General features: G+C 48.2%; 337 protein-coding genes and 1 non-coding gene across 338 annotated transcripts in view; 180 read left to right on the plus strand and 158 right to left on the minus strand.

Annotated features, from left to right (window-relative positions):
* Positions 1–9,936: 9,936 nt before the first annotated feature.
* C8Q69DRAFT_527530 (hypothetical protein) lies at positions 9,937–12,217 on the plus strand (the record flags this gene model as incomplete). The annotated part of the gene is made up of 3 exons (XM_028633649.1): positions 9,937–9,971; positions 11,630–11,718; positions 11,787–12,217. The coding sequence occupies 3 exons, from the start codon at positions 9,937–9,939 to the stop codon at positions 12,215–12,217; spliced, it is 555 nt and encodes a 184-aa protein (XP_028484985.1).
* A 202-nt stretch (positions 12,218–12,419) lies between these two features.
* C8Q69DRAFT_465617 (enolase) lies at positions 12,420–14,196 on the plus strand. Its single transcript, XM_028630498.1, has 5 exons — positions 12,420–12,695; positions 12,754–13,049; positions 13,103–13,337; positions 13,393–13,843; positions 13,900–14,196. The coding sequence occupies exons 1-5, from the start codon at positions 12,521–12,523 to the stop codon at positions 14,129–14,131; spliced, it is 1,389 nt and encodes a 462-aa protein (XP_028484986.1). The 5' UTR covers positions 12,420–12,520; the 3' UTR covers positions 14,132–14,196.
* A 136-nt stretch (positions 14,197–14,332) lies between these two features.
* Positions 14,333–15,848, plus strand: C8Q69DRAFT_465631 (inorganic pyrophosphatase). Its single transcript, XM_028630499.1, has 5 exons — positions 14,333–14,600; positions 14,672–14,791; positions 14,859–15,202; positions 15,274–15,360; positions 15,424–15,848. Exons 1-5 carry the CDS (start codon positions 14,412–14,414, stop codon positions 15,611–15,613), a joined length of 930 nt encoding a protein of 309 aa, XP_028484987.1. The 5' UTR covers positions 14,333–14,411; the 3' UTR covers positions 15,614–15,848.
* C8Q69DRAFT_465637 (phosphoglycerate mutase family protein) lies at positions 15,849–17,507 on the minus strand. Its single transcript, XM_028630500.1, has 4 exons — positions 16,894–17,507; positions 16,539–16,820; positions 16,179–16,412; positions 15,849–16,083 (listed from the first exon to the last, which is right to left on the minus strand). The coding sequence occupies exons 1-4, from the start codon at positions 17,067–17,069 to the stop codon at positions 16,023–16,025; spliced, it is 753 nt and encodes a 250-aa protein (XP_028484988.1). The 5' UTR covers positions 17,070–17,507; the 3' UTR covers positions 15,849–16,022.
* Positions 17,508–17,697: 190 nt separating this feature from the next.
* On the minus strand, positions 17,698–19,490 carry C8Q69DRAFT_250046 (putative cell wall glucanase). The gene is made up of 4 exons (XM_028626575.1): positions 19,285–19,490; positions 18,674–19,228; positions 18,218–18,618; positions 17,698–18,147 (listed from the first exon to the last, which is right to left on the minus strand). The coding sequence occupies exons 1-4, from the start codon at positions 19,379–19,381 to the stop codon at positions 17,872–17,874; spliced, it is 1,329 nt and encodes a 442-aa protein (XP_028484989.1). The 5' UTR covers positions 19,382–19,490; the 3' UTR covers positions 17,698–17,871.
* Positions 19,491–22,780: 3,290 nt separating this feature from the next.
* Positions 22,781–25,128, plus strand: C8Q69DRAFT_486443 (major facilitator superfamily domain-containing protein; the record flags this gene model as incomplete). Its single annotated transcript, XM_028631904.1, has 12 exons — positions 22,781–22,833; positions 22,888–23,134; positions 23,168–23,252; positions 23,310–23,360; positions 23,424–23,641; positions 23,696–23,869; positions 23,932–24,038; positions 24,097–24,257; positions 24,315–24,400; positions 24,453–24,642; positions 24,708–24,836; positions 24,914–25,128. The coding sequence occupies 12 exons, from the start codon at positions 22,781–22,783 to the stop codon at positions 25,126–25,128; spliced, it is 1,716 nt and encodes a 571-aa protein (XP_028484990.1).
* Positions 25,129–25,704: 576 nt separating this feature from the next.
* C8Q69DRAFT_417148 (enolase C-terminal domain-like protein) lies at positions 25,705–27,796 on the plus strand. The gene is made up of 4 exons (XM_028628358.1): positions 25,705–26,086; positions 26,174–26,278; positions 26,348–26,953; positions 27,012–27,796. The coding sequence occupies exons 1-4, from the start codon at positions 26,042–26,044 to the stop codon at positions 27,609–27,611; spliced, it is 1,356 nt and encodes a 451-aa protein (XP_028484991.1). The 5' UTR covers positions 25,705–26,041; the 3' UTR covers positions 27,612–27,796.
* Positions 27,797–28,246: 450 nt separating this feature from the next.
* C8Q69DRAFT_250134 (hypothetical protein) lies at positions 28,247–29,905 on the plus strand. The gene is made up of 2 exons (XM_028626576.1): positions 28,247–29,177; positions 29,230–29,905. Exons 1-2 carry the CDS (start codon positions 28,498–28,500, stop codon positions 29,612–29,614), a joined length of 1,065 nt encoding a protein of 354 aa, XP_028484992.1. The 5' UTR covers positions 28,247–28,497; the 3' UTR covers positions 29,615–29,905.
* Positions 29,906–30,340: 435 nt separating this feature from the next.
* On the plus strand, positions 30,341–32,686 carry C8Q69DRAFT_417152 (histidinol-phosphate aminotransferase). Its single transcript, XM_028628359.1, has 5 exons — positions 30,341–31,023; positions 31,092–31,294; positions 31,350–31,467; positions 31,520–31,667; positions 31,749–32,686. Exons 1-5 carry the CDS (start codon positions 30,732–30,734, stop codon positions 32,206–32,208), a joined length of 1,221 nt encoding a protein of 406 aa, XP_028484993.1. The 5' UTR covers positions 30,341–30,731; the 3' UTR covers positions 32,209–32,686.
* Positions 32,687–33,977, plus strand: C8Q69DRAFT_465659 (Emopamil binding protein-domain-containing protein). The gene is made up of 4 exons (XM_028630501.1): positions 32,687–33,142; positions 33,212–33,375; positions 33,443–33,662; positions 33,720–33,977. The coding sequence occupies exons 1-4, from the start codon at positions 32,911–32,913 to the stop codon at positions 33,803–33,805; spliced, it is 702 nt and encodes a 233-aa protein (XP_028484994.1). The 5' UTR covers positions 32,687–32,910; the 3' UTR covers positions 33,806–33,977.
* Positions 33,707–35,641, minus strand: C8Q69DRAFT_250171 (hypothetical protein). Its single transcript, XM_028626577.1, has 4 exons — positions 35,330–35,641; positions 34,789–35,278; positions 34,419–34,724; positions 33,707–34,357 (listed from the first exon to the last, which is right to left on the minus strand). The coding sequence occupies exons 1-4, from the start codon at positions 35,586–35,588 to the stop codon at positions 34,153–34,155; spliced, it is 1,260 nt and encodes a 419-aa protein (XP_028484995.1). The 5' UTR covers positions 35,589–35,641; the 3' UTR covers positions 33,707–34,152.
* Positions 35,642–36,524: 883 nt separating this feature from the next.
* C8Q69DRAFT_465665 (hypothetical protein) lies at positions 36,525–37,952 on the plus strand. The gene is made up of 3 exons (XM_028630502.1): positions 36,525–37,043; positions 37,166–37,410; positions 37,504–37,952. Exons 1-3 carry the CDS (start codon positions 36,591–36,593, stop codon positions 37,895–37,897), a joined length of 1,092 nt encoding a protein of 363 aa, XP_028484996.1. The 5' UTR covers positions 36,525–36,590; the 3' UTR covers positions 37,898–37,952.
* On the minus strand, positions 37,953–39,327 carry C8Q69DRAFT_465666 (TIM21-domain-containing protein). Its single transcript, XM_028630503.1, has 5 exons — positions 38,941–39,327; positions 38,684–38,868; positions 38,572–38,626; positions 38,422–38,521; positions 37,953–38,366 (listed from the first exon to the last, which is right to left on the minus strand). Exons 1-5 carry the CDS (start codon positions 39,235–39,237, stop codon positions 38,278–38,280), a joined length of 726 nt encoding a protein of 241 aa, XP_028484997.1. The 5' UTR covers positions 39,238–39,327; the 3' UTR covers positions 37,953–38,277.
* Positions 39,328–39,699: 372 nt separating this feature from the next.
* On the plus strand, positions 39,700–41,899 carry C8Q69DRAFT_250255 (hypothetical protein). The gene is made up of 6 exons (XM_028626578.1): positions 39,700–40,113; positions 40,175–40,310; positions 40,368–40,551; positions 40,604–41,307; positions 41,361–41,675; positions 41,759–41,899. Exons 1-6 carry the CDS (start codon positions 40,048–40,050, stop codon positions 41,785–41,787), a joined length of 1,434 nt encoding a protein of 477 aa, XP_028484998.1. The 5' UTR covers positions 39,700–40,047; the 3' UTR covers positions 41,788–41,899.
* Positions 41,900–42,169: 270 nt separating this feature from the next.
* C8Q69DRAFT_498201 (oxidoreductase) lies at positions 42,170–44,044 on the minus strand. The gene is made up of 4 exons (XM_028632294.1): positions 43,861–44,044; positions 43,498–43,759; positions 42,924–43,425; positions 42,170–42,852 (listed from the first exon to the last, which is right to left on the minus strand). Exons 1-4 carry the CDS (start codon positions 43,871–43,873, stop codon positions 42,562–42,564), a joined length of 1,068 nt encoding a protein of 355 aa, XP_028484999.1. The 5' UTR covers positions 43,874–44,044; the 3' UTR covers positions 42,170–42,561.
* Positions 44,045–44,299: 255 nt separating this feature from the next.
* C8Q69DRAFT_465680 (folic acid synthesis protein) lies at positions 44,300–46,920 on the plus strand. The gene is made up of 5 exons (XM_028630504.1): positions 44,300–44,697; positions 44,756–44,781; positions 44,882–45,225; positions 45,279–45,487; positions 45,543–46,920. Exons 1-5 carry the CDS (start codon positions 44,522–44,524, stop codon positions 46,522–46,524), a joined length of 1,737 nt encoding a protein of 578 aa, XP_028485000.1. The 5' UTR covers positions 44,300–44,521; the 3' UTR covers positions 46,525–46,920.
* On the minus strand, positions 46,807–48,099 carry C8Q69DRAFT_444274 (hypothetical protein; the record flags this gene model as incomplete). The annotated part of the gene is made up of 3 exons (XM_028628987.1): positions 46,807–47,089; positions 47,295–47,774; positions 47,834–48,099. The coding sequence occupies 3 exons, from the start codon at positions 48,097–48,099 to the stop codon at positions 46,807–46,809; spliced, it is 1,029 nt and encodes a 342-aa protein (XP_028485001.1).
* Positions 48,100–48,925: 826 nt separating this feature from the next.
* Positions 48,926–50,095, minus strand: C8Q69DRAFT_465684 (hypothetical protein). Its single transcript, XM_028630505.1, has one exon. The coding sequence runs from the start codon at positions 49,946–49,948 to the stop codon at positions 49,223–49,225; it is 726 nt and encodes a 241-aa protein (XP_028485002.1). The 5' UTR covers positions 49,949–50,095; the 3' UTR covers positions 48,926–49,222.
* Positions 50,096–53,078: 2,983 nt separating this feature from the next.
* On the plus strand, positions 53,079–53,563 carry C8Q69DRAFT_250373 (hypothetical protein). The gene has a single exon (XM_028626580.1). It carries the CDS (start codon positions 53,223–53,225, stop codon positions 53,493–53,495), a length of 273 nt encoding a protein of 90 aa, XP_028485003.1. The 5' UTR covers positions 53,079–53,222; the 3' UTR covers positions 53,496–53,563.
* C8Q69DRAFT_250355 (permease for cytosine/purines, uracil, thiamine, allantoin-domain-containing protein) lies at positions 53,259–55,176 on the plus strand. The gene is made up of 2 exons (XM_028626579.1): positions 53,259–53,784; positions 53,842–55,176. Exons 1-2 carry the CDS (start codon positions 53,583–53,585, stop codon positions 54,945–54,947), a joined length of 1,308 nt encoding a protein of 435 aa, XP_028485004.1. The 5' UTR covers positions 53,259–53,582; the 3' UTR covers positions 54,948–55,176.
* An 861-nt stretch (positions 55,177–56,037) lies between these two features.
* C8Q69DRAFT_520126 (hypothetical protein) lies at positions 56,038–57,513 on the minus strand (the record flags this gene model as incomplete). Its single annotated transcript, XM_028633485.1, has 3 exons — positions 56,038–56,890; positions 56,986–57,031; positions 57,085–57,513. The coding sequence occupies 3 exons, from the start codon at positions 57,511–57,513 to the stop codon at positions 56,232–56,234; spliced, it is 1,134 nt and encodes a 377-aa protein (XP_028485005.1). The 3' UTR covers positions 56,038–56,231.
* A 344-nt stretch (positions 57,514–57,857) lies between these two features.
* Positions 57,858–60,217, plus strand: C8Q69DRAFT_431988 (hypothetical protein). The gene is made up of 5 exons (XM_028628497.1): positions 57,858–58,101; positions 58,159–59,390; positions 59,441–59,501; positions 59,560–59,707; positions 59,767–60,217. The coding sequence occupies exons 1-5, from the start codon at positions 58,015–58,017 to the stop codon at positions 59,964–59,966; spliced, it is 1,728 nt and encodes a 575-aa protein (XP_028485006.1). The 5' UTR covers positions 57,858–58,014; the 3' UTR covers positions 59,967–60,217.
* A 505-nt stretch (positions 60,218–60,722) lies between these two features.
* Positions 60,723–61,782, plus strand: C8Q69DRAFT_506732 (eIF-3 RNA-binding subunit; the record flags this gene model as incomplete). The annotated part of the gene is made up of 4 exons (XM_028632830.1): positions 60,723–60,739; positions 60,801–61,431; positions 61,499–61,670; positions 61,730–61,782. 4 exons carry the CDS (start codon positions 60,723–60,725, stop codon positions 61,780–61,782), a joined length of 873 nt encoding a protein of 290 aa, XP_028485007.1.
* Positions 61,783–67,890: 6,108 nt separating this feature from the next.
* Positions 67,891–71,015, plus strand: C8Q69DRAFT_250446 (hypothetical protein). Its single transcript, XM_028626581.1, has 4 exons — positions 67,891–68,053; positions 68,408–68,624; positions 69,004–69,240; positions 69,316–71,015. Exons 1-4 carry the CDS (start codon positions 68,044–68,046, stop codon positions 70,901–70,903), a joined length of 2,052 nt encoding a protein of 683 aa, XP_028485008.1. The 5' UTR covers positions 67,891–68,043; the 3' UTR covers positions 70,904–71,015.
* A 2,138-nt stretch (positions 71,016–73,153) lies between these two features.
* On the minus strand, positions 73,154–73,924 carry C8Q69DRAFT_465712 (hypothetical protein). Its single transcript, XM_028630506.1, has one exon. The coding sequence runs from the start codon at positions 73,884–73,886 to the stop codon at positions 73,572–73,574; it is 315 nt and encodes a 104-aa protein (XP_028485009.1). The 5' UTR covers positions 73,887–73,924; the 3' UTR covers positions 73,154–73,571.
* A 773-nt stretch (positions 73,925–74,697) lies between these two features.
* On the minus strand, positions 74,698–75,008 carry C8Q69DRAFT_506734 (hypothetical protein; the record flags this gene model as incomplete). Its single annotated transcript, XM_028632831.1, has 2 exons — positions 74,698–74,890; positions 74,995–75,008. 2 exons carry the CDS (start codon positions 75,006–75,008, stop codon positions 74,698–74,700), a joined length of 207 nt encoding a protein of 68 aa, XP_028485010.1.
* A 625-nt stretch (positions 75,009–75,633) lies between these two features.
* C8Q69DRAFT_465714 (putative AMP-binding enzyme) lies at positions 75,634–78,665 on the minus strand. Its single transcript, XM_028630507.1, has 4 exons — positions 77,721–78,665; positions 77,230–77,651; positions 76,025–77,169; positions 75,634–75,969 (listed from the first exon to the last, which is right to left on the minus strand). Exons 1-4 carry the CDS (start codon positions 78,173–78,175, stop codon positions 75,880–75,882), a joined length of 2,112 nt encoding a protein of 703 aa, XP_028485011.1. The 5' UTR covers positions 78,176–78,665; the 3' UTR covers positions 75,634–75,879.
* Positions 78,666–79,265: 600 nt separating this feature from the next.
* On the plus strand, positions 79,266–81,191 carry C8Q69DRAFT_465719 (hypothetical protein). The gene is made up of 3 exons (XM_028630508.1): positions 79,266–79,751; positions 79,995–80,156; positions 80,290–81,191. The coding sequence occupies exons 1-3, from the start codon at positions 79,694–79,696 to the stop codon at positions 81,087–81,089; spliced, it is 1,020 nt and encodes a 339-aa protein (XP_028485012.1). The 5' UTR covers positions 79,266–79,693; the 3' UTR covers positions 81,090–81,191.
* Positions 81,192–82,151: 960 nt separating this feature from the next.
* On the minus strand, positions 82,152–83,411 carry C8Q69DRAFT_382150 (hypothetical protein; the record flags this gene model as incomplete). Its single annotated transcript, XM_028627612.1, has 2 exons — positions 82,152–82,937; positions 82,995–83,411. Coding segments are annotated over 2 exons (1,203 nt in total), but the record flags the coding sequence as incomplete, so codon positions are not given.
* A 2,272-nt stretch (positions 83,412–85,683) lies between these two features.
* On the minus strand, positions 85,684–88,476 carry C8Q69DRAFT_465728 (putative mitochondrial Hsp70 chaperone). The gene is made up of 4 exons (XM_028630509.1): positions 88,302–88,476; positions 88,120–88,240; positions 87,993–88,058; positions 85,684–87,897 (listed from the first exon to the last, which is right to left on the minus strand). Exons 1-4 carry the CDS (start codon positions 88,326–88,328, stop codon positions 86,105–86,107), a joined length of 2,007 nt encoding a protein of 668 aa, XP_028485014.1. The 5' UTR covers positions 88,329–88,476; the 3' UTR covers positions 85,684–86,104.
* A 328-nt stretch (positions 88,477–88,804) lies between these two features.
* On the plus strand, positions 88,805–91,680 carry C8Q69DRAFT_250674 (WD40-repeat-containing domain protein). Its single transcript, XM_028626583.1, has 5 exons — positions 88,805–88,938; positions 89,016–89,084; positions 89,151–89,642; positions 89,698–91,341; positions 91,394–91,680. The coding sequence occupies exons 1-5, from the start codon at positions 88,916–88,918 to the stop codon at positions 91,476–91,478; spliced, it is 2,313 nt and encodes a 770-aa protein (XP_028485015.1). The 5' UTR covers positions 88,805–88,915; the 3' UTR covers positions 91,479–91,680.
* Positions 91,681–92,202: 522 nt separating this feature from the next.
* C8Q69DRAFT_250751 (NUC185 domain-containing protein) lies at positions 92,203–96,885 on the plus strand. Its single transcript, XM_028626585.1, has 6 exons — positions 92,203–92,781; positions 92,961–95,472; positions 95,520–95,802; positions 95,855–96,042; positions 96,094–96,273; positions 96,329–96,885. Exons 1-6 carry the CDS (start codon positions 92,552–92,554, stop codon positions 96,827–96,829), a joined length of 3,894 nt encoding a protein of 1,297 aa, XP_028485016.1. The 5' UTR covers positions 92,203–92,551; the 3' UTR covers positions 96,830–96,885.
* Positions 96,886–97,595: 710 nt separating this feature from the next.
* Positions 97,596–101,265, plus strand: C8Q69DRAFT_444288 (putative nonsense-mediated mRNA decay protein; the record flags this gene model as incomplete). Its single annotated transcript, XM_028628988.1, has 9 exons — positions 97,596–97,685; positions 97,753–97,831; positions 97,939–98,399; positions 98,461–98,645; positions 98,709–99,898; positions 99,955–100,632; positions 100,690–100,865; positions 100,922–101,042; positions 101,099–101,265. 9 exons carry the CDS (start codon positions 97,596–97,598, stop codon positions 101,263–101,265), a joined length of 3,147 nt encoding a protein of 1,048 aa, XP_028485017.1.
* A 2,029-nt stretch (positions 101,266–103,294) lies between these two features.
* C8Q69DRAFT_465742 (hypothetical protein) lies at positions 103,295–104,691 on the minus strand. Its single transcript, XM_028630510.1, has 3 exons — positions 104,460–104,691; positions 104,313–104,399; positions 103,295–104,228 (listed from the first exon to the last, which is right to left on the minus strand). The coding sequence occupies exons 1-3, from the start codon at positions 104,540–104,542 to the stop codon at positions 103,622–103,624; spliced, it is 777 nt and encodes a 258-aa protein (XP_028485018.1). The 5' UTR covers positions 104,543–104,691; the 3' UTR covers positions 103,295–103,621.
* Positions 104,692–104,784: 93 nt separating this feature from the next.
* On the minus strand, positions 104,785–106,437 carry C8Q69DRAFT_250736 (hypothetical protein). Its single transcript, XM_028626584.1, has 3 exons — positions 106,076–106,437; positions 105,930–106,003; positions 104,785–105,860 (listed from the first exon to the last, which is right to left on the minus strand). The coding sequence occupies exons 1-3, from the start codon at positions 106,284–106,286 to the stop codon at positions 105,150–105,152; spliced, it is 996 nt and encodes a 331-aa protein (XP_028485019.1). The 5' UTR covers positions 106,287–106,437; the 3' UTR covers positions 104,785–105,149.
* Positions 106,438–107,209: 772 nt separating this feature from the next.
* C8Q69DRAFT_444291 (hypothetical protein) lies at positions 107,210–107,682 on the minus strand (the record flags this gene model as incomplete). Its single annotated transcript, XM_028628989.1, has 2 exons — positions 107,210–107,513; positions 107,588–107,682. 2 exons carry the CDS (start codon positions 107,680–107,682, stop codon positions 107,210–107,212), a joined length of 399 nt encoding a protein of 132 aa, XP_028485020.1.
* A 1,368-nt stretch (positions 107,683–109,050) lies between these two features.
* On the plus strand, positions 109,051–111,091 carry C8Q69DRAFT_520165 (extracelular serine carboxypeptidase; the record flags this gene model as incomplete). The annotated part of the gene is made up of 7 exons (XM_028633486.1): positions 109,051–109,140; positions 109,195–109,414; positions 109,470–110,358; positions 110,404–110,702; positions 110,760–110,867; positions 110,929–110,935; positions 111,064–111,091. 7 exons carry the CDS (start codon positions 109,051–109,053, stop codon positions 111,089–111,091), a joined length of 1,641 nt encoding a protein of 546 aa, XP_028485021.1.
* A 933-nt stretch (positions 111,092–112,024) lies between these two features.
* On the minus strand, positions 112,025–114,137 carry C8Q69DRAFT_520166 (hypothetical protein; the record flags this gene model as incomplete). Its single annotated transcript, XM_028633487.1, has 4 exons — positions 112,025–112,816; positions 112,888–113,008; positions 113,200–113,915; positions 113,976–114,137. The coding sequence occupies 4 exons, from the start codon at positions 114,135–114,137 to the stop codon at positions 112,025–112,027; spliced, it is 1,791 nt and encodes a 596-aa protein (XP_028485022.1).
* A 3,918-nt stretch (positions 114,138–118,055) lies between these two features.
* C8Q69DRAFT_506746 (hypothetical protein) lies at positions 118,056–118,367 on the plus strand (the record flags this gene model as incomplete). The annotated part of the gene is made up of 2 exons (XM_028632832.1): positions 118,056–118,174; positions 118,268–118,367. The coding sequence occupies 2 exons, from the start codon at positions 118,056–118,058 to the stop codon at positions 118,365–118,367; spliced, it is 219 nt and encodes a 72-aa protein (XP_028485023.1).
* Positions 118,368–118,401: 34 nt separating this feature from the next.
* C8Q69DRAFT_251123 (C2H2 zinc finger protein) lies at positions 118,402–121,266 on the minus strand. The gene is made up of 2 exons (XM_028626586.1): positions 120,697–121,266; positions 118,402–120,635 (listed from the first exon to the last, which is right to left on the minus strand). The coding sequence occupies exons 1-2, from the start codon at positions 121,078–121,080 to the stop codon at positions 118,551–118,553; spliced, it is 2,469 nt and encodes an 822-aa protein (XP_028485024.1). The 5' UTR covers positions 121,081–121,266; the 3' UTR covers positions 118,402–118,550.
* A 614-nt stretch (positions 121,267–121,880) lies between these two features.
* On the plus strand, positions 121,881–123,925 carry C8Q69DRAFT_465775 (suppressor protein). The gene has a single exon (XM_028630511.1). The coding sequence runs from the start codon at positions 122,122–122,124 to the stop codon at positions 123,760–123,762; it is 1,641 nt and encodes a 546-aa protein (XP_028485025.1). The 5' UTR covers positions 121,881–122,121; the 3' UTR covers positions 123,763–123,925.
* Positions 123,926–124,398: 473 nt separating this feature from the next.
* On the minus strand, positions 124,399–127,478 carry C8Q69DRAFT_432037 (hypothetical protein). Its single transcript, XM_028628498.1, has 2 exons — positions 124,560–127,478; positions 124,399–124,453 (listed from the first exon to the last, which is right to left on the minus strand). The coding sequence occupies exon 1, from the start codon at positions 127,014–127,016 to the stop codon at positions 124,815–124,817; it is 2,202 nt and encodes a 733-aa protein (XP_028485026.1). The 5' UTR covers positions 127,017–127,478; the 3' UTR covers positions 124,399–124,453; positions 124,560–124,814.
* Positions 127,479–127,585: 107 nt separating this feature from the next.
* Positions 127,586–129,526, plus strand: C8Q69DRAFT_251146 (hypothetical protein). The gene has a single exon (XM_028626587.1). The coding sequence runs from the start codon at positions 127,759–127,761 to the stop codon at positions 129,109–129,111; it is 1,353 nt and encodes a 450-aa protein (XP_028485027.1). The 5' UTR covers positions 127,586–127,758; the 3' UTR covers positions 129,112–129,526.
* Positions 129,527–130,089: 563 nt separating this feature from the next.
* C8Q69DRAFT_401928 (hypothetical protein) lies at positions 130,090–130,762 on the plus strand (the record flags this gene model as incomplete). The annotated part of the gene is made up of 3 exons (XM_028627944.1): positions 130,090–130,402; positions 130,492–130,598; positions 130,709–130,762. Coding segments are annotated over 3 exons (474 nt in total), but the record flags the coding sequence as incomplete, so codon positions are not given.
* A 994-nt stretch (positions 130,763–131,756) lies between these two features.
* Positions 131,757–134,055, minus strand: C8Q69DRAFT_432041 (ZIP zinc transporter). The gene is made up of 4 exons (XM_028628499.1): positions 133,381–134,055; positions 133,190–133,324; positions 132,891–133,131; positions 131,757–132,836 (listed from the first exon to the last, which is right to left on the minus strand). Exons 1-4 carry the CDS (start codon positions 133,740–133,742, stop codon positions 132,048–132,050), a joined length of 1,527 nt encoding a protein of 508 aa, XP_028485029.1. The 5' UTR covers positions 133,743–134,055; the 3' UTR covers positions 131,757–132,047.
* A 751-nt stretch (positions 134,056–134,806) lies between these two features.
* On the plus strand, positions 134,807–136,063 carry C8Q69DRAFT_465786 (putative peptidase domain-containing protein). Its single transcript, XM_028630512.1, has 3 exons — positions 134,807–135,251; positions 135,352–135,794; positions 135,847–136,063. The coding sequence occupies exons 1-3, from the start codon at positions 134,858–134,860 to the stop codon at positions 135,886–135,888; spliced, it is 879 nt and encodes a 292-aa protein (XP_028485030.1). The 5' UTR covers positions 134,807–134,857; the 3' UTR covers positions 135,889–136,063.
* An 891-nt stretch (positions 136,064–136,954) lies between these two features.
* On the plus strand, positions 136,955–137,706 carry C8Q69DRAFT_251212 (hypothetical protein). The gene is made up of 2 exons (XM_028626588.1): positions 136,955–137,147; positions 137,246–137,706. Exons 1-2 carry the CDS (start codon positions 137,057–137,059, stop codon positions 137,527–137,529), a joined length of 375 nt encoding a protein of 124 aa, XP_028485031.1. The 5' UTR covers positions 136,955–137,056; the 3' UTR covers positions 137,530–137,706.
* C8Q69DRAFT_251218 (hypothetical protein) lies at positions 137,614–138,805 on the minus strand. The gene has a single exon (XM_028626589.1). It carries the CDS (start codon positions 138,653–138,655, stop codon positions 137,957–137,959), a length of 699 nt encoding a protein of 232 aa, XP_028485032.1. The 5' UTR covers positions 138,656–138,805; the 3' UTR covers positions 137,614–137,956.
* A 2,108-nt stretch (positions 138,806–140,913) lies between these two features.
* C8Q69DRAFT_402146 (kinase-like domain-containing protein) lies at positions 140,914–142,286 on the minus strand (the record flags this gene model as incomplete). Its single annotated transcript, XM_028627958.1, has 2 exons — positions 140,914–141,707; positions 141,773–142,286. 2 exons carry the CDS (start codon positions 142,284–142,286, stop codon positions 140,914–140,916), a joined length of 1,308 nt encoding a protein of 435 aa, XP_028485033.1.
* Positions 142,287–143,738: 1,452 nt separating this feature from the next.
* C8Q69DRAFT_491611 (hypothetical protein) lies at positions 143,739–144,162 on the plus strand (the record flags this gene model as incomplete). Its single annotated transcript, XM_028632150.1, has 2 exons — positions 143,739–144,020; positions 144,073–144,162. The coding sequence occupies 2 exons, from the start codon at positions 143,739–143,741 to the stop codon at positions 144,160–144,162; spliced, it is 372 nt and encodes a 123-aa protein (XP_028485034.1).
* An 811-nt stretch (positions 144,163–144,973) lies between these two features.
* C8Q69DRAFT_498231 (uracil phosphoribosyltransferase) lies at positions 144,974–146,287 on the plus strand (the record flags this gene model as incomplete). Its single annotated transcript, XM_028632295.1, has 1 exon — positions 144,974–146,287. The coding sequence occupies one exon, from the start codon at positions 144,974–144,976 to the stop codon at positions 146,285–146,287; it is 1,314 nt and encodes a 437-aa protein (XP_028485035.1).
* Positions 146,288–148,314: 2,027 nt separating this feature from the next.
* C8Q69DRAFT_520181 (S-glutathione dehydrogenase) lies at positions 148,315–150,383 on the minus strand (the record flags this gene model as incomplete). The annotated part of the gene is made up of 6 exons (XM_028633488.1): positions 148,315–149,007; positions 149,066–149,703; positions 149,758–149,893; positions 149,998–150,112; positions 150,186–150,200; positions 150,363–150,383. 6 exons carry the CDS (start codon positions 150,381–150,383, stop codon positions 148,790–148,792), a joined length of 1,143 nt encoding a protein of 380 aa, XP_028485036.1. The 3' UTR covers positions 148,315–148,789.
* Positions 150,384–151,263: 880 nt separating this feature from the next.
* On the plus strand, positions 151,264–152,734 carry C8Q69DRAFT_251386 (putative disulfide oxidoreductase). Its single transcript, XM_028626590.1, has one exon. It carries the CDS (start codon positions 151,357–151,359, stop codon positions 152,608–152,610), a length of 1,254 nt encoding a protein of 417 aa, XP_028485037.1. The 5' UTR covers positions 151,264–151,356; the 3' UTR covers positions 152,611–152,734.
* A 549-nt stretch (positions 152,735–153,283) lies between these two features.
* On the minus strand, positions 153,284–154,813 carry C8Q69DRAFT_486477 (chaperonin 10-like protein; the record flags this gene model as incomplete). The annotated part of the gene is made up of 5 exons (XM_028631905.1): positions 153,284–153,562; positions 153,610–154,190; positions 154,247–154,474; positions 154,524–154,619; positions 154,693–154,813. 5 exons carry the CDS (start codon positions 154,811–154,813, stop codon positions 153,284–153,286), a joined length of 1,305 nt encoding a protein of 434 aa, XP_028485038.1.
* Positions 154,814–155,109: 296 nt separating this feature from the next.
* C8Q69DRAFT_251481 (hypothetical protein) lies at positions 155,110–156,179 on the plus strand. The gene has a single exon (XM_028626591.1). The coding sequence runs from the start codon at positions 155,383–155,385 to the stop codon at positions 155,983–155,985; it is 603 nt and encodes a 200-aa protein (XP_028485039.1). The 5' UTR covers positions 155,110–155,382; the 3' UTR covers positions 155,986–156,179.
* A 1,110-nt stretch (positions 156,180–157,289) lies between these two features.
* Positions 157,290–158,957, plus strand: C8Q69DRAFT_465805 (putative esterase). Its single transcript, XM_028630513.1, has 4 exons — positions 157,290–157,654; positions 157,771–157,991; positions 158,094–158,285; positions 158,347–158,957. Exons 1-4 carry the CDS (start codon positions 157,390–157,392, stop codon positions 158,527–158,529), a joined length of 861 nt encoding a protein of 286 aa, XP_028485040.1. The 5' UTR covers positions 157,290–157,389; the 3' UTR covers positions 158,530–158,957.
* A 429-nt stretch (positions 158,958–159,386) lies between these two features.
* On the minus strand, positions 159,387–161,095 carry C8Q69DRAFT_465815 (alcohol dehydrogenase I). Its single transcript, XM_028630514.1, has 3 exons — positions 160,196–161,095; positions 159,766–160,120; positions 159,387–159,653 (listed from the first exon to the last, which is right to left on the minus strand). The coding sequence occupies exons 1-3, from the start codon at positions 160,850–160,852 to the stop codon at positions 159,607–159,609; spliced, it is 1,059 nt and encodes a 352-aa protein (XP_028485041.1). The 5' UTR covers positions 160,853–161,095; the 3' UTR covers positions 159,387–159,606.
* Positions 161,096–162,207, minus strand: C8Q69DRAFT_465816 (glutathione-dependent formaldehyde-activating enzyme). The gene has a single exon (XM_028630515.1). The coding sequence runs from the start codon at positions 162,116–162,118 to the stop codon at positions 161,549–161,551; it is 570 nt and encodes a 189-aa protein (XP_028485042.1). The 5' UTR covers positions 162,119–162,207; the 3' UTR covers positions 161,096–161,548.
* A 2,559-nt stretch (positions 162,208–164,766) lies between these two features.
* Positions 164,767–167,643, minus strand: C8Q69DRAFT_383279 (hypothetical protein; the record flags this gene model as incomplete). Its single annotated transcript, XM_028627616.1, has 4 exons — positions 164,767–165,567; positions 165,654–165,910; positions 165,971–166,358; positions 166,546–167,643. Coding segments are annotated over 4 exons (2,544 nt in total), but the record flags the coding sequence as incomplete, so codon positions are not given.
* Position 167,644: 1 nt separating this feature from the next.
* C8Q69DRAFT_520215 (hypothetical protein) lies at positions 167,645–169,434 on the plus strand (the record flags this gene model as incomplete). The annotated part of the gene is made up of 2 exons (XM_028633489.1): positions 167,645–167,824; positions 167,876–169,434. Coding segments are annotated over 2 exons (1,719 nt in total), but the record flags the coding sequence as incomplete, so codon positions are not given.
* A 3,150-nt stretch (positions 169,435–172,584) lies between these two features.
* Positions 172,585–173,853, plus strand: C8Q69DRAFT_252060 (hypothetical protein). Its single transcript, XM_028626592.1, has one exon. The coding sequence runs from the start codon at positions 172,996–172,998 to the stop codon at positions 173,806–173,808; it is 813 nt and encodes a 270-aa protein (XP_028485045.1). The 5' UTR covers positions 172,585–172,995; the 3' UTR covers positions 173,809–173,853.
* A 954-nt stretch (positions 173,854–174,807) lies between these two features.
* Positions 174,808–176,967, minus strand: C8Q69DRAFT_465858 (thiamine diphosphate-binding protein). The gene is made up of 2 exons (XM_028630516.1): positions 175,334–176,967; positions 174,808–175,257 (listed from the first exon to the last, which is right to left on the minus strand). The coding sequence occupies exons 1-2, from the start codon at positions 176,803–176,805 to the stop codon at positions 174,981–174,983; spliced, it is 1,749 nt and encodes a 582-aa protein (XP_028485046.1). The 5' UTR covers positions 176,806–176,967; the 3' UTR covers positions 174,808–174,980.
* A 960-nt stretch (positions 176,968–177,927) lies between these two features.
* On the plus strand, positions 177,928–178,602 carry C8Q69DRAFT_401996 (hypothetical protein; the record flags this gene model as incomplete). Its single annotated transcript, XM_028627946.1, has 1 exon — positions 177,928–178,602. One exon carries the CDS (start codon positions 177,928–177,930, stop codon positions 178,600–178,602), a length of 675 nt encoding a protein of 224 aa, XP_028485047.1.
* A 1,065-nt stretch (positions 178,603–179,667) lies between these two features.
* C8Q69DRAFT_432080 (ankyrin repeat protein) lies at positions 179,668–180,150 on the plus strand (the record flags this gene model as incomplete). Its single annotated transcript, XM_028628500.1, has 1 exon — positions 179,668–180,150. One exon carries the CDS (start codon positions 179,668–179,670, stop codon positions 180,148–180,150), a length of 483 nt encoding a protein of 160 aa, XP_028485048.1.
* A 4,291-nt stretch (positions 180,151–184,441) lies between these two features.
* C8Q69DRAFT_465861 (ankyrin repeat-containing domain protein) lies at positions 184,442–185,459 on the plus strand. Its single transcript, XM_028630517.1, has one exon. It carries the CDS (start codon positions 184,728–184,730, stop codon positions 185,253–185,255), a length of 528 nt encoding a protein of 175 aa, XP_028485049.1. The 5' UTR covers positions 184,442–184,727; the 3' UTR covers positions 185,256–185,459.
* Positions 185,460–185,561: 102 nt separating this feature from the next.
* On the minus strand, positions 185,562–186,915 carry C8Q69DRAFT_432082 (hypothetical protein; the record flags this gene model as incomplete). The annotated part of the gene is made up of 3 exons (XM_028628501.1): positions 185,562–185,945; positions 186,007–186,461; positions 186,525–186,915. 3 exons carry the CDS (start codon positions 186,913–186,915, stop codon positions 185,562–185,564), a joined length of 1,230 nt encoding a protein of 409 aa, XP_028485050.1.
* Positions 186,916–187,928: 1,013 nt separating this feature from the next.
* C8Q69DRAFT_402099 (hypothetical protein) lies at positions 187,929–188,763 on the plus strand (the record flags this gene model as incomplete). Its single annotated transcript, XM_028627953.1, has 3 exons — positions 187,929–187,966; positions 188,042–188,410; positions 188,733–188,763. 3 exons carry the CDS (start codon positions 187,929–187,931, stop codon positions 188,761–188,763), a joined length of 438 nt encoding a protein of 145 aa, XP_028485051.1.
* Positions 188,764–189,873: 1,110 nt separating this feature from the next.
* Positions 189,874–193,227, plus strand: C8Q69DRAFT_491623 (hypothetical protein; the record flags this gene model as incomplete). Its single annotated transcript, XM_028632151.1, has 3 exons — positions 189,874–190,083; positions 191,227–191,322; positions 191,387–193,227. The coding sequence occupies 3 exons, from the start codon at positions 189,874–189,876 to the stop codon at positions 192,794–192,796; spliced, it is 1,716 nt and encodes a 571-aa protein (XP_028485052.1). The 3' UTR covers positions 192,797–193,227.
* Positions 193,228–194,905: 1,678 nt separating this feature from the next.
* C8Q69DRAFT_486488 (hypothetical protein) lies at positions 194,906–195,737 on the plus strand (the record flags this gene model as incomplete). Its single annotated transcript, XM_028631906.1, has 3 exons — positions 194,906–194,978; positions 195,138–195,361; positions 195,417–195,737. 3 exons carry the CDS (start codon positions 194,906–194,908, stop codon positions 195,735–195,737), a joined length of 618 nt encoding a protein of 205 aa, XP_028485053.1.
* Positions 195,738–197,385: 1,648 nt separating this feature from the next.
* On the minus strand, positions 197,386–198,292 carry C8Q69DRAFT_486489 (hypothetical protein; the record flags this gene model as incomplete). Its single annotated transcript, XM_028631907.1, has 2 exons — positions 197,386–197,746; positions 197,796–198,292. 2 exons carry the CDS (start codon positions 198,290–198,292, stop codon positions 197,386–197,388), a joined length of 858 nt encoding a protein of 285 aa, XP_028485054.1.
* A 1,061-nt stretch (positions 198,293–199,353) lies between these two features.
* C8Q69DRAFT_465865 (ankyrin repeat-containing domain protein) lies at positions 199,354–201,156 on the minus strand. The gene has a single exon (XM_028630518.1). It carries the CDS (start codon positions 201,033–201,035, stop codon positions 199,797–199,799), a length of 1,239 nt encoding a protein of 412 aa, XP_028485055.1. The 5' UTR covers positions 201,036–201,156; the 3' UTR covers positions 199,354–199,796.
* A 1,465-nt stretch (positions 201,157–202,621) lies between these two features.
* On the minus strand, positions 202,622–202,903 carry C8Q69DRAFT_381615 (hypothetical protein; the record flags this gene model as incomplete). The annotated part of the gene is made up of 2 exons (XM_028627609.1): positions 202,622–202,672; positions 202,724–202,903. Coding segments are annotated over 2 exons (231 nt in total), but the record flags the coding sequence as incomplete, so codon positions are not given.
* Positions 202,904–203,264: 361 nt separating this feature from the next.
* On the minus strand, positions 203,265–203,666 carry C8Q69DRAFT_383735 (hypothetical protein; the record flags this gene model as incomplete). Its single annotated transcript, XM_028627617.1, has 1 exon — positions 203,265–203,666. A coding segment is annotated over one exon (402 nt), but the record flags the coding sequence as incomplete, so codon positions are not given.
* Positions 203,667–207,379: 3,713 nt separating this feature from the next.
* C8Q69DRAFT_520247 (hypothetical protein) lies at positions 207,380–208,919 on the plus strand (the record flags this gene model as incomplete). The annotated part of the gene is made up of 8 exons (XM_028633490.1): positions 207,380–207,569; positions 207,769–207,788; positions 207,842–207,875; positions 207,935–208,008; positions 208,069–208,445; positions 208,516–208,611; positions 208,670–208,788; positions 208,870–208,919. 8 exons carry the CDS (start codon positions 207,380–207,382, stop codon positions 208,917–208,919), a joined length of 960 nt encoding a protein of 319 aa, XP_028485058.1.
* A 461-nt stretch (positions 208,920–209,380) lies between these two features.
* Positions 209,381–210,328, minus strand: C8Q69DRAFT_444325 (hypothetical protein; the record flags this gene model as incomplete). The annotated part of the gene is made up of 1 exon (XM_028628990.1): positions 209,381–210,328. One exon carries the CDS (start codon positions 210,326–210,328, stop codon positions 209,381–209,383), a length of 948 nt encoding a protein of 315 aa, XP_028485059.1.
* A 1,350-nt stretch (positions 210,329–211,678) lies between these two features.
* On the plus strand, positions 211,679–212,126 carry C8Q69DRAFT_506773 (hypothetical protein; the record flags this gene model as incomplete). The annotated part of the gene is made up of 2 exons (XM_028632833.1): positions 211,679–211,918; positions 211,980–212,126. 2 exons carry the CDS (start codon positions 211,679–211,681, stop codon positions 212,124–212,126), a joined length of 387 nt encoding a protein of 128 aa, XP_028485060.1.
* Positions 212,127–215,118: 2,992 nt separating this feature from the next.
* Positions 215,119–218,021, minus strand: C8Q69DRAFT_401924 (hypothetical protein; the record flags this gene model as incomplete). The annotated part of the gene is made up of 4 exons (XM_028627943.1): positions 215,119–215,198; positions 215,953–216,288; positions 216,343–217,802; positions 217,852–218,021. 4 exons carry the CDS (start codon positions 218,019–218,021, stop codon positions 215,119–215,121), a joined length of 2,046 nt encoding a protein of 681 aa, XP_028485061.1.
* Positions 218,022–220,052: 2,031 nt separating this feature from the next.
* C8Q69DRAFT_486493 (hypothetical protein) lies at positions 220,053–220,865 on the minus strand (the record flags this gene model as incomplete). The annotated part of the gene is made up of 3 exons (XM_028631908.1): positions 220,053–220,477; positions 220,542–220,697; positions 220,748–220,865. 3 exons carry the CDS (start codon positions 220,863–220,865, stop codon positions 220,053–220,055), a joined length of 699 nt encoding a protein of 232 aa, XP_028485062.1.
* A 618-nt stretch (positions 220,866–221,483) lies between these two features.
* Positions 221,484–222,702, plus strand: C8Q69DRAFT_254147 (hypothetical protein). The gene is made up of 4 exons (XM_028626598.1): positions 221,484–221,761; positions 221,822–221,935; positions 222,014–222,042; positions 222,105–222,702. Exons 1-4 carry the CDS (start codon positions 221,557–221,559, stop codon positions 222,537–222,539), a joined length of 783 nt encoding a protein of 260 aa, XP_028485063.1. The 5' UTR covers positions 221,484–221,556; the 3' UTR covers positions 222,540–222,702.
* A 163-nt stretch (positions 222,703–222,865) lies between these two features.
* On the plus strand, positions 222,866–225,427 carry C8Q69DRAFT_486494 (hypothetical protein; the record flags this gene model as incomplete). Its single annotated transcript, XM_028631909.1, has 4 exons — positions 222,866–222,985; positions 224,453–224,754; positions 224,803–225,170; positions 225,213–225,427. 4 exons carry the CDS (start codon positions 222,866–222,868, stop codon positions 225,425–225,427), a joined length of 1,005 nt encoding a protein of 334 aa, XP_028485064.1.
* Positions 225,428–226,208: 781 nt separating this feature from the next.
* Positions 226,209–227,327, minus strand: C8Q69DRAFT_253219 (hypothetical protein). Its single transcript, XM_028626594.1, has 3 exons — positions 227,173–227,327; positions 226,647–227,101; positions 226,209–226,599 (listed from the first exon to the last, which is right to left on the minus strand). Exons 2-3 carry the CDS (start codon positions 226,925–226,927, stop codon positions 226,356–226,358), a joined length of 525 nt encoding a protein of 174 aa, XP_028485065.1. The 5' UTR covers positions 226,928–227,101; positions 227,173–227,327; the 3' UTR covers positions 226,209–226,355.
* A 1,750-nt stretch (positions 227,328–229,077) lies between these two features.
* Positions 229,078–230,265, plus strand: C8Q69DRAFT_444331 (kinase-like domain-containing protein; the record flags this gene model as incomplete). The annotated part of the gene is made up of 3 exons (XM_028628991.1): positions 229,078–229,085; positions 229,117–229,187; positions 229,379–230,265. 3 exons carry the CDS (start codon positions 229,078–229,080, stop codon positions 230,263–230,265), a joined length of 966 nt encoding a protein of 321 aa, XP_028485066.1.
* A 625-nt stretch (positions 230,266–230,890) lies between these two features.
* On the plus strand, positions 230,891–232,173 carry C8Q69DRAFT_252799 (hypothetical protein). Its single transcript, XM_028626593.1, has one exon. The coding sequence runs from the start codon at positions 231,078–231,080 to the stop codon at positions 232,080–232,082; it is 1,005 nt and encodes a 334-aa protein (XP_028485067.1). The 5' UTR covers positions 230,891–231,077; the 3' UTR covers positions 232,083–232,173.
* Positions 231,921–233,007, plus strand: C8Q69DRAFT_253405 (hypothetical protein). Its single transcript, XM_028626595.1, has 3 exons — positions 231,921–232,035; positions 232,089–232,155; positions 232,203–233,007. Exons 2-3 carry the CDS (start codon positions 232,110–232,112, stop codon positions 232,853–232,855), a joined length of 699 nt encoding a protein of 232 aa, XP_028485068.1. The 5' UTR covers positions 231,921–232,035; positions 232,089–232,109; the 3' UTR covers positions 232,856–233,007.
* C8Q69DRAFT_253520 (hypothetical protein) lies at positions 232,887–233,773 on the minus strand. The gene is made up of 3 exons (XM_028626597.1): positions 233,450–233,773; positions 233,168–233,377; positions 232,887–233,112 (listed from the first exon to the last, which is right to left on the minus strand). The coding sequence occupies exons 2-3, from the start codon at positions 233,336–233,338 to the stop codon at positions 232,906–232,908; spliced, it is 378 nt and encodes a 125-aa protein (XP_028485069.1). The 5' UTR covers positions 233,339–233,377; positions 233,450–233,773; the 3' UTR covers positions 232,887–232,905.
* Positions 233,774–233,880: 107 nt separating this feature from the next.
* Positions 233,881–235,191, minus strand: C8Q69DRAFT_465911 (hypothetical protein). The gene is made up of 3 exons (XM_028630519.1): positions 235,033–235,191; positions 234,625–234,979; positions 233,881–234,495 (listed from the first exon to the last, which is right to left on the minus strand). Exons 2-3 carry the CDS (start codon positions 234,960–234,962, stop codon positions 234,138–234,140), a joined length of 696 nt encoding a protein of 231 aa, XP_028485070.1. The 5' UTR covers positions 234,963–234,979; positions 235,033–235,191; the 3' UTR covers positions 233,881–234,137.
* Positions 235,192–235,329: 138 nt separating this feature from the next.
* C8Q69DRAFT_382816 (hypothetical protein) lies at positions 235,330–235,670 on the minus strand (the record flags this gene model as incomplete). Its single annotated transcript, XM_028627614.1, has 2 exons — positions 235,330–235,455; positions 235,509–235,670. Coding segments are annotated over 2 exons (288 nt in total), but the record flags the coding sequence as incomplete, so codon positions are not given.
* A 1,946-nt stretch (positions 235,671–237,616) lies between these two features.
* On the minus strand, positions 237,617–238,410 carry C8Q69DRAFT_465913 (hypothetical protein). Its single transcript, XM_028630520.1, has one exon. It carries the CDS (start codon positions 238,116–238,118, stop codon positions 237,699–237,701), a length of 420 nt encoding a protein of 139 aa, XP_028485072.1. The 5' UTR covers positions 238,119–238,410; the 3' UTR covers positions 237,617–237,698.
* Positions 238,351–239,652, plus strand: C8Q69DRAFT_486498 (hypothetical protein; the record flags this gene model as incomplete). The annotated part of the gene is made up of 2 exons (XM_028631910.1): positions 238,351–238,354; positions 239,090–239,652. 2 exons carry the CDS (start codon positions 238,351–238,353, stop codon positions 239,650–239,652), a joined length of 567 nt encoding a protein of 188 aa, XP_028485073.1.
* Positions 239,653–241,858: 2,206 nt separating this feature from the next.
* C8Q69DRAFT_254306 (Lactonase, 7-bladed beta-propeller-domain-containing protein) lies at positions 241,859–243,382 on the minus strand. The gene is made up of 2 exons (XM_028626601.1): positions 242,759–243,382; positions 241,859–242,692 (listed from the first exon to the last, which is right to left on the minus strand). Exons 1-2 carry the CDS (start codon positions 243,127–243,129, stop codon positions 241,888–241,890), a joined length of 1,176 nt encoding a protein of 391 aa, XP_028485074.1. The 5' UTR covers positions 243,130–243,382; the 3' UTR covers positions 241,859–241,887.
* A 1,789-nt stretch (positions 243,383–245,171) lies between these two features.
* C8Q69DRAFT_402127 (hypothetical protein) lies at positions 245,172–248,462 on the minus strand (the record flags this gene model as incomplete). The annotated part of the gene is made up of 2 exons (XM_028627957.1): positions 245,172–246,196; positions 246,401–248,462. 2 exons carry the CDS (start codon positions 248,460–248,462, stop codon positions 245,172–245,174), a joined length of 3,087 nt encoding a protein of 1,028 aa, XP_028485075.1.
* Positions 248,463–248,531: 69 nt separating this feature from the next.
* C8Q69DRAFT_402586 (hypothetical protein) lies at positions 248,532–249,338 on the minus strand (the record flags this gene model as incomplete). The annotated part of the gene is made up of 2 exons (XM_028627966.1): positions 248,532–248,871; positions 248,956–249,338. The coding sequence occupies 2 exons, from the start codon at positions 249,336–249,338 to the stop codon at positions 248,532–248,534; spliced, it is 723 nt and encodes a 240-aa protein (XP_028485076.1).
* Positions 249,339–249,487: 149 nt separating this feature from the next.
* C8Q69DRAFT_254355 (hypothetical protein) lies at positions 249,488–250,834 on the plus strand. The gene is made up of 4 exons (XM_028626602.1): positions 249,488–250,182; positions 250,229–250,328; positions 250,381–250,586; positions 250,639–250,834. Exons 1-4 carry the CDS (start codon positions 249,637–249,639, stop codon positions 250,747–250,749), a joined length of 963 nt encoding a protein of 320 aa, XP_028485077.1. The 5' UTR covers positions 249,488–249,636; the 3' UTR covers positions 250,750–250,834.
* Positions 250,835–250,918: 84 nt separating this feature from the next.
* On the minus strand, positions 250,919–252,986 carry C8Q69DRAFT_402106 (hypothetical protein; the record flags this gene model as incomplete). Its single annotated transcript, XM_028627956.1, has 3 exons — positions 250,919–252,130; positions 252,407–252,469; positions 252,939–252,986. Coding segments are annotated over 3 exons (1,323 nt in total), but the record flags the coding sequence as incomplete, so codon positions are not given.
* A 1,389-nt stretch (positions 252,987–254,375) lies between these two features.
* On the minus strand, positions 254,376–256,071 carry C8Q69DRAFT_520269 (hypothetical protein; the record flags this gene model as incomplete). The annotated part of the gene is made up of 4 exons (XM_028633491.1): positions 254,376–254,399; positions 254,432–254,614; positions 254,675–255,475; positions 255,523–256,071. The coding sequence occupies 4 exons, from the start codon at positions 256,069–256,071 to the stop codon at positions 254,376–254,378; spliced, it is 1,557 nt and encodes a 518-aa protein (XP_028485079.1).
* C8Q69DRAFT_465964 (hypothetical protein) lies at positions 256,026–256,629 on the plus strand. Its single transcript, XM_028630521.1, has one exon. The coding sequence runs from the start codon at positions 256,304–256,306 to the stop codon at positions 256,505–256,507; it is 204 nt and encodes a 67-aa protein (XP_028485080.1). The 5' UTR covers positions 256,026–256,303; the 3' UTR covers positions 256,508–256,629.
* Positions 256,630–259,834: 3,205 nt separating this feature from the next.
* Positions 259,835–260,140, plus strand: C8Q69DRAFT_520280 (hypothetical protein; the record flags this gene model as incomplete). Its single annotated transcript, XM_028633492.1, has 2 exons — positions 259,835–259,972; positions 260,021–260,140. The coding sequence occupies 2 exons, from the start codon at positions 259,835–259,837 to the stop codon at positions 260,138–260,140; spliced, it is 258 nt and encodes an 85-aa protein (XP_028485081.1).
* A 9,137-nt stretch (positions 260,141–269,277) lies between these two features.
* Positions 269,278–270,823, plus strand: C8Q69DRAFT_465970 (hypothetical protein). The gene has a single exon (XM_028630522.1). It carries the CDS (start codon positions 269,318–269,320, stop codon positions 270,653–270,655), a length of 1,338 nt encoding a protein of 445 aa, XP_028485082.1. The 5' UTR covers positions 269,278–269,317; the 3' UTR covers positions 270,656–270,823.
* Positions 270,824–272,890: 2,067 nt separating this feature from the next.
* On the plus strand, positions 272,891–273,974 carry C8Q69DRAFT_254514 (hypothetical protein). Its single transcript, XM_028626603.1, has 2 exons — positions 272,891–273,539; positions 273,595–273,974. The coding sequence occupies exons 1-2, from the start codon at positions 273,040–273,042 to the stop codon at positions 273,938–273,940; spliced, it is 846 nt and encodes a 281-aa protein (XP_028485083.1). The 5' UTR covers positions 272,891–273,039; the 3' UTR covers positions 273,941–273,974.
* A 429-nt stretch (positions 273,975–274,403) lies between these two features.
* C8Q69DRAFT_254516 (hypothetical protein) lies at positions 274,404–275,478 on the plus strand. The gene is made up of 2 exons (XM_028626604.1): positions 274,404–274,835; positions 274,882–275,478. Exons 1-2 carry the CDS (start codon positions 274,556–274,558, stop codon positions 275,340–275,342), a joined length of 741 nt encoding a protein of 246 aa, XP_028485084.1. The 5' UTR covers positions 274,404–274,555; the 3' UTR covers positions 275,343–275,478.
* Positions 275,479–276,246: 768 nt separating this feature from the next.
* C8Q69DRAFT_465981 (hypothetical protein) lies at positions 276,247–280,271 on the minus strand. The gene is made up of 8 exons (XM_028630523.1): positions 280,061–280,271; positions 279,728–279,935; positions 279,429–279,672; positions 279,134–279,382; positions 278,977–279,080; positions 278,585–278,925; positions 277,883–278,528; positions 276,247–277,832 (listed from the first exon to the last, which is right to left on the minus strand). Exons 2-8 carry the CDS (start codon positions 279,913–279,915, stop codon positions 276,326–276,328), a joined length of 3,279 nt encoding a protein of 1,092 aa, XP_028485085.1. The 5' UTR covers positions 279,916–279,935; positions 280,061–280,271; the 3' UTR covers positions 276,247–276,325.
* A 128-nt stretch (positions 280,272–280,399) lies between these two features.
* C8Q69DRAFT_465984 (uracil phosphoribosyltransferase) lies at positions 280,400–281,612 on the plus strand. The gene has a single exon (XM_028630524.1). It carries the CDS (start codon positions 280,668–280,670, stop codon positions 281,244–281,246), a length of 579 nt encoding a protein of 192 aa, XP_028485086.1. The 5' UTR covers positions 280,400–280,667; the 3' UTR covers positions 281,247–281,612.
* Positions 281,613–283,395: 1,783 nt separating this feature from the next.
* C8Q69DRAFT_465987 (hypothetical protein) lies at positions 283,396–287,938 on the minus strand. Its single transcript, XM_028630525.1, has 3 exons — positions 287,359–287,938; positions 285,729–287,298; positions 283,396–285,666 (listed from the first exon to the last, which is right to left on the minus strand). Exons 1-3 carry the CDS (start codon positions 287,805–287,807, stop codon positions 283,636–283,638), a joined length of 4,050 nt encoding a protein of 1,349 aa, XP_028485087.1. The 5' UTR covers positions 287,808–287,938; the 3' UTR covers positions 283,396–283,635.
* Positions 287,939–291,898: 3,960 nt separating this feature from the next.
* C8Q69DRAFT_506789 (hypothetical protein) lies at positions 291,899–293,142 on the plus strand (the record flags this gene model as incomplete). The annotated part of the gene is made up of 4 exons (XM_028632834.1): positions 291,899–292,231; positions 292,283–292,665; positions 292,723–292,818; positions 292,872–293,142. The coding sequence occupies 4 exons, from the start codon at positions 291,899–291,901 to the stop codon at positions 293,140–293,142; spliced, it is 1,083 nt and encodes a 360-aa protein (XP_028485088.1).
* Positions 293,143–295,644: 2,502 nt separating this feature from the next.
* On the plus strand, positions 295,645–297,885 carry C8Q69DRAFT_254628 (major facilitator superfamily domain-containing protein). Its single transcript, XM_028626605.1, has 4 exons — positions 295,645–296,013; positions 296,090–296,455; positions 296,519–296,575; positions 296,637–297,885. The coding sequence occupies exons 1-4, from the start codon at positions 295,941–295,943 to the stop codon at positions 297,803–297,805; spliced, it is 1,665 nt and encodes a 554-aa protein (XP_028485089.1). The 5' UTR covers positions 295,645–295,940; the 3' UTR covers positions 297,806–297,885.
* An 808-nt stretch (positions 297,886–298,693) lies between these two features.
* C8Q69DRAFT_465999 (pyridoxal phosphate-dependent transferase) lies at positions 298,694–300,957 on the plus strand. The gene has a single exon (XM_028630526.1). It carries the CDS (start codon positions 298,917–298,919, stop codon positions 300,819–300,821), a length of 1,905 nt encoding a protein of 634 aa, XP_028485090.1. The 5' UTR covers positions 298,694–298,916; the 3' UTR covers positions 300,822–300,957.
* A 112-nt stretch (positions 300,958–301,069) lies between these two features.
* Positions 301,070–304,129, plus strand: C8Q69DRAFT_466000 (hypothetical protein). The gene has a single exon (XM_028630527.1). It carries the CDS (start codon positions 301,317–301,319, stop codon positions 303,702–303,704), a length of 2,388 nt encoding a protein of 795 aa, XP_028485091.1. The 5' UTR covers positions 301,070–301,316; the 3' UTR covers positions 303,705–304,129.
* Positions 304,130–305,083: 954 nt separating this feature from the next.
* C8Q69DRAFT_466002 (hypothetical protein) lies at positions 305,084–307,272 on the minus strand. The gene is made up of 4 exons (XM_028630528.1): positions 307,096–307,272; positions 306,301–307,016; positions 305,506–306,197; positions 305,084–305,414 (listed from the first exon to the last, which is right to left on the minus strand). Exons 2-4 carry the CDS (start codon positions 306,915–306,917, stop codon positions 305,323–305,325), a joined length of 1,401 nt encoding a protein of 466 aa, XP_028485092.1. The 5' UTR covers positions 306,918–307,016; positions 307,096–307,272; the 3' UTR covers positions 305,084–305,322.
* A 5,474-nt stretch (positions 307,273–312,746) lies between these two features.
* On the plus strand, positions 312,747–316,348 carry C8Q69DRAFT_466012 (fungal-specific transcription factor domain-containing protein). Its single transcript, XM_028630529.1, has 4 exons — positions 312,747–313,361; positions 313,471–313,667; positions 313,726–314,225; positions 314,287–316,348. Exons 1-4 carry the CDS (start codon positions 313,144–313,146, stop codon positions 316,015–316,017), a joined length of 2,646 nt encoding a protein of 881 aa, XP_028485093.1. The 5' UTR covers positions 312,747–313,143; the 3' UTR covers positions 316,018–316,348.
* A 2,796-nt stretch (positions 316,349–319,144) lies between these two features.
* On the minus strand, positions 319,145–320,985 carry C8Q69DRAFT_520298 (S-adenosyl-L-methionine-dependent methyltransferase; the record flags this gene model as incomplete). The annotated part of the gene is made up of 10 exons (XM_028633493.1): positions 319,145–319,470; positions 319,525–319,691; positions 319,768–320,017; positions 320,079–320,219; positions 320,295–320,332; positions 320,387–320,409; positions 320,472–320,636; positions 320,684–320,769; positions 320,821–320,855; positions 320,920–320,985. 10 exons carry the CDS (start codon positions 320,983–320,985, stop codon positions 319,437–319,439), a joined length of 1,005 nt encoding a protein of 334 aa, XP_028485094.1. The 3' UTR covers positions 319,145–319,436.
* A 2,716-nt stretch (positions 320,986–323,701) lies between these two features.
* C8Q69DRAFT_466021 (major facilitator superfamily domain-containing protein) lies at positions 323,702–325,963 on the plus strand. The gene is made up of 6 exons (XM_028630530.1): positions 323,702–323,885; positions 323,942–324,446; positions 324,505–324,519; positions 324,580–324,981; positions 325,032–325,388; positions 325,483–325,963. The coding sequence occupies exons 2-6, from the start codon at positions 324,174–324,176 to the stop codon at positions 325,849–325,851; spliced, it is 1,416 nt and encodes a 471-aa protein (XP_028485095.1). The 5' UTR covers positions 323,702–323,885; positions 323,942–324,173; the 3' UTR covers positions 325,852–325,963.
* A 713-nt stretch (positions 325,964–326,676) lies between these two features.
* C8Q69DRAFT_444354 (hypothetical protein) lies at positions 326,677–328,366 on the minus strand (the record flags this gene model as incomplete). The annotated part of the gene is made up of 5 exons (XM_028628992.1): positions 326,677–326,700; positions 326,777–326,861; positions 327,017–327,135; positions 327,392–327,421; positions 327,560–328,366. 5 exons carry the CDS (start codon positions 328,364–328,366, stop codon positions 326,677–326,679), a joined length of 1,065 nt encoding a protein of 354 aa, XP_028485096.1.
* A 1,343-nt stretch (positions 328,367–329,709) lies between these two features.
* On the plus strand, positions 329,710–332,236 carry C8Q69DRAFT_255073 (peptidase S10, serine carboxypeptidase). The gene is made up of 6 exons (XM_028626609.1): positions 329,710–330,175; positions 330,261–330,365; positions 330,443–330,559; positions 330,621–330,928; positions 331,005–331,217; positions 331,294–332,236. The coding sequence occupies exons 1-6, from the start codon at positions 329,839–329,841 to the stop codon at positions 331,894–331,896; spliced, it is 1,683 nt and encodes a 560-aa protein (XP_028485097.1). The 5' UTR covers positions 329,710–329,838; the 3' UTR covers positions 331,897–332,236.
* On the minus strand, positions 332,237–334,749 carry C8Q69DRAFT_255024 (DUF895 domain protein). Its single transcript, XM_028626607.1, has 4 exons — positions 333,692–334,749; positions 333,016–333,635; positions 332,868–332,963; positions 332,237–332,811 (listed from the first exon to the last, which is right to left on the minus strand). The coding sequence occupies exons 1-4, from the start codon at positions 334,280–334,282 to the stop codon at positions 332,577–332,579; spliced, it is 1,542 nt and encodes a 513-aa protein (XP_028485098.1). The 5' UTR covers positions 334,283–334,749; the 3' UTR covers positions 332,237–332,576.
* Positions 334,750–335,806: 1,057 nt separating this feature from the next.
* On the plus strand, positions 335,807–337,201 carry C8Q69DRAFT_506800 (N-acetyl-glucosamine-6-phosphate deacetylase; the record flags this gene model as incomplete). The annotated part of the gene is made up of 2 exons (XM_028632835.1): positions 335,807–336,214; positions 336,269–337,201. The coding sequence occupies 2 exons, from the start codon at positions 335,807–335,809 to the stop codon at positions 337,199–337,201; spliced, it is 1,341 nt and encodes a 446-aa protein (XP_028485099.1).
* Positions 337,202–337,879: 678 nt separating this feature from the next.
* Positions 337,880–339,985, minus strand: C8Q69DRAFT_466041 (hypothetical protein). Its single transcript, XM_028630531.1, has 2 exons — positions 338,862–339,985; positions 337,880–338,787 (listed from the first exon to the last, which is right to left on the minus strand). The coding sequence occupies exons 1-2, from the start codon at positions 339,686–339,688 to the stop codon at positions 338,178–338,180; spliced, it is 1,437 nt and encodes a 478-aa protein (XP_028485100.1). The 5' UTR covers positions 339,689–339,985; the 3' UTR covers positions 337,880–338,177.
* A 413-nt stretch (positions 339,986–340,398) lies between these two features.
* On the minus strand, positions 340,399–342,198 carry C8Q69DRAFT_401723 (putative choline oxidase; the record flags this gene model as incomplete). The annotated part of the gene is made up of 2 exons (XM_028627938.1): positions 340,399–341,780; positions 341,952–342,198. 2 exons carry the CDS (start codon positions 342,196–342,198, stop codon positions 340,399–340,401), a joined length of 1,629 nt encoding a protein of 542 aa, XP_028485101.1.
* Positions 342,199–343,674: 1,476 nt separating this feature from the next.
* C8Q69DRAFT_466048 (aldehyde dehydrogenase domain-containing protein) lies at positions 343,675–345,574 on the plus strand. The gene is made up of 2 exons (XM_028630532.1): positions 343,675–344,253; positions 344,329–345,574. The coding sequence occupies exons 1-2, from the start codon at positions 343,772–343,774 to the stop codon at positions 345,341–345,343; spliced, it is 1,497 nt and encodes a 498-aa protein (XP_028485102.1). The 5' UTR covers positions 343,675–343,771; the 3' UTR covers positions 345,344–345,574.
* Positions 345,575–345,916: 342 nt separating this feature from the next.
* C8Q69DRAFT_255013 (putative glucosamine-6-phosphate deaminase) lies at positions 345,917–347,734 on the minus strand. Its single transcript, XM_028626606.1, has 4 exons — positions 347,538–347,734; positions 347,372–347,433; positions 347,102–347,250; positions 345,917–346,991 (listed from the first exon to the last, which is right to left on the minus strand). Coding segments are annotated over exons 1-4 (1,077 nt in total). The 5' UTR covers positions 347,540–347,734; the 3' UTR covers positions 345,917–346,127.
* A 1,023-nt stretch (positions 347,735–348,757) lies between these two features.
* C8Q69DRAFT_255278 (putative beta-N-acetylglucosaminidase) lies at positions 348,758–352,422 on the plus strand. Its single transcript, XM_028626611.1, has 4 exons — positions 348,758–349,173; positions 349,340–349,458; positions 349,546–352,058; positions 352,166–352,422. The coding sequence occupies exons 1-4, from the start codon at positions 349,124–349,126 to the stop codon at positions 352,277–352,279; spliced, it is 2,796 nt and encodes a 931-aa protein (XP_028485104.1). The 5' UTR covers positions 348,758–349,123; the 3' UTR covers positions 352,280–352,422.
* A 1,729-nt stretch (positions 352,423–354,151) lies between these two features.
* C8Q69DRAFT_444364 (hypothetical protein) lies at positions 354,152–355,665 on the plus strand (the record flags this gene model as incomplete). Its single annotated transcript, XM_028628993.1, has 4 exons — positions 354,152–354,349; positions 354,404–354,742; positions 354,822–355,406; positions 355,498–355,665. The coding sequence occupies 4 exons, from the start codon at positions 354,152–354,154 to the stop codon at positions 355,663–355,665; spliced, it is 1,290 nt and encodes a 429-aa protein (XP_028485105.1).
* Positions 355,666–360,283: 4,618 nt separating this feature from the next.
* On the plus strand, positions 360,284–362,548 carry C8Q69DRAFT_255334 (PhoG like DNA-binding family protein). The gene is made up of 2 exons (XM_028626612.1): positions 360,284–360,610; positions 360,767–362,548. The coding sequence occupies exons 1-2, from the start codon at positions 360,462–360,464 to the stop codon at positions 362,448–362,450; spliced, it is 1,833 nt and encodes a 610-aa protein (XP_028485106.1). The 5' UTR covers positions 360,284–360,461; the 3' UTR covers positions 362,451–362,548.
* Positions 362,549–363,874: 1,326 nt separating this feature from the next.
* C8Q69DRAFT_t76 lies at positions 363,875–364,000 on the minus strand. The gene has a single exon. It is a non-coding gene; the product is annotated as a tRNA-Pro (tRNA).
* Positions 364,001–364,477: 477 nt separating this feature from the next.
* Positions 364,478–366,208, minus strand: C8Q69DRAFT_466067 (putative lipase). The gene is made up of 2 exons (XM_028630533.1): positions 366,077–366,208; positions 364,478–366,020 (listed from the first exon to the last, which is right to left on the minus strand). Exon 2 carries the CDS (start codon positions 365,962–365,964, stop codon positions 364,570–364,572), a length of 1,395 nt encoding a protein of 464 aa, XP_028485107.1. The 5' UTR covers positions 365,965–366,020; positions 366,077–366,208; the 3' UTR covers positions 364,478–364,569.
* An 844-nt stretch (positions 366,209–367,052) lies between these two features.
* C8Q69DRAFT_466077 (Carboxylesterase family-domain-containing protein) lies at positions 367,053–369,812 on the minus strand. Its single transcript, XM_028630534.1, has 4 exons — positions 369,353–369,812; positions 368,832–369,284; positions 368,296–368,773; positions 367,053–368,246 (listed from the first exon to the last, which is right to left on the minus strand). Exons 1-4 carry the CDS (start codon positions 369,524–369,526, stop codon positions 367,477–367,479), a joined length of 1,875 nt encoding a protein of 624 aa, XP_028485108.1. The 5' UTR covers positions 369,527–369,812; the 3' UTR covers positions 367,053–367,476.
* Positions 369,813–369,941: 129 nt separating this feature from the next.
* On the minus strand, positions 369,942–370,987 carry C8Q69DRAFT_255416 (hypothetical protein). The gene is made up of 3 exons (XM_028626613.1): positions 370,437–370,987; positions 370,279–370,341; positions 369,942–370,192 (listed from the first exon to the last, which is right to left on the minus strand). Exons 1-3 carry the CDS (start codon positions 370,530–370,532, stop codon positions 370,127–370,129), a joined length of 225 nt encoding a protein of 74 aa, XP_028485109.1. The 5' UTR covers positions 370,533–370,987; the 3' UTR covers positions 369,942–370,126.
* Positions 370,988–374,421: 3,434 nt separating this feature from the next.
* On the plus strand, positions 374,422–376,609 carry C8Q69DRAFT_255493 (putative hexokinase). The gene has a single exon (XM_028626614.1). It carries the CDS (start codon positions 374,618–374,620, stop codon positions 376,271–376,273), a length of 1,656 nt encoding a protein of 551 aa, XP_028485110.1. The 5' UTR covers positions 374,422–374,617; the 3' UTR covers positions 376,274–376,609.
* Positions 376,610–377,027: 418 nt separating this feature from the next.
* Positions 377,028–378,036, minus strand: C8Q69DRAFT_506812 (hypothetical protein; the record flags this gene model as incomplete). Its single annotated transcript, XM_028632836.1, has 3 exons — positions 377,028–377,312; positions 377,441–377,483; positions 377,555–378,036. The coding sequence occupies 3 exons, from the start codon at positions 378,034–378,036 to the stop codon at positions 377,028–377,030; spliced, it is 810 nt and encodes a 269-aa protein (XP_028485111.1).
* A 241-nt stretch (positions 378,037–378,277) lies between these two features.
* On the plus strand, positions 378,278–379,542 carry C8Q69DRAFT_255513 (cytochrome oxidase c assembly-domain-containing protein). The gene is made up of 2 exons (XM_028626616.1): positions 378,278–378,828; positions 378,965–379,542. Exons 1-2 carry the CDS (start codon positions 378,513–378,515, stop codon positions 379,459–379,461), a joined length of 813 nt encoding a protein of 270 aa, XP_028485112.1. The 5' UTR covers positions 378,278–378,512; the 3' UTR covers positions 379,462–379,542.
* Positions 379,543–380,002: 460 nt separating this feature from the next.
* Positions 380,003–381,712, minus strand: C8Q69DRAFT_255508 (phospho-2-dehydro-3-deoxyheptonate aldolase). Its single transcript, XM_028626615.1, has 3 exons — positions 381,357–381,712; positions 381,240–381,295; positions 380,003–381,141 (listed from the first exon to the last, which is right to left on the minus strand). Exons 1-3 carry the CDS (start codon positions 381,400–381,402, stop codon positions 380,134–380,136), a joined length of 1,110 nt encoding a protein of 369 aa, XP_028485113.1. The 5' UTR covers positions 381,403–381,712; the 3' UTR covers positions 380,003–380,133.
* Positions 381,713–383,025: 1,313 nt separating this feature from the next.
* On the plus strand, positions 383,026–384,973 carry C8Q69DRAFT_466093 (hypothetical protein). The gene is made up of 2 exons (XM_028630535.1): positions 383,026–383,534; positions 383,652–384,973. The coding sequence occupies exons 1-2, from the start codon at positions 383,466–383,468 to the stop codon at positions 384,585–384,587; spliced, it is 1,005 nt and encodes a 334-aa protein (XP_028485114.1). The 5' UTR covers positions 383,026–383,465; the 3' UTR covers positions 384,588–384,973.
* A 522-nt stretch (positions 384,974–385,495) lies between these two features.
* On the plus strand, positions 385,496–387,268 carry C8Q69DRAFT_255592 (Thiolase, N-terminal domain-containing protein). The gene has a single exon (XM_028626618.1). The coding sequence runs from the start codon at positions 385,630–385,632 to the stop codon at positions 386,869–386,871; it is 1,242 nt and encodes a 413-aa protein (XP_028485115.1). The 5' UTR covers positions 385,496–385,629; the 3' UTR covers positions 386,872–387,268.
* On the plus strand, positions 387,109–388,921 carry C8Q69DRAFT_255567 (ribosomal subunit 39S-domain-containing protein). Its single transcript, XM_028626617.1, has 3 exons — positions 387,109–387,809; positions 387,893–388,418; positions 388,481–388,921. Exons 1-3 carry the CDS (start codon positions 387,346–387,348, stop codon positions 388,754–388,756), a joined length of 1,266 nt encoding a protein of 421 aa, XP_028485116.1. The 5' UTR covers positions 387,109–387,345; the 3' UTR covers positions 388,757–388,921.
* Positions 388,866–390,177, minus strand: C8Q69DRAFT_466099 (Rtf2 RING-finger-domain-containing protein). The gene is made up of 3 exons (XM_028630536.1): positions 390,088–390,177; positions 389,552–390,026; positions 388,866–389,484 (listed from the first exon to the last, which is right to left on the minus strand). Exons 1-3 carry the CDS (start codon positions 390,105–390,107, stop codon positions 389,044–389,046), a joined length of 936 nt encoding a protein of 311 aa, XP_028485117.1. The 5' UTR covers positions 390,108–390,177; the 3' UTR covers positions 388,866–389,043.
* Positions 390,178–390,346: 169 nt separating this feature from the next.
* C8Q69DRAFT_486525 (glucosidase II beta subunit-like protein-domain-containing protein) lies at positions 390,347–392,253 on the plus strand (the record flags this gene model as incomplete). Its single annotated transcript, XM_028631911.1, has 3 exons — positions 390,347–390,452; positions 390,599–391,555; positions 391,607–392,253. The coding sequence occupies 3 exons, from the start codon at positions 390,347–390,349 to the stop codon at positions 392,251–392,253; spliced, it is 1,710 nt and encodes a 569-aa protein (XP_028485118.1).
* A 4,568-nt stretch (positions 392,254–396,821) lies between these two features.
* On the plus strand, positions 396,822–398,333 carry C8Q69DRAFT_255742 (Mss4-like protein). Its single transcript, XM_028626620.1, has one exon. The coding sequence runs from the start codon at positions 397,256–397,258 to the stop codon at positions 398,321–398,323; it is 1,068 nt and encodes a 355-aa protein (XP_028485119.1). The 5' UTR covers positions 396,822–397,255; the 3' UTR covers positions 398,324–398,333.
* Positions 398,334–398,758: 425 nt separating this feature from the next.
* C8Q69DRAFT_506820 (putative topoisomerase family protein TRF4) lies at positions 398,759–400,919 on the plus strand (the record flags this gene model as incomplete). Its single annotated transcript, XM_028632837.1, has 3 exons — positions 398,759–399,504; positions 399,560–400,250; positions 400,314–400,919. 3 exons carry the CDS (start codon positions 398,759–398,761, stop codon positions 400,917–400,919), a joined length of 2,043 nt encoding a protein of 680 aa, XP_028485120.1.
* An 806-nt stretch (positions 400,920–401,725) lies between these two features.
* C8Q69DRAFT_255817 (putative L-galactose dehydrogenase (L-GalDH)) lies at positions 401,726–403,592 on the minus strand. The gene is made up of 2 exons (XM_028626621.1): positions 402,114–403,592; positions 401,726–401,883 (listed from the first exon to the last, which is right to left on the minus strand). Exon 1 carries the CDS (start codon positions 403,499–403,501, stop codon positions 402,116–402,118), a length of 1,386 nt encoding a protein of 461 aa, XP_028485121.1. The 5' UTR covers positions 403,502–403,592; the 3' UTR covers positions 401,726–401,883; positions 402,114–402,115.
* A 1,457-nt stretch (positions 403,593–405,049) lies between these two features.
* C8Q69DRAFT_255880 (cochaperone Pam16) lies at positions 405,050–406,049 on the minus strand. Its single transcript, XM_028626622.1, has 2 exons — positions 405,756–406,049; positions 405,050–405,658 (listed from the first exon to the last, which is right to left on the minus strand). The coding sequence occupies exons 1-2, from the start codon at positions 405,756–405,758 to the stop codon at positions 405,242–405,244; spliced, it is 420 nt and encodes a 139-aa protein (XP_028485122.1). The 5' UTR covers positions 405,759–406,049; the 3' UTR covers positions 405,050–405,241.
* A 316-nt stretch (positions 406,050–406,365) lies between these two features.
* C8Q69DRAFT_466120 (integral peroxisomal membrane protein) lies at positions 406,366–408,764 on the plus strand. The gene is made up of 2 exons (XM_028630537.1): positions 406,366–407,663; positions 407,722–408,764. The coding sequence occupies exons 1-2, from the start codon at positions 406,476–406,478 to the stop codon at positions 408,355–408,357; spliced, it is 1,824 nt and encodes a 607-aa protein (XP_028485123.1). The 5' UTR covers positions 406,366–406,475; the 3' UTR covers positions 408,358–408,764.
* Positions 408,765–410,843: 2,079 nt separating this feature from the next.
* On the minus strand, positions 410,844–411,778 carry C8Q69DRAFT_486531 (hypothetical protein; the record flags this gene model as incomplete). Its single annotated transcript, XM_028631912.1, has 2 exons — positions 410,844–411,397; positions 411,505–411,778. 2 exons carry the CDS (start codon positions 411,776–411,778, stop codon positions 410,844–410,846), a joined length of 828 nt encoding a protein of 275 aa, XP_028485124.1.
* A 266-nt stretch (positions 411,779–412,044) lies between these two features.
* On the minus strand, positions 412,045–413,747 carry C8Q69DRAFT_255913 (polygalacturonase). Its single transcript, XM_028626623.1, has 3 exons — positions 413,381–413,747; positions 412,843–413,262; positions 412,045–412,769 (listed from the first exon to the last, which is right to left on the minus strand). The coding sequence occupies exons 1-3, from the start codon at positions 413,609–413,611 to the stop codon at positions 412,311–412,313; spliced, it is 1,110 nt and encodes a 369-aa protein (XP_028485125.1). The 5' UTR covers positions 413,612–413,747; the 3' UTR covers positions 412,045–412,310.
* A 4,359-nt stretch (positions 413,748–418,106) lies between these two features.
* Positions 418,107–422,130, plus strand: C8Q69DRAFT_255967 (hypothetical protein). Its single transcript, XM_028626624.1, has one exon. The coding sequence runs from the start codon at positions 418,341–418,343 to the stop codon at positions 421,857–421,859; it is 3,519 nt and encodes a 1,172-aa protein (XP_028485126.1). The 5' UTR covers positions 418,107–418,340; the 3' UTR covers positions 421,860–422,130.
* Positions 422,131–423,195: 1,065 nt separating this feature from the next.
* Positions 423,196–424,250, plus strand: C8Q69DRAFT_466134 (hypothetical protein). Its single transcript, XM_028630538.1, has 2 exons — positions 423,196–423,553; positions 423,618–424,250. The coding sequence occupies exons 1-2, from the start codon at positions 423,233–423,235 to the stop codon at positions 423,765–423,767; spliced, it is 471 nt and encodes a 156-aa protein (XP_028485127.1). The 5' UTR covers positions 423,196–423,232; the 3' UTR covers positions 423,768–424,250.
* A 1,288-nt stretch (positions 424,251–425,538) lies between these two features.
* On the minus strand, positions 425,539–428,173 carry C8Q69DRAFT_255996 (siderophore iron transporter). Its single transcript, XM_028626625.1, has 9 exons — positions 427,662–428,173; positions 427,575–427,608; positions 427,462–427,514; positions 426,905–427,406; positions 426,752–426,844; positions 426,501–426,682; positions 426,274–426,438; positions 426,075–426,216; positions 425,539–426,012 (listed from the first exon to the last, which is right to left on the minus strand). The coding sequence occupies exons 1-9, from the start codon at positions 427,863–427,865 to the stop codon at positions 425,627–425,629; spliced, it is 1,761 nt and encodes a 586-aa protein (XP_028485128.1). The 5' UTR covers positions 427,866–428,173; the 3' UTR covers positions 425,539–425,626.
* A 2,216-nt stretch (positions 428,174–430,389) lies between these two features.
* Positions 430,390–431,790, minus strand: C8Q69DRAFT_506829 (integral membrane protein; the record flags this gene model as incomplete). The annotated part of the gene is made up of 7 exons (XM_028632838.1): positions 430,390–430,766; positions 430,825–430,886; positions 430,943–431,316; positions 431,377–431,444; positions 431,498–431,534; positions 431,591–431,610; positions 431,664–431,790. 7 exons carry the CDS (start codon positions 431,788–431,790, stop codon positions 430,390–430,392), a joined length of 1,065 nt encoding a protein of 354 aa, XP_028485129.1.
* Positions 431,791–433,072: 1,282 nt separating this feature from the next.
* Positions 433,073–434,755, minus strand: C8Q69DRAFT_466146 (putative glycerol dehydrogenase). Its single transcript, XM_028630539.1, has 4 exons — positions 434,335–434,755; positions 433,992–434,288; positions 433,530–433,910; positions 433,073–433,474 (listed from the first exon to the last, which is right to left on the minus strand). Exons 1-4 carry the CDS (start codon positions 434,396–434,398, stop codon positions 433,278–433,280), a joined length of 939 nt encoding a protein of 312 aa, XP_028485130.1. The 5' UTR covers positions 434,399–434,755; the 3' UTR covers positions 433,073–433,277.
* Positions 434,756–434,791: 36 nt separating this feature from the next.
* C8Q69DRAFT_256273 (hypothetical protein) lies at positions 434,792–435,730 on the plus strand. Its single transcript, XM_028626627.1, has 3 exons — positions 434,792–434,839; positions 434,902–435,360; positions 435,437–435,730. The coding sequence occupies exons 2-3, from the start codon at positions 434,914–434,916 to the stop codon at positions 435,635–435,637; spliced, it is 648 nt and encodes a 215-aa protein (XP_028485131.1). The 5' UTR covers positions 434,792–434,839; positions 434,902–434,913; the 3' UTR covers positions 435,638–435,730.
* Positions 435,731–435,823: 93 nt separating this feature from the next.
* Positions 435,824–436,849, plus strand: C8Q69DRAFT_486534 (aldehyde reductase; the record flags this gene model as incomplete). The annotated part of the gene is made up of 2 exons (XM_028631913.1): positions 435,824–436,741; positions 436,793–436,849. 2 exons carry the CDS (start codon positions 435,824–435,826, stop codon positions 436,847–436,849), a joined length of 975 nt encoding a protein of 324 aa, XP_028485132.1.
* A 947-nt stretch (positions 436,850–437,796) lies between these two features.
* C8Q69DRAFT_466158 (oxidoreductase) lies at positions 437,797–440,582 on the plus strand. The gene is made up of 6 exons (XM_028630540.1): positions 437,797–437,999; positions 438,098–438,383; positions 438,434–439,008; positions 439,067–439,445; positions 439,502–440,079; positions 440,137–440,582. The coding sequence occupies exons 1-6, from the start codon at positions 437,910–437,912 to the stop codon at positions 440,395–440,397; spliced, it is 2,169 nt and encodes a 722-aa protein (XP_028485133.1). The 5' UTR covers positions 437,797–437,909; the 3' UTR covers positions 440,398–440,582.
* Positions 440,583–440,595: 13 nt separating this feature from the next.
* Positions 440,596–442,565, plus strand: C8Q69DRAFT_466161 (hypothetical protein). Its single transcript, XM_028630541.1, has 2 exons — positions 440,596–441,372; positions 441,428–442,565. The coding sequence occupies exons 1-2, from the start codon at positions 441,046–441,048 to the stop codon at positions 442,166–442,168; spliced, it is 1,068 nt and encodes a 355-aa protein (XP_028485134.1). The 5' UTR covers positions 440,596–441,045; the 3' UTR covers positions 442,169–442,565.
* Positions 442,566–443,147: 582 nt separating this feature from the next.
* C8Q69DRAFT_466163 (hypothetical protein) lies at positions 443,148–445,340 on the minus strand. The gene is made up of 4 exons (XM_028630542.1): positions 444,873–445,340; positions 444,369–444,798; positions 444,179–444,315; positions 443,148–444,125 (listed from the first exon to the last, which is right to left on the minus strand). Exons 1-4 carry the CDS (start codon positions 445,178–445,180, stop codon positions 443,387–443,389), a joined length of 1,614 nt encoding a protein of 537 aa, XP_028485135.1. The 5' UTR covers positions 445,181–445,340; the 3' UTR covers positions 443,148–443,386.
* Positions 445,341–445,403: 63 nt separating this feature from the next.
* Positions 445,404–453,109, minus strand: C8Q69DRAFT_256340 (TorA protein). The gene is made up of 4 exons (XM_028626628.1): positions 452,897–453,109; positions 451,876–452,827; positions 446,144–451,820; positions 445,404–446,088 (listed from the first exon to the last, which is right to left on the minus strand). Exons 1-4 carry the CDS (start codon positions 453,021–453,023, stop codon positions 445,699–445,701), a joined length of 7,146 nt encoding a protein of 2,381 aa, XP_028485136.1. The 5' UTR covers positions 453,024–453,109; the 3' UTR covers positions 445,404–445,698.
* Positions 453,110–454,409: 1,300 nt separating this feature from the next.
* C8Q69DRAFT_466168 (hypothetical protein) lies at positions 454,410–456,147 on the plus strand. Its single transcript, XM_028630543.1, has 5 exons — positions 454,410–454,622; positions 454,691–454,742; positions 454,793–454,925; positions 455,078–455,368; positions 455,431–456,147. The coding sequence occupies exons 1-5, from the start codon at positions 454,601–454,603 to the stop codon at positions 455,935–455,937; spliced, it is 1,005 nt and encodes a 334-aa protein (XP_028485137.1). The 5' UTR covers positions 454,410–454,600; the 3' UTR covers positions 455,938–456,147.
* Positions 456,148–456,186: 39 nt separating this feature from the next.
* On the plus strand, positions 456,187–457,815 carry C8Q69DRAFT_466171 (mitochondrial ribosomal protein MRP51). The gene has a single exon (XM_028630544.1). It carries the CDS (start codon positions 456,238–456,240, stop codon positions 457,663–457,665), a length of 1,428 nt encoding a protein of 475 aa, XP_028485138.1. The 5' UTR covers positions 456,187–456,237; the 3' UTR covers positions 457,666–457,815.
* Positions 457,816–458,044: 229 nt separating this feature from the next.
* On the plus strand, positions 458,045–458,660 carry C8Q69DRAFT_486539 (40S ribosomal protein S17; the record flags this gene model as incomplete). Its single annotated transcript, XM_028631914.1, has 3 exons — positions 458,045–458,065; positions 458,159–458,482; positions 458,577–458,660. The coding sequence occupies 3 exons, from the start codon at positions 458,045–458,047 to the stop codon at positions 458,658–458,660; spliced, it is 429 nt and encodes a 142-aa protein (XP_028485139.1).
* Positions 458,661–458,861: 201 nt separating this feature from the next.
* Positions 458,862–460,587, minus strand: C8Q69DRAFT_256372 (Rtr1/RPAP2 family-domain-containing protein). Its single transcript, XM_028626630.1, has one exon. The coding sequence runs from the start codon at positions 460,221–460,223 to the stop codon at positions 459,165–459,167; it is 1,059 nt and encodes a 352-aa protein (XP_028485140.1). The 5' UTR covers positions 460,224–460,587; the 3' UTR covers positions 458,862–459,164.
* A 1-nt stretch (position 460,588) lies between these two features.
* C8Q69DRAFT_256350 (SH3 domain protein) lies at positions 460,589–464,805 on the plus strand. Its single transcript, XM_028626629.1, has 4 exons — positions 460,589–460,763; positions 460,853–462,648; positions 462,709–462,771; positions 462,827–464,805. Exons 2-4 carry the CDS (start codon positions 461,007–461,009, stop codon positions 464,611–464,613), a joined length of 3,492 nt encoding a protein of 1,163 aa, XP_028485141.1. The 5' UTR covers positions 460,589–460,763; positions 460,853–461,006; the 3' UTR covers positions 464,614–464,805.
* Positions 464,806–465,380: 575 nt separating this feature from the next.
* On the plus strand, positions 465,381–468,052 carry C8Q69DRAFT_466175 (C-type lectin protein). The gene is made up of 6 exons (XM_028630545.1): positions 465,381–466,066; positions 466,199–466,470; positions 466,560–467,178; positions 467,302–467,519; positions 467,616–467,697; positions 467,755–468,052. The coding sequence occupies exons 1-6, from the start codon at positions 465,849–465,851 to the stop codon at positions 467,840–467,842; spliced, it is 1,497 nt and encodes a 498-aa protein (XP_028485142.1). The 5' UTR covers positions 465,381–465,848; the 3' UTR covers positions 467,843–468,052.
* C8Q69DRAFT_466178 (putative AP-2 adaptor complex subunit beta) lies at positions 468,053–471,597 on the minus strand. Its single transcript, XM_028630546.1, has 6 exons — positions 471,122–471,597; positions 470,582–470,766; positions 470,450–470,525; positions 470,027–470,391; positions 469,531–469,959; positions 468,053–469,478 (listed from the first exon to the last, which is right to left on the minus strand). The coding sequence occupies exons 1-6, from the start codon at positions 471,158–471,160 to the stop codon at positions 468,449–468,451; spliced, it is 2,124 nt and encodes a 707-aa protein (XP_028485143.1). The 5' UTR covers positions 471,161–471,597; the 3' UTR covers positions 468,053–468,448.
* Positions 471,598–472,741, plus strand: C8Q69DRAFT_466182 (putative ER membrane DUF1077 domain protein). Its single transcript, XM_028630547.1, has 3 exons — positions 471,598–471,945; positions 472,024–472,367; positions 472,495–472,741. The coding sequence occupies exons 1-3, from the start codon at positions 471,805–471,807 to the stop codon at positions 472,568–472,570; spliced, it is 561 nt and encodes a 186-aa protein (XP_028485144.1). The 5' UTR covers positions 471,598–471,804; the 3' UTR covers positions 472,571–472,741.
* Positions 472,742–472,751: 10 nt separating this feature from the next.
* On the minus strand, positions 472,752–474,928 carry C8Q69DRAFT_256455 (putative MFS transporter). The gene is made up of 2 exons (XM_028626632.1): positions 474,198–474,928; positions 472,752–474,134 (listed from the first exon to the last, which is right to left on the minus strand). The coding sequence occupies exons 1-2, from the start codon at positions 474,498–474,500 to the stop codon at positions 472,854–472,856; spliced, it is 1,584 nt and encodes a 527-aa protein (XP_028485145.1). The 5' UTR covers positions 474,501–474,928; the 3' UTR covers positions 472,752–472,853.
* A 137-nt stretch (positions 474,929–475,065) lies between these two features.
* On the minus strand, positions 475,066–476,730 carry C8Q69DRAFT_444405 (pyridoxal phosphate-dependent transferase; the record flags this gene model as incomplete). Its single annotated transcript, XM_028628994.1, has 4 exons — positions 475,066–475,511; positions 475,566–476,049; positions 476,102–476,445; positions 476,541–476,730. The coding sequence occupies 4 exons, from the start codon at positions 476,728–476,730 to the stop codon at positions 475,066–475,068; spliced, it is 1,464 nt and encodes a 487-aa protein (XP_028485146.1).
* On the plus strand, positions 476,469–478,421 carry C8Q69DRAFT_527654 (hypothetical protein). The gene is made up of 2 exons (XM_028633651.1): positions 476,469–477,301; positions 477,803–478,421. Exons 1-2 carry the CDS (start codon positions 476,804–476,806, stop codon positions 478,166–478,168), a joined length of 864 nt encoding a protein of 287 aa, XP_028485147.1. The 5' UTR covers positions 476,469–476,803; the 3' UTR covers positions 478,169–478,421.
* A 590-nt stretch (positions 478,422–479,011) lies between these two features.
* Positions 479,012–480,840, minus strand: C8Q69DRAFT_256424 (putative eukaryotic translation initiation factor 3 subunit EifCl). The gene is made up of 2 exons (XM_028626631.1): positions 480,395–480,840; positions 479,012–480,271 (listed from the first exon to the last, which is right to left on the minus strand). Exons 1-2 carry the CDS (start codon positions 480,701–480,703, stop codon positions 479,150–479,152), a joined length of 1,431 nt encoding a protein of 476 aa, XP_028485148.1. The 5' UTR covers positions 480,704–480,840; the 3' UTR covers positions 479,012–479,149.
* Positions 480,841–481,333: 493 nt separating this feature from the next.
* On the minus strand, positions 481,334–483,608 carry C8Q69DRAFT_256662 (aquaporin). The gene is made up of 3 exons (XM_028626633.1): positions 482,590–483,608; positions 481,986–482,515; positions 481,334–481,922 (listed from the first exon to the last, which is right to left on the minus strand). Exons 1-3 carry the CDS (start codon positions 483,211–483,213, stop codon positions 481,607–481,609), a joined length of 1,470 nt encoding a protein of 489 aa, XP_028485149.1. The 5' UTR covers positions 483,214–483,608; the 3' UTR covers positions 481,334–481,606.
* Positions 483,609–485,152: 1,544 nt separating this feature from the next.
* Positions 485,153–487,446, minus strand: C8Q69DRAFT_506849 (C6 transcription factor; the record flags this gene model as incomplete). Its single annotated transcript, XM_028632839.1, has 6 exons — positions 485,153–485,603; positions 485,656–486,009; positions 486,070–486,252; positions 486,329–486,480; positions 486,539–487,150; positions 487,312–487,446. The coding sequence occupies 6 exons, from the start codon at positions 487,444–487,446 to the stop codon at positions 485,153–485,155; spliced, it is 1,887 nt and encodes a 628-aa protein (XP_028485150.1).
* A 3,510-nt stretch (positions 487,447–490,956) lies between these two features.
* C8Q69DRAFT_402009 (cytosolic branched-chain amino acid aminotransferase) lies at positions 490,957–492,264 on the plus strand (the record flags this gene model as incomplete). Its single annotated transcript, XM_028627948.1, has 3 exons — positions 490,957–491,371; positions 491,437–492,014; positions 492,088–492,264. 3 exons carry the CDS (start codon positions 490,957–490,959, stop codon positions 492,262–492,264), a joined length of 1,170 nt encoding a protein of 389 aa, XP_028485151.1.
* Positions 492,265–493,912: 1,648 nt separating this feature from the next.
* On the minus strand, positions 493,913–495,591 carry C8Q69DRAFT_527659 (hypothetical protein; the record flags this gene model as incomplete). Its single annotated transcript, XM_028633652.1, has 6 exons — positions 493,913–494,644; positions 494,699–495,154; positions 495,208–495,260; positions 495,340–495,361; positions 495,430–495,495; positions 495,583–495,591. 6 exons carry the CDS (start codon positions 495,589–495,591, stop codon positions 494,138–494,140), a joined length of 1,113 nt encoding a protein of 370 aa, XP_028485152.1. The 3' UTR covers positions 493,913–494,137.
* A 701-nt stretch (positions 495,592–496,292) lies between these two features.
* Positions 496,293–498,666, minus strand: C8Q69DRAFT_520344 (prephenate dehydrogenase; the record flags this gene model as incomplete). The annotated part of the gene is made up of 7 exons (XM_028633494.1): positions 496,293–496,800; positions 496,914–497,045; positions 497,105–497,704; positions 497,766–497,914; positions 497,974–498,085; positions 498,133–498,196; positions 498,572–498,666. The coding sequence occupies 7 exons, from the start codon at positions 498,664–498,666 to the stop codon at positions 496,651–496,653; spliced, it is 1,302 nt and encodes a 433-aa protein (XP_028485153.1). The 3' UTR covers positions 496,293–496,650.
* Positions 498,667–499,077: 411 nt separating this feature from the next.
* On the plus strand, positions 499,078–500,190 carry C8Q69DRAFT_256914 (40S ribosomal protein S11). Its single transcript, XM_028626635.1, has 4 exons — positions 499,078–499,276; positions 499,333–499,405; positions 499,519–499,679; positions 499,737–500,190. The coding sequence occupies exons 1-4, from the start codon at positions 499,213–499,215 to the stop codon at positions 499,886–499,888; spliced, it is 450 nt and encodes a 149-aa protein (XP_028485154.1). The 5' UTR covers positions 499,078–499,212; the 3' UTR covers positions 499,889–500,190.
* Positions 500,191–500,352: 162 nt separating this feature from the next.
* C8Q69DRAFT_466220 (A1 cistron-splicing factor) lies at positions 500,353–502,390 on the plus strand. Its single transcript, XM_028630549.1, has one exon. The coding sequence runs from the start codon at positions 500,657–500,659 to the stop codon at positions 502,043–502,045; it is 1,389 nt and encodes a 462-aa protein (XP_028485155.1). The 5' UTR covers positions 500,353–500,656; the 3' UTR covers positions 502,046–502,390.
* Positions 502,391–502,450: 60 nt separating this feature from the next.
* Positions 502,451–503,363, minus strand: C8Q69DRAFT_257029 (ribosomal protein S9). Its single transcript, XM_028626637.1, has 4 exons — positions 503,170–503,363; positions 503,067–503,089; positions 502,850–502,921; positions 502,451–502,747 (listed from the first exon to the last, which is right to left on the minus strand). Exons 1-4 carry the CDS (start codon positions 503,213–503,215, stop codon positions 502,457–502,459), a joined length of 432 nt encoding a protein of 143 aa, XP_028485156.1. The 5' UTR covers positions 503,216–503,363; the 3' UTR covers positions 502,451–502,456.
* Positions 503,364–503,401: 38 nt separating this feature from the next.
* Positions 503,402–504,663, plus strand: C8Q69DRAFT_466225 (mitochondrial 54S ribosomal protein YmL23). Its single transcript, XM_028630550.1, has 3 exons — positions 503,402–503,677; positions 503,762–504,122; positions 504,308–504,663. The coding sequence occupies exons 1-3, from the start codon at positions 503,657–503,659 to the stop codon at positions 504,430–504,432; spliced, it is 507 nt and encodes a 168-aa protein (XP_028485157.1). The 5' UTR covers positions 503,402–503,656; the 3' UTR covers positions 504,433–504,663.
* On the minus strand, positions 504,664–506,243 carry C8Q69DRAFT_466227 (urate oxidase UaZ). The gene is made up of 3 exons (XM_028630551.1): positions 505,726–506,243; positions 505,013–505,659; positions 504,664–504,950 (listed from the first exon to the last, which is right to left on the minus strand). The coding sequence occupies exons 1-3, from the start codon at positions 505,863–505,865 to the stop codon at positions 504,817–504,819; spliced, it is 921 nt and encodes a 306-aa protein (XP_028485158.1). The 5' UTR covers positions 505,866–506,243; the 3' UTR covers positions 504,664–504,816.
* A 1,846-nt stretch (positions 506,244–508,089) lies between these two features.
* On the plus strand, positions 508,090–512,376 carry C8Q69DRAFT_257185 (putative cytosolic regulator pianissimo). The gene is made up of 3 exons (XM_028626638.1): positions 508,090–509,900; positions 509,953–512,018; positions 512,083–512,376. The coding sequence occupies exons 1-3, from the start codon at positions 508,179–508,181 to the stop codon at positions 512,273–512,275; spliced, it is 3,981 nt and encodes a 1,326-aa protein (XP_028485159.1). The 5' UTR covers positions 508,090–508,178; the 3' UTR covers positions 512,276–512,376.
* Positions 512,377–513,222: 846 nt separating this feature from the next.
* On the plus strand, positions 513,223–515,478 carry C8Q69DRAFT_257245 (putative ATP-dependent protease). Its single transcript, XM_028626639.1, has 2 exons — positions 513,223–515,019; positions 515,082–515,478. Exons 1-2 carry the CDS (start codon positions 513,377–513,379, stop codon positions 515,113–515,115), a joined length of 1,677 nt encoding a protein of 558 aa, XP_028485160.1. The 5' UTR covers positions 513,223–513,376; the 3' UTR covers positions 515,116–515,478.
* C8Q69DRAFT_257246 (hypothetical protein) lies at positions 515,479–518,061 on the plus strand. Its single transcript, XM_028626640.1, has 2 exons — positions 515,479–515,728; positions 515,830–518,061. The coding sequence occupies exon 2, from the start codon at positions 515,942–515,944 to the stop codon at positions 517,943–517,945; it is 2,004 nt and encodes a 667-aa protein (XP_028485161.1). The 5' UTR covers positions 515,479–515,728; positions 515,830–515,941; the 3' UTR covers positions 517,946–518,061.
* Positions 518,062–519,014: 953 nt separating this feature from the next.
* C8Q69DRAFT_506861 (retrieval of early ER protein Rer1) lies at positions 519,015–519,865 on the minus strand (the record flags this gene model as incomplete). Its single annotated transcript, XM_028632840.1, has 4 exons — positions 519,015–519,094; positions 519,212–519,511; positions 519,588–519,705; positions 519,797–519,865. 4 exons carry the CDS (start codon positions 519,863–519,865, stop codon positions 519,015–519,017), a joined length of 567 nt encoding a protein of 188 aa, XP_028485162.1.
* A 348-nt stretch (positions 519,866–520,213) lies between these two features.
* Positions 520,214–521,582, plus strand: C8Q69DRAFT_257306 (enoyl-CoA hydratase/isomerase family protein). The gene is made up of 4 exons (XM_028626642.1): positions 520,214–520,511; positions 520,586–520,723; positions 520,788–521,333; positions 521,383–521,582. The coding sequence occupies exons 1-4, from the start codon at positions 520,361–520,363 to the stop codon at positions 521,430–521,432; spliced, it is 885 nt and encodes a 294-aa protein (XP_028485163.1). The 5' UTR covers positions 520,214–520,360; the 3' UTR covers positions 521,433–521,582.
* A 556-nt stretch (positions 521,583–522,138) lies between these two features.
* C8Q69DRAFT_257273 (hypothetical protein) lies at positions 522,139–522,930 on the minus strand. The gene is made up of 3 exons (XM_028626641.1): position 522,930; positions 522,741–522,859; positions 522,139–522,635 (listed from the first exon to the last, which is right to left on the minus strand). The coding sequence occupies exons 2-3, from the start codon at positions 522,775–522,777 to the stop codon at positions 522,367–522,369; spliced, it is 306 nt and encodes a 101-aa protein (XP_028485164.1). The 5' UTR covers positions 522,778–522,859; position 522,930; the 3' UTR covers positions 522,139–522,366.
* Positions 522,931–527,726: 4,796 nt separating this feature from the next.
* On the plus strand, positions 527,727–529,648 carry C8Q69DRAFT_257374 (catalase isozyme P). The gene is made up of 3 exons (XM_028626644.1): positions 527,727–528,058; positions 528,124–528,303; positions 528,359–529,648. The coding sequence occupies exons 1-3, from the start codon at positions 527,987–527,989 to the stop codon at positions 529,613–529,615; spliced, it is 1,509 nt and encodes a 502-aa protein (XP_028485165.1). The 5' UTR covers positions 527,727–527,986; the 3' UTR covers positions 529,616–529,648.
* Positions 529,649–530,550, minus strand: C8Q69DRAFT_257318 (hypothetical protein). Its single transcript, XM_028626643.1, has one exon. The coding sequence runs from the start codon at positions 530,339–530,341 to the stop codon at positions 529,682–529,684; it is 660 nt and encodes a 219-aa protein (XP_028485166.1). The 5' UTR covers positions 530,342–530,550; the 3' UTR covers positions 529,649–529,681.
* Positions 530,551–531,204: 654 nt separating this feature from the next.
* C8Q69DRAFT_486557 (actin-like protein ARP8) lies at positions 531,205–535,649 on the minus strand (the record flags this gene model as incomplete). Its single annotated transcript, XM_028631915.1, has 7 exons — positions 531,205–532,460; positions 532,516–532,832; positions 533,454–533,527; positions 533,567–533,691; positions 533,731–535,039; positions 535,095–535,497; positions 535,594–535,649. 7 exons carry the CDS (start codon positions 535,647–535,649, stop codon positions 531,205–531,207), a joined length of 3,540 nt encoding a protein of 1,179 aa, XP_028485167.1.
* Positions 535,650–536,087: 438 nt separating this feature from the next.
* Positions 536,088–537,636, plus strand: C8Q69DRAFT_466259 (ADP-ribosylation factor 1). The gene is made up of 5 exons (XM_028630552.1): positions 536,088–536,523; positions 536,611–536,649; positions 536,716–536,799; positions 536,877–537,200; positions 537,302–537,636. The coding sequence occupies exons 1-5, from the start codon at positions 536,449–536,451 to the stop codon at positions 537,326–537,328; spliced, it is 549 nt and encodes a 182-aa protein (XP_028485168.1). The 5' UTR covers positions 536,088–536,448; the 3' UTR covers positions 537,329–537,636.
* Positions 537,637–538,250: 614 nt separating this feature from the next.
* C8Q69DRAFT_257468 (alcohol dehydrogenase) lies at positions 538,251–540,336 on the plus strand. Its single transcript, XM_028626645.1, has 9 exons — positions 538,251–538,610; positions 538,687–538,738; positions 538,816–538,897; positions 538,960–538,981; positions 539,032–539,112; positions 539,171–539,264; positions 539,311–539,361; positions 539,438–539,694; positions 539,803–540,336. Exons 1-9 carry the CDS (start codon positions 538,379–538,381, stop codon positions 539,985–539,987), a joined length of 1,056 nt encoding a protein of 351 aa, XP_028485169.1. The 5' UTR covers positions 538,251–538,378; the 3' UTR covers positions 539,988–540,336.
* A 1,035-nt stretch (positions 540,337–541,371) lies between these two features.
* C8Q69DRAFT_520384 (hypothetical protein) lies at positions 541,372–544,332 on the plus strand (the record flags this gene model as incomplete). The annotated part of the gene is made up of 9 exons (XM_028633495.1): positions 541,372–541,629; positions 541,679–541,810; positions 541,862–541,878; positions 541,931–542,160; positions 542,213–542,287; positions 542,341–543,613; positions 543,666–543,804; positions 543,854–544,056; positions 544,116–544,332. 9 exons carry the CDS (start codon positions 541,372–541,374, stop codon positions 544,222–544,224), a joined length of 2,436 nt encoding a protein of 811 aa, XP_028485170.1. The 3' UTR covers positions 544,225–544,332.
* A 178-nt stretch (positions 544,333–544,510) lies between these two features.
* C8Q69DRAFT_466268 (hypothetical protein) lies at positions 544,511–545,944 on the plus strand. The gene is made up of 4 exons (XM_028630553.1): positions 544,511–544,984; positions 545,034–545,342; positions 545,416–545,493; positions 545,571–545,944. Exons 1-4 carry the CDS (start codon positions 544,761–544,763, stop codon positions 545,770–545,772), a joined length of 813 nt encoding a protein of 270 aa, XP_028485171.1. The 5' UTR covers positions 544,511–544,760; the 3' UTR covers positions 545,773–545,944.
* A 703-nt stretch (positions 545,945–546,647) lies between these two features.
* On the plus strand, positions 546,648–547,435 carry C8Q69DRAFT_444433 (hypothetical protein; the record flags this gene model as incomplete). Its single annotated transcript, XM_028628995.1, has 4 exons — positions 546,648–546,678; positions 546,784–546,885; positions 546,961–547,155; positions 547,218–547,435. The coding sequence occupies 4 exons, from the start codon at positions 546,648–546,650 to the stop codon at positions 547,433–547,435; spliced, it is 546 nt and encodes a 181-aa protein (XP_028485172.1).
* A 446-nt stretch (positions 547,436–547,881) lies between these two features.
* Positions 547,882–549,515, plus strand: C8Q69DRAFT_257664 (putative nuclear protein export protein Yrb2). Its single transcript, XM_028626646.1, has 4 exons — positions 547,882–548,276; positions 548,339–548,741; positions 548,809–548,961; positions 549,018–549,515. Exons 1-4 carry the CDS (start codon positions 548,180–548,182, stop codon positions 549,265–549,267), a joined length of 903 nt encoding a protein of 300 aa, XP_028485173.1. The 5' UTR covers positions 547,882–548,179; the 3' UTR covers positions 549,268–549,515.
* A 706-nt stretch (positions 549,516–550,221) lies between these two features.
* On the plus strand, positions 550,222–552,161 carry C8Q69DRAFT_444435 (putative nuclear protein export protein Yrb2; the record flags this gene model as incomplete). The annotated part of the gene is made up of 4 exons (XM_028628996.1): positions 550,222–551,073; positions 551,128–551,677; positions 551,738–552,042; positions 552,096–552,161. 4 exons carry the CDS (start codon positions 550,222–550,224, stop codon positions 552,159–552,161), a joined length of 1,773 nt encoding a protein of 590 aa, XP_028485174.1.
* A 688-nt stretch (positions 552,162–552,849) lies between these two features.
* On the minus strand, positions 552,850–554,823 carry C8Q69DRAFT_466285 (MFS transporter). Its single transcript, XM_028630554.1, has 5 exons — positions 554,406–554,823; positions 554,328–554,342; positions 553,827–554,228; positions 553,402–553,752; positions 552,850–553,339 (listed from the first exon to the last, which is right to left on the minus strand). The coding sequence occupies exons 1-5, from the start codon at positions 554,595–554,597 to the stop codon at positions 552,974–552,976; spliced, it is 1,326 nt and encodes a 441-aa protein (XP_028485175.1). The 5' UTR covers positions 554,598–554,823; the 3' UTR covers positions 552,850–552,973.
* A 429-nt stretch (positions 554,824–555,252) lies between these two features.
* C8Q69DRAFT_257760 (putative ATP-dependent RNA helicase) lies at positions 555,253–559,255 on the plus strand. The gene has a single exon (XM_028626648.1). The coding sequence runs from the start codon at positions 555,379–555,381 to the stop codon at positions 558,979–558,981; it is 3,603 nt and encodes a 1,200-aa protein (XP_028485176.1). The 5' UTR covers positions 555,253–555,378; the 3' UTR covers positions 558,982–559,255.
* A 749-nt stretch (positions 559,256–560,004) lies between these two features.
* C8Q69DRAFT_257755 (putative C6 finger domain protein) lies at positions 560,005–562,636 on the minus strand. Its single transcript, XM_028626647.1, has 5 exons — positions 562,250–562,636; positions 562,162–562,189; positions 561,360–562,099; positions 560,508–561,304; positions 560,005–560,409 (listed from the first exon to the last, which is right to left on the minus strand). The coding sequence occupies exons 1-5, from the start codon at positions 562,538–562,540 to the stop codon at positions 560,184–560,186; spliced, it is 2,082 nt and encodes a 693-aa protein (XP_028485177.1). The 5' UTR covers positions 562,541–562,636; the 3' UTR covers positions 560,005–560,183.
* A 3,993-nt stretch (positions 562,637–566,629) lies between these two features.
* Positions 566,630–568,240, minus strand: C8Q69DRAFT_466298 (putative phosphoribosylglycinamide formyltransferase). The gene is made up of 2 exons (XM_028630555.1): positions 567,414–568,240; positions 566,630–567,321 (listed from the first exon to the last, which is right to left on the minus strand). Exons 1-2 carry the CDS (start codon positions 567,825–567,827, stop codon positions 567,073–567,075), a joined length of 663 nt encoding a protein of 220 aa, XP_028485178.1. The 5' UTR covers positions 567,828–568,240; the 3' UTR covers positions 566,630–567,072.
* An 18-nt stretch (positions 568,241–568,258) lies between these two features.
* C8Q69DRAFT_466300 (hypothetical protein) lies at positions 568,259–569,803 on the minus strand. The gene is made up of 2 exons (XM_028630556.1): positions 569,458–569,803; positions 568,259–569,328 (listed from the first exon to the last, which is right to left on the minus strand). Exons 1-2 carry the CDS (start codon positions 569,629–569,631, stop codon positions 568,540–568,542), a joined length of 963 nt encoding a protein of 320 aa, XP_028485179.1. The 5' UTR covers positions 569,632–569,803; the 3' UTR covers positions 568,259–568,539.
* Positions 569,804–570,920: 1,117 nt separating this feature from the next.
* C8Q69DRAFT_257886 (hypothetical protein) lies at positions 570,921–573,978 on the minus strand. Its single transcript, XM_028626650.1, has 3 exons — positions 571,474–573,978; positions 571,121–571,402; positions 570,921–571,062 (listed from the first exon to the last, which is right to left on the minus strand). The coding sequence occupies exons 1-3, from the start codon at positions 573,610–573,612 to the stop codon at positions 570,958–570,960; spliced, it is 2,526 nt and encodes an 841-aa protein (XP_028485180.1). The 5' UTR covers positions 573,613–573,978; the 3' UTR covers positions 570,921–570,957.
* Positions 573,979–574,910: 932 nt separating this feature from the next.
* On the plus strand, positions 574,911–576,679 carry C8Q69DRAFT_257933 (hypothetical protein). Its single transcript, XM_028626652.1, has 2 exons — positions 574,911–574,952; positions 575,011–576,679. Exon 2 carries the CDS (start codon positions 575,147–575,149, stop codon positions 576,464–576,466), a length of 1,320 nt encoding a protein of 439 aa, XP_028485181.1. The 5' UTR covers positions 574,911–574,952; positions 575,011–575,146; the 3' UTR covers positions 576,467–576,679.
* Position 576,680: 1 nt separating this feature from the next.
* On the plus strand, positions 576,681–578,732 carry C8Q69DRAFT_257894 (extracellular mutant protein 11-domain-containing protein). The gene has a single exon (XM_028626651.1). It carries the CDS (start codon positions 576,956–576,958, stop codon positions 578,528–578,530), a length of 1,575 nt encoding a protein of 524 aa, XP_028485182.1. The 5' UTR covers positions 576,681–576,955; the 3' UTR covers positions 578,531–578,732.
* Positions 578,733–579,042: 310 nt separating this feature from the next.
* On the minus strand, positions 579,043–581,806 carry C8Q69DRAFT_257881 (VPS9 domain protein). Its single transcript, XM_028626649.1, has 2 exons — positions 581,159–581,806; positions 579,043–581,104 (listed from the first exon to the last, which is right to left on the minus strand). The coding sequence occupies exons 1-2, from the start codon at positions 581,497–581,499 to the stop codon at positions 579,211–579,213; spliced, it is 2,235 nt and encodes a 744-aa protein (XP_028485183.1). The 5' UTR covers positions 581,500–581,806; the 3' UTR covers positions 579,043–579,210.
* Positions 581,807–582,027: 221 nt separating this feature from the next.
* Positions 582,028–584,039, plus strand: C8Q69DRAFT_402323 (putative autophagy related lipase Atg15; the record flags this gene model as incomplete). The annotated part of the gene is made up of 2 exons (XM_028627961.1): positions 582,028–582,234; positions 582,291–584,039. The coding sequence occupies 2 exons, from the start codon at positions 582,028–582,030 to the stop codon at positions 584,037–584,039; spliced, it is 1,956 nt and encodes a 651-aa protein (XP_028485184.1).
* A 744-nt stretch (positions 584,040–584,783) lies between these two features.
* On the plus strand, positions 584,784–585,973 carry C8Q69DRAFT_466310 (hypothetical protein). The gene is made up of 4 exons (XM_028630557.1): positions 584,784–585,047; positions 585,138–585,428; positions 585,551–585,631; positions 585,726–585,973. The coding sequence occupies exons 1-4, from the start codon at positions 584,845–584,847 to the stop codon at positions 585,844–585,846; spliced, it is 696 nt and encodes a 231-aa protein (XP_028485185.1). The 5' UTR covers positions 584,784–584,844; the 3' UTR covers positions 585,847–585,973.
* A 3,943-nt stretch (positions 585,974–589,916) lies between these two features.
* Positions 589,917–591,767, plus strand: C8Q69DRAFT_258012 (hypothetical protein). The gene is made up of 3 exons (XM_028626653.1): positions 589,917–590,076; positions 590,148–590,444; positions 590,508–591,767. The coding sequence occupies exons 1-3, from the start codon at positions 590,049–590,051 to the stop codon at positions 591,635–591,637; spliced, it is 1,455 nt and encodes a 484-aa protein (XP_028485186.1). The 5' UTR covers positions 589,917–590,048; the 3' UTR covers positions 591,638–591,767.
* A 5,603-nt stretch (positions 591,768–597,370) lies between these two features.
* Positions 597,371–599,261, minus strand: C8Q69DRAFT_506886 (hypothetical protein; the record flags this gene model as incomplete). Its single annotated transcript, XM_028632841.1, has 4 exons — positions 597,371–597,402; positions 597,531–597,878; positions 598,186–598,366; positions 598,602–599,261. The coding sequence occupies 4 exons, from the start codon at positions 599,259–599,261 to the stop codon at positions 597,371–597,373; spliced, it is 1,221 nt and encodes a 406-aa protein (XP_028485187.1).
* Positions 599,262–610,702: 11,441 nt separating this feature from the next.
* Positions 610,703–613,209, minus strand: C8Q69DRAFT_444451 (putative RNA helicase; the record flags this gene model as incomplete). Its single annotated transcript, XM_028628997.1, has 7 exons — positions 610,703–610,920; positions 610,981–611,109; positions 611,278–611,436; positions 611,571–611,678; positions 611,741–612,709; positions 612,775–612,929; positions 613,154–613,209. The coding sequence occupies 7 exons, from the start codon at positions 613,207–613,209 to the stop codon at positions 610,703–610,705; spliced, it is 1,794 nt and encodes a 597-aa protein (XP_028485188.1).
* A 523-nt stretch (positions 613,210–613,732) lies between these two features.
* Positions 613,733–620,822, minus strand: C8Q69DRAFT_402231 (DNA polymerase family B-domain-containing protein; the record flags this gene model as incomplete). The annotated part of the gene is given in 14 exon segments (XM_028627959.1): positions 613,733–614,127; positions 614,206–614,314; positions 614,381–614,446; positions 614,503–614,653; positions 614,713–615,257; positions 615,319–615,401; positions 615,508–615,689; positions 615,797–615,906; positions 615,923–615,982; positions 616,274–617,182; positions 617,234–617,974; positions 618,033–618,590; positions 618,641–620,377; positions 620,442–620,822. The coding sequence occupies 14 exon segments, from the start codon at positions 620,820–620,822 to the stop codon at positions 613,733–613,735; spliced, it is 6,027 nt and encodes a 2,008-aa protein (XP_028485189.1).
* A 257-nt stretch (positions 620,823–621,079) lies between these two features.
* C8Q69DRAFT_466374 (hypothetical protein) lies at positions 621,080–623,502 on the minus strand. Its single transcript, XM_028630558.1, has 7 exons — positions 623,141–623,502; positions 622,822–623,079; positions 622,634–622,767; positions 622,519–622,563; positions 622,313–622,460; positions 621,330–622,261; positions 621,080–621,277 (listed from the first exon to the last, which is right to left on the minus strand). Exons 1-7 carry the CDS (start codon positions 623,275–623,277, stop codon positions 621,243–621,245), a joined length of 1,689 nt encoding a protein of 562 aa, XP_028485190.1. The 5' UTR covers positions 623,278–623,502; the 3' UTR covers positions 621,080–621,242.
* Positions 623,503–623,621: 119 nt separating this feature from the next.
* On the plus strand, positions 623,622–625,342 carry C8Q69DRAFT_520412 (putative DNA repair protein rad9; the record flags this gene model as incomplete). Its single annotated transcript, XM_028633496.1, has 7 exons — positions 623,622–623,735; positions 623,793–623,951; positions 624,017–624,155; positions 624,228–624,443; positions 624,497–625,056; positions 625,108–625,233; positions 625,290–625,342. 7 exons carry the CDS (start codon positions 623,622–623,624, stop codon positions 625,308–625,310), a joined length of 1,335 nt encoding a protein of 444 aa, XP_028485191.1. The 3' UTR covers positions 625,311–625,342.
* Positions 625,270–626,667, minus strand: C8Q69DRAFT_258300 (putative alpha-tubulin suppressor protein Aats1). The gene has a single exon (XM_028626655.1). The coding sequence runs from the start codon at positions 626,583–626,585 to the stop codon at positions 625,443–625,445; it is 1,143 nt and encodes a 380-aa protein (XP_028485192.1). The 5' UTR covers positions 626,586–626,667; the 3' UTR covers positions 625,270–625,442.
* A 743-nt stretch (positions 626,668–627,410) lies between these two features.
* C8Q69DRAFT_444456 (putative MFS phosphate transporter) lies at positions 627,411–629,595 on the minus strand (the record flags this gene model as incomplete). Its single annotated transcript, XM_028628998.1, has 4 exons — positions 627,411–628,774; positions 628,839–628,981; positions 629,041–629,229; positions 629,279–629,595. 4 exons carry the CDS (start codon positions 629,593–629,595, stop codon positions 627,411–627,413), a joined length of 2,013 nt encoding a protein of 670 aa, XP_028485193.1.
* A 448-nt stretch (positions 629,596–630,043) lies between these two features.
* On the plus strand, positions 630,044–631,760 carry C8Q69DRAFT_258347 (hypothetical protein). The gene is made up of 2 exons (XM_028626657.1): positions 630,044–630,445; positions 631,039–631,760. The coding sequence occupies exons 1-2, from the start codon at positions 630,160–630,162 to the stop codon at positions 631,425–631,427; spliced, it is 675 nt and encodes a 224-aa protein (XP_028485194.1). The 5' UTR covers positions 630,044–630,159; the 3' UTR covers positions 631,428–631,760.
* A 1,615-nt stretch (positions 631,761–633,375) lies between these two features.
* Positions 633,376–635,095, plus strand: C8Q69DRAFT_258328 (putative NADP(+)-dependent dehydrogenase). The gene is made up of 7 exons (XM_028626656.1): positions 633,376–633,610; positions 633,679–633,850; positions 633,934–634,051; positions 634,125–634,207; positions 634,287–634,438; positions 634,523–634,605; positions 634,686–635,095. Exons 1-7 carry the CDS (start codon positions 633,565–633,567, stop codon positions 634,860–634,862), a joined length of 831 nt encoding a protein of 276 aa, XP_028485195.1. The 5' UTR covers positions 633,376–633,564; the 3' UTR covers positions 634,863–635,095.
* Positions 635,096–636,424: 1,329 nt separating this feature from the next.
* On the plus strand, positions 636,425–637,392 carry C8Q69DRAFT_444458 (actin cortical patch SUR7/pH-response regulator pali; the record flags this gene model as incomplete). The annotated part of the gene is made up of 3 exons (XM_028628999.1): positions 636,425–636,547; positions 636,626–637,048; positions 637,135–637,392. The coding sequence occupies 3 exons, from the start codon at positions 636,425–636,427 to the stop codon at positions 637,390–637,392; spliced, it is 804 nt and encodes a 267-aa protein (XP_028485196.1).
* A 606-nt stretch (positions 637,393–637,998) lies between these two features.
* Positions 637,999–639,077, minus strand: C8Q69DRAFT_444459 (hypothetical protein; the record flags this gene model as incomplete). Its single annotated transcript, XM_028629000.1, has 3 exons — positions 637,999–638,701; positions 638,845–638,934; positions 638,971–639,077. The coding sequence occupies 3 exons, from the start codon at positions 639,075–639,077 to the stop codon at positions 637,999–638,001; spliced, it is 900 nt and encodes a 299-aa protein (XP_028485197.1).
* Positions 639,078–639,681: 604 nt separating this feature from the next.
* Positions 639,682–641,256, plus strand: C8Q69DRAFT_258489 (mannitol-1-phosphate/altronate dehydrogenase). Its single transcript, XM_028626658.1, has 2 exons — positions 639,682–639,813; positions 639,897–641,256. The coding sequence occupies exon 2, from the start codon at positions 639,922–639,924 to the stop codon at positions 641,086–641,088; it is 1,167 nt and encodes a 388-aa protein (XP_028485198.1). The 5' UTR covers positions 639,682–639,813; positions 639,897–639,921; the 3' UTR covers positions 641,089–641,256.
* A 448-nt stretch (positions 641,257–641,704) lies between these two features.
* Positions 641,705–643,349, minus strand: C8Q69DRAFT_258585 (ClpP/crotonase-like domain-containing protein). The gene is made up of 2 exons (XM_028626659.1): positions 642,756–643,349; positions 641,705–642,631 (listed from the first exon to the last, which is right to left on the minus strand). The coding sequence occupies exons 1-2, from the start codon at positions 642,976–642,978 to the stop codon at positions 642,006–642,008; spliced, it is 849 nt and encodes a 282-aa protein (XP_028485199.1). The 5' UTR covers positions 642,979–643,349; the 3' UTR covers positions 641,705–642,005.
* Positions 643,350–644,015: 666 nt separating this feature from the next.
* Positions 644,016–645,610, minus strand: C8Q69DRAFT_401784 (putative SAGA complex subunit; the record flags this gene model as incomplete). The annotated part of the gene is made up of 2 exons (XM_028627939.1): positions 644,016–645,449; positions 645,518–645,610. The coding sequence occupies 2 exons, from the start codon at positions 645,608–645,610 to the stop codon at positions 644,016–644,018; spliced, it is 1,527 nt and encodes a 508-aa protein (XP_028485200.1).
* An 854-nt stretch (positions 645,611–646,464) lies between these two features.
* On the plus strand, positions 646,465–649,217 carry C8Q69DRAFT_258715 (serine/threonine-protein kinase gad8). The gene is made up of 6 exons (XM_028626660.1): positions 646,465–646,616; positions 646,717–646,860; positions 646,925–647,693; positions 647,758–648,173; positions 648,226–648,590; positions 648,648–649,217. The coding sequence occupies exons 1-6, from the start codon at positions 646,595–646,597 to the stop codon at positions 648,843–648,845; spliced, it is 1,914 nt and encodes a 637-aa protein (XP_028485201.1). The 5' UTR covers positions 646,465–646,594; the 3' UTR covers positions 648,846–649,217.
* C8Q69DRAFT_258722 (hypothetical protein) lies at positions 648,614–649,682 on the plus strand. The gene has a single exon (XM_028626661.1). The coding sequence runs from the start codon at positions 648,986–648,988 to the stop codon at positions 649,628–649,630; it is 645 nt and encodes a 214-aa protein (XP_028485202.1). The 5' UTR covers positions 648,614–648,985; the 3' UTR covers positions 649,631–649,682.
* A 508-nt stretch (positions 649,683–650,190) lies between these two features.
* On the minus strand, positions 650,191–653,650 carry C8Q69DRAFT_258739 (putative COPI vesicle coat beta). The gene is made up of 6 exons (XM_028626662.1): positions 653,371–653,650; positions 653,194–653,256; positions 653,120–653,141; positions 653,030–653,061; positions 651,699–652,967; positions 650,191–651,642 (listed from the first exon to the last, which is right to left on the minus strand). Exons 1-6 carry the CDS (start codon positions 653,386–653,388, stop codon positions 650,446–650,448), a joined length of 2,601 nt encoding a protein of 866 aa, XP_028485203.1. The 5' UTR covers positions 653,389–653,650; the 3' UTR covers positions 650,191–650,445.
* A 164-nt stretch (positions 653,651–653,814) lies between these two features.
* On the minus strand, positions 653,815–655,248 carry C8Q69DRAFT_466435 (ETC complex I subunit conserved region-domain-containing protein). Its single transcript, XM_028630559.1, has 3 exons — positions 654,583–655,248; positions 654,419–654,523; positions 653,815–654,360 (listed from the first exon to the last, which is right to left on the minus strand). Exons 1-3 carry the CDS (start codon positions 655,134–655,136, stop codon positions 654,279–654,281), a joined length of 741 nt encoding a protein of 246 aa, XP_028485204.1. The 5' UTR covers positions 655,137–655,248; the 3' UTR covers positions 653,815–654,278.
* On the plus strand, positions 655,249–658,547 carry C8Q69DRAFT_466437 (putative disulfide isomerase). The gene is made up of 4 exons (XM_028630560.1): positions 655,249–655,920; positions 655,985–656,066; positions 656,120–657,652; positions 657,704–658,547. Exons 1-4 carry the CDS (start codon positions 655,661–655,663, stop codon positions 658,061–658,063), a joined length of 2,235 nt encoding a protein of 744 aa, XP_028485205.1. The 5' UTR covers positions 655,249–655,660; the 3' UTR covers positions 658,064–658,547.
* Positions 658,548–658,742: 195 nt separating this feature from the next.
* On the plus strand, positions 658,743–660,012 carry C8Q69DRAFT_466440 (ubiquinol-cytochrome-c reductase complex subunit-domain-containing protein). The gene is made up of 5 exons (XM_028630561.1): positions 658,743–658,854; positions 659,059–659,120; positions 659,381–659,434; positions 659,506–659,653; positions 659,844–660,012. Exons 1-5 carry the CDS (start codon positions 658,852–658,854, stop codon positions 659,850–659,852), a joined length of 276 nt encoding a protein of 91 aa, XP_028485206.1. The 5' UTR covers positions 658,743–658,851; the 3' UTR covers positions 659,853–660,012.
* Positions 660,013–660,981: 969 nt separating this feature from the next.
* Positions 660,982–662,802, plus strand: C8Q69DRAFT_402023 (amino acid permease; the record flags this gene model as incomplete). The annotated part of the gene is made up of 3 exons (XM_028627950.1): positions 660,982–661,228; positions 661,288–661,399; positions 661,458–662,802. 3 exons carry the CDS (start codon positions 660,982–660,984, stop codon positions 662,800–662,802), a joined length of 1,704 nt encoding a protein of 567 aa, XP_028485207.1.
* A 7,207-nt stretch (positions 662,803–670,009) lies between these two features.
* On the minus strand, positions 670,010–671,287 carry C8Q69DRAFT_444469 (hypothetical protein; the record flags this gene model as incomplete). The annotated part of the gene is made up of 4 exons (XM_028629001.1): positions 670,010–670,304; positions 670,339–670,566; positions 670,997–671,130; positions 671,285–671,287. 4 exons carry the CDS (start codon positions 671,285–671,287, stop codon positions 670,010–670,012), a joined length of 660 nt encoding a protein of 219 aa, XP_028485208.1.
* Positions 671,288–672,810: 1,523 nt separating this feature from the next.
* Positions 672,811–675,009, plus strand: C8Q69DRAFT_258939 (C2H2 transcription factor). The gene is made up of 3 exons (XM_028626663.1): positions 672,811–672,899; positions 672,973–673,906; positions 673,997–675,009. Exons 2-3 carry the CDS (start codon positions 673,153–673,155, stop codon positions 674,827–674,829), a joined length of 1,587 nt encoding a protein of 528 aa, XP_028485209.1. The 5' UTR covers positions 672,811–672,899; positions 672,973–673,152; the 3' UTR covers positions 674,830–675,009.
* An 859-nt stretch (positions 675,010–675,868) lies between these two features.
* C8Q69DRAFT_466482 (hypothetical protein) lies at positions 675,869–676,321 on the minus strand. Its single transcript, XM_028630562.1, has one exon. It carries the CDS (start codon positions 676,127–676,129, stop codon positions 675,899–675,901), a length of 231 nt encoding a protein of 76 aa, XP_028485210.1. The 5' UTR covers positions 676,130–676,321; the 3' UTR covers positions 675,869–675,898.
* Positions 676,322–679,307: 2,986 nt separating this feature from the next.
* On the minus strand, positions 679,308–679,922 carry C8Q69DRAFT_444471 (hypothetical protein; the record flags this gene model as incomplete). Its single annotated transcript, XM_028629002.1, has 1 exon — positions 679,308–679,922. The coding sequence occupies one exon, from the start codon at positions 679,920–679,922 to the stop codon at positions 679,308–679,310; it is 615 nt and encodes a 204-aa protein (XP_028485211.1).
* Positions 679,923–682,872: 2,950 nt separating this feature from the next.
* C8Q69DRAFT_520444 (NAD(P)-binding protein) lies at positions 682,873–684,417 on the minus strand (the record flags this gene model as incomplete). The annotated part of the gene is made up of 6 exons (XM_028633497.1): positions 682,873–683,339; positions 683,439–683,591; positions 683,661–683,825; positions 683,892–684,040; positions 684,099–684,321; positions 684,375–684,417. 6 exons carry the CDS (start codon positions 684,415–684,417, stop codon positions 683,122–683,124), a joined length of 951 nt encoding a protein of 316 aa, XP_028485212.1. The 3' UTR covers positions 682,873–683,121.
* A 1,361-nt stretch (positions 684,418–685,778) lies between these two features.
* C8Q69DRAFT_486580 (putative dihydroorotate reductase pyre) lies at positions 685,779–687,430 on the plus strand (the record flags this gene model as incomplete). Its single annotated transcript, XM_028631916.1, has 2 exons — positions 685,779–686,234; positions 686,297–687,430. 2 exons carry the CDS (start codon positions 685,779–685,781, stop codon positions 687,428–687,430), a joined length of 1,590 nt encoding a protein of 529 aa, XP_028485213.1.
* A 386-nt stretch (positions 687,431–687,816) lies between these two features.
* On the plus strand, positions 687,817–689,775 carry C8Q69DRAFT_444474 (putative tyrosyl-DNA phosphodiesterase; the record flags this gene model as incomplete). The annotated part of the gene is made up of 4 exons (XM_028629003.1): positions 687,817–688,320; positions 688,412–688,524; positions 688,574–688,982; positions 689,041–689,775. 4 exons carry the CDS (start codon positions 687,817–687,819, stop codon positions 689,773–689,775), a joined length of 1,761 nt encoding a protein of 586 aa, XP_028485214.1.
* Positions 689,776–689,930: 155 nt separating this feature from the next.
* Positions 689,931–690,932, minus strand: C8Q69DRAFT_259001 (acyl CoA binding protein-domain-containing protein). The gene is made up of 3 exons (XM_028626664.1): positions 690,637–690,932; positions 690,275–690,352; positions 689,931–690,206 (listed from the first exon to the last, which is right to left on the minus strand). The coding sequence occupies exons 1-3, from the start codon at positions 690,790–690,792 to the stop codon at positions 690,087–690,089; spliced, it is 354 nt and encodes a 117-aa protein (XP_028485215.1). The 5' UTR covers positions 690,793–690,932; the 3' UTR covers positions 689,931–690,086.
* A 6,093-nt stretch (positions 690,933–697,025) lies between these two features.
* C8Q69DRAFT_520449 (P-loop containing nucleoside triphosphate hydrolase protein) lies at positions 697,026–699,549 on the plus strand (the record flags this gene model as incomplete). The annotated part of the gene is made up of 3 exons (XM_028633498.1): positions 697,026–697,068; positions 697,158–699,094; positions 699,156–699,549. The coding sequence occupies 3 exons, from the start codon at positions 697,026–697,028 to the stop codon at positions 699,396–699,398; spliced, it is 2,223 nt and encodes a 740-aa protein (XP_028485216.1). The 3' UTR covers positions 699,399–699,549.
* Positions 699,550–700,302: 753 nt separating this feature from the next.
* Positions 700,303–701,608, minus strand: C8Q69DRAFT_259190 (Triosephosphate isomerase). The gene is made up of 2 exons (XM_028626665.1): positions 700,594–701,608; positions 700,303–700,509 (listed from the first exon to the last, which is right to left on the minus strand). Exon 1 carries the CDS (start codon positions 701,453–701,455, stop codon positions 700,601–700,603), a length of 855 nt encoding a protein of 284 aa, XP_028485217.1. The 5' UTR covers positions 701,456–701,608; the 3' UTR covers positions 700,303–700,509; positions 700,594–700,600.
* Positions 701,609–702,836: 1,228 nt separating this feature from the next.
* Positions 702,837–703,696, plus strand: C8Q69DRAFT_259327 (ribose/galactose isomerase). Its single transcript, XM_028626667.1, has one exon. The coding sequence runs from the start codon at positions 703,038–703,040 to the stop codon at positions 703,530–703,532; it is 495 nt and encodes a 164-aa protein (XP_028485218.1). The 5' UTR covers positions 702,837–703,037; the 3' UTR covers positions 703,533–703,696.
* A 1,290-nt stretch (positions 703,697–704,986) lies between these two features.
* On the plus strand, positions 704,987–705,979 carry C8Q69DRAFT_444480 (putative U-box domain protein; the record flags this gene model as incomplete). Its single annotated transcript, XM_028629004.1, has 3 exons — positions 704,987–705,069; positions 705,146–705,683; positions 705,746–705,979. The coding sequence occupies 3 exons, from the start codon at positions 704,987–704,989 to the stop codon at positions 705,977–705,979; spliced, it is 855 nt and encodes a 284-aa protein (XP_028485219.1).
* Positions 705,980–706,847: 868 nt separating this feature from the next.
* C8Q69DRAFT_466508 (ankyrin repeat-containing domain protein) lies at positions 706,848–711,905 on the plus strand. Its single transcript, XM_028630563.1, has 8 exons — positions 706,848–707,597; positions 707,655–707,777; positions 707,834–707,918; positions 707,979–708,161; positions 708,222–708,398; positions 708,453–708,477; positions 708,534–709,094; positions 709,144–711,905. The coding sequence occupies exons 1-8, from the start codon at positions 707,133–707,135 to the stop codon at positions 711,626–711,628; spliced, it is 4,104 nt and encodes a 1,367-aa protein (XP_028485220.1). The 5' UTR covers positions 706,848–707,132; the 3' UTR covers positions 711,629–711,905.
* A 16-nt stretch (positions 711,906–711,921) lies between these two features.
* C8Q69DRAFT_259243 (hypothetical protein) lies at positions 711,922–714,381 on the minus strand. The gene is made up of 8 exons (XM_028626666.1): positions 714,180–714,381; positions 713,396–714,131; positions 713,173–713,347; positions 713,054–713,122; positions 712,875–713,008; positions 712,718–712,822; positions 712,473–712,669; positions 711,922–712,412 (listed from the first exon to the last, which is right to left on the minus strand). Exons 1-8 carry the CDS (start codon positions 714,224–714,226, stop codon positions 712,082–712,084), a joined length of 1,794 nt encoding a protein of 597 aa, XP_028485221.1. The 5' UTR covers positions 714,227–714,381; the 3' UTR covers positions 711,922–712,081.
* Positions 714,382–714,937: 556 nt separating this feature from the next.
* Positions 714,938–715,918, plus strand: C8Q69DRAFT_259512 (HotDog domain-containing protein). Its single transcript, XM_028626670.1, has 2 exons — positions 714,938–715,195; positions 715,302–715,918. The coding sequence occupies exons 1-2, from the start codon at positions 715,109–715,111 to the stop codon at positions 715,710–715,712; spliced, it is 498 nt and encodes a 165-aa protein (XP_028485222.1). The 5' UTR covers positions 714,938–715,108; the 3' UTR covers positions 715,713–715,918.
* A 50-nt stretch (positions 715,919–715,968) lies between these two features.
* Positions 715,969–717,834, minus strand: C8Q69DRAFT_506918 (secretory pathway gdp dissociation inhibitor; the record flags this gene model as incomplete). Its single annotated transcript, XM_028632842.1, has 8 exons — positions 715,969–716,051; positions 716,109–716,366; positions 716,424–717,029; positions 717,078–717,411; positions 717,505–717,532; positions 717,596–717,655; positions 717,710–717,734; positions 717,789–717,834. 8 exons carry the CDS (start codon positions 717,832–717,834, stop codon positions 715,969–715,971), a joined length of 1,440 nt encoding a protein of 479 aa, XP_028485223.1.
* A 262-nt stretch (positions 717,835–718,096) lies between these two features.
* Positions 718,097–719,466, minus strand: C8Q69DRAFT_259487 (54S ribosomal protein L4, mitochondrial). The gene is made up of 3 exons (XM_028626669.1): positions 718,947–719,466; positions 718,731–718,897; positions 718,097–718,502 (listed from the first exon to the last, which is right to left on the minus strand). The coding sequence occupies exons 1-3, from the start codon at positions 719,302–719,304 to the stop codon at positions 718,359–718,361; spliced, it is 669 nt and encodes a 222-aa protein (XP_028485224.1). The 5' UTR covers positions 719,305–719,466; the 3' UTR covers positions 718,097–718,358.
* Positions 719,467–720,544: 1,078 nt separating this feature from the next.
* C8Q69DRAFT_506920 (putative transcriptional regulator) lies at positions 720,545–722,651 on the plus strand (the record flags this gene model as incomplete). Its single annotated transcript, XM_028632843.1, has 7 exons — positions 720,545–720,791; positions 720,863–721,004; positions 721,070–721,593; positions 721,657–721,721; positions 721,774–722,072; positions 722,133–722,487; positions 722,556–722,651. The coding sequence occupies 7 exons, from the start codon at positions 720,545–720,547 to the stop codon at positions 722,649–722,651; spliced, it is 1,728 nt and encodes a 575-aa protein (XP_028485225.1).
* Positions 722,652–723,020: 369 nt separating this feature from the next.
* C8Q69DRAFT_506921 (putative UbiE/COQ5 family methyltransferase) lies at positions 723,021–724,088 on the minus strand (the record flags this gene model as incomplete). The annotated part of the gene is made up of 4 exons (XM_028632844.1): positions 723,021–723,415; positions 723,485–723,541; positions 723,610–723,648; positions 723,707–724,088. The coding sequence occupies 4 exons, from the start codon at positions 724,086–724,088 to the stop codon at positions 723,021–723,023; spliced, it is 873 nt and encodes a 290-aa protein (XP_028485226.1).
* Positions 724,089–724,802: 714 nt separating this feature from the next.
* C8Q69DRAFT_466555 (condensin subunit) lies at positions 724,803–729,184 on the plus strand. The gene is made up of 6 exons (XM_028630564.1): positions 724,803–724,990; positions 725,059–725,099; positions 725,213–727,370; positions 727,419–727,793; positions 727,850–728,523; positions 728,587–729,184. Exons 1-6 carry the CDS (start codon positions 724,964–724,966, stop codon positions 728,849–728,851), a joined length of 3,540 nt encoding a protein of 1,179 aa, XP_028485227.1. The 5' UTR covers positions 724,803–724,963; the 3' UTR covers positions 728,852–729,184.
* A 287-nt stretch (positions 729,185–729,471) lies between these two features.
* C8Q69DRAFT_259690 (hypothetical protein) lies at positions 729,472–730,508 on the plus strand. Its single transcript, XM_028626671.1, has 3 exons — positions 729,472–729,878; positions 730,013–730,310; positions 730,378–730,508. Exons 1-3 carry the CDS (start codon positions 729,591–729,593, stop codon positions 730,386–730,388), a joined length of 597 nt encoding a protein of 198 aa, XP_028485228.1. The 5' UTR covers positions 729,472–729,590; the 3' UTR covers positions 730,389–730,508.
* C8Q69DRAFT_259699 (putative DNA replication complex GINS protein psf2) lies at positions 730,477–731,852 on the minus strand. The gene is made up of 3 exons (XM_028626672.1): positions 731,527–731,852; positions 730,804–731,375; positions 730,477–730,731 (listed from the first exon to the last, which is right to left on the minus strand). The coding sequence occupies exons 1-3, from the start codon at positions 731,638–731,640 to the stop codon at positions 730,629–730,631; spliced, it is 789 nt and encodes a 262-aa protein (XP_028485229.1). The 5' UTR covers positions 731,641–731,852; the 3' UTR covers positions 730,477–730,628.
* Positions 731,853–731,963: 111 nt separating this feature from the next.
* On the plus strand, positions 731,964–734,177 carry C8Q69DRAFT_498390 (putative glucosyltransferase). The gene is made up of 3 exons (XM_028632296.1): positions 731,964–732,773; positions 732,827–732,964; positions 733,029–734,177. Exons 1-3 carry the CDS (start codon positions 732,023–732,025, stop codon positions 734,000–734,002), a joined length of 1,863 nt encoding a protein of 620 aa, XP_028485230.1. The 5' UTR covers positions 731,964–732,022; the 3' UTR covers positions 734,003–734,177.
* Positions 734,178–734,449: 272 nt separating this feature from the next.
* Positions 734,450–737,532, plus strand: C8Q69DRAFT_466563 (putative origin recognition complex subunit Orc4). Its single transcript, XM_028630565.1, has 3 exons — positions 734,450–734,509; positions 734,573–736,512; positions 736,563–737,532. Exons 2-3 carry the CDS (start codon positions 734,905–734,907, stop codon positions 737,199–737,201), a joined length of 2,247 nt encoding a protein of 748 aa, XP_028485231.1. The 5' UTR covers positions 734,450–734,509; positions 734,573–734,904; the 3' UTR covers positions 737,202–737,532.
* Positions 737,533–740,690: 3,158 nt separating this feature from the next.
* On the minus strand, positions 740,691–742,335 carry C8Q69DRAFT_498392 (hypothetical protein; the record flags this gene model as incomplete). Its single annotated transcript, XM_028632297.1, has 5 exons — positions 740,691–741,411; positions 741,484–741,584; positions 741,827–741,850; positions 742,082–742,175; positions 742,294–742,335. 5 exons carry the CDS (start codon positions 742,333–742,335, stop codon positions 740,983–740,985), a joined length of 690 nt encoding a protein of 229 aa, XP_028485232.1. The 3' UTR covers positions 740,691–740,982.
* A 2,141-nt stretch (positions 742,336–744,476) lies between these two features.
* C8Q69DRAFT_520472 (putative alpha-1,3-glucan synthase) lies at positions 744,477–752,607 on the plus strand. Its single transcript, XM_028633499.1, has 7 exons — positions 744,477–745,220; positions 745,286–745,461; positions 745,527–751,508; positions 751,575–751,780; positions 751,836–751,922; positions 751,978–752,401; positions 752,458–752,607. Exons 1-7 carry the CDS (start codon positions 744,870–744,872, stop codon positions 752,504–752,506), a joined length of 7,275 nt encoding a protein of 2,424 aa, XP_028485233.1. The 5' UTR covers positions 744,477–744,869; the 3' UTR covers positions 752,507–752,607.
* A 1,160-nt stretch (positions 752,608–753,767) lies between these two features.
* Positions 753,768–756,456, minus strand: C8Q69DRAFT_466576 (3-isopropylmalate dehydratase). Its single transcript, XM_028630566.1, has one exon. It carries the CDS (start codon positions 756,065–756,067, stop codon positions 754,088–754,090), a length of 1,980 nt encoding a protein of 659 aa, XP_028485234.1. The 5' UTR covers positions 756,068–756,456; the 3' UTR covers positions 753,768–754,087.
* Positions 756,457–757,681: 1,225 nt separating this feature from the next.
* Positions 757,682–760,077, plus strand: C8Q69DRAFT_259847 (putative flavin-binding monooxygenase). The gene is made up of 4 exons (XM_028626673.1): positions 757,682–758,317; positions 758,374–758,384; positions 758,449–758,698; positions 758,754–760,077. The coding sequence occupies exons 1-4, from the start codon at positions 757,994–757,996 to the stop codon at positions 760,056–760,058; spliced, it is 1,890 nt and encodes a 629-aa protein (XP_028485235.1). The 5' UTR covers positions 757,682–757,993; the 3' UTR covers positions 760,059–760,077.
* A 401-nt stretch (positions 760,078–760,478) lies between these two features.
* On the minus strand, positions 760,479–762,870 carry C8Q69DRAFT_520478 (HCO3 transporter family-domain-containing protein; the record flags this gene model as incomplete). The annotated part of the gene is made up of 8 exons (XM_028633500.1): positions 762,525–762,870; positions 762,092–762,447; positions 761,853–762,028; positions 761,582–761,785; positions 761,370–761,537; positions 761,065–761,304; positions 760,795–760,978; positions 760,479–760,723 (listed from the first exon to the last, which is right to left on the minus strand). The coding sequence occupies exons 1-8, from the start codon at positions 762,743–762,745 to the stop codon at positions 760,479–760,481; spliced, it is 1,794 nt and encodes a 597-aa protein (XP_028485236.1). The 5' UTR covers positions 762,746–762,870.
* A 422-nt stretch (positions 762,871–763,292) lies between these two features.
* C8Q69DRAFT_259904 (SET domain protein) lies at positions 763,293–765,798 on the plus strand. The gene is made up of 8 exons (XM_028626674.1): positions 763,293–763,714; positions 763,777–763,851; positions 763,905–764,282; positions 764,333–764,377; positions 764,436–764,662; positions 764,716–765,271; positions 765,328–765,451; positions 765,514–765,798. The coding sequence occupies exons 1-8, from the start codon at positions 763,472–763,474 to the stop codon at positions 765,756–765,758; spliced, it is 1,893 nt and encodes a 630-aa protein (XP_028485237.1). The 5' UTR covers positions 763,293–763,471; the 3' UTR covers positions 765,759–765,798.
* On the minus strand, positions 765,722–767,520 carry C8Q69DRAFT_466586 (xenobiotic compound monooxygenase, DszA family). The gene has a single exon (XM_028630568.1). It carries the CDS (start codon positions 767,305–767,307, stop codon positions 765,838–765,840), a length of 1,470 nt encoding a protein of 489 aa, XP_028485238.1. The 5' UTR covers positions 767,308–767,520; the 3' UTR covers positions 765,722–765,837.
* Positions 767,521–768,351: 831 nt separating this feature from the next.
* C8Q69DRAFT_466588 (oxidoreductase) lies at positions 768,352–770,001 on the minus strand. Its single transcript, XM_028630569.1, has 3 exons — positions 769,606–770,001; positions 769,100–769,548; positions 768,352–769,044 (listed from the first exon to the last, which is right to left on the minus strand). The coding sequence occupies exons 1-3, from the start codon at positions 769,896–769,898 to the stop codon at positions 768,503–768,505; spliced, it is 1,284 nt and encodes a 427-aa protein (XP_028485239.1). The 5' UTR covers positions 769,899–770,001; the 3' UTR covers positions 768,352–768,502.
* Positions 770,002–770,855: 854 nt separating this feature from the next.
* On the plus strand, positions 770,856–773,096 carry C8Q69DRAFT_466592 (xenobiotic compound monooxygenase, DszA family). The gene is made up of 5 exons (XM_028630570.1): positions 770,856–771,223; positions 771,286–771,474; positions 771,532–771,779; positions 771,838–772,020; positions 772,079–773,096. Exons 1-5 carry the CDS (start codon positions 771,110–771,112, stop codon positions 772,824–772,826), a joined length of 1,482 nt encoding a protein of 493 aa, XP_028485240.1. The 5' UTR covers positions 770,856–771,109; the 3' UTR covers positions 772,827–773,096.
* A 50-nt stretch (positions 773,097–773,146) lies between these two features.
* On the plus strand, positions 773,147–775,309 carry C8Q69DRAFT_466593 (putative methionine permease). Its single transcript, XM_028630571.1, has 3 exons — positions 773,147–774,666; positions 774,715–775,115; positions 775,167–775,309. The coding sequence occupies exons 1-3, from the start codon at positions 773,578–773,580 to the stop codon at positions 775,303–775,305; spliced, it is 1,629 nt and encodes a 542-aa protein (XP_028485241.1). The 5' UTR covers positions 773,147–773,577; the 3' UTR covers positions 775,306–775,309.
* A 296-nt stretch (positions 775,310–775,605) lies between these two features.
* C8Q69DRAFT_466595 (hypothetical protein) lies at positions 775,606–776,817 on the plus strand. Its single transcript, XM_028630572.1, has 2 exons — positions 775,606–776,081; positions 776,157–776,817. Exons 1-2 carry the CDS (start codon positions 775,717–775,719, stop codon positions 776,692–776,694), a joined length of 903 nt encoding a protein of 300 aa, XP_028485242.1. The 5' UTR covers positions 775,606–775,716; the 3' UTR covers positions 776,695–776,817.
* A 676-nt stretch (positions 776,818–777,493) lies between these two features.
* C8Q69DRAFT_491721 (major facilitator superfamily domain-containing protein) lies at positions 777,494–779,179 on the plus strand (the record flags this gene model as incomplete). Its single annotated transcript, XM_028632152.1, has 4 exons — positions 777,494–777,566; positions 777,624–778,665; positions 778,735–778,831; positions 778,893–779,179. 4 exons carry the CDS (start codon positions 777,494–777,496, stop codon positions 779,067–779,069), a joined length of 1,389 nt encoding a protein of 462 aa, XP_028485243.1. The 3' UTR covers positions 779,070–779,179.
* Positions 779,180–779,309: 130 nt separating this feature from the next.
* Positions 779,310–781,213, minus strand: C8Q69DRAFT_498404 (putative vitamin H transporter; the record flags this gene model as incomplete). The annotated part of the gene is made up of 5 exons (XM_028632298.1): positions 779,310–779,843; positions 779,916–780,338; positions 780,394–780,740; positions 780,808–780,924; positions 780,989–781,213. 5 exons carry the CDS (start codon positions 781,211–781,213, stop codon positions 779,351–779,353), a joined length of 1,605 nt encoding a protein of 534 aa, XP_028485244.1. The 3' UTR covers positions 779,310–779,350.
* A 556-nt stretch (positions 781,214–781,769) lies between these two features.
* C8Q69DRAFT_432386 (putative UDP-N-acetylglucosamine-dolichyl-phosphate N-acetylglucosaminephosphate transferase) lies at positions 781,770–783,506 on the minus strand. The gene is made up of 3 exons (XM_028628502.1): positions 783,218–783,506; positions 782,986–783,166; positions 781,770–782,929 (listed from the first exon to the last, which is right to left on the minus strand). Exons 1-3 carry the CDS (start codon positions 783,457–783,459, stop codon positions 781,958–781,960), a joined length of 1,395 nt encoding a protein of 464 aa, XP_028485245.1. The 5' UTR covers positions 783,460–783,506; the 3' UTR covers positions 781,770–781,957.
* Positions 783,507–783,678: 172 nt separating this feature from the next.
* C8Q69DRAFT_259986 (putative nuclear pore protein) lies at positions 783,679–785,214 on the plus strand. The gene is made up of 4 exons (XM_028626675.1): positions 783,679–784,050; positions 784,100–784,937; positions 784,990–785,092; positions 785,154–785,214. The coding sequence occupies exons 1-4, from the start codon at positions 783,865–783,867 to the stop codon at positions 785,173–785,175; spliced, it is 1,149 nt and encodes a 382-aa protein (XP_028485246.1). The 5' UTR covers positions 783,679–783,864; the 3' UTR covers positions 785,176–785,214.
* Positions 785,215–785,636: 422 nt separating this feature from the next.
* C8Q69DRAFT_259988 (proline permease PrnB) lies at positions 785,637–787,731 on the plus strand. The gene has a single exon (XM_028626676.1). It carries the CDS (start codon positions 785,757–785,759, stop codon positions 787,422–787,424), a length of 1,668 nt encoding a protein of 555 aa, XP_028485247.1. The 5' UTR covers positions 785,637–785,756; the 3' UTR covers positions 787,425–787,731.
* A 2,379-nt stretch (positions 787,732–790,110) lies between these two features.
* C8Q69DRAFT_506941 (hypothetical protein) lies at positions 790,111–791,017 on the plus strand (the record flags this gene model as incomplete). Its single annotated transcript, XM_028632845.1, has 2 exons — positions 790,111–790,285; positions 790,356–791,017. The coding sequence occupies 2 exons, from the start codon at positions 790,111–790,113 to the stop codon at positions 791,015–791,017; spliced, it is 837 nt and encodes a 278-aa protein (XP_028485248.1).
* Positions 790,932–794,207, plus strand: C8Q69DRAFT_260021 (PHD Zn-finger protein). The gene has a single exon (XM_028626677.1). It carries the CDS (start codon positions 791,124–791,126, stop codon positions 793,968–793,970), a length of 2,847 nt encoding a protein of 948 aa, XP_028485249.1. The 5' UTR covers positions 790,932–791,123; the 3' UTR covers positions 793,971–794,207.
* A 2,892-nt stretch (positions 794,208–797,099) lies between these two features.
* C8Q69DRAFT_260096 (RNA polymerase II accessory factor Cdc73p) lies at positions 797,100–798,975 on the plus strand. The gene is made up of 2 exons (XM_028626678.1): positions 797,100–797,906; positions 797,976–798,975. The coding sequence occupies exons 1-2, from the start codon at positions 797,241–797,243 to the stop codon at positions 798,720–798,722; spliced, it is 1,413 nt and encodes a 470-aa protein (XP_028485250.1). The 5' UTR covers positions 797,100–797,240; the 3' UTR covers positions 798,723–798,975.
* A 1,251-nt stretch (positions 798,976–800,226) lies between these two features.
* C8Q69DRAFT_260156 (developmental regulator FlbA) lies at positions 800,227–803,325 on the minus strand. Its single transcript, XM_028626679.1, has 4 exons — positions 802,213–803,325; positions 801,014–802,136; positions 800,767–800,954; positions 800,227–800,708 (listed from the first exon to the last, which is right to left on the minus strand). Exons 1-4 carry the CDS (start codon positions 802,939–802,941, stop codon positions 800,559–800,561), a joined length of 2,190 nt encoding a protein of 729 aa, XP_028485251.1. The 5' UTR covers positions 802,942–803,325; the 3' UTR covers positions 800,227–800,558.
* Positions 803,326–811,852: 8,527 nt separating this feature from the next.
* C8Q69DRAFT_260380 (putative methylenetetrahydrofolate reductase) lies at positions 811,853–814,396 on the minus strand. Its single transcript, XM_028626683.1, has 4 exons — positions 814,236–814,396; positions 813,291–814,133; positions 812,367–813,238; positions 811,853–812,306 (listed from the first exon to the last, which is right to left on the minus strand). Exons 2-4 carry the CDS (start codon positions 814,112–814,114, stop codon positions 812,152–812,154), a joined length of 1,851 nt encoding a protein of 616 aa, XP_028485252.1. The 5' UTR covers positions 814,115–814,133; positions 814,236–814,396; the 3' UTR covers positions 811,853–812,151.
* An 876-nt stretch (positions 814,397–815,272) lies between these two features.
* On the minus strand, positions 815,273–818,632 carry C8Q69DRAFT_260377 (hypothetical protein). The gene has a single exon (XM_028626682.1). It carries the CDS (start codon positions 818,293–818,295, stop codon positions 815,395–815,397), a length of 2,901 nt encoding a protein of 966 aa, XP_028485253.1. The 5' UTR covers positions 818,296–818,632; the 3' UTR covers positions 815,273–815,394.
* Positions 818,633–820,518, minus strand: C8Q69DRAFT_260359 (hypothetical protein). The gene is made up of 2 exons (XM_028626681.1): positions 820,138–820,518; positions 818,633–820,077 (listed from the first exon to the last, which is right to left on the minus strand). Exons 1-2 carry the CDS (start codon positions 820,390–820,392, stop codon positions 818,971–818,973), a joined length of 1,362 nt encoding a protein of 453 aa, XP_028485254.1. The 5' UTR covers positions 820,393–820,518; the 3' UTR covers positions 818,633–818,970.
* Positions 820,519–820,530: 12 nt separating this feature from the next.
* On the plus strand, positions 820,531–821,930 carry C8Q69DRAFT_466666 (vacuolar ATP synthase subunit F). The gene is made up of 5 exons (XM_028630573.1): positions 820,531–820,788; positions 820,848–820,882; positions 820,953–820,986; positions 821,087–821,224; positions 821,290–821,930. Exons 1-5 carry the CDS (start codon positions 820,762–820,764, stop codon positions 821,428–821,430), a joined length of 375 nt encoding a protein of 124 aa, XP_028485255.1. The 5' UTR covers positions 820,531–820,761; the 3' UTR covers positions 821,431–821,930.
* A 35-nt stretch (positions 821,931–821,965) lies between these two features.
* On the plus strand, positions 821,966–823,890 carry C8Q69DRAFT_466669 (fructosyl amine:oxygen oxidoreductase). The gene is made up of 2 exons (XM_028630574.1): positions 821,966–822,414; positions 822,508–823,890. Exons 1-2 carry the CDS (start codon positions 822,222–822,224, stop codon positions 823,668–823,670), a joined length of 1,356 nt encoding a protein of 451 aa, XP_028485256.1. The 5' UTR covers positions 821,966–822,221; the 3' UTR covers positions 823,671–823,890.
* Positions 823,891–824,901: 1,011 nt separating this feature from the next.
* Positions 824,902–825,909, minus strand: C8Q69DRAFT_260440 (Phosphatidylglycerol/phosphatidylinositol transfer protein). The gene is made up of 3 exons (XM_028626684.1): positions 825,531–825,909; positions 825,222–825,438; positions 824,902–825,148 (listed from the first exon to the last, which is right to left on the minus strand). Exons 1-3 carry the CDS (start codon positions 825,740–825,742, stop codon positions 825,059–825,061), a joined length of 519 nt encoding a protein of 172 aa, XP_028485257.1. The 5' UTR covers positions 825,743–825,909; the 3' UTR covers positions 824,902–825,058.
* Positions 825,910–829,112: 3,203 nt separating this feature from the next.
* Positions 829,113–830,427, minus strand: C8Q69DRAFT_260719 (hypothetical protein). Its single transcript, XM_028626686.1, has one exon. The coding sequence runs from the start codon at positions 829,953–829,955 to the stop codon at positions 829,272–829,274; it is 684 nt and encodes a 227-aa protein (XP_028485258.1). The 5' UTR covers positions 829,956–830,427; the 3' UTR covers positions 829,113–829,271.
* Positions 830,428–831,558: 1,131 nt separating this feature from the next.
* On the plus strand, positions 831,559–833,064 carry C8Q69DRAFT_527753 (S-adenosyl-L-methionine-dependent methyltransferase; the record flags this gene model as incomplete). Its single annotated transcript, XM_028633653.1, has 8 exons — positions 831,559–831,563; positions 831,635–831,755; positions 831,811–831,972; positions 832,024–832,098; positions 832,300–832,421; positions 832,516–832,754; positions 832,809–832,986; positions 833,037–833,064. The coding sequence occupies 8 exons, from the start codon at positions 831,559–831,561 to the stop codon at positions 833,062–833,064; spliced, it is 930 nt and encodes a 309-aa protein (XP_028485259.1).
* A 706-nt stretch (positions 833,065–833,770) lies between these two features.
* On the plus strand, positions 833,771–834,610 carry C8Q69DRAFT_260522 (hypothetical protein). Its single transcript, XM_028626685.1, has 3 exons — positions 833,771–834,096; positions 834,205–834,282; positions 834,331–834,610. The coding sequence occupies exons 1-3, from the start codon at positions 834,060–834,062 to the stop codon at positions 834,576–834,578; spliced, it is 363 nt and encodes a 120-aa protein (XP_028485260.1). The 5' UTR covers positions 833,771–834,059; the 3' UTR covers positions 834,579–834,610.
* Positions 834,611–835,326: 716 nt separating this feature from the next.
* On the plus strand, positions 835,327–837,067 carry C8Q69DRAFT_466746 (ribosomal RNA assembly protein mis3). Its single transcript, XM_028630575.1, has 3 exons — positions 835,327–835,581; positions 835,636–835,908; positions 835,980–837,067. Exons 1-3 carry the CDS (start codon positions 835,522–835,524, stop codon positions 836,733–836,735), a joined length of 1,089 nt encoding a protein of 362 aa, XP_028485261.1. The 5' UTR covers positions 835,327–835,521; the 3' UTR covers positions 836,736–837,067.
* Positions 837,068–837,354: 287 nt separating this feature from the next.
* Positions 837,355–839,718, plus strand: C8Q69DRAFT_466747 (putative autophagy protein). Its single transcript, XM_028630576.1, has 6 exons — positions 837,355–837,898; positions 837,950–837,984; positions 838,037–838,789; positions 838,843–838,967; positions 839,021–839,182; positions 839,246–839,718. Exons 1-6 carry the CDS (start codon positions 837,720–837,722, stop codon positions 839,606–839,608), a joined length of 1,617 nt encoding a protein of 538 aa, XP_028485262.1. The 5' UTR covers positions 837,355–837,719; the 3' UTR covers positions 839,609–839,718.
* Positions 839,719–840,567: 849 nt separating this feature from the next.
* Positions 840,568–842,098, minus strand: C8Q69DRAFT_466752 (nitrilotriacetate monooxygenase component B-like protein). Its single transcript, XM_028630577.1, has 2 exons — positions 841,596–842,098; positions 840,568–841,537 (listed from the first exon to the last, which is right to left on the minus strand). The coding sequence occupies exons 1-2, from the start codon at positions 841,647–841,649 to the stop codon at positions 840,884–840,886; spliced, it is 708 nt and encodes a 235-aa protein (XP_028485263.1). The 5' UTR covers positions 841,650–842,098; the 3' UTR covers positions 840,568–840,883.
* A 506-nt stretch (positions 842,099–842,604) lies between these two features.
* Positions 842,605–843,988, plus strand: C8Q69DRAFT_466753 (hypothetical protein). The gene has a single exon (XM_028630578.1). The coding sequence runs from the start codon at positions 842,753–842,755 to the stop codon at positions 843,539–843,541; it is 789 nt and encodes a 262-aa protein (XP_028485264.1). The 5' UTR covers positions 842,605–842,752; the 3' UTR covers positions 843,542–843,988.
* A 54-nt stretch (positions 843,989–844,042) lies between these two features.
* Positions 844,043–845,633, plus strand: C8Q69DRAFT_261162 (hypothetical protein). Its single transcript, XM_028626689.1, has 4 exons — positions 844,043–844,104; positions 844,166–844,206; positions 844,292–844,740; positions 844,843–845,633. Exons 3-4 carry the CDS (start codon positions 844,321–844,323, stop codon positions 845,272–845,274), a joined length of 852 nt encoding a protein of 283 aa, XP_028485265.1. The 5' UTR covers positions 844,043–844,104; positions 844,166–844,206; positions 844,292–844,320; the 3' UTR covers positions 845,275–845,633.
* A 13-nt stretch (positions 845,634–845,646) lies between these two features.
* On the minus strand, positions 845,647–847,245 carry C8Q69DRAFT_401869 (3-ketoacyl-CoA thiolase; the record flags this gene model as incomplete). Its single annotated transcript, XM_028627941.1, has 6 exons — positions 845,647–845,685; positions 845,750–845,861; positions 845,916–845,980; positions 846,046–846,894; positions 846,962–847,057; positions 847,141–847,245. The coding sequence occupies 6 exons, from the start codon at positions 847,243–847,245 to the stop codon at positions 845,647–845,649; spliced, it is 1,266 nt and encodes a 421-aa protein (XP_028485266.1).
* A 704-nt stretch (positions 847,246–847,949) lies between these two features.
* On the plus strand, positions 847,950–850,764 carry C8Q69DRAFT_261024 (putative bifunctional fatty acid transporter/acyl-CoA synthetase). The gene is made up of 5 exons (XM_028626687.1): positions 847,950–848,655; positions 848,742–848,897; positions 848,956–850,102; positions 850,154–850,303; positions 850,360–850,764. The coding sequence occupies exons 1-5, from the start codon at positions 848,367–848,369 to the stop codon at positions 850,529–850,531; spliced, it is 1,914 nt and encodes a 637-aa protein (XP_028485267.1). The 5' UTR covers positions 847,950–848,366; the 3' UTR covers positions 850,532–850,764.
* A 673-nt stretch (positions 850,765–851,437) lies between these two features.
* C8Q69DRAFT_261036 (putative alpha-1,2-mannosidase family protein) lies at positions 851,438–854,512 on the plus strand. The gene is made up of 7 exons (XM_028626688.1): positions 851,438–851,785; positions 851,841–852,490; positions 852,544–852,866; positions 852,934–853,073; positions 853,130–853,578; positions 853,647–853,747; positions 853,812–854,512. The coding sequence occupies exons 1-7, from the start codon at positions 851,659–851,661 to the stop codon at positions 854,386–854,388; spliced, it is 2,367 nt and encodes a 788-aa protein (XP_028485268.1). The 5' UTR covers positions 851,438–851,658; the 3' UTR covers positions 854,389–854,512.
* Positions 854,513–855,186: 674 nt separating this feature from the next.
* C8Q69DRAFT_486608 (putative spindle pole body component) lies at positions 855,187–858,010 on the minus strand (the record flags this gene model as incomplete). Its single annotated transcript, XM_028631917.1, has 4 exons — positions 855,187–855,271; positions 855,324–855,541; positions 855,593–857,580; positions 857,641–858,010. 4 exons carry the CDS (start codon positions 858,008–858,010, stop codon positions 855,187–855,189), a joined length of 2,661 nt encoding a protein of 886 aa, XP_028485269.1.
* Positions 858,011–858,258: 248 nt separating this feature from the next.
* C8Q69DRAFT_466796 (putative proteasome component Pup2) lies at positions 858,259–859,534 on the plus strand. Its single transcript, XM_028630579.1, has 5 exons — positions 858,259–858,416; positions 858,473–858,485; positions 858,547–858,625; positions 858,727–859,070; positions 859,142–859,534. Exons 1-5 carry the CDS (start codon positions 858,392–858,394, stop codon positions 859,416–859,418), a joined length of 738 nt encoding a protein of 245 aa, XP_028485270.1. The 5' UTR covers positions 858,259–858,391; the 3' UTR covers positions 859,419–859,534.
* Positions 859,402–861,339, minus strand: C8Q69DRAFT_261244 (putative rRNA processing protein Rrp8). Its single transcript, XM_028626693.1, has one exon. The coding sequence runs from the start codon at positions 861,173–861,175 to the stop codon at positions 859,601–859,603; it is 1,575 nt and encodes a 524-aa protein (XP_028485271.1). The 5' UTR covers positions 861,176–861,339; the 3' UTR covers positions 859,402–859,600.
* A 996-nt stretch (positions 861,340–862,335) lies between these two features.
* C8Q69DRAFT_261178 (putative C6 finger domain protein) lies at positions 862,336–866,083 on the plus strand. The gene is made up of 4 exons (XM_028626690.1): positions 862,336–862,778; positions 862,837–864,604; positions 864,655–865,717; positions 865,791–866,083. Exons 1-4 carry the CDS (start codon positions 862,598–862,600, stop codon positions 865,962–865,964), a joined length of 3,186 nt encoding a protein of 1,061 aa, XP_028485272.1. The 5' UTR covers positions 862,336–862,597; the 3' UTR covers positions 865,965–866,083.
* Positions 866,084–866,536: 453 nt separating this feature from the next.
* On the minus strand, positions 866,537–868,739 carry C8Q69DRAFT_261214 (fatty-acid amide hydrolase). Its single transcript, XM_028626691.1, has 7 exons — positions 868,322–868,739; positions 868,155–868,253; positions 868,014–868,087; positions 867,851–867,950; positions 867,355–867,776; positions 867,154–867,277; positions 866,537–867,070 (listed from the first exon to the last, which is right to left on the minus strand). The coding sequence occupies exons 1-7, from the start codon at positions 868,598–868,600 to the stop codon at positions 866,552–866,554; spliced, it is 1,617 nt and encodes a 538-aa protein (XP_028485273.1). The 5' UTR covers positions 868,601–868,739; the 3' UTR covers positions 866,537–866,551.
* A 3,745-nt stretch (positions 868,740–872,484) lies between these two features.
* C8Q69DRAFT_261221 (alpha-ketoglutarate-dependent taurine dioxygenase) lies at positions 872,485–874,127 on the plus strand. The gene is made up of 3 exons (XM_028626692.1): positions 872,485–873,416; positions 873,479–873,813; positions 873,876–874,127. Exons 1-3 carry the CDS (start codon positions 872,767–872,769, stop codon positions 873,986–873,988), a joined length of 1,098 nt encoding a protein of 365 aa, XP_028485274.1. The 5' UTR covers positions 872,485–872,766; the 3' UTR covers positions 873,989–874,127.
* A 3,543-nt stretch (positions 874,128–877,670) lies between these two features.
* Positions 877,671–878,990, plus strand: C8Q69DRAFT_261359 (hypothetical protein). The gene is made up of 2 exons (XM_028626695.1): positions 877,671–878,094; positions 878,183–878,990. The coding sequence occupies exons 1-2, from the start codon at positions 877,796–877,798 to the stop codon at positions 878,748–878,750; spliced, it is 867 nt and encodes a 288-aa protein (XP_028485275.1). The 5' UTR covers positions 877,671–877,795; the 3' UTR covers positions 878,751–878,990.
* Positions 878,991–883,135: 4,145 nt separating this feature from the next.
* Positions 883,136–884,137, minus strand: C8Q69DRAFT_486613 (S-adenosyl-L-methionine-dependent methyltransferase; the record flags this gene model as incomplete). The annotated part of the gene is made up of 1 exon (XM_028631918.1): positions 883,136–884,137. One exon carries the CDS (start codon positions 884,135–884,137, stop codon positions 883,136–883,138), a length of 1,002 nt encoding a protein of 333 aa, XP_028485276.1.
* A 1,304-nt stretch (positions 884,138–885,441) lies between these two features.
* On the plus strand, positions 885,442–887,122 carry C8Q69DRAFT_261400 (hypothetical protein). The gene is made up of 3 exons (XM_028626696.1): positions 885,442–886,252; positions 886,310–886,400; positions 886,451–887,122. Exons 1-3 carry the CDS (start codon positions 885,542–885,544, stop codon positions 886,957–886,959), a joined length of 1,311 nt encoding a protein of 436 aa, XP_028485277.1. The 5' UTR covers positions 885,442–885,541; the 3' UTR covers positions 886,960–887,122.
* Positions 887,123–887,525: 403 nt separating this feature from the next.
* Positions 887,526–889,440, plus strand: C8Q69DRAFT_466835 (BAR domain protein). The gene is made up of 5 exons (XM_028630580.1): positions 887,526–887,776; positions 887,900–888,055; positions 888,115–888,676; positions 888,729–888,860; positions 888,926–889,440. The coding sequence occupies exons 1-5, from the start codon at positions 887,742–887,744 to the stop codon at positions 888,956–888,958; spliced, it is 918 nt and encodes a 305-aa protein (XP_028485278.1). The 5' UTR covers positions 887,526–887,741; the 3' UTR covers positions 888,959–889,440.
* A 42-nt stretch (positions 889,441–889,482) lies between these two features.
* On the minus strand, positions 889,483–890,802 carry C8Q69DRAFT_520536 (FAS1 domain-containing protein; the record flags this gene model as incomplete). Its single annotated transcript, XM_028633501.1, has 3 exons — positions 890,567–890,802; positions 889,912–890,506; positions 889,483–889,787 (listed from the first exon to the last, which is right to left on the minus strand). Exons 1-3 carry the CDS (start codon positions 890,789–890,791, stop codon positions 889,483–889,485), a joined length of 1,125 nt encoding a protein of 374 aa, XP_028485279.1. The 5' UTR covers positions 890,792–890,802.
* Positions 890,803–893,461: 2,659 nt separating this feature from the next.
* Positions 893,462–895,122, minus strand: C8Q69DRAFT_261546 (protein arv1). Its single transcript, XM_028626697.1, has 3 exons — positions 894,826–895,122; positions 894,699–894,752; positions 893,462–894,628 (listed from the first exon to the last, which is right to left on the minus strand). Exons 1-3 carry the CDS (start codon positions 895,012–895,014, stop codon positions 893,615–893,617), a joined length of 1,257 nt encoding a protein of 418 aa, XP_028485280.1. The 5' UTR covers positions 895,015–895,122; the 3' UTR covers positions 893,462–893,614.
* Positions 895,123–895,288: 166 nt separating this feature from the next.
* C8Q69DRAFT_491740 (mitochondrial amino-acid acetyltransferase) lies at positions 895,289–897,822 on the minus strand. Its single transcript, XM_028632153.1, has 3 exons — positions 897,573–897,822; positions 897,333–897,518; positions 895,289–897,270 (listed from the first exon to the last, which is right to left on the minus strand). Exons 1-3 carry the CDS (start codon positions 897,624–897,626, stop codon positions 895,342–895,344), a joined length of 2,169 nt encoding a protein of 722 aa, XP_028485281.1. The 5' UTR covers positions 897,627–897,822; the 3' UTR covers positions 895,289–895,341.
* Positions 897,823–898,754: 932 nt separating this feature from the next.
* On the minus strand, positions 898,755–901,447 carry C8Q69DRAFT_261566 (putative C6 transcription factor). Its single transcript, XM_028626698.1, has 2 exons — positions 900,783–901,447; positions 898,755–900,721 (listed from the first exon to the last, which is right to left on the minus strand). Exons 1-2 carry the CDS (start codon positions 901,299–901,301, stop codon positions 899,012–899,014), a joined length of 2,229 nt encoding a protein of 742 aa, XP_028485282.1. The 5' UTR covers positions 901,302–901,447; the 3' UTR covers positions 898,755–899,011.
* A 457-nt stretch (positions 901,448–901,904) lies between these two features.
* Positions 901,905–903,423, plus strand: C8Q69DRAFT_527774 (FAD binding domain protein; the record flags this gene model as incomplete). Its single annotated transcript, XM_028633654.1, has 1 exon — positions 901,905–903,423. The coding sequence occupies exon 1, from the start codon at positions 902,143–902,145 to the stop codon at positions 903,421–903,423; it is 1,281 nt and encodes a 426-aa protein (XP_028485283.1). The 5' UTR covers positions 901,905–902,142.
* Positions 903,424–903,479: 56 nt separating this feature from the next.
* C8Q69DRAFT_466846 (hypothetical protein) lies at positions 903,480–905,218 on the minus strand. Its single transcript, XM_028630581.1, has one exon. The coding sequence runs from the start codon at positions 904,853–904,855 to the stop codon at positions 903,620–903,622; it is 1,236 nt and encodes a 411-aa protein (XP_028485284.1). The 5' UTR covers positions 904,856–905,218; the 3' UTR covers positions 903,480–903,619.
* Positions 905,219–905,916: 698 nt separating this feature from the next.
* C8Q69DRAFT_261591 (hypothetical protein) lies at positions 905,917–908,511 on the minus strand. The gene is made up of 3 exons (XM_028626699.1): positions 908,132–908,511; positions 907,622–907,940; positions 905,917–907,547 (listed from the first exon to the last, which is right to left on the minus strand). Exons 1-3 carry the CDS (start codon positions 908,257–908,259, stop codon positions 906,033–906,035), a joined length of 1,962 nt encoding a protein of 653 aa, XP_028485285.1. The 5' UTR covers positions 908,260–908,511; the 3' UTR covers positions 905,917–906,032.
* Positions 908,512–908,689: 178 nt separating this feature from the next.
* C8Q69DRAFT_466852 (hypothetical protein) lies at positions 908,690–909,782 on the minus strand (the record flags this gene model as incomplete). The annotated part of the gene is made up of 1 exon (XM_028630582.1): positions 908,690–909,782. A coding segment is annotated over exon 1 (479 nt), but the record flags the coding sequence as incomplete, so codon positions are not given.
* Positions 909,783–912,437: 2,655 nt separating this feature from the next.
* Positions 912,438–914,215, plus strand: C8Q69DRAFT_486617 (RING finger domain protein; the record flags this gene model as incomplete). Its single annotated transcript, XM_028631919.1, has 4 exons — positions 912,438–912,704; positions 912,776–913,178; positions 913,230–913,794; positions 913,849–914,215. The coding sequence occupies 4 exons, from the start codon at positions 912,438–912,440 to the stop codon at positions 914,213–914,215; spliced, it is 1,602 nt and encodes a 533-aa protein (XP_028485287.1).
* A 1,105-nt stretch (positions 914,216–915,320) lies between these two features.
* C8Q69DRAFT_466861 (hypothetical protein) lies at positions 915,321–916,746 on the minus strand. Its single transcript, XM_028630584.1, has 5 exons — positions 916,502–916,746; positions 915,833–916,426; positions 915,696–915,764; positions 915,521–915,614; positions 915,321–915,453 (listed from the first exon to the last, which is right to left on the minus strand). The coding sequence occupies exons 1-5, from the start codon at positions 916,577–916,579 to the stop codon at positions 915,347–915,349; spliced, it is 942 nt and encodes a 313-aa protein (XP_028485288.1). The 5' UTR covers positions 916,580–916,746; the 3' UTR covers positions 915,321–915,346.
* A 1,652-nt stretch (positions 916,747–918,398) lies between these two features.
* On the plus strand, positions 918,399–920,372 carry C8Q69DRAFT_466865 (hypothetical protein). The gene is made up of 4 exons (XM_028630585.1): positions 918,399–918,922; positions 918,983–919,011; positions 919,075–919,801; positions 919,893–920,372. The coding sequence occupies exons 1-4, from the start codon at positions 918,560–918,562 to the stop codon at positions 920,142–920,144; spliced, it is 1,371 nt and encodes a 456-aa protein (XP_028485289.1). The 5' UTR covers positions 918,399–918,559; the 3' UTR covers positions 920,145–920,372.
* Positions 920,373–921,134: 762 nt separating this feature from the next.
* On the minus strand, positions 921,135–922,670 carry C8Q69DRAFT_498444 (hypothetical protein; the record flags this gene model as incomplete). Its single annotated transcript, XM_028632299.1, has 6 exons — positions 922,388–922,670; positions 922,159–922,333; positions 921,627–921,781; positions 921,508–921,577; positions 921,342–921,389; positions 921,135–921,205 (listed from the first exon to the last, which is right to left on the minus strand). The coding sequence occupies exons 1-6, from the start codon at positions 922,619–922,621 to the stop codon at positions 921,135–921,137; spliced, it is 753 nt and encodes a 250-aa protein (XP_028485290.1). The 5' UTR covers positions 922,622–922,670.
* Positions 922,671–923,083: 413 nt separating this feature from the next.
* On the plus strand, positions 923,084–925,988 carry C8Q69DRAFT_486619 (putative mechanosensitive ion channel; the record flags this gene model as incomplete). Its single annotated transcript, XM_028631920.1, has 3 exons — positions 923,084–923,752; positions 923,807–924,617; positions 924,673–925,988. The coding sequence occupies 3 exons, from the start codon at positions 923,084–923,086 to the stop codon at positions 925,986–925,988; spliced, it is 2,796 nt and encodes a 931-aa protein (XP_028485291.1).
* Positions 925,989–926,651: 663 nt separating this feature from the next.
* On the minus strand, positions 926,652–927,660 carry C8Q69DRAFT_444548 (mitochondrial genome maintenance MGM101-domain-containing protein; the record flags this gene model as incomplete). The annotated part of the gene is made up of 2 exons (XM_028629005.1): positions 926,652–926,919; positions 926,999–927,660. 2 exons carry the CDS (start codon positions 927,658–927,660, stop codon positions 926,652–926,654), a joined length of 930 nt encoding a protein of 309 aa, XP_028485292.1.
* A 245-nt stretch (positions 927,661–927,905) lies between these two features.
* Positions 927,906–928,448, minus strand: C8Q69DRAFT_506981 (hypothetical protein; the record flags this gene model as incomplete). The annotated part of the gene is made up of 4 exons (XM_028632846.1): positions 927,906–927,974; positions 928,166–928,230; positions 928,283–928,314; positions 928,384–928,448. The coding sequence occupies 4 exons, from the start codon at positions 928,446–928,448 to the stop codon at positions 927,906–927,908; spliced, it is 231 nt and encodes a 76-aa protein (XP_028485293.1).
* Positions 928,384–931,181, plus strand: C8Q69DRAFT_261883 (biotin holocarboxylase synthetase/biotin-protein ligase). The gene is made up of 5 exons (XM_028626701.1): positions 928,384–928,622; positions 928,673–929,309; positions 929,359–929,952; positions 930,006–930,277; positions 930,347–931,181. The coding sequence occupies exons 1-5, from the start codon at positions 928,565–928,567 to the stop codon at positions 930,847–930,849; spliced, it is 2,064 nt and encodes a 687-aa protein (XP_028485294.1). The 5' UTR covers positions 928,384–928,564; the 3' UTR covers positions 930,850–931,181.
* Positions 931,026–932,076, plus strand: C8Q69DRAFT_466890 (hypothetical protein). The gene has a single exon (XM_028630586.1). The coding sequence runs from the start codon at positions 931,287–931,289 to the stop codon at positions 931,821–931,823; it is 537 nt and encodes a 178-aa protein (XP_028485295.1). The 5' UTR covers positions 931,026–931,286; the 3' UTR covers positions 931,824–932,076.
* A 2,903-nt stretch (positions 932,077–934,979) lies between these two features.
* Positions 934,980–936,009, plus strand: C8Q69DRAFT_444551 (NRDE protein-domain-containing protein; the record flags this gene model as incomplete). Its single annotated transcript, XM_028629006.1, has 2 exons — positions 934,980–935,045; positions 935,107–936,009. 2 exons carry the CDS (start codon positions 934,980–934,982, stop codon positions 936,007–936,009), a joined length of 969 nt encoding a protein of 322 aa, XP_028485296.1.
* Positions 936,010–936,533: 524 nt separating this feature from the next.
* Positions 936,534–938,463, plus strand: C8Q69DRAFT_466894 (HVA22 domain membrane protein). Its single transcript, XM_028630587.1, has 3 exons — positions 936,534–937,036; positions 937,173–937,322; positions 937,406–938,463. Exons 1-3 carry the CDS (start codon positions 937,008–937,010, stop codon positions 938,247–938,249), a joined length of 1,023 nt encoding a protein of 340 aa, XP_028485297.1. The 5' UTR covers positions 936,534–937,007; the 3' UTR covers positions 938,250–938,463.
* A 2,328-nt stretch (positions 938,464–940,791) lies between these two features.
* C8Q69DRAFT_261952 (translation initiation factor 4F, ribosome/mRNA-bridging subunit) lies at positions 940,792–946,250 on the plus strand. Its single transcript, XM_028626702.1, has 6 exons — positions 940,792–941,873; positions 941,993–942,442; positions 942,626–945,343; positions 945,413–945,496; positions 945,558–945,937; positions 946,025–946,250. Exons 1-6 carry the CDS (start codon positions 941,217–941,219, stop codon positions 946,152–946,154), a joined length of 4,419 nt encoding a protein of 1,472 aa, XP_028485298.1. The 5' UTR covers positions 940,792–941,216; the 3' UTR covers positions 946,155–946,250.
* Positions 946,251–948,436: 2,186 nt separating this feature from the next.
* C8Q69DRAFT_378784 (hypothetical protein) lies at positions 948,437–949,091 on the minus strand (the record flags this gene model as incomplete). Its single annotated transcript, XM_028627596.1, has 2 exons — positions 948,437–948,655; positions 948,705–949,091. Coding segments are annotated over 2 exons (606 nt in total), but the record flags the coding sequence as incomplete, so codon positions are not given.
* A 4,364-nt stretch (positions 949,092–953,455) lies between these two features.
* Positions 953,456–954,815, minus strand: C8Q69DRAFT_262098 (hypothetical protein). Its single transcript, XM_028626703.1, has one exon. It carries the CDS (start codon positions 954,439–954,441, stop codon positions 953,575–953,577), a length of 867 nt encoding a protein of 288 aa, XP_028485300.1. The 5' UTR covers positions 954,442–954,815; the 3' UTR covers positions 953,456–953,574.
* Positions 954,816–961,394: 6,579 nt separating this feature from the next.
* On the minus strand, positions 961,395–962,952 carry C8Q69DRAFT_527788 (hypothetical protein; the record flags this gene model as incomplete). The annotated part of the gene is made up of 3 exons (XM_028633655.1): positions 961,395–962,001; positions 962,058–962,877; positions 962,943–962,952. The coding sequence occupies 3 exons, from the start codon at positions 962,950–962,952 to the stop codon at positions 961,395–961,397; spliced, it is 1,437 nt and encodes a 478-aa protein (XP_028485301.1).
* A 515-nt stretch (positions 962,953–963,467) lies between these two features.
* Positions 963,468–964,988, plus strand: C8Q69DRAFT_262368 (alternative oxidase-domain-containing protein). The gene is made up of 3 exons (XM_028626705.1): positions 963,468–963,923; positions 964,006–964,215; positions 964,289–964,988. The coding sequence occupies exons 1-3, from the start codon at positions 963,685–963,687 to the stop codon at positions 964,893–964,895; spliced, it is 1,056 nt and encodes a 351-aa protein (XP_028485302.1). The 5' UTR covers positions 963,468–963,684; the 3' UTR covers positions 964,896–964,988.
* A 538-nt stretch (positions 964,989–965,526) lies between these two features.
* On the plus strand, positions 965,527–967,225 carry C8Q69DRAFT_466914 (hypothetical protein). Its single transcript, XM_028630588.1, has 3 exons — positions 965,527–965,915; positions 965,994–966,278; positions 966,374–967,225. Exons 1-3 carry the CDS (start codon positions 965,874–965,876, stop codon positions 967,097–967,099), a joined length of 1,053 nt encoding a protein of 350 aa, XP_028485303.1. The 5' UTR covers positions 965,527–965,873; the 3' UTR covers positions 967,100–967,225.
* A 246-nt stretch (positions 967,226–967,471) lies between these two features.
* Positions 967,472–970,910, minus strand: C8Q69DRAFT_527791 (DNA replication regulator SLD3-domain-containing protein). Its single transcript, XM_028633656.1, has 3 exons — positions 970,595–970,910; positions 969,736–970,521; positions 967,472–969,683 (listed from the first exon to the last, which is right to left on the minus strand). Exons 1-3 carry the CDS (start codon positions 970,739–970,741, stop codon positions 967,755–967,757), a joined length of 2,862 nt encoding a protein of 953 aa, XP_028485304.1. The 5' UTR covers positions 970,742–970,910; the 3' UTR covers positions 967,472–967,754.
* A 142-nt stretch (positions 970,911–971,052) lies between these two features.
* C8Q69DRAFT_466918 (methionine adenosyltransferase) lies at positions 971,053–973,066 on the minus strand. Its single transcript, XM_028630589.1, has 4 exons — positions 972,847–973,066; positions 972,706–972,763; positions 972,601–972,628; positions 971,053–972,529 (listed from the first exon to the last, which is right to left on the minus strand). Exons 1-4 carry the CDS (start codon positions 972,924–972,926, stop codon positions 971,529–971,531), a joined length of 1,167 nt encoding a protein of 388 aa, XP_028485305.1. The 5' UTR covers positions 972,927–973,066; the 3' UTR covers positions 971,053–971,528.
* A 131-nt stretch (positions 973,067–973,197) lies between these two features.
* C8Q69DRAFT_466919 (putative ATP binding protein) lies at positions 973,198–974,719 on the plus strand. The gene has a single exon (XM_028630590.1). The coding sequence runs from the start codon at positions 973,421–973,423 to the stop codon at positions 974,297–974,299; it is 879 nt and encodes a 292-aa protein (XP_028485306.1). The 5' UTR covers positions 973,198–973,420; the 3' UTR covers positions 974,300–974,719.
* Positions 974,598–975,648, minus strand: C8Q69DRAFT_262435 (nuclear pore assembly and biogenesis-domain-containing protein). The gene is made up of 2 exons (XM_028626707.1): positions 975,483–975,648; positions 974,598–975,404 (listed from the first exon to the last, which is right to left on the minus strand). Exons 1-2 carry the CDS (start codon positions 975,496–975,498, stop codon positions 974,896–974,898), a joined length of 525 nt encoding a protein of 174 aa, XP_028485307.1. The 5' UTR covers positions 975,499–975,648; the 3' UTR covers positions 974,598–974,895.
* Positions 975,649–976,166: 518 nt separating this feature from the next.
* C8Q69DRAFT_262454 (FRE family ferric-chelate reductase) lies at positions 976,167–979,406 on the minus strand. Its single transcript, XM_028626708.1, has 7 exons — positions 978,790–979,406; positions 978,700–978,740; positions 978,299–978,643; positions 978,022–978,251; positions 977,906–977,958; positions 977,707–977,828; positions 976,167–977,643 (listed from the first exon to the last, which is right to left on the minus strand). The coding sequence occupies exons 1-7, from the start codon at positions 979,234–979,236 to the stop codon at positions 976,404–976,406; spliced, it is 2,478 nt and encodes an 825-aa protein (XP_028485308.1). The 5' UTR covers positions 979,237–979,406; the 3' UTR covers positions 976,167–976,403.
* Positions 979,407–980,290: 884 nt separating this feature from the next.
* On the minus strand, positions 980,291–983,300 carry C8Q69DRAFT_444564 (hypothetical protein; the record flags this gene model as incomplete). Its single annotated transcript, XM_028629007.1, has 4 exons — positions 980,291–980,372; positions 980,440–981,959; positions 982,013–982,874; positions 982,963–983,300. 4 exons carry the CDS (start codon positions 983,298–983,300, stop codon positions 980,291–980,293), a joined length of 2,802 nt encoding a protein of 933 aa, XP_028485309.1.
* Positions 983,301–985,804: 2,504 nt separating this feature from the next.
* C8Q69DRAFT_262539 (cytochrome P450) lies at positions 985,805–987,747 on the plus strand. The gene is made up of 6 exons (XM_028626711.1): positions 985,805–986,212; positions 986,274–986,304; positions 986,361–986,504; positions 986,560–986,689; positions 986,743–987,376; positions 987,439–987,747. The coding sequence occupies exons 1-6, from the start codon at positions 985,899–985,901 to the stop codon at positions 987,626–987,628; spliced, it is 1,443 nt and encodes a 480-aa protein (XP_028485310.1). The 5' UTR covers positions 985,805–985,898; the 3' UTR covers positions 987,629–987,747.
* A 742-nt stretch (positions 987,748–988,489) lies between these two features.
* Positions 988,490–989,657, plus strand: C8Q69DRAFT_262533 (hypothetical protein). Its single transcript, XM_028626710.1, has 2 exons — positions 988,490–988,651; positions 988,846–989,657. Exon 2 carries the CDS (start codon positions 988,953–988,955, stop codon positions 989,484–989,486), a length of 534 nt encoding a protein of 177 aa, XP_028485311.1. The 5' UTR covers positions 988,490–988,651; positions 988,846–988,952; the 3' UTR covers positions 989,487–989,657.
* On the minus strand, positions 989,636–991,905 carry C8Q69DRAFT_262527 (fungal-specific transcription factor domain-containing protein). The gene is made up of 3 exons (XM_028626709.1): positions 991,244–991,905; positions 989,891–991,162; positions 989,636–989,817 (listed from the first exon to the last, which is right to left on the minus strand). The coding sequence occupies exons 1-3, from the start codon at positions 991,437–991,439 to the stop codon at positions 989,786–989,788; spliced, it is 1,500 nt and encodes a 499-aa protein (XP_028485312.1). The 5' UTR covers positions 991,440–991,905; the 3' UTR covers positions 989,636–989,785.
* C8Q69DRAFT_262548 (vacuolar ATP synthase subunit H) lies at positions 991,906–994,299 on the minus strand. The gene is made up of 4 exons (XM_028626712.1): positions 994,134–994,299; positions 993,628–994,074; positions 993,034–993,559; positions 991,906–992,984 (listed from the first exon to the last, which is right to left on the minus strand). The coding sequence occupies exons 1-4, from the start codon at positions 994,186–994,188 to the stop codon at positions 992,372–992,374; spliced, it is 1,641 nt and encodes a 546-aa protein (XP_028485313.1). The 5' UTR covers positions 994,189–994,299; the 3' UTR covers positions 991,906–992,371.
* A 112-nt stretch (positions 994,300–994,411) lies between these two features.
* On the plus strand, positions 994,412–997,117 carry C8Q69DRAFT_444569 (TATA element modulatory factor 1 TATA binding-domain-containing protein; the record flags this gene model as incomplete). Its single annotated transcript, XM_028629008.1, has 3 exons — positions 994,412–994,610; positions 994,664–996,117; positions 996,179–997,117. 3 exons carry the CDS (start codon positions 994,412–994,414, stop codon positions 997,115–997,117), a joined length of 2,592 nt encoding a protein of 863 aa, XP_028485314.1.
* Positions 997,118–997,425: 308 nt separating this feature from the next.
* On the minus strand, positions 997,426–998,520 carry C8Q69DRAFT_486630 (putative proteasome regulatory particle subunit; the record flags this gene model as incomplete). The annotated part of the gene is made up of 6 exons (XM_028631921.1): positions 997,426–997,479; positions 997,548–997,877; positions 997,944–998,066; positions 998,141–998,269; positions 998,388–998,413; positions 998,463–998,520. The coding sequence occupies 6 exons, from the start codon at positions 998,518–998,520 to the stop codon at positions 997,426–997,428; spliced, it is 720 nt and encodes a 239-aa protein (XP_028485315.1).
* Positions 998,521–998,635: 115 nt separating this feature from the next.
* On the plus strand, positions 998,636–1,000,497 carry C8Q69DRAFT_466949 (pleiotropic regulator 1). Its single transcript, XM_028630591.1, has one exon. It carries the CDS (start codon positions 998,893–998,895, stop codon positions 1,000,252–1,000,254), a length of 1,362 nt encoding a protein of 453 aa, XP_028485316.1. The 5' UTR covers positions 998,636–998,892; the 3' UTR covers positions 1,000,255–1,000,497.
* On the minus strand, positions 1,000,498–1,003,348 carry C8Q69DRAFT_466950 (putative origin recognition complex subunit Orc1). The gene is made up of 3 exons (XM_028630592.1): positions 1,002,432–1,003,348; positions 1,002,252–1,002,376; positions 1,000,498–1,002,191 (listed from the first exon to the last, which is right to left on the minus strand). The coding sequence occupies exons 1-3, from the start codon at positions 1,003,233–1,003,235 to the stop codon at positions 1,000,703–1,000,705; spliced, it is 2,418 nt and encodes an 805-aa protein (XP_028485317.1). The 5' UTR covers positions 1,003,236–1,003,348; the 3' UTR covers positions 1,000,498–1,000,702.
* A 550-nt stretch (positions 1,003,349–1,003,898) lies between these two features.
* On the plus strand, positions 1,003,899–1,007,259 carry C8Q69DRAFT_262721 (hypothetical protein). Its single transcript, XM_028626713.1, has 8 exons — positions 1,003,899–1,004,132; positions 1,004,179–1,004,201; positions 1,004,254–1,004,622; positions 1,004,675–1,004,717; positions 1,004,767–1,004,893; positions 1,004,944–1,005,818; positions 1,005,874–1,006,164; positions 1,006,223–1,007,259. Exons 1-8 carry the CDS (start codon positions 1,004,125–1,004,127, stop codon positions 1,006,941–1,006,943), a joined length of 2,457 nt encoding a protein of 818 aa, XP_028485318.1. The 5' UTR covers positions 1,003,899–1,004,124; the 3' UTR covers positions 1,006,944–1,007,259.
* Positions 1,007,260–1,007,495: 236 nt separating this feature from the next.
* C8Q69DRAFT_527805 (putative prefoldin subunit 5) lies at positions 1,007,496–1,008,635 on the minus strand (the record flags this gene model as incomplete). The annotated part of the gene is made up of 4 exons (XM_028633657.1): positions 1,008,352–1,008,635; positions 1,007,886–1,008,172; positions 1,007,665–1,007,782; positions 1,007,496–1,007,563 (listed from the first exon to the last, which is right to left on the minus strand). The coding sequence occupies exons 1-4, from the start codon at positions 1,008,398–1,008,400 to the stop codon at positions 1,007,496–1,007,498; spliced, it is 522 nt and encodes a 173-aa protein (XP_028485319.1). The 5' UTR covers positions 1,008,401–1,008,635.
* A 74-nt stretch (positions 1,008,636–1,008,709) lies between these two features.
* C8Q69DRAFT_466959 (prolyl-tRNA synthetase) lies at positions 1,008,710–1,011,231 on the minus strand. Its single transcript, XM_028630593.1, has 7 exons — positions 1,010,997–1,011,231; positions 1,010,866–1,010,944; positions 1,010,767–1,010,810; positions 1,010,625–1,010,715; positions 1,010,499–1,010,578; positions 1,010,317–1,010,446; positions 1,008,710–1,010,265 (listed from the first exon to the last, which is right to left on the minus strand). Exons 1-7 carry the CDS (start codon positions 1,011,096–1,011,098, stop codon positions 1,008,878–1,008,880), a joined length of 1,914 nt encoding a protein of 637 aa, XP_028485320.1. The 5' UTR covers positions 1,011,099–1,011,231; the 3' UTR covers positions 1,008,710–1,008,877.
* Positions 1,011,232–1,011,324: 93 nt separating this feature from the next.
* The window catches only part of C8Q69DRAFT_262734 (CCAAT-box-binding transcription factor), a 3,798-nt gene continuing 2,495 nt past the window's right edge, over positions 1,011,325–1,012,627 (plus strand). The window contains exons 1-2 of the mRNA XM_028626714.1: positions 1,011,325–1,012,189; positions 1,012,245–1,012,627. The exon at positions 1,012,245–1,012,627 is cut by the window's right edge and continues 750 nt beyond it. Coding sequence (XP_028485321.1) covers positions 1,011,392–1,012,189; positions 1,012,245–1,012,627 — 1,181 coding nt within the window. The 5' untranslated portion in view covers positions 1,011,325–1,011,391. The remainder of the gene's footprint in view (positions 1,012,190–1,012,244) is intronic.

The raw sequence follows: 1,012,627 nt of genomic DNA on the forward strand, positions 1-1,012,627 counted from the left end.
TAATAGAAAAAGACTAATTTTTTAAAAGCCTATTAATAAAGAACTATAAGAGATTAAAATAAGAATAAAAAAGAATAATCTTCTAGAGAAGATTATAGGAAAAAAAGAAAGATATTAAATTAAAAATTTAGATAAAAGCTTATTAATAAATCTAATATTAGATAAAGAAAAGGAAAATATAGAGAAGGAAAAAAAAGGGAAAAAAAAAACTAAGAGTCCTAAAAAACTAAAAAGAGAAAAAAAGCTTAAGATTTAAGATAAAAAAAAATAGCTAAAAAAAGGATATAAATATAAGATTAGTATATCTATATTAATAAAAAAGGCTATTATTAACCTAAAAAATAAAAAAGTATTAAAATTTTTAAAGAAAGAAAAGATTAAACCTATTGCTATACTAAATTTATATTAAAAAAATATAAAATATAATAAGACTAAGAAGTATAAAAGATAATATCTTTAAAAAAAGATTAAAAATACTTATAGATAGTAATAATAACCTTAAATACTAGAATATTAGCATAAACTACTAGAAATAGTTTTAAGGGAGATAGAGACTTAATATTAACTTTAAGAATTATTACTGCCTAGATAAGGAAGAAACTAAAATATAGTTCTAACTAAGTAGACTAAATATAAATATTAAGAAGATTAAAGAAGTCTTATAATAGGTTAATTTAGGGAAAATTAAATTAATCTATAAGCTATATATATAACTATTAGCTAATATAATTAATATAAAGGAGGATATATTTATAAAAGAAGCTAAAGGAGTATTAAAAATAATTAAAAATATAAAGCTAGCAGCAGTAAAATAATAGAAGAAGAGATTATTTAAAATAATAATTTATCCTTATAAAAGTTTATTTAAAGAAATTAAATAATTTATAAATAAAATTTCTAAAAGTAAATAGATAATAGAACCTTCTAATAGAGCCTTAAAAATTAATATAAAGCCCTTCTTTTCTATAATAAACTTAAAAAACCCCTTTATTAAAAAAGAAACTAGATACTTAAAAAATATATAAAATACTAAAACTATATAATTTAAAAATAATTTAAAGGCTAAGCAGATATTAAGTATATCTAGCAACAGCTAGGTTAAAAAAAGAATAAAAAATCTTATTTTAGAAAATCTTAAAAATATAAAAGATAGAGATAATATAAAAATTAAAAAAACCTTATTTAAAGACCTTCTCCCTAAGAAATTCCTAATATTAAGGATAATTTAACTGTTTAGAGATCTTAAATTAATTAATATAAATATTTTTAATAATATACCTAGCAGCTTATATTATAAGGCTTAAGATAATATATATAGGGCTAAAGAATATCTTAAATCTAAGTATAGGGATAAAAAATATTTTAATTTAAATAAAAAAGACTTTACCCTAAATAAAATATAAAACTAATATATTTAATTAAGTATTATAATAAAAGAGGATTTTAATTATTAGGAAATAAATAAAGTTTTTTAAATTATACTCTTTAAAAAGAAATTAGCAGAAAAAATATTATAATATACTATTATAAAAATAAAAGCAGCCCTTTATTATAAAAAGAAGAATAAAAAATTAATAGGGCTTAAAAATTTATTTAAGAATATTCTTTAGAAGGTTATTATATAAGATATTTAGATTTATTTAATTTAGTTAATACTATATAGTTATAGTAAATATAGGCTACAGGTTTAATATCTTAGGGGATATAAGCTAAGAGTATTAAATATAGAGACTATAATCCCTAAGAAAAAAATAGGCTAGAGCTTTATAACTCTAGGGACTAAACTAATTATTAAAGATAAGTCTAAGAAAATTATAAGCTTAAGAGATATTATATTTAGGCAGGGAGAAGTAACTTTTATTAGTAATCTATATTAGCTAATATTAGAGAATTAAAGAATAGATCTTAATAATATTTATTATTTTAATTATAGAGAATAAGATAAGATAAGATTTAATTAAAGAGAATCTAGGCTTTTTAATATTTAAATAAATAGAGTTATAGCTATAAATAAAGTAATATTTAATTAATTAAATTAGGATTATTTAAAAGTTAAAATAGAGTTATACTTTATATTAAAGCAAGATATATTATTAGTTTAAGATTATTTATAGAAGAAAGGAACTCAGCTTTATAAATTAGGGGTTTTAAAATATATATAATATTAAAAACTAGAATATTCCTATTTTAAAAATAATTTATAATATTAAAAAGAGGAGATAATATAGACTATAATAATTAAAAAAGATAAATAAGGGTATCTATTCTTAGAGAAGGGGAAGCTATATAATAAAAAGAATTAGTATAAAGAATATAATTAGTTAAGAGATTATATATTTTTATTTAAAATCTTTAAAAAGTCTATAAGTAAAGCAGGAGAAAGTAAGAGTAATAAAGAGATAATACCTTTTAGTTATTTAAAATAAAATAATTAGCTATTTTTATAATATACTAATAATTATAATATAAGAAGTTTAGAAAGTAATAAGAGTAATAGCAATAATTTATTAATATTAATAATAAATAGGGATTTATAATTCTAAAAAGCTCTTATATTTATTTTATTAAAATATTTCTCAAGATAGTATTTTATAATAGTTTTTATAGATTCTTAAGGGTAGTATTAGTATTATAATATAATAGCCTAACTATTAATAGAATTTATAATTAAATAGAATTTTATAATAGTTATATTTCTGCCTAATTCTTTTACCTTTAGTATTATTAAAAAAAAATATAATAAAATAAGGATTAGTAATTAGTTTTAGCCTATGCTATAAATTATAGATACTAGTATTATAAGATAATAATAATTTAATAGATTTAATTAATATTACTAGTAATAGCTTAGTTATAATTATTAAATCTATTAGTCTTAAATCTCTAGAATAATTATTATTCTCTATAACTAGATTTTCTAGCTTCTATATATTTGCTATTTTTTTATTATTATTATCTTATCTACTTATTATTAGTATTCTAATAATAATCTCTAGTAATATATTTACTGCAAATATTAGTAGTATAAATATTAGAAGTTCTTTATTTAGCTTATTAATAGATCTATCTAGAATATTTTAATCTTTTATTAGTATTTAACTTTTAGTAATTATTATATTATATATAATATTACTATTTATTTTATTAATTAGTTATAATTATAATATAAGATAATTCTTTTATAGCTATTCTTATATTTAGTATAAGGTAATTTCTTAATATAATTTCTGCTATTCTGCTAGTATTATTATATTAAGTTTATTATAAGTTAGTAGCAGTAATTCTTCTATATTAATAATAGCATTTACTTCTAGTAAGGTTATAATAATGCTATATAATTTATATAATTCTATTTATTATTTTAGGGTTAACTAAGATTATAAGACTATATTATTAAGTATATATACTAGGATTAATTAGTTTTTATTAATAAGGTATTATAAAATATTGCTATTATAGTTAGCTAAATAATATATTTTAAAGGGATAAGCTATAAGGATTTTATATAGTCTAAATTAATATTTTTTAAATTTTTAATATGTTTTATTATAAATAAATACCTATTTATTAAGTTTAAAAGAAGACTTAATAATATTATTATAGTAAACTTATAATACTTATATTACCTTTTTTAATAACTTCTTATTAACTATAAGCTAAGTATATTATAATATAGTAATTTATTTTTTATACACCTTAATTATATTTATAATCTCTAATAAGTATAGTAGGTTATTATTAAAGAGTAGTATTAAATAGTATTTATATAAGAGATAAAAGAAATTATATCTTATAGTCTAGTATAATTTAATATATATTATAAAGATTACTTATAGAAGATATTTATCCTATAAATAAATAGGCTTATTAATAAGCATTTTAGTTAGTATATTATCTAATAGACTATTATAATTCTTAACCTTATTATTAGTTCTTAGGTAATATAGTATAATATACTAATAATATATACTAATAATCTTTAAGTAATAAATAATTATTTAGAAAAGGAAGTTAGAGCTATTATTAGATAATAATTCCTATAAAGCTCTATAATTAATAAAAATATAATTATAGATAAACTTTATAATTATTTTATCCTTTATATTTAGTAATATTTCTATAACTAGCTATTCTATTATATATTTAATTATAGTAATAATTTATTTATTACTGTTTAGTATAGTTAGTAGAATATTAATAAGGTTAATTGCCTAATAGTTAAATAGTTAAATATTGTAACTAATAAATATTTATAGTATCTCGCGTTTAAGGCCTGGTTATACTTATTATACTACTTAATATTTAAGGCAGTATTATATAAAATATTATATATCCTTTTATATTATTAGCTATTATATATAGAGTTATATTACCTTAAATAGGGCTAGATATCTGAGATATCTATAGTCTATATATATTTCTTCTAGGAAATTATTATAAAAAAATAGATAAAGATAGAGAATATTATTATTACTATTATAATATTATAAGAATCCTTTTATATTAAATATAAACTTATCCTTTTTTTTATTAATTATAGATTATAAGTATTATAGTAATATTATCTTATTACTAAATATAGTAACTATTATATTATATTATTTTATCTTATCTTATTTAATTATAAGGGAGTTAATAGTATATTATATTGCTTCTTTCTCTTCTAATATAAAGTTAAGATATTGTAATATTATATTAGAGATAATAGCTTAGCTATTTAGGCAATATTTAATATTAAGATTATAATCTTAGAAATCTGCTAACTATTATATTAATTGTTTTAATAGGGTTTTTATTATTTATATATATTTAAGGCTTTTATAGTTAGTAAAGACTATAATTTTATATCTATTATTAAGATATATATATTAAATTATAAGAGTATATTTAATTACTAGTAGTTCTTTCTTATATATTAAGTAATTCTTTTTATAAATTATTAATTTGCGATCTTTAAAAATAATTAGATATAGGCCTTTTATAATTATATCTTTTTATAATAAGCTATAACTAATTGCTTAATTGCTAGTATTTATTTTAAGAGTAAATAATTTAGAGATATTTAGCAATTAAAGAATAGATTTATTAATAATACTCTTTTTTAATTATTTAAATATATATTAATATTTAGCTGTCTATTTAATTTTATAATACTTTTATTTATATAATTATATATTACCTTCTTTTAAAAGGTCTAATAAGGGTATAGTAATATTAGTAAAGTTCTTAATATAATATTAATAATACTATACTAATCTTAAAAACTAATAAATCTTATAGATATTAATAAATATTAGCTATTTCTTAATAATCTTTATCTTTAACTATATTAGCTAAATTATCCCTCCGCCTATATTATATCTATAAAATTCTAATTATAGCTTTATAAAAATATATTTAAATAGCTTTATAAATAATTAATTATTAGATAAAACTTATAAAACTATAGATAAGTAATAAATATACTCCTCTAATATTAGAGAGAAAACTATAATATTATTAAGATAAATAATTATAAATTTATTAAGATATAGATATAAAATCTTATTTATTAAGGCTTAAAAAATAGCTAAAGCATTAGCTAATCTAAATAGTATTATAATAAATTTAAATTTTTCTTAATATATATTAAATACTATCTTCAGAATATCTTCTTCTTTAATCTAGATTTAATAGTAGCTTTATATAAGGTCTAGTTTATTAAGAATTTCTGTATTATAGAGTTAATTAAAATATTTTTAGATTTTTAGCAGTAAATATTTATTATATTTAATAACTGTATTAAAGGCTTAATAATTAATATATATTCTCTATCTTCTACCTGGTTTCTTTATAAATAGGGCTAGGAAATTCTAAGGGCTTACTAATTTATAGACAATTCCTTTAATATAAAGGTTATTAATTTATTACACTTTCTTATCCTTATATAAAGGTAATAATAAGTATATATTAATATTAATTAGTCGGGCATCTTATATATTAATTTTATAATTATTACTTAGCTATAATAGTAAAATTATATTAAGTAGCTTTTCTTAGAAATAATATTTAAATTATTATAATATAATTATAATTTCTAATAATATATTCTTCTATTTTATTATAGATAAAGTATTTATTATATTATTAAGTTATTATATAGTATAAAGTTGCAATTTAATATCTTTTTTAAAAAAGTATTTAGCTTTATTATAAGAGATAAGGGTATTATTAATATCTTTAACTAAATCGCAAATTATTATATATTATAAGATAGAGCTTAAGTAATATATTAAACTATTATAATTATTAATTATAATTTATATTATTTTTTAATTAATCTTTAAGTTTATAGACTAAAGCTATATTATACCTAAAATAATATTAAAATTATTAAGGTTAACTACTTATATAAATAGTTCTATATAATATATATCTAACTATAAGAGTATTATTGCAGTACTATAAATAGTTATAGCTAAATTATTTATAAATTATATTTTTAATTACTTAATTATATTAATAGAAATATTAGCTATCTTATAAAATTTAACTGAGGTATATATTATATTAGCGCCTAAGTTAATTAAATAATATATAGGATATTAGGTTTTAAATAAAAACTTACCCCTTATAATCTTTATAATCTTTCTTAAGAATAAGTAGAGATATTTATCTAAACAGCTTTATTATTTATTAATTTTATAGGCTTTAATTGCTATAATATATTATCTAAGATCTTCTATATAGAATTAATCTTATTTAAATAGTTATAAGATAGCTATAATATATTAGCAGTTTTTATCTAATATATTAAAGGAAATGCAATAATAAGGCAGTATTAAATTAAAAAATCTAGTCCTGCTATTAGAGTAACTATAGGATTAATATTAACTATTCCTTAAGCTATTATAATTATAATAATATAAGTTTAAAAAATAAGATATTAACTTTACTATATAAGATAATTATTATCTTAATTAATAATTTTAACTAGAGGAATATTCTCTTTTATTATAATTATAAGTTTAGTATTCTATATAATTATATTAGAAATAAAGGTAATTCTTCTAATAATAGTTAGTTTATTCTAGGGTATTTTTTTATAAAGTATTCCCTAGTAATATTATTTTAAAGGAGTAAGATAAGTGCTATAACTATATTTATTATTATAAGTAATCTAGTATTAGCTTAACTATTAATAACTCTTATTTATTGCTTATTATATATAATTATTAAGATTATTATTCTAAGTATTAGTAGGTATTATATATATATATAGCTATATATTGCTAATTAAATTAGTTAGCTATTATAATATAGTTTATATAATTAAGATTATTATAATTTAGATTTTCTTCTATATAATTATAAATATAGATTTTTAATCCTTAAATAAAGTATTTCTTAAGTTTATAATCTAATAAAAAAGAGTTAAATTATTATTATAATATAAGCAATTTAATAATATATTCTATAATAAAATATATTTATATTAATTAATAATATTTATTACAGTTATATACTTTTTAATTAATATTTTTATATAATACTAAGATTTACTATAACTAATTATTTAAGATATTAAACTTTATAGCCCTTCCTATCTTAATATTATTAGATTAAGTTTTTTATATTAATCTTATATTACCTTTAAGAAATCTAGTATAATATTATATAATCTCTTATTAATTCTTAAACTAGTCTTTAGTATTATATTATTAAATATAATTATAAATTTTAAACTTCTAGACTTCTAGAAGTTCTATATTATATTTACCCTTATATAAGAAAGAGGTTTTAGGTTTAAGTCTAGGTCTGTTATTAAGGCCTATTGCTTATATTACCTATGCTTAAGCAATATTAATAATATTATTAGCAACTTAGGCTAAGAGACTTAATAAGCTAAAGTCTAGTTATAATAAGTTTAGTATTATAATATTTGCAGCTTATTCTAGAGCTAGAGGAGATTATCTTAAATTAGGTGTTTTAATACCTAATATTAATTAGTTATTTTTATTTAAATCTATATAGCTAATATAATTAGCTAAGTCTTCTGCTATAGTTATTATAATTATTTTAAGGTCTTAATTATTAAAATAATTACTAAATATCTATATTAATTCTTCTTATAATAAGAGTATATTTATATCTTATTATTTACCCTTTATAGCTAATATATTATTATAAATTAGACTTTAATATAATTCTTTATCTTTACCCCTTTTTTTAAATATAGCAGTAAGGTTAAGTTTAAAAATATTCTATATTTATTTAATTTAGTATAAATAAGAAGTTATAAGATAAAGTTTAAGTTTATTATTATTTAGATTTAGGTTTCCTTAATATTATATATATTATTATATTATTATTATTATAGCTAACTGCTATATTATTAAATAGGTAATATCTTTTATACTTAATATTATATTTTAGGCTTCTTTATATATAGTAATATAATAATTATTATAATTATTAATATTATAATATAATAGCATTAGCCTATATAGGCTATAGCCCTCTAGGCCTATGTAATCCCCTTATTATTGCCTAATCTAAATATTTAGATATGCTACTAGATATTGTTTAGAAGAAGAAAGTTAATTACTAAGAGATATCTATACCTAAGGCTATAACATAATTCTCTACTAACTAGATTACCCGCCTAAGCGGATTAATACTATATAATATATAGAATAACCTCTTTTTAAACTGAGATTTCTCAACAACTATATATCTAGCATATATAATACTTAATATATAGCTTTCTATAATAGTAAACTTTTATATACTAAAATTTTAAGCTCTAAAAATTACTTATTATTTAGGTAATATAAATTATTATTATAATTTTTATAATTATATTTTACCTAAGATATCTAAAGAATAGCAAGACTTAAGCAGATAAAATTAGACATATATAATCTTAACAATATATATTTTACATATATCCGTTCTAATAACCTTTAGATACTTAGTTATTAAGATATTTTAGTTTAAAAAAGGGCTATTTTGTATATAATACGGCACTAATCCGCTTAGGCGGGTAATCCGGTCGGCAGGGAATTACGTTATAGTAGAGAATGACTAAGCTAGATGACATAAGAAAAGACCACACATACGCCGTTGAGGCTTATTTAGTTTACTAAGCACAATGACAGTCAGCAGAGAAAGCAGGCAGTACTGCTCGTTAACCAGCAAACCATTGTTTATTACAAATTTCCGATGAAAATTTCCTCGTAAAGGTTACTTAGGTTTAGGCGTTATATATGAAGAGAATTATGTGTAGCACCGTCCAACAACGGGTGTGGATAATTACACGATCGAGATATATCTCCTCGCACCTAATTCTTTGAGACTTCCATCCTTTGTTTTCTATGCCTTCAATATTATCACTATACAAGTCATATATGTAACAGGTGAAGAAATAACAATTATTGGAGGCGTCTTGCCCTCTCCCAGTTCATAGGATTGGACATGTCGGGCCTCAATTTGAAGAGCCTAAGAAGCTTGTCCCGTTCGTTTATAAGCCACAAAAGTCACATAAAATGCCAAATCCAAAAGAGGAGTCATATGAGAATCTATCTATATTCTACCCGCAATTATACCAGCAAGCAATATAACACACAATTTAACTAAATCGAAACGAATACATCCAGAGTACACATACCACCTCGGCGAGAGCAGAGAGGTATGAAAGTCAGATTCATGATCATATAGTAGCCAGTGCAGCATCTTCGGATATGGGGAGCGCGAGATTGGCTCAAGGAGGAATACCAGTACAGTACAGTAGCTAGGTGTAGTTGGCAGCTTGTGAGCATAGCGAAGTCCGTGTTGTTGCGAGCGGGGTCTTTCTAGCTTAATTCAAAAAGCTCATTTGGCACTCAGCTACCACTATGATCCCCTTATAATGAGAATATAGCACGGAAATGTTCAGCATCAATGTTAAAAGTCACAATGTGCGCTTTCTACTGGCTCTTAGTTGAGGTTCTGTAAGTTTTGTATCAGGAGGCGATGGAAAGATTGACTAGCTTGTGGCCAAGGGATTGGTCGTTAGTGCGATATCGAGACCTGCAACAGTCTGTACTGTCTCTAGTTTCTCTGAATGCACGGAAACAGAATTAGTGATGATCATAGTTACGACCCATCTCAACCAAGTACGCGACAAGTATCGAGGTTTGTGAATTATATCGACATATGATAACAAAATATCCGTACAGGACAGAGTTAGCTTAAACATGCCTTTCAAATGTTATATGACCGGTCTATATACAACATGAAGTTTACATTTGGAAGGAAATTCTATTATCCTCTTTTTTGCGACTTGATGCATTCTGTTGAAGCTGCAGTAAGGCATGGTAATCGCATATCCAAAATAACATCGCGGTTTCCCAAAAAGGAAATCACAACATTACACTTCCACAAGGAAACAAAAAGCTCACACCTCCACAAGGACACAAAAAGCTCACATCCCCGGCCTCCCGAGTGCACTCGGGAGGAGGAGGATGCTACGAAAATCCCACCTTGCTTGCGGCGGGCAGGATTTTTTCACCCCTGGAGGCGCCCTCCAGGGTTCGAACCGGGAGAGCAGGCAGTGCTGGTGCCTAGAGCAGGACCTCAACGAGGTCCTGACTCTAACCACTGCACTACCTGACCCCCCGCGTTATTATCCCAACCTTTGCGGAGTATATATGGTCCATGTTATAGAGGCCGCCGCCTACAGCTGAGTCACATGTCTACGTCAATGCGGGTTCAAAGAATTGATTTCGTCGTATCACATGTGTACTCATGATAGGCCCGGTTGGTTGTGCTATGCTATACACTCAGGCTCTCTACCTTGTACAGCGTAGGTTCAGTCTGGGTCTTGTTGAGCCGGTTTAATCTCGAAAATAATATAATAAACTCTTCTTTTTGTGCCCTATACACATTACAGTTCAAGATATGGTAGTGTTCTAGCTTCGATCGTGACTACGAACGACGTTCTATTCGAAAACATATAATAGATGTTGACTTTGGCATTGGAGCCTAGAGGGGGTATGCACCCACCAAATAAATAGGTCATATCAATAGGTTTCTTCACTTCACTGGAGGGAAGTCAGAAACGAGAGCAAGTCCTACCGTATTCCTCGGCATTCTCAGGCTCGGTGGCTCTCCATATATAGTAATTCCATGTTCTGTCTCTCACAATCCTATGCTATCCAAACTTACTATGCTGGTGGCTCTTGCAGCTTTTCCTTCGAGGGCTCCTCCTGAACTCAAATGGCAGGTACAATAACATCATAAAAGAAGCAAACCTCACCATCACCCTACTCACAGACTCTGGTATAGAGACATATCGCCGGATAATCTATGAGCTACTCGATATGCAATGATAGTATAGCTATACTCCAGGAAATTCATTCCGTGATTTGCGCTAAGGCCGAAATCTGGGTTGAGGATCTAACTCACACCTTGGCTATAACGAGCTGCGTTCACTTTTCGGACGCGTCGGCAAGAATAATACTTTCTAACGTCATAATAAGCTTGGAAAGACAGCATTTCCGTGGTATTTATTCCTCTCGAACTTACAAGTGCAGCACAGACCGCATGGCCTCGAAGGTCCTTTTCAAATAATAGCTTGCGACGATGCACCCTGATTTCTTCACAACAGGAGAGCTGCATACACGACCGACATGAGTCAATTGGAGCTTGATTTGCTACGCGCAGAGCGTCTCGCTCACCGCTCACACTGGACTTTCGGTTCGTATACAATATGACTGTCTAAGATGCTGATATTGCAATGAGTGAAGCTAATACGTTCTTCACAGGACGCACACCAGATACATGCGTCTTCTGTTTCGAGAGGCTGGAGGCAGATTCTCCATATCGTCAACTTCCCTGCGAGCACTGCTTCCATCTGCCATGCATCGATAACTGGATAGGTCGACATCATGCGAATTGTCCACTGTGCCGGGAATCGTTCTACTACTTTAGACGACCACGAATTGTCACCATCACACGACCACAGCCGGCTCCTTCGCAGTCTACGGACTGGCCTGGTGAAAAGCAGAACAAGCTCACAGGAGGTCTTGAAGATAGCCGACCCATCCAGGCTGTTTTCAGTGGTCTCAAGACTTGGTGCAAAAAGAAGATACAAGATCGTGCGAGCGGTGGTATACTCAGCCCTGCGCGTAGAACGCCACAAAAGTTGTTGATGAGGGTGAATCCGACAGAGGGTATTCCGGAAATAACGCACTAAGTGGTGCATGCTTATATCTAGGATATCAATTATATCAGAAATTGGTGGACCTCTCTATTTCTTTATCTACACCTTATCAAATGTTCTACGGTGTGAGACTTGGTAGCAGCATAAGCGAGAAGAGATGACTCTAGAATTCAGGTAAAGGTAAATTCCGCGGAAGTGTCTTCATAAACTTCGTGCAGTGACGTATATGGTAGTTCTGTGCATACCTCGCGGCTTTTTATTCCGTCTGATAAAGTCTCCCAGCCATGCAAGTCAAATTTCTTCATGGATGCAGAAACTTAACCATAGATATTCCAAATGAGGCGTCTTATCGGTAGTTCACTCTCAAAAAACAGAGAAAATGGGAAGCCCAATAACAGTCGACCTGACATGTCAAGCAAATTCCCTAGCACGATCACCAATGTTCGCGCAGCACAGAGACTTGACTCTAGAGGGAAACCAACGGTACAAGTATGGGTAACAACAAACAAGGGTAGTATTCCAATGCAGGAAGAATATACATGTGTTACTGTGCTGATGGTACTACATAGGTACTTTCACCGCGTCAGCACCTTCAGGTGCGTCGAGAGGACCATATGAAGCGCATGAGATTCTCGATGCAGATCCAAACATGTACGGAGGCAATGGTGTTGAGAAAGCGGTGTACCACGCTCAGCATGTCATCGGACCTGGGCTTGTGGATAAATGCTTCGATGTGAGCAGGGACCTAGCCAAGATAGACGACTTCATGATCAAGCTTGATGGGACAAAAGACAAGGGAAATCTAGGCACCAATGCCATCTTGCCTCTTAGCATGGCATGTGCACGAGCCGCAGCTGCAGCGAGAGTAAGTCTGTCACAAACTGAATAATCTATCAGTGCTGACGTTCGCGGTTACAGGATGTGCCACTTTACGAATTCTTAAGGCAGGAAGCACATGCACCAGAGGGCTATGTCCTGCCTGTCCCGTTCTTCAATCTTTTGAATGGAGGCGTACACTCGGGAAACCAAATGGCATTCCAGGAATTCATGATAGCACCGGTGGGCGCGGAGTCAATGGCACAAGCCATTCAGATCGGGAGTGAGGTGTACCAGGAGTTAAAGAGTATGATCAAAAAGAAGTATGGAGCAGCCGGTGAGTACCTAGTTGATTCACGTTTTCACCAACAAGAGCTAACATTTTCACGTAGCAACTGCTGTTGGCGAAGAGGGAGGCTTTTCGCCCCCAATATCCGATCCAGAAGAGGCACTAGATCTCTTAACAGAAGCAGTGAAATCCAGTGGTCATCAAGGGAAAATCAAATTCGGCATCGACCCTGCATCATCCCAGTTCTTTGAATGCGGCTGCTACGATATCGGTTACAAACGAGGAAACGAGGAGAAACTATCTTCAACGCAGCTTACCGATCTATATAATAAACTCTTACAGAAATACCCGATAATCCTCCTAGAAGACCCCTTTGCAGAAGACGACTGGGCTTCTTGGAGGAACTTCAACAGAGATTGCAAAATCGAACTTGTCGGCGACGATCTTCTCGCCACTAACATCTCTAGGCTTGCAATGGCACGAGAACATGCCGCTTGCAATTCCATTTTGCTAAAGGTTAACCAAATTGGCACTGTCAGCGAGGCTCTTTCTGTGTAAGGGTTACAATTCCAAATACCCAGTCTCCGCCTCCATTAACAATGTGTTGCAGTGCACAAAGCGCTTATAGCTTCGGGTGGAAAGTATTCGTCTCCCATAGATCAGGCGAGACCAACGATGACTTCATTTCCGATCTGGCTGTAGCTATTGGCTGCGGACATTTGAAGGCAGGGAGTCCTTGCAGAGGTGAAAGAGTGGCCAAGTACAATCGGTTGATGGACATTGAAGACCAATTAAAATGTACACATGCGAACTTTAAGTATGCTGGGAATATGTGGGAATAGTCCTTGACACTATTTGCTAGAATGTTATGGGGGTAGAAATACAATTTCTAAGAGTAAAGTAAAAGATGATAATCGACTTCTCAGGAAAGAAATCCTAACTGGCCACCGGGATTCAAGATCCGAAGTACTTACTCGCTACGTCATCTTGAGCATACAATATTTTCCCCAAGCATTCAATATGTAGATGCATTGTATGTGCAGCGCTGTATACCCACCATTGAAACGCCGTGAAATCGATCTCTAAACACCCCCTTACTGAAGATTATCCATCCCAAGCAAAATGTCCACCACAGACCGTTACATTATCCGCAAGACCGGGCAGCCCTTCACATCCGGATATCGAGTCTACATCGAAAAAGACAATGAAATAATTTCCCCATGGCACGACATCCCACTGTACAATGATGAACAGAAGGGAATATTGAACATGATCGTTGAGATCCCACGCTGGAGTAATGCCAAGATGGAGGTGAGAATAAGCCATCAAAATCATATATATAAGCTCTTCAGCTACAGAGAATTTATTTTAGTTCTGCGCAGATATCCAAAGACGAATTCCTTTCGCCCATTAAGCAGGATATCAAGAAAGGCCGACCACGCTATGTGCCAAATATCTTCCCGCATAAGGGATATCCCTGGAACTATGGGGCTTTTCCGCAGGTAGTTTCATACACAGATCACTACAGCTCCAATAATATTATGATATCTGATAACTCTATACTCACAGACATGGGAAGATCCCTCCATCGAAGATCCCCACACCCACGCTAACGGCGATAACGACCCACTCGACGTATGCGAACTGGGCGGCTATGTTGGCGAAACCGGTGAAGTGAAACCAGTCAAGGTCCTCGGTGCATTTGCTATCCTCGACGAAGGAGAGACAGACTGGAAGGTCCTCGTGGTAGATGTGCGTGATGCATTAGCTGCGAAAGTGAATGATATCGGAGACGTCGAGGCGTACATGCCTGGTTTTCTGGAGATGATGAAGTGGTGGTTTAGGATGTATAAGGTGCCGGATGGGAAGAAGGAAAATGAACTTGCATCGGAGGGCAACATATTTGGCAGAGAGTATGTTTCACACTGATCGTCTCTGGTTTCATACTTTATCACTCGAAAGAACTTAATGTCAACAATACCAGTTTCGCCATGGAGCTCATCAAAGACTGCCACAAAAGCTGGAAGGCCATGATGAATGAAGAGAGGCCGGAACATACATCATCGTCTCTGTACGTGAAGCGTGCCTCGCGTTGACTTTTGCTAGGGCAAGCACAAAACTAACTTCTTTCTAGAAGCGACCTTGGTATACGCGGTAGCGAGATTCTCGGCGAGACATATAACGAAAAGGGAGCGGACCCTGATAAGACGGCGATTGATAAGTCTTATTTCTTTCCAGCCAGCCTTACGCGTGTACCCGACGGAAGAGGTACTACGAGTATTGTTGAAATTCCCGCGCCGGCACCGATGCCGGTACAAACATAGAGTAGATGGCGTATAATGTTCTCCCTATAGGATAAGCTCAAGCTACATGCATGCTATGGAGATACAATTTCCAAATATAATGGTTTCTTTGTGTAGCACCTATCGAGGGCATCGTGTTATATCTTCAATGCGGACGGAAAACTAGGTAGGCTGGCAGACTGAAAAGTACCATGTTCTTAAAGTAGTGGTATCCCTATTCCATGACGTCTACAGCTGAAACTATTATGCAAAGGAGTACCACGCAAAACATGTTTAATTCTTGATAATAACTATAACTCCACTCACACCATCTAAACTATTTCTGAGAGATAATAGAGCTCTTTCAATTGCATCGAACCTGCCTCGATCCCTGCAGTCTGTAGATTTAAACTTGTACTGCGTTCCAGGAATCTCAGCTCGGCCAATTGATTTATCTCCTCGGACCTCTTCCCAGCGTAATAGCCGGCTCATTCAAATTGTCATGCTCATATCTACCAAGCAAGAAATCAGGATCAGCACCAACCACATAAGCACGCAACAACTATTCCAGTATTCCCGAAACAGCGAATGTAGAGTATCAACTTACCCTAGAACAGCCACACCCGCAGTCTCGATCAACATACGCATACCATTCTTGAGCGGCTGTTCAGCCCAACGCAGCGCTAACGCCGCAAGGATATGACCATGAGCCACGCAGACGATATTTTTGGGCTTCTGGCTCGGTGGCGTATTTGCTGCCGTGGGTCTGGTGTTGCGCTCAATCTCGATTCTCATCTCGTGAACGAGGTGGTCGAGTCGGTCAGAGACTTGTTCGGGGGATCTGTTGGGTTCTTTAGTTGGTTTATCTTATCCGTACACAATAGAGGGATTATCTCTTGTTATATCTCTCTCCCTTGCCACAAAAAAAAAAAAAAAAAAAAAAAAAAAAAAAAAAAAGGTTACTCACTCTCCACCTTCACATCCATCACGCCAGATATTCCATCTCTTACCATTATCCAGGTGCCTCTCCTTGCGTAATTCATGCACTTCGTCAATGGTCAGACCTTCGTAATCACCGTAATCCCACTCCTGCAACCAGGGAGTGATTTCAACGATGGTGGAATTGCTCGATGGAGCAGAGGACGTCGACACGCTGAAACCATCCCGTTCCTTAAAGTGGTGGTGACTATGGAGACCAAGATGGAGGAGCTCAGCGGTTCGCCGCGCGCGGCCCTTGGGAGAGCAGTAGCTGGATTGCGGATACACTTGTCAGTGAAAGGATCGAATGAGAGACAAATGTGCCATTGGATATGGAATAATACATTCTGCCAATATCTTGTGGATTGATCAACTTCCCTTCGCCTACAAAGGCTGCGCGCGCTTCTTCGACCTGCTTCTCGCCCTCGTGGGACAAGGGGATATCAGAGCTGCCTGTATGTTTGCCCCCCTTCGACCACTCCGTCTCACCATGGCGGATGAGGAAAACACGGGCCGTCATGATCGCTCTGTCGCCGCTTTCTATTGAAGAGACGAATATAAGAAGTGGTATGTTTTCTGACACAGGAGGGGGAATATCTAGAGAAAAACGGTCCTATACACTACAACCTCACGCGGCGATTGGGTTATTACAGCTTACACCAAAACGCGTCGATTGGTGTCGGACATTACTCATTGCCCGCTTTTCCGGTTGGTACCTCCAAGCAGCCTTCGTATGAACCAACTATGAGACTGGCTACCGGCAACTGTAGGAGTGATAGAGGGAAATATGACACTAATCTGATGTATTGCAGGCATATCGCAGAAACGCATCCTGAACTTCACGTCGAATCCACGTCAATCCCGAACGGCCCGTATTTTCCGAAGTCGACGGCGGGACATGCTTCAATTGACGACAGATTAGGCGCATACCCTAGAGTAGCCATACAGTGCATTTTCATTTTCCGTGATCAATAGTTTTCTTATTGCCGTTGATCTCGCGACGACGGATATTACTGCTCCAATAATCTATACATAGTATGAACACAACGCCCGCTGGGGCTCAAGAAGATATGCAGAGAAATGCCAAAAGGACCAGTTGTCCAATTGCGCTCTCAAAAGACCGTCCAGCTGTTTCCGCTGAGACATTTTCAATTCGTACCCGTCAGAACGCCGAGGATCATGCACCGTATCATGTGAGAATCATAAACAAAGAATAGAAAAAAAGAAAATCCAGCATCCGAGACATCCTGTATCGTACGTGTAGGAACCAGTCATTCTGCGTAACCCATTCAAACGTTCAGTCATCAAGTTGGTAAGATCGCTCAAAAGAGAGCCAAAGCGCCTCCAAGGAATGCGCAGAAGGCACCAAGACCAGCCGTCATCCGAAGGTTGCTGTTAGCTCCACCCGTGGAAGGGGCAACAGGGGCAGACGAGGTCGACGATGCAGAAAGATGAGCCGCAAGACTGGTAGATGTCACTAAAGTGCTGTGGCGCCTGGTGCTGGTTGTCGCCAACGTGGCTGGTCTAGTAGTGCGGCCAGAAGGGGAAGGCGAGGCCGATGAAGAAGGAGACGGCAACGAAGAAGGCGGGGATGTGGACTAATACAGAAAGAAAAATCAGCATTGATGAATAAATCAGAAATAGGAAATACGGGGTGTGCTCACTCACAGGGGCCGCACTCGGCGGTATGGCGTGCCCAGAGCTGTTGATTGTCCAGCCGCTGGGGAGTCCGGGATAAGAGGACGCAGTTTCCGTAGACATTGTAGTCGGTCCAGGCACCCAGGGATAAATACTTGGAGTGCTAAAACTGGACGTCTCCTTGTGTGTGCCACTCCATGGGAGGGGACCAGATTCAGCCGTCGAGGTCACCGGCGGAGCAGAAGATGCCTCTTTGGGAGCAGCGCCAATGTTACCATTGATCTTGCCGCCATCGGATATGATTGACTCCCATGAGCCACTCTTATCTCCATATGTATATGATGTACCCGTCGAGTAATCGGTCACGGAGAGCGATTTCATATACATGGTGTAGGGGCCAGCGCCGTAATCGGTCGTGCCTCCAGCCCATGCTGGGAGTTGTCAGGTCCAAAGTATCTCTCAACAGGGGACTGTAAATTTACTTACCAATCGTGCCCGCAGCGTTGGAGGGATCACCACCAGCCCACACTCCCACCTTGACCATCATTGGACTTTCGGGATATTGGTTGGCAGCCGCAGTTGAAGGTGTAAGCACACGGACGGTGTTACCATCAATTTGCCAAACGATCTGCTCACTCGTCCAGTCGACAGTATAGGTGTGGAAGCCGTCGTGGTTTCCTGGGTCCGAATGGAAGGCACCACGATTGTAGGTGCTAGTATCTCCCTTCCCGAAATAGTTCGTCTGCACCTGAGTGTCATCGCCGCCAAGCCATTCCCAGTCAATCTCGTCCAAGTCGTCAGACTGGAGGACGGCGCTGCTGACGATACCCGTTCCGGGAGCAGCCTTGATTTGGAATTCGACACGACCAAACATGATGTACCACTTGGACTGGATCAGAGGAGCATCACCTTGCTTGGCAACAGTGAATCCTACTCCATTGCTGTCGTACGTGGGAGTTCCAGTAGCGGTAAAATCTGACGAAGGGCCTTGAGTGAAGTCAAATGTCTTCGACGTCCCAAGTGCGGGGTCCGCTGGACATGCTGCTTGAAGTCAGCAGTGGTGCTTGAAAGTAAGAAGTCAATGAGACAATACATACTCTTCTGTAGAGGGTCGCAATCCGTGTATGTCTGAGCAGCCACGAACGACGTGGAGGACAGCACGAAAGCTGCGATACTCGCTGTGGAGAACCTCATGACGACTATACAGCACACTGTAGACCAATCACTGCAAGGATAGAAGATACAGAGGAAAAGGAGTCAGCTCCTTCGAGTGACAATCTCTTAGACCGGTGCACTCGATGGGTCAGCAATGCAGATTAACGGCTATGGTATTGTAAGAGAGGATGGAAAAGAGTGAAGATGAGAGATGGCGGGGGGGATAAAAATATAAAGGCCAGAGCTGGCGCTGGCAGATGGAAAGCACCACCATAGCAGCAGCACCTGAGACCTTTAAGGGGAAACAGCGAATTCGAGAAGCTCCTGAGAGCGGACAGTCGAAACGCAGCCCAGCCTCCTCTCTTTCCCAATTTTGCCTGTTCAGATCTGTTGTATCGACATCATCTAGGTAGAAGCTGTTGGCGGGGACACCAGTGGAGCGGCTATTCATCTTAGCTTCTCCGCTAACTACGGCACCAGATGAGCTAAAGGTTGCTAAACAAAGCCTGCGCCCGGACGCTCATCCACCTGGAGTCTATCGCAGAGATCGAGGATTCGAGAGCCATCCTCGATCGGGTCAGACTGTTACCGCAGCATGCAGACGTGTGCACCGTGAGGTTACAGTGTGTGGCATGGCGTCTGGCCAAGCCATCACTACTTCCAAACAGTCATCATATGAACAATCAAGGTGAGAGTATGGCTTCCAGGACGAGACACATCATCAGCAAGTCAACGAGAAAGTCGAAAAAGAAGATGGCTGGGTGATCGACCGTCTATCTATCGTCTCTTCAGCTGCCAGTTTCATTTGCTGCGTTGCGGCAGAAAAAGGCGGGAAAAGAAGAGGCGGGACCAAAGGCGGTCAGTAAGGGCTGTGCCACACCAGCCTCTTGTTTTTGTCCTGCCAATAAAAGGTTGATGCTTCATCTTATTCTCTGTATAGGAAATCGACACTAGTCTAGCACACTTGCAAGGTTTGATACACGTCGCCTGGTCTGCAACCAGCGGCAACATATGGTTGAGGCCTATCTGCCTCCTCTTTTCTGTCAGCTCTTATTGATTTGGCTTTAACGGCCAGTGACCCGGTCCAAGTTAAGATCCTGTTCCTGGCGTCATCCCCGTATATATGCTCCGTACCATGGGCAATGATCTGTGCACGATCGCCTCCACTTATTTAATAGATTCTCGGATCTTGCCCTACTCTGAGAAATGCGCAGCCAGAGTGCAGATCATCATTCCGGCTGGGTATGTCTGGAATACCTACAGACACTGAATCCAAAATAGCTTATTTCGTTCCTGCTGTAGGCCATCCAGAGCTTTACTGCCAATATCGTATTTCTCTTTACTATAGAAATCTTGTTCTCGCTTGTAACCAGGCTCAATGGCTCGGTAGTTGCAAAGGGAGGACATTATAGTAATGCTGACGTTGATGCTGCTGGCACTCTAGTGCGATTGCTTGCCGTCAGAGAACCCAAAGAATAAATTATTATCTCGAATGGCCTCATAGGTAAAGAAATAGGTAAAATCGCAGTCAAAGTTGGTGTAATTCTGGCAGTGTCGATCATACAACCGATCCGCACTAAGTAGATCTGCACTTGACAATGCACGCAACCACTGCGGATCTAGAAACTTTATCTACTTCCAAATAGCGACTAATACCCTGGGACTTCTCTGTTTAAGGGCCGCAGAGGAAGTACGACCACAGGGGGAGCTTCCAGAAAGATTCCGCATATAGTAAGTAGCGACTGGCCCCATCCGATGCGCTTTGGAGACCAATGCCGGTCCCAATGCTCTACCAATCAAAGAAACGGGTACATAACCCTGGAAAGGCTAATGGTAATCTAGGAAATAGATTGATATATAAATCACATGCGTCTGTATGCAAGAGTAGTGGATTAGACCAGGCACGTTTTCTTCAAATGGAACTACACTGGCCGCTGCACGCAAAATACTTAGAGAGCACCAAAATAGTATACTTAAAATAGCCAATTCTTATTAAATTCCTGATTTATAATGTTGTATCTTGCCTCGCTATCGAATTGTGAAAAATGATGGGGTTTGTACCATAGTTTCCCTTTAAGATATGGGCCCCGAATTCGCAAACCATTATCTACTACTTATGAGCGCTGGATTTCCAGGGCTCAGCGATAATAGTAGCAACTAAGAAGAAGTGATTACCGCTGACAACGTATTCGAAAGATAATAGCTCATCGATAATGTATGTCGTACATTATTGTATTCTCTAAGTTCAACGCCGCAATCGTTCAGGTTGACGTATGTTTCTTTAAATCAGCTACGGCGAATGTAGGAGCAGAAACGAAAGTATCCCGAGTCACTCGGAGTTTGATACATTACTGATCTCCAACTTTTTATTCCTTAGTTACCAGTTAACTCGTTAGAAATTTCCCAGCGCTAATAGCGTCGGCGAATATGTTAAGGTAAAAGGGAAGAGGGACTCATCTGTTCTGGAGAACGTTATCGCGGAATGAGAAAACCAAAAAGTGAAGAATGTTGAGACCTAATCACTCAAAATCAGACAATGGGGTCTTGTGGTTGGAATAGAAGGGTATAATAAAAATACTCTATCCTTCCTAGAGAGTCAAGCGTTGGAGATAGCCGTGTAGTTAGCGCCATGGTGCATCCAGTAACCCATTTGTAACCAATGAATGGACATCTGTGAAAAGAAACTCAAAATATTGTTGTATAATTACTTTTGTTGTCTTTACATCTCAGCCCCTATGGGTGCGGACAATATAAGCGAACAGCCCATATTTCGGCGTCGCCAGAATGGCATAGGTCTAACCTCGTCTCTTGAAATGATCACTGCGAGATTATACCATTGAACAACATTCCATAAATGCCACTCTACTGGCGTGTTAGTTGCGGGGTTGACAGTTGCACTTTGCGAGCTTCCACCAGCGAATTGCGTGATACATATGCCCTCTCGATTCAACCGCATACTACTGAGCTGTATAGTAACTATCCATATTATATTCTGGCGGAAAGTACCGCCATCAACGGACCTTGTTGTATTCCAACTGCACGGTGCTAATTTGCAATCCTTGGCGTGTTCACACCATCGAAATCGATGCTGCGCATCGCCATAGATGGTCTGCGCTCCGGATAGCGAGAGCCAGGTCAATTCTAGCCATTCGATCACCAATGAAAGGACGTGTTCTTATCGATTTCGATTTATGCCTGGCTTTTCCTCGTTTAATGTTGACAGGTTCTTCTGGTCTCGCGTCATTTCCCCGACGGTGACATTATGTAGATAGCTTGGCGGTGAGGCAACATCCAAATACAATATTCCCCTTTAAGAAGAGATACCCGAAGGATCTATTTAAATGAGATGGTGTCGTTTATAAATATCTCATTGTATCCCTGCGCTTGACAGGACATGCTTCTTCGACAATTGTCTATGCTGAAGTACTAAGTAGAACAATGGCTACCGTCATTGCTCGCACCTCAGCCAAGGGGGGTGGCAGCATCTCACAGTTTGTCTCTCATTCTGGGGTGGATGACGATGGAAAAGGGCCCGTTGTTTCCAGCTCCGCAATCCAATCCGGTTCTGATATCGCTGAGTTGGGCAATCCTGTAGAGGAGCGCCGGTTCTGGTTCCAGAAGGGTGCTAAATACGATCCCAATGCGATTGCGACACAGCCATCTGTTTTCGATGACCCCGAATTGGCCAAGCAGTATAAGCCGCGAGCCGACTGGGAAAACCTACATCGTTTCGATCCCTCAGCGAGATGGACATGGGGTGAAGAGAATGCATGTTTGGCCTGTGAGGAACTAGTTAGTAAATTGAACAATGCTGACAGATTGCAGAAAATTGTACGCAAAATTGATGTACGGATCATGATATGGGCTTGCATAATGTTTATGGCCCTGGAGCTTGATCGCTCGAATATACGTGGGTGTTTTTCGTCCCAATTATCGAACGGAATATACTAATGATCCATCTTATCAGAGCAAGCCAATACGGACAATTTCCTCGAAGACCTCGGTTTAACAACGAATGGTAAGTGATACTAGACCATTTTCCACCACATAACATCGCTGCATATCTAACGTTAAATTCAAGATTATAACCTAGGAAATACAGTTTTCAAATTAGCCTTTCTGTGCGCTGAGCTACCTTCTCAACTCGTCAGTAAATGGGTCGGTCCAGATAGATGGATTCCATCGCAGATGATCTTATGGTCTGTTGTCGCTTCAAGTCAATACAAACTCTCCGGAAAGACTTCCTTTCTCGTGTGTAGGGCATTGCTGGGTATACTTCAAGGTGGTTTCATCCCGGATGTAGGTGATACCCTTGAGCCTATCTTCCTACACCGTCCCACTGACATGATTTAGATGATCCTATACCTTTCCTATTTCTATAAGCACCATGAACTTTCTATACGGCTTGGCTTTTGGTGGACAGCCATGTCTGTCGCGGACATCATAGCTGGTTTCTTGGCATTTGGGATACTACACTTACGCGGCCACGATGGTGTTGCCGGATGGCGCTGGCTTTTCTTGCTTGAGGTATGCTTCGCTCATCTACACTAGTCTTTTTGAGGTGGAGACTCACTGAAGACTATCTAAAGGGTCTTTTCACAATTGTGATTGGATTCGCAGCGTTTATCTTCATGCCGCCCTCGCCTACGCAAACTGCGGGCTGGTTGCGAGGGAAGAAAGGTTGGTTTACTGAGAGGTATGTACTCCATTTCAATATGAGAAGACAGGAACAGTGTATTGAAATATGTCTCCAGGGAAGAGATTATCATGGTGAACCGCGTCATTCGAGAAGACCCCAGCAAAGGTGGCATGCATAACCGCCAGCCAATCACCCCGAAACTTCTGTGGCAAAGTATTACGGACTTTGATCTATGGCCGCTGTATATCATTGGGCTAACTTTCCAGACGCCAATGAGTATGAATATCATCTGGTTTCCTCCTTTAGTACTATGCTAATGCGGTATGTCTGCAGCAACTGTAAACCAATACTTCACTCTCATTTTAAAAAGTTTCGGATTTGGCACCTTCAAAACCAACCTGCTTACCATTCCATATAACGTAAGTTTAGCGGACTTCAGCTGAGCGACTTGACTCATTAACTCCTACCCAGGTAATCTCAATCATCACTATGTTAAGCTTAACATACTTCGCTGAAGTTGTCAAGTCGCTTACCTGGGTTTCGCTTTTCCCGCAAATCTGGGTTTTGCCACTCTTCATCTATATCAATGTAGTTGATCTCACGCAGATCAACAAGTGGACAGCATGGGCGGTGCTGACCATAATCCTTGGATACCCTAGCTGTGAGCTCTACCAAACCAAGACCATGATCCATCCGAGAGACATCGAACTGACAACCTATCTGCAGCGCACCCTATCCAAGTTGGCTGGAACTCACGAAATTCGAATACCGTCCGTTCGAGAACGACGTCCGCTGCTCTTTACAACATGGCTGTGCAGACTTCAGGAATCATTGCTTCCAATATCTATCAAAAATGTGAGTATACCAACATAATGGCACTTCTGCTATCTCGACAACCTGTTCGACCCGAGTTCTGACAATACATACTTCAGGGGACGCCCCACGGTATAGGGTTGGCAACCGAACGCTGCTAGCTTTGGTCTGTATGAACATCGTCATCTATATCTTGACCAAAGTATATTATGTCGTGCGGAACTATTACCGAGCAAAACGATGGAATGCGCTCACGGAGGGTGAGAAGATCGAATATGTCTCAAATACAAAGGACAAGGGAAATAAACGGCTGGACTTTATGTTCGCTCACTAAAGTCACTCGTATCCTTGACTGGGAAGGGGGTAGAATGGTATCCGGACCGTTGGGACCATGAGGCGTGCCTTCCACGAAACTGGTCCAGATGGATGGAAAGGACTGCTTCACATGGTACAAATGATGACAGGAAGGTCATGTTTCAGCATTGCTCCAGTACTTTGCTGAATTTGTTCTTGGTGATTCTCTAAATGAGTCTGGTAGGTCTAGCGACACCGGATATTCACTCCATGTATGGAATTGCGATTTACTTCTGATGGTCATTCTCACAGCGCCCTGTATTGTTGTATAGGCCGGAATAATCCCGACGGCGGATATGTTTACCAATCATGTCACTGAAATAAATAGTAAATATGGTGGTCGAACAATCAAATATAGTCTGGTGTAGTACACGAACTAAAAGATTGAGTACCGGTTAATTTCCATATCAAATAGTCCAAATCGGACCAACTCCGGCTTTAAACGGAGCCAGCTGGTTGGTGGAACGGCAAGTAGTCCGACCGAAGGTAATTTATCCACCAGTCGGCGTTGAGCGCGGGGTTGTTGAAATGCCCCGCGACGAAGAACACCATATCACTATGCCGTCGGGTGATGGAAGAAGGGGGTTATATAACGGGTCTAACGAGGAGGAGAACTTTTCCAAAGCTCATATATAGGCTGCTGTTTACCCGGGGAGAATGCTGTTTCTACTTTCCCATTATTATTGCATGATTTGGTGTTCCGGTGACGTATTTAGTCGCGAGCTTGTCTCCGTTATTTATTAATCGCGTCCGATCTGCTGCTCCATTGTCAGACGGCTTCTGTGACGAGAAACAGGATCAATTGGGCGATTTGAGTCTGAGTGCAGCTGTCCTCACGGGAGAGGTTGAATTAGAGAGGTCACAATTGCAAAATTCGGCCAAAACAAGACACGATGGTGAAAATCACAAGTTTTACCACGCGGGATGTGAGGTTTCCGGTATGTCCACAATCTTCAGAACATGTCCCCATACGGTTTCTGTCTGCTCCCTGAGCTCTTTGGTTGCGATGGCTGACCACCCCGGAGACCTCCCTCGACAAGACAGGATCGGATGCGATGAACGCGGCTGGTGATTATTCTGCGGCATACTGTATCCTGCATACCGACTCGGAACACGCTGGACACGGAATGGTACGCGCTTTTGCAGACACAATAACTAGGATCGTATAAGGAGTCTGCTGACACTGTTGCTCCTGACAGACATTCACCATTGGCCGCGGCAACGAGATCGTCTGCGCTGCGATTGCTCAGCTTGCTCCCTTAGTGATCGACAAGGAATTGGACGACTTAGCAGCTGATTGGGGCAAGACATGGAGATATCTCGTTTCTGACAGTCAGCTAAGATGGATTGGTCCGGAAAAGGGTGTTATCCATCTTGCTCTCGGAGCTGTTGTCAACGCTCTCTGGGACTTGTGGGCGAAGACGTTGGGCAAGCCCGTCTGGCGGATAGTTGCAGAAATGACTCCAGAAGAGTTTGTTCGCTGCATTGACTTCCGCTACATCACCGACGCTTTGACGCCGGAAGAAGCTATCGCGCTGCTGAAAGAGGTCGAACCCGGTAAGCAGGAGCGCATCAAGGAGGCTGAACAGAGCAAGGCCGTCCCCGCCTACACCACAAGTGCCGGATGGTTGGGCTACTCAGAAGAAAAGTTGAAGGCGCTTCTGGAAGAGAGTGTCAAGCTCGGATACAAGCATTTCAAGCTGAAGGTCGGTGGAGGCGTCGAATCAGACAGGAGGAGGTTGAAGATTGCCAGAGAAGCCATTGGATACGATAAGGGGAACATCCTCATGGTGGACGCAAACCAGGTAGGCCTACGTTGAGCATTTCTCATTTGCGGTTTTCGAAATACTCACATCTATCCAGGTTTGGTCCGTCCCAGAGGCCATCGAGTACATGCAACAACTTGCGGAATTCAAGCCCTGGTTCATCGAAGAGCCGACCTCCCCCGATGATATCCTCGGTCACGCCGCGATCAAGAAAGCCCTTGCTAACACACCTTACGGCCCCATTGGCGTTGCGACGGGAGAGATGTGCCAGAACCGCGTTATATTCAAACAGCTCCTACAAGCTGGTGCTCTAACAGTTCTCCAAGCAGACGCTTGCCGTGTCGGTGGTGTGAACGAAGTTCTTGCGATCCTCCTTCTCGCGCGTAAATTTGGCGTTCCGATTGTCCCTCACTCCGGCGGTGTTGGCTTACCCGAGTACACTCAGCATTTGAGCACGATCGATTACGTTGTCGTAAGTGGCAAGAAGAGCGTGCTCGAATATGTCGATCATCTGCATGAGCATTTCAAGCACCCTGCCAGCGTGAAGGATGGATACTATGTGACACCCATGGAGCCCGGATACAGCGTGGAGATGAAAGCGCAGAGCATGGATGAGTTCTCCTTCCCCGGAGAAGAGGGGAAGAGTTGGTGGAAGACAGAAGCTGCGAAGCCGATTTTGGAAGGTCCTCGTATTTGATGGGACAGGACTTGATTGTAATTATTTTTTATACCCGTGCGAATAGACATGACTATTAGAGAAGATCCTTGCACTGCGATATCGTCATAATAACGAACATATATGTTCATCATCAAGGTTTGATTTGTTCCCAGGAATTTCTTATATCTACTTTGAGCACATCTTTCCAACGCGCAGCATTAAGCATAATATAATAATAACTTAAAAGTCCCATAATCAACTAAGGTTGATGACTGGGGGCAGACGGACAAAGATAGAATCGGCAAGCAAGAACCGTAATCGTTGGTAGGATGATCACAGGCCACGGGGCACATTATCCCGTATGCAAATAAGAAGAAGATTGAAAACTCGACGTAGGACCGTTTTAGGCAAAAGGGGGGTTGGATCTATTTCGATGTTCTCTATAGCTCGATATGGAATTATGTAGAGGGCATTCTGGGAGGCAGTCAGTGAATCAAGGATTGCATCCGCTCCCCTTTTTAGCACAAACATTCCTGGGTCTGGACTCTTGATGTTCTACGGCAGTCAGTGTTTTGATAACCTTTTTAAGGTATTCGGTCCCGCCGGGATCGCAGCCGGTCAAGTGATCGGTTCCTGGGCTTAATGCACGTTAAAATTGGCCACTGGGATTTCTATGAGTATCCAAACATCATCGGCATCGGATTCAAACGGTTGTTTGCCGGTGTAATCGATATGATATGGCGTGGTGAACTACATGTCAAGCTGGTCGCGATGGCTATTTAGAAGAGCAGATGCCTGGAAGTTCGAGGGTTGTCAACAGAACCTCCAAAACACACTTCAATCGTCAGGATTAGGGCTTAACAGACTCTATCTTCTTTTCTTCTCTTACTAGGAGGACGTACCTTCGGCCACTGGTCTATTCATAATGTCTTTCTTGAGGAACTTCTTTGGTACCTCCGCAACAGCGGAGAAGGATCTTGCGAAGAATGACAGGAAAAAGCCTGTCCGTGCTTTGCCCGCTTCCTGGTATACCTCCCAGGAGATGTTTGAGCTTGAACGACGATCTATCTTTTCCCGGAAATGGCTCCTCACCACGCATAAGCATAGAGTCGCCAATCCCGGTGACTTTGTTGAATATGATATCGCCGGCTACGATTTCATCATCTCCAAGGACCACCAAGGAAGCATCGATGCTTTTCATAAGAGTGACACATTCCCTATCCATGTCCACGTTGACAGGAACGGTTTTATCTGGGTCAACTTGGATGCTAGCGAGACCCCCGAGGTTGCCTGGAAGGACGACTTTGATGGTGTCGATGAGCAGCCCCGATTCGACTATTATAACTTCGAAGATTACGTCTTTGACCACACGTGGGATCAAGATGGAGAGTTCAACTGGAAGATTCTGGCCGACAACTACAACGAGTGCTACCACTGCCTCGTCGCCCACCCCGATATTCCCACAATTGCTGATCTTAACTCCTACTATGTGAAAACCAAGGCCGGTCACATCCAACACTACGGCGCCGCGCGACCCGAGCAGATCGAGAAGGGCTTTCGGATCGCCGTTACTTACTTCTGGCCCAATGCCTCTTTTAATATTTCGTAAGTATATCACTCCCACTGCAGTTGGTTGGAACATTGCTGACCTCTTCAGCCCTCACTTTTTCTTCATACAGCGATTTACTCCCGTCAGCCCCACTAAATCAGTAATGCGATATGAAGTCTACCGCAATAAGAGTTCCAGCGATGAGGACTTCAACCTTATCAGCGACATGTATAAACGTATCATGTCTGAGGACAAATACCTATGCGTTAACACCCAGAAGAACCTCAACGCCGGTGTCTTTGTCAACGGCGAGCTTCACCCGGAGAAGGAAATGGGACCTCTTTACTTCCAGAGTACTGTGCGCGAGGTCGTCATGGAACACCACAAGAAGGAGCAAGCTGCTGGCCACGAAATCTCGCCCGCTCATCAAACTTCTCCAAGTAACGATACTGTCAGACAGGACAATGGACAGCTACAGCGCAGAGAGGAATGATACAATTGACACTCTTGCTACACCAATTGCTGTCTAGAAAATCCCTCGTGGAGGTAAAATGGAGAAGAGCTATTCGTGCTATAATTGCTCTCGGGGACTCCCTACCAAGGACACTAAGAAGGCTTTCCCACGCACTGGGTTCCATGATGATGATTCAGGACACTTAGTTTTCTTTAGAAGAATTTAGCCATGATGAAGTTGGTCCTTTTAATATGTAATCCGCTGCTTCTATTGCTATTTCTTACGAATTGGGGTACATATGAATGTATTAAAAATGACAATCATGTGCCGAAATGAAATCAGGTCCGTCCTAGACCCTGAACACGTAGAAATATGCCAACAGCGATCGGCCAATGAACAGTATTCAAAGTCAAAATTTGACAGATCTTCCTTCGTGTTGTGTTTTAAGGATAAGTGGTCGCTGGTGATCTATCTGGGCTATAGAAGCTTAACTTTGACCACTAGCTTTCCTACATAACAAATCGGAACCCGATTGTGATAGTAACGGAAATACAGATGGAATATTCAAATTACCTAGATGATACGACTCACAGCTCACTTGGCTCATATCTACTAGATCTATCCAGTCATTGTTTTCAATGCCTATGTGAGATCAGTATGGGATATCTTGAATCTTGGTAAATTGCCATCTTGGAGTTTTCTATTTTACTTATCCTCGATTATCAGAGATCCTATTGCTCTCATTATCAATAAACCCTTTATGGAGGCAGTTTAATTATTAGATATTGCTGTTCCTTTCGGTGAATTCTCGACTAAAGTAATACAACAGAATAAACAAAGAGCTATACGAACAGAAAGGAAGGAGACAGCCACACCAGAGTCACGGGATCTAGACAGATATCGATCGCAGCTCCATTCACTTTGTCTGTTCCAGTGTCATTTCATCTGTTTTGCTACCTGTTTCCGCTTTGTCTCCTCTATCTGCTTTGTCTAATTTGCGGCTGCAGGTACAGTGGCTTCGTCTGCTTTGCAAGACTTCCCTATTTTATCTCTTTGCTAGCTCCTGCTACCTCATGAATTTTTTACCTACAGAAGTTTCAGTGAACGAACAATTCTAAACCATACTTCTCCTGTCTTCAGGACATTTCGTGACAGAATGAAACCCGCACACTTTTCTTTGGAAAAGGCCATTCGTCCTAACATCCTCGTTTCGCCCAAGTTCATCACGAGCACCTCGGATGAGCTCCAGGCCCGCAGCAAGATTCTTCTCGATGCCAATGAGAATTCGTCCGGGACTTGTCTCGAATCGCTGACAAAGGTGAATAACGATGGAGACACCGATCACTTGCTGGGCTCTATCTTTGCGGGAGCAACTCCTCTCAATCGGTACCCGTCGGCGTCACAGGCTAAGTTGAAGAGCCTTATTGCAGACTCCAAGAAGCAATGGGGTATGTACTAGCTTTTAAGAATAATTTCTTCATTGAACCTCTTTGCTAATGGGGAATTTAAATTGCAGGAATTACAAAGGAGATGATCTGTCTGGGAACAGGGGCCGCTGATATCATTGATCTGGTCATACGAGTCACCTGTCGACCAGGGTTGGATGCTATTCTAGTTACACCCCCAACGTTCGGACTGTACATGTTTCGGGCTGCGCTGAACCAGGCAGATACAGTGCCATGTCCCTTGGATGCTTCTTTCAACTTGAAACTGAAGGAGGTATGAATTCATACTTGGTTGTGTCTGCTGCATTAAGATCTGATTGGTTTAACAGGTCTATAAGGAACTAGATAACAATCCTAACGTAAAGCTGGTTTTCCTGGCGTCTCCGGGTAACCCAACGGGAACACTGATTCCACTGGAAGATATCCAAGCAGTGCTGGACTATCCAGGTAAGTCGATGTAATTTGACAGAGGATATGATATCCATTGACAGCTTGAAAGGTTTCAACGGATACGTGGTGGTTGACGAAGCCTATATCGACTACGCCAACCACCCAGACACGGCAACATCGTTGAATCTCTTCTCAGAGTATGCAAATCTCATCGTAATCCAAACCTTCAGCAAGGGCCCAGGACTGGCTGGTCTTCGGTAAGATCCTTTCTATCGTTATTTTATTTTATTTTTCTATTTTACCTTTCTTATTACGTCCTTCCAAACTGACTAGCATAGTCTCGGGATAGCATTCGCCCATCCAGAAACCATTAAGATGTTGGATAAAGTTCAAGTGCCGTACTGCATTCCAACCACCACCTCCATTCTAGCCCAAGCAGGCATGTCTCCAAATGGCCGGCGGTCACAGAAACTGCTTGTGCAGAAAGTAGTTGCGAACCAAGAGTCTCTTACTCGAGCGCTGACAGAACCCAGCATGGCTGAGCTCGGCATCGGAAAGCCACTTGGGGCAGGAGAAGCCAACTTTATCCTTCTACCTATTCTGAGTCGGACTTCCAATGCTCCTGACTCAATGCGCGCTGAGTTGACCGCTCAGAAGCTGCAGGAAGACTATGGCATTTCGGTTCGGTACGTTGGAATGATGCCGCATTGTGAAGGTTGTCTGCGGATCACCGTTGGTACCGACCAGGAAAATGGCGAGCTTGTCAAAGGATTGATGAAGATATTGCCAGAAATTTGAGCGAGAAGTTTCCGACGCAATGGGACGAGAATAGCTTTGCAATTCTATCTGGCTTTTTTCCAAATAGTCGCAGACGATACGTAGTCATGTGAAGAACAACAGTCATGAGATTCCTCCTTTGAAGTAAAATCACGACTTAGCCTTGTCAATTCCCAGAAAGCCCACATGTACTTAGGACCTTGCGAAAAGTCTCATAATACTCAGATCTGCCTCCAGGAACGCGTCGCTGAGATTCGTGTCGGTGACAAGAAAATGTCGCTTTTCTAGCCACGCAATGGTGAATCGAACGTACTCCAGCGTCTTTTCCTAGTGTTCAGGCAGTATAGTAGCTTCATGTTGATACTGCGGGTCGTTCTTATGGGTCATGGGATGGTCTGATCCGGCTGTTGTATCTATCCGCGCAGGCCTCGGCCTCCGTGGCATCCAAGACTTTCGCTTTCTGGTATCATACCGCGGAGATCTCCCATGTTGACCCACGGGGTATTTAGGATAGATCTGAATATCTTCAATATTTTGCACCATAGTGGGCTTCCCCACGATACTAGGGAAATACTCCTGGAACGAGTAAGCTACACGTTCAAACTTCGGAAATAAGGATTAGTGCCCCTATTTAAGACAGTTAAAGCCACATTCCCGTGAAGAAAGCCATACTCTCAATCCATCTTTCGAAGATAGTTTCCTGTCAAGACCCAACCGTGCGAGATGGCAGACGCAATACATGTTCTCAATGCGACAGCGACGATTACTCACAACTACTATCCACCAACTATACAACTACCCCATTATGTAGCAAACGACGGTACAGTGCCCTCATTAATCGCTCGATTCGGGGCTCTCTGGGCAACTCTTGTTGGAGGGGCCTTTGCTACGATCTATTATGTGCGACCTAGAGCTAGCCGGTCAGATCAGATCGCGTTTATCTGGATGTGCTTCAGTGGGTGCCTCCTCTCCTTGTTGAGTAGAATATTACGGAATACCCATGGATTGACGTATAACACCACAGCGGGATTTATCCATTTCTTCTTCGAGGCATACTTTGTCGTTAACCACAAAACACTTGCTGGTTCTCGAGAACTATTCGGGCAGCTATGGAAAGAGTATTCTCTCTCTGACTCCCGATACTTGACATCCGATGCTTTCGTAGTCTGCATGGAAGCCATAACCGCAGTATGTCAATGTTTTTTGAAACTATCTACAACCTTATCGAACTGAAACATACTCACTTCATTTATAGTTCTGCTGGGGCCCTCTTTCCTTTATCATCGCTTATTGCATCGCCACGCAGCATCCCGCACGTCATCCTCTCCAGCTTATTGTCTCTCTAGGCCAGATCTATGGGGATATTCTTTACTATGGAACGAGTCTGTTCGATATCTCGTACTGCCGGCCAGAGAAATACTATTTCTGGTTTTACTATGTTTTCTTCAATTTCATCTGGGTGGTTGTTCCTTTCTGTGAGTATATCTCTTTTCTGTATGGCATGACGTGAGGTCGTTGCTGATATTCTATAGATTATATGAGACAGAGCTTTGTCGAAATCGTGAGGGCTTTTAGGAAGATCGGGGAACAGTCATTTGTCCCAACGAAGAAGTCATGATTGAGGCTCATTCCGTCGGTAGAGTTCAACGTTGACCCCATCCGTCGATGCTGGTGAAGGTGACGCCAAGATCTTCTGCAACTGTATCATCGGACCAGTTAGGAGTAATCAGCGGGTAGAAATAATTAGCTAAAGATTGAGACTACATCTTAATGCAATCAATTTCGGTTCATTTTGCACTAGCACCCAGTAGGCAATCTCCCTTGCCTTCCGCTTTGAGTCCGTGTAGCACACAGTAGATAGCTTAGATAGCCTTGAGCTCTCGAGCTCGATTCCTCCATAATCAAGCATCTTCCGTAGCCCCCGAGAGTTTAACATTCACGTCCAGACCGAACAGAGATAATGATTTACTCTAAATGCCTCCCGTTCGAACTTACGGCAGCTTTATCCCTGAACGCACCTCTCGCTGGGCCCCGCACATATGGTTCTAGGGGAAAGACCTGCGACTCAGGAGTTATTCCATCATAGAGTGATTTCCATGTTCTGGACAACTGCTCCGGTGTGACCCAAGCATTCTCGGGATCCCGTTGCCAAAGGCGAATCAAGTGCCGTCTGCAAAAGCTTTCATTAATATGATGAAAAATGGGCAAAGTGAAGAAGGCTAGGGACTCACTGCTGCTCAGGGGTATCTTGGAATTCATCCCGGGCGTGGAAGATACTTAGATTGTTGATATATTGAATGTCACCTTTGCGAAAGTCGAGACCGACTGCATGTTTCTCAGCCAGGAAATGCAGTGCGTCCAATGCCTCTGCTTGTGCTTCCGTGATTGGGGGAATGTCTTTTGATCGAGGCAGCGCTTGGAATCCGGTGAAGCTTCGACGCGCATACTGGATTAGAACTCTCTCCGGCTGTTTCTCCGTGGCAGGCTGGTAGAAGAGTAATGGGCGTAGGTGGTAAGGTGACGAGGGGTTCCCGAATCTATCACTCTAGTTAGTACATGTTCATCGAGAACAGGAAACAGCAAGCTGAAGCTCAATCGTACCCATCGAAAGGCCAACCCTCCGCAAGTGTCCTGATGAGGTCCGGACGCGTCTCCGCCAGTTCATTATAGACCCTCCAGCTACTGGCCAACTTGCTCTGTCCACCAGACGCAGCTGTGCTGAGCGCAAAGAGGGATATGATATCCCCTTGATCGGTGTGAAAAACTTGCTTATCAGTTGTGTATGCCGGGGCCCCGATCCTATCTTTATTCTTTTCCACAGTACTGAGGTCTTTGATGTGGTTGAGCATTACGTCCGCCGGCTTTCCATCGAAGGACGAGTCCTGCCGACCTCGGATCGAAGCAATGTGTGCGGAGATACCAGCGTAGATAATCACATTTTCCTCGCGAGAGTACTTGTCGACTGGTAATCCTCGGATCACTTTGAACCCGTGACCATTGTGCAGTTCATTCGACACTTCTCTTAGTATAGGATGGAGGTTCGGGAGTGGGAAGGTCTCCTGGTCAACGAACCCGATTGGTTTATCAAGAGCTTTGCAAGTTAGGATATAGATAGCTGAAACCCAGAAAGCGTCTCACTTACATCTAAAGTGCATCAACGCGGTCTGGATCTCCTCCAAATCAGCCTCAGTGAGAACATATGTCCAATCATAACGGTCTTGAATATCTGAACCCTCCCAAACGAGATCCGAGACGAGCTTCTTGGGGAAACCTGCCGGGAGCTCCTTAGACAGGGTTTCGGTTCGTAGTCGATGCTCCGTTCTCGCGCGCCATTTATCAAAGTCTGGCGCATACTGAATATCTGGCTGCTTTGCAGCAGTGACAGTTACAGTCGTCGACATGATGGATGGATAGGCGAGTATGAATGACCAGAGAAAAGAGATGTGGAGATGGAGACTGCCCACAGTTGGAGACCAGGCTAACTTATAGATTCACCCTCGGTCCTCGATTCGTAATCCTACAGCCAGCATACAGGGATCATGTTTGGCTGTGCTATACGATGCCTATCTGAATAAATGTATGGTGCAACGAGCGTATCATTTCGGTCGGTAATGATACCATCGACACTAACCCGCTTGGCGCGTTGGATCTATAAGTATTCCAACTCTTGTTCTGAACTACAGCTCTTGCGTCATTTTACTACTACCGGTAGAAAAATTCATTGATTGGATGGGTGTTAAATGAACTATATATACATGTAACGTTGTGTCTCCTTAGGACTATGCACTTCAGGACTCACGGACAGGAAACGAGATAATGATTAGTCTCAGGCCAGGCAATCTATTTCGATCAAGTACTGGATCACGCAGCTGGAAACTCGGTCTTCTTTTCATGCACTACATCATCATCTTCATTGCCGCTTTGACTACTAGGAGTTGTAGTCCGATCACATCGAAAACATGGTGGCCTTTGCTCTCGCACTTGGTGATTTACCTTTTTTGGAATGACATGCAAGAAAGCAGGATAATTAGAGAGGAAGCAGCTTACGAACGGAGTAGACTTCTTTCTGTGGCATAGATAAGCCTTGGGAAAACCTGTGACTTTCTATGCTAATCTGCCCATGTTGCGTGTCTAGCTCATGGTACATTTATTCATTTTTTACTGGGTTGGGAAAATAAAGATTTTTAACCCCGCTCCTGTAATCAGCATAAACTGTCACATTAGAGCAAAATAAAGTAAGTGCAGTCTGCTCGTAAATATCTAAACTGCATTCCAGCTTCAAATTGCGCTGTGTGGACCGTAAACTAAAAGATAAACATAATCCATCTCACGTAAGAATCCACAACTTTGCAATTAACTAAGTAACTAGAGTACGCGCTCTGACTACCCCAACACATCTCAACATGCGCATTTCCAAAGCTCCAACCAATGAGGCATTGAGCATGCCATTTCTCTCCAAGAACCCCATTTCTCATTTCCTCCAAACGCGCAATATCAGCAAACAATCATTCAAGACATCCTCGACCATTTCCCCCTTTCTGGCTCGATTTGTTGTTCGCAGCCCGCTCCCGCCGCCGGTTATTCGTACCGGTCTCGGACATCTCACCGCGGACGCGAAGAACGGAGATAATAATAGTAAAGTAGGATCAATACTAATACAAAGAAACGCGCGAACTCACGGTTCCTCTTATTTCCTAAATCAAAACGTTCCGAGAGTATTTTCGACAAGACGACAATTCAGTTCTGAGTCTAAAGTCGCAACTATGTCTGCGAACAAGGATATCGCTACGCTCGCCGAGGAAGTTAGGAAAGTCTTACCGGAGAGGTTTCGGGATGATGCGTGGTATTTGATTGTTGTATGTTTTATATCCTGATTTTTTTTTCTTTAATTTTAATTCAATTGCTCATGATGCACGGGACTAACCCTTTCTTTCTTCTGCGCATTGTAACGGAATTCATAACTAACAAATCCTCCCAGGCCTCAACGCTCGTAGCATGCAACAAGCCCGAAGAACTCGGACCTCTGTATACATACATTACAGAAACGAGTTCCGGCACGGCGCTCAACTACGAAGCTCAAAAGCGAGTCAAAGCTCGATTGAGCGATTTGCTCATGAAGGAATGGACGCTTGTCGGAATCCCAGTCGTCGTGATAGCGATTACTGCGCTAGCTAAAGTCGAGAAGGGAGTGAAGGAGGAGGATGTCAAAGTTCCTGAGAAGAGGTGTGTTTCGTTTTCCTTTCCCTATGAAAATTGGCTGGTCAATGAGTTGAATAGAAAAAAAAAAAAAAAAAAAAAAAACTAATACCAGTGCAGAAAGTCCATCGATATTAACAGTGCGATTCCCGAGCGAGGAACTAAATTCCTCCAAGCGGTGTATAAGGAGAATTTGGCTCCGATCTTCGCCTCGTGGGGTTCCTACGGACCGGATTTCGAGTGGATGGAAAAAGCGGTTATCTACGGTTTATTCCTCTCTGATCATGAGGTACTCTCGCCTGTCGAGACGGAATTGGTCTGCGTCTCGGCGATCATGTGCGGGGGCTGGAGGGCGCCTACGATTTGGCATCTGCGCGGTCTGAGGAGGATGGGAGTAAGTGAGGCGGATGTGGAGATGGTGCAGCAGGCGATTGAGATCGTGGCGAAGTGGTCTGGGAAGGATGTTACGGGGTGGCCGAGGGTCAAGGATGTGCCAGATGTTATCGATGATTAAGACGGGGAAATTCTGCGTTTACTGTTCATGAATTGTTTATCCTGAAGAAAAGCAATTGCTGTCGTCATAGACATAGAATGCATCTATAAATACATGAGGTGTGATCACTACTCGATCAATAGTCAAGAGAGATTAACTAGTGTAGCGGAAATGCAATGCCAGTGGATGTGGCATAGATAAACCTCGACATTTCAGATATATGCACCGTATCCATGCACCGGGCACTCTGAAATAATTCAGGCCAGTGGAAATCTCCTAAGAAGGCCTCACAGGGGCTGCTGGTGAAGATAGCCTCTCCATCTGAGAAAGAAACCCTTCGTATCTGTGTATCCCGTACGATGTATCAAGGTTGGAATCGACGACGGACAAGATACCATCACCTAACGCCACTGGATACCGAATATCTTCAATGGACCCTTCCCACCTTTGATCTTATCCGCAGCATTCTCGAGATAAATCCGCTGGTGGCCTGCAGAAATGTCAGATATAATAGACCGCGCCAGAAATGTTGAAAAGTGACTTACCTTTGATATCCACTGCAAGAAGCAGGTATTCGTACTCCCACTGATCCGGTTGCCTGACCATATGCAGGTTGACGTGACCCTCATTGCGAGGTCCCTCAACCTAAACCACATTAGTTTTGTACATATATTCAACGCAGTATTGCTACCCACCCAAAATTGCATTTTCAAGTGCTCTCGACCCGACTGGTCTGTCTCAACATTGGTCCTGCATGGAGTCAGCATAAGCTGAAAGTTACTATTACTATAGCCCGCAATAACATACGCAATGGGTCTGTTCCTAGCCCATCTGCTCCCTGTACTGCTGCCATGAGCGACGATCTCTTTGGGGTCTCCCAGCAGCTCCGTACACCGCGGGTCATCCTTAATGCGATCCACGGCTTTGTCGAACTGTCTAGTTGGGCTGTTCGGGGAGAGGACGTCGGTGAAGAGGAAATAGAAAACACCGCCCTATCACCATGATCGAAGAGTCAGATATACGGTTCCCTTTGGCTCAAATCCAATTGCAAGGAACCAACTAACCGTCATAACAGCACCGATCAGCACAACCACAAAGTTGAAGGACTGCTGCGTCGCGCGAGCAGCCTTCTCCGTTCCACTGAGTTCCGACCAGGGCAGTCGGCCATCATCTGACATAACAGTAATCTGCCTCCTTCTTGTACCGCCGGGAGCTGAGCCATCGCGGCCTAGGTTACTGTGCGTCGCATACGAGCGGGAGATGTCGAGCGTGCGGGGACTGGCGGAGCGGAGCAGGGCGGAGACTGAATTCAGTCTCGACGCCCGCGGAAGGGAGGAGCTAAGCTTGAGATAGCGATTCATGGAGACCGGCAGTCATTTCCCGTCATTGGGGCTGTGCCTATGATCGGGGAGAATTGGCGCAACGGCTTTCCAGAATAAAAAAATCGTTGAGCTGTTCCGCATCATTCAAGCTCCGCGTGGGGATGGCCGAGAATGGACATGATCACGTGATACTATATTCCCGCCTGGATATACTCGCCTAGATAGTCATTGCTTTGCTGAAGTAGAGCGGTCAGAGTCAGATGCATAGATGGAGAAGATCTAATCGCGTCTTCTATGTGCTGAAGGGATCTTTCCCATGTCCTCTCATACTGCTATCCCCGTCGCCAGAAGATGAACCGCGGATTATCGCGTGACAGTCGCTACAGGAGATTCAGGGGCATAAATCTTGTTGTACAGTAGCCAATTTTTACTTTAATTTCTGCCCAAACTATTACTCCGTAATAGAGTAATTACTCTCATTAGAGGAACTAAACGATGTATTATTATTACTTCAATCTCCCTTTTCTCAAAGCGCTCCACAACTCCGGCCGGCGGCGATAATTGCGATATTTATTATTTGCCTCGGAAGTTGAGGCGCTAACCCCATATTGGCAATCACCAAACCGCAAAAAGCCACAAATTGCCGATCCGGGAATCTGCAAATCCCACTTGGGACAGGCGGGAGCATCCTCCATCTCCGACCACGTTCCCTCCCGACTTCCTGGAAGCGTGTCCCCGAGAGAGCCATACACTCCAAGTTTCCCCCTCGGAGACTCCCTCGACAGCTTCTTTCTCTCCTCGATTCTTAGATTCTCTTGGCGCACACGTCTCATCATCCACTCACCCATCATGAGTGCCACCAAGGCGCAGTCGCAGAAGATCTTCGAGAAACTGAAGACAAAGCCCGCCAACAAAGTCCGCTGCCCCTTGCCCGGTCTGTTATTACACATTAGCGGCACTTGCTAACAGCTGGCAGATATGCTTTGACTGTGGCGCGAAGAACCCGACGTGGTCGTCTGTCCCCTTTGGAATATATCTCTGCCTGGACTGTTCGGCAAACCATCGTAACTTGGGTGTCCACATCTCGTTTGTCCGATCCACCAACCTTGACCGTATGGATACAACTGTCCGTTCATGAATAGCAACGAATGCTGATACGTGTGCTTTAGAATGGCAATGGGAACAGCTACGCCTCATGAAAGTTGGTGGAAATGAATCCGCCACCAAATACTTCCAGTCGCATGGTGGTTCCGCTGCGCTCGCAAGCAAGGACTCCAAAGTGAAGTACACCTCCAGCGCGGCGACCAAGTACAAGGAAGAGTTGAAGAGAAGGGCCGTTCTGGATGCGCAAGAGTGGGTGTTATGATATGGATGTACGGAAAGCAGTCTGCTAACGGGAACAAAGGTACCCAAATGAAGTTGTGATCACGGACGTCGCGGCCGCTAGCGAGGTGTCATCGAAAGACGGTGCTGATGACGACGATTTCTTCTCCTCGTGGGATAAGCCTGCCATCAAGAGACCCAGCAATCCTCCCTCCCGAACAGGCACTCCGCCAGTCGTCAGTCGGACCTCGTCTCCTTTCCTCACCACCGGTGCCAACGGTAATGGTTCGCGGCCGAAATCTCCCCTGACAGGCTCAGACAGTGCTTTGCCTCCCCCGACCGCAGTTAAGACGGGATCTGCCATTCGGAAAGCACCTTCCTCTGCTGGCGCGAAGAAAGGAAGTGTTCTCGGTGCCAAGAAGACCCAGAAACTGGGAGCAAAGAAGATTGTGGGCGCTGATGCGATTGATTTCGAGGAGGCTGAAAGAAAGGCAAAGGAGGAAGCTGAGCGGATCGAGAAGCTTGGCTACGATCCAGAAGCTGAACAGGCGGAAGCTGAGGCAAAGACAAAGGCAGCAGCCCCAGCTGCGAAGCTGGCTTCTCCTGCCCCGGTCAGCCCTAGTAGAAGCGTCAGTTCGGCTAGCAGGAGTCATGAGCGCAGCGCAAGCGAGGTGGAGCGCCTCGGTATGGGCATGTCACGTTTGGGTTTTGGACAAGTGAGCGCGAAAGCCGCTCCAAAGAAGCCAGGCTTTGGTGCCGTTGCCCCGGCTAAGTCTCCGGTTGATGGTATGTCAGATGCTATATCTTGCAATCGACTGTACTAATAACATTCCTTGCAGAGGAGGAACTGGAAGCTACCCGTGCCAAGTTCGGCAACCAGAAGGGTATCTCCTCTGACGAGTTCTTTGGACGGGAGAAGTTCGACCCGGCTGCCCAGGCTGAAGCCAAGTCCCGTCTCCAGAACTTCGAGGGCGCCACGGCTATCTCCAGCAATGCGTACTTCGGCCGACCCGAAGACGATCTCCCCGCTGTGGATGACTATGGCGATCTGGAGACTGCGGCGAAAGACTTCGTTCGACGATTCGGTATGACCGCCGGCGACGATCTTGAGAATCTGACGCAGGTTCTCGGTGAAGGTGCAAGTAGGTTACAAGGCGAGTTGCCTCTTTCTCAAACATATAATTGGATCGAGGCTCCCATTTCCAGGATAAGTCGCTGACGGTTATCAATCTTCTAGGGGCCATCCGCAACTACCTCAACAGCTAAACGACTTCGCTACCGGTTTCGACGACAACGACAAGATCTCTTTTCTACGTACGAGCATATGCGCTCCATGGCGCCAGCCAATTCTACATATCATTCTTCTCGTCTTATGCATACTCCCCTTCAGTCAGCTGTCTTCTTTCACCCCACATTCGATATTTATCCTAGACTTTAGCATTCAAGCACACGTTTGGCAGAGCCGGCGATCCTCATAGGTCTGGACTGAAATGGCCGAAATGCGTTTGTGCTGCGTTTGTACCAAGGAAGATGGATCTCTATTTGTGCTTCACGAATGCTGGATACTTCGATTCTGTTTCTCGATACTACTACTACTACTTATTTACCATTATCTTCGAGGAGTTTGTGTTAGAAAAATGAATAATATCTTGATAAAAGCGTATTGCGTTCAGTCCTCACTCTAGTGTCCTTACGGCAAAGCAGGTGCGTACGCAAAAGCCAACTGCCCTGTATAGTTATACAAATACAGCCGCGCGCCAAGGTAGGCAATTTGGAAGATCAAGAATACGTTCTGCCAGCGAATTCCCCACTAGAAAGAAATCATACGACGCCTAAAGGCGGTTGGTTGGTTGCTGGTATCACCCTTATTCCAGTTCTTCAAAAATAGAACCTGAAGCTAAAACTACTACTATGCATGCCATGACAAGAACCTCCTAATTGAAGAATAACTGGAATTTAAAAAAAAAAAACCAAACCAAAAGCAAATGCAGAGGAGCGAAGGGGAGCGGCCGTATCAAAACATATAAAAGAACATAACATCTAAAGCTTAGCAATCATCTTGTTGCCTTTCTGTAGCCAAGCAACGGCGTCGTTGACCAGTTCGTCAACGATGGCCTTAGCGGGCTTCTTCTCGTTGACGACGGCGGCAGCCTTGCCCATTAGGTAGGGACGGGCGTTGTCGAGAGTATCGTCGTCAACGTCATCGGGGAGGTTCTCCATGTCGTACTCGACGGGGATGATGCCCTTGGCGGTGAGCTCCTTGATTTCGTTTTGGCGGTTCTCTTCCCAGTTCTGGATGTATGCGTTGTTGCGGACACGGAGGGGACGACCCTGAGGCGGGGAATTAGTACTGTTCATAGTAGTAAAGTGGTGAGGATTTAAGGGAGAGATGTAGAGCGTACCGTGAAGATGATAGTGCGAACATTGTCATCAAATCCAGCGGTGCGGACAGCCTCCTGGTGAGCCTCGGGCGCACCAGCCTCATCAGAGAGGATGAAACGAGTACCGATCCAGACGGCAGAAGCGCCTAACATCAGAGCAGCAGCAACGGACTGGCCGCTGAACAGACCACCGGCAGCAATGACCTGCACGGGCTGACCGGTCAGAGGGCTCTTCTTGCCCTGGACCAGCTTGGCGACAGCAGGGATGAGGACAGTGGTGGGAACATCACCAGTGTGACCACCACCTTCTCCACCCTGGGCGCAGATAATGTCGGCTCCGGCATCGAGGGCCTTCTGAACGTGCTTGGGGTGGCCGATCATGTTCATGTAGAGAATGCCAGCCTTGTGTAGCTTCTCAACGACGGGCTTGGGAGCGACTCCGACGGCGGAAACAAAGAGCTTAGCACCACTCTCGATGATGATATCAACAAGCTCATTCAGCTTTCCCTTGGTGTAATCATAACTATCGGGAAGAAAGTCACATTAGCACTGTATACTACCCACGCTTCATCGTATGGATAGAGCTATCTCTTACTTGGTCTTTCGGGCACTTCCTCCGACCTGGGGGAGAAGGAGATCGACTCCGAACGGAGCATTCTTGTCGTTAAGGAAGCTCTTGAGTTCAGCGATCTGTTCCTTTAGCATCTCGGGGGTGTAGCCAACACCACCAATGACACCAAGACCACCCGCATTGGTGACCGCTGCGGCGAGCTTAGGACCAGCAGCAACGTTCATACCCGCCAGCAAGACGGGGTGGTTGATCTTCAGGAGATCAGTCACTGGAGTGCGGATTTTCTCTGTCAGATAAAGCTGTCAGCACAGTTGTCATCGTCTCAGGTTCGTTGCGAACTAGCGAAAACCGCAAAGGTGATCCAGTTGCGTCACAGGGAATACTCACGAGGAGAAGCCATGGTTGTTTTCTTTTAATTTCTAACCAACTGTTTCTCAGAAAGAGATACGAGACGAGATGAACCGTTTGTACCAAATAAAATAAAGCAGCGCAGCAAGAGCACGGGAGGGAGAGGGATTGATTATTGAACAGTAAGACACCGTAGCAATTGACCGTGAGCCTCGGTATATTTGCGGAGTAGCTCTGGCACGCGGGAACTGCTTTAGCCGGCCTGTGAGTGTGGGGTTAGACTACGGGTAGATAGTCTGGTACCTGGTGGGTACTTGATCGCGCTGCGTGTTTCCGCTGTGTTTTGCAGTACTGCTGGCGTACTTACTCTGCGCATCATACCACTGCGAGCTATCCAAGTCCCGAAGCGATCAGACGGGCTGTTCTGCGGTATAGTATTGATACGTTACTAAGTACTACATAATAGAACAAACGCTTGCTCCAGCTACACCATGTGAACCCTACCCACATATATGCCGCCTTGTTAGATCCGAATGTTCATCTCATCAATTCGAGAATTCGTATGGTAGTCAACAAGGTCAGGTCATGTGACTTCGCGACAGACGCAAAAAGAAAAGTGGCGGCTCGTGCGACTCGTGACGCATTCGCCGCCACAGTCGATCTGCTCGAGTAAGATCGAGATGTCTTTTCGGCGCCAGCCATGAAAGGTAGAATAACGAGCCGCTGGACTTCCGGCGCAGAGTGGTCGTCCTACCTGAATTCAACGTCCAACGTCTCGATCTTCGCAGGCCCAGTGCGACGAGACACGCCCATCAGACCTTTTTCGATTCTCTTGAGCAGGGGCTTTTCTAGTACTCCCAGTAAGAAGCAGACCTTGTGAGAAGCTACTTGAAGATCTGTTATCTTTTTGGTCCTCTTCTGACGTTGCTAGTAGTAATCTCTCGGCGCCAATCAGTTTGGGTAAGTCTTTGATATAATTGTTAGCGTAATAGCTTCTGTAGCTGCCCGTCTTGACCGGAGGCGACAAACATCAGTGAGATCCGTGCTGATTGCCCTGCAGGTCGGATCTCCCAGGCTGATGGGTTCTGTCAACCATTGAATAGAGTGTCTGTCAGGAATGGCAAATATCACGCTCAGTGTCCCTCAGTCAGGTATTTCTCTTGTTCAAAGGTTCCTATGAGAGAGAATCGGTCCAAGTCAACAATGCCTCTCACGAACGGGAGTCAATCCCACCGGGCTTTCATTGCTCTAGGGAGCAACGTTGGTGATCGTATTGAAACGATTGAAAAGGCACTTCTCGAACTGGACCGGGCCGGTATCAGAGTAAAAAGAACCAGTTCTCTGTTCGAGACCGCACCTATGTATGTCCTTGACCAGGAGCCATTTATTAATGGTGTTTGCGAGGTGCGTCGAGGAACTCTACTTTCTCGCATTCATTGCTCATTTAGCATTCTCAGGTTGAAACAACCATGGAGCCAATCGAACTTTTGGATACGCTCCAAGCCATTGAGACGGGCCTGGGGCGCTACAAGACGATTGACAAGGGGCCACGGTCTATCGATCTCGATATTCTGCTGTATGGCAATGACATCGTATCCCATCCGCGTCTCAAGATCCCCCACGCCTTGATGCTGGAGCGGGAGTTCGTCCTTAGACCACTCTGCCAGTACGGCTGCACTCTTCTGGAACCCTTTGGGCACGAAGATTGACATATATCCCAGGTTGATTCCTCATGAGCGACCTCCTCTCCCAGGGGAGAATTTAACTTATCTCTCCTACCTGAACTCTCTACCTCCGTCAGAGACGCCTCCCGCTCTCACGTCGCCAATCTCCTCCTCGTTCCCATCTTTACATCCTTCGGATCCGAAGCGCCGCACTCATGTTATGGCTATTCTGAACATGACTCCCGATTCCTTCTCCGACGGTGGATTGCATTCGCCCGATGACTTCTCTGCTTTAACTGCAACAGTGCGCAGATTCATCGCAGCTGGAGCTACCATGATTGACATTGGGGGTGAGAGCACTCGCCCTGGCTCTGCTCCTGTGGGTGAGGAAGAAGAACTAGCCCGCGTCATTCCCGCTATTCGTCACATCCGTACCTCTATCCCTGAAGCCCGCAACGTTGCTATTAGTATCGACACATACCGTGCTCGTGTGGCTGCCGAGGCTTGCGCCGCCGGTGCAGATATCATCAACGATATCTCCGCGGGAACTCTAGATCCTGAGATGCTACCTACAATGGCCAAGACTGGCAAGTCAGTTATCCTGATGCACATGCGTGGCGATCCCTCGACCATGACCAAACTGATAGACTATCCTGGGGGCATCATCCAAGGCGTAGGATCGGAACTTCTGGAGCGTGTCCGTGCCGCTGAAAACGCAGGCGTGCGTCGTTGGCGCATTATTCTCGACCCAGGGGTCGGATTTGCGAAGAACCAATCCCAGAACCTCACGTTGCTCCGAGACATGCAACAACTGAGAACCAACGTCGAAGGACTGGAATGCTTTCCTTGGCTCGTAGGTACGAGTCGGAAGGGATTCATTGGGCGGATCACCGGTGTGGAAAAGGCCAGCGACCGAGGATGGGGCACAGCTGCCGCAGTCACTGCCAGCGTCGCAAGCGGCGCAGATATTGCGCGAGTACATGATGTCCCAGAGATGTGCCAGGTGGTGAAAATGGCTGATGCCATTTACAGAGTTTAGATGAATAGTCTTTATATTCTGCACTGTGCTACATATATAGAGGTTGGCTTTTGTATGAATATGTATGATGTGCATGAGATACATGTAAATAAAAAAAAAAGTTGGAGAAGTAGCTCGTCCTCTGGGCCATTTGTTACGTAGATCAAACTGATATTGACCTTTCCCGAATATATATATATGTAATAGAGAACTTGGTAACTATCTGAGGAAAAGAACCAATGTTTTGTGATCAGACCAATCAGATCCCCTCAGATGCAGACGCCGCGTCTCTGGCCTTCTTATTCACTTATATTCAGGTAGTGCCGCAGTATAATTGCACAGAATTACCACCTGGTGCAGGAAGCAGCAGTAGGCAGGGTGAGCAGGTTGACGGTGACTGAAAGGTCGAAATGAAATTGGACCTGTAGTGGTGCTGAGGATGCTGCCGCCGCCCTGGCGCCACGAACGGTCGATCCAGGCACCGGTCAGGGAATCACGTGCAGCATCCGGGGTGAGTCGAGTGCGTGGAGAGAAGGAAGAAGTTACTGTGAACCACGTGGGAAAAGCGGCGTACTTGATTTCCATACTTTGGGGAATGTAGTGATATTTAGAATGATGCAAATATACAACGGCTCTGAACCTAGTACCCTTACATCCAGGGTGATTAATGAGTGCGAAGGTGAGAATTAGAATTCATTTGGATTAGCTACAAGGTAGATAAGGACAAATTGAGCTGCTCAGAGAGGCGGTCGCGTGTCTGTCGAACCTCAGAAGCGCGCTATAACTCCCACCTTCTGGCCGGGGCGCTCAGAAGAAGTCGAGCAAAAAGCTCAATGTTTGCGTTATCCTTCCGTTCGAAGCTATAGAGCTTTGACTGTCCGATAATGACTTCATCGTCCTTTATGCGAGCGTAAAATACTCGCGCGTGTTGAGGGCCGAGAAACGACAACATTAATATAGGGAATGTCTTCTCACGTTCAAAGACTAATTTGCCGTCGTATGTTTCATCCCATAGCTCGAATGCGGACTCCCATTCCTGAGGAGGAATTTTTGGCTGGTCTGCTCTGTTTCGCATAGCGCAAACCAGAGGTATCAGTTCCTCGTAGAAGATAGAATTATCTTGACCAACGCGGTCTACAGTTGTTGTCATAGTAATATGCGGCCGAGTAGGGTATCCATTCTCTTTCGGAGCCTCCAGGATTGTGTGGGTTCTCCAAAACCAAACATTTCCACTGTCTAGGCCTCCCCCCCACAGAAACGGGTCCGGATCTCTGTAAGTTCAGTCAGTGGTCATATAGCTTTTTCATTTTTGTAGACTGTACCAGCTTACTTTATGTCACTCAGATTCATGCTGAAATAGCTGTACTTGCTCCTGACCGGATTGAGAGCAAAAGAGGTTATGTATTGTAAGACTTCTGCACCACGAGCTTCCGAAGACCAGGCAAAGTTGTGATGTCCTTTAGGTCTCTCAGCTTCAGGCCTTTCAGAAGGCTCCAGGTACTTCGGAAATGGTTCTATTTTTTCTCGTAGGGGGTCTGTCCTGAACATGTTATGTCGGGGCATTGAGAATAAGAAAGGTGGATCGTCGACAGTCATGGAAACACCAGTGTGAGGGTCTATCTCGAGAGGATGGACCCTGATATTGAGCCGCGTGAGAATGTCATCGCCAACAATTCCTCTTCCTTCGAGATACCGAGTTTCTCTGGATGAGCCAGAGTTTTATATAGGACATTTAGAACGTCGCGCGCCTCTTTCCTCGGCGCTGTGTTCGGCATTCTGAAGATGAGAAGCGGGGGTGAATTTGAATAGGCAAACTTGGAAGTGCAGAGCTGAAGATAATGAAAAGCCTCAAGCTCTGTTTATCTGGCTACGTGCACCGACCAAGGCCTATCATGAAAGACGACGGCGATAGCCAACAGACCCTAGAGGACAGCTATAGCCTACAGGGGACCGAGGAAGCAATAAGAATGATAGCATAAAGAGAAGTTCTTAGATGGTGGTGCGAAAGATCGAGTGAGTCGAAAAAGAGAAGTGAGTTGAAAAAAGAGAAGTGAGATGTAACACTGAGTCATTGTGGTATTCACCCAAGGCAGCAGGGCGGTAAGTTGTCCCAGGTCACTATGATACGAGAAGACGAGATAGTTCCGGATTGTCGCTATGTACAGTACCATAGGGTCGCGGCGGGTGCCTGTTGATTGTCGAATCACGTGCAGGGTCCAGGCAACTAGCGAGCTCACGTAAGCAAGACGTACCGACGAGATCTACATATCAATTTTCGAATACAACAGAACTTAGAAAAGACATCTCAATGGAAATATGGTAATGAACGCTAGCTATGCAAAAACAAACAGATTTGGCCTTTACCGACTTTGCAATCGCTCCGAGATAACTGAGGTTGCGAAGATTATTATTGCCATAATGCTTTATGTCTAGAGGTCTCAAGTGCACTCAAGCACTTGTGACTTTCTAGTCTGTAAAGTATTATGGCAATAATAATCTTCGCAACCTCGGTCATCTCAGCGCGATTGCCAAGTTGGTATGGGCCGAATCTGTTCATCTTTGCGTGGCTGGCATTCGTTACTATACCTCTATCAAGATATCTTTTCCAAGTCCTATTGTACTCGAAAATTGAGACGTAGATCTCGTCTCCGTCTTGCGAGACGAGAGCTCGCCTTATTCCATTAGATAGATTTCCTCACAAGGTAGCATGGAGTGGTACTTACCAGCGCCTGGGCACCGCGTCAGGATACTCCTTAATGGAGGCGATGACCTGAGCGGTTTCCTGCTTCTCCACTTGGGGAGTATGCCTGTCCCTCGGGCCTACCTTGCATTCCATAAATGCGACGATCTGGTTGCCTATGACCAGTTGATACTGGCCATCAGTGACGGCCGTAAAGGCTCGTCTCTGTCCCCCGTGGACCCCAAAGTTGGCCTCCAGAGAGATTCCCTGGGCGTTCCATTGGCCGCTGAGCGGCGCAGCCAACATTGCCAAGGCTTGCAGGAACGAAACCAAGGAGGTGTTTACGGCCGCCTCCGACCTTCTGGTCAACTTTGACCTCCCTCTATAAACTGCAGCAATTGCTTGCTGCTGTTGTGCCAATAGCACCTTAAACAAAGTATTCAAGGTCCATTGGGCAAAATGCCCGGGGCCCAAGATACCTGCTCCAACTCTCTGGGCATATTCTTGAAAATTTTGGTTGGTAACCAAGAGACCAGCTTGCTGGTAAGAAGGGGCAAGCCCAAAAATGGCCGGAGTGAATATTTTTCTTGTCCTCGGAAAAATTGTACGAAATAGGAGAAATTGCTCCTCTGTAATATCGGAGCCTGACCGCATATTCGTACATTGGATTAGAGACATGCCGGCCACATTGTACTGGCGGGCTTCAGCTTCCCAGGCCGCCACAGTCGCCGGCAGACGAAGAGAGGAGTTGGTGCTTGAGGCCATGGTGGATAGTGAGGAGGGCGAGAATGAGCTTGTGGAAAGAGGGTGGGAGCTGGACTGATACGTGTTTAGGGAAACAGTAGTTGTTTATATTTAGGAGTCCTTTGTGTTATAGACTAAGACCTGCTAGACACGACTGATACACAACAGGAATAGGCGCCTCTTCGTCATTCCTGCTGGAGGGGATTGTCCCAATTATGTTCTCAATGCTTGTCCTTATTATTATCCGAGATATAATTAGGTTATGCTCTTTCTATCTTTTTGCTTCCTCTAAAACAAATGAATATCGCAATGTAATTTGCAAGGATATCAGTACCGAGGTATCTCTTCTTTCCAAACATATCCAGCCAGCGCCTCTAGGGCCTGATAACTATCCAAACAAAAGAAACCAAATAGAACGGGAGCAGTTAACCGGCATGGGATCAGAAATAGTACAATGGCAATCAAAAGTTTAAAAGAAAAAAGGCCTCGGGGATTAAGATTCCACCACAACGGCCAATGCGTAATATCCTCCACCGTGTACTTATACAAACGCTAGATCACCGCGCAGACTCCCCATAATAGTCCAATAAATACTGTTGGTGTCCTTAACACTAATGAGCCGTTATTCCTCATTCTCAGCCAATCTCTATTATTGGTCACTATAGTTGTTAGGATTATTATTATGTCTATATCCGCCCGTCCGCATTAAACTTATATGTTATACTTAACTCTTTATTGAATCCGATTCCCCTATATACTTAATTTCTATTATATCTACCCTCTTTGGTGCATCCATAGAGGCCGTCCAAGTATATATAATAGGGTATACCTTATACCACCAGCACTGGCCATTTAGCTATTTGCACTTATTAATTAAATTGTAATAGTCCTCTGAACCCGTTAGAGAGTCTCCGGACTCCTGACAATGGTTACTTACCAGGCTACCTTAGCCCAGACTGCCCTGGCTCCAGAAGCGAGGAAGAGGTGTAATAATTTCACTGTACTTTTTGGCGAAGTTGGGTTGGCTACCTTATTTCTGCGCGTTTAATATCTGGGATAGTGGCCATACCTAGGCGGAATACCAAATATTATTGGTATAGATTAAACCCAATATTACCATTAAGATAGGCCGTGGAGGTAACTATCGGATCTCATCCATATATATAGAGATTAATCCAGCTATCTCCACATTACTTAATATCCTCCGTACTTTCTTAAGCGCTTATAAACCCAACAATATCTTACTATTTAAATAAGCTAAAAATATTGGGCTATTAGAGTTTCTACTCTTTACATAACTATAAATAAATACTTTAAGTAATTTACTTTTGGAAAGAATAGAGCTGCTTGGATTAATAGGCCTCAGACTAAAATATTTTGGGTAATTATATACTCTTAAAAAGTAACTATACCTGCTTTGGGGCGGTTTAGGAAAGAATGGTATTATATTCTTAATACTAATATTATTACTCTAAAATTGTAAGGAACTCCTAGGCGCCAGCCAGTTCCTAGAAACCCTTCAGCCAAAAAGACTACACAAAGTAATAGCCGCTGGGCTATTACGGGCTGGCACCCCTTATAAGCTTTAACTGAACCCCTCGAGACCGCGCTTCTTACAAAAGAATCAGAAAACCAGATGTAAGGACGGGACGCGCGTAGCGCGGCCTAAGTGCTTGTTGAAATACAGACTTGGAGTTCTACGCGTGATGAAAATCTCGATTCCTCCTATTTTTAGGAGATAAATATGGAGTGAAATTTCCCCCGTACTCAAACAAACAAGGAATAGATAGATATCTAGGCCACGTGCAGCGGAGGTGTCCGGCTTCAGGGCCTGCCATCCGCCATGCTCCGTACACCCCAATATCAGCCCCCCGTCCACATTGACGATCAATATTCTTTGTCTCTCAGAGTGTATCCTGGACTACGAGGTTTCTAGCACGAGAGGAACCTCTAGATGAACAATCCTCCACGTCGAAACGCGGACGATCTCGAGATCTGGTGCTGCAGGCGATCATCCCCACGAGTCATCCCCCACGAGGTTATCCTTGCAGCTCCTTTGGGATGTTCACATCTCCAATATCCAAGCTGAAACTGAATAAACTCGGTCCTTATCTTCTCGAAGTCGATTTAGACTATGCAGACGTGAGTTTCCGCGGCCATCCCCCTGCTGCGGATTTCTCAACCCTTGCGGGACCCGGGGAGCCCCGGATTGTATCCACAAAATGCTAATCTTGACTTTAGAGTACTTACAGATCCTAGCTTTATCCTCGTTCTTTGTCAATTATACCATAATTGCAGGCTCACCAGTGGACAACCCGGATGATGCACTCACTACCTGCTTGTTTCAGTAATGATGGGACGGCCCGGGCGCAAAAGATTTGTGCAACGCGGTCAATAATGCGTTGCACAGTACTTACAAGGCTGTTAAGGAAGCATGGAATCTGGTTTCATGTTATGATATGGTAAAATGAATATGGGAACTCTAGGAGCAATCAATTCAGCAGCAATATGACGCAGCGTCGCATACAGAGTTGAGAGCATTGAGAGCATTGGCCCCCAAAGCGATCGATTCCTAAGCTGTTCAAGAGTGATGTTACTTCGGAGCTCGCCGTGCCTGTTAGGCCTGTTAGCGATGTGCACCACGGCAAGAATGCGACATGGCGGGCGTTATCAAGGATGATATGGTTGATCAACGTTTCTGGGGATTGATAATTATCTATTGAAGAACAGTCATATCGCGGGTCATAGTTATTATTATCTCTGGCTGGTTCAACCGTGCTTATCGTCCTCCGCCACCCGACCTTTTATTGCGGTTATGATTCGCTTACAAGGACCGTTTCGGCCAGCGTCGGCACAGTCTGCTAGTCAAAGCTTGGGGTGTCTAGCCTATCAGAATAACATGCGACAAGATATCCAGTGGTCACAGATAAGCCGGACAATCTTGGCGGCGTCTGGATCTTGCTCGGGCCCTGGATCAAACCTTTCTGGGAGGAAATCCGGAGCTTGACATGCCACGCGACAGTAGGACTAAGTACACGATCCCCTGTTTGAACATAGGGCTACCACCGATTCTATCTAGGTGGGCCCCCGCGATGCACGGTGGGAGAGGAATTTTTTATCGCGACACGAGGCACGTATTAAAAAGGCTCTCGTCCCTGCCCACGCGATCATGACGAGCTCTTCGTCCTGGTTTGCCCCGCGCCGCTGGTCAGCATCGCTGCGTTGACAGCCTGCCCTCTGTCTTTTTAAGCTCTGTCACAATCCCTCCCCATAGCGGTCGTCCAACGGGCCAACGATGTTTTGGAAATCCCCAGAGGTCGCCGCGACGAGCTCCGGCTTCGAGCAGGACCTCGAAAAAAGTCCTGGGGTGGGAAATTCCCCCGTCGACGACAATCACAGCAATGGAGCTGTGCCGGGGGAGACTTTTGTATACGGCAATTCGCTCTATGCAAAGGTCCAGCGCTGGGCGGGAAAGCTCAATATCGAGCAGAGAGGCATTGAGCGCGTTCCAGAGAACGAGAGGACGGATACCTCCTATGTGAATATTGGCAGCATGGTGTGTCTCTAAATTTCATTTGCGTTCTATCTATGCAACTAGCATTCCTCATGAAGCGCGCGGCGCTGACGACCACCTGAATAGTGGCTGGCAGCAAATATGGTGGTCAGTTCATTCGCCATTGGAGTGCTAGGCAAATCGCTTTTCTACCTCGGTTTCGTCGATGCGTGTCTGGTGATTCTGTTCTTCAACTTGCTGGGCATCATGACGGTCTGCTTCTTTTCGTCCTTCGGGCCCGCCTTCGGATTGCGACAGATGGTGCTGTCACGCTTCTGGTACGGCTGGTGGGGAGTTAAATTGAGTGAGTGTTACAATGAAACATTTAAGTGCAAGACAAATTGCTTATATTGGTTTTCAGTCGCCATCTTTAATATCCTCGCCTGTATCGGCTGGTCTTCAGTCAACACTATTGTTGGCGCCCAACTCATCCACACGGTCAACAATGATGTTCCCGGCTTCGCTGGTATCATCATCATCGCTGTCTGCACATTCGTCATTACCCTGTTCGGATATAAAGTCGTGCACGCCTATGAGTACTGGAGCTGGATTCCCACCTTTATCATTTTCTTGATCGTCCTCGGTGTGTTTGCGCACTCCGGCGCCTTTGTGAATATTCCATGGGAGGTTGGTACGTCCGAGTTGGGTGGAGTCCTTTCCTTTGGCTCCACCGTTTATGGTTTCGCGACGGGCTGGACCAGCTATGCAGCGGACTACACTGTCTACCAGCCATCCAACCGCAGCCGTACCAAGGTCTTCTTTGCGACATGGATTGGACTTATTATCCCGCTGCTATTTACTGAGATGCTCGGTGCAGCACTCATGACGGCAACTAGCCTCAACGATGGGAATAACATCTACCAGGAAGGCTATACAGCTTCAGGAACAGGTGGTCTGCTAGGCGCAGTGTTGTTCCCGCCTCTCGGCAGATTTGGAAAGTTCTGTGTGATCATTCTAGCCTTGTCGATCATTGCAAACAACTGTCCGAATATCTACTCTGTTGCCTTGACTCTTCAGGTGATGGGTCGCTGGACTCAACGCGTTCCACGGTTCATTTGGACGCTCCTGGGAACATGTGTTTACATCGCCATCGCCATCCCCGGCTACTCCCAATTCGAGGCCGTCCTGGAGAACTTCATGAACTTCATCGGATACTGGCTTGCCATCTACGAAGGCATTGCCTTGACGGATCATTTCGTCTTCAAGCGTGGCTTCTCCGGCTACCGCCCTGAGATCTACGACCAACCCGACAAGCTCCCTCCTGGAATCGCCGCCGTCCTTGCCTTCGGCTGCGGCGTCGTGGGTATGGTCATGGGTATGAGCCAGCAGTGGTTCGTAGGCCCTATTGCCCAACACGCAGGCGCCCCACCGTATGGTGGTGACGTCGGTTTCGAATTGGGCTTCGCTTTTGCTGCAGTTGGTTACTTCTTTTTGAGGCATATTGAGCTGAGGATATTTAAGCGATAGGGAGGTTCTGGTTCATTGGGGAGTTGACTCTTGCATAATTCCATATTTTTGGATCGCGCGGTTTTAAGTGGATATTGCATTATTTTCGGTGCATAGTATTGTAGTATATATATATATTTCTGAGTGTCTTCCTATATTTAATAATCTCTCTATATGTAAATGGCTTAACGAAAAAGGAAAAGCATATGTCCATGAATAATAATTGTGACACCCGAAAAGATTAATAATTCAATTGGCATCATGCTATTATTCATCAAGGACACTTTTCTGAGAAAGAAAATCCATTCGTAGCGCCATGACGGATAATAGGGATCTAAGACCACAAAAGCAAGAAAAGAATGGAAGAAAAGCACTCAATACGATAAGTAACAGGATCTCGATTGCTTGAAGAGCTAACTAGAGGATACCGAAATCGATCAACTATTTATGTATATCCTTGGACTTCGTCCTAATTAAACACTGTCTGGAGCACTACTACCTCAGCCACTGTTTCTGTGTATTTCTTACTTCCGGCGTGTCTGCTTTGATTCTATATAGGTGGAAATAAGTGGCGTCATATTGTTTATTCTATACCCTTTATATAGATAGGGTAATAGTGGCGTTTTGCAGCTCGTCTCTAATAAAGCAGTTGGGTGCTGATAGAATGGAAGCAATAGATATATCATCAATCGAGAGATATTCACTTATTCAGGGGCATTATTATTGACGTCGAGGATGATACAACGTAAGAGTGGTTCACAGTTCAGGATTGCAGAGCCAGAATGATACACTATATGATTGGCTTTATTCCAGAAGAGAAGCACAAATAAGAGAAATAATGAGATACTTATTGTATTTTGCATTTCGTACTAAGTACATGACCACCTCGTGCGTGTAGTGTTTTCGAGAAAGAAAATGAGCAATTTAACACTTCAAGGGCTGCTTCGTCGGGGAGAAATTGGAAACAAATTTGTGAGACAAGCATTGATGTGATTTTTTATCGTTATTTTTTTTTTTTTTTTTTGGTACGGGAATTGAACGAAGGCGAGGGGATGAAATGTGGAAGAATGGTATGAAGATGAACTTTTATGTAGGCAATTCAGTGTTCAGACTTCAGAGGGGCATTTATGGCTCGAGTGCTGGTGGTAGAAATGAAGAGGAAACAATTCGGAAAGATAATCCGGAGTCACAAAAAGAAATCAATATTCGATTCCACCGTTGAAAACATGAAGAATGTGTCAAGCGGACCAGAATAGCAACGTCATATCCGGTCAGTTATGGAGCTGCCGCGTTCCATGATCACTATCACTGCGCTTGAGAATACGGCTGGAGATCATCGTACTCCGTTTTCACCAGAAGACTTTCTTTCTTGGAAGGAGACTCTAAGCCGTCCATGTGGTCATCCTCGGATTCTTTCTTAACCCGTTGGAGCTGGCTCTGACGATTTAGATGGGCAGAGACAGTTTCACTGAGCTTCACAAGGATGGTTGCCTTCTCAATCTGTATCCATGTCCCATTGCCATTTCCTTGTCGAAAGAGGGCTGGAAAGATTACCAGGAGGCATTGACCTATTCTTTGGTTAGACGGCAAAACAGCCAGTTTTTCTTTTTTGACTTCGTTGTGCGTCTGGCTATCAACGATGACAAATTTCGTAACACTAGATTTTGAGAGTCTCTTGAGTTCTCGCAGCTCCTCATCACTATTGTCGTACCATTTCCAATGATATGATTCGGGTGTGTAGCTCATTTCTTCTGCGAGTTTTGCAGCGGGCAGTAATACTCGACGTCGGAGATCATCCATTACCCCTAGGGGATCGGATAGGTCTATGTCAATAAAGGAAAGCGTGCTCAGTATTTCACTGTTTAGCGTTCCTATCTGCGCATGCAGCTCCCTATTATAGGCCTCTCTGATAACATGAGCGCGCATGGTATTGGACCTCCAGGCATTTATTGCTTCTTTATCTCCTACATGCTCTAAATTAGCAACCATAATGAAGAACATGACAACAGTATATAAACATCTTCTGACGGTTTAAAGTATGGGCCTCATTGTAACGTACCGTTTAGTTCCCCCATGCTCGTCTCAAGGGAGATCATGAAGTTCTTCTGACTCTTCTCAGCAACAAGAGCCCATGGTTCGAAGAACATTCTCCAAACACGTTGACAAATAACCGCACAGAAAACCTCAGAGCATGTTCTGCCGGAAGTTGTGCCATGTTGCTTTGGTATTCTTGGGTGAGTGTAGCAGCAGGCAAAAGCCACACCCAGTCTTCAACAGACCCACGAAGCGTGCTATACTCTCCACGGAGCCTTGAGTCATCGAGTGATGAAGTGGGCAAAGTCTTAAGAAGCCTCTTCGTGGAGTCGCTGACTGCATTTTCGAGCTTGCAGATCTGCACTTCTGCAGCCTTCAACTCTAGATCCTTTTGCCGAATCTCCGCGGCCATGGCTGTGACAAGCGAACACAGATCTTCACTTGCGTTCCCCATGAGATTAGCCAATACATGGGCTCTACTGACAAGGCATTCCTCTGGTCTCTCAGTGTTCCTATGTCCGTCACTATCACCCTCAGCGCTGGTGTACGGCATGTTTTCGAAAAGCAAATGCTGCTATATCTGATTCTGGTCAGTCTGTGTCAGTTGTAGTGATCATATAAAGCACAGAGTTTCTGTCAATTGAATTACCATCCGAATAAGCTGTGTGGGATGTCAGGTAAAGAGATCATCTAAGGAAAGTACTGAAGAGGAATATTAAGCCACTGCTTGGCAGGTACGGATCGTAAATGGCTCCAATGAAACAGCTCTAGACTTCGTTTTCAATGAGGTGAAGTGATAACAAGCCGCAAGGCGAGGAAATTGTCGGAGGGTGACGGATCTTTCTTTGTTTACAAGTTCTGGACGTGACATTCACTTTTCACTTCACTTCACTGTTAGTCCACCCCGAGAGATCAACACATGTTGATCCATGCCACAACTCCATAACTCGAAGAGTTCTTTAATCTTGCTGTCACCTCACCTGTGTCTCTGATTCTTCTGTTCCGATAGCTGAAAAATCCGTGACACCATCCTTGATATCCAACAGGATCAAAAATGTGTGCCTCTCGAAACAGGCACGTTGTCATTGCCTTGGATTTTGGCACGACGTTCTCAGGTGCTGCCTGGGCTCTTACAGACAGTGTATGCATTTGAACATGAAACATGACGAAAGTCCTATCAATAGCTAATGATATATAGCCTCATGAACATTACCTCATCAACCAGTGGCCAAGCACGGCTTCAGGGTCTCTCAGCGGTCCCACGAGCGAAAAGGTGCCCACTGAAATCGCATTCGAATACAGTGAATCTGGACCAACCTGTCTTTGGGGCTTTCAAATCCCGGAAAGTATGCCACGCCACCAGTGGATAAAGCTGGCGCTTGATCCTGGTCAGAAAGGGTCAGTGTCCCTTTTGTCTTCCATCTGTGGTGATCGCAGAGAAGTCCCACCTCCCTATCACGCATCGCCTGAAGAGCTTGTCACCAGCTACCTCAGCTGCATGCACAAGCACATTATGCGAGTTCTCGAGTCAAAGGTTGGAGCAGCTTTCAGCACCATGACGTGGGAATACGTCGTTACTGTCCCTGCCGTGTGGAGTGATGCCGCAAAGGCTAGAACAAATGCATGTGCAGAAAAGGCCGGACTCGGAAAGATATCGAGTACTCGTATGATTTCTGAGCCTGAGGCCGCGGCGATACACGCTCTACGATCCTCTAATCCTCGGACCCTGAACGTTGGCGACACAATCGTACTCTGTGACGCCGGAGGTGGAACAGTCGATTTGATAACGTTCTCGATTGTGGAATTGAAACCCAGACTCCGCCTCAAGGAGGAGGCTCCAGGCTCCGGTGAACTCTGCGGTGGTGCTTTTCTCAATCGTCGCTTCGAGGAGTTCCTAGAGAAGAAGTTGTCATCTGATCCTGGTTGGGGCAGAGACACTCTTGAGGAGGCGCTCCAACGCTTTGAAACGGTTGCCAAAAGGGTGTTCGATGGTAACATACACAATGAGTTCATGATACCGGTCCCCGGTATAGACAACAATGACGATCTCGGCGTGCGCCGAGGTAAAATCAGATTGTCAGGAGAGGATATGAGAAGCATCTTCGAGCCCATTCTGAAGCAAGTATTGGAACTAGTTAAAGGTCAAATCGAGGCATCGAGGGGAAGTGTCAGTGCTGTCTTTCTGGTTGGAGGTCTAGGCCAGAACCCTTCCTTACAAAACTTCATCCAAGAAAGAATCGACCCTAGAATCGAAGTCATACAAGTGACAAATGGTTGGACTGCGGTTGTTAGGGGCGCATTGGCCAAAGTCGCTTCTGAGGTTGCCCCTTCTCTGGAAGCAATCTCAGTGGACTCGAGAATTGCGAGGAAGCATTATGGGTTCATATGTATAAAGCCCTTTGACCCTGCCCGTCATGATCCCCACAAAAAGTAAGTACTGAATATTTATCCCGCATGCAGGGCGATGCTGATTCACCAAGGTATTTCTGTGATTATGAGGGGAAGTACGTAATCCAAGTGATGAAATGGCTCATTCGTAAGGTACTGTTGACTTATTCAATTTATACCTCTTGCAAATTTGCTTAAATTAACGGGACAGGGCGATCGGATCGAAGAGGGCAAACCACTCGAATCAGAGTGGTATCAATATCAGCTGACGAAATATGGCATATTCAACTCCATCTCCGTTACTCTCTATGAGCTGGATACTCCCAATGGTGAGGACGCTCCAATGTATTTCAACCGCAGTAAGTGAGAATCCTTTCTACATGATATGAAGAAATAATCTCACATATCTATCCACCAGAGATGAAAAAGCATGTACATTTGTGCCCCAGCCTTGGTGAAATTCCTCGATCACGAATCCCCATTCGCACTGGGAAAGACCGGAGATCCTACTACATCCTGAATTTCAAGATCCATGCTGCTTACTTTTCGGCACACTGCGAGTACACTCTTTGGCACGAAGGGCAGAACTACGGGACTGTGAAAGCGACCTACGACTGAATCTCGTGCTTGATCCAGCAAGATCTGAGAGTCTCCCGAATCCTTTTCCCTAGGACGCTGCGATGTGACGTATGCGTCTTGCAGAAACAACCACAACAGTCACAAAATCTGGCCTTTTGATTTTTGCGACCTCGAATCTTCCTGGTCCTGCTCTGCGGATACATAATCCGGCTTATGGTTCGTTTGGCATTGGGAATAGGAAGGATAGGGGGACAAACCATCAAGGGCGAAAAGAAGAAGCAAGAAGAAGCAAAAAAAAAAAAAAAAAAAAAAAAAAAAAATATTACAGACTTGAATGACGTTCAGTGAAACTGGAAGACCCCCAGATGATACATGTGTCGGGACATCGATGACATATGAATGCATGGCATACCTACCTAACTACCTTAGCAGCTAAGGAGTAGTGATACCAGCATATTGACCTTGATGTTTCATCTAGAACCAGAAGGCATGTTGTATCTAATATTGCAACGACTACTCATTATGAAAAGTAACCTTGCTGAAAAGAAGACCACACGTCTTGTCGTACCTAAGTTAGTTAACTAGGTACCTAGTTAAGTTAGTTATTCTTCATCCATTAATCAGTGATGTAGACAGTAGTGTCGCTTCAGTCACGTGGTGTGGCTAAGTATCTCCCGCCACAGATCGCTCCACGCGCCACCGAACTTGGCCGCATCGAATAAATCCACAACGGATTTGCCTCCGTTCGGAAATCGAGAAATTCAGCAACTTCAACACAGCTCCATATCATTCACAATGTCCAAACTCGCAAAGTAAGTGAGATAATAACCGTTTGTATCGCGAATCTCTGCTGACGGAATTTCTTCATTTTAGCCGCGCAGCCGACTGGGCCGACGACGAGGAGTTCGATGACCCCTCGGCCCTCCCCGCACAGCAAGTCATTACGAACAAGGATGGAACGAAGACTGTTATCTCCTACCGCTTCAACGACGAGGGAAAGAAGGTGAAGGTCACCCGCAAGATCAAGACGACCATTGTGAAGGAACATGTGAACCCCAAGGTTGCGGAGCGCAGACAGTGGGCCAAGTTCGGCTTGGAAAAGGGCCATGCGCCAGGACCCTCTTTCGACACGACCTCCGTTGGAGAGAACATCATTTTCCGACCTAGCGTGAACTGGAAGGCACAGGCAAAGGAGGCTGAGAAGGAGGGCGAGAAGGGTGGCATCAAGGACCAGCTCAAGGACAAGAAGGTCAAGTGTCGTATCTGTAGCGGAGAGCATTTCACTGCTCGCTGTCCCTACAAGGACACCATGGCACCTGTCGACGAACCGACTGCTGGATCTGGACTGGATCTGGACGACGACGAGAGACCAGCTGCTGGCGGCCTGGGCGCTGGTAACAGCAGCTACGTTCCACCTCATCTGCGGAAGGGCGGTTCTGGTGCTGGCGAGAGAATGGCTGGCAAGTTCGACAGGGACGATCTGGCGACTCTGAGAGTCACAAACGTGAGTTTTCATCCCATTTCGAGCAAGCTGTATCCGATAGCAATATTTGCTGACAACCGGTCAACAGGTGAGCGAACTTGCAGAGGAGCAAGAGCTGCGGGATTTGTTCGAGCGCTTCGGTCGCGTCACCAGAGTCTTCCTTGCAAGAGACAGAGAAACCCAGAGAGCCAAGGGCTTTGCCTTCATCAGTTTTGCAGACCGGACCGATGCTGCGCGCGCTTGCGAAAAGATGGATGGCTGTGAGTATCTCCCACGAATTCCTCGTACGATAAATATACTAACTTCGATTTTTCTGCAGTCGGTTACCGTCATCTTATCCTGCGCGTCGAGTTTGCCAAGCGAGCTACTTAGATTTCCTACCTTTTATGACGTCTTCTTCACAAAAAGCCTATCGGTTGGACTTGTCTTCATGGCTAGAGGCTTTTCTTTTTCTTTGTACTGTATGATCTGATCGATAATGATTTCTACCCTCGGATGCTACTCGGGGAGTCGCATTCTGCTTCCGTTTCAGTCACGATCAACTCGGGTCGCAGTATGAAAATGAACCTTTCCTTTTTCGCTCCGGTCTTAAAAGTGATTGCTGTGGAGGTTTTCCCTGGGGAGTATATGAGTGGCATCTGGATATGTAGACACTTTAAATGGTATGAAAAGTTGTCATGAAATCATCTCAGAGCTTATACCTACTACAGTATCTATGTAGTCGAACTATATAGTGTGACACGCTTCTTCACCGAATATAGCAAACCGGTTATGTGGTATTCCACTGAACTCTTGCGTCTACAGATACTCTGTCTAGATAGGAAATATCTATGATCCGAGTCTTGAATTTAGTCGATATCGACACTACTATTTTGAGAGTTGCCGGTCTTCCCCGGGGATCTTTCATTCATGGTCCTGGGCTTTGGTCCTAAGTGGTAATTGCAGGTCCATACTACAAAGACAACGGAGCACATGTCCTCGTTTTACGACATAGATACCTGGATAGTTTGGAAGGTCCTATGGATAGCGACATGCTCACAGCAATGAGATAATCATCTGCTACAAACCGGAAATACCACTTTGTGTTGCTACTAATGGACCATCATAGTCGACAGTAAGATATGACTAGTTCATTCTAATAATCTACCGACGTTTTCCATCCTCAAGATCGAAAAAGACATGTCATATTTCTCATGAACTATGGATGCTCGCAGGCCTAGGCCTCTATGTATGGGCAAGTCAGTAGGTGCATACATACACGTAGTAATCCGTACGACGACCTAGATATGGAAATAAGGCCGGGCCTAACGGGTCCCTTCGGATATGCAAGACTGGTAATAACTCTCTTCACATGCTAGGATTTGTCGTGTACTTGCTAGGTTTCTTTGAGGTCATGGTAGAGCCGCGTAGTAGTCGCAGAGTGTGAGGAAAGTAGTGACTGGTCTGATCGACGTCATATACTATGAGCTTTGAATTGGGAGAAGGACTGGTAAGATGCTATACCTGATGATCGACGTTGAGCTGCTGGCGGCAAAATGGAACAGCTTGCTATGCCTCAGGTCCTTAGATAGCTATTCTCGTGGGTGTGACAGTATGGTCTGTGCAAAACGCCTCGAGAACCCGCCTGTCCATTTAGATGAGAAGACTGAATAGATTCAGAGGCAAAATAGGCACCAGATGACACGGACTTCCTTCCGTAGTTCATAGATAAGAGTTCCACCCTCGGATAAGGCTGCAGTGGCTGGTGGATCTCAACGTCCACGTAACCGAAGAACGAAGGAGCTTTGATACGGGACTCTTTTTTGTCCTAATTATGGGAAAGGAAACCAATTCCAAAGGCATCAGGTGGTCATCGTATGTCACACGAGTCAGTAATTTGAAGACAGCCTTTCCGATTTGCCATAACTCAACGAATCATATCCAGTGTGTATCAACTCTTCAAGCCCTTGTTGACTTTGGTCCAGAGAAAGCTATAGACCTCGGTAGTTGGCACGTTCTGCCTCTTGATCGACAGCCTCCCACAGAAACAGTTGCACGAAGCTTCAGACTCGCATGATGGTTAGCAGGGGTCTTCATAGAAACACGTGGAGTGACAAACAAACCGTCAATGCGTGGTCAATGAATTTGGCAGCATGAAGTCATCCAAACAATCGGGAAACCGTTCAGGGGCGTTTTGAAGCGATTGGTCGTGGGGATTCTCGAGATAGCCTGCAACGTCGACTGCAGAATACGTCTGTCTGCATACCGGGGAAGAAGACAAGTCCCGAATGGAATGATAAGCTGTCAAGGGACCTGCTTACGGGATTAGTCTATGGATCACTTTTCGAGAAAGACTGAACTAGCACCTTGTCATCTTCCCAAAATGAGAGGCAAGAAGGCCAAGTTACCCGTGAGATACCTTGGAAGAATCATGCTTTCAATCCCTACAGCCAGAGTAAGTTCTAGACTTGACATCTCAGATATAGCAGTAAATTGTATGTGGAATTGAAAGTGGTGAACCTCTTGGATAGTTTCAAATCAAAATAGGACGTTGAGCATGTTTCCCAACGCTTTAATTACCATATTGCAGTGAGTGACTCGAGTAATCATGAGTTAGAAGATAAACAGCAGTGCCCAGAACCCCCGGAGCTTGCTCTCGTATCGAAAGACTGAGAGATTGTTAGTCGTAGTTTGTACTAACAGGAAGCCAATCAATTGACTAGGCACTTAGGCAGTAGCACCCAAGTGAGAACTATAGTTTTAGAACGGCGCACTTTATTTGATAGAGAGCTCGAAGATGAACGGTTCGAACCATGAGCAAGGACTCGAGGACCGAAAATCCGGCCCGATTCTACCAATTCCGGTCGAATATTACGTTACATTATCCGTCAGAGTGATTATCCTGCTTCCGCTGTGTCACGTATAGGGGTCATTCGATGCAGTAAGAACGTTGGCACGCATAAGTCTGGTGCTTGTCGGCGGGAACGATGATGCCCCCATAGTATTATGGGAACAGATCAGAGTTTCGATCCGTCAGTACCGATAGCGTGAACCCACTAAGGGTTTTCCAATAGTGATAATAAACGTGCCGCCACCGGTGTACGGAACTCCCTCCGGATGTAGAGACCGGCATTCAAAAGCCCTAATTGGAAAATGCACAAGTGCGAAAGTTATATGGGGGTCTTCTTTTGGTAGCTCGACCGGAACCAAGGAACAATAACTCGCGTCCTTAGCTGTTCTTCTTTAATTGAAGGATTGGAAAATCTTGCTACAGCGAAAAGACGCTGTGGGTTCGTGGCCCTTGGTTAGCCATAGTCTGCAAGTGTTGCTTTTTGATATTCTGGATACACTCACGTTATGGGGTTTGTCTATAAATGGAAGACTGAAATAAGACGGCACTATTTCTGCCATCGCGATAGGCCTTGGAAGTCTCTAATAGATCCACAATCGATGATACCGTTGATCGTCCTGATCAGTGACCTGTCGCTCTGCTGTACGACGGTCATCGGACATGGAATACGGCACCCTGCCCCTAGAGGTCATGTCAGTGCATTCGTTCGGCCATAAAGTAATCAATATGAAAGCTACGGTGGTATATCCCCGTGACTTCGGATGGCTGAAAAGTCTAGATGCGGTTATGATGCTAAGCATGGCTCAAGAAGGAAATACCGCCGTTCCCGAGGCTTCAAAAGGTCGATGGAGCATAAACGAGCTCTATGCAAGGATAACCTTCTGTCCTAAGCAGTAAATATGTAGAAGCATTTCATTGTTTTCCCAAGGGGACTTTTGAAGAAGTTCTGGAAGTTCCACTCCCAGATGGGCTAAGAATAGAGAATAGGTAAACAGTCTGTGCTAGGGCTGCTGAATGAACGAATAGCTAATAGATAATTCGAAATGCTCATCCGGGCCATGTTTGATCCGTGCAGTAACTGATATAGACTGGCTCGTTGAGAGTAACATAGCCAGCCTGTTGCGTGTAGTTCAGAACAAAGCCCGTTCTCTAAGAAGTTAAGCCGTCTCGGGTCAGCGCACGTGTCTTTCCATGCCCTGAGCTTGTCTGACCTCCCCGCTCTGAGTTGGTGTATGATCCGCAACACCCGACAACTTTTCCCTGTCTCTACATCAGCCTATCCTTTCCTTGGATTGCTAAGTTATCTGCTTTAACGTTGAAGGGCCAAGAAGTCGACCATGGACGTCCTTCTGTCCCCATGGGCCAGTCGCTACGCCCTGCATCCCCCTGGCATCATGCACGACATCCCTCCACGGCGGTACCGTGGCTGCCCCATAATTAGGGGACTCTATTAGCTCCCTGTATGACCATACTTTAGGGTGCTTCTAAATACGCCAGAGGAATGCTAACCTTCTCAAGTAGCTGGCTCCGGATGCAGTCAGACCTGCTCATTTAATCCCGGGTGACTTGGGAAGTCCTTCAAAAGATCTGGCGAGATCTGGCGTGACCGACCAGCGCGCACTTTGCAGTATAGTTATTTTCTTCTATCCTGGTCATGCATTATCCGTCTATACCCTGTTACCCGCACGTGCAATTCGAGTGCTGGGGAGATTGTTCCTGCAATTGTGCCAGCTCCTTGTGCGACGCCAGGACACGCGATGATTCAGGTCACAAACTGAATTGTTAGTCAGGATGGTTCCCGGTGTGGATATGACTTCGATCTTCTAATTCTAGCCGCTAAGCCACTGACCACCGGAGTCGTCGATCGTGCCATCTACCCCTGCACATGGGACGCATGCAAGACCAGGCTTGACCGGCTTATGGTTGGCACACCTGGAAGATCCGCCCATAGCACCCCTGCCTGGTTGCAGTAACTTGCATCAGGGTCTTGTTATGAATTCATAGGTTCGGTATCGTACGAGGCAACATGGTAAAGCGTCAGAGCGCGAGCAGTGAGAAGGAGTCCGTACCAATGAATTGCGGCGTCTCTTTACTTATGGCACCTGAGACCGCGCGGACTCCCTGGAATCGATCTTCACGGCTACATTAGCTCCCGTCTATGTCACCTCAGGCACTGTATAGCCGCTGGCGAATGCGAGGCCCGTCAGAAGCCTGTTTGCCTGCCATTTTTGGGAGTCACTCATAGGAATACTCAAAATTTGGACTGCGATATGAAGATATTCTGGGATTCCCAGTCTGTTCCGACGTATTCTAAACAGCTAGTTGATGCGATAGTCTTAGCTGGTCGAGGCAGCTCTGGCAACTTTCGACTTGCATTCGACAAATTCTAGCCGCCTCTTGGGCGCTTTAATTAGACCGTTACTGCAGCTAATTTCCCGATTCCGATAAAGAAGCTGCAACTTTTGCCTGTCTGGGTCAGGGTGGGAGATTCCACGCAGGGATGAATTCCCACTCTTCTAAAAGGCTAAAATTGGGACCAGTTGGTCCTGCGCGGTCGCTGGTTGGATATTGATACTTGGATGTCGATGCTGCCAACCATCGTAATTACTTCATATGGCAAGGCTGCCTACCTGAGATGGATCGCTTTCGATGGATTGCTGGGGTCAATCCCGATACCGAGCGAGCTCGTGCACTGTAGAATCTATCCGGCCTGCAGAGCGATCACAGCACGCGCGCCCCGGGATTATTGGGCAAGAGGCCCGTCTAGACATGGAAGGCAAAGTTGCGTCCGTACGTTGGCAGGCAACGTGGAGAACATGGACCATACCAATACCACGAGGCGGAAGAATATCAATCGAGCTTATTCCTCTATCTTTCCCCAAGGCTTCCGTTCGAACCATCCCTCACTCCCGTTCAATCACCGCAAGACATATTCTTGAAGGAATCGATCTGCCAGTCAGAAATACACTGACAGCTTCAAAAAAAGAAATACTCGGACCATCAGGCTACAAGTTGAACGAGGCAAAGTTGTGCTGTTGATCCGAGTGATCAGGTTCATCAGACCGCAGCTTGAACTGCAGAGGCCCGTCTAATCCTCAAAGGCTTACTCGTATATACTATTTCTTGACGACGTCAGAACGCCCATAAGTAAGTCTTGAATTCTATGGTTTCTAATTGTTTGTGGTCGCTTAAAGCTCTTTTGAGTAATGACTACCTCCCTCGGCATTTCTTCTCCTACGTGCTTCTAAACCTTGCCTAATGGCCATCAAGTCAACTGCAGCTCCGATGAACAGGAGGATATCAATGTTGTTTTGACAACATAGCCGTTCAGCTGTCCTTGATGTATTCGCTTCCTGCTCCAGGCGAATATGGCCCTGGATGTTCCGATGACAACCTTACTCTCTATAATCTATCCTCCCCCATACCTTTCCATGTTTCCTCTGAAACCCGTCTTGTATCGTCTATAATTTTGGTCATCTGCCCTGATAACTCCATATTCCACGTCGACCAAGTATTCTGAGATGTGGCCACCAGCTGACACCTGCCTGATGCTAGGATATTTGCTTGGTTCGTGATAGCCGTGAACTTGACGACAACTGGAAGTATCACACTGGTGAAAGGTACAGGACACGCCAACAAGAACCTTGAGCCTCCCGGCCACTTCCAGTTCCCGGTTCTAGAGCCTGTGCTGGAGAATACTTTCCAGATTGCTACTCACCGACTACGTGTGGGTCGTGGGTGTGGTGAAGCTCTAAAAATTGCTACAACTTCTACCTGCTCCTACTCTTGAGCAACCTTTTCCAATGAATCACAGTAAGCTTATTTCTCTAATTCGGCAACTTTAGTGGTGTTTTGAGGCTTGAGCAAATACTCAGACTATACAACAGTCTGGACTATATTTCCTCAACTTCTTTCTATTCGTTGCTACTTTTTCCTGTCAGTGATTTAACCCCTGCTTTGTGGGGTCGGGGGTTTGGCAAGAGGTGTGTGCACTTGTGACAAGGGTACATATTGAGCTTACCACTCTGAGGCGATTGATTGTTCCATTGTCCCCTGACTTGCAATTGGACATTCATCTGCTACCTTCGGCTTCTGTTCTCATGGACGAAATGACAAGTATCCCTCCGTTTGCCGTCCTAATTTTCTAATGAGAGCCATTTTCAGCAGCCCTCCTACAAAATTCCTTTCGCCTTGATCCGCCTCCAGACAACGATTTTATCGCTTCTCAGCGTGTTTTCTCAGGTCCAGCAACATATCCGACCGAGGAAGAAGAGCAGCATCGGAGGGTCGGCTCTCTCAGCCACTCATTAGCGCAACCAGTGTCACTACCTGTAAGCAACGGCTTTAAGTACAGTACGCAACATACTACTGTGCAGGACGTGCCGTAAGTGGTCCTTTCAATCCTGACTGCCTTAAGCCTCCCCGGTCTGCCTTTTAGCCACTCATTCAACACCCTCTGCCTGGCCCTCACCGGATGGTCTGGATGCTAGTGAAATTCTAGCATCACCGATTATACCGATATGTCGCTCTATTTCTTGTGGTTGATTTCAGGAAGTATCGTACATATGCTGCCTGGTATGGACCATTACGGTGATCACAAGACTGCGCTGAAGGCTGCCTCTCAAGCCTACCTGCTGCGCTAGCTCTTTGTTCCATTCTCAATCTATGTTGATCTTGCCGCGCTCCACAGATCTCTGATATTTTGGCCCACGGCTGATCTTTCAGACGGGGTTTGTTGCATTGATTAGCTGACGCCCGTCTAGTTTTCCAACATCGCCTGGGCTCCTAGGAAGCCCTCTCGATTCATGTAATAGTGGCTCGTCCTCGACCAGCCCCATCTCAGCCTCCTCCCTCGCGTTTGCTTCTCTCAGCAACGTGTTCTCGCACAATGTGACTTCCACAGAGAGCTTTCCTCCAGTGCCAGCTTCGGCCTACTCGCACTCGACAGGATTTTCGTGGAATGAAAGAACGCCAGATTTCAGGCATCGTGTACCTGCACTGTAAGTAGGCTCACCATTACCGTTTAGCACGCCCATGCGAAACAATTAGCTCATCAGTACGACTGCTGCAAACAGACACCCACCTGCTGGCATGTCTACATCTTTAGAGTCACAGGCCGCGGCAGCCCCTGTGAATCCGACCCTGATCGGAAGAGGAGAGGCTGGTTTTCCGGCATACACGGTGGGGAGGGGTTCTTTTGCGTCGCCTCATTCGAGCTTCAACGACATGTCTCGATACCCGCATTACACGACGACACCGCGGGCTCTGGATAACTCAATCGACCGTGCAGCGAATACAATTTATAGTCAGTCGGGAAATTCCTTGCTGGAACGTTCGCAACGCTCTGCTCATGCGGTAACAGATGCACCTCCGTTTCACTCCACAAATGTCATTCATTCAATCGTGACTCCCAGTCATTCGATCAAACCAGAAATCCAAGCGAGAATCCACAAGGGGTTCTTTCAAGTCGATCAGAAATGGACTTGCTATCGCCGAAATTACTTCTCATTGTCTTGCTCCTTTTCTCTCCCCGGATGGGCACCGAATACGCCGCTATATATACAGTTGCCTAATCACACAACTGAGCCCATTCATTCCTTCTCCATGTCAATCTCAGCGATTGTGAATGCTCAGGATGGCGAAGTCAGGGAGCTCGTGCAGCATACGCCTAAGCGTGATAAACAGTCGGAGACAAGACCGGGCAAAGTCACATTACAGCCGCAACCCGTTCCGTCTCTCCTCGGCCACGGTTCGGCCACTGGCCTTTGTCTCGGGACTTCTTCACGTTCAGTCAACATGTCCATGGATTTCGGGTCTCCATACGCGACCGTGGGACAGTCTTCTCAACCGCCCACCCAGCACACTTTCGAGCGTATCCAGTTTCAGAGGGCCACCGCAAACAACGGCAAGCGGCGAGCGCAGCAACAGTATTACAATCTGGTGGTGGAGCTTTATGCAGAAGTACCTAGTCCGTTAGGCAGTACTGCTGACACGCAGTGGGTGAAGATCGCCAGGAGAATCTCTGAGCCGATGGTAGTACGTGGGCGTTCCCCTGGGCACTACAAGGATGGCAGGCGTGATAGTTCCACAAGCATGGGCCCTGATGGCAGGACTGGCGGCTCGGAAGATGGCAAGGGGGGCGCTGTACTGCCATCTGGTATAGGGCATGGAGCACGTTCGAATCTGCCTTTGATGTCGTACGACCATTCCCGGCGCGGTGGCTCCCACTACGGAAGGAGTGACTACCGTCAGATGGCGCCCATTGATCATCCATCCTTGAACGACAGCCCACTGATTTCTTCATCGTCCTCTTCGGCAGTTGAATTTCCCTTCTTGAATGACCCCATGGAACCCATGGAGGGTGTGCCAAGCGGCTCATATCCGGAGCAAGCCTTCTCGTCATCATCCGAAGATCGCAGGTCGGAGTGTCAGTTTGCCTTTGCTGGCCCAAGCGCGATGTTCAATTATGACGCTTTATCTCACAATCGTGACCATACTGAGGCAAGTTTTCGGGATTCGTTCGACAGCGTCGCTGCTGCTTTGCAAGACGATCGTGTAGATCCACGACGCTTGAAGCGCTCTCATCGAGACATCCATACGATATTCGATGGCCCTTACAATCGACTTGATGCTAGAGCGAGCTCCCGGCGGTTATGCGCTTGAACGACTACTTTATTTGACCACGTTACTTACAGGCTCGGCGAATAATTCTTTTTTTTTTTTGTTTCTGTTCCATATCTGATGAATTCCAATTTTCAGTTCTCCCCTGATTCACTATTACGGCCGACAAACAACATCTTGGTGGGATACAGGTTGTTCCAACCAGGCTTCAAGCCATCCGTACGACTGGTCAGGGCTTCGTCATTTCTCTTCCCGGATGTTATTATTCATGTTTCTGCTATCTTATCATCCTTGTTATTATGTACGGGACAATATGGAGTCCAAGGGGGAAGAATGCTACGTGGTGCGGTTAATGCCGAGTGCCCAATGGTGTCTGTCTTTCCTTTTTCTTTTTTCTTAATCAGGGGTTGAATTGCGTCTACAGTTACGCCTCTACCTCCGCAAAAAGTCATACATGGTTCTATCTAGTTGGTTATCTATGGGCCTTGAGAACATCTGTTACTATTGGGCAGACAAAGAGTCGGGGGGCAACAGAGTCGATTGACGGGGTAGACGAAAGTTGCCCGGGACTGGCAGGCGTTCGCACTATGAGAAATCCATATTCATGCGCTACTCATTCCCTGCCTGAATTTTGAAGCCTCCTACCAATTCCGGCATGACTTAACGACTGGTCACCGCTGTTTCGGGATTTACAGACATAAATACGAGCGAATAATTGACTGGTTGGCGAACTCAATCCGTTTAGGAAGTTGATAAGGCCTTTGATATAAGAACACGTGACCAGCTCCTTTTATACGTATATCAGTATAAATCGACCGACGATCTGCGACAATGGATGTTTGCCTGATGTGGTCCTTGCGCCGGTCTCTGTTTGACTTTGCCGTCATTTCTGGCTGATCAGCAGCGCCTAAACCCGGCCGCCCTATAGATAAAGTACGAATGACAAGCTAGGTAGATACTCTCTACCACTCCGGCAACCAATTCTCCTGCCCGATGTGAAATAGAATCAAATCATAAGGACGCTTCTCTACAAACTACATAAAATGCCTCAATTGCCTGCCTGCCCGACCTTCTTCCATTTTTGCCCTTCTCTCTTCGACCTATCGGGGAGAGCGGAGGGCCGGAGAGACGGAGACAACAAACCCTCCCCCTGGTCTGATCCGCGCGGAATCTAAGCCAATGTCTGCTCTTGGAGGGGCAAGGCTGAGGAAGAACGAGAATAATTGTCTGCAGTTTCCATGACTGCCGTGGGCTTTGTTGGGCTTCGGGTATCTGCAGAAAATGTCAGATGTCTTTTACAGTAGTTACTGGCTGCCTGATTGCGATGGGCAAAAGTACTTGAAGGACCAGAAGTAGAAAAGGATAAACTTACACTCCCTTCTACTTACACCGCTAGGTGAGAGCGTAGGTGTAGGTTCTAGTAGTTATCGGTGGATGCCTTGCTTTCTTCTTTTCTATCAGAACACTCCCTGTACTGAAATACGATATCATCACTACGTAGATACTAAGTATAGATACTTAGTATACTTCAGCCTGCCACAAAGCAAGACAGCGCATTGGTTCTCGAACCATGACCACAAACAACTGTGGAGTTAAGCTACCTAACTTAATACTTACTCTACTCGAGTTCCAGAACGCACGAATGAGACTAACTAATCAAGTAAGTACTTACCATAGTAACCATACTTATTTATTTCTCGGTAAGTTCCGACGGTTTAACTTAATTAACTAGTGAACCATATAACCAGCTAATTAAGTACCTAGGTATCTAGTGAATAACTTAGAGTACGGAGTAGTCTACTCCTCGTATCTATCTATAATCTCATCTCCTGAAAACCGACCCCGACCCCGACCCCGCAATGAGTCAGCGGTCTCGGTTTCTTTTCTTGCTTGCGAGATAAACTAACTAACTTACTTACTCCATCTAGTAAACATTCCTGACCAGATTCCCTCTTACGGACACGGACAAACTAGTTAGCGCCCAGAATAAATAGATAATAAGCTCGAATAGCCCAAGCCCAAAATCACTCTAGAGTCTAGTTAGGGGCGGGCTGAGATTAGAACTTTCTTTCCAAAAACTCCATCCATGAATTAATTAATCAATCGGATATCCCGTCCTATCCATGCGTAATTAAGAAGAGAAGGGAAGGGGAGGAGGTCCGTGCTGTAAACGAATGCGAGCAGGTGGTCTTTTTTTTATTTTTCTTTTCTTTTCTTTTCTAATGTTCGTTTCGGCGCTAGGAAAAGTTCTCCTTTTCTGGAACGGGGCAGGGGGGGGGGGGGGGGGGGGGGGGGGGAGGAATAGCTAGGTAGGTAGGTACTATTCTAAGATTTGAGGACTGGATCTCTATGATGCAAGAGCATACTATGGTACAGTACTTATTTACGGAGTACTCCGTAAAACAAACAATAGATACTTAGTGTACGGGAAGCGAGCCGAGGTTATGAAGAAAAATAATAATGAGGAAATTTCAACACCCCCTGTGATCGCGTCGTACAGACGGAAGCTATGGAACTTCTTCTTGTAGACAAAAACATGTGGTGATGAATGAACAAAGCCATGCACTCAGACGGTGATCTCCGATGATCGCGACAGCGGGATGGCACAATCAACATCTCCACGCGCGCGCCCCCCGGGCGATGCTGACGGATGAGGAGGGGGGAAGTCAGATTCGATCGACCGGACCGGGGAATGGGGATACCGGTCAGATCAGCAGGCGGTGCCATGTCGTCCCGTTAACGTAGCATCCGATCTGGTTTCATGATTCGTGTGTTCCACGGCGGCAGATCCAAGTAACAAAGAAGGAAGCGGAGGTGGCAACGATGCCAAAGCCGGCCCATGAACCATGACAGCAAGACCCGAGATCGCAATGGTTTTCGTTTTCCAACTGGGATGACAGATGCGGTGAGACAATAAGCCCACTGCAGACGAGAATCTGGATAGCTCTGCACTGGGGTCTATCCAGGACGTACTGGTCATACATAGCAGAGCAGAGCATAGCATAGCATATGTACATACATACATACGTATGTATATGTATATGTATATGTATATGTATGTGTATGGATTGCAGAACCAACAACCAAAAGATGCTCGCCACAATTATCCTCCATTATGATTCGAACCACCGCAGCAGAAGCAGCAGCAACTGCGGCAAACCAATGCTGGATCTCGTGCTTGATGTCCCTTTTGAAACCGTTCATTCATTCATTCATTCATTCATTCTATCCGCACGGATTGGATTGCAGATCGAACCAGAAGCTATGCTGTAGACCTTCCCCATCGAATATCTCCAACCCTGCCAAGCGCAAGCACAGCGCTTGCTTCACTGCTGTGCAATATGCATTCGAACGGCGATTCCGTTCCACAAAGCCCGCCCCGTCATGAGCCTCGTAGCCGCCTGTGTCTGTATCTGTAGCCGGAGATATATTCGACCGCGGTGACGATTCCTATACCCATTGGATCCCTGTATTCAGCATTATAGCAAGCAAGCTTGCGTAAAAAGAGCCTCCTTCGGCCATCCCGAGGTTTCTTTTTCACGCCCAACTTCTTTGTTTGTCTGTTTGTTTGTGCCATCTTCATCTCTCTCTCTCTCTCATGACGACTCCCTTTGTGCATACCGCTCTTTTCCTGCTGTCCTTCACCGACAATCTGCTTTCTATCCTCTGCGGCAGTAAACTCCATCCAAATCTTCACTCTCCCGCTGCAAAGCCCCATCTATTACTTCTGCCAAAGCAGATCCACAGGTCCTTAGAGCCCTCAACGCTCAAAGAAAACCAACCAAAACCAACCATCATCAACAAAAAACAGCCAGAAAAAAAACACCCCATCTCATCTACCTACTCCCCTTCTCCACACTCGCCACCCGAACAGTCAATTTCCTCTCTAGTTCTTCTTGATCTTTCTCCGTCGGTGCTAGACCCAGTGCATTCTCGACTTCTGGCGACGCCCACATCCCAATCGAAGCCCAGGCCATTAGTCCTAGGCCGAAAACGAGACGCGTTTTGGGAGTCAGGGCGCGGTAGGAGCTGTAGTGTAGTATCAAGAGAGAGAAATGTTAGTCAAAAAGGACTTGGGTTTGGTTTGGTTTGGTTTGGAAGTTTGAGGTCTGAAAGGAGGAAGGGACTCTCACCTCCAGAAAGACATGTTGTTGGACCTCGCTGACTTAACGCAATACCAAAATGAAACCGCAATGTAATTGAGAGCAGATACAAAAAGCTCGTGGATGCTGAAGCTGAAGTCGCGGGGAAACAAGAATCGCAGAGACGGCGACAAAAGTCTTGGCCTAATTCTAAACTCCGATCCGTTCTCCGAGCGGAAAGCTTAGGTACTCTACTAACTAAACCAGACAACATTTTGTATCGTAGGTATAGTAGAACCCTTTTAATTGAATGCGATATGGATTATAATATAGACAACATAGAAATCGGTCATTATACTATATAACGATACTGGTAATCCTCATATTTATCAATATATAGCTACTTGGACGTAATTGGTTCTACCTTGGTGGTTTTGCTTGGATTATATAACTAGGGAAGATTAACTAGTTAGTTAGATATCTAAGCTTTTTCCAGACTCGAATGAAGAGAACAAGGGCAATGCTCTATTTACTCGAATCTAAGTGATTGCTCCAGTATCATAATATTCTTCTTTGGCTTTGTATAGAAGCGATAGCGGGTGTTATCAGTCGATTAGTCTCTCGATATCGTCCTGGTTGTCGCTATGAACATGCCACCAGAATATACGTACTACCTCTACTAACGTCGCTGCCAACATTTTGGAATATTATCAATAGACTATGGATAACTCGCTAACTATCTGAATTAGGGAATCTCAAACTGTACGTGTACAAAACAGGACTTCAACACATAACCCGTCGCCACTCTCATTTTCTAACGCATCAGATTCAAATACAAGGGATGTCTGTTGCGGCGAGGAACACATGCTGCGTAATTGGTATTATAACGGCAGAAAGCAACTTATCCGCCGGGTAGGATATATCAGGTCGTTCAATCTAGTTCTTTCCGTATGCGCGGTCAATGTCCTTCTGGAAGTGAGAAATGATCTTCTTGCGCTGGAGCTTCTGCGCGGCGGTCGTGAATCCCTATTCGACGCATATTAGTATCCATGCCAAAATCAACAATGTCAGCTGTACTCACGTTCTGCGGGTTCCACTCCTCATCAGACATGACGACACCGTCGATAATCTCAATGCCCTTGAGACCACCTGCCCGGCCTGCCTGCTGAAGAGTCTTCAGAACAATAGACTTCAGCTGCTCGTTGTGAACAAGGGCCTCGAGGGTACCCTCCTGGATGCCGTTCTCCTTGGCGAGCTTCTGCAGAGTAGCCTCCACGGGGACGATAATAGCGATCGGCTTGGTCTGGTCCTCTGCAGCGAACACGCAAATGTTTGCTACGACAGGAGCGGATCGGTAGACCGATTCCAGTTTCTCCAGAGCAATGTATTCACCGTTCAGCGTCTTCACCAGGTTCTTCTTGCGGTCGATGATTCTCAGATGGCCATACTTGTCGAACTCGCCGATGTCACCGGTCATGAACCAGCCATCCTCCGTAAACGAGGACTTCGTTTCTTCCTCGTTCTTCCAGTAACCACCGGTAACACTGCCGCCCCGGATGAAGATCTCACCCTGTGGAGGATCATTCTTCGTGAAATAGCCAGCTTCCGGGAAGTCGACGAGCTTGACTTCGACCGACGCGGGGATATCACCCAGCGCATCAGGGTTCCAGGCCAACGGGTCGTTAAGCGCACCCATGGCGGCGGTCTCAGTCAACCCGTAACCACTGATCATGGGTGCGATGGCCAGCGACAGGAATTTCTGGGTCTCTTTGGAAATGGGACCACCTCCGTTCATCGTGATACGGAGACGACCTCCGGTAGCCTCCTTGAGCTTCTTGAACACGATCGCATCGAGAAGGTTGGCGCCAATTCCAGATCCAGGGATACCGGTGGATAGCAAGAAATTCTTCGCGGCCAGTGCGCCCCAGAACATGTTCTTCACAATGAAGTTGTTCTTGTTCAGGTTGCTCAACACACCCTTCTTAACCGACTCCCAAACGGCGGGCACTCCGACCAGAATGGTGGGCTTGAACTCGCGAATATCACCCTTGCAGTTGCGCACCGAGGAATCAGAAAGGGTCTTGGGGTTTCCGTAACCCATAGTACCACCCCAGAAGAGACACAGGTTCTCGAACATGAATTCCAAGATGTGAGCTTGCGGCAGATAGGTGAGCAGTCCGTCCTTCGGACCGATGTAGTCACCCACGATGGCGTTGACACCGGCAACTGAGAAAAGACGTCAGTTCTATAGACAAAAAGGTAGATGGGTACTGATATTTGGCTTACCAGCTGCAATAACGTTCTTGTGACTCAGGGAGACTCCCTTGGGGGGTCCGGTCGATCCAGACGTGTACATGATACAGCAGAGTTCCTCCGGGTCCGGGGGCACGGCATCAACGGGGTTCTCCTCGCCCATTTTCCTGAGTTCCTCGATGCTGATGATGGTCAAGTAGTCAAACTCAGCCTTGAGCTGGTCCAGGTGCTCCTTCTTGGCCTCCGTATCGGTGTTGTAGATGACGTGCTTGATGGACTTGACATCCGGCAGAACGTTCTTGAGCGACGGGATCAGCTGAGGGTCGAGGAAAATGGCTTCACTCTCGGTCTGCAGCAGGGAGTGCTTGAGACCCTCTTCACCGAGAGAGTCATAGGCGGTCACAAAGGTCAGCGATTGAGAGGCCGATGCGTGAGACATGGCCAGCCAATGGGCGCTACAAGGGATCTATCAGCATATGGCAACTTCTCGATCGTTTCAATGACGGGAAAGGCTATCCTCATACCTGGTTGCACCATAGAGGTGGATCTTGGATCCCTTCCCAAGGCCTAGCTTCCTCAATCCCGCACCGAGCTGGAGGGCCAGCTTCTCGTACTCGATGAAGCTCTTGTACTCGTAGCCGCTGAGCTCAAAGTACGTCCACTGCTTGTCGACCTCCTTCTCGACGCCGTCGACGATCTTCTTGACCTTCTTGTTCTCGACATGGGTCTTGATGATGCGGCGCGTGCCCACGGCCTTTGCGTTTCCAAACTTCTCGGCCGCTCTCTTGATCACATCATATGTGGTTGCGACGTCTTCGGCCGGGCGCAGGATCAGCTTGTCCTTGGCCAGCGGGTTGCGACGGGGGATCGTCTCTCCTTCCTTCTTTTCATAACCGGAGGCCTCGACGGTGAAGGGCGGTTTCTTCACCATGCGAGGTTGGATATACAGATCCTTCAGGTATGCCTTGTCGTTCGACATCTTGAACACTCACGAGGTCTTCGAGGGCGACGGGAGAGGTAGTAGGTAGGTGTTCGCTCCCTCGAACTGTTTTCTCTTGAATGGATCAGTCCGGTGCGCTCGGACGGTTTTACACCAATTACACAAGGGTTGACAACATACCGGAGCTACCAGCGGAAACGCGTCACGGAGAGGAGGGAAAGGGAGATGATCAAAGGGAATGGAGATGTTTATCTTGGGGTATCCAAACTCCTCGTTGATGATAGCTGGGGAGGAAGTTGATGACGGAGGGGGGAAAGGGCGAGGTCCACAGCCGGCTTGGAGATTTAGTTCGCCTTGGGAGCTGGCGGGTATGAAGTCAGCGAGAGTTTGTTGTCGCCAGGGACGCTGCGGTCAGGCATCAGCACGGGACAACACGTTATTATTATTTTTATTTTTATTACTTGCCTACAATAAGTTAATAATAATATTATTAGGAGTCTGGAGAGAGTGACTACATAAATAATAGTAGTATTAATTATTATTATTACTGCTGCTAGCCAGCGCAGAAACCGACAGAAGTGTCTCTCTCTCTCTCTCTACATCTCCAAGCTCTCGCAGTCCCAGAACAACGATTGGACGACTCGTCCCGGGTGGCTACCGATGCCGTCACCGCCTGCGGAACTTTTATCGCCTGAAGAACCAAATTTAAATGATGATGACGATGAAGTACTACTACTTAATTAAAGAGAACGCCTTCTTTGTTCCAACTTCTCTGGCTGGCACACTTGACGATTGGATCGCCCCGATCTCTGCAGTGCTCCAAGATCGGACCATCTGGCCCTTCCAGATCTCCGATCGCGGGATACACACACCACTTAGGGCGTGCCTGATTGTAACAAGGCCTGCAGCATCGCAACGCACTAGATCTAGAGTCCCTGGAAGAAGAGGATTCGATCCACTCTAGCTCCGTTTTTTTGTTGGGCTTTGGCCCCAACGCGAACTCTTTGGTCGAATTATTTACTTGGCAGTACGAATTTAATCAGATAACTACGTACTAGATATAAATATATAACCAGACAATAATAAGAAATGTTTCTATAAGAACTCTAGAACAAGCACTCATGGTATGATGATATCTAACTAATGGCGAATCATATTATTAATGTTAACTTGAATCCAGTCCACTGATCTGAGTCAGCAACCCAGTCAATCCACAATTCAATCTCGAGAAATCAATAATGAATAATGCTGCTCACGTGCTCATAGACGGTTTTTATCCACATTCACATCTCTCTAGAATATTAATATGAATCTATTTTCATCACTTAGATAATAATACACCTTAATTTTGTTTGTTATCTTCTATTTTTATCCTTCTTTCTTTCGCAGAATCTCACTTTGCCAACATTATCCATCCTTCCAAGAAAACTTTTCTTAGAAGAAAAAAGACCACAACTAGCTACAACTCCCACCAAACTACGTAGCAGCCATCAAACCTCCCCCACAGCCTATCTACTGAACGAACCGGCAGATTAATTATCTTTTATCCCGCACAAAATGACACTCCAACCTTTCCTCGACGCCATTGGTCAGGAAGTTGAAGATGTAGAGGAGGGTACGTCGAAACTCGATCACTTGCTTGCCTTTCTTTCTCATCTTCAACCTACCTCTCTCTCTCTCTCTCTCTCTCGTATACGTATCATGTATTATATACCTAGAAAGATGTAGCTATTACCCATCCCATCCCATCCCTACCCCATTGAAAATCAAAACCTGTAAACCAACAACCAAAAAGACAAAGACAAACCGATCCGCAAAACTGAAACTGAACTCTCTCTTCTCCGTGAAAAATATATAGAATGTTTCGAACTCTTCTCCCGTGACATCCCCTCTGCGAACTTAGGCTTCGTCGACTCACGCGCTACCACCATCGACGTGACTATTCACGGAAACGACTTTACCATCCACCAGTCTCCTACTTTACTCTCCTCGACTCGTGCGGGGGGCACAACTGGCGCAGGTATGTCATGGCTCGTTGGTTTTTGTTCTTTCTTTGTTCCAATACCTCAAGTATTATACATACATACATACATACTGATGCTCTAGTTACTCATGTATAACTATAACTAATACTAACGTTGTTTCCAAACCAGTCCTCTGGAAAATCACCCCCCTCTTCGCAGAATGGATCTCCAACCCCACCAATTCCAATCCCTTCTGGTCGTCTTCCATCCTCCACCCTTCCTCCACGGCCGTTGAGCTAGGGTGCGGCATCTCGGGCCTCGTCGCACTGGCCCTCGCCCCATCGATCGGTCACTACATCGCCACGGACCAGGAGTACGTGCGGAGATTATTCCGTGCGAATTTGGATGAGAATATTCAGACCGCTAGCAGTAGCAGATTAGGCTCTTCTTCTTCTTCTTCTTCTTCCCGAGGGGGACCACGGACGCATACCCAGAATAATAAACAAAAGCGCGGAAACAAACCTACTGCTACTGCTGCTGGTACGAAAGGAACCAATAACATAACCTTCACCCCTCTAGATTGGGAACTCGACGCACCATCCACTCTCAAAGAGACAATTCAAACCGAACAACTCCCCTCATCATCATCTTCATCATCATCATCAGAAACACCCGATCTCGGCTTCGACCTCCTCATCTCCTGCGACTGTATCTATAACGAATCCCTCGTGGCGCCATTCGTTCGTACATGCGCTGATATCTGCCGGTTACGGCCTGCGTATGTGTCTGATTCTGAGGATGCGGGTTCACGACCGACTGTGTGTGTGATCGCGCAGCAGCAGCGGTCGCCGGATGTGTTTGAGACGTGGTTGCGGGAGACGATGAGGTATTTTCGCGTGTGGAGAGTGAGTGATGAGGTGTTGGGGAGGAAGTTGCAGGCTGGGACGGGGTATTTGGTTCATGTGCTGCTTGTTAGAGGGGAGGAGTAGTATAGACTCAATGTGATTCATGACATGATAGTTAGTTATGTCATAGATACAGATACACATACGGTATGATGCTCTTAATGCGAGAAAAAGAAAGATGATAGAGTTTTAACCTCGTATTCAGTTGAATTCAATTTATATCTCCGAGAGAGATACGCCAAGTAGAGTAATAACGGAACCGTCCGGACTACTTCTTCTCATCAAGACCACACATCAGGTGAGATCAAAATAGAACACAACCACCCTCCATCCAGCTGTATGTCATGGACGCTATAGATAATAATCATCAGGAAGGGAAAAAAAAAAGAAAAACATCAGGAGTATCAAGTTTGAATTGAATTCAATAAAAAAAAGAAACGAAGAAAAGCATAATACCGGTGAGATGGATATTGTTGATATCGGAAATACGAAAAAGGAAAATCATTCACAGAAAAATAAAAAGTCTGATCGTAATGATAATGGTAGGAAATATCCACAGAGCCGACCCAAATAACTGACTGATCAGATGCTAAGATGATAACGCAAGAACGAAAATGGAAATGCATATAGGGAGGAACCGCCAAGACGACTCAAACACGCTATGCAATGGACGATGCTTCTGAGTAGAAGACAGAATGCAGAACCAGTGAAGAAACGAGAAGATATGATGCCGATTTGGAAAAGAAATGTTGTGTTGCTGAGACATGCTAAATGACAATGATGCGGTTGTCGTCCGCAGATTATAAGGCAGGATCTCTTATATCTGCGAAGTCTGACGCAAACACGAATACTGATCAGAGCTAGAGGACGTGACCTTGAGGGGTTAATGGTAGAATAATAATATTAATCCATATTAGCGTGGGATAATCTGATTATCCTCGTGGTGACTCTGTCTTTTTTCTTTTTCTTTCTTTTTTTTCCGATTGCCATGGAGTAAGATTAATTATTAGGAACAGGCTCTTTGGCCTCATCGCCGGTACTGTTGGCCGGTGCTTGTGGTTGAGCAGATGGCTCTGTAGTATGATCCTTAGGGGGAGTATGAGACGGGGCCTTTTCTGCTGTTTCGGAAATAGCAGGCGTAGCCGTCTCTCGAGGCTTCTCGGTATCATTATCAAGAATCGAGGAAATGGTCTGCTTCACAGAACCATTCGTCATCGGGTTGGGCTCTGCGTTTGTGCTGCAAGTAGACGGCACCTGTGGGGTGCTGCGGAGCTTGCTGGACGAGTCCTCCCTTTTGATGCCGTATGGATGCTTGAGGTCGTCATCGTCATCGTCAGAATCAGAATATACCGCTGGCGACTCCGAATGGCTTTCTTCTGTAGAGGCCCGGTTGATCACTGTAGCCTGGAGAGGCGCACTGGGATCAAAAACCGTACCGCACAGTTCCAGCGCACGGGACTGGCTCCCCAGACTCCTGTCCTTATGCTTTTTCGTGAGATGGCACATGAAACCATGTAGTGTGACAAAGTCAGACTTTCCACAACCCGGCGCGGGGCAGTTCAAGTAGACCAGGCGGCCGTCGGAGGGACGCTTCCACAGAGCGCGGCCGGCAGGATCATGACTGATAGGTCGTCCATGTCGCTCGCCCCAAGCCTCTACATTCTTAATCGTGTACTTTTGCTTCTTCCTGACATGACCACCGTTAGGGTCCGTACTAGGAGGCGGTTGAGTAGGGATATGGGCAACGGGAGGCGGAAGAGTAGCAGGAACGGGTTCCTGGGGACTTTGCTGTTTGAAAAATGCCAGCGTCGTGGCAGCATTGGTCTCAGAGAGTCGACGTGGTGGGGTGGCACGGGGGGGAGAATCGACTCCGGAGTTATACGAGAGTCCCATGGATTCCCGCTTCAGACGCTTTCTCCGTCGACGCAGTTCCTACGATCATGACATAAGCGACGAGCTTTGCAGTGGTATATTTAAGATGATTCTTACCTCTTCCTCTGCTTCTGCACTTTCTGTAATCATACGGAATTCCTCATCTTCACGCTTTCGGATGGCAAGCAGATGACTGCGGGCGGCCATGCGGGCGGCATCTTCGTGCTCCAGTTGGCGCAGACGGGCCTCGATCTGGTCAAGCTGGTTGGGAATCGACTGCGGTCCCAATAGCGGTCCGGACGGTGCAGGCGTTCCTTGGGGTCCCGGGTGTGCTAGAGGTTGTTGCTCTACAGGAGGGGGAGGATAGGGAGTGTGACGATAGTGACCCTGAGAGGGATCGTGAGCGCCCGAGTGATGCGGGTTGATAGCAATTGGGTGAAAACGAGGCATGTTCATTGTGATGTGGCCATGAACGAGACTGTTGAGGCCATTTTCAGCAACACCTGGGCCCACAGACGTGGTAGCTGCGGTCATGACGAGGTGACTATATTTGGAGATGATTTAGTATAAAATAACACAACTTCTAGTACATTTTTGGTGACACCAAAACAAAGAAAAATGCCCGTCCAAATAGATGGATTACGATGAACAACCAACAAGTGAGACAGGAGCATAGTAAGACTTGGGATATCTTGGGGTAAAAAGCAAAAAAGAACTAGACATGATAACAAATCGGAGATCTCTTGATAGGGGCAACGACACTCAGGTGATTGACTTACTTTTGGACGAAGTTGGCAAGTTGCAGATAATCGGAAAAGTATCAACTTAGACCCGGCCCTGCTCTGGAGGTGCCTAGGGCCTTTTTGGGTAAATGGTCCTCCGTACTGCAATAATAATGTGTAGTACTCCACCTTCGATGATCCTAGCAGATGGGAAGGGTATAATAATAATGATAGTATCCGTGACCAGGATGCAAAGTGACGAAAAGATGCGACGAGGACAACGTTATGCGTAGTGAGGAAGAAAAGGAAATGAATAATATGTAAGAGAAATGAAACTGAGCACTCAAGGGAGACGCGTGTGGGCGACCTCTGTTGGACGGCGTAATCTGACCCAACAGTTCACGGAAGAAAATCCGCACTGTTACGGCACTAGTTTATAGGGCCAAGTGTGGTTTTTTTATTTTTTCTTGGTAAAGAAAAAAACAAAAAAACCAGGAACAGTGGAAAATGAAGGGTCTGAGGCGCTGTCTGGAATGAAACGAACTTTTTTTTTTTACTCTCTTATTTTAGCCTGGGACCGATCTGCTCTGTCACACCCCCACCGATAGGAACTAGTAGTAATAGAACCAGATCAGCTCAGTAATATGATTGCTCCGTCTGGCTGACGATGATTGGCGAGAACTAGCAACAAGAGAGAAAGAGGGAAAGAAGAAGAAGAAGAGAAAAAAAGGGAACAACCGAGAAAGGAGGGCTGTGGCACAGATTGGAGTCTTATAGGGCCCTAAATAATAGACCGGGCATCAACAATGTAGTAGTGCAGAAGCGGGTTGCATCAATAATCAGTACAAATGAAAGCAAGATAATGAGAAAAAAGAGTAAATTGAAGTGGAGAAGCTCTTCAAATGGAATTTCTGGGAGAACACGAGCAGACGATCGACGAATGGAAGGGGGTTCGGCAAAGTCATGCAACCCCTCGACTCTGTTTAGCTGACTCGAGTCTAATTTTATTGATTTCTGGATGTGAGGGAGCACCGGCGTCTTTGCTGGGTCGTTCGCTGGTTCATGGTTCGACCAAGGGGATTACTCGTCCTGCGAGCGAGACGCCAACTTGGGCAAGCGGACCCTCCCCCTAGGAGGCACTAATTAATGCCCGGCTCAGCAGAAAGATCCAAATCTCCCTTCTCCGTGTTCCTTTTTTTGTTGTCTATTATTATTATTACTATTATTATTTATTGTGATTCTATTTTTTCCCACTACTACTTCTGCGCTGCCAGCCCAGCTCAGCCCAGAAACAGAACGTTCTATGGTAAACGCCCCAGTGGAGCTGACACGGGATCAACAACCCCCAGATAAAGAAACAAGAAATTAGATAGATACATGTTAGTTATTATTGAAGAGCGCCTCTCATAGTTAAGTATTATTATTATTACTACTACTTTTCAATAACACCCTAACTAAACAGGTTCTGAAAGGGGGCTTCGGTTCAGAGTTCCCCGTCTAGACTCTATCATCAAGTGCAAAGCATATTATTGCGCCCGGCCAGGACGGGATCCCAGACGCAGACATGGGGAATCCGGTTTCACCTCGTACTATAGAGTATATTTTACTTATCACACCCCCGTGGGCGCGGAGCATCGGAGTGGATGCGCATCTGGTAGTGTCAAAAGACCATGGCACAAACAACAGAGCTCTCTGAAGCGATGGCACCTGCTGCCAACGAGCGGTCGAGCTGGCCAATTCGCCTATGCAGAAAGGCATATCGACAGCCTCTGTGTGGATGGCGGGCTTTTAGCTCTGGATGGCGTATCAGCGTCCGCTTGCTGATTCGCTCGCGCTCGTTGTCAATCACATTTTTACAACCAAAGTTAATCACCTCGTACGGCCAAGTTGGCCAACTAGTACTTGACCAGCGCCAACAAAACCAATAGCTGCCTGGTCCTTTTGAATCATACTGCAAGCATCATATCAAACTAGTTGATCATACGAACGACAATCCCCCGATTACTACTTGATTACTCCCCAGATGCAAGGCGTTACTACTGCCACCCTGGCTCGCAAGGAGAGACACATGCGATCCAATCAGACCAGTCGAGAGGAGAATTTCAGTATTTCTATTATCACATACACCGTAGCCAACCCACTTGACGTGGTTCCTGGCTGTTGTCATTAGTTACAATTGTAGACAGTTCCCTGCACCGTTTCTGGTGTCCCGGACTGCCCTCATAAAATGAAGAAGCGCTCACCCTGCGACCCCGCGGGCTACCCTACCACCCAGATAGAGAAGACAAAGTTCAGAAGGCTGAAACACCGACACACCAAAGACAAGAGCGTCCAGAGGAGGAATCAGTATGTGTACAGATCGTGCATGCCATAAGACAAGGGGAAAAAAAAAAGAAAAGGAAAATCTTTAAGAAGACATAAAACGAAAAATACAAAAAAAGAAATCCGAATGCACGGCTTTTTTCTTTTTAAATATGATCCAGATCAACTCGAGAAGTGACCCGCTTAGGCCTTCTTCTCACCCTCAGCGGACTCGCCGGGCTGAGACTGCTGCTGGCCTTCCTCAGCACGAGCCTTGTGCATCTTGTCAAAGAGGCTCAGACTGGCGTTCTGGAGCTCATCAGTCTTCTGCTTGAGCTCCTCAGCGGTAGCGGTGCCCTCGCCAGACTGGCTCTTGGCAACGAATTCACGGAGAGAGGCAATGCGCTCGCGGATCTGGTCGGCCTCGGCCTTGTCCAGACGGTCCTCGAACTCCTTGAGGGCCTTCTCGGTGTCGTTCAGGACGCTGTCTGCGCGGTTGGCAGCCTCAATGGCAGCCTTGCGCTCCTTGTCCTCAGCACCGTACTTCTCAGCATCCTCAACCATAGACTGGATCTCGGCATCTGAGAGACCGGAGCCGGAGGCGATGGTGATGGACTGGTCCTTGTTGGTGGACTTGTCCTTAGCGTGGACGTGGACGATAGAGTCGGCGTCAATGTCGAAGGTGACCTCAATCTGGGGAACACCACGGTGGGCCGGAGGGATACCAACAAGCTGGAAGTTTCCAAGCAGCTTGTTGTCGCGGACAAGCTCACGCTCACCCTGGTAGACCTTGATCTCGACAGCAGTCTGGAAGTCGGCCGCAGTAGAGAAGGTCTGGGACTTCTTAGTGGGGATGGTGGTGTTGCGGTTGATCAGGCGAGTGAAGACACCACCCAGGGTCTCGATACCGAGAGACAGGGGGGTGACATCCAGCAGCAGAACATCAGTGACCTCACCAGCAAGGACAGCACCCTGGATGGCGGCACCAATAGCAACAGCCTCGTCGGGGTTAACAGACTTGGCAGGGTCACGGCCAAAGATGCTCTTAACAGACTCGCTGACCTTGGGCATACGGGTCATACCACCAACCAAGATAACATCCTGGATGTCCTTGGCCTGAAGGTTAGCGTCCTTCAGAGCCTTGCGGACGGGCTCGACGGTACGGCTGATCAGAGGCTCAACCAGAGCCTCGAGCTGAGCACGGGTCATCTTAGAGTTGATGTGCTTAGCGCCGGAAGCATCGGCAGTGATGAAAGGAAGGTTGATCTCAGTCTGGAGAGAGGAAGAAAGCTCAATCTTGGCCTTCTCAGCGGCCTCACGGATACGCTGGATGGCCATGCGGTCGCCAGACAGATCGATGCCAGACTCCTTCTTGAACTGCTGAACGAGGTGACGGACAAGAGTGATATCGAAGTCCTCACCACCCAGGTGAGTGTCACCGTTGGTGGACTTGACCTCGAAGACACCCTTCTGGATCTCAAGGACGGAGATATCGAAGGTACCACCACCAAGATCGTAGACAGCAATCACACGGTCATTCTCCTTCTCCAGACCATAGGCCAGAGCAGCAGCAGTGGGCTCGTTAACGACACGCAGGACGTTCAGACCGGCAATCTGACCGGCATCCTTGGTGGCCTGACGCTGGGAGTCGTTGAAGTAAGCAGGAACAGTGACAACACCGTTCTTGACAGGCTTGCTCAGGTAGTTCTCAGCAGTCTCCTTCATCTTCTGCAGAATGAAACCTCCAATCTGGGAGGGAGAGTACTTCTGGCCGCGAGCCTCAACCCAGGCGTCACCGTTGGTGTGCTGAACAATCTTGTAAGGGACCTCCTTCAGATCACGCTGAACCTCAGGGTCGGTGAACTTGCGTCCGATCAGACGCTTCGTAGCGAAGAGAGTGTTTTCAGGGTTGACGACGGCCTGGCGCTTGGCGGCAATACCAACCAGTCTCTCACCATCCTGAGCGAAGGCGACAACAGAGGGAGTTGTTCGTGCACCTGTTTTTAGAGTCTTAGCAAGATGAACGTCTGCCAGGGCCTGACGCAGAATGCCCATGTGCTCGGGCTCTGGCGGTGAAGAGATTTACACGTACCTTCAGCGTTCTCAATGATCTTCGGGCTCTTTCCCTCCATAACAGCGACGGCAGAGTTGGTGGTTCCTGAATAATAGACCGTTAGAACACGGACCGATCATCAACAACGCGACTAGATTTTACATACCCAGATCAATACCAATGACGTGGCCCTTCACCTTCTCTCCCTCCGTCGAGTTCCATCTCCGGAAAGCAGCACCGGGAACTCTGAGGGTAGAAGGACGAGCGAAAGAAGCAGTGCGCGGGAGCTATAAACATCATTGTCAGCTCAAAGCTTCATACTGAAAAGCTTTTTCTGGGGGAGCTTACCGCGCGGGAGATGTGGGAAGAGAGCATTGTGTTGGAATTAAAAGACTATTAAAGAAACAAACGAAGCTCCAACCGTACGCAGTAGAAAGGAGAGGGAGGTGAATAGGGAGGAAAGGAGATGGATGATGGGAGTGGATGGGTGGTTGATGGTTGTAAAAGAAGTAGGAAAGGGAGAAAGGAAGACGATGACTTCAAATCAAAATTTCGTCCCTTAGCGCTTCTTCGGGCCGACGGTCGAAATCGGTGGAAGGTGAGCTTGGAGTCTCTATGGAACACCGTAGAATGCTTCGCGCGCGCCTTTTTGGTACAAAACGGTATTCCCCGGTATTCGCCTCCGGCAAGTCGGCTCGCTAGCCCGGCGTATCGGCGTATCGATCCTGTTAATACATGATACGTCGCCCCCAGCGCTTCCGTCATGGGCTGCTCACTCGGACTCCAAGGTCGCCTTTGAGTCTGCCGTAGCTGGTTAGCTAAGTGTAGCAGCCAGCATATCTCTTGCATTCAACTCCCCTATATTATTACCTACTAATTGTACATTATCACCTGCCGCGACCTGTAAATGAAGTATAGCATTTCTAAGAATGTTGCATTTGCGTTAAATCGCGCTCTCAACGATGACATTTGATTCTGCCCTGCTGTATGTCGTTCTCCCGGAGATCTGTCAAGCTCTGGATATTTGCAAGACAGCTGACACTTTTCCGCCACTACCTTTAGCTATCGCTCAACTGAATCCCTGATCCTCCCATCTAAGCGACGCTTCTTCCCGTTCAAAATCCCGAACTTGTCAGTGTGCCAAATCTCTCTCCCATGACCGCCCATAGTGTTGACGCAGTATGGTTGAATGTGTAGTCACCAGCAACTTCGCCACTATATCAGTACCAGCGATCCAGACAGGATCTACGTTGTCGTCGACCGGGTCGTATATGCCATTCATATATCCTCCCAGAAACGTGAAGGCTTAGCGGTCATCCCTTTCGAACCCAAGTGTCTTGCGGCGGGATGCGGTTGGATTGCAGTCGGCGGTTCTGATAATGGAGAATGCGCATTCATCAAGCTTGACAGCAACCATGGACGTGCGGCCGGTGCTAGATCCAGCTCTCAAAGATCTGACGTGGATAGTGCGTTGCCAATCGACCTAGAACAACGGGCCTCAAGGCTGGGTTCACGAGTCCCGTCTCCTTGGTCTGGCAACGACGAAGGCGAGACCGGAAGGACATCATCCCGTCTTCAATTGCCGGAGGTGCAGCTTCACAAATTTGGCGGCAGTATAGTCAACTCTGTAACTATTCATCGGTTGCCTGGTGGTGAGGGTCTAGCAGATGAGGATGTCGTCGTTGTTAGGTATGGTATCTGGGTCTCCGGTGCTTAGCAACTGCGCCACTAACTTGGTATAAAGCAACAATGACAGGACCGTCACCATATATTCGTTGACCCGTTCGAAGACCCTCGAGGTCATCCACCATCCGGCCTGCATGAATTTTGCAACTATCTCCCCAGATTGCAAAGTCCTCGCGGCAGTAGGCGACGAGAACCATGCGTACTTCTACGAAATCAGCCGCGATATGGAGAACCCTGTCATTTTCTCTGATAATGTACTCACGGAATGGAGTTGGACATTGCTCCGTTGCCTAGAACTTCAAATAAGCACACGCTTCGACGATGGATGTTGTTTTACTATCGCATTCTCCCCGTCGAGCCATCTTTGTGCGGTCGGCTCTCAGTCTGGGATCATTAGCATATTTGATGTCAGGGCAATCCGTGAGTCCAAAGATGAGAAACAGGATGTGGACCCAACACTCTGTCTCTTTCGGTCGTCTAGATCGTATTTTGATGGTGGTGCGGTCCGATGTATGACTTTCTCGCCAGCGCCATGGGATCTCCTTGTCTGGGTGGAGGACCAAGGCAGGGCGGGTGTCGCGGACGTTCGGCAGGCATTTTCCCGCAGGCAGATACTAACATTGGACGCGAACGAGCCTGGATTGCAGCAGGTTCAAACTGAAAATATCTCGCCTGCTACAGCTTCGGGGGAGCTAAGTTCCGACCCTGACAGTAGTGATACCCCAAGGCCAGGCGATGAAATGGATAACATGCAACGTGCGATGTTGGACCTTATAGAAGGATCAAGCGGCGAACGTCACACGGCAGGTTCAGATCGCCAGGCGTTGCGTGAAAATCTCATTGAAGACCTAACAGAGAGGGAACGACAGATCATAGAGTTCCTCAATACAGCACGCTGGTCATCCAGACTAGAAGAAAATCTGGGTGAGCGACCACTGAGGATGACCCTCCATCCTCGGTCAAGATCGAGACCGGGAGGCCACGGTTCCACAGATGTCGCTAACCGTTCCACATCACCGTTGCGGTATAGCGATACGCTTCAAGAATTTTTCCGCGAAAGTTATCTAGGACGCTCAGACAATAGTCTGCAACCCAGGCGTCAGGGTTCTGTTGTTCTGTCCCAAGGCAATGCGGCACAGGTTGCCCATAGCTCTGATGCTACTACTTCAAGCGCAGAGGTACAGCCCACAATCACTTTGAGCTGGACAGCTTCACCTTCTGAGATCCAAGCCTCCCCGGCGGATGCGGCTCGCGGTCCCCAGCCAACGTCGCTTACAGCAGACAGTGCTGCTGGAACCACCAATAATACCAGGGGAGACAGCCAGGCGCACACTACTTCCAGGTCTGGGTTATTAACTGATCCGCGCGAGAGATCACAGAGATCCAGCTCAATACCGCGGCGATCGGAACGATTGGATACATCTGTGGAGAACAGGTTCGAGCCGTCCAGATTGCTAACAGCAGAGTTACGGGCAAATGTAGCTGCTGAACGTCTTCGAAGGCAGCGTCAGGTTCCTGGGGAGTCAAGTTCGAGAGCTGGCCATTGGGATCAGAGATATCGCCAGCAGTTTATGGGGTTAGATAACTCCAGGTCTCCAAGGTGGATAAGGCATATTCTTAATGATCTTCCCGATCGTAACCCGAGCAACCAAGAGCCGGGTGGTACAGCTGGTGTCGGATGGGGAGCCGATGGGAGAACACTGTAGGTGATCCTATGGCATGAAATAGAATGCATTGGCTGACCATTTCTACAGATATGTTGCAACCGTGGAAGGGATTTTTGAGTATCAACTCAACGTCCATGACCGGAAAACTTTCCCGGTCTTTTCCTATCGTTGAGTCCGGCTCCATTTTCTCTACGGTGTTCGTATTCTTAATCATCTTTGTGGCACGGTGTTAAGCGTCTGATGATCATGGGATGGTTCTGCATATTAGCTTTCACATTGTCGGGTCATGCATACTGCACTTGGGACATTTCGGGCCTTTCTATTTCCCCGGCGTACGGGCCTTCCAATTACCTAGTTGATTTGATCTCTTCTTGTTCAATGCGTTCCATCTTTAGAATGCCCCTATACCTCGTCTTGACTTTACATTGTCCCCCTGACGAACATCATATGTACTTTGCATGGCGTCACGGCTATTTCAATCGCTATACTGGTGACATTCCACTTGTTCTTACTTTGCGCTACGCAATTGCAGCCGCATTTACTTGACCAAAACATGTATACCGTCGTGAAGTAATTTTAATGCGCGTTGTCTACCATCGCGGTAGTTACGAAGCTCGGTTGGAAGTCTGAATGGCACCGAGCTAGTAGTTCGATGATTGGTGTAACTAGATGGTGATGATTAGGGGCTGCGGCATGAGAAGGAATCATAAAATCCCATCCATCGAAAATATATGTGGAGGACATGGCTTGTCTCCGACTTCATTTAGATAAGCCAAGATCTCCGTAACCAACTACATATGTTGTACGCTAGTCGAATAATATGCCTCATGCCTTGGCAGCTCTGGTTCCACACAACGTCAGTGGGGTTTGCGCGGTGTCCGTAGAACATACTGCCACCTCACGCCGCCTATATCTTTCAATTCACGTGCGACTTAGTCACTAGGTAATTGCCATTCATCATATTTGTCCATTTTCTCCATCTGGATAACTACATAGTTAGTCTTCTTCCTAGAGCGAACTGACTGGGCCTTGCTCATTCTACGCAGGCTGCTCCAGTAGGTAGTGCCTGGCTCTTCGTTTCCCTACCGTGGCGCTCTGCAGGATCATCACGACGCAACTACCACCTTGAGCACAGAGCGTCGCAGGAAGATCATACCTTCCTTGGATGAGCCTGGATACAGTTGTGTATTTACGTGCCAAGGATAACAGTTTCTGAATGGCTTCGGGAGTTGAACAATTGCAAACATGACACTGGGCGCGCTAACTTCCAGTTTGGAACGGCTTCGGCTCCAGGCTGAGAACCTCGATTCTACGGTCATTGATGATCTGATTGAACAGGAAAACGAAGCAGTAGATGGCGTGCGCTCTCGTAAGCGGGCTCGTCAGAGTGCAGATGACTTGAAGGCTGAGTTGGAGAACGAATTCTTGACACCCTCGCCAAGATTCAGTCCAGAATGGCTGAATCGACTACAAAAGTAAGTCAATATTTCCTTTCCCATCCAATCGCTATTCTATGCAGTTTTCTGTCCAACGTATCTATACGGGACTATGATGTTCCTGGAAGATTTGATAGAACTATCCAGGTCACTTTATGCAGCTATGCAGCGCCTTTTGACTGTTGTAGAGGTCAACATTCGCTAACTGTCCTTTGCAGGAGATGGGATGTCTCGACAGACTATACAGACCTTTTCGAGATTGCTCCCACGCAGACTCGTACGATCATTCGCTTCACTCGTGAGGGGCTGGAAGGACGTGTGACGGGCTACCGCGAAGTAACAGTGCCTGCTGCCAGTGCAACGGCCAAGAACTCGACGTCACTGCTTCGCCGGCCTGCTAACCGCTCTGACTTTGTCAGGGGTGCTGCAGGATTCTTTCCATTTGCGCCTGGCGGTCTGGATGGCGTGGAGGCTATTGCGGAAATGGAAGCTGACTCTCAACTGTCAGGAGATCGTCAGCGATCATCTGGCAAGAAGTCTGGCCTGGATCGCATTATCAACTTTGGTACCGAAGGCGGACTTCTTGAAATTCCGCCTGGGTTCTCGCGCGGGCTCAAATTCGAAAAGGCTAAGTCAAAGGAGGCTGAAGAGGATGACCGAGATGTCGAAGTTACCCTTGAACAAGAAGAGAGCGATCTCGCTCGTGACAAGGAGGAAAGTCCAGCGGAGGTCGACAGAAAGCCAGAAGCGGAAGAGGAAGAAGCGGAATACAGCGAGGAAGAAGAAGATATTGATTCCCTTCTACCTGTGGAATTTCCCGCCCTGGAACCTCGTGGGCAGCTTCTCCCTGGGACAATTAAGAAAGGAGGTAGGGAATGGGCTCACGTTGTTGATGTCAACAAGGATATTCCGAATTTCCATGAGCTTGTGCCAGATATGGCGAGAGAATGGCCGTTCGAACTGGATACGTTCCAGAAGGAAGCTGTCTACCACCTTGAAAGCGGCGACTCTGTGTTCGTTGCAGCACATACTTCGGCAGGAAAGACGGTCGTGGCAGAGTATGCTATAGCATTAGCAGCTAAGCATATGACGAAAGCCATCTACACTTCTCCCATCAAGGCGTTGAGCAACCAGAAGTTCAGAGACTTCAGGAATACGTTCGACGACGTGGGTATCCTTACGGGAGATGTTCAGATATCTCCTGAAGCAAGCTGTCTCATTATGACAACGGAGATTCTCAGAAGTATGTTGTACAGGGGAGCTGATCTCATCAGAGACGTCGAATTCGTCATCTTTGACGAAGTTCACTACGTCAATGACCTGGAGAGAGGTGTCGTCTGGGAAGAGGTGATTATCATGCTTCCAGAGCACGTCACCTTGATTCTGCTTTCCGCTACAGTTCCAAACACTTATGAGTTTGCATCTTGGGTCGGTCGGACGAAGAAGAAAGACATATACGTTATCTCAACGCCGAAACGTCCAGTGCCCCTCGAGCACTATCTGTGGGCCGGCAAGGGCATGCATAAAATTGTCGACTCCAACAAGCGGTTCCTTGAACAAGGTTGGAAAGAAGCAGATAATATTTTGTCTGGAAGAGATAAAATCAAGGCACAGAAAGCAGCTGAAGCACAGGCCCAATCCCAGGCGAGCCAAAGAGGTGGTCAGCAGGGGAGAGGACGAGGACAAGCCCCTCGAGGCAACGGACAGCGCGGCGCAGCTCAGCGTGGTGGTCCCCAGCAAAGAGGTAGAGGACAGCCTTCGAGTCGAGGAAGCGGAAATATTGCACGGACAGGACGTGGAAGTGGGAGAACTACTGCTGCCCAGGACCGAAACCTGTGGGTTCACTTAGTGCAACACTTGCGAAAGGAGAACCTACTGCCAGCATGTATATTCGTTTTCTCCAAGAAGAGGTGTGAGGAGAACGCGGACTCATTGTCCAATCAGGACTTCTGTACCGCCTCGGAAAAGAGCGCTATACACATGGTCATCGAAAAGTCACTTACCCGTCTGAAGGCGGAAGACAGGCAGCTTCCTCAAATTCTCCGCCTTCGGGAACTCCTTAGCAGGGGCGTTGCTGTCCATCACGGAGGTCTTCTGCCAATTATGAAGGAGATTGTTGAGATACTTTTCGCAAGGACACTGGTCAAGGTCTTGTTTGCAACAGAAACCTTCGCAATGGGTCTGAATCTTCCAACCAGGACCGTTGTCTTCTCTGGCTTCCGCAAGCATGATGGTAAAGCTTTCAGAGACCTGCTTCCTGGAGAGTATACACAGATGGCCGGTAGGGCTGGAAGAAGAGGTCTCGATACCGTTGGCTATGTTATCATCGTCGCTGCAGGTAGAGATGAGGCTCCCCCGGCTGGTACCCTTAGGAAAATGATTCTAGGAGACCCGACCAAGCTGCGATCACAGTTCAGATTGACTTACAACATGATTCTGAACCTTCTTCGCGTGGAAGCTCTCAAGATCGAGGAGATGATCAAGCGGAGTTTCAGTGAGAATGCCACACAGGCCCTTTTACCAGAACACGAGAAGCAAGTTCAGCTGTCCGAAGCAAGTCTGGCTAAGATAAAGCGAGAGCCTTGCAGCATATGTGATGTGGACCTGGCAGAATGTCACCAAGCAGCTATGGAGTACGAGAAACTGACTTCTGAGCTCCATGTTGGATTGATCGCATCGCCAGTGGGAAGGCGCCTATTCATGCCAAAACGGCTTGTGGTGTATCGAAAGGTATGACCCATTGCACTATAGCCCTTTTCATTGCTAATCATCTGCAGGATGGGATCCGCACCGCGGGAATCATTGTCCGGGAAGGAGTGTCGACAGCAGGACCGGTTCCCAATATACAAGTTCTGGAGATTGGCACGCTAAGCGCGAAACGAGATCCCAGCGATATCCTTCCCTTCCTACCTACTTTCCGGCATCTATTCAGATCTTTGCCCACGCGTTCTGCAGATATGACACTGAAGGTAGTCAGGATACCTCTTACTGATTTGGAGTGTGTCACCAACACCATGGTTAAGATCGGTGGTCCAATGTGGTATCTGAACATTAAGAAAGGTAATTGGAAGCATCATTGCAGTTACCCTATTTATATTAACTGGTTCCATAGAAGCCGTCAAGTTTGGTGATAAGGTCTTGTCTGGGTTATGTTCCACGTGGACTAGCGAGACCTGGGATGAACTAGATTGGGGCCGTGTCAAGGAATTACAAGTCAGGGATATACTCGAGAAACGTCAAGCTCAGGCAGCCATCGCCCAGTCGTGTCAGTGCCTGGGCTGTCCCAATTTCTTGAAACATGTAAGTGCTACATTTCATTGGCCAGGTATATGGCTTGCTAATGCTCTATAGTTCGAAATGCAACACGACGAATGGCAGGTCAAGGAAAATATCTCGCAGCTTAAGCAACTAATGTCGGACCAGAACCTTCAGCTCCTGCCTGATTACCAGCAGCGCATCCAGGTTTTGAAAGACCTGGGATTCATAGATGAGGAGTGTAGGGTCCAGTTGAAGGGCAAAGTTGCCTGTGAGGTAAGCTTTTTATCATCACGGATCCTCCTTTTTACGGCTTCTAACTTCTCACCAGATTCATTCGGCCGATGAGCTCGTGCTGACGGAGCTTATTCTCGAAAACGTGCTTGCGGAATATGAGCCTGAAGAGATCGTGGCCTTACTGTCAGCTTTCGTGTTCCAGGAGAAGACGGAGCACGTGCCCACATTAACTCCCCGGCTCGAACGCGGCAAAGAGGCTATCATCAGGATATCCGACAAGGTCAACGACTATCAAATCCAGCATCAGGTCATCCTCTCGAGCGAGGATAGCAACGATTTCGCCAGCAAGCCGCGCTTTAGCCTTGTGGAGGTAGTGTATGAATGGGCCAAGGGTATGTCATTCAACCGCATTACGGACTTGACGGATGTGATGGAAGGCACCATTGTTCGGGTGATCACTCGTCTGGATGAAACCTGTCGAGAAGTGAAGAGTGCTGCCAAGCTAGTGGGCGATCCATCCCTCTACGCCAAGATGCAGCAGGCGCAGGAAATGATCAAGAGAGATGTGATTTTCGCCGCGTCTCTGTATATGTAGCGACCGCATCAGACGCATTAACTTCGGATGATGATACTTCGACTTTCTCTAGAAAGCAGGCCCATCAAGTAGTCTAGTTAGTGGTAGTTATCCTCGAACTGTTATGATTGATTATAAATAGCACGGGCCATTCTGGGTTACTGATAACGAGGGGTATCTCGTCGCTCGTAATGAAGACATTACCCAAGCAAATAGTCTATTATTTCGTCTGACTATAGCAGCCTGCTCTGAAGACCCGGGATCCAGGATCGTGGGCAGGCACCAGAACCCATTGACGGCTGGGTTGGGTTGATAACCCCTGATGACGAAGACCGAATGAACGGGGCAACCCTTTTGGTTCCTGCCCTTTTGCAACAGCCTGGCTGATGCAGGAAACAGCAGAATGTCCAACTCACATCCTCTTGGCGATAGAAACACAGAAGCAACACGAATTATCTTGTTGTTATGGCTCATTTTTCCTGCAGCAAAAACCCAGATATGGCCCGTGAGCCGTGGGATGGCCGTTGGCGGCTCTCGGAGTTAGTTAGCGTATAGGGGATGCCTTACGGAGAAGGCGTGGGGCGAAAAGCATAAAAATCCACGAGAAAACAAAATCGTCTGTGCACAGTCACAATAATCACGAACTGCCCGCCGCACATCCATCACCAAACAGCCTTCTGTGTGAACAGGTTGCCTCCACCTTACGGCTTGGGTTCGTCGGGTATAAAACTGGGACGTTTGATCTGAAGTTCGAATTCCGGCGCTGGGGGCCGTAAGCAGGTGCGAGATGGATGTTGCAGCTCTCCGAGACCGCATACAGGCTACGCTCGATAGCAATGCGGATACTCGACGACAAGCAGAGATAGACTTGAAATATGTGCGTTTCGCAACCAGCCCACCGTCCGATATGATGTATACTCATCTCTATGCTTGGAACTTTTTAGGCAGAGAACCAACCCGGTTTCGCAAATGCGCTCCTGGATATTCTGCAGGCCGAACAGGTTAATGCTGTTCAACTATCAGGTATGACCCCACCATGGCCATAATACCTTTTTTTTTCGCCCTTCTTCTTGCGTCTGTGCAGCCTCAGAAATCGAACAACTGCGCCTAACGATTGTGACAACGTATAGCCGGTGTTTATCTAAAGAACCGCGTTACTCGGGGTTGGGCGCCCGTGGAGGAAAATCCCCTCCGAAAACCCATCCCTGAAGATGAGCGACCAGCTTTTCGCGAACGTCTCATCGCGGTCCTCGCATCGTCGCCCCCCAACGTTCGCGCTCAGCTCGTTCCTATCCTCCAGAAGGTTCTCCAATATGATTTCCCGGAGAAGTGGCCCGGGTTTTTGGAGATTACACTCCAACTGCTAGGCACGAATGATGCCAACTCGGTATTCGCGGGGTTGCAGTGTCTCCTTGCCATCTGCCGTGTATACAGGTTCAAGGCGGGAGATAACAGGGCGGACTTTGATAAGATCGTTGAGCACTCGTTCCCGCAGCTCCTCAACATCGGTACGAGGCTGGTTGACGAGGAAAACTTGGAGGCCGCGGAAATGCTCCGGATAGTGGTGAAGGCGTACAAGCATGCTATCTATGTGAGTTTGGACCAAGTGGAAGATCGTGAGAGCGCTGGTGTGCTGACGATATCTACTTTAGTTTGAGCTCCCACCGCATCTGAAATCTCATCAGGGCACGGTCGATTGGTGCACCCTGTTCCTGAGAATTATTGCCAAGACACCCCCGGCGAATGCAATGGGCGAGGACGTGGAGGCAAGAGAGCTCAACCACTGGTGGAAGTGCAAGAAGTGGTCCTACGCAAACCTCAACCGTCTCTTCATCAGGTCCGTAGACCCTATTCAGGTGCACACAAGATATTGCAGGCAGGATGACTGACGTGTTTTTAGATATGGAAACCCCACTACTATTACCAAGACAAGTGCCCCTGATTATACCCAATTCGCCAAGTCGTTCATCACTACGTTCGCCCCAGAGATCCTCAAGGGATACCTGCAAGAAATTGACAAGTGGGTGTCGAAGGGCCAGTGGCTGAGCAAGCCTGCTCTTTCCTACACCCTCATCTTCCTCGAGGAATGTGTCAAGCCGAAGGCGATGTGGGATCACCTGAAGCCGCACATGGAGAACTTGATTGCTCACCTTATCTTCCCCATTATGTGCCAGTCCGATGAAGATATCGAGCTCTTCCAGACCGACCCCCCAGAGTACCTCCACCGAAAGCTGAACTACTACGAAGAGGTTTCCTCTCCAGACGTTGCAGCGACGAACTTCTTGGTGGCGCTCACCAAGAGCCGAAAGAAGCAGACCTTCGCGATTCTTACATTCATCAATGGCATCGTTAGCAGATATGAATCCGCCCCGGATGACCAGAAGCAACCGCGAGAGAAGGAGGGCGCTCTGAGGATGATCGGTTCGCTCGCCTCCGTCATCCTTGGTAAGAAGAGTCCTATCGCGGAGCAAGTCGAATATTTCTTTGTGCGACATGTTTTCCCCGAGTTCCGCAGTCCCCATGGGTTCCTCCGTGCCCGTGCGTGCGACACCCTTGAGAAATTTGAGCAGCTGGATTTCAAGGACCCGAACAACCTCATGGTCATTTACAGAAATATCTTGGAGTGTATGACCGACCCCGAGCTCCCTGTCAGAGTCGAGGCCGCCCTTGCTCTCCAGCCTCTGATCCGACACGACGTCATTCGAACTTCTATGCAGCAGAACATCCCCCAAATCATGCAGCAATTGCTCAAGCTTGCCAACGAAGTCGATGTTGATGCTTTGGCCAACGTCATGGAGGACTTTGTAGAGGTCTTCTCGACTGAGCTCACACCGTTTGCCGTCGCACTCAGCGAGCAGTTGCGCGACACTTATATGCGCATTGTTGGAGAGCTGTTGGAGCGTAACGCCACCAAGGGCGATGAGGAAGGCTACGGTGAATTCCTGGATGACAAGAGCATTACCGCTCTCGGTGTCCTCCAGACCATCGGTACTCTCATCCTGACTCTGGAGAGCACACCTGACGTGCTCTTGCATCTGGAGACCATCCTCATGCCAGTCATCACTATCACTCTTGAGAATAAGCTTTACGGTAAGTTTAATGTACTGCGAAGACTCCCATTGACCAGTATCTGACGATGTTTCTAGATTTGTACAATGAGATCTTTGAGATCATCGACAGTTGTACATTTGCCGCCAAGTCCATTTCTCCGACAATGTGGCAGGCGTTTGAGCTCATTCACAAGACATTCAAGGCGGGTGCTGAGTTATATTTGGAAGATATGCTACCGGCCCTTGACAACTTCGTCACCTATGGCGCAGAGAACCTGGTCCAGAACCCAGCTTATCTCGCTGCCATCGTCAGCATGGTGGAAGATATTTTCCACGACGACAAAGTGGGCGGTGTCGACAGAATATGCGGCTGCAAGCTTGCGGAGACCGTCATGCTCAACCTTCGCGGCTATGTTGACCAGTATATTCCTGTCTTCATCGAGCTTGCAATGAACGTTATCAACAACGGCGAGGCGAGGACTAAATCTTATAGGATCCACCTGATGGAGATGGTCATCAACGCTATTTATTACAACCCACTGCTTGCCATCCAAGTACTTGAGGCCAAGGGCTGGACGAACAAGTTCTTCAGCGCCTGGTTCTCCAACATCGACAACTTCAGAAGGGTTCACGATAAGAAGCTGTCAATTGCGGCTATCAGCGCGCTTTTGACCATCAAAGCAAGCGATGTCCCTCCCAGTGTCCAGCAGGGATGGCCCAGATTGTTGCAGGGTTTAACAAGGCTCTTCCAGACTCTCCCCGCCGCTATCAAGCGTAAGTCTGCTTTTGTCAGATCACATGATACGTCGTGCTAATCTTTTGATTTTCCAGACCGCGAGGAGGCCACCCAGGAGTCCGATTTCACCCTTGATGATGAAGGAGAAGAGTTTGACGAGGAGAATGACTGGGGTGAGGTTGAGTGGACGGAAGGAGACGAAGCTGAGGGAGGCCTGGATGGAGATGTCGCTGACGAGAGCGCTGCATACCTCGAGTTCCTCAACCAGGAGGTTTGTTTTTTCTTCTTTCTGTCCTGATCTACGTTCTTAGCTAATTTCTCGACCAGGCTCAGAAGTTTGGCTCTTTCGCCGATGATGACGACGACGACGAGCTCGATGAGGAGAGCCTTTTGGAGACACCACTGGACAAGGTGGAGCCGTATGGCATGTTCAAACATGTCCTGATGAGTAAGTTTTCCCATTCGTCCCAGGAAGTGCGACACTGATACTGACTACGCCGGCAGACCTTCAACAGGAGCAACCCGAACTATATGAGACGCTTACGAAGATCCTGAACCCGGAGGAGCAACAGATCATCCAAGGAGTCATCCACGAAGCGGACGCAAAGGCTCTGGCCGCTGCAAACGCGGAAGCTGCTGCTGGTATGCAGGCCAACGGCGTCAGCCAATAAGGCAAAAGCTTTTCTTTCTTGTCAGAAATATAAATCACAGGAGGGAGGTTGTCGCATGAAACTTATATGGCAGCAAGACACGCTGCCTAACGGCTAAAATGACGGGATGTCGGGTTTATCATATTTTTTGGTAGTATTTTCTTTTCTCTCTCTATCTCTCTCTCTCTCTGTATCCTGTTTCTGTCCGGGATCAATACCCACCGCTATGCAGTTGCAGAGGCTCGCACGCTCGGTCATTTTTCATCTAGATTGGACGGCGAGCCCCGAGAATACTGTTCATGCTTGCACTTTCCTAAAAAGCCATTTGCACCCAAGCCCTTTGGACTGCACCGATTCCCCTTCCGTATTCCTTGTCCTACTTCGGTATTCGTCGTGGAGATATGAGATTCGCATATTCCAGGAAAGCATCTTTGAAGCCATGCTCTTTCGTAAAGTGAGTCGTTCTTCCGTCGAGACAACAGGACAGTAGGAGATATGTTGGGAATCGAAACGAGTTATGCCTTGGAGGAGACGATTGATATAATTATGTGTTCTGGAGGTTTGATATATATCTAGAATTTCACAGTGTTCAAACTACAGCATTCAATCATCCCTTCCAACAGGTTCTCGCAGCCTTCCCCGTCAATTCCAAAAGTAATAACCGACATCTGCAATGATTATTACCATTATTTTTACATGCCTTTTCCTGCATGTCGGTTAACTAATCACTTAGTCAAACTTCAACAAAGTAGGATGCGGTGCAAACAACACAAACACTCCCTCCTATGGCGTCATTGATCCCGCTCATCAACGCCCGAGGAGCTATGTCGCTGCCACTGGTCAACATTAGAAGAGAGTAAATGAGTACCATATGAATTACTCAAAATAAACTGCACAACTGAAATAACAATCAAACTACAGTAAATCAGAGCACTCTAAGATCCCGGAGCACAGTCCACCGAACACTCTCTGTACTAGTTAGGTAGGTATGCCCAGTTACTCTATCTAGATAGTCTATGGTAGGTATGTTCTCATAACATAGGTACTCCAGACCAGACTAAAACGTCATAATGATGAATGACGTTATGCTCAACTCAACTCAAGGAACTGCCAATTAATACTCTGACTAGCTATGCTACTTTTCTTTTTCACCGGTGAAAACTAAAAAGAGCAGAGCAGTGAATTGACAAAGTCAAGTGGAGAAAATAATTGGAGTCTTGGTGTCGTCGGTGGGAATTGCGTCTTAGTTGAAGTATTAAAGAACTTGGATTTCGTCTGGTTGAAATATCGAGATACTACCTGTCTACTATCTACCATCACCATCACCATCACCACTACTACTACTCCTACTGCTGCTGAAGAACTCGAGGATTCTCTTCGAGGAGAAGTCAAAGGTATGTAATTGATTACACTCCCTCTCTTCCCTTCTTTCTTTTCTTTCTTTCATCCATCCACATCCCATCCATACAACCCATCACTACTATCTATCTACGTCACACCCATCCTCAACCCTCATCTCATCCCCAAAACTAACACCCTCCAAACCCAGACCAAAACCACCCTTTTCAAAACCACCCAAAAAACCAAACCACCCACAACGCTCAACTTCCTCTTCCACATCATGTCTGCCCCCCGCGGTGGTCGTCAGTCTCCCGACCCGGAGCGCCAGTCCGGCGCACAGCTGCAAGAAGTGCCTGGATCAGGCCACACTCGTCCCGAACAAGCTCCCTCGCCCGAACACGCCCAGAAGTCATCTAATGAGACTAAGGAGCATGGATTGGAGAGTAACCCTGTGCATCCGCTCGAGAAGATTGAGGCGGACAAGTTTTCAAAGAAGCATTGATTAGTTGATTTGATTGATTGATTGATTGCGATTGAGAATGGGGAATGGAGAGGGGGTCTTTTTGAACTACGTGGAGGTGTCTCTCTATATATATTTATGGGAGTGTTTTAAGAAAATGATTCCGGGTTTGATGGTTTGATTATGAATGGGTAGTACTACTACAACCTACGAATATACGTGTATTAAGGATAATCAATCTTTATTATTTGAGTCTTCTTATCGTATCTCTTTTGCTATGGAGACCTTGATTCTCTAGCTGTAATTGAAATCTTGCCCATGGAGAAGATTGCAACACGATGTTTGGTGAATTGCGACAGCTATTCAGAGATGTTACGAATCTAAGCTACAGAAAAGAGGATGTGATCGAAATGTCGACCGTTCATTAATTCACCAGAGAAAAGAATATCGGGTAATCACGCTTGCAAGAAGGTCATCACAGCAATTTCATGCATAGCAAACAGCTTCGTGCCCAAAACAGCGCAATGAAAGAAGGGAAAAGAAATGCATGCTTCTCATTCATTTGACAAAGCTCACTTAAGCCTTGGGAGCTTCGGCAGGAGCGGTGTCCGTAGCACCAGCAGGGGCACTAGAAGAAGTCTCGACGGGCTTCTCGTCCGTGTCGGAGATCTTTCCACTCTTCAGATCGGCCAGACGTCGGGCCTCGGCGTGGATGTCGCGCACCTGCTTGTCGGTCTTGACGTAGAAGTCGCGAACCTTACGGCCAGTCGGGGTGCCGAGCGCCTTCTCAAAGTAGGAGTTGAGACCCTTCCAGCCGCTGGTGGCCTTGTCGGTGATCTTGTAGCTCTCATCGAGTCCCTTGGCACGCTCTGTAGCCTGGTACTTCTTGTCGAAGTTGGACAGGGCAGTGGTGAAGCGGTTGGAGATGCCGTGCTTCTGGTCCAGGGCGATGGCCTTCTGGATCGCCTGGTCGCTGACTACATAGCCATGTGCAAGGTATTCGGCAATGATTCGAGAGCGTGGCTTGTCCTCTTGGTCGAGCTCGTGGTGGTTCTCGTCCTTGGCGTCACTGGCGCTGGCGGTCTGGGGACCAGCAATGTCGTCGAGGCTGTGGGCTGCAGTGACGTGTACAGTAGACGGACCAAGCTGAGTGTTGTCGAGGAGAAGAGCAGTCTTGGCAGCACTGTTTCACGAAAAATAAGTATCCGTGTAATTGAGTTGAGGACCGCAGCGGCCTCGTCTCTGGCGTGATTGCGGGGTAACTTACGTCTCCTTCTCGAAGTGAACGGTCGCGGACTTGGGGGCATTTGGCTCGCCAGACTCAGGCGTGACAGATAGCATAGTGATCTTTCCACTATATAGGATATACTTGTCAGGATAATGCAATTGTGTGTGCGTTGGCTCAAGTACTCACCAGAAGCTGAAGAAGTCGCGAACTTCCTTGTCGCTGGTAGTGGGAGCGATGCCCGAGACGTGAACGGTGGTGGCCTCCGACATTGTGACAGAGATTATAGAACAGATAATAATGCTCGTAAGAGGTAGGTATAGGATGAATTGATAGATGTAGGATGCTTTCTTGTTGATCGATGCACAGCAAAGATCGTCAATTTATACTTGTAGAGTCCAACCCCGGCGAGGGGCTGTGATCTGCTGGCCGGTTTTAGGAGGGACGCTGCGCCACGCGTGACGTATAGACAGCTGCACTAGCCACAGTCCGTCCGCATAGTAATAGCGCCCATTCAGGCAACCGCATTCGGGCTTTGCATGTGAACGCCGGACAATTCTCGGATTGCATTTGTGGCACAGCAACAATAATACTCGATACAAGAGATAAGTCGCTATTGATTCTATCGTTGCTACCTGCGTGATAAGACTGCTCCCAACAATTCAACGTGCAAGGCCATGACAATATCGAAGCGCGCCTGAAATCACTAGCACCAAAGAAAGTGGCAGAAGGCCGGGGAAAAGTGCTGGATCGTAGAACCATTTCGCCCGCGAAACATATTCTTGGTATCCCGCGCCGATCAATAATAATTCGTTTCCAATCCGCAATAGGCATAGAACTGCAAAAAGCAAAACCATCATAAACTCCGTAGGAACCCCTTTAGCGGCCGTCATCGAGAGCTGCATCGCGCATCCGGTCAACCAAACCAGAAGCGGCAACAGCGCTCTCGTTTTGTCCGCTCACTGGGTGAGACTCTCGTTCGCGATATGACTTCAGGTTGCTCTCGAGTTCGCGCACCCGACGGCGTAACATTTCGTTTTCTCTTTTGATCGATTCCAGTTCCGCACGATGGTATGCGGCTTCCTCATACCGAGACGTGCCTGTCGTGGACGAAACGGACGTCGTGCGCGGATGCTCTCCAGCTCCAGGCAAAGACTGCGAGAGCGATGAACGATGTGAGTGTCCGGGGAAATGTGGGAAGTGCTCTCCGTGCTGCTGTTGCAACGAGGACGATAACGACGGAGAAGACCTGCCGGACTGTCGCTGGGAAGTAATCGATGGCTCCCGGCTGCGAGCTACTCGAGTGAAATCTCCCGACGGGCGTGTCGAGGGCAATGCGGCGTCTCGAGAAGGTGCAATACCCGTCACACTCCCAGTCCGGGCACTCTGAGCTAGAGGTAGGTGTGCACTGAGGTTGGAAGAGGACCGATGTCGACGGGAAGCCGTGGGATGAATAGCACCGGAGATGTAATGCGAGCCATGCACAGCGTCCATAGAGTCATTGAGGTTCGTCGATGTTGACGACGCCGTGGAAGCGACAGAAGCGGTCTGCTGGCGCAGTTGAGAAAGCTCCCTTGTTAAACGGTTGACCTGTGGGAATTCAGCACCATCAGTGCACGTTCACATCTACTGTACGGTAATCTTGAACGCGAAACTCACCATCCCCTCCTGTTCCTTCTCGAGCTCCAAGTGTAACTCTGCCGCCGTCAGAGGACGGGGGTGACGAAGGGGGCCTGTTATTATCGGTATTAGCTCGGATGTCCCAAGAAGCAATCGAGAAGAGCTGTCACTGAGGTAGTATGTACCGGATGCAATGGCAATCCCGTTCGTTGCATCACCATGCCCGTGCAGAGAGGCAACTGCACTAGGTGGACTAAACGGCACTGGAGGAGGACCCATGACTTGGGATACTCGTCGAGAGAATGTTGGAGGAGAGGAGTTCGTTGCTGCGGATGATGCAGAAGTAGCTGCTGGTGGACGTGGAGATGGAGGTACAGAGTTCAAATCGGGCGCCATGGTTGCACAAACGGCGGGTCTGGTTGGTAGCTCACAGAGGGACTGATCGACCCGTGGGAAAGCGGGATAGAAAGCTGATCTTATAACCGTCGTGCACAATGAAAGCACGACAGGAGGTCGAGTGGAAGTTGACCCTGTGGTCAGATTCCACCGGTTTCAGATGTACGCAAGTATGGTGGTGGAGAGCTATGAGCTGTTCAGGTATCCGCCGGTCATGCAATTTCCTGGACGACGACCATGCGACGCGTTGGACTTTAGGAAGCTACCCAGAGAAGGCTCTGAGGAAGCAGATGCATCTTGAATCAACAGAGCAGCTTTGTTGACGGGTGATTATTACTCTTTACGAAGGAGGGGGAATGTAATAAAGTCACTGGGCCGAGATGCGGGTTTGCAAGGGCGTCGTTGACGTTGACGCTAAAACAGCCCAAGTGTTGTTGATTGGCGCCATTGCAATTCACTGGATCCCTGGCCATCCTTTTCCACCGCATACGCACTCCATTGCGAAATGAATCTATAGTATTACCCATGGTACGGTTAATCGTATTCTGGTCAGTAACATCACAGATTGGTTTATCGATCTATTGTTCTTGATGAATCATGTGATGGAACCCGTCCTGGATAGAACGGATGCAAGGATGCAAGCTCAGTTAACCTCTACTTATCTTATAAACTGCTGTAACGCACCCTAGTATCATCTATGGTACAGTTGCCCCAATAAGAGTCATATTTCCAGCATCTTCCGCGTAGATATTGTATGTCTCCTTGCCCCTGGTTCGATGATTATCATTGAAGTTTATCTCACAAAGTTAACTTCTCTTATCGGCAGCCAAGAAGCTAGCTGAGCCAGCAGATCGTCAATCTCATTTAACTATCTCTCTATCGATGGATTATCAATGACGACATGAGCTAGGATATGTCAATAATCAATATCTTCCAATGCTATTTGTGCTCGAAGTGAACAATTTTGTAACGTCGGAGCTTAAATGATGTGAGACGCATTGGTACAGATCACGAAAGGTATCATCAGTAATGGCAGGGAATTTATCTCGATACTCCGCATCATATAGACCGGTAATAGCGCAGCAGAAGTTGTCTCTCTTGAGACAAAATGCTTTTAGCCGTTTCTGTTCTCTGCGAGTAGCAGATTCAGGAATCTCCTGTGCAACGTCGTCTGTATCCCCAAAGGGACTTGGTGTTACTGCAGGCGTCTTGCCACCGCAAGCTCTCCTAAAAATTTTCCATATCAGCAATATTTCAAGATTGCACGTCAGCAACAGTTGTAAGACAGAAAATGGACTTACTCGGAGCTAAAATTGCGGCATACAAGAGGTGACTTAGTTGGGAGAGTCCCGCTTGGTCCTGCTTCCCAAAAGACCAGTATTGCAATAAAGGTCATGTTTCCCTGCACTTGGGAGAATGAATTAAATAGAATAATTTGCAGTAACCGATTTGAAAATTGTGGCAAGACAGGGCAATACATCAGCCTCTATTCCAATTCGGACAATTGTAAGGCATTGTAGGTTGAGGAAGGTTGATTTCTCTAAGTCCTACTGCTAGCTGAGATATAGCTGGATATCTGCCGACAGAACTAAGGCTGTCGGCAAGCGGTACAGCCCACCATGCTGTATCTGCACCTTTCCGTCTGTGACAGATATGCGAGATCTCGTGGAGTCATGTCAGAGTTGTATATCGTTTAGTTGGCGAGTGCGAAATATAAGAGCCCCGATGGCTACTTACAGAATGGCAGGCGTGGTTCACGGCCCAGGATGCGAGGTATTTGCAATATATAAGTAGAAGTAGTAAATCATTTACACAATCAAGAAGAGTAGTCATGATTCCCTAATCTTGGGGTGGTGAAGTAACTAATTGAATGTGGATATAACTGCGAAGAAGGATCGATAAGCAAGGAGTAAAATTCCTGTTAGGTAGAAGATAGGATATAGTTCGAAGATATAGCATATTCTCGATGCCGGTAATGTCCAATATTATACCGGTAATCGTGTGTGCCTTGAGCACACTCGTCCTCGCTCACACGGTACTCGCCAAAGCCGGATATAGCAAGAATATCACCACCCGCTGTCTATGGAATAGCCATGGGTATTAGATGGAGATAGCATATGGATAGATTTCCAAGAAGACCAGGGGGAGTAAGAAACCTGCATACTGTTGAGGCGAATTATATAGTTTATGTACTAGTGCTGCTGTAACGTTATGGGAAAACCATATACGGTAGACATGATATATATTCTCTCATTCAGTCTGGAGTCTGCCATTATGAGAGGATAGAGATGGAAATGCGAATGCTTTGAGCTTTATGAGGTCGAATCGACTGGCAGTGAACAATTGTGGTGAACAAAGAGGGTGAAGACAGGAAGAAGTCATGGAGGTGCTAAACCTGTTTGGAACCGACGATGAATAATAAGACTGGCTAACTAACTAACTAACTATCTAAGTTAATTATCGACCATCAAGTTCCTCTTTCAACAAGAGCTTTCCGGAGTCCCGGTCGATCGCAACTCCGGCAGATGATCGACCTTCCTTATTCGGATTGGGAAGATGTTACCTGATAATCATAACTAGCACCATCGCGCCTTTTATTTATGCCGCGCGATGGCCACGCTCCGATCCGAGATGGCCAAGCAGTAATCACGCAGGACGCTAACGGGGCCGCATTTCACATTTAAAGAGAAACATTTCCTGCCAGGTACGTAGTGGCGTTTGTCACCTCCTTCGGTTCAGGCGCGTATTACTCCGACGGGACAGGATGGAGCTCAAGCTGGTCGCGTTTCTGCTTCTCCTGCTCCAGCTCGCGGCAGCTCGAACCTTGCGGTCGACCAAGGCGATCCGTAACAAGGTCAATTCCCGCAAACTCAACTGCGACGAGATTATTAGTTGACCATCTCACCAGGCACAGCTACAACCGGCTGTATTCCAGCAAGCAGACGTAGATCCCTCGCTATTGTACCCTGCTCACAACCTATCGGTGCCCATCGATCACTTCCACAACGAATCGAGATACGAACCGCATAGCGATGGAACGTTCAATCTCCGCTACTGGTTTGATGCTAGCCATTACAAGGCAGGTGGCCCAGTTATCATAATTGCGGCGGGGGAAACCGATGGGAGCGGTAAATACTCGCGTGTCGTATTTCTCCCGAGGACATCGCTGATGTGGTGCTACAGACCGCCTGCCGTATCTCCAGAAAGGAATCCTTGCTCAACTCGCGCAAGCGACAAATGGTATTGGTGTTGTGCTTGAGCACCGGTACTATGGACAGAGCTTTCCCACTCCTGATCTCTCGACTGAAAGTCTCCGCTTCTTGACCACGGAGCAGGCATTGGCGGATACTGCCTTCTTTGCCCGGAATGTCGTCTTTGAGGGACTCGAGGATCATAACCTCACCGCGCCAAATGTCCCGCATATTATCTACGGTGGCTCCTACGCAGGTGCATTCGCCGCACTCTCGAGAGTCATTTATCCCGACGTCTTCTTTGGAGCAATCTCATCGTCTGGGGTGACAAAGGCCGTCTATGATTATTGGGAATACTTCGAACCAATTCGACAGTTTGGCCCTCAGGATTGTATTGCGACTACGCAAAAATTCGTCCATATCCTAGACAACTTCCTCGGCAAGAATGACTCTACTCACGTAGAAGAATATAAGGATTTGTTCGGACTGGGAAACCTCACTTATGCTAACGACTTTGCGAATCTCCTGTCCTCTCCGCTTGGAGCGTGGCAGAACCGAAACTGGGACCCAGCACTGAATGACCCGACTTTCTCGTACTACTGTGGAAACATCACCTCCAGCTCGTTGCTCTACGCTGCGACGGAGAAGAAGGAATCTGCGGCCCTTCGATTGATCTCGGCTGGAGGATACAAGAACGAATCTTCGACTCTGACCCACCGTCTGCTCAATTTTGTCGGATATCTCAATTTGACCCAGGTGGGACCGTGTTTAAGCGGAGGTTCCAGCGCCGACGCCTGTTTCTCTGAGCACATAGTGGATAGCTATACCAAGGATGATCTCAATCAAACATGGAGAAGCTGGGATTATCAATGGTGTACACAGTAGGTTCCCTGATCGAACCCCACGCCCGTTGCTAACTGTTGTAGATGGGGCTTTGTTATCACCGGCAGCGGTGTCCCCCGTAACCAACTCCCCTTGATTTCCCGCTCGATTGACATCCCGTATTACACAATACCATGCCGGTACGCTTTCAATATCACTAGTCCTCCTGATACCGAATCCATCAACAAATATGGGGGCTGGAACATCAGTTATCCCCGCCTGGCTATTATCGACGGACAAGCAGACCCGTGGAGACCTGCCACGCCCCATGCGGATCAGGCCCCGAAGAGACCCAATACGGTGGACAAGCCATTCATTCTTATCGAAGGTGCCGTACATCACTGTAAGTATCAGATGGAAGCAGCAGGCATATATGATATGTGATCTAACGTTGTCGAAGGGGATGAGAACGGACTTTTCCCGAACGAGACGACCTCCACACTCCCACCGAAGCCTATAGCCAACACTCAAAAGGAAGAACTTAAGTTTGTGAAGGAGTGGCTTCAAGGTATGTCTCCGCACAATCGCATGTGTTATCGACAGTTGTAACTAAGCAAATATCATTGCAGAATGGGAGTAAGTACTTTCTTCCTCTCACGAAGGTCACCTGTACATTCGAAGACCGGATATGAGATGTATATAGATCGTACATCTGCTGCATACGTTATCACGTATTGGACATGACATATGCTTTCTATATCAAGGCCCATGCTTACATGTGCTCTGCAGTGAATCATCTCGGAACGCGAAGGTGGCATCTCAAATCATTGTTTCATCTTGGAGCTGACGAAGATGCTTGATTGTGCAACTATCTAGGGGCTGAGCTGAACTGATCTATCTGGCCACTACTCTGCTGACTAAGCTGGCTGCTGGCGCGGGCGACTACTACTGGAGCCCCTAGGGGCACCGAAATTTCATAAGCAGATTCTCGAAGCAATTGCACTAAGTATCTTAGTCTACTCAGAGATCCGCTTGGAGTACATTCTCCTGCACAGAAAACAAGCATGGGATGTGAATAATGCGTCTTGGGTACCTAAGATAATCATCAATACAATGATATAGAATAACTGCTAGCTGTACTTCGAGCTTTCTAACACGCTGCTCAAGAGGCTATATCCACTGCATCGGCTATCGCATAATATTAATACTTAAATCTAAACAGTAATGACAGTCCTTGCTCTCTGGCTGTGAAATGCCGCCCAGAGCGCCTTCCACATCGGGAAGGACCCGCCCCTCAAGGTGGCTAGCGGACGCAGCTATTACTGAGATGATGGCTCAAGAACAGTGTTTTTTCTATATCTCCCCTCAGATTTAAGTAATCAATATCATAGTTCACCATGTGCGCGTTCCATGTGCGCTGACTCAGAAAAGAACATGAGAGATAGCTTATCTTTGTGTGTACCATGACATTCGTCGTGCAGCCGACTTGAAGAGATCAAGCAGACCGCATTATATGATAGCGACTGCTTATATCATTGCTACAATGTTCCCTGATATCTGATATGTGAACTGTACTTGCTTAACATAAAGAAGAATCGGACGTAAGAGATCATATCCACCTGCTTGGGTATATGGCAGTGCCGGCCGCAAACCTTGAGATTAACCAATGAAGCCGACAGGCGCCAACTAACTGTACAATACACAGACCATCCACATACCGCCAACCTATAAACTTGGCCTCCCAAGTGCAAGTGATCGCGCCATATCTCTCTCTGAGAATGGCGGGCGCCCATGTTGATTTACCGCCAGCGGTACCATTTCGCGCATCCAGACGAAGAGATCCTCCAACCATTCTCTCTCAGGTCTATCGACAGGAAACCAAAGGTATGCTTGCCGCAGAGCAAACATCAATGCAGTGGCCCCTCGCCCACCGGGGGCAAAGAAGATGTGATATTCGACGCTTCGACAAATTCGACGGCAGATATCTTCCGTCTCTTCGTCTGATATGAGAGAGGATTCATGACCTATCCTCGAGAGTAATACCATAGACCCATAGTACAGGGTCATGCTATGCGCTAGGATGAAGTCGGGGTAATATATACTTGTTTCTGAGCGTCCGTGGTTGTGCTCTTTAGGATGAGGGCATGGCGGCAGCTGGAAACCCTGTGTATCCCAGGACTGCCGTTGATCTTGCGGCAGAGTGGGCACTTCATAAGGCTGACCTTGGGCGTAATTATCAGCCCATTCTGCCTTCCACTCTCGGAGACGATCGACTACATCCGTTGCCTGAGAAACTAGCTGCTGCTGTAATCCATCAATTTCAGATAATGATATGTATTCCCAGAAGGCCTGCACCTCGATTCGAGAATACAGAGCAAAGATGCCTGCAATATCTGCAACGTGATCCAGCAGGCGGTGGAATATATTCTTGGACGGTACGTCTCGTGACCATGGCAGCGTCTTCCATTTATGATCAGAAAGAAAAGTGGGCTGCATTTTTATCATGGAAGCGATTATCTGCAGCCAAGATTCACGTGTCAGCTCAGAGATTTTGCTTTTGAAGGCTTGCAGAGCCTGGTTCTGCTTACTCCATGTTCGCGAAAACAGAGAAAAAGCTCATGCTCGACTCCCAATGCGAAATCGTCTGGACCTTTGAGCTGGAACAGTTCCTCAGCACCATAAAGGTGATACAGCCAGCCACAAGGTGTACTGTAATTGATCATCTAGTTCAGCAGATACCGCGTCCGCACAGAGTACGTTTTCAGGGACATAAAGCCTGGGATTCCCGACGGGAGTTAAGTACCTCGAACAGCCATAAAATTAATGTTGTGCACAGGCTATCCGTTGACACTGTCCGGGTAGAAATTGATCGACGGAAGGTTTCCAGAGTAGCTGCGTACATGGAGTGTCCCGTGGCTGTTATTCTTGCATCACCATGCAGTTTTCCAAAGGATGCCGTGGCAATGGAGTGTAGCGCTCGCCTCGAGTGTGGCAGAGACGACATACTGCGTGCAACACTATATAACCAACGCATCTCATGGTGACTCAGGTCAGAATTGCAGCGCCAGTTGTCGTCCGGTGCAAAATGGGAAAGAAACGTGTCCAGGAAGACGTCCTGGAAGACTTCCAACGTGCCAGCTGATTCTGATAAGGCTGTATCATCAGAGCTATTCATTTGGCTCCCTAGCGATCCCGTTTCCGAACCCAGCGACTTGATATGATCGCAGGGACCTTGGTCATCATCATAGGATTCATCGTCGCTGCGTCTTCTCTTGCGGCCCGCATCTTGTCCCACATCATTTGGGTTGTCGGTGGGGGATATTGACAAATCGGTCTTCCCACGAAGCTGGGAGACGATCTTTGCAACTTCATCGGCAGATCCAAAGGCGATTTTATCAAGTGTCCTCAAAGCAGGATTTTGTTCGTCGGCCGTTGGCGTCTCACAGGATGTTTGATCTTCCGGATCTCCCTTCTCTAGAGCCTCAATCTTGTGTTTCAATGTCGCAATGATTTCGGCTTGTCTCATATACTTGCGACTCTCGACACTGGCGACATAAGTACATTCAAAGCCGTCCCCACGGCGGCAGCAAGCAGAGCATGGCTGGACTCTATCGCACTGAGAGAATACAAATCGTAAGTTTGGCCAGACACAATCGCGGAGTGTATATTCACTCACCTTCACCTTTCGTTTCCTGCAGTTGGTGCAAGAATGCTGGGTTCGATTCTTAACTACTCGCAGCCGGCCACGAGATTTGGTAATGTAATGCTTTGTACCATTTTCCATGGAATATCTCTGGCTGAGAGCTAAAGGGTTGCTATATGCTGGGATTTGACCCATTGTTGACTTTTTGACTTAGCAGAGGTGCATCTATTTCACAACCTATATCCGTGAGCGTTGCGCCTCATTTTTGTCGAATTCTTTGGTCTCCGCCTGTCTGCTTGCTTAGTTCGATATGAAATAGAGTACACTTATTCCTCAGGACAACCCTGTGGCCGGGCCTGTTCTGGTCTGGTGGCGATGATCCGCATCCATGGTATAGATACCATGTAACCGGGAACTACGATCTCCAAAGTGGCAGCTAATGGAAACCCCGAACGAGCAAATGAGAGGAAGTAAAATATGCTAGATAACCACTGAGTAAACCTGCTGGTTTGCGTGTCATCTCTGCCCCTGATAACCGTTATAGTGATTGTGCATCAGCTATTGCTTCTGATCCACAAACAAGTCGGAAAATGCTGTTGGACCGTCCCAAGATGACGCCTAGGAACCGACGGCGCGCAGAAGCTTTCGACATCATTTGCATGGAGACACCGATTGTCCCGACGCGACGGCTGAGCCTTGTATGGCACGGGGTACTCCGTACCTGGGGATAACTAGCAGGGGCTACTGCATTCCCAAAATTGGGCCCATTCTACGGGATGAGTCTAGACCCCTCGCACCAACAAATGGCCTGCACTTCGGGGTTTGAATCACTCCCCAGGTGTGACTGCCTATCAAAGCAGCATTTGATTTGGTTATGATGAGGTTTGTGTCTTATTGTCTCGCCATTCGTTTCAGTCGCGGTGAGTTTGCTACGGAGTAATAGGACTATGACGCCAAGCGGCAGGTTCTACATCGCCAATAGACCGTTCAGTGAGCTGGATAGTCGAATAAATCTCTATACAGGTGTTGGGATTGGGTAACGCTTGAAGAGCTGCCAAATTCGTGCAGCTATAATCAAAAGAAAGGTGGCCATCATGGACGCAATCGACTGATTGACTGCTGGTCTAGTCTCCCACCGCAATAGGAATATCTAGCTAGCAATTACTCAGCTTATTGGAACGCCGACCAGCCTAGTAAGATAAAACTACATCCAGTAGTCGACTATGCCCATTTACCCCGGACGATGTACAAGAACATACCTAACAATAATTATTACTTCAGGTTCGCAGACTACTACTGTACAGTAGCTTAGCGGGCCCGGTCACCGGGATCTGTCTCTGACTAGCTAGCACGGACCAAAATACTACTTGTAATTGTACTCCGTAATCTGTGTTAGGAAGATAATAACTAGCTGGGGCCCCTCCATATCCCAGGATATTGCGGACCCGCGCGTAGCGCTTTAGCGGATAATCTTGAATTCGTTTTGAACCAACCATAAACTTAGCCACACAGAGAGGGCTATGATCTGTACAGGGAGCGAATGTGCAAGTATGGTATGTTCGTGAGACTACCCGTGTGTAAGTATAGCTCGATTTCACGATCTACAGTCTCTACAGTCTATATATTTCGAAGCTGACACGCTATAGTTGAAGCTTCAAGAGCTCAGTCAGCGGCCGCTGCTTCGCATACCATATTTCAACCCCACGGATGCATGGCACTCAATAATGTTGATTAAGTCACATTTACGTCTAGTCTAGTTAAGTGTCGGGATTTAATGAGGACCGATTTTAGAGCCGAGAAGTGGAGAGAGAGAGCACGGGCTACCTAGGTAGTTAGCATTGTCAAGATGAAGCTTAGCGTCTGTGACCCTTCTCTTCTGGTTCTTGAGTAATTGACCAGGGGGTCTTCTGTTGGTTTCTGACAAAAAAGGAAAGTTTTGGATTCTGCTCGCTGTTTCCCAGTCACTTGACGTTACAACCTTGAAAATTGGCAGAGAGACCGACAGAACGAGCCCAGCAAAAACCGCGTAAGCATCTTCTTCCTGGCCTTTGCAATAAAATGAGCAGCGTTGCAAAGATAGTAACTAGTTAGTAGTTGCCGCTAAGTAAGGATAGATATACATAGTTCCCAACGGCGCGCAATGCGCGGAAATTGGTCCGGTCCCCGGCGTCGGGCCCCCATCACGAGGGGATAGGATAACTAGGTATCTAGTTGAACCATCCCAGCGCTAACTAAATCGACTCCTTCCCTTCCCACCTAGATTATCTCCCAGGAATAAGTTACCATACCCAGACACACACTACTTTTTTGGGGGGAGGGGGACTCGGGCATTTCGATATGCTCCATCGCGCTTTGGGCGGGAGAGCCCAGATGGGGGGTTTGTTTGTTTGTTTGCCGGGTATTCTACTTAACCGGGTTTTGTTTGACTGGATACTTATTGTATGTGCAGCATTGGCTTTATTGACTGAGATGCAGAAAGCGTTTGAACTGCAGGAAGCGACGTGATGTCTCTAGCTCTAAGTAGGTAGATGTCACATCCAACCCAACGCTGAAAGGGCACATGACAAGATACTATGGTCCTATCACCGGCCCCATCCGAGTATGTAGCGTAGCGTAGATAAGAAAATTGACAACCTCGCAAGTAATCGTAGACCACCATCGTCAGGCATCATAGGAATGAATGAATGAATGATTGCTCGGACACGTGCAGATTATACCCCCTACTTACCTTCCAACCATGAGAAGGGCTTGTCAAATCCCGAAGGTAGGTAACTAGCAGCGACAGATCTCGTTATTCCTCGAATAGCCTATTTCGTATATGTATAATAGTCGATGTTATAGTCTGCAAACAACCGTTGATTAATCATACCACGGGATTCGATATGATGCTGCGAGTCATAACGGCGATGCTTCCATATTTTGTTTGTTTCGATGAGCTAGCTGGCTATCGAGATAAGATCAGTTAGTGAGTGAGTGAGTGAGTGAGTACTCTTTTCGAAACCTGGGTTATCACATGCAAAGGTATGGCTGAAGATAAATTCTTGTCATACATACATATATAACGACATGCAGCATATCATATCTAGAGGAGGGGGGGGGCAGGAATTCGATGAAGCTCGTCTTCTACATACGACTAACTAGGCACTGCTTTATCTTCATACGAAATGAATCATAAACAAAATTGGTTAATTATCATGATTATATGTAGTTAACTACATGTAAGAAAAGCGTGTAAAAAAAAAAAACGCCTTCCACTTATAATCCTGCCACTGACGATGCTGCAGATAAAATGCGACACACATTAGAAGGATAAGTTTATAGCATATTTCTGCGGCGAGGAAACCGCCAAAACTTCCTCCAATGATAATTGCACGACTTGTTATCCCCAAGACTAGGATGTGGGAATGTTTCCTCAACCCTTCGATATCTTCGATTATTTCGATTAAATCTACACAGCTCTATTCAAGAACAGAACTTTGTCCGTGTCTTCTGCAAACAAGAGGAAATTTCCTCGATATTCAACTAGAAGAGAGTAGTGAACAAGCTTTGAAATCAGATTCGTGATCACTATCTCTGATAATGAGATATTACTATATTGTAAGGGAGAAGCTGTGAATAGGAGTTATATAACTATATACTGTGCTCACCAACGCTACAAATACTCTACGATAATAATAATAACAAGAGCCGCCCTGCATTTACATTAGCCTTCAGCTTAAGTGATGTTGAACAGATCCTAGTTGGTTTATAATTCCTTCGTAACAACTCCAGTTTCCCAGCAATCAAGTGTCGAAATTACCTCGCACGCATGGGTTGTGTTACGGAGTTATGCTTTGTTATATTTTTACAACTGTGGATAGGTGTTGGGAATGGAGGTAGTCGAGCGATTGGCAGGAAGGAAATCTCTTCATAATCATGAATAATGTATCTAGAAACTGAGGTATGAAATTCTAATTTGATATTGATAATTATACAATCAATCTTGCTGTCCGGATGATACATGTTGGTTTTTTTGAGATTGGACATCTTTGGACTGAACAGTTACTTGCAAAGTCCGTGTCAAGTTCGAGGCTGATGTACATACATACTTTTCTTGTTGCTGATGTGCTCGTGATGCCGCCTATCACGATAAATATCGCTACCGCTTCCGCTACCGCTACCGCTACCGCTATCGAAGATGAAAGAGACAAGGGCAAGATTAGACAGATTCCAAAGCATTGCTCCTATGTAATGTAAGAATGGTATGCCACAAAAGAACGTGCGAATGCCTCGTGAAGAATTCCGATGGGGGGAGAAAGAGAAAACTGACATCTATCCCTGACCAGGGACGGTCTATACAAAACCGTGGACGCCCACCATCCTCTGGACGACCTGTGTCCGAACACACCCCATGAATGTAAGAATGCTATTGAGAAACGAGTGTAAACAAAGCCTTGGAAACAAAGGAACATGATTGTACTCGATGCTGCATGCGCCTGGTCGCCCAACTTCATCCCACAGCCTACCCCGTAGGTACAATGAAAAATGATTCCTCGCAACAAAAGAAGGACACATATACTGTAGATGTAGTAGCAACAACAACTAGCTTAAAAAGGATGTGCTACCTATTCAGCTTGCCGTTTGAGTATTCCCATTAGCGCCCGTAATCTCCACCGAATTCGCTTCCAGTTCCTTAGACGCGAGATTGTCGCCATTTGCATGCGGCAAGGATGTGGTAGACCCGACGCTGTCGTGTACAGGCTGGATCTTGTCGGAGTCTGACATTGTCTTCTCGTGCGATCCCGACTCTTCAGGGACATGCGAGGTGGAGCTCTCTGCCTGCAGCCCCGAAACAGTATTCTCGACGTGTTCTGCACTTCCGTCATGCTTATCCTCGTCGCCAATAACAGCAGCCAGGCTGCGGAAATTGAACATAGGCTCAAGAGACGTATTGCTGCCGGCAGGACCATTGGATCCGATATGTTCTCCTGAGGTGGACTCGACAAGGGACGAACATGAAGACGACGCACTCGACACATGCCGCAGGTGAGAACGCTTCGACGGCTCCGTAGGCGAAGGTTGGGCGGCGGACGAGGAGGACAGGTCAGGATCCGGTTTGGAAATCGAGAGCTGAGGGGCAGATGTAACTGAGCCTGAATGCATGGAGTCAGAATCTGCAGATGCGGCCTCCGCAACGGCGGGCGACACGCGGTCGACGCCTTTCCCTTTGCCTGCAGATAACGTCTCGTCTCCGGTTATGACGGAAGAAGAGCTGCTGTCAGCTCTCCCCATAGAACTACCAGGCCGTGCATTCAGCGCGACGTTGCTACCGCTGTTGCTGTCACCACCACTCTTCCGCAGAGATTTCTCGGTTTTCTTAGCTTCCTTTTCTCTCCTCTTCGCCTCCTTCTTGGCCTCCTTTTCTGCCTTCTTGCGTCTCTCCTCCTCGCTGGCCAAGCTCATCCGGATCGCTTCCATCATCATCATTTCCTCGAGGTCATCAATGCGGCTCCGCCTGGAACTCTCGCGCGGTGGTGCCAACATACTGGGCGCTTCTTCGACAGAATCGCTGTCTTGTCTAGTTGAGCGCTGTCGCTCCGTCAGGAACGCGAGAGCATTCAAGGCGGGCGAACCCGTGCGAGTACTCGTGGCTCCATCTTCAGTTCTCCTCAAGCCTCTTCTACCAAGCAAATTCCTCGACTCGGCACCATTCGACGGGGGGTTCATCAAATATGCGGCGGTATGCAACGCTGTTGCAGCCGCAGACCGTCTTGCAGCATGCGCTCTCGCATTGGCCAGCTTCTGAGCCCAATCAGGGCGAATCTTATCCGTCGTTACAACGGCGGGGTCGTTTGCAGACAAAGACGTCGCACGACGGCGTCCCGTCTGCTGGTTGGCACTCTCGGGTGCAAGAGACGATGACGACGAGACTGGAGACACTGGATAGGCGGATTGCCGGGCATTTGGATTCCCCGCATACACAAGTCCTCTGCGGAAAGGAGGTGGCGTATATGTAACACCAAACTCTGGCTGGACACAAAATGGACACGCTGAAGGCTCCGAAACCAGCCGGATGTCCGCTGGCGTGTCATCTGAGCTTGGAGGTGCATCAGGATCGGCCTCGCCATGCTCTGGAGGGTGGGGGTCGGGACGTTTGATCTGCACGAAACATTCTGAGCAGATGGGCTGGTGGCAGCATCTGGTGGTGTTCAGATATGGTGGATAGTAGAGAAAACAGATAGGGCATTCGGTAGCATCTTTATAAAGATAGGCTTCGATGGGTTGCCCATTCACGAATGGATCGTGCGGAAGCATGATCTCTCGCGGAGTCATGTCATTTTGCGCGTTATTCTTCGTCAGTGCGGCCAGCGTCTTCGCTCTGCTTCTAAACAAGGGCGAACTTGTCGAGCCCGTAGCAGAGGCGATCGGGGACGTTGGAGAGGGCAAGGACTGTGCTGGAATGCCTCCCTGTGAGCCGTCGGAATTGTAAGATGGTGTCCGCGACGCGATAGGAACTGTCAAGCTGTTGATATTCCTGTCTGATGAATCCGTCCCATCGGGAGCTTTCTGGGGAAGCTTGTACTGTAATTCTGGAGGAATCTCGTCAGGTGGCGGAATAGGCATGCCTCGCGCGGCAGCCATAAGCTGATGCTCGGTCCACGAGTCTGAGAAATCATTCAGACCCCGCCAGAAGGGTGCCAATCGACGCTCAATCTACACAAGCATTTAGCATTCATATCATCCTCGAGATCACGCGAAACGGCGCACGACATACCATCAGCTGTCGAACCACAGCCTTGTTGAAATCTTCCGTGCCCACGTATACTCCCTGGGTCACTAGATATCCCCCATCAACATGCTCCTCCCGCATACTGCGCTCTCGTTCCCTGAGCCGGGCTACACGTTCTCGCTCCAGACGACGAGCCTCCCTCTCCTGCTTGGTTTCTCGACGATGCTCGAGCATGGCGACATCTCTATCCGAGCTTCCGCCAATTCCGAGGAAGGACAGATCCGGTCTGCTTGACCGCGCAGCCCGTGAACTGTCTCCCGAATACGGTGATCGGCCGTGCCCCGAGGAAGAATCATGACTGCGGTGACGGGTGCGATGGTGGTTCTGGGAATGAGGCGATCGTGCCTCCTTGGTTTGGGCGTTACCCATCGTTATCCGGGTCGGACGTGATGGAGCGCGCAAGCTTCTCCCGGACGGATCGACGGGATGAAGGACGGTATATACAGAAACACCAAATCAACCGAACGACGAGACGACGATGAGGTCCTCCTCCCGCTATCGACTGGCGGTCTGGAGGGTGGTGGCGAGTGACTCAGTTGGCGCGACGAGGGGTAATAGGAAGATCCTCTGCAGAAGTCGATAAGGAGCCCAATGTGGCCATGTGAGCGACCGGGGTCGGCTCCTCGCGAGCGGCGATGAGATCAGATGCCAAGGCAGACGAATGGAAGGTCCGGAACCCAACCGGTCGGGGATAGAGGATGGCTGGATGGAATCGATGGAGAGATGGACGATAGATAGTCAATGACAGAACGGTTGCAAGCAGGTCGAGCAGGTCGAGTGTGGTTAGTCTGGGAGAGGAGAGATGTCGACAGTGAAAGAAAGGAAGTAGTGAGAAAGATGGAGACGGGGGATCGCCGGGGCGGAGGATGGGATGCGAATCATGCGATAATAATGGTTCGTTCGTTCGTTAGTTAAGTTAGCATTGATTAAACCGGCTAGGGAGATGATGGGCCCAGGCGTGTATCACTTCCGCTTGGCTTGCCAGTTCCGGGGAGAAGAAGAAGTAGTAATATGGGAAGTGGAGGCTGAGCACAAGAATGAGTTACGAGCTAGTGATTATTATATTCCTATATGAGATAGGTTTATAGGATACAGTTACTCCCGATTTACTAATAAAATAATAAGAGACAGAACAAACTACCATAATTAATTCTTATTAACTAACTTCACGATCATAATAATAATAGCATCATCTTAACTTAAGGTCTTTTCGCCATGTGGCTGAGGAAGCCACTAGCCTCACGCGCCACAGTAGTTCTCCAGTAGAACCAGCGGAAAATCTGAGCACCGACTCATTTAGTACAGTGATTTTGTCGACGAATACACCCTTTTTTAATTTTTCTGTTGTTGTTGTCTCGAACAATTGAGCATTTCAAACTGCCACATCTATATTGTAGGGACCATGCTGCGATGACAGAGACTACCAAGCGCCTGCACATCACTCCTCTCACCCCGGAGCTGCTCGACTCTGTTCTCGCGCCCTCGGTGCGTCCCTCCGCAACAGACGTCTCGTTCCACTCGATCCAGACCTTTCCTGAGAACAGCTACGGCTACGTGACCCTTCCCACAATGGAGGCAGACAAACTGAAGAAGAAGCTGCACGGCTCCATCCTCAAGGGCAAAAAATTCAAGGTCGAGGAGGCTCGTCCGAAGAAACGATCCCGCGAGGAGGAAAAGGACGAAGAGGCGGCGGGAAAACAACCAACGCCCGAAAAGAAAAAATCGAAGAAGCGGAAGTCAGAAAACGGGGTTCTGGAGGGCTATGAACTACCATCAGATCGCCACGTGAAGAGAGGCTGGACGGAGCCTGCCAGTGCCAAGAAAGAGAAGCGCCAGAAGGGCGACAAGAAGAGACAGAAGGATGACAAGAAGCCCAAGACGCAGGCCAAATCCAAGTATACGGAAAATGCAGAGTGTCTCTTCCGGACCAAGACTCCCGCCAATCGAACCTCCGTGGAGCCACCTGAGCAGAAGAAAGAGAAAAAGTCCAAGAAGACGAAGGCTCCCAACGAAGTCACCGTTCACGAGTTCTCGAAGACTGTGACGCACCCGTCATTCCTACGAGCTGAGGCTGGATCAAACAGCGTGTCAACGGAGTTTGTAGAAGGCAAGGGCTGGGTCGATAGCGAAGGAAATGTGAAAGAGCCGGCCAGTGAGAAGATCACAAAGAGCAGCAAAAAGCCAGGGCAGAAGGAGGGTGTCAAGGCCACCGTTAAGTCGAAGAAGGAGTCATCAGAAGTGTCCACAGAAACATCTAAGAAGATCAAGAAAGCAACAAAGGCGGAAGAGTCAAGTGAGGAGTCGGACACGGATTGGACGTCATCCAGTGGCTCCTCGGATGAAGAATCATCAGATTCAGAGAGCGAAGATGTCTCTGCTGACACCTCCGCTGAAGAGGCTTCCGATGGCGAAAATGAAAAATCCGATGCATCGTCAGAAGCTGAAGACAAACCCGCTTCTGGCAATAAGGACAACTCTTCTGTTGCAGATTCCGATGAGAATAAAGGTGACGATTCGAAAGAGAAACCCCCCGCGGAGGAAAAGACTGAAGTCCACCCGTTGGAGGCCCTCTTCAAACGACCTGCCCCGAAGGAGGCAGAGAAGGACAAGGCCCCGGAAGAAAATACACAATTTACCTTCTTTGGCGGAGAGGATATGGAGGACGAAGATGGTGATATTGAGATGGCGACTGTCGAACCGCAGACTCCATTTACGAAGAGGGATCTCCAGGAACGTGGTCTACGAAGCGCCGCACCTACTCCCGATACTGCTCTGCCTAACCGAACCACATTCATAACGCATGACGACGACGAGGAGGAGGAGGAGGAGGAGGATGAAGAGGGAGATGATGAAGAATACTACGAAAAGTCATCCACGAAAGATGCCGATAGGACAAATGATTCAGGTCCGAAGGACGAGAGTGACTTTGCCAAGTGGTTCTGGGAGCATCGGGGTGAGAACAATCGCGCGTGGAAAAAAAGGAGACGGGACGCTGCCAAGGAGAAGAGGCAGAGAGAGAATCGGAAGAAGGGACTCAAGGGGCGGTCGTGATGCTATAGCAGAATGTCTTCTTATAGACGGCGATAACTATATATACCATAGAAATTAATGAATGCCCCTTTTTATAAGATTTGAACCAAAATTCCCAGCGGATTTTTACCCGGAAGGGGATCAAAGAACCCAATGGAGGGAGGATATTGAAGACGAAATATACGGCCACACAGGCGTCCGTGATAATATGAAGCGGGATCAGCTCGTGAAGGCAACCAGTGGCACGCCTCGCGCTTTTCTGGATCTCGTGTATGGATAGGAAGCAATGAATTGTGCGGTCAAGCTCTATTGGCGGCAGAGAGAGAAAAACCTGGTTTTGAATATTCATACGCTTTTTGCCTGTCACATCAGTGTATACCTGGTTAAAATGCAGCTAACTGGTTTAACTAGCCATCGAATCGTAATCTCATTATATTCCCCAAATTAGTTGACCCATCTGCTTCTACAGTTATTTGCTCCATGCCTCGCAAAATCTGCTATATATAATCACCTGCGCCGCTGAGTTTCAAGATATGTGCGATAGCACGATGGCCAGCGAAAAGTCGGGGAGAAGGGGGATCAATGATACTGTTTGGACTGAGCATTAGTGTGCGAGTAACAGGAAAGAATGGATGAGGTAGTGTTTGTTTTAATCACCTAATGCTACGAAAAAAGGTAATAAAGAAGCAACGTGACATCAATAAGCGATTGACTAATAAGAAATACTTAGTTAACTAACTAGTCAGCTAATGATTTAACAGGAAGTTGACCACTGGTTGGCCACGTGAGGTCACGCAAATACAGCAAGGTGGATATACCACGTGGAGTTTCGGAGGGAGAGAGATTGTATTGTAGCCATATAGAAGCTGTTTGGTTTACGGGAAAACACCCGCAAGACCAGTATCATTCGCCAGCGCGAGAACTGTTTCACACTGGTTGACGGAGTGACTGATGCCAAAGGGGCCTGCAACGAATGCAGGGAATGAAGCGGATCCGCTGATCGAGGCAAAGAGGACTGGGCACTCCAAGAACTTTATCACCCGGATCTGCTATCTAAGAGCTTCGACGAGCTTTTAGATGTCTCTTATATGTTCGGCGGCAGGTCCCCGCAAGGTCGGTGTGGGCTGGGGGTCACTTTCGTGATTCGTAAAAATCCTTTTCCTTGGACGCGACAAATTCAACGAATCTTGTTTTCGCTTGTTGGATGGTGATAGCTTAGCTTTGTGAAAATCAATGAGCTGTACGCGACCCAGCTCTGTATTCCAGAGTATATTGGATTCGTGTAGATCTCCATGTATCACGCCCAAGCGTCGAATATCTTTTTTTGTTCGCTGATACTCGTTCCGCCGTTCCTCTTCACAGAAGCGTGGATTAAACGGATATCCACCCCATGAAAGGATTAAGAAATGAGTAATCCTAACACCTCCGTAAAAATAGATCCAGTCGATATCGATTGTGCCGAGGAAAACGGGGACAGCCGAGCCTTGCACTGAATGGAGGATTTGATACACGTTTTCTTCTTGTCGTACGACAGGCCACCGGCGGTCGGTGGTCCCCTTTCCAACTATTGTATATCCGAACGGCATCAAGCTGATCTTGAAAGGGAACCCGCTGATCCCTGATTCCCCAAAAGGGGCACAGTAGTGGTCCAAATCATTATCTAGCTGGCACTTGAGTAGGCGCAAGAAGTCAGAGACATGAATCTGGTGGCGTTTGCTATTAGCCTTTCGGTGACGATCGACATTTGGACAATTTTCATCCAGCCAGTCACCAGTTTTCAATGACAGCAGGCAGCGTTGAGTACAGAAATCCAAAGATTCTTGCATCGAATCATCCGTCCTCTTAAACTGCCAGCCCGATCGATGTTGACGTTGCGGGGGTGAAGAAGAGAAGGTCAAGGCACGTTTTCTTGCTGTGGAGTCGGGATTCCGCGAAATATCTTCCGAATCAGAGTCGTCAGGAGGGCAGTCTCCCTTCTCCACCGGTCGGCAACTGGTACGCTTGCGACGCTTTCTACTCGAGGTAGCTAACGGAGACGAGGGCAGATATTCAGATCCCGCGGGACTGGAATGTACTTCCTCATCTGAGAGTTGACTAAGGATGTACTCAAAATCGACCTCCCACACGTGGAGTTGTGGAATGACTTGGTTCCGCCAGTGTTGGTTTCGCATTGGCGACTGAATGCTCATGAGACACATGGTAAAAAGTCGCCCTACTGCGGTGACCGGTGTATACATCCATTCGTCGTCGCCTTGGTCTCGCATCGCTTGCACGTCCAGGTTCGGTTCAGCCAAGTAATACTCCACCGTGTCAGGTTGATCTTCCGGTACATGCAAGAAGACCTGGCAGTTGCCGGTGATCAGACAGCCGAACGATGTGCCTCGATTGATCATATCATCGTAGGCATGGACGATTGCAGAGCCTGTCAGCAGCTCGGCATGATACAATAGTTTTTCTTCACCCTCCGACGGTATGGTCACTCGCTGCACGACTTCTTTCCAAAATTCCATCTGTCGTAAGCCTGCGCGCAGATATCTGTCCGTCAATTTGTGACCAGCTTTGTATTCCATGCTGAAGAGTAGAGTACGGTTTGCGCCCTTTCGAAATACACAGAATTGATCAGGGATAGAGCGCTTTCGCGCTTGATCATCCACCGAGTTGGTTTCTTTATCAAAGGCGTTGACGTAGTTATCAAATTCAATCCCCTCCCCAGGTGAAAAGATATCCGAAACGGACTGCAAGGCATCAATTATTTCCCGAACTTGGTCCTCCACTCCGTACCGCTGGTAGCCCTGCAGATCCTCCTCGCTCGCTAATGGACGGCGGCACAGGCGACGGCCTAGATCGTGAATCGAGTATTTGGAAGAGAAAAGGCAAGGGTTTGAAGAGGACTGCAGCAGCTGAATAGCGGTTTCATATATCTTGGTCTGTTCCCAATGAAAGTTTTTCCATGGTCGTAGATAACTAGGGCATAAGCGGCCTTTCGGACTGGTCAATGAGCCTCCTGTAGAGCGTGCTTTGTTTGTTTCGACTCGTAGCGGCTGAGATATGTGTACATGGCAGGTTTCGATAAATTCAAGAAAGGTTGTAGGCTGTCTTTCGCTTTGCAATAGGTTTCGTTCGGCTTCAATCTGGTTCTTTACCTGTTCTATCACACTTTGTTTCTTTTCAGCCTCTGCACGCTCTCTCTCGGCCTCTGCGCGCGCTCTCTCAGCCTCCACGCGCGCTCTCTCGGCCTGTTGATAAAGAGCTTTGTAATCTGGAGATTTATCCATCACAACTGAACTGGGCAGTGATGCTGGCCAGTGAGATCTATAACATTCACTCTTCAATGAGCCTCCTGTAGAGCATGCTTTGTTTGTTTCGACTTGTAGCAGTTGAAATATGTGTATATGGCAGGTTTCGATGAATTCAAGAAAGGTTGTAGGGTATCTTTCGCTTTTTAATAAGTTTTGTTCAGCTTCAATCTGATCCTTCGCCTATTTTGTTATACTTTATTTCTTTTCAGCCTCCGGGCGCTTTCTCTTGGCTATTGATAAAGAGCTTTGTAATCTATTCATCACTGAACTGGGCAGTGACGCTGGCCAGTGAGAATTACACTCTTCAGCCAAGTAAGTGCTGAGGAAGGAGTGCAATGTAATGGGGGATAAGTTAGATGTAACGTTGAGATCTATTTATTGCTCTTAGCAAAAGAATAGAGATAATTCTTGTATTCTGAATTGAAGTGGGGGATAAAGATAGTGGGATGAATCCATGGATCTGTCTAGCAGCTGCCTAATAAGTAGTAGAGCTATAGGCGGTAAGCCCTGGCAGAACTACAGTAGGTAACGTTAAGTACCTAGTACTGGCATATCTATGAGGTCCTCGGATTGAGCTATCATAACAACGTAATTCACAACTAACTGCCTCCCTAACGTCGCTCTTAGATAGTTTGTACATATCAATAGTTCCCAGCGGATCGTAAGAAGTTGTCTTTAAGGAAATTGACACTGCCACAGAACCACATCCCGCACTGCCATGTTCCTAACGCCTCCTGTCTCCAGAGAAAACTTCCACTACTCCAACGGCGATTTCTATGTTACCTCCTCCAACCAGAACCAGCACCGCCGCGCGACGATCCCAGAGTTCCAGGCCCTCTTCCACCCTCTCCCTGGCCAGCCCCCGACGGCCAAGGACCCTCCTGCCCACTGGTACAAAGCGCAGTTGCTGCACTACGGTTTGCAGCCATCGGACAACAAGGGCACAGCCGCGAAGAGGTTGCTGGATGCGCTGAACCAGGGCAGGTTGGAGATTCCTGTGAATCTACAGCAGCTGGAGCGGGATTTGAAGAAGGAATGGGATTCAAATGAAAGGAAGGCGAGGAAGGAGCTTGCTGCTGCGGAGAAGGCGAAGAAGGCCAAGGAAGGAACAGTAATGTCGAAGCAGACGGGGAAGGGGATAAAGAGGAAGGCTGCTGATGATGGTCAGGATATTGCCGCTGCCATTGTTTCTGCTGGGCTGAAAGGGATCAATGCAAATACTGTGAATATCAATTTTAATCTTGGAGGCAGCAGCAGCAGCAAGGGGGCATCAACATCTTCTGCGAAAAGGGCCAAGAAAGAAATGGAGAATGATAGTAACAATGGAAAAGAACCCAAGAAGACCACTAAACGAAAAAGCACTGCTGCTGCTGCTGACAATGAACCAAAGACTCCAGCCAGAAAGCTCCAGACCGCGAGGTGCACCGGTCGAGCAGGATATTCAGGCGTGCAGTCGGCTAGGTCTACATCCAAAGCGGAAACGGAGCCAAAAACCACCAGTGACCATGCTCCAGTCAGGAAACGCCAGACTGCGCGGCGTGGTCGAGGTGCATATCCGGGTATCCAGTCAAGACCTACCACTACTGCTGCTGCTACCTCTGCTACCACTGATGATGCGCCAAAGCCCACAGCTAAGAAGCAGACTGCGAAATGTTCCTCTCGAGGGGGACACTCAGGTGCACAGCCACGATCTACATCAGAGTCACAAGATTTCTACTGGGGTATGCGGGAGGAGTCTGAGGGCATCGAATATCCAGCGGATGACAGCCACTATTGGCACCGTGAGGAGTCTGAGGGCATCGAATATCCAGCGGATGACAGCCACTATTGGCACCGTGAGGAGTCTGAGGGCATCGAATATCCAGCGGATGACAGCCACTATTGGCACCGTGAGGAGTCTGAGGGCATCGAATATCCAGCGGATGACAGCCACTATTGGCACCGTGAGGAGTCTGAGGGCATCAAGCATCCAGCAGATGGCAGCTACTATTGGGACCGTGAGGATTCGTATTCCAATGATCCTTACTACTATTATTCCGACAAGGATGTGGAGATAGGGGATGCTTGGTAGGCCGGGGACAACTGTTCAACAGAGGGCTGTGAAAATACCAGGCTGCAGCCAGTGGCATGACTATGAATCCTATTAGGATCTCGCCCACCTTCTGGGAGACCTCGATTGGGTGCGCTTACTCAAAGGTAGCGGTGCATCAGCATGGCTGGACGACCTGAGATCGTCTTCTTCCTTGCACCAATGTAAACAGACTCCAGCTCCTCCTCCCTCTGTATCAGTCTTACTGTGCAAGGCTCCCTGGAAAGAGTTCTGTTTTTCTCGGCGCTCAGGGCTGCTCGAGTTGAACCCCAGGTTCACTCGTATGATTGGCGTACATTAGGTACATCCGGACTATTTCCTCTTTCAATTTTTGCCTACAAGACCGAATCCAAAGACTGCATGAAGCCTTAGGCCAAGAACTCACTATTAGCTTATAATTCTTTTATTCATAATAGCTATTATATAACCAACTAATTTTGAAAATATTAAAACTATACTAAATACTAAGCGAAATCTCAGCATACCTTAAGTAGTTTGAGAGTTTCTTTTAGGAAGGCGGAACAATCCGGCAGGACTGATAACCACGCCGAGATAACTTACTTAACCAGTGGAAAGCTGCCGGCTGCTTTTGTTGATGATGACGATGATGAGATTGCGCCCTCACGATACATTGATCATTTTCCCACATATTCGACTCGAGCTTACTGGTTATCCTGTCTGTACTGATCCGGCGGAGATCATAATTGCGCCAGCGGAATAAGGAGATCCCAACTACGAACTTCAGGGAAAGCTAGGTAGCTATTGCTATTCAAGATGATCCTCCGACATCGAAGACCAAGCGCACTCATCCTCCTCCTTGCGCTGGTCGCATCATATCTCCCTGTCCCGGTACTGGGGTCAAGTATGTCCCATTCATCTTCTTCTATCCAATTCGTCATTTGCCATTATTATCCTCAAGAGAATCTGAACCAAAGCTAACAGTTCACTTCGCAACGACTAGCCCCCGCCTCATTCTGCAAATGCACCTGTTTCTCCAACAGCACAATCATCCAACTCGGCCCCGCGGACCCGCGCACCTCATCCGTGCTCCCTGACCTGGAACGACGAAACGGGAACGTTTCGATCCCAATCCCCTCCGATTCGACGGCTGGTACGGATCTATCGTCATCGTCATCGTTCTTGGAAACCCGTGAAAAGGACAAGAAGTACCGGGCGCCGAACTGTAATGATTGTAATCGGAAATTCTGCCTCGATTATAATTTGCCGATCTGTAAGGGCGCGAAGGAGGAGGATGTTTTTACGACTTGTTTTCGTGAGTGGTGCCTAAAAATCCTTGGATGATTTGATTGATACTGGATAAGACTTCTGGATTGGCGACTAATATGCTGTGTTGTTTTACAGAGCGAGATTCCAGAAAAGATGAGGCGGTAGTCTTTATTTTCATTTTCGCGACGGGAGGTCTACTTGCCTGGGCGGCTGTGAAGCCGTGGGCACAGAAATGGCTTGAGGTATTTTTCTTATATCCCCCAGTCCTGTCCCCGATGTGTTCTGTCCGATTTCCGGCCTTGCTTGCAGAAGCTATAAAATATCCGAAGCTAACTGTACATGGGTCTATTAGGCAGCAAGAGAAAGGAGATCCTACGCTCCCGTTTCGGAGAGCGGGGATAACTGATTTTTTTGCCTTAATGATAACGAATTCATTTGATATATGTCAGAAGAATGACCCGTAAGAAACAATATCGCCCTCTCTTCGATGGAACACCGTAGGTGGGCCTTAGCGATTTGGTATTCGTACATTTGTCCAACGGGGAACAATGAGACGGCGTGAGGAGAAATGGAATCCAAAAACAAAAACGTACAACAGCCAGCAAGGATTCACACTTGGTCACCCACCCAATTACTAATTGGCCGGCGTGTGGCTTCTCTACAATCAATACCGCGCTGGGTTTCGCCCGGGTAGGTAACATGTGAGAGCTGCTTTACAATCGCGCAAACGAGGTGAGTTAGGGCGAGAGTGCGAGCAATGGGTTGCGTGCCTTGCACATGACAATGTTAAGAGAACCCTCTGCTAACCTTCAAAGATTCTGTTTACAAAGTATAAATGATCAAAAAGTATAATGCTAGTGCTATATTATATCTTGGAGCGAAGCTCGCTGAGCTTGAATTCTCTAGCAACTAGCTCAGCCTATTTATCTCTGTGAGTAGAGCTAGAAGACGTGGGAGAAACCCGACAGGAGGTCTGCTTGTAGGCAGGCTCCGACATTACATGTATTAAATTAGTATTTGATATATAAGTCTTCTATTTATAAAAAAAATACTATTAGATTGTTTATGTTCTCGGCGGAGGACACCTAACCTCTTGCTTTCGCCCTTTCAGGAACTATCTCTGCCGATGATTAGGTATACTTCGTGGAACTCTCTAGGTTACCATACAAACAGATAAATATATATCTCCTTACGAATTATTCTCGTCCCGAGGATGAGAGGTTAGGAGGTAAAAATTGAAGACGCTGTCCCTACGAGGGCCAAACTCGCGACAATGGGCGGTACTGGCACCACGCTCTAACCGACTGAGTTACCGGACATCGCATGCCCGAAGAAGCAGCTCGATAATTATTTTATTATACATAAATTTAGTGGTGTGTATAGTAGAGGATACTTCTATCCTTCTATCCTTTTCAGTTTATTGTATCCACCGCTAATTAAGCTCCTGTTATTGTGTAATCGTGAGTTTATCTATAAAACCGCTGCTCGGGTTATGTGAAGGCCCCAACACTCCATATCAAGAGATTCGTCGGATTTCTACCATCAGGAAGCAAATAAGACCTAGGCTTATTGAGGAAGGCAGTCATGTTGATAAAATAAGTCAAAAGGATATATCAACAGTCCCTCCAATATCAAAAATTCCAGAAAATGCTGACGAAGTAGCTAGTCCCCTTTGTAAATACCTACAGTGTTCATGCCCACTTTCCGAGCACACTCATCAGAATCAGCCCAGCTACTAGAGATAAACCACCAACGAGTGTCGTTGGTATATCTGCACTAAGAAGCTGTCCCCCCTCAATGATCCAATCTCTTGCCCACATATCGACAACACCATTCCATATCAGTATCCCGGAAGACAGTGCGTCCAGTGTTCCAAGCGCGATAAGTGTGCTCGCATCGTTACCATTGAAGGAATTTAAAACTCCTAGTCCTATTGCCATGCCAATGGGAGTTATCAATGCAAATGCGGTGCCCATAATAACTTTCGATGGGAATATAGCGCCTGGCAAGAGCGCAATCCGGGCACCGAGCGCCATGCCCTCAAAGAATTGGTGAAAGACAATCACAACCAGGAGTGTTTTGTAAAATGAATCCCCGGCAACGACGAGAGTGAGGCCTATCAGTATACTATGGAACAGGATGCCAGCTTCCATGATAAGAACTGACAGCTTGCTGTTGGGAAGTGTCGGGTCCATGGAGGTTCCATGATGATGTCCTAATTGGAGGAGTGTCTGGCCAGACTGTGAACCTACGGCGGGTGGAGCTTTGAGCGTTTCATTTCCCAAAGTAGTCTCAGCAGTATGTCCGGAAGGTCCTGTGCTTTCGGCCTTGGTCGACTGTGCGGATACGACTCGATGGCCGATGTACTCAGTGAGAAACGCGATAAAGATACCCGCAATCACAATGGCTGAAGTGGTTGCTTCGTATTGCAGCTCACCCAGGCATTCATTGGAAAACATCAAGGACGCGTGAGTATAGAGCTTAAGTGAAAATGGTTAGTTCCATGCTTCTTTTAGTTGCGGGGGACACCATACATGAACGAATGCGGTGGCAATAATGACACCAGTACCAAACTGCTTAATGGAAACGGATACCATTGTGTTAAACGTCTTGAGAGACAGTTTTGTAAACAGGACAGGAGCGAAGATTCCAATAGCGCTGGTAACGAGGACCACAAAAATGGAGCCAATTCTCAGTGGAACATCGTAGTCTCGTTGGCTGACTTCACAAGAAGATTCGGATTCGGATTCGGACTCACCGGCGCCAACACAGTGTCTACACATATCTCTAATCAGTATATGAATCTGAAGGTCAAAAAAGAGGTAAGACTAACTCGACACCGGCATGAAAATGGCAATTCTGTCCACTTGATGATGATTCTTCACCGTCCTTGCTGGAGCTAGAACCAGAAGATGCAGCTCCTTCGTCAACGACCAGCACGTCCTCCCCAGCGGGGCTAACGCAGTACCTGTAAAGTTTATGGCTCATTAATGAAAGTATATACAAAAGGTCTCATTCACATACATATCGGTGTCATGAGAATGACAATCAGTATACTGCGCCGGAAGTTCTCCCGTCGGTGTGGCTGTCAATGAGATGAGCACTTCTTTCCCAGCCCCATTGATGCAGTATATATCTGCCCCATGATTGTGGCATCCTGTCACAGAAGCTGTCTGGGCGGTAGTAGTTGTGCTAGCAGGAACTGATACAGGGAGATTCACTGTCGAAGAAGAAGAAGGTAATGTGTATGTTGCTAACGGCGTCTCTTCCCCATCCGGACCGTAGCACCACTCGACGTTGGAATGATTATGGCATCCCGTATATGTTGTTTGGGTTGCTACAAGACTCAACCCTACCAACACAACAAGAAAAGAAAGCAAAGCCATGGTAATGATAGCTAAAATAAGAGATCACGACGATGTTTCTTTCCCTTAAAACCGGCCAGAAGATGGGATATATATAGTCGAGTCGTAGCCGAAACTATTTCAAAAATAATTTCTCGAGAACAAGGTAATATATCCTACCACAAAGAATTTGTTAGTTGCCATTTAAATACGCTTCCAGGTCGTGTCTGAGCCGTAAATTGACTTTCAAAGCCCGGCTGCAACATGAAAAAAGTAATGAGCAAACTGGTGCCATTAGAGGCCTTTGAGTACCACTTTACTCCCAAGGTCCTTATTGCGGACATCCTTGGCATCTTCGGCCTGTATCTAGCCTGTATCTTCTACTCGAAGTGGAGGAAGTATTTCATGCTTAGAGGGACTCTTGGCGTTGGGCGGAGGGCTTGGCGTGTTGTCGCCAAGAAGCAGCGCGCGGGATTCCCGAAATGCACAATTAGAAGACTTGCACCTGTTGGTTCAGTATACTCACTATGATCTCGTATGTGTTACATGAACAAGAAGGACAAAAGCTACGCAATAAAGTTGGTTTCGATCAGTGATTGCAGCAGCTTCCAGTAGATATTGATATCAGTACTGCTTCATATTACAAACGATTTAACAGTTATATTGCAGGAAGTATTAGATATCTGACCAACAAGGTTCTCATTTCTTTCTCTCTCTCTTTTCATCTTTTTCCCTCCTCGTAAGATTAACTTCTTTTCGGCTGAAGGTTGCTAAACTCGTAGCGAATGAATACCCACGATAGAGGTTTTTTGACTCATAAGCTACCAAATGGGGCGCACGTTAGGATATCTAGCCCCATTAGAGGTGTCTTTATATCCCGCAGAAACTACAAAAAGTATACCTTGGCATGATTTGCCAAGTCTAAATGAGATAATGAAAACGGGGATATTTCACTGGAACCCCTCTCCCCGAAAGTCATGTTTTGTCATAGTATTTATCAATGGCTAGCTATTCCTTAGGGAACAGAAACTATATAAGGAAGACCTATACTCATGTTGTAACCTGGATATTTGTTCATTTCCTGCCTGAAAAGATTAACCCCCCCCCCCCCCCCCCCCTTCCCAAGTCAATCATCTTCCATTCATATCCCAGATACAATGATCAGTCTCTCCAATATTCTCCTGCTCATTGCTAGTGCTGCTACAGTAGCTGGGGCACCAGCTCCTGTTACAGCACAGGAAACTAAGCAAGCTCTCCCATTCAGTCAATCGTCGTGGAATGAAGGTGCTGTCACTAAATATCCAATCCACTTGAGTTGCAACGCAACTCAACGTCGCCAGCTAGAGATTGCGCTGGAAGAGACAATTGATCTTGCGTCCCATGCCAGAGATCACATATTGCGTTGGGGCAACCAAAGTGAGATCTACAGGAAATACTTCGGTAACAGACCCTCCTTAGAAGCAATTGGAGCGTATGAAGTCATTATCAGTGGCGACAAAGGGGGAGTCCTATTCCGTTGTGATAATCCAGACGGCAATTGTGATTTGGAAGGTTAGTTATATCTTCCATCAACTTTTTATAAACTCGAGGGAAAAGAATAGAGGTTGGAATAGAGAAAGCAAGACTTTATGCTAATATGTTTGGACTATAGGGTACGGGGGTCATTGGAGAGGGGAAAATGCCACTGATGAAACCGTGATCTGTGATCTCAGCTATGAAACTCGTCGCTCATTGTCCACTATGTGTGCACTCGGATACAATGTCGCCGATTCTAAGACGAACACCTTCTGGGCGGGCGACCTTTTACATCGACTGTACCATATGCCAGCAGTTGGTCAAGCTTTGGTTGAACATTTTTCGAGTGATTACGACGAAGCACTTGAACTAGCGGCCAACAATGGATCTCTCTCGACGCATAACTCGGACACATTGCAGTACTTTGCCCTGGAGTCTTACGCTTACGACATCGCTGTACCTGGGGTTGGATGTCCAGGTCCTGAGCACACCCATAGTCATGAGACTCAGCCCACAGTTACCACGAGTGCCACAAGTACTACCACAGAAGCTCCATCAACAACGTCTGAACTACCTCCTGTAAGTTCTCAAAAAGCCCTAGTGAGAATTATGTGCATGCTGACTTTAAAAGAACTGCCACACTCATGAGGGAGGAGACGTTCATTGTACTTGAAAGAGTCTAGATGCACAATAAATCAAGTGCTTTTTTAGCGATAGTACCTATCGCAAAGTGCAGATAAGTTGGAACTATTAATACTAGTAGCCATGCAATTAGCAGCAAGATTATAAAGCTACTTGTCCCTAATTTCACACAGATCAGAATAAATCTATTTGGACTTTCTCAAGTGTAAAAACAAATTCTATATTCCTACGTTCAAACCTAATAATCTAGTCAATCCAAAGTAGATCATCTAACATCTTCGAACATAGACACTTTCATCTCAATTGTGATTCGGCAACATCCACTGCTGACAGCGATATTATTGAAAATTAGTGGCTACAGATCCTAACCGCTGTATATCCAGCAACTCACATATACACACCAATCCCCATGGAAGCATTGATTCTCAGTGCTAATAATGAACTAGCTTAATGTAACAATTGCTGGGGAAGAGAACAACGAAGATTCAGTTCCAGGATAGGTAAATCCCGCATGGTCGATTTTCTCGGAATAATCCTATTCAATCAACCTTATAACTAACAAATGGTCCAGGAATATTCTGGCTGACTCGTCCCGCTAAGGGTCCCCTAGCTAGTAGGGAGTCTCCGAAATACGGCGATAGATTAGTTGCTTCTAATGACGGCAGTTCCATTACAAAGTCACTTAGTGCTAAGGCTATCAAATATATCGGCTTCTGCAATCAATATCTCGCTGCTGGCTTCTCGGGTGAGGGAATGCATATTTACCTATGCGGCCAGTGCTGGGATCTTAACAGCCAGCTATGTTCATCAGACCGCGGGTTAAGTAATTGCACTTCGGTTGAGCAGGTCGTGGAACTGGCCCCTTCCGCTAGTGGACCGCTCGGTGATCGCTCAGTACTCCGTAATCATTCAGCAATGACTTAATCCTCGACGCTTCGTGTCTAATCAAATACATGTAGCTCTTAGCCCTGCATGTTTCGTGCGTTAGTGGGAACCAGTTGGACCGAATAATGTTAATTGCTGCTTTGCGGCATTTTTGGATTTGTTTAAGTAGGGCGGTCAGGCACGTGTCCCCGGGTTACTTATGGTCACGGTACCCTATATATATAATCCGACCGTGGCCCCCAGCAGCAGCCTTAGAAGTTTATTGTTGCATCCACACCGAGGCCGTCTATGTTCTTTGACACTGGGAGTATCATATGATATCTCCTGCGAGGTCCTATTCTTCTTTGAACGATATCCTTCACACTGTCTACAAGTCCCCAACTCGGAATATAAGTGAAATAGGAGGTACTTCTTGGACTTGGGTATAGGTAGGAAACACATATTCATTTTGTTCAAATGAACGACTCGAAAACATTTAATTAACACCCCAGTGCTTGATTTAGTACATAAATCGTGTTGCAATATCATGTCTAGCAATATGAAGACCGAAGACAGTGGCAGCTCTGTCCCTCCAACTCATGCTCAGCCTCCCAGGCCGCAGGGTTTTTCATGGAGAGGTTTTGCAGTGACACTTGTGATTAACTATTTGACTCTCATGGTCACCATCTATGTTCGAGACTCCTTCTTCAAGTCCGACAATTTTTACCTTCAGTGTGGGATTTATGCATCGTTTTTTACGTTATTTAATTTTCTGTACCGGAAGCTCCAATATCGTCTTCGCGAATAAGTGAAAGTGGAATTAAGGATGAGACTTGACGCCTAGCATGAGCTATTATGATCGCAGTAGGCATACGTATTGAGCTATGAGTGCTGCATTATCAAATCTTCCCTGTTGGTCAGCATGTAGTCTTGAACAATAGCCCCAAGGCTAGCGATTGTTGCTTTATAAATACATCATGGACTGCAACGATGAAGAATAGCCGTGGTCTCGTGGCTAGAGAGTGTGTCTGCGTTCATTGCAAAAATTTTAAACAAGTTTCTATTAGTGTCTAGGATGCCATCTCTGAGAGGCCTCCCTGTTTGTTATATACAAAAGAGTGTATGTACGTATCCAAGATACCAAGTCCCTAGGAACTTTGTTCGCACAACTGACAGTTTGATGGGCTTCGCAAGTAGTATATATGCTATAGGGCCATGCATATAGCAGCAAGCTTTCACGCGGACGTCTCGATACATTTCTCATTCGGATGGGGCCCCTGGCAGTTGTAGTTCTTCTGAGAGTTGAATCCAGTCAACTCCAAGGCACTGTCGCTGCTTGCAGTGGCCTCTGCATCAGCGCCATGGCACGCCACAAAGAAACTGAGGAACTGAGGGCAATAGGTATTGACCGTGATACTAGTGAATGTTACACCAGAAGTATTGATGATCGCGAAAATACTCTTGCATGAAGGTAGTGGATGGCCAGTACCAGCCTCAACGCAAACCTTGCTATCAACGACACCAATAAGTCCGGTTACACCACCAACTGCAGCTGAAGTCATAGCAGCACACACGGCCGTAATCTGATTGCTGCTCAGATTATCTTCAATGTTGCCATGGCCCTGGCATTCACCGTTGATAGCACTTCTGGCTTGAAGGGAGCTGTTTCCAATCTTGAAGGAATGCGGGGGGAAAACGTCGGCGATAGTCTTGTTGAAGATACCGAGCTCCGCAGCCAGAAAATCGGCTCCATCATGGAAATTCTGACTGTCTGTCGTGAACAAAGAGGTGAGGTTCATATTCATATCATTTCCCGACAATGCCCGGGCGTGATATTCGACCATATTCTTCACGTCCTCGGTGGGCGTCAAGCCATAATGCTTCACTGCAGAGGCAGCGGAGATACAGAAACAGACAAGAGTTGCGAGATGCATCGTCAAGGAATTATATGGATGAAGTAGGTTGAAAGCAAAGTTCACAGGGTTAAAATGTTCATGGAATCAAGAAGCATGCTTTCATGGCAGTCTCGCTAGTAAAATACCTGAGCAGGATGTTGCATGAGTAATGTCTAGATCCGACTCTCACCTCACACTTTTCAGTGAGATATTTACTGATTTACTGATTTCTTAATGTCTGGTCTCCACGTACGTCCACTCTGACCCATGAAGAGCTAGTTATATTGGACAGCGTCGTCCTGATCCTTCGACTGCCTAGCCCCCAAGTTGCACCAGGATCGGCCTCTAATCAACTCAGAACATATAGTAGAAAGATAAACCAGCTGAGCAAGAGCAGGATGCTTAAGCAAAAGCACGTAAAGCGAAATCTCGACCCACAATGATCAGGATCCTACGTGGGGGCGTCTTCATTCTCGGAGAGAACTTGTTAATATCCCTGTTTGATTTAAGGCGGATTAATAAGAGCTATTTCAGACATGTAGACGGACTGGAGCTTCGTATATAATTGCCAGCGACCTTTAAGTGTTGGTTCAAGGTGGGGATCCATAAATGCGATCCCTTGATACTACCTCAGCAGTGGATTATGGTGTTTAGGGTTCAGAAGCCCTTTCAGGGGCGGGTCAGCGCAGAACTCAATCCTTAAATTTTCAACCCTACACGGGTTAGTTCCAAGTGCACATGAGGAGTGTATATATACTAATATCAGGGCTATCATGATGATCACTTGGGGCCATCGCTAGGGGCCGTCACCAGCTCAGAGGCATACTTTTTTGGAAGGCAGAGCGACGAGGACCCTCAGAATAGGCAAAAGGATAATTTTCGAACAAAAGATGAGAAGCAGATCTTTCAGGAAGATTAACTCTGCCTTATGAATTCCTGGTTTCCGGCTATACAGTCTGCTTTGAATACTCCTTGAATATTCGGAATCAGATTTGAACTGCTTAACATCGACATAAAAGATCTAATGTCGTTTTCCCCGCCTCTTTCCCTTTGCTTCCCTCTTCCTATCCTATTATCCTGCACTTATCGCCGCCCCTTTCATTAACTTCCGGTCCCTACCGAACATTGCACGTGGGCCTCCAGTCCGATATTACTGTCCCTTTTATTTCGCCGGAATTGCTCTTCTGGCAGAGAATATTCTGGCTTGTATCAGCTACAATGCGAACCATTAATATCAAAGTAGTTTGTGGAAAGTAGCGGGATGCCGTTCATAATATGAGTTTTCAAATAGAGAGCACAAAATGTGGTAAGGGGCGCGAAAAAGCAGCCAGAATTTGCTGATAGAGAGTGATTGCTCAATACAATTGGCTAGATAAAACTGTTTCCCCCACTACTTAAGGCGCGAGGTCAACTTACATATGCGAATACCCAACACTTCCCAGGTTTGTCGCTAGACTTTTTACAGCATTTCGCCTGATGAGAAAGGTTAGAGAGAGCAAGATCGGACCATATCGGATTGAATAGGATCGACCCGGTTCCATTGACGAGCCGTCGTATGTATTTCTCCTTGGAAACTCAGGAGGTAAATCCACCTAATAAGTGGTGTTCGTTGGTGGAAGATGAGCGATGTCTAACGTGACTGGTCAGGTTCTCCATAACCTAGGAGGCGGATATATACCATTTAGAGCTGACCAAGAAGTTAAAGCTTCAGGCACGAATAAAGAGCAAGTAACTTGGAGCCAAATTTATGGCAGCGGTGATAGTTCAATATTAGACACACAACCACAGCCCTAGGCCACTGGGTTAATATTTTGTCCCATCAGTTGTATAGAGTATCGCTCGTCAGCCATAATAATCTTCTCCAGTGCTACTGCTTCTTTCCCTTTAGTAGTATTAGTCACAGTCCCTCCTGTCTGGAAGATATTTGTCCCTCAATGTAATTATAGTATGGGGCCGCTTGGGTCAAAATCACCACGATGGCCAGTGGAATTACTGTGATATGAAACTCCCGCACAAGATGTCCACCGCTTTCGCACTGGAATTCTCGAAGCCATCCTGATTCCTTCATTCGATAATGATATCCAGGGTGCTTCAGCTCGAGGCATCAACGGAACTAGTTGTCAGTGGCATTGATATAACTCTACGGATTAAAACCGGTCAAGTACAAGTGGTGCACGTTCGAACGTCACGGCCCTTGTACTAGGATGGGCTGTGGAGACAGGGCGCTCAATACGAAGTCGCGTCATTAGCTCTATACATGGCTTGCCGGTTTGAGAGTGGTGGATAGTTACGGGCATTCATGTCTCCTTGGAGCTTTCCAAAGAGGTGGATTTTAAACTCCGCTCGAAATCAGGCAACACCCACTTGAGCATCCACTCGGACTGAAGGACCTCTTCAGCTGTTGGTCGCTCTTCCGGCCGAAATGCCAGCATTCGGCGCATTAAGTCAAGAATAGCGGCCGATTCTTCCTCATCAAACTCACCTACTTTACGCTTCCGTCGATACATCTGCACACCTTCCTCAAATGCTTTGTCAATCAGAGGCCACACATACCGACCCTCCTTTGGATGCCCATTCTCATCGAAAAATTGGCTCCGTTCTTCCCAGCGCTTCCACCAGCTTGAGGGCATGGGTCCAAGCACATCGATTTGCTGAGACACTACCTCATCCGCAGTCGCAAACTCGCTGTTGAAAATGGCCTTCATGCCAAGAATCTCCCAGATTGTTGTGGCCAGACTCCAAATATCTGCTGAATAAGAGAGCGCGGTCTGCGGTTCGAATCGGGCTTCAGGGGGCCGCATAGCCAGCGGGGTATGGCAATCTTCCCCACGACGAAACTCTGACGCCGGGGCAAATGCTTCGCCAAAATCACTAAGAAGCACGCGCGCGTCTGCTAATGAGAATTTTTCCGCGTCTTTACCAAGGTAGAGCGGTATTACTGCCGTCGTCGGGATGTTGGGCGGAAGCGGTTCTCCGTCGTATCGTGTTATGGGGATTGTCTCAGGCTCACCGTATTTTTCATACAGTTGCTCAACCGAAAGCTGATCGAAGCTTGATGGGAGTTTGACTAGGACATTTCGGAGATGAACATCTAGGTAAAAATGCCACGGATGTTAGCTGAATAGAACCAGAGTTGCAACCATCGCCATGACAAACCTCCATGAACATAGCCTCTTGAATGAGTATACGCAAGAGCCAGCGTAAGCCCACCTGATAGCGCCCGAGTAACCTCAATAGGAAATAGGCGACTGAAAGAGACCTCTCTGAGATTGCATCGTGCGGGAATCATAGTGTAGCATGGATGTGTTCCATTTGGACCATGCAACTTGAATTCATCAAGAGGAAAAGAGATCGAATTGCGCCCTGGGTGTAAGGATGACGGTGACGGCAGTGGTGCAGATAGAACTCGAAGAATCTTGACTTCATGCGCAAGTGCATCTGCGATGCCGACTTTGATAGCAACGTAGCGCCCTAAGTGAGTGTCCCGGGCGAGCCAAACAGTCGAATAGCCGCCAAAACCTAGCTTGTCTACAATGCGGTATCGCTCGTGTAACATATCTCCTATCACGATAGGATGATAGCCGCCGGGTTTATATTTCTCAAGTGACTCTGCACCATCAATCCAGTTGTACTTGCAAGAACGGTCTGTTGCACTTTCATCGCGCGACATTTCTGTCGACGAATAGGCGGTGGAGCTCAGCTGTGAGAGCGAGCCAAAGCCAAGCTTCCGAAGGCGGCAAATGGATGGCGGGAGCGATAATGCATTTGAGACTTGGAGGATCTTGAGTGGGAAGAGAAAATGGATGGTAGGAAAACGTATTCCGGAGCAGCGCGCCATGATAACTCTTGCGTGAGAGTACCTAGGTAACTAGTGGATGACCAGTACCAGCCTCAACGCAACGTTTTAACCCTAGATATTTACACGGCTTAAGTAGTTCCAGTGCCTAATGGTGGATCATACAAGCTTGTTTGGACCCACAACCATCGTGATGATCACCATCGCTAGGAGCCGTTACCAGCTCAGAGCATGAACGGCTCAGAATAGACGAAATGATAATCTTAGAAGAAAACATGAGAAGTAAATCTTTCAGGAAGATTAAATCTGCCTTTCAAATCCCTAATTTGCGGTCATTTAGTCTGCTTGGAATGCTCCTTGAATATTGGAATCGAGTTTCAACGGCCTGAAGTTGATATACACCAAATCGGATTGAATCTGTTCCCATCGATGGGCTGTCGTATGTACTATTGGAAACTCAGGACACGGACTGGAGATGATAAGTGGTGTCTGTTAGTGGAATATGAGCAATGCCTAACTCAGCCAGTCAGGTTCTTATATTATACCCGTTTGCTGGCCATAACTGCGGACGCCATATCTGTCATTTAGAGCTGCACCAGAAATCTCAAGCCCCCAGCACTGAGCAAAGAGCAGATGACCTGGAGCCAACTGTATAGTGGCGGTGATAATTCAATAGTATTGGAAACACAACCACAGCCCTAGGCCACGGGCGTCCAAAACACCCCTGTCATCCGCGGAAGAAGATTTCCGTCAAGGACGGTCCAAAGTGAAGGTCTTTGAGGACAGAATCAGAGAAACAAGCTTCGAGCTTTTGAGTGAAACCAACAAGACGTTCCATGAGGACAAAATACAATTATTTTCCGCTCGGGCTATACACATCCAGGCGTTCTTAGCTCCTTTCCGCACTTGATCATCCAAGTTGTACCCAACAAGGTCATCTTCTCAATCAAAAGCGGAACACGCAGCGCAACGACGGGTACTCGTCGAGACGACTCCATATCAGGAGGTTATGATCGGAGATCCCCGTACTCAGTTGCAAACGAGCACTATCTTTTCCATGTAAGTAATCGCTGTTCGGAAGCGACAGAGTAGAAATTGGTCCAGTCAGAATACGCATCTGGATCGTTGGGAGAAGGTACAACGGGGTTGACTGTGTCATCAGTGTTGGGAAACAACAATGGATTCGCGCAGATATTGACGAGATTGATGGACTTCTATGTCAAGTAACACAGCATTTGGACGCCTGCAGACCTGCAGAGCCCTCTTCTCTCATTTCCATATTCGATCCCTTCAGCATCAGAGTCTAAGAAGATATAATTAGCCAAGATGGGAAGCTCCTTAAGGAAATGGCACCGCATTTTAGGACTAACCAAACAACAACCCATCTCCTGGCACCGCGACAGGCTTCGAGAAGAGTTATCCGGGCGAAGAACAGCAACTACGAGATGGCAACAGCCTAACGAGACCTCCGATGTGCTGTTTTCTCTCAGCCAAGCGCGCCACGATGGTTTCCCCTTACGCTTGCTACCGTCTATGCTGGCCCCACAGTATATGCCTGTATATGCGTACATGCTGGTGAAGTACACGTCACGCTGGAGCTTTTATAGGGTGACTGCATATCTATCTCTCTGCTCCACTTCATTACGATCTTGTTCGGGAGGTGGTAAATCCAAGGAAGATTTTCTTCAAGGTTGATGAGGTTGCGCTGCGTCATGGAATTGATCAGGCGAGGTTTAGGAGGGTTAGTTGATAGTTACTATGGGTGTGGCCACTTTCTCTGTGACTACATGAGACTACAGGTAAAGTCTCATCCATGGCTTATAGAAAACAAACTAATAATTTCCCAGCTGGAAAATGGAAGCGGATGCAAAGGTTCCGGAATGAGCTGGTGTTCGTTTGTATTCACGTGGTGGAGCGTCGCTGGGGGACGAACAGGGATGATATCCCTGGCCTTGCCATAATGTGAAAATAATGAAGCTGCTCAAGCAGCAGCTTATTATCCAGAGTGGCGGGTTTTTGATATCTGTGGAGAGTTGATCAAGCAGAGCTGATGAGGGAGCCTGGTTAGCACTATATATGTACATAACTATCTACGCTTATTGTCATCTTGCAGCTGCATCTTGGCTTGATAACGGTCCCTAGTCTTGATACTCCAAGATGCCCATATGCTCATAGCGTAACAAGACAGTTTTCATTGGAATGGGGTAAATTCCCCGGTCACGTACGTGAGGGTCCGCTCCGCTGTCCCACAAGCAACCAGCAACTTCTCTTCCACATTAGGAATATGCGGGAAAGTTAACCAATACAGGATACCACCAACAGCACTTCTTTGTCTGGCAGTTCGCTTTTTGCAGCATTTTCAGCAGCAAACAATGTTCTATTCCTTGTCTACTATATTTATTGCTGGGTGTAGAGCTGCCTAGAAGCGAACACCATCCACGGCTCTCCTCATTTTTCAATTCCAAGTTCGATCTTCCTCAACCCTTCTGATCACCTTGCATTATTCTAGGATTGACTCAACCAACTTGCTAGAGCACTGTGACGCCTCGCAACTACCGAACATGCCTACGCTATCCGGCCCCCGAGTGATAGGCCTGTACGGAATCCCCGGCTGCGGAAAGTCCTTCCTCCTGAACAAACTGAAGAAAGATCTCAAAGAATCGGAGTTCGAATACTTTGAAGGCTCGGAAGAGATTGAATCTGTTACCCCCGGCGGGCTCGATGCATTCAAGAAGCTAGGAACCGTGCAGCAGACGCACTTCCGCCAGCTCGCCATTGACAGCATCAAATCGAAATGCACAAAGAGCGGGAAAGTTGGAGTTGTTACCGGGCATTTCATATTTTGGTCCAACGAAAATCAAGCGGCGTTGAGAGTGTGTACTGACAACGACTTGAGTACATACACGCACATAATTTATGTCAATACTCCTGTGGAAGAAACGGCGAAGCAGCGACTGCAGGATCGCGAGAGAAGTCGTTCAAATTTGTCAATTGAGCATCTACGTCGCTGGCAGGATACGGAGGTTGAAGAGCTCCGTGAGCTTTGTCGTCAACGTGGTATTCTGTTCACGACCGTTTACCCAAATATCGATGATAAGCTATCCAAGTTACTACTTGATTTCCAGGCTCATGGGGAAGAGTACAACAACTCAATCGCCAAGCAGCATTTGGAATATGCACTCTCAACTCACTACGATGAGCTCCAGACTGTTCTTTTCTTGGACGGTGACAAGACGTTGACGGCACAGGACACGGGCGAGGTATTCTGGGAGAAACTCTCACCCTCAAAAGTTAGTCCGTTGAGCACGCTATTCAGCAGCCAGCTAGGGTACTCCTATATCGCGTTCAGGCAAGCGATGTTGCTGTACGAAGAGTCGACCAACGATGCCGAGTTTGATGCTATCTGCACAGAGGTATCCCTACAAACGCCCCTTTATTCTCAAATGTTTTCACTTCTGCACCGGTTGGGAAGTCACAACCATATCCGCCTGGTCATCGTGACATGTGGACTGCGACGAGTTTGGGAAAAGATAATTGAAAGAGAAGGTCTGCCCGAGACGGTGAAGATCATGGGTGGTGGACGGCTTGCCGACGGGTTTGTCGTGACCCCTTCTGTGAAAGCGTACTTGGTTTCTTGTACCAAGAAAATTCATGCGGCCTATACATGGGCATTTGGGGATAGTCCATTGGACCTGCCAATGCTCGCTGCTGCTGACCAAGCGATTGTTGTGGTTGGCGAGCAGCGAAGCCGAAGCAAAAGTATGGATATCCGGCTATTGTTTAGAGTTTGCCATGATCAACAGGATGACAATTCTGTTCAGATAGATGGCCAGACACAATCAGATCCAAAGAAGGCACGAGTAGCCGTCTCTTAGGTCTGCCTCGCCTCAACACAAATTCCCACCTCAACGCGAAATTTGAAGCCATTCAGAGATTTTACGTACCACCACCATGCCAGATTCTTATTCTGATATCGAGAAACGACTCTTAGAGGCCTGTACAGCCGCTCAAAGCTAAAAAAAAACACCAAAATCTCTGCGTTGACGCGTCAATTTGACGTTCCTTATTATCGACTCAGGGCACGTATTCACGGCCGAGCTACTCGAAATACACGTCCTATCCCAGCCAAGACACTTGATGACTCACAGGAAAAGGCATTGATTCATTGGATTCGTCAGCTTGATAATCTATATTGTCCATCTACGACCGGAATGATTGAGCAGAGTGCCAATCAAATACTGCAGCGGAATACAACGGACGGGCTACCTCGTACAGTTGACAAGAACTGGGCTTATCGCTTTATTAAACGTCTCCCAGACGAGTTTAAGCTTATTCAACAGAAGTCTAAAGATAGGGATCGTCTTGATGCAGAGTATATAGGTGTTTTTCAGCACTGGTTCGACTGTTTAGAGCCCTTTATCAAGCAGATTCCTAAAAAATATATACAGTTTCGATGAAACAGGCCTCCAACTGGGACAGGGAAAGTCTCAAAAAGTTGTGACTACTATGCCTGTACGAGCTGCAAGAGAGAATCCATGTAAAGAAATGGGGGAACTGATCTCTGCAATAGAGTGTATTGCAGCAGATGGTTTTGTTCTTCCTCCATACTTTATATTCAAAGGCGTACATCATCCGGAGAGATGGTACGATGCAGATATTCCCGATGAATATCGAATAGTTCTATCTCCTAAAGGCTATACTTCAGATGAGATTAGTCTTGACTGGATTCAACACTTCCACCGTCATACAAAGTGCTGTATCTCTAAAAAAGAGGTCCGATTACTATTTTTTGATAGCCACGAGTCCCATCTTACCTACGAATTCCTTTAGTTTTGTGGACAGCATTATATTATACCTTACTGTTTTCCTCTTCATACAACGCACCTTGTACAGCCTCTCGATGGACAACCTTTTCAGGCCTACAAAATCTTCTATCGCAAGCGAAATAATGAGCTTGCTTCGAGAGGCACTGAGATGGACGATAAGCGTGATTTCTTAAAACAGATTCATTCTATTTGTACAACGACTTTCAAACAACGTACAATCCGGGATTCCTTTGAGAAGCGAGGTATATATCCTTTAGATTCAGAGAAGATCATAAAGCCGCTACGTGAGGCTTTAGAGACTGCTCCAGGACTTGAGATAATTACAACACCACCACCACCATCAAGCTCATCGCCGCCATCTACAATACGGGGTCTTCACCGAAGTATTAGTAAAGCCCGGAGCTTTATTAATAATAGCCCGGAGCTTGATCAGAGTTTTGTACGACGCTTTGACCGAGTATTCCAGAACTCGCTAGAAGCCACTAAACTAGCCACTCAGCTTAAAGATGATTTACAACAACACCTTCGATATCGGAAGCCTCAAGATAGACGAAAATCAACAATAAGGGTCCGGTATAATGGACCACTTACTGTATATGATGCAAAACGCCATATTGCTGATCGTACAGAGGTGGAAAGACTGCAGGGTCTTAGGCAGATTGGGAAAGCGGGAACTTTAGGACACAATAAAACACCACAACTGGAAGATATAGGGGATCTGCCTAGTACAGAGGCTAGTCAAATGGCTAAGGAAGGTCCTAAACTACCTTATTGGATAGATACTCAAGGCGATGTTGTATAGGAGCTTGAATAGCTTCAAATTTTGCGTTGAGGTGAGGCAGACCAACACGCCGAATGGCGGGTGGGTCTGCTGACCTAAGACACGGCTAGGACTGGGAACAGATGTGTATTAGTGCGTTCAAGGGCCAAGAAGATAACCCTGCACCACGTCGCGGGCCTCGTTCATTATTTGCAATGCGCTCTGGCAGCTTAGTGGAGATAACCTCTAGAACAAAGTTGAGTGGGTGCTGAACCGGGTTGTCGCTGGGCAGCACGCAATGATTTCACGAATACAGCCACACAAAAGCCCAATGTCCAACTTAAGACTGTTCGGAGACTGAAACCTATTGTTACACCCAGGTAGAACTCTACGACCAGTTAGCTATCTCGGCTCCATACGACACCTCGATGACTACAATCCACTAGAGGTTGACAACGAAAGGTTGACGGGGAAGGTCCGAATGCAATGACAAGAAGTACGGATGCGAGGATCAACCCAGAGTTGGTAGGCATCTATATAATGGCGTGCTTCAGCCACCTAATAAGAAAAGGATGTACACTCTAAGAGATAATATCGTTCTGGAATGCATTATGTAGTATAACTATAGTGCCAAGCTGATTTCCCACTTCTTGCTACCTTTTCAATAGATGGCTCAGAGATTTGATGCTAAAGCATTGTCAGGGTAATCAAATATGTATTATGCACTTACTCGCGAAGGCAATTTTGCTAGAGACCAACACAAATACATATACCCTGTTTCCTCACGAACTTTAGACTTTCATATCCAAGACACACCGGATACAGTCACCACTTTTCATGTGCTGGAATGCTGTATTGATAGTCCCCAGTGTTTCACGATGAGTTATGTATTCATCAACCCTCAGGTAGCCAGCGACGTAGTCATCGACAAGACTGGGTAGCTGAGACCGACCCTTGATACCACCGAATGCGCAACCCCTCCACACTCGCCCGGTCACAAGTTGAAATGCTATATAATAGGTTAACAATGCGACTATCCATACAGCTCACATAGGGAGCAAACTTACGCCTAGTCGAGATTTCCTGACCAGCTGCAGCAACTCCAATAATAATACTTTCGCCCCATCCCTTATGACAGGACTCTAGAGCAGCACGCATCACACCGACATTTCCGGTACAGTCAAAAGTATAATCACATCCCCCATCAGTCATCTCGATCAGTTGTTCCTGAATGGTCTTTCCCTCGAGCTTGGTAGGATTCACAAAATCTGTAGCACCAAACTTGCGCGCCCACTGTTCCTTATCATCATTGACATCAACCACGATAATCTTACCAGCTTTATTTTTCACTGCACCTTCAATCACAGACAAACCGATACACCCAGCACCAAAAACGGCAATATTAGATCCTTGCTCTACTTTGGCAGTAATCGTTGCAGCACCATATCCGGTCGTAATCCCACAGCCCAACAAACACGCACGATCAGTGGGTGCTTTGGTAGTAACAGCCACAACTGAGATATCAGCAACAACCGTATATTGAGAGAATGTCGAGGTTCCCATGTAGTGCAGGATATCTTTGCCTCGTGCTTTAAAGCGAGTTGTTCCGTCGGGCATCACACCTTTGCCCTGAGTGGCACGGATCTTCTGGCACAAGTTGGTCTTCCCCGACTTGCAGAACTTGCACTCACCACATTCCGGGGTACTGTTGATGATAAGTTGGCGTTTCTAGACAGGTGGGATGTGAAAAATAACTGACTAAAGCGCGATTACTTGATCACCAGGCTTGACATTAGTCACGCCCTCACCAACTGACTCAACGATACCTGAACCCTCGTGGCCCAGGATGACAGGGAAAGCTCCCTCTGGGTCCTTTCCAGAGAGAGTATAGGCATCTGTATTATGTAACCAGCAGTGTTAACCAATATAATTCAAACCTCACGTTGAAACAAACAAGAATAAAAACTGGCTCAAATATAAACCACATGGAACAACGCACCGGTGTGACAGACACCCGTGTGGAGAATCTGAATGCGAACCTCATGGGCTTTGGGAGGGGCAACCTGGACATCCTCAATGGAAAATGGTTCGCCGGCAGCCCATGCGATAGCAGCCTGATATTATCGGCCATCGTGTTAGAAAATAGGAAGCCACAATATCCAGAAGACATGCTACAGACGCCATTACCTTGCAAGTTATGGTCTATCATTTGACGTTAGCAAAATATCAAAGGAGCACATGGCACAGGAAAAGTCCATTTGTGGTGGTTGAGAATAGGCAAAGTGAAGTGCTCATCGTCCAGCACTATATGTGCCAAGCTTCAAGTATGTATTGGGAATAGAAAAATGGGAACAGGTAACTCACTTTACCAGCAGTACTAGCCATAATGATTTTTGCTTTTGGGGTGACTATTGATGCGAGGTAGGTGATGAAACTTTGATTTGGATACAGATTTGACGGAGAGAGTAAACTTCCATTTGGGTTCGAAGTGATCGAACTTATATAGAATAGCTCCCTTGTGTCCGCTGTCATGATAAAGTGTTGTGACGACAGAAATGACGTCTACAATTGGAGAAGTGGAACATTGAACTGAGTCATCCATGATAGATGGTTTAGAGGAGTTAGTTTTCGCGGAAGGAGGGGCCCGTGGGTCCTGTGGTCAATACCGACTCAGCTTTTCACCAAGACGAAACTTAGAGGTCAAGCCTAGAATCTATGCCTACTACATGACGATGTTGGTAAATCTATATTAGGTTCAGAATGGTGCTAGCTATTTTTGGCACTAGTATCGAGCCAATGATATGCCCCCATCAGTGCACAAGCCATGTGTGTGCCAAGCAATTTACCATGTAACCTTATTTCATAAATGGTAACTTTCGTATCAACGAACAACTCCGTTATCAGAAGAGGAGAAAAAGAAAAAAAAGAAAAAAGCTCTAACTTAAAGCGGTCCCCGACTTTACTGGACCTGCTATGAGTAGGGAGGAGGATGGGGTAAACAAGCCCTACCCCGCTTATTATGCTTCTGTCGTGATGAAAGTGGAGATAAGAGGCTAACACAAATTTGTAAGCCAGATTACACTGTCCCTTCCCCCAAGCCAACTCGAGAAAGAGCTTTAGACCAGTGGCAAGCTTGCTTGGCAAACTCAGTCAGATCAACACGTACTCTTCATATTTTCTCAACAATCACTGTAGACCGCTAGTTGGTAATGAGGAGTCGTGACGTCAGGAATGTTATTCATAAACCGGCAAGGTATTTGTAGTCCATGCCCGCCAGTAATTGAACTCTTTCGGGTGAGTGTAACTTCCATTTTGAAAGCTTTTCCTGCACGGCTCGTCAATATAAGGACCAAAAACGATGTCAACTAAGGAAAAGGTCGTCATCATTGGCGGTGGGTGGGGTGGTTATCGACTGGGATATGGCATCGACCACAGAAAATACGATATTACCCTTATTGCGCCAGAGAACACGTCCGCGGTGACTCCCCTCCTCGCCAGCGCGGCTTGCGGATTGTTTGACCCCCGTCTAGCACATGAGCCCATCCGGCGGAAGGATTTTCATGCCCAATACATCAAGGCCTTCGTCGTCGACATTGACTTCAACAGGCAGGCACTCATATGTCAGCCCGCGTTCGAAGAGCTGAAGGATGAGCGATTCGAAGTATCTTATGACCGAGTGATCCTCTCGCCTGGCTGTCGAAGCAATACCTTTGGCATCCCTGGGGTTGCGGAAAATGCCATTTTTGTCAAGAATGTGGCCAATGCAAACACTGTACGGAGTCGTCTGAATGAAGTCCTTGAGATGGCTTCATTGCCGGGAACATCTGAAGCGCGCCAGAGGCAACTACTCCATATCGTTATTGTTGGGGGTGGCCCCACTGGGATCGAGGTGGCAGCGGAATTGACAGACCTTTTTGAAGGAGATTTGGGCGTTTTATTCCCGCACCTGAGGGACATGACATCAGTTACGGTGATAGATGTCGCACCCCAGATTCTGGCACCATTTGACCAGAAGTTATCAGAATATGCTTGCAGTGCACTGAAAACCAACAAGGTCAAGGTCAAGCTTAACTGCCACATTCTGAACGTTACAAAGGATACCATAGAGACCAGGGAATCCGGGGTCACGGGCTACGGGATGCTCATCTGGGCCACCGGAAACAGATCAATACCCTTGGTCGACCAACTGCAGCTCAGGAAGACTGAGAAAGGCCTTGTGCGGATCTTGACCGACGATCATCTCAATGTTTTCTCCCCAGATGGCAACGTGATACCTAACGTGTTTGCAATGGGCGATGCGGCCGACATTGAAGGCGGAACATTACCGACGACCGCCGAAGTTGCAATTCAAAAAGCTGATTATCTTATCAACCTTTTCAATTCTGGTGGAAAATATACTCGGCCATTTCAATATAAGCAGCGGTCGCTGGTAACATACACGGGTGCGTGGGACGGTGTGGTTCAAGGGAAGCGCGAGTACACGGGTTACGGTGCATGGCTGAGTTGGAGATCTGGCAACTTCTTCTGGACGCGGTCGTGGAGGAGAAGGATCCTGATGTGCTATGCGTGGTTTATGGACTGGTTGGATGGGAGAGAGATAATTCGTAACTAGCTTTCATGGTCAAAAATCGGAGAGTTATAATGCCTAATTTGTATATCTATCACTGGTGTTTCTGGCTGTTATTTCCATTTATGGTGATTCGCTGAACCTTTCATGCATATTTCGGACCGCAATAAAATTATCTCTTTGATTTTCATGATAGAATATCAAAAACGTTCCGATGGAGCCGTCACAGAACCAAGTATCATGTACCTGACGCCTCGTGTACAGTTTTGTCATAATAGCTGTCACCATTCTGTTCTATTTGTGGCCCGTTAGATCAAGATTAATAAACACATGGCCTGGTTGAATCAAGCAACGTTGTCGAAAACAGGAGCTGAAGTAGTCTAAAGGCAAGGAACATAGCATAAAACAACAATATCCCATTAGCTCGACCTTAAGAAAATGTATATTACTTCCTAGTGGCATTGGAAGCCCATGATATTAAGCTTGCAGGAGGGTCTGTGCTGTTTTAGTATCTGTGATGGTATAACTCGATATACATTCCTGCTTAGTAGCACAAAAATATTTATCTCAAGATACAGAAGTAGACGGCATTAAACATCATTTTATTTCGTAGGTGTCCTCTTCCCTTTATTGATGAACACCGTCACCATTAAATGTCTCAAAACGTAGAGCCTTGCCCTCTAAAGGTTGTATAGCTTTTAGAGGGGTTGGGGGCCACTCAAAACACCGTCAAAGCGGGTGAAGCCGGATCTCTGGGGGCTGAAAACCTCGTCTGGATGAAAACCTTCTGCATACCGTCTGCACGACGGTTGAATAAGTCATAGACCTTCTCCATATCGCTGAGATCAAAGCGATGAGTGACCATATCCAATGGACAGATTTTCCCTTGTTGTATTAAGACAAGTAGTTCATTCCAGTACTTTTGCACGGGCGCTTGGCCATTTCCGTTCAGGTGAATCCCTGTCTCCATCAAGGAACCAATATTGAAGTGATTGCACTGGGCCAAGTGTTAGTGATTGACAATGTCAGAGGTTGATCACATACATAGCCAGTATATATGCCAGTGACCCCACAACACCCGAAGCCTCTAACTGATTCAATCATCTCGTTCAAGAGTTCCGACGTGTCGTTCTCCATGCCTAATGTCCTCTGGATGGCGTGGCCTAACCCTTTTGCATACTCGCCAGCGGCACACTCAATTGCAATGTCCGGGCCGCGCCCGTCACACATTTTTTTCAGCAAGGATACAACTGTTTCTCCGCGCGGAAGTCTGGTGAAGTCAATAGTCTCCAAATGCGGAACCTTCGTCTTCATAAAATCCAGCCGCCATCTTCCCTCTCCACCGTCAATCATGATGATTCGGCTCGCCCCGTTCACAACCGCAAACTCAGCCGCCATCTGCCCAATAGGGCCTGCCCCCCAAATGGCAACCGTGTCTCCTTCTTTAACACCTGTATCAACCACAGCATTCCACGACGTGGCCAAGACGTCGGATAGATAGAGCCCTTGTTCATCAGGGACATCATCCGGTAACGGTAGCAAATTCACGTCCCCAAAGGGAACCCGCACAAACTCAGCCTGTCCTCCTGCAAAGCCTCCAGTGAAGTGTGAATATCCAAACATGCCTAATTTAATGGTTAGCGGTAGGCCGACAGTTTAGTAATTCCTCCGGGTGACGTGCCTGCAGTTCGGCGTCCATAAAGTGAATTTTCACTATCACTGCCGTTGGTTCTTTCACACAACGAGGACAGTTTCTTTTCGCAGTAGTAGCACGTTCCACAAGCAATCTGGAAGGAAGCTACAGCTCGCTCGCCAATTTTGCGCTTCTTGACTTTGGGACCGATTTTCTCCACAATCCCGCAAAACTCATGCCCCAGAATGTCTCCTTTGTGCATTTCAGGTATGGCCGCTGTGGAAGAGGTCAGCACTACAACTAAATTGAGTAGCAGATCACGTACAATGAAGGAGATGAAGGTCGCTTCCACAGATGGTACTTCCTGTTACCCTCAGAATAACATCTTCATCATCAACGATGGTTGGCCTAGCCGTTTCCACTTTAATCAGATGAGAATTGTCAGTCTACTTTCAAGTACAGACTATACATGAGTTGTTCAATAATACACCTACCGAGCTTCACTTGATTCTTCCCTTGCCAAGTCAAGGCTTTCATTGTCTGACTGAGGTCTCCGTAGCCAGTATCACCATAGTTGCTGATGTCCGTCGTGAGAGCGGGCTTTGCGCTAGACATTTTTGCGGTGAATTTAGTTACCAAATGTGAAAGTAATGACAATATTATTGGTTTAAGTATCATTCCATCATAACTGACAGATGGTAGATTATATAGATAAGTGCCACTCACATGGAGCTAGTACTATGTAGCGGCATAAGACGTCACTGTGATGATTTGATCTTCGAAGATTTTCTTGTTATGCGCTATTTTACTTTGCTGTCCGATGTAGCTCGATATGACAGAATATCTACATCATGATTGCCAGACAAAGTATCAGACTTGCTTTTTTCTTCTTTTGGTAAGACTGTATCAGCCAATTGGAAACTATTTATACATGTTTGTCCATGATAGTACTTCAACCTATTTGGGTACTGTATGATTCATCACTTTCTCTGTGTATTACTTTAAAGAAAAGCTATATAATCAATAATTATATCTCTGTCGTAATTGTCTGCTATTTTATGATGCCCCAGTATCCAAGCCTGAGTTCAGAGCTTGTGAAGTTATACTTATAAGAAAAGCCACAACTCTCTAATATATGAACCCCTTATATCCTATCCACTTGGTCTGATGACTAGAATATCAATATGGCACACCGGCCTGTTGCCTTCAATCGCATAATCACTACCCACGATCACCGAACCGGAAAGGCTGTCTTTCAGAAGGGTATCGATGAGAGTGTTCCTTTTGCAGGGTTTCCGGTTCCACCGGGAAGGCCGACTACATCTGACTATGCACTTGCCTATGCAACCACAAGATTTCCAGTGAAGGGGCTTTCCCCACCCGCGCTAGTCACACCTGAGGCAGATGCAAACCTGGACATCAAACAATATATGTCTAAACTCCGCGATCCCTCCCCTTTAAACCCAGATAAGGGAACGGCCTGCACAGTAATTGAGGTGCCGCCTAAAGTTGACATCCCGATGCACCGGACTGAGAGTCTTGATTACGGTGTTGTCATTGATGGAACTACGGAACTAGTCCTTGACTCGGGTGAGACGAGAGTTTTAAGAAAAGGCGATGTTTTCATCCAGCGAGGCACTGCGCATTCATGGCGGAATATTACTCACTCAGAGGACAACAACGGTGTTCTCCGTGTGTTCTTTGTTTTTCAACCAATTGAGCCTGTGCGGATCGGGGAGGAAGAGTTGCACCAAGATTTGGAGCTATCCTTGAAACCCAAGCATTAGTCAGCTAGAATAGCATTTTGACCAGCCAGCTTCGGCCGGAAATATGAATTTTTAACAAGTGAGTGATGGCATGAGAAACAATACCTATTGCCCGGCGGAAGAAAACTACAGACTATGGTACAGTCGTAAAAGCTAGCTGTTGTGGAGCTAGCTGGAAGAGGCAACGTTACATGTCCAATCACAGTTTTATTACAGTGTTGGACCGTGAGGTCTCATTTAAGTTCTAGGTTTGACTTACCATAACCCAGGCTGGGCTGAGTAGAGCAATTATTTTCTATTTAGTAGGGGCAAATGATGTTTCCCCGCAGCGGTTCTGCTAAAGATCTATTGGTTGATCATAACTATCGAAAACGCCACTTCAGCAGAAAGAATCAGACTCATCCTTACTTATACCGCCTTAACAAGAAACTTCCGCCCCCCATTGGGACCAACCAAGGAGTGTCGCAGCCCACAAAATAGAATGTCATGATGTGTATATCGTAAAGAAACCGCTGGCAGAACTAATGTGACGTTTATAGTTATTGTTGGGTGCTTAGATAATCCAAGGCATGATCTTGAGTTGGTAAAGGTAGGCGATGTCCGAAAATAATTCATTGGTCGAGCATATGATAGATACTACACTTGTGGTTGAAGAAGGTGGATAAGGGAATGTGGGAGTGCCAAGTTGTTGAGGGGAGGTATTTTTGCACATTGACGTACCGTTTTAAGACAGCCATCCCTCGGTGGAGATAGACCAGAGATCCACATTGATGCCTTGGTTCAAATCCCGGTAATGTAAAGCTCGCTCGGATCTTGATCTAAATGGAGCCCTGCGGCTATCACATCATACGCTTTTGCCAGTCCAGCTAAAGACTATCCAATAACAGAATATGGATCATTGACGATCAGGCCGCTAATCAATCGTCTCTGACGTGGATCAAGGGTCTCGACTGTGTTGGAAATATCTCGCGCTGATTTAGGAAAGAGTAATTCGCCAATGGCCGCTTACAATGACTGTTGATGAATGATGAAACCACAAAAGTATACTAAATGATAGCCAAGCGGTCGGCTTCCTTGATGGAGCAACTTTCTGAGATATCTCTATCTTTCAGAAAAGAACGTTAGTTTGTCTATAGGACCATGTTAGATATGTATCGACCCAGAGTCAGAGGCAACCATAGGTAATGTTAGCATGGCAGCTTCATTCATATCGTTGGGGGATTGTGGGTCACATTTTGACCGTAGTAGTGGGACAGTCATACCCGGCAGATAGCGTAGATCCCGTTTCCCAGCGCAATTAATTTATCTGGTCTTAAAAGTATACACCCTCCCCCTTCCCCAGCCAAACAATTACTTCGTTCAACACACTGATACGCACTCTTATGTCCCTACACTGCAAGGTATTAGGAATACGCGCAGTAGAAAATGGTCGTTACTACAAAGGCAGTAATCGCATCCTTTGGCGGCAAGCTTCTGAAGCTAAGTCACTTGTCCACTTCAACCAGATGTGAGATGGCTTTCAACCTCTATCTTCCACCTCAGGCTTTCGAGGATTCGCACAGGAGAATACCCCTCCTGATCTATCTATCTGGCCTGACGTGTACCGCCGATAACTGCTCTGAGAAAGGGTTTTTCCAGCACGGGGCCAGCAAGAATGGAATAGCTGTACTATATCCCGATACCAGTCCGCGTACGATTCCTCTATCCTTCAAGCGCTCCCATCTTTCGACGCACTTCTTAATACTCGAGCCGTCATTTGAAATTGAACCTCATGTTTATAGTAATCAAACAACTGACACTTTATAGGGGGTCTCAACATTCCAGGAGAGAATGATAGCTGGGACTTCGGGACAGGTGCAGGGTTCTATGTAGACGCTACCCAAAAGCCTTACAATAAAGCGTACAATATGTACACTTACGTGAAAGAGGAGCTACCTAATGTAGTTTTCCAACAATTTCCCCAGCTTGATCCCGAGAGGGTCAGCATTACGGGTCACAGTATGGGCGGCCACGGAGCCTTAGTGTTGGTATGTCTCGAATTTGTTTACTTCAAGATATTGATATAGCAGGCGCACTTCTTCATTCCTTGTCATATATGATTCTGGGAAATTTGCTCTAATAGTAGAAAGTTCCTTCGCAATCCCGGAAAATACCGATCAGTTTCCGCCTTCGCGCCGATTTGTAACCCAATCAACTGCCCTTGGGGTCAAAAGGCATTTTCAGGTTATCTCGGAGAGAATTACCAGGACTCATGGAAAGAATATGATTCTACTGAATTGGTGAAAGGATGGAAAGGTCCCTTGAACATGCTTATCGACGTGGTTGGTTTCCCTCTCTTCCTTATCTCTTGTGTTCTTCATGCATAGGCTTATGTCTGTTAAGGGTACTGGAGACAATTTCTACAAGCAAGGCCAACTTCTTCCTGAAAACTTCGAGCAAGCAGTCCTTGAAGCAGGAGCTAAGGGTCTACGTATACGCTATCAACCAGACTACGACCATAGCTACTACACAATGGCGTCATTCTCGGATGACCATATTGCGCATGCGGCGCAATATCTTTTCTAGTATGCAACCGAGTGTGATCCTTGGTTTTAATCTGCTTTACCTAGTGACCTCCCTTGTCCTGTCATCTATTTTCTTGCTTTCTCTTGTTTCATTTTCTCTAAATTTACATTGGACGTTAAGCCATTTGGCTTTTCAACAATGGTTGTATTCTTTAACTAACAGTAAGTCCGTCCTAGTACATTTCCAACCTTAGAAATATTCAAGTGAATTATTTCCTAAAATACTCAGTTGACCGACTAAGTGACTCATCGAGATAAGTGATGAAAGGCTACGTAGCATACACTAAATGATTTTTGTACTACCTCCAAGACGTACATCTCAATGCCAAGACGCCTAAATACTGGTTAGTAGTCCTATCTAAACAAAATACAAAGTGTGTACTTCGAGTGCTATACAAAACAGATCAGAGAATCATTATTAGCGTGGAGGTAATATACGCAGCATCCTAGTAGCCAAGGCCAGGGATAAAGCGAATATATATCCAACTACGGTTCTAAAGATCAATCAACAGCAGAACATGGTTTAAAAGTAAGCAAAATGGCGATTAGTTTACAGATACAACAATTCTCATGCTACAATTCGTTGACTCTCATACTAAATTGGGCAATATATGATTTTATCATTTAGCATATATAAGTTTTCTAATGTAGGTTTATTCAAAGGCACAACACTATGCTATATGCCTACGATATGCTAAGATTGAGAGATATTAATTCTTAGGCACATCTGCCGGGATATACTTATAACAGGCCCAACATTCAGGGCAGGGGGAGATCCCCGCATGGATACCGAGCACACTTTAGCCACCCATAAATACGGAAACAATATTGTTTACGGGATAACTACGTTGATAGCTTGGGGAGTCTTTCTGAAATTCCATTTGAGTGTTAAATTGGAGACTAGGAACCATACAAACAAACCTCGTGTTGAAGGTGATACAGGTTACAGCAGTCACGTCAAGGCAAAAACTGAAGGTTCTGTATTCTGGCTCTGCATCCGAATAAACACGGCACAGGGTTAGAACATGAATTTGTGTGTATTCCCACGTTTTCAGTTATGTGAGCACCCTAGCTGGCTCTACTGAGGCACATCCAACACATAGCGACCAGCGATTTTGCCTTGTTCTACTATGTGTTAGCACAATCAACTTTCCATTTTTCCCCGAAGCCGAACCCATAACAAAAAGTAATATGACGCATAAGAAGAGAAAGAAGATGGAGGGGCAGAGAAACATACCCATCAATTCAAAGATCTTCGGCAAATCTTTCAGCGAAGCTGTCTTGAATGGAGCATGGATCAGACCGCGGGCGAAGAAATCAATTGCCTCGACCCCATCCTGACGATTTCCAACATAGCTGCCACGAATATTGACCATGCGAACAACTGTGTCGAAGACGGGCGCCTTGAGAAACGCTCCGGCGGGCAGTCCTATAGCCACGATGGTGCCATACGAGCGCACATATCCCACCGCTTGCTGGAAGGGACCTTCAGCAACGGCGAGCAGGATGACAGCATGGGCGCCGAGGCCTTCTGGAGAGGCAGCCTTGACATCAGCGACCACGTCGCTGGATTTGATGAAATCAACGTAGGCCTGTGATTGTTTTGATCATTTCATTAGCCTTTTTGACCTCGTTTGTAAACCACAGTAAAAAGCAAGACCAAATACCTCCGACCCTAACTTCTCACACATCGCCTTCTTCTCATCCCCACCGTCGATCGCAATTACCCGAATTCCCATAGCCTTCGCATATTGCTGAGCCAATGACCCCAACCCACCGCCGGCACCGACAATAGCGACTGTTTGTCCTGGCCTAGCACCGGACTCCTTCAACCCCTTATACACCGTCAAGCCAGCACACAGAATGGGAGCCACAGCATCCAAGGCAACATTTGGAGGGATTTTGGACGCCAAAGCCGCCTTCCCAATTGCATACTGTTGAAACGTGCCGTCAACCGTGTATCCACTCAGCTGAGCATTCGGACACAACGGAAACTCTGCCTGCCGACAGAATTCGCACGTCATACACGAGCCGTTCAACCATTTGATGCCGGCGTGGTCACCAATCGCGAACTCCTCATCTGTCACCAAATTACCCTTCGCCACCACCGTCCCCGCCCCCTCGTGTCCGCCTACCAACGGCAACTTCAGTGGTAGTGGCCAGTCACCCTTCATCGCATGCAGATCCGTATGACATACACCTGTGTACCGGATCTTGACAAGGATCTCATCTGGTCCTGGCGTGGGGACAGGAATTTCTTTATAAATGGGGGTTCCGCCTTTCTTTTCGACTACTTGGGCCCATTGCTTGGTTGGGAGTGTCATTTTTGAGGGTGGTATGGAGACGATAGGTCAAAAAAGGGGGTGAACAGGAGTTTAACGTGCAAATATTGGACGTAGACAATTAAGGGACTGGAGATGACAAAGGCTCAATCGGTAGGTAGTGTAAATTATGTAGGTCAGAAGTAAAGATCCTGTAGATCCTTATAAGGCTCATTCATACACCGGTTGCCAGGGTTTTCGGATGTTGTCGGATCATATCAGTTTATCTGAGGGAATGTGAGAACGGTTTGAGTGTGTAACGTCATCTGGCTGAAAAGGATTCATCATGACGCTGACTAGGCTAGTATGATGCGTACACTTGATTAGTACTCTATGACGCCGACTGGATACACTCCCTTGGCATGCTTCGTGGATCTTCGTGGACTGTGGATGATCAGAAGCATGATTTGAGCAACCAGCACGCAGGACAGTTACTTACTGCTGCTCTATCAGTAAGGTATTAGGTGACAAAACCAACGTAGCCTTAGTACTATAACTATAAGTGATACCGTTGTGCATTCATGGTGTTACTCTACGGTGAGTTCTACTCTAGTCATATGTAGCTTAATTCAGACGTTGAAAGAGCCAATAGCGCAGTGAGGTCGTTCCAGTCCAACCTGCACAGCCTAAACCCCATTACATTCATGGAAAAAGTGTAACTTTTTTGTCTCATTATCTATGGACTGCTAGATACATTTTTCAAGATGCCGCAAAACTGAAGCCTGCCTTCTGTGCGTTAAAGGTTGCGATAAGGTCCATAAGCGGCGGTGACAAAACATCGTACGTATCCAAACCAACTGCTTTGAACCTTGCCCGTACATCATCCATACCCTTGGGGTTGAACCCCTGCTCAATAATAGATGACACAAAGCCGGCAAACTGCGGCTCTTGCCATCCTTCCTCGTTTGAGAGCTCAACATGCACAAAATCCAGCCCCTTGAACGGATGCTCCTTTTCAATCCGGCCGTAAAGGTGCACACCACAATCCTTACAGGCATGGCGTTGTATCGCAGCTGATTCGTCGACGATAATGAGCTTGGATTCGTTGGAGGTGACCGAGAGATTTTCGCGTGGCACAACGCCAACGATGGAGAAGAGTGCACCGGATGGTTTCCAGCACTTGGAGCAGCCGCAGGCGTGGTTGTGGGCGACATTGCTCTTCAGGGAGATTTCCACTTTGTTCGAAGAGCAGCGACAGTAAAGCTTTCCGCCGCTAAAGTTCGGACGTCCTTTGATGATTCCATTGTCAATGAGTGGATGGAGCGACATGGTAATGGTGGTAACGGTAGTGGTTGTGACTGTGCAGTAGTTGAGATGAGTATCGCACTGTCCTGACTTGGTGGATGGTGATGATACGATTCCAAGCAAAAGAGGTCGTTACTCTTATATACCGGCCAGGTAGCAGAGTGTGGGGTGTCTATTCTCCGCATGAGGAGTTGTGGACTGCCACAGGACAGCCATAATTCCGTCATAGACTGCCAGTCACTCTTCACAGAATGTTTTTTTTTGTTTCTTTGGCTTTTGTTTGGCGATAGACCCATGGCTTCGTCACCCCTTCGTCACCCCTCACCAACCCCTCATCGTCCTGCCTGGATCTAAAGCCTAGAGGCCTTCGAAGAGCTGATTGGTAATATTATTTCTGACAAATTCAGATATTAGCAACGAACCTAGCGCCGTGACTCACTTGTTGGCAATGTAACTTGTAGGATGGTTGAAAAGAGAGCACTGACACGAAAGTTCTTCCCCGACTCCCAAACTAGGCAATTCGTATTCCAACGGTGGATTTGAGCTAACCCATATTCGACCTTCGCTGGATTCCATCCTCTATCAGGTGCACGGAACTTTTGTTGTGACCAGTGTCTGGGTTGTAACAAGTGAAAAATTTACGGTACTTCTGTAATGCCGGTCCGCCAAAATTGCTGAAGTATTGATTGGTCAGATAGTAGTACCATTTTTGTCGAAGACTATTAGCCTCACCAAACTCTCAATGTTCCCCACTCATTTCACAATCCACGGACATTGGAATTATTGGTGGGTACATAAACAACGTACTGAGTTGACCGCGTGCTTGAACGCTCCAAAAACCACCGTTTTCATCTTTGCACCCCATATTTTCTATGTCTTCTAGTAATAGGTAGATAGCTTGTTAGGAATGACCAAAATGATTTTTTGAATTTCATATCAGTATTATTCGCTGCAATTCATCAAACAAGCCAAAAGCAGGTACCCTGCCGCTCTAGCAATCTGTCAACATTCCTTTTGACCATACTGGGCCACAGTTGAACCTTTTGGGGTATTACCAGGTTAACGAAGACTGATAGGGCTCTACAATACTTTTAGTGATCATTGTCCATAAACACGATCATCTTACTGGTCTCGTTAGCTGCACCACCTCCTCGCTAAATATTGGCTAGCAAGCTAAATCCTCGGCTCTCCTTCCAACGCAGCTACTTATCATACAGAACGTTTCATAATGATTACATTGGCCGGCCAACCAACATCAACAAATTTCAAGGTCCTGGGGCATCTTGATTGTTATTACCAAGTATATCAGTTAGGTGAAATGCCCGGGAAGCATCGATCACATTTACTTACGAAAAGCCGCCATTATATGAAAGATACGATGTAGTTACTTACCCCATTGTCTCGTCAATCTTACTATAGGCGGCAATGCCCATTGCAAGACACCGACTAACTTGACACGGATAAGCCGTGTGACGCTCTACAATTAGAGGCAGCAATCAACGGGAGAAAACTGAATCCAACCCGGTGCTTCTTACCAATGACTAGTATCTAACCGAAAATATAAGACGATAACTACAGCGCATCTCAGAACTATACCGAAGAACTGTAAATGGATAATAAGCTATGGCCTATTATGTAGTAATTATCTAAAGAGGTCTTGATGTTGCATTCCGTTCACCACACCTTATCGAAGGCGGATACCTAACGCAAGAGATTATATGATAACGATAAATCGGGGAAAGACGCCCAACACCCAAACGGTCCTTCTGTATTGTTATTTATCAATGAGGGGGAAAGCGGCCAATACCAGCTAACCTTTACACAACATTTACACAAGTACGTACCCCGGCAGTATACCAGGAGCATACGAGAGGCAGCCCAGTAATTAGAATATGATATTTGGTTACGCGAGACATAAATATTCAATTTAGTTATATACTCTCAATGAGGTACCGACTTTACGTATGGATCTCACGCCAAGAGTACATCCAAGCAATATCTGCCTAAGTGTGCTTGGGTTACCTCTTAAATATTGGCCAAAAAGTCGCATATACGTGGTCCCATAATGCTTCCAAAACTACGTCCTGGAGGGATCCATCGATATTCGTCGAGTCATGGAATCTTTATGGTGCCAAACGATATTCATGGCTAACATATTGATGCTGAAGACTAACAACACATATGAAGTAGTTATTTCCCAAACAGTCCGAACAGTGAGCATCCAAAGTATTATTGAAAAGATGCATGGTACAGGGGATTGGAATAGGAATGATGTAGACGCTCAGGTGACATGAGCCTCTAATTTTGCGATGCCCGTTACAACATGTACAGGTTTAGCCTTTTAGTTTCCTTGACTTACACCCATCTTCCTCCTCGTCATCAAGTTGTCACTTTTGGTGCGCGGCTTACATAGGGACAAAACTCGAAGCATAAAGATTGTCTTGGCAGTCTTGTATGTGTTGGTAGATCCTCTATCTGTATTATTACATGCAGTCCAGGCGTCATCAGCAATGCAATTACTACTCTATCTAAGGTACCGAGGGCCAACTGTCATGGTCAGCCAAATGGCTGGATAAGGTCGAAGCGGAAGACGGAACGAATAAAATCACAAGAAAAGAGCAGATCGCTGCAATTCACGAGCGGATATCCATATTGATTTCACCTGCTCCTGCCTACATCCTCTGTCGCTTGGCTCTGTCCTGCGCGCCATCCGAATTGTCAGTCACAACCAATCGGGGGAGGTTCGTCGTCAGCGCGCACTTGGTTGAAAATTCTCCGATAATCCGGGAGACCGTGGCGGCAATATGTTGTGCGCCATCCGTGAGAACGCTGTCACCACGCCGAGGAGTGGAATCCGATGGAGGACCAGCATCGCCTCCACCCGCCGACCCGGCTGCCGCTACACCATCCGCGGCCGGGACGCTAGAGACGCCGCTCTCGTTCTCCGCACGTTCCAGCAGCTCGTCCGAGGCCGACACCATTCGCAGGTCGGAAAGCGTGTCATCGATCCACTGTGGGTCGGTGCGGCCCGGAGCGGCGAGGAGGAGAACCGATCGCTCCCCATGCTGCCCCGGATCCGGCAGAGAGACCGGCCGCAGCGCCACCGCATACCCTTGCTCGAGGAGAAGACCCATGGTGCGAGCCAGTGAGCCCCACGACTGGTCTGTCAAGATCGACCGGGACATCATCAGCACGATGAAGTCCGGACTCAGCCCTGGAGACTGCGCCGCGAGCTCACACTGTTGAAGCGGACTCAGCGTCTCCCCGGAGAGACCGTCGAAGCCATCGAAGCCCGAGGAGCTAGGGTCGAGCCACCCGGCGGCGGATTTAGCGAAAGACCCCTCGCCACTAATGGTCACAATGCGGGGCACATCACGCCCTCTGTCATCCGGTTGCGTGGAGAGGTCGTAGTCCATCGTCGCGAGGGCGGACGCAACACAGCCCGGGTAGACGGTGGCATCGGGATGTTGCGTCTGTTGACAACACAGGGTCAGCGCCGCCTTTACAGTGGCCTCGGGGGCCCGTCGGTCTGGACACCGACGGAAAAGGGCGCACTCACCTTCCATGCCTGGTGGCGGTCTTCGGCAAAACCAACCGCGGCCTGCACGCAATATCCCGCCTTCTGGAAGCCAACCGACAGGCGCAGGTCGTCGGGGGAGAGATCGAAGACGGAGGCCACAGGCAGCGGAGAAAAGCGTGGATACGCGGCACTGCCTCTCGGGCCCGTGAGTGAAGACACCAGCGGCGCCAGAAACAACCACTCCCGCTGGGACCCCTCGCGAATGCCATACCGCACGAAAAGGCCGTTCGCCGGGTCTGGTGAGCGGGGACAAGTCAGCCAAAGACAAAAGAATGAGGACGGGACGGAGATCCTACCAGGCACCTGTGCGACATACGACACGGTCGGGCCAACCGGCTCGGTGTCCATCGAATCCACCGCGACCACGGTGTCGGCATTAATAATCTCCGCGTCGTCCGGATAGCCAATCCGGTCAGCGTCCCGGAAGTGCAGGAGCAGCTCCTGGGCCTGAGTGTCTGGATGCCCGGCTTCCCACGCTAACCGGTCGGCCAGGAAGGAGTATTTCGTGACGACGAGACGGGCGCCCGGACCATGCGACAGGGTCGGCGGCAGAACATCGTGGACGTAGAGGACGTACCGGCCGGTCGTGGTGCCATCCCCGCCCGGCTCGCGGAGCTGGACCCGAGCGTATTGCCCTTTCGAAAGGCCCTGGGGTGGCTCGCATGACCGATGCGATTCCTGGACCTGCAGGATTGTTAATCCACGGCGTCCCCTCGTGCAACGGGAGAGCAAGGGGTTCGTAGGGAAACGGCGGAGCAGATCCGGCGAGAGGGAGGAGACCCAGCTAGACTGTATCGAAAGGACAGAGAAGGATGATATTGGAAGAAGGGCACCGGTGGTGAACGACATGATATGACAAGGGAGAACTTACCTGAAAGCGTCCAATGTTGAGATCCGCAGCGCTTGGTGACGTTTGGACATCCCGGGGCGGTTCTGGCCAGGTCTGCCACCACGCACCATCCGCAGAGGTCATATTCCGGGAGATGGTCGAGGGCAGCGCACCAGACGCGGACTCGGGATGGTCATCCGGGTGGGGGGCGAGGCATTCCACCACTGATACGAGAGGGACCGGTGCTGCGGTGTCCGATGCCGTGTCTGATGCCGTCGTCTGCGCGCCCGTTCCCAGTTCAAGCGGCCCAGCGGCCAGCTGCGACGCGGCGGTCGTGTCTTGGTCCTCTTGAGTGGCAGCCGTCGGGGTGGTGGGCACAGGATCCAAGGCAGCACTGACCGTGGACGGACGATCCACCGGGACGGTTCCGCGGGGAGCTGCCGTCTCCGACGACGGAGAGGAGGAAGGAGGCGCAATCGCCACCAACGCTCCGTCCTGCGCTTTCGGAAGAAGCGGCCAATCATGGCCCCCTGAGGAGGACATGGCGCCGACAAGGCCGTCGCGAACCGACATCTTCACCACCATGGGAACCCAGGGCCCGTGGCCCGGATCCTCGAACACAGCTCGTCGCATGCTCAGGGGCACCACCTGCCGCGGGCACAGACAGCAGTCCCGGCTGGGGTCGTACAGCAGGTGATCCACCGACTGGGCGACGCAGTTGGGCCCATGTAGCACGACCAGATACGACACTCGCGTCCCGCACAGCTTAGTGAACAGGAGGCTGTGGCCCGTGTAGAACGAGACCTGTGTCGCCCTCGGGCCGTCGTCAGCGGCGGCGGCGGCGTACACCTCAATCCGGCGTGGCATCTCGTGCAACTTCCAGTGTGCCGCTTGAAGGAGCGGCTGGATTGTCTGGCTCGTGCGCAGCCCATCGGTCTTGTGGACGATGAGCGTCACGGCACGCCGGTACAGCTCTTCCGCCAGATACTGGCAGAGAAACACGTCGCGCTCCGAGCGGATGGCGCCTTCCGTTGCCGGGCCATCGGCGCCCCGCACATGAAGCCACTTCTCATGGATGTAGAGTGCGTTGGCTTCCATGCGATAGGCCATATCGACCGAGTCACTCGCGGACCGCACAAAAAACAAACCTAGACGACGCAGAGCTAGAAAGTCCCAACAGGTGATCGAGAGCAATGGCCAAGAAGCCCAGGCCGGTGACGCACATGGTGAAGAGTCCCGTGCAGATGCCCCCGGCGAGCCAGATTCGGAGTCGGACAACGGTTTTGAGAAGATCATGCAGCGGAAGGAGATTCGTGAAGTCGTGAGTATGTTCCGAATGCTGGGGAATCGATGGCATCCTCACCCTCCATAGGCTACACAATTGGTTCACGGGAAGATGGAGGGGTACTGGACGGTCGTGGCCAACCTGTGCGCATTGCTCCAGATGGCCTGGAGGAAGGCTCCATTCCTTTTTCCACTGATGAAGGAAGCGTTGGGACCCAATCGCGCACTGATTACCCTCATCCGGAAAGGACCCCATGCCGACATCATCCCGCAAAGTGTGCTTCCGTGGCCGTGCTGTGACGATGAACAACCTGGCTCGCCTGCTGGTCCGGCGCGCCTCTCATCGCCCTCGCTCGCGGTTCCGAGCCCTGACGCGCCGATTGTTCAACCGCAGACGGCGGACGGTCCATCGTCGGTGACCCCGGCGGCACCGTCGACGCTGACTGCGCAGCACCAGCCTCCAGCCGTGCAAAGCACGCAGACGGCGTCCGAATGGACTGCTGCCGCAGCGGTAGGGGGCGACCATCCGCTTCAGCAAACCGCCCAACCTCCGCAGAGCCAGGCCTCCAATCCGTCACCACCGGCTCCCCGCAGTGGCATCCCTGACCATCCGCCGGCTGGTCAACTGGGAGTGCCGCCGAACACTGTGGCTCAGCCCCAGACATACTCGGGGTCCGTGACATACCATCCGCTGCCCACAACCGGTTTGACGACGGCTCCTGCGCCAGGCCCAGCAGGCCCAGCAGGGCCGCCCGCCCGCCCGCCCGTGCCCATGCCCATGCCCACTGCATCCCAACCGCCACAAGCGCCGCTATGGACCACGGATGCTGTCCCGCACATTACCTCTGTTCAACCGCCATCGGCGCCGGGAGTGGCGCCGGGGCCTTATCCCGGACAGTCCGTGAGTCACGGCGTGGCTGCGGGCATGCCGCAGGTTAACCAGCCGATGCACCCTACCGCTCTCGCATACGGCTCGTTGCATCCGCAGGTGACTGGTCACCTTTCCTCCGGCCAGCTCTACGTCGGCCCAGCCGGTCAGGTTGTACAAGCTGGCCATGCTTTTCAAACCGGTCAGGCTGGTCAGGCTCTTCAAACTGGCCAAACTGGTCAAGTTGTCCAGACCGGTCAGGCTATTCAAGCTGGTCAGGCCATTCAAGCTGGTCAGGCTATTCAAGCTGGTCAGGCTGTGCAAGCTGGTCAGACCGTTCAAACTGCTCATACTGTTCAAGCTGTGCAAGCTGGTCTAGGGGCACCACCGCAACCTTCGTTTCCGATGGCCCACGGCCAACCTGCCGCTGCGGTCCCAAACGGTGGCGGCTCGCTGACCGCACCCCAGCCCGTTCAGCACTGGACGCCCGGCGTGGCGGGACTGCCGCAGGCAGCGACGCAAACCGCCCCTCCAACGCAACCGGTAAACGCCGCGCTGTCCGCCCAACCAACAGACCCGTGTCAGGGAACGCTGGTGCACCCTGGGCAGCCGCAGGCATCAACCCAACCGCCCACCGGGCACCCTCCCGTCGAACCATCTCAGCAAACACCCTGGCCAGCCCAGCAGCAGAATGACTCTGCGATGGACAGTGACCCGTATGGGCTGAACCTTTTGGATTCTTGGTCTCTATTTAAGTGATCTCTGGCGGGTGTTTTATTCATCTATTATAACTAGCTTTTCCTAATGTCAGAGCCCATCTTTCTTCCATCCTTCGTGATTCTCGCCCGCTGTCCTATTTCCTAGATCCTGGTCCTGCCGGATTCTCACTGGTAGAACAACATCAAACGCTGCTCGTATTGTGAACCTCTTGGGGCTTTTTTGCTCGCGGGGGCCACTGGCTATCGTCGCAGACTCGTTCTGTGCGTCTAGAATAACGCCCTAATGTCCGGTGGGGTGCCCAATCCGTGGCTATCCTACATCTTGGATGTGCTGGAACCAGACGCCGGCAGCCCCTGCTCAGATGCAACCAGCCCCTCGTCTGAATCTGTCCCCGAAGAGTATCCCCAGCCCTGTAGTCTCTGGTGCATTTCGCCGTTTCGCTAACTGCGCCTGCGACCAAGGATGGCCAGCGATGTCTCAGAGGATGCTCTGAACGCGTAAGCTCCCCCATTGTCTTAACCAATGACTGCGACCGCATGCTCATCTCCTGTCTACCAGGGCCACGGAGGAAATCCGGTAAGAACGCGAAGGCTCCACTTGGTCTCCATATGTTGCTAGGACTCACGATGAACCTAGCCGACTGCAGGCGGACATGGCTCGGTAAGGCTCGCGGCGGAAACCCCCTTGGTGGACACCGGTCCTAACATTGACATGAAGCTATCGGGGTGAGGTCGAGGAGCACATCCGGTACCATTCCTTTCCTGGGCCACTTTCGTCTTCGCTAGCTGACCATCCTGGAGATCCCTGAAGCGGGCCCTGGACGAGACCAATGAGCGGTACGTGGACAGAAACCTCGGCCGCCACCCATTCCGCTTCACTCGCCGAGTGGTGATCATGGCATTTTAGGCTAGGCTAACACCTCCCGTGGAAAGGCACACAACCGAGATTCGGTACTATCCCCCGCCTCGGCCGAATGGTGCGGTCCGGGAGTCTCTGGGGCGACTATTGAATGCTGACCATGGTAACAGTGATATCCGCCAGTGTATGGCGAAGATGTGGGCGTATGAACAGGATATGAAAGCATGGACAACCAAGGCCGGAGAAACAATCAACAAGCTCTGCAAACGCCAGGGGAACTGATCCGGGTTGGGGGGACGAGAAGATTGCCGCGAGCAAAGTCCAACTCTTCACCTAGTCCCATCTTGGACCCATGTGGCGTTGACCATGTCGGGATCACAGCGCACATCATTCTCCGACCGGACAGCGAGGAAGTACTGCGGCTCTAGAGCGAAACCTAGATGGGTGGGCGGGCTACCCCTCTTTTCTTTTTCTTTTCTTTTTCTTTTCTTTTTCTTTTCTTTTTCTTTTCTTTTTCTTTTCTTTTTCTTTTCTTTTTCTTTTCTTTTCTTTCTTTTAGTGTGCGCGCGTTTCCTACGGTAAAGAAAGTTTCGGCGAAATGGAAGGCATCTGGAGGCAGCAAGGAAGGTTCCATCAAAATCTCGGAGGAAAAGCAAATTTCAGCTTAGACTAATTTGGATGACTCGGCGCTAATGCACTCCATACCTTAAGTACATCAGTCACGCACATTAGAGGGCGGGAGGGCCGGTGCATGCAGTGATCCGCCATGATCTTCATGCAGCCTTGAAGAAAAATCTACCTTAGAATGACAGCCCGGGCTGCTCACGATAGTAGGCTTATAGAGAAGGGTAATCTTCACCGCCGACCTCTGGTCACTAATATTAATCAATTTGCTCGGTGTTTGCCGTCAGCACTCGTAACTCGATCCCTACTGTAGGAAAGATAGCTTTGTCGGCCCCCCCACACGACCCCCACCTCTCTTGCTTTCCAAAAGCACCAGGTCGAAGAAGAGTGTTGGAGAAAGAAAGGGGGGCTGCCGACCTCCAATGAAAAACCGGTCGGATCCATACTATCTCCCCAAGTGCCTTCGCCGAACCATGTGTCCCCCAAGGGCGCGCTTGGGAGCAGAAGTCAATGTCATTAGGCCCAGGCCAAGCAATGGCCCCAGCGTAACCGACGCCCAGCCGGTTCAAACCCTCTTCCTCCTGGTCTGCCACTTATACATGGCCGGGGAGAATACTCTTACACCAGGGATGGAGGGAGTGACACCGATGTGCAGATAACGTCAACACGGAATTGACAACGACGACGAAAAGGAATGGGGAAAAAAGGCGTAGAAGCAATTGAGAGGGAACTCAATCTGGGATTGCCGACCGGAAGTTTGTCTTGATACAATGCCAAAGAGTACCCATGATCCTCGCGTTCTTCCATAGGCGTCCTAGATACGTCTCCGTTCCACTGTTACTTCGGCCTTTGTCGCTGCTTCGGAAATTGATTGTTTGGTGGGGATCTGTCACATGATTCTGTCGATTTGCAGTCATTCCAACGACAGTCAATTCCAAATACCAGCGGAGGGAGCAATTGGACAGGAGCTGACATGTGTCTCACGACGTCGGGTAGGGACATGGCATGTCCAACGGAATTCTGCCAGGACTGCTGCCTCGCTCGGTTCTGAAGAGAGACTATTGGGGGTCCTACTTGATTCGGTATAGTGTTTACTGGCGTTAAAAGTACGGGTGGGTCTCGCTGAGCGGAACCACGGAAATGCCAGGTCTCCTGCGATCGGCGTATCCGACCAACCCGGGTGCTGTTTGCCTCCCTCGCTTTTCCTCTCTGTTCGAAGAGCAAGATGTCGTTGGGACTTTTACCTTTTTCTCCATATTCCCACCTTAGCCAGAATGATTTATCGTTGCACTGTCAATTTGACCCCCTTCGGCTACCTCCCTTCAACTCCGAGCCTGATCGCCTGATCTACTACGATCACCTTCCCCAAGCAGTGTTTGAAATTGCCCAGCGAATTGCGTGGTTACTACTTGTGTCAGGCACACTTACCTATGTCACTGCCGGCATATTCGGGGTGCTTCGGCGATATCTGGCTTGAAATGAGAACGGAGTATCGTTAGCTCAGTCAACATTTCCCCCTCAAAACTTATCATGGCTAAATGCTGCTGCTGTATTTAGTTTGGAAACGGACGGTGAACTGCTATTTTTTTTATTCTCCTAAACTAAGCTGCAGAGTTCTACAACTGGACGTCGCCTGACAGGCCGGTTCACAGCATCATTGCCAAATCTCTAAAAGCGATAAAGAATTTTGTAACTAGGGAAACCTCAAACACACCCCAAGAAAAAAAAAAAAAAAAAAAAAAAAAAAAAAAAAAAGGGAAAGAAAGAAAAACAGTAGACAGGCAAGTGGAATTCAACGCACACTCTATTGTTGCTGACCTTCACGTCTCTTGAAACTGCGCCTGCGAATGAGTGGATATTGAGGCGCCAAATCTTGCAGGGCTTGACCTTCATAGGGACGCCAAAATCTTGTGTCTACGCCTAGATAATTTTGTAAAGTATTGAAAACCAGCAGTGTTAAAAGTCTGGTATGATTATACCTTGTAGATTTTATTACTTCTTTATTGCCACATCCTTCCCAGTCCTCAGGGTTCGCGAAAAGAGTATAACCTCTAACATACGTAGCCCTTCCCAAAAATTACGCTTCTCGTTCTGTAACTTTTCTTATTACCCAGTTCAAAGTCTGGCGGTTTTCTAGTATGGTTGTGCTGAATCGTGTGCACATGCTCTTTCCATATGTGTTATGCTTATCCTCGTTAATTCTGAAGGCCTTAATCATAATGGGGTGCACGTCCCAGTCAGCGATATCTGCCGCAATGTACTTTGTGAAGGTAACTCGCTTGAGCAGTTCTACAAAATCTACAATCCCAAGTAGAAGGCAGGCAAATTATACAGCCACATCTGTCCTGGGCATAGGGGAATTAGAGACATATACAAAGCACTTATCAAACGCTGATAGCTCAACAACCAAATTCGTCGGAATTGTGGTGGATGTTGCGAGTAACAGAAGTGCAGTAAAGGCACGAAATACCAAAACTATAGGGGCTGTGGAGCGATTTACGGGTTTCTTGGGGTACATGCATCCGGAAGGGGGAGTGAGATTTAGGGTGACTCAAGTAGGGGGAGATAATGTCATAAACAAAATTGAAGCACCTCTTACTGAGATGCATTTGATTGGAATACTGAGCTACTGTTGTGGAAGCTCGAACCTCACGTTCTCGAACCTTACTGACTGTGCTCCGCCGAGCTTCTCTTTCACGTTCAACTTTGAAGATGTTTTTAGGGTACAGCAAGGGACTTCTAATGTATTAACTCCTCAAGCGGTACATGATACGATTGGATATTATAGGAACTGCACACAATGGGCTATTTTTGCTTATCTAACAGCGTCCTGTTCAATAGGGCTCATAGTCCTGATCAGTTTTACAGCTGTCTGTTCTCGGTTGGGAAGTGTAATTACGAGTCTGTTCGCCCTGGTGAGGGGAACCATCCCTTTATTATGCTTTTGCTGAAACTAGTAGACAGCAGCATTTTCTAGTTTCGGAGCATCTCTTACCGTTCTTTTCGCGAGCAAAGCCCTCGCTAGCAGCTTGAACTCTGTGTCAACAACAATTGGCGTTGAGATAACCCTTGGACGGCGAGCTATCATTATATCGTGCATTGGAACAGCGTTGGTCATTATAGCAGCTCTGATGTTGCTTGCGCATACATGCTACGGACCTGCTAAACCTAGGATAAAAACTGAACAGAGGGTCTAAAATAGCTAGGGCAGTACTATAGAACCCCTGAGCTCTCCTAGTGTTTACCTCATATACTGGGTACATACTGTATAGTATACTACCGAGTTGAAGAAACCAGTACTGGCATACTCTTAGAGACACTGATAAAGGAGACAGGTCTTGGGGCTGGTGGGATGGTGAGACTATTCAAAGGGTCAAGCAATATAGTTCTTATGGTTAGGGATTTTCGTTTAGCCCTCGATACTGGCTCAAGGTAATTCGGACAGGAAAAATTATATATAGTAGAAGCTCATCATCCTGCATTGAAAAATATCTTGTTTTCAACTGTGGACCTATCACTGGTGGTAATATAAACGATTCTTCAAGATATTTTGCTATGTCTATCATCATGGCATGCCAGAAGTAAATTGAAGATTCTGTTACCTTTAGTACAGATTCCAGGTGCCGAAGAATTTTGAACGATGTTCTACTAGTTAATGAACGGGAATTTTGCTTGTCGCATTTAGGGCCTATATGACGCTCGAATAAAGGCTTTCTGATTAAAAGTTGTACATGCCCCCAATTGAATGATGTTGTTTCAGAGAGTTCTGGATGTCACCAGATTGTAACGTTTTGATCCCCAGAAATACGATACATATGCTCTAAGAGAAAGGCTAAAACTACGATGACACATTGGGAGTTGGATCTTCCTGTCTATTTAGCAACTTAGATCATTTATTTTCTACGCAGCTAGATATACAATAGCGCCGGCTCAAGCTGCGATCAAATGGCGAAGCAAACAATTGCTATCACATATATAACCTTTTTCAACTGTATGACATTGATCGACGTAATATATACAGCATATAACGGAGCTGAGATCAACGATATGTATAAACATTGTAGAGTTTGAAACAGTAGACGAGGGTTGACCATGCTGTCGTCCACCCGGACACTAGGTTTTTTTAACTGTTTCCATTCTGATCTTTGGCGATTTTCATCTGTCTCTTTAGTAGTGGATGTGCATCATCTTTTTCTAAGATGACTTCAATCATGGACAAGCCCCTGCCACGTATAATGTGCTCGCTTTGTAAAACCCTTTCAAGATCAGCCCATGTTCTCACCTGCTTGGTAAATACTGGGTATTCTGAGTCATCTTTCCTTGCACCGAAATACCACGGAGACTCCAGATAGCGCCAAGGCTGTATATCATTGTAGTATGCTTCCATGCCATGAATATACCTACAGAGTTTGCAATTTAGTAATCTGTAGAGCAGAAGACTATTGATCCATGCGCTGGGTGGGCACATCGACATACCTTTCAATTGTATACCCATCATTGTTAATAAGAAAAATGATTAAGTCAAGGCGATTGCGTATGATGTCACTAAGTACTTGAGCTGTCATCTGGAAGCTACCATCCCCTTCGAACAGGATTGTTCTCCCTTTGTTTCGAAGACCTTGCTCAACCATCTCCCGTTGTGCAAGGGCTGCGCCGCAGGATGCCCCTAATGTGTACCCGATGGATAGCCAGAGTGCAGAGTTGATGATTTTGGCATTGGGCGGAAGGACAAAGTCACAGCCACCGGCATATGGCGTACCGGTTTCCGTTAGAATAATATCGTCGGAGTGGAAAAACTGCGAAACATAGCGCCAGAATATGTCTTGCGTGATAGATGCTTCAGGGCGCGGGGAATCCAAAGCTCCTGTCATATTCAAACGTCTTGGTTCAATGCATGATTCATCGTACGCAAATCGAGACGGATCTAGCTCAGAAATGGTCTTGCGGAGAATGGATTTGGTATTCATATTCAAGTAATTTTCTCCTCGAATATTGATCGTGAATTTGTGTAGCTCAATAGTGATGGCTTCGCTTGTAAGCGCAGTGAATCCGAAGGTGTTGGTATCAGCATTCATCGGAGCAAACCGTATTACTAGGTCACGACTCTTAACCCATCGCATGAAGTCCGAGTTTCCAGCGGCGCCTGTATATACGCCGCAAAAATTTGGATAAGTTTCATTCGCTGTCCCTTTCCCGAATGGAGTAGTAACGACTGGGAACCCTGCCAGGCGCACAATATCGTCTGCTTCTTGTTCCAAACCGTATCGTGACACCCAGCCATCGAGTATGATGAGAGGCTGCGACGCTGAGTACAGTGATTTGAGCAATTCTTTCACCACAGTTTGCTCCACTTCTGAGCCTTCATTCAGAGACAACGAGGTATCGATACCTTCCTCAAGTCGCGATGCAGATATAATTACTTTCGCCATATTAGCAGGTATTTCGATGTAGACAGGCCTGCTGTGTAGCAAACATTGACGCAACGTCTCGTCAATCAAGACTGGTGCATGGGAAGCAAGCGTTAAATTCGCTTGAGCACACGTAAAGCTTCTGTAGATGGATGCATAAAGTCGAGAGTTGCCGTCACCCAAGGAGTGATGCAGAATTGCATTTTGATCTTGTAGATATGTTGGTGGTGTGCCGACAATATGAACGAGAGGAACTTTCTCTGCATATGCTCCTGCGATGGCATTGAGTGCTGATAACTCCCCAACTCCGCTCGTTGTCATCAGCGCTGCTAACCCTTTGACTCTCGCGTAACCGTCCGCAGCATACCCAGCACTGAGTTCATTGGAACACCCCACCCAGTGAAGCCCAGAAGGTCTAACATAATCCAACGCGACCAAGTTGAAATCACCAGGCACACCATATATACTGCACACACCCAATTGCCGCAGTCTGTGGAAGACATATTCCGCAACGTTAATTCGGGCAGTGATATGAGCCATCTGGGTTATCGCGGGGAAGTGAGCTATTGATCTCTGCAGCAAGCGCTTAATTCGCAGAATATCTCTCGTTCTTGGGCCTCTTATAAAAGAAATGAAGAACAAGGATATAATATTCACATTTTTATATCATAAATATTGACAAATAAATGGGTACAGTATATTTCATCTATCTATCGAAATTCATTAAATCTGTTCAGTTTACATGGTTGAGGGTCTTCGATGTATAGTTCATATCGCCGACAAGCCATGGTCATACGTTTATTTTGAGCATATCAACCCTGGGGAACGTAATAGGTATAATGATGCGTCAACGCTAGCTGTCGACCACGTTCCCCGGTGCGTGCTTTCATAGCAGGTACTGCGTGTTGAACAAAGCGGGTCGTCCAGGTATCCGGAAAATAGGTACCGTCACAGACAGGGGTACAGCACGACGAGCGGAATTAATCGACTATGATTTGGCACGAAGTTTCGGCCAAGCGCGAATAGTAAATATGGTACTACGTAAAGTATATAGTTTAACGATGTTTGATAGAGAACACTCTTATAGATTCTTTACAGAAATTAACGAGGCTTTCATATTCCGGTGTCCTTTTGACTTCAAACAGGAAGCCGTGAATGCTTGGGTTTAATGAAGGGAAGAATGGTGAAAAGTCTGATTTCCACTGGTCAACCAGAACAATCAAAGTTAGGGGTTATTATCATAGGGCGCATGGAAGACAAGTATACCACTGACTAGTTAACGATCCTACTATTGCTATGATTATGGATCAAGTTTAACACCTGTAGGAATCTGTTGGCTACACAACTACATGTTCCCAGTAGACAGGACCATATAGAGAATGTACCCTGCAAGAAACGCCAAAAGAAGAACTATGAGGGTCTAACATCTCTGTGATTCCTAACATTGCTGACTCTTATTTCTCGGAGCTATTTAAAGTTCTTCGAATAAATACATATTGTCAATACACATCTAAGGCAACTAAGTATTAAGCTCTTTAGCGTCTATCTACATACACTGTTGTGACCGAGAGAGATACAAACTATCAGTCTTTTCTCACACTACGTATTCAAACACCAACGAAATCAAAATCTCGCGTTATGGATGCCTATCTATTGGAGAACATGTGTGACAATGTATCCGTCATCCTCGTCCATGGATTTAGTTGTGCGTATTTCGCTTCAAAATTCATTAACCAAGCCATAATTAATGCCCCGAACAAAATCTTGGACGAGATGGTGGTGTTGGCCTTCCTTCTCGCAGCGATTTGTTTCTGCTGGTTCTGCATAAGAGCCCGCACTACACAGACACAGCAACTGCCGCAATGGGAACAAGCAGGAACAATTATCCTAATTGCTGCATCAACAATTGGATTCGTCTATTTCCAGTTTTATTTCGAAAAATGGCCACGCACAGTGTATATGGCAATATTTACCCTGACCGCCAGAGAGTTTGCATCTCTTTGTTTCCGCTCTCCGACAATATTTCCTGTGCTTTGCCTCACATACGGCATGCTTGCCATGATCCCTGTTGTCCATGCGAGTCTCTGGCCATCTGCTTGCCGACTGCCGATGAGAGCTCATTTTATGTCCTATTTGGGACTGACTGCAACTGGTGGATTATTTCATAAGTTACGAATCCTCGAAAGGCTTACTAGACTTGGAAGCGCTTGTACCGGGAAATTTCTCCTGCATGCTCATTTTATCATCGCTGTCATACTATTGTGGCAGGGGATATCGGCTGCATATGTATCTGATGCTATTCCAAGTGTCGATCAGTGCAGAGAGTGGAAGTGGTGAGAAAGTTAGCTCCCCAAATTATCCATAATACCTGGCCAAACACTTCAAGCTTGTTGCAGTCGTTTTCTGAGGGTGCCTGGCTTGGTCGAAAATGGGAATCATATGATGAGAACCCATGGTTTTGTATGTATGGCTAGTTAACTGGTGTTTCACCGAAAGGTTGTCATGCGGAGCTCCTATCAATGCTTTATCCTTCAACACAGCCATCTGTCCTAGTTATTTCATTGGAAAGTTCTTTACAGACTATACTGTACTGCATGATCACATTAATTGTTCTAGGGTTGCAGAACGTAACCGTAGAATATCAACTAGCTAACAAGTCAAGTTCAAGGGAAATTTTTTGAAAGGAGCGTGATATACTATAACTTAAGGGAAGTGTCCTAACCTCAGAGATATTCTTCATAATAAGTAGGCATTAGGGTCAACATCAATTTTTCCCCTCATCGCTTAAGCTCTTGTAACGTCATGATTCATTGCTAAAGATTCATCGTTAAGAATCGTGGATTTGCCACCAACTCCATTACTTTTGCAATCTGTTTTCCGGCTCATATAGCCTTTGACTAGTAAACAGGCTCTAAAATGTCATATAATGTATAGCCTAACCCGGTCTATTAATATAATTTTGGGAGGGCAGCGGTATACAGTATAACCTTTGTGCCTGGGGCTTAACTCGAAAATGTAATGTACTCATATAGTACTGTTGGAGCACGAGGAGAAGCATTCTAAGTTTCCCCTATCTTCACTTATGGTCATAATTACGGTGTTGGAGATAAGATATGTCTACCTGAACATCTTGAGAGAGACTAAGGGCCGTCCGGGGCTGAGAAATATGTCACCCAGCCAGTTATAGTTCTCATTGTACTCTCCTATAACCTAGGGCATCATTAAACTACTGACATATATTTTCCTTCTTACAAGATACACCTTTGAGTATATAGAAGCCAAGGTAGATCGTCATTTAAAGCATCCATAGCTGCTGGCTGTATACAATCACCATCTTGCCCGCTTGTTATATTCGATTTCTAAAATTACTGACATTCTGTCTCGATCAGAATGAAATTATCCATGGCGTTGAGACCCGAAGTCGATCTTGAGTTCCAACGTGTTAAGAAAATTAGAGAAATAAGCCTAAACCACGATATTCTCAATTTTATCGAGCTAGCACACGCGTCATTCCAACAAGGGAGGACGTCAAATCCCCGGGGCCCCTTTAAGAGATCTCTTCTTCACTATGCGGCCATGGGGAATTGTACCGAACTTCTCCGCTTGCTACTTCAAACTGGAGCACCTGTAGATGTTTGTGACCAGAATAAGCGAACACCCCTCTCTTGGGCTGCAGAATACGGAGCACTAGATGCAGTAATGCTTCTAGTGGAAAATGGAGCCAAAGTAAATTCCATTGATGATACGCTCACTTCCCCCTTGGCATGGTCGCTATCAGCAGGTATGGGCCAGATAGTGGAGACAAGATCCTTCCTTAGGCAAAAAGGTGCGAGACAACGATGGATACTGAGGAGAATAATTCGTGTTTTGGTATCGCGGAAATAGTGACTAGCCACATTCCATTTATAGCTAGGATTGCGAGTGGTGGGGTTACATATGATTACCTTCTCACCACATCTTTCGTTTATGTTAGTTTTACAAGTGAAATTCGATACATAGCTGCAACTTCCTTGCAAGCTAATCTAACAGTACACGTTGCCAATCATTCTTCTTGCTGATACTATACCCTTGGTGATTAACTGCATCCATGAAGCTAGTCTTCCGACAGCCCGCATCCTTATTTGAATAAGACACAATATGTGCATGGATAAGACCAAGTTCACTAGTTTTGATGACCCTGGCTCCGCGGCTATTTGTGGAGAGGCACGTCAGTGGGTTGAAAACATAGGGCGTCCCAAAAAATGCTATGGCGATTTGTCGCCTGCTAAGCAAGCCGCACTGGTCAGCCAGTACGAGGACACTGTAATAATCAGCAGTATAATCATTTTAAGAAAGACGCGCAGTACATTCCAGGCTGTCACCATTATCAGGGGCAAGGGGGGGTGAGTTCCGGCATAGTGTCGCCTGAAAAGCCTACATCTAGTTTTCCCTATCTCGTCTGAAGTAAATATATTTGCTGTACGCTTGAGTTTATCTAAATCATAATGGTGCTGCTTATGAATTGTCTTTAAAGAATACCTCCGTTATTCTTCTTAATGAAATACATAGAACCCTCTCTGAATGGCTCAATATCGTAGGTTAATGTCCATGCCAATTTTCTAGACATGGCTGCTGATGACAATACGAATCCTGGGCCACATGGTTACACTGAGTTGCAAAAACGGTGCCCGGGTGCTGTACTCTCTTCGTCTAAATTTGTGGGTCCTCTAGCCCACATATGGTTAGCAGTTTAAATTTACACCAATAAGCTCTATTAAGAGTTGATTACTACTGAGAAACCCTGTTAGTTGCAACGATAGTAGCCAGCAATTTGCCTTGTAATTAACGGGGTTTCTCAGTAATAATAATTCTATCCACTTATAGCCTAGAGGACCCACAATTTGAAAGAAGAGAGTACAGCACCCGGGCACCGTTTTTGCAACTCAGTGTAGTTCCCTTTACATCTTATATTGTCAAAATCTACTTGATAAAAAAGTGGTACAGTACGAAATTGGAAACAGTAGTGAAGAGAAGATCTTCCAGTCACTGTCCTTGAGACTTGCTAGAACAACAGCTTGAGCTAGATAGATCGATCGGCGTCGTTTTCCACCTCAAGAATACTCTTGACGCTGACATTGCACGTTAGCAGCAATGGTGAGATGTTCCAGGGTCTCTGTAGATAGCGTAAGTGCCGTGCATAGAGCATGAGTCAATATCTTTCTCTTCTTCACGACACAATGAAAAATGCTTTTGGTTTTATTTCTTCTTCTTATTAGTCGAGCTGCTAATCCCAGCGCTTGACAATATTTGCTTCGTTGAATAGCGCTGTGCAACGCTGTTGTTCTAATACGACCATTCCTGCGATGCCTTTTGGTGAGCACCGTCCGCATGTGGTTTATGATGTTATTCATCAACATCGCCTTATGAGACTTAGTCAGGAGTTCTTGCTCTTGCGGCAGCCGCTGTTTCTCTGGAACCATGTATTGATGTTGTTCCAAATGAAATTCAGTGGCCAACCGTGAACTTCTGGCTAAACCCGGGGCCTTGAGCAAGATTTGGTCAAAGAGTGGTAATAGTAAGCTATAGTATATGATAGAGGCGCAAGTATGGATGCTCATGGAGAATTCTTTAGTTCTATTTGACTTTACTTCGTGCCGTGATCCATGAATTCCTTGGAAAAGGAGCAAAACATCGTCATTATCTTGCCTTGACTCGGCTGCCGCCGGATGGTCGATATGATCTTCTTTGGAGGTGACGCTAACTACGCGGTCATCTTGAGGCTTTGGTGCGTGTAGCAGTATCAAAGCCAAAGAGATACACAGGCGAGGTAGTGCCAAGTCTGAACGAGGGAAGTTTTGTCTGATCGATGCCACTGCTTTGTTTGCCATGTTTTGCTGCCTGATATTGTTCAGCAAAGATAATTGTAATGCGAAAAGTTCATACGCTGCTGGATCGATGTACCATCTAGGCGTTTACTCACATATAACTTGATCATTAATCGGGGTACACATTGTTTTGGTCCTTGATCAAAAACTTAAGCGATTGAAGCTTGCGGCCTCAAGTTATGCTGTTTCGGTGGGAATACCTAGCCTTTTTTTTTTTTAAAAAAAAAAAAAAAAAGAAAAAAAGATTCTTCGGCGGTTCATGATTATGTTACTACTCAGGAAAGATTAGCAGTGTAGCAGGTACATAAATAGACTATATGACAAGAATTACCGGAAATATGATCGAAGTGTAAGTTTTTACACGTGTACTGGTCAGACCTATACATTCAAAATATGTCACATAGAAGCATCCTATACTAAATTAAATGCCGGTTTCTGCCTCATGCAAGCTTGCGAGTGAATGCCATGAAAGAATCGATTAACCACTTAACAAGGGCTGTCTCTTATTGAGATGGGTAGGACAGACCTCAAGTGAAGGCGCTTGAGAGCCGCTCAATATAAATCTCTCGTCTAGGAATGGTCCCTAGTCATGAACCATATGAAGGCAGCTTAGGCCCCCTTAAATAGCTCTCGACCCCTAGAGAAATGATACGAATAAGTTGTGTAGATGGAGACTATAGGGGTACATTAGACAGCCAAAAAATTAAAATCTGAAAAGGGCAACAAATTTAAACTCCATTTCTTCACCATTTCAAACGCTTTCAGTTTATATGTCGATTATGCTGCATAGGTTCCCCATTTCATTACTTAGGCATCTTTATACCGGCTATGTGCCCGATATACAACCTGAATTTACGGTTATAGCTAGAGTTAAACCATAAACTTCCCTGCGGTATAAACTACCAAGCTACCAGCATTTCGCCAGGCCTGTAAATCAGCAAGTTGATCCTTACAAAATATTACTTATATACTCACTTAGAAAAACTTACTGCTAAGATTGAGAGCCCAGATTTCAGAATCGTGTCTCTACATATGTTGCTCTATAACTAAACTTAGGCCTCGGGCAACCAGTAGGTAGATATAGCGCTTAATAAAATAGTCAAGCTTTCTGGGAAGAGACTGCGAGATATGGTTGGCCAGAAAGGGATTGTTTTTGGAAGGCTGAATTGGTTGTACATAACGGTCGTCCAGCAATGGCACATACATTAAGGACGCTACCGGTGCTGAAACAGTACAGAATCACACTGCTCACAAGCAACAAAGCAGCCGCCCACGTACTGAGGAGCCCGCGATAACAGTTGGGCCAGGAATACGTGTGCCAAATATACAAGTCGATTAGAAGACTACAAAGAAACGGAAATAGGATCAATATCCGTTGGGTTTCTACCAGCGAGGATAACAAACTGTTGGGCCTGGCGAAAGAGCAGGCTAGGACAGCGACCCAAGACGACGCCACTCCATACACAGAGCTCCCCAGAATGAAATTAACTACCCTCAATATCGCACGAGCCCATGTAGGCACCAGTAAAGGCCTGCCAGAGAAAGTTGGGAAACACGCCGAAAGAGTGGATGCCGCACTCCCAGGTAAACATACCCGACAGCTGTATGATCGACTATCCTGGAAAGAGGCGAGCGTGCTGGCTCAACTCCGGACGGGTATGGCAAGACTAAATGGGTACCTCCACCAAATCAATGCTGCGCCGACAGATCAATGTACATGTGGACAAGCAAGAGAGACCGTAGAGCACTTCCTCTTTCGATGTCAGAAATGGACGGCACACCGGACCGACATGCTGTAGGGTCCGCTATGTAGTCGAATCCGATCCTTCAAGGTAGGCTATCGTCAGGCAGTGAGGAGCTGAATTCTGGCTCGTATGGCAGCCGAAGTCCGGTCGGTGCCGCCGAAAGACTTTGGGAAGACATTCCCCCAATTTTTATCCATGAGCTTAAAAATGATAATGCCTTCGGCAGATTTTCGCTGAAATTTCAAATCACAATAGGTAGATTCATCATAACAGGTAGATTCGACTTGAGAAAATATTTCAAGGCATTCGGAGGGGTGCATATCAGGAAACCCACTGATATGAAAACATCTTTGCTCAGGAAAGAATAATAAAGAACTTGCTGGATTGTGATCACGCAATATTTCCGCTAGTCAATCAACCACCAACTAACCCATTTCACCGTATAGTTGCCTTACTGTCGGAGCGGGTTCCCTCATATTAAATTTATTGTGCTGTGCGCTATCTCAAGTCGGAGGTAATATAAAAAGAGCGGAATAGTGATTGTGAGCGCCGGAGATAGAGAGAAAATATGGTCTGTTTATAATCCAAAAGGCGGAAAGAGTTGGCAGATTCGCTGGGCATCGAACTGGAAGGCTTATCTCTGACGTCCAGATCGTATCATGATGACAAACTTTGAAATCTGCATAAGCTCTGCAATCTATTAGTGTAGTGGTTCAGGTACGAGGGTAACTTGAATTCAACTGTATTTATCTTGGGAGCGAAACGGCTCCTGAGAACTTAGGTCGATCTTCCGCCCGAGCTTGTGCTCCATACGGCCTTTACTCTTGACAGCACACGGGATATACATGCCCTGATGAGCGTAAACAGAGGCCTTTACCAACTGTGGAAAAAATATCTATATCAGCACAGTGTGGACCATGAAAACGGCGCCGGACTTATCCTAGCAGCCGGGAAAGGGACTTTATCCGCGATGTGTTGTTTTCTCGGTGTACCATCGGTGAACGTGCATGTCCGAAACGTAGCCGGACAGACGATACTCCACCTCGCAGCCCAGCAACATGACGGATTCTACATTATGATGATGCTTTTGCGGGATAGTCGTATGGACATTTATGCGACTGACACTGTGGGACGGACGCTGTTGTCTTATGCGGCATCGAACGATGACTGTCGTCCGCTTAGCGTCCTACTACGGCACAACGATATTGATGTTAATATGGCCGGCGTCCAAGGCAAAACACCGTTTTCCTATGCCGTCAATAGGGGGCACAAAAAGGCAGTAAAGAAGCTTCTCGACGACACGCGGCTAGATCCCAATCTAACTTCCGATCATCTCTCGCCCATAGCGATTGCAGCAGGCAGCGGTTCATGGAGTTTCTAGAGATGCTTTTGAGTGACCAGCGCGTGACTGTCAATAACCAAGATCAGGGCTATATAGATCCAGTGGTCTGGGCATTGTTTCGAGAATAAGAGTGAAGCATCTGTTTCCTGCTTTCAATCTGTTGAAAAGGTTAAGAAAAATATAGAACATTAGAGGCAACAGTGGGAGTATGACTGTTGACATATAGTAGTCCAGTATGTAACGTTGAATGGGACTGCTTATTATATCTAAGGACTAATCTAAGCATCCATAGAAGGAAGCTTGAAAGAGTAGTCATACATTTCTTGAGGAAGTTCTGTAGAAGTATCACAAAAAGTCCATTGGAGCAGCTGCACTGTACCTGTTCCTTTCATGATCCAGTATTGCCTTGTATAATCTGTTTGTATCTCGTTCAGAACCCAAGTCGACAGGTTGCAGGCCTTTCCCCAGGTGCTGCATCTGCATAAGCGCTGCAACAGAAGTAAGATGGAAGTCATCCGTGTCAATCTTGATCGGAGGGGCTTTTTCGACACTTCCAGACAAAATATGCGAACATAAATGAGGTTCTTGGCATAGGGGCCGTGCTAGGCCTATGCCATCTACCTCCTGCACGGCGCGTATCATACCTTTGACAGAGCGATATCCTCCAGTTACGTAAACCTTTGTGCGCTCCATCTTCTCCGAATAGATTCTCCCGTACTCTAAGAAGAACTGCAAGCCAGTGTCACTATGTTGCCCATCGAAGTTGTCATGTTTCATCCTGTTGACTTACCCCCTCATCCTGTGGTATAGAAGCGACCTGCTTGCGGCCGATTGTCCAATCCTCATAAGTGCCGCCGGACAATTCAACAAAATCGAAACGCATTTTCTCAAATTCAATGCACAGTTGAACAGTCTCTTCCAAGTTGAACGTGCTCTCCTGGAATTCAACAGCGTTAATCTTAATACCAACGGTAAAGGTTTCTGCCACTCGTTCGGATATTGCCTTTCGAATCTCGGATATCAACTTCATTCTGTTCTTTATGTTGCCCCCGTAATTATCTTGACGTTTGTTTGTTCGGGCCGACAGGAATTGGCTTAGCAGGTGCCCATGAGCTGCTTGCAACTGGATACCGTCGAACCCAGCCCTTTCAGCATATGCGGCGGCATGAGCAAAACCCTCCACAATATAGCTGATGTCCTCCCTTTTTGCTTCCCGGGGCTTACCAAAATCAGCCCCAAAGCTCCCTCCGCTCACCCCTATGTCGCTCGCACTAATTGGAAATGGTTGCAGGTATACCGGGGTCTGACGACCGGGGTGGCATAGTTGAGCAATAATGAGGGAGCCATGACATTTTGCTTCCAATGCGATTTTACTGAATCTCTCAAATTGCAAACCCTCAAACGGTGCATCTATAGGTATGATAGGATCTCCGGCTGACACGAGATGCTGAGGATCGATCATAATATTACCAGTAATGATAACTCCAATGTCACCCTCGCCCCAGCGCCGGTATAAGTTGACGAGCTCAGCAGAAGGGATTCCACGAGAGCCAGAATCAGAAGCAGAGAAAGACGCCATGCATTCGGCTGTAGAGCTCTTCAGTAAGCGGTTTATGGCCCACTTACCCGAGAATGAGAATAACAGACGGCGTCCCAATAGGTCTGGGCTGATGCTCTCCGGACCAGTAGAAGATGGCATTTTTTTGGTGATTTTCTTTGTTGTCAGGTTGTATAATAATACTTATAGATGTGTTAAGCAGAAGGGCCGTCCTGTTTAGGTAATCCTTAACTGGGTCTTGGTAATAATGCACAGTCTCTTCTATAGCTTATGCGGTTAATGTATGGCACGAATATTTTAGTGCAAAGCAGCCTACGGTAATATTATGTTCTACAGGCTCTAGAGTGTTCAATCCGAGAACTAATAATTAATCATCTTACATATGTTCGGTTAGTACGTTGATCACAAGCCCACAGATAGCTTCGACACCCAATTTCCGCAGTAGGATTCTTCAAATCGCGGGATCAGTAAATGTAGTAATAGACTATTGGACCCAGGTAGTTAAGCACCTTCTAGCACAGGGTTGTCGTCCTCGCACTAACCTTTACAGTGCTGGGGCTAATATCCGTTTTCTATTTTGCTGAGTTTAATTTGTTTTGTGTAGCACCGCCCGTTGGGGTTCGAGCGAAGTGGGGACGAGAGCCACTTTAAAAAAAAAGGTTCGAAAAATCTAAGAACGTTCAACTTGTTCAACCAAATGCAGAATGATAACCATTTCGACCTTAATGTGCTTAGTCGGTTGTGTTCATTCTTCCAAAAAAGAGACATAGGTTTTTACTTCTAAGGCATTCGCCTTCCTGGGCAGTATACGATTCCTTTCAACAAAATGAATACTCGTAAGACCTGATTAAGGGACTATATTTTACCGCATGATTGCAGACCTGGTACCGAAAGTCAATGAACATGTTCAACAAATCAATATTTTCTTCTCTAGTACCTTCACTTGCCCCTGGTTTCTTAAGTGTTTCACCAAGCTTTCTGCATATGATGTCTTAGAAGACTCGGTCTTAGTATAAATACTTGAAACGCAGACTTAAGCCTACCCAGCACTTTTCTTAGTGCCGGCCTTGACTGATACCAGCCACGATTCACCTTCTAGAAATATTCCTTTACTAGATAGTACGAGTGTATCCAATTGGAAATCACCTTTCACAATGACTGGAATCACTGCAATGATCAAAGCGGCCATTAGGTGAGTACTGATTAATATGTGAACGAAAGAGCCGGTAACTGAGTGAAATAGAGTGCCACATATGGAGGTTAATAGGATGAATTCTGCCCGTGTACTCCAATGCTTAAGCGGAGAGAAGAGGTCCCTCGGTCTCTATACGCTTGGCTTCTCCTATTATGCGGAGATGTACCTCGCCTTCGAGGAAGCATGGAGAGACCTTAGGGACTGGATTGTCAAGTATCCCTGCAGCTCAACTAGTCCCAGTTACGAAAAGAGAATCTCAGATCTCTTAAAGCTTCTTAGCATGGTCGACCTTTATCGGACAGAGCGGCTTATAGAAGATCTTAAGAGACTACACTCCTCTTACCCCGCCATGACCAATCTGACTACCAATGAGTCGCACGACATGCATATAAAAGACGTCATCAAACGCCGCATAAATGAGAACCCGCACAAACTGCTCGCGTACGTCTGGGTACTCTACTCGGCTTTGTTTAACGGCGGCCGATTTATTCGCCAAGTGATACTCAAAGCTGGACCCGGATTTTGGGGTCTAACCACGGATGACGAAATTCAATCCTTTCCACCTCCTTTGTCCTTTTGGGCAGTTAATAATGACCCGGAGTTCCACGAAGCTTTTAAATCTCGAGTGAACGAGGCCGGTGAGCTTTTGACTTTGCATGAACGACAGGATGTGATTCAAGAATCGGTCTGGATCCTTCACAGGTGCAAGGAACTGACCGAGGAGCTTGATGAACGAGCAAAAGTATATAGAGATTCTTGACAGCCTGATGGATGACCTGAACGCGGTCCTCTAGAAGGCTTCAACCACATGTGCAGCAATAGCCAACGAGGCGGCACGAATTTTAATCAATATATGGATTGCGAAAACTATGTATGATATATGGAAGAGCCTCTCGATAAATCGAAGGGTCTTGTTCCCATTCCATTATATGTATGAACAAAATTAGAATACTTCACAGGAGCAAGTGCCTTGTGATGCATCTGAAGCACTCTGTACAGCAGTTAGAACGAGATATACATGTATTATAAAGATAACAAAACACTACTCTCGAGGAAGAATTCCATGGAATAAGAGCCTTATATCTTGCGACTGAGATAGTTGAGATTTTTTTCGGGGAGCTTCAAAATTGGTTGATAATGAGGGTCAACTGCCCGCGGGCTATGCGGAAGGGAGGCGCCATATGTTCTTCGAAAATTAAAAAAAAAACCTCCCGATGAATTAGACCTATAAAGCAACGTACTGTACAGTAGTGGTTACACATTCTGCTGCCTAGTAAGGGGCAAGATCCTGAGGCATAGAAGACAATGATTGAAGACCCCTTCAAGAAGTCGATCTCTTCTTGAGCTCGATTCAGTGACCTGAGAAGTCAGCCTGCCCTTCTCAAAACGTTGCTTAAATGGAAACCCTGGTTTCACTATTTCATACAGGGAAATGAAAGTCATGAAGGAAGTATCTAGCCACTCAAGAAGGGCTGCTCTACATCCTCAGCAGGATAAATCTTATTGATAGTAATTTGAAACCCCAAAGTCCGTCAGACGCATATTCTTGGTTTAGGGAAAGTAAATTGGCCCCTACTCACAGATCATGCGAAGATGCCCAAAATTCCCAAGCAATTCTTGACCCCTTCGAAATAGTAGGATTAACTCAGAAACACCATATACCTTTGGCATTCGTTGATATACACCAAACTTTCCTGCCCTTCACAACCACGAATCTCAGCAGTTTATACCTGAGCCTCAATTCTAGTATCGCCAACAAAATTTGGGGAAAGGAGCGTTGGCCTTATATATATGTATAAGCAAGACCTGCCCTGTCTTGATCAAATATTGTATTACAATCGACCAAAATAATTGCAAAAGCGGAAGAGTTTATCATGGATCATCAATCTTCTTGGAATACCGATATGCATCTGAATAGCATAGGAGAGACAATCAACCATGAGATACTCGAACAAACGGAATGGGAATTCGAGTCCGACTACTCGGAGCCCGGTTTCAATGATGAGAACTTCCTCGGCAACCAGGGGCCAAATAGTCCCGCTTGGGTAAATAAATACGCCAACTATGAACTTTTAGACTCAGATGACTCATCTGAGGGAGACACTGCAAATTCGGTGAGCGCTCTTTGGGCTACTATAATGAAAAGCATATTTATGGTGTTTACTCTAGGTTCTTAGCGAAGAGACTGACGGTATAACCATTCTTGGCGAACGAAAAGTTGACATAGCCAGTGGTAGAAAGACTCAGTTTCTTGTGCAGTGTTGGGTTGACGAAAAGCATATGGAACTGTTTATTGAGTTGATGAGAATGTCATAACTTTGACCTTATGGACGCCCGTACATATTTCCTTCATCGGTCCAGATCTGAGTTCGCGGGTGTACACCACATCAAACCATTTAAACCTCACTGTTGCACGCCCGCAGGAAACTGTACCAAGCCTGACATGTTATTGTCACAAAGAGGAGAAATGGAGAAGTAAAGATGGAGAATGTAGAGTGAATTTCCCTTATTCAGGGACAAGGATAAAAAGGGAAAAAGAAAATAAAATAGTCAACTAAACTCTCCAAAAGCCATAATTTCACTCCCTCTCCGTAGCGTCGTGGCTTCTACAAGAATATCTATTCGCCGGGAGGGCTACTGTACCATACTGTGCTAGTGAAGAAGTTGAAGAGACATCTATACGGCGTCGTGCATCTGAAAGCTCTCTGTAATCTACAGAAATGCGATAACAATAGCGAACACTGGATGAGATGACCAGAAAACCACCAGCGAAAGCTTTTTGTCAACCTGAAACTGTTTACCATCCTGCTGGTGCAAGGGCTCTCCACGATATACTGTATTTATTAATTTGTGATTTTCCAAGTATTACGAGGGCCTCAACAGATGGTTGCACGCTGCTCAACAACACACAGTGCTGGGCTTCGGCTCAATGCTCCCTAGACACCCTTTTATGATAGCTCTCACCACTAGCTAAGCCTCAAAGCGCGTGACAAACAAGAATGGTGGGAGAAATCACATGATGAACCAGCATTGATTAGAAAGGCAATATGCAAACTACCGCCTGGGGACGTATGCTTCTGATTCAAAGTGATACAGGACCACATGTAAGAAGCAAAATTGTCTCTTTATTCTTCTCTCTTATCTTTTGTTTATATAATAGGCCATGCACTTGGCCATAGAAATAGTCCTAAGTAAGTCAAGTTACACTACACATTCCTAATGCCTTCTTACCCAAGATGTGGCTTAACAGCTTCCAGCTTCACCTAGGTTGGAAACACAGACTAGTGGTGATTGTGACTGCTAGCATTGTATTATGGCTTTTGGGAAAATACCTTTCTTTCCTAATCGGTGATGTGAGTAACTAGATTACCTGTTACCTCTACGCACTCTTATCTAACAGAAGAATAACTTTCTCAGTTCCAATATGTCGAGCATATCGATATTTCGGGATTTTACAATGATGGCAACATTCAAGAGCTCGGGTGCGAGAATATGAGGCAAACTGGCCATATTAGCGCGCAAAGAAGCATCCCCTTGCATGACAACATCACCCAGATAGCTAGTGCTTTAGCATCCCATCCCATGGTACACCTTAACGAAAAAAAGGTATCAGTGCCTGGCAAGGTAAATCCCAATCGCTGGACCCAATTCGCAGGTGCAGGGGTGTGGCTCCCCGAATACAATGTCTATCTTGTTGTTTCCCGTGTGGTATACACAAGGCCAGGTGTTTCATGGCCCACAATTAGCTTCTTAAGGGGACAATTATTTGACGAAGACTGGAACCACCTGGAAAAACATACAATAGAGTGGTATGGCACCAAGATGTATTTTCCCATGGTATTTGAGATACCAGCAGTGTGGTGGGAAGAGGGGGGCTTCTTCGGTCCAGAGGACCCTCGAATAATCTTAGACGAGGGCGTCCAAGGTGCCGAGCCGCTTATTGTCTTTAACATGATCTCGAATGGTGCAGGAAGTCCACGAGCCATGTGGATCCATAAACCATTCTCGAACTTTACGACGATACTGACAATACGGAACGAGGAAAGAAGGCCCGAGGAGAAGAATTGGGCCCCCTTCTTTCATAACAAGCCCAGTGCAGGTAAAAGAACCGGGACCAATGAGTATCTGCACTTTGTGTATAGTCTCAGGCCCCTACAGGTGCTCAGCTGTATGATTAGGACTGGTGAGTGTGACTGGGTATTCAGACAAGAAGTCCCAGATGCTTTAGCAGAATGGCATGGAGATACACGAGGAGAAATGCGGGGCGGAACGAACTTTGTGCCAATCCCTATAGATGGACATTTGGACATCCAGACGTATATCGGTCTTCCTCGAACGCATCTTAATTTCTGCAAAGCTGGTGCAACCTATCGCCCAGAAATAACGGTACTTTCCGGCTTCGAATCCAAGTTCCACATCGCATATGCCAGTGTTGCAACCGAATTCGGACACACGTTGCTTGATAAAGATCTCCTCAGTAATCCTTGTACCAAGGGTAATATCTTGATACCTAGCAGCATTGCACGATGGGTCTACAACTCCAGGGAAGACATGATGGCAGTGTCATTCAGCATAGCTGACGAAAACATTCACATCCTCCGCCTCTACGGTGTGTTGAGTTTCATCCGCAGCCTGCCATACTATAGCCGGTTCTTGAAACTTGACAACCCACATCATGACGACGCCTCTCGCAATTTTCGCTGGTCAGTGGTAGGGAACGAGGTAATAGCATGCTCTGTAGAAGCAGCGGCTAATTCAAGTCGAGCGGACTCAATTCTTGCAGAAATGGGTGAATTGTCCAAGGCACTAGAGCAGATTCGCATTTAGAGATACTTTGTGTGGCTGGAGCAGACCGAAGAAATCAATGATCAAATGGCACCGATTCCATGGGAGATCAAAGTCAAGATTGCTTCCTTTTGTTCTTATAGCGCCGTGCTGTCGCTGGGGAGATCTTCATTGGCTTTCCATAATTTACTACACGAACCTACTTTGATACGAGAGATTGCAGAAACCGTCTACTATAGCCGCCAATTCAACAACACAGGGTTATGGTCATCCACCCATCTCGATATACAGCATGCCAAATCTATCTGCATAGCGGTGGAAATGACCACCAGCTCTGCTAAAAAGTCCATATCTCTTGCTGAGTTCATCGCGCCAAAGATCATACTAGCTTCCTATTCGCATCCTCTTACTTGCGTCTTTGATTTGAAAACCTTACAACAGTGTCTGTGTATTGCTGAATATTACAAGCTAGCCAATTCGATACCAGATATTGCATTTTGCTTGGTTGCAACAACTTTGGAACAAGGAAAACTAGAACAAGATTTTTATATGCTGAGAAGCATTACTAGAAGCGCTATCTCCAACTCCGAAGGTTTACCTATAATAATCTTTCTTGCCATCAATCTATCCAGAGAAGATTTCCTAGTAAATTTACCGCGACCACGATTATCACTCATTCCATTCGGAATTTTACTAGGCGAATTTCTATCCCTTTTAACAGGACGATATAGTATTGCAACGCTTCAACAAACATCTCAACTCTCTGCTGTCACCCGATTTTCTTGATTGCGAGTGGATCGGTGTTTATTATCGGGAAGAAACTGACAGTATTTACGTGTTCGATTCTGTTCAGTTAATGATAACGCGTGACTCGGGCTGTTTGAAAGCCTCTGTATCGATTGACCAAGAATCTCTAGATATCGAAAGCAAGAATTTCATGATAACGGCGTTCGGGCTCGTCACCTTCTAGGAAGGGGTATCATGGTTCTGGAAGAAATATTAGTATAACGGCGGATTTCAAACGGTAGACGCTGGACATGATTACCAGCACGAAACTGGTTCGATTGTAAGACAACCTTGATCTTCGCGGGTAATCACTGAGCTGATAATCATAGGCCTATACGGTACAAATAAAGATATCTCAAGAATTTCGGATTTCTGTGGATGGCGTTAGTGGCGGGCTGAAATTTCAGAAAGATTACTTCTCGCTCGACGATGCACATGCCATGATGGAACTATCCCGATTCTGAAGAACTGGAAATGAGACTTGAAAGAAGAGAAATATATACATAGCAACTCGCTCTGGTAACTTAACAATACGGCTGAAGAGCTAGGCGCACACCCAGGCTAGATCTTCTATACTATTACTAAGGGCTTTGGTTCGCACAGCCACTGAAGACCTCTAAGTCCACCCCTCAGGGAGATGATAATATACGTATTGGTATTTCCCATTGGCAGGCTCGAGTATGGGCAATACAACGCAGATCTGACGAGCGCTCTGCTCGTGTGAGTTACATTATCATAGTATTTTACTTTACTGTATAGTATTATTTTAACACTACCCCCGTGATTCTCCTTTTACAGCTGCTAATTGTTCATAATGAGCTCAATACTATTGACCAATATATTCTCCCATAAGATACCAAATAAAAACATCGATAATCCGCACATGATTCGATATTTTCTGTGAGGTTTGAAGGCTAACACCTCGTGATTGTACACGTAGATTTGATAACAAAATTGTTGAACATCTTCTGGAGATCACTCTATAACTTTGTTAAACATCCGGAGTTCTAATATGCACTCTACTTTTGATACTACGGTGTATTCCAGCATCAAATGAAAGTTTTGTAGCTGTATATGGAGTATCAATAAAGCATAATTTATGTCAAACCCTCTGGTTTATTTCATGAAATAGGGGCGGGGTATGAGATACTCCTCAATTCTGGGGTGACCGCAAAAAGCTCCATGATTATCAAGTTAACCACAATTGAAGCACCTCCAGAACATATGTTCCCACTTGACTAGTCATAAGAGCCCGTGTATATCTGCAAATTATATATATATATATATATGGACACTAATGTGTAATCGAAGTATTCACTATATCTAAAGAATCACGAACTACCATATGTGATACTGGCTGCTACAATGACCACCTCTAGTAATCAAAAGCGTACTTTCTGGAGGAATAAATGTCGAAGGGCGCTTGCAGAGCATATAAGTAAGGTACCCATCGTTACTCATACCGACATCCCAAGTCCGGATTTCGAGACGGTGGGATAAAATAGTTCGAAGCACTAGCCCCATGATTATTAACGACAGAAATGAAAAGAGACCACATATTAAATAGTCTTCATCAGGATGCTGACATAAAATATAGACAGTCGACTTGGCTTTGAGATTCCACCTGATAAGATCCGCTTGCAGCCACGTCACGAAGATCCATACAGATGGCATGTTGCTGATCACCTGAAGCCCCTCTTCAAATCAAATTTAAGCAGTGGCAGTGTTGGAAATTTTCAAAAGATCTGCCATGCCTTGAAAGCCCCAGACCTAATAGAAGCAATACATCCAGAGGCTTTGCAAATTGACCAAGACCTTGAGGTATATATGACTATATCCTATTCTATTCTTATATCTAGTTCGCTGATTATTTCAGACGGAGAAACAAAACTCAGTCTCCAGCAGTAGCTTCGCAGCTACGATACAGAGGCTTGAGAAGGAAAAGCAGGACGTGCTGGCTGATAGCCAACGACTGTGCGAAAAGCAAGAACATGATCTCTTAAGCGCTCAAGTCGAATGGGAAGCAGAGCGTCGGAAGCTACAAGAGGAAATATCACGGTGGAAGGATGCCGTATCGTCCTATGACCTCAGGATTCAAGAGTTGAAAAGGGTAGTCTGCCCTGTCCTGGATACACTAAACCTTCATTTACCTGGGCTGTTCGGTACGATTCATGCCGAGCAACACTTGGTAGATTAGCAGCATCCGAGAAGTTATCTGCGTTGAGATTAATAGGAGGTTGCTTTGCTTAGCTTAGTTTCATTCAATTCTTTCACGTCATTTTATTATGTGTTTCAAGTTTTTACGTTTACATTGAACGTGTTCCCATCGTCCTTGGAGTTTAGAAAAGTTCTGGGAAGAGAGCCCAGCAGAGATCGAAGTCTCCTGCCGCTGTATGCTTCTTTCTCACGAAAACATTCTGTAATATGAGTTAGCGGTAACTCGTTGACATACTTAAAGCACTAAGGCCATTGCATTATAGACTATTATTGTGTCACTTCTAACTTAGTAGATATTAAACCCATTTTTTGCATTTTTATTTATCGTCCACTTGGTTGAGCCTACGTTCTCGAATATACCTAACAAACATCGTGGCATCTTGCAATCTCATTATAGACTCAGGGAGATTACTGTATGATCTCAAGAACCGCTTACTGGGCCTCTTACTGTAGTCTTAGCTTTTTCCGTATTTTATCATTAGCCTCGGTAAGTATGTTCAAATCTAAACTTTCCTATGCGAATGTTTTGAATCACATTCTCAGGCGGGAGGCAGTCAAGGTTCACTTTGACACATGCTACAGTATAAGTAGTTCTAGATTTTTTGCAGTTGTATCAGATAACACTAGAGAGCTGACCAATTTCCCTCTTTAACCTTTTCTGATCGATCTTCCATCTAGAGTGGAAGATCTACCTCAAGAACATAATGATAGACAGCAGAGCAAGAGTTGCACCTTTTCCTGAAGAATATGGGTGAAGTAGTGATGACTAGTGTAACATGATATTGTGAGGACAAATAGGAATGTGACTAATAACCTACCTTTGCTATTTATTAATCAGCGAAGGAGATCTGATGAGCTGTGCGCCGCATGCGCGCGGCAACAGTGGTCCGCGTTGGGATAAACGGTTCACAATCAAGTATACCTTGGTAAAAGCTTCAAAGGAAGAGGGGAAAGCATTTAGCAGCACTTCAATGCTGTTGGGAGGCAGCAAAGGTAAGAAAATCAAGTACGTGCCACATCTTTTGCTATTACATACTAAGAAACCCAATACTCGCCTTTCTAGAGGCATCGCAACGGTTCCAAAATGGCACGCCATGGAGCTGAGCAATGAGAATGGCAAATTAGGCCATGATGGAAGAGTATGAGACCCTGTGATGATCTTTATTAGATGATAGAAGCTATATATATCCCCTAAGACATGGTGGTGGTACCCCGCGTATTACTTCATTGCAGAGGTAGGATTGAATAGAAGCAACCGGTAAACCAACTCGCGTTATAAAAAAGAGAAATCGCTTATGCGAGCTGGGTGTGGCCTGCAATATCCGATAGTACATTTAGATTCGAGTTAGCATTACATATAAGCTACGTCGAATTTTAGCCTAGGTGTGAGAGGTATTGCTCCGAACTTCTTAAACCAGTTCACCTTTAACCTATCTTTCGGTTTTAGTACCATTACAGTAGATATATTTCGTCTATATTATTGGTTGCTGATCTTGCTTAAAGATATCTCTAAATACACAGTTTATACAGAACATTATACTAACTTGGCTATAAATGTCAAGCTCTTCGGACATTTACCATTCCCATCGCACAATAAATATATTCTGTAATCATAATATCGCTTCATCTTAAGCTCGAAGGGGCGAAACCATAGCTTCTTCACCATTATTTGCCTTTCTGTCAAGAGTTCTGAAGGCCAAATGCCAATGTATATACCATGGTCCAAAAATTCGTGACCTGCCGTGTTTAAAGACCCATCCTTCAGAAATACCTTCAGCAGCCCTAGTAAGATTCTTGATTTCTTCGTGCGTTCGTGTGCGAAGCATTGACACAAAACCATCAATGCCCAGGGCCACCCAGATCACAAACATAAAGCACATTTGCAAGAGCGATCCCTGGAGTAGTGCGTGCACGAAGGGTAGTGGAGAAATAGTAGTCACACACCAGAACAAGAACGTGGTAAGATCTCTTTGGAGGAACTCGAAAATTCTATAGCCACGTTAGTCCGGGTTTCTAGATGTCTTGTTGCAAGACATACATATATGCATCTGTAAACTGCATCGCACTGTGCAAAACCTTTTTGGCGGAAGCATCATTGAAATGATGAAACGAAATGTTAAATATCCGGCACTCCTTGCCAGATGTAACTTTTCCCAGCTCTGCCGCATCGACAGAGTCCTGGATAAAGGAAATATTTTTCTGCTCTTTCTTAATAGCCTTCCATTCCTCCACACGGGGCTTGATATCAGCCAAGATGAATTGCACCGAATGACGGTATTCGGTTCCAAGAGCTTTCTCAATGGCCGGGATAGGACCCCCCGCTCCGGCACAGGGGTCGACAAAAGTATATAAAGAAGCGTCCGGGAGGTTCTCAAGGATGATATTTGCAGCAGCCTCGGCGGCAGTGTGTCTCACGGCAGGAATGCGGAAATTCCAGAGTGCAGTCAAATAGGTTTGAATGAATTTTACCACAAATTCAGGACACCAGGACTGATCTTCTATCTCAAACAGATGGAAGCGAGGAAAAAGAGTCATGTTGAGTAAATGGTACTTGTAAGGTCGAGTCTGCTTAGATGTCCTTGGACTTCTCACTTGCTTTATAAATATGGATTCTAGTATGAGATACTGCACAAACTCAAGCATATATTACAGTTTACAATGTACAGTTGCAAGTCAGTTGTCTGAACTGCCTTGCCATCATGCTACAAAGCTACTTTTTACTGTGTGCGAGAACTGTTCGACAGATACAGTGCCTTCCCTACCCAAATTCTTTTGGTTTTAAAATTCCGGAAGTGGGGACACTTTGCCATATGGTTAGAGAGAATGTTGATAGGTAGGGAAGATTTTGCAAAGCACTGTAGATTATTCGCAAATTGTTTATATGATGAACGTTTGCGGAAAGAGTGTGCGTGCAGATTCGCATTTGTTCGCTTAACGCTACTCTTGGTGGACCTAACTAGGCATTGCCTTCAGGCGGCATTGTGCGGCGGACCCATCCGACTAACAGTCGATGTGATTGGCTGTGTGACGATCATACTGTGCTTTGTCAATATCACGCAGTAAGGTAATCGGTAAGCGAGCGGGCCATCTCTGTATTCCATATAAAAAGGCACTTTTTATAATCTAAATAACTTAACCACTAGAACTAGTAGCGCTATAATACTTAGTATAGAGATATATCTAAATTATATAAAGATGGAATATATTTTTTTAAAATTTTTAATTATTTTATTTCGAGCTCTATACTATTATGTATAGAATACAAAAAATACAGTGTAATTTATTTTACTCAGTGAACTACTTGATAGATAGCTTTCTACGTTAGATATATGATATCTAAAGTAAATATAAGTATGTCTATTAAATCTTAAATATCTAGCAGCTCTGGTTGTTGAGATATAAAATGTGGATTTATATAGTAAATCACAGTGGCCCGCTCGCTTACCAATTACGTTACCTCTAGAAGAATCACCCAACGAGAGTATCATGAGCACGTAGATCTTGCGCATTTGAACAAACAAGTTAATATCTGAGAGAGCAAATAAATTTTAGAAGAGACAGACTCAGAGGATCACTAAGGGAAAAAATGTAGATATGGAAAGATTAAACATCAATCTTACAGGAAGACTACGTTATTACCAGTTGCACAAAGTACTCAAAAGCAATGTCTTCACAGACAGTGTCTATCGACGTTTTTGACACTGTAAAATACGTTCAACAGCATCCTCTGGTCCTGTGAGCCTTGTCCAATGTCTTGTTCAACGATAATGGTGGTGATGTCTGATCATAAAGGGCAGTCCTGATACTTTCATTTCTCGGGATTGATTTAAGATCGTGAACCCTTGAATATATTTGAGCAGTGGACCATTGAGCGGCGGCATTGCAAGGTCTCATGCACTCGAAGTTGCTTGAACTTCACACCGCACTGAAAAATAAAAATTCGAAATTGCCAAGCATAACGAGAATGAAAAGACCAACCACAGTCAATAGCACGAAAGGTTTAGAAACCGGAAAAGACCGACCGCTTGTGATGAGGCGTTCAACAGGGCATTAGTTTTCTCCTCCTTGATTGTCTCCTCCTGTGTTTTTTCTTCCCTTCCCCACCTTTTTCAGCTACCTGATCAATTCCCCTGTTATATTCAGCACTTTCCAAGTATGTCTTCCCTGCGGTATTTTGAGGGGACATTGGTTTTCTCCTCCTTGATTGTCTCCTCCTGTGTTTTTTCTTCCCTTCCCCACCTTTTTCAGCTACCTGATCAATTCCCCTGTTATATTCAGCACTTTCCAAGTATGTCTTCCCTGCGGTATCTTGAGGGGGCATTGGTTTTCTCCTCGATTGTCTCCTCCTGTGTTTTTTCTTCCCTTCCCCACTTTTTTCAGCTACCCAATCAATTCCCCTGTAATATTCAGCACTTTCCAAATACGTCTTCCCTGCGATATCCCGAAGGGAAGTATTTGCTCCTCTTTGGACGAGGGTTTGGAATGCACCTTTTTGACAACCCCAGATGGCGTGCCATAAAGCTGTATTCCCAAAATTATCGGTTTTATCAATATTTGCGCCTCTATCAAGGAGGATATTAACGATATTCTCATGGCCATGATAAGCAGCGAACATAAGAGCTGTAGCGGACTCGTGATGGCAAAGGCTATCAATAGCTGCTCCGCTGTCCAGCAATATGTTAACTGTATGCTGATGACCCCCAATGGCGGCCAACATTAGAGGCGATTTGTCTCCTTTATCCTCAGAACTTGGATCCGCTCCTGCCTTGACCAACATCTCGACAATATCGTTATGTCCTTTTCCAGCTGCTAGTGACAGCCCACTCATACCTTCGTAATTTTTATACGTGGCGAGAACCCCTTGTTCGAGCAGCATCTTGACTAGGTCAATATAGCCCCCGTCACAAGCCAACAAAAATGCTCTTTCGCACAGTTCCCTCTTCCGGTTGGCATCTGCCTCTTCGAAATTGTACCATCTTAACGCAAACTGGGCGGTCTCCGCTATTCCCTTCTCACCGGCCCACAGAAGTGCTAATTCACCGTGTTTCTTGTACAAGATAGTGTTGCTGTTGTTGCGAATATATTTCGACACTCTCGTAAAGGAGTCCAGGTCTTCTTTGGAGCCCAAGTATTCGACAATAAGAAGCAAAATCTTGAGAGGTAGCTGTTCCAAATGCATGGTAGGGTATACCGAAACGGGTTCTAACACCGCAGCACGTTGAGTAGAGTCGAGAGACTTGAGACGAGGTAAACGAGATTGAATAGTATCTTTCCGCATTAAAGCAAGGAAGAAAGTGCCAAGATGGTTCGCTTGAGGGCCACTAGTAGCAAGTGATTTTTGATGGGCCAGATCATCATCTCCGGAGGGCGCGCAAAACCCGCGAAGGTATTTGAATACGGGTAATATATACCAAACTATAATGGTTTTATGTGGTATGGTCTGTATCAAATTGGTATTTCTGTAATATACAGCATCATAGGTTCTTGGCGGGTTCGTGGGTACCTGAGTGAGTCGTTATCACGTGACTTGGCGACTGTAGCAAGACTAGAAACATAATGTACAAGAGTACAAGCACGTACCCCAATGGTATGCCTCTTGAATGGGGATACAAGCCTGTGGCTCTTACATGAACCGTAATAATCACATATTCGTCCAATGGTAGCCCAAAAGTTCGTGCATGTAGATCTTTCATCCCTGACCATCTGGCCCCACGATACTTTTTTCCGTTCCGTCCCGCCCTTTCTTTTTTATACCAGAGTCTTCTGATCATCAGCTGGGGGCGTAGCACAGTACCAGAATAAGTTCTACGAGCTACTAGAGATATCAGATTGGCCATTGATATCTTTCTTATCCTTTAATTCCGTGTCAGCATATCGAAGTGGGACACATCGAACAAGCCAGCATTGGTAACATATCGAGTAGCCTTCTTTCCAAACTTAGGTTAGACTGGCCAATAAGCACAAAATTAAGACGCCTCTCCCCGCACCTGTGTTGTGGCGCTTTATAGCGGCCTTTACTGTTGATATCCATAAGCTAATCAAACTATCGCAAGAGAATATCGCATTGCCTACGCAAGAGGAGTCGCTACCCAAGAAAAATGTAGAACGAGACTACACCAATCAAGCGATTGCTGCCTGCAGTAGACAAGGCTGATACGACTAGCGGCTGAACCTGTACAACTCTGTGGATAAAGTGGCGGGGCCCGCCTTTCGTACAGTAGTCTCCTATCTTTCCCTGACTCGAAGATAATACGTTAATCCCATCTGTTTTGGCCGATCCCTGTTCAGCTGCAGCCAAAGAAAATACCTATACATTACTTTGTGGTGACTGCAAGAAAACTTTTAGCTTACTTTACTACTTATCGTACCAAATGACCCGGGCAGCTGGACATGGACTTCCAGCCATTATCGCAGAGCCTTACGGAGCGGGTCCTTAGTAGGGAAGGTACAGCAGCCTGTATCAGGACTTCTGCATCAACAAAAAGACAACTGAAGACCCAATCAAGTTTTTTAGGCAACAGCTCGAAAAGCCATGGACGCGTCAAAGAGCTCTACGAGGGTTAAAGTCCATTTAACGACAATACAGTAAACTTACGTCAAAGTCGCACTCAGGAGACTATACACACATATTCTGAATTGATCTTCTACCTGAACCTTCCAAGATACGAAGTGCTGTGTATCCACCACATCGGCTTTTTCAAGATGAAAACTATTTGCTGATTCTCCTCTTTTATCTTTATCATTGACACAAAATGATTGACGGTTTTCTCGTCATTTCGTACTATCGTCGTGTGCCAAACAAGCTGGGGTATTCGTAAAAGGAAGATCCGGAGGGCTCTGAAGACATAGCGAAAGGTCATTTTTTGAGTCATAGTCCGCTGACGTCTTGTGGACAACTGGAACTTTCTGTGCTCGCTATTCCAAGATCAGTGACTTCATAAGAGTTTACCTACATGTGGAACTCACAACTTCATCCTCACTTGGAATAGGTACATCAGGGTCCGTCGCAAATATATATATTCTACCACTTGGCATACGCATTGTAAGCCATATTTCTATCTCATATCTGTCATTAAATTCTTTAAGTCGTCTGAATAGATTATGTCGACGCTTGCGTATCTGTTCTTGTTGGGTACGGTCTCCCTTAGCAGGATAACTCTTCTGAACTTTCGAGGATACGTCCATTCTCTGTCCCACTACTCTTGAGGGATTGATGATTCACTTGGCTCTAAGAAGTTAGCGCACTAGGTACATAAATAGTATTTGTTCTGCATGAGGACTATCTCATTAAGAAATTCTAGAAGGGTACAATTTGTACTCAGATACGCCCTCATCTCTATACATCAGTATCATCATTCTAGTGAATAGCTATAGAAAGTGCAACAATTGCTGCCATAAACGACGGGCCATTGATGCTAGCACTGTTTGACCAACAACTGTTCAACTGCGAGAAATGGATCACCACACAGCAGCTGTTAACTAAGTATCTCTGGAACAGTAAACAACATCAGATCCACGTCGTGCGCGCCCCAGGGCTATCATGAATATTCCAATACCTCATCCACTCGGCCTCAGCCCTTGACTCGCTCTCCTGTGACTTTCTGAGGGCCCGGTTCAACATCCAAATTGAATCAAGTAAGAAAGATTCGGGTACAATGTTATACTGTAGGAGCTCTCTCGATATAGTTGTTACTTCCTCGTGCAATGCACGGTAGATATCATAGCATATGCCGTAAAAATTATTCTCTTCTTGATGCCTCTGAAGCTCTTGCTCCAATTCTACCTTTCGCTCGTTCTGTGACTGCACCTTGTGTAACTTGGCTGCCTTAAGCCATGATGGCATAGTTTCCAATGCTATCGTGGCTCCTTGAGCCATTTGAATCGCGTGATCTACGCGGTTAATTTCCGGAGATTCCCAAGGCGTATTGTTATTGGTAGTTTGGTTGTGATTTAAAGTGTTCTGTTGTCGTTCACTTTCGACTAGAGACTCCAAGTCTGTTGTTCGGCTGTATATGCTTGATACGGTTCCCAAGACTGAATGTGTTGAGCAATTGAAAGGATGTTCGTTCATCGTAGCTTCTGGCCCTCAGATAACTGATGTATCCTTCCGTATATACAGTATTTAGCTGTACAGTACAGGCTGATTATTGAGCAAGAGTGCTGTTGCTTGATGACTCTATATTTTAATATCGAGAAAGTGCTGTCCTGAAGGGTATATTCCTCAGATACACTTTGATTTCTCTGTCAACGGCTATCCAGAATCTCAAAATCGCCCCTATAGCTTTATACGCATCGAAGCCCGGTTCAGCAAATCTGCCATAATCCAGTGAGCTATTGGTATATATATAACAGGCTTCGTGTCCGGCAAAATCCTACTCCATTCTTCAAAGCTTTTAGAAGCAGATTAGGCCGACATAATTTATTGGCCGCGCGACATTGATTCTTGATTACTTGAGCACGTAAAGATACAAAAGAAGTTGCACCAAGTAGTGATGTCGACCCTCCACGAAAGCACAGCCCAGGTATTTGCTGTGCCCTTAACTCTTTTGATCTGATATCCATTTTTCCCCGAAGCCCCCGCATGCTCCTCCTCACCCTTACCCCTCCCTCACCTTATCGGCATTCTCTCCCTTTGTGGTCGTCCCAACACGCAAACCTTTAAATCAGATAGTGTTGTGTTTGTGTTCTGTATAAGATCACACTAATAGAAGCAGGGTCACCCTGTATATGAGTCCCTTCCAGGCGGGGAGACTACCCACAACTGGTCGCCTCACATCGCCAGCTTCTCTAGCTTGGAGAGAGTGAATGCAGACTTGCAAAGTGCCAATGCAAATTTGCTCAAAGAGAACGCGGATTTGCGCAGAAGACTAGCGATTTCGACCAACTTCAGCCGAGATCAAAGTGGCCTGATCACGAAGTTGGCGATGGCTTTCGACCAACTGATGAGCAGTCCATCAACAACGCAGGGGTCCGATTTTGCCATGTCTGCCTTGATGGACGATCTGCGGACAAGCAAGCAAAATTTGATGAATTTGTCCGAGACAGTCATCGATCAGCGGCAGTTCATGGAAACTCAGGCATATAGCATCTCGCACCTCCTACGACTTAACGCGGAACTAGAGCGGCAAGTTAGTCATTCCGGCCAACAAAATGGGTCAGGCGAAGGCAGAGTTGGCGGTTGGTGATATACAAGCTGTTTGCTCCGCCGCTAAACTTACACGTGCAAAGGCCTCCATGGAGGTTATTACTTCTAACAAAGATGGTGTAATTGACATTGCGAATGAATTTGGAGTGGAAATATATAGTGGACTATGGGATTGAGTTTACTACAAACGCCTTTGAAATTGTTTAGCACCTCGGTCACGGAACAAGTATAGCATTTTACTTTTTACAGCAACACTTTTGCCACACGTTTCGTAATCACATACTAAAGTATCTTACATGTAGCTCATGTAATAAAAAAAAGAAGGACAGAATAAGGTGGGGGAAAGAGAGAGAGAGAGAGATGCAGAGCAAAATAAGTAAACATGGCTTTACTGTTCAACGTGAAGTATAGACAACTACAACATATCCAGGATTACTAAAGGGGGATATTATCAGTTCCTCACCTTCGTCAGCAAGAGTGTAAGATATGAGGGACTATGCACAAGAGCAAAAACAAGATAATATGCAAAAATATAGAAGATTATCTTTTCTGTTAGATTTATTACCAATGGTTTAGCTAGAAATCCAATAGATTATATACATAGAATATCAGTACAGTAGCGTAACAGAGAAGCACAGCTGAATCATTTTATGGCCTTCTGCCTGCCAATCATGAAAGAGGCTTCGTAGGCAGGCTCGTCTCGCGGGTCACTGGAAAGGTAGTTTGAGCATGCTGGAACCGTCACATGTAAGAATCATGTCAAGGCACTAATTGGGGATCATCTTCAGGCCTTCATTGATTGCTTGCCTCTAGCTATCTAAAACTATCTAAGCCTAGAAAGCCATCCTTTGTGGGACCGCTTAGCGGCCGGAAGAACCCACTTTCCGGGCCAATCGGCTACCAGGCGGAATCCCCTAGCCAACAAATCATATAGCCATTCAACGCGACGCAAAAAAAAGAAAACAGAAAAAAGAAAAAAGAAAATAATATCAGAGAGCATCTCACAGAGGAAAAGCGAGGGAGGCAAACAGCACCCGGGTTGGTCGGATACGCCGATCGCAGGAGACCTGGTAGGGGACACATAGTTCGGCGAAGGCACTTGGGGAGATAGTATGGATCCGAGTCATCCGACCGGTTTTTCATTGGAGGTCGGCAGCCCCCCTTTCTTTCTCCAACACTCTTCTTCGACCTGGTGCTTTTGGAAAGCAAGAGAGGTGGGGGTCGTGTGGGGCGCTAGTATTCCCACAGTGGCTGGCAATGGTGGACCAGCATCAGTAAGTAGTCCAACACGCCCTTGAGCAGGAGGTCGAACATAAGGACCCTCACATACTAACTGGGATGGCGGCCCACCTGAACTCAAGTGGATGCGGACCTTTCTGTATGGCGGCCTATTGCGACCAGGTATTAGTCTCCCCTTGCTAGTGGCACATGAATCCTGAATGGCTTATACACATAGTAACACTTGGTCACCAATAGCTGCCTGAACAGCATGCTGGCAGATTTGCAAATTGAAATATACCAACCTTGGATAAAAACCTTGAATGAGGCCAGTACTAGTGCAAATGCATGTCATGAATAGTTGCCTGGTTATCAACCCACGTTCGGTCCATACGATCCCACTTCTCTGAATCGATGTTAACCTTTGTCCGATATTGTCTGGGCAGGGCAGTACCCCTCCAAAATCCAATTAATGTGGATGTTTGCTTGTCTCTTGCAACCAATCGCAGGAGCCATACTGTGTTGTTGTATTTGTTTATACCTTGATTCTTTCTCAGTTCTCAGACTACTGCCTCTCTGCACAAATGATTATTGTAAAACAGGTGTCGATAAATTCTGACACGAAGATTGAAAGCCATAAATTCTAATATTACAATTCTTCTAGAAGTGAGGGTGGAGTATCTTGGTATGTAGCACCTCAATCTTCCTTTGATGAAGTTGTCATAAACCCTGAAATCATTATGTTTTATATTATTTACAAGCTTGCGAAGCCTGAAGCATTAAGATCGACAGCAAGAGCGTGTCAAGCTGCAAAATCTAGTGATGCATGAATCTATATGTGTAATAGTAGAGTGAGATCAATATTCAACGGTAGCTCAACGCCGGCTGTTGGTACCAGTTGAAGTGTCTCCACCTGTCATAGCACAACCACATGTTCGCGTTTCTAGTTTGAAGATCCAGACAGGACGTAGAGCTCCCGATCAGATCTGAATACTACCATGTAAAACTAAAATTAAGTACAAGCCAAAGAAGCCAGGTGAAGGTGTGAAAATGGAACTCGAAAAGATATACTTCTTTTGTAAATCCAACTTATGCAATAGGATAGGTTCATTGTTCCACCTACACTCGACAATCTACGAACCTTAGTTTAATGTCTGCCTTTAAAAGGGAGAAACGCTAACGGATGAATAAATTGTCCGGGCTACCTCTGATATTGTCAATTTTGTGCGAAGCACTACTTATATATACTACAGCTGAGCATGACAGATCCTGTCAGGAGCAACCTTGCCCTGTTTGTAATAGGCACAGGGCCAACGAGCGATACCAGACAACAATCATCATCTGGTATTCACTATACAGTCATCACTGGATTGGTTTTAAGTACAACTTGCCTAGCCATAAGGTTATTGACTAGGCACCAGATTCTCCGGAAGATCACCGCTGAAGATTGTGAGTTTTTTTTTTTTTTTTTTTTTTTTTTTTTGGCATTCTTAAACCCACAGTCGCACACATCCTCTTTGTTTTGTTCATATTGATATAGTTGTTCCTCTATAATCTAGCACCACAAAATATCATTTTTCCAGCCCTACAAGGCGTGCAAGGGAGGGTGGTTAGCCTATTATTACTAATCTTGCTATTGATATAATAGTGTGCCTTACTATTGCTTGGGTGAGTAGACTCGAAAGGCTTTGACCAAATTGGATGTATTAACAAAGCACGAGGGATTTTGCGTTGGTACACAAATTGTGATTCTTTGTACGCGGACGCTTCTACATGGTGAGTGAATTCTTGCTAACACAAGGTTCACATATTAGATGCTCTAGACCACGCAGGTTTAGGGCATCATATTGAATACCTCTCTGTACAAACGATCAGCACTTATGAAAAGGTAATCTTCTTGTATCATAATAATTTTGCTTTGCATGAGCTAGCTAATATAATCGAATAGCTCTTTCTTACAGCAGCGTGTCTTTTCATTACTGGAATATGTCTTGCGAGACTCGCACATCTAGTATTGTTTCACCGTTTAATGATTGCAAAAAGCTGGTTGCGCCACGCATTATACGGAGTTACTGCCTTCGTAATCATTGGATCGATAACTCTGGTTTTTTGTTTTATATTTGCCTGCCGCCCGATCTCGAAGGCCTGGGATGTTACATTGCAAGGTCAATGTATCAATCGACCTGCTATCCTAGTAGCTGTTGCTGTGCTGAACATTATCTCCGACTTCCTTCTAATCTTGTTACCTATCCCGGTCATCTCTGATCTACAGGTCCCAAGGTCCCAAAAGATTAAGACTTTTATCATACTGGTAATGGTATGCATGTGAGTGATATGAAAGAAATCCACACCTCTCCTGTTAGTTATAAATATATTATTGCTCACAGCCAGCTAGCACGTTTGTTGCAAGCGCTATCAGGCTTAGGTTTACAGTCCCTCTTCTGAGTTCTTCTGACCTAACGTACAAGATTGCACCTGTTGCTTTATTAGTGTACGTACCCGGCGTCCATTCATTCCTCATAGAAATTTTCTGACAATTACGAGAGTAGTGGTGTTGAGTCCAACTTGATTATAATCACAGCTACCTTACCCGCGCTCAAGCAATTTCTGTTTATCCTTGTATCTAAACTGGGTCTGGTTTCGGTAGGGTCGGATCTCTTGAAGGCTTGTAAGAGGGTGCCTCCAAGTGCAGAGAGAAGCTCATGGCAAGCTCCGAATATGATGATCGGCATAACTCAACCATTTCCAGGTTCAAGGACGCAGGAAGACACGAATTCTCATGACTTTGGGGCGCCTTAGCTTTCTCGTTTCTCTTGTTCTCTCTTTTCCTCCTTCTCCTTCCCCTCCCCGCTCTCTTGCTGATTTACTTTTTCCCATTGACGTGTGTGCTCATTATAAAGAGTACTTTAATTATTATAATGAATAATAGAGAGGGACACAATAATATATCAACCATCAGGATGTATCCAAACTTCGCTTGTTTTCTCTAAGTTAAGTTCGCCAGGAAATTGGCCTACTGGCTCCCAAACATAATCTTTAGGCGGCTGTGTAAGGCCATGGCTTAATATGTTTCCCGCGACTGCTTTATATACATACCAGGCTAGCGACAAGTGAATGTAGGGGAAGTGTATGCAAGGCAATGTAATGCAGACGCTCTTGACAATTGAAGAATAGCGCCGGTAGCTGACTATTTTAACTTGGGTTGGTTCATTATACATCCATTGAGTGTGATCATTAGGCTATGGAATAATCCAAGTTAGTCAATCTATGGAGAAATATGATTTGCTTGGGTCCTGCGCATCGCAGTTTGGTTCCGGTGAAAATCCAATCCAGATGACACCTCTGCGTTTGTTCCTACGCCGACTCCATTCAAATATAAGGACAAACAAACAAACAGCTACTGATACAACGCCAACAGAAATTAGGATGCTCCTTTTCTTTACGCCATGGGAGGTAGTTGTATTGGACAAGGAGTCTGATATAGCAGACGACGGTCCCACGATAGAGTTACCTGTGGTGGCGGTGGTATCTTGAAAGTTCTCGCTGGGTCTAATCGATGCTGAAGGCATAAACGGCCTATTATCATCAGGATGAGATAATTCATCCGTAGATGCTAAGTCAGAAACACATCCGTGCTGAGTTGAATGTGCGTAAACTGGATTCGTCAAGATCGAATCGGACATAACTGAGTGAGTCGATTCAGTGTCAGGAGAGACTTCGAGTAAGAAATCATTATCATGGTTGATTTCTGTTTCTTGATGCTGAACGGAACAATGGTTGATATTCTCGGGGCGTGAAGCCGAGCTCATCCCAGTGAATGTAATGATCTCGAAGTGCGTATCTCCTGCGATAGTAATTTGTTCACCAGAGCCTGAGTCTATTGTCTGAGAATTTCGTAATTCCTCTTCTATCCAAGAAGAATATCTGTTTTGAGTACCGACAGAAGTAGACAGTTGGCTACCTGAAGCATCACGTGAAGGAAGCAGCCTTGTGTATGTTTTCCAGGAATTTTCGATATCTGGGATAAAGGTCACATCTGGAAATGAAGTACTCCGTACTCGCTGACTAGATAGAAATGGGGTTGGCCCAGCAGTAGTACTTAAATGGAAGTTCCCTTTCAATGTAGTTGAATTAATTGGAATGACCGGGGTCGTGCCTTGAGAGCTGGCAGTTTTGATTGGGGTACGGGCGAATGCCAACAGGGCCATAATTTCTCCAGAAGTTGGAAAAACACTGATTGGTTCTCTTGTAGTGCTGAAGATGTTTTCAAGAGTTTCTGTAGTCAAATTCCATGAAATATCGCACTAATAGCAGTTGCCAGGTCGCCGTCAGCCTTCTCTCGGCCAATGGTGTTTGATGATCCTGTGCCGCTTGAAGTTGTATTAAAACCGCCAATTGCATCAATATCAACTGTGGTTGGTGGTACTTTTAAGATGCTCCACTGGTGGTAATTCTAGCTGCTTGGGAGGTTCTCCGAACGAGCAATCTGGGTGAGAAGCTTGAAGCTTTACTCAGGAGCTTTCTGTAGGTAGTGTGGCATTTGACAACGGACGTACAGATTTCCCTGCTAAGAGAGGCCCTCATATCAGTTTGAAGGTACAGCAACCTTTGGCATGGATGGATAGTGATGTATATGATTAGTCTTTATATCTTACTAAACAGGGAGAGACAGCCCCAATTTTCCCGTTTCTGGCTCAATAATACAACTGCCACTTACATGTATCTATTAGAGACATTTATTTTATTAGTTGGGGTAGCCCCAGCATCGGTTTCTCTAGCTACTGCGTCCATTATTGCTAATTTTTAGCAAGACGGAAACTGAAGATCTTTACTTTCTGGATGGGGTGACAGATAGGAAAGTAAAAGTGAAATTTGTATATCATACACCTGTTGACCAAACACACAAGACTAGATGATCCTAGTATTTGAGTTTACATAATGATTAGCGTTCTTGTGTCTCATCAGCTTCCTTTTCATGTTTTATAAAATATAGAGAGGGTTTAAACTATAGTTGGCATTAATGGAAGATGCACTATAATAGCACACCACCAAGAAGACAAGGACATTCTCATTTAGAGCAGCATATATTTTAGATAGATATTTTAGCAGTAATGTATCTTCCCAGCAGATGCCTGATACAAAATAAGAGTAGCAGTTTTGAAAAGGGCCCAACTCTTGCTGAACTCCACACCCCTCACCTTGCCCTAACATATAGTGTTTCCGTTGGTAGAGTGTTTAATAGTGAGTTAAACCTTGTTAACCCATCTGGCTTTACTCTATACCCGTCATATAAGATCACTTTAATAAATGCCGAAGACGGTTGATGACCTCAAGATTTGCTGGAGGAAGCCAAACTGGGATGTTTCCAGGCCCTAACCCCTCCAAATATGATAGGTTCTTGAAATTGAGGAGAAAGGTATAGAAAAACTCAGGATGAATGGAAAATATCACGGCTAGTATGACTTGGTGCGTAATTATATAAAGATATTAATCCACTGCCCCCGATGTCATGTCCTATCCTATTATCGCCAGCACTGCTCAAACCAGTTAAACTCGATATGGCACAAAGTTTTATATGGGACCCGAACACACCTTTGAAAAGCATTGAGGATGATATGGAGGATAGTTTAGATATCCAGTTCACGGACACAGAGTCTGAGTCAGAGCACACCGAAACAAATTCAGATAGGCTCTTTATAGATACGGAAGACGATTTCCCTACTGAGCATTTTGAAAAGAGCTATTCTCCTAGCGATACTATGGAAACATCGTCTGATGACAGCACAAGTAGCCAAGTGGTACGAATGCGCCTCCATACTGTATCTGGTCAACTTCTGCTCAATGCTCACTTATCCCAAGGATGGAGTAGGTATTTATGGAGACATATCGGTACTTGATGAGAGAGAAATAAGTGGTAAAGATGGCCCAGTGACGCAAATTTGGATCAATGGTTGGGTAGATGAGAGCATCTTCCGCCGAGTAATGGATATTATAAGAGGCGGATAATATGTACATGTTTTTATGTACGCGCATTTATACTGTACAGTACTGCACATAGCCATTTAATAGTGCAGGGATTTCCACAAAGAAGTGCAATCAACACTAAGCTTTTGAATTGTCTTCCTACGTACTAATCATATTTTCCTCCATGTTGCGTCTAGATTCGTAAGTTTATTAAACATGCGTCTACCTCTCTATAACGACCCTGTATCGAGCAGACTGCATGTTATAGGTACTATAAAATCATTGGAGACTAGTATTATATGCCGGTGGGCTAATATAAAGCTCTTGATCATGAGTGCTTGTGTTGACGGCAATTTCAACTATACAGACCCGTCCGAAATCGCCTTCCATATCCCCCACATACACGTTTGCTTTCAAGCCCTAATCCCGGAAGCTTAAATCTATTTATAGTTGTATATACGGCGTATAATTGGATATCTCTAGAAATAGGGTTTTACACTAACCGAATACAGGAGGGGATTAGGGTTTGAAAATCGACCTGAATGTACAACTGATGGAAGGACATTTCGGACGCGTCTGTACAAGATGTCTTAGCAGCTGGATCATCCTGCCAGCATAGTTTCTGGCGATGTATCCTTCACCAGCAAGTATATGAAAGTTGTATTGTGGCCCCATTGTCAGGACTCTGACCAAAATCATTTATTCAGTAACCCTTTCAAAAACTGAGAATGGGCGAGTCACTCGAGATAGGGACTCAAATGAAACTGCTAATCCCGCCTTAACCTATCCTGTATTGGGTAGCAGTGTAGTGATTCAAAACTGTACGTTCATGCTTTTCAATACATTGGAGCGCTTCAGTAGTCTGAAGCTAAATTAATCAACTTAAGACACACTGTCAAAGAGGTTGAAATTGTCGATTATTCTATTTGTACATAATATCTTAAGCTACGTAACTAACAAAGGTGCGCGGAGGCGTTAGGCCAGAACGGGAACTCGCGGTCAGCAACTTACACCAAGCATAATTCGGTACAACCCAAAAATACTGCCCAATAGTCAATTAAGTAAAGTAGAACAAATGCCGGCTTGAGCCCTTGTAAGGTATACTTGAAACCCTGTTTAAACCGCATCCTTTTGGCCTAGAACTAATAATAAGGCCTCTTCAAAGTAAAAAGTATACATATGATACAGCTATCAATGAGTAAGTATCAGTGTTATTTGCTATGCCATACCATTTGAGGTCAAAGCCGAGTGTCAATATGGAGGTAACCACATAAGAACTAGTATATTCTCTCATTTCGGGTTTGGAAACAGCTCTATGTGTATATGAGGTGGAGGACGATTTTGGGCGGCACTGTATCTTTTTCCAAAGCTTCTAGCAATTGCGATGGATGTGTCAACCGACGGAGACCTCTTAGGACGGATGAATGTTTTGAGTAAGTCATCCAAAGTACATTGGATGTCTTGGGAAACCCGGTACTAAAGCTTTGATATCCATGCTAGGAACCCCATAAATTTTGAGATTAAGCTTTATGTCGTTGTTAATCTTCCCTTCTTCAGAGGACAGTGCCCCAGTGTTTGGACAAGGTCCTAAGTGAATAGTAATATTTTTAAAATCTGCTGATAAAGATATTATCAATGAAGCATCCATTGCTTGTTTAGTAGCACTAGTAGGGGGGTCCTTGGATTAAAATTTTTGGAATGTATCTGTTGTATTTGGGAAGATGTTCTTGCCGGAAATACCCATATTTATAGGTGTGGATTACCTAGAGAAAAGTTGGAAAGAGATAATTAGACGAATAATAAGCTATTTCCAAACATAGCCCAAAGATTAATAGAGGACCAAAAAAAAAGGGAAGAAGGAAAAAAAGGCAAAAGAAAGAAATAAAAGAGGAGAAGAGGAGAGTGGGATACAGGAAAAGAATCTCCCTATTTCTTCTCACATATACAATCGGCCCATGGGCTATACAGTTATCCCAGCCCCTAAACACCTCGAGTTCATACTCATTGCTGCTCACCTCACGATCTTGATCTGGCCCGGTGAAAGGTTATCTGGCAGATGGGTTCTTTTTGTGATGCAGGAACCCCATCAAATATGTGAGTACTCTAAGCCATTCAAAAATGGCATCAAAAAAAGCGAAAACAGATAAAATAGTCTATTAGTACTCCTTATAGAACTCAGTCAATAATAGACGGTTTTCTTCTCTCCCATCTTAACTAGTTGACAGACTGTCTAGCCTGTATAGTGGTCCTTTTTACACTTCACCAGCAAGTTGGATATGCTTTGGTCCCGTTATCAGGAGCTTAGATGAACCACCTCATTGGGAACCTGTTGAGGAGGAAGCGTAACTTTGGTAAGATATCAAAACTACGGACAGATAACACATTGCTAAGGGTATTTTAAATAGATATGTGTATTGCATACCCTGTAAAGTTTGTATTGAACGGTTGACTATACTTGCTAAAGGCGATCAATTTAAAGCACCGGCCCAAGTTAGTAGCTTAATAGCGTGTCTAAATCCGAGCAGTTTGTCATAAATAGAGTGACGGGCAAAAACCAGTTGATATGACCGGGAGTTTGATGGTCTGTGTTGGTATTTAGTCGAAGGCTTTATTTTTTATTTTATTTTTTTTTGGCTGTCTGCCAAACTTTTGTTTTGTTGAACGCTTTATAGTGATAGTAGATTATAGCCTGGTGTTTTTATTAACGCGATTAGGAAGGGTTGACACTTGGTAAGGTTCTCGCCGCCAAAATTGGACCGACCGGAATTATGTGAGAAGGACCCAAAATCCACCTAGATTTAAACAGTGATATAGAGAATAGTTATCACATACTTAATAGTGATTGAGCTATAGAATGCTTACATGAGAGTCCTCTTAGTAATGGTCGTAGGCTCACACGACGAAGACAATGTAATGTATTGCCCAAGGCAGAGAGATTTTAATCCATATCTTCAAAAGCCCTCAGCTCATTCTTTTTTATCTATATATAACTGTAGAAACATAACATTCAAAAGCGATTATATTTTCAGTCTGACTATTTAGCATTAGTTCCTTCCAAATAAGCCAAGAAAGTGTATACAGCCAGGACAGAATATGACCTGATTGTCCTACCCTCTATTTACAGAAACTACGCATAGACTGACACTAACTATACAGGTTTTACAGATGTAGACATTATATAGTGCTCCAAAACTGCCAGATCCTGCTGCAGAACCCAACACAGCCTTAAAAGCGTCCCTCTCAACGGAGTCACTAAGCCCCATTCTTTACCCAGTCTGCCCCTTCCTCAATGTGTGGCTGTTATATCATCAATAGAAATGCCTAGTTCTATATAAGCCGCTCCTGCAGACTTCTTACCAAATAGCAGGCCTTTGGTACCTCCACCACTGTCTCTTAGAAACCGTGGTTGCAGAAGAAAGAAAGGAAACGTAGGTGGTACACTGAGTTGCAAAAACGGTGCCCAGGTGCTGTACTCTCTTCTTCTAATTTTGTGGGCCCTCTAGCCCACATATGGTTAGCAGTTTAAATTTAAACCAATAAATTCTATTAAGAGTTGATTACTAATAATAATTTTATCCATTTATAGCCTAGAGGATCCACAATTTGAAAGAAGAGAGTACAGCACCCGGACACCGTTTTTGCAACTCAGTGTAACACTGGGATACTATACCATATTACCATCTCAGAAATGGTTTGATAGTCAGACATTTTGAAATAAACAGCATTCCTTGAAGGCAAGCTCTATCCTAAGCGATTCAGCCTGCCATCATACGTACACTTATAAAGAACTAAATAGCAGCCGTGATAGGCGACCGGATACCAAAGAGGATTCAGTAATATAATGGTCTTGAAAACACAGATTACTAACTACCGAATTCATTTTTGCTGGCAGAAACAAACTTGATAAGGGGATGCAGCTTTGTCCGAACATAATTCTGTACTAGTGCAGACGCGGCAAGTAGGATAATAGCAACAATCATGGGTCCTAAAACATTTCGTAAAATAAAAAGGCCAATGAGGAAAAGGTCCATCGTATATACACCGACAAATAGTTGATTCAGTGCTTCCCAGTATAACAAGCCTGCGGTGTCCTCATTTGCTTCTAGTATGTAAATTGATTGATAAGCATGTGTTATCAGAAAAATTCCGAACGCCATGGTTCCAATCAGTGCTATAAGGGGGGAGATTATAGAATAGATAATACCTAGATATTCTTGTGTCAGTGGGAGCATAAACCTGGGACAGATTTAACACGTACCTATACAGATAAGGTTTGTGAAAACGGGATAGAGTAGGCTCCATCGCACCTCTTTTAAGGTATGCTTTTTTCCACCTCGTCTTAAACACATCCAAAGGCTGTCAGGTAGTCGGAGTAATATCAAAGCAGTTTGTGTGACAGTTTGCAATAAGAAGTAGGAATAGAAGTAATTTCCCGACTTGGGCAAATTCTTGGCCAACAATGCCGGTACCGATTGAACGTTGTTGGCAATCTCAGGGATCATAGTTGTTACGCCAGAAGATATTGAAACTACAATAAAAAGCTGAGTGTAAAGAAATAAAAAGTAATGTCTTTGTAGCAAGACCTCGACAGCTGGACGCTCGAATGCAATATAGTATTTCATCAGAAACTGAAGAACGACCGGAAAACAGTACATAAGGATGGATGCTGCCAATTGAGGAGCCAACCCTTGAATAGCACCTAGTTCTTTGTCTGACAGGTTATGCAAACGCGAGCCAATTGAATCCAAGTAAACAAGCTGTGACAAAAGTCCCGTCAAGGATATTGGGATTGCCCAAAATATGGCCAAAACATTTAGGGTCACGAGGATACTGATACTCCGCAGAGTTCTGGAAAGTTTGCCGTAGTAAGGGACAGGATCCAAGGTTTTTAAGTCAGTATCATGTGCTTCTAGTTCCAATGGTATTGAAGATGCTCTTGCTTGCAGCAGCAGATGAGCTGTGAACAAGTCTGAGAAGTGAAGTAGTGCAATACTCTTAATTCTTTCAATGTCTCTTCGCAGATTGTGAATTTTGCATTCAAGAACGGCTTTCTCTCGAAAATAAGCTATTAGTTTAGTGCTTGAGGGAACGACCCTTTTCCTAGATATATGTGGGCGTACTCGCATCATTGTATCAAGGTCTCGGAGAAGGGTTCTAAGCTCGAGTTCCTTGCCATCGCAGACTTCCTGCTGTGGCAGGATTACATCCACTGGCCCTCCATTAAAGGCCGAATAGATCTGTCTCAAAGTTTCGCCATTCCACGTTCCCGGTGGGATATTGGTAACCACTATTGTAGCTGCTCTTTGAGCTGAGAAATATTCATGAAAGTAGTTCTGCCTTGCCTTCACAACTAATCTAAATTCCACAAGTAGAAGACGCCAGATATGGATATTGGCCAAGGTTGCAGCGAAAATTGTGATCCACCATCTTATGTGCTGCTCTTTTTGGATGTTTGATATGCTGAATTTATCAAGGCCTCCAACATTTATGTTATTAGCAGTGTAATTCACTGGAAGCAGTATGGGAAGAATAATAGCAGTTATTGGCACGAAGAGCCTCACGGCCACCTGTAGTAGGCGCAGAAAGAAGCGACAGTCCAATGAAAGTCTACCGGTGAGTTTCGTATCATCTTTCATAAATTCCCATAATTGCTTAACCCAAAGAGTTCTGCCCTTGGGCAATGGCGAGAGATCAGGATCCGCTAAACATACTGGTTGGCTGCTGCTTTGTTAATATCTCATATCATCAATCTAACGAGTCTACTTACAAAAGCTTGTGGTCAATATCTTTCAGAAACGTGAAGATATACACGACTGGTATGAATATGCTTCCAGAAACAGCCAAAGAGATCAAGAATGACTGAGTAGAAAGACCTTCATTCTTCTGGGCTTTTCCGGCAGCGTCGTTGACGGTCTCATTCAAAGCCGCAAGATCCATATTATAATACCAGTATTACGTAGGACCTGGAGGTTGATTATCAGCTACTGGCGCTCTATTTGAACAATATGCCAAGCATTCATATATCTCATTGTTCTTAGTGGCCCTTCTTTGTTGAGGGCCCAAGAAAAGAAAGGTAACAACCGTTACCGGGGCTCTATTTGCAGAGCATTCCTCACCGTTTATTAGGCCGAGTATACACTTTTGCATGTCAGCGTAAAACTGACTTCTGAATGGTGTCCAAAGAGGAGGAGAGGACAAGGACGGTCGGAGATAAATGGGGGGTAATGAGGAATGCATATAAAAGCTCTGTATCAACATCGCAAGAGTTGTATGCAGATAAGTTTAGAGTAAAAAGCATACCCATTGCATACAGCAGCCTTTGAACGAAGTTGCAATCGATGCATAATAGTTTATATCTTCAATAATACTTACACATTCAGTGATCATACAACAACTCTACAATGCTGATAAGGGTAGTAATTTACTCCATTTTCGTTTGTCTGGGTGGGTGTCTCATTGTCAATCACGGCGACGTTGATTTTCATTATATCATCCCATATACATCCCAGAGAAGTATTCAGTCTAGGAGCATAGTGAGAACACATCTCCTGCCAGGTCAAACTTTACCAATCACAGTGATCACGCCAACACCGGCTCTCCCGAGAAACAATAGCTCAAGGATTCCTTCCGGGATTTTCAGAGGAAAGCCTGCATTTAGTGGAGCTCCTTATCCCGTTAATAATACTGCAATTACCAAAACTTCCCACAGGTCTGGCTACATGCCCATGCATTCAAGTAAAATAAAAGATAACTTGTCTTGCTGCAGTACCAGTACATATCACAAAGCTCCACTCGCTACCTCGAGTTCGCACAATCAGGGTACCAGCGTATATGGCCTGCCCCTAATACCAACTAGTTCTTCCAACCCAATGGGAAGCACAGCAAGAGTGTCAACCACAGCAAGCTTCAACACTTCAATGCTAGCTTCTGATGCCGAGTTCCTAGACTCTCATCCAGCACTGACAACAGCCCTAGCTTGTATTGTTATATACCTAAATATATTGTTTCACTGATATAGTTGGTCCAGGGGTCTGTGTACCATTTGCGCTCTTCCGTATTCCTGATTCCGAAATACTAACTGATATTATCTTGCTGTATGGTAGGTTCATATGCAATTTGATCACAAATGATAAACCAGGGCTACGCGAGAATGATCTTTTGTAAAGCAGCAGGTAATCAACCAAGAGAATTTTGTGGAGAAAGAGTATGAGGAGTTGGGACCACCATTTAAGCTACAGGTCAAAAACCAATTTGGCTATGCTGTTACAAAAACTGTCGTTTCAGAGGGGCCAGACAGGAACTGGTATTGCAATGCCCAGTGCCCTTCAGATTGATATTGTATTGCACAGGGTATCAATTCTGTGGTAGTCGGGAGGAGGCTGACCTGTTTATGTATTTGCACTTGGATCATTAATCCATTTCTTAAGAGGTTTGGCCGGCTCGTTGAAGATTCGTTGATTATAATACTGCTCTGCTCGAGTATGTTGTACACTACGAGAATGTCGAGATAGTGTAGACCTGTTTCTACCATACTTATAGACAATTCTTGTACTGCATAATTTATCATTTTCCCTGGTAGATAATTATTCATTATAACAATTTATACATGAGGCCCATAGGAATGCTCTACAAGTGAGGCAGCGTTTATTGCATTAGGGTTGGGGGGAGAAGTCAGAGTCTTAACATTTGCACCGTTTTTAAAATCATCTGTACAGACTGGCATTTCGTAGAAATCTTGCAGGTAGCTTGCCCTTGGCGAAATTAAAATATGTGAATATACGTCCGGTAAGTTGAGGATATGATGCCATGGTGCCCCACGGGGGCAAGGATGGATAATAGAAGGTAGACGTTATTTTTTCGTCCACCAAGCTCCGAGGAAATCCATCCGAAGGTGTCCTATTGATGGCACTTTTGTAAGCTCGGAAGATGGTTCGCGCATCCGAAACCCTGCGTGACGGAAGATTGTGACTAAAGTAGGTTCAACGAGATTGTTCTTCCTAGTGATCGGTCATCGAAAATTAGTGAATGGTCATATAATTGGGTATGGTACGTAACACACTTGGAACTCTCGTGTATCTCCTCAACCCACAGGCTTATTTTCCCCAGGAAATGAATCAAAAGTAAATATACTGGCACCGGCCAGGACCCATGACAATGACCTATGGAAATGAGGGCGGCACCAAAGACTGACTCCGCATATACAAATTGGGAGTTCACGTTCGTAGTAAATGACCGGGTTGGTCCCATGGTCCCGAGAAGAAAGATTAATGCACGTGTATACACAAATCCATGCAGTGGCATCATGCTATCATGGTAGTGAACAGGATTCTGGCTGAAGTAGGCGCGCACCACCAGGACACTTCGCATGATGGATCCTGCCTGATACGCCGGTCCTATTTTCACCAATTAGACACCATAACTTATATGCTTTCGTGGTTATTCTAATTGAGTACTTACTAGTGTGGGGGGGATAACCATTTGGAAGGTCCCTTACCAAAACAAGGGAAGTATAGGAGTGTATCCAGCAGGATATCACTGCGACTATGGAGCACTGGAAATTTCCATAATACAAGATAACTTCAAGCACACCTGATAACACATGCCAGATTAATCCTAAGTCAGGTTAGCCTGGTTGTATCACAACTTCAAGTTCATATGGCAACCTTCATGGCGAGGTCGATATATTCTTCCTCTGTTAAGCCCATGATATATGGCAAACACCCCATACAACCCTAGAATAATCGCATCGGAATCAGTACTCTGTACTCGTTTCACTTCCATTATGTTCTGGCGATGTATGTGGCTGGAACGGATTTAGGAAAAGGCATCAGAATCTTATATTTACAATCAATGAAAGAAAGGACATGAGACTGTAGAGAGGAAGTCTCGCATTCGTGTTCAGATATGTTAATAAAGATGTGCTCTGGTCCTAGTAGAAGCATGTCACTTATTAATTAGCTTGTCGTGTTCATCTAACCGCCCATGCGGAACGGTTGTTAGTCATTCGTAAAGAGCCAGCAACTGTTCAACCAACGATTGCGTCGCATTTTGCTTAGCTGCTGAACAGTTACTCAACCTAGGAGTAAACCAATTTACAATATGATACTCTAAACAACCCCTTAACAAATCACGAAACTGAAATTCAGATCATGGCAGATTGTAACGATAAATTGAGACCGACTAGTATAGGCAGAGGTATTGCTAGCATATGTTTGATGAACGTGTCCATCTAATTATACCTGATAACAATATTCAACTCTAAGACTCATACTCGCCTCAGATGGTTTTGGCAGTGCTTATGTGGATACGTCAAAATAGCCCGTGAAACTCTAGTCATCCCTGAAACAGTGAACGGTCCAAAGTAAACTCTGGAATCTAAATAAATTGCTTCTTAATGGGTGCAATACGACAGACCACACCATATTCTCTGGCATTTACAGTATTGAAAGTGTCTATCGACAGTCACCTGATAATGGAATCGCCAACTGCTGCTGGTTGTGCAAAATGGGACAAAGTCAAAGGTGATATCTTTATGTGTATTGCTAGGTCCTCGAAAACAGCGGAGCCGGCTGCAGCATCCTATCATGATCTAGAAAAAGATCACTCGTTTTCCAAACATATATATGCTGGGGGGTTACAAGCTTGTGTCATTGTCCGCTATCAGAAAAGCCCTGTCGGTAAGCAACTTGATGTATTCAGTAAATCTTGACCATCGGCTAACGGCAGCATCCTTCTAGGCCCATACGACGAGCTTCTATGGATACCTGGGGCTTTTAGACTTCCAGAAACTGGGAAAACGGCATACCGAGCTACACGAATCTATGTTTCGGATGAGAACGCTGTGTATCAAGGTTTGTGGCAAAGCAAATTCCGATCGCAGTGGCCTATGAGAAAGAAAACAACAAGCAAGCTAATATACCCTTCATCAGGCCGTAGCAACTGGAATGTACCCAAAACGGTAAGTTTAGTAAATGATTTCTTCAAGTGAGCTCTATCTTAATTGACATGCTCGTTGGACAGCTCGCGAGGTTCGAATTTACCGAATCCGAAAGCAATCATCTTCCTTACAGCAAGATAAAAATATCAACCCACAAAGAAGGCGAGCTTTTTCTGGAACTAAAATTGATACCAGTATTTTTCAACTCGCGAACAATACTTCCTATTAACTCCAAATTTTTCCCATTTAACCTAAGATTTGTATTCCCCCCGCTTCCGGAAAGCAGAGATAAGCAAGAAGACAAGCGGGTGGGAACAACAGAATGGAAGCAAGTTTTTTTGAGTGTTACGGGAAGGGTCGGAGTCGTCAAAACATCCATTTCACAGACATCTGGAAATCTTTTCCCTGATTTGGGCGGAAAATGCCACTGGCTATGGCTGAAGGGTGCGGAAATTCGAATTGAGGGGTTCCCCTATCACACGGCCACTCCTAGTGCTCCACATAAGCAAAAGCATTAGAATATTGAGGTTGACGATTAATGCAAATCATTTAATGCCAAACTAAGCAGCTTTAATTCAAGCCTTGCAATACATCTAGAGCATTTCTAAGAATGTATACAACACACGTACAGAGTGTTCAGAAAACCGGACTACCTACTCTATATTTTCTCGAGCTTACAATGCCAAGAAAGCCCGCCTCACAATCTATTGGATCTACCTGATCCACCAAATATAACTGAATATTACAAACAAGGATGAGTGTGATTAAGCAATCAAGATTTAATACAGAGAGTTCAGAAATTGGCAACAGAGTGAGTGGGTGGCGACAATAGTGAGTTATAAAGATGGGCAAGATAATAGTTGTGACGGTTAACGGGGCGCCGAGAACGGCTCCCATTGAACCGCCGTTCTGCCAGCCACCACCGCCTGTCACATGCGGCAATGTTACTGCCCGTTACGGTCTAGTGCTGTCTGTTTCGGGCGTCGTGCCCGCTTCTCGCCGCTTTTGCGCCCTTCGCCTGCCGCCTCATGCCTCCCACGCCATCTATATAAGCCCGGCACCTCTCCCTCGAACCACCACGCACTTTCTCTTTCCATTTTCCCCCTGGCTGTCTGCCTCAGCCGGAGCACTGCCCCCTTCTCAAAGAAGCTGTGCTACCCGAGCATTTCTCTCTTATGGTATGGCGCCGTGCGTTTCCCCTCTTTCCCCCACTTCTTCGGCGACTCCGAGTCGCCCAGGGATTCTCGAGGGTTGTTGGCCAGCGGTCATTTCGTTAGTTTCTAGCTATTTTCGTTCGCTCATTCGGGCATCCTCTTGTTTGTGGCTGTCTGTCGCATCCTGAGTTCGTGAATTCGCGGCCGTTTGCGGCGCAGTCATGCATGAGTTGACTGGCAAGTCTGGACGTCATGTCTTGTCCGATCTCTTGCTGAATCTTGAGTTTAGTATTGTTCTCGTGGCTTCTTCATCTACGAAGGTTCGAGTCTCCAGGTAGGGGAAATGTCCTGTAGTCTGCCAGAATAGCTCCCTCCCGTCAAGCCTACAAGACAGGAGGCCTGCTACTTCACCTGGCCTGGGTTGCACGTCATCCCATCAACGTATGCCTTCGACCCACCGGAATCAATGCCCATTCTAACGTGCGGTCTGGCCTTCACCATCTGCCAATGGCAAAATTGCCGCACCTCATCCGTATTCTGTGTGTAGAGCTGAGAGGCTTGACATGCGAGTCTTGGAGGCAACATGCTAGTCGCGATTGGCTGGGAGCGCTCAATTCCAGCGCTCGGTCGAAAATCCTGACCGAGTGTGGATACGTCAGTTGCAGAGGACGGGTTTTTAGGATGAGAGAGTTTCAGCTCGGCGTTCCTTCCAGCGCGCAAGGCCGTCTCATTGAGATGACATACATATAAGGGTCCGCGAAGGTCGCAGTGTTACCATTCGATTTTCTCATCAGCTGCACAACTCCCCTATCACTTGACCTTCTTCCCACACCACATCCTGTGTCCCAATCCCTGCCTGCACATCCCTCTTTCACCCTGGTCCCACTACCCCCTCTTCACTCCCAGTTCCGAATACTCACAGAGTCAACCCTGCCAAAAGATCCTGAACCTCCCATTTCCTGGAATATGTTGCCTGCATTTCACATTGATAACTTCAAGCCATTGGTGTCCTCTCTTCCCAAAGCATATCCAGCCCCCAAATCCCACCGTACACACTGCTCACGCAATAAGTCTTCTGCCCTTAAGCTTTGTGATGAACCCCGACCCCGAACTTTGCCAATGCCCAAACATCAGCTCCCGGCGCGGCCGCCAGTCGATGCTTGCGTAAATGAGTGCAAAAATCCCCTCATACATATCCTCGGGCCCCCCAAATTCAACCGCCGCAGTCATCTATGTCGTCACCCCACACGCCACCCAATGTACGATCCCCGGAGAAGGCCGAGCAATCTCTGGGAGACCACACAGGTCACGTGCCAGATCCAGCCACATTGCGGGATGGTCAAGATGCCAGCAATAGTCCAAGTGACGCGCCCGCCCTTCAAGTGGCCGCCTCATCCCCCAGCACAACCAGTTCGGAGCAGAGCGCGGGGTTGTCTGATGTACACAATGACATTCCAGTCGATCCGGTGATCCTCACCGACGACGGACCTTGGATGATTAAAGAATTGCAGATGCACCCAGACGATAGTTTCGTTACTTCGGAGACAAGTTGTCCGTATCCTGATCCCCCCTCCGTTCTGTGTGACACATCTGTTTATAACCCAGACTCCAACGCACAGCCTCAAAGGCAGGAGAGCAGTCCTCAGCCGGTTAGTCCACACGGCCAGGACCATACGCAAAATTCCGCCTCCTATGACAACACCGAAGCCGACTACCCTTCGTGTGATACCCCTCTGGGTACCTCCATCTGCGGTCAACAGTCGAAACCGCGCAAGCGAAAGCTGCAAAAATTGGACGAACAGCCGTCTAAGCGAGTTCGAGGTCCCATGTCCGGCCAGGAATATACGTCGTTTCCAGCATTTTGTACTCAGTTTCTGTTCCTATCAATCGATGAACGTCTGCAATTTCTCTCTTGGCTGTTCGAAGGTGCCCTACAACGTTGCATATCAGAATATCCACCCACGGCATCTAAACAGGGAGAAGCGCCGGGGGCCAGTCGCTCGACTGTCTCTGATGTGGTTGAACAAGGACGGTGAGGTGGTATGGATGTCCACGGAAGCTCAAGAAAGGGCATGAAATGGTCTGTGGAAGAGTCGGATCTTCTGCTGAAGCTGAGAAGAGACGAGGAGCGGCCTTGGGCAGAGGTCACGAGGCTATTTCCGGAGGAATATCCGGGGAGAAGTCCAGGCGCGATTCAAGTATACTGGAGCACGGCGCTTAGAAAGAAATGGCATCTCAAGACTGCGCTTTAGGGCCAAGTTTAGGAAAATCCGCGCACCCTAAACAAATACTTAGGACGACGAGTAGTTATGGGTACACGGAGGAGGGTCAGGAAAGAGGCTACGATCCAATTGAATCGAATCAACTAAGACTGTAATCCCAGGATTAATCCTGTAGTAGGAACAATGGTCCTAGGATCGATCCCATCCATAGGATTTTAGACTCTTATGAATACTTGACCTGGGACAGGCACGTACCCAGGATAGAGATAGAGAAGTTCACCAGATTGCAAAGCCCAGGATCTGTCTTATTCCAGAGTGGGGTCTCCTGGGTTCATTAAATCTCACGTTGATATTAATGTAAGGAATATACATACTCAATGGCATGAATGCCTCCAGAAGTGATCCCAGGTGTGACTTTCACCACCGTCACCGACCACAGCCCCGCGGAATGCGGTTCCGAGGTTTAGAACCGAAACCACGCCCGACTAACAACCGATTGGAGCTCTTTTCTCGACTTTCCGATCCGCTGCGCCCCCATGAAACATGGTTATGGAAAGAGACACGCTACGGGCACGATCATTCGCTGATGCGAGGTTATTATCGAATGTCGCAGTGTTCTCTTGCTCCCATGACCAGTGCGTCAACGTCGCTCGTGTTGTTTTGAACAATTACCCTTTGCGGTTAATGTTTTGCCAATCCTTGAAATTGATCCTACAACCTCTCTGTAGCGGCTGATACATTAGCCTCAGGTGCAAACCACGATACAAAATGTGGACATGAAAAACATAGCTGCAGGGACTACCCGGGAAATATCGTTCATATGATTCTCTGATCTTCAGTTTGCATCACTCGAGTGGTAATGTCCAATAGGCAACCAGACGCTAGTCGTGCGGAGAGAGCATACAAATTGATTAATCAAATATCTAGATACATCATTTCCAGCACCAATGCTGTTTTCCTACTCCTCAGCTTCCTGATGTTGACGATGCATAACCTTGACGGACCTGACCTCCTGGCCATTATCTTCCTCATTACGCGAACCCTCCTGCGCGGTATCAGCTTCGACCTCTAAGCAGCCAGAAGTGGTCAGAGCGTCGGTCTGTCTCTGGAGCAGCTTATCCCATAATTCGTCAAGTGGAACTCCATCCGTAGAGAGCTTCTCGATACAGCCAAGCTCAGTATACCTCCAGATTACCCCCCATCTGTCGGTGATCAGTACAGGAACAATGATTGTGAGATCATCACTTACACCCACTCCGTGCAGCGGCAGAATTCCTGTCGCTGCATAATACGACCCGGAAGCCACATATCTCCTTTCAGTTGATCAATTGGTGGGCAACCGTATCTGATGTGAAACTCGATGGTGTCCAAGACTCCTGAAACGTGATGCCGTGTATAATGGAGCGTATTTCCTGTAAGATTTGCATTGATACATTCGCTCAACTCGCTGAAGGTAATGATCCAATGCGCTTGGCAATCAGCAGCTGGGACTAGCTGCGCCTTGATCGTGCGTTTGGCCATAGTATCCATAGCGAAATTTGTCTACTGTCGGTCTCGAAAGATTGTTCAGTAGCCGTGAAATTGTGAGGTATACCGGCCTCAACCGGTAGCAGCTCACTGCAACAAGGACGAAAATAAATCCAGCAACGTATAGATGCGACGCAAGGCACATGAGAATGTCTAACATCACAGATGCACTGAATTCTACACTCGGAACAGATTCGCTGAATTAGCTGTCAGGGAGCACATATCAAGGAATAGATTTTAATACTTACTTGTATACGGCCTTATTTAGCAAACTTCCACAGGTAGAGGTGTCGGATTAAACGAGAATGGTTGCTCTATATTCAGGCTGGATGTCGGCCTAGAATTGAAAGGCGTCGAACGCAAGCCTACACTCTGATAGACTATCGCACTGGCCTCTCTGTTGGGGCTTCTGTTGTTCGCGAGCGCAGGCGATGGATATTCCAGATTGATATCCTCGCCCCAATGAAAAACAAGGGAATAGGGGCGAGCTTTCTGGCCTAGTAGCTTTCGAGGAGTATTCTGAAGCCAGTCAGTGAAACTGTCAAAGCGAGATCTCCAGCAACAACACATGGAGTCGAACAGCAAGTTGCGGGCCACAAGGCGGTAGTTTATTCCATCACGGCCATAAACGGGCGTATGGCCCATTGTTTATCGCTGCCATAATATACGCATTTTGAAGCCATCCTGGGAGACATACTTCTCCTGCACAAAGAGGAAGAGAAGCGAAAAACTAGGAAAGCATCCGCGAATGGTGTGGGACTATACGCCGCTCTTGCGTCGCAGCCAGTCCAGTGCTAAGATCCTCTCGCCACACCTGGGGAATTGGAGAGTTGCGCCAGACTTAGAATCGTCGAACAATACCAGCGTGTGGTACATTTCCTTGCTGGTGAGTGGCCATCTCTCAAAGACCTCCGAGGCAGTCTTTGATGAGTGGACGTGTTGTGGGGACGTAAAGCTGGTACTCGTCTTCGGCTGAATGCAACTCTGTCAGATCCGTAAGGAAACATTGTAACAATACGACGACATACGCTGCTGTACCTCCATACTTCGGAAGATATGATAATATTTTTCTTGTGAACTGCTAGTAATTCCATACAGCAAGGAATGGAAAAAGACAAGGGACTTTGGACAATCATACCCACAAGAATTTGAAGAAATCTAGCTTAAGCTACCAAGCTAGCTGTGGTCGAATCATGGAGGAGAAAGTGACGGTCAGCTTTCTCAGTGCGATTGGTTCCACACAACTGCTATAGAGTTGTCAGTGTAAAAGATGCAGCCCTGAACTTTCTTAACTACAAGTTATGTCTGGCTTTATTGCTCGTTCTCGAATATTGGTGGATGCAAGTGCACAGAGCCCGTACTTTAGTTCCTACGTGAGTGGGCACTCAGGACGCGGGTGACCTAGATTGCAGGGATCATCGCTCAGGTCGAAGGGAGTTGTCACAGACATGGGAGTAATCCCTGCAATCTTGCTCGCCCACGAGCAAGATTGCAGGGATTACTCCACTTCTATGGTCTTGTCACTATAGCAGGAAACTTTTTTCCACGCTTCTGTACGAAACATCAACCTGTTGCTGACTTGCGTGGGTTACCAATATTGTGTAGAACGCGGCGTGATGGCGTTCCCATCAAGAAGAAACCCTACGATCCATCTGACGACAGACTCTGTACATTCAGTACTTTGATTATAAGTACATCACTCTCCCCCTGGACTCATCATAACTTGTAACCCATCGACACGAAGTCACTGTGTGATCTACAAGCCTGCCTCAATCTGTATATTCACAATCCACTCCTGCCTCCTTGCACAAACAAGTATTAGCAAGATTAACTGTCCACATTGCGGGTACAACTGCATCTCGTGTCCCTATCCATTCACGTGTCCGAACTGTAAGAAGGAAGTTGCGGGGAGCCAATAAGGTTACACTCCTTACCATACGCTACAATAAGAGATATACTAATATTTTAATGATACAAGCTCGCAAATATGTCGCCTCTGCTTCGCCTTTTCTGTTAAGGAGACAACACCTGCGAACCTGCGTTGGTCTGGTAACGCTGGACCGCGCGGAGAAGGCTTTATTTACCGTGCTCCGGTTGACATTTCTGCTCTTTCTCTGGGAATCCACACCTCGCTCATTCCTCTGTTCCTCCTCATGACTATGTATGTAGAACAGATATACTGGAAGCCCTAGCCACTCGTTTAGCGGAAGAACACTTCCGAATACAATACAGTATGCTTTATATACAATCAAAGTCAAACATGGTAAGCTGTACTTTCAAGGCTAAAGCTGTCATGAACACGGCGTGGAGGCCTCGTTGGCTACAAAAGCCTAAATCAACACCCTGTAATTGATTATCTCATGTAGACAAGGCAGTAGCCAAATTGTCTGTGTAACAACATGAATTCCTCTTTCGGGCTTTAGTGCCACCGAATAATAATTAAAAAGTCCGTAGAATTTTCTGCTGATGCTGGGGTACTAGTGTCACTCAAGTATGAAAACCAGGGTGGCAAGCAATCGCGATGTTGTTATTCCAGCCACGTTAAAATTATCTACGGCGCACATGATCGGGGCGTATGGTCGCTCGGCACTGATATGATTCTCAAAGAGCGCCCTGATGATGGTCCAAAGAATGAAGCGAAAACTCTGAAGCTCCTTGCTTCTTACACGAATATTCCAGCACCAGAGCTTGTCCGTGACTGGGTCGATCGAGACCGCCGTTACTTCGTGTTACAAAAACGAATGGACGGTGAGACACTTGGGGACGCCTGGCCTCTATTGTCGCACAACCAGAGAGTCGCTATCGCAGACCAGGTAGCTGGCATCTGCAAGCATCTACATTCCATTACGTCCTCGAGCATACAAAGTGTTGATCAGACCGCCTGCTCTCCGGCGTTGCTTTTTTTCGATTTCGAACCTCGTGGGCCTTTCCACTCTGACCTTGAACTTTGGGATGCCATAAGCCTCACCCTTCACAATCCACCCGAAAGATCATTCCCGCAGCAAGCGTTGGACAACTTAAAGAAGCGTCTCCCTAAATGCACACCTTACGTCCTCACCCATTGTGACCTAAACATAGGAAATATCATGGTTAAAGATGGGCAGCTTGTTGGCATCCTTGATTGGGAACATGCAGCATATTATCCTATATGGTATGAATATGTCTCAGCAACTTGGGGTTTCACCGAGGCAGATGCAGAATGGAGGAGGTTGTTACGTCAGCGACTTGATACACATGAAGATGCAAAAAGGTTCTGGATGGACCTGTATCATTTGCGAAATTATCCAGATTTGGACGAGAAAGGCCGGGAAGTCTTGGAAAAGTTGTCTGCGGAGTCATGACGGGCGTTCTTTTTCTTACAAGATTTCGATATATTATAAAGCCTGTCAAAAACGCAGATAGGATGAAAGCAAAACCAGGAAGATTTCTCTGTAGTTGCTTGCAACCATACAAAATTCTCTTACATTACTTGTCGACCAGCAGCCTTGAAACAAAAAAGTCATGAGTCGTACGTAGGTCGGCAGTATGGTAGGTTAGCTGTGCTTTCTACCAACTTCGCAAGGATAGATAGTAGATAGTACTGTTGATCGAGCGATGTGCCGTTTGCCATCAAGTCTTCCCTGAAATGGAGGGAACAAAGCGCTCCCATGTCGCAGTGCTGGTTACTCAGCATGTGCCTGCTTTATCCTTCCTCTGCGACAAGCATTCTTACCAATGATATTGCTCAAAATATGCGAAAGAAACGAAAACCAAACCCCTGGCGTTTCCGTTGGTCGCATTCATGTCCGTTCCCCACGGGCCCCTTTGAGTTGTTTTCCTCCATGGTCAAGAAATCAAAGCCGGGAAGGGAGAAGGACAACTATCTATTGGTAGAGACAAAGATGGACAAAGAACGGACCGCGCGCCAAGATTACAAAGCGCCATTTTCGAAGTGGTCTCCTCGGTTTAGGTTCAAGCGCACCACCCACAGAACGGGGGAAGGTGAGAAAAAGCAAACGCTTACAGTCGAGGCTGGTAGCCTCTTCGCCCGAAGCAAAAGCGGGGTTTTGTCAGCAGTGAACCCCCTACCAACAGACTGATCCAGCTTAGGTGATTATTTTCTGTGCAACTGGGACTCAACGATCCGTCCTCATGCTCTTTTCCGATTCGCATCATGTCGGGTTTTCAACTAGCGTTGGACTACATTGACGCGGGAAGTGAAGAGGAAATTTTACAGCATCGTGAAAGGGCTCTAGACGCCATCAAAAAGCTAGAGAAGGCCCTGGGTCTCACCCAGAGAGTTGAGCCTGGGTTACCATCTGACTCTATATCTATCGAACCCGATGTCGAGCAGCGACCTCAGCAGTTGTCCGAGAAAATACTTGCTAGAATAGACAAAAACCTCGTCAGCACCGTCTCTTATGCTCGGAAATCCCCAGAGACTGCAGTCGCGCCAGCACCGCAAAAGCGCGAAGATCCTAGGATTATTGACGCACAGATCTACTATGGCGCGAGGAAAAAGACGACAAGCATGATGTTCCGGACAGCACTGGCTATCAGATCTATTAGTATGGAATTCGCAAGATTCCAATATTACCGACGTGGTTATTCCAGGGTAGCTAGGCAAGTCAACCGCCTTTCAGCAAAAGCAGACCAGACGCAAGAAGCTACCATCGGCGATTTCATTAAGGAGAACCATATAGCCGACCATCGAACATTCGAACGAATGATAACATCTGGCACGAAGATGCTCGTTCTCGAGGGCCTCTCTGGGAGTTGTGGTATATCCTCTCTACTATGGAAAGTACCAAGCTGGAGTAAACTGAGCTATCCTGAACTACCAGTTCTCTTGGAGCTATTGCTACAGATGCCAGAATATGATAAGGTTCGCACTACGGCAGAAGATTTGACCGGATGGTATGAGCAATGCCAAGATGTATACGACCAAAACATTTACGCTCAACGAGCTACGTTTTTATACAACAAGCTGCCACTGTGCAGACCCAAGGACGTGATCCAACCAGTCAGCTATCCAATTATAGGAGCAGACTCCTTTGGTGAGCACATGACGGATAGTGATATGGTGGTTTCGACGGCTTCAGCACGTCCAGAGAGCTCCTTAAAGCATACGGGTATGTGTTCTTTTGCTCTTCACGTGCATATCGCCAGATGCCACTGACTGTAGACTACCTCAACAGAGGCAAGTATGGCTAGTGATCAACTTCCGAACATCGAGAACCCTATGGATGGATGTGAGTGCAGACGCTTCGGCATTTCGCGTTCCTTACTTATTGGGCAGGTATATCTACACCAGCTCCGCTCGGGGGTGGCAACGTGGTGGATGGCCAAGGTATTTGCATTATGACGGCGCAGACCGGCGAGCAAGAGCACCGGTCACAATTATTATCTTTTCACGCCCAAAGTACCGTTGACCAATCCGAGATATCGCAAACAAACTATTACGGACTTAATGATCCCTGTTGGAGCCAAAGTGCTAACGCGGGTAGTATGTCCGAGCTGCCAGTTCATTCTCCTTCGAACACTGAGCTCCTTCATCCTGGGGAGCTCGTTGACTTGGTGAACGCTTCGATCCACCCCCTGAATTTTGTCGACATCATAGATACTCCTATCCATCCTGCAGGTGTCGCCGACGTGATGGGTTGTCCAGCATATCCCGCAGGGGAAGTGGATTTCTTTTGTCGACCTGCCCAGCAGTCAGTACAATCCAACGACAACTCTACGAACCCACCAACCTTCGGGACGTCCTTCGATTCTGAATTTGCGAGGGATACGCCAAGGGCAGCGCATCCACATTCAGAGATGCGAAGTTACGCAGATCCAACAGCCGGCTTGGACATGCGCCTTGCTGAGGGAAATGTCACCAACTATGCAGCTAACAGCAGCACACTGTTATTTGCTAATGTGTTCCAAGTTCCACAAGCTTGCCCTTGATGGAGGGTGCTGAGATTGGTGATAAGAGGACTTTGTTTAACACATCTCGTTCATGATGTTGTCTGAGGAACAGTAACAATGAGGCAGTCCACGCTGGCGTTAAAATATTTCGTTTCCTTAAACCGCATATAGTTCCCAAGTTGTAGCCCCTCCCCCGCGACTTTCACAAGCCCAAATGGGAAGAACAGAGTATCAACACCAGGATCCTTTTCGATTGTAACGTCTCCATATAGTCGTAGAAGTGCATAGCCGTTTCCCTGTTGAAAAACTCAGCCGTGTGACCAAGTGACTTCTTATAGAGTATCAGTGTACCTCTTCGTGAAGTCCCAGCTCTTTCAACAGAGGGCCACATATTTGAAACCGATCTTTATCTGTACATATTGACGAGGAGCGGGTTCGAGGCTCAACCTTAGCCGTATTGAACCATTCCACAACCTTAGCCAACTCATTGCGAGCATTTTCGCTCACAGTGTAGATAGACATAGGGCAGCGAATTTGCAAAAACGAAAGATCGTAGACGGACTTTCTGACCCGATTTTCCGACAAATTAAATTCCCGCAATCCATCTAGTGGTAAATTAAATGTGTGACTCACCGACGTGCTGAGGGTAAAGGAGCGCTGTAAGATAATATAAGGTCAGTCGTCGCTTGGAAGAATGCATTGAGGGGCAGATGGGACCTCATAAGATAGACCCCACTATTATTCTATATCACGTGGTCAATTCAAGTATTTCGACACTTACTCCGTAATCGTTAGGTAACTAACTAGTTATATTAGATGACATAACAGGAAAAGGCATAGCGTGGACGTTTTGATGCCCAAAGAGGGGCGTGTTATGGTCCGGAAGTGCAATTATATTGATGCGGATAACGAGACGGAATAATCAAGCAGTGAGGATGGTGTGGTGGAAAAGGACACGTCAGTAGATATTGGGTTGCGCTTAAATATTTCGCCGAAGGTCTTGGCGTTTCTATGGTTTAGAAAAGAGCGAGGGCTCACGATACGCGGGAAAGCATGCGAAATGTCAAATTGGGAGGTCTCACAGTACGGGATTAATTGTCAAGGATTTCAAGTTCTCCCAGGCGGTCTTTTTGAGACGGAGAGCTCCGCATCTCACTTAGGCCTAGAGGTATATACGGGGTATGAAGATATGCTGGATTATTTATACCAGGAAGATTGTGCATGAAATCATAGACTGACGGATATATATCCAAATGAGGTCAAATAGATGAAGATCTTGGAAGCTAATCAGAACAACAGTTCGTGGACAAAATGTTGAGCTCTATATGCGGCGAATCTTCTTACTTCCCCGTGCCTTTGAACATCCATCTACTCCATCTAAATTTGGCACGCCAATCACGGAGGCAAGAACTTCACTTAGCAGGCAGCTGGTAGGCTCTTCGGGAAAATAGTCCTCTCTTCGGGGCTCATCCGGTAGTTCTCCACACTTTTCACAATTCTGAGAGCTGCCTCCATGAGCCTGGAGCTCATGGTTAAACTCCGCCGTGCTGGACCTCCTGTCCCACTTGGCCCATTTCCTTTTGAAACGACCGTATATCTTAACGTTAAAGGCGCGGCCTTTATAGCGGAACCAGTCTTCAACAGCGTCGTGAAAGCGTGATATTTGCCAGCTGGCTGGGGTAAGTTGGGTGATACCCCCTTCCATTCGCAAAACCCCACGGTGTATCAAGGCACTCATATCGGGAAATAATCGCTCCATACATGACACATGGTAGAATTTGTTCGGTTCTAAGGCTCATGAGACTCAGAGTAAGCTTTCTGTAAGATACTGGAGCTCACCATAATATCGACCGGAAATGTCCTTGACGTTGAAGCGAAATGCAGACCTGATATTAGGTTCTCCGGTGATTTTGGTAGGTATGCAGTCCCCGAAGCGACAGTGGCTTCTGCTGCTAGGGTTCTCTTGCAATAGAACTACCCTTTTCTCCTTCGTGAGCTCATCTTCAATACACGCTCTCTCAAACGCGACTTGCTTGTCAGGGGCTCGTGGTATCCTCTCCCCCTCGCTATCCACTTCATCCGATGGATAATCGACGTGAATTTTCTCCGGTGACGAAACACCGTAAGAATTCTTAAAGCACTGCATATATTTGGAATTACTATGTATGTGTCACTTGTTCATATGTATCATTTGACATTATCTAATGTCAGATTAGGAGAGCCCAAGAAGATCGCAGAGCTTGACGACCGTTATTGTTGACGTAACTTGCCATTACTGTAATTTACCATTTGCTTAAGGCCATGCAGATATGGCAAATAAGTTTAATATCTTGTAAAACAACTCACTAGCTACACAATATCTAGTCTAACTCAAGGGATAATTGTATTCATGGAACATCCCACCGCGCTTCGCATGTCAAGACTTATGAGGCGAGTACGTATCTCTCTTACGGAAGCTCAGCACCTAGCCGTAAGTAGTAGGCAACTTCCGTTGTAACTATATCTTCGTCCACACTTCCATTTCGTACCATACCGCTAAGATAGCCATATGTATATCGAGATGCGAGCCGGCAGTCCTCATATATGGCCAGCGCAGGCTCAATGAGATTCCCACATTTGGTATATATGCGATTTGTGTTCTATTGGCCTATTAATACTCACCTTCAACTTCAGAAAGAGCGTTTTATCATACATAGTTACAAAAGAATATCGAAGAGCTGTTCAGGTAAGATACACGGGCACAATTGCCGGCTTCAGCAGCACAATAAGTATCTTTAGCGTCTCGCAGATGGTTGATATTCACGTCAGTGGGCTCAATGTAGGCGAGGCCGCGTGTGAAATCGCAGATGGGTTTTCCTATCTATTTTTAAAGAGATGTAAGCCATCGGGTACCTTCAACGAGTTCTCTTGTAGGAGCTCACACCACGCTTTCCCGGTAGACCTCTCTCCTCAAGGGCAGGAGCAGGAAAGTTCGGCGAATTCAAAATCTGTGCACGGATAGTAAGCCAAAACTCAATTCTCCACCTGATTTTGCCCATACTGTGCTAGTTCTCCTGACTCCTGGGTAAGCTGCAGCACCATAGATCTACTGCAGTCAGTAAGGAACAAACCAGAAGGACTTGACAACAAACCACTGTCGCTAAAAACAGGAATAACGTCAGAATGCACCTGCTTTTGAACATTGTATCTGTGTGCTTTAGATAAATCTAATTAGTGACTATGTACGGCCCAGGACAGCAGGAACCAACTGGTTTATATCTTTGTGGCAAGATCAGTACAATCTACAACAGCTATGGATCCCATCATTGCCTGATCGATATTATATACCACAGCCATAACCATTGCTCAAGCTTTGCTTAGTTGAGTCCAAATATAACATGGGCCCGTAGAACCTTAGGCTTTATTCATGGTTCACTTCCTGCAAAAGGTTTCGACAGACAATATAAAATGATCCATATACATTCTTGATATGTCCAAAATTATTTCCCATGGGCAGTACCTTTTTGTTGCGCTTTGTTCGTGATTAGAAATTACCATTGTGTGGTCAGAAACATAATAAGTCATATGTTAATGTAGGTTAAACACCCTGCATAAACTTTGCTCAAACAATTGTAAGGTATACTGTACCTAGAACCCTGCTTCAGTTCTTTCAGCTCGACCGGATAATCAATGTCCTCTAGATATTGACAATGCTTTTTACCGGGGTTAAACAGGCTTGTAAGAGCCTTTTAGAAATGGATTCTAGGAAGAAAATTTGGTTCGCTAAGTACTCGGCAATGAACTAAAACTTGTAGATGATTTAGTAAAGTACTAATGAAATGAAAGTATAAGTATGTAACCAAAGTAACGTTAGAGTGGTAAGAGACACATTATTCCAGTAAAAACTATATCTAAAAACTATTATCCCAATGATTTATTACTATATTATCGCGCTTGCAGCTGCCATATCAGCAAGAGCACAACAGCAATCTGGGGGAGGCGTTGGAGGAGCTTGCACCTTTCTCACAAGTTTCTCTAATACTAATGTAATTTTGCGGTCAGTACATGGTGGGCAAGAACGTTCCATCTCGGTGAGAGAAGGATGTGAAGTTCAGCTTGCCACTGTTTTTCGTGATTGTGCGTTTCCTCAGTGGTTTTCTTCACGTCTACTGATTTATAATAGGTCAGCAAGACTCAAGCTTCGTGTGTGAAGAAATCTCGCTGTTGATTTCAGGTGTATCTTCACAACCTAGCAACGCTGTGACAGCCACAGAGAAATCAGGGCGAAGTACATCTAGCTCACCGGCCAACCAGATTGTGACCACACTTACTCAACCACCTCGAACGACCCAAACCTACTCAGTGATACCTATCGAAAGGGAAACTGACTCCCGCCAAGGACGCCCAAATAGCTCAAGTGAAGGTCCCCAATCTAACACGCAGCCTCCGGAGTCCATAGTAACGGCATCAGCCAAGCACCCTACGTCTGCAGATTGTCTGTCGCACAGTGGAACAATGAGTACTACGTTGGGAGCAGAATTATCCTCTCCATCCGTATCTGCGTGTGCAGTGAAGTTAGTGGCATCCTTGCAGTAAGAATTATCCGAATTATCTAACCACAGTTCACAATAGGATCGGCGAATTATTTGTCGGTAACTGCTATTGCATGAATGGAAGTACCGTAAACTACCTGCCCAGCGACTGTATCATACTCCCTTGATGTAATTATGACATGATCAGTGGAGATATTGTTTTCTCTCTTTGTACTGTCTTAAGATTAGGATACGGTTGCTAGCAAATATAATGCAAGAGATGCCTGTTCTTTGACTTCTCCAAAGCCCTAGCTACGTGGCAAGTTAGATTCCTTCCGTAGAAATACGATGAGACCCTGGCAAACATTACATTATGAATAACGACTAGTTATTCTATTGCTTGGCGTATTTTGTGAGAATTTAATAGGCATACAAGAGCAACTGCCAAGGTCATGACGACGTTCCTTACAACATCCGAGAAACCCTATAAGCAGAGAAAGAAAGAGACCGCAAAGGGAAACAGAAAGCCTCCAGTTTGAACTCCACAACCGTATCAATGGACCAACCCATGAGAATTCATGCCCTCCTAGCGCATCCGTCTCAGCCGCTAACATCATCTTCAAACGATGCTGAGGTGCGAGTCCCGCAGGTTGACATTTTGAATTCTTTGCGGCTCTTGAAGACTTGGTGGACGAGCATACAGACTGGCAGCTACCACGAGTGAGCACCAATCTGTCCAGAGACAGCATCCAGATGGCGCGTGTCAAACCTTTGGAGGGTTGTCTGAACATCAACCAGGTCCATTGTGAGATAGAGCCCGAATTCTCCAATGAGCAGGATGTAAAGCTAGACAGGTTCGTCAATGGGATCCCCTTGTGAGTTAGGAAAAGAAACAATGTTGGCGAGTACGGAGTGGCTTAATATCTCTATGCGATAATTTTCAAGCATACACACTAAAATGAAAGACGTTATAACAAATTAGTAGGTCTATACATTACTCCTTTACCTTATCCAAGGGCCTAGATGGGTCGGTTGTACTTCTATATAGCTGGTTGCAGAATTGGCGCAAATCGTTATATTCTGTCATAGTTTCTGAGACTAAGATGGTCCGTGTAATTTACCAATATATATGTGATAATATACACCGCCCTGTACAAGTGGAACCTTGGACATCCCAAAGCTTCCATGCAAACTGCTCAAACCTCTACTTACTACCGCTCACCACCACCACCACCACCACCACTACCTTCCTGTTCTCGTCCTTCCACCACTCACAAAGGTCTTTATGTGGGAGTTCCAGCAGAACAACACAAATGGCATTACTTATCGTTATCTCTAGCTTGGCGGCATCAGTCCTCTGGCCTTAGATAGATACTTTGAGTGAGAACTAACGTGATATGTGCATCGTATTAGGCTGCACCTTGGTTGTACACCCCACCACCTGCCCCAAATACCTCCTCCAAACAACTATCCTAACGCTTACGCTGTACGCAAGGATATAGGTTGGTATCAATCTTTCATTACTAGCTATAGTTGGAGAAGCATAAGAGACGATAAGAGCTCTAATTTTCACGCAGTGAAGTCCCTTTTAAAAATGTTCGATAAGCATACGTAAAAGTGACATCATGACTTGCCAATGCCACATTTAAATGTAGTATGATAAGTTTTATCGGAATTTTCATTTCAGCTTTGAAACCTCCGGTATATCTGTCAGTATGACCATGACTATAATAAGCCTCTTCTATGTGCTCGCCAGAGATAGTTGAGAAGTTCAATGAATTGCTTACACCTGAGGAAGCATCTCAAATTTGCAATCAGTTTCACAGTGCCAGGTGGAAACATGGACGCCAGGTTATGTGGAGCGGTGTACCCCGCAGTTTGGTACAAACCTGGGCAGATAAGCATAGAATGCAAACATTGACAACGGCCATGGGGCCATTGATGGTTCACAGTGATCCACACTGTTTATGGTCCCGAAAATCAAGTAAAAGGTGGAGTAAGTATATGAAGGGTGCATCTGCTATGTACGCCTATCATATTGCTCAAAACAAGGAACCGGTCACTGTCCTCTCTCCGCCGCCTCCTGAGCAATATAATCCATACGGCGGATCAAACTATCAAACCCTCGAGGAGCCAATCCTGAAAGGAAAACTAGGGCCCAAGGTCGCACAGATTGAAATGGTACATCCAACCGTACCCGGCGCTGAAGAATTCCACTATCGGATATGGCCAAATGACGAAACATTCTCATGGTATGAGAACTTTGGGCACCCTCATCCAGCTACACACTGGCGACGTGTAGTAGCTAGGCAAGCATTACGATAAACCCGCTATGTTGACGTCGAACTCTTTACAAAATGGTGGTGATTTCTCTTCTTAGTATGCGATTAACTTTGTATCAAATATGACGATCCATTTCCTCACCACCATGGTATAACGAGTTCAGGTTTCAAAATTGATCCATTTGATGACTACTCAGGTCTGGTGTGAAGATAGTCCAAAAGCTATTTGACCAAACAGAATCAGATTGTCGTTATCTTTCATCCTTCAACTGAATCCCTGTTATCTACATCTCAAGGTTTCAGTGCGTGTGTTTTTTCTAGTACGTAGGGAATGGACTCACTAGTTTTATTGGATAGATTGCGATTGTAGGATAGATAATTTCTGGTACCTGAGGTACTCGACCCTGATAGTTTGGAACTGATTGCCATCCTTGACTCGCAGTAGCAACAAATGGATCATTCTTGAAACCTGAAAATCGATTCTTCGTGTACTTCGTAGATCTAAATATACGCATGCCAAGAAGTCTCTAGAGAAGATATGACTTCATAGTGATGCAGGACGTTGTTCTATGGATCTTAATCATCTGCCGCACACGTAGAAACCCTAGATGCAGGAGCAGCATCTTATGATGACCGTATATTTAAAATCATTATTGGATTTATGTCTTGTACAGCAGGGAAATCACGATAGCCGCATACTGGAGGTGGGAACCCCGAATAGACTCTTCATCAAATCCCTAGCAGTGCGTCTGGATAACATTTTATGAGTTTGCAGAGTAGACATGAGATCACTGGGGATGAGAGTCATACATTAATATTCCTACCAAGACAGGCAATATTGACTACCGCGGCTGAACAGGCTGCGCCAAGAGCTATGATGCAAGAAAATGGAAGCGTATTCAACAATATGTATTTGAGATAAGCTGGGAGGTGCTGATCAAGCTAAAGAAGGCAGAGCATGAGATGCCCCGCCAAACAGTAGCGCGGCACTAGACTACGAGGAAGCCTTGTAGGAATTTTAACGCCGCACGCCACGAGGGCCGTAGAATAGAACTCCAGGCATCGGCCAACACAGGCCTTGACGAGGCTTGGTAGAGAATTTCCGAGTAGTCGACTTATTCTTACTATTTGTCATCTAGGATCTTACAGTACATTAAAAAGCATCCCCTTTTACTTACAGTCATTTGATCCTGTATGGTTCTTACTTGGCAAGGGCTATTGTATTGCCATCCCCGTCCAGCATTCAACGAGCCCTTGCCCAGGAAGGTGGGACGAAAAAGTGAACTTGGGATTCAACGTTGGGAACCAGCTAAGAGCCAGGGCATCCCTCGATCTAATCCGAATCAATGCAATACGTACTCTACACCTGCTTGCCAATACATATCCAGTCTCCTACTGCATTGCTAGATAAAAATGCATAGAGCTTTTGCGCCCGAGTTTCTCAAAGTCAAGTGAACCGACCTCAATTTGAATCTACTCAACGTTTACCTAAAAGATCATATCCTTCTCATGTAACGTACTAGCTATTTTTTTACCAGTTGTCTTCCAGATTCTTCCCGGTAATGGTGTTATAATTTTCCCGAAGTGCCTCACACTCACTACTATCATAATCATCAAAGCAATCCCACCTTTCCGCTTCCGCTCTCTTCGTGGTTAGCCGGTCCTCCTTGTCTACTCAATATTAGCCGAATCTCCAATACTCGTGGAATCCTATTCAGTATACCATAATGGACTTGCTCTGAATCAATTCTTTCAATAACAGCGGCTGGCGGGATTTTATGAAGACATAGATATGTGCCACTGATATGCTGGTTCGCTTTATCGGGTAGTTCCAAACTAAGACCTAAGATAAAATAGCGGTATTCTTGTGGGATGAGTTCGATACTTCAGTGGCAACCGCCAGTAATGGGAGGGCACTTATGTCAGTAGGATAGTCTTAAAAAAGCAGCTCGTCGGATTGCCCAAGGGTGTAATACAGATTTGCGAGACTACTATCTCCATAACCCGTCCGATTTTCGTTTGTACCATCTTGTTTATATCGATGAGTCGGGATGTGACAAACGGATTGGATTTAGGCGCACATCTTGGTTCCCTGTTGGAGTGACACCAGTAAAGGTCTCTCAGTTTCATCGAGAACAACGATATTAAATACTGCCTGCATATACACAAGACGGCGGATGTGGGGTAATAAATGGCTCATGTTTCATGCTGAAACAACTATCACAAAATAACAGTACTGGGAAGTGTATAGCTACATACAACGTGCCTGTGGGCGACATCACTCATGCCACAGGATGCTGCTCAACCCCATCCATTGACCAGGCTCTGGCATCCGTCCGACCTGCAGAGAGGCTACTTCCTTCAGTAATTCTCCAGTGTTCAAATTTCTCTTTAGAATCACGACGTTCGACGTCTCTTGATTAGCTACTGCTATATAATCTCCTTTCTTATTAATCGCAAGCGCCCGAGGCATGACGCCTCCTGATGAGATGAGTGATCCCTCCCGAGAGATCGTTCCATCTGATGCAAGCTTAAGCGTCACTAGAGAGTCATTCCCGTCAAATAGACCATCCTTCCTCACAGAAATATGTAGACTTTGCTTATCAGCCTGTATTTCAGATAGGGTAGCTAGGTTTGTGGGGAGCTTATGACCTGGATAAGGAATAAAACAGCTCAATTCCTTAAATGTCGGGCAAAGACCATCTCTGTATGACACATCAAACGAGCACAGACGGTTGCCTAGCTCTTCCACTATGTAAAGTGTAGTCTTTCCTTCCTGCATGGTTTCTGCAGAGCGTATGAACAGTCCAAATCTGGGTCCGCTTCCTTCTTGGTAAGCAATTGGGTCACATGCGTTTAGTTTGCCTGTCTCCTTGTCTATTAAAAAAACACGAACCAAATCCGCACCTAAATCAGGTGACACAAGGAATGAAGTCGTGGGATCAAGAAGGACTTGATGGGGACGTGACTGGTCCTGAGGGGCATCGCCAGGATTGTGGAGGGTAAAATTCAACACCTCATAGGGTCTCACTTCTTGTTTGTCTCCGAATGGGATCTCCCATGTGGAAATTGACGTGCCCCCACTATATATGTAGTTAGTATCAAAAAGACATTGCTAGTTTTGTAGGAGGAAGAGGAAAGCGACGTACTAGTGTGCAATAGCCAAATAATTTTTGTTATTCTGTCCAGGATAGATGATGCTATTAACACCACCGCTGGGAGCAGCAACTCGTACCAGCTCCTTCATGGCTCCCTCATTTCCAATCTCTAATGAGGTCAAAGTCCCCGGCGACGACTCGTCAGAGCACCATAAGAGTCCACGTTCGGGGTCGACCGTGAGCCAACTCGGGGCTTTACCGCATGTCTGCAACACTTGAATCTGTTTGAGAGAAACATCATCGCCCTCACCCTCAAGCGAGAGTTTGTAGACGTTACCGTCATAGTGGGTTGCGTAGAGCGTCACAGCCATTGAGAAAGTGGACAGTGCCAGGGGGAGCATCAACAAACTTCGCAGAGCCATTTGCCGATTCTGTGGCTAATATCACACTTTTTGACCGATTTGGGCAGGATAGTGGTCTTACACGATACAAAAGGAGATAAAATGTGCTTGGTGCACGCAAATCTTATAGGACGAGTAGAGGAAGTCTGTGCTGATGACCAGGATTGAGAGTAAAAGGTGTGTGAGGGGAGATAAATATTCATCTGCATAGCTTACAGGATCACAGTGACGGACTTCCGAAACCGCTGGTCACACCTTTTTTACTGTTCGTCTATTTGGCAAGTCTTGTGGGCAACAACTTTGGGCGATGGCGGATCTGCTCTGACAACAGAGCAAATAGATGTGATATCAACTCATGCTGCTGTGAATAAGATAGGCCCTTATTTATCGATTACCACCGTTCTCTTCTCTGCTTTGTAATTCACCTATCCCACCAACGCGTACAGTGCGTACTATGAAGAGAGCCTCATTAAGAATCGAGTTGGTCTTGATATTAGGCCAATCATCAGTCGTCACTGTAGGAACTCGATGGTGTTAGTGGGAAGAGGCGGGAAAGGCACCATTTTTGGGACATGGGATAAACAGGCTGTCGTAAGATGCCACCACTGTCGGCTCCTCTCTGGAATCAATCAAGAGGGAATGTTTCGTGGCGGGTCACAGTTGAACGGGGTCCAAAAAAATCTCGGCGGTGCTCAAAGTTCTGCCACCGCCCCTGTCACCGCCTCTGAACCCCGTTCAAGTTTTTCCGTGTATAGACTCAACGGGGGCCAAGCTTACATAAGTATATTTTTGAACCCCGTTCAGCAAATGTAAAATCTTGGCAAATAAAAAAAATTTAAATTTAAATTTTATTAAAAATATTTTAAAAGAATATATTATCTATTTCTATTTACTAAAATCTATAGAATTTCAAATTAGATAAAATTTAGTTTAACCGGGGCTTAAAAATATATTATATATATGTTGAACGGGGCTCAAAAATCTACTATGCATATGTTGAACGGGGTTCAAAATTTCTGGGATTCCGCCACTGCCTCTTGAACCCCGTTCAGGTTTTTCCGGATTCCGTGTTGAGCACCGCCAAGCTTTTTTTGAACCCTGTTCAACTGTGTGTCCCTTTCGTGAATGAACCATTGACGGGCGCAACGCTGAGTCATTGGACGCCCACGCCCTGAACACTAGCGCCTTCAGCCCGGACTGCAAATGACGTATCTCTATTGGATAACATCTGACGCCCCGCTTCAGCGCTCGAGCCTCCCATGGCCATCGAATTACTCTGAAAATGGTCTGTTTCCAAGAGATTATATTGTGAAAATGCACATTACATTGCATCAGCTCACCGTATCACCACCTAGCTTCCAGTTCCTACTGTTTAAAAGAGAGCTGAACGGACTCTTATCTCATCTAGTAGGAGGAGGCATGCTTGTGTGAATGAATACGATATATTTTAGTCCTTGAACCTAAGAATATGTTGGCCTCCAATCGCTCCTAGCCTCTGGAAGCAATCTTCAAGTGAACATAATCTTGAAGTATAGGTGTATATATAGTTATCCCAAGTCGGCGAGACTCCCAGCTCTTGTATCTCAGTAACGGCAAACCTGGGACCCAGAAGGACGTACGCTGCTAGCCATACAGCCGATCTGGCCTGAAGCCCCAGTGAAAGATCGGACCAGGGCTTTAAGCCGATATCAGCCATAGACTCGTGGTCTGATCACCTAGAAGGTCGGAGGGGATGGAGCAGAGGCCCAATGTGGTAGGCTCAGACACCGATGACCTTTGTAGTAAGGTCGAGTGCCAAAGTCTAGTGATAGAAGATCGAGTGCGAAGGTCTAGTGATAGAAGATCGAGTGCGAAGGTCTAGTGATATAGTACCAGAAGCGCCAGACCTTGTGCTTCGGACCTACTTCATCATAGGGCGCCGGTCGTACGACCACCATGGACGAAGGACCGCCAACTGGCGTCCACAGCGGTTGCCAGGCCCAGACAGTCGTCTGCCTACATGTTTGCGGCCCTTCTCGTCTCCCGACTGCCCCAATGTAATGGAGGAAGGAAGATGCTTGGCCTTATAGTTCCATGTCGCGTGCGATCGACCTCATCGTGTCTTCGTCCATCGCAAGCTCCCCCCCGAAGTGCATAAAAATGGTATTGGCGTCATCCTCAATGGCTGCCTTGAAGCACTGTGCGGGCGTAAGCAGCCGCAGATTCTTATCGTAGAACGTTGCCTGCCGGTTCCTCGCTTCTTTTCTCGCCACCCGTTCTACTTGCGATGGATCCGACCGATCAACGACCACCTCGTGCGCCGTCGTCCAACGCCCATCGTTTTCTCGGACCCGGAACACGATCGTCACGGGCTGAGGAGTTGCCTCTGCCGGATGGGGCCGCACAACCTGCGCCCGCCGAGCGACGATCCGAGGCGTGAGTTTTTTGCGGTTGCGTCGCTCGCTCACACTCGAGGTGGGTGCACTGGTCGCCGTCGGAGCTGGATCCTCCGGCGTTCGAACGGGATCGGCCAATGCAGTGCCGGCGTTGGTTTTCACCCGCTTTCCAGGTTGGTCCTGCCCACGTGCTGGCTCATCACCGCCAACAGCCCGAAGCGGTGCTATAGACGCGACAAGCTGCCGGGTCACCACGAGGTCCCTTCCAAAACTCATCAGGACGGTGAAACTACCATCGTCAATCGCAGCGCGAATGCACTCATCAACCGCAACTTTGCGGAGTTGGCCATCGTAGAAACGTGCATTCCGGTTGGGGTCCCGTGCATATCCGTCGGCAAGAATCTGCGCCTCAGCAAGGTGATCAGGGCTCACAGACACCACATCCGTAGTGCTCCATTGACTTCGCTCGTAGACCTGGAAGGTTATCGTGACCCACCGCTGGGTCTCTGCCATCCCTTGGGAGTCCGCTTCTTCCAACGGATGCGGAGTATCAAACAGGGAATCCTCCTCTTCCTGTCTGTCAATCGCTTCGCGATGAGCCTGTTCCGGATCGGGTGTATTGGCTGGGTATCGTTCGGTGTCCAGTGGAGAGGGGCCCGCGTCAGCAGCACCGGTCAAGTTTTCATCCCCATCATCACTATTCCATAATTCATCTGCGATGGCGGCATCCCGAGTTCCTGCCCGATTAAGATCCTGATGCGTCGGTCGGTTCTTCGCCCGCAGTTTCCGCACGCCATCTGGTTTGCGTGGTTGCGGACCGGTTCTCAGGCGCGGACGGGGAGACCGTGGGACATTCTCATCGTCCCGCGGACTACCACGCGAGCTCTCCATCGCACAGGGCACGGGGGGTTCAGGACGTGGCGGAGCAACTCCAGTGCCCGGTTCCGGATGTCCCTGCGTTGAATGATTGGCAAGGGGTACACTGTCATCCTCCAGCTGGCTTCCCTCGTCCCGCAATCGTGTAATCAAGTCCGGCAAGTCCAGGGGAAGCTCAGTCACAGGCCGGGGGATAGCCCCAGGCGTTTGTAGCTGATTAAGAGCATCTGCGCGTTCCCGGGCGACTAGATCTTCTTGGGATTCGTCACCCGCTCCGGTGATGAGCTCCGTTCCGGGCGGAATTTGCTCTCCGACTGTTCCTTGCACAGCTTCAGCTGGGAATGGTCCTCCAGAAATATGCTCCGGGCCTTCCGGCTGGTCGACCGACCGAGTTACTTCCAGCTCCGTGTGCTCTGCGATGGGTTGCAACGGACCAAATCCAGGCCGTTGCTCCGCGCTTGGTTCCGAGTTACGCACTGAGAGGATTGTTGGTGACTGAACACTTGACTGGCGTGGTAATGTAGCTGGCATACCAGCACAATCTTCCACCGACTCGGATTGGGTCAGTGTGGATGAACCCATTTCCATAACCCCGTTCACTGCATCTGCTCCTTCGTCTGGTACGCTGGACATATCCGTATCGTGTGGCGCCCCTGAAGTCGAAGGAACCACAACGGCTGTGCCCCCCACCCCAGGACTCCCAGCCTCTGATCGGTTACGTAGGTCATCTTCATCGATCTCCGTATCTTCCGGTTCCTCACTGTCAGAATCCATTCCTCTGCTACCTGCCGGCGGTTGTTCGGCAATCTGCCGTCGAATCGGATGTTCTGCGTCAGACCTTTCGCAATCCGTATCCATGATCTCAGAGATAGTAGACGCCGCTCTGATGGAACTTGGTATGGAAGGCTCTTGGGGATGAGGTGGGACGTGCTCCACCACCGGCTGTCTGTCTTGATGTCGATGCCATCGATCTCCTTGCCTCTGATGTTGCTCTTCGGGGGTGTCCGAACGATCCTGACGGCCATGGAATGCCGCCTCATCAAAGCCGTCTCTCGACATATTGTCGTAGGCTGGTTCCGACTCTGATCTCGGAACATCGCTGGGGATAAATAATGGTGAAAGAGGCTCGTGGGACGATGGCGGCCCCAGAGAAGCACGTGGGGTGGTTGCTGGGGTCGGCTTGCCGAAAAACGCGTAGTAAACGCTTCGTCTCACCTCCAGCGATGAGAGGTTTCTTTGCGACACCGTTGCCGAGTGTAGAGTGTCAAAGAAGATATGCGGGCGGTCTAGTTGCTGGGTTTGCTCCTGAGGCACTCCACAGCGCTCCTTTAGCTGGATTGCCCATCCAGTGGTATGCGCCACCGGTGCGGCCTCGTTGGGGATAGCGAGCGCAAAACAACCAGCAATCTGCTCGACAAGAGACTCAAAGGTCTCACGGTCATAGTGGTAGTGGTCCGGCTTCCGCGCTTTGAGCAGGGCAGCCCGGGCAATCTGGTGGTCAGGTGATTGTCGTAAGATCGCCTTAATTGGTGGAGTACGAAATCCCAGCTTCTTGGCAAGAGTGGCCATTCCATGAATCACGCCCTCGTCCGCCCTCGCTCGTGCCTTTGCCCGCGTGGGATTAGCCTTTGGGCCGCACTGGAGATCCTTGGCCATGTCCGGGTAGTGTCGCATCGCGTACATCCAGATTTGACGATAACCAGAGGATATACGTTCACCCCTGGATCCAGGCAGTCGGCGAAAAGAAGTCTCCGATGTCTGGATTAGACAAGACCCGTTAGAGCGACGGGATCGAAAGCTATGGACTAGCGCGCTTCGCACGGTCAGCTGTTGCTTGTTTAAAACAACCAGCCGTTTCACGGAGTTGGCACAGAGTTCCAGGTAGGAAATATCGCGGAAAAACGTATGAAGGGATGGGATGATGCCGTCGCACATTTCATGGCTCCGGATCTTCTTCCATATTGCCCTACGTTCGGACCGGCTAAAGTTGGAGAAGACCTCCCCGCCGAGGATTTTCCCCTTTACCGTCGTCCGATCAACTTTAGACGCACGAGGAGCGTAAAGCTGCAGGGTGTCAACGGTGTGGAGGTCAATAAGGGCCATCCGAGTGCGGTCATGGTTGACAAGGGTTGCCCAAAAATTCTTCACATGTGTCAAGTAGTGAATGAGTTCCTAAGACAATAAGTCAGGAAAAGCCTGCAGATAGCGACGAGTGCGACCAACTTCATCACACTTTAAAGCCAGGACTGTGTTTAATAACCCAAGGCTCATCCCATTCCAGAGCCCGGGGATCACAAGTAACGCGTCAAATGCTGCACAGAGATGTGTTTTATCTGGGGAAGTGAGCTGCCTCAGCCGCTTGGCTTTGTTCGGCGATAGTCGGGTCCACCAACGATTCTGAAAGAGCGCGTTCGCCTCCTGCTGATACTGGCGGATTTTCCGGTACACTTCTCCATCAGTGGGAGCCTTTTCATTTGCATATTCATCGATGAGTGCCGTCCTTAGGTCACGGCTTATGTCTGCAAGAGAGGATTAGTATGCATTGGGAAATTACGCTTGTGAAATCAGACCATCCAGATATATGTCCACCGTCCACCACCGGTCTGAGGGAGGTAAGGTTTCCTCAGCAGCTTTCAATCTATGTTGCCCATGGAGGCATTGTATTTGATGCCCACGAAAAAGAAGGCGGGGGTATTGCGGTGGACAAGTTTTAAGTTCTTCGGGGGTCAGGCCTGCAGCACGGCATGCTCTGTCGAGGTGCTTCTTGGAGACAACAGCAGTCACGTGGTTTCGAATGTCAAGACGTTGGCACCCATCCTTGGCAAAGATATCACGTAATCGTTCCACGTTCTTCTGGTCAATCTCACGGCTCACGAGTGGCTGGAGGGAGATTTGGTTCAGGTCGATCTTGGCGGTGCCTTGGTACTTTAGGAGTCGTTCTACGGTTAATCGCCGTTCGGTATCTGTCAACAAATCCATAGCTTTTAAGTTCACAAGTGACTTCGGCCTTTGTTTGTCGATGCTCGGAGGTTAGACAGAGCTATTTATGTTCAACTAAGTTGACATTATGTGGTACTTGCTTGTACACTTACTGGGGTCGTTGCGGGTTCAGCGCTGAAGCGCTGAAGCGCCAATTTCCCCACACATCAGCGAATCCCTCTTTGAAAGACCTTTTTTTTTTCCATAAAGGAGGCCGCTATCCGAAACGGAACCAGGAATATTCATCATCTTGATTTCCCATAACAGCTCATCTCTCTGATTGAAGGCATCACATACCATGGACGACCGGCCACTCACACAACTTTACGCCGAGTCTTTTCAGGCTAAACGGCCAATACCCAAGTCAGTGTCCGCGCAGGAGTCTCAAGGTCAGGTTAAGCACAAACCAACCAAGGGAATAAAGCAATGGGAGAAGCAACAAAATTCTAAGAATATGCTTCTTGGCTATGCACAAGACGTGCCCCAAAGCAGCTCCCAAAGAGTGGGCCAGGCAGCTCAATCGCCCGTTATCCGGAGAGGGTCACCCTGGGACACATTGAAAGATCTTTTTACCTGTGATCTTGCAGGTCCCGTATCAATTGCCGTCCATGAAAAGGACCCGTCTAGGGTGATTGCTGTCCGTGCATTTTCCAGGAAAAAAGCAGATATATGGCTGCAGGTACTCCAGCAGACCCATCACCCCAACGTTATCTCTGCAAACGAAATCTTCAAGGACCATGGCATGACATATTTTACTATTGATGACCTACCTCTGACTTTGGAACACCTGGTCGCCTGTGATATATTCCCGTCTGAGCTACAGCTGGCTTCTATACTTGCACAGGTACGGAATGCAGGATCATCAAGAAAAAGGGCGCTAACCCAAAGAGGTGCTTAATGGATTATCTCACTTACTCGAAAACGGCTTTGAGCATCAATCCTTGACGTGTTCTAATATCCTCCTGGGCCAAGATGGAACTATTCAAATTGGTACAGATCGTTCCCACACCTACTCTTCCTGGTTGCTTATAGTCTCGGACAGGGGCTCTAGAGCACTGCATCGAACGTGAGCCACAACAATCTCAGGCGCAGATTCTCCGATCTTTAGCAACTATCACAATGTTTCTTATGCAGAAGTATCTGAAGCCTGATGGTGTGATTGGGATTGACGGTACCCGTTGGCAGTCTGACTCCTTGGAGTTCCTGTCAGCAACGGCATCGGTCGCAACCATCCAAGACTTAAGAAAGGTCAGCTGGACGTCTTATCTACATTAATAATCGGTATCTTACGAGCAAACAGCATTCCTTACTCACTAAGCACCGCTGGTCTGCAGGCACGCTAGTCGGGCTTGCCCGTCTCTGCCTTATCACTACACGCACGTTCATAACGAAACCATGGATCCAAAATTAAACGAGATAGAAGACAAGGACATGTCCTGAATGTTTTTAATTACTTTGTCAAGTCGAAAGCAAGTAGTATTTCGTCAAATTTCAAACTGGTTAAATTTAAACATATTATGCAGGAAAGGAGGAACACTACGCTAAGTAGACACAGGAACAGCGAAATCAGGATGGTACGGTCAGAAATTGGGAAGAAACTCAGACATTTTCTCCTTTGCGATATACTCGGCATTTATTGCCAGCCATGTCTCGTCCGTTGTCTGGTCTGTCAAGGCTTCCTGGTCCGCTGCATAGGCATACGTTAGTTCCTCTTGTCTAATAAGGTCATTATCATCAGCCAGAACAACCGGGCGGAGATCAACTGCAGGCACTCCCAGTATGATTGCCTTTACCACAGGCTCCAGTGAATGAAAAAGACGAACGCTACCCGGCCGGGTGCGCAAGACAAAGGATATAAAAACATTAAGTTGGCTGACACTGAAAGTATCCTTGATACTACGGGTCTGGGTTAGTTGACGAAAGGGATGTCGCCGGAGTACATACATAATGCGTATGGCATCACCACCATGCAACAAGATACCGGCGCCCAAGCACGCTGCAAGCGTCCAACAAATTCTTCCTCGCCGCACATGATAGGTAGTGATATTGTCACGACGAGACTTTGATGGTTCCTCAGAGCAGGTGTTAAGAATTAACGTAGCAACAGAGACCCTACCCTGATTCATGTGTTTCTCCAACCACTTGTAGTTGAGATAAAATAAAGTTTGCGCTATGTGCTTCGCGAAGGGGTGAAGAACAATTTTATTGTCCTTCACGGCTTCAAGTAGTCTATAGTAACTAGCAGCCCCCTTTAGGCCCATCCACACAACAGGAAGTCCGAGTGCACTTAATGAGGAACATGTATCTGCTTCGCCGAGTCCTAGAAAGGGCTGCAGCGGTCTGAGAGGGTCTTGTGCGAGAAGTCCAGCTTCCGCTTCGAGGATTTGCGTGTTTCTACTCTGTTTGAGGAGCTCTGTGCCGTCTTCCCCAAATCTGCACAACTCTAAGCATCGGGATTTTCTCCGTCTCGGAATTTCAGGGCTCAGAGGCATGAGTGACTCTACCGTAGGGGGAGATTGAGAATAAGATGTAGATGGGGTCGGATAACATGAAGTCTTAGTATCAGACCCAGGAGGCGTAGCAGGCCCCGTTGGTGGCATTACTAGGGACGAACAAGGGCTACCAATCGACAAAGGGGTAGCAATGGACCAATACGGCGTTATCCTGTCAGCAGGGCTTGTCGGGGCTACCGACCGACCCACTTGGGGCGAATGGACAGAGGGAGAGGGCGTCGGATAAGTTAAAGCATCGAATATGCGAGACGTCCCCGCTCCCATGGGTGTCGCTACATCCTCTGGGGTAGCGAATTCGGTGGTATTCCGGTCTTCCGGTAGCGCTATGATTTGATCCCATATCTGATCCAGCTCGTCGACGGCGTTAGGACGAATGTTCTCGGGGCTCGACAATGCGTGATCGCTGGTCAGCAGGGAAGGGTCAATGGAAGTAGGTGGTGTGCCGAGCGAAAGGTCTGTGTTATAGCTTCCTATGGGATCAACACATGGTTAGACTGAATAAGAGCGGAAAGTTAGAGATGGGCACAAGCCTAATAATAATCCTAGAGTGTTCACTTCAGCCTTTGTTTGGTTCTCCTGCACCCTAAAGCCTTCGATCATCTTGGCCTCCTGAAGCCACTGAAGAACCCCGACTAACTGGAACCAGCTCAGTTTCCGGATATCGTCAAAATCATCCCCGAGGACCCGGCCAAGCTATCACAAGGTAAGAATATACCCATGATTAGTTCTAGAGGACTCACCTTGCTAAGCTCCGAGTAGTCTAGAACATGAGGAACTTCCCCTAGCACTGATTGCTGTGACAGATAGTGAGCAGTCAGACAAGCCCCAGAGAAATACCGAACTCACGTCTATCGTAACCGACACATCATATGTCTTCAGACATCCATCCCGAGCATTCGATGATTGCCCAGCCTGGGTTGTTAAGATATGCCATCGAATATGGCCCCCTTTTCTCGCTCCCTCTAACACGCTCGAACTCTGTACCACGTAAAGCGATAGTAACTGTCTCAAATTCCTACCAAACCGGTTGACCAACTTGACTAGCGTGAGTATCCACTTCAATGAAGGTTAAGGGTAATCTACTGACATCAGAGCAAGTGTCCTCATCCAAACTAAGCACCTCCGTCGGATGAATCTGCGAGATGTGAGCGGTTTGGAACCACGGAAGAGGGTGCACTTACAGGAAGGCAGAAAGAAAGAGATGGCATTTCAGCGGGCCAGCCGCAGAGAGTGGGATAATTAAAAGAGAAGAGCGGTGGGTCGCGACTAATTTAGCAGAGGCTATTACGGAAGTGATGCTCGGTCGGGAAAAAAGGGAGAGCATCGTGGAAAGAGGGGGGAAGTAACTTGTATTTATATGGAGGAGCAGCCACAATCGGCCTCAGAAAGTTGAGTACTGTAAAGATGGGCAGAATGGCTAAAGATGTTAAAGAAAGAGAGCGTTGGGAGCAGAATCAATGGTCTTTTGTCGAGAAATCGTGGCCCTTGGCCCTGGGTTTGAGGGCTTGCTTGCGTTAGCCCCACCGTTATAGTGCCATCATTGATCGGTTCCTGCAGATCCAGGCTCAGGCACATTTCCGTATTAAAACAAAAATAACAGATCCTTCCCCCATATTCCGTTTGGGCACACAGTTGAACGGGGTTCAAAAAAAGCTTGGCGGTGCTCAACACGGAATCCGGAAAAACCTGAGCGGGGTTCAAGAGGCGGTGGCAGAATCCCAGACATTTTGAACCCCATTCAAAATATGCATAGTAGATTTTTGAGCCCCATTTAGACTATTTTCTACCCAATTTAAAAATTTGTAAAATTTAATAAATAAAAACAGATAATATATCCTTTACTATTTAATATATACAGTATATAAACGTTAATATAATATAGTTTTATTTGCCAAGACTTTATATCTATTGAACGGGGTTCAAAAATACAAGTTTGACCCCCGTTGAGCCTATACATGGAAAAACTTGAATGGGGTTCAGAGGCGGTGACAGGGGCGGTGGCAGAACTTTGAGCACCGCCGAGATTTTTTTGGACCCCGTTCAACTGTGACCCGATTCTGTTTCCTTCTCTCCACATAACTGCTGCCTGAGTCATACAGTATCTAGAGGCAACCAATCGTTACTCTTCCCTCTTTTTTTTCTTTCTTTTTTTTTCCTTCTCTAACCTTCATTTTATTTTGCTCTTACTCTGGGCTTTTTTCTTTCTCTCTTTGCCTTTCTTTCCTTTGTTTTCCCTTTGTTCTAAAATGAAAGAATTAAAAAAAAAAAGGGAAAGAAAAAAAAAAGAAAGAAAGAAAAAAAAGTTGAGAGAAGAAAGGAATGGATAAAAAAGGCTTTGAAGGCATCCACTGTGGCAAGAAGTTCCATTTCTGTTGATCCGGAAATGCCCCCAACAGCCTCAACTCGGCTTGTTGACGTTAATCAGTGCTGGGCTGATACTCTAATTCTGAGAGCTTTACGCCCTCGTGCAGGCACTCTCGTACAACGTTCTGTATGTGATCCCGAAGGTCGTCTGTTGTAGAGACTAGCCAGGACGGTCAATACGTATCTCACATGGGAATTAGGAACCTTACCCATCACTAGTGTCCGACCTTGCTCATCCCAAATGTTGGGCAGTCTCTCAACCTGGTCGCCGGATGCCTCGACAGAAATGATGCTTTGGTAATCAGGCACTTCCTGATAAATATAAACTCGCTTATGTCTGCCAAATGGTAATCCATTCTGCTCAATACCGTCGCTGACGTAAATCGAAATATGCAGTATCTAAAATGATGGTTAGTGTCAACCATAGATGAAATCTCCGAACATCGATCGAATACTAACATAGCCATCATCCATGATATCATCCTTCAGGAGGTTATTGATAAGAGACAATGCGGGGGTCATCTGGTCAACAGATTCTACCTGCCATACCAAATGTAGCCGGCGAACCTGGGAGGTGCAGGTGTTGTAACTGTGGATCATTTTCTTTAGGCATGGAATGGCCGCGGCGATCCCAGGTCCGCTGGCCAACACTAGAATGTTCTCATAGTCGCTAGCTTCCTCACTCACTCCATGAGGACCAGTAAACAAAGCTAGGAAAGAGACCGAGCTCCCCGCAGCAGCAGGGGCATAGCGAAGAAGATCCGCAGTGAAACCACTGCGTGGCTTTACCAGAAGCTCCACAGTATCTTGCTTGCCTTTGGACCACGATGTAACCATGAGAGGGTGAGTCTGCATCCACGAACATAGACTGACTGAGGGCATCCAGAGGTTGATATACTGTCCCGCTTCTACTTTCACTGGTCGAGGCAACAAAACGCGAATGTGGACAGCGTTGGCCACAGGGCCTTCTTTAGATTCGCTTGCGCTGAATGACACGATAGCCCTGGGAGTACCACGGCCTGCGAAGAGACCGTTATAATATAGGAGGGTTATAAGCTCTAAGACTAAAGTCAACACAAAAGTTCCCAGCGCAATTAAGAGGTATATTTTTGAAGAAGTGCTCTGTGATGGGAGATGCTGCCAAGCCCCGTAGGCGAAGAGACCGGCGAGAATCTGATGTCCTCGAAGAAAGATCTCGTAGGACCAGTGACGACACCAAGGAATCGAATGCAGGGCAAGGGCGCCCAGGGAGGCCGCAGCCTATCAGAGGTTAGTTATAGCGAAGTGGCGGGTGCAAATAGGTATACAATCATAGCACAAAGATTTTGCTGTTCGCGGAGTGGAAATGTAAAGCCCTGGCCATGAACTACTGTAACAATGTGAAATGATAGCAGGGCAACAGCCATCCAGCTAGTAGCACGATGGATCTTTCGACAGGAGTTCCATTTGATACCAAGGAGGTCCGCCAGGTAGGCTAGGTGGATAGTTGATAAAGGGAAAACCAAGTTCACCAGAGCCAGCTCTCCAGCCCGGCGGCCAGCGCCAGTCAACGACGTGATTCTGAATGAGACAAGGAAAACGTTAATTGCAGCATATGATAAATGGAGCAACATATCAGCTCCGGTCCATGGACCCAAGAACCGATGCCTACGAATGACGAAGAATAGCGTCAGATGTTGAGACACAACGAGAGAGAACAAATGTCTACAACTGGCCAGGAGAGAGACGGCGCGCACTAAGAAAAGTACAGCAAAAATACCGCCAGCGGTAATAGCATAAATGGCTAATGGATCCATTCTTTGAATATGAAAGACAGTTAAAGAAACAAGGAAGTATCGATAAGGGAAGGAAAGCATGCAAGCAGACAGCCTTTATAGTACATGAAACTACATGTATAGATAAGGACAACCCGCGCTGAAGTACTCTGAAGGAAGACGCCATCAGTAGACAAACGAGAGCTTCTTATATAAGTTCCAGTCAATTAGTATGGACATATTCCAAGGCAAAAATACTTAAGAACCCTCGATCGCACGACTTCTGAGGCCCGAGAAAAGCATACTATACGGTACTACGTTTGCGAAGCCCGAAATGTCTAAGAATATTAAAAAATCTTCCTGTATTAAAAAGCGTTACTCAGAGGCTAGTCGAGCAAAATCACAACAACGTCAGCGACGTAAGAGTAGCCTCTTTAAGAAAGCCGCAGAATTTAGCCTGGGGTGCGAATCCGACGTCGTTATCGCAATTAGGATCCAGAAAACCGGTCAGGTGTATATTTTTTATTCATCATCGTAGGAGTGGCTAAAGTCACTCCCGAGCTTGGTACGCACCGTAATAGTGCGTTTATATACTATCTAACTCGCACCTTAGGCATATTCCTATACCCTTCCAATTCATCAGACAATTGAGGATCTCTTACCCCAGCTCAGGGAGCGTTCGCCATCATCTCCGGTTTCCTGACCCAAGGCGACTTTAGGATACAATTGCTATTAAAATAGATATTTAAATATAAATATAATATTAATAATTTTGTATTAATTTTTAAAATAAAAATTTATATGTAAGGAAATTTTTAGCTATTTAATTAATTTAAAATTATTTTAATTTTAATTATAGTTTTTAATTTCAAAGCTATTTAAAGGGCAAGACCATCGCAAAGGAGCTAGTCCCTATTTGGTTAGACCACTTTGTTTTTGCCTGCAGCGCTTCAGCGGTTTCGCGGAATGATTCGTCAGATGACCATGAATTCGGTGCTAGTAGCTCATATAAACCAATCAGAATCACTTTAGGCTTCAGCGTAAACCTAGGAGATACTCAATGGAACAACTATATTCCCAGACGTTTACAGTACGGTATGTACTTGTAAGATACCTTTACTATCTATAATACATGTACATAATTCGTGTGGGAGGTCTAAATAACTAACATAACGTAACTGGTAAGCGAGCGACGCAGCACTGTATTCCAGAATCAACCCTTTTTGCTACTTGGATATCTCAGCAACCACAAGTTATAGTAATATAATATTTAAAGATAGTATATAATAGTACTTTATCTTTAATAGATAAATTAGAGAAGTTTATATAAGCGTTGCTTCTTTCAGTACTAAATATCACACCCGTATTCTTGATATTTCTACTGGACAGTGTAAGGCAAACAATAAAAAATGTAGAGAAAAATATTGTTAGTCTTATTTACCCTATAATATATTATGTATGAAAGATTTTATCTTTACAATCTCTGGTTGCTGAGATATCCAAGTAGCAAAAAGGGCTGATTTGTATGGAATACAGTGCTGTGTCCCCAACTTACATGCGTCGCTCGCTTACCAGTTACGTTAACTAACTAGTTATGGTAGTCATCTCCTAGGTCAGCAGACCCCGCCCGCCTTCAGCGATTTTCTATGGAAATGAAATATCTCTGCTTAACACCAACTAGAATTCGAATTTCGGAATGGCTGGCCTTTTCACTTTATGCGCGGACAGTCTGCCTACATTCGGTCCCATAGCTTAGTCACCTACTAACGTGTCCCAGTAGGGAGAATCCTTTACTTGTCGCAAGGCAACCAGAGAGGATTTTCAGACGATTATACAGAGTACATCTCCACTAACAGCACTATATACTGCCGAATTATTTACAGTTAGAAATCCTCCCTTGCGTGGTATTATCGTACCTATCCATATCCCCATTCAGGGATTGCACTTTCATGAATAACCGACTAAGACTGAGCTGTCCGATATATGCGATTGAGTCGATCGCATCACAGCGATTCAACAGCATATCCTTAGGTTAAGAAACAATAAGATTTGTTGCCTTTACCCCTCTCCTTAGTCGGGTATAGCCAGCAATAGGTACGTATATGATGTAGCTCAGTGGCAAATCAAACAAAATACAACTCCTATTCGGGATACCATTTGAGTAAAAAGGTGAGTCTAGAATTTGATTCTCAGCAGAATAAGAGGAATCAGTTCTTCTTCCAAGAAATTAACGACTGCAGGTCTGCAAGAGCAGAATCAAGGGATGAGGCTTTCTGAATCTCCTTTACTAGATTGTTCACATCATCTTCCTTCCCAGAACGCAGGATACTGATTAAGTACATGGATATGTGTCGATAGCTTTCCATGGCTTTCTCTAAAGAAGCTGCAGCCCTAAGATACTCCTTCCGAGTCGTATTGCCACAAAGGTAGACATCCATGCCCCTCAAACAGTGATTTCTATATTATTTCGCGTAGCTCCAGTGTTTCAAATATCGTTCAGCAGCGTGTCAAAGACCGGGCAGTGGGAGGAATGGTCACATGGGAGAAGGTGATGGAAATATATAAAGCCTATCGTTCCCGCCGGTCTATCTGGAAACCATTGTCTTTTCTCTTCTCATAAATTTTACCCTAGCTCGACGCTTGGTGGTCTATCTGAACCTCAGAAGGCTTTCCAATTTCCATATTATTTTCGCATTATTGTGTTGCGTTGCGTTCCTCTACAAAGGTGACATTATCATTGTGTGATCGTTAATTCCTTCCTTTGTTCCGCTGTTGGTTCCTATGATAGTTTTGCTCTCTTTGTACGACTGCCAACATGTAGATTCTTTATGTACCGTATTGTATATTGACTGTGTTTTTATCTGACCATATCATGCTTTATTCCATGTGCTGCCTTCCTGTTCCTAGCCTAGGCCTGCTGTCAAGTTGAAACACCCTCTTCCTTGATCGACCTACTGGCAGGTCGAGGGTGCCGGCCCACCTTGCAAAATATCAAGTCGGTTGCCACCAGCCCTGCAGCCAGTTACCATACTACTGTACCGCGTCCTGCTATGTGGTCCTCGGATTTCTTTCACTGGGTGTCATTTCGTGCTAGTCTGACCCTTAGGTGGCACATATGAGAACACGGCATGATTGCTAGCAGTTCACTAGGGGTTCTGTAGGCTTCATGGCGTTGTCCTGGAATGTCGCCGCATTATCAGCTGGCCTTCTGCAAATGCGACGGCTCCTAGTGGTGATTTATGGTTTACGAAATACGGTGCCCAAGATTATGTACGATAAGGTCTTCATGTCTTCGATGGATATCAACCACAACCCTCCGCAAAAGAAAAGAGCCCAGACTGCCAAACTAGTAAGCGGACCTGGCAGGTTCACCTTTCCATTGGACCCGTTCTTTATTTCTTTATAAATACAGGCCGACCCAGTCTGACTTCAATACGAGGCTGGTGGATGGTGGATGGTACATGGCTCGACGGCCTATCGAAGTGGAATTCATTCATTTTGGCCAGGTCTGATGTTTCCTTTGTCGTTCGCTGAGTTATCATTCTGACATGGATCGGACATAACCTAGAATCCTAGTTTGACCTCCACATTTGCTAGTTAACACGTAATCAATATGGTAAATGATCCTAGTTTCTCAGTGGTCTTTCTTATTTATCCTCGAAACGGATCAGGCATACGTCTCTGAAAAGCTGAAGTATCCTGATGAGCATCGAGGGACAAATTAAAATTGGTAATAAATCAACGATAGTTAATTTCTTTCGTGTGGAGAGATCACTGACGCTTCTTAGAACGCATAGACTGCTGCCGTTGACGACTTCCGGATGAATCATCAAGAGCCGACCTGATCTCTGTCGCTAACGTGACTATGGAATTGATGCAGGGCTATGCAAAAGATGAGGGCGTATTAGGCGTGGACAGCCTCAATCGCTCGTCTTCCGGTTCCACTGCACTAGACTTCTTATCAACTACTACTTCTGCCAATTCAGTGGATGAGCTCAGAAAGGTATGTGCAGCGAAGCTTTCATTTAGGGCGCAGGCTGATGTTAAATAGCACCCTCTTGTCACGAAGACGAGTCCGTCTATAAAAGAGCTAATGTGGCTAGCTTGGTTTGCGCTCTATTCCGCACGCACTTTCTGGTACTATAGTCCTTCGTTAGATGAGGTTGAATAATTGTACTCGGGATTTGCGGGGCTGTTGAGGTTAGTTCAGTGCTGGAGACCAGGCACTGAAGCACAGAATTGGCACCAGGGTCGAGCCGCTTATGGTTTGTCTGTTCTCTTTCTTCCCCCTTCATAATACCCTTGATAATGAATTCTGCTGTTCTATTCAGAGTGAAATAGAAAGAGATTTTAGTCGATTTGAATATCCTGGGCTTCACCAAATCTCATAAAACATGCTATTCTCTACTCACTTAGAGATCCCAGCTTTTCAATTATCGAGCTATATCTGTATGACAATAACCTCAATTCTTTAATTATATATGTTCGTATAGCAAGGACATATGTTGAGTACTCCCGTTCAGTTGCACTACAGAAGGCGATGTCTAAGTGGAGGATCTTGGACGTCCCCAACACTTCAGTTGACACCCATATCTTGATAGAGCCAGAATTAATGAATGCAGTCAACTGTGTTCACAAAAGTAGAGCGTGCCTAAAAACTTATCACGTTTTACTGGTCTTGGAGAGATGACACAATAACGCTACCAAGACCTTCTCTTTTTGATGAATGATGGTTTGTAGGTTCTATTCAACTGTGGGACCCATGTGATGAAAGGAGTGGTCGACAAGGCTAAACCGCTTTACACATTGTCTGTGACAGATTTGAGTATTTAGTGAGGCTTTTCATGGAAGGTTATTGCGACTATATTCGCGTTAATTTGTCTTGATAAAGACCGAAGTATTAACATAAGGCGTTGTCGATGCGAGCTGTAGAGGCATACTATGCCTATGGGCTCCGTAGGACTTTTTGTTAAACTCTGCTTTGACCGTCTAGCTTTGGCTATTCTTTGCCTAGTATAACCCTCTATACTCCGCAGGTTTCTTTGTGTCTGCCATAGCCAATGGCTCTATATGGACGTTAACCCTAAATAATAATACCACACTGCGCTCTGCGTAGCGTATCTTCTGCTTGTATTGAATATTCTCCTGGTCAGACTTCAAGAATCATGTCTTTTTAGGTATCATTTGGACTAAATCTACAGATTCCATTTTATCCTGTGAGGCATCGCATTGTACCATAAATATACCTAACTTATTTGGTATCTCATCAGAGCATCTACTATAGTAATGTAAGCATCGACAGTCTATTACATATGAAGACTCAAGCCCCCTGTTTACTGACTTCGTACTACTTCGGGCACCAGCATGCCTGTTAACACATCCTTGGTATCTTGTGATTGTATAGTTCTCCCAAAACCTTTGGAAACAATGTAGTAATTTCTTATTGTCCATGAATAATTTCTACGTACAAATCAATCATAATGACAGTGTGGCTGAAGTCTTGAGATCAGTATTTTTTTTTCTTTGCGTAAAGTGGCCCGCTAAAAGGTGTAGACTGAGCATAAACTCTTGCTTATTGGCTAGCAATTTTGCTCATATCTGTACTAGTCAGTGATCTAGCGAAACGACGGTGTATATAATAGCTATTCGCGCCCTTCTTTTCCTTCGGTCGAAGAAGTTCTGTTAAAGTTCATGATCTCTGGCCATACGAAATAATGAGTAAGCCTTCTATGATTTTCTAAGTATATGTTTTACTGACAGTTAAGCAGTTAATGAAGCCCTTGACCAGAAGTCTAGTCCTTCTGAGGACACCAAGATGTCTCCAAGAAGCGAGCGCGGATCATTCCAGCCCGCAACAGTAGACACCATCGGTTATTCCCCTGAGCACAGCGAACTGGAAAATTTGTATAGCAGATTGCATATAGGGAATGAGAGGTCTCATACCGTTAGGGAACCGGAACGAAACGAGGCCATTCTCAATGAGAGCTTTTGTGTAGACATGTACGATGCCCTACCGGAAACCGAAGCTCCCCTCGCCCACTACAAAAGAACTCTAGGTATGTATAAGAAGGACATGCATTTGAGCAGATTTCTAATACCCACATCAGAGTTCACTGGAAGGAGAAATTCCGTGGACTCCACAAACTCAGAAGCGACAACTATAAAGTGGAGTTCCGATTCGGAGATGATTATAGTGGACAAGACAGATACAACTCAGCTATCATCTACTTTACATTCAGGGGGAGCAACAAGAACTATCTCATCCTTGGGTACAGCTTTGGCCATAAGAGAAGCTCCACGGATCTCTAAGCCGAAGACATACTCTTCAAAGCGTGAAAAATTGCGGAACTTGTTGTCTAAGGTGAGAAACCAAATAGGTTGAAGCTATAGGATTAGATTATGTAGAATCTTCATTCACACGTTAATCTAGGAACCGTCCGTACAGCTGCCATCTAAAGGCCTCGAAGCCGAGAAGAGCGATTGGAACTATATAACCGATGCTTAACTTAGACCATAATCTGATTATATTAATCCATTATTTTATTGAAGACTCAGGGTTACTGTGCGCCCGTAGGAGAGCGATGGCATATAATACAGAAGAATACAATAGAATCAGTCCTGGACAAGTGCTACACAGTAGATGTGCACATAACGCATCTGGGCAATGTACCTAATTCAGAAGCTATTCGCAACGTAGGTGTCTATTCAACCCCCTGCATGGGTTACATACGCGCAAAAGTTTGTGTTGTGCAGCAGCCAACCATGCCCGTCACTGCCACTTGACTCTCCTTTTTCTTTTGCATCCGGTCGCCCTCGCTGAATGTGAATTAGATACCTGCATGTGATCCGATGAGTCTGAAAGACCTTTCTTTTCCTACGGGCACCAGTGGTGAGAATTTGGCATCGAGATCATGGTAGCATACAACTGCTCTGCGATATTCAGATTTATATCCGAACATAAACCTGATATTTTATCTGTCTGCAGGCTCCGAGGCCAAGACATTCCGTATAAATCCTACTTTACCTGTGGTGGGGGTATGTGGACGTCCTTATCGTGAACATATGTCATTATCGATGTCCTTGCAGCCTTTATACAGAGTGTCCGGAAACTGGTGTCACCACTTATACTCTTTGATTGTTTCCGCAACCCTAAAGTGAAACAGCGCTAATCCCACTTGGGATATTTTATGTAATATTATATGTCAGTACAGGACGCGGCACTGGTCGGGAGAATCATTATTCCATTCCATTCCAAATACAACCTAGCTTGGTTTCACACTAGGGTTACTGAAACAATTAAAGAGTGTAAGTGGTGACACCGGTATCCGGACACTCTGTAGCTGCGCCAACCCCCTGTGCTGTAGGACCTTGGATGGCTGAAGGCTCGTACTAGTGGGAGGTCTGGTAAATGGGATATCACCTGATGTGGCACGAAGTGCATCAGACTTTCCATGTAACTCTTGAAGCAAGTTATGTACTAAAGCTCTCGACGGCTACCCAATGCACCATTAGCTGTTGTACCCTCGAATATTGCACGGTGATATCCAAATTACTTTATACAGAAAGTCATCCCACTTCGATGCTTCTGCAATGGATTGCTCGGTTACTTATATTTCTTTCCTTTATCCCCAGCTATTAACCATAGCCCGAGAAATCAATGAAAAATACCGCTCTTGAGCGCCTGGTACACATATTCCGATACCTTAATCGTATGTACTTGGGTGCTGCAGTGATAGATGCCATTACCATTGTTCTGAGGTCGGCTTGGATCCAGATGGCGTATGAGACTGATCTAACCAAGATCATGGTGTACGTTACACTTTTGGTTCGAGAAGGGACTGTTGACTCTGAGGAATGTGCTGAATTTTTCGCCCACGAAGCTGCTGAATAACTTCATTACTAGGTACTATGCGAAGCTCTCCCCTCTACTCAGAACAGTGGGTACGTTTTACAGAGTACGAGACGTGATAGCAAAGACACAAACCGTTTCAGACGGACGCCCTCTTGAAGACTAAAAAGGTCCATCTCGAGAAAGTCCCAAAATACGGTATAGTATCAGAGAGAAGAGGTTCTGTTCCAACGTGGGAGAGAAGAAAGAGATATGCGCATACAGAACGAAGGGTAGGATAACTTGCATCCCTTCAGGGTAGACATACTCTACAATTAAGTACTAGGCCTTGCGTAACTCCGTATGTTCAAAAATACAAGACAGCTGGCGCCTATTGATAGCGCCTACAGATAATTCACTACAGACATGAAAAAGCAAATAACAGATTCATAGAATAGAAGTAAAGTCTTTGATAAAACTGGAAGAAAAGCGAAAACCTCATAATTCTCATTGGGAGCGCGAACTTTGTGATCGACGTAGCGGCGGTTTCGCGTCAGTCGAAGGGGAAGATTTCAACACGCGTGAGTCGGTAATCAAACGCCCGCCACGGAAGGCCGCATGCCTTGATCAGAGCAGGGTTAAGTTGAGATTTTATAAGAGCTTTCCGATAATCTTGCGCGTATGCTGGGAGAATTTGATACCGCTGATTATGATAAAATTTAGCTACTTGAGTGGGTGCAATACCAAGAGAAGACCAGCCTGTTCTTCTGAATCCTACCCTCTTGTCACACCTAGACTTGTCTATATAAACAAGGCGATATAAGCAAAAGTCTGACATAAAATAAGAGTACGCGTTATACACTGTTGCAAAAACGGTGTTCGGGTGTTGCACTCTGTTTCTACATATGTGGGTCCGCTAAACCATATTTGATTAAAGTACATTAATTTATACCAATCAGACCACTTGCTTTCAATGACTAAGGATAATTCCATCCATTTATAGACTAGAAGATCCATAACATTGAAACAAGAGTGTAGAACACCCAGACACCGTTTTTGCAACTTACTGTATAGATCTGCATTTTACTCTTTTAGTTTACCTGGCGGCCTTTTTTTAATTATCCTTCACGCTTCAGAGCGCGACTAATGCTGCATATAGTTACTTGCACCTGAAACTCGTCCCATAAGAAAATCGCCATCTCGTCAATATATAAATGGGGCTTCTCGATAAGATGATCACAGAGGGCTTTAACCATAATTGGAGTAAGTCTCCGGGGACGTCCACCCTTATTTGGGGGTGCCTTCATATTCCCAAACATATTAATGTTGGTGACAGACCTAGTGATAGTACTTGGATGACAGCCCGCCGCATTGGCAATCTGCGAGTAGGTAAGTTCATTGCTCATAATCATATTACGGATGAACTCCAGGGTCGATGGAGCTAGATTGGGGGCCATCTTAATTGCCCTACGATGAAGGATGCGCTTGTACGGGGGGGGATACGGGTATTGTAAGGTACCCTGAGTCATGAGGACGGCCCTTACCGTGCGATACAGAAACATGTAACAATGGCTGACGGACAATTACCAAAAAGGATTAGCGTGTTTCATATAAGGGCTCCTGAACGTGTCAGTATATAAACATTTGCACCACTTCTGCAACCAGCTGTACTGGTAACGGTGGGGCCACGAACAAGGGATGCGTGGTGAGAGGGGAGGTCACGTGCTAGCAAATGACGGCGTCGTTCGACACCGAAAATGGCAGCCCATTTGGTAAATCCGAATTGTTATGCAGACATAGTAGACACTCAAACAAAAATTGCGAGTGTTCAACAAGTTGCACCATGCTGACTCCAAAAATGTTTTATGTTATAGCCTCAATATCAAGGAAAGGCCAAACTAGTCCAATCGACAAACTGTATTAGTGAAAAATTCTAGAAATTTCAGGTTGCCTCTGACTATACTGATCAAGGGTAATATGATGTAATTTGATCATAATGGGTAGACTCGTCCAGCATGGTTTTTCTTGAGTTGACAGAATGAAAACAGCTGCTATTGTTTTTGGTTCATCAGTTATGTGTTGAACACTCCCCTGGTCAACAAATGAGGGCAAATGCATTGTTGGTGAGTTAACCCATTGCCCAACATTCCACAATCGAATACAGTGGAGTGGGTCCGGAAGGCAAATGCCCTCCCTCTTTGGCTGACCGGGTTGAACAATGATATTGGTGAACAGCCCAGTGTTTACAGACAAAATATCACCGAAATTTAATAGCAAAATAGCATTGACCAGAGATATGAACATCATATTTTAGGCGTATCACCGAGTTCTCAGTACAAGAATTTCATTGAAGTGGCATCGTGGCACCTCTAGGTTGAGCGCCAGTAAAGTACAACATGTAGACTGATGTTTTAAAAGTTGTTACAGAATACATTTTCGCTTAAAGTGTAAGCTCTGTCATTGGTGAAGCTTGGCGTTCCGCCTTTATGTAATTCCATTATAACGTAACTAACGTATTCCCCTGCGCAGCTCTGTATTCCATACAAATCCGCCCTTTTTACTACTTCAATATCTCAGTAACCAGAGATGGTAAAGATACAATAATAAATATATAATATAGTATAGGCTAAATGAGGCTATTGATAACTTTTTGATTTTTTTCTTCTTAACTTTACTCTATAAAGTGAAAATATCAAAAATACAGCTGTAATATCAATACCGAAAGAAGTATTGTTAATATAAGCTTCTTTGCTTTATATATTAATGATTAAGTACTATTATATAATATTCTTAAATTTTGGATTATTATAGCTTGTGGTTGCTGAGATATTCAAGTAGTAAAAAGGGCGGATTTGAATGAAATACAGAGCTGCGCAGGGTACTTGCATCCATGCGCAGGGTGCTTACCGAACACGTTATTAGTTAACTATCTTTGATTGGTTATTAAGACCAATAGATGACTAAGGTCCTTAAGATTTAGGACCGCCGAAAGACCACGCAGGACCGCCGGGGACCGCCAAAAGACCATGTGGGACCGTGCAAGGACCGCGAGTGACCGCCAAGAAACTATCAAAACCTCATCGAACCTATCAGTTACCCATCAAGAACCCCCTCTAACCTCCTGCTAAGACCAGAAGCATTAATGGGGGTATACATGCGGGGAAGGGGTACCCAGGCCCTCACAGGAAAAGGGAAATGTACAAGAACAAGCAAAAGAAAAGAGAAATAAATAGTTACTTACCTACTGGTGCAGAGCGGACCTTTCCAACACAGCTGTCACCCAATTAATCCGCCCTCGGATTAGCGCTATCATACGAGGGCTACCTGTACCAGCCTCCTCCACAGCATTCAGCACCTGGAGGGGACTGATTAACAGGCCCTCGAGACCCTCTTCGTCAAGCAGGGCTATATCTTCCCGGGTCGACCGGATGGTGAGTCCGGCCGCGTGCAACGCCTGAAGGTAACCCGCAGGATATGTCATTTTTGCGATATCTACAGAAAGGCTATACGCCCGCGAGAGTGGGATAAAGCAACTATTTATATATGTATTGAATACCACTACTGACAAGCGAGGCGACCCCTGATCATCTAACACTGCCAGATAGGGAAGGAAGTATCAGTGAATACAATGTCATTTGCCGCTTCTTCTCTTACAAATTATCCTACATCAAGTTTAACCACATAGCTTCTCGTCCTTATACTATCTTTGTCCTAGCATATCCTCATTTTCTGTCATTTTGTGGCTTTATTCATATATGGCGAAGAAAAGTGGAGAAAATAAACATGAAAGGGTGTTTTAGGTAGTTATACCATCGGCTGGTTTCTTATATCGTCCTGCTAGCCGGTAGCTCATAAAACTGCTGTAGACCATTGTGCAGCCGCGCTTCAGCTTTCGCAGCTGCACAGCCCGTCCACCATCGGGAGCAGATACCTATGGAAGGATATGTCACTGGATCTCGATAATGGTTGTAGTTGTACGCTGAGGAACGACGACCATTACAGCGCTCGCACCGAAGAGGCCCGGCTGTTATCCTCGTTTCAGTCGCTGGATAGAAAGGCTGGTCCCGCTCAGTTGGCAGCCTCGTGATGCTCTGTTTGTGTTCCTGTGTCTCCCAGGTAGTCGCGCAAGTTTTGTCTGTGGTACTGACAGCTGCATTTGAGGGAAGTAGAGATTTGCGCCTGAATTTTCCAAGTTAATGCTTCATCGAAACCGTACAGGAAGTGACGGATTATACCTGCACCGAACCCAGAGCCATATACCATAAAAGAAGTGCATTGGTTAGGACAATCTAGATGATGAACCAGCACGTAAGATTGGCCTTTGACACAAGTGAATCTTGTTTTGAATTCAAAGTATGGGTTTTGTTTCAAATATAATCTTTAAGACACCTAGCACGGCAAGGCATAGCTGAAACAATTATCTATGGCCAAAAATATATTCCAAGATATGCAATAGGAGACAAGGGCGCTTCATGGTAGAGTGTTATAAATTATCTTAGGTATCTGACCGGGCTGATATGATAGATCATCGGCGAGGTTAATATTTTTTGTTACATATGGCTGGAAAGTGCACGTAGATTTGCTCAGCTAACCATGAAGCCTAAAAAGTCATCATTCTTGCTGTTTAACCAACAGTGATTTAGTTAAATACAGATCTGAGATACTTGAATATTGGATCGTCAGGCTGAAATTGAACAGGTCAACTTGGCCTGCCGTACCTGAAGCATTCAGTATCACGATTGGATGTATAGGTGACATTATAACGTGCAAACCTCAATAGTGTAGCATATTTCCAGGATTTGCTGAACCCTTCTCAGGATTGTGATATACTGAACATTCATAAAAGTTCCAAGTTTAATATAAATTTTCTGGTAAACTCAACCCCACCCTCATAGTTCTAGCGTGAAACCTAGCCAGGCATTCAGTAGGCACCAACCAGTTCCTCGTCCAGGCTTTGTCCCAGTATGCCATCCTTCTGCTTTTATCAAGGCCTGGATCATTGTTGTGGCCCTAAGGAAGAACCAAGTGTTGATCAATCAGTATCGGACTCAACTATTGGCTGACCGCAAGCCAACTGCGTTGGAATTCCCCACCACACTGTGCCATTAGCATGAGATTTAGACGAACGTCCCACTCAACAAAGGGTTTCATTGCAACAAGTTAACTGATTGGAGTGTCCATTGGGAGCTTTTCGGTGGAGCGTCCATGCGCAGCACTGGTACAGGGAATAATAAAGTACCAAAAAAGGTAGGAATCTGATATGAATGATGATCCACAAATGAATGACATGGGGCCAAGACATCCAATAAGTGAATAGATTGCGGTCGAGCAAAGAGCTCACTGCAAAAAAGGACCAAAAATGTCCACTGTCCTGTCGTATGTACCATACAGGCTTATTGGTCATGGCAAGTAAGTGGAGCTATCAAATCACCGATGAATTGTTGGCCTCAACCACTATAACCAACTATAACCAACGCCGGTGAACGCAGTCGCCCAAGACTGAACTTTACGAAAGCCACCATGAGTGCCAAATACCCATATCATCCTCCATTTAAAAAATTTATAATCTCAACACCATATTTATCAAGAAATACTACTTCAGCATATCAGCAAACACAGTGCCACATTCTCCCCCGCATTCCTGTCCCGATGAGGGCCAAAAAGCAGAGACAGCCTTTACAAAGAGCGACTGTGATCAAAACGGCCCAAGTTAAGCCAAAAGATTCACTTGGGTCCTTGGATAGAGGCGTCCTTATCAAAATACAGAAATGCCTAAGTCGAGCTCGCCATAAGAGTACCACCGAGTCAGAAGCCAAAGCCGCCCTTTTCGTTGCCCAGAAGCTGATGGCCCCATATAATGTCTCCCAAGCGGATCTAGTGACCAACAGTGATTATGGAAGCAAAGCTCAATATGGAGGAGTGAGCAAGGTGGAAATAATCAACGTTAAGAACCGTACCAGACGTGTGATTAAGAAGGCATTTGTGCACAAGTCGGCAAAGGCTATGTGTACGTTCTTTGATTGCCAATGTTTTTCGACGGACTACGAAACATCCATTGCTTGGTCATTTTTTGGTATAGCGGAAAACACGGTCACAGCGGCAATAGCGTTCGAAATGGCGCACAATAAGATCCTGGACTGGGCATGCTCCTATAAGGGCGGTTCGGCCACGTTCAGCTACCGCGTCGGAGTCGCTGATGGGCTCGTCTCCATGGCCAACTGTGAGAAGAAAATCGAACTCGAGGCGGCAAGAAAGAAAGAGTTAGATATAATAGCCGCCAAGGAACGGAAAGCGGGTATGGAACGCGAGCGCAAACTTCAGAGGCTCCATAAAGGACCTTCACTGGCGTTAGACATTGGTGAATCAGATGGCCAGTCAGAGGACGAAATGCCTGGCTTCTTGGACATAGACAGCATGTCCGACGAGTCTTACGGCTCTCCAGAGTCGATAGACAATCTCAATCTTAATACTAGAGGAGCACTGGCCGACTTTAATGAGAATGATGAGAATGTGGTCGATCTCACGCGCAGCGTGGAAGTCAACGTTGACAAAATTATCAAGCGGGAGTCGCGCGAAACCCATGATTTTAACAGCATCCCTTCCCTTTCGGTGAAGCAGAACCCTTCAGATAACGATTCCTCGTCTGTTAAAAGCGAGGATATGTCGAACTCGCCGTGGATGTCCGAAACGCAGCTAGTACGTTTTCGCGCCACATCGGTGCAGGTTGCAGACGAATACCTCAATATCAAGCTGCGTATGGGAAAGACACGCACAGTGGTCACCCGCAATTACTCTGCTTATCGAGAAGGGTGGAAAGATAGTGAAAAGATTGATTTCCGTCCGCGCAGGTTGGAATAATCGTACATATTGAGCCCTCTGATCTGTGCCTTACCCAGCCAGAGTTCCAGCTCGTTAAATTCTCCTGTCCAGACTCTGGTGAGTTCCCTTTGCCATCATACTCGGATGTGTCAGTATGCGGCCGTTCCATACAGAATAAACAACAATAGAATATGCAATGGTTGGTACACAGTCTCTGTTCTCCATAGACATCTTCGCTAGGAAGCTATGGTATTTTACCTTCAGTGACTGGCGACACCCGCAGGATTGAGTAGTGCAGTAACCGGTTAATAGCTTTTCGCTTCTCCACTGAATTATTACAGGCGTGAGTTACGCTATATGCCCAATATATCACTACTGGATGGGAGCAATTAATGCTGCTTGTGGACTGATGTGGGGGATTGTAGGCAAATTAGATTCTAGTGAGAAAAGCTGTGGCTCAAAAGACTGGGATCAAAAAGCAGGCAAACAATCGCTTTCAAACAAGCTAACATTTTCCCTCCGTTGGTGCATCAACGTTGTACTTTAGCCCCATAATCCATATTACGTGAGAGTAAGACATAGTTCCCAGCTAGAATGAAAGGGATAGGAACGAAAGCTGTGTGAATGAAGTGCATCTGCGATGGGTTCTCGAGGGATCCGCTCACCTCCCGGTGGCATAAATTGTGATCGATTATTAATTCCCTTTCGTATACTCCAATAACATTCAGAAGTGCACATGATGTGGAGCCAAGTCAACAGTGCGGTAGTGATGGATCTATTGCAGCGTATAAAAAGGGATGGTACAGGTGCAGACACAACGAGTTGTTCCCATTAAACTAATATGGCTGGCACAACTAAATGAGGCTAGTAACATAAAATTCAAGATATAAAAGCACTCAACTAACACTGTCGAACATCAAACTCTTCCAATCTTTGATACTCACACAAGAATTTTCTAAATCAATTCACGGCTACCGGTGGCGCACTCCTTTGTTTCTCAAATATGCACAATAGATCGCCGTGCGCTCACACTCCAACCCAGGGTAAGTAGTATGGCTCCTCACCTTCCCCTTCAATGCTAAATCGGTCATGACTATTATAGCGCCTTGCCTCACACAACGCATTCCAGAGCTGCTTGAGCAAGCGTATCGCGAAGCTTATCAATCTCACCAGCTCAATCGGGAAACTCTCGCGTGCAATGAACAACTAAACCGCGAATTGTCGAAGGTTCACAATGAAAACAGAGACTTACAGGCAAGGAATCAACGGCTTGAGTCCCAAAATAGGGTGTTGATGTGGCAAATACAAAACCTCGAATGCCAGCCGATGCGCCTGCAACTTTCTTCCCATAGCGCCACTCCGGAAAAGGGGAAGTCGGCATAATATCATCTTTCAAGGTGCTTTTCTCAGACGGTCTTAGTGGAAGTAGCACAAGTCTAGTGATATTATAATATTCACATCAAGGCTCCCATTTCAACTATGAATTCCAAAGCTATCAATCTATTCTAGGGCCACCTTCCAATGGTTGCTGTAGAGTAAACCCTCTGAGCATCCAACTTCAGAAGTGGTGACTGGGCTGTACTGGTTCAGATATTTCAAGACTACATGGTCATCTGTGTTGCTGTACTTAGCTCCCAGGGAAGAAGCGCCAATAAGGAGATATTATTATCTACACAGTAGAATAGCTTGCTTCTTATTATATGCATACCGCGGCGTACGAGATCTCTCAAGGAAAATGATTCGTAAATACCTTGAACAGAGAGTAAGGTTGCACGGCACAGAGTTTCAACCTTTCGTGAGAACAAAGGACCAGTTTCCGAATCTCAGGTGGAGAGGCGGGCGGGTAGACCCAACGAATGATTGAATCTCCCATTGATTACCTGCCCTCCAGAACCAATGCCTCTTTCCAACGTAACCCACTTGCTCCGCCGTCATTATGTACACGCTTTGCAGATCATCAATGTACTCCATGATCCTTTGAATAGCGTGCATTTCATGGGTCTATGGTCAGCTACAATTTATTCCAGTCCCGGGGCCACCTCACGATTTCTATGTGAACTCCATTTGCCAGATCTAGCTCTTTGTCTATGTCTGCTTATTACTAAGCCGTCCTGTTGCCAATGACATTCGGCGTTCTCGGTCCACCCACCCCATGTTGCCTTGCAACGAACTACCACATTCAAAAATCATCGATAAACAAGGGTCTCATTCCACTCTTGACAATAGTGTCAACAAACTCGCCATCGAGCGGGCGCGAACTGGTCGTACTTTCTCACCTTGGACCCAGAGTCTGCATGTCCCGTACGGTAAACTCAGATATTTAAAAGTCCAGTTGTCTGAAGGGACTCTTCCACACTCAACCAATCCCGATAGATCGGAAATGTGCACGACCTTCCACGACCAATTCATACGCCCTGCCCGTGATGGACATATTATCTCTATTGAATAAAGACGATGATCGCAATCCTTTCAACCCTCCCTCTACCAGCCAGCAACGGCCGACCAGTAAGAGGAGGGATGCATTTCAGGGATGCAATCATGGCGTTTTCCCATCGTACCATACAAGTCTAGTGTCCCAAAGCGTGGCATCCATGCCTTCATCAGTACTATCTGATGTCAATTGGTCAGAGGCGTCTCGTGTTGCTGTTTTGTCTGAAATGCCCCGCCGATCTACCACAACGAGCAATGTGTGCGCAGTACATTCAAGGTGGTGGATCTCAGGAGTAACCTGCCGTCCCGCGGATGATGCTGCCATTATCTATCTATCTGAATCTATCCGGGGATCTCCTAGAATAGCTATCCAGCTGGCTTTAGGACGAGGTTATAGGTTCACAGTCAGGAGAAGAGACATGCTGCATGGATATCAACCAGAAAGGTCCTGCTTGAACTGCCACTATGTGGAATACAACTTGAGGAGGGCAAGGTAGCAGTTAGTCAGCCATGCAACCCAGAGACCCTAAATGCTAACTATCGAGCAGATATCAAGGGTCCTCATTGAACACTACTCGGAAGGGGCTTGGCCCGAAGGCCTCCATTATCATTCCTCCGCCACGACAAGTTCGGCTTGGGGACACATTCTACTTTCCTCTGGTTCTCCAGGCTCGTGAAGATACTATTGAGTTGTCTGCGAGGCTGAAGATTGATGATATCGATTCCTCCTTGGACTTTAGCAAGACCCTGATATTCCAAAAAACTTTCTTCCTTTTGACTCCTCTGGTGTTAAACCGAGCGGGGATTTGGAGCATCGTAATCTGCATTCAGAGTCAGGCTGAATCATTTTTCATGAGTTTCGACGTTCATGTTGTGAATTTCAGCCCTGTGTAGTACAGTACAACACAGCCTCTAGGACATGGCGTGATTTGGGGTGTTATGCGAGGGAGGTCCTAACGGTTCAAAATACTCGTCGTTTTACGCTAGGCTTTACATTATGTGAGCCCAACATGCGACTCTGGGAGTTCGACCGTGTCGGGGCAATGGCGTCGTCCTCTTTCGACATCAACAAGGATGGGCTCCAATTTGTTTCGGCCATGCTGGGTTTTCTTACGATGAACGATGAACAGTTAGGGTATGACCCAAGCATCATTTCTACATCTGACGAAAAAAAAGCTACATTGAGATTCAACGCGATGGACATTGCGAGCGTCTTATCCTTGAAGGGCTGATGAAGAGATCTGCATGCGTTGCTGGCAGAGCTACAACTTGCTGGAAAGCCCGTCGCGAAGGAGACAAGACAAATTCACCACTTGTTATCAAAGATTAATGGCAATATCCAAAGAGAGAAGGAGAGTGGAAACTTTTACAGGAAGCGACGGAGAAAGAGGTGGTTAATGTAACCAGATATTACTATCATGAACCGTTCGGGTGAATAGAGAAATCGACAATATTCGCAACAATGTTCGGAAGAAGTTAGATGTAACGGAGTCCACGAACTTTTGACCAATGCGATATGAGCTGCTCTCAGCTGCAAGTGGCACAGCGGGAATAGAAAGAGCCGGTCGCTCCACAAGCACGACCAGCCAGAAAAGGTCATCTAGCCAAGCCGACGCAATACTACCGCCAAAGAAACGCCCTTGCCCAAGCTCGCCTTCCAAAGGTGTGCGTGATGCCAATATACAGGATAGGGTACATCGTCGATTTATTGTCGAAGATTATGACATACCCATATATAGAGCAAGCTCACGCGTCTCGCTACTACATGCACTTGAGAATTGCATAGAAGGTATGAGTTTTGTTCATGTGCTATAGTTCATCACTAATTATTGAAGGATATCAATCTTTGCATATGAAAGCAGGGCTTTTACAGGGTGACATCTCGACTGGCAACCTGATCTTGAATGAAGACGTAGGGAATCCGTCATGGTCAGCGTTCCTCATCGACCTGGATCTATCTATCGAGGAGCAACGAGAACGAGCATCTGGAGCTAGAGGGAAGACAGGAACGAGGGCATTCATGGCAATAGGTCTACTTCTGGGAGAGCAACATTTATTCAGGCATGACCTCGAATCTTTCTTTTGGGTACTCTTCTGGATATGTATTCACTACAACGGTCCAGACCAAGGGGTTGGGCCAACTGACTTAGATTGTTGGAACTATGAGGATGATGGAAAGCTGGCTCGATCTAAGCAAGGTATAGTTGCTGGCGAAGAGGATTTTCTTAAAATTGCAAGTGAACTGTTCTCACCATACTATCAAGCATTGGTTCCTTGGGTCAATAGGTTACGCTGAGTGGTACAGTATTCCCGGGGGGTATGCGGAGAAAGAATGACGATACGCATCTTTATGGTCAGATGAAAAATACCCTTCAGGAAGCGGTTAGTGATCCGAAAGTGTTAGCACCATAGGTAATATTTAATCAGCGAGGCATTATCATTTAGTAAAATAATACAGTTTTAACATTTTCATATTCAGATAGAATCAATGTGCTAGCTTATCAGCTTCTTTTCCATAAGCAATGTCCGTACTACTGCTGAACATTTTCTTAGTCATTCGAAAAACCCAGTGCTCAACCAAGCCACTAACTAACCTTTAAAGAGGACGCTAGATGTGTCAAAAGTTAGGCTTGACAATACCCATACACAGTATCTAGAAAACGTAATACAACCCGTAACAGAAATTTACAACCTGTATTTTTGGCACGTGAATTTCTTGTAACGTAATGCATGTTTTGTGGCGGTGCAATATTTTGTATTGGGAGGAAATATTATATACTGTAATATATTCATGTAAAGCATTCAGTCAAATGTGTTTCACTCCATTATGAAGTTGGTATCCAATGGAATCTTACTTTACTCATAGGCCAGGTCAGATCCCATAGATTAAACAGTGTCATTTTTTATATGTACAGTATATTGGCCCGTCTTACTGGACTGTGTTATGCTTCCTATTATTCCTTAGGCACTAGCTGTTTAAGTGCCTCGATTCTAACGCACCTGTTCGTGCTTCAGAGTACTTATCACGCATAGAGCATTAGCGCTTTCCCTTAGCATTATTTCAACTCTTTTCAAGCCCAGGGGAGAGTTCGGTGTCAATGTTATTGTATCTGCTTTCAGTTACTCAATACGTCTCCATTAGCAAAGCAAAACTTTATATACTAGGCGACAACTCTAGCGGCCACCAACACTACAAATCTTGTAAATGAAACTTGGTTTAAACAGCAAGCTTGTTCACCTATAAAGGTAATTATATACAATCTATCCATTTATATACTCTCACATAGGCTTCAATCGGGTCGAACGCCGCGATGGCGGTCGTATGACGGACCAACGTTTCCGAAGGGAAATCGCAGACCGAGCTGGGAATCGCTTTTGAAAGGCTGACGTTACCGCTTCGAGAGTCGCCAACTTCCGCATGAGTGTCTTCAGTAACTTGTCCTCTTCTTGACTGTAAGGCCTAGTTTTCCGACCTGAGGTTTGGAAGTCCGTAGATCTCTGGCAAGCCTTGGCCGCTTGCTCCTTAGCTTTAGCTCTTGTTATAGGCCCTGTTAGTCCCACGGCCTCCTTTATCCTGTCTTCGATAACATGCATATCTGAAGAGCTTTGCGTTGTGAAATCCGCTTCCTCTATTAGCTTCGATTCGTAGTTTGTCAAACTTAGTGCTGGCTTATCGTTCAGAGAAGTCGGAGACGGTGGAGCGTGTTCAATGGTTATGTTGTCCGTCTCTGGTACAGCCACACCTTGAGAATCCACACCTCCTAGGGCTAGGTCTGCGAAGGGCTGTTGAAGCGGAGTATTACCCTCGATCTTCTCAGTAGCATAGTTGCTTTCCACATGCACCCCTGGACTGCGTGCATAGGGCTGTTCAGTTTCCTCACCCGGCTGGCACAAGAGAGCAGACGGCGTCTCTAGAATTCGTGGGTCGATGGGAACCACACCGAAAGTGGAGCTTGTTATTGAAGGGCTTGAGCAGCCGCTCAAGCCATCGGTACGATCAGGTGTGTCAAATGTGGCCGATCGAGCCTTCTGGCTGTTTTGGCTTACAACAGGCAAATCCAAGTTCCGGCAGTCAATAACGGCTTGCCAAGCCATTCCTTTAAGGCTCTCTTGATCCTTATCTTTCTCCTGAGCAGGGACAGACGTGATAGCCCTCGGACGCATTGCGGGGGGTTCCCAGAAAGTAATCTTCAGTTCTTTCGTATTAGTAGATGATGGTACGGAAGGTTTTTTGCCTTGCTTGCGCGGGCGTTTCTGCTGCATACAATGATCTCTGTCTGAAGTAGACTCCTCGTCCTGCATCGAGGACAATCGTTTCTTGTAGGCCTTCTTGGATCGCACACAAATGGTTTTGTGGTAATGGTGCACATCGCGAAGGTGTCGGCGGTAGTCCTGTTCCTCGGTAGCAATGTGGTTACAGGAAGGGTCAGCGCATTCCGATGGCCATGATTTCCGATCAACATGCTCCTCAAGATGCTCTCTCAGCTCTGGGCTTCGGTCAAAAGCTCTCATCCTGCAGGCCGCAGGAAGCCGGTCATCCCACATGCATTCAATACAGTATCCGGCACGGATGGTGGTATGGCGATACACCATCACCTCGTAGTGTTGGCTGGTCATCGAGGGGAGGTGTCCCGCACAATGCTCCTCAAACTCAGCACTCTTTCCATCATGGAAGGTGTAGCATTCCCAGCAATACTTGATCTGTTGAAGAGGAATGTGCAAGTTTCGAGCAGATTCTCGTTGAATACAAGAATGGATGTGCCTGCTCCGCAAGGGCTTTTCCATGCTGTGGCATGTTAGTGGAGGATCAATATAGGGAAACAGTGGGCGGCTCACGGTTCCAATAATTTACGACAGCTAGCAACGGGGCATCGCTTTTCCACAGGCTCCTCGCCCGGACGATAGACCACGTCAAAATCACGAAGACATTGGGTAAAGAGATCCTTCACCACACTGGCTTTTTCGTCAAAAGAAAGTGGCTCGTTGGATGACATGACCGCCGCTAAACGGCCTAATTCAGGCATGAGCTTGCACAGCGCCTGCTTTTCTGCACTCTGCTCAATATGATCCGGGCGTTCGCGGCCCCTGGTCAGGATTTTCCAGTCCCGACGACTCTGGACCCATTGACTCTGGTATTTCTGCAACCTGCTCGAAGAGATCCTTCTCTTAAGGACGCTATATTCGCGCTTTGCTCTTCTGATGTCATCATCTGACTGTGCTTGCTGAATTTTCGCGGCTTTGGCGACCAAACACGGGTCTTCATCGACCTTCTCTTCCTCTTCTGTAGGTAACCGGCGAGGGAGGCCATTCTCGTGAAATCGGTCGTAGCCTTGAAAGTAGTCAATGTGAGTATGATCTGCGGCTCGGCCTCGTAGAGCATTGAACACATCCACGCCGGAACAGTTGGCAAGATAGTCATTTCCGTACGTAGCTTTAGACCTATGCGTAAGAATTTGAGCCACGAGAGCCGAGGAGTATTTATCTGCGCGATAATTTAGCTAAGCTCTCATATCAGGTGAAAGAAAAGCATGAACCAACCTTGGACAGCTTTTCCTAGCTCGCGGCGCATCGCATGTACCGTTGCAGTAACAAAGTAGCCAGCATTGACAAGGATATTACGTAGACCCTCTTGATATCTCTCCTTAGTCAACGGCTCCTCACTAACCTTTTCGGCTGTGACGCGCCTTACAATACATCGGTCTTTGGCTTCATCATTCCATCTAAGGACCAGTTCGTCTTCTCCTTCGGGGATTCTTTGCTCAAAAATCTCCTCTGGCTTGGAGAACCCAAAGAGAGCATTATCTGCAAGAGCTAGTGCTAGGAGGAACAAGGCTCCTGAGTAGATAGGTTCATTGCAGTCCCAAATAGCAGTACCAAAGCTGTTCTCGTTAATGACCATTCCAAAGCTGGTGATGGTGATAGCTACATACACTGTATTCTCGGGGTCTTTGTTGTTCTTGACATACTGTTGGTCAAGCCGCCATCCGACCCTCCAAGGAGCATCATCGGTACGAAACAATACAAGCTCAATATTCTGGCTACTGTCAGCATTTGGAAGCTGAAGTGCAGGCATATTGGAATCCGTACTTTGTAACGAAGCCCCCGTCCGGCTCTGTCTGCTGATGCAGGTGTGAAAGAGGACACTCTGGCACCCGTGCATAGGAACTGAAGAGTAATGAAGTGAAATTGGACACGATACCTTCCAGGCATGAAGAATGGATCATCTGTTGCCCAGAAAGCGATCATGGCTCGCTCAAAGCTCGAAAGCTTGAAAGTGTGCTTCGGCCTTTTGATCACTGATAGGAACCCCTCTTGAACTAGATCATGCTCTATCCACTGCAATGATCAGATACATGGCCCTCGAAAGGTGAATCTAACTCACGCTGTAGAGATCGGCCCGGTCATGGGGGGAAATCTCGTTCCCTGTCAGAAAATAGAAGCCTGGGACGAACTCTTGAGCCCAAATCAAAGTCGTGTCCTTGGTCGGTCGTCCATTTGGAGCAAGTCTGCCGTTAGTAGACTCAACATGCCACCGGATAAACTCTTTGAGTTCCTCTAGTGTTGGCGCCGGATGCCCATCTCCAACCTTATGGTCTTCAGGCATATCTTTCTCCTCCTGAAGAAATCTAACGAAGTCATGGTGAGAAGAACGACTCCCTCTTAGAGTATATAGAAACTTACTCCTCATACCTCCGCACTTTCCCTGCATATCTCTTTTTCGTTTTTGGCGAAGCTCTACCCCTTGTCCTTTGGGCATCTTTCTGTTGATGAGCTTTCGCCTCATAGCCTCGCTGTTTACGGAGTTCACGGCGAGCTTTTCTTTTCTTTTCATCCTGCTCGGCCTTCAATGAAGAAGAGCGTATAGCCATTATCAACCGCTGAAATGTAGCTAAATAAATGAGTTTAGAAAGAGTACGAGAGAAACGATTGTAGAAGGCTGATGGGAAATGAGATGAAAGTGAAATTGTCCTGGGCGAGTAGGGCATATTTATATTCGCAATTGAAGTGCGATACCTTTAGTTCCTTTTTAGCAATGACCCCTCATCACTTGCGCCAAATGCTGATCGAAGCTTCTTAGTGTCAGACATAGTGTGCGGTGACTGAAAAAGATTCCAGCTCTTGTCTTCGTGATGCCCTCAGATACATGCGGGTTGGATAGACTGGATCAATTAGTTTGTACACGGTTTAGAGAGCTTCTGTTGGTCACGTGAGTGATGACACAGAGAGGACTGGCATTGCCCCGGGATCACTCACTGAGTTGAGCCAAAGCAATCCGGGAGCGACCGGAGCTGCGGTGCGTGCTCACTGAGCAATCAGTGAGTGGCCCGGAGCGAACACGGAGCACTCACGTGCTGCCCTCACAAAAGCGGCGGCATCCGAATCGGGTAACAGGACCCAACTCGCAGCAAAACAGTTCACTTATACACTAGTAAATGATGGATTACAAGCTCGCCAGGCGCTTCTTCCAAACAGCTCCGTATCGCCGCGGTTGGATACCATCAGGCTTCCAAATGTCGATCTTATCAGTCCCGAATTCGTTGATTCAATCATCAAACACCATATCCCGCCTGGGGGTTTACAACTTCGAGATGCTACAGACAGCTCTGCTGCGAAGCTTTTGATGACCCCGATGCGGGATGCGGACATCAGAGGGCCGGCACTACGAGATGCTCATTCCAAAGCTGGCTCTTACCTAGCCTGGAGATTTCTGGCCGACCTCATTGGTCTTGAGGAAGTCACTATCCGCCATGTTCAAGGCAACAACACCATAGGTCACCGACTCCGTGGAGAAGAGAAGACGCTGATTGTGGCGTTGATGCGCGGCGGCGAGTCCATGGCTTTCGGCATCAACGAAGTCTTCCCGAAAGCTCAATTCTTGCATGCCAAAGAGCCGAATGATATCAAGCGACACCATCTGGAGGACAACGTAACCGTTATTCTGGTCGACTCTGTCATTAACAATGGCAATACAGTTGTGAAGTTCGTGGAGTCCATCCGAGCCATCCATGCAATGATTCGCATCTTTGTTGTTGCTGGTGTAGTCCAGGACAAGGCAGTCTCGGGGTGTGGTCCCCTCAAGGCACTTGCGCGGACTGCTGAAATTACAGTGGTAGCTCTTCGACTTTCTAAGAACAAGTACACGGGTAGCGGTGGAACTGATACAGGCAATCGCTTGTTCAACACGGCTTACTTACCCTGAAGCTAGTATGGACGACTTATGTTTGTTGCTTCAGTGCTTGGGGATGAACTTTTCTGTCGTGTTTTGAGAAAGGATGATTGTTCAAGTACGGCTGAGCGGATGGGAGGTCCTATTTTCCACATCCTATGGTTGTATGTGGTGGATATCTCCTTGAAAAGAAATATACTCCACAAGATAGCTAAAGATCTAGTCTAATTTCTCAGCCGTCTCCGTAGGATGAGCTGTCTTTGTAGCTAGTTATCTCATGGAACACGCGAGGAGGCATCGGCATCTACAGTATTTGAATAAATGTCTAACCGAAAAACAAAGGCCATGTGTGCCATCTCTCTTTAGTCTTCTCATGAATAGCTATCCTTAGGAATCGAGTCAGTTTCTTCGATCAGAGCACCTCACATGTATAGTTCAGCTTTGTAACTGAAAAATACAGAAAGAATAAGTGAAGTTAACATAGACATATTAGCAACTAAAGCAATATAACAGCCCAAATAGTTACCTCACTGAATCTCAATTGGCTAAGACAGTAGGGCTTATGAGACGGTTATTCCTATAGTTTAAGAGCCTCGATTGAGAATAGTCATTATCAATACCGCTATAATATGAGTTGTTTCACACCATCAATGATATATAACAAGACCCTCATGCAATCCTTCCAAGTTAAACCGTCTTCACATTACTTCGGTTCAAAAAAGCATACTCCGTCGTATAATCTTTGAGGCGACCTCTAGTTTGTTCCCTTCTTTGCTTCTTCCCTCTCAATTCCAAGCCAGACGAGCTCTGTAATATCCTGGAGCAACATATCTTTAATAAAGCCAAAATCGCCCTCTCCTTCTCCTGGTTTAGTCAAAAGCAAAGATTCGAATGGGATAATTAAATCCCCGGTGTCATCTTGACTTCATGGCCGTTGACATAGTAACTGAGACGGTCTGCGTTGCTCCAGTTACAATATGCCTCCACCGTCATAGTTGGTTCTTGGCCGTGTTCCCCTTTTCTGCTCAAACCCCTCTGCGCAATGGGGTGGTAAGTTTTGGTTGCAACATCTGTCTATAACCTAGCGTTGATGTGCAGTGATATACACATGCAGTGGGCATGGTCTCGCATGAACCCAAGATTTGATTTCGATATTTCCAGAACCTCGTTTGATATCAATTGTGATACCCATTCTCATCCGTCCTGATTCTTGTAATTACCAAGTAATGTCTCTTTCCAGTTGTGCAGCTAGCTGTGGAATGATCAACTTCTAGAGCTACCGTTGGAAATTGTCCTTCTTGCCGTACTGGCATCCATGCCCGATCCGCTTGTTTTTTTCCGGTCACAACCATCGATGCGGGTGGCTCCTATGAAGCAGGTTCGACCTTTGACATTCATTTGAGCGGCAAGAACTGCAAGCATGGCATCGAATTCGCCAGCAGCTTGTTCGTGAGGCATTTCTAGGACTGCAGGTGGAAAGGTAAAAAAGCCAAATCCGGAATAGTTTTTCTAGAGGGAGATATAAAGCTCACATTACTCTTTATCAACAGGACGAAACGAAGCCCCTTTCGAGGGCACGCAAGAATGTCTGGTAGAATGAAAAGAGAAGAAAAATCCTCCAGGTCCTGGAGGAGTTCTTATTCCTCCGTATTCTCGCCGTATTCACACAAATTTGAGGAGTCTCCGGAGGGGAATTAGCATCCATCCGCCTACAGCTATTCATTCCCTGGGCAAAATAGTGAATGTGTATGCGGAAAAGCGGACTGTTATAGGTGCCTACCCGGCATGCTGCAAGGCGATCTGTATCTCCAAGTCAGGTACCCGAAACAACAGGTATGCAGTCCTACTGGCAGGAAACCAGCAAACGATCCGTAAAGTGGTTTCGTCAAAGGAGATGCGCGGCAGGTTGAGATGTGTTTTAGAAGTATCTGACTTTTCAACTCTTCAGCCGGGCATTGGTTAACGTAATCCAGTTCATAGCATTGTAAAGTTCGGAAGCTTTCCTCGTGCCCGCAGTACTTGCAAGTTGTTGTATTGCTGACTCGAGAGTCAATGCGGGATATCACGTTGGAACTCTTGTTCACTAACATGTTTCCTAAATGTTGGTCTTCCTCGCAGTTCTGGTAATGTGGCAATATCCCCTTTCCTCTTACTATCTAGCATCTTAGTATCCAGGATAGGTCCCTACTTCGAGTTGGACAGGCAGCATGTTAGCGGCGTGGTATCGATAAATCCGCTTATCATTGCCTCGACTTCTCAGCGTCACCACAACATAGGCTAGACTCTTTGTCTGCATGAAAGCTATTGTAGAGTACTCTGTCATTCCCAGGTATTTTTTTTTTCTTTTTTACAGAGACAATAGGAAATACAGCACTAGACTGATTCCCCGAGAAGACCCCTAAACGTGAGCAACTGTATCCATTCAAAGACAGTCTAAATCGAACCCCATGAACGAAACACGGCCAGATAGATGGCCAAGAACCAGTGTACCTGTACTACCTGCGATGCAGGAAGATGAAGGGCGGTATTCAGGAGGAAGCCACAAACTTGGTGTTCCCTTCAAGCTTACCCATCGACCCTCTAGAGAAATCTCAGAGCGATATTCATGTTGCGGGCCATGACCAATATCGACAGATCCAATGTTAAATATGCCACGATCTGTCTCTAAGTATCCATTCTGTGGGGAAAACCTTATGTTCCTTATTATGGTGTCAAAGCCAAGGGTCAGCCGGACAAGGCCCGAAGTGATATCCCACAATTTGACAGTTGCATCATAAGAAGCTGAAGCAAGCAGCTTGCCATCGAGTGAGAAAGCTACTGCATTCACCGTTCCAGTATGGCCTCTAAGGGTTTGTTTAATAAGACCCGAAGTGATATCCACCAGTTTGACTGTTTTATCAGAAGACGCTAAAGCAATCAATTTGGTATGAGGTGAGAAAGCTACTCCTCTCACTTCATTTTCTGAACCATAAGAGATTGCAAAAGTTTGGTAGATGAGTCCTGAAGTAGTATCCCACAATGTAACAGTTTTATCAGAGGTTAAGGCAAATAATTTGTCATTAGGTGAAAATGCCATAGAAATCACTGAACCATCGTGGCCCTCAAAGGTTTGTTGGACAAGACCTGAAGTGATATCCCATAATTTGATAGTGGTACTCCCAGGAGAGACTGAGGCAATTAACTTGCTATCGGGTGAGAAGGCTATTAGTAGCCCTCCTAATCGATTGCGCCTGCCTGTAAAAGTCTGTTGGACAAGGCCAGAGGTAACATCCCACAGCTTAATAGTATCATCAAAAGAGGCTGCAACCAATTTGTCATTAGGCGAGAAAGCTACCGCATCCACCGCAGTGCTGTGACGCTCAAAGGTCTGTTGAATAAGGACTGAAGTAGTATTCCATAGCTTAATAGTGTTATCCCAAGAAGCTGAGGCAATTAATTTGCTATTGGGAGAGAAAGCTATTGCAAACACAGATTGAATATGGCCTTCAAGGGTTCGCAATATAAGGCCTGAAGTGGCATCCCATAGCTTGATAGTTCCATCAGAAGAGGCTGAAGCAATGAATTTACCGTCAGGCGAGAAAGCTACCGTAGTAACCACATGATTGTGGCCCTTAAGGGTCTGCCAGATAAGGCCTGAAGTGGCATCCCATAGCGTGATGATTCCAGTAGCAGAGGCTGAAGCAACCAGTTCGCTATCCGACGAGAAGGCAAGCCCTCCCATTGACACATCGTGGTCCTTAATAGTGTGCTGGATAAGACCTGAAGAGGAATCCCACAGTTTGATAACTGTTTGAGTTCTTGAGGCGATCAGTTTCCCATCAGGTGAAAAAGCCACTTCTCTTACACAATGGTCATGGCCTTTAAGGGTTTGCTGGATAAGGCCCGAAGTGACATCCCATATGTTGATGATTTTATCGGAGGCTGAAATGACCAGTTTACCATTGGGTGAGAAAGCTATTTTTCTCACCCAATCATTATGTCCTTCAAAGGTTTGTTGAATAAGGCCCGAAGTGGCATCCCACAAGGTAACAGTTTTATGAGAGCCTGAGGCGAGCAATTTGCCGTCAGGTGAGAAAACTACCCTTTTTAATTCATCTTCTGGGTGATGACAGATTTCAAAAGTCTGCTGAATGAGGCCCGAAGTGGCATCCCACAGCTTGATAGTGTTCCCAGAGGCTGAGGCGACCACTTTGCCATTAGGTGAGAAAGCCACCGCAAGCACATCATAGTGCTCAAGAGTCTGCTGGGCCGCACTCCATGATGTGTCCACCTTGGGGAGCCTTCGAATCCAATTAGGGATGTTGTCATCGAACATGCATCGGATACGTGATTTTTCCGGAGCGAAAACAAGAGCCGAACAGTATAACTGGAGAGGCGCGCTATCAATTACTGATATGCAGTATGAAATAAATCGCTTAGCATCGTGAAGAAATGCAGATAGTTCAGAGTCATCCTATAACAATTCCAAGACAATCAGCTCTATAACTATTACTAGTTTTTAAACTTAGGACTTACCTCTGTTATCGATTGGAGAAAGCCAAGACCAGAAATACTCTCGGACACATGTCCAAGAATACTCAGAACCTCCAACCAGTGAAGGAGATGTTCTGTAAGAAAACTTTGAACAACTTCTTCATCTCGAATGCCACTCTCCTGGAGATGATAGATCCAATACCGGCAAGCATATTGTAGTTCCATTGGTAGACAATCATGTCTTGTCTGGTCGTCGACTTCGTCTCGTAAAGCACCGGCATGAGGTAGATCGCATATATTCTTTCTTAGCAAGCGACGCATGAGTGTTAAACACTGAACAGCAACTTTTCCGTGTTTCTCCTTCCCATTAACCCAAAAAACATTATCATTTCTTCTGGGGTCGAGAAGAAAGTCTCGAAATGACAAGTGAAAAAGCCTTACGGGCTGATTTGCGTTGCCCGGTACATTCAAGACTGAATGGAAGAACTCCAGTCGACGTTCAATTTTTTGAGTGGGGATCTCCAGGAGCTGTCCGAGAGAAAGAATCGAAAGTGGACTGGCCAGGATTATAATCACTCCGACGATTTTTTGAAATTCATCGACCAGCTGTTCCGAGTCGCAGGGAGTTGCTCCGGAAAGCAGATTATTTAAAATTGGAGCATAGGTTAACTCCAATGGAGTCATATCGTTCTTCAACTCGGTCTGGAGAATGATCTCCAGACGTTCTTGGGGTCCCCATTTCAGATCTCCAATGAATCGGCATATAGTAGCAGCAAAAATGAATAATGGAATCGCCATTCTGACAAGAGTCCGGGTAATATCCTCCCCGGGCCATCCATCCGGCAATGTACGCTCCTCTCGGATGGCAGAAAGTCTTGATTTGAAATAGACCATCAAATCATGTGCAATAACATCTTCTGGGATCTCATGTAGAACTGTATCCTGGTAATCATCGGCATGGACCTGCTTGAAGCCCAAGCGGATTGGTAATTCTGGCCGGCTGGTAATGAAGACGCGCAAGTGAACTGGGCCAGAGCTCTTGATGCTCGGTAGGAGATGCAGAATCGTGCGAATGTCCTGTTCTTCCTCACACTCATCCAGCGCATCGATTATGATGACAAGCAATGGGAGGCCACGATCCCCACGTTGTAGTCGTGATAGTGGGTCTAAGAGAAGGGCATGAAACTGCTCGCGGAGAGACTTTTTGCCTATGGCCGGATCATCCTCAACTGCCTTCGCGACGGGAGGACCTAGGGGAGGGAATTGGCCAACTAACTGTTTCACAATCGTGGTGAAGAATCGGCTGGCATTCCCACGGTCAGCTTCGCCTCGTTTGAAGAAGAAGCTGGCGCCTAGGCGATTTTTTTCTTTCAATAATCGAGCTACGGTCCTGGCAATCGTTGACTTCCCGGTTCCCGCCATTCCATTCAGCCAAAAGATATATTTACTATTGATATCTGCTGACCAAGCCAGTATATCATGCAAGAGCTCCGTTCGAGTTTGTTCAAGACACTCGTCTTCGTGTTGGTCCATATACGAGCCGAACATCGCTTCGTCAACGGTAAGTAGCTTTGCCAGATCGACTTTTTGGTCTATACGGACTGTAACATCGCTATGTAGCAATCGATGTTAGCGATATTATACTATATGAAGGATAGTAGAGAAAACCAACACAAGGTCCAGCTGCAAAGCCGCGAGGAATACACGTTTGTATCGCTCGATACGACTAACGATCTTTTCCACCTCTTTTCTCTCCAAAGGCCACTTGATCGATCGCCAGCCGAGATATCTTATGACTTTGTCTCGTTTCCGATTCTCGTCGTTCTTTTCCTTTGGTCTTCCTGCATCCAGCTTTTCACCCAGCTTTTCTAGTTCCCATTGGCATTCCGCAATGGTGCGACTGAGCACCTGAGTCACATGGAGTTTTTGACCATTCTGTCCATCGAGCAAAGAACGCAATTTCTCCAATACCGTCTGAAAGTCTTCGACGACTTTAACCAGATATTGGATATCCTCCTTCGCATCTTTCGCTTCTCCAATATATCCCCAGCATATCTTGATGAGACTACCAGTAATCTGGATAACGGCAATGACGCTGGATGCGCTCCCTAGCGCCTCCATGTCGAATCTCCACTTATCTCTCTGAACAGGAACAGAACTCTAAGTGGAGTGTTGTTGTCTTTTTTTTTCTCTGTCGTCCCCCGATGTCAACGTGTAAACCGTGGGAATAATGCGGCTGAAAAGCGGGGTTGTGATACTACTACTAAGACGTTGTGGCCATCAGCCTATCATTTGAAGGGAGCCGCTCAAATCACATTTCTCCCACCCTAAGTACATCAATAACTGGTTGTCTTTGAAAGTTGAGCTCGCTAAGCGCTAGGTACTCATGTTATCAGACATAGCTGGTGTCAGCCTTGTAGTAGCTAGGTCCCATAACCGAGCTTTCTTCTGATAGACTCGAATGGAAACTATATACACAAGACCTAGAGAACTGGTCAGTACCTAATGGTAGACTATCGTGTAGCGTATCTAGCAGTGCAATAGAGTAAAGTCCGCTCGAGATATGTTTCATCACTGTAGATCATATATAAAGAAGCAAGGTAAACAAGCACATACGACCATAGGGTGTGGAAAACAGGGCTTCCCGTCCGCTCAGCCGTACTTAAGCCACACGCCGGCCGGTTAGTAGTTGGGTGGGTGACCACCAGCGAATCCCGGCTGTTGTATGTTTTTCTTTTTTTTGCAGTTTTATTTTTTACTTCTTTTCTTTACGTCCTTTGACTATTTCCCCTTACATAAATAACGAGCATCTACAGTATTGTTAATAGAGGACAATATATTCCGTAGAAATCAGCAGAATCCAGTGCGGATAATCCTTCTGTGCGGGGTGGGACTGCATCTGATCGACGTATAGTACTTTTACTAGTTACTACTAAATTTCCTGGGAATTGACTGTTCCCAGAGACAAGCAGAGAGAGCTTGTGCATATGTAGCAGAAACTTAGTTCAAGATCTCTAACTTGTCATATCATATCGATGGGCAGCGCACAGATATTTCTCTGTGCTGTTGTTATCAGAAGAAACGTACATAGTACTTTATACTTTAAGTCAAGTCTGATAAGGAATGCTTTGACGGTCGACATTACGCGGGGTGTGACTCGACTCCAGAGACTCAGATAGAAAATTTGGGTTAGATACTATGTAAAATACAAGTCGATCAGGAGACATGATCTCCTTTGGTTCGAAGCCGGGGCTAACGTGCGATGGGTTATTGCTGTGGCTCCGAATCAGGAACTGGGAGGGGATGTTTTTGCAGAACTGAAATCTAGATAAGGCTGCACTCTTTCTCTGCAGTCTCTGCCTTTCATGGCTAGAGTGTCCGCACCCATGACGAGATCGGCGTTGGTGCATTCGTCACGGATATCCTGCCGCGGTAATAATATCAGTTCTACCGGAGCCATAATGAGCTCGGCTCGGCTCGGTTCGGTTCGGCTCAACTCACGAGCTCAGGTCAAATACAGCCCTGGGGTTTACCCTGACACTAAACCGAATGTAGCTATAAATCGGCTAGAAGAAGGATTTCCTAGTCCTAACTAGGAAAAACCACGTGTTGGGCTCATTGAGCTGGGCTCGCGAGTCGAGCTGAGTTCACTCTCGGCTCGACACGGCTGATTGCTGTGCTTTTTCTTCTTTCATCCATCTCTGTCTTACAATAAAGCCTCGCTTTCCAGTGGCACTAGTACTGTATTCATCGTAAACATACTACTAGAAAGTATACTCAAGAGCACGCGGTGGAAAACAGTAATCTGAAATCTAGCGGGTTACAGAAAACGACTGATGAAAGTGTAGTTACATTCGACGAGGACGAGCAAAGGACCACAAAAGCGAAAGGTATCTAGGAACATCGTCAGACCCCTTTTGCTGGCTGATAACGTCTTTTACTATAACCGAGTCGATTACAGGATCCAGACTTTTCTTCTCATTAGGCTCAAAGCTCACAGTCCGAGGCGCCATTGTTTAATCATCCAAGTGCGCTCATAACGAACTATTTGACCCTCGATCTTTCAGCCCTCGCAAGTCGCCAGTCAGGACCCCATTCTCCGTTTAAATCAGAAAAAGAGGGCTTGAAAACAACAGTCACTCTAGCCAATAACAGAAAGGTATATCTAGCGGTCAAACAGTCAATCACAGGCACGGAGCAATTGCTTTGCCTCCCCAATCGGTTTTGACTCGAGAAGATTATCGCCAGATCGGCCATGCCAAGTATGTAGTGTATTTGGATCGTTTGGCCCTATCACCATTTTGGATGTCTTATCACTTGTGTTTACTGTTTGCAGTTGCTCTACCTCCTTTCATTGATGCATATTGCACTTGACTCAAGAGCACGCATGCCATAGGGGCCATGCTATTTACTTGTCTCTGGATGCTCCGGTCCCAGGACTCTATATTGAAATTGCATCACTTCTGAAAATGCTTTTTCTGCCTCCCGGCATTTTTCATTGTTGTAGACATAGCTCCCGATTCTCAAGAGCAGGTTTGTATGTTTTCTTGAAAATAAGAACGTATAGTGCATGTGGGTAGGTATATCGCCTACACGCCCCTGTGGGTGTGATCATCATTGGGGAATGTCTCCTTTACTTGATCTAGAGCTTTAAAGTTCTTCGTGTCAATGCAAGCTGGAAGGAGACCTGCAATTCCTCAGATTGCGGGTCCACTAGCGAGCATTGCCATCCGGCTACTGGGACTCCGTAGTCTGTATGGTTACTATGGTAGTATTTTTCTCTACGGTGGGGATGGGGGAAGTTTGCTCGTGTGCCTGTTCGCCTTTGAATTCCGGAAGCTTCCCATAACGTGATAGTCTAGGGCCGGGAAACATGTCTCTAACGGCTGCCGCAGGTGGTACGACGGAACCACGGGGAAGCCGCAGTCTCGGTTATAGTTATTTGACAAGTAGTTTAATAATTTATCTGACAGACTGACAGAACCATAATCATTGCCTTTTTGTGGAGTACTCCGGAGACTCCGTGATAATGCTCCCAACTATACTCTAAGCTGGAAAGGACGAAGAGCCCCCATGGACTAGGACAAGTGAATCGTCTAATGGAGAGTAGTTACCTAGGGAAATATTTTCAATACCTCCTCAGCCATTTCATCCTCCGAGAAGAACAAGAAAGCAGGAACGGCTTAGCCATATCTCCTCTATTCTACTATGTTTTCTCCTCGACTAGGGACAAGGGGTATTATTGTATGTATCTCGCCTGCTTCCCCCACGGAAGTGCTTGTTTTCGCTGCTCGCCACTGTTTGGCCCGTATCTATCTATGCCGTGTTATGCCGCGTTATGCCGTGCTGGTAAAAATATGCTGGATTCGGGAAATACTCGGCCGATATCCACGCAGCGGCTAAGGTGTAGCTTAACTTAATACCTAGGTAATAATGTGCGTCTCCTCTAGAAGTTAACTAGCATAACCAACTTTTTTCCTCTCTGAAGCTCGGCATATTTCTGCAAGCTGGCTTGCAACAAACTACTACCGCCCTGCCAGGCTAGGCTGATCTGCTCTAGTCTTCATGCCAATAATAATCCCAATTATTATTAACTTTTCATGGTTCGAATCATAGACCACTCCGTAGTCTAATATAGACTAGTTGATATCTTGCTGGCTGATTTCTTCAGGGGCCTGGACTCCTCTGCAACCCTCAACGACCGCGCTAATTGATGGCGGAGACGCGGACGGAGCGCCGGCTCCTCTAACAAGCCACGTTTTGTTTGACACGGCCGTCACTACTAACGATGTATAACTATGCACGCCCCACGTTTAACCCGGCAGGGAATTGCAAAGTGCATCACAGGACCACAACCTGCCCCTTAAAACTCGCCTAATAGGAAAGGTTTAGACGGTTGTACTCTATGCCGCAAAAACTTTTTCGGATGCTTAGATTTGGCTATACAGTATCCATAACGGCATTTTTAAACTTTAGGACCGTTGCTGCTTACCGTGCGAGGCGTCTCATCTTCAGACAGACAAAGGGGCGTCTAAAAATGAGTGGAGAATAGATACTTCTACATAATAATGTCTATTGACCCAGTTGCTGCTTCCAGCCCTGTCATGGCCTTTCTCTCTCTCTTCTTTCTTTCTTTCTTCTGCTTTTTTTTTTCGGCTAGTTGGATATGACTTCTGTCTGATATAGCCGCTACTTAACCAATTGCCACCAAGATGGCCGAAACTTCAGCTAATGTCAACTTGAACCTCATCCCGGCGATGGAAGCGCCGCCGGGAGAGGTCAGCAATCTCAAGGATCCGGCGAATATGAACCGGTTCATGTACCTCACCGCCGGGGTCTGCCTGAGCTGCTCGACATTGGCAGTCATATTTCGCTTATTTGTCAAGGCTCGAATCATAAGAGCCATTCAGCTTGAAGAGTTCATTCTATCCTTCTCGCTGGCGGGACTTATTTCGTTAACGGGAGTCATGATTCAATCAACGCTTATGGGGCAAGGAGTACACCAATGGAACGTGTCAGCGGCACATGCGCAGAAAATCGTCGAGGTGGGTACTGCCCAAAAACTGGACACATACAGTTATATATTGATGATTTAGTATGCAAATATCATCGAAATCGTCTATTGCCCTGCTATCCTGGGCGCTAAAGTCGCCATGCTCCTCCAAATAAAGCGCATCTTCGTTGTCGGCAAGAAAGGGGCACTATTTTGGCTGCACGAAATAATCCTATGGCTCAACGTTCCTACGTATACTGGCCTTATGTTTAGTTTCATCTTCAGCTGCGTTCCGCGTGAGAAGATTTGGGACTCATCTGTGCCGGGCCATTGTGTCTCTGTGTCTACTTCCCTTATTGCGACTTCCGTGTTGAATGTCCTATCCGATGTGACTATGCTATTCCTCCCGGTAGCTGTGATTATGCAATTACATCTACCCACACGGAGTAAAATAATCCTGAGCGCTATATTCGGGACAGGTGTTTTGTATGGATCGGCCCATTTCGATATTCATGATTGGATCAACTTTTCTGACGGTTATAGGACCATTATCGCGAGTGTTATCCGCTTGATATATACCGTCCGACTTATTCGAACCGAAGACTTCACCCGGGCAATCATGCCGGTGGGACTATGGGCGTAAGTGATCTCTCATATCTCTAGAAAGCACATGTCACTGATATAGCCCACAGCATCGCCGAAGTTACGTCTGTCACCCTTGCCGGTGCCATTCCCCTACTACCTGGCTTCGTCAAATTCGTCCGAAACGGTAACGACTCTTCTGGCACGCGATCAGGTTCCCGCTGGGCCTCCAACTACGGGACCGGCTCCAGGGGACAACCCCACTATCCCATGGATAGCGAGACGGAGACGATAATTAATGCTGACTCGCTGAAAGACAATGCGGTTCCATTAGGCATTATGAAGACAGTGCAGGTCCAAGCTGTTTATGATCGGTCATAGGGTCATTTATTCCTTTTTGACTCTTTTTTTTTTTAGGTTGTCTCGGTTTTTGAGCAGGCACTCTTTGTTTTTTTTATTTCTAGATAATAGCAGATACCCCATGGGAGGGTTGTGTCCCGGTTCTTCGTTACTCTAATAGCAATACGCGTCTCAAATTTATGGATTCTAAACGCATGTCACTCCTTACTGCTGGGACGATTGTATGTACATAGTTCTATTGATATCCATCTCAACATGTCCAGCCATCTAAGTGATTTCCCCTTTTCTCCCCAGCTTGGGCCTGGGACCAAAAAAATGTATATATAGCTCTATCATTAATAAAAATAACAACATACAACAGCCGGGATTCGCTGGTGGTCACCCACCCAACTACTAACCGGCCGGCGTGTGGCTTAAGTACGGCTGAGCGGACGGGAAGCCCTGTTTTCCACACCCTATGGTCGTATGTGCTTGTTCTCTATGAGCATTGCATTATAAGATCTGTGAGGATGAAATATAATTCGAGCGGACTGTATGTTGTAACTACAATTTAACTTACCAGTTCTCTTGGTCTTGAGTATGCTTATGATTTCCATTCGATTCCACCATGTATAGAAAGCGATTTGAAGCAGAGTCTAGATAGTGGGAATGCATTCTTGTGTGTGCGGGGTAGGACTGCATCTGATCGACGTACGTACTTTTACTAGTTACTAAATTTCATGGGAATTGAATTGTTCCCAGAGACTCAGATAGCGAATTTCGGTCAGTATGTATCTGACGGGGGAAAATCCAAGTCGATCAGGAAACATCATCTCCTTTATTTCGAAGCCGGGGGCTAACGTGCGATGGGTTATTATTGATTGCTGTGGCTCCGAATGAGGAACTGGGAGCCAGGGGAAAGTTTTTCGCAGAATTGAAATCCGGGCTGCATCTGCATTGGCCTGTTTCCTGCTGAACGTTTTTACTAGTTAATATTATTGGGCGTCAGGCGGCCGGGTTTGTTTACCGTTATAGCATGTAATATGGAACCGTGAGAATTTAGGCCGTCCACTATTCCTGAGTAGAAGCTGCTGCTGTACTTTGTAGATGAGTTTCTCGAGCATGAGGGGCGGTAACAGTTTCGAGTCATGTTCCGCTCCGCTTGCAAGGTATTTAAATGCGGGGCAATTGTCCCATGTCACCGGGGGTTGTTGACTGGTTCAATAATACCGAGTGCGCTTGAGACCACATCCTGCCGGCTGCTTGTTGTTCTAGATGTTACTGTGGATAGAGAGATAAGAAAGCCAGCTCACTAACGACGACCTGCTGATATGTCGAATTTTTTCGATGTCTCTTCCAGATGGGCATGGACGAGCGAGAAAAGTAGGAAAATGTTACGTACGCAGCGACTAGAGGATTGCTCAACCCCGCCGCGAGCAAGAGAGTAGGAGAGCAAGAGAGCAAAGCAGGAGCAAAACAACCAAGTCCCGCGGCTCGGGTGGAGTTGATTTATCGTGCACCGCGCCAGGTCGAGAGCCGCACGGCCAGTCTAGCGAACACTAGCTCTAGAAATACTAGTCTCGTTCCCAGCGACCGTGTCTGGTGACGTACGATTTCTGATCTTTTTCTTTTCTTTTCTGGCGGTGAGATCTGATCTGGAGACAAACTGGGCTGCATTTTGGAGCAGCAGTACCAGCTCAATTGACCGTGAAGGATTGCAGGAATAGTCCTCCGTACGATACATACAATATCCTCGTACTGTGGTAGAGTCTTACTACTCGGATCCATGCAGCCATTGCTAGTTTCTCCGGAGTCGGCAGTCCACAGTCGACAATATCCACCCCTTTGGGACCATATCTCGTATTAAATATTACTAGGTACCTAGTTAATGGTATGTAGATGAACTGTGCGCTTGGAGAAACGCCAGCCACCACAAGGACTGAATTGCGGTGTCGTACTCCGTACGCAGTAATAATAATATTAATATTCCTATCTGACATCAGTATTATTGTATTATTATTATTGTGCTGCCCGGCTTTGTGTTCCCAGTTTGCCACAAACGGAAAGTCGGACCTTCGTCGCACGTTGGCGCCGCCACTTCCGCCGCGGGCTAAAGCAGAATGCTTGGCGGCCATATGCAGTTTATCTTTTGTTGTTGAAACTACCAAGTCTTTCTTTCTTTCTTCCCTGTCCGCCTTCGATGAAGACGAATGGTGATGACATCGAGGGTTGTGGCGATGTTGCGTAGAGTGATTAATTCTAATTGATTGATTAATTAATTGCAGTTTCCTCTGTAAGTACCTGTAATATATCACCGACCGTATTGAAACAGTGAAACAGAAGATCAAAATCCCTCACACCATCATATCGCCCTCGCAATCTTTCCAGCCTATCGAACTGCTCCACCTGCGCTGCTTCCTGGTTCCTGTTGTCCCCACCGTGCAATCACAGCCAATGGTGCCCCGCCGCTATCGATCGGCTTGCCATCTGCCCTGGGACCGCGAGGAGAGTACTATATCCCCCCTCGGGTCCCTCCTCGTCGGCTCTACACAACGGCTCTCCCCGTCAAGCCTGCCCCCGGTGCTGAACACGTCCTCTTGTTCCCTTTTTTTATCACTCAATCACTTTGCGGCATCAGGGAAAAGGCCCTGAGAGGGTCAGAGAAAAGCAAAGAACCAAGAAAACCAAGTGTACGCGGGAAAGAAAGTAACAGAAGAGAAGAGAAGAGAAGAAAAAGATTTTCCACAGAACACCAATCTCATATCTTCAAAGAGGGAGACTGGCCTGTTCCTGTGACGCTGGGAGGATTGCCGTAAGAAACATAATTGGTTCAAAAGAAGATGGTATTAACACGTCAGGCAAGACCAACCCCGTCCGACGACAGCTTCCCAACCATCCAGCTATTCCTCCTAGGTAGGTTGACTCGATGCCCCAGTAGAATAATTGAAGACAGCGGTAGACCGCAGGTGCTGACGGATGCGACCACCAGCAATATGTCGTGTCGCGGAGCCGATAGCCTTGACCTCCATCTTCCCGTACTCATGGGTGATGGTCAAGGACTTCCACATGGGTGATCCCAGTGATGCCTCCTTTTACGCCGGAATCCTCGTCGCCGCCTTCTCTGCAGCAGAAGCCCTCACGGGCATGTTCTGGGGTGGCCTCTCCGATCGAGTCGGTCGAAAGCCCGTCTTACTGTTCGGCTGCGTCGGCACGATGATCTCTCTCCTGGTCGTTGGATTCTCGAAGAACTTCGCGATGGCCCTGACCGGAAGGATTGTCGGAGGCCTCCTCAATGGCAATATTGGTGTCATCCAGACCATGGTGGGCGAACTGGTCAAGCGACCGGAGCACGAGCGTAAGTGGTGCAGACATATTCATTTATTTCATAGGCGTCATTGAAATGCTAACCTCTTGCTAGCTCGAGCCTACGCCGTGATGCCGTTTGTCTGGTCAATAGGAACAATCATTGGGCCTGGTAGGTTCAGGATGTCTACGATATCCACGCGAGAAATACTTTGCTGACTCGAGATTGACAGCGATTGGAGGTCTGCTGGCCAAACCCGCTGAAGGTTTCCCCTCTGTCTTCTCCCCGGATGGCTTGTTCGGAGAGTTCCCTTTCCTACTCCCCAACCTGGTCTGTTCTGTTCTCCTTCTGCTCAGTATCATAGGAGGCCTTTTGTTCCTGCAAGAAACTCACCCGGACATGCAGCCTTGGAGCATTCCTGAAGAGTTAGACAAATCCACCGCCGAAACGCCCTTGCTACCTCCCTATGGGGCGACTGCAAATGCGAGCGCCGACCTGCGAGCGGAGTCGTACGGAACATTCAACCAGGTCGATATGCACGAGGATGAGCAGTGGCAGGTTCGGGCTGATGGCCCGATGACCCCCACCTCTCCTTCGCCCAAGGTCAAGGTCTTTTCCGGACGAGTCGCCATGCTCGTGGTCGCCCTGGGTATCTTCACGTACCACTCCATGACCTATGACCACCTCCTCCCGATTTTCCTCCAGGACGAAAATCCTCTCAACGTGTCCGCTATCAGCCGCTCTTTTCTCAGCATTCCCGGTGGCGTTGGCCTTTCTACACGGACTGTCGGGCTCATCATGTCCGTCGACGGTGTAATTGCGCTCGTGATCCAGAGTCTGGTCTTCCCTCCGCTGGCGGAGCGACTAGGTGTGTGGAAAACGTTTGTTTTCGTTACCGTCATGCACCCGATCGCCTACTTTATCGTCCCGTTCCTCGTTTTCCTTCCGCAGGACCTTCTCTTCCCTGGCATCTATACCTGCCTAATCATTCGCAACTTCCTGTCCATTATCGCTTATCCGCTGTTGTTGATCCTTATCAAACAAGCGAGCCCTTCTCCCTCTGTTCTCGGTCGGATCAATGGGCTGGCGGCATCGGCCGGGGCGGCTTGTCGCATGATCGCACCTCCGATTGCTGGTTTCCTCTACAGTGCTGGTACTGAGATAGGTCTCACTGCCATTGCTTGGTGGGCAAGCTCGCTGGTCGCTCTGATCGGTGCGTTCCAGCTCTGGTTCATCGAGCGGAAGAAGCATGTCACAGTTACGGTGACCGCCGCAACCCCCTGCCTGGCTGCAGCCACTCGCTCTTCCGTTGAGGCCCAGTCTCAGAAGGATATTGTTCACATTATGGTCTCAGAGCGCGTCAGGAGTGATTCGGAGGCTTCTTCGACCAACGAAGTCTAAGTCCTTAACTTAAGACAGTGCCAAGAATCTTGCTCACGAGCTCTACCGCTGGGACTGCGTGTGAAAAACCTTGTGACATAACTTTTTCCCTGCGCGTCTCTTCATTTCTTGTTCTGCTGATGTGATGACTTTCGGCCTTTTATGTGAATGATGACGGGATATGACAAAAAAAGGTCTTCGGCGTTGGCACTTGTTAATATGTTTCGGCCTTGAACGATCTGGCGCGTCACCCGCTTGGCACTCAGGTTCATTCATAAGGCATTTACAGGTGTTGAGTCTAGCGAGTTTTGCAAATGTGTTTACTTTTCTATTATTATTAGCGGATGGCGTTGTCGGAGCGGAAAATAGGCTACGTTCTGTCTCTTGTTATTATTCTAGGTACATTTAGAGGTTAATACAAAAATTTGAATGGGTCATGGCCAGGTACTTATACAACAGAAATCAAGTAAGGAGACAATGTCCAGCATAGAAAACTAGAATAGCCACTTGAGCCAATCATATGCATAGATTATATGAATCGATACCGGGCTAATCGGAAGTGACGCAACGATCCTATCGAAAACCGTAGAAGCAGTATTATTGTGTTCTACCGGGGACAATCTCGGATTGCTTGAGGAGTGAACATCATCACTCGCTATCCGGGCGTTTGAAACGCTCAAACCACAAGCAGGAATACCAACTGTGCACGGCCTTCTTGTTTGGATTCTAATGACGCAAAAGGCAGAGAAATTCAGGGGACAAATCATTTGGCCCTTGAATAAGAATATCATTAAATACATATGGACGAGATTGGGCGCTGCTTGGAGTCGCAGAGTCGCAGGCGGAAATTTCCTGAAGTGTCAGATCCGGAACGGGCGGAGATTACGTGAGACGGCTTACCCTGTTATCTGCAACCCACCTAGATAGAACTACTGCTTTTTAGGCAGACGTATTGCCGGCTCTCTTCCACTTACGCGAAACACATCATTGAATCATGCACAAACGCCGTATGCTATTAGACTCGAGGTGATAGCCACGGAAGACCGTGCCATCTGACCGTTTGCTATCTACTTTCTGATCATTACTCACTCACTCGATTGGACAACAGCATTTTCAACCTCGAGCAAGAATCATGGTTTCATGGAAGCGGAAGAACAAGAATCGCCGTCGCGGAGATCAAGCAGTGGACAACACTGAGATTGTTTCAGAAACTGTCGTCCCTGAGAGTCAACCGATTGTCAATCCGCCTCTGTCCATCGCATGCGACTTGCGGGATGCGGCGCAGACATCATTTCCAGTCAGTGAGGTCGAACCAACAGGAGACTCGAAGGAAATCGTTCCACACAACCGGGATGCGAGACAGGAAGATCCCCGGATCAAGGCGAAACGGGATGCAGAATTTGGACCCCTCTGCGACCCGTCGCATCTCTACGTGAGCCAACACCCCGGAGGGGAAATCCCAGATCAGATCATCGACGAACCGCCCTATTTCTTTCTTCTGACGACCTATATCACTTTTCTCGTTCTCATTGGGCTGGGTCACTTTAGAGATTTCGTTGGACGATGCTTCCCTTCGCAGTCCAACAGACACTTGAGACATCACGATGGATATGCCCCGCTATACAGCGATTTTGACAGCTTCTACACTCGACGGCTCAAACTGAGGATCAACGATTGCTTCCAGCGGCCCACAACTGGAGTCCCCGGCAGGAATATTACGCTGCTGGACCGCACCACGAAGGATAACCTTCACTTCCAATTGACGGGCACGACGACTGATACCCTGAATCTGAGCTCATACAACTATCTAGGTTTTGCGCAATCCGAAGGACCGTGTTCGGACAGCGCGGCAGAATCGATCAGACAATGTGGCATCAGTATGTCAGGGTCCGTCGGGGATGCGGCGACGTCGCAGCTGCTGGTCGACGTCGAGAAACAAATCGCTCGATTCGTCGGTAAAGAAGACGCCATTGTCTTCTCCATGGGTTTTGTTACCAACGCTACTATGTTTCCCGCGATCATGGAAAGAGGGTGTCTGATCCTGTCAGATGAGTTCAACCATGCGTCGATTCGATTTGGCGCTCGTCTATCTGGCGCCAGCATTCAGGCCTTTGCGCACAATAACATGGCCGATCTGGAAAGGCGGTTGAGGGAAGCCATCTCGCAGGGGCAGCCTCGAACTCACAGGCCGTGGAAAAAGATCTTGGTTACGGTGGAAGGCCTGTATTCTATGGAAGGGACCATGGTCAACCTTCCTAGAATTATAGAACTCAAAAAGCGGTACAAGTTTCAGCTGTACATCGACGAGGCTCATTCTATTGGGGCTGTTGGTGCCTCCGGGCGCGGCGTTTGTGATTACTTCAAGGTTGATCCTGCGGACGTCGACATCCTCATGGGGACATTTACGAAGTCATTTGGCGCCAACGGCGGCTACGTCGCTGCTGACCGGGCCGTTATCAGGAAGCTGCGACAGACAAATGCAGGCCAACTCTTCGGAGAGGCCCCTTCGCCTCCTGTACTAGCGCAGATTCTGAGCTCTCTCAGACTTATCGCGGACGAAGATCCCGACCATCCGGGAGAAGGAAAAGAGAGGCTGCAACGATTGGCTTTCAATTCCCGATATCTACGGCTAGGGCTCAAGCGACTCGGGTTTATCGTGTACGGGCATGACGATTCACCCATCATTCCCTTGATGCTGTACAACCCTGCAAAGATGCCAGCTTTCTCGCGTGAGATGCTTCGGCGCAAGATCTCTGTCGTAGTTGTCACCTACCCAGCGACGCCTCTTGAGTTGTCCCGCGTGAGGTTCTGCGTTTCTGCTGCTCACAACAAAGATGATCTCGATCGGCTACTGCAGGCTTGCGATGAGATTGGAGATATTTTGCAGCTCAAGTTCTCTACCGGCATCGCAGGTGGTCTAAGACAACCGCTTCCTGCAGGTATCAGTTCAGCCAAAAAGGCCATCAAGCCTCCTCGCTGGCCGCTGGAGGAGGTCATTCAGAAAGGCGCTCACGACGCAAAGTTGCCTTTGTATTGAGATCTGGGCGGTAGGCTGTCCCTTTGTGGTGGCCACACCGCAGATGATGTTTGGACACGACATTGATAGATGCTTGTACCACCTACTTGTACATGCTAATAGTAGTAATCATAATCAAAATAATAATGTCTACAGAATCAATTATTCGTCCGGTAGGCGGTGAGCTCTCGAGTTAATTTCTGCCACTACACGCCGCCTTTTTCATCTTGTCCTATTCCATATCTGGCTTAGCTTTGTTTACTCCACTTCGGGCATCCCAGCAACGATCTCAAAATAAACCAACAGCGCAATATCATCATCTCACAAGCAGCGCCGGTGTCACTGTGCGCAGAGATTGCATCCCTGTATACGCCTTTGCAGTCCCATTGATGCATCCGCAGATACAGTCTGTGGACACTTCGAATACACTAGTTACCGCACAACCTGGAAAAACTACGGTGCTAGCCCCCCCTCCGTTCAGAACGGCTGCTCAATCATAAAAAGAGAGAAAAGACAATGTCACCGCTCTCACCTCTTTCTCCTCTCGGATCCTCGAATAATAATTCGAGGATACATTCGCCGATTGCGCCTATACCTCCCCCTCATATCGTGATGGACGCCTTCCGTTCCGAATCTGGGGACGATTACAAAGAAAACATGCCACCGGCAATGTCGAGTCCTACGAAGAAGACGATGATGATGTCTGAGACGAATTATGATTATGAGCGAGAGGAAGAGAAAGCTGCTCCTGAGATCAACTACTCGGAAGCAGATGCGGAGTCAGCGGCTTCTCCACAACAGCCTCCTAGTTCGCCTTTTAGGTTCGATGCTCGCGATGATACGGTGGATATGGGGATGTTGAGACAGCGCGAGGTGTCGCCTGCTGGTTCTGAGGGACTTGTGGGCCCAAGTCCGAGGAAGAGGTCGCATTCTGATCTCCACGTTGAGGAGGATGCGGAAGAAGAGCGGCGTCGTAGTCAGGGTCCTGCGGTCGTCGTGGAAGACAAAGAAGAGGACAAAGAACAGGAGGTGGTTGAAGAAGAGGCGAATGCTGAGATTGATTTTGATGATGAGGGAAGCGTCATTCATCACAGGAGCTTCAGAGAAAGCGGCAGACGAGACGTTGCCGATAGCATGATGGAGGATAAACGCAATGAAGGCATGAGCACCGTCTACCAGGAGCGTGTTCCTGAGCACGAACACACTACTTCTCGGAACAGCTCTGAGGATGAAAATCACGAGTTTCATGATACGATGGATGACAGTTGCTTCAGTACCTTTTCAGCTGTGCCTAATGTCGATATGACGATGTTCGCGAAGCTTAGAGGAGAGTCGCCAACGAAGACGATGCGCGATACACCGAGTGCTGCGGCTCAGCTTCGCAGCTCGCCGTACAAAGCTGTTCCTTCAACACCACGTACTGACAAGCGGGATGGTGGAAGAGGCCCTCTGCTGTTCGAGTCGACTACGCCAGCGGGCTCCCCTACACCGCGCAAGAGAGGTTTGGGCAATGCGGCTGAGACGCCTAATCTTCTTGACTTTACGGACAGGATGGAGCTTCTGACGAAGAGCTCCAAGCGGTATGACCCAGAGAGTAACCGTTACTCGCCTCGACGGTCGCCTATGAGACGGACCCGGGAGTCCATCCGATCCCCTGGGAAATATGCGCTCCTTGACTTTGAAATCCCACCAGCTCCTACGCCACGGTCGATACCCACTGTCACGCCTCGTGAACTTGAGACCTTGAAGTCTGGGTATCTGTCCGAGATCTCTTCGCTTAAGGCTACGTTGAGCGGAAGGGAGGCAGAGGTGGCAAGCCTGAAACAAGCTATTGCTGATGCTGAGAGACGTGTTGGTGAGGCTCTGGAAGAGGTTATGAATGAAGCTGCCCGCAAAGAAGCGCTGGAGGTTGAACAGGCCGAATGGGAGCGGAGAGGCAAGGAAATGGAGAGTGTGCTACGAAGTGTCAGGGATGAGATCGTCCAAGGTGAACTAGAGCGAGAACGGTTGACCAAGAAGGTCGAGGAGGCCGAAAGATGCAAAGAGCAGCTAGAAGGAAGAATTGTCGAACTGGAAAGTCAGCTCACTGCTGCCAGGAAGTCCACCGCTACCGAGGCTGGCCCAGCCAGCAGTGACTCGGGCGACAAGAAGACTCCTGATGAAGTGGCAAAGGAAGTACAGGATGCCGTGGAGAGAGTTGCTCGCGAACTCCACACATTGTACAAGGGAAAGCACGAAACAAAGGTAGCGGCGCTGAAGAAGAGCTACGAGGCCCGCTGGGAGAAGCGCGTCCGGGAGGCGGAGAATAAATGGAGGCAAGCAATGGAAGAAAACGAGCGTCTCAAGACAGAGCGGGATACGACAATGTCCGGGTCTGTCAACCCCAATGCCAGCATGATGATGCGCGAAAATGAAGAGCACGAGGCTGAGAAGCATGTTCTGGAGGCGCAGATCAAGGGTCTGCAGCAGGAAATGCGTGCCTTGAAGAGTGATAACGAAAAACTGCATTCAGACCTCAAGATGGAGAGAGCAGAGAAGGGAGAGCTTGTTGCGGTAGTTGATGAGTGGCTTGCTATGCAGCAGCAGCAGCAACAGCAGGAGCAGAGACTATCTGAGGCTCCCAGTTCGCGACAAAGTTCCCTAGAAGCTCCCAGTAAACCGGCGAATCCTGAGCCCGAGAACTTCAAACGAAGCATCAGCCGCAGCGGTGCGAGTGGCATCAGACCGCCCTCCACCAGCTCTGCTGGCTCTGCTCCTGGGGAGAGAAAGTTGGGACGTTTCGGTGCACCGGCCAGCGGCCATTCCAGGGGCAACAGCGGTAGCGGGAAATCCGGCATCGCTGCTCCCACCCCTGGCCGCAGCGGCATCATGAACTCAATCGAGCGTATGGGCCGTGGCATCTAGACCACTCTCCTCCACAAGCCATGACTGAACGATCCGATTTTTCTATTTGTTTACTTCGTGCACATAATCCTTTTTTCGGGCATGGTGTTTTTAGTGTCGCTTCAGGCACGGTTGTCGTTGTTTGTCAGGGTATATCTATCTATCTATCTTTCCTTTTTGTTCTGGATAGGAGTGTTGGTCTGGTATGTGATACTGTACGTAATAATGAAGTCCTCACAGAAAAATGACCCACGTCCTCGTCTTGTGCTTGACAACCTTGAATCGGGGAAGACTTATCATTATCAAATTCCAGGCGTTAATGGCACTACCACCTCCGATATTTTGAGCTTCGCAACGGCACAAAAGGCCGGGGCTGCATCTGACGGAGATAGGCCAGTATGTTAACTTCTGGAACCTGATAGCGTACGACTATTCTGGAAGTTGGGACCATGTCGCTGGCCATGACGCCAACGTCCTCCCGTCAAATATAAACTTCACCGGTACACCACTTAATACCTACAGCCCAGGCCATTGAATACCACACCAGCAAAGGCGTAGATTTAACAAGGGTTTTTTCTTACGTATGCCCCTCTATCACTGGTCATCCTTGGGCACCAACGGACCTGGCTCAAGCTATATTGCTAACAGAGAGAAACACGAGAACGAAGAGGTTCCAAAAATGCGAGTACCTAGCTGTCGAGTTGATAACTATCTGAAACTATGGAGAAGGATAGAGAACTTGGAACGTGGGCCGCGGATTCTTATAGTTGTCAGAAGTGGTCCTCTAGACCGCGCGAGCCTCGGCTATGTCTGACCTCATCGACCATTTTGTCCAAAACTGTCAACTCTTTGTCTATTTAGGCTGCTCGAGGGCTTTAATCTGTTCCATATAGTATTCCTTTTTCGTCGCCAGCTAATACATAGCTGCTTTTGCCAAATTGCCATTTCGCATTAACGATCTAACTCATCCTACTTAATCGCTGCATGTGTGCCTGTACTGTGTATCAGGGACGAATAACTACCATGAATTGAGCGTCTGAATATCCCGCGACTTCACCGAGTGGCCTGTGTAATTTATATGTTTCCCTGTTTTGGTCGGAAAAGCATAGACAACCCAACCTGTGTGTTCTCCAACATCTTGAACGAAGGAATAACTACAAAGTTATCAGATTTGGTCAACACCAAAAGACCAGGCTGAAATAAGTGGGCCAGTGTGTCTGATTTCTCCCCTCAGTTGCGCTTTTTGCGTGTTGTTCGGCTTCTTGTTGCACTCTCTATGCCGCATTTCTCGTCGCAACTAAGAAATAAGGAAGTTACCTAGTTATGTTGTGAGCTGTAAGTAAATTTAACTACTCACCACTGATACCATCTATGGCTAGTGCTATTAATTAACTCTCGGTGTGCTGGAAGGACGATGTGGTATGGTAAGATCAAAATAAAGCTCAATTTTGACTGGTAGTTGATAGGTCACTGGCAATGTTGAGTCAACTATCCCACTATAACTAATACTAATCAAGCAGTCAAGATACCAAATCCTATCCACATCACTACTCTCAACAGTAGTGAGTATTACGATTTAAGTACTAACTAACTAGCACAATACGATTTAACCAGTCGAGTCCACTAAGTAACTAGTTAACTAACCTTCGGATTCGAGAACCCACTCAACTTCCTCTGCGACGTTATAATCGAATCGTTCCCGTGATGCTCGTTTGCTATTTGCGAATAGACCTATAGTAAAAAATTACGTTCTGTTAACAGCTCACGAATGTTCTTGACGAAAGGAAAGCAAATCAAAACTGAAGTTTTGATGGGGGCTCACCAGTAACCCAGATAGCAAAATACATAATAAACTCCTCTAGGAGACTCATCTGGCGTCTTCGACTTTGCGTTCTCTTCGCTTCTTGCAGAATATTTTTGATACGAGGAAGTCGTAGATCCATATGCTTCTTGGCTGCGAGTTTGATGGCTTCTTTCTCCGTTGTGATTTGCGTGGGTAGAGGATCACGATATGCTTTTCGGAGATAATGGGATAGGAATAGAGAGAAGGATTCCACGTCCTCGAGAGCCTGGGAGGCTCCCTGGCCTGAATTCGGGGGTAGGGCGTGCGCGGCGTCGCCGAGGAGGATGACGCCGTCGCGTTCCCAGGTGGGGAGTTCGGGGGTCGTCCAGACGGGATACATGCTTTCGACGGTGACTGATTCGATGATTTTTTGGATGACGGGGTCGTGCCAGTTGTGGTGGCGTTGGCGGAGTTGGTGGGAGATATCGTCCTTGTTGATGGTTTTGGGATCCGGAGAGGTTGGGATGGAGTAGGTTGACCACCACATTACGGTGTTGCCTGGTTCGGGGACGTGGGATGGAGAGTCGCGGTTTGGGTCGTCTGGTGAGCTGGAGGAGAATGCGTAGCCGAAGAAGCCGTTTCCGCCGAGAGTGAATGTCATGGTGCCTGGTTCGACGTGGGTTTTGATATCTGGTGAGACGGGGACGAAGCCGCCGACGCCGACGAAGCCTCTGCGAGAGGGGATTAGTTTTGGACGAGCAGATTGCATGCATGCATGTATGTATGTATGTATGTATGTATGTACATGTTGGAGTAGAGAGGGGGGAAACATACTCGTATTGAGGAGGATAAGGGTCGCCAGTGTTTTCTTGAAATAAGGCATTTTTCGCTGTGCTTTTCAAGCCATCCGCTCCTATGACCAGGTCTGCCTCGATAGGGGGAGAACCATCTGCGAATCTGACAATGTTCCTGCCGTCTGCATTCGCGACGACTTCAGATACTCTCTTGTTGAAGATGATATCATCCGGGATGCGATCTCGAAGACATCTCCAGAGCGCATGACGACTCATCGACACCGTGTTCATCACGGGCTCTCTGCTTCCCGCAGCAGAGCCCCGGAACAGCTCCCAGCCATACGAGCTCTGCATCTTGAAATGCGAGACTGGATATCCCGCTCGGACGACATCTCTGACGAGACTCTCGTCCAGACGAGCGAGAACACCGAGTCCATTTGGACAGACGCCCAGGCCTCCGCCCACGATCAGGGTCGACGAATGCGTCTCGCCATGGGCAGGACGCTCCCTGAACGTGGTGTCTTTGGCAGTATCGTACGCTTCATAGATGGTGTAGGTGTGATCTTCAGCCGGTGGAGCCGGTCTGGGTAAATGCTTCCTCAATGCTATATAGGCACCGCAGCCACTGATCCCTGCGCCGATGATTACGATTTTCATGCTGCGTGCTTTAGATAGCTTATGCGCAGAAAGGCCGACTTTAGACCTGAAGATGGATGGATGTGAATGTGAATGTTGAGTTTAGAAGTGATCCAGTGTCTATGAATATAATTAGTTACATGATCAGTAATAATACATAGCTGGATCTATTCTGTTGCGACGTCCAGTACATACATACCCTACGGTCAAGACATGTCAGACGTGACGTTGAACCCCTGTCGCATGGACCCCGCTGCTAATCAGACCGGTAGTATAGCAACACAGCTCCAACTGAAGAAGCGTCGAGAATTAGACTAGTAGATTAGAAGCATCAATTCGACAAGCAAGGTCTGACAAGGGGATTTTGTTCTTCTGAATCTTTGTTTGAGATGTAAGAGGAAGGCAGCAGTTTATATCATGTGGTCCGTGCGGCAGTAGCCTGCAGTGCCAGCGGCCAATGAGAGACGTCGAAGTATTGGTTGAGATGAGGATATTGATATTGATGATTACACAGATATATACCTAGTGGAATGCACGGTCGATTTAGAAACTCATTTACTCGATAATCATAACTATCCCAGCATGGAAATAACACCAGATTTGGGACAGTGCAGCTCATGCAACATGCGACAAGATGGATAAGCATAGTCTTCGCAAATAAGAGAATATCCGACAAAATATACAGCTATAAAGCGGTCCTTATATTGTTTAAGAACCGGTAATCATTGAAATGATGTTCCATAGGCCCTCGTAGCTAGTTGCGATCTTCCCGCATTTGTTCCTGCTCACAAATATCTACAACGCATAGTGAATTCGATCCTGCAGGATGTCTTGCAATACGATGTTTTTTTGTTCATCTCACTCTAGGCTACATCGCACTGATGTATGAGATACTACTACACGGCTTTTACTCGACAAGATCGATGGAACAACCCCTGCGATTGCAACAGATATTTAACCTTATTCAACCATTATTTACAATCAAATCATCCACGGAAAGTGAAGTTTTCGTCATGATACATTATTCTATGAACATCTCCCTCTAGTATACATCTAATTATATCATTGCGATCAGGCGAAGAACGTGTCCAAACTTTCAGCAACCGATCCCAGATAGGAACAAGTAATAAAACCCTTAACTACATCATCCAAAAGATCCGCTCAGATGAAATAAAATATTATCCTCTTCTATATGTTACACAATGAAACATGATCGGAAAGCGCTACCTGAGCTATACCGCTTCACAATCTCAATCGCAGCGTTCCGCGTCGGCTACTGTTCTGGCTTGATTCTAGACGAGTTCAGCTACGCAGAGGACGATTACATAGACCAACTAACGATATCAAGCGTTTGACAGTCTACTGGTGCGGAAAATTAAACTAACTAACTGAAGGAGCTACCGCAGTCTATAGCTAATATCGATGTCCATGGGCCCGGGACGCTGAAGATACATTTCCTGCATCCAAGTTTGAGAAGGCGATTTAGTTGCTTTTTGCATATATGTGAATTCACTTTGGGGTTTGAAATGCATTTATTCGAGTTCAACCTTCTGGAGTATCCCGCAAAAAGGATCGCCTCCTATTATTCTAAATTACTTCTGAGAGCCGTCAGTTATATTTAATTATGTGATACCATCTCACAAACAAGGTCAGTAAGCTTCATCTAAGCGACGAAAATCTCCCTGAACTTCATCATAAGAGAAGAAAGGCACATGAAGCTTCCCGCATATTATAGTATAGTATAGTTTACAATGTTTCTTCCAGGGTATTACAAAATGAGGTTTCCATATCAAAAATAAAATGTGCCATAAACTACTGCTGCAGTTATGTTATAAGGGAGTAGTATAGGGCAAGTCTAGCGCTTAATCACCTATTCCGTAGAAATTATAACTTGCTAGCGAATGCAATAATATTAACTTCTAAGCAAAAACAGCATTCAGTTTATTGTATTATTAACTGTATATCCAAAGCTAACGACATCGACTATAATATAGCACACTGCTACTATCCCCAACACGTACGTTGGCGCAACAGCACTTTGGCTTCGTCACTAGCAGAGATTCGACCCTCTCTTACGAGTCATAAAAAAGTTTTTAAATAAATAAACCAAGTTTATTTCCATAAAGTTATCTCTGGGGTATTACACATACATATAGATACAAATTCTGTCAGAGCCTGCCGACAGGGCCCAGGCAAACCTCCTGTCGGGTTTCTCCCACGCGTTCTACTTAGCTCCACCCACAGAGGATAAATAGGCTAGAGAATTCAAGCTCAGCAAGCTCCGCTCCAGAAATTTCACATTTGCTAGTTAATTATTATTAATTGCATAAACCCCGTAAGTTCGAATCTAAGCTTTTACTAACGTTGAAAGGAAAAAAGAAGAAAAAAAAAAGAAAAAAAAGAAAAGAAAAGAGATTTAAGCATTTAACGGAATAACGGATTAACGGCTCTCTCTATAAGTAAGAACTGATTTCTACCCATAGTCTAAGGTCGTATCTTTCTTGCTTAGCGTACACTTTACACGGTACACTCAATTAATCTGTGGGAAGGCCTTCCTTCAGATCCATATACTGTCCCTAGAAAGAAAGAACATATTGCTTAGTCTAAGTGGTAGTTAATTCGCCAGCACAGCAGCAAAAAAAACCCTCGCATAACTCAAAAAACCACTCCTCGAGAAAATAATAATGCCCTATGAAACCGAAATAGCGCATAATAATGAAAAGATCGGCAAAAGTACCCGAGTAGTCTAGTCTACGTAGTCAGAAATTAATACTCCGGAAATCGGAGGAACCAAGCCATCGGAGTTAAAAAAGGAAAAAGATCGACTCAACTCACAGAGTAAAACGCTTTTCCGGGGAGGGGGAGCATGTGACATGCAGAAATTAAGCTTGGCTGGGGGTTTTGGCTTAAGTGCGGAGCCGTTTTTGTTGGACTCCGCGTTCCGCATTGCGGAGCAGAGGATGGATGGCATTATTGCGGATATAAGTGGATGATTGCGGGGTGTTCAAGCCTTCAAGGTCTTGTAGTTAGAAACTTGGCTACTGAGGTATTATTATGTACCAGTATGGTAGGAATTTGCAGAAGGGTTCTTGGACTATCTGGTTAGTTGGAAACATCGGGTGGCTGATGACGGAATTCCCCCCAACGGGTCGAATAGGATATAGATAGCCAAATAAAGGAAAAGAGCAAAGGTCTGCGAAGATTCAGGAGAATAATAATTGTCATTTGACTGCAACTTAATGCAGAAAGTACCCCGGAAAATCACTGTCATGGTGTCTTCATCTGATTCGCGGGAACGTGGGAAAAGACCATCCCCTGATCCGTCACGATCCCCTCGCCCGAAAAGGCCGGCCGGCGTTGCGGGGCGAATGTCGTTCTACCTTCTAAGAATCTAATTCTACAGAGTACATAATTAAGTTCGAGACGGGCTCATTTCGAGTCAGAACTAATAATGCAAGTCGCTATCTAACTCATCCCGCATTTCATTTCTGTCTTTCTGGGCTGGGCTGGGTCATCTGCGAGACTGCGACAGGAGCAGGTCTACGCACGATGACGCTGAGCACGGAGCAATAACGGAGTCGGTCCGGGGGGACCTGGGGAAGAAGCCGTCGAACTTGTTCGGGTGGGATTGCTGGCTGGACATTTCATCTCATTTCATTTCGTTTCCTTGCTGGGCTTCTGGGATCGACGTCGAATCAGTTCCAGAGGTGTATCTAGAATAGACGATATCCGATGCCATGGTTCATGAAAGCGACGACCTGACACGAGACCGTTGTCTCTCTTCGTGTCCGACTGTTGAGCATCCCGATCGGAGAAATCCCCATCACGAGCAAGCAGCTCCCAAGTGGAGATGGCGGCCAGGTGGCCGAGCAGGGTTGTCTGATCTGGAAGGAGATCTTAAACCAAACCGCCAAATAATAATAATAATATCGATCCCTATCTACGCCGAAATCCTGCTATGTAGTACGTACCATACCATACGAAACTGTTCCGGGGGATGATGAGGTCATTCTCGCATGCTAGCAGGATGACTAGAGAGAGAAAGGAGAGAGAAAAGCCCATCCTACTACCCCAGGTTTGCCATGAATCCAGCCCCTCCCCCGCTTCATCCCGCAATGAAGGCCGATGGATCATGGGAGGCGGAGGATGACGCCAAGTTGGGCAAGGTCGGGCGACATGACCTCCAGCCAGGGTTGAGCCCACTACTGCTCGATCAGGAAGAGAAGAAAAAAAAGCTTCACCAGATGGTACGGGCCTCGAACTCGGCCGTCGTCAAGGAACGATCGGCGGCGTAAGACTAGTACCAATAATACATACGACATACATAACAGGTGGCCTGCCCGTGGGGTTCGACTTCTCCGTATGGGGTAGCCCCGTGCCCCCTTCTAAATTCTCCTTCCAACTGGAGCATCGGGTGCTCCAGGCGGTCCATTTTCTTCTTCTTCTTCCTGGAATATTGTTGCTTTTCACATCCACGGGATCCAGGCTGCGAGGACAAATAAGAAGAGGAAAACCCGGGACGAGATGATAGTTAACCAGTACCACTGACTCGTATCCAGCCTGTCGGGCACCTGGGGTTGGGTTCCTTGCCACGATCCCCAAGATTCTCCTCCACGGATGCATCACAACGCGATCCTTTCTGCTGCCTGCTGGTGTCGAATAAGGGCCGCTTCCAGACTGCAAATGTAGAGTAGTAATAACTAGGCGCAGTGTCTGGAATGCGGTCCCGCAGCAGCTCCTTTTGGCGCAGGTCACGGGGGAGGGAAACACGAGGAAATCTGAGACCGATTTCCACGGTGGACTGGGCTAGAAGAATATGTGATACTCTACTACTCCGTACTCTAGAATCTACAGTACGGAGTAACTTCGAGTAGAGTAATTAATTAATCCAGACTAGATAATAATCCTACCTACGCTACGGACAGATCCCCCAGGAGGCCCGCTAGACTCGATGAGAGACTAGCAGTAGTGTATACCAGTCGTCATAAGCAGTAATTCATCCCATTACCCCCTGTGGAGCCCAAGCGTGTGTTCGGGATACGGCATGGCAAGGGCGATCTTCAGTTGGAATTGTTGCAGGGCCGATGACAGCATGCGCATCCCTACCATACTCCTTCGTCCTCCCCGATCTTCACACACCCACGCACATGCTTGCAGACCGACGATGGGTCCCCAAATTAATGGACATGGGACGCCACACCACCAAGGAACGCTTCGTGGCGGCGATGGATGACGATGGATGGATGACGCTGATGACAGATTTCATTCAGTATTCTCCTGAGGAATAATAATAATACCATCATAATAACAATCATAATCACCAAATCCCAGTTGGCTACTTTTGTGCTATTTTTTTGCCTCTTGAGAAATGCCCCATTAGTAATTAATGCGGCCAGCAGGACACCATCCACAGTTGCATCCCATCCCATCACCTCCACATCCACATCCACATCCACCGCCAGGAGAAAGACCGCAAGGTCCGCTGGCGTCCCACGGAAACATCCTGAAGCGGTAATGTGCGGTAGTTGATCCCATGGATCGGACTGAATAAAAAAGGCCAATCAGAGCGAGCCGAGATGCCGCCGGGGGTGGTCGGCCGCCCAACCTGCTGTGTACTGTCTACGTTGATTGGCTGGATGGCAGCGTCATCGGGCCGAGGTGCCATCTCAAACCACGCTCATTGGGCCGCTGTGAGGAAAATCGCTCTGGGGTGGGGACGCAGGCACTCCGCCCGGAAAGCCCACCGCCGAGCAGCCGGACTCTGCGCCTTAGTCGCTTTGCCTAACTCTGTCCAGCTGCTTTTCCCTCCCCACAGCCGCGTCGGTCTGGGGGAGGCAATTAATTAAGGAATTATTAGTTAGTTATTCTTCTGGTAGACTAGTTAGCTTAACTAACAACTATTCTTCTAAGTTCTGGCCATGTTCGTGCCTGCGAACCCCGGGGATGCCACAACCCAACGGTCCGTTTGAAATTAATACTTAAACATCCGTCCGGTTCCCCCGCTCCCTCCGGTCTTTTTCGTCCCTTGGACGAAAGATTCGCGATCTGACCCTCTCCGCTCTTCCAAACCCCAACTAACCTAAATAAAACTAAATACGTGTATTATTCAAGGTCCGGGGCAATCAAGAATCCTGTCAACCATCCGCGCTTCCCGTCCCAAATCGCCTGCTGTGCGAATTGACTGAATTATTTCTATGCCACCGGCGGCGCGTGATCCCAGTCTTCTCTTTCAGAGTCAGAGTCCAGCATGGCTACAGTAACAGAAACAGAATCGCAAACGAAGCGCAAGGCCTCCACGGCCGGCCTATCGGGAGCTCCCCGTCCCGTGAAGAGACGAGCGTCCAAGGCGTGCTGCTGCTGTCGTGCCAGAAAGGTCCGCTGTGACGTGGTCGAGAATGGCTCGCCCTGCACGAATTGTCGGTTGGACCAGGTTGAGTGCGTCGTGACGGAAAGCAAAAGGAGAAAGTTAGTGTTCACCGCAAGAAAAAAAAAAAATACAGAAAAGAAACATGGATTCGAGCAACGCCTCGTGGGAGCACGAAGCTGACTGTTGGCCTTTTCGCCATTGTATCAGGAAGTCGCGTGGTGACACGGAAACAAACATCAACAGCCATCAAGCTTCAGATTCACCCGCGGATACGTCGGAAGATAACAGTGTATTCCGCAAGAGAATGCTTAGCCATGACCCGTTGTCGGAGATTTCTGCAGTGTCTCCCTCGCAGGCGTCGATCGACCTGGAGCAAGGACAGCAGCATATGCCGCACCTTCTCTGTTCGTATTCACTGTTTATCACTTGCTGGTCATCTCATCTGCTGACGGACGTCTGCAGATCAAACGCAAGCCCACAGGATCAATCCAGATGAGCAACGACGGAGGAGAATGGCGCAGAACCAGAACCCCGCGGGTCCTTCCCCGGTTCCGCTGTCGAATGTAGCGTCCTCGATTCAGCACCTCTTCGACCCGTCCTTTGGCAGCGCGAAACCGGCACGCGGTTTCCTGCCAGACTACATTCGCGGTCTGCCACAGCGTCTGATGTCGGAGGATATCGACTATCTGGCGGCCAAGGGGGCACTGACAATCCCGGAGTTGGAGCTGCGAAACGAGCTGCTCAAGAGCTATATTCACTACGTGCATGCGTACATGCCTCTTTTGGATCTGGAAGAGTTCTTGCACATCATTGCAAGGAATGATGGCATCCACCGCATGAGTCTGCTCCTGTTCCAGGCAGTCATGTTCGCGGGCACAGCCTTTATCGATCTGAAGCATCTACAGGCAGCGGGCTTCCAAACTCGCAAGGCGGCGCGTAAAGTATTCTTCCAGCGCGCCAGGGTACGTAGGACCTCGTGTAGACCATGTACATGAAACGAGATAGCTGACCCGTGCCTTTCAGCTGCTGTATGACTTTGACTACGAAGTGGATCGTATCTCGCTCGTACAGTCCCTGCTTCTGATGACTTACTGGTATGAGACCCCCGATGACCAGAAGGATACCTGGCACTGGATGGGTGTCAGCCTGTCGCTCGCCCACACCATTGGTCTGCACCGTGATCCTGGGAACTCCGGTATGGACGTGAGGCGCCAGCGACTGTGGAAGCGCATCTGGTGGAGCACCTACACCCGCGACAGACTGATAGCTCTCGGCATGCGACGACCCATGCGGATCAAGGACGACGACTGCGATGTGCCCATGTTGACCCTGGACGACTTTGAATTCAAGACGTTCCCGCCGGAGATTGTGAGCATGGTCGGCAACTGCGAGCTTCTCCGCAGCGTTCACCACCAGAGAGAGCTTGGCTTGATGTTCATTGAAAAAGCGAAGCTCTGCCTTTGCGTGAGTCACGTTCTTTCTGCGCAGTATTCCGTGCTAAGTCATAAGTTTGGTGGTACGACGGAGACAACCATGATGCTAGTGCCCAAAAAGTCGGCTGCAGAAACATTCGAGGTCCGGCGCTGTGATCAGGAGCTGGAGGACTGGCAAAGCCATCTGCCCCCCGGGATCCAGTATACGCCAGCAGCCACATCGAAGCTGACGGAGACGGAGGCGGTCCTCCATTTGCATCGCGCCCTGCTGAAGATGGTGTACCTCACCACCTCCAGTGCGCTGCATCGCCCTCAGGTCCTTCCCGCATCGCCGTTCCCCACCGTCGAAGCCGAACTGCAGGGTCTGTCCCGCAACAAAGTGCGACGTGCCGCCATCGAGATCACCCACATCGCACAGGATCTGCACCGACTGGACCTGACTCGGTTTCTTCCGACGACCGGAGTGACGGTGCTCCTTCCTGCAGTCATCATCCACCTGCTCGACATCAAGTCCAATGACCCCGGCGTGCGGATGACCAGCCTGCAGCGATTCTACCAGTGCATGCGGATCCTGCAGCGATTGAGGGAGATCTACGCATCTGCGGATTTCGCCACCTCGTTCTTGGAAGCCGCCATCCGCAAGGCCGGTATCCAGCTGACGGTACCGCCGCCGCCGCCTCAGGAGATGAGACCCCGGCAGCAGCCGTCTGCTTTCAGCGCATCCAGCCGGCTGAACACATTGACCCCGCCGCCTGACTCCCTTGCGCAGAAGATCCCTGACCTGACGTACCCTACGTTCCCTGAGTCCGCTCCGCAGGCGTTCCAGAATCCGGACGATGGCATGTTGTTCGCCTCTACGCCGCCTCACTCCGTTGGCAGCGAGAACGGCAGCAACAAGAACCTCAACCCCAATGTCGCGCACGAAGCGTCCAACGGCCACTTCCACTCGAACATGACAATGAGCGAGTTCATGGACCTGGCCAACGACGCGGAGGTGACGCAGAACGACTTTGATGCGCTGATCAACTTTGACGATGCTGGCGCAGACTTGTTTGCTGCCGAGGACGGCCTAGGGCTGGATGGCACGATGAACGGCAGCGCGGGTCAGAACGAGCAGCTGAATTTCGGCCTGGATTTCAGTATCCCCCCCAACGTGATGAATTTTGACGACAACCAAAACAAAGGCATGAATTTTGGATTGGGCGCTTCTCAGCTTAATGGTGACCGCAGTGCCGCCGACAAGACCGCGGATGGCCCGACCAAGGACCACGGCATCCCCACAGATCTGGACGTTGCCATTGGGCTGGACCTGGAGTCCTAAGTGCCATGTTATATATGAAGCGTTTTAATTGGGCGATTTTATTTTTCCTTTGTTTAAGATATCCATTCTGGATGTGTATTATGATTCCTTGAATATGTGTTTATATTATTACGGGACCCTGGGCGTCCTCCTCATGACCGCGATTGGATGTTTTCTGACCTTACTATTTGGGCGGGGAAGGCTGGCAAGGCGTTCTTACGGTCTGGCGAAATCTGACGTGGATTTGGATGAGTTGACTGGCAATGCTCCTGATCGATAGAGCAGGGAGATCAAAAAAATATGTACCTAGGAACGACAATCTAGCACAAAATGGTGATCAACCTTGTCGAGTAAACGCTCCACCCGTAGACGGCGCGGGAATACATCTCCAGGAAGATGGACTTTGGGAGACCAAGAGCGTCTGACAACGCACTCAGCACTTTCAGCTCGATTTGACAGAACTGCAGATAGATCGATCAGGCCCGGAAACTAGAAAAATGTCGTCGACGAGCGCATCAGTTTAATCTTCGAGAGGTAACTAACTCGAAGAATCGACGGGGATGATTAGATAGCAACTAAGCTCTTCCTACAACCGGTTCAGATATATCTGCTTACCATGCTACTGTAAACACTTCATCAATGGGATCCTCTGAGATGCCATGGTTCGTTATGTTGAGTTGGCCACTCTATTTGTCTTGAGGGTTTCCAAAAGCAGCCTGCACAACTCAATGCTCTCTCCTTATGGCTGCCTGAAAGAAGAGAAAGGTTCAGGACTTTCCAGTCGTCATGGTGGAAAATTGCCTTTGGAGGGGTTCAAATAAATAAGAACCGATGAGTGAAGAATTGTAATGCCGTTAATAAGTACGCTGCTGAAAAGCAGTTAACTGTATGCGACTTGCAATTTCCATTTGGCTCTCCATCTCGCCTCTCTCGTCTCTCTCGTCTCTCCATCTCTCTCTTGTCTAGTCTCTGTTCTCTTTCTTGTTCGATGCCATCTGCTAACAGCCCTTGTGCTGTGACTACTCCATAACTGCTGGCGGTGTGTATGTACTTAGTTGTGAGCAACCTTCTACGAATGTAGAGGGACTGAAATCAAAGAGGCATTGAAACCTGTTACCTAGTTAATAGACTCGTTAAATAATATGTAATTAAACCTTTTCCTCAATTCCCAATAATATATTTCTATTTCCCCGTGAGCTTTTTTATCTTGGGTATCAAAGCTTTACCATCGAAGTATGTACTTATATCATCAATATTGTCCATATTGGTGAAGGTTCCGGCACGAAGTTTATAATTCTCCTTTCCTTGGAAGGTTATGGGGTTGTATATGATGAAATGTATGTTATGTTATGTCTTAACTACATCTTTTTGCATCTGTACACCTGGCTACGTATATTCGACGAGAGCACATAGTTACCTTATGTTTTTTCATGACTAAGTACAGGTACGATGCTAAGAATAATAATAAATACCTAACCAACAAACTACAACCCCAATAACGACTCCAACAGATATAATACCAATAGAGTACCTATCCAATTTAGAATCCTCAAGAAAAAAAAAATAACCCAGAAGGCCAAAAAGAAACAAATTCGCCTGAACCCGCTCCGCGCTCTCCGCCCGGGCCGGGACGGAGGAGCTCCCGATGGTCGTGTGTCTTCCCCGCTTACTCAGAATAGTACTCCACAAGTTACACAAGAATCAGTTCCGAGATCCGATATTCAGTGATTGGATACTCCGTATTACGCGTATTCCAATCTTCCGAACTCCGGAGTTTAAGTTTAGTTATGATTAATTGGTTAGATATGGATAATTTTTTCTAGATACATATTATTATTATTACTGCTAGATTATACATACCTTGTCCCTTGTTCCTTGTCCCTAGGTAAGCTGTCCCTTATTTATCCCTGAGGGTAACTATAACGTTACTACTTACTATTATTAATGATCTCCCGTATAAGTTTCTAGTTTCAGTAATGCTGGCAGTGAGTGATTAATTACTAACTGCTACCTAGGTAAGTACTATAGTAACTAACTAACTAGCGGTGCTACTCACCCACGAGGTCTTTATCTCAGCCATCGAAGCAAATTTCAGATAGAGTAAAAGGATTGTCACCAAGAAAAGAAAAAGAAAACATAGATTAAAGTATTCTAGTAGTAGTAGTAGTAATGAATAATATAATAGTCTTAATATTAAGGGAGCAAAGGCGGTATTAAAACCGAAGTAGAAGCAAGTATAAATTCTATTATATTATTCTAAATGGGCAGGCAGATGCAGTAAGTTAAACTACTTATCTAGGTACTACTCTGGAGTAACTAAAAGTCCACTTTAATCCCACTTGTACTAATTATACAAGCTATGATTTGTATGTGCTTCAAGATAAAAAGTACATATGTCAACGTGGAACCAACTAGGTACCTAGAGTACATATGTACTTATGTATACTACAGAAGTTGGAACAAAACCCGGTAGATTAACACTCGAGCCCTAAAACCAGCCGATCCTACATGTTAAAACCTATCAAAAACAACACTACTCCAGACGTGAATCCACGCAAACCCCGAAGCGGCGATTTGCATTAGCAGTAGTTAATACTCCGTAGTCTAGATAGTTAGTGTAGTAGTGCAGTGGAGATTCTGTCTCGTTGACAGTTGGCCTCAGGCACAGCCGTCGCAGCCGTAAAGGCCAGCATGCTGATTGGACGGGCGTCGGGTGCGCGGCCCGATGAACTTTGCGGACAGACGAGATTCGCCTGCTGTGATTGGATAGATGCATCGCGGAGAGTACTGCTGAATGTGGATAGAGAGGGATCCACGACGGGAATTCCCCAGCAGATAGATAGATAGATAGATGAGAAAGAAAGAAACTAGACCGACTGAATAATGGCGGGGTCGACGGCAAGTGTCATTGTGCTAAGAAGCACTGTGTGACAGCTTCATAGTAAACAGGTCGTATCATTCAGGAGTCCAGATGATGAGTTAGTTACCTACTTAGCTTAGATAGCGTATACAAAATCTTAGGCTTTCTTGCTACTTCTCCTCTCTTCTACCTAACTTATTAGTCCAAGATACAGTATACTAAATAATAAATAATTAAACCAGAAAAAAATCCCAATATACTAAAGTCGCCTACGGACATTGGTAAGGTGTACTTATACCTTTGCTCAACATAAACTAACTATAATATAAGGCCCCTTAAGATGTGCATTAGATAATAGATATGGTGAAGAGAAAGAAGTAAAGTAGAGTTTGCACTAGGTACCTACTAAGCGGGTGCTAACTATGTAAAAATTACAAAGCTGCAAGCAAATGGAAATTGGAAGGGGACAAGGAAATAGAAAGATTGAGATTGTAAGAGCGAGATTGCAAGAGTGAGATCAACAGGTTCGTTTTTGCTGTCGCCCTCAGACAGTGACAGAGATATCGAAGCGGATACTAGACTATCCGCTCGGCTTCCGACCATAGACGACGTAGCTACAGCTCTTGTCAGTCAAATCAATTCCAGTTCGAATTATTGAACGTACATACAAATCGAGGAGTCCATGAATATTACGGTTTTTCGTATCATTTTTTGCTTTGGCCACCAGAGCGCTCACTTCTTCCTTGGACCATTTTTCCTCTCTCGTTAATACCGCCATAGCAGTGGCTTCATACCCAGTTTCAGATTGTAATAAGTTCCAGATGCCTAGATATTTCTTTTTTCGTAGGCGAGCGAGCATTAGCAGGAAAAAAAAAACATAGATGAAGCTAATATCAAGGGACTATACTTACCAGACGTTTGTCCTTCGGCCATGCACCTACAGGAATGACGAACTTTTGGACCTCAATATCGCGAAACCCAGCTGCTTGAAGCCATCGTTCGTATTTTGGTCCCGGACTGGGATCCTTTCCTGTTTTCTCCATCGCCGGGATAATTGCATCGAAGTACTGTTTCATGGATGTTCCTTCAATCGAACCGTCTTGTGAGTATAAATTACCATCCCAGTCTTGAAATTCAACCCATCCTCCTGGAGCAAGGTTGCTGTGGAATTCCAATTAGTTGCCATAATACCAACAGCAGAGGGAGTAATGATTCGTCTTACTCATAGCATTGATTGATCAATCCCTGAAAATTGTTGACAGAGAATGCAAGATAACGACCGTGGATAAAGTCAAATCTGCAGTCTCCATACGCCCATTCGGCTTCGTAATCATCAATAATGAACTTGACGTTCGGGGGGGCACTATCTGTATTATTAGCTGACTAGAATAGATAGATGACTTGACGCTTCTTTCAAAAGGACACTTTTCTCACTAACTAGCTTGGTTGAATCCGGCTTAAATCATTCCCCGTGACCTAGAACCCGTTCAGTAAGTATACTGTTACTTTATGCTCTAGGCAACAAATTACTTCTGCTGAAGGGAACTGATCGGCTGCAAGTGAACGATGTTAGTCAGTGACATATAGACACGACTCTATTTTCGCGAATGCTCACCAAAGTCCAAAGCCCATATTCCGCTGCCAGCTCCCAGGTCTAGAACCCGACGTGGCGAATCACTTAGCGGCGCCAGGAATAATTCCCGATCCATCATCGTCAAAAACATCTCGTGCATGATGTCGAGCCTTTCCTTTTCGTCTTCGTCGTTCGGCATCATGTATCCTCTTCTGTGTCAATAGAATGCCCCTCCGCAGCACGAAAACACTTACGTCCGGTTCGATATGCGTGATAACGTCTGCCATTCTCGTTGGGATAATCAAGGGCTGAGGATATGACTGATGTAGTTAAAGAATCCCTATAACAGAGGTTAGCGCTCTGGATACTCAGCAGAACCTATGAGACTAACAACTCGTCTCCGTAGGTAGAGTCATCCTCTGTCGCCTGGCATGAAGGTGTCAGATTTTGTATCCAGCAAGTACTAGGGAACCCCCCGAGTCACACGAACCAACGTATCGACTTCCACGGCTGTGGCTATCAAGTCTGGAGGGCCAGCGCTGGGAGAGGAGGTCATATTCACTGCTCCACGTGGAGGACGTGGCACTCGACGGAGTCACTATGAAGTATGAATAGATTAGATGTTGAATAAAATGTGGTAGAGTGGGGTCTAGGAGCCTCGGGGACCAGGTCTGAAGGTAGAGTAAGGAAGGGAGACGACTTTTGGAAGTTGACCTGTAACCCCGAATTAAACACTCACATGACACATTGTAGACAAAGAAAGAGCATCTGCATACCTACACAATGGAATGCAGAGGCAATGACAGGGTATGCGGAAGTTGGCTTGGAATTCTGTGTGTACGCTTCCCCACAAAAGAACAGACAACATGTGCGGCACAGTTAATCCTATGCATTAGTGCATGAAGGATGGTCACATCGGACACATACTAAAATTGTAAAGAGAAGAGAAAGTACTGTTGCCAGCACCATATCTAGAGCCCATTCTTCCCACAGATAGTTCGGTGGACCATCTACGTACTGCGACCCCGAGAAGAAGCTGTGCGCCCCCTATTCGACCGAGCCGGGGGTTCGCGACCGGCTTGTACGACAGATCCGAGACCGTCGAGATAACCCCGGGACAGCGTAAGGATGGTGGAGGAAGCTCACAATATTTTAGACCAATGTTGGCATCGAGGTGCTGCTCAAAAATGTTGTAAGCAGTCATTATGGTCCTCCTAGAGCGACATGTAGAGAAGGGGTTGGATATTTCGGGTATAATGTATATGCGTGCATTAAACATATGCCTTAGCCCAGTTTAATTCCTGGCACCTTAGTCAGGTTGAGAATCACAACGGCCTCTATCACAGCCGTAGTGAGCACTTATACAACTTCACCAGTGGATGTGAGGACAGCCCCGAGACGAGTAGTTATCCCCAGGTATTACCTAACCCAGCACAAAGAATCCACGTCTGCTGGAAATCTCGCAAGTGATCCATTTATGTCTGGAAGAGGGGTCATCTTCTTAATAACCTTTCCTGGAGAGTCCACGGCCATAGAAAAAGCTGGAATATCCTTCGTGACAACAGAACCGGCTCCGATGGTACAGTTACCGACGGTAACACCGACCAGAATTACAGCATCTCCACCAATCTAGCAGTTGGCGCCTATTGTGACTTCGCGAGCATATTCGATGTAGTCTCGATGTGACTGTACTTCTTTCTTATGTGTGGCAGCGTAGATGCTCACGGACGGTCTGAACATCAGTGACCAATTGTCACAGGACCACAGTCGAGGATAATAGACTGCGTTTCAAAGACTTAGGAAATAGAGCCATTAAACATATTCTATTCAAGATTTTTATTGCAGGTGAGCATGCGCGTGAGACTGCTCAGGTGCTGCTCTAGCGAGGAGCTTAAATCTATAATAGTTAGTAGATCGAGCAGTAGGTGACAAATCAAATACTTAAAGAGTTTGCATACAACTATCCTCGGCAGATGAATTACATCCGTGGTCTACGAATAGGGGCGTTTCGATAATAACGGTTATTTCCGACCTTTCCAAGCTCGTGGAAAGATCCTGGCCCGATCCTGAACGAGGGACTCCGGCGTGGCATCATCGGGGAAAAGGTGGTTGTACTTGCGTGTACTTGCATCTATTCCCAGAAGTCAGAATGTGATGATCAGTGGACATGATGAAGCATGTCAAAGTATGCGATGCTGTGTATATTCTCCGCTGATTCGCTGAAACAAACAACTCACAGGAGCAATTAAATGTCTCATATCATGGCGGTCAACAGCTTCGTAGCCAAAGAGCCAGTTACAGCATATCAGAGATCATTTTCTCGTAATCCTCGCACCATGGGACATTCTCGAATTATTTTGCTGCCTCAATCAGAGCAGGGCTCTTCTCCGTGGCTGCTGTGGCGTCTCTGAATGATGTGCTATTTCTGGAACAGTAGTGTACAAACGGATCAGTCAGCAATGCATCAACGACTCCCTAACAAGTTAACTAACTACTCGAGAAGAGTAGTAGTAAGTCAAGAATAAACGATGCAAGAAATAACTACTTGGCAACCCCATATGTAATCCCGTGAGAGCGGATGCGTGCCGTTCATTGATTCATTTGGTAATTGTCTACGCGTCCGTTGAGGGAGAATTCGTTACTCACCCCAGACCCCTGAGTGATCTTGAAACATTCCGTACTAAAGTCTGCGCACTCCCTGTAGTTAACAATCCGGTATATAATAAGCTGATGCCAAGCTTTGCTAGCTGGCGATCGATAGCTCCTTTTCCACATATTGTGCAGATGATTTCCTTGATTGCGTGAGCGGTAATTGCTGCGGGGTTCTCTAAATCACAGTACTCCGTAGTAAGTACGGAGCAGAGATGTCGCACGAGCGAGAAATAGCAAGGAGCGTTCGCCCTGTTTTATATCCAACGGCAGACTGACGCGTCCAAAGCACCCACTTTTTGTGCTGGGTTATTCTCTGACTCGACCATGGCGGATGAGGAAATTCTCACGATGGATTAAGGCATTTCGACCAAGTTATTTTTAGAGTACAACTAGATAAGATTAAGCCCATGCTGGAAAAAAGGACAGCACTTGTAGTTGTTATTGGTGTAGAATGGAGAGATTCGAAAAGACTACTGTAGATAGGAGATGCCAGATGGTCGCTGACCCGTGCACAGACCAACCCTAAGCCCTGATTATTTCCCGACTCGGATTAGCGCAGTCCTAGTCGCGCACTAAAAAGCCGCTGGCCCATTGACTGCGTACTCTTGACAACGCCACGCCGCTCCGGGTCCACTTGACTGTTATAGTTCTTTTCTGGAACAATAAGTGTCACGATCTATGGGGCAAAGAGCTTCCTGCCAAGGGGACGGACGGGAGGATCTTAGGTAGCTCCTGTCATCGAGAAATGAAATAGATCAGAGTGAGCCTGGCTGCTTCCCCTGATCTCATCGATGGCTACCCAAAGTGCGTGTTGACTGAATTGATGGCCAAGAAATCTACTAACAACTCGATCCCTACAGCACCAGGTGAAAGACATAGTCCTCTCTCGTCGGCTGAAGATGCTCACAGCCGAATGGAGGCTTTCACTGGGATATTGGATAGGGACAACAACAACATTGGACTCTCATTTCGAAATCTCACTCTCCAAACGAACCTTTAATCGACGACTACAATCGCCATAATCGTCACGGCCGCTTTCCTGAGCCATCTCCGCTGATTCCCAGGAAGGGGCCATGATTGCTCCTTCCCAACATGTCCACACAAAGCAATCAAGGCGACTATCGATACATAGACGAATGCGCTGAGCGCAGAAGTTCTCTGTCCGAGCAGAGCCATACATCGGAGAACACCGTCGAGTACTCAATTGAAGATGATTCAGAAGCGGGTTTATATCTCCTCCATTCGGACTCGTCAGGGTCTGATACAGATGGGAAGGCTTGGAACCAGTCTAGTACAAGTATCGTGCGGACGTTAGCAACCTTCTGGAGTTTCGCACTTATGGGGGCCAACGATTCTGCTCAAGGTGTAAGTTCGACTGTTCAAATCTTCAATGTGGATTCTTAGCTCACCAGAACGTCTCTAGGCATTGATGCCATATGTACCGAACCATGCCTATCCCCAATACTTAGACTTCGTGTAGATCTGACAAGATGTGCAGCTCGAGACATGGTATGGCCTCTCATACACGACGGTTTCGTTGATATTCCTAGCCCCCCTGGCCGGTTCTGTTATCGCTGCCTTCCTCAGCAGTCGGATCCACTTCCGCCTGGGCCAGCGGGGACTTGCATTCATCGCCGGTAGCTGCCACATTACTGCTTACACCATCACCGCTTTCCATCCTCCGTACCCGGTTGTTGTTTTCGCGTTTATGATCGTGGGGCTTGGTAACAGTCTCTCCGACTCCGCGTGGAATGCATGGATCGGAAATATGCGCAGTGCGAACCAGATGCTAGGCCTTTTGCATGGTTTCTACGGAGCGGGTGCTATGGCGAGTCCGCTTATTGCTACGACCTTGGTCACAACACCCGGGGGAAAGTGGTATCACTTCTATTATATGATGGTAGAGCTTCTGATGGATAGTATTTGATCTGCTTCTGACAATACTGGCAGGCCGCGATTGCAATCATCGAGACAGCCACATCTGTCGCTTCATTTTGGAAAATGGACGGGCAGGCATACCGTGAGGCTAATGTTGGGCCACCTGAACCCAAGGATGGGAACATGGGAGAGACTCTATTCGACAAGAAAAATAGGAGGGTGACTTGGCTCTGTGCACTGTTTATTCTGGGGTATGATGGAATAGAAGTCACTCTTGGTGGCTGGATCGTGACCTTCATGATGCGAGTTCGTCATGCGGATCCTTTTGCTTCTGGTATCGTCGAGATGGGGTTCTGGCTAGGTAGCACTGTAGGAAGCGTTGCTTTGGGCTTCGTAACTCCGCGCATCGGAGAGCGATTGGCAGTTGCCGTAAGTGCGATAGGGTCCATCCGCGGGCCACATATCTTGATCTATATTACGGCCGTTCCGTCGAACTGAAGCTGACTGCATCTCTTTTCACCAGATTTACTTGCCTACCCTCATAGCTCTACAAGCGATCTTCTGGCTTGTGCCCGAGTTTTATGTTTCTGCTGTTACAGTTGCTCTTCAGGGGTTCTTTCTCGGTCCGCTTTATCCAGCAGTCGTAGTAGCGGTCACGCATCTGCTTCCTCGTCATCTGCATGTTGATTCGATTGGCTTCGCATCCGCTGTTGGCGGCTGTGGTGCAGCTGGGCTTCCTTTCGTGGTAGGAACTCTTGCTCAGGCGAACGGAGTGAAAGTCTTCCAGCCATTCGTAATAGCCATGCTAGGTGCTGTCCTAGTCATCTGGCTGTGTCTACCGCTGGAACCGAAGAAAGAGAACAAAAAGCCGATAGAAATGCAAATGGCGTGACTGGGAAGCTCCAGATTTAAGGCGCCGGGCGCTAGATTATTTTCGACACATTTAGACAGTTAATAATACACTAATAGATTTACTACAATGCATCAGCCAGCCGCATTCGATACCCGAAGCGGGAGCATACACAAACGGGAGAATCGTGCAACTTCAACGTATAACACCCTATTTGGCTACAATCGCGTAAGGCTACATTTCTATTAGCTGGCATAATCCAGTGTCGGTCCTTTTGTGCAAATACGATAATCAAAAAGACCCATGACGAATTCTTCATGACTCGTAGTATGACAGTTCTTGTCTTTTGGAATATATGTAAGAGCTTAGTAGATGAAGAATTTATTCAATACCGCTACCTAACTATGAAATACCATTAATTGGGTCAGAGTATTTCCGCAGATAGAACTGAGAATGGAGCAGTACCGCACCGTTGTCGAACAATGAATAGTTACCATCCAAGACCATAAACACTCGGCTTCTGTCGGTTTCCAGCAATCACTTCCAGTAACTTCCCGAAGTCTTTCTATTTCTTATCGAGACTGCAGAACAGAATAGATGACATCGATTCGACCATCATACACCGGAGTCAACTCTTACACCTCCGGACGGACCGATACTGTCGTAGACCACGACTGGCCATGGTACATACTTAACTATGTGGATTTATTTCTTGGCGAGCTCGACTGAGGATAGATATGTTGCGTCATGGTTATAATAGTTATATCTTGGGATTAGATTCCAATATGATGAAATAGAGAGGTATATTAAGCTTTACATCCAAGGGATTGATTAGGAATTAGACATGGAATTGAGAATTCGGGATATTCATATCAACTCATTGAACGAGGGCTGTTAGCAACGTTGCATGCGATTCACTACGACGTTGACGGAACGGCTCCTGTCCTGCGCCATTAGCACAGCTCACTTTCGACCTCTGAGAGTCAATTCGGGATTCTAACTGAAAAGTAATGTGATTTACGTTGTGAACCTTGGATTCGGCCGTAATGCCGCTGGGACGAAGTATATATAGACTCACGTGCAAGTTAGTTAGTTAAAAATGTCACTATTACGCGCCATCTAAGAGCAATGTTGCGAGAGTATCCATAAGTATTATAGAACGAAGAAAAATATTATTGTTCTGGCCTTTTTTAATTCGCTCACCAACCTCTCTGCGACTCTAGTTGCATCGATAGGTTTCTGCAGGGGGTGGTCTAGACCAGACACTCTATCTCCTGAAGAACCGCTTAGCGGCATTGAGAAGTTCCTGGGTCTTGTCTGTTCTTCCTATGTCATTGTTTAGCTATTCGTGATCTTCAAAGTACCATAAATGCTGGTTGCTCGTGTTCTCTATATTTCCGCCATCAGAGTCCATAGATCAACCTTCTCGAGTGAATGCGATACTGATATTGTTGTTACCCTCACTGGCTGATTTTTGTTGCTATCATATATAAGCTTATCAGATGCAGACTGTGGATGATTGCGAGGGTGCTCATCATTCTTCGGAGCTAACTGCATGGTCCATTGAACAGGGGAAATATACCTTGTCTGGGGTATTTGCGTATTGAGTGATCTAATCTGATTGTTCCTAAGGATATTCACTCGGAAATCTATCAAAACAAAAGTCGTCACTTTGCATTTCCACCATATAATAAAGAAGGATGCTCCCAACCTAGTTTAACCCCATACCTTATTTCACTTCTGCATATACCTGTAACGCATCATACAATTGCCCAAAAAGACCTCCATGCCAACTTCTCAACTCCTCCCATTCACTCTCCGGTAGAGTCACGCTCATCATCCGCAGCCACCCACCGACAATCAAGTCCGCATAACTAGCCCTTGTTCCGAGTAGAAAGGGCCCACTAGTATCCCTTGAGAATAGCTCAGCCAGACCACCCAACGTATTCCGGAACGACTCTTTCGTCTTCTCTCGCGCCTCGCCAACCAGCGCAAAATCATCCCAGGACGTGAAACCCGCGCGCCTGACGAATTCCGCCCTACTGATCTCAGCAGTAGCTGGATCGAACGGAAGACCCTGAACCCCAAGCTGTACATGTGCAGTAAAAGCCGCGTCGACATTCACATTGAACTTGGCGTATTCTGGAAACCCACTTTCGCGACACTCTGTAAGCGGTACAAGTAATGCAGGACCCTCCGGCAGGACGAACTCGAGCTTTTGAGGCGGGAAAAGATCGCCCGCTCCCGAGTCCGGATACGTGTTCTGTAAGTAGACTGCGATATCGAAGGAGTCGCCGACCAACGAACCAGTGGTGCGATCCTCGATGATAGGTAAGGTGAAGAAGTCTGTGCCATCGGCGAATTTGCGACAGGCTGGTACGTTGAGATTGCTGCGGACTTTCCCGATATCGGGCAAAGGGACCCATGAGGTCGAGTATGGGAGATTTTTGAAATTGAGCGCCAGTCGGGTTTTCCACGGGTTTGGAGAGCAGCAGTTTTTCTCCAGGGGGGCCTTCATGGCGATGTCGTAGAAGATGATAGGGCTGGTCGTCGACATGGTGAATGATGGAAATACTGTATGGTATGGTAAGAAAGAAGAGTTTTTTTTTTTTTTTTCCTATGGGCTGGATATTGTATTTTTTGATAAGGAAAATGGCTTGATAGTTGAATAGAGATTATTATGTATAATTTGTTCAGCTCGCGGTTACTGAATTTCTTCATCCAAGTGCACACTTATTTCACGCCGGCCCCGGATGCGGAGACAACCCAGCTAGTTTTTTTATAGAGCTTATGGTACAGCCAATTCTTTGAAACCCATTGGTGAGGGAGAAGAATAATATGATAATGGGATTATCTACATCAGAGTGAGCAGCCAGCCAGTAGATGATGATAAAGGATGCAAAAAAAGACCATACTGTCTAAGTACTCAACCTACCACACAAATCAGCATCACTTATGTTTTAACGCGTTCGGCAAGGCGCCAACACAACATGCACTTGAAGTCATCGTAGTCGGAACCGATCCGATTCAAGCGCCAACTCCAGGAAATAAGAATAGCAAGATCAAATCCAGAATAATAGCTAGGAGAACCAGGGAACAACACCAAACTCGTCCGACTATCTCGTGGTATCGCTGATTTTGAACTGGTCTGAAGCAGCGCATCCTTCGTGTTATCACGGCCTCTTTGCACGACTGAAATATCAATGCAGCGCACGTACATATGCACAGATCAGAATCAGATAAACTAAATAGATAGATAACCACAGCTGAGAAGTGGCGTGTCTACGGAGTACTCCGTACTACCCTAGGATAGATACAGTATTGAGGGGCCGGTTAGTCTAGATATGGTCTTTTTTTTTTTCTTTCTTCGAAATTTCTTTCTCCGGAGTCCGATGCAATGCTACGTTGGATCTCCCCAGCCCCAAGCCACGCGCCGGCTGGCTTCGTTTCGCAGCGGCGGCGCTGATCCCCCCTGAGGAAAAAGAACCCCGCGCAGCCAAGGTTTTGTTTCACCTTCCGGTCTTGTCGTTCTGCTTTTTCTGCTTATCTATCGGGACCGGTATCACATTGATGCAGAGAGGCGGTCTGATTGTGTACCGTGCGGTGATCTCCTCAAGATGCGATTGGTTTCCATCGGTGGGTAAATAATAATCTCTTCAATTGCAATCAATCCAAAGTAGAGAGACAGCTGTGGTAATCTAACTAGCACAGATGCATACCACAATGCAATAATGCTCACTCCCTGCACCAGTGGGTCTTTACTTAAGTAGTGATCCGCAAAAGAAACGGCTCGCAATCGGCGTGATAGCCAAGAGTAATGACGATCGAGTGCATGTAATTAATCTGCTATAACAAGAGCCGCTATCTGCTCCTATCTTTCTTCCAAGGGACACTTCGCGAAGTTGTCTTCGTGGAGCAGGCGGATTTATCGCGTTGTTTACTTACAACCTCTCATCCCTTGCTTCCAGGCCCTTCCCTTCGCGGCTCTTCTTCGTTGCCTCAACTGTTAATTAATTAATTAACAACAACATGTTGGGCTACGGAGTATTGCTACTGCCATTGGCGGCGGCAATTGGCAATGCGGCGAACATCGATGCGATCAAGCGTCAGCTGCCGAATGAGCCGACCGGCGTGAAGACCATCACGTCTCCGAATAATGTCACGATCCGGTATAAGGAACCTGGCAAGGAGGGAGTCTGCGAGACCACGCCCGGTGTCAACTCCTACTCCGGATACATTGATCTCGCGCCGGATTCGCACACGTTCTTCTGGTTCTTCGAATCGCGCCATGATCCTGCCAATGCTCCAATTACGCTATGGCTGAATGGTGGTCCGGGCAGTGACTCGTTGATTGGGCTTTTTGAAGGTAATAATAATAATAATAATAAAATAAAAGCGCTGGTTCGGAAGATAGTTAAGCTATGTCTGGACACGAGCTGACAGAAGAACAGAACTTGGACCGTGTCACGTCAATGCTAGCTACGATAGCTACCTCAACCCGTACTCATGGAACGAAGTGTCCAATCTGTTGTTCCTGTCTCAGCCTCTTGGTGTCGGTATGTACAGTAGTACATACATAGAAACCCATTAGATCCCCCCAGTTGACAAAGTGCGCGGCTAACGCGTCCGATAGGATTCTCCTACGCTGAGAAAGAACCCGGGTCGCTGAATCCTCTCACTGGCGAATATGAGGATCCATCCTTCGCTGGCGTTCAGGGTAGATACCCAGTGATCAACGCGACTCTGATCGGTATGTTGCTCTGGCATATTCACCTTCCATAGATATATGATTGCTAATGCCCTAATAATAGACACGACCAACCTCGCCGCCGTAGCTGCATGGGAGGCTCTCCAGGGATTCTACTCCGCTCTGCCGCAGCTAGATTCAGAAGTGAAATCCAAGAGCTTCAACCTATGGACGGAAAGCTACGGCGGTCACTACGGACCTGCCTTCTTCAATCATTTCCACGAGCAGAATGAGAAGATCGCAAAGGGAGAATCCCAAGGCGTCCAACTGGAATTCAACACGCTAGGTATCATGAATGGTATCATCGACGAGGCCATCCAGGCGAACTACTATCCTGAATTTGCCCGAAACAACACATATGGCATCGAAGCTGTAAGTTTTGAGTGAAAAATTTCCAGCTCTACTACAAAAAGGGGTTAAAATCTAACATGGAATTTTTTTTATAAAGGTCAACGAGACTGTGTACAATTATATGAAATTCGCCAATACCATGCCCAATGGATGTCAGGATCAGGTTAGTCTGTGCAAGCAGACGAACCGGACTTCCCTGAGTGACTATGCCCTTTGCACGGAAGCTACCAACATGTGCCGAGACAATGTTGAAGGGCCATACTATGTATTTAGTGGTCGGGGCACCTACGATATCCGCCACCCTAGCGCTGTAAGTTGATGATGACATCCAAAAAAGAAAAACAAGATAAGCACAAGGAAAAAGAAAACTAACAGAAACCTCTCAGGACCCAACTCCCCCCAGCTTTTACGAACAATACGTAACCCAAGACTACGTCATGAACGCCATCGGCGTAGACATCAACTACACCTCTTCCAACGACGAAGTCTACTTCGCATTCCAACAAACCGGCGACTTCGTCTGGCCCAACTTCCTAGACGACCTCGAGGAAATCCTCGCTCTGCCCGTCCGCGTCTCCCTCATCTACGGCGACGCCGATTACATCTGCAACTGGTTCGGCGGAGAGGCCGTCTCCCTAGCAGCTAACCACTCCACTGCAGCGAATTTCCGCGCTGCCGGCTACGTCCCCATGACCGTTAACGGTGTCGAGTATGGCGAGACTCGCGAGTATGGCAACTTCTCCTTCACTCGTGTCTATGAGTCCGGGCATGAGGTGCCGTATTATCAGCCTATTGCTGCTCTGCAGCTGTTTAACCGTACCGTCTACGGTTGGGATATCGCTAAGGGCGATACCAAGATCTGGCCAGAGTATAAGACCAATGGCACTGCGAAGGCTACACATACGGAGTCCTACGTCCCTCTACCGACGATCGCGCCCAATGCTACGGTTGGAGTCGGTGCGGGTCAGATGCCTAATTATCCCGCTTAAGGAACATGGATGACGGATCTCGCCGTCCCGGGCATCTTGGTTCCATTCGTTTCTGTATATATTCTCTTTGGTTAGCATTCGGCTAACTGTATCCCGTCGTATTCTTTTCGACACGTACCACCAACCTCATAAGAGGCTGTTGATTCGTACATATAATCATGAGATGTTAGTTACCTTTGCTTCTCAGAAAGACTCCGTGAATATAAACGAGTGTAGTTGCACTACGTGGTTCTAGTATTTTTCTTAGGTTTAGTTAGACGGCATTAGTCTGAAAAAGCCTGACCAAGGGACGTCGAGATATCCCAACAGGTGGAAGACATCAATTTATGTCAGTACACAAAATATGTCGACTTGGTGATATACCCGATAAACGGTGATAAACCAAGTCAAAAGCTGATATCCGTAGTCATGGATGTTTTCGCGCAATGATAATTTCAACGCTCAGAAACCACCGAAATGCTAAGGAATGAAGGGGACAAAGAAGTGAGTGCTCCGAGTGGGCGAATTATGAACACATAATATTAAAATAACATCAACATGGGTATAGGGGCCTCCTGTTCCGGTCCATTAGGAATCGACTACGCATACCGCAGTCATAGCGTCATTCGAACAATCAACGGAAATTGTCTTCCACTCGTTCACAACGACATTGTTCCAATCAAGGCAGAAAGGACACAAAATTAAGCGACGGCCTCATTTTTGTTCTCTTTCGTTGTGCCTGACAGCTCAGTCCCTGTCAAAGCATCAGGGGCGACCTCTGTGACGTTCTCATCCGAAAACTTCACATCATCCACGATATCGATGGATTCTTTGATCTTGAAGAAGACAACTGGGGACGCAATGAGGATGCTGCCCGCTAGAAGACCCCAGGAAGCAGCGAACTCTCGAATGAAAGAGGTGCCCATGGCGTCCATACTGTGATGATAATTAGCTACGAGAGCTGCGGATTTCGATGTCTTGATAGCTCTTACCGCCAAGTAATCGCGGCACCTGCCGACTGGATGCCCTTGTAGAAACCGGCAAAGTTTGCCAGCTTTCGGCTGTTGTTTGTGAGGGCGCCCATGTACCTAGGCCATCGTCAGTAGAAGATACTGGAACTATACTTTCAATGAGACTCACCAATAAGTGCAGGTCTGGAAGGCAGCGTCATAGAAGCCATAGAACATGTAGAGAAACATGGGGCCAACATAGCCACGGTCGGCGAAGTCCTTCGGAAGATCAGCTTGGGTGGGGAGCGAAGAGCGCGTGTACGTCTTCTGAAAGGCGTAGCCTCCACCCCAGATGCCCATGGTCAGGCAGAAAAGGATGACTAGGTTCAGTTTGGCACGGAGAGTCCGTGACAAGAAAGGCAAGTCGAGTAGCTGGCCCATAACAAAGGCACCAATCATCTGGCTGACCCAATAGAGACACGAATTGAGCGCGCGAGTTCGAATGTCGAAGTAAGCGCCATTAACGCTGTTGAACTGGTATGCGGTGAACCAGTTACTGGAAAGAAACATGGGAAAGAGAAGGACGATATAGTAGTCCGTCTTTAGAGTCTCCAGTAGACCCTTAATCTCGGACATCCATGTAGGGTGCTTCATCACAATGACTCGGGTATGATCCTTGCGCATGATGTACTTGGAATCCGACAGACCCCAGGCGAGCACGAATCCAACTGCCATGAGAACCAAGAATGCGATATATGTGCCATCATTCACCGTCCCAGCGGTCGAATGCAAGTTCTGTGCCAAGGGTACCTAATTTATGTCAGTGCCCGAATCTTGCGTTGACGCCTCTGCCGTGTCAGACTCACCAAACTGCCAATGACACCACCTAGGTTGAAAATGACCCAGAAGACGGCAATGAACTTGCCCTTGTCCTTCTCTAGAGGATAGCTCATCATCACGGCCCCTTGTGCACACCACAACAAACCGGCACAAACACCCAGCAACGCACCAGCGAAGACGAGGAAACCGACATTCTGGTTGTGGTTATAGGAGAGCAGCGAAGCCACATAGAGGAAGTATCCAAAACCACCAAATGAAAGCGTCAACTTCAAGCCAATGCGGTTTGCGATCGAACCAGCGAAGAAACCAACCACGGCGAAAGTACTGTATAAGGCGGTGTTGGAGTCACTAACGTCGTTCGTGCGGAGTTGACCTGCTCCGCCCAACCCATTGACCGCATTGAACATGCCCGGACATAGGAAACACACGAAGGACACAAGAAGGAGCTGAGTCTCCGGCGAGGCGAACCATGGCAGCGTCCACCGTCCGATCTTCAATGGCTTGTACATCCATGACGGACCGACGACGGCTGCATCATGGTTGGGATCCTCCACATCGACGCCGTTGGAAGTCGCGGCCACCTTCTCAGTCGTGTCCGCCGAAGCTGGGAGACTCATCGAGCTGGATATTTGCGCTTGCCTGTGTTACGGTGATCTGTCTGATACAGGCCGTGAGCTTCAACTTCAGACGAAAAGGATAACCGATCACAGTAAGATCCGACAACACTCTGAATCTCGAAGACAGATCGGTGTATCCCAAGGCAAAAGATGGCAAAGAAAGGGACACTGCGATGGAGAGGCACTTGTACTCACCAGCTCCTTTTGAAGCTTTGCGATTATTATTATTGATATTATCAAGTATTTATTAATAGGTGAGATAGGGATAGATTAGGGACTCCAATGCGCGATCGGATGGGCTCCACCGGTTCAGATCTCTTATCTCTCCGTCGTCGTACTTATGTCAGACTGGAGCAGACTGGAGTAACGAACAGAAGAGATTTGATGTTGCGTGAAATCGAGAAGAGGAGAAAAGGTGGAGGTTAGCTTTGAGAACACAGCCAGGGTGACAGGAGCCACAGTGACAGCAGGTCGCACGAGGCGTCGGCGATGTCACGAAGCGCAAACTGAATTTCCAGCCAGCGGCGCTGTCGTTATCGACGGGATGATGGACCAGCTGGCCTCGCGACGGCGTGCAGACGAGAGACACAGCCAGTCAGTCGGCGCTTGTTGAGATAAAAGGGTTGCGCCCCGGATCGCACGGTGACATCGGGGGCAGATAAGGCACCCCGCAACCAGTCAGTTGTTAATTATTTGTTGGTCCCGGAAAGAGGGTAAGTGGAATAATGAATAACTAATCCAGAGAATGCAGCTTGTTGGACTTTGGTTCCCTCTAGGGCGCCTTGTTTGGTCTGGGGCATCTGGAGAAACTGTCAGAGAGACGGCGTCTGTAAGTTACAGCCCGCGGTACCAGCTGATACTTACCATACCGGTATCATGATTACCATCCAGCTCTTTACCATAGTTACTAGTTATCTAGTAGTAACTAAGTAACTTATTCCCATTCACACCATTCACTACTACTATCGAGATCCTGTTCTTTCTGTGATGTGATCCTTCCTCTTTGTATGGTAAGCCAACGTGCCATGTGTCTGCACTCTGCAATCCCAACGGCCCTTCCCGGCTCTGAGGTATGCTCGATGCTGGATCCGGTCGCATTCTTCGACTCTCGGTCGGGTCCAGATGCCGACGTCACATCTCGGTCTCCTCTCGGTCTCTTTGGAGATCTCCTGCGTGACGATCCAGGGTAGCTTGGTTGGATCTGATCTGATCCAACGATGGTTCTGCTCCCATTGAATGCCGTGGATATTCGTCTCGGTTCCATGCACCGGGTCCTTTGAGCACCTGGAACTTCAAGACGTCGCAACCATGGTCCACTCGTTGCGAATTTATAGATAGAGCAGTAGTTTTTTCATATCCCCTCGTAGTCTTCTTGTCTTAATATCTGACCCATCGTCCTTCTGCTCTTTGTTTCTCTCATCCTGCACTGCTGGATGAGTAATCTGGAATTTGGGATTCTTTGTTGCTGATCTGATCGTCACTAAGTCGTTAGTCGCACGTTACTTAACTATCCGTATCTCAGCAATGCCCCATATCGGTGACCCCACGTCCATCAGGCCATCCATCGCTGACGATGGCCCAGCTCCATTTATCACCAAGTTCACCAACTGCCGCATACCAAAGGGCAAAGAACTTGTCGAGCAGGACCTGTGGATCGACTCCACGTCCGGAAAGATCCTCAAGGACCAGGAAGCCTTCTATGAGTTGAAGCTGTCGCCCGACCAGGTCATTGACCTAGGTGGCCGCATCCTTGCGCCAGGCCTGATTGAAAGCCAGCTCAACGGTGCTTATGGATTTGATTTCTCTGTTCCACAGAGCTCTCGCGCTGAATATGAGGAGGGTTTGAGGGCGGCGACTAGAGCTTTGGCCCGTACCGGTGTCACGTCGTACCTGCCCACGCTCGTCAGCTCGCTTCCGGAGGTTTACCGCAAGGTCTGCGCAGCCAAAATCATGTCTTAACGGATCGTCACTAACAATGATCACTAGGTCCTCCCGTCTCTAGGGCCATCTGGAGCTAGCAGACGTGCAGAAGATGGCGCCGAGTCGCTAGGTGCACATGTTGAGGGTCCGTTCATGACTCCGGGCCGACATGGTTGCCACAAGGAGGGAATTCTGCAGGCTTCAACAAGGGGAATTATCGATGTGATCGAATGTTATGGCGAAGAGAACATTCCCGAGACGGAGACATCGATCGGCCATGCCGTTGCTCCCAGTCCGATCAAGATGATCACAGCTGCTCCCGAGGTCGCCAAGATGACGTCCAACATCCGTGAGATCGTCTCTCGCGGGATCATCTATTCAATCGGACATTCGGATGCCACATATGAGCAGGCTCTTGCGGCGATCAAAGAGGGAGCGACTACCGTCACCCATATGTTCAACGCGATGAGGCCCTTCTACCACCGCGATCCTGGCATCTTTGGTCTGTTGGGTCAGAGCGAGTATCGTCGTCCATACTATGGGATTATCGCGGACGGTATTCACCTGCATCCCACAACGATCAAGATCGCTTGGAACGCGCATCCTGACGGTCTGATCCTTGTCACAGACGCCATGAAACTCTGCGGCCTCCCGGACGGAGTCTATGAGTGGACGAATGGCGAGCGCATCGTCAAGAATGGTGCCCGCCTTACTCTAGAAGGCAGCGACAAGATTGCCGGTAGCTCTGCTACCCTGATCGAGTGTGTGAACAACTTCCGTCGCTGGGCTGGAGCGACGACTGCGGAGGCAATCAATGCCGTTACTGCGACGCCCGCACGCATGCTGGGCCTCGAAGGTATCAAGGGCTCTCTAGAGAGCGGAGCAGATGCGGATCTAGTTGTTCTGAGCGATACAACGGATCCGTTCAGCGGACCAACGTTGACAGTCGACCAGGTCTGGAAATTCGGCTCCAAGATATATGATGCCGGCAAACAGTGAATTCAAGATCTCTTGATGCCCGTGTAACAGTGACGCAGTCGTGTACACCAAATACCAACAGCAGAGACACAGGCCCAAACCAAAATGAGCCGAAAGGTAACCGAAACCAATTGCTATTAACTCACGGTACGACCCTTAAAGCGTGGGAGACTCTGCTACCATAAACAAATCACCATCTCACCATCCTCCTTCCCCTAACTGTACCTGTTACCTGCCAATCGCCCCGTCAAGTTCTTGTTAAAAGGCGTTCTCATCATCCTCGCTCATTATCCTCCACACACTACCATCTGATGCACATGTACCACTTTACGATGATTCACAGATACCAATTTTTGTCAATAGAAAGCCTATCTCGATGCATACATATTACATAGAATGGAAAATATAGACGTTAACATAATCAAAAGGAAACAAATCTACCTCCTATACTTCCCAAAATAGAACCCTGATCAATACCCCGCAATGTACGACATAACTACATGACTCCATGATTCCAAGGTGGTACTCCCATAGATCTGATGATGCACAGAACCCTTTTCCCCGCATCAACGATAACTTCCCTTATTGGTCAGTTATCGCCCCAGACGCCCAATACATAGTAGAACTAGCCAAGTAATACTCAACTGCGCACGCGACTACCTACCTTAGGTAGGTGACATATACATATGTAGCAGATACGTACGACATGCAGATTTCATCCTCTCTCTCTCTCTCTCTCTCTCTCTCTCTCTCTTCATATCATAGTTGGTTCATGTATGTATGTACAGAATCCGTCGAGATCCTCATCCTTTGCTATCTGGGTCCAAAATATCGGCTCGAGATTTAGCAAGACTAGAAGGAGAGGGGAAACACAAGGTTAAGAGAGAAGAGATGTGTGTGGATATCCTAGCATTATCTACGTCTGTTCGTCAAAGGGCGAGGAGGGGGGTATAATAAGATAATATAATACACAGATGAGGTAGCAAGCGACGGAGATTCAACAATCATCTCCCCATCCCGTAACTCGAGTCCATTCACGACTGACTTCACCCACGCCACGAATGATGCGCTCGCGACGGTCTATGTCCAGTTCTAACTCGACTGCGAGCTTTCTACTGCCCATGATCTCGTCATCGCTCATGCCTGCGTAGTTGCGCGCGTCCTGCTCAGTGACGATCTCGCCGTTTCGACGGCGATTCCACGCTGCGTGCTTAATCGCAGGGGCCCAGTAATCCATTAGTGCGACCTCGTCGCGATTCCGAGCGTATATCTTTCGGCGCTCCGCGACACCCGGGTTGCTGGGGTCTTGTTCTGTGGTGACGAGCGAGGCGTACCAGTTTGAGAAGACGACCTCGTATCGGCGTTCCATGAGGAGGATAGCCGGCCAGGTGACGATCCAGAGTTGGAAGATGATGCAGGTCCAGAAGATGTAGGGGTTGTTGCGCAAGCGGTTGACCCAGTGCGGGGAGTAGATGGTTACAGATTCCTCGCGCAGAGTGGTCTTCACGCTGATGTGGCCGCGGTAGCTGGTGGCGCGGATATGGGAAACGATGGAGTCTCGAAGAGACTCGCGAGAGAAGCCACCGAGGGTGCGGGTGAGCGTGAAGCTGGATAGACGTTTAGCGGTTTACTCAGGCGGATCTTTTACAATGTTAGGATTTCGGATAAAAAGGGATCATACCTCTTGACAGGTGCAGGATCAGCGCAGAATCGCTCACACCAGCCCAGACCGCTATCAGCGCCATGCTGCACCTCTTGGGGTGGTGCATGGATCGTCTCCGCGCGTTTCTCCGGAAGCAATGGTGCCGCTTGATCATTTCCATCTCCGTCATCCGCATATCCTCCTTGGCCTCTTTCCACGTCCGCTTCAGTATCAGAAGCACCCTGGGGTAGGACCCAGGGATACTTTCCTGGACCCTGAGATCTGAACCTCCCACCACGATATGTGTTTACCATATCATGATCATTGACAACAGTCACAGTATGCCATGATAGACTAGAAGGTGGCATCCCGTCACCTTTCCAGCCTCTGAGTATCATCGCCGCAACGTCCAGATTGAACTCAAAATCCACAACTTCCTTTTTCCGCTTTAAATCCACAACTTCCTCTTTTTTCTTTTGTCCCTCGTCATCATTGACCGTTTCGGAATGCGTGCCTCTGATGAGGATATATGGTCTCGGGGGCAGCTCCGCTTTCGACTTGATAAGTTCCCACAGCATCTTAGGATCAGAGCTCAGGTCTGGATGGAAAGACACAGAGGTAGATTCTTGACTTCCATGTACGTCATCCGCATATGTTGTCCCACCGGGAATACAGTATGCCTCCATATCGGGCAGAAGAGCAGTGCGGCTGACGGGCTGCTGAGACGGAGCGTCAATCCCCGGCGCCTCTGGTTCAGCGTACATTGGAGGTATGTCGGCTTCGACATGATCAGTGTATGGTTGTAGAGAGTATGCGGATGCCGCTGACGAGCGCGGAGGCTCGTCTTTGTAAGTAGCTTTGCTCATCGTGTAATTAAACCTCAATAGACACTTTAAACGTAAATAAACGAAAAGGATGATCCAAAAGGTAATGATTCTGACTCGGGTATCACATAAAGGAAATTTTGTTGACAGATGTTCAACTGGAATTGATCGCGCTCTCAGCTCAGCCACCTATTAGCGCATTTTCTGGCTCAGAGTCACAATCGGGAATGGATTGGCGCTCAGCTGCTGCAAACACAACAGTTCAGTACAGCAAAAACCAAAGACACCACCGCCTTTCTTCCAGAATGAGAAATGTAAGCAATTGTTAACTTCTGCGAGATATGTCATCGACAAGCTACGTCAAGTATAAAGGCGGAAGGAACCGGCAGAATGCGGGACCCCGCCGAGCTGTACTTATGCCCCATCGATCATACTTAACTGCCGCAGCCACTAGTATCTACCATCATCAGTGTCTATTTTAGGCGGTATAATCGGAATTTATGTTATCTCTTGTATAGCAATAACAGATCATATTTTATTTTGTATCATATTCAGTCACAAATGGCATGTTATATTTTTAACATATTTTCACAAAATACAGCAAGTACTCCGGTTCCAGGAGAGGTGTTGTAGGTATAGTGTATATATATCGGAATGAATACAAGGGTATTGCACCGACGTCCGGACAATGCTACCCTGAGTGTCGATGCGTCATCATATCTTCGTCCAGCAATTCATCCAGGTAAAGTCATTTACAGTCTCGGCTGCTGGGGCCTCCAGCCAGCCTCCTCCGCAATCAGCTCGGCGGCCCGCTCGCCGATACCCAGCACCGTGAGCATGGGGTTGATGGTGGGCATCGAAGGGAAGACACCAGCATCAGCGATGCGGACGTTCTTGAGACCGCGGACCTTGAGCTGGGAGTCGACCACTGCGTACGGGTCCCGGCTAATGTCTCCCATCTTGGTGGTACCAGCAGGGTGGTACACGGTATGAGCTACACGACGGCCGTACTCGGACAATTCCTCGTCAGTGTTGACGTTAGGACCTGGAGCCACCTCGCGCTTGATCCAATCCTTAAAGGGAGCCTGCTTGGCAACCTCTCTGGCCTTCTTCAAACCGTACACGATGGTTGCGGCATCGTATCCCTCAGGGTCTGTGAAGTAGCGGAAGTCAAGAGCCGGCTTGACTCTGGGGTCCGCAGAAGTCAGGTAGAGGCGACCACGCGAGCGCGGTCGAGGAATGTTGGGGGTCATGCAGAAGGCGTCCACGGGGGTATCGTAGCCCAGGCGGGCGGTGTTGAGACAGAAAGGGATCTGGTAGCAGTGCATCATGAGGTCTGCGGCGCGGCCGTCCGAGCCAGCAGCGTTGGGCGCCTCACGACGGAGGAAGATACCCGCATCCGAGTCCATAGTCGTCTGGTTCGGAGGCACAGGCCTGTTGAGTTCCCAGATAATGATCGACTCCGGATGGTCCATCAGGTTCTCACCCACACCAGGGATGTCTTTAACCACAGGAATGGACAGCGACTGGAGCTGCTCACGCGGGCCCAGCCCGGACAAAAGCAACAGTCGTGCGGTATCAATGGCACCAGCGCAGAGAATAGTTTCCTTCTTGGCACGCAGCGTACGCTTGTCGCCGGACTGCAGGGCCAGATCAACACCAGTGACAGTGTCACCATCTACGTTAACGCGCGAGACCCACGCGTTCGTGAGAATTGTCAGGTTGGGGCGCTTCTCCTCTCCCCGCAGGATCGGGTGAATGTAGGCCACACTGGCGCTGCTCCGGCGACCGTCATCGGGGTTGTAAGACACGGAGAAGAAGCCAACGCCCTCGGTGAGCTCTCCCTTGGAGCGGATCTCCTTGTTGAAGTCGTGAATGACGGGGATGTTCATGGCAGTGGAGCATGCCTCGACCCAGTCCTTGCACAGCTGGTTACGGTGGCGGCTGTGGACTGGTTGCACGGTGTTGCGCAGGTTGTCGAGCACGCGAGTGAAGGTCTCAAAGGACCAACCCTTACAGCCTTGCTGCTCCCAGAGCTCACAGTCATATTTGAATGGACGGAAGGAGATGAGCGTGTTGTGACTGGAGCAACCACCCAAGACCTTTGCGCGTGAGTGTCGGATGTGGCTGTTGCCTATAGGAATTCTTCGTAAGTACATGCATTTCCTCGACAAAAGTTGCTTAGATGGACTCGCATAGGGCGGAGTGTTTGAAAGGAGTCCGCTCCCATAGATTGCTGGGACAATTTGACTTGGCTGGTGCATCTGGGCAAGGCCATGATCATGACCGGGTAGTCACAACATACCCATGGGCTGCTCGACGGTTCCATAATCGTAGTCGAGCTCTCCTCCCAGCAGGTTGAGCCAATCCTTCAGCAGCAGGACGCGGTCGTCCATATAATCGCTAGGGCCGGCCTCGATGAGGATTATGCGCTTGTTGGGCAAGTATTGTGCCAGCCGGCTGGCGATAACACATCCCGCGGTGCCACCTCCGACAATGACATAGTCGTAGCTATTCACGTCGCTAAGTGGGAGATCAGTGACGGTGGCCATGGTGACTTGTGTTGAACGAAAGAGAAGAAGCTACTTGACTGTGAGCAGGAGAGCTCTTCGATCCCCAAGCATGCATGCAGCGGGATTCTTTGGCTGAGAGATTAGCAGATCTTTAAAGTAATAACAGTTGAGTTAATCAGCAACGAAAAAATTTGACTGCGCAAGAGCTTCCGATAACTACCTAGGTAGCAGGACCACCGAACGGGAAACCGAAGACGACGAACGACGAACGACGACGACCCTCAACGGCAGCAGTGGGGTTGGCGGTGTCAGGAAGAACGGGGGTAATAATTATTAGATGAGATTAGATGGCTCTCTTCATACCATACACGTTCGTACTCTATGCGGCTCGACTCTAGTGACGGGAGAGTCGGTGAGACGTTAGCACTGAAGGGGAAAAGTTGCCCAGAGAGAAAGGCCCGCCAACGTCACCGGCAAGGGCAAAAGATACGGGTGGCTTCAGGGCTGAACCACGCCTAACGCAGTCAAAGCGGACAACCGTTTCTTGGAGAATGGATTCGAGTACCATAATTAATTAATTCGATGGCGCGGTTGCTCGTCGTCGGGATAAACATACCCCTCCAAGGCATTGCATGCTGCATCGATCAGACAACGGACATCGAACATGCAGCCCACCGATAAGCCACGCGACGAGTTCTCCGTTCTCCTCGGATAGGATAGGATAAGTTGGGATAGGATACGGAATAGATACGGAGTCAACCGTGATAGGATGTTTCAAGTACCGTGGCTGCTCTTCGGTCTTCATTCGCAAGACCCCGCCACTACTGCGCGCGGAACATCACCGCTTGGATGGGGAATCAGTGAGCTAGTCAACTAGTTCATTAGTCGACGTATCCATATTACATTCTAACCAGAAAAAGATAATACCAGGAGGAAGTAGTACCATATTATTCAGATTCCTCGGAAAACTCCAATACGGGAACATCATTGCGGCAAATGTGTATCTTCGCTTTCATACCCCTGCCCCCAAAAACTTCAGTATCATTGGGAGCAACATTATTTATTATGTTGTCAAGAGGGTATCAGTGCGGTGCTTTCTTCCCCAGACAGGCAAAAATTATTGCATTGGAGGTCCTCTGGGCTTGGTATCTGAAAGAGGTTCAATATTCATATCATAAGTATCCCATTCCAGGTCGCTAATAAAAGTATCCTACCACAGATAGATAGTATACTCTAGCACTGTGCATTTTCTCTATAACGGTAATCAGGAGGCGTTGATGTAACTACCCGAAGAAAAGAATAACTTACTTTCTGTGACTTATTATTACCTCCAAGACTGACAAATGTCTTCTTGTTATGAAGCCAGAATATATACTCTAGTTAGTTATAGGATTGTATCGCCTCAGTCTCCCCAATTAAGCAAGCCTTTCCCCATTTGTTGGAAACTGTACCATAGACGGGAGTTTGGGATGAGCTAAACTGGCCGGTTTGACCAGAAGAAAGCTGGTCTTGGCGTTATCTTCCTCGCCATAATAGTGGCACCGCTCTTCCATCACTGCTAACGATACCAGACAACACCAAAGAGACACCTGGAAATCGCAGCATCATAATAATGTCTCTTCCATATCCTACTCGACAGCTCTACTACGATGGAAAGCCACAGCCCGCTTCCTCTGGCAAGACTTTCCAAACGACTGACCCTTCCAATGCCGCACCGCTAGCCGATGTCCAGCTAGCGTCTACCGCGGACGTCGACAAAGCTATCGCATCCGCAGAACGGGCCTTTCCCTCGTGGTCGCAAACTCCTCCAATTGTGCGAGCGCGCATTCTGCAGAAGGCCGCATCGCTGCTACGTGAAAAGAACGACGAGATTGCCAAGGCAGAGACCAGGGACACTGGAAAGGCCTACACGGAAACCAGCACCGTTGATGTCATAACGGGCGCTGATGTGCTCGAATACTATGCGAACTATGTTGGTAGCGGCGGTCTCAACGGTGAGACTACGCACCTGAGAGAAGATGCCTGGGTATACACAAAGAAGGCACCACTGGGTGTCTGCGCGGGTATCGGTGCTTGGAACTATCCTGTCCAGATGTAAGTCTGTCTGACAAGTGTCATTGACTCCCCTCGTCCAGTCTCAGTGGCTAATATGGATATGGCTTGTTCTAGCGCCCTGTGGAAGTCCGCTCCTTGCCTCGCGGCAGGCAACACCATGGTCTACAAACCAAGCGAATTCACTCCTCTGCACGGACAGACGCTTGCCGAGATCTACACGGAAGCTGGTCTTCCTCCCGGAGTCTTCAACGTGGTGAACGGGGCTGGCGAGGTGGGTGCATATCTCACCTCCCATCTTTCCATCGCCAAGGTTTCCTTCACAGGCCAGGTGTCCACCGGAAAGAAAGTCGCAGGAACCGCCGCCGGACACATGAAGTACGTTACCATGGAGCTCGGTGGAAAGAGTCCGCTCGTTATCCTCCCGGACGCCGATGTGGATAGCGCCGTCGACGGTGCCATGATGGCCAATTTCTTCAGCACGGGTCAAGTCTGCACCAACGGCACCCGCGTCTTCATCCCCAAGAGCATGCAGGCCGCATTCGAGAAGCGCCTTGTCGAAAAAATCTCCTACGTCCGGGCAGGCCCCGTCTTCGACGAAAAGACTAACTTCGGCCCTCTTGTCTCTAAAGTCCACTACGACAAGGTCACCAGCTACATAAAACACGGAATTGAGGTAGACCGAGCCCGACTCCTCTGCGGTGGGCTCGAGAAGCCCAAACTCCCACAAGACCTCCAGCAGGGCTTCTGGGTGCAGCCAACCGTATTCACCGACTGTACGGACAACATGCGCATCGTCCGAGAGGAGATCTTCGGCCCCGTCATGTCCATCCTCACCTACGACACCATCGAAGAAGCCGTGAAGCGCGCCAACGCCACCGAGCTGGGTCTCGCGGCGGGCGTCTTCACCAAGGACATCAACCTGGCACATAAGATTATCGACCAACTCGAGGCTGGAATCACCTGGATCAACTCCTGGGGTGAGTCTCCAGCCGAGATGGCCGTTGGCGGTTGGAAGCAGAGCGGTGTAGGCGTCGAGAACGGCCACAAGGGCATTGAGGCGTGGGTGCGAAACAAGAGCACTCTGGTCGATATGAGTGGTGCTGTTGCGACGGTCTTCGCAAAGTTGTAAAAAATCATTTTATCATATTACATACTATCATTATTTCTCTGGGACGCCTTTCTAGAGAAAATGAAAGGACAGGAAACGGTTTCGATGAGCGTTGGATCATATAGAAGCGCCTTTTCATTATTTATGCCATTTTAGCCTGTTCGTTCCGAACTACATATTCATTTAAAAAAAGTCATTTATTTACGAGAGTCCAAATTGAACATATTGTGCAATTTTATCATATGATTCAATTCCTCTAGCTAGGTCGTAGGTATCTAACATCAATAGCAAGGAAAGGAATATAAGAATGCAACGCAACGCCACAGAAAAATTAAAAGAAAATGAAATAAGATTAGAGAAACGGGTCCATGCACGTGGAATCATGATATGACGTGCCCGTCCAGATCTAGTCTGATTTGACTACGATCTAATTTCATTGGGATCCCAATCTCAATCTAGATGAAGGGGAATTAGATCGTCCATCCTAACTGGAATAATATGTGGTTGAAGAAAATAAGTGAAGCGACGACCACTTGCAATCCATCGTAAATCATGTAATGTAATAAGCCATGCAACAAACTGTAGGGCAGAGAGTAATAAAAAAAGAAGAAAAATAGAATCTAAATGCTCAAAGCAAGATCTGCCATGTCAATTTTGTCCCTCTTGAAGTCGAGAGTTGGGAATAGAATGTGCTGCGCCCGAAAGAGAGAGGGAGAGAGAAAAGAAAAAAAGCCGTTGCGATCATGTCAATCTAGATTTGCCGGATATCTTGGAACGCCTCGAGTGTGCTTCTGTAGCTTATTGCTCAAACCGTAGGAGTGGCGACCCTGGCGTGCATACGATCGAACATGAGATCACCCTTTAGCGTCGCAGAGAGGCCAGCGACGGCCGAGTCATGTATGCGCGAAGACATGCTGTCCGGCGTAAGCTCGCCATCTTCCTCCATGGAACGGCGCAATTCTGTGTCGACTCTCAGGTCCTTGGGGACTTTCTGGGGCGTCGTCTGCGGAGTGGGCTGCTGGGCGACGGGGACCGGAGCGGGAACGTACGTGCGCGGACGGTAAGTAAGCGGTGGCCCCTGCGTCCGCGCGTCCGTGCCCGCCTGTTCGATAGACTCGAAATACCTGACCGTCTTCACCTTCAACTCCATAGTGGCATCACGATCAGCCACGATGAGAGGGTGAGGGTGTAGCTGCAGCGCGGAAAGCGTCCACATGTGGTTGACTCCACCCTCGAGACCATGCTGAAGTGCCAAAGCCTTGTGCGCGCCAGTCACCACGATCACTACTTCACGGGCATCCATGATGGTCTGGATACCGACGGTCAGAGCCATTCTTGGGACCTTGTTCACATCGTTGTCAAAGAATCGGGAGTTTGCAAGAATCGTGTCGTATGCCAAAGTCTTGACTCGAGTTCGGCTGGCCAAGGAAGAGCCAGGCTCGTTGAACGCAATGTGACCGTCAGGGCCGACACCACCTAGGAAAAGCTCGATGCCCCCGTAGCGGGCGATCTTAGCCTCGTAGGCTGCGCACTCGGCTGCCAGATCTGGAGCATTGCCGTTCAGGATGTTGATGTTGGCAGGTGGGATGTCGACATGTGAGAAGAAGTTCTTGTACATAAAGCTGTGGTAAGACTCGGGGTGGTCGCGCGGAAGACCAACGTATTCGTCCTACCGACTGTAGTCAGAAGCCATTCTCATATTCAATATAGGTTTGCAGTCTTCTACACGCATCTGTCCTTTGGACGTGCCAGGCAAGTCTTTCGTTTCAGGAGACTTACCATATTGAATGTAACAACATTGCGAAATGAGATCTCCCCTTCCTTGTATCGCTGCACAAGGATCTTGTAGATGATCTCAGGGCTGCTTCCAGTCGGGAGACCCAATACAAAGGGTTTATCCGGGGTTGGCTTGTAGTCCTTTATGCGGCCTATGTTGGACAAGAGTATTAGAGCTAGTGCTTGCAGAGGACATAACATATAGCAAAGGCATGGATATATGCAAGCGCTATCATCAAACTGAATTTACTAAAGGTAAGCAGGGGGACATACTGATAATATACTCCGCAATGTATTCTGAGGCACCCTGAGGGTTCTCTCTGATTATTACTCTCCTAGATATCAGAAAATCATATATTAGCAACAAAATTACTCTTTTCACTTCTCTTACTCAAAGACAGGATGGCTCGATGTCCAGTATGCGGATTATCTCACTCACATGATGGAAAGGCGGATGTGACGACGTCACCAGTGGCGTATAATAGAACTAACTGGTAATAACAGAAAGATAAGAAGTTCGACTGCAGGAAGCAGATAGACGCAGTTTAACGCACAAAGGCAGTGGAATAATTCAAGATGCAGGAATCTTTGTGAAGATAACTGCGTCTACACAACGAGAAATCGAAAAGAGAAGTGAGGGAGGAATGAGCGCAGTGATAGGAACTGTGAGATAAAAAAGCTGTAGGCGGTAGCCGGTAACCTTTTCTGGCCTCAGGGACCATGTGCCAGTGACGGCAAGACTTAGTTCCCTTTAGGCAGGCAGGCCAGGTCCCAGGGTCCAGCTATGGGGCAAAAAAAGGCAATGGGACCTGAAGATTCTCCTCTGCCATCATGAGTGCATCATGCCCGGTTTGCAGGTTACCATCTCCGTCACTCTCAGGACCCATAGTCACAGCACGCTCTGCTCGTCCTGTTTTGATTCGTCTGTCTAGAAGAGTCATGTTGTCGTTATACTGTCTCTTTTTCTCTTCTATCCTATGGTATTGCTCCTCCTCCTCGTGTAATGGAAGCTCGATGCTTGGCTTTTCCGGTTTCTGTAATGGGAACCCGGCATCCATCAAGACCTGTCTGTCTCGACCAAAGGGAACAATTCTCGTGATCTCCATTCGTAAGCCTTTGCGCAAGATCGGGAAGAAACCGCAACTGCCAATCTATCTATCGGGCCGGTAGAGGGTTTCATTGAAGAGTGCTACAGAGTACTACGGTGGCAGACCTCTCTCCATCCTAGGAGATATAGTGTACGCCGTGAAAATACCGCTTGTATGGAGACCGAATGCGCCGTACGGGCTGTATCATGGGTGTTATCACTCTTTTAAAACTACGGACCGTTAGTTACGTCGCATTTGGCAGGCTGCTGAGTCAGGATGCCCAACGTTACATAGAGAGAGACGATATCGAGTCCGACGTCACACCCGGTCCGGATGAACTTATCCGCAAGGATGCCATAGGCTCGATGGCCTTCTCCCGATACGGTTAAGCGTCCGAGATCTGTATCGTCCAGGGTAACTTACGTGACCGAGGATCGGTATTGATGACGGTATCAAACCTCTTATCTTTCCCCGGAGATAAGTTAATTACCAGACGCGTATCACCCCCAGACTGGGCACGTGAGCAGCCTCGCTCGAGAACTCCCCGTCCGGCTGGGAATCTTAGCTCCAGCTCCAGGGAGGCGCCCGTTGCAACTCTCCTCTGCGGCTCTAGCTGTCTGTCTCATTCCCGGCCATTGATTGTCTAACTTGACCGCTGGGGATTTTCTTTCTCCCGTCCGTATCCGTTGTACTGCTGCGCAGGGACCAGTAGCTTAGACTGCTAGGTTGGGGAAGTTCGCCTCCCGTGCGTATCCAGCTGAGTTGAGCCTCGGAAGCAGAGCTACCGCGGAAACAACGGCGGCCCAAGCTTCTTTGACCGTTTGCAGACTCGTGGCGGGCCTCTTCTCAGCGGTCCATGAACTTAACATCTTTTTGCAGTAGCTGAGACAGCGTGTCGTTCTGTCGTGTCTGTATTGGCAATCCCAATCGGGCCACCATGGCCCCGAAGGAGGATGCATTGCCTCCGGGCTGGGAGGACCTAGATAGGTGAGCCTCACCGTCTTGGCAATGTTGTGATCATTGTTGAATATTGTCCCTTTGGTGGAGGATCACACGATCCCAACCTTTTGTATTCCCAGTTCTTTATATCTGCATGTTTCAGTCTTGGAGGCCGTCGCTGACCATGGCTGCCATGTCTGATTCGCTGTTACAGACAGATGGGCCAGCTCTTCATGATGGGGTTTGATGGTACCACCGTCGATCCCCAGATTCGTTCCTTGATTGAGGACTGCCATCTGGGCGCCGTTCTGCTGACAGCTAAAAATCTCAAATGTAAATCTCTCTGATTTCCCATACCTTGCACTCCCACCCTCCGGTCCTATTCCTGTCATGGATGTTCCCTGGCTGACGGAGAAACAGCGGCCGAGGATGCAGCGCAGCTGGTCCATGAGTTGCAAACGATCGCCCGAGATGCTGGCCATCCTGTGCCCCTGATGATTGCTTTAGACCAGGAGAATGGCGGTGTTAACAGTCTCTTTGACGAGATTTACATCCGGCAGTTTCCCAGTGCAATGGGCATCGCCGCCACTGGCTCGAAGAAACTCGCTCGTGAAGTAGCTACAGCCACGGCTCAGGAGCTCAAAGCCGTCGGTGTCAACTGGATTCTCGGTCCGGTCCTGGATGTCCTCACTAATGTGCGTAATCAGCCCCTTGGTGTGCGAACAACGGGAGATGATCCACAGGAAGTCTCGCAGTACGGCGTTGAGTTCATGAAAGGCTATCAGGAGGCGGGTCTTGTCACTTGCGGGAAGCACTTTCCTTCGTACGGCAATCTAGAATTCCTAGGCTCTCAGACGGATGTCCCTATCATCACAGATTCACTAGAGCAACTGAGTCTGAGTGCGCTGGTCCCATTTCGGAGTGCCATTGCCCAAGGGATAGATGCGATGATGGTTGGCGGTGTCGCAATGTCGTCTGCTGGCGTAAATGTCATGCATGCTTGCCTGTCGGAACAAGTCGTGGATGATCTTCTGCGGAAGGATCTCAAGTTCAACGGCGTCGTCGTCTCCGAATGCCTGGAAATGGAAGCACTGACTCACAATATTGGTGTTGGAGGAGGGACGGTAATGGCCATGAAGGCAGGCTGCGATGTTATTCTTCTCTGCAAGTCATTTCCTATCCAACAGGAGGCCATAAACGGCTTGAAGCTTGGAGTGGAAAATGGAATTATCAGCCGCACCCGCATAGAACAGTCGCTGCGAAGAGTTCTTGACATGAAGTCGCGATGTACTTCGTGGGACCAAGCTCTAAACCCTCCTGGACTGAGTGCTCTATCAAATTTGCAGCCATCCCACACTGACCTCTCGACGAGAGCTTATAATAACTCTATCACCGTTGTCCGAGACAAGGACAATCTACTCCCGCTGCCCAATGTCCTGGAGCCCGACGAAGAATTATTACTTCTCACTCCCTTGGTCAAGCCGCTTCCGACCTCAGCTGCATCTCGATCGATGGCAGAGAATATCAACTCGTCCCCTGACCCGATGGCCTGGGAGAAAAGTGCGTCCGTGATCAGTGGGGAGACAGTCTTTAGAGAACTAGGGAGATCTCTCGCACGGCAAAGGAGCGGACGCGTTTTGCATACTTCGTACACTGCCAACGGTGTCCGGCCGGTCCATGAGAATCTCATCGACAGAGCAAACGCGGTTATTGTCGTCACTGCGGATGCCAATCGAAATCTCTATCAGTATGGCTTCACCAAGCACGTGTCGATGATATGCAAGTCGCAGTTCTCGCAAACGGGCGAGCGACGGGAGAAACCCCTTATAGTTGTGTCCGTCAGTTCACCGTATGATTTTGCCATGGATCAGTCAATCGGAACCTACGTTTGTACATACGACTTCACAGAAACTGCTCTACGGGCCTTGGTAAAGGTGCTGTATGGAGAGTTGACACCAACAGGATCGTTGCCGGGCTCAATCAGTCATAGCCAAAAGCTTCATCAATCGAGACAACACTGGTTGGTTGAGGCATGGAACGAAGAAAGGGATTCACGCGCGTTGGATGCTCTGCTGGCTGCCGTTAGACAGGATTGTTCTCAGGGCCAACGGTCGGAGTTGACCGGCGTCACGTCGAACAGCTTCTTGCTACGGATGGATGACGTTGTCGAGGCGCACTTCGTAGTGCGAAACAGCAGCACACAAGCACTATACGGATTCTGTTCGACGTACTTTTTCAGATCTACTGGTACTGGCGTTATTGGTTCTTTGATTGTCGACCCCAATAGACGGAAGCTGTCAATTGGCCATTCGCTCCACAACCGAGCCATCCGGACACTGCTCCAGCGCAAGGGAATGAAGAGGTTCCAGTTGGGCTCCCGTCTTCCGGGTATCTACCTGGGCATTCCAACGGTGAACCCGGTGGAGCGCAAAAGACTGCGACAATGGTTTGCCAACCTCGGCTGGAACACGGCGCTCTCGCGGCCAGTGTGCAGCGTCGTGTTGCGCAATCTTTCTACCTGGTCACCACCGACTGAGTTGGCAAAGAGCCTACGGAACGCGGAGGTACACTACGATTTGGTCTACGGGTGGGACTATGCCGAGTCTATCCTCGATCACATCAAAACCACTTCGAGGCAAGGAGTGATGGAGATCTATAAGCTCGCTTTGAACGGCGCGCCAGACTGCGGCATTATCAGGGCAAAGCGGCCGGATGATGGCGCGGTAATTGGCAGTGTGGTGGTCTATAACGACCGTTCAATCCTGGCGGAGTATATGCCTGTCCTTAAGGAGACACACGCAGTAGCTGGAGGCATCTCTTCCGTGGTAATCTCGCCATCCGTGGGTGAATATGCCAGTCTCATGCAGGGGCTCATCTTGCTTGGGATTAAGCAGATCCGTCAGCAGGGAGCTGATGCTGCGGTTCTAGATTGTGTAAGTCTTTTCTTTCTTTTTTTTCTGTTTCCTCTTTTTTGCCACTTGTCTTGGGTCGTCTGAGCACTACTTTTCTGGGAGATCGCTAACGTGGGGGTTGCCTGCAGGTCGACGGCGATGGAAACTTCGATAGCTTGTCCGGAATGGGCTTCAGTGTTCTTCACAGTTTCGAGGAAGTAACGTGTGACGCGACAACCTGGACAATGATGCCGCCTTCATGAACGATCTACAAATGCGAGACGCTCCACATCCGAAACTGCGGGCTGCGACTCTTCGAGCAGTTCGATTTTGCTGCTTTTTGAATCCTCCTTGTCTCTACGTTGATCACGACACGAATCTCTTTGTGCGGTTTTTGGTTATGGCATTTTGTATACATTATTGATATCCATCTTGCGTGAGAATTCACTTTTTGCCTATTTAGGTCTGTTTTGCCTGGCGTTATCAGGGGCCCCCAATATGATCGGCAGTTGTTGGTACTAGGTGACTACGCACTTTGGCGGGTGGCGGCTATGGGAGGCTTAGTGAGGGGGGGCGGAAGTTCGGGGCTGCACACAAGCTTGAGCGGAAGAAGCGGCTCAGCGGCTGTCCCTGCATGTTCGCAATTGTGTTCAACGCAGAGCAGGACGGAGAGGAGCTCTGGGGCAGACATTTGATGGCGACTGGATGGAGCAGGGGTCCGGCATATTCGAGACAGCGGGATGGGTTAGGTAGACATTGCAAGGTGCAGCTTCTCCCGAATGGAACAGCCTGGGCTTTGCCTTGAGTGGCTCCGAGACTTGACGTTTCTCTCATCCAGTGCTTAGGTAGCATTGTACTATCTTCCGTGTGCCAACGGCGTATGGGGCGGGGGATCCAGCGGGTCGGTCAGTCGCTGACATCCTTGCATGGGGCACGATCGTCTAAAGTCAATACAGAAGAATTAAGCCAGAATAACGGGAAAGAAGCAGGGAAAAGATAAACAATCAATAACCAACGGAAATTGAAGGAAGACGGAGCTTTCGGAAGTCCCGCCTGTACTCCTTTTCACTCACCTTGGCCACGGACCGGGAGTCTCAGCAGCTCCAGCACAAGGATCCTTTGGGAGGGAAATCTCGTAAACGCCTAGTTTGTCCTACTCAAACCAGTCTACCAGGTGTCACGAATGTCAATGTTGGAAATCCCTCGGTCCATCCCAATTGGGTGTAGAGATGACGCAATTCGTGAAACTCGTGGATATCAACCACGCCCCGCCAGATATGTATCCAATTCACCATTAGTACTAGACTTATTGTGAACGCCTTCCAGTGACAAAGTGGATCAATTTCCGTATAGATATAGATATATGTGTGGATGCACACGTATACGTATGTACCTAGACCATGTATCTATACTTCCACCCCAGATATCCTCAAATATATATACTCCCGGATGATAACCCTCACCGTATAAAAAACAGAGTACACATCCTGCCGTCATCTCCAAGTTAGCATAGAAAGTATCATATCGCATAAATCCATTCCACATAATAATCATAATCCACAGGATAGGGATAGAGAGAGAGAGAGAGAGAGGCACGCACCTCTATCTCGATACAGAAAAAGAAGAAGACTTAAACACACCTATCTCTCCTTCTTGCGTTCCTTATATATATTAGGGAAGCTAGTCCTATTTTAACGTGTATAACGCCCTACAGATCGCTACTAAAGTTAAAAAAAAAGAGTTTTATAAAAAAAATACCCCGCTAAGCTAAGCTAAAACCTTTGCGCTATTTAATGCATTAAGTAGATGAACTATGAAAAATAAGATAAAGAACCTCTAGATCAAATTAACAATAACAATAACTATCTACTAGATTTAGACACAAAATCTACAAACTAAATAGGGGGGTAATGTAATAATTGTAATGCGGAAATTAGCGGCAGAACTGGGATAGAAGTAGCTGTAGCCTAGAACCTTTTTTCTTTCCTTGTCCAGTTTGGAATCCTTTGATCTCTACTTAGATACCTAGAAATGCATCTAGTCTGAGCAGAAGTCCTACGTACACCTTTACAACCATTATCAAACCACTCACTTTACTCTCGCGTCTTCCAATCTTATATTTCCAAGACTCCATCATGAGCTTCCGTGACGATTGGCCTAAGATGCCAGATAATAACGACTTCGACGGCAAGCAGCTGCTCGCTCTAGTCCGCAGCGGCAAGAGCCCCTTCCACGGAGTTTGGGATGTAAACCTACTCATTCGAGAGGTTGAGGAGAATCTCGGCGCCAAAGTGATTGATATCCCGGTCGTATACAAGGGCTCGAATAACTACGTAAGTTTTTTTTTTTTGGGCAATCTTTATAACCCAATTCTATTCTATGCTAAGAATGAGGTTGGGGGTTGCGCACAGGGTTTCCATATCAAACTATCGAATCGACCGGACATCGTGGCGCGTTTAGCTCGTGGCGATATCAATATGCCCAACTATGACGGCCCCCCAATTCAAGTGCAAGTTCCCGAGGTCAAGTTCGAGATAGCAGTATACAAGCTCCTGCGCTCAGAGCCTAATATCTTGGCCTCCCGGCTGCTTTACTACCGTATCCCAGTGCAGCACGTTAGTCCCAGACTTGATATCCCTCAGGATATTGCGGGCCGTCGCTTGTTCTTGTTTGAAAAGGCAGAGGGGGAGAATCATGTCTGGCAGGATCTCAGCTCAGAACAGAAGGTGCGTGCCAATGTCAGCAATAATATGTTGTTCTGCTCTACTCAAAGTCAATTTTAACTGTGCAATCTTCTGTCTCTAGGCCTGTCTTCTTACTCAGACAGCCCATATCCGCGCATCATTATTCAACTTCAACCTTCCGCTCGACTTCGCTACTACTTGGCTCCGCGAACGCCTCTTTGAACAGAAACCCAAATCGCTCCCTATTCCCATTGCCCCCACGCGCGAGTTCTGCATTTCTCTCTTCACGTCTAAGATTGAAGCAACAATCGGGAATATAGGCGACATGATCGGATGGGAGGATGACAATAACACCGTCGGTCCCATTGCTGCGTCAGCTAAGCAATCTCTCTTGCGCCTTATCCCACACATTATGCCTGCAGATAGCGACCGGACCTCTCTCTATCGTCTCGTTCTCGAGCACGGCGATTATGGCATTCACAACATGTCGATTACAATAGACGCAGACGGTCAACCCGTTGTGACGTCCCTATATGACTGGGAGACTGGCTGCATCGTGCCGGCTATCTTGTCCGATCCGTTGATGGCCGTATGGGTCGATCTAGTAACTGATGAGAATGCCAACCCTTCATTTATTCGAGCACCTGATGACGCAACTCCGGATGATCGCGTGGAGTACATGATATGGGCGAGGCAATATTTCACGGTACGTCCGTCCTTGGTTCAATTATCGTCTTTTTTGTTTTTTTCTCAGTATATGAGCAGAATAGTAAATAACTGCCTTTCTCTCCGTGCAGGCTCTCTTCAATCAAGCGCCTAATTACGAACGTGCAATTCAAGCTGGGAAAGACGCGCGCCACCTTTGGTTTGCGTTGCGAGACTGGCGAGGTGATGATCCGGAGGGATATTTTGGTGATCTAGGAGCTTGGGCTGAGAGGAGGATGAAGGAGCTTGGTGTTGATTGAGTATTAAGTATGTACGATGACTAACTAACTGATTGCCTTTTCTTGTTCTCCTTTCGATATTCTGCCTGATTCCAATAACCTCCCATGGACGAATTCGACGAAGGGGTGGGAATACTTAGAAAGGAGGACTGTGAACAATAGCCAGATGACATGTACTACTAGGTCAAGTTCATGAGAATATACTACCCCAGCCTTATTCTTTCCAATTCTAGCCAAGGAGCCCAAACTGGCCGTCCTTGTCCACTGTGAGCTCACCTCCTTGGCTTACTTGCTTGATCTGGCTCAGGTCTGGCTCACAGGCTATAGCAGCAATGGCTCCGGTCCAAAGACGGATGTGGAAAATGCTCATGTCGAGATCTACGATATCGAACTAGCTGTTTCTTGTTTCTGTTTTGTGTTTCAAGATAGGAGGCAGATAGAGGCGGGGAAGGGGGGCGGGGGAGTGGAAAACTTATGCGCATAGATATGACTGTGACTTTCGGGAAGAGACTAAACTATGCTTCGAGGACCGGTTCAGGAACGGTGCGTGAAGATCGGGGAATATTATGGTTATTTTTTCTATCATCAGGAGAGTACTCCGTAGTGAAGCAGGACCATAGGCGAGGTAGTAGTTGAACTTAGTTAGATATGCGTCGAATCGAACATGGGGCGGAGGATAGACACGGTGGATTACCGAAATAGGCATCATGTACCTGTACATACAATGTACAGGTACCATCGATGGAACGAGGGTCGGAAGGTACAGTGACAATGGGAAGGGGACTCGTCCCTGCAGGGAAGAACGTCGAAGGGGCCATATTAGGTCGAGGTAGTAAGGTTAAGTGTCGGGATGAAGCGAAAGTTGTTCTGGAAGGGTGTCATTTCGGCTTCTAGTCGGTCTTTGTTCATCGATTTCCCCCCAGAGGGTCTTTTTTGCAAACGCTGCTCCCCCCCTCCCCTCTTTATCACATGTACTTGGCATTCTTGCGTGTCAGGGGATTGTCTATCTGCGTCTAGGTAGGTACTCCGTAAGCAGTGAAGAGGAGGCTAGTGGACTGTTGTGCATCTTGCGCGTGTTCGCATCGAAGAAAAACGGATATCCCTGTTGAATCTGTTATTTAGTTCCATTGCTTCAGAACAATGGTTGAATTTCTGCCCCGTCTCCGACGGAGTTTCCAGCAGCGTCCACTTTGAGGTCTAGGCCTGTTACAGGATAGACATGGGTCTTCAGGAAAAGAAAAGTGCTGGATTCTCAATCACGGACTCCGTTTCAAGATTTCCGTGCCTTGATGCTTGCTGTACGGCGCAGACTTGGGCAATAATGATAATGATGACGACTACCCCGGAGATTACCATATTTCTCACTTGCGAAACATGCGTGATGAATCCTGTCTATGCTGAGAAAGTATGAGAGTACCCCCCCTTCCCTGCTCGATTATCATCATTATTATTCCGCCCGTACAGCTGTGGACATGATAGCTCTTGGGTCCCGCAAAAGATTGTAGATCATCTGTAGTGAGAAGTTGACGATAACTCAATCAATTGGTCAAGTGCCTGAAAATCGTTGATCACCTCATCCTCCGATAAGCTGAGCGGCAGCTTGTCCTGACGAAAGGATTCTCCAGGAATCGTCGATCCCGGCGGGGGCACGATGGGCTCATTATTGGCAACCGGAAGACCCCGGTGACGAGCAATTCTGGACGGAGCCAAAGGGTCCTGGTTCGCTAGTGCGAGGAAATGAATCTGTGAAGCGATTCTAGTGCTGAAGCCAATCATCGTATCGGATCTATGGGAGACCTGACGACGGAGCGGAGGAGAACATGGTTCAGGAGGAAGCCGGACGAAGATAGGAAGAAAGTAGTTAACTAAGTGAGTCGATTAATCAGACAGTTGAGAACTTGAGATAGTTAGATCGGCTGCAGAGAGAGAGAGAGAGAGAGAGACAGTCGCGGAGAATCGCCTGAAAAGCATTCATTGATTGACCGTTATGGTCCCCTTCGGGTTTTTTTTTATTTTTAGTTATCTAGATGGGATAGAATAGTTATCTGTTGACGGTCTCATCATATCAAGTTGCTAGCCTGCTTTTTTCTTTCTGCATGTCAGACCGACCGAGGAAGATCTTTTTTTTCGCACCAGCCAGTCCGTAATAATCAATCAATATTAATTAACTACGGAGTAGTGATTTACCTCCAGGATAATAAGCGGACGCTCGGAGCCTAGTTGACTCCGTGCCTGAGCAGACGGCGCCTCCGGCAGCTCGTGCGGACTATTTTTCTTTTTTGTGTTCGCAGTTATCTAACTAACTTGTGTCGGCCTCAACCGCCAGTGGGTTCATGCGTATTTCCCCTCTCGGACATTGCCGAGTCTCCATGGAACGACAGAAGTTAGAACAGCACCGAACGGATCGTCCCCTGTCAGTCGTCTTGTTTCCCATTTCATTTTCTCAGGGAACGTTATTGAGGAAACAAGCCTGTCTCATGTCTAGGATGTCTGGAGATTATTCTCCCGGACGGAGGAATTGTGGATGCGATCTATAGCCAACGATATCGAGCTGCGCAGTGTGGTGGTCGAGTCTCTGTGGCAAACGGCGTGAATAACTAATAATGATGGAAAAGCCAGACCTGTTCGTTCTGACTTTCTCTGCCCTATCTTCTTGCCCCAGTTTTTGACACGAATTGCCCTAGACAGCAGGAGATCGTCCCAACGGTCAGCCAAGCTCCGTGCCTGGCTTTGTGGTGTTTCGACTTTCGCCATCGTCACTCGTTGCTCGCGATCAATCCCAATCCCATTGATCCCTCGCTCTGTGCCGTCAGTGGCCAATATGGTAAGTTAGACTACTACTATCGACTACTGGACGTCTTGCGCTAAATCGAGTTTCTTGGCTCTCTTGCTTCTTGTCTCTCTCTACTACTGGCGGGGTCCATGCGTTCATTATTCCGCTGGATTCCACCGCCGTTAACCGCGAAGAAGTAGAGAGAGAGTCTCTAGAATGATGAATCAGAGCCAACAATGATCCGCTCCGTCATCTGCCCTGGTGAATCATATCTACTCGATTGTACAGAGTACAGCACTACTGTACTACTGTGTAGACTGCAAACTCCGCTGAACAATCGTCTTTACTTTACGCGAAAGAAGCCAGCCATGCCGAACTCGGTAACTCTTGAATCCGGCCCAGCCCGCTGGTTGCGCCCCCAGAGTCGGTTCCACTCGGCCTGGCTTTAGTTTCACTCTTCTAAACTCAGACCAGCAATAGTGGACGGTTTAGTGTTTGGCCCCCGATCAACTTGAGCAGTGGATCCAGCGCTGGCCTCGGTCAGATCCATGGGCGGGGGAGAGAACACAGGGCTTGTTGTGGGTGATTGTTCTGATTGTTCCGTGCGAAACAGTGGAGATGGGATACAGAGAGAGAGAGAGAGCAGCTCCAGAGCCACGAGGACGATACAGAGGACAGAAACAGCAAAAGCAGGCTCAGCAGCTGACCCGGAGGCCCCGAATCACAAGTGGTCTGCCCGACTGATTGGTTTGTGTCGATGGGTTTGTCTTCGTCTCTTTGTCTTTGTGTGCGTTGGAAGATCTATCGCATCTGAAAGTCGCGCATCGAACGGGCCCTTGGAGCAGACTGGTAATAGCACCGGCACGATAGCTTCTCCCGGACATTCTAGAAAGAAGAGAGTTAGCACGTCGACGCCAGAGCCAGCCATCCCGGGGGAATTACCATAGACTGCTCCTGAATAATGTGGTAGTAATATTAATACATGAGACTGCAGACCATAGGATCTAGTCTCCGGGGGAGGCGTTCAGTCCAAGCCGTGTTTGGCCGGGAGGGGATCGTTAGATTGCATGACTGTGGGATATTGTTCTGACTGAAGCAGTGGGATGCAATAATAATAATAACAATTACTAGGTATCTTCTTCCTCATCCTCCACCGGGGCTCCGATGCAGCGTCTAGGCCATGGCGGGTATAGTGTGCATCCACCGAGATAAAGCAGGCGATAAAGCCGGGACGAGCACGACACGAGGAGGAAATGCAGCAGAACATTCTGTAGAGTAGAGTAGAGATCGACCGTCCCCTGATAGCAACGCAACAGCAGCCAGGTTTGGTTTCTAGAAATCCATCCATCAGTCAATCACCATGATCGCCCGCAACAGTCGCTAGGACGAGCCCGGTGCCTGATCTGCCTCCGTCCTTCGACTGTCCGGGTGCGGCCATCACTTGCTTGTCTCTCTCTCTCTCAGTCTCAGTTAAGAACTAAACTCGGGCGATCCACCGCATCCTCGTCCATCATCGACTTAGTCTCCTCCTTCGCATCCACTTACTTCTTCTTCTTCTTCTTCCTGGACGTCCTGCCTGCTCGCTCCCCTTCAACCACCGCGCCAGCCCGGACCAGCGTTTGTCGCGGCCTCTCCTGTCAGTCGACTCGAGATCCCTGGGTCTGCGCAGTGTGAGAGAGAGGCTCATATCTATCCCCGTCCTCTCCTCTCCTGCTGGTGGCGCGCAATCCAATCTTCTTTCCTCCGTCCCGCCGCTGTCCAGCCTCCCCTCACTGGACTTGGCTTGGCTTCACTTCACTTCATTTCACTTCGTTATTTTGTCTTCACCTGCTCACGCATCTTCTGCCATTGAGGCGGCCCCTCGTTCAGTGTCTGTACTAGACTCGACAGCCTCTGCGCGCGACAGCAACAACAGAGACAACAACAACACCGTCATCCTCACCTCGCCCTCACCTCCGTCTTCCTTCCGACGCGATCCTCCCTCCAGCAGGACTGCTTCACCGTTCCCTCTGCGTCTGACAGACCCAACTCATGTGCGCTCACCATGGACGGATACGACGCCATCACGATGCCCTATTTGGGCAATCCTATGACCGTGCTCCCTCCTAATATGCACAACACCGAATATCTGTCCATGTCGCAGCTGGATGGGCCTGACCAGCCTCCCAACTTTGACCCGGATAACTTTATCGGGTAGGTGAATCTTATACTTCAGTGTTCAGACGGGTGTGCTTTCGTCTGATCTCATCAGATGACGGGCCGTTCCCTTTCGTCCCATCTCTGATCCCCAGCTTTCATCGCATCTCTTCACGTGAATGCGCAAACACACGCTGACAAGTAACACAACAGCAACGACGACATGATCTACTCCGCGCATGGCATCATCAGAAACATCCCCCAGCATTTCCCCGAACAGTATGCCGAGATTATGCCTTCATTCGAGCCTCCCGCGCCCGAGCAACAGCAACCACAGCAGCAGGACGCCAATATCGACCATAATCACAAGCTGCTGAGCTTCTCTGCCCCCACGTACAGCTTCACCTTGCTGGACTATTCTCTGCACAGGACCAACATTTCCGTCGCGGCGCAGCTGCACGGCATGTTCTTTCTCGCGGAGTCGCCCTGGACCAATTCTCCCACGGAGGCAGTCCCTCCCCAGGTCGCCGAATTGACCTGTTATCGCCGTAATCTCTTCCAGATAACTGGCTCAGTCACGTTGCCGCGCACCCTGCGCTATCTGATGACGGACCAGGGGGATAGGATCCCCATTCTGGCACTGGAACTCACCGTTTCCGCCACGGAGTCGGTTGAGGGAAATGCGGTCAAGATCATCTCGGTGCCTTGGAAGACTCCCGCCGCCAACGGCAACCAGCAACCGGAGGACAAGACGGAGAAAGAACCACCAGCCATCCCGCTCGATACCATGGCTGGCCAGGACATGGACTCGGACTATGCGAGCTTCCCCATCGCCTGGAAGCGTCTCCAGTTCCGCATTGCAACCGCCAACAACGGACGCCGCAAGGAACTGCAGCAGCACTTTGTCGTCCGACTTAAGGTCATGGCCACTCTATCTACTGGCGCAAAGGCCCCCGTCTGCGAGGTCCGTTCCGGTCCTGTCATCGTCCGCGGACGCAGCCCGCGCAACTTCCAGTCACGGAAGGACCTTCCTCTGAGCGGCAGCGCAGCTTCATCTCGCAAGAACACCCAAGCGTCCGCAGCCAAGGGCAACAACCGTTCTCCCCGTCAGCCCAGCCAGACTCCCGTGCAGGCTGCGGCTCAACTGCGCGCGTCCACCAAGAGCAGCACCCCTGAGATGGGATCGATCTTCCAGTTTGAGGAAGCCCCTCTCCCGCAGGTGACTATGCCGCCGCACTCGTCTCCTCCCTATGCAGACTGGACGCAGATGCCTCCTACGACCACCGCGACTGCAGCTCCTCCTCCGGTGCCTTTTCCCCCGGCGAATTTGCCTCCCCTAAACGGATCTCTGCCTGGGTATCAGCGTACGAGCCCAACCATGTCGCGCGACACGGATTCGCAGCGTCGTCTTAGCGTTGCTCCCATTACGCTTTCTCTGGTAGACGACGAGTTCTCCCCGCCCAGGTCCGCGGATATTACGAAGCACTCTCGCCCCAGCAAGTCCAATAATGCATTGCCTCAGAAGAACCCGAGTCCGGAGATCGAGTCTGCACGTCCCACCAAGATGAGGAAGACCTCCCAGGCTTCTTCCACCCGCCCGCGTCCCAGCCGCTCTGCCTCCAACAGTGTTGTTCCTGTCTTGGGCACCGCCACTGTCAACGCTGCGCCGGCTTTTCCCGCGCCCGCGTCAACTCTTGCTACGGGATTTTCCTTCACCTCTGACAGCGCAGATCTGCTGTACGAATACTTCCCGCTGGGCCTGGATGAGTGGCACGCCCCCGTCGACGCGGTCTATCGCCCGCACGTGGTCCACCACACGAACATCCCAGCCGATCCCAAGGTGACTGCGGCGAGGAACAGGAGCAAGCGTTATTTCGCTGCTGAAGACGTGTATTGATCTTACGATACGACGTGTACAGACGGCTCTCTTCTCTTCGATTCATCCCAGAGAGTCCACTACAAACAAAAAAAAAACCCCTTTAATTAAAAATCCTGATAACAGCAAAATTCGCCATCAAAAACTTGACGCGCCATCTGGGATGTCGCCTTCAATTCTGTTCAATACTCCTTTGTCACCTGCTTCTACCGACCGATGAACGAGTACAGTAGCATAGGGTCTGTTGGGAGTTGTCTAGGCGTTAGGATCTCGTTGTTTTTTTCTTTCATCTTCTCTGTACGTGTACGAGTTGTCATGGACGACGTTGCAATCATGGTTTCGAAGGGCTTCTGGGTTTGGGTTAACCGCACCGGTGTGGGAACTGGAACTGCACACGACAGACAGACTTGGCGTGAAGGAGTCACTAATTGCTTGCATTTTTACTGTTGTTGATGTTGTCGCTTTTTCCTCGACAATCCTGCGTCATATTTTTATCCAATCATCAATATCCCCCCACATGTTTATGATGTCACGTTTGCTTTTACAAAATCTCGTCTCCATCTTCGTTTCTCTGTCTCGGTGGACGGTGCACCTCGTGGAGGTAGGGAGGGCCGATATAGGAGTCTTCCCCTCAAGTCACTGTCATAGTTAGCAGGGATCTGAACGATGCCGATCAAGTGGTGACCATTAGGTAATTCTAGCTTCCTTCTGAAGCGACCCGGTAATAAAACACAGACCGCTTGTTCGAACTTTCTTCTCATCAGCATAGCCAGTAGACTGTATTACATAGCATAATCTCTTCTCATGGATAGTCTATCTCTATCCAGCTGGCTGAATTAAACGCCGTAATCCCACATCATACTTAATGCACCCTCACTCACATAGTTATAACCAATTAAATATAGTCAATTGCCTCAGCAAACATGACGCAGGACGTAGCAAAAACAAGATAAATTCCATAACTAACTAGTTATCGCTTCCACTCTTACGTGAGACGGGACCAGATAATAATCATCGTTGCCAAGTTCGCGATATAGTACTCCGTACATAGTTCGTTCTAACGAACGGCTTACTTGCTTTAGTTCCCGGATCTCCGGAACCGAAGCTCTCCACAAGGGACACTACATTCTGATTGGAGGGGGGGGTTCGTCAAGATTAAGGTTGTGTTTGGAGATACATACAGTATCCAGTAATAATAGTTCGGGGTAGAAAAGATGGGAAATTAGCATAGCCTCTCTGTGTCTACAGGAACCGAACTGAAATCCCTGAACCTATCTATCTAAAGGAAAATGAAAAGCTAACACAAGACTCAGAATAAAATTCACATATGAAGAGAGAGAGAGAGAGAGAAAGAAAAAAAACCAAGCCCGACTAGTGTGAATTCGAATTTGAATTTAAACGCGGGAAGGTTATAAAATTATAAACAAAAAAAAAAACAAAAAAATGGGCTCAACCGGGACTCGAACCCGGGACCACTTCCAAACTTGGATACTGTTTCAAGGCAGATATCCGGAGGGGATTAACTAGATCCACCGCCCGAAGGAAGTATCAGACCACTAGACCATTGAGCCGGCTTATTAATGTGGCGAGGTTTAGTGATTTATCTATCCGCCTTTCTGTTTTGGGTGGTCTTGAGGAAGATGTGGGTTTTATGGTTGAGTGTTAAGGAGCGAAATGGTTAGTTTTATTTTTTTTTTTAAGTACTGCTAGTTACTACTTGAGTAATTATAGGGTTGATGTCTAGCTTACTTGCAGATTTTTTGATATGGGTTCTGGTATATGTGGAAAAGGGATTGCGTTGCATTGGAAGATGTTGATCGTACTTGAGTATATGTAGTAGTGGCTTTTTCCCTGTGCATGCAGGGATTTGACAACGTCCTTTGATACCTTGCGGGCTCGAGCTGGGGAGGCATCTGAGCCAGCCGGTAAAGCTGAAAATAGCTAGCTACCTGTTTTTCTACTATAGAAAGGGAAAGGGGTATATAGTATGGACCTGAGAAATCACGCCTGCTTGTTTCGATTATATATATATATGATAGCATCGGGAAGTTGAACTTGAATATCTACCTCGCCAACGCAACATTATTTACACCACATCGCTTATATATTACTCCTTGAACGTCTCAACAAAACCTGCCAGTCACTGAGCATAGCTCACAGTCGGTGGCTCACTAGTCGCGCGATTACCATAGCCCAAGATCTCCACCAGGGCAACCAGCAAGAGTCCCTCTGTGCCCAACACGTCGTCCAGCTGCAACTGAGGTGGGATACTCCGGCTGCAAATTTCGCTCAAGTTCAATCGCGATGGATCTCCCGGTCCATCATTGTTGATTGCATCCACCGCCAACGCCCATGCTAGAGGATTATACAGCACACCTTCGTGCGTGTAGTAGCCGCCTGCTGGCTGATTTGCACATATTGTTTGGAGATGATTATTCGTCACACCGACGTCCCTGGCGTCTGAGAGAAATGCGGATGCGGAAGGACCGCTCATCGGTTGTACAATCTCGTCGTAGGTGGAGTAGAGGGTTGTCGTGGGGACATAGGCCGAGTCACCATCGTCATCCCTGAGAGTCTTGATGAAGTTTGCATCCCATCCTTGTTGCCAGATCGACGGCGTACAAGGATATGATGGGAATCCAGGACAGACGAGAGCCTGAATGATTGTGCCGTGGAAGTCTGGACTGATGGCAATGAAATCCTCTACCGCATCCCGAGTTGAGGGCCAGTACTTCAATGCCCATTGAGTGTCGAGCCCACCTTGAGACCAGGATAGCACCGTGACGTTGGACGATGAAACATCAGAGATATAATTGATCGCATACGCAACATACTCCGAGTTCACCTGAGCGTCCCCAAGCGAAGCTGATGGGATGTTCACCCAGACAGGGTCCACGTTCGCTGCTTCGTTGATCTTGCTGAAACTGAAATAATAAGTTGTTCCAGCAGGTACAGCAGTGCCAGGAACGAGAATAATTGGCTTCTTCCCATTAGCTCCGTAGGAGAATGAAGGAGGAATATAGATTGCTCCACGGAGAGTATTCTCGTCAAGGGAGTATGGCGCGTCATCCGATGACTTCGATGGGTAGATAGTAGAGCTCGGGGATCTGGTGTTCACGTTGCTGATTGAGTTCAGAGAGAAATCAGCATAGCCATTGAGAAGGTCAAAGATGTCGCTGGGGATTAGTCCCTTGGCGATAAGCTCGTCCGAAGCCTGCGCGATATCCTCAATGCCACTCGAGAAGATTTCTGCGATGGCGTCCAAGGCAACTTTGATTGATTGCGTGTTATTCCCATTGGAGTTCCCTTGCAGTCCCGACAAGATATTGGCGGCTGTTTCTGACGTATTGTTCCCTGAAACAGACGGGTTGTCTGCAACGTTCTTCAAGACCGTCAAGATATCGCTTCCCGTACTCGTGGAGCTTGTCTGGCGCCGAAGTGAAGACCCAAAATTCGAGACAGGCCATGCCAGCGAACTGTCGAGAAGGCTAGCACCGATGCAAATAGACCATAACCACATGTTCTCGTAATACATGTTGTTGACCGATCGAACAACAATATACCCTCAGAAGCACATCTCGCGTGCCAAAGGCAAGGGAGAGGCGCGCCATGTCTTCCAATAATGAAGTTAATATCATATTCCCCAGGAGAATAGAGTTGTTCAGACTCCTCAAGACGTCCCTCGGCACGGTCGAGAAGAACAGAATTTAACACCAACCGGCAAACGCGAATTTAGAATATTGGTTAACGGCCGTCCTTGTTGGACAGAATCACGAACCTGCTCAAGAAGTAAGAACGAACGTGGATGTGATCAGCGTCTAGGAACCTACCAAGCACGCCATACATGGCAGAAATCCTCTAGTGGGCAGAGTCGTTCTCGAAGACAACAAGTATATGCAACAACATAGGAGACGATCTAGCACTATGTCTCCCACAAAAGGACGCCGAGTCCAATGATACATCGAGAATGTGGTGCCAAATTGCGGGGAAGGCCGACGCTCAGACGAACCCTCCTCAACTGCGGGGACGAAAAGTTGGAGATAACTGAAAGCAGACTATGTTCCAGTCACTTTCTATAGCCTTCGGGCCCATTTGGAAGATCACGGCGGTGACCTATGAAATGGTAGGCTTGAAATTGCGGGGTGAGTTCTCCCGCAATAATGGTACTCGATGGAAGTAGCCTCTGTCGGTCCAGTCGCGTCTTTTAGGGGTATTCATAAAAACATACTCGAAGTATGTTGGGAGAAATGAAGCAACACTGTGTTTTGGGAAGTTTTCTGTAATTCTTCATCAGCAGAAAAACATGCCATTGACTTTGCATGGCGATGGGAACGATGTCCTGAGATCATCGCGCAATAGCTCGTCAAGTCCTCCGGTCCACTGCAAGATATGATAATGAGATCCATCATACAAGCCTGGGGACTATGATTTCTTCCTGGCCCTAAGTTTTGCGACTACAGGAGCTCTCCTTCCCCGTAAAGGGTAAAGTGCCAGGTGATTGTTGACTGTAAGGCGTAAGTCAGTTAAATGGCCCATGTTTTGGTAAGCGGAAGAAATAAACTGACCTGACAGCCGACAGAGCCTTTATTATACCCACAGCAGGGTTTCATTCGACACATTAGTGCTGTCTCTAGTCCAATGCATATCAGTGGGTATGTAAAATATATACACACAAAACATATAGGCAGTGTCTCGGATATATTGTTAGTGGATGTTAGTGGATGAAGGAGCAGGTCGTCGGATCAGATAGTGGATAGTCCGTCCGCTGAGAGAAAATTCACCCAGAAAATCCACTGCCTAACCTTGTGTATATTGAATCTTGGTGGGAAAGAATGACGAAATAAGGAAACTGAATGAGCTGATGCAAGCGAGAATCGCCATCATACATTGCACATCGAACAAGCGCACTCATCTCATATTATGACTTTAATGTTGACATGTGACTATACACTATGTAAAATGACTGAGTGATACCTCCGTGATTAGTTAACAGATAGCAATATGCACATGAACCTTTCTAGATCCCACAGCGGCCCAGCAGAACCGTTTAAGAGTGGGTGGTGTAGTTTGCAGATGCCTGGGCCGCAGTAACAATTCGTCCGATGGTACTCTGCATAAATGTTCCGGGAGCAGCATATCCATTTAGATTGGTAAGTGCGCGGTTGAACTGGGTTATGAAATCGCAGTGGCTGTTACTGTTGGCTGAAATTTGGGTATCAACTATCAAGCTGAAACCAAGGTCGCCCACGTTCAACACATTCGCATACGCATCGCCACTCTGACTTGGATGTGGCCAAGTGATGGTAGGCGGTATGCTGAGCGCAAGTCGGGCGGTATTTGGATCTCCATAAATAGCGTGACTGGCCATATAACTCTGATATCCTTCGGCCAAGGTTGCAAATCCAGGGATGAGAGTGAAATCAACGGACGCATTATAGTTACCCAGCGGAACAGATGAATCGAAGAACATTGCTAGTACATCGTCTGAATGTAGTCCTGGAGTAACAGAATACTGCATATTGTATGTTTTTCCCGCATACGCTTGCGTCAACGTTCTAACATTGCATGTGAATGTGCTATCCCGTACGAAGGCTTTGTCACGTTCTCTTGCTGTCATATAAGGGCTTCCTGGAGTACCCGCTGCTGGGTACTCTTCCAGCACTGCCTTTTCAACCGCTGGACTCGCATATGCAGGTAATAAGGAGTGGATCCATTCCTCAACCTGCTTATTGTCAATTATGGTGTCTGAGACGAATATGTCGGCTTCGTCGCATACATGCGACACGATCAAGGAGTCGAGATTCTTCCAGTAATTCCCTAGCTGATTTAGTGTGTATTGTTTCAAATATAGCGAAGGAACAATTACCAGAGAGGAACTCAAGCCCAGCAAGCTGTCGAATCAAGCTCCCATCAGCAGCAGGGCCTAGATCAGATGACCCAGTAACGGCAGAAGAAATAACTGCTGAGTTTGCTTTTTGAATTGTCGCGAAATTCACTCGTCGAAGACAGCCCATATCACCACCCGGGCATCCGGCAGCAGTCGCAAAGCTCTGAAAGGTGTCCTCTAATTGCCCTTGCCGGTCAAATAGTATCTCGAATGCAGGGCTCATGACAACTGCTTTTGAGAATAAGGGATCCTGACTGCCACCAAAGGCAACTAGGTGATGAAAAATAGCACTTGCTCCTGCTGACTCGCCCCATGCGCTAACCTGCGTCTTGTCGCCTCCAAGCAAATAGATATAGTCCTGTACCCATTGGAGTGCTGCGCGCTGATCCCAAAGACCAAGATTTGAAGTTCCGCTCCTTTCCATCGTGTTTCCAGCTAGCCAACCCAACGCACCCAACTAGAGGTAGAGATGAGTCAGTAGAAGCATCAAATACCAGAAAAAAAAGACGACATACTCGATAGTTGATTGATACAAAGATTATGTCACCATGAGACTGCCTCAGCACTCCGGTGCCTTCGTATAATGGTAGAAAGGGCATACCCCCCTTCAATCCCCCAAACACGTTCTTCGAACCGAAGGTGAATGCTCCTCCAAAAATCCACACCACGACTGGAAGTGCCTGCTCGTCCGGATTCCGGATTGCCTTTCCAGGGACCTGAATGTCTAAGAAGAGACAATCCTCGGAGATCTCACCTGCTAACCCTTCTTCAAGCGCGTTGAGCATAGTGCCAATAGGTGATTTCGAGAGACCGCCTGCGTTGAACAATGAGAATGGTATATCTTGAGCACAAGATGGTCCATAACTTCCATTCTGAATACCGGGAGTTTCTTGGGGAGGTGCAGGCTTTGCAAACCGAAGGTCTCCAGTTGGCGCAGCCGCAAAACGAATGTTACTGAAGTAGTAGATCTAGACGAGGTTAGAAGCTTTAATGACCTGGGCTTCAGACTTGAGGGTATCTGCACGGATAGACGAACATCATCAGCCACCTCATACGAAGTTGCTTTGTAGGTGGCATATGGTAGACTCAGAATTGGAAGCTCACCTTCGGAGTCCTCGAATCTGATCCCCAGTTTTTGAGTTGCAGTAGCTGCAGGAGCAGCTGCAGCAAGGACCGCCATACTCAGAGCAAAAACAACGACTGAAAGCATTTTTTCTTGGAACGAAAGGAGTGTGTATTCCTGAATTAAGTGAAAACTACTGCGAGCTGCAATAGATAATCGCCAACGCGACTCGTTTTATCTAGGCGCCATCACGCGTCGACCTAATCAGGCGGACAAAGAAACAGCGGCTTGGGAATAGCACGTCCCCACTTGTACGACATGGGATGAAGGAATTCTTGCTGTGTATAGCACAAAATGTCGGTGTGTGGATTGTCTATATGTTCGCATAGGAAGAATCATAGTGTTAGATTTGACTGTTAAGAATGAACATGTGGTTTGAGTGCCTACATAGCGTTCGGACACATGATACCTCTCAGGTGTCCGATGACTTGGCATGAGGTGGTACGAAGAGACTTTTTGAGTAACAAAGTGCGTATTATCTTAAAGGTGACTTTCATCATTCCTTTAAGCTCCCCGAGATTTATGAAAAGATGCGTATCCAGTTTTCTTCTATACTCCAATTAACCATCCACCTAATATACTGGTGCAAAAATAGTTCAAGATCAACGACATTTCAAGAAAGCTCAATTGGCCTAACAATTTATGGAATATCTATTAATACACAATAGACAAATCAATCACAATTTCTCACTTCTTCTCCAACGTACTCGGGTTATGAGCGACCCGATGTCCATGCTGGTCCTGGAACACGACCTGAAGAGCGTCAGCATCTCGCCTTCCACAAGAAGACCCGCTAACAAATTGATAACTAGAGCTCCAGTGTTATCGAAGTGACTCACCTTCGGTGGATTTGCAACTCCTTCCTCACGAGCTCCTTTCTCATCCATAACTATCTTATCGACCTGCAAGCAGACATGTCAGCGAGAAAAAGAATGGTTCGAATTTAACTTCTTCAGTGATCTATAAAGGAACAGAAGAGAGATTTAACTATACATACCTCACCCTGATGCGTTCCACCGCGATACTTTGTCGCGACATAATCACCCTCATTGATGTTCTCGCCTTTCTTGTCTTTGACTCTTTCGACGGACATAGTTAAGACTTATTTATGTTCCAAAAGAATCAGAAGATCCTTTTTCTTGTAGTTGATTTCACTGAGAATGATAAATTCTTATCGAAAGATATAAAGACGATCGCTGCGTGTGATGTCATCATGATGTTCTGGCAATAAGCAACGAAATCATCATGTTGAAAGATAGGGCCAGAGCGCAAGGATATTAGGATTATCCATAAGGACTATGGGGTATGGTGCATTATTATTGAATGCTATGTCTGAACATTGGATGACTACTGCGGAATTGCAGATTGCCTGCGGGAGTGCGAATCTTGCGGTTCTGGGGAGGTGCCTAAGTCCACATGAGATACTTGATACTTTTTTTCGGTTCAATTTCTCGACTGCTGTCCTAATTCTTGATGCATAGAAATAGTCGTCAACAAATTATGCCAAAGAAAGGCTCTTGCAACTTAGGATGTAGGAAGAGCTTAGTTGACATAGGTAATCCACCAATCGCCTCACGTGTTCCACGAGCTTTTTGAAAACCTACACTATTCAACCAAACGTTATGCCTCAAGAACTGTATAAATCTTTGAAGGATCTTGTTAGATATGAGAGGATATTATAATCAAAGATTGAAAGCAGTCTCTAATTCAGTATACATAATAAGTGGCGTAACTTTAATCCACAGATCCTTGCTTTACATAGCAGATATGCAACCACACAATCCTCCTGGCTGCACATAGATCCCTACAAGGCATCCAATGGATTGGGCCAGGCACTTGTGCCCGAAAAGACGGTGACCACGAAAAGAATGCACGTCCACACATAAAGAGGGAGAGGGATATATCGTGTCCTAGGAGCGGTCAAGTGTAACAGGCCAGGGAGGTCGTGTCGTTACAATTCTTGACACTGCTCTTCAAGTATCCCCAGCGAATAGTAGCTAGATGATGCCATATGGACAGGGAAAGACGCCTGTTCCATCATGCATCTGAGGACATATCCTGTCCAATGTACAAGCCGCGATGGTGCCCATACCTGCCAATAGAGATGACTGGCAGGAACGGGCCACATCTTGGTTCCTTGCCTCGAGGAGGCCGTGGACCGGAAAATTCAGTGGAAGCATCCGGTAGTAGCTAATTTTGTTGGGCAAACAAGAAGCCATCGACAGTCTGATTCTGCGACATCCAGCACGCTTTCTGTACACGACTGAGACGAACCAAAAGCCGGGAGGAGCCGGAAGCTGTGCATAACTCTCCATGGTGTCGCGATGTAGCATCATCATCGTCTCAAGGCAGAAGCATCTCCAAGCGGTGTGAGGAAGCAAAGTGTCAATCTCTTGGCACGTTGCAGAATCCACCCTCCGTGGATAATACGAACCAACAATTTACCTAGTTAGAGGATTTAGTTCGGTCAGTAGGTATGGGGCTGGGATGAACTGTATAGCAGTCTATACTGTAAACATATCAACCAAGATAGGTTGTAGGGTGATTGTCATGGTGGCCACGTGCAAACACACACTGGTAAGTAGTGAGCTGAACAATTGCGAAAAGTGGATTCTGCACCATGCAAGGGAAGATGGTGATACAGTGTGGTATGCGTGATGCTTGTCTGGAGGATCGCAAATCTGCAGCGAAATAAAAACGCAAAATAGGAATGATTTAGATAATCATCCCACTTACGGATACCACATCCTAGAACTGACAGTTCTAACTCGACCACTCGAAGAAGGGGTTTGAGCTGTCTCTGAGACATGATGCAAGCCAGGGTTCCCCGTTGTCAGGCTGCGCTGGAATGGATGTGACTCTCGTAAGCACGTAGAGCAATTGTTGATCTACCACCAGATATAATTAATACTCTGCTGTGCGGCATATATGGCATTCTTCAACTGAAACATCCTCCCAATGTGTTCCTATTGTCGTTCGTAGTTTGCTCGATGCCACGAGTTGGGTGATCCGTGCGAGCTCTTCAACTGAGCCAATTCGTGGCTTGTGGCTTGTAGACCCAGCCTCTGGCCCTTTCCTGGGAGGTGACATGGGTTAATTCTGAAACTAGTAATCCATTTGCGCGAAGCTTTTCCAGACGAAGCAGGTGGTTAAAAAGGGGTTCCGCGAACAAAGAACTCTGACAGATCGAGAGCAGCACTACAGACCGTTTTCGGAGGTTGAAAGTGGCGGGACTTGACATCGGGCTCCGATAGGCGACTCTTCATTGTAACCCTGAGCTGTTACATGCCACCCTGTGGTCGCGTGCCAGCGCAAGTTACAAGAACAACGAGTCTGTAATAATCTAGTCAGCTGCGCATGGTATGTTTCTTCTGGCAAGAATAGTGCGTAATACAGCAAGATTATGTTAGATATGCTTCTGAAGTTCTGATAAGTAGAGTATGGTGGCTCGGACCGGTCCCGAAGCCTCGTCTGAAGAAGTTCCAACTGGCGGCGTTGTGACAGAACGGTAACAAGCCAGACGGTATTTGTGACCCCAGCTGTGTGCTGTTGAGGATAAGTCAAGCAATTGGGCCTGTATTCAATCAAGAAAAGGCTCAATCCCGAGGCGTTATTTCTAGAAGCTGATCCAACTCTTGTTATTAAAACCATGTGTTGATAGGAGATTCTTCAGAGTCATCTGTGGCGAAATTCCGGTTATTCTTTAGCTAAGTTAAGAACATCTTCACAACTATGGATCGTCGCGAAGGATTGAGAACATTTTCCACGCGTGTGTCCGACTCTCAGCAGGAAGACACTCTGAGTATCTGAACATTCTACAGACATCCGCTGGACCGCAGCATAGCGCTGTATCGCTAGCATCGAATGATTTGGGATACACAATCCACAATAATATTATTGCCATTGAGCTGTCATCCCTGAAAAGTGATAGTACTGTAACTATCATATAGTAGTATGGATGCAGATGAGGTTACCGACATCGACCAACGCAGAATGTCACCTTCGACTTCGAGAAAGTGGTTCGACCGGAGCTGTGTTTCCTCCATCAACTCCAATGAGACCTTGTAGAATAATTAAGCTTAGACACGATTAGAGCTCAACTGATTATCAGCTACTACCTAGTTAATAGTTGTACTGTACGTACGTATGTATGTATGTACAGTAGATACGTCGATACATACGCATACCAGACCGCGGCGCGCAAACGGTACCTGACGATACCGACGGGATACGGCACCCCGACAATGATCAATACCACCCTGGCCTGGGCTCTCTGCAACTCTGGGCTCGATCTCATCGACCTTTTTCTCCATACCAGCGCCAATCTTTCTCCCCATCAACCCCATACCGGCCGAGTAGACTGGCAGGTCTGGGAACCTCGCCTTGTCCACGAGGAAACGGCAGATCGCACTGTAACGCTTCCGTCTCCTCGTGAGATCTCCTCTTGCAACTGCTGTTTGCTTTCTGCCGTCTCCTTCCTGGAAGCTTGCCATTCGCTTCCTGTTTCTTTCCTGGTGATCGCGCCCGTCTTTCCTGTTAGGGCTGCTCCGTCGTGTCCGGCCATCTGCCCACCAAGTTTTGAGATCGATCTCCCATACCGGCTGCAGTCACGGCGATCAATCTCCCCTGCGCCTTCGAGGGAGACACGTACTTATGCGCCAGGGCGCTCGTCAGGATACCGCTCACTGAGTGCTTGCTTGTCTGTGCAGTGTTTACCTGATCCAACCATCCTTTGTATTCTACATATGTGCTTTGTACAACCCTGGCGTATCTTGGTTCCCTTCTAAAGGAGCTTATTATCGACCGGCGCTGCGACTCTTGGTTCCACCTGGCTTTACTTAGAGTCTTAGACTCTAGACTCTAGAGAGTCATAGGCGAAACCCCTGCCTGTCCATCTTCCGATCTCCACCACTGGGGGAGTTAAAGATCTCCCGCCAGTACTACCTCAGTTTCATACATACATACTACTTTACTCCGCCGTCTATTTCGCTTCTGTTTACCTTCTTTACCTTCTCTCCTTCATCCACTTTCTTCAAATCGACCTTCCTTCCTCCCATGCTCTCCCAATTGCTAGAGCTACTTTCGTGCCCGGACTGGGCGTGAGACATACGGAGTACATTGCATCCCCCGCGCTCCTACTCGGTCGACTGCGCGATATCATACCTTCTGCCCGTCAACATGACGGCATCTCTCGTTAAGGTCCTACATAGGATGCAGGAGCTATTCCAGAACATCGTGTCGGCACTCGAGACCATGATCTTATTTCCTGCCCTCTTTCGCGATCTTTCACGCAAGCGCCGCAAACACTTCCGAGGCGCGTGCTGGCCCCCGAGGACGCTCGAGGACTTCGCGCAAGAGATCGAACGTCTCTTTACGACTCCCTTGGCTCTGAGGAACATGCTCTCCATGTCGGAGAAGACACATCAGCAATTCAGAGCTTCCCTGCAGTCTAGCCCGGTGAACATGTTGCCATCCTACACATACGCACTTCCGACGGGAGAGGAGAAGGGAACATACTTGGCATTGGACGTTGGTGGATCGACATTCCGCGTTGCGCTAGTCGAACTTCGTGGGAGGAGCGAGGATATGAAGATTTTACACGTCAAGTCGTTGGTCATCGATAATACCGTGAAGCAGCTGGAGGGAACAGCGTTCTTTGACTGGATGGCGGAGAAGATCGACTTAACGCTGGCAGAAGTTGGCGAGAAGTACGGCCGGGATGCGAAGCCATTGTCTATGGGTTTGTCGTGGTCATTCCCTATCGATCAGACGTCCACTCGTAGTGGACTCGTGATCCACATGGGTAAAGGGTTTCTTTGTTCCAACGGCACGCTTGGTCAGGAACTGGGCGATCTCATAACCAAGTCGTGTCAGAAGCGGAACCTCAACGTGCGAGTTGATGCAATTGTGAATGATAGCTCAGCCACACTGCTTTCCAGAGCTTACAATGACCCTAAGACGCGAATGTCTCTCATTCTCGGGACAGGTACTAATGCTGCCATTCACTTTCCTGTTCACGAAATTGGTGCTGCGAAATTCGGTACCAGACCCCAGGAGTGGTTCGATCGAGCAAAGAACGTGATAGTGAACAGTGAAATGAGCATGTTCGGTGGCGGGATTCTACCAATGACGCGGTGGGACGACGTGCTAAACCGTACGCATATGCGGCCGGATTACCAGCCACTTGAGTATCTGACTACGGGACGATACCTGGGGGAGATTGTGCGTCTCATCATTGTCGAGGCCGTCGAGACTGCTGGTCTGTTTGGAGGAGAGTTTCCGCATTCGATGCGGGAGCCTTACTCATTGGACACAGCTATACTCGCGTTTCTTGAAGCGGATACGTCTGCTTCATTGGCAGCATCGAGCGCCCTTCTGCAGAAAGAACATACTTTCCCGGTATCCCCGTCTGTAGAAGATCTCCAGTTTCTTCGGAAAGTCGCTGGATTTGTGTCTCGCAGAGCAGCAGGTTATCTGGCCACTGCAATCCACAGTATGTGGTGTTTGCGAAACGAAGCAGAATTTCCTGTTGTAGCAAGAACTTCAGTGGAAACCACGAAACATGAAGGAAAAGTGACCGAAGAAGTCACAGTCGTCGAGAGCGAGGAGCAATCCAGAAGCTTGACCATCGCATGCGATGGTAGCGTCATCAACAAATACCCGGGTTTCAGGGACCGATGTCAGGCATATCTTGACCTCCTTACTGAACACACGGATTCCAGCAGCCTCGATTTGACACCGAAGCCTTCCATTGCTCTCGAACTAGCTCCCGAGAGTGCTATTCTCGGAGCTGCCGTTGCTGTTGCTGTTGCTGTTGATGAAGAGACCCCTTAGTTCTCGATTTTCTTGCATTTTGAGTTTTGAAGTGAGCTGCAATACCCTTCGGAACATACATGAGCTCGGCTCACTGCATTTGCTGCACCGGTCTCTTTCTCTTTAATATCCATTATCTCCTGGCCAGTCCAGCATGATATGCATACGAAGGCGTTCATGGTTCAGAGTTCTGTTTGCTCATTGTTTTCTTCCTATGCGAGCGTCGCGAAGGCACAACAGCGTTGTGTTCATGCTATGAAAATCCCCGCATGCTTCTTTTCTTTGTCTACTCTCTCATGCATACAGGTCTGGTAATTCGCGGGGACTCGGTTACTGGGAAGCGGGATAGACTAACTACTGCTGGCGCGAAAGAATAGAGGCCCTGGTGTACATACTCTATGATATCGTATCAGACTTATCAACTCATAGACTTGCAGAATATGCTTCGCGTAATAGGCAATGTAATGATTAGCGTACGAAGGCGTAGATATAAGTCTCGATTCCCATGGTGTCGAGACGGTATCAATCATCATATCATCGAGAGCTTAGAGGCTCCCTGTTGCAGAAATATGCCATGCTGGACGACCGTTTGCTCAAAACATGGTACGCTGCATGTAGCAGACTCCCCAGTCTGGGTCGGGATGAAGCTTTGTAAGGGAGAGTAGCATTCGCTCCGCGTCTCCAACTCTCTCTGCAGGCTCTTGTACTTGCGAAGGTCATCTTTTTGGCAGCAGATCTCCTGGACAGAACATAACCTGTACTGCAACCCCTCCCATCACTCCTTACACAGATCTTGGAGTAACTCCAGCATTCTCCGCTGGAGCGCTGACAACTCTTCTCTCGAGAGTGTGCCATCTCCACTTCCTTCTGGTTTTGTACGTGTAGCAGATGGTTGTGATATAGCTTTCTCCGCTTCTGCTTTTACAAGAGAATGTTTCACCGCGAAAAAGGGGATACCTAAGGCGCGAAGTTCCGAGTCTAGTGCTTTGGCCATATCAGCAGAGGCTTTGTAGACTTTGGCGTCGTAATTGTTAAGCTCTGCGCGGTCTTCTTCTACTGTCTATTTCCACATAATGGACAAGACTGTTAGTTACCCAAACACCTCGTAGTTATTTCAATGGCAGACAGTTGGTTGACCATGTGTAAGAAAAAGAAAAAAGATGGAGGAGAATTGCGAGTAATACGTACAGAGACCTCCTTACTTTCAGTGACAGGAGCACCGACAGATCGTCTAGATAAAGCTGTGTCAGTTCCATAAAAACAGAACCACATACATCTCCACGAAGAAGGCCCTGCACTTACAGAACCTCGTCCAGTTTCTTCTTCTTCTCTACCCGTGCCTTTTGTTTCTCAATCAGGGCTTCTCGACCCTTCCACCATTGTTTCTCATGGTCATGCTGGCTGCGTATTAGTCTGCGGATTTTCGACTGTAGAGCTTCGTTCTGGGACACTGTTCGCATAACGTGTTTCAACGCCGCGGACCAGGTGACAATGGTGGAGGGGTCGGGAGTGTTCGTGTTCGTTCCTGATCCCAAAACAGGGTCTCTGGCTCCCATCGCAACAGTGGACGGTGGATACCTTGGTGCTTGCTGGGACTGAGATGGAAGTGAGAGCAGAGCGTCTGAGGGCTCGTATTCCTCATCATCTCGGGAACCGTTTGTGTGTTGAAGACTCGGGTTAGCGCCATGATTATTGAGAAACGTCTGACTTGCATTCGCAGGAGGTGCAAAGGCAGATAATGTCTTGAGAACAGCTTCCAAGTCTGGGTTGCTGTTGGAAGCCATAATCTGTAAAATGAAAAGCTATGTGAACGTTCCGTTCACCGACTCTTAGGACTTTGGTCTTTCGTCAGTAAATGCAAAACAAAATCAATGTGTAAACTTCACAATTCATGTCGGGAAAAACGAAATCTCCCCCTTGGATTCCTCTTCTCGCGCAGATTGCTTTAACCTGGAGAGTTCAGTTATAAAGACAGGTCGCCGAAGTTCCAGCTCCGAGGCGGAAGCGCTGACATATGTAATTACTTCTCGCGCGCATCTCACTGGTCTTGGCTTCCGGTCCGCGAGGCCCCTCTAAAAATTTAACCCAACAACAATCGAACTCCCTTGTCCGGATATCCTGAGTCTCCCCCGCCAATTCCCGAACCAGAAGGGCTCGATTAGCAATTGCTACGTGTACTGGAGCGGCCACCAGTCACTGAACCCTACGGGAAAGTTCGAAGCAGCGATTTGAATTGGATAGCTGAGAATTTCGAGCAATCATGTCCCGCTCCGCCGCAGACGCAACGAGGTTCACGGCCACAGGGCCGTACGTCAGTTCCAAGGCCGCTACGACGTCAGCTACGCCGTACAAGCTGCCGGGATTCATGGCAAAGAAGCAGGGTTCGGGCCCATCCTCATCGGGGCCCGGAGGGAAGGAAGAGACTCCCAAGCAAAAGGTCGAACGTCTACGAGCGGAAGCACGCGCTGCTCGAATGGCGGCTTCGACGTCTCGGGTGGACACCTTTATTGAGAAAGGACGCGGTATTGCGAATAGGGCTCACAAGGCCATGATTTATACTCTAATCGCGGCATCCGGTACGTCTAAAGCTCTCAGTTGATGCGTTGCCCAATCTTCAATGATCAGAGTTGGCTATATTCCATCCTGCATTGGACTATTCTCCATACCCGCATCCGTTGGTAGAAACAACTAATCCCATTCTCGACGATGCAGGCGTATGCGGAGCCCTTACCATTTACTCAGTCGTTTCTCTAACGATGTACAACCGACGGCAACGCGAATTGTGGCTGGAAAAGCAGCTTCAAACCCTGCAGGATGCCAGGCTCGCATACGCCAACGGCACTGCCACGGATGAGCAGCTTGAGGTTCTGAGGCAAGAGAGGATCGGGGAGTTGGAAAAGGAGGCCAAGGAGAAGGAGAAGGAGCAGAAGCCGTGGAATAAGTTCAAGCAGTACATCTTCGGAGGATTAAAGATCGACGAGGTCCCCGAAGAGACCCCGACCGTCAATGATGGCAAGCTGGGCGTCATCGAAGCCCTCAATGCGAAGAAAGCGGAAGATTCCAAACTCGCGGAGAACGCCTCTGCGGCAGCAGCGCCAGCTACTCATCCCATCCAACCTGGCCAGCTTGACGTCCTGGCCGAGAATGCTGAATCAGTAGCCAAGCAATCAGCACGAAGCTGGAAAAGCTGGTTTACCGGACGGTCATAACAGCCCGAAAAACGAACGAAGGATACCGCTATAAGCGACCATACTTTTTTTTTCTACCCTGTACGACCAGTTCCGAATGCTTCGAACCTCTCTTAATGGTCCCGGAATCCATTATTATCCGTCTCCATTCAGTCCTCTACACACATTGGGTTGCGGCGTCTCATGCGGGGATACATGTGTTCTTATTTTTGCTCGCCCTTTTTTGTCCTTCTATCCTTTGTATTTTCAGGAATATTCGGTTGCGTGTGCGTGTATATTCTGTACGTATATATTGCATTGTGCTCGTTACATTCTCTGAAAACACTCTCCCTCCTGCATATCTCATGGAAATATCCCTTATTATTAGTTTGGCCCTACGTGGTTGGCTTGCTACTAATAATGGAAAACTTTCTCCTCTACAATCTACAATAGAAAAGAAAAGGAACCCAAGGATATGAAGATCGGCTCAGTCAGCTTTTCTTGGCTCTAGCATCCAAACAGGCAGGTGATGGAAAGTAGTAACTCCGGAATATCACAAATAGCGGACAGATCAAAAGTCACCGCAGGAACAAAACGAACTGGGTTGAAGAGATCATGTACATGAAAGAAAATGTGCTGCGAGCTTTTTTGTTTTTGCAAAGAAAGATAGTCCAATAAATCCCCAATCATGCAGGAATATATCTAGGTCCATTTTTAATGAGTGCCGTTGGTTTTGGAGGCCTTGGCTTCCCGTCTAGCACGGACAGCATCCGCGAGGTTTTCCAAGACATCCACGGTCGTCTCCCAGTCGATGCAAGCATCCGTGATACTGACACCCTTGCGCAGACCTGAGGGACCCTCTGCTGGCACTTTCTGGTTACCCTCGTTGATGTTGGACTCGATCATGACACCGATGATGGCATCCTCACCCTCGCGCATCTGGTCCGCGATGTCCTTCGCAACAAGCGGCTGGTTGCGGTGGTTCTTGTTGGAGTTACCGTGGGAGCAGTCAACCATGAGAATCTCACGCTGCTTCTTCGCGCGCAGAGCTTCACGGGCGGCCTTGATGCTCTCACGGTCATAGTTAGTGCCCCTGTTACCACCGCGCAGGATGACGAATCCGTGCTCGTTACCGGCGGTCTTGGTGATAGCAGCCAGACCCTGCTTGGTGACACCCAGGAAGTGGTGAGGGTGGGCGGCAGCACCGATAGCATCAATTGCCACAGTGAGGTTTCCATCGGTACCGTTCTTGTATCCAATGGGGAAACTCAATCCAGAGGCCAGTTCACGGTGCAGTTGGGACTCCGTGGTACGGGCGCCAATGGCTCCCAGGGAGATCAGGTCCGCTAGGTACTGTGGAGAGATGGTGTCGAGCATCTCGCTGGCAATAGGCATACCCATTCCAGTAAGGTCGGCGTAGAGCTTGCGGGAGATGCGCAGACCCTTGTTGATATTGTAGGACTCATCAATGTCAGGGTCGTTGATCAGACCCTTCCAGCCAACGGTCGTGCGGGGCTTCTCGAGGTAGGCGCGCATGATGATGCAGAGGTCCTTCGAGAGCTTCTCAGAGAGGGCCTTTAGCCGACCAGCATACTCGAGGGCGGTCTCTGGGTCGTGAATGGAGCATGGTCCAACGATGACCAGGAGGCGGTCGTCGCGCTGTTCAATGATGTCGACTGCTTGCTTGCGTCCCAACTGCACAGTTTCAACTGCTACCTTGGGCTGATTTATTGACTATCAGCATTATATTCACTAACCATTCCTCTCTCACAGGACACCTGGGTGCAATGTGTGAGAGGGGTATACAGTGGATGACTCACAGCAGGGATTTCCGATTGAACATACTGAGGAGAGAGCAGAGGGTCGTATCCAAGGACTAAAGACATGATCAGTAACAGAGACCTCTTCTGTAGTAGTAGTAAAGGAATTCCACATACCGCGAGTGTCCTCGTTGACATCCTCAACAGCCTTTACAAGCGGCATGATGCGACCGTTAAGATGAGTTCAAGTTGTAGCTAGGTTCCGGTGAATGGTGCAGTACAAAGAGTGAAAGAATCCTCTTGCAAAAAAAGACAGCTTAGCTGCAAAGCCACTGTATCACGGTGTTGAAAGAACGATCTGAGGACTTTCAATCCAGAATTGAGTCAAGAGGGGTGGAGGCAAAGTTGATGGAGAGTTGCTGCGATACCGGTCGAGCCTAAGAAGTAAAAAAGCTACGGGTGGACGGAGATGGCGGGGACAGCAACCACACTGTTGGCCACTCACTCTACTTGAAAATTTAATACAGATGATATTTGCCTCCTAGACTATCATTACTGCTAGACTATCACAGGACTGCAAGTCACTGTTGTTGTGCTCGAGGTAAGCAACAATGTGACAATTTTCTATTTTTCTTTCTTTTTTTGCCCGGAAGCCCCCGCACAACGTCAAGCCCTGTCTCTCTGTGATGGACCAATCATAGGGGCCATAATGACCACATTCGCGCAGGCGGTGAGCATGTCTGATCGATCATCGGAGTAGTGGCGGGAGGAAAAAGACGATAACCAAAGGGAGAATATAGAGAATAAGTAGCGTCTAGGAAGTATTATTTTTAGCGTGTAAGGAAATCGTCCTGTACGGATGCTGCAAAAGTACACTTATGAATTCAGTCGCCTGCAATAACCAAGGAGCAAGTTCTCATCGTCTGATCGCCCTTGACTGGTCACATCTAGAAGAGCTCCATCCTCTTGTTTCTTCTTTGCATCCCTGTCACTTACGGGACGGCAGTAGCATGAGGGTTACACAGGTCAAAGGGCCAAAGATCGACTGTAGTGGTCTATTGGGAAGCTGTGGTGGCCATTCAAGCGTTCCTAATAAAACTATCTGTCTCAAAAGGCATGGGGATCCTGGCCAAGGGACCTCAGTTCGCGGCGGTACCAAGAATACCAGAAAGGAGAGAAAGACTTAGCTTCAAATGGCAGGGTTCCTTGTCATGAAGGAATGGAGTCTGTGGCGTATTGGGCTCATAAATAAAACTGCCACAAGGCGTAGACAAGGCACAGGAGGGATACAGTTTGATATTTTTCCTGATCAACGCCAACGGATGCTGCAAGTAATACTATAAGTTCCTCCAGTAACTCTCGAATCTGGCTCCCAATGCTTGAGCTGGAGATTTATTGGCACTCAATTTTTGACATAACCTCGAAGTCGAACTAAGCTCAACCTTTTGCAATGAAATTTCACTTCAGGTTATAGAGTGTGGTTGAGTATTCGGTTATATACTCTACAGAAGAAGTTAATGCTTGTTTGTAATCTAGAATTGAGACATGGTTACCTTCAACTGCAGGCTTACTGTTGATCGTCGGTTTGCGCTGGAATGTTCCTTGCTTGCAACGATGTTTCTGGACGATATTTCTCATGCTGCAAATGAAATCCAACCTTCCACGGACTTTTTGTCTTGTAATTTCAATAAAGAGCAGGTTGAAGGTGGCTTAATGGATAGTATCCAATCTGACGTACTGGATGCGAGATCGAATGCGGAGAGAGGAGAGGAACGCATGTCCGGGACCAATAGCTTAAGTACTGGACAACCCCACAAATCCTGCGATCTTGACGTACCTACGCTAGTTAAAGCTCTAGCAGAAGTTCCAGAGCAACAAATTCACACTAACAGCCCTAAAGACTGGGCAAGCTAGCCGCTCCCAGTGAGGCCAAACAGGACGTCTCTTAGCGGCCGCGCGAAGGCAGCTAGGCTTGTCCCCTAAGCCGGCCCCAGCTTCAGCATCATCACCACTACTGTCTCACCTCGACTGTTTCTCTGACGTTGATATGCGTTCTGAAACCGCTGGCTGATCTCCTACAAAAACTTGTTTGACTGTCGCGACATTTTTTGTTCAGGACTCCTCTTTCTCCTTCTCCTGACACTTTTCCCTCCATGAGTTCCGATCAAGGCTAGCATCGAACAGTTTACTAGACTGTTTCCTTTCGCAAAGATTCAAAGCTCACACACCGGCCTCTGACTCCTATTGCTATCTGACGCCAAAACAATTGCAACCATAGAGGGTACTATGTTTAGCTTATCTGCCAAACGCCCCCGAGGCGATGACATCGAAGACTACCTACAACACGACAGCAAGGTACGTGAAGCGCGACAGATGGCCCCCACTGACAAACAATCCGGTTTGGAATTCGTCCGATCCTCGACAGAAGGATCAGGCCATTGTTGAGTCTCGTAACTGACAGTATGACTGCAGAAACCACGTCCGACACCTCTACCACTGCGCGTTTCCCCTAATTCTCTTCACAATGCATCCACTGCCCAACAGAATCAATTCGCTTCTCGGTCTATTCCACCTGCACTTACTCCTGCCGACTCGTCCGACGACGATGATGACAATAACGGTCTGCGAGATGCAAATGCTCAGGCTGCGCAGAGCGGTTGGCTTTCTCAGTTGGTCCCTAGACCGCCAGCGCCCGAACCAGAATCAGCCATGGACCTTGACATGGCCGAGTCACATCCATTAGCTGGTGGTGATAACCTTTCGCCATGGCCTGTCAGTGCCAGAAGCGGTGGGAGCGTACAGCCGTCGCCAATCCCACAGCATCTGATCAACCAGTCGCTCAACATCAGCGGAGGCCGCACAGCAACTCCAATCTATGGACACTTTACCGTTAATATGAACGTCGAGGCTATGATGGAGGACGATCCCTCAATGCCAACACAGGAATCGGCTCCAAGCAGTAACAGCGATGAGAGGAATGGAGAGCCGGAATGGTGGCGACGCCGACGTCTGCCCAGCCCCATCAGCGAGGATGAAGACCGCATGGGCAATAACAACCAGAATTACGGTACGGGAGTCCCGAACGATCAGGGATTATCAGTAACAGACACACCTCCGTTGGGTATCGCTTCTGGACCAACTTCTTCCTGGTCCGTTGCTCCAGAACGAGGTGAATGCGGTCGAGAGCAGGACCTTTCGGCTACTCCCATGGAAGCCAGCACGGCTGCTGTTCTACGGAACCGTTCTTCATTCGCAGATTTGGCCGGCAACGGCAGGGAATCGATAGTTAATAACGCGGCATCCACGGCCGAAAAGGGCAAAATTAGCTTCTCTATGGGCTACCGCGCAGACTGCGACAAGTGTCGGCGTAGAGTGCCTGGACACTACAGCCATATCATTCGTTCATGATACCCAGTCTTATAAGGCTCCATAGAGCGACCTTCACTGTCTCTCTGTGGAGCTCTTCTGATCTGTCTTCCGTCCATTTGTGACGTGGACTTTTGGTTATGTTTTATTTTTCTTTTCGGAACTTTATAGATAATTAGGCGCTTTAGGCGTTCACTGGCTGGGATGAGCTTTTCTTCCACTTCTCGGAGGGTTAGAGATTACAGGGCAAAGGAAAGGGTATTCACTATCCTGGGAAATACAACAAATGGAATAGAGTCCCTTCAGCAGGGGCACGGGAATCGTCTTATACAAGGTTGCGACTATGCACATTCTTTTGTATTCATAAACCAACAATTACCTTTATCCGCAACCCTTTGGGGATCTAAAATTCTTTGGTCTAGAAGAGCATCAATTTATCGTCCAGAATAAGGAAGATGGATAAACTATGGTATGTCATGTTCCGAAGGCAAGATCCGAAATATATGACTAAGCATTGCGGTATCCGAAATGTTTTGTTAGTTAACCAGAGGTGCTAGATACAGTGACATTCTTATCAGCATCAATGTGAAAACAAGATGGATGATGTCTAGATGTCATCCTATGATGAACGGACGCAATGAAATTACTGCATATCGATAATTTAAGCTCTTCTATCGAGAGGCGTTGTCTCCAAATAACAAGAGTTACTCCCCGCACGGGGAAGTATTTGTTTCCCCCATCATTCTCGGCAGAGTCCTTTTCCGATCGTCTTTGCCGGTGGAGAAACTCCTTCGTTGCCATCCGATCTCGCGGCATTAATTGAACGCCGATTTCTAAATAGTCTCTGGGTTTCTTTTTGATTTTCTTTTCTGGTGTCTCTTTTTACAGTTTCATTGTGATACCCAAGGACTTAGGTGTTCTCTTCTGCCTTCTATACTTCATCCCGGTCTGCGACATTCCGCGTTGGCCGCCCGCTGCTCGAAAGTAGAGAGCAGCATCTTAGAATCTCTCGTTGGCCGATTGAGAGTGTTGACGACTGTTCTTTTGTGCTTTTCCGCAGTTCGACGTCCGTCGTACAACAGCTATGGCCTCCCCAATTCCTAAGGGCCTCCGCCAGGTCCTCCAAAAGTCTCCCTCGGACATTGTTATCCTGTCCTCTCTCCGCACTCCCATCACTCGTGCTAAGAAAGGCGGTTTCAAAGACGCCTACCCCGAAGAGCTGCTTGCTCACGTTCTCCGTGCTACCCTTGCCGCAAACCCCAACCTCGACCCGGCTCTTATTGAAGATGTGGCAATTGGTTCCGTGCTTCAGGAGCTTGGTGGTGCCAAAGCCGGCCGTATGGCTCAGATCCACGCCGGATTTCCTCACACAGTTCCCTTCCACACTATAAACAGACAGTGCTCATCTGGTCTGGCGGCCATTACTGGAATTGCCCATGGTATTCGTGCTGGCGCTATCAATGTTGGTGTCGGTGGTGGTATGGAGTCCATGACGAGAAACTACGGATCCCGTGCCATTCCCACGGTTCTGTGGCCTGAGCTGAAGGGCTCACCATCTAAGGATGCCAGAGACTGCATCATGCCCATGGGAATCACGTCTGAAAACGTTGCTAGCCGTTACGGCATCTCGAGAGCTGATCAGGATGTCTTCGCTGCTGCCTCCCACCAGAAGGCCGCTGCTGCACAGGCTGCCGGTCTGTTTGATGCTGAGATTGTGCCTGTAAAGACGCTGTCCTTCTCTGCTGAGCACCCTGATGCTGCCCCGCAGGAGATCACGGTCACTAAGGACGACGGTATCCGTCCCACTGTCTCTGTTGAGAAGATGGCTTCCCTGAAGCCTGCCTTCTCCGAGACTGGCTCTAGTACCGCAGGAAACAGCTCTCAGGTCAGTGACGGTGCTGCTGCTACGCTGTTGATGCGCCGTTCCACTGCCACCGAGCTTGGTCTTTCTTCCTCCATCAAGGGCCGCTGGGTCGCCAGCACTGTCGCCGGATGCGCTCCCGACGAGATGGGTGTTGGACCTGCCGTTGCTATCCCCAAGCTGCTTGATCTCGTCGGCATGGACGTGTCTGACGTTGGAATCTGGGAGATCAACGAGGCATTTGCCTCGCAGGCCCTCTACTGCGTCCGCAAGCTGGGCATTGATGAGGCCAAGGTCAACCCCAAGGGTGGTGCTATCGCCCTGGGACATCCCCTCGGTGCCACTGGCGCCAGACAGGTTGCTACCCTGCTCCCTGAGCTGGAGAGGACTGGCCAGGAGGTCGGTGTTGTGAGCATGTGCATTGGAACTGGTATGGGTATGGCCGGCATGTTCGTCAGAGAGTAAAAAGCAAAAAGAATATGCCATGTGCATGTACATCATTGTTACTTCTTTTTGCGGGTCATGATTCTTTGTTTTGAGCATATCGTTACCATTTTTGATGAGAGCCTGTATATCCCTGAGAATTTTGCATAACTACTACTTGGTAAGAGCCGGGTCTAGTAACTTAGACGTGAATGGGCGCATATTTGCTCGTCTTCATAAAGTTCAATCTCCTCAAAATAATCCACGAGAACCAGACCTCTAGAATTTTGGATGATGAAGAATGTCGTTCTATGCGTATAATACCCAGCACTGCTAATTTTCTCGATGACATCTAACGTTACTATGGCTGGATAAAGCAGTTGGGGCGACACTGAATGTCACGTGACGCTAATTCCCCGTCCCCGTTAGAGTCGGAGCAAAAGGAAGCTGGACGGGATACAAATCTTTCGAGAGTCCGCCAGAGCCCTCGACTCGCGAGTTGTCAACGCCGCAACTATGCGTCCTTCCGTGCGGCTGTTGAACCCATTGGAGGTTCCATCCCTCCAAGTGTCGAAGTCTCTGTACGTTTGTTCGACGTGCCGACAAGAATTTCGACCGCAGGTGTTGTCGGCGTCTGTCGCTCATCGATTCCGTCGCCATGCTTCCTCCAACGACACCCCCTTCACAGAGAAGGTGCGCCGCAAGATCTGGGGTACGGATAACCCGCCAGGTCTGAAGGATCCGTATGGAGGTGAAGGTGTGATTGAGCGGGCTATGCGGAAGAGAAGGCAGGGAGCGGAGGAAGAAGTTGTGGTGGCAGAGCAACAACAGCAGGATGTTCGGGAGCTGGAACAACTTGAGCAGGAAATTGCTCCGCCCGATGACTACAGACCTGCTTCGACTTGGGATGGTCTGGAGAGAGTCGGTCATCTTGGAAGATGGTCGGATTATCCTCCTACGGAGGCCGACGAGTATCACTCGTAAGTTGAATCTGTCATTGCTACTGAGGGACTTGTATAGCGGAAGAAAATTTCGGAAAGGTTTGCTGATTAGTTGGAGTTAGGTTCTTGTCGAAGCGCAAGTTGACTGAGAAGGGACACCTGTCTCTGGCCGCTCACCAGACCGCTGTTGAGCTGTGCCTCATGCACGCATTGAAGAAGCCCCTGACAGATGTCTGTGAGGTCCTCGAGCACGACAAGACCGTGTTCAAGATGATCTGGAAGTGTAAGATCCAGCCTGGTAACGGCAACGGACCGCTAGATGGTGCTCTGGTCTTTCCCAATAAGGAGACTGAGAACAACCTCTTCTACGTCTTCCAGCAGATTGGCAGCGAAGTTGAGATGGAAACCGCTGCTGAACAGACTGCTGAACAGACCGCTGAACAGACCGCTGAACAGACCGCTGAACAGACCGCTGAACAGACCGCTGAGGAGGAGGTCGAGGAATTCGGAGAGGAGGACTTCAAAGAACTCGAAAAACTCTTCAATGACGCTGAGAAGACCCCTGATCTCCCGTTCTTCGGATACCGCGACAGCCGGGATTCTGGCTTTCTGTCTCTCTCTCTACAAGACCCAGCTACCAAGTTTGCTGTACGTTGCACAGTATGAGACCATCTTCGAGAGGGGTATCTTGCTAACTCCAAAATTTATAGTTCTTGAAACGATTCTCTCAGCTGACCGGTTATTTCTTCCCCGATCCCGCCGTTCACTCGATCAAGACCGTGCAGCAGGCCATCGACTACCTCCAGGAGACTATCAACCCGAAGCCTAAGAAGCTGGCACCGCTATTGGCAGAGACTCCGGCCATCAAGAGTCTGCCGAACGTCAAGGTCTTCCCGACCAAGCGGAAGCCGTCCCACACTGATGAGGAACTGGGCCGGAAGAAGGTCATTGAGGCTGAGCTGCGCGCGAGAGGTCTAATTAACTAAAGGGCCCATATTACAGGGTGTTCCCCGGGGCAATACTTGTAGGATGTATTAGAGACGATGTGTTTGATGTACTATATGAATAAGAAATCCGGTTCTATATGTACCCAATTGCCAACTAGAAACTGTACACATATAATCGACGATGTCCCCCACTAGCAAATTTTATCCAAAAATCGAAAATCCATCCCAGCATTTTGATCCCCGGACCCTTTGATGCGCCTGCAATTGACGACTCCCGTGCGACGCCAGTTCGAACCATATTGACAACAAAATCATTAGTGGAGAGCTTAGATTCTCTTAGCTCCCGCAGGAATCGAAAATCCTCTCGTCATGAAGTCGGTATCCTTTCGCTTATCCGAGCTCTTCGTGAAGAGACTCTCTATATTCTCATTCGTTCCCATCATCTTCCGTCGTTTCTTCTTCTCTTTTTCCTCCTCCAGCACTCGGGCTGTCAACGTAGCAGTTGCAGCATTCTTGATCCCAGACGAGCTGTTGGCCGACGTGTTCGTCTTGTTAGCTGACGAGGAAGCCGCAGGTTCATTCTCAGCGGAGGCAGACGGCTCGCCGTTCGCGTTCTTCTTCCGCTTCTTTGAGCCAGGTGCTTTCTTCAGTGAGTGTGTAAGGCCTTGTTCTGCGAGCTTCTGGCCGCGCTCGATGAGCCGTTGCTTATCGGCTTCTTTGGTCGGAAGGATGACGATGACATTGTCTTCGGTGTAGGGCTCGTTGCACTGACCGAGGCGAAAATCAGCACTGAATACTCGACCTCAAAAAAACTATCAATACCCTATGACTTACCTGCAAGCATCTATCCTCCTTCAACTGACGGATCGCCTCATCCGAAAAAACGTGTCCACAAGGGACGAGATAGACCGACTTCACATTCGGTCCCAGCTGTTTCGCCGTGACAGGGCAAATCCAACCTTCATGTCGTCCCTTTGAGTCACCAGTAGGTCCACCACGCTCAGAATCAACTTCGAAATGCAGTTCGACCACATCGCGCAATGACTTCACTCGTCCGCATAGGATTTCCTCACAGTCCGCCTTCGAGCTAATGCCCTCGGCCTCGTCGCCCGGGAGCAGGACTTTGATGATCGCATCCTTGTTATAGAGGTTCCCGACAGAATCAGAAACTATTGGCCTCGTGAGAGGCTTGTGCGAAAGAGGACAGTTCGTCCAGGCATGTTCTTGTTGTTCGCGCTGAGCTTCTTTAACTTGAGTAGTGGTGGGGTTGCGGGCGGCTTCTTTGACGAGTTCCCTGCGGGTCGGGATACTATTATCGCATTGTTAGGTATTTGATCAATACTCACATGTCAAGGGATGAGATTTCTTACCTTCCACCATCATTACCCATCCTGTATGGTATCCAGGTGATGATTGTATGTAGATAGATTGGTAGTTGTTTTCGTTCTTGTTGCCACGAGCAGCAGGCGGAAGACGTAAATTACCGCCGTCCGGAGAACATCATGACTAAGCAGCCCCGTTCCCCAGAAGATCGCGGTTAGCCCCAGTTTAAGCTATCAACAGCTGTCCAGAAGCATATCATCTCCGCACTACGCGCCAGATAGCATTGATCACCTCAATGCGATTATCATGAGGCACTCAGGGAGTCTGCTCGCCTTTCTGGGCATTGCAACGTGCTCAACCACTTGGGCTGCTGCCAATGATGCATCGAGACCTAGGGGCGTTTCTCCTGAATGTAAGCATTAGCTCCATACTCTAGATACCTTGACTATGGCTAGGTCGATCATGCATTTCTGGCCAGGCCATGTCAATCTACATTCTCATCTGATTAACGGTCATTACTGGGAGAGCAACATGCTAATTGTTCTACTCCTATTACAGTTGCAAAGTTCTATAAGGACACCGCCGCCTTCACTTGCATCTCACACCCAGCTATCAAGATCCCCTTCTCAGCTGTGAACGATGACTACTGCGATTGCCCCGATGGAAGTGATGAGCCAGGCACTTCTGCTTGTGCGCACTTGTCTAAACACTCGCCGTCGACGCCATCAGACCACCCCTGGGATACTGATCTCGACTTAACCCCCGCCCTGCCTGGGTTCTACTGCAAGAATAAGGGCCACAAGCCCTCTTATGTTCCTTTCCAACGAGTTAACGACGGTGTTTGCGATTACGAGGCATGCTGTGATGGTAGTGATGAATGGGCTCACGTTGGAGGTACAAAGTGTGAGGACAAGTGCAAGGAGATTGGCAAGGAATGGCGCAAACAGGAAGAGAAGAGGCAGAAGTCTCTTACTTCTGCGATGAGGAAGAAGAAGGAGCTCATTGCTGAAGCTGCCAGGATGAGGAAGGAGATTGAGGATCACATCACCGACCTTGAGACTGAAGTCAAGGCCCAAGAGCTCAAAATCCAGAGTCTGGATGCCGAACTGCAGCGGGTGGAGAAAGCGGAGCGTGGCAAGGTCGTCAAGGGCAAAAAGAAAGGAAAGGTCAATGTGCTGGCTGGGCTGGCCAAGAGTCGTGTGGAGGAACTGAGGAACGCCCTGGTGGAGGTTAAGGGTCAGAGAGATGAGTACCACTCGCGGGTGAAGGAGCTCGAGGAGATCCTCTCGAAGTTCAAGGTCGAATACAATCCGAACTTCAATGATGAAGGTGTCAAGCGAGCCGTGCGCAGTTGGGAGGAGTATGCTGCAAAAGGAACCGCAGCGGATGGCATATCTGGTCAGGCTGCCAAAGATCGAGATCTGGATGAGATTTCGAAGCCTGATAGCGACTCTTCTGGTATCAACTGGGAGCAATGGGAGAACGAGGAGGAGGGCGAGACTGAGATTGACCTTAGTAAGTTTCGAGGTTGAGGGAGCATAAACCTGTCGACTAACCATCTTCTAGTCTACAAGCTGGCGGCATATCTCCCCCCATCGCTGGTTAACTATCTAGAGGATAAACTGTCCTCCTTCAAAAGCTTCCTTGTCAGCAACGGCGTTCTCACGGAGGCTGATGTTACTCCTGCTTCTGAATCGAAAGCCGTAACCGAAGCTCGTGATGCCTTGAACTCCGCCAAGTCATCTCTCACCACCGACCAGAACAGGTTAAGGGATCACAAGCTTGATCTTGAGAAAGATTATGGGCCTGAAGATGTCTTCCGCCCTCTGAAGGGCCGTTGTATCACTAGGGATGCTGGTGAATACACGTACGAACACTGCTTCCTCGAGAGCACCAAACAGATCCCGAAGAAGGGTGGCGCACGGTCTGGCATGGGTAACTTTGTCCGCTTCGGAACCGTCACCCTTGACGAGTTCAACAGCTACGGTGAGCTTGTCCCCGTCGAGAGGACGACATTGGAATATGCGAACGGCCAGTCCTGCTGGAATGGCCCCAACCGATCTACCACTGTTGTCCTTGAATGCGGTGAGGAGGAGGAAATCCTCAAGGTAGCGGAAGACGAAAAGTGCGTCTACTCCATGATTGTCACGACCCCAGTTGCCTGCAATGGACCTGGCGACAGCAATTCCAAGAAAGAAAAGGATGAGTTGTGATTGGTCTCTCGTCCCTACAATGTCGAAGCCGTAGCGAATGTGCTTTTTTTTATTGGATTATAGAAGCGTCTGTTTTTTTCTTGAGATACTGCTACTCCGAATAACGATCCCTTGGGCATTCAGCGTTTGTTCGTTTGCTTGCTCTACACTGAATCCCAGCCTAAGATCCCACATTCACGTAACCGGGTTATCACAATCTAAGGAGAACAACGGACATTATCAAGCAATATGAGATCTTCCCAAATAACTTGAAAGATAGATACCAATTCGTGGTCCCGAGCGCATGTTGTTCATCGTGGTTGGACGGACAGTCACTTGGTTGCAGTAGAGGGAACTCCTCCAGGAGGTCTGTTCGCCAGATCCAGGTAGTTAACTAGCTACTGCATGGCTAACACAACAACACATACTTCCCTTTTAGCTTTTACGACGTTATCTACACATTTCTTGATGAAGAAGTGGTGTGAGAGTTAGTTTGTCCTTTCACTGTCCCTTTCTTTTATCTTTTCATAGAAGTAAGCCAGTTAGGGTACATATACTATCGGAGCCTACCTACAGGCAGACCTCCTGTCGGGTTTCTCCCACGCCTCCTAGCTCCAGCCACAGAGATGAATAGGCTGAGTTTGTTGCTAGAGACTTCAAGCTCAGCTAGCTTCGCTCCAGATATACTTCTTCTATTGTCAGGACAGCCCTTATCTGAGTTGCGCTTTGCGCCAGTTACGCCTACTGCTTATGGTATACGTGAGGAGAGTCAGGATCGGAAGTAAGTACTTAGTCCCTAGAAAAAATTCACGGGACGACTAATGATATCTTCATTTCCGTCTAGGCTGTGTCCAGTCGGAATAATACAGAACTAGGTATCGAAATATAGACATGAATTTCTCAAATCTCCTATCCCTGGATGATTGTCCCGTAGAGAGATATGCCCTGGTCCGCCAAGCAATAACTTGTCTCGTGGTCTCATGATAGTTCCGTAGCTATCATGACATTATGGAATCCACGCATGGTTGACGGAGAGGAGAAGGGAGACTGGGCCCCATAGGTATGTTTGGGCTCAGCTGCTTAGTGCTGTTGATATTGTTAGCTTATGGGTATAACGAATTGTATAGCTGATATACACATACAGAGCAGCTGGAGCAGGAGCAGGAGGCGCAGTTGCCGGAGCAGCAGTTGCAAGAGCAGGGAGACATTTTGATTGTGGTTTGGGGAGAGATGGAGATCTCTTGAAACGTTTGATAAGATAGTTTGAAAAGTTGGAAGGAGATCCTTGATTTCTTTCGATCAGAGTCTGTAGGAGAGAAAGAGAAGAGAGAATTGCTACGGGAGGGGGATACCATGCCCTCTTTATACATCCCGTCAGATCATAATAATAATACTCTCCGATCTTTACCGGGTTGTATCCACGAGCGAACGGACCTCTTCCAAGGTCATGTTATCGGCCCTTCTGCCTGCATGGTGTGGAGAACTGCCAACAGGTCTCCGGTCCTTTCTCGAATCCTGGCTATTGTACAGTAACTACTAAGAGGCAGGAAAAATATAAGTATGCCGCTCCGTGTGGAGAAACAGTGGAACGTGTGTGGCACCATGAGCAAGAGACATGGTAGAGCCACGTTCTCTCGACAATAGCTGCGATCCACGGCTCTCGGGCTCGGGAATTGGTCAAACAAAGTCAGAGCTCCTGCATGAATTGGTGCGTCTTAGCGGACCTTCTGTAGCCTATCCAAGGGCTTCTTTAATGTTTCGGGTGTTTTTCTTTTCTCCCATCCATCTCTGTTTACGGTATAGACAAAGTCTCTAGAACGTGCAACGTCGGCACTATGGCTGGAACAGTCAAGGCCGAAGATCTAGAGTCGATGGGATAAGTTGGTCCTGCGAAAAGAGCTATACCTAGTTCCAAGACAAGGCTGCACGAGAACGCCAGTGCGTATTTCCATCAGCGGATCAGATGCGAGATAATGATACCTGATCAGCACGGTCCAGGGCAGGATTCCTATCAATCAATCACGAATCAGGATCATGAGCAGGCGCCAACTTTCGAATAGATAGATCCACTGTTCGTTTGGGAGTTATTGGTGAGTGAGCGCATCTTGCTGAGATCGCCGTTCTTGAACGTGATCAGGTTCCCCCCCTCCACCATCCAGCGTCCATGTGAGGCAGCAGATAATTACTCGTTTTATACTTAGCCTGCTGACTTGGGGTCTAAACCAGGAGAAACACCCCTGTACTCCAGAGTCACTTTTCCCCCAAAGCAACAAGTCTACTGGACAAGATTGAGTTGCCCACGGCATTTGAGTGCGAGTGGTGGTAAGAGAGTCTGCCATGAGATGTGCGAACTCCCAATAAGATCTGGGTCTGTGCTCTGTTGACCCCGCGGAGGGGCATCATTAGCTGGAAGAAGCTACTCCTCCAATCTCTACATACGCACGGGAGTTCTATCTTTCGAACACGAGGCAGTAGTATTAGACTTTTCCAGCCCTGTTATGAATTAATATTTCGTTGTCTCCTGTTTACCCGCGTCTGTCGCTGCATGCTCACTGGGCTACCATCGAACGCCCTAAGGAAATCTATTGACGATAACATGCGCCATGCGCCTTCCAGCTACTACTCGATCATTATTATTATGCTTTGGAAGAAAGGAGTGCTCGTGCCCCTTTCATTATTAGTCACTGTCTATACCCTTTATCCACTAACTAGGTATTATTGATAGATCAAGCTCGAGGTTCGTTCGTATAGATAACTCCATCCTTGGGCCCCAGAAGCGGTCCGAACCGCAATTGCCGGGCAAAAGGATGCCCACTCTTTCCCACGGTCAGGACTGCTCGGTTAGTTAGCTGAAAAGTCTCCGTCAGGAAAAGAAAGAAGACGAGTCGAGTTCAAGAAGGAAAGAAAAAGGAAAGGAAAAATTTTTCATACTCCACATCGGCAAACTTTGCTTCCTAGATCGATCTTAGCATTTATTCTAGATCAAGGGCCCGAGTGAGAGAGAGAGGAGGTAACTAAGTACCCCTACTAAAGAAATGAAACGTTTCGTATCTGCGATACCGGATCGGTAATTGCACCAGAAATAGATGAACTCCGATAATAATGTTCTCAACGAGGGTAATGCCCAGGAACATTACCCCACGCAACGATGATTATGACTTGCATCTCCCAGCCTCGTAGGCTGTGTCGGAAACATTCACACGGTTGTGACGGCTTTGCGCAGAGAAGCCGCCATAACCGCCAGGGTGGTGAAGGCCTGGTTTAACTGACAAGGGTAGCAGGTTACGGGGTCTATATTGCTTCTTCTAATATACGTCGTAGCAGCAAGTTGCTTATCTCCCAAGTCCGCTATAGTGTACTATTCCTAAGCGCGAGAAGCAATGTCTCTTTGAACAGCTTGGCAGTAGTACATACTGCAGGATACTTGGATTAGAGTAGTTCGAATATTTCTGTTTTATGTATGTACTGTACCTATAACCAAAGGCGACGATAAAAGAACATGTCACCTCCAATACCTACCTGCGTTTCGAAGTACTTTGGTGCAGGCCTAGAATGAAGGGCCCGAGTAACAAGCAACAAGTAGCAATATTCACGCAGGCTGCGCAGCATGACGTGGCGGGGCTGCGTGGTTCCCGTCCACAAGCTCAATATGTAATTGACTGTGGAAAAGATACCTAGACCTACATCAATCATGTAATAATATGTCTTGTCTTTTCTGGCCAAGACATTGAAAATGACGTCCCATGGTGGATTAGTATTATAAGAGCATGTGGAGTCCTATCAAATCCAAAGGGGGACATCCAGTCATAAGAGAAGATTTTGTATAGGGATATACGTGATAGGTCAAATCCTACGACACGAATACCATATGGTTTCTCCAAAAGAAAATCTATAAAGTGGAACTATGGTACTGTTTCCGCTCCTACATGATATGCACTCTTGGATACCGATTAGATTATCCGTGTTTGTGGAAAAACTATCGGTATGATCCCAAAATGGAGAAACAGAGACTGGGTGTAGATGACTGTTGAATGTGGCCATGAAGTCTTTGGGGCTTGTAAAATGACATAGTTCATCAATAAGAAAAGAAAAACCACATCCCCCTTCCAAGTGGCTCGGCTACTCCATCGTTCCAGCTGCCCGTTGGGGAGCATCGACGAGGTGCGAATAGGCTGCAGTCACATTATGCTTGTGAAGTAGCATTAAGCTGTGCCTGGGGAATTTATTTGGGCTAAGTAGATACTGCAGTTAGTTAAAGCAGCAAGCACAAGGCAAAGAGAGTGCACATACGCCGCACTTGCAACCACCGGCGGGGCACTGGCAGGAGGCGCCGCAGCTGCATCCGTGGTCGTCTGTAGATAAGATATTTGGTTAGCTATCTGAGACCGAGCACAGGCATGTATTATGCGGAACGGAAAGGAAAATATCTCGGGAAGTTAGCACTACTTACTCATGATGGATATTGATATGGTTGATCCGAAGATTTAACACGGAGTGTAAGGCTGTAGTATAGTATCACAGATGGACTTGATGGATGCTAGATTTAGAATTTTGAAAATGTGAGACAGATCGTGGTGGGCGGATCGCTTTTTATAACCAGGTGACGGTCCCGAGATGGCGAGTGAAGCAACTGCGGGCCTAGTGCCGAGAAGCGGGAAGCAGGTGAAGTACAACGATAGTCGGGCAACCCCGCCTTCTAGCCTTCATCGATCAGACACCGCATTCCCTTGGGCATGATAGTTCAGCCTGTTAATGGCTTTGCTTTCTTTTCGAGAAGGTTCAGATCACCTTAGCATCCACAGCTGATCAGCACTCACCGCCGCTGCGGAGACAGAAGTCTCGATATAAGTTTCTTCGAAAAACTATAAGGACCTCTGATAAGATAGCCAGAGGGGCAGTGACGCTAACGACACCGGTGGCAAAAGTATTACAATGGCCGTTTGATGGTACGTGATCCAGAAAATCACAGTGAGCAATTATTGATTTACTTGGGATATGGTCGAAAATTCACAGGCATGCAGCCATGATCAATTACATCTCATGCTTATGTGGCCGTGTTGAACAGGAAGTCTTGTTGCAGCAGGAGGCGGATCCCTCAGTCCTCCGTCTATGCCATTGCGACGACTGTCGATCAGTCACCGGCTTATTGTTCTCATCTTACCTCATTCTGCAGTCTTCTCCAGAGACCTTCGACGGGCTCATTAAGTACGAACAATCCGATGATATCAACCGCTGGTTCTGTGGAATCTGTGGCGCCCACGTCTTTGTTCAGCTGAAAGACAAAGGTCTCTATCTGATTGCCTCGGGGTTATTGAAAAAGACATTATGCACTGAGTTAGTGCAACATTGGGGCATTGATGACACTCGCGATGGGGGTCTAAGCCCGTCTCTCCCGGGCGTAGAAGCTACCGACCAAGTCTGTTGGGCCAAAAGCGGCCAAACACACCCCCAAGCGGTTCCTCAAAGAGAGCCTCGGCCATTAAACCACGAAAAACGTGAACATCACTCAGAGACGGATAACAAACTGCTCGCGTGCTGTCACTGCCGCGGTGTCCAATTTTATGTAACTGCTCCAGATGCCTCCTCGTTCGATGCTTCGTCTCCGTGGCCAGACCTACTCGTACCTTATCATTCTGCATCATCAGAAAACCCAGGAGACGTGAAGTGGTGGCTCAGGTGCCAAGCAACGAAATACCTAGCTGGAACTTGCGCGTGCAATTCATGCCGGCTGGCTAGCGGATTCCCTGTACAGACTTGGGCATTTATTCCAAAGTCAAATATATTCACTTCAGATGGTTCGCCCTTAACATTCGATATGAAGACTATGCAGCGCTACGAGAGTTCTCCACGAATATACCGGGAGTTCTGCAACAGATGTGGTGCCACGCTATTCTGGCACTGTGAACAAAGACCCAGGGTGATCGACGTAAGCGCGGGACTATTCAGGGCGAAAAGTGGTGCCAGAGCGAATGAGTGGTTAGAATGGGCCACCGGAAGAGTGAGCTTCGCAGAAGAAGCTCCAGACAGGACGCTTATCCAGACATTAGAGACTGGACTGAGGGCTTGGGCAGGGCAGGTTACTTCAAATTAGACATCCTTTCGAAATCTCTTTTAAAGTCGTAATTCTCTTGTCTGTTGTATATTTTTATAGAACAGTGGACATACTCCAGTATGGATTGAATTGATGATGTCCGAGATTCGATAGTAGTGACAATAGGAGCAGATATTCATAAGGAGCATATCAGTATTGAATAGACCGAACATTCCAGCTGGGGATAATTCACATATATCTGCTCTGCTCATGCTTGTATTGGTTGATTATCCTGTGGGCCAATCGCTCTTGTAATGAAAGCGCGTACTTAGATCACTCACCGCCTTCCATAAATGTGAATGAGCTTTTGAGATTTTAGTTTAGCGGGACACAAATCCATAATCTCTATCTCATCAACCGCACAACCTCAAACCCATCGCGTTCAGCTGTGGCTAGCAGATCCCTGCTGTCGCGAGACAGAAAGTGCTGATCAAGATGCCTGCGCCTTTCGAGTTCCGTGGAAACGGCAACGGCCACGATCGACGATCGCGCCCGAGGCACGAATTCACCTTCCGCTATCCGCGTCCAGGCACAGCGGAGCGCCCGCTGTTGAGAAATAAGAAAGAAAAGACCCCCGAGCCTATCCTTGGAGCTCAAGAAGGCGTTCAAAAGCCAGCCCCCAAATTCGCGTCTATCGATAATATCACAGATAGCGAAGAGGAAGAAATGGAAGAATCATCCGATGAAGATGAGTCTCATCCGCGCAAAAAACGCGCGTTGGGCACGGAAGTCCCAGAACCTGCGCCTGCCCCGAAATGGTCCAACCCGGATCCTTACACGGTGTTACCTCCCGTGGACGAGACGCGGGCAAAGAGGAAAGATGTAGTCAAGTTGATCCGCAAGGCAAAGATCGCGGCTCCCGCAGCTCAGAAGGAAACGGACGCTGTTACCACGAATGAAGACTTCATATCTTTTGGTCTTGATGACGAAGAGGAAAACAACGCCCCAGAAAATGCTCCTACAGGCCCGAAGAATGCGCGTCTTCCAGAAAGGGACCCTGCTCTGGGTAACCGGAAGAGGACTCATGACGATGAGATCAAAGGTTATTCTAAGAAGACTGGGAAGCCAGTGGGTAGGTTCTACGATGATGGTGATATCTTGGATGAATGGAGACCGCATCCCTCTGAGAGTGGGACACCTTGGCTTGGTCTCAGAGAGCCAGCATTGCACATGGGTACAAGGTGAGTTTCAGAGACATAGTTTCTGCTTCCAGTATGGGCTCTAATCACCAGAAAGGCTTCACAATGAAATCCTTAGCTTCTATCATTGGGTCAGGCCACAACAATACGAGCATATCATCCGGAGCGACCTTGTTAGCAGACTGGATACCGCTTTCGCGAACCGATATTATGGTGCGCAGGTGCGGCCATTTGGCTCTTTTGCCTCTGGGTTGTATCTCCCAACTGCCGACATGGACCTTGTTCTACTGTCGTCAACTTTTAGGCGGACTGGGAGGAAGAATTACGGAGAGAACAAGCGTCAGATCTACGCATTTGCAGGGTTCCTAAAGACCTCGAACATACCTGTACCCGGCTCGATAGAGACGATCGCGCATGCTAGGGTCCCAATTTTGAAGTTTGTGGACAAGCTTACTGGTCTGCGTGTCGATCTGTCATTTGACAATGACAGCGGTCTTCTAGCTAATCGTACGTTCCAACTCTGGAAAACCGAGTTTCCTGCTATGCCTGTCATTGTCTCCATAATCAAGCAGTTTTTGCTGCTCCGCGGCCTCAACGAAGTCCCTACTGGTGGTTTGGGTGGCTTCTCCATCATTTGTCTGGTGACAAGCCTTCTGCAGCATCTGCCACACGGGCACACTGAGTCCAATTTAGGAAGTATCCTGATGGACTTCTTCGACTTCTATGGAAACAAGTTCGACTACGGTTCTGTGGGCATAAGAATGGACCCTCCGGGCTACTTCAACAAGGTAAATTGAACGATTTAAGACCGTCTAATCGATGGAGTTCAGATCGACTGACGGTGAACCTAGCGAGTCTATGGGGTGTATCAGGAAAATAAAAACCAACGACTTTCTATCGAAGATCCAAACAACGATCAGAACGATATATCAGGAGGAACTAGAGAGATCCCATTGATATTCCGTTGTTTCTCGGATGCTTACGCATGTCTCAAGGAGCGCCTGATCTCCACAGCTACGGAGGGATCCACTAATGACAGTATCTTGGATACAATCATTGCCGCCAACTACGAAGAGTATGAAGAGCAGAGGAGCCACTTGAGGAGGATCTTTGAAACAGATCCCAGGTTTGCACCCTTCAATGCTCCTCCACCTCCTCCACCTCCGCCGCCCGTGCCCCCGCCTGCTGAGCCTGAGCAGCCTCCCCCACCACCACCACCACCGGTGGAATCCAGGCCACTCACCAAGCAGCAGAGAAAGCAGCTCGCATCGAGAGATCGTGCAGCTCGCCTCAAGCGATTGCGCCCAGATATACCCCTTGTTGGTGACTCCATCAGCAACGAGGAAGCTCTGTTGCTAGGTGGTTACGAATCTCAATCACATATGGATCGTGACCTGCAGGCTCGAGAAAAAGCCATGGGAGCACAGAATTCAGGTGCGACTGCATCTGCCGCCTGAACTCGTCACGCATCCTTAGGAGATGCTCAACAATTCCCACGCCTGTAGGCGAGGTTTTATCTCTAGATACTTTTCGAGTCATGTCTTACTCTATTCATCTTGCCCCTTTTATTTAAAAGGATTTTCCTACCTTACTATGTGAGAGATACCCGATTGTTCACGGAATGAAAGCACTGGCGTATTGCGGCGTGGTTTTTGTGACCCGGTCTTCTCAAATATCTTTGTTCACTGGTACTGGCATCGGTCCTGGACGGCACTATGTACAATCCCATGAGGAGGGTATTCTTTTTTTGAGCTCTATTTTCTCTTCCTGTGAATCATCGAGGTCACAAGACCTATTTCTCTTCTACATGTTTAGATGATCTATCCAGTCCTAACAGACAGCAGCGGCTTTGATGCTAACCTCAAGTCCCAGGGCGACAATGGTTGGAATCACATCATGGCTTCTGCATGTCACTCACCATGAACTTATTACATCGATTATGATACCATTCTTTTCCCTTCTATATTTCCATCTGATTGACCTAGCCCTAGCAGAGCACGACGCAGAAAAAGAACTAACCTGGTCTAGGACTGCGATGACGGTCTCAACGGACACTGCTTCTAACCATACTATCTTGCACCAGATCTATCCAGATGACCAATAGCGACATTGCTGCTCTTGAATGAAAAGCAATTCAGTTCGACGACACTCTTTCCGTCACCTTACTACTACTACGCGATGCATTTCTCCGACGACCGTCCTTCGACAGGCTTTTATGCGGCACACTCTTTTTTTCCCCCCATCCTCCTTCTCACCGAAGAGGCGCTATATGCGCCTGTTCGGAGAGGAGTAGATCTGGATGAATGTGCCTTATTCCAATGGAGTGCGAACCGAAGGGAGAGATCTACTAGCTGTTGCTTGAACTTGATTCTGCACATACTGAGAGTGTTTTTGAATGAAATGTCGTTGAGGATCGTTATTCTAGAGGGCTTGTTAGTCTATAGCTTTTACATATCTATGGCCCAGAATGCGGAATATTGCATTTTCTATGCATGGGCGTAGCATAGCCAATGAAAACAACATGGTAAGAGTAAGGGTAAATATCAAGGTGGATAGGAATCATCATCAATTCCTGTCATCACCACAGGACGAAGAAAGAGGTCCAGCCTCTGCTATGCTTGTAGACATTGGATGAACGGAACGGAACGGACAATCATAAGACATTGGGAACGACAGGCTGCTGAAGTTTCTGATCCGCCGCATCAAGCGGAGGAGTGAGCATGGCTTCATCTGTGTCGGTGATTTCGTTCACATTGACCGTTGCAACGGCCAACTTCTCCTTCGTCACATTCGGAGATGTTTCTTCCTCACTTTGCATTGCGGCAATATGGTCAGCTGGTAGAGTGTTGACAAAGTCCGGTCCAGGGCTCGCCCAGGTATAATCTACCCACTGAGGGCCGAGGATGGAACGGATCTGGGCAGCGAGGGTGCTGATGACTTGACGGCGGTTCCGAGACCATTCGCGATCGGTGATGAGGCCGTCTGAAGGGGTGAGCGCGGGAGCTTGTTCATTATTATCGTCGGATTTGTTTTCTAATCCATCAATGATGCTGCGCCACACGCGCAAGGTCTCGTTTAACTCGTCGAAATTGCTCACTCCCATGACACTCACGCCTAGGCGCTCTCCCACGCCGATATTGGCAGCGGATAAGAAGCCAGGGTCTGCATTGGGGGAGGGGGCTAGTGGAGGGCCAAGAGCGCCAGCTGCAGCACCTTCACGGAGCCAGGACTCGAGAGCGTAACGGATGGCAATCACCTCGATTTTCTCTCCTTGTTCTTCAGCCCAGACGCTGGCGTCGTGGATCGCGCTCCGGAGACCGTCTGGGGCAGGGTGGAAATCACCCATGCTCCCAATGGGCACACCGTTCCTCCTCAATAGACCCATACCAAGCGGGGAGGCGTTAGGGACGACGTCAACGCCAGCAGCAAGTAGACGCGGTAGACCCTCGGATAGGAGCTTCGTGTTCTGCAGGGTAAAATTGGCATACGACTGGACCACATCGAGGGGTTCTCCTGTCTCGCGTAAGATCATTTCTGCCAGAGAACAGAGAACGTCCACGGGATATCCTGATATTCCAACATATCGTATCGTTCCCTCGGTGTCACGAATGCGACGAAGTTCGCGCACTGCTTCCAGAACTTCCTCTGGTGTCACAAACTCCACATCATGGCAATATACCACGTCGAGGTAGTCGGTATGAAGCCTCCGCAGACTGCGACGGACGCTGCGTCTAATCCAAGCAGGTGAATAATCAAACGAGGATCCCGCAATCCGGCCAACCTTGGTCAATATACGGTATGTGTATCGTGGAAAGCTGGCGCGAACATAGTCCGTCGCAAGAGCGCGGCCGAGTAACTCCTCAGCGGGACCATAGTATGGGGAGGTATCGAAGGCGCGCACTCCGGAGGTTAGGGCTTGGTGGACGAGCGCTGTGGTAGGGAGGGCGTATGGATCTTGATTATACTGCCCGTTGAACGTCGCAGTTCCCATAATGAGGGGTGGAAGATCCGCCGACAGCGGAACAGAAGGACGGCCCATCTTGAGGCAGTGGATGATGGCTGGCCACCAAAAAAAAGAAGTTATCACAAGATGATGGCGAGCACTGATCCAGAAAAGGGACTGTCTGGGGTAATATAAGAACGGGTATCAAAAAAAAAGAGAGCGGAAATTGATTTCTAACCATACGGAGTCCAGCTTAAGCCCGATCCGAGGGGGCGATAATGGTGGGGGAAACGGTTTTTCTTCTCATCGTCGCGGTTTGCGGAGGATCGAGGCTGTTCCGCTCGGGATTGCGCCATGGCAGCCCTGACTACTTAGTGCGACCCACCTCTAAAAGGGTAGAGAGAGACGAGTATTCATGTGCTATAGAGGAGAAGAATACATTTTCCGCCAATGGTGGTTACATCGGGACTTCACAAGAGAAAGGACCAAGAGTGGTGGCGGGGAGAGAGGACGAGGAAGAGCAGAAGGCGGTGATGGGAGTCCAGCAGATCGCCGTCTAACTACTTAGTTTGCACCAGCTGAGGAACTCTTCAGGGATATTCCAATGCGGATTGATTTCTTTTCATGCTCTAGTTCTTTTTGCACCGTCCAGTCTCTGCTTGGAATTCACCCATGCTTCCGGTGATACTCCGTGTAAAGATAGAGAGGATACACGGCGGTTTTGTGTACCCTGAACTAAGTACTGTCCCCATAGTCCATCCATATCACGGCTGGGGATGACACTAGATAAGATTGCGGGAAACGCAACCAGCGACCTATCCAACAACAGCATTACTCCGGTGTCTGGAGGCTGTCCATCTATTCTCTATCTCGGTGGTCAGAACTGCGGCTTCATCCAGGGATTGGGCCTCATTGAATGGAATCATGGACATCGTTCTCATGGTCGGCAATCATGTCAGACTGTCTCGTCAGACGAAGAGTAACTCAGGATTACGGCAGACTTGGCTCTATCCATATGTGGTCATTGTCCCCATCCCTGTGGATGTGGGACAGTGGATGATTCTTTTATCTGATATCAGGCTCCCTCACGTACCACAGGATTTGTGTATGCTTCCGAGATAGGGTATGAATTAGATACAGCGGTGAAATCCATCTCTTGATTGGCCAGGTTGATTCTTACCTATCGATCCACGTATAGAAGCAATATAGTCTCGATTATGTATTTCTCTTTCGAGGAATGTCAGATTACATGCCACTGCTATGGTCCGTCTAACGCGTAGAGCTAAGACTGCGGAATCCAAAGACCCGACGGTAGTAGAAATGATACATAAGTCATATGCTATGATACATGACCCTCCCTTCCACCTGCTAACGAAATCGAGTAAGAGTGGAGAGATAATGGCAGGGGAGACGTGCGGAGAAGAAGCATCTTTCCTCCGTCTATCCATGCTTCGCCCGTCTGAGTTCCCGCTGCCCGTGGAAAGGACAACATATATATGTATATATACTGTACAGATATAGGAGAGAGAGAGAGAACCATCTCACTAGTATTAGATCGAGAATGAAAAGAGAAGCTTGCCGGTCTGACCCATGTGTCGAAAACTCCGTCCGGGCTGATGCGACGCGACGCGATGCGAAAGACAGGAAACCAGATCTAGTTCTCTCCGATCAAAGTCTCGAGGGAAAGAAACCAACCAACCAAAACGCCATGCTATGCTTCGAATCCAAGAATAAACGTGCGAAGATTCCGTGTGAATCGTGCAGTTGATGTTCGAGCCGCCAGATCGTTCAGTCAACTCCGCGGAAGTATTTCGAATCCGACCAGCCAAAGGAAAATCACCGGTCCTTGTACACTTGCGGCTTCCACCCTTCCCGGATCTCCTTGTCCATCTTCGCCTTCCGTTCAGCCTCCCGGATCTCCATCTCGATGCGTTCCCGCGCGCGCAGGATCTTGCTTTGCAGATAGAAACTTCCGCCCTTCTGAGGATCGTTGAGGTCAAAGAGCTTCTTGAACCGCTCTGTGACGGCCTCCAGGTTGGCTTCTCCCGCCTGTGGCGGCTTCACGTTGAGGATCTTGCAAGCCTCATCCAGCGTCAGGCCGGAAGACTTGAACGTGTTCCCTCCGGAGGTGTTGCCCTTGCCCGCCTGAGCTGCATATTTCGAGGAGGCAGAGGCCTGCTTGTAAGCCTCCACAAAGGCTCTTCCAAGCACCCGGGTACCCGTGACGACAACCTGCGTGAGAATGCGATGCGCCTGTACCGTGTTAGTGAACTCAGTCGCTGTCGCACGAAATATAGGACCATAGCAAGGCCAGAGTAGGTCTGATGATGGGACAATAAGCAGGACTTACCATATTTGTGTGTCTGAGGGGGTAAATTGAATATGTTTAATCCACGGTAGACACGTCTGGGACTGGAGAACGATGGACAACAGCCAGATTCACGTTCGGAGAGGGTAAAATTTTGGAGCGGGTTTAGCGCGGAAGAGCGATCTCGGCAAGGCGGCAAGGCAGAAGTAGTGCCTCAGGCGTTGAGGGACCACAGATGGGTCTGGTTATGGATCATAGTAGTACTTAGATCTCGTTCTAGAAGCATCCTGAAGCTGTTCATACCATCCTCACTCCAGTACTGCTAAATAATATAATATAATATTATATTAATATTAAATACGAAGCTGCTACCAAACAGTGCCTGACTGGCTACCCTTCTAGGATGTCATGTGCTGTCGGCTCAGCAACACTGCGAAAGTCACATGTCCCGAGCAAGCTCGCCTCGCTTCCCCGCCGATGATGGTCATGGGCTGGCACGCCAGCTAACTATGAGCTTCTTTAAGAGCAACCGGCAGTTCTCCACCGACGTTGTTCTTTCAGAAATTGGCTCTTGTCTAGCCTGCCTGTCTCCTTGTTAAAGTGCATGTTCAGTCCGAAATGATCCTGCCTGAGGCAGATGATGAACCGTGCAGTGCTATTGGATGGCAGCTCTGGGTATTGTCCCTGCGAACTCCCTTGGCCACAAGATCCTAAAGATGGCGAGCATACTGACTCTCCTCAGACTCCCCGTGGCTAGATTCCATGTCCTCTTTTTCCTACGCGCAGGATGAAGGAGCGCAGTCTGCGCATGATCCGAACCCGCCAACCGTCGCAGCGTTCTCTCCGACGACCATCTCCGGCTCTTCGATCACGTCCAGGCAGCGCTCCAGCATAATCGTCCATCGCAAGTCTCCTTTACTCGTCGCAACTCCTCCTCCAGTCACGCGAGCGCTAGCATATTCCCATCCTTTCATCCTACCCTTGAATAAGTTGGTTGGCCTGCTGTCATGGAGCACCGGAGATCCGTGGGAGAGCTTCCTACTGGTGGCCGGGTTCTGGGCCCTTGTTCTCTATGGGGATGCGATCATCTTATGGGCAGGTCCGATCATAGTGGTGATAGGATTGATGCTGGGCCTGTACTCGAGACGATACTCGCCTCTGTCATCGACAGGGCTCACGGGCGAGAAGCATAGTCATAAAAGGGCGACGTCGGAAGTGTCGACTCGCCATCACAAGAGCTTGGATGAGATTGTGGAGACGATGAGAACATTCACTACCAGGTGCAATATCTTGCTCGAACCCCTACTGGAGTGGACGGACTTTTTATCAACGCAACGGACTCCTACCTCGGCGACGACCCGGCCGGCCCTGACGGCCTTATTCCTGAGGATTCTCTGCGTCACCCCGATATGGATCTTGCTGACGCTCCCTCCTTTCTATATTATTACAACTCGACGGGTCATTATGATCTTCGGAACTATTATTCTTACCTATCACTCGCGACCAGCAAGGGTGTCTCGGGTTATCTTGTGGAGGTCTTTGATGGTCCGTCGCATTTGCTCCATTATCACGGGACTGCCCTTTTCAATCGATGGAAAGGCCCGGCCCAAGGGTTCTGGGTCCACACATAGCCACGGCCGTGCTACCGACATTGCAACAAGGCGCAGCAGTGCTTCTGGCATCCGCTTTACCTTTATTCTGTACGAGAACCAGCGGCGCTGGCTTGGTATCGGATGGACCTCCTCTCTCTTTTCGTATGAGCGTGCACCTTGGACGGATGAACACTTGAATCCGACACCTCCCAAGGATGAATTTGAGCTACCGCAAGTCCAAGGAGGAACTGCACAATGGAGGTGGGTGGAAGGAAGTGAGTGGAAGATTGAAGGAGCCGACAAGGGTGAGGATTCCAAGTCGTCTGACGGCGGTGGCTGGATCTATTACGACAATAAGGTGAGCTCTACGAGTTTGTCACACCGTTGCTATTAATCGTTTTCTAACATCTCGTTAGTGGAACGACGGGCGCCGCCAAGATGGCTGGGGTCGATATACGCGTCGCCGCAAATGGTACCGTGATGCAGAACTGGTAGAGATAGCACCGGAAGAAAATGGACCATCGTCAAGCGCAGCAGAGGCAGGCAGTTCTTCTGCAACTTTAACCAGCGGAGATGGTGCGGGGGACGACGCTGAGACGAAGAGCAATGCTCCATCGAGCGCTTCTAAAGCACGAAAAAGACGTTGGTTTAGCGGTTCCAAAGGAAGCAATAGCAATACGAGTTCATCTAATTTACCGCAGAATGACGCCCCTTCTTCCACCGCTACGGCAGATTCCACACCCAACGCCAGTGGAAAAGCTTCTTCCCGACCGATATCCTTCAAGGGCTCCTTCCGCAACCCCTCTTTCAACAATGTAGCGACCAGTTTCGGGAGCAATAGCAGTGCATCCGGGCGCAGTGGAGGCAGTCTACGCAGGAGTGGCAGTGGGGCAGGGACCGCAGAGTCAAATGATAGCGCAAGCATCAGAAAGAGGGAAATTGAAGAATCCCAGAACCGTCTAGATAGATGGGGTGCTCGAGCCACGGCAGCGACAGAAAGAGCAGAGCGGGAATTGGGACTCGGCGACGACGCCAACATGGGCTTGAGCTGATTCAAATCGGTTGGGAAATTCATTGTAACGGCGTACTGTGGGTGGGTTTTGCGATAGCAATGGAAACAAGGACACGGTCAGGTCACCGGGTATTGGTCTAGCCTAATCATTGGCAGGTTTATCTCACTGTTCGGGATACTGCATCCAATATTATTATTATTACGTGCATTCCAGAGGTTCTCTAATGCTTCTGATATTTCTATTTCGCGTTTTTCTACACTTTTGACGCAAAGGACAAAAAGGACTTCCATTTCTGCGTAACCTGGGAGCCATCCAGATATCTCTCTCGCTATGCATGTAATACTGAAGGAAGAGAGACCACTGCCTAGAGTAGAGGTACACCTATCTATACAACCGAGTAGAATGGAGTCTGAAATGACCCAGTGAAGATGACCGAGAGATCAAACGACCCACTCTCTTCGGTATCTGTTCCATTTTGGAACTCACCTATAACTGACGCGCGGTTGAGTGATTCTTGTCTGGGTTACCCACCATAGAAGCTATCAAATATCCCTCCTTATGTCCAAGAAGATTCTAAGACACATAATAATATAAAAAATAAGCGATAGCAGTTAACTTTCTGTTATACTGAACAGTAAACTATACTCCTTTGATTAATATCCAAGTCAATTCCTACAGACTCAACTCCGCTCATCCAATCCCATATCCTATCTATATCTAATCCAGCAAGTACTGGAAATTTGTTTACACACCATCAATCGAAAACACATCCACGTTCACGTTCACATCACGTCCCATACCACGCATAAGAACATCCAGTTCGACGAGAGGAAACCTTATCCCCGAGTCCGCTGGGAGTCTTAGGCATATATCTACCTAGGTACCTATCTGATGGTAGTGCTAAGTAGCACGTTTTCAACCGCGCGGTATAGAACCAATGGACAGGGTTCAGGAACGGTCGAAGACTATGTAGGAGGTAGTCGTTCCTATGTTTGGGGATTCGGTGCTCGCTAGTTACTAGTTAGGTACCTAGTTACCTACTGGATAGCGGAGTGAGGTAAGGACTGGATAACAGTGGATGTAAGTTATCAAGTAGATAGTAGCAGCATTGAAGGCGCAGTCTATCAGATATCCAGAAACTAGGGTAGGTAATTGAACCTTGTCAATTATGTTTCGTATGGTATATAGAGTAGTCAGCCTGGATATGTGTTCGATCTCTGGATCACAAAAATCACCGTAAGTTTCTCAGACCTAACTAAGTAGATTTGGAAGAAATGCGCCATACCTATCACTAGCCATCTAATCTAATCTTAAAAATCCCCACCACTCGGTCCCTTGAATTTAAAGCAGAAGCTATTCTCCTTTCATAATGGTATGTACATAACTAACTATATTATTACCCCGCTAATGGTGAGATCAGATGGTAGTAGTACTCTCAGCTAACTAGATGGGGATCGATAGGGTTCTTGATATTTTGTTTTGTTTTTTTCATCCATTCTCGGATCATGAAACACGCCACTCGCTCAATTTATTCTGCGGAGAAGACGGAGTAGAGGGGAAAAGTAAATGAATGGCTATGCGAGTCAACTCTTTCGATGATCCCAAAAATAACCTCAAGATAACACGTATGTAGTTACCACAATGTACATTTTTCAGACGCATGGCTCGCTCGATTGATTGGTAATGATAGAAATAACTAGTTAACTACAGGTCACATAGACTAAGTAGTAAGCCGAGTGTTTGTTCCAGGCACCAATGATTGACGGATCAAGTTACACGGATACGTAGCCCTGAAGCCGGGCGCATACCTGGCTGGTGGTTGTACATGCATATAAATAGCCGTACATAGTACCTTAGTACCAGACTCTACTAACAATAGATTATCTCCCAATTGGCTAATCTAATCTGATGGCTAATGCTCGTCATCGGATAATATTACTATCTCCGTCTATGCATGATTTAGTTAGCATTATGGTATGGTATAGTCTCCCTATCACGCCATGTGATACGTTGACCAATCCGTATTTTTTTTCTTTTTTTGCCCGTGTTTTCTAGAAGTGCATTGGAAGGTTGTGATGTATCTAATCTGGTTATCTAGTGAATCTGGCGCGGAGATATTAGAGTAGATCTCCGTTAATATCCTTTAGAGTTTCGGTGTTGGTTCTCGATTGATATGTTTCCCCTTTATGGTACATACATGTAATCGTTTAGATTCGGGTGGGATCAATCTCCGATGTGAGAGATCGAAAAGCCTCATTTAGTCTACCACTGATACTTAGTAGGCAAAGGCATTGCGTTCCCTGGGCTGTAGTACAGATTTGGTCTATATTTTTAAGTATTACTGTCTGCGCTCTGCAGGGTGTTATTAGTAGTTAGATAAATAGAGTAGTATAATTATAATGCGGGAATAAGGGAATCAGGGAGTATACTGGGATAGAAGATGATGTCAGTACTTTTATCCAAATTACCTATTCCGTTAGAAAATACAAAAGCGAACTGAGTATACATAAGTAAAAGGTTCACGATCAAGAGAATCTCTTAATCATCGCCTCCACATCCTCTCCTTCCACCGCATCAATCTTCTCCCTCACCACCCTCTCAATCGCCTCATCAACAGGTTCATCCCCCTCCATCAAGTCAATCCACCCCTCCGTATCCGCCCTCGCCAACAACCTATCCGCTACAATAGCGACATCCTCCCTCGACACCGTCCCCACGGCCTTCGTATGGCCCAATTGCACTTTCCCCGTCGCCTTGTTATCGTCCAATAGGCCCGGGCGCAGGTTAATCGCCTGGAAGTGTCCCCCTTCCTGCTTCCGCTTCGCTGCTAGGGCAGTGAAGTATTCGTCGGCTTCGAGCTTGGCTCGCGCGTAGGTCGGAAGGGCCTGCGTGTCGAGGTGGACGATGTGCGCCCAGTCTTCGTCGGACATCCAGCGGGCTTTGTTCCGGCGGCTGCCGAGGTGAGAGATGAGGAGGAATTTGGTCACGCTTGGGTAGGAGAATGAGGCGTTGATGAAGTGTTTTGCGGCGTCTTGGTCGATGGCGTATGTTCGTTCCGGACCGCCTTTTCCGCCGGCTCCTGTGGAAAAGAATGCATTAGTAACATTATTATTGAAATTATGACAAAGTGTCAAACAAAAGAAAAGAGAAGAGAAAATGCATGCAGATAAAGTATAGTAGACATACCAGCTGACCAAACGACATAATCCGGCTTAACCGTATCCAAGATCTTCTTCGCATCCGCGGGCTGCTTGACTTCTTCTAGACTGGACAACAACACCTCCACTTTCCCCTTCTGTCCTTTTCCCAGATTGAGAATCTCAGGCTCATGTTCTGGATTGCGAACCACACTCGTCACGTTCCAGTTGCGCGCCAGGAGGAGCGGGGTTAAGAGCATAGCGACCTTGCCATGACCTCCTAGGAGCAGGACATGGGGTGAGATACGCGGGACGGCTGCCATTATCGGTGAGGGATGAGACTGTAAGTATAGCCAGTGAGTATAGTGTAGAGTATCTTCTTGAGCAGTTATGAGTTCTTTTCTTTTTGTTGATTTATGCTCTGAATTAATATTACACAGCCGGAGTTACACTTCGGAGACTTATCGTGATAGTTAATCGTTGATTACTGAGCCAGAGCTACGAAGGCGGGGAAGTATGTAACCGGGATGGCGTCATGATGTGCTTACGATAGCCGGAGCTTTAGTTAATTAACTACCGGAAAAAGAATCCATCCCACAAAAGAAGACCTGGGGGATACTGTTTGATATTCGACTTGGAGGATCTTCAAGGATGTATGCGTTGATTGCTAGACAATGCTTTTCTTTTTCTTTTGTCATACACTTTGGCATGTAATTGACAACAAAGTTTAGACAAGAATGGCAAGAACAAAAAAGGTATATACATAAAAAAGAACAATAACCCACGAGTTAATATCCACAACCATATAAACAGCCAAGTAACATACACTAGAGTATGTACTTTCCCATCTCATCCTCAACAAGAAGCTCCATCCGGAACATTCTCACACGCATCACTTTCTTTTCCGCCCGTGATATCGACACCCTCCCAAGTCCAATCCTCGCAGCTTCCATCGCCGCAGAGGATATAGATCGGAGTAGCGTCGTCCGCCACGGAGCCCGTCACGCCATCGATGGTGAGATCGGTGATCGAGATCCCGTTCGTCGGTTCGCCTGTAGGGCTCCCGTTCTCGTAGTCCTGTTCGATGACGATTCCATAATCGGTGATGTTGGACAGCTTGATGTTGGAGTACGTGACCTGCGAGACGGAGCCGGTGGCACCGTAGACGGTTTTAATGCGAACGCCATTTTGGGAGTTGGAGATGCTGGAGTCTTGGATAGTTACGTTCTTGACGGTGTTATCGTCGCGGCCGCCTACAGAGCCGATGGAGAGACCGTGGCCGCCGGAACAAGTGCCGTTGGAGAAGAGGATGTTCTGAATAAGATAATATCAGCGTCTGCACCAATACCTATTTAAGTACTTGTTTGGTAAACAAGATATAACATACCTCCCCCGAATTAACAGCCAGACAATCATCCTGATTCCTCACAACCGCATTTACAATCTCGACCCCCGTACTCTCCCCAACATCGAACGCATCGGTATTATGTCCACCCTGCGTATCGCCATCCGAATTATCGATCGTGACATCTCTCAAGACCAACCCATCCGACTGGATACTAAACACATGAACAGGGGAGTTCTTGATCGTGATGCCGCTGATACTCGACGAGTCGAGGTGATGCGCGTAGAAGAACTTGGGCTTCGTCACGCCGCCGTTACTGCCCTTGCCGTCCCACCAGCGGGATCCGTTGCCGTTTAGGATAGAAGAGGGTTCACCAGAGACGGCGATATTTGTGCCGGAGATGGAGATTAGAGGGCCGGACCATTCGGCGTATCCGAAGGTGGTTTCGCCGGAGAAAATGACCTGGCGTAAAGTTTTGTATTAGTTTGTTACTTTTATTCCCTTGTGTACTGGATGTAGATGCTGTATTTCGTATTTTGTTACGGAAATTAAGTTAGTTAGTGACTAGATAGATAGATACCTTAGTCCCATCATTCAGATCCGTCAAGTCGAGAGTCTTCCCCGCAGGGACTTCGATATCCTTCAGTGTAATCGTCGAACAAGACGCCTTGTTCTCCGTGGCAGCAGCAGCATCAGTGAATGTGCAGCTACTAGCTCTCCTATCGACTCGAGTCGGAGCCGGGCTAGCAGAAACGACAGCGGCCCCAGCAGTAGCCAGGCAGAGCCAAGAAGCGAGGGAATAATAATGCATGGCTCTCAAACGAATCACACTCAAGGAAGGAATCAATCAATAGACGCAGACAAGACCAAAGGGTAGAAAGAGAGACGTATTATGTCGCAGAAAGATTGTGTTTCTTGAAGATCGTCGTGGTACGGTACCTTGCATACTATACTCCCGAGTACCATAGATGGATCGCGTTTACGTTTTATAGATTTTATAGATCGTCATATAGGCCAAGAATACTGCTAGTTTAACTCACAAGCCAGCTGAACGGGCCAGTTACCGGTGTGTTCTATCCTTTCATGATGAGGGGGTTCGGTGGGACTCCGATATTAAAAGACCGCATCCCCCTGTATACTTTGAATCCACCATTTGAATCTCAAACATCGTCTGGACGGACCATGTACTTGATTAGGTTCAGGTCTACGATCTTTGCAGGGCTGCTGAAAGATGTGAAAACGTGGCCACGGTCCGAGCTTTCTCCTGGTTAGCAAGTAAGTATTGTTTCAGGTCTTGAACGGCCTTGCTTTAAGTAAGTACTGCCGCCAAGGATCGGTGACAGCCGTTTGAATATGCCGTGAGTGGTGGAATGAAAACTCTAGATTGCTCCGTTGAGATGTTAGGTCGGAATAAACGCGGATAATAATAAACCGCCGTCGACTAGTTTCTGCTGGAAAGCAGGGGAGAAAGCTTCCTGCGGGGTTGTTTCTGACTTGCTGTTTCGCGATTGTCACTAATGTGTGATTCGATCCACCAGGTGAACAGAACAGGTAGTTTCTACTGCGTACTTGAGGTGTTGGCTCGTTGTCGTAAGGTCAGAATATGGTAGAGGTAAGGGAAACAAACAAAAAGTTTCAACGCCATCAAGGTTGGGTTTGTGAACAGCGGTTGGACCTACGAGTGGTCTGAGACTCAGACAATATCTACAAAGAGTTCAGCCCGTCCGTCTCCACCAACGGGTCATTATTGTGGACGAACCACGGAGACGATCGAATCGACCCCAGGCTGAGAACGAAAGTTCTCAAGAGAAAAGTCGAGCCTCTCCATCTGGGCCCTCTGGGAAGTCCATGTTGGCGGTTTGGTTGATTATTTAGATCGTTTACGTCCGTAATGAGTTCTCGCGCACCCTTCCCGTTCCGGAGTCTATAGTTAACTCCCGATGCTATTGATGGATAATAATTACTTACATTATGATAACTAAGAGTAAGGAGTAACTGGTTAAGGCGATCGTCGATTGCTCGTCAGGCCGAATGGTGACACCAAAAGGGCAGCGGGCAAAAAGACTTTCTTAAGCTCTGGCGGATATCACAGCTGTCTAGGGACGGAAAGACAGAATATGGTATAACTAACTAGATATCGCTTGCAAGGCCATGTTTCGAACGGCTGGCCTGCGCCTTGCATTGCGTCGGCGATCGCTTTGAAAGTGTCCGATCTATCAAGATCTGCCTTAGCAGCAGGGATTCACCATGTGCAGAACGCAACCAACGGTGGTGAACGGACCTGTTGGACATACTTTGGCCAAGCCAATAACGCAACTTGTTGATCTTGTTTTCTCAGGAATTAAACACAGACATCGTCACGAGTACGAATCCGCAGAGAAGCCAGTAGTCTTGCTGAGAGGACGAAATTCCTGTTTTCCATGTGTCACCTCTAGGCTCTCAGGAATTACAGTCCGTAGACGCTCGGGAGAACCGGCAATGAAGGAGAGGATCGACGATCAACATCCAAGGCCGGGCCAGATTTCCGTTGGCTCTTGCGCGAACTATTGAAGGCGCATAAGGTTGTGAGGTCATCTGGATCCAGGCAGGCCTTGTAGCGAATTGCAATGCGAACCTGCAATGACCGTTAAGAATGGCTTCGATCATGTCGTGATGTCCGGTATGTCCAAAGAAGCGCGTCTACATTCTCATTCTCCTTTGCGCTCAGACGTCCAGAGAGAGAGAGAGTGTGTGTGTGAGGGGAATCTCCCGGCCGCCGTCACACTGCTGCATTCCTTTGTCACACTCTACGAGGATAGACTGTTTGACGGCTCTCACCTACGTTCTTGCACTGCCGGCACTCTTTGGGGGAGAAGAATCTAGACCGTAGTCGGCGAGAAGAGTTTTTTCTCTCTTGACGATCAATTTGCAAACTGTGGGTTCGCACACGGAGCCTGAAGAAATTAGTTAGAAAAGAATAATAATAAACTTCAGAGAGATTAGATCTTAAACTCCGGTCAAGGCACAGGCCGAAGGGATTTCATTATTTGCTGTGGGCGAGATGAAACAGTTGGGCCTTGCCAGGGACGAGAATCCTTCTCCACACGGGAAGCGGAAGAGGCCTAGTCGAGCCTGTTGTTCTGGTTGTTGGTTTATGGTATTGGCACATCCAGCTGAAGTTGGAATAATGACTGCAAGTGGACATTATTTCCTGTATTCTAATCGAACCTCTCTTTCTCCTGATAATAATAATGATAATGATGATAATCACTAATCCAATGAAGATAATCGTAACGCATCCCTATAAGATCGAACCTGCCTCATTGGGCGACATTAAATATTATTATTGCACTAGACAGTTAACTAGTTATTCCTCTTCGGGCTTAGTCAGGGGCACGGATAGAACCCCCACTCTTTCCTTATTATTATTATTATTTTCTTTCTTTTCGTTCATTTTCACGCCCAAACGGCTCTCTCTCCGGCGTCAAGTCAAGCCTTCAGGTCAAGCCTTCAGCGGCCACCACAGTTTCAGAGACAAGAGGCGCCAGTCGGACTTGGCGATTGGGCGTCTATATGGTACGGATCCAGATAACCATACATACATGCCGCCCTTCTCAGATAAAATGACGGCGCCATTGGTTACGCCATGACTCCGACAGCCAAGGGGCATTCTTCTCGCGCTAAGATTGGGCATTATTATGCAGCGGACAAGACAACTGCCAAACGCCGGGCGAGATCTGTCAGTCAGAATAAGAGCAAGAGCAAGCATGCTGCCCGGTACATACAGTAGTAGTGCATAATTCCGGACGCCTGTCTATAGACCTCGCATTGTCACAATACAACCTGGTCCCCTGTGTGACCGGAAGCTATTCAAGCGATCTGAAGACGCCCCGCAGCATTGTTGTTTGATAAGCGAGGAGGGAAGGGGATTTCATTCTGATAGTCATAGTTGGTATGCAAGGGAGGTTGGCCAATGATCAATGATGTGGCAGCATAACGCCTGTCAATATCAATCTCCTGCCAATGACAGATCTCCATCCGCAAATTGATTGGTAGCATCAAATCACGATTCGATGTTACGCATCCTATTCGCGCGGTCGTGTTATTCTGCAATCGAGACTTGACTCTCCGTACTACCACTATACTCCGTCAACCCTCCGACACAGCTCACTGGCTGAGGCTGGGCTAGGCTATAGGGGGAATGCTGAGACGTAGCAAACGCATTTCTCGTCCAATATCCGGGGGCATTATTGAGAAGATGACGGTCAACGGAACTATGCGCACATCAGACCCAGGAGAGAGTGTTCATGATCGCAAAGGAGACACAGCAGAGGAGCAAACCTAAGTGATATTATTATTATTATTGCTTTGCGGCGACACTATGATACACTAGAGGAATACCATAATAGGATGCAGCAACCAAATAATCATCATGATGATGATTATTATTTATTATTTCTTTGCCAAACTCAGCCCCAGATTCGATCTCGGACCCACAACCCGACGGACAGTCGGAAACGAGAGCAAATTGAAGTCTTTCAATCCTCATGGCCACGCTAGATCCCCCGCCAGTGTTGACGCCGGCGCGGCGCTGAACCACCAGCTGGGATAGTCCCAGTAAGGGGCGTAGCCGGTCCCTGACCACTGGAGCCCCTAAACAATGTCCAAAATGGCGGCGGCCAGGTCCCGTCGTATAGACAAACGGCCTGTCAAGACTTGATTTGTCTCGACCCGTCTCCTTGTCCCTTTGCGTTTCATTGATCGCCTGAACTCCCGCTGGGACAGCCGGTGCAATCCCAGTGCGCCCTAAGTCTCTGGCTGAAGACCGGGCCCCGAAGAATGGGAATTCGAACCAGTTTGCTGATCAAGCCCAGATCGCCATGCTCCTCCTAACTCTTTTTTATCCTGTTCGTCCCAGTTCAGTTCAGTTCTGGATGTGAGCTACGCTGCCTCCTTCTACCTCGTCGCCGTCCACGACCTTGGACACTGCCAACTGTGGTAGACCACCGCGTCTTCCTCTTGTCGCTCGTTTCGAAACATCGCCGTTGCATACAACGTATCTACAATCCTTCAGACTCTCCTTTTCTTTCATTCTGTCTTGATTCTACCGACCAGACCCATTCACCAACCAACCAAACCAACCGAATTCCCTCCTTTTCCCAAAGAACGTCGCTACGCAGTGCGGAACCAACAAACGACATCCATCTAATTAAACAACCAAACAGGACAATCCTTTGATAATCACGAGCTAGAACTGTGGCGGAGCAGTATCGAGGTCGCCAGTATCTGTCGCAACAGAAGGCGGAAGATTCAAGTGTGGAAGGTTATCGCAACTGTGGTAGTGCGCACGGAATGCATACTGTCCAATCCTGCCCGGACAATTAAGCAATTGGAGGTGTCGAAGATCGGGCGAAGCCTATTCATACTGTTCATTGTCCTTGCGGTTAATCTACCTACCGCTGTGGTTCGTTTGCCACCTATTTTACTGGGCCTCTGTGAGGATACTCATTAGTTCCCAGACATCAATCATACCCGGCATTGAAAACACCCAAGTTGCCAAAATGAACCGATTTAGGAAGAGCAAGAAGGTGAAGGAGGTGCGACAGGAGCCCGAGAGTGTCCCCCCGGTCCCAGTTATTCCTATCCAGGCTATCCCGAAGCTGCCTAAGAAATCCAAGAAGGAGGAGCCACAGCCGGAGCCAGAGCCGGAATTTAACTTGGATAATGCGCTTCCATCGACGGATGATTTCCGCACCAGTCTCATCATGCCAAAGTTGTCTGCGCGATTCAGTATGTTGAGGGAGCAGGACGATCCAACGTCCAAGATCGGCAAAGCAAATGACGACAGCGTCCTCTTCCCGAAGAGAGCTTCGAGGCTCAATCTCTTTGGCCATAACCCCATCGGCCCGGGTCTCCTGGCAGACATTGCGGAAGTGTCATCAATAAGGCCTTCACTCGACTCCGGTCGAGCAGGTTCATTTGCGGAAAGCCGTGATGATGAAACAGATTTCACAAAGCCTCCCACTGGTAGTGTAATGTCGAGAGCCAGACCAGGAGAAGGAAACAACCTCTTTGGTGGCCGACAGAAGGTGTACAAGATCCCAGTCAAATCAACCGAGTCGGGAGGCTCAGGGGGTCTGAAGGGAAGGACACTCTATGATGACGACGTGACCCTCTCTACTTTCCAGCGACTGCGGCTTGAAGAAAAGGAGAATCGACTTGCGGAAACAATGGACTGCCTACAAGGTCCAACAGCAGCTGATCATTCGGAACTTTCTTCCATAAAGAGAACCACGACCTCTTCGACCGCTTCCGGGCCGTCAAATGCTCGAACCTCTACGGCTGCAACTTCTATTGACGAAGAGCCGTCTACCGTTTCTACTGAGCCTAGCCAGACGGCTTCCAATCCTGGACCGACAGTCCCAGAACGCCCCAAACCACGTCGTCTCTACGGACAGGGTCTTGAGCAACCCCAGAACAAGAAATCACCCGCCTTCGCTGCTATCAGCAAGTTTGAGTCTCTCAGCCGACAGCGAACAGGGAACCTCGAAACGCCCCCTTTGAACCGGCACTTCTCACGAAGTGCTCACAATCTGCGTGACAGATTGCAGACATCATCCCCCGTTAATGCAGCTAGTGGGCATGAGAATACCCCGCCGCCTTCTGCTACTTCTCCACATCCTCAGAACAACAAAGAACTTGGATTTGAACCTAATTCAGCTCCTTCCCCTACTGGGTATGGTGTCATTCCTCCATTGAGCCCACCTGTGAGCGAAAATGAAATTCTGGCTGCTGCAATGCAGCCGGAAGACAAAGGCAAAGCAACCGCAATGGGCTTGTTCAACAAGCCCAATTCACAGTACGACGAACAGCAGTTTACTCGCCGTCAGCTGCAAATGCATGAAGGACGCAACACGCCGGAATTGAGGCAGCAGTCTCCACGCCGTGGAGCCCCAGTCCCTGATAATGGGCGTGGAAGACGACTATCGAATGGGAGCAAGCGTTCGAAGACGGAATCAGTGTCCTCTCATTACAGTGTCCGTCGCACTAGCAGTAACTCCCCAGGGCCAAATGCGAGAGAAGCAGGCCCCAACGGATCGTCCGGTGCGACTTTCTTTGCAAACTCCAGCGGAAGCGAATCGGAAGGTGAGGGGGAGGAAGATAGAGGGCCCTCAAGAAAGCCATCTTCTCAAGCATTGGACGACATACACCCCGCCTTGCGGCCTCGCAACACTGAATTAGCCGAAGACGATGCAGAGGCTGCTGTTCAAGAACCTAGCGTTATCTTGCCAGAGGTGAGATTCTCCGATCTTCGTGATCTGAATTCCCTTACGGAAATCAGCGAGCCAGACGCGGGAGCTCCAGCTATTGTCGAAGAGGAGTCGTCTGAGAAAGCACTCGATTCCCCGACCCTTGGACCATCAGGCCTCGGATTGAGTGGATTGATTAGAACCCACTTGCGACATGACAGTGATAAATCATCGATATATCCTTTTCCACAGTCGCCTGGGCTCCCTTCAACTGACGCTGCAAGATATCGCGAATCCATTATCGATCCTGCAGTTGACAACTTCCGTCTGTCCTATGCGACATACACCGATTGCATCCAGGAAGATGACTGGATGGATACGAGTTACAATGCGGTGCAGAGTACTTTTGATAAGATCTCAGAGCCCACTCCGAATGACAGCATGTCAAGCATGTCGTTGAGGGCAAAGCAGATGCTCGAACAGGCCACTGCACTGGGAGCCCGGGACGGTGATGATTTCCAGACGCGGGAGAGTAGTGAGCAGGATGAACTCAAGTCGAACCAGAGGCGGCGCGGCAGTGTTGAGACAGAAAGGGAACGCGAGGAATTTGCTAACGAACTCGCTGAAAGACGAAGAAAAGTGCAGGAGAAGCTGCGAGATTTTGCCGAAAACGAAAGCAGATCAAGCAGTCCTGCGCCTGGTCGTTCGACTCCTGATTTGAAAGGAAACGCTTTCGCCGCGTTGAAGAATAAGTCCAGCAAGAAAGCCGACTCTGCTCACTCGAAGATCTTCGGGAATCGTTCCAGGGCCACATCGGTTTCTTCTGTCGTCTCAGATATGGAAAATGATGACCAGTCGCCCTATGCGCTCGGTAGGCATTCCAATAGCAGTACCGGGAAGAATATTTGGCAAAAGGCTCGTGCGCTGGGTCGTTCCAGTCGCGAGGAATCTCGAGACTCGAGCCCCCGTCGAGGCCCTTCGCCATCTTCTCGTCCCGAGTCCGATATGTCAGGCCGATCCAAGATTAGCTTGAGGGCCAGAGATGACTTAGACAAGGTGGACGAATACTTTGTTAGCCAGCACACGAGCCGTTCATCTGGCGAGACTTCTGGTAACCGTACATCGGATTCCGTGACAGCATCCACCCGTCCGTCTGTGGAGGCGGGCGAACAAAACCCCTATGAACGATCCGCATCCGTTGCATCGGGAAACTACAGTGGTGGTCGACCAGGTCAATTAGAGGTCAACTCCGCAGGAGAGCCTCCTGAGTTGGGTCTCTCTCCTCGGCCCTCCCCAGCCGCCCCCTATTCAGCCAATACCACACCTCCGCTATATGAGATGTCATCCGACAGCTCTGCTGCCTCCACGCCTGCATCTTTCCAATCTGGTTCGAATGTCATTTCACAACGGGCGGCTGGAAGCTCCGGTCTCCAAAAACGGATGGTCAACAAGATGCAGATCTCTGAGCCCACTCTCGTTTCTTCTACATACAGGGTCCCCACCGTCAATTTACCGCCAGGAGCGAGTCTGACTAACGGAATGGAGACACCTCCTGTTCCCCCGATGAACCCTCGCCGGCGCCGCCAGACTGCTACGCAGACCATCCTGGGAGCTCTCAAGGGTGACAAGAACGAGCAGCCTCCCGTTCCGCCCAACAGCCACGCAGAGGAGCGGAGTACATTCTCTGACGAGGGCGAGCGATTTCCCAAAGCGCTGAATCGACTTAGGAATATCTCCAGCGAAGGTTCGAGTCTTCACGGCAAGGCTCGCAAGGACTCCGTCATACCCCAGCAATCCCCTAGCACCTCGCGACCCAGCAGAATGTTTTAACTTATTCTCGGATCAGCTGATTTTGCAACTGACTGGCGTTTACCGGACCATTATACCTCTTTGCACTCATTGGAGTCGAGATTTTCTTTTTCTATTCTGCAGTGTATCTTCACCGTATGGGCTTTTGGTTGTGTCCTTCAAAGGGGTGGGAGCAGGGTTATGAGGCTATATACCACATCAGAGCCGTGTTTATGGGAGCTATACGTGATATTTTTGGAAAGTCTATGTCGTCTTGAAGTCCCATTGTCTCCGAGTTACAATGTAAATACCTGTGTACCTATCTCATTTGAAATAAAGATTTATATTAGCGCAAAACTTGCTATCTGCTGATGAGTTTCGCTTTAGGAGTCTGTCAGGTATTAGTCTCTTGGAGTTCCTTTCTTCTACCCCGTGCTCAGCCACTACTTAGTATCTCTGTCCGCGACACTAAGCAGGTGCAATTCAGAATGTATAACATCCTACATGTTTAATGTCTCCAAAGAAGTTTATCTACACGTCCTTTGTCCCTTTCTAAGAACGTGCTCATAGATTGATCCTGAATTCAATATATGAATTCTGCCAAGACAATGCTTTCCTCTTTTATCCCCTGAAGCAGGTGTTCTATACGCGGTCTAATAACTAATAGTACTGTATACTCATATGTAAAGTCTCAATCTATGGCTACATCTCTCTTCCAGCGTATCACCAAAGATGTACATATTGTACTCATCACCCTAGACCTCCGGGATCTCTTAATCTCATCCTTCATCCACTATATCCTAGCCCAAGTTGTAGTTCCGCCTATAAACTCCCATGGCAAAGGTTGTTATCACAGAAAACAACGGTCATAAAGCATTAGATGCCGCCCCGGCCTGATTTTCACACACACGCAGTAGATGACGACTAAGCAGCACGCACATCTCTCTCTCTTCGCCGACTAAGCGTTCAAAATCGCATCGTAGAGACCATAACACGACTGCTCCTTTGTTTATCCTGTCTTCCTTTCACTTCCATCTCCTGTTTCTCCCTCTGGACGTGTCTCTCCCATCTCCTGAGCTCATCCTGTTTATCAGTTTAGGTATCAGGATCTGCTGTTTTCTTCGCTCTATCAGTCTGGATAGTTGGAATAGGAAGATCTTCACCTTGACGGACTTCTATCTCCATCTTTTGGACCTGGGCTTCTTGATTTTGCTGAGCTTTGGAAGTTCGGAGTGTTTTGAATACAGTCTTGATCTTGAATGAACTGTTTTCTCTTGTCTCTTCTTCTCACAGACTGGCTTTTATCTCTCTTGGGAATATTTTCATTTCTGAAGCAGCTTTGGCAATAGGCAACGTCCTTTTTCATATTCTTCTGCTTTTTCTTCTTCTGCTGCTGAGCCAAGCATTTCGTCCTCATGGACACCTCACCCAGTCCACGCAGACGACGGAGCCTGCCATGGTCACTGTTTGCAAGTTTCCGAGAATCTCTCTCACAGAGCCGGAATGACACAAGGTCTGGCAATGAACTTCCAATACAGACACAGGCAAATACCCAGACACCCTCAGAGCCGTCTCAGACTCTCGCTCTAGCTAGAGCCCAGCTCCCGACTCCACCTCGTACGCCTCCTGAGAGAGCCATTCCTCGTCCTCCTTTCCCAAGGAACACCGCACCAAATGGCCGTCGGATACGTCCTACTCGACTTGATCCCATTCCTGAGGAGACCGCCCCTGACGAGCATGTAGAGACGTTAGCAAAGGAGAACACGAGAAAACGGAAACAAAGACAGGAGCAAGATGGTACTGGAAGACGCCCGGTTCCTACTTATGCAGTTCCTGATGCTTCACGCGTTGGAGCGAGATCTAATAATGATCTTCGAAGGCACGCTTTCGACCGTGCTGCTCCTCCCCCTTTTGATAGAAATCGTGAGTATATCCCCTGTATTCTTTTAGTGAATAATCATAGCAATTTGATTTGGAGACGTCTGCTAATGCTGGATTTATACAGAAGTTCAACCCCTTCTAGGAAGGGAGCACCCCGGCGCTGCATTTAGGAGAAACACACCCTTCATGCTCGAGCGTCCTGATCGTTTCGTCATCAACCCGCTGACCTCCCGGCGGCCCCCTGCACGCCATCACGCCTCGTACTTCACTGAGATAGTTGATCGGCCTGGAGGTCCCCCCGTTCCACCATTCAGACCCAGCGGGGTTCCGATCCCTGATGGACGTCCGAACCCGTTTCTCCCCCCGGAGATGCAGAACCGCCGTGGCGAGCCCGCTCCCCCCTCTCCGCGGCCTAGACTCCGGCACTCGGGGCGGAGTATCGGGTCCTTGCGTTCGGTTGCTCAGGCGCAGAGCGAGCCCAGCCCGACCAGACAGGATCCTTTCGCCGGGTTTAATGATTCAAGTCGTCTCATTGAGAGACGTTCAGGGAAGGAGATGCCCGCCCGTTACAGAGGGGGTACGCCCAAGGGTGGGTAGTGAATCATGTACGATAGTTCAGGTTAATATTCCCAAATTGACTCTTTTCTTTTCCTTTTTTTTTTTTTAATTGGGGGGGTTTTATATTTGTTGTAGGAATATGGTCATGGGGAGTCCACCATGAGTAGGTATGTAGGTCACTTTTTGGAGGGTGAGTATATGCCACCGGGGAGTCCGCTATGGGTATACAGCACGTAAATTACCCCTGACTCTTCTACCCTTGGGGGGTTCACCGGGGTGATATCACCTCTCTCTTTTATAATATTCTATGAAGGATACATATATGATAATAAGGAGTCCGCTCTGAGGATATGAACTACTTTCTGGAGAGTATGTATATATATCAATATACACCTGGTGTGTCGGCTATAGCCATAAAGCACATAAATTACCCCAGATGCTTATTCTTTGCAGGAGTTCGCCCAAGTCATATATTACTTTTATTACCCTAGTCATACGATAGAATCTGCTTGATTACCTAGGGATGCAGATTCTTTGTATGCTTAGAAGATTGATATGAGATCAACTTCCCCCTGGATGTTGAATCGAGCAAGCCGCGTAGCGAATAGTTATCGTTACGAGGCTCAACGTATACCGTTAATAATTCAGTGCTGTTTTGGGCGTTAACAGAGTCCACTATGCGCACAAAGCTATAAATAGTCAATCCCTTTTTCGAAGATGAATATTCGAAATATCTTTCTACATATACACATAGAGTGTACTTTGCTCCAGGCTAATATACCTGTCAAGACTAAGAAAGAGCCATACAACAATAATGGATTGGTTAGTGTTCGACTCCAATTTCTCGAGCATTGCACTCTATCGTTATACAGTTTCGGCGACATTTATATGCTCATACCCAATTAGGATTGGAAAGGAGTCTGACTTGAGGCGTTCTCTGATGTAGATATGCACTGAATGCTGCGGCTTTAGCGGAGATTACGCAACAAAGGGCATGTAAATGAAGCTCAACGAACAGCAAGGATGTTTCGCATGATATAGAGCTTGCCAGCCTAAACCGTGCAGACCCATCTGGGCAGGGGTGTCTTCGGAGAGATATTTACGTTATATGGTATTCTTACATATTGGACTTTTACTGTTTCATATTGCATCGAGCCGATATACAGTAATCATGAAGGGCAAAATAAAGAAGTAGAAAGAAAAGAAAAAAAGGCAATCTCCCTCTTCAAGTCCTTGCTTTGTTACCTTGCTTTTCAAATAGATGATAACAATACAATCTCACATGAATCCATGATGGTACTCTCGATCATAGACAAAGATACCCTTTTTATCCATACAAACCCGTCACTACACCCTTGCTTTTGTTGAACCTAGACAACCTTTGCCGACGTGCTCACACCCTCCTCGTTCGCGTCCGTGCCTCTCAACTTCTGCGCTACTTCAGAAGTCATTTTATCATCGATACTACGCGTGAAGAAACCAGCGATGATAGCAAGGCCTCCGAAAGCGATGCTGGTCAAGTAGACAGTCTGGAAGGAAAACGAGTACGCCGTCTTGGTGGCCTCTCCAACGACAGCAGCGATCTTGCTCGTCATTCCGGGCACAGAGTCTAGTGCGTCAGACGTACCGGCCGCGATAGCCTTCAGGAGAGTTGGGATGCTGGATTTGGGAAGGCCGGCCTTCACAGCAGCGGGAGTAACAGTCGGAGCGAGAGTTTCATCAAGGCGGTTGGTGAGAATTGAGACATAGATCGCGGCTGCGGTGGTGTGTTAGTTATTTGTTATCTGGGATAGAGAATGAGATGGTGGAAATACTTACTTGCAATAGTACCGACGACTTGCTTGATGGCAGCTAGGAAACTGCTTGCAAGACCGATATCTTCGGGCTTGCAGATAAGAGCAGACATGATGATCGAGATCATTTCCTGGAAACCTACGCCAAGGCCGCCGATGATAGTAAACTATATTCCTTTATATTAGTATGTAATGAACGATGCCGCTGATAGTAGTTCGCTTACAGCAATACCGTAATCCTTTCGATATTGATTCGTCGATGCCATGGCTCCCAAGAACGTAGTCATGACCACGGTGCAGAGGACGAGCTGCCATCTGGCATGGCCCAAGGGTTTCATAAGAAGACCCGCGAGTATCTGTCCGAGGGCAACAGAGGATCCAGTCGTACACTGAAAGTGGTATCAGCATGCCATTTTCCAGCATGTTTCCCGCTAGGGTGAACACGACTTACCGCCAGCCAGCCAGCCTTAATAGGATCAGTAGTATACAAAGCCGCAATCTGCTGCGGCCATAACACGTTTAAAGAAAAATAGATCATTGTCCCCACCGACGCAGCGACGCAGACGGCGACATAGTTGACATTTCTGAGCAACTTCGTTGGAAGAAAGGGCTGCTCAAGAGGGGCAAAGGTTTCTGCAACGCAAATATTAGCACAATTTCTTTCGCACACCTTAAGCGTCAATGATACAATTCTAAACATACCCCATAGAGCAAAGAGGACCAAAGTCACGATTCCCACCACCAGCGTAGCGATGACATGGCCAGATTTCCAGGGGTAGGAAGAGCCGCCCCATGCTGCTATTCGTCAGTATACGCCCACATAAGTTCTTTCACAACTAGAGAACCACAACATACAAAGCCCAAGAAGCACCAGAACCAGTCCAGCACTGTACAAGACCAATCCGAGATAGTCGAGTTTCTTGACTTGTTCCCATCGGGACTTGCCCTTGTGCAGCTGATCGTATCCAGGCGGGAAGTAAAAGAGTGCAAATAGAATCGCTGAAAGTCCGCAAGTGATGCAATTTAGATAGTAGTTCCATCGCCAGCCTTTCTCAGTGTTCTTTACAAGAAGCTGTGCGATAAGTGGACCAAATGCAGCAAATGGCAGAGTGGATAGAAATAATCCACTGTTTACGGCAGGACGGTGCTTGTTTGGCACCAGTTCAGAAATGACGAACGTGAAAGTGAGCTGTACTGACGCGGCGCAGCCGGTCAGAACCGCTCCAGCGATCAGTGTAGGAATGTTCTGTGCTGTGGCACCGACTATGGCACCGATAAAGCCGATCGTTTGCCCGCCGATGTAGAAGTATCGTCGTCCGAAGATGTCACCCAGACGCCCGACGAGTAAGAGTCCGACCTAGATCGTGTCAGGATGTACTGTGATATTCAATTGGTGATCTTGTTGCACTTACACCGCTGATCAATGTGTAGGACGTAGAAATCAGAATGTAATTGGGGTCAGGACCTGCCCCTGTCAGTGTTTCTACGATGGTAGGAAATAGAAAAAACTACAGAGGCGATATACCTAGATCCTCGTTGATGGTTGTCAAAGTATTCGCCTGGAAGAAGTCAGATATGATATAAAGACTTGCTACGTATTGAATATCCCTACCGGTAAGACGTATCCCAAATACAGACTGATCGCCATAAGACATACTCCCGCCACAGAACCAATGAAGTTCTTGCTGTAGAAATATCCGAGAGGTAAGTCATTTGCAGTCAGACCTTGCGTAGAAGTCGAGTTCGCTGCTGAGTCGGGCGTCACTGAGCGGATTTCCTCTCTGTGGAGGCGCTTCAGCTCCGTTGAGTCCGACATTGTGTAACTCGACGTGCCGTCGCCCAGGAAGATACACGAGTATAGGAAGAGAAAAAACAGTTAAGGTATATTTAGAAGCATTAAGAATTATGCAATATCCTTTAAGAAAAGAAAGAAAGTGGAATGGTACGAAAGATATAACCTTTGGAGAGGGGAAACGGGAGATCTATAGCAAGCTGTATCACAGGATATAGGATGACGCCAATGCCGCGTTTTTGACAGGTCTGGCCTCGGAACGCCCTCTGATCCGAAGACGATATTTTGAGATATCTCCCAGGGGAAGGGAGCCGTTGAAACTTAGTAGAGAAAAGAATATCTCCAGAGAGCACCCAACGTGGTCCGGAAAATGCGCCGCTAACTTGAACACGCCAATGGATCCAGGTATTTGACCAACTGGGTTGGAGATAAACGTCCTATGGGTTTAGCATAGGCTCAAATGCCTGATCACCGTAACATTGAACCCTCGTGGTGTCATGTGGCGACGTATGGGTTTTCGGAAGTTCTTGAAGCAGTAACTGGGAACGCGACGAGCATGGAAAATGCGGAATCGGGTTGACAGAAGGGGGCTTGGCCATGATGGAACAGGTCAATGGAGTGCTCTAGTGCAGTGAACTCTGATGCTGCATAACCGACAGCGATGTTGTTCCGCGCGTTGTAACATTTCAGCTGCCATAAAACTTTCACTATCAGTCCTATCGCCCGACATCAGTATCCCTGCTGGCTGGAGGAATGTACCCCAGCGGGGACCGGTGGCACTCTATGACTCGCGTGTCGCGGCAAGCATCAGACCTCCTCTGGAGAGCATCAGGTCTCCTCCGGTAAGCATCGAGCCTCCTGCGGTGTTGTGCGACGCAGCAGTGTTTCTAGAATTAGTACACATTTTATGTACATATGTATGGTACGTTGGTATGCGTTGTTGGCCAGCCATAATTGGATCTTGGAGAATCGCCGTACAGCACAACTCGAAATACTCGGTACACACGATTCTGAGGCTCGATTTCGATGTCGATTGTCAAAAATGCGGAAACCCAAACTGTGGCTGTGATCCAGGCACAGAAGTCACGCCTTAAGTGAGAACCGATCCGCAGGAACGTACCATCACAACAGGGGATAGAGACCGGTCGTTGGGACAGAACGTGCAGAATAGCGTACCGGATGGCAGGTTAGCGTGCTTATCCCATGTTGAAACGGTGATCCTTACCTGCGGGGGGCTAGATGAGACAAGCAACATACCAGCCGCTAGTCCAAGGCCATCAACATCAACCGCGTAGAATTCTCGAACGTGAAGATGTACAAGTACGGGGTACATACCTAGTTAGTCTCTCGCCAAACTGTAAGTTATTAAACGATATCCCGAACAAGAACATCCCTTACGGAATCCTCCGCGGCACTAGTTTTCTCGGTTGCGCCATCCCGTACCCTAGTGATGTTCAGACGGCGATCACAGACCCGTGCTGTTGTCTGTTTAGACGTTCATCATGGACCCGCAGGCTCTATCCCCTGGACCCTCGAAGACTTTAGCACAAGTTGCACAACAGGGTAATCGGAGAATTAGTCCAGCATGGGATTGTGATGGTCACTCTGGTTTGGAAGCATTTCGTTCGACTGCAATTGATGTTCTAGATCGCAGGGCGGAGTCACCGGTCTCGGGAATGTGTGAAATGTGTGATATGCACGTCAGGAGAGATTATACACGCGCTCCGATTGCTCTGCCTGCCATTGAGGACCATCTCTATCTGTCCAAGGGCTATGCTTGTAATAGAACCGTGCGCTCTGCTGTTCAGGGTCAATAATCGACGATCTTTAATAAACAGGTTACAGTACGATCTTGCGGGAGGGGCTCAGAATGTTTCGAATGTTTCCAGCATTTTACAGAGGCGCCACAACCCGCAGATAATTCGATTTTCCACGTGCCTCATGCCATCTCTATCTCGCTTCGGATCATGAGTATGCTGCCCTTGAATCCGGAGTTAGCGCACTCCGTTGCTGAATTCCTAAGTCGTTTCAGGGGTAGGATGGGTGATAATGTCAACTTCTCCAGGAGATATCACAAGACAAACTCCGCGTGAGAAAGGCATTGCGACGCTTAACACGACAATTAATTCAAGCCGCACGCCCAGATTACAAGATCCCATCTTTTGTTCCCTGTTCCTTGTGCCATTGAGGCGGGGGACGTTGCATCTCGGAGTCGACTCGTCGGGTTCGAAATTTCTATGATGAATTAGCGGAATGTCACTTACCAGGGTATTAGACCAATCTCTTCATGATGTTAAATGAGCTCTGCACAACGATGCATTCACTGAGACCTCGCTTAAAATCTCTCGAATTCTCAAACGCCAGAGAATGCAGGTATGTTCCGGCCGTTAAGTTTTAGGTGGTGTACTCTAGTTGGTATGCGTGTAAAAAGTAAATTAAGCTTTAAGATCTGTGATGAAAAGACTATGCTATGAAAAACACTACTGGTTAACAGTAGACCCCTAGAAGAAACCTTACCAGACTAAACCACCCATCCATGGCAGAAAGATCATTCAATATCATCAACTCGGTTAACTGTTAGGTCGGTCGTAACTTTTATTTCACCCGGGACCGCAATTTGCTCCTTACTGTCGTCCCAGTCGGAAGCATGGATATCGGTCTCCATCCGAGACATGGTGGAATGCGGCAGTTTGTGCATGCGGACATGGCCTTGGTGTGATCCAGTGATATTGTATTTGTCCATACGACCGTAGCGGCTCGAATAACCTCGTGAATTGCTTGCTGGGTCCGAGGATGTGAGCCCAAGGACCCGGCGTATTGTGGGGAACTTGTATGTGATGAGCGCTTTGAAACTGGGGATGCAGGCGCAAATCACTGCGACGGTGACCTCGATCGACGACCAGTCTAACTCATCTACTATAATATCTAGTATCCACAAGTCAGATAATCTGAATGCACGGTCCAGTTTGCCTGGGTAACTCACATGTCATGTCTGTACTTGTGTTCTGCAACTGAGTTGCGCGAATGATACTCGTCAAACAGACCCTATAATGTCCGTCAGTCAAGGAAGACCAGGAAAAGAAGCCGATCCTGTAACGTACAAGAATCCTAGAGCGAACATGGCAATTACTCCCGTTTTCTTGCCCCGGCTCAGTTTCGTCTTATACAAGAGCGGGATAGGCAAGAAGAATATGACAAGATCGCTTGCCAATTTGATTCCGAAAGAGACGTAGAAGAATGTCAATAGGTTCAGACATTTTCCAGGGACCGTGCTATCCCAGGCCTTCTGGACTGGAGAGCACTGGAATATGACGACTGCTGTTTCCTCGATACACTGACAGATCAGAAATACTATGCAGCCATAGCACACGGCTAGTACCCTCTTTCCAGGGAATATGCGGAGGTAAAATAGTAAAAAAGAGACCTTGATGGTGATGAAAGCGAAGATATATGCGATCGAGATGACGAAATCGAGCTATGAGAGACAAGTCAGTCTCCCGGTAAGAATTCCGATCAATGGATCAAAAACATGTACCTGCAGGAATCTCTCGATATCTTCAGGATCTAGGGTCTTTAAATGTTGTCCAGCTCCATATCGAACCACTATGAATGGTGAGCCGCGAACCATCTAGGAAGAGAAGGATGGAATTACTTACTCAATGCGGATACAACGCAAAGAACACAAGTGAAAACCTGGATGAACATGGCAAATCAGAGACGCACTGCTTCATAATTCATGATCATCATACATAGCTGAACGTAAAGCAGACTATCAAGATAGTCAGTGAGAATCAAATTGGTGATACAATGGGACATATTCACCATCATCAGATCCAAGTCCCTTCATGTAGACACTGCGGACCCATAACCGCACTGCTGAAGATATTGTAGCCAAGAGCAGCATCACAGCGTTCACCGTCACCAGTCTTGCTGCTTTTGATTCTGCCATGATGGGCACTTTGTGGAATGCGAATTGATTTCGAGCTAGAGGAAAACAAATGCATGCGGGGAAGAGGCATTATATCCACCAAGAAGAACGTTGTCTGCAGAGCAAAAGACTAACACACAAGAAATCCTTCGTGGAGGTGCAGAATTGAAAACTGCCAATAGATGAGAACTAACGACGTTGCATACGATGAAGCTCAGATGGCATGACGGCTGGGGCTAGACGCAGGTGCTGTAACTAGCCCTTGATACCTTCAGGGGCTGCTGAAGTCCTCGGTACGTAGGTCCAGCCTCGTGTGGCACCCATAACCCTGGAAACGGCATTTGAATACTCTGCGTGTGTGGGACCGTGGACGTTTGACTGGCCTTCGGCATTGGCCTTCCTTTTATTCACGAATGGCCCTGAACAAAGTAGCATCACAGTCAATCAGTCAATCACCTGAAATCCTTCAAATCTTGTTCTTGTGTGACTAGTAGAGAAGGATTGATTTGTCCGCATTGTGTTCAGCACAGACTATTCTTACGCAACTTGCCATCTGTAGAAACAGACCTGGTATGATTGCTGAATGTTGACAGATTCCTTCAAGCGATGTGAAAGCACTCCCAGGGTAGCATCCTTATCACACAGGATTATCAAGTGACTTCCCGAATAGGGTATCAGCGACTTGTTCTCACTATCGCACTATCAGCTTCTAAACTTGAAGGTCACAATGCTATCTCTCACAATGGTGTGTTGAAAAGCATTACTGGCTAATGGGTCAAAAGACCGAATGCGTGGCCGCTATATTCAGGGTACATTCTTACGCAATAGTAGTAGCGTAGAGCACTGACTGTCTGAATAACAGCATAGCTGCCGGGAGGACTTGAAAGGACAGTGTTACTTCACCAAGTCCTCGTTGTTTGCATCAGGAGTCATCCCGACAACACCGCATAAGTCTCGGTGCCATCTTATTGTCGTGATGCAAGTCATCTTCAAACTCAAGACGCGCGCTCACCCAAATCCCGATTCCGGGATTCACAAACAGACCAGCCAATAGAGCTTCCAAGATGGATAGAAGGGAGAGCTGATCGAAAATTGTAAAACAACCCAGAAGTTGTTTTTCATGCTGCAGATATCGCTTGGAAGTCACGCTCCTATGAGCATGTGACCCATGGAACTGGCCAGGTGAGCCTGACAGACAAGGCCAACGTGCTTACAGCAGCGTTATGGCTCTAGTTGCTTAGAACCCCATGCAGATAAAATAGTTATGTTACTAGTACGGCGACTACTATATAAGCACTGTCAATCTCGTCCAGTACAGTTGGGTGAACCACTCTGAACACGTATAATTTCTATTTATTTACGGTCTATGAGATTGCATAGTCGAAGATAGTGTGGGGCTGTCATAATAATCTATCGAACAAGTGTAAGGTACCTCTGTTAATATATACAAGGGACTTAGTGTCGAATATTAGCGAAGAGCAGTCTATGGAGATAATTCTTTCTGGGGTTCAAGACTTGTCGGGAAAGCCGAAATCGACACCGAAGGGCGGGTACACGAAGCGCTGGAAGCCCTTCGTGGCTGCCAGCTGATTTGTGTACTTGGCAATAATAGCCATATCAGATTCATCAAGCTTGATAAGGTGGCGGTTCTCCTCAATGCGAGGGGGAGTGACAGACTTTGCCAGGACACTAGAACCACGGGCAACTGCAACTTACGTGTCAGTAATAGGCAGTATATTGCAAAGAGTAGGAATGCATACTATGCCAGCTCAGCAGAACTGTTGCCGGTGTGACTCCCTTCTTCTTCGCGATTTCAACGATGGGCTCTGCCGTAAAGAGAGGGCTTCCAGTGCTTCCCAGAGGGCTGTAAGCAGTGATGTGGATGCCCTTCTCCTTGCAGAAGTCGACGATCTCCTGTTGTGGCAAAGCCGGATGGTTCTCAATCTGGTTGACTGCAGGCACTACGGAAACTTGGGGTAGCAGCTCCTCAAGATAGCGCTTGCTGTAGTTAGAAACTCCAATGGCCTTGACCTTGCCCGTTTCAAGAAGCTTCTCCATGCTCTTGTATGTAGTAACATGGGAGTGGTCCTTCAGGATGTCACGAGAGCCATCTGGAAGCTTAGGGAACAGAGGGTGGTTACCTGGAAAGAGTTAGCAACATTGTCAAAAGACAGGACAAAACTACCTCTGATGTGAAAGTCTAGACGGCAGGTCACGCATACCATTGGGGTTCATCGCCAACGGCCAATGCATGAGATAGAGGTCGATGTAGTCCAATCCCAAGTTCTTGAGACTCAGATCAAGTGCTTCCTCCACACGCGTGTGGTAGCTGCACCACAGTTTCGTGGTGACAAAAACATCTTCTCTCTTGACTTTGCCAGATGCAAATGCCTCCTTCAACCCATTTCCAACTTCCTGCTCATTCTGATAGCAAAAGGCAGTATCAATGTGCCGGTAGCCGACAGAGATGGCATGGCTAACAGCAGTCTCGACCTCGCCAGGACCAGATTGCCACGTCCCTGTTCGAATCAGCAATACTCCGTAGCCTCGATGCGTGATGCCTACCAAGTCCAAGGGCTGGAATTTCCGCGCCTGTGTTCAGCTTGAAACGCGTCTCTTCGACAGCCATTGTGGTCGGATTCTGTTTGTAAATTACTGAATAAAGACTCCAGAAGATAATTCTAGTTGCAGTATTCTGTGCCTTCGTTTGCGAGTGTTAGATAATTAGGACAGAAAGAGAACGACGGTGTTTATTGATAAGGAGAGCAGAAAGGGCTCAACGGTGATGACCGGCTATTGAAGGCTTGAAGCTACCCCGCGGTGGGGGTTCTCGAACGGCATCGATTTGGATGTTGACGCTCTCCCGTAGGTGGATAAACCAGCCCATAGTCAGCTATTATTCCATCAATCACAGTTTCTTCAAGTTCAGTGGCGGTGCTTTCGATACTAATTATATAGGCCCTACTTAGTTATGGTCAATGAGCGCTGTTCAATGTTGGGAATGTTTCCTTTTCGTTTGAAATTCTCTCTTCTCTTCTTTTGTGATGCTTTTACATCTCTACACTGAAGAGTGAGGATATTCCTGTGTATACCAATCACTGCGCATTGGCTCATTATCTATGCACGCAATAGCCCAGCTCTTACATGCGATCCACCAGCTCCAGACCCATTTCTGTCAGTTACTCTGATTCCAATGGAAGCATGTGCTCTCTCTCTCTCTCTCTCTCTCTCTCTCTCTCTCTCTCAGGAAAGAATACCTATCCTCATTGCCTCTATAAGCCTATGGTCACATACCCTCATGAATCTTTCTTTCCATATCCGGCAGTGGAACGTCAGTGCGATACAGTTGCCGTTGTCGCACAGATAGCCGCTGTCAGTGCCACGGGGAACATTTCTCATTATGACTGTGTGGAAACAGTTGCGAGTGGTCTTGAGATGATTAGGAATACGGCTTCCTTTGACCGTTCCCTATTTGCATCCCCACTGTCTCCCCGCACACATTCTCCGACGGTCTGGAGGTGGACAACCGAAGATGGATGGTCTGAGGCTCGGAAACCAGAATCCATCTCTGGGCCACGGCTGAATTCCGGGGTTGCTCAGCCCCGACATCCCACCAGCCCTATCGTTTCTCGATCCGACATTGGCTGACATCACGCTGTTTCCATAGCCTGGAGCAGATCCATTCGAGGAGCTTTTCGAGATTGTAGTACACGGGACCGAGAGGGAATCTCTCGCCGTTCTCTTGCCTGTTCGGTCCAGCTTGTGGCGGAAAGTGGTGGGTGGACGTGTTTGGGGAAGACATATCGGGCTTTGTTGCCTTAGACGAAATCCTCAAGGGTGTCGGAAATCGCTATCCTATAGATTGTAATGTAATGTGTTCACTCTTCGTAGGATCCCTTCGACCTTCATCTATATAGCTGGGCTCCTCTGTCTTTCCTCAGACGCTATCACATCGATTGACTTCGTCTCAACTACACTTATCCAGCAACAAAGAAACTAAAGTCTCTAGTTTTTTCCTTTGAGAAAATTCACACCAGAAGACAGATCAGTCGCAATGGCCCCCGCTGCTGTTGTGGAAGCTCCTGTGGCTCAGACTCCTGTTCCTTCCTTCAAGAAGGACCGTGATGGACTGGCCTTGGAGAGCCTGTCCGACGACATTGACAAGGTCAACATTCTGAAGAGTAACCTGAAGAAGGAAAATAAAGACAAGGATATTTACGAGGAGTCTGACTTCGACAAGAACAAGGACAAGACCCAGTTCCGCCAGTACGAGGACGCCTGTGACCGTGTCAAGAACTTCTACAAGGAGCAGCACACGAAGCAGACTGTCGCCTACAACCTCAAGGCTCGCAATGACTTTCACTCTAAGACTCGTGCGGAGATGAGCATCTGGGAAGCCATGGAGAAGCTGAACACATTGATCGACGAGTCTGACCCCGACACCTCACTTTCTCAGATTGAGCACTTGCTCCAGTCTGCAGAGGCTATCCGCCGGGACGGCAAGCCCAGATGGATGCAGCTGACCGGTTTGATCCACGACTTGGGCAAGCTGCTCTACTTCTTCGACGCTCAGGGCCAGTGGGATGTTGTTGGCGACACTTTCCCCGTTGGCCTTGCCTTCGACAACCGAATTATCTACGGTACCGAATCCTTCAAGGACAACCCCGACTACGGCCACGATGTCTACGGTACCAAATTTGGAATCTACAGCCCTGGCTGCGGCCTTGACAACGTGATGCTCTCATGGGGTCACGACGAGTACCTGTACCATGTCGTCAAGGACCAGTCGACGCTGCCTGAGGAGGCCCTCGCCATGATCCGCTACCACTCCTTCTACCCGTGGCACAATGCTGGAGCTTACCAAGAGCTCATGAACGACAAGGACCATCAGATGCTGAAGGCAGTCAAGGCTTTCAACCCCTATGACCTCTACAGCAAGAGTGACGATGTCCCTTCCGTGGAGGAACTCAAGGTAGGTACCCCTTTCTTCTATAAACAGCTGGAACGCTAACAAACCTCACAGCCATACTATCTTGAGCTTATCGATGAATTTTTCCCCAGCAAAGTCATCAAGTGGTAGATCGTTGTATGGAAAAAGCTTCCAATTATTGCCACCTATTGGTGCTACATACACCAGATACAGTATGACGCGATGCATTTGTGCTATTTTAATGCCCTATTATCTATGAATCTCCCTTCACATTTGTTAGGCTCTCTGATGATTTATGCCACACTATCATTCATACAATGTCTGCATGTTGTTTCCTATGTATGTAATGCCGAAACACCCAGCAGAACGGGCTAAGTAGGGTTGAGTTTGCCAGTACCAAAACTAGATTTTGAAAAAAAAAAAAAAAAAAAAAAAAAAAAAAAAAAAAAAAGATTGTGCATGTAAGAAGAAAGAAATGTTCGCGACTATAAAAAATCGAGCGAAGAGGGTATTTAGTATGTATTAGCCATGTGCCTCTAGCAACTCTGCATGTGTAGTAACCAACTATGGGCTACTCTGCATTATCCTAGTCCTAAGTCTTATATATAGCCTAGACCCTATTTGATTCTTAGCAATTTAACAGCTTCGTTGCCAATTCTATGATGAAGATTCTTTCCTCTTTATGTTCTAGGACATACAAAGAGCTCAATCACTGCCTCCTTCTCTATGCGATTCAGTATTATGCATGCGGAATATTCCCTTCGACCTATATTTTGTTCGAAGATGTCACTGTTGGTAATTCCTTGATTTAGGGTAGTAGAGGCCTGTTGCAGCTCAGCTTGCGGTATAGTAGCCAGGCGCTGACAGATTAGCTCCTTGGTCGAGTACATGGCAAACTGTGGTGATTACCATACATCAGCTAATTCGATGAAGTTATCTGTACATACAGAATTAAAGCTTTAGACGACAAGTCGCATCATGAAAGGATGATAATGACGTCTTGTCAATGTGAACATGGATCTCTTTGTTCAGTACCTCTCTACGATCCACGAAACATGATCCACTCCAGGCAGCAGACGTGTCTACCTAGCCCATGTGACTTTGGGAAGAGTTTCCATAAACTACATATGCCGCTCCAAGTCTACTACTGGAAGACGACACACATTCTTCTTCTTCCTTCATATTCAGTTCAGTGACTACGTAAACCGATATGGAAGAGGAAAACATTCCCACCCCTCCAGAGGGTCCCAGATACACACAGGAAGAATTCCTAGCGATTGTCAATGAGCAGCTAATAAAAGCAAGTGTCCCAAACCCTCAAAAAGTGTCTCAGAACGGGCCACCTAGTTTATTGCGCTCGATTCGGTCTTCAAGACAAGCACTGACTAGAAAGAACAGGACTGCAAGTTAGATGCTTGTATAGACAAGTATTTAATGTCCGCTAAGAATGAAATGGATAAGAAAAATAAACAGGACTATTATCGGCGACCGACACCAGGGTTCGATGAAGACTCGACCTGCCAGGATTTGAAGAAGCAACTACTGGATGATATCAAGCATCATGTCCCAGAATATTTTGCGAATGAGCAGGATATGGCGCTGGATAATACAGGGAGCAAGTTGCGTCAACGGATAGACTCTAGATGGAGGAAGTGGACATCTTCTCCTCAAAAGCTTGAAACGGGTGAAACGGGACTGTCTCTCAATATATATTCTGCTGCTGACCGTCTGTAGAAAACGGAGATTTCAACAAAAAGCTGGTTCAAATCCTGTCTGAGAATCGACTGCGCCAGATCTCTGTACAACGTGATACTGGAGCGTCTGAGGGGCCCTCCTCATTGCAGGATGGTGCATTTACTGAAGTTTGTCGTCAGTTGAGGAAGTTGGTTGAAGGAGAAAATTCTTCGGCTTCATTCGCCTGCGGTGGAACAATTCCGATCGGGAAGGATGACAATGAACACAATAGCAGTTGTGCGCCAGTTAACTTGTTCTGGAAGACTGGAGAAGATACACAGGCCCAGAAGTTAGTGCTGCCCCTTACTGACACTCAGGAATCAAATGCTAGTCTGCTTCAACGACTGGTAGATGATTGTTCTCCTGCCACATTCGGAAGAGGAGACCAAGATGTTCTGGACCCCAGCTATCGCATGGCAGGCAAACTCGACACAGACAAGTTCGCTTCCAATTTTCATCCGGCGGACTTCGGTATCTTGGAAAATGTAGAACAAATTCTACTTCCAAGCATTAGGACGGATCTCGAGAACTATCTACAGTTCCGAAAGATAACCGCACATCTGTATAAGCTGAATGTAATACGCATGATCCTTCTCTAGGTGAGAATAACAAGGTTGAATTTGTCTCTTACAGGTTTACTCTGGGCCTTCAGGCCTCTTTCGTAAACACGTCGACACTCCACGTTCGCAGAACCAGATTGGATCGTTGGTCGTCTGCCTGCCATGCGAGTTCAAGGGTGGAAGGTTGCTCGTCCGTCACGATGGGCAGGAAGTCGACTTTGATTGGGCCAGCGCAAGCACATCAACTGTTCAATGGGCAGCATTCTACAGCGACTGCGAACATGAGATAGAAACAGTCACAGAGGGCCATCGTATCACCCTGACATATAACCTCCATGTGACAGAAGCAGTGGGTCTTTCTCTGTTGCCAAACCCGGTTATCGACCCGAAATCGCTTCCGTTGTATGAATATGTGAAGGGTATCCTTGAAAATCCTGCAGTTTTGAAAGAAGGTATCGGATCTATCCCCATTCAATGATAGTAGGCCATTTCTGATTCGTATGAGCAGGTGGCGTCCTTGGGTTCTTCTGTTCCTATGCATATCCGCACACTGCGAAGTATGCCAACGAGGCCCTCCCAAGATCCCTCAAGGGTTCAGATTTGGTCCTGTATTCAGTCTTCAAGTCTCTTGGGATTTTTGTGAAAGTCGTCCCTGTATTGGAACTCGGTGGCTTATACGTTCCAAATGATCCGCAACTTGGGATATCAGGAAAGACAGAGAAAGGTCAAGGGTACATACGTACGTTTGAAACAAACTACGAAGCCCGAAAGAATCTCGAAAAATTCCGGAAACTTGGCTACATGGAATCATACTTGGGATACTCAGGGCCACCGCAACGGACGGGATTGGAGCTGGAATACCAAGACATTGGTGCGACTCTCTCGGACTGGGACGACATCGATAGACATTGGAAAACGATTCTGCTGGGTCGACAAGTGAATGGACTCTCTGAGCTAGAAGAAGTACCGGGTGATTATGATGATTATCATGACTACAATGAAAAACCAACAGGAACTCGGGTGGGGACACGTCTGCACCCTTATTTCACAAGTGACATAGGCGGGGAAGACATGAGCGAGATAGAAGTAGGTCAGCCGTTTCCATCTTCCTGGGTACTATACTGATGCGGAAACTACAAACAGGTAGAGGGAGTGTGGCCATTCTACCATCTTCCCGGCATAATTTGGCTCACAGAACCCAAGAGAGAGGAAATGGCTTTCACCCACCTCACATACGGAAACGAAGCATCGCTTGATACACGATATTCTTGTGCTGCCATTGTCGCCGTCATTCCGCCTTGGAACGAGAGGATGAACGAGAGGGGGAATGTCCCTGAACAGGCGTCATCTGGAGAAGCGGAGGGAAGTGGCTCTAAAAGAAGGAAGAGGGCTGCTGGGAAATAAAATGAGATAGAATCTCAGATGATGCTTTCAACACAGAGGTGAATGGAGCGGGTGGTCCATAGATCCTTGCTATCGACCGGTTCTAGTATATGCTACAATATCAGACAGTTTAGCTCGTCGTACTCAGAGTATTGAATATTACTCGGTATCCAATATGCAATGGAACTAGCTTCCCGGGTGTGTGATCTCGGAATAATAATACTCGATCAAGGGGGTCCGGATGGGAAACACCTCCCGGAGCCAGTTTGTTGACCGCCTTTGTACCGTGGGGGCTGCTTTAAAAGGCATTCGTAGGCAGCATCTTTCTTTGTCAATTGAAGTCATCTAGATTGACTCTCTTGTTTCTGTGAAGGTTGCAGGTCTGGCTGGATCCAATTTATCTGTACGTATCTCGCAAAACGTCTCGATTGAGGAGCTCTCTTTCTTCGTGGTGGAGCTGTTTCTGCCTCCCCGCAATAAGTATCGGCGTGATGTACTTATGCAATACAGAGATATCGTTCTAACAGCGGAGTTTAGGTCTTTTCGATCTTCTTGAAGTCACGTTTACTTCATATCCAGCTCAATTGCACCTTTTTTTTTTATATATAATTTCGACGTGCTCTTTCTGCTTTGCCTCACTTTCGTTATTTTGTTATACGCAAGTACACCATGGCCCCAACCAAGCTGAGAGTGGGATGCGCCGGTCTCGGTCGCATGGGCAAGCGCCATGCCCTGCATTTCCTAGAACGCACACCCCGGGCGGAATTGGTGGCTGCTAGTTCTCCCGATGATGAGGAGCTCAAGTGGGCAAAGGTTCATCTGGAGCCTTTCGGGGTGAAGCTATACAAGAATTACGATGACATGCTGAAGCATGAGGGCCTCGAAGCCGTGGTTGTTGCTTCTGCGACAGCTGTCCATGCTGAGCAGGCAATCAAGGCCATTGAGGCAGAGAAGCACGTTCTGTGCGAAAAGCCCCTATCAACCAATGTTGAGATTGTAAGGTTTCTTTATGCGATCAACGGAAAGAAGCGTTGGCTGACTGATGACCAAGTCCCAAACTGTCGTGGATGCAGCTGTAAAGAAGCCACACCTGAAGGTAATGTGTGGTTTCTCTCGTCGATTCGATGCTTCCTACCGCGACGCATACCAGAAGATGCAGAGTGGTCTCATCGGACGCCCATCCGTGGTCCGCAGCCAGACCTGTGACAAGCTTGACCCTAGTGGTTTCTTCGTTGCCTACGCGCAGTTTTCCGGTGGCATCTTCGTCGACTGCTCCATTCATGATATCGACCTGGCCCTCTGGTTCTTCGGTGACGATGCGAAGGTCAAATCGGTGTCCGCGGTGGGTATCACGGCAGTTGAGCCCGACCTGCGCAAGTACAACGACCGTGACAACGCGGTCGGTCTGGTTGAGTTTTACGACGGACAGATTGCCTACTTCTACGCATCGCGCATGATGGCTGCGGGTCAGGAGGATTCGACCGAAATCATTGGCACCAAGGGTAAGCTGAGCGTCAACACCCAGCCTGCCTCGAACCTGGTCAACATCTACGAGCCCACCGGTATCCGTCGGGAGATCCCGCAGCACTACTATGACCGCTTTGAATGGGCATTCGTCACGGAAGCCAACGAGTTTACCGCTGCTTGCTTGGACAACAAGGAGGCTCCGTTGAAGATTGACGGTGCCGTCAAGGCCGTCCGCATCGGATGTGCTCTGCAGGAGTCGCTGATTACCGGAAAGAAGATTTTCTTCGACGAAGCCGGCAACAGAGTGGAAAAGAGCAACCTGTGAACGACGAGAAAGATAAAGATGCCCCTGAAAAAGAATAATTCGGAAGCCATGGTTGACTTTTGCATTTCGCTATTCTTGCTTTCTGTCTTTCTATGGGTGGGTACATACTGCTTTCCCGCAAGTCATGGCTATAGTTATCATTTTGTCGTTATTCAGAATCGCGGGTTTCGTACATTTGGGAATAGGATATAACTATCAGAGTTTAATATCATACTTTTTATCGTTTTCATCTTTTTTTTTTTTCCTATGAAAGTGATAATGACAAAAGAAGATGATGATTGCGAACGATTGTCTCGGTTTGAGAGACATCTTCTAAGCTCACAATCATCAGTTTTATACAGTACATCATATACCATTATCTTGCATATGTACTTCGCGTTCCCGTCTCCCCCACGCCACCCCCGCATCTGTATGTTCCCCAGTTATATAATCCCTGGTTATCTGCGGAATAGACCAAAAAAGACAAATAATGGTCCTTGGTAATACTCAGCGGGAACCGATTTCCGACACACACACCCCCTTCCTCCGCTCCAGCACTCTCTCGTGCGTTATTATTATGCATAGTTAATACACAGCATATTTGTAGTGGTAATATGCACGTGCACTCCATAGTTACTTATAGGTATTAATCATATTTTCAACATGCTGAACTAGATACTGCTTAGAATTTATTGATATCTTCCAAATTCCTATTGCGGAATTGCTTTCGAAAGATTCTTCATTTTCCTAATCTTACAGAGTTTATATGGTTCTAAACGCATTCTGTTCTCATGCATAAGCCTAGTTTCCCCAGTAAGTCAAGAGATATTCCTGTTTTATAAACCACCATCCTTTCCATCTTCCTTGTGTTCATGGTTTACCTCTGTTCCAGCTGCTACAAGTGGTGGAAGAGGGGACGAAGACGGCAGGAAGTCCGTCGGGTCAATACTAAATGAGCCTTGAGGACATGCTAAGAAGCGCTTCGATTCTGGTTTAGAGTAGGCTTCTTTTTGAGTTCTGTTATTTTTATCTTTATCCATAGCATGTGGCAAAATTAGAGATCATATACTCTCTAGTAGCTAGGTACTTGTTTAATACGTAATACATAAGTTAATCGGTAAATCCCATGGCCCACGCCTCAATCTGCATCAAGCACGGACAAGAAATATTTAACGCTAGAAGCAAGTTAGACAGAGGCCCACAGCTGTCTCAAAACAAATGAGGGTATTATACTATCGCTCAAGAACGAGTGTCAGGTCTTTTCTGTAGGGAAGCTCTTCTGGCCTTGCGCTTGGCGGCCACCTCAACAGGGTCAGCAAAACCATCACCCTTCAGCCATGCTAGGCCCTTCCTGATGCCACGGCTGTCGACCGCCGCCGGCTTTCTTTCCAGCACCGAACCCAACAGTGCCCAAGCCAGGACGATCAGCCAGAGCTCGCCGCCCTTCCACCCACGCCATAATCCGCGCTTCACACCGGACTTCCATGCGGAATACAAGGCTGCACGGAAGATGTAAAGGAAGTTGCTGCGGCCATTGGCCACAAACGCGAACGGCAGACCACCGATCGCACCGCTCAGGAAGAAGCGCTTCGTCGGGAGGAAAGAGCGCGGCAAGAAAAAGTTCAACAAACAGATACTTCCCCATGCAGAACTAAGAGCTGCGGAGAGCACTGCTGTCATTGTGACGATCTGCTTGGAGAGTGTATTCGCCGATGAAAATGGTTGTGCCAGCAGACTCTTGTATTTGGCTGCTGACAACGCAACGACCACAGCAGTCAAGAGACGACCAAGACGAGGAACAGACAGCAATACCTGGTGAAGGAATGCCGTGCTGCAGCTGGGGGTGCTCGGGTGCATAAGGGCGCATGATAGTGACGATATCAACGGATGCGCAGGGGACGTGATAGGAGAGATTGACTCGACAGCCGACGGCAAGGTATTTAGGTCTCCCGGGTGGAGAATTGGAGAGATGAAAGGTCTGCTCAGAGTTAGCCACTCCGCACATTCTGGATCGAGGGGATGTCAACATACGGCCATCTTAATTTCGCGATTTTGCTCAATGAGTCGACCAGCTCATAATCACTCGGCCATTGATGATCTGCGAGAAGGCTGGATGGCGGCTGGTGCATATAGCCTGGGGAGAACCTTAGGATAGCATCACCGAACCACTTTTGCCGTTAGCTATCTCGAATGTATCATGAAGACAGTCATCAACACGAACCTTTGGTATGGTCTCCCGGTCGTATATAAAGGCATGGAAAAGCTGCGCCCCAGACAATGGCATCAAGAGCCAGCTGCCAAACCACGACGGACGGTGGGCAAAATATCCCTTATCTTCCAGAAGATTATAAAGAAACTCCAAGCTTTTCGTAGCCGTATACAACGCGACGCTTATTCGCAACTGGCTCTCCGGATAAACGCCCAGAGCAAACCCCGCAAGACTAGCCCCGATAGCAGGCGCATATCGCGAAGTCAGAGCTTTGGAGACCCGTGGATTTCGTTCTCTGAATGGCCTAGCATCTTCGGTACGCAGGTTCGCACGTAATCGAGTAAAGAATCGATGCAGGATACGGTGGAGAAAGAGCACAAGCGAAAGTGCCAGAGACAGTCGAAACTTCGGGGAGTGAATGAAGGCAACACGAGACTTGCTCCTATATCACGTAGGAAATTGTTAACCATCAGCGCACAATATTTCAGAGAAATAGTTATAGCAAGCGAATCTCACTTTGTGGTTTCTCCCCGGATCTTCTGCAGGATCAGATCCACCAGCTTCAATCCGGTGCCTGTTGCGAGGAATACCCGCACCGAAGCTCGGATGGCAGCCTCGTTGTATTTCTCCTTCGAGGAAACTATCTCCTCGAACCTCGATGGTGTCGGTAGATGGTTTCGCACCAAAGACGGAGATCGCTTGATCAGCTGTTCGTGCAGGAGCTTGTACTCCTTTGCGCTCAACGTCACACGCAGCGCATTGCGGACGATGGGGTTGACGGTAGGCCTGGAGGCGGAGGAAGCGGATTCCTCTGCAGGCGACATGATCCGGGATAAGGCCTTGGATGATTCAAGACATGGGGAGAGCAATGGAATGATTGTTCATTGCAGTATCCTGAAGATGTCGCCAACTGTCCGTCCTTTGTTGGCCATGACGGATGAAGAGTTGGCTGTCCTGCGCGGCACACTTAGACCTCGGCACGAGGTCCTTGGCGCCCAAGTATGTTCTTCTTAGATCTACTCAAGCAATTTTGATGAGAACATCCAAGCCTGGTCGTATAGTGTTGATTGGATATCTACCGCTCAAGGACTTCTACTATCGCCATAAAGGGGAATTTTCTATCAGTCGACCTCGACTCCGTTGCCGTCTCGATCATTATCGCGAAACTTCAAAGCATGTGATGAAACGACGACTACAACGGCAGAGTACAATAACAAAAAAGAAAAACTGAACACTCCCCAAACCGATCATGCTCCCGGAGATGAAACCGAGAGAAAGACACTAACAATACAAAACCATCCCTGTGGTCTGCTGCGCCATAGACTCCGGATATAGCTTAAGATTACCAGAAACTGCACCATCCGATCCAGTGTTGACAGATATTCTCCACACTGGTCGCTTGGGCCAGAAGTTTGTCAACCTGATCGCTCACATTAAGCTCTTCGGTTGGCTTGAAGTCTCTGCCAGTCAACTTCTCTTTGACTCTGGCAAGTACCTGCAGCGCACGCGCATTCTGGGCCTCGCGCGCTTCGTTGGGGACGCCTTGCTGAGCGTCGAGGATACCTCCTTCGAGGATAGAAGGCCGGCGATGACGGGAGAAGTTGCTTGGTTGCATGCCTTGTTCGAGGTTGATGTCTTCGATGACAGATTGCCGGCGGTCCGCTGCGAAAGACGTACGATCGGGTGACTCGTTGGTTCCCAAGCGCCAGTTGATCAACGGATCGTGGATGAACTATTAACGATATCAGCTCCGCTCTCTCTTTTCCTAATGACAGGTCATAACTTACAGCTTCAAGAACAGCCATCAACGAATCCTTGTTTTCTCTAATCACGCGCATGACAGCCTCACAAGTGATCCGGTAGCTACCTTCGATGTTGCTAACCTCCATCGCGAAGGTCAACATACGCGTGAGACGGAAAGGAACCCTTTCTGGGTATTTCTCGCGGTGCATGGCAATCTCAAAGCAGTCACCGAAATCGATATGGACGATCTTTCCAGTGATACGGTCGAGTAGAAGATTCGAAGGATGGCGATCTCCCAGTCCAAGAATGTAACCAACCATGGACATGACACCCAGAGATCGCGTGTAATTCGTCCGCCTCTCAAGCCAGGACTCAGAGCTCTTACTCTTGAGCCAGAGCACACGGTACAGATCTTTGCCTGTAGTGTTATCCATAGCGTAACCAAAGACTTCGACCTTTTGCATGAGAGTGAGATTGTCATAGTCAGGGGCCATCTGAAGCATGATCCGATGCTCAATATTGAGCAGAATACGGCGGCTCTCACGGTATTCCTTGATGAGAGCATGCAATGTGTCACTGTTCGACACCCATCCCAAAAGACCGGAGTTCTGAGACAATGGGATGGCAGGGAATCGTTGCACAGAGAGGTGACGCTTGAAGCACTCGCTATCATTGTCGAGCAGCGTGTTGACAAGACCAAAGAGCTGCATAACTCGTTCATCCTGCCTGATATCTTCATGGCCCTTCAGAGCGTACATGTAAGAGTTACCATCACTGCCCTTCAGAGTCATCCTGCGTGGCCTCTTCTTCGTCTGGAGGACATGGAGAACGGGATCAAACTTCATAATCCTAATCACTGGTTTGCCGGGTTGGTACGTTCCAGGAACAGCCAGATCCAGGTCCGCAGCATCCTTCAACCTTGGGGAAACATATTTCAGGTCGAGAGTGGACAACTGCGGAAGCTGTCGAGCGATTTTCCGGAAAACCGTATAGTAGAGATCCCATGCCTGGTTCAGGTCGCCAATCTCCTCAGTCTCCCGGTAAAGCATGCAATAATGCCGAGCTTCAGCCAAATCACGGCCGAACGCCTGTGCGAAAGACACCTCTCTGAGAGTCTCGGCACCCTTATCCAGTAGATCATGTAGTGGCTGCAGAGTTGCAAACATTCCCTCCACGTTGTGGTCCCCGAAGTACAGACGAGACGCTTCTTCCAGACCTTCGTGCCAGAGTTCGTGCCACAGAACTGCAACACGAATTAGTTCGTGGCTGACAAGGTCTGCCTGTTCAACCAATTTCGCACTATGCTGCCGCATGCTGTCCATAATATGGCTCGCGGACTGTGATCGCCGAGCAACATTCGACTTCATTGCGACAGTCAACGGGTAGACGAGAGCTTGCGGGTGGGCTTTGCCGACTTCAGCTAGGAGGCGATGGACAGCATTGCGTACTCTGATATTTGGCTGATTAATACGAGCAATAAGTTGAGGTGTCACTGCAAGCCAGGTATCAATGTTGACAGCCGAGAATCCTTCCGTGACCACGCTGTTCACCTCCTGGTCGCCGCCGTGTGTGAACCAGAGCGTGAGCAACCTTAGAGTATCTTGCAGGGAAGAGGTTGAAGATAAGGAAATAGACCGGAAGAAACCACGTATCGCGGGAATAACATGCTCGTTGATGATGTGACCAGGAACCATCGAGCCATCCCGACTTGGCTGGGCAGCCAAGGTGGTGACGACTTCGAAGTTCGCAAGTGCCCAAGCATGCCAGGCCTTGTAAGATTCACGATTGTACTGAGTGGCAGCCTGATAGGCGTTGAGCACCTCACGGACATGCTCGGCCCTCCAGTCACCCCGTTGGAGTGCAGTTTGCCACTCTCCCTGCTTGAGATAACTCTTTGCCAACAACTTCCTCATCTTCGAGATGTCTCCCATACGCTGACGCAGGCTAAGTGCATCAGGGTGATTTGACTCCCCGAGTCCATTGATGCCGTTGGTGCCGTCATGGGGGGGATGCGACGCAAGAGCGGAGTTGTACTTTGCAAGTTCTTCGCTGAGATTTGCGGTGAACTCTTTCAGCATCTGAAGAGCCTCCTTCTGGCGGCCAGTAGCCCAGTTGAACTTCAGGCGAGCATATGTAACCTCTGGCGGTGCCACAATCTCGGTGTGGTTTCCATCTTGAATCACGCTCTCGAGCGATGCCAACGAGCGCTCCGCAAGACCCATACGGTTCGACTTGCGACAAAGATTGGCGAATTTGATCCACATATCCAGGTTCTCGCGAGCAGATGTCACCAGCGCTCTGACCTTGAGCATTCGTTGCCATACTTCAACGTTCTGTTGACAACCGAGCAGTCGCTTGTTCCACGTCTCACGCATAGCCGCTTGCTTTTCTGGGTCTCCGACATTCTGTTTGAAAGTGATGATCTCCTCGAGCTCCGCAAGCATCTGGACGCGAACGACGACGTTGTAAGCTCGGTTATATGACTCTCCTAACAAAGCCGAAAGTTCTGTGTCAAGACCGTTGCGAGCTTTTTCAATATACATAGCCGCCTCATCGAACTGGTTGCGGTGCAGTGCCAGGATAGCACCAAAGAATGAGCGATCAGGGGACTGTTCTTTCATAACGCCAAGATAGGAGTCCATGAGTTCCCATTGTCCACGACCCCAAGCCGCTGCTGCCGCAAGAGGGGCGATCGCCCTCCTATGTTCAAGGGATGCCTGATTCCATTTCTCCTGGGCTAGATCGGACAGTACTTTCCACTCTCCAAGGGCATGCAAACAACGCATCTTACCCATGGTGACACCGAAAGAATCGGGATCGATCTTCTCCCTTCTCTTATACGCAGCGAGTGCCTCTTCCCAGCGTTGCAGCTTCTCGAACCAGGTCTCCTTCAGTTCGACATCACGATATGCCTGAGCCTTGCGCAGAATGCCAATAGCAGCGTCAGATTGCTGAAGTTGATTATTGATGGTAATCAGTGCCTCGACAGCACCGGAGTTCTGATCCTGCTCGAATTCTAATTCTTTGTAGTGAAGGGCCTTGGCAAAGGCATGACATTTGCCAGCATATTTTCCGAGAGTCCTGATGTCAATCGGCAGTGCCTTGTCATCGTGCTCCATGAATTCGGCAAGGTTAAGCAGAATCTGAAGGATTTCCGGCGGGATGTTGGGAGAGGTGAGAGCTCTTTCGATGGAACGGACAAGTTCCTCCTGGTACTGGTCATAAAGCTCGGTCCAGCAAGAGACAAACGCAGCATTGAAAAGGTCCTTAGCGAGTGGTTGGTAGATTCCTGCCAGACTAGCACAAGCCCGAAGCGCCGGAGAAGGCGATTCCTTGAGTAGCTCAACACTGAACCGACGAATCCATTCCTGCCAGTCTTCACGGGTCGATTTCTGAGATGCATCCCAGGCATTCTTCAGGTGCTGCTGATTCACAAGCATCTTCTTCTGGCCAATCTCGCCATAATTTGTGTCGTCCGTCAGGGCCCCATAGTTGTCGTCAGGGTTGAGATCCTGGGGAAGAGACTCGCCCTTCTGTAGTTTCGTCACCAGAATCTGATAGTTAATATGGTTGACTTGGTTCTGCTTGATAACTTTGTTGATGAGCTGGATATAGTGGCTAAAATCCTGGCCAAGTTGGAAGATAAGAGCACAAATGCAATCCGTTGCAGACTGCCTTAGGGTCCGATCACCGCTAGCAATCACACGAGCCAGAGAATGTATCATAAGTGATGCGAAGTCAGAGATATTCACCTGGCGAGAAAGCTTTCCAAGTGTATCGATTGCTGACTTGCGAATGCTTGGAGGATTCTGTGGCTTGTCGAACAGGCGCACGATCGATGGAACGATGAGGTGCATGTACTCCTCGCCACTTGAGCCAAAGATGAGGAATGTATGGAGTATCCTTTCGGAAGGTTGCCGTCGTGAGGTATTATCTTTGTCGAGAGTGTCGAGCATTAAGGGAATAAGGCCAGCCAAGTACTTCTTGAATTCGCCTTCCAACGATTTGGCTATGGCTTCCACGAGGGAAAGTATCGTTGCCTGAACCTGATAAGAAGAATCCCAAAATTCACGAATTACTTCAATGATTTCCGGAAGGAAGGCACGAATATGCTGTCTGACAATATTAACGAGAATCGCCAGTTGGTTGAAATAGGACTCCAGACGACTGGTAGGAGAGCTCCGGATTACGGACAAGAAGCCTGGAATGATCTGCCCTAGAAAGCCGACACATTTCAAACCTAGCGTCTTGAAGATAGTGACAATAGCGTCGATGACAGCGGAATGGTACTGAGCCAGAGAGCTCTCCCGCAGAATATTTTGCATCAGAGTGTTGATCACAACAGTCGGGTAATACTCCTCATTCGATGGCGTCAAGCCTGTCATTATGAGGGAGACGTCGGAGACTGTTTGGATCTCGTTGATATGATGAATGTCCGGTGTTGTTTCACTGATCTGTTGGTATTTGTACGGATCCAGAGCACCAAGAATACCTAGTAATTTTATCGTCTCCTTTCTAAGAGATCCAGTCTGCTCTGTCTTGATGATATTTATAAGAATAGCAAGGAGATGGGGATATTCCATATAAGGCTCGATGACATAACCGGAATTGGTTGCCAACTGCCCAAGTGTTCGGAGAGCAGCTTCACGCTTCGTGTGGGATGACAAATCTTGTAGTGACTCTAGGATGATCGGCATGAGCTCGGGTAGGTACTGCTTCATCTCGAAGCCGCCCACATTGGAAAGCTCTCCAATAGCTTTGAGTGTAGTAGACGCGACACCAGCATTAGGATCAGTCGTCTTTGGCAACAGAGACGTGACCATTGGGTCGACATAGGACCGGATGAGTTTCGTGGCATTTGAGACAAAAAGGCTGATCAACTGAGCGCTCTCTTCCTTTTGGCGAGCGGTGCTTGCAAATCCCAAGCCAGTAAGCAGGTTGACTAGCAATTTCCGCAAAGGTGGGAAGACATAAGCGGGATTGACGCTAGATAGCCGTCCGATGATGCTGATAGCTGCCTCTCGGACAGAGAATACTTCATCGTTCACTGCCAAGAACAAGCATCGAATATTCTCAGGCTTAGCGAGATGACGATCAAATTTGCGGTCTAGTGACCACAGCACAGTCCGCCGGATTTCAGAGTCAGGATCACCGACACCCACCGTCAGTAATTTGTCGATAACTTCGCTGACCACCTGTATCGAGTGACTGCTTGTCTGGTTGATAATGGGATCGTGAACGAACAACTGACAACACGTGAGGGCGGACGCCTTTCGGATCTCGGGATTGTCATTCTCGACATATCGAATAGCGACGTCGCGCACAAACTCGTTTAATATATGCCCCGAAAAGTCGAAACTTCCAAGGGTATGCAGAGCGAGCGCAATTTCTGCGTCGGAGTGCGGTTCTTGAGGTAGAAAATCCTTCGCAAAGTTAGGAATGGGTGGAAGTCTGTTCTCTGGGCACCCGAGTGGCCGAAATGGTGTCCCGCAGAGTATGATACTCAGCATATCAAGCAGCTTTTCTTGGATGGTGGGTTTTATCGGAGGGATGTAGTGAGCCATATCGACAAGTGCCTGTGTAAGGGACTCGCTCAGACCACAGGCGAAGACTGGGTCCAGCAATGCCTCCATATACTTGCTGAGGGTCTGTCCAACCGCCAACGACAGCATACTGATACATTCAAACATGGGACCCTCATTGACTGCAGCTCTGTTACGCCTACATGGGTTGTCAGATAAGTTCAGCGTCAAGAAGGGAATGGGCAGTCACTTACGCTTTCATAGCAAGACCCTCTCTAATGTAGACAATAATCCCGTCCAAGAACGGGGTGATAGCCACACCGACCGCGTTGGCGATCTTTCCGATAGCGATGAAAGCCGGGTTTCGCTCCTTATCCCGCTTTAGCTGGGCTTGTAGATAGATCATAAACTTGTGAAGATAGTTGTTCGTGAAATCCATAGGGGCGTAAGATGCGAGGATCGGTATCGTAAGGACAACCTGCGTGCGAATCTTGGGATCACGATGGTCCTTCAGTCGAAGGACAATCTCACAGGCGTTTCTGTAATGTTCATTCATGAACATTGCACCCTTCAAAAGGAGCTCCTTTAGAATGAGAAGAGATCCATGGATCCAGTCAACGTTGCTGGATTTGAGTCCCTGTAACGACTCCTCGTAGATCCGGGCGAACCAAAGCTGGCGCACTTGCATGTCTCGTGCAGCTATGATCTCGAAACATTCACTAACTGCTTCGGCGGCTGTCTCTCGAATGAGCACCTTGGGATCCCGCAAGGCAACCCAGACGAGTTCGAAAATCTGAGGTACAAATCCATAAAGCAGCGTTGGAGAACCCTTCGCAAGCTCCCGGATTATAAGCACAGCAGCGAAGCGCCTACCCTCCTGTCTTTCTGACTGGAGCCATTCCAACGCAGACTGTATTTCACTTTCTACCAGCTCTGCTGTCAGAGCCCCACCTGGTTTGGCCAGGCGGCCAAGCGACCTCGCGGCGTACACCAGGACTGCATTATCGTTGCTACGAAGTGCGCTTCGTAGATAACTGGCAAACCGTGTAGTCTTCTGCGCAGCATCGACACCATCGAAATCTATTAGCCGGTCAAGAGCCAGGATACCACCGATCTTCTCATTTGCATCACCGCCTGTAACCACCAGTTGTGCGATACGTTGGCTCACGGCGTTGTAGTACTCGAGGAACTTTTCGGGAGGCCACTCTGTTAAAAAAAAGAAAAACAGTTAGCAGCTCCTCTCCCTGGCACTGTATCATTTTAAGACTAATATACCTCTTGAGACGGCGATGACATTGTCGTAGAGCTCATACGAAGCTCGGACCCGTACCTCCTCATTCTTCGATTTCAACTCTGAGAAGAGCCGTTGTGTAACGTCCGTGGCCGGACCTGCTTGCGCCATTATTGTGAATCACACCCCAGGGCGCACATTGGAGACCAAAGCCCAGGGGAAATGTACACAGTTGACTGTGGACATGAAAAGATGCTGATGAACGCAGAGATGTGAGGTCAAAGTCGAGATCATGCGCGGTGGTGCACGGACCACTTCTGCATCCATGCCTGGAGCTTGTTGCTTACCAGCCGCACGGATGGCACCGATGGTCTTAGTTAATGTTCAAAGAAATAATCTGATAGCCTGTATCTTTTGTCTGTGTTTATAGACAAGCTGAAATCCCTTCTGTTATCACTACGCATTTTATTATCTTCAGGTGCTACCTAGATTGCAAGGCACATTAATTACACCCACATATTTGGCGGGGAAATCACCTCGGGGGAACACAGAGAGCTACTAGCAACATCAAGAGCACTACCAACACGTGCCTCATAAGATATGAGGCATTCTTAACATGGATTAATTGTGTGTGTCTCTCAAGTCTGCATATATCTTTCAGCATATGATAAGTGCAGCAGACTAAGTTACCACCAAATCTTTACCGAGGCTCGTCTCCTAAGTCATCTATCTAGCAGCCTATGTGTGTCGCACTTTGCAAGTATTTATCTATCTTCGCTCTATCGCATGGCCGATTCTAGTAGTGTATTAGAAGGAAAGAGATGCTCATTTAAGGCATCGAGCTATGTTTATATTTCGCGGGAGAGCTCATAAAAAGCCACGAGTCAAACGGATGGAAATATATAATCCAGATATTCGAAAATGCCAGCAACGATTTGTCTTCCAGCAACCAATAAGAACAACTATATTTTCAGAAATTAAAAACGAAATCATGCTTACATGGAGTCGCGACTCGCTTGTCGGGAAGATGGCCGACGGCTAAGTACCGAGGAACTGCCGACTTGAAGTCCGTGGGATTAATCTTGGATCGAAAGCTTAGCACAGAGAAGCCCAATTAATATGCATGTTCTTCTTGGTGTGAATCACGCAGCATTTTGAGGATATGAGCTTGCGCTTCGCCCTGATTAACTGGATCCTGTTCATTCTTCTGATAGGGTGCACCATGCACGTAATCAATGGGCGTAAGCTCGCAAGTGACAATTCTGGTTAGACTATTAACTATGGCGTATACTATACACCGCATTCGAGCTTGAGAGAACCTCTAAACCAAGTGATCTCGATCAAAGTTGATTGGCTTTCTTTCAAGTTTGCAAATTTGAACCAGGGTGTGGCAGGTCAAATATAAACAGCTGAAGGCACAGCTATCGAAAGTGTCTAGTGGCGGCATTCATTCATTATTCAAGATACATGGAATTGGGGTGATCCCCGGATAAACTGTGAGGGAACCGTGCAGAAATAATAATGGTGCATATGGCGCAATATCAATGGTCGGTAGTAATTGTGGATCCCGAGGGGAACAGATAAAACTAACGGAGGGGTTCCCTTACAAATCCGAAACTACTACTTAACTATAAAGCAGCCACGGACCCCTCGTTGTCAAGATATATTGTCGTCTTGATTCAGCTCGAGACCACGGTTCTGCAGATACTAGACCAAGGATATCTTTTGAGACTCAACATACTTGCAAAATGGTGAAGGTCCTCTTAACCGGTAAGACTTCCTACGCTATGGACGTATATAGAACCAGGACTAGCTAACAACATATTACCGTATATTAGGCGGCAGTGGCTACATAGCTGCGCACGTAATTCAGGTCCTACTTGACCATGGGTATTTGATCCGTTTCCAGTACTTCTGCCGCCAGGCTAATCTCAATCTAGATTCGATACGGTGGTGACTGTTCGGTCCGAAGAGAAGGGCAGGCGGATCCTCGACAACCATCCCAACGTTCCGAAGGAGAAGCTGTCATATGTGATTGTTGAGGATGTTGCGAAGGAAGGCGCATTTGACGAGGTCAGTCTATCACATTCCGGTGCCTTTCTGGTTATACACAGCAAGTTCAAGACCGTTTTCAGGTCTATTCTTCGCAGGACCAATTAGCGGGCATTGGCGCTCTCAGCGGCATTGGGAGTTCAACAGAAACGACAAGACTAACTGGTCAATAGGCCGTCAAATCAGACCCTCCCTTCGATTACGTCCTCCATACCGCGTCACCTTTCCACTTCAATGTCCAGGATCCCGAGAAGGACTTCCTCAACCCTGCCATTAAGGGAACTACCGGTATCCTGAAGGCCATCAAGGCTTATGCACCGACTGTCAAGAGAGTTGTCGTCACCTCATCGTTCGCCGCGATTGTGAACCCTCAACAACATCCCAAAGTATACAATGAGACGTTCTGGAACCCGATTACGTGGGAAGAGGGATTGCAGCCAAGCAACGTCTACCGCGCTAGTAAAGTGAGTTCTACGCAGTCTTTCAGCTCAAGATAGTAGGACAGCGGTTGATTATTCTATTCTAGACTTTTGCGGAGAAGGCTGCTTGGGAGTTCGTTGAGAAGGAAAAGCCCAACTTCGATTTGGCGACGATCAACCCGCCCTTGGTATTTGGACCTATCGTTCATTACCTCAACTCGCTCGATGCGGTGAACACTTCCAACGCTCGTGTGAGAGATCTGATCCAGGGCAAGTCCAAGGAAAAGCTGCCGCCCACCGGTACATTCCTCTGGGTAGACGTCCGCGATGTTGCCCTTGCTCATGTCCGAGCCATTGAGGTCGCAGAGGCTGGTGGCCAGAGGTTCTTCGTCGTCGCTGGCCAGTTTTCGAACAAGCGAATTGCCGATATTATCCACGAGACTCATCCCGAGCTAGATGATAAGTTGCCTCCAAAGGACACAGCGGATGACTTCAACCCCGACAACTACCAGGCCGACAACTCCAAGTCCGTTAAGGTCCTGGGTTTGAAATACCGTGATCTGAAGGAGTCCATCTCGGACACTGTGAAGTCCCTGCTGGCAGTTGGCGCTTAGATCTGTAGAGCACGCGGGAATCTGTGCATGGCAGCGGCTGTTTTTCTACGAGTATAATATATATAGACATCATGAATATGTGTTAATTTTTAAATATGAAGCGCGTCCCTCCATATTTCTAGCCACCACAGTCGAACTCAAGAGCTTCCGATAGATGGGTCTGACTAGCGTGTGGTGTTTCTATGGAGTCCCGTAGTGCGCACCTCGTCCGCCTTGGCATCCGAAGTCGACTTTTTCCAAGAGGCTTCACTGCTTCAGGGAGCTGTGCTCGGAGGATATCGTGTACACCCTCCAGGCACAATGGCAGCTGCAAGGCTATCGCCTACGGCGAACCTGCTACGAAAATCTCGGCTTTTTGCTCTACCGCCTGCATTGTCGCCTCCTCAGGATCCGGCAACGTCGAAGACCGTCTTCGAGTCCGATACCGCGACACTTCCGTATCCTATCCGAGCTTCTATCGAAACTCCAGCCTCATCGCGCGCCAGAGGAGATTGGGGTCTGAAGCGTCCTCTTCCGGCGAAGGCTACGACTGACAAATCGTCGAGACCGATTGTGCGAGTCAAGGCGATTGATACATTTGAACATGTTACCGACTTCGAATCCGCTGCGGATCATACAGTGACCCTGGAGAAATTCCAGGAGTTGCATATGCCCATGTCTCTGCCCGCAAAGATCAATTACGCGAATGCTCTTATCCCAAGACACCAAAGTCCTTTCGAGAACCTGGTCGACAACACTGAGAACAGCGAAAGTCTGAATGAACCTGGAGCCAAGCAGTTCCGACACTCGGGACCATGGCTTGCCGGGCAGACCGAGACTGAATTCCAGGCATATCTGCACAGAATTCAGCGAAGGAGACCTGAGCTGCTGCAGAAGCTCCGGGAGCGTCTAGTCGCGAAGCGAACCAGCGAGCGAAGAAAACAAGCCCAGGACAACGGCGAGGACCTCGAGGGTCTCGATCAGCCTGTCCAGGTGACAGAGGAGGAGTTCCAGAACTACGTCAAATCTCTTCGATCGGACCCTCTGGCTCTGGGTCCGGTGGTCTTTGAGCTTCTTGACCTTCCCTCACCACCAGCCGTCCCCAGTGACCGGATCGGCTCCCGATACTATCAGTCCCCGGGGACCAAGTTGTCTTCTCCCGAGTACGCCATCTCCGGTCCTCCCAAGACCCATCCTTCTGCTGGTCTTTCCTACACGCGATCGCACGCCCTTCTATACAACCACCCGAAGTATGGTCCGCAAACATACCAGCGTCCGGTTGAGGCCCGTATCCTCCGTCCTAAGGGACGTTTCAAGGGCAGAATGTCGAAGGCCATTGCCGGTATCGGTGGTATTGCAGTTGAGGATCTCAATGCCATGACTTTCGCCGAACAGAGCGGTCCTCCCGGCTTGAGCTACTTCGATGCCTCAATTCCTGGTGGTGCTAAGTACTGGGTCACTCCAGTGCGAGCCTCCGTGGACTCTGAGGGCCGGATTGGCCTGGCTTCCTATCGGGCCACCGCTTCCTCCAAGGCGCCGTACGGAATTAGCGACTACAAGAAGCCTTCCCTCACGAGCGTTTCTGATACGATCCGCGGTGTTGAATCTCGCATGGTCCCTCGCCTGGACCGACTTTCTCCCCGACAGCCCCGTTTCAACGAGAGCGACGAGCCTGTTGCGACGAAGCAACCAGTTCGAGAGACGGAAGATATTGCTCGGAGCCTTATGAGGACCCTCAGCTCCTCTTAGTTATCTGATGTGACGATTGCAAGCGGGCGTAGAATCACGGGGGGCATATATGGTTGGCTGTACGATAGACGGCAAATGTAAAGCTACTCCTATAAACTATAGTTTCATTCTCCTCTATTTGAATAAATTAAAGCATTTTACAGTTACAGACAAATTCCCCTTTGGATCATTGAGATTCTATTTCTGTTATTATTGTCACTCGGATATGGAAGTTCTTGCTTCTGGATGACATCACGTGATTTAGGGTCAGTACTCAACCACGTGATTAGGGCAACTCACACAAACCGCCAAAAAGCGGCACAACATCTGGACTTTTGAGATCGAGATACAACCACACTCGGACGGCCATCTCCAGTTCCATCCAGCAACAACCGCCAAAATGGGTCGCGTCAGAACCAAGGTCAGTAAATATATCCCTCATGAATAATTTCTCTGAACGAGAAATTCCAAAACGAGTATACGGACTGACATCGCTTTTTTTTCTCCATCATAGACCGTCAAGAAGTCCGCCAAGGTCATCATTGAGCGTTACTACCCCAAGCTCACCCTGGACTTCGAGACCAACAAGCGTCTTTGCGATGAGATCGCCATCATTGCCTCCAAGCGTCTCCGCAACAAGATTGCCGGTTACACCACGCACTTGATGAAGCGTATCCAGCGTGGTCCCGTCCGCGGTATCTCCTTCAAGCTCCAGGAGGAGGAGCGTGAGCGCAAGGACCAGTACGTCCCTGAGGTCTCTGCTCTGGATGTTAGCCAGACCGAGTCCGGCCAGCTCGACGTCGATGCCGACACCAAGGACCTCCTGAAGAGCCTGGGCGTAAGTTTTCACTATCTGGATTCAATGCAGTGCGCCGGGATGGGCGCGCAGGTCTGGTGGAATAGCATGAACTAACCGGTTCTTCTCTTTACAGTTCGACTCCCTCAAGGTCAACGTTGTCAACGTTTCCCAGCAGCAGGTCCAGGAGCGCCCTCGCCGCTACGGTGGTGGTCGCTAAATCCAGATTCCCCGAACCGGATGAAACGAAAATAAAAAAGTTATGGGACTTTTCGACGGTCTTCTATTCAGGTCGACATGATGGCGTTTTTCTCGTCTTGTTGGCGGGCTTGTCCAACTTTACTGTAGCTAGGATGGAGATGGTCCATGGACCTGGAATGCAAGACACGATTCCCCAAACTCAAGGTGTCGCGGATTCTCCACATGGAGATGAAGCTTGATCGCCAATTTTTCCCCTTCTACTCCCAGTGTTGCTACTGGTGATTGTGTCCAAGTCGATGTTCGGTTGCTTATTCTCAGAAATGGGAGACTACGAACAGAGACTGGCGCACGTAGGGGTCATTGATGTGCCATTGTGCGCTTTTTCTCTCCTTTAACGGAGCTGCAATGCTGCATCAATGACCGGTAGTTATATATTTCACAATTTCGTAGACCCTGACCCGGGGTATCATCCATGAACGCCTCTATGTATCAAAAACTTTTCCGGTCCAAGACAACGTGCCGTTCAAATCATGTCGAGCATATCATTGTCATCATCCTCATCCTGAGCGTTTCCAGCATCAGGTCTCGCGTCCCTCGGGGTATAACCTTCGATTGATCCTCCTGCATAGTCCTCAGGTCGAGGCACGGGAGCGGCAGCGGCAGTGGCTTGGTCTTTCTCTACGATATGAACATCGACTCTGCCCGCGCGGAATGCGGGATTGGAGTCGCCTCGCTCGACAGCAAGCTCCCTCGAGCCGTCCCTGTCGTCGCTGACGGCCAACCGGCTCATATCCTCCAGCATCTCTGCATCCCGACTACTCCCTCCCCCCATATCCAGATGGCGCAAACCGTCCACAACATCTCGGACTGTCGGGACATTTTTGCCCTTGTGATTTCCACCCTTCATAGCCCTGGCCTCTTCCAGTAGCAAGATCTCTTTTCCTCGCCCATCATCCGCTCTCCTCTCCCAGACCGGCTCTTCCGTCAGCTGCACACGAACGTACATGGCACGCTCCGCACATTCATCCGAACACCACATCTCCAGCTTTTCCTTGGGGACCACCTTCATCTCGCGCCCACGGCCACCTGCTCCGCTGCCCTTGGCGCCCCATACGATTCGAAATTTCGTTTTGGGGTCCTCCTTGCGGTGTTCTCGCGGACAGAGTGCATACCCACACAGACCCTCGATGTTGCGCTCCAGAATCAAGTTATCGTAGTCAGCTGGTTGGAATGGCCGAAGGGCCGATTTGAGGGCCTTCGCGTCGCTGGCAGAGGGCGCTGCGGGGTCTGCATTTGGAGCGGTTGGGAAGGAGACGAGCTCGAGGATGCGATCCAGAATTAGGGATTCTGCGTCTTTTTGAGCTTGGATTCGGTGCGCATGGTGCATAGCAATCGCCAGATGGCGCGGGTCTGGAGCTGGCTTGCTCTGCTGCGACGGAGGTTGCTGTCGTCGTGGGGGCTGCTGCTGCTGCTGCTGCTGTCTCATAGGCCCTGCTGGCCTGGGCTGTGAGGGACGAGCCTGCGCAGTCGAGGCCGCGTGAGCAGAAGGGATGGAAGTCTTGAGGATAGGCTTGTCGGCCATGGCGAGGTTGAAACAAGGTGCACGGAGCAGCCTGCCAGAGAAGAGATGAAGGGATCAAGCGCTGCCTAGCAGTCTGGGGGAAAATGAAAGGACCCCGCTAAATATGGCGCGCACCCAGGGACAGAAGGTGGTCAGTGTTGTTGGGGGCGCGCACGATGGTCGGTTTCAAGAGTGACAGAGCAGTGTTTAGTCCGTCGTGCCATGCAAGATACTCAGTAGAAACGTCGATAAATAATCAATAGATAATCCGTATACACGACGACCGGAGGGTGGCGGAGGGGTTCCCGTTGAAGTCTGAAGCACAGCCGGGTGGATCAGCGGCAGCGGCTTCTGACTTGACGTTCGGCCGCCAAACGTGACGACGCCCGTCGACTTCCTCTCGACTGCAACTAAACCTCCCAACTTCCCCCCCCGAGTAGTAGTTGGATACTCTGCTTCTTGTCCCGATACCCATCCCACCCCCGTTTAATGTTCCTCCCGGGAGGCTTATCCTGCGCACTGTGTAACTGCTGAGTGTGGCCGTCTCCATTATTTCTACCGGTATGTACTTACCCCTCTGGAGTACAGCTGTCAGCTGGGGAATGCTCTCTGCCTTACAGTGGATGCCCACCACTGACGTATCCGGCCAGGCTGCATTGCAGAGATCTTCTCAACTATCCATCCCGCATTGGCGAGCGCCCCATTAGATCAAGCTCGATTTCTTGTGTCCCCATCCCACCTGCGATCCATCGCAACCCCCTCGAGATCTCCTTTCCCCGCGATTGTCACGGCCCGGCTTGCCAGATGTCCAGTCCGCCGTTCACGGTCAAAGCGGTCTTCGAATACGCTTCAGACCATGCGGATGACCTGACGTTCTCCATCGGCCAGATCATAACAGTGAAAGAGCAGGAGGACGACGATTGGTATTTCGGAGAGTATACGGACAGTTCAGGCTCCAGAAAGGAAGGTCTCTTTCCAAAGAACTTCGTGGAGAAATATGACCCTCCAGCTCCTCCCAGGCCAACGCGCCCTGTCAGGGCCAAAAAGGAATCAGAGGTTGTTGCTGCCCTTGAGCCGGTAGACTTCCCGGCCGCGGAGAGCATGGCAGCACCTGAGCCAGAACCCGAGCCAGAAGCTGAACCGGAACCTGTCCCAGAGAAAGAGCTTGCTCCTCAGAGAGTAGTTTCTCCTCCTCCAGCAGCTGCAGCTCCCGCTCCTCAAATTCCCGCCTCGCCTCCGAAACAGGCCCCTGTTCCCGCTCCGGCGCAGCCCTCAGCAGAACCACCGCAGAACTCCGCCTCCAAGCCTCCGCCCCCAGCCAAGCCCACTGGCTCGTCCTTCAGGGATCGCATTGCAGCATTCAACAAGCCAGCAGCGCCCCCCATTGCGCCGTTCAAACCTGGTGGGCTGAGCTCGCAGACTTTCATCAAGAAGCCGTTCGTTGCCCCGCCTCCAAGCAAAGATGCATACGTTCCCCAACCTAGAGAACCTCCTCCCAAGATCTACCGGCGGGAAGAGGATACCGAAGTTGTCAATCGTGAGCCTCCGGTGTCAGAGAGTCGACCTGTCTCACACGATACTTCTGAAGGTGCCACCGAGGAGCAACCCAAGCCCACTAGCTTGAAGGAGCGGATTGCTTTGTTGCAGCAGCAGCAATTGGAGCAGGCGGCTCGCCGTGCCGATGCAGCATCCAAGAAAGAGAAACCCAAGAAGCCACCCCCAAAGAAGCGGGCACCGTCGCAAGAACGGGCCTCGGCGGAGAGTGTGGAAATGGAACGGACCGACACGGATGAAACTGCAAGGGATCCTGCTACTGAAGTTGCTAAAGCCCAACAGCCATCGCGGGAACTTATGAGCGATACTAATGACGCCGATTACTCCGCCGCGGCTGACACCGAAGATGCAGATGAAACATCTACGAGTAAGGAGGATGCGGAAGATCGCCCTTCGCGGGAACCCAAAGAAAGCAAAGAAGAGGGCCACGAAGAGGAGGAAGAAGGAGAGGGAGAGGAGGAAGAGGAGGAGGACGAAGAGGACGACATTGACCCTGAGGTCAAGCGCAGAATGGAGCTTAGGGAGCGCATGGCTAAGATGAGCGGCGGTATGGGCATGATGGGCATGTTCGGCCCTCCCGGTGGTCTGCCTGGGATGCCTCCTGCTGGAGCTCGAAAACCAAAGCCGCCAGCTCCTGAAAGAAAGCAGTCTGCTGATTCTCAGAGAGCGGATCCGGCGGCCTATGCACCTCCTGTTCCTATCATGGCTCTGCCTGGAATGAATGCCCGGAAGGCACCTGAACCCGTGCCTCAAGTAGAGAAGGAAGAAGATACTCAAGTGGTTTCTATTACTGAGCAACATCCTGCAGACGAAGTATCTGATATCGAGGATGTCGCTCCTGCGGAGACTTCTCGTGCCTCGATCGACAGACCAGCTCCGCCTCCGCCTCAAGGTAAGAGACGCCCGCTTATTTTCTTCAATACACCACATGTAATTCTAACTATGAGTGAAGAACGTCCAGTGCCTCCTCCAATCCCTTCAGAGCAGCCTACATCGGCGCCACCTGTGCCAGAAGGTTAGTACAATGCCCCCAGTTATAAAGTTATACTCCTGAGTAACAAAATATGCAGCCCGACCCATTCCACCGCCGCCGCCAAGGTCTCCTGTCTCAAGTAAAGGCGAAGAGTCAGACGACGAATTGTCTGTCCATGCCAGGAATTTGTCTCTGAACGCTGTAGCTGTTGGCCAGACTCCTGCAAGGTCTGCACCTCCTGTTCCAGACCAGGAAACATCTCCCCGATCACCAAATCGTTCATCCGTATACATCGCTACCTCACCGAAATCCCCAACCGCCGTTTCCGAAAAGAGGCTCAGTCGACCTCCCCCACCGATTCCTACCAATCCGCCTCAGTCTCCTACTCAAACTAGAGCACCTCCCCCCGTGCCTTCGATGAGCCGTAGATCCACAACTGACAGCAAGGCGACCAGTGTGCCCTCTGCCGCCCATCAAGCTGGAGAAGGCAGCGAAGGAGAGGTGACGGAATATGACGGAGATTACGATACTGATATCGCCTCCGGTGCAAAATTCAAGGACGCGCTCACTGCTCATGGACGTGATTCGAGCATAGATGATGGTACTATTACTGACGAGCCCTCCCTTCAATCACCTGTAGCTCCAGAGTCCCGACCTCCACCTCCTCCACCAAGTGTTCCAAGGGCAGTACCGCCGCCTCCTCCAAGTCAACCTCCGAAGAGCAGGGGATCTGTGGATATGCCGAGGGCGCCGCCGCCACCGCCCCCTGCTCCCAGGGAGCAATCGTTTGAAGACGACGAGTATGACCCCTACCGTTACAATGCTCCTTCTTCTCGTCACGGCGCTCCTCCTACGCCTCTCTCTCAGCCACGAACAGCGGAGACATACGATGAGCTCTATGATACCTCCCCAGTGCAGACTCAGAGTCAGCCACCGCCGCCTCCACCACATGACAGGCGGTCGTCTGTTGCTCCTCCGCCTCCTACCCAAGGTTCATCTGGACCCCCTCCTTCATCGCGGGGATCTCGCCAGTCTGTTGATCTTCTAAGAAACCAGGGAGGAAACAGCCGGAGGTCCATGGATATTTCGCGCCCATCTCTGGACCAAGGATATATAGCGATGGATGTGGATCTTGGCCAGGCAAGTCTCTGGTGGACAGCACCAAACACTCTTCCTCCTGTGTTTCAGAACAGGAAAGATCTTCTCTACGAGATTGAGGAATCGAGCTTCACCAAGCGAGGCGGTAAAACTATTATCTCAAAGGATGTCTACGTTCTTTTCATGGACTATTCTCAGACAGTTATTACTGTCCAGTACGACGCCAGAAGTCCTTCTGATGCTTCGTTTGAACAGCGCCATGAGCCCCCTCCCAACAGACCGCGCCAAGATCAGTTAGAGCAAGCTCACCTGCAGTTTGGCACCCGTATCTCGGATGCTGTCAACGCAGTTCAGAATACTACTGTCGCCGACGGGACACCTCACGCATTGGTTCAGCACCTTATCTCCCCACTTAAGGACGCGCTGCTTCCTGTGGGAATACGGGCCTATGGTGCTCTTGTGTACTCCAACCTGGCCAATGCATCTGTACAGCAGAATGACGAGATTCGTGCCGGTGATATTGTCAGTTTCCGCAATGCACGTTTCCAGGGCCACCGCGGGACTATGCATCAGAAGTATAATACCGAGGTCGGGAAACCAGACCACGTCGGTGTCGTTGTGGACTGGGACGGGACAAAGAAGAAGATTCGTGCATGGGAGCAGGGTCGGGAGAGCAAGAAGATCAAGATGGAGAGCTTCAAACTCGGTGATCTGAAAAGTGGAGAGTGCAAGGTGTGGAGAGTCATGCCGCGCAGTTGGGTCGGCTGGGACAGTGGGAAGGAGTAATTTATTCTGGAGATACGGAAGATACTCCGGAACCTCCTATTAATCCAGGTAATTTTGGGTCTCTCATACGGTTCGAAGACAATGTCGACGGCGGAATCCTCCTTTCTCCCCCAGTTGTCACCGTATAGCCCACGCAAATAAGTCACCGAAATCATCACGATGTAGATGTCCCTTTTGTTTGCCCCTTTTCACTTTGTTTATTCTCGTCCTTCGGTCTCCGATGGGGTCGAAATCAGATTGGGAATCGAATCCAATCCAATCAGACAATGTATCTACGTACCTAACCTTGAGTTATCTGTTTGTCCCCGCTCGAGAATCCATGCCTTGTATGTTATGACTTATTTCCTTGACCCCTTTCGATTCTCTATCATCTAATAGAAACCATGGACAATCCTACATCACTCCCGCCTCAGCCATTTCTCGTCATAATTCAGTTGGGATTGCGCAAGGTTTGCGAACTCTATGCTCCCTTTGTCTTCACGTATTCACCAACTATGCAAATGCATCCAGCTTTGGAATCGTTGCTATCTTTCCATATCCATTTCTTCTTTTCGAATCTTCTACTTATTTCAACCCAAGCATATCTAATAGCAAATCACTATACACAAAGTGGCAGCTTCAGTAGCCTACGATAGCGTTAATAGAGTGCACGTGTTCCCAATAGTAAAAGCTGCATCTAGTTCTTAATGGCACATTATTAGTTATACCCTTCTGCTACCCGTCAACGGCACCTCGGCTCTCCTTACCATTCTCCGAAAATCTCCAACCAATTATTCAAATACTTTATAAACTGCAGATCTCACTTGCTAGATTTCTGCAAGATCAACTTGTTAGCAGCTAGATCTGCATATCTTTCTCCACCTGTTCATAAACATGTTTTTAGCCCAATCAGAACACTATTACTCTAAATACGGCCCACCGTTCAGCTTGATCTATTTCAGCCTTTTTTTTTTCTCCCAAAAATGAGGTCACCAATTGTCCTATCTGTTACTGAATGCGGCGGGACCTAATGGAACTGCAGGTCATCTCCTCGCCTTGTTTACCCCTCCGAATTCGGTCTTTAAAAAATTCCCACACAGACAGATAAACAAATATAAGCACAGTCGTCGATTTCTAGTCTCATCGTCATGTCATCCCTTGTCTCAATCACGACAGCATTGAGCATCTGATTTCGAGCCTCTTACCACGCCTTTCTAACTCAAAAAGGCGCCTTGCCCTCGTTAAAAACAGACAATATGAAACCAAACTCTTCCACCTCCCCAAATCCATACGCATTCCCACTAAAACCGAAAGATTACGCCCCAAACCCGGTCCCAAGTCTAGAAGAATGGCACAAGCTATGGACAGCATGGGAGCTTGTAACGTTAAAAATGATCCCGAAAGAAGCGTTACATGAAAAACCAATCCCGTTGCGGAATCCTCTTATTTTCTACTTAGGTCATATACCAACTTTGTAAGTTTTGATTCTCTTTCGTCATTGTTTGGGTTTTTCTTTTATTCTCGGACCTAGATTTTTTTTTTTTTTTTTTTTCGTCTCCAAAACAGTATTTGCTCATACGTATGCTATAAATATTTACAATATTAGTGAAGATATTCATCTGGCACGAGCAACGAACGAGTCCGCAACTGAACCTGAGTATTATCAGCGCATTTTTGAAAGGGGGATAGATCCGGATGTGGATGATCCTACTCAATGTCATGATCATAGTGAGACCCCGGATACTTGGCCGGAGTTGCATGAGATTGTGGAGTATCGAGGGAAAGTCTGCAAGCGGATCAAGGCGCTTTATGATTCTGGAAAGGCCTGGTCGGCCAGAAGTGTAGGTCGGGCTCTTTGGATTGGATTTGAGCATGAAGGTATGTGGTATATATCATCAAAGGGGAATGGAACCTCAAGAGGAAGAAATGCAAAAAAGGAAATAGACCAAACTAACCATACACAACAGGACTCCATCTCGAAACCTTCCTGTGGATGACGATTCTAAGTCCAAAAATTCTCCCACCCCCATTACCCAGACCGGATTTCGTCTCTATGGCTGAGAAAGCCGCGCGCGAACGAGTTGAGAATCAATGGTTTCGTATCGTCCCGCGGACCTTTTCAATCGGTATCGAAGACCCAGAAGACGATAGCGAGGGCAATGGCTACTTTGCATGGGACAATGAGCGTGATCCGTACGAGGTCTCTGTTCATGGTTTCGAAGCACAGGGCCGACCTGTCTCTATTGGAGAATATGCAACGTATCTGGTTGAAACTTCTCAGATGGATCGTATACCGATCTCATGGACGCGTGAATCTTCTCTCTCTGGCAAGACTATTGCCAGTGACTACTCGTATGGAGAAGATATCGACGTTCAGAAGAACTTCATTGATGGTCTCACTATCAAGACTGTCTTCGGTCCTGTTCCTCTTAATCTTGCGCTTGACTGGCCTGTTTATATCTCATATAATGATGCAGAAGCATACGCAGACTGGGCAGGGGCTCGGATTCCCACCCTCCACGAAGCACGCAGTATTCATCGACAAGTCGAAGAGGAAAGAAAGATTGCCGCGAACAACAGTGATGCGTTAGTATAAGCACCCCTCCTTCTTAACCTATCCTCATCCGCTCCTGTCTGAATCATGAGAATCCCCACGCTACTACTACTACTACTACTACTACTACTACTAACTCACAACCACCACACAAGAAAACAAAACCTAACACCCGGCATATCCCGAGAAGACATCTACATCGACCTAACAGGCTGCAACGTCGGCTTTCGCAACTTCCACCCTACTCCCGTAACGCAGAACGGCAATCGACTCTGCGGCCAAAGTGATATGGGCGGCGCTTATGAGTGGACGAGTTCTCTATTTGCGCCTCAGCCGGGTTTCAAACCGATGGATATATATCCTGGGTATAGTGGTGGGTGTTTTTTTTTTTTTTTTCTTTAATTGATTTATTTATTCGAGTGGGTTGTTGGATAATAATGAATGACTGATTTTGTATGTATATACTTAGCCGATTTCATGGATGGAAAACATATTCTCGTCGTGGGGGGAACGTGGGCCTTGCATCCGCGGATTTCTGGGAAGAGGACTTTGTAAGCTCTCTCGGTTCTGTCTTGAAACTCCGTGTATGTGAATTAATGCAGTCACAGCCTCAATTGGTGGCAGAAAAGCTACCCATATCCCTGGGTAGGTCTTCGACTGGTCCGGGATATTCCTCCCAAACGTGAATGCAACTAGGATTATGTGTCTTGAGAGGGTGTTCTCGGGATTTGGGTAATGTTAGATGGATGAGATCTGTACCTGCATCTGTATAGAACTTACGATACGAGTTTGTCCGCATACTTGATACTTGCTTGTGGCGATCTATAAATTCGTATAGCTCTCTTATTGAAGCAGTGGAACTCGTTGAAATTTACACTCTACAAGAGGAATGGAATGGTCTTGATGCCAAAAAAGCAAAATGAATGCCCTTTCTAGATAACAATAAGTATAGATAGATAGAAATAAACAAGACGGGAATAGAATACATAAATGCAAAGCCAACCTATCTAAGTAAAACGGCCGACAGCCCAATGGGTATAGCCATAACCGTGAAGAAGGGAATATATTTGAGACTGGACATGAAGAAAAGGACCAGGTCTCAGGCAGAAAATCGGATATAGCAGAAGCAGGTCAATCTCTAATTTCTTTGCGTGAGGCAGCCAACTTTTATCAACGCCCCTTCTCCCCCATTGAAGAGTCTCCAGACTCTCGACTTTTTGGATCGAATGTTCACTCGCTAGTTACTACATGCGGATCCATAGAAGGGAAGGAAAGGAAATGGTCTCGACAGGGAGTACAAAATTACAGCAACAGCAACTCCCCAGTTGCTGCTCCGCCAGCCGCCTGCGGTTGATAGATCTGCTGCTGGTTCTGGTTGACGACGTACGATGTCTGCGGGGCTCCTCCTCCGCCAGCTCCAAAGTCGTCGCGTTCACCTAGATGCATTGCTGCCATCTGCTGGCTGCCAACGTTGTTGAAGTATACGTCTGCAGCGTTGACTGCGGCGGCCAGATCGCCTTTGTTGGACGGCGTGCCAGAGGTAGGAGAAATAGCCATTGCATCTGGGACGGGGCTCATGAGATTCATAATCCCATTGCTGGTGGTGTCCAGCTTTGGTTTCTGGAGGGCTGGGCTGGGTTGCAGCTTTTTTGCTCTGGCCGAGCGGAAGACCTGCTGGACAGGTTTCAAGTAGACAGTGGCGAGAGTACCAACGCTGAGACACAGCTCCTCGAGTGTGCGAGGGTCGAGCTTCTCGCTCTCAGCGGTGATGGGTGGCTTTTCACCCATGACAATTTGCTTCGCAGAAGCAGGATCGGTAGACAGAAGGCGCCAGTACATGTACCCTCTATCCCTCAAATCTGGGTCATCCGTGTCCTCTGTGCACCATTTCAACACCTGGGGCACCAGTTTCTGCCCCTTCGTCGGGCGCTGAATAAACATCTTCACAGTAGCTGTGAGTAATGCCAGCTGTACGTCGATGGTCTCATCATGGAAAGTTGCCAGGTAGTCCTGCAGCAAGCTATCCGAGTTTTCAATTCGATCAGCATACTGACCGATAATCCAGATGACGGCGGCCTTGGCTTCCGGTTCGTCCAATTCATCAATATTCGAGATGACAGTGCCGATGATGCCTTCGTACTGGTTAGGGTACTTTCGGAAGATATTCCGGATGACGACGGTTGCTTCCTGCACGATATAAGGGATCTTGGCATTGACCAGCTCTAGGAGCGTATCAATACACTCGCGAGCCGCAGACTCGATCTTGATGGCCAACTTTCCGATTGCGCGCACAGCCTTGCGCACGAAGTGAACATCAATTTCCGTAGCGTATCTGTGTTAATGTTAGATGATGCATCGAACGCTGGAGATAAACGGCCACTTACTCGCGAAGCTCTGCCAAGACAATGGAGATATTATCCTTGGTGGTAAGCATGAAGATCAACTCCAGCTTAGTCACCTTGACATAGATGGGGTCATTATATTTACAGAAGAAGACGCGGATATCGTTCCGCAAGACCTCAGGTCTTTTCTGCAGAATTAGAATCGCGTTTCGGAGCGCTAAGTACTGTACTTCTGGGGGTTTCGATAACAACGTGACCAGAGGCGGAGAGAGCTTTCGTGCGAGAGCGGTGATTTGTCGTTCATCCGCAATGTAGTTCATCAGATAAAGGATGACACGAATCGATGTCAAAACCACTGCTGAATTGGAATGAGAAAGTCGAGGCGCTATACGCTCTGCCAATAATAGCGCCTCTGAGGATTCTTTCGGTACATAAGCCATTAAAGCTTCCAGGATGTACGTCTGGCCCCATCTGGAAAACATTAGCAAAGATCATAATGGACATGCAGTCCGACAGTCTTGAAATAAGGGAACCATACTCGGAGCAGTCAGGCAGGATCGACACTACTTTCGATGCACTGACGTAGTCAATGGTGAGCGAGATCGACTCACTACGCTCCCAGATATCCGTCAACGCGGCAAGAACACTGGAAACAACGGTAGGGTTATCATCTTTCAACATCCGATTGAGTCGATCAATGAGATCCGAGTTCTCGACAAGCTTCTTGTCATGATCATAGAGCTTGGCGACACAGAAAGCCGCGGTTTTCCTCACGTAGGGATCTGAGTCGGTCATGAGACGTTTCAATGGCTGAACCGTTGCCTCCACAAACTCCTTCACATGAACGTAGGAAATAGTTCGCAGAGCCAATGCGCGCACCAGCGGGTTGGTATCGTCCATATCCTAAAAGATCTCTCATCAGCATACCCAATCAGGAAAATATTTCAGATCCCGCACGTACATCCACCAGCGTTGGCAGCGCTTTCAAAGCATCTGCTGGTTTTATTCTCGCGTAATTGACCAGAAACAGAAAGCACCTGTCACAGCACGATCAGCATATGCCCCCGACTCCTCAAGTATCATCATCCCATACATCTTCTTGATCTCCAAACTGGGAATCGTCATGCAGGCAATGACATCTGGGAACAGCCCGATCATGTCATTGTTGCTCATGGTCATGTTGGCGACAATCTTCTTGAGGGCGATCTTCTTCGCGGAGTGGTTCCGATCCTTCTTGCCGCCGCTGTTGAGCTCCTGTCGCAACTCTGCGACTTTGCCCTGTCGAGTACGAGCACATGGTGAGAAATTGTAAGGAGTATATGGAACGATTCCAACAAACATGAGGCCCAAATAAAAGAGCAATGGGGTAGAAAAGGATAACCAGTGGAGGATATCAGGGACCAGTAGTAAAAAAGGCAACTAGAGCACCAGCACAGCTATATGCTGAGGGCCGCTGCAGCAACTTGATAGCAAATGCATTCACGTATGACGCAGAGTAGCTGTCTAGTGAAGTATCCAATTCTAGACCGGCCGTATAGCGTCCAAACCGCAAAAGGGGTGGTGGCGGGGATAACAATCGGGCAAGCATCAAGATAACAGGAAGCGGGGGGTAACGAAGTCTAAAAAGACCTACCCTTGCGAAGAGCTTCGCATCTCCCCCGCCCGAACTCATCTTTGGCTTTCCAGGTGACAGCGCACCGCTACCGTCCTCAGAGAACTAAGCGTCCGAACTTCCCAATGTTTCGAGCAACCGTCGATGACGGAGAGAGGGGGTTGTGCCGCGCGAATGACCACCAACGAATCTGATTATTTCTTTCCCACGCGAAAAAGGCCGGATCGGTCTTGGGATCTTCTTTTTGCGGAGGAATTCGTTCACATGAGACGGGTGTTGTCGCACACCAGCGGACGAAATGGCTTCTGAAGCTACTTAGCTGGTTGGCTGTACGGGAGACAGCGCGGCATCCATGCCTCGACTTTCGGTTGCGCGTCGATCAACTAGGGGGTCGTGCTTGGAGGAGTCGAAGTGACGGAAGATGCCGAACAGGACCGTCTCTCCCTCAAGAAGAGTAACTAGTGGAACAGTAGAAGTTGTAGATAGAGACCAGAAGTCCTCACAGAGTCCAATCTGACAACGTTCGGAGCGGCCTGGAAGGGCCGGAGAAGGGAAGACGCCGAAGCGCAAGCAACTTTCCGTGGTGGATCTCCCGCCCAACTCCACACTGCGTAGAGCAACAGGACGACCATCTTGATATCCTGATATCAACGCTCTCAAACAACAGATAGTCTACTCCAGATAGGCCATCTTGCCTCATTACGATGGCTTCCGCAGGCTCTTTACCCCCTGCTCCCCTGCCCCGATGGGCAGTGGCCATGAACTCCCCAGCTCCAGCACCATCAGTCAAAACAGCCAACATCCCCAATCCCCCAGGCTTCTCCAGCAAGCCCACCGACAAACAGGTACGTAAAACACCTCCAGAATATATCCAAATCAACTAGTTCTCTCACTAACTAACATCTCCTCTTCGCCCAATCCAGCGGCGTACCGCGCAGCAACAAACGCCCGCCCGCCCCGTCGAGACCGACACCCTCAAGCTCAAAAAAGCATGGGAAATCGCACTGGCCCCCTCGAAACAAATCCCCATGAACGCCATCATGATGTACATGTCCGGCAACAGTTTGCAGATCTTCAGCATCATGATGGTCTTCATGTTGTTCAAGGGTCCTATCCAGGGTCTGCTGTCGACGAATAGCGCATTCGTCAAGTTCGAGAACGAAAATACCAAGGCGCGATTAGTGGGTGTCAAGGTGGTTTATGTGCTTATGCAGTTGGTTTTATTGGCGCTGGGTATTTGGAAGGTCAATGCGATGGGGTTGTTGCCGTATGTTTTCCCTATATATTTCCAGCTTTCTCTTTCTTTCTTTCTTTAGCCCCTCTGATCGTTGGGAGGGAACATGGTCTTTTTATTTTTCGTGTGCAGATATGCTAACTCTACGTGTTGGTGACAGGACTACGAGATCAGATTGGTTGGCATGGGAAGGCGAGCGCGAGCCGCTCGAACGGGCATACTTTGCCTTTAGTTGATGAGGCCGGATACCTCAATGAGATGATGAACTCTATCTACAGGGTGTGTAATCTATATCAATCTGAAACTTCAAAAGCTTGATGATCGTTCGTCATACATTGTAATCATGACCATTGTAGTTTTATATTTGCTTGTCTACGCAACATCTAAGACACTGGAGTGAGTGAGGGTAAGATTAGATGAAAAAGGTTTGTATTCTAGACATTACTCATCTATTCGTTTCTTATATGCATTGCAAATATCAATGATGGAGAGAACCTCCTACGCTTGCCGTCGGTGAATCTATTTCCGGGCGGCGGCCATCTCCGCTTGTGCGGCCTCTTGCTTCAATCTCCGCTCTTCTCGCCAGCCAGGCCCGAATCGGATGACCACCAGCAGAAGTGGGATGGTGCCTAGCATGACAAACGCCACGAGGGTGAAACACCAGCCTCTTCCCATGCCGTCTATCATAGGAACAACCAGTGCCGTGGCACCAGCTCCAAGCAGGCAGCGGACAAAGTTATTTGACGCAGTTGCCGTAGCTGCACTGTTGGGGTACATATCAACGAGAAGAGTGCTGACAGTATTGAAAGAGCCCGTCAAAGCAAGACCCAGGAAAAAAAGGATAATAGTAGGCGCAGCAATGTGCACGTTGTACTGCAGACACCAGCCGAAAGCAATAACGGCCAGACTGCCGATTGTCAGGAGAGGGAATGCAATCTGCAACCGGGCCTTTTCAATAGGGAAGTTCGCCAAATCGGTGTGGCGGTTTTTAACGATAGGGAAGCCGTGCTGTCGGGCTAAACGTCGGTAGTTGTAGTCCAGGAACTTCCCGTTGATGATAGATGCGATGGTGGACCCGATTCCGAATGGCAGATAGCAGAGACCGATCTGCAGATCGTTGAGATGATAGCTCTCGTGGAATATCGACGGGATAGCAGCGCCAACATCGTAAAATCCCGCAAAGAGAATAGCGTTGGACAGAAGCAAGACGCTGGTATCTTTTTGAAAGACAATCGCCAGGGTCTTCAGTGGATTGGGAAAGCCAATTTTCCTTGGAGATCTGTCTGAAGGTTCCTCTATCTCCTTCCCTTCCTTAGCGGCCTTGCGGGCATGCAGGTAATTTATGAGGGACATGTTCCACTTCTGAGGAGGAATTGACCCATTTCCAACCACCTTGCGAGCCGTCTCTGGGAAGAAAATCAGGAAAAGTACCAGGAACGAGGCAGATAGGATGACAAGGAACCAGAAGATGGCTCGCCAACCCAGGTACTGCGCCAGCAGACCTCCAATAACTGGTCCCAGAGACGGACCCATTAGAGAACCAGCCGTAACGAAGCCCATATAGGAACCTCGCTGGGATGCTGTCGCAACATCCGCGACTACGCCAGACGACAAGGCGATTGTTGTACTGCTTCCGGCGCTCTGCATGCATCGAAGCACAAATAGTGCTGCATAATTATTCTGCAGGGCCAATCCGATATTGGCCCCAATATATATTACGAAACACACAATGTAGGCCGGTCGACGACCCGCCTTATCTGCAAAATCACCGATAAACATGGGAGAAAGTCCTTGGAAGATCTGGATACCACATGGTCAACCATGAAATTCTTGTGATACCAACGCGTAGATACCAGGCCATACCATATAACTCGTTAGGGTCAAATTGATCAGCGAATTCGAGACATGGAGATCATTGGCCAATGTATTCAAGGCTGGAAAATAAATCTGTGAGGATAATGGCGAAAAGAATCCTGCCCATGATGCTATGAAGACGATATAACGTATCTGGCTCTTTGAGAAGATCGAGTACTCCACGGCTGAACGCCTGGAGACCGTAGGCTGAAGCTCTGCATTGTTCTGCGTGCCATCATGCTCTTGCTTCGGTTCCTGTTGAGTTATCGCGAGCCCGATGGCATCCTTTTCGATATCCTGGGGAGTGGCCATGAACTCGGAAACGTTGAGGGCGCAGTGCCACTGCCCAACGGACCAATTTCGAAAACACTACTAGAAGCCACGGCGAAGAGAGGCGCCTCTACACTTATATCGGGCCTCGCCATCATGGCAGCGTTGATCATGCACCGATAGAAAGCGGCATTAGACCGGTAGTTCTTGGTCCAGAGAAAAAAAAAAAGTGAACGATAATTGGATGCACGGACTGGAGAAGTCGGTGCCGAGTGCCGTTAGCCGTGAAGCTTGGCCATTCGGATTATTGAAAAAAATGCTTCAAACCGCCGCCAAGAGCGACTCCGAAGACGGAGTACATAATAAGTTAACTATGATCAGAATGGTCTAGCCAAAGAGTCTGGGGTGTCCAGTCACCGCTATACAATGATTGCATACAGATAAGGATTCAGTCCTAATCAATGTCATGATAACATCCAGATACATCAATCATGGATTATTTGCTTTAAAACGGGACTAAATAAGTAAGTAGTTCCCGGGAGATTCTCCAGGTCCAATACCTAGACCTTGGGGCATAACCGCTAAGTATATATCATACTTCGAAATGCTATGACTTCTTCGCTTTCACCGCTTCGCGACAAGCCTGCAGGAAGATCTCACAGAACTCCCAAACCTCAGAGTAAGTATTGTACAATGGTGCTGGTGCCACGCGGATCACGTCCGGCTTTCTTTCATCGACAACCACTCCGTGTTCTTCAAGGATCTCGAGGACCCGGTCCAGCAATCCCTCTTGCAGACGCAGACTGAGCTGTGCGCCGCGTTCTTCTGGGTTCGAAGGGGTGATTATTGTGAACGGCTTATCCTCAGGCGAGGCATCCAGAGGATATTTCAACAATAGATGTTCGAGGTAGCCCGTCAGATGGAGGGACTTCTTGCGGAGCTCAGCCATGGAGGTTCGGTTGAAGATTTCCAGTCCAGCCACCACTGCGTTCAGATCCAGAACGGATGGATTAGAAACCTGGTATCCTGCCGCTCCCGGTTGAGGGACAAACTCTGCGGTATAATTAGCAATTGTGGATGCCGTAAGAGAAGAAGATATCGACATACTGTTCTCCATCAGAAACCTGGTCTGCTTGTCTCCTCCCCACCAGCCAGCCAAACGGGGCCGGAAAGATCCTTCGTCATCGTTCGCCTTTTCGAGCTCAACCCGCCCATGCTTCTCGTGGACGAACAATCCTGCGATAACTCCAGGTCCGCCATTCACGTATTTGTAGTTGCACCACGCCGCGAAGTCCACGTCCCAGTCGTGAAGTTTCATATCGACGTTACCAACAGAATGCGCGCAGTCCCAGCCGATCAGGAGACCCCGCGAATGAGCGTGCGCCGTAATTTTCTTCATTTCAAAGTATTGTCCCGTGTAGAACTGGATGGATGGGAGGAGGACAAGCGCTGCGCTGGATGCGTGTTCATCGATGATTTGCATTATTTGTTCAGTCGTGATAATGGGAGTATCCGGGTCCTTGGGTTCAATGAGGACCATTGCCTCCTTCGGCTCCAAATTGTGATGTCTGATCTGAGACTCGACCGCATACTACTAGACGAATTAGCATCGTATCTGGCCCAATTGTGTATATGGATCATACATGATCACTTGGGAATGCTTTGCCCTCCATGATAATCTTGTACTTCTCCTTCGTCGGGCGATAGAAGCTTGCCAACAGGAAATGGATGTTTGCAGTCAAAGTTCCCATGACTGCAACTTCACTGGGCGACGCACCCACAACTGGCGCCATAAATTGAGATCCTGCACTATCAACATCGACGAACGGAGGAAGCAGCTGGTCTTCATGAGGGACGAAGTGGCCGGTCACGCCCTTGATGGCCCATGTTCGAAGGTACCGGTCGATATACTTTCGAGTATTTTTGGGCTGCAGACCAAGGGAGTTGCCGCACAGGTATATACACCGTGGATCAGATAAGCTTTCCTCTGAAAGAGTAGTTAGTACTCCTGTCTTAGTGAACCGAACGAGACGATCTGCATCTAGTGTATGTTTTTCGCTAGTGCAGAGCCATGTACAGTACCTTCAGTCACTGCCAATGTCTTCCTCTTGAGATCCTTCTTGGATGGAATGATGAATTCGTCTCGGAAGTCCCGAAGAGGGTCCTGCTTATCCAAAGACTGGGCGTATTCTTTGCTATAAGCCCGCACGTCGTCTTTGTAATGAAGCGGCGGGCCGCTCTTGATATCGCGCACATGCAGTTTGGAACCCATCTTGGCGCGATCCTGCACTCTTGACAGCTTGTTCTGGCAGATATACTACCAGATCAGAATATAAACCACCAAGATGTCCCTTCAGCAGATCAAAAACCCCACTACTTTTCTCTACTGCCCCGCGGTCATCGATGGCGGGGACCACGACGGATTCTGCCGCTTCTCGCCGACCCCCGGATTACCCAATAACGTCATTGCCGAAGCTCTTACTAAAGCTCTGTCCTGTCATCCGCCGCATAACCATCCAGCGCCGCTTGGAAATCCGACTTTACAACATCTTCGGACTGATTTGAGAGAGCGGCAATCTTTGATCGCTCATCATGTCACCAACAAATATGCTATCCTCTACCGCCTGCCGGTTAGCACGCCGGCAGAATTCGCCTGCTATGATCTTCGTACGCCATTGCCGTCGCGTATCCTCTGTCCCCGGAGCAGCTGCGAATTATTCTACGTCCCGGAACAGCGTACAAAGTCCCACCTATTCTATTCCAGAATTCCTTCTTCCTTCCCGAACGCATCGAAGACTGCGCAGACCAGCCCTTCCTTCGACGTTATCTCTGCGACGACAGCGGTTCGCATACTCGACGACAACCCCCAGTGACGCCGCGAAAGTGATCCTGAATCCGAGGAAAGACGATGACGGCAATGATCTATGGATGAAAATATCTCCCCGTGCTGCAGAAGTATGTGAATTGTCTTTTCTCTATAGCCCAAACATTGTTCTGTCTGCGGTTTGATGCGTTGTGGCTTGGTTATCCAGCTTCCCGGGACCTTGGAGGCGGCTTCCTGCGGCGGGACTGAACATTGTTCGGTACCTGGTTTGAACAGTGCAATGCGGAATAAAATCCCATGTCAATATTTCCCAAGCACATACGACCATAGGGTGTGGAAAACAGGGCTTCCCGTCCGCTCAGCCGTACTTAAGCCACACGCCGGCCGGTTAGTAGTTGGGTGGGTGACCACCAGCGAATCCCGGCTGTTGTATGTTTTTTGTCTTTTTTATTTTTTTATACTTCTTTTTCATCTTCCATCTCGTTTTGCACGGAGGACTCAATTAACATAATCTCAACAGCGTCTCCGAGAAATCACGGATCCGTCATCATCCTCTATCTCCACTACCCTCCAAGAGAACCCTTACCACCACCTCCGTATCACCGTCACCAGCGGCGGCTGCCATGGCTTCCAGTACATGATGTCTCTCGAGCCTGCCTCAAAAATCGACAAGGAGGAAGATACCGTCTTCGAAGCAGAGACCCCCAGCGAAGGGGAGGAAAACAAGGGTCAAGCCCAAGTAGTCATGGACACTGCCTCGCTGGAACTCCTGTCTGGCAGCACGGTCGATTACACGATGGAGCTGATCGGAAGTCAGTTCAAGATCGTGGATAACCCGCGAGCGACGAGTAACTGCGGCTGCGGGACAAGTTTCGACGTGGAGTGAACTTCTTCTTCTTAGCAGCATCATTGCAACTCCCGCCCTTTATAACAAGGAGGGTGTGATATCAAGGTACTTAATCGAGGTTCTTTACAAGGGCAACTGTCATTTCAGGCCAGGAACTCAACTTATATAGACATACATACTTAACCCCTGATGATGAGCGTGAAATCCCCAATTTGTATTAATTCATTCATGTATTGTATGTATACCATATCAGCAGGATAGAATGAGCATCTCAGACTCCAGTTTATACGATTACCTTTTTCAATTTAGTTGAGTATGCGACAATCTGGCGTCCAATAGTACTATAATCTCCCTCATCAAATTACCGCTCATACTTTATATCTTAGACATGAGCAAAAACGAATCCTTCTAAGCAAGGTAAGGAATCGATACGATACATATATTTATACTTGAAAAAAAGGAAAAAGGGAAAAGGGGAAAAGGGTTCAATATGTTATGATGCAAATGCATAGATGAGAAATAACCACAGCTGGTAATAAGAACACAAGACGCCCTGACGTTTGACACATTCCGTTTTGGTCTTTTGCGGAACCCAGTGTCTTTTTTTCCTCGGCCGCTACACCCGCCCCAAAAGACAAGGCCCTCTTTAAATCTAAGCATAGAAAGTTGGAAAAGATGAATGAAACTTCCTGTTTTCCATTCGTTTCTGCGTGGTTCCTCGTAAACCTCTCCACAGCCCCCCATGCGTCATATCATAACTTCCACAGCGTTATACGGCATTCCCTATGGCGACGATTCCCGTGGTTCTATTGCTGGTACCGACCTCCTATGCTTCCGTGATGGGATGCATCGAAGAACTTTTTAATTTTTCCCGGAAACACATAACCAGGACTGATGTTTCGTAGATAGTAAGAAGTCGTCAACGTGTTTCCACCTCTCGTTGCGGTATTACCGCCCATGAAGACAATTGGAGCTTCCCAGACGGTCTTCGCACTGATGTGGTACTCTAGGATAGACCGTCTAGTAGGTCCGTGCAAGGTTTCTCAGGTACCAGTCGACGAGTCTTCGTCCGGCCTTAGCCTCGCTGATGTGGATGAGGTCACCCTCAATGGCGTAGTCGAGGTCGCTGGCGGTGGTGGGCTCACCCTCAAGCAAGCCACCCTCGACCCAGCGCACCTGTCGGCTGCGCTGCTTGTTCACGAGCAACCACGAACGGAGCTTGTCGGGCTCGACCTCGAGGAATCCAGCCAGCTTCTTCAAGTCCATGGTGGTGTAGAGCTTGAGATAGGACTTGACGGTCGGGTTGAAGAGAGTGTTCTTCACCTCGTCCATGAAGATAGCGGTTTGGTGGTCGACAGGGTCGATGTTAACGGAGGGGTTGTCGAAGTCGGGAGGAGTCGGGGAGATGAACTTGGGGCAAGCAGATCGGAAGAGCTCCTCGAAGAGAGGCAGAGCCTCGGGGCCACCACGCTGGAGACGGTGGAACTGCTCGCCGTACTTCTCGCGCAGGGCAGAGTGGATGGTGTCATCCAGGCGAGTGGGGTGGAAGGCAACACAGATGGCAATCAGAGCGTACATCTGGTCGTTCTTCTTGGCGATCGCATCGTAGTTGTTGCCGCCCTTCTGGAAGTTCTTCGTGCGCGAGACGTAGACCAGGATGTGGCTGAACATGCGGATAGCGTCGGCGTAGCGGCGCATCATCATGTAGGAGAAACCGACATAGTAGTAGGTGGTGAAGTGGGCAGCCATGACGCGAGCAAACATGGCCTTCTTGTTCATCTCAATGTCGTCGAGAGTCTTCAGAGCGAGACTGAAGTCTCCCAGCAGACAGTGGACTCGCAGAAGTCCGATGATCGAGAAGTAACCCAGCATCTTGTACAGCGGGCGAGAGCCGTACTCTCCGGCAACTGCCAGGGGGTCCTCATTTCGCTTGATAGCAGCCAACTGCTCGTTTATCTGAGATCGCTGGATGAGGGAGTACAGGACGTTAAGGACCGAGTAGCAGCCCCACGTGTTCGGGTTCTCGCGCAGCAGCTGTGCCTCCTCCTCGTTGGAACCGCTTCGGGCGACGCGGTTGCGGTATCTGCAGAACGACTCAAATTGGTAGATGAACTCATCAATGACATCCCACGCCCAGTAGTACTATAGAGAATCCAATTAGCCAAGTCCGCACAAAACCCCGCAATATAGCAAAACCACAACGGAGAAGTGATATCATGACTCTAGCATGATATCCCAAGCAAATCAAAGTATATCATCACATACAGAAGGAACCTCCAAATCAACGGGGCCGTCAGAGTTGAGAATGTAGTGGAAGAGACTGCAGTAGTTGTCGTAGCTAGCGAACTTGGTCTCTAGAGTGGCTTGGTATTCCAGCGGAGTGGCCGCGGCCGCCAGTTGTGCCTGCAGATCCTGAGTTTGAGATGCACCATCCAGAGATGTTGTCCGATCCAACTCGCTCAAGCCATCGTCAAAGTGCACCTGCTCCCGGTAGTCGTTAACGAGCGCCTCCTCCTCGACATCAGACTCGTCGCCCAGGTTGGCGCGCGCGTTGGCGCGTTCTTCGTAGGACATGGTGGGAAGAGATATCTCGCTGCGTGAAAGGATTCAATGGACAGGAGCGGATTTGCTTCAGGTGGTGCACGGATAAGCTGAAGCTCGTCGTTATTTGCCGTCGACGTCGCCAAGTTGGATTTTGGGTTGTTCGGCGGGTTCGAATTTTGAGGGTTTTCGCTTGTCGACCCTTTGTGCTTATCTTATCTGCGCACAAATGGTCTGCTGAGTCATCTATGCACACATGCTGCACTTAACTTAAACAACCAGTTAGTTAGTTAGTCCATGCAGTGAGGCCAGTCGATTTCATCCATGAGTAGGGACTATACGCTGAATACTGTTTTCTTTAGGCATCTCAGATTCAAGAATAGGCTATGTTATGAAGTACAGCTCGGACTTAATGCGGCTCAGCTAATGCCTTACTGAACCCCCCTCCCTTGTATATATGTCGATTCGCTCTGCTTTCGGATGCATCCTCATACATCCAGTGATGCTTTGCATCTACATGCTTGGTTCGGGTGTGGACTATGATATATAAGTCAGAGAGACGTTCTGCATATCACATATGGAGTAATATGAGATCTACTAGCGGAGGGAGTGCTTGGGCTTTTTATACATTCTCGAACATAGGTAAGCTCACCAAAGTTGGAGTTTTGATGGCCTTACAATTGGGGCGTCAACAACACTAAAGGACTGATCAGTTATACAACATGGCCCTAACTGAAGTTATGCTCATAAATCGTCATTTCGTTTCTGTCGACGCTTGTAATCCTATGACAAATAACTAAACTCCTGACCTCATGTATGCCTTTTTCCCTTTCGTTTCTCAAAGCACAAAAACGCCTGTCAATGCAGCCAGATATGACACGAAATAAACAAAAAGTTATGCAACAGGTGACAGTATGCATCACCGCATACATATGCCTATGTGCTCTCCATCTTTTTTATACCTTCCTCTATATCCCTAACCTTATGCGTTCCCAACCTTAACCTCTTCCTCCACTTGGCCTGTTTCTTCAACTTGGCACGCACACGCCTCTTCTTTGGATAATTGATCGGTGATTCGCCTCCAATGAAGATGCAAATATCGTAAACGGCTCCCCCAGCTATACCACCGCTAATGGTCGCAACCCATGGACCCCAGATCCACCACCAGCTACGGTCAGTGAAAACATGTCCACCAAATCCGGCCATCAAGGTGACGAGTCTGGGGCCGAAGTCTCGAACCGGGTTAAAACTTCTGCCAATGCAGTTAGTAAGCCCACTTTTGCGGCTTAGAAGTTATGGACAGGAAGATACTCACCCTCCAGTATTGTAGCTCAAGCAAATGGAGAGGACCGTTATAATCAGTCCGATAATGAAGGAATGCATTCCTGCACCGGGAGGGGCATTGCTGTCGTCACCCAGAGCCAAGATTGTGCAGAGTAGCAGAGCAGTACCCACAAACTCGTTAAAGAATCCTGTAGCACTACTGACGTAGCTTAACGGCTCAGTATAGAAACCGAAACCAGCTGTGTTAGGTGGAATTGTTGGTGTTTGAGTGATAATGGAATCTCGGTAGAGGCAGTAAGCAATTCCGGCAGCTGTGATGGCCCCTAGTGTCTGTGCAATGATATAGTAGTAGCACCGTCGTAGAGGAAACCCACGAAAGATCCAGAGTGTAATCGAGATGACAGGGTTCAGATGAGCACCGGAGACACCACCTGCAAGGTAAATCCCCACCATGAACCCGAGTCCCCAGGCCCAATTCTGAGAGAGCTTAGAGCCTGCTTTATTGTTGGATGTAGTTATAGCTAAATTCCCGCAGAGGCCAATTAGAATGGATGCTGTTGTCTACCAATATATCGTACTGGTCAGTATAAGATCATTGCACGTGTTCTGCATCTATGAAAGAGATTTAAACTTACCCCAAGCCATTCAGCGAGCGGCTCTCTGATGTAATGTCTGATCTTCGCCCATTTATTGAAGAACTCTTGCTTCTCTGGTTCCGCTTGCCTCCCATCTTCTTCCGGAGCTGGCGGCCGCTCTTGTGCCTCGTTCTCGACAGGCCGTGAGACCCTATCTCCTTCATGTTTGCGGACCGCTTGTGCGTGCGATGCACCCTCCTCGTCCGTAGGCTGACTTGTGCTATCGGCATCTTCTGTCCCATGAGGGATATTGTCCACCTGCGGTACTGCCTCTGCTTCTCCCCTTTCTGGTGCCTCGTAGGCTTCCTGGGTCGTCCCGCTGTCCTGGCGCATACCAGATCGAACGACCCTGGGGAAAGGCTTTGCCAACCCCCATACTGGCTCCTCTTCCTCTTTGCCGTAGGAAGGGTTTAATTTTCGGTACAAAGGATCAACGTAGACCCCTGATGACGGAGCATTCTTTTGCGGCCCCGCGAGAGAATAATCCGGCTGGGATCGTTTATCTCCTGACTTTGGAGTTTGCCCTTGCCCCTCGGGTTGGTGCCTTGGTTGTCTGCGAGTCTCCTCAGACGAGGTCTCGGATTGATGGCCGTGCCCGTCTGCCACATCTCTCTCTTCTACCATATTGAGAAGAACCTTGGGTGTGATGCACAGAAGGAGAAGAGTTCAGATGCGTAGACTCTTGACTGATTCCTAGGCTCCTGTCTTCATATACTCTACAGTGACCATAATCCGGGCGCCCCACTTCCTCTGTCTGGTCTGGACGCCGAAGTGACAGGAGCACGATGTGTAACGTGGGACTCATGGTGCTGCTTTCGGTTCTGGTAATCATGGAAAAACGGCTGCTTTCCAAGGTAGCGAGGAATCGCGGGTGACATTGCTCCCAATACCATGTTGAGTTGTGCACCAGATGGGGAATATCGATGATGTCAGCATGATGCCCCGGAGCACAAGCGAAAAAGAGAACGAGAAGGAGAACCAATAGTTATATAAATATAAATATAAATTTGTATATATCTGTTTCTTCTTACGTAGAACTACGAGAAAGACTGCAAGTTGTATCCAGGTAGGCTGTTGTTAAATCTCAGAGAATCCGGGTTAAGGTACCAGCCAATGATCGGAGAGTGCGGATGAGGTTACAAAGGACTCTACGAGAACTTCCTAGGTAGTCTTCTAACCTACGTAGTCACTTGTCAGTTGCGGTACAGACCAGTTATTCCAAGCTCAGCCAGCTGCCAACTGAATCTGGTTTGTCCTGGAAGCTCTGCTTGGATTTGGTGCTCGCTTTGAGCAATGCGTTTTCCAGCGGAATCTCGTGAGGGCTAGCCCCCAAGATGCCACAGGATGCTGCAAATACGAGGGCGAACCACACGGTACAAAGTACTACTTAGTGCTCCCAGGCTCAACAAAGCCCCTACGCAGATCCGCGTATGGGATGCAGAGCCTCTTTACCTTGATACCAAGAATGCCAAGTGTGTCGACCAACTGGGGACCGCTCGAATGACTGCAAATTTCGTGCTACCAACACATTGCGCAAAGGCAACGATGCGACAGGGATTAAAAAGGGTCTTGCGAATGCATCAAGAGAACAACAGTACAAACAGATCTGCTCCCTTGGGGAGGAGTCGTCGACAATATACGCCAAAGCGATACGCCCAGAAAACGCAGAATACACCAGACTCAGGACGTAAAGGCTGTCATGCCGCCGTACTCTAGAACACATCTTCTTGTACCAGGCCTGACGCGAAACTTGGGCTGTGATCCAGACCGGATCGCTGAGGAAGAGTACTCGAGGCATCTGTGCCATTGAGGTTCATCAATGGCCCCAAGTGCTTGCTCCAGTGTATCGCCAAACGGTGGTCCGCAAGACGCTCACACTCCTTGCGGACCGCGACTTCGATGACGGGAGAGTACCTGATGTACTCTCGACTGCTGTGACCGTTGCAGCCCGATGGCATTTTGCACAAAGAAAAAAAGGAGTGGTGGGTGGCGACATTTGACTATCAGAATAATGTCCGAGCGCCTCGCGGATTCTTTTTCCGCCGCCTAGCCCGATTTCTTCCCATGTGGTAGTCACAGTCCAAGAACTGCCCTCTCTCACATCAACAGCTATCTTTTCTTCTCTGATGATCGCTTCTCCTGGTGATCTGATCGAAATATATCGCTGCACCGCCAACGTCGGTCAACTGCCAATCGGTGTCGGGTGCAGAAAACCCATGGGGATTGACGATCTGTGGTAGGAGTAGATGGAAGGAGACAGAACACTGCCTTGTGAGTGGAATAAACTCTCACTCTGGGACTATCACATCCCGTCATAACATTCTAACAGGGCCCTCCCCTGATTGTGTCCCCAGAATCGTCGTCCCTAGCAGACGCAGTTGCTGAACACGAAAGCCAGCTCCATACGTGACGGATGGTCCCACGTCGCTATCGACGGTGTTGGCTATTTGACCGGTCGTCCTCATTTCTCTCGACTAACTTGAACGTTACCCACCCTATAGCACATCCCTAAATCGACCGCATCAGGGATGCTCTTATCGAGAGTGCTAGGACGTTTTGAAGTTCACGTACTGCTTGACCCTTGAAGGTCCTGGCCCCGCCATGCTTCCATATTGGGACTCTTGAGTATGGTGGCTGCTTCGGCAGGAATCTTGACTCTAGCCGCTTTGGCACTGTCCTCAAGCATACGAATCATGATCTGAGCCAGTTGTGCTCGTCTGCTGAAGGCCGCTAAGAACCGACTGAGTTCGACAAAGGCATCCCGTGATTCTGCATTTCCTAAATCCCTTAGCAGGGTGACGAGTCCTGCACAGACAGGTCGAAGCATAGAACCAGGGGCTTGGTCAAGACCGTACGATTGCCGCTCTATGCGTGAACATCTGCCAATTTCTCTGGCTGACTTGATTCGAACTTCCTTCGCATATTGAATCTGAGACGGTTGCAACATTTCCTCGAGTTCTTTGCGTCCGACGAGATCGCCAAATAACGCCATCACTATTTCGTGATACTGCATTCTATCCGATGTTAGCCATGGTGTAGGAGGGAAATGACGGCTCTTATCCTTACTGCAGAACCAATACTTGCGGAACGGGACAATAACCAACATCGAGAATGGTCGGCAGCCTGCTGTGCCATTTCTGCAGTCGAGAATAGAACGCCATAGCGGTATTCCAGCAGACGTCCGTGATAATGGAAGCGTCCCTGTTAAAGAGCCAATCTTGCATGTCAACAAGGATCTCTGACAGATCGGATAATTCAATAAGGATATAACGCAGGAGGGCAGGTTTCTTCGCATAATCAATCTGCGTTGAGCGCGGGTATGGCGTCCACGTGAGGTTGTCGTCCAATTGCTCCCTTGTGTAGGGTCTGGAAGTGGGGGCTTTCATGGCCGCCTGTCTTGATGATGCCAAGGTCATCTGTCTATGGGAATGAGAAGATCCGTTAGTTCCTTTCTTACTGCTCGCGCGTCGGCGTACATACGCATTAAGGATGAAGAGACCACAAGCCGTGAGTGCGCTTGATTGTTCCATGCTCTTCGATCGGGGCCCTTGCCAGATATCTGAGGATAGTTCAGATGCCTGCAATAGCTCAAGATCCTGGGCCATCTGCACGGCTTGTCTCAGCATTAGCCAGCAGAGCTTATCTTTACCCCAAAGATTCAGGCTATGCATCCAGGAGTCAGCTTGGGACTATTTCTCGTGGATGCTAGTAATGATGTTCAGCAACAAAGGAGACTTACGTGGACACCATGAGGATGACGCCCTGGAGATTGGTAAGACTGACTTTTCCGTCTTCTTCCTTCCACAATCTCTCGGCCTCGGCGTGGAAATGTTGGCCCCGAGAGCTGGCATCACCGGGGACGGCAAGTGCCTGCTCAAAATCAGAATACATCTGCGCACAGATCAGAGAATGCTGCAAAAAATGATAGCAAGGCGGTGTCACTCCGTACACATGCTACTGCCAGAAGGCTATTGACGAGGAAAGGAGAACAGAACCGGGAATTCAGATCTCCTGCCATCATATGTGCCAGGAAAAGCTCCTGATCGATAAATTGACAGGAAGGATGACTCCATGTGAAGTAGAGAGAGGCTAAATGGGAGACAAAATGGCTGTCATCGGTCACATCCGTCCATGGCTTGGCCGGTACTTCGAAGAGGGGAACATCACAGAGATCCTGTAGGGTCACGAACTTGCGGCGGGAATATGACTCGGATGATAGACGCTGCATTTGATTAACATGGGCCACGGCCTCTTCGAGGCCTGCTGGAACTTGTGGGTCTGAATGTCCTTTGTCGCGCAGTTGGCGGATGTTCTCTGAAATGGCGGCTGCGATTTCATTTAGCGGTGCGTTACTACGGATCAAATCCAACAGTTGCGCAACCTGGCTCGGCTCTGAGGAACGCAAAGACTCGATGAGGGAATATAAGAGCTCCTTATAATATTCCAGTTCATCTTTGGTGCGTTTGACAGCGATCTTGCGTCTTAGATCGAGCGTCTCGTCGAATATGCACTCCGAATGTGCTCCTTCGCATGCTTTGCATGGCGATGGGCGTCCACTGCACTACACACCAACTCTCAAGTAAGTATACAGTTTGACCATCTTATCTGTGAGGGAACGACTGTCTTTGAACCCGGCGGCAGAGAAGGAATAAACAACGGTGTTTGCCAAAAGCCACGGATATGTCTGTCAATAACAGAATCAGTGCCAAATAGAATGTTTACCTTTCGTTTAGCCTGTTTGCAGGCAAGACATGCGGTCGAATTCTTCTTTGGCCGTGAGGCACTGGCGGCGGACGATGAAACTTCTGTGCGCGGTCCTGGGGCCAGCGTTGGCAGAGATCTTTTTGGATCACCCATCTCCCTAGCACCTTTTCCTTAATCAGTGATCAGTGATCTAATCTGCGGCGGAATGTCCGTTCATGTTCAGGGAAAAAAAAAACACTTTTCGGACTGTAGAGACCTCCTAAGTCTAGCGCTTGCAACGTGTTGACATTGCAGAAGGCTCTTACTTCTCCCTCCGCACAATAGAGAAGCGCTAACGGTGGCGGTAGGGATGCCGGCTTGGAGAAACTGCTGTGACTGCTGGCGGCTTTGTGCTGGACTCACCATTGAGCGAGCCGTATGAAAGCTCGAGGACAATTCAGTACACGCCGCGTGAAGGCGCAGCTGCAGTCGGGATAACAGGATTTCTTCCCCGGGGCATTTTCCAATCACGAGCGGCGAGACAGAGATGGAGATGTGTGTTCGGCAGGCATCTGGTAGGCATCCGGTGGCCGGCGTTGGTACGTCGCGATCGCTGGATTTCACGGTGATGTTTTCCTGAGTTCATGGGCTCCGAACTGGGCTCACAAATTTACGCGTGTATTGGGATCGAGAACGTCCGTCCCCTATCGTCCTGAAGGGGCGACTTGGGTTCCATCAACGCCGTCTATCGGATGGGCCTTTTTGACTAACTAACTACCCCTGCTATGTGGCTCTTATGTCAGCCGTCTGGGAAGGCTGTTTAGACCATTACTCGCCTAGGAGGTGCTTGTGCTTGCTGGCTTGTGTACAAGTAGTGTACCATTATTCCTACCATACTGGTTCTTTGACTGGCACGGGGGATTATTATTATGGTCTATCTGGCTCGGCGGCCTAGGCGCAAAACCGCTTTGCTGAATCCACTATGCTTGCTTTTCTTTTCTTTTATTTTCTTGCCGGGACACGATGGCATTGCATGGGATTAAACTATTGTGTTTTATCCGACAATTCCCTGCTTCGGCGCAGATGACTTTCCAGAGGTCTGATCAGTTCCACAGTATGATATCACACGGGGAATTTGACATCAGTCGTTCCTCCGGAGCGGCAGTTTCAAAACCGGCGTTGAGGATCGCCTTTCCTGGTCTGCGACTGGTAATCCTACACCGCGTCTTACATCCGAATCGCACGGCCCAATGACCACGACCCGTTAGAGGCGCCACTTACACGATCCTTACCGGCAATTACTGGTATTGAAACTCTCCAAGGAGAAGGAGACATGCCATGCGAACATAGCTTGTTGAACATACCAACTCTACCTGCACCTTATTAATATCAACTCTCGTCGGATATTCATACCGGAGCCAGGGTTAAGGATAACTCTGCTCACACGCGAGCGACCCTATGCGGTGGATTTCCTAGTGACCATGAATCTCGCGTTCTCGAATGGGTAACTTAATCCATAAAAGGGCAACCTTGGAATTTCCCCTCCCGCAGATCTTGATAGTCGACTGTGCTCAGTTCCCTCATCGCCGGATTAGGAAAACCGTCAACCGAACCACATTGACTCTTTAGCCGCTATTAGACTCTTATCATCGAACCAAGACAGATACCATAATTTTTGAAGTACGCTAGGAAGGATCCCCATTTCTGTGGATCCATGCCTGCAGTTATGCACTTGCTAGAGACGAAGACCCTACATTGGCATTTGCCTGCCGAAGAGCCTATACAGCCAGTCACAGGGCAGGCAATTAGACAAAATAGGTGCGGTTGCGCTTGCCTTGTACCTGACTCAGCATCCCTATCTGCGTGCAGTCGTGAAAACCCCGCCTAGATGTGCGGCCCTTGCGATGGCTTTAAGAGTCCAGAGCGTTGATCCCGGCTCCATGCATCATCATCGACACGGGTGTGGCAGATCAAAAAGATCGCTCGTATCAGGAATGATTAGGCAAGATTGTGTCTAACCAAAGATAGCCTGACGTTTGTACTAGTGGGCGAGCAGATCATACTACCTGCGTCTTCTGAACATTGTACTCGTAATGTTAGAGGTTCGGTTGGAAAGAGTTGCCGATACAGTTGGAAGCCCGGGATTAACCTTCTTAAGCTCCAAGTTCTTGCTCAAAGACTCTTGGCTTCTGTACTGGTTCGACAAGTTTTGGTTGAGATTGGTCTCTCATCAGTCGCGCCCATCAAAAACGGGAAAGGAAAACCGTGTCAAACACGTCGCCATGATGTCCTTGTCTGTCGGAATACATGTCGTTTCCTGAAATTGCTCAGTTGTCTGCCATCAGGACAATTGACATTTCTTTCTTGCTGCCGGCGAAGATCCTGCAGCGCCCATACGCAAGGAGCAGAGCAAGCTCAAATATATCGACGTAGCTATGAATAAATCCCACCCCACCTGCGTTAACATCGTTTCAGCAAGCTGTTTTGGTGGATGTTCATAGGTAACTAAAGCCCAGATGATCTCTGTGTGCACTGTCAGCAGAATTTAGCGCCGCACGTTCCTGTTTTCTCTCCCTTGACCTATTTAGTCGCGCAGAGCTATAAACATCGTCACGGAGTATGGAGTATGCTCAAACTCAGCGCGAGATTTGCGCAATGGATGGAACTCTCCATGCGGAGGAGACACAGCTGCGGTACATCTGATGTATCGTCTAAATAAGCTACAGATGATATGCAAGCCCGACCGAGGATGACCTTTTAAGGCCTGAGCGGATGATACATCCGCTACTATCACCACGTGGGCTTTGGAAAAAGAATCCGCCTGGCTATCAACACTCGAGTGGCTTCTGCGCCTTGCCTATTTGATATCAGCGTCTTAAATCAATTGCTATCAGGACTTTATGCACCCGGAGGGGCACGTATATCACTTGTTTGAGCGAGATGTAGCATCTTGCCAAGTCGCAAACTGCTGTGGCGGCATGGAATTGGCACCTCGAAAGATGCGGTCGCAATATATGGATCCGATTCGTCGCAATAGAGGAACTTGTGCAATTTTCCTCTATTGATGACAGGAATAAGAGAGAAGTTCACTACGATGGGAACCTCTATAGAAACTAACCAACCTGATAAGCGGTATTTGGCGGTTAGAATCGGCATGCCGCGCTCTACCGGTGGGGACAACTCGAGGGCAAAAATCTTTTCAGATTGCACGTTCCTGAGCCTAGGAACGCTCAATGGCCACGAATTTCGCTCTCGCAGACATCAGAATGAACTGTAATGGCGCTAGAGAATCTCTAAGTGATAAATAGTGGCACAGCTCATGAGATATCACGGCGGACTTAACCTGTCTAAGTAGGTAGCAGACAGATATCGCGGCCGCGGGGGTCGGACCGCGGAAAACGTTATCGATAAACAGAATTTCCGTGGCGAACGGCGCTGTTAAATGTCGAGCCATGGGCCCTCCACGGAAGTGCCGTCTCTGCTGGATGCCAGAAATCTTTTTTAATATCTCTCTGAACGTCTCGTGGGCGCACTGCTCGTTTTGTGACTCGAGTGTATCCTCTGACTCACGACTGGCTGCTCCACTTCTGTCAACGTAGTATTTCGATCCGCCCGCGACGCAGAATCCTTTGTTACTCATTCCACCTGATATCTCGAGGCTGTTGGATATAACTCGAAAAAAAAATGGGTTCGATTGCTCCTACGCTGCCTGATCTGGACGCATCGTCCACCAAGGTCACTCGCTCCACGACCCTCCGCGATGTGCCAAAGCCTGGATCCCCAGAGGAACGCTCTCACTCTTACTGTACGGACCACATGGTCACAGTGAGATGGACCGCTGCAGGAGGATGGGAAACGCCGGAGGTGAAGCCCTTCGCAAACCTGAGCATCCCGCCTACGGCGTCGTGCCTTCACTACGCCACGGAATGCTTCGAGGGCATGAAGGTGTATCGGGGTTATGATGGAAAGCTGCGCCTGTTTCGCCCGGACTGCAATGGCGAGAGACTGGTGTCCAGTTGCAAGAGAGCCTCTCTGCCGGGATTTAACCCGCAACAGCTGAAGCATGTCATTGCAAAAATGCTGCAGGTCGACGGAGGACGTACGTGATGAACTGTCAACGATGGGATATTCAAGATGTGAGAAAATGACTGACAAACTGGTTAGGCTGGCTCCCCAAGACAGAGCCCGGACGTTTCCTCTATCTCAGACCGACGGTTATCGGTAGCGGACCGCAGCTTGGTGTCCAGGTTCCCCAAGAAGCTCTTCTGTTCGTCATTGCGGTCCCATGGCCGAGTCCTGCCACAAAGGGTCTCAAGCTTCTGGCGTCCGAACCAGACAGCATTCGTGCCTGGCCGGGTGGTTTCGGATATGCAAAGCTGGGAGCGAACTATGGTCCTTCTCTCCTTGCCCATGGCAAGGCCCAGTCAATCGGCTTCGACCAGGTGCTGTGGCTTTTCGGACCTGACCGCAACGTTACTGAAGCAGGCGCCAGCAACTTCTTCATTGTCTGGAAGAATAAGGAAACAGGAAAGATTGAGCTTGTGACGCCCACGCTGGACAGCAAGCTCATCCTCCCTGGAGTAACCCGTCGGAGTGTGCTGGAGCTGGCCAGAGCTAAATTGACCAATGCCATCGACGGCCTGGAACCTTTGGAAGTCGTTGAGCGGGAGATTACTATCCAGGATATCGAGGAAGCTTCGAAGGAGGGACGGATTATTGAATCTTTCGTCTCTGGTACTGCCGTAAGTCTTCCCCAGTTGCAAGTATCATTCTCTGTTGATTCGCTCCGTTTACTGACGTTGTGATTGGCTGCAGTACTTCATCACACCTGTCGCCTTGATCAGGAACGGCGATGTCGATATGGAGATGAAAGGAGCCAGTTCCTCCAAGGCTGGATATGCAGACCTCATCCGGACTTGGTTGGAGTCGATCATGTTCGGTAGAGAGGAACACGAGTGGGCCTTCGTTATCGACGAAGAGAGCACGAAATAAGTGGTGGAGAAGACGAAGCGCTTGGCCTCTCAGGTCTCTATCCGAGAGAACCTCGTATCGAGCCATCGAGACCCCGAACACATCCTTTCTTCTTCCCGGCCCGTGTGATCCTCGCCTCCCTTTGCATGGTTGCAGTCACTGCTCTCTCCTTCTTTTGGATCGAGAAAAGTCTGCTCAATAGAGATCGCCGGCGATCAACCGTTTCTCACTTCGCTTTCAGCCACAACAAAATACTCCTTTTTTTTTACTCTTATGCAACATAGACTTAGATCATGGTCATTGAAATGATGAATCTTTCCCTTTTGTTTCGATTCTATAGACGCTCAGGCCCCTATAGACGATCCTTTGTTCAACTGCATGCCATCTAATATAACCGCTAAACACGGGTGAATACAGGACGAGGCTCGGATTTCCAAACAAAAGCAACGTCTGGTTCCGAAGTTCCCCAGAAATTTAACATTTCACAGCCCCATGTGTTCGAGAACAAGTGGATCTCTCTCAGTTAGAACCATAACAAGAGGTCTTGTCCTGGTAAATGACAACAGCCCCTCTTAATAATTAGGTACATAATAACAATGTCAAATGGAGAGGAGAGCAGCTGAACTCTTTTCTTTTCTTTTTCTTTCTTTTTTTTCCCGCTCATCTCTTCGATTGCAATCGATTTCTCGACCAGCGCATCACCCAGAACTAGTTTAGTTAGCGCTGCAACATGGCCGCACCCAGCAATACGAAGTAGAATAAATTCGTTCGTTGACCCGGTTCATTGGTGGATATCCCACATTTCTCGCTACACTGCCCCCTCGGGGGTTTGCCTAGCTGATCTAAGTACTTAGTGGCGTTCAGATTGTTTGCTGAAACAAAATACTTATTAATTGCTTCTTCAACTAACTAGATCATATGAGAGTAGACGTACACAAGTTAGGGGAAGAGGAGGAAGGTCATTGTTTCTATGGAAGTTTGTGAGCTTTGATGCGTCCTAAGCCTGTCTGACCTGGAAGTATGTACTGTATACATAGTTGTTTACTACTACAGTGCTACCATTGACAATGTACCTTACTATTGACCCTTCCTCCCGACATCAACTCTGTACTATCTTATACTTATCGCTGAGAAGTAAAAAGAGCAGAATAGTTACATAGTAATTATTAGTTGGTAATAATCAAATGATGGCCTTAAGCATTACTATTAAAACGAAGGCTTATTCTAATAGATAGAGTATCTATGCTAAGAACTATAGCCCTTGGAATATAGGCCCCCCAAAAAAAAAGAAATAACATTACTATTTAATATTGCGGACTGGCTATGTGCAGGGAAAAAACGAATATGCAATACAATACAATATGTGGGGATAACGCCTTGATAGGTAGATTATTGCAATGGAGGAGATGAAACGCTTCCAATATCATCTGTAATTTTGATCTTATTCTTCTCTTCTTCTCTTTTCGAGCTCTACGTTCTCGTCGTATACCGGTTATGTTCTTGTCGACTGCGACTTCATCTACATTTCCACCCACAACCAGTGCATTCGAATCCACTGCTGTCAAGTTGAGCCCTGTTTGGTCTGACGTGGTTGCAACTTATCTTTTTAAATTGCTTATTTGACGGGGTGTAGGTGTGCATTCTCGGTAGGAGTTTATTGAGTTCGAAAAGGCGTTCTGAGTCTTGATTATGGAAGAGAAATTCAAAAGTCATTCTATTTCTTTATTCTCAGTAATAATACAATTTGTGACTAATTTGGCCGGAAAGGAGTGGGATAATAGCATCAAGCCTGTGTAAGCTCGCCTTCACTTTGAAAACCTTCTGTCCACGATTATGCGCAATCTTTTAGAAATCGAGCAGGTTCCTCGAAAGTGCTACACAAGTGTGACCATTCTCAGGTGGACATTATCAGTGGTTCCAACATCGAAACGATCTTTTCATCGAATGGAATCAGGTCCGAGACCTCATCGTCAGAATAGTTCTCAAGCTCATCAGAACCATCAACAGCCAGAACCTGATATCGGTTGGCAGAACGGTCTGAATTTTCAGATCGTCGGGTGGGTTGCTCCGTCGTACGTTGAAGATCCCCATGTATCGGTCTCGCACACTCATCATGGTAATAGCAGATCTTCATACCCTTGTATATCGTGCGAGACATCAAGCAGGACCGTGCGTACATAGCATTGTGGATCGAATTGGTGGATATGTAGGCGTTTCTTTGATAGAACCTGACGCTCAGTACCACGAGATTATGGATATGGTCCAGTTGCTCGCGGATAAGTGCTTCAGTTATGTTTGGATTGATCCCACATATCAGTATGTTCCGTGATGCACCCTTTCCAATTGCGGCTGCGAGGTAAGAATGAACCTGAAACTGACGGTCGTTCCAAGAAACTTCAATCTAGAAGAGCTGTAGTGAAAATATATTGGAAATGGATGCAAGCAGCTGACTTACGCGTTTTCCCAAAATGTAGATTTTGTACCTCTGTGCGTAGTCCAGAAAACTTTTAGCATCAGCCGCTGTCACAAAGGAGACGCTGGCCGATTTTTCTCGCGGTCTCAAATAAATTTCAAGAAGTGACCCTCCTCGGATGACCTCGACGATCTCACGATGGGAGCAGCGATCTGGCAATTCGCGAAGAACGAGAGTACGGTAATCAGGTTGTGGAGAAGACTGCTGCATATTGGCGAAGCTATCGCTACTGGAGCCATTGCCGTCGGCTCTAAAAGGATTGGTGGCCTTATTTTGACCGTGCCTTGGTGCTCCTTCCAAGAGGTTCTCTATCTGGGAAGAACGGGTTGCTCTGTTCTCGCTCTCCTGAGAGCCCTCGCTCTTCTCACTGGGTCGTGGGCAATTATGGCTAGGAAGGGTAGCCATTTGAGGGGCGTCACCGGGCTCTTCGATCAATACCTATAATAGGATCAATATTGATACGTTAGTGTGATGGGATACCGGTTTCTCACATCAAGAGTCTCTTGGGACAGGCCACCGTTAAGCAGTGATGCTCTCAAATTACCTGGACATCATGTCAATAGACTGACTCCTCACCCGCAGCGCTTCTCTTCTCGTGATGCAGCTGAGCATGCCAAACATACTGTATTCATGAGCCAAGCGTAACTAAGGAACATAAGCTGGTTTAGTTCTGTGTCATTCAACTGGATGTGGTATGATAAAAGTCCGCTCACCAGATCTTCATACTCAGACTTCGTGATGGTAACATTGTCAGGGGTGGGAGCCCTAGAGTCGTCAGGCTATGAGAAATGTGAGTATGGCTAATATAAGTACAGAGCACTCCATGCAGAAAGGGAATAGAGCCGGTAGTAGTAAGGCAGACTCACGGATAACATTCTGAGAGCAAGTATACACAGGTTAGCGCATTGATACGGCAGAGGTAGATCTTGGGACAGTAGAGCTGTAAACCCGTGTATCCTAGAGGAACCAGGGACCAGAGAATACAGCGCTTCTCAGGGACTTCTGTGATGGAAAGATGTGCACATGTATGAAAGACTCACATCAAATCCGACCCCTCTGTCGAGTCATCCCAGATGCGTCGTCGCGAAGACATGTCTGCTCCTATTTTCAGCTTTCGAGTAGCAGGGAGACAAACGGTAGAGCATAAGAACGTCTGGTTTGTCGAATAAATCGTCGTAGGGAGATGTCACAAAGGAAGGGCAGCAAGCCATCAACAACAACACTTCGCGTCTGGAAGCGGGGGGTGCATAAAGTGATCACAACAACCACGGGCGGCCTCCTGCCAGACGAATATTTTGGCTAAGATTCGGAATAGCAGTCCAAAGGAACTATAATCAAGAAGAGAAGAAAGATCTTGTACCTATCTGTCGTGTATGAGAAGTGCCATATTAGGAAGGTGCAGAATGCAATAGTAGCGTCCGATAAAATGGGCATAATACGCATTCATACGACCTCTCAATCCACTACCAAGCTGCATAAATAAATGACAGCTTCCTTACCTGAGCTGATCGATTGATGAACCAGCAATGTCCCTCATATCTTAAATGGCATTCATATGCAATGTCGCTGTGGAGCGATGGACTACTAAGTGGCAAGGAAAAAGATTCAAGGCACGGGTTGTAATAGATATAATTGATTCCTCACTCGTTTACTTTTGTGAAAATCTCTCTGCTAATACTCCGCAGTACTGCTAGCAATAGCGCTGCGCTATGAACGGGGAGATAGAGAGAAGGGTAGCACATGATGCTAGCCCAGAGTGCCTCTATCCCCTCCAGTCACATATAGACTGCCTTTTCCATGACTTCCATCCGTATGAAGGTTGAGGGAAGTAGTGGTCTAATTAATAATGTGGCACTCTTCGTTACTGCTGCAGGCCAGGACTCGTTTGGCATGATAGCCCTCAATATAACCTGGCTAGACAAGAATCGCAGAAATCAGTGCGTAGTCTTCTCGAGGATTGTCTTCAACATCTCGTTTCCAACACGGACAGCTTCTGGGAATCGTGGAGCAAAGTAGCTCTGGATGCGCTCGAACCGGTCTTTGTAAGAGCCGAAATCTCCGAAGGAAACGCAGTCGGACCACGCCTGAGAGAAGATGGTATAGTTAGTAAGATGGTCAATGGGATAATAGTGGAACAACTGTGCAGTAAGATTTCCATCCCGAGACTGGGAAAGAACTAATAAACTCGCTGACTTACCCGAGCTGCGAACGTAAATTCCAAGTCATCAGACCGGAATGTGTTGTCATCAATTGCAATGTCCAAGACCTCGTCGAGGAGATCAGGGTTACGGAAGAGATACTCCGTCACTCCAAGCCAGAGTCGGAAAAGCTTGATACTGTCAGTGCTTCCTTGGTAGAAGAGGTTAACAAAGAGGGGAGGACACATACCGGTGTTGAACAGATCATATGGTCATAGGGAACGATGCCCAGCTTCGACCAGCAGTCCACGATGGCTAGCAGACTAAGATGGTTATTCGGAGGAGCCTTCTCACGGGATACCTTGGAAAGAGAGAATCGATCAAGAACTTCATCCTTTAACAGCAGATCTTGTCCTTCAGTGCCGGCTTTAAAAACTGCTGCGCCTGCTGCTTTCACACGCCGTTTCAGTTCTTCTCTGTGACCGCCAATCATCAACTTGTAGAGATCGGTCACTGATTCGGCATATTGTCTGATCTGTTTTTTGGCCGACGGATTAAGGATAGCCAAACCGGCGTAAACATGCCACTTATTCGCATAGATACGTAACGTGATATTGATCTTGACGTTTTCAATACCTCCAACCCAACGGTTGATTTCCCAGGGGAACTGGTTGTTTGCCGCCCAAGCAGTACCCATACTGAGGAAAGCAGCATGTGTAACAGCCTGCGTGTCTGCCGTTATCCGGTCGTGCATCTCACCAGTGAGATAGACATACTTCGACTCAAATGACGAGAACACTTGTTCAACAAATCTGAGGCTTTTGTCCGTAGCTCGATGCTGGATGAGTACCTAGCAGACGAAACGTTATCAGACGATCTTGCCCGGGGATATCTGTGAGGTAAGCTCCTACCAGAGGCTGGCCTTTGGGATTAACATTAGGGCCATGCAGAGAATGGCATGAGAGGATCTCTACGTCGGGGGGCAAATGTTTATCGAATGCCGCTAACTCTGGCGCTTTGCAGGATGTCTGGCCGCCAACGATGGCACCGACCTTCGTTGCTTTCCGGGGGTCAGATACAGAAAGTTGAAGGAGATAGCTATCATCCGGGGCAACATACATGGCCCATACTCGGCGACTACTTTGTCAATAGCACCGGCCTCTACGCTGTAAATAATATAATCGCTAATTCTTGACACCAGGTGCCCATTTGGATATATGGTGATATCTTGCTACATACAATGAGTTTCCGACGGAGAAACAATGGCGGTCAACGTACTTGGGATCCAGAGAATTCGTCTTTCAGGGCCTGATAATTATCCGGCCTATCACAGGCGTTGATTCTTCAAGAATACTATTAGCAGGGATCGCTATTTACCGTGAACCGTATCAAAAAAGTTCCTGCCTGCTGCATCTCGGGTTAGCACCAGAGTAATAAGAAGGTAGAGTGTTCCAAATGATCAAAGGTGAAATGAAGATGTCAGAAAAAGATAGTAAGGTAGCGTGGTTTTTACATCATTGACGACCTGTCAGCTGACTTCCAGCGCCAGAATGGCAAGGAAGCCAACTGCCAGGCCATGCTCGAGCCAAATGCACTCTAGTCATCATGCAAGGGAGTCTGGAGGGGAAAGCGGTTCGGAGAGAATGGAGGATGCCTTACCATGAAAACAGAAACTCGGTCCCATGACTCATAAGAGACGACAAGGGGGGTAAGTTACCTCCAACCCGCCTTGCTCAAAAGACGAGCATACATCTTCCCCATGTCACCCATCCCGATGATGCCAATGGAGGCATTGCTCTTGTTGAGATCCATGCTGGACCAGGATTGCTCTGTTATCAGATCTGTGAGTGTGTGAGTCCGCCAAAAATGTCGAGAAGGTGACACCGTTAGAAGGAAAGCAAGCGGTCGACATATGACCTGACAAATGCGATCCTCCAAACAGTGCTCCTTAGGATCAAGGTCGCCAGCAAGAAAGAATTCTTGCTGGACCTGGATAATTGACAAAGATGGAAGACGGAGATGCCAGAGATCGCGGACGCTGAAGAAATAGGTCGCAATTCCTGCCAGCGCTAGTCCATTTCCACGCATCGTTCCCCGGGCCGACTCGGAACCGAGCCACCAAATTGATTGATACCTGACAAGTCAGGCAGCATCAGGCAGCAGCTCGCTTCCTTCTGGTCCGTGCGGCCTCACCGGCCACGATGAGCCAATCATCGTTTTTGAAGGAAATTCTAGGGCACACACGGCGGGTTTTCGGCGTGCGAGTCTACAGTCGTCGTCGCATCGTGAGAGCTTCATTTTGTTCCTTTCTCTCTCCATATTCCATCCACACAGACCCCGGTCCACCACAGTCACAAGATGCCTCCCAAGAAGACCACCCCCGCGAAGGAGAACGTCTCTCTCGGCCCTCTGGCCGGAGATGGTATGTTTCCTGGTCCATTTGCGATGAGATGAGGGCGAAAAATTAACGTGAACCAGGCAAGCTCGTTTTCGGCGTTGCCCGTATCTTCGCCTCCTTCAACGACACCTTCGTCCACGTTACCGATCTGAGGTTCGTCTTCTTTTTCATAGTATTATGCCATTTCGAGTTGGGATTAGTTGGGGGTTGCAATAGATGGATGCGGTCTTGATAGAAGGATATGTGAAGACTAACATGGATTGCAGTGGTCGCGAAACCATCACCCGTGTCACCGGTGGTATGAAGGTCAAGGCTGACCGTGACGAGTCCTCTCCCTACGCTGCCATGTTGGCTGCTCAGGATGTTGCTGCTCGTTGCAAGGAGCTTGGCATCAACGCCCTCCACATCAAGATCCGTGCCACTGGTGGTAAGTTCGCATCTCAACATTTTATCAATCAAGACAGTCTCTAATAACATCATCCAGGTAACGGCACCAAGACCCCCGGACCCGGTGCCCAGTCTGCTCTCCGTGCTCTTGCCCGTTCCGGTATGCGCATTGGAAGAATCGAGGACGTGACCCCCACGCCCTCCGACTCTACCCGCCGCAAGGGTGGTCGCCGTGGTCGTCGTCTGTAAACATGTGCGCTACACTTCATCAAGCACCTTCTGTATCTCTATTACAGTTGGTCCTTGGTCGGATTGGAGGGTACATGCGGGCTGCGCCTGCGAATGTGGATGGAATAAACGCGAAGAACGGCATTTTCGCCTGGTCTTCTCTTTTCCTTTTCCAAAAGGTCTATTCTCAGTTTTGGGCATTCTGTAGCTTGCCTGTATGACACCAGCTATATGAACGATTAATGAAGAACTGAACTGAGAGCAAAACATTTCTCCTCTCGTAGATTCATTAACTAAATGACAAATTTCTAGCGAATCAACACAGTATCAAATATACTCTCAGCAAATTATAATAGCAATTGTAGCTGAACGCCGTTGTTGCGTTGCGAACCTGCATATCAATTCGACCCCGCGGAGCTGGCTAGAAATTTCTTGACCAAATTCGGAAATGCAACATGATGTAACTGCATCGCGGGAAGCTCTGCAGAAATCACCATCGTCGCAAACAAGAGCACAACCATAATCTTGTGAAATTTACGACCTCTTTTGGTAGACTACTTACTATACGCCATAATATCCCAAGTCCCAATCCACCCCCCCGGAAGCCGACTGTCTCTACTTAAGCTACTTACTTTCAGACCCCGCAAATTTCGCAACATTTTCCACCGCCTCAGTTCAATCATCAATGAGGGACAATACATCACCCACGAGAACAACCCCCGGCTCATAAAGAGCTAAACAAGAATACACACAGAATCTACACACCTCCTAAACATACGACATAACACAATGCCTCCCCAATCCTCACCACTTCCAACACCAACGATCCTTCTTCCTGGCCTTCCGCCAAAAACCCTCGTCGGCATCGACCTACTCTCATTCACCTCCACTGCCAATTTCCACGGTATTCGCGACTTACCTGAAGGATGGCACTTTCTCTACACCGGGACGACGGAGAGCTTTTCCCTTCGGTGTGGAGGATGGTTTTATATCGGAGATATTCAATCCGCTACTACTACTGGTGCAGCCTCGACAGCTCTGACTCGGCGGAGGTTAGGTGGCGCGGACGCGACGGAGATTCGTGTCTGGAAGTGGAATCAAGATGTTGAAGCTCTAGTGCCTATAATCGGAGAGAGTAGTGAAGAGAAACAAGAGGCGATGCGATATAAAGCGAATCTCAGCGCGATCTGGCAGAGCGGGGGTCTATTTCGGTATCGGAGTCGGATATCCTCTACGGCGGCGGGGGGACGGGAGGAGGATCGGGATTTGGATGATGAGGATAATCAGAAGGAAGGGAGGAGCGATTGGGTTGGATTGACGGGGAATATTTCGCCGCAGTTACTGTCGCGTATTCTGGGAGATCCGGAGGTTGATGTTGATGGGAAGCCGAGATGGACGGTGACGTCTGGGAGTACGGCGCAGAGGGATGCGGATCAGATTCCGGGGCTGACGTCTCGAGAAGCTGCTGGAATTACTGCGGAGCAAGAGAAAGATTTGCGGTTTTTGCCTGTGGATTTGAAGCGGACGTGGCGTGAGGGTGCTATTGGGAGGGAAAGGACAGAAGCTGCTCAGGATCGATCATGGGCGTTGGGCGATCTTGTACGGAGGGTCGCGCAGGACGGAGATGAGCAGATGGGAGAGAGGCAGGTTCTGGGTGAACTGCAGTTTACGTTTCTTATGGTTCTGACACTGATGAATTATTCGTGTCTCGAACAATGGAAGAGACTGCTGAGCTTGATATTCACATGTCGAGCTGCCGTGACTGCACGGGAGGGATTCTTTACGGATGTGCTACGACTCCTACGGTTACAATTGAAGCGTTGCGACGATGTGGAAGGGGGTTTATTCGAGATGGATGGGGAAAATGGCGCCGAATTCCTCATCAAGCTACTCACGGGCTTCAAACGGACGGTGGATGAACTAAGCGATGGCGTCGGTTTTGCAGTCAAGTTTGAACTGAAGGTATTCGAGAAATGGGTCAAGGAGGAATTCAACTGGGAGCTTAAAAAGGAGGCCATTGTCAAGAGAGGCATGCTTGAGTTGGAAGATGGAGAGCGGGTGGAGATGGAGATGAACGATGCCGACGAAGAGGACGAGACGGGCGAATATGCACCTGTGATCGTCGATCTGGGCGAGAGGGAAGGCAGTTCATCTCTGGAGCTAGATATGAAGGATTAATGAGTAATGAATCAAATCAGAAAGCACATATGCTGCGGCGCTCTGGGAAGCTGCATGAATAGTTTCATCGTCATTGAGAGGCTGTGTTGGTCACACATGATATCAAATTTCGGAGAATCATAGTAGCTGTGTCCTAACCCATTTCAAAAAGACCCACCCAACCATGCGAACGCTGGAATATCGGGGCTTTTTTTCGGAACAAAAAGATGAAATGAGTAAAGAAAAGTTGTTTATTTCAGAGACCTGGCCTAGTCTACCACCAGTTGAGAAACAAGCCGGTATCCCACACATGATGGCCACAACCACATGCGATTTTTCTCCCATTTCATTTTTTCCCTTTCCCCCGCATGAACGAAGAAAGAAACAACCAGAACCGCCAAACAGCACCCTTTTTGCCTGACTGGTAGCCGTTTAACGGTAGGATTTCTGGTAGCGGGCACGGGCACCGGGACCGCCGAACTTCTTGGGCTCTGCCCGACGGTTGTCGGCAACGAGCAGTGTGCGGTCGTACTGTACAAGAGCCTGCTTGAGCTGGTTCTTGGAGTGCTCGTCAACGTACTTCTGGTAGTAGGCGACGATGGACTTGGCGATGGCCTGGCGGATGGCGTAGATCTGAGAGACGTGACCACCACCGGTAACGCGGACGCGGATGTCGACACCGGCGAACTTGTCGAGGCCGACAATCAGAAGAGGCTCGTAGACCTATATATTTGATGATCTGTCAGAGACAACCGTATCCTTCACTGATCGCAACGAAGACGATCGTCGCTTTCCGGGTATAGCTGATAAAAGGATTCGTCGTACCTTGAAGCGGAGGATCTCGGGCTGAACGAGCGAGAGGGGCTGGCCGTTAACCTTGATGAGGCCCTTGCCTGCCTGTTGTTCTCAAGTCTCAGCATTTTGTTCATTCATTTTCCATATTGTCCATGCCAATCTCTCTTCTCTCAATTCCAAATCCTCTCTCATTCTCCCATATTCCATCTCCAAATATTCGATTCCAAGGGAAACAGTCCATCCGTACCTTGCAGTGGGCGACGGCAGTAGCTATAATTTAAAATCCTCCAGTCAGTAAATTTATTCCAGACCCAACAACTTCCAAAACAATCTCGCGCATCAAAACTCACCCGTCTTCTTCTTGCCGAAGCATTGCACACTCTGGGTAGAAGCCATGGTGGGTATGGATGGCTTTTGCCGGGTGTCGAGAAGGGGAGTGTGCGAAGGGGTGGTGTCGTTGTCGTCGTCGCAAGTCTTCCAACTCGATTCGAGGTGTAAAATCCCAAGGTGAGTTGCGGGTGTGCGGGCTTTCGCTTAGTGTGCGCGCTAGTGCTACCTAGGGCTTTCGTTCCGCTCGTTGAGAACCTGAGGCTGCCATATCTTAGGTAGTCCGAGCATGTCACGTGAAGTAGGCGCCCGGTCGGACGAGCCAGAATCTCCGAATAGGAAAGTTCGGAGAAAACACAGGTGATGAGCTTTGGTTGTTGGTCGACTGTTCCCCCGTTGATACCCAAGCTTTCGGCCGTCGACGCGGTTCGATTGTCTATTTGATTCTTTCTTCGTTTCGTTCTACCTCACTTTGCTTTCCAGGGTTCAATCCCCTCCTGAGTCTTCAAGATGTCGCAGACCGTCGGAAAGGTAAAGGAATTCAATATCATATCTCTCCCCAATCCGCCAATTCCATACATGCCAACTGACCATGTCCTTTTTTTCCCTCCTTAGACTCGTCTCGCATACTCTCGCGCCTGGCACTATGTCGACGTCGGATCTGACCCTCGATCTCTCGGCCGTCTAGCCTCCTCCATCGCCATCCACCTGATGGGCAAACACAAGCCGATCTACGACCCCTCCACAGACTGCGGTGACTATGTTGTTGCTGTCGGATGCCACGACCTGCGGGTGACGGGCAAGAAGAAACTGCAGAAGAAGTACTACACGCACACGACCCGGCCCGGTAGCTTGAAGAGCATGACGATGGACAAGATGTTTGAGAAGTGGGGAGGCGGAGAGGTCCTGAAGCGCGCTGTTAGGGGCATGTTGCCGAAGAACAGGCTTCGGGATCAGAGATTGGCTAGATTGAAGAGTGAGTGCAATGGTTATTCTTCTTTTCTTTGGCGGGGGGATGTATAAGTCCATATGGGTATTATCAGGCTTTCTAGTCGACGTCTGAAACCTTCCGGAAGTTGGCTTTGATATATACTTTTGATGAGACATGCTTGGAATCTTGATTTATATACCCTGAATGGTTGATGGCTAACGCATCTATAGCCTTCGAAGGTCTCGCGCACCCCTACAAGGAGAATATCGTGAAGATCGGTAATCAGCCCGTGATTGGACAGCTGCCCGAGGTGCAGCAAGCGTTCGAGAAGGCCAAGGAAGAGTCGTCACCATGAAAAATCTTTCTACGGTCGGATCTATGTAATTTATTCATGTTCATCTTTTTCCTTTCCTTTCTTTTTTTCACCTTCAAGCTCGCAGCGCATGGGTGTGGAGTCCGTCGGGATTTTGAAATGCAAATGCTATTTTGGCATGGTGTCAACTGAGCTTGCTCCTCCTTCCAGTGGTTTAGGAGGGAAGCCTCATTTTCTACGGGGTAGAACACGTTCTTCTGATGAATCCAGTCTTTTTCATTATGTATCATAAAAAGGAACAGATAAAGATCTCAAATGCTAGAATCAAAATGCCCTACGCCGCTTTATGTTCCATGCAGACGCTGCAACTACCGTCATACGCCTTTCTGGCCACTACCGGACCGTCTAGATGTCTCTAGTATGCGATTACAGTTTTGCGTTTTCTCGCTTCTCGCCAGATCGCGCGACGCTGCACTTGATCAGACCATTAGGGTTGGTTTGCGGGGCATATACTTCGGCATCCTTGCCGGTGTTCTTCAGACCCTTGTGCCAGCTGAGATCTATAGACACAAGTTCGATTAGTATCCGGTCATCTGCAGAGGCAGAGTAATCGACCACTTACCAACTTCAAAGTAGTGCTTGTTGGGCAGAGAATACTCGACCGTCTCGACCAGCGGGACAGCCGCGAGGATCTTCTCTGCCATGTTATACATAGTCGCCTGTACACTGGCGCTGTTTTCCTCCGCGAAGGTCTTGAGGGTGATATCCCGCGCAGCAGTCCATGCCTCGTCGAATTTGGGAATCTCAGCTCGGACGGCAGCGAGGTTCTCAAAGAGCTTCCAGTCCCAGCTGGCGTCAACTTCCGTGCTGAGGATCCGATCCCATGTCTCCGGAAGAGTGGTGTACTCGTCGCGGATAAAGCCCCAGAACTGGGAATTGGTGCTCTTGAGAACCAGAAGGCCCGCGATGGCGGATTTGATCTGAATGCCCTTGCCTTCGGTGACGTCGACCTGGACGTTGCGTGTTTCGTTGCCGTCGCGGAGGAAGGAGTGCGGATGTGGTTGGCCGTCAATGGTCATGCGGGTCCAGCGGTGCGTAACGACGTTGACGTGAGCAGTGTGGACGTGGGCATATCTCTCGATAAAGTGAGTGCCCAGAATGGACCCAAATAGCTCTGGGGGAGTGACGGGATTCTGCTTTGCGAGGATGTAGATAGTGTTCTTGATCGTGTCTGTGGCTACGATCACGCTGTTGTCGGCCGCTGTGTATCTATAGAGGGGAGGGGCATGTTAGATGTCTCTCGTTGCGCGCTGGATATTGTCAATTTCAACTTACGAGGCGTCAATCTCCCCCTCCAGCAGCACACACACAGTCATCTCGACCACCGTGTGCACCCCTGTCTCCTGGTCACGGTGCACCTTGTACACACGGACGTTATCTTTCCCATAGCGGGCCGATGCAAGTCTGGCAGTCATGACGAACAGCAGGGTAACGGAGTCAAGTGGGAGAGAAGGAAGCCAAGTCTATCTATCGTGACCTCGAGAGGGAGCAGAGAAGAAAGTAATGTCAAGACGCTGCTTGAATGAATTGTCTACCACAGTCTCCAGAGTATGTGTTCGTTGGGGGGAGCTGGTTCTCTTATAAGGGTGGCTTATCAAGCTGCGGAAGCTCCCAAGACCGGATAACGCGCAGGTCACCGGAGACGAGCGGACAGCAGAAACAGCAGGGGGAAAGACTGTCCTCGAATATGCCTGGGGTAACTAACTATGACTACTACTGGATACTGAGTAACACGGGAAACTGCCAGTAGTGAAGCTCTCCAGGCCAGAAGCCAAAGAGCCCGATCCCCGAAGCTGACAGGAGCAGGACAAGACAAGACAGGCATCGGGCAGCTCCGAAGCCCGCAAGAAGGGCCTGGTGACGGCCGGCGGGCAGGGCTGGCAGGGAGCACGTTGGTTGGTGCCCGTGCTGGCGGTGGATCGGCGGCACGCTAACCAAAGGCTTTCAGAGCGAGATCGCTTGGGCGGGTCCAGGCACGGGCATCTTATCAGTCCGTCCCCTCTCGAATGAGTTATTCACGCCTGTCATCTCGATATGTATGTACGGTAATTAATCAATCAATCAACTAACAATGGCTTCATTCTATTATTCTATTATTCTTCCACCGGGATTTGGATTGGGATCTCTCTCTGGATCGACAGCAAAAGTTCTTCAAAACACTGCTCTTGACTCCTCTCAGCAGACACGGGTGGCTCCGTCTCGGCCGTCTCTCACCCCGCAACCGTGGGACGTCCCGCCATAACGTCTGATTCCCTTAAGTAATCTATATATCACGTTTGTTCATCCCTCCAGGAAAGTTTCTATCTATATCCTCGACCGGTGTTTGAGACTCTTGAGACCCTCGCGCATTCGGATTCTGGTTGACACGTATTCTATAGCAGTTCTCATTGCATCCATTCGCGACTCGAGTACCTATCATCAGCAGAAAAATGGCTGGAAAACACTGCAAGACCACATCTGCAGTAAGACCGCAGTGCATGTCGTAATTACATTTGTTGATGGAGCACCCCTTGACTCTGGACGCTTCTCATCCCGCGGCGTGCGTCGTCTGTTGGTCTGTTGGTTGTTCGTTCTCCCACGAGTCAGGCTGCAGAGACCCCCCTGGGAGTTCAATCTCGCTCCGAGAAGACGACATTGGGAAATAACCCACCATCCTGCCATCCACGACATTCCTGCAGAGGATAATAATGGTACCTTTGGAGGACATTGGTGGACAGTAGTAGTTCCCACCGGCCAGGACCCTTCTTTCATGCTGGTCATGGCTTGAACGGGGATCCTCGGACCGTCTGGAGCGAATCCGCACCCAGCTCCTGTCATGGCCGGCGACGATGGATGCCAGACCTTCCGTCGTCGTACCACTTCGCTATCCCCGTCCAGGCGGAGTAGGGCGAATTTCCGTTCGGGATCCTTTGGGACTCGCTTTCTCCCATGTGACGATGTGGTAGCCTCCGTGAAGGGTCAAAGATGCTGTGACCGGTTACCTCCGACGCACGTTACCTATTACTGCTCACATTAGTCCCCGTAGCTTCTTATTATTATCCTGAAGAAGATCTTAGACAGCCAATTTCGCGCCAGTAAATTGGTAAATAATCAGTCAGACCGTCCTTCCATTGGGAAAGGGGCCATGCAGAAGTTGATATCCGTTTGCTGCTTAATAGATCCACCATCGAGAGAACAAAAATGCCTCGAATTCTGGTCATCTGGAGTAAAGGACGACCTGGGACTTGTTCATGCCTGCGTCTGACAAGATGTCGCAGAGAAGTCCGTTATGAGAAAGCCTGAGGCATTCTTAGACATGTCTTAGTCAGCCTCACCAACGCGCCAAGGACAACTCCAGGGCGGAGAAGAGCGAAGAGCGATACGCCAACCAGAGAGGACAAACCAGCTGCTAGACTGCCTGCGTGTTGCTTGCGAGGTTGAAACATCTCTTTGAGATATCCTCGATCCTATCCCTTTGCTCATCACCGTGGTATTCCAGAGGAGGGACGTGTCGAGGGCCGTACCACTCGTTGTCAGCCAGCACTTCCCCTCCTTCGTAGAGGCGCCGCATCCCGACTCACCGATCGTGTCCCTGACATCGAATCCGCTCCCTTCGGCGCTCGTGAAGCCCTGCAGCTGAAACTGCCCGCGGTAGACACCCCGTTCGTTATATACGAGCTCAATGCGACATCCCGACTTCCGATCCATGTGCGGGAAGTGATACACGGGTCGATCCTAGATGGAGATCCATGGCGTCCGGTTATAACCTAGGGTCCTCGGGGGCACCATCCCAACACCGTGGGGTGGATGGACGGTCATTATCAAGTCATGAAGGCTCTGCTGATGGGAGCTGGACGGAGACGGCCTCGCGGGGAAACCGAAATGGACGTTCTGGCTCTGGAGGCAGCAGCAGCATCGGTCCGCGAGGTACCTCGCTTACTCCATCCCTCCCTCCACCTGGCAGTTTCAGCTCGGATTTGAAGAGTATGAGCACGTCGCGGAGTACGACGCCACGACAAGAAGTGTTGTTCCCCAGGCAGGGTAATAATACCATCGAGGAGGATGAGGTTACCGGCACAGAAGAACGGCAGGCAGTTCTTAGGGACAAGATTGCAAAAGAAATGAAGATCAAAACAGGCACAGAGAATATGTTGGAGGCATTGCTGGCCAAGAATCCAAAGCAGACAAAGGACCAGCGAATGAAGGTCGAGTCGGAGTTGAGTTCGGCAAACCGCAAGCTCGCGGAGCTCCATCATGAGCTGGAAGAGGAATTGTTGCGTGCACAGGTGCCATCGACACCACCCCGAAATCGTATCTCTACATTATTTCGGGGCAGTCCCCTACGGTCCCCTTCTCGACAGGTGGACGTCGCCGATGAGGACCAGATAGAGGCTGACGGGGAGACGGAGTCGCCTACGTACGTCCTCTCGGAGACTCTCCAGGCTCTGGAGATCGAGGGGATGTCGCCAGATTATTACGTGGAGAGGGCGAATAGCTTGGTGGAACTATTCAGACGATATCCAACGCTTAAATACGATTTGGCATGGTCAGTATTTGGATTGCGGGTGCAGGTGATGCTCCTGAGCGATAGCAGAGAGGTCATTGCGGCGGGGTACCGATTGACTCGCTATGCCATTGCGGATCGCAAGTCGATCCAGATCATAAGGTCATTACACACAGACGAGTTGGTCATGCTTTCTCTTGTCAAAGAATCAAAGGCTAGCATGGAACGCGAGCAGGCCTTGAAATTCGTGAGAGCTTTTCTAGATGTCAAAGATGGAGTTCGCGAGATATCCCTCGCGGTCCTTAGGACCATCGTCTCTGTCGCGGAGCATCATGAGGACCGCTTGAAGAATATCACCCTGATGACTCTTGCGGAAATCTTGGTTAAAGACCCAGAGTTGCTCTTCAGCGCCGGTGGCTATGGTCCTCTGAACGACGCCCTTGCTGAAGGGACCTTTGGTGCATCGGAGAGTCTAATGGCCAGCTTTTTGCACATACTCGATCGACCGCAGAGCAGAAAGTACCTTCGAGGTGGTTGCGAGCTAGAATCGGTCCTCACTCCTTTCACTGATTCGATAGCGGATAATATCCGTAATGGACGACTCAAATCTTCTGCAAGAGCCATCTCGGCCATGCTGAAGACCTGGCCAGGATTGCTGACACTGGCCAAGGATCGAGGCAGACCTCTCCGTTCCCTCCTGGAATCCTTACATTATCCCGATCCCCAGGCTAGGGATCTCATTATGGAGCTTCTGTTCGATGCTTTACGTATCAAACCTCCTTCATGGTCGTCGTCTTTCCTAGCTGGCAGAAGGCTTACCACTTATGGTCGAGTATCCAACCTCAGGTCGGAAACCGACACCAAGCAACTGCGTGCCTTCTATGATAAAGAGAGCAACCGGTTTGACCTCACAGCTCATTTCTCGGCTCTCATACTGGCAACCCTGCTGGATGCCGGGCTAGTCACGGTAATGGACATCGCAGCTCATCTTGCTATTACATTTACTAATCATTCTGCAGGCTCTCTCCGACCTTATTGAAGATGAGACGGACCTATCACTGAAGCGAAAGGCTACCTTGCTCCTCACCGAAGTCCTTAAACTTGCGCATCACTCGCTCCCTCGGTCGATCAGCGCTGGCCTCCAAGTACTTCCCCATCTACTTCCGGCTGCTGTCAACTTCAACTCCGACAAGCATGACATTTCCACATCAACTATCTACCAGATAGAAAGTATCAACCGCACTCTCACCAAGTCCGGCGGTTTCTCGACAGAGTCGGGCAGATATGCTGTGGATGCAGATATATCAGCTTCGCTGCTGTCGGGGGAACAGGCTAAAAATAAGCTGAGTGCCACAATGGACGAAACGCAGTTCCGCAATTTGATTCTAGAGACCCACGTCCTGAATACGGTCAACTACGTTAAATGGAAGTGGGATTTGATCCACCGTATCGTCGAAGGCCCCCTCACGAATCCGAAAAGACTAGACGAGGCTATCAAAGGATCCAAGTTCATGAAGCGGCTAATTGGATTCTATCGACCCTTCAAATATAGGTTCTCCATGATTCCAAACACAAAGCCCAATTTGCGTTACATACGGACGGGCTGTGCTCTAATGCGGACGCTAGTGCAGAGCGCGGAAGGATCGAAATATCTGGCCGAAAATAAGTTGTTGAGGCAAATCGCGGAATGCCTAGCTCAAGTGGATCGAATGAGCGGATTGACTTCGTCTTCGCCGTTATTTTCAAGGGATCAGATGTCAAATACACTGAGCGGTGGCTATTTCGCTTTACTGGGAACTCTAAGTTCCGATAGCAACGGACTGGCCATGATGGAGAGATGGCACATGCATAACATGTTCTATCATATAATAGAACTGAAGGATCGAAACGACTTGATCCAAGCGCTCCTTGGAAATATGGACTTCAGCCTTGAGAGCCACCTCAGAGTCATATTATCCAAGGCCCTTACCACATGCTCGAAGGATATCCGTATCTTTGCAACCAGGTTCCTCCGGAAATATGCCGTAGGCAATTCCTCACTTTCACCAAGCGGTACGGGAATAGGAAATGCCGACTGGGTCGTGAAACTGCTCGTTACGCAGCTCTATGATCCAGATGTTGCGGTTTGCCAGGTTGCCGTCAAGATTCTTGAGGAGGCTTGCAATCAGCGCGACTATCTTGAGTACGTAGTCAGATGTCGACCTTCTCTCGACCATCTTGGCGAAATCGGTGCACCTCTCCTTCTGCGCTTCCTTTCAACCTCTGTAGGATATCACTACCTTGACGGTCTTGATTACATTACCCAGGAAATGGACGACTGGTTTCTGGGTCGAAACGATGCTTACGTGGGGCTTGTTGAGGCCTCCTTATCCCGAGCTTACGTCGACCAGCCTCGCAGGAACAGCTTTGTAGGTGACGATCTCGTTGAAATGCAAGACATCGGTCTTCTTCCCCCTCATTTCTATAGGGAACTTGCTCGCACCACTGAGGGCTGCAGGCTCTTGGAGCAGTCTGGGCATTTCAACGAATTTGCATCCACGATACGAGATTTCGAGTTGACAGAAGAGGACCCCGAGCTGCTGCTGAAAGTAAAAGGCTGTCTCTGGGCGGTGGGTAACGTCGGATCGATGGAGCTGGGAGCATCCTTCCTCGAAGAAACGGATATCGTAAAGGATATTGTCAAGATTGCTGAAGAAGCAGAGGTCTTGACCATGCGAGGAACAGCATTCTTTGTCCTTGGACTGATATCCAGGAGCCGACATGGACTGGAGATGCTTATAGAGAACGGATGGGATTCTGCGGTGGACCAGAAAGGAGATTCCTTGGGACAATGCCTGCCTATGGACTTGAGCAAGCTGTATACTGTGAGTCACGTTCAACGGGCGTTTGAAGAATCGTTGTTGATCCGGTTATACCAGATATCTTTCCCTAAACTTCCTCGGAATTCGCAATTTAGACGTGTTTCTCGAGAGTTGTTCAAGGCAGCGACAACGGACTCGAATCCACTGAACGAAAAGATTTTGAAATCTATAGTGGATATGGGTAACACCGTGCTGTCTAAACGAGCTGCCACCGAGCTTCAGAGGTGAGTTGAAACCATCCCAGCGCTCTCTATATGAAATGTCGGATCTAACAGTACATCTTTGTAGCCTGAAAACAAAGCATCCTGAATGTTTCCGCCAGGTCGCCCTTTTCCGAAAGACCCTTATGATCCTGGAAAGTCATCACTACCGGCTCCCGGCCAGACGCTTTGCTCTAGACCTCTTTGACAAGAGCGTGATGAGGCGGGTCGTCCTTGAAGAAGATACAGATAGCGACTCTGACAGCTCTATGTCGCAGTAAGGGTTGTTGCCTCCGTCCTTTTTTTGGCATTTCTATTGATAGTTCACCTCGGTTGCATGACTCAAACCGTTGTTTGATGAGTTCTGACACATATACCCTGATTTCGTGTTCTCTTTTCGGTCTGCCATATTTAGCGGTATCTCTTACCCCCAGTTCCGTATAACGTCGAGATTACCCCTGCGCTACATCCTATTTTGGCGCCATGGCGATGTCGTATTTTGAGGTGATGGATACCCCCGTGCTTTCCACCTCTATTTCCCCCCTTCGCACCTCATGTTCCTTTTTACCATGGTGCGATATGAAATGGTATATGTTGCAAGCGTTGTTGCCGTGTTTTATGTGCTCGCCTCTTCTGTGTTTTGATTGGTGTCTTGGTGCTTGCTTATCAAAGAAAACTGAACGGGTGGGACAGGAGGTGGAGTTTATTTTTTTATCGCGAAAGGAGAGAAAAAGTATTCTGCGCGCCTGGGGTTGTTGTCATTGATGGCTGGTTTGAACAGATGTAACGGTTGCATATTGCGTGAAACACGAGAATTCAAAGGGATCAGTTACCTATATTCAGCGAGAAATTAGCAATTTTGGCATATCATCAGAATCAGTCGATTTCAGTAAGAGCGCTCATGAGAAGTAAATGATAGGTCTTGACCTTGTTGTATATATTCAAGAACACATATATATTCAAGAACGTGATAGCTTCTCTAGTGCAATGCATGCAGCTAACCAGATCCACCTTCCTTGCCGATCAATAGTTCTTTTCAAATGACAAACAGAATTTCTTATTCAATTGTTGAATAAACTATTCTACTTATTGTTATTGTAATCTGATCTGTTTGTATTCAGACCATTTAGTAGTTAGCTCCGCACTGTCATCCGCGGGTAGTCTAACTAAGTATTTACATAACAGCCGCGGATCTTCTTACCGTATGCCGATGCCGCTCTCTCTATTTCGCGAACAAGCAAGCTACATATGACCATTACTATTACAATCGCATCGCATCGCAGCAATATTTATCCCTGGTGGAAAAGTGGCATTTTTGTATATTATTAACCAACTCTCTATCCTTTCTAATTCGCGAGCGAGTTGCGCTTTTTTCTTTTCTTATGTCGGCGCAAGATTCCAACGCCTCGGACTTTCCGCCTACCTCCGCAGCGCGAGATGATGTTAGAGACGACGACAACGTCACAGCTCAGAGTAGCTCGCCCACGCCAGACTCGACGATACGGACGGATGTATTAGATCCTTATATCAATCCTGCTGCTATTGTACGGTTAATTCAGTGTCCGCGATGCAATCTGCCCTTACGGAACCCGCTCCGATTGCCGTGCGGAAAGACACATTGTCGATCATGTCTGCCGCCGGTGTGGAAGCGGCCGAGAATCACATATCCGGTTGATGAGGGTCGAGAGGATGGGTTCACGTGTTGGTGGTGCGAGAGCGAACATGCGCTGGGCGATTGTGGCGTGGATGTCTTAGCTGCGAAGGTTGTCGAGCTGTTTCGATCGGTGCTGGAGGGGGAACATGCTGCTGGTCAGTATGGCGGAGGGGAAAACAGAGTCGTTGTTCGGTGGAGACAACCTGGTGTAACTGGCAAAGAGGAAGATGATATTCCGGAGGAAGCTGTTGTTGACGGAAGTCGTTTGCGCGGTACCTATATGCTGGTAAAGGAAGGGCGACTCAAGCACGAAGCTCTCGGTGTGACTTACGAGCCGGATGGGGAGTTCGATGAATCCGAGAAGGCGGTATTGGAAAAGATCAAGGACGTTACGAGGAACGAGCTTGATTGCCAAGTATGCTATTGTCTCATTCTGGATCCGTTGACGACTCCTTGCGGACATACGTTCTGTCGAAAGTGCCTGGCTCGGATCCTAGATCATTCCAATCTCTGTCCGATTTGTCGAAGAAAGATCAGCATGCCACCAGCAGTGAGTTCTGAGCCTGTCAATGGGTTGTTATCGCGTCTCTTGGATACGTTTTTTGAAAATCAAGTTTCTGCACGAAGAGAAGCTGCCGCGAGAGACGAGGTTGGTCTCAATGATGGCAGAGCTTTGCCCTTATTTGTCTGTACCCTTTCCTTTCCGACGATGCCGACTTTCTTGCATATTTTCGAGCCTAGATATCGTCTCATGATTCGACGAGCGCTGGAAAATGGTGGGCGGAAGTTTGGTATGGTTGCCTTTAACCATTCCGGATCGCCTCAAGGGGAACTGGGGAGAAGCCAATTCATGCAGTACGGCACTGTCCTTGTGATTGATAGGTTTGAGCTGCTTCCCGATGGCAGAAGCCTTGTTTCCGCAGTCGGTGTATCTAGATTCAAGGTGCTAGAATACGCTCTCGTGGATGGGTATTACGTTGGAATAACTGAGCGTGTCGATGATGTCTCGTTAGCTGAGGAAGAAAGGATCGAATCAACAGAAACTGCCGCAGCAGCAGTCACTATGCCCATCCCAGAAGAAGGCGGTACTGCTGAAGTGCCCCTCGAGTCTCTCTCCACCCAGCAACTGTTGCAGATTGGTCTGGACTTTGTGGACAAACGGCGTGCCGATTCTGCACCATGGCTGCATCGCCGTATTCTAACTGCCTATGGTGATGTGCCGACAGATGCAGCGCGGTTCGCCTGGTGGCTTGCCAGCATCCTCCCTATTCCAGAGGAAGAGAGATACTCTCTACTTCCTACAACGAGCGTGAGAGAACGCCTGAAGATCACAGCTCGCTGGGTAAAGAAGCTGGAAACCATCACGGACTGGTAGGTTCCTAAAATCTCCATTATATCCCGCACTGTTCTGACAGCACAACTCCTGCACGAAGGTCAACGAGCACTTCAGCATGTGCGGTCTTATGACTAGCCGTCCCTCTGCTCCTCTTAGTGATCCTCCCTCTCATTATCGGCCCCTTTACGGCCTCATTCTCCTCTGCTTCTGCGAGGGTCTCAACTTCTCTTCTCCCCTTCGGTTTCTCCGTCTCTTTCTCATTTGGGCCAAATATCGTGCCGCCTGAGGGCAGTCGTCGCCGCGTTATTCAGCCTGCCTCTCGGCAGACGGCGACCTATATTCCCCAGACAATAGTCTTGGGAGCCCTCACCCTTCTGTTTGTGGCACGTCTAGCGACCAATGTGGCTCTGGTGAGGCGGTCGAGGCAACAAAGGCACGATGAGAGAAGACACAGAGTGGTCATTGTAACGGACCGCAGTGGGAATAGAACAGTGAGACGGACGGGTTAAAGTGGTCGGGCAGAGGGACGTCGGGTGCAGCCATCTGATCTGAATCCTGAGTAGATTTTCCTGTTCAAAAGTGGAAATGCCCAGCCTGGTATGCCTTTGTTGATAGCCGGCAAATTGCGCTCTGTGAAGCAAAAAGTCGCGGGTTGTTGGCTAGTTCCCAATATATGCAAGAACTCCAGCTATTCAGTCAGTGAATTTCTGGCTGCTGTGAAGGAAATGGTGGGTGGGCTTCCCGGTGTGTCCTGCTATAACACCGTCCTCCCCTGAAGGATCCCCCTTATTCATCTCTCCTCACATCTTATCCTTCGCTGCTGCTGATGTTTAAGCATCACAAAGTTGCTTCATCACCAGGCAAATTCAGGTACCACAGACTGGCCATCCCAGTATCTCGCAGGCTTTCCTTCTCCTTCTCTCTTTTCGCACGCTTCTGCATATAAGTAAGCGCAACATGCAGTCACAACTGTCAGAACTATCGAACGCGGTTGGGCACCATCCATATGGGCGCCTCACTCAGGATTTCCTAGGCAGATTTCCTAAGTCACCACTCCTTAAGGAGGCGGATGTGCCATATGTTGTGGCGCTGGGTAAGAAAGGATGTGGGAAAAGCTCACTTCTGAGAGCACTGTCAGGCATTCCGTTTCCTACTGGGCTAGATGGTACCGTTATTGCGACAGAAATCGTTCTGCGACAATCCGACTCACGGTCCAGACATATGACTATGATCTTTCTTACGTCGGAAGTTAGATCAAAGGCACCTCCTGCCATCAGGTTGGAACTCGAGGAGGATTTCGATATCCCGATGCTTATTCAGAACGCTGAGACGCAAGCGCGAGATCTCAGAGCATGGGTCACAGGCGAACATATCCTGAGAATCGAAATGTGTGGCTTTGGCCTACCACACATCGCATTCGTTGATCTCCCAGGAAAGACCGGTGATTCGATAAAGGACGCCATTGTTGATAAGCTGATGCAGCGATACGTGTCGAATGAGGGCACAGTCGTACTCAATGCCATCCCTGGGAGTGACGTCCCCATTGACGTCGATGCCTCTGGACTTCCTCCCAATCGTACGATCAACGTTATCGTCAAACCAGAGACAGTGGATCCCCAAATATCCCTTGACTATCTGAGATCTCTCTTCGCAAAGCGGCGTACGTCTCATGGCTCACTGAGTTGGCATATTGTGCCTTCCCCAATTGCATCGTCCACCGACATATCTTCCATCGTTTGGACTCCGCCGTGGAACTGTCTGCAAAGAATTGACATGGGATTTGAGTCATTGAGGGTCAAACTTCTAGACCTGTGTGAAGCTCAGTTCCTAACCAGTTTCCCCAGACTTGCGAAAGAAATTGAAGCAAAAGGGAAACATTACGATAAACAAGCTTATGAATGTGACGAAAGCAAAGCGCGACAACATCTTACGGGTCTCTGTCGCCGCTTCGAAACGTTGGTGAAAACTTCAATAAATGGCGAATACGAGGATTCTTTCTTTGAGATAGGGGACTTCAATCTTCGACGGTTGAAACTCACTATCGATGAAACTAAGCACTATCTCCGATCTCGCCTGCAGAGGAGAGCTCAGGAAACAAGGCTGCTGGATGAAAATGCTCCCTCGTCCTCCATTAGTGACTTCCTCGCAGCGTCGCAAGAAGGAGCAGAGCTTACACAACAATTTGACCTTCTACTCCAGCAAGACTCCAGTCAGCGCTCGTCAGATCTCGAAGGCAAGGGGCTAGTCGAGAAATTCATTTCTATTCTAACCGCAGACTGGTCATTCATCATCGAAGAGTGCATGTATAGAGCGACACAAGGTTGCTTATTTCTCATGCAGGAGATTCTTCAGCACACTACGGTCCCACAGGTTTCAAAAATTCTTGATAGACGTGTTTTAACGCCGGCTTTCAGATCGAGGGAGACAGCTGCTCTGGCTAAAGTGCGTGAGCTAGCTGCGTCGCGCTGTCAACCAGAGACTGTCGCAGTAACTCCAGAGTTACAGCGCGAGCTGGAGAAACTACAAAAATGCCTGGACGGGGCCCATGGACCCGAACACCGAGAAGCCGTCTACTCGAACATTTTATGTTGCTCGCGGCTTTACTTTGGACTCTGTCTCGAGGCCATCATTGAGAAAGTTGAAAAAGAAGTGATCGAGAAGTGCTTACTAGAGGGACTACCCGAGCTTCTCCTGCAAACAGTGAACGACATTAACATTCCTCGAAGCTCTCTACGCCAAATGCTCAGAAAGCACCGAGAAAAATTGACCAGACTGTTCCGCCAGACAGAGTGCAAAGTTGCATATCTCCAGAGCAAAAGCGATGGATTCCGGACCTGTCCGTCTGAGGAATCACGCGAGGCTGCTGGGCAGCGAGTACTTCTGGGATACCGTCTTAAGGATCCCCCTGTTTACATCTCCGATCAGTATATGGACTCACAGCTGAAGAGAGGACCGAAATAAAGGCATACTGAAAGTGCTTTGTGGTTATCAATTCCGAGTCTGGCTCGAGTGCAGATGGTCTCTTGCATGGAAATCTTGTCCTTTTTCCCTTTTCATTTCATTTTTTCCAGAGTCTCGATTTCATCATAGATCCATTACCTAGTCGCGTTGTGCCTTTTTTCACAATAACATGTATTCTAGAATAAGCATTAATTCCTCTCACTGGAGCACATCCATCACACTTCTTCGTGTCTAAGTCCAATTAGAAATTATCAAAAGAAAGATGATATGATAGACTCTAAATGTGCAATATCGCAAGCGGGCTAGATCTTGCATCGTGATAACAGCGTTGAGCCTGTCCTTTGTGAGCCTGTCTATTTAGTCCTCGAACACTAATAAATTTAGTATACTTCTTAGGACAATGGAATAGTTGTAGCCTGTTTACAGGGTAGATAATCCAGTAAGTCCTCGGGGAAGCAAGCAAGACAATTTATCGTATTCGACATATATTAGTTCAAACCATTTCATATATGTAATCCGACACGATCGTTACCGATTGCGGACATATACCATGGTCGTCACGAAAGATAAAACATCCACGAAGTCGTCTTATTAAAATTTTTATGGCCAGTCTTCTTGAGTCCGTATCCATCCAACGTTGAAGGATGCTACCCGTCGCGAGGTAATAATAAAGGAATAGAACAGACCGGATAGCTCATGAGAGAAGGAAAAAAAGATGAACAAGCCTGGAAGAAGATTCAATGCCTGTATTAATTGTACAATGAAAAAGAAGCCTTCCATCTGTGCAGACCCAAGGGTAAGAAAAAGCAAAGAAAGAAGAAACAAAGACAATGAAGAATCGGTTCTTCGTTCCTTCTTAAAAAGTAAAAACCTCCCTCCGTACGTCCCGACCCGTATTACACCTCCTCCCCAACTTCCGCATTATAAAGAAAAAGTTAGGGTTTCCTCGTCGCTTCATGATGCAGGTAAATGCTATAGTGATGGTGGTCGAATATCAACCCGGCCAAAAGAGGTCCTGGAAAGAATAGGACTTTCCGAGAGGTGGAGGAAAATATATTTTGATCATCATTTACTTGCGGCCGTATCTCGCCTTACCGAAGGAGAAAGGGACGTAGCGGTACTTGATCATGTGCTGGATCTGTCGTCGCACTGTAATGGAGATGTGTTAGTAAATATTCTTGGTTGGATATGGCGCTCTCGTCATTGGACAGATCGGAACAAAAAGCGCGCAGACCATGTATAGAGTAGAAAGGCAGAAGGACTTACTCGTCAGGAAAAAGAGAACGAGCCAGTAGACCACCAGGACTGGCCAGAACACGGGAATGTCAAAAATCTCGAACCACGAGCAAAGGAATCCAATGGCGATGGCAACTGTGGCTTTGTGCCAGAACTTGAATTCTGGGAGGCGACGAATGAACGGACGGAATTCGTCATCGTTCTTGGTGGGAAGGCTGCTACCAGCATCGCCGTCCTCCAGGCCCTCATCCTGGGTGAGGGACGGGTCGAATCGCGGAGAGAGGAAGGCGAGGAAAAGGTTCAAGAGGTAAATACCGAGGGTGTATGCGACTGCATAACGTAGATTCAAATTAATATACCGGTCATCCAGAATCTCGGAGAGTATCAACTGCAAATCAAGACCTACCGATATACCACCCCTGCGCGAAGACAATGCGCAAGAAGAAAATGAACAGGAGTACTCCGGTGCCCACCCACCGATAAGTCGTGTAGGGTGTTGACGCGTCCAGATAAGCTTGGTATTGCTATTTTCAACTGAGTTAGCCCAATGAGCCATATGATTATCGATACTATCCATGAATCCATGCGAATCTATGGCCTTGAAGGATTGCTCACCCTATGAAGTTTGGAGGTTTGTGCAGACACGGCCGTAAACGGCGACTGTTCCGGCTCTGGGACGTCCATTGTGCAGCACGGGCGGAGTCTTGGGGCTATCGATCGGTCTCCGAATGAAATATAAATCTCCGGACCTTTCGGTTGCCAGCGCAGGACAAAGAAAAAGGGAAACGGAAGAAGGACACGGCGGGTTCGTCGGGATTGCGTTGTCGTGCTTCGAGATGGGAAAAGTGTCAAGTTGCTGGTTGGTGGCGCAGCAGCCTCATTTGTGGCTGGTTCATCTAGTATACCTTTTCAGTACTAGCGCATCCAGGAACCGAGCACGGGATGTGGCTGATGGGAGTATTCCACGTGACATGGCTGGCCGCGGTTTTCCTCGGGCCGGTCGGGGTTTGTTGCGGGGAGAAGTATGGGGGTTCCTCGGGCAGTTTATTTCTAATGATGTTTAATAGACAGCTTGTCGTCGTCCGTCCACCCGTCTGGCAATAGATAATATCTAGACCTCATTATTCCCTATTTTCTGTCTTCCTTACTATCAATTGTCTTGTTCAACAATTGAACGTCATGTTTGCTAGGCGCTGTTCCCGGCTGGTCGCCACGAAGACGGCCGTCCCTTTGACATCCTACCTTTCTAGAGTCGGCAGGCCGTACTCTTCTGCTGCACCAGCTTACGAGAACATCCTGACGGAAACACCAAGGCCAGGTGTTGGTCTCAGTAAGCATATAGAACCCATAGAAGCTTCTCTAGAAATGAATGTGACAGCAATTGAGTTGCTGACTCGAATTAAGTTACTCTCAACCGTCCCAAGGCTCTCAATGCCCTCTCCAGCTCCGTTTTCAAGGAGATCAACGATGCACTTTCCAAGTACGAGGAGGACAAGGATATTGGCGCCATCATCATAACTGGCAGCGAGAAGGCCTTTGCTGGTATGCTCTCAAGAATATGCCCTTCGTATGCGGCGCATCTGCTAACCCTGGCGTGCTTCCAAAGCCGGTGCCGATATCAAGGAAATGGCTCCTCTGACCTTCTCCTCTGCCTTCTCCAACAACTTCATCGCCCCCTGGTCTCATCTGGCAAACAACATTCGCAAGCCGGTTATCGCGGCTGTTTCTGGCTATGCTTTGGGTGGTGGCTGTGAGCTGGCCCTCATGTGTGACATTATCTACTGCACCTCGAAGGCCACATTTGGCCAGCCAGAGATCAAGCTGGGTATCATTCCCGGCGGTGGTGGCTCTCAGCGCCTGACACAAGCCGTGGGGAAGAGCAAGGCTATGGAGCTCATCCTGACGGGCAAGAACTTCAGCGGAAAGGAGGCCGGCGAATGGGGTGTCGCTGCTAAGGTGGTCGACGGTGGAAAGGACGAACTCCTGGAGGAAGCCCTTAAGACTGCCGAGACAATTGCCAGCTACAGCAAGGTCGCCGTTCTGGCTGCCAAGGAAGTAGTCAACAAGAGCCAGGAGCTCTCTCTCAAGGAAGGTGTTGAGTATGAGAGACGCATCTTCCACGCTCTATTTGGCACCAGGGATCAGAAGATCGGTAAGTACATATGCCTTGACTTGGACAATCCGCGGCTAACGAGGCTTAGGAATGACGGCTTTCGCGGAGAAGAAGAAACCGGAATGGTCAAACGAATAGACAAACTATGTCTTGACTGGGATCTGTATTGTAGCGCTACATAACAATGTGACGATTCTGATTTGCATACCTTCTCTTCAGGTCAGATCTTTAACGACTTGCCACTTCACACGATCGCCCAGGAGACACCGAAGGTCATAACCCATTGTTGTGCCTAATAATCGACCCACGTGACAACAAAGAAGGGTCCCCGGTGTCCCCCATTCACCAGTCCCCATATAATTCCAAGCAAAGATCTCTCATCGAACAGAGGAGCCCTGGTAGTGCAGTGGAGATAACTCTAGACTACCTGCATTGCACTACCAGAGCTCCTCTGTTCGATCCCCGGAGGGAACCCTCCAGTGACTCCCTCTGGGGATCAGGGGATCAGTAAAACCCTGCCCGGGCGGGGTTTTCGTAGCACCTTCAGACTGACTACCACCAGAAAACCAGTCTGAGAGTGTGAGCTTTTTGCCTTTTTTTTTTCTGGGAGCTGACATTGTTTGGTGTAGCTCTCGATGTTTTTTTGAGTTTCCTATTTAGGAAGTTGTGATGCGGACAGTGATAACTGCTACTAGCGGACACCCTTTCCCCACAGTTATTATACTAATGCTACAATCTGACTCCAGTCCACATAGAAGACTGTACCAGCATATAATGATTTAACTGTAATAAGAGAGGCACAGTTACGCTACTTCTTAAGTGCCTGTCGAGCATATTATGGTGCAAGAAAGGCATATACCTGGATCGAGACGCAATCCAGCCGTTATTAAAAGCTCATGTCACATTGATATTGATATTGGGGCTAATCCTTAGAAGAACAAAAAGAAATCAATCACAAAAGCGATCGTAATCCTCTCCTGCACACAATACTAATAATACAGTCAGGGACATCTTATCAGACCCCAAGGAAATTCCGATCCAAGCAAATTCACATCCACATTCCCTTTTTAACTCAACGGCTCAGTCCCAGAGGGTTCTCAGTAGACTGTTCGACCTTCCTATCTTGTCCTTCACCAAGACCGCTGATCGTGTCGTTGGCAGTTTGACCAACGCCCTTGGTCGTGTTTCCTAATCCTTGACTGGCGCCGCTGACTGTGTTTCCAAGGCCTTGAGTCGCATCTCCAGCCGTCTTGCCTAGGCCACTTACGATACCACCGACAGTGTTCGTGACGCCGCCGACGGTCTTGCCTAGAGTGTCGGTGATACCGCCTAGGACGGTGGCTGGATCGGTTAGTTTGGTAGTTCGAGGTATACAGGATTGGGAAAAGGGGGTGGCTCAAGGTATTGTTGTGATAGGAAAGGAGACGCGAATAATAATACACGTACGGTTCTGTTCGCTGTTGTCTCCGCTACCAGATGACATATTGATAGATTTGTTCGTGACTTGGATGTATGGAAGCACAAGATAGAGAAGTATCGTGCCACTCAAACGTGGAAAGTAATAGCTTAGGTATATAGTAATCAATTATTCAGTTATAGACACTTGCACAAGAGTCAAAAAAACAAACAACTCACAAGTCCGTCGAAGATTTAAATATTCATCAATTACCACCTTGTTGACGTTCTGAGCCTGATCTGATGTAGGTGGTGATCCTGAAAGCTAGAGTACCATACACGCCAAGTATGATATCATCCGCGTTCCATATTTTTCTCCATACAATGACATTTTCAAGCCCACGCCCTCCCGCCGGCTCCACGAATCATCGCGCGTGCTACCCCATAAGGAACCGATTGGTTTAACAATGATGATGATGCGGCGGCGTTGACACATCCTGCTATGCTTCGTATGTTGACATGGGTCTTGGGAGGGGTTGTGGGGGTATCAGTGATGTATAGCTTGCGAGTCCGCTATTATCGAGAGGAGAAGGCGATCTGATAGGAGAACCGTGAAATATAGTATAGTAGACATTGGGTATGAAGTATGGTATGGCTTTGGTTACGACTTGCCTTATCTGACAGGCATGTGATAGCATCTTTTATGATAGTAGGTTGGATCCGTAATGTATGGTAGGGTCAATGATTGTTGTGACTATTTAGTACAGGCAATTTATCTTAGTAGTTTTGGCACGGAATAATATATTAACTCTATGTGCGCAGAGAGATGTCCAGTGTTATCCTTTATGCTTCCATATAGAGTGTAGTTTATTGAAAATGTCAAGAAATAATAATAAGAAAACAATGGGTCGTTCTGATTTATCATGTAAATGTCACTGGATAACTGATCGCAGTAGTCCGACTGTCCGAGAGTCTGCTTGTTTGAATTTCATCATTGATCTACAGCTCTGGACTGTCGCTCTGTTTCTTTAGAGAAGACCGGCTTACCCGCAAAACACGACAACATAATACTTAGTGGAGAATAGAAATCTTTCTACAACTGAAAGAATGAACCAAGAATTGAAATTAAAATTCCTAATGGGAATGCAACTGCAGAACTCAGTTCAATAACGCAACGCCCCAGGACATCCATATACACGCCAAACTCCAATACAATATGACACCAGCAGCCCTCGCCCATCGCGCGTATAAGACTGGGATTGTCTGGCCTGACACCAAAGGATGACCCGAGTAATTATCTCTTTGCGCAACTTCTGTCGCCATGGACCAGGTTCAACCTTCTCTTTGCTCGTTATATGAGTGGATCTCTCTGGAGTGCCATTCGTCCTGAAGAAATCTTGTCAACCAAGGACTCGACCTAACGGATATGTGTGAACAGGTTGGGAGTGTCGTGATTTTGGTTTTATTGCCATATTTGCGAGAAGCATTCCGTGAAGCCATAACGTAGTTGCTACCATTTGTACTGCGTTTGTCAATGATGGCCAAAAGACGAGTCAACCTTGATCGTAGGAAGCCAATAACTCTGCAACTCCGCATGTTAACTTTGGAGTATTTGATCTGACAGTAGCTGACCAAAACGACAGTGGAAAGTGACTCAGCTATATTTGGAAGTGATAATGCAATGTCCCTGAAACCAGCTGACGAGTATGTAAGCAAAGCAGCATATAAGCAGAAACAATCTAGTCAGTCAAGTATGCCAATCTTGAGTTTGTTATTGTCCCACAAAGTGGCGCCTGGATCGAGTTTGTAGGTAATACCGGTGGCTATTTCCGTAGGTTACAGAAACCGTGGCCGATAATGGATCACAGAAGCACCACACCTAAGTAAAAAGTTAGCACTGCTCCTTCTCCATTAGTGCATATAGATCGATGACTCGGAATCGGAAATATGCCTGTGCCCAGGGTGGTTTGGCGGTACTTCGGACGGAAATGACAAGTATATTCGGTAGGAATAATCCCAATCAGGCAGGCATGTTGATCGTATAGACTTCCGAGATCTGCCCCGATAGTGACTGCTTGAGATGTCTCTGTATCCTTTCTATGGCCTGTGAATCGTAGTATCCTCGAGTGTGTCGCTCACTATAAGTTAGGAAGGCATGAACGCGGAATCTGGATCATAAGCATCGTTCTTTTGTCAGTGTTTATCTTCCTTTTGTTCATCCTCCTTCTATTGTATCCTCACGTAACAGAGCCGATCTGTATAGCCATCATCTTGTCTTTCTCTTTTATAATTTTGAAGACAGAATCTTGACCAGCTTCTGGATAGCCCAAGGTATTAATAAACTCATGCACTCTCCATGAACTTCAAAAGAGCGGTCTCTCATCTTTATATCCACATACGATCAGCAGAATCGACAGGCCAGACCATAGCAATGCTTTCGAGGTGAGAACGCTATGGATGCTGATACTTATGACTTTCTCCTAGGCTTTCTTGAAATCGGGTCAGTTTCTCGACGTTACGGCCACAAGTAACTTCAATATACCAACCATAATCACGGACACCGAGCAAAAGATACACTTGGATGCTCCTCCGGATCTTTTCGCAGGAAAGTCATCCTTTATACCCGTACTTCTTAATGACCACAACCTCACACGTTCCTCTATTAGCCAAAGATGCCGAGTCTTGAGACCTGCCAGTAAGGAACGACCCCCGGGTACTGCTCCGGACCTTGTCAAAACCACAGAGAGATATGAGTTTAGCGTTCACCTCTCCTTTCAGAAACGAGACATTCATCATTAAAGCAAGGATTTACACTTTTGTTCCCGAAGAATCGTGCGAAGACATCCTCCTATGTGGATAAAAACAGGGTCTTGTGAGCTCAGCGTTTGCTGACTCCTTGTCCTCTTCAGAAATTATGACCGATTCTATCATCAAGGCAAGGGATTCCCAGTTGTTACGATCTGAGGCCTTGGCCTGCGATGAGAGACTCTGGTTGTGATGCTCAGTCCATGTGGCTAACCCCCTGCCTTTCAGAAAATCTAGATATTCTCATCATCGAGGCAAGTGATTCCCTTGTTGCGACCTGAGGCTGCGGCCAGTGATGACAGACACCGGGTATGATGCTCAGTCCATGTGTCTGACCTTTTGCAGGTGGTCCACACCTCTCGGAGATGAAACAAGTTAGTTGATCAATGTCTGAATTACCTGCCTTAGAGGGTTCAATAGCCTGCAGTGTATATAGGTTATATTTATCGCTTACCTTGTTCGCGAAACAACCGAGAAAAACCGTAGGAGATCTCTTCTCCAATCGGGGAAGAGTGAAGTGATAGATTCAGTCACAGACGCGTCCGGCTGGTTGATAAGCCTGACCACATAGGCGCGGTGTGAATACTTGGGTTATGTAGTTAGCAGTCAAGTGATGCCTGGGAAAACCGACACCCACTTTTAGAAGTGTTAATCCAATTTTGGTGAGTCGCCAAACCCTGTTTAATTATTGAATGTGAAATCTTCATAACATTTTACATCATTTACCGTATGACTCTTAGAATAATCTTTATCTGCGGCATCATCTCCAGGCTGCCTTCTCACTGTTAACTATTCCTCGGTTCCACAACTACTAGCCAGAGATATAGCTTTGGTGGTAGAAGTTAGTCCAGACCAGGATACCGATTACCTTGATCTCAACGTAGTGCAACTATTGAGGGCGCCTAATTGCCTGCTAATAGTGCCGCGTCTCATTGATTAACTCCTACGCGGTAAGTCTCACGGAGAAAAAGTGCTTTGTGAGACAGAAGACAGGACGGATCTGACGGTCCCGAATAGCAAATCCATCGGAATTACAGTCCCTTTAGGGGCACTGTGCGCGATTCAAACTTTCTAGAATCACTCGCACGCCCAGATAGTAGCAGATAACAGCAGCTAGCAGTTCGATCTAGACAATTCCCCAGTCAGGAAATAGGATGCGAACTCGGCCGTAGCTCATCCGGTCTGGCATGATTTATCGGGCTGCAAAGGAACACGGCCAGAAAAGTCGGAGGAATCTGTGCTAATACTGGAAACCAACATTGGAAATCAACATTGGGATTAACAATGCATTCGAACCCCCTTAACTATCTGTTTTTCGGGGGAGCATTGACCGGTCTGCGGGCCCAGACGTGTTTATCGAGCCAGGTATGGCAATATGTTTGTAATATGTAGTTCTAAGAATGGCGTAGGAGAAGAGGGGATGATCGAATAAGATCCTGCGATTCGGTGAATAATCCAAAGGAAACGGTGGGAAGCTTGCTTGATTACCAACTGGCAACGAGCAGGCCTATCGGCTATCGCTGACCTATATCACGTGACACAATAGCGCGTCCAACATAATCCATCTAACATCGACTGCGGTCCAGACCATGAGTTTCTGGCCGTGATGTTCGAGCCTGCTAGAGCTGACAAACGGAGATCTCGCAAGACCCGGTTGGAGAGATGATAGATAGAATGCTCGTGACATGTGTTGCGTCAAGGACATTGGAGAAACTTCCCCGCAGACTTGATGGGACCAACCCCGGCATTGTATGTACAGTACATATGCATTGTGTTGTATTGGAAAGCTGGAGAAATCGTGTACGTGGATAGATACATATCTTACAGTCGAACAGTACATATCTTATTGGGAGTTTGTATCCACTGTTGTGCGGGGTAGAGATTCGGGCCTCGAGGCGGAGACCAAGTCGGAACCGCAGAGAATAATGCTGATGAATGAATGAATGAATTAGCAGTGCATTCTAGATCCATACGGGTAAAGAAGCTGGGGAAAACGTCATACTTAGGGATGAACCTCTCCTAGCTGGATCGATTTGATGACAACCGAGGTCTGATGAGCGCTGGCCTAGACAAAAACACACGGCCCCACGGGAGCTATTGGTATGTTGACATGGATGATGAATCCCCATAACAGGATGATTCTGATTTCGTTCCCCAGACCGTTAGTCTCGTGGTGTCTGATAGATGGATCGAGAATGGCTTTCTCCCAAGCTGATAAATCTCTCCAACGGCGCACTTCCGTGTCCAGAGGGCGGTATATAATCTCCTTTCGTCTTCTATCTGCTGCTCATCGTAGACTCAACCCTGCATCTCCCTGCTGACAATTGAGCAACTGTATCCATTATACGAACTGTTTTCTGTATCATACTGCGATATTGAACCGCCATCATGGGTAAAGACGATGAGCCAAGTATGAACCCAGGCACCTATTTGCCCATTTCCATAGCTGGCAGCTGGTACATATCTTTGGAGATCTGGATAAGTAACTGACGATGACTTCCTTTCTTCCAGAGACCTACCGCTACAATGAGAACCCGACCTACACTACGTCCAATGGCTGCCCGGTGAGTCTATTCGACCGATCACGGCAACGTTGAAGTTCTTAAAGCGTACTAATGTGCCCGTATAGGTCATGGACCCAGAAGCTTCATTGCGGGTTGGTGCAAATGGACCCCTTCTGCTCCAGGACTTCCACTTGATCGACCTGCTAGCACACTTCGATCGAGAGAGAATCCCGGAGCGGGTTGTTCATGCAAAGGGTGCTGGAGCTTATGGAGAGTTTGAAGTCACAGACGACATCAGTGACATTGTATGTTTTCCACTTTGAATCTACAACTTGCACAGCGGCTAACATGAGGAATCAGACTACTATTGACATGCTCAAGGGTGTTGGAAAGAAGACCAAGTTGGTCTCACGGTTCTCTACAGTCGGTGGGGAGAAGGGTTCAGCAGACAGTGCTCGTGATCCTCGCGGTTTCTCACTCAAGTTCTATACAGAGGAAGGTAACTGGGACTGGGTATTCAACAACACTCCAGTGTTTTTTGTCCGTGACCCATCCAAGTTCCCTATCTTCATCCACACTCAAAAGAGGAACCCTCAGACCAATCTGAAAGATGCTACTATGTTCTGGGACTATTTGTCAACCCATCAGGAGTCTGTTCATCAGGTCATGCATCTGTTCAGTGACCGCGGTACTCCATACTCCTATCGCCACATGAACGGCTACTCTGGGCATACCTACAAGTGGATAAAGCCAGATGGAACCTTCAACTATGTCCAGATTCACTGCAAGACCGACCAGGGAAGCAAGACCTTCACCAATGAAGAGGCTGGCAAGCTCGCCTCAGAGAATCCTGACTGGCATACGGAAGATCTCTTCAACGCCATCGAGAAGGGCGAATACCCTTCCTGGACCTGTTATGTCCAGGTCCTCAGCCCTGAGCAGGCTGAAAAGTTCCGTTGGAACATATTTGATCTAACCAAGGTCTGGCCACAGAGCGAGGTTCCGCTGCGTCGCTTCGGCCGATTTACCCTGAACAAGAACCCGCAGAACTACTTTGCCGAAATCGAACAGGCAGCCTTCTCACCTTCGCACATGGTTCCTGGCGTGGAGGCTTCTGCCGATCCAGTGCTGCAATCCCGTCTATTCTCCTACCCAGATACGCACCGTCACCGCTTGGGAGTCAATTATCAGCAAATCCCGGTCAACTGTCCTCTCCGTGCCTTCAACCCCTACCAGCGTGATGGTGCCATGACTGTCAACGGCAACTATGGCGCGAATCCTAACTACCCATCAACTTTCCGTCCGTTGACCTTCCGTCCTGTCAAAGCCAGCCAGGAGCACGAGAAATGGGCCGGTGCAGCAGTCGCCAGGCAAATCCCCGTCACGGACGAGGACTTCGTCCAGGCCAACGGCCTCTGGCAGGTCCTGGGCCGTCAGCGTGGACAGCAGGACAACTTTGTCAACAACGTGGCTAGTCATCTGTGCAACGCTCACGAGAGAGTCCGTAAGCAGACTTACGGAATGTTCACCCGCGTCAACAAGGATCTCGGTGCACGAATCGAGAAAGCTACCGAGGCCAATGTCAAGAAACAGTCTCACATCCCCGCGCGTCTGTAGATACTATGAGCAAACAATAAAACTGGAATATTCATACAGCGCTGAGCAACCCTACCGGTCTCGCCCTCAGTACACCCCATCCTGGACCTCATTTGAGGCATCTTCCATGTACATCCCATCGCCCAAAGACGTCCATAGCCGTATTAGATTAAAGACTGAACAATTCATCCACCCTTCAAAATTAGTCTTCTCTCCCTCTTCAAGTTCTGGAAATGCCTCCACAGCTGGAACAAACCATTTCCGCAGCTCTGCATAACAGCGCTCCCCATGCTTCTCCCGATGCTCCTCTGGCATCATTGCCTCGCCCAGTCGTTTGACAGCCACCTCATCCATCACCAAGCACGCGCGATACTTGTTCCATGCATCTTGCTTATCTTGAGCTTCTACCCAGCCTTCAAAATGCCTCCGCACTGCGTCAAACGAAGCCTCGTTCAGCATGGCTGGCTCCTCGATCACGGTCAGCTGGTGGCGCGCCCAGAGCTGATCGTTGGGCGTGGGATCCGGGTTTTCCAAGCCGTACTCGTGAAGATCTTCGTAGACTCCCGCCTTGATCCAGGAAGTGAGGATTTCGATTGCTTTGTGGAACGCGGGGTCGGAGCGGTAGGTTGTGCGGTAGACGACCCAGCCCCAGGTCTTTTCGCGCATGTCCTGGAGCATGCGACGGGAGTTGCGGTTGAAGTCGATAGATTTTATGGTCGCTTCGTCGAGTTGAGCCGGTCCGAACATGATGGATAATTGTTCAAGAGATGTGTATTGGGAAGAGAGAGATAGAGAGATTGAGAGTGTATGTGTTTGAGAAAGATCTGGGAGAATGATTTAACAGAGCAGGAAACAGTGTCTCCTTAGTGTTGAGCAAGCCTGGATGTCTATATATGTAGGGGAAACAATGATGTTAAACTTGCAAATATACCATGCAACCAGGCTTTCGAACCACATTGTTTACTGGTGCCATTCATTTATGCAGTGTAGATCCTCCGCACGGCTAAGCTTACATGAGTAGCAGAAGGCCCCATCCATGGGGACATCCTATCATTAGTAGGTTCGCAGACTACAAACAGTAGTTTCGAGCATATCGTGGATAATATCAGAGAGCCGCCCTGCGTTATGGAATGAACGGAAATAGGAGAATTTCTGAAGTAGTCTTGCATTTATAATAATGTACACACCGCGAGAAATTGACCCAACCGCAATCAATGCCGGTGTCCACTTTGAACGCCAAACGCTTGTGCTACCCGCCATCCCCGGTGAAATCGACTTCGTAAGACAAGTAAGAAAGACAGATCCCATTATATCAGCTTTATCGTCTCGAAGAGCTTGCAACGGAGGAAGTTTTCGATTTATATCTCAACATTTACAAGGACGAAAGTAGAAAAAAGAGAAAAAGAGAAAGCAGGATGTAACCATGTCGAAAATGCAGTGGATTTCCGATCCGCTTATGGTATCGCATGAGTCAAGAGATGGAATAATGTTGAGGCCGGAGACGGCTCAAGATGATTGATTCAATGGATCCCATTTTAGAATGGGGGAGGCGCCTGAGTATAGCGCTATATTCGGCCTAATAATTCATCGACAAGACGACGGGGACAGTATCAATCCTCGTTCATATCCTCGTCTTCCGGTTCTGACTGCCTCTCTTCACTTCGTTCGCGGTCAGACGCCCTCTCTTCCTTCTCGCCCTTCTCCTCACCAGCAGGTTCATTTTCACCAGCAGGTTCCTCTGGAGGTGGCGGCAGGGTTTTTGCGAATACGGGGTCGATCGCTGCCCGGTGCAAAGAGCGTTTGTAGACTTCAGCCTCATCAGGATCACGCACAACAACCTGGATTTGATCGACCTGATCCTCCTTCGCCTTAGGACGAGTTGGCGCCAGACCAGCCTGGGCGATAGTACGAGCACGCTCAGGCTTAAGCCGAGTTTTACCCAATATCGGGTAGTAATAGGCTCCTTTCTGAGTGAGGCGTGTGCTGCCCTGGTCAGACACTTCTGACGGATCGAATAGCGTGAGTGCAATGTCGCGTTGCTTTTGCTCTGTACTAAGGGTTTGGCTGCTGGTAGCATAGGTGCGAACCCGATCATAGCGGTGAAACTTTTGCTTGTCGGGCCCTTCATGTGTGTAATTCTCCTCATTATCGCGGTCTGGGTTGGATATTTTGAGACTGTTCTTGATCTTTTTCGCAGCCCCTTTCTTCTCTGGTAGGAAAAGATCATAATCCCACGGGATAGGACCAGGATCGGGGTACAGATTAGGATTGGCCTTGTGTAGGGCCGTTTTAGTCGCGTGCTCCTGGCAGACTCTTTCCTCTGGCGCCGAAGGCACGAGGATGGCGACATCCATGCGTTCATCTCGCCTTCCTGAGATCCCTTGTAGGGGTGCCTTATCAAACTTGAACTGGACGAATCCACCAGGATCGGGGAAGCCTTGCAAATCTGGGAGCACAGGTAAGAAGCCTGTAGGCTTGAGTTTGGGGTTGTCAGGATGCGTTGGATGAGCCCATGCATCAAGCTCTGCTTTCGTCGGCGTATGTCCCTTGATTCTGCTCGGAGTGTCTTCGCCGGTGTGCTTGCTCTGAGGATATGCAATATCGAATCCCTTCTGGATGTATTTCTTGATATATGTGGGATCATCACGGGAAACATTTGTCTTCTCTGGCTGGTTGCGTGGCTTGGGTCTGATGGGGGTTGTCCTCACGCTTCCCGTGCTCACTTGGCCAGCGGAGATGTACTGTGTGCGACGCAGGAAACTGACATTCGTGTTCTTAGGAGCTGGGTTTTTGAGTTGATCCAAAGTCGTCAAGAGGGCTAGATCGGCTGGATCTACAGGAGGAGGATTCTCCGGCGCCATAATAGCTATGACGAACAAATTAGACTCGGGGATCGAGTTCTGGCGCTGCAAGGACCTTACCGCTCTCATCACCTAAATGGAGACCTGGGATCCCCACTAGATCAATTGGCATACCACCTTCTGCGTCCACGTCTATGTTTAGCTCCTCGCGCCTTGCCATGTTTGAAGCAAAACCTGGAGTAAGGAAGCGCTCCAATCCCTCATGTGGGATGTCAAGGAACTTTGGTGGCATATCGGGAGGAGGAAGATCATTTCGGTATCGCAAAGAGGCGATGTACTCCTGGTGAAAGCCCTCGGAAGGGCGGCCATCCTTAGGCTTCGACATGACTTGACCCTCGGCAAGTAAATAAATGGGCGTCAGCGGAAAGTGTTCCTGGCTGGTAAACTGTTAATCAGGAAATGCGCGTTGAAAGTGTAGGTACTGAACTCACAAGAGCCACGCGTCTCGGGATGAGAGCTTCCAGGACCAAGATATAAACTTTAATCTGGAACGGCACGGCTTTGTTTGAGTGAGCCTGTCCTCAAAAATGCCAAAGGTAAGCTCTGCGAGAGGGACTCTGAGCACTGGGAAGGCAATCATGAAGCGAAACTCACTGAGCAGTGAGAGGCGCTATTCTGCCTTAATTTACCGCCTTATAGTTACGGCTAGCGTATACTTATGGTATGGAGCTGGGAATGGAGATTTGCCGTTCCGACTTCGGGGAAGAAGTATTTCTTTATATAGCACCTGATTGAGATGCGCTAATATTTGTCTCTGATCATAAATGGACTGCAGCCGAAGTTTTACATGCAATAGCGAATAATCTGCTCTTTTACCCATTGAATCGCCTATCTTACACCCAGAAAACACACCGTAAATAGACACCCAGATAACCAGTACGCGGATTGTCGTCGCCTCTTAAAGGTCGATAAGGGCAAACTCGGTTTTTGTTACAAGCAAGGATCAGTAAGCCCACATGCACTTGTATGCCAGAAGCCGACTACCTAGCCGATCATACTCCAGCTGTCCTATCCAGCTGTCGTTTGTCCCGCTGAGTTTTCCGAAGACGCTGGCACCTTTCCAAACCACCACCTGCGGATCAAGCTCTCTCGGTGGCGTGCCAATCATGACTTCTTTGGCATATCCCGGTCGAAGAGTTTGTAGACGTTCTTCCAAGAAGGGATGGAAACCCGAGATTAGGCTGCCTCCTCCAACCACCATGATTCCACCGAGGAAATCACGCATTTTGCGGTCATCTGAACGTGCACCGTGAGTGATGGAGGTGAATATGGCACTGTCCAGTGGAAAGATGGGGAGAACATCATCTCTTTCCTCGACCGCGGGCATACGGGGCGTTTGGGACGAAGTCTGGCCCTGTGCGCCGGGGATGGGAGTGTTTGCACCACCTGCCTGCGGCGTTCCCGTGACCTCTGGCCCTGGCGATCCTGCAACAGATGAACGGGGGGTCGCGTCGAGATCTTGCACTCTGACCAGTGCGTTTATTTGCTGTGAGCGGCTTGGGGTGGATTGCACATCCAACAGGCTCGGATGATTTGCATCTCCATTAGTCTGGGAATTAGCGGATGGAGGAGCAATTGCCGCCAAGATCTCTGACTGTGCTGCCGACACAGGATCGTTGAGCGAGCCATCGTAGATATCACGGGATGGAGATATCAGTTTCCTCCTGCCTTCCAGCTTCCGCGAATTATCGAATATCGTGGGTTGAAAGTAACCCATGGGTGCGAGAAGAACTTCATCGTATGCTTTGAAGGTGAATTTCCGGGTATCCTGACCAGAGATCCGCAGATGAAAGTCGAAGACCTGCACAGAGACATTCGCCTCGTACATCGTGCATACGTTTTTCTTCAGCTCTTCCGCCAGTAGGAAGTCGTATCTTCGTCTCAGGTCAATATCGGCGTAAGGGAAGTGATCGTATAGCATCATCTTGATGAACGTTTCAGTCACGTCAGCGCCGCCGTACTTCAAGTTGACCCGTGAGTTCTCAATACACATCCCTTCCTCCACACAACATATCGATGTCTTCTGCGCCCCAATGTCCACAACACACGTGGAGGTGAAGCCCGCGCCAAAGGAAGCTGCCAGGCTTTCCTGGATGAAGCACACACGAGCGAACGCGAACTCCCTCATAAGCATTTCCAAGATCTGTGTCACATACGACTTTTCATAGAGATCGGGAATGACAAACACACAGGAATATTGCGGCCACTCCTTTTTGCTGGTCAAACCCAGCTGAGTCTTGATCGCGTCTTCCAGGATCAACGAGATGTCCAGAAACAGGAGTCTTTTACTGTTGTAATCCTTCTCGTTGCACCACCCATATCGGATTGGCCAGAAAAGCTTGTAGCGAGGATTTGATGTATCAGGGATTCTCAAGGCTGCCTGTCCAGTAATGAACTCCGGAGCGGGGTCGGCAATTTCTGTCCACTCCACGCGCATCGGATCGTTGTGCTCTGAAATGGTCTCCGGAGGTGTCCGTCGATTGTAATTCACTACCATCTCCTTAGAATTTGGAAGCGTTCGTCTTTTATTCTGACGCATGTGCGTCTTGAGCTCCGAAGACATCGCCGTGTACTGGGAGGCGAACTGGAGGGCCGTCAGTGATTTATTCGACAACCGCAATATATCGCGATAGACGTACCTCTGTACCAAACATCTTTTCAGGTTCCATCAGTGAGTCGTCATCCAGCTTCTGCCTCTTTGGGATTGGCTCTGTCCCCTCTTCCTCTGACTCGTTTTTGGTGGATTTCCGTGCAATAACCATAGGGACGGTCTTGGGTAATGCATCGCTCGCTAATCCAATTCGCAGGTTCTGGCTCCCGACATGGATTACTATCACCTTTGAACCCAGAGCTTCTGTAGCGGCCTCCTCAGCATCATCCATGGGAGTATCACCGTCTATTTCACCATCTCCTTCTAACTCTTCTGTCTTCCCCATTGCAAGAGCGCGATCCCGATCCTTTGCGCTTTTGGTCATTCGATTTCTCACTTCTTCATTTTGTAGTCGGAAGGCTAGCAGCTGATCATCCCTCTTGAGATAGTCTCTGCAGGCCAGAAACACGTCAGTAAACCAGTGTGGTCAATAACACTACCGTAGGCGTCCAAGCGCAGACAGAGACTGAGAAAGTGAGGTTGCATACGTATAGTAGTTTTTCTGGTTGATCGGAGGTATCTGGGGCCAGCTCGAGAGCTCCATGTTGTTATCTGTACGCTCCAGGCCTTCACAAGTATATTCGTCAGCGTCAACTCCGCAAGTATTGTTGAGTAGCAATGCGCTTGATCGCGGATTACTTACCCTCATCCCGAAGGAGTGCCTTGCCGGATTTCTTCCCAACCATTTTGCTTGCTCCCTGTCTTCCTCAGCGCTACTTCGGCGACTGTTCCAAATCGATTCCAAAGATAGTAAATCGAGGGGTATTGGCGCAGTGCGGAGGATCGCGGTTGGCGGTTGGTGCTGATGAGGTGATGAGACACTTCAGGCGGTCGTCATTAGAGAGGCGTGAAAGACTTGAATTTATGAAACCGCCTTTGTCGTGATAGCAGAGAGAATGGAACCCCGACGAGAGCGCCACAGTAATGGAGAGCCCTCAGTGAATAATGCGGATGGTCCGTCTGCTTCCCTTGGCTTTCAATCCCGGAGAGCGCAAAGCTTGGGCCACGCAGATCGGCCAGGGCGCGCCCGCCTAGCCAACGCCAGCTGGCCCCGATGCGGTCACCACCAGAAGTTCAAGATTGGCGCTCTCCCTTCACAGTTCGTTCAGTCTAACAATCAATCGAAATCGCTCATTGTACAAACGGTCTGGATCCGCTCACGAGGACATGTCATAGTATTTATCGCATCTGTATACTGTTTTGCTTCATCATCCTACGCCTTTTTCTCACGTCCTCGTACCTTCAGTGGCTGCAACCTCGACCTACGGTTGCCGTCAACATCTCGCAGTCTGCCTCTTGCTTGACCGTCTGGACGGCTGGAAATATTCTATACAGATAGCACAATGGGCGTTTCCTTGTCTCGTCTGGTTTCCTTGTTCTGGTCCAAAAAGGAAATCCGTGTTCTCATTCTTGGACTTGTATGTTGGCTGCCTTCTCCCCAGGCCACGCGACCAGAAGTATCAAACAGTATAGGTTCGATACTGACTCGGGTCTCGATGATATAGGACAATGCCGGCAAGACAACTCTGCTATACAGATTGAAGGTATGAAAGCCAGTCGTGATGTTATCTTAGCCTGTTCTCGCTAACAGTTGTTACTCTTCCGCGCAGATTGGAGAAGTTGTGACGACAATACCGACTATCGGCTTCAACGTCGAATCTGTGACATATAAGAACCTCAACTTCAATGTCTGGGTACGTTGAGTCCCTAAGTGGCAACCCGCCCGAGACGTCACTAGGACACAAGCGCTGACTGGGGCATTGATACTTAGGATCTCGGAGGCCAAACATCTATCCGTCCATACTGGAGGTGCTACTATGCAAATACTGCTGCTGTCATTTTCGTCATTGATTCGACAGATGTTGAACGATTAGGAACTGCTGCAGACGAGTTGGCGGCTATGTTGAATGAGGAAGAGCTTCGGGACGCGGCATTGCTGGTCTTTGCCAACAAGCAAGACCAGCCCGGTGCCAAAGGCGCTGGTGAAATATCGGAGGCTCTGAAGCTAGGAGAGCTCCGTGATAGAAATTGGAGTATTGTTGCATGCTCTGCCATTGACGGAAAGGGCATTAGTGAAGGAATGGATTGGTTGGTGGTAAGTATACTCCTGTTATCCAAGACATCCCGTCAGTCGCAGGTCGCCTCTGTTTGGGCTGCATTTCTCTTATGTAGACAGATGCTTACATCACTGTGCAGCAAACAGTCCAATCTGAAAACTCATAAGCGCAGGCGTCTTTGTTATCGTGTCACGAATCCTCACTAATACCACTCGCCTGGCGTTCTCCGTCTTTTACCTCACTTTCCTCGGTTAGACTCTCGGCGGAGGGCCGTAAAGGCCGCGCCATTTTGTATATCACAAAATCATCGAGTTTCACAGCCTAGCAATAGGCCACTACCGATTACTTTAATTTGAGAACTTTGTATCCAAACCGTCACGAAAAGATACCAATCTAAGAATGTCTCACTGTGTAGGCAATGCCGTATATTGATGAGTACCTACACATCCCGTACCTTTCCTAGGTCCAAGCATGCGACGGCAGCTACATAAGCGGAAACGAGTTTGCAGAAGTCCTCAATTGCTAGGTTCAATTTCGAGGCCAGCGTAATTTACTTATTCGAGAAAAACAACACTCAAGGTCGATACTATTGTGGTAGTATTGGAAAGGCTTCCATGCCATCTACCTAAACTTTCCCGTTAGTTAGTGCGTTTCTCATTGGTAAATTGTTTCGAGAAAGTCGGCAGCTCGTCAATTACTATGGAAAGTTTCGTGAGGGGTAATAGATGACCACAGAGCCTCCAAGAGAGCACGGACGATAGGAGCTTCTGAAACATATCGCATTTTGAAGCGTCTTTCGGCAACATAGAAATGCTTTTTACGCTCGTATCAGTGGTATCATGTCTTATCTCGCCTATCAATCGTTGTGGTTATCGAGCTTCCTTATCCGAGATCGATCTGGGATGCTTAGGTAATTATATGCTTCGATTCGCCGTATCTTGGTCCCTTTTATCGCATTTTTGGCTCTGGCCAGGAGAGTGGGGTTGACTTGTTATTAATATTAAGAGAGTCTGGCACTACTGTTGAGGGTCCCTTTAGATATTCTCCTAATCCCGACACAAAGAAACAAATTCTTGAGGTATCACGTTCCGCATCAGCATTCGTTGGACACTATAAACTTGAACGACTACCTGCGTTTCTCGAACATCTTCTATCCGGCAGTGGCTTTGGAAGAACTACATTATATCCTCTAAAATCATAGAAGAACGTATCGGCCATGGAGTTTACAGAAACACAGATTGCTGCAGTCGTCCCGCCTGAAGGGACAGCGTCACACCGTCTCGTTGAAATTGACACCAAATATCCGAAGCCCGTTCCACAAGAAGGCGATTTACTAATTAAGCTGGAGTATTCTGGCGTGTGCCATTCTGATGTGCACAGCGTTCGCAGGGAGACACCAATGTTGACGGATGTGGCGGGGCATGAGGGGGTGGGGACGGTCGTGGGCGGTAAGTTGCATACTCAGATCTAGAGGTGAATTTTGAATTTTGGACATGGAATATGATATTGATTAGATTGTTTTAGTGGGAGCTGGTGTCAATGAGGAAGAGTGGAAGGGGAATCGAGTCGGTGTCCGGTTGGTCTCCTATTCTTCTACCTCATGGGTCACGTACATGAGGTCCTATTTGAGATTTATGCTGAATCTGGGGAAAGATGGCTGTATAGTTCATGTTTGAACTGTGAAATATGTGCCGTCAACAACACATCGTGTCCGTATCAAAAGAATGCCGGTGCAGTAAGTCAAGATTCCGATCCAGACTGTTTTCCCGAAAGAACGTTTCATTGACCGAGGTTCAGAATGTCCCAGGAACTTTCCAGCGTATGAGAGCTATTTATCTTACAATGGAAGTCGATTCTGATGATGAGTAGAGTATATCGTGGCGCCAGCTCTCCATGTTACGAAGATCCCTCCGCAGCTATCCCCGGACGAAGCTGCGCCACTTCTATGCGGTACATCTGACATTGAGGCTGTCAGCATAACTTGGACCTAGCTGACCAATTACTCTAGCCGGTATTGCAACGTATTCCTCTATCATGAAAGCAAAGACACGACCAGGTGATTGGCTGGTCCTTCTAGGAGCAGGCGGTGGGCTTGGACACATGTGAGACTTTAATCCAAGAGGGCTGAGTAGAGGCTGACTGTTCTAGGGGAATTCAAATAGCAGTAAAGAAGGGATTGAAAGTAATTGCTATTGATAGGTAGGATGACCGTTCCTTGCTTTATGAAAAGGGTGCGCAACTCCGTGCAATTACTAACCAACATGGATACCATAAGTGGCGAAGCAAAGAAGAAGTTGTGCCTTTCTTTAGGGGCTACAAGCTTCCTCGACTATAAGACCGACGACATAGAAGCTGAAGTCAAGTCATTGACATCCGGGCTCGGTGCACATGCAGTGATATGCTTGGCAAATAATGAGAAAGCCTATGCACAAAGTATGCGGATGCTGCGTAGAACGGGTATCCTTGTTTGCGTTGGTATACCGAATATACCCTTTAACCTTCCTGCAACGCCTCTCGATATGATCGTCAAAGGTAAGGATCTCAGCTTCTTAGTACCCTGGATGTTATACTACGGAAAATCCCCACATGTACCTCAGATCTGCGGAGAAGTTCGAACATCCACTGATCAATGAGGTCTAGGTCTTACAATCGTGGGCAATTCTGCAGGCACGGCCAAAGAAATGGAGGAGTTGATGGAAATGGCGGTGGCGGGTGATGTAAAGGCACACATCGAGGTTTTCGACTTTGAGCAAATTGCTACTGTGCTGGAGAGACTGGGCAGGTCAGAAATTGACGGGAGGGCCGTCGTCAAAATTCCCGAATAACTGGAGAATGATATTTCTACATTTACTCTACCTAGACCACCTCGAAGATCTGCGGAGTCTGTGGATCTAATACCCCTTGATCCATGCGCTAAAAGTGGCGTCTTCTCGTGCGTCAATGATTAACACCATTGAGGAAAGGATATGGATTACGACCAGTTATTACCCCATATTTTCATATGATTCAGCTTTCTGGACACTGTTGCTGTCCGCAATAGATACTTCCGCTCTTATCTTTTCCCGTGTATCAAAGAAGGGGAAAGTACTAGTAGTAAGGTACGGGGGCTTCCGGAGGTTGATCACCGCAGCTTTTAACTATTTTTGCCCTTGATCCTTACACATCAAACTACATTCAAGAGACATAGAGAACATAGCAATCCTTCCCATGATGATTTTATTCTGGGATACATTTTAGAGCCAGATCGCTTCCCTACTGGCAGAATTGAAATAAAAAGAAGAAAAGAAAAGGACAAAAACTAGAGTACTATGTCAAACTTCGAAAAGCCCGGTAGTTACTACAATTCCCTTGTATAGCTATACGCAAAGAGTTGCCCAGATAGCTTCTTGTCTTGGTATGGACATCGGGTCCGAATCGGAGCATTGACAGTTACCGAGACTCATCCGAAGGGACACATCAGGGGCCCCGCATGATCGATGATCTTCCCCAAGACGGGGGCGAGAAGGGTCTGTCTTAAATAATGTGTCCATTGGTTTTAACTGAAGCAGAGAATCAATGAGATGCTTACGGTATTGACTCCCCAGAGACATGGCCGTCCTGTAGGCCGCCCTTGTAACTCGTGGTAGATCACGCTGTTCCCATTGGCTGATACCCGACTCTGATCCAACAACTTCAACCTTTGGCCATGCAATCGCCCGGAAAGACTACAGCGACATTCCTCGAGACGCCGTGTCCAGAACGTGTTTGCACATGCTATAAAGACGCGTTATTACTTGATATTGCTTCCCTTGAGGCTCCTTTTCAGGCGTTGAGAAACCCTGTCGTAGCCCGTGTACTCCCTGCACTCCACTCGATCCAGCAACGACAATTCGGAACGAGAGCAGATCCCATCTTTACTAACTGCCTTGCTGATCTGAAGCATTGCCGCCGCACGGTTTGAATGGCCTCGTGCTATACGTGCCGGCTAGTCCACACTGCGTCTATCTTATCTTTCGACACGCATGTGTTCTCCTGATAGGATATCGTGATGTTGTCCGTATACTTTCAGCCATTTCCTGCTACCGAGGGGCATGGTGGGCCTGCAGATGAGCTCCCTAGGATACTTGAAGCGATGTACTCAAGTACCAGTCGTTTCTTCCTCGTTTGTGCTTTGCTGGTGTCTCCTCGAGCTTCAGTACAACTGGTAGAGGACCACGTCGCGATTATACAATGAGTCTGGCTGACAGTCTCATTGCGGGATCTATCCCGAGTAGCCTGAGCTCGCCTCATGGCTACATTGCCATTGCTGCTTTCTTTGTCTCTGTTCTTATCGTTTCTGTTCTGATCTTCTCTTCCCAAAATGCGAAATCTGACTACAATAGCGGGATCTGGACCTATCTTAAATTCGCATATGCAAGCTTCTTGAAACCTCATGAGAAGGGCGGCAATGGCCAACAGCAGGCACTGGAGAGCTTTTACAAGACTCAGGTACGGAAACCCGCGTCCTGCTGACGATTACACTACTTACCGCGTGCAGGCGTCCGTCTATGATGCGACTCGTTCACGGCTCCTCCGGGGCCGCGAGGATATGCTTGGCCTGCTCGCTGCACAGCTGAAGCTGAAGAGCGAGAAGCAGGGCGCCAAGGCTCAGAAGCCTATCTGGGTAGATGTAAGTATATCGTTCATTGTCACATTCAGCGGGCTAGGCTAATTTTGTCAGATTGGAGGAGGCACTGGGTAGGTCGTCGGCATATTCTCATCAGTGACACATCTCTTAACCGCTCATTAGATACAATATTGAGGCAATGGCTTCCTTCCTCCCAGTCGACTCATTTTTCTCCCGCGTCTACCTGGTCGATCTATCACCGTCGCTTCTCGAGGTCGCCCGTAAGCGATTCGAACGATTAGGATGGAAAAACGTAAGTGTGATTTGCATTGACGCTCGGTCTTTTCGCCTTCCGAAAGGTGATGATGGAGCCGATATTGTCACTATGAGCTATAGCTTGTCTATGATACCAGGTGAGAATATATCCGGACCGCGATAGTCAAGTCAACTGCTAATGGATGGCAGACTACTATAGTGTGGTTGATTCCTTCACCTCCCTTCTGAAACCCTCCGGTATTATTGGAGTCTGCGACTTCTACGGTAAGCAAAATTTCATCGGTATTTCGGTTTCGGGAACTGAGTGGGCGAAATAGTGCAAAGCATAGTTGATGTTTCGTCACGGAATTATACTGGAGGGGCCTTCAACCGCCATGTGAACTGGCTGGGACGCGCATTCTGGCGTGCTTGGTTCGAGGCTGACAGGGTTAATCTTGAGGCTGCCCGCCGCGATTACCTGGAATACCGCTTTGGTACTGTCATTTCAGCAAGCGAGAGAAATTACCTTCTAGGAGGTATCCCTTATTATATCTTCATCGGTTGCCAGAAGGACGTTGCCTCCAACCCTTCCAGCATTGAGCAACTGGATGCATCTTTCACAGAGTCTCCTTATCTCTCACCAGCGAACCATCGGAAGGAGATTGACGTCGCGATCGAACAGAGCGAAAAGGAAATCCGGTCCAAGGCATACGAATCGGCAGTTATCAACCTCAGCGCGAACCTGCCGCTCCCTTCGTCTTTCTACCAGAATCACCATTACCGAGTCTACTACAACGATCTGCTGCCCAAGCACACCCAGTTCCAGAATGAGTACATTTATGCTTTCACATGGGAGGATCCCCGAGTAGACCACCGTCTGCTAAACATTGGACCTGATGATGTTATCTTGGCCATCACCAGTGCCGGAGATAACATCCTGGATTACCTGCAGAACAACCCCAGGAGAGTGCATGCGGTAGACCTCAACCCTAACCAGAACCACCTCCTCGAACTCAAAGTGGCAGGGTTTAGTGCGTTGAGCTACGGGGATTTCTGGAAGATTTTCGGAGAAGGCAAACATGAGAAGTTCCGTGAGCTCCTCATCTCTCAACTCAGCCCACACCTTTCTAGTCAGGCCTTCCAGTATTGGCTCGAGCATTCTCATGTCTTCACATCCGCCTCTGGACGGGGGCTCTACGAGACTGGCGGTTCTCGCCACGCAATCAAGATGGTCCGATATTTGTTCAAGGTCTTTGGCCTTGAAAAGGAAGTGAAGAAGCTGTGTGAAGCTCAGACCCTGAACGAGCAGCGGGAGATCTGGCCCCGTATCCGTGGAGTACTGATGAGCTCCCCTCTCCATTATGCTATCGTTTCAACAGAATGGTTTGCTTGGAAGGCTGCCGGTGTACCGCGCAATCAAAGGAACATGATTATCGATGACTACCTCAAGAGGAATGGCCTGACTCATGACATGAAGACGACCAAGGATGTCAGCGGCAAGGCTATCTGGGAGTATGTCGTCGACACGTTGGACCCGGTCGTCAAAGACACAATGATCAGCAACGACAACTACTTCTACTATCTCTGTTTGCAGGGACGCTTCTCGAGAAGGTAGGGGATTATTACCACGACGATTGCTGTTTCACGTGCTGATTGCAAGCAGATGCCACCCTACTTATCTGAGCCCGAAAGCTCATGCGAAATTGTCGTCATCTGGTGCCTTCGACGGTCTCCGGATTCATACGGACGAGATCAACGAGGTTATTGCAAGAATCACGCCAGGGACTCTGACGATCGCAGTGGTGAGTTCAAAAAGCTTTCCTAATCGAGAATGTACTTACGCGTTTCTAGGTCATGGACTCAATGGACTGGTTCGACCCCAAGGGCGATGCAGCTACCTCACAAGCCAGAACATTCAACCGTGCTCTAAAGATGGGAGGCCGCATTTTGCTAAGGTCAGCCAGTATCGAACCCTGGTATATTGAGAACTTCGAGAAGAGTGGCTTCTCCCCACGCCGTGTAGGCGCTAGATTCCCCGGGTCGTGTATTGATCGGTAAGTGATACGAGGCAGATATTTTGTCTACGTTACAAAAAGATGCTAATTGACTTTAGTGTAAATATGTACGCGTCTACTTGGATATGTACGAAGACTGCAGAATTGGGACGCCCTGGCTCTGGTCCCAGCCAAAGATCGAATAGTGTTGAACACTTGGAGATCTAAATTTTCGATTCTGCGAGCGTAAAAGAAAAAAGAAAATAGAAAAAAAGAAAGAAAAACTATAGGTTCTTTACTTAACGCCTATATCTAGAAATTCTATTAAAGTGCGAGATTACCTACTTTTCGAAGATCCAAATTTGATTCTATAGATTATCGTGGCAGGTGCGGTCAGATAGTATACGGTGCCGGCGGCCTACTGCCCGTTGCGGTGTAAATTATGTAGCCTCTACTGTACGACTGTGGGAATCGCGCCGGGTCTCGTCACTTTTGCCCGTGCACCTATCCGCGCCATCTGGATACACTCATAAAGCTGGAGATAGCAAATCAATCACCTACCTATTCAGTACCTGGTACGTGTCACGTGATTGCTGCCTCATACATGTCGTACCTCTTTCATTAACGCTGATTTCATCTTGTTCCTTCTTATATCATTTTCAGCCTCTCCCTTACCTCGAAGTGCATTCTCCGTGTTCATTATATCTTTGTGATACCTTCTGGACGTACGCCTCAGTAGCAAAAAGCGTCAAGTCATCCTCAAGATGGCTGGAAATATCTTCTTTGCTAGAGGTTTTGACAAAATGAGGATTGAATTTGACGATTATCCGCACCCATTGATCCTAGGACAGAAGATTCTGGAAAGGAAGACTCAACTCGATGAGATGTCATGGGAAACGGACCGGGTTGCTTCTCAAGCTTGGGCAATTTATGTCTGTGAGAACCTCAACGACCCTACTGATCAGGCAATCATGAAAATATACATGCAGTATGCTTGCTACTTCTTGAAAACTCTATGGTTGCTAATTCTCTTATAGAATTCCCTATGCAGGATCAGAGTTCGATACACCGCAGCTGAGGGCCTCGCAAGCGCTAGAGCTCCAGGGCTTTGCAAGATCAGAATATAATGCTCTTAAGCTGTTTACGGAAAAGGCCTGCCCCTCAACTCCAAAGCTCCTGGCATCTAAAGTAGATACTCAAGGCCCACAGGACTTGGTTCCTGGTGGTTTCATTGTCTATCTGTTAATGGAGAAGTTACCTTGTTGTCGCCTGGAAGATGAGGTCTTCTGGAACTTAGATGAATCTGAACGTGCCGATATCCGACAAAAGTTCAAGGAAGCATGGATGTATGGTTTCCCACTTTCCTACTACATCTCTTACTCTCGGCAACGCTTTTTCTAACCTAGTAACTCTTCGCAGTTCTTGTTACAACGCCGGCCTTGTACTTTATTTAGGCAACACCGATAACATTCTGTGGGATGCTGCAACCAAAAGACTGTGAGTGATCGCAACCATTCTAGTGCTAGGAAAGTGTAGATCTCTAGAGCTAATTATATTGTGCCACACTATAACAGCTATTTTACAGGGTTCCAGTACACTTGTTCATCAGAAGAATATGCACAAGGATGGGATGATAAGCAGTTGAGGCTATGGTTTCTGTCAAAACCACCCAAGTACCTCCTAAAGCGACCCACTAGAGATCCGAAACCAGAGGATTCTCTAATCGCCTTACGTGATGGTTCCAGGCGTGAAATATCAGATGTTTTTGGAAGATAGATGAGCAGTTCTGTTGTAGTTTCCTCTCCAGGACATTGTTGATCTAGACACGCGGATAACTGATATATGTGTGAATCATGCCCAATGATATAATAGCTCTCTACTTTGGAATCAGAGCGTTTAGGCTATAGATTGCTACCTTGAACTTCAGCAATATCTGTTCTAGGGGTTTGTTCTGTTCCTTTTATTTTTATTCATTTCCCTTCACGTAGACACGCATCGTAATATCCCTGTCACGTGTCGTCTAGCTTCAATAATTCAAGTATAAAAGTCTTCATTGAACTTTCTAGGATTTTTCATACTGCATGTGGTTGAGAATATGGTTTATGAATGGTTCTCCTACCTGTAGTTTCCAACCATACTCACATAGAAGGGGGGAATATCTAACCCAATTCCATTAACTCAAGTACCTCTATTTTCAGCTATAGTCATGCATAGAGAGTGAATTCTGGCACTAGAGGCCTAGTAGTAGGGGATCTCCCTCAAAATCTGCTTTAGGCTTAGTTCAGTGCACAGTGATAGCATACCAGGTAGATACCTACCTAGTAGGTAGGTACCTATGTAGGTACCTAGCTTTGATCTTTCGACCTACCCCTCTTTCCTTCCCCCAACAGATCCATCACCGAAATGGCAGACGATGCTACGAGAGCGCAGGTGACTGGCCTACCAGAAAAAGTGCCTGAAACGATCAGAGCCATCTACAAGTTGATGACGTCGATATAGTATGATAGCTGCCTCTTATATGGTTTCAAAATGCTCTAATACCGATGGATTGTAAATATCTGATTGACGCGCCTCGATGGCACTCAAGACCCCTAATACGAAAGTTTTCTCCGTCTATTTATACCTAAATAGTCCTTCTTTGACCTGTTAATATGCCTCGGGAACTCCGTTTGAAAGATCGCCGTATGATTTAAAACCCCCGGGTGCTCCCCTGAGAAGCAGATGCGAGACTGCTATCCAGAACGCTTGTATGGCCATTGACTGTTATAACTACTACTGTAACTACAGACGCCGCGGTAACACAACAGACCGCTGGTCTTGAGACCGACAAGGTCGATGTTGGTGACACAAATTTTAAATATTTTGGGTACGCTCCCCTCAGATATACCCGTATGGAGAGGGAAAGAGAAAGAGAGATAAATCACTAACAACGACAGCAAAATATATTACTCTTTCTTCTCCTAGCCTCTGACGCCAATTTATCCCATGAGCATGTTGTTCATGGAGATGAAACTGGGGTACAAGGACGGTTCGAAAGTAATGTAGGCCGAATTGTATCGGCCGTCTTCAAAGCAATGAATGTGCCAATTACCTTAGGTGACTATAAGGCTAGCCAAAGGGCAAAGGGCGAAGGCAAAGAACACATGCAACATATCCTTGGTAAGCAAGACATGCATGCATAGTTATTCGACATACATATCAAGGCTGACTTGACTCTGTAGGCCAAATAGCAGAATACCTGTATTTGGCCAAGTTCAAATTCGGATATATATCAACATATGACGAAACCATATTCTTGAAACAAGAACTTACCCAAGATGGATGGGTATTGTTTCACAGTAGTATTATCCTTCATTCTAAAGAGTCAGAAGGAGAGCCGTCGTTACGCGAATGCCTTTGGTACATAGCGCTGGCAGCGGAAGGGAAAACGATATTTTAAAGGAAAATGTGTAATCTGGCGGAACTATCATCGCAGTGACGATCAAGCCAAAGGCGCAATGGGTGAAGAGATGGAAACGAAAATTGTTGCGGATTAGCCTATTGGCTCATTGAATAAGGTGCCTGATAAAATCGGATAGGATGTCTAATTCGTTCTCAGAAGTTTCTCTTTATCCTTGCATATTACCAAACTAGAATCAGAATGGCTAGGTACCTTTGATAATACGCTGAATGCCTCCAAGCTGCCATGTTTATCCAGGCCCAGATCACGTAGGGATTGCTGCAGGTGCTTGACTCCAAGCACAGCCTTTTGAGCTGGTAGGAAAGCGGGTGGTTGGCCGCTCTGGCAACTCCTCAAAGCCATGATCTATAACAATTAGCCACTCATTGTCAATGAAGAGAACAGTATGGCAACCTTTCGAGGTGTCTGATCTGCCTATATTTTGAATGGTGGAGATCCTCGCGGCGGAACGCGCGTCAGCGGCTAATCGCGCAGCACAGCCAACAGCCGCCAGCACGTATGTACTGTACTTGCTGTCTTAATGCCACCCAGCAGCTTCTCCCGGATGACAACCTAGCTCAACGGCAGCGCTGCCTACGCTCTGATCAAACAGTTATCTTTCCGTCTCGTCCTCTAGACTGCTCTCATATTTTTGCAGTGAGCAGGGAGGTCAGGGCCAGCTACTGTTTATTCTGAACCCAGTCAGGGGATGCGCCTGGGGCTAGACCTCCGCAACCGAGCAACATGGCCATGATGGCTAGTGGAACATCCGGCGTTCCTCACGAAGACCACTATGATGACGACTCCCTGCTGGACAATGACTTGATCGATCCCGATGATGGTTTGCTACCTCGTCTCTGGGTACGCACGAGCTTTAGCTAACGTGCTCAATCGCAGCTACAGCTATCGAGGCAGACGACCCCCTTCAAGCCGACACTTCCGATCGAGCTCCGCTGACGGGAAACATTCAATCTTCCTCATCTCAAGATGGCGGTATCTCAGGGAACTATCTCACTTCTTCAATTCCTGGTGAGGACCGTCGTGCCCCGCAGAATACCATCGACGAGAGCGTCTGGGACACTCTGTCGCGGGATCTCCTCGCCGTGTGGGAGAAGATGAGACAGGTCCTTTGGCCCAAGTACCTGCTTGGAGGTATACTCCGGCAAGGCGGTGGCATTGGAGCTGCTGAGAGAGGAGAGGCGACTGGCTTTAGAGGCGGCTTGAGAGGCATTGTTGGCCGATGGCCGGACGCTGATACGGTGCTGCAAGGCGGCATGAGTGAAGGCTTGAGAGATTGGGACTTATGGTAATGGCGCCCGGATTGTCGCAAGTCGAGAGTATATGCGTTGGGATTGCTGACACTGTTACTCTAGGGGTCCTTTGATTTTCTGTCTACTTCTGAGCATGTTCCTCTCCATGCGCGCGAAGGATGAACAATCGTCCCTTGTGTTCTCCGGGGTCTTCTCGATCGTTTGGATCGGAGAAGCAGTTGTGACACTCCAGATTAAATTGCTAGGTGGAAACATGTATGTGGACCTCGCTCTAATACTCCATGATCTTGAGCTGACCTCCGTGCGTTTAGTTCGTTCTTCCAGTCGGTATGCATTATCGGATACACATTATTCCCTCTGGTCATCGCCGCACTTCTAAGCGCACTGGGCCTGCCCATCATCGCTCGGATACCGGTCTATCTTGTGCTCATCGCGTGGTCCCTCGCTGCCGGAGTTAGTATATTAGGGGGCTCGGGCGTGGTCAGGAATCGCGTGGGCCTTGCGGTGTATCCGCTGTTTGTTTTCTATATTGGTATCGGGTGTTTATGTTTCATTAGCTAAAGGACTGCGGTCTTGGTTTCATTGCAAATGAGTGTCGGCCGTGCCGTGCTCCACTTTGGCCGGAGGACAATAATTGCCAGCCAGGCATATTAAGCGGTGACGAATTGACGTGTTCGGGGAATTGAGGATGTATAGGATAGCCGTGAACTTGATATACTTTCTCTCGTACTCGATTATTATCGACTTAGCCGACAAGCGCGCTATTAATTCGCAACCTAGATCCAACCGGCTGAGTTGTTTGCTGCGGGGTGAAGTAGTGAAGCGGTCGCCGGGAGACCAAAGAAGAGAAGGCCAACACCAAAGTTCGACCCGCCTTGACTCTCTCGTCTACGGATCTCTAGACCTTCTTCCTCCGACTCCTTCTGGTCCGGCTCCGTCTTTCTTCCTAGTCCTTGGGCGCTTGCACGTCTAGAGCTCGTTCCTTGATCTAACTACTTCTTCCACTCTGCACTACAGCCAACCGCGGCTCGTTCAAGGCCGGCCGTCACTCTGTCTCGCGAGGTCTGAGCTAGCCCTGGCGTCAATTGGAGCAAAAGCCGGACTTCTCTCGACATCGCTATCTCCCTTTGTGTAACGTGTACAAGCGAAAGAAGCTGGAGCAGCACCGCAAAACTGCAACGTCCCCCATACTTTTTTCCGCAAAGCGTAGGGCCCTGAAGTCTCTCCACCCTTGAAAGCAGACGGATGACTAGTGAGTATATCCTTCTGCGATCTTATGCAGGGTCTCTTTCTACAACGACCGCAAGGGCGGCCCCTTTTGTTCTTTTCCAGGTGGACTGACTAGAGAAATTTTTCTTCTACAGGAAGCTTGCCTACTACCTACCTGGCGAACGATATCCCGACTCTCCTTGCCGTCGCAACACTTCACTCAGCGAAATTGCCTTGCGCGTAAACTTGCAAATAGTTTCAACTTTCTATTTACCCGAATCTACGCCGATAACCTGATCACCCAAGATGGCGTCTGATACCCAGGAACACAATGGTGCGTCTACTGCTGAGAAAGAGGACCACGTCACCCCGCTACCCCCAGACAACACATCGAGCCCAGACTTACCCAGTTCTCCATCATCAGAGGACAAAGAGCCCCAGAACCCCAAAGGTACGAATGAGATTACCCCTCCGCCCTCGGATTATGCGGAAAACAAAATCAACCCTGAAGTGGACCCTGGGACCCGGAATCAAGAGCAAAAGGCCACGCAGACCGTTGCCCGCAAAGATGACGCTGCCGTCTTTCTTATTATTGTCTTCCTTATCTTGGCTCTCTTTTTTACCATGCCAGCAAAGCTAGAGTCTAACAAGAAAAACGTTGGAACAGACACGAATGAGGACCCCACTACCTCCGATAACGATAATACCGGCGAGCGCCCCGTTCGACAGAAGCTGAAAGAGACGACTATTGCGGGGAATCCAGAAGTGTCTGAGAATACCGATACGAGCGATTCGCGCTCTACTAGTAGAGGACGGGCGTCCAGGAAACGATCCTTCGACGATCTTCAGACGGACAATAACGATGCAGCTGCTGAGTCTAAAGACGAGAACAGTCATAGACGAAAGAGATCTCGCGATTCCAAAGAGCTGACCACACCGCCGCCGGAACAGTCGAAGGACGTGGATGATAAATCAAAGATTCTCAGTCCTAAGAAGAAGAGAAGCATAGATCAACTCGAAAAGGACGATGCCAAGATAGAAGAGCCGGCGGGAAAGGCGACATATGAGAACGGATTATCTGAACCAGAGAAGAAGAGACACCGCGACAATTCGCAGGAGCGTAGCGCTGCTGAGGCATCTAAGGATGAGGCATCTAAGGTTCGTTTATATCCTCCAGGTCGTTCTGTTTCCTAGGTCTGACTTACCGAACAGCCTTCTCTGCCCTCTGCGTTTGCCAACACCTCCGCCGTCTCGCCGTTCGCGTCTCTCGCTCCCAAGTCTAAGAAAGAAGAAGAGGCTCCTAAGACCACTCATGTTACTTCAGCCTCTGCGTTCGCTTCGTCAACTTTTGGGGCGTTTGCGTCTTCGACGCAGTCACCTTTTGGTTCCCTTGGGGCATCTACGTCGTCTGTCTTCAAGAGCACTTCCACTACTGAATCCGAGAAACCTGCTACTGCAGGGTTTGCGGCTGCCGCTGGACCTTCCCCATTCGCAGCAGCTGCAACCTCCAGTACTTCTGCCTTTGGCACCCTAGGGTCCGGATTCAGCGGATTCGCCGCTGCTGCTCCCAAGCCAGGAGGTGGACTCACGAGCTTTGCTGCACCTGGTGGCCCTGGTATCATTGGCGCCGAAAAGGCGAAGCCATTTGGTTCATCAGGAGATAACTCCGATGAGGAAGGTGAACAAGATGAAGCCAAACCTGGCTCGGAACTTCCAACTTTTGAGAAGGATAAGGAGGATGAACGGTTCTTTGAGCAGCCGAGTATGATTTGACCATCTCCTCGCGGACCTTTTTCCCCTCGCAAATGCTAATCTTTTATAGTTGAAACCGGCGAAGAAGAAGAAACGACATACTTCTCTTGCAAGGCCAAGCTGTTTGGCTTCTCTGGAAAGGAGTGGAAGGAACGTGGACTAGGCACGTTCAAGGTGAATGTTAAGGAACCAAAGGGCGATGGCAAGAAGACTGCTCGGCTTATCATGCGTGCGGACGGCGTCTTGCGGGTGATGCTGAATACGCCTATCTTTAAGGGCATGACGGTTGGAGATGCTACAGGAAAGGAGCCGTCCACCAAGCAGTTGCACCTGGCTAGTCTTGAAAATGGACGTTCCGTGCCGCTTCTTCTTCGAGTAAGTTGTCTTCCTGATCTTGGCGCCTACACTTCTCGCTGACATTCTCGCAGACTGGCAGCAATGACCTTGCAAAGGAACTTTACCACGTGATCCAAAAGCTTCAGGAGGAGCTATGAACGTCGAGAATAGACGTAGCTAGCAAGCATCTCCTGTGCGATTGAATTCGGTACATTTCAAGCGAATATTTACGCTGAACGGGCTTCACGTCTGCAACTCTTGAGGTTATCTTACTACGACTAGGGAACAGAGAATTGTTGTTGGGTCCAGCATGTGCTGGACACCCAATTCTCTCCGCTGGTCAGAAGATATCTCGGATGAAACAGAAATTCATGGGGTCTGATCACGATGTCGTCACAGGAGTCAGCTTGCTCAATCCAGTGCGGATTTGGGGCATATCTTGCACTTAAACCGAAAGGTCCGAACAGAATATCATTTATTCTGCGAACGGGCCTTATGGGTCTCATCTTTTGGCCGCGGCGGATTGAGTCATTGACCGGGTGTTCTATGTACAGCAGTTCATACTTAAACCTGAGTCAGACCTACGGGCCTCTCGTTCGTGGTCTTCTAAATCTGTTTCTTTTATGCCGGCGGGCTGTCATTCAAAATAGGCGGTACATTTAGCATAGTTGTTCAGTCGGGGAGTTCTAAGCATGCGCAATTGGGGCAGGGCGATCTCTTTCATATTCTTTGACTCTGGGTGCATGTTGGAGGTGGGGCTTTCCCCAGCATAGCTGAGCTATTCCATTTCATAAATGTCAGGATAGAGTCGATTGTTATGTCAACAAAGAATAATAATATTGAAGCACTTTTGCCTAAACTTCCCGTATGGTAAAAACATAAGATTTGACCTGGTACCTCATCTGCCCACTGGAGGGGTGTGGAGCCATTAAATTCCGGCCATTATCACTTCAGGTATCAGGAAACCGAGTTAAGCATTCGAATGACCTCTATCATCCTCCGTCTTTTTAGGCATCCGCGGCAATCCCAACCACAACAACAAGATACTCGCGGAAAGCGCAATTATAAATGGCTGCAAGACCTGTACACCGCGCGCTTCAGCAAGCGCACCCATTGCAAAAGGAAAAACCGAACCTCCCACTCCTCCAACAGCTGCCGCGAAGCCGATAGCGCTGACGTGAAGATTTCGTGGAAGAAGCTTCGTAGCAACTACAACAGCTGCAGGGAAGAAGGGGCCCAGGAAGAAGCCCTGAAATGAGACTGCTACTGCGGAAGAATAGAAATCCGGTACGAGCCAGAGGATCAGTCCGGCTGTTATGGCGAGGAGGGAGTATATCTGGCACCGAAATTGTAAGCACTATGTGTCATACGCATGGATATTTCTTTCAATATACTTACAACGATACTCAGCTTCTCCCCCAATTTAGGCGTCACGAAGCCCAAAACAACCCTCCCACAGGTGATTCCCAGCCAGAACCCCGTAGCAGTCATGCCACTGGCGAAGGGCTCTCCATGTCTTACTCTTCTCATGAACGTCACGATCCAGCCGCCCAGAGCAACTTCAATGCCTACATATCCGAGAAGGAAAAGAGCGCAGATCCATGTGACCCAGGCGTATTGTTTTTGGAGAAGGGCCTGACGCAGTCCACCCTTGGTCTCTTCCCCAGGGTGGTTATTCTGCGTTGCAGGCGCGCCCGCATCCCAGAAGGCAGCGAGACAGAAACCAAATTCGATCGTCGCTAAACCGATCTGCAAGGTATATAAGCGAACGGAACTGGGACTTGTATGGGATCTTAGTCAGAGATGGTCAAAATCTAACATACCATGAGATAATAAAAGTAATACCAGGGCAAATCCGCTCTCGTGATCAGAGAAGTGGCAACGAACGGGCTAAGCACGCCTCCGACTCCATAGAAGCCATGCAAAAGCCCCAGGACTTGGTTCGCATTGGCCATATTGCCGATCCAAGCATTCCATCCTGAGTCCGCGAGGCCGTTTCCAAAACCTGCGAAGATGAACGAAACCACCAGGACTGGATACGGTGGGTGAAGACAATTGACAATGTAGGCGATGATATGGCACCCGGGGCCAATCCAGGCGACGCCACGACGACCGAATCGATTGTGGATTTTATTGTTAAGTAATGCGGAGCAGATGTAGCCGAAGAGTGGCGAGAAGAATAAGATGGATACAACGGTGTAGGAGAGGTCGTAGTATGTTTCCAGCTAATCATATGTTTTGATTTGGTTAGTTCGTCATGCGATCTTTTCCCATACTTGGATTGAATTGATATATGTGCCCCGGTACTGTTATTGTCAACTTACATAAGGAATCAACGGCTACAAAATCATTTAATTCAGTTACAGACTCGATTTCCCTTCTATTGGGAAGCGATAACTCACCCCATACGCGGAATCATTCATCCCCATGACGAGAAAACTCCAGAACGTCGCTAGTGTCTTCCATACATTGGACCGAGGAGCGTTCCATCGTTCCACCTGCTGGAATACCTGGTGTGGCTCCTGTTCCAGTAGTTCTGGGGATCGATATTCGGGACTTTTGAGATCAGCTAGGGGTATTTCAGTTGCTGCCATGGTGGCTTTGATAGCAATGCTGAGACAAAGATGAGGAGAAGTGGGAAACCTGCGGTCGTCGAAGCGCTCGCCGTCTTAGGTACTTATTGCCAAGAGATGAACTCGCAGGGCTTTTAGCTAGCTCTGGTGGATAAGACAGTGTTCATGAGCAGTTGCGACTACAAGGGATGATTCTAGTTTGCGCTGATGTCTCTGGATTTTATCACAGACCTTTACTTCAACGTCCAAGTTGTCAGTAAGACATTCGTCTCTGATGTATACCTTAGTAGGTACCTAGATAGCGACTATTACACTATTTTTATTGATGCCTGGAAGAAGCCACAAATATCACCAGGCGCATACATCATATATTGAAGCCTCTTCGACTTCTGCTAAGAGCTACTCCATCATATGACAGATCTATACGATGTTAATGAGCCAGCTTAATAGACCCGTGCACTGTGCAGTTCGTCAGATGCCATCCGCAGGCTACCACTAATTTTGACATCTATATCCCAGGAAGGATATATCCACAGTACGATTTCCATACGTGTGGTTATTCCACTCACAACCAAACCATTATAGAAGTTGGAAACATTACATTGTTCATTCTCGGACTTCATTCTCGGACGTTGATACCCCGCATTATTCTTTCCATCCACGCTATTCCATTTGAAGGTTAATTGCGCACGTGACCACGTGTCTCGCCGCTTCTCACTCCCCGCCGCAAGTTCAATCTCCAGAGTTATCCATTCGGTGAAATTAGTGATGGTTCGCGGGCAAGGTCTGCTCTGCAGCTGCGATGGCCACCTCGCAAAATGGCGTGAAACGGAAAAGAGGTCCAGAAGATGATGGGCAACTCAGTTCTCCTTCACCTTCGGCGGACGGCGCGTCAACGCCCGCGACTGAAATCGCGATCGCCACAACTGTCCCGACAAAGACGGACGATGGCCCACCTTCTGACCAGGGGGTCAGGAAGGCAGTTCGTGGACGAGGGAAGCAAGGACGAATCTCATCCCCAAGCGTTGAGACCAGCACAAATGGCGTCGATAGTGACGGCCGACGCAGCAAATCTCGCTCTGCCACGCCTAAGCCAAAGCCAAAGCCAAAGCAAAAACGAACTCCTTCCGCTCCATGGCCAGAGACGTTCAAGCAGCTCTCAAAAACGCATCGAGCTTTGAACCTCGTCTATACATTCTGCTGCACGAGGAAACATCTCGCCACGACATTTGATAAGATCAAAGGTGCTGTGGAGGCTCAGATGGGCGGACGAAATCTGACTGTGGAAGACATCGCACGGGTGAAGGTGCTTGTCCCACATGCAGTGAGGTTTGAGGTCGTGGATGAGGCTGCCTTGGAAGTTATGGGGGCTGGCGAAGGGGGGCGGGACGACCATAGGTTCATGAGAGGAAGCGGACCAAGTGCCATTGAAGACGGAGAGAATCTTTCAGTTATCAACATGGATGCGGATAAGGATAGAAACGAAGTGCTACTATTTGAATTCCTCGATGGGGATCTAAAAAGACAGGTTCAGCATCCCAAGACCGGAGAACCGACCAAGCCCACCCGCAGGATGAGAGACGAAGATCTCAAAATGCCCGTCTACAGTCAGAAACAAATGCTCGGCCTCATTGAGAAACGAAATAAGAAGTTTATGGAGGCCATCGATGCGTTTCTGGTGAAGTGTGAAGATGATGGTGTAGATCCGGTCGAGAGACTGGAGAAGGATAAAGAAGCGCTCATCCCTTCGATGCCCAATAGTGGCACTACTACGCCAGCGGTTCCGCAATTTCCAGCTGAAATTCCGAAAGAACGCAAGTCAATCTCTGAGATTATAGCTGAGATTAGGGAGATGGATTGGTATACGGCTCAGATTGTCCCAGATGGTCATAGAGTTTTCAATCCGCAACCACCGGTCTATGGAGATCTGAATTTTCAGCTTTCCCAGAACATTGTAAACGCCCTGTATAACACCAGAGGCATTACAAAGTTCTATTCTCATCAAGCAGAGGCTATCAATCATCTCTACGAAGGGAATAATGTCATTGTGTCTACGTCTACGAGCTCAGGGAAATCCCTGATATATCAGGTTCCGATGCTGCACGAATTGGAGAAAGATCCAAACAGTAGGGGACTGTATATTTTCCCCACGAAAGCGCTAGCGCAAGATCAGAGACGCAGCATGAGAGATTTGCTGCAGTACATGGACGGTCTGCAGGAGACTATTGTGGAGACATTCGACGGAGATACTCCCATGGATGATCGAAATATCATCCGGGACGAAGGTCGAATTATCTTCACGAACCCAGACATGTTACACATCACTATCCTTCCGCAAGAAAGCTCCTGGAGAACCTTCCTCAAGAACTTGAAATTTGTCGTCGTGGACGAACTCCATGTCTACAACGGATTGTTTGGCTCCCATGTTGCCTTCATTATGCGGCGGCTACGGAGGATATGCGCCGCCGTCGGAAATCGCCATGTTAGATTCATATCTTGCTCTGCTACCGTTGCAAATCCGGAAGAGCACATGAAAGCGATATTTGGAGTGGAAGACGTGAAGTTGATAGATTTTGACGGTTCTCCAGCAGGCCGCAAGGAATTCATCTGCTGGAATACCCCGTTTAAGGATCCTGGAGACCCAACTTCGGGACGAGGGGACAGTCTATCCGAGACAGCCAGGCTGTTTTGCCAACTCATACTGAGAGGAGTCAGAGTCATAGCTTTCTGCAGGATCAGGAAGCAGTGCGAGTTACTTCTCCAGAACGTGAGAAGCGAATTCCAGAGCCTGGAGAGACCGGAAATTGGAAAGCTTGTGATGGGGTATAGAGGCGGGTACAGCCCTCAAGACCGCCGGAAAATCGAGAAGGAAATGTTCGAAGGGAAACTCATGGGGATTGTTGCAACAAACGCTCTCGAACTGGGTGTTGATATTGGCTCTCTCGATGCCGTGATAACTCTCGGCTTTCCCTACTCAATTTCCAACCTCCGTCAGCAAAGCGGTCGAGCTGGTCGCCGTAACAAAGATTCCTTATCTGTCTTAGTGGGCGACAGTTTTCCCACAGATCAGCATTATATGAAGAATCCGGATGAGATCTTCACAAAACCGAACTGTGAACTGCAGATTGATTTAACAAACGAGCTTATCCTAGAAGGACATATTCAGTGTGCTGCGTTCGAGATGCCTATCAGGCCGGAGGAGGATAGTCATTACTTTGGAGAAAACCTCGGAGAATTCGCTTCAAGCAGACTCATCAAAGATGGCCTGGGGTTCTACCATTGCCACGAGAGGTTTCGTCCTCAGCCTTCTAGATATGTCTCGATAAGAGATACAGAGGAAAACCACTTTGCCGTCATCGACACCACCAACAATCGCAACATTGTCCTTGAGGAAGTCGAAGAATCGCGCGCTTTGTTCACTATCTACGAAGGTGGCATCTTTATGCATCAGGGTGAGAAGTACATCGTGAAGGAGTTGAATCCCGAACGGCGTTTCGCGCGTGTTGTTCGTGTTCACGTCGACTGGAGTACACAACAGCGCGACTTCACAGATATAGATCCTATCGAAACCGAAGCCATCCGCTCCATCAACGATGCATCCCGCGCCTTCTTTGGTTCTATCCAGATTCATTCCGTGGTTTACGGGTTCTTCAAGATCGACAAGCGCGGCCGCGTGCTCGATGCCGTCGCCGTGGACAATCCCCCAATCGACATCCTCAGCAAGGGTATGTGGCTCGACGTGCCCAAACGCGCCATGGAAATCCTCGAGTCCAGGAGACTCAACATCGCAGCCGCCATCCATGCTGCTGAACACGCGATTCTCTCTTTGATGCCCACATTCGTGATCTCTACCCCCGGTGATGTCCGCACAGAGTGCAAAGTCTCCAAGAAGGAACTAGGCAAGAATCTCAAGCGAGCAAACGAGTCTCGTCATCGGTCGTCCAAACCAGACCCCATCGACCTGCGACCTCCAGCGCGCCAAAGACCTGCGCGTCTCACATTCTATGATGCCAAAGGCGGTTCCTCCGGCTCCGGTATCGCGAGTAAAGCCTTCGAGTTCATCGACCTCCTCCTTCGCCGTGCGCTCTCTCGCATCGAGACATGCACCTGTGTCACGCCGCAAGGCTGTATCGAGTGCGTCTGCGATGAGCGCTGTAAAGAGCAGAACGTGGTGATGAGCAAAGCTGGCGCGGGTGTCGTGCTGCGATGTCTCCTCGGTTATGATGTCGATGTCGACTCTCTCCCCTGGGGAGAGGACTTTGAAGGGGAGGAAGGAAGTGGTGAGTTGGCGGGTGGTTATGAGACGGTTGTCGAAGCGAGAGAGGTCCCCCTCCGTCCTGACGCGAGGATAATCGGAGAACGCACGAATGATGACCAAGCATTAGGGCAAAGGGAAATGGACTGACCGATAGATTTTGATACCAATGACGCCTTTAGATGAAAATAATGCATTCATGAGAGATATATATATATATACTCGAACCGTTTCGCGAGTATTGACTAATGAAACCCGCAGACTCATCTGTTATCCCCCGTCTTGGTAGGCTACCAATCAAGTGAAAGGTTCCATTTAATACGTTTAAAGACATACATATATCTCAAGACGGACATATCAAGTAAGCCGCCAGAATTAATATTATTTCATGTTTCCCTTGATACCCCAAGGCAAGTCTGCTATTACGAATCTAATGTACACTGAAATATGCAATATTGCGCAAAGCCGGATACCACGACTGATAGCAAATGCTCCGTGTATACTTCTCAAACAGAAAGATCCTCGAAAACCCAATGTAGAATTACCGCGATAATGGGTATATATCAAAATAGTGTACTGTATAGGGGTAAACTTTAAAGTATCAATCGTCGTGGGGTGGATGATAGGGATATTAACAGAGGAACTGGAAAATAGGCTGTTGTCAATCTTAGGAAAATAGTGGGGGGCAAAATTGTTTATTAGAGCATAATACAAAAGGTAACACCGACAGCCATGCAGCAACAAAAGCTAGGTATCACATGTCGATAGGGATGTGAGAAATGTAAATCAAAGATACAGGAATTAGAAAGGTGTATAGATAGACGCCAAGTTCGCACGAGGAAATGCGAGAAAAATATCATAATGTAATGGTATCCGCTTTCGAAACACAACTGCATGGAAGAATGAAGGGTAATATTACATGGAAACATGAAGGGCTTGACAAGGTCAGAAGCGCACAGGCGACCGGTCATACCAATGACTTCTGAAACATGCATAACTAGCCGCGCGGGGATTGGAAGTCAATCAAGACTCCTATCTCCACAGGTGGGTTTTCATCATGATACTTCGATTTATCATTGGCCACCTGAATAGTAGAAGGCTAAGGAGGGTGAAATCCTCGCTGCAGCCTCAAAATGCACGAGGAAAGGATCTGGCGGGGATCTCGGATCTGAGGGAGGATTCCTTGCGTGTGATACGGGTTCTTCCGCTCCTGCTTCTTTCAGAAAGGTGCAAGTAGAGGCATTATTCAGCTTCATCAGTCAAGTCCAGATGTCCGATGAGCTTATCCACGTGGCTGCAATGCCAATGTCCTGATGCTTTCCCTAACTGGGCATTCTACTCCTAGAATACCTCTAAACCGGGCTGTCATCGACATTCATTTTGCCAAACAATGTTTTCATTTCACGAACATCTTCACGGAAATTATCCCGTGGATTTGTCGTGCGCTCTTCGGTCATTTTTCGGATCTCCCGAACTATGTCGGGATATCCTTCGTCGTTCGGGAGCCACCAGTGCTTGACCTCTGGGATACCCCATATCTGTGCCATGCTCATCCTAAACTTTGGTGGATATATGTACCTATATTTAACAATACCGTGTCAGTGTTACGAGGCTTGATATTCAACGAATAGGCTGGGATACGCGTATAAAGTCAGTTAGGAAGGTAGTGTACTCACCCGTCCTGCTCGGCACGTGCCAGTTTCCTTCTGATCCACATGGTGTGCCTCGCATCTTTGGGAATGAACATACTCGCAAGGCCCAGACTTGAATGGAAGGCAATTACTGTCCCGTTCTCCTTCTCCGGCCACCGTTCAATAGTTTCAATGAGGCGACACTGTTCCAAAGCAGAGTGCTGCAACTCGGAGGAAGATTCTTGCCTCAGGACAAGGGATGACTGATACTCGAACATCAAAGACGTAGCCAGAAAATCTATCCAGGAAAAGTTGACATCCCATAGAGGGCCCTCAAAAAAGCGACCTGGCATATAAGGGTCGACAATGTCATTTTCCGTGAGTGGCACCTTGTGAGGATACGAAGTCACAGTATGCTCAGACGCATCAAATTGAGTGAGTAAAGTGCGTAGTTCCTCCTTGGTTAACGAGAGCTGCTCATTCTGTGCAACAAATTGGTCCATTGGTATCATTCCGCGGGAGAGTTTGGCGTAAAGAGACGCCATGTCCATGGCGAATCTGCGGTTGCGTGAGTTAAACAGTGACAATTGCTTCTGTACATCGCTTGGATCCTCAGCTGCCTCTTTTGCATCATACTCTTCGCGTGATGTATACCATTCTCGGGTGAGAATTGTCTCATTTCCAGCCAAGAGACCGGCAACGAGATCAAAACGAGCGTACCAGACGAAAATATGTCGATGTAGTTCGTTCTCGTTCGCCGTTTCGGGTGTTAACAACTCGAGGATCAGAGTATGTGCTGCTTGATGATGGTCAACAAGGTTGACCCAATCACCAGTGAATTCCTAGTTTATTGTCAGCAGGAGGTAGGGCAAGAGAGGCAATATCTGTTTGTTATACCTCGAACGTCGTAAGCAAGAGGATCGTAATCAAGGTTGCCTCGCTGTGCGGCTCTGCTGACGCAAGAGATTTCCTTAATAATATCAAGGATTTGTTATAATACCGCAGGAAAGTGTACAGCTTTCCACCTGGTTGTCTCAGGCAGTAATGATAAGCTGAGAATCCAACTACGGCATAGAGCAGAGGTTCGTATTTCAAGCACAATTCCACAATCGTCCTATGGATGAATTCCCCGGATCGAGACTTCAACATGTAATGATGATGTGTGATCTCTTTCTGGTGGTAGTCTAAGAAGAAGAGTATGTCGTCCGGTAACTGTGCGGTCTCGGGGAGATTGGAGATTTCTTGCCCGTAGAGCGGATCGAAGCCGACTGAGGGAGTATTGCTGGCCGGGCTATGTGACTCTGACCTTGTAGCAGTGTCTGTGAATGGCGACAGGCTCTTTTCTTTGCTTAGCGTTGAGCTGTCTGGTGTCTGCTTGATCTTTCTCTTGGCTATTGAGTGTGCGCTGCGTGTCTTGGAAACGGCCGGCCGGTGCTTTGTCGTACTTATAGTTGAAGAAGTACGCCCACTCTGCTCTGAGCCTTCTTCATCCTGGATAGTTTCTAATCCACTGGCGTCATCACCCTCATTGTTGTCTGAGGAGTCGCCCTGTGACGTAGATCTGGTGCCCGCGCGACTGCCAGACTTCTGGGATGGCGGCGGTGGGTAAACACATTCTCGTTTACCTTTCCTACACCCTGCGAGGTCCAAGTAGTTAATATTCGTCCGGATACGCGGTTAATACGATATGGCCACTTACTTTCACAGATAGGACGAGTTTCATCGCACTGTATCGGCCATTCTCTGTTAGATAACTCGATTGGGCCGTAGAGAGAGAATAGACTGACCTTTACTCGACGCGACCGACAAGTAAAACAGCCACTTCTCGTTCTTTTGTGTTTTTTCTGATCAACTGCCGATTGCGCTGGTTGCGGGGTTGACATTGGTAGACCCCCAAACGCGGACATTCCGTGCTGTTGGACGGGAGGATCATGCCAGAAGGCCACGCTCTCCGGATAGGTAGCCGGGGCAAATATTGCATAAAAGGGTATTTGGCTGGAGTCATTGAGTTGCGCCAGAGATGCTTCCGCCGAATAACCTGGCAGTGATGCGCCTGGAGGGAGGTACGAGTGCTCCATGACGGTGCGACAGTGCTCACAGATATCACAAATAAGACAGGAACAAAGCCGGCCAGGGTCTCAATTGCCGGTCAACACTCGGAGAAAGGTTTAGATCCGCAAAGGAAGTAATACTCGTATACGCGGAGTCCAGGGAAGGTTCGCCGTCATCGAGCTAGGAATCACTGTCGCGTTGGCTCTTGGCCGGCAGTGTATGGAGAACGTGCTAATCGCCGTCAAGCTCGAGCCAGCAGCGCTCCCACCTGAATTATGGCCCCACCAATCCCCCGTCGATTTGAAGCGTTGCGGTCGTTCTAGCAGCCTTCTGCAGTTATCGTTGACGGGGGTGAGCCTCCAGAAGGGGGTTGAAGTGGGACAGGTCAAGATGGTCCCAGCGCAATAATCGTTGACCGTTCCACAAGGAATAATAATAGCTTGCGGTAAAGAGCAATGCCGACAACACCATCTGATTCGGAAAGCACTCAAGTTCCGCTTATTATTATTAGAGTGAATGGTATCTACGGAGCACACTGTACGGTTCGACCGCCGATGATAGATATCAAGCGCGGAGATCAGCAGTAGTGGCCGTTCGGGGGACAGTAGTAGTACCAGGATCAGGATCGAACAGCAAACAGCTTGTGGATGTCAGATTCAGGCAACGATCGGTCACTCCAGGATGCAGCCAAGATCGATCACCTATCTATCGCCGCTGACTCCGGATTATTATTATTATTTTCAGTTTTGGCGGAAGAATAAATAGGGGCCCCACTGACCACTCTGGATCCACTCAGAAAACTGCCGGCTTTAGTAGACTATAATAAGTTGCCCCAAATATAACTGACGTTTCGGAGGGACGGGAAAAGGGGGAGGTGGAAACCAGATCAAATATCGGCTTCAAATCTTCCGAATGATGAGGAGATTTAGCAGCCAAAAAGCATCGGCGGGAAAGTGCCGGCCTCTGGGGGGTGCGAAACGGCACGCCGTCGATCTGCTTCGGACAAAACTACTAGCAACCGCCCGAACCCTAGGTCGCTGTAGAGTTTTGATCGAAAGGTAAAAACACTCAGATTTGGGACAACGTCCGCGACGATGCATCTCCCTGTGGCTGGATGCTGCGGCATTGGGGCTCTGCCGGCGCCATCCGTTAAAATCCCGTTCAACTCCTTCTACTAACTCTCAAAAACGGGATGACGATTCGAAACGTCCCTGATCGACAGCGAGGTTTGGCAGCAGGCCGTGTTTTCCTACTTCCGCCGCAGCTGGCGGAACGATACAGCTCGGCCAAAGTCCTGAGACCCAAAGTAACATGCCAAGGCTGATTTAGAGCTCTGGGATTCAGGTTACTCTGTAAGAACTGGCGCTCATGCACAATACAAGCACACCATCAAGTGATGGCTTGCTCCAAAGCTTGGACACCATACGGAGTACCATAAATCACAGCACATTCCCAGTGCTCGCCCAGATCGATGTCATTGGAGGGGGACGTCAGAAAATCGATTGGCGTCTACTGGTTGCTGATGGGCGGCGTGCAGACCCAGATTCCATTTCGAGATATATCAGAGCAATCCTGGATCTTAACATACTTCATGGGGAGAAAGAGAGACGCCCTTGTTCTCCACGGGCCACGTTCCGGTGCTTTTGTCGGGGGTTCTAGCGTCCTTCCGTTAGCAATAGACTCATGATCAGTCAGGATGGCGCGCTGCAGCTCCAAGAGGGCTTGAACTCTGAGAGCCATCAAGCGGGGCATTCTTGAACACTCACTGAACCATGTCGACACATACTGCGAAACTCCGGGGTCCGGTGTTCGATTGTCCGCACGATCCGGTCGACGGTGTTCGTTAGCGCAAGAGACGGAAGGATTGAGGCGCATAGGGCACAGCCTGCCATGCTCACGAATTGACTTCTTCTCAGCGGATACGAACTGAGGATAAGAGTCAGTGGAGCTGCGACCCACGACTCATACCTGGGAACTTCGGAAGCATCGATAGATAGACATCGCACTTAACAGCCATCAGCGGGCGGGGCAGCTGGATTATTAAATGTGGCTTGCATTCAGCTCTTGGAGAGCGAAGCGCACACACCAGAATTGGGGTTCGAAAGAGAGGTTGTTAATGTGGTCAAAACTTCACACAGATGGGGCAGAAAGAGCTGTTACCGCCTTGCCAGGCATCACATTACCAACTACTACTACGACTCCATACCCTACTAGCATCAGTCCTTTCCACGGGTCTAGGATACTCAGGTTGTCATTTCCACCCACATTGAATGGGGGCCTTTTTCTAGTTCGTTTCCTGTCGAAGGTACTACTAACTACTACGGAGTCCGGAACTATCAGGTATCAGTCATGCGGCTGACTCGACTCTGTGAGCATACCGGAATCGGCGGCCAAGGAGAAAATCGAGTTTGAAGCCTCATGTGAGCAGCTTCTCAATAACTCAGGAATAGGACGAAATAGCTCTCGCCACCCCTGTAGAGCGTTGCAAACAGTGCCCTGTATCTAGTGGCATATCTTTTCCAGTATGCTGCATGGAGGTGACATTGAACACACTCGCACGGCCTATTTAGTCTAGCAAAAACTGACATCCTGCAAGAAGATGCACATATCATCAATCAACCACCTAGGCTACTTACTACTGGGTCGGCTGCACTAACTCACGGTCCTGTGATAGCCTGTGTCTTCACTCAGCATCGCCACTACTACTCCGTCCATAACCCCACTAACTAGTTGAGTCCCTACAGCGCCCAGCCAGACCTTGTTGGAAAGTTCCACGTCCTTGCGGCTTGTAACTTGCCTCTAGGCCAGAGTTGGTCACTCCCGGACAGGCACCTGGTCGACAGTTAGACAGTTGGATAGTGACTCGACTTTGTCTCACTGCCGGGACCAGCAGCTGCGATCACCCAGGCATGGCGGATCCCCGAGCTCAGGGAGCCAGGATCATCAAAGAGATCATGCTTGGATTTACTCGAACAGAAGTTCTAACTATGGATTAACTCCGACTACCCTCGAGCAAGTTTAGCGACTACTCCATAGATGGTTAGCTGGTTAACTAGTTGGTTTATTTACTACCTAGCATTACATAACTTACCATATCTACCTACGTTAGGTAAGTAGGTAGTCAACTAACTAACTACTTATGTAGTTAATATGTGTTAGTTAACTTGATAAGTTTATCCTCCGAACTTTGACAGCTGCTAGTGAACCTACTAGGCGCTTAAAGGCCAGCCACCAACCGTGATAATCGAAATTCACCAGCGGCAGTAACCTAACCCTTTCCATCTACATCGACATTTCAATTATCAGAACCCAGCAAGGCTTATCAGGTAGTTCCTGATAAGCTACACAATTGAGATGCAGTACGCACCCAGAAATTCACGTTTCGATATATCGGACGACAACGGATTTTGTTGCCGCGCTATTTTTTTCCAGGGAGTCTTACTTAACGCCAACCCTTCATCGCCAGGGGTCTGGAGAGGCATTATTGTTTTATCACGAACTATTGAAAGGTGACAACTACTCAATATGGACATACGTCCGAAGTTCACGTCGTAAGATGCGTATTACTATCACCTTAACTCCAGACTCCAGAAGCATCTTGTATGTAGCCTTCCAATTAACCCTTGTCCTCTAGTGCCCTGAAGGAAAATAGAACGAAAGCATCGATTACAAATAGGAATAAACAAATTAACTAACCTCCGCGCGAACCCCAGTTCTCAACTATGCACAACAACAGCTCTATACCTCGATGAGGATAGGGCATTATCACACTCGTAGGTGAGACCTGCCGTCTACTCTCGTACCTATTTTCCCAATAAAAGAAGAACCAGGTCCCCGACTCGCAATATCTTCCATTATGTTTGGAGGTTCAATAGATAAATAAGTACAGTAGGTACAGTACTTTGCCTCACTTTCTTCGTCGAAATAAGCATATGCAGGTTCGGATGCGGTTCGCTCAAACCCTGATCCCTGTCAGGGAATCAGGTTGAAACTGCAGGCGATGCACGGATCATGACTGTGTTGAGATCGGCGTAGAACTTTCGGAACATTTTCCTATGTCTCCGCGCTGGCACTAATTGCAGTATGAAGTAGTGGTTAGCAGCTTGGACACTAATGATGATCCTGCGTCGCGAGTCATGCTAGTCAAGGCTCGAGCTCTCATACGAATCGGTGATGCATTTTCGTTAAAAGATCAGGTAGCAAGGTCAAATAAAAAATCAAATGTTTTTGAACTGCTTGTGTGAGCTCTTTCTGTGTTTCGTTTTGAGCTTAGGAGGTTTGAAATGCTTGGTTATCTCTGCATTTTGAGTGGACTCAGAAAGACTTCTTGCTGAGCTATCACCACTATGTAGTTATCACAGAAGTGGGAAATTTGCTCTAGAAATCGAATGTAGTTGAATATCATTTCAAGACTCTATATACATGTTGGGAATCGGATTTCGACATGCAGTGTCGAAGTTTTTTTTTGGTATGCACTATCGTATGCGCCATGCGTGATCTGGCGCCCATTCAATGCAGTCCGCCACACTGCATCTCTCTTTGCAGATGTCTCCAGGACTTATTGGCTGCGCTTTTCTTTGATTTCCTTGAGAGCAATCTCCAATCCCTCGATGACAACGCCCCATTCGACCTCATGCACTTTCTTCTCAAACGCATCCAGATCTTCGTCTTGACCCTTGATAAAAGGGATCTCGCGGACTAGAATGGGTTTTCCCATGTCGACTTCCGAAATGACATTGTGAATCATAACGCCAGTCTTGTCAATCTTGCCTTCTAGCCAGGCAGCGTGAGCACGCTCAATGGCATGCTTTCATAGAGGTTAGCGAGTTTCATCGAAAGGGAATACAATATTATATAAGTAAGACAAAGTCGCAAAAGAAGAAGGAAATAAGTACTCACAGCCCCATTAAACTGCCCCGGCAGCGCAGGATGCAGATTAATAATCTTAATCTTCTTCTCCTCCAACGGTCCCAAAAACCGCGGCGACAGCACATGCATGAAACCCAAACAATAGACCAGATCCGGCTTGTCCTCCAAGACTAGTCGAGCCAATTCAGCATCATATTCCTCGCGCGCTTTTTGTACGCCCTCGGGGGTCGCGGGATGCTGCTTCTTGTACTTGACCAGGTTGTGGTACGTCGTGGGGATATTGGCTTTGCGGGCACGCTCCAGTCCAAAGGCATCCTTGCGGTTGGAGAGAACGCGCACGATAGATACCTCGGGGAATTGCCCCGCGCTCAATTTGTCAATCACGGCTTGGAGATTGGATCCGTTGCCGGATATAAGGACTGTGAGGCGGACGGAGTCGGTCATTTTGGATTTGGGGATCTTGTATATCTCCTCTTTCTCTTCTCGGATGGTCGTATGTTTGAGGGGTTCAGACTTTATCTGCCCCTTATCGATCTCCTTTCTCCGTACCTATTCCACTAGAGATTGAATTTCGTGGGTATCTTATCACGATTTCACGACAAAAAAAGTGTGCCTTTAAATTTCTGTCTTTTCCCTTAACCGCGGGGAAGCTCCCCCAGTATGAAGACACAAATCTTCCAAAACAGACAAATCTGATGAGAATGAGAAAAGGATCACAGAAGATAATTGTCTACAGATCCAGCAAAATTATTAGTGATGCACGACAATTGCCAGAGAGCTGTTACGCTCTTTCGGGAAGGCGGGGTGGAAAGCTCTCTGGCTGAGTCATCAGGTCCGATGCGGGGCGGAGTCTGGAGTAAAAACTGCTGGGTCTACGAACACGTCCGCCTACAAGTGACAGTTATATCCTCCTTATCATACAAATCATTCAGGGAAATAAAATATTTCCTGATTTATCTGTCAATTGCTCTATTCATGGAAAGCACAACTCTGTCCAATATCTTATCACCTACCAATCACCTACCAGAACAGAAATGTACTGTATACCTATTCAAAACATAGACCAAACTTATTATAATAATAACCACAGAAATCCAATTCAAGATGGGCTCTATCAGCCAGCCATGCAGACAAGAAATCGGTACTAGATATGAATTCACTCGACCCTAGTGACTGTGAAAATCAAATAATTCACCTGCCGCTGCTTACGCTCGGCATCAGCCGAAGGGAACATTTGCTTTACCTCTTCCAGCAACTTCAGATTGTGTTCATCCAGCTTGATGAAATCGACATCCACATCCCACTTAGTGCCCGTCTTCTCACCGACCTCCACCCACATTTGTCGGAATGTCTCCGGTGAGTGCCAGTATCTGGTCCCGGAATTGCGTTTTAGTTCCGGGGCAGAAAAGGCCCTCGAGACCTCCCGAGGATTTGTGCTCCCTACTTGTCTTCCGATGACCATGGCACCGGGCTTTGTGGCCATGAGCCGCGTAATGACGCAGCAGATCTGGAGTTGGCGCTCGTAGTCGAAGAGATGCAAGAAGTTTGCAATCTGAACGATCGTGAACTTGCTCATCATCTCGTTCCAGATGCCGGCGTTTTCAGGCGAGTCGGCATCAAGGATATCAGCCACGAAGAATTGTCGTTCTGGGTCCGGAAACTTGTCTTCGTCCTTGAAGAGCTCGAATCCCAATTCCAAGAACTCGCGTTTGATATCTGTTCCATAGACGGCGGAGGCCGGTACGCCGTCGCGGACTAGCTTGCGGATATCCTGTCCAAAGCAGCAAGCAAGGTCGAGGAAAAGGGCTTGGTCTTCTGGTGCATTCGGGTTTGGTTTGAGAATTTCAAGAATCTTGCTGTAGGCCGGAACCTGGTTGGTTGAAAGATCAAGGAAAGAGAATACACCGATGCATGGGTATGGATGTACGTCCCAAGCACGGTCTCTCTGTTTTAAGTAGTTAGTAAATGGCCGGTATAATAGGAGGGAAGACCTAAGCGATAGAATGCCACGACACAGCGCACATAAATAACAAGTGCCAGAATACTACTATGAAATAAACATCAGATAACTCACCAATTCATAAACATGCCTTTCAACCTCATCGGATGGAATCCCACTATAATTCTCCAGGATATCCTTCATAGGACCTGTCAATTTATCACCCACAGTTTTGAGGTAGTACGGTGAGTTTTTGGAGCGTCCGTCCTCATTCCCGGAGGCCTTAACAGGGGGGAAAGTCTCGTCCATGGCTCCGAATTGAAAGAAGGTGCACTCCCAATGTATGTATATATATATAGCTCTACTATTCGAGTACAAGAGAGGCCCAATGGCAACAGCAGGGAAGGCTGCGGACGTGAATTGTCCGAATTGAACCAAAAAGAGTGTTTTTTTTTTTCAAAAGAAAACGAAAAAGAAAAAGTGTCCGACTCACCAGCGTTATATATCTGTTATTGTGTCACAGTATTTGCGCGGGGTCGGACGGACACGGAGCACGCGTACCTCCGTATCACCCAGGCCGATACAACCAGTGCTACCTAATAGGTAAGTAGTAGCAGTCCGAGTCGACGGCTCCCGCAATTTTCTTCTACTGGGAATGCTTTTTAAGAGATAGTTCCCTTTTCGGGAGGGCCCAAACAAAGTGTGCTGAGAGCTCATATCTGGGACGTATCAGAAAGTCCGACGGCTCTAAGCTGATGGCATTAAAGTAATGCCGTCTCTTCCCAGGGGGATTTCCTCTATTCGGCAGCTTAAAAGTACTGCAATTGCTTGTGCTACCCAAATCTCGCGGGTTCGGGATATACAGACTATGAATAATCATTGACACTACGCTAGTATTCGTGAACTGGGCGGAAAGATATGGAGTGGAATCGACTCATCATACATACTTCAGATTCTATTAGCGTTATCAACATTGCAGGCTAGAAAACATGGGGCGAGACCGAGAGATCACCTGAACAAATCCAGGTTCTCGTTTCTCGAGTAAGATAAGACAGTTTGATGGGGAAACAGTAGGGAATACAGTGCTGCGAAGTGATAAAAAAGGGGGTCAGTCGGCCAATCACTGCAAAAGCGCCCCTCCTTAATACGTGAACAACCGGAACTATGCAAAGGTATCTCCAATGATGTGCGCACGCCAGGCCAGAAAATGATCCTCCAGAACACCGTCTCCGGACAAGCACTAATTGCTCGAGTCTAAATGGAATCGCAGATTGCAAGCACAAGACTGAATTTGTCGCTGCCAGTTTCATATGACCTCCCACTGAAGCCAACGAAGATAAACAACGATGCTCTCTTTCCATTTCCGTACGTTTCCAACTCTCGACATGCTGCCGTTCCCCGATATCAGGTGGGAAATGCCTCAGAATATGGTGCTGCTGGAGGAGATCGCTAAACTCAAATTGGGATCCGATTTGGATGCTTAGGAAAGAAATTCGTCAATGACTGCTGCGTGATAAGGTATGTAGGACAAAAGAGAAAAGAAATTAGTCGTAGTCGTCTGGGTAATGACCAAAAAGGATAACCGACTGAGGCGAATATGGCGGCTCCTGAGCCGTTCGACCATTGGTGATTGGCCTAAGCAGCAGCTTCCTGCACTGGATTACTGTGAGCGCCATTAGAGGACTCAGAGACTCCCTGACCTCTGCAGAGAGGACATGAATTTCGCCCGGTTGTCAACCACTATAGTTGATGTCAGCAGCTGCTTGACTAGCCCATCAGGATCAGGTGTACAACTTACCTCGTCAATGCAATCTTTGTGATAGAGATGTTTGCAAGACGTGAGCTGTCTGAGCTCCTCTGCTGCTTCATAATCACTCAGGCAGATCAGGCATCGCTCATTCTCAGCAATCGGAATGCTCGGAGCGCCGCTACCTCCTTCCGCCTCAGCCATCAGGGTGCCGCCGTACTCAACTAGGCGGAACAATCCGCCTGCTGAGGAGACGTCTTCTTGAGAAGCAACAGGTGGCTTCGCCGGACCCAACAGAGAAGAGAGCAGAATCATGTCTTCATAGGTGGGATTCTGTGTGGTTTTTCGTCGTTAGCCGCTGGGGGAAATCCATGGTGCAGGGTGACGGATGTGGATAAACTTACATCAGTGAAAAGGCTTGGTGTTGCAAAAGCCGGATGGTTTTCAGACAGATTCGTCCCCACTACATATATCAGCCAGCTGCGGCCGCCCGATGGCGCCGCTGCATTGTCAGGCTCAACAACACCGTTGCGTCTTGCAGCACCTGAACCTAGGTCACGGTGACGAGCAAATTCGGAATCGCTGCGACGTCGTTGACGGGCAGAATTGACCGTGCTCTCTTCTGCAGATTCTGATGTAGGCTGGGTAGCCGGACTCCCCTGACTTTGAGATGCGACATAAGGAGACATGGCAGATGCAGAAGAGGGACGTCGACTGGGGGTCGAAGTCCCTGAGGAGACAGCAGACAGGCCGGCGGGAGTCGATGGCGGTGGGTGAGGTCCAGGAGGACTTTCAGACAGGACAGTAGGCAGAGATGATGACAGGTTGGCGGAGGGTCCCACATCAGATGGCCTACGGGACGCATCAGATCTGTGACGCTGACTATCGTTATTCACAGGCACCGGGTTTGCGCTTCCCATCAAATGGCGATGGGGTGAGAACCTGGACCGCGCATCAGCACGTCGAAGAAGATCGCGACCGCCGTTTTGATTTCGCAATAGGTCGCTCGGAGGAAGAAGTGGTAGACCAAGCAATGTATCTAAGCCCGGACCGGTGGTGTTTTGTTGTTGTTGTTGATCACCTCCGATGTTATTGCTTGAGGGAACTGACCTTACTCCCACGACCACCAGTGTCACAGTCCGTCCATCGGAACCTTCGGGAGCTGGCTCATCCATGTCCATGCGATCGGTACGCTCAGAAGGGGTTTCGCCAGCAGATCCAGAATTCCCTGACGTTTCCGGATTGACAAAACGGAATACTCTGAGAAAGTTGACTGGAGGCAAACTCCCATCACTAGCTTGGTCTGACGCTCCCTCCGGCCCTGACGGATTTGTCTGCGCAGATGTCGCATTCTGTAAGCTCTGTATAAAGTTCTCGAGTGATCCGTCCAAACCATCATTGCCCAGAGACTGCACGTTTGGTAACACCGGGCCAGCTGTTCCAGATAGTTGAGCCGCAATAGCAGCGGCGGCCAGCTGCAGAACTCTCGACAGAGGGGTCTGTTCCTCGCGCCGTAACATCCGTGAGGAACGGGCTCGCAGAACACCAGGGAAGCGGCGAATTCCAGTCATTCCTTGAGAAGGCCGCGACGAAGAGGTTGGAGAGAGAGGAAGTGGGTTCCTGACAGAGGGCTCAACTGAGTCGAGCTCATGGGGTGGCTCATCGAAACTCATCCGGGTATCCATAGCTCCCAGGGGAGGGAGAAGATGATCTGCGTCGTCGGTTAATGCAGAGCGTGAGGGTCGCCGCGGCGGTGTACTAGGCGGCTGGCTAGAGAGCGGGGGAGATTGTTGGCCAAATATCTGAGATATCGGAGCAGATATGGAGTTTCGAACGCGGCTTAATCGGGCGCTTCGACGCCACGACGTGCGACTGGATTCTGGTGTCTGTTCAGCAGACGAGTCAAAGTAGGCTGGGTTCGGAGGCGAGTCGGGTAGGAGAGCTGCATCGGCACGGGAAAGGGCATATGGCCCACGGATGGAGCGTCGTCTGGTGATACCTCTCGAGCTGAGGGAGCTGAAGGGAGTGAACCGACCGGTACTGTGAGCCGTTTCTACTCTCGGGCTTGACCTCGATACAAGGCCGTTGCGATGCGCACGCCCTTCTGCAGGCGTTTCTTCTTCACTATTGAGCAGGCCTCGTATGACGGAGTTGGGAAGAAATCTCGATCCAAGCCTTGACATGGTCGACTGTCTCCTCGCAGCCAAGCGGGCGAGGGACGCGGCCCGACTCTCTCTGCGATCCTCCTCTCCCAACGGTCTCGTATCTCGCTCGTAGTTTATCTCCTGTTCCGATCCTGCATGATCAGCCGTCGACATACCGGCTGATGGCCATCCAGTCTGCTGCGGGTCCGATCCCTCTATGCTGTTCTCATTCATCGTGTCGTCCTCCCCGATGGGACGAATGTGGCGCGTTCCAGACTGTCCCGACATATTGTTGCTCACAACGCGTTCATGTCCATTGCGTGACGACGCTGTCGGCAAAGAAAATTGCAGAGAGCTGTTTCGACGGGATTCTCGTTGCGTCGAAGAAGTCTGTCCCATAGCTGGTTCGTTCAGTTGACAGCACGAGAAGGATGAGTCACGAGGTCAGGCACTATTCCAGGCCATGGACTCGGAAGGCGGCAACACAGGCTGGACACACAGTCACCCTCAGAACTCCCAGGATGGCAGATACCGTCAGGCGTCTGAATAAACCTGGTGGCGATCCAGCTCACCAAACGCACCCAGCAAGGAGAGAACCAGGACGCGATTACCAATACACACGGGTTCCCCCACGTTTCGCTTCTGCCACCGGAGTCAAGCCACTAATGAAGCTGATTTGTGGCGAATGGTGGCAGCAGATTTCCGGATGAGGTTATTAGGACGGCGGTAGGAAGTTCGCTATCAGGCAGCTGATAACTAATTAGTTACACGCGAGTGCTGCGTCAGCAGAAGGGTCGAGTCCTGGATGCTCGTCCGTTGACAGCGCTGAGAGTAGACAACGACTGAAGAAAGACCACGCGTAACTCCGCCTCAGTCGTAGCAATCTTAAAAAACGATATCAGCGGTGTCGTGGGAAGAAGGGAAGCTCGGACCTGGCGAAAGGACGTCGGAAAGATGAGAGCCAAACAGGGTTGGCGCTCCCCGGGGGAAGATGAAACTCGTCAAAGGGGATCCGCAACCCGTTCAGCCTGGGTCTTGAAAGAGAGACGGAGAGCAGCAGCCTACAGAACGGCCTCCGACGATGGCACGCAGCAGACAAAGAAAGTGGTGGGGAAGAGGTGAGATGGAGATTCAGACGATGATGGTCAGGCAGTAAGTTACCGATCGGGGGGGATTACTTAGCCACTGCGGAGGATCTTCTGTCTGGATGGCGAGGATGGCTGCCAGCAAGCCCGACGGCGCTGTCCCACCAGAGGTCGCTAGACTCTTCCAGTCGCTAGTCAGACGGCAGCTAGCTTTGTCCCTTTGATGTTTGATTTGAACACGCTTATGGTAAAGATTATTATTAATGTTCACAGAGCAGTTCAGGATCCAATCAATAATAATAATAATAATAGCGTCCTCTGGATGACTGCCGCCGTCAACTGGTCGAGTTTCCGCGGATCCCCTGCGGGTCATGGCGGCAGCCTCAGGCGGCGATCCTGCGGCGATTAATGGAATCTTTTTATCATCATCCATCCACCAGTCGGTCTGCTCTCTCTCTCTGTTCTACGCACTCTCTTCTGAGCCCAACTGCGTCTTATTCAATTTGCTCTGAACCGCACAGCTTGCGGGTGCCAATCAGCAACAAGCGTCTCAATGCCGTTTGCCAGCACGGCTTGATTGCCTGTTGTCTCAGGCCCTTGTCGTTCAGGCTGTTTGTCAGGCTTTTGGATCGGTGAGTGTTGGGGATCAGAGCGGTATGAAAAGGATACCTAGTCTGTGATCGGGTGCCAATACTAAAAGGAACTATCATAGCTTCTAATGACCGCCTATTTTGCCGATCATCGCTTATGCCGTCTTTTGCTACAGTGCACTATCAGAGTCGTCCACTACCCGGTTAGGGAAAACACTACCTGAGGCAGCTTTCTGTTGAGACACTTGGGAACTGCACATGAAGACACCAACCCCTTCCGCATCATTCTTCTCGTTGCCTCTCGCCCCATGGCAGCAGCCCCAGAGTGTACGGGCGGCTAGATATGAGCCCAGGAAACGAAGGAGAGGATTGGATGATTGGGGCGATGAAGATGATCGCGATGGAGAGACCACCGATGCGGGGTCAGTATCAGAGGCGCCTGCAACAGGGCCATCGTTAGTCCTCTCGCCAGATGAGGCTCATCAGTACCGGATCGCTGGCCTCTCGTTCGATAGAGAACTTCCCGGGGGCAATTTCCCTCATGCGCCGGCGAAGGAAGAGCCTCTCGAACGGACCACGGAGAAAAGCGTCCTCAAGGAATTGGCAGCTATGTCACCCCCGCTTTACATTCCACAGTCTCCAGCACAGCGGGGTAATCTGCGGTTTCAACATCTGGCAGTCATGACGGCCATATTGCACCGATGTCTGCTAGAAGGCGATTTCGTACGCGCCGGAAGGGCATGGGGTCTACTTCTTCGAGAGGAGGTTGGAGGGCATCCGGTCGATGTGCGCCAAGAAGGTAGATGGGGAATCGGTGCAGAGATACTTCTTCGTCGCGATCTGCAGATATCTCAACGAGCTCCTGGTGTCGCTGACGGGGAGGAGAATCAGACTGCCAGAGGAGGCCCTAAGGCTCTGTTTACGAGGAAAGGGTTCGAGGATGCCAAGAAGTACTATGAACGGCTTATACTCCAATATCCATATCGGAAAGCCGCCCCCAATGCCATCAGCTCGATAACTTTCTATCCCGCCATGTTTGGTCTCTGGATCTATGTGGTACAGGAAGAGAGCAATGTGGCTAGGGAAACGTTGCAGCTCGCGGACGAAAATTCATCTGAAAGCTTATCTGATGATGAGGATACCGTGTCAAGATCCGATCTCGCAAAGTCCGGTGAGGGGAGACAGAAGCGTGTTCTCGCTGCCAGGGCCAGTGAGCTGGAGGAAGCGAAACAAATTGCGGCACGCATGGATGAACTTATGGTGTCTCCCCCCTACTCAGATAGCCCGGAGCTTTTGAGACTACGTGGAATGGTGTCCCTCTGGATTGGCGATTTGTTCGTCGCGTCCGTATCACATGAGGAGAGGGAAAGGGATGTCTCTACTGATAGGGAATCCGTCCCGATCGACGAATCGCCCGAGGCAATCCTTGCCAGACGTGAGATGAGATTGGCAATGGAGAAGAGAGATACAGAAGTGGAAAAATCGAAGGAGTGGTTTGAGAAGGCTAGGCTACGGAGCAAGGGTGTAACAAGTTCGCTTGCTGATTTCCATATTCGTGATACCCCGCCGTTAGGCTAACACGCCAAGGCATTGTTTTGTTTTTCTTATACACAGCCTGGAATCTAAGTGAAGAGCCTTGTGGGTTCAACCTAGGCTCCGATCGTGTGTCTTCGTGATACGGATAAATTCGTGATTAGAAGCGCTCAAACTGCAATCGGAGCGTAGAAAATATACCCTTTTGACGAAAGCCCGTCGACATAGCAACGTAGATTAAACCTGGCGAAATAGATATGCGTACACCAACTAGGAATGTCTTGAGATAATAAGCTGTTGCATCTGTTGAGCAGGTCTACTTCAGAGTCCACGTGACCACGTGAAACGCTCGCGTTCTCCATTTTCGGGAAGTGCGAGAAATGTAGCGGTAGACGACGTCGACCTGTGCTTTTTTTTTTTGTCTTTTCACTCTCACTCAACATGCGTAAAAGCCCACTCTAATTCTCATTTGTCTTTATGCGACGCTTCTAATAATTTCTTTCGGTATTAATCTTAATTAACCCAAAACCCGCCATGGCGGTTGGCGATTATATCCACGCAAAGGAAGCCGGCCAGGCTCGTGCCGACACGGCAGAGAGGACCCATCAACATCAACGTCTGCCCCGACAACTGCTTGCACAACAGGCAAGAGTGCCTGTTCCATCACCTAAACTGCCAGGCTTTGCTGCCATCAGGCCTAGCAGGAGCACCTCGATCGAAAGTCGAGGGCCATCCGCACCTAATGGGATCCAGCAGCCAGAACACCAAGTGGCACAGAATGGGGTTGACAGTCACCGAGATCCGTTCGATACGGATGTGGAGGGAGTAGATGACTCGACCATTGCTGGAACGAGTGTTATGGGAGCTGAAGATAGTCATGCTAATGCCCCTCTGTACTCGAATGGCTATCGTTTCCAGCGACCGCCTGTGAATCCTTCATACGACTATGCCAAGCCCGAAGGTCTGGGTAACAGAGCCGTGAAAGCTTCAGGGTTTGATACAGATGAAGCTGAAGCTGATTCGAGCCATGCGGGTTCATCTCTTCAGGAAGATGATGATGATGACGAAGACGACGCAGACGATGCGGACGGGGAACAGACTCAGACAATTCACTGGGATCAGAGACAGAATTACCATCCACCAGAATCATCGATGAAGCGCGTAGAAGATTTCTGGCTAGCTAGCAGCAGACGCGCGGCGCTTTCCAAAGCTCCTAACCCATTAGCTGGTGAATCATCTTCTGCGCGTGTTACTATCTCAGACGCAGTTAAGATAAACAGACCGCCCTATGCCAACGGTGCAAGGACAGAGGCCCTTCCACCACGCACAGTGGCTGTTACTCCAAAAGGTCGATTCAGCCCTCCCAAACAGCCTGCATACGCACGATATCTTCTGTCTCCCACCCGCCGGACTGGAGGTCCACGGCCTCCTCCGGCCCGTCCAGCATCAGCAGCGGATCTTCATTTGAAAGAAGTGACAGAACCGGAGCTCCGTTCGAGTGGCCTTGAAAGGAGACACAGTGCTAGGTCCCCTGGTGTTTTTGATGCCACGAATCTGGAGTGTCTAGATGACGACACTATGGACGCCCATTCATCCTCATCAGAGTCATCCGGACCAGCTTCAGTGATCCACAGCAAAGAACCGACAACCTCGAGCAAAAAGCGTCAATTCGAATTAGACTATCCTCCGGAAGTCCTCGACCAGAAATCATTTGAAGACCTTGAATCGGAGTCCTTCGACTACGTCCCTGCAAGTAATCCACCAGCTCCACCACCAACATCTCCGCCGCCGCAACCCAAGGAGGCCCGAACTGCCGCAGAAAGAGTGGATCTCCTCCTAAAATTGTCTGACACTGAACGCCGCAATTACCTCTCCAGTCTGGCCATAGATGAATGGGAAGAATGCGGAGACGAGCTGATGTCACAATTCGGCAACATCCTCATCAAAATGAAAGAAGCGCGACAGGCACGGCGGAAAACTGCCGCTGCGTTCGAGGCAGAGATCAAAAGAAGACACAACGACGTCCAGAACGAGGAGAAAGATCTGGCATCAAAACTCGCTGAGATGAGAGAGGGCGGGCTGGGAGTATTGAGAAGACGAAGCCCATGAAATGCTGAATCTTAACAATCAAAATCCGTTTGCATATCTTTAGGCGAATATCGGGGTACATTTCTATTATTCATCAGCCTATATCCCATGTCATTTACTTTTCCCTTCGAGGCCCACCTTGTCCCACTTTCCACGCATTATTATGGTTTGTTCCCCTCCGTTGCATTATATCGGTCAGTGATTATTATTTTCCCGCAGCGCGGGTAATATGGTCCAAATCTGGAATATCTTATGAAGTTATGAGAGCGCGGCACTACATAGAATGCATATAAATATACCCCCAATCTGCCTATCTGATATTCATTGACCGTTTGTCCTTCCTTGCATCTTGAACCAATACTCATCTTTCTTGCCTAGAGAGAATAAATGACTACAGATAATAGAACTCTTAAGTAGTGGAATCAATGGAAGTACTTTTCCGAGTCCCATTGTCTTTCCTTTCTTCTTCCCATGGGAAAGAAATCATAAGTCCATGTCCTCACCGTTGCGCCAGACACACCATCTATAATTCAGATCCACGGCCTAATAATAACGAACAAAGGCGAAGCCCCAAGGAAACAATGAAGAGCGAATGGGAAACCAGACCGGAACGGTATCACTATCTATACATACAGCCTTTATATAGCCGACAGGGAAAGAAAGTTCACTAAAACGAAAGCAGGGATAAATGAGGCGAAAACTTAGTGAGATCCACCGAGACTCGCTAATGCTGCTGCAAGCCTCTTGTAGTCTTGTAGTAACTCCGCCACGTCGCGGAGTTTGAGATCACCAGCATCTTCTGTCTCCAGGAATCGCCTGAGAGGCGGGTCGATCCTGGAAAGGGTTGCAGATACGTCTGCTGAGCCGTCCGTTGAAAGAGTAGGTTGAGTTTTGTTGTCTATAGGAGAGGGCACTGCTGGTGCTGGTGTTGCTGGGGTAGTTACTCCTGTTCCTGGGTCGGGCGTTGTTGCGGAGCGGCCAAAGCCACGGATCATGCCAGGGATGTGATTTAGTGGGTTGAACGTGTTTCCGAAGTTCTTCATGGACTCGAGAGGCGTTGATGCGGAACTTGAAGAGAAGATCGATCCACCCGGAGTCGGGCTTGGATTGGCTTCTTCTTTCTGGGAGCGAGAAGGTATGGTAGGGTTTCTCGTGCTACTGCTGCGGCTTTGAGCACTGTCCGTACTGCGTTCACGGGGCGTTTTATTTCCGCCAACGATGGCCAGAAGCCTATCCTCTGTACGGGCACGAGTGGGCCTCGGTGCAGGATCTGGTGTTGAAAGTGCTTTTATCGATCCATCGTCGTTCAAATCCGTGCCATTCTCGAGCTTGGAAGGAGAAGTGACCAGGCGGCGTGCCTCGTCCAAGGTCTTTGGGAGTACCGAACGCTGATCAGGTCCCTGGTTTTGCATTTCTTTCAGACGCCCAAAAAGGAAATTGAAGCTGTTATCGAGGGTATTCCCGATATTCTTTAATCCCTGGTCGGCAGTATTGCGAACAGCATCATTTGCAGCTCCAAGAACCTTCGCCGGTGGTTGGAAAAGATTGCTCAGGCGGCGTTGCTGGCTTTGAGGGGCTGCGAGTTGTGGTCTGGGCAACGTCGCAGATATGCTGTCTTTGGTGGGAGTACTAGGTTTGGAGAACTCTGGAGCTGCTGATGCAGATGTTACAGAGGATGATGGTATCTCCTTAGGTGGTCGAAAAGGATCGGTCTTTTCACTAGCAGGCGTGACACTCCCGCTTGGTGCTTTCTGCTGGCCCTCGGGCAACTCATCAGCACGCAAGCTTGAGAGATCTACATTTTCCAAGAAGCTAATTGCAGCTTCAAGGTTTGTTAGACAATACGCAGTCTCCCCATCAACCTTGCTGGAAGATCTGAACCGTTGTATGAAGAGAAGGTTGCTGATCGCATTCAGCCCATCTGGCGGACATGTGATTAGTGAATATATTAACGTAGGTAGGATCTCATCGGCCGAGGAGGACGAGGGTAGAAGATTCGTGAGAGTGTCAACGATCGCCTTATGTGCTGCCGTCAGATGACGCAGCTTCCCAAGGGGATACTTCTCGTCGTTCATTTTCATAAGACTCTCTCGAGCAGCGGCGAGCCATTCATCAGCTTCTTCCTGTTTCTTTCCATCCCCGCTGAACGCCTCGATACCGAGATCTTTGAGATCAATTCCCACCACTGATAGGGCTGCGGTCTTGGATCGGAGCTTTTCATCTCTAACTTCGTCCAAAGTACTCTTATGGCGCCAGATCTTGTCATAAATGCTCTCACAGGCTCTGCGCTCTACCGCCTCTTCCAGTGCGACACGCTTGTAAGCCAGCAATTTCCGCGCCTTTCTTTTTTCAGCGACTTCAGAAACAGTCAGCATTTGATGATCCACAAGCACCTTCTCAGTACCGGCTGTTGTACCACCCTTGACGGATTTCGAAGAAGCAGGCGGTGCTTCCCGGTTCAGCCTGGAAGCTAGAGTCGAAATGTGTGTAGCTATATGCGTCTCTGCACGGTCATAAAATTCTTGAAACATATCGGAAATCTTGTCTATCGACGGAGGCGTAGTATATACTTTGGCGCTGAGAGAATAGACGAATCTGCACACGTGATCTATCAGTAACTGTTTTGTGCGCAACGACTCTGGCACATACCGGTCTGTCAAGCTCATCAATTCAATGGGCAGTTCATCGAATCCTTCCTCAGGCTCCAGTAAAGGCTCCCCGTCCTCTGCAAGGTTCCCGTTGTCAGAATCGCTTGATCCCCGTTTTTCGAAGACATCCAGCTGACCCTCCGTGCCATCATCCTGCGGAGATAACGGCAACGGAAGAGCATCTGAACTAACGCTTTCGGGGACCGTTATATTCTGCATTGTCTTTGACCTCGTTCTCGCGAAAGGGTTTGCTGTTGTCGAAGTCTCCATTCTGGTGAACGATCGTGCCGGATGAAGTCCGCTCGGCCTTCTGGGCACCTCTTCAGAAGCGTTAGAGGACATTCCCACGCCGTTCCAGTGTTGGCTATGCTCTGATAGAGACTCCACACTGGTGGTCTTCAACGGTTGCGGGGTGACTGCGGGATATCAACAGATCGCCGCATAGTCGGGACGTTGGTAACACCGCTTCGGTACTGAGCGGAGACAGCACGGACGATGCTTCGGGACGGATGTCGAGGGCTGTGGAATAAGGCAAAAAGCCGAGTCTCCTCCAATAATGCATGCACACCGCAAGACCTCCTGATATGTCATCAAGGCATCAGCATTATTATGATTGTTATTGTTATTATTGCGATCCCTGAAGCTCAGGTGAAACTGCGATGGAGGAGCTCTCGACTGTCCTGAATCTGATAGGGCTGCGCGGGCGGTCAGCTGATGTGGCACGTGCACGATAGTCTCTCCGCCTCACTGCGTCACCGCCTTGACTGATAAGTTAGTTAATTCACCCTTTGGTACTGCAGCAACTCCTGTTTGACTATTAACTAGTTAACTAGTCGACATCAACTTAATCATCGATGCTCATCCGTTGTTATGTCTGTTCGTGAACGGAGACGTCGGAGATCCTGTCTGCAAGTCATGTTCGCAATAGGCTTCCTGTCTCTCCTCGCTCTTCTCTCCAGCCCGGCTGCCGCCTACAGTCCGCTATACTTCGGAGCCCCCTCGCCCGATGAGATCCCTATCGTACCGCCACGGATTCCGGAAGTTGATCATCCTACGCCCTCAGGCAAACATGAATTTGTAAGTCAGACTAGGTGCTCATCCATCTCGTGCGTTTGATGTTGACCGGATATTAGACCCTTCGCCATATCTTCCACCGCGGCACCTACCGGCACCCCAATCTCCACAAGAAGCTCGATATCCGACCAGATACCCGCCTCTGGGAAGTGTCAGAAGATGGCAGCGAAATAAGACCTGTTCAGGAGCCTTTGGCTCCCTTGACAGCTCTATCGCACCCCTTGATGATCGAGAGATTGGCCGATCGACGCTTATCGGTTATCGAGAACCACCTATCCGCGGCAAGATCGCGGGGATCGCCGGTCGCACTCTCCGGATCGGACTGGGTCATGGACGAAGTGGCCGGGCCAAACATAACGGATAAAGAGACCGTCTTGACTTTCGCGAAGATGACTGCGAATGATTATGTTGAAGAACCCGGGACTGTCGATTGGGAGGAGATCCACGGCGGATGGAACTACTCTCAAGGCTTCGGATGGGAGGGTGACGGGCTGAGGGGTCATATCTACACAGATCAGACGAACAGCACTATTGTGATCTCGCTGAAAGGCACATCTCCGGCACTCTTTGATGGTGCGGGTACGACGACCAACGACAAGGTTAACGACAACCTCTACTTCAGCTGTTGCTGTGGACAGGGAGGTTCTTATCTCTGGCGACAGGTGTGCGACTGCTACTCGTCAGCATACACAGGTAACCTGACCTGTATCGTTGAGGCAATGATGGATGAGAACCGCTACTATCGTGCTGCTATCGACCTGTACTCGAACGTTACCGCCATCTACCCCGGTGCGGATGTCTGGCTCACAGGTCACTCACTGGGCGGCGCGATGACAAGCTTACTGGGACTGACATTCGGTCTACCCGTTGTCACATTTGAGGCAGTTCCAGAGGCACTACCCGCAGCTCGACTGGGGCTTCCGGCCCCCCCTGGACACGATCCCAGACTCCCACAGCAGCGTAAATACACGGGTGCGTATCATTTCGGGCACACCGCAGACCCTGTCTACATGGGAACATGCAACGGAGCTAGCTCTGTTTGCACCTGGGGCGGGTATGCCATGGAGTCTGCATGCCACACTGGCCAAATGTGTGTATATGACACAGTTGAAGACAAGGGCTGGCGAGTCGGCATAGGTACTCACCGTATCAAAGAGGTGATCTCCGACGTTATCGAAGCGTACGAAGACGTACCTAAATGCGCACCCGAAGAGGAATGCTACGATTGCAATCTCTGGAAGTTCTTCAAAAGCAATGGTTCAGAGATCACGACAACCACCACAACCTCCACCTCGACATCTTCTACGAGAACAAGGACGTCCACCTGCAAGACACCCGGCTGGTGGGGTTGTCTGGATGAGACGACTACGACCACCTCTACAACTTCATCTAGCAGCTCTACCGCGAGCACGACATCAACCTGTAAGACTCCGGGCTGGTTCGGATGCAAGGACCCGACAACCACCTCAACAACCGCACGTGCGACTCCAGCGCCATCAATTACAACCACTGCCGCGCCGACTCCGACTTCGACAACGTCCTGTAAGACTCCAGGGTGGTTTGGTTGTCGGGATCCTACCAGCACCTCGACACCTAAACCATCTTCTCTAACTTCGACGAACTGTGAATTCCCAGGCCGCTTCTGGGGTTGTCTAGACGAGTCGACTACAGCCACAACGAGCTTTCCTATCACACCAGGTCCAACTCACGAACCGACAAGGCTACCGTCCACAACAGGACACACATGTACATCTTCGGCGTGGTTTGGATTCGTCTGTCTTGACCCGTCTCCAACAGCAGCTTTGTAATTGCGGATATAACATTTACAGACTACAGAAACTGTGTTCTGCGAGTAGGGCTTTTTCAAGGACGCTGATTTGATGACTCTTCAGTATTTGTCTTTTTGTCTCGTCTTCTGGTTATTCGCGATACGGCGTACACGACATCATTATCCTTGCAACGGCGCGATTCTGGTTATGGTTCACGGGCAGGTTGATCTACGTTGGTTTAGACAGGCAGTCCTACTGCCCTCTTTTAGTTCTGCTTCTAGCGCTTATCACATCTATATCATGGTCATCGCATTGGAGTATCTAGAGCATTCTGAGCATTATCGATTTTGGAGATACCAGACCATATATAAGCCAATAAATTTGTTATGATTTATTTCCATTGTACGGATGGCCATTATACAACGAATTGTCATATTTCTCACGTTATTTGCCTGCGGTCCCAGGCTGGATAGTTACGGAGAAGGCTCTATCAAGAGGCGGCAATAGTTTGAGTACGGAGAGGAAAATAAATTGTCAGATTAATGAAACATTTCCCTCATGTCTAATATATCGAAAGGTATAGATTCAGTCATAATACGAATATTCCTTGGTTCAATGTACCGCAGTGCCATAGTTGCGCGTGTTCTCGAGATGTAAACCACTCCTGGGTGAGAATAATCGTTGCGTAGAAGCTCGTCATTGAGCGGGGAATATGTTGCATCATAGTCTATAATAAAGGGTGTATGTATATACTCTTGCGTTTCCATTCTAGAAAAGCTAGATAGCTTCTTTTCAATCTACTTTATTCTCAATCTCCTTCTATCCTAAAAGGTAGAAATTCGACATGTTGGAAGAAGGACTTTGCTCATTCCCGCACGGAACCGTGCTTAAGAAAAAGGAGGGAACTACTTTAAATATCGCTAGCCGCGATTATATTCTGAAGAGATTACTGCATGAGCATTATTCAAGAGATACAGATACGCGAACTGCCGTGTTTGAGGCTGAGGATCCGGAAAATAAAGTCGTCATTGTGAAGTTTCGAGTTCAGTATGTTGCATCCTACAACTTGTTTTCTTTCTCTCTCTCTTGTTCATAAGAACATTCTCTAGGTGCATTTATACTGAATTCTCATGCTAGAATGTACCCGGTCCACGTTACAGAAGAAGACTACAGCTGGGAACCGATTATATCCGAGAATTTCGCCAAAGAAATTGATGTTCTCCAGAAATGCGAATCAATCGGATGCACTCCATCGTACATTGCACATGATGAACGGACTCAGGATATTACGGATCCTCTTCCAAATGGAAATTTGCGTATTCTTGTGATGTCAAAGGTTCCTGGGGAATGGGCCCGCGGTATATCTAGGCAGTTAAGCTTTGAAAAAGATATTCTAGTAATTCGAGATCAGGTGCTATATGTATTCGAGTAAGTGTTGAGGCTTCTTTTTATTTTTTCTTGTGTTCCCACCATATATCTTTGGATCACAATTCATTACGGCCTCTTTAACAAATATACGGCCTCTTTAACAAATACTAATCTGGTAACAGGCAGATGCGCCTCCGGAATTTTGACTTCAGTTCCCTTAATGCTGCGCGTGATCTCAAATATGACCGGCAGAGCAAAAGGATGTGAGTATTTGCTTCTTTTCTTTTCTGTTATTAATTTAAGCTTATCCTGTTGTTTATCTGTGCTAGAGAGTTCTAACAGTTTTCTGAACACAAGCTATTGGACCGGGTTATCGGCGCTCGCATTTCGTAGTGACTATATGAGACCGGTCACTGAATCAAGTACCTATTTTAAACATACTATGGTAGCTCTAGGTAGACACGATTGGGGGTGGTAGCTGCCGTCTCTATATGTGGGAATCTAAGACTACGAAAAGACTTTGAAAGGGCATTTGATGCGGGGATTGAATCTGAATTGTTTAAAGAACTAGAGAGTACTAAAATCTATTTGCTATTTATGCTTACAGACTCTATTCTGAATTCTTGCTGCCTAAAATAAGTTCTAAGCCACTATTTCTAATTATCTGTATTTTTATTCTTATCTTTTTAATTTAAATTAGAGTAGCTTTTTATTGCTTATTTGATTCTTTTTAAATAGAGTAATATAAGCTATTTATAGCTTATTTCCTTTAGAATTATAATTAACAGCTTAATATTTCTTGTTTTATATGCATGACACAAATAGTTTTACAAGCACTACTTTATAAGAGTTGCCGGTAACCTGTCTAGATTACAGTGCGATCAGGACCTTGGCCTATTTCGCTATGCGCTATAGCGTTACTGACAAGCAAGCACCAGCGCCAAGTGCTGACTCGACCTACCAGAGCATACGTAAAGTACAGGATCTGCAGAACAAATCAAAGATCGCCTGTTATATATATCACGATGGAGGTCGTTAACGTGTTATTCGGCTATATACAATATTTCAAGGGCCATAAGCAGCCAATTTGCCAAACCGAGATTTGATATCAACCTGCTAAAAGACACAGTCGCAAGACTTCCAAGGAACAAACACGAGGGCCAACACCCAACTGTTTGAATTTGATTTCCAGTTAGCTTCTGCAGAAATTATCGATTACGTTATAGAATGTCCTTAGCACGTATGATTCTAGTGGACGTAGTGACGGTTGCCTATATCTAGCATCGGAGTCAGAATCCCATCAATACAGTCATTATCACTATCGCAGTCCCGGTTATCGCAAGCATATCAGCTATTAGTCTCAGAGAGGCTTCTATCATTCTTGTGGAAAATTGTTATTATTCGACTACGCTAATGCTGGCTATTCTAAATGTGCAAAATGTTGGTTACAAAGACCCGAGCCTTTCCCAACTATACCAAGTGTATAACCCTTCTCTAGGTTCTGGATAGAATCAGATCGGGACGTCTAGACACATCTGTGAGTCTTCCATGGCCTCTACGAAGACTTGGAAGCCGGGTCCAGATCATACGGCGCTCTCGCTCCCGCTGCTGCTGTTGGATATTCTGTTGCTGCTGGTGTTGGGAAGCCATGGATACGATATTAAGAGGAGTTCTTCACAATATTGTCAGACTTGAGTCGATTGTTCAAAGACTGTTTGGATATTGACAGATGATTTTCTGTTAGTGATGGATTTCTGAATAAAGTCCAACTTGAATTCTCTAGCAACTAGCTCAACCTATTTATCTCTGTGGGTGAAGCTAGAAGGCGTGGGAGAAACCCGACAGGAGGCAGGTTCCGACATATTCTGCTGTCGGGCATTGTTATCCCCATGCTGATTCTTGCCTTGTGAAAGATCAATGCCATTGTTACTACGGCTGCCCTTAGATCCGTTGGCTATATCCGTGCAACTGGTATCTTGTCTATCGCTGCCATCGGCCCTCTCATTATTTCTTCTATGTCCCTCCTATAACAATAGTAACGGCGGCAGCACCGAGGGATCTCCAGTGGCCTCATGATAAGACAAGCAATACGGCTTCTACACTTCTCAACACTGACAATTTGGATGCTCAGACATATTGCAGCACTATATCAGAAAATACCGACACCGACATGTTGCAGATTCCATAGATATTTGACACAAGCAATCACTATCATACTGAATTCCCACCTCCATGCGGTCCTTAGGGAGTGAAATAATCTTGTCGCCAAAGGAATTGCAACTAAACTACACGGTGGATGTTTAAGATCTGCAGGGACGGGCTTCCTAGGTGTATTAACACACTCCTTTGCTCCAATTCAGGATGTTACATACTACATTGGAATAATATACATATAAAAGAGGACAGGAAGATAGAATATTCATCCTTCGTTTCTTTCCAATTTTCTATCACAAACGTAATTTAGATAAACAATAGCGCTATAGAAAATAAGAGAAAATAATACGTAAATATGAACTAAAGAGGTAATATAGAATATTGCAAGTTAGTCAGCTACCTTTAGCGGGTAGTTAAACAGTTATTTACCTTTATGTATTAAGCTACTACAGTTGTTAAGAATAAGAGGACAACTTCTTTCTAATTTACCTAAGGACACTGTGTTCGTGTTATAGCAGATAGATATCAGTACCCTATTTCTTTAAGCAATCCAGATTCAATTTCTATATCAGATGTTCTTCCAAAGGTTTTGCTTCTGTGGTCTCAGATTTCCACACTATTATCGGCCGCATATATTATCGCGGGAGTCTTTTGCAGATTATTCGTAAACTGGACCAGTCTCCTAGCGTCTATTCTGCAAGAAATCCAGGCTGTCCGCGACAACGTGGTGTTGCGGAAGTATCCTGCTCGTCCTGCGAAGTATAAAGATGCATTAAACGCCCACCTTGCTTGGCTCTCTTTCTTCGCTACTATGTCGCACGAGCTCCCCGTTCTCATGGTTAAAGAGTGTTTGTATCACTCTCCTGGCAGAAAGAAGATGAGCTGAGGGCATAGTAGTTGTTTACACGTGAAGTTAGGTTCTTTCAGTTCGAAATTTGAGCTATACTTAGCTCGCGAGACAAAGGATGAAGGGCTCATCTTTGGCAAAGGGCTCATCTTTGGCGCTCCTTCCGTTGAGCAAGTGCAGGATGATCTGGCAAGTACAAACACGCTAATTATAACAACATTTGCATGGACACAAGACAAATGAATAATAATCATTTATTGTATTTAGATCCATCATCTTGTCTTATTCCAAATCATCTACAGGAACTAATGTTGAAGATCAGGCCGCTTTTGACCGTCGGCGTACCTAGTCCCCCGTTGGGGCCATACATGAAGGAAAAAGGACACCGCGTCAAGAGCGGGTCTATTATTGTCTTTTAGTTTTGACAGAATCATCGGATAGATTCTCCGGGGACCAAAAGGTCAATTCGTGGATCAGTCCACATAGTGCAGGTATTTGGTATGTGACAAGTCACTATTTGTCGACTGCGAGATACATGACTGACTCCTCGATATTTTCAGATGTTCCATACTGGATAGTCAGTCATACAGCTGTATAACTTGCATCATGACAGATTCTACGCTGGCTCTTGTCCAGTCGCTTGCTTTTCTCTTGCCTCCGTGGCTGGTTTTGGTCCTGGCACAGTTTTTCTTCGATCAATCAACGATTAGTCTCTCGTACCGCCAACCGCGCATTGCGTCCGTTTCTGCATTGGTCTGGAGCAGCTACGGGCCGCGATGGATACTATCCGCCAATTCCGGGACGCGCTTCTGACACCAGACAGGAAGATGCAGTAGAAACCAAGGCAGACGGTCGATAGGGTGAAAAGACTCGACCATTTGGCTTCTACCCGGGAAGCCAGACTATATTACCTTACATCCAGCATTCTAGAGAGGACTACTATGCTCAGGTAGCCCGGTCTTCGGATTCGATTGGTGTGGTTGGAGATGATAGCGACGTACTTGGCTCAGATATCTCGATCCAGACGGAAGGATCAAGATGCCTGTAACTTAGTCCGGTCTTATGCACTCTGGATCTCGATATGCTATGTGCTCATGCGTCATCGCCTTTTTTCTCTTATTTTTTTTTTTTTTCCTGGACGGATTGATATCATCGGGGCTCCAAATAACGGCGTTGGCAGTGGGGGAGGGACCCCGCTGGCTAAAGCAGGCCTCCACGTTGTCGACGGATCCCAGGGACTTCATTGCGCGTGGACTTGACTCGGAATAAGGCGCATCATTCGCCGCCGACATTGACGCCAAGGGTCTTATAGGCCGCATCATGGCCATGTTCACGGAGATCAGACTTCTCGCCGGTGTTCTTTTAGCCAGAGCCACCTGGTGCGCCGGCCGGTACCCACCAGAGCAGCGGCACATGGCGTCGCCAGACTATCTTCTGCCCGCCGCAACTCTGCTTACTCCAGGATACGTTTCTCAGACCTCAAAAAGAGGCCTTTGGGGGTCGTGGAGATCTGCTACTACGGAACATAAGATGTTAGTTCTGTGCTGAAGCTGAAAGGAAACCTCCTTTCTTTCTCAGGCTGGTATTAGCCTGGCGTGTTTACAACAGCCGGCATTCGCCGATGAAAACGGCTGCTGCTCTTACGAGCCTCAATAATCCGTACATAGGTCAATGGCACTATGGAAAAGACATTCATCACCATCCATGGTGAGTACTATGTAGAGATAGAAATCGACCGTTGGCGAGTTTTCTGGTGAAAGCTAATAGGGTTATTCCAGACTTGACGCAAGACGCACGCATCCGATATGCTTCAGATACTATAGAAGACATTCTGGGGTATCAACCTCAGGAGGTGGTGAACAAGTCCTGTTGGGACTATCTTCATCCAGATGAGATTCCCTTTGCAAGAACAGTCCATGGGCGCGGAGTGAAGCTTGACAAGGCCGCAGTTCTCAAGTACTGCCAGGTGAAGCATAGGAATGGCTCCTGGGTCGGGTGTGAATGTGTCTTTACCGTCGTATATGATGTGCTTGTTGCAAGCATAAGTATATACCGAAGAGGTAGTCGCAGTGAAAGTAAGTGGCCACGCGAAGCAGCCAACTCCTGGAAACAGGCTTTTAACTGACGCCAATTCACAGAAAGGGCGGCCGATGCTCCTGTCGTCCGGAGCTTGTTTACGTCCTCGCCGCGAGATCCTCGCTACCACATGCTGACTTGTATGTCGAGCCGATTTTCTCAACAACCGAGAAATCTTCCTCATGAGCCACGAGCCGCTCTGTTCCTTAATCGGTTCACGAGGACATCTACCATTATGTTCGCAACAAATGGTGTCACGGAAATCTTGGGAGTGACGCCCCAACAGCTTGTCTCCAAAAGCTTCTATTATTGTATTCAGGAACGTTGCCTCCGCGACGCAGTCTGTTGCATTGAGAGCGCTAAAACGAATGATTCTATAGCCTATCTCCGGTTCTGGTACCGGAACCCACTCCAAGGTGATGGACCTTCGGGTGAAGATGAAGATGTGCAAATGACCGAGGCAAATGATGCGCACGGAAACGGTAGTGAGCCAGGTACAGACGGCCTCCCCTCTTCAGGCACAGGAGCTGCGACCGATCCGGCCAGACGAGATAGGATTGCAAGCGCACGACTCCAAATCGAAGTCGAAGCTGTTGTTTCTTGCTCCTCTGACGGGCTCGTGGTTGTGCTCCGCCGGGCCCGTCCTCCGATCCCGCTCAATATCAACCAAACGCCGGACAGGCGAGTCTACGCCAATGGGCTTTTTGCATCCCCATGGGCTGCTGACCCAATATTCTCACACTCTGATAGTACTGATGTAGTAGGCGCCAGTGGTGGTCCTGGAACAGTTGCCGCTGTGCCCACAACCTCCAGTAGCAGCTGTTCGCACTCACAGCTCCTGTTCGATACCATTCGCGATGTGGCTGTCTTCGCATGGGGTATAATTGGGATCAACGGTTCACTAGAGAAGTATAAACGAGGAACTCCAACGGGCGAATCCCAACCACCAGGCGGCCCACAAGTTTTTCCTCAACGCTCGAGCTCAAGTCGGAGGCTGGCGGGCGATATGGGAACGAACAGTTTCGGGGAGGACAACAGGAGTAACAGCGGATGTTCAACTTATCATCAAAATCCCCCTAGAGAGGCCAGCTCCTGTCGACGTGCACCTTCAGATGAACCACATGAGACTGGAGTGAGAGAGCGTTGTGATCCTGCACCTCCGTGGGAAGGCGCAGGTAGTCCAGGGCCATGAAGATTGCTTTTCGCAGTACATTGTGTAATGAAGCTTTATGTATGTAGATCTATCAGAGATACCAAAATGTTCGTGTGTTTTGACGTCATATGATCCCTTTTTCCCCAAACCATCCAGTCAATCGTCTATATAAGAATCTATTATTGTACAGGGAGAGAAAATGCAGCCCTATACATCTGACAACGCCTGTAAATGCATTGAAAAGTAGAGATTTGATGCACAGATATATGGATAAGGGGGGCCAAAGCAGAAACGCAGCACTAGAAAACCTCGGGTTTAGTCTCCTTTGACCTCTCACCCTCTTTCTGCTGCTCCTTCGGTGCATGTTCTTCATGAGCAGTCACTTTCTCCTCGCCTCCCTTCTGCTCCTCTGTGTTCTCCTGTTCAGTGTGTCTTGACTCTTCCTTGCTTTCCTCAGGTGATTTCACTTGCTCGCCTTGTTTCACATCCTCAGGTTGCTTCTTCTCCATCTCCTCCCGAGCGGACTCCTGCTTATCTTCAGCCTTCTGAGGCGCAGTTTCCTTACTATTCTTCCTCTTTCTCTTCGTGTCGACATCTTTCCGCCCCGACTTCTCCGGCTCATGTCTCTCCTCCATATTATCCTCCGCTTCGAGCCTTCTCTGCTGAAACTCCAACACCTGCTCGCGCGTCGGGGTGACCTTCGTCTCCTCGAACCTCTCCACCATCGTGGCGGCAGAGTACTTTCTCAACCGCTTCGTTTCCTGCTCGAGCAGCTCACGATCAGATTTGGATAGTTCTGCTTCGTACTGCGGACCGAGAAGGTCATCAATCAATGCTCGAGTGCGAACAAGGGCCTTGAGCGCGAGGAATCCGACGACGGAGCCATCGCGAAAGACGCTGGAGCTGCGACCTTTACTGGAGACTTTGGAGATTTTGCTATTTTCCATAGCGGTGAGAAGTTTGGAGATGTGAGGACGGAGTTGGGATATGGCTTGGAGTTGTAGCTGGAAGCGGAGGGTGCGTGTGTTTGCGAGCATGTTCTGGGATTTCTGCTGTGATTGAGGAACGTTGAGGCCGTTGAGGGAGGAGAGTTCGAGAGGTTGAGAGGCAAGCCCGTCGACCAGTCGCACGTAGGCCTCCAGGACATTGGGGTCTGGGAGGATGAATTGCGATGCCATGAGATCCAGCATCTCGTTGGCGATCTGGAAGACATTGGGATTCTTCCGGTCACGACGACAGGTGCTGAGTGCGATCCGGAAGGTTTTGCCCTCCACTGCGTCTGCGGGGATCATTTGGTCACGGATGATTTCAAGTGCGAGTCTGCTCGAGCGGCCAACTCTCAGCAGACGCAGGTACTCGTGGAATGAATGAGAGTCCGGCTGGATCCGGCGTTCGTGACTTTCCTCGGTGAAACACTGCCAGTATCGCTTGGCGGGACCGATTCCTTGTGTCATGAGCCGGCAGGCTGTGAGGACGAGGGTCAAGACACTGTTATGGAGCTCGGCGTAGCTTGGGACAGGAGAGACGTTCTTCGTATTGCTAGTGGTTTCGGGGACGACAGCGTCGAAGAGCCCTTCGAAGCTTTCCTCTTCCTCTTCTTCGGCCAGATTCTCCTCCTGAGACTCGCTCAGTGGCTCCCCTTCTTCTCCCTCAAAAGGGATATCAGAGTCATCAGTTTGGAAACTCTCGGTTGCCCTGTTCCTTGCATGAGATGCGCGTTGCTTGATTTCATTGAATGCCTCCTCAGACAGCGCCGAAGCTTTGCCCTGCGGGACATCAGGCGGCTTGGGAGCGTAAATAGGAACCCCCATAGTTTGGTTCACCAGCGCCAGCACATCGTAGCAGTCACGCTCACTCGATCCTTCAACAAGCAGAGAGGCCATTGCGCTGACTAGAACCCGATCCATTTGCAGATCTCCCCTCTTCCACTGCAGGACGATGTCAGACCAGATTTTCTTGCCTTCTCGCACCGCAGCGGCCTTTCTTTTCAGGATGTCGTCCACTCTGCTAGGGTTTATATTAGAAACATCGCGCTGAGAGATCGCCTTAATGGCATGGAGAATGATCGTGTAGGTCCTCTGGTCAGGTGCTCCGAACCCTTCTTCAGGAAGGTTACCGGCGACTTCCCACAGAGTATCCATGTCTCCGTGGTGGGCACACACGTTCAGCATGGCGTTGCTGTGCGTGATATTGGGGCTCCTGATAGATTTGTATATGGAGAGCGCGGTGTCGACGGGCTTGAATCCTCGGGTCTTACTCGTATGGCCCAGCCCATTGAGCATGATGGTGTAGGTTCGATCGTCAGGTTTTCGCCCTCTCTTCTTCATCTGTCGAAGATGTCAGTATATGATGCATCGCAAGCTTGAAGACAAGATAGGATATCCCCACGAACCTCATTATAGAACCTGAACGCTGCCTGTGGCGCATCCCTATCCATACAATGATGCAAAAGATGATTCCAAGCAACCTGACACCGCACCCCATCCGTCTGCGCTCTACGCACCAACGCCACCGCCAGAGCCGGTTCTCGACCCTTCAGCAGCCGCGCAACACGATCCGCAAGCTCCTTCGGATCCTGCAACCACTTGATCTCCATATCCACGACCTTTTTCGAAACCACGCCCGCGCTACCAATCCCATCTGCTTCGCGCTTTGTCCTAGGCGCCGTCGCCGCCTTCGCGATATCGAGAAGAATCTCCGCTTCACCATCATGATTTTGCGCGCGCGTTTCATTTCGATATCGATTATTATTCCGAACCTTGAAATCCTCCCATCCCTTTCTATCACGGATGCGATTCTGATTTCGACTTTCTTCTTCTTCTGGCTCTAGCTCTGACGCCTCCGTCGCCATCCGTCTGATACCCAGGTTATGAATCCACGTCGCGACAGGCACAGGCTGTCTACCAAGTTCAGGCAGTGGGTTCAACAAAAGAGACGCGACACGAGCTCGCATCAGCATACTACTGCTTCTGCTTCTGCTGCTCGTGCTCATCATGCGCATTGCTGCCATTCTGCGCTCTGCGCTAATCCCAGCGCCGCGGACGCAGGCATTGCTGCACCGGAGCATCTCAATGGTTTCCTGAAGCTCCGCGTCTGTCTGTCTGTCTCTCTCTCTCTCTCTCTCCTTGTCTGGTATTGTTCCTCCACCACACGACAATCCTAACCGTAGGTTATATAGCCGGAATCGTTCGGAATAACTAATCAAGGCAGGAAATCCGATCGTCTCTCGTTCGTTCGTCCTCCGCGAGTGGAAAAAGAAGAAAAAGGAAATCGGGACAAATTTCTGCGCAAGCAGAGAAAATCTTCCACCACCACAATTCCTCCTCCTCAGTAAGCAAAGTGAGAATAACGAAATAATAAATTCCAGGCCCAGAAAAAGCCCAACTCGTGGGGGAAAAAAAATAAAAAATAAAAAGAGCTCGAGATTTGCGCGGACAAGACAACGTTCTATTATTTCCGCCGCCGGAGCTTCTCGATAACTAATTTGACCGCCTAGATACAGCTTTTCTTTTACTATCGCGGAAAGTAACTCCGTTCCGGCCGGACTACTACTTACCTATTCCTTTATTGTATTGCAAAAAAATTATGAAGGTAAATTGAGTAAATTAAATAGAGTAGAATAATAAGTAAAAAAAAAAGCACTCTCGATTCCTAGAGTCTCACATAACACTTGTTATCTCGCATCTTTTACTCCTCTTGGAATTCCAAAATCTTGCGCTTATTAAGGACCGCATCACGTGATCCATCCCCAACATCGCTATATCCGAGACATCTTCTTCACTCCACAGGTCTTCAAGTATATCCTGTCTATATTGCGAACGGAGCAATAGTGAATCATGCGCAGACCAAGTCGATTTCACCCTGCGACAAATTCCTCGGGGGAAGAGACAAGGGAACAACGAAAAGCGCCAAGAGATTATCAAAACGACGCCGGGCAATAACTACCATATGGTCTTACTATTTAATATAGTACTGCTTTCATCAAATACAGCTATCTTGAGGAATGTTCTATATAACCCCTCTAAATTTACTCTTGTCTACAGCTGAAATGAACTCACGAGAGGATAATATTCTGCGCTAAACCACGTGATCGCGTGATAATCATCGATGTACTAACTACTACATACTAACTACAGATATAGATGTACAGGTAGTATAGACTAGATAAAATACCAAACCTCCCGAATCTAAACCAAGTAGATACATAGTCTAGAAAGACAGAAACCGTCTTTCAAGGAAGTCTCTTCGCGCTAAAACCCCGCATAGATAGTTCTAAGTCTATCTACTCGTCAGGGAAAAAAAAAAAAAAAAAAAAAAGGCGTGCGTAACCATCGTGGCTGTGCAAATATGCAAAAAGAAAAAATACAGTCCAGGGATGGCGAAAACCGGGGAGAAGGTTTCCTTGTTTTTTCCTACTCTAATTTTTTCCCCCTAGAGTAGTCCTTATTTTATTTTTTCTTACCAGAACTCTGGAACACTAAATTAGTTTTATCTCATTGTTAACCAAACGGACGGCTAGATACATTCCTTCTAATTTTAACCTTACCTATAGCCAAGACCATTAGGGGACCGTTGTCGTCTGGTCGCGGGCTACTAAATCTTAGGGACATGACTGGATCGGACACCATCTCGGATACTGCCGCTGGTTCTGACACTACTACACCACACTTCGCCCCCTTGCTTAAGCTCGAGGCCATGGCTGGGCCGGTCCCATTCTTAAATTCTGTGGAACGGAGCGATCGGGCCCTAAGTGACGCGCTTGTGGAAAAATCAAGTTAATATCTCGCATATCGTACATGGTATAAAGTGCTTAAGAGGAGGACCATATATCAAACCAGGCCTGAAGTGGCCACCAAACTCTGTGGGAACGAAGACCGTTGTTCTCAAAACATGTTATATAGGTATGGCAGTATTAAGTCAGTATGAGAGGAGACCATCCTAGGATACGAACATATTGTTGATTTCGGGAAGACGTGTCTTTCCGCGACATCTGAATCCTTGCATTTCATGTGTACGCACGCAAATTTGGTAGAAAGACAACATCAATACGATGCGCCTCATCATGACATCCCCATATGTAGACCTGCATGATGACCTCCGGTCCCATTATGTGCATGGGAGGTTCCCCAAGTCAAGCCAGCAAGAGCCAAAGAAAAGCTAGAACGCGACACCTGAACTGACAAAGTGAAATCGCAAGGCCACGTCTGGAGGAGAGAGAAAATAAGACGGGACTCGAAAGAGAAACCGCGTGCAGGGAATCCCAAGGTTAAACAGACATATTGAGCGATAAGATCAAGCGAAGACAATGGACATAGCGCGAAGAGACATACACACACAGCGAATCATTGGAGTAGGACATTCGGGGAAAGGGAAAAGAAGGAAACACGGCAAGAAAAAAATGACACGATGCTCAGATGATGCAATGATAAGATTGTGCCCGCCAAAGACCCCCCTCCAAAATCAGATTCACCAGCTACGTCCACAGGAAAACGTCATATAGTTTCCTTCCCTTTTTGTTTTTTGTTCCATGAGCTCTCTAAGTCCAAAACCAAAGCGAGAAGAGAGACACCCTGAATGATAAGAAAAGAAGATAGGACCTAGTAAGTGGAGAACTCTCGCTCTCGTTTGACTGGGCCAATCGAGGACTGAAGATAGTATCACGGTCGAAAGAGTTTCGGATTATAATTCGGAGTCACTGACGCGGGGAATGGTGGATCAGGAGAGGTTTGTAATTAAGGTATGCACACGGATATTAACACAGATGGATGCCATCTATTGGTAGTTGCTGGATTGGTTGTCTGGGGCTAAAGGATCAGCCGTCAGCACCACAATGCGAAACGAGATCGTTCTGTATCCGAATCCATGCGATGCTAATCCGAGTCCCGAGGGAACGAGAGAAAAGTAAGGTGGTAAGATGGCAGCAGCTACTTACGTTGCTGGTACACCTGGTTGCTCTGTCCATAAGGGGAGTGAGGATAGTTGGCCGGGTAAGCCATCTGTCCGTTGCCCTGAGGGTAGACCATACCAGCGCCAGCGGCGCCGTACTGGCCAGGCACCTGACCATCGGCCGGTTGGTAGCCGATGGGAGGCAGCTGAGGGCGGACACCACCAGGGTAGGACGGTGGCTGACCACCCTGAGATGGATCAGGAGCAGCACCGCTGTCCACCTGCTGCTGGGCCTGAGCGGCGGCGGCAGCACGCTCGCGCTCCTCAGCAGCCTTGCGCTGGTTCTCCTCTTCCTTCTTGCGGGCCTTCCATTCCTTGCGGATCTCTTTGAATTCTGTGTTGGAGAAAAAAAAGCGATCCGAGTCAGCACTCACGTGGTCTGGGGTAAGATAAAATACAGAAACGGGAAATCTGATAGATGACGATTATAGCTGATCTCGCATGTGGTTAACCTTCGGCGCCGGCGTTGGCGCTACTGCGGTCCCGCGTGGGAGGAACGCCAGTGTTGTGTAACGCGACTAGTCCACGCACCAACTGAGACTAACCACATCGAGACCAGCTACGGGCACCAAAACAACGCGACAGACGCGTCGAATGGTATACGATGAAGAAGAAGGAATTAAATCAGGCGCACAACTTACCTTCAGGAGTACGCTTAGATCCGTGAGACTGCATGGTGACGTGCGCATTGAGGTGGTTCAATGTTCCGTATGCCTTCTCACAGCCATTCCATCCGCACTTGTACATACGCTCAATCTCCTCGTAACGGCGACGCGGTCGCTTGTGCTGCTGGGCACCGGGGATCGGCACGAAAGAGTAGACCTACAGTAAAAGAATCGGATCAGCTTCCATGACTTGGTGAACAAATGGTGGGCCCATTTGACTGCGCGTGTTCGAATCAAGAGCTCTCCGTGATAAAGGAGCATCCCATGATGAGAGAAGTCCCTTATCGACCGGGGTAGCTGCTTCGATTCTTTCTTTTTTTTTTGCCTTTTAACGAGCGACAGGCGCCGTTCCTTAACCTTTATATATGTGTTTTGAATCGTAACACACGTACCTGGCCAGGACGCGGCCCCGCGGTCACAGCAGGGGAGGCGGAACCAACCGTTGTGGCAGGGGAACTATAGGGCCCCGGCAGACCATGCTGATGTTGTCCATATCCATGCGACCAGTCTGGACGCGCATACATCTGAGGAGGCGGGGGGTGGCCCTGATACTGGGCCATGTCATGGCCCTGGGGCTGGTAGGGCGAGTAGGGAGGCGGATAGTTGGGGCTGGATGCCGCGATCGAGGGATCTATAGGAACGTCGGGGTCAGACTTGATGTTCGATTGAGAGTGATGGCCATTTTGTTGCCCATCGTGGAGGGTCATGGACGGACTTGTTGCTTGAGCCATACCTGCCGCGCCGCCGGCTTGGGTGTTAGGCGCGTGATGGTATTGAGGCTGACGGGCCAAGTAGTCCGGATAAGGCTGCGAGCGTCCTGCGGGAGGGTTCAGACCGTAGTCCGACTGCGGCGTGTTGGAGGAGGAAATGTTGGCGGATCGCACTTCAGGCTGGGGAGTGTACTGGGCGGCGGGACGGACGTCGGGTTGCGGCGTGTACTGAGCAGCAGCAGAAGCCTGGTCTGCAGCTGAGGGTTCAGAATGCGCGTCGGTCAAAAATGAATACGGTGAATGCAAACCTGACTGCGCGTAATCAGATGCAGGCCTGTCCATATAATGATCGGTCGCGATGGCGCGCGCGGTTTAGCGTTCCCAAGAATTCCTCCGAACAATTACCCTTCGAGAAACCTGTTGAGACGCGTGACGGACGATGAGCTTGGATTCCCCTCAGTAGAAAAGAAGCGGTATTCTCGAGATCAAGCCGACCAACGTTGGAATCGCCTGCGACTGCAACAGTTGACTCCAACGAGGTGTTCCTGCGGACGAATCGCGCTTGTGGCAACGCCTTTCTTTCCTCCTTGATTATTTTTTCTTTTTTTCTTTTGGGACGTACTAGGAGCAATGCAACTGACAGACTAGCAGTCGATGCTTTTTTTTTTTCTTTCCTTCTTCTTGATGTCCCTCTTTTTTTTCTTTTTCTTTTGGGTGTTTGTTGGTGGACTTAGGATTGAAGAGGATCAAACTGCACCTGAGCAAGAACGAAGATGAGAAACCAAGCTGGTTGGCGAGCTGTATGTTTCCGAAGCGGAGCTCCGCGACACAACGAGATGGTGTTGTGTTCGAGGGGAAGTTCAACGGTGCTTAATCGTTTTAGTGAGCTTTTAGGGCGGAGGATGCCTTGCAGGTGGCGGTGGACAAGCACGAGGAACCAGCGGGAAGCGACTGTCTGAGCTTTTCGGGAAGTGGGAGGGGGGAACGAAGGGTTTAGAGGCCAGGACAGGGCAAGTAAGGTGCCTGGACAAACGTTCCCAGCTCGACGGTTGTAGTGCAGAGACGATGCTGCGATCGTGGCAACGCGGTTGGTTTTGACCCTAAAATCGAGAAAAGAAGCGCGACGGGTAGTAGCGCAGAAGGGGGGGAAAGAAGACCGTGGGCAGAGGCGGCGGCCTAAAAGTCTTCGGACGGGAGCCCCAAGAGACTTTCGGCAGGAGACTTCGTTTAGGGCACCTCGTGGGCTCCGTGGGTAGAGTGGAGCCTGCGTGGAGCTCCGTATTTTTTCGCCTGTGGTTTGGCAAGGGAGGCGATCGCAAAAAGGGAAAAAGGGAAAAGAAGAGAAGAAGCGAGTAGAGAAAGAGGATACTCTTCTTCTTCCTCTTCTTTTTATTTTTCAATTAAAAGGGCGGAGGAATTCGATAATAATCCCTCTTCTTTTTTTTTTTTTCTCTTTTGCGTTGTTCAAACTGAGAGCGGAGCACTGTCTCTTTGCGGTGACGGTGTTCGAAGTTGCGCTGTATTTTTGCGTACCAATCTGGACCCACTCTGATGAAATATCAGGACTGTTTTGAAAGCTCTCTCTCTCTCTCTTTTTTTTCTTGCTTCCTTCCCCCTCTCTCTGGTGTTCGATTCGTTGTCTTTCTAATTGAATCTGTCCAGGTGATTGATGGCTCACGTAAAAACAGGGGAGAAACCAGCCCCGGAGCTTCTCCGTGACAGGGTGTGTGGCAACAGCTGAGACCCTTTTTTCCTGATTATTTTCTTTTCCTTCCTTCCTTCTCTGGCCAGTTTTCTTTTCTGTGTGCTCTTTCTCCCCCCCAGCAGGATTCAAGATGTGAAGGGGGGTTTTGGTAGTAGCAGGAGTAGGTGTCGTGACCAGGGGTGGTTTAGTCTCCCACAGGAGATTTAGCCAAGAACGCTCTTGTCGCGATAGAGAGATAGACTCTGATAGCCTGTCCGGGACGGATAGCGTGAACGTAGAGCGTAAAAAAGAGCGTAGCGCTGGAGAGAGAGGGAGGGGTGTGTTATGGGGGGTGGAGGAGAAAGCGTAGTCGGAAACTGGAGTCGCAGTGGACTAGCGCGGATGACCAGTGGTTCGAAAAAAGCACCAGGATCGTGGACAGCCTCGTTGCGAGCAGACACAGTCGCAGGGTCGGAAAAAGAGGGTGCTGCGTCGACTGGAAAGGGACCCGTTGGACGGCTTGAACGGTCTGAGAAAGGCTTAGGGGAAGAGAAGCAAGAGGGGAGACCCTAGGCAGGAAGAGGTCGTAGCGCAGGTCGGGGGAAGCGGTGACGGCGCGTGCAGGGTGGTCTGGGTGGAGGCGACGAGGGGGGCGCAGTGGCAACACTGGTTGGTCGAGAGGGCAAGACAGGTCGAAACTTTCGGAGGATGGGCGGGTGGGGCTGCTGCTGGATGGGGGATGGTTGGATGGCTGCTCGATGGGTTTGCGGCGGCGGTGATTGGGGAGGAGGCAAAGACGCACATTCACCACTGGCTGGGGAGGCAAAAGGCGAGCAAGCGCAGCATCGCATCACCGCCAGCGCCCCACGCGCCAAAGTCCAGGGTACGACCGTCACCCGGCAAACCTCCAGCCGAGTCCAGGTACTGGGTACCATACGGTCACTAGCAACTGCGGCTGACTAGCGCCCACTTAGTGGCCTTCTGCGAGCTTCGAGATAAGTATCGTGCTCCAAACGTCGCTAACCCTTTCTACGCACGCTAGTCTTACCGTACGGATGGTGTACCGGCGCGCAAGTCAGGAACGCGTGGGTGGGGAGGCAAGTAGAAACAACAACCAGCAAGAAGAAAAAAAAGGTAAAATCTACGGCGCAGAGCGTAAAAAAAAACCACAATGCAGAAAACATGGAACACCCTACAATCAGAAGGGGAATCTTGCAAGTCAAAAAAAAAAAAAGATATCATTCCTATCTCGCAGTTCCTGCCACGCAGCTCTCGAAACGTGAAAAGAATGCAAAAGGGTGGTCGGGGAAAGTGAGCTCAAGCGATAACGATCCGACGTCAATGCCAGACCCCGAGCTGCCTCTGCATACTCCGGAGCCCATAGGCGAACTGTGTGGTGTCCGGAGCAAGTACACCGACTTATGGTACGCCAACCCCACGAGCAAATCTGAATTATGGAGCAGGAGAAAGAACACTTTCCCTACAGGGGGAGTTGCTGCATTCTAGTTATCTATTCTGTATTATTATGTATTTATCTCTTGTACTCAACTCCTTTTCTTTTTTTTTCTTCTGAGTACCACGGTTCACGATTGTCTCGGAACTTGACCCCTACGGCGTGGTATGTTCACGATATACTCCTGCTCTTGCCTGTCCACATCGGAGAATCCATATACTCTAGGATAAACCCCGTAATATCGCAATGAGCGCACTAGGCAGAAAGGAATGATAGCGCCGCAACCTAGCAGTAGTACGGAGCATGGGTGGTGTTCTCCGGTACACCGTTCCAGTGCAGGGGCGATGTCAGATGTCAGGGATGAACGAACCTCCCCGGCCACAGGTAGGGGCAGAAAGGGGGCGGGTCTCCCGTCCTGTTGGTCGGGTCGATGGGCAGGCGTGCAGCGCCGTTGCTCGGATGCCAGACGGTCACTGGATCGTTGACCGACTCGGAATGATTCATTGGCCAGGATCCCCGACCGCTCCATGACGCCAGGGCCAATCGGGCACAGCCAGCGGAGGCCGAGCATCCGGTCAAGAGAGCCCCGGAGACGCTCTGGTATCGGTATGTATGGGAAGGATCGGATGTATCCAGCTTACCGGCACATGGTAAAACTTATGCTCCGTCCTGCGAGAGAGAGAGAGAGAGAGAGAGAGAGAGAGAGATTAATTATTAATTAATAATAATCCTCTAGATATGGCCACAAAAACGGTCATCCTTCAAGATCACGTCGATGTAGAGTGGTATAGATAACTAAATAGATCATTCGAATTACTCTAATAAGACCAGAGTGGATCTTGCTGCAACATGAGTACATACATATTATTACTCTACAACCGGTACGAGGTATACGGGGTTCGCAATTAAAAGTCTCTTGTCGACGCTCCATGGAACTCTGCTGCGGATATGGATGCAAACCGTTGTTGCCCAGTTTGTGTACCGGGTGAACAACAGTTCAGATGGATCCTGCTGTAATGTAAAAATACATGGAGGTTTAAAACTGGGAGGTCATGTGCACAGGCGTCGATCTAAATATCTCTGTCCCAGCATCAGTAGTAGTTCTGCTGGAGTAATTTTTTATTTTATTTTTTTTGTGGCATTCCGGCTGGCAAAGTAACCGAATAACAATCATCCCAGCCTCCACGTCGCATCCTTTCTGGCACCGAGTGTTGCTCTTCTGGGACTCCTGCAGTCCGTAACTGCCCGAGGGAACTGCAGGATGGTTCGCAGTCCACGGTAACGTGCTGTGAACAGTCCACACGGTGGGAGAAAAGGAAAAGGAAAAAAAGCATCAATCATTTGGCCCAACCCACATGCCGCCGATACCGACACCCTTCTTGCAAATCCCGCAGGCTCATAGGCAAACCCATCTTCCGGATCAAGCGCCATGCATTGCGGCCACAACGCCATCTCTGGTGTCTGCTGTGCGCTGTAAGGCACAGCACCACCGCCAGCGGGCCATCAAGGTTGACGCGCCGTACGGGATGCATTAGGGAGATCTCTCCTGACTGCTGGAGTGTTCGCGAGAAACGACACACGCTTTCCGTCCAATCGCCGGCTCAGGGTCCACTTCTCTCCACCCACCCCCCAAAGACCACTCCTCAAATGCCGCGTTTCCTCGAAGGAGTAGCAGTGTACGACCGAGGGTATCTTTGCGTATGCCCAGCTTCAAGCGGTTGCCAGTAATCTCTCGAGGCTGGTAGATAGATAGATAGATAGATAGATAGGCTTCTTTTTTCCAACAATTATTACATCACAAAGAAGTTCATCTCCTTTCTTCCGGGTAGATCTATCTATGGAGTGATCGTTGACAAAACTGTCGAGTAAGCATTGGGGGGCCAAAGAACGCATAGTGTGTGATTCGCTGTTTTCTCCGTTTTTGGACGTACAGTATTATTTATTGCACACCGGCATCGTTGCATCCTTCCCTATGCGACTCTTGAGAGATCTGATTCGAGCAGACGGATCAATCTGTACGATCATTGTTGATCCATCGCTGATAGCGGTTTACTTCTGGGTAAATAAACCCCACAGGACCATTAGGCGTCAACAGACCATCTGTACCAGCTGTAGTGTATGATCTGCTCATGGCTTGTTGGGCATACAAATAATATCGTTCTCAGAGCAAACGATTATTATGATTATTGCTTCACAACATCAGCATACCTACAAGCACTCTCTACTCGTGATAATCAATCTTGCGGAGCGATTTCTCTCTCGGTTCTGCTCCACAAGCCCCTAAGAATATATATCCTTAACTCCGAAGAGAGCCTCAGATCAAAATACAGCACAATAATACGTGACCTGTTAAGACTTGGGAGTAACCAAGACACATTCCACAAGCAAAATATCCGAGGCTATGAATTTCTGCAGCGTTTCTTTGGAAGCATGTACCAGAATACCGGTTCTCCGCAGCTACGGTAACATTTTTTTCCCGCTTCACCCGTGAAAATGGGGTAATCAATTGCGAGTGGCAGTGGCCCCCCAAGGAATAATAATACTGCACCATACATACAGCATGTGGCTTGCTCAACCTCAAGACAGTAAGGGTGAAACTGTTGGCGTAGATAGCGGTATTTTTTTTCCCTATTGTTATTCCGCAATAAATTCGAGTTTATACTTGTCGATAAAAACAAAAAAAAATGACGGTCAGGAAAAGTATCCCTAATTCCTCAAAAGGGCAAGAATAGCCGCACTATTCTTTTGTTTGGCGGCGTTTGGCAGCACAACGGCAAAGAGAGTCCATAATAATAAGGACAATAACAAGGACTGAGCGGTGGGAGATAACGTTAACAACGGCCATTGTGATCCGCGAGGCCAATTGGTCCTTTTGTTCGGATCCGAAGAACTAGATAAACGATCTAAATAACTAAACTGCCTGTCTTTTTTTAAAAACTTTTGGGTGCTACCGCGTCTAGCGTTTGGTATCCGCTCCGCAGTCAAGTAACAATAATAATCAATCATAGATAACTAGATACTATATGGGATCTACGGAGTACAAGTACGTAGACTTAGGGACATCATATCCTAAAGGTCCTCGGACCCTTCTACATGCCAGGGAAAGCGCGCATCGCTAATTACATGTTCCATGCATGTTCTACGGTCGCTCGACGGAGAGACCGTTGACTCTTGAGCATATGTTTGTTCGTATCCGTATAGGTATTTTTGCAGTATAACGTATGTATGTATGTACCAGCACTACTACTAACTTACTCTGTATCTATCTACGGAGTACGGAGTAAGGAGGACTCCAAGACCCGCCAAGCGGACAGATTATTTGATCCTTACCGGCCGAAAACTGCATGTGCTCTCTGAGAGCGTGCTCCCTTTTTTCGCGCGAGTTGTTTTGGAAAGTGGATTCCGAGTTTAGATTGTCGGAAGTTGGTGCGCTCCCGAGGGCCGATCTGGTAAAAAAGCGATTATTCTGTCAATGTTAATAAAAATAACCTAACAGAATCTCCGTAGAGTTTACGTATCATATCAGATCATTATTATGTACGTATTATTGATTGATGATGCCACAACTTCGCCGACCTACGTGTCAGGATAACAGAAGCGGGTAATAATAATAGATAAATGGTAGAGCAACAAGTCGCAATGGAGACTTTTTTTCAATGAGCCTCCAATAAGATGCAAGCTTACTTGTAATTATTGCCGCATATTCATGCCGTGTCCCCCGGTGAAGGTTCAAAAAGATCGGTGATTCCTTCTCATATTCCCCGCGACGAGAAGCGGTGTGAGACTGTGAGTATTATTATTATTATCTTTCTCCCGAGCCAACGAACCGTGGTACGTACAGACATGCGAATGTGGGCTGTACCAAATTTTGAAAGATAATAAATGCCCGAAAAAAATAGAAACAGAAAATTTTCGAGCAACAACTCAGTCCGGAGCAGGTAAAATCCGATGTGCGTCCCAAGATACAAGTGGGGTTTCTGTAGCACGTGAGCAGGTAGACGCACCAACTGCAATTAGAAGGTAAATAGTTTACCGTCCGGAGTAAAAGATAGTTACCTACAATAAGATTATTAACGAATAATAATAATAAGAGACTTAAGAGGATACAAGCTTAGCCCAAATAGAGACCCTTGCGCTCAGGCTAATCTCGGTTCCGTTCCGAGAAGCACGGAATACTCCGTGTCGCGCGACTGCAACCGGTCGTCAAGCCGCCTCAATTTCCGACAAACCAAGGATCTCCAGAAGTATGCATCGCAGGATACAGGGATGAATAATGTGACCTTCGCCAGAGCAAACACTCTGTAAATGCTTCTGGAATGGCAGTGGTAGGTGAGAAATGTTGGCCACGCCTGTTGTTTTCTTGAGGACCAAGTGGATGCGTATTTTTCTGGTACTTACTGTATCGGAAGAATGCGACACCACTCCCAAGAATTATAGCGTTAATAATAATACTGAGACTGAAATATGCGGTCTCTTGAGCATCCTAATGTACTGAGTATATATTTGATAGTTAGTTATAGAGCTAGCCTTGTAAGCCCCTGTGTATTAACTAGTTCACAGTTGTTCCTTTCGGGTCAGTGATATTTCGGCGGCGCACGATAAATATACCCAAGGTAACCTGTCATACCACTATCCGTGGCAGCTTCTCTAATCCGATGCTATAGAACCTACGAAACCCCTAGGATCTAGATTCTTCGTATGCTATAGAGAATAAGTATGGGATCAGCTTTCCCCCTAGATCTAGAGTTAAGCAAGCAGCTGGGCTGATTGCCAGCTATGAGGTTTAAGCCATATCCTTGCTTCCGTGCATTTGAGGATGCGATAATATATAGTTGTAGAGTTCCCTATCGATTTAATCCAAGCAACTAGCTACTCAATATCTATAAATTCTTGTTTATTTCTGTGCCGCTCTAGCAACGTATAACTATATAATTCGGGGCTAACAGAAACTGTTCCGAATTTGGCTAAGCACCGTGTGGGAAGGGCCATGGTATAGGACGTTCCTTGATAGACAAGTTATCTCTTACTGGCTAGATCTTGTAGTATGTCTAAAATAAAAGGTATTCACGGTGTTCTGCATACTAGATATAAGTATGATAGTAATTCCTTTATTCCTTTAGAGATGCAACGGGATATGGAACTGGTACTCTTTTATTAAGAGGGGTTATTCTGGTCAATCTACAGTTGAATTGAAGCATGTATGTGATTACGTCAAGAAACCATAGCATCTAAATAAACATACAAACGGCCTAGTAGTCATAGAGTATCGTGCTGGATTGTATAACATATTTCGGCTTCTCCTTGGAGGAAGAGAGAGACAGAAACGTTCTACCATATGGATCGCCAGTTTCTGGCAAATGTTGACACTGATAATTGTATAAAACCGAGTAGATATATTTTCTATGTCCTCTAGCATAACAGCGTGACAACCGCAGCTTCTGAAACGCTTGGATCTTCATTTATATCCAGTTAAACAGCAATTGCTGTGAGATTACGGCAATACGAAAAAAGCCCTGCATATTGATACTGAAACTGTTGCGCCCTCAATCCCACCTGTACGCAGCATTACAGATAATGAATGCATGATACGCGCAATAACCAACACTGTCCAACGTGTGAGTCCTGTCTCAGTAGAAAAAAGCATTCGGAACCATGTACCCGGTACCCGGTACCCGCCATTTTTGTCTCGTTAAAACACCACCTCGCCTACATTAGAGCACTCGCCATATACAGCAGTGCTGCGCCGTAGGAATGGATTTCACGTCTCTCTACTGATCGGCCAAGATAGTACAGTAGACTCGAGTAGAGTAGAGCGCAGATCGCAGGGCGGAAGGCGCGATACTAGAGCCGCGGAACTGGATCCAGCTACTCCGTAAACTGTTCCAGCTACCTAGGTATACTACTATCCGGCGGTTCAGGATAGATATGGTTAGAGATTCCTAAAGTGGTTGGACAACAATAATGGAAAGCTTCTCCTGCTTCTTCCTCCTCCCGGTCGCTAGCCGAGAAGGACCCTAGTTTATGTGCTAGTTATCTAGTTATCTAGTAGATAGCTGAATCTACTAGCGGCCATCATAATTATATTACATCGCCCCTCCGTTCGTATAGTCGTAACCGTATGCAAGCGCGTTATACTGTGACAATATAATACGGAACTAACTCCACCTCCTCCCCCATTATTATTGTCGCGATCATCGTCCAGTCAGGACTTCGTTCGCCATCTTGCGGGATTTGTAGCATTGATGTTTTATTATTATTCTTGTACGCGGGTTTCATGCTCATCTCAATATTTCCCCAGCAGAGAAAAAGCTCTCTCTCTCTCTCTCTCTCTCTCTCTCTCTCTCTTCTCAGGAGGCAAGGATTGGTTATTATTATTATTATTATTATTATGCCTCCTGCGCGGACCATCGGAGATCCGAAAACAGAGTAAAACGAGGGGCCTGATCACCTTCGATAGTAATTCCGGTTCAGTGGTCTTGGGTGACGATGAAACAATAATCTACTGTAATAAATAGCCTAGCATCACTAGATAGACAAGATCCTTTTTTTCCCCCTAGACACGGATTTCGATCCGCGATGGCGGGAATGGACCTCCGAGATGTTTTTTTCTCCTCCTTCTCTTCGTGGTTTCCCCATTTTTATTATGTGGCCCCCGTCTGCTTGTCCGGTAAATGTCATCAATAATTTAGAGCCACCTCATCGATACCGCGGCTATGGGAAAAAAAAGAAAAGGGAGAAGCACTGACCACCGGGGGGGGGGGGCGAAAAGTCGCTGCAAATCCTTGCTGGAATAGGTATTCAGTGATTGCCAGTCGGCCGCATGATTGCGGAGTACTGTTACCTGTAGATGTTGGACGACCAGTTCATTAGGATTGCACGGAGTACTGTACGATAGGTCCGGGAAAAAAAGTAAAAAAGTAAAAAAGAAAGAACGAAACCTGATATTCAATCGGGATCTGCAATGAAACGTCTTGTCGGTATTTCGTGTGCCCCTGTCTTGGTCTTGCTTTACCCGGGCTTTCGTCTCTGCCATTGTTGGGTACTCTATTATAATCCCCAAAGCGGTTGTCCTAGACTAGGTATGTAACTATGTGCTTAATTATCAACTAGGACTTTTAAAGTATAGTCTTCTCAGCTAAAGTCTAGTATTTCCTATTGCTAGATATAGTAAGATAATAATAATATAACCCTGCGTAAATATAGTCCAATCAACCTCTAGTTACTATACGCCTGGATATATCATCCAGTCTCCGGCTCCGGCACCGGTTACTTTCCCGAGCTCAGAGCGGCTCTACGTAGAGTCTTACGATATAATGGCCAAAGGCGCTTTATTAAGGTGCAATATAAGTAACTATTGAATTAAAGGCCAATAATCTTCTAACTTTATGCAGTGATTTCCAGTGCGAAAAGCGAAAACTAGAAATAAGAAAAAGCAACCACGCGGGATTGACGCGGACCTTGATATAATTATGTGGAAATATATAAATCTTAGCCAGATTATATCCTTCAAACGCCTATAAAAATTCAGAGAGACCAAGTAACTTCCTTATGAAGTCTTTCTAATAATACTGTTATACGCACGATCTTCGCAGGAACCTAGTCATCTGGACCGAGACTAGGTAGCTACTATCTTCTCCCGCTCTCCCAGTCTTGCACGAATTACCATTATACGGACATTTATATAGTTACCTACAATTGATTCATAGGCAGAATAATTCAATAACGTCGAAACCGGAATAATACTAGCACATCCAGGTATAGTCTTCCTGGATTTGAGTAGCAGCAGAATCCTTACCTATCGAGGAACCCCCTGCAGTATGCTCTTCCACATAGTATTTATTGTGCCTGCTTTACTTTTCCTAGTCTTCGCAGTTATATCTTTATGCTCCGTGGGGTCTTATTACCGTCTGCTCTTGTCTAAATTCTCAGGCAAGGGTCTTATAGTAGTATTCACTCTACTGCGTGCTGCTGCTACGAATCGCAAGTGGGACACAAGAGTCTTTACAGGCCTCGATTTGCCCCAGGGAAAGCGGAGAGTCTATAGTGAAGGACCGGAAACTTATGGGACTCAGGTCTTAATGGCTAAATCACGGAAAGTTCACTGCAATAATAATTCGTGGTAGGTCTAGCGTTATAGAACACCTGCGAGACCTAGCAGCTCCAGCAGCCTATATCTACACCTATTGACATACATGCTAAACGTGAAACGACTACATTAGTTTTGCGATGCACGCGAAACATTAATTTGTTTCCCTTCGAATAACTTTTTGTTCGAATAACATGTTAACCGAGTCTACTGTCTAAGACAAATATCGACTCCGTTACCGACGAGTGCAAAAGCTTCAGAAATAGAATCGCAATCAGATACAGACATAAGGAATATGCCCACCATAAGCTGGGAATTCTAACATTAGCGGAATCACCGTGACATCACCGCCACCCGCGCATGAACGATCTGTGACACATGAAGGCCCTTGTAAAACCTCGCAAAACTGTCGGGAATAAAGACACTCTATCGTGAAATCGACGAACGCCGCCTGTGCCCAATGAAAAGAAAAAAAAAAGAATCAAGCACTACCGATTTAAGCAAAAATGAGTCGAGGGGGTGCGTCACGGAAGACGCCCTACTCGTGAATCGAGGCTATTCTACCAGCGTCGGTTGTTACCCAGGGGAGCCGAGTTAGAAGCAGTGAAGCCACCGCCGCCGCCACGGCCATGGCCGTGGTAACCACCGCCGCGACCACGACCACCCCAGCGGCCACCGCCGCCGCCGCCGCCAAAGCGAGCCATCTCCGCAAGACGGGGGTCAACCTGCTGCTTGGCTTCAGTAAGAATAGTGACCAAGTCACGAGCCTGCTTAGCGTCTGATGAACAGTTAGCAACTGGGCTAATTCAAAGGAAATGAATTCAAAACAGGGACTTACTGTCAGTGGTGAACAGGGTAATGGCGGTACCCTTTCTGCCCGCACGGCCGGTTCGACCAATACGGTGAACATAGTCCTCCGAATTGTTAGGGTAGTCATAGTTAAACACATGAGTGATGTCGCGAACATCTTCAAACACACTTATGTTAGCAAACAGAGCAAATGTGGAAAGCAAGGTGGCCTGGGCCGTTTTTCTCAGTCGTGTGAGACTTGATGCATCGCTCTCTTGGACTCAAAATATCATGATCCTGTTGTGTCGAGCCCATGGACTGGCAACGATCGCGGTCCTGGAGCAACCTTGGAATGCAGCTTGAAGTAATTCAAATACGAGAGTCCACCGCTCTACCCGCGGTCTGTTGAGGTAAAGCCGAGGGATCAAGAAGCACACATGCTGTACTGCACCGTAAGTCCAAGGTTCTCCTGGCATGAGAACCATTTGAATAAGACCCGAGAAGCCTGGACGAGTCATGTACACACACAAGATTTTAGAGAGCAAAGCACCGTGCCATTGTCACACGACGTCAATACGGATACGGACCTAGACAGGGGGAAGGGGGAGGAAGGGGAGGGGAGGTGGCATTTCATCATACCAATACCACGGGAAGCCACATCAGTGGCAACCATGACGGGGCTCTTTCCGGTCTTGAATTCGTTCAAGACCCAGTCACGCTCATTCTGCTGCTTGTCACCGTGGATAGCTGTTGAAAATTGTCAGTCCGTGATCTGGAAGGTTTGCTGGACAGGGAGAAAGATAACATACAGAGTGCTGGCCATCCATCCTGGCGGAGGAAACGAGTGATATCGTCCGCTACGCGCTTAGTACCAGTGAAAATCAGGACCTTGTTGCTGCGGTCATCCATGATCTTCTCCAGGTGCTTAATCATCTTGTCGCGCTTCTCAAATTCTGAGACGACCTCGACGATTTGAGTAATTCTGTGGTTAGCAGACAGGTCCATTGAACCAATGTTGACCTGGATGTAGTCGTTGAGGAAGTCTCGAGCCAGCTGGCGAACTTCCTTAGGCCAAGTAGCAGACCACATGCAAGTCTGTCTGTCCGGACGGATCTGGGAGATGATCTTGCGAATCTGAGGCTCGAAACCCATGTCAAGCATACGATCAGCCTCGTCCAGGACAAGGTAAGTAACACGACGGAGGTTAGTGCGTCCAGCCTCCAGCATATCGATCAGACGACCAGGAGTAGCAATGCAGACCTCGACACCGCGACTGAGGTCACGGATCTGGGGGCCCTTAGGAACACCTCCGTAGACGCAGGTGTTCCGGATACGAGAGGACTTTCCGAACTTGCTGATCTCAGCCTGAATCTGCACGGCAAGCTCACGAGTAGGAGCAAGGATCAGGACAATGGGACCATCGCCAGGAGCAAGCAGGGGCTGGGCGTTGATGTGAACGATAGCAGGCAGACAGTAAGTCAAGGTCTTTCCGGATCCAGTTTCGGCAATACCAACGACATCGCGTCCAGAGAGAGCCATAGGCCAACCCTGAGACTGAATGGCGGTGGGACGGTCGAAACCCTGAGCCTTGACTTCCGACAGGACATACTGCGGGAAACCAGCCTCGTCGAAGGTGGTGACAGGACGGGGAACGTTCTTTCCCTGGACGGTCATTTCCTTCTCCTTGCGAAACTGCTCAATCTCACGCTCCGAGCGAGCAGTGACGTCGGGGTGCTCCTTGTAGAAAGACTTCTCGAACTTGGGAAGCGCGGCGATATCTAAGCGCTGATGTTAGCATCCGTGTCCTCTTCGCAATGACTATTGACATTAGATAACTACTTACCCCAATCCTGCGCCTTCAGGCCAGAGCCAAGGTTGGACATTCTGTCGCCTCCATGGCCTCCGCCATAACCACCGCCATATCCACCACCGTAGCCACTACCGCCTTGGTAGCCGCCGCCGTTTGAGTAACCACCACCACCGTGGTGACCGTTGCTCCTGGATGCAAGAAGACGCGTCAGTAATTATTCAAAACTCCAATCTGAGCTCTTTCGCAGCGGCTGATGGCATTATCGACAAGATGAAAGCTCATCTTAGGACTTGCGGAATGCGACACCGCACATGAGCGGGGAACGCCTTCGACAAGATCGATAACAAACACGCAGCGCAACAACGGGGGATAGAGCGTAGAGATTCGTTGAGCAAGGGAATATAGCACATACCTGTGACCTCCGTAGGAGTCGCCGCCGCGAGAGCCGTAACCGCCTCCGTAAGACATGATTCAAGATCGAGTCGTTACCTGAAATCTGATCTGATCGAAAATATGATCAACGGTCCAAGGAGCGACAGAGACCGTGAAAATGTCAAGACCTGGTCAAAGAAGAGAGAAAGACTGGTCGCAAAGCACACAGCTTGCGTCCACCAGGCACGAAGAGGTTAATAAAGAGATGAAGAGAGGAGGGGAAACAAAGGATGAGGGATGAGAAGAAGGAAGAGATGATGAGACAAGTTTTTGAAAAAAAAGAGGCGAGGGAAGGCGCTTGGAGGCGAGCCAGAAAAGTTGTTCTGATTGGGTTTAGCGTAGAAAAACTCGGCGGTGTCGGCCGGTCCTTTTTTCCCCTTCACTGCTCGAGCCACAGCTTAGGTAGTAGTGCTGGATAAACATGGAGTAAAACTTTTCATATTCTGCTTTCTATTGGGCTTGCCACTCTTGGCTGACTTTATCCTCTAATCATCGCTTCTAGCCCTTCTGGAAGCTTTCGGTCCAGGGTCGTGGCGTCTGGATCTGCTCTATATCATTATTATTTGCCACCAAGTCCCATGTCCCAGAACCCGATCTCCAATTCAGTCGCGCGGATGAAAATCTTGATTAGATCCTCCAGTCGACTGGGCGAGACCTCCCTCATATGTTTCTCCAAAAGCGCTATGATAAATGTCAGCTTTTGTAGCCAGTTTTGCGGATGCAGTTCAGAAAACGTACCAGAACCGATCTCGACCGCTTCAGAGTAGTCCTCCGCGACATAATTCTCAATCCATTTCCAGTACGGGTTTCCCTCCTTCTTACTACTGTGTTCCTTATAGAGGCGCTTTGCTATCTCGCCGTATCCAATTAGGCACGGTGCGAGGGCCACTTGAAGCGCAAGCCAGTCATCTGATTGGCCCACGTCAAGGATGTATCTGCTATAAGCAGTGCATGCTGTCGTCGTAGAAGAACTCCAATTAGCATTGATCCAACATATGGACCTTTGTCGGGTAGTAGATTCATCGGACGTACCTTGTGTCTCTGGGGTGCTTTCTATCTGTTCCTTGGTAATCCCAAAGGATTCGCAGTAGCTCAGATGTAGAGCCATCTCTTCCTCGATGTGAAGCACGATCCTAGAGGACTGGAGGCCATGTTAGGAACGTGTCAGCACCGTATTCATCTGGGAGTTTCAAAGTCACATCCTTACCGCTGCGACAGCCTCCATGGTTCTTGCCTTGTATGCAGCTAATGCGTTGCTACGAGCAAAGTGGACCTATAAGCCATTAGTCTCTGCATCGAATTGGATGTTGGATAATCAATCCTTCGTACAAGGTAGAGATAGTCCTGAATTAGATATTCCTTGAATCTCTCGAGCGGAAGGGTGCCAGTGCCTAGGCCAGTAACAAACTCGTGCTGAGTGAAATCCTTCCATACTGCCTTCACGTCTGGTCGCTCTAGGGCATACTCCAAGAATCGACCGCTGCAGTCCTAATCAGTAACCCTATGATATAACTGGAAGAGACAAAGGGGGAAACGTACGGCGCAAATGGCAGCGAGTAGACAGAATGGAAATGATTAATTGGCCCACTGCCTTTGCCAATATCCACACTGGTCTTGATTCCCGCTTCGACAAACCTCACAGCACCACGAACCGCTCGTTCCAGATCCTGTCCAGATGCTAGGTTTGCGGCAATGGCAGATGCGAGGGAGCAACCTGTTCCGTGGGTATTCTTCGAGATGAGGAAATCAGTCTCGAAAAGTGCCACCTTTTCCCCGTCATACAGCACATCTATCACGATCGAGGCTTCCTCTGACTTTTGAGCCGTCTTGCGTTCTTTCGTCAGGGGTAGATGGCCACCCTTGATCAGGACACATTTTGGCCCCAATTTCCGAATCTGCTTAGCCAGTTTAATCATTCCCTCTACATTCTGAGGATCTTCGTAATCAACGCCAGCATCTTTCAATAGAAGCAAAGCTTCTGGGATGTTAGGCGTGACAACAGTTGTCAGAGGAAGCAACTTTGTTCGCACCCCCTCTACTGCATCTTGCGGCAACAACTGCGAACCACTGGTAGATACCATAACCTAGGACAAGAGTTAGACAAAACAGGAAATTGTCAACCACTGGAGAAGATAGGAGAAATACAGGATCCAAAACCACCGTAGGAATGGCATGCGTCACAAGCGCCTCTGCAATGACCTCAACTGTTTCCGCCGAAGAAAGCATGCCTGAAACGCACTAGGTTAGATAACCATACCATCTTCTGTTGAACGAAAATCTACAATTCAAAAAGGATATTGAAGAAATCAATATAAACAATAAAGCATTCCTTACCCAGTTTGACCACATCGGCTCCGATATCCTCTAGGGCCGCTTTGATCTGTTTTCTGACAAACTGCGCCGGGACGACGAAAATATCCTGCACACCCAGGGTATTCTGTGCCGTCAGGCCTGTCGTGGCAGTCAGTGCATAGCATCCATGTGCTGCAAGCACTCGCTGATCAGCCTCGAGGCCTCTGTGTCCGGAGAGAATTGATCGTCAGCGTTTCGCGCTCTTTGGTTCCAGCGAATTTTCGCTCAACGCGGGGGGCATGGAGGGGCTTGCAGAAGGGGAAGAACACACGCGCCACCAGAGCTATCTGATCCTGCTATTACCAGGACTCGCTTTACAGACATCTTGGGTATGTCTTGATGGAACTGAACTTGACATATGCTAGCTTTAGTTGGAAGTTCCTACTTAGTACTGTACGGGCCGCAAGCACTGCTCGATCGCGCGGCCATTCGATGAGCGGGTCCAAATTATCATATCCTGCCGGTGAAGTGGGACGGCATTATTATTTGCGGCCAGTTACGATTTCAGTAGAAAACATCATAGATCCAATAGTTCAATAAATATTATCCGCGCCGTGTCCATCGATAACAACGCTATGTACATACATTATATGCCAGTTAGACTTCCGATTCCAACGCCGATGAATACATGCGCTTTCATAACGACGTCAACCCAATTAGCGCCGCCCGCAGACTAAGCCGACATGAAACTAAACAGACTATCCATCTCGACCCATTGTCGTCCACACTTCTTCAGGTAGCCATTGACGACCTCTTTAACAGTCTCGAAGCGAACCCTGTTCCATTCAGCCAAAGCCATGACGCTATCTTTCTTTTCACCCCCTTGCTCTTTTCCAGCAGCAACCTTAGCCTTGTCAACATCCCACAGACCAGCGAAATAGAGAAGCTGGTTGTACATTTGCTTCTCGGAGTATTCATACGTCATACGGCCAAGGCACCCTTCAGCGCGTCCACGAGGACCTAAGCAGCGGTGACCGTAGACACTGATCTGCCGTGTTCGGTTGCCACAAGAGGGGTCATCACACACAAGCCATCCTTCGTAGTATTTGGCTGTTTGAGCTCGAATCTGACTCTCAACCTGAGCAACTACGGATAGCGTCGAAAAGGGCTTGGCGCAACTTGGGTTAGGACAGACGAGTCCGTTGGGCGTGCACATGTGGGAGGATGTGGCGAGCCCTTCGAACATTGAGCGCTCCTGACAGAATCGGCAGCGGAGCGTCAATCGAGCCACATTCTGGAACCGTACAGCATCCGGAATCTGCGATTCCAATGGGAAGATCTCATTATTCTGCTGTTGATTCGAAATAGATGAATTGATCTGGTATTTGCGCACGTCGAGACCGAGACACTCAGCGAGACGGACGGCGTCTGTTCCAGGAATAGGGGCACAAAGACGCTCGATAGGTGGGAAGATCTGCTTGAGAAGATAATACTCGACGTCGGGTTTCAGACCCGAGTCGGGCTTAATAACATCTTGAAGGGTATATGAGCGTTTCGCAGGGGGGAGAGCCGCTGTTTCAGAATCGCCATTGGTGACAATATATGAGATAACGTCGTTCGGGCGCACAGTCTTTCCACGAGCGATTTCGCGGAGAGCGACCTGCGCCGGAGGCATCGTTTCTTTGTTGGGATATTCATCGGGCCGCTTAGACAGTTTCTGTGTCTCTGATTAGCCTTGCCTGGGAGAGCTACTGAAACAGATACATACCGTGTAGATGACATATTTCTGGACAGGGATTGTGTACTCCCTCATCTTGGCAGCGATGTCTTGCAGGTAGTCATGCACTTTATTGAGGACAATCTCTTGGTCTTCTCCAGAGAGGACCTCATTCAAGAGTCTCGACGAAACCTCCTTGGACAGCGCACAGTACTCACGTCTCTTCATATCCAATCCCTTCACCTCGAGCTTGTCGACATACTTGCCGTCAACCTCTGTCATGTTGATCGCTGCATACTTTTTCTTTGCATGCAACAGGAGACGACGGAAGATGTTGTCGATATCGATCTCCAGGAGCCTGTATCGCTCGTTGACCGACTTCTTGAAGTCTTCACCGACCTTGAGCGCATCGCTGACGTTGTCCATGTTGGTGTTAATCATGACGGAATCAGTATCACCATAGATGACCCTCAGCTGCTTGCTCTCGGCGAGATCCTTCGTACTCCTAAGAATCTCACGTCCCTTAAAGGTGGTGAGCATAGCTAGAGGACGCGCGTAGAAACGTGACTGAGTATATCCCAAACATCCGTACATGGAGTTAGCAGTCAGCTTCAAAGCCAGCTGTTTCGTGTCCCACAGTGCAAGTTCTTCTGCAGTAGCGCGCTTGTCCTTCATCAACTTCTTCACCTCTCGTCGACGATTGACTAGGGTTGCAATCAGACGAGGCAAGATACCCTGTGGTTGATCCGATGACGGCACTTCAGGCACCTTCTCCTCATTCTCGTTCTGGGCCTGGAACCACCAGTTAGCGCAATTGATGAGGGGACGAGGGGATATGGCATAGATATACAGTTTCTGTTCGATCCACAGTTGTGAAGCAAATGTTGAACTCTTGAATAATACTGGGATACAAACTATTGAAGTCCATGACCAAGATAAACTTGTCGTAGAGACCCTTTTCTGGTTCGAACACGAGACCACCCTTGTACTTATCCTTTTTCTTCTTGTCGACGGTGTCATCTTCACCGTCCAAGAGCTTCTCCTCATTTTTCTGCTGCTGCCTGTTCGAGTACTTGTCAGGGCAGATATATTTGTTGCGGTGAAACTCGTGGAGCAGAATGTACTCGTTTCTTTCTGCCCTAGTACCGCTAAGGGTCCTGGCCCAGGAATTACCCGCCAGATTGGTAAGGACTTTGGTCAGCGAAAGCATTTGCAGGCGTAGAACCAGAGCAGAGATGAAATAAGTATCCGCTTCGCAGTGGCTGAGAAAGTTCATGAGACCTTCCTTTGTGGTTGCCCAAGTCTTCAGCGCTGCATCGCTATCCAAGTCCCGACGGACATCGCCTTCTCCCAGATAGAGTTGGCACATTTCAGTCAAACTCCAGGATTGACACTTCATCATCAGGGACTATCGATTGTCAGAACTTGAAACAGAGCTCAATTTTTCGGGCAGCTTACCTTTCCCATGTCGTTTGCAAGGTCACACATCAGTCGACCAGCAATCAAGTGTCTTTCTGCAAAGAAGCCTCCGCCTCTATTGAAGTTCTTCGGCCAGTCACCGCGCTTCAAGCGACCAATACGGTGCCAACCAGGAGTCTTCTTTTCCCGAAGTCGATTCAGTAAAATGCTGAGATCGACCTCCTGAAGTTGGTGACCCATCAGAACATCAGGATCCATTCTCTCGAATAAAGCGAGGAATTTGCTCAGAAGGAATTGTTCGCTCTTCTCTAGCATATAAGTTCCTCGCTGTTTGCGCGTTTCCGCCTCGAAGCCAAGTGGATACGCGGACCCAGCAGGACGCATCACGGTGAATGTTTTGCAAGGGAGTTTCTCTGGGGGTGTTGTGTCGCTGAGCGATACATTTTCATACACTCTGGCACTTGCCACGATGATCTCCTGCTTGTTCTCCTTGACATTAAGCTGGGTCCTGAAGGCAAGACTCATAAGCGTCAGGCCGGGTGTCTCCATGCTCTCGGAGTCGGGAAGAGGATTGATAAGTGCTGGCTTAGAAACTAGACATTCAAATTTGCACCAGGAAGCGTTGTTGACAGCCGAGAAGTCTGCCCCTTCGAGTTTAAGCCAGCAAGGGCCCATAATGTTTTTCCAGAGCACAAACTGTTCGAAAAGGGCAGTATTTGTACCGAAGACATGGGAAAATGTTTCACCCTTGAAGTCCATGGGCAAAGCAGGCTTGTCATACGGGTATAACAACTTCAGATAGTCTGCTTCCTTCGGAATGCCAGGAAGTTCGAATGCGTATTTTCGCGTGCACGGCTTGATCTTATGCATGCCGACTTTCAGCCTGGACATCGTCTGATCGACTTCCTGATAGACGTCCTCCATATCGACTTCTTCATCCGTGTCCTTGCCGTTTTTTTGTCTGTATTCACGCGGCAGGAAGAAAAGCTTGCGCAGGATGTTGTCTACCTTCACGAAGGAACTGACATATTGGCCCGTACGCTTATTCTTGACCTTTCCGAAGAGACACAGGCTACCATTGACCTCCGTATAATCTAGCCAGAACATTCGCACACTTCCATCCTCTTCGACAACATCCTCAGATCGGACTTTCCCGAAAGTACGGGCTTCCGTTGCGGGGCTACTGAGCACATTAAGTTTGCTCGTGACATTGTTCCATGATGCATCAACAACGTCGGATGTTACTCTAGGGGGAGAAGAGCTGGTAGGCGACGGGTAGGCTTCTTTCTTGATCTTCGGAGGGGGTCGACTTCCGGTCATATTCACGTTGGTGACCTTAGCGTCACTGTTGGCGGTAGCTTGGGCGATGTCCATCAAATCGTCATCCTCTTCCTCCTCTTCAACCTTCACGGGAACCGTGATCTTCCTTTCGACTGCCTTGACCACGGGAGAGGAAGGCATTGCGTCGCTCATTGGGACGTCGCTAACGGGGATGTTCTCGTCGTCTTCTCCGCCGGCCGGAAGAGGTCCATCGTCATCGTCAAAATCCAAGCTGGGCTGTTCTTTGACCGCTGGATAAGGAGTACCGTTTCCATTTCTTTTGGTTGGCTTGTTCGAATGTGGCGTCGCTGATAAGGGCGGAGAAAGGATTCTCACTTTCCGTCGCGCCTCAGACTTGAGCACACTTTTACTCGGCACATGCTTGGGGACGACGTTGGTGTCGACTTCGCCAAGGAGATCAGCCATGAAAGCTTCATCTTCAGCTGTGACAACAGGCTGTGTAGAGTAGCTAGTTAGTTGATGGGTTCAGGTATTCGGGCCCGAACGCGCAGAAACTCACTTTCGGCTTGGGAGCAGACGCTGCAGCGCCGCTATTGAAATATTTGGATATGCCATTATTCTGTCTCTCCTTCCTCTGCTTCTCCTCTTCTCGTTTCCTTTTGGCGGCCTTGCTTGTCGGCGGTAGGTCGTCTTCGCTGCCGCTGTCTACCATGCGATCATCGTTCCATTCTTCGCGGCCATCATCCGCGTATCCAGCACCATTGTCGTCGACGACAAAATCATCCTGGTCTAGGCGCTGCCTGACAACCTTCTTGTAACCCTCATCGTCGACTTCTTCGTAGATATCTCCTTGATCTTCGACTTCATATGTCGACAAACGTTTCTTTCCCGCAGCACGAAGAGCTCTTAGCTCTGCCAATTTCGCACGTGCAGAAGCCATTGCGAGAACAGATGAAGTGGGAATTCACTCCATGTATTCGAAATAGGTATATCAAAAAGTGGTTTGAATGACCTCAATTTGATGAGGTCTGGCCTGTGGACTTGAGATGGAAGGGAGAACTTGACGGGGGCGCTTGTCCTGGGATACGCGAAGGAATGTGGACGCGCTGCGGGCCGTAATCCGTATCGAGACGCGACCACAACGCGTTTCTCCGCCGAGCTTCTTAAGTGGTTTTTTACCCGCAATACGCGATATTACCCGTTTAGTCCAATCTACTCGACACCGAGTTTGTATTCTGACAGATTACACGACTCAAGATAACACAGAATTTCTAGGTATGCTGATGGACACAGACTAGACTAAGATTGTACCTAGCTGTCTAGGTGGTAGGTGAAACCCCAAGTTCTGTAGACAAAAGCATTAATCTTCTTCCGACTCGGAGTCCGTGTACTCCTCTAGAAACCGTATTAGCTCCACATCAGATTTGCACTGGATAGGAATTCTTACCTTGGGCAAGGCCAAAATCAAAAGTCCCACCCAAATTCTGTGCTAATGTCTCGCCTATTACTGTTTGTGCTTCCTCTGTGATATTGGCATCTGACAGTGCGTTTAGTATCGACAAGTGCAGACCTCTATTGCCGGGTCCCAACTGCGATATAAAGTCCAGGATGCCTTCAGCCGTAAAGTCACTTAGAGCATGAATAATTAAGACGCGTAGCTTAGGCAGGGCTAAGAATGCATTCCACACTTCGTCATCGAAGTCGTGTCCACTTATCCAGAGACGTTCCAGTTGGGGAAGGTATGGTGTGAGCGTTATTACGTGATCTGGGGTGAAATTCTCCGAGATATCTTTTAATTCGAGCTCGCGGAGGTTGCTGAGTTGTCCCAGAGCTTGGACAAGGATCGCCTGATCATCAGGAAACTCGGAAGAATCACCTTGAAGGTACAGGCTCTGCAAGGAAGTCTGAGAAGCCAAAGCCTCGTGGAACGCACGGCTTGTTTGCATCGTGTATCCTTCCACTGAGAGTTTTGTCAACCGCAACCTATCATCGCTGAGCGCCTGCGATAAGAGGGCCGGGTCATCAAGAAATCTTCGAAGTGCTAGCAGCCTTAGATTTTTGCAGGAGCACATCCATTCCGCGACATCTCTCACAATTGAATAAAACTTTTCGTCCCTTAATGCCGGGGCAGAGTCTGTTAGAGCTAAAACTCTCAGCGCCGGAGGCGATGTGAGGGAAGGAAGTTCCGCAATCGCGTCAATTTGTAGGCTTGTCAACTTGAGCTCCGTGAGTGAATCCAAATGGCTACCGAATGCCTTGATCGAGCGCGGGCCCAGTTGAGACAGACTGATTACTTCGAAATATTCTAGGCTATGTGGTCGGAGCCCATTCAGAAAGCGTTCGCATGTCAACTCTGCCTTATCCGTCGGAGAATCCATCCTGTGGCAAACCGTGAGAAATGAGAACGCGCATAGTGAATATCTGACATACCATCTGAACAAGGTTAATTTCCTGAACTCTGGACAATGAGCCTTGATCTCGACTTCAGCCTGCTGACTTAAAGCGTTCCCTGACCATAGTGACAGCGCTTGCAATTGGGCCAATCCCCGAACCCATTCAGAAAGCGACGAAGGTGAAACTGTAGCTACATTCAGCAAGTGACTCGACTTGCTATAAGTTCCCAAACTGGAGCTCACCGTTTCCTGACAATTCCCTGACTGCTGTTGCTTTTTTGACAATAGCTGAGAATGAGTTAGCTTAGACATACCGACCAATTGAGCTAGGACCGCCCTCAAAGTAGAAAGCACTAACCTGCACCCAGTCTTTCCCCAATAGCTGCTGTGTCGATAGATGACTTGGAAGAACGCAGACGCTTATTTCCCTTTAACTCGTACTCTGCCTGGTCTCGGAAGGCGTAGTCTCCGAGCTCCCCAGAGAAAAACTCACTACACATGATTAGCGATCCAACAGGGACACGAGGAGCTATTGAAATGTCGTACTCTCTGATCTTCCCAGTGAATCTGGAATCGCTGATTAAGTTCGTTAGGTCCGTGAGATCCAGCTCACGGATGTAACTGTAGTAGGGCAAGTATGTTTTGTCGAAAGTCGACAAGATAATCGAGCGCCACATAAGGGCCCATTTTCTGACAACAGCATCCTGTTCGCTTCTGGCGCTTGCTAAAGAGACTGCCGTCCTTCTCGATTTAAATTGTTCGTCTTCTGGTCCGCCGCCTGTGACCGGCGAGGTGTCATACAATCTGGGAGACCGTTCAGCAATGCGAAGAATTCCTTTTGCAACACACAGGTACATATGCTTACTGATATAGAACAGTAATCGCTGGCTCTGTCAAGATGTGAGATGATACGGCGCATTGGAATATGGTATTATAGTCTCTCTCGGCCTTTAAGAAGCCCAAGATGATATACCAAACATCACTGGGTAACACCACCGCCATTCTCGCCACGTTCTCAAGAAATGAAACACAAATTTGCAGGCAGCAGTCCCGATAATCAGCAGATTATCCAAAACATGATTCCACAAGGAGGTTGCTGCTCGCTCCTGGGATGAGGTCTGGACGCGCCCGACGCGTGCAGCGGAGATTAGATAAGCAAGCCACGAGTTGGCATCTGGAACCTCCGCTGTGCTTGAAAGGTCGAGAAGTACTCCAGGTTAGTCTGTGCTTATTCGATGATACTTTAGCCTGTTTCCGTGGGCATTTTGGAACAGCAGCGTGGGTAAATGTAGCACGGAGATTCCAGAATATCTATCTCATATTAATGACAAGGAATCGCCTTCAACATGGCCACTTTATCCTTCTCACTGGCCCCAAGTGCTCTGGTCAGGCTCCACGATGCGCTTACTTGCCTTGCCAAGTTCAGTGAGACGGTCTCCATTGAAGCTGAATATGACTTGGTGAGCTTGATGAGGCAGACTATCTTCATGCCCCGGAACTAACATAAACCACGAAAGCTTCGATTAAGTGCTCTTAACTTGTCAAAAACAGCATATGCTTCCTTCGTCTTGGACGCGGACAAGTTCTTCGAGAAGTTCTCATTCAGTATAAGGACAAATGATCCGGCAGCAAGGAAAACCCGATCAGGCCGGTTCTCTTGCCAGATATATTTGAAAGTATGGATGACTACTAACCTCTGAATCGCCCATTTACAATAGATTTCTAACATTTGCCAAATTAGGCGTTACTCTCCGTTTTTAAGGGCCGAACAAATGACGTTCGAGGCAAGGACACGGCAATTGAGCGCTGTGATGTCGAGCTTCAGGATAATGAGGATGAAGCTGAGTGCAGGCTCGTCATCAAGATGATATGTGGACACGGTAAGAGAAGAAAATTTCCACAAAGCTGCCCTTTCCTCACCAGACTAAAATGGCAGTACTAACACTGCATAGGCGTTGTCAAATCATACAAACTTACGTATGAGAGTGCTGCTGTTCAGCATGCCGTGTTTGACAGGTCAAAAACCAGAAATCGATGGGCGATTGAATCAAGATTCCTACGGGAAATTATCGATCACTTTAGCCCATCTGCAGAGCAATTGGATATCTACTGTGAGAATGGAAAGGCCATTTTTACGAGTTTCACAACGAAGATCACAGATGGAAAAGGTCACATCTATGGCCATCTATCTATACCTGAGACCTCGCTGACACCACTGCAGAAATCCTCAAGCAACCAGTGCACACATCGGTTGCTATTGACACCAAAGATTTTGAAGAATTTATGGTCGAAGAGAATCTTCATGTTGCCATCATTGTCAAGGATTTCAAGGCTGTTGTCACTCATGCTGATACGGCAAAAGCAACGATAACTGCTCGATACATTCGCCCTTGCCGTCCTTTGCATTTAGCCTATGAGTTCGAAGGCATAGCTTGCGAGTTTACGCTGATGACCAGAGGAGAGGTGGATGACGAGGAACCAGACTCTTCACGACCCCCAGCATCAGCACTATCTGCCAGAAATACACCTCGACCGGTGCAAGCCAATACTTCCCGAAGTGCTCCTGCGAGGGAATCGATGCCCCCTCCGGCGAGTCGGCCAACACAACGTCCCACACAGGCTTCTACGCCTGCATCCAGGAGTATCTCAATACCGCGACACGCGCCATTGATCGACCATGATAGCTTGTTTGTTCCAATGGATGATGACAAACAATGGGACGAACCCAATTATGACGATGATGCAGAGGATAGGCTCGGATGGGACGCAACAGCTGATCAAGTACGTGCCTCGACATTATTCCCCTGGTATCTTGACTGACATATACCGCAGGAGACATTCAACTCAACTTTCGATCAGCGAATCCAAGAAACTTTGCCGGCGCAGAGACCAGATGAGAACCAGCAGATAGCAGCAGCTGATGAAATGGGGATCCCGCCCACGCAACGGATATCACAGGTAGGTTATCCGCCGGGACCTGCAGTATCTAACAGCAGTGTTGACACGGACAACAGATCCGCGGTCTTTTCGATTGAAAGAGCACCGAGCCTAGTACATCATGTCTGGTATATTCTCGAGACAACCCGTTCGGCTGGTGTTGACATCCCAGACGCACGTACAGCCATAAAAGGCCTCACTCATTGCGATATAAGTCATCTCGGCTGCTCTCAGGACACGATTATCCAGCTTGTAGCGCAACCAGCGCCGAGACCAACGACCTTAGCTCCACCTTTGGCAGGAACCGGAATCTCATTCCATCGACCATTCACATTTCCCTGTGCATCCGTGTCTGGACCACAGTTCCCATGCTCTCCCCAGCCAAAAGCCACGACTTTCTGGTCATCAAGCAGCGCAAGCGCGTGCTCGCTCCCAACGGCAATCTTACTCGACCTAGGAAGACCCGGCGGCGGAAGCTGACCCTTGTCATTGCGGCCCCAAGCCTTGACAGACCCATTACCCCCATGTATATAGATACCGTTCCAACTGGCAGCCACAAGTGAAAACCCAGCTACGTCTGCCGGCTGGGGAGCATCAGATAAGATCCGCCAACGATCCAGCCCAGCAGGACCGAGAATAACGAACTCTCCAGACTCTTTATTCCCCGTAATGACAGTAAATTCCCTCCCGCACGCCACATCAGTAGCATGGAAATGGATCCCCTCGATCTTCACCGGCGACCAGACAATCTTCTGGTCCTTGACGGATTCTCCTAACTGCCCTTTCCTCGCCGCTCCCCATCCATATACATCTCCATTCGACAACACCACCACCGCATGTCCAACACTGCTCGAGATGGAAACAATCCTCGTTCCTCGAGGTGGGAAATCAGGGATGCGGACCGGTTTCACTACCCGCGTTGTCTGAGGTCCAAGACCTAATTCTCCTTTGGCACCAGAACCCATGACGAAGACCTTTTCTTCTTCTTGTTCTTCCAACGAGACAAGGATCGTCATCTCCCACATCGCAGCAACATGCTTGAACATATCAATCCTCTTCTTTCCACCGGCATCTTCATCCACAACCACCCTCACAAACTTCAACAACGAACCCCCATCCCCACCACCCGTCTTATACCCACCACACCTCCCATCCTCATCGCATCCAGCCGCATAAACAGCTCCAGACCGGAACAGAACAAGAGTATGATTCCCACCAGCAGCTATGCGAAGGACTTCATCATCATCATCACCATCACCATCATGACTATCATCATCATCATCAAAAAGACATTGCGTAGGCACCGAAACGTCCTCGACGTGCCCGATCCCCAATTGGCCGGAGCCATTAGATCCGAACGCATAGAGGCGCATTTGTTCGTCACTGTTTTATTTCTTTTCTTCTTCGCTGTAGTTAGGGGGTTTGTTTTGTGTACACCCCCAAGCTCACCCAAATATCAAACAAGAAAAAAAAAAAAAAAAAAAAAAAAAAAAAAAACCCACTATCAAATACAAAACCTATAGAAATAGCGGGATCCGACCTATATCTCTTTATCTTTACCCCCGTCCTGCCTTCTCTTTCTTTCTATGCGAATAAATAAAACACTCTTTTTCTTCCCGCGCAAAACACATCCAAAACCAGCATCCAAGTCCGCAGCGGGGGAAAGTAAACGTAGAGAAAGTAGTAGAGGACAATGATCTAAATGAACCCGGAAAAGGAATTGGAAAACAAGAACATGTACGTTCTTCTTTTTAAGTCGAGTGGTGACGTGGGATGTTTTCTGCGGGGAAAGGCGGAAAAGAACAAACCCTTGGGAACTCGAGAGGCACCGAAATTCCTCCGTTTCTGGTAAAGTGTCGTTCGACGGGTTTGGGGGAGCTGCCGCAGATGAAGATTTCGAAAAAGATAAAAAGGTCTACCAAATTGAATTCTACGAGAGTTGTATTATTGTGTTGATTACGGAGGATTTACTGTTACGCTGAAAGTTGCGAGAGAAATTTATCGATTATCTCAACGTCTCTATTCTATTTAAGAGAGAACAGGGTATCCTGACCATGTACACTTCGCTTCATCAACGGACATCCACTCCGTAAGAACCAAAAAATGAAACAGGAGAAGAGAAGGAAAAGTCAAATGCAATCAATTAAGTACGGGTGTAGAAATGAAAGGATTTTTTGGGGGGTTGAACAGCCAAATCATTATTTGCTGTTCTCTGACGCGGAGGAATCAGCCTCTGCGGCAGGAGGCAGAACGAGACTGGCAGCCTTGCCATGGATAGGCTTGTCCGTACCACGGAACATGGGGCTGGTACGCTCGAAGTAAGAGTGGACGTGACCTTCAAGGAGGCTCTCATCGGTATCGGTGGGCAGGTCCAGGTCGTGAACCTTCTCGGAATGCTTGGCGGCCATGGCAGCCTCCCACTCAGCGCGGAACTCCTCAACCTTCTGCTTGTAGTCGAGCTCGGCATTGTAGTTCTTGCCAACACCGCGCAGGCGCTCCCACAGCGACAGGTGCTTGGGGTGCACAGCAGGACCGTGGTATTCGCTCTCACGACCAGCGCGGATGTACTGCCAGCGGCGCTCCTGCTCCTTGAGATCGAGACCGGTGGTGTCGGGGAGGAAAAGGAAGGTGAGGACCACACCACCCAGACCGAACCAGGGCACAATGTGGAACTTCTCCTGGGTGGTGATGTAGTTGTACAACACAGCCGCGAGAAGCGCACCGAGCTTACCACAGGCGGCCGACAGACCGTGAGCAGTGGCACGGATGGGAGTGGGGAAGACCTCAGCGGCAACCAGGAAGGTCACGGAGTTCGGACCGAACTGGTTGAAGAAGGAACTCAGGAAGTACATGGCCTGGAAAGCCTTGATGTGAGCCGCAGAGGTGTAGTACTTGTAGTGGAATCCGGGGACGATGAAGAGAATGAAGTCCATCAGGAAACCGATGATCTGCATCCACTTGCGACCATAGAGCTTGTTGTCGATCAGGAAAGAGGCCAGGTAGTATCCAACCAGGGAGACACCGACGTTGACCAAGTTCCACAGCCAGTTGGGCATGATCGACTTCGTCTCGGGGCTGATGACAGAGATGAACTCGCTCTGGAACAGCTTGTTACCGTAGAAGAAGACATCGTTGCAGAACCAGCCGCCAGCGGTCGCGAGGAGACGGAAGCCGAAGTACTTGAAGGTCAGTCGCAGAGACTCGGTGTCGTAGCCAGTAACAGAGGACTTCTTCTTGGAGGCAGCCAACTGCTTGCTGGCAGCCTTCATGTGGTAGGCACGGTAGTAGATAAGCCAGAAGGTACCAGCAGCAGGAATGGCAAAGGAGATACGGTACGTCCACTGCGCCGCAACCTCGGAGTAAGGAGGGTTGCCGCTACCGTGGTGGAAGATGAGCAGTAGGAGGATCAAGATGACCTGGTTGAAGAACTGACCCCAACCCTGCATCAAGAAGGCACTGGTCACCTTACGACCACGGTGCAGACGGTCCTCCTTAGTCGAAACTCTGCCAGAGCCGACAGCGTTCTCCATACCACTGGTGGCAGTCATGGGATATTCACCGCCTATCGATCCATTAGCACACCTTCGTTTCCCCATTGCCGACTATCAAATTGTGGGGATACGCACCGACTCCGATACCGTAGAAGAAGAGAGACCAGACATAGCAAATGACCCAGCCGTTCTGGGTGACACCCCAGGCGGCGGTAAGCATAACCAGACCGATGAACATGATCGTGGCATCCTGAATCAGACCCCATCGTCGGCCAATCCTACGTCGCTGTTAAAATCCGTCTTCTGCGATTCCCAAACAATAGCCAGGCTTGCTTACCAGTCACCGAGAATTCCGACCAGAATCTGACCGACAATGATACCACAGATCTCCAGATAATCGATGGCGGCAATCCAGGTGGGGTTACAGATATCATTCTTCTTCCAGCAGGCGGGGAAGGCAGCCTGGAACATAGGCTTGACGTTTCCGATCGAGAACAGTACGTATCTAGCGGTGCCTGTCAGCCACCTGCAGAACCTCCACCCATAATGATAAGCTCTCTCTCTCTCTCTCTTACCCTTCGAGACCCAGACCGGCACCGGGGAGAACCATGTTCCTGAAGTAGTAGGAAATCGGCGACAGAGGATCCTGCTTGAACATGCTCCAGATGCCACCTAATTCGCGCTTGGCTTCCGACGCATCGTAGCTTCCGACGAACTTGATCTTCTGCAACAGGGGCAGATCGGCCCAGTAGGTACCCTCGGGCGTGTAACTGTCGTCGGGACGGATCAGTTTGTCGAAAGCGCCCTTCTCGTGCAAGTCCATCTCTTCGAGAGGCTCATGAGTACCGGTCATGTCGGGCCCATGCGGGGCTCGTGGTCCAAAGTCGGCCATGGCGATAACTCTCCGGACTGGTGATCGCAAGAGAAGGATTGGCAGGAGTTGCAAGAGGCGTGCTCTAAACTGCCTCTATCCGGAGTGGCAGATGAAGAGAAGTCGCCAAGGAGGTGAGATGACCACAGGATTGTCCACGCTCAACGCCAGCCAAGGTCTTGGAGATCTGGGCAGCAGATCGAGTCTTATATGCCAGGACGGAGGAAGCGTTCGTGGTAGCTTCGTTCTAGAGCAGACAGTTTTTTGCCGTAGCTCGAGATCTCACTGGCACACGGCCCGCCCAGCGGACCCCGTCCAAATGGGAAGCACGAGGCCGCATCCAGAGTGCTGATAAGTCGAGCGGCGACAGCGACAGTGGCGGGTTCCACTGCAAACCCGGAGGATGTCTGTGGCCGTCTGTGTCCGCGAAGGACTAGCTTAGCCGACTCGGGACTTTCTGTCAGACATGGCGGCCATCATCGTCCAGGGACAGGGTGCTGGCTTAACTAGATCAGATAGTTAGCGCTGGTCCCTGCTGCCCATACCATACCATAGTTTCTCCGTATTCTGCTCGTTCTTTTCTCGATGCTTCACGGAAGTCGCGTGGCGGAGAGAAGTCTGGCAAAGCGGAAAGCGGGAGTGCGGGAGGACAAGACCGCGGGCCAATCAGATCACTCAGAAGCACAACGTGCGCTCGCTGCCGGTTCTCATTCCTCACCGCCCGCCGCGCTTGGGTTCAACGCCAACGCAGCCAAGTCGGACACTTCCATCATTATTATATTATTGAATTATCGTCTTATTATTATCTACGGTAAATCACCATCAAGACATGGTCCGATCAGAACCACGACCGACAAATTACACGCGGGCAGTATGTCATGCTCCCACGCTGTTGATCACTCTGGGGCTCATCGTTCAGTTCAACGATGGAGATGGATCTGATCTCATCTCATCGATCTTGATATCCAGGGTCCTTCCATGTCATCAGTCCATGCGTCAGCTCGTTTTTGCTGCGGCTACCTGAGAGGATGCTGTCAGTATGCGGGGAAGACGAGAACTTGAAAGCCTCGTTCTTTGACTTTTTGTTCTCGTGTGCTGCTCAGGTTATTGAACGCCTCTCAAGGCCACCTCGAAGGTCTGGCTTGGCTGTATAGGTAGTATTACCACACGCCTCGTCGAGACTTCTGATACCACAATTTCCCCGCTGGAGCCACTAAGCGCACGGCTCTGGCGCACGCTCTATCCAAGCCTCCATAACGGTGTTCTTTTTTTTTGTTTCTTTTCGTCTCTCTTCGCTCTTTCAGGAACGACGGCGGCCCCATCCTCGACAGAATCTATAGATGGCCTCGCCCATGGTTTCCTGTCTTTGGCAACCAAGAGCTCGAGCTCAAACTGGAGCAGACCCCCATCAGTGACATTCCAGACAGAGACACGTGCTACAAGTGCTAATAAGCTCTATATCAGAAAGTGGATTCCGCGCATTAGCCGGGGGCCATGCAGCGTGCTGGGTCCATCGTCGGTCAGCCCCGACTGGAGCCTTGTCGTGCATGCAACGGCGTGCCGTTTTGGCGGCCTCTCCTTGGTTGATCAACTCCTCCAGCACCATCCTCGCTTCCTGCTGTTCTGCTGGTTTGCAAGAATGGGAAGGATGTCGTCCTTTACGAACGCGAGCTGCATCGAGAGAAGTAGTTCTCCCACGTGCGGAGCGGGTTCGCAGTGTCTCCATCGTCCCACTGGATATGGAATCAGTGCAATTGGCCTGCCTCGCTGGCTCGCGTGGCAGAGACTCAAAGGGGACCGGTGACATTGCGTCCTCCGGTGATTGGGATGGCCGTGCGGCTCCATCACACTGACGCTCATCTTCTTCCAGGCAGATCGGCCTCTGGGCAACAATCCCTAATCAAAGTCAGACAGTGATCAACAATCCATGACTAAGTCGTCGGTCCTGAAACGAAGACTCGATGTGTTTCATCTTGAGATGACTTGGGCCGATCACTGCTACTCCGTACTGTCACGGCAAGGGGTTGCTGCGAACTCCCTCTGGTGGAGCCATGGCACCCGTCAGCTCAGCTGCATGGTCGGGATACGCCGCCTTCTAGAACTCAATAATCAATGTCGACTGGTCTCCATGCAGCTTGTCCTTCTATCGCCCTTCTAGCCAGTCGTTTTACCTTTCCGCGTGGGCGATGGCTTCCTGCGGCTTTCTCATGGTTCCGGCGAATGACTCTCTTCTTGGGACGCTAGTCGGATGCATGTCCTTTCCCCCCTGGTCGAGCCTGGCGGCTATGAAAAGAATAGCATAACTAGTAAGCGACAGAGTTTTTTTTCTTTTGCCCGGTTTCATCCCAGCTAGAGCACTCCCAGTTCGGTCTGACCGAAACCAATATCAATCCCGGAGACTTCGTCAAAATCAGTAGAGAGTTGTGGCGTTACACGGCAATAATATGACCTTCAAGAATAATAATTATAATATCAGGAAGAGAGAAAAAAAGACTAACTAGCTGTTGGACCGTTCTCGACCGTTCTCGATAGTTGCTCGTCATTCGTACAATTTGATTGGTTTTTTCCCTTGCAATAATAAGCAGCCCAGGTTTACTTTGTTCAACCAGGATGGAAAACCGTGTCCCCGAAGATTCTGCGCAGAATGACCATCAGTATGTCGTCTGTTGAAGCTTAACATATGGGTTAGCCGTGGCGATGCTCAGCCCACGTGTGCACCTGGCAATAATTACCAGTCGCTGCCTCGTTTCCTTGATCCGGGCCAAACACACTCGTTATCCTGTTGGTGTGTCTCTGGACACTGCCGCTCGGATGAACTGAGAATTAACGGTGCAAAATGAAAAGATCTTATCTCTGCCCTTCCAGCTTCCTGCTTCCGCCTGAATTCTCATGTCATTTTATTTCCGACTATACGGCTGGGTTCGCACACAATTGATTCAACCTGAAGGACAAGCATTGTCGCTCTCGAAGCTTGTTTCCCCGTTTTTGAGGCCGGGGATGTTCTGATCAAGAAGGTTGATGCTTAAGGATCGATATGCCTTTTGGCGGTACCCGAGTCAGTTGTGACCGGACTTCAAGGAGAGCGTGGGATATGTAGGACTCCGACTCATGCGGTAGTCAGATCTTCTCATTTTGTGGCCTACATGCGCCAAGTTCAGAGACCACGAGCATTTTTCCTACACAAAGTTGTTTGCGTGGGAGATATCATCGATAAGGCTTGTGATGCATGTGAGTCTAGTTACTGCACCTTTGATACCTCTGGTTCTTGACTCTGACTTTTCAGGCTGAGATTGACTGATTCAGGCGTTAAGAGGCCGCACTCTGGCGGGAGCTATCAGTTTCGATGGGTCTTACACGGAGGCTGGCTTCGATCTGAAGCTGAGATAGCTGGTCTGTATTCACTTCCCATGGAATCGCGTTGGCACGGCTGTCTTCCGATCTTATCGAGGCATGTCAGATCTAGGACCAGACCTCTAAGGAGTTCTGCTTTTTGGTCTAGTCGTCTAGTCGACTTCCGTCAAGGCATGGTTGAGCTTGTTCGCGAGATAAGAAACAGCGATGTCCCGGCTGACGCCTTCCGCAGACTCGCCGTTATTGAATCCTTTGAGCTGAATTCATGTCAATTTCAATTACCTATACAAGCAATCGCAGCTCTCGTTAGGTGAACAACCTGTTCGGGATATTTTATTGACCTTGTGCCGAGCGTCGGATTTAAGATCGATTTAACGTCTAAAGACCGGGATCGGATTGCCGATCTGGTACGGATATACGGTTTAACTATACAGTTTACGGAAAAAATCCCCCCCGCACCCAACGGCCGAAACACTGACGTATCGGACTTGTGGGCACGATGGGACGAGTTGAAAAAACGCTCCTGCAGCTTTTTAAATAGACTTAATTCTCCGCGGTGGAATATCAATTGGAGCTACGTCTTGTCTGCCAAATTGAATTTTTTTTTTACAAGCAGATCTTGTCTCCAAACCATCAACCATGGCTTTCCCGTACAAGAAAATCCTCGTTCTCGGCGCTACTTCCGGTTAGTTAGCTCTCAATTGGTCCCTTCATACGTCGTCTAGACAGACACAATTATTGATATACGCACAGGAATCGGCCTGGCCCTCTCCGAGCGCTTCATCGAACGGGGCATCTTCGTGATCGCAGTGGGCCGCCGCAAGCAGAATCTCGACGAGTTTGTCCAGAAGCACGGCTCCGATAAGACAGTTGCTATTCAGTTCGACATCAGCAAGCTCGATGCCATCCCGGCCTTTGCTGAGAAGTAAACCCCCGCCTTCTCCCCCGCGCAGAATAAGCGTGAGAATGCATTGGTTATCGTTGTCTAACTGCTCTGAATGTGCTCAGTGTCATCAAGTCTCACCCAGACCTGGACTGCATCTTCCTGAACTCGGGAATGCAGCGCGGTGCGGACTTTAGCAAACCTGAGTCGTTGGATATCTCGTTGTTGGTCGAGGAGATGACGGTAAGTGTGCATTGATTGTCCTTGCTATCTATGCTTCAAGAGAAATCAAAGATCTAATAATTTTGCCGAATAGGTCAACTACCTCTCGTACCTTGCTTTGTCCAAGGCCTTCCTGCCCTTCCTCCTAGCGAAGAAGGAACCTACTTCTCTGATTGCGTGAGTGTACCTCATGATCTGGAACTGGCTATCATGACCAAGTACGACACAACGAGAATCGAACTGACCATTTATCAAGCACGAGCTCCGGCCTCTCCATGATCCCGCTATACAGATGCCCTAACTACTCCGCCTCCAAGGCGGCACTGCACCACTGGCTGCTGGTCCTGAGATGGCAGCTTAGGGACACAAACGTGAAGGTTATTGAGATCTTCCCGCCTGCTGTGCAGAGTAAGTCAAGTCATTTCATCCAAATCAAATCAAGTCCTCCATTTTCAAATCGGCCCACTAATCAACCAACCTTACTACTCACAGCTGAACTCCACGACGCCAAATACCAGCCTGATATCATCGATGGTCGGAACTTGGGTATGCCTCTGAAGGATTTCACAGATGAGGTAAAACGCCCCTGTTCTCTCAACATCCTTTATTATTGCTATTATTTTTCATATTCTATCTTACTAACCGAATAACGTAGACGATGGAAGGTCTCCTCGGAGGAAAAGACCAGATCCCCGTCGGAATGTCCAAGATCGCCTTCGACAGCTGGGAACAGGAGCGACAGAAGGGCTTTGCGAAGATGACGGAGATAACCAAGGCAGATGCTGATAAGAAGGCCGCCGCCGCTGCTGCTGCTGCTGCTAGTGGGAATTAGAAGGCTCGACTGATCAAGGAAAGTTATCTTCTGAGTTGAGTGAGGTTAGTTATGTGATGTGGGGTGAGCTGATAAAGGTATGAATGAATGAATGATCGAGTGAGTAAAGGATGGGTTGGTTATAAGTATTAGATGGGATAGGATAGGTTCTGGATATGTATATATGCATGGCTCTCGCTCTCTCTATAGACACACATACATACATACATAAGTTACATGTGAATACAAAGATATTGTTATCCATAAATCTATAAATCCAAAAAAAAAATAAAATAAAATAAAATAAAATCCGCGAATCGCAACCTCTCTTTAAATTTGTCTATTCCTTTCCTCTGTCTACTCTACAACATATAGACCCTTGACCCTAAACCGGTATATATATCTATATCTCCCTTAGCTAGATCCAATATAACTACTGCATGTAATATATAATAATATATCACACAACAATTACCCACGGAGTAGAAGTAGAAGGAGAACTGCTGTAGGACCGATTAACCGGGTAATAATGCGGGTCGTTCCCAGTTTAGTTCCCAGAGTCGAGTCATAGGGGGGTAGTAAGGTAGGTAGGGATGAGATACCATAAATTTTGTGCATTCACCGCGTTATAGAAATAAGGATGATGCATTACTGTATATTTATATATATGTTTCCGGTTAAGATCATGTCTTTAATAACTGTGACTTTGTTATTGTATAGTAGCTGTAAGGAAGTACAATAATATGTTATTGTGTTCCAAGACTACATGTCGAAATAAGATACTCTAGTTAACTATTGATTGATTAACTACCGGGTTGGCGATGTATGTACCTGACTAAAGCTTAGCCTAACTATCTTTTCCCCAGAATAATTAATCAAGAAATTCGTTGATACTGTCCAATTAGTCGTCAGCTAGTTACTAGACTGGCATCCGCTCATCGCCGCGAGGGGGCGCGGGCCGTGGCCAGGGGAGGCTGGAGCATGCCAGAAGGCCCGCGACGGACCAATCGCGACACGACCGCCCCTGCGCCATCGCCTACCATTCGGACGGCGCTATCCAGGGCAGTCTTCGAGCTGTTTAGCTGGAGATAACTTTCTCTACGGGCGAAGAGATGAGATGCCGGCCACCAGGATCCATTTTGGACACATGATTGTTGCTGGCGGGTGGGAACGCAAACGCGCAAGGGCCGGTCAGAAATGATGATACTTACTCAGTATGAGCATCGATTGCTTAAAATGAGCGACATGCCATCTGTCCATAGCTATGACCGGATTCTTCTCTTACCTTTGATCTTCTGTTGCTGCTGTGCTGTTCCATCCTCTTGAGTGAATCTACACGACCACGAACCCCCAGGCAGTTTTATTCGAGTGCTCCCAGAAGCCGTGGCCCGCTGTTTGCTTGAAATTTAGCATCTATAAGCACCTACCGTAGTCTCCTCTCGCAAACAAGCCGTCTAGCTCTTATTGCATACTGCGAAATCTCACCAGTACCCCGTCATCGATTCACGATCATCACAACCGCCATAGACCATTGAGAGTGTTGGATCTGAAGAGAAGCAGAGACTAGGTCTCGAACGGTCAACATGCAGCTCGGACCGAGCGCCATCCCCGCGGTCTGTACATTCATTGCTTTCATTCTGGGCATGCTGTGCCTGTTTGCCGGTTCTCAGAAGGGCATTCTGGACGGATCAGCGGACATTTTGACTGTACGTGACAGCCTCCCCGTGAATCGATGTATGCGGTGATATCTGACGGATCTCGTGTTGTAGCTCAATACGTCCCAGATCGGACAGGCCAGCTCCTATGGTGCTGTCAGTAGCTACGGCGCCAGTGATCCTGCCCCGGAGCTGGGAATCTATGACTTTTATGCGATTCACGTCATGTCGTATTGCGAAGGATATTTCAAGATCAGTGACACGGGTGCCGCAATACGCAACGTGACCGGCTGTTCGAATCGCACTGTACTCTTCAACTTCGACCCGACAGACGTGCTCTCCGGGGAGCTGAACGACGGCGTGAACCTGTCTGACATCAATTGGTCCGACGCCATCGATGATGACTTCGAAGTGCTGTCCACGACCACCAAGGCGATGGCGATTCTGTACTGCATTGGAACCGGGGCGACAGGATTGGCCGTCGTGGCAGGGGCATGGCTAGTCTTCACCGGAGGACGGACTCAGGCGATCGCAGAGCTTCTCTTGTCGATGGTAAGTCGTGACATTCCCAGCACATCATCCATAATCCTGTTCAGAGCCTTTTACCGGGCTAACATGATCTCCTCTTGTTGTTGTAGCTTGGGTTCATCGCTCTCGGGACCTCGTCGGCCATCGCGACGGTCATGGCCATGAAGTTCGTCGACCTCATCAACCGACACGGGAAAGCTATTGACGTCTCGGCCACGCGGGGGGACAAGTTCCTCGGTATGACGTGGGCAGCTGTTGGACTCCTGTTAGTAGCCATCCTTAGCAGCCTCCTGATGGTGCTGGGAGGCAGACCGGCTGCTGCTCCACCGCCAGCAGATGAACCAGCCAAGGAGCCGGCGGAGGAGTGATGGGATAACCAGCTATCATAATAATATGGAGAATTCGCAAGACCACGACACCGGCATGACGCGCAGCCGTGGAGAGCAAAAACTTTTTCCAACTAAACGCAAAGACAGAGCCAACACGGGAAGAAAATCGCCAAGTAGGGAAAAAGAGCCTGCGTGCGTCACGGCGATGCGAAACCTGCAGAAAGTCGAGGAAACAAACGATTATCGGCCCTATCCTAACTTACGTCACTGGTCCCGGTGTTGCTGTTGACTAAGTAAGCTATTCCAGGTTTAGGGTTGCTTATGTCATCCACAGGCAAGAGGAACTTAACGAGTTCCTTCATAATTCATCGACAAATGAATGATTATTGATTAATGACTTTGCTAATCACTGTTTTTGCATGCCAGCGCTCAATGATGTCCTTGACTACTTCTGCAGCGGGTTTGTTCTCGGGTTCGCAGTCATCGTGTGTGTCTATGCGGTGGGCTATGTATTATTTGATGATCAGCATCGCAGGCAGGCAGGTCCGCTGCATTTCGCTAGTTCTGAAGAGTAATTAATTTAATTAATTGCTTTTTTCTTTTGTTTCTTGTTGCTTCATATCCGTCCCACTCTAGTTTAGCCTGCTAATCTAAGCAAGCCACATTTGCGACCGACGTCACCGAACGGTGGATCGCCGGTGGATCGTCCGTAGTCTGTTCGTACTTCACTTGCTCCTTGTGGTCTCGAGCATCCATAGCACGCTCTGTTCCTGAATAATAATAATAAATATACAGCTGGTCCTCAACGGCCATTTGACTCGAGGCTGGAGCGGGGCGATGGGCCCGTTTTGCATGGCCAGATCTCTGCCGAAGCTCCGAGTGCCATATCAACCCGCGGTTGGTCCATCGGAGAGTGTCCTGGAGACATGGTGTAGCGAAAGTCTGGTGTTCATCTGGACTGTTTTGTTTGCTGTCCGCTCGGGATGCTTCGAGTCTGTCCAGAGCCTCAGAGGCATGCATCATGGGAGAACATGGTAAAAAAAGTGGACGAATGTAGACGAAGGCAGCGTCACCATTATTCGCGGGTTTTCGGCCGTCGTCCCCGTGTTCTTCAACGTAGGCGTCGAAGGTTGCAACGTTGTGCTTCATCGCTAGTGTAATTGTATCCCGTACAGTGAGTAGTAGCAGATGATAGATGGAGCTCAGGAATGTCTGTGCAGCGAGCCTGGTGACGAAATCACGCATCCCGTTGCTACCCAAAAGACCTGACATCCATCTATAACCGGGGGTCATCAAGGAGGGCGGACGTCCAGTTAAGTTAGGGCTGACTGGCGATACTCTAGTAGACCTGCGAGAGTTCCAGTGTGACCACTCGCAGTCGCTGCATTACCTAGGTACTACTGTATTCCTGAGGGACCCGGCGGGAAGACAATGATAGGATATACACGTGAAGTTGGTACACACAGTACGATAGACCGCGAATAGACGAACCTGACGAATTCTCCTGTGGTACAGACATCCTGGTGCTCCGGTACGACACAGAAGGACTTGAGGATAATGCTCATGACCCTATAAGCGGTCCTAGAGGAACATCAGCAACGGAAGGAGCGTACATACCATACATCCTGATTGCTAGCTAGCAGCAGGCGGTCGTACAGAAGACGGAGTACAGTGATGCGGTCGGACCGAGCAAGGTGAAAAGCGGACCGGAAGAAAACGATCATGAAGAAACCGTTTAAACAGTTTTAGTCTAGTCTGGATAGTCTGAGCGTCCACTTCCGTCCAGGGCTCTTCCGGAAGTTGCCATTGGGAGGGGCAACCCCCGCCATGGCCCGAGCGGTGCCTACCATACCATATTATTCTAGAGTAACTAGTAGGTAGTTATTAGTTAGTCCCATCGAACTCGGAAGAGAAGTAAAGTACCTTAGGTATGCTCTAACTAGGCGCAGGCTAGATGAGGCTGTCCAGTAGTCGACGCGATGCACGCCATAGTAAGCAACCCTGCGGAGTCCGGGGGTTGCCAAGGAGGCAGTATGGGAACAGGAAGGAGTAAAGAAACCAACGGGAATAGTATCACCGCGTGAAGTCAGAGACGGGTGGAACAGCAATGAAACCGATGGAGAGTGACCGGTGAGAGAAAAAAGCAGAGTAGTTAGATAGAATAATACCATAATACTAATAATACTAGAATAATCCTACGCGGACTTCTTTTCCCGGTCAACGATCGAGCTTGTTTGAAGGACCCGCGATGATGTCGTCGTGCCTGCCTTCATTGAATCATCGCCCCCGCTGCCCCCTCCTTCTCCTCCTGCTTTCTCTCCTGCTCTCATTCTCTCATTCTCTCTCTCAAGGTTTCCCTCGAGCATAAAAGAACTCTCCTCTCCCTTCTTTTCCTCTGATTTCTCCACATCTCTCCCTCCACTCTACTCTACTCTGCTCTACTGTCCTCTGCGGAATCAGGTGTAGTACACGATAACATCTGATCCAAACTGCCATCTACATTAGCTTTTCTGACCACACACGTTTCCCTTCCCATCGAACAGATCGAACGATTACCATACTGCCACAATGGGTAAGAAGGCTATTCACTTTGGAGGCGGCAACATCGGCCGTGGCTTCGTGGCAGAGTTCCTGCACGAGTCCGGCTTCGAGGTCGTCTTTGTCGATGTGATGGATGCCATCATCGAATCACTCCAGAACACCAAGTCATACCAGGTCACCGAAGTCAGTGAGAAGGGTGAGACCACCAAGACCATTGACAACTACCGCGCCATCAACTCCAAGAAGGAAGAAGCGGCCGTGGTCAAGGAGATCGCGACGGCGGACGTCGTCACCTGCGCTGTCGGCCCCAACGTGCTCAAGTTCATCGCTCCGGTCATTGCCAAGGGCATTGACGCTCGCACTGAGAAGAGACCGTTGGCCGTCATTGCTTGCGAGAACGCCATCGGAGCCACCGACACTCTGCACGGCTTCATCAAGGACAACACTGACCCGGAGCGCGTCAAGTCCCTCTACTCGCGAGCCGCGTTCGCCAACTCTGCCATTGACCGTATCGTCCCTACCCAGCCTCCCGATGCCGGACTCAATGTCCGCATTGAGCAGTTCTACGAGTGGGTGGTCGAGCAGAAGCCCTTCGGTGAGTACGGTCACCCGGACATCAAAGCCATCCACTGGGTGGACAACTTGGAACCATACATCGAACGCAAGCTGTTCACCGTCAACACGGGACACGCCACGGCGGCCTACTACGGTTACAACGCGGGAAAGAAGACCATCCACGACGCCCTGAGTGACTCGAAGATCCGTAGTATCGTTCACAACGTCCTGGACGAGACTGCGTGTCTCATCGTCGACAAGCACAATATCTCCGCGCAGGAGCAGAAGGACTACGTCAACACCATCATCAGCCGCATCTCCAACCCGTATCTGGAGGACGTCGTCGACCGCGTTGGCCGTGCTCCCCTGCGGAAGCTGTCCCGCAAGGAGCGTTTCATTGGCCCTGCCTCTCAGCTTGCGGAGCGTGGCAAGAAGTTTGACGCTCTCCTGGGCTCAGTCGAGATGGCCCTACGTTTCCAGAACGTCCCCGGCGACGACGAGAGTGTCGAACTGGCCAAGATTCTCAAAAGCAAGTCGGCAGCCGAAGCAACCGCCCAGCTCACTGGTCTGGAGGAGTCTCACCCTCTGTACCCGCATGTGTTGAAAGTGGTGGAAAAGGTTCAGAAGGAATCGAAGTAGGATGATCGCCTCTCTCTTCAACACTCTTACACTCCCCCAACATGTTGGGTTGATCCTGGCACTCATTCATGATAAAAAAGGAACGATAATCGATCCAGAATTTGAACGCATACATTAGGTGCGATATGTTCAGCCCGCGGGACCGAGCTTGAACGGGAAAGGCATCGGCGAAGGACGGCGCGACGGTTTTTCCTCACATCGGATGGGATTGCGGGCATGACTATAATGATGTGACTTCATTAGGTGCAGAGCATGATACCTCTAGAAATGAAGTAAAGTTAGTTAGACAGACCATTCCCGTGCAGAGTTGTACTGTAGTAACCGTACCATGCATTTTATGACAACATAGAATCGACTGCGCCATATACAGCCGCGGACTCTGCTTTCCGCAACTGGTGATTGGTGGCATTCCCCGGATCTATCGGATCCCCAGTGTGGTTGGATTTGGAAGTCGGGTCCACGGAATTGACCGCAGCCAGATGCTCAACGACCTGCCCTGCTTTCCTGCCCAAGACATTATTAGCCATCCTGTCTGCCAGGGTTGGAGAATAATGGGAATGAGGGGCTCGCAGCTATCTGTTGGTGACAAGTTACTATGAAATGGCTCGTAATGCCTTTTAGTCAATACTAAAACATTCTCATTAGTTACGAAACTTATTCGTTGGATATTTTTCAATTGAAAGAGAAAACGAAACAAAGTATGATGAGCATTACCTCTAGATCAGTATATAGTTATGCGTGTTTAGAGTCATGATAGCTGTAGAATCTGGTGATAATATGATATGGTATAGTATATATTTTATTTCTTCTTGCTTTTCCTCTTTCGAAACAACCTAAGATTCCATCCGGCTCATTTTATACCCGCTGGGTGTCTCCATGTAGGTTTCTGCTGCAATAAACCATATCAACAAACAAATTTACAACTTACTATCCACCCACTTCGGCTCTCTCTTCTCCACAAACGCCTTCACGCCCTCCTTCATATTCTCTCCCTCATTCAACCTCTTCTCCCAATTATCAATCAACAACCTCGACCCATCCTCCGCACCCACCCCTTCCCAACCCATCTTAATCCCCTCCCTCGTCACAATCACCGAATCAGGACTATTCGCCGCAATCCCCTCCGCAACATCCACCGCTCTCTTCACCACCTTCTCCGAAACCACCTCCTCCTCATCCCCCTCCCCCACAACCACAACCTCATTCACAAGTCCCCATTTCTCCGCTTCCTCTGCAGAGACCGTTCGACCCGTCAAAGCCATCTCCATCGCGCGCTGCCGACCAATCGTCCGCACAAGACGAGGTAGTCCGCCTGCGAGAGCGAAGACGCCGCGCTTGACTTCCGGAAGGGCGAAAACTGCTCGTGATGAGGCGATGTTGAGGTCCGAGTTGATGATGATTTCGCATCCGCCGCCGAAGCAGAGGCCGTTGATGGCGCAGATGATGGGTTTCTTGCCGCTGCGCCGGGATAGGCCGCCGAAACCGGATGGGGGGGTTGTTAGTTTGTTGTTGGTGGTGGTGGTGGTGGTTTGGAGGTTCCATTCTGATAATAATAATGATAGTTAGATACTTTTTTTTCTGAATCATTAATATAGTTATAGAGATATATATATATCTCTCCCTATATATCTATATGTATGTGTGTGTGTGTGTGTGTGTATACATACCCTTCAAATCAGCCCCAGCACAAAAAGCCCTCCCTTTCCCTGTGAAGATGGCCACTTTCAACGATGGTTCTGCATCAAACCATTCCCAGATATCATGCAGTTCGACGTGACCGGCGACATTGATGCAGTTGAGGGATTTGGGTCGATTCAGTGTGACGAGGAGTATATCAGGGCGCGGGAAGGAGATGATGCAGTATGTTGTTGTGGGTGGGGGGGATAGCATTGTGATGAGATTTCTTCGGGGGTTTTTCTTTGGGAAGAATAATGAGGGTGTTTGATGTTTATATCGGAATGAGGATATATATATCAGTAATTCGGTCTCGCGAATCGAAACTGGATTGATTGATTGATTGATTGATTGATTGATCGATCGATCGATCGTCAAGGTTGACTCGCGTAGGTACACTTCTCTCTTAGCGCAAATACTTCCCTTGAAATAAGAACAAGGATGAAAAAGTAGCGGAAATAACAACAATTTAAGAATAAGGTAGTAACTCCTGCGATCCTCAGAGTTAGGTACGAGTTACGAGTTACGAGGTACGAGTTACGAATAATGAATGGCGAACCCCCTCAACAGGTTAACTACCTATCTGATGTTCTCCTGGCGGTGGCGGTCTAAGATTTTGCGGGGAAGAATATGTAACCCCAACCAATGGAATTGGAATTCCAGTTCGGAGTGCGAGCCGAGGGCCGAACTTGGAGGGGAGGGGAGGGGAGGGGGTTTTCCGTGATTTGTCTTTGATATGAGTATCCGTATTATAGTATTATGATCGTCGATTAGGGTATAGTATAATTGTCGGTTGGGGTGGGTAGGTTGATATGTGTTTTATTCCGGGGAAGGGATGGATTGATTGCTTGACGAGGTTCTTTGTTGTTGGGGTTGACTACGAAGTACGATGGTTGAATGATGAAAAGTCAAAGTGTAGTAGATTAACTAGCACTATACATGGTACCATACCAAACAAGGGATATCAATGCAGAGCTTTAACAGCATGGTTCCTCCTATCCACGCAATTCTTGGTTCGTTTCATGTCATGTCCTCTTTCCTGCCTCGAACGCCGCGGGTGATATACTATAAAAGAAAAGAACAAATGTTGGAGGGTCGCAACAGAAGAAGAATACTTAAAAGATCAGACATGGACAGACAAGTCGTGATATGTAATGTCCCGGATGTAATCATCTATCCTTTCGTGATCCATCCACTGTGCACCATAAAGTCGTAGATCCGACTTGTCTTGGTAACGTCGATCTAGAAGAAAGTCAGCAATACTCGTTAGCGACAGAGCCCATTCGACTCACCTTGCAGAGTGTCCGAGCGTCTTTCTTTTTCAAACTACCGTTCTGTTTCATGGCTTCCTTCAAGAGCGCCTCCTTGACCACGAGATACGGCTTCGGCTGCATGTGAAGTACATTGCAGAGTTCGACTTCTTCTTTGGTCAACAAGTGCAAGTCGGGCGCCCCGTCATTCTCAAGCTTCCAAGGCGTCACCCCACTCAGCGGTTGGACGACGTATTTCGACTTTGCCGGTTGTGCCGTGTCGATGCCGTCCCCATTGCTGGCGAACATCCGATCGAAATCATTCATCGGAGGCTTGGTCTCTGGAGCTGGCTTAGTCGTTGCCTTCTGCTGTTGCAGTCGCAAAGGCAGCTCTGGAGCCGTGAGCTGACTGGCGGCAGATGGCTGGTCGGGTTGCTGGGACTGCTTCGGACGCGCACTGGCTAATCGGTCAAATGAGCCTTGCGGGATGGCTCTCTGCGCCCTCTGCAGCTTCTCCTGCTCGTACTTCTCGCCGCTCTTGAGGTCCCCAATGCCCATCTGGCGCCATTCCTGCAACTGGGCGATGGCGAGCCGCAGGTTGTGTTCATATTCAAGACCCTTGCAGAATTCCTCAAAGTCGTCGTGGTTCATCATCCGGGAAAACGGCTTCGCCTTGTTCAGCAGATCCCTCTCTTCTTTGGTACGCTTCTTCTCCTGAGCAGTATTTTTCCGGTATTCGAGCAGGTTGTGCTCGAAGAGAATCTTCTTGCGCTCCGTCCGTGCCGTCAGTCGGGAATTGTAGATCTCCATGACCGTCATCTTCAACTCCATCTCCGGCTCCATCTCGCCCTTCTCGTTGAGGCCATTGCCAGGTTCGAAGGTCATGTGCTGCACGGCCTCTTCCGCCTCATTCAGGAACTCCGTCTCAAACTCCAATCGACCGGGCATGTATCCTTGAACCTCATGGCAGGCCGGTACACTAGCAGTAGGCTTCTGCTTCGGTGTTGCGGGTGGCGCGGATTTGGCTGCCTCTTTGCGCTCTTCGATCCGTCGCTTCTTCCGCGCCTGGAACTCCTCCTTGGGGATACTGTCCTGAAGGCTCGTGTCATGGGGGTCCGCACGCGCCGGAAGGGGGAAGTTAGGACTGTTGATGTATGTGTCGATATAGTGATCCCGGACTTCATCTTTGGTCCGATAGCCACCAATATGATCGGCGATATCCGCCCATGAACCCAAACCGTAGATTTCCGCACCTTCCAGGAGCAGCAGCTCCTCATCCGCACCCCAGTCCTCCGTGTAGATGGGCACTGAGTTCTGCTCGATTACTTGGTACGGATGCGTCCTGGGATCATGGTTCTTGGAGCTCTTCCCTTCCGAGAAACAGGGGACGCAGAGGTCGTACTCAGGGCATGCACTGTGCGCGCACGATATCCGGACCTGCAAACACGGTCAGTCTCCTCCCTTGGCCGACTCCCTTCACCATCATATAGGTTGCCCAGACTTACCGTCGAGGTCACGTCGACGGAGCAGACATCGCAGTGGTATTTGGTGCCTCCCTCGGTGCCGCGCTGGGCGGTCTTCTTTCTTATTACACCCATCGCACTTTCGATCCGGTCATCCTCCGCCGCATCCGAATCCGTCTCGGAAAATGAATCGCGCCCTCCAGAAGCGGAAGAGGGCGACGCACAGCTGGACAGGCTCTCGAGGTCGTGGTCGTCGAAGAAGCGGTCGTAGCGCTGCGCAGGCCTTCTCCGCAGTCGAGTGGAGACGCGTGGTTGCGACGAGACGGGCTGTTTTCGAGGAGCGGCAGGGGTTGTTGAGCTGGAGCGCTTCGGGGGCGAATAATTGGGCGGGGGAAGGGGATGATTATTGTTGGTGGTGGTCTTGCGCGCGGTTGTTGCAGCTAGACTGGAGGTGTTAGTGTTGCAGCTGGCGGTGACTCTGGTCGTCTTCCGGGGAACCAGAGCGTCTTTGCGGGCGGTTGTTGGGCGCGGCTGCTTGCGGGCCATCCTGATTGGCTGGCTGTGGCTCTCAGCCACCGGCACGCGTGCACCGCCTCGTTGCGATCACGTGGGGGGACGGCCCCCGGGCGGTGAGGCTCAAGGCGGCGTTCTCACTGGCTGATCGGCCAGTCGGTGTGGACAGTACTACAGTACTATGGTACTTGGTCAGTCAGCCGCACGCCTCAGGCAGCCCTTCCCCTCCCCCCAAACGGAATCGATCGATCCCTCCGAGTCTCCTGTTCCCACCCCAACTTGTTGTCTCAGACTCCCTCGTCCCCAGGGGTCTTTCGCTCTCTTCTTCCTCGTGCTGTGCTTCTAGATTCTGTCGTTCGTCACGGAGCACTTATCTGCCCTTCCCGTCCCAGTATCTTTACCTCTGTGGCTCCTGTCCGCGTCCGAAACACTCGGCTGTTGTGTGCGTTGCTTACAACCGGCTGTGGCTGTAACAGTTCGGTGTACGGCCAACGGCATCGAAATTATTAACCTCTCCCCTCGATCACTGCAGTTGCCCTGGGTTGTCCCTCAAACAGGACTGTCTGCTGGTGTTCTTTGTCGTGTACAATCGCACTGTCGACAAAGATGTCGTGGAAACTCACCAAGAGTACGTTTCCCTAGTTTCGCGTCTGATATTCCCCTTTGGCGCCAGGTCGGGTCGAGGGAAGAAGAAGACGATGAAGGATCAACTGACAATTCATAACCAGAGCTGAAGGAGACTCATCTGGCACCTCTGGCGCAGTCCTTTGGTCGCTCGTCGTCGACGTCCACGATTAAGGGTGAAGCGGCGGAGGAGACACCCGTGTCATCTCATCCCCCCAGTATAAATACGGCCAGTGCCAATGGGATCTGTAAGTGAATTTACGGGTCGGGTCACCAACAAGTGAATGCAGATCTGACACCATGTGAACACAGCGGCCTCAGAGGCTTTGGTTTCACCACCAGCACCCCCGACGAAACCTGGTATCCTTATCGTGACACTTCATGAGGGAAAGAGCTTCTCGCTTTCGCCTCACTATCAACAGATCTTCAACTCTCACTTTCAGAACAGTGGTGCCTACAGTTCCTCTGTTCGTCCCAGTTCATCCTCTTCGCACACCAATGGTCCCGCTAGCTCCTATGTCGCGAGTAACCGACCGCAGTCGACAAGCGGCGGTATCAACGCTGCCCCCACTATCCACGGTCGATACTCGAGCAAATATCTTCCATATGCCCTGCTCGATTTCGATAAGAATCAGGTCTTTGTAGATGCTGTGTCAGGCTCCCCTGAGAACCCCCTGTGGGCTGGTGACAACACCTCCTTCAAGTTCGATGTTTCCCGTCAGACAGAATTGAGCGTCCAGCTGTACCTGCGGAATCCTGCTGCCCGGCCTGGTGCTGGTCGCAGCGAGGATATCTTCTTGGGAGCCGTCAAGGTGCACCCCCGCTTTGAAGAGACCAAGCCGTACGTGGACGATCCCAAGTTGAGCAAGAAGGATAACCAGAAGGCCGCTGCTGCTCATGCTGAGCAGGAGCGGACAATGGGTCAGCTGGGAGCAGAATGGCTGGATCTGCAATTCGGTACGGGTTCGATTAAGATTGGCGTGTCATTCGTCGAGAACAAGCAGCGCAGCATGAAGTTGGAGGACTTTGAACTTCTAAAAGTTGTTGGAAAGGGCAGTTTTGGCAAGGTCATGCAGGTCATGTGAGTATCTCCGGTGAAAAGAGACACTCTATTTTCTCGCGCTCGATGCTAATCTCCCCAACAGGAAGAAAGATACCGGCCGGATCTACGCCCTGAAGACCATTCGCAAGGCTCATATCATTTCTCGTTCCGAAGTCGCCCATACTCTCGCTGAAAGATCTGTGCTTGCACAGATCAACAACCCGTTCATCGTTCCTCTCAAGTTCTCTTTCCAGTCGCCAGAAAAGCTCTACCTGGTGTTGGCATTCGTCAACGGTGGTGAACTTTTCCACCACTTGCAGAAGGAACAGCGATTCGACATCAACCGGGCGCGATTCTACACAGCAGAGCTTCTCTGTGCCTTGGAATGTTTGCACGGTTTCAAGGTCATCTACCGTGATCTCAAGCCGGAAAACATTCTGCTTGATTATACAGGACACATTGCCCTCTGCGACTTCGGTCTCTGCAAGCTCGACATGAAAGATGAGGACCGCACGAACAGTAAGCTCATACCTCGTGTCCAGATTTCCCTGGAAACTGCTGACCATATTAGCTTTCTGCGGAACACCGGAATACCTTGCTCCTGAGCTCTTGATGGGTAATGGTTACACCAAGTCCGTCGATTGGTGGACTCTTGGTGTCTTGCTTTATGAGATGTTGACGGGTCTTCCACCATTCTATGATGAAAACACCAACGAAATGTATCGCAAGATCTTGCAGGAGCCATTGACGTTCCCCAGTCATGATATCGTGCCTGCTGCCGCGCGAGACCTGCTCACGCGTCTGCTCGACCGTGACCCTCAGCGTCGTCTGGGCGCCAATGGTGCGGCTGACATCAAGGCTCACCACTTCTTCTCCAACATTGATTGGCGTAAGCTCCTCCAGAGGAAGTATGAGCCAAGCTTCCGTCCCAATGTGGTAAGTATAAACTCCTCGCTATATCTTTAATCTGAGTTGATGTCTGACACCGTGCAGGTTGATGCCCGCGACACCGCCAACTTTGATCGCGAGTTCACTTCCGAAGCCCCTACGGACTCATACGTCGATGGACCGGTCCTGTCGCAGACCATGCAGCAACAGTTCGAAGGATGGTCTTACAACCGTCCCGTTGCTGGGTTAGGTGACGCCGGAGGTAGTGTGAAGGATCCATCTTTCGGCAGCATCCCGGAGTAAGCAGCTGCAGGCTCAGTGTCCCGTTTTCCTTTCGAATAGGTATTGTCGTCAATGCGCAGCCTGTCGCTTTCGACGGTTCAATCGAAACGAGTCCCGTTTGTACCTCTTCATTTTTTTTTTCGTTCTTTTCTTTTTTTCACATGCCGCTAGACTTCCGCTGTTTCTCAGATCTGACCGTGGTGTCGAATTCGCGGTATCTTGCATGCAGTCTTTTCTTCTCTGGATCTAGATTTTCTTTCAACGGCGATGTGGCTCTTCACAGTCGGGTGCAGTTCTCTTTCTCTTCGATCGCTCGCGCTTCACACAGGCAGGTCCCTTGCATAGCCCACGCCACCCTCCTTCCTCCATCAAGTCCTTGCTGTGTCAGCTTTCCGTTCTTTGTTGCTTATGTTGCCCGTCTCTTCGGAAACATACAGGCCGAGGAGGAAAAGGAAAGCAGCCAAAGACTGAATTTTCTCACCGTTCACCCAACATACCCCCGATCGTATTTACCTGGTTTCCTCGCGAGATTCCTGGGCTTTGTTCACACAAGTGTTGTCTGTTTCGATCCGCCGGTCCGATCCCAGTTCGTCTCAAACGTTCGCGAAATGCATGCAATTGGCGTGGAACTCAAATTAAGTCATAAACTGTTTTTTTCTTTCTCCCTCAAAGACTCCCTTGTTCAATCGGTTTATTCGGTCCTGTTTTCTCTCTCTCGTCAATTGTTTCCATGGTATGGATCTCTTAGTCTCGCCGTTCGTTTTCTCACGTTGTCTGGGCCCTTCGCTGGGACCGACTCAATGTAGAGCAACAACAAATATAAGAGATCTCTGAAAACTGTCGCCTACCATGATTAGGTCTATAATTCGTAGTCTCCTGGACCAACCTAATACCCGCAAATCAGGCAACCATCTCTTGAACTGTATGACCTGTACCATCTTTTGCCTTACAGCTGAGCAAGGGAATACTCAATTCAACCTCGTACTTCGACGACTTGCACTGAGATAATTATCAGATCGTTCACTTCTACACGGCTTGTACCCTCTTGGTCTACCTCATTATATCAGAACAATCTTCCTATAAAACCTAACCCGCTAATATCGTTCTGGTGATGCTTTTGGCCAGAAGAAGACGGGAGGAGGAAATGAGTGAAATATATATATATATATATATAAATATCCATCTTTGCCCCGAAAGAAGAGGATTCTACATGGGCAGAAGGTAGTGAAACGGGGTTTCGAGAAGAAGAAGAAGAAACTAAGAAGAAAAAAAAAGGATCCAAAGTCTTTTCATATTCATATTCATCTCGATTCAGTACAATAAAAAACAACTCAGTTTCAGTTTCGATGCGATTTTCTACCGAAATCGATCCGACACGATTCCATTCCGATTGAACAAAACAGACCGCCAAGTGCTGGGAAAAGGATTAAGAGAGGAAGAAGAGAAAGAGAAAGAGAAAGAAAAAAACAGCTGAAGTGAAGCAGCCAAGGGAAGGGGCGGGGTGAGAATGCCCCCCTCCAACATGAGAAGCAGATTGTTGGCCCCAGCTTGGTCGTGGTCTGGTCATGCGACTTAGACTCGGCGTTGAGAGGGCTGGCGTTGTGGATTTGAAGCTCTAGATTCATGCTTCTGCCTCCTCTTCCTCTTCCTCTTCCTCTTCAGCTTCGGCAGTAGTCTGGACTTCGGGCTCTCCATTAGCCGCAGTCTGGGCACCATCGCCCTCCACGTCGATAAGCGACTCTGACGATGGGGGCTCAGGAGCGGGACCTTCCTTCTCTAGTCGCAGGTATTCATCCCACTCGGGGAACAGGTCATCGTCAGTTTGAACATCCTCCGGGGCGCCCGGAGGAACACCAATGAGGCGGGAGATCTTTGTCTTGCCCGAAGCCTCGAGTGATTTCTTCCACTGGACGACCAGAGCCGGAGCACGCGAGGGCTTGTATGTCTGGGCGAAAAGAGCAGCCTCTGTGAGGCGGTTCGTCTTGACCAGAATATCAATACAACCATCAATATCTCTAGCCTCCCAAAGGGCGGAGAACGCAACGTTGTGTAGACTAGCAGCGGATGCCTTCTCTGCTACGGATCGAAGGCCCTCTGCGTTGGCGCTAGCAGTGTAGAGGAGTAATAGGGAGCCGAAGTCCTTGGCCTTCTCGAAACACTCCTCTGCAAGGGCAAAGTTCCAGGCGGACAGAGCGGCATCGCCGACTATTTTCCATTTATGCTCCACATCTGCCTCGCGGGCAATCTCAAGAGCAACGTCCAGCTTGTTGAGGGACAGAGCAAGCTCGAATCTGTGCTCAGGATCGGTTGCCACATCCAAGGCCATCTCCTTGTAGCCTTGACCCTCCAGGAAGCGGGCAATCTTGTTCATCTGGTCTGCTGGAATATCTGGCAGGAGCTCAGCAGCAGCATCCATGTCTCCACGGAGTACCAGAGTCTGGTACTCGACCACTGACAACGACAGGGCAAAAGAGACAACGTTGACATCCTTGTCAGAAAGATAGATGCGGCCATCACGAGGGAGGTAGCCCAGAAGGTACATGGGCTGGTCAAAGTGGGAGATGGTGTAGGTCTGATCACCGACCAGGTAGTTGAGGCGGTTGGTCGAGTTGGTGTAAATGAAGCAGTCACCGACCCACTCTCCAGTTCGAACGGTTTCATTGATATCAGTAACCACTTCAAACGCTGACTCCACTCCATCCTCGTCGGCTTCGCCTGCGTTCAAGCCATTGATGTAGTTCTCTCGCGAGAAGCGGAGCACATAGAAGGTATCTTCACAAGCCAGCGTGACCAGCTCGCCAGATTCAGACCAGTAGACCTAGGGAAGTCAGTTAATCTTTCATCAAACCTTTTTGTCACACGATATGCACTTACATCCTTTGGGTCAACTTCAATACGTCGCACCAAGTTGCCTGTCTCCCAGTCGAACATTCCGATACCGCTCTGGCCCTTGACACCGAGTAGTACACCTCCAGTGAGACCTTCAGCCTGGAAACCAACATCCAGACCTCCGCTCTTTTCCTTGAAGTTCTTGAAGATCTTGACACTGGTCGTCGACTCTCGGATGGCATAGTCATTACTGTTATCCTTGGCGCCCCAGGCGAAATCCAAGGCCTGTCCGAAAGCCTTGTTGCGCCATGCAAGGGCCGTATAGATGATGTATTCACCGTCCCCGCAAACAGAGACGAATCGACCGTTGGGAGAGTGCGATAGCGTCTGCGGATAGACTTCGCATGATCCCAGCTCCTTGGTCGGGAGAGAAAGAGGAGACCCGTCTTTGACCGACGCATCGGCACCCTTGATCACTGTCGAGACAACCTCGTTGTGTCTGGCCCAGACAATCTTGCCAGAACCATCCATAGAAACAGCCGGTTCTTCTCTACCCATCTTGACCACAACGGCTCCATCATCGAAACCCATGGCAATAGCCTGCTTGCCACGCTGGTAACTGACACACCAAGCTCTTTCGAGACCGTAACTCAGCGACTGCTCCAGTCTGTATGTGTTGGCGTGCCAGATCTTGATCGTTCCATCTTCGGAACCGGAAATGATGACCGGCAACTCGGGGTGGTAACAGGCGAATGAGACATTGCTGGTGTGCCCCTCCAGTGTCGCAATGAGTGCTTTGGTGGTATAATCCCATACCTTGACCGTCTTGTCATCGGATGTGGTCAGGAGATAAGGCTTGTCAGCCTGGGGATAATAGTCGACATGGTTCACACCCTTCGTCTCGTGCGCCTCGAGAGTGAAATTCGGATGGCTAGAACCCAGACTCCAGATCTTGACTGTGCGGTCAAGACACGCAGAAGCAAAGGTGTTAGTGTCCTTGGGGTTGATAGCCAGTCCCATGACATAGTGGTTATGGCCCTCAAAGACCTGAACGCATTTCCAGCCCTTATCCCAGTCCCAGAGCTTGATTGTCATGTCATCGGAGGCAGTAAGGACGAAGGGTTGAGTCGGGTGGACAGCAATGGAACGAATATAATCCGGGTGAGCTTCGAACGACGTGATCTTCTCCGAGGTGTTATAGTTGTAGACGCGAAGTTGGAAGTCATCGGAACCGCAAACAATCCAATTCTTGCGGGCAATAAAGCGACCGGCTCGAACAGGGACATCGGTGAGCTCGAATGTCTTGATAATTGACTATAAACAGAGGAGACTGTCAGTAATCGTCGTCCCGCGCGTGCTATAGTGGCCAGGCGCACCTGAGTCTCATAGGACCAAATGTAGACGTGGCCTGCGACTGCGCATCAGCATAACTCTAAACCATCTCACACCGCCCGATCGCAACACACCGCTGTATAATGTAGTCAGGATCTAGGATACTGTTAGCAGTGTCAAAGAAAAGGTCAGATCAGTTTCCCCTTACCCATGGCTCTGTTGGATGGAAGTCAATGCCCTTGACCCGCTCCGAGCGGGCGAAGAGCTGACGCTGTACGTCGCAATGGCAGTCAGCATTTCCATAATTCACTCCAATCGCAGGACTTCAAATAGTATTCGTCTCCCGAGAATACTATACACCAAAAGTTCAGACGAAGCGGCGTACCTTGATGTCCAACCGCATGTTCTCGCCTTTAGGTGGGAGAAACGCGCGACTGTGTGCGGCCACGGAAAGGCCTTCCTGGTTTCAAGGTTATCCCACTCCTGTGGCAGCGGGAGACTTCGCCTCTGGTGATTCAGTTGTAAATCCCTCTATTCCCCAAAGCGCTGGGTTGAAATAAAGGGGGAATCCAAGATATGGTCTTTCTTAAACTGGTGTCCTCCTTGTCCCTGATGTGTCCAGTTGGGGACTCCGGCCGCAGTCCCACCAGCTGTCTAAAACCGGTTAGCGTGTGCTCTACATCACCGCCTTGGGTGGCAGAAAAAGGCTACTTAGTACTTAGTTATGGCAATCGATGCTGGCTGCGTAATTAACTAGTCCTCGAAAGATCTCCCTTATGAATATAGGGTCGTATGTGGAATTGGAATGGGATATGTTTAAAGACCGAAGCTAATAAAGGCTCTATGCTCCGCTTTAGTACAGCATCTTTTCGTTTTCGTGTGCTTAGTTACATTCTGAGCTACCAACATACATGAGGCTCTTACGACTAGTAACTAAGCCCAAAATAAATCATAGAGTTCGTGCAAAGAAAAGAGAAAAAGTGGTCAGCCAATTGGCAGGCATGGTATAAAGAGATCAAACACAATGGTAATTTTCTGTAAAAGTATACTTTTCCTGTTGACTATCATTTCGCAGATCAATACATCCTATGTCGATATAGCTTGCTGACAGGGCGTTTCTAGATCTATGCCCTAATACAAGTTCTAGTATGAGACAGGAAGCCATTCCCGTGCAGTGAAATACAAGAAATACACGAAAAAAAGGATTGATTGACACATGAATGTGTTATATCCGTCCACATCAACGGCAGGCCATTAATAAATACAAGTAGTCTTTAACCGCGCACATATCGTTTACACCTTGCTGGAGGCATCCGATGTGCGGGCAAAGTACTCCCACTGTCCTGGTTTGGGCTTCTCCTCGAGTTCCTCCCAACTGCGAACCATGTCAGTATCAGACACGCAATCAGGGGGTTAATGTCCGATTCACTTACACCTTGGCCTTGGCCAATTCATCGACAAGCTTCAGCTCGCCTTCAGCGACCTGGATAACTTCCTCGATCAGACCAGCACCGATCTTCTTCTCGATCTCGGAAACCCTAAGGGCCGGTTAGTTTAGACGGCAAGGCGTACGCTGGGCTATGACTGGGCTACATACTGCTCTGCCTCCAGAGCGGGCTCGTTCTCCCACTGCATGCTCTCGGTCTCAAAATCCGAGTCCTTCATTTTGGCCGCAGTAGACTCTTCAATGGCCTCGTGCCACCGGGCTTCTTCTTCCGGGGTACGGGCGGGGCCTTCGGTGGTGGGCTCAAGAACTTCACCATCCCACTCGTTACCGCGGGGGTTGTGGTCGACAAAGTCATCCTGCTGCTTAGCAGCAAAAGTGTAAGAGCCATCCGCACGACGAAGTTTCTGGAAACGATCCGGCTCAGCCTCGACGGTTTTCTTCACGCGCTCCAGCCATGTCTCAAATCCTGGTGGCTTGGTAGACTCGACGATTTGCAGACGGTGTCGCGTAAGAGCCTCGGTAGCCTGACGGTAAGCTGACGACTCGGGGAAAGCCTTAAGCTTCTCGAGAGTGGTGGTGTATAGGTAGATCAGAGTCGGGCGCGGACTAGGGTGAGTGACGAGACCGGTCAAACCGGTGGGAGTGAAGGGCTCGAGGTAGCGGCCCGGCTTGACGTTGGCCAGCAACCGAAGAGCGGACCTCATCTTGAGGGTGTACGGGACAGAAAGAATACAATTGACCCGGATACGGGTTGGTAGAAACCGAATTGCAAGTGGCTGTGGCAGGTATCCGGATATCTCGCCGTTGTTCGATGCGCAGGTCGATGGTGGTGAGCCGCCTGGCCGGAGCGGATAAACATCGATTCCCGGCCAAGCCGAATCGAGCAACGGCCAGAATCCCCCGGCTGCGAAACATCAAAGGAGGCTCGAGAGTCTCAAGGGGTCGTCTCTGTTCCGCTCTGATAATCATCCACTTGTTCAGATGCTGCACAGCACTGCATAGCACCAGCGTGTTTCTTCTGAGGTGCAGGCACTGCTGCGAACCGTGAGGTGTTGACAAGCGTCCAAGTCGGCGCTCCAAACGGTAGACCATCGCCTGGTCGTCCGATGTGCCACCTGTGACTGCCGCAGTTCGATTTCTCTTCCTAAACGCACCACTACTCTCGTTTCTCCCTCCATTTGGAAAGCTTTCATCTCGTTCAGGTCGCTGACCTAGACCGTCCGCCAGCATGAAGCCTTCTTTGCTGGTGTGGTCGCTCCTTTCGCTCCTCACCGTTCCAACCCTCGCCGTTCCCTCTGAAGATTCCATCCATGCCGTCTCGAACCCATCGCCCCGCCTCGTCAAGAGAGAAGAGGCCGCGGCCCCAGCACACAAGGATGGACAGGCAGACTCTGATGCGCCAGGCACTGTCTTCAACGGGGTCAAGGTTCCTCCTATGAAGGAGTTAACACCGGAGGATTTCGATGAGACTATCAAGGACGGATACTGGTATGCCTACCCTGGATACTGGGACTAACTGCCTATGGATGGACATCAGCTCACGACAGAGCAGGCTTGTTAAACACTATTCTCCGAGTTGCCCTCACTGTCAGCAAATCGCCCCCACGTGGCAAACGCTCTATGAATTTTACTATGTAGGTGTTCTTGTTATGACTGCTAAAAATAGACTATACTGATCTTCCATCAGACATCGGATCCGCTCTCGACATCTACTGCCAAATCTGCTGACACGCACTCATCCCTGAATTCCTTCCACGGTTTCTATAATTTCCATTTTGCCTCTATCAATTGTCTCTCCTACGGCGATTTCTGCACCAAAAGACTTAACATCAGAGAGTGGCCGACGTTTAACCTCTACCACAATGGTGAATTTGTGGAACAATACGCTGGAAAGAAGACTATTGATGGTCTGAGCCAGTACATCGAAGAGAAGTTGGAACTTATCCGCCCTGGCTCCCGGCCTAGAAAAGGCGTTAAACTGCCACCTCCAGGGGCTAAAAGCGTTGATACCAAGGCAGAGCCTGACAAGCCAGCCGCTAAGGACAAGGATCGAGAAGCTGGAGTCAAGGCTGGTGAAAAGCACAACGAGCAGGCTGCTCACCTGGCTAGCAAAACTGCCGCCGACAAGTCTACCACTGCCAAAAAAGACCCCAAGCCCACTGTTATCCCCAATCCGCAAGGCGTCTCGGTTCCTTTAACCGCAGAGTCTTTCCAGAAGCTTGTGACGACTACACGCGACCCGTGGTTCGTGAAATTCTACGCACCATGGTGTTCACACTGCCAAGCGCTCGCCCCGAACTGGCTTGCGATGGCCAAGGAGATGAAGGGCGTTTTGAACGTTGGCGAGGTGAACTGTGACGCTGAGCCCAGGCTGTGCAAAGATGCGCGTATCAAGGGATTCCCGACTATGTACTTTTTCCGGGGCGGAGAGAGGGTCGAGTATGACGGTCTCCGTGGCCTAGGCGATCTGGTCAACTATGCTAAGAAAGCAGTCGATGTGGGATCGGGTGTCCAGTACGTGGACGCTGCCACATTCAAGGAATTGGAAGAGAAGGAGGAAGTCATCTTCCTTTACCTATATGATCATGCTACGACATCGGAGGATTTCGCTGCCTTGGAGCGCTTGACGCTGAGTCTAGTCGGCCATGCTCGGCTGGTCAAGTCCAACGATACAGCGCTATCCGAGCGATTCAAGGTCTCGACGTGGCCTCGACTCCTTGTGTCTAGAGACGGACGTCCCAGCTATTACAGTGCGTTGGCCCCCAAGGACACAAGGGACTTCCGCCAGGTTCTCTCATGGATGCAGACCGTGTGGCTGCCCATTGTCCCCGAGCTTACTGCCTCTAATGCCCGTGAGATCATGGACGGCAAGTACGTTGTGCTTGGTATCCTGAGTAGGAAGCGTGCGGACGAGTTCATCCTGGACAAGAGGGAGCTAAAGAATGCTGCCCTTGAATGGATGGACAAGCAAACCCACCTCTTCCAGCTCGAGAGACAGGAGCTTCGTGATGCCAAGCAGCTTCGCATCGAGGAAGCTGACGACCGAAACGACCAGCGCGCGTTGCGTGCAGCAAAGAGTATGCGAATCACCATCCGTGAAAACGACAAAAAGCAGGTTGGTTTCGCATGGGTGGACGGTGATTTCTGGGAAAGATGGCTCCGAACCACCTACGGTGTTGATGTGAAAAATGGAGAGCGTGTCATTATCAACGATCAAGACGTAAGTATTCTCTGCTCTTTCCACTTGTAACATTCAACTAACGTTGTCTAGAACCGACGCTATTGGGATACCGCTGCTAGTGGTTCACCCATCCTGCCCTCTCGTACCTCTATTCTCGAAACCATTCCACTTGTCATTGCCTCTCCCCCCAAGATTAAGTCGAAGTCGACCATTGGTCTATTTGAGGCTGTGTTCTTCCATACTCGCTCTTTTCTCTTCGTTCACCCGTGGATCACTCTCTCCATTCTGGCCGCCTCCTTGCTCGTCTCCGTCTACCTGGCTCGGGGTAAGCTCATCAAACGAGGGCTCGCTGGACCTGGAGGTATTCTCGGTGGAGGCAGCGGTGGCTTTTTCCATCTAGATGGAAAGGAGGGCTTGCTGAACGGTGGTTCGACCGGAAAGGTTGACTAATAATCCAGTTGCACTACTTTCTGGCTTTGTCTTTTCCTTCTATTCACATGTTCATATGTTCCGATTTTTTGATCCCTAGACGATGAGCGGAAGTGTATTACCCAACTTATTCGTCTTTTTTGTTTGCATTGGGAAAGGGGATCAACTGTCCAAGATGTGAGGTCTGAAATTGAGACATCTTGAGAGTAGCAGCGCCGCGGCGCGGGACGTGGCTTGGTCCCAGGGGACCTATACACGGGGACATGTGGGATTCTTATTCTTTTTCTCAGGGGACTACGGAGTGTGTTGGTTGAATTTCAGCGTCTACAGTACCTTGGATTGAGACCGTCCTTGCAGTGCGCGTCTGTAATAATGATCGTCTTTTCGAGGCTTTTGCTGCCCGGTACCCGTATGCATATTTTTTGACTGCACCGCGTGTTCCAGCCAACAACGTACGGTACATAATACCCAAAATGAAATTGTTTCCAGTCAAGGTACACGAGAGTATGACTATCCTCGCATTTTATTGAGATGATACCCAATCCTCATCCATATCTATAGTATGGCTGGATGAGCGTCAAATGCGGTGCGCCTTATTGGTGCATATACGTTGTCACGTGACATGTAAAACGACACTTGACCTGATTGGCCCACCACGCCAAGCCCGGCGACTGCCAGCCGTCCGGGGCCGCAGACACGAGAAGAAGCTCCCGGTTTTCGTCGACGACATCTCTCACCTCGACTTCGAGCCTGCACACGCCGATTGAGCGACCGTCTCATTCTCCTCTCTCTTTCAGACGCAAGTCAAAATGGTACGTTATCTGTGTCTTTGCAATTGAAGTTCTAGGACGTGAATTCGGCCGGTCGGCGTTTCGGATGTGATGAGGATGGTTCCAGGGACGTCATCTGCAAACATGTCCTCGGCGACCGGCGCGGGCTGGAAAATGGGATACTTAGAGGCTATGGCTTCATTCTGTGATGTATTATGGCTGACAAGTGGAACTTCGACATTATAGGTCTTCACACCTTCTCCCCGCCGCCTTGCGGTCTCTACCTACCACTCCCCATATGCGCCAAAGTGAGATTTCCCCCGATAGCGTCCCAGTCTATCCCCTCAATCGTGCCCATTGCATACGAAGAATCAGGAACAAGGCCTGCAACGATTGGTTCATGCCTCTTGTGGAAGAAAATTTGGGACGTTGGTCGGAATATGGCTGTGTGGGACATTATTTGCAAAGCAGGAAGAAGAGACACGAACGTGGTGGAATACAGATGGAATATGCCTTCAGGCATGATGTCTTTTGAACATTGACTGACTTCGGACTTTGGTGCGTATAGGTACGCTCCTCAGCCTCACTTCCACGGCATCACCCCTGGCCATCTCTTCAAGGCGTAAGTATTCCTACTGTCCATTCTGCGTGATTGCTATCAATCGGCTCTTACTGATTGATCTTCGATTACAGTGGTACCGTTGCCGCCACCTTCGGTATCTCTGCTGGTATCTTCGCCCTCTTTTTCTTCAGCGAGGTTCCCCGTGTCCGACAGGATATCCTCCAGAAGGTTCCCGTGCTGGGCGAATACTATGACCGGAGAATCCCCCCGGAGGACAACGTAAGTTCGCCTGTTTCATTCCCTATTGCTTATTATCCCACTGGTCTGGTTGTACATTGGTTCCAGCGCTCCTTTGTGAGCAGCTTACGACAGTGTCCCGTCGGGAGTCTGCCATGTGCGCATTGGATTACAGTGGGATTCTATCGGAATTATTCGTATGATTCGAGGGCTTAGCTAACTTTTCTTTCAGCCCTTCTAAACGCACTGTGCTGTGACTATGTTCAATTGTGGCCGCCTGTGGTATGAGGGGTTGTATCGCGGGAGAAGCAATTGGATGGGAAGTTCCGTTTGACGTTTCCAGGAAGGAACTGCGCTGTAGCATAGCATGTTTTGAATCGCATATAGAAACCTTGTCATATGGCCGCTGTATCTTGCTCGTAGACAGTAATTGCATTCGGAAACATCGCCCAGGTCTCACTACCCCACACGACAAAGACCATTCGAATTCATCGTCGCCTGTCCCTGGAGCCTCAAAGAACAGTTAGGAAATATACTTCTACTCGCATGGCCTCGGGCTGCTAGCAGAGATAATAAGAGGTACGGGGAAGCGTATCCCAGTCTTCGAGAAGACGGGCTCTACCCCGTCATGGCAAGTCCAACCGTGGACGAGCAAACGCTTACTTAGACTAAGAATTCGACTAGACACCCAATAACACGAGCGAGCCCGGGCTTATCTCTGGCCCTGCATCAAGCCGGAAAGTGTGCGTTTATCATTTATCATTATCATCAATATTCCCCGGACGTGACATAACGCCAATGACATTTTCGGTCCTGAATCCTGATAGACAAAACTACCTGGACGATGGAGAACGATAACGGATGTCACAACGCTTGCAGTTGCCCTGATGGGCAACACAGCAGGACCAACAAGAACTATCTAAGACCAGGCTTGCCTCTAAGCGCGGGGTGTCATCGTGGTTCATAGCAGAGCTTAACCGGGTCTTTGTCACTTGTGTATCTTGTGCGGAGAAGCCGGCGGGCAGATCTTGTGCTAGGATGACCCCGTCCGTCACTCCAGATACCACCTCGACATTATCATTCGCTTAAAAACATTCAGAGGCGCTGTTATCTGGCTGGACATGCCCCTTTTGGTACTCTTCCTGGTATAGCCGCCCGACGTCTGATATCCTACCGGCATGACTCCACAGGATATCTGGAGTGGCCCCTCGCTGCTAATCTTACACAGACCGGGGGTCATGGCGGACTGGCCTGTGTCATATATACCCAGACGCACTGGATCGAGCTCCTTTGGAGGAGTTGGTGTAATACTCGTCTTCGACATTGCTGGCCAACGTTAGGACCCTCCAGAGCGGTCGAGGACATCAGAGATGAGCGACATCATCACCTCGAAGACACACGGTGTATACCGCGACATCAACCATGATCCCGTCACGTCTGTTCTCCCGGACGGGGACGTCCCCATCTCGGACCATCCGATGGACGCAGATGAGGAAGTGATTATGGCCCTGGGTTATAGACAAGAATTCAAGCGGGAGTTCTCCCTGTGGTCGACTTTCTGCGTCAGCTTTGCGGTTTTGGGCCTGCTCCCTTCATTTGCCAGTACTATGTACTATGGTATGTCTCGACATGACGCGTTCTTGGATTCATGGTGGGCGAGATGCTGACTGCTACAGGAATGGGATACGCGGGCACGGCAGGTATGGTCTGGGGTTGGATAATTGCCATGGTCTTCATCCAATGCGTTGCAATGGCTATGGCTGAGCTGTGCTCTGCTATGCCAACAAGGTCGGTTTTTCCATTGCAGACGATATAGTGTAGGAATACAACGACTGATATCGTTTAGTGGAGGGCTCTATTATGCTGCCGCCGTCTTAGCTCCCCCTGGCTGGGGCCCTTTTGCTGCATGGCTCACCGGATGGTCGAACTGGCTGGGACAGATCACGGCTGCGCCCTCTGTCGACTACGCTCTGGCCGCGATGATTCTCGCTGCAGGGTCAATTACCAACCCGGATTATGTCCCCACGAACTACCAGACCTTCCTTCTGACCACGCTCATCTTGATCATCCACAGCGGCATTAGCAGTATGCCCACCGGGTGGATTGCCAAGTTCAATTCGTACGGATCGACCTTCAATATGCTCGCTCTCATCGTTGTCATCATACTCATCCCGGCTGGCACAAAAAACAGTCCCAAGTTCTCATCTTCCAAGGAGGTCTGGGGCACTATTACCAATCTGACCGATTTCCCGGACGGTGTGGCTGTATTGATGTCATTTTTGAGCGTTATATGGTGTCTGTCGGGATACGACAGCCCTTTCCACCTGAGCGAGGAGTGCTCCAACGCTAATGTCGCTGCTCCCCGTGCCATCGTGTTGACTTCTATCGTAGGGGGTACCTTCGGGTGGTTTCTTCAACTGGTCGTAGCTTACACCGTCCTGGACATTAACGCGATACTTGATTCAGACCTTGGCCAACCGTGGGCTTCATATCTGCTCCAAGTCATGCCTCGGAAGACTGCCCTTGCCATCCTGGCATTGACCATTATCTGCGGCTTCTTCATGGGTCAGGGCTGCATGGTGTCTGCATCACGAGTCACCTACGCGTATGCTCGTGACGATTGTTTCCCCTTCTCGACGGTGTGGAAGAAGGTGAACAAGACCACCAAGACGCCGGTGAACGCGGTCGTGGTAAATTGCATACTGGGAATTCTGATGTGTCTGCTTATCTTTGGTGGTGATGTCGCTATCGGTGCTCTCTTCTCTATCGGCGCCATTGCACAGTTCTTTGCGTTCGCCATCCCCATCTTCGTCCGGGTCTGTTTCGTTGGAAACCGCTTCCGTCGCGGCCCCTGGCATCTCGGCCCCTTTGGAAAGCCCATTGGCGCTGCAGGAGTGGCTTTTGTTCTGCTCATGCTCCCGATTCTTTGTCTACCCTCAGCCACCGGCAAGGATCTCACCCTCGATTTGATGAACTGGACATGCGTCGTCTATGGCGGCCCGATGTTCATCATCACTGTCTGGTGGTTCGTTGATGCAAAGAAATGGTTCAAGGGGCCCAAGGTCAATGTCACTCATAACATCTATGCAACAGAGCCAACTACCACAGTAGTCGAGGGCATCGAAGGAGACCAGCCCGGTACGTTGGAATCGACAGGGTCCGATATAGCTCAGGGGCTGGATAAGAAGTGATTTTTTCTTTCTTAGTTTAACTTTCTTACGGAGTTCCAGTTCTGTATAAGTCAAGTGGGATCGAATATATCATGATTGAAACAAACACATCATAGCATAGTAAAAGTTAACGATACAGACCTATGATGAGACCGTATTTTTTTTTTCAAAGCCTCGAATCATATAAGCAAGACTACAGTTTACTCCCCAGTGTTGCTCCCTCTTCACGCATGCCCCAGCCTCGTTCCTGACGAAGTCTTATCATGCCTTTCTACATGTCTCGGCACATCACATGGTGGTATCGATGCGAACAGCTCACCATATGCACTGTACCAAGCCCATCTATTTTAGTACGCTTGTATGTATATTGTCAATAACTCGATAAGACACTTTATACCTAGCTAAATACGCAAAACAATCAAGGGGTTCAAACGCTGTGTAATATTAACGTAGGAGGTGTGACGACATTATAAGCATAATGTACGGATTCTAGCATATTTAACCATATATATACATACACTACAGTGACTATATAGTGTTGGTTAGTTAGTTAGCTGCTATTAGGAGGTGATGTAGTAGCAGTCCCTTTGCTTTTGAAACTTATTTATTTATTTGGCTTGGTATTTCGATATATACATACATTAGTCTAGGTCCGTATTATGTTAATTCTTGGATCGTAGGATGGATGGAATATAGAGGCTAGTCTTATTTCTAGCTGGGATGAGGAATAAGTAAGAGGAGATAAAGAGGGATTGGTATTTGGTATTTGGTATTTGGTATTTGGTATTTGGTATTTGGTATTTGGTATTTGGTATTTGGGTATTGATGATATGGAGTCGGTGGGGTGTGTAGATGTTGTGTTTCTTCTTCTTCTTCTTCTTTTTTAGATTTGTGGTTTCTTATGTTAAATGGCGTAATGGGTGGGAAATTGAGGGGTCAATTCAATTTTCTTCTATTTACTATGAGCAGCGGGGGAATAGAGAGACAATTTATTATCTACCTGGAATAGAACTTTCGTTGATTTCTCTAGAAGGGTGAGAAAAGTATCTAGATGACACTTTGTGCAATTCCTGAGGTTATCGATGCTCTTGAGAGTTTCGATGAATAGATGCAGTTATTGAGTTAGGTGAAAATCATAGGGATAGGAGTAAGGTTATGTTTTGGCCTATCTTTTTATTCGTATCTTCCAACATAATATAAGGACGGAAGCGAATATCTAGATGCTACTGAAGATACTATTAGTGACAGTGTGGAATACAGTTTACTTATACTTGGAATTGAGATATATTCCTTCCTCTTCTCCCTTTTTGATCTGATCTACCGTCGTCTAAGTAAAGGCATACATATACTTGGCGTTTCACCTCTTTCTTCCATGGTCTCTGCATGATCACACTCGTGATATTAGAATAGGAACAGTAGATTCAAATCTCTTACACTAATGCATGGCTAACATATAACTAATTATCCCCGTACACGATAAAGCTTATCATGATCAGAAACAGAATACATCATGGGGATATCCACAGTGGATATGAAATCAGTACATCTCTAGCTTGGATGGACAACATGTTGATGAGGATGCTGTTGGTCTCATGAAACAGTACAGTTTTGTCGACACCTTGTTATGCCTTCAAGTTTGGTCGGGTCGAGCGAGATATTATACCCTCAGATGATACTTGGTAAGGCTTTGTTGTACGTGAGCAGTCGAGAACAAATAGCAGGACGATAAGCTATAGGCCGGGTCGATTCCTATATCTAAGAGATAGATTGCAAGTTATACCACCGAAAAAAAAAATCCCATAGATATTTAAAAGTAAGAAAGTAAATCCACAAGTCCAGCTAATGATAAGATATGGCCTGTCCTCATCACCCACCTGTAGTCTATGCAAATACTTACCTACAACTTGATATCAGACATAATCTCTCCATAAATACAATATCTAGATATACTACATCCCCTACAACAAAAACCCTTGCTCTACTATTGCCAGTCCACAGTCCAGGTTGTTCTAGATGTAGATCCCCAGTCTCCAACTCCAGCTCGACTGGACCTAGAGATCGGGGATTTTCTTTCTTGTAATCTCGATCTGGAATAGATGGATCTCGTTTCCTGATCATGTGGGGCAAGATATATATTTATCAACTGGCTCATCTGGGAGCGGTGGGGAAGTTAGCAAAGTTCGGTAAACTGGGGAATAATTGCGTGGAGTACGGAGTAAGTATGTATACTTATGCACGCATGCGGATTTGGTTTTAGGGCTGTGGACGCAGCTTGTTGTTATAGCGTGGGGGTGGAGATGTGTGACTTGAGTCCGGGGAAGGTTTCTTTGTAGGGCTTGGGTGATCTATGGATGCGTGGTGTTTTGATGGTTGATGGGGTCTATGGTATAGGTGATTTTTGGGAGGGAAGAAGCGATAGTGTGCTTCTAGAGTGTGTCCTGTGTGGTTATTATTGACTATGTAGTTCTGAAAAGTTAGATGGTACTTTTTTTTCTCTGTACCTTAGTAGTAGTGTGGTTCTAAGTAAGTATTTACATGGCATTTCTGTATGTAGCTTTTCGTATTGTGTTAGGTTGAGAGACAGAGATGCTCTGGACAGTTATACATATTCTGCATAGATACTCGATATCCAAAGCCCGAGAAAACACCCAGACGACAAAACCGTAGCGTAATCGCCTGTATCATACCAAAAGCACGCCTCCAAAGACAAGCTGCATATAGTGTTCTCGAAAACATCTAGCACTACTAACGCTCGCAGTGTCAAAAGTACGGTGTCCACCCGATCGTGGAGCTGGATGGAGCATCTGCTCCATACTTAGACCAGGGGATAAAGTGGCACCAAAGCAGATGCGGATCTGGCCCCCAAGAACCACCCTCACCCACAGTCTTGGGACTGCACTCTAAAAGGTGGTCTCCATATTCCTAAAGCACGATGACTCCATAATCTGCCTGAAAATGGGGAACATGGTCAGCCACATCAGATCTTATCTAGACTACTGGGTCCGCGGGCTAGCTATTTATCATACGAGGGGTCTCTCTGCTTGTCTGGTTGGAGATGGATGTTTTCAGACCCCGGATTTCGTGTCGATAACGACCAATATTGATTAGAAGGGACCTGAACACACGGTCGCGATCTGATTAGGGGGGACGGAGCGGCTCTAGCAAGGGGATATATAGCTGTGATTTGACTCGTGCATTTTGCAGTATGTAGAACGTGAACTCAGCACACAAAAGCCGGTTTTAAGCGTAGCGAAAATGTTCAAGTTCTAGAACTGTGCTACTTGGCAGCTCATAAGTGAGCCTTCAGCTATTGGGATGATTGTTTACTCGAAAACCAGGGCATGATAGGTCAAAAGACAAATGACTCGGCGATAATTACCGGTGATCCTTTATACAAGTACGTCTCGACCGAGAAGACCGCAGCCGAGACTTGATTTAGAATGCAGCCACGGCGCAAGGTCGGGGCAAGTTTTGCCATGTGTTGACTGGTCTGTACGCTCGCTCATCGTCCGGCATATTACTTATCACGAGAGGATGACCGATACGATCGCATTCTCTCGGAGTAGATAGCACTGGGAAATCCAGCAAGAGATACCGATTCACACGTGGTCATGGCGCCCGTCGAGAGTGGGAGGGACAGCGGCCGTCGCAGCAGCCCGCAGCGTGCCCGTATCGCGATGGGGACCGGCCAGGCGGATGTAGTTGCAAGATATGGGACCACAACGGGCGATCGTAACCGCTTGACTATCTAAGGGATGGTAAGCTTCGAGCAGAGGGGCTGAAACTTGCATGTTTCAAAAGAAGGTTCAATAATAACAACCATGGTGATAAATTGATCGCGCGGCATGATTGTCAAAAGGGAAGGTCAAAGAAATTGGCCTCACAGGATCATTCCTCGAGACACAAGGGTGATGAAAGAGACATGGGAGCGAGTACTATGACGCGGCCGGTTCGCAATAATCCCAGGGGTGCTGTTTCAATTACCGGTTGCAGGAGGGCCAGTCAGCCACAACAAGTATTGGAGTGGTAGTGTAGTAGTATATCGGAATATCCGCATCCATGGCACGAGTGTCTAGGGGTGAGAAGCGGCATGTCTCTGCCAGTGAAGTTATCCGGGTGACGACGATCACGAAGCCAAGGCGAGGCTGGACTTCTCTCTCTGTGTAAGACCAAACTCAAATGGGCGGCAGACGTGGTGGGATGCCGGTGCTTCTCCTTTGGAATGCCATGTATTCTGTATACCTGCCAATAATAGAAATCAGAAGGAGAGAGCATTTATGGTCCGTACTTGTGTTCAAGGCTAAAGAAGCTGGACGGACTGCCGATTGCGGTCATGTCCAACAGATGTGAGGTCTGTGGCGCATGAGAGCTGCAGCAATAACATTAACGACTCTGAAGTGAGCTGTTGACTGATCCGAGAGCTTGTTCGGAAAGATCACCCAATTTTGGTTCCGGACAAAATGGTCCTTTTGAGATATTATTTGATCTGATTACATGACATTATCATTATCATTTGTCCTTCTCCGCGGGAAACAACAGGATAGATAACCGATACTACTATCGGGCGGAGAGAGACTCACCATCACCATGCAACCCTAGCCCTAGCCCTAACACGCGATTCCTTCCTGAATAGGCCAAAGGTCTGTCCTCGAGTGCCGAGTCAATCATCATAACCATAACTACTTACCAGCCTCTCGAGAAAGTAGTAAGAATAATCAATGATCTACGAGTCTGAAGTGCATCTGCGACCTCACTTATCCGCACGCACGCTACTTCTGTGTCCTCCCCCTGCGCCAAACACGCTAGCAAAAAGAAGCTGTCGCACCCAATGATAATGACAGGTTGTCTTCCTTGTCCCTCCGTGTCACTTTACATCCCCGCGGACGGGCACATTCGGGCAACGCAATGTGATAGAACTGATGCTGGTTTCAGTGGTCCATTGACGGTGCATACTCGAGGCCATCAAATGGGCGTCAACTGAATGTTCTTCTTTAAAAAAAAAGACAGGTCAACAACAACTACAACAACAACAACAATAATGATTCAAGCTGGCTTCGAGAACAACGATCGATGCGTTGAAGAGGTCCCACTCCCCGCTCTGAGCCATCAAAGCCAGCGCGTATCTATCTCAGATTGCCGTTATGGGTCTATCCGCATCGGGGGATTTATTTATTCTCAACCTTCTGGGTCTCTGCATACTATACAGTCCCTGATGCAAAGAGGACAGTAGCAGATGGATGCCAGAAGCCCCGACACTGTACCTTCTACGCTATAGAAGCAGTCAATATTCGGAGGGACGAATTCGTAACAACACGCAAGAGTCGGTGACTTTGTTTGGTTAAGCTCACGTGGTTCTCGGACCGAAGGAGCTCTCTGTTTTTGGAAAAGCGGACAAGATTTTGGACTGTTCGAAGACCCTCTTGCCGGAGGCTTTGACGCCACGAAGCCGCTTAGGTGACACGCTATAAGAGCCAAGTCGCAAGATTTCGGCTTAGTGGCCTCTCAGAACCGTGCCGTTGGCTCGGGGTGGCAAGGTTGGAGTTGGCGAGGCTGAAGAAAGGGCCAGTAAGGAATGTGTACCCGCGATTATTGCTGATGACTTGCAGGGAAAGCCACGCAAAAGGGCTAGTGTCTGGACTCGTAAGAAAGAAACTCGCTCATGTCGGTATGTAACACTGGTCGGCGATCAAAAACACTCTCGAGGATGAGTTTCGTCATGGTGCCGAAAGATACTATCGATACTACTACCGAAACCGCGCTGAAATGGCTATGAGAGCTGACGCTCTTATTATCATTACTGTTCGTCGTGTTTACCTGAAACGGTGAGCCTCTGAGAGTAGCGATAAACCATGCCGGATCAGATAACTGACGGATCTTCGACAAGGGTCTGCATTTCAAGTCCTGACAGCGTCGATGGTGGTCCACTTTCGAAGCGGGAGAAGCCTTGAGGAAATCTCCATCCGGCGGAGACGATGGACCTGCGGTGGGCACGCGCCAAAACCGAATTCCCAGCAATGGCGAAAAATACTGGTTTCTAGAGGTTGAAGCTATCCATGATGGGCCGCTTGTCCCTGACCGTCCCTGACCTGAAGAAGAGCGAAGCCATGATCGCCATCATCTGCGGAGCAAGCCACCAAGATCGACCCGATGGCTGCGGCAGTGTTCGATGTTGTTGTTTACCAAGCTCATATGGGGTTAACTACGGTTTCTTCCTTGCTTTCCTTTTTCTCTCAAAAGGACACGTTTCTGCGACGAGATTAATATGACCAGTTGATAATAATAATATGTCGATATGCCTCTTCCGTCACGGTGGCAAATTGCGACTACGAAATCGGAGGCTGTTGAGGGAAAAACTGACCACTTGTTCACAGTAATAATAGTAATCCTGTGTGTCAAGGAATTCCTTACTGGACAGACGCAAGTTAGTGTGCGTGGAAATCGCGGCGCTGGGCCGAGGCTTACCGGCTTGGCGGATGTCGCGTGGGCAGGTCGGCCGTGGATATAGGGACTCCGAGCGTGCCCATATGTCTCGAGAGGACCTTTGGGGACGGGCTGGCGCGGATGGTTACCAACCCGCGGCATATTTGATATTATTATTATTATTATCCATTTAGCGTTTGTCTTATTGTACCATCGAAGGCGACGAGACTGCAGAAAAGAGATCACTAGCTGATGATCTGCTCAGTTGAGATAATGCCTGTCACATCGCACATGGGGATATCTCCTATATCTAGTATGATCTATCTCTCCAGTTCGGAGACCTCTACTGGGATATGGATGGGGATTCCTCGCGAGCTATGCGGTTTGCACTGCAGCTCGATTCAAAAGCATATGGCAAAAGGCGGTTTCACTAATGCTCGCGCCTATGACGAAAGAGCGCGCCAGCCGTTGAGACCGGACCCTGGACGGCGAGCGACGCCGGCAAATGTGGCCTTGTCTGCTGCAGTTAGAAATGTTGGGAACTGCCGCCGGGATCGGGGCTATATGAGACACAGCGCGCTTTTCTCGGCTTGTACGTTTGTTTAATACGCCACAGAGATTTTCACTTTTTTTTTCCCGGAGGGGGGCGTTATCCGTAATATATTATTTTCTATTATTATTATTTGTTATCCTTTCTTTTGGTTAAGCTGGGAACGCTGCCATAATAATTGCTGCCAGCATATACTGATAATAATAATTATCCAGTGGCTAGGCGATAAAGGTGTACAAACACATCGGAATATTTCCACTAGCCGGTGTGATACACATGGCCTGACCCGATCGAGACCCTCGACAGTGCAGCTTGATCACCGCTCTTGACCGCTGTGGTTGGATGTGTAGGCGTTTTACCTTTGCCAATGCAGCATGCATCCAGCACTCTGATTCTATTCCAATTTCCAACCACGTACGCTACTGAGCATTGGACGCAGCTAGATGTCTCGAAGATGATGATAGTGCTACCCTTCGATGGCGACGGTCCTTCTTTTTTCAGACTCGCGCGTTCAAGTATGAATTGGTTCCTTTCATGGGGTTGTTCGAGTGACCTGGCGGTGTGGTATTATTGATGCCTCCTCCGACCTCAAGAGGATATAACCGTCCGTGCTAGTGGCATTCTGGAACGCTACAAAATTGTGGCCGCCTGATGACGAACAACGCAAGCATACCGGACTAATATAAGCTTCGAGGGCCTTTTTCCAGCTAGGAATCTGAGTCTGTGATCCTCGCCGACCTACTACTACTACTACTACCCGCCGTTCCCCGGTGGTATCAACCCGTTTCGGGAGCAGATCTCCTCCCATCTGCCTCCTGTACGGAGTAGCATTCAGCCAGAGGTCAAATCGATCGGGACGGAGGTCGAATGATAACCCCAGGATGATCCTGGAAGGGACAGATATCCGGCAGATCCTCCAAAGAGGCCCAGCAAGCACAGGGGGGGCCGCGATTAGTTTAGAGTACTAGAGTACGTAGAGAACGGTGAACCTGGCTGGCGTCTTCGGCCCGGATGCAGACAGGATCCAATGGGCAGCAGTGATGGTGAGAGTCTGGACGCAGCAGCTCATCAGAAAGGAATTGGAATCCGACCAGCAGCGTGATGCCAGCAGTAACTGGACAAGTTAGAGTTGATATGGAACAATCCGACGGGCAGGGATGGGGGGACTAGACTAATAATAACAATCATCCATCTCGAGAAATACGTACCTCGAGTGAGTTGCTTTCTCCTCATCTCCTCACGAACCACTGACGACAAGCCCGCTGTTCTCGTCTCTTTTCCCACTCTTCCGCCCCTCCACCAGATCTCCCCTCCCCTCCCCCTCGGTCGCGTTCTGGTTTTCCCCTCGTCGCGTCTCCTCCTCCGCAATCCTTCCTAGACTAGATACTGTATCAGTGTATCTAGCCTCGTAAGACCAAAAACAGAGTGTGTCCGGCACGGGACGGGATAGCCCAGCGATCCCAGCGTCCGGAGAGAAGAAAGAACCGCAGCAGATTTGTTATTTATTATTATTGTTCATTAACTATTACTTACCATAATTACTTGTACTGATACCAAGCCAGTGGGTGTTCGACAATTACTTCCGTTGTCATCGATCAACAGCAATGCCAATGCAGCATGATCTTAGATAGAATTCCGCATCCGTCTTTTTTTGTTTGGTAATCAATCCATATCCATATCGATATCCATAACCATAACTATCCATAATAATAATCCATAATCCATGATCCATTATTCATATCTCTTGTGGCATCTAAGTATGTTGTAGTAGTAACTAAGTACCGTTGAAGTACACTTGCGTCACCAAAGTGCGGCCAGGGTACGAGCCGGGTACCTCCCGTGCTTGTTCCTGTTGTGAAGTACCATAACTTGTTGGGCACACGGCCTGTGCAGCTTACAGCCACATCCCCTCCCCCCCAGCAAAGCACAACAATCTCCAATAATCTCCATTATTCTCTCTCTCTCTCTCTCTCTCTCTCTCTCTCTCTCTCTGTCTCTCTTACTCTTTGACTTTTTTCTCCCCCTTCATGTTCTAAACCGTCTTCTGCTGTTCGCTTTTCTTTCCTCCCCGGCCCAGATTCGGAACGGATCCTGATTGATTGATTGCTTGCGCCGGCCCAGCCGTCTAGTCTAAATCTTCTAGTCTACCTAATCCTCTAGTCTAGGGCCAACCCGAAAAAAAGCCATCCCTCTCTGTGATGATAACGCACCGGCTGTGAACGGTTACTACTTGGCCATCCTTTCCAGTCGCTCCCAGCTCTCGGCTTTTCTCTTCATCTTGCTCGGTTCACGGACCAGGCGCAACTCACGGCTACGGAAAATACGGTCGTTTTCAAGCGTTGGGTAAGTTACAAACCAATTTTTTTTTTCTTTCTTTCTTCTCGTTAAACCTCTTTCGCCTCTTGCCTCCCGGAGTTACGATCGTCGAACTCTCTCCGTCTCTCTCGCTCTCACTCTCAACTCTCACTCTCAGTCTAACCAAAAGTCCCCCCGAGTCCGTCTTCCCTCCTGTCACGTCTTCGACGACTCTTTTCTCTCCTCCCCTCGAAATCTTAACGCCACCCTCTCTCCCCTGTCGTCCCGAGACGGTGGTCCCCCGTTTGCCTTTTCCTTTTTTTTCCTCTTCTTCTTTCTCTTAACTCTTTTTCGCTTTCCCCCCCCCTTCTTCTTCTTCTCCTTCACACATCAGACCCGCCTCGTCCTCGCATTCAGGTTTAACCACGTCGTTGTTCAAGCCTCCCGCCGTCGTTTAGATCCTGGCCACACTCGGGCCAGTCTCGCGCGTCCATTGACGCGAAGCAAAGCCGGCTAACTAACAATTCATCTCCAGCACCGCTGGTTGTCAGACCCACTCAACGCCGCTTCTGTGGTGGATACAAGAACCATTGACTCTTTTTGACAACGTGCGGATAAAAAAGACTGTTCCCACACAACTCGCTTCTCAGGTGGATGACCGTGGGGAATTCCGATTAAGCATCTTTACCTCAGCTTACCCTCTGCACCGGTGGAGTCAGATCTGATCCTCCCTCTCCATCGTTCTTTTCGACTACTAGCCATCGACCGTCTCCAGTCTCCTCCCACTTTCGGTTGTTGTTGCCCCTACCCCGTGTCAGACGCGCCTTGTTACCCATCGCGCATCAGCCTTCAGGTACGTTTTTCCTTTGGATGTTCGGACACCGGTGGAGCCAAGGCCTTTTTGAGTTGACTCGTGTATCTTGCAGACATTGAGGAGTAACCCTTGAGAGATTCAAGGACGAAAGAAAAAAAAAAAGAAGAGAAAGGGAAAAAAAAAAGAAGAAGAAAAAAGATCGAAGAGAAAAGGATCCTACGATCAATGAGCGCGGTAGTGTGAACATCACTTGGTTCGAAACTATCTCTGCACTCTCCTCCCTATCTCCACGATGGATCCCAGATCTCACCCTTCGCGGCCTCCGTCGACTTCCCTCCCGCAGGGTTCGACTCCTCTGTCGAGTATGCCAATGCCTCAGTACCAGATGCAGCCTCAGTATCCTGTGTCGCAGGCACACACTCTGCCTCCTCTGCAGCCGCATCACAGTCAGTCGCCGGCGCCTCACTACATGGGCCAGCCGTATCGCCCTGACATGTCGCGCTATCCCACAACGACCGCTCATGAAATGTACGCGTCTTCTACGGCGCCCATGCCACCGCATACCACGGTGGGCAGCCTGCCTCCATCGTCGTTCCTCACGCATTCGGCCCAGCACGCGCCTTCGCAGCAGCCGCAGCAGTACCACTCCCCCCATCTGCTGCCCCCAGCGTCCAGCGCCCAGAGCTACCCTCAGCCCATTGCACCCGCACCTCCGCGTGACCGCCGACCGGACTTTGCCTCTGTGCCGTCCGGTGCGTTCAGCTATCCCGATGGCAAGGCCCCCGTTTGGGCGAGCCCGGACATGACGGGAGCAAATGGTGCCGCTTCCTATGGAAAGGAGCCGCCACGCACTCAGGTTGTCGGATCTCAGGGAAGGAGAGGCATCCTCCCGAGCGTCCCGGGTCGGGCGGCGGTTGGCAATGGTGTCAACGGTACTACCAAGAACACCACCATTCCTGCAAAGGATGCGGATGGAAAGTTCCCCTGTCCTCACTGTAACAAGACCTATCTGCACGCGAAGCACCTTAAGCGTCATCTCCTCAGACGTGAGTTGATCCCCCGTTCCTGTCTCTTTTTCCCCTTGTTGCTTTCTTCGAGTGAACATGTATACTGACGTGCATCACTTACCTTGGTAGACACCGGTGACCGGCCTTACATGTGCGTTCTCTGCAAGGACACGTTCTCTAGATCCGACATCTTGAAGCGCCACTTCCAGAAGTGCTCTCTCCGACGAGGTAACCCGACGGGTGCGAGCCATTTGTCGCACCCCCAGGCACACCTGAAGAGGTCACAAGCAGCGGCGAATGCTGCCAAACCTGTTCAGGACGAAGTCAGTAACTCCATCCCGCCTTCCAATGGCTTAGTGGGTACGACTTTCGGCGAGGGGGCCGTGAACGGTAATGGGCTGGCCTCCAGCCGGCCCGGGTTCACGGAGCAGCAGCCTCTGGGATTTTCGATGTCCTCTGTCAATGGGATGAACCGTGGTCATACGGACAACGCGTACTCCCCTGGGCAGGCGCATCAAAGAGCCTCTTGGATGGCTGCACCCAAGCAGAACCCGTACCTCGTCCAGCCTGGTAATGATGCACATGGCCACCAACTGAATGTTGACCTTCCTCCCATTGAACAGGCTAAACCTCCGGTTGTTCACCAAGACCCCAAGCGTCCAGTCATGCCAGGACAGCACCCGAACCACCCCGGCGAGATTGACTGGACCACGATGTTTCAACCCGGAGCTCACGATGGTTACATCAACACGGTGTTCCCTCAGTCTATGGCGCCAACCCACGAACCGATAAATGCGCAGGTCAATGCACATGTCGATGCCGAAAGGAAGTACTACCCCGCTACGACTGCAGGACATCAGGAGGGCGGATTGAATGGTCTTTACCTGGCGTCGACCACGTTGGGCGGTGATGGTACGTTCTGTCCTACTACTCCGGGTGTAAGAGAAGTTGTTAGCAGGTAGCGGTGGACTGACGGATTTGGTTTTTTTCTCTCTTGTTTTCACAGGCACTGTCCAGCCTGCAAGACAATAAAGCTACAGCTGAAAGAAAGGAATTGTCCGATGGCCGATTTGTGAGATGTTATCGCCCTTGATTTCAATTTTAGAAAAGTCATGGTCACTTTGGCTATGCGTTGTTATGGGGTCGTTATTTCCGTTGGTCTGTTATGAGCTCGAGCCCAGTTTGGCCCAGAATCTTTGGGGGGGCCACCCATCGGCATACCATATGCTAGACAAAAATGCTCGACTGGCCGGGATGACAAAACAAATTGCAATTGTCTCTTTTTGGCCGCATACATGATAAGTCTGTGGCTGTCAATGTGATGCCTCTTGCAGAATCAACGGACGGATCGGCTTCTTCAAAATCCTTTCTGGCCGGCATTTCCTCTACAGCAAGTGTGGCGCGACGGCGATTTCAAATGTGTTTCTTTTTCGATCTCTTCTTGAGGGGCAGATGGTGGGCAGGTGGTTTATCCGGCGTCAATACAATAGACTTGGGCATGTGTTTCGTGTGTTTCTCGTTTTCATGCACTCTCATTTCTCTTCATCTGGAAAAAGAATTCGAGGGCGGTCGATGTCATCATATCGGTTTGTTTTACGGTCCGTGTCAGAAAGGGAAGTCTCCGGATTGTGTTCGCATCACGTTTACGGCCGTCAAATCAGCATTTTCCAATCAGTCAGTCAGTCAGTCATGTAACTAGCCTACCTCCTCTACGCGGACATATTCCTGTGTTCTGGTTGGAGAGTGGGTTGGTCGATCCGCTGCCTTGTTTACTTGCTCCACTTTGTTTCTGTTCCGCCAACTGCTGCTCTATGCGACCGAGTCGAATAGCTGGTGTCTGGTTTTGTGGTCCAGTCCTTCGCATCGCCTCTCGTGTATACTGCATGTTTTCTTCGACATCATTTCGGTTGGTGCCTTGGGAGTCTGGCTTTTGATAAGCGGGACGAGTCATGTCGCCGCTTGGAATGTGTTCGGGAAAGGAAAGAAACAAAAGCAACTTGCCAATCGATTTTTCAAAATAAAGCGCAACGATTACGCTTTGACGGAAAGAGAAAAAAAAAACAACATACAAAATGGCAAAAGCAAGTCTAGAATCGCAATGGACCCGCCGACCAAATACTCCCAGACACGGAAGGAAAGAGGGAAACGAAAAGGAAAAACGACAAAAAGAAAGCTAAAAAAAAAAGATAAAAGAGAGAATTCATCGGGCAAGACTCTTGTGTACTGTTCACTCCTGTCATCAATACATGGTTTGATCTGCATTGCGGAGCTACCCACTGCTTTTGTCAGTGGTAAAATGTTTTAGAGTTAACACCGAGTACTTGTTTCGCGTCATCAATGGCTGTTGCATGCATTTGTTAGAGATCTCTCTTATCTGTGTCTTGAGTTTTATGTTCTTATCATATGTTGGGAAAGAAGAGTACCGGTTAAACAAATGGAGAAATTCTTCAATAAGTCGTCTTGCTTCGCAGGAAGCGTATATTCCAGTTGTAGAAGCGACCCGTCCGAGATCTGTAGCCTAAACAATATTTGTCCTATGGAGTACTCCTGTATGCGATCTTGCACCGCAAGCTCAGATACATCACCCCGCGCATCTTATCTCCAAGACTAACTAATAATATGTAATACATCATTGGGCCCCATCTTAGGTAGTTAGTTATCCAAACACTCTAATAATATCTCCCTACAAGTCCCATAAAAAAAATAAGCAAAAAGGGTCTCGGCATCCCCACAACATGGGGCCTGCCAAAAAAATAAAAAAGAGACTATTAACCCCTGAACCTTAGACGTGGTAAGGTTGCGGGATCAACTCCACCAGCGAGACCCATTTTGGCACCAGACTGTCGGATTCGGATCTCGCGTTGCGGAGAACTATGTACCTTTCCCCCCTGAATCAGTGACAGTGTGAGTTTGGTTCGGTGGATGAAAAGGTAAGGTTATTTATGCTCAAGCTCAAACTTACCCAGAGAGAGAGAGAGAAAAAGTTAGGTTTGGATTTCCGGACCATGATCCAGAGGTAGTTGGGAATGGTATGCGGGGGTTTAGTCCGGGGGGGGGGGGGGGGGGGAGGAAGGACAGGGAAGTTTAACTTGTATTTGAGAAAGGTTTTCGATTAGGTTTACTGAAGTATCGGGATAGATGGGATAGGATGGGTCTTGAGGTAAGTAGTTTAATTTAAGGTGATTCTGTTTTTTTGCTTCGTGTGATACTTACTCTTACTACTTGCATGTATGTATGTATGTATGTAGATACTGCGTTGGAATAGAATAGAAGGGGGGGGGGGGGGGGGGGGGGGGGGGGGGGGGGAGGGGGGAGGGCCCGATAACTAGGGATTATCTGAAGAGAAGCGAAGAGTAATCTTTGACTATCTAGGTAGTCTTCTGTATCTACAGAGTGCAGACTAACTAACTTACTGAACTGTACTGCTATAATAATAACTATGGTAGTTACGTATGTTACTTGCATCGGTTGATCTTGTCTCTCTGTTTACTTCCTTTCTATCTATCTATATATCTATCTATCTATGTATCTACTATAAGTGAACTAGCGAAAAGCCATAGTTAGGTTTAGGTTCTTGCTATAGATAGAGTACGATGGAATGGAAGCTTGAGAAACGTAACTCTGATAGCTAGGTTACAAGAAATGAAGCGTTTCTAGGGGCTTTAAGAGGACGGTCAATTGATGGATTATGTCAAGATATGGAGTCGTGTGTGTGTGTGTGTGTGTGTGTGGTCGGATCTTGAGTAATTAGGTACATAGTTGATAACTGCTTATTTTAATATCTCGCTATCTCTCTCTCTCCCGAACAGTTCCCTTCCTTCCTTCCTTCCTGTCGGATCTTGTCTCAAAGATGGCGGTTATTAGATGATGATACGCATCTATTTACCATCCATCTACTCATCCAGCCGTATGCGGGGGGAAAGTAAGAATAAAGCCTACTAACTATGTATATACGTTACATACACATGTTGTAGTTATAACCCGGCGACGATCCGGATCTTGTATACGTCAATCAATCAATCATATAAGGAACGTACTGTATGTTATGTATATGTTTAATCCATCGAGCATCGTCATCGAGCCGGGGGTGGGTGGGGGGGATTTGATCCGATTTTTAATTTCTTGGGGTCCAGTCTTTCTATCGATTTTTAGATTTAGCTCTTGTGGAGATCATGTAGTTGACTAATCTTGCGTTTTTTTTTTTTTTTTCTTTTCCCTCCATATTCGAGAAGTTTAAGATTAAGAAATAAGAATAAGAAAAGAAGATTGTTATTCTTCAGGGTGAAAGAGAGAGGCAGATATGCGTGATTTTTTTCCCTGCTCTGAGATATATCTCGATATACGAACTATCCATCTATCTCTTAATATCCCAGAGGACGAGGAGAGGAAAGAAGAAGAAGAAGAAGAAGAAGAAGAAGAAGAAGAAGAAGAAGAAGAAGAAGAAGAACATACAAGCGACTATATCCATCATCTTAAAAGGGGGTATTTACTACACAACACAAAGTTTAATATATCCCCGTTAAAACAAAAAGAGGAATTATCTAAATAAACAAGCACCTCGAAAGGTCCACTCGAGTTCATTGAATGAGAACGAGAGCTGCAGTATATATATACTGATAGTTTAAGTAGAAGTACTATAAGTTACCTATGCTCGGGGGCGGTGGCTTATGTATAGAATAAGGAATTCACGCGATGTAGTAGTAGCAGCGGCTAATGTTGCGGATTGATTTAGTCGGGAGGTTGATATATGGGCTGAATGCTAACTAATGGGGGGCATACAAAATGGATGGTTATCGCTGGGTGAAATGTAGTTTTTAGATATGCGTTGAAAGTTTCTCGTCTTCTGGCGCGGTAACTTGATTTTTAGGGGGCGGTTTTTGTATTTGAGATATGGTTTTGTATATTCAAGACTAACTTATGTGGACCGGGTTACTTCTTTGAATAGTTATGCTGCAGGTCAGTGGATAGTCCAATAGGAATGCAATATAGTATTCAGATGAACTGCAAAGCATGTTGATGCTACTGATCGATGCTACAGACTAGAACGGCATGTGTGTAAATGCTTGTCACAAGCTTTTTTCTATTCGTTGTAGTCATTAATCGTACTGATCTAGGGACACCTGCTTGGAGGACGGAAGATAGTTCCCATATTGTCCCTTGGCTACCCGTGCCCTGCTGGTCGTGCCACTTCTAATTCCCGGCTCTCTCGGAGAGTCCTGTGTCCTTGTATGTTCTCGCTCTCCTCGCCACCCAGTCTAGAGGCACCTGTCTAAAAGAGAGGGAAGACATGGTCCTCCGTAAAATGAAAACCCAGATCAGAAAGTACAGTCACATATCCCGATAAGAGTCTTATCCGGTCTTTTCTCTGAAATCACGCCGTAAAACGCCTTAGTGCATAATTATCACAGTGTGCAAATGAGTCAAAGTCCACTCGTCGCCGTTATAGACTCAGCTGGTCGACGCTCCCTACCCTGCCGCGCCCGCCTAGTCGACCACCCCCTTTCGTTACCATCCCGAGTCGATAGAAGCGTTCTTCGCCAGCAGCTGTCCGCCCGCCAATATACCACTTTTCTGTCCCGAGAGCATCCCGGAACCCGCCTGAGCCGCTGGAACTGTCACTTCCCCGGCGATTACGTTCGCCAGGGTAAGTAATAGGGATAGGTGTCGATGTTGATGGAGATGAAGATGCAGGCGAGAGTGGAGTAGACGCTGAAGCTGGGGAAGCCTCTTGGGGGCTGAGCGGTGTGCGCGTATGCGAATGAGGCCGCGACGGATTAGCGGAGTGATGATGATAGTGGTGACTGGAGGCTGCTTGAACGGCTGCTGTGGTGGAGGTAGACGATGGTTGGGTCGAAGCGGTCTGCGTAGTTGCAGCGGCGGATGACGACCCTGTGTTGGTCTTGGTCGCTATCGTGCGTGCACTCGACGATATCTGAGAGGAAGGTAGGGAGGACGCTCCGCTGGCGGCTTGCGATCCGGCTGTCGACGTCTTGTAGGCTGACTGTGCTCGAAAGGCGGCCAGGAAGTTCGATAGGAAGGGTCGATTGGTGGACATGATGATGTTTGTGAGAGAAGGAGGGCTTCCAGACTGCGAACTCGATGGAGCAGACATGGGAAATGCTTCTAGAAGGCTGAACAACTGTCCGAAGTGATACCTTCCCTGTGATATAGGTTTTGAATCGTCTCCGGGACGATCGGAGGATGATACCTCAGTAGGACCTTGCGGGTGGAGAAGGCCAGTAAATGAGTTGAGTCTTCAGGAGTGATGGTGACGCTCGAGTCATGCAAGTGATTCGAAACAAATGCTCCCTGCCGGAGACTTCCGCGTAAAGAAGGTCGATTGATCAGGCAGCTTTTGAGGTCAAGAAAAGGTCATCAGTCAAGAGTGAAGTCTGGGGGAGGCGATAACGGTCGCCAATCAAGCGCTTGGCGTAACCAATCCGGGGAAGCAGTGATGGAAGCAAGACCGTGAGGTCTGCGGGCTTTTAAGGCACTTCAGTGCATCTGGGCCTGGACGACCGGGGACGTTTCAAATGGGCAGACGGAAGATCGCCTGGAGAGAAGTACGGATTTGGTTGGACAAACGCTGGCCTGCGATGCGGGAGAGCCGCGGTTTCAGCCAGGCAGCGGATGGTGGCAATTGCGGAGAGCAGAGGAGAGGAGAGGAGAGGAGAGCAGTGGATGAGTTGTTTCTTGTCTGCGAGTTTCTGTCTGAGATGATCGATGGACGCAGATGGCGCAGACGATGGACGATGATGGGGATGATGACGGTAAGGCTGGCTAGTTATTTCGTCCAACTCAGGGAATTCTCGGGTTCGCCTGGAGGGGTTCGACTTGCTCCTCCACGCTTAACCGCCGGCCTCCACCACGCGATGCTCCAAATCCAATCATGCCGTCTGCTTTTATCATCCGGCCATGTCTATCTCGCTTCTCGCAGAGTCCATCGCCAACCCCGCGGTCCAGCCCAAGTGAGCCTCATGCCGTGGTGCAAGTACGTCTGTTCGCCATGAGGGGAAACCGGCTGGATGTTGTCCAGCAACAATGCGCTTCATGCCGCTGCTCTGTCCGTCTTCGAACGCCTACTTGCCGGATCCGAGTTCCTCTAGAGAAAATCCCGGATTCGCATCCATTATTCTCCTCCTCACGGCACCCTGGAGAACAAGACATTGTCCGATTTTCTAGGCATGGTGATCGTCTCCCCGCATTGTACTTAGGACCATGACTCAATAATAAGGACTCGGGACAAGCCACCAGCGATTCAGCTTACCGGAAGGCCATAACCGCCGTTGCGTGACAGCAGCGGTGACGGCGATATATGTCCAATGGTATACCAGCTGAGATGTTATATTCGGTGTTCCCGACTACTTTTACCGTACTGTGGCCCCAGGGCCATAGCATGAGATGGAACAACGTACTAATCCGACACAAGAGTCACCCGAATGCTGGATCCCATGCCAAACCCTGGATAGCTAGGCATTAATGTACATCTTGCGGTCATCCAAACGGTGAACAGATGGAGATGATCAGAGGAGGATCGTCGGACATCATCCACTGCCATATCAGCCATTTTTCTGCATCGACCTTTTGTCTACTGTACGTAGTGTTTTTGACTCGCAAGTTTGCTCTAGATTTGGATATCACGCAACCACGAGACATTCAACGAGGGGTAAATACTTCGTACAGAGCTCCGGAGCCGCATAATTATATCAGAGTCTCTTCTAGCCGCCAAAGGAGACGCTGTGGGCTTAATCTGTACGGGTAATCAAAGGAGATACTCTGGTGACCTGCTCTTCATATACCAACACTCGTTCTTGGTGTCTGGAGTTCCTGATATTGCACTGTATATACCGAAAGAGGCAATGGATATAAAAGGATGGTAGACACACGACAACCTGATACGAGCAGTAGCCCGGACACACAACATGTCTAGATAATCATGTACAGATGCCATTTTCTAATAAACGACCGCAACCCAAGCATAAGTATAGATTCTTCCATATTCCTCCAATCCCATAATAGACGGGATGTCCCGGAGTCTTCTTTACATCCTCAAGCCCAACGGTCCAATAAGCTGAACTCGACAGGAAGTCCGTCGGCTACTCGCGGCTATATCATAGTCACAACCTGCCTCACGAAAGACCGACGTCCATATTTGCTCAGCAACGGCTTGCAGGTCACGCAGTGCACCGCACATCCGCGGCCACGCGTCGGAATCATCTGGCAGCCAATCCAGGAAGCGAAACAAGACTATTTCCTCTCCACCTAATCATGCATAGATAATAAAGGGATAGAAAAAGACTATATCAGATTGCAACGAATGGACCGTATGCGGTAAAATACTCCGATTGAGGGATACTACCTTTCCGGCTCTAGTGGGCGCAGAAGAAGGTGGTAGTAAGATATATACATACTCTGGCTGTCAGCAGGTACAAAGCAGCTAGGAGAAAGTCCCTCAGTCGGCAGATCCTTGGTGCAGGGTGCCGTAGTAGTACTAAACTATATTACCAGATAGATGCCCGAGCACCGGCCACGCACCGTTTCCGGTTTATCTTCGAAGAATCGGGTGCATCCTAGTCGACCTTGCAGGTTCGCCGGTGGGATTTGCTGGTCGTTTCGGATGAATGTCCGTTTGTATATTCCGTAACCTGGGGTCGGATCTCGGCGAGGTGCAGTGCGGAGGGTGAAGCGGCTGGTGTTGTGTTTGGCTAATTCTATTATTCCTGATTTCTTCTTGAACTGTAATGGTTCGTATCTAGACGCTATATTTTAAAGGGAGTTTCTGGATTTGATAGCGATAATGTAAGCGCGTTGACCTGAAGTTGGGTTGTAGTTATAGTACCTCCTCTGGTCGGTGTTGGTGATGGTCTTACTGTAGAGTCTTGGGTCTTGCGTGAGATCTGTTATTGATGTGATGATTATGATCGAAGGGAACGCTGTTGCTCCGTATTTATCTTATGGATTAATCGATGGAATCTACTGATTCGGATTTGAAGTAACTCCAAGAAGGCGAGTAGGATGCATATCAGAGGAGATATGTATAGAAAGCCCCCAGTGGCGCTACGACATATTATGATTTGGGAAATTTTGTGTTGTAAATCCAAGTCTAAGAAAAGGAATACGGTTCAACAGCCTCGAATCAAAAGTCATCCCAAGCTCGCAATTAAATTAGATACGGCTCGATAGGTAACCACAATCGAAGAGATAGAATTTGCATGCACATATGAAAGCTGGAATGATCATCCCCACTCATAAATTTACTCAGACACGACCTCCAATCCTAGGTACGGCAAGAGCTTGTCTCTGCCGAAATCCTCAAAGCCATGAAACTTCACTCCGAGAAGCTTGAACACGTTCTCATCGGGGATTCTCGCTCCTCTGTACATGTACCCGTGGTTGTACAGGCGGAACATGATGTCGCGATCCTGTACTCCAGTCGTTTGGAGGACTGTATATTTCACGTGCTTTCCGGAGACTGGAGTGTGTTAAATACGTCAGTACACTTTTGTTATAGTAGCAAGTGATATATGTATGATGATGACAAAAGGATCGTGGGATAAGGGAAGAAACTAACGTTTCTCGATCGCCTCGGAGATTTCACTCTGTGCTATCCTTGTGTTCATGGCATATAGGTATTTGTGATTTAGTTCTCCGTGTTTAGTATCCCATTGATCGAAGATGGCTTTGACGATTGCAGATAAATCTTTCTCGACGTAAAGCATAGCCACTATTTCGCTTGGGTTAGCATCTGAATCATGCATTGAGAAGATACAGTCTGTAAATACGTAAATCATACATCTTGTCTCTGGTAGCAATATGGGTTGCGTAAACTCAATAATGTCTTGCTCCTTGTCATACTTCACGTGGTTTCTGTAGATGAGGTTCTCGTAGAACGTCCCCGTGTAGACGAATACTCCTGGGAGATTGATTTCGCGGATATACTCGTCTACATGGTATTTTCCTAAGGAAAGAGTCAGCACGGAGTGATTCTATGAACATGTTAAGGATGTGATATGTGGTACTGTACCTTCATAGATGCGCGAAACGAGTTTACCCTCGGACAGCTTTTCCGAACTAGGAAGTGTACTCCATACAAAACACTGCACGCCTGCGTCCAATGCGGCCTTTGCAAGATGCTTTCCCTGCTGCTCTTCGCTGCCAGGATCATCCTTTATGCTCTAGATAGGACACATGATATGTCAGACCCTAATACATTTGGCCGGAAACACCATACATATAGGAGGTACATGCAGTATCGTAAAAGTTCGTCACTCCAAATACGCCCCAGCAGCCCTCCAAGGCCGGTGGGACGTCCGAAGGTACCGTTAGATCGGCTCGAACGATCTCTGCCCCGAGGCCGGCAAGTTCCCTGGCAGCTGCAGAATCCGGGTTTCGCGTGAGGGCACGTACTCGATATTCTTCTGGGTGGTGCAGGAGGAGCTTGGCAACTGAGCCACCTGTGATTACTTCCAAGTTAGTAGATTACCGTGGAGACCAGATGTCCACGTACCTTGGTTACCCGTGGCACCTGTAACAGCTATCAACTTGGTCATTTTCAAAGCAGCTAAAGAATCTTTAGAAAGAGTTTCGTCTCCTTGGTACAGAAATCACAATCAATTTGTCTCTCACTTCTCAGAACTGAGAGGGGCTCATATATCGCTGCCTCCGCTCCTTATTAAGCTCCCCATGTTGGCAATGCGGGGTCTGCAAATAAGTCGTACAACCAGATGTATAGTTAAGCAGTATAAGCAAATTCCGCATATAACTATCAGCCAGGACGGAATGCCTTCCGACCTATTCCCAATATAGAGGAGACAACAGCTGTCGTGCTCTACTTTCCTGTTTTTGAAGATACTCTACTGGCCAATATTATGAGATGGTGGATCCATGAACGTATGCCCTGCATAAGTGGGATAGGCCATATATTTGAAATACAGTGTTTCCGACTTGTGAGTGGAAGGGTTAATCAAGTATCCTCACGGATGATCGGCAACATGTATGTACCTAGTTAGGGCTTCATAGTGGTTGCTAGACGTGGCATAGCTCTTGAGAATTGCCGTATGCCTTTGTCCGTGTGAGATTTTGATTACATATCCGGCAGGTTTGATCGAAATGATGAAGGGTACATATCCGGGGTTGTTGGTGTTCTACAAGCCTCGGATTTGCGAAAGGCTGCAACTGGCATGGAGAATCGAATTACCAAGCTAATAGCTAGTATGTAATTCAGGGCTCAAATCACTTCGTGCCGTAATTTAGCACCAAAGAAAACCACGACCCGTGAGAACAATATAGTCAATTATAAAAAGGCTGATAATTACCTAGAGGTATTATTCTGATCATCGAAGAGAGAGAAACAAGGCGGGACATTCATACCGCCTTATACGTCATCAACCGTTTATTTCCGGCAGAAAACTCACCGCCATATGAACCCGCGGATGACGGGAAAAGAATGATGGGATTTCGGAATGCATTTCGAGATCATTCTTGGGGAGCCAGGGAGCTACAGTCTCCAATCCCACAACCGATACTCGAGAGACATACCTGTTGTGCTGTCAATTGACCCTCAACTGTAAGTATTCTGCGCCATTTTGTCCTATTATTGCTGTCTGCACCTTCTGTTGGCAAGGGATCGTCACATCATACGACTAGGGGTGATGGTTTTCCCCCACATCCTTACGTGAGAGATCACTATCCCTACGCATTTACAGCTCTTTCGAATGCCTGGAGTAGTCTAGTTTACTCAATTCCACTGAATATTTGCCTCTGTCTGCAAAACTACAATACCCTCTGGCTTATTTGTCTAATAATTTGCTGTGGTAACACTAAGACAGCAGGGCTCACGGTTTTCTAGTTTCCGCAACGCTGACATCGTCCAATGCTTCCCCGATAAAGTAGTCACTGACGCCCTATAAACATGGCTGCAAGTTCTGCATCGTTGGCTTTCAGAAGCCGTCTCCACACAAGCTCTCGAGCCTTGTCCCTTTCCCGTTGCCATCATCGGCCATCGCTTTTGCAACGACAAGGTGGCCTGCGATCACTGATCAACAAGAGAGATGCATCGACAGGTGAGGATTTGAAAAAAGAAGTTTCCAAGAAGGCGAGTGAAGTTCCTAAGAAGGCGGGCAATGGGCTCAGGAAGACAGTCTTGGGTACCTCTTTGCTTTTCACCCTCCTCGCCGGTTACGTCTACTTCACCGATACCAGAGCGAGCATCCACAGATACGGCGTGGTTCCAATCGTCAGGCTTATATTCCCGGATGCGGAGGATGCTCACCACGAAGGTGTAAAGGGGCTTAAGAGACTATATGATTTGGGCTTGAACCCTCGCGAACGTGGTAATCCGGATGCCGATGGTGTCCTGGCGACTGAGGTACGTTACCCTAGTCTCTGCAAGCCATGGACAGGGCCTTATCGTAATTCCAATGTATATAGGTGTTTGGCTACACACTAGCTAATCCTATCGGCATTTCCGGTGGTTTGGATAAACACGCCGAGATCCCCGACCCGCTATTTGAATTGGGAGCTGCGGTTGTCGAAGTTGGAGGAACGACACCATTGCCCCAGGAAGGAAACCCACGTCCTCGTGTCTTTCGCCTTCCCTCTCAGTGTGCCATGATCAACCGTTATGGTCTCAACTCGAAGGGTGCCGACCACATGGCTGCTGTCCTGAAACAGCGCGTTCGTGAATTCGCCTATGCTAGTGGGTTTGGCCTTCACGATGTTGCTGAAAAGCTGGTGCTGGATGGTGAAGCGGGTGTTCCTCCTGGAAGTTTGGTTCCTGGAAAACTGCTTGCCGTGCAGATCGCGAAGAACAAGCTCACACCCGATTCGGACATCGAAGCAGTGAAGCGCGACTATGTCTACTGTGTGGACCGCCTTGCGAAGTACGCGGACATCCTAGTTGTGAACGTTTCCAGCCCCAACACTCCTGGCCTGCGCGACCTCCAAGCTTCAGCACCCCTGACTGCCATCTTGAAAGGCGTCGTGGGCGCTGCAAAGAGCATTGACCGCAAGACCAAACCCTTTGTCATGGTCAAGGTGAGCCCAGACGAAGACTCTGATGAACAGATCACCGGAGTCTGTGATGCTGTCTGGAAATCCGGTGTTGACGGTGTCATCGTTGGAAACACCACGAACCGCCGTCCGGATCCCCTGCCCAAGGGATTCACTCTCCCCCCGCAGGAACAGGAAGTTCTAAAGGAGACTGGAGGATACTCTGGACCTCAGCTGTTTGACCGTACCGTAGCACTCGTAGCTCGCTACCGTGAGAAGCTCGATGAAGGTCCTGTCACCGAGGCACACCAGAGCGCAAAGGAGGTCACTGCAGGCGCACAAGCCGCAGAGCCAGATCAGGAAAACATACCGACTTCTTCTTCTCCATCTGAGATCTCTCGAAAAGTGATCTTTGCGAGCGGTGGTATCACAAACGGCAAGCAAGCACTCTCTGTGCTCGATGCAGGTGCCTCTGTCGCGATGATGTATACTGCTATTACCTACGGTGGAGTGGGAACAGTCACACGTGTCAAGCAGGAGATGCGCGAGGAGAAAAAGAAGCTTGGAAAATAGACAAGAGTGTAAAAGCATAAGAATAAAGTTAAGGTAGTTCAATGGCTTAAAAGGTGTACCTATAGTTATAGTTGATGGGTTAGTAATGTGACTTTATGATCACTGGATCTGCACGCGTGCTGGACATCACCAGCCTCAACCTCTCGACACTTCCTGCAGCCTGATCAATGGAAGAGGCAGCAATCCACAACAGCAAGTGACTCGAGAAATTTCATGCATCGTTGGTCGTTGAGGCGTTGATGAGATCTCAAGCACGAGTCTGGGACAAATTGGCGGCGATCGCGCGTTACCCTTCGCGTGACTTTCGGCGGCCAGGAACTGTCCGCTTGTATAGCCATCGTCTAACGCTCGTCACCAGAGCTCAATCCAGAGCTCTATCATTAGAAATGGATGACCGACCTGCCAAGCGGTTGAAAGTTGCATCAAGTGATGCCCATCACCAAGAGCCGACCGGCCCTACAATCGACTGCTCAGACGATCCGACAAACCCAAGTTCAAGCAGAAGTGGCAGGTCCCTGGCGTCACTTACCAGGTCTATAACGCCGCCTCCACGGCCACGTTCTCGTTTGCCATCCCAGTCACAGCAGAGTTCTGTGACTGGTGTATCAACTCATCAAGCTGGTGATCAAAATGTCCCAAAATTAATATCGTCGCCCATTCAGCTCACTAATATCCGTGATCTGCCCGCATCTTCCGGCAACAATGTGGACACGATCAGGCTGCGGGATATCCTGGGGGATCCTATGATTCGCGAATGCTGGCAGTTCAATTTCTTACATGATGTCGATTTTATTATGAGCCAGTTCGATGAGGATGTTAGAGCTTTGGTGCAGGTGAAGATTGTACATGGATCGTGGAAAAAGGAGGCTCCCAATCGTATTCGAATCGATGTAAGTGCAAGTGCCATGGCTGTTGAAACCAGAGGGATGATTCAGTAACTGTCATTTGGTAAGGCTTCATTAACTAATTTGCTTTTCCCAGGAACAATGTGCACGGTATCCGAATGTGGAAGCTATAACAGCTTACATGCCAGAGCCATTTGGCACACATCATTCCAAGATGATGGTTATTCTACGGCATGATGATCTGGCACAGTATGTGTAATGACATAGACTCAGATAATTTCTTGCTTATCAAGTATAGGGTCATCATACACACAGCGAACATGATCCCCGGGGATTGGGCCAATATGTGTCAAGCTGTCTGGCGCTCCCCATTGTTACCGCTGTCGAATACAAGCAAATCTGCAGAACCAGCTTCTTCAATAGTTGGTTCTGGTGCAAGATTCAAAAGAGACCTTCTTTCTTACCTTGGCGCTTATGGGAGCAAAAAGACCGGCCAGCTCGTCAAGCAGCTGGAAAAGCACGATTTCGGCGCTGTGCGAGCTGCATTAATTGCAAGTATACCTTCGAAACAGAAAGTCAATGATATGGACTCCAAAAAGGCATCACTTTGGGGATGGCCTGCACTGAAGGACACTTTGCGGAATGTCCCTCTTCTGCAAGAGAAGAGCACCCCGGGGAGTAGTAAGAAACCTCATATTATCATCCAAGTAGGTTACACGGTGTTCTTAAAATGCTATGCTAAATACACCACTGACACATCTACAGATATCATCTATAGCATCTCTCGGGCAGACAGATAAGTGGCTAAAAGAAACGTTTTTCGAGTCCCTATGTCCTTCGGCTCTTAACCGTCCGAAATTCTCCATCATCTTTCCGACACCAGATGAAATCCGAAGATCCCTCAATGGGTATGGCTCAGGAGGCTCGATCCACATGAAGCTCCAGAGCGCCGCACAGCAGCGACAGCTGCAGTACATGCGTCCGTACCTCTGCCACTGGGCTGGGGACAGAGAGGACCCAATTAGCGATAGGATGGGCGGCGGTACTAATGCCGTGAAATGTGAAGCAGGCCGCCGCAGAGCTGCACCTCATATCAAGACCTATGTGCGATTTTCCGATGCAGCAAGCATGGATCGAATCGACTGGGCCATGGTGACATCCGCTAACCTGTCTACTCAGGCTTGGGGCGCTGCTCCTAATGCGAACGGGGAAGTCCGCATCTGTAGCTGGGAAATAGGCGTTATGGTATGGCCAGAGCTTTTCGCTGGAAGTGAGAATGAAGGGAGGGTGGAGATGGTCCCTTGTTTCAAACGGAATACCCCGTCATCCGATCTTATTCAAACGCTAGAAGGTCGAGACTCGACCGTTCCGTCCGCTATTGTCGGATTCAGGATGCCCTACGATCTGCCCTTGACTCCTTATTCTGCCACTGATATACCATGGTGTGCGACTTCAAGCCATTCCGAGCCCGACTGGCTTGGGCAGACCTGGGAGGGGTAAAAGTTTCGATGAGTATGGACAGATTTATGCATATTCCTGAAAACGCTTTCAAACCAATGCCTACGAATCTTGTGTTTTCATGAAATAGCAATAGAGCGCTTGAACGTGTCTCTAATATCGACTACGTGAGATCATCACCCATGAGATTTCTTAAATCACAGCGTGTATACCCCAGCGCACTCGTACACTATATACTAGCAGAGAGTAAATCGCATTGATCCATATCCGGGCTCATTATAGTTCATTCCTAGAAACCAATCTCCAAGAATTGCTCTAGATCATACCACCTTCCGGTCACAAAGGCAAGACGTCTATTGGGTTCCGATCTGTTCGATAAGCTCGTTGACGAGCTTGGTGTACTGCTGCTGTGCCTGTGCGGGCGTGGTTCCTGCGGTGACGACGGCCTTCCATGCGTTGTCCATGTACTTTCTCTATACCGCGAGAGATGAAGCCGTTAGACATGAAATGCTCTGAAAGCAAAAATGGTTCCCGGACGTACCTTGAAGTCGAAGGTGCCAGGGGCGGGCCTCTGGTCGAAAGGAGGATTCTGCAGACCCTGCTTGCTCAGACCATAGAGCTGTGGAAAGAGGTGAGAAACGTTAGCCCGGAATTTCCCAGAACTTCTTGAACACGGCCAGAAAAAAACACCATGTCCGCCCTGCCCTGCTTCAGACCCATATCCTAACCCCCTCTGCTTATCTATCCTGTAGGAACGACACCAGCGAATATCACTCCCAGATGTTCGTTTCATTCTCCTTATCCGATTCAAACCGGCTGAAAGTACCGTAAGAGGAAACAACACCCCCTCCCCCGTGAAGCAGCGAGACAGAACGAACTGAGATATGAGAAGAGTGCACATACCTGCAGTTTCTGGTCATCAGTGGGCGCCTGCTTCAGATTCTTGACCTGAGCGTAGGCCGTCGCGAACTCCTTGGCAACTGCCTCAGCCTGGTCACCCAGCTCGGGCTGGGCAGCCTTGAGCGCGTCTTGGTAGATCTTCTCGTCGTAGCTGGACATGGCTGCTTTGTGAAATATAATTCTTTTGTTCCTCAGAGTGGGATGAGTAGAAAAGGATGAAGAAAAGGAGGGGCAGCACAACTCAGAAGTCAGATGAGATGGGAAATGGCGGGGTTAGCGGAATGTTGACGGTAGCTTCGGTTTAGCTTTAGTTTACTGCTTCTACTGACGCCATTGGCCCGAAACTTGTTGGGGATTTATTTTCGCATATTATGGTATTATTATTATTTTAGCAGTGAGATACAATTCTGCTATCTAGATAGGTAGTTGCGCATCTCTAGCTGTTAACATAGGTACTTATCAGAGGCAGATCATTCTCATGTCTTCGGTTCACTGTTAACACGTCCAAGATCACTGAAGCTGTCTGGCTATGTAGGATTGCAGGAGCTCTACAATCGCCTCATGTTGTTCCCGTATGGCAGCAGACAATGGCGAGTCCCCATCATTAGCTGTTGACATCGGGTCGACTTTTCCAGTTTCCAGCAGTAGTTTCACCACTCTCGGACGACCGCGCTCTGCTGCATATCTTAAGGGTGTTTGTCCATAGATATCTTTCGAATCTGGATCGACCTTCCCTGTCTCAAGCAGTAGTTTTACTGCTTCATCATGTCCACTCCGTGCTGCTTCCATCAGCGGTGTCCGGCCGTATTTGTTGTTGTGGTTCGGATCATATTCTCCAGTTTCAAGCAGTAGTTTGACCACAGCCTGGGTGCCGTTGTCTGCAGCAAGCGACAATGCTGTTCTGCCGTCGTCTGTCTCAGACTTCATATTGACTTTGCCGGTTTCAAGGAGCGCTTTCACCACTTCCAGGCGTCCGTTGTGTGCTGCGGTGTGCAACGCCGTCCAGCCGCTATTATCTTTCAATTCTGGATCAACCTTTCCTGACTCAATCAGAAGCTTCACCATTTCCGGCTGCCGATTCCATGCAGCTGTCTGCAATGGTGGCCAACCAAATGGGCCCTTGCTTTCCGTATCAATACCGTCAGTTTCAAGGAGCAGTTTTACCACGGCCTGATGCCCCTCATATGCCGCATGAATTAAGGGCGTATCATCTTCTGCAGACCTGGGGTTTGGATCAACCTTTGCAGTGCGAAGTAGAAGCTTTACTACTGCATCATGTCCAGTTGCTGCTGCCACTAACAGAGGTGTCACGCCGTACCTATCTTCCGTGACTGACTCTGGGTCGACTCTGCCAGTTTCGAGCAACATCTTCACAATGGCTTCATGTCCATTCTTACAAGCGTATGATAATGGTCTCCACCCCTCTTTGGAGACTGAGTCCGGGTCGACTTGGCCGGTCCCAAGAAGTAGTTCTGCAATCTCTTTGTGCCCATTTTCTGCAGCATATGCTATTGGTGTCATGCCGAACTCGGGATCCTTTAGGTTCAAATCCGCTTTGCCAGTCTGAAGAAGCAGTTTCACAACCGCTTCGTGTCCACGCTCTGCAGCCCACAACAGGGAGCTCTTATCGAAATCATCGATGTAGCCCTTGTCGATTCCATTTTTGATGAGCAGTTGTTGTACGACAACTTCAAGGCCGAAATAAGATGATATCGCTATTGCGGACGCCGGCTTCTCTAGCCTGCCAGTTTGTATCTGCTCCCAATGTGTGTCAAACCATGGGTAAAGGCGTGTGGTCTGTATTTGACAAAGCTCGAGGGCATCGCCTTGCATCGATTGATCAGCTACATCCTCTGCCTGTTGAAGATGGATTGCCCAGTAGGCCGACGCATAAATCAAGAAGGATCGCTCGTGAGTGATCTGATCTGGGCTGCCTGGAATCGAGAGATCCCGATTATCAGGCTGGCTCTCTTCTAACCAATGTGGGAATTTGACGTAGGCCATGCAGCAGCCTGCTAACAACGCATGTGCCTGTTGAGTGCTGATCGAATGACGGAAGGCGGAAGAATTCACGTCAGTAGTGCTGTTGGAGGTAGCAGATCCTATCTTTGGTAACAGATATTCCCTTGCAGTTTGGTGAAGAAAGTAAACCATGCCGTCGTCTATTGAGACAAACAGACCACAATACTGTCTCAGGCTCCTCTGGAATTCGCCGACAGGCTCGAGATCGAGGTCCCGCAGAGAGCTTGACGACCTGTCTGTTTCTAACGCAATCTGCATCTCACCCGCGGTGAGAGGGCGATACGCAGTTAGAAGGATTTTGAAAATCTTCAATGCCCTCTCTTTGTCCTTTGACTTCTCCAAGATTTTCTCATATGCATCGTCGAAGCTGACAGGGATATTGCTGAAGACCTTCTTTTGCATCTCCTTCTCTGTCAATTTTATCAACTCATTCTCGAGGTAGTCGAACACAAGATATAGCCAGAGATAAGTGCGATGCTTGATTTCCATCAGTCGTTTTTCCAGATAGTTAGCTGCGCCCTCTGTGAGACCTCGCTTCTGCTGAAACTTGCGCACGCGATATCTAATGACTGCATTGATCTCATCGGCAATTCGAGGCGACTCATCTTCCCCAGGAATTCTCATATTGGGAAAAGCTTCGTCAAATTCGTGAGTTATGTCCCCATATGGCCTACTTGTTAGTAGTATTTTGAGCTTCCCGCTCGCTGTTGACGCTCGTAGAAACTGACTTTTCAGGAATGATATCAATTTCTGGCGATCGTATCTGTCACACTCGTCTAGTGCGTCTAGCACAAAAATCACTTGACCTGCGTCTTCGTCCCTGGTAGCATTTTGGAGAATTTCCCACAGCTTTCCTGGGATTTCTATGAGCTTTGGACCGTTCTTTTCCACAGCTTCAATTGCGTGTCGAACCAGTGAGGGCCTTTGAGACAACAACTGATGAAGCAGCGCGCAGAGCGCTATATGAACACGGGACTGGACTTGCTCCTTGAAGAAGAAGTAACAAATGACTGGTGGTTTCCCCGACTCATTTATACACTGCGGAAGTTCGCAGTCGATGAGATACTTGGCGAGCACGGATTTTCCGCAGCCAGGATCAGCAGTCACGAGGAGGATACCGGAATCATCTTTCAACCAGTGCTTGAAATTTTCTTGGTCCAAAAACCACTGGCAGGTCCCTCCGACCCTGTATTCGACGCGATACTTGAAGTCTTCGTATGTCAGCTTTTGTTCAAGTTCAGCACCAGACCCAGTAGTGTGCGTGAGGCGGAAGAGTTGAAGACAATCCCGCTCGTTTCTTGTCATCTTGCGTTCCGCCGTTTCTATGCTGAGCTTGAGAACCTTCTCTTGGATATCGTAAAGGGCGCTGTCACGTATTTGCACCGAGTCCCGTGTCACAATTCTTTCACGCTCCTTCACCCGTGATAGCAGTTCGTCCCACCTTCGTGGTTGAAATAAGTCTCCTCCAAAATTCCTGATTGAAGACCGATAGAGGCGAAGGACGCTTCGAAGCTGGAATTCAAGGATACTTTCGTAGAGGTCTTGTACACTTCTCTCGAACGACTTTCTCAACCCATCGGAGATGCGCGGGATCCACCTCGTCTGAAATTCGTTGTAGAATCCGAGTCGTGCTGTTACATATTGGAAGCCTTCAAGGTTCGCATCGCTCGCTGTGATGGTGTTTGTAAAGATTTGGACGACAAGAGATACTCCAGCCCAAATCAGAGATGCTTCCCGGGAGTTCGACAGGGCTTCTCCAACCCAGTCCGTGGTCGCAAGCACGGCATTCGCAGCACAAGTTATATCGTGCCCTTTCGAAATTCGGGATCTGATTTTATTTTCCTCCATTCGCTGTTGGCCTTTTTTCATCATCTCATCCATCTGTAATTGACGTCTCTGAGGATCATTTTGAGCGATGATATTTGTTGAGTTGTCCTCGGAACGTCCATCTGAGGTGTACTCCTTGCTGAGTATCTCTTCATATCTGTTCACTAACACTGGGTCCTTTGCTTTTAGTGAATCGTATGCGCGGCTCCAGATGGAATCAGCTTCCCTCAATGCTGGGCTGATGGCCCTCCCTTCAAGTGCACCTGTGCTTTCCCCCTCAGTGCCTCCAGTACTCAAGCAACTAAGGGAGGCCTTCTGATTATTATCGATACCAGATGTCTCTTGAAGACCTCTAGTTTTCCACCAAGAAAGTGACTTTTTGTGGGACTTCTTGGAATTCTCATGGCTGTTGGCAACATGATGCCCATTTTTTGATCCAAAGAAGGGCATGGCAAGATTAGTATCGTCAAAGATCCAGAGAGCATGTGCAATAAGATAAGATGCTCATCTGCCACTGCGTTCAGGAGGGATGATAATATAGTATTGAGATTGATTGTCCTCACATTCGCGCCGCGGTCAACATGGCTGAGGTTTGAAGTTTCAGGCACTCAATCGCGATATGCAGGTTGCCCCCCTGCAGGCTAATTAATTCACTCAATCAGTGTCTCACAGCCGCTCTCACAGCCGCTCTCGTAGCCGCTCTTCTGTCCCAGCGCATACTAAGCCGCTCTTCTATCCCAGCACATACTAGTTTGTAGATTGCGGCGTTCGCTGATGAAACATATTTAGACATCACTGTATATTTGCTACTTAGTTAAGTGAAACATCAATGCCCGTCGCTGCAGCACCAGTAGTTGGTCTCTTCCTATCATAAAACTATGGGTGGTTTATCTCAACAGGCTCAGACCCTCTAACAAGGCTCTTTGTGCTTTGTGTTGTTTGTGGCCTTGCACTATCTAATCTCACAGACTAACTAGAAGACATATCCACCTCACTACCTTCTAGACTAATAAAGGACTAGGAATGAAAATCCTCTAAAAGGTAACTATTTTCCACTGCTGCAAATTGTCTAAGACATTGGAAAACTGGAAGTTTGGAGAGACACCAGGGAAACGGACGACAAGTTAATAACATCGAGTTATTTTGCTACTTGAAATTGTTTTGGAATGAAGTATCCTAGATAGTTAACACCTAATTTACTAGATTGTCAACTGCTATGGCAAGAAAATATGCTTGCGCTCGAATAATTCTGCAAAGTATGGGGTCTTGGGGTGATTGATATTGTAGCAACGTGTGATAATAGACAGTCTTTCTGGCCATTAATGAGCTACAAAGACTTAATGTTTCTAAGTGGTACCTTGGGACTACAGTGCAATGTCTCGCTTACGACATAGAAAAGCACAGAATCAGACCTATTGTTCTTTATATCTATCATCCACAATCTCATCAATGTTACAAGTGCATTCCCCAGATGAGAAACAAATCATATAACAAAGACTGAATGCAACCTCTTACTGGTCTCCCCTAACCCGTGGATCTGAATAGATCTGAAGTATCTTCCGCCTGGGTACAGTATTTTAGCAAATCATCCTAAGCGATATCGATATGGGAAAAAGTGTGGGAATAGAAGTTAATCCGGCAATAGGATCTTAATTGCTTGAAGAACTAGATTGTACCGAAATCTATCGACTACGGACTCTATTATGATTACTGCTGCCTAGAGCATTGCCTCCACTACTATTCCTAAGCATTTCCTAATTCCAGCGTGTCTGCTTTAATCCTATATTAGTGGAAATGGGCGGCTTTAAGTGGTTTGTTTTATATCTTTTATATAGGGTAGTAGTGGCGTTTTGCAGCTCGCCTGCTTTAGAGCTATAAGCACCGACAAAAAGCAAAGGCACATCGCAGACCGCCTAATTCTGGGACTCAACGAATGCTATTGAAGATAATACAAGAAGCAGATATAATACATAGTGTGCTTATGTTGCGCGAAGAAGTGTGCGGGTGAACTGCTATATTATCCGTTTGCAGCAGGTTTTTTGAGATCCTAATTATAGGATAGAACTTACTATATCACTAGGATCTAGATTCTTTGTATAATATAGGAGGTTAATATGGGATCAAGTTTCTCCCAGAGTGGAAGCAAGCAAGCAAGCAACCTAGCTACTAGCTTTACAGTTGCTTCCATGCCATTTGCGATTCGACAGCTTATATTAACGTTTACTTATCTGTTTGATCTGATACATTTTCTGTCGGAGCCTGCCTACAGCAGGCCTCCTGTCGGGTTTCTCCCACGCCTTTCAGCTCCATCCACAGACATAAATAGGCTGAGCTAGTTGCTAGAGAATTCAAGCCTAGCGAGCTTCGCTCCCAGGTTTTCATTCCGAAGGAAAGCCTACATTGCCAGGGTCCTGACAAAGTAAGTGTAACAATTACGTTGATTTTGCAGACCATTTAAGGCCAACACGGATCTCGAAAATCTGTGATACAGCTTTTTTTCTGACAGTAACCTCAACTTAGGATTTTACATTCTCAACCTAAAAATGGGCTCAATAGATACTCTGGATAGTGATACTCTATCTCCTAGTGAGTGTTAAAGTGAAAAATACAACGAAGGCTACTAATACTTCTCAAAGATGGATCTCCGGGCGACATTGATGGAAATCTGGACACAGACGCTTTGGAATCTCTGGAGACACATGAACAACGACGTGTTCTAGATATTGTGTCTCAGTTACGCAAATGCGGACTAGACAGTGTCCTCTCCTTACCACAGCTAGTGGTCTGTGGAGATCAGTCAGCCGGAAAAAGCTCGGTGCTTGAGGCGTTGACGGGAGTCCCTTTCCCAAGGAAAGACAACTTGTGTACAAGATATCCAACTGAGATAATTCTAAGACGTGGCGTGTCGCACTCGCTCCAAATCAAGGTGATTCCCGACTCAGAACGATCCGCGGAAGATAAAACAACAATCGATGGATTTCGAGAAACGATCACTAGCTTTGACCAGCTCCCTGAGGTTATGGATAAAGCAAAACAATTGATGGGGATCGAAGGTGGAGGAGAGAGTGTCGGTACTCAACGAGCCTTTGCTCGCGATGTGCTCAGTGTTGAGATCGAAGGGCCAAACCTGCCGCAACTCACTGTGGTCGATCTGCCTGGAATCATACAGTCAGAGACAAAAGATGCATCCCAGTCAGATGTGAATATGACGGTCGAAATCACAAACACGTATATATCGCAGCCGCGGACAATTTGTCTGGCAGTAGTTTCAGCGGCCAATGACTATGCCAATCAACCTATCCTCAACAAGGTCCGCCAGTTCGACCCGAAAGGCGAACGTACTCTGGGAATCATTACCAAGCCTGATATCCCCCCTCCAGGTTCGGAAACGGAAACTGCATTTCTTGAGCTGGCCAAAAATAAAGATATCTTCTTCGCGTTGGGATGGCACGTCCTGAAAAACCGAGAATTCAAAGAGGCTGGAATATCAATCCAAGAACGAAATCTCTCTGAGCAGTCTTTTTTCCGAAAATCAGCATTCGGCAAACTTCCAAAGGAACATATCGGAATTGGAAGTCTAGTAAATCGTCTCAGCAGTTTGCTTTTTACTCATGTTCGACAGGAGCTTCCTAAACTTCAAGAAGAACTGGACGCTACCTTGCATGCCACGAAATCGGAACTTGATGTCATGGGTACAGCAAGGACCACCACAGATGAGTGCAGAATGTTCCTCTCCCAACTAGGTCTCAACTTCTACGAGATTTTCAAATCGGCTGTCAATGGTCATTACGAGGGAGATGACTTCAAGCCCGACCGGGGGCCTTTTTCACTCAGGCGTTTGACCTCAGTCCGCCGTCTACGTGCCGCAATTCAACTTATGAACCAACAGTTCGCAGAACGTATGCGCACACACGGCCATAAATTTCAGATTCATGGTATGGGTGGTAATTCTACAAGCTCCGAAGCGTCAGAAGAGGATGAGGTAATAACGCGATCATTGGAATTTTTGGCAAATACCCTGACCTATCGACAATGTTTTTCGCACATCGAAAGGCCTCAAATACTTTCACATCGAGAAGGAGTGCAATGGGCAAATGACGTTGTAATCAGGGCGCGGGGACGCGAACTACTAGGCAATTTTAACCCTCTTGTGATTGCAGAGTTATTCTGGGAACAGTCATCGAAATGGAATCTCATCGCCGAGGCACATATAGATGGAGTATCAGACGTTTGCAGTACCTTCCTCCAGGAAGTTCTTAAGGACAAAGCGCCCTCGGACATGTACGCACGCATGTGGCCTATAATCCGTGAAAGGGTAAAGGCAAGACATAGGAGTGCGGTGGAGGAGCTTGAGAAAATCTTGAAAGATAACAAAAGCTATGTGATAAATTACAATCACTACTACACCGATACCATTAAGAAGCGGCAGGCCGAAAGGCAAAAAATCAAGTTGAGAGAATGTCTCGACAAGGCAGCGGCACCAGGAGGAAACCGTGAAGTTCTACCCGTTAATGTGAACAAAGCTTTACATCTCTATTCAGAAGACATTGATCCTGGCATGGATAATCATAGCTCGGATGAAGTTCTCGACTGCCTTCTAGCAATATACAAGGTACATACATGTCTTTCCTTTAACACTTGAGATTATGGCTTACCAAAGTTCTCGATTCTAGGTCTACCAAAAAGTGTTCATTGCGAACGTGACAGTTCAAGTTGTTGAACGTCATATTGTTCAGGACCTGCAGCATATATTCTGTCCGTTGACCGTTGCAAAGATGTCAGATGCTGAGGTTTGCGCTCTTGTATCAGAGCCGGTTGTTAGTAAAAGGCAGAGAGAATTCCTGACAGCCCGACTTGCAAAGCTTGAAGAGGGCCGCGAAATACTCAAAGAAGTTATGTCAACGATGGTACAGTAATCTAATGATGATTTGTTTTCGGGGCTATTGGTTTTATGTTCGAAGTTATTGCTACAGGATCTAAGCGCAGGGCTGTAAACTAGACTCGGGTGTAGTCGTACACCACGGATGATGGATTATTTGTTTGACATCCTTCTCCCTGCGATTAAGCCATATGCAAGGTTCCTATTTCAACACTATCCCTATTAGATCACTTATACCTAGAGTGTGAGGACCTGTGAGTTGGCGCGGAAAATATACAGTAGTGAGGCTGTATACGGCCGAATTTACACTCATAACTCCTAGCAGCAAGTCCCCACTTTACTGTTAGCTCGGAGCAGGACTTTTATGGCATATTAGGACAAAGTTGTGACATATTTTGCATAGCAGGCTCAGTAGACTAAAGCAGCTCGATCTGGTGTAGAATACTAAATTGCATGTCTTTCTGGTCGTTACCGCGTCCTGCTTTTGGTGCTCGCTCTGCAGTCTTATTCAGATTGGCGACCACTAATGTTGGACCAGTCCCATTTTCTGTGAGCCCGTAAGGCGATTGAAGCCAGATTCAAACGATTCTATAGCCTTAGAAAGCGTATATAGTTCCCTATAACTAACGGATATCATACTTAATCGAACAAGGCGTATTTTAAGTCCGTCCTCCAATCTATGTGTCCTAGACAGCAGTGATTTAAAACGTACATGATCCCGGATCATAGTAGCCTATTATGATACAGTATTCCATGATATTATTGTTCCGCGAGAACTGTATTCTCAGCTGGTAGTGATCTCAGGTGTCAGTGTTCCAATCGATTATTCTTCCGATAGTAGCATTCGAGAAAAGACTATCTAAGAACGGTTGAGGAGACGAAACTCAACGACGGCACAACCATTTGGCCTCAGGTCTATATCTGCGTTGATAAGCTCTAGGATCCTCCCGTTCCGTGGTTCCGTCTGGCGTTCATGGGACGGTGTCTGCTTTTGTTGCGATCCTTTGGTATTCTGGTATCTGGTATTCGTGTCCGAGATCACGAAGTTGAGTGCAGTAGTTTCAAGTTGCTTCGATATTCACCGCAGAGCCAGCTTCTGTAGGTCTATAGAAGGCATTTGTTAGGACTTCAGAGGCCTATTAGATCATCTAGCTTTGTCTATATTAGCTGGCAAATCCGATTCAATAACGCCCTAAATGACGGGTATTTATAGTGACATGATTGGTACTGACTTCCCAATCAGGACTCTCCCAAGCTCTGTTCGACTTCTTCGACCACTTTCCGGACCCCCTCTGGATCGTGGGCGAAGCGACCCAAGAACATGCCGTCCACAGCCTTCCCCAGACCACCGTCTCCCCACAACCCCGGACCCGCACTGCCGCCGTAGAGAACTCTCACGTCGCCTTGACGCCGGCCAATTGCTGCTCGGATTCCGCTCACCACGGCAGCGATATGGTCGACGCCCGCAGGAACAGGCTTTCCAATCGCCCAGACAGGCTCGTAGGCGAAGATCACGGGCGCCTCAGCGGGAATGGCATCCAAGACAGCGCGCACTTGCACCTCACACTGACGGACGGCGAGACCAATGGCTTCGGACGCGACAGGTCCCGGCGCGGTGATTTCGCCGATACACACGAGCGGAATCATGCCCTGTGCACACACGGCGGCCGCTTTGCGACCCGTTTGCTCGTCCGTTTCACCAAAGATCGCGCGACGTTCAGCGTGGCCCAATTCGACGATGGAAACACCCAGCTCGCGCAGGGCGAGCGGAGAAACTTCGCCGGTGTAGGCGCCTAGAGGTTCCCAAAAGGAATCTTGTGCCCCCAAGAGAAACGGAGCGGGCAGGTCGGAGGAGCGATCGGATTCAGGCAGGTTGGATTCATATTGTTTGATGATTTCTGCGCATGGGTAGATGGTTAGGAAGTCGGGGATCAGCGCCAGGAGGATCTTGGACCGGTTCTGCGGACGGACGATTCCGTTCTTCGGTTCGAGCAGGGTACGGAGGTAGTCCAAGGTGCGGCTAGGGGTGAAATACATCTTCAGCGAGATGATCAGGAGGTTCTGTGGCAGAACCGGGCATGATTGTGAGGCCATGGTGTTGGCTGTGTTTTTCTTGCCGCCTCCTCCTCTGCGATAGACCGTACGGTAGAGTATGGTTCCTCCCGCAACGGTTCCCTTTTTGAGACAACTTTGGATCTCGCAGTGGTATCAGATGAAGATGGGAGGTGATGTCACGGCTGAGAGCAAGATCCAAGGTTCCTATGATCCCGAATGCGAGTAATACGATATCGACCTGGCGGAGAGGATTCTAGCGCGACAGTCTCATGGTGTCCCCAGCACACAAACACGACACACGAACGTCCTGTGCAGAGACAGAATACTTTAGTTGTCATTAATTAATTCATTGCGAGATGGAGAGAGAGAGAGAAGGAGAAGGAGAAGGAGAAGGAGAAGGAGGGGGAACAGCGCTTATCGATAAGACTGGAAGTCGTACCAGTAAGAGTGTAATACAGATACGCGGCCTGTGCGAGAAACTGTCTTGCGGGGATGGTATGGGACTAGGATAATACAGTAGTTTTATATGGTTTTATATGTTGAGATCTGTGTCACAATACTGTTCAAATGATACCAAAGTTTCCAATAGCGGTAACGATACCGAAATTTACCAGGCACAGACGGGATGCCCAAAGTGGTCTATCCGAGCATACTGCAAGTTTCTTAATTATCTTCTCCCTCATTATTGAATTGAAACGCCCCCTTTTCCGCCCGGTTTTCCTCCATGCAGAATCTCCACTGCTGAAGGTCCAGTATCCACTGATAGGATACGGAGATTCTACGTCTTAGGGGGTTTCACTGCTGCACCGCGTTGCTGCCAGCTGTTCAGTTGTACTTCCGTCGCGCTGGAAGCCCTTTTCAGGTATCCCGAGGTACCTCTCGCCGGGGAGGGAAATCAAAGTCTAGAAGCCATCAGAGGTTCCACGACAGTCGCGACGGAGCTGGTTGATCTCAGTCCGGTCAGCTGGTGGTGCAGACTTTGCGGTGTTTCCGTTTTCTGATACAAGCCACGGGGTAATGATCGAGTATGTAGAGCAAGATGCCCGAGCTCAGCATACTGCTTCGAGTAATTTACTTGACCTTGGAGCATTTAATGCGTTTTTTTTGTGCGCATTCGCATCGGACAGAACAGTCCCGGACGAATTACGCGCTCTGACTGTGCGACGGTATAGAGTAGATCCCGGGCAGAGTTGCGCAGATGGTAATAAATCTATCTAATTGAGCCGAAGCAGCAGGGGTGGAGAAACCGCGCGGAAGGGAAGATGATTCTATTCATGGCTGGGGCCCAGGGGCATTTCTCGATCAGTTAGTCGACCCTCATGGGAATGGCGAATACGATACCAGTCTGGAGATCCGAGCGAGAAACCGATTGGAGATTCTCTTCCCCACGGAGTAACTGATGGTGGGATGGGGATGGGCTGGGATGACGCGGGGAATAGAGAGGGAATATAGATGGCTATAAAACCCCCATCCCGAATATCTCTCGTCAGCGCTGGTGGTCTTCTGTCATCTCTTCACGTCCAGACAATCCATCGTTCGTTCCGGCCTTGCATATTTCCTGCGCTAAGATCTACTACAGCTACATACTTTACGGTCTATACATCAATCCATTCCTTGTACCATGTCGTCGGACCTCAAGCCTCTCCGCATCGTCCTGGCCTGCGATGACGCCGGAGTCCCCTACAAGGAGACCATCAAGGCCCTCTTCGAGAAGCACCCGCTCGTCGAGTCCGTTACCGACGTTGGCGTCGCCAGTGCTGATGACAAGACCGCCTATCCTCACCCAGCCGTCACTGGGGCCAAGCTCATCGCCGAAGGCAAGGCTGACCGCGGCCTCTTCATCTGTGGCACTGGCCTCGGGGTCGCCATCGCCGCCAACAAGGTGCCTGGCATCCGCGCCGTCACTGCCCACGATCCCTTCTCCGTTGAGCGCTCCATCCTGAGCAACGACGCCCAGGTGCTGTGCTTCGGCCAGCGCGTCATCGGGATCGAGCTGGCCAAAAAGCTGGCCACCGAATGGCTCACCTACCGCTTTGATCCCAAGAGCAGCTCTGCCGCCAAGGTCCAGGCCATCAGTGACTACGAGACCAAGCTGAAGCTTGTCAACGGCCACTAGAAACAAAGTCTATCTTTCTTATGACATGTCTACCAGCGCTTGCTTTCAGGAATCAAGGATCAATGACGAATTGAACCCAATCCCGCTTATAGGGTGTCACGCGCAGGGTGCGTGGAGACGATTTCTTTCTCTTTATGAAGAGACAGATCGAACTATATATGAGTATTCCTCCCAAGTGGATGCCCATGGAAGGGAAGGGGATAGCTTTGTCGATATTTTGCGAAAAGAAATATATACCCCGGAATGATACCATACCATACCATTTGCCTTTTTTGGGAAGCAAGCGAGCGATAAAGCAGGATACTTGCGTCTTATTGTGCAGTCATCATCATCGTATCATTGTGTACATAGTTTGAGTCGAAACTGTTTTCAAAAAGGGAACTGGATTGAAATTGGATTCTATATTGATGCAGCAAACAGAAGTGGTGAAGGACGGCAGTCTTGTTTGGACACAATAATCCATATCTTCAAAATGATAAAGCTGTACCATATACTCTCCATCTATAGAATTAGAGACACTATTCTATTCTAGTAAAGTGACAAGTACCCACATGTGTCCCGGAATAATCATAGCGCCTTCGATCATCTGCACAACGCCTGGCGATCACCACGAGGGATCCGATACGCGCTGTCACAGATGACTAGGTACCTAATGTATAGATTATACTAGTTATTATGTCTTTTCTCTCTTTTTTTTTTTCCTTTTTATTTTTATAAATAACCCATCAATCAAACAGGACTAACCACAGAGCTCGGATCCAAGATCACGAAAAATACAGAGTTGTTCTTGCAGTGCCAGCTCTTGCTGAGTCATCCTCACCGCTGCCAACCCCAAGATTCCGCGGGGATCGATGCCTTTCGATGAATCTCACAGTGGCGGCTCAATCATCCGACTGCACGTTCAATAATAATATTAATAAAGAGGCCACCCTCACTGACAGTATGAGAGAGCAGGATCTCACTCTATTATTCCTTCTTCATCATATACCCAAGTGCAAAAAGATCAAGAAAGAGGCCACCTCGTTTGGTTGACTGATTTGATCACCACTTACTGCTCTATTTACTATCACTACTACTTATAACTATCCGCGGCCTCCGTGAGTCCCTGACTAAATCAATTTACTTTTTTGTGAACAAAGAACAACTAGCGCCGTCCCAACAATCATACTTACTCCACGGACCCCAGACTAGAAGAAAGAAACGGTGTTTACTGGGGGTCTGCAGTCGCTATTATTAATACAGCGGACATTCCTTGACAACTAGAGCTGGGTTTCTTGCATAGCTAGAAATTCTGTTCTGTTCCATTTGCGCGCCTTTTTTCTTCTTTTTTTATTTTTTATTATTGTACCGGAAGCTTCATTCAAGGAAGTCGCAGCGCACTTGCTGGTCTCTCCATTTTATTCTTCTAAACTAGATTCCCGTCGCAAACACCGGGGATCATCTCTGAATCGAGAATGTCTTTCGAGCTCAAAGAAAAGGGCAATCAGCTCTACAAAGAAGGGGATTACTCTGGTGCTGAAGAGCTCTACTCTCAAGCGTGAGTATCTATTCATTCTGGGTGATGTCTGTCCGATCGTAGACGAAGTAGCTAATACATGATAATAAAATTCCAGAATCCAGAAAAACCCCCGCGAACCCACCTTCTTCACTAACCGCGCTCTAACCCGCATAAAGCTCGAGAACTGGGCCGGCGCAGAGCACGATGCGCGCGCTGCTATCGACCTCTACGGACCCAAGAACGCGGCCAGTCTGAAGAGCTGCTGGTATCTGGCCCAGGCGCTGCTTGGACTGGGTCGACCGCAGGAAGCCTACGACGTTGCGATCGAAGCATACAAGGCTGCGCTATCGGCCAAGAGCAACCAGACGGAGAATCTGTCGAGGACGGTGCTTCGTGCGAAGCAGCAGATATGGGCTGCCAAGGAGACCGCAAGGTTGCGGGAGATGAATGAGACGCTGGCGAATGTCGAGAGGTTGATTGAAGCGGATCTGGATCGGGAGTTGAGCGAGCTGCAGGCGAAGCTTGATCGCGGTGAGATCGGTCAGATTGGTTTCGTGGAAGATCAAAAGGCGCTTCGTGAAGAGGCGGAGAAGAATATTCATAATGTGCGCGAAGCATTCCGGATTTCTTCCAATGGGGATATTCAGGAGAGGGTAGGTTCTATCGGATATTCGCGAGAAAAAAAAGCCATTCGTGAGCTAACATGAGTGTACAGGTTGTCCCCGACTATCTCGTCGACGGCATCACGTTTGAGATCATGCACGACCCGGTGGTCACCCCGTCCGGCCACAGTTTCGACCGTATTGGCATCGAGAAACACGTCGAGCGAGCCGGCGTGGACCCCATCACTCGCGTCCCCATGACCGTGAAGGACCTACGACCAAACTACACCCTCAAGGCCGTGTGTGAGGATTTCCTTAACAAGAACGGATGGGCTGTCGATTGGTAATGGTCTAAGCGACCAACTATGACCTCTCGGTCTTTCGTTTGGTTTATTCTTTTTATTCTTTTCCCCGCCTGTCTTCGGTGGAATTCTACTTTTTTTGATTTTTCCTTCAATGTCCATATTGCAGAAATACCCTTTTATTCGCTTTTTTCTTTCTTCTTGTGTCTGGCATTGGGTTCGGCGTCGATGTGAGATTGATTGCATCTAGTTATGTTGGCATGTTATGAACCCTAGCGTATATGTAAATATCGCTCTTGTGGTATGTACATATTAATTTACAAAGGGAATCAATTATCTTCGATAACTTCCCGAGCTTTTGATTAAAAGTATCATCAATAATGGATTCGATGTCCGTAGTGGCTAACATATATGTAGCGGGAGGTGATATAACTGTAGCGGGAACTACTTAACTAGTTAGAGCGGGCGTTTAGATAGGTAAAAGCGTGATCACTGCGACAGTAAACATCCAGGTAGATAGCTCGAAAATCTTATCTTATGACGACGTTTGTGCATACAACAACAATGATGGAGAAGCCATGCTCAGCCACAGTGGCATAATAACCGGTTCCTTCGATCCTGATCTGCAAGGATGCAGTCGATTTCGGCAAGTACTCTTAAAGAGTTTATGTCATGGCCTCCTGACCGGCATGGGTGTCACATAGCCTAGCTTAGGAGAAAGAATTGCGCCGCATGGCTATGCAGCGTAGCTTGCCTCAAGAGTCCAAGCTCAGATGGCGCAGCTATGCACTCAAAAGTACGGAGTACAGCGCAGCACGCAAAGCCTCTCGTTGACCCCTGTCAGATAGGAGTCGCAGGACGATCAGTAGTGTTCAGCAAACTGTTTGTCCTCTCAGCCAAGCGTGTATTTCTCCATCGATTGGCTCGAATATCGAGCTTTCATATCATAGTCGAAACGCCGGGGGCTCCATGCTGGCGATGTTTCCGTCAACAGCCAATAATGCAATATAGATTGGCGCCCGACTATCAACTTACCGCCGACTCGCATAACCACTACTGGAAAGACGTTTGCTGCTGGATGAAACAGTACAGCCTTGCTCATCGGCGCAAAAGAGGTCAAAATGCTGCTCCATCCCATCCTTTTCTGTCCGGGCAGGAGAGGAGAGCTAGAAACTGAGCCTATGGTTCCTGTTGAAGGATGCCTCGTATCGTCACAAGATATATTCGGAAGATAAGCCGATTCAAGGGCTCTCCGGGGGAAGGAGCCGCTGCCACTGTTTCGAGCAGCAGTACGCCAGAGCCAGAAAAAGTCTTGGTTTCTCTTCAATCGTCTTCGGTGAATCGTTCCCTGGGAGATAATAATGCTGCCGCCAGAAAGAATGCTGCTTTCGAAGAGGCCTGGAGGAATCACTTCGAGGAGCTCACAGAGGAAGAAAAGAAGAATGACTGGAGAGAAGGGAATCAGCATGTCTCACCGGAGATGATTCATGACAAAATAGTGAATCTTGACACGAAACATGCGGCCGGGGTCTCCAGGAAAGTGATAGAGCCTACTTTACAATTCCTGCAAGCCATTGACTCGCTCGTCACGGGGGCGACAGCAGCAGCACAGTCATCGCCAATCGGCTCGATCGTCTTGGGAGTTGTTCGTGTCATCATCGACGTAGGGCCTCTGAACTTGTCCTCTTACCTATGCTTGAGATCGTGCTAAAAATCCAAGTCCGCTATTAAAGCTGGCACCTATTTCGAAAGGTTGTCACAGATGCTTGAGCGCATGCCTAGTCGTTTCGACGTCTTACAGCGATACGCCGACATAAGCGCCAGCTCGCCTGCTGTACACAAGGTCTGCTTTTTCCTTTGTATCATATTCTTTGTAGACACGCACTAAACTGTTCTTAGATTCTGGTTGCGTCTTACTCGAACATCCTGACTTTTTTTCGTAAAGCGTACCGCGTGTTCGTTGACAAAGAAGGATCTGAAAGAAGTATTAGTCATTCCTGGGAGTCTCCATATACTGCCAAATACTAATCTGCTGCTCTGACAGGGTTCGCTTCGGCTCGCATCTTCGTCCGCTCGCAGTGGTCGCCGTTCGAAGAGGAATACGGGAAAATAGTATCAGACTTTGAACACTATAATCAGATGTTACGAGAGATGGCTCTAGTCGAGAACCTCAATTACGTCGTGGAAAGACGGGAAGCAATATGGGAAGAGAAGAAAGCGAAAAAAGGTACGTCCAAATTAAGTTGACCAAGAGATGGATTGGAGCTGATTTCGCTCGCATCAACAGACGAAGAGAGGGAGAAATTCCTTTCGTGGGCATCTGGAGATGATTCGGAGGTCGATCATGATCGGCTCTATTCGAAGAGATACACAGACACGGGAAGATGGCTACTAGAGGAGAAATGCTTCACTGATTGGCTGGATGATGATAATGACACACCTCTGTTTTGGTGTCATGGACAAGGTATGCTATTACAATATTAACCTTTTCTGTAATTCTGACTGACAACTCCTATAGCTGGAATCGGAAAAAGTGTCCTCTCGTACGCCCACGCCGAGACTCCAAAAAACACGATTTCCCTAACTAACTTGTCTGTAGATCAATCGTCGTTGACCACTTGAGCAAGAGCACTTTAACTGACCAGTACGCATTGGGATTTTGGTACTGCAAATGGGATGACACTTCCATGGAGACCATGGCATGTCGCGTAATCGGCATGTTCATCAAGCAGTTATGTCGGAAGATGTTCACCATACCATCTGAAATACTCGAGTTCCGTCGTCGATTGAACAAAGAAGGGCGAACGCTCTTATTCAAGGACTATGCAGAACTCTTCCTCCTTTGTGCTCGCTACTTCAAACGGGTATTCCTAACAATCGACGCCCTGGATGAGTGCAAAGATGAGCAGCGCGAGCTTATCATGGACTTTGTTCAGAGTCTTTCTGCCTCACATATCAAGGTCTTTCTAGCTAGCAGATGGATGCAGGATATTGAAAAAGCCTGCGTCAATAAAGCGGTGATATTGCCAATAACCGCGTGGGAAGTGAAGGATGATATCACCATATTTGTCGAACATCAGGTGCCTGAGAAGCTATCAATTACGTCTGCCGATATCAGGGGGAGGGTTATAAAGACCTTGGTAGACAAGTCCGAAGGCTTGTAAGTGGTCTGATATTCACACTGACATTCGGATGACTTACTATTTCAGGTTCCTCTGGGTCGAATTACAGCTGAAAGATCTCTCCAAAGTCCCCGAGTGCGATCTGGAGGACCAGTTACAATACCTGCCCACAGGACTGGACGCAATGTACATACGGATGATCCGCAGCATCAAAAAGTTACCGAGAGCCAGTTCATCTTTAGCGCGAAGATGTATGCTTTGGGTGACATATGCCAAACGCCCTTTGACTGGAAGTGAGCTGAAAGAGCTTGTCTCATTCATGGCTAGTCCTTCGGGAAGTAACCAAGATCATGACTCCATGTCTTGCTCATCCCACAAACACTACTCTTCCGAAGACATCACGAATTCCTGTTTTGGTTTATTCCAAATGGACATCGACTCCGAACCCGTTCGACCAGTCCACTATTCGATGCAGGAAGTTTTCTCTAACCGTACCGATACCGAATTCCCGGATGATTGCCGGGACTTCTTCTTATCCCCGGAAAAGGCAAATCTTCAGTTGGCAAAGGCATGCATCCGTGTACTTCTTTCTGAAGAGCTCTGCTGGGATAATGCGAGAAAATACTGTGCCAGATTTTTTGAAAGCCACATACTCAGCCTACAGACAATACCTCCAGAACTGGAGAACATGCTTGACTCCCTTCTTTCAGCAAACCGGGAAATGCTTGCGAACATATTGACATTCAGGTACCCGTATGGGTGCTGTGACTGCTGCATGGGAAGCCCACGCGAGATTGAGCCTTCCTTTTTCATTCGGTGTACGGGTCTCGATCGTGTGCCACACGTTGCGACAAGATATCCAAAGGTGATACTGTCTGATCGTCCGGAGCAATACCTGCAACTGTCCTGCTACCTTGGCATGTCTGATGTGCTCGAGGCTATTATTGAAACGGGCGCCGACTTGAACTATAGAGACCAAGTTGGCTACACAGCACTGGATTGTGCCTGCCTGGCCAAACAGCATGATGTGATAAAACGTCTGCTCGACACTGGAGTGCCCCAAAAGTGCAGTCCTTCCGGCCCGAACAGTCCAGTAATCAGAGCTGCTAAAATGAAGGACTTCAAGTCGGTCGAGCTTCTGCTGAGAGGAGGGCTGAGTGTCAGCTTGAGCGACTATATACGAGCAATCGATACTGACGATCTCGATACGGTCAAATTGATTGTTACAAGCCTAGGGGAAGGGATAGATCAGCAAACGTATCAAAATGCTATTCATGCCGCTGTTGTTAGGGGTCTTACTGATATTACGAGCTTTCTTATCAACCGCCTGGATGGCGAAGCCCTGGTGCCGTTCTTCTGCTATGCAGTTAGTTTCGCCGGTAATAAGAAAATCAGGAACCTAATGCTGGAACGTGCGCCGGACTGGGGCTTGTGCCTCAAAAGAAACCCAAATCTACTTGAATCTGCAAGTTATTCCGGGGACCTCGAGATCATGAACGTTCTTATTCGGAACGGGGCGGATATCAATGGTCCCCCTGACAGGTACGGAAGTCCACTTCAGGCTGCAGCTACATACGGTCACGTCAAAGCAATGGAGTTACTCCTTCAGAGGGGGGCAGATATAAATGTTATATCTAAAGAGAACGGAACCATCCTCGAAATAGCTACCACGTCATTCAGTAACGTCGAGGCAATGGGATTACTGATTAGGAACGGCGCTTCGATAAATGAGAGCTACACACAAGAAGGAGGACCTCTAGGGGTTGCTGCCAATGGTCAGGCGTTTGACAAGATGGAGCTTCTTCTTGCCAATGGGGCCGATATTAATCTACCGCGAGGCGAATGGGGTTCGGCTCTAGGAACTGCAGTCGCAAAGGGAAGATTGAAATCGGTCAACTATTTGCTCGAGAAAGGAGCAGATGCTGAGATATCATGTCCAAGATACGGGTGCCCATTAAGTCTGGCGGCTTACAAAGAAAGGGTAGAAATTATGCAGATCCTTATCGACAGAGGCGCTGATGTCAACAGAGAAAGCGGAGAATACGGCTGTCCTCTCGGAGCTGCTTCTCACAAGGGAAATATCAAAGCTATGAAACTGTTACTGAAGGCGGGTGCCAGAGTTAACACCAGTGGGGGTGTCTATGGAAGCCCACTTGGTGCAGCAGCCCTTGAAGACAATATTGAAGCCATGGACCTACTATTCGAAAACGGCGCTGACGTGAACATCCAAGGAGGACCATTCGGGACCCCATTAGGAACTGCGGCATTCGGTAACAGCATAAGGTTTATACGACCCAGTTATACGAAAGGGCTGGAGCTGCTTCTCCAGAAAGGAGCAGATGCCTATTTGCCGGGCGGCCTCTTTCGAAACCCCCTAGAAGTTGCTCTTTTTAGCTGTCATTCAGACGCTATCCAAATATTTTGCGACAAAGGATTCAAGATTGAACCCCCCTGTCCTCTCAGCAGAGAATACGACAGCATCATGGAAATGGCGAGAAGTGTAGAGGTGAAAAAGTGGTTTCTCCCAAAGAAAAGGATGTTGGATAAACTGATAGAAGATTTGAGTCAATAGTTATGACATACACATGCTGGTCCTGACATAGGCCTTCTTTACTCGACGATACAGAGAGCCTGAGTCAGTTGAAGAGTGCTCTATATCCATGTTATCTTTCATTTTTCTTGGCGCGCAGGTATGAGTGAATGTATTTCGGAATATCACTTTTCCTTTGGCATTATCAATTGGCTTTTCATATTATTGGTTTCACATTTAGAGAAGACAAGCGAGTTTACAGTGCGGACTTGGAGATAGAAGCTTCCCAAATACTAGGAGAAATTGCAGACAATTGAATGCTTATAAATGTTTATATTGAAAGTCCATAGCAATCGCGTTGAATCAGTCTAGAAAAAATGAACTACCCCTGGCACGTCACATTTTCAATCTCAGCCTGTATCAAGACCCCAGAAAATCTTGTCCACTCCCGAAGGTTATTAGTCCAGGCGGTTCCAATCCGGTTATTGTGGCACTTCATGATACCGTTCTGTCCACAAAGTCACCCTTCTGCGAATGTCTATGCCCCTGAATATCCGGCTCAGACAAGTCCCTTGTTATAATAGGAGGCACAGGCTGAGCTGTGTTGTACAGCATGAACGCCGGCGGTCTATGTTCTATCTCCGTACGTTTCATTTTCCGACGCTCGTACAGTTTCAACCAACGTAATATGGCAAAGACCACCAAATCCAGTCGATAACAGTACTTTATAGCACCGATCAAAGTACGAAGACGCGAAGAATGCGATTCCGTGCGTCTCTGTCGCAATGGCTCTGATAGGTGCTCAGAATCATTTCCGATTCGTTTTCTTCTGTGAAGTCAACGTTCACGAGCAGTTATAACATGAGGGTTGCTCAAAGGTACTTACGAGGTCGCATTTGTGTCAGTTTGATGGGCATTTCCATCCACAGAATAGAAACCTCGACCAACACTTGGAAGTGAAGGCTCAACTTTCCGGGCGCGTGAAAAGTTTCTGGACGCATGCGCGACATAACTATTTTCAGCAAGTGTCTCTCCCGATGAAGGAGAACAGGAACCGCAGTTATCTACATCGCTCTTACAGACCTATATCGGTTAGTCACTATGGCATAGCTCCATATCTCATGAACATACTGGAAGCCTGGCCTCCAGTTCTCCAGGAAAGCGATAAGGTGGTTCTCTCATAGTACCATCCGGTTTGATGGATCCGATCTCCGGTCTTGTTGCCAGCAACTTAGTCTGTGTACTTATTCAGTATGGTACAACAGACCACAATGCGAGCGGTTCGTACCTCCTCGAGAATTAGCGTCATCCCTTTTCGGCATTCTGTGCGGGCCATATTCAATGAAGCCACATCACATTTTATGGGATCAGGCACTTCATCAGAAGGCTCTCTGGCCTCGTAACGTTCCGGGTCCTTCATCACTACGACGCATTAGGTTCAGCTTTATAGAAGAGGACATCGCTTACTCTTGGAGATCTTTTTCCACAATGCTTTGTAAGCCATGAAGGCACTTAGGAGATCTGCAGTATAGAGATCTATAACCGTGAGCACATATTCCTATAAGTTATGGATCAGCTTTACTTACCGCACAATCGATAGTCGAGGACAATGTACGGTCTGTCAAGCTTTGTGTTGGTTTCATGGAATGAGCGAAGAGAGTTATAGTTCATCAGAATTGCTAATATCTTTTGAGAATGCTTCAATACTTGGGACGGGAACTCATTGGCGGCTGCTATTACTGTCGAAAGGTCCCAATTGGCCTATATTATTGTGAGACATATACAGATTCAGCGTAGGGATGAACTAACAGTGGGCTCTTTGATCTCTCCACCTCCTGCCCAACTAACAGAAATACTGAGCTCAGTGTCTTTCCAAATGTCTTCTTTGTCCTTATCCAGTAGCGCGCTGCTCGAGAAAGGCTGTAGCAAAGACCTTGGTAAGAGCTGGACTTCGGCGGCCAGCTTCACTCTAGAGACTTTACTCTTGTCGTCCACCTTGATACTGATAATTGCCGAAAACTCTCCTCCTTCCAAGAACCCCGCAATGAATGAATCGCCATATACTGCAGGAAAATGGTCGGGATCTAAGCCAATGATAGGCCTGAATTCCATGTGGCCAAAGCTGACTGGGGCTTCGTTCGTGACCTTGACGGAGACAATGAAGTTGATATCGCTCTCATTGACTGTATTTTCCCTTATCAAAGAGGTGCCACCACCAAGCTTGATGGAGCCATAGCTTATGGTCGCGCTTGACGAAATATTCAGGGCATCAACAATGTCTGCGACGCTGTCGATAGCCCTGGCTGTGTATGACACGGTTTGGCTCATGGGTTTTACAGACATTGTGTCAGAAAGGCATGGACGACATGAGAGAGATAGCCTTTCATCTTCAAGGGAATCGGTAGATAAATGGCGAGCATGGGAAGACTCAGGTGTCGGCTCTGGTCTTAGGCCTAGGGAAGGTGGCGGTGATAAAGAAACAGCAGGATGAGGATGTATAGTCACCGCGTTGTCTATACATACTTCTTGCGTATACGAATTGAAGCTAATCAGATATCAGTAGCTGTGGGACGTAGGAGTAGATGATAGCAACCCTTGACCAAGACGCATAATACTCGTGTATGGGGCAAAGAAGGACATCCTGACAGTCTTTGATATGTAGGGGAGTGAGGTAATGATAAGGGGTCGCCAGCGACTCCTTGATGTGTCAAGGAAGAAGTAATAAGTAACGAATATCTGATGAAGAGTAATCAAGCAGGACACTATCACGATGCCGTGAGTTGAGAAAACGCAGATTCAGGTTCGTCACTCCCTTCCCCAGCCATTGTTCTAGGAAGGAGCAACCAAAAAAAATCACAGCAGCTGGGCGTCTCAAGACAGACAAGACCAAAGGCTGATGGCATCTAGAATTCTTGGAAATAGTTATCGGATAAGCAATTGAAAGGGATTGATGCAGCTGGGTTTATATTATCGTTTCTACTTTACCTATCCCTATCGAAGGAAAGTGCAGGAATCAAATTGCACCTCGTGGTTTTTTTTTTTTTTTTTTTTTTTTTTTTTTTTTTTTTTTTTTTTTTTTTTTTTTTGAGGTTTATTGTTACTGGCAATGCGGTCTCGTCTTCATCGACACCCGGTAGTTTCGGGCGTAAAAAGGTGACTCGCAGTTCTCATTCCCTATAATAACGCAGGAAACGATGGCACAGTGCTGATACAAATGCTCTGTTGAGAACAGTTAGCGCTGTCTGTTATTCCTGAGAGTCTTGTATTTGGGCAGGATATGCATCAATTGTCACTGAGATAGACAGCGACCGACGAGCCGAGGAAGTCGGCCTCGGCGTAGGTAAGCGTGTCGAAAGCCAGAACGCCCTCAACGCGCACAGCTAGCGACTCGGAATACTGCTTTATATCATACATACAGGGCAGTATATAAGTCCGTCAGGATGAGCTTTGTCTGAAGGGTCTCTTTCTTTTGTTGACGCGCTCCTTGCTGCTCATTATCGAACCTCGCTATCTTTCGCAACGATGACCGCCCCGACCAGGAAACTCGACGATTTCGAGACACCCATCTACCACTGGTTCAAGGAGGTCATTCTCAACACGGAACAAGAGGTTAGCATACTCCCATTCCCGCGGGAGTTACTTTGGAGTCTGGACACTTCATACGGGGCGACGAAATTGTTTAAAGACATCGCTGACACGTATCGCGACCTGACAGTCCTGGGGTATCGATGCTAATCGCAGCCAGTTGCGCTTCGAATATGCAACCAGAGAACCTTCTCCTCGTGTCGCGTATCTTCTGAGAGTGACCCCGGATCTTTGCAATCGAATGGGCAACCTGCACGGTGGATGCGCCGCAACTCTGATAGACAATCTCTCGAGCACTGTCCTTGCGTCCGTGTCGCGACCAGGACGCTTCTCCTTGGGTGGTGTAAGCAGGAATCTTAAGGTCACCTACCTTCGCCCTATACCAGAAGGCACGGAGATCAGAATTGTCAATGAAGTGATCCATGTGGGTCAGCGACTTGCATTGTTAAGATCTGAAATCTGGAGGACCGACACCAACGTTTTATGTGCTATCGGAGAACACGACAAAGTAAACACGGATCCGGAAGCTTCCAAAATCTAATCTTCATCTGGATAGATACCCATTAGATACGAATGCTTACAGCCTTTTTGGAGATACGCATGGCTGATCTACAACAATATTATTTTTCGCTAAGGTTTATATGACGAGATAACATGAAAAGAATGATTGATCATATGTTTCGCTTAGTACTAGAGCTCTTACGCAATAGCATCCAATCAATAACGGTGATACCGGATGTCCAATAATTAAGAATATTTATCTTTTGGCTCAAGGTGCTAACGGGATCCATCGTTGTCTATTCCTCAGCCGAGATCTTCTTGAGGTTATCGACGACCAATTCTTCGCCAACCGCCTGCTTGTAAATCTCTCTAATGTTCTCTGTCGAGGTGTCAGTAACTATCGCTGTAGATGGAAGAAATATACAGTTATACTAACCTGTAGTCGTCTCGAAATGAGTTGTAGCATCGTAGCTCTTCGAGATGAAGATGTTGTCGTTGGGCAGGTTCGCCTTTGGCCTGTAAAGAGGAGCAGGAGGACCCATGAATCTCTCCTCAATGTCACCAAGGAGCTTGAATCCATGGTTGAGTTCTGCGTGCCAGTTGTCCTGGTCCTCAAGGATCTTAGAAACAATGGCAATGTAGTAGCCCTTGGGGCAGACGCAGTGCGTCGAAGACACCATAGCAATGTAGGTATCTGTTTCGCGTAAGAAAGAGCTCTCATTACAAATCTGCAGAGTCGATTCGAACTAACCTTTCTTCTGGTTGACTTGAGACTGCGGGATAATCAACTGCAGCGAATCGCTCGAGTCCGTCTTGGGGATCGGGTGCTTCAGGATACAGATTGCCTTTAGCAAGTGGTCGTAAGGTTCGACCTTTTCGGGGAAATATGATGGGTCGGCAATGATCTTCTTCGTCTTGGTCTCAAAGTTCATGACCACACTGCCATCGCCAGGTTCCCGCATGGTCGCCTTGATGCCCGAAACCTTACCATCGGCATCGTAAAGGATCTCGTCAATGCTGGTGTTCAGCATGTAGGTACCACCGTAGATAGCAGAAAGACGGGCAAATCCCTGCGGGAGCTCTCCAAGACCGTACAAGGGGTAGATGTATGGCGAGCCGCCATACTTTCCCATAGAGTTGACGTACAGGCGGATACGGTCGATTGTCTCCAGGATGCTCTGGAACCGTCTGGCCTTTAGTGAGTCCGATTCGTCGGTTTCACCTGGCAGTTTCGGGACATCGAGATAGTCATCTGACTGATACAGCGCCATTGCGTGACCAATGAAATCACGAGTACCTTCCTCGAGTCCAAATTTGTCATAGACATCCTTCATTGTGCTCTTATGCAAATCCAGACCTAACGTATATTAGCAGGGCCATAAGAACTACCTGACAATGAACTCACCAGCATGAGTCGACACTTCATCGGCTTTGAACTCCCCAACCCACTCTAGGAACTTCTTTGCTCTTCTCTTCTCGAACAATCCAAGCAGCGGGGAGCGCAGGGCCTCGGCGGCACTCGAGGGGACCTTGTTCACATCATTTCCCTTGTGGACGTAGCTGCCAGCGATCGACGTGAACTTGACATACTCATGGACGTTGGTCGAGGCGAGAATACTCGAAAGGTCACCGTTGGACATCAACAGCTTAGGCACGAGGTCGATGTTCCAGTCATGGGTCCTGCCGTATTTCTTCCACGGCTCCTCCCCAGCGGGGACATTGCCGTACTTTTTGAACAGCTTTTAGGGGTATTAGCGGAAGTTCCAGACAAAAGCTCACATCAGACGAAAGGCCGATCGAAATATTAGACGAAAGGGTAGGAGGTTTCTAACAGTTTCAATGTTCACAGATGCAGATTCTCTTTGTTTACTTGTTAGCTTCTTCTCCCAATGGGCACCATCAGGGGCCAGTCTAGCTACTTACCCGCCATAGTAAGGATTGCGGTCGATGTGAAGGACCTTGTATCCTTTGACACTCAGGACACTGGAAAGAGAGTTAGGGAGCTCTTCACGATGCACCACAGAAGATAATACTCACCCCGAAAGCACACACTCCGTCAAGCCTATTTGCAGGGTTAGCGGTCAGTGAAGTTAGGGGATGGCGGGGTAATCATTACCTGTGCCCAGCACAATGAAGTCATACTCCGGAGCAACGCCTTCCATGGCGGGTATCAACAGTGAATCTTAGATGTAAGGAATGTGATACAGAACAGATGATAGATAGAAAGACAGGAGACGGAAGCCTTATGTTGCGGTGTCAAGTGTGTTGGTCACTATGAGGTGCGCTGGTCAAGCTACGACCAACTCCCTCGCCTTAGCCTCCTAAACTGGATTGTCCCCGCAGAGCGTCGCCCCAACAAGCGGTGAGATTGGTTTAGCCTTCTCTAACACAAACGCTAAGATGGATCGACGGATAACCTTGAGACACGAGAGTTTACAAACGATAATAATTATCCTCCAGCTTATTTTAATGACCGAGTCTTTGAGGAGAATATTCAAGGGAGTCTAGGGGAGGTTGAAATCGTAGAGTGGAAAGGGGGTCTACAGTTCCAATCGTTTCCACTTGTATCAACAACGGCAAACATAATTAATGATACACTTCAGGAGATGAAATCGCGTGATAATACATGAATCCGAGGGGATATCTGAAGCACTGTATGCTGCACTTCCCATCGAGACGCTCTAGCTCACGCTTTCTGAGCAGTCTCTTCCTCGAAGCTACCCTCATCCGCCTCCGGTCGGTAACCACTGTTGTATAGGTGCTGCGCATCTTCCCAAGCGTACCATCTCTCCCGAAGGACGTGCTTGATGCCATTCTGCGTAACTCGAATCTGGAAGGGGATGTTGTCAGCACGATTGACTTGACCACAAGACGGAAATAGCTGGAATGCACTGAAGTTCGGTAGCGGGGAGGGACAAGGAACAGCATAAGCAAGCTCATTATATACTCCAGATTCTCATCACCATGATTGCGGTAACTGATGTAACTGGACGACGGGTATATCGTTGCTCGGGCTCGATGCAGTTCCAACACAAAAGACAACTCAGCGACGACTCACCACTCTGTCACGATCATTGGCCTCGTATTCTCCATAACCGGCCTTCAGCCTCTTCCTTTCCAGATTGGATGTAGCTATCCTGTTGCGCTCCTTGACGCAAACCCACCAAAGGCTGTGGAGATCTTCGAAAGACTTCTCGCGGAGTTCCTGGATAGACCAAGGGCGGCCTAGAACCAATGAGCGAAGGCTTGCAATTCACATGAAAGAAGTGCTTACCGTGTGCGATATCATATTCAGGGCTGCTCAGTGCCTGCTTGTCCTTCGGAAAGAACTCCCATAGGCCATGGTTGGGAGTAGGATCACGAGCCTGTCGGGCCGACAGCACAGGCTTCGGCAACGGATACTTGGAGACTCCCAGTGGATGCTTGGGGCCAGTTCTGTGAATCGCAGAAACGCCGCGAGACTTGCTCAGATCCTTTCCAGCCGCAGCAGCCGTGGAAGAAAAGCTCGAGCTCTGGGTCGGTGATCGGATTATGGAGAAGTGAAGGGAAGGCGCGAGATATGGAGGGGGTAATTCGACCAGGGGAGAAGCCCCATACTGGCGAGAGAGCCTCAGCAATGATTGCCGATGCATTGGGACTGTTGTTGCGCGACGTTACGATCGAACTGCCTTCAAACGTCCACTTTTTGCGGACTTGAGTTGCGGCCGGCGCTAAAGAGCGGCTACGGAGAAGCGCGGTACATGACAAACTATGCCGAACTAGGTAGTTATATTCTTTCTCCGATCATATGGAGAGAATCTCGGTTCTGCCAGTTGCACACATGGTAGGTGTTCATATCATCCTTCTCGGTCCTTTTCTGCTAATGTTGCTCTTAGTTCTAGCCTGGCTCATTCTATTTTTGGGACAAATTTGGATGTATAACCGTCAACACCCCATTTCGTCAGTCGGGATCCCAGACATAGAAAAGAGTAGAGTAGAGTATAGTAATGTATGTCTGTCATCCAAGTCAGAAAGTATTGCTGCAACACTATGTGGCTCTATATTGCATAGAATTAGGGGGGGGTTGGTATATGACTATGGCGTACCCCGAGATTATCTAAGAGAGTGGCACTAGTTAGTCTATCAGATTCTATATCTATTAGAGTCAAGCTAGCTTGCCACAATAGTTTCAAACTCAAAACTTGTTCTTTTCTACATCGCCGTCTTTTGAACAAGCTAGGATGGTTCATGCATCACTGAGATGCTGAAAATCTCACGTATGGCCGTAGTTTGTAGCACGAGGTGTCTACTACTAGTATGTATGCGCTATGCAAATCGCACTTCACCAGAAACGATCACCAGATTTTTATCCGATCATATTGGTAGCAATATATATAGCTCTATCAAACGAGATAGCTCTACATTCAGAATTGTATAAGTATCAGAATAGTATTCCAACTTGATCTGCCCTCTCTACCGCTCGGTTAACATGTGGCCCGTGCGCAAGACTCACGAAGCGCGCGGCTATATTCTCTCCACCTCCAGCAATGGAGCGAGCAACTGCGCCGCATGAACCTTTGTTAACGGAGCTTCTGAGCAGCAACTTCCATACTATATACACTATAGAGAGTCCTGGTGGGACCTTCCTACACTTTGTCAAGCTCCGCAGCTCCTTCTGAGAGATTGTTGAGGCTATCTACCTTCCCAGAATGAATCGGCCAGGTTCGTCAGTCCTCAGTTACGATGTGTCCCCGTTTATCTACTATTGCTGCGGTGATGGTCTGGATGTCTCTTGAAAGACACATCTTTTGGGCCTATTTTGCTTTGGGAATGCTTCAGGCCCTATGCATCTGAGACCAACCCTTCGATCTTATCCACATTCGCTCCCACAAGATGGATTCGTCCTTGGCGGCGGTTGACAATTCCTGCGGGCGCCCATCCAAATCGCCTGCGACTTGGGCTAAAGTGGTCGCAGCATCTTCAGAAGATTCTGCTCCAAGAAGGAAGGCTGACAGCTCGGTGGATAATACAGGACCAGGCCCACAGCCTCTGAGAGGCATGTCCGGATTCCCCGCCCAACAACAAGCTCAGGCGCGAAATGCGACGTTGGCCTCGGCGCGCTTACCAAACGGCAAAATTGGTGCGATAATAACATCTGATGATTTCCGGATACAAATACCTAGAGACTAACGGGCTGAGGGTGGTGGACAGGGAATACCGCTAATTGGAATTTCGGACTGCCTATGGGAGGCGCACCAGGCCTTCAGAATAATCAGCAACGTAACATGGGGACCATGGGGAGCTTCGCACAGAGCCTAGGAGGATCGCAGCCCGCAACTCCTCTGGATCTTTCGTAAGTGAGATCCGTGTCATGAGAGATTAGTGGTTTGCGGACACTGAACAAAGCATTTGGGGTAGGGAATTCCCATCGTTGTCTGGAGCACCCCCGCAATCGCAGTCTCAAGCCCCTGGACAAGCAGTATGGGCCAACGCAAGCCAACGTGCAACACAGCAGACCCCAGTCCAACGACAACAACCTCCTTCATCGCAAGCGCCGTCACGAGCATCGCAAACACAGTCTCATTTGCCTCAGCAGCAATCCCAACCTTCACACGAGGATCTTTTCCCGTCAGGAGCACAATTTGCGAACAGGCTCGACGATTTCCGCAACGGTGGTCGAGGAATCAGTGGCCAACTCGGTGCTAGCAGTCAGCCTCAAACGGGCAATATTGAAGAATTTCCGCCCTTAGGAAGGAATGTCCATGGAGACCTAGGCCAGGAACGAAGGGAATCATTACTTCAGAACGCGGGATTCGGAAACTACGCCAGCAACATTGCATTTTCTGGAATAAATCAGACACAGTCAGCCCAAAATCGCAACATGATGGCAGCATCCATGAACGGGCAGGAGACCGCCAGGATCATGTCACCAACAGCTACAGGTACGGGAGCCAGGCTTCAAAATACACAGAGTGTGGGCGAGTTGGGCTCATTATCATACATAGGCATGTCTGCATCGAGATCGCCTATCAACCAAGGATCAAATGGTATTCTGAGTCAAGATAAAGAGGTACATCACGCGTTGCTTCTGGTATCCTATGGTTTCTAATTCGTCTCTACAGGACTTGAGCGGCTCCATTTCTTCCAACCAACGTGCCGCTTTCACTGAACAGGCAACTCAGGCGCAGTTGCAACAGATGCAACAGCGCCAGCAGCAAACTGGGGGTTCTTCAGCCGAAGGGCAAGACTCAGCGGGAGCTACCCAGAGCGCTGAACAGCCGCCTTTATCTCAAATGAGCGAGATAGACAGATTTGGTCTTGCTGGATTGCTACGAATGATCCATAGCGAAAGCCCAGACGTCGCTAGTCTTGCAGTAGGTCAAGATCTGATGACTCTCGGCTTAGACCTCAACCAGCCTGAGTGCGTTTCCAAATTATTTCAACGAATGACATTATTGTACTATGCTGACAAGCTCTGAAGGCCACTTCATCCATCCGTTGCCTCCCCCTTCGTCTCGTCCATGTCAACGGTGCCTTTGGAACAGGATTATTCCCTTCCTTCTTGCTACGCGGTGGCAAATATCCAACCTCTTCAGTCTCGCATCCCGAGCTTCAGTGATGAAACTCTATTCTACATATTCTACAGTATGCCGCGAGATATAATGCAGGAACTCGTAGCCGAGGAGCTCATGGGCCGCAAATGGAGATACCACAAGGTGGAAAGATGTTGGTTGACGCGAGACGAAACTTACCCAGGACCCGTGGATGTGGAGAGGGGTGTAAGCGAACGAGGCGTCTACTTGTGGTGGGATGCCGCGAGCTGGAAGAAGATTCGGGTAGGTCTTCTCCCTTCAATGCCACAGACCAAATCTGCAACGATATAGCTAACTAATTTTTCATGCAGCGAGAGTTTATCCTTCGCTATGAAGATCTTGACAACAGGCTGGACCCAAACAGGAGTATCGCACGCACTGTCGGCTTTCCGCCTCATGCTTCATGAATTGTTCTTAGCACATGGTACTCGATCAGAAATGGGTTTGGTTGAAGACCAATTTATGTATTGTCCAACGATCTGCAAAATGTATCAACGGCACCGGAAACGGTAGCGGTCTGGAGACCACGACACATACTCGAACATCCCTCCAGTTTTCTTCATATGCGCAAGAACCTCCCCTTGACTGTAATAGACCCTGTCCCTTTTCCTACAGGACGCCGTAGTCGGGGAGTGTTATGTCATAGTAACGCAGTTAAACTCCAACGGCTGTTAGCATTTAGAACTGTCTATCGTTGAACTGCTGGAAGAGGGAAGGGATAGCCATATCTGCATTATAGTCGCTCGTGTTTCGACTGCGAACTAGTCTCTAGGAAGCTACATTGGTTTCTTAGCTGAAGACAGAATAGCAATCCAATCCGTCTCAATAGGCTGGTCCTTCCCATACTTGTTTTCCAAGTACGTCCGCATGACAGGTGCTATATCCTTCTCGTGTGCTTGTTTTTGGTCTTCACTCCAGAACCTGGACGTGATGAGGGGAATCATGCTCGATAACATAGTAATAAACTGGTCGTGGTTATCCACTACCACAGTCTCCTGTATCGGCTTCACCGAAACGTCCTCGAATCCGTGTTCTCGAAGACATGAAGCGATCCAAGCCTCATCGTCCCAGTGACCCTTGCCTATAGCAGCAAGGAACTCTTTCTGGGATGGAAAGGGAAGGTTTCCTGGTATTGTTGCGACAGCGTCCCTAAGATCTGAGAACCATCCGCCTACGTCAAAAGATATGATGCATCAGCTAGAATACTTTGTAACAGCTTGAGGCTTTGTAAGTGACTTACTTTTTATCCACGTCGAAAACGCGAATGTTCCACCGGGTTTTAGGATTCGAAAGGATTCTTCTTATATCGTTAGTAGTCAAAACAATTACACTGGAGATAAGCCACATCTCATGACTGATACCGACCTTTAATGGCTGCGAACGGGTCAGGGAGTGCCATGATGACTTATCGATCCAAGTCAGCAGCTATTTCATCCTGTCATTTTTGATCAAGGATACCTACCGAACGCCGCGAAAACATGTGAATAATGCGAACTAGCAAGATCTGTCTTCTGCGCATCCACGACCTTCGTTTCCGTATTCTTCCATCCTTCCTCTTGTATTCTTCTTTTGGTTATCTCAAGCATAACCTCAGATACATCAGCGCAGGTCAGCTGCATGTTACTTTTGGCTTCTTTATCCAACAACTCGTGCAGATTTTCAGCCACAACGCCGGTTCCGCATGCATTATCAAGAATAATAAGCGGTCTTTCTTTGATAGATTGGATTCCTGATTGTTCAACGAGGTGCTTAGCATACGGGCCGGTGATCCCTTCTGCGAACCGGTAGCGGGATGCGAAGGTGGGATCCTCCCATAGTGCTTTGAGCTCTGGGACGGTTGACATGATATGCGATGAATATATCAAAGACGAATGCACTGTTAGAGATGAGGTCTATTGTAGTTGTCCAGTAATAGAGTGGTGGTGGTCACTTTGGCGGGATACATATAAATATATATTCCAACGGGTGGCCTAACTCATCCAAGGTTCTATAGAGATGCGCATCAGCAGCCCACAACCCTTCGTATAGGTACAACACAAAGTCGCCGAATGTCTCCGAGGTACCTTGGGAGGCTTGAGAATCAGGAAGTGTAGCATGATGTTGCAAACAATTTCGAAGAGAAAGTATCCGAGATGTCTCCGTCGCTGACATCTTGGCAATAGTGAGTGATACGACTGGCAGATTTCCATTGAATGGAGCAAATAATTGGAATTCAAGGATGGTAGAATAGTGTATTAAGTACCTACATTAGGCTATATAAAAATAGCGTTTGATCTCCCAAGGAAACTGCCATCGGTATCCCGAACTCTCAGCTGGTGACTGAAAACGCTCCACGGAGATCCTCTGTTTTTTTTCGACTACGAAACTAGACAAATAAACTGATCGTAATATGTGTTCGGATCTCTATCCAAATGGATATGTTATTCATAGGGAAACTAAGAAACATCTATCGTGAATGCCCAATTCCCAATCCGTCCATCGAGACGAGCACGTGTGCTTATGTCATCCCCCGCTCTGCACCAAGCCAGACACGGCAAACCGTAAACACCGCGGCGCCGGGTCTGGGCACTCAGGCACAACACCGCGTCAACAGAAAATCGAACCGCGAGACGATCTGCGACCGGACTGTCCATCTGCTATCGCCCCTCTCTCGGTCTCCATCTGTGACCCATGTCATCGCATAGAAGCTGATTGAGGGTGATTTACTGGAGTCGCAGCCATGAGGATTGTCGAGATTATTATCGACGTGAGTAATGGCCCCGAGGTCCAGAGTTAACCATGAAGATTTGCGCAAGCTGACCTAGCCTACCACAGGGTTTCAAATCGTACGCTGTGCGTACGGTGATCTCAGGATGGTATGCGCTGATTACGCCCATTTGTGGAATCTTGTTTTGTGATCGTTTCGACCAGCTGGCTACGATCGATCTCTCCAGCATCCAGCGGCGCATTCTGCTGACTTCGGAGATAGGGACGAATCCTTCAACTCGATCACTGGCCTGAACGGCAGTGGCAAGTCCAACATCCTTGATGCGATCTGTTTCGTTTTGGGTATTACGAATATGACGACCGTGCGAGCACAGAACCTGCAAGATCTTATCTACAAGCGTGGTCAGGCAGGAGTTACCAAGGCTAGCGTGACTATCGTTTTCGACAATCACGACAAGGAGAAATCCCCGATCGGATTTGAGGAATATACCAGCATTTCAGTTACGCGACAGATTGTCCTAGGCGGTACGAGCAAGTATCTCATCAATGGCCATCGAGCCCAGCAGCAGACGGTGCAAAACCTGTTCCAGAGCGTTCAGCTAAATATCAACAACCCGAATTTCCTGATCATGCAAGGAAGGATCACGAAGGTCTTGAACATGAAGGCCGTGGAAATACTGTCGATGATTGAGGAGGCAGCTGGTACGCGCATGTTCGAGGACCGGAAGGAGAAGGCAGGGAAGACAATGGCGAAGAAAGAGATGAAGGTTCGCGAAATCGAAGGCCTGCTCAAGGAAGAGATCGAGCCGAAGCTTGAAAAGCTGAGAGGCGAGAAACGAGCTTTTCTTGATTTCCAACAGACGCAAGGTGACCTCGAGCGGTTGACGCGGTTGGTTGTTGCTCACGACTACCTCAAGAACGGCGAGAGGTTGAGAGTGGCTGGCGAAGAATACGAAACGAAGAAGGCTAAGATCCAAGCCCTCGAGGACAACGCCGCGAAGCTTAAGGGTGAAATCGCGCACCTGGAAGAAGACGTCAAGAGAGTCAAGGCCGTGCGTGAGAAGGAACTCCGAAAAGGAGGTAAATTCCAGGCTCTGGAGGATCAGGTCAAAGCCCACTCACATGAGTTGGTCCGACTGAATACCGTTTTTGACCTGAAAAACTCGAGCATGGCCGAAGAAAAAGAGAAACGAAAGGAGATTCAAAAGACTGTAGCCGAACTTGAAAAGTTGTTGAAGGAAAAGAAGAAGGTATACGATAAATTGCAGGCACAATACGACACTGCAAAAGCCGAGCTGGATGCCCAGACGGCCGAAGTCGAACAAAAAGAGGAGCTGCTACAGACACTACAGACTGGTGTCGCATCCAAGGAAGGCCAGGAAAACGGCTACCAGGGCCAGCTTCAAGATGCCCGAAACAGAGTCAGCACAGCCACCACGGAGCAGGAGCAAGCCAAGCTTAAGATTGCTCATCTCGAGAAGAGAATCAAAGAGGAAGAGCCTCGTGCCAAGAAAGCTAAGGAACAGAACTCTGGTCTCTTAAAAGAGCTGGAGGGTTTGAAGTCTCAAGCGAAGAAGCTTGAGGCCGAACTGGCGAAGCAAGGGTTCGAGCCGGGTAGAGAGGATCAAATGTACGAGGAACAATCAACGTTACAGAGAAGTATTCGAGAACTCCGTGAACAGGCAGATGGATTGAGGCGAAAAGTCGCAAATATCGACTTCAACTATGCCGACCCGTACCCGAACTTCGACAGGTCCAAGGTTAAAGGTCTTGTTGCTCAGTTGTTCACCCTGAATAAAGACAGAACAGAGGCTGGAACCGCGCTCGAGATCTGTGCTGGTGGACGTCTGTACAATGTTGTGGTTGATAGTGCCGAGACCGGCACGCAACTTCTCCAGAAGGGCAAGCTCCGCAAGCGAGTCACTATTATTCCTTTGAACAAGATCTCGGCTTTTAAAGCCTCGGCAGAGAAGATCGGGGCAGCACAGAGACTTGCTCCTGGTGCAGTGGATCTTGCCTTGTCACTGATAGGGTACGATGAAGAGATTACTGCAGCGATGGAGTATGTGTTTGGTAACACCTTGATCTGCCGCGACGCCGATACTGCGAAGAGAGTGACGTTTGATCCCTCCGTTAGGATGAAAAGCGTTACCCTCGATGGAGACGTCTATGATCCATCCGGAACCTTATCCGGTGGCAGCTCTCCTAATTCTAGCGGTGTCCTTGTTATTCTGCAGAAGTTGAATGAGGTGAACAGAGAACTAAAAACTAAGGAGCGGCTCTTGGCGACCCTTCAGGAGACCATGAAGCGTGAAAAGAAGAGGCTCGATACCGCACGAGCTATTAAACAAGAGCTCGATCTGAAAACCCATGAGATCCGACTCACTGAAGAGCAAATAAACAGCAACTCATCCTCATCGGTAAGTGCTTTCCTTAGCTATGCTTCAGCCGATTGCTAACAATCATAGATTATTCACGCCGTTGAGGAAATGAAAGCGAACATCGAGCAACTACACAAAGATATTGCGGACGCCAAGGCTCGCCAGACTGAAGCTGCCAAGGATATTAAGCGCATCGAGAAGGATATGAGTGAGTTCAACAACAACAAGGATAGCAAGTTGGCCCAGTTGCAGTCTTCACTTGATGCACTGAAGAAGAGTCTGAACAAGAACTCAATCTCTGTGAAGACCCTTCAGAAAGAACTACAAGCCTCCAGATTGGACTCTGAGCAGGCCGGAAGTGACCTTTCAGCCGCTGAGGAACAGCTTTCTGAGTCTGATGCTGCTTTGAAGGCGCAGTTAGAAGAGGTGCAGTCTCTAAACAGGGAACAGGCACGAATCAAGGTAAGGACATATGGCTCATGTGTGTGGTATCATGTAATGTTCTGACAATTGTCTAGGATGCCCATGACGTTGCACAAGCTCAATTGGAAGATGAGCGTGCCAAGCTCACCGGATTCGACGACGAGCTGCGCGAGCTTGAGGAGGCTATGCGCTCGAAAGCTTCTCGTATCACTGAGGAGGGCCTGGAAATGCAGAAGCTTGGCCATCAGCTTGAGAAATTGCACAAAGACCAGCAAGCCGCGGCGCAGATGGTGGCCAACATGGAAAAGGAACATGAATGGATTGCCGATGAGAAGGACAATTTCGGTCGCCCTAACACCCCTTACGACTTCAAGGGCCAGAACATCGCAGAGTGCAGGGCGACTCTGCGGAACGTAACTGAGCGCTTCCAGGGAATGAAGAAGAAGATCAACCCGAAGGTCATGAATATGATCGACAGTGTCGAGAAGAAGGAAGTCGCGCTGAAGAACATGATGAAGACCGTCATCAGAGATAAGCGGAAGATCGAGGAGACTATTATCAGTCTGGACGAATATAAGAAAGAAGCACTGCACAAGACGTGGACCAAGGTCAATGCCGATTTTGGTCAAATCTTTGCAGAACTTCTTCCTGGTAGCTTCGCGAAGCTTGACCCTCCAGAAGGCAAGGATATCACCGATGGACTGGAGGTGAAAGTATCTCTCGGAAAGGTCTGGAAACAGAGCTTGACCGAGTTGAGTGGTGGACAACGGTGAGTGTCTCTCATAAACAGCAATTTTAAGGATCACCGAACTAATTATCTTGATGCTCACAGTTCACTTATCGCGCTCTCCCTCATCATGGCCCTTCTTCAGTTCAAGCCCGCACCAATGTATATTCTGGACGAAGTGGATGCTGCCCTTGATCTTTCACACACCCAGAATATTGGTCGCTTGATCAAGACGCGCTTCAAGGGTTCTCAGTTCATTGTCGTTTCCCTCAAGGATGGCATGTTCCAGAACGCGAACCGGATCTTCCGGACGAGGTTCAGTGAAGGAACTAGTGTTGTCCAGGCGCTGACCCCGGCTGATATGAAATAGAGCCGGGGATATTGGGTCTATTTCTTTTGTCTCCCTTGTCCGTCTGCTGACTGGGGGAAGGACTTTCTGTCGTACGTGGGCTGCTATGTCTGATGTCCATGGTTGGTGTTTATGGGGTTTGTATAGGGTCCTGGGTTCAAATAGGGACATCTGGGATGAGCTATGCGTAATGATGAATTTTGGTGATTTCGCTATACCTATATATGCATGTTTCAGTTTCCCATTTTATTGTTGACACTTGTAGACATAGATTGCTGTGTAGTTTCCGCATAGGGGTTACGGCGCCGCATAGGGAAATTGCGCAGCCGACCTGGTGGACCGAACTCAGCTCACGCTGTTTTGGCCAGCGTGGATTCTCCGGTATTACCCAACTACTATTCAGTACATACTATCTTTATTCATTTCTATTCCATCGTTTGAGAGTTGAATCAAGTGCTACACTCCTTTACTGTGTCCCTTCCTGTCCACTTGCTCTCGGGCCGTTTTCCGCACGTGAGTGATCTCACGGTCCGATCGGTGTCCCTACCACCCGCCACATCCTACTTCGGTCATCTTGGAACGTCGCAAACAATCGTCGGTCTGTCGATCACTCTTAGCCTAAACAATTGAACCTGAGGGCTCTTATCTATCTGTGCCATCAAGAGGAAAATAGAAAGGCAGCGGTATTCACGCTCTACGGCATCAGGCGCTAACCTTGCGTGTCATACCACACTCATTCAGCTCTGTCGCCCCTCCGAGAATGACGGACGAAGAGCCCTCGTTGAACATTCCTTCACTCCTTACACTCGCCGTCGTTTCATTCTTTGTGATTCGATGGTTCTTCAACCGTGATAGTGGTGCAGACGGCGCAAGGCCGGGAGAAGCGCTGGGTCGTACGCGGAGGAGGGTCGATCCGGCGCATGTCGAGCAGATATCGCAGATGTTCCCGCAACTCAACAGGCGTGACATCATGTGGGATTTGCAGAGGAATGGAGGAAGCATGGCAGCGACTACAGAGAGAATATTGACTGGTAGAGGACTGGAAGTGGTGAGTCTCCTGGGCGCGGTTATCCGGCGCTTTCCAACATCTCCGAGCGCAAAGGATAATAGGATAGCGCGGGAGACATAGGTTCAATGTCTTTGATAGATTCCTTTATCTTGCTAACAAATATGCCAAATTAGCCCCCGCCCTCCTTCCAGCCCCAGATCCCTGTTCCTACCACCAGCACTGCAACGACTCAGAATCCTTCGGCCTCCGGGTCGTCCGCGAAGCCGCAACCCCAAGACCTCATATCGCGCTACAACCTCGCATCGAAGATCGCATCGGAGAATGACAGAGACTCATCAGAGACATCCCCGTCGGTGGATAGCGCATGGTCACAGAGCAAGAGTGAGCGACAACGGCTCCTCCAGAAGCGGAGGGATGAGATGATCCTGGCGGCGAGGAGAAAGTTACAGCAGAAGGATAAGGAAACAATGAGTACACCCGTCTCATCTTCTTCGTGATCGTTGAGTTTAGTGTCGTTTTCTAAGAAGAGATTCGGAAGTGGCCGCCTAATGTGGGCATTCTGAATGTGAACAGCTCTTCTATCGTTTCCTCGCAAGCTGGCTTCTCTCATCTATTTGATAGCAAGAGCGCGCATGCTGTATGGCGTTTCATTGGAATGATCTTTTTATTTATTCTCTATGGCAGCTGCAGGGTATATGCATATAAGGAATTCGTTTTCAAAGTCATAGATCTCATAGTACCCCCTTTTTGGATCACAAGATGATGCAAAACCAAAGCAAACCGAAACGCCTAGAACTCCATTTCGTCTTCATTTTGCGTGCCGTCGTATGTATTTTCGCGCTCCTCAGCGAGTTGTTCTCTTCGCGCCAATTCTTTAGACGCCCCGATTTTCCTGATAGAAGGCATAAAGATTAACAGGGAGACGATCGCACATATAATTGTCTCAATAAGGGCGGATGCATACCTTAATCCTTCTACCACCCCGGCCACGAACCCTCTACCTTCTCCTATTTCCATGGCCCCTACACCCGTGAGAGCGACGCCGCCTCCACCTGTGGCCGCCGCATCTAATACATCTACACCCTTTCTCATTTTAGCCATTCTCACCTCCCTAAGGTCCTTCAATAGCCGCCTCAGCTGATCTGGCTCCACGAGATCATCGCTGGCCGCATCCAGCAGCATATTCCCTACTTCCAGCCAGTGGTACGGTAAGGACGGCGGTTCCCCTGACGGCATCGCATTCGTCCGCGCTACATTCTGCGGTAGGAAGGGAGGAGCGGGGAAATATAGCTGGCCGTCTAACGTCCTTCGGGCGGTGCGGCCTCTGGGATTCCCTTGGCCGGGGAGTGGAGGAGGAGGGGAGAAAGCGTCCTTGTATTCGGACCGCTGTGTTTCGATTTCGAGAATTAGAGACAGAGGTTCAGGATGGAGCCAGTCTGGTGGGAGGATGTTTGCGCGGCGTTGACGCTTGAGGAGGAGAGCGAGCCAAAGAGGAAGAGAAGTGCGACGGGGAGGGAGGAGTGGTTCAGTAGGGCCCTGGGCGGATAAATATGTTAGTCAATTGAATTGAATAGAGGGATATCTTCATACGCAGTTTACTAAAAGAGCTAGAGACATTACTGCCATACAGTTGAACGCTTCATTTGCACTAAATCTGCGGGGAGAAACAAATAGAGAGAGCACTTACACCCAAAAGCTCGAGACCCTCGAGTCGCTGACGAGGAACAATAGTTACCATCTCCATCTCCGCAAGGAATGCTATCTCCGGGGGCGTAATGCCCCGCGGGAGAGGAAAAGCCATTGCGAGGCTTGATCGTTATACGCGGGGTTCAAAATGAACGTGTCGGAGATGGTCTCTTTGAGAGAAGTTGAAGATTGTCCACTCTAGATGAGCAGTGACGCGAAACGAACGAGTCTATATATGTGCAGATCGACATTTATGGCTCTGAGACATTGGAAAAAGTAACGAGCCCCAAGAATTCTAGACTCGCGGCCGCTTCATATGTATATCATTGTCGCGGCATGCTTCGCGAAATAAATGCGGTGTTTGGCTTGTTTGCACAGCAGGACGACGGACTGTCCGGGATTATTGGCGAGACAACATTATTGTTGAACTTTCATAGAATGAAAGCACCGAGTCTCACATAAAACCTCCTCCAAGAGCTCTCAGAGGGCAATACAAAATGAGCTCACGGCAGCCCGAGTCTAACTGGGCTCGTGCTGCTCGCTATGCTGTCCCATTTGTCCTGTTGTCCATTCCCTTCTGGCTGGCGAAGATTAATGCCACCGTTCCGGAACCATATCTGGATGAGGTCTTCCATGTACGCCAGGCCCAGACATATTGGGCTCATAACTGGACACAATGGGACCCAAAGATAACGACGCCTCCGGGTCTGTATCTTTGGTCATATGTTCTGTGTGCTGCTCTGCTTCTCCTTCGTGGCTCTCCTAAGGAGGTTGGCACAACCGAACTGCGCACAACCAATGTTGCAGCTATGGCCGTGATTTTGCCTTGGAGACTTCAGAAATTGCTGGATTTCTTGCGCAGGGAGCGGAACACACGACCAGCTGGAGCATGGCTGAGCCATACAGTTTTGAACATCTGTCTCTTCCCACCGTTGTTTTTCTTCTCCGGTCTTTACTACACCGACATCCTAGCTCTTCTTGTTGTCATTGAGGCCTATAATTGGGATCTTAAACGTGACACTGAAGGCGGCATCTCGGGTCTGATTTTCCTTCTGGTCGGGCTGGTATCCCTGGTTTTTCGACAGACCAATATTTTCTGGGCTTCTCTCTTCCTGGGCGGATTGCAGGCAGTCCGGACCCTTCGTCGAGTCTGCAAACCTTGTCAATCTTCCAACATACTTGGAATCGTGAAGAGGAGCTCACAGAATGAGCTTTATGATCCTCTGGTTGGAGATGCTACTATTGTTGGTCAGTAGGGTTGTATGTATATGGTCTTCGGGTTTACATTAACGTGTTTCTAGACTTCTTCAAGACCACTGTATCCCTCGTTATTACCGTCCTAACTAACTTGCCACGTGTGGTACTATCTGTGATTCCACATCTGATTATCCTCGCTGCCTTTGGCGTCTTTGTGTGGTGGAATGGAAGCGTCGTTCTCGGTAAGTCTGGATAAAGATGCTGACCGACCTACATTCTTCAGATCAACTGATGTGTCTAAACCAGGCCACAAAGAATTCCATACAGCAAGTCTACATCTGCCGCAGATGCTTTACATATGGCCGTACTTTGTCTTTTTCTCCTGGCCTATCCTGCTACTTCCTATGCTCAACCTTGTTCTCCCCAAGTCCTACCTTCCAACTTTCTTGGACTACGGCTTTTCGCCCAGACAGAAAGGTCTGCCGTCTCTGTTGACAGTATTGGGAATTATCCCAATCATGCTTGCAGTCGTCCACTTCAACACCATTGTCCACCCATTCACACTCGCGGACAACCGCCACTACATTTTCTATGTCTTCCGCCTTCTACTACGCACCCATCCTGCCGTGAAGTATGCGGCCACGCTGGCGTACTTCGTTTGTGCATGGTCTGTACTATCTGCCTTCGGTTTCTCGTCTCTTGTCTCCCCTCCCCGGCTGGCTCAAGTTCCGTCTTCATCAGCGCTGTCTGCCGAGCAGTCTGTTGCGAAGAAGACCGAGAAAGAGGAGAAGCCCCAAAAACAAGAAAAGAAGGAAACAAAGAAGAAGGGAAAGGCGTCTCGCAAAGGCGTCTCGTTCAAGGAACCACCTTCGCAACCGCAGCAGGAGCCAATCTCACCAGAGACTCTCGCCAAAGTCCGAGCTCACATGGTTCAGCGCCAACAACCACAATATCCGATTCGCGTCAGCTTTATCATTATCTGGCTTGCCTCCACGGCGCTTTCACTAGTGACTGCACCTCTCGTTGAGCCGCGTTATTTCATTGTTCCTTGGGTGATGTGGAGGATACACGTTCCTCCGCAGCCGATGCCAGTATTGTACCGCCAACAGCGAACTACCAATGAGAAAGAATTGTTCGTGGCGAAGCTCGTCACAAACCTGCCGCTAATTTTGGAGACGGTCTGGTTTGTTGCGATCAATGTTGTTACTGGCTACATGTTCCTTAATAAGGGCTTTGAGTGGCCGCAGGAACCGGGCAAGATACAAAGGTTTATGTGGTAGATGCCTCCCGACATCTCCGAGACCATCATCATAATCTTCAGCCATGTATTACTCTCCAAGAGATAAAACAAGCTGTAGCAGTAGCTGCTACAATAGCTACCTGACTTCCTGTATAATAGTCCGTTGCTTGCCGTTGTGGTGTACCTATAGACTTCATAATATAGCAAATATTCTGTATTCATTGATGTAGTATGCGATGTGAGAATCACATGCCTGCATTTCAGATAGACTATGTATACTGATTTGAGAATGGTGCTGTGTATATTGCTATCTTATTATCTTTACTCTTGGTTGTTATGAAAATTAAATTAGATATGGAGTGTGGATGCTAATGTTCTGATAGTAGAGTGACTTGTAGTTTATCCCTTTAGGGCAGTCCATCCTCACCTGACATCGCGTCACGCGTTCCGCTAATTAAACTGCTTTTACCTCCGACGGAGCAAGCAGAGAACGCAAACTGCGATGGGCCGCAGAGCTCAATTGAGCCACAACTTATAACTTTTGTTGGTTAGGATCTCCCGAGCAAAAAAAAAAAAATCTCATACTAATTTTTTGTTGAAAATACACTAGGTGATCTTCAGCCTTGCGCGACCCACCAGAGCAACCACTTTCCCGCCCACGGTCCCGTCCGCTTCGCGCGTCGAGTGCTATCTAGGAGCTACGGTTGCGCATTGCGAAATCCAGGACCAATTGCGAATACCACTTGATAGTTGTCGAGCACAGAAGAAACCCTTTCTCTTGCCATTTCTTCGATCATTATATCACACATATCACGAACCCTTAACGCTACGGACGAACCTGTTTTCACTTGTTGCACATCCTTGCGACTTGACATTTTACGTCTACCTTCATACTCGAATGTCCTTATACGAAGCATAAATTTAAATATATCCGCTAGGGCGATGGCTGCCGGCAAGAAAAGAAAGCTCTCCGACGTTAGAGCCAGGGATCAAGAGGGAGACGAGACGATGCACGACGTGGAGAACGCAGAGGCACCAGCAGCCACGTCCCCTTCCCCGAAGGGCTCAGGCAGGCGAAAGAGAGAGGATGTGTCTACGATGGATGTCGATGGAGTAGACGAGGATAATCAGGAATCCGTGACTCCAACAAGGTCAACTCGTCGACGATCTGCAGGGAGGCGAAAAGTTGTTCAACAAAACGAGGAGCAAACGGACGATGATAATGAAGAAGCAACGCCACCGAAGAGCAATACTCGTTCGAGCGGCCGACAGAGAAAACCTCCGAAGAGGTACGAGGATTCCGTTGTCGAAAGAAGGACTCCGCGATCGTCGAGGAAGAGTGCGGGCACACCTTCTCAAGAGGGTAGGGTGACGAGAAGCGCGAGACGGAACGCTGAGACACCTGTAGCGGAGGGTGCGAACGGAGATGAATCACCTGCGCCGGCAACCAATTTGACGAGGAGAAAGTCGACGAGAGCCTCTGTGAGATTCAGTACGACAGAGACGGAAAGTACAAGAAAACATGACGACGAGGAACAATCAGAGAGTGACGAGCGCATGCAAGCGGACTCTGACATTGATGAATTCGGGGATGATTTGGTCGCATATCAGTTGCAGCAAGACCTTGTTCCGAACAATGTCGATGGGCATGAAGAAACTACCGTGACTGTGGAGCAACTCCCTGATTACGTTGAAAGGTTCAAAATTCTTTGCCAGGACGGTCTCCAGGAAGAGTTGAGACTGCTGAGCAAGCTTGTCTTGGAGAAGCTTACTGGCAAACGTCCTGTTCCGCTTAAGGGACTGGAAAATGAATACCAAAAGACCCATCAACTGATAGAGCACACTGTTTCTGCCGGAGAAGGAAACTCGATGTTGCTCCTTGGGTCACGAGGCTCCGGAAAGACTGCGATGATCGAGACTATAATCTCATCATTGAGGAAGAAACACAAGGAGGATTTCCATGTAGTCCGCTTGAACGGATTCTTACACACTGATGATCGACTAGCTTTACGCGAGATCTGGCGGCAACTGGGACGGGAAACGAATACAGAGGACGAGGCAGCCAAGGTTAACAGTTATGCCGATACGATGGCTACGTTATTGGCGCTTCTATCACATCCCGAAGAACTTTTTGGCCCTTCTGAGAATGGCGAAGCTATCGCCACGGCCAAGTCAGTTGTCATTATCTTGGATGAATTCGACCTCTTCGTGTCTCATCCCCGGCAGACTCTGCTATATAACCTTTTTGATATCGCGCAGGCGCGAAAAGCACCACTTGCAGTCATCGGTATTACAACAAAGGTAGACGTTGCAGAAATGCTTGAAAAACGAGTCAAGAGTCGATTCAGCCACCGATACGTGTTCCTTCCTTTGCCTCGGACATTCGAGATGTTCTCGGATGTTTGTTATGCTGGACTGGGGCTAGAGGATGATGAGATTGCAGCAGAAACAGGGGCGTCGGGTGGTGAAGCAGGTGACACGATGGAGACTTCTCTCTTGAAATCCACTGGCATGAGAAAGTTGCTTGGTGGCTGGAGGGAATATCTGATGGTATGTCATACAATCCGTAGCGCGTATTCGCATACTTACCATTTGTATAGAGCCTATGGGAAGACAAAGGGTTCCAGCACCATCTACAGACTATATACTACCAAACGAAGTCCCCCAAGGAATTCTTTACTAGCGCACTAGTGCCTCTGTCGGCGATGCATCACAGCACCTACCAAGAGTCTAAGGATGAAGACATCAGCCTAGAGATTCCAACTCCAAAGTCATTTACGTCGCATACTTTGTCATGCCCCGACCCAGCGCCTCCTCTTCCATTCCCACCATCCTCAACAATTTCTGCGAGCACGACTCCTCTCCCTCTTTCACTCTTGCTGGCTGCTACTCGCTTAACAGCGCTCCACGATCCTGGTTCAGATGCTGCGCACCCACAGCTTCTCGCACCGCTTGCTATATCGTTCCCCGCCGCGTATGCTGAATATGTCCGGCTTCTTACATCAGCCAAGGCATCTGCTTCGGCATCTGGAGCGACTGCCACCCCCGGTCGTGTCTGGGGACGAGATATCGCACGAGAAGCATGGGAAAAGCTGGCTGAATGGGGCATAATCGTCCCGATAGGTGGCGGTGCTAATACGGCAGATGGCCGGATGTTCAGAATTGAAGTTAGCTTTGAGGAGGTCGTGGATATGGTGGGCGGCGGGGGTGCCTTGGGAAGATGGTGGCGTGACGGTTGATGATGTTCTTTCATGCATATCCACTGCCCGTTTTCTCTTATAGAGATAAATCTGCTTATCAGGCCCGGGCAGATGGCCTATCAAAGATTAGCCCATATACCATGTCATGTCGTTTATATGTATTTTGAAATGGAATAGAAAAACGTCCTGTCGAATAGAATAACGCCAGGATTAATATTCCAGAAATTACTGCCTTGCGATTAAATATCTTCGTATTATTCTCGATTATACAAGTCATATTCCAGCGTTATACCTGGGCGCGGTCAAAGTCCTGACAACCACTTTGTGGAGATTAACATCTATCAAACACCATACTATATATTGTCTTGAGATAAGCCGCTCCCCTAGCTACCGTGACTATAAGGGTCGCATTCCAGACCGGTGTAAAAGCTACTCCAGGCCTCGAATTATAGTTGGAAAGGCGGGATTATATATATTGTCGTTGTTTGCATATACTCTATCTACACATAATGTCTTCATACCTACGAACAGATAATATTATATGTGATTAAAGTAATCAGTACGAATGTCACTGCTATTCCTTCTTATATCTTAAGTATACAAGCATGTACAGTACAGTATCAGATTATAGCTATTGTATTTGTTTTCAATTCAATTGTAGCATAGTAATAATTGTAATAGATACGGTTTCACATAAACCTGCTGATGGGCTGTATTATCGCCTCTTGAAAATTACTGTACTTCTAACAGGAGATTCGAAGACGCGGAGTATCAAATGATATAAAGAAAAAGAAAAGGCAAGAGGTTGGTTATCTCAGGCACCGACACATGTGTATATATATACTAATTGATTCAATTCTCGTCAAATTGCATTAGATGTTTGTTTTCATTTCCTTGCCCTCAATCGAAATCCAGCAGAACATATCCCATCTCGAAACCGAAAACGCAACGCAATGCCTAAAAAAGCCAAATCAATAAGAAACCCCCAGTCTTTTCAGTCATATCAATAGCAATGAATGACACTATAGGATTATCTTGGATAGCGTTCCCTTCCCCTTTTCACCTACTCTATACACATGCTGTATTACAACCGAGTAAAGAACCTGGTGTGGATCGGTGCATGAATCTAGTTTAAAGACAAGAGAGCGAAAGGAAGCTGAGACGATGTCTGGCCCGTTTCCGAGTCCCGCTGTCTAAGTTTAATGCGAGGTCATAAGGATCAGTCAGTCCCTTTCTTCGCAGGCAGGCAGGCAGGCAGGCAGAAGGATGCGATCATGAACTAATCTAGCTAACTTCCCTGTCTGGTCCTCCGTCTTCTAAAGCAGAAAAGAAAAGACGGTGGCTGGTCGAGTAAATGGACACATCGAAGATCAAATAATATTGGCGATCAATTTGCTGTTATCTCAAGGGGTGAGTGAGTAACTATCTATCTATCTAGTTCTAATATAAATGAGTTCTCCCTCCTGGGATTTACGCAAAGATGGATACGTATATCTTGGCAGGATGTTGAATGAAAAGACGAAATTAAATTGTGGAGTTCTGCAGTATATTAATTATTGCCTACCTGGATACCCACATGAAAAAAAAGAAGAAGAAAAAGTAAAGGAAAGAGGCGGGGAAGCCAGGTAGGTGGATGTATACACGCAACTCCCGCAAGGGGAGAGAAGAAGATGTAAAAAAAGAGAACCCCGATTCCGAAACTCAAGGATCCTATAGTTAGGTAGGTACAGTAACTTATTCTACACAATATACTTACAGAAGGGACCAAGGTTAAATTAATTTTCAAAAAAATCAATTTTAACCCTTGGTTCCTGATTCTTCAAAGGAGGGGGAGAAAGAATCGCGTTTGTTCGGGAATTATTATCCTTTAATTAATATATCCCGCCACGTTGGCTCCTTTCTTCGTTGTTGTCCCTTGCATAAGTATGGATGGATATATATCTGCAGGGGTGGTGTTGATCGCGGCTTGATTTCTTTAATAATTCCCCGCCCGACCTGCCTTGTTTGAATTTGTTATGCTATTCCAAAGAAGCGGGCAGAGGGCTGATAGGGATGAATACAGATATGTTTTACGGGGTATAGTACCTATTATTGGAGGGCACTTTGTTGTCTGTATGTATGTATGGTACGTGCAACGTGGGGTTGGGGGAGTAAACGTGTTGGCTTTTTACTCCTTGGGATAAAATGGATGGGAGTTTCATTGGGTGATGATTGTCCATTAGAAACAGGGTATCCTTCGATGCTAAGAGTAAAATAATAATAATATGTTACGATAGGACAAGGACCAGGATTCGGTTATGGTAACATCGTGGATTCAGGAGCCGACACGTGATTGGGGTTTCAATCGGACTGAGTAAGATAGTTTTTCTTGCTCTTAAGATGAGTCTTACTATTATTTCTATGTTTTCGCATTGGTTTTGTTTTAAGAAGAAGATGAAAAAGAGAACGAGAGCTGAGCTGACCTTGCCAAGATCATGTATCGTGGAACCGATGTCTGTTGGTCCATGGGTCTGGCCGTCGGGATGATGGAATATGAACCCGGAAATAGATACGGGATGCTACCCTGGTCCGTGGAACTGGTCCAGGGGAAGCACAAAAGAGGAAGAAGAGAGAAGAGACGATCTGTTTTGGATTGAGTATTTACAGACTTTTCCTTTCCATCTCCAGTTCCATTGGCGAGAATCCTGTAGTGTCTTGGCCTTGATGGCGATTTAGGTAATAGTGTCTCAATGTGCGTTTTCGGGAAATCATGCTGCGGCTGTAGCCGCGATTGTTTTAGAAAGTTTCTTAGATTTCTTTTGGCCTCCGTGGTTGAGCTGCTTAAAATAACTCCGTACTCGAGGCCGACGGGGAGGAAAAACAGATTAAGTATTTTTCGTCTCTTTCTTGGTTCTACAACATTTCGCGTCTGAAGACTAGTCAGACGGCCGGTAAGCGACGTGACCCCATCGGTTACATCGCGGCCAGCCATCGTGAGATCTTTGGAGGATGGTCATTGCACCGATTGTCGGTAGTTGCATGACAATAATGACAACCAGGCCAGCAGCTTCCGGCTTAGTTCCTGTACAACAAATTCGGCGCCTCTGCTTCGTGGAGGATACCGTCGTTTGACCCAAACGAGGGCTCCAGGTTGCTAAAGTCCCATGGACAGCAGTAACGTGGATTCCATTGGGCATGTCTCGCGTGGCACGAGCTGGGGCTGAAGATGGCACCAGGCTGCGATGTACTAAATGATTATGGTGGATACATATACTTGATACGGAGTACGGAGTACTCCGTATAGGATCGGAAATCTAGAAGCGAGGGCCAAGCTCTCCATCACGCACAATCAAGCATCTGGGCGTGCCGGATCTCTGGAATACGGATGTGGCTTGCGAGCCGCCTGTGTAATCCAGCCCTCTGGATACATGGCTGTGTCTTGGAGATCTTGAACTGATGATAGTTAGTTAGTTAGAACGTGCGATAAGCTGACTTAACGTTGAACACGCGCGTAGAGGAAGAAATGGAAGCTGCATAGAATACTGACGCCCGCGGAACGAAAAAAAAAAGTATATGACACAAGAAATGCTTCAAGCGGGGCACCACCCAGTTTTGTACGACTGCCCCATGGAACGGTGAGCTCGCTTCATGAACGTTAGCCAGATCCGTTAATAGATGGAATAAGTAGTGCCAGATGGTTGAACTGAAGGCTTGAAGCTTCGAAGCAGCCGGTGCAGACGCCAAGACTCTCAGCGCCTTTTTGATTGTAGTGCGAGACTCCGGTGACCCCGAACGAGGCTCTAGATTATCCTAGAGCGACAGATTTATTGTTTTCCCTCGTCTATTTGATATTATGTAGAGAATTCCGGGTATTAATTTCTTCAACTATGGTACGGAAGATCTTTAGCGTTCCGAGCTCAGGAAGTCGTTCCACGCTGACTTCTGGTTGACTGGAAGGTGGACCATAGATTCTTGTATGTACGGTCGGATTTGGATGTTTCTCAAGACCGTGGTCAGTGAATAGAGTGTCAATAATGCAATTGTTTCCTCGAGCAGTGTCATCGTTCATTGCTGGAAGCGAGACGGCAGTCTCTGGAGGTCCCGTTTCGGTTCCTGGCAAGATAAGTCCCGCCCGAGGACAGACATGCGATCTGCGTTGAACACAGAGCAAGTAGGACTTCATTAATCGAGGAGAAAATTGGCGAGACAATCTTGCTAAATCGCTAGAACGAGTGTTGAAGATGCAGCCGACATGATCCGGAAGGTACGGCTGTTGGTCAGCATCTCATGTCCGGGTCCAGACCGAAATTATACTTGACATCTTCCAAGTTTGTCCACGAACTTTAGAGCGATGCGCCCCGTGGTTGTCTTTCGACACTGCCGCCGCTATGCTCTCTGTGGTAATTGTTCCTAGGAGGATAACCCTAATCTGTCCAGTGGTATCTTGTATTATTATTATTATTGCCTCTCAACAAGGAACATAATAATAATAATTAATGCTCGACAAGGAGTGATCGCGACCCTCAGGCAACCATCAGGCAGCGATCAGGCCACTCCGCCACCGCCCGCCCTTTTGCCCTTAGCGGCTTGGCAGAACGGAGGCCTCCCACTCGGGCTGTCCGCCCCTAGGCTGCCATTCGGACGGAGACTACTAGATCCAACACCTCGCTGGAGTCTGAACGTACCATAGAGGAAGAACGGTGGTGCAGCTGTACAGACATTATTATTCGGAGAGTCTGCGGGGAAGGTGCCAGACGTTGGGCGAAAAGGTAAATTGTGGAAGATCTACTCCCCCTACAGGGTCCTTCGTGGTGTTGACAACAGGCTAGGAAGACAACAAGAAACGCCTCCTGGCCAAGAAGACCCAATGATGGCAGAATCCGGTTCGTATCATGCTGATAGAGGATCCTGATGTTTCCTCCCTAGCGTGGCCAGCTCACTTGCATCAGAACGCCGCCGGGGCCAACCACCGATGCCCTTGAGCCGCACTAGTCGGACGCTATCACAGCCGGTCTCGAGTGTCACCATGATAAGCTGGACAGCGAAGATAAGCTGGCGGGTCGAGACAGTGCACACAGGAACCCAGTCCGTCCGCAGCCCTATTTCGCCGTGACCGTATTGTGGTAATTTTGGATGGAACCATCTGACTTACGGTGTACCATAGCTGGCACCAACGATCGCAGGTAAAGGTCATCAAGAGAACTTCTAGCGTGATGGATGATTTTACAATGAACACAGGTAGACTTGGACAGCAGGATCAAGTGTGCACTCTGTCGTCTGGCTCGAGAACGGTGGGGACAATGAAAGGGTTCCTAGTACGACCATCTGTGCCACCTCGGTTGCAGACCCGGTAGATCATCTACTATGAAGGTTCACATCAAATATATCCTATCCACCCACTGTCCGTGTCTTTACCACCGATGGAATGAACAGTGATCATGGATCCCCCGTCTGCGCATTAGTTACCCAGCGTGAAACAAGATAGCCATCTAGCAAGACTCGAGAATCAGGCCTGTGTCTTGTCAACGCGGCCACCTGCTCCGTGACCGAAGATCGACCAGCGGTGTGGACCTTAAATTGCGATAGATAGACGGTGTAGGAAACACAGATGACAGAACTGACTACGGAATAATATCCCAGGCGCAATGTCCACAGCATGGACACAAGAGACGATCTCGAGGTCTGGCGGGATCCCCTTTAAAAGATCAACGGATAACGCAGGACGGAGGACCGGGCGCTGATAGTTATCGTGCGCAGCGATGCGAAACAACCACAATCCTTTGGATCAGCGTCGTGATCATCCAGTCTGCCCGCACGGCTTGTTTGCTGCCCCCGGCAAGGTCATGCCGCAAGGAGGTGGTCGATAAGCGGCAGCTTCCCGCGATCTGATCGTAGCAACTACTCCGGCCAGAGGGAAAAATCCAGTCTCTGACACGATTAACGATAATTAACATATGTCAGGGCGGACGGAACGGACTGCGGTGCTCTTTCCGAGGGCGCGTAAATGGCCATTGTTCCATTAAGGGAAGAAAGGATGGCTTTATAGACCATCCCTCGCTATCCGAGGGCGGCTTCCAGTCTCGGCGTTCAGGGCCGATCTGATTGGGCGGATAAGCTATGTATCACACTCCCTTCAAGGTCCAGACTAACTAGCGACTTTAATCCTATCCAGCAGAGTTTTCCTCCAACGCGCGAATCGGACTCTGGTGCCTGGCCCTGGCGGTGCGGTACCTGACCCGCTCAATACAAACAATAACCAGCTGGAGAGGAGCTGATGATACGTGAGGGACCGTTGAATCATGAATGTCTTCTCGCCCTTCCACGGAGAACGAACCCCCAGGGATGGGGCGACGCCATCGATTCACCTCCCGGCTCCGCTGCTACATTGGCAAACGGTGGAAGGCTGGGGACTTTTTTTTGCGTGCCCTTTTTCCTTCGCCTTCAGCCGGGCCCCTCAGGCGAGTCCTAAGGACGCAGGTTTTACTCCACTCTGGTTCCAGAATCTAAACCAGGTAAACGAACTTATGCGAGGATACCGTATTCGAGGATCAGGACGATCGCGCATGGGACTCCGACTGACTCTTGGACGCAGAATACCACAATTAGTCGGTTCTGTCCAATAATAATAAGTTACTAATCAATTCTGTGTACTCAGGATTACCGCTGAACTCGGTCCAGTGCTGTCTAAGTAGTAGAGAGGTAGTTGTGATCTATGGAAGCGGACGAGATATGCTACGAACTAAGTCTTAAGTCTAGACATTCGTTTGTTGATATTGAAAGAGATGAATTCGCTGATTCATGCATAGCGTCTGACGGCCATTTCTTCTAGGCATCTTTCTCTCTCTTTTTTCTTCCAAAACAATTGGTTCCTTTCTATGGTTGGAGCTTTTCTTGCTGTTCCGCTTTCTTGGTATTTCCATTGGTCTCTTTCTCCTTCGCCTAACGAACTTTCCGAGAGGTCGTCTTATCCCACATCCAAGCGGACCAAGCCACTGCACGGCGCACCACTAACCTCAGATCGAGACAGGGCTCCAATGTCACTTTTTCCTGCTAACTCTTCTGTTTTTGCCCTCTTCCAAGCTTACTAGCGGCATGTAAGATCCGTGTATTCCCTTGACAGCCTTACCCACCATGCTGTAAATAGACCTAGGCTAACTGTCCTCGCTTTGGTCTACCCCCCCAGCTTCTGGTTCAAGGGTCGAAAACACGGCCTTGGGCCCCCCTTTTGGTCATGGCTGACCCTGTGAAAGGGGCGCTGCGGCGTCCTGGAGCTGTCGTTGACCTTACCGGACTGGGATGAATTGCGGCCAGCCTTTAGTCGAGTACTAAGGCCTGGCAAAAGAAGTTCAGATGCGCCTTTCGTTTCTCTGATTCTTCTACAACAAAGCTGCTCTGGTACCCTGTCCGCTGGTCGCTGCCCTCAGGACCATTTCCTCTCCGGACTTGAAAGGGATCCTCTTTTCCCTTCACGCTCGTTGCGATTCGCTTTCGCCTTCGTTTTTGTTTCTTTTCTCACGGGCCTTTTTGCGGACCCCGTATCTCTCGTTATCGGCAACTTTCCGGCGTATCTGGGGTTAAAACGGTCAGTCGCGGCCACAGCAGTTATTAATTTCTAATAGCCGTTCTGGAATACAACGAAATCCTGTCTTTCTTTCTTCGAGTGCCATCAAGACTCTTCCGCGACACATGTTGGGTTTGTAGAAGAACCAGCTCAAGTGGTCGTATACGATGAAGTGGGGGTTAGCCGCTGTCGGGCTCGCCCTCTTCGCGGCGACGTCTAAGGGCTGGCCATATGATGAGAATTGGGTCGAGTACAATCTGAATAAGAACCAGACGGCAACAGACCCGGTGTACTATTGGGGAGAATGGGAAAACCACACTTTCTTCCCTTCGCCAGACAACTGGCGGTTCCCCGTCTACACACTGTTCATCGATCGATTTGTTAATGGCGACCCCACGAATGACAACATCAATGGGACTTCCTTCGAGCATGATCTCAATTCCAATCAGATGCGTCACGGAGGAGATGCAGTTGGTCTGGTAGATACGCTGGACTATCTCCAAGGAATGGGAATCAAGGTGCTTTAACTCTGATACTCCCACGTAAGATCCTACCTTTTACAAGACTGACCACAAAGCTGCAGGCTATCTACCTGGCGGGAACGATATTGATCAACCAGCCTTGGGGATCAGACGGTTACTCGGCACTGGACACGACTCTTATCGACCAACACTACGGAGACATTCAAACGTGGCGCAATGCTATCACTGAAATCCACAACAGAGGCATGTACGTTATCTTTGATAACACAATTGCAACGTAAGTCTCTCACTCACTCACTTCCTACTCACTGGAGCATGATCTGTGTTGACGACAAGAGGTAGTCTCGGTGACTTAGTTGGCTTCGAAGGCTACTTGAACACCACGACACCATTCTCCGTTAAGGAGCACAAGGTTCAATGGAAGAGCGACCGCCACTACGTTGACTTCCACTTTGGTAATTCCTACAATGAGACCTGCGACTACCCTCGGTTTTGGTACGAAAACGGTTACCAGGTTGATCCCTCTGTGTACCAGGAGTTAAAAGGCTGCTACGACAGCGAGTTCGATCAATATGGCGATGTCGAAGCCTTCGGTGTGTTTCCGGATTGGCAACGTGAGCTTGCCAAATTTGCGTCCGTGCAAGATCGGCTACGAGAATGGATCCCTAGCGTGAGAGCTAAGATCATGAGGCACTCCTGTATGATTATCGCATCACTTGATATCGACGGCTTCCGGTATGATAAAGCTACGCAAGCTACCGTGGACGCTCTTGGCGACATCTCTGGATCCTATCGGGAATGTGCTCGTCGGTATGGCAAGAACAACTTCTTCTTGCCCGGTGAAATTACGGGTGGAAATACCTTCGGAGCAATCTACTTGGGACGCGGACGGCAACCCAATCAGCTACCCTCTCTCGAAGAAGCTATAACAAGTACAAATAGCTCTCCTCAACAATATTTCATTCGCGAACAGGGGCAGAATGCCCTTGACGCTGCCGCATTCCACTATTCGATCTATCGATCCATGACTCGATTCCTGGGCATGGACGGAAATTTGGAAGCTGGATACGATACTCCGGTCGACTGGGTTGATGCTTGGAACGAGATGTTGATAACAAATGATTTTGTCAACGCGAATACTGGAAAATACGATCCTCGTCATATGTATGGTGCCACCAACCAGGACGTCTTCCGTTGGCCGGCGATCGCCAACGGAACCGAACGACAGCTCCTTGCTCTGTTTGTGACCACTCTTCATCTGCCCGGCATCCCTCTAGTCCTATGGGGAGAAGAGCAAGCGTTTTACGTCCTAGATGCCACGGCAAACAACTATATTTATGGAAGACAGGCGATGTCTCCGGCCACAGCATGGAAGACGCACGGTTGTTTCAGTCTGAATTCCACTCAGTACTACAAATTTCCCGTCGGCGACGCCGCCAATGGTTGCAACGATGAGACTGTCACGTACGATCACCGGGACCCTTCGCATCCCGTCCGAAACATCATGAAGCATATGTTCCAGATGCGCGAGGCCTTCCCCGTGCTCAATGACGGATGGAGGTTACTGAACCTTTCGAAACAGACAACGGACGTCTACTACCCCGGTTCTCAAGGTACCCCAACGGAGACTGGTATGTGGTCCGTTCTTCGTGCCGGATTCGAGGGCGTTCAAAATTTCACAAGCGACGATTATGTCTGGCTGGTGTATCAGAACACAAACCGAACAATCAACTATAAGTTCGACTGCGGCGATGATAGCAAGGCTATTATCGCCCCCTTTGCGAGTGGAACCACCGTCAAGAACCTGTTCTATCCTTTCGACGAGATTACCTTGGAAGACGGTCCTAAAAACCTTTCCTTCATAGGTGGTAATGGAACCGCTGGCTGCGTCGATACCATGTCGATGAGGGGATGGGAGTTCCGCGCATATGTCGACAAGGAAGACTGGGTAGGACCACGGCCTATGATCACAAAATTCTCTCCCGGCCATGACGCCCGCATCCTCTCAACAGTTGCCCCGAATGAATTTGAATCTATCAATGTCACCATCTGGTTCTCTACGGAAATGGACTGCGACTCGGTAACCAAATCCATCTCGTTCAACTCCTCTACTGAAAGCGGAAAGACGGCTTCTTTGGGAGGAACTCCTAGGTGCTCATCTATCCCTCCCGAAACCCAGACACAGATGGTTGGTGAGATTGCCAGCACTTGGTACTGGACTGCAGAGGTGCAAAATGTTTACAATGGTATCCACCGGTTGACTGTCAACAATCCTAAAACCAGCGATGGAAGCGGCAATACTTCGGCGGTTGACCACTTCCTATTCAGAGTGGGCCAGATCGACAACCCGATGATATTCAACTTCGCCAACTACTCCAGCAGCTTGCTTCACAAGAATCCTGATGGCTCTTTATTCATTCAGCATCACGCCGCTGGAGCTGATCTTTACCGCTACTCTACCAATTGGGGTACCACTTTCTCTGATTGGATAACCTACAAGGGCGGCAATGATACGATCATTGAACAACCCTGGTCAGGCACGGACCTTCAGAAATGGCCGGGCAAACACGTTCGCGTGGAGTATTGGAATAGGTTGTCGGGTAGTAGCGACTACGTCCAACAGGGTGATCTCGATTACGACAAGAACGTGCCTCGAAGATTCCCACACATGTTCTGGAACGGCCCTTATAACCAGTATGGCTATGACGCTGGTCTCAAGAATGACTTCAAAATGGGGGACGACGGCCAATGGACCATCAAATTCATGGCTGAGTGGCCCGCCAGCGGCCAGGTTAACGTCTGGGGCATCAACCCCGACGGCAAACCTGACCAGACTGGTGTCTACGGAGATGCTGACAACGATGGTGTCCTGGACCGACTCCCACCCTCGTCGCTGTCCGCTGTCTTGGTCAATATCACTGAACACCCTCCGCATCCTTACCTGTCTTGGCAGGTATCAGTGGACGATGGTAATCTGCGCTTCCGTCTGTTCCCAATGGGATCGATGTACGCTCAACTGGCCCTCTACATCTTGCTCTGGATCATCCCCGTCCTAACAGCCGTCACTGGTATCTGGGTTTTCATGAAATCCTTCTACCAAGTCAAGTTCAACCAGGTCGGTGTCACTGATAAAAAGGCCATCATTCCGCTTGCTCTCCGACGCAAGCTGAAGAGACGTCATCTGGAAGATGGCGAGTCTATGAACCCATTGATGAAGTTGGCGAACAAATCCGGGTTCCTCCAGACTAGCTCCGCATTTGTCCCTGCAAAGGGTGACAAGCGCCGCATGGTTTTGATCGCTACCATGGAATACGATATCGAGGACTGGGCCATCAAAATCAAGATCGGTGGTCTCGGTGTCATGGCTCAACTGATGGGCAAGAATCTTGGACATCAGGATCTGATTTGGGTCGTGCCGTGCGTTGGTGGAGTCGACTACCCCGAAGACCAGCGGGCGGAGCCAATGTTCGTGACTGTCCTAGGAAACTCGTACGAAGTCAAGGTTCAATATCACGTCTTGAGAAATATCACTTATGTGCTGCTTGACGCCCCCGTCTTCCGCCAGCAATCGAAGACTGAGCCTTACCCAGCCCGTATGGACGACTTGGATAGTGCCATTTACTACTCTGCTTGGAATCAGTGTATCGCTCTCGCAATCAAGCGTTTCCCCATTGATCTGTACCATATCAACGACTACCACGGCTCGATCGCTCCTCTGTACCTTCTACCGCAGACTGTTCCAGCCTGTCTGTCATTGCATAATGCTGAATTCCAAGGATTGTGGCCTATGCGTACGCAAAAGGAAAGGGAAGAGGTTTGCTCCGTGTTCAACTTAGATCCAGAGGTTGCTACAAAATATGTCCAGTTCGGTGAGGTTTTCAACCTTCTTCACGCAGGTGCTAGTTACCTCCGTGTCCACCAGCAAGGCTTTGGTGCAGTCGGTGTCTCCAAGAAATATGGAAAACGTTCCTACGCTCGTTATCCTATCTTCTGGGGTCTTAAGAAGGTCGGAAACCTCCCGAATCCTGACCCGTCTGATACCGGTGAATGGAACAAGGAGATGCCAAAAGAAACCGACATCCGTGTTGACCCCGAATTTGAAACCAACAGGAAAGAACTCAAGCGCCAAGCCCAAGAATGGGCCGGACTGGAGCAGAACCCCGATGCAGACCTCCTGGTATTTGTTGGAAGATGGTCTATGCAAAAGGGTATTGACCTTATTGCTGACGTCTTCCCGGCTGTCCTTGATGCTCGTCCCAATGTCCAGTTGATTTGTGTTGGTCCAGTTATCGATCTCTACGGAAAGTTCGCTGCCTTGAAGTTGGACCGTATGATGAAGCTATATCCAGGCCGTGTCTTTTCAAGACCAGAGTTTACTGCTTTGCCTCCGTATATCTTCTCCGGTGCGGAGTTCGCCCTGATTCCCTCTCGTGACGAACCTTTCGGTCTGGTTGCTGTCGAATTCGGTCGTAAAGGTGCCCTGGGTATCGGTGCTCGTGTGGGTGGCCTGGGCCAAATGCCTGGCTGGTGGTATACCGTCGAATCGACAACTACGTCGCATCTTCTGCATCAGTTCAAGCTTGCCATTGACAGCGCGTTGAACTCCAAGCAAGAAGTCAGAGCGCAGATGCGTGCTAGATCAGCGAAACAACGGTTCCCGGTTGCTCAGTGGGTCGAAGATCTGGAGATTCTCCAGAGCACTGCAATTCGCATTCATCACAAGGAACTGGCAAAGTCTAAGGGCGAACCACTGACACCTTCTGGCTATAACACCCCCAGTGGCATGATGACCCCTCCCATTGGTCCTGGGTATATGACGCCTACGGGCACGCAGACTCCTCCTCTCAGCCACTCCAGAAACTCGAGTTACTCCAACATACACCGCCTGAGCGCTCTGGGTCCGCAGCAAAGAAATACAATCGTCTACAGCAGAGATCTCAGCCCTGGTGCCGACGAAAAACCGAAATCAGGATTGAGTCGCCAGCTTTCCCTTGGTGTCCGCTCAGGGCCTGGCCATTCTTCTGAACGTCGCGGCCGTAGGACAATTCGGAGGAGCGGCATCCCGGAGAATGAGGAAGGTGTGGGCGTTGCCGTGACAGAAGATGTCGAAGACAGCGACGACGATATGGTTCATAGCTTCTACGGCGATGATGAGTATACCTTGACCCCGGAGCAAGCTGAAGCCGGTCGAAGGATGGAGAGTAACCATCAACAAATCTCTCATGGCTCGTTGGCACCTCAGAGCAGGGACTTCCTGTCGCCCCGTCAATCGAGCTTCGGCTCTCTGCATCCTAGATCGCCTGGGTCACCCACAGCTTCGTCCCCGGGAGCTGACGATACGCTTCTGCCCCCGATACGGCCTTTTGCTGAACCCGGAAACCGCCTGAGCAGTGCCTCCGTGTTGTCATTGGATTCAGTCGTCGGTGACAAGAAGGATTTCAAGTTGCAGAAAGTCGATCCTTTCTTCACTGATAGCACCGGCGAATTCTACAGGCTGTTCGAGAAGCGATTGGAAGATTTGAACGGCTCCAACTCCGAGTCGCAATTGTGCATTGAAGAGTACCTGGTCAAGAGTGAAAAGAAATGGTTCGATAGATTCAGAGATGCGAGACTGGGCCGCAACCAGTCGCCTGCGCCTTCTATCTTTCGCGGGAAACGCGGCAATTCCCCGGTCGGTTCTGTTTATAATGACGAGGACTCCCACGGTAGCAGCCCCAGCGAGGTCAACAAGGAAGCAGATGAATTCTTGCTGGGGAGGGACTACGTCCCGCCAACGGGCCTGAAGAAGTGGATGCAGATTCGCATTGGAGACTGGCCTGTCTATTCGCTCTTCCTCGGTCTTGGTCAGATCATCGCTGCCAATTCCTACCAGATTACGCTACTCACCGGTGAAGTTGGTGAAACGGCTGACAAGCTCTACGGAATTGCGACGACGTATCTGATCGCCTCGATTATTTGGTGGTTCATCTTCCGACGATTCAAGTCTGTCGTGTGTCTCTCTCTTCCTTGGTTATTTTATGGTCTCGCTTTCATCTTCATCGGTGTCGCTCACTTCGAGAGCAACAAATTCAGCCGTGGATGGATTCAGAACGTTGGTACCGGTCTGTATGCAGTTGCCTCTTCGAGTGGTTCTATCTTCTTTGCGCTCAACTTCGGTGATGAGAGCGGTGCCCCCGTCAAAGACTGGGTTTTCCGTGCATGTGTGATTCAGGGTACTCAGCAGGCCTACATTGTCGGACTCTGGTACTGGGGTTCGTCCTTGACGAAGCAATCACAGGCGGGTGTTATTGACAGCCAACCGATCTCCAACAGCTGGAAGATGACGTATGTCTCCTTTTCATCCCTTCCGCAACCTTCCCTACTTTGATCTATTGCTAACACTAAAACCAGTGCTATTACGTTCCCTATCGCAGCCTTCCTCTGGGCAATTGGACTCCTTTTGGCCTTTGGCTTGCCAAATTACTACCGCCAGACACCTGGAAAGGTGCCCTCGTTCTACAAGTCTTTGTTCCGTCGGAAGATCGTCCTCTGGTTCTTCGTCACCGTCATTATCCAGAACTTCTTCCTCAGTGCACCGTACGGTAGAAACTGGAACTGTAAGTCATATCTGTTGCAACACTGCCGTGATGGTCGCGCTAACCTGATTGCAAGTCCTGTGGAGTTCCAACCATGCAAAGGCCTGGCAGATCGTTCTCCTGGTCATTTTGTTCTTCGGATTTGTTTGGGCTGGTATGCTATGTAAGTTTCGCCCAACATCATTTGAAACCTTGCTCCCGCTAACCCCTTTCATCAGACATTCTGAGTGTCCTGTCCAAGGATCACAGCTGGATCCTCCCCGTGTTTGCCATTGGTCTTGGTGCTCCCCGCTGGGCTCAGATCTGGTGGGGTACCTCGGGCATCGGTCTCTATCTTCCATGGGCTGGTAGCTATGTATCTGGAGCGCTGGTGTCACGATCTTTGTGGCTCTGGCTTGGATGTCTGGATTCCATGCAGGGTGTAGGATTCGGAATGATCCTTCTGCAAACGCTGACTCGTTTCCACATCTGCTTTACGCTTCTCGCCGCTCAAGTACTGGGTTCCATCGCTACGATCTGTGCGAGGGGCTTCGCTCCAAACAAGATTGGACCGGGAGACATCTCCCCTGATATCTCAGGCGGCGTCAGCGCCATCTGGACAGCCTGGTTCTGGATCACTCTGTTCCTCCAGCTTCTGATCTGGTAAGTAATCCTCCTTTTAGTATTCGTTTTTGTCCGTCATCTGACTGGTGATGCAGTGGTGGTTTCTTCCTCTTCTTCCGCAAGGAACAGCTTAGCAAACCCTAAACGGGCTACCTTATCGGTGTGCCTTCGACGGTTCTTTCGATACCCGCTTCTACACCGCCAGCATACGCCCTCCCGTCGTCGGCTCTTTTCTCGCTATGATACTGCGCTACTCCAACACCATACGGTGTTTTACGCCAATGCACGTCTATCTGATTCTGTTCAAAACATCACCATCATCATCCACTACCTATACGACACGGATATGACGCGAACTATGTACCACACCTGTTTTACTCCCGACCCCGTCTTCGGTCAATTGTTATTTTGGATACCGGACCTGCCTCTGATAGGCAGCCGTCGCATATATTCAGATACCTTTTTCCTCTTATCTCATGTTATCAGAAACATACATTCCTTTTATGGGTGTTGACGGTCCATCTATGGCATATCTAGCTTGGCCTGGGCATCGTATATATCTCTCCAGCAGCGTATTCGATTGTTTTGTCTGTCACAAGTGTTTTGTTTGCTGACGGGAGATTCCGATGTCTATTGTTGTATCTTGGCGTTGGTCTTTCCGATTATGTTTTTTCCTATAATTATTACGTGTGCGATAATCCGGCGTCCACTTACAATACCTTTGTTCATGAGACCCATATATGGTCAAGTGGGAAAGAAGCGCTCTTATATATCCTACAGTGACTGATGCATAATAATGTCAATGATATCCCTCTCAGTAGAATGGAGAGGAGTGTTCTCTAGCATTATCTCTACTTCTTTTTTTTTTGCATTTTCGAGTAAGTCAATCGTAGTAGATAAAGAGTCTTTTGTCGAAATCAGGCCAATCTAGTAAGTAGGCTGAATGAAGGGGACTGATTACTTGATCTGATAACTGGATTATATTGTTCTTGCCACAGAGGAAGACTTCAGGAGATATGATGATCTTTCTGTCTATTAACTAAGCAGAAGACATTTCTCGCTGCTAAGCATACCTTTTCCATTACTGGAAGACTTCTTTCTATTAATGCTTATGATTCATCTGTGGTATAGTGTGTGGTTTGGTTCTCGTGAGAGAAATTCGGGCTGTTGGGGACACTCAGGCCATACATAACTTACCAAAAGGACTTATTATGAATTTGCTAACATGATGGATTTTATCTGTGGATAGGATGGGAAAGTATAATTACCAAGAATTGCAGCATGGCAGTAGCAGTTAATCAAGTACAGTATTTATTTCCTGCCTGTTTGATTGGGATTTGGAATAAATATTTATGTAGCATGCATGCATGTCCATGACGGCACATGGGCATGATAATGAAAAGGGAAAAAAAAAAAAAAAAGAAAACAACGACGCCTCATTATTTTGAAACAACATTTCCTCTGTATCCCATGTGACATTCCCGAGAGACCTCCCTGAGATAGATAACTAAAGCAAATAGGAAAATAAAAACAAAAGTGAATTCTCACAACTCGTAGCGTGGGATACACTCAACCACGTAGATATATAGTAATCGTGCCCGATAAAAAATTGATAATAATTTCAGAAGTCGTATCATATCAAGGTTGTTGTTGTTCTTCCGAGAGAAAGATGAAAAAATGCAACTTTTTTCTTCTTGGAGTCTCTCAAGTCGAAGTCAAGCCCGCTTACCACTCTAGAGGCTCACCCTTGACGTCTCCGCGGTTGGTCTTGGGGACCGGCGCGGCCTCGATCTTGATTGGGCCCCGCTTGCCGCGCTTGAGGTAGCCGCTGCCATCGAGCCAAGGAGTCTCGAGCGTGCGCTTGGCCTCGAACTTGCGGATCTTGTCCTCCATCTGGAGAGTAAGGCCTATGTCGTCGAGACCGTTCACCAGGCAGTGCTTCCGGAAGGCGTCGACATCAAAGTCGGCGAGCTTGTTGCCATTGGCATCCTTGATGACCTGGTTGGGCAGATCGACCTCGATCTCCTTGCCGGCACGGGCCTCGTCAGCGATCTTCTGGATTGTGGCCTGGTCCTCGATCTTGATGGGCAGCATGCCGTTCTTGAAGGTGTTGTTGAAGAAGATATCGGCGAACGACGGGGCGATGACACACTTGATGCCAAAGTCAAGCAGGGCCCAGGGGGCGTGCTCACGCGAGGAACCGCATCCGAAGTTGGGTCCAGTCACAACCAGGATATTGGCCTGGCGGTAGATGCCCTGGTTAAGGACGAAATCGGAGATCTCCGTGCCGTCAGGGTGGTAGCGCAGCTCGTAGAACAGGGACTTGCCCAGACCGGTCCGCTTGATGGTCTTCAGGAACTGCTTGGGGATGATAGCGTCGGTGTCGACGTTGGCACGGTCCATGGGGGCGGCAATGCCCTTGAGGACGGTGAACTTGGGCAGACCGGCACTAGCTCCCTGGAGGGTGTTGGCGTGCGGCTCGTTGTCCTCGGGGAAGTCGAGGATCCGCTCGAGATCGTCATCCGTCTCGATGTCTTCCATTTCTGGCTGGACGTCAAGCTTGGGAGAGGCCTTGCGGACGGTCGGGCTGACGGTGGAGAGTTCTCGAACATCGGCCAGCTTACCGACAATGGCAGCAGCTGCAGCCATGGCCGGGGACATCAGATGTGTCCGGCCGTAGGCACCCTGACGGCCCTCAAAGTTGCGGTTGGAGGTACTAGCGCATCTCTCACGGGGCGACAGGATATCGGGGTTCATACCCAGGCACATGGAGCAACCGGCCTCTCTCCACTCGAAGCCAGCATCGACGAAGATCTTGTCGAGGCCCTCGGCCTCAGCCTGACTCTTGACCAGACCGGAACCAGGGACAATCATGGCACGCTTGACGTTGGGCGCAACCTTCTTGCCCTCGACAATGTGGGCGGCCGCGCGCAGGTCCTCAATACGGGCGTTGGTGCAAGAACCGATGAAGACCTTGTCAATCTCAATGTCCTGCATGCGGGTACCAGCCTTGAGACCCATGTACTCGAGGGCGCGCTTGCAGCTGGCCTTGCGGGTCTCGTCCTGGAAGTCGTCGGGACCAGGGACAACGCCGGTGATGGGCACGACATCCTGAGGCGACGTACCCCAGGTGACGGTGGGGATGATGTCTTCTCCCTTGATGAAGACCTCCTGGTCGAACACAGCGCCCTCGTCGGTCCGCAGATTGGACCAGTGCTTGACGGCGCGCTTCCACTCGGGAGAGTCGAACTTGGGGGCCAGCGGACGGCCCTTGAGGTACTCGAAAGTGATCTCGTCAGGGGCGACCATGCCGGCACGGGCGCCTCCCTCAATGGACATGTTGCACATCGACATACGGGCCTCCATGCTCAGACCGCGGATGACCGAACCGCAGTACTCGATGACTGCACCGGTACCACCGGCAGTGCCGATGACGCCGATAACGTGGAGGATAACATCCTTGCTGGTGACACCGGGGGGCAGCTTACCGTCGACATGGACGCGCATGTTCTTGCTCTTCTTGGTGAGGAGGGTCTGGGTCGCGAGGACGTGCTCGACCTCGCTGGTTCCGATACCGAAGGCGAGGGCTCCAAAGGCACCGTGGGTGGAGGTGTGGCTGTCACCGCAGACGACGGTGGTGCCGGGGAGGGTGAAACCCTGCTCGGGACCGATGATGTGGACGATACCCTGACGCTTGTCGTCCATGCCAAAGTACGTCAAATTGAAGTCCTTGACGTTCTCCTCGAGGGTGGAGACCTGGAGACGGGAGTCATTCTCCTCGATGAACTCGTTGACATTCTTGAAGTTCTTGCGGGAGCTGGTGGGGATGTTCTGGACAGCGTCAGTCAGTCAGCCGCTCCAATCGACGAGGACTGGAATATTATCAGAGAGAGACCTACGTGGTCCACGGTTACGAGAGTGCAGTCCGGCCGGCGGACTTTGCGGCTGGCGTTCTTCAGGCCCTCGAAGGCCTGCGGGGAGGTGACCTCATGGACGAGATGTCGGTCTAGGAAAGCGTCAGTTTCACGCGCTGCTGGTGAGATGCTGTATCTAGCGATATCTGTTTCTTACCGATATAGATCAGACAGGTGCCATCCTCCTGCTCGTTGACGATGTGCTCCTCAAAGACCTTGTCGTAGAGGGTCTTGGGTTTCCTCTCTGCGGCCGGCATGATGAAGTGCTCTGAAGGATGAAGATAAGACCGGCTGAGAAGAAGACGAGATAGAATCTCCAACCAAACCAAACGAGACGATGGAAAGCAGCCGAGAGCAATTAATAACGATCCAGCCACAGCGACTTTATATATCAGCGACGCTGCCCGCGATGTCGCTCAGCCGTTTTCGAGGGGCTGGCCCGATCTCGGCGGTCAGCGGAATGGACTGAGTTCTGATTGGCCGTGCTTATCGGCTGTCGAGCCACTCACATCGCACTTCGCCGCGGGGATCGACGCCGGTGTCGGCGGCTGACTCATCCGGTCACGGCTACTCGCGGCCAAAGCAGAAAAAGTCTTTCGATCGAGAAATTGTCCAACTGCTTCATCTCGTCTAGTTGGTTCATTCAGTTATCTAGACTAAGCTCAGTTAACTTAGCGACCACAATGAAATCATCACTGCACTGCTTGGATTCCCGTTTCCCTCGTCGCTCATTGGCCAGTGATGATCATGTCTGACTGCCTGGCCGACAACGGACAATCGCCCTGCTGGACCCAGAGCGAGAATGAAGGAATTCATGCAGGGAACAAGGGGATTGTCCGCTGCTGGATACAGAGTAAGCATCTGGATAAGATCAGCGTCTTGTGGTTGAAGTTCGTTTGGTAGTTACAATGATAGCGATGATGATGATGTGAGATGCAGAGGAACACTTCATCGGACATCCCGGACCAATTGGCAGCAGCAGAATCTCAAGCAAGATCCAGTAATGCTATTTGTGGCCAGATTGCATCTGGTGAGCTGTCATTGCAGTCGACATCGAGCTGTGATAGATAGTCTGCTGCGGGTAGCTTCTTTCACTGAAGCTGCTGATTTAATAACCTGGTTTCAATTTGCCGTTGATAAGCGTCATCCAGAGCTACATCGACAACTGTTCTGCATAGTTAGAGAATAATAATCGAAAGAAAACACAAGCAGTCCAGCACAAGTTGGGTTGGTGCCAAGGAACGGTCACTGAGGTTAGTTAAATGTATGAAGACTGCTTTAACAAAACACCTGGTTGGGGAATACATATGGGAAGTATCATTCCGTCGTCTGATATGTTGACACCATCCCGACGCGCGATGGTGCAACTGATTATCAACATTGATAGAGTCTTGACCCCTCCAAAATGAGGGGCATCGACCAATCTTGACGGCGATACACCCGGCAGGATGTCCTCACGAACAAAATGTGGCAGATTGCGTGCAGCAACTTGTCCGAGGGGTAGATCGATGGTGTTACCACCCCATAGTTAACGGTACGAAAGACGTAACTTATGCCATGTTTTCTATACATACTCGACCCACGGAGACAGCTCCGAAGAGTGAAGTGAAAGCGGGCTCAGTGCAACGATATTAAAATCATCCTTCTATTCCCTCTGTTTGTTTTCTTTTTCTTTTGCTTTTCAAGTCGCATCTTCTTCGTCATCGTCATCTCCATCATGACGCTTGTTCAAGATCTAGCAACAGCAAATATTGAGCCATCGTTGAATGGCAATGGGATAGACCACGTCGTTCCTGCGCCTGCATTATACGATCTGAAAAATGCGCCAGTAACCGAAGTCAAGAGGATCCCTCAAGATTCTACAACAGAAGCTCCTGCAACCAAGCCGCGATTTGAACTTGAAGAACATCCCGTCGACCAGGTCAGAGATATCAAAGTTGGTGTGATTGGAGCTGGGTTGTCGGGCGTATTAGCGGGAGTGCTTCTGCCAGCGAAGCTGCCTGGTTTGGACCTACGAATCTATGACAAGAATCCGGATGTGGTGAGTCCGTTTAATGCTTCGACAATTGCTCGTGGTTCAAAGCTAACGTGTGATAGGGTGGCACTTGGTATGCAGTAATAGTCCTTTGGCAATCGCAATATGTTACTCTAGCTAACAATGACGACGGTCAGGTTCGAAAATACCTATCCCGGCGTCAGATGCGATATTCCCGCCCATGTGTACCAATCAGGATTCGAACCCAACACGCAATGGAGCGAGGAGTTTGCCCAAGGCAAAGAGATCAAGGAATACTGGCAAGGAGTTGCACGAAAGTACGACGTCTACAAGTATTTGAAACTGAACCACCGAGTCGAAAGGGCAGAATGGCTGCCGGACGAGGGTAAGTGGAAAGTTACATTGAAGGATCTGAAGGAGGACAGAGTAAGCAGCACGTTGGCTAGTGGTTGTTGGTCTCCTCATCTGACGTGACTTGCAGGTGTATGAGGAGCTGCTGGATATCCTGATCGGAGCTATCGGCCATTTCAACGCCTGGAAGCTCCCGGACTATGAAGGAAGAGATCAATTCAAAGGAACGATCTTCCACTCTTCTAATTGGAACCACGACGTCGATCTCACCGGCAAGCGCATTGCCCTCATAGGAAATGGAGCATCAGGACTCCAGGTTCTCCCCTCGATCCAGCCCATTGCAGGTCATGTTGACCACTATGCTCGGAACCGAACATGGGTGGTGGACTCGTTTGCCTCGACAGGTGTTCGCAGGCTCGAGCCGAATCTCTTCTCGAAAGAGCAACTGGAGTCTTTCAAGGATCCAGAAAAGTACCTGGAGTATCGACGAAGCGTCGAGAAGGGCTACTTCCAGAGATTCAGTGTCATCTTCAAAGACTCTCCCGAGAACAAGGAATTGCGCTCAAAATGGAGCAAGATGATGCTAGATCGGGTGGTTGATAAGCCTGAGCTATCAGACAAGATCATCCCTGACTTTCCACCAAACTGTCGCCGACCGACTCCCGGTCCGGGATATCTGGAAGCATTGACCAAGGAGAACGTCAATTTCATCCAGACGCCTATCCAGCGCTTCACAGAAAAGGGAATCGTAACCAACGACGGCATCGAGCGGGAAGTCGACGTTATCATCTGCGCTACTGGTGCAAACGTCGACTTTGCTCCTCCGTTCTCTCTCATCGCCAACGGCATTGATCTGAAGACGGCATGGAAACCAGAAGGCCACTTCGGATTTCCATACACTTATCTCGGTCTCGCAACTCCCGGCTTCCCTAACTTGCTCTGGATCGGAGGCCCTGCTTCCTCTGGTTACAGCGGCTCTGTCCCAAACAACGTCGAAAACCAGATTACCTACCTCGCCAAAGTCATCCGCAAATTCCGCAGCCAAGGAATCAAGAGCCTGGCGCCATCGAAACAAGCCACGGACGACTACGTTGAGTACAGCGATCGGTTCTACCCTCGCACGGTCTGGACCGCCAACGATGACTCTTCCGAAGGAAACAAGAACTGCAGTTCGTGGTATAACGGTGGACGACCGGGTGGTCGCGTACATGGTATCTTCCCTGGAAGTGCAAGTCATGCCAACTATGTTCGGCGGGATCCCAGATGGGAAGATTTCGAGTACACGTATCTTAACCCTAGCGGGAATCGGTTTGCTTACTTTGGAAATGGGTGGACGAAGAGAGAGTTGGATCCCGAGGCGGAACTCACGCCCCATCTTACACTTCCTGAGAAGATTGATCTGAGATCATATATGGAGGGTTGGTGGGATGTATGAGTGGTCTGCGATAAGTTTACGAGTAAAGACAGATTATCTTATATGGAGAATATCAAATATTTCTTATATATAGGTAGCATGTATGTAGCATGTGCGATGAACCTCCCGACTTCCTCTTCTATCACATACCCCTTACAAGAAAACTTGGCAATAGTTTATAGATGGGTTGGTAAATATGCCCATTGCTTATGGAATACTAAGACTCGCTGACTCGACCAACAACGCCAAATAGTATGATTTAACTCTCTAGTACCGTATCTACTGCAGAGATATATTCCCTGCCTTTAGTCTCTGGTGAAGTACAGTAATTGACTGCCAGATGCGGGAGCTAAAATTCATAAATAATCATTGCATCGTACTACTAACTCAAGTACTTCTGCACTTACTATGGTGTACTCCGACTTAGATGTAATTCTAGCTTTATCGATGGATACTACCAAACCTCTGCCTATCTACGCCATGTTTCCGCTCAGAATACTGGCGCTCCAATCCAACATGCTCCGGTCTCGCCCTCCCGGGAAATCTCGGCTCGCCTCCGAGACTTTCAAGGACGCATTTATTATTAGCAGTCAAGTCATCCATGACGTTGAGTTCGTGCTGGTTGAACCATTTCGGAATCACATATACCCGGAAGGGAATCAATGCGATAATCAAAATAGGGAAACCTGATACTCTAGGTATTAATAGTGTTCCTGGAAGAATATATGTCATGGAAGAAATATTGTCAAGTACTGACCAATTGCAGCGATGGTTTGAGAAATGGCAACACAGGCAGCGACGTCTATCGCTTGACATGCGACCCATAGCAAGACTTTCCGCTTTCGCACGGTAAGTAGCGGTTCATCTCGTTGGATGAATCGGTTTTCTCTCAGGACGAATAGAATTTTTAATAGAATCCCGTTCGTTTCAATCGATCCCCACTATATCATCATGCACGTTTGTTTTAGCAATCGTATAACGAGAAACATCTGGGAATGAGAGAGTCCTGGCCCCGTTATCTACGTACCCCGACAATGAAGAATACACCTGCAAAAACAGCGGATGGCATCGTATGCAAGACTATCAGAAGTGGTCCAGTCATGGTACCGATGATAGCTAAAGCCATGAAGAAATGCGATATACGTTGCTCAACTACCGCAGTGGCTTTGACTACTGGTCGGCGGATCTCGGATCCTTCTCCTTCTTCAGTCGAGATGATCTGGACATCCGTCTCGTACACCGTGAGCGAGTCAGTATGTACGGGCGCCTGGAGCGTTTGTCAGTTTGTATATATATCTTGGAAACTCGTTGCTGTTGACGTCTTTGACATACTTGTGGAACTAAACCATTGGGCATCGGGATACCGATGATGCCGGCTACAAAGGTCGTGCATCCCAATAAGAAGAAATCCCAATGAAAACCTGCTGGTTTCTTCAGTGGGTATTGGCGTGCTTGGGCAGTTAAGCTGCTGACGTTCTGTGTGGTGTCAGCACAAGAAGTCTCCGTAGTATGTACTCAATGGCTTCGAGACAAGGTAGAGTTACATGGTCATAGTAGAAAAGAAGCATAATCAGGAATCCGAAGGGCAATGCAGCAAAGACCCATTTGGCATCCAAATGCCAGAAATGGATTAACCAGCCTCGATCCTGCGATGGATAGAAGGCGCGAGAGACTGGCACCATAGAGATGTTCGCGGTTTGCAAACGACCGGGGAAATGTGCGAATCCGACCCAGAAGAGAGTTCCGATCTATACTTAGGTGTTGTGAGTTGAAGCCGTATTCCAAATCATGGCATTGTCGAAAAAGAGAACGTACCACATATGCGTAATCTGCCAGGAGCCCTCTGAGAGATGGTTTCCACATGGTACTGGATCCTAGCTTCTCCAGTCCATAGATGGTTCCGAAATACAAGATGGCAATCATGCAACTCAAGTATCCGGCATTACTGCCCCTCGCATCGAACTCGCTAGTTAATTCTTCGACGCCTTTGACTGTATATAATCCAGTTAAGCTGATATCTGCAAAAAAAATATTTTCCGACTGGTCTTACTTACTGCAGTAGATTATACCCACGTACATGCCAAACGCTTCACTGGAGAAATCCGTCACATAGCGCATATAGTCACAAAGATTACACAATGAGACAATCCAGTGGAAGATTGCAGCCCAGATGCCCGTCCATGCCATGAAGCTGGGGTAAATAGAAGGCTCGTACTGTACAATGATCTCATAGATGGTATAATTGAACAGCGATATCAAACCGGTTATACCGACAATAGTCAAAGGCTGCGCTCCGAGAAGACTGAAAACGACAGCAGCGAGCGCGGATGAGAACAATGCTTCGTTAATGCCGAAGAACCCTCCTGTGCGACGGTCCATATCGAGGGTATAAGCGATGGCTGGGAGGATGCTGGAGTTGGGAAGTGAGCATTCCACGCTCTCCGCGGACATACAGAACCAATTGTAATGGTTAGGAAGGTCACGTACTTCACAAAATACATCCGGACCGTACTGGCAATCGTTCGGTAGGTGAGTGCATCCGTGATATCGCTCCAGTAATATGGTAAGCGCCTTCTCACATCATGATACATGCCTCGACCTATACAAAGCCACCGTATTCCTCTCCATCCATCCAGTCCCTCGTAGCCATAAGCTCTTTTGGGCTTGTCCCTTTGGGAGCGGGCTGAACTGTTCGAAGGGGACGTCATTGTTGACCAAGCGTCAGATCTCAACTACTGCTCTGGCATCGGATAATAGAATCGAAGACGACACAGAGACGAGATGGAAGTGGCGTGCAGAATGGTCTGCAGTGGACTTGATATTGTGACTGTCCTCTGGATATAGGTAGGCTAGGTTGAGGGGAACGACTTTTTTTTATAGTCCTAATATGGAGCCAACTCGCTTGTCATTCTCTCTGGCCTCTCATTAGGCAAAATTAATACGGAACCAAGTCCCGGGTCCGTAGGTACGTGCACTACAATAGGAATATGGACTCTATAGAGCTGGATTCAATTGTGGTTTCAAGATCCCGATTCAATCATTCCCTTTGCTCGCGTGGCTGATATAAAAGGAGTCACTGGTGTAAACACTACCACAACGGATTGAAATCATTGACACATCTTCAAAGGCAGAGTTGCTTGGATCGAAGAGACTGAAGATGAATCTCCATCCTGTTCTGCCCGGGCAGAAGATGACTAACTATCTCCATATCCGGGATGGAGATAGCTTGGCGCATTTGCCATCAACACAAGGAGGATCTTGGCATCAGTAACATCATTCACTCTCGAAAGAGGGCTCTTCGGCCCAAGGGAAATTGAGAGTTAGTTCGTTTGGCTCGTAGCTATGCGCAGTGAATGCAGAAGTGGTGGTCATCGACACAAGATAGGCCCATATCAACCGGTTAAGTAATACAGTCGTTCTGTCTGTATCATACAATGACCGCTATGGCGACCTCAGTGCCGACATGCAGACCCCCATCTGACGGAGAGCCATCTCGTGGTCCAACGTTGTTAGATCTCCTCAAAGAAGAGATTTCTGCCCAAATTAGCGCGCCAGCTTCGGAACTTGACTCGCGAGATGGGCCATACTTACGAATTGAAGGCGTACTCTGCGGTTCACTGGACGACGTGCGCGAAAATGGGTTATCTGTTAACCAAAACGACCAGCGGCTGGTCCTGGTAAGGACTGCAGCTAATTTGGGATGGGCCTGTCTAATAGTGATTGCTAATATGAAGTCCAGGGATATCTCGCTTTCAAAAATGGAGAATTGATCCGCAATCCCATCCCCAAAGCATCGGTCCTGTTGGATTCCCAAGTAAGAAGGTTCTAAATATTCAAATGATCTCAGGCTGACAATTGCTCTATAAGTGTCAGGTAGCGGAAGGAGAGGGTAAAGACAGACCGAATTGGAATCCACTGTCAACACCAGACTCCGGGCAAAGTGATGGTGGAGAGGGCTGCAAGAGGCGCAAAGTAGTTGGTGGCCTCCGGTTACAGAATCAAGGGAGTAACTCTGCGAGTGTCTCGGATGACGCAGCATCGGATTCTGGTTCTGGACATGAGCGCGGTGATGCCAGTGAAAACATATCTGTACGTCAGGTACTCAGTGATGTGACTCGCTTTCCTCTGCGGAAGCACAAGCGCAAGGTCGCTGGACCGGTGTTAGAACCAACCTCGGTGGATAGGCTCATAGCTGGAATATGGCGTCAGGTGCATTCGTCTGTACAGCTAAGTAGGCCTACGCTGGTATGTACACCCTGGAAAAAAGGCGATATTTCACCTCTAACACAGAGCAGCAGCAAAACACGGTTATTCGTTCTTATGGCTCATTGAGTAGTGAGGTCAGTTATCATCTGGTTCTTGATGGATACAGATTCAGGCTCAGCAGTTCATTTATAGGACTTTCGAGAAGTCAGTAAGACGTGTTTGAGATACTATAATCAGAGCCAATCGTCCCGTGCGCTGGAAATGGTCGCACAGGCATATTGGGTTGAATGCTACGAAGGACGCATAGCTGCTGTGAGGACTGAAAACGAGGGATACTCGGCTACAGATGCTCACATGGCCGTCCTAGCAGAAGCCTGCGCTGCTCTTGGATGGAAGGAGAAGGACCTGAGAAATCGATTGTTCGTCTCATGATCAATGAGGACATGTCTGGGATGCTGACATGTCATATCAGAGCTATCTGGCGTGGCTATAAGGAGATCAAGGATGCCGGAGGATGGGCCTGTCTCATCTTTGCCAGCGCAGGTGTTTACCGCTTCTGCAAATACCGAAAAGGACATGATGAAGGCCTCTGGCCAAAGCTACAGAGTGTCCGGCACAGCGTCGAAGTTGCCGCCGACACTCTACATCCCGAGTGGCGGAACCTGGTCGATCTTATAGGACAAGAATCTCCTCGGAGGTATCATGGGAATCCACATCAATGGGTGACTATACGTTCCAAGCCTGCGATACCTATCGAGTTGACCTACAGCCATTTGCCGAATGGTTTCGATTATACGTTTATAGACGAGTGTATTCTGGACCGCAGTGCCTTCGGTGATGAAGATCCTCGTCGAATGCTCGGAGTAGACTCCGATACATGTCATATTTGCAAGCAACTGCAGTCGGATGATGTCCGTTTGAACCGTTGTTCTTGCTATCCTTCTCTGTTTGGGGCTCCTAAAAGCCCTGTGCCGGTGCAGATTTTTCATACGTCCACTGGAAAGAATAATGGCATCATTGCCCGTTGCGTAAGGATCCAAGCTGTCTCCATTGCTGACGATATCTCGACTAACGGTGATATTAGAATTTCGAAAGAGGAACGGCTATTGGAGAGTTTGTGGGACTTGTCACCAAGGGAGTGCAAGGTATGGATGTCATGGTTGGAGGTTCCCGTGAGAATACCTTCCAGATCTTCCAGGGTAAAATGGGTTCGTAAACTATTTATAAATGGATCCTATTCTGACAGTCCACTAATATAATATACTTGCAGGCAACTTTACGCGATTCATAAATCATTCATGCTATCCTAATTGCCAGTTCCAGAAATTCTACTGGCGCGGCATTGAACGCATTATTGTTGTCTCCCGTGGTATAATAATGGGCTCTGAAATCACAGTCGACTACTCAGACCATTATTGGAAACAACTGGATAAGGTATGTCTTTGTGGCGAGCCATGCTGCCGGTTCTCGAACAGACAGGGACAGGAGTCGCGTATAAGGAGGAAAGATACATAGATGAAGCCGAGTCTTGGAATAATTCATCTTAATCCTCTAGACCGGTAGAGTTCACAACCGAGACGACCTTTCAAACGTTCTAATTCTCTTTCTGGAGCACATATTTTGGCGCCTCCTCCCCTTCCTTCCAGAAATACTGCGCCCCTGGATGCGTATCCGGCAACCTATTCTGCCCTGCTTTACCATATACATTCTCGCGGAACGTACCTCCCTTCACTGTATAATCATCCCAGAACAGCCCTCTCTTCCGCAATTCAGGTAGCAGATACGTGATGATATCCTCAAACGTCTCTGGGATACTAGCAGCGCTGAAATTGAAACCGTCCACATCGGCTACTTCAACCCATTTCTCCAGCTGATCTGCCACTGTCTTTGCGCTGCCGATGATCTTGGGACCGTTACCGCCGAGCTTCAGGTACTCTGCGATGGTCTTCTTGTCCCATTTCTTGCCTTCAGTTCCCGGAACTGTGCTAGCCCAGTGGTTGACCATGCTGCGGATCGCGGGCTGCTCGACGAAACGGAAGTCTTGGTCTTCGGGATATTTGCTAAGATCGTAACCTGACCAGCCACCAAAGAGGGCCAGGGCACCTTCTTCGTCTCCATATGAAGCAATCTCTTCGAACTTGGCTTGTGCGGCTTCGTCCGTCTCCGCGACGATAGCCAGAACACCAGCGATGATCTTGATACTGGACGGATCGCGCCCAGCCTCCGCTGCCTGCTTGCGAATCGAGTCGACAGAGGGTCTCACGAGCTCGGGCGCATGGCCATTCAGGAAGATAGCCTCCGCATGCTTCGCAGCAAACGCCTTTCCAGCCGTAGACGTCCCCGCTTGAAGCAACAACGGCGTCCGCTGAGGCGAAGGCTCAACGAGATGCGGTCCTGGAATCTTGAAGTACTTCCCTTCATGATTAATCTGGCGCACCGCATGAGGATCCGCATATCTCTTCTCGCTCTTCTCCACAGCTCCGTCCCTCCAAGACCCCTCCCACAACTTATACGTCACATTCAGATACTCATCTGCGATTCTATACCGCTCATCATGCTCAATCTGAGTGTCCAGTCCAAAATTCCTCGCCGCTGAATCCAGATACGACGTAACGATATTCCACCCCACGCGGCCACCGCTCAAGTGGTCAACGGTCGAGAAGCGACGCGCCAGCGCATACGGCGAATCATACGTCGTCGATGCAGTAATTCCAAATCCAATGCTCTGCGTCGCGGCCGCCAGGGCCGAGACGCTATAAAGCGGATCAATTATAGGGAATTGCGTCCCGCCAGGAATCGTAGGATCAAGATTCGCAGGTCCCTTGTATACGTCGTAGCCGCCTAGGACATCTGCGAAGAAAATAGCGTGGAACTTCGCGGCTTCGAGCTTCTGCGCGATTGAGATCCAGTGCTGGATCGAGTTGTAGGAACTGCCTTTATCTTTGGGGTAGCGGTATAGACCCGGGTTAAGGTGTGTGGGAGCTTGCATCGTGAAAGCATTCACGATGAGCTGCTTCTTAGCTGGTGATGAGGATGAGGATGAGGATGAGGATGAGGATGCCATTGTGAAGGGTATAATATTGTTTTGCTTATTTCTCAGTTGAATTGTCCCGGGTTCAATTGAAGAAAATACAAGAGAAAATGGAAATGGGAGCGATGGCCGGACCCTCCTTGGAAGCCACGAAAGAGAAAAGAGAAAAGTCTAACAAGTTCCTCGTTCTGCTTTCCCTTTCTTTTTTCTTTGCGAAGTAAGATCCAGAGTACTTCTTCCCAGAAGCCCCTCCCCTCCGTCCACCCCTCCTTCGTGTCCCTTGTGCCCCTCACCCTACGCCTGGGAACTGGAACTGGAACTATACTATGACCAGAAAAGGAAACAGATGCGCCGGAGAACTATACTAGGCCTCTCCATAATAATAATCACAGCCACAATTTCCTCAAGGCCGTTTTCTCTCCGTACAGGTACAGTACATACCATACAAAAAACAAATCCTCCACCGCGGACATATTCCGACACGAAAAACCAAAATAGGTAAGGGACACGCGAAAGAAGATTATTCTACAGAGGAATTACAGATAGGAACGGTTCGAGGTGTCAATGCGTTGCTTCCGTGATAGGTTGGACATTGATAAAGCAAATACCGGGGTGCTATTGCGTCAGTGAACCCCGGAATCTCCTAACCATACATGAGCACTCTATGCAGTAACTAGTTAATGTTACCTACGGAGCTTCTAGACTAACTTTTATATAATTGATAATTACAAGCTGTTTACTAATTAAGTGACTACTTTGAGGCGCGGAAGATGCCCGTGCGTAATGTTGCAAAAGGGGCTATTTTGAGGTGAAGTGAGGTATCATTGGTCTAGTCGTAGTATGTATTGTTGCACGGTGTCTAGATTCATCTAATGTTGATCGAAGATTAATCCGATTGATGATAAATACAAAATCTTGAGATCAGACGACCTTTCATCGGAGATTAAGCAACGTTGGCGGTGGTGCAGTATCCGATTTCGGTGAGGAATTGTTTTGCAGGTCCAATCTACATGAGTTCAACTATGGAAATTTACGTGGAACATGTCTGGAATTAACGTTATTATACATCAGCACGAAGATTGCTAATGTATAGGTAAGACCACCGAAGTCAAATTATTCTATAGACATTTTAGTATCCATAGTCTATGGGTGTCATGTTTATAATCTAAATCAGACCGTGGCCGCCATATGTGTAAATGTCGTCTTCTTCTGGAATGGAAAATCCCAGTCACGCCTGTGAGTCAAGTCCAACAACAATCCTCTTCCCGGAAACGGAACCCTCTCGAAGAATATCCAGCGCGTCATTGATACCTGCAAGTCCACCCTTTGCGTGAACGACCTCTGGCAGTTTGATGCTATCTGTCTGTAAAAGGCCTTCGAGCCATGTGACCATGCTCTCACCCACAGCGGGAGAGGTATGGAAGAGCTTGATCGGCACAGTGTGGTAGTGAATCCGTGGATCTTGTTCCTTGGGAATGCCAGTCAATCCAAGAAGATGCGCCTGTGGACCGTCGTCTTCGCTACGGAATAGAGCATTCTGTAGCAGTGCCGCTGTGTCCTTGCCCACTATGTCGAGGCCAAAGCGTAGCTTACCACCCGTGACACCCCGAATGATTTCCACGGCACGTTCAGTATTGTGTCGGTCTACTAGTAAATCTGCTCCGGCATCGAGGAGTTTCGCCCCGTGGCGCGCAACGTCTGCAACGCATATCACTTTAAGGCCGCACAGTTTTGCGAGTTGTAGAGTGATATAACCAGTTGTAGTTGATGCTGTTATCTGTCAGTAGACTTTTCTATGCCAGTTTGCTAAGTTATAATGTCTCACCTCCCCAAATTGCCAGCCAATCACCGCGTTGAATCCGCTCTGATTCAGGCGCAGATGAAAAGCACTCTTTTCTGATATCCTCTGGAATGACGTTGATATTGGCGTCCTTCAGGACCTTGGGGAGATTCGGGCCTTTCGCACTTCCGGGAATAGTAGAGAAATCCAGGCCGAATGATACTCCCAAGGCCAAAGTCGAGGCCACAAATGCCACTCCCAAAGATGCTGCCGCGTTTATCGACGTCGTCGAAGGTATCCGTGCTGCGTTGTAATGTGTTGCTACCGCATATTCCTGGAATGCGGCTTTCCGGATGTCTCTGTAGTCGGTCGATGGAACAAGGACGATATCTCCCACACGAACGCGCGAACTCTCATTGGATACCTGTACGACCACGCCAGCGAAGTCGCGGCCGTTGATCCAGGGCAAGGCGGGGATCCCGAAATTGAAAGCCCTATTGCTCGTTGCTCAGTGAGAATTCTTCAAAAGAAGTGCCGGCGAGTATACATACGGCCCCTTCCAGTCGATCGGGTTCAACCCAACTGCAACTACCTTCACCAGAATCTCTCCATTGTGTATTAATGAGGGAATAGCGTGGTCCTCGATCAATTTATACTTTTCTCGAGCAGCGTGAAGTAAAAGAACATTTTGTTTGCTCGTCTGCAATTTGGCGTCGATGGGACTGTTCGATCTTGTAGTATCTGTGCTGTCGCCTTGGCCTTCCACGAATATATGTCTATGGAATAGGACCTGCCCGTTCCCCTCGACTTCCTTGCACTGCAGGAAGGTTGATGTCGTCGACATTGTACCTGCTGCTATCAATGGTCTGCGCAATGTACACCACCAAAGAGAAGAGGTATCGGCGCGCTTTGAAGAGAAGGAAAATACTGTATTATACGAGATAATAGAATCTGCAAAGTAATCCGGGTCTCAGGAACCAGCCCGAAATCCCACGCTTATCGGGATTATTCGCCATTGATTACGGATCTGAGGCACAGCAGGGCATTACAAAACCCGAACCGTGCTTCGCCGGAGATGATTGGGCTTGAGAGGAGACGATTCAAGTGGAAACTCAGAATACGGCATGTTTTGGTACTTCGTGTTAGTATATCGGATTCGCAGCTGATGGTTGATATGCTCATGGCGGGGTCGTATGGCGTGATAGATCGATGTCATTGGAGGGGTAGCATGAAGAAACAGGAGGGGAATAGAAGAGTATCGAGCGGTTCAGTCGCTGTGTTACGCATTCCAACGCTCTTTTATCATCTTCAGTTGCTTGGGTTCTTCAGGGGTAGCGATCGTTCTTTCCAGACAGGACACTGGGTTATTACGGCGTAACAGGGGATACATTTGTCGCAGAATCCATTTTCATTTGCGACTCTACTCCAGACGCATCGATGTAACCAAGGGGGGCTGGTGGATGGACAACGTTGATTATCGTTGCCCGTTTAGCCACAGGATGCTGATGTGATTGCGGGTTCGGATGACGGGAGATTTTAACATTCTCTCTCTCTCTCTCTCTCTCTCGCCTGAGCTTCCCTTCCCGTTGCCGACAACTTCATGGGTAATAAGCGAGCGCCGTTAGAAATCAAAAATCTTAGGAATCATTGCATTTCCCTTTATCTACATTACAGGGGTCCAATACCCTGCTTATAGCGTAATAATATGCGCCAATGGTGCGGATGTCACCCCGCAGCAGATATTGTAAAATTGGCTTGTATTATTTTGCGCCTCTTAACAACCAGACTACGGCTAAAGATACCAGTATGGTATTGTAGTGTTATCACGAAATACTCGGGCATATGTTTTGCATGCATAGAAGATGTATCTCTTAATAGGTCTTAGTGCGAGACTCGTGCTACGTTTGGGTCGCATACTTGAACAGAGTGAAGTCGTCTGTTTCCGGCACACGCTTCTTTTGTAAATATATCTACTTCACAGTTGGCCTAAAAAGAAGTCTCTCGATAAAACAGTGACTTCTATATTCGAACTCTGAGAAGGCTAATCAAATCACCATGGGTTCAGTAGGCGATGCGAACTATGAGAATGGGGCTGGGGGACAGAAGCAGATCCTTCTAAATGCCTTTGATATGTCCACGGTGGGACACTTATCACCAGGCCAGTGGAAAGTAGGCAAAAATCAACGATTGGGATCCAAGCTAGCGACATTATGTTGACCACTGCTTCATAGGATCCGGATGATAGATCAGCCACGAAACGAAAGCTGGACTACTGGGTTAATTTGGCCAAAGTGTTAGAGAAAGGAGATATCAATGCTTTGTTTCTGGCTGACACCTACGGTGGCTATGACACATATGAAGATTCGCTGGACAATTGTATCCGAAGAGCTGCGCAATGGCCAGTCACGGACCCTACAATTGTAAGACCCTTCTTGTCCCATCTATTTTTCTGTCGTCTAATTATCTGTTGTGTATAGCCGATCAGTGCCATGGCTGCAGTGACCAAGAACTTGGCTTTCGGGATTACTGCCTCAACATCCTTCGAACCTCCGTTTCTTCTGGCGAAGAGATTCTCCACACTCGACCATCTGACAAATGGCCGAATTGGTTGGAATATTGTGACATCCTGGAAGAAAGGGGCGTTTAAGGCTATTGGACTGGACGAACCGATCGAGCATGACCGTCGTTATGCTCAAGCAGATGAGTATCTGCGTCTAACATACAAGTATATTACTCCACCCATATATTCGTATGATATATACTAAATTTGCATAAACGTTTAGACTATGGGAAGGCTCATGGGCAGATGACGCAGTCGTTGCTGATGCGGAGAATGATACCTATGTTGATCCGGACAAGGTCAGAGTGATTGACCACAAGGGAGAATTCTACAACCTTGAAAGTAGACATATCGTCGATCCTAGCCCTCAGAGGACGCCGTTCCTCTTCCAAGCTGGAACATCACCGTAAGTAACGCTCCCCATATCTATCCCGCTTGCCACGGATGCTAAATTGATTTTGCAGAGCCGGGTCCCAGTTTGGTGCAACTCATGCGGAGGCTATCTTTGTTTCCGCGCACAGCCCTTCTGTCTTGAAGCCCAGGGTTGCAAAGATTCGGGAATTGGCACAGGCGGCCGGTCGTGATCCTCAATCCATCAACTTCTTTGCTACCTTTACCCCGATTATTGGCCGGACAGAAGAAGAGGCAAAAGCAAAGTTTGAAAGAGCGAAGCGCTACGCTTCCCCTATCGGGGGGCTCGTTCTCTTCTCTGGCTGGACGGGAATAGACATCTCCAAGATCCCGCTGGATGAGGAGATAGACCCCGAAAAGCATTCTCTAGAGAAGCACAAGGTTACGTCGATCGCAGAAACTCTCACTGCCAGAACTCCAGAGCTACCCTCCCTGACACCTCGCTTGGTCGCTGAAGTTGCGTCCATCGGTGGGTTAGGACCTGTAGCTGTTGGTACTCCAGCCCAGGTGGCAGACGAGCTCCAACGTTGGATCCGGGAGGCTGATATCGACGGATTCAACCTTGGTTATGTTACAACGCCTGGAACCTTTGAAGACGTCGTCGATTTGCTCGTACCCGAGCTTCGCAGTCGCGGCGTCTACCCTCCAAAGAGGGATGAGCAAGATCCACCACTGACTGCCCGGGAGAAGGTGTACGGAAAAGGTCAAAATAGGCTGCGTGACGATCATGTGGGCAGTCACTACAAATATCCAGTATATAAGACCGACCCTCCCTTCATTAAAGAGGCTCCTTCGCAGTGAATATAGCTGCCTGTCTGTCCTTGATCAGATTAGCATTATTGACACGGGGATCTAAAGTCAGACGATAGACGCCGTTATTCAAGAGCGGCCGTCCTCGTGGTCTGGTATTTCGAACCCCGAGATAATTTCAGGAACCAGTCCATATAACACGAATAAAAGGATAAATTCATTATGATTCATCCAATCAGTTCCCTGTTAATTCACTCGTTCGTTAACCAACTAACTAGTTAGTTAGCCAACTAGCTATTTTTACATAAGCATAAGACAGGCCGCGTCTCTTTCGCGTTCTAGTTAACTATTTAGTATGAGACTATGAGCTAAGTAGTTTGATGCTAATTTATCTTCAACGTTCTGGAATGCGATGATAAGACAATATGAGTTATACAGGCCGCAAAAAGGCTTATTCCTGCTGCATATTTCGGCATAAGCTTATCATGCCCAGTTGTTTCGGTCAGCTCAGATCATGTACTCCAATCACTGGGTCTTACATCAATGTAGGGATGAATGGCGTGCGATCGGACAACAGTGCCAACCCTGTGTTTCTCTCTATTTCAGACGCCATGTTTACAAATACACTACAGCAATGGGCATCTTGCTACCTGTGCCGTAGATACTCAATTTTATCTCTCTCAGACACTCCCGACATATCGAGACCCCTTTCACAGTCTAATATTGCTATGCCTTAATCTGGATCGGCACCTTCATCTGGTTAGCCACTACGAAGCTCAATAACAGTTACAGGACCGAAACAATGGATGACGCGGAGACTCTGACGGAGGCTCTTCTGCCAGCATCTCAGGACTATCAGACATTCAGCACAGAGAGACCGTCGCAAGAAGAAGCAGAAGACCTTCGAGCCATCGAGCATGACACGCTACCAGAGACGGCCACCTACGGCAGGAATCTCAACTGGTCCAGTGCCTACATCCTCGTCATATCCAGAGTCATAGGGAGCGGGATATTTGCGACCCCAGGAGCGATACTGAAGTCGGCGGGAAGCACCGGTTTGGCACTGGTATTATGGGTCGTCGGTGCTATTTTATCAGCATGCGGTCTCGCGGTCTCCCTTGAATATGGATGCATGCTGCCTCGGTCCGGTGGAGATAAGGTCTATCTCGAGTTTACCTATCGACATCCTAGGTTCCTCGCCTCAACCCTGATAGCCGCACAAGCAGTGCTTCTAGGCTTCACAGCCAGCAACTGCATTGTATTTTCCAAGTACATATGGTTTGCGCTCAATGTGCAGCCAACGGAGTTCCAAAATAAAGTCTTGGCTGCCGGCCTATTAACGATTATAACGTTCGTGCACGCCCGATTTCTGAAGACAGGCATTTGGATCCAGAATATGCTAGGGTGGATCAAGGTCTTCCTAGTTGCCATAATGGCAATCACTGGCCTGTTCGTGATTACATTTCATCATCAAAAGGATACCGATATTGGGTCTTCTTCCACGGCTGCTGCGACGGCCTTGCTTTCCTGGGATGAACTCTGGAGAGATACTAACTGGAGCTGGGGAACCATCTCCACATCCCTCTTCAAGGTCTTCTACTCATATGCTGGCCTGAGTAACGTCAATAATGTCTTGAATGAAGTCAAGAACCCGGTTCGCACTCTAAAGACTGTCGGTCCGGCTGCTCTTATCACGGCGTGTGGCCTCTATCTTCTGGCCAATGTATCTTACTTTCTCGTGGTTCCGATCCAAGAGATCAAAGAGAGCGGGGAATTGGTCGCAGCCCTATTTTTTGAACGGGCCTTTGGACCTCATTTGGGCAGAACGATCCTCCCTTTAGCCATCGCAATTTCAGCAGCTGGAAATGTGATGGTGGTCACATTCACTCTTGTAAGTGGCCTATGTCTGCGATTTCAGCTGGACTCTGACAATGTATAGGCACGAGTGAACCAAGAAGTGGCCCGCCAAGGCTTCCTACCTTTTGCCAGGACGCTATCCTCCTCTCGCCCTTATAACTCTCCCCTGGGTGGTCTTATCGTACACTATATCCCATCTATATTGGTGATAACTCTTCCACCGCAAGGTGATGTCTATAATTTCATTCTTGACGTGGAAGGCTATCCCGGCCAGTTCTTTGCGTTGGCGATTACAGTTGGTCTTCTGCTTTTACGTTATCGACGTCCTGATCTCGAAAGACCGTTTAAAGCCTGGCTACCTGCTGTGTGGCTAAGGATTATTGTATGCCTAGCTTTGTTGGCAGCACCATTCTTCCCGCCTCCGGGCTGGAAAGGGGACGTGGATTTCTTCTATGCTACTTATGCCGTAGTTGGCGTGGGAATGTATGTCATCACTTCAATTTCTCATATCTTTGCTCAAGCTGACTTAAACAGAATCCTTTTCGCTGTAATCTACTGGTATGTATGGACGGTTTTGCTACCTAGATGGAGAGGATATACTTTGGAAGAGGAGGTTGAAGTTCTGGAGGATGGGACCAGCATTACGAAGCTCGTCCATTATTATAAATCATAGACTATAAATGATCAGTAGGATAGCTATCAATAGAGCGTCATAGTTTCCCAAGGATGATAATTATACCGAGTGTGACATGTTGCCTAAATTCTGAAACCGATCATGCGCCCCTTATCACTCCTGCAGCTACGCGGATTGTTCGTTATTTGCCAGCGAGTATTGAGTTGGCTTCCGGGATCAGCATAGTATGCATCAGGTCCAATAGGATCTATTTGCATTTCTCAGCATACAACTTTGACGCTATCGACTGTAATAATGGCATGCTGATCTGACAAATTGCCAGCTTTACCCCGCTTCTGTCATATACAAAATATCAAATATATATAGAGCTTTCTTGTAATCCTACAATATAGATCCTCAAGCACAACATATTTGCTTGTGGTCTTTACATAAAGGTATTATTCAATCGACATGGCTTCTGCAGTAGTGGGCCTGCCTTCTGGACAGGACGCATCCCTTCATGTCCAAAAATCGTTCCCCGTTAATTCATCAGAAAAGCCCCATCATGTTCAGACCATTCTTAATTATTACAAAGATCCTGGCGATGGCTCTCTTCCTTCGCCATCCTACGTCGGCAGGCCAGAAACCTACAATAACAAGCCTGTGGAACCTACCTCGGTCACTGTGACGGATATTAGCGGCCATGAACTTGATTACACTCTCGACAAGAACGGCTTTCAGATCTACTATCATGAGAGTAAGGAAAAGGACTTTCTTGACGACGAGAAAATCCAAAAGGAGTATTATCCCGAGACAGAACAGTTGTTGAAGGACGCGTGAGTTGCATGATCACCTTCAAGCCCGTGATATTCTGGGATAGATAGCTGACAAGATGTGTGATACTGCTATAGGACCGGAGCTTCCCGCGTCTTCATCTTTGATCACACTATCAGACGAGCTCCAAAAGATACTCGCACTCCCGAGGCTCAACTCCGAGGTCCAGTACAGCGCGTGCACATCGACCAGTCTTACGAAGCCAGCAAGAACCGTGTCACTCACCACCTCCCTGACGAAGCCGACGAGCTTCTCAAGGGTCGTTACCAGATCATCAATGTCTGGCGCCCGATAAAGACCATCTACAAGGATCCATTGGCTGTCGCGGATGCTCACACTGTCCCCGACAGCGACCTCGTCGGTGTCCCTCTGATTTACCCCAATCGAGCCGGAGAGACTTACACTGTGCGACCGAACCCAGCACACAAGTGGTACTACCGCTATGGACAGACGCCGGAGATGGTCACTCTGATCAAGTGTTTTGATTCCAAGACCGATGGTCGAGCTCGAAGAGTGCCTCATACCGCGTTTATCAATCCCGAAACTGAGGGAGCAGATCCGCGTGAAAGTATCGAGGTTAGAGCTCTTGTATTCCATCCCGAGGATAGGGATTAAATTTGTATTATGTTGATCTTCTAGTATACGAGTTGGTAATAGGGCAATTTCACTCTTTATTGAATAGTCTAATAGTCCCCATGGTAGTAAAGTTCATTTATTCTTAAGGTTATAGCACGATCGATATGCTTAAACCATTCTATGATAAGAATAATCTTAGCGCACTAATCGTACAGAGTTATTGTTCCGATTTACATACAATGGCTCATTTCATAGTAACCTAGTTTCCCAGAACTATGTCCTGGGCAGTATTTTTCAAAGAAATATCACACTTTCTAGGAGAGGAAACTTCAAGAGCAGCATCCAGGAAGCTTTAGAACGCAGCACAAAACACAGATCTTGGAACGGGTTTTCCTGGTCTGCGCACTGTTCGTAATCGCAGCTAGAAATGCCGTGATAGCACGTAATCCGTTGAAACATCACAACGTGCATATATGACCTCGGCGATCCAGCCAATGAGAACGCCACAAACAATATAGGCGATACTCGCCATGAGGTGTAGACGGAACTACCCCGATAACCTAGACCTTAATTATGGTCGCAAATTAAGCGTTACTAGTGGTATAGCAACCTTTTGGTGGAGGCGTTTTCCACGTTGTATGTTGCCGACATTCGCGTGGGACTATACCCGAAGATTTGGCAGGTTCTCGTATAATAATATACGATTCTAATGTCCGTGCCAAGTAAAGCTGTTATAGTTTGTTTTTGATTCTCTGCGATAAATATAAGAAGCCTGGTCGCTGCTATCTACTGGGCATAGCTCTCCTTGTCAAGTGTTCGAGAGCCATTCCATTCCAAGATGGCGGACCGCAAAGTGGTGGTTCCTAACGATGAAGAGATAGCTTACTCTCACAGTCAGGAACATCCAAATGGTATGTTATGTTCACAATAAACAGTTCTAAGAATGCGCAGGCGCTCACACAACGCAGTGAAATGGTATCGATCGACTTTCTACAATGCGCTCATTCTGGGACTGTGCAACTTCCTCGCCCCGGGTATCTGGGGTGCAATGAACTCCCTCGGTGGTGGAGGAGACGAGTCACCTTATTTGGTCAATGCGGCCAATGCTCTGACTTTCTGTCTGATGGTATTATCATGTTTCTTTGGAAGTGTCGTGGTACGCTATATCGGGATTAAATGGACGTTTATTATTGGGACGATGGGATATGCGCCCTTCGCAGCAGGGCTTTACACTCATAACCGATTTGGGTTTGACTGGCTGGTCCTTTTAGGTGCAGCACTATGCGGCCTGTCTGCTGGAATTTTCTGGATGGCGGAAGCAGCAATTGCTCTTGCGTATCCTGAGCCCCATAACCAGGGACGTTTCCTCGGCTTTTGGTTGAGTTTCCGTGTCGGAGGACAGATCGTTGGAGGCGCTGTGAACCTGGGCATCAACATCAAGAGAAATACCGCGGGAAAAGTCTCATATACCGTGTTCATCATTTTCATCGTGCTCCAGGCACTTGGTCCGTTTGCCGGTCTTCTCTTGAACAAGCCCTCGCAAGTTCAACGAACTGACGGGCTACCGGTCCGATTGAGAATCACCAAAAGTCCATGGGTTGAGGTCAAGGAAATGACCAAGCTCTTCTTCAGCCGGAACTTCCTGTTGATTGTCCCGCTTATCTCCCAGGCTGTCTACTCCGAGGCAGTCATGTACAGTTACCAAGACTTATGGTTCAGCGTCCGAGCTCGTGCTCTGGGATCGTTCCTCTCTGGAATTATTGCACTCATTCTGGGGAACGTCCTTGGTGCTTTTTTGGACCGGAAAGATATTTCTCTAAAAAAGAGAAACCGCTTTACGTTCTTCACGGTACTCGCGCTCCAGGGTGGCTGGTGGATATGGGGAACAATCCTGGTCACAGAGTTCCATAAGACGAATCCATCTTATGACTGGGTCGACCCTGGTTTTGGCAGAGCCTTCGCCCTATTCTTATTCCTGGTTGCTGGTTTTCAGCTGAACTATCTCTATCTGTGAGTCACTTATTATTCCGTTCTCCCGTGTAGATCCTGAACCGGCGGAAACCTAACATCTCACTACAGGTACTTCGTCGTTGGGAACATCGCCAAGGACGAAGAAGAAGTCATTCGTATTGCAGGATTGCTTCGCGGTACCGAGTCTGCGGCTCAGGCTGTCAGCGTAAGTAATGCTGTTTTCCGTTTAAACAGAATATGCTGAAGATGAACTAACGTTGGAACAGTACGGCCTTAGCAGTGTGCCTATCATGGCATCTATCGGGAATTTCTATCTCAACTTCGCTCTCTGGGCGGTTGCATTGATTCCAGCATGGATTGTTACAAAGGATATTGGTGTCACGCTAGGTGACAGGAAGGTTGAGAGAGAAACAAAACTCTTGCGTGAATCTGCAAGCGAATGAGAGGAGCTCCGTATTAGAGTACTTGCTTTGAGGATGTGCAAACAGGAATACATACCTTTTGACTTCATTAAACATCGAAGTTTACAGCAAAGTCCACTGCCCAATATTGGTTCTTTTTATTCAACGCTATCAAAGCTTCTAATTTGGTCTATATATGATAATTTTCGTATTAGTACGAAGGTCTTCGTTTGTGATAGGTATAAACGACGAGTCTATAACTAGACCATAAGCATCATGAACCCCAATTTTGGTTTTAGCTAGTACACCATAACCTAAATCTTCTACACCGCGCTGACTTCTACCTCTGCATCTTTCCTCCGAATACCTGAATAAAACTGCCTCTCCTCCAAAACCTTAATATCATCTCCTGCAAAAACTTTCCCTTCCTTCTGCGCTTTGTGTCGCAGCCGAGCAATCCTCCGCACGTCCCATTCCAAGTTCCTCGTTAACCACCACGTCCATAGATTCGCAAAGAAGGCCGCAATGATCGAAGAGCCCGCGATTGCGAAACTGTTCTTGTAGCGGTTATACGCCCATTTCTCCTGAAAGAGTTGCGGTCCAATCACACCACCTATTTGACCGACGCAGTTTTGGAAGCCCAAGGCGAAGGCCGCGCCAGTTGAGCCCTTTAGGGTCGTGGAGCGCCAGGCCCAGAAGGGGATGAAGTACATGCTGTAGAACATGGTGCCGAGGATACAGGCGACGTAGATTCCGGCGGGTGATGATATGGTGAAGAATAGTACGAAACAGACGACCATGCCGACCATGATGATCCTTTGTATATAGAGGTTAGATCACGGAAGCTGCCAGTATTTCGTAGCGATGGGATAGGGAGGGGAATCATACATAATATAAGCCGGTCGGGTTATATAGGCCCGTTTGATAAAATAAGCAGAAAATATAATCGCCAGAATGGAAGCCGCTGCAGGCGGGATATTAAGCAGCTGGTTCTTCGGTAATCCAGCAAACCCAAGACTTGTGGTGATTGTCGGCAGGTACCAACTGAGCGAGTAGCCACCTAGATTAACAAAGAACTGCGAGAGCATGAAGGCCCACATCGATTGTGTCTTCAGTGCTTCGATTACTTCTTCCTTCTTAAAAGCGGGATCACTGGTCACTGGAGCAGTTTCTGGCAGACGCGCCTCTATAAATTCCTGTTCTCGTGATGTGAGCCACTTGTTGCTTCGGGGGGATTTTGGGTAGTCGGGCAAGACTAGCCAGATGATAACAGAGAAAAGGATCGTCGCAATCCCCTCGAGGAGATAGACCCTGAGAATATACGTCAATATTTCGATATTACAGGCTGCGAGCAAGTCAAACTCACCAACGCCAGGCACTCAGCCCCCTCATGCCATTCATATAGCTGATGGCATAGCAAATCAATGACCCGACCACTGTTGCCAATTGTTGAATGCCGAACATCCATGCAATAGGTCTGCCCATCTCGTCTGGGCGATACCAACTGGCCAATTGTACAGCCACCCCTGGGAACATTCCCGCCTCCAGCATACCCAGAAGGAATCGCAGCGCATATAATGCTGCACGATTCTGGGCCGCAGCGTGACAGGCAAGGATAATGCCCCAAGAACAAAAAATTCGAGTTTGCCATACACGTGGGCCCACTTTCTTCATGACCAAATTGCTTGGAGCTTCGAAGATAATGTAGCTGATCTAAAGATGGCATCGCAAGAGGTTAGCCAAAGAACGTTAATCTTGTACGAAGTATGTCCAGTCTTACAAAGTAGATAGATTGAATCCAATTATACTGGTCGGCTGTCATATGGAGTTCTTTCAGTATATTTCTGTCACTTCCCACCTGGAGCACTTTAACACTCGAGGCATTGGTGTAGTCAATCTATTCACATATTTCCAATCCCAGGTCAACAACCATTTGCACGCTGTATCCATGGCTAACTTACCGTCTTTATCATGTACATTATTCCAGTGAGGAGCAGGAACCGCGCATCCACCTTCTTCATGATACTCTTCTCTTCCTCCGCCGTGAAGCTCGACAGGAATTCTGCTTTTGCTACGGGGTCATCGCGCAGAATCCTCTCTTCAGCCCCAGTGACCTCAAGAGCGGGCCGTTTGCCTGAAGATTCAGACGGAGGCCCTTTGGGACGAGCCTCTGTTGTTGACTCCATGTTGTCGAAGCCCCCGAAGATGAAGATGGTTTGGCTCTACCTAAGGGAAGAAGTACTCCGTATAGCTAGATATGAAGATAAAATTACGAGCTTCGCCCAGATATATATGTATCCTGAATCCTAGAGACCTTGGCGGGCTTAGATACATATCCAGGCCAACATTTTACTAAGAAGCGGTCTTTGCTATCTGAGCGGTATCACCCGCCTTGCAAACGCATGTATATCGGCATCCTTGGCAGTCAATCGCAATTGCCAGTTAATAAGTATACTACTGGCAAGCGGAATATCTCCGCAAAGTGGCAAAGGGAAAATATTTCCCGTAACCAGAACACGTATAACATTACCGGGACCATTTATCCCTCATAGTCGGGAGAGGAATGGTACTATGCTACTGCCACAAGACGCAAGAACGTCCCTAAGATTTCAATGATATGAGGGCGAGTGGTCTCGCGCACGCCATCGGATGGCGTTATTTCCCATCCTAGTAGCGTGGAACAAAACAAAAATTACAATGCTGTATTGATAGCGGTTTTTGCATATTGCTGGCAATCCATAGCTCTTTAGTTCGTTACCCTAACAAAATGATGTATACGGGGTTCAGGCTAACTCACTGTCGCAGCAGAGACAGTTGGAAGCCGCCGGGGCTATTTACTAGGTCGTTTTGTATCTATATATCCAGGACAAAACATCGTTCGTTAACATGTTGGCCTATATACAGACGTATTTTTTTTTCGTATTAAACATCTAGACGAATCCTCTGTTATCCTGTCTGAACACCAACAACGCGAGCTTATGCCGTACGAACAGTCCAAGAAGTCCGCAGGCTGTCTGAATGGCAACCATGTGCCATGCGAGTTTGTCTTCTCTCATCGGGCCCATCCAGACCAGCCATAGATTGAGAATAGTCAGGTTGGTAGACTCGATGATTCGCCCCTCTTTATTCTTCGTTAACCGTACCAGTCGCAGCCGTTCCAACAGCTCCAAGGCCGCAGCCACGAGAGGTTGCGGAGGCGCTACCCACTCAGTCACGGATGCATCCAACAACCCCGTGGAGGCATTGAACTTGGGTAGACGATGACGCGGACACGGAATGATACGGAAAAGCTGGGGTGTCGAGTACAGAAAGTTAAAAATCTGCGGTATGAACAGTAGGAGCAGAGTCTTGCTGAAATGGCCTAGGATGCCGACCACAGCAAACACCATACCAGCGAAATAACAGTATGTGTCACCAACGAAGACCTTCGATGGGTACCAGTTATGGCACAAAAGCGCCAATGACACTCCGACAAATGGTAGCAGGAAGTAGATCGAGAATAAATGCGAATCTGTTGCCGGGTGCGGGTATGGTGTAAACGGTGCCAGATACAATGCATCGTTAGCTAGCAGCAGAAATGCGATAACTAACGATTGTGAGACCTCGACACCATTGATACCGGCCAACATATTGATACTGTTTGGACAAAAGATGGCTACTGCAGCCATGTACGCATAGTACAGCCATCCAAGATCGACACTATTGCCGAGATAGCGCTGAAGTGGAACCGGAACTACCACCTGTGTGACTCCAAAATCTACGAAGTAGACGATGAGCATAGGTATACTTCCGAATGCAGGAATCAAGACTTTGTGCCGCCATCGGATGTCCAGCAAATCGTCTCCGATTCCGAGGATAACAATGGACTGTATTGAGAGTAGACCAGACAGATAGGACGCGAGCTACCAGCGATGTCAGACAGGGAGACCTGATTCAATGCACTGAAGGAATTACATACCTTGCTATGAGGGAATCGGTGAAGGAAACGGCCTGTCTCAACTTCTTGGACTTCAAAGACCACGTCCCTATTCCCTCCCCCTGAAGTAGCTGCGACAATATATTTATAGAATGGAAAAGGTATGAAGACAATTAGAAGCAACAGATATACCACGGCACAGACGGCGCCCATAGTTTCTGGTCTATGTAGCAGTCAGCATTGAACGAACCATGTATTGGAAGAAGGCTCGTACATTTCAGGTTTTCGAGGCTTGGCCATGTCCTTCCCCTTTAAGCCGGCTTTCATGAATACTGGACCAAGCCACCTTATCAGGCTATACGTTGCAGCAAATGCGATCGCACTAAATGCAAGTGAAGCAATCAAGGGCTCGCCGTCGCCCTTCAGAGTATTGACGATGATGCCAATAGAGGCTCCGACAAGGAGCAAAAGACCCCATGTCTCCGTTCTGGTTAGAGTCGCCGAGGTAGCCATCATGAAATTGTATGTGGATTCATGATTATACCTGCGAGACTATCTCACAAGTAAAGGACCTCCAAACACAATATGGACCTGCAATCTGGCATAATGCACGCTTGTGATTCTGCCGGTGCAAAACTTTACCGCCTTCGAGGCGGTCAGCCAGATATCGGCTGGATCCGTAAAGTCGGGTGCATAAGTTACACCCCAAAATGGAATAGTTTGCAGACGCCCAATATCCATGGCGCGCGTTTACCGTTCACTGCCCATTCAGATGCGCCCTACAGGGAAGTACATCCATACTCCTCAAGGAACAGCATTAGCGAACTACTCTCCAGCTGATATCCAATTGTACTTTAGACTCTTTATTCAGAACGGTAAAGGTCGGGTGTGGGATTTACGGGCCTGGCAGCACGAGCCAATATGACAAACGGGTTCACAGACTTCGATGCTGGTCATCGTGACCTGGTTACCGTTACCAAATTCAATTTTTACGGCAATAGGATTGTCACAGCTTCCTCTGACCATCGTATGAAAGTCTGGGACCAGAAAGACTCAGGTTGGCAACCGGTTGATACTTGGCGCGCCCATGACGCCGAGATCCGCGATGTAAGAATCCCTTTGTGCGTCTGGAACCCAATTATTGATGTTCAAACAGGCTACCTGGAATGGTCCATTCACTGGCCAACATATCGGCAGTGTTGGTGAGGACATGAAATTCAAGATATGGCAGGAAGATGTGACTCAGCCACCCAATTCTGGTCGCCGTTTCAAGCCTATCTTCCGCATGACAGCACCGCAGCGGCATCCTTTTGTTTCATTGGACTTCCGTAATATAGACATGGAGACATGGCTTGCACTTATCACTCGAGACGGTTACCTTATGATCATGGAGCCTGTCAGTCCAGATACACTGGCTGAATGGCAAGCATTGGACCAATTCCGCGTGTGTGCTGCACCGCAGCGCGGGGAGGAGACGAGCTTCCGAGTTCAATTCCACCATGACCCCGTCGATATAACCCATTCGCTGCTGCCAAGCTGGGATCGGAAAAGCCTCTCCCTAGTTGTCGCAGCCATGGATACTGTAAAGGTGTATCGTACAGATGCAAACCGGCGCTTCTACCACGCTATTGAATTGAGTGGACACGGTGGTCTCGTCCGAGACATATCCTGGGCAAATGGCTCAGTGAGGGGATTCGATCTCATTGCGAGCGGTTGCAAGGACGGTTTTGTGCGCGTGTTTGAGGTCTACACTACCGTCACTAATGCGGGAACAAATAATGCGAACAGCAAAAATCATCAGGCGTCCTCACAATCCCCATTTGCACGTCCAACAGTGCAATCAGGTATTGGTTCTGCGCTTGCAAACCGAGCCCCTTCGTCCATGTCGAACCGAGGAGCAACGGGTGATCATCACTTCAAACACACGTTCAAAGAAGTTGCCTGTATTGACAGTAAGCACTTCGACGTGTGGCAGGTAGAATTCTCCTATGCTGGTATGTCCCCAATTGTCAGTATCGAAATCTATAATACTCATTACCTTGACAGGTGACTGTCTACTCTCGTCCGGCGACGATGGTTCTGTGCGTTTCTGGAAGAAATCCCTGTCCGGCGAATGGCTTGAATTCGCAGAGACAAACATGGCAGATGAGTATGTCTCCCTCGGCCTTCTGTACCCGTAAAGCGCCGCTGACTTAGAACGAAATTACCAGGCCAAATGGTGCTCCAGCATGACATGTTTCTGCGGAATCAAATTTTCACATTCTAGACCGAGTGTGGGCGCTCTTCCGTCCAAATGGTGGACTCGTCTTTTAGCCCACTTCTGTTTTATTATCGTTCTGTAGTCTTGGTGTGGGAGCATTGTTGGGTCTGGATGTTTGAGATACCCATGCTTCAGTTGTATTTGTGCCCTTCGTTCCTGTCCTCTGCTGCGACAGACTCCTCTCGAACTTCGACCTAGCTGTTCGTTCAAGCTGAGAGAGTCCTGTTCTTTCGTTGCCAACTGCCCTGTTAGCGGTGTTTAATGTACTGATATGTTGATCGAGCTCCTGGAGTGAGATGCGTGGTGAAATCATGGTCCAGTTATCTTCTCTAAGACAGCCACCATCACCAGAGTATGGTCATATTACGCGGCTTCGAGCTTAACCTTCTGTGCCCCTTCCATTTTTGGGGACTCAGGCCTATGGAGAGATACGGTCCGCCCGGGATCATTGAGGAAGGAACTATGAATCGGTATTCAACACACTGGGAGGGTCCCCCGCCATCTGTTTTTTGGGTGAAGAGCAGATGTATCATTTCTCTACCTGTACAGCAACATGGACATCGACGCCACTATTGGAGCAGGCTTCCTGCTCGGGGCCGGCCAGGCACTAGCCGTCGGTGGCCCAGCGTCGTTGCTGATGTCTTATGTATTCATATCTGCATTATCTCATTGCATCTTGACCGCTGTCGCAGAAGTTGGGGCATATCTGCCAATGCAAGGTGCTGGAGTCAGCGCCTATGCCTCCCGATATGTCTCACCAAGCATGGGATTCTCCATGGGTGCGCTGCATTGGTATGGACTGGGAGTTGCAGTCCCGTACCAACTCACAGCCATGTCCTCTTTCGTTCGGTATTGGATGCCCGATATCAACTCAGCAATCCCACTAACAATCAGCCTCGCAAGCGTTGTTGGAATGAACTTCATGCCGCAGCAGTATTTTTACCTGTCGACGACGTATCTAATGTACTTCAAAGTAGCCATGATGGCATTCTTGCTGACTCTCTCTTCGATCCTCTTCCTTGGTGGTGGTCCGGATGGTGGCTTTTTGGGTTTCCATTACTGGAATACTCCTGGGGCTATGAATGAGTTCCTCTTAGGTGGTTCTGGCGGTCGATTTCTAGGTCTCGTGCAGTCTACATTGACCAGTGCCGTTGCCTTCCTCTTCTTGCCGGAAATGATCATCAGCAGGGGTGCCGGTCTGGTATCACCTCGACGCATGATACCCGTGACCGCTCAGCAAGACAACGGGATGGTCACCTTCTCATACATGATGAGCGCTCTCGCAATGGGAGTCGTCGCCCCTTCCGATGACCCACACTTGTTGAACGGGAATTTCGAACCCAGTTCAGGTTCTGGGTCAGATTCATCATCTTCTCAATCTGGTCAATCCCCTTTTGTCGTGGGCGTCAACAGGGCAGGGATCAATTTCTTGGGCAGTCTCCTGAACGTAGGGAACCTTATCTCTGCTACCTCTTCAGGAAGCACCTTGCTACAAATATCTACCCAATCACTCAGCTCACTTGCCGCCTCGGGCCATGCGCCGGCCACTTTCGGGGTCCGCAACAGATGGGGCACTCCGTACATGGCTTTGGGGGCGTCTTCAATTTTCTCTGGTTTCGCATACCTAGCCCTGGCACAGTCCGATCCACAGATTCTCCAATACTTGATGAATTTTATCAACACTTCGGGCTTTATGTCCTGGCTCGGTTCCGGCATGGTGTATAGCCGCTTTCGCAGTGCTGCCAGGGCCCAGGGTATCGAGCTCCCCTACACGTCTCGCCTCCAGCCATACGGTGCATATTTTGGCATGGGGTCTAGCGCTCTACTCTGTCTGGGAAATGACTTCAGCTTTTTCTTTCCGTCCAATTTCTCTATTCCGAACCTGATGGCAGCATACAGTGGTATTCCGATCTTCCTGCTCACCTACGTGGGACACCGGTTGATGTTCCGACAGTATCCGTGGATATACAAATCAGAGGAAGTTGACCTTTTCACTGGGCTCGATGAGGTTGTTGCTGCTGAACAGGAAGCGAAACCGGAAGATACGTGGTGGGGACAATTTTGGGTAATTGTTGCCGGTATTCGCGAGAGGTTTCGACGCGCCATGGCTTTTGTCAGACAAAAATGGGGTCACTCAAGGCCCAGTGATTCTGAAAATAGCGCAGAAGTTGGTGAGACTGATGAGTTCGATGGAACTGGAGAGACTCGGGAGGTACCGTGATCAAGACGACTGCGAGAGTCGATCTAAAGTGCTGAATGTGTCTGGGGGAATCCCGAAACCTGTCAAAGTTGTATATCATCCTGCGCTGAAGCTTCTGTCAGCTATCCATACGCACCGGAGAACAGTCTCGATCATCGCATGTTTTTTTGAAAGAAGATAGTCCCGTGACATTCATAGCAGCTTTCTCTAGAATCCTGTTTCCTGCAAAACAGCACACCATCTGCGTAGGTGTATATATCTCTGTCGCTGGAGATCAGCGGTCTGGGCATGGCAGCAGCCGCCGTCTGATAATCCGTCTTTCCTGGCAGGCCTCTGTCAGGAGCGTCTTATATCATGGCATGACCCATCTCAAGCCGAGTTCAAGACCCAAGTACCATCAACGACGAGTACAGAGCACGGCGATCATCACTGGTATCTCCGATCCATGTCATCGATCCGCCGTTGGCAGCCCCGCTGGAGCGTCGATCAGCGCTAGGACCATGTGCCAAGGGCAGAGATGGTAGAGCATGACGAAGTGAGCGTGACCAAGTTAGGAATGTAAACAGGGATGACAAGGCAGATGAACGTTTGGGGTCGAGGAAACGGCGTGTAGGGGACCTTGTTCGTCTCGAGTATGATGAAACCGGCCATTGCGGCTCTCCAGGAGCACGCAGGACGACTGTCCCCAGGGGGAGGGGGAGTCATCTTGGCAGTTGATAATAATAATAGTGAAAGAGATGAATGTCAATGGGATGTTGATGCCAGAACGGAGCAGAAGCTGATGACTCTACTGCCAATGTACCGGAGAAATCCGTTGTTGACGCTGAGCTGGACTGTAGAGCAGGCTGATGATTCCTTAAATTAGTGGCGGGTATCAAGGAGCTCGAGTGATCCCAAACAGCCTGCTAGTTATTAAATTAGCCAGCAAGTCCCTATTATTTAGTAGTCTGGCCAGCAATTGTCGGAACAACACTAGATACTCTAGAGTACTAAACTACCGGGCAACGCTGGCGGGTCGTCCCGTCCCCACGGTAGTTGATATAATAATAAATAATGACTGCTTGACGCCAGCCATCACTGGGTTCGTCAACGTGCAATTGATTACTGGTTAGTGAGTATCATCTGGTCTTTGCGTTCCCAGGCTCTCTTTTCTCTCTCTTTGATTCTCCCCTTGCCCCTCATCTCTCTGCACTCTCATCCATGTTTTTATTTAATTAGTTGCATCTGCACATCTTTTGCGCTCTTCTTTTACCCGCCTCATTAATCCGGTGGTCCACCGGAATGATTTTAGGACGCCAACACCGCTGTTTCTGCCCGTCAGGCTACATCTGTCTTGCAGATCGGGCCTGACCCGACGGCTTGTTGTCCTATCTGCGGTCTGGGAAGTCAAAATGATACTTCGTTTCTCATCTCGCGGACGACGAGCATATTCGTCGCTACTGGGACGAAAAGCAAAGACGACCTGAGAGGGAGGATATTGGATTGGATTCAACGAAAGCGCCCCCCGGAAGTGGCAATTTCTCCCATCGCTAACGAGAGTATTTTCTTACTCCATCCACCGCTTCCCCGGGAAGGGTGTGGTGGTGCTCTGTGCTTTTTGCTTTTCTCTTCTTCCTGCCTCCCCTTCTCACTACTACGCTCTCGTTTTCTCTCTTTGCGTTGCCTGTCCGTGGGTATTATTACTCCTCTGTTCGTCCTACTGGGTGTACTTCTGGTCTCTGCCACTGTCTCTCCCTCCCTCTCTCTCTCTCTCTCTCTCTCTCTTTCTCCCCTTTCTGGCTTCTTCTCCTGCCCTCGATGGCGAACTTGTCGGGTGACCTCCTGGGCAGTGCAGACAGACAAGCCGTGCGTGACCCAATCCAAGCGTTCCGAGCAGCGTCGGGCACGTCCATAATAGGACTGCTCTCCCCCTCCAGCGGCCGGCTGTTGACACCACACAAACGAGATTTCCCTGCCGTCGCTCCGATCTAACAGCGGAGAGAGAGAGCTTCCGCTGTGGTTTTCGTGCTGCTAGTAATTTTGGTTTATTATTCTATTCCCTCTCTTCTTGCTATTCCTATCATTCTTTTACGGTTCTTTTTTTCTGTCCTAAGGGTTTCCACCTGGGTGCAGTGATTCCTCCCGCTGGACGATCCTGACGCAGTCCACGGTTCCATGTCCGGAGGCTCACCAGATTCCTCAACTGGACTTCCGAATCGGGCGGACCTGGCACTCTCGACCTCAATCTCCGCATCAGCCCTCTGGCACCTTGCTACTGACATCCTTCCTTCTTCTTCTTTTCTCCTCGTTCTCGAGGCAGCTGCCCTGCCGCAGCTCAGCGTCTCCCCTCGACGCTCCTTTCCTCTCTGCTACCCCTCTGCTCTCCTCAGCTATCGAGACGGACTGCCACACGGCCCGTGACCAGCAGCCATGATGACTGTCTTTTTTTGCTCAGACCCTTTTTCTTCTTGGCTAACGCTCCCCATGCAGTTGCTAACAAACAGTGGATTACGGTCTTCTACTCTACTCTACTCTGCTCTGCTCTCCTCTTACTCTACGATGGCTGACTGACTGACTGACTGACTGACTGACCATCCCCTGCATTCCTCCCAGCGTTCCCCCTCCTGCTGCCTGTTTTTTTCTGCCGCCCACCGGCCCTCCCCACCTTGCCTGGCCGGGTCAGCCTCTCACAACCCTCGGACGCGTCCCCACTCGGCCCAGCCGTCCAATGCGCGTCGCCCATTCCGCATCAGGCAAGGCGGTTCGCCCGGGCCCTGGCTGGAAACGGACAAGCGGCCCCGGCCGTCAGGCCTGGCAGTTCTCGCTCGCTCTCCTGCTTGTCACCGCCCGCGCCTTTTCCCTTCCCTCGCTCTTCGTCCAGCTCGCTGTCTCTGGTCTCGCTGGTCTCTCGCTGGCTGCTCCCGCCCCAAGAAGAACTTCTTCCCACATCTTCCCTCCCTCCCCCCCCCCCAGCAGCCCAGAAAAAGAGAAGAGCCCGCGCCTTTCCTCTTTCTCCTGCGCGACGCTTGAATGGCCCGTCCGTTCCTCTAGCCTTCTCGCTCGTCTTCCTCTTCCTCTTCTCTCTCACCCTCCCACACAACCCCCCGCCCCTTCCTCGCATCTTCATCCTCCTCTTTTCTCTTCTTTCTCCATCTCGCTGTCGTCCTGTGCATCCTGCTGGTCCGTCTCGCGTTGTGCGTCTCGACCTCGTCAGTGCGCTGAATGTCGTCGCTGGCCTAAAGGTAGCGGTCTCTCTCGATTCCTCGACGCTCTCGCCTCCTTGCTACAGCGTCGCACGCGTGGAGGCCCTCGACGATCCACGACTTTCACGATACCGTTCCTGCGACTGCCTCCCATACGATCCAGCTGGTCATCCTATTGATGCTTACGACGGTTACGAACGCTACACACACGCGGCTCCTCTCCTTCCCGCTCCTCCCGGTCTGCGTACGTCGACAGGTCTTGCCGTCCACAGTCCGACGATAGGGTATCCCCGTTGCGCTTGGAGATCGCACGACCGTCGACACCCTGTAGGCAGAGCATTCTGGACGGTCGCGCCGCCACAGGGTCATCGGTCGAACGAGGATCTGAAGGCTGAAAGGGCTGTTTTGGCGGTTGAGGACACGTCTCACTAGAGAGCATCCTCGACGGCTGAGATGCGCCGTGACCGCTGGCGTCTCTATCACTAGGTGTTGAGGACGAACGACAATCACGCCTTGTGAGGGGGTACGCTGTCAGATTATGACAGATACCTCCTCCGTCGTCGCAACCACGCATTCCACCACGGACCCGTACCCGGTCGCCGGCCCTCTGAACTCTCCCGTCCCGAACGGTGCCGTCTCTGACTCCGTGCCCCCCGGGGAAGATGAACCGTACACTATCAAGTGCATCTGTGCCTTCCAAGATGACGATGGTAATACGGTCTTCTGTGAGCGGTGCGAGACGTGGCAGCACATCGAGTGCTACTACCACGGTCGGGACGTGCCCGAGGTCCATAACTGCGTGGACTGTGAGCCGCGGCCTATCGATGCCAAACGTGCCACAGAACGCCAGAGGCGCCTCCGAGAGCAGAGCGAGGCTGGCGACCGCAAATCCAAACGATCGGGCCCCAAGAGCCACAAGAAGAAATCCAAGGACCCGGAACACGTAAATGGCTTCCATCAGCGGAGCGAGTCGGGTGTTCGAGATCAGCCGCCCACCAAAAAAACCAAGACCAGTCACCGACCCTCTGTCTCGGTCAGCTCGCTGCCAGGAACGGCCGTCCTGCAGCCAGATTCTCGCAAGCGCTCAGGATCGATGGCGGCGATGAGTCCAACCAAGGCGCCCGGTCCGTCAATTCCTCTGTACTCAAACGAATTTCTCCATCTCTACCAACGCGACCAGGAGCCCATCCATATGGAAGGCAATCTCTTTGTCAACCTCACGCTCGCAGCCGATCTGGCCTCGTGGGTCAAGGACCCATCTGCCCTCTCGCGGGTGGTCAATGGACGCTCCCCGCAGGACATCTTCACCCGGTCGGATGCATCGCTCGAGTCTTCCCGGTGGCCTCATCTGTCAAAGGAGTCGATCACGGACACCAATTTCGAACAAGATGGGCTCCACCCGACCTGGAGGGTGCTGAAAACTGACAATGAGGTTCGCAAGGACGAGATCGTGGGCGAGGTGCGCGGTAAGATCGGTCTCCTCCGCGACTACTGTCTGGACCCCAGCAACCGATGGCAGGAACTGCGCCATCCGGAACCCTTTGTCTTCTTCCATCCTCAACTCCCCATCTACATTGACAGCCGAGAAGAAGGGACCATGCTCCGGTACATCCGTCGATCGTGCCGCCCGAATGTAACCATGAAGACGTTCATCACCAACGAGGTTGAATATCGGTTCTGCTTCGTTGCTAACCAAGATATCCCGCCGCAATCCGAGATCACCGCGATGTGGTACCTAGATCCTCAGCTGTTTGAATCGACCAACGGTCTGGTGAAGCAGGAGTCGAATGACGGTCGCCAGGAAGCAGCCGCCATCTGCATCAGCAATGTGCTAGCTCATTTTGGTGGCTGCGCGTGCGACTCCTCTTCTCAGCCGTGTCTACTGTCCAACGTCGATCTCCGCCGTTATCCCAAGGCGATTGACTCCAGCGGGAAACAGGCGAACGGCAGACGCAAGAAGGCCAAGAGCAAACCGCACTTGTCACCTGCCGCCACTGGACGAGCTGACAGTGAGGGTGTCAAGAATCAGGACGACGATGATATGGCTGACGGGCGATCCACTTCAGGGTCGACGCGTGGTCATGCTCGAAGCCGTGACGAGACCCCTACGATGCAGTCACCAAATGACCTGGGTGACACAGAACTCTCCGCCCGCGATAAGCGGAAGATCGCCGCTGTCGAGAAGAAGTTCGAGCAGCTCGAGCACGATCAGCACACGCATCAACGGAAGAAAAAGCGTAGTACACACTCAGCTCAAACGACCCCAACTGTCGCCAGTTCAAAACAGCACGGATATTTCCCTAGCACGACCGGCCGTCAGTCTCGCTCTCCTCCTTTTCACTTATCACCGGGAGCCTCTTCTGTCGGGCGCATAGGCTCGCCGAGGAAAAGCTCCGGCTCTAATACTCCCACACGATCACCTCTCGCCCCTCGCCAATATGTCGACTCTGCTATGCAGACCGATCCCGACGAGAATGATGTGCGGTTTGTTCCCCCAGTATCGACGCCACGTCGACACAGCTTCGTTCCTCTTACCCAGCGGCTGCTGAAGCGATGCCATCAAGATCGCGTCAAGCTGGAAGAGTTGGGCAAGCAGCGGGATATCACCACAGTCCCAACGACGGGCACGCATTATCCTAGCTCTCCCTCTGTGAGCGTTGATGATACTGCTTCTAAGGCGCACAGTGAAAAAGACGATGTGGAGATGAGGGATGCTGACACGGCGATGACTCCGCCGCCCAAGCCTCGCACGTCGGAGGCTGGAGATGGCGTCTCGAGGGCAGAGTCGAGTTCGGTCTCTCCCAGCGTCTCGGAGGAAACCCCGAAACCGCCTCAAACCCCGTGGCCTTCAACTGCTGCGCACAACTCACCTATCCTGACCAACGGCGCTCGTTCCGCTCTCCGCGTGCAGCTCCCTCCCACCAATCTCCCTGCTGCACCCTTTGTGAACACTCCCGGGTCGGCTGTCTCGTCTGTTCTTCCATCACCTTCGGGCTTGGACTCGGCCCTGTCGCAAGCTGGTTTGCATACTCCGGGATCCGGTGTCACTGCTCCTAGTCCTGTAAAGAAGAAGCTAAGTCTAGGCGACTATCTCAGTCGGAGAGGGATCACGACGCCTACTACTGAGAAGAGCCAGACGACTGCAATGCTGCCGCCACAGAAATCGCCTTCTTCACAGGCGCCAGCTGGTAGTAGTCCACCTCTGTCGACGGAAGGGGCCCAGACACACCCCGAACCGGCGTTAAAAACTGATACCCCTCGCCGCGAGAGTCCGGGCCCGCTTGATGTGCCCATGAAAGATGTCCCCAAACCGCCTCCATCCCCTCCTTACGTCTCCTCCGTTCCTCCTACATTACCGACCCAACCGAGTGTTTCGCCGTCGTGATGCTTTCTTGCGGTCCATGTTTCATGGTTTCATGAGATCATCCGTCTATCGATTTCCTTCGAAAACAAAAGATTTGATTATGTATCGTCTGTTGTATGTGCTTCACTGGGAACGGCGTTTCACCTCAGCAAAGGGTTTCTTCGAGTGGGAAAAAGGCGTAATGTGTGTGGTTTATGGGTTACGGAGATTCAGGTCTGGATCCTTGAAAGGAACTTTGTTTTTTTTGGGGGGGGGGGGGGGGGGGGGGGGGGGGGGTGGATACTGATGAGCAACATTTTCTCCTTTTCTTCGAGCCTTGTCTTCTTTCAAATATTGCGTCTTCCGGCGCCCCATGTGTACTTTCGGGTGGTGCAGTGGCTGGTTGAGTCGCAGCCCTCACTTTGTGGAATGATTCTATTCAGTTTCAAAATCTTTATACTATCGTCTTCCTTTCGAACATAATCGGCTTGCGACATAATGCCATGGATGTCCTTGATGGTTATTTAATGGATGGGCTATAGCTACACTTCTCTTCTGTTGTCACACTCTTGTGCTGTACATACGCCAGTCTTGCCAGTCTTTGGCGACGGCATGCTTCCAAGAATTATGATATTATCAGTTTAACGAAATACATAATAGCAGACATGTCACGCGGATTCTGACGAGGTTTCGATGGCTCCTACAGTTAATAGATAGGTAGCAGGTACTGGCCAGGTAAATCATCGCCAACATCTAATACGCTCGACAAAGATCGCTCAACCGATTATCAATGCACGGCAGCCAAACACTGACCGATAATGCAAGATCCATATGCTGTTATGTGCGGGTATCTATTTCCTTCGAGAAAAATCCTCGTTCTTAACTTCCATGTTTTCTCTTTGCACCCTCCTAACCTAATTACTCTCATCTACGTAAATCGTTATCAGACTATAAACCAACCCACCAATCGCTCCATCTTTTTCTTTTACCCGTCCTCTTCCGCTCGTCAGCGCTAGGAGGGACTATGTATGACCTTTCCCATCACATGCTGTGGAAAAAGATATTGCCGCATGCTCAATTTATTTTCTCCGATTGACAGTGTCGTCATTCGTTATTTCATGCATGTTAGACATATCGGTATCACTCAGACTGGAGAAATGAAGTTCGATTTAGTATCGGGATTAGAATTGGGAATTACGACTCCATTAATTAGATGAGATTATTATATACCTATTATATTGCATATATATAATGTCTGAATAATTATATACGTAGCTCCTGATTATTCAAGTGTCGCTGCTCGCAGGAATTCTGACTCGAGCTCGGCTAGTATCTTGTTGGCACCACATATCAACTTATGACAGGAACCTTTGTTCTTTATTGCTGTCCCGGCTAATATGGCAATATTCGGATTTTGCCCTCAAAGAAGGTAGATCGGGAGCATCCCAGCTCTCGGTCGGTAAAGTGAGTCGGGATTGAAGATGTAGTTTTTACAGTAGCAACAAACCCGACTATCGTATGATGAGGTGATGGCTGCGTCACGGATCGATGAGCATACGGTCTGTTCTGTGACTGTTGCATATTGTGATTTTCATGCTGAAAATATGATAGGATAGGAGTTTTGGTCCCCTTGCTCAAGAGGTAAACGGGCGTTTTGTTGTATGATCTCCTGAGGTGTAGGATCTATAAATGGGCTACTTACAGCGATCTGAGTATGATAAAGTTCTTTGACTAAGTTTGATATTATTTTCGGCTGACTTCTATTTTTCAGCTCTCGATCCCGAATTTTGTGATACTTCATCGAAAACGGGGACGATATCCATTCCATTTCATTTTCTTCTATACTACCTACTTACCTACCTACCTACCGAAACTGACCAACTCCTTCCTACCCGCATATCGCAATGGTATACAACATCACGGAAAAGGAAACCCAACCCACGGTCTGGAACCACCTCAACGGCTCCCCTGACGAGATCCTTGACCGATACTGCGTCTCGGAACTATGTAAAGGATGGCCCGTCTATCGGGATGCGTCGGAGTGGAAGAATTTCCGCGATTTATTCGCTGATAAGGGAGCGTTTATTTTTACGAGTACGTTGCATGTTCTACGTCTACGTCTGTTTCTATGTCTCCATCTTTAGGATAAAATAACGTATACGTATACGTATATATATACGTATGTATCTGAATGAAGTACTTACTAACTAACTCCATCAGCATGGAGTGGCGGACTCCTCATCGACGACTTCATCGATGTATCCAAAAAAGGCCGCGCGGCAGGCGATTTCATCATGCATCGTGAGAACGGCACCCTCGTGGACTTGAACCCAGTCACAAACCGTGCTGTCGGAAAGATGAAAGTCACCATCACACAACGGTTCACAGTTCCGGACCATTCCTCACCCTCTCCCTCCTCCAACAATACAATAACTTTCGACGTCGAATGTGACTGCCGCTTCATATTCTTCTGCAAAAAAACCATCTCTGGCTCTGCGCCCGATCATAGCACCGAATGGAAGATCCAATATAATAAGAACTTTTACGAAAAAGATCGTCTCGTCCCTGTATCTCGGGACGGAAAAGCAAGTACTGTCCTGCCGCAGTTCAGTGAAGAGGAGCTGGAAAAGTTTCCTGAGGGGTATAGGTATTTGGGCCTTGCGCAGGAGAAGTTTGGGGGACATGAGGTTTTGAAGGATTTGCCGACTATGAGGGATGATGAGGCGTTTAGGGGGTTGACGAGGGCGATGGATATGTGGTTGCGGGCGGAAAAGGTGGGGAGTGTTTTGGGGGTGTCGGAGGGGGCTGGGGTGGAATTTTGAGAGTTTTTTTTTTTTCTTTCTGTCTCTTGGATTTTCCAAATCCTTGGGAAGGATGATGATGATGATGATGAGGTGCTGTGTTACGATGTTTTGCGAGATGATGATAGCTGTATTAGTGAACAGTTGGTTTATTAGCTTGGCAGTACCAGTAGGCTCGAGTTATTTTTATCAAAACTCTCGTTTCCTTGTAAGATCTATCTTCGTAACTGTGGAACATCCTCACAGAGAGAAAAGCTATAGCTGCGTGTGAGAATAGATATATGAAGTTGTATACATGGATGATGGAACTAGCTTGGATTCGTACTGGCCGCCATCGCGTCACGTGACATCCCCGGGACATTCAACATCTCAGCTTCATTCACGACTGCTATTGAGCTGATCCGCCCAGCTCTCGATCCACACCGCTCCAGCACAGTTTGCCTTCAGCTTGTCGAGAGCTGCACGGCCTCCCAAGTGTTTCACACCGTTGCCACGAGAAACGATCGCACTCATGGCTACTGTCGACCCTGCGCTGCAGGATCCCCTTCTCGCGCTCCGCCGGGCCATCGCAGCATCCAGCCTACCGACTCCGACGACCTCTGCGGATCTCTCTGCTGAGAATGCAACCGAGGACCTGGCGCAGGCGACTCATCTCTACTTCGCCCAGCCCATACCGCAGTCGCTTCCGCTGTCGACGCCGACGCGCTTCGTTTCCGCGAACGCCAACAAGGCTGTCGACCTGCGCAGCATCTTCTTTGCCTGGTTGAAGAAAGATGTCGCCATTCCCGAGTACATCGCGTCGGCGCAAGAGTTGAACGACGCGCTGAAGAAAAAGGAAGGGGCAGAAGAGGAGCAAGTTCAGAATCTGGTCTTCGTCGAGCGGTTGGATCTCATCACTTGGCTCGAAGGTGCCTCTGATGAGAGCGAGTATATCAAGCCTCTTGAGGGCGTTGCGGCGGCCGCTGCGCAGGGAGCAGATGCATCGGCCAATGTCGCATCAGGCGCGGCTGGTGGTGTACCGACTGTTCCCAGTGGAGGTGCCGGAGGCGCGGTGCCTGCTACGGGGCCGCAGACAGGGAAGTTGACAAAGATCATTGATCCGCGGTTGCAGGAGATCTATAATGGGGAGAGGAAGATGGGTGATCGGAACACGGTGTTACGAGGGATCAAGTCAACGGTACGTGGTATCTAGGTGATGCTGGAAAGCCAATGACGAGATAAAAACTAACAATGGGATGAATTAAAGGACTTTTCGCATGTTCGAAAGGTAGCAGAATCATTCCTCGGCCGCAACCGTTCGAGAAGCCAATATCCTCCTGGCGTCAAGCCTGGTACAAAGGCGCCTATTCCCGCGCCATCTGCAGGACTTCCCCTTACAAAGAAGCCCGGTCTGCCTGGACCTTCTTCTTCGCGCCGTCCCGACCCGATCATTCTCCTCTCGCCTTCTGCCTCCTCCCTCATCCGCATGTCAAACATCAAATCCTTCCTCCAGGACGGTGTGTTCATACCACCAGACCACCCATCCGTGGCCACGTCTACTCCCTCGAACATCCTTCACATCACCCGTCCACTGCGCATTCTATCAGACCCGAACCCCGCGGCCGCTGGACCGATCGGTTCGAACACCGGAGCAAAGAAGCCCACGCGTTTCATTCTGGTGGACAGCACGTCCAACTTCAAGCCGGACTATTGGCAACGTCTTGTCGCTGTCTTCACGACCGGCCAGACATGGCAGTTCAAGTCATACAAGTGGTCTTCGCCTCCTGAGCTGTTCAAGCACGCGACGGGTATCTACGTCGGCTGGAGAGGAGAAGACGTGCCCCGCGAAGTGAAGGGATGGGGTCGCGGCGTCAAGAGCTTCGCTGTGGAGCGATGGGACGAAAAGGGCGGAGTCCACGGAACTGGCCGTTGGAGAGACCGGGAAATCGTAGAAGGTGTATGGACAGCGATCGAAGAAGGCATGCGAGCGAGAGGATGGGGAACAACGAAATGATCAGAAGCAACTTGTCCTGTTATATCTTTCCTCCGATCGATCCACGCGTACGAGTTTCCCCTCACGGCCTGTTTTCCCTTCTTTTTTCTACTAGTTCCTGGAGGATCGGGGATATGACTCTCGAACACATACATACATACATATACCTCTTTTCCCCTCCCTAATCCTTCTTCTACCCCACCATCCTTTTTCATTTCCCACCGAAACAAGAAGGAGGAGAAAGATAAAATCGGTTCATATTCAATCATCATCAGCTGGCGTTGTTGGGAAACGGTGCAAAAAATTCTTACCATGGAGTTCGCCCTTTTCTTTTTCTTTTGTTTTTTTCCCCCTTTTCATTCCTATTATTACTTATGTACTTCTGTATAGATAGAGAGAGAAGAACAAACATTTTCCCTACTATTCTCTTGATCGCATTCCATTACTCTTTTTTTCTCGCTTGGTTACTTTCATAGAACGCAGATGTTGATATGTACGTAGGTAGGTAAGGGAAGTAGAATAGCAGTTATAACACAAGCGAGCGAGTAATTCTGAAAATATTTGTCAAAGTACTGTAGTTAGTATACTGTACTAGCTGGACTCTGATTCGTTAGGGTCCATATGAGATTGGGTTTGTTTTAACTACCATATATATAGCTAAGACTGACGTGTAGTGTAGGGCTGAATGAAGATCATGATGGATGGAACCGAACCAAACCGGCTAGCTAACTTAGCTCTTTTGGTTAGTATCTATAACCTGTTTTCTGGGGTCTGGGTTTCGGTGGCGAAATTTTTTTTTTTTTTTCCTAAGGCGAGCTTTGATCTTATGTATTAATGCGAACTAATTACTTGTGTTAATCCCATTATGATCATTATCGAGGAGCTTATGTTGGGAATGACCATCGCGTTGTGATATAACAGTATTACCCATAGGATCGAATATGGATGGATATACATACATCGAACTGAGTTCTACGGCGTACTAAATGTTACTCGTACCGGAGTATTGAGGACCAAGCGTTATATTCATATAAGTGCAGTCGTCGAAAAGGACAGATGAGTTCGGTTTAGAAAAAAAAAAGAAAAAGTTACAAAGACATAGACACAGATAATCGTACTCGCTGTCAACCCAATGCAATGTGTGTAAACGTAGGGTTCTCGCAATACAGATCGGGAATCAGTGATGCTAAGCATATATGAATGGAACAGAACAAAGGGAAAAAGAAAAAAACAGAAGAAATTTATGCCGCGGAAATTTCAAGAAATGCAAACTCCTTCCCAATGCTTGTAAAGATATCCGCGGCTAATTCTATCCCCTTCCTGAATAAAACATGACGTGTTCTCTTTCTTAGTTCAAACCATGCCTATCGTATGATTCGTAGGGGATAAGGAAATTCGTAGCGTCCCTCGTCTCCGGGCGGGCTGAATCCGTGGTGACAAGATTAAACTCATAGTGATGCGTAATAAAAAGGAAGAGAGACAACAATCATTAGAAAGGAATGAGCGGTGCAAAATAGCAGAACCGGCACGGTAGGGGGTAACTGAGTGGAGTTAAGAGGCACATCGCTGTCTTGAGAAGCCGCCAAGTTTCATCCAATCGATAAGAACCTAGACAGCTTCTCATTTTGCCCCCCTGGAAACGTTCGCCGAGAATAGCCCGCCGAAGTGTGAATAGTTGGCGATCCTACTATAAGTCGCCACAGCAGGATAAACAGATCTAGAACTTCGTATTGAACAAGGATCTCGGCCGGCAGGAAAGAACTCAGGCGAATTCACGCGTATCAAGGCATATGCTGCTGAGAACAAACTGTCTCATGGATGACCCGAATGGTGGACCGTGTACCCGTGCGGATTTCCCTACGAGGGCTTGACCGAACGACTCATGGACCTCTCCGGGATTGGAGCAGGAGTAGGCGAATAAGACCGACCGTTTCCGCCGATATCCAAATCATGTTCCTGCAAAACAACGGCGTACTTCGGGTCACGAAGGAACTTCGGCACCGAGTCCTGTCAAAAAGGGAGAAATTAGTTGAAGTCCGCTGATGAGGAACAAACAGGTACTTACACTCGACATCAGTTTGAACACAGAGGTCTGTGCAAGCTCGAACAGATGCACGACTTCCTGCAAGCTGTTCAACATAGACTCGTCATCACCAACAGCCTTGGTCATCCGGCTGGCGAGGCTATTCCTCAGAGCATGTTCAATGTTCAGCTCGCAAGGCGAACCGGGTGCCAAGAAAGCATTGTAAAGTCCTGATAATCGTTAGCAGGGGGAGATTTCTTAGATAGAAAGCAAAACAGGGTTAACTCACCATACGCAGATGCAAGTGTCTCTCGAACCGCATCGATGTTGTTGAACGCACCCGCTTTCTCTGCTCTGTGGTAGTTTGCGGTGAATTCCGAGACATCAACGTAGAAAGACAGATTCTCCTCGCACAGCGAGTACCGGAGGAATTCACGGAAGAGCAATCTTAAAGCTGGGTCCTGCAAGATATGGTTCAAGCGCGCATTGTTGGAGTCCCGAGGCGCATTTCTGCTTTCAAAGTTGGCAGGTGGCTTGTCCCGAGCAATCCATCCACAGACACGCTGGCCACGCTCGGAAACACCGTAGATCGCGTACTTTGTGGGCTGGAAAACTGAAGACACGGGGTCCTGAAGAACGTAATTCTTATCCTCCTGATATGGAAGCATCAATCCATATTTGACAAAGAGCTCAGCAATGGAGCATGCCTCTCGTCGGTCGATGGTAGTAGAGCAGTCCATAAGCCAATCGATCGCCGCTTTTCCTGTGAAGGTGTTCTGGTAGATCTTGTCGCCAACTCTTCTTTCCTTTGCCATCTTAACACCGACAAGTCCGTTGGCATACTCGGTGACAGAATCCGAATCTGAGGAGGAAGTACTGTTCTTGATGTTGGGACCATCCTGACCCATAAAGCGGCGGAATATGACTTCAATCGTACCTCTATCCGAAGAGATCTTATCGCTTTCCGTATCACGCTCCAGAGTAACCAGTTGCATCGTGTTGCGTGGGGACTCAAGGACGTCGATCACGTGCCTTGCCGTGATACCATTTCGCTGGCAGAAGCGCTGCAGGATGTTGATCCCCTTTGGCGTGAGCTGGAAGAGAGCCCCCTTCATAGGGAAATACGAGATGTTGCGTCCATCGACCGGTTCGATAAAACGGGCATCAACGAATCTCTGGCACACAGAACGAGCCATCTCCTTGGCCATAGAAAAAGTTGTTGTGGTCGTTGTGGTAACGATCCGTGAGGGGTCCTTGGGATCAGGCATCCGGTTTGATTGCGAGAATTTGAGTGACCCCAGATTATTAATGGCCTCCTCAGAGGTAAATGAGTGATCAAACTTGGTGAATCGCACACGGTGCGAATCCAGTTTCAAGCTGACCATCAAGGTCGAGAACAGGTCCTTAAAATCCTGTCGACAAGTCAGTATCAATCAATGCGAAATGGGAGACTGGCAATTATGCAAAGCAGCAGCGGGAGATCATTACCTTCGTGTACGGCCGCTCCTCCTCCGTCATCCTCAACAACCTGGACGATGTCTGATGCATCTTGTTTGACGGTCTCCCCGGCGGGGTCTCTACTTGGGACGGAGGTAATTGTTCGGAATTCCGAGCGATGCGATTGAGCGTGCCCCGGCGCCGTAAAGCTGGGTTTGAGGTCGCTTCTAGAGCGAGAGATGGCGATGATGAACGAGATGCGACCTCCGGGACGTCGGTGCGCGTGGACTGCTCGGAGCGACGAGGCTGGTCTGTCTCGGGTCTGTCGCTATGGAACAATTGCTCGTTGCTGCTGGATCTGCTGCCCGACAGAGATGGGCTGAGAGCAGGCGATCCGCTGGACGCGTGGGATTGCTTGTAGCTATGTCTCGACAGGCTCCCAGAGGACGTCGGAGAGCGCAGAGAAGAACCGGAGTTGAGACCGATGGAAGCAAGAGTCGCTATCGTTTTCTCACGCGCAAGAACCGCGAAGGATCGTCGACTACCCTTCGAGATCGAGCCTGTCGCAGAAGGCGGCAGAGTGGTTGATGTTGATTTGGAGAAGTCTGGACCAAGATCTACAGGGGGTAAAGTAATTTGAGATGGTACAGCTGAGGATGATTCGGGGGATATTGTTGTCATTGAACCCGAATCAGGTGCAGAGGGACCAGCGGCTGCAGTTGTGGGAGCGGGAGAAATAACACCAGGAACGGCCGCAGTGGAGGAGGCTGTATCCGTCATGTAGTTAGTTAGTTGCAGGGCAAATTATCAGACTGGGCGTCCTTGTACTGTTGGGAATCTCCGTACACGGGTCCCAGGCTAGAGGATAGTAATTGCTAGGGTCTGCCTGTCATCGACGGCCCACCCAGAAGCACGAGTCAGACCGGGGTCGCATGCAAGAGACAACGTGGGACGCCGTCTTTTCTGCTAGACCTTTTCCGCCTTGAATTCCCGTGGGCCTTTTGGTGGCTGCGGTGGTGCTCTCTTTGGAATTTGGCACCGCTGGCCAATGGGGGTCGGCGTCTCCGTGACAAAACGTCGGGGGGCCGAAGATCTCTAGGGGCGATCCAAGAGACCGCGCGAACAAGGAGTCCTAACACGCCGGAGACAGAGGCCAGCGGCTTAGGGCCGATGAGGGCGCCGGAGAAAGAGTAAGCGACTGAAGATTTGGGCGGAAGTACAGGCTTGGCTCCCTTTCTAGGTATCGCGAGGTGGATCGCTTGAAACCGAAATCGTCGGATGATCAGCAGAATTGGGCCGCACAAGGTTTGACCAGATAGCAAAGAAGTCCTGGCGATCCAGGGTACGCAGGCGTGCGATGAGATAATAATCGCAGCAAGACTGACGACGGGGGATGACAATGATGCGGAATCTCGGGAAAATCAGATCCTGATACTACCATAGATAGACCGGCTCGCACCGGAATGAGAGGTAAATACCTCTTGCTGACCAGCCTGCCTTTCAGGTAATAATGGATAGATAGACCGCGGCTCTTTGATGCACAGCGGGAATGCTGACTGGCGTCCCTTTTTTTTTTTCCCCCTCTGAACCCGGGCGAAACGTGGTCGCGGAGGACACAGTGGGTTCGGGTTGTGGTTCAGGCCTAGGGCCGGCAGTTGGGCCGCCCAGAGAGGGGGGGCGAGAACGAGGAATCTGGACAGCGAAGAACCGCTTCCCAGGCTAGAATCACCGTCACCGCCAGAACGAAGCACAGATCGTCCAGGTCGAGTCGAGTCTCGTTCACCGCAACCAGCAGAATGATTCAGTGGTGATGTTGGGGGCAGGGGAGGAGCGGTCTTTGCAGCCCCGGCTCTCACGTACAGAGAGAGCTATCTACCTACCCAGGACTCCGGATCTTGAGGGGGATGAGCAATGATCGTCCGGGCGACGACAGCAACGCACGTGGGATCCTGGCCAGGAGATTGAGAGCTCGGATGGCGCGGCAAGACAGAGATTAGAGTAGTTAAGCTGCTGTGGGACTGCCTGGGGCGATCTAGCGGGCAATCAAAGCTCCCAGTTGCCAACCGTAAATAATAATGATAATAATAATCATGCAGGACCACGAAGATAAGCCACGGAGCCGTCAGGGTGAGATGGAAATTGGAACAGACAAAACCAAGAACGGTTCCCAGGAGGTGGATGAATTGAGGATCGCAAACGGCAAAAACCACTGGAAAGATTGCTGGGACGGAACGGCCTAGCGGTGGATCCGGCGGAAGATGGCGACAGCTTGACTGACTCGTGGTTTGATATCGTGCTGTGAGCCTTAGCCTGGATAGTAGAATAATGCCGCGACGACCTTCACTAGCCCCCGATCCACGTTATTAAATCCCGGCTCCACGTGCGCCCACGTGGTGAGTCTTAGCTGCTGGATGCTTTTTTTCTGGCTGTTTGGCTGTTCCGGCCCCTTTTTCTGGGCGTCTCTGCCAATAACGAGCACGCCAGTTTCGACTAGATATGTCTCTGATCTCGGAGAATTATTATTATTCTTATTGTCCTCTGCTCTCGACAAACTTAGATCGAGTTGAGAAGGCTGCTTTGCTTGATGACCGTCCTCACAACTAATTGTGCGAGCCGTTGTGCTGCGCGAGGTGGGGGATCATCAGCAGTGGAGTATAGTCGAGTTGAAAGCCGTCTGACGCTCAGCCTCAGCACGGTCTCCTGTTTAGGCTGAATCAGGAGAGGATGAAATCGCGCGGCTGAGAGAGGCAGGACGTGTTTATTTTTCTCAGATCTGGTACGATGGGGGGAGCGAGAGGTTGCCAAGCTTATCGCGGTGCTCCAGGGTCTTTGGGACGATAGTTAGCCTCGATGACTCTAGAAAGTAGAAGGCTAGAAGCAGCAGAACCGAGGTTATCCCTGCCGGCACCGAGAAGTGGATAATCATAGGATGATGATGATGATGATGATGATGGAGATTCTGTTGTTAGACTTCAATGATCGTCAAAAACTCCGACAGTGACGAAGAATCAGGCGGTGAGAGCGGGCCAATCACCGCCCCAGGCAGTTGGGATGTCTATCTAGCAAAGAGAATGATAGAAGATTCACTCGCAGTGATGGTCTCTCCATGTGCCATAATTGCAAACTGAACCAATAATGCTTGCATAGATGCTGTGATGCTGTGAGACAATGAGGCAAGAAAACGGTCAATCGGCTGGGATCTGCACCAGAGCTGGCTGCACATCCCCCGCTGTTTGATGCAGGCAGCTTACCGTTCAGACAGTCATCATCACAATTCCTTTCCTTTTTTTGCATAGTGGGTGATAATCACACTGCATCCACTATGATTATGATTATTATTATGATCCCTGTCGCCATGAGCTTAAGCCACATGGCGCTCATGCTCTGTGCTATGTAGCACCTGGTGGTTTAGTATTTTTATTTTTCAAATATGCTTTTGCCGGGAGATAACTAGTGGTAGTTAGTAGTACAGTACCAGACTAGCAGGGCCCTCGCTCGTCACATCGGGGAGAACTAACCATCTAGTCTAGCTGGGATTGTTTGAGATCGATGTGAAAGATTCAAAGTGAAGGAGTTGACCTGTCATACAGACCCCAAGGGCCAATAATTTGTACAGTTGAAAAGATAACAACAACAGTAATCATATTAATCTTGTCTGGTTCCCTTGGCCGTGTCCCGTGACTTCTGCAAAGAGCTTCATCCTCGTCTGCCCGCAACAACCCACGTCCATCGGAGAACCTCGACTTCCATCTACGTTGAGTCTGGCTCAACAGTCTAGTCAACGTCAAAACGCATCGAAACTGACGAGCGAATCATGCAGGTTTACCCGACTGATTAGCCTGTTCTCCTGCCAAGCTTCTAGAAGGCTTGACTTGACGCTTCGTATCATCATTACTCTTACTCGTCTCATCCTCTGAAACGCAACAACAGCAACTGCGGGCCCATCATCAAAAGAAAAAAGTCGGATCTCGAGCCTCAGTAATATGGACTACTCTCCCAGGCCATTTTGACCGTCACCGCAATTCCCGTCCTTGGCCGCAATAGCTGCCATTCTCAGATAACTATCTTGAGACCTGACAGGTATTGAGTACTATCAAGAACAGAGCTTGGCTGTCGAGAGGCTCGCTTACTGAAACAACTAATATAGGGAGCACTGCTGCATACAGAACTGTTTAACCATGTGAGCTTGCCGAGCGTACCTGGTTACCTGGTACGAGTGACACTTTCTTCATTATCGGCGGTTTTCGGGCCTCGCTACAAGATCCCTAACGGGACATTGCCGATTGACACGCCAAGAGTTGCCACCATATTGCGGAGGTTATTACATACTCAAATGCATGTTATTACTTAATGATCCAACTACTGATTAGGTCAAGCTTTCAGCATCAACTAACTATTCATACTTGAGCCGTTTCTGACCCTCAGATCGCCTCTATATATCTCCACAATAATTCAGACGGGCGACAGAAAGAACATACGTGTCGAATCCATACCTTTCACCACGGCGCGCGTTGCCCTTAGCAGGACACCTCGATGTGGTTAGTCGCTTCGATATATGTGTAGCAATCGGGAATGATGCTTTATGCGTCTGTGCAGTACAGGTTACAAGCCATCAGTATTACACAGGTTCATTATTATTGGTAGGGGTGCACGCCCGGCCTGAAACAACCTCGGCCTTCAACTACGGAGTACTCCGTACCTCAGGCGCCCAATTCTCCCGTTTCCAAGCTCGAAGGGCGCTTAATGACAGTCGATGAGACATCCCCTGGCAACCTTGGAAGTTCATGATCCACAGCTTCTAGAAGCGGCAGAACGTTCGGCAAACTCCGTAACTTCTCGTATAGTTACGTGGAACCCGTCAAATAATACTCCGGTCTCGGGCGAGGCGAAAAAAGCGAGGGCATTGCTCCGTGCTGGTACATATCGCCACCATGGAAATGGGAGATAATGAGGGGCCACGGAAAAAGAAAAAGGTTCGTACCCCCATAATTCGCACTAGTGGGATGATGGGACGGGACCCCGAGCCGCTAGAAGAACCGTAGAAGGTGGAAGATGGATTTCTCTGGCCTTGGGAACGGGCCAGGCGTGACAGGGCGGCAGCGACATTCATCTGCTGTTTTTTCACTGTGGTATATTGGAAATTCCTGCTTCCCGGGTCTGGTTACCGATTACGACAAACGCCATAAGTTGCAGATGCAACGAAATACGGAATGCGCCTACAAACTGAATCCACCTCAAAGCAGTGTTCATCTGGTTAGGACGCCCGCAAAGCGACAAATCTGTTTCAGTTCGACGACGTTCAGCTTCAACTAGCATCATAACATGATTACCGTGTGTGAGACAGTAGTAAGCTACCATACAGGCGCATCTTTAGGTATGGAGGATAGCGTCAGGGACACGTGTCATGGACAAGATCGAGTTCCTTAATCCAAGGTCGAAGCTAAAGCGTCCGGTTTTATTTGACCTGAGAAAGCACAGGCAAATGGTGCGGAACAGGGATCAATAATCATATTGAACCATAAGATGATCGGTGAAGGGATTTCCCTTGCAGCGTGGATCATAGCCAACGATCCTTCACCTGCAATGTTGGACTAGCAGTAACGGTCAACGGCGTGTCTCAACGGCTTTTTATGAGAAGTTAACGGTTCTATATGCGCCGTTAACTGTTCATAAAAAGCCTTGTGAACCTCGATGAGATGTTCGGAAACAATTAGCGACGAGGTGGTGCGACTGCGCCTATGGAGCATATCTTCAACTAAATGCTGCTCGCAGCTTTCCTCTCGAGAGCACAGGCGATCGGATTGTCGCTCTCTTTCGAGGTTTTGCTGAAACAGCTCCCCGACGACAAAGGGGTCCTTTGTTCATGCACTGCAATGGACATATCTCTTTGATCTTCAGCTGGTCGAGATCCTCTTCCATCCGAGCTTGCTTTTTGAGCGTCATCTCTGCCAAGGGTGAAGTGAGCCTGCGGAGAAGTATTGTCACAACGGAATCGATGCCAAAGACAAGCGTTATCTCTGCATCTTCCTCGACGATTAGTAGCGTACCAGCGTAAAGGTCCGTCCGTACTCAATAATCATCTCATCTCATCGTCTCGCTTTTTCTTACTTACACGCGAGGTAGGTGAATGATCGTCGCAACGAGTGCGGATCCAGTGTTTCCAGAAGAAGTAACACACCCGGCTGACCTGCTGGTTATGGTAAAGCGAGTCTCTGTTTCAGAGAGGGCATAGATAGTGGTCAGTTGACTTTGTGTTCCATCGTTCTAACCTGTGCTAGTTACTAGTAAATACTAAGAGCATGCTAGCCAGCCTGGCCTAAGGCCGATGGCGCGTGCTGGTTCTCCAGATCATCTCTCGGAGTCTCGGTAGTCGGTACTGGATGCGAAACGGCTGAATATTCCGCACTGCTGAGGTGATAACGCTGCTTCAACACGCTTTAACGTACTATGGAGGTCATCAATTAACCTCCGAGTTCCTTCCAGATCTATCACATCGTGTTGGATTCGACAAGCTCACTACTGCAGATGTTCGCTTGGCCATAATTGAAGCCAGAGATTCCAGGGTTGTTCTACAGTATTCGGTTCTGTCGGTTCACCCCCGGGTAACGCAGATCCGGTAGTTTCCTTCTATTTCCTAACGTGCGACTGATTCTATACATGTGGATCGTGGCCTATCTCTAATTCTCTGACCGGCATACTGCAGATCCCTCGAAGATGATAAATGATTCTACGTGTCAAGTGGTTTTTTGACTCCTTATGGAATTTGACCTGAGTTATCCACCGGCAAATAAAGATCGAAGTCCCCTAGTCGTATGACGATTTGTGCGGCAGAATGCGGAGACAGTTAGTTGCAAAGATCTTCAATTCGAGACCCTGTCGCGGAGTTGCAGATCAGCACTCCTCCGGTCCACGCTTCTTTTCCTTAGATTCTCTGCATGTCTTCGGTTATTTCGCCGGTAAGTCTGACCATGGACCGATTCATTCGCCATTTCTCTGCTCGTCGAAACCCCTTCCGCCAGGATCCCCGGCTGGGTTTGTCACGAATGCAAGTGTGTGCAACTGCATACTGCTGTCACCGGTTCTTTCTGCCTCACTTGATTTCTCCGGGCCTTCCAGCATATTGGACCCTGATTTGCTGTTCCAAAGCAACTGCTTCGAGGGTCTCGCCGTTGATGCCACCCTGCTCCGTTGTAATCGATGGCACCCATGCAAAAAGTGGTTTCTATCTTGAACGCAATAGATTATTATCTGAAAGAAGTCACCACTTTCTACTCACTTCAACAAACCTGCATCGAGATCCCGTCACTGGATCCACGTAATAGAAGACTCAACCGAAACCTCTACCCCCTTTCGATGTCCAGGTTATAGTATCCATCCTCAAGATCGGTAAGCTGAATCCTAGGCAGACGCATAGCTCAATATCCAATCTACAAGGGGACCAGAAATCGAAATCCAGCCCCCAAATCCCGAGTGAAATGCACTACTAGAGTACTTGGGATCTCATGCATGACTAAAGCAGTAAGGTTCTTCAAGGTCCACAGAGTATTATTATTATTATTCCGTAGACCCTTCTGACGCCCCTGTCGGGGTTCGCAAAGTCGTCAAGAAAACCCATAATAATCAGTAGCAGATAGATAAATAGAGTTTCTTTCCTAGTTAATTTTGTGACATCTCGAATCAAGCTTCCCCCTTCCCCCTCACATCATAGATGAGATCGACGCGTGAGCTATCTATTCTCAGTTCTGGCGCTATTGACTTTCGCATTCTCCGGATGTAGTCCCCGTTGCATGTGGCTTCTTCTCCCCGCAAGCAAGGAGGCGGGCGGAGTTTTCCCCAGGGAGGGATTCTTATTACGTATGTAGTGGCTTAATACGGGTCCGCAGAAGAAACAAAAGAAAAAAAATTTTTTTTTTCTCTTATTGGAATAGGTACACTAGACTCAATTATGAGTTTTCTTCTACAGGACATTGCTGTTATTATTATTATTCGGCTAGAATGCGTACGTTATATCCTCTTTTTCGAGGAATTAAATTAATTGTTCTTGAGGACGGAGACTACTGTATTTTACGTAATATAGTTATAGAACGAGCACGACATAGAGAGAGTATATATAGATATACTACGTCTTTGTAAGTATGAAACTCAATTCGTAGATTATATGGAACATTATACTGTATAATTAGGAGAGAATAATGCTTCATTATTACTAGTCTAGTAGTAACTTGTAAGGAAACACAGAAAGCGACATACTCTCTAGCTTACCTGTTATTACTACTGTAACTAGCTAATCTATTATTCTGTGAAATTCATTCCTAAAAGATTTATATAGTGCAACTGAGTAGAGTAGAACTCTGAAAAGAAAAAAAAAGCGATTAGTTTATATCTCGTGTAAACCATGCCCTAAAACTATTACCTCTCTGTTTAGCGTGGATTCGCGCAATTTATATATAGTGTTTAATGTATATATATTTCTCTTTTATTGAGGAGATTTACTTTATACTAGAAGAAAAAATATTTATAATAGCATAAATTGGTTCAAGAGTCCTTTCTATAGCTAATAGTTCTTTAAATTATTATCCTCTGCGTGTCATTGTGAGTATATGGTCCTTGATAACATTGGGAATCCTGACGGATATAGATTTAATATTATCTTTTAGGTTTTATCTGAAGATAAATATCATTGCTCTCTTGCGTATTAGATATGTATAATGTACTATAGTATGGGCACATGGTTAACGAAGCGATACTCTGTCTGTAAAGTCCAATTTGAGCTTTGCTTGTTTGTTCAGTCCTGGCCTGTTCATAGAAGGGATAGTCAGAAAGCGCCACCCTAGGGTATTAAAAGCAATACTCTAGGCACAGTAGAGGTATTTCCCGGAGGATTGGTCAATGGGAATATATTAGACAGAGAATTGTCAGGGAGGTATTTTTCAAAGTTTGTCTTGCCCTTATTCGTGGATCGTTGCGAAGTAGTATTATTATGTAGTGAGATTTAATTAGAAAACGGTAACAGTCATGCGGAAAGTCAAACCCGTGTAATTTTGAACGTATTATTTCCTGAAACTGGATCTTTATATCAGACGTCTCTGTCTCTCGCTGCATAATCGGCCTCTATAGGACTGTATCTATTCCGTTCTAATCTAAGGCGGTAGGATCAGAAGCGTAACGGCGTTTTCTTTTTGTTTTCATTGAACCGGGTCCGAGGGGCAATGCTCCCGGTAAGGGTCGTGAAAATGCCCAGGAGATGTTGAATATGTGTAGGGTATTGTCTCTGAGCGCAACGGACTCGTATAGACAATGAATGCTGAAGGTGGAAGAAAAGATGATTTCGAAGTTGAAGTCGATCGGTAGATGAGGAACGAAGAACATTTGAGGTATGAGACGATTGTACATGATGCGAATTGCAATAGGAAACAAGAAAATACGAGGTGAGAGGAGACGGGGGAACTTTTAAACTGCATTAAACAAAATGGGGATAATTGATGAAGAAGAAGAAAACGAGAATGTTTGTCCTGTGTTGAGAAGAAGAGAAAAAAAAAAGATATCTAACTCCGATGCCCCTGGTTCCCATGGTTTTTCTTTTGCGAGACCAACTCCATGCCTTTTTGTTGAAAATCATCCCGGATTTGATGTTGAATGAACTAATCCTCACTTCGCTCCCATGTGGTATCAAGTTGTGCTCGCAGAAAAGTAAATTTATGTTGAATCTGGTTCTCTTTTTTGTCTTCTCATGTTAAAAAGTTGAGGACATGCCATGGTTGAAATGTAGGCCGAGAGAATGAAGAAAAAAGAGTCCATGCTTTGAAAGCGTAAAAAGGAAGTAAATCGTTGAGATCTTCGTTTCGTAACGCCGTAACCTTCCGAGTTACCTCGAGTGTCATTAATGTTGAATTTTTGGTCGTGATATTAAGAGTTCGTTAGTTGAAAAACGTGTCGGCGACCAGAGCGCCGGTTGAATGGCGCTGCTTTGAATGTAATGTAGTGCTGTAATTAGTTGCTCGCCTTAGGCTCTTCTGCCTTTGCCCCGTCCGCCTGAGCATCAGCCGGGATGTCATCAGACGGCGGTACTTCAGTTTCAATGTCCTTGACGGACAGTCCGTTGAAGATGTCGAAGATATCATGGGTCTTGTGGAAGTCATTGTTCACTAGTAGCGTGCATGTTAACGATCAGGTCGACATGGCAAAGGCTGACGTGGTTCACTTACCGATGTTGACAATGTACCAGTTGTCCATGATGCTCTGGATGAGTTTCCTGCTGGGACTCGATGGCTGGTGGCACTTGGCCCAATCTTCTCCAAGGCGATAAGCTTCGTCCTTCCAAGCCAAGAAGCTGATAGTCTCAACGATGGTCGGTTGAATGACCTCCTTCGAGGCAAAGATACCCCAAGTCACTGCGTTCGGGCTATCACTGGTGTTGGACCTCAGTTCGCCCCTCTTGCTAATACAATAGTATGTGAGGTCCTCATTCTTCTCTATACGCTCAATCACCTCGTCAATCAATCCCGGTGGGACAAGGAGCTCGAGGTACGCCTTCTGGTAGACATAGCCATTCTTGGGGCCCCAGCCATAGATTGGGTGGGAAGACTTGGCGCCGTTGACTGCAGGCTGAGAATTGATCGTCAAGAAACCACGTCTGTTCAGATCGATCAGGTCCGACTTGATGACGTCGGCCTCGGCTGTGATAGGAGCCTCACTCCATGGAAGCCTGTCGAGGTTTCCTTCGATGTAGCGAATGAAAGTCTCAGAAACGTCTTTGAGAGACTTGGGCTCCCCCCAGAGTTTGATATTCTGCTCGTTGGTACCCTTCAACCCGATACCGTAGGTATCCAGTTCACCAAAGGCAGGTGATCTGGAGTCGGTCCATCGGCCGTTTGGATACTCGTCCCATTCCTGGGTGCGGACAACATAAGAAGAATTCCTGTTTCTCCAGAAGATTGGACGGACATCTTCTCCACGGCGACGAAGGCCCAGTGACTGGCGCCATGGAAGAGGCTTGTGTAGCGGTGTCTCTTCGGACGGAGTCAGCTTCAGCTCCTCTAGGATCATTCGAGTCGCCTGTGCAAGGTTCATGGTGTAGCTGTTCTCTATTAGCAAATACGGACCTCTCCGTCCTTTAAGCACACACTTACAAGTGCAAATGGTAGATCCCGGAAGCCACGAGCTTCCGACACATATCCGCGACCAATTTCGTTCCTATCTCCCTCACAGCGGCATCATCGTTCTTGACAGGTTCCAAGGCTTCGAGCCACTCGGGCGGGATCCGACTCTTCGTCCAGTTTGACCGTCTGATGAATGCGGCATATGTCTGGATAGGCATGATACCCGGGATGATAGGAACAGTGATACCCTTCGCACGGCACTTTTCAACCCAATTTAGAAAATGGTCAACATCATAGAACATCTGTGTGATGATGAAGCTGCTTCCTGCATCCACCTTTTCCTTCAGGTGGTCGATCAGCAGATCCACATCGCGGTTGTCGTCGCATCCTTCTGGGTATCCGCCGACACCAATATCGAAATGGTTTCCATACTTGTCCCGAATGTACTTCACCAGGTCTTTGGCATATCGGAAGCCTCCATCCGCAGCCTCCCAGGTCTCCTTCTCTCGAGGCGGGTCGCCTCGAAGCGCCAGAATATTCGTGCAACCAGCCCTATAAGCGGCCTGCAGTGCAGCATCGATCTTCTCGCGCGGCATATCAGTGCAGGTCAGATGCATGCAGGTCTCCAAGCCATAGATGGACTGCGCTACATTGACCATCTCACACGTCAAGTCTGATAGCCTGCCACCAGCACCCCAGGTGATATCAATGAACGCAGGACCCCACGAGTGCATGCGGTCCATCCTGTCGTAGAGATTCTGCACACCTTGCGCCGTCTTCGGAGGGAAGAATTCGAAAGAAATGCCGGGCCTGCCAGAGGCCTTTTCTTCGGCGAGCTTGTCCTTGATATGCATTTTGTCTTATTTCGGCACGCTGTGAGACAACCATCCTGTCAGCTCTTCTATCCAAGCTTTGCACTTCCGACCACCAGATATTCCACTGCTGCAAGCAGCCCTGCATCAAGGCGATACGTACAGAGAACTCGTCGCTTGCTTGATTCCGACTCGGCCTCTCTTTCAATGTCCCTCACAACTCCGCGGGCGTTGCAAATTATCTTCTGTACGGGGTCTCAACTAAAATATCGTCTCCGACCTCGGAGGTCTGCCAATTCCTGCAGTATGAACTGTAGGTAGAACCCGTGTTCTTCCCCTGGAGATACAGGCCAGAAGACAAAAACTAGAAGAACGATAGAAAGATGAAAAGATCGACAAAGGGCTTGTTGAAGCGCCGGTGAGTTTGTGTTCAGCCCCTCACGCCAGCTTACTGCGGTCTGCGGTGGCAGAGTTTCCGGAAGATCTGACCGTCGGCGTGGCGTTTCTAATTGTAAATCGTCACCGCCAGTGTAGCAGGAGGCGCAAGGCAACAAAAAAGCAGCAGCTCTACCAAAGGAAGAGGATGAGGAGGAAAGAGGACAAAGAGAAAGGGGAGGAGAAGTACCGTGGGGGAGAATGAATGTCGCAATGCCATTTCTTTTTGGTCTAAGCTTCTCCGACCCGCGAGCATCTCCGCCGCTGCCCCTCATGCAAAAGTCTGTCTTTGTTTTCTTCCTCTGAGAGAGAGTCTGGTCAAAATAATCCCACTTAATGTGCTCTAACTTATATTTCTATCTCAATTGATATCTGACACTTTGTCTGAATCTACTTGCCTGCCACTCTTTTGGAATTCATAAATAACGTCATTTGATATGCCTTGGTTAGCAATCTCTATATATTATTCCAGTGAAGACTTCATCAGAATTGGATCTGGAAAGTGTACCATATATTCTTGTCCATGTCAGATCAGGGGAGACCAAATAGGGCATTCGCTTTCTGGTCCAGAGGGTTATGATACATGTGTATATAGGAGACACTTTGTTCTTCAGGCGAGTTGTGCATCTAACAGGCCAGTCCATATTTTATAGTCTACAAACAGAAAGAGGAAGCTGAACATCTAAATAATGCCTCTTCAGAGGCAGCAGAATCCTGTTTCTAATAATGGTTACGTGTATCTAAAGCAATCGCTGCTAGCGTAAGAATATTGAACTTGGAGTTAGGGGAATACCCAGGCCGTTGTGGAGTTACCACAACATATAAACAGGCAATCCTGTTATGACAATGTGCGCCGACAATGCAATGGAACCCTCTCATAACCTTCATCAAATGAACAAAGCTTTGCCAACCTTCCCAAATACCCACCCAAAGGGTTTCGCAACCCATACAACCCAACTTCCCAGAAAGACCATGTAGCCGGCAGCACGGCCTAATACCATAACCACGAAACCCAGGACAAAGAAGTACAGACCTGCCTGACCCATATCCCGCATCAACAGTGCGATTTCTTCATTGGTCGACTTCGGCCACGAGCCCGTACGCTTGTAGACGATGATCCCGTTCGAGACTCGTTTTGCAACATGGAAACAATGCCCTGCCATCTCGAAAATCCTCTCAGCAATGATGCTGGCATGCTGAGATATGTGATGACGGCGGCAGAAGTCGTATAACTGCGTGACAGACAACACACAAATATCGAATAATAACGAGAAACTAAGGAAATTGATTGCGCCACTCGATGCATCAGCATCACTCTTGCCTTCATTGCGCTTCACTAGCGCAGTGTCTTGCTCACGATTATCACTCTTAGATGCAGGTACTTGCTGACCATCGAGTTCCGCAATCTCGGCCGTTTTAGGTGTTCGCGCTCGAGTGACACTTTTCGGTCTTCCCTCTAGAACGGGCGAGGGAGGTGCGGTCAAATCTTGAAAGCGCGGAGTAGGCGCAGGCCCAGGAATATCCTCGAACATCAGTGGATAATTAATATTCTGAATGGGATTATGGTTGTCCGTAATACATCTCCTGCACAGGCAAAATTTGTGATCACCGCGGGCGCCGCCGATATCTTGTTCGGAGGTCATCATCCTGGACATACGGATGTACCCAGGCATAATGGAAAAGCTTTCGCGACTTTGAGGGCTGATTCGTCTGTTCCTGACACCGGACATGCCTCCTGCCTGAACGTTCCCTGGTGGCAGCATGAAGAACGTTTCTGACCTTGGTAGCATTTGCATCTGCTGCTGCCATTTGGACTGGGAATTCGAAGGATGGGACCTCGTCCTCGGGACGTGTACGGTGTCGTCTGCCTTCGGGGTTTGAGTGCGTTGCATGCTTTTTCCGCCTAAATCTGGACAAGTAGTACTTGTGGGTATGGTACTGGATGTCAGAGTGCGTGTGATAGTGGGTGTGATAATGAACACATCGTCGTCGTTCTGATTCTCTTTGCCCAACGTGTCCGGCTTCTCTGGTTTCTCCTTTGGGAGTGGTGGCAGACTCTTGTTTTTCAGACTGTTCGGCATGGGTTTGTTGAGCCCTGATTGCCTGGGAGGGCTGGACAGAGGCTGCTTCGAGCATTGGGTTGGCTTCATATTCCGAGAACGCAGTGGCTTCTCGTCGTGTAGGATAGCCTTTTCGTCTGCCGACCGCCTCTGTTGCTTCATGCCCGATTCCCTTTTCCCGCCAGATCTCCTTTTTGTCTCCGGAGATGGGGGCATGGTTGGATACGGCGAATCGTTCGAAGTAGGGAACATCAATATTTCGTCTGGGTTCTTTGTCTTGTTCATCTCCTGACAACCTAAAAAAGTCTCCCCGCCGGCTCTGAGATGTCTCTCTCGCTGGTCCATTCGAGGAGACTCATCGTCAATAGGACTTACACGATCTCTGCCGACATCATCCGCATCATAGTACTGGCGGGGCCCCAGCGGAGGGGACACGGGGGACCGAGTATAAGTCTCTGCAGATACAGTTCGTACTGGTTTCCGTTGAACCGTTACGCTCGGTTGCTTTTCTAGTCTCTGAGCGGGAGCACCCCTTCGTTCAGGAGTCACTGCACGCGGACTTGGGAGAGTTTCTGGATCTAACATTTTTCCGCCTTCCAGACGCACTCTTTCGATGCTTTTCTGGTATTCCTCAATCTGCTTCGTAGTCATAGTTGGCGGATTTGGTTCTCTTGCTGAAGGCATGTTGACGATGAATCTGTCTTCCCAGTTGTTCGAGGCGGTTCTCATCGGTTCTATAGGCGACACCAAGTTATGAGAGGACGAGGCGCTATCCTTATTCACGACAACACTCTGACCAGCAGGAGGTGTGTCCCCTGGTGTAGACTGGTCGATATCCAGACTTATCCATTCGTCTCCTTTCATCCTCCATTTTTTCTTCTTGCTATGAGGCTTGCTCTTCTCGTCCTGGGAGCTGTCTGTGGCCACACTGGGGCTAATTATTCCAGTTCTAGGATTAGCCCCTCTGCCCAGAAGCTTGTCTTCGTTCGTACTCGTCGCATGGGACTTATTTCTGTGTCTCTCCGTTTCATGCCGCATAAGCCTCGTAGATGAGCTCAAGTTGTGGAGTGTGCCATGCCTATCATGATTCATTTGACCAGATATCCCGTCAGTACACACCTCTGCCTGCCGCGCTCTCGGATACGTATCACGGGCATCCGCGATGGCTCTAAGCCTTGCCTCTGTCACACCCGTACCAGAGCTAGCACGAGAATCTCTTTGTCTTTGCCTCTGTATGATGCTGTCTGGTCGTGGTAATCTTCCATTTTCGAATCGCTCGACAGTAGTGGACATGGGATGTATGTGTTCGCTAAATCGTAGTATGGTCTCTGGGGCGCTGACCGAACGGCTGGATGCTGCAGGCATATGATCTTCGAAAGTAACCGACTTTTTGTGTTGTCTACCGTTCGTCCTCGGTACCTTGACGTTGCTCCGCCGCTTCGTCTGGTTATCGTGGGCATGGTAAGAAGACAAAGGTCTATCCGCTGGCAGTTCGACTCGGCCCTCCATCTCCAACCCCCGCCGACCACGGGAATTATTGACAGTTAGGACTCTGTCAGGGGACGGTTGGATCGTATTGGCCCATCCCGATGGTGTGTACGTCGGTTTCAATCTTCTTTGTCCGTACTCGTTGCTTGTATCGGTCCTCTGAAGATAGATCACTTGGAAAGATGATAGAGAGCTGCTGTCAAAAGGTGGTGGGCAAGCAACAGGCAAAAAAGGAGCCATATCGATATCCTGTTTGTTCTTTCCGCGAATCAAGGGATTAAGAATATGGAATGGTATGTTATGTGGGGGTATTATCGTTCAATGGAATGTGCCCGCGTGCACGCAGCGAATGGAATGCTTGCATATTCAGTGGCTGGGATCCGAGACCATCAAGATGCACTGTAATCGATATCATCATAGTGGTTATTGTTTCTTGCATTGATCGGATTCGGCAGCGACGGCTGGTCACTTGTAGTGAGATCACTAGAAAGGCAACCGTGACCTGCGAGGCGGATGGCACAAGTATAGAGACCCTACATTCTCCCGGGAATGGGAAGACAGACTTGCTGAGTCTTAGGCTTTATTGGACCAGGCAAGAGCAGTTGAGATCATTGTGTGAGAGTATGGCACGAGGTAGTTCCGGAGTGGTCAATTGAGATAATACAAAGTCTCGAAGAGAAAGCTTCCTATCCTAGTGATCTCTTTGTCCATCGCTGATCTTCAGCGACAGGGAGATCGAGAACAAATTGACTATGACCGGAAGTGCATATGAATGTCGTTGTTTTATACAATTGCACTGTATTAAATTGATCTAACCGCAATCACCACAACCGACAATGTTCGTGGCAAGGTCGAACTTTGTCTGACTGCCCGGTAGATTATAGTTGATATGATATAATGCAGGCGACGGATGCATCAGAACCTTCCGCTCTCGCGGCGAGGACTATCGGGATTCGACGACAGATGGCCCCATCTCTGCACGGCTGCAGCCGTGCTCACCCCTGCAGGAACGCTACTTCTCTTAAGAGGACTAGACTGTCTTTTCACGGGGCTTAGGCCTGTGGGGTCAATACCACTTGGTTGACTTCGACGGTCGAGATATGTCGAGCTGGGCTTTCTTAGTGGGGAATTGGCATGAGAATACACGCCTAAGCTACCACCATCACCGGAGCCTGTTGACGGTCTGAATTGAGGCTGTCGAATTATACTTGCAGACTTGAAAGGTGAGGCGTCCCGTAGATGGCTAGGCGTCTGTAGCGATGAGTGCTGAAGGGATACCGAAGACGAAACGCTCGGCGTAGCAGGCGACTGTCGTCGTGCGGGGGTTCTAGAAATGCCCTCTGGATCAACATGCCGGACATAATTCGGATTAGGGCTTGTTGTAAAGCCACGGCGAATGACATGTGTCGGGGTGAAGACGTCGACTTTGTTGTACTTGTCATCGGAACCTGAATCGGCGGGATGTCCAGAAAATTGAGTGCCCACATCCCTCATGAGTGGTTGGATCCGAGGATGCACAAATTTGGCATCATATTCGTTCAACACTTCCTTGTGAACGAGCGCGGAGTCCTTCGCTTGCTGAGAGAAGAATCCCGAAAGCAGGGACATCTGAATAGACAGCAGGATCACCAAGAATATCGTCGTAACTATCGTAACGCTCGGCCGGGGGTCTGAAGGCAGAGTTGGTAGGAAGAGCCAGTAGATAAGCACATGGCCTGGACTGAACAGGCAGAATAGTCGGAGTGCCAGCGGCGAAGGGTCCCAAACTGCGATCTCCCAGACATCGCGCTGGGGATCCGGATGCGCCCTCGATTCCGCGCTACCTGCAGAGAGTACATTCGACAGGAAGCGTAACGGAGTAGGAGAGGCGGGAGATGAGTCGACTCGAACACGGTGGGCGGAGGGCGTGGATGGGACCTTGTCGATGGACGCTTCGAACATGCGGTAACGACGTTTGCGCCAGAAAGTGTAGAACGCATTAACTGCGGATATAAGCGCCAGAAAATGCACAATAAATGAAGCCTGTAGTTAAACTCCCAGTTAGCACCAGATACCCTTGGCCGTGAAGCTCTTACAACGTACAACCCAGGTCAACCATGAAACTCCACCATCATCTCCGAATATGTCATCTTCTGCTCTGCTCTTTCGAGCACTATTGGCGCGAGCGACCAGGAATATGAAATTAAGCCCGGCCCCAATTGGCAGAGCCCATTCCTTCTCCCACTGCTCCCAATCACTAGAGTCGATCTCCTCCGACAGCCAGAGAAGGAAGTCCAACGGGTTCAGGTAGGCCTTGACGCGCTCCGCGAGCGGCTGACGACGCACGAGCCGGGGCATGGTGTTCGGATTGCAAGGGAGCGACGTACCCGAGCTGATAAAGCTCAGCCGGGTCTTCCTATGAAGATATCATGGAGGTGTTGTGCCGTAGCGGTTGTGAAAAAAGCGACCGTTGTAAACAACAATAAAAATGAATGAATGAAGCTTCCCCGACGTCAAAGTGGACGCTGACATAAGCAGGGCGGGATGACGCCGAGATAGGCTGAGCTCTCGACGAGCGTCTCGACTGTCGGCCATTGATTTCCTGGCCTTGGTTCTGTTTCGATCCTGGGCTTTGTGGTTGCACGGAGGAGGAGGCGATATCTGTCCGCTCTCTATTGCTTTTGATTTACTTCTTGTTCCTCTGGATTCCGTTTCAGTCCAAACACCATGGCCGCTCCGCCCACCGCATACAAGGTGATATCGCACCTGGCCTTATTCCGCACTAGGGAAACTGATGTCGTCGATGTTGACAGGACCGGCAATTCCTTGCGGTGATTGGAGATGAAGAGTATGGACTCAATTGTCACCCGTTCATGTATCCTGCTTGACAGTTCGCTGACTATCTCTCCCCGCTCTAGCTCAGTGACCGGACTGTTGCTTGCTGGCGTTGGTGTGAGTACAGTACCGCCTTTGGATTATCTGGCCCTATAGCATGGCTACTTGGTACTTCATCTAAGTGATTCGACTGCTGACCGCTCCCTCGATTGTCTAGCATGTTACCGATCCCCCAGACTCGCAGCGCAACTTCCTTGTGGTCGACTCCAAGACCGAGACCTCCACCATCGAGAAGGCATTCCAGAACTTCACACAAGAGAGGAAGGACATCGGAGTTCTGTTGATCAACCAGCATGTGCGTGCCTATCCTGTGGTCGACACTTTTGTGCCACATGAGGCTCACAGCTAACATACAAACAGATTGCGGAACGTATCCGCAACAGCGTGGATTCATTTACTGAAGCTTTCCCGGCCGTCCTGGAGATTCCAAGCAAGGATCACCCGTATGACCCAGAGAAGGACAGTGTTCTGAGACGCGTGCGGAGACTGTTTGGAGAGTAATGATGGGGAAACGAAAGCGAAACGAAGCGAGGCCCAATTTTCTTGGCTACATGGATTCCTGATGACCTACGCGGGCCGTCTCACCAAGTGTAAATGCATCTTTAGGGTGTGATGTCGTTGTTGGCATCTTTTGTCAGTTGTTTGGCTTACGATGTATTGCAAAGATGAAGAATAATTAGTGCTTCTGGGAGAAGATACCCAATACAAGAAATCAACAGCATATATTACAAGTGGCATGACTGCAAGATGCATATGGTGATTGGGTAGCTCCGGTTAACGCAATAGAATGAAGGCCTATCTCACATGATTGCTTAACAGGTTGAAAGGGCTACAGCACTGTGGACATTGGTGCAACTACATGTAGATACCATTGAACCAGATAACCAAAAGTTGCTTTGAACTGCTCTCCAGTTGCATCGTTCGATAACGACAATGCGGAGCAGGTGTAAAGTAGGAAGGTAGAGGCGTAGTTAAAGTTTCGCGCTATCTCACTAGTGGAGAGACAGTATGTTGGAATATTGAAATCGATCATCACGTCCGATGTATGACTGGGTAGGAAGGACTACAAAGGTCGAGATATGTGGTTTCTAGACCCATAGAAACAATCAGTAGTTTGTCCGAGTTATATAAAAACCAAATCCTGCCACCTACTGACCTCATTTCCTTTTCTACATGACTCCATCCTATCCTCTACATGTGAGAGTAGCAGCCTTTCACTAGTCCAACAAACCGCATACACATCCATCATTTGCACGTTATATACACCATTTCATAAACGCAGGAATTTTGACATGGCACCCTCGCAAGTGACCACCGACTCCACGATTCTGATAATCGGCGCCGGAACATGGGGCTGCTCAACCGCCCTCCACCTAGCCAGGCGGGGTTACAAACGTATCACGGTCCTGGATCCCTATCCAGTCCCCTCGCCCATCGCCGCAGGAAATGATATAAACAAAATCTCCGAACACAGCGGAGCAGAAGGTACGTATATTATTATATGGTAGCTATCCACATCGACAATGGAATTGTTAGTAGGTACCTACCTACTTAAACTGATTCGAAAATATACAACAGATTGGCCCGACCCAGATAAGGATCCTCAGGGCTATGCAGACCATGTATGCAGAGAAAATGCCATCATGGCATGGAAGAATGATCCTGTCTTCAAGCCATATTACCATGAAACGGGATTCATCGTTGCCGCTCACACGCCTTCGACAATTGAACATGTGAAGAAACACGAACTATACCCGTCTGAGTCCGCGTTTGAGAAACTCGAGACGGCCGAGGACTTCCGTAAGACTATGCCTGAAGGTGTTCTCACGGGCTCTTTTCCCGGCTGGAAAGGATGGTGGAAGAAAGACGGTGCTGGCTGGGTTCATGCTAGGAAAGCTCTGGTCTCTGCCTACGAAGAGGCCAAGCGTCTTGGTGTCAATTTTATCACTGGCTCACCGCAGGGAAATGTCATTGGTCTCAAATATGAGAATGGAGATGTCATCGGTGCAGAGACGGCGGATAGCCAAGTCCACAGGGCGAATCATACCATCCTCGCCGCGGGAGCAGCGAGTGATCGACTCTTAGATTTCAAAAAGCAGCTCCGACCAACAGCCTGGACATTGTCACATATCCGGATGAGTCCCCAGGAAGCTAAACTGTACCGAAATCTTCCTGTCTTATTCAATGTCGCCAAGGGCTTCTTCATGGAGCCCGATGAGGACAAGCACGAACTTAAGATCTGTGACGAACATCCCGGCTACTGCAACTGGGTCGCTGACCCGAACCATCCAGGCGAGAAGATCAGTCTCCCTTTTGCGAAACACCAAATTCCCCTAGAGGCAGAAGCTCGCGCGAGGGATTTTCTTCGTGACACGATGCCGCATCTTGCAGAGCGTCCTTTCGCATTTGCCCGCATTTGCTGGGACGCAGACACGCCAGATCGCTGCTACCTGATTGACAGACATCCCGACCATCCTTCGCTTCTACTTGCTTGTGGAGCTTCTGGTCATGGTTTCATGCAGATGCCTGCAATAGGGGGATTTGTCGCAGACGCATTGGAGGGAAAGCTACACAGGACGATTCAATATGCGTATAGATGGCGGCCGGAGACAGCGGTAAACAGAGACTGGAAAGATACTCAGGACCGGTATGGCGGGCCGAATAGAATGATGGATTTTCAGGATATTGGAGACAATGAGTGGACTACGATATATGGGCACACAGAGCGTACGTCCATGTGATCTGTCATGTCATCCGTTTGCAGCAGAATCTTTGATATCCTAGTTATATATAGGATAGAACCTAGTAGATCACTAGGATCTAGATTCTTGGTCACCATGCTATAGGAAATAAATATAGATTCAAACCCATCCCCAGAACTAGAAACAAGTCAAGCAGCCTAGATATATCAGCTAGATGTCTCAAATAATACTATGCTTCCGTGCATTGGAATTCGACACGATACCAGAGGCTTCGAAGCTGTGAGTCCTTTATGTAATGATTACCAGTCCAAATGAAACGAAGCCATTTACCGAGTCCCTAAACGATTCTAAGGAAAGCTTATACGTGTATAAATAACAAGAGACTGCTCCATCAATCTAATACATAGCAAGGTATACATAAAACCACCCCAGATACTACCTAGTAATCGCTCCAGCAACTACGACTGCCACGGCCGGACTATGGGACTACAGACTACCTACTGCAGAACCAGTAATGGATCCTCTAAATCATTCAGAGATCGAATCGAGTAGTAAGATGATTGTATCCTAATTCTCGCAGACGGGTAGAAGGCTACTACATGTTCATCTGTATTCGATTGTGTGATATTAGTATGGCTCTTATATATATATCGATATCTTATATCTTATCGATTGCCTTTCGCTGCAAGGACAGGAAACTGAACGATCTTCCCATCCTAAGTCATATAGCTTATGCCATAAACAACATAAACAACATAAATGGGTCTTGGTAAGAAGCAGATCTATCGTTTATACGGGTAATAGCTCCCGTAATTTACAGTAAATGTGTCGATGTATGGAATATATGTCTATTCCAATTTGCGGAAGTGACACTTCCCGAACAGACAATAAAAAAGCCAATACGAGTGACTAGCCAGTTCATTTAGTTTAAGTCTCTAACATATTGTGCCTTGGCAAGCTGTTGATGATGATGTACTAGTAATACATGCCCTGAAATGACCGGAGTGACATGTGGAGAATTTACGCAAATGGTAAATATATACTTAGTTGCCAAGCCAGATATCATAGTAGTCATGCAGATAAACTGTACATCAATCAGAAAATGACTACACATAAATAGACAGAGACATAGTGAGGGACGGATTTGTCCAGTTGGAGGTAATAATAACTATTAGGCCGCAGTAGCTTTACACGAGGAGACCAACGTGCGAGAAACCCAGACTCCACAGAAAGATGCGTTACGCATGAGAATAGGTATCATCATTTGAGGCCGAATATGTCGAAGACGATGATACGTCACAACACGGCCGCTTTAAGACGAGGATGAAGCAATCTGGAAGGACTAAGAGCTCAAAATTATCCATATCGCAAGGTATACAAGCGTAACGAAAACACAGATAAGACGTCCATCATGTCAATTTCCGGCTCTATCGGTTGAAAACGATATCGTTGGCTTCGAGGCAGGTGATCTTTCGCTTGTCGTCGGTGTAGACATCAGCCAGCACAGAGTACTTGCCCTATAAACCCCATAAATGTTAGAACCCAACTCGATATACATTTCAGTCGATGCTCGTCCATGCGATAACGTACCGGAGGGATCTCCTTGGGCAGTTGAACATCCTTTGTGAAAGTCATTTCGCCCTTCTCCAGAGGACAGTGCAGGTCGACATTTTCGATCTGCTCACAGAGGTCTGCTTCCTGGTTGATCAAGCGGATCAAGCCATACTTGACCTGCAGGAGAACCTTGGAGCCCTGCTCGACCTTCTCGCGGAAGGTACCCTTGGCGACGATGGTGAGGTTCTGACCACTATAGTCCCAAAGTATCAGTAAGCTGCCACAAGAACACTCATGGAGTGCTATTGGTGTGAAAGACGTCGATATACGTTCAGGGAGACATACGGCTGGGGAGGGTTCGGAGAGAGGTCCACGGAGTCGATCTGCAGGATGTTGTTGCTGGGATCGGAGCAGTAGGTCAGCGGGTTGTCTCCGTCGACAGGGAAGTCCTTGTTGTTCGTCGCTATCGGCGACTGGTCGAAGAAGGACAGCGACCGAGCAAAGGTCGAAAGAGGAGTAACAAGCAGAAGGGCGGCGGTTGCTGATAAGAGCTTCATGATTGCGGTTCTCCTCCAGCAGGACTGATATAATATAATATAATATGATAATAGCAACCGTTCAAGGAGAAAGATGATTCCCCCGAGATCAGCAAGATACCAACAAGAGCCCCAAACTGATGTCTGGCGCAGCGATAAACGACGAAGGAGAAGCGGTGTCGTGATGGCGATGGCTGGGGAGGGCGATGACGATACTACCGACGACCACGTGATAGATCACACGGGCAGCGAAGATCGGCCTGGCAAGTCAACAATCATAATCAACAAGCTTGATGCGCGCATTGTTTCAGTTCATATTCACAGCCAGGCTCTGTGAAGAGACTGTTGCCTGCTCATCAATAAACTATCAGCATTACCTTCTCTGCGATGCTTTCAATCCTCCCATTGTGGACTAATATCATTATTGTCCGGACAGCTGCTCTGCTCTTCTGACCTGGAGATCGATGACGCTGGCCCCACCCGTTTCTCTCCACACTACAATCCGACATACTGTAAGTGTACAGTATCTCGATGACCAGCTTCAAACAGCTTGCCAGGGATAATACCTCCCCCTTCAACTCTAGACAGATCGGTAATGCCTGCATAATACAGACTGCAGATGTCGAATCGCTTCTCCTGATCAGCAAGCAGCTGCTCTACGCTCAGATCAGATCATGCACCACTATCAGCAATCACGTTCATGATGAAACACTAATCCAAGATACATACAGGCATCCACTAGCAGAGGTATTTTAAATTAGATGAGAGAAACCAGGTAAAAAAAACATCAAAAAGCAAATCTGATTAGATAAAACCCGAGTACAGTATACACATCCCAGGGACTTCAGACCCCAGTCACCATTTGGGAGATTTGTCTGATATTATTCTCTCTAGTATTATTGCATGGGACTAGTGGTCTGTTTTTGCCTCGATTACAATGCAACACTGTTAGCTCTTGTACTTCTGTCCGGAACCTGTGATGTTCCAGCCCCATATTATTATTCTTTCCGCTGTTTTCCCTGCTCGGATACCCACACTAGATACCTATGGTTTTGGTCTGCACGACTCCTCTTTTTTCTTTTTCTTCGATCCCTTAACACGGAGAGAGATACCGAGATCAGATGGTTCTTCTGTGTAGATATGCCTGATCCTTGTTTAAAACAAAAGTGGTAATCATCAAACAAAATCGTCCAGTGTGGAAGTTCTCGCTTCTGACCACACACTTTTCGAACTCCAATATCTTGAAAAAAAAAAAAAAAATAATATGCAAATCAGAATAGTTACTACCTACTTCGACACCCGAATGAATAACGAGAACAAAGTTAATCTGACTCGGAACGTTAACCGTAATAAGATAATCGTTCCTTTTCACTTCCGTAGACATTATTACCAATGAAGAACTTGCCCCCCCCTCCCCCTCCGCCCCAATTTACCCTGAGGGGGAGGGGTTCCTCTCTGAGATCTTAGAATAAGAGAGAGAGTCCCTCATGTTTCATTATTGAAAAAGATTGCTGCATACCCCACATGAAGTCTCGGTCCGCATCAGTACTCCGTATGGTACTCTATCCACGGAGCCGCACAAAAAGACCACTCAAAAAGTGTCCGATATTCTGAATAGTTGATCCGAACAGCAAGATCATGTCGATCTCGACAGTAAATGACATCACCTTCGTCATCTTCAGCCTTTCTTTTTTCTCCATTAGCCCGATACGGCTTGCAATAATACCCTAGGGCACCTACGCGTTATTGCCGTTTTTTTCCTTTTTTTTTTTTTTTCTCTCTTTTCCTTTTCTATGGCGCGCTGCATCGCCAGACCCGACGGAGCGTAAAGTTAGGTGTCCCACCGACCTGCTGCAATCGGCTCGGGCCGTCCCATCTGTGTCCCAGACGGAAATTATAATAGTCAGTACCAGGGTAGATAGGATAGGATATATGTTATGCAGGGTACCCCAGGTCACATGGACGTGATACGAACAATGATAATACTCTACTACAGGATGGACTGCTATCCCAGATTGACGGTCATGTTCCTGTTTGGTTTCTGGTCCTTTTTCCGCCTCCAATCTAGCGGAAACTCGTTTTATCAGATCCTCAAACAAGAAGACTGGGAAAAAGCATTCAGAGTTTTCCTTCCCCGCCCTGATCAGATATAGATGGTACATGTCACACCACAGCCGATAGGGATGCTCACCTGGTCCATTAGCCGAGGGGGTTTTTTTCCGCAGTGGGACCGTACGAGCTATACGCTGGGAGTAAATCTCCGTTAGAGACTACTATCATCGGAGCTGCTTGTGATCACGCCCCGGTGTCTGGGCCATATTGATTATGAATGGATGCACGAAAAAAAGATACGTCTACTTGGTTTCCCCTCAGGAAATGAACACACGAGCAATATCAAGAATATGCACGAGGAATCAGTTAGCTGCTTTCCAACCTGCCATAGTGATCTTACCTTTTATCCGGTTTCATCGCGCGTGCCGAAGGAAAAGGGAAAGAGAAAGAGAAAAGTTAGCACAGACATGAAGTGGTTACTAAAAGCGAGGAGCTAGACTCTCGTCAAGTCTACTGCCATCTCCACCATGGTTTGGATAGCGGTCTGAGCTCGAGCTCTGTGGGCGCCATCTTCAGTAATGATAATTACCAACACCTTAGGTGCCAGATTGACTTCGGTGCCGATGCTATGTAGTTGAATCATCTAAGCCCGAACAAAGGAATATCTCCGTTGCATGCTTGTTGGTGAAGAGGATATGCTATGAATGCCAATCATAATATGAGGTCTCCAACCTTGTACCTACCGGGATGAGGCTAAACTAATATCCATAATTCCGCTATTTAATATTATTAGCGATCGGAGAATACCGTGGAGGAATAGTCATATAGAAAGCAATGGAAAAGAAATAGGCCAGTCTCTTGGCATCATGCGCAAATGTACTCCGTACGTGAAGACTGCACAGCCGATCTTGAGGTAAATAAGTTAGCCAGAAACTCAAGGTACCGAGGAAGAAGACAGATGGACGACAGATGGAGCAAGACATATAGTCGTTATGCGGAAATCATATTGATAGGTTAAGGGTGGAGAGCGGCACGGAGTTCGTCGGCCAAGGCTAAGATCACTCACCGAAGAGGGAACGAACCACTGCGGGAATCCGTTGAGGACTCCATATTATTTCGTTCTTTGGGATTTCATCCCAGGAAAGCTGCAATGGGACGTTTGAGGAAATTCAATGCGTGATAAAATATCCCCTATCATTGGCCGACTATGACACGTAAGATTTAGAGAAAACCGGCTTCATGGGAAATAATGGACCTCATATTCCTCTGCCAACGAATGATAATAATGGTTAGCATAATATAACACCGGCTAGTGTGCGCTGTCTTGGGGCGGATGCGAACTATCATTTGGCTGCCGGCACCGCTGCTCGAGTGGGAATGTCGTACTGACCTACCCACCTAGGGTAACTATGCGTGGAGGCGCCCCCTGTCAGAAGATATCAGATCACACCTTATAGAGCCTGTCGAATCAAAGAGAAGGAAAATTCCTCGCCGGGGCTTAGCCGGACTCGCATGAGTCGATTAGGTTGATCCCTCGGTAGTAAAACCGTGCGACTGGGTCAGCTCCCTCTCTGGCAAAAACGGCCACAACTCCGGGTGCTCCTTTACTCAACACCTTCACTCCTGCGCATGTACGCGGGTCAGAGTCAACTTCCATTCCCCTCTTTCTTTGTTGGACACTTTGCGAAGTAGATTGCATTGACCCTTTTCCTGCGCCACGGACGCAAGCCGAACATTCGATCTTCGTCTGGTTCGGGCCCACAGAGCCTCCCGTCAACAATAGGGAGTTGAGTTGACTACTGTATGTGGCGCGCGCCCCTAAATGACGGCTAAGGCGGACCCCTCCCACTTTGGATCCCGATCTTGTTGACCGTTGATGCCCCGAGTGAACGGCTCCCTGAGGAGGCTGAACCACGGTGCTGGGTTTGGGCAAGAAAAGGATGGGCCTTTGGCTGTCCCCGCGGCTCCTTATGTTATCGTGACGGAGAAGCGACCCGACAGTTCGGATGCGATGGAATCGGTCTTTCGCGTTACTTACATGCATGTGCTCCGTCCTTACGTGCGTCGCGACTCGCGACGTGCTGGGATTCTTGAAGTGAAGGCGGGCACTATTAATTGGCGCCCCATACAGACGGGAATAGACAACGATAAACAGAGTCGAAGCACCCAGTGTAGGAAACATGCAAATGACGCGAAAAATTCATGTTAGTTCGAGCATGGGAATTTAGAATACATTGCACAATTGCGCTGTAGCAATGCGTTGTATGTTCCAAGAAATTGCGGCGCAATCCACTCGGCGTTCCTAGAGTCCTGTCTCGTTCGCTCTTCTGTTTGGTGTTCTCAAACATCGGCCGTAATAGTAAGGGCTGGTTCTCCTTCTCTGGCAGGGAAAGTATAAAAGCGGACATTGATGGTTCTGTGTAAGCAATGCTCGATCTCCACGCAGCTGTAGAGCTTAGCCCACAGTATTGAACCGCAGGGTGTCGAAATCTAACTTGCCATATCAGCATGAGCGTCTTGCAAGGTATATCGAAATGAGACTGGCAGGAAAAAGGAGGAGCGGTGAGTCTATAGACTCTAAAACAGGCTGAACTTTGGACGAAGCAGCGGCGGAGTAGATGCGCTCGGATCCATGGTCCCAAGTCCGAAATACGTACAAGAGGTATATCTAAGCTCCCCACCAAAGCAGAGGCATGAGTGCTGTTAGGTGTTCTTTGCCCTCTGCCTCTGCGAAATAATGCCTAGGTAAGACAACAGGCGATGGCCGGCCCGACTCCGTGTCATTGGGATGGAATGGAAAACGGCGAGAACTCGGGTTTTACTCCATACCTGGCCAAGGTTTTTTGGTGACTCTCATCCCTCACACTCGATAATTTAGCCCTCCCATTCAAAGTGGAGCAATGTTCGGCATGCAGATCTCCACGAGGCTCCTGCGCCCGCTTCGGGCCTTTTTGAGACAGGTCCTTAATGGGCATGGTTCACCAGGCGTGGGCCCATGAAATAGAAGAAGGAATCTCCTTGCTCGACAGGTTAGAGGCTGCCTTCTGATCATCAATCCCACTCGACGCATTTATTCCTGTAGGCAACGAGACATCGTGTGACTGTTGTCTGCCGTTGTTGTTAGGTTGATTAGTGTGGTTTGAGAACTGATATATGCCAGTCCAGTGCTCAATATTACAGCCACGATTAGCCTCTGCGGTAGGAAGGCCGACCCCTCCCTTCGCTGCTGGGATGGCTTGTTGGAAGAGTAGTATTATGGATGGATGGAACGCTCCTCCGGGGCGCCCGACTGGCCGGTTCACAGCTAGATTCTTCGCGTTCGAGAAAGATGACCGACGTGCGCAGACGGGCCGTAACGGCTATATCTAGCTGCATGCATTGTCCAGCCTGGGTCCGTTGAGTTCTTTGCCAGTGGCCCGCACCATTCTTTCGAGACGGGACAAGACCTCGCCATCGTGGCACGGGAGTCGACGGGGTGGATTTGTCGCTCCTACTGTGCACCTCACATGATCCCGTAGTCAAGAACTAATGGGACTGAATACCTAGAAGACCTATCTCTGCCCGATAGTGTTGCTTGCGTTGTGGCAGTCCCATGCAGGCGGTGTCAGTTGTTGCGATTCCGAACGGATGTACTGCGTGCCCTTCCACAGTCCCATCTCACCCATACATATTGAGTACTTGAACCGATTCACTGGGAATTAAAAACACCGTGACGATATACTTATCCTTATTAAATTCCCCTTTTGGCAAACCCTTGGAGAAATCCTGCAGGGATACTCTTAAATATGACGTACCAAAATCACTCCAGGACCCCTGCCTGCATCTTCTGGGGAAGCGCTGACGATCTTCTCTCTCTTCCAGAGACCCGGAAGCCGGAACTGTAGAACTCGACACTTCTTACCTCGAGACAGTCACCGTTGAAGGACGAGACTTCCAGCAATATTCGATCAATAATCGGATCTATTTCGGGCCAGTTGACGATGTGTGTGGATGACTAAAGGCTATCATATTATGCTTCGCTGACCATCTCATTTCAGGATGAAGCAGAGCGTCTGGAGCTTCAACATCGAGTTTTTAACAGAGTATTCGATGACCGCTTGATCTTTCCACCCATCCGCAGGCCAACAAGGATCCTCGATTGCGGTTATGGAGCTGGCGCTTGGGCTGTGGAAGTCGCTGAACAGTATCCGAACTGCGAGGTGAGCACAGATGAGTGGGCTGTAGCTGCCCTTCAACGACTAACACTATAGATGACGAAGGTGATAGGTGTAGACGTCTCACCTCATATGAAACCTGACGAAACCCCAGAGAATTTATGGCTGCAGGTGAGTTTTTCTCTGGACTTCTCTTTCTCCCCCTGCTCTCCGGCCAAAGGGGGATGTGTGATCTGCCTTATTGGAACCAGGAGACCCCTTTCCAACCAACTGTGCCTACAAAGTAAAAAGTAGTTTCGAAGGAGGAACATGATTATTCCGCCTCAAGAGGTTGGAGGGACGGGACCTGGACGAACTGACGTGAATGAACAGGTTGACGACTTGAACCGCCGCTTCACTTTTTCCTCCGGTAGTTTTGATCTGGTCCAGTCCAGGCTCGTTGCTTCAGGAATAAATCGTTCTCGATGGCCCACATACATTCGTGATATCGTGCGGTGAGCCCCTCCCAGACCGTCGGTATCTCATACTTTGGATAGTCACAGTATGATCTTGGGGGATGTACCTTGCTGATTTGCGGTATAAACACAGGGTACTCAGACGCGGCGGATGGGTGCAAATGGTTGAGATATACTTCAACGTGCAATCTGACAACGGTTCACTCACCGAACGACACGCTTTGAGCCAGTGGAGCGCAAAGTATAGAGCCTCTTTAGAAGATCTTAAGGATCTCCGCGTCGGTACAAGGCTAGGCAGCCTTCTTACTGCCGCAGGATTGGTGGATGTCGAGACGAAAATGATCCAGTTGCCATTATCTGGATGGCCCAGTGGTTGGTCCATAATGAATAAACACCATCAAGCGTAATAGCCCTGACAGAAGCCAGATCCGAGAATGCGGGAGATCGGTACGAGCAACCAAGAAAACGTCCACAGACTCCTTTCGGCAATGGCGATATATCCGTTTACGCAGAGGTTGCATATGCCACGAGCAGAATTCGAAGTGTTGGTCGCCCAGGCCCGTCAGGAAGCGAACAACCGGTCCTTGAAGGCCTACTTTCCCCTGTGAGTAGCTGATGTCCCCAATCTGTATATGGACGAGGCTGACAGAATAGCTATGTCACCATCGGTCGAAAACCGTAGAGGAAAGGCCGGGGTCGTCGAAAGCCCTCATCGACGGCAACCTTGACGGAACTCGCTCCAGCTGTGCAGTGTAGCTCGCTGCTTTGATTTCCGATATTTTTTTCATGAGCATTGCATTCTGAACCTGCCTAGCATATGGTTGCGCGATAGACTTGAGTCATAGTGAATTAATATTCTTTGATGCTGGACCAGATGGTCATTTCCTGGGACCACTACCCACCCTACCTTAGAGGCGCTTCTCCAGGTTGCGGGTACGCGACGCTGCTGCTCCATACCTGGTTATGTCGATACGGTTCAGTATCTTTTGGCTTCATCGGGTTATATGGCGGCATTCGACAGTTACTGTGATGAATGTGCCGATAGAAAGGCTTGGGGGTTGCTGCACTTGTGCCAGGCGGAAAGCACGGTCAGGTGCAGCAGGGCGACCGGGAGAATAAAGAGGACGAAATGCAATCAGTCAGACCCACGTCGGTAGGTTCTTGGAATGGCACATTTGCTCCCGGACCGAAGGCTAATATGACTTGCTGTGTAAGCTCATCAGTATTTAGCTGACTACTGGCTGATTCCGTAACAGCCAGAAGGTCTTGGTGATGTTGCCAATTGCGCTTTTCCGGTACCATTCAGGTGCACAAGGCCTAAACGATGTGCCATGGAAAATAACACCCCAAGTCTCCCTACAGGTGGACTGCTGTCTCGATGTTTCACCGTTGGCCTGGACACTATTGATAGTCGGGCTGGAGTGTTCGGATGGGGAATGACCAACCACAGTCATATACGCATACAACATCCCTTCAGGCTCGCAGATGTCCTGCCGGCCAGATGTAGCAGATGTTGATGGCATAATGAAAGAAGACAGGAATCGAGAGGGAAATACGAGATATTGCTGGACTGGCATAGCCAAGGATCTGTCGTGCACCAGCCCAGATAAGTAAGCTCTTGATCTGGAGCATTTGCCTTCGCCCTAAACGTGGGACGCGCGCAGTCCATGTACGGCCATGTGGGGATGTTTCTGTGCCGTACTCTGCCTTGGAGGTGAGTGATTCTGACGACCTCAAAAGACCTCTTCGTCATGTCCACGGCTTTGTTGTGGCCTAGACAGCCATCAACTCTTGGTCCTGGGACGCTTATGTGATGGACAAGATGCATCTCTGCTTTCGAGAGTGAGGGAGGGAAGGCCAAGATCCCGAAGACGAGACGGGTCGAAACAGGGAGGAAATAGTGGGAAGCCATGCCAAACGGACAGTTCTACCAGCTAATAAAGAATAGGCTTGATGCCCTGGAGAGGGAGAATCCGATTCCATTATTGTCCTGTTTGCTGGAGGCCCAGAGGCCCAAACGCCCATTGCTCTATCGCCCATCATTCCGCCCTTAACCCCTATGGCTCAATGGATGCCCAGCGGAAACGGGATCGTGGCAGGGGCCTCTCAGCGAACATCATTCCGATCTTAACTCTGAAAAATGTAGCGTTGCTGGGCTATTATTATTGTCCTGACGGGACTGCTTTGAACAAGTAATCGTTACTGAGCACGCTTACATCTGTCACCTTGCGTTTCCTTTTGCTCTATCTATTTCCTGCCCTCAGATTGCCCGAAGACCCCGGATCTTATGTACAGGTGGTCATTGCGGGCCCTCGCTACGTTGATATTCGATCATTGCTCTACCATTACTCCCTGATCCTGTACGAGTTTCTCCGCAATTGGAACCGTCAAGCCAATGAAGCTGCTGTCATTCTAGCTCCAAGCTTCATAATAAAAGCAAGCGGCGCTTGTCAGGCTTTCGCGGAAGCGGGCGCACTGGCACCGTCTCGCCCCACGCATGCCTGAGCATCTCAAGGTGTCCAACCCGAAACCAGCGCTCTCCTTCGGGCAGTATAGCGTCCAGTTGGGAGCTGAGCTGACGCGGGGATGGTACTGTCTGGTCTGTCTCCTCATCCGCAGGCGATATGCAGGGAGAGACTATGTCTGACCATATTTCAATCGTCGACAGCTGCACCCAGCATGAACACATGGCCACTGACTGTCGATGGTAACGGGCTCCAAAAGCATGGTCAAGAGAAGGCTTGACGGGAGGAATTACTCCGTAGACAGCTGAGCCTTGTTCTATTGGAGTGACGAGTAGATCAAGGATCAAGCTAGGGCTACCAGGCGCCGGCGGCCCAGGAACGCGGCGCCTCCTGAGATCGAGCACGCTAGATCCCTGTAGGCAGCAGATATAGTAAGACAACGGGCATGCGCATCCGATCGTCTTCTTAGATATGCCTGGACATTTGTAATTAAGCATCGACGGCCGAGACCGCGAGGGCGCTTGGGCGCTTATGTGGAGCCTTGTCACCTGAGGCCCCCAATCGCCCGATCGGGCAATGCCGCTTCGGGGCGGGGAAAAAAAGTTTCGGTAGAGACAGCGCAAGATCTGATCTTTTGCTCAGCATCAACAACAACACCAACCCCTCTGTCCAAGATGCCGTCCACATACAAGAAGGACAAGCCGTGGGATACGGATGACATAGACAAGTGGAAGGTGGGTGCGAGAGCATCACGCGGATGGAGCTGTTACTGACCTGCGCAATCGCAGATCGAAGAATTCAAGCCCGAAGACAATGCCGGCGGTACGTTCGCGGAGGAGTCGTCCTTTGCGACGCTGTTTCCCAAATATCGCGAAGTATACCTGAAGGAGGCATGGCCGATGATCACTAAGGCGCTGGAAAAACATGGCATTGCCTGTACGCTGGATTTGGTCGAAGGTAGCATGACTGTCAAGACCACCCGGAAAACCTTCGATCCTGCCGCGATTCTCAATGCACGCGATCTGATCAAGCTTCTTGCGCGAAGCGTTCCCGCTCCTCAGGTAAGTCTATTGCAATCTCCCAGCTTTGTCCTTCCAAAGAAAGACATCGTTGACACAGATCCAACCGACAGGCGGTCAAAATCCTCGAGGACGGCGTGGCCTGCGACATCATCAAGATTCGCAACCTCGTTGGCAGCAAGGAGCGATTTGTGAAACGTCGCCAACGTATCCTGGGCCCGAACGGTTCAACTTTGAAGGCTCTTGAGCTTCTGACGAGCACCTACATCCTTGTGCAGGGTAACACCGTTTCCGTGATGGGGCCGTTCAAGGGTCTGAAGGAAGTGCGCCGAGTCGTCGAGGACTGCATGGCCAACATCCATCCGATTTATCACATTAAGGAACTCATGATCAAGCGGGAGCTGGCCAAGGATCCCACTTTGGCGCACGAGTCGTGGGATCGCTTCTTGCCCCATTTCAAGAAGCGCACCTTGTCTAAACGCCGCCAGCCATTCAAGGTCACCGACAAATCCAAGAAGCCGTATACTCCTTTCCCACCGCCTCAGGAGAAGAGCAAGGTGGATCTCCAGATCGAGTCGGGCGAGTACTTCTTGTCGAAACAAGCGAAGGAGAGAGCGCGCAAGGAGGAGGTCATGGAGCGCCAGCGCGAAAAGAGAGAAGAGAAGATGAAGGAGCGAGAGAAGGACTTTGTTCCGCCCAAGGAAAAGGAGGAGATCGAAGCAGAAGCAAAGGAGAAGAAAGAGAAGAAGAAGCACAAGCGGAAGCGCGCAGAAGCCGAAGGCGACGTCGAAGCGGATGGTACAGAGACCAAGAAGAAGAAAAAGAAGAGCAAGACGAAGGAACGATCGTCATCTGCAGACGCAGAGTGATTTTCTTCGATAATTTTCCTCGGCTGAAACTTTTTGTGGATTCATCTGTCCCTATATGGCGCCTGCATGGGTTGGAGTTCTTCTGTCTTGATTCTCTTTCGTGCTCCTGTACTGCATTAAAATTCTCTTTTTTCTCATGTCTCGAATATGTTGTCTACCCTATGCAGTAGTGATACCATCAATCTCACTTACCATCGCACCTGTCTCATATCAGGAGGGTCTTTGTTCTCTAACATCATCCTTACCGGCCTTAGCAGCCTTACTAGCCCTAGCGGACGCCTCTAGCATGGATGTTCCTAAGCCAAATCATTCATTGAGTACATCTAAACATGGCTGTTCACTGCCTACATGGTCTTTGCGATGCCATGGCTCTGCCGCTGATAAGTCCGTACTCTCAACCTCGCTAGGATTTTTAGCGGGCAGGATCGATCCCGCTGAAACGCGCGAAGCCATCGGGTTGAGCGCTGATGTCTATCACTTAACTGCCCCTAGATCAACCCCAGTCTTGATATCGGAACTGTGTTGAGCCTGGGCCGTCCTCTTCTGTGCTACGATGGCCACCGCCCGGGGCATAAGGACACTTTCGTCTTTCGCCGGCACTATCTCTGGCGCTATCTCTCCCGCCGTCAAAGCTTTGAATGGTTAAACAATCCTGTATGGACTGCCTTAGCGGCCAGGTCCGCCACAAGGAGGCGATTACACGACCGCTGATTCGACGTACACTCGAGCTCTTCAACAGTTTAAACTTCTACGAAGATGCTGATAAGGAGCGGCGCCCTCGTGGGACTTATCGCTACTCGAGGAAGGTAAAAATCTCCCGGACTCGCCTGCGGGGTACGCGTACTACCGGGGGGTCTGAGAGTCGCGAAAAATCCCAGAAAAAAAAAATAATAATAAATCAATTGAAAAGGAAACTCCATTGCCCGTGTTGTGGTCTCTTTTCAAGATTTCTGGGCCGATTTGTGAAGCAGTTAATTCTTGAATATGTCGACCAATCTGGGGGAGATCGGTGTCTCCGATCCTGCACGGCTCGATAAGGACAAGGGAGAAGAGAGCGTAACGCAGAATGCCGTCTTCGACAACGACCTCGAGCAGCCGGTCGCTCCGGATCAGTTCGATGATAGTTATCGAACGTCCAAGTGGGAGATCTGGGCATATTATACGTGCGTTGTTTGCGGTTGCACAGAGGATGAAGACTAAATAAAGGGTGATAGTTACTACATTGGCAACAATGGTCTGACATTGTTCAGTAAGCACTACTATCTCTATAATACTCTTGGATTGGTGTCCTAACTGATCAGATTTCGCGCCAACTGCTTTCCAGAACCTGCTTTACCAAGCTGCAGGAGACTCCGGCATGCTCCCTTTTGCCGGCAAGCTCCGTACGATCGACAGTATTGTTCTTTTGAGCAACGGTATCTCGTTTGCCATTCAGATCGCCGTCTTTCTCGTCCTTGGGAGTTTCGCGGATTTCGGAACCTGGCGGTCTAACATTCTCATCGTTCTCTCCCTCATTGCTTACGCCATCGGTTTTGGCTGGTTGGGAGTCCACACGGAGGAAAAGTGGCTCATAGGAACTGGACTATATATTGTGGGCTTGATCGCTTATCAGACGACTTTGACCTTCTGGACGGCAGCATTCCCTGGTCTGGCCCGCAATACAGCGGAGCTGAAATCTAAAGCAGAGGATTATATGGCCGGGGTCATCTCACGAGATGAATATGACCACGCTGATACGATGAAACGTAGTCAGTTGGCAAACATGGCATTTTACATCCAGTCCATTGGAGAGATTGTCATTCTCGCCATCATAGTTGGAATCATGTTCGGCCTGAATGTCAATGCCAGTGAAGCTAACAATAACTGGGGTTTGAGCGTGCTTATCGCTTTTGCAAGCGGTGTCTGGCTCCTTCTCTCGATTCCTTGGTTTATTCTCGAGAAAAGGAGGCCAGGGCAGGATCCCAGAGGCAATATCATATTGGCGGGCCTAAAGCAGTTATCCTATGCTTTGTCGCAGGTGTGGAAACTCAAACAAAGTCTGCTGTATTTGATTGGTATGTATTCGAACAAGATGCCCATTTTCTGGCAAAACTAAAATTAAAACCAGGCTACTTTCTTCTGGGTGACTCCCTGAACACAACAGTAACAGTTATTGGAACGCTCCAGAATAGCATTGTTTCATATAATACCCTACAGCTAACGTATCTCTTGATCGTTGGTATTGCGGCGCAGGTAGGAGCAGTTCCTGTAAGGATCATGGCTAGAGTTCTACTAATCAGCAATAGGCAGCCGGTATTTACGCTTTTTGGTTCGTCCAGCGTCGATATAACCTTGGAACCAAGACCATGTTTAATGTCGTTGCATTCTCCATCATCCTTCTCGATGGTTGGGGAATGATCGGCATCTGGACGCAGCGCTTTGGATTCCATCACGTGTGGGAAGTTTGGGTTCGTAAACGATCAATTCCTGTTATATACGTCTCCAAATCGCTTCTAACATTATTTCCCCAGCTCTACCAAGCTTTCTACGGCCTCTTCGTCTGCCCATGGTACAGTTATTCTCAGATCATGATCTCTGAGGTGACTCCTCGCGGCTACGAGTTCCTCTTCTTCTCCCTATTCAGCATCATTGGAAAAACCTCATCTTTCATCGGACCCATCGTATCTAGCGCCATCATCGATGCTACACCATCTGGAAACGCATCTACACCATTCTATTTTCTGTTCGCACTTAGCGTTTGTAGTTTCATCATGCTAGTGTTCTGTGTCGACTTGAAAAAGAGTCGGAAAGAGCAGGAAGCTTTTTTGAGAGAGAAGATGGAGAGATTGGCGCAGAGTTCTGACGAGTCTGTATCGGGACTAGAGCAGAAATAGACGATGGAGGGAGCTGGGATATGAAGTTTTGATACCCACTGATAGATAGAGGAGCGTGATGATCTTTAGATGGGGAGGAATTATGAATCTACGTAACAGTTCCATAAGTGTCTTTCAATACCGTCTGAAATCCCACGTCCAAAATCAATAAGTGGATCAGCTCAATGGTCTAATCATTAAGAAGACATAAGTAGTCCAATACATATAACAAAACTTTCCACTCTTCCTCAGTTGAGGATATTGCAACGTAGAGAATGCCTGCATATATCTTCCTTCGTCTAGCGTTTAGTCTTTCATAATATGTAGAAGTGTATATTATCCAGGATAGATTACCTGGGACCCCATCTAGATCCAACTTACTAGCGGAAAAGGAAATCTTGGGCTATACGACACCTTGAGCAGTAATGCGTTTTAATGCGTGTAGATGTCTCTATGCCCAATGTGCAGAGATAGAAGGTATGACAATGCGTATTCAGCTACTCGAGTGAAAATACTTGATACCCGTAGTTTATCAGTTAAAGCCGAGTGATAGGGAGCTCACGTGCCTCCGAGAATACATCAACAAACGCTCTATCACATTTATTGGATGGATATTACGCAGCACCTGAGGCACTCTTTCTAGATCCTAGTTCTGATGAGGCAGGGTTCGCTGTGCCGCATACCTGCCTGGACGTATGATTCGATTGTCATCAGATGCGCCGCAACCGCCCTCTACATCGTGGAAGGGGTTGTAGATGTTGACGGGCTTATCCGGCGAGTACACCATGGACACGTGTGCCGGGCGCTTTGCAGAGGGCTCGTTTGAGATATCGTGATCATGCACCCTCACGAATAGGGCATCAGTTTGCGTCGTCGAATAATAAGATTAAGGAATCTCCACTCTAATCCCATTCGTACCAGTGACCAAGCTGATCTTCTAACAGGAGGGGACATATCAAGAGACGTTCAGTCACAAATATGAGAAGGATGTGACGTGCCACTAAAATTCAAAAATCGATAATACATAACAGTCTTTTGCAGTAATATGATATACAAATTGTAATTGGAGAAGAGCTAGAATGTCGGTATTGAGAGAGATCTTTGACTAGAACTACGCTCCTGATCATTTACCATTCAGGTGGGACGTACTGTACGAAGGCAGCTCTAGCAAACACCAGTAGTAATTTGGACTAAAACACCAAGAGGGTGAAATCAATCTTAACAAGTGTTGTTCTATGAAATTTCCAGCAAAGAAAACACCATCTGACAATTCAATTCCATTCAATCTCCCTTCCGTCATAGTTTCGGTTTATCGCTGACCTCTTTAGCATGTGCCGCAGCCTCCTCCGCATTGCGCGCAGCGCTGCCTTCCAGGCCATAAAGAACCTTTCCGGATCCAGGAATCACCATCTCAAATGTTTCCGAAATACGGGTATATTGGAAATAGCCACAGCGAGCAATAGGCTGGGCTTTGGAAAGGTCAACAATGCCATCAGTCAACACGTCTTCCGAGATATGGACACCAACAACAAGGCCGATGATGATGTCGACAGTACCCATCGGAGGGTTTCCAGGGAGCCTCAGGGTGCTATGATAGCGACACTCGAATCGGATAGGCGAATCGCGCACCATAGAGCAACGTACCAGGTGCGCAGGCGCCTTGGTCAGACCTGCGCGCTCGAACTCGTCTGTTCCATAGGGAACTTGCTCCGCTGAGATGTTGACTGCTTCTCGCAGAGGGTATGTTGCCATGTTCCACACAAATTCCCCTGACGCCTCAGTATTGATCGTTGTGTCCTTGCGTACGCCCAGCTCGGTCTGGTTTGCTGAAAACATGACGTATGGAGGGTCGAATGTCAGGTTGTTGAATTGAGAGAACGGCGCGAGGTTGTCAACGCCATCTGGTGATCGTGTTGAGATCCAGCCAATCGGCCGGGGCACTACGCAGGCCTACATCCCAATATTCAGTATCAGTAAGAGGGACAGTCTATGGTAATATGATAACAACCTTAAAGGGATCCCGCGGCAGCCGATGTGGTGTTTTACCCGGTTGGTAGAACATGATGGCGTGCTAAATCATGTATTGAAGAAGTCCGAGGCTTTGCAGCTTAATTTTGCCACTGAACTACAGACTTCCAACTGACGATAGAGGCAGATTAGCTAGATGTCATAACGCCTGGACGGCTCGCTCGGGGCAATTCCGCTGGCTTCTTAGCATCGATTAGCGGACAGAATAGCGCCGGCGTGCAGCTTCCCCATGTTTTCGGCCAAACCAGAGTTAGCCGGGTGGTTATCTGGTGGTTTGATAGTTACTAAACGTGGGGTATGATAAAAGTTTATGGCCTCCTAAAGGTGAACACTCTTATTACATCGAAAGCGAGTCTAATTTATTACTCGTAGGTAGTGTTTAGTTCGTCCCGCATCTATCACTTTGTATCGTCGGTTACCCTACCGTCTGCTACAATAACTTAAGAGTCTAAATTGAGAAGCTCTAAATACCTAAGTACCGGCAGAATGGGGACGATAGAAATCACCGTCCACATAAGCTCATAGACCGAACAGGATGACATGGCTACGCAGAGGATCAAATGGGCTTGCAAGCCAAGAAAAATGGAAGATCTCGATCGGATGCGGAATTAGAAATCAATATTACAATCATTATTACCTTATTACCTTAATAACTAGTAAGTTCCAAACTGGTTACTGATCAAAAACTGCGGCTGTGGAACCGAGGAAGAGCTTCGGTTGATCACTAACCAGGGCTTGCGTGTAACCGAGCATAATCAAGTACACCAAAATCGAGATATTTCTGGGCTAACTTGTCCTTTTATTTAGGAGGCAGGAATATCTCATGACACCAATCCATCTATCTATCCAAAACAAGTCGGAATTGGCTTGTCGTTACTGATCTTCTCGGTGCCATTTCTCCCCGAGACGCTAAAATAAACGTAGATAGACTAAGTATTCCAAACTGGAGCCTGCCGCGTGCACAGGCCAGCTTATCCGCATTCTGGTTACAATATCCATAAGATTGAGCCTCGGTTTCTTTCCTGCTCCACCCACCTGCTTAGACACTGGTGGTCATATAAGAAGTGTTCTTTCCCGAACACTTTTATTCATACCATAGATCTCAATTTGATGGGTTTCCCACAGAAGTGAAATATCATGTCTTACAACACACAAAAGAAACCAGTTGTGGCCGTTGTAGGCGCCGGGCCTGGAATCGGAGAGGCCGTTGCCCGACGATTCGTGGCCGAAGGCTTCGTCGTCGCTCTCCTGGCCCGTACCGAAGACAAACTCCGGACGATGGTCGAGGGTATTGATGCCGACTATGGAAAAGGGACGGCGAGATACTATATAACTGACTTGCGAATTGAGGAGTCAGTTATTTCCAGCTTCAAGTCCATCCGTGCCGACCTGGGTGCCGTGACTGTCTTAGTGTACAATGCCGGTGCACGTCGCGTCAATGGCAGATCAATACTGGATACTACGACCGAGGAATTCGAAAACTTTACGAAGATTAATCTGTTCGGTGCTTTCTGGTCCACCAAGTGCGTGTTACCCGACATGCTAGCCGCAGGTCAGGGAACGATTCTGTATACAGGCGCGACAGGTTCGCTGCGTGGTTCACCCGGACTAAGCAGTTTCTCTCCTGGAAAGTTCGGGTTGCGGTCTCTAGCGCAGATCGTGGCCCGCGAATACCAATCCCAGGGAATTCACGCGGCACATATCATCATTGACGGTCCAGTGGATGGAAAGTTGATTGGCGGCGTGCGGCGACGGCAATGGCAGCGAGAGGGAGAGACAGCTAAGTTGGAGGATGTTGAATCCTATCTCGCGCAACCAAAAGATCTGGCTCACATCTACTGGTTTCTGCATACTCAACCGCGAAGTGCCTGGACGCAGGAATTGGACGTACGGGCACAGAAGGAGAGTATATACTCGAGGTTGTAAAATGTCTGAGGAATAGGTCAGCCTTTGACCTCCGATTTTTTTTTTTTTTTTGAAAGCTGTGCGAATAGTCGGAACCATTGGAAGACCACGACTTTGAAGATGTAAATGGAGCCGTACAATGTCTGTTCTGTTTCATGTTTCCAATTATTGTCGTATCTAGCATTATACAGCATGCTTTATTCCTAGTCAATTAGTATTTAGAGGCGTCCTTTCCGACAAACTTTAGCGAATAATGTCCCAGCGAGCACTTGAACGTTCTAAATGCTTCAGCTCGGCCCTTCAACCAGGCCGGATATCTTGTATGAAGTCCATTCTGCCAGGTTCGGGAGATTACAGTGAATATACTTGGGGTGCAAGCTCTTTGATTCATGTCTCTAAAGCCAGCATGGTATCAAGTATGTGATGAGGAATAGTAAAACTGTAAAAGTCTACAGCCCTCGTTCTATTATATATAGCGAGAAACCACGTTTTCTCTAAAATCTGTGAAACCACCGTTACCAGATGGGTTTTTATGTACGATAAGTTATTCGCGCGGATGCTCTTGGCCCCCAAAGTCCATTATTGTATGGTATCGGCTCCGATCCGAAGCGCTCCGAGAACACACCGTGTGACTGACCAAGTAAGCAAGCAGTACAATTCCTCAAAACCCCCAGGTTCCTCTCAAGGTACATACATACATACAACCAACCATCTCATATATGAAAGAAGGACCTTGATAGTTATCCTTGATAATCTAATCTGCAGATCCAGTAATCAATAACTACAACATACATAATAATATGCCCTCCTCCACACTCTCCACCCTCCGTCTTCCCCGCCTCCCCGGATTTCCCAACCACTATCGCTATGGATCATCTTACTCCACAGCACTAACCATCGCATCCGCGTCGCTGCTCACTGCAGTTGGTATCCTCTGCGCACCGGCTGCGTATCGAGACTACAAGAAATACATGTCCTATGGACCCGGCGGTCCGCCATACAATGTCTTCGGATGGCTGGCCATCTCCCTCCTGGCACCGCTGCAGCGCGAGATGCTGGATACAGCGGTATATGACCAGGACGTGGAAGAGTTAGGAGAAGAGAGGACATGGTTGAAAGACGAAGATTTACCACAGAGAAAGGGACCGAGACCGGAAGTTGGGACGCATGCTGCGCCGCAGAGGCAGCTTACGCAGACCCCGGAAACGGAGATTAAAGAGGTAGGTTCTAGTTCACTTATTAAGTAATTTCTTTCTATATTTTATCAATCGATATCGTTGCGCGCAAGAGGACTGACTGTCTGATGAATGCGGATATATTAGAAACTGCTCAAAACCTTCCTCGAGATTCAGTTTAACAATCAAAATATACTGAACATTGCACCGTCCAATCTGGAAAAACATACATCTGCACTCTTCATCTCCGACCTCGCGCCTCGTCCCAATCCTCTCGTTACTTCGTCCACACGGGGTGAAATCGCTCATGTCCACGGCACTGCCGAACATTCGGTCCATGTGATCCTTTCGCCTGTGGACAGCAAGAAGGTCATCGAGGCCGGATGGGGCCAGCGTCACTCGCTGTCGGGCTCTACGGTTTTTCGCAAATTATTCGGGAAGAAAAGGGCAATGTTTATCCCGAATGAGTTTCTCTTGATCTATGCACCGAGGGATGAGGAGGAGATTAAAGTTGTGATAAATATCGTAAAGGCAGCAGTGGCGTTTGGAGCGGGAGTGTCGACTGACGAGGTAATCTGAGCAGTTTGATGTGTCGGGGAGTTCTGATTCAGGTGATGAGGTGCAGAACTGGGACGGTGTTAGTTGTCTGGGAGATATATGGATGTACTATATGGGAGGATGTAATGGGATACCCAGTGATAACGGAGGAGTTTGGCGTCGGGCAAACATATCTGATCATTTAACTTGTCCTTGTGGATGTTTAATAGTCGTGGATATAATCTCATCTCACTTGAAGCTCAATATCATCCTCCTGTCTTTACAAGGGTTCATATCATGGATTTACAACATGTCCAGTCTGGTCTAATCGATTCATTCGCCGTTAATACATGCTAGAAAAAGAAAATACAGATCCGAAGTTTAGACCACGGAGTATGGAATAGACACAACAGCTTAATGCTCGGACACGAAAATTCCAGCCATTCCCATTCCCTGTTTTAGATAACGTCAGTGAATGCTTGGTCAAGGATGTAGCGTTGGATCGCGGAGAACTTACCGTTCCAACACACATAGATGTCACAGCAACACGCTTGTTCTGCCTTCGAAGCTCGGACAGAGCAGTGACAACCTGTCGTGCTCCTGTGCAGCCGAGGGGGTGGCCCAGGGCACTATAATGGTTCTTAGTAAATCGTCCAGCTTATTTTAAGATCAGATGAACTCACATTGCACCACCACGGGGGTTAACCTTGCTCTCATCCAGACCGAGCTTGTCGACGCAGTACACGCCCTAAAGAACGGTTAGTTGCTGAACGACGGGAGTTGAAATATATGGCTAGACAGGCAAAAACACACCATGGAAGCGAAAGCCTCGTTGATCTCATAGATATCCACCTCGTCCTGACTCAGGTTGTACTTGCTCAGGATCTTCGGGATAGCAATGGAAGGTCCGATACCCATGATACGGGGCTCAAGACCAATGACCGTAGCACCCACAAACTTGCCAACGATCGGCTGGCCCAGCTGCTGCGCCCGCGATCGCTTCATCAGGAGCACTGCGGCAGCGCCATCGGTGATCTGACTGGCGTTGCCACCAGTAGTGTTGCTGGGCGCCCACTGCGGGAAAGCAGCACGGATCTTGCTCAGGCCCTCGGGGGTAGTACCGTATCGGACACCATCATCACGGTTGACAACAACCTCCTTGACCTCGCCGGTCTTGGGGTCCTTGACCTTGGTTCGTACGGGCACGATTTCCTCGTCAAACCAACCAGCCTTCTGGGCGCGCTCGGCCTTCTGGAAGCTCTTGGCAGCGAAAGCATCCATCTGCTCACGGCTGATACTGAACTGACCGGCGACGTTCTCTGACGTCTGGCCCATAGGCTGCGTGTTCTGGCCAGCAAGGCGATGTGACAGGATGGCGTCAGACATTTTCGGGGCGCCATTGTCGGGACACGTGCTCATGCTCTCAGCTCCAACAGCGATACCGACATCGATAGACCCAGCAATGATCTGGTTGGCGACATTTTGGATCGCGAGCAGACCGGACGAGCAGAATCGGTTGGATACCGAAGCGGCCGTGCTCTCGGGGAAACCTGCAGCCAGAACAGATGAGCGAGCGATGTAGGCCGCACTGGGCGACAGAACGTTTCCAACACAGACATCCTCCACCTGGTTGGGGTCAATCTTGGACTTCTCGCGAACAGTCTAGATACGGTCAGACGTGTGTTGCGTAGGAAACTTTTACTGAACAATAAACTCGGGTTTTGCGCACCGTCAGTAGCGAAACAAGCAGATCATCCAACGGGGTATCCTTCAAGCCCCCCTTGCGAGCCTTGGTAAGCGGTGTTCTCACGGCCAGCGTAATCACCTACTTTTCTGTTAGATCAACCCATCCAATCCGTATCTTTTTTTCAGAAGCGAGTATATTGCTAAGACGTGGTCGGGACTTACAATATCGTCGGGGTTCTGCGCAAGTATCTTCTGTCTGGCCGCAGATTCGCTAGTGCCAGAGAGCTGGTTAGCTATGGAGGACAATCTCTGCTGTGCGGACGACATTTTGAAATCTGTATGTAGCTGCCGTGATCTCAAATCCGTGTCTGCCTGCTCGACGGATAGGACTAGTAAACACAACTGCAGAAGACCGAAACTGCGGGGGCGGGGAGATCCGCTGCAAGATATATATCCTCGAGGTCGATGGCAAAAAAGAAAGAAACGGATAGATTTTAGGATGGACGGTACTTTAACTAGGGAATCCCCACAGAGCACATGTACAGATCAAAGACTTCTGTCCACCCGACTAGGAACAACCAAGCAGCCAGTCGGCTCAATAAGACCGAGATAAAACCTCAAGATGCCTAGGTAACGGGCGCTGCGGTATTAACCTGCCGAAAAGCAATGCCGTCCTAGCGACGTTACAATACTGTCACCGCTGGTACCTCGGCTGCTCGGAGTGCGCGATCGACTGCGATTTTGAACGCTTTGGGCGATTGAGTTCGGATATCAGAGCGTTAGCTCAAGGGGCCTTTCTCCACAGCCCTCTATGTTGTGATTAAGTATGCGGCCGATAATTATCGACGATATCAAGGAAACGGGGTAGCCATAAGGACGAAGGGTAAGAGTAGAAGCCGTCCTTATGTATCTGTATCGCTCAATTTTGAACGACTTCGCGGCGTTTTGTGGAGAACAGCAAGAGGTTGATATACTCTGTGAATAGTTATCATCTTGACACCTTCAGGATCACCAAAATGCCCCATGTGGGGCTGTATGGCGTATTACCCCAGAGCAGCCAAAACACCATAAAGAGTTAAGAGCATGGAGGAGATTCTTATAACCATTCGAAACATCGTAGTACATCAAAGTGCTGTACCGAGATCCGTCTATCACGATACATTTCAAAGTCCCTTCTTTCAAGTTTCAAGCCACGCAGCGGCAGATGAACACTCCAGCTCCCGACTGCCACTTTGTCCGCGTTTCTCAGACTGTATAACTGAATCTTCTCCCAGACTAAGCTCCGCAAGAGTGTGGAGGTCGAGTGAGCTTGGAATCTCGGATCAGTGTGTTTCGTGAACGGGAATAAGTCTATCCCGGGCTATTTAATTGATCTCTCATATATCCTGTTGAAGAGAAATATCAAAAATCACAGAAGAGGAGCACAATAGAGACTGAATCTGGACAAAATGCTTCCCATCGTCGTCGGCGCCACGCCGTCGTCCGTCGCGATGACATCGGCCTTTGTCGCTGCTGCGGGTGCCTACCTCAACGCCAAGTTGGGTATCTCTACAGATCTGACAAACCTCTACCATGACCGAGATTTTGGCAAACGGCTGGCCCAATGTGTCAAAGATCTGGGAGAGTCACAGACCGTATACGGGTTGCTACAGCGAGGTGTCGAGATTCACGGCAAAGGCGCGTCCGAGGCGCTGTGGTTCGAAGGCAAGACCTGGACATATGCTCAGTTGAAAGACCGTAAGGACACCTCAAATGCCCAGTAGTCCAAAAGATTGATTATTATGGCCACTATAGCGACTGATTCATTTACTGACGGGTTCCAGTGGTCGACAAATTTGCTGAGGTGCTCCATGCCCGGGGTGTTCGACCGGGTGATTTCGTCGCGGTCTTCACAACGAACTCCCCGGAAATGGTTATCTGTATACAAGCACTCTCGAAACTGGGTGCAGTGGCTGCTATGATCAATACCAATCTGCGAGGTAAGCGAACCGTTGCTGCAGGATCGTGTAAATATTATACTGACCTCTTAATGACTAGACGAGACCTTCCTCCATTGCTTGAACGTCTCCAATGCCAAGTTGATCATTGCATCGCCAGATCTGGCCCAGTTTGTTATCGGGGATCAACCGCGCATATCATTGAACATAGGATCGTTTGACGGCATCATTCCTGACACGGCAGAGCTCATCAGTCTGCAGGACCTTCAGACACAGCCGAGCACGGGTTTAAAGGCTGCGAAACGCTCTATCGTTGATCTGGCTGTTCTTATCTATACATCGGGAACGACTGGCATGCCCAAGGCCTGCGCTGTCCCGAACATGCTGATGCTTGTCACGGCGAACCCATTAACACGAGACCTGAGCAATCCGTCCAAGTACTATCCGATGAGGATATACTCGCCATTGCCCCTTTTTCACGGCACTGCTATGTTCGCTGGAATGTGTTATTCGCTGGGTAACCTGGGGACTTTCTGCTTGCGACGCAAGTTCTCTTCTTCACAATTCTGGAAGGATGTCCATGACTCGCGCGCGACTCGAATCATGTACATTGGTGAACTGTGCCGGTACTTGCTAGCCACTCCGCCATCACCATACGACCGCAACCATTCTTGCAGGGTGGCGGCTGGCAATGGTCTACGCGGGGAGATTTGGGAGCGCTTCAAGGAGCGTTTCGGAGTGCCTGAGATCCGTGAGTTCTACCGCTCGACAGAAGGTGTCGCCAAATACGACAACATGGGGGAAGGCGCCTGGGGTGTTGGCAAGATCGGATTCTCAGGACCCATCAGGCGTCTGGTGGAGGACGATGTCATCATCGTCAAGTATGATCCAGAGACCGAGATGCCGTATCGGGATCCGAAAACGGGATTCTGTGTCAAGGCCAAGTTGAACGAGGAAGGTGAAGCCATTGGCCGGGTCAAGAATCGCGCCCTTTTAACAGAATACTTGGGCAACAAGGAGGCGACGGAGAAGAAGTTGATTCGAAATGTCTTCCGGAAAGGAGACCTCTTCCAGCGAAGCGGTGACCTGCTAGTCCATGAATCCTCGGGCTGGATTCGTTTCCAGGACCGCGTGGGGGATACTTTCCGCTGGAAAGGAGAGAATGTTAGCGCGGGAGAGGTCAGAGATCACATCTGTCGGCTTCCAGGAGTACATGACGCCGTCGTATATGGCGTAAGGCTTCAGAGGTAAGTATTCACTGCAGCATGATACAGGGCCAGATAGACTAACTGGAGCAGCTATGATGGCCAAGCTGGTGCTGCAGCTATCACACTGGAGAAATGGACACCCGAGAGCGAGAGGGAATTTATATCCACTCTCTATAAGGCACTCAGGGCTAAGGGCGTGCCCACCTACGCTATACCTCGTTTTGTCCGGTTTATCGAAAAGTATGTCACCTTCCCGAAAAGAATCTGCTGTCCAGCGATACTGACAAGGCCTCAAGAGTTTCGACTGGTGTCACCTTCAAGCAAGCAAAAGGCGACCTGGCCAAGAAAGGATGGGATCCACGAAAAGACGCGGGCGGTGACTCCCTGTACTGGCTGAACGGAAGCCAATATCAACCTCTCGACGAGAGCAGCTGGACTGGTATTGAGGCTGGTGCTGCAAAGCTGTAATGGGTTCCCCAGCATGTGGGTAGAACTTATAAACAGACGGGATCCAGGACGAGTTATAGCTGTAGAGTAAACGTATATGTACGAAATGCAAATGATCTAATCGCGACAAATATGTCAGGGATATCATTTTAGTCGCTTAATACCGAAGATGCGTGTTTCGTCGAGGGAATCGGTCCTCTATGCTTGCTTTCAGCAGACTGCAAGGTTGTAATGCCTTGATAGTTGTGATAAATAGTAGAGGACAGGAAAAGCTCAACATCAACGATGGTATTGCAGATAATATTCCAACCACACTTGGAAGTTATCGCGGTTTAAATCGATACTGGACAATGAGGGGTCGAATGTTGATGAGCCGAGGAGTGGCGTGACGGAGAAGTTGGTCGATGTCGCTCTTGATAGATAGTCAATTACCGTCAAGCTCAGCAACGAATCAAGCAACTGAGGGTGATATCGCTCAGAATTGATATGAGATGTACTGTACCTCAAAAGTTAGAGTACCATCTAACAGCTTCACCTTCGAATGCAACCATAATGCCATTGCTATCCAGACCGTTCGAGCCTCGAAGTAACCTACCGACCCACTGTTCACGCTATGCGCCACCCGGACTCGACCTTAGATAAAAGAGGGGAGTTCTGTATCAATTAGAAGGCTTTGACCGCGAAACTGCTAAAAAATGGCCAGAGGATCGCTGCGCCTCCTGCTTCATTCCGCAAAGCGTCCGTTCATAGTTGATCGACAGGGGAAAAACACATTCCGCGCGCCGGCGTGACCTCCAATGAGTATGAAGTATGAGATGATTCTTGCTCGAATTACAGAACCATCCGTGTGCTAAAAGATTGCAGGTACCAGGGTCAATCAATGTTCATAATGGCCCGGAAATGATCGCATGCAGAGCTGTGCGACCGGAGATAAAACGATGGATTTGATCCTGGTCGCCATGAGCAACCTCAATGATCTACCACCCCTTTCCATTCCAAGGACCAGCTAGACGTGACATGCCAGGATAACGCCGGCTTGCCATGATCTACTTATATCTATTATCGCCCCCGCACTTGCGGAGAGAGCTGTTGCTGAGCAGCTTCGCAGTCGCTGTGATTTTGCTCCTTTATCCACCGCCATCGTCAGTATGGCGCTCCGCCATGCGTTGGTGTCATTCGTTTTCTTGACTCGCTCGTTTGCTGCAAACAACAGCGTTACTGATGATTATGACGTTCTGCAGTATGTTGATACACTGATCGGAACCACCAATGGGGGTAAATCTCTATGTAATACATCGACCAGTGGACATATTCTAATCATTATTTCTAGGAGATGTTTTCGCTGGAGCAACACTCCCTTATGGAATGGCCAAAGCTGTAGCTGATACAAACTCCCAGTATAACCAAGGCGGTTTCACCTATGATGGGAGTGCAATCACAGGGTTCTCAAACCTGCACGATTCTGGCACGGGAGGAAGTCCTTCTTTAGGCAATTTCGCGCTCTTCCCCTACGTCAGCTGCGAGAATGATGATGTTGATGGCTGCGTCTATCCAAAGACACGCCGTGCAACGGGCTATGTCAATGGCTCTGTGGCGGCTGTTCCGGGTTATTTTGGACTCACACTGGACTCTGGAATCGTAGTAGATATGACCGTTGCTCACCATACATCTCTCTTCCGCTTCCGCTTCCCAGAATCAGGGGACAATGCGAGCAGTCCCCTGATTCTTTTGGATTTGACCGATTTGCAAGACTCTCGACAGGACAATGCTACCATTTCTGTCGACCCGTCCACAGGGCGCATGCAGGGTAGTGGTCGTTTCCTACCCAGCTTCGGCAGCGGTACTTACGAGGCATTTTTCTGTGCTGATTTTCAGAGCTCATCTGGACTTCGCGATAACGGCATATTCGTCGACACACGCGCGAGTACTGGCGTCAAAGACTTGAAACTTTCAAGGGGAATCAATGGCTATCCATTACCGGTTCGAAAGCGCCCTTTCCTTCCGATATCTTTCCTCTGCTAACAGGCGTTTAGGGTGGAGGTTTTGTACGATTTCAGCCTTCTTCTTCTAACACGGTTCTTGCTCGTGTCGGGCTTAGCTTTATCAGCAGTGAGCAAGCCTGCTCCAATGCTGAATCTGAGATCCCCACGTTCGACTTTAACACCACATATTTCTCCGCTGTCGATGCTTGGAGACAGAAACTGAGCCCTATCAGAGTGTCGAGGAAAGGTGTCGATCGCTCAATTCTCGTCAACTTCTACAGTGGCATTTACAGAACCATGGTCAACCCACAGGACTATACGGGTGAAAACCCGCTCTGGAAGAGTGCTGAGCCATACTTTGATTCATTCTATTGGTGAGTCTCACCCTTTGCTTCATCTAGATATATATAACTCTCAGAAAGTTGCACTAACCTCGAACAGTCTCTGGGACTCCTTTCGGTCTCAAATTCCTTTCCTCATCCTCGTAGATCCTCATGCAGTTGCTCGTATGATCCGATCTCTTATCGACACGCAGAGGCATCTTGGTTGGCTTCCGGATTGCCGCATGTCACTTTGTAAAGGTAAGTATTGCTCATAATACTGCCTGAATTTCAAGTTCGTCGCTAACATTGACCAGGATTCACGCAAGGCGGCTCCAATGCCGACAACGTTCTCGGCGATGCATTTGTGAAGGGACTAACCGATGGTATCGACTGGGAAGACGGCTACGCAGCAGTGCAAAAGGATGCTGAAGAGGAACCATACGACTGGTCCAATGAAGGACGAGGTGGTCTAGTCAGTTGGAAGAGCCTGAACTATATCCCCGAGCAAGATTTCGACTATCTTGGTTTCGGTACCATGACACGGAGTATCTCGCGGACACTAGAATACAGCTATAACGACTATGTCATTTCGCAAATCGCGCGCGGGCTCAACAAATCTGCAGATGCTGAGAAGTATGAGGCCACTTCGGGATACTGGCAGAACCTCTTCAAGCGGGATCAGAGATCATATATCAATGGCCAGGACACCGGGTTCGAGGGCTTCTTTCAGCCCAGGTATCTTAACAAGACATGGGGTTATCAGGTACCTCCAGCCAGCCCCCCATATCAGAATGATCTACACTAAGGAATAAGAACTGACAAAACGATTAGGATCCAATTACATGTTCCAACATCGACACTAGTGGAAGTCCATGCTCCCTTCAGAACAACGCAGGCGAGACTTTCGAATCCAGCATCTGGGAATATCAATTGTACGAACCTCACACTTTATCCCCTCTCCACCTCAACCTAATCCACTAACAAGATAACACCTAGTTTCGTCCCCCACGACATGGCAACTCTAATAACTCTCCTCGGCGGCCCATCCCAATTCGTCAAACGCCTCGACTACCTTCACGACAAAGGCATAACCTACATCGGCAATGAACCCGCCTTCCTAACCGTCTATCAATATCACTATGCCGGCCGACCAGCCAAATCCGCCCTCCGATCTCACTTCTACATCCCCGCCTATTTCCAAACCACTCCAGGCGGTCTACCAGGAAACGACGACTCGGGCGCCATGGGCTCTTTCGTGGCCATGTCTATGATGGGCCTATTCCCTAATCCCGGTCAGAGCGTGTACCTTATCATACCACCATATTTCGAATCTGTCCAGATCACGTCCCCTCTCACCAATCGCACAGCCACTGTTAGGGTGAGGAATTTTGATCCGTCTTATACAAATGTGTACATTCAGTCTGCGACGCTGAATGGGAAACCGTATACGAAGAATTGGGTAGATCATAGCTTCTTTACGGAGGGTATGGAGTTGGTGCTTACCCTGGGGAGGAACGAGAGCTCCTGGGGAACCAGGCAGGAGGATTTGCCTCCTTCGTTGTCGACGAGATGAATGGTTTACGTATATGATAATCAGATTCCCCACCTTCTTTTGTGTATGGGTAATTTAAGAATATGCAATAATGATATTCAGAATGAGTTTAAGAGATGCCTCACACCGTAGTACACCGTTAAGGAACTTCGTCTATAGGATTTTTGCCGAGCCAAGAATGATTTCTTATGGGTAATTGCTATTCAGCATAATCGTATCGACTGAGTTTTATAGTGACTATCTCAAATATACAGTACATAAAATTGCACATCCTGCGCATGAAGGGTATCGGTACCGAGGATAAAAAGACATGATCAACAGCTAATCTGATGATTGAAATGAGTTCAGAGTAATGGTTTCCCAGCACGGACATTGGCTGAAGATGCGGGTTAGAAGTTGTGTTGGGAGAAGGTATCCCTTAGTTTGTGCATACAGTTGACACTGGAGAGAGCACACCAGTAGCAGCCCCCCTAATCCTATGAAGGACGATTTGTGGGGAATCCCCACATATTTTTGCCCTGCTCGTGGTTGTAACCGAAAAGGGGAGATTTGATGTAGGGCATCGTTGTTGGATCGTAGCGGCTAACACCACTTGCTCCTGAGTAGGACCATGGGAAGAATAGGACCCGGGCACGGATGAAGGATAAAGACCCTTAGACCCCGTTGTGACCGAAGGCATCCCTTCTGGTCGAATTGATAATGCTTAAGTAAATGTAGGATTTAGAGGGCGTAACTTTTCGGATGCCTGTTGTATCGTCTGCCTTGTTGTGACAAAACGGCGATGCAATAGACGCAAATCGCCACACTGAGAAAGACAGCTCATGGTTCCTCGCGGTAGATAGCACTTAGTGAATGAGCAAGCTTCAGCAAGACGACACTTTCAGTGGCAGCAAAGTAATTCAAACTTCACAACAGTCAGTAAAGTCACGCATCTGTAAGTCCAGAGCACAACTCACCTGTCCAGCATAATTCGAAGATGCCTGCCGAAGTGCTCTTCATATTTCTTCAGCGTGTCCTCGAGCTTAGCTAGGCGGTTTGGGTCATAGCCCTTGCCATCTGCACCAGCTCCTTTTGCCAGTGCTAGATCCGGATCGGCTGAACTCAGGCTTCGGCCTAGGGTGCCAGCGGTCCATGACGCAAACATGGCACAGCAGACGATTAGTTTCGAATGAATCTATGCCGCATTAGCATCTATTATATGCTGGCGAGACTTGTACAGTCTTACCTTCAAGAGCTTTGCCTGCGTCAGCATGCATTCTTTGAGACAGGTGTCGAGAAAATCGACATGATCCTGCATTAGCTCGTCCACCGTACGGTTGACTTGTTTTGTCCCATTCACAGTCACCTCGGTACCATCTTCATCTGCGCCGTTGACCCTATCCATGAGCGTCTGCCAGTTTGGTTCGACGACTTCAGCCGTCGAGAAGTACAGTAGCTGCTGTATGAAAACAAGCATCTTAGCTCGTAAAGTCCATGCCCGTCTCTTCCACAACTCAATCCGTCTATCGGATGACTTGTGTCGCCAGCCCACGACCTTATTTGAATCTTGCCAACAGCTGACAAGTAGGGTTTCTGCATGGCGAAGCGACAAAAGATGGCGGAAAATAAGCTGGTAGCGCAGCACGGTCTTGCGGCTGATGACCAGTGATAGAGGAAAGGGGACTAAGTAGTCTAGCTCAAGAGCCTCAAATCCTAGTATGTCCTTCTCTTCCTCGGCACTCTGCGGAGCCGGTGTCTGGTATTTTTCCATTCCACCATCAGGATTATCTTGATCGATACCAGAAACGCTGACAACTTGCATAAGCCATTTTGTAAGACCAATCTTATTCATGCGGACCTTGACATCCTCCTTGAAAGGGTCCTGAGCGGCAATACTTCCAGGTTGGCGAAGGACAAGATCGAGCAGAGACTGCAATTTCCCTTCATTCACGTTCTTCGCAGGTTTGCGAAGCTCAGACGCACCGAGTTCCAGGAAGTAAGAGAAGAAATCTGAACGGTCGAGGAAGAAGTAGTGTTTCAGCGATCGGAAGCGAGTGGTAAGAGAATTCTTCGTCAGGAGTAGATTCAACAATGAAGCATTGGCGTATGTATAGGCGCTGTTGACATTTTCCAAAAACCGAGGATCATCGAATGTTTTTGGAGCATCCTTGACCGCTTTACTGACATCGACGCCACCACATTCGCGCACCACGTTCAGGTATTTTCCAGCCAAGAGGACTTTGTCTCTGACACTATCCAATTGCGGAGGCACTTCATGCTCACGAATCGTGTAGCGCTTTTCCCAATATTCATCTGTGTAATCTTCTTCCAGTTTCTCGCGCTTGATCCATTTCTGCTCCTTTATTAGGAACTCTGCGTGAGGGTCTTTGATTACACCATGATGCAACCACTCATTCAACATGACCATATACGGTCGACTGGCTTCGCGTAGGAGGGTCTCAAGCAGTGTCTTTGTCGCAGGGTCGCCGGAGAACGTAGACAATCTCTCGGTTAAAAGGCCTAGAACGTTCCCTCCTTTGCATACCCTTTTGCTGGACATGCTTCCGGGAGCTAGCTCTCCGCCTTCTCTAAGCTGCTCCAGGATATTGTCGACATCGTCGAAGTCCGCGATTGACTCATCGAGATCCTGGTCTAGCAGTTGGTTTCGTCGCAACAGTTCCTGTCCTAATGAATATAGTTGCGCCAATGTCTGGCTAGTCGGCATAGTATGGAGATGCAGGACATGCAAGGTGAAATTTGGATTGTTCAGTAATTGGTTCTCAAGCTGTGCGACCAAAATCAGGTAGTCCTTCAGGAGCTTCCTGATCGCCGCACATAAAGCATGGCTAACAGCCCCGAACTCCGCACGGCTCAACACCTCCACAAAAGACTCGATCGAGCTGTGATGGGTCGCCATTTTTAGCATGGAGATGGTGAGATCTCTCAAACTCGGGTCCAGACCAGGAGAGATCTGAAAGGAAGGGCCGACTAGGCGATCTTTCTCGTCGGACGGGTCATAAGAGCTGTGAAAGTGTATGTACTGTCCCTCATAGCCCATAAACACGAACAGCAGATCCTCTAGGATCACTGCCTCTTGCTGGTCCAGAGAGAGTCCACGGAGAGGCACCGGTTGTAAGGTCGCTGGCACTGCTGAGAATAAAGGAGGCACGGAGACTCGACTAGCAAGAGGAGCGGAGGAGTGTGCAACGAGGGAGGCTTGAGGATTCCAGGGTACTAGAGTCACAATAATTAGCTGGTATGCCGTACGCCAGCTCCTCAATTGATATTACTCACAATCTATCTGCTCCTTTTCCTTCTTCCGCACGACCGGTGCTCCGTCCGCTGGGCTTGGCCTTTTCGCCCTCATCTTGTCTGAATCGCTGCGGTACCCCCCATTTACTGATTCTCTGACCGGGTTTCTCGACCGCACCTGCACTTTTTCCCGCGTGGTTGTTGTCATGCGCTCTGTGCGCTTCTCGCTGGTGCTGAGCTCCCGACGAAGTCCACTCTTGGGACTAGCCGTGCCTCGAGGCATCTGATCCATATTGTCCGTTTGCAATGGAGAGTATTCGCGTGAAGCCCTGTCTGCTGCGCCGGCGCGACCAGACGCTACGCGGGGTCGCGGCGCGCCCATGTAACTTGGGCGGCGCTCATTGACGGACATTGCCCGGGAGGTTGTGGTTGAGTAAGAAAGAATTGGTAGTTATGGGAGTCATGAAGAAAAAGCAAAAGCAGCGATCCGCAAGCAGACGTGCAATGTTGTAAGCGTCGACACGTCGGGCAGATATACTTGAGATGGCGGCGAGAAGGCGGAGTTGTGTATCGCGCTCCTTCGGGCTAGCGTCCTCTCCGCCCAGGCACGCTGGTTTGCGTAGGCGACAAGCAAGCCGGGAGCTTCGTCCATGAGCTTCGTTCAGCTGTCTGACCAACTTCACCCTCAACTCCCCCGCATCCACGACATCATAACCTCTTCCTCATCACCGCCTTATATCTCTCCTCTTCTTCTCCGACTGTTTCAGTTCTCTTCATTTCCATATAGCCCGTCATGTTCATCGCGCGATCGGAATATGGTAAGCTTTCCGTTGACTCTCCCCCTCCGATACAGTCATCTAACAGCTCTCTGCAGACCGAGGAATCAAGTATGGATACCTAGAGCCGACATGAGTTTGTTCGGATTTTGTTCTAACTGTGACGCAACAGCACCTTCTCGCCAGAAGGTCGTTTATTCCAGGTCGAATACTCCCTTGAGGCTATCAAGCTCGGTTCCACCGCAATCGGAGTACGTCGCATACTAGCTCTTTCCCACGACATTAGCGACCAGTGATTCTGGGATAGTGTCGTCTACGATGGCTGTATGCTGGATAATCTGACATTCACCAGGTAGCAACATCCGAAGGTGTGATTCTCGGCGTCGAGAAGCGTGTCACGTCCACTCTCCTTGAGACTTCCTCGGTGGAGAAAATCGTCGAGATCGACCAGCACATCGGCTGTGCAATGTCTGGTCTGCAGGCCGATGCCCGATCCCTCGTCGAGCATGCTCGCGTCGAGTCCCAGAACCACGCTTTCAACTACGCGGAGCCGCTCCGTGTTGAGAGCTGCACCCAGGCAATCTGTGACCTGGCCCTACGATTCGGAGAAGGAGCAGACGGCGAAGAGAGCGTTATGAGCAGACCGTTCGGTGTTGCACTTTTAATTGCTGGATATGATGAGGACGGCCCTCAGCTGTACGTGTCGCACCTCTCTGACCGAACCTCATGGTTGGACAGACGCTGACGTCAATTGATAAATTCTGCAGATATCACGCCGAACCCTCCGGTACTTTCTACAGATACGACGCTAAGGCTATCGGATCCGGCAGCGAAGGTGCCCAGGCAGAACTGCAGAACGAGTACCATCGGTCTCTGACGCTGGCCGAAGCAGAGACATTAGTGCTGAAAACGCTCAAGCAGGTGATGGAGGAGAAACTCGATGCGAAGAACGTGCAGCTCGCAAGCGTGACGAAGGAGAAGGGTTTCCGGATCTACGATGAGGAGGAGATGGGACGGGCCGTGGCGTCCTTGGGTAGTAATTAATGACTGGGTTCTAAGAAGTCTCTTCTCGGAAAGGCTTGGACCTATGACCGCACGAGCTGGATGCTCTTTATGTCAGGAAAATAGAAAAAGAACGCATTTACTACAAAGTCTGTCATGATGCTGCTTTTTTGAATAGATGATATCTAGTCTACAATGGGTATCGTGGTCTAATCCCAATATATCTACCTGGTTTTGTACACACAAGGTTTGAGAACCTTTGCTTCCTCCTCCGGTGTCTTCGAATTATCTGCTGGCAACTTGGTGATCCACTTCCTTCCAGGAGGTCCAGCGGCTGGCGCAGAGGAGGCATGCTTGCCCCTCGTAGGCACTCCCTGCTTCACGAACTCCATCTTGACAAACATCTTGTTCGACTTGTCAACTGATTCCTGCTTCAAGACAAAACCTCGGGAACGGAAGACTTCGACAAAGCCAGAGACGTCAGTCTCATCGTTGTTGGAAGCTGTCTCCTGGGCATCTTCAGCGTAGATATCCGCATCGTCATCGACGTCGGAACCAGCATCATCCTGGCCTTTCCTTTTCTGTTTCTTCTGCTGAGTCTTGCTGAGCGGTTTCTTGGCGCCGATTTGGGATTTCTTCTTGGTCACCTTGCCGAAACGGCTCTTGACTTCACTAATCCAGCATTCGCCCTTGCCATCGCTGCGGAGAACCCGCCAGGCTTCTTCGACGAAGGACACCCAGTTTGTGCCCATTAAACTCAGACAGAAAATGGCCACGTCGACAGTTCCATCTTCGAGCGGAAGGTTGGAGATATCAGCCTTGGTGACGAGAGGGTCCGGGGTATGAAGGTCGTAGCTGAGGAGCTTAAGGTTCAGCTTTTTGGCAGAGGGCGTCAGCGAACGAGCGAGCTGCGCATCGCCACAGCCCAAGTCGGCAATTGTACAAATACCATTAGGCCTTCGTGGAAGTGGGACAGGACTGTTGCTGTTTCCGTTGGCCTTCTGCTGTTTCTTCTGGCTCGGATGTACTGCACCGCGAGTCCGAATGGCTTTGATGTAACCATCCACAGGATTGGACGGCCACGATTCCTTGACCTGACGAGAAAAGCCAGCGTGGTATTCCTCAAAGAGTTCCGGGTTCGCAGTGAAGAGATCAAGGGCCTCGGTCGAGGGCGTAGTATAGAGGGTCTGGTTCAGATGGCGGAAACGGGCAGATAGGAGCTTCTGTCGCATCGCTTGTTGCAGAGGCGTCAGTTTTGCTGTCGTCGTTGGCGGTGCCGCAGGGAGTGGCTCAACTGGCGCGGAGGTGCCATTTGTTTGGTCGTTGACGGAATCATCAGTGGGTTTAGAATCCTTATTCTTCTTGCGTCGCTTGTTCTTCTTCTGGGAATTTTCCTGGCTGTCTGCATTGGCCTCTGTTTGCTTCTCCTGCGCTGCTTCTTGCCGGTCGACTTGCTTGGAGCCATTCACTCTGGGCTGTCCAACTGGTATAGCATTCATGCCCGTCCCTGTATCCCCATCGGCTCCTCCAGACTTCTTTTCCTTCTTCTTATCCTTTCTTGTGTTGCCCTTCGCAGCGTTTCCCTCGATGTGTCGTCGGAACATCAGCTCCAGATTCGCCTTGGTAACATTGTCGTCAGGTCCATCTCCACGCTTTCTCTTCTTGGGCTTTTGGTCTGGCGTTCCAGCGCCATTTCCTGGCTTTCCCGCATTTTGTTGTCGCAGCACAGACTTCGAGCCAGCCTCTGTCTGCTGCTTGAGGGCTGATGTCGGCACTGACCAGCCCGGGACGGCAAACATTTTGGGATGAGTTCCGCGGGATATCTAAAATTATAGGAACTCCAGGAGATAGATTCAGAAATGGCAGACGAATTGAATATCAATGATGCCAGAGCTCAAGCGTGAATTCATCCGCTCTGCCTCACAGCTCGATGAAATTTGCGATCTTCGAAAGCGCAAAAAGTTTAGGTTTGGCAGGCCCCGCCGGCTTGGCGCCGCTTAACTCCGGGCGGCCTTGGGGTTTGGGGCTCGGCCAGTCACGGGAGGTGGCCAGTTCCGCTTTCTGAGTCGTTATTTTTGTTCGTTGTGGACTGGATATCACTATGATTTAGATCTGACAGCCCCCAACGTACCAGCTATTATTCAGTTCAAGCGACTAGGAGACACCGAGCCTCAACAGACTAGTGAGTGAGCGCGAAGCTGAGGGATTCCAATATTGTCACGCTCACCATGGGAGAGCCCGCAAGACGGCTGATATAGCGAACGCATAGCACAGACTCCAGAGTACAATACGCAGAGCAGTTACTCTGCCCATAACTCAGTCCCATTAAGCTACTCTTGAGCTATGGCGCATTTGCGGCCTGGAGAATTAATCATCCGATGCCAACCTTTCCCGTGGCACCCGCCAAATACATCCATGAGCATTATGTTTGGTCCTCCAAGCTGACCCATTCTGTTTGGCTTCATTCGGTTCCACGGCTATCAGTTGTCCCCGCCTTCGCGGAGACGCCGTTCGTCCAAACCGGCCTGTTGATGGACGGGTGATAGATCGCAACCCTATGGTGCAAAGGTGTCCCAGCGTTTCGATAGCCATTCCCCGAGATTTGGCATCCTTTTTAACGGTGTTCGGGAGTTTGCCTGCGCTGCAGAAGAACGAATCTTGATCCTGGGTGTCATCAACCCTCTCCAATTGGTACATTCGAATGGCCCCCTAGCTATAGAGGTGCCAACCTATCAGAAAAGTAGAGCCGCCTTGAGCACGCGGGTGGCGGATGTGGGATCGGGATGAGACCCTTTCGAACTGCTCCTTGCATCTTACTCTGTGCGGCTGTGGCACAACATGGACAATCGCCCCGTTGATGTGCGTGCGGAATTTCTTGGGCGATCATTGCTTAGATTCAGCCTTTTTTTGACAGCTGGTGGACTCAACGTCAGCCATATGGTTGGGGTTGGGCAAGAATTCCATCCGAGCGCACCAGAACAGCCCAGTGTGATCACAGCCCTACCTCTGTGAGACGGTCCCTCATCATCTTTCCCTTGATCGAATCGGCTCTCTGCTTCTCCTTTGTCAGTTTGATCCCGGCAGTGTTGTTTCTGGCTCCTCCGCGGCCGAGCAGCTGTCGAGGCCCATGTGGGTCGTGATCTCCCAGATAAGCTTCTACGCACCTTAAATAAATAATAACAGCTGCGGTGGTCGCTCACCACTCGTTCTCTGTGCCCGCGATGGCATTGATCTGTGACGAGATGGCGGATAAAGAGGAAGAGACAAAGGGCTCTTTGGAGAGCCATCCTTCCCCCGAGGAGTCGAAGCCAAATCCAGACTCGTCTGAATCCCACGATGCCGTCCCAAAGAACGTACCTGCTCCCCGCGGTCCTAAAAAGCGCACCAAGACAGGCTGTCTGAGTACGTCCCCCACCACGACTAATTACCGTGACAGGAAACCAGTTGACTCCATGAATAGCGTGTCGCAAGCGGCGCATCAAGTGTGGTGAAGAGAAGCCAATATGCAACAATTGCGTCAAATCGAAGAGGGAATGCGAAGGCTACGCACAGCGCGTCATCTTCAAGCATCCCTTGGGTCCTTTCGGAGCATTTCAGACAGGACCTCTGGGAAGCCACCTGCATCAGCCTCCGATGGGCTTGCCTCTGTACAGTAATTATAATGCGCAGTATGCTCAATCTCTGCCTGGAGGGTCGCAGCACCCTTTGCTAGCTCCGCGCCCGGTATATCTCCCACCGACCGGGGCTGCTGGACTGATCAATGCTGGAACAATGCCTCAGTTACCTGACGGACAGGCAGCGAATGCGGTGCCATTGTATTATCCAACAGCAGTTCCCACAGGACAGACTCAGGGATTCGCACAGCCGCAAAACTTCGTTGCGCCGCAGCCAATACCTACCGCCACTGAACTGACTGGCACGGTAGGGGAAAATGGTAGATATCAAGATGCATTCGTCGCGCCGTCTTCATATCAACCATTTCTCAATCAACAGCAGCCTTGTCAGATCCCTGTATCTGGGACACCTCAACTAAATGCTCTTAACCAAGGTGATATGTCGCAGCACTTCGGACAGAGCTATCTACTAGGCGCAACGAATTGGGGTCCTATACCCGACTCTCGCGTGTCACAGATCCAACCAGCAGTCAGTTCCGGTGAGCAGATAGTTATCGACCATTCTCCAGAAATACCCCTGCACCCCAAACAACCCTCGCCGTTGCAGATACTATCCCCATCTTCTGGTTATGAAAGCGACGACTATTATGATGTCGATTCCGATGAAGAAATGTCTGAGCAGACGCAAATCGAGAGTTTCAATCAATTGAATCTGATAATGGCGTCCGCTCGTCATGATGAACGTCTAAGATCCTTCACAACACATCTGAACGAGCCAAATGTGTTAGCTTCCTATCGTCCATCGATGGGATCAACACCTCTCAATAACCCAAAGACCGCACGGATCTTCATGCATTTCATTCATTCAACAGGGCCGTCCATCTCCATCTGGGAAAGACACCCGACGAATGCCTCAATCAGGCTGGGGGCGGTGATTCCGCCCGCTCACCAGGGCTTGTGGACGTATACCTTACCACTCAAAGCTTTGGAGCATCCTGCATTACTGCAGGCTATTCTTGCCATCAGTAGCTTGCATATTGCGAAGCTCCAGGATGCACCCCCTACAGTCTCAATGAAACATTATCACTACGCACTAAAGAAAGTGGGAACTGCGGTCGGTCTTCCTCTACGACGGAAACAGATTGCTACATTGGCAGCTACACTTCTGCTTGGCTTCTACGAAGTCACAGCAGCTGAACACCACAAGTGGAACAGCCATGTCGCAGGTTCCTCACAGCTCATCAGGGAGATCGATTTTGCAGGGTTGACTCGGGACCTGCGGGCTCACCGGCGCAGGGTGCGAGCACAGCAGGAGCGGATGGCTCAGATGGAAAGCTGGCCTTGGTATGACCAATTTAGCGGAGGGGCGACGGAGGATGATCCGTTTTGCGAAAAAGAAAGCGAGGTGGATGAGAACCTGGTCGGCTCCTTAATGGGTCGAGTAATTAACTATGATCAATTTGGACGAATCGAAGGTGAAAGCGAGGCAGCGTCCCCGAAGAAGAAGCATTTCACGAAAAAGGACATCGAGAATTACAGGATCCAAAGCGACCTCTACTGGTGGTACACCAAGCAAGACCTTTTCCACAGCTTGATTAGTGGAAACCGTCTCTTGTGAGTTTTGCCCAAATCGTAGGTTCGAGCTCCGCTAACTGACGCCGCAGCACCTCTTACGACCAGTGGGGACAGTGCCCACCCCGTGCCGGTATTGGAAGGTTAGACGCTGTATACGGGTCTATGGATCATTTGATTCTTCTCCTTGGTCGCTTGGCCGACTTTGCTTACAGAGATCGTAAAAGGAAGATCAGGTCACTGGCAACTACTGGCGGCGAGTGGAGGCCAAACTCGGAATTTTTCAAGTTCATGGCACGCTTCGCACCTAGAGGTCGCCAGCCTCATGGAGGAGCCAATGTGATGGCGCCTGGTGATGCTGCCAGTAGCTTTCCTCCCCAGGGACCCCCAGTTGTCATGCCTCCTCAGCCATCTGACCGGCAGAATCGGCTTCGAGAAGACCCGCCAATGTATGGCATGGTGCCGCAACGCGGTCCAGTCCGCCTTCCCTCAGCATTCATAGCTACGGGGCGAGGCTCGGGCGTCATATCTGATGATACAGAGGATACCAACCTGGCGGAAACGCCCTACAAGGATGCGGAGGCTGAGTGGGAAGATATGGTAGCTGCTTTCGATCTGTTTGCTAGGTCCCTCGGCCCTGAGTATATGCCTTTGTCACCGGACATTGCTGCTCCTATTTCGACCCCGTTTGGGCCAGCATTGCAATACCGCACCCACACAATAGCCGTACTCTGGGCTTATTATTATCTTGGGCGAATTCTATTGAATCGACTGCATTCATCCATGCCACCGGCCACGATGGTTGCTGCTGGTGTGGCAGCATCGACTACAGTCGAGTCTGCCCAGACGATCGGAAAGATAATGGCTGGTATCTACCATCCGCAACAATACAATTTTGAAGCAGGCAGCCTCAACCCGACAATAGGTGGTGCCCTCACAGAAGTCACAGTACCAATGTTCTTTGCGGGTGTGCAGTATCAGGATGCTGCTCAACGAGGCTGGACCGTCTCGAAGCTCACTGAGATCTCTCGTTTGACAGGTTGGCAGACATCATTCTCGATAGCAGTCGGATGCGAGTCTGCCTGGGTGGCCGCTGGTAAAAAGGGCAGAGGTCCTCCGTACGAGTATACTACAAAAAAAGATCTCAACGAGCCGGTGAGTCTTCTAATTCATATCTACGCACTTGTCGGCGTCTATCTTCGATGCGTGTATGCTTACAGTCGTACAGGAAATTAACGTGCACAATACGGTCTCAAACATAGCACGAAGGCAGACTCCACCGCATGGCAATACAGAATTGCGATTTACCACACCCTCTACTCGGGAGCGACTTCACTTCGCCCAGGGTCTCCTAGGGTTGGAAGAAGACATTCTCACGCTTGAAATAGAAGACCGAATATAACCTCATCTCCAAAAAGTTGAAGGGGTTGCATTCTTCTCGAACCGTTGGAGCGTCTAAGGAAAACCTAGAGTCCTGTCAGCATACCGTTGGACTTGACGCCACGATTGAGAGGTGACTGATCTAGTCGCGTATTTTTATACAGCATCCCCTGGAAGAACGAAGCATGTCCCGGAACCCACAATATTCATTCGATCTTGCCTTCTGTGCTACAGATAGCCTCGACTAGCACGGCTGATAATGCCATTTACAACAAACCCAAAGGAACAGAACGCAAAATATGCGAAGCATAGGGAAACCGCAGTGAGCGCAATCAGGATACACCTCGAAACTTATAGGCATGAGTCTATGCATACGAATACGGAGTCGTCAGGGAAGAGATTTTGGACGGAGTCATGGTGGAAATTTGATGCACATAGACCTGGCATTATATACCCATGGGTTTCCTACGTTGTCATCGATTTGCATATCATCCACATCAAATCCATCATGGCATGGCAAAAACGCCAAAAGAAAAAAGAAAGATACCATATTAGCCAAATAGCATACATAAGCCCCTAGCAAAAGAAGCTCTATCACTGAAACGTGCGTTAAGACCGCACAATCTCTGTGATCAACTTGGCCGCCGCAACAGTCTCTTCATCATGCCAATGCTTTCCCGTTAATTGCACCGCGATCGGTGCACCCGCGTACTTCTCAGGACTATACTTCTTCCACTCGCGCTCATCAGTCTCGCTCCTAGGTTTATACGCCTCATCAACCTTATCAACCGTCGGGTCCTGCATCAAACCCGTCGGAAAGACAACACAGGGCTGGTCCAGAATGTTCCAGATAGACGTGTATCCCCAATACTCCGGCTCGCCCAGCGCACCTGCAACTCCGACATAAGTTGGGCTGAGGATGAAGTCCACCCCGCGCTCTTTCATGAGTGCGTGATAGTCAGCACGGTACTTTTCGCGCTTTACATTCCAGTCCCAGTTCTCGTTCACGGAGATAGGGTGTGGTTTGCTGTAGTTGAAGGCCCATTCTGTGAGAGGGAGGAGAGGTTCGCCAGATTCAGCGATAACGCCACGCTGGAATCCTGCAGCGTCGGGGAAGTAGAGGGTTGACTGGGTTTTATGTCATTAGTTCCTAATTCGAGTATGAAGAGAGCGGATATTGATAAGAAACAGGGATAGGTAGGTAACCGTACAATAATTTCCCAACCATGATCATGTTTGAAAGGCTCCCAGTCAACGACTTTGATACCTGCAGCTTCAAGTTTCTCTTTGACAAATTGTAATCCACGCGTAATTGGAGGATGGGGATGAACAATTCTATAAGCAAAGTTCCATCACATATCAGCAAACATGGCCAAATTTGTCTAATAACAAGCGAAATCAACAAAACTCACCCATCATCCCACATAATCGCAACAGTGATATCCTTCTTCGGCTCCACCTTCTTCCACGGCATAGCTACCAGACTAGTCTCAATATCCCACGGCTCCTGATCAAGGACCGCTTTCTGGAACAAATCCAGATCCTCCACAGACTGCGCGGCAAGTGGGCCAACAACGCAACGAATAGACTCCTGTCCATCTCCAGCGAGGATGATTCCATTATACGGATTTCGCAATGCGGTAGGTCGCAGACCGTATGCGCCATTGAATGCTGCAGGGGCACGGATGGAGCCTCCAATATCGGTACCGATGCCGAGAGGTGCGCACTTGAAGCCCATGGAGGCTCCTTCGCCGCCGGATGAACCCCCTGGAGAAAGTTTCCTGTTGTAGGGGTTGAGGGTCATTCCGGTTATGTTGTTGTTGCAGTCCAGGTGCTTTTGTTTTACCAATTTGTTAGTATCTTTGTCTCTGGTATATGTGCGATTGATTGGGAAATAGTCATGCGTACCATTAGTGATTGCGGCTGGTTCGTCCGGACGTGGAATACAGCACCGGCATTCTTGAGAAGTTGAACGAGAAGCGCATCTTCGGGTGCTATGTTTTTGATCCTGGGAATATACGTTAGTGGACAGATGTATTACTCTTGTCAAGGCTGTGTATGCAGAACTTACCATGCAACATATCCGGTATGGCAAATACGACCCTTGTGCCCAATGTGCTCCTTGACACTGATGGGGACTCCGTGCTTTATTTAATTAGTTCTATGTACAGTCCATAGTAACTTTTCTCCAGGAAGCTCATAGTTAACTCACCAAAGGCCCAACTAACTTTCCCGTCTTCTTAAAATGTTCATCAAGCTCCTTAGCCCGCGCAATGGCATCATCCGCCATGAATTCGGTCGCAAAATTCAACTATGTAATCGACAACAATACATATTAGCCTCTTCTGGGTATAAACAGATAGAAAGACATAAACTCACAAGCTGATGACCAATGGTAGCTCTCTTCAAGAACGCCACCACGACCTCTTCTGCAGTGAGTTCACCCTTGCTCATAGCCGCTACCAGCGCTGTTGCAGACATCTCCGTTATTGAAAGTTCCTTGTCCGTTAGCAGGCCACTCTTGCGAGGGAAGTCGATGACATTAAGCTCCTCCGCTGGAGGCAGCTTGTCCTCTGGGACCATCCATTGTTTAGGGACAGAGTTGGCAAGGATCTCCTTGCATTTGTTGGCTTCTTCTTCCCAGGGTTGAACTGCCATCGTGTATAGAGGTTCAATGATGATATTATATACGGTACAACAGTTTCACGTCAGACTCTCCAGGGAGGAAATGATTTCTAGCGGTCATATGTGTATGTACATACTACACGAGGTACGGGTCTAGGTATATATATATATATATATAACATATGCGATAGAAACCGCGACCCGCCCGATAGGGACTCTCAAGAAGCAAGCAAGACGCGCGATAGATAACTTCTCGTCCCAAATCATCGGGCGATCTTTACCTCGTTGTATAAAAGATAGCAGCATGCGGAGTTATCTTATCTCTCGACTTGGCCGTTCATGGTAGGGGAATCCGATAACCTTGGAAGTTGGTCGGTTAACAGGCAAGAATCTTGATAAGCTCTGCGGGGTCAAGGGAAAGAATTCTGCAACAAGAATAATAATACGTATCTTATGCGGGGAAATTCCCATAATCGACAGTCAGGAGACTTGAAGACGATTGATTGCTTGAACTAACGATGCGTTCATTCCAACCCCTCATCCTATCTTCGCGGAGACGGGCTTGGCGGCGATGCATGGTCCATCGTGCATACTTTGTAGATTCAACATCTACTTGTCGACCTTGGGGTTGCAGGTAGTTCTATGCCATGAGAGATGATTGTTTTTGCACCAAATGAAATTTCGTCATTTCAAATCGAAGATCGATAATAAATGGTTCGGTGCCCCAGAACCTACGGTACTTATGGTTCGGCTTGCCGCGCCCGTATGTTGCTTTCCTCAATATAGCGCTTCACAATTGTACCGAAGGCTGATAAGCCCCAGAACATCTTGAAAAGTTACATTTAAGAACCCTATGGGAAAATATTAGCATAAAGAATTGTTGAAAAGCGTTGGAAGTTGATTATATGATAGAGAGAAACTGCTCACGAGTGAATAATCGTTGACTGATTTTCCTATTTACTAAGTACCAAGGTCCTCTTGGTAGCATACTAGTAGTCGAAGCGGCAGGGACCTGGAAAAGAAGGTGTAGAATGAGACGATAGGTTACTACCCAGTATCAGAGAATCATCAGAGAATGGTTCTGAACAACCAACTCGCAATGTGGGCTCTGAAAGTTGTGGTTCCAATTGACGGACCACAACCTTAACTTTAATTACTATTTGTTACCGTGAGTGCGCCTGGATGCGATTTCGTTCAATATCCCAACGCCCCTGTAGCTTCAAAAGCTCGTCAGTATGGGAGCCTTGCTATGCTTTTTACGCTGCATATCTATCTGCGGGAACCACGAAGGCTTGCATCTTGTCTCCGCCTGTTGCCTCGAGTACCTATGTTCCAGGTCATTAACGCAGTTGGTCCTACTGAGCCGATAATCCACAAGGTTAATTTTCTATCGAGCAAGGATCTGAGCGGTGTGGCAGTCTACGAGTCATTCTCTCATGCGATACGAGATATTCGCATTTCAGCCAGGAGCATGTTTCAGGCCCTCCATCGGCTCGAGGAGGTTGCATCTGAGATATCAGAAGGGACACGGCATATGATTTTCATGTAGCGCGCTCAAGCTCATCACATCGGACCACGTCTGTTTGGTGATACGAGGCGAATTGAATACCGTGCGACCTTCACTGACACAGTTAGAGTAGTCTTGATTGATAAGGGATGTAAGTCAGTAACGGGGGTCACAAGGATGTTAACTATCATCCGAGATGGTACAGTCATACTGCACATGGACAGATGCAATGATGGCATCGGCTGCGTGTTGAAATGGAATCGCATCCGCAACATCTGCAGCGCAGAAAGAGAATTTGCCATAATCGATTCTTCAGGAGGTGAAGATTCGAAGATCTAGTACGAAATTGTCATTGTTGATGATTGCTAGCGCCGGTATGATGTTCTAGTCGTGTGGGCCAGTTGGCGGATCTCTGGCTAGCTTGAAACGACCCACAGATGTTAGTGATAATCATCAAGCCACGTTGACTGTTCTCTCACGCGTTCGAGAATAACCTGTAACAGAAGCGTAGGTCTTTTACTTTTCTGAATCTCCAATTATGGAAACAGAACGAATACCGTCACTCCTGTATTTCGAGGCAAGGGATATCTTTCGTTTGTCAAGCCTCGTGTGTGGCATAGTTGACTGCTAATGTTTTTTGCGCACCCTACGAATGATAATCTGATCGTGCAAGCCAACTAGAAAAAAAAATCTGGTTAGCAAAGTCAAATTCAGGAGAGGAATAGTACTCGAGTGGCTTCCGTCTCTCTACTCTAGTATCTAGTGCCATGTGTGGAGACACATAGAAACAACGTCACCAGTTCCGGGATTCTATTCTGGTAATAGTTTGCCTGAAATTTGAATTGCCCAGTGAGTGGTCCTGTCTCATCTGACGTAGCTAATGCAGAGAAGAAATCAAACTGGGACCTTCACTGCATGGGATACTGCTGGTAGTCGTCTCGCTGCGGCATGCCACAGGGGTGCTGCAAGGGCGTTTTGATTCTAGGTGGAACTGTGGATATCGGCCTAAGGATAACCTTGAAATTGAAGGCTTTGGACGATCAAGAAGCCAATTGGGACCGTTCCGAGCGAAAGGAACGCAATATGTCAACCGAAGCATTCATTCATGAGGGTCAACAAGACCTCCTCATTCGAGCCTGTGTGATGCAATTCATAGAAACCAAATTTCCATCAGGGACAACGAAATACGTACGTAAAGTTAACTCGATTCCCACCGCCCTCCGAATGGCTCCGGTCTACATAGCTTACCGCTTGTTGGGTTCCCAATGCCATAGGTAAGAGTCGACGACAATCTGGCCCGAAATTCACCAATATAGCGTAGCGTTACGAGGAAATACGTTTGCGAGGCACTGATGGGCACGCTTAAATGAGGGCTGTACCCAATCGGTGATTTCAACTTGCGTATCAGATGTAGAGTATGCTCGAAAGAGGATCCTCGCACTGACATGCAGTGGCGCAGAAGGTCAAGATTTCGCATACTCAGTAGGTCAAGGATATCTGATTTTCCGCCCTGGCGTTCTAGAACATAGAACCGTCCCGGGCTGTGAGACAAGGCCGAGAAACGTACGTTGCATGTCACACATGGAAAAATAACCAAGTCAAGCATCATATCACTTGCCCTTATGCTGAGATGTCGAATCGACCAGGATATCTTGATTTAACTCTCTGTCACTTTGCTCCTCACAGCTTCCTCGATCAAAGGACACTTGGTTGACTGTGTCCTACCCTTCGGACTAATACGCGGTGATTTCGCGGGCTTCATATTTCCGAGGTCTCGAGACCGAAAGTGGATGAAAGCACGTATATCGGCGACGTGAAACATCAATCTAACCCAAGAGCAAAAAAAATCTGCTCTAGACACTGGAGTGACAACCTCCGGAAACCGGCCTCTAGCCGCAGACGATCGCAGATTGTTGGTTGGATCGATTCCGACGGTTTGGGATCCTTGCCTATCACGGCGTGACGCATATCACTCCACTCGGCTTCATGCTCGACGAGAGAACTAAGATGGTAGATTGACGATGGATGCTCTTCACCGTCCCAGGTCCTGACATCAATTTCCCCATAATGGGGATAAGTGGAGCGGGATGTGAACGCCCAACACACTATCTGAAGATTTAGTCCCATTTAGTGCCCGAGAAATCAACCGTCCTGAGGCGCACTTTCTGTACGCCCGCTCACCATAGAACCGTTGGATCCGTAGCCCGTGGTGTACCGGCAGCTTAAGCCTTACCGACACTTCAGTTCGACCTTTCCCGCTCCTTCTAGGACTTCTTTCGGGAGAGGGTGGTCCTGGTTCTTGTCGCAGAATAATGTCGTGTGGCAGTTTCTACCTTGAGTAGTCAGTGCAAGTGGAACCGTTTCCGAAGGTCGATCCTCAAAGCTTCAGAGATGCTGCGACTCTCAAGGCTAGAGAGGATTGCTCCGGAACTCGCAGTGGAGATTCGGCCAGAGCCCCTTTGTCCTACTGGTGCGACTTCCTTGACCGTATGTTCTTGTCGAGGAATTTGTCGACGAAGGTGCTCAAGATGGTGGAGACAGAGGAGCACGAACGTAGGGCGCCAGATCAGGGACAAAAAGGCGTCAGACACCCTGTATTTTGGCGCGGTTCAAGCGCTTTCATATTGCTTTTTCTTCCTGAACCTATTATTGAATCAGCCCTATAGAGCTGTGCCGCCAGAAGCGATCGACCATGTCTGCAACGGCAACGGCGACTACTGTCGAGGCACCTATCGCCTACGATATCAACATCCCTTATGTTAGCGTCTCGGAAGATACCAACCGGACGACCAGATATCCCCATTATTTGCCGACGTGGGATAAGGTCTGGTTCGACCCGCTACCCCCATTTGAATATGAAGACCCCGCGCTGCGCGTCAAAGATAAGACGAAGCCCAATCTGCTCGGCTCTGGCGCCAAAGTAACGCCTATCCAGCCCATCATCGGCAGTGTGGTCGAGGGTGTTCAGCTGAATCGGCTCTCAGATGCTGCCAAAGACGAGCTGGCGTTGCTGGTGTCAGAGAGGAAAGTCGTCGTTTTCCCTGATCAGGATCTGATCGATGAAGGCCCAGCCAGCCAGGAGAAGTTCATGCGACACTTTGGAAAACCCAACTACCAGCCCGTATCAGGGACAGTCAGGGGTCATCCAGGTTTCCACATCATCCACCGTGATGGCAACAAAGAGGAAATTTCCCGCTTCTTGGAGGTGCGGACAACGACAACTCTGTGGCATCAAGACGTCAGCTACGAGATCCAGCCCCCTGGTTATGTGATGCTAGGATTGCTGGAAGGGCCTGATGTGGGCGGAGACACAGTCTTCGCAGCCACTGATGCTGCATATAAGTATGGATTTCCAGTAAACATGAGTTTCTCATCAGCGATTGACAGACTAACCTTTATGCTAGACGCTTATCCGCCACCCTGGGCTCTTTCCTTGACCGGCTCGAGGCAGTGCACACATCTTCCAAGATGATCGCACACACGAAGATGATGGGCGGCCTCGTTCGGAAGGATCCAGTCACTACGGTGCATCCCCTCGTCAGGGTACACCCCGTCACTGGGCAGAAGTGTCTCTTCGTCAACGGAGAGTTCATCACTAAGATCCAAGGTCTCAAAGAAGCGGAGACCAAAGTGTTCCTTGACTTTATCATGCAACATATTATTACTGGCCACGATTTCCAGGCCAGAGTCCGATGGCAACCGCGGTCCATTGTCATATTCGATAACCGCTCAACTTTGCGTAAGTAATCCTGCATGTGTTTTGGCCGCGATCCAAGCAGACCAAACTGACTGGATTATCAGACTCCGCTATCGTAGACTACCTCGACGAAGAACAAAAAGCTAAACCCAGGCATATATTCCGTCTGTGCGCAATGACTGAAAAGCCCATTCCTGTCTCACAGGAGAAGCAGTAAAACGGTTGCTACGAAGGTCTTGCTAACGCACACCAAAAAGGCCACCTCTTGCTCTAGCTTACAATCTGCAGTCATAAGGTCTGTCTCATTACGCATCTCGGCACGATTCATAATTTGTGGCTTTAGAACTGGATCGGCTCAGACTACATGTTTCCATCCTCAAGTGGCCAATGGAATATGGTATAATGGCATATTGTCAGTTTTCTGTGGCTTAATATACTCTTTTGTTTATTTGTTTATTTCGGGGTTTTCTTTGTGTCTTAGAGATAGGTCTATTATTACGAAATGAACATCTCGCTGATGGCTTTCGAATTCTCTTCTACACCACTTTTTCTTTTCCCTAACAGATTCAATTGAAATGCCAACGAAGTCTTCGGTATGCTTCTAGGGAAACAGCTACTCGTTACTGATTCTTTACTGTAACTGTGCCTAGATTTGGAAATTCTAAACTAGGGTATATCATTATAAGCGTTGATTTGCCCAGAGTAGCCACAAGACTACTGCACTGCAAAAACCTGCTAGATGCTAGGATGAGTCAAAGTATCTAGGTTATCCAAACTGATATCCGCAATCGAGAAGATGCAGGGAGACTTCAGGATCGACGTATATTGAATGTGGACAGTGATGTCATTACCGAGAGCTGCCTAACTGGTTTGTCTACTCCCTAGATACTGCCTGATTTCTTCTGTCATTCACTCACTCCCGTGCTTGGAATTTGTCTTGTGGTACTTCGTGGTTTCACCGCATGCAGACATAGGGAATACACTATCCCTTCGAATTCACCACTTTACGTATATGAGTGTGAAGAACGCCCGTTACCTTCTCTCGGTGACCCCCTACCTAGCCAAAGAGTTCCTGGCGGACTTCTCCCACACCTTCATATCGGCGAGCTCCACCTATGGGATAAATTAGGTAGCTTGAGCTTTCTAGCGGATCCGAACAACAGGCAACTTCAGCCTGCCGAAATATATTCTTGAGATGGAGCACGAAAATTCACCCTCTAGCCTATCTCTATCTGCTTTTACAGACATCTGTGCAGCTATTATGAATACTACAGAATATACAGTGCTAGTTTACAATGGTATTGGGCCAAGAGGGAGGCTGCAGGTTATGATATGACCATTTCATGGAATGAAAACCGTCGAAAAGTCGTTAAACTGGAAGGGGTGGATATATCGGAAGCCATCTCGTTACTCGAGAACTTGGCGAAGAGAGACTGAGACGGTCTCTTGACATTTTATATTGTGTTCCTCCAACGGTTTTCTGCTGTTTTCATATGGTGTTTCTTGCGACGGTCTCGCATACTATTTTGACATTTTCATATTGTGTTCCTGCGACTGTCTTCTGTTATTTTCACATTGTGTTTTCTGCGACGGTCTTGCATACTGCCCTGATTTTAATTCTTGATACATTCTTGCGAAGTCGGCCTTCCTGTTGCCGTCACCATGGTGTCCCATGGGATCCCACTGAGATCAGCTCTCTTGTCTTAAGGTCATTCGCAGTTGACCCTCGATTCCAAAGAGCCCTTCACCGGTAAATTTTTATTGTGATTCACTTTACCCTGCGCGTCTCTGCGTTTGAGATACAGCACGCACCCTCAAGTACGCATAAGGACCATGAGATCCCAGGCTTTTTTGTCCCAGGAGACCTGGAAGAATTGAAAGAGCTGCCACTTTTATCATTCAATGTGATATCGGTGTTCGTAATGAACAGACATATTAATTATATTCCAGGATCAACTATAATTCGTTTACAGGTGTTTTTCGTATTGTGACCAAGCCAACTGAGATCCACAACGTCCACGTTCAGTGGATGAAGAATGAGCTCTACCATATGAGACTAGATCATTTTTTACTACCTCAGGAGTTTCTGTGTCTCGAACTCAATGTCGGAACCAGTCAGTGCTATTCTCACGATCTGGCTTCACACTATATATGGTGCTGATCCCTACATCTATATAAACAGCATTTACTGGTTTCTCCGGAATTTACACTGGCTCAAGCAAAGAGCCTGATTTTTTTTTTTACGCCCTGACACAAGCTCTCACCTTCCTCGTATCATTATTGAAAGCGGCTGGTCGGAGAGCTGGCCACACTTGCAATCCGATATACATTTGTGCTTCTCAGGTGGCCCTGAGGTTCGATATGTGATTTTACTCAAATGGTCCAATTTTTCGAATCTTCAAGTGAAGGGACTGTGTTACGGAACTAGCAGCAGGCAGGTACGGCCACGCCCTGGGCAGGCCGGGGCCGGGACATCACATATACTTAGCCTAGTATATTAGCCTTCCCCTCCATAGAGAGGAATATCATCATCTTCATCATCCCACTGCGATCTTTCGTATCAGACTGGTTGAGGTATATCACCGCAACGGTGCGGGAGCAGCAATCCTCCTTCATCGCGAAGTAAGCTATCCTTCTATTTCTAGTTTAGATGCAGTGTCTAATGAGAGCATTTCTAATCATGAGTATAGCAACTATTTCCGACGCCTCCTACAGCAATACAACAACCTGTTCCTATCACTCTGGATGAGCTTTTCGGCTCGCACATTACGCCAGGAAGAAACCCAAATGCGAGTTATGGCTTGTCGTTGAATAGGTTGCGGGCATTGGCGACAGAGAAACAAACTGCAGGCAATGGGCCTTACTCCTGCATAGAAATGAGGGCACAACTTATCCAATCGTACGACGGAAGTGAACCATATGTTAGAGATCCAGCCAGACCAACAAGTTCTCCTTTTAGGTCGACTGGCAGAAAGCCATCACCATATATCTTGAGATATGGTGTCATGTACTTGTTTCTTTGACTCTACATCTAGGAATAAGGCAGGCTACATATCTATGTGCGATGACCTTTCTAAGGGCAAAGACATGGGAGAACTCCGCTGTCTAGGAACTCCTTAGTAGGGAGGCTCCAAAACATCATATATAAAATGGCTTTTTTTAAGGTCAATATCGCAATAAGCAAACATTAGGAAGCCATTCAAAAGAATACATAGAAAATAAATACTATTGAAAATCCATACACTGGTAATGTGATATAGCCATGTAGCCTCATCTAGTTAGATTTAGATTTAGTTAGTCGATCTTCGGATCTCTGTCCCTCTCCAATGAGAATAACTTCGACCTTCACTCCGTACCCGGTGTCAAATCAAACATAAATACAAAAATTACAGTGGTCAAGTAAAAAAAGGGGAACCCATTTTGTCAAGTGGCAGCCAGAGGATGAAACATGTATCATGCTACAGTAGTTATTGCTCACCCTAGTCAGTCGCTTTCGTCCAAGTAAGGAAATAGATACATACACAATGCTCTATGAATACCAATAGCCATCTACTTATTGTCATTCGGACAAGAAAAAATATTAGAGAACTGATCGCTGTTTGTGTATACTCAATCCCAGTATGGGCTGCTAAAAAGAAGCCCAAGCTAGCAGAAGAGATCGACGACGCGACACAAAGATATAATGTCACGGATACGACTGGGAGGGAGACTCTCGTTGGGGGCCAAAGCCAGGGATTTCAACCAACAAAATGCAACGACCTAGTCGATCCTAGCGCATCTGTGTCTACTACCTATCACAACGCTTCAATAAGCGCCCATGTAAATATAGTCATACATCTACACAGGTCCTGGCGGTTAGTCTAGAGTGCCCCTATGGTACTGCAGCATGTCCTCCAGATCACATCTTCATTTCTGTCATCTCCTTCGTAGGAAATAATTATTCTCCATGTAGTCGTTCTACTCCAAGTTTTTGATCTCACGAAAACTGAATACTTATACAACAGAAAACAAACCAAAGAAAAGAATGACCTCCCCTCCTCTCCCACTCACCACAACCTTCACGCCTGCCTCATCCTGTCTTGTTGATCTTTACCAAGTGGATAACACGAAGGGTATCTACTGTGGCGTTGGAACAGCGACGTACCTTTGTCCCTATCTCCAATTAGGACCGACCAGCACATCTGCCTGCTTGCCCTCTGGCTGGAGTACAGACAGTACAGCCTATTTCTCTCCTGGGATCTGCCCATCCGGGTACCGACAGGCATGTTCTTCGACGGTAAATATAGGCACATTGGTAGAGACGAGAGCGACATGTTGTCCTAGGTACGAATGGATATTTTCTTTTTCCGCATCAAGCCGAAGAACCGAGAGCATAAGTAGTCTTCTAACTGCGCAAAATAAACCGATCTAGTGGATATTTCTGCCAAACCCGTACAGATTGGCCATGGTACTCAACGGATGCTTGTACTTATGTGAACACCAACCCTGTGCCGTACACATACACAACTACAAATAATAAGGGTGCCTACATCACCTCTACAACTACGAATGTTGAAGGATTCAACGCCTATGGCGTTTCGATCCGATACCAGGCTACGGATTTTGCTTCTGCTCAGAAAACATCTTCTAGCGTGTCGTCGACTGAGAGTTCTTCCTCCTCGTCAAGATCAGCGCCAACATTAGAGACGTCGACTTCGTCGGCTTCAAATGGACTGTCGACTGGGGCTAAAGTTGGAATCGGAGTTGGATGTTCAGTGGGCATTCTTCTACTGATCCTTGTCGGGTTTCTCATCTTTCGATTGAGATCTTATACTAGATCAGTTACCGCCAAACATGAAGAGTCTTCGGACCTGGTGCAGACAACAGAGTATGCAAAGTCGCAACCGCATAGTGAACTTCAAGGCTGGGTTACGCAGAAAGCGGTAGAGTTGCCGGTTCAACCTGCAGAGCTGCCAGCGTCTGGTCCGCGCAGATGGTGACTGAGGAAGCAGTGCGCGGGTTATGAGAATGGGAGATGCATTTCTTTAAATATTTCAAATCCACGATACCTTATTAAACCTACGTGATTCTTTCAGGAAATAAAGCGATGGCTTTAATATTGTGTGTGAGATATCAACAAACATCTCCCCAAGGGTCTATAAGTAGGTTCGGTGACTGCATACTGAGGAATAAGGAGTATATGAGGAATCCCGAAGGACAATTTGATTTCTCTATTATACATACATCATTATGCAACGCTGGGGATGACAGATGAAAGCAGAGACATCAGTGACGTCTAGAAAAGCATGGAGCTGTGGCAACCACAGTCTAGCCACAGACTTTGCTCCACCAAGAGAGACAACCGGAAATATCTCTAAGAGGTATATGAACGACAATATCATCATCGTTATTAGATGACGCTATCACCAGCATCGGTGTGCATTGCAAACTCCTAATCTGTCACAGACCGGACGATCATGTTAAATCAGGAATCCAATAGCACCCTCGAGATCTCCGTTCGCTGCATCTAGGGCCCGAATAGCCTCCTCGCGAGTGAAGCCAAGTTCAGTAATCTTGGCAATCGAGTCCTGCGGCCAACGTGATGCAGGAGCAGCTGAAGGGCGGATGTTGATCCTCGGAGCAGCGGCTGAGGATCCCGCGCCGGTCGTCTGTTGTTGGTCGCCAGCCGCTTGATGCGTAACTGCCCCTGTTCTAGCACCCACTTCAGCGCCGTGAGAACCGCGGATTATAGGCTCATCTTCGAATTCCTCCTGGAACTGCTTCGGGATCTCTGCTTCTCCCAGGAATGGCACTGCTTGGTCTTGGATAACCAGTGCGCCATTTTTCAGATCAATGCAAGCTTGATGTCTTTTGAGCATATCCAAGCCGAGGAGAAGATCGATATGCTTCCCTTCCATCACTGTAAACGAGCAAGGCAGGAACATGCTGCCGATTTTAAGCTGCGCAGAATGAACCCGTCCGATGATCGTTGCCGTGCCGACACCCTTCGCGATACCGCCATACCGACGGTCAACAAGGCGCATGATGTTGCACGCTTCAGCACATTCGGGAGACATGATTGTCACCTGAGCTCCGGAATCGACGAAAGCCTTCACCTTATGGCCATTCACTTCAACGGGAATGTAGAGCATTGTCACACGGCCGAAAGCTACAAACAGTAAATTAGAGACCGTCATAGATCAGTTAATGGGAAGTGGAAACTTACATTCTGGGTTGTGCTCCATGGCAGTGTGTAGGTTCTCCGTGACCGCGTTTTGGCGAATAATCTCCTCGATCTCACGCTGGTTGTCCGCATTGAACGGATCGGCGTTCAGCATAGCAATTCGAGCCTCCTTATCAGCTTCGATCTCAGCTTCCCTTCGTTGTTGAGCAAATAGCACCTCGCGAAACCGCTGCGAGTCCTCCGCAGCTTCCGCCAGTTCTGGGTTCTGCCTCCGCACTGTTTCCCGAACATGTGGATCTCCCAGAAGGTGCAGACGAAGAGTTTCAGGGTCCGGCGTCATCGCCTGTCTTCGTGCCAGTGCTTGTTGTGTTGCTGCATTCGCACCTCCTCCTAAGCTTCGTGTGCCTGGCTGCTGACCACGAGTGCCCACATGGACACCAAGCATGTCACCTTCTCCGATGCCAACTTGCTCCAGTGTTCGTGAATCGTCGTTAAGCAGTTGGTTGTTGAAGACTAATCTCTGTGCTGATGGAGGAATGTTGGACTCGCTTTCGATGATAGCTTTGAGGAGCTCTATGTTCATGTCACCACCGACATCAAGGGATATGATGTCGGCGTCCGACTGGTCAGGCCGGATAACGCTGACTGTGATGCGCCTACCAAGTAACCAGGATATTAGTAGGGCGATAAAGATGATGATGAAGAGGAAGGTACTAGATACTCACATCTCGCTATCAGAGCGCGTGGGATAAGGCTGTAGTCGTTCGAAGGGGGTTGCGGTCCTACGAAGCGGGGGTACTGAATAGCTGCGGGGATATCCTGCTAAAAAGCAAGCAGAGCGGTTCTGGCTTGGGAAAAGAACTCGATGATGAGATCTCTGAAAGAAAACGAGTGTGAGAGTTTTCTCAAAGGCCAAGCGCTAGAACTTGCGTGGGATAAGCTTAGGCAGATGGAGATAATGTCGCGTGGCGGAACTGTCACCGACGTAAGCAGCTCTCTACCTTGCGGGACGCAGCGGGGAACCGTTGAGAGCCTAAAGTCCAGCCTGCAACTGTTATCCCGCCAGCACGCCTCACCGTGAAGGGCAGCTTTTCGATTCAACGCAATCTAACATCACCAGTCTTCATAATCTGCCAATACTGGTTGCTGCTGACATGCTATGTTAGGAAAGCCAGTTCTTGCAGTCCGAATCCGGTGAGATGCATGGAGGCAACAGCGGAGATGTGAGAACCACGAAAATAAGTCGCCGCAACAGCACGCAATCAGACATCTACCGTGGGATATGTCTTATCCCTTTCGATCGTGCTGGGTATGTTGCAGCCTCGAGTCCTCAACGATCAAGTTTTTGTCGATATCCTCTCATGCATTAGAGCCATCGATCTCTAGCAACTTACCGTAGCTTTGCATACCCCGACAGCCAGGGACACTGAACCAGTCAGAACTGGGAATCAGGAACCGAGAACGGCCTGCAAGGTGACACAAAGATGGATGGTCCCATTGAGACCATGTGGGATCAACGGTCCCCGGGTGGATGGAGAGCAACGATGTGTGCGTTGGCCTGCGTCTTCTAAGCACTCACTAATGTCGCATCCTCTTCCCCGCGGCCTTGATGCACCAGACTGCAGTCATCTGAATCTCCCAAATATTGGTCCGATTGTGGCCGTGCGCCATCAGCATATTATGCAGATAATAATGTGGCAGTGTCCTTGGCTCTTCAGACGAAACACACCACTGATCTCAGTGTTTCTGGACAATCCATGTAGACTAATTCTCAGCATCATTTTTAGCTCTGTTATCTGCTTGTCGTGTTTTCACCTTTGAGAAGGGATAGTCCGAACACCAATATTGCCTATTGCATATATTATATGCACAAAAGGCCCCAAGTTCCCAAGCACCAGGTTATGGAACAATCACTACAAGGCTCGAAAACGTCGGTAGCGTCGATAGGTGGATAATAACTGGCACTTGGTTGAATGGGATTTGGGACTTACTAGCATCTATCCTTACTATCGTTTATCCACGAAATAGTTCTTAAGGACTATGTATTTAAAAAGGTTAGAGGATGCGATTGAGCAGCTCTATATGTTGTTAGATATATAAGCCAAATGAAAGAATCTTACCACTCCACCGCAAAACCGAATTTGTCTAAATGACCGACTATCACTAATATCTTATATACCGAAAATTCACTCTACTTAGACATAATACTTGCGACTATAGGCGCGAAGAATTAAGTTCTAGACCCTCAGCCAAAGTGGATTATAATCTGCATTGACACCTGTCTGACAGGTAAGCCAGCGAGTTGGCATGGAAACTTTAAATTTAGCAAATCTGCATATGTTTCATTTTGCAGAGGCTGTCTAGACCGCAGGGCAACATATAATTCTAATACTTTCTACAGGGGTAAGCTTACTGTTATGCGGTGTTGTAAGAGCTGTCTCAGTCCGAGACTCTGCATTTCCTTTAAGATTCCCAACCAACGTCAGTCATCAATTCGTTAAATACATTGCAAAATGGGCCGTCTTGATGTTCTATTTTTCGTCTAGTAGTATTGAGCAGCGTTTGTAAATATAGAAAAATTGGGTATCCACATGAGAATGGCTAATACGTTCAAGAACAGAAACTTCCTGTAGGACTCTATGCGTGCCAACGCCGTCGCCGTGAATGTACCAACTCCCGTGAGGCGTATAGAGCGTTGCTGTACGCGGGTCAGGATGGTAGCTGTGCATTGTGTGTAGAAAACTGCCTCGTATCGGGTCCCGCTGCCTGTGCATAGATGAATACCACTTTTGTCCATGGAGCAAAGCTGTGGATAAGCCCTCGGGGTAAATGTTGATATCATACGGGGTTCCACACGTTGATCTTCCAGAGACTGAAAATATCGCCCTTATTGGCACCTGGGTTCCGTTGTAAATATGAGCGGAAGGACGAGATAATCCCGAAGGACATTGACTAACCGACAGTGGTACTGGTCCCATTCCGGAATAGAAGACGACAGCAGCAGACCCACTGTATGATTGACAAGTGAGATGTTCACCTTCATGACGGTATAGGACTGTCGGCTTTGTGTTGGATCGCCCATTGAAAACAACAGCCTTATTCAACGCTGGAAAGGGGTAGGCCCAGTTAACGGTGTCGAAGACTTTTTATCCATCCCAAAAGCGGAGCGAAGTCCAGCGATAGAGCCGTAAACATCTTACATCATGCTGGCTTTCTCCCGTAGACGATGTAAAAGTCGAAGATTGCATGAATGGAAGGATTCCATGCATCCTGTCTGGTTCTCGCCACAAGATCAGCCACAGCTTCCTTGGACCATCCTTCATGCCTCGTCAGTACTGCCAGTGCCGTTGCCTCAAAACCAGTCGCGATTTGCATCAAATTCAAGAAGCCCACAGATTTGAGAGTCTCGTCCTTTGGCCATCCTCCCATAGGAACCAAGAATTTCTGAACGTGGATATCTTCAAACCCTGCATCACGAAACCAGCCTTCTAGTTTTGAACCAGGAGAACATTCCACCTCAGCCTTGGCGAAAGCTGGGCGGATAACATCGTAGTACTGTTTGATAGACGTCCCTTCGGTTGATCCGTCTTGAGAGTACATATTGGCGTCCCAATCCTGGAACTCAACATAACCTCCGGGGGTTGTAAATTCATAACAGCGCCGTATGAGCCTCGGAAAGTCTTTGCATGATACCGCCAAGTAGCGTGCATGGATGAAGTCAAACTTTCGATGACCATACAACCACTCATCTTCAAAATCATCGATGACAAATCTCACGTTCGGAGGGATCCAAGCTGGTTGTATCGGACTGAGGTCATTGCCCCAGACCTCCGTGGAGGGATAATCATCCGCAAAGTCGATGGCCCATGATCCTGTACCGGTGCCAAGGTCAAGCACACGATGAGGCGTCGGAGGAAGGGGAGATAGAAAGAGTCTACCGCCCGTCAGGGTCCGATATAACATATGCAAAGTGTCGAGCCGTTGCTTTTCCGGTTCATCATTTGGAATGAGGTAACGGCCATCGCGAAATGCATGATACCGTCTGCCATTCTCATTTCGGTAATCAACAGCTGAAGCGGTAATCGAAGCAGTAAAGTTTGAAATCTCGTCCCCATAAGAAGAATCGTTTTCGAAGGCATAAGTATCAACTTCGACCGTGGCAGGTGGCACTGCAGCGTTATGTTCTTCTTCTGGACTGTCCATGGCAATGCAGTAGCCGCCGCACTGATAAGTAGACTCTTCGAGACCTGGTGGCTTGAGCTCCGCCGCGAACGCTGAGGCGATATACAGAGCATTCTGACAGGAAGACGGGGAACTCAGGGCCTCTTATGCGACTAGATGCACGTCGACCTCCACGTGGACGGGCATACGGAATAATACAGCTGCAATCGTAAGAGCAGTAGTTCTGATTCTTGAGACCGACAGGGGATGTGACGATCTCCACATGGACTCATCGAAGACGGTTGTTTAATAGCGGTAGTAGTTGAAGTTCTTACCTACCCTAGTTCTGACGGCACGGCACTAGAGGCTGCATGGTACTTTTGTGAGTATCGATTATCGCACCATCTCCAGAAACGGCTGCGTTGACGAGATTCTCGGCCATATCATTAACCACACCCTGGTTGTCCCCAAAAAAGGGTCTTTTTACATATGCATGCGCAACATACTCTATCTTGACACTGGAAAATTTGTCCGCCTCGATTCTGGTTCAGTGCTCTGTCCAGCGGAGATCAGTTCTCTAACTGCTCCGCACACACGCATCACTCCATAGGTTCTGAGGGATCACTATTGATGCAAACCTCGATTTGACCACTCCTCATCGAAAGGCACTAATCGTCGGGTTTGCATAACAAGAATTAGCACTGGCTTGCCTGTTCTGGAGAGGGCGTCAACAGGGGGTGCTCATTGGGAAATGTAATAATGCAGACGTACTGTACAATAATGGGGAACCTAGCCTTTAAGAAGCAGACATGTCGGTACGGCGTATGTATCTCGTAGATATAGCAGTCTAGACTATGTGCCTAGTTATACAGTTGTTCTCCAAAGTTATGTATGACCAGAGCTTGCCATATTGATGCGCTAGCGGCGGCCCAATACTTAAACAGGGCATCATGGCTTTTATTCTGTTTGGCCTCAAGGTGAGTTGTTGCTGCAAGGGCTAGCCACTCTGCGATCCAGTCGTGAGCTGAAAGACAAAAGAAGAAGCTGACCGTAGGCCTGTGCCCATCTTCTCTTCCAATGACTCGATGGCGGCGGGCGAAGTCGAAGCGTGGCGCAGACGCTGGTTTCACATCGCGCCCGATGACGATGTCATCATCAGCCGCTGATCGCCGGTCGAACAAAAACCAGGCTGTCCTGCGCTCTTCGAGTGTCCAACAGCTGATATCTACAGCAGATCAACCATAGACTCTTCATCCCGGAAAGCCTCCAGGTTTCTTTGTGATTTTCTTCAACTTGCCTCAGTTACCGTTCCTCATCTCATCCACGGTTCCTCTGTGCCCCGCCTTCCGCGGCCCGTCACCCGCTCTCGTCATCCAAGGCTCACCACGAGGCCCTACGCGATAAGTAAATACTATCCAGATCCGGTGATATATATCAGAACAACACATGCCGCGATACGACGACTTTCGTTCCTCGACCGGGAGTTTGGATCCAGGAGGCGCCCGTTGGGATGCTGAACGGTTTACTCGAGAGCGCCAGGAACGTGCGTACAATGCGCGTGCCCCGCCAGTGGTAGACCGACCATACGATGCGCCAAGGCGTCGCATGGAGGATGATTTCTTCGAATCTCGCTTTGTCGAGGAGGACAGATATGGACCGCCAGCCAGACGGTTGGATAGACACTACGACGATGACCATCTTGTCCGCCCCGCCGGACCTTTAGTTGCCTATGACCGCCGCCATGCAGATGGTCCACTACCCCGTCCAGGCCTTTTGAGGCGGCAGTCCTCATTAGACAGCTTCGACCGTCCTCCTCGAAAGTTTGATGAATACTACCGTGACAGCTATCGTGTTCCGGTGACCCCATTGAGACCACCCAGGCGTCCGTCTCCGCCCCGGTTTGCGGAGCGTGACTATTACGAAGACGTTCGCATTGCTGATCCCGACCATTACGGCGACGAGGAGTACAGGGATATCAGGGAGCGCGAGCGGACGGTAGAGCGGAGACGTCCTAGAAGCGACGAAACCCTGAGAGAAAGGATGGTGAGAGAGGTCGAGATCGAGAAGCCTTATCCACGGAAGGGAAAGACACGCATGCCGAGAAGACTTGTCCACACAAGAGCGATCTTGGAGCTTGGTTATCCATTCATAGAAGAAGTACGTATAGACATGCGGCGACTCTTTCCTACCGGCGGAGGACTAACATTTGGGTAGGGAGATATGATCATTATCGAGAAGGCTCTGGCGAAAGAGCAGATCGATGAGGTAGTCAGTCTCAGCCGAGAGATCAAGAGACGGACGGAGAGTGAGTTCCTACATGACTACCAGTGACCGGTCCCATACTGACGAGCACAGTTCGCACTGTACGTACTTCTCCGTCACCGGTCCGTTCAAAGCGCAAGGAGAAGTTAGTCGAGAAGGTCGTGATGGAATCGGACTCGCCGCGGTCGAGCCATGAGACGCTCATCATTGAGAGGTCGCCGTCGCGTCACCGATCGCACTCCCGCGTCCGGAGCGAGCTGATTGAAAAGCGCGAGGTCAGAGAGGCTTCCCGCCCTAGATCTGTATCCGTGCACCGCAGGCGGCGTCGATCGTCGCCCATGCGTGTCATTGAGAAGGACGACGTTATAATAGACGACAATCGCCATCTTCAGGTGATTGTGCCGGAACGTCACCGTCGGAGTGACCGCGACATCCGCGCTGAGATCGAGGCTCTAGAAGCGGAGCAGAAGGCCTTGCAACTGGAACGCCGCACCCGGGATGTTGCGCTAATCCGGGATACCGAGATCAGCGACCGTGAAGAGGTCTTGGAGGTGAAGAGAGATCGTAGAGGTAGGATGAGTCTGGTCCGACATAAACGGTGATTTATCGATCGAGACCTAATGATACCCTTGTGATATAGCACCTAGTGCGAGACTTATACGGGCGATGCTGGCGACGGTCACTTGATTTGTCCTTGAGTTGTCCCTGAACCGCCAGTCTGCACTTCGACGATTCGAATGAGACCCACGCCTTTTATTACCTATTTGAGTTCTGTTGGCGTTAATGTTATCGGTTTTTGCTCCCTTTAGTCTGGTTGTCGCTTGATAGTTGTATAAGTTATCCGGCACTCGTTCACCACGCCGCTCCAGGCAGACCAGCCAATACCCTGACCTGTTTCTTGCCTCTAGACAGGCAAATCATGTTATATTATTGTATGTTTCGGAACATGCGGTGTTTCAAGGCGGGGAATGCTAAATTGCAAGCTTCTTTTCCGGAGCCGCCATGGGGAAGCCTTGGAATTGGGATGCGCGAGTCTTTTGTTTCCTGTAACTTAAGAGTGTATTTTCTAGTGTAACGGTCTGTGCCAGTCACTAGTCCCATTGTATCAACGGTGAAACTTTTAATTTGATAGAAACGATGTCGATCAGTGTCATATGTAGTATCTTATCTAGGAGTAACTAAGCGGCAGTGTTTTGTGCCTCAGGCTGCAACACGACACCAGATCTGGACAGTTTGGCCGCTGAGCACGAGTTGGGCTCGGGGGAGCCGCTCGTGGCTGTCATATCGACTGCGTCCAAAGCACAACGTTCGCCAAGATCATCCTGTCACCGTTGGACTTTTACTCAGCAGCTATCTCTCTAAATCGACCGTTTCGATCGCAATCATGGATAAAGTGCAAGCTTTCGGCAAGAACTTCAGGTGAGTCCACGAACGCATCAATGTTGCCTCGTTCTTTGGTGTCGACGGCCTACTCCAACTCCACGCATACCATCGCCTAGCAACGCTGATGACCATTCACTAACTCAGTCTACCTTATAACAGCTCAAGCTTCCAACCCTTCGCGCAGCGCGCACAGCAGTATGTCAAGGAGCAGCTGGGCCAGGTCGACGAGAAGACGCAGCTGCCGGATGAGTACATTGAGCTCGAGAAGCGCGTGGACGCTTTGAAGCAGGTCCACCAGAAGCTCCTCTCAGTCACGTACGTATCCTGACTTCAAGTTATCTGTCGTGTCCATGAGGTCTAATATTGTATCGCAGTTCTCAATACTCCAACGAGGCTTACGACTACCCTCCAAACATCCGCGAGTCTTTCAATGACCTGGGCCGCACCATCAGCGAGAAGGTCCAGCTGTTGTCGCATGCCACTTCTCCCGCTGAGGCTCAGGCTGCTTTGACTGCTCCCCCATCCGCAAAGCCGCAGCCAAAGACGTTCAACCATGCCATCGCGCGCTCTGCTTTGGCGGGGTCCCAGCTGATCGCCCAGAACTCCCAGGGCGAGGACCCGCTTGCGACTGCTCTGGAAAAGTACGCTCTCGCCTCGGAGCAGGTGGGTGAGGCGCGACTGGCTCAGGATGCCCAGATCCAATCGCGATTCCTCGCTGGCTGGAACACGACTCTGAACACGAACTTGATGTTTGCAACCAAGGCTCGCAAGAATGTCGAGAATGCGCGGTTGACCCTAGACTCCATCAAGGCCGCTAAGAAGGCCCAGGCTAAGGGTGACTTGGATAACCTGAGCGAAGACGCACGTGCCGAGATCGAACAGGCGGAAGATGAGTTCGTCGGCCAGACTGAGGAGGCCGTCAGTGTCATGAAGAACGTGAGTCGACGACCATTCTATTTCCTTTCATAATGCATGCTAATGATGACAGGTCCTTGACACTCCCGAGCCCCTCAGAAACCTTGCGGATTTGATTGCCGCACAGCTAGAGTATCACAAGCGCGCGTATGAGATCCTCAGCGAGCTGGCCCCCGTTGTTGACGGACTCCAGGTTGAGCAAGAGGTATGATTATTTTTTCCCGCCCTACGGTTGATCATTACCACTCATTAACGATACACGCGCTTTAGGCTAGCTACCGGAAGAGCCGTGAGGGCGCTTAGTTATGATAACGGAGGCACGTTTCGTTGATTTTCTTGCTTTTCGTTTGGTTGCGTAGGAAGTTTTAAGCCATGTCTGTAAACGTCCATTATCTGAGTTTGCGATTGTTGTGATGTTGCCGGACTTCTTCTAGAAGTTCATTCCCCATTAGTTAAGTTTTGTCAGCTTGTAGCTCGACACAGACACATGTCTTTCTCTACTTCACTGGTTACCCTCGAGGGACCAATAAATGCAACGGTATTCCACAGCTCCAAGGTTCGATTTACATACGACACTCTGTTGTCTGGCAAGATGTACACTGAATATGCACGGACCGCAGCGGCGTATAGCTCGGCATGGTCCCAAAATAACTCCGCATGGTGCTGAATTCTGCCAATAGATATTCTCCGCGGAGAGCAGAGCAGGGATCTCTACCGGTCAGTGGAAGGCCAATAAGCAGTCGAGAAAAGGCAGGTAGGGTAGACTAGGTACAACAGCAGCAAGGGTAGTAATATATGATATATCTATGTATAAAACACACAAATCATCACGGCCACTCTGGTATGCCAAATCGGTTAATTAGACCAAAAGCCTGATACAACGGGTCTAACCACCGATCCACTATCCACAGATACCCATTGGCAGCCTCGACCTGCGTGACGAGACCAGCGTTCATAATGAATATGGCGTCTCTCTCTTGGGTGACGGTGAGATTAAGCCCTGTCACATCACTGGCAACGGAGACAGAGCCATTGAATTGTAGACTGGCAAATATCTCGCCGCCACTGTCGAGCCAGCCATACTGCCACATTAGAGTGTTGAATGGGCTCTTATACGGCGCGACTAGAGTGTCTGTTTGAATTGGTGCTGGTTAATAGTTTGTCTTGATTCTAACTAGAAGGAGCAGAGAATATGAAGGGTCCAGTAGGACTTTCTTGGGTAGGGAAGTATGCAAGAAAGCATGCATGGCACTTACGGTACACGGGAAGAATCGTAGGCATAAGGTCATAAGCCTGATTCTGCGGGACGACAAAGAACTGTTTGAAGCCATACTGTTTCGCAAGACGACGCAACGTATCAGGCGTATTCACATTGAGTAATTTGGAGGAATTGACCAGTCGCGAGTCATTTTGTATAAATTCAGCAATAGTTAAATTCGTCCTCTCGCTCGTCGGCGCAGCAGTTCGATTACTGGGCCCGCCACCGTAGATGAGGAAAGGGTCGATGACCTGGTCGATCTCATGGATGAAGCCATTATCAGCGACAATATCCTCCTTGACGATTGCGGCCTGGTCTTCGATCAGGACCGTGCCATTTGTGGAGTTAGTGGAATCAATATAGTACCCCTGCACAGTCTTGGTGAGGATGCCTCGGTGGAATTGCTCTGTTGTATTGGACAGCTGGAGTGAGGTAGAGATTCCTCCGGCGCTGCTACTCCCTGAAACGTGAACGAGCTCGGAGGCTGTAAGACCGGCCTCGACAATATGCGTGCGCAGTAGCGCCTCTATCAGAGGATAAGCTTGCTGAGTCATGAGAATGTCGAAGATGGCATCAGGGATCTTAGACCAGGCCTGTTCAACTGGTTAGGTAGGTTTCTACAGTTGTAAATTACCAGAGTCTATGGGGCTCACGGCGTTAGTAGGAGCCAGAAAGGTGTAGTTGCGTTTGTCCTCGTCGTAGTTGAAGCGCTTGGTGAACAGTGGGTTGATCTCCACTATGCCACCCGTCATATTGTATACATGAGCATATGTTGACAGCTCTGGAACTTCAAGAAGCATATCCATGAGTGGAGAAGCCGTCACGGCCTGGCTGATAATGACTGCGATCAGCGCCGCAATTGCTGCGAGAGAAGGCATGGCGTTTATTGATAATGACTGCCGTTGGTTAGAGATTCTTGACCTGCAGATGAACTTGCTTTTAATTTATACATTCTTCGCGAGAATAATGGGTCTACACGGCATTGTATATCCCCCACTTGCGACTCGTGCTGTGATAGGATCTAGCATGCCTTCTGGCCCAGATACAAATGTTACTGCATGAATAAAGTGTGTAGATAAGGTCTAAACTACCTACCAGGGGAGGACCTTTACCTAGGTAGTTCTACTATATACCCCAAGCCGGTTAGCGCCTACGTAAGCTACCTGGGAATAAGTGAACAGGGACCGCATTGAAACATCTTGGCTTTCCCGCACTTCTCGTGGATTGCCTTACAGGGGTTTAATCTTGGTACGAGTAGACTCTGTCGTTTTCAAAATCTCTGTCAGCACAAGACAAATCCGTAGACGAAATGGACAGCAGCATAAGAGAACCAGCCAAACCTTGGCGAGACTCCGCAGAGCGGCAGAGTTGCAAGGGAGAGGGAGTCTCCTAGTTAGCTCTCTCTGGTGGATATGGCTGCTCCGTTCTGCGCATTTTGCTCGGGAGAAGAGCTATTGTGATAAGCCGATACTGACATGAGGACCAGGAAGTGCCCCCGTGCCAGGAGTTATGGTGGTCGGCCATCAATGCTATGTTTGGCCAAAGCCGGCTTCCAATGGGCCGAATGGAAGTCAACAATGGATTGAAAGGATCTCCACTGCCTCGAATACAGAGAAATTGACGCGCGTGCGAATAGAGCTGCCTTATTGCGAGATCATCATGTGCCAGAACTGAATGGGGACCTACTCCCGTTGTCTAGCCGCCACTTATGCTGTCTATCCATGTCCTCCCGGCAGAACACATGGCTTCTATTCTTGATCTGAATATCACTTTTGTGTTATAGCTGAAAACCTTCTTAAATATAATGACAAACCTCTAATCTTTAAGATACGTTCGTTAAGTGCTAGCAAAACAATACCTTGCAGGTATATTCAGACGTTTCCTTGTACGCTAGTAACATGAAACTCCTTCTAATTGGCCCCTTCATTCAAGGAAATCACGTGTTAGTTTAAATCTTCCTATTTGGGCAGTATTAGGTGATCTTCCCCCTCTATTATTTTCTTGGTCATTGGCGCTTAGCGCCTTTCCTACGGCTTTGGCAGCGCCGGCGTAAGATCCCTGGTATATATTAAGTATATACTCTGACTGATTATAGCGCCCTGTATCAAATAAATTAGCATAACTGAATCATTTAAACAAGGTTAAATCAATTATTAGAACTATACTAAACCTCTACTAAGAAAAAACTTACTACAATCCTAGTATATACCAAAGGCATCTTAAAGGCGGAAGAAATGGGCAGAATTTAGCACCAGGACCACGGCAAGCACCCGCCGCAACAAGCGCCTCGTGCGGCAACCTCCGCCAACCACTTATCTAAGCGCCGAGCCGCGCCCCTTTGGTCCAGCTACGTACTACTCCAAAGTCGGGACGCTTTACTGCAGCTCCGCCGACATCTTGAAGCGGGAGGAGCCAGACACAACGATTACTCTCACCAAAACTACGATTCTCCATCCTGTTTTCGAGCACAGATACCCGAGTATTTCGATCTACCGCCCCGAAGAGTCCAAACCGGCCGTCTTTCAATCGAGATCCTCCAACGAGCAGAGCGTGACGGACGGATTGAAAGGACGATACCATCGATAGAGCATACAGGAGAGGAGAGCACTGAGCAACTGGGCTGTTCTCTGCAGTTTTTCGGCCTCGTTTGGGCTCTAGGATCCGCCTCAAGTTCACGAGAACTCTCATCGGGCATTGTCGTCGAAACCGGCGGAAGAAGACATCCGCGCTTGAGCACTGTTAACATCCCGATTTCGAGAGAAGGGATAAGAAGAATACAAGATGGCGAACGGGTACGTCTTTCCAGATTCCTCCGTCCATTGGCAGTTATTCCTGGCCCCGATTTCGTCGTCACCTGGCGTCGGGAACCTACTATCGAGCTATTCTCATCACATAACATCAAAAGATCATAACTAACTAGAACTTGTTCCATTCATACAGCTGGAGTGTGATCATCGGCCTTATCATCGTGGTACTTGCGAGTCTGGCCGCTTGGCTATTCAGTCCAAAGGGAGACAATCAAACGTTAGTCTCGAATTCCCCTACTGGCTTGCTACGTTTCGCTCTCCCGATTCAGGAGAACAAGGATCGATACATACGCCCAGGAACCGATTCAGAATCCATTTTATGTTTTCCAAGAAACCAATCTGAAAAGACCAAAATACTGACGTAAATGCATGAAACAGACTCTGGCGTAGCTCCCTCATTCTCGCTTTCGCAGCTTGTTATATCATGTGGGGTATGAATTTCCCTCTCTTCCTCCCGCCCTTCCTCTCGTTCTCGACTTTGGATAATCCATAGCTAACACGGCGGCTCCAGCTATCACGTTTCTCGCACAATGGCATCCCCTTATCGCTCCCAAGCGAGCAGACATCCGACCGGACCGGATCCCGCATTAATCATACTCAAGTTTGGTTGAGCTGTGAATAACTGTTTTTGTAGGGGATATGAAATTGTATTGCTTGCTGTTGAGAATCGTAAATTATTTGTTAGTATTTTAAGCATAGGAATGTCTGTTTCTGTTCTCTCGATTTCCCTTGAGAGATTGGATTGTTTGTCCTTTGGTATTTTCCTATATTATTTGGTGACTAAACGGCCTTGTATCATTTTTCGTTCGTAATCTATGTATACATGAAACTTTGATGGGGGAGGAGAAAAAAAGATATCAGATAAGATACACAACTATCCATACGAGAAACTATCTACCCAACCCCCACCGCAGTCAACAGTGCCTTTTCTACTGTCCAACGTGCTGCTTGACCAACAACTGCCAGTGCCACCGCTCGTGGATAACCGCAGTCTAAGAGGATAAACAGCGCCTCGATGTTGTTCAACAAGACAAGGTATGTATCTGCTGCGCTGAGTGAAATAAGGGAAAGAAGAGAGTTAAAGACCGAAACTATCCGGTCAGAGAATGCCGGTGCGGCTGAACTGGTGGCAGTCGAGAGTGATAGAGAAAAGGAAGGAAGTAAAGATGCGGCGGTAGGGATCGAGGTAGGGGCATGCGAGGCGGATGTTGCTGTCGCTGCTGACAGGAACTCCGAGTTCGCGCTGGAGAATAGTGCAGTCGAAGTCGAAGAGGAAAGGGCTTCGATGCCCCTCTGCAGGAGTGTGGCGGCGGCACTGTTGGTCTCTTCGCTGCCGGTCTCGGGAACCTCAGTGGAACCCTCTGGACCCCAAATCACCAGCAGGATTGGAAATAATTTCGCACAGCTGCTCACAAGCAGCGCAGTACTGATAGCACTTGGGCTTGCTGGCGACGGAGGCGGAAGAGGTTGAACCGTCTGCGTCGGAGCAGTAGATGAACGACGAAGAGGGGGGATGATTCCGCTATTACTAGCAACCGGAGGCGGCGGTCTAGTAGCTACCGCGCTACTTGCTGAACCTGCTTCTGAACCGGAAGGTCCACGGACAGCCTGCCTGGATGGACTCATCGGTTGGTTGATCGGTGCAAGAGTTGCAGGGCTGGCTTCGCCCACCCCAGCGCTAGTAGGGAGAGGACACTGTCTCCGAGCTATTATAGACACCAGACCACGGACTGTTAAATGATGCACAAGTGTCGCAAGCGCATTCAACGTAAGGAAAAAGAGGTATTGTACGACAATCGGAGCGTTAGAAAGGCGGGTCGACGCAAGCGACGAGTTCTTTTCGATTCGCGCCCACGTCAAATAGACGTCAAACAGAAGAAGAAGGATTCCAAGTCGAATGATTGATCTCTGGAATTGATAAGAATGAGAAGTCAGCTATATGCAACGGAGGCTGCTCGGGGATCATGCGCATGCTCACATCGAACTTGTTGTCATCTCGACCTAAGCGGTTGAACAGAAGATGTCGGTATACCTAGCTTAAGTTGTTAGAAATGATACTATCCAACCGATAGAAAGCTTAGCGCATTAGTTATACGGGTACGTACTTGGGGTTTGATCAAAACAAGATCAATGAAGAGCACGACAAAGTCATGCTCAACATACTTGTCGGCGAACTTCTCGCAACGCGGACATTGTGTCAAACGCACTCCTTTACCGAGAGAGTGGTCGTCCGCTTTGCTATAGGAAGTGTAGAGATGCGATACGGGATATGAGCACTCGATACAAATAGGCATAGTGTCATGAAGGGCGCATGGTGAAGGGAAAGGAACTGGCCTTTTCCCCAGATTGCGACTTGCTTTCCGCAAGATGGATCGAGAAGCTGCGGAGCCCGGAGCCTCGAGACGGTCCGTGCGAGGAAACGCCGAAAGCTTGTCTTTTCTAAGCAACAAACAATAACTAGTTAACTACATAGGTAGTTAACTAACTTACTTAAATAGTTATGCGACTTTCGTGTCTGGGTGGTCAGTCGCCTGTAATATAGTAAGCTACTACAAGCAAGTGAAATGATGCGTATGTATCGTTTTATATCGTCTATATACATTCGTATGTACAAAGCTGATTCAATCAACAACACTTTTAGCGTCTGCCCAGCTCGGCTGGATGCTGCGACACACAGCCTCGTAGTCACGGAACTTTTGTTCATCCTCTGGAAGGCCGGGAGTAGTCCAGAACATTGTCCAGTTACTATCAGGCAGCTTCCACGTGCCCTTGGAGCGTTCGAAATACCACTTGTTGACGGGGTTATCCCGACGACTGCGCCAGCAGACGCCGTTGGGAAAACAAGACCGAACCATAGCATTGAACACCATGTCCGCGACTCCTCCGGCTCCTTGGCTCCGCTTCAATACAGCAAATTTGTCGAGATACGGAACCATCCGGGAGAAGCTGGCTTCACTTCCATCGTCGACAACACCCGGAGGTGTCTCCCATGTGAGAATTGCACCTCCTTCATACTCGCCGGCGATAATAAGCCCCGCGATACGATTGTTGACACGATCCAAATAGTCCTGAACGTCAAGTTTGCGGTTGAAGGAATCTTCAATCAAGTACACAAGACGTCCGAGATCGATGCGCGGGTCGTCCAGCCTCAGGCGCGGTTCACCTCCGTTGTCAGCCGTCCAGGCCTTAACCCGAGGGTGTGGTAATATCGTCAACGGCATTCCCCGTTTGACAAAGGTGGAGTGCGTAACAGGGTAATGCAGCTGTTTGCCAGAGCTAGCGTTGACATTTCGTCTCCCTTCGGGCAATGAAGATGATTGAGGGGGTTTGTCCGTCAGTAAGTTATGGATTAGTGGGTTCCTTAGTCGACGGGTACCAACAGCTGAGGGCTGCGAAGCGGATTCTGGAACCCTGGCAGAATTGGCTACTTCTGTCGGGGATGTGATGATCCCAGATGAGGATGGGGGTAAAAGGGCAAGGATCTTCTGGGAGAGTCGAAGATTTCCCAGGTGGCGTTGCAGTGAGCTTTCTCCACCAGTGACTTTCGACACACTTCCTTGACGGACAACTTCAGAGTTGACAGATTTGGAGAGAGGGTTGTTCTCAGCGATTGCGGATATAGAGTCTCGTCCCAGCGATAGATTCGAGCCACCAGCTGCGGGTAGTGACATCTGTTGCAGGAGTTCATTCTCGATATCTTCGTATTCCTGCTCCATATTTATGAATACGTGTGAGTTATGCGGTCCGCTGAAAGCAGGTATGCCTCCAAGAGAATCCAACACAATCAACCTATCCAGGGAGACTTCGGCCTGAAGTGTCGCTATCCTCTGAGCCGTCACCTGAGGATCTTCATCCGGGTCCGCAGTGACTTCAAGGCCAGCAAATTCCCGCGCGAGCGAGAAGAGAACGTCACTTGCAGGAATAGGGACAACTTTGGGCGATTGCTCCGTATAGGCGACAGGAGCGATAATGACCGTCTGTCCATTCCTCAGGGGCTGCAGTAGCAACTTCCGCGAAAGGACTTTGGGACTATGAAGTGCCGCCTCTGGTATGATGAGTGCAGAGTCCAGAATCAGAGAATTGGGACCGCTGAACTTGTCGGCAGCCTTGGACAGTCGATCGGCCTGTTGCATAACTGACTTGCGCCATACCGACGGATCCTCTATAGGCCCCGGGTCTAGAACAACGCAGGAGGTCATCCCAAGTCGCCTCAGTTGCCATAGCGTCTGTGCGATCCCCTCAATCATATCATCGTCTAGCAGCTGTGGCGTATTGATCTTGACTAGAGCAAAGTGGAGCCTTTCACTGACTTCCTCTGTCACCTGGGCTGGCGTTTCCTCTTGTCGGAAGACAGGACTATCATAGACAGACCTTGAAGCGCCATAGAATGATCCGAGATTGACTCCAAGCTTTGCCCCGTGCGCTATGTGGCCATCCTGCTTTTCTTTGTTTGGTATTTTGCGTTTGGGAGCTCCAGGCTTGAAACGTGAAAGGTAGGCTTTGGCCTCGCGCTTTGTCGATGCCGACCCGAGAAGACTCAGATAGAATTCCTTTCCCGGGGCACAGTTCAGCCAATGTTGGATGTTCACGGTGCCAGAACGAGGGGACCTACTCTATCTGCGAGCTTCTCTTTTGAGAAATGGCCCAATTGATCATTGTAATTATGTTCACTGGAACCGCTGCGAACACCAGCTGGAGCCGCATTGGAGGACGCACGGGCTGTGACAGAGCTGGAAAAGAACCGGGACTTTGCGCCGGAGACGCAATAAGGTAAATGACGACGAGTGGCCATTTCAGACTTTGGCAGAAACAATCGTCAGTACGAAACAGTATATTTTAGCGGTAAACATACCTTTAAGTGCAAATATTTCGAAGCCCTTGGCCAGTCCAACACAATAGCACTCATGTTTCATTATGTGACCGGCGCGAATCGGATACCAACTGACGGATGCATAGGAGACGGAAAGGACACAACGGAGTGCAAACACACAGGACAAGGAAAAGCACCGGCTAATGAAGGAAGCTAATAATATGAAAAGTAACAGTACTGCCCATACAACGGGACAGAGACCGCGGAGGGGCCGAAGCAGATGGAAGAAGAGCCAAAGTGTTGTGGAGAACAATAATGCGATGACTCTTTTTCTGCCGCCGGCCCGTGACGCAGAACTTGACCGCCTTTCTTCCACGCTGACTGATAAGGGCCGTGTCGCGTGGCAGTTAGGTACTTAGGGCAATCTACTACCTACTCGTGCATCTTTATGCCTCACTCCTCTTTGACAGTGGGCATCGCGAATGGCCGAGTTCTTTCACCAAAATAGGCCATTCAATGCCTCAAGATACCGGGCTCGTCTCTAGGGAGTTCAAATCGACGACGGGATTCGCAAACCACGGAACTGAAGGTGGATGGTTGCCATGCTATCACGCCAATGATCAAGACCGGATCAAGCCAGCATCAAGCCAGCATCATCAAGATGTGGATGCTGATGCCTCTCTAACTAGATAATGAGGGATTTCATACGCACCGGGACAGAAAAAAACAAAAGAGAAACAAGCGTGAAACAAAATAAGAAGAAAAGAAAAAGCAAAGAGCATATCACTTTCGTTTCCAAACCCAGCATCTAGATAACTCGAACTACCCCGCGCGTGAAACTGATAATCTTGACCCGGTATCGCAGAGCTTCATATTCTAATCCTGTTTGTGGTCCTGATCTAGTCTCAAGGGTTAGGGATTTGCGGCGCCCTCCTATCTTCATGCAGGACCGTGTCATAGTTTTCATCACCTCTGGTTCTCATACTCACGAGTCCATGATTCAAATCTAGATATAAGGGACAATGATAATACTGCAATCTCCTTCGGCCATATTTCGAGACTGATACTTATGATGTCAACTATAGTATCTCAGCTTGGACGGCGCAGTGGATACGGTAATTAACAGGGGCATACTCCCTTTCTCGCACAGGATGGCGGATATTCGAAAAAGGTCCGCGATCTAGCTGCTTCGGCCCACATTTATCCTGAATTATTAGGTTAGTTAGTCCTATTCGAAACTCGGTCTTAAGTGCCAGTTATAGGACGCGTCATGAAACATATGATAACTGAAATGGGACCGGATGGATACAAACCGAGCAGTCTCGCGAGCTCTATCTGTGCTAAAGTGGGCTGAGGGGCTTTCTTGGCCTGTATATTGCTTCGTATCCGGGGAGCATTGCTCAGGTCCGAGATTTATACGTCGAGATGTACATAATACGTCGTGTAAACGCCATTCTCATAATCTAGACATCAAACAATACCTAGAACTGCGCATGTTCCTGCCATTGTTGAAAAAAGGAAGAACCCAACTGATCAAGACCCATACCGAACTCGGTCAGAAAATCAAAATCCATCCCACCGGCTGACGGCGTGAGTATCGCGTTATCAGCAGTCCAGGAGTCCAGATCAAACTGGGTATGCGTCACTGATGAGGAGCTTTCAGCCCTGGACTTTAATATATCGTAGGACATTCTAAGACTTTCAATGGCGGCTTTATTAACCGCGTCCCTCACAGGGGAACCCTCTGCAATGGCGTCGATCTGGGCCATGGCCACACTGAAGTAAACTAATATCTTGACGTTTGTTTCGCCGTTTAATAATCTGTCTTTTCCATGCTCGACGATCTTTCGGGCGTCTTGCAGCAGAGGTTCTCTCCGAGCTTTGTTCCTGGACTTTGAGAAAATTGCATTGTCGCTTTCGAATCGTGAAGTCAATTCTAGGAATATCATAAGCGCAGAGTCTGTCAGTATCTCTCGAAACATGCCGCCTCCGACAACCATGAGGCGGTGGTATATCTCGTCGTCGAGGAGAGAGATCGTTGAAAGAGCATTCTCGAGACATATTTCTGCTGAATGACTGTATATTGGATCTTCATAAGCCTTGGCTGCGAATGGTCGATGAAGAAGGAGTAATAATCGTCGATGATAGTGATCGCAGAGGTTGTGTGGAAATTCTGAGAGCCACAAATTGGTCTCTAGCGATCTATATTGATTGATTGTGACCGCAGCATTCTTATAAGTTGACATCATTTCGTTTCCAAGACGAAGCACCTCATCATATGATGGCTGTTTCTGCAAGTCATTCATGATCTCGACTACCTTCAACCTAAGAGGGAGAGAAGAGGCCAGTAGAAGCTGAAAGGAGGCTTGTGTAAGTACGGTTGACTCTTTTCCTGCAGATTCTATCCCAGGTGTATCAACCAAGTCATCATCGTCAGTGTTCAAGGGGAACCGAGTATCATAGTCAGCAGCGGAAACCATGGGAATCATTCCGGCATCCAAAGAACTCTGGACATTGATCTCCAATATGGTATACCACAGTCGCCTTCGGAGCTCTTTTTCCAACGCAGGCATTTCTCCGAGATTATTAGGATCGTGATGTAAACCCATCTGCATGGCCATGCGTATTAAACAACCCGCAGAAATCCAGGTTAAATCAGCCCCAACATAGTTGGTCTGGCGAGCAAGGAGAAGTAGGCAATGTATTTGGAGACCATCCAGAGTGAGACGATTCTTTTCAATGGGCCCTGAGAGCCATGTCTGGGCTATGTCAATCCAATCCAGAGCACTCTTCCGCAGATCCTGTCGTAAAACAACCTCACCCACGATAGGTGCCACGACGGCCATCACCAACGAGAGCTTCAATATGAAAGGTGCCGGTGCACCTTCCAGATTCTCCACGTAGCCTTCATACTCTGCGTAAAACGACGGTGAGTGCAGGATACGATAGCAAGACTCAAAGGTGTGAAAATATAGCCCCAACAAGTCCCTCGTCACTGAAGGACTGGGAAAAGTTTGAAACATCCCAGCAGGAAGCGGACTTCGACTGGGGCGCTGCGTTTTGACCTGTCGAGCGAGCTGCTTGCACTTTATTACCGTTGCACGTATTTCAGGATTCGGTTCAGTATTGTCCTGCTGTGACGGTGTGAAACCAAGTGAACTTAGCAGATGCAAGGCTGGTAGTTTCCGCGTCTTTTCAATATCAGTCCCTACACCCATATACCGTACATCCGCCAAAATATAGAATCCATACCTCAGGATACGAGCTCATCCAATGACTCGGACCGAACACTCTCGTCTTCGAGAATGTGCCATGGATTGGGCTATTTACAGTGGCATTGTGCGAAGGGGCTTTTGACGTCTTGCTTCCTCCGGCATGTGTCCGTGGTTGGGACCCCTCCCATGTTCTCACAGCAGGCTCTTCTGAGACGGGCTCGTTCTGCACATCATTCGAAGGACTTCCACGAGCGGGTATGCGTCTAATAGTACTTCTTATATTTCTGATATGAACCCCTCCAAGTCTATCCGGAGATTGGTGTGCGCCTGCATCGACAGTATGCTCCGCGTCAACTGCTTCCTCACCACGGGCTCGTCGTGAGACACGAGTGGTTTTCGGCACTGGAGGGTTTTCCGCGTAGGTGCAATCCACGGAATTTCGAATACATCGTCTGCAAGGGTGATTGCGGTCACACTTGACCTTGCGACGCCGACACTCGATGCAAGCCAGGGCGGGCCTTCGGCGTTTCTTGGTTGCTGGGCTTATGTCCGCCATTGTATGGTATCTTTGTCCGCACTGATTAACGCAACATGCAAGAAATAATTTTGCTGTGAAGTAAAGTTAATGATCCTGCCTATCTATTCCTCGCTGAATGGGCTGCAATAGATGTGGTGTATGAAAAAGTGCAAAGTCCGACAACATGTCGGATTGGAGATGTGAAAAGTGCGAACAGGGGGCCAAATAAGTATCCCGATATCTCCGAGCCCATGGGAGAAAAGACCGAGAACGGAGGACAACGTGCTTTCAATGCCACACAATCTACGACTAGTACTCAGCAATTGACATGGGTCTTTCGAAGATTTGTATAGTATCGTATGTTTCCGGAGTCTTAAGGACGGCTATTCTATGTGAGAGGTTATATCAATGCGTATTCGCCCGATATAGTCGTACCAAGCATACATATCACCAGTGACAACATTACCAAGAACCGATAATAACTCTTGATAGAATACGTTTAATCGAACAATGCGATATGATTTTAATGGGATATGTGTGAACTGGATGTCTTTTAAATACAGAGAGATCAATCTCTCCAGCAGTCCCGGTAATGCACTTCGCACGAGATATTTTGTTAGTGTGATGTCCAACGCCAGCGATGCTGTAACCCCAAGCGTTTCATTATTTTTTGGCCATGGAACTCTTGCTGTATTGAGCCATCGCAATGGCCACCATCGTATTTTCAATACTCGGTGAATTAGACCCGTTGAAAGCACCGAGATGTACATACATCCGAGCTGGCTATAAGATCATAAATAGGACCTATCTGCACAGCACCTCCATTTCATTCAATTGATCTCATATCATCACAAAATATCAAATCACCATCTCATAAACCATGCCTCAACTAAAAATCCTCATTTCCGGCGCGGGCATAGCGGGACTCGCCTCTGCCCTATGGCTCTCCAAGCTCGGCCACGACATCACCATCATAGAGCGCTTCCCAACTCTCCGCGCTACAGGCCTGCAAGTAGACCTACGTGGGCACGGCATAGAAGTGCTGAAACGCATGGGCCTCGAACAAGCCTTCCGGGCCAAATCCGTCCCCGAGCAAGGATTGCAGGTTGTCGATTCTCGCGGGAGACGATGGGCTTATTTCCCTGCAAATCGGTCCGGGAAGGGACTGCAGAGTTTCACGACAGATTGGGAGATCATGCGAGGAGATCTATGTCGGTTGCTTCATGACGCTTGTGAAGATCGGGTGAAATACGTTTTCGGGACGTATATTGAGAACTTTCAGGAGGACAGTGATGAGTTTGTTGAAGTGTTGTTTTCAGATGGAAGAAGGGATCGGTTTGATCTCGTGATAGGTGCTGATGGGCAGGGGTCACGGACGAGGAAAATGATGCTTGGGTCGAATACTCCTGATCGGATCACTTGGTTAGGTGGTATGTATTTCGGATACTTCACCATTCCGAAACCGCTTCAGGAAGGGGAGGATTTCCGCGCAACATCCTATATGGCTCCTGGGAGACGGTTCATACTTACCCGAAGGCACCGGCCTGATCGTGTGCAGGTATACCTCGGCTGCAAGACCGATTCGGAGAGTCTGAAGAATGCCCGCAGAGGTGACGTCCAGGAAGAGGTTAATGCGTTCGTGGAAATCTTCCGCGGTGCCGGGTGGCAGACGGAGCAGTTCCTGAAGGCTCTTCAAGAAGACACCGATGATTTCTACTGTGAGCGGATCGGAGTCGTCAAGATGGATTCGTGGTCTCAGGGTCGTGTTGTTCTCGTCGGAGATGCAGGATATTGTCCCTCAGCCAATACTGGAATGGGAACCACTTCTGCACTCGTGGGTGCATATATCCTAGCTGGAGAGATTTCGAAAATTCAAAAGGGTCACGAGACGAAAGACCATAATACGAAAAAGGAGCTCCTCATGGCGCTGAAAAGCTACGATGAAAAGTTCCGACCATTTATGGATCAGGTGCAGAGAGGATTGACGGAAGACTGGGACGTCTGGGATTGGATTGCTTCAACTTGGCTGAATGTTCTGATATTCAACTTCTTAGTGGCAGTGGCTTCGTTTCTGAGAATTAATATCCTGGGTAGATTCGCACTTCGTGAAGATGTGAAAGATTGGTCTCTTCCGGATTATGAAGAGATGACGAAGGGTTGAAGATGGAGGATGTAGTGACACTTTGTATACATTTCAAGAAGAGCTCAGGAACTCCCCTCTACTTTTACCACCTTGTATATTAATAATGGACAACTATCTTCTATGGCCATGGAAACAGAATATAATAGATGTTCGCATCTGAACCCAGTAGATATATATATATATATATATATGACATCAAATTCATTCCACTATTCTACGGTTGCGCATCCATTCTCATCTTCTTTAATTCCCCCACGACCTTCTGAGTATCCCAACCCTCCTGAAGGGCACGGAGGAGAAGCTCCTGCTCGCTTTCTGGCGCCATACCACTCGGAGAAGGGGGTCTCTTATCCAAATTCGTCGGAAACGGATATCCTTCCGCCACAGACTGGACAAACGACTTGATACGCTCGCTCAGAAATTTCCCCTCAGATATATACTTTTGGGTCAAGATGTCCCAGGTCACTTCGACTAATGGAATGGCATCGACAGTTTCCATTGGCTTGCCGAACGGGCTGCTGATCTGTAGCAGGTTCGCAGAACGGTGGAAGTTACCCTCGAGAGGGGTCTCATTGGCGCCAGCAGCATGGAAGATGGCTGGGTTGAAGAAGATACCGTCACCCAGGCACAGTGGCAGAGCAACGTAGTGTTTCTGAAAGAAGGCTTGGAAGTCTTCCCGACGGTAGGCCAGGAAGCCTGGCGGGAACGTCTGGCTGAAGGGGAGGAGGCGCGTAGGGCCTGACTCGATGGGCATCGCGCTGTGAGCGACGGCACCCTGAAGTGTCAGGAATTGACTGTTAACGTGGGCAGAGCGTGGAAAACGCAAGGATCTCTCAAAGTCCTGAAATCCAAGATGATAATCACGATGAGGGTTCTGTGCAGCACCCCCGGGCTTCACGACGTTGACCTGTGCCGTGACGCGGTATCCGGGACCCAACCACGCATCACAGACAAGGGCCAGCCAAGGATTGGAGTAATAATCGACGAAAGAAGCTGGATCTTCCAATGCATGCTTGCTGAAGGAGTTCCAGATGCGGTCGTTACGCCCACCCGCGGCAAAGTGGTCGCCCTTTTGCGCAGTGGCAGCCTCGCGCTCACGCTTGACGATCTGTTGAAAAGCGTTGCTGGCGGCAGAGAGGGTGTGACCATACTGAGAAGGAGCATACATTCCCTTTAGGACGAAGAACCCAGGACCAGAATGTAGGATATGATACCATTCATCCTGGAGACGCGCGGCAGTTGCATGGTCCGGGGCGGGTGTTGACAACTCGTAAATGGGTATGTTCTTTTCGATGGCGGCAGCAAGTGGATACGTCTCTGGACGAGTAACCTGAGAGCAAATGATCTCGAATTCTGCGAGAGACACAGAGTCTTCAGAAAAGAGACGCACGCTCGTATCTGTGGCGGAGTGTTGATGACCGTTCATTCTCTTTGTTTTGTCGTGAGTCATATAAGTTCGAATCAAGAGAGGAGAATGGTAAAGAAACAGAGCACTTTGCTGAGTCGTGCCAATTGAAATACTTGCTTTATCAAGGCCAGTATTGATCAATTCAGACAGCCTTTCCACACAATTTCTCTCTGCTTCTATCAAAGGCAAAGATCTCACTGAACAGATTGTTAATGGCAATGAGAAAGCCGGGCAGAACGCAATCTTATATCACTCGCAGCACACAGAATCGAGCCGACGAAATAGAACTCAATGTTTGCCTTCGGAAATTCGTTTCAGTGACGAATGTTCAGCTGATGTCGGCGGTTCCCCAGTGCGGAGAAGTGTGAGTGTTACTTAGTACGTCTGGCGGAAATAATGGGTGGGGTGAACTCCGGATAAAAAGTACTCAGGAGTCCGTCTGGCAAACCTGAAATAAAACTACTATATATGATTACTGCTCTGATATTGTTCACAGGAAAGTATACATCAGAAATTCTAGCAACTCCTCCGAAGAATGGATCTTGCTGACTTCTACGCTTGAATCCAAAAGCGAAATTGGCGCACACCCTGTTCTCTCGTACAGAACCACAGGGAAAATAATATACTATACATGACAATTGCCGCCTTCACTGCTGGGAAGCTGTACGGTTGAGATTGTTTGTACAGAAGAACAAGGTTACGTGGCAGTTTCGGAAAATGGTCTCCGAAAGGACGGCCACGATGAAATTCACTATAGGCTGACCCCTAAAAGAGGACCAGGATAACCTGAAGTAGCTTTTGAGATAGCGTCTGCCAATTGTAGAAGTGAGATGGTTATGACTCCTATGCTGCACCATTAGATTTTAAGCAATGAGAAAACCAGAAGTCGTGGCGCTGACAATCCGCAGCTGACATTACCCAGCGCAAAGGGCCACATATGAAGCAGCCCAAGTTCAGATGATAAACCAAGATTATAACACACATCATGGCATCTCATACGTGGACAAACCCTCAAGGTAATATGTGATAGATAATGAAAATGAGGGAATTTGAACGCCGTGAACATGTCTAAACGCCCATATTCGCTTCCCTCGATCCATGAAACTCATGAAAACATTCCTCGAAATCGCAAGACATAAGGGGCTTTCGATGGAGAAGAGGCCTCTTGATAGGAAAGATAAACGATCATCGCTAGAACCTTAGTCCTCATTCAACAATGCTATAACGGGCAATTGCCCCTTACAGTGTTGGACTCCAAGAATATAGGGTGTTCCGGAGCGCGTCCGATCCGCAGCGAGTCCGTGACAATAATTTGGTTTGGCGGGATTTCCGAGAGCACGGTGGGATTCCCAGACGTGGAGAAGAGAACCTTCAGAATGGTAGGCTTGGTCCCAGTAGCTCTGTTTCTTGATGTAGGACTTGGGCGGTTTGTACGTCTGACGAGGATCCGAACAAGTGACTGGAGACAACTCTCGGTCGATTCGTCATTGAGCACGTGAAGGCTACCGATCACGCAGACTAGGACCGGCGGTACGAAATTGAGTAAGGTATCGAAGACAGATATTGCCTCATCCCACGTGTTCAGGGTGCCGTCTAGCTTACGGAAACGTTCTGCGCTTGGATCAGAAGAAATCTCGCAATCCAGAACAGGCGGTGCAAGCTCGATCAATTGTCGGATCAAACTGTATACCAATGCCACAAGTCCATGACCACTTGTATTGCTTCCGTCCGAGCTCTGCGACAGAGGAGAACAGAAGTGTGATATCACTGGCAACCCTGCCTGTCGCGCTGACCAAGTGTAGTGTCCCGAAAGAATGGTAGCTGGGCAGGGATAAGACGTCACGGAGGGACATGCGATCGCGAGTACCTGGGATGGCGAACTGAGGGTCCATTCCCTCAAAGTCGTAATCACGCCGGGGTCAGCGTATATCTCCAGAGGGAGCTCGAGGTTCAATAATTGATCGTCATTGTCGAAGAAGTCTTGGAGGTCCTTGGAAGAAAGTTCCAGCTCCACCCTCGATACCTTGCGTTTAGATGTCTTGGAAGCCGCGATGCTGGGAATAACTTGGGCTTCTGGGTTTAGCCTAGACCTGATAAGAAATGCAAGAGAAATAGTTTCCGTACCAATATCTTCCAACGCCGTGGCGGTCACGACCTCGTCGTTCTTACCACGCTTCAACCCATGGACCTTCTGCTCTAACAAGTGAACTAGCTGCGAAAGGAGCATGTCTTTTTCATCCGCCATTCTCTTTCGCTCGTTGGCATCTTTTTGGATTTCCCATAGCAGTTGACGGATGATGGTATTCTGTGAAGCAACATGGCGATCCGTTCCTCTCAATCCGGCTTGGCTTAAACGTGCCTCTTCCATCTGGTAGAGCGTTGCACGTGAGAGATTCGTTCCGCCCTTCATTCCTATCGCCGCGGTGAGATAAGTCGTGTCTATTCGTTCGAGATTGATCGAACTGCAGGTCTCTCTTATCACGTGGACGAGATACTGAAGGTCAGAATAAAAGTCTTGGTGATGGCTCTTCAGAAGACGACATTTGGCCTTCTTAGTGTACCAATACATGAACTCTCCGAAGAAGAGGAAGATCTGAGAGTAAAGAGTAGCGATAGGGTATAGCACCCTCATGGATGCGTCGAGTCCGGCGCCTCGAGCGGAAAAGATCGCTTCGTTGATTTCGACGAGAGCTTGTGAAAGGCCTTCTGCGACCTTGTGATACTTGGCTGAAGCCTGTACATATGCACATGGCATGTTTAGCTTGAGGCATTAAATCACTACCATCGCAGTAAGATCATCAGTCTTACCTTAATCACAGACTGAAGGACACGGTAAAGAAGAGAGCGATATCTCTCCCCTCGGGGAAATGCACATAACAAAGCTGAATGGGCATCCAGGGCCGTAGCACATGATCCAAGCAGCGTCGTTGACCATCGTAAGTGATGACACCCGCGAGTACTTGATGCCCAGACTTCTTCTGCCTGGCGGATCACTCGCAGGACATCTTCATCGGTTGGGGCATCCTGTTCTAGATCACTATGATCGTCCGGGAACAGATTCTTGTTAAATGCCTGACAGGTTCTCGCGAGTTCATTGTACTCGTTATCGAGTTTTGTCAGAGAATCGCTAGTGATGGAGCCGCATCAGTATGGATAGAACATGACAGAATAAAATATAATCATGAAGATAGACAAGAGATGTCTGTGGAAAAGCCACACACCGATTCGTGCTTCAGGCTTCCCTGCGGACATCATGACTCAAAAAGGCCCATTGTCTACCATGTATAATATCAATATGAATGAAAAGACGGGATATACCTGGCGAGCGGATTCTGCTCATAGATGTCCCCATGTTTGATCTTGAAGCCAGCATCATTGCTGGTACGGTGGAGCGACGGCTTCTCAGCGGCTCTGGGGTTTTGGTCGAAGTGGATCAGATGGTCCATCTCCCACCCGCACTGCGACTCTTCTGCTTCCTCAACACAGGTCTGGAGTGATCTGAAGGTTGTGCTACTCTCTCCTCAGGACGACAGGTCACCGGCGACAGTATCATGTCAATAAAAGGGGGTTTGACTCTGGGATGTTCCACCGTTCGACGGGCTTGTTGGGCGTTCGCAGCCACGAGGCAACGACAATACGTCCAAGAGCGACACATTGTGAGAGCGATCAGGGCCCCTCGGGCTGCCAGTGTATCTGACGGTCGACGAGAGCCTCGACCTCGCCCAGAACGAATATTTACAGGGAATGTAGCGCCTCCTCGTCGCCCAGACCAATGAGACGCATCCGTTTTCCTCTTGTTTGCGACGGCGCGGGAGGAGGCCGGACGCTTTTCCACGCAAGCTCAGCCCGTCAAGTTCCGAATAACTCAGGTTGTGGACTTTGCTCAGCTACCAGAATAATGATAAAGTAGCATCAGTGTTACCATATTATTATTTTTCTCCACCAGTTTTGGCGTTGTGGGCGCCTTGATCGGTGCTACTGAAAAAGGCGCTCGCGATTCGGTATGGCCCGTCCTGTCATCTATATATAGAGTACCAGTACATTTTTCGCGATCAGATCCTTTGACAGCGGGCAACTGTGCGCACCCGAGCTTTTTTCTCCCTTTTCGTCTTGATTGAGTTAAGTAAACGACTGCTGTCCTGGTCGCTCTTATACGATTCTCTGCTCGAAGACTTTGCACTGCAATAAAGAAACATACAGTGGACAAAAGACGTGGCTTCATTCGTGACCACCACAGTTCAGCCTCCCGATAGTGTCTTGTGCTTCGAAGTGTCAGATCTCGAGGAATAGATGCGAGCCCGCATTCAAAATTAACAAATCGCTTTGCAGGTGGCGAGCAACATTTACTTTGAGCGAATGGTGGCATTGTCGCTGACTGGGGTCTATATGCTGACTGGCCACAAGTTCATGTATCTGTCTTCTTTTGATACCTTCCACACACAGAACGATGCCTGGCAGCACGGAAAGTTGCGGATATGATACTAGTCAATACGCAGACTTGCAATCTGAGCAATTGATGGCTCTTCACTGAGCTTTTGCTTATACCCTAAGGGTAGAAGTAGAGACGAAACCAGAAGACTAGGTAACTAAGTGATCCTTGATACCTATCAAGAGATCAATCGATTCTGCACCATCTATGAGCGATCTGCGATCCCTATCAGATCTTCCGTGGCTGCGGGAGGTAGGGGAAACTGAGTCGCTAGTATAGGCTGTACTACGGGAGAGCCAGGTTAATACCTACATATAAAGATAATCATGGACATCGACAAGCCTGAGTAACGGTCAACTTTAAATAGTCCCATCCATGATCCTAGAGGCTAGGTAATTGTGATTGCGGTAGGGCCGCTCGATGATCATTTCAGCCTCTATCTCGCACGGTCCACAAGTGATCTCGAGAGTAATTCCATACGTCTCCACATCAAGGCAAAGTGTAAGAGAGGAAGTCAAAATGATAAAAAAAAAAAAAAAAGGCACGCAGGGGAAGAATAAAAAAAGAAAAGAAAAGAAAAGAAAAAAGGTTTAGGGATGGTTCACGGAACCACACACGTATGGGACGAGAGCGAACGCGCGCATATTCGACGACGGCAGCGAGATTCCCCGGTATAACACACTTGAAGTCCCGCATATGATACACGCGCTGCAGCTCCTCGGGTCAGGCATTGGGAATATCAAACTCTCATCATCTGTATTCAGTACTGCATGGTAATATAGCCGTCACGAATACAAACGGAGCAGCATAGCCAGTGGTTAGTGGCCTCGAGAATCGACAGTAGACATGTTAGCTCCAAAGTTGAAAGCGGTGTAAGCAAGATAGCTCTGTGCGCGTTGGCCACTCTTATGAGTGCCGTCAACAACCCGATCGAGTAATAACTGAGGAAGGTCTGCCAGCTTTAGGCGCATGGCGGGGTGGGCATGGTGTCTCCCCGGATCCTGCGGCTCAGTAGCACAGTAGCACCGCGGAAAATACCCTAGCAGACACTATCCCCATGCCAAGAGCGCACGAACTCTGGGGTCGATGTGTGATGCTGAATAGGTAGAAGACCTGGTGGGTAATTTCTGACTGACAGTGGGTTAGGTTGTTCTGCCGGGAGGCATTCGTTGATGCTCGATGAGGGGCAGTGCGCGATCTAAAAGGACCAGGGGCCATGCTATCCTAGTCCTTTCTAGGCTCGTCGGGTCAATTACTTTACAAAGCTCCAGGAGAGAGACCCTGACGGGCCTGACCAATTTCATGCATATGGCACAATTGAGGTAAATAATGCGTTGCACTACCTAAACTGCGGAGACGATGCAGACGGTTGCCAATCTCTGCAATGGCAAGCGCCAGCACATCTTGGTGTAGTCCCCGAGTCAAAAACCAGATTTCACTCTTTCCCAGTATTATTGTCATCGTTAGTTAGCATGCAAGTTGATGTTGGCTTGGCTGGTGGCGGCTGCACTGTCAGAAATGGCTGGTATTAGTTCACTCCCAGACGCCAGAACCTATCTGTTTGATCTCCATAACCTTCAATATTAATGCATCGAGGCAGATCACCCGACGAGCGATAAATAGGCGAATTGGGTGGTCGGTACTACGGAGTACTTAGGTAAGGCGCGCCTCGACCTAGAAGTATACAATAGATCAGCGGTGCTGGAAGGGTGCCGTAGATAGCAGCGTCACAGGCCGATCGCAGCGCTTGGACGCGTCGTGGAGGAGGGGTTGGTGCTTACTCCGTACTGGGAGTTAATTAACTAACTATCAGCATTGTGTTAGCAACAATACCGACCTGCAGAGGCTGAAGGCGTGGTGAAGAGGTATCCGTGGTTCACTGGACTGTAGTTTAGTTACAATGTGGCCATCGATGGACTGACGCATGGCTCTTTACCGCATCAGGATGGTCCTGGGGCACTGGCAGAAGGCCAAAGAAGAAGAAAAAAAAAGAAGAAAAAGAAGAAAAAAGGTCATGGCTGGATGATCTCCGCAGTTTGGCGCCGATGATCGACAGACGGAGACGGCAGGTCGGTGGGATCGCAACAGCCGGAAGAGGGAGGGAAACAGGTCGATCGGCGAGATTCCTGCTCTAGAATCCTAGATAGAGTAGCACAGAGCTCAAACCTGGAGAGCTTCATGTCTTATTGCCATCCAGAGAAGCTGTCCATCGCGAGTGTTGTCGATGGAGAATTAGATAGTAGTTAGTTGGTACTCCATGGTAATTATTATCATTATATCATTATCATTATACACAATCTTCTTCGGTCAACACCCGACAGAATCAAGAATACATAATATGAATGATCGCCTTGTGCCGCTAGTTTCTTCCTAGTTACTGCTTATCTTATCCGGCCCCCTCAGACCAGACTGTTTCCAGTAAGTCGTCCAAAGTCACCAGCAAATGAATATTATTATTGATCGTCTTGACACTCCGATCCGGGTCCACTGGATGGCCAAAGAGGCACAACTACGGAGTAAAAGTCATCATACTAATCATGTTAGACTAGACTATCGTATCTTGTTCCCTGGCGCTGGCCGCGGAGATATCACATCGCAAGAGACGAGCACGAGCAGTAGTCCCCCGCCCTTCGAAGACTTCTTTCTCTTCCCACAATCTGTTCATTAATTAATTAATTCATTCATTCATTTATTCATTTGTCAATCAATAATTAAACATTCCCAGCGCAAAAGGTCAAACAACATAAAACGAGGGTTTCATGGTGACACCAGTCTCCCCCTCGTCCGACAAGCCCTGTTCCAGATCGCCCGGATGCACGGCGGATGCTCCACCGTTGATTGAGTGAGACTGTGAGCCTGACATAAACTCCTCCACACTTCTGCCCTTCGGCCCCCCGGCGATTCGAGCGCTCATCGAGACGCTGGCGCCGTCCAGAAAAAATCGAGCAAAGTGAGCAGACGGCCGGTTGATCCCAGTTGTCCCTACGAATAACAGTCGTCCCTCCGGCAGTGGGACGGATCGCTCTCCGCATTGACGTCTGCACTCGGTTGCGCTGGCTCGGCTTCATCCTCAGAACCACCAAGGCGGCCTGCTGGGGAACGCAGAGAGACACGACCCGACGGTTCGCCGTCATCCCGCCCACCGGGCACCGTAAGTCGATCGTCAGCTCATTGTTCTCCTTCCCTATAACCACGATGAGCTGCCGACGGTCCCGTTTCACTCTCTCGCCGTCGATATCATGTCTACTGCTGCTGCTGCTGCTCTTCTTCTCTACTGTCTCTGTCACTCGTGCCCAGAGTCTGTCGGCTGTCACGGTCCTTCCGTCCAATAACTCGCAGGATCTTGTCTGGACGGGGATCCTTCGATTCAACTTGCGCAGCACACAGGTTGAGCTTCCGTCAGTGGTCGATTTGGCACCTTTGACCCGGTCGCTCGTCGCCTCCGACCAGAGTAGCTTCACAGTGAGTTTGTTCCCCGATGGAGGGAAACCTCGGAGATGTGATCGATGCTGACGAGCGGTGGGGCCAACCAGAAGTTCGGCGTCACAGGAGATCTAGTGAATGTCGATGCCTCCAATTCCGCAAATCTGAAGAGTGGTCAAATCGCGTATATCAGTTGTGATAATTCCGCCTACCCTGGAAATATAGGCCCTGGCGCGACCGTCGCGAACGTGATCACATCCCACCAAGCCGCTGCCATCCTGCTGTATAGTTCCCAGTCGAACCACTGCAACTTCACCGCGGATGCCTCCTTGCCCTCCTATCAGAACATCTTCACAGTCTTGATCTCGGACAGCAGCCTCCAGATCAAGCAACACATTGATTCAGGGAATAGTAGTGGCTCGACCAGTATAGTGCCGGACATGTCGACGGTCAGCACGGCTCAGCCGTCCGGCGGCTCTGGGGACAACGGGGATACTGGAAGCCCCAATAATGGTTCGTCCTCCTCTGGAAATCTAGCTGAACAATTGCCAACCACGCCTGTAGCCATGATAATCCTCTATAGTATCACCGGAGTCATCACCGCACTCTTCCTATGCATCATCATCACCGGAGCCGTTCGTGCCCATCGACATCCCGAGCGATATGGCCCTAGAAGGACGGCAGGTCGACCACGGCAGAGCAGAGCACGAGGCATAGCACGGGCTATGCTGGAAACGATACCCATAGTCAAGTTTGGTGATCCTTACGAGGCATCTGATCCCGCCAAAGCAGATATCGAAATGGCATCGGGCAGTGAAGAGGAGGGAGGAGACGCTTCTCCGGAAGGAAGGAAATCTGCTTCGGGTCAGGAAGCTATCGAGATGACTGGATCCGGTGCGGATGCGACGAAGTCGACTGATGTGGAGAAGGCGCCTCAGGCCGCCGCCAAAACGACCGGCTCCTCTGGCCCAGAACAGAACGCCCAGGAATCTGGGAACTATTCCTGCCCGATCTGTACGGATGATTTTGTTAAAGGACAAGATCTGCGAGTGTTGCCTTGTAACCATCAATTCCACCCCGAATGTGTTGATCCGTGGCTCGTCAATGTGTCTGGAACCTGTCCGCTCTGGTAAGTGTTGATATCCTGGCATAAATGGTGCGGTCAATTGCTAATACGCCTCAGCCGTATCGATCTCAACCCTGCACAGGCTGAGGAAGATGGCCCGGAAACAGAACACGGGGACAACGCGGCTCCTGTGGACCATCAGGGCGCCGAGCAAGCAGCAGATGTCCCGAACACGCGACACAATCGCTTGTCCTCATACTTCCACAATACGCTGAATGTCCGACGGATGCGAGAGGCGTCCGTAGAGGAGCGGATTGCTACGTTACGACGGTTCCGACAGGCCAACCGTGACAGTGCAAATGCTGAGACTGCGGAAGAGACGGAAAACCGACGAAACTGGCTCACGTCTCCACTCCGTGATCGATTCAGAATACGAACGAGGCAACATGATGGGCCATCTACTGCACCAGCATCAGAATCTTGATTTATCTGTTCCTGGTACAGGGGTCATCTACAGCCTTGCCTCCCGGTGAGGTGCTTTTACGGCGTGGCGTTTCCGGTTACGGATCACTGCTGCAATTCATTGAGACACGTCTGTGATGCATGATGTATGATGTTGGCTTTTATTTTTATTTTCTTTTTTATTTTTCTTTTTCCATATTCGTTGAGACTATTACCGCTTATAAACGGATTCAAAGTCCAACCTTACGTCGGTACGAGATTTACTTTGCAACGTCTTGGTTTGGCTATGGAGTTCCTGGGTTCATCGCTGCTAAGCGACTGGAGGGCGTTGCATTCGTCAAGAGGAATCGGTTATTTTGTTTTCTTTCTTTTTTGTGGGAAGGGGGTTGATGGAATTACAGCAGCCAGGACATGTGTATCGACCGGCTGTATGTACATATCTTCCATGCATTGTATGTATTTTCCTTCGGGCCATGTGTAAGGGTTAGACGGGATATATCTTCGGTTGTGGTCTATATATCACCAGGATCACTAATCAATATCATCTAGAAGCGCATCATCGTCCGCAACAAACATTAGAGCATCCAACCTCACTCCGTTCGCAGGGACCTTAGTACATGTGTAGTATAATATCTGACGTTGACAGAACATTGGTGACGCCACGCGGACAACCACCACTCATGATCCTGCACGGGTCAAGATCACCAGCAAGTACAGGATCCATATCTAACCCCCTCCCCCTCAATTGACATCACGAAACCAACACCGCAACTGAAACAGCAACTAGACTCTTACCCCTATCTATCTATCGAAGGAAAACACAGGACCAGTATAGGAACCACCAAGCTCGCTCCACCTGCGCATGCAACAGCTGCCCTTCAGCTCTGCCATTCAATTTTGCAAATGGAAAATACTTAGTCGTGAAGCATGCGATATCTCAAGAAGTGGAAAATCATCGTATCCTGACGCATAAGGAACAGCCTCTCGCTATCTGTGGCTCATTTTATTCTTCTGTCATTTAACGGTCTGTATAGCTGCCAATTCTTGCAGAGGACTGAATAAATTACGTTATTACAGAGATTATTGGATACTTCCGAACGAGTGCATAAAGTAGATATATGTAATTTGCTTCATCTCGCGCAACACTATCTCTTCACAGGTAAGTTTGAACCTGCTCGTTTGTCCATTCCCAGTACCTTTTCCCGAGGGCTGGATCTAGTAAATCCCCCCTAGCAGTGGATAATCGCCCGAATGGCGCAACTGTAAATAAAGAGAAAAGGTTAGAAGAAAAGGGGCAGCTGTCGTTCTCCATGCGATGTTTACGTACTCCAACTTCCTGTCTTTTCTTCAGTTATTTCCGGATGTAAACCAGCGAATAGCTCCGTGTAAGCTCCGAATTTGGAATCATGGGCGATCAGTTTCTTGAGTAGTTAGTTCAGGTCAGTCTAAGTTAATAATAGCAGGAGAAACTTCGGGAGGGAAGACAATTTACATATACTCACAACAAATATTAATTGCCACTTAGGCATTGTGCGTTGCAGATCCGTAATCAGGTTTCCTGGATTCAAACTCTGCAAGGATACCGTCAGAATAACTGATAATATGATCATGATGATCTTGAAAACGAGGGTGGAATTACCACGCTGATTATGCCTTCTTTCTTTACCTGTCTGGCAAACTCACACGCATGGAGGACGTTTCCGGCTTTACTTCGAGCGTATTTCCTCCATTGATTCTCATCTCGATGGTAGTCCATATTTGAGAAATCAATAGCAGGCTTCGGAGCTATCTCCGCCATGCTAGAAGACACCCACACCACTCTGACAGACCCCTTCGGAGACGACTCTGCAGTCTGTTTCAAGACCGGGCGGAGAAAATGCGTGAACAGGAAGTGTCCAATATTGTTCGTTCCCAGTTGCAGCTCATATCCCTGTGCCGTTTTTGATCCTGCTGGCGGCACCATGACGCCGGCATTGTTCCAGAGAACATCCAATCGAGATTCTTTCTTGAGGAATTCTTCGGCCGATTTCCGAATCGTGGTCAAGTCACCGAGATCCAGGTGCAGAAAGATTAGCTGGCCTTTAGAGTCGGGATAAGTCTGTGAGATCTCGGAGATTGCGCTTTCAGCCTTTTGTTTCGAGCGTGTCGCTACATAGACCGTGGCATTTCGTCCGTACAGGATGGCTGCTAGTTGCTTTCCTATCCCTCCACTTGAGCCTGTGATGATGAAGACCTAGCCATGTGTCTCGTGTCAGTTCTTCTCTGAATAGCAGATGTAGAACTGCAACTTCGCTGATATGGCGCATACCTTTCCTTTCTGGTCAGAGAGATTCTCCTCGGTAAATCGAGGCGCTGGAGGAAATAGGTTGCTCCATTGCTGCCCCATGATTGGCTTAGATACTAGTAGTTAATATACTTTGTAAAATATATGTATTCAAGGAACAATATTTGAGGAAAAGGGAGATCAAAAGAAAAAACAAGGCTACGAGTGACATCCTGCTGCGACAACGTTAAGGGTGATCAGCAAAAATAAGCCCCTTAAATGGATTGAAGTCGCAGGTTGACGATGAAACAGTGAGCGTGATGGATGTATACGGGGTAGATAATATCAACATCTCCGTCGACCCCCGGTCGATACCGTCTATTCCTAGGCGTATCTTGTGATCGTCATTTCCGTCGAACTTATGGTCCGAACTAGATATGTCTACCTAGAGGGTGCTTCTGCAACCCGGAACGGGAACATGGGATTCGCATTCAGTACTCAACGGCGGGCCAATAACAGCGAACTGCAAGGCTTGTCGCTCTTGTCGTGTATGAAACGTATGTTCATATCAACGGTCCATTCACTGTACTTTTGATTGACCACTTCCTGTAGGTATCATGCGATGGTAAGAAGCCACGATGTGGCCCGTTCTATGCGCCGGCATCATCAGTGTCTATCCACCAGACACTCGACACCAGCACCATCACATCATGTATCTCAAATATATGCTACCCCGAATAGATTTTCAGGCTCAGCTTCTAGCGAAGCTGCATCTGCTTCCATTTCAAGGAGGGGTTCCATAGGTCATTTCAATGTGAATAGAGCCCAAGTTACAGGTTCTATAGGTATAATACAATGGCGTTTCCACTGCTATTAATGATATCTCCCTGACTATGATGGGTTGCGAAACAATGTCTTCAATAAAGAGCATGTTCTCCGTATCCTCTACACTTGTATCGAAGATTTACTCCTTGGTGAAGAGATAAGACAAGCAAGCATCCCTACTGCAGATGCACATCTTATCGGCGGAAGACCCTCTCATGTACACAATTTCCACTGGCTCCAGGTGGATGCATTGTGGGATAGCGAATAATATAACGCAGAGGTCCTGTCCAGTGTACTTAAGGGTGTTTGAAGTGTTGTCAATTGTCTCTATCTTCGGTTCTCGGGGTTCTTCCCGCTTTCACCGCACCCGGAAAATACCGGGCTCATTATTGAGGATGCATCTTCCGCCACTCATGTCTACACGTATACTTGCTAACGCCAGGTGACGAGTCATAGATGCATTGATGAGCCGTGCCGGGGCAGCAGTCTGAAATTTAGGATGTCTGCAGGTGGATGAGTAAATGCTATAAACAGCCGGGTGCTGGAGTAGATCCTCGGAGTAGCTAAAATAGCGGAGATGGCACCGGACGGCGAGACCTCTGGGCATAATTTGTATTCGAGGCTTCTAACATCTGGCAGATAGATAGATGCTCCGTCTGTTGACAAAATACGATAAGTCATATTGAAAGGTTTGAAAATGGATAGGTACCTAATGTTGGCAATAGGTCTAGACTCATAGAAATCATCAGCTCCGATTGTCTCCTCTGTCAATCAGATTAAAGTAGCTAATATATGGACCCGGTCGGACACGTCAGGGATCCATTTTCGGGATCTGAAGAAAGATAAGATTTGGCTAAAAAAATACTAGGATAGGTAGTTAAGGAGCACAGGATAGGTATCTACTGATGATTACGCAGTTTAATAGGTAGGTAGTTAGCATGCTGAGTTAGTTTGACGCTTGAGAGCCATCATCGCCTGTTTGGATCATATGCGCAGTAGACTTTATTAGCTGCATAACTGCTTTCCAAAGTAATCGGGATGCATGTTAAACTATCAAGCCTTTTTTATAAAGATATCGCTATACCCGATTTCTAATACATCGATCATTTTTATTTACCGATCCGGTCCGCGGCTGTCCTGCGGGGCATTGCGTTATGCATATATCGTGATCTCTATCTTAATACTAGTCTCAAGATAAAAAATTATATAACTAGTCATGATTGTATTCTCCTGTCTCGATCTTTGCTCGTAATATCTTCTTCAGTGTTAACTGCAGCCATGGCGAGGACTAAATCCCCAAAAGGAAACAACAGAATCGAATACCACCACTGGGACCATAGCTTCCGATGGACTGAATTACACAGATCATCAGAAGAACTACGCCCACTGACCGTCTCATGGGATAAACTCGCCGATGAATGCGTTGATATAATCAATGGAATGCCGTCTGGTCCCAGCGATACAAGCAAGAACCCTTGTAAACGAGACATATATGCACTATTAAGTGCCAATGTTGACAAAAATGCCAAGTTAAAAGAATTCTGGACAGAAATCAATACGGTCCCGGAATGGGTGGATTGGGAGCAAATCAAGCGAGGTCAAGATGTGTTCTATCGATATGCAATACCTATCATAATCGCAGTAAGTGCTTGTTCTGTCCAAGGCTGAGGATAATCGACGAAAGCTAATATTCTGCGGAAGCTTGCATTTCAAAGCCTACTTGGTGGGATGTATGGAACTGGCAAAGGTTCAAATATTGAATAGGAAGACGACTAACATCAACCCGAACTTAGGGGTGCGCCTCGAGTCGTGGAAACCCTTTCGCGCACAGGAGGTTTCAGTGCGAGAGTGGTTCGACGTCGACTTCTAGAAACTGTGCAGCATACTCTCGATGTCACCGGGTCAGTAAACGCAATGAAGCCTGGGGGAGAGGGCCATGTCTCATCTGTTCGAGTACGATTGCTCCACTCAGTCGTACGCCTTAGAATCTTGAACCTCGCGATACAGCAACCGGACTATTACGACAAGGAAAAATACGGTGTTCCTATCAACGACCTCGATTGCATTGCGACTATTAATATCTTCTCCAGCAACGTGGTGTGGATGGGTCTTCCACGCCAAGGTGTTTACCTCTCAAAGCAGGAAATTGAAGATTATATAGCGTTATGGAGATTGGTTGCCTACTACATGGGCACACCAACAGAAGCATGGGAGAACACAGAAAAGGCGAAAGCCATGATGGAGTCGCTGCTTGTTTCTGAAATTGATCCGTCTGAAACTGGGAAAATCTTAGCCAAGAATATCATTCTCGGTCTCGAGAATACTCCGCCACTATATGTGTCGAAAGAGCTCCTGGAAGCGATCACTCGACTACTCAATGGAAAGGACCTCTCTGACGAGCTGGATATTCCACGATCAAGTCTGTACTATCGGATAATCATATATGGATACTGCTTCGGAGTGATTATATTCTCATATATGAAACCAAAAAGTGGTTTCCTTGACAGAAAAATCATTGAAGTATGTCCTGATATATATATGCATAATATAGCATATACCCCTCACCTCTTGTAAAGGAGCATTCGCTAACGTCGAGGATACTATCGTATAGTGGTATCGAAAATACCTACGCGATATAATGATATATCGGAAGGACGGCCTCGGCGGCGAGACGCTCTTTGACTTCAAATACCTCCCAACCCTAACACGCACGACACGGCTGGGGAAGCGGAGGACCAATCTCAAATGGCACGGTATGAAAATCATGGGATTGTTCGGCCCTTTCATTACTCTAGGTTTGATCTTATTTCTGGGCATTGGATGGTACTCCATAAGTATAGCACTTTCTGCGATTAGCTCTTGATCATTGTCGCGCAATGACTGTCGGCTGTCCCGGAAAGCCTAAATAGAATTGTCCCAACCTCTTAAAAGGTGATAACTTATGTATGCTGAGTGTATATCTACGTCGATTTGCCAAAGACAAATCGTAGTCTTCAGTCTTCCGATCGACCAAGTTGCACATATTCTGTACTCCCGGAAACTAGGGACCTCTCAACATCGAGATCGTAACATAATCGAGTCGACATCAAGGCTGTAGCCAGTCTCGTTCGACATTCTGCTTTGCTCATGAGCTATGGCCGCGATTGACCCAGTAGACTGGAAACGTCACTCAGTGGGCAGGGTAGATCCTCATACCCGAACTTTGTTGGAAGTTGTTGCAACGCTTTATTTGATGTCCAGATTTCATCTACCGGACCCACCGGAAGTTGGAGTGGACCAACAATTCCAAAAGACTGTCTCTCTACGTCATGAAGAGTCCATCATAGTACCAATAATGATCAATTTGTTCTGCTGCTGTAGAGGAAGAGAGTTCTTTTCTGTGTGCGACGATTCACTCACATTTGGCAATGCATGAGAAATATTATGAAGGTTAGCAAAAGCTTACTTTTCAGAATGGGGTTACATCGAATAAATTTGTCACTGGACAGCGGTGGACTTTGCTGATGTCTAGGTATTGTTTGACTTCACAAGGGTAAGAGTTAGTCAAACCGTGATTCGTAGTCTCATTCTTGGGATGATGAATGATGCATTGACCCCGGTTTTTGCCGCCAGTAGAGCAGGCGGTGAGACCCCACGACCTGGAGAATGGGCGGTAGACTACAGTAATGTTTACTAGCATGGTGGACGACATCAGAAAAACTGGTTCAAGAATACTATTCAAGCTATGGAGTTTATTCAAGCATCGAGAAATGAAAATGGAGAACCCTCTAGCTTTGGCAGAAAGAAGAGAGGAACACTCATCGTGTCTAATATACACGATTGTGCTCGAGAAGTCTCTTCGATGTAGAAATGGCTAACTATGGCACGATTCGTTATCCTCTTTCACCACTCCAACCTCCACTCGCTCTAATTGATTAACTCCGACTAGTTAGCTAGTTAGTTGAATCGATGAGTAAGCAAAACAGAGCGAGGGAACCAGGTGATTATTATGATTATTTTCCCAGGATGTTTCAGGATTCGCACACGTATGCGTTATTGGTCGAAGGATGTATGTACATACCACGGAACAAGAGTCGATGATGGCGTCCAACTGGACGGTCCAGCCGCACTAGGTATTCTGAAGAATAGGGGAAATAAAATAATACAAGATAGCAGCCTCACAATCCGCGGAAAAGGAGAGGTGAAGGTAGAGTCCGCCAATTACCTTACCATCCTAAATGGCATACCTGAAATGACGATCTTTTTGACCAAGATCCTGTCGCTTGTTGCAGTAAGCAGATTGGCGTGATTCGCCTCCTGGTGGAGTCGTCAGAAAAGTTCATTTTAAGTTTGAGACCGCACGTACTAGGTTCGTTCTTTTCTCTCCAGTTAAGGGCTTGAAGTGTGGAGCAAGCGATGCCCTTTTTCGTGTCATCGGCGAAACATGCTGCGAACCGCTTGCCACAGCAGAATCGCGTCTACGCGATGGGCCAACTTTCTCCACTGATAGACATAGCCAACCTGTTTGCAGTAGTACATAGTGGGTGCTTTCCGAATGTCTTATGTTCCGCACATTGTGGTCTTGTACCCTACCATACTTCTACTCCGTAGAATAATATGGTCTGAATGAAGTTCGTGTATACGGAAAAGGGGTCAGAAGAAGCGAAGTCCCTGCCAAGACGGGAGGCGCAAGTAGACATCAGGGAACTCGCATGGATAAATCCACCGTGAGGCGTCATTAGCACATGTGCATCCTGTTCAGAATCCGCGCTGACGGGAGCGTATACATGTTGGTACAGTACATATACTGTAAGGGACATGATTGACATGGGCGGCAGACATCGATCTTCATGCTTCTTTCTCTTCGGGAAGACACCAGGGCCTCCCTGCCCACGGACGAGAATGAATCTGATCTGAGTTTCCGCCCTGATCGCGCGATCGATCGATAGATCTGCCTGCAGAGCTTGCCCAGCTGGTGACAACTGGATATGCCAGACCACGCAAGTGACCAATGGCCAAGTCGTGTGGGGTCTCAATAATGGGACCCTGATCCAGCAACACAGTGTTTGGTGCCTATCGGTTCTTTTTACCATCACTCGAGCTTCTAGGAGGGGATTGATCGCTTACCATACAGAACGATGCAATAATGTGAGATTCCGCTCGCAACACTGACGCGGAATATTCCCCGCAAACTCTGTCGAGCATTGAAAGGTTCGCGCGGAAGCGCGTGTGCATCAACACTACGACGGAACGGTTCTGGGGATCTGACAGACACAAAAGGCCGTTAAGACCCTGGGGCGCGCTGATAGGGATGATTCGCTTCTGGGGGATGTGGCGTTGGACCCAAGGAAGTTGAAACATAGCTACAGTAGAAGAAGGCTGCTGAACGGGAGAAATTTTGCCCTAGAGTGGATGTAACCCCTCAGGCGCTTAATGAGGACACACCGGAAAGCGTCATTCTGGAGATGTTCTTTTTAGGCACTGGAGTACCCTGATTATTATTCTTTTCTTGCATCACACTCGTTCTTTGCTCTTCTCCTTGCCCTGTTCAGGAATCCTCTCCTTTCCTACTGTCGTGCTGTGACGCACAATCCATTCTTTCTTTAGTAACACTCGGCCAAAAAAGCTCGAGACGACTTTCGTTCCGATTCCCCACGCGCGCTCGACGCACCAGCCATAGAGCCGGCCAAAGCCCGTCGTGTGCACTGGCGGACGATCTCTCTATAGCTGGGAATACCGTTTAGTTGCAACTCCACTTCGACGCCTTCTGGGCATCCCTGGGCATAATATATAACTTTACGCTCCCCAGTTGGTTCTGCACCCATGTCCGGGCTGCCGGGCCGTCTACATTACAAGCGATCATCTTCGCATAGATTCCAGCAAATACCGGAGATGGCTTCGGAAGACCGTCGCAACCCCAATGATGCGACAATTGATATTCCTCTCTCAAACATTTCCAGTCGAGGGCAGACGCGGACACAACAAGATACGAGCTATGAACCTCATTCTGACTTCTCGACCCCGTTCGAGAACAATGAGAAGGGAGACCTTTCTCATCAAGGCCCAGGTCGGCGCAGAAGGCTGGCCGACAAAGATGCGAAAAACATGGAAGATCCGCAAGATGGCTCTCTGAACCGCCTGGGGCGAATGTATACGGCCATCCTGAATTTCTCAGTCGTCACGAGATATATCATCTATGTGTCTCCTCTCGCGTTGCTGATTGCGGTCCCAATCATTGTTGGAGCCACGGATGTAGGACAGAATGCAAAGATCGGAGGGGTCAAGATTGTCTGGTTCTTCACTTGGATCGAGGTAGTCTGGCTGAGCTTGTGGACGTCCAAGCTGGTGTCGCATACCCTGCCGTATGTCTTCCAATTTCTTTGTGGCATTGTCAGTTCGGGAACGCGTAAATATGCGCTTATCTTGCGAGCTTTGGAGATCCCCATGTCACTTGTGTTTTGGTGCATCGTCTCACTGGTGACGTTCCTGCCGGTATGTTAGGGAATACTGCTAGTCGTATCCGACAGTTAAGCTAACGGGACATAGATCATGACTCTCAACCCTGATAACAAAAGGGAAAATGACACTAGCACGAAGTCATGGGAGAAGACGATCAAGAATATATTGTTCGGTTTCCTCGTCTGCAGTATAATCTTTCTGGGAGAGAAGCTCATTGTCCAGCTCATCTCCGTCAGCTATCACCGGAAGCAATTTGACCTCAGGATCAGAGCGTCGAAGCATAACATCTATCTCTTGGGAGAGCTGTATGAGGCATCGCGGAAACTCTTCCCTGAATTCTGTAAAGAATTCAGAGAAGAGGATGAAATCGTTTCTGACTCGCTCCTGGCGACCAAGAAAGGCAAACACTCCAAACATCTCAGTGCTACGGTACCTCTTCGCCTGATGCGAAATGTTGGATATACAGCAGGACGTATTGGTGATAAGATGACTGCAGCTTTCGGTAATGTCGCACAAGAAATCACTGGACAACAACTCTTCAATGTTTCTTCGTCGCATTCGATCGTGCTTAGGGCTCTAGAGCGGAAAAGGGCGTCGGAGGCTCTTGCTCGACGTATCTGGATGTCTTTCGTTGTGGAGGGCAATGACACGCTGTCCCTCGAGGATATCGTCGAAGTCCTTGGTCCTGAAAGACAAGCAGAGGCTGACGAGTGTTTCGCTATTCTGGACCGTGACGGCAACGGCGACGTGAGCCTGGAGGAGATGATTCTCACGGTTACTGAGTTAGGAAGAACCAGTAAATCGCTCGCTAAAAGTATGCATGATGTCGACCAAGCGATTCATGTCCTCGATAACCTTCTCCTAACGGTGGCATTCATCATCATGGTCCTGGTATTCAGTAAGTTTTCTGTTTTTCTGTGCTTCAGTTCGCAGTTATAGCTAATAGTCTCTAGTATCTTTTGTGACCAGTGGTTTTGGTACTGTTATCGCTGCAGGTGCCACTTCTCTGCTATCTCTTTCGTTCGTCTTTGCGACAACTTGTCAAGAGGTCCTCGGTTCCTGTATCTTCTTGTTCGTGAAACATCCGTTCGATGTTGGCGACCGTGTGACCATCAACAACGAAGACCTCATTGTCGAGCGGATCTCTCTTCTATTCACAGTTTTCCGAAGCATCGATGATCAGCGGACTACCCAATGCCCGAATATCGTCCTGAACACATTGTGGGTCGACAACCTCACACGCTCGGATGCTATGCGCGAGCGTCTCACTTTGACCGTCGACTTTGGTACCAGCTTTGCCGATGTCCAATTGCTGAAGAAGGAGATGGAGAATTTTGTGCGGGACAAGGAAAACTACCGTGATTTTCAGCCGGATGTGGACGTTGAGGTTCTCGGGATAGGCAATATGGACAAGCTTGAGCTCAGGGTCGAAATCCGTCACAAGTCCAACTGGTCCAATGAAAGCATCCGCGCCACCCGCCGTTCGAAGTTCATGTGTGCACTCGTTGTCGCTGTTCGCAAAATCCCGATCTACGGCCCTGGAGGTGGCGGGGCTGCTTTGGGCGATCCGTCAAACCCATCGTATTCAGTCAGCGTCACCGATGAGCAGGCTAAAGCATATCGCGAGAAGGCTGCCCAGGACAAGGAGGCTGGGCGTATGATTCCAAAGAGCCAGCTGAAGGACCTGAAGTCACTTACGGAGTCGCCAATACTCGAAGCAAAATCCACTGGAATTGATCTCGGCAACTCAACAAGTAGTGTTCAGCATCGAGGTGCCGCAACTCCGGCAGACGCTGATGCTGCATTTATTAGTGCCCTCACCGCTCGAGCGCCAGGTGAAGACAAAGCACGTCCAGAAGACGACAACCTCTATCGTGCTGCAAGTGGCAGCACGGCCGGTGGCCCTAATGCCGACACCAACGAAACCACTGGTCTGCTTCGCGAGGTCTCTACGGGAAGACGAAAGAAGAGCACCACCACCTCTCGACCTGGAACAGGTGCCGCCGTTGCACCCGCTATATCTGCACCCGCAGAATATGAGGAATACAGCACCTACTACGACCAAGCTGAAGAAGGACCGAGTCATCCGTATCGGCAGCAGTACATGTCCCAGCCTGGTCGTCCATACGAGTCCACGCCTGCCATTACCGAGACCGCACCAACCCCCTCTTTGCAGGTACCCTCTGCCAGAAGACCTGTTCAAGGCAGCGCTATATCCAGCCACTCGTCTCATTCGCAGAACCCGCCTTCAGAATCCGGATCAATCTGAAGCGGTTCGCTCGCATCATTTTGGAGCAGCATTTAACCAATTCTTACTAAGATTTTCTTGTCCCATATCTTCTTTTTGATCCTTTCTACCGTTGTCTTTTTTCCTCCTTGAAATGCCCTTTTCTTGAAGAATTGTCCCTTGCTGGTTCTGGGACAAGAGCGAAAAAGGAAAAGCAAGAATATTATAGACTTTTGTGTGTGATTTTTTCTTTTTGGAGATATGCTGAATATGTTATGACGAATCTTGACGTGTGGGAATAAGGGAACAAGATATCATATTTACATTAGATTTCGCCATGCTTGACATTGCAGGTCAATTCAGTGATAATGATACATAACTGTTTCTTCTTTGCGATATCGTAATATAGTACAGACTATGGACACATCAGGACCGTTAAGGTCCAAAGAAATTCTTCAGAATGGAGATTGATATCACATGATTGAGGTATCTCAAGCCACAGCAGCATAATCTAGTTAGTAGAATAGCAGAAAGGCGAGGCCAGTTAAGAGTCATCTCACGACTTATGGGCCCACAGGCTGTGTAGCGTATGAACTTCGTGACGCGGATTTGGATAAGGCGCACAGCTCCTGCTATGGATACCTCCGACCCGCATGGTGCTTGCTCATGGACATATCAGGAAAACATGGCGGACAAGAAGGTGTCTCACTTCGACTCCTTCCACGGATATGAGACACCATCATCCTTTCTGATCCAGATCTTCGACTTCCGCTTGGTAACCACATGCTCGACAAACACCTCGCGCGTATACTTCGCCTTGAACTTGCGAATCCATCGAGGATCCCACAATTCGCTAGCGATACCGAGATCCTTACAGCATCGCACTAGGGCATTGGAACGGCAGCCTTCGGTGGCAGTGGGAATTCCGTCCGGGGAGAAATAATCCTGTTCGCCGCGAGCGACAGAGACGAGACTTTTAAAAAGGCAGGACAATTAGATTCCCGTATTTATATCGCGCTGGAAAGGAAATGAATGCAAGACAACACACGTACCGTCCGTTACACACCAGAGCATACTCTCTCGTCACCGTCTTCGGAGTCACGATGCTCTCGCTCCTTGGCACGAGACCCCATCCACCCGGTCCAAAGGCACGGTTCAATATCCGTCTGTATTTGATCTCAGGCAGGTAGACAATGCCATCTGGTTTGATCTCGACTTCCTCGGGATCTGTCTCTGCGAGCAAAATATCCGCGACTTCCTTGGGGAATGGAGCTGCGCTGAGACCGTGGAATGATCGCGTCCAATCGACCTTCTCTTCTGGCTGTACCTCGAGCTCCAGTGGTCTATCCGAGAGTCCTGTTTTCTGGATATTGTCCGTCGTAGGATGGGAAGGGGTAGGCGCTGCAACTTTGGTGGCGCGCGAGTTCGATGCGGAGGTGGAAGGAGCAGAAATCGTCGATGCTGGGGCTGGGCTCGTAGGTTTTGCTGGAGCTGAAGGGGACGATCGTTGTTCCTGTCGGAATGGTGTAGAATAGCTTATTGAACGACTGTATATGTGGTTGCTACCACAGGTGGCTCTGATCGAACCCAAACCATTGCCGGAGCTTGTCGCCAAAGATCGAGAACTGAACGAGCGAGAGGTAAGGAAAAGCCTGCTAGAAGGCTTAAGCACCTCAGCGCCCCAGATGGACCTGCTGAGAGCGGCAGGCGACATATTCAAGTCTATTTGTTGAATTGGAAATAGTTTACGCGACCAAGCACCGATAAAGCTCGAGGTCCTAGTTCTCGCGCGATATGATATCACGTGATATACAGAGAGGCGTTAAGAGTGGCAGAAAATGTCATTTAATCAGCTATCTAATGTACAGGTTATTGTGGTATGAGCAGAGATAATCTATTATAGGACTTTCGCGGGCTTGCATGTTTGCGTCGCTGAAGTCTTTTGGATGCACTGTCGTGCTAGACATCTTTGGATTCTGTTCTCTGGTCATTTCCGTGACGTTTCCAGCATTCGCGGAATGCTTCCATCTGCAGGATATGAATAATTCGTTAGCAGCAGTATTTGTATTTATGTCAGTAAGATCACCTATTAAATGTTCTCAGGGCTGGTTGCCGACTACTAGCCAAGCATGTAAAGCTCCGAGGCGTCACGGATCGATACTTGCAAGGTTCGGCCTGCCTCGGGGGATATTTGTTGGGGGAGAAAATCTGAGACTCACATCTTTCTTGCAGGCTCTCCAATCTCTCTTTTCGTAGTAACAATCATTCATCTTAAGCTGTTCGGCTTTACGGTGTTAGAACAGAGAATATACTTGTCAGATTAAAGCACGACTCACCTGCGCAGCCGGTGCTGAAGATTCGCTTGTCCCTGCGATACTCGGAGCGTTAGTTTTACAACTTCAAGCTCCGCCAGCCTGTTCAGCTACCAAAAGCTTACCAGTCATCTGGCTCATCGTCGTCGTTTGACGCAACTACTGGGGTGTATCCTTCGCTCTTGGACATCGTGCAGTCGTTCTCGCCTTCTCAGCGCAAGGTCTGAAAGGGATAGAATTGCAGTTTTTCTCAACGCTCGGGATTTGGATACCTAAATACTATCCCCGCTCCCGAACGAACGAAAAATGTCCGCGATTAATGCCAACTTGGCTTCCAAGAAGCTCAACGTCCTGGTCTATTCTGGTTTGTTTTATCAAACACTCATCAGTATTAACTATCTAACGGTCATTTAGGCAATGGATCCACGGTGGAGTCCGTTCGGCATTGTCTTTACACTTTGCGGCGACTTCTAGCTTCAAATTATGCCGTCACCCCAGTCACCAGTGATATGATCATTAAGGAGCCATGGACCTCCAGCTGCGCGTTGTTCGTTATGCCTGGTGGTGCCGATCTGGGGTATTCCAGAGTACTTAATGGTGAGGGCAATAGAAGAATTTCCACCTTTGTCCAGACAGGGGGCGCCTACCTGGGATTTTGTGCCGGTGGCTATTACGGAACCAAGAGGTGCGAGTTTGAGGTTGGGGACAAGACCATGGAGGTCGTTGGTGAAAGAGAACTAGGTTTCTTCCCTGGGACTTGTCGAGGTTGTGCCTTTCCTGGTTTCGTCTATCACAGTGAAGCGGGAGCTCGCGCGGCCGAGTTGAAGGTCTCAAAAACGGCCCTAAGCACTGGCACCGTCCCTGACGTGTTCCGGTCGTATTACAACGGAGGAGGCGTATTTGTGGATGCGCCTCTGTACGCTGATAGAGGAGTTGAAGTTTTGGCTAGCTACTCCGAGGAGCTTAACGTAGATCCGGGAGAGGGAGCAGCAGCGGTAGTGTACTGCAAAGTTGGCGAGGGAGCGGCGATATTGACAGGGCCTCATCCAGAGTTCGTATGACCTACCTGAATTAATCATGTGGTAACTGACATTTGGCAGGTTTGCGGCCGTGAATCTAGACAAAAAGGCGGGCGGGCCTGAGTATGCTAAAGTAGTTGATGCTCTGGCGGAAGATGACAAGGCTCGAACAGACTTTCTGAAAGCATGCCTTGCGAAGTTAGGCCTTCAGGTCACTCAGGAGACAACAACAGTTCCATCATTATCAACTCTTCATTTGTCCGCGCTTCGTTCCGAAGATACTAGTGAGCTCTTATCGTCTCTGAGAGAGAGCATCACCCAGGAAGACGGACGGGAATATCTGAAGGATGAGAACGATACGTTCTTCATTGAAGCTCCCAATGTCTGGAAGATGGGAAAGCTGGAAGAATCGCTTCCAGAAGTCGAAAAGAAAGAGGAAGCGAAAGAAGAGCCCGCAGAGCTTGTAGAAGGCATCATCGATTACAACAAAATCGTCAAGCATGTCGTTGTTCACGACGAACTTCCGTCTTCAAAGGCCACGCCTTATTTCAACCACTACGCCTTCTTCAGCAATCTGCAGCACTACCGGTCAAAGTCTTCAGAACCTCTCTCGGAATTTGGTTCTCAGATCCTGTACGGAGAGGTCATCACAAGCACGAGCACCATACTCGAAAAGTGAGCTTATCTTCCTGTCTTAATTCTTTGTGGAAATCACTGACAAGCGAAAGGAATCCAAAACTTCTTAACCACTTGCCCACTGGTTTTACTGCTACTGCCACAGTTCAAATCGCGGGCAGGGGTCGAGGTTCAAATGTCTGGGTCTCGCCAGCCGGAGCACTCATATTCTCTACAGTGATACGTCACCCAATAGAGAAGGTTCAGTCAGCACCAATCGTTCTCATCCAGTATCTGGCAGCTATGGCTGTGGTAAAAGGAATCAAGAGCTATGATAAGGGTTATGAAGATATGCCAGTTAAGCTAAAATGGCCCAACGACATCTGTAAGCCTTTTCCTTATATTTATCTACATTCTCCGTTGCTTGTATTCTAATGATTCCTCCCTTCATCAGATGCTCTAGACCCGGAGCGTGCAGACGAAAAACGCTACACGAAGATCTGCGGTATTCTTGTCAACTCCCACTACACTTCTAAAGAGTACATTGCCGTCGTGGGTATCGGCCTGAACGCAACCAACGCGTCACCGACCACCTCGCTGAATGCTGTGGTGGATCACTTCTTGAAGAGTCGGAAAGCGGAACCTATCACTCTAGAGAAACTTCTTGCTCGCATCCTCACTGTGTTCGAAGAGCTCTACGCCCGCTTCCTGCGCGTGGGCTTCGACAAGACGTTTGAAGATATGTATTACAGTGATTGGTTGCACATGAATCAGATCGTGACGCTTGAGGAAGAAGGTGGCGCTCGAGCCCGGATCAAGGGAATTACAAGGGATTATGGATTGTTGCTCGCAGAGGAGCTTGGTTGGCAGGACCGGCCCACGGGAAGGGTGTGGCAGTTGCAGAGCGACAGTAACAGCTTTGATTTCTTCAGAGGGTTGGTCAAAAGGAAGGTCTGAGCTTCTTCCTCAATCTAAGCTTCAATATCTGGTATATAGTTACACATATATATCTTGAAGGGGATACGTGGGTACCTTAGTGTCCGAACTACAAGGACAAGCTGTAATTGTCTCTCTATCATACGTAGTTCCGCAGTGATTTCTTGACTTTGAGAGAATAATATGTCGATGGCGGTTGCCTATTTAACCGACTCCTTTTGCTTTACGGAATTCTCCGCTCATGTACCTTTCCTAAGGAAACTGGCCTTCGCTGTTGCCCGGTGTTTCTGACGTAAACTACCAGCTAATACATGGTAACAGAACTGACCGACACTAGAAAAAGGCGGGTTTTGTAGAGTTTAGGCTCCAAGATCAGATCGTTTCCAACGAGTTCAACTGGGTATTTCTGTACATTCCCTTCAAACGTCAGATTCTTGATTCCTACTTCTATCTGTAATATGTCTTCTGCCTCCGCTCACGGGCCAACTAGGACCCCGATTACCGCGGATGACAGCATCGAGAATCTCCAGTCAAATAAACTCCTCTGGTACAAGATCCACGTCTTTCTTTATGACCTGCGACATTTCCAAGAGGAAGCTTCTCAAGCACGTCTCGACAGTGTCATAGATAGCTCATATCTCTGTTCGCCGTATTTCACCTCAGAGGAGGTGACTCAACTAAAAGCGACGAAACTCCAAGATACGAAGTCTCTCGGTGCTCTTATTGAAGAAACTCTTAACGAACGGTTGGAACGTCGGGTGAAAAGACAAATCGGAAGTGGTGATTTTCGTGTCTGCGCCGCCCATGATCTTGCACCTATATTCGAGAGAGCGTTTCACATAAAGCCGAAAGACCTCGAACGTGATCGTATCCTGCTAGACTTGATAAAACAATCTGGATTGACACCAAATGAGGAAGAATTAAAATTGTGGCAGGAAGTGAATAAGAAGCGCAATAAACATGCTCGTGGAATTGGCAAAAAGAAGAAGACGTAACCGAAGGCGACCAGCCTGCGAAATGGGAAGAAGACAATTTACTTCCATGGGTTGGCCAGTATTCCACTTTGTTAAAGTATAACTTCTCATTCAATGGCTCATTCACGGCAGGGCTTCCCCCTCATTCACAAAGGTCTGGAGAATCTAAAAGTCGTCGATTCACATCTCTTATTTCATTAATCATATCCACCAGTATTCTTCATCCCCACCAAATTAGACTTATAAGACAATATTCTATAGGGTTCAGAAGGCGAATCTGAACAGCTATGGTAGTTCATTTATGAGACCACAGAAGATCCCAAGTATGCTCAGGAGAGAAAATATTTCTCTCTGAAATGCAGGCAGATAATCCCAGATTTTCCGACATTCTCGGCCTCCTAGACCTGAAAGGAAAGCCTGGAACTACCTAGCTGATTGCCAGATTGCTTGATTTGCTTGCTTGACGCTAGTTCTAGGGAGGGTTTGAACCCATATTTATCTCTTATAGCATACAAAGAATCTAGATCCTAGTGATCTAGTAGGATCTATTCTATAATTATAATATCAAGAAACCTACTACAAACGGACGATTGACAGATCACATGGACATACACTTTGTGCACCGACAGATCCTCTCATACGAACAGAGAAAGTCATCATCGATTTTGGAGGTGGTAAGCGCGAAGCTTTCTCCAAAGGCTACTTGATTGGTATGAAGACCCTTACAATCAGTCCTCATTTGATATTGTACGTTGCTAACTCGTCTGTTCCAGAAGGGTATATCGAAAGTAAGGCTTCCAACGAGAGGAGCCTTACAGGGATTATAGTCGAGGCCCTCACAAAGAACAAAAGGCCCATCCAGTTCGTCTTGTCAAAAGACGTTTGGACTTGGGCCCTTCACAGGGGACCTTATCAAAAGGAGTTTCTAGAGATATGGGAACCGGGGGCAAGTCGAAGCGAGGCGATCTTCAGCACTAGATCCGTTAGATTCTCCTTTTTGGTCAACTGGCAAAAGCCGTCGAGATCTATCTTAACCGTCGATTCTTTCCGCAACACGCGACGGTTTTTATGAGAGATCTTCATCGAGAAGCTCAGCGGCGTCTCAATGCCACCGAACACAAATTTTACTTGGGCCTCCCATACCTTGCTCCAGATATAGTCGGGCTTACGTGACCTGGTCCAACGCAAGATGGAGAGGGAGGAAAGGATTGAAATCTGTGCTGCCCATGACCTAGCGCCTATATTCGGAAAGAGTCAGCTCGGTACGGTAACTAAGGGCCTGATGAAGAAGGCTTCATTTTGGAAGAAACGTGAAGGTGGCGAGAACGCTTAGGGTTTCCTATCCCATCATCTCAATGACTTCCTTTTTTACGGACACCAAAGACTTAACATGAAGCGAGATTCCAGCCGATGTCATCTCTTCCAACGATAGTTCTGTGGTAGCTTTATATATAGGCATTAGTTACAGGAGCAGAGAAGAAGAATTAATAAAAACATCGAAAAGTGCGTATGCTCATAGAGTCTATGCAAGGTTCTGTCTTACAAGAGGATACTGCGATCCCTGCTGCATACCTAATGTCCTGGGATATGATATGCACTGATGACATAGTGATACGCCGGAATGATATTACGAGATCGTTCTACGGACATCATGAAGTGCTCAGGCAGTAAGTCAGTATTGTCCTTCCACGTACTTGGTGTCGACAGAGTGAAGTAAAATGGCGGACACACTGGTAGTAAGATTTTTATCATGTGCAATGCTGTACCTTCTCAACCTCTTCGATCTCTTTACCCAGGTCTATTCTGTCGCTGAAAACATATATCAAGGGATATTGCGTGACTGTGGAATAGATTCATCCAAGATGCGTCGATGATATATGGTTACTTAATTGCAAGAATCGAAGGAGACAACTCTGCAAAACTGTACAGAATCAGACCAGAGGACCTGAAGTACTAGTTCTGGTCAAACAATCCAGACTGGAGCCAGAGAAAGAGTAGCTGAAAATTTTGATCAGAATATTGGGTGGACATGAGACATTTCCTATGTGTGGAATGAGACAGTAGAAGAAAAACACATCATCGGGATTTTGCAACTCTCATATCTATATGAGTGATGGTTCTTCAGAAATCTTGACGCGAAAACGAGCATTTCTGTTATGGTTGGAAAAAGCCCTGCATCTCTAGTCGCCGAATATATATATATACCGTGACCTCTTAGCAATGATGCATAACTGACTGGCAAGCAGATACAATATAACTCTTCGAAGGAATAATAATATTACCAGAAGCTTACGATCATAAGGAGATTATTCCCTGATACAATCACCTTAAGTGAGGCGCGGCTTAATGTATTACCCTGCACTTGCACTGTCGGAGGCCGCCTGGGTTGCATGATCTCCAAGAACCAAAAACATAATATCGGAATGAAATGGCAACTTTGAAAATAGGAAAGCTTATGCTTTCACTCGAGCTGAGAAATGTCTGGCATGTTTGATTTCATGTCTTTTGTCCGCACCAAGACCTTCCCGATAACGACATGTAAGTAGCCCCCCGCCACTTCAGGTATCAATGACGCCTCGGCGCGGATGTCGACCATCGACATCCCTCCACATCACCAAGGACGTGGCACGCGGGGCTACCTTTTTTTTTTTTCTCGAAGGCTTAAGGGGTTCAGATGGTGTTCCATTTTATGCTTTCAGTACCTCCAGGCACTATTTTCGCTAGAATTTGCTTGCGGCGTTTGCCGAGCTGGAGCTGTGCTTGCTGCTTGCTTTACCTACTTATCCGTCATACCACCTCCAAACCCCAACAGCTCCCGCCCCAACAGGTTTCTTGCGGCCTGATCATCGTCGCTGTCCGTGGATAATGTCAGGTGGTCTTGTGAGAAGCCGGTATTTTACTTTCTATCATTTGTGTCCCTGGTGAGGTCGTACAAACAGACCTTGATCTGGACTATTGGAAGATTGGCGTCACCGGCTCCATTTTCTCCATACTTTGCCGTTCTGTCACAGCACGTGCGTATATATCTCTCCTCCAGCTCCTCTGCACTTGCGGTGCTTGGTCCTTTTCCTTGCTTGTTTATTCTGTGCACCGGCGTCTACGTCCCATACTGAATATTGAAAGAGAGATTCCCTTAACTCTCCTGTCGTTCAGAAATTTGGTTTCCTGGGAGCAAAGATGTGCATCGCGCTTATATCAACTGCGCACCCCGATTACCCTCTTATTATCATCAATAATCGAGATGTATGCAAAGACCCATATACTCCATTGTACCGTAAGAGAGACATTTGCTGACCGTCTGCAGGAATTTCTGCGCCGACCAACTTCTACTGTAGATTGGTGGCCAGAGCCGGCATCTCACGTTCTCGGCTCACGAGACCTGGCTCGTCCCGCTCAGGGAACGTGGATGGGCGTCACCAAGCACGGCCACATTGCTGTGCTCACAAATTATCGCGAAGACATCCCCGCAGATGCCGTGGGCACGTGTAGTCGAGGCCTCATCGTCAGGAATTGGCTCACTCTGCCGCCTGATCAGAGGCACTGCACACAGAAGTTCGTCGAGGATATGATCACGAGCAGTGCAGCCAGGAATGTGGGCGGTTTCAGTCTTGTGTGTGGAAAGATCCACGAACCACTGGCGATTATGTCAAATCGCGTCTCGCATGTTGATGGGATCACCTGGGTGGCCAAGCAACAGGGCGAGACAGTCGGTCTGAGCAATACATCATTCGATGACCGGTCGTGGAAAAAGATCTTGCTGGGAGAAAAACTGATGAAAGAGGCCATCGAGGAGCATGCGAAGGCCCAAGAAGGTGAAGAAGAGCTCATTCAGAGATTGTTGCATGTCCTCAGCACAGATACGCTGCCGCGATTGAAAGAAGGCGCCAGCCTGGAAACCTATATCCCTCTTCTACGTGAGAGCATTTTCGTCCCTGTCATTGGTGCCCAGAACGAAGAGAACAGAGCTGCAGACGAAGTCGCAGCTGGAGATGTCCCGGACAAGGTCACAGTCGCGGCCAACGGCAGTACTCCACCTGAGCAACAATGCTACATGACTGGGTTGTACGGTACACAAAAGCAAACAGTTGTCTTGGTCGACAAGAATCGCCGAGTCAAGTACTTTGAACGTACTCTATATGACAACAACGCGAAACCGATTCCCGTCGGGAAAGGGGATAGGAGCTTTGAATTCGTTGTCGAGAAATAGACAGCAGGTTTTCTCCAGAAAGTACGGACCAGAGAACTACGTTTAACAGAGAAAGCCAGTCGCTATCGCCGCTCTCCCAGAACATGCTTCTTGACACCCTGGAATGAGCGAAGCTAAAAATTTCCCTATGACATGAGAACTCGCTGTCGAAGATAATCCCGTTGTTCTGAAACGGCCCACAGTTAAGTCCTACGAGTCCGTTGTACATACATTGTTCCCAGGGTGGAGGCTTTTATGTCTGTACATAGGTAGCATTCATGATTCCGAAAGCGGCATTGTTAGTTTTGCTGAGGGGACGAGGCATCGTTATCATTGTCACTACATGGGTTGACCAGTGTATTTTTGTTATGATCAATGAAAGATGGCAGAAGAAGAGATAAAATCCCAGATATCTCCATTTGAAAATGAAACAAATAAATAGTAATGCGAAGAACGATTAAATAGAGAAAAACCAACGTACCATGGCATCTACTACAAATATAGAACAGGGCCAAGAACTCCAGAAATAGGAGCAAACCATGACCCTGTTGACGATCCGAATAAGAACAATCATGACTACTGGCAGTAGTAAGCAATAATTCAAACCGCCTTGTACTGTTTTGGAATCCGTCGGTTTCAAGATGACGTAACTGGACAGGAAAACCCCTGATGGATTCCGATTGCCGCAAGCGGTGGATATCATATCTCCATCGCACTTCATCTTCAAAGGAGAGCAATCCTCGAAATTTATTATTTCCCTGGACTGCCTTGCCGGACACTCTTGGTTTCTTTCGATGTTGGGAGATCCTCATCCGGCTGGCTGCTAGGTACCTAACAATACCTAACCTAACCTAACTAACGCATCACTCAAGGTCGCGTGAAAGCCGCCCGCCCCGCATTCCATTTCTGATAAGAACTTATCGGCCCCTCCTCCATCTGAGACTGTCCCTATAAGCCTCTTGCGCCCTTGTGGGAGCCATTTCAGAGATTAGAAATATTTCTTTCTGGATCTACTCACTATGTTCGGGATAGTTGCGGACTTTCTATCGTAAGTGAGCTCTTGTCCAGCTGTTCCGGCTGTTGCGGGTGCTCCGATTTCAATGGAGCCTTGAGATTCTCCTTGACCATAAATTCCCTATGAAATGCTCTCAGCTGAGATACTGACGGTTCTTGTCCTCTCGCAGGTCCGTTATCAGTATTTTGTTCCCTGCCTTTGCTTCATACAAGGCCATTCGCACAGCGGATCCCAGGCAGCTGGCACCATGGCTGATGTACTGGGTTGTGCTGACTGGGGTTCTGCTCGCTGAGTCTTGGACGGTTTTTATCATCGGATGGTATATATCTCCTTGCGACTGGAATGGAATTATTCTGTACTCTGCGGAACGATGGCTGATACGATCTCGTTTCTATTTTCCAGGTTCCCGTTCTACAGTTGGATCCGTTTAGGATTTATGGCCTACCTCGTTCTTCCTCAGACACAAGGAGCTCGCGTTTTATACCAAGAATACGTTGAGCCATTTTTGGAGCACCATGAGCGTGAGATCGATGAGTTTATAGGTCGCTCTCATGAGCGTGCCAAAGCAGCCGGACTGCAATATTTCTACCAGCTCGTTGACCTGGTCCGGGAGAAGATTCTCGGCCTCCCCCCTCAGCAACGAGCAGCCAACGTCGCTCCCCCCCCTCCTCCTGGTGCTGCAGGCTACGCTCAATCGCTCATCTCTCGCTTCAACCTCCCCGCAGTGGCGGCCAGCAGCCTGTCGGCGCCTGCAACCGATTTATACTCTGTTCTGAGCTCAGCCGTCGCGACTGTCACCTCTACCGGAAAGAGCCGGGATGTGCAAGTCGAGGAACTGAGCGCCAGCGGGACTCTCCTGCCGCGAGAGGTCGCTTCGCTGTCGCCTGCAGAGAAGGCCAAGTTCATCGCGACGCAGCGAGAACGACTGGACGTGCTCCGTACAGCTCTAGCACGAGAGGAGAAGAACCTGGGGAATGACAACCTAGCCGAACCAGACGAGGACCTTGCGTACGGCTCTGCTGCGGGCCTGCGGAAGAACCTCAGCAGCAATTCGTTCGATCATATTTCGCGGGACGATCTCAGTGTTTCGAATGGCACGCGGGATCCTTCCCGGAGTCGTTCTCGCTCTCCTGCCGCGAGAGAAAGGACGCCCAGTGGTGGCTGGACGACGGGATGGTTTAACGGGGTATATCGAACGACATCTGGTGAATCTCCTGCGGCGAAGTCTTCGGGTGTGGATAGGTAGATAGATCGCCTGTATCAGTGACACGGAGTGAACTTCAGAGACATTTTTCTTTTCTTTCGCCTTTTCTAATTCCTTATCTTTGTTGTATACACTTCTTCCCTAGAAATAGGGATAAAAAAAAAAGGCTGTAGTTAGCTTTCTAGAGAATCCAAGCTTTTGTTCGATGGGTGGCATTGATAGAATATCAACAATAATGGAGATATGAAGCAGTTCCTGAAGAAGAAGTGTTCAGATAGTTTCATCCGCATCCTACACACAATCAATACTACCTAGTAGTACTATATCAAGATGCCCCATCTTCCTCCGGGGTATATCCTGCCAACATACAAACATAGACCTTTCAAGGTAGCTAAACATCAAAAAAAGGATATATCCTAGGTGCCTTCCACGCGTATCAATATATATTATTATAGGAATCAATATACTTTAGTACTATGTACAGTACCTTAACTTGCCCCATAGTGGGGGACATGAGTAGTTATCCCTTGCTTCTGTAAGCTGTAACCTTTAAAGTAACTAAGTACTACTTACTGTACATACATACATCTAGACTGCCCCAGATATTCCAGTTCCTGATCTAGTCTGCCATAGACATGGATGCGAATATCCGTATGGTTACTTCTTCGCTTGTTGGCTGCAAGTATTTCTGTTTCCAGTGATGTCACGAATATCCCACATCGGAAAAAAAAAAAAAAAAGAGTCGGTTTTGGTTCCTCGAAGCATTTTTGATGCTGGGGGATTGGTTGGTGGCGGGAATGCGTCACGATGCGTGCAGGGACCCGCTGAAAAGGATGTTCCCGACCGGGTGGAAATTGCTTTTTGTTTTGTTGAACCAGTTGGTTTTATATGGGACAGGATTAAGAGTAAGTAAGTAAGTAAGTAGAATGTTTTTGCTTGTTCGTGGTCAATCTCCATGGAAGACTGGTTCTCAACGAGTATGAGTATGCAGCTACCTATGCTGAGATAAGTAGTGCCGCATACTAGTTAACTGAGTATGCTACGCGTAGACTGCTTCCATAGGTACGAGGCAGAAGATTCTCCTGGACATTATGGTACAAGCACTGTTACCGATGTATTTCCGTCGCCAGGCAGGGTTTCGTCATCGAAGCGTATCTACTCTACTGTTGCAGCTGTTGCAGCTGTTGCCCCGGGGAGAAGAAGAATATCCTCACGATCGGAGTCCCGGCAGGTCTGCTCGGGACGGTCATGCGATTGCTGGCTTTGAGTTAGTTCGAACACGGTCGTGTTTGGCGCACGGGCAGCGTCGCGGCTCGACAATGCTCGAAGGGCAGTACGTAGTGGACTCCGATGGGAATGGGCCATCGCAGGTTTTTTGTCGATCTGCTTGTTGTTACCCATAGATAAGTAGTCTAAGCTCGAAATAAATTCCTCTTATCTTTTCCTTGTTCTGATCAGATCTGAATTCTTTTTCGACTTGGTTGTTTCTTTGTTCTGCTGCTTTCTTCCCAGGAACAAGAAGAATAATAATAAAATAATCGCGACACGTTTTAAAAGTCTCTGAAAGAAAAAGAAGAAGATGTTTAGGTCTCCACAGCGGATCCTTGGTTCGCGGCCAAAAATAATCGATGGCTTTCGGAGGACTCCGCAAACACGCGCCCAGATCGTGATGCTAGTAGAGTAACTGTCCTAAACCCGTTTCTCTCGCCGGTTGGACAAACCCCCGGATATCGTCGCAGAATGACCATGGGTTTTTGCGAAGTCGGGCTGGAATTATTTTGCAGAAAAGAAACGGCCGAGAGATTCAACCTAGCACTAAGTAACTACTGCCCAATAGTTTAATAATAGGTTGAACGTTGTGGCTGTGGGTGGGTGAAGTTGTCTTCTGCATGGGTAATAATAATATCAACAAAATCGCTAGTAGTAGTTCGATATCGCATTCAGGACCTCGAGTATCAGAGATGCGATGGCAAAAAAAAAAGAACTGAGTGGCAAAAGGCACAGTCGAAGGGGCAGCGGTTTGTTCGTCGGGTTGCTGACGGCAGTTCCGAAGAAGACAAGAGCAAGGCGTGGTAAGACAATGCAGCGTAGAGTAATGACCAGCTCAGTGGCTCTGCTGCGTCAGACAAACCAGGCAAGAATGCAGGAATCGAGCTGAGAGAGAGAGCTGGTCTGCCTGCGGATATGAGGGTTATGGTACCAGGGTAGCCTCAACGGAGATAGATTCGATAGATTCGATAGATGGTTTAGTTAGCCACCAGCAGGATGGTTAGAGAGGATAGATAGAGTAGAGAATCAGAGCTGTCGTTCAAGTATTATTATTTTGCCAACACCACCATACCAATATACCAATATACCAGACAGCCAGACGGGCGCATTATTCGCATCCCTTCTCTCTCTCTCTAAGTAAGCGGCTGCCCGTCCAAGCCCGAATTTCCCAACTACTTGCTGCCACCCTCAAACCCTTCCCTCTTCTTTCTTCTCTTTTTTTTCTTCCTTTCTGCTTCCCCCAATTTCATCCCCCAATTTACCAGCGGATCCTCTTCTGTCATCGAAGCAGGACGATCGCGGATACAGCAGTTGGTCTGTATCATATCTGTGTGTGGTTTCTTTTTTGGATTCTGTCACTTGTCGTGGTGAGGGATTCACAGCCACTCCTTTGGCGAGCGAAGTGCCTGTTTTGGCGCTCCGACGAGAGTCCACAATTTTTTTCTTCCTTTTGGGAACTTCGTTTTTCTTCACCCACCAAACCCTCTCAACCTCCCCGTTGACCTCCCACCACCACCACTCGAGTTTGTGGTGATTACCCCCTGGAGGTCGTATTATTTCCATTTCCCCGTCGAGTTGCATCTCGCTGTGGTTCGTTTTGGTTCCCCGATCCCGTTTTGTCAAACTGGATCCTGGAACGTGTGAACCCCCATCGCTTCTTTTTTTTTTCGCGACCTGACATCACAACCCATCATCCAACCTACCACTCACCGTTGAAGTGATCGCAACACCACCTGTCTAATGACATCGATCTCTCAGAAGCCGGGCCTTCAACCTCAGGGACAGAGCAACACCAACCAGGCTGCCTCTCAAGCGCACTCTGCCTCGCCCTCTGTCAGTGGGAAGTCGTCGCCCCTGGCACCTGTGCCGGCGCCTGCATCGTCTACGGGCAACAGGACCTACGCCAGCGCCACCAAGAAAGCCGCCGATTCTACCGGCGCTCAACATGGAAAATCGCCCTCTATCTCTCCAGTGAACGGCAGACCCATGCAGCAATCTCAGTCATCGGGAGTGACCATCGTCAATGGTGCTCCCGCCCAGCAACCGCCCCAGGGCGACCATTCCCGAAAGCCCTCGGTGACCATCAGCTCTGCTGGCACAACCGGCTATATCCCCAACGGTGGTTCGGCCCCAAGCCGTCCTAACAACATCCAGTTTGGTGCGTTGGACCAGCCGGGCGCGAGCTCTCCCAATATGGGAAACCCTGCCGCGTTGGCAAACCAGTCGCCCGGAAACCTGGGCGTTGCGCCCTCGATGAACCCCCGAATCACTTCTCCGCAGACATCCCCATCCCCGATTCCTCAGCCTGCCTCAAGTGGCGGCAGGCCGCCATCGACGTATCAGTCTCAGGGCAATCCGATGAACTTTGGAAGCTTTGGAGAGTCGGGAGATGCCAATGTAAGTGAGAACCTGAATTACGCATGAACATCGCACAGACACGCGTTCCTTTTTTTTGTTCTGTTTTTTTATCTTTTTTTTTATCAGGCTGATGGCGGGTTCCTTAACACTAGCGACAGATGCGTTCTACACCGCAAGGACCTCTGGGACCTGGTCCCCAGCCGAGTCACCTGCGCCGCGAATCCTCCCAGTCGGCTCATAGCGACATGAGCAACCACATGGCTGGCGGTCCCGCTGGCCCTGGACGTGGTGGCTACCCTCACCAGGGCGGCAGAGGCCGCGGATACTCACAATCCGGCTATCAGGGACAGATGCCGTACTCGCCAGGCCCCAGCTTCCGAGCGACGCCTAACCAACCTAGAGGTGGACCGAATATGGGACCCCAGTTCCATGGACATAACCAAGGACGCCCTCTCGCTCCTCCGTTCCCGAATTCGCCGCAGGCAAACCGCAGCCCTGCCCTTGCGAACTCGCATCCTGTTACTCCCCAGATGAATCAAGTACCCATGGCGCACCCGCAGATGCAACCCCAGCATTACGGATACCAGCAACATATGGGACCCCAAGCTGTGAGACTCCAATCTCCTTATTCTAAGACCCTGAGATACCCAAAGAAACAACGCAATGGAACCCGTCATCACCCATCTGCTGCAGCAACCCTGAACCCCTCGTCATCTGTCAACCTTCCACCCCCTAATCTGGCTCCTGAAAGCGGTCACTTTGAACGGTATCTAATGCTGATGAAAAATCAGGGCTATCCTCATGCGTACGACCCTAATTATGGGTACTACAACGCCGCATACGGCATGCAGCCGATGCAGTACATGACCCCTCCGTCGCCTCAGCCCCGTCCCGGCATGCCATACAACCCCCAGGCACCGTACATGCAGAACCAGTATCCCGCTGCGGTCCCCGCTGCTGCGGGAGCGACACCGTTGTCGCGTACCCCGTCGCAGATGTCCAATGACCGACCCGGTTCCAGCCTTGGTCAAGGAGCCCCAGCTGGTCCTCCTGGCCCTGGCCATGCTCACAGTACCAGCAGGACATCCAACAGCCCCGCTCCCCCGAAGAACCACTTCATCATCCCTCCTACGAAGAAGAGCCCTCTGGTCATCAAGGATCCCGGTAGCGGTGCCGTCAAGACCTTCGAGAAACAGCCAGCTTCCCCCGCTCGTGGCACTCCTTCCCCGGTCAAGATCTCCACGCCTCCTCCCCGCACTGGAAGCGCTGCCGACAATGGCAAATCTGAGCCTAGACAGAAGACCGATGAGGAGAAGAAGCAAGAGCTCAAGGAGGCTGTCCGTCAGCGAATTGAGCAAGAGGAGGCCGAGCAGCGTAAGAGGAAGGAAGAAGAGGAAGCTCGCAAGGCAATGGAAGAGCTTTCGCTAAAGGAGAAGGAGGAGAAGGAGAAGGCCGAGAAAGAAAAGGCCGAAAAGGAGCAGGCCGAGAAGGAGAAGGCCGAGAAGGAGAAAGCTGAGAAAGAGGCTGCTGAAAAAGAGAAGGCTGAAAAGGAAGCTGCCGCCGCCAAGGAGGCCGAAGAAGCCAAGTCTCGTGCTGAAGAGCAGAAGAAGGCTGAAGAGTCCAAGAAGGCTGAGGAGAAGCCTGCTGATGACGATGAGATCGATTACGATGCCATCGAGCGCGAATTGGCCGAGATCGAGGCCAAAGAAGCTGCAGCAGAGGCCGACTACTACAGGAAGAAGCAGGCCGAGAAGGAGGAGAAGGAGCGCAAGGAGAAAGAGGAGCTTGAGGCGTACGAGCGTAACATGAAGCAAGCTGAGCGCGATGCTGAAGCTGCTGAGGAGGCCCGCATGAAGAGACTGGAGGCTGGTGATGACTCCTCAAAGAAGGAGGCCTTTGCCTCTCTCGCGAAGCGTGGCGAGTCAACTCCCGGTTCTGAGACGCCTGCTGACAGCGGGGCTGCTACTCCTGCCTCTGAAGCCTCCATGGGACCGCCGGCGAAGCCTAGCGGACTCAAGCGCGACAAGCCTGCTGCGCTTAAGCTGGAGACCACCAAGGCTGTTGAGCCGCCTCAGCCCAGTGCTGCCATGAAATCGCTGCAGACTGCTCGCTTCCTTGAGGACCCTAGCAAGGTCAGCTATCCTGCCTCAGTTGTGTCTCCCAATCCGGCTTTGAACGCCAACGCTCCGGCGGACCGGAAATTCAAGTACAACAAGGAGTTCCTGCTGCAGTTCCAGGATGTCTTCAAGGAGAAGCCATCTATCGACTGGGACGCCCGTGTCCGCGAGACGGTTGGTGATAGTGGCGACTCACGCCCGCAGTCCGCTCGTACGCCGTCGATGGGTGGACGCAACACCTCTCGTCCTGGGATCCCGCAGAACTTCCAGATGGGCACCTTCGGACAGATGCCTGGTTCGCGCCAGTCTCTGCCCCCTGGAACTACGTCGGAGCAGCGCCTTGCACTGTCGAACGCAGCTCGTTCTTCCATGGGCGGCAACCCATTCGGCTCCTTCGGTCGCCCTGGTCTGGGCATGGGTGCTCCTTCTATGAGCCGCTCTGCATCATCCTCCTTGCACGGTGGCCTTCCGCAGTCGCCTCGTATGTCCAGCCGCGGTGGTACTCGTTCGGACAGCAAGCGCAGCAAGCAGGCTTCCAGGAAGGAAGAGGAAGCCAACAAGGCTATGCCTCCTGTTTCTCAAAAGGAGTTCAAGGCCCTCACATCTTCCACCGGCTGGAAGCCGCGCAGTGTGGGCCAGGCTGCTGCTGCCGCCGGTCCTGCTCCTGGCGGAGACGGCCTTATGCCTCCGGATGTGGTACAGCGCAAGGTTAAGGCCAATCTGAACAAGATGACGCCTGAGAACTTCGACCGTATCTCAGGCCAGATCCTCGAGATTGTTTCTCAGTCCAAGGAGGAAACTGACGGCCGAACACTTCGCCAAGTTATCCAGCTTCTTTTCGAGAAGGCCACCGATGAGGCTCACTGGGCGCCTATGTACGCCAAGTTCGCGAAGCGCATGCTGGAGAGCATGAGCCCCGAGATCAAGGATGAAAGCATTCGTGACAAAATGGGCAACGTCGTCGCTGGTGGTAGCTTGTTCAGAAAGTACCTCCTCAACCGTTGTCAGGAAGAGTTCGAGCGTGGTTGGAAGGTCAACCTGCCGCCGAAGCCCGAAGGTACCACCGAAGAGATGGCCATGATGTCGGACGAGTACTACATCGCTGCTGCTGCCAAGCGTCGTGGTCTTGGTCTGGTCAAATTCATTGGTGAGCTGTACAAGCTCGGCATGTTGACGGAGCGTATCATGCACGAGTGTGTCAAGAAGCTGGTTGACTACGAGGGTATCCCTGAGGAGGCCGAGGTTGAGAGTTTGGCCAGCCTGCTCCGTACCATTGGTGCTAGTCTGGACGCCTCTGACAAGGGACGAACGATGATGGATGCCTACTTCGGCCGTATCAATATGATGATGGAGACCCCTGGTCTGCCTAGCAGACTGAGGTTCATGCTGCTGGTGAGTGCCTCTCGTATTGGTCTCCTGTTAATGGTGAGAGTGAGCTAACATTTGTGTGACTTCTCTTAGGACATTGTCGATCTTCGTAATGCTCGTTGGCAGTCCAAGGATGCCGACAAGGGCCCCAAGACGATCCAGGAGATTCGTGAAGAGGTATGTATCCCAACCGAAACTTGCTCTTCTTCTGGTATGCGGAACACTAACATCTTTTCAGGCCATGCGTCAACAGCAGGAACAAGAAATGGAACGAATTCGCCAGCAATCAAACAGAGGTGGCCGTCCCACACTCGGTCGTGGTGATGCTCGTGGGTTCTCTAGCGACTTCAGGAACCAGGCGCCGCCTCCAGACTATGCTTCCAGTAAGGTCGGAAGCGACGATCTCCGCAGACTCAAGACGACGAGGAATACCAACCAACCCATGTCGTTCGGACCCTCCAGCATGTTCGGCTCTCGCAGCAGCAGCGGCCGCAAGAACCTGGGCCCTGGTGGCAATCTGGTTCGCGGCAGCGATGACAGCGCAGCCAGCAGCCGGGCTGGAACGCCCCCCGCAAAGAAGGAAGACAAGGAGGCTGCATCCTCTATTAATGCGTTCAGGTGAGGATTGCAGCTTGCTTGTGCCAATGGACCCCCGCCCTTTTATTGCCCTGTTCTGGAAGCTAATCTACTTTTTTCTCCATCCAGCGCCCTGGCCAGCTTGGAAGACCGTGACAACATGGCTACATCTCCTCCATCCAACCCAACCTCTCCCCAACTGACGAAGTCACGACCCGCCGTGAAGTCCCCCGCTAAGGAGGGCGAAGGTACGGCATAGACGCTGAACTACATTTCCTATTACATTCTTCCGGAAGACAAGATTTTTTTTTAAAGGGGAGGCTCCCTAGAGCTCATGCCGGCGTGGGTTAGAACAAGGATCTACTTGGTAACCCAACCTTACAAGCATGCGAATTAGGAGGCGTGGGGAGGAGAGGAGAACAAAAAAAGCAGAGATCGATTGCTACTGGAATGCGTGCTTCATCTTTTCAATACCCGGAGAGCAGGAAGACTTCCCGTGGCCGAGGATTGGCGCACGGATGGGACTTCAGGCTAGCCACCAGCTTGCTTACCGTTTGTAGTTCCTTTTCTTTTCTTGCATTGCATTTGCACTGGGTGGTGCGGTTAGTTAATTCATCAGGCTACGTCATGCTCCTTTATGAATCGTGGATTTCCTTGTTCCTTAGAAACATCATCTTCTCTTCTTCCTTTCCAATTTTCTTCATTTCCCTTTTTTTTTAGACGAAAATTGTGTTAGAAAAGTCTTAACTTTTTAACTTTTCTTGTCTCAATATGACGAGCACGGTTCAAACTCATGCGTGTCTGGTGTGCTTTTCTTTCCTCTCGTCGACCTCTTGATGGCTTTTTCTTCTCTCGGGTCAGTACGCTATATTTATCGGGCTTCCCTTTTTTTTTTATCTCCCTTATCTTTTCGAAACCCCCAGGGCTAGGGACCCTGAGTATGAAAAAAAATGAGAAATGGAAACGACAAGGGAAGAAGGGGAAATCGAAAGGTTTTTTTTTTTTTTTTTTTTTTTTTTTTTTTTTTTTTTTTTTTTTTTTTTTGCTTAATATGAGAAACATGCGCGTTCGTATCTTCTTTATTTTTTTCTTCTCTTCTCAATTCTATTGTAATTATATCATGTTCTTTCTTCTTTTTTCGAGCAATTGTTCACAGTAGCAGCAGCAGAAGCGGAATGAAGTATGAGAAGATTATTATTATTATCAGTTGTAGGAAGTAAGTATCTTATGAGCATGACATGATCAGAAAGAGTCTTTGTAGTAGTAGTACTCAAGGGATGATGTATTGCACACATTCATTGTATGTAGCTTTGGTCTGCAAATGCTGCTGGGAGCAGATTCCGACGTACATACATATTTATCTTATCACCTGGAAAATGATAGCTTTAAGGTTCTGGAATTGCAGATTCTGTGGTTATTCCAGTTTATTATTATCATGTCATTCTAGGTTCTATGTTTATTTCCATAATCCATGATTCCTGAATGACTGGATCCTTCTTGGGACAACGTGTATTGTGCAAGGGTATCTTATTAGATACATGGATGAATTCAAGGGACGAGAAGAAGCAAAAACACCTGAAATGCGCTCTCGAGAATTTCCGTAGTAATCTCGTAACAATGCTGCGGGTGGGAGGGGTATAGTATTAGGGGAAATATACTGAAGCAAAGACCAATAAAGCTGTAGAACGCCAGGCGAGAAATCCCGGAAAGAAAAACATAGCAGTTTGTGAGTTGAACTCGTCGATTTTTCCGAGACCGGAAGACGAGTTATGATGGAATCGTGGAATGCATGAGCGGAGATCTGCCAAAGCTTACCAACGACCAGGCAGACGAGAATATTTATGCCTCTGCTGTCTCATTTGTGTTCTTTTCTTCCTTGTGGGTACTATCCGCATCAGACCGTTGTGACAGGGCCGAGTTAGCCACAGAAGTGCTATCATCAGAAGACCCAGGCTCAACAGTCTCAGTTATCTTAGGAGATACGGTTCCACGGCTACCTGCAGACGCCGAAGTAGGGGTTTCATATCCTTGTCCGGGTTCGGCACCTCCAGATGGAGCATCATCCTCAAGTTGTTGAATGACTATGTCCGGGTGTCCGACACTCGGATTCGAAGAGTTCGCGACTTCGTCCACCCCGCTCATGGCTGTTTCTGAGTTGCCGTTCTGCAGAACTTTGTTCTCATCCCCAGCAGGTTCAGTGACCACCGGCTGAGCTGTACTTTTTGTGTCATATTCGCTTTCGCTCTCGGTAATCGATGGGGTGTCGAGATCTCCTAAGATCGGACTCTTCATGACCACGGCATTTGGTGACTCCGCTCGGGGAATCTCCAGCTCAGTATGGACCGTCGATTTGCTGTCCTGGTCACTACTCTTGCTAGACAAGGTCTCTCTAGAAGTTCCAAACATGTGTTCGCGGTTCTGGTACGCTGATCGCGGTAAGCCAATGGCCTTGGCTACTGCAACGGCTTCAGCATCGGCGTTCCTGAGAAGACTGCTGTCGCTGTTGTCGGGTATATCGAACAACCCACTGCCTCGCTTCTCGCTCATCTGCAGGATGCTGTTATAGTTGCGCCTCGTCGGATCGGCAAGACGCTTCTTTTTCTTCTTTTCGCGCTTCGCAGAAGCACGTACAACGATCACTGGGATTGGCGATTGCTGCAAACAGTACTTTGACACAGACCCTGGTAGCAGTCCTTGCATGCTGTTCATGCTTCGACCGCGGGTACCGACGATGAGAAGGGCAGGCTCGTAGATTTGGATCTGACCTTGTTAGATCGGTTCGTCGGGAACTGGTAATAGACACACTCACCATGCGCTGAATAATTTCCTGCACTCTTCCAATCGCAAGTTCCAGTACCAGACTGATCGCCTTTTCATCCTGACTATTCTTCTGGATGACTTGTTTGAACAGTTTCTCAGCCTCTTGCCGGTACTTTCCTTCCTCGACACTAGAATCGCTTGCTATCTTCGAGTCTTTCTCAACGACTCGCAGGCAAACGATCTCATCGCCATCATCAACGAGCTCATCCATAAGCCATTCAAGAGCGAAGTCGGAATAATCGTTCTGGTCTGTGCCGCATAGAAAGGTGCGGCTGCGGCGGGTGAGCTGGTAGCCCCTGTGCTTGTAATTGAGTGTGAATGAGTAATCGGTAGCATCCCGATTATCGAAAGTATCGAATGAAACTCCGCGCTGGTAGGTACTAGATTATTGGCCATTGTTAGCTCGACCGCATACAAGAGGCGCATAGTTCTCCAAAAAGTCGATAGCGTAGTCTACAGTGACGCTGGCGACGAGGAAGAAAATTTACATATTCTGGAAGAGCAAACTGGATGCGTAGACGTACTCTGGAGGTGGGGGAGATGGCACCCTGGGGACGACCTTATGTGGCCGAGGCGCTAGAGGACTCTTGATGCTCCCAGTTCGACGGGGGAACGAGGGCATAGTCGGAGATCCAACGTTGAACTGTATGGACTTTTTGCGGCTGTCATCTGCCGGTTGGGAAGATCCTCTGGGACCCAGCCGGAAGCTCAACGAACTTCCCGGTCGCCGTGACACGCGCTCCTCGTCATGTCCATGCGCAGAGTTTGTGGATTTGGTTGGAGGTTGGGGAGACTGTGATGGCATTTTGAAGAAAGTCGCAGTCTCCACTGCGTCCAGTTCGGATAGTCACTCTGTATTTGTCGACGAGGCGCAAAGCGAGCGGAGCAATAGATCGAAAGCGCCTGGAATGGGTATTGATGGAATGTCTCTGGTGTACTTCTGATGCTGTTCTCTGTCGCAAGGCCCGTGTGAATGTCTCGAGCAAGTGCCGCTCGGTTCACTCTGTCGGCGACCTGGCGAATCGCGGAATAGAGGTAAATAGTGATCGAGAGAGTATGTATCTCTTTGTCGACCATACACGAGTAGTATAGTGCTTATCCAAATTCCCGTAAGTGTTCCACAATGTAATAGGTGATGTTGACACACGATGGCAACCAGTGAACTGGTGTATTTCCGCTTTGGTTCAGCCGCCGCGAAGCTCCCGTAATTCTCGAGTAGGCGCAAGACTCCAGACGCTATTCATGGTAAACCAAGAGGGAAATGGGTCGCATCGTCAGCCTCGATAGGTAGCCTGCTGCGACAGAGATCAAGGAGTCAAAGAGAGGTTGTCAAGTGTCAAGTCGGTCGAGTCAAGTCAAGTCGAGCTCGAATGGGATGAACCGGATCCACAGGGGCAGGTGGGGAGCGGCAGAACCAACTGACCGCTTTAGGCACCGAGAGGCTTTGCGGCGTTGAACTTCCAAGCCGATTGCAGTTAACATTCTTCTTCGACTAACTAAATAATTAATCAACCAACTAACTAGTTAGGTGCGCTGCTGAGCAGCTCCAGCCGGCCTAGCTCTCTGGGAGAAAATACCGAGAACACGTTTCAGCGGCATGTGCAAAATCTCCGAATGACAGCCAAGAATGAGAACATGCAACAAGGAGAGTTTCTCTCGCGGTTATCACGGGTTGCAAGTCCGAGGTCATGCACTGTCAGCTGTCATCGTACGATCTCCCGCTATCCCCAAAGGCAGTCCAAACAAAGTCCAGACAAGTTGATGCCACAGGGTGACGCCATACTCCATAGCGCTGGCCTTGTCATGGCGCCCGACGTGGATACATGCTGTGGGTCGTTCACTGCGAAACAAATACTCGAGGGAGGGGGGGGGGGGGTACCTCCTGGTAGAGATGTGACAAAATTGTCATGATATCTTCTCACGTAAAGGTAAATGCCATAATTGACGGGGATTTCCAGTTAGGAAACTAAAAGGCTAACAACGAATGTCCCCGCTGAGCACTGCAAGCAGGAGCTATGCACATACCATAAGGTTGGGTAGCTAAACCAGCAGCTGATCGTGCAGAGTCTAGGCACACAAGTCGCATCTATAGTTCTACAATATTCGAATGGATTCAGCAAGATGTATTTGTCCTCATCTTGCAGTGTACCGGAGGGCGTCCAATATGACAACCTAACCAATAGATACTTGAAACAAAGCAAAATCAGGAGCATGTTCAAGGCCAGAATCTACGGCTGTCACCAATGAGACAGTAACACCTCGACCAGATCACTAATCACCGACAAGCGCATTACAGATCAGTGATGAGATAAAACACGTCATGTGTGCTTGTTCGCGCTTACTTCTAGACCCCGCGAAATCAGGATATCGATAAATAGGATCCTAGTCAGTCAGTTGATTGCTGAATAATCCCCGACTGTGCTGACAAAATGCATATTACTCCCACGGAGAATGCGAGCCTATCTCCGACGCCTTACGCCTTGACCAACTGACAGATAATCATTGTGGCACTCTCTCTACCATGGTACTGAGAAACCACACAGGGAACAATAGGAACAATAGACGAGCCGACGGAGGAACATGCGCTTATGTCAGAAATAAAGTCCGCCGTCAAAAAAGAAAAGTAATCATTACAGAAAGAAAAAACCCAAATTCTCCCTCGAGCCAAACATACTACAAATCATCGAAATCCCGCCTTTTCCTGATTTTTTCTGTCTCACGAGTCTCGGCGGATCTGCCGCTAAAAAGGCCCAGCCAAAGTATGTACCTAACGTACGCTTATACCAACCCGCCGCTCTGAAGAACGTCCGAACTCGGCCATGTGCATAACCACGAAACAACCCCTCATAGGAAAATTTTTCTTTTACTACTTGGAGAAACCATAGGATATACTACTACCTGACAGTAAAACAAAATAGTAATACACACCGCATCGTGCTTACACAGTGAATAAGTACAGAACATACATGGCCGCCGCTACCGTTGTTTCTTTTTCTTCTCCCTTAGGTGCCAGTAACTACTGTAAGAGGAAGTAAGCATAAATCTCTAGAAAGTATTAGTTTAAACCCGATTATCCGAGCATACACATCCACTTTCTTTCTTTCTGCCGGCCTTCTCTCCCGACTCTTTCTAGGGCTATTGTCCAGGTGACCAGAGTCATTATTATTATTAAGTAGAGCCCGACCGACTAACTACAGTAGCAGTGAGTCCGTCCTAGAAGTGGACCCCGACTCTTGTCTTTTTTTTCTTTAAATGCCCCATCAAAAAAAAGAACAACAAAAGAGGCCGAAAGAATAAAGGGAAGAAAAAAAAAAGAAACAAAAACTGAAAAGAAATTAGTCTCCCAAAGCGGAGTTATCCCTAGCTAGCTAGCTAGCTAATCTCCATAGAAAAGAAGAAAAGAAGAAAGAGAGACAGACAAAATCGCCAGCATCGGCGATCTGGTTACTTACCAGCCCCGAGTGTCTAGCATAGTCCCCACTATCTATCACTGTTGGGACATAAAAATCAAAAACTTCAACAATAGTAGTTAGTACATAGCTTTTTTTTGTCGCTTTCTTCATATACTGTCGATAAAGTCTATGGAATAATCTGGCGATAGAAATAAGGACTCTGCATTTGGCATGATAGAATCTTGTCTTGATAAATGATACAGGAGCTAGTTACAATACCCCTTTCCCACCTCTATTATAGTAGTAACTATTTAGTTCGTTAATTCATTTACATGAGATGAAAAGAAAACAAGCAAGCAAGTAAGTAAGCACATGCATAAATAACTAGCCTAAGTATTATTTATTATTATTTCAAGGCACAAGAACATAAGAATACCCCCTCCGTGGGGAGGAAAACAAAGATCTCAGCCCTCTCCTCACCGCAATCTCTCTCTCTTTCTTTGCTCTTAGGTACTTTACTCCTATCCTATTATTCATCCAACAAAAACTTTGAATTAGAAACACTAAAGAAAAAGCACTTCTCTCTTTCGTGCGAAAAAAAGAAACACTCGGACCCCCGCCGACTTTGGTGGGGATAACGGATAGCGGAAGCCTGATAGATAACGCTATCTCAGGCGGTGAAGGGGGCTCGATGCAGTTGCGGGCTGGCCGTGCAGATGGCATGATCGACGGCGTAAACTAACGTTCGACGCGCGGGATCAGACAAGAGCCCGGCATCCTATTCCAGGGTTGATCAATACTAATAATGTACACGTACCAATACAGGGTAGATTGTGGAGTCGTCAGGCGTTGCATAAGAGACGTGCTCTACTCGGTACTATGAGCCGCTTCCGTGCGGGGGGGTCGACTGTTGGGAGTCCAGGCCGATCGAGTTCTACGATAGTGGGTACTCTAATGTCTACACTCTACAGTGTACAGTAATCAGGCACAGATGAGATATTGACCATATCTAATGTGGTAGTAGTATTATCATGCACTATCTCTAGTAAGATGTGGACATCTAAGTGGCTGTCATCAAAAAACATCTCGACCTTCGACCGCTCAAACCCCGCCTGGGGGACATAGCGGGAGGGAGAAATGCTATGCAATTCCAAACGAAAAAATAAACAAAACCAGGCGTCATGGTCTTCATGATGCAAATGGATATCAAGAGTAGAGAGAAAGAACATGCAAGTGAAGCGCTCAGACGCTTATATAAAGTGTAAATGTATATATAGATGCCACAGCGAAAATGCAAGTCTTTGAGTCGTATCGATGAATGAAAATTAATATTTTTTTTGGTGCCGTATCAACGCCATGCATGCCGAAATGCTAGAATAGCTCGCTCATAAATCGGTATCTCAGAATCATCAGGGGTATCATTGTATGGTACATCGATGAAGGTCGTCAGAAGCAGCGCGCGTGCTGCTAGTAAGCTTCGATCATCGTACCCTGATCTTGTGCAGGAACGTAGTATTCCGGGTTGAAGAGATCCGATTCAGGAGATTCAGAGAGCGGCAGTTCTGTTGTAGCCGGCTGCTTGTTGTCGAAGAAAGCGGACACAGCTTGATGCTCTTTTTCGGAGAAGGCATCGAAGGTGGGCGCCTCCGGAGAGGGAGGCATGGATTCGTCTTCCGATTCCTCGTCCGAGTCTGAGGAGAGTTCAGGTGGTGACTGTCGCGAGCTCGCTCGCGTCAATGTGAGTGTCTCGTGCTCCTCGCTATAGTCGTCATCAGAGTCGGTCTCGTCCTCATCAACTTCTTGCTCGGTGATGATGGCCACCGGAGAGGGTGCCCGGCGGAAGGGAGTCGCGGTAGCGGTAGCGGAGTCGACGACGAAGTCATCTTCGTCGTATTCGGAGTCTGAATCGTCATCACTGTCGGAGTCGAGATCGGACAAGTCTTCCGGATCCCAATCTTCCTCCGGGTCCTCGACGATGGCCTCGTCCATGACGGAGTCAGCCCACTGGATATGCTTGGAGGACTTCTCCTCAGCGGCCTTGGCGGCACCGCTGACCGTCTGATTGAACCATCGCTCCTGTTCCTGCTCTGCGTCGGCCAGTTCCAGCATCAGCGAATCGAGCAGGTTGGCGTGTCCGACGAGAAGGCGGAGGTCGTGGTCCGCCCGGGCAGCCTCTTTGGTGAGCTTGCTCCGGGCGGTGTGGGCGAGATAGTAAGTCTGGGTGATGCTCATCTTCTTCTGCTGCGGTCTGCGGCGAACGGGAGTGATGATGAAGGAGGAGAGAGAGGGAGAAGAGGAGGAGGGAGTCGAGGAAGTCAGTGAAGAAGTAGTCATGGTCGGTGTAGTAATATGTCTGGGTGGGAGCTGGATGAGCTCAATCCGACGTGACTCGCTTTCTTCTGCCTGTGAGTCAAAGCCGCGGCGGTGGACAGGGCAGCCAATCAGGGCAGGGCGCGGCGGAGGGCGGTGAACGCGCGCAGTCGAGTAGGGCTGCAAGGAGCAGACGCGATATGTGATGGATCTGCAGAGGCCAACAACGCGATGGTCGTGGTATGTTGGTATTTGAGGGCTGGAAAGCTGGTGGTTTTTTTGTGCTGTGGTTTCTGTGCTGGAGGGGAATGCTTGTCATCAGGGGCAGAGGGCCAGTTTTTATCTCCTGATGCCTCCGCTGTCCAGCTGAGTTTTTTCTTCCTTTTTTTTTCAGACTTTCTGTCTATTTCCACCCTGGAGCCGTGAGCCGTGTAGGACCGGCAGTCGGTCGGAGGTAAGAGACGGCCGGAGCGTTTCGCTTGCTTTGTCGCCGAGGCCCCACAGCGCCCGCGGTGATGAATCAGAGATCTCCGTGCTCACCGCATCCAGCCTCACCGCCCTCGGGTTCCATGGTCTTCCAGTCCGAACAAGTTAGCAGTTGATAGTTCCAGCCCTGCCAGTTTCGTTGATCCTGCTAGTACTGTAACTACTCATTCGACTGACCGATCTTCCCGTTCCGCGGAACCGATGGCCTCCTTGCTCCAGCAAAATCGTTGCCTCGGACGAACTGTGATCTCGTCCACCACCCAGCTTTTGTTCATGTAATTTGAACTTACACCTCGGATGGATGAGAAATCACGTCGGTCGAATTCTTATCGGACAGTTTACTCTGACCTCCACCAGGCCGTCGATGACTTCTTCCACTCCTCCAGATGCTGATTTCAAACCCCACAATGATGTCTAAGACTTCCCCCGGATGTGGCAAGCCCACATCTTGTCTTGTCTTGTCATATTGATGAATTCCCCTATTGGGGACGAAGCACGGACCGGAGTTGACAGGATGTGAATCGACGATGATTGTGGCATTGCTTTGCTGCATGGCCAGAATCAACATTAGTGATCAACAAGAGAACAGTCCTAGCGAATCGCCGGTCGCTGCTGGCTGCCAAGGTCGAGAGTCCTCCAAGTCTAGACGTTGTTACTATGTAGTTACTACTGACGATTGAGTCTTACGGCCTTACCCCTCTCCGTGGCTCCGCGCGCTGTCGGGCCTTATGAACGCGATGCCAGCGCAGCAGGACGCAAATCAGCAGGACACAACCCCTGTCTGTTTCCATCTGCCGTGCCTGTGCTGTCCTCGCCTGATGTGCATTTCCATCCGAAACAGTAGTGCCTAATGAGCGTGAACCCGTGGTGACTCCTAGGCTTATGGTATTACTTGTCGCACGGACAATGCCTCGACTGCAGTCATCCCGCAGAATAATCTCGTATCTAGGCTCGCAGTGGATTCCCGTTTAGGCATTTGCATAGGCAACTGAATTCTCCCGACAACCCCTGGCTTGGATGCTGAGCACACACTGCCTCTGGCCTAGACCGAACATTTGTTTGGGTATTTTCACAAAATACTGCTGCCTCGACTCATCTCATTTCTCCAGAATGAGCTACACCAACCACCTCAAAGGACCTGGTATTCGTTGGAGATACAGAGTTGGTTTTGAGTGAGCTTAGTTATCAGCCCCTGTGCACGGTCACCTGCACCGTCCAGCTGGGACCATCTAAGCTCAAGCTTCCGTTAGGCATTCTGACCTGTGCATTCCGCCCGCACCCGATCACCCCTTGGTGTGTATGGAAACTCTCGTAGATCCTAAAGTCGACTTTCAGAAATGCTCTGAGTTCCTTGCAGCGGGCGACGCTCAAATCTCAGACGGATTAATTATTATGAGTTAGCCTGATGGTCCAGTGATGATAGTGAAACGAAACGAGCCTCACCGCCCTGGGACGGATCCGGGGAAAATCCTCGTCCTGCCCCGCCCATGCCGTATTTCCGTATCCCCGATATCCGGGGATCGTCAGCCCTACCAGCCACAGCCTCACTTTGTGTCCCAAAACAGCAGTTCTGGATCTGGGAAGGGAGAAAATGGTGAGTTTGCTTTTCGTTGTCGTCGAAATAAATCTGGAGTAGTACTCCCCTTTAGGATTGGAGCACCAAAACCTGGCTCACCACGTTTTGGATAGGATGCAAGACCCATTTGTGCAGCCATGATCAGCGGCACAAGTATGGCATAATCGGTACAAAGCATAATAATGGGCATAGAATATATTTATCTTGACTTCACCGCCTGTACTCGATTAACGGATATGAAGGCCCCGTTGATGGCTCCGATTAAAGGCGCAATGCAATGGTCACGAGACCGACTCCGGAGACGCTGAAGTTGTACAGTGGGACGGTGAAGAGTTGCGCGAGGACACTCCCAACCACCACCGACCAGGAGGTGTTTAGGCCATAGGCGAAGAATGAGAAGATTGACATGTGGGAAACCAAGCATCGTCAACGAACGGATCAAGTCCTACCAGAAAGGCTCGTCCGAGACACGACCGTAGAAGGTCTTAGGTCATGCCAATACATGGCTGTGCTTCAGTTCAATAGATCGTGAAGCGAGCAGCGACTTATAGAAATGAGCGAAATATGCCCATACGCTGATGAAAAGCAATATATTCTTTAGGAGAAAGATGGGTACCAAGATGACACCTGTATTGCGGCCCTGTTCGTGTCGCAGTACCGATGTCTGATTCTCTATCACGTCGCTGAGCAGTGCCGTTCCCGGTATGTGCTCGAGATGGTCGTCTTCTAGCACGCCTAGACCCATCTTTGATAGTGAATGAACATCGAGAGGAATGAAACACTGGCCGAATCTGCGGACAACCAGTTTAGACTGAAACTTGCTTTTTCTAGGGCATTTCTCTATTCATACAAAATACGGGGAAGATGCAGGTCTACTCTTAATTGGAACTATATCGCCGCGGAACATCTAGATATCTGCAAGCTCAGCACCAACATCTGGGGTAAATCTGGGGAGAAGCGCCACGTGTATTGGAGGTTCTCGACCACGGTGGGTAATTGATCAATTGAAGCTTAGAGACTTGGAGAAGGAAGTGTTTGATCTTTATGTGTTTTGTTGCTATGATGGGCCCTTTTTCAGCCTGGTGTGAGTATCTACCTGCTCGAGGTGACTATTTTAGATTGGGTATTCTAGAGACTGAGCTCTGGAGCTCCAGTTAGAGATCCACAATTTTTATAGTACTCTGGCATCTATAGATGCAAGGGCCAGTAAGATCTACTTGGCGATAGTTAGGTAGGTAGTTTGACTGCGTATAGAGCTTTTCGCTTTTTTTCGGACAGCGCGAAAAAGTACTTTGTAGAATCTGACAGGGTCACGTATACTTCAAATAATTTGAATTTCCAGCTCATCTACAGCACTCTAAATACCAGGCTTTTAGGGCATCTAACTTATACTGTGTTCTGTTCTAGAAACCGACGTGGACAACTCGTTAAAAAGGGACGTGTATCATGTACTCCGTTAAGCAATATACTAGCTACGTCCGGCCTTCATTGCGAAACTATATCGCTTCCAGTTACCGGGCAACTGAATTCAGATACATCTCGAACATCTACGAGCTCTATATAGCATTCGGACAAGACCGTCCCGTTCCAATCCGATCCATGTAATGCCTGTATGAACGGGGGTTGGCCAGATCGGCCTCCGGAGCGCCCTTCACGCCGACCCGGAACAATGCTCCCCGGATGAATAATATGCATTATTCTGATTAGTTAACTCTTTAGTTTGTTAGTTAAGCTATGCATGAATAACTTCTTATGCGGTTCCCAGAGTCACGAGACACCAATTTTGTGATGTCATATGCACGTGAATTATACACATGATGGGAATTCCTTCCGTAATCTTCCTTCCTTGCCGTCATCAACGGCGTCTATTCTTCAAGGTTGTTGCGGACGAAGGGAAGCGAGGTAAATTTTTCGTCAGCTATATATATACATTGCCTAGGTAAAGTAAAGTAAAGTAGAGTAAACGACATTCGTTTGACGGAGACCACTTCACGTCAGATACTGCCGGATATAGTAAACTGTGGATAAATGTCAGCTATCATGGAGTCATCGATCTTAAGGCCAAAGATGACAAATTGAAAAACCAGTAAGATCCCATTTTTCTGCCGGTCTTATTCCAGGCCTGCTAGCAACTCTTCCCCGGAGTTTACCTTCAATTGCTCCATTCCGTTAGCTAATAATAAAGCTAGCTTAGTTGATTATCAGGTCTGAGTCATCCAAGATGTAGTGATTCATTCTCGACTCTTCCGGATAGATAGTTTGATCTTTTTTACTAATGTTCCATCTGAGGCTAGAACTAAACCCAGATAAATAAACCGTCTTATTATAAGAAAATCTCGGCTCCTATGCTCTAAATGAGAGTAGTTACATTGCTACAACCTGAAGGCCACCTCATTAGTTTCGCGTTCATTATTAATTAGCAACAGAAAAACCAAAGAGAAAAAACTTTTCTTCCCGCAGACTATATCCTTTACCGCTACTATTTTGCCCTGGCCTTATTTCCTTCTTGGTCATCTAACCGAAGCTCCGGGACGGGAACCCCATCGGATGGGGCCCGCTTCGCTTAAACGGGCATAACCGCTGTATAAAAAATTTTTCTTAGCGTTGATATTTTCCTCGATCTGGTATGTCCTCGTGACAAACCGCAAAATGAATAAAACGGTTTACCATAAACGATAATGATCTTCAATGTTGGATTGTTCCAATTTACCGACTTTGAACCGTTGCAGGGTTTTATCCTCGGTATATCTATCTAGTGCTACAGGTTCCGATTCCCGTCTGAGTTTTGCTTTTCTCTGGCTATTTCAGACGATTGAGTCCTGCGATGGAAGACGCTTGGTTTCGGAGGTATAATCATAATCATTATTATTATTTTTATTGAATCATATTTACTTAGATTCAACAACCCTTATACTACCAAGCCCCGTTCGGGCATTTGCTGTAACCCCGAAAGCCCAGACACATATCTAAAAGGTACCATACCCACATCGGCGGCTCCACGTCGCAAGGCTCTTCTTTTAGATCGATTTTTCTTCCCTTCTTAAGGCAGGAGGTTGTCTCTTTGGGTAGCTATGGGCCTGAGGGCAAAGTGAGAGGGTCTAGATGATCATAGATCTTGAGGGATCTGTGTCCGATCTTCGAGTCGGATTTATGTCGGTACTGATGACTGTAGTGGAATGCCGGCACGACTTGGTTGTGGTATACGGTATGCTGGGATTATACACTACTAGATAATTAATGTTGGGGAAATAGCTTGTTGGGTAGGTGCATCTACTGAATTTAGTTGGCACACTCTCTATGAGTATTTATGGGTTTCGTATATTAATAGCACAACTCCCTTTAGATTATAAGTTGTCTTGTTCATATCTCCATATGCGCTATGTCGAGTCACTCAAGGAATACCTCTTAAGATTATATGCATCAGTGGTTACGGGTAATTAATATATATATGTCTGAGTGTCCAACGTAGGTATATATCAAAGTCACTTTAGAATATACATCGTTGCCTGGATGAGATGAGCGTTTGCTTTTATTATACATCTATCACACAACCCTCCACTATTTATCTTTCAACATATATATTAACACCTCTTCGATATGATCCCATATCGTAAATGGCTTTTACCCTCATACTCCTTCAGCGCCACATTTGGTAGCCGTGTAGCCATATAGCGCCCCATCTGAGGAGGCATGTTGACATCCTGCGTGCCTTACTATAAAGCCTTATCCCAGGATAATTGACCTCTTCCAGGTCAAACTCCCAATTGCTCATAGCTAAGTCGCTTATCCTGGATATAGCTCCGAGCAATCCCGTCTATACATTTCCCTGGTGATCTTAACGAGCCCCTGAATGACTTCCTCGCTTCCTAAAGCCTGTCGATCTCCCTTGGGGAGATATTTGTTCTGTTCCAGAATTAGCTCTTACACGTCTTCTCTGGACTCTTATCCTGTGCCTTGGGAACGATATATCGATCGAAGATCTTCTTCAAAGACCCGTGGCTGCTTCTCGCATACGATGGCCGACTTGTCGCATGAGCCGACCAGTACTTTCTCACGTGTCGCGTCGAATTGCTTCCGGTGAGGTATTATATAAGACAGTATATGGTGCAGTACGCAAGTGCTGTGCTTTTGGAAATAATGGTAACTCCCAACTATATACAGCTAGCTAAGGAATGTACTGGAATAACCCCAAAGCTTAATTGAACCTTAAGCAGCTGAATGAAATGAGCTTTGAAGCCTGTAGAGCTGGAGGTTAGTCTGAACGAGGTGATCTACAGCAAAAGAAACGTTTGTATCATCGACAATCAAGCAGTGTATATCTAGCTCGAATATAGTAGACCTGCTGGGGAATATGGCATCCAGAGGAAGTATATGGTCATGTGACCAGAGGAATATCCGTTGGAGATCCTCCTTCGAGGACGCCCTAGCTATAGACTATGAGGTGATTCAATATAGTAGTTGGTAATAGGCTCATAATTGGATAGTTAGATCAATAAACATATTTTTCATCAGTTCGTTTCATATCCAAATGCCCCCCGCCAGTAGAACTCCTAGATCGCTAAATTCCCGATACCAAGAATATATAGATACATAGATCCTGAAACACGCCATCTAATAATCTATGGCTTGTCTTCAATGCACGTCATCCTGAGAATCGATGCCACCTCATATCCTATGCTGATATGCTTATATATAATGGATCGCGCCCAAATCCTAATATTCAGCAAGTCAGCATGGGAGTCCCGTTCTGTACCACCAAGTATCGGATCCATTGTGCGAGTCGGAAATCCTACCTGCCCCTTTGAACCTCGTCGTCCGATAGTTTTGGCCTGAAAATTTGTATTCAAAGGATGCGCTATGGTGATCTGCTTGTTCACTTTAGGGGTCAAAAGCAATGCTATGGGCTTTGAACACGCTAGACAATAAATGGATTTTCAGGCAATTGCGGCGAGAAGACATCGTCAGGGAGCCCAAGGTTCGCGTGATATTGCCAATATGAAGAGGCATAGTCATAAAAAGATGACGATTGACTTTCTGGCATCTCTTGATCTTCCCCTGGTCTGAATAGATCCAACGAAAGATATGATGCACATACCCAAGCAATTTCAGAATGTGCATTCCCAAACCAGTCTTTCCACTTTCGTAGGAAATACTCCTGCGCAGTGAAATGCACTAGGCGAAGTACCTTACTCTTTTCATCGAATGTGACCAACCCAGAGCAAACTTCAATGATTAAATCTACCTCGGGCATGTTGTCTTCATCGAATTTTTTAGTTTCACGAGTGATGGCAAGAGCATGCTGCAGCCCTTCAATAGTCAAAAGCCTCTTTGTGCGGACGGTCCACATCAGCGCCCGTCTGGCTAGGAGATTATCAGTCTGATTTTGGATTCGGACTGAAGACTCATGATAGACCTGATAGTACGCATTCGAACCCGTCGGAAGTATTGTCAAGGCTCTCCTTACATCTCCCTTCGAGACTTTATCCCTCAGGGAGTCCATGTGCAATGTCGCGAGCAGGAACCTAATTAGGGCATTAGTGTATGTCTTAACCACCTGCTAGTTATTGGTTATTCTCACATTCCGTCCACAGCCTGAACAATCGTTTCTTTGACTTTCGATCTCAATTTCTGATCCTCCGACACAAATGGCCGTGCTTTATTCATCTGTCCGTCAATATAACTGCGTACATCGTCGTCCAGTGCACGGATCTCAATCAAGTCGCTCCTGTTCCTGCGAAACATGCTTGCAATGTCGGCCACATGTCGGGAAGTTGCGATAAAGCTTACGGGAACGCTCTGCTGCAGCCTGAAAAGAGCAATAAGCAGTTGACGGCAAGTTCCATCCGAAGCTTTCATCTCGTCTAATGCATCAACTATGACAAAGGTCTTTTCACGAGATGTCATCAATGTTCCTAGCATTTGGAGGAGTTTCTCAGGAGAAGGATAAATATGGTGCGTCCAAAATTGCTCATAAACTTCTGTCACGCACTCGGGAAGCTCAGGAAGCGGCTGCGAAAGTTGCTTGAGCAAGGAAGAGAGAATAGCTTGGAGATGCTGCTCACTCTGACGAAGGACGCTGCCATATACGTATGCGATACCGATATTATCGGCTTTAGAAAATTGTTGGTGTAGGTGGTGTACAATTATAGCAGTCATTACCGTCTTGCCAGCTCCAGGAATGCCCTGGCATAGTAGGGTTTTACTTTGTCCATTGAGCCTTTTCAGGAACCCATCAGATTCCAAGAACCACTGGCCGGTATTTTCTTGTCGCAGGGCGAAGGAATCGCTTTGCTCGCTGTCATGATCAATTGGGCTTAACCAATTTAAGACCTTTTGCCTGTAAGTGTTGTTAATCGTTTCTCTTAGCTTCTGAACGCCTTTATCGATGACCCAGTGTGCTGATCACTTTTCTTTAATGTTAGTGGCTATTGGCCATATGTGAGCTCAGAGGTATATAACTTACCATCCTTCATATTGCTGGTCGCGGCTTCTGTATTCTTCACGCAGATTGATTCACCAGGCAATAAACGCTCTCAACCAAACATATTCTGGGAATTGGTTTCCTGGCGCTCTAGAGGACTCTTTCTGAGTCAATCTACTCGGACCCAACTTGGGTTGATATAATAACTATAGTGTGAACGACCGCGATCTTCTCCACTTCCCCGGACTGAATTCGTGCTGGGATTGGGAGAAAATCCCGAGAGACACCCAGGACCTGCTAAAGCAATGGCTTGCCACAGATATAATTGCATTCGTGCATTACTCACTCAAGGACGACGCGTCGAATTGGAGGCATATTATTCTCATAAATGTCGGAACTGGAGACTTCTAAGGGTTTTGGTATCTCCGCATGAAGAACATCAGTTGCAAAGAGCCGTGTAATGAATGCTCGATCGAATAAGTGTGCATCACAATGGGCCTCGTGAAGCATCCCCAATGGATGTCTAATAAAATTTGAGAATCTGAGTCTATTTTGGCACAATGACGATGACTGCACTCTATGCTGGAACAGAGATCGGAGCCGACGAGTCGGAACCGCCCTCGACGACATAGCATTCGTATAATAATTGCCCGCCATACCGCATCGCACCGGGAATAAGGACAATTAAAGATTGGAGTCTACTACGAGAACTTCGATTCATCTTGTCCTGTTCATTGCGTCTTCACTTATACTCATTACTGTCGACCTCTAGCTTCTGTGGATAATGCTACAGCTACGGGGACCCCTCACGGCGCGATGCGTGAAGTCCGCCTTGGAGGTCGGAATTGTTAATCTAACTCGTCCATCATGCTTTCCCAGACAGTCTGTCGGCATTGGAGGAATGGTACTGGCAGAGCGGAGGCCCTTCTCGTCAACCGCTCGTTCCAAACAGCGAGAAGTATTCCCCGAATACGGGGAGACAAAACGTATTCGATCGACAAAGCCTGCGTGGCCGCATCCTGTGTAAGACTAATCTTCCAACTTCTTTCTCCTGAAATTTACATTCAAATGGAAAAACAGTTGCTAACTTGAAGGTTCCTGCTAGGTTCACTGAGGAACAACTTCGATCTCCTGTCGTCGGCCCCGCTCATAGACCTCCACGGAATTTCTCGGACAGATGGGCATTGGGCCTCATAAAATTTGCGCGATGGTGTATGGATAGGGCTACGGGGTTCAAGGTATTGCCAAACCCCACGGATCCTAATACTCCAATGACAAACATGGATGAGCGCGGATGGCTGATGCGGTTTATCTTGTGCGTACGCCCCCATCCGGTCTATATCATCTCGGCCAGACCTATTCAGTGAACATAGCTTACGCTTTGCTAGCTTGGAGTCGATTGCTGGCGTCCCCGGTATGGTTGCTGGAATGCTGCGACACTTGCATTCCCTTCGTCATTTGAAGCGAGATAATGGCTGGATCGAGACGCTCCTAGAAGAGAGCTATAACGAACGAATGCACCTACTTACGTTCATGAGAATGGCCCAGCCCGGCTGGTTCATGAAGATAATGATCATCGGTGCTCAAGGTGTCTTCTTCAACTCTTTGGTTATCTCGTACCTCATTTCTCCCAAGACATGCCATCGCTTCGTGGGTTACCTTGAAGAGGAGGCAGTGAAGACATACACGGTGGCACTCCATGATATCGAAGTTGGTGCACTTACGCACTGGAGTAACCCCGAATTCAGGGCGCCAGATATTGCTATTCAGTACTGGAAAATGCCAGAGGGGCACCAAACCATGAAGGATCTCATCCTCTACGTGCGTGCGGACGAGGCCAAGCATCGCGAGGTTAACCACACGTTTGGAAACCTGAAGCAAAGGGCCGATCCTAACCCATTCGTCAGCGAGTATAAGGATGAGAAGCGGCCACACCCAAGCAAAGGTCTTGAGGCTACGAAGCCGACTGGATGGGAGAGAGATGAAGTGATCTGAAGGAAACCCAACAGCGGAGCAAAAATGATATATGATGAAGCTTAGGATACACTGCATGGGACTGGTCTTCCTTGTGGTCTCACTTTTGGTCGTATGTTATGGAATCTGCTAAAACTTACGCTTCTTCTTACACCTCTTTCTCATACTTACAGCTTAACAACTCTATAATCTAATACATGTTCGTTTCAAAAACCTAGCACATAGAAATTGATCGTACGACCCTCTAGACAAGATGAAACCAGTCTTTCCTGTCTTCGAATGTCAATATTGATTTGACTAGCTCCCGCAGAGCGCATGGTAACCGAAATCACCACTAAACTAAATATCAGAACCGCTACCAGTCCATACAAGACGCATATTGCCCTTCGGTAACATATCTTCCGTCATCACCGATGAACAATCCGTCCCCCTATTACCAGAAAGAAAGCCGAACTATCTTTTCGCTAATCCTTACGAATCCCTAGATTCACATGCGTTTCTTGATATCACTACTATCGAGATGAGAAAAAACCAATCAAGTAGCTCAAAGAAATAGAAGGCTCGATTCCAAGAAAAGAAAAAGGCGGAGAAAATTCCTCGAAGTGGAGAAGAATACTTAATGCGGGGAAAGCAAAACTACAGCCATACGGATTCCAAAAGTACCTAGGTAGGACGAGTGTCTTGCCAAGAAACTTAGCCAGCTTTCTATACTATGGAAGATATGTGTTCCTGTAGTAAAAGGAAAAAAGCTCCGCACTTCTCTTTTGTGAAACGTTTGGTTATTGTAGGTACCTTATCCCGGGAATCAAGATGAGTTTGGTAAGTACTGCCGCGAGATTGTCATACAGGGAGCATGGATAGGCGCGGGGTTAATGGTATATAAATATCTTGCAATGTTCGTCTCTCTAGGGATATAATTCAGAAAAGAAAGCAATAATCCCTTCGATCTTCTTATTACTTACTATACTTCGGATTTCCTACCAGGGAGCCAAGCGCATTATGTCTCAGTTAAAGATTGCCGTTGTCGGTCTTGGCCGTATGGTAAGTGAAAGTGAAAACTGCTAAGTATACAATTTTGCTTCTTCCATCCTGACGGATATAATATATATAATTATATAGGGAAAACGCCATGTGCACACCCTTCTGTACAGAGTTCCTCGCGCCCAAATTGTTGCAGTCTGCAGTGTCACTCCCCACGAAGTCGAATGGGCCACTGCCAACGAGGAATACAAGGAATTCAACATTGCCGTCTATAGCGACTATCAAGAGATGTTGAACCATCCTGGCCTTCAAGCAGTCTGGGTTTCAACCAGCACAGACGTGCATGCCAGCCAGGCTCTTGCTGGCATTGAAAAGGGGATCCATGTACTGTGCGAAAAGCCACTCAGTACGGATTTGGAAGAAGTACGTATGACATAAAACCCTTTTCCTGCCCCCTTCAGAAGAGAGAAAAAAAGACAGGTCTGACGCTTGCTTCTCTGCTTGTTTCAAGTCTATAGGCTCAATCAGTCATCGATGCTGCAAAGAAGCACCCCGAGCTGAAGGTTATGGCCGGTTTCTCTCGACGGTTCGATGAGTCGTACCGCGATGCCAGCCGTAAGATTGCGGATAAAGCTATCGGGGAGCCATTCCTCGTGCGGTCTAACACATGTGATCTTCTCGACGACACGGGATTTTTTGTCCGCTACGCCTCTCGTAACGGAGGCATCTTCGTCGACTGTGCCATCCACGACATCGACCTGTCATTGTGGTATCTTGGCAATCCTATTCCCAAGACTTGCTGGGCTGTGGGGACACTGCAGCACCACCCGGAACTGAAACAATTCAACGACGTCGACAACGCCGTCGGTGTCGTCGAGTACTGGGGTGGAAAGATTGCGTATTTCCATTGTTCAAGGACAATGCTGCACGGCCATGATACCGCCACTGAAGTGACAGGCACCCAGGGTAAAATTTCTGTTAATCTGATCCCTCGGCAGAACAATGTCGTCCTAGCGGATAAGTTGGGAATGAGACATGAGGTTCAGCCTGAGTACTGGCAGCGATTCGAGCATGCTTTCGCCCTGGAAGCGAATGAGTTTGTTGAATCTGTTCTGAAAGATAAACCTGTGCCACTACCGCTTGAGACGGGTATGATGGTGATGAAAATTGGTCGAGCTTTGCAGGATGCTTTGCTCTCGGGACAGGTTATCCGATTCAATGAGGCCGGAGAGCGCCTGAATTGATTATAGGTGTATTCCTTCAGCGCTATATGCCCTGAAGAGCATATATAGCTTTCGTTGTCGTCCATTTCAGGTCGTTGTTAACAAGTGTTTTAGAACCACTGTAGACGTGTAGTCAAAGTATATACGTACACTACATACCTGCCGACTTTTTATTTACCTGACGAAGCCTACCAGGTAATAAAACTCGATCTTCATTTTCCCATAACCCCTATGAAAGCATTTGATCGAACATCATCATCTATTGTAAAAAAACAGCCCCAAACAGATCCATACAAAAGTTCTGGTCTGGTCAGAAAATATGCTTCTTCATTTCATCAACCGGGCTCCAGAAAATGCAATATATAAACTATGCAACCAGCCTGTCAGAGTGACCATGCTCTCTCAAATAGAAAATGCAGGGGAAGAAGAGAGTTGTTTCTATATTCGGAAAGCTTGGTCATCAAGTAATAACGATCTTCGCTTGTATTCTATCAAAAGCTATTGCTATAGGCGTCATTTCCGCTTCATGAAGTTAAACAAACATTTCCATCCCACAAGAGGATATGATGGTATAGAGCAAGATGCAGCGAGTCAATGCTCTATTCATCTTTATCAACCAGATTCAACGCCAGAGAATGCAATTGCTAAAACTGAAACCAATTCCATGCGCCTCTCGTTAAAATGCTAATTCATCATCATCCCAGCCTAACTGCGCGTAGATAGACTTATCAGGTGTCACAGGGATATTAGGCGGGTTAACTGCAGGACGCCGCGGGCCACTCTTCACCGGAGTATCCAGTACAGGGGCAGGAGAAGAGGGCGCCACATCTTCCAGGACAAGAGGCCCTCGCGCGCCTTGTCTCGGTGGTGTTTCCTGTATTGCGGAAGGTGTTCCTCCAAATGGCAGCTCTTCGAACAGAGTACGAGCATTCGATTGTCGTGATGGGAGAGGTGTGGTAGGTTCAGCATCCATGACAGAGCGAGGCGGGGGTAAGGTTGGCACCTTGAATAAGTTGCCGGAATACTTTGAACTTGGTTGTGACTCAGACCCCTCTTTGACCATAGCGACCAAAGGGTTTGACAGCTTGGACATTCCTCGAGATGGCGTCTCCTGGATAGCATCGTCATCTTTCTGCCTGACGTTCGGAGTTGGCATGCTCGACTCAGGGGCCTTTGGGGCGTGGCTCGGGCGAACTGTAGAGCCAGGTACAACAGACACGTTGCTACTGAAGGGCGAAGACTGATTATGTTTGACTGAAGACCGGACGAAGCTTTTAGGCTGCGGCAGTCCACTAGTCATGTCTTTCTTCCTCGACCCTCTAGGAGTAGCCATGACTTGCACGCCTTGACCCAATGGGTTTCGAACGGGATTCTTCGACTTCCTTGCGCTACCGCTAGAGACACGTCTCTCAGCGGTCTCAGCAATGTCTTTAGCTACAAGTTCCCGATTAGGTTTCTTCAGAGCGTTGATGGCAGCGTCCAGCTCCTTCTTCTGCTCAATGAGTTTATGCATCTTCTTCAACTTCGCCTCGTGCTGTTTTGCGACAGCATTCAGGTCGACCTCACGGTTGTCGACTCGCTTCGGTTTCTGGATACCGCCCCTCACGCTGCTTCCAACTGACGTCAAAAATGGCTCCATAGACTCACGCTTGGCATCCTGTACAGAAGGCGCTGTGCTGGATCGTAGAAGAGAGGGCGGCTTCTTCTGTGAGGCGACCTGCTCGTCTGTCAATACACGTTGTAACGTGCGTCGTGACTTGTGAGGCTGCGGGCGCTTGATTGCTGCTCCGGGTTGGGGTTTGGAAGAACCCTTCGACTGAGGCGTGGGCCGGACAGGTGACACAGCACTGGGACCGCCGAGCTTCATGACGATTGACTTGCATTGGTCTGGAAGTCGTCCTGCGTAGAATGGTACAATGACTTCGGCGCAGAAGTCTCGCAGTATATCGCTTTCCACCTTCTTCCCTGAAAGATGGCTCTGCTCATCGGTCTTGACCGAGTCTGCAACAACAGCTTCTTCAAAGCTAACAGTATGCCAAATGCAGAGCCTGTCAAGAAGGATTTCTAAGAGGACGTTCAAATCCTGCGGCTTCTTTGACTTGGCCTTCTTAGCTGCGTCGTCAGGCTGGTTTCCAGGGGCGTCTTTTGAACCAGGCTGCTCAGCTGCCTCGAGAGCAATCGTCTCCAGAATCAGCAATATCTGTAGTTGAGTTTCTCGAAGACGAAGATCAGCGATGCGTCGCTTTACTTCACCTTCCCTACTCAGCTCTGCAGATGTTGCAGCTTCGGTCACGTTTCGGTTCTTCCACCACTTTTTGACAAAGTCTTGTTCTTCCGGATATAGACCGTCTTTGCCTAGTTTCTTTTTCTTGCTCTTCCGCTTTTTGGTCCTAGAAGTGGCTTCGTCTTCGGACGATGCCAAGGCAATATCATTGACCATAGCTGGCAAGGTCTCTCTGTATTTCAGGTCTACTTTCTTGACTGGAAGAATAGCATCCCGGTAGAAGCTGATAAGATCACCAGCCTTAGCGGAACCATCCTTGGATGTTTGAAACGCCGTACGACAGCGTGTCAAAGGACCTTTTGCAAAGTACGCAACGGACGTCTTCAGGGACGTTAGCTACAGTCACATTCCAAGGAAGCAAGATTATCCTCACCTTTGATGCATAAAGAGCCTCTAGATATTGACGCCTGAGACCATCCAGCAGTTCATCCGGCGACTGCATTGGATCTTGTGTACTATTATCCACGACGTCGTCAAAACTCGTGGACTGGAACGGCTGTATCCCAATCTCTTGTTCTTCAGGAGGCGTTGGCACATCCTGCGAAGCACCGAAGCTGTTTTCCAAGAGTGCCAGATCTGACGAAGAATGATTCTTACGATCCTGGAAAACATCACAGCTCTGGGATACAGACAGATGTGAATCGTCTGCACCTTCGGCGCCCGCGAGATCCTCTGCTCTTGAGTCGAACACGAGTGATACATCAAGCATGATGCCCTTGGCAGAGGAGCCAAACTCAAAGACAGCATTATCATCGATCTTTGCAACTTCCCACCATTCGCATGTGCTATTATCCCGGGAGAATTCGTCCCTGGCCTCTTGAGTCGAGGCGTCAGGCCTACGCCACCCCTTCGCAGCGACGAACAGGTCTCCTTCCTCCACCCAGCGTGCCAACCTACAAACAGCATATATACCCCGTTTTACCCGTTCTATAACGCACAATCCGGAATCATGACCAAATCGCGCGACTAGAACGACGGGTTCTTTTTGTGCACTTAGATCATCTTCGAGGTCGGGAATGTTGGCCATGAATAGCTGCCCGGCTTGAATATCGGGATTCTCCAAGGACACGTCCAGCCATGATAGAGGTAACCGCGATCGAGGAAGAAGGACGACAGACTCCAAGGTCAGTGATTTGCCAAATGAAGAAGCGTCATGGACCTGGTAGTGATACCTCGAGTTAGCAAGGGAGAGCAGAAACGGTGACCAGACTCGTCCAGGAAAGATGACGAACCCTAATCGTGAATTGAGAGGTAGACCATTCTCCCTGGGTGTCATGATCCAATTTTCTTTTCTTGAACGGCGGAGGGGGACCGTAGAGTTTGTTCAAAGCATTCAAGCTCGTGGATTCGAGAACGCTCAAAGATCCACGTGAAGCCATTAACGCGTCTGAAAACAATTGCGCATTCCGGAAACAAAACGAGAAATTGCTTGAAACAGGGAAAAAAGCGACAGGAAGCTTATCAGAACGATAATGACATATACAATGGAGTGTCTGGTCGATGCGGAGTTCTCTCTGATATCGTGAGGTTTATCAGCCCGCAACGCCAACGCCAATTCTGGCGTCGCGCGTCGTGGTCAATGCGCAGATTTCTATTACTACTCCCCGGCCATAGTTAGTTAGTTACACCTGGAAGCCCAACACTGCTCAAGTCACGGCTACATCAATTTGCTACAACAATGGACAAAAAGAACAAGGCTTGAGCAATGATTATATTTTTATTTCTTATGCCAATTCTGGGATTGGCTACCCTGTCTCTTCGTTGCTGTTGAAGTAGAAAGGTCGACAATACCACTACAGGCCCCTTGAGGGTATATGCCCTGTAGGATACGACCTCGCCGCTTCCTTTCGAAGCGATTCACACACGTAGACCATAGAGGCCTCGCTGCGAAAACTCTGCTCTAAATACAGGTTATAGTCTAGGAAAATCTAAGCCAAAAGGAGACAAAGGTGTTGAAAACTTTCGCTCCTTGTAACGCCATCAATCCCATGCCAGCCAGTGAAAGTGGTATCATGTTGAATTTTTCGTCACACCCATCTCATACGGGCTCAAATGCGGGAAAATAAAAGCAATACAGAGACTTTTTTGGGGTCTATTGTTGTGCTTTGAGTTGTTGAAAACAAAGCAAATTCATCATACTCATCACAGAACCGCCCCAGCAGACGCTTAGAACTGCAGGGTCTTGGGCTTCTCCCAGGGGAAGCTCTGGTCAGTGAAGTGACCGTTCTTGGCGGTCTTGAAGTAGATGGGCTTGGCCAGGTCAAGCTCCTTCACGATGACACCAGGACGGAGGTCAAAGTTCTTGCGGATGATCGCGACCAGCTCGTCGGAGCTCTTGTCGGAGGTACCGTAGGTCTCGACGAAGATGGAGAGGGGCTCAGCAACACCAATGGCGTACGAGAGCTGGACAAGGACACGACGGGCCAGCTTGGCGTTGACCAGGGACTTGGCGATCCATCGGGCAACGTAGGCAGCGGAACGGTCGACCTTGGAGTAGTCCTTTCCGGAGAAGGCACCACCACCGTGGGCACCCCATCCACCGTAGGTGTCAACGATGATCTTACGACCGGTCAGACCGGCGTCACCCTGGGGACCACCGATGATGAACAGACCAGAGGGCTGCAGGTGGTAGACAGTGCGGTCATCGAGCAGGTTGGCGGGGATGACCTTCTCGATGATCTTCTCCTTGAGCTCCTTGCGGACAGTCTCGGTGTCAACGTCAGGAGCGTGCTGAGCGGAGATGACGACGGTGTCAACGCGAAGGGGCTTGACAGCACCGTTGTCGTGGGCGTACTCGATGGTGACCTGGGTCTTGGTGTCAGGGCGCAGCCAGGGGACAGTGCCATCGACACGGGCCTGCTTCATGGCGGAGTTCAGCTTGTGGGACAGCAGAAGGGTCAGGGGCAGCAGCTCCGGAGTCTCATCGGTAGCGTAGCCGAACATGATACCCTGGTCACCGGCACCAAGCTTCTCGAGAGCCTCGTCGTAGTGCAGACCCTGAGCAATGTCGGGCGACTGCTGCTCGATGGCAACGAGAACGTTGCAGGTCTTGTAGTCGAAGCCCTTGGAGGAGTCATCGTAGCCAATGTCCTGAATGGCACCACGGATGATCTTCTGGTAGTCCAGATGGGCCTTGGTGGTGATCTCACCAAAGACCATGACCATACCTAAAATCCATGTTAGGAATCTCTTTATTATATTCCAATAAACATGTAGGTTCATTTTTTTTTCTACGTACCAGTCTTGGTTGCGGTCTCACAGGCAACCTGTAAGCAAGATATGGTTAATATCAAGCGGTCATCTTTACGCTATGAAGATACGGGATCAAAATCGCCGGCAGTACCTTAGAGAGGGGGTCCTCCGCCAGACAGGCATCCAGGACAGCATCCGAGACCTGGTCACTGTGGATGAACATATCAGCATTGGTCAATTCGTCGAATGAAGCCCAATCCAGGGGGTTTCATTGAGTGGCAGGTCTACTCACGCAATCTTATCGGGGTGACCCTCACCGACCGACTCGGAGGTAAAGAGGAAAGTCCCCTTCGGCGTAGCGGTGCTGCCCATTGTGATGGATGAAAAGCTCAACGGAACTGTCCAAAAGGAAGAAACCAAAGGGTCAAGAAAGCCTGGATGAACGAGCCGGGAGGGGAAAAAGAGAGGAAGAAAAAGATCGGGGGGCGCTTGGTCGGCCACAGGTGGGGGTGATCGCGGCGTATTTATGTGGAAAGAGTTTTGCCTATGGATGGCGCCATGTCTGGGCGGTCAGGGCAGGCAGAATGACACCGCCGGCAGATGGGCTGGAAAATCTGCCCGGGCCTCGTGCTGCCAGACGCGCCGGTGATACGAGCGTCTTTCAGGACGGCCTCCGCGCATCGGAACACTTGCAGTTCTAGAGTCTTTTGCTACTACTGCTCGACTACTACTAGATAACTAACTGTTTCTTCTGATTATTATCCTCTCCGATACTCAACCCGATCTCCTGCTCTTCCTCCCCGCCCCCCTGCTGATCTCTACCCCACACCCCACCTCGTTTCTTTTGCTGTCGAAAAGTTGAAGCCATGTCGAAATTTGGAGTCCTGGTGATGGGCCCCGCGGGCGCCGGCAAGACGACATTCTGCAGCGCAGTGATCCAGCACCTGCAAAACACCAGAAGAAGCTGTTTCTACGTCAATTTAGATCCCGCCGCAGAGACCTTCAGCTATGAACCCGACCTGGATATCCGCGAGCTCATTACGTTGGAGGACGTCATGGAAGAGCTCGGGCTAGGTCCCAACGGCGGCCTGATCTATTGTTTCGAATTCCTCTTGCAGAATCTCGACTTCCTCACACAAGCGCTGGATCCTCTGAGTGAGGAATATCTAATTATCTTCGATATGCCGGGCCAGATCGAGCTTTATACGCACGTCCCCTTATTACCGTCGCTGGTAAATTTCCTCTCGCGCGCCGGTCCCTTGAATATCTCACTATGCGCTGCATATCTCCTCGAGAGCACGTTCGTCGTCGACAAGGCCAAGTTCTTCGCGGGAACACTCAGCGCCATGTCCGCAATGATCATGCTCGAGATGCCGCACGTCAATATCTTGACCAAGATGGATCAGATCAAGGACGTCATCACACGACGGGAACTGAAACGATTCGCCAATGTCGATGTGCAACTCCTGCAGGATGAATTTACAGAGGCGGAAGAGGTGGAGAGTGATCCGTCCGGAACAGGTGCACTGTTGAGCGGTGGTTCGTTCAAGCGGTTGAATCGCGCAGTGGGTCAGTTGATCGACGACTTCAGCATGGTTTCTTTCCTTCAACTAGATGTCCAGGATGAAGACAGCGTTGCGGCGGTACTCAGTTATATTGACGATGCGACTCAATTCCACGAGGCGCAGGAGCCGAAAGAACCGGGTAATGAGCAGGAAGTTGACTGGGAAGATGCCGACGTATGAGCTTTTCTTTACGAGAAGTGAAATCTCTATCAAACGGGAAGACGAATACGAGCTCGAAAAACTGCGCCAAGACGGTCGAGGTGCTGCCTTTGCACTGTTATGAGCAAGAGAAAAAGACCACGACTTCTAGCATGTGCAGCTCATGAGCCGAACTCAATTTGAGCGGCTACTCTCTAGCTAAAGCCTGGTCGGCGCAGCTGCTCCTTAGAATGATCGACAGAAGAATGGCAATTAGCTGAGCCATCTATATCTGAGAGATGAAACAGGCCGGGATCTATGATCTCGTCTCATGATATGCCCGATTGGCGACGGGAGATCAGCATGGGAGAGCCACTGATATCACATCTCGATTGTGGAAGACATCTCAAAATCGCAAAATAGCCCACTGGCAGAATGAATAAATCTAATGAATATCCTATAGACCTATAGACCATTCGAGCTTCCGGAAAACAATCAACTCCTGCTCTGAGAACCTCAAAACCAAACTTCCGTAGCTCATCATGTATTCATAAACAGCCAACAACGCTCATAAAAAAATTCATAATCCAACGCGCCCATTCTGGACATTATGCCTTCAATAAAAAGTCTACCAATCATCACCATCCCCTTCCTGTCTTCTTTCCATACCCACTCCTCGAATCCCGTCCATACCGCTGCTTCCCAGCTCCTCCATATCCATACCCATATCCACCTCCATACTTCCCCCCATTCGCAGCATGGCTACTGCCATTCTGCACTAAATCCTCAACAAACCCCTCCGCGATACCCCACAACCATCCCAGATCCTTAACAGTCTTCTCCACACCCACAGTATAAACATAATACGCCACCCCGATCACAGTTCCCCAAAACACCAACCGGAACGCTAGCGTGATCCAAAAGACGATAACACGGCGCGCATAGTCGAGGACTTTGAGGGAGATGAGCAAGATGAGCGCGAGGAGAAACACGGATACGAGGTCGGGGGTGGAAGAAGCGAGGAGAGAAGAGAGGGGTTGGATGATGTATGGTTCGAGATAGCTGGTGCGGATCGAAGAGAGGTGCCCGGATGTGAGTGTTTGGATGTTTTTCATGGATGAGATTCGAAGGTATGGGATGATTTGCTCTGTGGAGATTTCGTTTGGATCGTTAGTGAGTGAGTGCTTTGTGGTTTGATGGTTTGAGGAGGGTAGATGGGACTCACCTTGTAGGTAATCCATGATGGAAATGAAGGTAGGTAGGTGGATAGACGATTTCGTATTGAAGTCGCGAACGACGGCTCAGGAGTCAGAATAAATGGACTCGCGACGAGCTTGCTAAATCGCTAGAGTGCGTTCGCAGTATTTTTTGAGGATTTTACCCCGGATCGTCGCAAAGGTTCCCCGAAACGCGAAGCTGATCTCTTTCCACCAGAGACGGGTCTAATTAAAGGAATAACACGGAAGACTCGACGCGGTTCCTGAAAAAATTGGAATCGTAACAAATTCACCAGTGGCCAGAATAGGACAAAAAGCTGTATCTTATATCGAGTAGCGCGTGTTGTCCCAACAACAGTTCCGAGTCGAAGCTGTGCCGCGGCGCAGGAAAGCGGCGCTCGGACAGCGGCCGTCCAGTACGCAATAGAACTGGGGCTTATGGTAGATGCTAGTCTGCCTTTGATATCCCGTTCGGGGTAAGACCAGACGAGGTATCAAAAAGATGGCTCTTCTTCTAGAGGGAACTCTCCGTCTTACCTGTAGAAGCACGAATGAGGGGGTTGAAGTGGGATGGCAACTTGACTCCGATGCATTTGGATGCCGCATTAGGTAGATGCAAAGCAGACAAACACATTTCAGCATCAGCACAAGGGAAAGGATTCAGCATGGTCATCGCCATCAATAATATTCTCTATTTGATAAAGCATATGGGTAAGAAATTACTTAAGCGGTCGCAATAACTAAATCAGTCTAAAATGAGGTTCGTTTCATTGTTATGTCTATGCGACATTATGCTGCTTGTATCTCGCATCAGAACACAATAACTCCACCGATTCTTTCCAAAACGCGCCAAAATGCAATGCGACAGGTTCAAGCAATAGACATGAACAGTTATAATTCTATATGCAATAGTTGTTTCTGCACCAGCTCTACCAGCCAAACGCCTCTTCAAAGTATTCAACCCCTGAATACCCTTCCTTCAATGCTTGATGAACAGCAAGTCGCGCTTCGTCGGCCATTCCCCCGGGGCCGCAGACGAGGACTGCCGTCTTACCTGCATATAAACCTGTCGGACCTGATTCCCGGACAATGCCTAGAATAATAGATCTAATATCGGGCCGTCCCGACACAATCTTCAAGTTGGAGTCTTCTTGTAAGAGCTTGGTGTTCTCGGTGGGCATCACGATATTCGTCTCATCCCCAGCAGAAGCATCTGTCTTTGGTGGTTCAGGGTCCCTTGTGGCATAGAATCTTGCATCGAAACCCTTGCGCCCAAGTGCTGGTCGAAGCTCACGACATCCGATCTCATGAAGAATGGCGCGTTGTCGGGCTGTCCATACTAGGGTTACGTTACGGGTCCTCGTTGTCTTGTTGCCCGCTGGAAGGTTTGTCTCTGCATTAAGAAGTGTCGCTGACGATGACGAGGATATGGGTGCGCATTCAGTAATAGCTTCTGAAGAGTGTGATGGAGTGCTGAGAATATGCTCTTCAATATAGGGCAGGACACCTGCAACGCCGCTTCCACCAGCTATAAAGATAACATTCTCATAATGACGGGTCGGCGATGTATGACCATAAGGTCCTTCGATAAGGAATGTAGATTCTAATCGACAGCCCGGAGAACGGAGGCACTCGTCTCGAAGACGCTTGGTCCAACCATCGAACGGCCGGATCCAGAAGACGAGCTTGCGACGAGCAGGAAGAAAGCTTTCTCCCGAGCCAAAAGTCAATGAAGACTCCTCAGTTTCACTGCATGAATTTGGATTAGCATGACATATCTCCAACTCTGATTGTTCCTCTAAGTCTCTGAGCGGTACTGGTGATGATGAATTCTCGATTACCGACATTTCATTGTTATCAGTTGTCCAAGCTCCCAGTGTGAAGGGATGGCTCTCGTAGCCTCTCCACTTCAGAGGCTGGTAGATGTAGTAATGTTCCCCAGGCTTGGGTTCAAGCTTGGGGTTTCCAGCAGCGACCTCCAGTCTGACCATATCCGAGGCTTTGTTGTAGGACACTCTTCCTCTCGTGCGCATTATGAAATTGCGAGAAAGCCGAACATGGATGTTGCAGTAGGCCAGACGCACGATGCGAGCAAATCGATCGAGTAACCACACGATGACAACCGGCCATAGGTATATATCATATTCTCCACTGAATATAGCTGTGTGGCTGTAGAAACAAGTCAGATACATTATATTGTGGCATGAAAGGAAGGAAGGAAGGAGAACCTACACAAATAATGCCCCTATGCATACAAAAGAGAAAGATATGTGGATTATCAGAAATAATTCGTAGTAATGTTTTCGAAGATATATCGAGGAGAAAAGAAGCAAGAGGCCCATGCATACGGTGGCCTATTTATTCATTAGCAATCTTTTTTCCAGTCTGGACAGCTGATACCTTCCGCACAATCGATGAGAAGGAGACATACCACAATGCCCATGTACCACCATGGCATAGGAAGATAGATAAAATATGTATGTTCTGTAATCAAGTTAACGCACAATCCACAAGTATCTGCTTATTATAGCACTTATCTAGACTTACTGTTCGCAGTTTGGATCGTGTATCCGATTGAGTGAACAATAGCCTGAATCGTCGCAACACGCGCAATAGTCCGATGAAACAGGTTGAAGGTTGAGAATTTCCAACCCGTCGCCCAAATGAATGGATTGTTGCGCCCGCCAAACAACCACAGTAGGCAGAGGTTCGCATATGACAAGATGCCGGTCCTGTCAGACACGTACCGCCACATCTGTTCCCAGGGATCTTGCCAGCTGTGACGTCTAAGTTAATCGTCCGCTCAAAGGCATCGGAAACTTACTAGAGATTTCCCTCAAATATATCATAACTTAAAATCGTGAAAAGAAAGCTCATCGTATAATATACGACAATTGGCACAGCTTCCATACGAGTGGGAATCGTACAGTAATAAAAGAGACGCTGATGATGGGAACCAAAAGCTGGAGGGATAACAAAGTGTGTTCTCACAGAGTGATAGACTCCCCCTAAAAGACGGTTGCAGCCATCGCGGATAGCATGTAGTGATTTGGAGCTCCTCTCCACGTCCCATTTCGAAGGCTCCACTTGGGAGTAAAACAAGTGGTATAATGCATTGTTTACTATACCGAAGAGGAGCACCGTACCCCAGAACCAATATGTTGCAGCACTGCATGCAAATCAATAAACGAGATCGCTAGTCCGACCGCCAGAGATTATACATACCCATATACGCGGTGCATACGAGCAACAAGAGACCAAGCAGCCTAAAACAGTTAGATCGCAGCACTCCCATCTGAAGATCACAGTACTAACATTTGTCCTAAAAGCGGCTTCAAAGTATGCCCTTGAAATCAGAACCGGACTGTCTAGCTCCACAGCTTTCGAGACCTCTTGGTATTCCACCACTCTCAACCCTCGAATATATTCATCCGTGAGTTCGGGTTCAATCTCAGAATAGGGCGTACGGGCAAGATCCCCTTGGCACGGCTCATTGATATGTGCGATCCCGGCTTGGATTTCAGACGGTGAGCAGTAGACCTTCGCTGCGGCGTAGATGGACCGCGTTCGCAGAGCATTCTTGCATGAGTTGACGAGCCACGGTTGGGAATGAGAACCGTTGAAGGAAAGCCGGCTGTAAGCTTCAAATATCGATTCCACGCATCTTTCTTGGTTTGTGGCTTCATCTGCTGACACCAGAATGCCACATGTCAAGGCGAGGAGGATCAGAAGTCTTGAGAACATCTTCCTACCAGACAGCATAGGAAGTCGAAGGATTAGAGGGATGTTATGCCGTTTCGTGCTCCCAGAGTTGATAGAAGGTCAGTTTTATTGTAAAGGAGGGATATCGGCTTTCTAGAGACCATGGCCTCGTGCCACACATCTGTCCAAACCCGTGAAGCTCTCAGTCGATAAGCAAACACGCGGATCGAAGAGACACTGCGTCGCTGACGGTGAGGAGGATAAGACGGTAGCAATCAAATACCGGGAATCGCATCTCAAGGATTCAGCGAGGTGTTCAAGCCTCCGGTCTGAAGAGAGATGGAAGAGAAGTGGGAGCCAGACAGACGGTCTCTGGTGGCATGTTTCTCCGTCCATAGCGAATGCCAACAGGTCCACTGGCCCACTTGCTCGTTGCTTTTAAGCGGCGATTCGCGTGTTCAGCTGGATGTTCATCGCTGCCCGGACTGATTGGAGGGGCTACCGGGGCCACGCGGACCCTAAGTGCGCTAGCGGCATCAGATAACCCTATCTCTTGATCAGCAGGATCTGATAAAAGTCATAAAACCGCCCTGTCTTGTCATGACATGGGAGACATCGGAATCTGACAAGCCAGTCAACATACGAGTAGCTCTAACCAGTCTTGTAGTTAAAAATCCGATGAGAATTATATTAGTCATTGAGTATTTATAGTCACGGTTTATATAATATGTACAACTTCAATCCGTATCCGCCACTTTGAAAAGTTTCAGCGGCCCTCCAACATCTCCAAAACAAACCATGCATCATCCAACAATATCTGTACAGTCGTGTAAATACACATTATCCAGGTTTACATCGATAAATAGGCACTGCGGGGGCAACAAAAGCGTGCAATCCAAGTGCACGGCCCGAATGGAAGTAAGTAGCCGGAAGTCAAACGGCTTTTCACACCCTCAAAAAGAACTCCAAACACCCAGCGTAAGTGGTATACCCGATGGCGAGAAAAGCGCTAAAGCACGAGGAGACGCTGACCCTCAAGATAAGTCGGGTATCGAGAAACGAATGTAAAATCGGGCAGAGTGTTATGGTGTGATAAGCAACGAGTCATGAGGAATTAGCCCCTCAGAGCCTGGAACTTCTCGCGCTCGGCCATGATTTCCGCCTGAAGTCGACGAGTCTCACGGAGAGCATTTTCCCTACAAGATAGCATGTCAGTCATCATTACATTTAATCCAACTCGAGGCTTGTCAGAGGGCAACTTACCTGTCAAACTGCAATTCCGCGACCTCGATCTGCGCCTTGTTCATGCGGCCCACCACTTCCTCCATTTCCATATCGGCATCACGGAGAGCCTTTTCGAGCTCCTTCACCCGCGCCTCAAGTGCCTCAGTCTTGACGGCTTGGCTCAGGGCCATACCTTCACCGGCTGTGGTCCGATCCAGGCGCGGCGAGCGGCCGTCAAAGAATGGCGAGGAAGGAGGCTTCGGCGAGAGCAGAACTGGGGTACGGATCCCGTTCTTCGCACGAAGGAGCTGAGCGTTGTGGTTATCCTTCAGCAATTTAATGTCTTCCTCATGCTTCGCGACTTCTTCCTCTGATTGCTGCTGAGCTTGAAGCACTGTGTCCTCCAGAGCCTTCAGTTTCTGCTGCATGTCGTTGATGCGAGCAGCAGAGAGCTTCTGCTCTCTTTCACCTCTGCTGATAGCCTCGGCAAGCCGGTTTCGCATTCTGTTGTTCGTTTCCAGTTGCTGTCGGACCTGGCTAGCTAGTGCTTCGGTTCTCTCGACAGAAGCCGCGAGCTGTTCTGCAAGCTTCTGCTCTTCCTCAAGCGAGGCTGGGGCGTTGGCTTCAGCGTACTCTCTGTCAGCCTGGAGTTGCTGGTAAGCGGCTTCCAATGAGGAAGATGTAGCCTGTACATCGGCAAGTTCTTCGCGAGAGCCGGCCAAATATTCCGGAACCGCAATATCATGCTCCTGCAGCAATACTCGGAGAGAATGCGTCTCCTGCTCGGCACGGTCAAGGTCCATCTTCAAGCCGCCCAGGCCCTTCTCACATTGCCACTTTTGTTCCAAAGCCTCGTCTGCTCGTTGTCTCAGGAGGTTGATTTCTTCTCGAAGAGTCCGGACCTCTCTTTCATATCCTAATCTACGCGGGGTTCCACATTCTTGGGCACGCTCCAGCTCTATCTCCAGCATCCTGATGCGCTTTTCGCTCTCCCTGGTCTGGTAAGCTTGGCGCTCCAATAGACTCTTTAGGGCTTGATGGAGAGCATCTCGCTGAGCCTCCACATCCTTCACTCTGTCAGCCAAAGAGTCACGACTCTCCCTGTCCTTTCCAGACACGGAGTTCGACCTGGAAAGGGAACCGGTGGGCTTTGCTGGTCGTCTCGCCAGGGAACTGGACCTTGTCAGGCCAATCAGAGAGCCTCTTCGTGGAATGTCACCATCTTCCTCGGCTATGGAACTGAATCTACTTTGTGCCAATGTCGCATTTTCGGCTCTCAACGCTTCAAGCTCTTGTCGTAGACGAGAGACTTCCTCATCGGGTGCTGCACCTGCTGAATCCCGAAGACGCGCCTGCAGTTGGGGAATGGCCTCATCTTTGAGCTGGTCTCTTTCATTTCGATGTTGTTCCAGTTCGACCCTCATTGCTGTGAGGAGATCCTCAAAGTTATCCTTCAACTGCCGTTCCTCGGCAAGTTTTCGACGAGTATCTTCCAGGGCTAGCTCAAGCTCTTTGGTTCTGGATGCAAGGTTCGATGCGTCGACTCTCTCGCGGCGGAACTGGTGACATATTAGACTAGTCTGTACAGTTAAGCCGGGGTGATATGACCTACCTGCTGTACTTGGCTTTCCAGCAGCTGAACGTGCGATTCGAAGGCCGCTCGACGGGATCTTTCTTCCTGCCATTTTTGTGATAGCTCCACCTTCAGTTGAGCCCGTTCTTGCTCTGCTGCTCGTCTGATCCTCTCAATATCCTCAGGTCTGCCCCCGCTGTCAGGGCCGTATTTTACAGAGCCAGCACCCGAATCAGAAAAGTAGTCACTTGTACGCCGGTTCGAATCCGTGCCAATCTCCGACTGCAACCTGTCGACCAGATCTTCCAGATCCATTTCGCGCCGGATAGACCCTGCCAGTTCTGTGCTGATTTCTCGCAGTTCCGCCTCCAGCTGGTTCACTTTCAGGGTCAGGTCTGGGTCCCCTGACATCGCAGACCCAATGGAACCCATCCTGGTGGGGGTTTGGAGTCCATTGGCCTTGGTCACGTCTATGGCCGTAGGAACAGCCTTGGTTCCATTCGGGTAAGAAGTGACCATTTGTGATGGTACTGGTGATCTGCCAGAGTCATCGGTACCTGCCGATTCGTCTCCCGGAGATGAAGCCGTCTTCCAACCGAAGAAAGATGTGATTTTGTTCCCGGGAGTTTTTGGTTGTTTTGCATCCGAGGAGCTGCCCGACATACTGCGCGCCCCAGAGTCTACACGAAGAGGAGGTGGCTTCTTCGTGAGAGGGTGCAATGCCATAGTAGTATCCGCCCGCTTATGATTCTGAGGTGGTGACTTCAGAACGGGTATGAAAGGTTCGCTCGAAAGACGTGAGTGAATCGGCGTTCCATTCGCTAACTGGTACCCTTCTTCGTCTTCAACCACGAGTGAGGTGTCTATAGGATACGGGATGAACTCTGACTTGCGAGGAAACCTGTGAGGTAGATAGATAGTTGATGTGTTAGCTTTCCAAATTACATTCCTGCCATTCATCCATGGTCAATGGAAACGAGGTCGCGTACCTATCAAGATCCCTGGGTAAATACGGCACCGAATCATCCAGTAGGATTCCCAGGTCGTCGAGAGCAGGGGGCGCTGCTCTGCTGGAAGCGCTCTGCTCCCTTGACAGGCGGTCTGGATATGGAGATGACGGCGTAGAATCAATCGGTTCTTGGAGGACTACTGGTGACGCATTCCCGGGCAATGGCTTCCTGTGTACTGGAGGAGAGGTTGCCGGCGGAGGAGTGGTCTGGGCCCCGAGGGGTTCTGGTATGTGGAAATCGATCGATAAGTCCTCCTGACGGCGGAGAGAGGAGAGGCCATCAGGAGCCGCGCTTGGCGGAGAGATACCACCCTCCATTGTAGCCAGGGTATCTCAGGCAAGTATGGTAACAGCTAATGGTTCTCGATCGTCACCTTCATGATTGCCAGCAGGGGAAAGTCGCACGCGCCATGAACAAGCGATGTCGACGAAAAAAGGAGAAGGAGAAGATTGGCGACACGGGCCAGACACCATCCCGGCCAGGCCATTATGGTTCGTTGGAGTAAGCGTGGTGGGACCGGGGCGGCATAGAAGAGGCATGGAGAACCAACCGGTCCGGCTGGGAGAGGCTTTGATCGACAACGTCTCTACCGCCGAAACAGCAGGATGGCCCGTCGAGAGCACCGATAACAGTCGTCGGTAGGTCCAAGCAACTGGAGGCATCGAGCCCTCTCCGCGCCAGATGCCCTGAAAACACTAGCTGCTAACTCTGCAAGGACACCAACTTTCGGTGTAGTGGTGTATGGTTCTGAGTAAAACATGGCGATCTCGACTCTGGTCCAGGCACCATCTTCACGGCCACGGATTGGCCGGGTTCGAGATATATTGAATGTCTATTTTCAGCGCTGGGGGGGGAATTGCGAGTAAGTTCGAGTAAGTTCACTGTCGGGACCAGTTCGGTGGTCGCAGCGTCAGCTGCACGAGGTAGTCCTGAGTGGTTTGCGTTCAATGGTGCAGAATGGAGCTGGAGGTTATCGCCATGTCCATCCACGAGAGCAGCCAGGCGCAACGCTATCAGTTTAGCTTCAGGGGTAGAGCCAGACAGAGTGCAGAGACAGCAGAGTCCATTTCAGGAGCAGCAAGGTACGCCCGTTTGCCAGTCTATGGTTTGCCCTCCCTAGCGCCGCCTGCCAATTTGACTTGCCGCCCTCCGGTGTCTCTCGTCCAGAAATAACGAGTAGATGCGTAATCGCCCCGTGCTTGTGTTCGTTTAGCGTGGGCAAGGAGGTTCCAGCAGACCCTGGACTGAAGATTATGGCTCTGTGGCCAGTGTGAGGCCATTATTATTCTTCTTCTTGTTTTGGTGTCGACTGAATCCAGGGTCTGAAGGTTGATTGACATGCAGGTTGCACTAAAAACAGCTAGACAGTAGCCAAAGTATAACAGATATCGAAGGACACCCTGAGTACCTCCCAGGACACGAGAGAGATCGATCAATCATAACAAATAATAACAATATCCGTGACGGCATCGAGCTTACTCGACAAAATGTTCCTAATTAGAACAGTAATGAGAACTATGACCCCGTGCCGTCGTCCATCCGTCTAGGACTCTAGTTGCGTTCCCACGGACCACAAGTATCTGTGCACCTTTGATCTCAGATGCCAGCCGTTTCAGATGGTCAAAGCAGAATCAGACTGAGTCCATCCGACTCAACTGCCGTTTGAGATCGTCGCGTTGGAAACATTGCCCCAGGTGCTAATTTCTCCGTGCAGAAAGGATTAGAGATCTCCAAGCAGGGCCCTTCATGTTGCCATGGGATGCCTGTCTTGGATCTGACGAGCCTAAGGCGCTGAAGAAAGCGCCCTCATGGATGATCGACAAAACGGTGAGCGGAGATTAAGAGAACCATACCATACTCTAGCGGATTGACATGCTTAGGCTACGTGGTTCGTGCGCACCATTTACTTAGACCATGTGGAGAACCTGGAGATCTAACGCGGCAAGTTCATGTCTATGTCCTATCCGTCGCGAGCATGCTGAGAGGACTGAGCAGTGCTCAGCAGATGTTAAGGGGTTCAATAAATCAAGAAGCTACAGTGGAAATGAGAAAGTAGTGCTACTTGTGGTGCGAACCAATATCAGCTCAAAGTAACTCCTGCCATGGCTTGACTGTAACTACTTACTTCTAAAGACAAACTGTCCACGCGCCATTCAATGACGCATCTCGCAAGGATTCCTCTTAGACAGCTCTCCCTATGCCATATATGGTAAACCTGGACAGCTTCGTTCTGGCCTTTACTTAACAGGTGTCGTCTAGGTGTCGGACCCTATGGCGGACCAGCTGACCTATCTGAGAAACTTCATACTCGAGTCGATGATTATCACAATTGACTCGACAAGTGTACTTGTGGCCATCTCCTAGTGCCTATTCCTGTATTTAGAGCATTGAACTGTCTCTATAATACATTTTTGTCGTGGTGTTTCTCAATGCGATTACTTCTATAACAGTAGTGTTCAGGCGTCAATATTTGTAGTCTTGGATTCATACGTATTCCAATATACAAAGGGTAGATTTGAATATCATTTCCACCTCTATGTGTGTGTGTTGCTGGCATCTTCATCGCAGGCGGTACATCCGACGGTCCCTTATCAGTCAACACCCACAATCCAGCCTGAGGATCTTAAAAGGCATACGAACAGATACGCAGAAGCTGCTTATAGTAATATGTGGAATAAAAGGGGGGAAATGAATATTCTCCAGCTTCATTTTTAGAATTTTCTACGCGTTTGGTGAGCTTGCACGAAAAGAGGCTTGGGAGGGGATTAGTTAGGTAGATAAGATTCATGATAAAGAAATAACTGTAAAGTTTCCCCGCGCACCCTTCGTATCAGCAACTCATATCCCGAATAACTCATTCAATAATCAAAAAACGAACACATATTATTGCGACGATCTACAGCTGTAATACCACCATGTGGTCCATTTGGGCAGTGGCTATTGTCGTCATCGTGGCTCTCCTACTCAGATGGCTTCGATCCCCGCTCGCAGCACTTCCCGGTCCGCTCATCACCAACTTCACATCGATATGGATCAAGTATCATGAATTCTCCGCCAATCGACGGCTTTATATCCACGAACTACATAAGAAATATGGACCTGTTGTCCGATTGAGTCCTAATGAGGTATCCTTCACCAGTCTTGAGGCTGTTAAAGAGATCTATGCCTCCGGAGGGAGCGGATATGACAGGACAGAACTATACAATCTGTTTGCACAATTCGGTGAAAAGTGAGTGTTTATTTTCCATTTTAAACAGCGACTAGAAGTCAGATAACCAATGAATGATAAGGACCATGTTCTCAACTTTGGGGAAGAAGGATGTTAGTATCTCTCTCTTAAGACCATGAGTATTTCCTTGTTGTAACGAGCAGAACAGCACAGCCAGCGGAAGCGATGTTTTGCAGATCGATATTCCCTCACCAATATCATGCGCAAGGACTCAATAGCGAGTATCCAGAAGAATGCTATTGAATTCGTCAGAAAATGCATGGAGACGAGTGGGACTAGCGTCGACGTCTATGTATGCAGCAATTCTGACGCACATACTATGCAGCTGCTGATAGGCTTATTGATAGGTACTCCTACACTGCTATGCATTGGATTGTGTGACGCATTTCATGTTCAGTCCTGGAGGAACTCACTCATTGACCAGTGTTAAAGACTTCGAGCTCATGGAAGAGCTTACTTATCACAATAGTCTACAGAGTATGTCACAAATCTATCTCCTCTACATGAAAGAATGACTAACACTCCGACGGAAAATCTACTTGCCCACTATCTTCCAGGGTTGGAACCGTATTTCCCTAAATTCCTCTTGCCAAGGCTATCGCCCAAGTCAGATCAGTATGTCCTAGACAAAGTCGAAGAAGGTCTCCGTGCCGACGAGTATACTTTAGTCAGGCGGCTACTTAGCAAAGATAATGGGCTCCATAACATTCAAGTTGCGGCGGAATGTAAAGATCATATGGCTGCAGGTATCGACACCACTGGGGACGGACTATGTTTCCTGATGTGGGAACTCTCCCAGCCGCATAACAGTCACATTCAAGAACGTCTACATCTCGAAGTGAGCGGGGCATTAGCAGATACCACTTTAGAAGATCTGCCATATCTGGATGCAGTCGTCAAGGAAGCTTTGCGACTAGCGCCGCCGATTCCAATGTCTTTCCCTCGATATGTACCCAAGGGCGGAAGCATGATAGATGGTTATCATATCCCCGGAGGGACCATCGTCAGCTGCCAGCCTTATTCTGTTCACAGACTGAACGAGCAAGTCTTTCCACGCCCTGATATCTTCTTTCCAGAACGGTGGCTGGATCCCGATGGAGCCAGCGACAGGAATAGGCTTTTCTTTGCATTTTCCACTGGAGCTCGAGGATGTACCGGGAAGAAGTAGGTTACTTACTCCCCTCGGCTTTATGGCTCGGGTAATCATACTGACAGGTAATAAATAGCCTTGCTCTCGTCGAGATGAAAATCCTCCTCCGAGAAGTATATTCTCGCTTCAAGACTGAAGTCGCACCAGACATGCATGGGAGTATGGATATAGATGACCAGATCATATCCGCGAGGCCCAAAGACCAGACCTGCAAATTGATATTCACTCCTTACGAACGAAAAGTATCTAGTACACTTCTATTCTGATCAAGTAGTATATCGTCCTCTGGCACCTATGTGGGCGGACAAAGAAGCGTGATGGCGATCTGTGGTATCATCCATCTGCGGCAGATCCTTCAGATTTGTATGTAGGGCATGAATAGCAATCTAGCTACTAGTCAAGAGGTTCAAATAATACCATTGCTTCCATACCATTTACGATTCGACAAACCCTAAAATATAGATTCCGACAATAGTCAGCACGTAGCTTTAAATATATATATACATGCATATGCGCCTCTGCTTTGCATACCCTTTGAAACAGATACCCTTGAAACAACGAAATATCCAGAAGCACAAAATCCAGCAGCATGTAATACTAGGCAACATTCCAACGACTAACAATGATCATTATTATTTAGGTATGTATTTTGTACTCCGTCACGAAATGCGGGGCTGGGACGCGCTTACCTAGTCCGATAAGGTTTACATAATGAGATCCCCCGACTAGTTACGACGACAGATAGAAAAATCACCTACTATACCAACGAGTCGAAAACGATTTTAAGAGTCCAGGATTAATCTTCTAAGATATATTTTCGACTTAAATACTACCGTCCCATTGACAGAATCCAATCGCACCGTGACGTATAGGTACATGATCTACAATCCTCATCATCCGTCCATCCGCTCTACTAAAGTATCCAGATAGTCTCGTCATTAGAACACGTATACTGAACGATGAGCAGGAAGACTTGAGAAAGCAAATACATAAATAGTGCATGAATATATTCCGACATCACATCCCCAGACCGAAAAGTCTGTCTGCTCCTATGCTCTAGGATTTATCAACAAAAATATACATAGAAGACATGGATCCAATAGAATTCCCTACAGCCCGTCTCTCGACGCGAGTCTCTCTGCGCTGGGTTCCCGAGCCTGCGTTCGAGAATACTGATACCATTGTACTGTCAGTGGGGAAATGGTATGTCGATCTGCGGATGGATAAACGTACGGGGAAAATCGATTGGGCGATTGCGGGAGAGAGGATAGTGGAGAGTGATGAACCGGGTGAGTTTTTATTGTTTATCTAGTTCTGAGATTCTTTTGAGGTGGGAGGTTGAGAGCTATATGTCATCTCTACATCTGGAAGTGGTCTCTACATCTGGAAGTGGGGAGCGGGACAAGATCTTACATGCTGAATCGCCTCACTTACTTTTATAAGCACATATCTAAGATGCACTATACTGATTCGATGGTTATAGCCAAAGTCCTATTCACACACGAACTCGACTAACACGGCGAATTCTCGTCTTCTGACCTGGGGACGTTCTCCAAGTTACCTAACGGTGACGATCTGGAGACGGGCAGCATGCCTCGTCCAGACGTACCAGGTGCGCCTGTCACTGAGTATGAGGAAGTATGGCGCGAACTGCAGTCCCGCGAAACCCCTGAAGACGGGTCTGATACCGACAAACCTCAAGCTTGGATCCTGGAGTCTGTTGATGAAGAGGACGATGGTGATGAAGTTGAAGAGAAGCGTCTCGTCAAGGATTTCCTTGGACGGATTGCAAATACGTATGTTGCTTTGCGGCAGGAACAGATACATAGGTGGGGAATAGGCCAGGATGGGAAGAGAAAAGTGACGAAGAGCGGAGGTCCGGTGATGGCGAGGAGAGAGGAATGGACTAAAGGTGAAGATGGCGGTTCTGGGAAGTGGAGGGTAATGTATGTGGTTGGAGATGAGGGAGATCAGCTGCCAGCGCTGAGTATGCAGGCGGATGGCAAGTTTCAAGGAGAAGGCGGTGATGATTGGAAAAAGGAAGGTTGTATTGTGGACGTGAACGGGCAGAAATATAAAGTACGGGCTTTTGAGTATGGTCGGAGGGTTTCAGAGACTTCTTGACGTACTACTGAGGTCCTTGCTACGGTATAGGATGGTATTAGCATAAATATATATTGCTGCATATGGAGACATATATGTATATATAAGCGAGAGAAAAGGGCAAAAGCACCCAGAGACGTGACAGAAACCAAGACATTCAACTCTTCCATAGGTCATAAACTCCTTATGTCGGCGCCATTGAATTCACCAGAGGGAATTCTACTCCAACGTACTCCACATGTAAACCGTCACAGTACGCAAAGAATTGGTATCATGTTTGAAAATTTTAGTGACACATTGAATCGTGGTCATAGCCCCTTTCAGTAAGGAATGAAGTCGAAACTCATGCGGTCTGGAGAGGTGTCAGCCGCAAATTGAAAACCAAGCGACGGCATCTGGAGGCAAGAGTGTTTGTTCATGCTTACCTAGGAAGTGGCTCCAATCTTCATCTTCGCTGGTCTGATCATTCGCCCAATACAATTCCAAGAACCTCAGAGACTGGAGGACATTCGGTATCCTGACCGTATCATGCAAAGAGGTGAGTAATTTCTTGAATTCCTCTCTGTCTTTTCCAAGCGCTTCGCAGCCTGCTGTGAACATAGGGGTAGTGAGCATGACCCAGGGACTCAGTCCGGTGGCAGGAGTGATCTGAGACGTGCACTCCAGGATTCTCTTGACCGATTGCTGGACTTCCGGCGCCCATGCAGGCGCCTTTCGTATGCGACGGTGGATGTGGATCAGGGCCGTATGCTGGAAGGCTTCGTTGCAGAGCATAAATTGCTGGATGGTGTCCGCTGACAGACCCTCCACCACACCGGGGTAGAATGTGGGCTTGGAATCCGCGTCTCTATCAATCAAGCGCCGGACAGAAGTTTCTAGAGAGGAGGCCTCTTCTTGGAAGTCTTCCTCATCAAATTTGATCAACTTTCCATCAGCAGCCGTGCTCTGATGCCTTCTCCATGCTACGGCGCCAATTTGACGGAAGATATCTGCAAGGTGCACGGTGAATCCCCAGTAATCGTCGAGGTAATCGGGCCCCTCAGACTTGCTTGGAATGGCCAACGCCTTCGCATCCGCGTCTCCAATTGGAGGACCATTGCCGTTCAACGCTGTCAGGGATACTATGGACCTGTACCAGCGATTCAGGTACCTGCGAAAAGATTCATTGGCCTTCTGCGGGGAATCCGGACTACTGTCTGAAGCGCTCATCAACGCCTTGGCGCCTTCAATATGTGCTCTCCACGTATTCGGATGTATGGCCCCCGAGTGTATCTCGGCTAGACACAAGGTGCGTGCCGTTGCCAAAAGTGCGTCTGAACCCTTTAAGCTGGGGTCCTGAAGCTCAATCCGAAAATGCTCTAAACTGCGTGCCATCAATCTAGCAATATCGGGTGCTGTTTTGACTCTGTCGGATTGATTGCTCAAAGCTTGCAGGTGTATCGCTGATAAAGCCGTAGTCGCGTATAGTAGGGAAGGAGTCTGTAAGGCCATCGGAACGATCATCCTGCAGATATCCCTCTGCATGCCCGGATGACAAGAGGTGACACGGGAAGCATCGCGGATGAAATGCTGAAGCAACGCCCTTTGCTCCGACGGTAGTGATGAGAAAGGGTCAATTTCCCTCGCCAAGGTCACTTTGGAGGATGTGGGAGATGGGGATTTCGTAGTCGTGTACACGAATTCACCGGGAGAGTATTCTGGATGTAAGTTAATGATAACTCGACGTCAGTAATCATTATTCTAGAACTCTTATATTTTCCCCTCCGGTTTAAACTCACCAAGTCTCTGCATTCCGCCATTGCCCACACACGCGCCGAATCTTGATCGTGAAAACGCACGGCCTCCCCACTGCAGTTGCATGGCATACTTGCACTGGATTCCTGCGGCCTTGCACCGTCCACACTCCGGTCGCTGTTCGTCGCATTTCTGCCGCCGGGCTTTACATCTCTTGCACCCCGTGAAAGATCGCGACATGGGAACGCAGTTTGTCCGTCGGGGGAGGGGAAGTTAGGTTCCTCTCCGCTCCGCACTGCCGTCGTTAGGCACTGCTTTCTTCTGGTTGGAGTTAAGAAGTCGAAGGGAACTCCAGCGTCCTCAGGTTCAAGATAGATGACAAGAGAAGAAGCTCAGCTCAACCTGGAGCAAACAGCGGATTGTCCAGCCGCGAGGACTCGGTGTTTCTGAGGCAGAGGCCCATCGGGGAAGGGGGGTTAGTTAAGCATCGAAAAAGATAAGCGTTCAGTGGCACTGCGGATGGTTCGTGCTTGAGCTGCTAAACCTTCGCATCCTCAACCCCCCACCTTGCCTAAGATGATTATCCACTGTTCACCCGGATTTGCAGGAAACTAACGGACGGATTGTGATCAGAGCATTACGCGGTAGTAGTAGTACTATACTACTAACTAACTCTCCACAGAGCACTTTACCCCTTATGACTTCATCTGAAGAAAATCGGATATGATTATTCTGGGCTATCTATCTATCCTCCTACTGAGCTACTCCGACTCGTAAGGCAGTGGACTTGTCGCCCAATGCGAGCACGCCCTCCGTTTCGGGGTTCAGGGTGGCTTTAACTAATTAATTAACTGCTCGTGGCGGAGCCGATGATCCCTTGAGCACGTTCACCTCCCGAACCGTGGCGAACGAAATAATCGCTCCGGAGAGAGTAAGGGTATTGGTCTATCATTGGCGGGGCATGGACATCGTCGAAGCGTATTGACATTCACCTGAAACACTTCTGCATATAATTGAACATAGCTGTATTCGCTGGATATATGGTTACATGCCAGGTTTCGACTTCTAACATAATTACAGCTTCTAGCGACAAAGAAACGACTGCTGACTGATGACCAGCGTATGCACATGCGAAAAAAAAACAACTTAAAATCAGGAACCCTCGCGGATGTTCAGTTATCAAAGGTATATCGCAGCCACTCCCCGACCGCTTTCAGACTCTCCCATCTCACCGATTCGTCTGAATCCGCCATCAGTTCCATGACCCTCGTCTTTAACCCCAGTTTCTCCAGTTGCGCGCGCCTTTCTGGGACCTCCTTCACGAGGTTACCCACATCGTTACATCCGATAGCCAGGACCTGCTTGTCATTGTCCCAGCTCTTAGACAGAATCTCCGCCAGTTTCTTAGGCAGAGCACCCCGATCGGCGTCGAGAATGCGACGTGCGTTCTCTCTCCAGAAGGTGGGGTTGCGGTGAGGCGGCGACCAACGCAGGTGACCGGACTGCACTTCGGCTGCGTACTGGTCAAACGTCGTCTGGGTCTTCGTGTACTCGTCCAACATCTCGGACAGTGACTGTAGGTCCTCAAGCAGGTCCGGGTCCGTCAAATGGCGACCGCCCAGGTTGGAGAGTAGTGCCGGGAGGCGGACAAACACAGCCACAGGCAGCAGTGTCGTCCGGTTCGTAGAAAGCAAGTTGTTCAGCGTAGCCAGGAGTAGACGAGTGGTCTTCTCCTTTGGAGAGAGTCGTAGCAATTGGGTGTACAATGCAATGAATTCATGGTCCCTAGAGAGCGTTAGAATGGCTCGTCGTCGATTGCGTACGGGGTCCTCACGATTCCAGATCGTCGCCCACCAGTTCACCTGCAAAGCTTAATTGCCAAAGAACAAGAAGGACGTGGTAGAGAAGCTGCAGTCCCACGCCTCCTCCAATGCCGGGTTCAAGACTCCGGATGCTTCCCGTCGCCCCCAGAGTTGTGGAACCTGTTTCTTTCGCACCAGCGGCTGCACGGAGTATCTCAATCAAAGGGTCTACCGTCTCCTTCCTCTGACTCCAAAAGATCTCTCTGGACCGCTGTGTCTGGAGCAATGCGGAGAAACCTTGGACGCCGATATCTTGCAGTCCGCTATCCTGGTTCTTAGTGAGCGTGGATAGGTAAGCGTAGAGCTGCGTAAGAGCCTCCTCGTCTCGTCCAGCAGACTTTGTCGAGGATTTTAAACTGGTGGAAACAAGCGCTGTCAAGAAGGTCGAGGTGAGGAGAGGTATCGGGTCTTCCGTGCTCGTGGAGTGACGGAGAAGGGGGAGGAACGGCTTGTATGGATCGGGATGCGCAACGATTGCAGGTGCAAGTGACGGTGCATCTACAGCGGATGTGATTAGCGTCGAATATAGCAGATAGATCGAGACCTCGTCGTTACTGGCACTATACCATTGATCAGATCCGTAGCCAGAACTAGGATGTACTGGACGATATCTGTCCGGCGAGACGCCGTCTCCAAGACACTCTTGCCATCTGGACCTCCGGCCAGCAGAGTCGTATAGCCTTTCAGATCACCCTCCACGGTCTGTTTCCGCTGCTCCTTGCGCACCTTATCCACCGCCTTGATCTTCTTTAGGTGGTCATCGGTGATGTTTCCAGCTCGGACGGCACCTTCCCAGGGGATTGGCCGCGCGCGGATGTTGTTCTCCAGGGAGCTGAGATAGGTCGGTGGCTCCAACGACATCGTGCGCGAAAAGACTAAGGAGAGAAGAGACGTCTGAGAAAGTCGATCGTGTTCGCAACTCGAGCTCCGGACGTCGTCGAGAGTGAGCTGGGACGGAGCTCCGCGTGCCAGGACTCCCCACGCCAAGAGCGGCTGGGCGGCTGCGGTGGTACCTCATAGTTAGTAGTTAGCCTCGTCGTCTTCTTCCCATCGTCAACGAGGCGGGAAGCACTTAAACACGCGCAATCTGACCAGGGTGTCCTCTTGCTTTGTACCACCGTACCCATGGCCTTCTTGGTCCCAGTCGCTCGTTTATGACCGTTTTCTCCATCCAGCAGAATTAATCCGCGACCCGAAAAGGCTTACGAAGCTTCCGTTTCGACGTTGACAACACTGTAACTACGAGCCTCGAACTACGCCCAGGAATTGCCCCCACCCATGCGCATTGCGCGCTCCATATATGTCCTGGGAAGTAACTGGATATCGATTTGCCCATAATCCCAGAGCACCATGTCGCAGAATTCGCAGCAGACGAAACCCAAATGGGGTGTGGGATCTTTTCTGCAGCAGGCAGTAGCAGGTGTCGAGTCGAGATTAGATCAGATTCTCGCCGAGGAAGACGTTCAGAAACATGGGGCTACAAGGAATAAACCGCTAGAGGATATGGCAAGTCAGGCAGGAACTTCCGCGCAAAAATTGGCAGCGAGTTGTATGATGCCTCTATAAATATTTGTCTGAGCCTGTGGCTAACAACTCTTCCAGCCGTCTCGCGCAGCTCGTCCACTGCGCGAAAGAACGACCGTTTACAGGAACGACTGGCTCGTGCCATGGCGAAATCTAACACAGCCGGAAGCTTGGCAAGTCCCCCTTCGAGTGGAGCACCATCTCGAACGTCCAGCCCTCTGCCTGGAAACGACCCGCGTTCTAGCATCGACAGTTCCGCTGGCAATGTTGAAGAGACCGTACGGAGCCCTACGAAAGAACGAAGCCCATCTATTACCTCATCTGCACCTCGAAGTAGTCATGATTCCGACCGGCTGTTACAAGATTCCAAAGAGACGCAGTTGGAGCTGGGCGAGGGACCGATATCGACCGCTGCTTCAGAGGAGAAGGAGACACAGCATGACGAAGTCGATAGTAAACCAGAGACCCCCGAAGTACTCCAAGACCGCGTACAGACCTCGACACCAGATACGACTGGAGCTACTCCTGCGCCATTAAACGAATATGAAGCGACTGTAGCTCAACTGAAAGCAGATCATAAAGCCTCTGAGTCAAAGTGGCAGGAAGAGATGTATGGATACCTTGAGCGGATCGACGCGCTGCAATCGAAGTTGAAATACCTGGCGAAAGAGGCTGCTGAGTCCGCAAAGAAAGCCGCCGCTACTGCCGAGCCTGGAAGCATCCAAAAGCAACTCCTGGAAAAGGATGAACGAATCGCTCTACTACTTGAAGAAGGCCAAAAGTTATCGAAGAGTGAAATGGACCACCGAATAGCAATCAAGAAACTCCGACAACAGCTTTCGGAGAATAGTAAAAGCCAGGTTGAGGCTAAAAAGAAGACCGACAAGTTGGAGCGGGATCTAGCTGCTGCAGAAGCAAGAGCCAAACGAGCGGAAGCAGCGGAGAAAAAGGCGAGCGAATCGTTAAGTGTCCAGACAAAGATTTCCAAAGAGGCGGAAGCCGTCGCCGCGGAAAGGAGCTCCCTGAAAGCGATGATACAGGATTTGAAAGATCAACTCGCCCAGGAAAAAGCAAGAGCCGAAGCTGCAGAAGAGAAGGCCCAGACGGAGGCTTTGGAGGAAGAGAGACGGCGGGTAGCCGGGCTCCAGGATGACCTCTCGAGTGCCAAGATTGAACGTGAGCTAAGCGAAGAAAAGCTAAGGAGAGAGATCAGGGACCTTAAGGATGGCATCGAGCGGGAAAAGGAAAAGGCCAGAGTCCTGGAGGTGGAGTTGAAAGGCGAACAATCTGCTATGGAAAGCCAGATGGAAACGCTCCGCGCCAGAGCAGAAGAGGTTTCATCAAGCGCTGCAGGGGACTCTCAAGCGAAGCTGCTCCGCCAGATTGAAACACTTCAGACCCAATACTCTGTTGCTAGCCAGAATTGGCAGACTCTGGAGGGCTCCTTGCTTTCTCGCCTGGCGAATGTAGAGAAAGAACGCGACGAATGCGCAAAACGGGAGGGAGACCTACGACGAAAAGTCCGCGAACTGGTAAGTCTAAACCTAATATTTAGTGTCTGAGTATCAGAACTGATGCTGACTGGCTATACAGAGTATTAATGCGAAGAAGACTGAGGAAGAGCTCGAGAACTCCAAAGAACATATACAGGATCTGGAGCGTAGTCTTGAAGAAACCAAACAGGAGGTGCAAAAGCTGACAGAGAAGCTCAAGAAGGCCAATGATGATGTAAACGCAGCAAAGAAAGAATTAACAGAGCAGCAGAAGCTTTCCGAGGCGACTCTCTCTCAAAAACTAGAGGAAGAAAGGAGCAAATGGCGCGAACAAGCTACCTCGCCAACTTCATTCCTTCAACAACCTCGTACAGAATCACCAGTGGCGTCCAGCCGCAGATCCACGGTGGGACTCGATCCCATGTCTGACCTCAGACCGCTAAGTCGTCGCTCATCGACATTACCAGTACAATCTCCTGAATTCGGTACTCCTTCGCGACAAGACTCTTATCCTTCCATAAGCTCTCCACCCACTACCAACGGAGCATCAAACCCGATGCTCATGCGAACCCCTTCCATCACTTTTGAGCCGGACGAATTCTATGGAGGCCCCGGTACTCCTGTGACACCATCTGCATTCGGTGCCGGACAGACACACCATTCACGAGGCATCAATGATATTATTTCCGTCTCGACAGTAGGGGCGGGCCCATCTGTTCAACTAGTTGAGCGAATGAGTGCCACTGTTCGTCGTCTTGAAAGCGAGAGAGCGGCGTCGAAAGATGAACTTGCACGTATCACAGCCCAGCGTGACACAGCCAGGCAGGAAGTTGTCGAACTGATGCGCGAGGTTGAGGACAAGAGGAAGTCAGACGCCCGTGTACAGGAGCTGGAAGCGCATATTGCGGATCTCGACCAGCGGTACGAGACGACTCTCGAGTTGCTCGGGGAGAAGAGCGAACAAGTGGAAGAACTACAAGCAGACATCGCTGATCTAAAGAAGATCTATCGGGAACTGGTTGACAGTACGATGAAGTGATGTTGGCCCACCTTTCAAATTTAATTCTTGTATATCTACAGTTTCCAGACCTTTCTTTTCAGGAATTCATGACGCAATGTGTCTATGTGAACTAGATTTTGTGATGGATGTCCTTGATATCATTGTATACATAATTTTACGAACATGTCATGGAAATTATGTATGGACACTGGGGTATCTTCTAGGTCCTATGTCAATATTTTGAGCCCTTCCTACCGCTAGTATTAAACGAGAGTCCTCCCAATCCTTTTTGCGCCATTCTCATGCAAATATGCGGACTCTGCCAAATCTGCCCAAGCTAAGTATTTCTATGGAAGGTCTATACCTTCCCTCTCGGCAGTCTGCAAAATATACTTGCGTACCTAGATACCACCCCGCGTCAGCTAGGACATAACATGAATATCTAGATTCCGCAGCAAACCAGCCTTACCTTCGTGTCAGGGGCCAGGTCAATGGCTAAAGCACCACTTGAGTCTCTCTTATCGGGCTCTGCGCCGGCCTTAAGCAGTAGGATTGCCGCATCACCATGTCCTTCTGCGATTGAATGGTGTAGAGCTGTCAAACCGTCCACATCCGTTGCATTTACCGGGCTCTTACCCTCCTCCAGGAGTATCTTGAGTATGGGAATTGATCCAACAGCGGCAGCTCTGTGTAGTGGTAGCTGCCCGCGCTTGTCCTTTACCCTTGCGCTGCATTTGTGGGCTATGAGCGTCTTCACAGTACTAAGATTTGATTTCGATGTAGCGAGGTGAAGAGCGTTCTGTATGTAGACAAGATGCGTCAGTCTCACTTGTTAAGACAAACGTTTGTCTTGCAGAAAACTGACCTGTCCATTGATACTTTTCATATTCACATCTGCTTCTTTGCGCAGTAGCAACTCAATGATCGGGTCGCCTTCGGCATCTTTCAGACTAGCTGCGATCATAAGAGGTGTCCATCCCGAACCATCCTGCACCAATACCATGAGCATTCGTCTTATAAAAAAATTGAACGAATAGCGAGCAGATATCGTGTATTACGGACCGTCACATCAGGGTCAAAGTTCTTCTGAGCTACAAGGAGCTCTACGATGGGTAAGCGGTTATAGGCCACGGCCCAGTGTATCGGGAGTCGTTCATCGTCGTCTTTTAAGGAAGCAAGCTTAGGATTTGCCTATGGGAAACTAGCGTAAGTAAGAGCGACACCACACAACGCATGCCTTGCGATTTGAGAGCTCTATTGTGATCGATGAGCCTCGAGCATGCGGGGCAACTTTAGGTGGTTCACTTACATTGAGAAGTGACTCAACAACGGTGGCTGCGACTGTCAGAAATAAATTCCTCACGATGTATCAGGTGGAGCATACTCTTTCCTTCACGAGAAGCCTCGTGTATAGCGAATTTAGCGGCGTGATCTGGATCCATTGCGAATAGCTGCTTCGATCTACAGCGGAATCTATGGAGGAGAGTGGCGGGGGAGCTTCGGGCGAGGATGAAGGCGCATCGGTGGTCCGAGCTCCCAACTTCTGAAAGTCGAAAGTTGCGCGACACCGTGAAGACTATCCGCTCAGCACCTTTTCACGTCCTCAACCTCTGCCTTCTGTGAGGCACCTGTCTGTCTCTCGAATCACGAGGATTCTGCACATTCTGTCTTGGATGTGCTAGGATTCTGTTTTGTCCTTTGCACGTTTGCTGTGACTGGAGCTGGGTCTTCTCACTCGAACCTGTTCCGTACCACCGTCGAAATATTCATATTCTCCATCATATACGGAGAACACAGCGCAATTGATACAGACCATGGATGTACTACCGAATCCTCTTCCTCCTGACCAGGCGGTCCGCGCATCGACGAAACGAACCATCGAGCTTTTTGGTTCCGACTACTTGCTAGCCACGCCATCTACGGACGGAAATGGTTCGATTGGGCTATCGTATAGACGAAAGGCAGAATACGAGGATGTGAAAGAGCTCCCACCATCCCTCGCGGAGAAGCAGGCCAAGGCACTGGCCGGTCGGGCGAAGCGTCCCAGAACCCAAGCGCAAGCACAGGCGGCAGCAGGCCCGGGCGGTTCATCAATGGCACTTGTGAAGGGCGCTCCTGGTGCCGCAGCAGGTGCTGCTGGCGAGAACCAGGCCAGAAGTCTGATACAGAGACCATCTGCTACCCGCCAGCAGAAACCCGACTGGCATGCTCCTTGGAAGCTGATGAGGGTGATATCTGGACACCTTGGATGGGTGCGATGTTTAGCGGTTGAACCCAACAACGAATGGTTTGCAAGTGGTGCCGGAGATCGGACAATCAAAATTTGGAATTTGGCGACGGGAAGCTTGCGTCTTACGCTCACTGGTCATATATCTACAGTCAGAGGTCTGGCTGTTTCTCCTCGGCATCCGTATCTGTTCTCATGTGGTGAGGACAAAATGGTGAAGTGCTGGGATCTTGAGACGAATAAGGTCATCCGTCATTATCACGGTCATCTGAGCGGGGTGTACACCTTGGCTCTTCATCCTAGGCTCGACGTTCTGGTAACTGGTGGTCGTGACGGTGTTGCCAGAGTCTGGGATATGCGGACTCGAAGCAACATTCACGTCTTGAGCGGCCACAAGGGTACCGTGGCGGATGTGAAGTGCCAGGAAGCAGATCCCCAGATAATCACTGGATCCCTCGATACAACTGTTCGCCTCTGGGATCTTGCTGCAGGCAAGTCTATGGGCGTCCTAACTCACCACAAGAAGGGCGTGCGGAGTATCGTGACACATCCGAAGGAGTTCACCTTTGCTAGCGCCAGCACAGGAAGCATCAAACAGTGGAAGTGCCCCGAAGGTGCCTTCATGCAGAACTTCGAAGGCCACAACGCAGTCATCAATACTATGGCCGTCAACGAAGACAACGTTCTCTTCTCCGGTGGTGATAACGGCTCTATGTCGTTCTGGGACTGGAAAACAGGATATCGCTTCCAATCTCTCGATACTACTGCTCAACCTGGTTCATTGGATGCTGAGGCTGGTATTATGTCCTCTACCTTTGATCGCACTGGTCTGCGATTAATCGTCGGAGAGGCCGACAAGACCATCAAGATCTGGAAGCCAGATGACGAAGCTACCCCCGAAACCCATCCACTGGACTGGAAGCCCACTCTGGGCCGACAGAAATATTAGTCCGCTTGTCTCTATTGATCGCTATGTTATTCTACGGGCCGTTACGGTATGGCATTGTTTTTTCTTTTAGCTGCGAAAGCCCGGTGTATTAGAAGGCGTTCTGGTGCTCTATATTTGTCGCGAACTGGGAACACGGAAATGCATACATATCCTTACCTTGGTTCGTACAAGGTGAAAAGACATATTTTATACCATACTACTACTCTAGTGTCCTGATCAATATATCTCAATGCGCTGCTGCATTCCTTGAATTTTTTATATTGTTCTATCTGAACCATAATAATACAATTTCGCGCGATTCGAATCGATCCATCTATCTGATAATAAAGTCTTATGGGAGGGTATCATTCCAAGAAAAAACGCCGGTTTGATGCCTCTGCTTATTTTCATCCATAGCCATCTTCATAACCCGGTGGCATGATAAATAGAAAAGGGGAAAAGGGGATTATCACTGATCAAATCCCAAACCCAGACCTTTTGCCTCTGGATCTTCTCTAAATGCAGCTCTCACATCTTCTGGAGCAACGCGTAGTCTGACCTTACCACTCCTGTCACCTCTGCCTAAGAGTCCTGTGCCTAGAGCACCTTTCATACCGATTCTGGTCTCTAACACCACGACACCCGAATCCATTAGTTCCATGGCTGCGAATCCCATCGCTTTCACACGCGCACCGGTGGACCCGCCAAGAAGGAACTGTTTGATGCTTGTTCCAGCAGCGCCAGCGACAGCGACGGCTGCATCGGCGATGCGTCTTGCTTCGTCGAGGACATCCCCGAGCGTGGACTCAGATATGCCAGTGCGTCGTGCGCGTGCAAGAAGCGCAGCGAGGAAGAGCTTGGCGGACAAGGGTAGAGTTCGGAGGGATTGCTGAAGGGGAGTGGAAGTGGCTTCGTTGATGGCTTGTTTGATTGTTGCTATCGTGACACGAGGCATAGCGTTGGGCTGTGGCTTCTTCCGAGGAGACTCGGTTTGTGATTTCTGGAGACGTTTCGACAGAGCCTTGTTCTGCCGTGCGGGCGTCTTTGATGGTGTTGGTGGAAGCGATTCTACATCGTCCATATCTGTAGTGTCTTCCCCTTCGGCCTTCGCAGTTGTAGCCTCACTCGCTTGCTCCGCAATCTCTACGGCTCTGCGGCAGATGTCCAGCGCTCGTCGGGCATCTCCGCTGACTGCGGCGACTTTGCGACTGGCGAACTGAATAGCATCCGGGTCGACAATGTTTCCTGGGACATTGGCCAGTCGTGATCCGATGATCTCCATAAGATCAGTGTGTTTGTAACCGGGAAACGTAATTCTAGTGAGACCAAGACGACTTGAGATCTTGTTGCTCAACGTCCGCTCCGGAAGATCCATGGTGTTCGCAACGGCGAGAACAATCAGACGGGAATGGCGGAGAGCAGGCCAGTTGAAAAAGTTGTACATCACTGATTGGTTCTTTGTGACCAGTTGATCAAGCTCGTCCATGAGAACCACACATGGTACTCTTCGAGGCGAAGGGTGAGAGAACTCTCGTTCAAGGAGGTCGAGGGCGTGAGAGGGAGATACTCGGTCACCTTTCAGAGCCTCCCAGAGCAATGAATAAGACTGGTGCGGGTCCGTGACTTTCATGCCGTTGATCTCGACGAATATGAAATCGTCCATCTCCTCCGCCAGCACAGCAGCATTGAGCTGTGCGACAACTTCACGAACTGTCGCTGTCTTCCCTGTTCCCGGAGTCCCTGAGATATAGATACACGTTCCCGTTCCCTCGGAAATGGCAGCGCTTAGGTGTGCGTAGACTGTCTCGAACTCAGCGTTTCGGCATGGGAGAGAGGCCGGAACACTTGAGACGTGAAGTAGGGTACGTGCTTGAACATATGGAGAGGAAGCGAAGTGAGTCGGTGAGAGCATGCGGGTACCGAGGGGCGTAAACTCAAGGGGTTTCTTTATAACAATCCTAGAGGGAATCGTCAGTTCTTATCTTAGGATAGATGTAACTTGGAAAATTGTAACATGCCGCTTATTGGAAGGCGTAGTAAGGGTCTTTTTCCGCTGCGACTGAGGTGTCACATTGAGAGCTGTCATCTTCTGTCGTTTCCTTGGTGTAGTCGGAGGGACGTCGTTATCCTTCCTGTCAACATACTGGACGACTGTCAGAACAAACCCCTGGGTTTCATTCAACGACCAGTATACTCACATCTTCGTCGGCAGCCTTGCGCTTCTTAGCTGCTTTCAACCCAGCTTTGACCATATCAATGAGTTCGAATACTGCCTCACTATCTTCTTTGTATACGTCTTCCCAGACAAACTCTTGGGTATATCGACCCTGTAGCTGGTTGACACCCCTTCTGCAAATTATGGACCGGTTGTACTCCGCCAGCGCCTCCTTCCCCTTCGGCGGCGCACCGTTCGGATACTTGGCATAAAAGGCATCTTTGGACATAACAGTAGCCTTCCCGTTGATAGAGGTCAAAGGGTTCACGTTGAAATCGGCCGTGAGGTATTGCTCGTTGGGCAATGCATCTGCGCGCTTCTTATTCCTCGTGGAAAGGAATTCGTCCGGGGAGGCAAACCACATGACGTTGACCGACTTGACTGGTTCCCCAGTATCCTCACTTTCATCTTCCAAGAATTCAGATATAATGCCGACCCAGTCCTTTCCAGCCTCAGGCGATTTCAGCAGGATGACTTGACCCAGCTTGCATTCGAAAGAACCCATCCGGGCTGCGATGATCTTGCGCGCCTTTCTTGTAGCTGGCCGTGAGGATCGCCTTCGACGTGGCTGGCTATCTGCATCATGCTGGACTGAATCCGTAGCGTCTTGGTCACCATCTTGTTCTTCTTCAGGTTCATAAACCCACTCCCAAGGGTGGTCTTCGTAGCCCAATTCATCGTCAGAGTCGTCGTGGACCACACCACCCTTGGTCAGCCATTCATGGCCTCGTTCCCGAACATTGCGATTCGGTCTGCCACCTGCTTGTTTGCTGTTGAGGGGGTCCATATTGGCTGTAGCTCCTCTAGCCGTGAGGTTGGCGGTATTGCGGAGGACATCTGGTGGTAACTTGAACACAAACGCATGGGCCAACTCCAAAATTCACAAGACGCGTTTGGATCTCCGCAACGCGTTTGCGCTGCTAATTATCACATTTACGGTTAGCACTATCGGGATGATCTTTGGGTGGGACCAATAATACCTGTTAGTTGTGTGTTGTATTGACTACCTAGGTATATTGACCATTTTACTATTTTGTACTCAGAATTGTTCGCATTCCAGTCTTATAATTCCCTTAAGTGAGAGAAGTTCCAAATTCACTTATATATCTGAGTCCATTGATCTTATTCTTACCATCTACTCAATTGAAACTAGTCCACAGGAGTTTAGGCTTGAGTCCCATTCAATTCTCTTAACAATTCCTATTTTCCTATGGATATTGCTATTCAAATCAATAGATGCCAAAGGTTCATTGGCATAGATACATGGATATCTCCTTTCAGTGTAGTTAAACAGGCAGTGCTGAGTCACTGGGGCGTGAGAAGTGAAAAGTGAAAGACCCTTGTTCCTTCACGTTGCAGGAAGTCTTGCGGTTACCCGCGACAACATATGCTGCACAGCAAATTTGTCTCTCGCAAGTGTCCATTCACTTCCCTCTCCCACCTTTTTACCCCAGTTTTCAGTCCTAGGTGGTGGTCTCTCCCACATCAGCCCATTACCCCGAAAGTTGAGAGCTTCCCTTCCACTCTTGCCTTTCCCACACACAAGGGGACTGGGGGACGTCGTCTAGAAGGCTACGCTCTACCTTTCCCACACCTGTCCCATTTCCTCGACGAGCTGCATCTCTGGAGTTCGAGATTCTAATCAATAGAAGCTCAACACGAGGAATCGCGCAAAGATGGCTGAGTGAGTGATTGTCATTATCTGCTGAGATCTGCTAACGTTGAATCAGCCACGAAACCTTCGGTGCACAAGGTAAGCCAAACATTCCCTTTTATTTTGATACTGATTTTAACACTGTGTACAGAATGGCAGCTGCCAGGCTACGGAAAGGTTCCCTCTGCGCGAGCAAATAACGTCTCCAACGACATAGTGGCAAAGCCAGCCCCAGCTCCAGCTCCTCCTTTGCAACCCTCTCGAGGACCAGGGAATAGCTTCCGCGGTAGAGCACGAACGCAAAATGGCTTTCCAATACGTGGGGGATCTCCTCCTAAGCCTGTAGGTCATAGTCGTGACAGGCGTTTCCCAGGAACTCCTAGCGGTCTAACAGGACGTGGGAATATCCGTTCATTCCCACGCGGCCATGGAAACCGAGCAGCTTTTGTTCCCGGTTCGAACAATTTCCCCAGAGATTCGCCTGCAAAAGCAAATTGGAGAGCAGGGTTGAGACCCGACGGTTAGTGACACTCAAAACAATCTATCGAGCGAGCTTACGAACTGGGGAACAGGTGTTTTTCAGTTACCCGCTCCTTTTGGTACATTCAAACATGAGTAAGGAGACCTTTTCCTGTTTCCTTGACAAGCCCTGACGATATACAAGATTCTTCGGTGTCGCTCGTGGTACAGTGACTGGCGGACGTTCCGCAAACAAGGGTAGATTCGAAGTGTTTGACGATATTTCCCAAAAGACGGGCACCCATGTAAAGCCTCCAGCCTATACAGACAACGTAAGTTAATCTGGACGTATATTTTCCAATACCTAAGCTGACTTGGGCAGGTTATTCTTCTCTGGGGTGATTCCAGCCAAGTCCTAGCTGCTCAGAAGCTATTGCAACAACTCGTCAACAAATGCACTTCCTTACAGAGCAAGAAGCCATTATGGGCCAAGATCAATGCATACTCTCTCAAGAAAGAAATTGACATTTTCCGTGACGAGCAGCAAGACGTCGTCTTACAGCAGTTGAGAAAAGCTCCCGAAGCTACTGTCCGTTTTGCGGAGAAGGTAGGGCAGGCTATTTCAATGTTTCCATCGGGAGCTAACTTCACTTTCCCCTTCTTGCAGTTGCTGTTTCTTTGGCCAACTGAGGAGCTTCCTTTCAAAGAATATCTCGGCCCTGAGCTCCAAGGTCTGGATCCGATCCGTGAAGAGTTCGATTGTCATATCTATGTCCCTGACGGTCTACCTGATTACATTTGCGTTCTCGCCCATAATCATGGCACCATACGAGAAGCCATTCGTCGTATCCGTACCAAGTGGAGCGAGTTGATGGCTTCTGCTAACATAAGATCAAAGGTGTACCTCGTGGAACCACCTGAATTAATCTATGCGCAGCGAGGTATTATCGTCAAGCAGAGTCATACCCTGGCGAGGCCTTTCCTTGACGGTGGTATTATGACGGCTTTCGAAATCACGCAGTGGCTTGATCGCGCTGCTCTAATGCGCTCTAGGAATGATGTTCGCTTACTCAACACGACAGAACGGGCAATGAGAGCTCTCCCATTCTTTCGAGGTCACCTACGGATGCGAGTGAATATAGGGGCATTTATCCTTGACGAGTATCGGCTTTCTAAAGACTTGAAAGCTTCGTACAGTTTTGAAGAATTTCGCGAGATGCTGTTACATGATCAGACCAAAGGGCGTCTACTTCCCGGGTACGGCATATCTTTTTGAATCGGAAGGCTTCATGCTGATCTTATACGTGTTTAGTCTTGAGATTAATCAAGCAGAGCTTCTTGGTAGATGTTTCAAAGCTTCCTACCTCCTAGAGCCTTTCGAGACAACCTCTCGTTCCCTAGAAAAGCCCGAGCCATCGTATTCTGTGAACTTCGAGTTTGTGGGTTCGGACAGTGCTCTCCTACGCCTGGAAGCGGAATTCGAAAGACACCCCGGTGCCGAAGAGTATGAGGTCGCTCAGCGTCGTTGGGTCAAAGTTCAGGGCAATAATCAACACGGAAATGAAAGGCCACCTCTCCAGGCCGCTATGATTGAATTTGGAAGGTACATATTGAACTGTATTCCCGCCGGATTCCAGAGTCCACGAACTAATAACTTCCAGAGCGGACTGGCAGCTAGAGATCAAGGCTCTCCAATTCCACGAGCCTGCCAACATAGGAGCGGCCTTGAAAGACTTTTCTCATGCAATTGGGTTCGAATTCGATGCCACCAGTAGTGGAATTACTGCTCCACCAAAGAGAAGAGTTACCTTTCCACCGACTGCTCCCGTATCCAGGTTTGTTGAGAAGACCGCTTTACGTTACCGTCTCAAAGGTACAAACTACATACTTGAAATTGCACGTTACGATGAGTATAGAAGGACGGGGATTCAATTTTCACAGGGGCAGGTACAAATCTCTAACCCCGGTCCTATTTTGAATGCTCCATTCACGACCTGGGGTGCATCTATCTTTGGGCTTGATTGGGACAATTTGCTTGGTGAGCATGCCAACATGGGCGTGGGCCATTCAGCGAGCTGGAGTCCCAATCTCAAGACCTTCTTTCCACCGAAGGCGAAAACAAACCCTACCGACACATCTTCCGGATTCTGGGAATTCGTGAATTTGGTCAAAGACGTTGCTGAACTGTTGGGCCCAAGGAGGCCTGAGGCCTTGGCGAAAATGGCGACAGAGACTATCGATCAGAGGACTCGTCCAAACAGACAGTCTTCCCCGCTGAAGGCCGAAACTGTCGGCGATGTGTCTTCTGGCCGCTCTTCGCCGGTCTCAGAATCAAAGGAATCAAACAAAGTTCTTGTGGCAGAGCTTGGGACCTTGTTCTAGAGAGGATTCCACCTGAACACTTTACGAACCTATGCGTTCACAATATTTCTTTACTCCTACAAGATCTTTCCAAGTGCCAGACAACAAAACGAGAAACCCAATCTCAGCTGCCGCTGCGGTACTATCTGGTGCTACGGTGCTTTCTAAGGGAGATACTTATCAAGGCTGATGCGATGAAACGGATGTTTGGAAAGGACTTACGTGGTCGCACCAATTCCCTCCCACGGAGTGGATATTATTGCGGTTGACTCATATGCCTACGCGACCAAGAATGGACCATAATATTTTTTCCATTTTCTGTATCATGCGACCATACATGGCGCGTGTTGTTGCTGCCATTGTGACAAAATCAAATCAGAGATCGAAAATATTGAAAGGTCGAAAGTCCGTCTAGTGCATAGAGCTATCGTAGCGTTTCCATGTCGGTTTGCCGACCCAATGACCGAATATGATACCGAACTTAGCGGTTATGCCAGCATTTCTGCGCTCTCTAAATAAGGCCCTCCTTTCTCCACACATATAATACTGACAAGAACTTTGAAGTGGCCATGTTTATCCAGCAGCTACGCCAGCCGCAGGAGTTGTAACGGCCTCTCCACTCATCACTTTCTGCCTCAGAACTAGTAACAATGTCAGGTAACCTCCTGGAAAGCATCGACATGCGTAAAATCGTCCAGAAACACAAATATATGTCCGCGAGAGATTAGTAAAAGCAACGTACCATCTTCGACTATCCTCAAATTCGCGCTCTTGCCCTGCACAATCTTCTCCAGATCCTTCAAGTTCGTTTCCAACTCCTTAGCTTTGTTATTGTAGAATTCGATCGCCTTCGCAGTCGTCTTGTCAAAAATAACCATTAGTATCTTTGTTTTCTTTGCCCTTCCCTTCCCCAAATCACACATTGCTAGCATAGCAAGAGAACACAACACCAGACAAACCTACCTTCTCAACATAAAATCCCGTTCCCACATCCACAAGGACCTTTTCCCGATCCGCCAATTTACCCTTAACGTACAACGAACTCGTCAAGGGCACGAGCAGATCATCCCGACTCTCGCCCCCAGCACCACTCTTCTTCTCCACACCATCGGTAATCGAGCGAACACAATCACGGAACTTGGACTGCGCCGCGCGCAGCTTCGCATGCGAGTTTGTCAGATGCTCGAGCTCGGAGGATAGACGGGTCTGGAGGGCGCGGAGCTGTGGGAGGGAGAGGGTTGTTATGTCGACTACGATAAGAGGAGTGTCGGATTAGTTAACTGTTTCTTTCTCTCTTTCTCTCCTCTTCACTTGTTCTTTTTCTATGCGGCTTTTCTTGAGAAGTAGGGGGATAATGCTTTTCAAGCCAGCTCAAAGAGTAGAAATTTGGTTTGGTTAAGAAAGAGACTTAATGGTTTCGCTCGCATACCTGCGCCTGGAGGGGCACCGCCTGACGCGGGGTTTGACGGTGGTGCCATTTCTTTCTGTGTTGTTGTTTTTTTCGCACTGTATGGAAGAGATGCAAAAAGTATAGACGTCAATTGGAGCTGGCGCTCAGGGAAAAGTCAAGCTCCCTAAGTATTGAAAGGGGAGATTGGAGGTCGCTGAGAGAAGCTCAATTCGACCTTCCCCGGTAACTTGAGCCTTTGGGATGCTTTTCTGGGTGCTGTCGAAAGATGCGCGCCGGGACGTGGAAATAGTGGCTGTAACGCAATCGCTGCGTCAACGCCAAGATATCGCAATAATACACACGCACTGTCATAAAGAAAAAGTAGGGTCTTTCTAATGGAGTATATTGAGAAAGGGATTTGAGTATTTATCTCGGGATCTACTAAAGTACATGAATTAATAGTACACATTTTGGGATCCGCATGTGCAGGTGCTGTTATGAGCATACAACAACAGCCATGATCCGTCCGCTGAGGGCAGGAATTCAGCTCCGAGGACTCCCGCGATCAAAGTCGGTCGAGTAAAGACCTGATGAACTGCGGGAGACGGTCCAGAGTTACTTCTTCTCGTAGGCCGTCCAGGCGACGGCATTGCACTTCCAGTGTTTGCTGCTTTTTCCATCCCTTGCCAACGACCACAATCACAGGATAGCCGATCAGGTCGGCGTCACCGAGTTTCCAGCCAATCTGTTTATCACGGTCATCGAGGATGGCGTCGATCGCAGGACCTCCACTGGACGTGAGCGTGTCATATACATTTTCTGCGTCCGCTTCCAGGCCTTTTGCTGGAACAATAACAACCTCATAAGGTGCCATTGCTCTCGGCCAGTTCAAGCCTTTCGAGTCAGCGAGCATGTCAGCAACAGCTGATATCATGCGAGAGACACCGATACCATGGCAGCCCATCTGCATGGGAACTGTCTGGGTCTTCGACGCTGATTGAAGTGACTTGCTTGGTTCACTAATAAGGGCCGAATCAACAGTTACGACGGCTTGCAACACGTCGCTGTATCGTGTCCCGAGGTGGAAAGTATGGCCCAGTTCGACTGCACTCTGTGGCTTCAGAGTGCCCTTTTCGCACCGTGGACACTTGTCTCCTTCATGAGCCTTAACAAGTTGGAGGCCGTCCTCAGTTCCGGGGAAGCGGCTTAGCAGCGCATATTCAATGTCGGTGTCGACGTCAATTTCGTGGAGCAGATCGCTCAAAGGAGGCCGCTTATAGATCCTAACATGCGAGTCGTAGAGATCAAGAACCTTAAGCGGTTGACTGCTGGATGAGGCAGGGCTTGGGTTACGTTTGAGTTCCGCGGCCCATTGCTCCAGGGGATTCTCGACACTGAGATCAAGATCGACTCCAGCTGCGTCCGTGATGGATTTAACAGCATGGGAGTTGACATGCCTCTCTGCTGGCTCTGCAGCCCCCTCCTGCAGCAAGAACTTCGGGTACCATCCTCTCACAAGAGTTCTCTTGTCTTTAGAGATCGCCATCCATAGGCCTGTCGAGATTGCTTCCGGAGCTTGGTCGCTTATCTCGAGCGTATCATGTGCCTGTTCGCTTTCTGAGCCCTTCGTGGACCCATACGCTCGTCCGTCCGATAGCTCTTCATTGTAAACATGGTCACAACTTGAACAGCTAATGACAGTATCCTCCCCTTTTGAGCTCGGGAAGTGGAATTCATGACTGAGGTTCCCACCCATGTTGCCAGAATCCGCCGCGGCAACAAGATACGGGATCTTCAACTCGTTGAACAGCCGGACGTAAGCCTCTTTCACCGACTTGTATGTCTTCAGTGCTTCCTCGTTGTTGTAGTCAAAAGTGTACAGGTCTTTCATGATGAACTCTCGACCACGTAGCAGTCCTTGTCTTGGCCTTGGTTCATCTCTGTATTTTCTCGCTATATGCATATAAATTAGATTCTGTCAGATGACAATCTAATACAACTCACATATTTGGTAAACTCGAAGCGGCAGGTCTTTATAGGACTTGACTAGACTGGCTACCAGTGTAGTAATCTCTTCCTCATGAGTAGGAGCTAGAAGAAATCGCGATTCTTTGCGATCATTGAAGCGGAAAACCTAACTCAACATCAGAACCTGCTCAAGTATCTAGATGCATCGGCAAGCTCACCTCAGAGCCTTCCTTTAATCTGCCTGATCGCTCCCATAATTCCTGGGAGGAAATTGATGACAATGAAACCTTAGATGCGCCTGTGAGTCGTTAGAGAAGGACCAGGAAACTTATAGTGCAACATACCAACTGAGCGCATATGTTTGTCTATGAGCCGCTCTAATTTTTCCTGCACCCGCAACCCAAGAGGCAGCATGTGAAAGACGCCCGAATACGCCTAGATAACACTTAACCGGAGGCAAGAGATCAATCATAGAACCGCGCATACCTGTCGGAGGAATCCACCTCGTATTAAAAGGTCATTCGCATCCTCTGCTTGATTGTCAGCTAATCCAACCTGCAACAGGGCTTATATCATTGACAATACCTCTTTCTCCTTCAGCAGCCTTTTTGGATATCCCGCCTGTAGGGATCCAAAAACTCGATGTTCGAGTCCGTGCATCAGACTACTTGATGATTAATATCAATTAATATCTTTGGGATCTGTAGATTGCATACATGATATCCGCATCTTTTGATACTAAGGTACCGATTTCGAAGAACAAAAGGCCGATTTACACCCGAGATGAAGCTCGGGGCTGGACGGAGCCGGACAATCATAGACGATTGAATTTGCTGAGATGATAGAAACACGCAGTAGAATTCATTAAACCGAATTGTAAAGATGGACTATAATTATACAAGGACGAATGGACTGGACATATCGCAGCTCTTTAGATCTCCGCGCTTTCTGCCGCAACGTTCGCGCTTTGCGGGTTGCCGTTCTGGCCCGAGCGTCTAGATATCGGCGGTCGCGAAACTATTCTCCGGCGGCCTCGAACCGCCAAAAAGATAATTTTGGTTTTGAAGCGGCAGAAAAATCCACGGATTTTCGTCTCGACAAGACAGTCGCCATGGCGAAAAATAAGGGCAGACGGTCTACAGGTGGAGAGACAAGTCTCTCTAATGGCGCGGCAGCTATTCAAGAATCTGCTCCTGCCGAGGATTCTCTCCCGAATTTGGACGAATCCGCATTGGCGAACTTGACCAAAAGAATCGAGCAAAGGCTGAAAGACGGGAATGGCACACCGAAGAAGGACCACAAAAAGTCCAAGGATGATTCAGTCAATGAGGGAAAGAAGGGTAAAAAGGATCGAAAGGATAAAAAGGACGAACGGAAGAATCCAGCCAAACAAGATTCCAACAAAGGCAAAAAGCGGGATCGCAACGGCGATGTGATATCGAGAGAAGAGAAAGAGGCGGGGAAGAAGAAGAAGGACGAGGCAAATGATGCGCTGCGACAAGAAATTTTGGCTCTCGGTGGAAGCAAGGAAGACTTCGATCTGATTGCCGGGGTGGACTCTGACTCTGAAGTTGAGGGCCAGAACATCGCTTCCGCTAAATCAAAGGATGGAAACAGCGAAGATGCGCTGCGCAAGGAACTATCCAAGATGCTTGAAGGTGCAGGTCATATTGTCCCGAAAGATATCGAACAGGATGAAGAACAGGAGGAAGACGACTCTCAAGGAGAAGATGACGAGGAGGCTAGCGACCAAAGTCAAGAGGTCTCCGACGTTGAGGAAGACATCCCAGAAGATGTCTCCCCACCGGCACCCTCTAAAGCCGAAAAAGAAGCTTTCAAGAAAGAATCTACCGCCAAAAACCCTACGAAGAATGAAACGGAAGTGCTTCCCAAGGCTTATTCTAAGCTGGTACGTGTATCGGGAACAGATCTTTTGGGCTAGGACCCAGCTAACTCTTTGACAGACTGTTCCACCAAAGTCTGACTGGTACTCGACCTCCCTCCCTCCTCTCTCTACATCCGCAAAGAATGTCACTGCTCTCCCCCGGCATCTTGTCGACCGCATTCACCAACATGCCAAGTCGTTGCTGGAGAAAGAGAACAAGATGTATGCGGAAGCACAGCAATCGCTGTCATCATCCTCCCACAAGTTCTACTCGACAATTATGACTTCGGGAACCCTCAGCGACAAGATTTCAGCTTTGACGCTGGCTGTCCAGGAGTCTCCATTGCATAATACGAAGGCGTTGGAAAACTTGATAGGGCTCGGGAAAAAGCGGAGTCGTGCCCAGGCGGTCGAAGTTCTCCGATCTCTAAAGGATATGTTTGCGCAGGGAACACTACTTCC

This window comes from Paecilomyces variotii (genome assembly GCF_004022145.1).
Source record: "Paecilomyces variotii strain CBS 101075 chromosome Unknown C8Q69scaffold_5, whole genome shotgun sequence".
Taxonomy (NCBI): Eukaryota; Fungi; Ascomycota; class Eurotiomycetes; order Eurotiales; family Thermoascaceae; genus Paecilomyces; species Paecilomyces variotii.

What these genes read in the sequence shown, in the direction of transcription:
- C8Q69DRAFT_254147 (XM_028626598.1), top strand. Translation starts at nt 221,557, where the DNA reads ATGGAATCGCCAACTGCTGCTGGTTGTGCAAAATGGGACAAAGTCAAA. An exon ending in CTATCAGAAAAGCCCTGTCG is followed by an intron (nt 221,762 to 221,821) that starts GTAAGCAACTTG and finishes GCATCCTTCTAG; the next exon opens with GCCCATACGACGAGCTTCTA. An exon ending in TGAGAACGCTGTGTATCAAG is followed by an intron (nt 221,936 to 222,013) that starts GTTTGTGGCAAA and finishes ACCCTTCATCAG; the next exon opens with GCCGTAGCAACTGGAATGTA.
- C8Q69DRAFT_260096 (XM_028626678.1), top strand. Translation starts at nt 797,241, where the DNA reads ATGGCTACTGTCGACCCTGCGCTGCAGGATCCCCTTCTCGCGCTCCGC. An exon ending in TACGAGGGATCAAGTCAACG is followed by an intron (nt 797,907 to 797,975) that starts GTACGTGGTATC and finishes GATGAATTAAAG; the next exon opens with GACTTTTCGCATGTTCGAAA.
- C8Q69DRAFT_466440 (XM_028630561.1), top strand. An exon ending in CACTCCCCATATGCGCCAAA is followed by an intron (nt 659,121 to 659,380) that starts GTGAGATTTCCC and finishes TGGTGCGTATAG; the next exon opens with GTACGCTCCTCAGCCTCACT. An exon ending in CCTGGCCATCTCTTCAAGGC is followed by an intron (nt 659,435 to 659,505) that starts GTAAGTATTCCT and finishes CTTCGATTACAG; the next exon opens with TGGTACCGTTGCCGCCACCT.
- C8Q69DRAFT_257306 (XM_028626642.1), top strand. Translation starts at nt 520,361, where the DNA reads ATGTTTGCTAGGCGCTGTTCCCGGCTGGTCGCCACGAAGACGGCCGTC. An exon ending in AAGGCCAGGTGTTGGTCTCA is followed by an intron (nt 520,512 to 520,585) that starts GTAAGCATATAG and finishes ACTCGAATTAAG; the next exon opens with TTACTCTCAACCGTCCCAAG. An exon ending in CAGCGAGAAGGCCTTTGCTG is followed by an intron (nt 520,724 to 520,787) that starts GTATGCTCTCAA and finishes GTGCTTCCAAAG; the next exon opens with CCGGTGCCGATATCAAGGAA.
- C8Q69DRAFT_466482 (XM_028630562.1), bottom strand. Translation starts at nt 676,129, where the DNA reads ATGCAGATCAAACCATGTATTGATGACAGGAGTGAACAGTACACAAGA.
- C8Q69DRAFT_255073 (XM_028626609.1), top strand. Translation starts at nt 329,839, where the DNA reads ATGTTGGGCTACGGAGTATTGCTACTGCCATTGGCGGCGGCAATTGGC. An exon ending in GTCTCAGCCTCTTGGTGTCG is followed by an intron (nt 330,366 to 330,442) that starts GTATGTACAGTA and finishes CGCGTCCGATAG; the next exon opens with GATTCTCCTACGCTGAGAAA. An exon ending in ACACATATGGCATCGAAGCT is followed by an intron (nt 330,929 to 331,004) that starts GTAAGTTTTGAG and finishes TTTTTTATAAAG; the next exon opens with GTCAACGAGACTGTGTACAA.
- C8Q69DRAFT_465815 (XM_028630514.1), bottom strand. Translation starts at nt 160,852, where the DNA reads ATGACACTCCCAACCAAGCAATGGGCCCAAGTAGTCGAAAAGAAAGGC. An exon ending in GTGAGAAGTTAGGGTCGGAG is followed by an intron (nt 160,121 to 160,195) that starts GTATTTGGTCTT and finishes AAACAATCACAG; the next exon opens with GCCTACGTTGATTTCATCAA. An exon ending in GAAGATCTTTGAATTGATGG is followed by an intron (nt 159,654 to 159,765) that starts GTATGTTTCTCT and finishes AACACATAGTAG; the next exon opens with AACAAGGCAAAATCGCTGGT.
- C8Q69DRAFT_466563 (XM_028630565.1), top strand. Translation starts at nt 734,905, where the DNA reads ATGGCTGCCGGCAAGAAAAGAAAGCTCTCCGACGTTAGAGCCAGGGAT. An exon ending in GCTGGAGGGAATATCTGATG is followed by an intron (nt 736,513 to 736,562) that starts GTATGTCATACA and finishes CCATTTGTATAG; the next exon opens with AGCCTATGGGAAGACAAAGG.
- C8Q69DRAFT_250255 (XM_028626578.1), top strand. Translation starts at nt 40,048, where the DNA reads ATGAGTGCCACCAAGGCGCAGTCGCAGAAGATCTTCGAGAAACTGAAG. An exon ending in GCCGTTCTGGATGCGCAAGA is followed by an intron (nt 40,552 to 40,603) that starts GTGGGTGTTATG and finishes ACGGGAACAAAG; the next exon opens with GTACCCAAATGAAGTTGTGA. An exon ending in GGCTAAGTCTCCGGTTGATG is followed by an intron (nt 41,308 to 41,360) that starts GTATGTCAGATG and finishes CATTCCTTGCAG; the next exon opens with AGGAGGAACTGGAAGCTACC.
- C8Q69DRAFT_465680 (XM_028630504.1), top strand. Translation starts at nt 44,522, where the DNA reads ATGAAAGGTAGAATAACGAGCCGCTGGACTTCCGGCGCAGAGTGGTCG. An exon ending in CTCGGCGCCAATCAGTTTGG is followed by an intron (nt 44,782 to 44,881) that starts GTAAGTCTTTGA and finishes ATTGCCCTGCAG; the next exon opens with GTCGGATCTCCCAGGCTGAT. An exon ending in GTCCTTAGACCACTCTGCCA is followed by an intron (nt 45,488 to 45,542) that starts GTACGGCTGCAC and finishes CATATATCCCAG; the next exon opens with GTTGATTCCTCATGAGCGAC.
- C8Q69DRAFT_250373 (XM_028626580.1), top strand. Translation starts at nt 53,223, where the DNA reads ATGTTTTGGAAATCCCCAGAGGTCGCCGCGACGAGCTCCGGCTTCGAG.
- C8Q69DRAFT_466592 (XM_028630570.1), top strand. Translation starts at nt 771,110, where the DNA reads ATGGGTTCAGTAGGCGATGCGAACTATGAGAATGGGGCTGGGGGACAG. An exon ending in TATCACCAGGCCAGTGGAAA is followed by an intron (nt 771,224 to 771,285) that starts GTAGGCAAAAAT and finishes ACTGCTTCATAG; the next exon opens with GATCCGGATGATAGATCAGC. An exon ending in TATCTGCGTCTAACATACAA is followed by an intron (nt 771,780 to 771,837) that starts GTATATTACTCC and finishes ATAAACGTTTAG; the next exon opens with ACTATGGGAAGGCTCATGGG.
- C8Q69DRAFT_466669 (XM_028630574.1), top strand. Translation starts at nt 822,222, where the DNA reads ATGGCACCCTCGCAAGTGACCACCGACTCCACGATTCTGATAATCGGC. An exon ending in CGAACACAGCGGAGCAGAAG is followed by an intron (nt 822,415 to 822,507) that starts GTACGTATATTA and finishes AATATACAACAG; the next exon opens with ATTGGCCCGACCCAGATAAG.
- C8Q69DRAFT_257468 (XM_028626645.1), top strand. Translation starts at nt 538,379, where the DNA reads ATGGAGTTTACAGAAACACAGATTGCTGCAGTCGTCCCGCCTGAAGGG. An exon ending in ATCAAAAGAATGCCGGTGCA is followed by an intron (nt 538,898 to 538,959) that starts GTAAGTCAAGAT and finishes ACCGAGGTTCAG; the next exon opens with AATGTCCCAGGAACTTTCCA. An exon ending in AAAGTAATTGCTATTGATAG is followed by an intron (nt 539,362 to 539,437) that starts GTAGGATGACCG and finishes GGATACCATAAG; the next exon opens with TGGCGAAGCAAAGAAGAAGT.
- C8Q69DRAFT_465911 (XM_028630519.1), bottom strand. Translation starts at nt 234,962, where the DNA reads ATGCAGTGCTTTAAGAATTCTTACGGTGTTTCGTCACCGGAGAAAATT. An exon ending in TATCTTACAGAAAGCTTACT is followed by an intron (nt 234,496 to 234,624) that starts CTGAGTCTCATG and finishes CACCCAACTTAC; the next exon opens with CCCAGCCAGCTGGCAAATAT.
- C8Q69DRAFT_262527 (XM_028626709.1), bottom strand. Translation starts at nt 991,439, where the DNA reads ATGTCGCGATCTTTCACGGGGTGCAAGAGATGTAAAGCCCGGCGGCAG. An exon ending in TGGCGGAATGCAGAGACTTG is followed by an intron (nt 991,163 to 991,243) that starts GTGAGTTTAAAC and finishes ACTTACATCCAG; the next exon opens with AATACTCTCCCGGTGAATTC. An exon ending in AGATTGGAGCCACTTCCTAG is followed by an intron (nt 989,818 to 989,890) that starts GTAAGCATGAAC and finishes ACACCTCTCCAG; the next exon opens with ACCGCATGAGTTTCGACTTC.
- C8Q69DRAFT_252799 (XM_028626593.1), top strand. Translation starts at nt 231,078, where the DNA reads ATGTCGGGTTTTCAACTAGCGTTGGACTACATTGACGCGGGAAGTGAA.
- C8Q69DRAFT_466435 (XM_028630559.1), bottom strand. Translation starts at nt 655,136, where the DNA reads ATGAGGTCCGCTCTTCGGTTGCTGGCCAACGTCAAGCCGGGCCGCTAC. An exon ending in CCCGCTCTGGAGGCAGAGCA is followed by an intron (nt 654,524 to 654,582) that starts GTATGTAGCCCA and finishes ACCGGCCCTTAG; the next exon opens with GGTTTCCGAGATCGAGAAGA. An exon ending in GAATTGGCCAAGGCCAAGGT is followed by an intron (nt 654,361 to 654,418) that starts GTAAGTGAATCG and finishes CATGGTTCGCAG; the next exon opens with TTGGGAGGAACTCGAGGAGA.
- C8Q69DRAFT_466865 (XM_028630585.1), top strand. Translation starts at nt 918,560, where the DNA reads ATGGCGAGGACTAAATCCCCAAAAGGAAACAACAGAATCGAATACCAC. An exon ending in CAAAGCCTACTTGGTGGGAT is followed by an intron (nt 919,012 to 919,074) that starts GTATGGAACTGG and finishes ACCCGAACTTAG; the next exon opens with GGGTGCGCCTCGAGTCGTGG. An exon ending in TTGACAGAAAAATCATTGAA is followed by an intron (nt 919,802 to 919,892) that starts GTATGTCCTGAT and finishes ACTATCGTATAG; the next exon opens with TGGTATCGAAAATACCTACG.
- C8Q69DRAFT_465987 (XM_028630525.1), bottom strand. Translation starts at nt 287,807, where the DNA reads ATGGAGGCGCTAGGGAGCGCATCCAGCGTCATTGCCGTTATCCAGATT. An exon ending in GCTTTGCAGCTGGACCTTGT is followed by an intron (nt 287,299 to 287,358) that starts GTTGGTTTTCTC and finishes ATTGCTACATAG; the next exon opens with CGATGTTACAGTCCGTATAG. An exon ending in TTCTCCAATCGATAACAGAG is followed by an intron (nt 285,667 to 285,728) that starts GTAAGTCCTAAG and finishes GAATTGTTATAG; the next exon opens with GATGACTCTGAACTATCTGC.
- C8Q69DRAFT_465659 (XM_028630501.1), top strand. Translation starts at nt 32,911, where the DNA reads ATGGCAGACGCAATACATGTTCTCAATGCGACAGCGACGATTACTCAC. An exon ending in GTTTATCTGGATGTGCTTCA is followed by an intron (nt 33,143 to 33,211) that starts GTGGGTGCCTCC and finishes ATAACACCACAG; the next exon opens with CGGGATTTATCCATTTCTTC. An exon ending in CTGGGTGGTTGTTCCTTTCT is followed by an intron (nt 33,663 to 33,719) that starts GTGAGTATATCT and finishes GATATTCTATAG; the next exon opens with ATTATATGAGACAGAGCTTT.
- C8Q69DRAFT_257374 (XM_028626644.1), top strand. Translation starts at nt 527,987, where the DNA reads ATGACTTCCTTTCTTCCAGAGACCTACCGCTACAATGAGAACCCGACC. An exon ending in CTACGTCCAATGGCTGCCCG is followed by an intron (nt 528,059 to 528,123) that starts GTGAGTCTATTC and finishes GTGCCCGTATAG; the next exon opens with GTCATGGACCCAGAAGCTTC. An exon ending in CAGACGACATCAGTGACATT is followed by an intron (nt 528,304 to 528,358) that starts GTATGTTTTCCA and finishes ATGAGGAATCAG; the next exon opens with ACTACTATTGACATGCTCAA.
- C8Q69DRAFT_465858 (XM_028630516.1), bottom strand. Translation starts at nt 176,805, where the DNA reads ATGGCTCATATCACTGCCCGAATTAACGTTGCGGAATATGTCTTCCAC. An exon ending in GATGGGTATACAATTGAAAG is followed by an intron (nt 175,258 to 175,333) that starts GTATGTCGATGT and finishes CAAACTCTGTAG; the next exon opens with GTATATTCATGGCATGGAAG.
- C8Q69DRAFT_465617 (XM_028630498.1), top strand. Translation starts at nt 12,521, where the DNA reads ATGAGGCGTCTTATCGGTAGTTCACTCTCAAAAAACAGAGAAAATGGG. An exon ending in ATGGGTAACAACAAACAAGG is followed by an intron (nt 12,696 to 12,753) that starts GTAGTATTCCAA and finishes GGTACTACATAG; the next exon opens with GTACTTTCACCGCGTCAGCA. An exon ending in GTCAGCGAGGCTCTTTCTGT is followed by an intron (nt 13,844 to 13,899) that starts GTAAGGGTTACA and finishes AATGTGTTGCAG; the next exon opens with TGCACAAAGCGCTTATAGCT.
- C8Q69DRAFT_261566 (XM_028626698.1), bottom strand. Translation starts at nt 901,301, where the DNA reads ATGGCGGACATAAGCCCAGCAACCAAGAAACGCCGAAGGCCCGCCCTG. An exon ending in GGATGAGCTCGTATCCTGAG is followed by an intron (nt 900,722 to 900,782) that starts GTATGGATTCTA and finishes GATATTGAAAAG; the next exon opens with ACGCGGAAACTACCAGCCTT.
- C8Q69DRAFT_262548 (XM_028626712.1), bottom strand. Translation starts at nt 994,188, where the DNA reads ATGGGTACGGTGGTACAAAGCAAGAGGACACCCTGGTCAGATTGCGCG. An exon ending in GTCAGATTGCGCGTGTTTAA is followed by an intron (nt 994,075 to 994,133) that starts GTGCTTCCCGCC and finishes ACTAACTATGAG; the next exon opens with GTACCACCGCAGCCGCCCAG. An exon ending in GGCTACGGATCTGATCAATG is followed by an intron (nt 993,560 to 993,627) that starts GTATAGTGCCAG and finishes CATCCGCTGTAG; the next exon opens with ATGCACCGTCACTTGCACCT.
- C8Q69DRAFT_257273 (XM_028626641.1), bottom strand. Translation starts at nt 522,777, where the DNA reads ATGTCATCTGGTAGCGGAGACAACAGCGAACAGAACC. An exon ending in AGACAACAGCGAACAGAACC is followed by an intron (nt 522,636 to 522,740) that starts GTACGTGTATTA and finishes TAACCGATCCAG; the next exon opens with CCACCGTCCTAGGCGGTATC.
- C8Q69DRAFT_257185 (XM_028626638.1), top strand. Translation starts at nt 508,179, where the DNA reads ATGGCGTCCGGTTATAACCTAGGGTCCTCGGGGGCACCATCCCAACAC. An exon ending in TGGATGCCGGGCTAGTCACG is followed by an intron (nt 509,901 to 509,952) that starts GTAATGGACATC and finishes ATCATTCTGCAG; the next exon opens with GCTCTCTCCGACCTTATTGA. An exon ending in GCTGCCACCGAGCTTCAGAG is followed by an intron (nt 512,019 to 512,082) that starts GTGAGTTGAAAC and finishes ACATCTTTGTAG; the next exon opens with CCTGAAAACAAAGCATCCTG.
- C8Q69DRAFT_258722 (XM_028626661.1), top strand. Translation starts at nt 648,986, where the DNA reads ATGCCGCTAGACTTCCGCTGTTTCTCAGATCTGACCGTGGTGTCGAAT.
- C8Q69DRAFT_255817 (XM_028626621.1), bottom strand. Translation starts at nt 403,501, where the DNA reads ATGGGCCGTCCTTCTGTTCCGCTGTCGGCGGATCTTCCACCCCTCATT.
- C8Q69DRAFT_251123 (XM_028626586.1), bottom strand. Translation starts at nt 121,080, where the DNA reads ATGGGTAACGCCCAAACCAAGGAGGCACGATCGCCTCATTCCCAGAAC. An exon ending in CTGTGGTTCGACAGCTGATG is followed by an intron (nt 120,636 to 120,696) that starts GTATGTCGTGCG and finishes ATGCTTGTGTAG; the next exon opens with ATTGAGCGTCGATTGGCACC.
- C8Q69DRAFT_466894 (XM_028630587.1), top strand. Translation starts at nt 937,008, where the DNA reads ATGTTCGGGATAGTTGCGGACTTTCTATC. An exon ending in ATAGTTGCGGACTTTCTATC is followed by an intron (nt 937,037 to 937,172) that starts GTAAGTGAGCTC and finishes GTCCTCTCGCAG; the next exon opens with GTCCGTTATCAGTATTTTGT. An exon ending in ACGGTTTTTATCATCGGATG is followed by an intron (nt 937,323 to 937,405) that starts GTATATATCTCC and finishes TCTATTTTCCAG; the next exon opens with GTTCCCGTTCTACAGTTGGA.
- C8Q69DRAFT_466586 (XM_028630568.1), bottom strand. Translation starts at nt 767,307, where the DNA reads ATGGCATCCTCATCCTCATCCTCATCCTCATCCTCATCACCAGCTAAG.
- C8Q69DRAFT_255013 (XM_028626606.1), bottom strand. An exon ending in CATTGCGGAGTATATTATCA is followed by an intron (nt 347,251 to 347,371) that starts GTATGTCCCCCT and finishes TGTCCAACATAG; the next exon opens with GCCGCATAAAGGACTACAAG. An exon ending in ATGTTGTTACATTCAATATG is followed by an intron (nt 346,992 to 347,101) that starts GTAAGTCTCCTG and finishes TACAGTCGGTAG; the next exon opens with GACGAATACGTTGGTCTTCC.
- C8Q69DRAFT_466067 (XM_028630533.1), bottom strand. Translation starts at nt 365,964, where the DNA reads ATGTATTACGAGAACATGTGGTTATGGTCTATTTGCATCGGTGCTAGC.
- C8Q69DRAFT_261024 (XM_028626687.1), top strand. Translation starts at nt 848,367, where the DNA reads ATGCTTCCCATCGTCGTCGGCGCCACGCCGTCGTCCGTCGCGATGACA. An exon ending in GATCAATACCAATCTGCGAG is followed by an intron (nt 848,898 to 848,955) that starts GTAAGCGAACCG and finishes CTTAATGACTAG; the next exon opens with ACGAGACCTTCCTCCATTGC. An exon ending in TATGGCGTAAGGCTTCAGAG is followed by an intron (nt 850,103 to 850,153) that starts GTAAGTATTCAC and finishes TAACTGGAGCAG; the next exon opens with CTATGATGGCCAAGCTGGTG.
- C8Q69DRAFT_466300 (XM_028630556.1), bottom strand. Translation starts at nt 569,631, where the DNA reads ATGGACGAGACTTTCCCCCCTGTTAAGGCCTCCGGGAATGAGGACGGA. An exon ending in AAAGGCATGTTTATGAATTG is followed by an intron (nt 569,329 to 569,457) that starts GTGAGTTATCTG and finishes TACTTAAAACAG; the next exon opens with AGAGACCGTGCTTGGGACGT.
- C8Q69DRAFT_466171 (XM_028630544.1), top strand. Translation starts at nt 456,238, where the DNA reads ATGGCAGCTGCAAGGCTATCGCCTACGGCGAACCTGCTACGAAAATCT.
- C8Q69DRAFT_255513 (XM_028626616.1), top strand. Translation starts at nt 378,513, where the DNA reads ATGTCCCGCTCCGCCGCAGACGCAACGAGGTTCACGGCCACAGGGCCG. An exon ending in TACTCTAATCGCGGCATCCG is followed by an intron (nt 378,829 to 378,964) that starts GTACGTCTAAAG and finishes TCGACGATGCAG; the next exon opens with GCGTATGCGGAGCCCTTACC.
- C8Q69DRAFT_255913 (XM_028626623.1), bottom strand. Translation starts at nt 413,611, where the DNA reads ATGCATTATTATTCCCTCGCTTCTTGGCTCTGCCTGGCTACTGCTGGG. An exon ending in ATCTGAATGATGGGACTAAG is followed by an intron (nt 413,263 to 413,380) that starts GTATCTATCTAT and finishes ACTTTACGCCAG; the next exon opens with GTCATTTTCTCCGGCGAAAC. An exon ending in TGGCTGTTAATTCGGGGGAG is followed by an intron (nt 412,770 to 412,842) that starts GTATGTTATATC and finishes TATCTTATTCAG; the next exon opens with AACATCCTCTTCTCCAACGG.
- C8Q69DRAFT_254628 (XM_028626605.1), top strand. Translation starts at nt 295,941, where the DNA reads ATGGTATTAACACGTCAGGCAAGACCAACCCCGTCCGACGACAGCTTC. An exon ending in CATCCAGCTATTCCTCCTAG is followed by an intron (nt 296,014 to 296,089) that starts GTAGGTTGACTC and finishes TGCGACCACCAG; the next exon opens with CAATATGTCGTGTCGCGGAG. An exon ending in AGGAACAATCATTGGGCCTG is followed by an intron (nt 296,576 to 296,636) that starts GTAGGTTCAGGA and finishes CGAGATTGACAG; the next exon opens with CGATTGGAGGTCTGCTGGCC.
- C8Q69DRAFT_255567 (XM_028626617.1), top strand. Translation starts at nt 387,346, where the DNA reads ATGCGTCCTTCCGTGCGGCTGTTGAACCCATTGGAGGTTCCATCCCTC. An exon ending in GAGGCCGACGAGTATCACTC is followed by an intron (nt 387,810 to 387,892) that starts GTAAGTTGAATC and finishes AGTTGGAGTTAG; the next exon opens with GTTCTTGTCGAAGCGCAAGT. An exon ending in ACCCAGCTACCAAGTTTGCT is followed by an intron (nt 388,419 to 388,480) that starts GTACGTTGCACA and finishes CAAAATTTATAG; the next exon opens with TTCTTGAAACGATTCTCTCA.
- C8Q69DRAFT_417148 (XM_028628358.1), top strand. Translation starts at nt 26,042, where the DNA reads ATGGTGAAAATCACAAGTTTTACCACGCGGGATGTGAGGTTTCCG. An exon ending in CGCGGGATGTGAGGTTTCCG is followed by an intron (nt 26,087 to 26,173) that starts GTATGTCCACAA and finishes ACCACCCCGGAG; the next exon opens with ACCTCCCTCGACAAGACAGG. An exon ending in AACACGCTGGACACGGAATG is followed by an intron (nt 26,279 to 26,347) that starts GTACGCGCTTTT and finishes TGCTCCTGACAG; the next exon opens with ACATTCACCATTGGCCGCGG.
- C8Q69DRAFT_466950 (XM_028630592.1), bottom strand. Translation starts at nt 1,003,235, where the DNA reads ATGGACCCCCTCAACAGCAAACAAGCAGGTGGCAGACCGAATCGCAAT. An exon ending in GCAAGGCTGCCGACGAAGAT is followed by an intron (nt 1,002,377 to 1,002,431) that starts GTGAGTATACTG and finishes ACAGTCGTCCAG; the next exon opens with TATGTTGACAGGAAGGATAA. An exon ending in ACTACGCCTTCCAATAAGCG is followed by an intron (nt 1,002,192 to 1,002,251) that starts GCATGTTACAAT and finishes GATTCCCTCTAG; the next exon opens with GATTGTTATAAAGAAACCCC.
- C8Q69DRAFT_261883 (XM_028626701.1), top strand. Translation starts at nt 928,565, where the DNA reads ATGTCCGCGATTAATGCCAACTTGGCTTCCAAGAAGCTCAACGTCCTG. An exon ending in CAACGTCCTGGTCTATTCTG is followed by an intron (nt 928,623 to 928,672) that starts GTTTGTTTTATC and finishes ACGGTCATTTAG; the next exon opens with GCAATGGATCCACGGTGGAG. An exon ending in TTGACAGGGCCTCATCCAGA is followed by an intron (nt 929,310 to 929,358) that starts GTTCGTATGACC and finishes GACATTTGGCAG; the next exon opens with GTTTGCGGCCGTGAATCTAG.
- C8Q69DRAFT_259327 (XM_028626667.1), top strand. Translation starts at nt 703,038, where the DNA reads ATGTCGTCGGACCTCAAGCCTCTCCGCATCGTCCTGGCCTGCGATGAC.
- C8Q69DRAFT_256340 (XM_028626628.1), bottom strand. Translation starts at nt 453,023, where the DNA reads ATGGCGCAAGCAGGTCCGGCCACGGACGTTACACAACGGCTCTTCTCA. An exon ending in TGTCATCGCCGTCTCAAGAG is followed by an intron (nt 452,828 to 452,896) that starts GTATATTAGTCT and finishes TTTTTTTAACAG; the next exon opens with AGTGGCCTCCCGAAAAGTTC. An exon ending in TGATGGCTGTTCTTGAAGCT is followed by an intron (nt 446,089 to 446,143) that starts GTAAGTTATGAC and finishes TATCGTTAATAG; the next exon opens with TTCATCCACGATCCGTTGAT.
- C8Q69DRAFT_465999 (XM_028630526.1), top strand. Translation starts at nt 298,917, where the DNA reads ATGGTTTCATGGAAGCGGAAGAACAAGAATCGCCGTCGCGGAGATCAA.
- C8Q69DRAFT_465714 (XM_028630507.1), bottom strand. Translation starts at nt 78,175, where the DNA reads ATGTCGAACGACAAGGCATACCTGAAGGATCTGTATATCCAACCTCGC. An exon ending in CACCTCTATGGTGCAACCAG is followed by an intron (nt 77,652 to 77,720) that starts GTATGAGGATAG and finishes GATCCCTTGTAG; the next exon opens with CGCCCATTGGCTGGCCATGT. An exon ending in AGGAGTGGAACCCGCAGAAC is followed by an intron (nt 75,970 to 76,024) that starts GTGAGTACAGCT and finishes TGCGTCGAATAG; the next exon opens with GGATTCACGACCGCCGCGCA.
- C8Q69DRAFT_258585 (XM_028626659.1), bottom strand. Translation starts at nt 642,978, where the DNA reads ATGCTATCCCCCCCACCCACAACAACATACTGCATCATCTCCTTCCCG. An exon ending in TGCTGGGGCTGATTTGAAGG is followed by an intron (nt 642,632 to 642,755) that starts GTATGTATACAC and finishes TATTATTATCAG; the next exon opens with AATGGAACCTCCAAACCACC.
- C8Q69DRAFT_256424 (XM_028626631.1), bottom strand. Translation starts at nt 480,703, where the DNA reads ATGTCCTACGAAGAACGCGCCAACGCGCGCGCCAACCTGGGCGACGAG. An exon ending in TTGATTTGGAGGTTCCTTCT is followed by an intron (nt 480,272 to 480,394) that starts GTATGTGATGAT and finishes GATTCTCTATAG; the next exon opens with TACTACTGGGCGTGGGATGT.
- C8Q69DRAFT_527791 (XM_028633656.1), bottom strand. Translation starts at nt 970,741, where the DNA reads ATGGCTTCACGTGGATCTTTGAGCGTTCTCGAATCCACGAGCTTGAAT. An exon ending in CCTCTCAATTCACGATTAGG is followed by an intron (nt 970,522 to 970,594) that starts GTTCGTCATCTT and finishes TATCACTACCAG; the next exon opens with GTCCATGACGCTTCTTCATT. An exon ending in AGGCTCTTTATGCATCAAAG is followed by an intron (nt 969,684 to 969,735) that starts GTGAGGATAATC and finishes ACGTCCCTGAAG; the next exon opens with ACGTCCGTTGCGTACTTTGC.
- C8Q69DRAFT_250674 (XM_028626583.1), top strand. Translation starts at nt 88,916, where the DNA reads ATGACATTTGATTCTGCCCTGCT. An exon ending in CCGTTCAAAATCCCGAACTT is followed by an intron (nt 89,085 to 89,150) that starts GTCAGTGTGCCA and finishes TTGAATGTGTAG; the next exon opens with TCACCAGCAACTTCGCCACT. An exon ending in GAGGATGTCGTCGTTGTTAG is followed by an intron (nt 89,643 to 89,697) that starts GTATGGTATCTG and finishes CTTGGTATAAAG; the next exon opens with CAACAATGACAGGACCGTCA.
- C8Q69DRAFT_250446 (XM_028626581.1), top strand. An exon ending in ACTACTGTGCAGGACGTGCC is followed by an intron (nt 68,625 to 69,003) that starts GTAAGTGGTCCT and finishes ACGCCCGTCTAG; the next exon opens with TTTTCCAACATCGCCTGGGC. An exon ending in AGGCATCGTGTACCTGCACT is followed by an intron (nt 69,241 to 69,315) that starts GTAAGTAGGCTC and finishes TGCTGCAAACAG; the next exon opens with ACACCCACCTGCTGGCATGT.
- C8Q69DRAFT_262098 (XM_028626703.1), bottom strand. Translation starts at nt 954,441, where the DNA reads ATGACTACTTCTTCACTGACTTCCTCGACTCCCTCCTCCTCTTCTCCC.
- C8Q69DRAFT_466178 (XM_028630546.1), bottom strand. Translation starts at nt 471,160, where the DNA reads ATGAGTTCGGGCGGGGGAGATGCGAAGCTCTTCGCAAGG. An exon ending in ATGCGAAGCTCTTCGCAAGG is followed by an intron (nt 470,767 to 471,121) that starts GTAGGTCTTTTT and finishes CGTACTCGACAG; the next exon opens with GGCAAAGTCGCAGAGTTGCG. An exon ending in CGCTGCCAACGCTGGTGGAT is followed by an intron (nt 470,392 to 470,449) that starts GTACGTGCGGGA and finishes GAGATCTTTTAG; the next exon opens with GATATGGACGATACCAACCC.
- C8Q69DRAFT_262368 (XM_028626705.1), top strand. Translation starts at nt 963,685, where the DNA reads ATGCTACAGCTACGGGGACCCCTCACGGCGCGATGCGTGAAGTCCGCC. An exon ending in CCTGCGTGGCCGCATCCTGT is followed by an intron (nt 963,924 to 964,005) that starts GTAAGACTAATC and finishes GGTTCCTGCTAG; the next exon opens with GTTCACTGAGGAACAACTTC. An exon ending in TGGCTGATGCGGTTTATCTT is followed by an intron (nt 964,216 to 964,288) that starts GTGCGTACGCCC and finishes ACGCTTTGCTAG; the next exon opens with CTTGGAGTCGATTGCTGGCG.
- C8Q69DRAFT_465984 (XM_028630524.1), top strand. Translation starts at nt 280,668, where the DNA reads ATGACCCCGATGCGGGATGCGGACATCAGAGGGCCGGCACTACGAGAT.
- C8Q69DRAFT_466593 (XM_028630571.1), top strand. Translation starts at nt 773,578, where the DNA reads ATGGATGACGCGGAGACTCTGACGGAGGCTCTTCTGCCAGCATCTCAG. An exon ending in TGGTGGTCACATTCACTCTT is followed by an intron (nt 774,667 to 774,714) that starts GTAAGTGGCCTA and finishes GACAATGTATAG; the next exon opens with GCACGAGTGAACCAAGAAGT. An exon ending in GCCGTAGTTGGCGTGGGAAT is followed by an intron (nt 775,116 to 775,166) that starts GTATGTCATCAC and finishes TGACTTAAACAG; the next exon opens with AATCCTTTTCGCTGTAATCT.
- C8Q69DRAFT_466949 (XM_028630591.1), top strand. Translation starts at nt 998,893, where the DNA reads ATGGATGTACTACCGAATCCTCTTCCTCCTGACCAGGCGGTCCGCGCA.
- C8Q69DRAFT_259512 (XM_028626670.1), top strand. Translation starts at nt 715,109, where the DNA reads ATGACCGCCCCGACCAGGAAACTCGACGATTTCGAGACACCCATCTAC. An exon ending in TTCTCAACACGGAACAAGAG is followed by an intron (nt 715,196 to 715,301) that starts GTTAGCATACTC and finishes GCGACCTGACAG; the next exon opens with TCCTGGGGTATCGATGCTAA.
- C8Q69DRAFT_262721 (XM_028626713.1), top strand. An exon ending in AGCAGGGTTGAGACCCGACG is followed by an intron (nt 1,004,623 to 1,004,674) that starts GTTAGTGACACT and finishes ACTGGGGAACAG; the next exon opens with GTGTTTTTCAGTTACCCGCT. An exon ending in GCTATGATTGAATTTGGAAG is followed by an intron (nt 1,006,165 to 1,006,222) that starts GTACATATTGAA and finishes AATAACTTCCAG; the next exon opens with AGCGGACTGGCAGCTAGAGA.
- C8Q69DRAFT_466588 (XM_028630569.1), bottom strand. Translation starts at nt 769,898, where the DNA reads ATGTCGACGACATCAACCTTCCTGCAGTGCAAGGAAGTCGAGGGGAAC. An exon ending in CCGATCGACTGGAAGGGGCC is followed by an intron (nt 769,549 to 769,605) that starts GTATGTATACTC and finishes AACGAGCAATAG; the next exon opens with GGCTTTCAATTTCGGGATCC. An exon ending in TTGGCTGGCAATTTGGGGAG is followed by an intron (nt 769,045 to 769,099) that starts GTGAGACATTAT and finishes GACAGATAACAG; the next exon opens with CATCAACTACAACTGGTTAT.
- C8Q69DRAFT_466310 (XM_028630557.1), top strand. Translation starts at nt 584,845, where the DNA reads ATGTTGGAAGAAGGACTTTGCTCATTCCCGCACGGAACCGTGCTTAAG. An exon ending in CAGGTGCTATATGTATTCGA is followed by an intron (nt 585,429 to 585,550) that starts GTAAGTGTTGAG and finishes ATCTGGTAACAG; the next exon opens with GCAGATGCGCCTCCGGAATT. An exon ending in GACCGGCAGAGCAAAAGGAT is followed by an intron (nt 585,632 to 585,725) that starts GTGAGTATTTGC and finishes TCTGAACACAAG; the next exon opens with CTATTGGACCGGGTTATCGG.
- C8Q69DRAFT_465805 (XM_028630513.1), top strand. Translation starts at nt 157,390, where the DNA reads ATGGTCGTTACTACAAAGGCAGTAATCGCATCCTTTGGCGGCAAGCTT. An exon ending in GCCACGGAGCCTTAGTGTTG is followed by an intron (nt 157,992 to 158,093) that starts GTATGTCTCGAA and finishes AATAGTAGAAAG; the next exon opens with TTCCTTCGCAATCCCGGAAA. An exon ending in TGAACATGCTTATCGACGTG is followed by an intron (nt 158,286 to 158,346) that starts GTTGGTTTCCCT and finishes ATGTCTGTTAAG; the next exon opens with GGTACTGGAGACAATTTCTA.
- C8Q69DRAFT_466576 (XM_028630566.1), bottom strand. Translation starts at nt 756,067, where the DNA reads ATGGACGACAAGCGTCAGGGTATCGTCCACATCATCGGTCCCGAGCAG.
- C8Q69DRAFT_466077 (XM_028630534.1), bottom strand. Translation starts at nt 369,526, where the DNA reads ATGCTTTCAGTCGTTGTTTTTGCTCTGAGTATGGCGGTCCTTGCTGCA. An exon ending in CGTATGAGGTGGCTGATGAT is followed by an intron (nt 369,285 to 369,352) that starts GTTCGTCTATCC and finishes AACCTCGTCTAG; the next exon opens with ATCTACTACTTCAGTAACAT. An exon ending in TGGGCTTGAGTTCCTCTCTG is followed by an intron (nt 368,247 to 368,295) that starts GTAATTGTTCCT and finishes TAAATCAGCTAG; the next exon opens with GGAATTACTGGAAGAATCTC.
- C8Q69DRAFT_465786 (XM_028630512.1), top strand. Translation starts at nt 134,858, where the DNA reads ATGATCAGTCTCTCCAATATTCTCCTGCTCATTGCTAGTGCTGCTACA. An exon ending in CGGCAATTGTGATTTGGAAG is followed by an intron (nt 135,252 to 135,351) that starts GTTAGTTATATC and finishes TTTGGACTATAG; the next exon opens with GGTACGGGGGTCATTGGAGA. An exon ending in CAACGTCTGAACTACCTCCT is followed by an intron (nt 135,795 to 135,846) that starts GTAAGTTCTCAA and finishes TGACTTTAAAAG; the next exon opens with AACTGCCACACTCATGAGGG.
- C8Q69DRAFT_257318 (XM_028626643.1), bottom strand. Translation starts at nt 530,341, where the DNA reads ATGTTCGGACCGGCTCAACTCGACGAAGCGACCATAAAATCTATCGAC.
- C8Q69DRAFT_258347 (XM_028626657.1), top strand. Translation starts at nt 630,160, where the DNA reads ATGCTTCACGGAAGTCGCGTGGCGGAGAGAAGTCTGGCAAAGCGGAAA. An exon ending in CGACAAATTACACGCGGGCA is followed by an intron (nt 630,446 to 631,038) that starts GTATGTCATGCT and finishes GCTCTATATCAG; the next exon opens with AAAGTGGATTCCGCGCATTA.
- C8Q69DRAFT_257755 (XM_028626647.1), bottom strand. Translation starts at nt 562,540, where the DNA reads ATGGAGCACTCGTACCTCCCTCCAGGCGCATCACTGCCAGGTTATTCG. An exon ending in GTCGGTCGCGTCGAGTAAAG is followed by an intron (nt 562,190 to 562,249) that starts GTCAGTCTATTC and finishes TGGCCGATACAG; the next exon opens with TGCGATGAAACTCGTCCTAT. An exon ending in TCTTGCTTACGACGTTCGAG is followed by an intron (nt 561,305 to 561,359) that starts GTATAACAAACA and finishes ACAATAAACTAG; the next exon opens with GAATTCACTGGTGATTGGGT.
- C8Q69DRAFT_250134 (XM_028626576.1), top strand. Translation starts at nt 28,498, where the DNA reads ATGTCTTTCTTGAGGAACTTCTTTGGTACCTCCGCAACAGCGGAGAAG. An exon ending in AATGCCTCTTTTAATATTTC is followed by an intron (nt 29,178 to 29,229) that starts GTAAGTATATCA and finishes TGACCTCTTCAG; the next exon opens with CCCTCACTTTTTCTTCATAC.
- C8Q69DRAFT_259487 (XM_028626669.1), bottom strand. Translation starts at nt 719,304, where the DNA reads ATGCATCGGCAATCATTGCTGAGGCTCTCTCGCCAGTATGGGGCTTCT. An exon ending in TGAATATGATATCGCACACG is followed by an intron (nt 718,898 to 718,946) that starts GTAAGCACTTCT and finishes CATTGGTTCTAG; the next exon opens with GCCGCCCTTGGTCTATCCAG. An exon ending in CCAATGATCGTGACAGAGTG is followed by an intron (nt 718,503 to 718,730) that starts GTGAGTCGTCGC and finishes ATCCCCTTCCAG; the next exon opens with ATTCGAGTTACGCAGAATGG.
- C8Q69DRAFT_466846 (XM_028630581.1), bottom strand. Translation starts at nt 904,855, where the DNA reads ATGACTCACGACAAAACAAAGAGAATGAACGGTCATCAACACTCCGCC.
- C8Q69DRAFT_256273 (XM_028626627.1), top strand. Translation starts at nt 434,914, where the DNA reads ATGCGATCCACCAGCTCCAGACCCATTTCTGTCAGTTACTCTGATTCC. An exon ending in GGCCACGGCTGAATTCCGGG is followed by an intron (nt 435,361 to 435,436) that starts GTTGCTCAGCCC and finishes CTGTTTCCATAG; the next exon opens with CCTGGAGCAGATCCATTCGA.
- C8Q69DRAFT_466021 (XM_028630530.1), top strand. Translation starts at nt 324,174, where the DNA reads ATGTCCACACAAAGCAATCAAGGCGACTATCGATACATAGACGAATGC. An exon ending in ATCACTTCTATTATATGATG is followed by an intron (nt 324,982 to 325,031) that starts GTAGAGCTTCTG and finishes CAATACTGGCAG; the next exon opens with GCCGCGATTGCAATCATCGA. An exon ending in GAGAGCGATTGGCAGTTGCC is followed by an intron (nt 325,389 to 325,482) that starts GTAAGTGCGATA and finishes TCTTTTCACCAG; the next exon opens with ATTTACTTGCCTACCCTCAT.
- C8Q69DRAFT_261221 (XM_028626692.1), top strand. Translation starts at nt 872,767, where the DNA reads ATGTCTGCAACGGCAACGGCGACTACTGTCGAGGCACCTATCGCCTAC. An exon ending in GCCACTGATGCTGCATATAA is followed by an intron (nt 873,417 to 873,478) that starts GTATGGATTTCC and finishes CCTTTATGCTAG; the next exon opens with ACGCTTATCCGCCACCCTGG. An exon ending in CGATAACCGCTCAACTTTGC is followed by an intron (nt 873,814 to 873,875) that starts GTAAGTAATCCT and finishes CTGGATTATCAG; the next exon opens with ACTCCGCTATCGTAGACTAC.
- C8Q69DRAFT_466666 (XM_028630573.1), top strand. Translation starts at nt 820,762, where the DNA reads ATGGCCGCTCCGCCCACCGCATACAAG. An exon ending in CTCCGCCCACCGCATACAAG is followed by an intron (nt 820,789 to 820,847) that starts GTGATATCGCAC and finishes CGATGTTGACAG; the next exon opens with GACCGGCAATTCCTTGCGGT. An exon ending in TTCTGTTGATCAACCAGCAT is followed by an intron (nt 821,225 to 821,289) that starts GTGCGTGCCTAT and finishes ACATACAAACAG; the next exon opens with ATTGCGGAACGTATCCGCAA.
- C8Q69DRAFT_255967 (XM_028626624.1), top strand. Translation starts at nt 418,341, where the DNA reads ATGAACCGATTTAGGAAGAGCAAGAAGGTGAAGGAGGTGCGACAGGAG.
- C8Q69DRAFT_260021 (XM_028626677.1), top strand. Translation starts at nt 791,124, where the DNA reads ATGACAGATACCTCCTCCGTCGTCGCAACCACGCATTCCACCACGGAC.
- C8Q69DRAFT_466374 (XM_028630558.1), bottom strand. Translation starts at nt 623,277, where the DNA reads ATGGCGGTGGTGTTACCCAGTGATGTTTGGTATATCATCTTGGGCTTC. An exon ending in TTCACTGGGAAGATCAGAGA is followed by an intron (nt 622,768 to 622,821) that starts GTACGACATTTC and finishes AATCATGTGTAG; the next exon opens with TGAGTTTTTCTCTGGGGAGC. An exon ending in AAATTAACCTTGTTCAGATG is followed by an intron (nt 622,262 to 622,312) that starts GTATGTCAGATA and finishes GGTTTGCCACAG; the next exon opens with GATGGATTCTCCGACGGATA.
- C8Q69DRAFT_256350 (XM_028626629.1), top strand. Translation starts at nt 461,007, where the DNA reads ATGTCCAGTCCGCCGTTCACGGTCAAAGCGGTCTTCGAATACGCTTCA. An exon ending in AGCTCCGCCTCCGCCTCAAG is followed by an intron (nt 462,649 to 462,708) that starts GTAAGAGACGCC and finishes CTATGAGTGAAG; the next exon opens with AACGTCCAGTGCCTCCTCCA. An exon ending in GGCGCCACCTGTGCCAGAAG is followed by an intron (nt 462,772 to 462,826) that starts GTTAGTACAATG and finishes CAAAATATGCAG; the next exon opens with CCCGACCCATTCCACCGCCG.
- C8Q69DRAFT_465637 (XM_028630500.1), bottom strand. Translation starts at nt 17,069, where the DNA reads ATGACGGCCCGTGTTTTCCTCATCCGCCATGGTGAGACGGAGTGGTCG. An exon ending in CCACAAGATATTGGCAGAAT is followed by an intron (nt 16,821 to 16,893) that starts GTATTATTCCAT and finishes TCCGCAATCCAG; the next exon opens with CTACTGCTCTCCCAAGGGCC. An exon ending in GCGGGTGTGGCTGTTCTAGG is followed by an intron (nt 16,084 to 16,178) that starts GTAAGTTGATAC and finishes CTTGCTTGGTAG; the next exon opens with ATATGAGCATGACAATTTGA.
- C8Q69DRAFT_257881 (XM_028626649.1), bottom strand. Translation starts at nt 581,499, where the DNA reads ATGTCCTCTAACGCTTCTGAAGAGGTGCCCAGAAGGCCGAGCGGACTT. An exon ending in TTGATGAGCTTGACAGACCG is followed by an intron (nt 581,105 to 581,158) that starts GTATGTGCCAGA and finishes TCACGTGTGCAG; the next exon opens with ATTCGTCTATTCTCTCAGCG.
- C8Q69DRAFT_260377 (XM_028626682.1), bottom strand. Translation starts at nt 818,295, where the DNA reads ATGGCTCCTTTTTTGCCTGTTGCTTGCCCACCACCTTTTGACAGCAGC.
- C8Q69DRAFT_465865 (XM_028630518.1), bottom strand. Translation starts at nt 201,035, where the DNA reads ATGCGGAAAGATACTATTCAATCTCGTTTACCTCGTCTCAAGTCTCTC.
- C8Q69DRAFT_250751 (XM_028626585.1), top strand. Translation starts at nt 92,552, where the DNA reads ATGACACTGGGCGCGCTAACTTCCAGTTTGGAACGGCTTCGGCTCCAG. An exon ending in GTCCCAATTTCTTGAAACAT is followed by an intron (nt 96,043 to 96,093) that starts GTAAGTGCTACA and finishes AATGCTCTATAG; the next exon opens with TTCGAAATGCAACACGACGA. An exon ending in AGGGCAAAGTTGCCTGTGAG is followed by an intron (nt 96,274 to 96,328) that starts GTAAGCTTTTTA and finishes ACTTCTCACCAG; the next exon opens with ATTCATTCGGCCGATGAGCT.
- C8Q69DRAFT_259904 (XM_028626674.1), top strand. Translation starts at nt 763,472, where the DNA reads ATGACCGCTATGGCGACCTCAGTGCCGACATGCAGACCCCCATCTGAC. An exon ending in AGCTAAGTAGGCCTACGCTG is followed by an intron (nt 764,283 to 764,332) that starts GTATGTACACCC and finishes AACACAGAGCAG; the next exon opens with CAGCAAAACACGGTTATTCG. An exon ending in ATGGCATCATTGCCCGTTGC is followed by an intron (nt 765,272 to 765,327) that starts GTAAGGATCCAA and finishes CGGTGATATTAG; the next exon opens with AATTTCGAAAGAGGAACGGC.
- C8Q69DRAFT_498201 (XM_028632294.1), bottom strand. An exon ending in GGAAGTGCCCGAAAGACCAA is followed by an intron (nt 43,426 to 43,497) that starts GTAAGAGATAGC and finishes TCTTCCCGATAG; the next exon opens with TTATGATTACACCAAGGGAA. An exon ending in TTCGCACTATCATCTTCACG is followed by an intron (nt 42,853 to 42,923) that starts GTACGCTCTACA and finishes TCCCCGCCTCAG; the next exon opens with GGTCGTCCCCTCCGTGTCCG.
- C8Q69DRAFT_465981 (XM_028630523.1), bottom strand. Translation starts at nt 279,915, where the DNA reads ATGGCTATACGCTCTTCTTCATTGAAGGCCGAGCAGGATGAAAAGAAA. An exon ending in ACCGGGCCGATCTCTACAGC is followed by an intron (nt 279,383 to 279,428) that starts GTGAGTTAGATT and finishes TGATCATTGCAG; the next exon opens with TGGATAGAGCATGATCTAGT. An exon ending in TGTCGTAAATTATTGGAACC is followed by an intron (nt 277,833 to 277,882) that starts GTGAGCCGCCCA and finishes AACATGCCACAG; the next exon opens with CATGGAAAAGCCCTTGCGGA.
- C8Q69DRAFT_253219 (XM_028626594.1), bottom strand. Translation starts at nt 226,927, where the DNA reads ATGGATACTATGGCCAAACGCACGATCAAGGCGCAGCTAGTCCCAGCT. An exon ending in TGCCGCTGCACGGAGTGGGT is followed by an intron (nt 226,600 to 226,646) that starts GTAAGTGATGAT and finishes GATCACCGACAG; the next exon opens with ATGGGGGGTAATCTGGAGGT.
- C8Q69DRAFT_498390 (XM_028632296.1), top strand. Translation starts at nt 732,023, where the DNA reads ATGAGCTCACGGCAGCCCGAGTCTAACTGGGCTCGTGCTGCTCGCTAT. An exon ending in TGGAGATGCTACTATTGTTG is followed by an intron (nt 732,774 to 732,826) that starts GTCAGTAGGGTT and finishes ACGTGTTTCTAG; the next exon opens with ACTTCTTCAAGACCACTGTA. An exon ending in GAATGGAAGCGTCGTTCTCG is followed by an intron (nt 732,965 to 733,028) that starts GTAAGTCTGGAT and finishes TGTCTAAACCAG; the next exon opens with GCCACAAAGAATTCCATACA.
- C8Q69DRAFT_262539 (XM_028626711.1), top strand. Translation starts at nt 985,899, where the DNA reads ATGTGGTCCATTTGGGCAGTGGCTATTGTCGTCATCGTGGCTCTCCTA. An exon ending in GGACTAGCGTCGACGTCTAT is followed by an intron (nt 986,505 to 986,559) that starts GTATGCAGCAAT and finishes GCTTATTGATAG; the next exon opens with GTACTCCTACACTGCTATGC. An exon ending in TTATCACAATAGTCTACAGA is followed by an intron (nt 986,690 to 986,742) that starts GTATGTCACAAA and finishes ACACTCCGACGG; the next exon opens with AAAATCTACTTGCCCACTAT.
- C8Q69DRAFT_466914 (XM_028630588.1), top strand. Translation starts at nt 965,874, where the DNA reads ATGTCTCAGTTAAAGATTGCCGTTGTCGGTCTTGGCCGTATG. An exon ending in TTGTCGGTCTTGGCCGTATG is followed by an intron (nt 965,916 to 965,993) that starts GTAAGTGAAAGT and finishes ATAATTATATAG; the next exon opens with GGAAAACGCCATGTGCACAC. An exon ending in TCAGTACGGATTTGGAAGAA is followed by an intron (nt 966,279 to 966,373) that starts GTACGTATGACA and finishes TCAAGTCTATAG; the next exon opens with GCTCAATCAGTCATCGATGC.
- C8Q69DRAFT_466225 (XM_028630550.1), top strand. Translation starts at nt 503,657, where the DNA reads ATGTCGCAGACCGTCGGAAAG. An exon ending in TGTCGCAGACCGTCGGAAAG is followed by an intron (nt 503,678 to 503,761) that starts GTAAAGGAATTC and finishes TTCCCTCCTTAG; the next exon opens with ACTCGTCTCGCATACTCTCG. An exon ending in GAGATTGGCTAGATTGAAGA is followed by an intron (nt 504,123 to 504,307) that starts GTGAGTGCAATG and finishes ACGCATCTATAG; the next exon opens with CCTTCGAAGGTCTCGCGCAC.
- C8Q69DRAFT_255742 (XM_028626620.1), top strand. Translation starts at nt 397,256, where the DNA reads ATGATCAATTACATCTCATGCTTATGTGGCCGTGTTGAACAGGAAGTC.
- C8Q69DRAFT_250736 (XM_028626584.1), bottom strand. Translation starts at nt 106,286, where the DNA reads ATGGCGCCCGATTTGAACTCTGTACCTCCATCTCCACGTCCACCAGCA. An exon ending in CGGGATTGCCATTGCATCCG is followed by an intron (nt 106,004 to 106,075) that starts GTACATACTACC and finishes CGATAATAACAG; the next exon opens with GCCCCCTTCGTCACCCCCGT. An exon ending in AGAAGGAACAGGAGGGGATG is followed by an intron (nt 105,861 to 105,929) that starts GTGAGTTTCGCG and finishes GAATTCCCACAG; the next exon opens with GTCAACCGTTTAACAAGGGA.
- C8Q69DRAFT_466093 (XM_028630535.1), top strand. Translation starts at nt 383,466, where the DNA reads ATGTTTAGCTTATCTGCCAAACGCCCCCGAGGCGATGACATCGAAGAC. An exon ending in ACCTACAACACGACAGCAAG is followed by an intron (nt 383,535 to 383,651) that starts GTACGTGAAGCG and finishes GTATGACTGCAG; the next exon opens with AAACCACGTCCGACACCTCT.
- C8Q69DRAFT_250355 (XM_028626579.1), top strand. Translation starts at nt 53,583, where the DNA reads ATGGTGGTCAGTTCATTCGCCATTGGAGTGCTAGGCAAATCGCTTTTC. An exon ending in CTGGTGGGGAGTTAAATTGA is followed by an intron (nt 53,785 to 53,841) that starts GTGAGTGTTACA and finishes ATTGGTTTTCAG; the next exon opens with TCGCCATCTTTAATATCCTC.
- C8Q69DRAFT_255416 (XM_028626613.1), bottom strand. Translation starts at nt 370,532, where the DNA reads ATGTCCGTCGAAAGAGTCAAAGACAAGAAAGGCGAGAACATCAATGAG. An exon ending in GTGGAACGCATCAGGGTGAG is followed by an intron (nt 370,342 to 370,436) that starts GTATGTATAGTT and finishes GTCTGCTTGCAG; the next exon opens with GTCGATAAGATAGTTATGGA. An exon ending in GAGTTGCAAATCCACCGAAG is followed by an intron (nt 370,193 to 370,278) that starts GTGAGTCACTTC and finishes GACGCTCTTCAG; the next exon opens with GTCGTGTTCCAGGACCAGCA.
- C8Q69DRAFT_466163 (XM_028630542.1), bottom strand. Translation starts at nt 445,180, where the DNA reads ATGTCGCCTGCAGAGGAATCCGCTTCCTCCGCCTCCAGGCCTACCGTC. An exon ending in ATCCGGGGAGAAACCACAAA is followed by an intron (nt 444,799 to 444,872) that starts GTGAGATTCGCT and finishes TACGTGATATAG; the next exon opens with GAGCAAGTCTCGTGTTGCCT. An exon ending in ATCGCGAAATTAAGATGGCC is followed by an intron (nt 444,126 to 444,178) that starts GTATGTTGACAT and finishes AACTCTGAGCAG; the next exon opens with ACCTTTCATCTCTCCAATTC.
- C8Q69DRAFT_251212 (XM_028626588.1), top strand. Translation starts at nt 137,057, where the DNA reads ATGATATCTCCTGCGAGGTCCTATTCTTCTTTGAACGATATCCTTCAC. An exon ending in GAATATAAGTGAAATAGGAG is followed by an intron (nt 137,148 to 137,245) that starts GTACTTCTTGGA and finishes TGCTTGATTTAG; the next exon opens with TACATAAATCGTGTTGCAAT.
- C8Q69DRAFT_261036 (XM_028626688.1), top strand. Translation starts at nt 851,659, where the DNA reads ATGGCGCTCCGCCATGCGTTGGTGTCATTCGTTTTCTTGACTCGCTCG. An exon ending in GATCGGAACCACCAATGGGG is followed by an intron (nt 851,786 to 851,840) that starts GTAAATCTCTAT and finishes CATTATTTCTAG; the next exon opens with GAGATGTTTTCGCTGGAGCA. An exon ending in CCGCATGTCACTTTGTAAAG is followed by an intron (nt 853,074 to 853,129) that starts GTAAGTATTGCT and finishes AACATTGACCAG; the next exon opens with GATTCACGCAAGGCGGCTCC.
- C8Q69DRAFT_251218 (XM_028626589.1), bottom strand. Translation starts at nt 138,655, where the DNA reads ATGCATCTCGCAACTCTTGTCTGTTTCTGTATCTCCGCTGCCTCTGCA.
- C8Q69DRAFT_260156 (XM_028626679.1), bottom strand. Translation starts at nt 802,941, where the DNA reads ATGACGGATACAGCCTCCTCCACTGCGGCCGTTCCTGGTGTTATTTCT. An exon ending in GACACTTGCATCTGCGTATG is followed by an intron (nt 800,955 to 801,013) that starts GTGAGTTAACCC and finishes AACGATTATCAG; the next exon opens with GACTTTACAATGCTTTCTTG. An exon ending in TGTTCAAACTGATGTCGAGT is followed by an intron (nt 800,709 to 800,766) that starts GTAAGTACCTGT and finishes CCTTTTTGACAG; the next exon opens with GACTCGGTGCCGAAGTTCCT.
- C8Q69DRAFT_261591 (XM_028626699.1), bottom strand. Translation starts at nt 908,259, where the DNA reads ATGGACCATCTGATCCACTTCGACCAAAACCCCAGAGCCGCTGAGAAG. An exon ending in GAGCAGAATCCGCTCGCCAG is followed by an intron (nt 907,941 to 908,131) that starts GTATATCCCGTC and finishes CTCCATCACTAG; the next exon opens with CGATTCTCTGACAAAACTCG. An exon ending in TCCTTCAGTCTGTGATTAAG is followed by an intron (nt 907,548 to 907,621) that starts GTAAGACTGATG and finishes GCATATGTACAG; the next exon opens with GCTTCAGCCAAGTATCACAA.
- C8Q69DRAFT_466752 (XM_028630577.1), bottom strand. Translation starts at nt 841,649, where the DNA reads ATGTTCTACCAACCGGGTAAAACACCACATCGGCTGCCGCGGGATCCC. An exon ending in TGCCGCGGGATCCCTTTAAG is followed by an intron (nt 841,538 to 841,595) that starts GTTGTTATCATA and finishes ATTGGGATGTAG; the next exon opens with GCCTGCGTAGTGCCCCGGCC.
- C8Q69DRAFT_253405 (XM_028626595.1), top strand. Translation starts at nt 232,110, where the DNA reads ATGGCTAGTGATCAACTTCCGAACATCGAGAACCCTATGGATGGAT. An exon ending in CGAGAACCCTATGGATGGAT is followed by an intron (nt 232,156 to 232,202) that starts GTGAGTGCAGAC and finishes CTTATTGGGCAG; the next exon opens with GTATATCTACACCAGCTCCG.
- C8Q69DRAFT_259690 (XM_028626671.1), top strand. Translation starts at nt 729,591, where the DNA reads ATGACGGACGAAGAGCCCTCGTTGAACATTCCTTCACTCCTTACACTC. An exon ending in CTGGTAGAGGACTGGAAGTG is followed by an intron (nt 729,879 to 730,012) that starts GTGAGTCTCCTG and finishes ATGCCAAATTAG; the next exon opens with CCCCCGCCCTCCTTCCAGCC.
- C8Q69DRAFT_256455 (XM_028626632.1), bottom strand. Translation starts at nt 474,500, where the DNA reads ATGGCCACTCCCCAGGATATCGAAAAGGATGCCATCGGGCTCGCGATA. An exon ending in TGACCCTAACGAGTTATATG is followed by an intron (nt 474,135 to 474,197) that starts GTATGGCCTGGT and finishes TGTGGTATCCAG; the next exon opens with ATCTTCCAAGGACTTTCTCC.
- C8Q69DRAFT_432386 (XM_028628502.1), bottom strand. Translation starts at nt 783,459, where the DNA reads ATGATGGCTACCTCGGCGACTCTAACCAGAACGGAGACATGGGGTCTT. An exon ending in AAGCCTCGAAAACCTGAAAT is followed by an intron (nt 783,167 to 783,217) that starts GTACGAGCCTTC and finishes ACTGCTACATAG; the next exon opens with ACCAGAAACTATGGGCGCCG. An exon ending in ACCGATTCCCTCATAGCAAG is followed by an intron (nt 782,930 to 782,985) that starts GTATGTAATTCC and finishes CATCGCTGGTAG; the next exon opens with CTCGCGTCCTATCTGTCTGG.
- C8Q69DRAFT_257933 (XM_028626652.1), top strand. Translation starts at nt 575,147, where the DNA reads ATGAAGACACCAACCCCTTCCGCATCATTCTTCTCGTTGCCTCTCGCC.
- C8Q69DRAFT_259986 (XM_028626675.1), top strand. Translation starts at nt 783,865, where the DNA reads ATGACAAACGGGTTCACAGACTTCGATGCTGGTCATCGTGACCTGGTT. An exon ending in GGTAGAATTCTCCTATGCTG is followed by an intron (nt 784,938 to 784,989) that starts GTATGTCCCCAA and finishes TTACCTTGACAG; the next exon opens with GTGACTGTCTACTCTCGTCC. An exon ending in GAGACAAACATGGCAGATGA is followed by an intron (nt 785,093 to 785,153) that starts GTATGTCTCCCT and finishes CGAAATTACCAG; the next exon opens with GCCAAATGGTGCTCCAGCAT.
- C8Q69DRAFT_257664 (XM_028626646.1), top strand. Translation starts at nt 548,180, where the DNA reads ATGGCCATGATGGCTAGTGGAACATCCGGCGTTCCTCACGAAGACCAC. An exon ending in CTTGATCGATCCCGATGATG is followed by an intron (nt 548,277 to 548,338) that starts GTTTGCTACCTC and finishes TCGCAGCTACAG; the next exon opens with CTATCGAGGCAGACGACCCC. An exon ending in AAATTGCTAGGTGGAAACAT is followed by an intron (nt 548,962 to 549,017) that starts GTATGTGGACCT and finishes CCGTGCGTTTAG; the next exon opens with TTCGTTCTTCCAGTCGGTAT.
- C8Q69DRAFT_466259 (XM_028630552.1), top strand. Translation starts at nt 536,449, where the DNA reads ATGGGCGTTTCCTTGTCTCGTCTGGTTTCCTTGTTCTGGTCCAAAAAG. An exon ending in ACCTCAACTTCAATGTCTGG is followed by an intron (nt 536,800 to 536,876) that starts GTACGTTGAGTC and finishes ATTGATACTTAG; the next exon opens with GATCTCGGAGGCCAAACATC. An exon ending in AAGGAATGGATTGGTTGGTG is followed by an intron (nt 537,201 to 537,301) that starts GTAAGTATACTC and finishes ATCACTGTGCAG; the next exon opens with CAAACAGTCCAATCTGAAAA.
- C8Q69DRAFT_262533 (XM_028626710.1), top strand. Translation starts at nt 988,953, where the DNA reads ATGCCTCGTCCAGACGTACCAGGTGCGCCTGTCACTGAGTATGAGGAA.
- C8Q69DRAFT_466918 (XM_028630589.1), bottom strand. Translation starts at nt 972,926, where the DNA reads ATGGGCAGCACCGCTACGCCGAAGGGGACTTTCCTCTTTACCTCCGAG. An exon ending in GGTCACCCCGATAAGATTGC is followed by an intron (nt 972,764 to 972,846) that starts GTGAGTAGACCT and finishes GTTCATCCACAG; the next exon opens with TGACCAGGTCTCGGATGCTG. An exon ending in CGGAGGACCCCCTCTCTAAG is followed by an intron (nt 972,629 to 972,705) that starts GTACTGCCGGCG and finishes TCTTGCTTACAG; the next exon opens with GTTGCCTGTGAGACCGCAAC.
- C8Q69DRAFT_259001 (XM_028626664.1), bottom strand. Translation starts at nt 690,792, where the DNA reads ATGTCCAGCTACGACGAGAAGATCTACCAAGACGCGCTCAAGGCTGCC. An exon ending in CTGATGACCAGAAACTGCAG is followed by an intron (nt 690,353 to 690,636) that starts GTATGTGCACTC and finishes CTCTTTCCACAG; the next exon opens with CTCTATGGTCTGAGCAAGCA. An exon ending in CTGGCACCTTCGACTTCAAG is followed by an intron (nt 690,207 to 690,274) that starts GTACGTCCGGGA and finishes CTCGCGGTATAG; the next exon opens with AGAAAGTACATGGACAACGC.
- C8Q69DRAFT_466012 (XM_028630529.1), top strand. Translation starts at nt 313,144, where the DNA reads ATGGCTACAGTAACAGAAACAGAATCGCAAACGAAGCGCAAGGCCTCC. An exon ending in ACGGAAAGCAAAAGGAGAAA is followed by an intron (nt 313,362 to 313,470) that starts GTTAGTGTTCAC and finishes CCATTGTATCAG; the next exon opens with GAAGTCGCGTGGTGACACGG. An exon ending in GCATATGCCGCACCTTCTCT is followed by an intron (nt 313,668 to 313,725) that starts GTTCGTATTCAC and finishes GGACGTCTGCAG; the next exon opens with ATCAAACGCAAGCCCACAGG.
- C8Q69DRAFT_259988 (XM_028626676.1), top strand. Translation starts at nt 785,757, where the DNA reads ATGGACATCGACGCCACTATTGGAGCAGGCTTCCTGCTCGGGGCCGGC.
- C8Q69DRAFT_432037 (XM_028628498.1), bottom strand. Translation starts at nt 127,016, where the DNA reads ATGGATAAATCTCCAGATTACAAAGCTCTTTATCAACAGGCCGAGAGA.
- C8Q69DRAFT_255493 (XM_028626614.1), top strand. Translation starts at nt 374,618, where the DNA reads ATGACGGCATCTCTCGTTAAGGTCCTACATAGGATGCAGGAGCTATTC.
- C8Q69DRAFT_260359 (XM_028626681.1), bottom strand. Translation starts at nt 820,392, where the DNA reads ATGCCCCGGCTCGTGCGTCGTCAGCCGCTCGCGGAGCGCGTCAAGGCC. An exon ending in TTTCATGGTTGACCTGGGTT is followed by an intron (nt 820,078 to 820,137) that starts GTACGTTGTAAG and finishes GTTTAACTACAG; the next exon opens with GCTTCATTTATTGTGCATTT.
- C8Q69DRAFT_466000 (XM_028630527.1), top strand. Translation starts at nt 301,317, where the DNA reads ATGTCACCGCTCTCACCTCTTTCTCCTCTCGGATCCTCGAATAATAAT.
- C8Q69DRAFT_466120 (XM_028630537.1), top strand. Translation starts at nt 406,476, where the DNA reads ATGTCCTCTTTTTCCTACGCGCAGGATGAAGGAGCGCAGTCTGCGCAT. An exon ending in GGATCTATTACGACAATAAG is followed by an intron (nt 407,664 to 407,721) that starts GTGAGCTCTACG and finishes ACATCTCGTTAG; the next exon opens with TGGAACGACGGGCGCCGCCA.
- C8Q69DRAFT_261244 (XM_028626693.1), bottom strand. Translation starts at nt 861,175, where the DNA reads ATGTTTGCCGTCCCGGGCTGGTCAGTGCCGACATCAGCCCTCAAGCAG.
- C8Q69DRAFT_466796 (XM_028630579.1), top strand. Translation starts at nt 858,392, where the DNA reads ATGTTCATCGCGCGATCGGAATATG. An exon ending in TCGGTTCCACCGCAATCGGA is followed by an intron (nt 858,626 to 858,726) that starts GTACGTCGCATA and finishes GACATTCACCAG; the next exon opens with GTAGCAACATCCGAAGGTGT. An exon ending in GATGAGGACGGCCCTCAGCT is followed by an intron (nt 859,071 to 859,141) that starts GTACGTGTCGCA and finishes TAAATTCTGCAG; the next exon opens with ATATCACGCCGAACCCTCCG.
- C8Q69DRAFT_257246 (XM_028626640.1), top strand. Translation starts at nt 515,942, where the DNA reads ATGCAGTCACAACTGTCAGAACTATCGAACGCGGTTGGGCACCATCCA.
- C8Q69DRAFT_465816 (XM_028630515.1), bottom strand. Translation starts at nt 162,118, where the DNA reads ATGTCGCTCCATCCACTCATTGACAATGGAATCATCAAAGGACGTCCG.
- C8Q69DRAFT_466746 (XM_028630575.1), top strand. Translation starts at nt 835,522, where the DNA reads ATGCCGTCCACATACAAGAAGGACAAGCCGTGGGATACGGATGACATA. An exon ending in ATGACATAGACAAGTGGAAG is followed by an intron (nt 835,582 to 835,635) that starts GTGGGTGCGAGA and finishes GCGCAATCGCAG; the next exon opens with ATCGAAGAATTCAAGCCCGA. An exon ending in GAAGCGTTCCCGCTCCTCAG is followed by an intron (nt 835,909 to 835,979) that starts GTAAGTCTATTG and finishes TCCAACCGACAG; the next exon opens with GCGGTCAAAATCCTCGAGGA.
- C8Q69DRAFT_257886 (XM_028626650.1), bottom strand. Translation starts at nt 573,612, where the DNA reads ATGGGACAGACTTCTTCGACGCAACGAGAATCCCGTCGAAACAGCTCT. An exon ending in CACCAAGCCTTTTCACTGAT is followed by an intron (nt 571,403 to 571,473) that starts GTAAGTTTATCC and finishes AAAACCACACAG; the next exon opens with AATCCCACCTATGAAGACAT. An exon ending in ACAAAGATTGCATTGACGAG is followed by an intron (nt 571,063 to 571,120) that starts GTAAGTTGTACA and finishes CATCAACTATAG; the next exon opens with TGGTTGACAACCGGGCGAAA.
- C8Q69DRAFT_466002 (XM_028630528.1), bottom strand. Translation starts at nt 306,917, where the DNA reads ATGAAAATCGTAATCATCGGCGCAGGGATCAGTGGCTGCGGTGCCTAT. An exon ending in CCTTATCCTCCTCAATACGA is followed by an intron (nt 306,198 to 306,300) that starts GTATGTTTCCCC and finishes CCCCTCTCGCAG; the next exon opens with AGGCTTCGTCGGCGTCGGCG. An exon ending in TTTTGCTATCTGGGTTACTG is followed by an intron (nt 305,415 to 305,505) that starts GTGAGCCCCCAT and finishes TTTTTACTATAG; the next exon opens with GTCTATTCGCAAATAGCAAA.
- C8Q69DRAFT_466041 (XM_028630531.1), bottom strand. Translation starts at nt 339,688, where the DNA reads ATGAGCAAAGCTACTTACAAAGACGAGCCTCCGCGCTCGTCAGCGGCA. An exon ending in GATCCTGCACCTGTCAAGAG is followed by an intron (nt 338,788 to 338,861) that starts GTATGATCCCTT and finishes ACGTCTATCCAG; the next exon opens with CTTCACGCTCACCCGCACCC.
- C8Q69DRAFT_466753 (XM_028630578.1), top strand. Translation starts at nt 842,753, where the DNA reads ATGTCTTACAACACACAAAAGAAACCAGTTGTGGCCGTTGTAGGCGCC.
- C8Q69DRAFT_466182 (XM_028630547.1), top strand. Translation starts at nt 471,805, where the DNA reads ATGGCTTCCGCAGGCTCTTTACCCCCTGCTCCCCTGCCCCGATGGGCA. An exon ending in GCAAGCCCACCGACAAACAG is followed by an intron (nt 471,946 to 472,023) that starts GTACGTAAAACA and finishes CGCCCAATCCAG; the next exon opens with CGGCGTACCGCGCAGCAACA. An exon ending in AATGCGATGGGGTTGTTGCC is followed by an intron (nt 472,368 to 472,494) that starts GTATGTTTTCCC and finishes TGTTGGTGACAG; the next exon opens with GACTACGAGATCAGATTGGT.
- C8Q69DRAFT_465775 (XM_028630511.1), top strand. Translation starts at nt 122,122, where the DNA reads ATGACAGAGACTACCAAGCGCCTGCACATCACTCCTCTCACCCCGGAG.
- C8Q69DRAFT_465666 (XM_028630503.1), bottom strand. Translation starts at nt 39,237, where the DNA reads ATGAATCGCTATCTCAAGCTTAGCTCCTCCCTTCCGCGGGCGTCGAGA. An exon ending in TGATCGGTGCTGTTATGACG is followed by an intron (nt 38,869 to 38,940) that starts GTTAGTTGGTTC and finishes TCATGGTGATAG; the next exon opens with GGCGGTGTTTTCTATTTCCT. An exon ending in GCTAGGAACAGACCCATTGC is followed by an intron (nt 38,627 to 38,683) that starts GTATGTTATTGC and finishes GACTCCATGCAG; the next exon opens with GACCAATGTTGAGACAGACC.
- C8Q69DRAFT_258012 (XM_028626653.1), top strand. Translation starts at nt 590,049, where the DNA reads ATGGAAAAGACATTCATCACCATCCATG. An exon ending in GACATTCATCACCATCCATG is followed by an intron (nt 590,077 to 590,147) that starts GTGAGTACTATG and finishes GGGTTATTCCAG; the next exon opens with ACTTGACGCAAGACGCACGC. An exon ending in AAGAGGTAGTCGCAGTGAAA is followed by an intron (nt 590,445 to 590,507) that starts GTAAGTGGCCAC and finishes GCCAATTCACAG; the next exon opens with AAAGGGCGGCCGATGCTCCT.
- C8Q69DRAFT_466175 (XM_028630545.1), top strand. Translation starts at nt 465,849, where the DNA reads ATGAAACCAAACTCTTCCACCTCCCCAAATCCATACGCATTCCCACTA. An exon ending in TATATATCCTGGGTATAGTG is followed by an intron (nt 467,520 to 467,615) that starts GTGGGTGTTTTT and finishes GTATATACTTAG; the next exon opens with CCGATTTCATGGATGGAAAA. An exon ending in ATTTCTGGGAAGAGGACTTT is followed by an intron (nt 467,698 to 467,754) that starts GTAAGCTCTCTC and finishes ATGCAGTCACAG; the next exon opens with CCTCAATTGGTGGCAGAAAA.
- C8Q69DRAFT_465712 (XM_028630506.1), bottom strand. Translation starts at nt 73,886, where the DNA reads ATGTATGTATGTACATATGCTATGCTATGCTCTGCTCTGCTATGTATG.
- C8Q69DRAFT_466268 (XM_028630553.1), top strand. Translation starts at nt 544,761, where the DNA reads ATGGCTGGAAATATCTTCTTTGCTAGAGGTTTTGACAAAATGAGGATT. An exon ending in ATCATGAAAATATACATGCA is followed by an intron (nt 544,985 to 545,033) that starts GTATGCTTGCTA and finishes ATTCTCTTATAG; the next exon opens with AATTCCCTATGCAGGATCAG. An exon ending in GATGCTGCAACCAAAAGACT is followed by an intron (nt 545,494 to 545,570) that starts GTGAGTGATCGC and finishes ACACTATAACAG; the next exon opens with CTATTTTACAGGGTTCCAGT.
- C8Q69DRAFT_259190 (XM_028626665.1), bottom strand. Translation starts at nt 701,455, where the DNA reads ATGGCCTCACAATCATGCCCGGTTCTGCCACAGAACCTCCTGATCATC.
- C8Q69DRAFT_466437 (XM_028630560.1), top strand. Translation starts at nt 655,661, where the DNA reads ATGAAGCCTTCTTTGCTGGTGTGGTCGCTCCTTTCGCTCCTCACCGTT. An exon ending in ACTATCAAGGACGGATACTG is followed by an intron (nt 655,921 to 655,984) that starts GTATGCCTACCC and finishes ACGACAGAGCAG; the next exon opens with GCTTGTTAAACACTATTCTC. An exon ending in CGCTCTATGAATTTTACTAT is followed by an intron (nt 656,067 to 656,119) that starts GTAGGTGTTCTT and finishes ATCTTCCATCAG; the next exon opens with ACATCGGATCCGCTCTCGAC.
- C8Q69DRAFT_261178 (XM_028626690.1), top strand. Translation starts at nt 862,598, where the DNA reads ATGGCATTGATCTGTGACGAGATGGCGGATAAAGAGGAAGAGACAAAG. An exon ending in ATTAGTGGAAACCGTCTCTT is followed by an intron (nt 864,605 to 864,654) that starts GTGAGTTTTGCC and finishes CTGACGCCGCAG; the next exon opens with CACCTCTTACGACCAGTGGG. An exon ending in AAAAAGATCTCAACGAGCCG is followed by an intron (nt 865,718 to 865,790) that starts GTGAGTCTTCTA and finishes ACAGTCGTACAG; the next exon opens with GAAATTAACGTGCACAATAC.
- C8Q69DRAFT_255508 (XM_028626615.1), bottom strand. Translation starts at nt 381,402, where the DNA reads ATGCCGCTTGTAAAGGCTGTTGAGGATGTCAACGAGGACACTCGCG. An exon ending in TGTCAACGAGGACACTCGCG is followed by an intron (nt 381,296 to 381,356) that starts GTATGTGGAATT and finishes TCATGTCTTTAG; the next exon opens with TCCTTGGATACGACCCTCTG. An exon ending in TTCAATCGGAAATCCCTGCT is followed by an intron (nt 381,142 to 381,239) that starts GTGAGTCATCCA and finishes TCAATAAATCAG; the next exon opens with CCCAAGGTAGCAGTTGAAAC.
- C8Q69DRAFT_256914 (XM_028626635.1), top strand. Translation starts at nt 499,213, where the DNA reads ATGCCTCCCAAGAAGACCACCCCCGCGAAGGAGAACGTCTCTCTCGGC. An exon ending in CGGCCCTCTGGCCGGAGATG is followed by an intron (nt 499,277 to 499,332) that starts GTATGTTTCCTG and finishes AACGTGAACCAG; the next exon opens with GCAAGCTCGTTTTCGGCGTT. An exon ending in CAAGATCCGTGCCACTGGTG is followed by an intron (nt 499,680 to 499,736) that starts GTAAGTTCGCAT and finishes AACATCATCCAG; the next exon opens with GTAACGGCACCAAGACCCCC.
- C8Q69DRAFT_251146 (XM_028626587.1), top strand. Translation starts at nt 127,759, where the DNA reads ATGTTCCTAACGCCTCCTGTCTCCAGAGAAAACTTCCACTACTCCAAC.
- C8Q69DRAFT_261952 (XM_028626702.1), top strand. Translation starts at nt 941,217, where the DNA reads ATGACATCGATCTCTCAGAAGCCGGGCCTTCAACCTCAGGGACAGAGC. An exon ending in TCCAGGAGATTCGTGAAGAG is followed by an intron (nt 945,497 to 945,557) that starts GTATGTATCCCA and finishes ACATCTTTTCAG; the next exon opens with GCCATGCGTCAACAGCAGGA. An exon ending in TCCTCTATTAATGCGTTCAG is followed by an intron (nt 945,938 to 946,024) that starts GTGAGGATTGCA and finishes TTCTCCATCCAG; the next exon opens with CGCCCTGGCCAGCTTGGAAG.
- C8Q69DRAFT_258328 (XM_028626656.1), top strand. Translation starts at nt 633,565, where the DNA reads ATGGCTTTCCCGTACAAGAAAATCCTCGTTCTCGGCGCTACTTCCG. An exon ending in TGTTGGTCGAGGAGATGACG is followed by an intron (nt 634,052 to 634,124) that starts GTAAGTGTGCAT and finishes TTTGCCGAATAG; the next exon opens with GTCAACTACCTCTCGTACCT. An exon ending in TGAAGGATTTCACAGATGAG is followed by an intron (nt 634,606 to 634,685) that starts GTAAAACGCCCC and finishes CGAATAACGTAG; the next exon opens with ACGATGGAAGGTCTCCTCGG.
- C8Q69DRAFT_261359 (XM_028626695.1), top strand. Translation starts at nt 877,796, where the DNA reads ATGACCTCCCCTCCTCTCCCACTCACCACAACCTTCACGCCTGCCTCA. An exon ending in AGAGCGACATGTTGTCCTAG is followed by an intron (nt 878,095 to 878,182) that starts GTACGAATGGAT and finishes AAACCGATCTAG; the next exon opens with TGGATATTTCTGCCAAACCC.
- C8Q69DRAFT_254516 (XM_028626604.1), top strand. Translation starts at nt 274,556, where the DNA reads ATGCGATATGAGCTGCTCTCAGCTGCAAGTGGCACAGCGGGAATAGAA. An exon ending in ACTTGAGAATTGCATAGAAG is followed by an intron (nt 274,836 to 274,881) that starts GTATGAGTTTTG and finishes TAATTATTGAAG; the next exon opens with GATATCAATCTTTGCATATG.
- C8Q69DRAFT_261214 (XM_028626691.1), bottom strand. Translation starts at nt 868,600, where the DNA reads ATGGCAGTTCAACCCTGGGAAGAAGAAGCCAACAAATGCAAGGAGATC. An exon ending in ACCAGCCGCAATCACTAATG is followed by an intron (nt 867,777 to 867,850) that starts GTACGCATGACT and finishes GTAAAACAAAAG; the next exon opens with CACCTGGACTGCAACAACAA. An exon ending in GCGATTATGTGGGATGATGG is followed by an intron (nt 867,278 to 867,354) that starts GTGAGTTTTGTT and finishes CTTTGCTTATAG; the next exon opens with AATTGTTCATCCCCATCCTC.
- C8Q69DRAFT_260440 (XM_028626684.1), bottom strand. Translation starts at nt 825,742, where the DNA reads ATGAAGCTCTTATCAGCAACCGCCGCCCTTCTGCTTGTTACTCCTCTT. An exon ending in TCTCCGAACCCTCCCCAGCC is followed by an intron (nt 825,439 to 825,530) that starts GTATGTCTCCCT and finishes TTGGGACTATAG; the next exon opens with TGGTCAGAACCTCACCATCG. An exon ending in TGCCCAAGGAGATCCCTCCG is followed by an intron (nt 825,149 to 825,221) that starts GTACGTTATCGC and finishes TGGGGTTTATAG; the next exon opens with GGCAAGTACTCTGTGCTGGC.
- C8Q69DRAFT_466168 (XM_028630543.1), top strand. Translation starts at nt 454,601, where the DNA reads ATGGTGAAGGTCCTCTTAACCG. An exon ending in GGTGAAGGTCCTCTTAACCG is followed by an intron (nt 454,623 to 454,690) that starts GTAAGACTTCCT and finishes ACCGTATATTAG; the next exon opens with GCGGCAGTGGCTACATAGCT. An exon ending in ACGTCTACCGCGCTAGTAAA is followed by an intron (nt 455,369 to 455,430) that starts GTGAGTTCTACG and finishes ATTCTATTCTAG; the next exon opens with ACTTTTGCGGAGAAGGCTGC.
- C8Q69DRAFT_255996 (XM_028626625.1), bottom strand. Translation starts at nt 427,865, where the DNA reads ATGTCGGACTCAACGGAGCTGAAGCGCCTCCACAGAGAGGAAATCCGC. An exon ending in GGTCCTCTTTGCTCTATGGG is followed by an intron (nt 426,683 to 426,751) that starts GTATGTTTAGAA and finishes TTTGCGTTGCAG; the next exon opens with AAACCTTTGCCCCTCTTGAG. An exon ending in TTAAGGCTGGCTGGCTGGCG is followed by an intron (nt 426,439 to 426,500) that starts GTAAGTCGTGTT and finishes TACCACTTTCAG; the next exon opens with TGTACGACTGGATCCTCTGT.
- C8Q69DRAFT_255592 (XM_028626618.1), top strand. Translation starts at nt 385,630, where the DNA reads ATGGCCTCCCCAATTCCTAAGGGCCTCCGCCAGGTCCTCCAAAAGTCT.
- C8Q69DRAFT_259847 (XM_028626673.1), top strand. Translation starts at nt 757,994, where the DNA reads ATGACGCTTGTTCAAGATCTAGCAACAGCAAATATTGAGCCATCGTTG. An exon ending in AGGATCTGAAGGAGGACAGA is followed by an intron (nt 758,699 to 758,753) that starts GTAAGCAGCACG and finishes CGTGACTTGCAG; the next exon opens with GTGTATGAGGAGCTGCTGGA.
- C8Q69DRAFT_466161 (XM_028630541.1), top strand. Translation starts at nt 441,046, where the DNA reads ATGGCCCCAACCAAGCTGAGAGTGGGATGCGCCGGTCTCGGTCGCATG. An exon ending in TATCAACCAATGTTGAGATT is followed by an intron (nt 441,373 to 441,427) that starts GTAAGGTTTCTT and finishes CTGATGACCAAG; the next exon opens with TCCCAAACTGTCGTGGATGC.
- C8Q69DRAFT_255278 (XM_028626611.1), top strand. Translation starts at nt 349,124, where the DNA reads ATGGCCCCGAAGGAGGATGCATTGCCTCCGGGCTGGGAGGACCTAGAT. An exon ending in GGCTGGGAGGACCTAGATAG is followed by an intron (nt 349,174 to 349,339) that starts GTGAGCCTCACC and finishes TCGCTGTTACAG; the next exon opens with ACAGATGGGCCAGCTCTTCA. An exon ending in ATGCTGCGGTTCTAGATTGT is followed by an intron (nt 352,059 to 352,165) that starts GTAAGTCTTTTC and finishes GGTTGCCTGCAG; the next exon opens with GTCGACGGCGATGGAAACTT.
- C8Q69DRAFT_261162 (XM_028626689.1), top strand. Translation starts at nt 844,321, where the DNA reads ATGCCCTCCTCCACACTCTCCACCCTCCGTCTTCCCCGCCTCCCCGGA. An exon ending in CGGAAACGGAGATTAAAGAG is followed by an intron (nt 844,741 to 844,842) that starts GTAGGTTCTAGT and finishes CGGATATATTAG; the next exon opens with AAACTGCTCAAAACCTTCCT.
- C8Q69DRAFT_465970 (XM_028630522.1), top strand. Translation starts at nt 269,318, where the DNA reads ATGAGTGCCAAATACCCATATCATCCTCCATTTAAAAAATTTATAATC.
- C8Q69DRAFT_466134 (XM_028630538.1), top strand. Translation starts at nt 423,233, where the DNA reads ATGGACACCTCACCCAGTCCACGCAGACGACGGAGCCTGCCATGGTCA. An exon ending in AGGAGACCGCCCCTGACGAG is followed by an intron (nt 423,554 to 423,617) that starts CATGTAGAGACG and finishes AGCAAGATGGTA; the next exon opens with CTGGAAGACGCCCGGTTCCT.
- C8Q69DRAFT_258489 (XM_028626658.1), top strand. Translation starts at nt 639,922, where the DNA reads ATGGGTAAGAAGGCTATTCACTTTGGAGGCGGCAACATCGGCCGTGGC.
- C8Q69DRAFT_466890 (XM_028630586.1), top strand. Translation starts at nt 931,287, where the DNA reads ATGTCTTCTGCCTCCGCTCACGGGCCAACTAGGACCCCGATTACCGCG.
- C8Q69DRAFT_527654 (XM_028633651.1), top strand. Translation starts at nt 476,804, where the DNA reads ATGTCCCTTCAGCAGATCAAAAACCCCACTACTTTTCTCTACTGCCCC. An exon ending in TTATCTCTGCGACGACAGCG is followed by an intron (nt 477,302 to 477,802) that starts GTTCGCATACTC and finishes TAATCTCAACAG; the next exon opens with CGTCTCCGAGAAATCACGGA.
- C8Q69DRAFT_257760 (XM_028626648.1), top strand. Translation starts at nt 555,379, where the DNA reads ATGGCCACCTCGCAAAATGGCGTGAAACGGAAAAGAGGTCCAGAAGAT.
- C8Q69DRAFT_466048 (XM_028630532.1), top strand. Translation starts at nt 343,772, where the DNA reads ATGTCTCTTCCATATCCTACTCGACAGCTCTACTACGATGGAAAGCCA. An exon ending in TGGAACTATCCTGTCCAGAT is followed by an intron (nt 344,254 to 344,328) that starts GTAAGTCTGTCT and finishes GGCTTGTTCTAG; the next exon opens with CGCCCTGTGGAAGTCCGCTC.
- C8Q69DRAFT_258300 (XM_028626655.1), bottom strand. Translation starts at nt 626,585, where the DNA reads ATGCGCCTCTATGCGTTCGGATCTAATGGCTCCGGCCAATTGGGGATC.
- C8Q69DRAFT_466555 (XM_028630564.1), top strand. Translation starts at nt 724,964, where the DNA reads ATGAGGATTGTCGAGATTATTATCGAC. An exon ending in TTGTCGAGATTATTATCGAC is followed by an intron (nt 724,991 to 725,058) that starts GTGAGTAATGGC and finishes AGCCTACCACAG; the next exon opens with GGTTTCAAATCGTACGCTGT. An exon ending in GAGTTGAGTGGTGGACAACG is followed by an intron (nt 728,524 to 728,586) that starts GTGAGTGTCTCT and finishes TGATGCTCACAG; the next exon opens with TTCACTTATCGCGCTCTCCC.
- C8Q69DRAFT_256662 (XM_028626633.1), bottom strand. Translation starts at nt 483,213, where the DNA reads ATGGTAGAAGAGAGAGATGTGGCAGACGGGCACGGCCATCAATCCGAG. An exon ending in CGCTCGCTGAATGGCTTGGG is followed by an intron (nt 482,516 to 482,589) that starts GTAAGTTTAAAT and finishes ATATATTGGTAG; the next exon opens with ACAACAGCATCCATTCTAAT. An exon ending in TTGAGCTACAATACTGGAGG is followed by an intron (nt 481,923 to 481,985) that starts GTGAGTATCTTC and finishes CTGCATTGGCAG; the next exon opens with AAGTTTTAACCCGGTTCGAG.
- C8Q69DRAFT_466285 (XM_028630554.1), bottom strand. Translation starts at nt 554,597, where the DNA reads ATGGCAGCAACTGAAATACCCCTAGCTGATCTCAAAAGTCCCGAATAT. An exon ending in ATTACTTTTATTATCTCATG is followed by an intron (nt 553,753 to 553,826) that starts GTATGTTAGATT and finishes TATACCTTGCAG; the next exon opens with ATCGGTTTAGCGACGATCGA. An exon ending in GGGAGAAGCTGAGTATCGTT is followed by an intron (nt 553,340 to 553,401) that starts GTAAGTATATTG and finishes TTTCGGTGCCAG; the next exon opens with ATATACTCCCTCCTCGCCAT.
- C8Q69DRAFT_466298 (XM_028630555.1), bottom strand. Translation starts at nt 567,827, where the DNA reads ATGACCGACTCCGTCCGCCTCACAGTCCTTATATCCGGCAACGGATCC. An exon ending in CGGGGCAGTTTAATGGGGCT is followed by an intron (nt 567,322 to 567,413) that starts GTGAGTACTTAT and finishes CCTCTATGAAAG; the next exon opens with CATGCCATTGAGCGTGCTCA.
- C8Q69DRAFT_255334 (XM_028626612.1), top strand. Translation starts at nt 360,462, where the DNA reads ATGGACGGATACGACGCCATCACGATGCCCTATTTGGGCAATCCTATG. An exon ending in GACCCGGATAACTTTATCGG is followed by an intron (nt 360,611 to 360,766) that starts GTAGGTGAATCT and finishes GTAACACAACAG; the next exon opens with CAACGACGACATGATCTACT.
- C8Q69DRAFT_431988 (XM_028628497.1), top strand. Translation starts at nt 58,015, where the DNA reads ATGTGTGCCTCTCGAAACAGGCACGTTGTCATTGCCTTGGATTTTGGC. An exon ending in CCTGGGCTCTTACAGACAGT is followed by an intron (nt 58,102 to 58,158) that starts GTATGCATTTGA and finishes AATGATATATAG; the next exon opens with CCTCATGAACATTACCTCAT. An exon ending in CGTCATGATCCCCACAAAAA is followed by an intron (nt 59,391 to 59,440) that starts GTAAGTACTGAA and finishes TGATTCACCAAG; the next exon opens with GTATTTCTGTGATTATGAGG.
- C8Q69DRAFT_417152 (XM_028628359.1), top strand. Translation starts at nt 30,732, where the DNA reads ATGAAACCCGCACACTTTTCTTTGGAAAAGGCCATTCGTCCTAACATC. An exon ending in TCAACTTGAAACTGAAGGAG is followed by an intron (nt 31,295 to 31,349) that starts GTATGAATTCAT and finishes TTGGTTTAACAG; the next exon opens with GTCTATAAGGAACTAGATAA. An exon ending in CCAGGACTGGCTGGTCTTCG is followed by an intron (nt 31,668 to 31,748) that starts GTAAGATCCTTT and finishes TGACTAGCATAG; the next exon opens with TCTCGGGATAGCATTCGCCC.
- C8Q69DRAFT_465742 (XM_028630510.1), bottom strand. Translation starts at nt 104,542, where the DNA reads ATGTCGGAGGCCACCACCGTTCACGTCTCGGGCATCGCTCCCACTACC. An exon ending in CGCGACTTCTTCAGCTTCTG is followed by an intron (nt 104,400 to 104,459) that starts GTGAGTACTTGA and finishes TATCCTATATAG; the next exon opens with TGGAAAGATCACTATGCTAT. An exon ending in GTTCACTTCGAGAAGGAGAC is followed by an intron (nt 104,229 to 104,312) that starts GTAAGTTACCCC and finishes TTCGTGAAACAG; the next exon opens with TGCTGCCAAGACTGCTCTTC.
- C8Q69DRAFT_466835 (XM_028630580.1), top strand. Translation starts at nt 887,742, where the DNA reads ATGGATAAAGTGCAAGCTTTCGGCAAGAACTTCAG. An exon ending in CAGAAGCTCCTCTCAGTCAC is followed by an intron (nt 888,056 to 888,114) that starts GTACGTATCCTG and finishes ATTGTATCGCAG; the next exon opens with TTCTCAATACTCCAACGAGG. An exon ending in CCGTCAGTGTCATGAAGAAC is followed by an intron (nt 888,677 to 888,728) that starts GTGAGTCGACGA and finishes TAATGATGACAG; the next exon opens with GTCCTTGACACTCCCGAGCC.
- C8Q69DRAFT_491740 (XM_028632153.1), bottom strand. Translation starts at nt 897,626, where the DNA reads ATGAGTGCTATTGTGTTGGACTGGCCAAGGGCTTCGAAATATTTGCAC. An exon ending in CGAAATATTTGCACTTAAAG is followed by an intron (nt 897,519 to 897,572) that starts GTATGTTTACCG and finishes TTTCTGCCAAAG; the next exon opens with TCTGAAATGGCCACTCGTCG. An exon ending in AAGAGAAGCTCGCAGATAGA is followed by an intron (nt 897,271 to 897,332) that starts GTAGGTCCCCTC and finishes GCCCCGGGAAAG; the next exon opens with GAATTCTATCTGAGTCTTCT.
- C8Q69DRAFT_465665 (XM_028630502.1), top strand. Translation starts at nt 36,591, where the DNA reads ATGCGCATTTCCAAAGCTCCAACCAATGAGGCATTGAGCATGCCATTT. An exon ending in ATGCGTGGTATTTGATTGTT is followed by an intron (nt 37,044 to 37,165) that starts GTATGTTTTATA and finishes AAATCCTCCCAG; the next exon opens with GCCTCAACGCTCGTAGCATG. An exon ending in GTCAAAGTTCCTGAGAAGAG is followed by an intron (nt 37,411 to 37,503) that starts GTGTGTTTCGTT and finishes ATACCAGTGCAG; the next exon opens with AAAGTCCATCGATATTAACA.
- C8Q69DRAFT_253520 (XM_028626597.1), bottom strand. Translation starts at nt 233,338, where the DNA reads ATGTCTATCTACACTGTGAGCGAAAATGCTCGCAATGAGTTGGCTAAG. An exon ending in AGCTGGGACTTCACGAAGAG is followed by an intron (nt 233,113 to 233,167) that starts GTACACTGATAC and finishes GTTTTTCAACAG; the next exon opens with GGAAACGGCTATGCACTTCT.
- C8Q69DRAFT_465719 (XM_028630508.1), top strand. Translation starts at nt 79,694, where the DNA reads ATGACACTCCAACCTTTCCTCGACGCCATTGGTCAGGAAGTTGAAGAT. An exon ending in AGTTGAAGATGTAGAGGAGG is followed by an intron (nt 79,752 to 79,994) that starts GTACGTCGAAAC and finishes AAAAATATATAG; the next exon opens with AATGTTTCGAACTCTTCTCC. An exon ending in GGGGGGCACAACTGGCGCAG is followed by an intron (nt 80,157 to 80,289) that starts GTATGTCATGGC and finishes TTTCCAAACCAG; the next exon opens with TCCTCTGGAAAATCACCCCC.
- C8Q69DRAFT_259699 (XM_028626672.1), bottom strand. Translation starts at nt 731,640, where the DNA reads ATGGCTTTTCCTCTCCCGCGGGGCATTACGCCCCCGGAGATAGCATTC. An exon ending in AGGGTCTCGAGCTTTTGGGT is followed by an intron (nt 731,376 to 731,526) that starts GTAAGTGCTCTC and finishes TTATCCGCCCAG; the next exon opens with GGCCCTACTGAACCACTCCT. An exon ending in GGGGTGGTAGAAGGATTAAG is followed by an intron (nt 730,732 to 730,803) that starts GTATGCATCCGC and finishes GCCTTCTATCAG; the next exon opens with GAAAATCGGGGCGTCTAAAG.
- C8Q69DRAFT_257029 (XM_028626637.1), bottom strand. Translation starts at nt 503,215, where the DNA reads ATGGCTTCTACCCAGAGTGTGCAATGCTTCGGCAAGAAGAAGACGG. An exon ending in CTTCGGCAAGAAGAAGACGG is followed by an intron (nt 503,090 to 503,169) that starts GTGAGTTTTGAT and finishes TTTAAATTATAG; the next exon opens with CTACTGCCGTCGCCCACTGC. An exon ending in CTGCCGTCGCCCACTGCAAG is followed by an intron (nt 502,922 to 503,066) that starts GTACGGATGGAC and finishes TGAGAACAACAG; the next exon opens with GCAGGCAAGGGCCTCATCAA.
- C8Q69DRAFT_520472 (XM_028633499.1), top strand. Translation starts at nt 744,870, where the DNA reads ATGAAGTGGGGGTTAGCCGCTGTCGGGCTCGCCCTCTTCGCGGCGACG. An exon ending in TGTTTGGGCTGGTATGCTAT is followed by an intron (nt 751,923 to 751,977) that starts GTAAGTTTCGCC and finishes CCCTTTCATCAG; the next exon opens with ACATTCTGAGTGTCCTGTCC. An exon ending in TTCCTCCAGCTTCTGATCTG is followed by an intron (nt 752,402 to 752,457) that starts GTAAGTAATCCT and finishes CTGGTGATGCAG; the next exon opens with TGGTGGTTTCTTCCTCTTCT.
- C8Q69DRAFT_251386 (XM_028626590.1), top strand. Translation starts at nt 151,357, where the DNA reads ATGTCAACTAAGGAAAAGGTCGTCATCATTGGCGGTGGGTGGGGTGGT.
- C8Q69DRAFT_465861 (XM_028630517.1), top strand. Translation starts at nt 184,728, where the DNA reads ATGAGCGTAAACAGAGGCCTTTACCAACTGTGGAAAAAATATCTATAT.
- C8Q69DRAFT_257894 (XM_028626651.1), top strand. Translation starts at nt 576,956, where the DNA reads ATGGCGGTTGGCGATTATATCCACGCAAAGGAAGCCGGCCAGGCTCGT.
- C8Q69DRAFT_262454 (XM_028626708.1), bottom strand. Translation starts at nt 979,236, where the DNA reads ATGCTGTCTGGTAGGAAGATGTTCTCAAGACTTCTGATCCTCCTCGCC. An exon ending in CACGATCCAAACTGCGAACA is followed by an intron (nt 977,959 to 978,021) that starts GTAAGTCTAGAT and finishes ACTTGATTACAG; the next exon opens with AACATACATATTTTATCTAT. An exon ending in TGCATAGGGGCATTATTTGT is followed by an intron (nt 977,644 to 977,706) that starts GTAGGTTCTCCT and finishes TTGTTTCTACAG; the next exon opens with CCACACAGCTATATTCAGTG.
- C8Q69DRAFT_254306 (XM_028626601.1), bottom strand. Translation starts at nt 243,129, where the DNA reads ATGGCTCTGCGAAGTTTGTTGATGCTCCCCCTGGCACTGTCCACTTTC. An exon ending in TATTTGGCTATTGCACACTA is followed by an intron (nt 242,693 to 242,758) that starts GTACGTCGCTTT and finishes CTACATATATAG; the next exon opens with TGGGGGCACGTCAATTTCCA.
- C8Q69DRAFT_466919 (XM_028630590.1), top strand. Translation starts at nt 973,421, where the DNA reads ATGTCGAAATTTGGAGTCCTGGTGATGGGCCCCGCGGGCGCCGGCAAG.
- C8Q69DRAFT_258715 (XM_028626660.1), top strand. Translation starts at nt 646,595, where the DNA reads ATGTCGTGGAAACTCACCAAGA. An exon ending in GGCCAGTGCCAATGGGATCT is followed by an intron (nt 646,861 to 646,924) that starts GTAAGTGAATTT and finishes ATGTGAACACAG; the next exon opens with CGGCCTCAGAGGCTTTGGTT. An exon ending in AGATGAGGACCGCACGAACA is followed by an intron (nt 648,174 to 648,225) that starts GTAAGCTCATAC and finishes TGACCATATTAG; the next exon opens with CTTTCTGCGGAACACCGGAA.
- C8Q69DRAFT_260380 (XM_028626683.1), bottom strand. Translation starts at nt 814,114, where the DNA reads ATGCATATCAAGGACAAGCTCGCCGAAGAAAAGGCCTCTGGCAGGCCC. An exon ending in GGGATCTACCATTTGCACTT is followed by an intron (nt 813,239 to 813,290) that starts GTAAGTGTGTGC and finishes AATAGAGAACAG; the next exon opens with CTACACCATGAACCTTGCAC. An exon ending in CTGGTACATTGTCAACATCG is followed by an intron (nt 812,307 to 812,366) that starts GTAAGTGAACCA and finishes GCACGCTACTAG; the next exon opens with TGAACAATGACTTCCACAAG.
- C8Q69DRAFT_466099 (XM_028630536.1), bottom strand. Translation starts at nt 390,107, where the DNA reads ATGGGTAATGATGGTGGAAG. An exon ending in ATGGGTAATGATGGTGGAAG is followed by an intron (nt 390,027 to 390,087) that starts GTAAGAAATCTC and finishes ATGCGATAATAG; the next exon opens with TATCCCGACCCGCAGGGAAC. An exon ending in AGGAGGATAGATGCTTGCAG is followed by an intron (nt 389,485 to 389,551) that starts GTAAGTCATAGG and finishes CGCCTCGGTCAG; the next exon opens with TGCAACGAGCCCTACACCGA.
- C8Q69DRAFT_465964 (XM_028630521.1), top strand. Translation starts at nt 256,304, where the DNA reads ATGTCTAAGAATATTAAAAAATCTTCCTGTATTAAAAAGCGTTACTCA.
- C8Q69DRAFT_466508 (XM_028630563.1), top strand. Translation starts at nt 707,133, where the DNA reads ATGCCTCGTATCGTCACAAGATATATTCGGAAGATAAGCCGATTCAAG. An exon ending in CAAAGAAGGATCTGAAAGAA is followed by an intron (nt 707,919 to 707,978) that starts GTATTAGTCATT and finishes CTGCTCTGACAG; the next exon opens with GGTTCGCTTCGGCTCGCATC. An exon ending in GTTTTGGTGTCATGGACAAG is followed by an intron (nt 708,399 to 708,452) that starts GTATGCTATTAC and finishes CAACTCCTATAG; the next exon opens with CTGGAATCGGAAAAAGTGTC.
- C8Q69DRAFT_260719 (XM_028626686.1), bottom strand. Translation starts at nt 829,955, where the DNA reads ATGTTTCCTACACTGGGTGCTTCGACTCTGTTTATCGTTGTCTATTCC.
- C8Q69DRAFT_252060 (XM_028626592.1), top strand. Translation starts at nt 172,996, where the DNA reads ATGGTTGTGCTGAATCGTGTGCACATGCTCTTTCCATATGTGTTATGC.
- C8Q69DRAFT_256372 (XM_028626630.1), bottom strand. Translation starts at nt 460,223, where the DNA reads ATGGCCGACAAGCCTATCCTCAAGACTTCCATCCCTTCTGCTCACGCG.
- C8Q69DRAFT_261546 (XM_028626697.1), bottom strand. Translation starts at nt 895,014, where the DNA reads ATGCCTATTTGTATCGAGTGCTCATATCCCGTATCGCATCTCTACACT. An exon ending in TTGTTTTGATCAAACCCCAA is followed by an intron (nt 894,753 to 894,825) that starts GTACGTACCCGT and finishes AACTTAAGCTAG; the next exon opens with GTATACCGACATCTTCTGTT. An exon ending in GAGATGACAACAAGTTCGAT is followed by an intron (nt 894,629 to 894,698) that starts GTGAGCATGCGC and finishes TATCAATTCCAG; the next exon opens with AGATCAATCATTCGACTTGG.
- C8Q69DRAFT_258739 (XM_028626662.1), bottom strand. An exon ending in TCCATCCAACAGAGCCATGG is followed by an intron (nt 653,142 to 653,193) that starts GTAAGGGGAAAC and finishes ACAGTATCCTAG; the next exon opens with ATCCTGACTACATTATACAG. An exon ending in TTTGGTCCTATGAGACTCAG is followed by an intron (nt 652,968 to 653,029) that starts GTGCGCCTGGCC and finishes CTCTGTTTATAG; the next exon opens with TCAATTATCAAGACATTCGA.
- C8Q69DRAFT_250046 (XM_028626575.1), bottom strand. Translation starts at nt 19,381, where the DNA reads ATGAGGTTCTCCACAGCGAGTATCGCAGCTTTCGTGCTGTCCTCCACG. An exon ending in TTGCGACCCTCTACAGAAGA is followed by an intron (nt 19,229 to 19,284) that starts GTATGTATTGTC and finishes GACTTCAAGCAG; the next exon opens with CATGTCCAGCGGACCCCGCA. An exon ending in TACCGCCGAGTGCGGCCCCT is followed by an intron (nt 18,148 to 18,217) that starts GTGAGTGAGCAC and finishes TTTCTGTATTAG; the next exon opens with TCCACATCCCCGCCTTCTTC.
- C8Q69DRAFT_466595 (XM_028630572.1), top strand. Translation starts at nt 775,717, where the DNA reads ATGGCTTCTGCAGTAGTGGGCCTGCCTTCTGGACAGGACGCATCCCTT. An exon ending in GAACAGTTGTTGAAGGACGC is followed by an intron (nt 776,082 to 776,156) that starts GTGAGTTGCATG and finishes ATACTGCTATAG; the next exon opens with GACCGGAGCTTCCCGCGTCT.
- C8Q69DRAFT_258939 (XM_028626663.1), top strand. Translation starts at nt 673,153, where the DNA reads ATGGATCCCAGATCTCACCCTTCGCGGCCTCCGTCGACTTCCCTCCCG. An exon ending in TAAGCGTCATCTCCTCAGAC is followed by an intron (nt 673,907 to 673,996) that starts GTGAGTTGATCC and finishes TTACCTTGGTAG; the next exon opens with ACACCGGTGACCGGCCTTAC.
- C8Q69DRAFT_261400 (XM_028626696.1), top strand. Translation starts at nt 885,542, where the DNA reads ATGCCGCGATACGACGACTTTCGTTCCTCGACCGGGAGTTTGGATCCA. An exon ending in GTTATCCATTCATAGAAGAA is followed by an intron (nt 886,253 to 886,309) that starts GTACGTATAGAC and finishes ACATTTGGGTAG; the next exon opens with GGAGATATGATCATTATCGA. An exon ending in GATCAAGAGACGGACGGAGA is followed by an intron (nt 886,401 to 886,450) that starts GTGAGTTCCTAC and finishes TGACGAGCACAG; the next exon opens with TTCGCACTGTACGTACTTCT.
- C8Q69DRAFT_466861 (XM_028630584.1), bottom strand. Translation starts at nt 916,579, where the DNA reads ATGGGGCAGCAATGGAGCAACCTATTTCCTCCAGCGCCTCGATTTACC. An exon ending in TCTCTGACCAGAAAGGAAAG is followed by an intron (nt 916,427 to 916,501) that starts GTATGCGCCATA and finishes ACACATGGCTAG; the next exon opens with GTCTTCATCATCACAGGCTC. An exon ending in AGAAAAGACAGGAAGTTGGA is followed by an intron (nt 915,454 to 915,520) that starts GTACGTAAACAT and finishes CTTTATTTACAG; the next exon opens with TTGCGCCATTCGGGCGATTA.
- C8Q69DRAFT_466158 (XM_028630540.1), top strand. Translation starts at nt 437,910, where the DNA reads ATGGAAGAGGAAAACATTCCCACCCCTCCAGAGGGTCCCAGATACACA. An exon ending in TCCTGCAGTTTTGAAAGAAG is followed by an intron (nt 439,446 to 439,501) that starts GTATCGGATCTA and finishes TCGTATGAGCAG; the next exon opens with GTGGCGTCCTTGGGTTCTTC. An exon ending in AAGACATGAGCGAGATAGAA is followed by an intron (nt 440,080 to 440,136) that starts GTAGGTCAGCCG and finishes AACTACAAACAG; the next exon opens with GTAGAGGGAGTGTGGCCATT.
- C8Q69DRAFT_251481 (XM_028626591.1), top strand. Translation starts at nt 155,383, where the DNA reads ATGGCACACCGGCCTGTTGCCTTCAATCGCATAATCACTACCCACGAT.
- C8Q69DRAFT_260522 (XM_028626685.1), top strand. Translation starts at nt 834,060, where the DNA reads ATGTGGGGATGTTTCTGTGCCGTACTCTGCCTTGGAG. An exon ending in TGCCGTACTCTGCCTTGGAG is followed by an intron (nt 834,097 to 834,204) that starts GTGAGTGATTCT and finishes GTGATGGACAAG; the next exon opens with ATGCATCTCTGCTTTCGAGA. An exon ending in GTCGAAACAGGGAGGAAATA is followed by an intron (nt 834,283 to 834,330) that starts GTGGGAAGCCAT and finishes AATAAAGAATAG; the next exon opens with GCTTGATGCCCTGGAGAGGG.
- C8Q69DRAFT_432041 (XM_028628499.1), bottom strand. Translation starts at nt 133,742, where the DNA reads ATGGCTTTGCTTTCTTTTCTTGTTGTGTTGGTAGGGTTGAGTCTTGTA. An exon ending in CATTCTCATGACACCGATAT is followed by an intron (nt 133,325 to 133,380) that starts GTATGTGAATGA and finishes TAAACTTTACAG; the next exon opens with GTACTGCGTTAGCCCCGCTG. An exon ending in CATTTTCATGCCGGTGTCGA is followed by an intron (nt 133,132 to 133,189) that starts GTTAGTCTTACC and finishes AGATATGTGTAG; the next exon opens with ACACTGTGTTGGCGCCGGTG.
- C8Q69DRAFT_254514 (XM_028626603.1), top strand. Translation starts at nt 273,040, where the DNA reads ATGGACATATTATCTCTATTGAATAAAGACGATGATCGCAATCCTTTC. An exon ending in TACAACTTGAGGAGGGCAAG is followed by an intron (nt 273,540 to 273,594) that starts GTAGCAGTTAGT and finishes ACTATCGAGCAG; the next exon opens with ATATCAAGGGTCCTCATTGA.
- C8Q69DRAFT_466220 (XM_028630549.1), top strand. Translation starts at nt 500,657, where the DNA reads ATGCCTCCCCAATCCTCACCACTTCCAACACCAACGATCCTTCTTCCT.
- C8Q69DRAFT_466227 (XM_028630551.1), bottom strand. Translation starts at nt 505,865, where the DNA reads ATGACTGCCAGACTTGCATCGGCCCGCTATGGGAAAGATAACGTCCGT. An exon ending in GAGGGGGAGATTGACGCCTC is followed by an intron (nt 505,660 to 505,725) that starts GTAAGTTGAAAT and finishes TCCCCTCTATAG; the next exon opens with ATACACAGCGGCCGACAACA. An exon ending in CAAGCACTACTTTGAAGTTG is followed by an intron (nt 504,951 to 505,012) that starts GTAAGTGGTCGA and finishes TTGTGTCTATAG; the next exon opens with ATCTCAGCTGGCACAAGGGT.
- C8Q69DRAFT_255024 (XM_028626607.1), bottom strand. Translation starts at nt 334,282, where the DNA reads ATGAGTCTCCCAGCTTCGGCGGACACGACTGAGAAGGTGGCCGCGACT. An exon ending in TTCCAGACCTGCACTTATTG is followed by an intron (nt 332,964 to 333,015) that starts GTGAGTCTCATT and finishes ACGATGGCCTAG; the next exon opens with GTACATGGGCGCCCTCACAA. An exon ending in GGTGCCGCGATTACTTGGCG is followed by an intron (nt 332,812 to 332,867) that starts GTAAGAGCTATC and finishes TTATCATCACAG; the next exon opens with TATGGACGCCATGGGCACCT.
- C8Q69DRAFT_466146 (XM_028630539.1), bottom strand. Translation starts at nt 434,398, where the DNA reads ATGGCTGTCGAAGAGACGCGTTTCAAGCTGAACACAGGCGCGGAAATT. An exon ending in AATTCCAGCCCTTGGACTTG is followed by an intron (nt 434,289 to 434,334) that starts GTAGGCATCACG and finishes TGATTCGAACAG; the next exon opens with GGACGTGGCAATCTGGTCCT. An exon ending in GTTGGCGATGAACCCCAATG is followed by an intron (nt 433,911 to 433,991) that starts GTATGCGTGACC and finishes AACTCTTTCCAG; the next exon opens with GTAACCACCCTCTGTTCCCT.
- C8Q69DRAFT_257245 (XM_028626639.1), top strand. Translation starts at nt 513,377, where the DNA reads ATGTCGGCGCAAGATTCCAACGCCTCGGACTTTCCGCCTACCTCCGCA. An exon ending in CTGGAAACCATCACGGACTG is followed by an intron (nt 515,020 to 515,081) that starts GTAGGTTCCTAA and finishes TCCTGCACGAAG; the next exon opens with GTCAACGAGCACTTCAGCAT.
- C8Q69DRAFT_465913 (XM_028630520.1), bottom strand. Translation starts at nt 238,118, where the DNA reads ATGTTCAGACAACCCTCCAAAGGTTTGACACGCGCCATCTGGATGCTG.
- C8Q69DRAFT_250171 (XM_028626577.1), bottom strand. Translation starts at nt 35,588, where the DNA reads ATGTCGACGACTGTAACTGTCACTGCTGCAAAGCAGCCAGATATTCAG. An exon ending in CGCGTTGATGCACTTTAGAT is followed by an intron (nt 35,279 to 35,329) that starts GTAAGTGAGACG and finishes TAACTTGCAAAG; the next exon opens with CTCTTGATAAACCAATCGGG. An exon ending in GAGGGTTGGCCTTTCGATGG is followed by an intron (nt 34,725 to 34,788) that starts GTACGATTGAGC and finishes CTAGAGTGATAG; the next exon opens with ATTCGGGAACCCCTCGTCAC.
- C8Q69DRAFT_465684 (XM_028630505.1), bottom strand. Translation starts at nt 49,948, where the DNA reads ATGGCCTCAAGCACCAACTCCTCTCTTCGTCTGCCGGCGACTGTGGCG.
- C8Q69DRAFT_466959 (XM_028630593.1), bottom strand. Translation starts at nt 1,011,098, where the DNA reads ATGATTGTCCGGCTCCGTCCAGCCCCGAGCTTCATCTCGGGTGTAAAT. An exon ending in GAGGTGGATTCCTCCGACAG is followed by an intron (nt 1,010,716 to 1,010,766) that starts GTATGCGCGGTT and finishes AGTGTTATCTAG; the next exon opens with GCGTATTCGGGCGTCTTTCA. An exon ending in GCTTCGAGTTTACCAAATAT is followed by an intron (nt 1,010,266 to 1,010,316) that starts GTGAGTTGTATT and finishes ATATGCATATAG; the next exon opens with CGAGAAAATACAGAGATGAA.
- C8Q69DRAFT_465631 (XM_028630499.1), top strand. Translation starts at nt 14,412, where the DNA reads ATGTCCACCACAGACCGTTACATTATCCGCAAGACCGGGCAGCCCTTC. An exon ending in GGAGTAATGCCAAGATGGAG is followed by an intron (nt 14,601 to 14,671) that starts GTGAGAATAAGC and finishes AGTTCTGCGCAG; the next exon opens with ATATCCAAAGACGAATTCCT. An exon ending in GAACATACATCATCGTCTCT is followed by an intron (nt 15,361 to 15,423) that starts GTACGTGAAGCG and finishes ACTTCTTTCTAG; the next exon opens with AAGCGACCTTGGTATACGCG.
- C8Q69DRAFT_254355 (XM_028626602.1), top strand. Translation starts at nt 249,637, where the DNA reads ATGGACGACCGGCCACTCACACAACTTTACGCCGAGTCTTTTCAGGCT. An exon ending in TGGCTTCTATACTTGCACAG is followed by an intron (nt 250,183 to 250,228) that starts GTACGGAATGCA and finishes TAACCCAAAGAG; the next exon opens with GTGCTTAATGGATTATCTCA. An exon ending in AGATGGAACTATTCAAATTG is followed by an intron (nt 250,329 to 250,380) that starts GTACAGATCGTT and finishes AGTCTCGGACAG; the next exon opens with GGGCTCTAGAGCACTGCATC.
- C8Q69DRAFT_259243 (XM_028626666.1), bottom strand. Translation starts at nt 714,226, where the DNA reads ATGTCCTTCTTTGCCCCATACACGAGTATTATGCGTCTTGGTCAAGG. An exon ending in GTGGAAAAAGATCTCCAAGA is followed by an intron (nt 713,009 to 713,053) that starts GTAAGCGATGTC and finishes AATGCGTCGTAG; the next exon opens with TGATGAAGGACCCGGAACGT. An exon ending in ACTGACACAAATGCGACCTC is followed by an intron (nt 712,413 to 712,472) that starts GTAAGTACCTTT and finishes ACTTCACAGAAG; the next exon opens with AAAACGAATCGGAAATGATT.
- C8Q69DRAFT_466747 (XM_028630576.1), top strand. Translation starts at nt 837,720, where the DNA reads ATGTCGACCAATCTGGGGGAGATCGGTGTCTCCGATCCTGCACGGCTC. An exon ending in TCGTTGGTATTGCGGCGCAG is followed by an intron (nt 838,968 to 839,020) that starts GTAGGAGCAGTT and finishes AATCAGCAATAG; the next exon opens with GCAGCCGGTATTTACGCTTT. An exon ending in ATCACGTGTGGGAAGTTTGG is followed by an intron (nt 839,183 to 839,245) that starts GTTCGTAAACGA and finishes TTATTTCCCCAG; the next exon opens with CTCTACCAAGCTTTCTACGG.
- C8Q69DRAFT_465728 (XM_028630509.1), bottom strand. Translation starts at nt 88,328, where the DNA reads ATGCTCTCTTCCCACATCTCCCGCGCG. An exon ending in CTTCCCACATCTCCCGCGCG is followed by an intron (nt 88,241 to 88,301) that starts GTAAGCTCCCCC and finishes TGATGTTTATAG; the next exon opens with CTCCCGCGCACTGCTTCTTT. An exon ending in CGTCATTGGTATTGATCTGG is followed by an intron (nt 88,059 to 88,119) that starts GTATGTAAAATC and finishes TCTATTATTCAG; the next exon opens with GAACCACCAACTCTGCCGTC.